Source organism: Bos taurus, chromosome 26 (genome assembly GCF_002263795.3).
Source record: "Bos taurus isolate L1 Dominette 01449 registration number 42190680 breed Hereford chromosome 26, ARS-UCD2.0, whole genome shotgun sequence".
Taxonomy (NCBI): Eukaryota; Metazoa; Chordata; class Mammalia; order Artiodactyla; family Bovidae; genus Bos; species Bos taurus.
In genome coordinates, this window is record NC_037353.1 from 15,235,574 (window position 1) to 16,358,626 (window position 1,123,053).

General features: G+C 40.5%; 9 protein-coding genes, 4 long non-coding RNA genes, 4 other non-coding genes and 2 pseudogenes across 39 annotated transcripts; 13 read left to right on the top strand and 6 right to left on the bottom strand.

Annotated features, from left to right (window-relative positions):
* The first annotated feature begins 1,995 nt into the window (after positions 1-1,995).
* Positions 1,996-42,324, top strand: LGI1 (leucine rich glioma inactivated 1). 4 transcript variants are annotated; one of them, XM_024985826.2, is made up of 8 exons: positions 2,008-2,501; positions 2,905-2,976; positions 22,822-22,893; positions 23,000-23,071; positions 34,338-34,409; positions 36,942-37,111; positions 37,380-37,544; positions 41,132-42,324. In XM_024985826.2, exons 1-8 carry the CDS (start codon positions 2,287-2,289, stop codon positions 41,965-41,967), a joined length of 1,674 nt encoding a protein of 557 aa, XP_024841594.1. In that variant the 5' UTR covers positions 2,008-2,286; the 3' UTR covers positions 41,968-42,324. The 4 variants fall into 4 exon arrangements, with proteins under 4 accessions (NP_001040056.2, XP_024841594.1, XP_024841595.1 ...); NM_001046591.2 differs by lacking the exon at positions 2,905-2,976 and having other exon boundaries at positions 1,996-2,501; positions 41,132-42,323; XM_024985827.2 differs by lacking the exons at positions 2,008-2,501; positions 2,905-2,976 and adding an exon at positions 2,710-2,833.
* A 67,212-nt stretch (positions 42,325-109,536) lies between these two features.
* On the top strand, positions 109,537-114,118 carry LOC112444500 (uncharacterized). Its single transcript, XR_003032819.2, has 2 exons — positions 109,537-110,454; positions 113,943-114,118. It is a non-coding gene; the product is annotated as an uncharacterized lncRNA (long non-coding RNA).
* Positions 114,119-122,239: 8,121 nt separating this feature from the next.
* On the top strand, positions 122,240-133,121 carry LOC100138984 (mitochondrial import inner membrane translocase subunit Tim17-A-like; annotated as a pseudogene).
* Positions 133,122-139,531: 6,410 nt separating this feature from the next.
* SLC35G1 (solute carrier family 35 member G1) lies at positions 139,532-163,876 on the top strand. Of its 5 annotated transcripts, none has more exons than NM_001076470.3 (3): positions 139,532-139,779; positions 144,018-144,198; positions 162,660-163,876. In NM_001076470.3, exons 1-3 carry the CDS (start codon positions 139,602-139,604, stop codon positions 162,787-162,789), a joined length of 489 nt encoding a protein of 162 aa, NP_001069938.1. In that variant the 5' UTR covers positions 139,532-139,601; the 3' UTR covers positions 162,790-163,876. The 5 variants fall into 5 exon arrangements, with proteins under 5 accessions (NP_001069938.1, NP_001421741.1, XP_005225690.1 ...); NM_001434812.1 differs by having other exon boundaries at positions 144,021-144,198; XM_005225633.5 differs by lacking the exon at positions 162,660-163,876 and adding an exon at positions 146,425-149,468 and having other exon boundaries at positions 144,021-144,198.
* A 70,372-nt stretch (positions 163,877-234,248) lies between these two features.
* PLCE1 (phospholipase C epsilon 1) lies at positions 234,249-614,613 on the top strand. 2 transcript variants are annotated; one of them, XM_005225543.5, is made up of 33 exons: positions 234,249-234,448; positions 277,283-278,840; positions 420,511-420,799; positions 452,895-453,211; positions 509,053-509,198; positions 515,686-515,944; positions 517,961-518,166; positions 532,350-533,025; positions 540,778-540,945; positions 542,553-542,670; positions 543,254-543,410; positions 546,606-546,731; positions 546,824-546,960; positions 549,252-549,490; positions 551,258-551,319; positions 552,022-552,187; positions 555,628-555,735; positions 556,848-556,964; positions 560,684-560,842; positions 568,817-568,946; positions 572,570-572,691; positions 573,591-573,708; positions 578,725-578,856; positions 579,976-580,266; positions 586,099-586,262; positions 587,558-587,819; positions 589,768-589,886; positions 592,135-592,263; positions 594,620-594,829; positions 602,924-603,082; positions 604,497-604,715; positions 605,030-605,238; positions 610,192-614,613. In XM_005225543.5, the coding sequence occupies exons 2-32, from the start codon at positions 277,638-277,640 to the stop codon at positions 605,213-605,215; spliced, it is 6,894 nt and encodes a 2,297-aa protein (XP_005225600.2). In that variant the 5' UTR covers positions 234,249-234,448; positions 277,283-277,637; the 3' UTR covers positions 605,216-605,238; positions 610,192-614,613.
* Positions 243,495-243,601, top strand: LOC112444551 (U6 spliceosomal RNA). Its single transcript, XR_003032905.1, has one exon. It is a non-coding gene; the product is annotated as a U6 spliceosomal RNA (small nuclear RNA).
* TRNAE-UUC (transfer RNA glutamic acid (anticodon UUC)) lies at positions 608,990-609,062 on the bottom strand. Its single transcript has one exon. It is a non-coding gene; the product is annotated as a tRNA-Glu (tRNA).
* A 978-nt stretch (positions 614,614-615,591) lies between the features above and the next one.
* On the bottom strand, positions 615,592-641,516 carry NOC3L (NOC3 like DNA replication regulator). Of its 3 annotated transcripts, none has more exons than XM_005225503.5 (21): positions 641,387-641,510; positions 640,247-640,454; positions 637,246-637,378; positions 636,203-636,360; positions 635,545-635,604; positions 634,070-634,200; positions 632,888-633,049; positions 632,423-632,516; positions 630,578-630,753; positions 630,057-630,185; positions 625,573-625,704; positions 623,839-623,919; positions 623,406-623,506; positions 621,263-621,335; positions 621,115-621,178; positions 620,957-621,028; positions 620,438-620,619; positions 619,055-619,183; positions 618,269-618,366; positions 616,299-616,383; positions 615,592-615,952 (listed from the first exon to the last, which is right to left on the bottom strand). In XM_005225503.5, the coding sequence occupies exons 1-21, from the start codon at positions 641,393-641,395 to the stop codon at positions 615,824-615,826; spliced, it is 2,406 nt and encodes an 801-aa protein (XP_005225560.2). In that variant the 5' UTR covers positions 641,396-641,510; the 3' UTR covers positions 615,592-615,823.
* Positions 641,517-641,613: 97 nt separating this feature from the next.
* Positions 641,614-760,885, top strand: TBC1D12 (TBC1 domain family member 12). 8 transcript variants are annotated; one of them, XM_024985563.2, is made up of 14 exons: positions 641,614-641,658; positions 707,394-707,517; positions 709,043-709,102; positions 733,235-733,350; positions 737,941-738,023; positions 739,996-740,113; positions 741,333-741,439; positions 749,467-749,547; positions 751,832-751,920; positions 752,804-752,875; positions 755,188-755,316; positions 755,575-755,684; positions 757,884-758,142; positions 759,019-760,878. In XM_024985563.2, exons 1-14 carry the CDS (start codon positions 641,627-641,629, stop codon positions 759,085-759,087), a joined length of 1,449 nt encoding a protein of 482 aa, XP_024841331.1. In that variant the 5' UTR covers positions 641,614-641,626; the 3' UTR covers positions 759,088-760,878. The 8 variants fall into 8 exon arrangements, with proteins under 8 accessions (XP_024841331.1, XP_024841332.1, XP_005225549.2 ...); XM_005225492.5 differs by lacking the exon at positions 641,614-641,658 and adding an exon at positions 663,520-664,573; XM_059881814.1 differs by lacking the exon at positions 641,614-641,658 and adding an exon at positions 664,260-664,436.
* On the bottom strand, positions 655,571-655,673 carry LOC112444547 (U6 spliceosomal RNA). The gene has a single exon (XR_003032903.1). It is a non-coding gene; the product is annotated as a U6 spliceosomal RNA (small nuclear RNA).
* Positions 664,580-705,194, top strand: LOC132343941 (uncharacterized). The gene is made up of 2 exons (XR_009492966.1): positions 664,580-694,339; positions 694,509-705,194. It is a non-coding gene; the product is annotated as an uncharacterized lncRNA (long non-coding RNA).
* A 5,504-nt stretch (positions 760,886-766,389) lies between the features above and the next one.
* Positions 766,390-808,389, top strand: HELLS (helicase, lymphoid specific). 2 transcript variants are annotated; one of them, XM_024985917.2, is made up of 22 exons: positions 766,390-766,557; positions 767,023-767,144; positions 771,664-771,786; positions 776,581-776,637; positions 779,032-779,068; positions 779,158-779,222; positions 783,264-783,305; positions 786,897-787,121; positions 787,493-787,675; positions 788,266-788,409; positions 789,122-789,318; positions 791,344-791,440; positions 792,708-792,869; positions 793,929-794,068; positions 794,161-794,299; positions 795,548-795,631; positions 795,715-795,834; positions 796,424-796,540; positions 796,845-797,004; positions 799,921-800,017; positions 800,099-800,175; positions 805,399-808,389. In XM_024985917.2, the coding sequence occupies exons 1-22, from the start codon at positions 766,527-766,529 to the stop codon at positions 805,491-805,493; spliced, it is 2,514 nt and encodes an 837-aa protein (XP_024841685.1). In that variant the 5' UTR covers positions 766,390-766,526; the 3' UTR covers positions 805,494-808,389. The 2 variants fall into 2 exon arrangements, with proteins under 2 accessions (XP_024841685.1, XP_024841686.1); XM_024985918.2 differs by lacking the exon at positions 771,664-771,786.
* A 32,085-nt stretch (positions 808,390-840,474) lies between these two features.
* CYP2C90 (cytochrome P450 family 2 subfamily C member 90) lies at positions 840,475-881,812 on the top strand. Its single transcript, NM_001076051.1, is given in 9 exon segments — positions 840,475-840,684; positions 848,200-848,362; positions 848,536-848,685; positions 851,477-851,637; positions 854,855-855,031; positions 859,323-859,464; positions 862,021-862,208; positions 879,411-879,552; positions 881,272-881,812. Coding segments are annotated over 9 exon segments (1,473 nt in total). The 5' UTR covers positions 840,475-840,516; the 3' UTR covers positions 881,454-881,812.
* On the bottom strand, positions 858,694-860,579 carry LOC101902226 (uncharacterized). Its single transcript, XR_240160.5, has 2 exons — positions 860,434-860,579; positions 858,694-859,102 (listed from the first exon to the last, which is right to left on the bottom strand). It is a non-coding gene; the product is annotated as an uncharacterized lncRNA (long non-coding RNA).
* Positions 881,813-912,724: 30,912 nt separating the features above from the next.
* Positions 912,725-973,345, top strand: CYP2C87 (cytochrome P450 family 2 subfamily C member 87). Of its 4 annotated transcripts, XM_024985820.2 has the most exons (10): positions 912,725-912,793; positions 918,116-918,230; positions 939,573-939,735; positions 939,907-940,056; positions 950,170-950,330; positions 951,652-951,834; positions 960,455-960,596; positions 964,765-964,952; positions 971,774-971,915; positions 972,827-973,345. In XM_024985820.2, the coding sequence occupies exons 2-10, from the start codon at positions 918,153-918,155 to the stop codon at positions 973,006-973,008; spliced, it is 1,389 nt and encodes a 462-aa protein (XP_024841588.1). In that variant the 5' UTR covers positions 912,725-912,793; positions 918,116-918,152; the 3' UTR covers positions 973,009-973,345.
* Positions 969,158-969,229, top strand: TRNAS-GGA (transfer RNA serine (anticodon GGA)). Its single transcript has one exon. It is a non-coding gene; the product is annotated as a tRNA-Ser (tRNA).
* A 19,599-nt stretch (positions 973,346-992,944) lies between the features above and the next one.
* LOC112444508 (uncharacterized) lies at positions 992,945-994,045 on the bottom strand. The gene is made up of 2 exons (XR_003032837.2): positions 993,511-994,045; positions 992,945-993,255 (listed from the first exon to the last, which is right to left on the bottom strand). It is a non-coding gene; the product is annotated as an uncharacterized lncRNA (long non-coding RNA).
* A 43,724-nt stretch (positions 994,046-1,037,769) lies between these two features.
* CYP2C85 (cytochrome P450 family 2 subfamily C member 85) lies at positions 1,037,770-1,065,998 on the top strand. 2 transcript variants are annotated; one of them, XM_005225642.5, is made up of 9 exons: positions 1,037,770-1,038,032; positions 1,039,565-1,039,743; positions 1,039,930-1,040,079; positions 1,045,584-1,045,744; positions 1,046,907-1,047,083; positions 1,055,126-1,055,267; positions 1,060,350-1,060,537; positions 1,064,613-1,064,754; positions 1,065,479-1,065,998. In XM_005225642.5, coding segments are annotated over exons 1-9 (1,323 nt in total). In that variant the 5' UTR covers positions 1,037,770-1,038,030; the 3' UTR covers positions 1,065,661-1,065,998. The 2 variants fall into 2 exon arrangements, with proteins under 2 accessions (XP_005225699.1, XP_005225698.1); XM_005225641.5 differs by having other exon boundaries at positions 1,039,581-1,039,743.
* A 9,710-nt stretch (positions 1,065,999-1,075,708) lies between these two features.
* Positions 1,075,709-1,112,569, bottom strand: LOC100847963 (cytochrome P450 2C42-like; annotated as a pseudogene).
* Between the last annotated feature and the right edge of the window lie 10,484 nt (positions 1,112,570-1,123,053).

Consider the following 1,123,053-nt stretch of genomic DNA (forward strand, 5'->3'; position numbering starts at 1 on the left):
AACCATCTTCTATAACCATTTTTGCCACATAATTATTCCACGGAGCAAGTTACCACTGTGCACTTGAAGCAGGATTCAGTTTACAAAAATCTGACTTGCAGCCAACTTTTCAGTGACACTTTTACTGTTTCAAGTGGGGCTTGCCCCCTGGGTCACCGTTTCTAAAATCACTGTGATAAACTCCCCCTCTCCATGGAGCCTGGACAGGGAAGCAAGAGTAAGATGCATTTCAAAATCATTACTTCTTGTGGACTGGGTTCTTTCTTTTCTTGTTTTGTGGAAAGGAAAAAACCAAAAAACCATATTTACATGTGCTCCTTCACCACCACCACCACTCCCCCACCTCTGCCCCACCCCACCTCCAAACTGGTTTAATGAAAGCAACCTACAGGTCCTTTAGAAACACAAACCAGATTCTATCCCGTCTGCCTAGAACTCTGCAGAGGTACCCTCGGTCCTCTGGGTGGCAGCCAGGCCTTCGCAGATGCTGTCTGCTCACCTGGGATGCTCCCGCCAACCCTTTCCATCATGCCCCTTACCTTGCAAGTCAGCTCCATCATTGCCTCGGGAATTGACCCTGACCTCCTTCATGATAACCGTGAGGAGCCGTTTGGAATTTCTTGGGATGAGCATGTCTCGACCATGGGGAGCCTCCGTGCTCTGGCTGTTCATGAGGGCACGCTGGTTGTACGTGGTGGTCTGCACCGTGCTATCCAGGCACTGGATTCCCTCCTGAATCTCTCCCTTCGTGGAGCCTGCAGTCTTCTGGGTAAACAGACAGCAATCAAATAGGGGAATGACCATGACTGCCACCACCCTCCCTTCACAGAGCTTACCGAGAAGTAAATGAGGGGTTTGTGCTCTCTACGATGAGAAGGAAAGGGTGGACTGTCAGTGACTTAAGCTCTGTGTAGGGTGAGTTTAGGTCATGACTGCACCTTGGCTTACATAGTCCATGTACTCCTTTCAGTCTGAAAAGCTGAGAGAAAAAGGATGGTGGACCGACATCCCTGGCCAGCTATGCCAGCTTAAGGGATGGTTGCCCACCATGTGGAAAGAGGCCCAAGCATCTATTCCTTACCCTAAGTGCCTCCCCAGGCACATAGATAATACCTCTCTGCCCCAGAGCCTGGGCTCTTGTTTAAATGAATTTCCTTCTCCAAGAGTGCATCCTCTTTCCCATCACGTGGGACAGTGGCATCCTATAATTTGGATTTAATGTTTGTAATATATATGGAACATCTGTACTGTCACACCCATTGTACAGATCCAGAGACACCATCAGCTAGTTCACAGCAGAATCAGACCCTCAAAAGCCTGGTCTGTGGCTCGTAGGCTGGCATTTTTCCCACCCCTGTCTCAGCCTCCCAGGCTCAGCCAGACCTTTTCCAGAGCCCTGGAAGCCCAAGTCGGCTGCCTCCTGCTGGCAGGGACTTCCTTCCAGGCTTCTGGTTCTAGTGCTGAAGAAGGGGGAGTGTGAGATGAGGAGGGGGTGTTAAGACACAGAGGCAGTCAGTGCTTCCGTCTCCCTCCTTCACACGGGAGAAGGGAACGGCTCACACATGGGGGAGGGTGGATATGAAAATCAATAATTTATGACAGTGAAGTGTCAGAAAAGTATTTACTCACATTCATTCCCTGAAAGTCACATTCTCCATGTGTTGTTTGTCTTTCAGCGACGGCATCACTCAGGTGGACTCAGCAAGAAATACCAAGGTTTTTAGCCAAAGGTTGCAGAGGGAGAGTTTCATTTCACTTCATTTTTCCAGCCAGGGCTGGCTCCGAAGCTGGTTTTTCTTACTAGGTTGTTTGCCACACGGAAAAGCAAATTCCCAGAGGTTTCCGAGATTGCTGAGATCCCAGGCAAGATGACTGCTCCCACCCACCCGCCCACCCACCCACTAATAAGACATAATGCCGTCCTATTTTTGGTAACAATTAAAGGGCCTCCCGGTGCAAGCAGAAAGCTGTTTATTCTGTTACATCACTTCGCTTTGCCTTCGAAGGCTGGTCTGTGCTCTGTGTTTTCGTGGTGATGCAAGTCTGCTCTCTCCTCCAGCCGTTGGGTCCCTCCCATCTCGCAGCACCTCACAGGTCTCTTCCCCAGCAGTGCCTCGCTGGAGCCAGGAGCGGCTCACGAATCAGCTGCAGGTCCCTGTTTTGAAAAGCAGAGAGACAGAGGCAAAGGAAAAGGGTGGACTCTTATGTGACCTGATCTTAGAGCAAGACAATCACCATCTGAATTCCAGAAGCCCTGTTCATGTTTGGGGATATTTTTTCGACTGCATGGAATCAGAGAGAAGCCAAAGGATGGGAAATGCCTGCATCCCCCTGAAAAGAATTGCTTATTGCCTATGTCTCTTATCTGCGCTTCTGCTGACTGAGGGGAAGAAACCAGCAAAGCCAAAATGCCCTGCCGTGTGTACTTGTACCAAAGATAATGCCTTATGTGAGAATGCCAGATCCATTCCACGCACCGTTCCTCCTGACGTTATCTCATTGTAAGGCCCGTAAGCATTTTGATATCTAATTTACGATTTAAAAATTCCAGCCGATGTATTTGGGTCTTTGTATGTATTGGTAAAAGGGCATGGGGAGAGTGATTCCTCTTGCACGCCTGGCTGTTTGACAGAGCTAACAGTCTGCTGCATTTAGGAATTTTGATTCTTAATAGCTGCTACAGAACATGCTTAGATATCTTCCACTCCCCGAACATTATTATGAGAAACCTGCAGCAGATTCATGCCTCCTACTTCAGCTGGCAAGGCACAGTATCATACTTCATGAAATAGTGTCAAATAATGACTGTTTTGCTAAACCGGATTAACATAAGGTTTGTTCTGTGTTTTGTGTGTGTGTGTCTTTGTGTGTGTCTGTTTGTTGTTTTGTTTTGTTTTCTTTCAGATCCTTTGTGAGATCTGGTTTTACTGAAATCTCCGAAGGGAGTTTTTTATTCACACCATCGCTGCAGCTCTTGTGAGAAATATTTATATCATGACTATTTTTAATATAGCATATATTTAGATAAGCCCTCTAGGAAAATTATCTCAATATTAATTTTGTCAAATGTGATTATATTTCTGGAGAGGAAAAGAATGATCAGTAAAGTGAGAGGCAGATGGGCTTGTTTGCGACCTGACACCAGTGTGCAGGTTGACGCTTGCAATGGTAAATTTGCTAACCTGTAATGCCGGCTACTCTCATGGCTATTTGTGAAGTTGTTGGAATGTTGTAACAGTGATCCTCACTTCAGCCTCCCCTTTTACTTTCATTTTTGACTTGGGAACTTTGGTTATTTTACCCTGGAGTTTCCGAATTAGTCAATACAGAACCCAGCATAACATATGCGCTCAAGATGTTGTCCTGGGAGACCTGGGGCGGCTGCTACTCTGTATGATTTACCATGTGGGGAAGAAAAATCTCAGTTCTTTCTAGGTAATTCCTTAAAATATTCATTCTTGAGTGACTGCTTTCTAATCTCACCTGATTTATAACTCATCTCCTTATAAGGAGGGAAAGAAAATATTAATATAGGATAGTGCAAAGGATTAGTCTTTGCTATGTGCTTTGAGATAGCCATGAGGGAACCACATATTCAATCTATGTCTGAAAATAGTCAAAAAATAATATTTGACTAAGAAATTAGATCTTTCCACAGGCATAATGTAACACGGATAACTTGTTCTCATTTGTAATGTTTGGCAGCTGGAGTGCTAGTTCTCAGAGCAGGACCGCACAGGGGGCAAGAGGTCCCCTGGTGCTCAGGTGTCAGGCCACAGAGTGGCTTGTCATTACCGGTTCCAGGGGGGGAAATCAGCCAATTGTCCATCAACTGAGTTGTGGTTATCTTAACTGCATGATCCAGGACTCAAGTTTTTTTGCTTGTTTGTTTTGTTTTAGGGTTTTTGTTTTCTTACCTTACTTGGCCATTTTGGCTATTTGAAGTTTTACATACGGAGAGGCAAATTGCATGGATTTGAAATGAGAGAGATCTGTATGTAAATCTCACTCCACCACTCCCTAGAAGCTAGACATGTAATTGTGTGCAAATGACTAAATCTCTCTGAGCCTCAGTCTTCTCATCTGTAAAATGGAGGTGATGACACTTTGAAAGGTTGTCATCAGAAATAAATGAGATTTAAGTAGATAAAATGCTTGGCATAGGATATGACAAGTGGTTACACATTTTATAAATGGTAGGGTTTTAACTTTTTACATGAAGCTAAAAAAGCTAGAAAAATCACTTAATCTATTGTTTTGTCTATATGAAATCCCCAAACTGATTTGACTATTCCATTTTGCAAACCTGATCAACTGTTTTGACATTATGTAATAATGTTGACTAATATCCTTCTTCTAGCTAATGTCTTTGAATGATTAACAATTGAGTAGAATATTCCTAAGTGATTATCTGTTTGACTGACAGCTAATAGTTGATTAGGGCAATGAACAAATTAGTTTGTTTAGTACATCAAACAAATTAAAAAAAGAGGCAAAGTCATCAATGCTGGGACCCTTTCATAGGATAAGAACTGGTTGTATGTGAGAAAGTGATCGATTGTGACTATGTTATTATTTGTCAAAAACGCAAATGGCTCATTTTAAAAGCATCCTTTTGATGGACTGAGGCACTTCTCTCTCCCCAGGATAATTAAATAGATCAGTTCAAGAAGTGTCATTTGACACACACTACTAACAACATCAGACGGTTGTTAGTTGTGACACAGAACAAACACCTGGATTGATCGACCTCATCAGTTAGCATCTTTCCACTTTGTTTCCGCTGGGTGGACCCAGCCTCAGCAAGCACAGATGCTGGACAATGTTATAGAAATAGTTACCGGCTGCTGCAGGGTAATGTGATTACACGTATTTAGAATCACAGAGGGAAGCCAAGGAACTGGTTTTTAAATAGCCCGCACCGAGTGTGTGTGCCATGCCCCTGCGTTCCATGCTCCGAGTTCCTATGGAACATTCCAACCCTTATTTCTAAAAGCAGTTCAGGTTTCAGAAATAACAAAAGGGCGAGTAATTTTTGCCCTGGATGTCCTTACTTAACTCACATTGGCTAAACTCAATACAGCAGGGGTCAAAGTTTGTCTCTAATCTCCAGGATTCTGTTTCCTAAAGATTTTGCTCCCCATTCTTCCTGTCCAATGTTCTCTGTTTCCTCCTGTCCTTGGGAAAGGGTCTAATAAGTGCATTTTCACTGAGGAGGAAATAAATGAAAAGGCTCCAAGTATGAATAATGCCATAATCATAACAGTGGAGGGAATGCATACTTCGCAGACACAAAGAGTTCTTCTGTGGGACGGGGCCATTCAGTGCCCTGAAAACTCCCCACTGGAACATGGAGACCCAGGGGTCTGATTTCCTTTGCACGACCTTTGCCATCAGACCAGCCATTGCTTGGGGTTTGCAATGGATTTGCTGCTGGATCCCACCAGCCATTGCTTGGGGTTTGCAATGGATTCTAATAGCATTTGTGACCGCAGATTACCAAACAGACCTGTCACAGTTTGTGAAGAGATAAGTTTCTGAATCAATTCTGCTCCATTGATGTCCAAAGGCAGTTGGTTTCTTGCTCAGTTGTGGAAAAAGAAAAGACCCATTCCCATCACCCACCCTAAAAGTCTGATAATTTCATTATGGCCCCAAATGCTTTTTCAGACCTTCTGCAGAAGTCATGATGAAAAGTACTTTGTGAGATGTCAGCCTGGGGTACTGAGGGAAACAGACGCAATGCCTCCTTAAGTTACATGTTCTAGGGGAGAAGATCCTGGTAGGCTGTGGCTGGCAATGTGTGTCAGAGAACAAGAAAAACAAAAGCCCACACTCTGTAGAGAAGAGAGAAAGAATAAAATTATCCAATGAAATTTCGTCAGATTAATTATATGAGCCTTTTTTTAAAAAACACCTATGGTTTTAAACAACAGCAAAAAAAAAAAAAAATCTTTCCCCAGCAAATGTAATTCCATTCATGTTTTCCATAGGCCTGCTGTGAAACTTAACCAATGGGAATGATTATTCATTCTAGTTTGCTTTCAGTGAGAGGGAGTGGTACTTGTAGTGAATGGAATTTACAGAAATGTGTTTTCACACTGGACAGCCCTGTTCTTCTCAACCACAGACTAAAATCCCCAATGATATGGGCTCATTACAGAAGTAAAATTCAAATTTAAAGTATAAAATGTGAACACATTGCCATTTGTTCATAAAATTTTTAATAAACTAAAGCTATCTAATAGAACTCTTCAGAGAGTTCTATTTGCAGGGAGTAACAGGGTTCAGTTAGTATCATGCACACACACAAAATCTTTATATAAGAAATCAGGGTAGCTGGAAAATATTCTATGTATTCCAATGAAGTCTGATCTTGTTTGAAGCAATAGAACTGATCCCTCTGTGGGGGGGAGGATATAATCATTTCTTTTATTAATCAACACATAAATATATAGTTCATAAGAAATCAAAACCCAAAAAACCTAGAAGTAAACAGCATGAACAAGACAAATAATAAGTCCATCCTTACTTTAATTTTATCAGTTAGTTCTTAAAAATATTATTTGTCCAGGGAAAAATATCCATAGCCTATATCACCTTCACAGTGATTGGCCTCTTTATCTATTTCTCTTTACATGACATGTGTTAAGAAACATTTCATGACCTTCAATGATTACTCAAGCCAAACCTATCAGCTAAGAGGGCTTCTAGAGGAATCACTGCTTGTGGATGAGTATGGTTTGGTTTGTGCCCAGGTGATGGCCTACAATGGACCAAGAAGTGAAAATTTCAATCATCTGGGCTGTTTTGTCTACAATCTGACCAGTGACCCATATCTCTGATTTTTAACTTCTTACTGAATCGTTGTGACTGTGCACGCAGCCCTGTATAACAAATGTTTTCTCTGAAAGTGTATTTCATCCTCTCAATTATTCAACCAGGAAAGTTAGGAGTTAGCTCTTCAGGTCCACTTTCAACAGGAAAAGCCCCCCATCAAACTGCATAAGAATCTGCCATCTCCTCTTGACCCCAGGACCATGATCCTAACTGAGGCTGCAGTCGCTGTTCCACAGGCTGCTGGGGGAGGTTTTACACTGGCCCCCCGGCGTCTGGACCCCCTTCCTCCCCACCTCCATTAGCATTACGTTCCTGAAGTGCAGATCTCACCCTGATACCCTCATGCTTGGAAGCCTTTAAAGGCTCCCTAGAAACAGAGAAACATCTGAACATCTGAGTTAGTATTAATAGAGTTTGGCTATTTGTCTAGGGTCATCTCTCATAGTAGCAATAGCACACACACACACACTCACCACGAGCTCCATCCATGCCAGCCTGAAGTACCTCATTCCCTGACCTCTATTTTCTCAAGTTCTACAGACTTTTCTGATGCTTCTAATTCTTCCCATCATTTTTAGAGCTATTTGTATCTGCCCTTGTCTCTAACAGAGGGTTCTCAATAGCCATGGTCCTAGAAAGGATGTTATAAGCTTAGATTAAGATTTTGCTTATTATATATTTGTTGAATTCAATTCGTATTTTCATAGATTTTATACTAGAGACGTCTGTCTTCCTATCAGTAGTTTCAGTTATGTTCACACTTCCTTTTGTTTGATATATGCGATCAGATTTCACACGAGCCAATAGTGTGGAGGTCTGGAATGTGGGCTGAACCAAAAGAAAGTGTGAAGAGGTATTTGCTCATGACCTTATGATGTCAAACTTCTTCAACAGATGTTCCCAGTGTACCAGAACTTAAAAGACAAAGCATCCAGAATCTTTCTTTAGACCCACTGCCTGGATCCCTTTTGTCTCCCTCTGATTTCCTCTAGGTCTTTGACAAGCACAGACTCTTATTTGCCACCCTGGTTGTCTCTCAGGTTGGACTAGCCTCTCTCCTGTGAAAGGTCAAACTCCCCTTTTATCTGGACATCCAAAGAAAGATGCTGATTAAGCATTATTAAGATGGAAACCAAATTTGTGAACACAAAGATAGTTTCCTTTTTATTTACAGTGGCTTAGCTAAAACAAGTGTTTATTCATTGTATAGCTGCAAGCAGTAACAAAATGAAAGCAGAAGCCTCCCATTTCAGCAAAAGCTTTTTGGGATTCTCCTGTGCAACAGGCACAGCACTGGGCTTTGTGGGAGACACACAGATGGGTGCCAGCTCTCCCTCCCTGCTTTGACATGGCAGCTCCAAGTTGGAGGTGAGCCCTAAAGAGGTAAACTCTATTTTGCCTGTATTTAAAGGTATGATAAAGTAGTCTTGATAAGCTCTCTCATTTTGTTCAAAATGGTACTCAGTTGATTGGTGATGATGGTGACTCTTGCCCACCGTTGAGCTTATGGCTGAGAGAGGCTACGTTACCGGCCTCTATTAATACAAAGTGGGCAATAATCATAGTACCTGTTATACAGGATGATAGCCAGGATTAAATGAAATAATACATGTAAAGCACTTGAACAGTTCCTGTAATTCAATAAACATTAGCTTTTATTATTTGTTCTGAAAATCACTTTAATTTGAATGACCATAACATCAGATTAGCATCTGATTGTATAGGCTGGGTTTGCCTACAATGCTAGCTTTAAAATTTCATTGTTCTACACATAGGTCTGCATCAGAACTTGCTAAGAAATCTTTCTTCAAATACTTCTCACAAGAAAGGTGAACTATTTACCCTTCTGAGGATGGGAGGGGAAAGAGGAAGCAGAATCCTCTCACTCGTGAAAAAAACAACTGGCACCATATTTTGTAAACACGTCAGGTTTTATTAAAAATAATTAACACTGGCCAGTCTTAAGATGAGTAGTTCTGTGATAAGATGGAGAGAAACCTGAAGTAGAGATCAGGAGACATGAGACATGGTTTTGAAATACAGTTCAGACAGTAATAGACTGTGTGACCAAGTATCCCTGGATTTCAGATTTTATATGTGTAAAATACCAGAGATAGATTAAAACATGGTTCTCAAACTCAAATGCCCAATGGGGGTTCGGATGATAAGGTAAATGAAAGAAACAGTTGAGTATAAGACAATAGGGAGTGGTAGTGACGGGGGTTAAACCAGAGAAGACATGTCTTACCTAAAAATGAATCTTCAGTTCCAACTGATTATTGCTGATGAGAATGTGCTACATGAAGATGGGTCATATTTTTTTAATTTTCAGAAGAAGGCAGAAATCTGGAGGTAGATTTTTAAACAGAATAAAGACCAAACAAAACACACATAACTGGCATTTTTGAGACCTTCATGTTCAATTAACTTACGTTTCTTTCTGCTTAAAAATGCTATTGTATTCTGTTCTACAAACAGGGTACTTTAATATAATACAGAAAATGACCGTGTTAGGGAAATGGAAAAAATGTATTGTATCAGTTCTAACAAACCAGTAAATTAGATTGTTTAATGAAAGAGCTTCACATTATGAAATTGGCTATTATAAAACTATTAGTAGAATAATAATGTAGTTCCCAATTTCCCAAGCAGGTCCACTGGGACTTTATCAGGCCCCCCCATGGTGGCTGATGATAAAACAGTGTTTCAATATCCCTCCCACTGGGCAAGGACTGGAAAGGAATTGTTGAGGCCATTTAAATGGCAAGATGACAGGTGTTCACCTGTGTAAAATGTGATTAAAAAGCAATGAGCCTTTATGGGGGACTTCCCTGGCAGTCCAGTGGTTAAGACTTCACCTTCCAATGCAGGGGGTGCAGGTTCTATCCCTGGTGAGGGAGCTAAGATCCCACATGCATCTAATGGGATAAAACCAAAACATAAAACAGAAGCAAATTGTAACAATTCAGTAAAGACGTTAAAAATGGTCCACATAAAAGAAAATCTTAAAAAAAAACAAAAACCCGAGCCTTTAAAAAATAAACAGACTAGAATTTATATATACAAGTAACTTGACTTTCAGAGAATTCCTTACAGGAGATCAGAGATTCCTCCTAACTTTGCTTCTATAGCTAAACATTTCTAGATCTTTGAGAATTGTCTTCATTGCCAGTTTGCAAGTCATACAATAAAATCAGACAAAGTTTTGTGAGGGGACATTTGTCACTTGTATTGCTTGGTGCTAAGCACTTTATCTGTCTCATTTTTTATTCATTGTCACAGTAACCCTGTGAGGAAGTGTGATTATGTCCATTTTGCAGATGAAGCACTGAGTCCTAGAAGAGTCAGGTAACCTCTGTGATGTCACACCTCTCGTAAGAGGTAAAGTCGGAGCTTAAACCCGCATCCTCACTTTTACCTACATCTGTCTACTTCCTCTTGAACATGAATAACTGGGCTTAACTTTGCACAGTTTTGTTCCCCAAATCAAACCCCCTCTCAGAGGGTCAACTTTTGCCATTAATGAGGATATTCTGAGGACTGTGTCCTGATCCCTGGAGACAATCACTGAAAAAGAGTTTCAAAAGCCCTTTGAAAGGGTGGCAGCGTTGCTGGCAAGAACATGGAGTATCCCTAGGATTCAGCTCTTATTGGTATGTGTAGGCTCTAGTCTCCCAGCTTTAAAAAAGAGAGGGACAGAGACACAGAAAAGGGCAAATGACAAAGAACTTATATACTTTAAAGTTATACCTTAGACCAATGTTTTCTCATCTTGTGTCCTGTGGAACATGTGTCCTGAAAAAAAAAGTTCTGTGCTCAAATAAATTTGGGAAACTGCCCTTTCTATTCATGCTTGGCTACTCACAATGCACCTTGGCTTAGAAAACCTCTGGAATTTCTTTTTGTTGTTTTCCTTTTCTTAACCTCCAATAGGATACTGGGAATCTACACTTTTGGTGTTCATTTTATTTATTAGCTTAATTATGAATACCCTACCTTGCTCTCAAGAGGCTTGCTAGCAGAACTTAGGCAGGTAGAAAGAATCTCATCTTAAAGGATACATTAAACCATCTGTCTCCATATAAGGAGTGACTCAGACAGCTTTGCTAGTGTGGATTCATTGAGTGTGATTTTCTTTGAATGTGCCTCACTGCCAAGCTCTCCACCTGATCAGGCAGCGTGTGTGGCACACACGGCTTCTTTGGGGACCTCCCAGTGGATGTTTCATCCTTCAGAGTAAGTGCAATTATCACTTGCAGCCGGTTCAATAGAAAAAAGCCCCATAAGCTTGAATTTATGCTCTCACTATTTTTGTTTTAAGAGGGCTTCCTCAAGCTATTTCAGATGGCTAATCCAGCATTTTCCTGGGTATATTCATTGTAGTTAAACTCAATGATAAAAGGGTCCCATTATCAATAAGATAGGGAAACTGTGTATTCAAATCCCTTTTGAAGAGTCTCAGTTTACTTATGGATAGGAAGATTCCTGTAATTAGGAACCTCAGTTAACTTCACTTACCCAATTTACATGAATTTGTTTTTTTCCTCTCTTGTTGTTCATGTAAAACCTCCCAATCGCATGAAGGCCTTGTGTTCCCCACACTCTGGGAACTACCAGGCAAGGCTAATCTAGATTTGTAGCAGATCTGGGATCTGCTGGGACTAAAAAGAGGAAGCAAAGCCTTGCCCCTGACCATTATGACTGAGCACAGAATCCCAGCTCTGCCAACTACAAGCTTCAAAGTACTTTACCACTCGCACCTCGGGTTTCTTTGTATCTTAGATGGAGACTATAAAGCGTATATTATAGTGTTCACTGGAGGATTTAAATGAGTTGGGACGACCCAGAGGGATGGTATGGGGAGGGAGGAGGGAGGAGGGTTCAGGATGGGGAACACATGTATACCTGTGGCGGATTCATTTTGATATTTGGCAAAACTAATACAATTATGTAAAGTTTAAAAATAAAATAAAATAAAATAAAAAATAAATGAGTTCCTAGTAGCAATCTGATAAAGATGAGGTTTGGCATACAATAGGCTTTAAATGGCACCCCACTCCAGTACTCTTGCCTGGAAAATCCCATGGATGGAGGAGCCTGGTAGGCTGCAGTCCACGGGGTCGCTAAGAGTCGGACACGACTGAGCGACTTCACTTTCACTTTTCACTTTCATGCATTGGGGAAGGAAATGGCAACCCACTCCAGTGTTCTTGCCTGGAGAATCCCAGGGACGGGGGAGCCTGGTGGGCTGCCGTCTATGGGGTCGCACAGAGTCGGACACGACTGAAGTGACTTAGCAGCAGCAGGCTTTAAATAAAATTGAAGTCCCTTCTTCTTTGTTTTTTAGGAGCAGGGAAATAACAGACCACATATATAAACTGCATCGGGAGGGTGGGCTGTGACTAGTTTTGCCAACTCTTAGAAAGGAAAAATTTGATTATTCTGGAATGAAAGATAATGAACTATAAAACCAAAGGGGCATGGGATTCTCCAGGCAAGAATACTGGAGTGAAAAAAAAAGAAAAAAAAAAAAACCAAAGGGGTGGATCTATGCTCAGATCAAATCCATGCTCAAATGTGCAGGCTAAGAATACTCCCCCAGGGAATCCTTGCAAATCTAAAATCTACATTTTAAACCTGGCCCTGCTGCAGTCAAAAGTTGTGACCTTGAGTAAGTCACTCACTTTGTGGCCCTTGCTTTCCTCACCTGTAAACTGAGGAATTGAATCGCATATCTCTCTAGGCTGTACCCCACCGCCTCAGATTTACATGGAGCAAAATTAAGGCTATTTTCCATCAATCCAGATAGAAGAGGTCTACCTAAGGGTCCTCTGAGTTACACTGAAAATGTTTTCCAAGGATGAGAGTCAAAAAGAACATAACGTGCTCATATGTGATGCTTCCCATTTTAATGCTTTCCTATTTAAGAGCCTATTTAATATGTTCAAATGTAAAATTATTCACGTGGCACTTAGAATGTGTGCATTCAACTGAAGTGAATCATCAGCCTGTTATTAATTATCGTTCAACCAGCCCTGTTCTTTTGAATAAAGGAGAATGTTAGTAACAACTAGAAGGTATGAATCATTTAAGCATAGGCAGTTCTAAAAAGTTGGCCAGCCCTTCCAGCTGTGCCCTCAAATCTCTAACAACTGTAACGTGTGCATCTTGCTCTCTCATTTACATGTATGTGCACATATAAACATCAGGCACACACATGTATGCAAAATGTGCTTGCACACATTGCCCATGGCGCCCAATTCCCTAGATGAGGCTCATAACAGTTCTCTTAGGCAGATGGCAGTCTCACTGGACCTCAGTTTCCCTCTCTGCGCAACTAATGTTCTTCACTAGATCTAACAGCTCTTCCAGCTCTGATATTTTATGTCTGGGCTGTTTGCTGAGATACTCTTTGGCAGAAGCATTGACAAGATGCTCTTATATATTATCTCACATAATTCTCAGAATCTTCCAGGAAGTCTTTTTGTTACTACCATTCCTCTTTTAATGGATGAAGAAATAGATTTACCTGCTTGATATACATGTACATAATAAAAGTGGCAGCTACAAGCTTAGAAACCAGATTCTCTATTTTGTATCTAATCAATGCCGTCTCTAAGCGATAGCCTGAGGCTGGCTGCTCACTCTTCTTCATCCAGAGTAGCCCTTACAGAGCGGAGATTGTATGGGAAAGCCCCCTAAAGCATCTCCCCTCCACAGCTGAAAGAATCTGCCTTGAGCTGTGAGACAAGATGCAGACCACTTGTGGCCATCGTCAGTTCTGATGGAGTTAAGAGGTCACAGGTGACTAAAGGGAGTCTGAAGAAGTGTCATTAGAGCCAGGGGGCCAGTCTGGCTTGAGACAAGGGGAGATTTTCCCAGCAAGTTTACTCCTCCCATTCAACCCTCTGCAGACCTACCTACCCAAGACTCCCACTCCTCATGCAAAGCCCATGCCTATTCCTCCATGAATGAAGCCTGCAGCTCTACAAGCCCAGACTCACATATCTTTCTGGTTATTTGACAGCACAGAGAGCAGAAGCGATGTGCTCAAGGCCACATGGAGGATTTATGGCCAAGTGGGAAATAAGGCTCAGGCTTTGTGATTCCCTCTTCAGGGTGCTCCTTCCTGGTCCCTAGAAAAGGTGTGAAACCAGGGCAGGAAACTGCTTTAGCAGCCCTTTAGTCTTGGCATTGACACATGTCCCTGCCCAATCATTTCACTCTTGTAGACCCCCAGCTGGACATTGGGCAGCCTCAGCCTTGACCTCCTAATGTAGTTAGATCCTCATTCTGTGATCCTCTGCTTCTTCCTTTTCTCCTCTACTGCTGACCTCAGCACACCAACCTCCATGCTAACCCTATCACACACTTCTCTGTTCCTTTTGAATTAAGTGCTTTTGTTCCTAGCTTTTCAACCAAGAACGTCCTAATAACCTGACGGCTTTGGTGTTCATTTATTGCTTATAGAGAGATGTGACCCACTCCTACAGACAGGTGAATGCAAGTAGTCAGAAGAGAAACTGGAGCTCAGGGTTGGCAGGCATTTTACAGATCTCATCCTCCTTAGTCCCAGGGCAATGTTAATTTTAACTCATGAAAACATTTAAAAAATATCATCAATAGGGAATTTTAAGAATATTATTCTAAATACTTGTTGAAATCAAATATGCAATTTTAAGAGACGTACTGGATGCTTTAAATAGAGGCAAAGTCATATTTCTAAATACTTTCATTTTAAATCAGAAAGAATAAAAATATATGAATTGAGCATGAAATAATATATCTTCTAAGGAACTCAAGAGAAAATAAATAATTAGCATATAAAATAATAAATTAGGAAACAGTAGGAATAGTAAGTAAATTCAAGATTTCATCTTTGGAAAAACCCTATAAAATAGCAGATTTTTGAAGGAAGTAATATGTACACTCTGTCTATCAGATCTAGTCCCTTAAATCTATTTTTCACTTCTACTGTGTGGATCACAATATACTGTGGAAAATTCTGAAAGAGATGGGAATACCAGACCACCTGACCTGCCTCTTGAGAAATCTGTACGCAGCTTCCCTGGTCCCTAGAAGCAAAAGTTAGAACTGTACATGGAACAACAGACTGGTTCCAAATAGGGAAAAGGAGTATGTCAAGGCTGTATATTGTCACTCTGCTTATTTAACTTACATGCAGAGTACATCATGAGAAACACTGGGCTGGATGAAGCACGAGCTGAAATCAAGATTGCAGGGAGACATACCAATAACCTCAGATATGCAGATGACACCACCCTTGTGGCAGAAAGTGAAGAAGAACTAAAAAGCCTCTTGATGAAAGTGAAAGAGGAGAGTGAAAAAGTTGGCTTAAAGCTTAACATTCAGAAAACTAAGATCATGGCATCCGGTCCCATCACTTCATGGTAAATAGATGGGGAAACAGTGGAAACAGTGGCTGACTTTATTTGTGGGGGCTCCAAAATCACTGCAGATGGTGACTGCAGCCATGAAATTAAAAGATGCTTACTCCTTGGAAGGAAAGTTATGACCAACCTAGATAGCATATTCAAAAGCAGAGACATTACTTTGCCAACAAAGGTCCGTCTAGTCAAGGCTATGGTTTTTCCAGTAGTCATGTATGGATGTAAGAGTTGAACTGTGAAGAAAGCCGAGCCCCAACGAATTGATGCTTTTGAACTGTGGTGTTGGAGAAGACTCTTGAGAGTCCCTTGGACTGCAAGGAGATCCAACTAGTCCATCCTAAGGGAGATCAGTCCTGTGTATTCATTGTAAGGACCGATACTAAAGCTGAAACTCCAATATTTGAAGCTGACTCATTTGAAGACACCCTGATGCTGGGAAAGATTGACGGCAGGAGGAGAAGGGGACAACAGAGGATGAGATGGTTGGATGGCGTCACTGACTCAATGGAGCTGAATTTGAGTAAACTCCGGGAGTTGGTGATGGACAGGGAGGACTGGCATACTGTGGTCCATGGGGTCGCGAAGAGTCAGACACAACTGAGCGACTGAACTGACTGAACTGAATATGTACACACAAGTGGGAAAGGCATTAATTATTCAATGACAGGCTTTGGCAAATTTGAGTAAATATCTAGGAAGGAATCAAGGCAGTGTGTCACGTCACATCATAGATAAAAGCAAGCTCCAAATAAATTAGAGTTAAAAAAGAAAAGTTATAGAGGGAGGGTTAAGTAATATTTCATTAATATCAAGGTAGGAAGAAACACTTTAAGAATTACAGCAAAGAAAGAATATGCAATAGACATTGATATATTTTGTTAGAAATGTAAAATATCTGTATGCTAAAAATCATGATTCAAAAGGCAAATCATAATCAGTAGGGAAACATTCAGCATCAGATAAGAAAGGAAAAGAATAGGTTATATCCTTAATAAAAAAAGATGCTTAGAAAGCAGCAAAAATTGTCAAAGGATGATTTCGTAGAAAAAGAAACAACTAACTATTGGTAAGGATGTGATAATAGGCATTTCTATATTCAGAATTGAATACATAGTGTGATACAAGTTAGTAATAAATGGAGACATAAAAACCATGTATAATCCAACAATGCCAGCTTAAAAAAATCTATTGTAAGTCTACTCTAAGGAAAGAAGTAAGGATATGGAAAAATACTTGCATGTGAGAGTAGTCATGGTAGTGTTCATAACAGTGAAAATTGGAATCAACAACAAAAAAGTTAAATCCTGAAATATTTATAATACAAGACTTACTCATCTGTTAACATTTTACATTGCAACTTGTCATAAGAGTTGCAATGAGGACAACTTGTCATAAGAAATTGTTCTTGAAAAAGTAAGTACATGCAAAGGAGGACACAGAACAATAAAAATTATTATTCTAAGTTTATAAATTTTATAAATATATAAATGCATATATCATATAGGTATTATGTATATTCATATCTTTGGGTAGTATGGTGACAGTCATTTTTATTGTCTTCTCTAAGTTTTTCTGAGTTTTCCAGAATTTTTACACTGAGCCTATAGTATCCTTAAGCAGAATACACCAAACTGCATTCATATTTTTTAAATTCTTTTTTTTTAACTTGGAGTATAACTGCTTGACAATGTTGTGATAGTTTAGATTTTTTAAAATTCTTGACTTAAAAAAATACTTGTTAATCTTACCGTGACTTTTAGGATACTTCTTTTGAATAATTAATTCCTTTTAAAAAAGGAATTATAATTTAATGAGATTTCTTAAATCCTCATAAGCTGAGCAGTGTTATTATAGTTGCCTATCGTAATGGGAATGGTGTGTCATTATGTGGTCCGGCTCCTGCTGAGAGACCACCCAGGGTGTGGAAAGGACAGTGGACCAGGAGTCTTGGGTCTTATGATCTTGGTCAAAGCTTTTAGCAGCCCTCTGGGCCAGTTTGCTCCTGTCAAACAGCTGTTAACACCTACTCGACCACTTTCACAGACTTGTTTCAAAGCCCTAATAAGAAAATGCAGCAGCATTTTATGAAACACTTATTCATGTTATTGTGGAGGCCACAATGATGATTTAAAGAATGAGCTATTGCCTGCACGGAATTGATAGTTGATGTGTATGGTTTTAAATCTGTTTCTTGGCAAGGAAACATACCAGGTGTCGCTAGTGGTAAAGAATACACCTGCCGATGCAGGAGACACAAGATATGCAGGTTTAATCCCTGGGTCGGGAAGATCCCCTAGAGTAGAACATGGCAACCCACTCCAGTATTCTTGCCTGGAAAATTCCACAGACAGAGGAGCCTGGCAGGTTACAGTCCATGGAGTTGCAAAAGAGTCAGACACAACTGAGCAATCGATTGATCTAAGAATGGTCTTAAATCTTTCTTGGTAAGAAAACATACATGCCCTTCGTTGCAGAGGAAAACAATCCTCCCCACCCTTCCTATACTCCCTTGTTTTCATACTGAATTTATGAGACTGATGGCTAAGGTACAGAAAGGTCAAGGTGCAGCCTTGTGTCCACCCCCACCAACATTCTAGGGAACATTCTTGCCTCTTCCCCTTCCTAAGAAGAAAGGAAGTGTCAGAGACCTCAAATGTTCCCACAGGCCCAGGGGCAGAGGACACATTCTACATTGTCCCTGAACAAACCCACGGGATGGCTGTTTGGCAAATCTATGGGGTGAGGTCTCTGATTTGGAGCTCAGGGTAAGGAGTTTGTTCAGACAATACATTGATCCCCACCCACCCCTCCGTGTGCTGCAGTTGTGAGGACAGTCGTCAAATCTGAGTTACGGTATCATGGACTCTTGCTACCTGTAGTTAGGGGCATGGGACAATCTACAGCATCTCTGTGTATCAGAGCTCCCATTCCAGCCACACCTGCTACTAGAAGCAGAGGTTCCCTTGGTCACCACAGGTAAAGGAAGGCTACCGTAACTGACCAGAAAGTTTACCATATGCAGCCCTGGCTGCATGTAAGAGACACCTAGGGAGTTTTTAAACATCCCACGTTCAGGCCACATCACAGGTATAGAATTTAACCAGATTAACCAGAATCCTTGAGGGTGAGAACATGGTAACAGTATTTATAAAGCTCTCTAGGTGATTCCAAGTGAAGCTAAGATTGAGAAGCACAGGTCTAGGATCAAACACAGATCTGGGCATCTCCCTGATTCAGCCTCACACACACAGCCCTTTGTGAGGTCTCCTCCACATTCCGCTGTCTTCTGAGTGCACCCTGCACACAGAGCTGACTCAACCCTAAGGCATCTTTCCTCCTTCAGCTCCTCTGCTGGATGGTTCCATCTCTGTGATTCCAAATTCTCAAGAAGGGATTCATCTTTAGCCCAACTCACCTTTTTGAACCAGACTAGTTGGGCCATGGGATGCTGACTGACCTCAGGATCAGCTATTCTGGATGAGAAAAGGAGTCCTTCTTGTTCTAATAATTTAAGAAAAGTGATAGAAGTCATGAGGTATAAAACATGGCCACACAGGTCTGCCCCAGGTCTGTTGTACATCAAGATGAGGTGGGGTGACATAGTTTCCTTTAACAAGGACTATGGGATTCTTTACCATATCTGGCTCAATAACAAATTATGATATTGAAATCAAACTTTCTAAAGGAACCTATAAAAATTAAAGATGGGCATTTTACCCTCTTTATAGAACAGGATCTTTTTAAGTCTTAAGATACACAGGATAATAAAATGGATAGCCTGTTCAACCGACTATGTTTAGAATGTATGTATAAATGTACAAATTTTTGCCCATGGAATCCTTGTCCACAGAAAATTACAATTGAATTTAGAATCTAAGGACTAACATATTCAATATTATCTTAGCCAGAGGAATTTGTTTTAGCTTTTATAAGAAAACTTTTTATTAAAATAAAATTTATATAAAGAAAAGTGTGCATATCCTAAGTGTACATCTTGAGAGTTTAAGACTTAATTTTTTAGAGCAGTTTTAGGTTCACAGCAAAATAGAAGAGAAGGCACAGAATTTCCCATAGACTCCTCACCCTGACACATGCATAGCTTCCCCATCCCCTACATCCTCCACCATGGTAGTATCTCTGTTACAACTGATGAATTTGCTTGATCAGCCAGAGTCTAAACTAGGGTTCAGTCTTGGTGCTGTGCATCCTATGGGTTTGGGAAAATGTATAGAGACATGTACCCATCATTGTGGCATCATACAGAGTATATTCATTGCCCTAAAACTCCTCTATGCTCTGCCTATTTATCACCCCACCCCTTTCCTCATGACTTTTTATAAAGTGAACAACCCTTGTAACCAGCACCCAGGTCAAGAAACCAAGCATTATCACTACCCCAAAGACTTCCTCTGTGCCCTCTTCTCATCTCCAAGATGTAAATGTTCTCTTGACTTCTGCCAGCATAGGTTAGTTTTGCTAGGTTTTCTTCTTTATATAAGAGCAATTATATAGGATGTACTTTATTGCATTTTGGCTTCTTTCCCTGGATTTAGGTGTATGAGATTCACCCATATTTTCGCATATCGTTGTACTTTTAGCCAGAAGTTTTGATCTCTAAAAACTAGTTCAGCAAACAGCTTTCAGCCAGGAACTGTGCTCAGGACTAAGGACACAAAAATCAACAAGGATAAGTCCCTGCTATAAGGAACATTAAATCTAGTAATGTAGTAATGACCAGAATTTAATGTAAAGTAAATTCCTCTTTAACAAATATTTATTCAGCATCCACTATGGGAGAGGCACTATCATAGGTGGTGCTGCTGCTGCTGCTAAGTCGCTTCAGTCGTGTCTGACTCTGTGCGACCCCATAGACGGCAGCCCACCAGGCTCCCCCGTCCCTGGGATTCTCCAGGCAAGAACACTGGAGTGGGTTGCCATTTCCTCCTCCAATGGATGAAAGTGAAAAGTGAAAGTGAAGTCGCTCAGTCATGTCCAACTCTTAGAGATCCCATGGACTGCAGCCCACCAGGCTCCTCCGTCCATGGGATTCTCCAGGCAAGAGTACTGGAGTGGGGTACCATTGCCTTCTCTGATTATAGGTGCTAGGGATAAGCAATGAATGAGCAGATAAAAATGTTAGCAAAAACCCTACTTTATTTCTCTGACATGTGTGGGCTAATTCTGGCCACTTATATCCATATCATAATCTGTTTTGCATCTGATTCAACATAAGGAGAATGAATGTTAGAAGTCATTTCTTGCAGTGGCTTGAAGTGAGCAATTTTTAAGTCCCTGGGACAGTTTGCAAGCCAGTGAACACAGGAGGTATTTCTCTGTATCTATTTCTGCCTTATTTCATCCTCCCCCTTCTATCATTCTGCCTATACAGAATGAATAAAGAATTAAAAATAAATTTTATTAAATTTAATAAATTAAAAGGAATTTAATAAAATTTTAATAAATTAAAAAGAATAAAGAATTAAAAAATAAAAGAATAAAGAAAACTGAACGCTGAAGAATTGATGCTTTTGAGCTGTGGTGCTGGAGAAGACTCTTGAGAGTCCCTTGGACTGCAAGGAGATCCAACCAGTCAATCCTAAAGGAAATCAGTCCTGGGTGTTCATTGCAAGGACTGATGCTGAAGCTGAAACTCCAATACTTTGGCCACCTGATGCGAAGAACTGACTCATTGGAAAAGCCCCTGATGCCGGGAAAGATTAAAGGCAGGAGTAGAAGGGGATGACAGAGGATGAGACAGTTGGATGGCATCACCAACTCGATGGACATGAGTTTGAGCAAGCTCCAGAGTTGGTGATAGACAGGCAAGCCTGGCGTGCTGCAGTCCATGGGGTCGCAGAGTCAGACACAACTGAGCAACTTAACTGAAGTGATTCAGAATGAAACGAAAATCTGGAACCTAAGGAAGACTTTGGATGGTAGCTTACCTTGGAGTAAGGCTGAGCAATCTTCTTGTTTCCCAAAACCATGATGTAAGAAGAGACAATTGCCAAAGTTGTGACTGAAATCGTAAAAATTTGAATTTTTTGAATAACTCTGGGCATCTAATATGTATGATTTATTCGATAATGTTGACTTCACAGTCTAGTAAATCATTTGAGAGTAAAGCTATAATGTTGGAAGGAGAAGGGATAGAAGAGAATCCAACATCATTCCAGGGATTATAGCTTAGGAAGAAATGCAAGACATCATCTGGTTTTATTTGGTTTACTTTCTCTCCCTCCCCATTTTTACAGAAAATTTCAAACATATATAAAAGTAGATATGATACTAAAAATAAGCTTCCAGCTTCAAAAATGACCTCTTTGTGTTCATTTTGTCTCTAACCCACTGTTATCCCTTCCTCTCATTATTTTTAAGCAATCCCAGATGTCAAATAAGTTATTTACACCTGTTCAGAAGGTGAGATCTCATAGTTTTAATGCCCTTGATTAACAGGCTCAGAGAGGATTAGTCATTAAATTGGTTAGTGCAGCTATTTTTAACCCCTACCCTTCAAAAGTAAAAGTTTACTAACAGAGAATACTGGACTTAATGCAATTAAACAGTATGTATGAGACATGAATTGTCAAACTTCCCGTCTGTCCCATGATAATGGCCACATTTTGGACACTAGTTACAAGTGAAAAATGAGGTTTCTCCATATAAGAACCTTAACATGTAGCCTGAATGTCACTTGAACCCATTATAAGTTGTCATCAGTACACGTAAAACTTTATTCTCAGTTTGTGTCAACACTTTATCTGATGAATTCCGTAAATTAATACTCATTCTAAAAAGATAACTTTGTATTATTTGGCTTGTAATCACCACTGTTAAGCCTCCGATTCAGAAAAAAAATTCTTCGAGGAATTATGCAGGATGTGGGAAACTGCTGATTGATGTTTCTTTCCATCAGTTATTTCGAAACCAAATCCCTGTGGATACTGAAATTTCAAATAAATTTGTCCAAGTAAAAGTGTTCTTTTTCAACTGTTTAGTAATAAAATGGGTCTGAGACTCTTCCTAAGCCTCATTGTTTCCCGTCTTCAGCCTGCTCTACTTTCAAAGAAGGTTAGTTGATTTTTATTGAACCAGTGTCAATGGCTTATCTACTATGAATACCATGCACAACCAGACATGGAGCTAGCTTTCTAGGTCTCTCAGGTTAGTGAGTATGATACCATTGTTTGGGCTGGTCAGAATGTTCCAGAAGTTTCAGAGCAAGAGGGAAAGATTCTGCTAGTGTCTTTGTCATGGAAACCTGCAACATGTTGATTTGGCTGCTTTGACTGTCATACTTGCCCGCTTGTGTCTCAAAATGTTACCCAGGGCATGTGACACTCATCCCTATGAAGAGTGGGGCACAAGGCACCCACTCATTGAGTGTTTGATGAGATAATTGATGGTTAAAAAAAGCTCCAAAAATTACCTGAATAAATAACACTGTAAAAGGCAGGGATCCAGACGTTTTTCTGTGCACAACTCCCACTCATTTCTCTGAGAGAGAAAAGCACCAAAGATTGACAATCTGTCAGTTTAACCATTTTCACTGTGTACTTTTTCTGGGCAGGTTATTCACATCGAACTCCTTTGATGTGATCAGTGATGATGCTTTCATTGGTCTCCCACATCTAGAGTATTTGTAAGTAAAATAACCTTTTTTTTTTTTTTTTTTAAACGTAATGATACAGGACAAGGGCTCTGAGGTTCTACAGCTGTCTGACCAAAAATATTATAACCTATTGCAGATTCATAGAAAACAACAATATCAAGTCCATTTCAAGACATACTTTCCGAGGACTAAAGTCTTTAATTCACCTGTAAGTATGAACATTGCTATTACATTTTAAGCTTGCCGATGGACAATGCAGTTCGATAATCTGTGGTTAATGTTTATCATAGATAACGCACTTTATGGGTATCCATGAAAATTTAAGAAACCCAAATGATTTCTCTCCATGCACGCTTGCCTTTTCTCCCTGTCTTCAGCCAGTGTGTCCAGGAAACCCATTCCTTTTAATATTAGCCCAACCAACAATAATTAGGAAACTATCCTAATGCAAGGAAATTATGTGAATGAAATAATGTTTTTATTCACTGCATCATTACTCAACTTCATGAATTGACTATATAGTTTTTGCTGTTTCTCTGTTTCTGTATAAGCCCTGATTTCATATACATTTAAACATATACTAGAACCACAGGCCACATCTACACAGCACCTGAACAACTTTTTTATGAGTAAAATATTTAATTATTCAGTGGGTGATTAGAGCTCCATCAGTTGTTCTGAACAGGAAATAATTTTACCTTCCAGGGAACAGAGACGTGTTTGGTTGTCACAGCTAGGGGATGTAACTGGGATTTAGTGAGTGGAGAACAGCAGCGCTGCCGAACATCCTGCAGTGCATAGGAGCCTCTCATCAGCCTGGAATGGCACAGTGCTATGCCTGAGAAAGCAAATATGAACTGAATAACGCATCTCTCTTATTTTCAACTACACCCTAAACACACACACACATATATTTTTAATGAAAATAGAAGGACATGGGAAGAAACGGTACCAACATTTGTTGAGTGTCTACTACTACAATGGTCAGTATGCTTTACATAAATTTTCATTTAATTATCTCGACAATCCTGCCAGATAGGCAAAATAACCCCCATTTTATTTTTTAACCCCCACTTTAGAAATGAGGAAACAGAAGCTTGGAGGGGATGTATGACAAGTAAACGGACTAGTTAGGGAATTATGATAACATCAGCTCCGAGGCTGAACTGTTGTGGCTACTCATCCATTCAACAACTATTTCTCAAGTTCCTAACATGTATCTCGTTAGTGTTAGATAAAGAGGCAAGCCATCTAAGCGTCACAGTCATTCTGTCCATTTTAACCTGTTGCCTCACAGTAGCTCATTTCTAGCTCTGTCCTAGAGCCCAGGAGGTACCAGGTAACGAGGCAGATAAAGATGCCCGCCCTTTGTGCCTTTATTCTGGGGGGTCCACATGGTCTCGTGCCATCTCTACTAGTTCCTATCCCTACTGTTACTTGGATTTGCAGCAACAGGGAACTGATGGCCCTATGTATTTTACAAAATCACTACACCTTTCAAGGCTTCTGTATATAGTCATTATAAAAGGACAAGGAAAATATTGTCTATAAAACAAACAGCAACACTGCTTTTAATATCAATGTTGTAAGTGCTGCAAAATTGGCTGTGTATGGTGGGAATGCTGTGCCATTTGATTATAGAGCCAAATGCCACCAAGCCTGAACTTTCAGACAAAAACAGATAAATGCAAGCTTGTGACTTCAACCTGAGATCTACTTGATTCACACAAATCCATTCAACACGGCCTATGACTAATGGCTGAGCATCACGAGGGGCTGAAGGAAGAACATAAGACCCCACGGTTCTCTCTGGAAACCTGGACAGAGCCTTGCCATGACCCTTAGTTCACTCAAGTGTGTCTTCTCTCCAGCCTAAAGGCCTACCTCATGTGGAAGGAAGAATGGAAAGAATGGCAGGGAAGGACGAAAGAGAGAAAAAGGAAGGGAAAAGGAGAGGAAGGTTAAGGAAGGCAGGAAAGGGAGAAAGAAAAAAATTTATACAACACTCTAGTGAAGAACATCCATTTTGTTTGACCAGAGCTTACTATGTCCATCAAATGAAATGGAAATATAAATTTGGGTCATTATGAGGCCCCTTCTTTAGAAGTGTGAAGAATATAAGAAGGAGGCATTGGTACAGCATGTACTTATGTCAGAAATGTTCAGGCTCAAGTGAAAGCATAATGCAGCCCTCAAAGAAAGAAGCATGAATCTTAAGGATCAAACAGACAATGAAAGGGAAGTTCCTCTGAAATAATGTGGGACCAGGTGCTGGAGGTAGGAGGGAGGTGTTAGGAGGGAACAGGTCAAAGCTGATTGAATATGACCCTTAGATTTCTTGCATTTTTATCAAATAGCTAGGTTGATTCAGTGACTGTGCCAATAAGAGACTGTTTTCAAGCTACAAAAATGGCATTGCCATATGGTTCATCCTAAATAGTCTCTAGGATGTGCCACACAAAAATGAAGAAAATCCAGCTCCAACCTGGAAGAGCTCAGTCTAGCAAGAGGAATTAGTCAAATATTTTCTCTCTGAGTGCCTTGTCCCCATATCATGTCCTCCTTTCTAATTATGCTGTTCTTCCAGGGGTACTTCCTTCCTTCCTTTTTTCTTTTCTCCTTACCTTTTTTTTCCTTTCAAGAAGAGGTAGGGAAGATTTAAAGCCCAAATGTCCCTCTGATTATTCAGCACATCGAGTTCATTTTCCATTATTAACCACTTATACATACAGTTGACATTTCTTTGACCCATTAATTTTCTTTTTAAGATCTTAGGTTTCAAAGTGCACTTTTCTCCTCCTCAGACCAATTCTTCTCAATTAAAGGCATTTATTCAAGTAGCAAAGAATTATCACCTTGCCCTCTAACCCTCAGGAAGAGTTTACAAAGCTTTTCATATTCTAGACCTCATTACAGTCTTTTGATGACCTTATGAAAGAGATAAGGTGGAGGGTTGTGGAGAAAGTAGCATAGACACATATACACTATCTTGAGTAAAGCAGATAGCTGGTGAGAAGTTGCTGTATAACACAGGGAGCCCAGCTAAGTGCTCTGTAATAATCTAGAAGGGTGAGAAGGAGGGAGGGGAGGGAGGCTTGAGAGGGAGGTGATTTATGTATCAGTTCAGTTCAGTTCAGTCGCTCAGTCGTGTCCAACTCTTCGCGACCCCATGAATCACAGCACGCCAGGCCTCCCTGTCCATCACAAAGTCCCGGAGTTCACTCAGACTCAAGTCCATCGAGTCAGTGATGCCATCCAGCCACCTCATCCTCTGTCATCCCCTTCTCCTCCTGCCCCCAATCCCTCCCAGCATCAGAGTCTTTTCCAATGAGTCAGCTCTTTGCATGAGGTGGCCAAAGTACTGGAGTTTCAGCTTTAGCATCATTCCCTCCAAAGAAATCCCAGGGCTGATCTCCTTCAGAATGGACTGGTTAGATCTCCTTGCAGTCCAAGGGACTCTCAAGAGTCTTGCATTGTTGTATGGCATAAATAATCACAACATTGTAAAGCAATTTTCCTCCAATTAAAAATAAATTAAAAAAAAGAAACAGAGCAGACATTATCCTTATTGGCAAATGAGAATTCAGAGGTGTGCCCTGAGTTTAAGCTGCTCCCCAGTTAGTAGTGGTAAAAGCCAGAAGTTTTCCAAGATCTTTAACGAGAACCCTAGTGCCGACTCCACCATGTCAATTATAGAAGGACCAGAGAGCTTTATGGATGGCTAGGTCCTTCCACAGGACATGATCTGAGAAGCAAACACAAATGGGGAAGGAAGAGAAGATCCTGAAGACAGGAGCCCTACCCTCACTCTTGGTCTCCAAATGCAATTAGTTGGAATTATACACATACTTTGCTGGATTTTTAAAAAAAATATATATTTTGTATTGGAGTATAGCTGATTAACAATGTTGTGATAGTTTCAGGTGGACAGCAACAAGTCTCAGCCATACATATACATACATCCATTCTTCCCCAAACTCCCCTTCCATCCAGGCTGCCACGTAACATACTCTCAATAGTGTGTAGAATACGTACGCACTTTCGTAGTATGTACAGTAGTAGACATACACTTTTAGATCCAACTAGTTCCCACTCTGGCTTAACATTAAAGCTGCTCCAAGGGAACTTGTAAGCACTGATATAAATTCAGTTCATTCCTAAAGAAGCAATGAACTTACCTTGTCTTCTTATACATCTATCTTAGCAGACTTGCCTTCTAAAGAGACATTTTTAAATAACTGAAAATTTACTATAGACTCCCCTCTCCTTTAGACCAACCCCTCCCCAAAAGAGAATTCCTTATACTTAAGTCCTTACAAATCCTGTCAAATTCCAAGAGCCTCTCTTGATTCTTCTAAATGACTGTCCTAATAGTATACATGATTAACTTAAGTGTTTGAATAGTTCATATATTTCAGAAAGGTTTGAATTTTTCTGGTAACCATGTATTACTTCTGAAATCAGGGGAAAAATGAATTAAAAAATAGTTTATGGCCAATGAGGACAAAATTTCTAAACATTTTGTATTGGTTTCTGTTAACACCCACAATGTTTTAGTAATGATTCCCTTGGGCATCACATAAGTGTCATGGTGGCTAAGGTCCAGTGGAGGCAGGCTTGTTCACATGTATGTATAAAAACATCTGGGGAAAACTGTCATCGATCTGTACATGTCATGAAGCAACTACTGGTTGTTCTGCAACGTGGAGGTTCAAAAGACATACATGCAGTCCCCCAAACTCAGGGCATCCATGTGTCCCCAGTTAATCAGGCAGGATGTCCTCACTTCAGCTTTCACAATGACAAGCATGTATAGGGGGCAGCGGGATATAGTGGCTGAGGAGGTTGTCTCTTCCACCAGATTGTGTGTGTTCAAAGCCAGGCTTTACCCATTAATAGCTCTGGGACATCAGGCAGGTCACTAAGCTTCATGGTGCCTACAATTTCTTTTGTGTAAAACAGAAGTGATAACAATCATCTGTAAAAATAGGGGTGGAAAATAATAAGATACTTAGGAACACCTAGATTGTAAGACAGACAGGAGATTAGGCCAGTTACTCTACGTAAAGTACCTAGAACAGAGCATGGTATGCAGCAAACACCATCATGTAGGGAAAAACTAAGCCTCGCTGCCTAACCTCTACTGATTCTGGATCAGGACTCCAAATGCTGCAGTGTATTTATCCCCTTTAAACATTTTGTATGAAATTAAAATAACTGCACTTGAAGTACTGCAAATTCAGTGAGACACCAACTCAAGCTGAGAATCTGCACTGTAGGGAGGCTGGGAGCACCCCAGATGGCCGTGGGCGAAGCTTTCTTAGCAGCAGAGCCCAGTGGCACTGAAACAAACGTGCTGTCTGAGCCAGTCTGGTCTGCCTTAGCAAGAAGACTTTCCAGTAGGTTCCATACTCCATAATTAGAGGTTTTCTCAGGTAAACCATGAAAACACCAAAGTGGAGTGAAAGTGAAAGTTGCTCAGTCATGTGTGACTCTTTGCAACCCTATGGGCTATACAGTCCATGGGACTCTCCAGGCCAGAATACTGAAGTGAGTAGCCGTTCCCTTCTCCAGGGGATCTTCCTAACCCAGGGATCGAACCCAGGTCTCCTGCATTGCAGGTTTATTCTTCACCAGCTGAACCACCAGGGAAGCATGAAGTGGAGGGAATGGTCATCATTTCCATTGGGAAGGAAAGCCTGCCTGCCATTAAGAATGCTTGACCCTTCTCAGCCAGTCTCAAGGCAGCTGGGTGTTCAGTTGGACAGTTTCCCAGGTATTTTAAAGGATGTTTCTTAGGTAGATTCTGAATCAGGACCTAGAGACTTGAGCTTAGTTGCATACACACTTTAAAAAACCCTCCTAGGAGAACCTTCCTGGTGATCCAGTGGCTAAGATTCCAAGCTTCCAATGCAAAGGGTCTGGGTTCAATCCCTGGTTGGGAAACTAGGTCCCACATGTCACAACTAAGTGTTCACATGTTGTAATTAAATGACCCCTCCAAGATCACTGCAGATGGTGACTGCAGCCATGAAATTAAAAGACGCTTACTCCTTGGAAGGAAAGTTATGACCAACCTAGATAGCATATTCAAAAGCAGAGACATTACTTTGCCAACAAAGGTCCGTCTAGTCAAGGCTATGGTTTTTCCAGTGGTCATGTATGGATGTGAGAGTTGGACTGTGAAGAAAGCTGAGAGCCAAAGAATTGATGCTTTTGAACTGTGGTGTTGGAGAAGACTCTTGAGAGTCCCTTGGACTGCAAGGAGATCCAACCAGTCTGTTCTGAAGGAGATAAGCCCTGGGATTTCTTTGGAAGGAATGATGCTAAAGCTGAAACTCCAATACTTTGGCCACCTCATGTGAAGAGTTGACTCATTGGAAAAGACTCTGATGCTGGGAGGGATTGGGGGCAGGGGGAGAAGGGGACGACAGAGGATGAGATGGCTGGATGGCATCACTGACTCGATGGACGTGAGTCTGAGTGAACTCCGGGAGTTGGTGATGGACGGGGAGGCCTGGCGTGCTGCAATTCATGGGGTTGCAAAGAGTCGGACACGACTGAGTGACTGAACTGAACTGAACTGAACTGAATGGTGCAACTAAGGCCTGGTGCAGCCAAGTAAAAAAAAAAAAAATGTAAAGGAACCCTCCTAGGGAATTCCCTGGCGGTTCGGTGGTGAGGACTTGGCCCTTTCACAACGGGGTTTGAACCCTGGCCAGGAACTAGGATCCCAGGCTCAGAGGAGGGAGGGAACTTTGTGAGTATCGGGAGCACGTGATGTCAGGGTAAGACAATGGTAATTCACAGGGCTTTGCAGTTTCTCCCTAACTCACTGTCTTGGTGTACAGAGCCTGAGACTCATTCTCTGCCCTTTTCTCTGTCTAGATTGGTGCCCTTTCTCTTATCCATTCAAGCCTGTCCCATTCATCCACTCATTCACTCAATCATTTATTAATTTAAAAGCAGCTGTTGAGGACTTACATTACGTCAGGCACTGGGTATAAGAAAAACATCCTTCCAGTACTCGCTGCAGAGTGATCCTAGAAAACAACTAACATCAGTGAATGTCTCACTGCCCTGTCTTCACTTTCCCAACCAATTCTACCCTTTATCAGCTACCCAGATACAGTGCATTCTTCAGTTCAGTTCAGTACAGTTCAGTCGCTCAGTCGTGTCCGACTCTTTGTGACCCCATGAATCGCAGCACGCCAGGCCTCCCTGTCCATCACCAACTCCCATAGTTCACTCAAACTCATGTCCATCGAGTCAGTGATGCCATCCAGCCATCTCGTCCTCTGTCGTCCCCTTCTCCTGCCCCCAATCCCTCCCAGCATCTTACCCCTTAGTAAAACCTGTAGTGAAGCACATTGACTCTTTTTCTTTTTTAATTTTGGAATTTTAAAATCTTTTTTTTTTAGACCAAAACAAACAAAATGCAGTTCACCCATTTCTCCCACCCCTCAACCCCACCTCTAACAACCATCAATTTGTTCTCTGTATCTACGAAGTTCATCGTTAACACCCTGGCTATGTGAGGTCTACAGCTTTATTCTTCAGGCAGAAAGTGGAACTCTCAATTCACCGGCTCTTTCAAAGAACTGAGTTGGGCAGCAAGGAAAACAGGTGTCTCTTCCTTGGTAATCTTAATGGCTGCAGTAATTCAGGACTAGACTGTTTTATCATTTCCCTCCCACTGTCTTAAAACCCAGCCTACTCCAAGCATGCATCCTGAAGCCAGTTTTACTTTGTGCTGGTGTCTGGGAGAGGGATATCCACTTAGGAGAAGTTAGCATAGGGACTGGAGGACACAATTGTGCCAGCAAATATATTGAGATACATAACTTGAGAGTGACTCCAGACTGGTCCAAAACACCAAGAAATTTCTTCATTCAACCACCAGTCAGTAAAAGGAATTGTGGAGACGTTCTCTTGCAAAATCTTCTTTAGCGGCATTTTCTCCCCATGGAAAAGAAATGCAAAAAAGCAAAATGGCTGTGTGGGGAGGCCTTACAAATAGCTGTGAAAAGAAGAGAAGCAAAAAGCAAAGGAGAAAAGGAAAGATATAAACATCTGAATGCAGAGTTCCAAAGAATAGCAAGAAGAGATAAGAAAGCCTTCTTCAGCGATCAATGCAAAGAAATAGAGGAAAACAACAGAATGGGAAAGACTAGGGATCTCTTCAAGAAAATCAGAGATACCAAAGGAACATTTCATGCAAAGATGGGCTCGATAAAGGACAGAAATGGTATGGACCTAACAGAAGCAGAAGATATTAAGAAGAGATGGCAAGAATACACAGAAGAACTGTACAAAAAAGATCTTCATGACCAAGATAATCACGATGGTGTGATCACTGACCTAGAGCCAAACATCCTGGAATGTGAAGTCAAGTGGGCCTTAGAAAGCATCACTACCAACAAAGCTAGTGGAGGTGATAGAATTCCAGTTGAGCTATTCCAAATCTTGAAAGATGATGCTGTGAAAGTGCTGCACTCAATATGCCAGCAAATTTGGAAAACTCAGCAGTGGCCACAGGACTGGAAAAAGTCAGTTTTCATTCCAATCCCAAAGAAAGGCAATGCCAAAGAATGCTCAAACTACCGCACAATTGCACTCATCTCACACACTAGTAAAGTAATGCTCAAAATTCTCCAAGCCAGGCTTCAGCAATATGTGAACCGTGAACTTGCTGATTTTCAAGCTGGTTTTAGAAAAGGCAGAGGAACCAGAGATCAAATTGCCAACATCTGCTGGATCATGGAAAAAGCAAGAGAGTTCCAGAAAAACATCTATTTCTGCTTTATTGACTATGCCAAAGACTTTGAGTGGATCACAATAAACTGTGGAAAATTCTGAAAGAGATGGGAATACCAGACCACCTGATCTGCCTCTTGAGAAACCTGTATGCAGGTCAGGAAGCAATAGTTAGAACTGGACATGGAACAACAGACTGGTTCCAAATAGGACAAGGAGTACATCAAGGCTGTATATTGTCATCCTGTTTATTTAACTTATATGCAGAGTACATCATGAGAAATGCTGGACTGGAAGAAGCACAAGCTGGAATCAAGATTGCCGGGAGAAATATCAATAACCTCAGATATGCAGATGACACCACCCTTATGGCAGAAAGTAAAGAGGAACTAAAAAGCCTCTTGATGAAAGTGAAAGTGGAGAGTGAAAAAGTTGGCTTAAAGCTCAACGTTCAGAAAATGAAGATCATGGCATCTGGTCCCATCACTTCATGGGAAATAGATGGGGAAACAGTGGAAACAGTGTCAGACTTTATTTTTTTGGGCTCCAAGATCACTGCAGATGGTGACTGCAGCCATGAAATTAAAAGACGCTTACTCCTTGGAAGGAAAGTTATGACCAACCTAGATAGCATATTCAAAAGCAGAGGCATTACTTTGCCAACAAAGGTCCGTCTAGTCAAGACTTTGGTTTTTCCTGGGGTCATGTTTGGATGTGAGAGTTGGACTGTGAAGAAGGCTGAGCGCCGAAGAATTGATGCTTTTGAAGTGTGGTGTTGGAGAAGACTCTTGAGAGTCCCTCGGACTGCAAGGAGATCCAACCAGTCCATTGTGAAGGAGGTCAGCCCTGGGATTTCTTTGGAAGGACTGATGCTAAAGCTGAAACTCCAGTACTGTGGCCACCTCATGCGAAGAGTTGACTCATTGGAAAAGACTCTGATGCTGGGAGGGATTGGGGGCAGGAGAAGAAGGGGACGACAGAGGATGAGATGGCTGGATGGCATCACCGACTCGATGGACGTGAGTCTGAGTGAACTCCAGGAGTTGGTGATGGACAGGGAGGCCTGGCATGCTGCAATTCATGGGGTTGCAAAGAGTCGTACTAAGCGACTGATCTGATCTGATCTGATGTAGGGAGACAGTCACAGCAATTCACTTGTATGGTCAGTTTTCTAAATGCTGTTTTGGGGCAATGTTCACACGAAAGCAGTCCACATACCAGCTACCATCCTGAGTTACCCCATTTTTTTTAACACTCTTATAATATGAGGTATTATTACATCCACTTAAAAATGAAAAAACTGAGTTGCAGAGAAGGTACATAACCAAAGTCACACAGCCAGTAAATAGTGGAGTCAGGATTCAGACCGCTCAGAATGACTCCAAAGCTATGCCCTTCATCACGAAATGGACTGTCACTGAGACTGGAACCTTCTGATTCAGTTCCCTTTCTTCTGTGCCAAGGTTCATTGAAAAAGTTTTCTAATCCAGTCTAGCGGTAATTTCAAAAACTCAGAAAAACAACATAATTAACTTAAAAATAGGTTTTAAATGTCTTTAATGCTTGCACTTGAGAAATCTCATACTAATTAGAATAGGTAGAAACAGAAGACTCTTGAGAGTGTTTTAAGATCAATTTGAGAGAATTTTCAAGAGCTTTGGAGGCCGACAGCATAGGCTCCTTTGTTTCAGTTTTCAATTTTTATTGTGAAAATTAAAACCGCTTCTAAGGAAAGTATATAACATGTATATGTATGTATGCATGCTCAGTCGCTTCAGTTCAACTGTTTGTGACCCTATAAACTGTAGCCCGCCAGGCTCCCCTGTCCATGGGATTCTTCATGTAAGAATACTAGAGTGGGTTGCCATGCCCTCCTCTAGGGGATCTTCCTGACCCAGGGATTGAACCTGAGCCTCCTGCACTGGCAGGTGGGTTCTCTACCCACTGAGCCACCTGAGAAATGCAAGTATATGTATAGTGCTGATTAAATACAAAACACCAGTCCCGGGTCACCCTTCCCGGTTATACAGTATCTGCTCCCGGTTACGTGCACATTTCTGCAGTGTGCACACATGACCTTTTCCTGGATAGTATCAGGACTGTTTCCTACTTGTTACTCTTGATTAGAATCAGAATCATTTTAGCAATACGTGGAAGAACAAATAGAGAAGGAGAAAACAATTTTTGTGATAATAGAGAAAGAACTGGAAGAAGGGAAAAAAGGAGATGATTCAACAGGATGAATGGATGATTGGATAGGTGGATATTTATGAGGAAGCTATTTTCTAAGGAGGCCTGAATGAATGGAGCTAAAAAGGAAAAAAAAATGTAGAAAAAGAACAGGAAGAAAGAGTGGGCTGGAGTCGGGGTAGTTAGACAGCCCTCCAAGTTTGAGAGCTGTGGGTTCTAAGAGCTGGTGGTTGAGCTGCTCCTGGGGCGAGTGGGGGAGGGAAGGAGGGTAAGGGTGGCCTGAGTGTGAGGGGAGAGTGCATGGAGGCTACAGACAAGGGAAGACAACCCTTAGTTGTCTGAGAGTGTGAGGCTCACACTCAGTGCTAAATAGAAAGACCGATGCCCGGGCATTATTTTGTTACTGGTATTTTGGAGTGTTTCCTTGTTCATTTTGTTTAATACCATAATACAAAAAGGGCCATAAATGCATTTATTTATTTTATTTATGACTACGGTTTACGTCACTCTTTTTTTTTTCTTCCCAGGAGCCTTGCAAACAACAATCTCCAGACTCTCCCAAAAGATATTTTCAAAGGCCTGGATTCTTTAACAAATGTGTAAGAGGACCTAAGAAATCACTGATTAGTTAATTAATTTGCAGTAGTTAACAAAGATGTCTGGTGTTGATTATTAAAATTTTTAATTGGCTTTAAATTAAATGAGAAATTTAAAATTTTAATTTGTCTTAAATTTTGAATTTAGTTGGACTACTGTTTGAGTCTCCTAGGGTTTCCTCCGCTATAGTTTGAAAACATAACCGTAAGCTTTCCTTTGATAAAGTGTGTGTCTTTATGGGAGGGACTGATGACAAGGGACTTTGGGGGGAGACGGGGAAGAGGAGAGCTAGATAGAAACTTCAAGAAGCCTTTTTTTTTTTCTCACGGGGTTCAGGAAATGGGGCTACAAAGGAAAAACACAAAGAAGTCTGGGTAACTGACAGAAAAAAGATGAAAGGTTACACCCATGGGTTGGTCAGTCAACAGAGAAACGGAGCAGGAAGTGGGGGAAGGGAGGAAAGTTTGCCTTTTCTGTCATTAGACTGAACAACAACCCTAGGCTTAATCCCCAGGAATTTGGCTTAAGCCCCAGGAGGGGAATGAACTTAATTATTTTTGACCCTTTTTCAAACAAAAGAGCTTTCAAACTTTGACTTTTAAGCCTCAGAGTGAAAGATCTTTGTAAGGAATTTGTATATTTTGCAGTAAGCAAAGCAAGTAATGTATGCCTAACCGTCTCAAAAGCAATTTAGCTTCAATAAGTGCCTTCCAAAACATTAGAAAGGTATTTAAATGCCGCAAGGTAGAACATAGGAACAAACAAAAGACGTGTGAAAACAAGAGTTCATATTTATCAGGTCCTTTGCTATAGAATATATATTCAAAACAACTTTTCTCCAACAAAATTTGAGTCAAGTATTCTCTCCTAAACCCAGTATTTAACATCAAATCAGCTAGCTAGTGAAGAACTTTCTTTGTTCCTTGTAGTACTCCCCCAGCCCCTCCTCCATGTCTATTACCCCAATTCCTAAAAGATGGTTTATTTCCAAGAGAGTGTCAGAATCAGGACACTTCCAGAGTCTTGGACAGACCACAGTTATCCACTCTGGTTTACAATAGATCAGAAAAGTTGACACTCATTATTTCTGGGTCAGAGTAGTCTTGGGATATGAAGTCAGTCCTGCGAATGTCTTGCAAGTTAGATAACTCCATGGCAGACTTGGGGATATAGCTTATTTGGAGACCCTCTGGCCCAACCTTATGTCAGTCTAAACCCCACTCTAGCAAAAGAAAAATCACTTGAAATGGGCTCAGTTTCTCCAAGGAATCTTATCATGGGTTTGGCCTACCTTGATATGCCCAAATCAAGAATTATTTAAGAAGTGCAAGGATCCACGCCAATATGCCTTTTAGTAGATTTCTTGGTTTTCTTTATTCCTTAAAACACATTTTTAAGTGCTCCAACACAAAAATTATTCTTGTGCTGTGTGAAAAGTAGACAATACCTATCTTAGGAATTCTATGTGACAGAGACGAGTTTTAGGAAAGAGATTGGGTTTCTGAACAGAAACAATGCAAATAAACAGAACTGATGAGTTGGGATCATATGTGGAAATTTAAACTATTTGTGCTGTGCAGTTTATTACGGGCATGAGCTATTGTATGTCTGCATTAACTCGGCTGTATCTAAGTCATTTCCTATTAAAATTGAATTTGAAGACCATGGAATAGGATCAGGATTAATTACATCTGTGAGGAAGAAGAAAAGCAAATAGCTCACTTGATTTAATTAAATATAGTCCAACAGTCACTACATTCTGTGTTTTAGAACCTGTGTTGCCCAGTATGGTGGCTGCACACTTAAAATGTGATCCTAGTGTGACTGAGGAACTGAATTTTAAATTTTACTTAGTTTAAAAAAATAAAATAAAATAAAAAACTAAATTTAAGAACTGATTTTTCTGTTCAATTATTGGAAAACTTTTAAGTATGCTTGGAACAATTTGGGTGTATGAATCTTTTTTTTTTTCAACTGTGAATTTTATTAAATCTAAACACAAATCAGGAACTTCTGCTGAAATTTTATTATCCAAATTGAGATATACTGTAAGCATAAAATACACATTAGACTCCACAGAGACTTAATATAGAAAAAGCATGCAAAATATCTCATAAGTAATTTTTATATTACTATATGTCAAAATGATAAAATTCTGTATTGGGTTACATAACATATGATATTAAAAATAATTTCATCTGTTTCTTTTTACTTTTTTAATGTGTCCTTAGAAAATTTTTAAACTACAGATGTGGTTCACATTGTATTCCTATAGACAGCACAGCTCTAGACTGAACTACCTTTGAATCCAAGAGGGAGTAAGTTATGAGGTTCCATTGACTGGAGTGGCTTGCAAGGGTGCACTGTGGTCCTCTCTGAGCCCAAAGTGAATGATCAGACAGGTTCAAGGTAGATTATGAGGCATGATATAAAACCAGGTGAGAGCATCCTGCTCACATAATTGCTATGGTAAGAGTCATGCCTGTGAAGGAAGGACCCTTGTATATCAAAAGCAGCTGAAGTTTGTCTTTCAGTGACCTGAGAGGTAATTCATTTAATTGTGACTGTAAACTGAAGTGGCTGGTGGAATGGCTAAGCCACACCAATGCAACTGTCGAAGACATCTATTGTGAAGGCCCTCCAGAATACAAGAAGCGCAAAATCAATAGTCTTTCCTCCAAGGATTTTGATTGCATCATTACAGGTAATGTATTCCAAATTATTCCATCTTGTAAAATTAAGGGTTACATTTTTTTTTTACATATGCAGGAACTGATATTTTTTATACATTAAAAACCAACTGAGCAATTTAAAGATACTATGAACCATTAAAACTTCATTTGTTTAAAAGCAAAGTAAAATTGCCATTTCACTGTTTCTCTAGAATAAAAGTATTTCTTATGGACATTTGAGATCTAGCCAACGAATGAGGCATTAGCACAGCTACTAATCATCATTTTCAATTTTTACAGAGTTTGCAAAGTCTCAAGACCTGCCTTATCAATCACTGTCCATAGACACTTTTTCTTATATGAACGATGAGTATGTCGTCATCGCTCAGCCTTTTACTGGAAAGTGCATTTTCCTTGAATGGGACCATGTAGAAAAGACCTTCCGGAATTATGACAACATCACAGGTATGAAAACGCTGATTGTATTTTGAATGGAAAGTTAAACTGCTTGGGTCAAGGGCAAAAGGAAAAGATGAGTGGTATCAGGGAATGCTTTGGGCAGGTTTGTGGTTTAGTCACTAAATCGTGTCCAGCCCCTGTGACCCCATGGACTGTAGCCCACCAGGCTCCTCTGTCCATAGGATTTTCCAAGCAAGAATACTGGTGTGTGTTGCCGTTTCCTTCTGCAGGAGATCTTCCCGATCCAGGGATCAATCCTGTGTCTCCAGAACGTTAGGCAGTTCTCTACCAGTTACCAGGTTTAGAATCATTTGAATCCTAAATCTACCATTTGAGATTGTTCCCTAAAGCTTAATTTCCTCAGTTGTAAAATGGTAATACTAATACTTAACTTGCAGGGCTGTTATAAAATAACGAAAGCATATGTTCAGGAAACTTAGCATAGGACCTATCTTAGTAAATATGCAATAAAAAGTGGGTTATTTTTCTTGAAAGAAAAAGTACTGGATTAAGAATTATGAGTTCTATCTAGGTTCTGCCACAAACAAACTAGTTAAGCCACACTCTCACTGGGTCCATTTTTTTAACCACAGAATGAGTTTATTTTAGACTGATGAAATCTCAAACTTTATTGCAAAAACATTACTTCTGTAAAATGTTCATGTATGACTTGAGACATAAGTGTTTTATCGTCCAGTAAATTTGGGACCCATATCTCCCTCTTGGAGATTCATAATAACACACGTTAGAGGCTCTGAGAAATCCTGCAGTGAGGACATAAACCTCTTTCTAATATTTTTTGCATTTAATTTAATGATGGAAATCTTTTTTTTTTTTTTTCCATGAAAACTTTTACTTAGGTCACCTCTTAAGTTTCTTCCTCATTTCAACAACTTTTAAGTGTTTAAGTCATAAATTAGAACATGAGGCTCCCTCTGAAACCACCTTCACATCAGCATTAGCTTCTAACACCCTTAAACTTGCTTCTGAGAGCACTCCCACATCCCCATAGAAGGTTTCCACTTGACAGGGCCGGGGTAGTTATAACTAGATTTTGTTGGCAGTCATCAACCCTATTGCTCAAAGGATCAGGACAGGTTTGGGTCTTGCCTAAGACTGAGGTGCCCAGATAACTGAATCCCCTCCAAACTGAGACCCTCCTAGAGTCCTCTTTCCTTCTCAAGGAGGAAGGCTATGCTTCCCTTTCTCCTGAAGCCCCCTCAGTTCTCCAGTGGATTGCAGCAGGGCTTTGTGCAATCTAAACCAGCTTCTTACATGTGTGCTGCTGCTGCTGCTAAGTCGATTCAGTTGTGTCCGACTCTGTGCGACCCCATAGACAGCAGCCCACCAGACTCCCCCCGTCCCTGGGATTCTCCAGGCAAGAACACTGGAGTGGGTTGCCATTTCCTTCTCCAATGCATGAAAGTGAAAAGTGAAAGTGAAGTTGCTCAGTCGTGTCCGACTCCTAGCGACCCCGTGGACTGCAGCCTACCAGGCTCCTCCGTCCATGGGATTTTCCAGGCAAGAGTACTGGAGTGGGGTGCCATTGCCTTCTCCAACATGTGTACAGTCTCTCAATTGCTATGAATGAATCTTTAGATAAGCACTTGAAAGAAAAATGAGTCATATATTTGCAGACTTCCAGATGACATCATCTAGTCCAGGATGATGAATATATGTCATATATGCAGTCACTATCCCCTCCCTCACCCCATACAGACATTGTTAATCTAGCATGATGTTCTTTCTTGCAGAGGATAGAATCCTTCTTAATACAGTTCTCCAGGGAGTTTCAATCAGTCAGTCGACATTGGTACATGATTGAAAACTAGTAGCCATCTCTAAGGAAAAGGCGATGGCACCCCATCCCATGGACGGAGGAGCCTGGTAGGCTGCAGTCCATGGGGTCGCTAAGAGTCGGACACGACTGAGTGAATTCACTTTCACTTTTCACTTTCATGCATTGGAGAAGGAAATGGCAACCCACTCCAGTGTTCTTGCCTGGAGAATCCCAGGGACGGGGGAGCCTGGTGGGCTGCTGTCTATGGGGTCGCACAGAGTCGGACACGACTGAAGAGACTTGGCAGCAGCAGCAGCAGCAGCCATCTCTAATCTAGTTCCAACTTTCATTGTATAGAAGGGAAAACTGAATCCCAGAGAAGAGATTTTCTAAAGGTCACAGAATCAGCTGAGTCTTGAAAAGGGTCATAAATAGAATAATTTTGCCTATGCATGCAGCCAAAAGAGTTGATGCGGAACTTATTACCTCAAAGCCCTTAGAGCAGCAGTTAGAAAAAGCCTGGGGCTAGATCTGCCTTGCTCTCTTTGGGCTTCCAAGAACCAACCTCCCTCTAGAAGATCAGAATCTACTGATAACTTAAACTCTTAACAAAGGATACTGAGCTAGGCTTCTGACAGACCCCCATGTAGTTTTCTGAGATTTCCCAAAGTAACTTTCAGGAGCATCGCCCATGACTGTACCCCTCTTTCACTTTTCTTAAGGATTCTTCTTCTTTCTCTTCTGCCACTAGTGACCTAAAGCTTCAGAAAAATCCCAAGTGACACCCATCTTTTCTTAGGGGAAAGTTAATCGATTCTAGAGCCAGAAGCCATTCATTACAGAGAACACAGCAATTGAAGATAGCCATGAGCTGCCCAGGCCACTGCTCAAGACTTGGCCTTGAGGTTGTCCTAGAACCTTGTGGAATCCAAACCCAAGGTGGAAGCCCCAGTACAGCTAACTCCTCACCCTTGGTTAAGTTAAAAGCATAGGGACACTGGTAGCCTTGGGCTCGAATCCCAACTCTGCCTTCTAGCAGCATCGAACCTCTCTGACTTTCAGCCTGCTCACCTGCAAAAGGAAGGGTAATAATAATATTCATCTTTTAAGATTGGTGGGAAATTTAGTTCGATGATCTGGCAAAGCATAAAGTAGGTGCTTTATGGCAGTTTCCACTAGAATTACTATGACTAACTCATGTTACGTCAGGGAAAGCAATGATCCTTTTCTATAAGAAGTGAGAGGAGAGGGAGCTCCCTGACAGTCCAGTAGTTAGTACTCACTGCTTTCCCTGTTCAATCCCTGGTTGAGGGAACTTAGATTCATGTGTGGCTTGGCCAAAAAAAAAAAAAAAGACAAAGAAGAGGGACTTCACTGGGCGTCTTCCCTGGCAGTTCAGTGGTTAAGACTCCGCACTTACAATGAATGGGGCACAGGTTCAACCCCTGGTGGGGGAACTAAGCTCCCACATGCCACGTGGTGCAGCCAAAATTTTTCTTTTAAAAATTAAAGACAATGAAGAAGAAGAAGTGAGAGGGAAAACTCAGGCTTTAGCCATGTGTCCTGAATGTCTAGTACACATTGGATGTGACAAGACAACTCTGTTGTTGGTAACAAGGCCCCATGAGGCAAAAAGGCACCGTCTTGTTGCCACTGGATCTGATTAAAAAACTGACTTTGCCTAAACAACCAAAGAAATCTCTTATTTCAGGCTGAAACAAGGTTTTGGTGGCAGCTGCATGGTCTCAGCCTGTGTATTAACAGCTCTAAAAGAGGACGGCCATCCTCCTAATCTCTCATTTGTCTTTCCCAGGCACGTCCACGGTAGTGTGCAAGCCTATAGTCATTGAAACTCAGCTCTATGTCATTGTGGCCCAGCTGTTTGGCGGCTCTCACATCTATAAGAGAGACAGCTTTGCAAATAAATTCATAAAAATCCAGGATATTGAAATCCTCAAAATCCGAAAACCCAATGACATTGAAACATTCAAGATTGAAAACAACTGGTACTTCGTTGTGGCTGACAGTTCAAAAGCTGGTTTCACTACCATTTATAAATGGAACGGAAATGGATTCTACTCCCATCAATCTTTACATGCATGGTACAGGGATACTGATGTGGAATATCTAGAAATAGCCAGAACACCTCAGACTCTCAGAACGCCTCATTTAATACTGTCCAGTAGTTCCCAGCGTCCTGTCATTTATCAGTGGAACAAAGCAATACAATTATTCACTAACCAAACTGACATCCCTAACATGGAGGATGTATATGCCGTTAAGCACTTCTCAGTGAAAGGCGATGTGTACATTTGCTTGACAAGATTCATTGGTGATTCCAAAGTAATGAAATGGGGAGGCTCCTCATTTCAGGATATTCAGAGGATGCCATCACGAGGATCCATGGTGTTCCAGCCTCTTCAGATAAATAACTATCAATATGCAATTCTTGGAAGTGATTATTCCTTTACTCAAGTGTATAACTGGGATGCAGAGAAAGCCAAATTTGTGAAATTTCAGGAATTAAATGTTCAGGCACCAAGATCATTCACGCATGTGTCCATTAATAAACGCAATTTTCTTTTTGCTTCCAGTTTTAAGGGAAACACACAGATTTACAAACATGTCATAGTTGACTTAAGCGCATGACACACCAAATTCTGTGGCTGCCATCAGTAACTTTCTACAGTACATGATCCGGATGAACTCAAATGCATGATGACTCTTCTTTTCACACTTGCAAATGAATGCCTTTCACACATTGAGACTGCTAGAACCAAGCACTGCCCGTATCTCCATCCTTACCTGTCCAGTCCAGTGGTGTGGGAAGTTACCTTTTATAAGACAAAACTGAATTGTGTAACTGTTCTTTGCAGTGAAGATGTGTAAATAAGCGTTTAATGGTATCTGTTACTCCAAAAAGAAATATGAATATGTACTTTTCCATTTATTTATTCATGTGTTCAGAAACAACTGCCAAATAAAATGTTTACATTTTCTTTCATATCCCAAAGGTAATTATTTACAGGAGTTATTTTATTCTTGGTGATACTATATTGAGTAAAGAGTTTTATATAGTGGGGTTATATTTGGATTGAGAATTTATATAGTAAATAATGATTGAAGATGAACATTCATATTGATTGCCTATCATTTATTATCAGGTTGATCAGCTGAGTTTGAACATTCAAACGTGTTTCTAAAGCGCATGGCTTTGGGGAACACTTTGGGGTGAAATAGTGACCAATGGAAGAAGAGTAGACAAATTTGCCTGTTACAAGATGGCTAATTAGACAGTTAGGCCCATCCTTTCCTATCTGATAGCTCCAGCTAAAAACATCATTTGGAGAATTTATAGAAGCTAAATTCAAGATTTTGGATTTTTAAAACCTTCTTCAGGGACTTCTAAATGTCTGACTCTCGAATCACCTGACAGCTGACAGAGATTGTAACTACAGCACTTGCATCAGATGTATCTGCTACAAAGGCCTCAATCTGACCAAGGATGCTTTGCTTCTAGACATTAGTTCTGACCCGTTACTGACATCCTGCTGAGTGCCCACAAGGCTCAGATCCGACTTTCTAAATTCCTGCTCCTGGATCACATGGTATGTTAGCACTTAGCACGATGCCTTTGATAGAGTACGTTCTCAAAAACTACTTTTGAAGATGCACATGTTATAAACTTAATAATAAACTTCACAAGGCCCTTTGGTCTAATCAGTCATATTTACTGAGTACCTACATGGGGTGTCTTTTTTGTGGTTTGGGGAGGAAAACTGAGGAATAGAGCATAGTCCTTGACCTGTGGGGCCTTAGAAGACTAACAGGGTGATTAGGACACAAAAAACTACAGAATAAGCTGTGAGTGCCAAATATCACCTAAACATTCTGATTTTAAGTATCATAGGAGTGTCCAAGATGAGTTCCTGGAAGAAGTGGTCCTTGTGCGAACATAAAGGGAATAGATGATTTCAAAAGGGAGTCGGGGCAGAGGAGATATTCTTGGCATGATTTGGTTCTGTGTGCTGCCTTCATGGAGGGGATCAGAGCTTCCTCTGGCTTATTGTTCCTCAGATTCTTTTGCTGAATGACTAGAGGGGCAGGTGGGACAGACAGCAACTCTGGCAGCATGTATCTGGCAAACTTGAGGCATTAAAGGTACACATAATAGTTACATAGTCTCTGGGAAGCAACACCTTGGGGAGTTATGCATAGGAACCAGATTCCTTTACCACATGGGGAAGATACCAACTCTGACATCAGGGTTACGGGGGACGAGAAGAAGACTCACCCACTCCCAATCCCGCACATAGGGAGATCTGGCCTTCGAATGTCTGACTTTCTTTGTTCCTTTGTCCGATAAGCAGCACATGTATGTTAGGGGGGGCTTCCCTGGTGGTGCTAGTAGCAAAGAACATGCCTGTCAGTGCAGGAGACTTAAGACTCACAGGTTCGATCCCTGAGTCAGGAAGATTCTCTGGATGAGGGCATGCCAACCCACTCCAGTATTCTTGCCTAGAGAATCCCATGGATACAGGAGCCTGGCAGGCTACAGCCCATGGTGTTGCTAAGAGTTGGACACAACTGAAGCAACTTAGCATGCACCTCTATTAGAGAACACCTGCTTGGTACAGATTGGGTTTAAGTCCTGTCCTATCATGTACTGGCTTTGTCCACAGGCAAGTTACATGAGTTCGCTGAGCCTCAGTTTCTTCATCTGTAAGGACAACGATGCCTACTCCAAGGACAACAGAAGGATTAAATGAAACAAGGCACACATGGTGAATTGAATTTTACAAATATGGCCACAACGATATTTCCCATCCTACATGCTCTATGAGAACCTTGCCCTAACCCCATCAAGACATGATGCCTAATTTCTTGATCCTTCCATCTGGATGGCCTGGTGACTGATAAAATGTAGTAGAAATGATGCAGTTTGACTTTTGAAGTGAAGTCATAAAAACAGTGAAGCATCTGCCTTGTGAAACTGGGAGGATCTCTTTTGGAGGCCTGAGCTGCTGCATACAAAGTCCTATTAGCCCAAGGCCACCACTCTGAGGAAGCCCAAGCTTTGGTCAACAGCCCCAGATGAGGTCTCAGCCAACCGCCACATCAGCCACCTCTTTTGTGAGCGAAGATATCAGCTCTCAGCTGTCAAGTCACCACAGACTGGCAAATATTCTCAACTGAAGATCCAGAAATCATGGAGCAGAGACAAGCCATTCCTATGATGCTCTGTCCAAATTCCTGACCCACAGTATCTATGAGCATAATAAAATCATTATTTTAAAAAGCCAAGTTTTGGAGTGACTTTTTAGCAGCAATAGTCAGAATAGCACATGACGTGCTTAGCAGAGAAGAGCACAAAGCGGTAAAGACTCCACCTGCAATGCAGGAGACACAGGAGACAAGAGTTCAATCCCTGGGTTGGGAAGATCCCCTGGAAGAGGAAATGGCAACCCACTCCAGTATTCTTGCCTGGGAAATCCTCTGGACAGAGGAACCTGGCAGGCTACAGTCCACAGAGTTGCAAAGAGTCAGACACGACTGAAGCAGCTGAGCACACGAGTACCAGTTATTACTAGTGGGCCCCACACCCAGAATATTGTCTGCTTTGGAGTCGTGTTCTACCTTATTGCCTTGATGTAATTCACTGTCGTTTCATTTCTAAAGGCTACCTCCTGTTTTCTATATGTTAATGGTGTTCAGACTCTGCCAGGCACTCTGCTGACTTCAGAGATGCAGAGACTTTGGATCTAGATTCTGGCCATTTGGTTTAATAGAGGCATTGATTATTTAAGTCAGCAAAGAAACTGTCTAATTTACCTTGAAACTGAGACCCACAGATGTGAAGCAAGTTACAACCCAGGCCTCCTGACCCTCAGCCCAGTCCTTTCTCCATTACATGGTGCTACCTTTCAAAATCTAACCCTCTGATTGGAACCTGGGGTTGCAGATGGGGAGGGAGGTGAGGAATGAGGAGGCTGACTGAGAATATAAATTCAAGAAAGACTGAGAAGAAGGACGTGTGGTCAGGTCCACTCTTGCAGGAATTGACTTTTCTGAGAGCTGCCCTCTCTCCCTGTACCCCTCATCTACCCTGTACTATGCAACTGGGTCATTTATACCCAGCCATAAATGACTGAACACCTAAATCCCAATCTAAGTGCCCAAAACAGAAGCTGGGCTGGCTCAGCCTGAGCCAATCCCTCCTCCCTCCTGGATATTTGGAACTAGAGCAGCAGAGTCTGAGTCAATGGGTCCCAGGCACCATACTTGTAAGGGGATGATCTTAAATCATGTTCCCTTGAAGCAGGGGGATTTACTGAAGGAATGCTCTTAGGTAAGGGACAGGGAGGAGTACAGGGCAGGCAAGATGTAAAGATGTACTTTCAGTAGAAGTCTAGCTTCAGCCTAAACCCAAGGGGATCTCTAAAGCATGAATGAATTGTACCACAGAGTGTGTTCTGCCTTGAGGCAAGGAGGGTGGACATTTATATCCCCCATCTGATGATCAGTGACCAAAGAATGTGGGGGCATAACCTCTCAGGCATCTCCAGCTGAGAAGTTTCCAGTTGGCTAAGGGCAGTCTTCCAGAGACGGGAACCAATGTGAGCAGCCATGCTACAGGATGAGTTCACCAACCTAGCAAAGGGCATCTGGGTGGGTAACCAAACGCATAAGCTACAACGATGGTGTTTGAGGCACCACTCCAGTTTGGAGCAGCCACAGTGGTCTACAAACCAGAAGAGCAGAGGAGAAGAGAATGAAGCCAAAGCACAGAAAGAAGCAGGGGTGAGAAACTACATAGTCTGAGGGAGAGAGGAAGGGAGAGGAAAAAGAAGGGAAGAAGAGAGAAGGGGTAAGAAAAGGGAAAGGGAAAAGCAGAGAGTAGAAAGGGAGGGAACTTTCCTAGTGGTCCAGTGGTTAGGAATCTGCCTTGCAATGCAGGCAACACGGGTTCAATCCCTGGTTGGAGAACTAAGATCCCACATGCCATTTTGAACAACTAAGCCTGTGGGCTGCAGTCACCGAGCCCAAGCACTCTGGAGCCACCGTGCCACAACTAGAGAGTCCGTGTGCCCACTGAAAGGTCCTGCGGGATGCAAGAAAGACCCTGTATGCTGCATCTAAGACCCAACACAAATAAACCAATTAAAAGGAAGGGCAGAGAGAGAATGGGAAGAAGCCTGGGAGGGTCGGAGTCCCAGCTTGGGTCACCTGAGAACCAGACTCTGAGAAGTTAAGTATTAGGTAGTACCTTTGAGACCAACACTTGGAAGGGAGAAGGAATTAGGATTTGGCAAAGGGAGCCACTGAATTGTGATGCAGTTCTAACAAAAGCAACCCTGTAGGAAGCTCTAGAGCTGAGATGTCCTTTCTCAGTTTTCCCAAGTTGGACCAAGGGGATCAGACCTTTATACCTCTATCAGAGGTGTGCTGTCCCTGGAAGAAAGCATGGCCTTAGTGAGGCTGGTTTTTTTCAGCCAAGGCAATCCTCAAAGAGGGCAGACGGTAGAGACCCATCTTCTGGTAGTAGTCCCAGAAGCTGGGGAAATAAGTCATTTATTCCTGAATGGGGATCTAGGCAGCACAACACAGCCTCCACCCCAGAGGGAGACAGATGAAGAAAAAGGCTGTGGGGGGGGAGGGGGTGAGGCACCCTTATTCCTAGTGACTGCCCATTTTCCACTCCATCCCTCATGCGATCCAATGGTGTTGTTCCCTGCTATTGAATTCCTTGAGATACTTCTGTAGCCTTCTATTAACAAGCCACTACATACATACACACACATACACATTTTGTTTTATATTACTTTATGTGGCTTTCTGTACTCATCACAAAATTATTTTCAACTAAGTCAGAACACTTAGGCACAATGTACTATAGTGTAGATATGATGGCAAGTACTAGATATTTCTGTCTCTTTTCTTTCTGCTACTTATAGGTATACCTACACCTATGGACACAGAAAGTTCAATTTCACTGAAAAAGTTTATTGACCACCTACTATGTGCAAAACACTATGGTATACAACTCAAAGCAAAAGTGAGCAAGAAATTGTCCCTACACTTAAAGGATTTGCATACCACTGGGGCTTATTTCTGTGATATTAAATGGTTTGCCTTGGAAACGAACAGAGATCATTCTGTCGTTTTTGAGATTGCATCCAAGTACTGCATTTCAGACTCTTTTGTTGACCATGATGGCTACTCCATTTCTTCTAAGGTATTCCTGCCCGCAGTAGTAGATATAATTGTCATGTGAGTTAAATTCACCCATTCCAGTCCATTTGAGTTCGCTGATTCCTAGTCGACGTTCACTCTTGCCGTCTCCTGTTTGACCACTTCCAATTTGCCTTGATTCATGAACCTGACATTCCAGGTTCCTATGCAATATTGCACTTAACAGCATTGGACCTTGCTTCTATCACCAGTCACATCCACAACTGGGTATTCTTTTTGCTTTGGCTCCATCCCTTCATTCTTTCTGGAGTTATTTCTCCACTGATCTCCAGTAGCATATTGGGCACCTACTGTCCTGGGGAGTTCCTCTTTCAGTATCCTATCATTTTGCTTTTTCATATTGTTCATGGGGTTCTCAAGGCAAGAATACTGAAGTGGTTTGCATTCCCTTCTCCAGTGGACCACATTCTGTCAGAGCTCTCCACCATGACCCGCCTCTCTTGGGTGGTCCCAGGGGCATGGCTTAGTTTCATTGAGTTAGACAAGGCTGTGGTCCTAGTGTGATTAGATTGACTAGTTTTCTCTGAGTATGGTTTCAGTGTGTTTGCCCTCTGATGCCCTCTTGCAACACCTACCATCTTATTTGGGTTTCTCTTACCTTGGACGAGGGCTATCTCCTCACCGCAGCCCCTCCTGACCTTGACGTGGAATAGCTCCTCTAGGCCCTCCTGCGCCGCGCAGCCACCGCTCCTTGGATCGCTCCTTGGACGTGGGGTAGCTCCTCCCAGCCACCGCCCCTGGCCTCCGGCGTGGGGTTGCTCCTCCCTGACGCTGCCTCTGGCCTCGGGTGTGGGGGCGTGGGGTAGCTCCTCCAGGCGGGGCCCTGGTCTAGGGCGTGGGGTAGCTCCTCTCTTCCGTTCCTGCGCTGTCGCAGTCTGGCACTCTCGGCCGCTGCCCCCTGACCTCGGACGTGGGGTAACTCCTCAAGGCTGCCGCCCCTCGGCATGGGGTCCTTCCGGCTTCTGCCCCTGACCTCGGACGTGGGGTAGCTCCTCTTGGCCGCGCTCTGCCGCTCGCAGCCCCCCGCATGTCATGTATGGATGTGAGAGAAAGAAAGCTGAGCACTGAAGAATTGATGCTTTTGAACTGTGGTGTTGGAGAAGACTCTTGAGAGTCCCTTGGACTGCAAGGAGATCCAACCAGTCCATTGTGAAGGAGATCAGCCCTGGGGTTTCTTTGGAAGGAATGATGCTGAAGCTGAAACTCCAGTACCTTGGCCACCTCATGCAAAGAGTTGACTCATTGGAAAAGACTCTGATCTGAGGGATTGGGGGCAAGAGGAGAAGGGGACGACAGAGGATGAGATGGCTGGATGGCAGTACTGACTCGATGGACGTGAATCTGAGTGAAGTCCGGGAGTTGGTGATGAACAGGGAGGCCTGGCGTGCTACGATTCATGGGGGCCGCAAAGAGTCGGACACGACTGAGCAACTGAACTGAACTGGGGCTTATTTCTAAAAGGCAGCCTGCAGAAAAATTAAAGAGGCAAAAGTAAATCCTATACAAGAAGTGACATGTGACTCATATTTTCCCCTTTTTGCCTGTAGGTCTATCCTGGTGGTGCCCATGTCAATTTTCTCTTTAGGGCAGTAGACAGAGCAGGTAACATCATGTGTTCTAGACTCAAACAGACCAAGTTTGCATCTCAATGTGGCCACTTACTAGTTCCGTGACCCTGGGTAAGTTAATCTTGTCTGTAAAATATGAATAATGATCAAATAGAGTCGGTTTGTTGTGATATGTACCGTTTTCTTTTAAGGTGTACAGTATGCTTTTTCCTGGGGCTTCCCTGGTGGCTCAGAGGGTAAAGCGTCTGCGTGCAGTGCAGGAGACCTGGGTTTGATCCCTGGGTCGGGAAGATAAAGTCGGGTTCAGAGGGGTTTATTGTACTGAGGCTGTGTGATGCTGGCCAAGTTTCCTCAGCTAGCAGAAAATCATTCTCAACTACTAGTGGTCTAGTGAAGAAAAGCCTAATCCCATTTCCTGTCTTCAAACCTTGTCTGCACTTAATGAGTATTTAAGAATTATCTGTGTAAATTCCCAAATACACATGACCATTTTGCAACCCCAGTTTCTGATCCCTGAGGAGACACAGTGGTCAGGATTCTTTTGGGTTTCAGTTGCTGAAATCCAGCTGAACTAGTTTAAACATCCAAATGCATCTAGTTTCAGAGAAACCTGGACTGGATATGAATATGATATTGTCATTCATCTGTCTTTCTCTGACTTTTGGCTCTATTTTCCTTCATGTGGACTTCTTCCTAAGGCAGTCTCTCCATTCTTGGCAGAAAGACACCCCCGGCAGCTCCAATGTTGCCTCTTGCCAGTTTTGTTGTTGCTGTTGTTCAGTCACTAAGTCATGTCTGACTCTTTTCGACCACATAGACTGCAGCACACCAGGCTCCCCTCTCCTTCACTATCTCCTGGAGTTTGCTCACATTCACGTCCATTGAGTCAATGATGCTATCTAACCATCCTATCCTCTGCCACCCTCTTCTCCTTCTGCCTTCAATCTTTCCCAGCATCAGGGTCTTTTCCAATGAGTCAGCTCTTCGAATTAGGTGGTCAAAGTATTGGAGCTTCAGCTTCAGCATCAGTCTTTCCAATGAATATTCAGGATTGATTTCCTTTAGGATGGACTGGTTGGATCTCCTTTCACTCCAAGGGACTCTCAAGAGTCTTCTCCAGCACCACAATTCGAAAGCATCAATTCTTTGGTGCTCAGCTTTCTTTATGGTCCAGTTCTCACGTTCGTACATGACTACTGGAAAAATCATAGCTTTGACTATACAGACTTTGTCAGCAAAGTGATGTCTTTGCTTTTTAGTATGCTGTCTAGGTTTGTCATAACTTTCCTTCCAAGGAGTGAGTGTCTTTTAATTTCATGGCTGCAGTCACCATCTGCAGTGATTTTGGAGCCCAAGAAAATAAAATCTGTTACTGCTTCCACTGTTTTCCCCTTCTATTGCCAGTTTAGCCATGCCCATAACCTTTCTCAGTAGTTCTAGCAAAGGTTGGGGGCTGATGCTCATTGGCCAAGTGCCCATCTCTGAAGCAGTTGCTTTGGTTAAGGATAGAGTGCTCTGATTGGCCAAGCTTGGGTCAGGTGCCCACTCCTGGAACCCATGGATGAGAACCATGTGGAATAAGGTAAGAGCAATTCTCTAAAGTAAAACTAGAGTGCTGGTAAAAAGAAGGAAAGGATGCTATACAGGTAAAATAACAAAAGTCATCAGCAAGAGGTTTGATCTCTATTGAGATCCTCTACTTAGAGAAAAACTTACCAGAGGAGAAGCCACACCCTCAGATGTGTTTAGAATTCTTTCACTAAAAGGTTTCAGAGAGCGCTTCCAGCTCCTATTTTGTGAAACTTGACAAAACAGAACCTATCTTTGTCTATTATTCATGATGATTCATTGTTACAATTTCTATATACATTTAAAAATGGTGTTCTCTCAAATATTCTGTTTTAAAATATTTAAACGGATAACCTTTATTTTAAAAGGATGTTTTCCCAAGAGAAATCAAGCTGCCAATTCTGATTTAGTAGCCACCCGTCCCTGGGAGAGGAGACCAAGTGTTCCTAGATCACTTTCTGTTCTCCTGGATGTGTTTCCATTTCAGATCAATCTCCATCTGGCGAGGGCAGCTCTCTCCTTGCTCTAATTACCTTGAGGTTGGTTTTGCAGATTAAAATCTCAGAGGCTCCTTGGTGGCCCAGGACTTTCCCTGACTAAGCTTTCCCATAGGTATCTCGTCATCTGCTGGAAATGATCATAGGTCAGTCTCAGCAGAAAACAGAACATAAAGCACTGACTTCTGTTAATAATGGTTCCCCTATCTGGATGTCCCTCAGAATCAGTTGGAAAGCAAACGAACTATACAGATTAACTAACAAACTAACTAACCATACAGATTCTGGGGACCTCACCTCAGATTCACTAAAACTGAATCTTCAAAGTCTGGGATCCAGGAATTTTAATTTTTAAACATCACTAAGGTGATTCTTGGAGAAGGCAGTGGCACCCCACTCCAGTACTCTTGTCTGGAAAATCCCATGGACGGAGGTGCCTGGTAGGCTGCAGTCCATGGGGTGGAAAAGAGTCGGACATGACTGAGCGACTTCACTTTCACTTTTCACTTTCATGCATTGGAGAAGGAAATGGCAACCCACTCCAATACTCTTGCCTGGAGAATCCCAGGGACGGGGGAGTCTGGTGGGGTTGTCTATGGGGTTGCACCGAGTCGGACACAACTGAAGCGACTTAGCAAGGTAATTCTAATATTGATAGCTCATTTCCAGTCCATTAACTGGGACCTTGGGGCCCCTACTCTAAATAACCACACTGGACTGACCAGTGATATATCAAGAGCACCAAGCCTGTGATTACAAAAGATGACCCCAAACTCCAGAACGTGATGGCTTCAAGTACTGCCTGGGGTGAAACATTTTAAGATTCTTTTGGCCTCAATTTTCTCTATAATTTATTGGAACTGGATCAGGTCCTTCCAGTTCTGAAAGTTCTGTATCTCTGTGTTATTATGGGGAAAAAATTAGCTTGGATGTTAGGAGATCTTGGCCCAGTACTGTCACTTTTATATTTCTGTGACCTTGAGAAATCATTTTTATCCTTGGGCCACAACTTCCTGTCTTTAAAAGTGAATTTGGGGGCTTCTCTGGTGGCTCAGTGGTAAAGAATCTGCCTGCTAATGCAGGAGATGTGAGTTTGATCCTGGATTTGGGAAGATTCCACATGCTGCAGAGCAAGTAAGCCTGTGTACTACAATTACTGAGTCTGGGCTCTAGAGCCCAGGAGCCCCAGCTGCTGAAGCCCACACCCCCTAGAGCCCATGCTCTGCAACAGAGAGCAGCCCCTGCTTGCTGCAAGTAGAGAAGAGCCCACATAGCAACAAAGACCCAGCACTGCCAGAAAGAAATAAAATTATAGAAGTGAATTTGTTGGAGTACATGAGTTCTTTATTTTTAAAATTTAAAAGATTAAGATAACAATTAAGTCTTAGATAATCCTTCAGAATTATCTGCTGAGACGCACAGTATGAAGTTGATGAGGATGAGCACAATATCCTGTTGATTTGAATTTGCTGGGCTGAGGCTCTGCACGCAGCATTTGGTATGTTGGTGTTTAATGGATATGACATTTCACTGCACCAAATGGGAATAGAGTATTTTTAGCACAGAATTCATCAAGGTTTAGTAAAAAAGACTTGTTCTCTGAATGGAGTGTGAACAAGCAGAGATACTATTTTGAAAGACCAAATATAAAGGCCCCTTCCTCTCCACTATCACAAAATAGTCATATGTGCACTTATTTTCACCACAAAGCTTGAAGAACTTACTCCTTTCTATATCTCCTAAAAGGCAGTACTCCATCCAATGCAATAGCTCTGCCAGCTCACACACATTCCTTCCGTATTTATATTACCTGTAAGTGCATGCTCAGTCACTTCAGTCCTGTCCGAGTCTGTGACCCCATGGACTGTAGGCCACCAGGCTCCTCTGTCCATGGGATTCTCCAGGCAAGAATACTGGAGTGGGTTGCCAGGCCCTCCTCCAGGGGATCTTTCCCACCCAGGAATCAAACCCACATCTCTTATGGCTCCTTCATTGGCAGGCGGGTCTTTACCACTAACTAGCTCCACCTGGGAATCTCCATGTTCCTTGTGAACTTGTGTTAAATGGGCTAAAAACACTGTTAATCATCAAAAGCTACCACTTACTGAGCATTTGTTCTGTGCAGAACATGTATTGAATGTTTTACATGTATTTAGTCATCCAAGCCTTGCAAAAATCCCATGATTATCACTATTTTCTAGAGAAGGACATGATGTTCAGAAAGTTTCAGAAGTCTGTCTAAGGCATGTAGCTAGGAGACAGCAGAGCCCAGATTCAAATCCAGGTCTGTATTTCACAGACATAGAAGATGAATTTGTGGTTACCAAAGGGGAGAGGTAAGGGAGGAGGGACAAATAAAGGGTATGGGATTAACAGATACAAGCTACAATACATCAAATAGATAAATAACAATGATATACTATATAGCACATAATAACCTATAATGGAATATAATCTGCAAAAATACTGAATCAATGTGGTGTACAACTGAGGCTAATGCAATATTATAAATAAAATATACTTTAATTAAAAAGGGCTTCCCTAGTGGCTCAGCTGGTAAAGAATTCACCTGCAATGCAAGAGACCTGGATTCGATCCCTGAGTTGGGAAGATCCCCTGGAGAAGGGAAAGGCTACCCATTCCAGTATTCTGGCCTGGAGAACTGTATAGTCCATGGGGTCACAAAGAGTTGGACATGACTGAGTGACTTTCACTTTCACTTTCTTTCAATTAAAAACAAACAAATCCGTCTGAAATCAGAGCCCTAGTGATTGACCACTGTACTTGCATTGACTGTATGGGGCATATGGTAGTCCTTTGGAAGAACTCAAATATTCCTGGCTTAAAATAATAAAGGCTTCTGTCTTCTTCCTGCTACTGAGAGTACATGGAGAGTACGTGGAGTATAATGCTCCAAGTCATTATAATCTTTGTAGGCTGATACATGTTTTGATGGAATAACTACTACATGAACATTACTCTGTATCAGAGGTGAAAAGAGCCTTGACAAAGTGTGCACTGGCTGCTACTACTGTTTTTATTGCAATTCCTCTATGTGACTTTTTAAAAACCTATTTTCATATAATACTTAAAAAGCTTTTTAAAAGGAAAGTTTTCCCCAAAATGGAGATTCAAGGGGACTAAGCTCCCTCACTGCCCCACCCCAGCCGTCTCTTAGAGATGTCTCTATTGGTTTGATGAGGATTTTGCTGTCTCATCCCCCTAATCTAAGGTCAATATGCCCTGTAGTCATCAGTGATATGAACCAGATGTTCATGTTTACAATATTTACATTGGTGTGGGGGCAGAGCACAGACCACTTTTAAATGCACTCATCTGCTAAACTGCTCTCTTAGGACAAACAAAAATGGCTACTCTTAGGTGGGTCCTCCCAGAAGTTCATCCCAGTTATCTCACTGCCAGCCTGCATCAGTGTGCTGGGAAGGATTAGAGGGACCAGCCCAAGACTCTGAAGAAGTCCACATTATAAAATAAGATTTGACATGTGTTAATGGTCCCTGATAACCCAGTATGTTGGGGCATCTAAACCTAGTCTCCTTTATTTCCAGGTACCCAATTTTACCCCCATTAGTATCTTTCCAAATCTTTTCCCCTTTGCTTTCTGTTTAAAGGGTCAACCTGATGCTGATACCTGAAATTTCTGCAGTGCTCAGCTACAACTTCAAGGATGCTATAGCAGATAAAGCATAACAATTATTATTATTATTATTATGCTGTAGTGAGTGACTTTGTATTGCTGCTGCTAAGTCGCTTCAGTCGTGTCCGACTCTGTGCGACCCCACAGATGGCAGCCCACCAGGCTCCCCCGTCCCTAGGATTCTCCAGACAAGAACACTGGAGTGGGTTGCCATTTCCTTCTCCAATGCATGAAAGTGAAAAGTGAAAGTGAAGTCGCTCAGTCGTGTCCGACTCTGTGCGACCCCACAGATGGCAGCCCACCAGGCTCCCCCGTCCCTAGGATTCTCCAGACAAGAACACTGGAGTGGGTTGCCATTTCCTTCTCCAATGCATGAAAGTGAAAAGTGAAAGTGAAGTCGCTCAGTTGTGTTCGACTCTTAGCGACCCCATGGACTGCAGCCTACCAGGCTCCTCTGCCCGTGGGATTTTCCAGGCAAGAGTACTTTGTGTTCAGAGGCCCCCAAATAGGAACTATCAAAAAATGTGGGGGCAAGGTCAAGAGATATTACCATCTGACAACAAATCGAATGAGAGGCAGGGCAGAGTTGATGAGCTCAGACATTTTCTGGTCATATTTCAGGGTCCTTCCCAGAAATAACCCATTATCCTTTATAATGGGAGCCAGAATCACTCACTGAGCATGTGAGATAAACTCTACCTGGAAGCTGCAACATGGCTTCCTGCCATGCTCCTTAATAACAAGAGGGCTTGGTATCTGTTAAGGACTGCTGAGGAAGGAGAGTTTGGAGGACAAGAACTGCAGTTTTTGTGGGGAAGGGGGGATGTGACCCAACAGTTAACAGGCAGAACAAGCGCACTGTGGTCAGCAGCGGGCAGCAGAACCAGACTCCCCCTGCAGGTGGCCCCAGAGACTATGTGGCCGCTGCTGTGGACATCTGAGTTCTAGGAGATCAGGTCCACAAAGAAAAAATACAACTGAGGTGGGAAAGGAGGTTTGGGGAAAGAGATTTCCTTTCCTGAGACTGTTCTGGAAATTCTAAGAACAGAGTCCAGGGGCCACCAGAGCTCAAGAACTAGAATAATAATTAAAATTTTGCTGAATAAATTTTGCCAAGGTCTTGCTTCAGCCTCATGAAGAAGGCAGGGGGGGAGGTGGGCAGAGAAAGAACCTGAGACTGAGGAAAGATATGTAAATAGCATCTTGCTTTAGTATTATAAACATCCTTTATCATGGGGAAAGCGACACCCCAGAAGGTCTGTCCTTCTTGAAGCCGATGCTCTGAAATCAATCTACTGGTGCGCCTCCTGAGAGACTGGATTAAGCCTCCAAAGCCTGGTCATCCCAAGAGGAACCATCAGAAGAGCAAATTGGATCATGCAGACCTGAAGGCTAGAACATAAACTCCTAATGATTCAGCCAAGATATAAGCAATTAATTAAATTCAGTCTGAAACAGCCACCCATCCTACCCTGCAGGCCTTAGCAGATTTATCTTTGCTTTACCTGGGTCACCAATGCCCACCAGCCTCACAACAAAGAGAGAGAAATAACATCTTCCCAATAGGTCTCCTACCCTCCATCCTGTTCTCCAGAGGGTCAGTGTTCTCATTCAGGTGATGGTGAGCACGGTGAGGGTCATACAGTCAGAGAGAGGGTCTACTTGGTTGCCTCCCTTTCTTCTTTGGTTAAGCTAGAGATGACTATATGTAATTGAATTTTACTGCCCTTAAATATCAGAGAAGGCAATGGCAACCCTCTCCAATACTCTTGCCTGGAAATTCCCATGGGCGGAGGGGCCTGGTAGGCCGCCGTCCATGGAGTCGCTAAGAGTCAGATACGACTGAGCGACTTCACTTTCACTTTTCACTTTCATGCATTGGAGAAGGAAATGGCAACCTACTCCAGTGTTCTTGCCTGGAGAATCCCAGGGACGGGGGAGCCTGGTGGGCTGCTGTCTATGGGGTCGTACAGAGTCGGACACGACTGTTGCAACTTAGCAGCAGCAGCAGCAGCCCTTAAATACAGAGAGAAACATCGAGCCTTGTGTGTGTTGGGTCAGTTACCAAGTATCACTCACAGTTACTGTTAGTTGAGATGAGTAATGGGTCAGAGCAGTAAAGGAAATTTTAAAAAATATTTATTGATTTATTTGGCTGCACCGAGTCACAGTTGCAACAGCATGGGAGATCTTCGATCTTCACTGTGGCATGCAGAATCTTTAGGTGTGGCATGCAAACTCTTAGTTGCCGTATGTAGGATCTGGTTCCCTGACCAGACCCCCTGCATTGGCAGCACAGGGTCTTAGCCACTGGACCACCAGGGAAGCCCCAAAGGAAATTATTTTGATGACACTTTGTTAGTCTAACTAGGCAAAACTGTTGCTGTCAAGTCCTGGCTCTAAACCTAAAGAAAATTCTGCCTCCTTCTACTCAATTTCTTCCTCTCCCCAAGTTCTCTCAACAGAGTCCTATTTTGGGGACTCTTCTCAAGCAGAATTGGAGGAGAATAACACAGAAACTGACAGATTAGGCTGAAGGAGCGTGTCCAAATTTGTGTTTTGGAAGAGACCCAGAAGCAGCTGTGTTAAGGGCAGTGGGTGGGGGAGGACATGGTAAATCTATGAAGTGTTTCTGTCGGTTACAGCCCTTTTGTGACATTAAAAAACAATATTGCTTGACTGTATTCACTTGAAACAAGTCTTCTTTGAGAATGGGCCCTATGAATCATAGTTTCCATAGAATTACAGGAGAAACTGACATAATTTGGCCTCATCCTTTGAACAAGTATTTGCATAATCAGAGTAGGTTATCCTAAATCTGATGAGGAATGTGGAAAATAATCCAACTCACAGGATCTCAAGTTACCCCCAAATAAAGCAAATGGGAAGCCAAATACTTATCAAAAGCCTGCTGTTTCTGATCTCTTCCATGTTATCACACCTAAAGCTTTCTAGAGTCATCTTTGCAGCTTTAAAGCTATTGGAGACATTTCCACTCCATCTCTCTTGGAAAGTTTCTTCTTCCAGGGCCTTTGGCTTTGACATCTCCTGGCTGGGCTCTGGCTGCCCTTTAAAACCTGGCTGGCCAGGCTGTGGTTTTCTATTCTGATGTCTCCCCCACAGGACAGGACAGGAAATTCCTTTTTCCATCCTAAATGGACCCTTCTAGTTTGCAGAATTGGAGTCATTTAAAGAAGAAAACAGTTGTTAACTGTAATTACAGCCACGAGATCCAAAGGCATGTAGTTAACCAAGTGTTAAAAGTAGATTTAGGTTTTACACCTAAATGAAGCATGGGATGGGCAGTGGCTTTTCCTACTAAAGAAGGAAAACAGAAAGAATAGGTAACATCAGCTAGAGAAAGTCTCCTGGTTACAGATAGAAAAAAAAAAAAAAGATATCAGACATGCTGGGGTTCTTTCTTCCACCATCTCCCTCTCTGTCTGTTTTTCTTCATGGAAGGAGGATTAGGGCAGAGATAACCAGGAAGAGATGGAATTCACTGGGGAAATTATCTCAGAAGCAGGCTATGGAAGAGAGCACCACAGAAACAGCTCCCTGTGTAACCATGGTGATGAGCTGAGGCAGGAAGGGGTGGGGAGAGATGGAGCCAAGATCCAATGTAGACAGAGGGCAGGAGGGTATGCGGGGTGGGGGGACACTTAGGTCACAGGGGAGAATGACAGGAACTATGAGTCTTTTCAACTAAATTCAGGTTTTTAAAAGAATTTATTTATGACTGTAATCCATTGAGAAGGCAGGATGAATATTATATCATGGGTTCTTTTTACATTTGGAAAGGCTTTTAAATGTTTCTTTGGATGTTAGCTACTGCAACAAAGCAAGATTAGTAGTGAACGGTGAGAAGTTGTAGCTAAGTGGTGGGAGGTGGGTGTCAGGAGGGTTGAAGAGGAATGCAGACAAATTCAGAGTGACCTACGAGCCCAGAGACCATATGTCATCTTGCCTGAGCACAGCACCGGTCTGCCTCCTGGTGGCTGGAGATCAGCTCCCTGAGGCTGAAACAGCAAAACCAAAGCCATCAATGCAGGATGGCCAGGTTTAGCAAAAAAACAAAACAGAATGCCCAGTTAATTTTGTAAGGAGATCAAACCAGTGAATTCTAAAGAAAATAAACCCTGAATATTCACTGGAAGGACTGAAGCTGATGCTGAAGCTGAAGCTCCAATACTATGACCACCTAATTCGAAGAGCTAACTCATTGGAAAAGACCCTGATGCTGGGAAAGAATGAGGGTAAAAGGAGAAGAGGGCAGCAGGAGACAAGATGATTAGACAGCATCACCAACTTGGGGGACATGGATTTGAGAAAACCCTGGGAGATAGTGAAGGACAGGGAAGCCTGACATGCTGCAGTCCTTGGGGTTACAAAGAGCTGGACACGACTTAGCGACTGAACAACAACAGTTAATTTTGAATGTCAGATAAACGGCAAATGATATTTTAGTATTTTTGACAACCCTAATAAGGGTGGCACCCACTGATTAAATATCTCTTCATGATCTCTCATCCTTATATATTTATAGAAGAAAGGAGGAGAGAAAGGAAAGGGTAGAAGGAAGGGAGAGAAATTATGAACCCCAAATGGTTAGTTTCTAATTACCTATCCACACTCCATCCCTTCTTGTGCCTCTGCCTTTTCAGTATCACAGGATATTCCTTAACCATTCCCCACAATATGTCCTCAAAAAATCAAATCAGAACAAAACCACACACAATCAAACCAAACCTCTCCAGTTTCTACAACCTCAAATTGTCTTTGGGCGCTAACAGTGTATTTCAACATGCCTTCCAGCCTCCCTCGTGAGCCTCTGCACTGACTTCACTTCTTAACTTTCTTGCAGCTGCCATATCTGCCCTTATCAGTTGACTCCACCTCTGAGCTCCCTGCTTGTACTTCTCTCAGGCCTTTTAGGGCACAGTTCTTAAGGTGTCTGCTAATTAAGTGACAGGTGTCAATAAGTCCTGTCACAGTAATATTTCAAAGGGGTGTTTCATAAAACAGATCAATGTCTGTGGTTCAAGACATGGTGGGTGGTTATGATGCTCTTTGATGGATTTTTTCACACATCCCACCTCAGGTCCCAGCTTCCATACCCTGTTGCCAGCCCTAAACTAACACCACCATAGAAAACACCAGAAACAAGACAAGAAATTGGCTCACAAATCATCTTACAACTTCAGCCAGATCATGCCACTCTGTTTAAAACCCTCCATTGCTCTCTCATTACACTGAGAATAAAATAGAAAATGTTCACAGTGGGCTGTAAATTCTGTAGGACTTTCCTCCGCCCACACATCTCTATTCCAACCCCCTGCCGGCCAGTCACATGGAAACATTTGCCGTTCCTGGAAAATGCCAAGTCTTTTCCTGCCCTGGGATCTTGCATTTTCTTTCCCTTTTGCCTTGAATGCTTCCCCTGCCCAGCTCTTTGGTGGGGTAAATCATTCTGATCCTTTAGGATGCCATTTTGGGGTGCTAAGAATATTCTGTGTATGTCTCCAGATTTGTATGCTTTGCTGTATGGACATCAGGCCTCAGCAAAACGTAAAATATAAAGTGAACCACGTAGAATAGTTCGCTTCCACAACATGCTGTTTATTTACTTATCAATGATCACAATCTGATATTCATGTTGATGTGTTTGTTTAATGTCTGTCTTCCCCCTAGATCAGGCGTTGGCTAAACGATGGCCCACGACCAAATCCAGTCACCATCTGTTTTTGTAAATTAAGTTTTATTGGCACCCAGCCACTCCCATTCCTTTCACGTCATCTACGATGGCTTTCGCATTATAGCGGCAGAGCTGAGTAGTCCTGACAGAGACTGCATGGCCCCATGAGACCTAAAATGTTTACTATTGGTGCTTTCCCCCTAAAAGTTTGACAACTCCTGCTCTAGACTGTAAATTTCACGAAGGCAAGAACTATATCGGTTTTCTCTATGTGTATTTTCATGGTCCAAACAGTGCCTGCAACAGACTCAACAAATGTCGGCTCCCGCTATGCCTCCTTCCAGCCGACCCCCCAGTGCCAGCTCCTCGTTTGCCCTTTTCCTTATTGGAGCCTGGCTCCTGGCCAGTTGTCCACAGGTCGTAGGTTCCTGCCATCTGCCATCCCCTCCTAGTCCTGCCTCCTTGCTCTGTATCTCCAATCTGGTGCTACCTGTGCCCTTAAACTGAAAAGTGATCTGATCATAACAAATAATCCCATAACCCAAAAGCTTCCTCAGCTGTTTGGGGCCCATCAGACCATGTTTTGTTATCAACCACTTTGTGGTGTTCCAATCCATTCTCTATAATCACAGAAAGCATGCCTATTTAAAATTTCAATCTTTTATTTTTCACCTTTTGGGGCAATATATTTACTTAGGTCTTTTTCTATTATAAAAATGACCCATCTACATAACATGAAATTTGGAAATATAGAAAATAAAAGGAGAAAAATCACCAAGAGACAACCATTTTTAACACTTTGGTGGCATTTCTTCCCATTCTCCTTTCTATCTATCTATTTTTTTTTTTTTTAGCACACTTGTATGAAACAACAAAAAATGGCTAAAGGCAATTTTCCCTCTTGTGTTATAACAAGCATTTTTTACATTATACATTCTTTGTAAATTACTGTTTTTCAGAAGCTGCACAGAATTATATTGAGTGTATATATTTATGAAATGTTTCCCTATTGTTGGGAAATATTTATATTTATAATATATCCAGATTTTTATAACCAAAAATAATTATGAACATCTTTTTGCACGAAGTTTTTTCTTTCCTTTTGGATAAGTTCCTCAAGTAAATTTCCAGAAGTAGAAATACTGGATCAAAGGACATATACATTTTTTGAGTTCAGATACATGTTGTCCTCATTTTTTAAAAAAGGCGTGAAAATCTCTGGATAAATGTCTCAAAGTAAATACACTATGATCCTATTTCCTGTGCTCCAAATCCATAAGAATAAGAGGTAAGAGGTCAAATATGTGCTTCTCCCAAAACGTTGATATAAGAGGAAAATCTCAGCAGCTCAATACTGGAGTAAAACTTAAAGAACAAGCCACATGTAAAACCACAGCTGTAAGCAGCTGGAGCCAGGCAAGCAGGACTGGGGTTGAATACCTCCCCAGAAAGACCTAAACACACCTCTGCAATAGGAATCTGAACTGGGCTTGCCACCCGAGAACAGTGGGTGATACAGCTCCACCCAGGCATGGAGAATTGTAGCAGAAACATACTACTTCCTCAGGGCCAGTGTCCACAGCAGAGTCCCCTCTGTTATGTGCCATGTGAACTGGGGAGAGCTGTCACTCCGGAAATGGGGAGCTCTGAGCTGGGTTGAGTCTGGTTAACTCATGAGACCACGGCTGAGGCAGCTAAGAAACAACCCACAGACTAGGGTCCTGCGGGAGAAAATCCCCATGCAAAACGCGCATTCCGGGAAAGGGTAAGAAACACATTCAGCACAATGAGAGGTAGTCACAAAGGAGAGATTTATACTCTGAGGTGACAGAGATACAAGAAGAATCTGAAAAGAACTTTGAAATGAATCTGTCTAAAATCTTCAAAAACAATAAAAGATAACATTAATAAAATCAGAATAAGGGATTGTGAAACTGGAATAGGTAAGTAATTTAAAAGAACATAAAAAAATTATCCACCCCTCAACTTAAAAATAAAGCCACCCCTTAAAGGAACTGTACTTCACAACATTGACAGAAGAGGGTGATCTTGAACCAAGAATGGCAAACTACTCCAACTCCATAATGAAGCAGCGTAAGCCCACACAAAGTTACTCTAAGGGGTTAAAAATGAGAATAAAAAAATCTCAACTGGAGAAAATTCTTACCAAAAAGACACAAAATTCCAAATGGATTAACATATTTAAACAAGCATTTGGAAATATGAAAAGCCACTTTAAATAAAAAATTCAAATATTTCACACCACAATTAGAAAGAGCCTTCTGTCACAGTGAAGACCCAGGGCAGCCAAAGAAAAAAAAATCAAATTCAAGAACAGAAACAGACAAAATGATAGATAGACACGTGGATAAAGTGATTGAACAATCAGTTGACTGAACTTGGGAAAGAAAAGACAAAATTATGTTAGGAGTGAAGGCTAGGTTATAAGTATCCAACAGAGAATAGACTCAAATGAAATTTTAATGAAGAGTATTGAGGAGAGGCAGAAAAATAAACAAGAGAATAGAAATGATATAAAGAAGTAAAAGGATTCAGACAGAAAGTAGTTGACACAGAAGACAAAATTAAGGATACAAGTCTTTGGAACTCCTGAAGAACACATGCAAAACAATGGAATGCAATTTATATTTAATCCTATCATCTGAAATGGAGATCTCTATCCTGTTCGCATACTGGAAGACTCAATATTGGTAAGATGTTAATTCTCCCCAGACTGAACTACAGACTTCTCTGTGGAAAACCCCCTGAGTCTCCTTTACTCTCATGCAACACTTCTGCCATGGGATGTGCGGGTTTATCCCACACCCACCAGTTTTCCATTACCAGCTGGGTGTCCTACAGTTCAGTTCATTTCAGACACTATGTGCCTGGAGTGAGTGTCAGATCCCCTAAGTTAATGGCTCAGTCCCCCATGTGCCCACTTTAGATGTCAATTGCAAGGCTCAGGTTGACCCTGGTACTTCTGACTAAGCAGCAATAAATCAAAGTTCCCACAACCACCTCTGCAGGTTTGCTGGACCACGTGGCAGAACTCAGGGAAACGCTATGGTTACTAGTTTATTATGTAATACAGGACATGATAAAGGATACAGATGAACAGCCAGGTAAAGAGAAGCATGGGCAAGGTCTGGAAGCATCCCAAGCATAGGAGCTGGCATAGGGATGTGTTCACTGACCCAGAAGCTCTCTGAATCCTACACTTTGGGGATTTTTATGAGGGTTGTATTGCATATGCATGGTTGATTATTAACTCAATCTCCAGTGAGTCCCTACATCTCTCAGGGAATTCTGCCCCATTCCTACACTGTACTAAGATGATAGAGTGCAGACAATCCCATGTCACACCATCAGCCAACTCTGTGTGTGTGTGTTTATTCTCATATAATGTTAAGCTTTTAAATGTTTTAAGCATTTTTTTTTTTTTTTAATTTGGAAGACCTGGTGATTCTATCACGAACAGTTTTCTGGAGATTCTTATGGCCTAGATGAGCTGTTAACTTTGAAGTTGCTATGGGAACTAGTGTATTTTTTTTTTTTTTTAATTATTGATATAGAGGAAAGAAAAGCTGTCATGATTATCTCAAGGGAGAACAAATGAAGCACTGGAAAATATGAAAAAAGTGAAAAACCTAAACATAACCAAGTAAAAATAGCCCTCCCACCTTTACTCATATTGTACCAATAGAAAGCTCTCAGAAATTCTGCCATTTGGGGAATAAGAGCCTTATTTCTATGGATAAGGTCAACTGGTACTTGTTGGATGGATGAATAAATGAATGAATGAATGGGGAATGGGAGACACGGTAACCCTGGGATGCTGTTGGGTAAATAGGTCACGCTTTACTGTTCCTATGGATTCTAGGAATTAAAGAGGTTTATCATCCAATGATTAGCCACTGATTCCAGTTTTTCATCAGCTCTGTTTCTTAAAGCTTGAGAAATTTCACTATGAATCTCTCATTCATTTCTCAGAACTCTATTTTCTGGGCTGAGGAAGTTTGAAAGCTAGGCTCCTGTAGCGGACACAGGGATGGTGAAGTCACAGGTCCCCATTCAGGGAAGGATTTGCCTGGCTGCTGGGAGTGCTATCCCCAGAGAACCTCCATCTCTCAGCTCCTTCCGGGTCAGCCTTGCCTACAGAGAGCTCCTTTGCCTAAGGTTACACCCTTCCAGAGGCAGCTTATACCCAATGATGGATGGAAGCAGGGCTATGCAGTCCCAGCCATTTCAGCCCAACGTGGGACAACTCAGATGCTTTTGGTTGCCCGTAAGGTTGGTGGAGGCTGTCGGGCCTACGTCTTAGTTCTCCTTCTCTCTCAGCTCCGTCCAGCTTCCTTCTCATCCCTTCCACATGTGTTGATCTCAAGGGTGATTTCTGTAAACATCTGCACACTGAACTTCATCTCAGCATGTGCCTGTGGAAGACCCAACCTGCAACAACTCCTACTGCCCCTGCCACCTAGCATGGCCAGATAAAACACGGAACGTCCAGTTAAATGTGAATTTCAGATAAACAATGGATAACTTCTTAGTACAATCTTCCTCAACTTAAAATGGAGTTCAGTTCAGTTCAGTTCAGTCGCTCAGGTGTGTCTGACTCTTTGCGACCCCATGAATCACAGCATGCCAGGCCTCCCTGTCCATCACCATCTCCCAGAGTTCACTCAGACTCACATCCATCGAGTCGGTGATGCCATCCAGCCATCTCATCCTCTGTCATTCCCTTTTCCTCCTGCCCCCAATCCCTCCCAGCATCAGAGTCTTTTCCAATGAGTCAACTCTTCGCATGAGGTGGCCAAAGTACTGGAGTTTCAGCTTTAGCATCATTCCTTCCAAAGAAATCCCAGGGCTGATCTCCTTTAGAATGGACTGGTTGGATCTCCTTGCAGTCCAAGGGACTCTCAAGAGTCTTCTCCAACACCACAGTTCAAAAGCATCAATTCTTCGGCTTTCGGCTTTCTTCACAGTCCAACTCTTGCATCCACACATGACCACTGGAAAAACCATAGCCTTGACTAGACGGATCTTTGTTGGCAAAGTAATATCTCTGCTTTTGAATATGCTATCTAGGTTGGTCATAACTTTCCTTCCAAGGAGTAAGCGTCTTTTAATTTCATGGCTGTAATCACCATCTGCAGTGATTTTGGAGCTCAAAAAAAATAAAGTCTGACACTGTTACCACTGTTTCCCCATCTATTTCCCATGAAGTGATGGGAGTTACATCCAGATAAACCTATCAGAAGTTGAAAATGTCATAAGTCAAAAATACATTTAATACACCTAACCTACCAAACATCATAACTTTAGCCTAGTCTATCTTAAACGTGCTCAGAACACTTACATTAGCTGAAAGTTGAGCAAAATCATCTAACATACAGCCTATTTTATAACAAAGTGTTGAACAGCTTGGGACTCCCCTGGCAGTCTAGCCAGTGAGACTCTGCGCTTCCACTGCAGAGGGCGCAGTTCTGACGTCTGGCTGGAGAACTAATATCTCACATGCCATGCAGCCAAAAATTAAAAAAAAAAAAAAAAATTTAGGTGTTGAATATCTCATGCAATTTATTGAATACTGTACTGAAAGTGAAAAACAGAACGATTGTGAGTGTATTGATGGTTCACCCTCGTGGCTGCCTGGGAGCCGTCATTGGCAAGCATCACTAGAGTATCATACTGCATATTCTAAGTACAAGAAAAAGTCAAAATTCTAAGTACAGTTTCTGCTGCTGCTAAGTCACTTCAGTCATGTCCGACTCTGTGCGACCCCATGGACTGCAGCCTACCAGGCTTCTCCGTCCATGGGATTCTCCAGGCAAGAACACTGGAGTGGGTTGCCATTTCCTTCTCCAATGCATGAAAGTGGAAAGTGAAAGTGAAGTCGCTCAGTCATGTCTGACTCTTAGCGACCCCATGGACTGCAGCCTACCAGGCTCCTCCATCCATGGGATTTTCTGGGCAACAGTACTGGAGTGGGGTGCCATTGCCTTCTCCCAGTACAGTTTCTACTGAATGCAAATTGCTTTCTCATCATTGTAAAGGCAAAACATCGTAAGTTGAACCATTCTTAATCAGGAACCTTCTGTGAAGTATGTCTCAAATATTGTTTTTCTCAACCCCCTATGCCTAATATGGTGCTTGGTTTAGGTAAATGTTTGTTGCATGAATGAGAATGTTAGGATCTTATAACAGAGTACCATATTACACAAAGAACGTAGAGGTGGACATTGGTTTCCTACTTTCCATTATGCAAGTATTTCTCAAAATGTCCTCAGATAAGCAACATTCCAGTTATCTGAGGATGCTGGTTACAAATGCAGATTCCCAGGCCTCAGCAGCTTTAGTGAACAAGGACCTCTGGACCTATCCCTAGCAATCTGCATTTATAACAAGCTACCTGGGAGTTTCTCCTGCTCCCTTAGGTTTGAGAGTCTTCTACACTGATAACAGTGGCTTTGAACTAAAAAAGCCAGTTTTATCCAAATTGAGAAGGCCTCTCTGTGTGGTCACCAAAGAACTCTAGAGAGTGGGGGACAAGCCCTGTCTCTTTCCTTTTCCTCTTGAGTCTCCTTTGGATGGAAAGTACGTTCTTAGGCCAGGCTGATTGTTGTAATCTTTGGAAGAAGAGTTGTATAAGAATTCAGATGTACTAAGTTAGAGTGTAATATGATGAGCACGGCAGGGGCTCAGAGTAGCCAGAGTGGCTGGGAACGATATTAGGGAAGAGATACTTTGAATGATAGGCAGGGTTGCATGGGCAGATTGGAAAGTTCTGAGTATTCCAGAATTAGAGACTCTGCAGGCTTAGCAGAGGAAGCATGGTGTGGGGGGTATGGGGGAGGCACTCTCTGTTGGATGGATCCTGAATTTCAGTGACACGTTGCTTCAGGATCTGGGTGGCAGCTTTAGGAACATTCCTCTCTAGCTCCAAAACACATCATTTTTATTTTTTTACCTGTTTTCTATCTTTGCCCTCGTGATAGTACAAATTCCATGAGAACTGGGTCAATGTCAGTTTTGTTCACAGCTGCAATCCCTCACCTAGCATTATTCCTAACATTCCTTAAGTACGCCATACAATGGTTGGTAAATGAATGAGTGAACTTACATTTTTTTTTCATTGAATATCAAGAACATTGTTAATCCATAAGAGAAACGTAAGCACAAATGCTATGATGATAGAAGCACCTATGCCACAGGGGCCCTTAGTGTGCTCTGTTCCTTGAAATTCATGTGGACCATTTTGTGAATTCTGAACTGCATTTGAAAAGCCACTGACAAGTTCTGCGGAGGAAAAGACAAAAGTTGAGCATTTGCAAAAAATTTTTTAAATCGAGCATTTGCAAAATCTTTACCAAATTGTTGCACAGGGTTTTATGATTTGACATTTAAGGGAAAATCAGCAAGTCAGTCTATATCCAACATAAATTCAAGATATGACAGGTAATAATTATTCATGAACATTACATTTGAAACGTTCAAATGAAAAAAGATCTTTAGACAGATGTGTGTATTTCTCTTGTATTTTATCCCAGAAAAAATAGACTTAAATGAGTCTTTCTAATAAATAAAAACTCATTTTAAAACTAAATAAAACTTGCCACAATCTGTATGTTCAAATGAAGCATTTGTTAAAATTTATGTGGAAAAGAATTCAAATTCAATTAATCACTAAGAAGTCAAGAGTTTAGTCAAGGATAAAAGACCTGGAAAATAGAATGTTAAAAGCTCCTGCATGTCAATGAAGTTACATACCATTTCATAACATTTAAGATTATAATATTTAAAATTTTGGTTATCTGCATCTCTAGGTTTAATTCTCATTCTTTGAATGTCACAAAAGGTCATTTCTTTGAATCTGCAAAGAGCAGAATTTTTCTAAAAATAGGCAAATAGGACCCGTACATCCTTTACTCTTATGAAGTCTGCTGCTGCTATTGCTGCTGCTGCTGCTAAGTCGCTTCAGTCATGTCCGACTCTGTGCGACCCCACAGACGGCAGCCCACCAGGCTCCCCCGTCCCTGGGATTCTCCAGGCAAGAACACTGGAGTGGGTTGCCATTTCCTTCTCCAATGCATGAAAGTGAAAAGTGAAAGTGCAGTTGCTCAGTCATGTCCGACTCTTAGCGACCCCATGGACCGCAGCCTACCAGGATCCTTCGTCCATGGGATTTTCCAGGCAAAAGTACTGAAGTGGGGTGCCATTGCCTTCTCCGCTTGCTTTTAAGAAAAAGGAAGCTAAATTATCTGTGCTTTTTAAAGAAAGGTTTAGGAATTTGGTTAAGGTGGTCAAACTTATAAGACGATTAACGAGCTTAAAGCAGGATATTTAGGCTTCTATTATTGATGTTGAAACGTTTGCCTTTGTTCTTTTATTTTTCACCCCTTTCCTTCTAGCCTTATGAGTTATGGGTCTTTGTTCATCACTAGATAATGCCTCAGTTTCAGAGCCACTGAGTTACTTACAAAACTCAACACATTCATTCAACAAATATTTTAAAGTGCCTGCTATGATCTAAAATTTACTCCAGAAATAGCATTAAACAAAGACACCTGGCTTCTTGGAGCTTGTATTTTAGTGATGAAGACAGACAATGAATAAGATAAATAAGTAAAATATGTACTTTTGCTAGAATGTGATGGGTCCTAAGGAGAAGGGTAAGCAGGGAACGGTACCTAGGAAATCTGTGCATCAGGGGATTGAGGCTGGAAAAGGCCTCAAGGAGAGATGCCATCTGAGTAAAAGTGAGAAGTAGGTCGAAAAGAATCGGCCACAACTGAGCAACTGAGCACACACTCACAAGAAGTAGACAGGGGCAGGCTAGGAAGATAGAAAGCACTCATACATATTGAGTAACTGTACCATGGTCTATGAGTTTCTCAGCTCTCATTGTGTTTGGAATATCTCTTCCATTTGGGGGGATGATGTGTTTACTCTGTAGAAGTCTTGTCCCTTCTCATAACTCTTGAATGATGTTCTTATTCACAGCCCAAAATAGCAATCCCAAATCAGCAGATGTACATATTTATGCCCCCAAGAATAAATGACTCTGCACCATCAAAAAATGGCTGGATATATAGCCTGCATTGGTGGAAGGGAAGCATCACCACCTGCAGCTGCATGGATGTGGCACAGTATGAAATGGAAGGAATCACAGAATTCCAGAGAAAGCAGAAGACAGAGGTCTTGCTATTGGGAGTTAAGGGTTTACACACAAAAATAATGTCAGGGAGGGAGAAATCCCCCCTCAATCCCTCTTGAGTTTTCTTGGCTGGGCTAATAAAATTGATACAGACAGATGAACAGGGGGAAACAACAGACTTTAACCTTGTGCTGAAGGCCTCATAGAAACGAACCTAAGGGGACTTCCCTGGTGGTCCAGGGGCTAAGACTCTGTGCTCCCAATGTAGGGGGTCCAGGAGAAGGCGATGGCACCCCGCTCCAGTGCTCTTGCCTGGAAAATCCCATGGGCAGAAAAGCCTAGTAGGCTGCAGTCCATGGGGTCTCGAAGAGTCGGACATGACTGAGCGACTTCACTTTCACTTTTCACTTTCATGCACTGGAGAAGGAAATGGCAACCCACTCCAGTGTTCTTGCCTGGAGAATCCCAGGGACGGGGGAGCCTGGTGGGCTGCCGTCTATGGGGTCGCACAGAGTCGGACACGACTGAAGCGACTTAGCAGCAGCAGCAGCAGCAGCAGCAGCAGCAGCAGCAGGGAACTAGATTCCCACATGCTACAAGTGAGACCCAGAGCAACCAAATAAAATAAATTAAAAAAGAAAAGAAATGGACCTAAGAAGTACCCAAAGCAGGCAGCTTTTATAGTTTTTAGACAAAGAAACAAATTTATGAGGAATTGACAAGACAAAGAAATTTGGGGCTTGGGTGCCCAAACAGTGAAGACTCTAAACAGAGTTTGGGCTTGGGGTAGTGAATTAAAGTAACACAGTTTTTTTATCTGGGCTTCTCAGTCACAAATTCCTTCAGGGTGTCCTTCTACCTCCACAGGCAGGAAGTACACCTTTCACATAAGAGATTTATTTCCTGCATTTAGGGCAACAGAGAGGAGGAGCAGAGTGTCCCTTTGGCATGGGCCATTTCTTAAGTAACTCCTTTGAAATAATCAATATGCCATTGAGGCACATTTTGGGGTGGCTGACCTTGGGTCCCCACAATACCAATAAAACTGAACTGTTAACTAGCATTCAGTTCTGGCACGTTCATCTGTGGACTTTCTCTAGCCTTATCTCGTGTGCATACCCCAGCAGCATGCTGTTCTTGGCACGAACTACCGTCACAAGGAACCGAATGCTCTCCTAGCTCTTTGTGCTTTGCATGTGCTCTTTGCTTCTGACCTTTTACATCCTATTTGTTCTTCCAAGACTCAACTCAAAATTTCACCTTCTCTATCAAAACCCATTGAACTATAACTCTTAAACTTGGTGCACATCACACTGTAGGTGAATTATATCTCAAAAAAATAAAAGCGAAAGAAAAAACTTCACCTCCTCCAAGAAACTTTCCTGGCACAGCCTCCCCTCTCCCTCCCCCATTCTCCCCCAGACTAGGTTGAAATTACGGCTTTTTCGCTTAACTGAGTAACTTTGACCAAGTTACTTAATTTTTATGAGCCTCCAATTACTCTGCAGTAAAGTGGGATAGTAATAGTCTTTATTTCTGAGAGTTACTGGAAGAATTAAATGGGTTAATGCATTAAATGAGTTAGTACATATAAATGCCCAGCACATAGTGAGGACTCAGAAATTCATGATAAGCATTCATTCACTAATCATTCCCGGTATATCATATGTCAGAATTGAATTTGACACTATGGAAAAAAAAACAATAAATAAGACAGGGATCCTGACCTCATGAGCCAAGTTTACAAGTAAAGCTTCATAGACAGACAAGTACAACAGAGTGGATTGATGCTGTGATGGGGCAAGCCCCCAAAGTGTCCCCACCTCTCATGGGGAGATGAGTCAGTGAGACCTCCCAGAGGTGGAGATAGTTGAACCAAGTCCTATAATACCGGCCTCTTCTATTTGTTCCCTCAATTTCAGCATCACATTGATCTCCATACTTGACATTCTTATTCCTGGTCAGTGTCCTGAATACGCTATGCCTGATACCCAAGCCTTTCCCTGCAAGAGTAGGCAAATAAGAACAGCAACAGTCATATTAATACGGTGATGACAAATGTTCTAGTTCCTATCTCATTTCAAAGTAAAAGCAAAAGTCTTCGTACAGCCTTCTAAATCCCCTACCATCTGGTCTTCATAATTTCTCTGACCTCTCCTATCACGTCCTTCCTTCTGTTGACAAAAAATTAGTCAGTTTAGATCAGAAAGGAATGGAAAATTGTATTCAAACCAAATTAAAGATTATAACCCAGAAACAGCCTCTCAGAAAGTTTCAAGAACTGTTCGTCCTGTCAGACGTCAAAGCATAGTTTTACAGATTTTTGAAACAGAGAGCTATATTTTAAATGACAGAGATAGTTTGCACAACTCAGATCTGTAAGTACAAAATGGTGGGTCATTTATAAGATCAGTTCAATTCAGTTCAGTCACTCAGTCATGTCCGACTCTTTGTGACCCCATGGACTGCAGCACTCCAGGCTTCCCTGTCCATCACCAACTCCCGGAGCTTGCTGAAACTCATGTCCATCAAGTCAGTGATGCCATCCAACCATCTCATCCTCTGTCGTCCCCTTCTCCTCCTGCCTTCAATCTTTCTCAGCATCAGGGTCTTTTCCAATGAGTCGGTTCTTCATATCAGATAGCCAAAGTATTGGAGTTTCAGCTTCAGCATCAGTCCTTCCAATGAATATTCAGGCCTGATTTCCTTTAAGATTGACTGGTTTTGATCTCCTTACAGTCCAAGGGACCCGCGGATTCTTTACCAGCTGTGCTACCAGGGAAGCCCTCAATGGCCTTTAGCTCAAAACAATCTATACCCTAAAGAGACGTTTTGGAATGGCCTGTTCTGTTATCCTTTATTGCAGGGCTTGATCCCCCATCAAATAGTGATTCTCTGAAAGTGCAGTACCTGAAGAATTATTCAAAGTACCCTATGTCTGCCCAGGTTAATGCATTTTAAATTGATTTAAATCTTCACTCATTTCCCTTTTGCTTTCATTTTATTAGGATAATGAGAGCTCCAGAGATGTTTTGAAATAGAACTCATTTAAAATTCCTTCTCTATATTTGAGCCTAACCAACTGAGTCCTAACTACTGTAACTAGCAAGGAATACTTGAGAAATTCGGACATAGTTATATCTCCGCACTTTTCTAATGATTTTTTGGGGTCCCCTTCTGCCTTATTAACAAGAAGCACAGTATCTCGTACCTGAAATTATCTAAGAACCATGAGGGGAGAGTGGTGAGTAGGGGTTGGGGCATCTCACTTTAGCCTAAAAGGAACTCAGTGCAGCTTCCACACTTCTGCTGTAGCAAGGAGTGTGTGTGTGTTAGTCGATCAGTCATGTGCAACTCTTCGTGACCTTATGGACTGTAGCCTGCCAGGCTCCTCTGACCATGGGATTCTCCAGTCAAGAATATTAGAGTGGGTTGTTATTCCCCCTTCTTCAGGGGATCTTCCCGACCCACAGATCGAACCTGGGTCTCCTGCATTGCAGGCAGATTCTTTACCATCTGAGCCAGCAGGTAGCGAGGAGTACTTGTACGAAACATACGTTTTAAATTTTTCTTCCTTTCCAATGCTTTGACATGTTGGGACCTTTCAGACTGCCCCTCCAAGGGTTAGCAAATTCCTAGAGATAGTAAAGACTAGGGGGGATTAGTACTTTTCATATGCACACTAACCAGAGACAGTTCCTACATCCAGAGGCCATGTGAATTATTCAACTAACCAATCCTCAGCCTTGCCTATTTCTTCCAGCACAAACCACAATAAACTATATTTTCCTCAAGTTCCTTTTGCTTCTAACCAACACCGGTACTTCCCCACTGCTATGGTAAGCCATTCCCCACTTCTCTTGGGAACTGTAACAATCACATCTTTTCATCAAAATCATCTCCTGATCAATTGAACTCCTCGTTCCTGAACAACAATAAAATTTATATTTTAAAATTCCACAATCTAGTGAGCCCAGCAAGCTATGGCTTTTCACTGTCCAGGACATCAGGGTTAAATATGGGTCTTAGAAAAATCCAAGAGATCATGCTGGTCTCCCACTGACAAGACATCAGGGTGTTCCAGATCTCAACCAAGACGGCAGAGAGTCCTGGAGGCAGAGCCCAGCTGAGCCGAGGATCCCTGACACCTGGGCTCCTAAGAGGGCAATGCTCAGAGCTTTCAGATCCAGGCACCTCCTGGGAGCAAGTCCAACCTGTGAAAACCTGGGATCTGGCATCAGCCATCCTGGGGACCCATAGCTATCTTGTGAAAAGGTTGCATTCAGATGATACACTGATATAATCCTGTGATTTATCTGGAGGACAGTAGGAAAGTTCCTGTCATCTCTTTTGCTGTATAAAAGAGGATCCCCCCAAAAACACTACCCCAATTTCATGTAGGCATTTCACAACTTCTCGGATCACCTAGTTTATGAAGGAATAGCTTGTAATAAAATAACCTTTGTTCCTCCTCCATCACTGGTTTCCTGTGGCCTCATCGCTGGACTCTTCCCATTCTTGAGAACTCCCCTTCATTGTGAAGAAGGAATTCATAGGGCCTGGACTCCATCTTAGGGCTGTTCATGCTGATCATGCTCGGCCACCTCTCCAATGGACTCTGAACTGTGTTTAGTGCCTATGAAAACAACAACAGAAGGATAAGACCCCCTCCAGCCAGGGGAACCTTGAAGATCGTATCTAGGTTACTTATCGCCTAAGAGAAAACATACACTAATCACCCCTTCCTCCATACAGGCCATAAATTTTTCTGTATCTTTCGGAATGTAACCTCGGGTTTATTGATTATTGGCTAATTGTTTGACTGTTTGAGCACATGAGCACATAGCACGTGAATGATGGGGTTATTGGGATTGTATTTTCCTTGGTTTATGTAAGTCTCAAGGAATTTAGAGTGGTGGGTTCAGACATGAACACATGGGGTATAAGAGATTTTCACAAATGCTGGTCGGGGTCCTTGGCTAAGAGGAGACTCTGCCTTGGGCCCGCCGGTGTAATAAACTGCACTCCACTATCTGCATTGTCCTTCTGAGTGAGTTTGTTTCCTGGAACGCGTGGCTACAACAATTGTACCCCCCATCCATAGTGGCCAGAGCTCCCCAACTGACCTCTTCTCTTCTAGTCTTCCCCTAAGCCACCTATTGATTCCCCAGTCTTGGCTCCTCCACCAGCCTCCTTCTCCTTTTCTACACCCTGGCTCATTTGAAGTTCCCTAAGACCTCGAGCCTTAGCTTTCAGAAAGGCTTTGGAACTACTGTCAGGCCCAACACTCGAGTTTTAGGGGCCTGGGCTGCTTCAAGGATTGTGTTGCAGAGAGAAAAAAATTTCCTTCCACCCTTTCTAGGTTCTTCTGGCTGGTCTAAGAATTGCCACAAGATAGAATAAAAGGAGAAAATAAAATTTCATCACACATGTATGGGGGCCTCCACACACAAAAAACGAGACCAAGGACATGTTAGGCAATTGTGAATGCCATAGTGAAGAGAAAATCAGAGTGGAGTTGGTATCATTAAGAGCTCTCTACAACTGAGCAGGAAGCTACTGAAGTTCAACCTGTGCACATGTCTCAGCCTGGGAGGAATCTGACCTTTTGACCACTTATTATCCTAATGAAAGTATCCAAAATATCTCCCAGAAACTCAAGATACCTATCAGAACCTTATTGTAAAATAACTGTGACAGTCTATTTACTTATCTGACCCCTACCATTAAACGACTTGTGATTACTGAAGGACAGATATTTTCTGAATTGTAATTCTCACCAGGCAAATTTAACAGCCTCGTGGCTTTTTGTCTCTTTAAGCCCCATGCTCATTCTCTTCCCGACTCTACTTTTGTGATAGGGAAGAACAAATCTGACTCTATATTGGATCTGTTTCTTTTACTTTAACCTTTCTATTCTATTGCTTTTGCTACAAGTCAGTCACTAAAGGGATGTGGCCTACAGCTTAAAGTATATATAAATGCTTCCATCTCCAAGAATCCTGTCTCCCATGCCTGAGTTTAAGTTAAATAAAATACCTTCCTTTAGTTCACAGAAAACATCCTAACCAGGCCTCCTGTGAATGGCTGAAAGAAAGAAGAATTTAACACATCCTTTCCTGAGTCTGGCCAGAACCAGGAAACATTTCCAGCAACTTACTGACTTTTTACTTTACCTCATAATCTCCACTCTTTGTTCCATAAAAGAAACTAGCATCCAAACCTGGGCGTCCAAACTGACATCCCAGAGGACTGTCTAGTTTTGCCACCTTCTCGGTCTGTTGGTTTTCTCGATAAAGTCGATATTCCTCACCCCGATAGCTTGTCTCTCAGTTGAGTGGCGTGTTGTTGGGCAAGCAGTACAAGCTTGGACTCACTCGGTAACATTTGGGGGGTTACCTGAATCTATGTTTCCTGAATTGCAATCCTTGCTGCTGCTGCTGCTGCTAAGTCACTTCAGTCGTGTCTGACTCTGTGTGACCCCATAGACGGCAACCCACCGGGCTCCCCCGTCCCTGGGATTCTCCAGGCAAGAACACTGGAGTGGGTTGCCATTTCCTTCTCCAATGCATGAAAGTGAAGAGTGAGAGTGAAGTTGCTCAGTCGTGTCCAACCCTTCGAGACCCCATGGACTGCAGGCTATCAGGTTCCTCCGCCCGTGGGATTTTCCAGGCAAGAGTACTGGAGTGGGGTGCCATTGCCTTCTCCTAAGACCCTAAATAAACTCTTTTCTTACTTGCAGTATCCTGCATTCGTTTTTGATTGACACCATCTGAAAGAAGCAGTGGTAAGATTTGGGGACTTCAAAGGTGAGGAAGGCAATTAACATGGAGCTGGAAAAACAAACGTTTGGTAAACAAAGGACTGCTCTGCCATGCAGAGACAAAGGACACAGGGAGAATTTTTGTCTGTAAATCCTCCAAGATTTCGCACCAGGCCTAGCCCACACTCTTGCAGATATCTCTAATGATAGTGCTCTTCCTAGACCAAGTTCTTTATCTAAATTAATTTAGACAGCTAACAGGGAGGTAAAAGAAAGGACTGCTTGAAGCTTCTGTTGCTTAAAATAACCAGCCTAAAATAATCCTCACGCTAAAGAGACACATGTTGGGGTGGCAAATTTTGCTCTCCTACAATATTAACAGTGACATGGGTTTTTAACGGGCCCAAGAACTGAGTCAACATTTAAACAAGGAGAAAATGTGTCCCAGGGTCCAAACAGGGACACACAAATGACGTTTCAGAGCATCCCAAGTCTCACACTCATCTCTTCCATAAAGACTGAGATAGCTCATCAATAGAATGGGCGTACCACCTCTATGATCTTCCTTGGCAGACTTGAGAGAATGGACCAGGCTGTGTCTTACAGTTCCAACAATGATACAGGATTAAAGCTGAACAAGAGAGGTTCATCTGTTGTTGTGAAGAATTTCTCATTGAATGATTTATGGAAAGTTTTGGGAGTAGGGGTAGTTTGACACTGATTTAAAGGATCCCTGTTAATTCAAGGGTCAGAGTAGAAGGAGAATTTGGAGAGGGAGGTTGGCCAAGGGCTTGGTTGGACTGGAGAACCCGAGGAACACAAAGGGATCACATGGTGACTAATTTATTTCTTGCTTCAGCATTTCCTTTTTCTCAAATCCAGACCCTATTGCGTCTCAATAGTCTCAAAGTGGCCAAATGCCTTCTTCCAAAGAGCAGTGGCTTGCCACCTGCTGGTTTGCATTAACATAAACTATGCAGCCACTTTCTTGTTCTAAAGCCTCTCTGTAGGGTTCAGTTTAGGAAAGGAGGAATTAATTAACTGAATTAGCTGACTTTCTGCTCCAAGTACTGTTAAAGGGAACTAATCTTGAAGGAGTCTGTAAACAGTTCATTTACACATTTTTTTTTCCCCTGTATTGCGCAGCTTGTATGATTTTACTTCCCTGATTAGAGACTGAACCCAGACCCTCAGCAGTGAAAGCAGAGTCTTAATCACTGGACAACCAGGAAGTTTCTAATTTTTGTCATCTTAGATTCAGTGAGCTTTTAAAATCCAAAGGCCTTAGTTTAGTACAGTTTGCCCTGAGTGAGATGTTAAACATTGACACCAATGCACAGCTCCTTCTCCCCTGCTTATTACAAATATTCAACCAACCACACGGATCGTTCTTTTAGGGACATTAAATTACTAAATGCCAAGTTTTATTTTCACATTTCTGTTTTCATTTTGCTAATTATCTCTTCACAGAAGCTTTTTGTGACTAGCCTTTATCAATGAAGCAGAGTTTAAAAAGAACTTTTGTTTCTACAAATCACTGGACTGGAGTCCACTCAGTGGCCTTGGCAAAGGACTGGGGGTGGGAGAGACAGTGACTGGGGAGCGATTAACAAAACCTGGCAAACAGAGCGGTGCTCATGGAACTCAGATGTTATCTGTTCAAGTCCCAGCTAGGTGGGATAATATAGTCAGACAATTTATTGTTCAAACTGGAGGAGGAAACAGACAGAGCTGGACTCCATCTTAGGCCTGTTCATGCTGATGATGCTCGGCCACCTCTCCAATGGACTCTGAACTCTGTGCTTAGTGCCTATGGAAACTACAATAGAAGGATAAGACCCCCTCTGGACAGGGGAATCTTGAAATTCACAACCAGGTTACTCATTGCCTAAGAGAAAACATACTCTAATCACCCCTGCCTCCGGACAGGTCATAAATTCTTTCTGTATCTATCAGGATGTAACCGCAGGCTTATATAATCAATAACTGTTTGAACACCTAACACATGAATGATTGGGTTACTGTGATTGTATTTACCCTTCCTTTGTTTTATGTAAGTCTCAAGGAAATTGGGGTGGTGGGTTCGGACACGTACACATGGGGTATAAGAGATTTTCACAAATGCTGCTCGGGGTCCTTGGCTAAGAGGAGACTCTGCCTTGGGCCCGCCGGTGTAATAAACTGCACTCCACTATTTGCATTGTCCTTCTGAGTGAGTTTGTTTCCCGGAACGCGTGGCTATAACAAAACCAAGACACTTATGAGAGTAAAGGGGACTGCTAGCTGCATGGGATGTCAGAACAAAAGAACTGAGACAGGAAAATCAGGATGCAGAGTCACCATGCTGTTATCTGAAAAACAGCGCTTGTCTCTTGGTGAGTGTGGAACCAAGGCACAGCCAAGTAAAAGAGCCAGAGGAGGGAGGATTTGGTACTTGCAGCAAGTAAAGAGAGCAGTGGAGATCTTCTCCAAATCAGTGGCTCCCTGAATAGCAAACTGGGGAAGCTTCAAGCTAAGGGTACGTCATATTAATAAAGGGACTCAGGTGGTAGACAGGGTCCAAGCTTTCAGTTCAGTTCAGTCGCTCAGTCGTGTCCAACTCTTTGCGACCCCATGGACTGCAGCACTGCAGGCTTCCTTGTCCATCACCAACTCCCGGAACTTGCTCAAACTCATGTGCATCAAGTCAGTGATGCCATCCAACCATCTCATCCTCTGTCGTCCCCTTCTCCTCCCACCTTCAATCTTTCTCAGCATCAGGGTCTTTTCAAATGAGTCAGTTCTTCACATCAGGTGGCCAAAGGATTGGAGTTTCAGCTTCAGCATCAGTTCAGTTCAGCTCAGTTGCTCAGTCCTGTCTGACTCTTTGTGACCCCATGGACTGCAGCATTCCATGCCTCCCTGTCCATTACCAACTCCTGGAGTTTACTCAAACTCATGCCCATTGAGTCGGTGATGCCATCCAATCATCTCATCCTCTGTCATCCCCTTCTCCTCCTGCCCTCAATCTTTCCCAGCATCAGGATCTTTTCAAATGAGTCAGCATCAGGTGGCCAAAGTATTGGAGTTTCAGCTTCAGCATCAGTCCTTCCAATGAATACTCAGGACTGATTTCCTTTATGATGGACTGGTTTGATCTCCTTGCAGTCCAAGGGACTCTTCAAGAGTCTCTTCCAACACCACAGTTCAAAAACATGGTTCAGAAAAGGCCAGAGTCATCATTCCTGAGGTCCCAGCTGATCTGGTGGGTGAGCACCTCAGGCTAATCTTTACCACTGAAACAGAAATGGGAGTCTTTACAACTGATATATTATCTTTGCTATTATCACTTCTCTTGCCTGGTAACAGTCATTTGCTTTCAAATTCTTTTGTTCCCTTAGGATCATTACTTACTGAAACCAGTTCAACTGCAAACATTGTGGCCAGGCTTAGACTGCAAAATAGCTTAGGCCAAAAATGGTTTCTCTTATGTCAAGAAAGATGGGCACAATAAAGGATAAAAGTGTAGAGACCTAGTAGATGCTGAAAAGATCAAAAAGAGATGGAAAGAATATATGCAAGAACTGTATAAAAAAGATCTTAATGAACTGGATTACTATGATGATGTAGTTAGTCACTCAGAGCCAGAGATTCTGGAGTGCGAAGTCAAGCGGGCCTTAAGAAGCACCGCTATTAATAAAGCTAGTGGATGCAACAAAATTCCACCAGAACTATTCAAATCCATAAAAGAGGGATGCCATCAAGGTTTTGCATTCATCATGTCAGCAAATCTGGAAGACCCAGCGATGGCCACAGTACTGGAAAAGGTCAATCGTCATCCCAATTCCCAAGAAGGGTAGTACCAAAGTAACCATCGGACAATTGCCAAATGGGACTCATTTGGCCTCAATGGACTCAATTAACAAATGGGACTCGTTTCCCATGCTAGTAAGGTGATGCTTAAAATCTTGCATGCTAGACTTCGGCATTATGTGAACCAAGAACTTCCAGATGTCCAAGCTGGGTTTAGAAAAGGAAGAGGAACTAGAGATCAAGTTGCCAATATTCTCTGTTATAGAGAAAGCAAGGGAATTTCAGAAAAACATATATCTCTGTTTCATCAACTATGCTAAAGCCTTTGACTGTGTGGATCATGACAAACTATGGAAAGCTCTTAGAGAGATGGGAATACCAGATTACCTTACCTGTCTCCTGAGAAACATGTATGCAGGTCAAGAAGCAAGTTAGAACCCTGTAAGGAAGAATCGATTGGTTTAAGGTTGAGAAAGAAGTATGACAGGGCTGTCTGCTATCACCCTGTTTAACCTATGTACTGAGCACATCATGAGAAATGTGCTGGATGAGTTACAAGCTGGAATTAACATAGGTGGGAGAAACATCAACAACTGCAGACATGCAGATGACACCACTCTAATGGCAGAAAGCGAAGAGGAACTAAAGAGCCTCTAGATGAGGGTGAAGGAGGAGAGTCAAAGAGCTGGCTCAAGATTAAATATTAAAAACACTAAGGTCACAGCATCCAGCTCCATTACTGGATGGTAAATAGAAGGGGAAAAGGTGGAAGTAGTGACAGATTTCCTCTTCTTGGGCTCCAAAATCACTGCAGATGGTGACTGCAGCCATGAAATCAGAAGATGATTGGTTCTTGGTAGGAAGGCCGTGACACACCTAGACAGTGTGTTGAAAAGTAGAGACATCACTCTGCCAACAAAGGTCTATAAAGTCAAGGCTATTGTCTTCCCTGTTGGCTCAGATGGTAAAGAATCTGCCTGTACTGTGGGATACCTGGGTTTGATCCCTGGGTTGGGAAGATCCCCTGGAGGAGGGCACGGCAACCCACTCCAGTATTCTTGCTTGGAGAATCTCCGTGGATAGAGGAGCCTGGCCGGCTACAGCCCATGAGGTCAAAAAGAGTCGGACACAGCTGAGCGACGAAGGACACGTGGTCTTCCCAGTGGTCAGGTACGGTTTTGAGAGCTGGACCATAAAGAAGGCAGAACGGCAAAGAGTTGATACCTTCAAACCGAGGTGCCTGAGAAGACTCCTGAGAGTACCTTGGACAGCAAGGAGATCAAACCAGTCAGTCTTAAGGGGGATCAACCCTGAATATTCCCTAGACGGAGTGATGCTGAAGCTGAAGCTCCAGTCTTTTGGTCATCTAACGTGAACAGACGATTCATTGGAAAAGTCCCTGATGCTGGGAAAGATTGAAGGCAGAAGAAGAAGAGGGCGTCAGAGGATGAGATGGCTGGGTGGCATCACCGATGCAATGAATATGAACTTGGGCAAACTCTAGAGATGGTGAGGGAGAGGAAGGCCTGGGTGCTGCAGTTCATGGGATCACAAAGAGTAGGACACAACTGGAGAACTGAACAACATGTCAAGACAGCCATACCTGGTTTTCTTCCTGGGAACTCTATACTGTCTGCTTACAATACTGCTTGTCTCTTTAGCAGCTTGTCATTGTGGAAAGTCATCTGACATTTCTGAGCCCATTTCTCAACTTCACAATGAAGAGAACTTTGTCCTACAGACCTTTCAGACTCATTAGTCTTGGAGACACACATTAACAAAACTTTAAAACTTGCAAAAACATGATATAAATATGAGGTACTACCATAGTTGATAAAGCCAAAACAAGTTTACTGCTTGCTCCTGAGGGACCAAATATACAGACAGCAGCCTGACCATTTATAAAAATAGAACAATCTGTCACAACCTGCTCAGGAAACCAACTCCTTATCTACAATAAGCAATGTAAGAGGCCAGTCTGCTATAAGGCAGACTTACAAGAAGTCAGCTTGCTTTCTCTAATGAGAATCCAGGAAATTAAAGAATAATCTCTGTCATAATCAGCCCCAAATGGCCAGAACTTGATTTTAATAACTGCAGCTTTCCTAATTTTTATCCCATTAGATAGATTCCAGTTTAGGATCTATCAGAGAAAACCAAGTATCTACCCTCACTGAGTCACACAGGATGTTCTGCTTTGGTTTAGGAAGTCTACAGTTCGCTCATGTCAACATCCTTCAATTGGCGTATATATGAAGTCTCCCTTATTTTCCCCCTAAAAAGCCTTGGCACTCCTCTGCCTGTCTTTGAGTCTCTGCCAAAATACAAGTGACAACTGCTGATTCCCTTACTACAGCAAGTTCTGACTGAAGAGCCTTTGTTTTTCTCTTGTGGTTGGTCTTTATTTCCACATCTGATATTTGCATATGGGACCTCAGGTCACAGGATATTGAATGGAACACTCCGTGTTGTCTTGAAATTGTCAACAAAGCCCTAAAGCTGAGGGAAACAGGAAATATTCCCAGAGTATCAGAATGACCCTACGGGAGGGATGCTGAAGCTTCTCAAGCAGGGGTATTTGCATTTCCTGTGAGGCATTTGATTTCACAAAGTTAGCAGAGCTTAAACCTTCTCAGTGGTACTCTTAGTAGGCAGCTGCCTGCCAGTGAGAGGACCCACTGCCTGAGGGTAAAGGTCAGAAAATGTGATGCTGGAAAACATCATCTAACCTTGGGTGCATGGTCATTCGGAATAGAGATTGCATTTTCCATCCTCTCCTGCACCCAGAAGTGCTACGTTCTGGTGGATATGATATGCAGCATCTAGGTAGTATCAGTTCAGTTCAGTTCAGTTCAGTCGCTCAGTTGTGTCTGACTCTTTGCGACCCCATGAATCGCAGCACGCCAGGCCTCCCTGTCCATCACAAAGTCCCAGAGTTCACTCAGACTCACATCCATCGAGTCAGTGATGCCATCCAGCCATCTCATCCTCTGTCGTCCCCTTCTCCTCCTGCCCCCAATCCCTCCCAGCATCAGAGTCTTTTCCAATGAGTCAACTCTTCGCATGAGGTGGCCAAAGTACTGGAGTTTCAGCTTTAGCATCATTCCTTCCAAAGAAATCCCAGGGCTGATCTCCTTTAGAATGGACTGGTTGGATCTCCTTGCAGTCCAAGGGACTCTCAAGAGTCTTCTCCAACACCACACTTCAAAAGCATCAATTCTTCGGCGCTCAGCCTTCTTCACAGTCCAACTCTCACATCCATACATGACCACAGGAAAAACCATAGCCTTGACTAGACGGATCTTTGTTGGCAAAGTAATATCTCTGCTTTTGAATATGCTATCTAGGTTGGTCATAACTTTCCTTCCAAAGAGTAAGCATCTTTTAATTTCATGGCTGCAGTCACCATCTCCAGTGATTTTGGAGCCCCCCAAAATAAAGTCTGACACTGTTTCCACTGTTTCCCCATCTATTTCCCATGAAGTGGTGGGACCGGATGCCACGATCTTCATTTTCTGAATGTTGAGCTTTAAGCCAACTTTTTCACTCTCCACTTTCACTTTCATCAAGAGGCTTTTGAGTTCCTCTTCACTTTCTGCCATAAGGGTGGTGTCATCTGCATATCTGAGGTTAGATGCTTTCATTTTCTCTCTGTAGTCCCTCCTCTGCCTTCTCCAGTTCTAGTGGATGCAAACAGAGTGGGAAGGAATAAGAGTAGTTTTCCATGGAGAAAGAAATGACTCCCTACCCATTAAGGTTCTCCTGGCTGGTCAGTTTGAGCAAACTCTGGGAGACAGTGAAGGACAGCGTAGCCTGGCATGCTGCAGTCCATGGGGTTGCAAAGAGTTGGGCATGACTGAACAACGAACAGCAACAAGATTAACAGGAGAAAATCAAACAAGTTTAATAACTTGTATACATGGGAGAAACCCAGAAAAACTGAGTAACTCACCATAATGGCTGAAACCTTCATCTTCAGCTAAAGAGAAAAGGGGATATTGTGGGTAGTGGTTTGGGACTTCAAAGGGGAGGAAGGCAATTGACATGAAGATGGAAAAACAAGTGTTTGATAAAAAAAATGTTGCTTGAAAAAAAAATTTGAATTAAAAAAAATGTGCTTGGCCATGCAGAGAGAGTGGGACATAGACAGGAATGTTAACAGACCTGCTATGTTCCTCCCTATCTACCACCACAGTTCATTCTCTAAATATCTCACACCCAGTTCATACTGTAATGATCTATAGTAGTGATAGCTCCCTCCCTAGAACAGGTCCTCTCTCTAAATTCTTTTAGGCAGTTAGGGGGAAGATCAAAGCATTTGTGTGTGTGTGTGTGCTTTTTTTTTTTTTTTTTAAGTTGTTTGGACCTTGATTATTTTCAGCTCAAAATAATCTGCCTGCCAAAGAGACACACCTTGGGATGGCAAATTTTGCTTCCCTGCAGTAGACTTGTCCCTCTACCCCATGCAAGCGCCCTTGGTCATTCAAGCTGGGGAGGAGGGACAGAGCATTGAGTTGGATGTGAAACTGAAGCTTCTCACTGGGCTGGACTCAGCTTGGCTTTTTAATACCTGAGTGTGATTAGGAAGCTTTGGGATCCACCCAAGGTGTCATTAAGGAGCAGAAAATAGGTGCTTAATGAATATTTTAGTTCACTGGTCCAGATTCTCATATGCTCCATTTTCTTAAATAGGACACTCTTGTAACTTGTACAAAATACTTATAGATTGGGGCAGGAGCAAATACCAGAACCAAGGCCAACTTCTACCAAAAAGGGCACCAATAGCCTAAGTACATCATTTTAAACTTCAGTATGCTATAGCTTGAAGGATCCTGGGCTACAAGACTCTTGGTTTCTTTTTTATCATTGAATACACAGATTATAGTAGTCAACTAAATAACTGGTGGACCAATGAATGTATGATCCTGTATAAAAATTATTTTCTTAATCTTTTCATCTAGCAGGCAGCTTTTCTCTTCAAACTTTCCCCTATATTTTTAAATGTTTAAACGGCAATTTCTATACATACTTCCAGCAAAACGGAAGTCTAGAAATGGAATTACAGATTTCTAAACACTAATAAAGTAGATTAAAAACTCATTTGTTTCACACAATTTAAATCTTTGAGTTTAAATGTAAAGATGATTTAAGCTACCTGGGGAGCTGGCCAAGCACGCAGTGTCCGAGGGCACTAAGGCTGTAACCAAGTGTACCAGCTCCAAGTAAATATAATATGCCTAGCCACTGTTAACGGAGAAGGCAATGGCACCCCACTCCAGTACTCTTGCCTGGAAAATCCCGTGGTCGGAGAGCCTGGTGGGCTGTAGTCCATGGGGTCGCTAAGAGTCGGACACGACTTCATTTTCACTTTCACTTTCATTTTTGTGATAGATGCTGACACCTACTGGCCAAATTTGATATTAAATGCTTGAAATGTTTTCACCCCCCTCCGCCCCTCCTGGAAATGTTCCCTGTTGAAGGGGGAAGTTTGGTGGAGGAAGCATTACCAAGCCAAACTTGGGTCCACTCTCCTACACACAGTAAAGCAAACCTACTGACACCAAGTTGTGAAGGAAAGTGCCCTGCACCAAACAAGAAGTCCAGGGCAATTGGTCCTCAAAACCCTCCAACTCCTCAGTCAGTTTCAGGGAAGCGTTTTCAAAAGCCCCGTGAGGGAGGGGAGTCATAGGGTTTGTGATCAGCTCTGGACAGTTCTCTGATTGGCTGGAGGTGACTCATTAGGCTCAAGCGGGGCTGTGTGCTCATGGTCATCACTTGGTGGGGTTTTTCCCTTGTGGCTCAGCTGGTAAACAATCTGCCTGCAATGAAGGAAACCTGGGTTTGATCCCTGGGTTGGGTAGATCCCCTGGAGAAGGGAAAGGCTACCCACTCCAGTATTCTGGCCTAGAGAATTCCATGGACTGTATAGTCCACGGGATCACAAAAAGTTGGACACGACTGAGCGATTTTCACTTTCACTTAGCATCTATAAAACAACTCAGGATGTGTGCTTCAGATACTGTTCTCTAGGTACTTCAGAGGGGAGCTAAAGCATAGGACATGGGGACAGGGGTCTGTCTTGGGAAAACCGCATAGGGTCCTACTCCCTTACTGGAGGGGAAAAAAACCGTGGCTCCAGAAGAACAACCACTGGGAAAGAGAAACCCAAGAATGGGAAAAGAATGAAGGAACAGAATCTTGGGGTGGCTTCTGAAATGTCATCCGATTGACCCCAGAACTCCTGACCCGCCGTCGTAAACCCTTTTTATCCCTGAGTTTTTCACTTGAGGTTCCAAGTGCACAGTTTCATTTTTAAACTAGACTTTGGAAAAGAGCCACCCTCCAAGCCACCAAATAGACATGCCCCTGGATCCTTTTCTGCATATCCCTGTGGCACCTGATCATCAGCATCAACACTATTTGCTGAGATGTTCCGGATGCCTACCCTGTGCCACCGTACTAACTGCTTTATAAGTAGATAGACACTGGAGTTAGGATAGCAGGAGTCCAGTACCAGTTCTGCTCTTTACAAGTTCTGTAACTTTATTCAGGGGACTTAATCTCTCTCTCCTTGTCTCTAAAATGGAGGTAACAATAAAGCCTATAGCATACAGTGCTTGGGAGGTTTTAAAGGGTTTACGTATGTAAAGTGCTCAAAACAGTGCCTGCAAGTCCCAAGTGCTATACAAATGTTAATTATTGTTACTTTGCTTTTTCTTTACAGTAACAGTCTGAAATAAAAACTGTTAATTTCAAAATTAGGAAAAAATTTTTGGAGGCTCGATACGGAGGGGATATAAGTATGCATATAGCTGATTCAAACCAGTCAATCTTAAGGGAAAACCAACCCTGAAGGTTGGAAGGACTGATGCTGAAGCTGAAGCTCCAGTAGTTTGGTCTTCTGATGCGAACTCAGCCGACTCTCTGGAAAAGTCCCTGATGCTGGGAAAGATTGAGGGCATCAGAGGATGAGATGGCTGGATGGCATCACTGATGCAATGGACATGAAGTTGGGCGAACTTCAGGAGATGGTGACGGACAGGGAGGCCTGGCCTGCTGCAGTCCATGGGGTCATAAAGAATTGGAAAACCACTGCGCGACTGAACAACAACAATATAGCTGATTCACTTTGTTGTACTGCAGAAACTAACACGACATTGTAAAGCAACAATACTCCAATTAAAAAAAAGTAAGAAAATTAGAAAACTGAGCCTTAGTTGTACGAGTTGGAAATACTTTCAGCCCTTCTCCTACTGATACTACTAACATCATTCCTTCCCTCCCATCTTCAGGCTTAACAGTAGTAATGGCTTTCTACTACCAAGAGTCCCTTCTTGATTTTCCTAACCCTGGCATGACAAATTATTATATTCCATCTATTACTTGCCTGAGTCCTGACAAACACCTTATATTTACATAGTCTCCCATAATATTGTTTTATGTATAGCTTCAGTTCAGTTCAGTCACTCAGTCGTATTCAACTCTTTGTGACCCCATGGACCATAGCACGCCAGGCCTCCCTGTCCATCATCAACTCCCGGAGTCTACTCAAACTCATCTCCATTGAGTCAGTGATACCATCCAACCATCTCATCCTCTGTCATCCCCTTCTCCTCCTGCCTTCAATCTTTCCCAGCAACAGGGCCTTTTCAAATGAGTCAGCTCTTCATATCAGGTGGCCAAAGTATTAAGAGGTCTTATTCTGTGGAGATTTCTACCTATTGCTTTGTCCCCATGCATCCTTCTGGTACCCCAGGTGCACACAATGGTGTGTTCCGTCAGCATATGCACAGCAACTTTGCTGTAGAATGAGAACGTCTTGGTTCCATGAGGCACACAGGAAAGAATTAGAGTTACAGGCTTCCTTCACTAGTAGTCCAACCAAACATGGTTGCAATTTTCACGGCTGTATCTATCCAATCTTGTCCTGCTTAATCTGAGTCCCAGCCCTTGTCCTGTCTTCCTAAGGAATCCAGCTTCTCTATGCCATCCCTTTATCTTGCATCCTTTGCATCTAAGAATTTTGCCCCAGTGTAACTCTTTTTTTTTTCTCTGTCTGCGCTAAATTCCCCTCAGTTCAGTTCAGTTCAGTTGCTCAGTCACTTCCGACTCTTTGTGATCCCATGGACTATAGCACGCCATGCTTCCCTGTCCTTCACCATCTCCCGGAGTTTGCTCAAACTCATGTCCATTGAGTCAGTGATGCCATCCAACCCTCTCGTCCTCCATTATCCCCTTCTCCTCCTGCCTTCAATCTTTCCCAGCATCAGGGTTTTTTCCAATGAGTCCCATAGAATCTCCCATTCTTAGCCATTTCACCTCTTCCTCTTTTCTCCTTTCTCTAGTCCAAGCTTCTTTCCCTGGTTTTCTGGCTTACATGTGGAACAAGGTACCACTAAAAACCCACTTTCCCAGGTCTAGTATCCCCTTGTCAGTCATTTGCAGATCTTCCCTGGTGGTTCAGTTGTTAAAGAATCCTCCTAAAATGCAGAAGACCGGGGTTTGATCCCTGGGTTGGGAAGATCCCCTGGAGAAGGGCATGGCAACCCAGTCCAGTATTCTTGCTTGGAGAATCCCATGGACAGATGGAGTCTGGCAGGATACAGTCCATGGGGTCACAAAGAGCTGGACACAACTGAAGCGACTCAGCACACAGCATGTGCATATAAAAAACCAGCAAAGAGTTTGATGACATTTTATAAAAACGTTCACTCTATCACTCCATGGTTTAAGCAGAATATGAATAAAGCATATATTCTTGGAGGTTTTGGAGCAAGTAACAGTCCAAAGCAGTGTTTTCAGACATTCAACTTTATGACTTAATGAAGGGTAAATTCATAGCATGTGGTACTGGCAAGACTCTCAGAGGCAAGGAAAAGAAGTCTTGGAGGTTTCACAGCTTGATAATGAACAGTATCGTTAACAGAAATAGAGAAGTCAGGAGAGAAGCAGCAGCTGCTCAGGATTTTGAATGCAAGTGTCAGAAATGCAATTTGAACTTCAGTGGACAAAAATGGAGACTTTATTGGTTCATGAAACCAAACTGCAGAAAAAGCAGGTGTGACACGGAGTCTCAAAAACATTTGGCAGCAGGAACCAGAAGTTTATCCCATTCTCCATCTGCATCTCTGTTTCTCCCATCTGGGTTCAGGTCATTCGTGAAGCTGGAATACATCTGCCAGCATTTCCCAGGCTCACATTCTCCCCAGTCTCACACCAGAGATGACAGTTCCAATAGAAAACCCCCTGGAACACTGATGGATCTGTGGGGTCACATGCCTACGTTAGTTGGAGGGAAGAGGCAGAGCACTCTGCTTAGTTAGCAGTGCCCACTAAAACGACAAGATTGGTGGGTAGAGCAGTTCCTCAAAACAAAGGGAGGCCACATTTGCAAAAAGAAATGGGAGTATATGCTAGATAAATAAAGCAACTGGTGTTTACCATAGGGGACAGGCAGATAGTGTTTGCTTCTATTGACATTTAAAATTAGGTAGACTAGTATAAATCCCTAGATCACAGAGTCACATAATCTCAGGGTCCCATAAAAGTCATCTGATCCCACATCCTCTCTAATGTATTCATTGTTTTGGTAATTTTCTGAACAATTGATATTCCAGCAGGCACTCAAACAATTCACCCTCTCCTTAAGCCCTCTGGCCATTATAAAATGTTTCTGGTTGTTACAAAGTTGTTCCTTATAGTCAGATGAAAATCTATTACTTTATTATCTATTACTCTACCTGTGAGTCAATGGCAACTCCTTCCCTTGGTGGTAACAATAATGAATCACTTCTGTTGTGCAGGTTTGAAGAGAGCTCTCATTTTGCCTAATGAGTCTTTTCTTCCCAGGCTAAGTATCAATTTACTCCAATTATTTCTCACGTGGCATGAAGAGTAAGTCCCTTTGGACCTTTGTTCAGTGACCTCTTTCAACATTCAACAAATGATTAATCATGCACTTGCTTTGTGTCAAGCAGTAAACTAGACCTTGAGAATAAGGTGATGAGAAAAACATTACATTCTTCTTTTAAGGAGATTTACAATCTAGGAGGAGAGAAAAATGTTGTGTATATAGTCACACAAAAAAGTGACAACAATAAAAAGTATTATAAAGAAAAACTATTATATGTTTCTCTTAAGTTTCAGTGCTCAGAATCATACAAAATGCTTCATGTATGGTCTTGCCAGTGGTAATAGGGAGTGGATTAAATATATCCACAGATTCTTTGCCACTGTCTTTTAAAAGTTGCCTTGAGTATGAACTGAATTTGTGACTTGCTTTTAATGAATAGAAAAAAAGCAGAAGTGACAGAATGCCACTCCAGAGATTAGCTCATAAAAGGCATTGTAGTTTTCTGCTTGCTTTTTTTTTTTTTTTTTTTTTGATCACTCCCTCTGGGGAAAGCCAGCTTCTATGTCTTGAGAAAACCCCAAAAGCCCTAATAAAAAACGTATGGTGAGGAACTGAGGCCTCCAGACAACAGCCAAGTGTGCAATTATAGAAGGTTCCTCCAGCCTCAGACAAGCCTTCAAATGACCACAGCCCAGCCAAAAGTTTCATTGCAACCTTGTGAGAGACACTGAACCAGAAACACCCAGCAAACCAGTCCTAAATTGCTGACCCACAGAAAATGAGATAACAAATACTTTTTCTAAGCTGCTACTTCTGGTAGACAGAGTGCCTGAAGAACTATGGGTGGAGGGTCGTGACATTATACAGGAGGTGGTGATCAAAACCATCCCCAAGAAGGAGAAATGCAAAAAGGCAAAATGGTTGTCTGAGGAGGCCTTACAAACAGCTGAGAAAACAAGAGAAGCAAAAAGAAAAGGAGAAAAGGGAAGATATACCCATTTGAATGCAGAGTTCCAAAGAATAGCAAGGAGCGACAAGAAAGCCTTCCTCAGTGATCAGTGCAAAGAAACAGAGGAAAACAACAGAAAGGGTAAGACTAGAGATCTCTTCAAGAAAACTAGAGATACCAAGGGAACATTTCATGCAAAGATGGGCACAATAAAGGACAGAAATGGTATGGACCTAACAGAAGCAGAAGATATTAAGAAGAGGTGGCAAGAATACACAGAAGAACTGTACAAAAAAGATCTTCATGACCCAGATAATCATGATGGTATGATCGCTCACCTAGAGCCAGACATCCTGGAATGTGAAGTCAAGTGGTGCCGGAGTCCAGCTCCAGCAGCCAGGGATTCAACCTGAATAGATAAACGGTGTCCGCGAGTAATGAGACAGCCTCTCAGTTTTATTTTGGACTGCCTATTAATTTCAAGTTTAAGATTCTCTTTTATACTTTTACAAAAACTTTAGGCCAGAGGTTTGACATTTTCAGTTTCCCCTCTCCCAGATTTATTATCTCCATAAATCACTGTTGCTCTTCAGAGTTCCTGCTTCAGTGATTCTCTCAGAATCAGCCTTATCATCTATTATCTACCTCCTCTAATGTGTGCTATAGTTAACTTGTGATTACATTGTAACTCATGCTACATTCCTCAGTTTACTACTTATCTTCCTAAATCCTGTTTGCCCCTAACATCCTGAGCTCACTATCTCTTAACAAGGCTTCTAGCTATAGTGTCTCTAAAAATTCCTAACGTCTATAAATTATAGTAAAATATGCTAACTTTACAACATTCCTTAAATATTTAACTTCTAACTATTTTAATTATTTCTAAGCCCTAAATTCAGTAACCTCCTTTGCCATAAACATCTTCCTCACAAATAGGCTTCAGATAGCAATTTCTCCCATGGCCTTAAGCTGCGGCCTATGTACTCATCCTGGAACACTCTTTTGTAAAAGTCCTTAAACAAATGTCAGTGATTAAGTTTATGAATTATTTTCTGAGCACAGCTGCAGAAGGCTTTGTGCCTTCTCATGCTCCTCTCAAGAACAATAAGCACCTTAATATTCCTTTGCAGTCAACTCAGCCGAGGAGAGGAAAAGACAAGTCAGAATTGTAAGGCCTAACTCCTTCATCCCGGGACTGTGCCTGCAGAATGAGGAGAGGGGTCTGGGGCCGTGCCTCCATTTTGTCAGTAATGCCTAACGTGGCTCCCAACAAAGTGGGCCTTAGGAAGCATCACTATGAACAAAGCTAGTGGAGGTGATGGAATTCCAGTTGAGCTATTTCAAATCTTGAAAGATGATGCTGTGAAAGTGCTGCACTCAATATGCCAGCAAATTTGGAAAACTCAGCAGTGGCCACAGGACCAGAAAAAGTCAGTTTTCACTCCAGTCCCAAAGAAAGGCAATGCCAAAGAATGTTCAAACTACCACACAATTGTACTCATCTCACCACTAATAATGTAATGCTCAAAATTCTCCAAGCCAGGCTTCAACAGTATGTAAACTGAGAACTTCCAGATGTTCAAGTTGGATTTAGAAAAGGCAGAGGAACCAGAGATTAAACTTCCAACATGCATTGGATCATGCAAAAAGCAAAAGAATTCCAGAAAAACATCTATTTCGGTTTTATTGACTATGCCAAAGCCTTTGACTGTGGGGATCACAGCAAACTGTGGAAAATTCTGAAAAAGAGATGTGAATACCAGACCACCTGACCTGCCTCTTGAGAAATCTGTATGCAGCTCAGGAAGCAACAGTTAGAATTGGACATGGAACAACAGACTGGTTCCAAATAGGAAAAAGAGTACATCAAGGCTGTATTTTGTCACCCTGCTTATTTAACTTATATGCAGAGTACATCATGAGAAACGCTGGGCTAGATGAAGCATAAGCTGGAATCAAGAATGCCAGGAGAAATATCAATAACCTCAGATATGCACATGATACCATCCTTATGGGAGAAAGTGAAGAAGAACTAAAGAGCTTCTTGATGAAAGTGAAAGTGGAGAGTGAAAAAGTTGGCTTAAAACTCATGGCATCTGGTCCCATCACTTCATGACAAATAGATGGGGAAACAATGGAAACAGCGACAGACTTTATTTTGGGGGGCTCCAAAATCACTGCAGATGGTGACTGCAGCCATGAAATTAAAAGATGCCTACTCCTTGGAAGGAAAGTTATGACCAACCTAGATAGCATATTCAAAAGCAGAGACATTACTTTGCCAACAAAAGTTCGTCTAGTCAAGGCTATGGTTTTTCCTGTGGTCATGTATGGATGTGAGAGTTGGACTGTGAAGAAGGCTGAGTGCCGAAGAATTGATGCTTTTGAAGTGTGGTGTTGGAGAAGACTCTTGAGAGTCCCTTGAACTGCAAGGAGATCCAACCAGTCCATTGTGAAGGAGATCAGCCCTGGGATTTCTTTGGAAGGAATGATGCTAAAGCTGAAACTCCAGTACTTTGGCCACCTCATGTGAAGAGTTGACTCATTGGAAAAGACTCTGATGCTGGGAGGGATTGGGGGCAGGAGGAGAAGGGGACGACAGAGGATGAGATGGCTGGATGGCATCATTGACTCGATGGACGTGAGTCTGAGTGAACTCCGGGAGTTGGTGATGGACAGGGAGGCCTGGCGTGCTGCAATTCATGGGGTCGCAAAGAGTCGAACACAACTGAGCGACTGATCTGATCTTATCTGAAATGATTGGGGAAGTCATATCAGTTATTGACATTTACTTGTGACTCTGCAGGCTATTTATGATGCATGATGGGGCTAGTGTTAGTTTAAGCCTCCCACAGGTCACTTTGCCAAACAAAGGAGTTGCCGAGGCAGCAGCACCATGGAGTAGCTAAACTCTCAGTAAAAATTTTCCCTGGAAGTCTGAAAGATCACCTCAATGGTCAGACTCAATCACATGAACATCCTTAGCTGGAAGGGAAGCAGAGAAATTGAATATTTGGCGTTTTCAGACTCTCACTCAATGGAGAAGAGGGCTGGGAAATGCTGTTGGGTAGGCAGTTAATCAACAGCATGTGCCATAGGTAAGCACATGACCCAGACTAGCCAATCAGCACAGTCCATCCTCCCAGTCACAGGACAGGTGCTTGGATGTTTGGATCCGTGATTTTCTGTGGATCCTTGCAAGTCGGAAATACTGTGGCTATCTTGCCATCGGCAGCAAGGAGTCTGCCTGAGATTGGTGCCAACACAGAGGGAAAAGAGGTGAGAGGCAAAGGGAAGCATATTCATTTTGACTCATCTGAGCGCTTTGTTACTGACATTCCTGAGCCAGCTACACTTCTCAGACCTGACGTTGATGTGAGCCAGTAAATTCCAAGCCCAGTGTGTTACTTTAGTAACCACAATGAACTGTGTTTCCCAGTATTCATACCTGGTATAGTCTCTCGCCTTGAATCTGTGCCAGCCTACTGCCTTACTTGAACCAATAAATTATGGTAAAAGTGACATTGTGTAAGTTCTGGCCCTAAAGCCTTAAGATAACAGCTGTTACATTCTTGGAAACCGGCCACTGTAAAACAAGTCTAACTACCCTGTGCTGTGAAGAAGCCTAAGCTAATCATGAGGAAGAGTTATATGGAATAGAACTGAGGAAACTAGCTGTATTAATTAGCCAGGGTTCTCCAGAGAAACAGCGCCAACAGGATAAACAAATATATATAGATTTAAAAAGTATTTATTTATCTGTTTATCTGGCTGTGTCGTGTCTTCGTTGTGGCATGTGGGATCTAGTTCCCTAACTGGGAAGTCAAACCCAGTGTCCCTGCATTGGGAGCATGGAGTCCTAATCTCTGGACCACGAGGGACATCCCTAGAGATTTATTATAAGGGATTGGCTCACATGACTATGGAGGCTCAGAAGTCCCATGATTTGCCATCTAAAAACTGGAGGCCCAGGAAAGCTGATATTTTGTTCCAGCTCAAGCCCAAAGGCTTGAGAACAAGCAAGTGAAGTGAAGTCGCTCAGTCATGTCCAACTCTTTGCTACCCCATGGACTGTAGCCTACCAGGTTCCTCTGTCCATGGGATTTTCCAGGCAAGAGTACTGGAGTGGGTTGCCATTGCCTTCTCCAGGGGCTCTTCCTCACCCAGGGATTGAACCCGGGTCTCTGGCATTGTAGGTAGACGCTTTACCATCTGAGCTACGAGGGATTGAGCCAATTCTACAGTTAGCAAAGCCAATGTGATAAGTTCCAGCCAGAGTCTAGTGCCCCTAGAACCAGCAGTGTCAATATCCAAGGAAAGCAGATGGATATCACAATTCAAACAGAAAGAGCAAACTTACCTTTCCTCTGCCTTTTTGTTCTATTCAGGCCTTCAGGGGATTGCATGAAGCGCACCCACACTGGTGAGGTTGATCTTTACTCAGTCTACCAATTTGAATGCTAATCTCTTCCAGGCACACCCTCAAAGACACACCCAGAAATAATATTTTATCAGTTATCTGAGAGCATGCCTTAGCTCAGTCATGTTGTCACAGAAAGTTAACCGTCCTTCTAGCTGAGAGCAAGAACTGAGGCTCCGAACTGACAGCCAGCACAGACTCACGGACCATGTGAATGAGCCATTGTGGAAGTGGATGTTCCACCCCCAACTGATAAGCTTTCCCCCGAGCTCCGTCCACACTGTGAATAAATAAAATGGTTGTTGTTTTAAGCTACTAAGTTACGGAGTAGTATATTACATAGCACTAGACAATTGACACTTGATATATGCTTTTCTTCCACTCACTGAGTTATTTTTAGGATTAAATGAAATATCATATATAAAAGCACCTTTTAATGCTAAAGATTCTTGCCAACTTTCAGTGACCACTGCTTTCCCAATTGCCTTGCAGAAATCTGGGAACACTGCCTCCAGCATAGCCTTGATTTTGAAGCTTTGCAAATCATCAAATAAAATAAAATAAAATAAGATTAATTTAACTAGTAGATTCTTATTGACTCCTAGTGATCACTGCCCTTGCCACAGATAAAGGCACAGAAAGCCATCTAAAACTCAGTTTTGTCCATTCCTACATTTGATTCTTGTTTATTTCTCTTCCCTTCTTTCTCCTATCCCACCTCCTCCTCTACCTGCCATCTCCAGATTAGACAAAGTTTCTCTGACCTTGGCTTAGACTGGTTCTACTTGGCTCTAAGAGAAGAACATTTACCAGTGCTTCTCCCATGGGCTGACTGGGCATGGAGGAGGTTTCCCTTCCAGGACTGAGATCCTGGATAGGTTTTAAAGTTTTAAACGTGGCTGCTGTTGCTGCTGCTAAGTCGCTTCAGTCATGTCCGACTCGTGGAGGGGACCTAAACTGCCTCTCTCCAGTAGAGTCCCAATGGGACAAAACAGCAGACACTGTAAATAAGATTGGGGTTCTGAGCTTAGTGGGGAGAGGACTGGAGGCAAGATCTCAGACTAAAAATGGCTGTAGTGGCATGGGCACGTGGGCCCAAGAGATGTTTCCTGAGGACTTCAACACCCATGTATGTATGCGGACAGAAATGATTCCCCTAAATTCAATGTAGGCATAGTAAAGGGCAGCAACAATGCCATGGGGTTCATGTGGGCCTGGTATGATGTTGGAAACCAGGAGCTCAGTGCTCCTGAGAAGGTACCCAGTGAGCCAAGGTGGGGATGATGACTAGGACTTTTGTGGATTAACAGCTAAAGACCAGGTGAAAGTGAGGACTTCCTAGCACATGCCAGCAAACAGAAACCAGGCATTTGACTTGGCCCCGTCCCCACCATTCTCTCCAGTAGTTAAACACTCAATACCAGTGTTGGATGTAACACTGGGAAAGTGGTCTGGCAATCACTCAAATCCAGACAAGGGCTTATAATAGAAATCAAGTTCATTTGTGGGAAGCTTGTGGTGTAGGAGAAGACTCTTGAGAGTCCCTTGGACTGCAAGGAGATCCAGCCAGTCCATTCTGAAGGAGATCAGCCCTGGGATTTCTTTGGAGGGAATGATGCTGAAGCTGAAACGCCAGTACTTTGGCCACCTCATGTGAAGAGTTGACTCATTGGAAAAGACTCTGATGCTGGGAGGGATTGGGGGCAGGAGGAGAAGGGGACGACAGAGGATGAGATGGCTGGATGGCATCACTGACTCGATGGACGTGAATCTGGGTGAACTCTGGGAATTGGTGATGGACAGAGAGGCCTGGCGTGCTGCGATTCATGGGGTGGCAAAGAGTCGGACACGACTGAGCGACTGAACTGAACTGAACTGAAGTGCTCATATCTTGCATACCTGAGTTTGTTAACCAAACATATTCTCCAGGATTTTGGTAAAGTAGTTTGCAGGTATACTGCCGGTATTCAGATCTGACCTCTGCAGGTGCTATCACCCAATGCTACCATGACATGGGCACTTGGCATGGCTCAATTGATTCAGATCATGAAGGTAGAAGAGCTCACAGCCAGCAAAGTGGCACTGACCGGTAGTCAAACAGCTTCCCAAGTCCAAGATCAAGTTCCCACTGGCCCCTTGGGTCTTGCACAGCACAATCCATGCTTATCAAGAAGCCAAACACCTCCTTTTAGGTGCAAGGCCCTCCCCATCCCTGATCGGGCCAAATAAATTCCTTGGGGGGAAAAAACAAAACATGCTCTTCACCTGGGGAATATGTAAAAGAGATCTGAAAGGTGGGTAGGAACTAGTTGAATGTATAAGGAGGCATGATGGAAGTTCCAGGCAAAGCGGGGAGCATGTATTCTCTTATTTTCAGAGAACTGTGTAGTTAATTTTGAATGATGTCCCATCCAAAAGAAGTTTTATTTATATGTTCTTCAGTGCCATTAAAAGGACAATTTTCAAAAGTTACACAAAGGCAGTGGTTTCTGGTTCGTTAAGATGTTTTCTGCTCTCTGTAATATTATTGCCTTACCCAATCTTGCAGAATACTGCAGACCACTTTGAATGATATTGTTTTAACAGAAGCCTAATGGAGTACCCGCCCATTTCTCAGTGAACCATTCACAGTGAATTGCTCAACCATGAAAGTAGACTCCTGGCAACCTGGTTTGTGATAGATGATCCTGGGCAACTATAAACCAGATCCAGTGAGACGGCTGGCTCAATTTGAACCAATCAGATTCTCTCCTGAAAATTAAGTTTGGCAGCTAAGGAGCTGCTGGTTATTCTCAGGGTACAGCTGGGACAGAGGGACACTTAACCACAGAAGCTGAGAGACTTTTCTTGCACTAGACAGAGAAGTGAAGAAAGAGAAGAGAAGCAGAGGGGCAAGGAGATCTAGGGTCAAGGAAGCATCTAGCTCCGGAGGGAAAGAGAGAGGTCAAAGGGTGCCTTAGCTCCTGATGGGAGCCCAGCAGGGGACTCAGCTGTGCTCCCGCCCTTGGGTTCTGAGACATACCAAGGCTATCCTTATATATTCTCTGCTCTCCCACCAGACCTTTCTGAAGTGAATTCAAATGAATCTCATTACATGCAAAAAAAAGGGTTCAAAGACAAGATATGAATCCGTGTGCCTTTGTTCCCTAGTGGGTCAGTTGGTAGCTATATCATGCTCAGCAGCAATGTTACAAGACCTCAAATTAAGATTATTCCCTGCTCAAAATGCATGCTTGCATGCTTATGACTTGGCAAGCTTTCTTCTGAGTCTCTGTAAAGTCCTGGCAAATCTCAGTCAACTGCTGCCTGCTCCTTGTTCCCCAGTAGGTTAGGTCAGCAGCTTTTGCATCCTTATACTATCCTCCTCAAAGCACAACATGTGAGTGAGACCTCCAACACATGTGGATGTGGTGCGCAATATGGACCGGGTCTCTACCCACCTAGAGCGCTCAGCTATCGGGCATCCACACTCAGTCATGTCCCACTCTCTGCAACGCTGTGTACTGTAGCTCACCAGACTCCTCTCTCTGTGGGATTTTCCAGGCAAGAATACTGGAGTGGGTTGCCATTTTCTTCTCCAGGGGATCTTCCCGACCCCCAGACTGAACCTGCATCTCCTGTGTCTCCCACATTGCAGGCAGATTCTTTACCACTTGAGCCATCAGGGAAGTTTACAGCTATTGGGGGACACAGGTAATTCAACACAAAATTAAACTGTAATTCCAATTAAGTGCTGTGTAGCCATGAGAAACTACAGCATGCCAGAGAGACACACAACAGGGGTACCTAATGCAGTCAGGGAGGGGTGGAAGGAAAGTGACTTGTCAAGAGAGAACATGATTCCAAAACAATCAAATGTTTTGCTTACACAGGGCTACTGTGTACCACACAGCTTCCTAAACACTTTTCCATGTATGAACTCATTTAACCATCACAAGTCTGTGTCACAGGGCTTACTGTGTACCAGACATTTTTCTAAGCACTTTACATGTATGAGCTCAAGCGTTAATCATCACAAGTCTATGTGGTAAATATTATTGTTAGTCCCATTTTATAGATGATTCAAATACACCATAGAGAGATTAGTAAGCACACCTAAGGACACACATTTACTAGTGGAGCCAAGATTCAAACCCAGGCAGTTTGAATAATGAATGTTAATTATTGATTGAACAGCTACAAATTAGACCAAGTATAATGCTTATCCCCCCATCCCCTCCATTACCGCTCCTGTTGGTCTTTCTTATTTTTAAAATGTAAATATCCTTAGGCTTTGAAATGTGCATTTAGTGTGACCCATCTGTATATGCAGAGTCAATGTCAAGATTTTTTTTAAAAGAGCATTTCCAGGTAATTCTGCCCCATTATCACACTCCAGATAATACTGAATAGCAACCACATTGTAACCAGCAGTGACCTCTACACATCAGGGAGCAGGAAAACAAACTGGATTGTTTCAAGGTTGCACCAGCTGCCAGCTGAAATTACCCCATTGGAAGGAACTCTAAAGGGCAGTTGCTGGGTGACAGAAGAAGCTTGTTGACATGCAGTGTTCCTTTTCAGGAAAATTCTCCCATGCGGATTTTTATTTCTACATTTTTTCAGATTGATTTTGTAGCTTCATCAATGATTTTGTAGCTTTAATGATTGTTCAGTTATTTTATCTAACAAAATGTACTGCAGTGGTTACTTGTGAAGCTGCTGAGGGCTGAACCAACTCCAGTATGAAAGTGAAATTGCCATAGTTTGAGTGCCTTCTAGCTACACAATATTGTATTAAAAAGAAGAGGTGTATTTTCTTTTCAAAGATACAAAATGTGTTTATAATTAATTAACAAAACTAAAAATTCTTTGGAAATTCTTTTATTTGTTTCTGTTCTTCTTTCCTTCTGGCTTTTATTCTCCTCTCCTCTTCTTTTAGCTAATTCTACAGCACTCTTGGGCTTCCCTGGTGGCTCAGTCAGTAAAGAATCTGCCTGCAATGCAGGAGACCCAGGTTTGATCCCTGGGTGGGGAAGAACCCCTGGAGAAGGAAGTGGCAACCCACTCCAGTATTCCTGCCTGGAAAATCCCATGGACAGAGGAGCCTGGTGGGCTACAATCCATGTGGTCACAAAGAGTCAAACACGGCTCAGCAACTAAATCACCACCATACCACTCTCAGCAATTCTCAGATCATCTTCCTTCTGAAAACTTTATAATATTTAAGTAACAGATACTGGCCTGATTCATGCATATGAACTTGCAGAGAAATGATAGGTCTGTTTTGAGCTAATCACTCATTTCCCTTGGTATTAACTCTGTGACATCATTAGGGATATTCACAACCATCTCAGTGCTCCCATTTCTTGAACATGGTAGGACTGCACCTCTGTCCATGGAATTTTCCTGGCAAGAACACTGGAATGGGTTTTTATTTCCTTCTCCAGGGAATATTCCCAACCCAGGAATTGAACCCAAGTCTCCTGCATTAGCAGGCAGATTTTTTACCACTGAGCCACCAGGGAGACCCATAATGGTATTATTCAGCCATAAACAGGAATGAAGCACTGATACATGTTACAACATAAATGAAAATTGAAAACAGTGTGTTAAATGAAAGAAACCAGACCAAAAAGGCCACGTATTATATGATTCCGATTATACGAAACACACAAAATAGGCAAATAAAGAAAGCAGATTATGATTGCAAGGTGCTGCAGTGAGAGCTGATGGAGTAGGGAATGAAGAGTGACTGCTAAATGGATGTGCAATTTCCATTTGGGTTAATGAAAATTTCTGGAATTAGATAGCAGTGATGGTTTCACAACATTGTGAATACATTTAAGACCACTACATTGTACACTCTGATTAAAATGCTGAATTTTATGTTATGTGCATTATATCATACTTTAAATATACATATGTTAAATATATTTATAAACTATACACACATAGGAGTTTACATATTGAACATCCATCAACCTGAATGATTACAAGACAGAAAAATAAACTTTGGCTGTGTTAAGCCATTTGTTGTAGCAGCATAACCTAGCCCATCCTGACTGATGTAAACTAGTTCATTGCATTTGGTTCACCTAATCTTTTCTTAAGTCTCCTGTGTGTCAAGCATGAGGGAAGCAAAGCTGAAAAGTCTCAGATCAGCAAGGGAGATAAACATACTAACCAAAAGATGCTCTTCGGTATGATCATCCCGTAATAGAGGTGGATTAGGAATTATAGTTCAAGCACAAAGGCTGAAATGGCAATTTCATCCTGGAAACTCAGAGAAGACTACCCAAGAAGGAGAAGTTTGGATTACATTTTAAAAGATGTGTAGATATTTGCCAGATAGAGACAGGGAGAGGTTCATCCCAAGTTTGATGGATGAATTTACCTTCTGTGCAATGATATAGACATGAAACAGCCTGGCACATGGCAGGAAATGGCACTGATTAGATAATAAGATGTGAAGCAGTGAGTACTAGAGATGAGAGGGAGAACTTGGCAAGTGGCGGGAGTTTGAACATAATATTGCAGCCAGTCCTTCCTTACCATACCACTCATGACATACATGGAAAATGAATACACATATGGACACCAGGGTAAAAGATTGAGGCTGCTTGTGGCTGGCTGGCCATATATATAGCCATGCTTGGCATGTCTTAATTCATTGAAGCACACATCTTTTAGGAAGCCCTACTATGGGTAATGGAGTCACACTGAAGATTTTTTAGCTAGGAAGCAATATGTTAAGAGTGCATTCTGCATCATGACATGGAAAATGGGTTAGTATGAATAAGACCCAAGTCAGGACCAGTGTGCAGTAAGAGGTGGTAGAGGCGCTCCTCCGGTTCTGTGGCTTATGCTTTGGTACTAGAGACCGAGACTGTTCTAGTGATGGGAACCTCTGCGGCGACAGCTGAGATTCTCGAAAGAGTAGCAGAGGATGGTCCGGAGGAGTTGCTTCTAGCTGACCCAGGCAGCGGGAAGGTGAACGCAACAGATGCAGAATATACTGTATGGGGAGCATTTGAAGATCACTCCCTGAGCCTTAGGTGTGAGAGCACTGACTCCAAGACCCTAGACTACCAGAGAACTAACCCTCAGTTCAGTTCAGTCACTCAGTCGTGTCCGACTCTTTGCGACCCCATGAATCGCAGCACGCCAGGCCTCCCTGTCCATCACCATTTCCCAGAGTTCACTCAGACTCACGTCCATGGAGTCAGTGATGCCATCCAGCCATCTCATCCTCTGTCGTCCCCTTCTCCTCCTGCCCCCAATCCCTCCCAGCATCAGAGTCTTTTCCAATGAGTCAACTCTTTGCATGAGGTGGCCAAAGTACTGGAGTTTCAGCTTTAGCATCATTCCTTCCAAAGAAATCCCAGGGCTGATCTCTAAAATGGACTGGTTGGATCTCCTTAGGAGGGCAGAAACCAAATGGAAGAAAGAATTCAAACTTCTTCAAGGAAAGAATTCAACTTTCCTTGAAGCCTGGGAAAAGGAGACCTCAAACACAGTAAGTTAAAAAAAATCATGAAAAGGCAGAGAGTTCAGTTCAGTTCAGTTCAGTCGCTCAATAATACTACATAAATGAAGGAACAAACTAGAAACACAGAAGTCCAAATAAATGAAAAGGAAATAGGCAAACTACCTGAAAAAGAATTCAGAATAATGATATAAAGATGATCAAAAACTTTGAAAACAAAATGGAGAAAATGTAAGAATCAACTAACAAGGACCTAGAAGAATAAACATACAGAGACAAACATCACAATTACTGAAATTAAAAATACTCTAGAAGGAATCAATAGCAGAATATTTGAAGCAGAAGAATGAATCAGTGAGCTGGAAGATAAAATGGTGGAAAAAACTTCTGAAGAGCAGAATAAAGTAAAAAGAATGAAAAGAAGCGAGGATAGTCTCAGAGACGTCTGGGACAATATCAAATGCACCAACACTCGAATTATAGGCATCCCAGAAGAAGAAGAGAAAAAGAAAGGGTATGAGAAAATTTTTGAAAATGAAAATTTCCTCAACATGGAAAAGAAAATAGTCAATCAAGTCCAAGAGGTACAAAGAGTCTCACAGGATAAACCCAAGGAAAAACATGCCAAGACACATGCTAATCAAACTAACAAAGACTAAACACAGAAAAAGTATATTAAAAGCAACAAGGGAGAAGCAAGAAGCAACATACAAGGGAAACCCCACATGCTTAACAGCTGATCTTTCAGCAGAAACTCTGCAGGCCAGAAGGGAATGGCAAGATACATTTAAAGTACCGAAAGGGAAAAATCTACAATCAAGTACCCGGCAAGGATCTCATTTAAAATTGATGGAGAAATAAAAAGCTTTTCAGACAAGCAAAAGTTAAGAGAATTCAGTACCACGAAACCAACTTTACAACAAATGTTAAAGGGACTTATATAGTCAAGAAATACAAGAGAAGAAAAAATATCTACAAAATCAACCCCAAATAATTAAGAAAATGGCAATAGGAACATATATATCAATAATTACTTTAAATATAAATGGATTAAATGGTCCAACCAAAAGACAGACTGGCTGAATGGATACAAAATCAAGACCCATGCATATGCTGTTTACAAGAGACCCACTTCAGACCTAAAGACACGTATATACTGAAAGTGAGATGATGGAAAAATATATTCCACGCAAATGGGAAGCAAAAGAAAGCTGGAGTAGCAATCCTCATATCAGACAAAATAGACCTTAAAACAAAGAAGATTACAAGAGATAAGGAAGGACACTACCTAATGATCAAGGGATCAATTCAAGAGGAAGACATAACAATTGCAAATATCTATGCTCTCAACATAGCAGCACCTCAACACAGGAAGCAACAGTTAGAACTGGACATGGAACAACAGACTGGTTCCAAATAGGAAAAGGAGTACGTCAAGGCTGTATATTGTCACCCTGCTTATTTAACTTCTATGCAGATTACATCATGAGAAACACTGGGCTGGAAGAAGCACAAGCTGGACTTATGATTGCCGGGAGAAATATCAATAACCTCGGATATGCAGATGACACCATCCTTATGGCAGAAACTGAAGAGGGACTAAAAAGCCTCTTGATGAAAGTGAAGGAGGAGAGTGAAAAAGTTGGCTTAAAGCTCAACATTCAGAAAACGAAGATCATGGCATCTGGTCCCATCACTTTATGGGAAATAGATGGGGAAATAGTGGAAACAGTGTCAGGCTATTTTTTTGGGCTCCAAAATCACTGCAGATGGTGATTGCAGCCATGAAATTAAAAGATGTTTACTCCTTGGAAGGAAAGTTATGACCAACCTAGATAGCATATTCAAAAGCAGAGACATTACTTTGCCAACAAAGGTCCATCTAGTCAAGGCTATGGTTTTTCCAGTGGTCATGTATGGATGTGAGAGTTGGACTGTGAAGAAGGCTGAGCGCCAAAGACTTGATGCTTTTGAACTGTGGTGATGGAGAGATGCTTGAGAGTCCCTTGGACTGCAAGGAGATCCAACCAGTCCATTCTAAAGAAGATCAGCCCTGGGTGTTCTTTGGAAGGAATGATGCTAAAGCTGAAACTCCAGTACTTTGGCCACCTCACGTGAAGAGTTGATTCATTGGAAAAGACTCTGATGCTGGGAGGGATTGGGGGCAGGAGGAGAAGGGGACGACAGAGGATAAGATGGCTGGATGGCATCACCAACTCAATAGATGTGAGTTTGAGTGAACTCTGGGAGTTGGTGATGGACAGGGAGGCCTGGTGTGCTGCAATGCATGGGGTCACAAAGAGTCAGACACGACTGAGGGACTGAACTGAACAGACATAAAAGGAGAAATTGACAGTAACACAATAATAGTTGCTAAGTCACTTCAGTCATATCCGACTCTGTGTGACCCCATAGATGGCAGTCACCCAGGCTCCCCCATACCTGGGATTCTCCAGGCAAGAACACTGGAGTGGGTTGCCATTTCCTTCTTCAAACACAATAATAGTAGGAGACTTTAACACCCCACTCACACCAATGGACAGATCAGATCAGATCAGTCGCTCAGTCATGTCCAACTCTTTGGACATGGCTTTTTATGCATCTATTGAGATGATCATATGGTTTTTATCTTTCAGTTTGTTAATATGGTGTATCACATTGATTGGCTTCACAATTTCACAATTCATTTGGAAACACAAAAGACCCTGAATAGTCAAATCAGTCTTGAGAAAGAAGAATGGAGCCAGAGGAATCAACCTTCCTGCCTTCAGATTATACTACAAAGCTACAGTCATCAAGACAGTATGGTACTGGCAAAAAAAAAAAAAAAAAAACAGAAATATTGACCAATGGAACAAGATAGAAAGCCCAGAAATAAACCCATGCACCTCTGGGTACCTTATTTTTGACAAAGGAGGCAAGAATATACAATGGGGCAAAGACAGCCTCTTCAATAAATGGTGCTGGGAAAACTGGACAGAAACATGTAAAAGAATTAAATTAGAACACTTCCTAACACCATATGCAAAGATAAACTCAAAATGGATTAAAGACCTAAATGTGAGACCAGAAACTATAAAACTCTTAGAGGTAAGCATAGGCAGAACACTTGACGACATAAATCAAAGCAAGATCTTCTATGACCCACCTCCTACAGTAATGGAAACAAAAACAAAAGTAAACAAGTGGGACCTGATTAAACTTAAAAGCTTTTGCACAACAAAGGAAACTATAAGCAAGGTGAAAAGACAACCCTCAGAATGGAAGAAAACCATGGAAAATCAAACAATTGACAAAGGATTAATTTCCAAAATATACAAGCAGCTCATAAAACTCAATGCCAGAAAAACAATCAAAAAGTGGGAAAAAGACCTAAACAGACATTTCGCCAAAGAAGACATACAGATGGCTAACAAACACATGAAAAGATGCTCAACATCACTCATTATTAGAGAAATGCAAATCAAAACTACAATGAGATATCACCTCACACTGGTGAGAATGGCCATCATCAAAAAGTCTAGAAACAATGAATGATGGAGAGGGTGTGGAGAAAAGGAAATGCTCTTGCACTGTTGGTGTGATGTAAATTGATGCAGCCACTATGGAAGATGGTATGCAGATTCCTTAAAAAACTAGGAATAAAACCACCATATGACCCTGCAATCCCACTTCTAGGCATATATCCTGAGGAAACCAAAATTGAAAAAGACACATGTATCCCATTGCTCACTGCAGCACTATTTACAATAGCTAGAACAAGGAAGCAACCTCAACGTCCATGGACAGATGAATGGATAAAGAAGTTGTGGTACATATACACAATGGAATATTACCCAGCCATAAAAAGGAATGCCTTTGAGTTAGTTCTAATGAGATGGATGAACCTAGAAGCTATTATACAGAGTGAAGTAAGTCAGAAAGAGAAAGATAAATATCATATTCTGATACATATATACAAAATCTAGAAAAATGGTACTGAAGAATTTATTTACAGGGCAGCAATGGAGAAACAGACACAGAGAGTAGACTTACGGACATGGGGAGAGGGAAGGAGAGGGTGAGATGTATGGAAAGGGTAACATGGAAATTTACATCACCATATGTAAAATAGATAGCCAACGGGAATTTGCTGTATGGCTCAGGAAACTCAAACAGGGGCTCTGTCTCAACCTAGAGGGGTGGGATGGGTAGGGAGATGGGAGGGAGGTTCAAAAGGGAGGGGATATATGTATACCTATGGCTGATTCATGTTGAGGTTTGACAGAAAACAGCAAAATTCTGTAAAGCAATTATCCTTCAATAAAAAATAAACTAATTAAAAAAAAAAGACTGAAGTCAGGATGATGTGGGAGGAGGCAATGCAATAATCCTGAAAAAGATGGCAAAAGCTTAAGTCAGCATAGTGGCAATGGGGATAAAGATAGTGGACAAATTTAAGACATAGAATTAACAAGCATTATTGATTGATAGGATGTGGAGGGTAAAGGAGGAGAAAGAGTCTCAAATGGCTCCCAGACTAAGTGAATAACTGTGGCTCCACTGGATTGGGAAAGAGAGGTAGGGGAGACCTGTGAAGATTGGAACTTGTTGGCTGATATGCCAGCAGAAGTACTGGAAAGGTAGTTAAATACTAGGGTAGTTAATTATGGGCTCAGAGAGAAGACTGGAGTAGGGCTAAAGATACAGTGGTCATGGACAGATAGATACATGTGTTAATTAAAGCCATGGGATAGATAAACTGGTTGAAACAGGACATAAGTGAAAAATGAAAAGGGCCGAGGTCATTAAAGCAGAACATAGAGGAAGGAAAGCCTATGTGAATGAAACTGGCATTTCTTTGATGCCTAATAGGATCATTTCAATTGACTGAACACTGAAACCCTTTGAAAAGGATGACTGTATTTAATCTTTCTAAATCTGTCCAAATTAAATGTAAAGGTGCTTCTGGGAATTCCAGAAGATTGGTCCACTAATACAGGCTGAAGACTTTTGTGAAAATTGAATGTCTAAAAAAATATATATCATATAAAGTAATTTTAATGAAGTTGTAGTTACGGCTCTCTCTAACATATTACAACACTATGCTGTGCTTTTGCTGTTGTTTAGTGGCCAAGTCAGGTCCAACTCTTTGTAGCCCCAAGGACTGCAGCCTGCCAGGCTCCTCTGTCCATGGAATTCTCTAGGCAAGAATACTGGAATGGGTTGCCATTTCCTTCTTCGGTGGGTGGGGGGGACTGGGGAGGGAGGGGTTGGTCATTTGGTATCAAAATAAGTCCTGAGACTAAGACATGCAATGACCTTACGGCATGGCTATTTGAAGTGTGGCCTAAGCAGGGGTGATATTACCACCACCAGCTAGAATCTCAGGCCCCACTTCCAGAGCTGCTGAACCAGAATCTGCCTTTTAACTAGGTCCCCATGGGGTCGCGAAGAGTTGGACAAGACTAAGCGACTTCACTTTCACTTTTCACTCTCATGCATTGGAGAAGGAAATGGCAACCCACTCCAGTGTTCTTGCCTGGAGAATCCCAGGGACGGGGGAGCCTGGTGGGCTGCCGTCCATGGGGTCGCGAAGAGTCAGACACGACTGAAGCGACTTAGCAGCAGCAGCAGCAGCAGCCAGTGATACACATGCACATTGACATATAAGAAACACTGCCTTGAAACATACGCACACTCACCAAGACAAAGCTAGTGCCTCAGCCGATCTGCACTTCCACCAAACCATCGAGAGGTGTGATAATTCTTCACCACAAAGGCTGCCCTCAATTTTGGCTGCCCTCCAAACTTTTTCAGAGAATAGAGCTCACAGGGAACAGACCCAGAGGATGTGCCCCAGTCTTCACCTTCACTCTGCATAGGCAGGTGGGATTAAACATTAATTCTTTTGGGCATATCACTGGTTATGGAGTCAGAAGCAACCAAAAAGACCACACAAGACAGAAAATATACTTAAAATGTGGTTTGACCAAGTATAAGCAAGACCAATCACTGCCATTTGTAAAAATTGTTTACCAAATGTGCCCAATGAACTTGCAAGATAAACTTTGGATTTCTGCCTTCAAATCTCCAGGATGAACATGTAAATAGGTTCCCTACTTGGAACTTAGAAAAAGTGGGAAAAGCTTTTTACTCTTAAATCTAGCCTATAGTTTTGGTAAAAGAGAGAGAACTGGTCTTTAAGCACCAAGGGACTTGGAAGGCACTTACTGTGGGCTCCAGACTCTACTTATCTTTCTAGGTTTGATTGCAGTGTCCCATCCTTTGAGAAGTTTTCCCCCAAATCACCACTCCTTATTCTAGTTCTCATGGGATTTTCCTTAGCCTTCTAGAATGGTAGGATAACTTATTTATTAGGAAGCCAGGCTTTGCTGCCTGATTATATGGCTCTAAATTCCCTCCTTTGTCTATTAATATTATTAGCTGGGTGACCTTGGCCAGGTAACTTCCCTCCACAGCTGTCAGATGGAGAAACCTGTATCATAGGAGGTTTTTGTGAAGATTACATGAGACAATGCATATAAAAATGACAGTGCCTGGCACATAACAAATAACCAATGTTAGCTATGATTATTAGCACTTTGCAGAGTCTGGCTTCAATTAGAGCCAGACATTCAACCAGAGCCAATTAGAACCAATACATTCAATTGGTTGCATGTATGTCTGCCTTCCTCGCTAGACTGTGAGCAAACTCTTTACATCCCACATCTGGCATAGCGACTTACAAATGGAAGATACAATATTTGTTAAATGGGTTTGAAGGTATGCGAGGAAAAGGAAAGGGAGTGTGCTGGAAACAAGTTTAACATACTTTCTGATTTTATCCAGTGCAGGGGTTAATAGTCAGCTGCCTGTTGCTCTGGCTAAGCCATGAGAAAATCACCATGGGAAAAGAATAAAAGCAAAATATAGCAATACAGCATAACCCAAATAAAAGTATTGGGTTGATCAGCTGGGGTTGTCATCCCCTACTAAGCTAAGAAGAAACAGCGTGGACCTTGGAACGCCCGATCAGCGCAAATTCAGAACACTGCTTGGGCACACACTAAGATGTTTTCCCAAGGCATATGTGGGTCTATGACCTCCAGCTAGGTGATAGCCCTTGTACGAGAAAATAACAAAGATAGTTTAAAGTAATCTTTAAATGTGACCAGGGACACAGGAGGCTGACTTCATCATAACACAACAGATAGTTTCTGCTTGCCAAGACACTAAATAAAAGTGATGTGGCTCCGAGGAGCAGGGCTCTTGACCCAAGGTATTGATTCCCCTGGTCCCATCTTTAAAACTTTAATTCTGTCTCTTGTTTCTTTTTCCCAAACATTGACCACCTTCGATCCCTACCTGCTGTGCTGGCTGCAGCAAGTGGAGCCCACTGTGGGGCTCTGAAAGTGAAGGATTGCCGTGAGCCAGACTAAAGCTGAACAGTCCTGAAGTGCACGGTCCTGAAGAAGAGTGGGGTGAGGCCTCTGAAAACCCCCCTTTGTGGTAAATAACACTCTCAGGCATTAAAAGCGTGGTTAAATATACGAAATTCAGAAAGCTCAGAACAATACCGGCTGTATTGTTATGGGGCCGGGACGCGGGGGATGAGGGGATGGGAAGAAGGGGGAATGACAAAAAATAAATAAATAAATAAATAAGAGAGGGCCGGCTATTGGAACTTTTACAAACCATTGAGAAACATTGCTCGTGGTTCCCTTCTCCCAGTACTTTAGATTTAGGAACATGGGAGAAGGTAGGTAGTAAATTAGAGAAACTTCTTTGTGAGGGAGTACCCTTGTCTATATCTATCTGGTCAATTTTGGACACTGATAAAATCTATTTTAGAACCTCTTCAGAGCCCAGAAAGCTCAGAAGGGAGTGAGGACGAAGGTGAAACCCGGTCAAAGGGAGAACCTGATGCAAAGCCTGAGGGTATAGAACAAAAAACTCAGGAGACTCTTAAAGCTACCTTCTGCACCTTTGTTTGGGGAGGACGAATTTCCTTTACCTCCTCTTCCTCCTGCTCCTGTCTTAACAGCTGGAGTGACTCAAGTTTTTCCTTCCTTGTCGTGGACAGCAGTTCTGTCACCCCTCCAGAAAGGTATTTGTCAGACTAGCCAGGAGGGTGACTTGGAGGCTATGACTATGACATTTCCAAGGACAATACGTGAACCAGTATCCTAATAATCCTAATGGGGTATATGAGGCTGTACACAAACAGATTCCCTTCAAAATACTAAAGAAACTTAAGCAAGCTGTTCAAAATTATGGAGTAAATTCTCCTTTTACCTTAGAAATAGTGCAGGGACTAGCTGAGGGTTCCCATTTGATTATGGTGGCTCATGATCAAGCCAGACAGATCCCCATCTATTTGGATCAATTGATAGGCAGTGGAAATTGGGGGAGAACTCAAAATCAAGTGCTTATGAAAGATCAGCTATAGAACAGGTGAGGCGATACTGCATAAGAGCCTGGGAGGAAATAGAGGCTAAAGGACAGGTTTTCTTTAAGAGAAGACCTCACCTGCCCAGACAGACAGTCTCTGCTGGGACAACTTCTTATCAGTCTGTCGACCCCTGTCATCAGAGCCAATTTGAACATTCACTGGTTTCATTTTTAACTATGAAACTATGACTACAAAAACAGAGATGACATTTTTTACACTGAATGGCCATGATATTCTTTAGACTCCAGAGAAAACTGGTTAAAACGAGTCTTTTTAAAATACAAAACCGGTTCTTTTTGCACGTGCAATTAAGAAAAAGCTGGCTTGTTAAAATACTTTTTTGGAGCTCCATTTCTGTCTGAGAAACAAAAACAGGCCAGGGAAAAAACCTAAAGTTAACTCTTATCGTGTCTTTGGGATACACAGCCCACTCTATCTGGGACTCCAGCCATGAACAAATCGGTAGAACTCAAACCAAGAAAAAAGAAGGGGCAAAGAGACATTTTAAATATCAAGCAGAAAACTATGAGATCCCTGTCTATATGTCTGTCTAAATTTATGTGTGTCTCAGTGTATGTCTTTGTCATTGGACAAAATTGCTAAAGTCTAATTGGTCAATGAGCTCTATTTAATTGGCCTAAAGAGAAGTACACAAGCTGGAATCAAGATTGCCAGGAGAAATATCAATAACCTCAGACATGCAGATGACACCACACTTATGGAAGAAAGTGAAGAGGAACTAAAAAGCCTCTTGATGAAAGTGAAAGTGGAGAGTGAAAAAGTTGGCTTAAAGCTCAACATTCAGAAAATGAAGATCATGGCATCTGGTCCCATCACTTCATGGGAAATAGATGGGGAAACACTGGAAACAGTGTCAGACTTTATTTTTCTGGGCTCCAAAATCACTGCAGATGGTGACTGCAGCCATGAAATTAAAAGACGCTTACTCCTTGGAAGGAAAGTTATGACCAACCTAGATAGCATATTGAAAAGCAGAGACATTACTTTGCCAACAAAGGCCCATCTAGTCAAGGCTATGGTTTTTCCAGTGGTCATGTATGGATGTGAGAGTTGGACTGTGAAGAAGGCTGAGCGCCGAAGAATTGATGCTTTTGAAGTGTGGTGTTGGAGAAGACTCTTGAGAGTCTCTTGGACTGCAAGGAGATCCAACCAGTCCATTATGAAGGAGATCAGCCCTGGGATTTCTTTGGAAGGAATGATGCTAAAGCTGAAACTCCAGGACTTTGGCCACCTCATGCGAAGAGTTGACTCATTGGAAAAGACTCTGATGCTGGGAGGGATTGGGGGTAGGAGGAGAAGGGGACGACAGAGGATGAGATGGCTGGATGGCATCACCGAATCGATGGACGTGAGTTTGAGTGAACTCTGGGAGTTGGTGATGGACAGGGAGGCTTGGCGTGCTGCAATTCATGGGGTCGCAAAGAGTTGGACACGACTGAGCGACTGAACTGAATTGAACTGAAAGAGAAGTAAGTGCTTATGAACCAAACAATTCTAAATTCAAAAAAATTAAAATGAATTTCAGGCTTGTGTGAACTGGTAAATATTCATTATTGAGTTGATCAGATCAGATCAGTCATGTCTGACTCTTTGTGACCCCACGAATTGCAGCACGCCAAGCCTCCCTGTCCATCACCAACTCCCGGAGTTCACTCAGACTCACGTCCATCGAGTCGGTGATGCCATCCAGCCATCTCATCCTCTGTCGTCCCCTTCTCCTCCTGCCCCCAATCCCTCCCAGCATCAGTCTTTTCCAATAAGTCAACTCTTCGCATGAGGTGGCCAAAATACTGGAGTTTCAGCTTTAACATCATTCCTTCCAAAGAAAGACTACAATTTTCATGACTTTTTGTCTGACATATTACTAGCTTCTAATCTTTGTTTTCAGATATTTAAAAAAAAACTCTTCTCCTCAAGTCACTGATAGTTCAAAATAATTTAGTGATTTGTACCTGTGGGTAAAATTAAAATATTTTTCTTTTCTCTCTGTCTCATCCCTCCAGAAATTGGAGGTTTGGGTTCTGAACAGCCTCATCAAGGTACAAAAAAGACTGTCTCCAGACATACACAAAAATCTCAGAGTATACTGGGGAGCCCAAACTCATATAAATGAGGATATTAACAACAGGTTGGTGGATTTAGAAAATGCAGTGCTACTCTTAAGAGAAGAAGCACAAAATCCTAAATTACAAATACATTTAAAGTGTGACTGGAACATTACTACTTTTTGTGTGACCCCCTAGGACTATAACCAATCTAAACACTCCTGGGAAAAGGTTAGACAGCACTTGCAGGGCCATACAGCTGACAACCTTACTCTAGATATTAAAAAGCTACAAGCAAAAATCATTGGCATGCAGCATGTTTCTCTTAGCCCATTACCAGGTACAGATAGACTTCAAGGAATAGCAGAGGGCCTTAACTCATTGAATCCTCTCAAGTGGATCAAGGACATCGGAGGTGACCTCACTAAAACACTAGCTATGTTTTGCTGTTTCACTATAATCTTCTGTTTCGTCCTCAGATGCACACGAAAAACCGTCCGAGAACTAACGAAGAAAGAAGTTGCAAGATCAACATATCTTCTGCTATAAAAACAAAAAGGGGGATATGCAAGGGTTAACAGTCAGCTGCCGGTTGCTCTGGCTAAGCCATGAGAAAATCACCATGGGAAAAGAATAAAAGCAAAATATAGCAATACAGCATAACCCAAATAAAAGTACATCAGGTTGATCTGTTGGGGTTGTCATGCCCTGATAAGCTAAGGAAAAACATAGTGTGGACCTTGGAACGCCGGATCAGCGCAAATTCTGAACACTGCTTTTGCACACACTAAGATGTTTTCCCAAGGCATATGTGGGTCTATGACCTCCAGCTAGGTGATAGCCCTTGTACGAGAAAATAACAAAGATAGTTTAAAGTAATCTTTAAACGTGACCAGGGACACAGGAGGCTGACTTCATCATAACACAACAGATACTTTTTGCTTGCCAAGACACTAAATAAAAGTGATGTGGCTCCGAGGAGCAGGGCTCTTGACCCAAGGTATTGAGTTCCCTGGTCCCATCTTTAAAACTTTAATTCTGTCTCTTGTTTCTTTTCCCAAACTGTGCATTGATCACTTTTGATCCCTACCTGCTTTGCTGGCCGCAGCAATCCAGGACCAGCCTCTGTGGTGCTTGTTTTTCTTCCATTTCCAGAGCACATTGTCTCAGACTATGAGGTTGGTTGTTGTGAAATGAGGCTGGCAGGACACTATTTCTGCAACCAGATGTTCTGTTCAGCAATATGAGGTTGTGCTATGAGGCATCTGAAATCTCCAGCTTGGTCCTGGGCTGGAAGGGGAGTAGGGGGCTGAAGTTCAGCCAGAGCTGGACTGGCTAAACTGGGCACCCTAGCTAGCATAGGATCACATCAGCTCTGAGGATCTTCTCAGTGTATTCACTTAGAGGGATGCCTTTACATACTGCACAAAAGAGCTGTTTGTACCAGCAGGACTCCCCTGCAAACTCAGAGGTCCCCTTGGAAACCAGACTACTGACACTTGGATGAACATCAACTAAAATAATGTTAGTTTGCTTACTAAATATTTATTGAGCACCCATTATGTGCTAAACACTGTGCCTGACACTGCAGAGCCAAAAGTGAATAAAGAAATTACAGTTGGGGAAGTTGGGAAGTGATGCAAAAAGCAGGAATGTGGACAGGTATGACAAGTGCCACCTTAGATGTGAGTGCAAGGGTAGTAGAAACATCCAACAGAAGGCTAATGTAAGGCTCAAAGGGTTGGAGGAGGCTTGGACAAGGGAGTCACCACCAAGATGAGGCTCGAAGGAGTGATCACAACAGCTAACATTTATTGAGCACATACTGTATGCGTCCATCCAGCCCTGTTCAGAGAGCCCTGCATGAAAACCCTCATTTAGTTCTTACAACACCCTATGAGGTAGATAACATTATTCTCTCCGTTTTAGAGATGAGGAAACAGGCTCACAGTAAATAGTGGAGCTGGATTCAAATCAGAGCAGCTTGGTTCCAGACTAAAGGGGGAGGAAAGAGCCAAATCAGCCTTCAAGGCAGGGGCAAGGGCTGTGCAACAGCATAGAGAGAGGAAAGACGCTCCCCAAGTCCTTTGAGGAACTCAGTGTCTGGGGGTGGGAACAAGAGTTCTGAGATGACACAGCTCCATCTGCAGGTTAGAAGGGAAACCAGAGGCAGGGGACAGTCTGCTGTGGACTGTCAAAAATTAACTGTGTTATTCCTGTCATCTAACCCCTCCTGGCTTCAGTCTCTCCCTTTTGTAAAAGACAGTAATACCAATACATGGGCTCTACCATAGAGAATGGCTATGGGCATCAAATGGGGGAAATGCATGTAAACTTGATAGCAAAATGCAAATTCCTTCCCAGACTTGAGATTTCATCAGTATCATTTCCCCATCAGCTTCAAAGATTTGCAAACCCTAATCAACAGCGTCAGGGCAGTAGCAAGAGACTTTGAAGTAGAGCAACAGGATGGGGAAATAGACCCTCATCCTGTGTCCATCACTTGCATCCAAATTCACCACTTACTGTGTGATGCCAAGGCAAGCTACTCTCTCACCATCTCACTCCATCATCTGGGCAATGGGGATGATGATAGCATTCACCTCATAAGTCACTGGGAGGAATAAATAACACTTGTAATATGCTTAGGACAGCTCCCAGCACAGAGGAAAGACAAAACGTTAACGGCTATCATTTTTAACATTATTAAGAACTCTATTGACTACTCACCCCATTCCTCCACGTTCTATGTGATAAAAACACGTGCAGATATTAGAAACCAGAGCTGATGAAGGTTTGCAATCCAACACAAGTGCACTGCTCTGGACATTCTTCCTGGCTCCCACAGGCTGGCAAGCAGCTGGCTCTCCATGCTCTCTGTCCTGGAAGAAAATGCCCCAAAGCAGTAAAACACAGAGATCAAACACCATTTGCACAAACCAGGCTGCTCTCGTCATTTTTAGACAATCTAAACATCTACTTGTATATCTATTCCTCATTAGATGGTGAAATTCTCAAAGGTGTCCTGGTGTCTAGCCTGGTGCCGGCACCTAGTATACAGTTGATATATGCATGTGAATTCATCTGAATTTGAGCTTTAAAGCTCAGTATATAGAGAATATAACATTTTTTGAAACTTCAGTCTAATAATATCTCCAGGATTTTGCAATTGAAATATATTAAATGGGCAAAAGATACTATAGTTCTAAATGTGGCAGTGTTCCCTTGTAATAGTCAGTACTGATAATTATACATCATATAATGTTATACAAAGAACAAAATGAGCCAATAAAACTACATACGCTAACAAGGATGAATTTCACAAACATGATACTGAATGAGAAGCCACACAAAAACAAATGCATACTGTATAATTCCCATCATATGACATTTCAGTTCAGTTCAGTCGCTCAGTTGTGTCCGACTCTTTGCGACCCCATGAATCGCAGCATGCCAGGCCTCCCTGTCCATCACCAACTCCTGGAGTTCACTCAGACTCAAGTTCATCGAGTCAGTGATGCCATTCAGCCATCTCATCCTCTGTCGTCCCCTTCTCCTCCTGCCCCCAATCCCTCCCAGCATCAGAGTCTTTTCCAATGAGTCAACTCTTCGCATCAGGTGGCCAAAGTACTGGAGTTTCAGCTTCAGTGTCATGCCCTCCAAAGAAATCCCAGGGCTCATCTCCTTTAGAATGGACTGGCTGGATCTCCTTGCAGTCCAAGGGACTCTCAAGAGTCTTCTCCAACACCACAGTTCAAAAGCATCAATTCTTTGGTGCTCAGCTTTCTTCACAGTCCAACTCTCACATCCATACATGACCACTGGAAAAACCATAGCCTTGACTAGCCATGGACCTTTGTTGGCAAAGTAATGTCTCTGCTTTTCAATATGCTGTCTAGGTTGGTCATAACTTTCCTTCCAAAGAGTAAGCGTCTTTTAATTTCATGGCTGCAGTCACCATCTGCAGTGATCTTGGAGCCCTAAAAAATAAAGTCTGACACTGTTTCCACTGTTTCCCCATCTATTTCCCATGAAGTGATGGGACCGGATGCCATGATCTTCGTTTTCTGAATGTTGAGCTTTAAGCCAACTTTTTCACTCTCCTCTTTCACTTTCATCAAGAGATTTAGTTCCTCTTCACTTTCTGCCATAAGGGTGGTGTCATCTGCATATCTGAGGTTATTGATATTTCTCCCAGCAATCTTGATTCCAGCTTGTGCTTCTTCCAGTCCAGCGTTTCTCATGATGTACTCTGCATATAAGTTAAATAAGCAGAGTAACAATATACAGCCTTGACGAACTCCTTTTCCTATTTGGAACCAGTCTGTTGTTCCATGTCCAAGTGAAGTTTAAAAACAAGCAAAACTAATGCATAGCTTTAAAAGTCTGGGTTTTGATTATCTTTGGAAGAGGTGTACTGATGGGGAGGAGGCACAAGAGAAACTTTTGAAGAACTGGTTACATTTCTTTCTTTTTAAAAATAAATGTGCTTTTTAATTTTGTCAAGTACATTTTTCTTTTTCCTTTTATTATTTATTTATTTTGGCTGTGCCTCATGGCATATGGGATCTTAGTTCCCTGACCAGAAATAAAATCCATACCCTCTGAAGTGGAAGCACAGAGTCTTAGCCATTAAACCATGAGAGAAGTCTCACATTTCTTGACCTGAGTATTATCTTCATGGGCACATTAAATTTGTGATCATTCTTTGAGCTATACACTTATGATTTGTGCATTTTTTCCTGTATGATAGTTATACTTCAATAAAATATGACTTTACAAGAATAATTATGGCACATGATAACTAATCACATTAAAAAAATCATCTCCGCAAGTAAGAACAGGGCATTCAAAAAGTAGCTATGCTAATCAACCAATAAGAAAGGACAGTGAAAGGAAAAACATGATGGATTTCAGAAGGTGTATAGACTTGGTTGGTATATTGGCTGAAGATTCAAGGGGTTGTTAACTACATATCTGCATGGGAATAAAATCCAAAGAGGTCTTGCAGTTTGGTAAGACTATCTCAATTTCTAAGCTTTCAGTATAACTATCACCAACTGGACCTCCATTTTATTAGCTCAAAACTCTGAGGATATAGGACTTCAACTTCAGCTTGTAATGCACTAACTGATACTACCCCCTGCCTAAATAAAATACTGATAAATACAGACTAATATTTAAAACATCTACTTTTAGATACTGAACAACAAGCTCCTCAAGACTGTAATCTCTGAAGGAGGGAAACAAATGAGGTAAATCCTGCAAATGCCCCAGCTTTAAAGGCATTTAGATCCTGGCATAGAGGAGGAGAATCCAAAACAGAAACAGACAGATGTAGAAAACAAACTTAAGGTTACCAAAGGGGAAAGGGGAGTGGGAGGAGATACATTATAAGATTAACCGATACAAAACGCTACACACAAAAGAGATAAGTAACAAGGATTTACTAAGGGCACTATATTCAATAACTTATAATGGAAAATAATCTGAATACACACACACACACACATACGTATATATATAACTGGATCACTTTGCTGTACACCTAAATCTAACACAATATTATAAATCAGTTCAGTTCAGTTCAGCTGCTCAGTCATGTCCGACTCTTTGCGACCCCATGAAGCGCAGCACTCCAGGCCTCCCTGTCCATCACCAACTCCCAGAGTTTACCCAAACTCATGTCCATTGAGTTGGTAATGCCATCTAACCATCTCATCCTCTGTCATCCCCGTCTCCTCCTGCCTTCAATCTTTCCCAACATCAGGGTCTTTTCAAATGAGTCAGTTCTTCACATCAGGTGGCCAAAATATTGGAATTTCAGCTTCAACATCAGTCCTTCCAATGAATATCCAGGACTGATTTCCTTTAGAATGGACTGGTTGGATCTCCTTGCAGTCCAAGGGACTCCCAAGAGTCTTCTCTAACTCCACGGTTCAAAAGCATCAATTCTTTGGTGCTCAGCTTTCTTTATAGCCCAATTCTCACATCCATACATGACTACTGGAAAAACCATAGTCTATACTTCAATTTAAACAATCAATAGAGAATCAGTGATTTGTGAAACAAAATGAAGCAGTCTAACATTTGTATAAATGTATTAGGGAGGTAGTGTAGTGGTAGGGAGGAGGGACTGAGAAAATATTTGAAAAAATAGTGGTTGCTAATTTTTCTAGATTTGACAGAACTATCAACCTAAAGATCCAAGAAGCTCAATGATCCTCAAGCAGGATAAACACAGAGAAAACTATAAATTACACAAATGAATACTGATGAAAATCAATAATAAAAAGTTGACAGGGAAAACAAGGGCACAGAGATAAGAAAATCACTGATGTCTCATCAAAGAAAATACAAGCCAAAAGAAAATAGAATAAGACCTTTAAAGGGTGAAAAGGAAAAAAAGCAGCCAACATATAATTATATATTTAACAAAAATATCCCTCAAAAGACATGTTTCAGACAAAGAATAAGAGACTTAGTTGCCAGCAGATATGTTGCTCACTTTTTAAAAATTGAAGTATAGTTGATTTACAATATCATATTAATTTCAGGTGTACAATAGAGTGATTCAAAATATTATAGATTATATCCATTTAAGGTTATTATAAAATATTGGTTATATTTCTGTGCTATAAATATATATTCTGTGCTGTAGCTTACTTATTTTACACATAGTAGTTTATATTGGAGAAAGGAATGGCAACCCACTCCAGTATTCCGCCTGGAGAATTCCATGGACAGAGGAGACCAGCAGGCTACAGTCCATGGGGTCAGAAAGAGTCGGACACCACTGAGCGACTAACACTACACTATGCTAGCAGTTTGTATCTCTTAATCATCTACCTCTGTCTTGCCCCTCCCCTTTCCCTCTCCCCACTGGTTACCACTAGTTCTTTATATCTGTGAGTCTGTTCCTGTTTTGTTATATTCATTCATTTGCTTTATTTTTAAAATTCCACATATAAGTGATATCATACAGTATTTATGCTTCTCTGCTTGACTTATTTTACTAAGCAACAGAGAATGAGATCGTTGGATGGCATCATCGACTCAGTGGTCATGGTTTGAACAAACTCCTGGGGGTAAGTGAAGGACAGGAAAGCCTGGCATGCTGTATTCCATGGGGTCGCAAAGAGTCAGACACAACTGAGTGACTGATCAACAAGATTCATAAAGTCTGATTCAATCAATCCACTATTATGTCAATCATTTCCAATACCCTTCATGTCCATCTATGTTGTTGCAAATGGCAAAATTTCATTTTTTTAAAGGCTGAGTGTCATACCTGTCTTTCTATATATATGGAGGGGTATATATAGATAGATAGATAGATAGGATTACTATATATATATCAGAATACAATGAACACTGGGGTGTATATGTATATATATCTTCAACTTAGTATTTTCATTTTCTTTTGATAGATACCCAGGAATGGAATTGTTAGATTGTACAGTAGCTCTGTTTTTAGTTTTTTGGGGAACTTCCATACTGTTTTCCATAGTGGAGGCACCAATTGACATTCCTACCAACAGTGTACAAGGGTTCCTTTTTCTAAACATATTGCAAACATTTGTTATTCGTGTTCTTTTTGATGACAGCCATTCCGACAGGTGTGAGGTGATACTCCATTGTGGTTCTGATTTACATTTTTCATGATTAGCTATGCTGCACATCTTTTCATGTGCCTGTTGGCCATCTCTATATCTTCTTTGGAGAAATGCCTATTCAGATGTTCACTCCATTTTTTAAATTGGGTTGCATTTTTTTGTTTTTGTTTTTTTCTTTTTTTTGAGTTGTAGGAGTTGGTTTTGTATTTTGGATATTAACCTCTTCCTGGTCACATCATTTGCAAATATTTTCTCCCATTCAGTAGGGTGTTTTTATTTCATGTTTTGATGATGGTTTCCTTTGCTGTGCAAAAGATTTAAGTTTAACTAGGTTCCATATTTTTGCTTTCATTTATTTTGCCTTAGGAGACAGATCCAAAAATATAGTGCTATTATTTATGTCAAAGAGGGTGGGCTTATCATATTTGATCTCTATTATGCTGAAGTATGTTTCCTGTATACCCACTTCATTGATTCAACATCATATATGGATGTCGAATTTTGTCAAAAGATTTTTTTTGTGTATTTATTAACATGATCATATGATTTTTATTTTTCAATTTGTTAACAGGGTAGATATTGACCTATCCTGGCATACTGACCTATTCAGGAATCTTTGGGATAAATTCCACTTGATTATGGTGAATAATCCTTTCAATGTATTTTTGAATTCCATTTGCTAATATTTTGTTGAGGATTTTTGCATCTATGTTCATCAGTAACACTGACTTGTAGTTTTCTTTTTTGGTTATATATTTGTCTGGTTTGGTGTCATGTTTTGGTTTTTAGTTTTATTGACATTTTTTATTACTTTTTAATCTCTATTTCATTTATTTCTGCTCTGGTCTTTATGAATTATTTCCTTCTACTAACTGAATTTTGTTTGTTTTCTTTTTCTAGTTCCTTTAGGTATAAAGTTAGGTTGTTTAAGAATTTTCTTTTTCCTGAGGTAGGCTTGTATTACTACAAACTTCCCTCTTAAAACATCCCACAGATTTTGGATTGTTATGTTTTCATTTTCTCCAAGTATTTTAAAATTTCATCTGTAATTTCTTCAGTGATCCATTAGTTATTTAGTAGTATATTGTTTAGCTTCCACATATTTGTGGTTTTTGCAATTTTATTCTTGCTACCATCAGCACCAGTGTCCAAGTGGTAGAATGGGTTCTCAAGAATTGCTGACACCAGTGTCTGTGTCCCCAGGGGGAGCTCCAGCTGCCTCCTGCCTCTCTGGGAGACTCTCCAAGATCAACCGGTGGGTCTCACCCAGCTCCTTTCAAATTACTACTTCTGTCTAAGATATTGGAGCATGTGAGATTTTGTGTGCCCCCTTTAAGAGTGGAGTCTACTTCCCACAGCACTCTGAGTCTCCCAAAAGTGAGCCTAGCTGGTCTTCAAAGCCAAACCTTCTAAGGGCTTTTCCTCCCAGTATAAGACCCCTGGACTGAGGAACCTAGTATGGGGTTCAGACCCCTTGATCCTTGAGGAGACCCTAAGTAGCTGTAATTATCCTCCCCTTTGTGGGTGACCACCAGAAGGACCCCATGCCTGAAGGGCGGCGGCCAACAGGAGTTACCCCACGTCCGAGGTCAGGGGCAGCGGCCGAGAGTGCCAGGCTGGGACGGCACAGGAACGGCCGAGAAAAGCTACCTGGCGTCTGAGGTCAGGGGGGGGTGGCCAAGAGGAGCTACCCTGCGTCCAAGGTCAGGGGCGGCGACTAGAGGAGTTACCCCGCATCAGAGGTCAGGGGCGGCGGCCGGGAGAGGCTACCGCATGCCCGAGGTCAGGGGCCGCAGCTCGGAGGACCAACCCCACGCCTGAGGCCGGGGCGGCGGCCGGGAGGACCAACCCCACGTCCAAGGAGCCGTGGCTGTGCGGGCGCAGGAGGGCCTAGAGGAGCTATCCCACGTTGAAGGTCAGGAAGGGCGGCAGTGAGGAGATACCCCTTATCCAAGGTAAGGGGCAGTGGCTGCGCTTTGCTGGAGCAGCCGTGAAGAGATACCCCACGTCCAAGGTAAGAGAAACCCAAGTAAGATGGTAGGTGTTGCAAGAGGGCATCAGAGGGCAGACACACTGAAACCATACTCACAGAAAACTAGTCAATCTAATTACATTAGGACCACAGCCTTGTCTAACTCAATGAAACTAAGCCATGCCCATGGGGCAACCCAAGATGGGCAGGTCATGGTGGAGAGGTCTGACAGAATGTGGTCCACTGGAGAAGGGAATGGCAAACCACTTCAGTATTCTTACCTTGAGAACCTCATGAACAGTATGAAAAGGCAAAATGATAGGATACTGAAAGAGAAACTCCTCAGGTCAGTAGGTGCCCAATATGCTACTGGAGATCAGTGGAGAAATAACTCCAGAAAGAATGAAGGGATGGAGCCAAAGCAAAAAGAATACCCAGCTGTGGATGTGACTGGTGATAGAAGCAAGGTCCGATGCTGTAAAGAGCAATATTGCATCAGATTAGATCAGATCAGATCAGTCGCTCAGTCATGTCCAACTCTTTGCGACCCCATGAATCGCTGCACGCCAGGACTCCCTGTCCATCACCAACTCCCGGAATTCACTCAGACTCACATCCATCAAGTCAGTGATGCCATCCAGCCATCTCATCCTCTGTCGTCCCCTTCTCCTCCTGCCCCCAATCCCTCCCAGCATCAGAGTCTTTTCCAATGAGTCAACTCTTCACATGAGGTGGCCAAAGTACTGGAGTTTCAGCTTTAGCATCATTCCTTCCAAGGAAATCCCAGGGCTGATCTCCTTCACAATGGACTGGTTGGATCCCCTTGCAGTCCAAGGGACTCTCAAGAGTCTTCTCCAACACCGCAGTTCAAAAGCATCAATTCTTTGGCACTCAGCCTTCTTCACAGCCCAACTCTCACATCCATACATGACCACAGGAAAAACCAAAGTCTTGACTAGATGAACCTTTGTTGGCAAAGTAATGTCTCTGCTTTTGAATATGCTATCTAGGTTGGTCATAACTTTCCTTCCAAGGAGTAAGCATCTTTTAATTTCATGGCTGCAGTCACCATCTGCAGTGATTTTGGAAACCAGAAAAATAAAGTCTGACACTGTTTCCACTGTTTCCCCATCTATTTCCCATGAAGTGATGAGACCAGATGCCGTGATCTTCGTTTTCTGAATGTTGAGCTTTAAGCCAACTTTTTCACTCTCTACTTTCACTTTCATCAAGAGGCTTTTGAGTTCCTCTTCACTTTCTGCCATAAGGGTGGTGTCATCTGCATATCTGAGGTTATTGATATTTCTCCCGGCGATCTTGATTCCAGCTCGTGTTTCTTCCAGCCCAGCGTTTCTCATGATGTACTCTGCATAGAAGTTAAATGAGCAGGGTGACAATATACAGCCTTAACGAACTCCTTGTCCTATTTGGACAAGTCTGTTGTTCCATGTCCAGTTCTAACTGTTGCTTCCTGACCTGCATACAAATTTCTTAAGAGGCAGATCAGCTGGTCTGGTATTCCCATCTCTTTCAGAATTTTCCAGTTTCTTGTGATCCACACAGTCAAAGGCTTTGGCATAGTCAATAAAGCAGAAATAGACGCTTTTCTGGAACTCTCTTGCTTTTTCCATGATCAAGCAGATGTTGGCAATTTGATCTCTGGTTCCTCTGCCTTTTCTAAAACCAGCTTGAACATCAGGAAGTTCACGGTTCACATATTGCTGAAGCCTGGCTTGGAGAATTTTGAGCATTACTTGACTAGCATGTGAGATGAGTGCAATTGTGTGGTAGTTTGAGCATTCTTTGGCATTGGCTTTCTTTGGGATTGGAATGAAAACTGAACTTTTCCAGTCCTGTGGCCACTGCTGAGTCTTCCAAATTTGCTGGCATATTGAGTGCAGCACTTTCACAGCATCATCTTTCAGGATTTGGAATAGCTGCATAGGAACCTGGAATATCAGGTCCATGAATCAAGGCAAATTGGAAGTGGTCAAACAAGACATGGCAAGAGTGAACATTGACATTCTAGAAATCAGCGAACTAAAATGGACTAGAATGGGTGAATGTAACTCAGATGACCATTATATCTACTACTGCGGGCAGGAATCCCTCAGAAGAAATGGAGTAGCCATCATGGTCAACAAAAGAGTCCGAAATGCAGTACTTGGATGCAATCTCAAAAATGACAGAATGATCTCTGTTTGTTTCCAAGGCAAACCATTCAATATCACAGTAATCCAAGTCTATGCCCCAACCAGTAACGCTGAAGAAGCTGAAGTTGAACGGTTCTATGAAGACCTACAAGACCTTTTAGAACTAACACCCCCAAAAGATGTCCTTTTCATTATAGGGGACTGGAATGCAAAAGTAGGAAGTCAAGAAACACCTGGAGTAACAGGCAAATTTGGCCTTGGAATACGGAATGAAGCAGGGCAAAGACTAATAGAGTTTTGCCAAGAAAATGCACTGGTCATAGCAAACACCCTCTTCCAACAACACAAGAGAAGACTCTACACATGGACATTACCAGATGGTCAACACCGAAATCAGATTGATTATATTCTTTTCAGCCAAAGATGGAGAAGCTCTATACAGTCAGCAAAAGCAAGACCAGGAGCTGACTGTGGCTCAGATCATGAACTCCTTATTGCCAAATTCAGACTTAAATTGAAGAAAGTAGGGAAAACCACCAGACCATTCAGGTATGACCTAATACCATTCAGGTATGATTATACAGTGGAAGTGAGAAATAGATTTAAGGGCCTAGATCTGATAGATAGAGAGCCTGATGAACTATGGAATAAGGTTCGTGACATTGTACAGGAGACAGGGATCAAGACCATCCCCAAGAAAAAGAAATGCAAAAAAGCAAAATGGCTGTCTGGGGAGGCTTTACAAATAGCTGCGAAAAGAAGAGAAGTGAAAAGCAAAGGAGAAAAGGCAAGATATAAACATCTGAATGCAGAGTTCCAAAGAATAGGAAGAAGAGATAAGAAAGCCTTCTTCAGTGATCAATGCAAAGAAATATAGGAAAACAACAGAATGGGAAAGACTAGAGATATCTTCAAGAAAATTAGAGATACCAAGGGAACACTTCATGCAAAGATGGGCTCAATAAAGGACAGAAATGGTATGGACCTAACAGAAGCAGAAGATATTAAGAAGAGATGGCAAGAATACACAGAAGAACTGTACAAAAAAGATCTTCACGACCCAGATAATCATGATGGTGTGATCACTGACCTAGAGCTGGACATCCTGGAATGTGAAGTCAATTGGGCCTTAGAAAGCATCACTACAAACAAAGCTAGTGGAGGTGATGGAATTCCAGTTGAGCTATTTCAAATCCTGAGAGACGATGCTGTGAAAGTGCTGCACTCAATATGCCAGCAAATTTGGAAAACTCAGCAGTGGCCACAGGACTGGAAAAGGTCAGTTTTCATTCCAATCCCAAAGAAAGCCAATGCCAAAGAATGCTCAAACTACCACACAATTGCACTCATCTCACATGCTAGTCAAGTAATGCTCAAAATTCTCCAAGCCAGGCTTCAGCAATATGTGAACCGTGAACTTCCTGATGTTCAAGCTGGTTTTAGAAAAGGCAGAGGAACCAGAGATCAAATTGCCAACATCCGCTGGATCATGGAAAAAGCAAGAGAGTTCCAGAAAAACATCTATTTCTGCTTTATTGACTATGCCAAAGCCTTTGACTGTGTGGATCACAAGAAACTGTGGAAAATTCTGAAAGAGATAGAAATACCAGACCACCTGACCTGCCTCTTGAGGAACCTATATGCAGGTCAGGAAGCAACAGTTAGAACTGGACATGGAACAACAGACTGGTTCCAAATAGGAAAAGGAGTAGGTCAAGGCTGTATACTGTCACCCTGCTTATTTAACTTCTATGCAGAGTACATCATGAGAAACGCTGGGCTGGAAGAAACACAAGCTGGAATCAAGATTGCTGGGAGAAATATCAATAACCTCGATATGCAGATGGACACCACCCTTATGGCAGAAAGTGAAGAGGAACTCAAAAGCCTCTTGATGAAAGTGAAAGTGGAGAGTGAAAAAGTTGGCTTAAAGCTCAACGTTCAGAAAACGAAGATCATGGCATCTGATCCCATCACTTCATGGGAAATAGATGGGGAAACAGTGGAAACAGTGTCAGATTTTATTTTTTTGGACTCCAAGATCATTGCAGATGGTGACTGCAGCCATGAAATTAAAAGATGCTTACTCCTTGGAAGGAAAGTTATGACCAACCTAGATAACATATTCAAAAGCAGAGACATTACTTTGCCAACAAAGGTTCGTCTAGTCAAGACTTTGGTTTTTCCTGTGGTCATGTATGGATGTGAGAGTTGGGCTGTGAAGAAGGCTGAGTGCCAAAGAATTTATGCTTTTGAACTGCGGTGTTGGAGAAGACTCTTGAGAGTCCCTTGGACTGCAAGGAGATCCAACCAGTCCATTGTGAAGGAGATCAGCCCTGGGATTTCCTTGGAAGGAATGATGCTAAAGCTGAAACTCCAGTACTTTGGCCACCTCATGCGAAGAGTTGACTCATTGGAAAAGACTCTGATGCTGGGAGGGATTGGGGGCAGGAGGAGAAGGGGACGACAGAGGATGAGATGGCTGGATGGCATCACTGACTCGATGGATGTGAGTCTGAGTGAATTCCGGGAATTGGTGATGGACAGGGAGGCCTGGCGTGCTGCAATTCATGGGGTTGCAAAGAGTTGGACACGACTAAGCGACTGAACTGAACTGAACCTGGGGTATGGGTCTTATGACTATATGATGACTTTGCCCCTCCTATCAGTTTATTGTGGTTCCTTCCTTATACTTTTGTTGTCATTCAGTTGTTCAGTCCCTAAGTCACGTCCAATTCTTTGCAACCCCATGGACTGCAGCATGCGAGGCTTCCCTGTTCTTCACTATCTCCCAGAGTTTGTTCAAACTCATGTCCATTGAGTTGGTCGTGCCATCCAACCATTTCATCCTCTTTCTCCCCCTTCTTCTCTTGCCCTCAATCTTTCCCAGCATCAGGGTCTTTTCCAATGGGTCAGCTCTTCACATCAGGTGGCCAAAGTATTGGAGCTTCAGGTTCAGTATCAGTTCTTCCAATGAATATTCAGGGTTGATTTTCTTTAGGATTGACTGGTTTGATCTCCTTGCTGTCCAAGTGACTCTCAAGAGTCTTCTCCAACACCACAGTTCAAAAGCATGAATTCTTCAGCATTCCGCCTTCTTTTATGGGCCAACTCTCACATCCATACATGACTACTGGGAAAACCATAGCTTTGACTAGATGGACCTCTGTGGACAAAATGATATCTCTGCTTTTTAATATGCTGTTTAGGTTTGTCATAGCTTTTTTCCCCAAGGAGCAAGCGTCTTTTAATTTCATGGCTGCAGTCACCATCTGCAGTGATTTTGGAGCCCAAGAAAAGAAAATCTGTCTCTATTTCCACTTTTCCCCCATCTATTTGCCATGAAGTGCTGTGATCAGATGCCATGATCTTCTTTTTTTGAATGTTGAGTTTTAAGTCAGCTTTTTTACTCTCCCCTTTCACCTTCAACAAGAGGCTCTTTAGTTCCTCTTTGTTTTCTGCCATTAAAGTGGTATCATCTCCCTATCTGAGGTTGTTGATATTTCTCCCAGCAATCTTGATTACAGCTTGTGAGTCATTCAGCCCAGCATTTCACATGATACTCTGCATATAAGTTAAATAAGCAAGGTGACAACACCTTGATGTACTCTTTTTCCAATTTTAAACAAGTCAGTTGTTTCATGTCTAGTTCAGTTGCTTCTTGTCCTGCATACAGGTTTCTGAGGAGACAGGTAAGGTGGTCTGGTATTCCTATCTCTTTAAGAATTTTCCACAGTTTATTGTGATCCACGCAGTCAAAGGCTTTAGCGAAGTCAATGAAGCAGAAGCATATATTTTTTGAAACTCCCTTCCATGATCCAACAGATGTTGGCAATTTGATCTCTGGTTCCTCTGCCTTTTCCAAACCCAGTTTTTTACATCTGAAAGTTCTTGGTTCACGTACTGCTGAAGCCTAGCTTGAAGGATTTTGAGCATAATCTTGCTAGCATGTGAAATGAGTGCAACTGTATGGTAATTTGAACATTCTTTAGCATTGCCTTTCTTTGAGATTGGACTGAAAACTGACTGGCCTTTTCCAGTCCTGTGGCCACTTCAGAGTTTTCCAAATTTGCTGACATATTGAGTGCAGCAATTTAACAGCATCATCTTTTAGGATTTGCAATAGCTCAGCTGGAATTCCATCTCCTCCACTTGCTTTGTTTGTAGTAATGCTACCTAAGTCCCAGTTGACTTCACACTCCAGGATGTCCAGCTCTAGGTAAGAGACCACACCATTTGGGTTTTCCAGGTCATTAAGACCTTTTTTGTACAGTTCTGTGTATTCTTGCCACCTCTTCTTAATCTCTTCTGCATCTGTTGGGTCTTTGTGGTTTCTGTTCTTTTTCATGCCCATCTTTGCATGAAAAATTTCCCTTGGTATCTTTAATTTTCTTGAAGAGATCTTTAGTCTTTCCCATTCTATTGCTTTCCTCTATTTCTTTTCACTGTTCACTTAAGAAGGATTTCTTATCTCTCCTTGCTATTCACTGGAACTCTGCATTCATGTGGGTATATCTTTCTCTGTATCTTTAGTTGTAGAAAATCTTTTTCTATTAGATTCCAGTCTTTCTCATCAACAGTTGCTTGTAAGTGGTTGTAATTTTGGTGTGCCCACAAGAGGAGGTGAGTTCTGAATATTTCTACTCCATTATCTTATTCCCAGAATCTTCTCCAGAAGAAATGTTTTTTTAAAAGTTCCTCAGGCTAAAGGAAAATGATACCATAAAGAAACTAAGATCTTCACAAAGGCAAGAAGGGTGTCAGAAATGGTAAATATTTGAGTATATATAAAAGAGCTTTTCCTCCTTTTATTATCTTTAAAAGATAATTGACTGTCACCCACAAAATAATAATAAATGTATCCCAATATGAAGAATGGAGAAGGCAATGGCACCCCACTCCAGTACTCTTGCCTGGAAAATCCCATGGATGGCGGAGCCTGGTAGGCTGCAGTCCATGGGGTCGCTAAGAGTCAGACACGACTGAGCGACTTCACTTTCACTTTATATGAAGAAACTTATGACCATCTATTTTTCCCTCCCCAACTCTTTTAAATATCTGTCATAGATTTTATTTCTACATTATAAATGTGGATATTCATGAACATGTGCATGCACACACATACACTTATGCATACATAACTTGCAGAATAAAGGAACAAGGTGAATACACCTTGGCAGAACTAGACTAGCCTTAAAGCATTTGTTTTTCTAGGTCAGTAATGGTTAAGTGGACTTGAGTGTTAGAGAGTCAAGGCTGAGTCTAACTCCACCAGTCATAACTATAGAACTCTGAGCAAGAAACGTAACTAGCCAAAACCTAAGTTTACTTATCTGTGAAAGGTGGGTATTGCCTCTTGAGTAGCGTGGGTCTGGATTAACTAAATTACCATATATAAATTGTTAGCATATTGCCTGCCTGGCAAGAGCAAAGACTTGACAAAGGGCAGCCATTATTATCCTAAAGTCAAACATATCCCCACCGTGCCAGATGCCAACTTGGTCGGAGAGCAGTTGATCGAAAAGATATGATGGAACAAGGGAAAGTAGGAGGTGGTAAAATACACTGAAATTTTTCATCTTCCAAAGCAGAATAAAGGAAATCATCTAAAGTTAATAAATCAGTAACAGAGAACTGAGAATGTGTAAGAGTATAATGGTGATCACTAGAAGAATTAGAAACAGAGACTGTTTACGGTGATTGCCTTTGAGAAGTGCAATTGAGGGAAGAGAGAGAAGTTTTTGTCCTTCATAATGTATCCTTTTATACTGTTAAAAATTTTAACCTGTATTAAATACTGCATAAAACTTCAAAACCTAGTTTTATAATTTAGAATGTACATATGGAGCAAGGAGAAAGGTTAAACAAATATACCAGGATTTGTGTAAAAATGGAACTTCTTGATTTCCTATTTTTGCACCACTGAAGGGGAAACTAATGATGCTTCAGAAAACCAGTACTGGCCTCTGTTACATTGTAGTTGCCAAGAATTGTGTGTGTGTGCGTGCGTGTGTGTGTGGGGTGTGTGTGTGCGTGGGTGTGTGTGTGTGTCCATACAACTGTTTGTAAAGTAAATAATGTTTTATGATTAAACCCTTTGCCTAATTCTTCCTCCTGTGAGGACTTGTACTATTAAAAATTAAAATGCTTAGAAGCAAAGAAAAGCAATTTTTATATTATTAACTAAAGCCAGCCTATTTTCTCTTCTATAGATAACCTCATTATCACACTCCAGCATCCACACCTCTGATTTCTTCCTAACTTACTTCTGTTGTCCAAAGCTGGGGTCTTGGCTAGGACCCTCAGGAAAGGAGTAGCTGGTGTTCATAGGCAATATGTAAAGATACCCACAAATAACACAGATCTGATTTTAGTCCCTTCCTGAATCCTCTGCTTGTCTGGGCACTCTACTATTTTCCCTCCATTCTCTTGCTCATCTGATATATTCCTCTTGGCCCATTAAATCTCATTATTGGGAAAGTTAAGATGCTGCAGAGACACCATAAGCTAGAGAGACAAGACACACAGCATCATCATAGTATAGAATGTAGTCATGGAATGCTGCCATAGTAAGAGCCTTAAGGTCCAAGCCAGGATATACAGTGAAAGAAACCTCTCTAATGAGGTTTTCTTGGAAGCTAGCAATCCTGGTAATTCAGTCTTCTGGATGAGTAATCATCTGGACCATGGGCTTCAGCTTCTGATGGCACTGGGTTCTAATCATACCTCTGTCCTCCCCACCAGTGTGACTCCGGCAAGTTGTTTAACATCTCTAAGTCTCAGTTTTCTCATCTGGAAAATGAGGGTAATAATACACACATCTTTTTAAAAAAGAACTTGCTCTCTGGTGTTCTACATGTTATTAACTCAAGTCATTCTCACAGCAGTTGGGTACTATTATTATCCCTTTCTATAGACGTGTAAAATGAGGCTCAGAGGGAGGCTAAGTAACTTGTCTGAAGTCACACAGCTGTTAAGTAAGGCAGACAGGAGAGTATCCAGGCAGTCTGCCTCCAGAGCCCTGCTTTCAGCTATTATGCTAAACTGTCTGATAAAGTTCACCTGAGGATTAAATGAAACAATGCATTTAATAGCACTTGGCATATTTTGAGCATTTAATAAAGAGCAATTATTATAATGAGAGCTGGATGGAATCCAAGTCCCAAATTATAACAAACTTGGGGGTAAGGTGGATTATACTGTACTTTTATCATATGAAGCCAAGTCTAAAGTTCAGACATCCTTATTCTCAGATCATCTGCAAACAGAAAGCAAGCTCCCACAGGAGCAAATAGGTTTCCTGGGGCACCAGAAATCATTTCTATAGGAGCTGTCTGTTGCTGAGTGGGAACAGAGGAGAGTATTAAAGCAAGGGCTTGACCGAGAAGGAGCGGAGTCCAGGTGGAGCAGGAGGCATGCCAGCCCTGCCCCTGGTGCATTATGGATGGCTGCGGTGGGGGCCTTTAGGATGGGAACCATAAATAGTGGGATCTCTCAAGTAATCAAAGGTTTCCACAATTCTCTGGTAGGAGTAAATCACAGACAACGAGGGAATTTGATAGCTATTAAAACCAGGGTTCTGCAGTTGGCAGGTAACTTTGCAGTCTGAAGAGGTCTGTTTTCTGAGACTGACTGCAATACAGTTCAAGTCAGAGCAAAAGAAGACACCTGGAACTCCATCATGAGTGAAGCCTTAACAGGAGCCATCCTGAGAGCAAGAAAGGGGTCAGAATCCATGCTGGGTAAGCCTCAATGGGTGGCATTCTCCTGGCTCTCATCAAAGGAACTGGTATCTTGTTGATAAGATTTGCCTCTGCCCAGTTTCCCAAGGATTCTCCTTTTGCTGAAAACCCCTTCTAGTTGCCATCAGCCCATTTATCATCCTCACCTTTTGGAGACTACTGACAATACCAGTAGGACTTCTCTCTCAGGATTTCTTCAACAGAATGAGCTGTAGGTCTAGGAAGGATTTCAGAAGATCAAGTTCAGTCTGTTTTTAAAACTGTAGGTGGGACAACTATGGCCAAATAGGCTATGAAGAAACATTCAGAATCTTTTTCTGTTTAAAGAAACATGGCGGGGAGGGGGGTGCATTCTTAAAAGATAATACATTTATTTATTCACACTTGGATTGCATTTGTGATAAAATAAATGTCTAAAATCTTTAAAATGAAACACAGTAAGTACTTAGAAGATGAAGGGCTACACAGCAAACAGTCTTGAAGCATGACTTTCCTCGGGGACTTCTCTGCCTGGTTTTGTTTTCTTAGTCAAACAACAAAAAACGCCTGGAGACTGCTCTTTCTTTAAAAAAATAAATAAATAAAGCAAGGAGTTGCTGGAGAAAGTTCCAGCTGTGGTAAGGCCCGCAGGGCTCTGCTCTGCCCAACAATGACTGCTTGGCGACCCAGTCCTGTGACTTCTGAGCTGAGGAAATAGAGATGAAGAGAACCCAATGGATGCATTCAGACTCACACAACCACACAGAACACTGTTCTAACCCCCAGGTGAGTGTGTCAAACTGGGAAGGCGCAGGAAGCTACACAAAACTCACATGGTTGGGAACGGTTTTGCATGATGCTAGCTCATGTTAGCATCCTTTTTTTTCCCTCCATCATCCCCTACCACATCTCTACGAGGAATGCAGCCTTATCTCTCTTGTTCCCCACTCTACCCCTGCTAGGAATTGTGAATGGTCAGGCATATGCACTCAAACAGCATCAGCTGAATGAGTTACATGCCAGAATGATACTAAGATCAACATAAATATATTAGGGAATAGAATGGAAAACTGACAAATTTTGAAGTTGGGATGCTGAACTTCAAAGAAACTAAACTTCCCATTTCTGATGAGGGCTTTAAACTCTGTGTCCAGAAATTAGAGATCAAAGCTCACACTTCTTAGCTGTGAGGGACACTTAGATGGAAAAGTTTCAGAAGCCTGGAACATGCAATACCATGATGCTGCTCTTCCTCCTGTTATTTCTTTCTTTAAAAAATATTTATTTATTTATTATTTTTGGCCATGCTGGGTCTTCACTGCTGCACGCTGGCTTTCTCTAGCTGTGGCTACTCTCTAGCTGCCATGCACAGACTTACTGTGGCGGCTTCTTGTTGCAGAGCACAGGCTTAGTTGCCTGGTAGCATGTGGGATCTGCCCAGACCAGGGATGGAACTGATGTCCCCTGCACTGGCAGGAGGATAACCACTGGACCACCAGGGAAGTCCTATTATTTCCTTTTTTAAATGCATTATTACCTCTGTATAACTATGAGCCAGAACTTAAGAGAGGGGATGGCCATGTTGGGGAAAATATCTTGCATCCCTCAGTTTGTATGTAGACCTAGATTTGCTTTAACTTTGGATTTACATTGCTGTTTTTTTTTTTTTAGCTGTCTATTGCACACCCTCAGAAGGGTTTTTCCTGTCATACTGTTAACTCTCTAAAATAGTTGTAAATATACGTAATATAAAATTTATCATTTTAACCATTTTTAAGTATACAGTTCAGTGGCATTAAGTGAATTCACATTGCTGTACAACAAACACCATGATCCATCACAGGACTCTTTCATCATCCCAAACTGACACTCTTTACCCATTAAATCATAACTCCCCATTCCCTCCTCCCCTCAGTTCCTGGCAACTACCATTCTATTTTATGTTTCAATAAATTTGACTATTCTAGGCCCCGAATATAAGTGGAATCATACAGTAGTTTTCCTTTTAGGTTTGACTTATTTCAATTAGCATAATGTTTTCAAGGTTCATCCATGTAGCATGGAAAGAATTCCCTTCCTTTTTTAAGCCTGAATAATATTCCATTTTATGTATAGACCACGTTTTCTTTATCCATTCATCCACTGATGTTCTGTGGGTTGTTTCCCTCTTCGGCTATTATGAATAATACTGTTATGAACATTGGTGTACAAACATCTATTCAATACCTTGCTTTCAATTTTTCTGAGTATATACAAATCAGTTCCAATATACCAGGCTGGTGTGCATCAGCTAGACATACCAGGAAAAAGCTCCTGACTTACACATGTCTCACTTAAGAACATCCCTGACATGTAAAACATGGTGGAATTCAGGAGTTGATCTTCTGCAGTTCCTGGAGGTCTCTGTTTGCCACCACTGGGATCATGAGGATTGTGGACTCTAACTTGTTATTAATAATGGGACAGCTAGAACTCACCTCTCACTTTCATCTTCCTTCTTTTTCTTGACACCAGAGCTATATGTGTGCCACGGTCACTGTGGCTAGCTGGCATCATGTCAAGAGTTCCTGTTTTCACTAGAGGATTGAATTTCTTCAGAAGCAGAGGAGTTTCAGTTGGAACACTGCATGACTCTGCAAAAGGAAGCAATGGTCTTCCACATCTGTTCAACTAATCCTGTCCATTCCATCTTTTAGCTAACTCAAAATCAATCCTTCCTCCTTGCCTCCTCTGCCTTGAGGTCAAAAATTTCACCGAGACCACTGCAATGGGCTAAGTTAGTTTCTGCTACAGTCAGGATTTCTGCCCCACCCTTCATATTATATGGGAAATCCATCTTTGCCCAGCTTAATATTAGTGTCACAGAGCCTTGAAATAACAATGTTCAAAAAAGAACTTAACCACTCCAAGCCTCTGCTGAGTGGGACTGCAACAGAGCCATGTCTTCTTACTTCTAGTCTGATCTATACTTTTCTTACCAGTAGCTTTTTAAGTTTGCATGGCCCTTGTTTATTCAACAAATAAGAATGACTGTACTGATATCATACATGTATCAAGGGCAGCAACAGAAGGAAAGCAAGTTAAATGAATACACTCCAAGATCAAAATCATTCCAGTACCCTTTTGTTATCTTAGTCAACGCTGGTGTGGCACATATTTTCTTTTTTTCTCTTCTCAGTTTTTTTTTTTAAATGCATAGGCTTCTCATTGCAGTGGCTTCTCTTGCTGCAGATCCCAGGCTGTAGGGCTTGTGGGCTTCAGTAGTTGTGGCTCCTGGGCTCTAGAGCACGGGTTCAGTAGTTGTGGTACATGGGTTTAGTTGCCCCATGGCATTGAGATTTTCCTGGACCAGGGATCGAATCCACTGCATTGGCAGGTGAACTCTTAACCACTGTACCACCAGGGAAGTCCTTTCTCTTCTCCCTTTTTGAGGATGGTGATCAAACTGAAGTAGTTAAGGTACTTCTTGCTCAACTCTTCCAGTTCTCTCTTCCTTCCGCTTCTTAACCACCATCTTCACCATTTTCAGAGGAAGACTAAATGGGTTCCTGGATCCAATGCCGCAGTGGTTCACAGTTCTCTAGACACCAGCTTGGTGTCCTACAATTTAGCTCAATTCTAAGTTGACTCCGTGGTAAAGAATCCACCTGCCAATGCAGGAGACTCAAGAGACAGGGGTTTAATCCCTGGGTTGGGAAGATCCCCTGGAGGAGGAATTGGCAACTCACTCCAGTATTTTTGCCTGGAGAATCCTATGGACAGAGGAGCCTGACAGGCTACAGTCAGTGGGGTCATAGAGTCAGACACAACTGAAGCAACAAAACAACAACACAACACTATAAACCTGTTAATTTCACAGGTAAAAGATTCTGTCCTAAAAGACCGCCCCCATGCCTTCAGATGCCAATCACAAGCCCACATGATCACCTGTGCTTCTGACCAATCTGCTATAAACTAGAGGTTCCAAAGTCCCCCTTTCTTGGACTTCCTAGTTGTAAGTCCATATTGTTACCTGTTCCTCTGACCAACTGGCTATAAATCAGAGATTTCCACAACCCCCTTCTCAGGTTTGATTAATTTGCTAGAGCAGTTCACAAAACCAAGAGAAACTTTTTACTTACTGGATCACCAGTTTATTATAAAAAGATATAACTAGGAACAACCAGGTAGAACAGATGCACAGGGCAAGGTACAGGGAAAGGATGCTGAGTTTCCATGCCCTCTCTGGCCACATCACTCTCCCAGCATCTCCACGTATTCACCCACCCAGAAGCTCTCTGAATCCCTTATCTTGGGCTTTTATGAAGGCTTCATTATAGGCTTAATTGATGAAAATCACTGGCCATTGATGACTGAACTCAATCTCCAGCCGCTAGTTCCTACCCACCTCCCTGGAGGTGGAGAGTGAAGAGTGAGGGTAGGACCAAAAGTGTCAATCCTTTAATCTCAGGGTTGGTTCCCTTGGTAACAAGCCCCCATCCTTAGGTGCTTTTTTAAAAAAAAATTAACACAAACTCAGTAGTGGAGGAAAGAAGCCTGTTCTGAATAACAAGGCATATGTTTCACCTATAAGGCACAGAAGCCATTTTAAGAAGTGAGGACAAGAGAACAAAAACTATAACAAAAGATGCTCTTATCGCTCTTACTGCTCAGGAAATTCCAAGGATTTTGAGAACTATGAGCCAGGAACTCAGGTTGAAGATCATATATATGTGAGAAATACATTTTGTCATCTGAATGTGGCCAAATACATATTTCTCGTTAAGTCACAACATCTCAAGGGCTCTTCACATGTTCCGCACATTTAAATCTCAGAATGCAACTGTGACACTGCACTTGATTTTTGCATGTTTGGAGAAGGTTCTTGGTTCTTCCTTCATAATCATGAGCTACCACTCTCATCACCCTTTCCTATAATTTCCCCACCAAAACATCTCCCATCACCACCAATAAATCAGTTGTAAGCAGTCTTGAGTTATTCTTAGAACAAGGCAAAAGGATATGTTAACTCAGAATTCAGATGGTCATTTGTCCCAGTGTGCCTAGGGCAGTACCAGTTTATGCCTACTGCCCTGCATAATTTTTAAATGAGCTCCCGTTTTTACTCTAAAAAAAAAAGTCCCAGTGTGGAGGATAAATTATATGTTTGCCCTACTTAAAAATACACCTTGCTTTCCCAGTAAAATGCTTTTCGGGTGACATGGTGCTTTTGCCCCCATCACTGCACTTCAGGTGCACAACAACTCTGCAAAGTAGGAAGGGAAATATTTTATCTCTGTTAATTAAATGAAGCAGCCAAGGCTGACTTCAGGCAGCACAGTAGTGAACTGTCCGAGGTCACACACTCAGTGACAGAATCAGGACTCCTGCTGATTTCAAGTTCAATATTGTTCAGCTGTGGACCACTTTGTGCAAATATCTAAGTAAAGACAAACCTCATCCAGCTTGCATTTGGACCTAGAACAGTTTAGACAGCTCCATCCTTGCCCAGAGACTCTCTTTTTCACATTTGAAGCAAGCAAAGAGATGAAAAAAGAATTATGGAAACATATAGAGGCTATTCGGAGAAGGCAATGGCACCCCACTCCAGTACTCTTGCCTGGAAAATCCCATGGATGGAGGAGCCTGGTAGGCTGCAGTCCATGGGGTCGCTAAGAGTCAGACACGACTGAGCGACTTCACTTTCACTTTCCACTTTCATGCATTGGAGAAGGAAATGGCAACCCACTCCAGTGTCCTTGCCTGGAGAATCCCAGGGACGGGGGAGCCTGGTGGGCTGCTGTCTATGGGGTCACACAGAGTCGGACACGACTGAAGCGACTTAGCAGCAGCAGCAGCATAGAGGCTATTAGTGAATCCTGGGGCCAAATGACATAAATCTCTGATTTTACCAGGTGCAGTTACATCAGGTTGTTGGAATTTTTTTTCCCCTAACCAAATAACAATAGGAAGGAAAGAAAGGAGGGAGGAGGGAGGAAAAGAAGAAGGAAGAGAAATGGACAGACGGAAAGACAAAGACAAGATCAACAATGAATGCCTACAGTTACAAAAAGCAACAACAAACAAATGGGTTCTGCCCCAGTCTTACAGATACATTTCCCCCATAGTTACGTGCTAATTTTTTTTAAAACCCCAATCCAGTAAAATTTGACATTCCTTGGGTAAGCGGCAAAGCCTTATACAAAAGAGGAAAAACCCATGATCCTTCAGACAGGCACAGTGCTTGGCAAGGTCTTCAGGATGTGCTGCTACTGCTGAATGCCGCGCCACACGGAAAAATAAATGCACTCTGCTCTAACCTCCCCAACAGCCGCCCCAAGAGAAGGTTACAGGACACGCGGGGGTCCCAGCCTCCCTTCGCAATGACAGAAAGGGGTCCAGCGTCCGTGGGAAGGATGACTCCAAGTCGCTGGCCAGTCTAGCGGGACCGCAGCAGAGGAGTGGACGCCTCCGGCTCTGCCCCGGGCACCGCAGCCTAACCTGGAGGCGGCCGGCCTCGCGCAAGGGAAGCTGAAGGTGAGAGGGCAGCGGAGGACGAGCGCGGCTCGGGGAGAGGGGAGGGCCCACGCGCACATGCGCAGTAACCGGATTGCCGCGGGCCGGAAGAGCAGAACAGCAGAGCCGCGGCGGCAGGCTACAGACGCCGCTGTGGCCGCGGAGAGAGCGCGGGCCGGCGATGCGGCCCCTGGATGATACTGGGGCCGCTAAGCGGCAGGACTCCGGGCTGCCGCTGATGGACATCCGGACCCCGAGCTCCAGGCAGGAGCCGGCGGCTGCGGAGGTGGTGGAGACGCCCGGCCCCGGAGGGTGTTGGCAGTGCCCTTCCTCGCCGTGCGGCTCGCGTGCCCAGCAGGGTGAGTGCGGGGCGCGGACCCTGGCGCGGGTCTCGCCCATGGGGGAACCAAGAGGGCGCCAGTGGGTGGGAATCCCCGCAGCCGCGGGCGGGGGGCTGCGCATGGTGGGCCGCGCCTCTCCTTCCCACCCTGCTGGAAGCTCTGGAACACCCTCGCGCTGTCACCTGCGGGCGGGGGTGCGGGCTGGAAAGAAGCCCCCCCTGCGTCCCAGTCGGCGGAAAGACCGGAGAAAGTTTCTGATTAGTTTGGAACCCATTTGGGTTTCTGAAACTGTTCCTATAATTAAAGTGTTGCGGGCAGGATCGTGGAGTCCGATTGCCGTTCGGTGCGCCCTGCCGGAGGTTGGGGGTCAGCGAGAAAGGCCATCACGAAGCGGGCTGAGGTTGGGAGGAAGCCAACCAAGAAAACTGATCTCGATGTTAAACGGTGTTCCTCGAAGAGGAAGCTGAAAAGCATCGAGTCTAGAAAAAAATGTTTGTCTCAGCCTTAAGACTCTTGGGAAGGCAAAGTTGAGTGGGACCACTGGTTCTTAACCTTTTTTGAGTTACAAGGAATTTTTAGCAACTGAGGCAAAATGAGACAAAAGCACAGTCTCACATAACCTGGGTAAGAGGTTCACGAGCCACCTACAAGGCCAGGGACACTGTCAATGTCTTCCTTCCACAAATGATGAAACCGAGGCCCTGGAAAGTGAGGGCTCTGGCAAGATTTTGTTCGGTTTGCTTTTTCTCCGAAGATCTGGCATGTTTGGAAAAGACACTCCACAGGTCTGGGCAGCACCAGGCATAGGATACCAGTTTGCTAGAGACCCAGCCCAGGGCCCTTTCTCCCAGCCCCAGGCACATTCCTCCTTGATCTTCACCACCCAATTGAAGCAGCTTCTTCCAAGAAAAAAGAAAGGCAAATCTTCTTTCAGGACAAAGTTACACAGCCCGCACCACCTCATCCTCTAGGTCACCTCCCTAGTGTGACCTGGAATTTCCCTGCTGTTTAGCCAACCCCACTGTTCCCATCTGTGTGCACTTTCTCAAGACTCACAAAGTTCACAAACTTTATAGAGAGACAAACCCCAGGGAGATGGTTCTTGCTCCAGTTTCATCCTAAATGCTAAAAGAAATGATCAGGCTTCTCATTATTTATGTAGGGGTTCCCTTCAGCTGAGTGGACCAGAGATGCAGCTTTGAAGAGGTCAGATTCTTGCCTTAATATCCTAGGCCTGAATGTTGTTCTGATGGACTGCTGAGTTAGTCCTTGCAAGCTCTTAAGTGATTTCCCTGTTTGTGAATCAAAGAGGAATATTTCAGGCAGCATGTGGCAAAACCTATGTAAGCAATTGCACCTAAGAATCTTGAGGGAGTCTTTTAATTTCAAAGAAAGTTGCTATTAATAAGACTTAGAAATACTTATTATAAGGTAACCAGGTAATATTCCAAAAAAGGGAGTGCCACAGAAACACTTTAAACTTCTGTACTGTGGTCACTGAACTTTGTGACAGCATCATTTTAGCTTCTTAACCCAACTGCTTATCTCAAGAAAGTTCATTTTCAAGTTGAGGCTGAAACTGTTACCCATTTTTCTTACATTCTTGGATAACCTTCACAGACAGCATATAGCTATCCTAAGACATCTGTTTATTTTCATGAGGGGCAGTGTGAGTCTTAGACTGAAGCAAGGAGAAGTTGTCTTAAGTCTGTGCCTCTCATTCTCCTGGAAGAAGTGAGTTCCTTAGGGTAGCAGTGGCCCTGAAACCAGCAGAGCTTTTTACAATGCCCAAGATCCTGTTTCAGTGGGTCTCAGGTAGGGCTGGGCTGGGAGCTTTAAAAGTTCCTAAGTTGATTCTAAATCCCAACTGGGTAGTGAATCACCAGTTTAAAGCAGAGGATAGAGAAATTGAGCAACTTTTCCGTTTTCTTCCGACTCAGGAAATTACACTGTTGCCACTTAAGTTGAATTATTTAGAGTTACCAGATTATTAGATACGCTTGCATGGAGTATGATCGCGGAAGCATATACGTAAGCAAATGCCTCTTTGGATTATGCTGCTCTCTTGTTCATTTCCTTTGACAGAACTGAAATTATTGTTCTGTAAGAGACTGAAGTTTGCCAGTCCTCAGCCTCACAACAAATAATCAAGTTCAGCCAGGCCTTGAAACTTAAAGTTTTAAAAGAGTTAAAATATCATAAGTTAAAATATTCCTTGAGAAAATTTTAAAAGTTTAGGTTGGAGAAGATCCTTGAAATACAGACCAAGATGTTTTCTGTCCTTGATCTTCCCACTCTGTTCTGTTCTGTCTGAGGGTATAGGTTCTCTGTAAGGATTAGGTTTCTTCTTAGAAAAACTATTTTATTTGGACCTGAATTCTGAAATTTCAGAAGCTGACCTCTAAGGCTCTAAGACATGTACTTTGTGGTGCTTAACCTTCTAAAGCTTCCTTCTCATGGACTGAGTGGATATGTACAGTTTGGTTCCTGCAGTATCTGAGCACACAGATATAGAATAGAATGGAGGATTCTGGTATTTATAACAGATAACCTATTACATGGTGACTGCTAGCTCCAGGTCATTCCCTTCAGCTGTACACCTTGAACAGGAAAAGGCGGAGGCCTCTGACCAGAATGGCGTCTTTTACTACAAAGGTCAGGCTGTAATGTACGCCCAGGAGGACTGTGCATCATCATAGTTTGGTCCCACTTTGCAAATTGTTTATCACTATGGGCAAAAGTATCTAGTTAACATGTGGATGTTGAAATGTATTAACTGATGTTTGTGTTTATCAGAAAAGGGCATTAAGACAAACAAACAAACATTGTGCAGTACTGGTTTATGGCTGAGTAGCCCACTGTAAATTCCTAGATTGGAATGATAATCTTGCTTTACTACATGTGCCTACACATCCTTCACCTCTGCTATGCTCGTAACTAACAAGGGCCGTACTGTATTTCCATCCTATTTTCTCCTTGGTTTTTTGTGTGTTAGTTTTTTAAAAAACTATTCTTCAGTGTGTGGCCTATCTTTTAAGGAGTTCTCTGCTTACCCTGTTGTATTTTGCTCTCCTCTGAATGGCCAAGATGAGATTGAAAGCGCATTCTACTCCTCTCTTAGACAGCTGTATAAGACAGAGGCAGTGGCTGCTCCTAATGACCTTCATTAATGGATTGAATACTTGATGCCCCGGAGGGAACAGAAGTTTCCTGGTTAAGATCAAGCCAAGAATTAGATGGCAGTTCTTTTTCTTCTTTTTTAAAAACTTTAAGCACTTTGGGGTCAGAGGGATAAATAACCTAGCTCCTGCTGTCAAAAAGTTGTGTTCTAAATGGAAAATAAGTTGTAAATCATGAAAACTTAAATATCTGCTTGCATGTGTGCTAAGTCGCTTCAGTCATGACTGACTCTTCATGACCCTATGGACTGTAGACCACCAGGCTCCTCTGTCCATGGGATTCTCCAGGCAACAGTACTGGAATGGGTTGCCATGCCCGCCTCCAAGAGATCTTCCTGACCCAGGGATCGAACCCTTGTCTCTTATGTCTCCTGCATTGGCAGGCAGATTCTTTACCACTAGCGCCAGCTGTTCAAAATAACTAAACAGAGAGCCTTCTCAGATTATGCTTTTGCCTGTGGTGTTAGACTATGCATCTTATATTATTTAAAAAACCCGCTAGGTTTTCTCACATTATTTCCTTCAGCAAATATTTATTCAGTGTCTTCCATGGGCCAGGCCTGAACACGCAACTGAGCTCTCAGCCCTAGAGGAGCTCACAGGCTTGTGGGGGAAGCCACATAATCAACAAGTAGCCACATCACACAGTTCGGACCTGTTTTCCAGAAAAGAACACGTTCTGTCTAAAGCTGAGTTCACCAAGGAGATGATATAAAATATCACTTGGAAGCATTTTTCTCTCGCCATCTTGATAAACATTTCTTAAAGATTTCTTTCACCATCTTGGTAAGCTTGTACTTTTTTTTGACTTACAAGTGAGGGACGAGTCTTCAGTGAGCCAGAGAAATCCATTTTATAGCGTGAACTGCAGTTAAAAATGTAGGCTTAAATTGTTGCCCTTTGCCTGTGGTTCTCTATTCTTGGTGGGGAAAATGGTTCAGGCCCAGAGAATGGATATTATTTAGGAGGTAATATTTGTGTCCTGTTAGTCATCAATGTCATTCCATTTTTCTCAGTATCTAAGTAAAAGTGATAAAACTTGGAAGCAAGGACTAATCAGAATTTAATCTTTTTCAGAAGCTGAGAAGAAAGCACCCTGTCCTGGACTTGGCTTGTTTTACACATTACTGTCTGCGTTCCTTTTCTCAGTGGGCTCCTTATTTGTTAAAAAAGTGCAAGACATCCACGCTGTAGAAATTAGTGCTTTCCGATGTGTGTTCCAAATGCTAATCATTATCCCTTGCATAATATACAGAAAGTAAGTATTTCTTACCTGTCAAGTAGAAAGTATTAATAAATGTTTGTAAATCTTTTGACCTGCTTGAATCATCTACTCTCCAGCATCTGCTTTATCACTCTCATAGATTTACCAGTCCTCATACCCTTTGGCTCAGATTAATGAAAAGTCACAAGGATCCACCCATAGAAGTTGCTCTCATAAGCACAAACCACATGCCCAATAAAGGAGGGGAAAGAGATTCAGTTATTCACCAGCCCCTATTTTGAGAACAATGCTTTCCTTGTACAATTCCCCCCATCTTGTACCACCCTCCCTCTTTCCTTTGGCATAACTAGTATTTGGAAGAGAAAAGTAAACGAGAGGAAATAGTAGTGTCTCCTGGTGTCAGAGGTTTCTTTAAGTATAACAGGCTGTTCTCCAAACAGGGCAGACAGAAAGTTAAAATAATAATATTTCGATCTTCCCACTAGGGTGCCATGGGAAAGATGTAAGGAGAGCTTAAGAAAGGCTTTTTGTAAAAAAAACAAATTTAAATAATTACTTTATTGCCAAAAAATGCTGACCATCATCTGAGCCTTCAGCAAGTCCTAATCTTTTCACTGGTGAAGGGTCTTCCTTCATGTTGATGACTGCTGACTGTGCGGGGTGGTAGTTGCTAAAGGTCAAGGTGACTGTGGCAATTTCTTAAAGTAAGACAGCAGTGAAGTTTGCCACATCAGCTGACTCTCTGAGAAAGGCCTTTTTAACTCCTTTCTTGTTCAGTGTCCTCATCTGCAAACTGGAGGGAATAATACCCTTTGTCCTCTACCCTATATGAAAACTGTATTCCCCATCCTTACTGTCTTCTCCCTGGCCAGCCTCTCTTCCCCTTCCACGTGGACCCCATCCACACACCCTCCCCAGGTTAAAATTATGGCTCACCCACGCTGTTATAACCTCTGCACACCCCTGTGTACTTAGACACCTGGGAAGAGGGGCTGTTGGGTTCCTGGTGGCAGTTTGCCTCTTTGTCTCTTTGGGTAAAGATGCTTTAACTCCAAATTAAAAGTTTCAGTCACTTGCTACCGAAGTCTCCTTGTATCTATCACTCAGCACAGATTTATTTAGAATTGTTTCACTCCTTATCCCAAGTTTTTGGTGAAAAAGGTGAAAATCCAGTAAGAGCAAAAATATTGTCAGAAATTCCCGTGTTGGTGTGGACAAGTCACAGTATTTTAGGAACTGATGGTGGGTACGACTTAAGGAATGTTGAAGGGTGGCAACAGACCATTGATGTGAATACAATCATGCTCTCCATTTTGGAATAAAAGTACTGGGAGAAAAAAAAAAAAAAAAGTACTGGGAGGAAGGCACTTAGGAAAATTTTCTTACATTCTTACACTAATCTCTTTTGACCCCTTTTACGTTTCACTATCATGGAAAAAACTCAGCTTCTCAAAGTATGGATCAAAGGTGACTACACTTTTCATTTCTAACTCCAGAGACCCAGGGGTCCCTCTATCAAGCCTAGATGCTGTTCTAAAAAGGCCAGCTCTGTAACAGACCAGTGAGCCCCACCTAGGCAGGAACTTACACAGTGCCCTGCTTTGTAAATATTTAATTAAAAAGCATTTGAGCAGCAGTTACTATACTTATGCAGATGCTACAGTTTCTTTTCCAGTGTATTTTAACTCTTTTCCTAAGGAGAACAGTGAAAAGTTGTCTCATACTCAGTAGCTAAAATAAACTTTAGCATTGCTTCAGCTTTAACAGAAGAAACTCATTAAGACTGCAAATGCACACTTGCATTCCCAAGTTTTCTTATATAGGGCAGCTAAATAATGAAATTGTACCTATTATAAAAATAACACTTTTTCATTGTAAAAAGTTTGGAGAAAATAAATATAAAGAAGAAAAATTACCTATGAGTCCACCTGTTTAAGGTATAACCACAATGAACATTTCAGTATATTTTCCTTTTTGTCTTTTTTTACAAGCATATATCAATACATAGGGAAAAACTATATTTGCTGAATTATAATTATACTATTTATGTCTTATTTTTGCTTGTACTGTGAACACTTTGATGTCATTAGTTATACTTAGGAAACACTTTGTAAAAGGTATATTATAATAGTGTAGACATAATTAATATACCATTTCCTTGTTTTTGAAAGTAAAGACTTTTAAGATAATGTTTAAGAATGTAATTTGAAAACAAATGTCAAGTCCATTTAATATTCATTCGTTCCTTTGAATTTACAGAACTGGGTTTATAGGCCCCAAAGGTCAACGAATCTACCTGCTCCTCAGAGGAGTCCTTGGTTCTAACGCCATGATCCTTTTGTACTATGCCTACCAGCTGACGTCTCTCGCAGATGCCACAGTTATCTCCTTTAGCTGCCCGGTGTTCACCTCTATAATTGCTTGCATATTTCTCAAGGAAAAATACAGCCCCTGGGACGCCCTCTTCACTGCCTTCACCATCACTGGAGTGATACTGATCGTGAGGCCACCATTTTTGTTCGGTTCTGAAGTCGTGGAGGCGGATAAAGACTATTCAGTTCACGTGAAGGGCGCTTTGGTGGCCCTTGCGCACGCTGTGTTAGCTGCCATGACTCTGGTTATCCTCAGAAAAATAGGGACATCTGTGGACTACATATTGAGCATTTGGTATTATGTAATCTTTGGCCTCATCGAGTGTGTCATTGTCCTTTCTATTTTAGGAGAATGGCGTCTTCCGCACTGTGGGTTGGACAGGCTATTTCTCATACTAATTGGGATGTTTGGTTTGGGAGGTCAGATGTTTCTGGCAAAAGCCCTTCAGATAGAAAAGGCAGGGCCAGTAGCATTAATGAGGACCATGGACGTGGTCTTTGCTTTTATCTTTCAGATTATTTTCTTTAATGACATGCCATCATGGTGGACAGTGGGTGGCTCCCTATGCGTCATAGCCAGTAACACTGGAGCAGCCATTCGTAAATGGTGCCAGAGTACCAAATAAAGCATCACTGCCGAAATGTGTATTTTTTAAAAGTACACCGTCACCCAGTTTAGACACATAGTGGACACACACACACCTGGAAAATCTGCATTTACTTCATTGATTATATTTAATACGTTTTATAAAGTATCATCTTTAATTAGTTGAGAATAAGCCAGTCAGTTGGGTGTAGCAGTGATTTCTTTGGTCAATTATTTTTGGTTTTGGCTTTTTGTTGTTGTTGGGGTGGCATTGGTAGGCGTTGGTAAGAGGATACATCATTCGTTGAAGAAAAACTGCACAATTTTTGACTCTAAGTATAAATTATGTAATTTTTAGAAGTGTATTTTTGGTATTGATGGGATATAGATGGGAGGAAACTTTTAGATTCTCTTTCAGCAGTGTAGAGGCTGAAAAACTTACTGATAATAATGCTGCTATATAGTTAGTCTTATGCTGAGAATTCATTTGAAATGTAATCCCATTTAGGAGGCCAAAGCTGAAACTTGGAGTAGGTGCCTACTTAATGGTATTAATAAAACAAATGAATTAGCCTTATTTTCAAGGCTTTTATAAACAATTGTCATTCTTTTAACCCGTATTTGTGCCTTTTCACTTTAATGCTAAAACTTTTATGCATAAACTTAAAAAAAAAATCTTCCCATCACCAAATCTGGCTAATAGTTTTCTGTTTTAGTGGCATTAGCAACTGTAGCTACATTCTGTAATTATAATTGTCCGGTGTTTTTTTTTTGAAACACCCCTAAATTTTTCTTAACCTTAAAAGATTTTAGGTGTTTAAAAATCATAAGAAAGAAATCTTGGCATGACCAGTATGCACATTTCCATTCTGAAGTGTTTTCCCTATAATAGAAATGTGATTTTCTATAAATTTTCTTTGAATTTATGGTGTGATGCCAAATAAAATTTTCTCAGGGTTTTATTCACTTTAACCATAGGAAACTGATGAGATTTTACCTTTTCACATTACAAAAACCATAGTTCCTTATGGTTCACCCTATTAAGATACCTCTCTTACTTTCTAAACCAAATACTTAAGGGACTTCGGAGTATATTTTTTAAATTACTTTTTAAAATATAGTAATCCTAGTAAACTTATTTTTATAGTCTTTTTCCCTTATGGGATTTTATATAATAATGCTTCATGTTATATATTAAATGTAAAGACCTGTGAATCCACAATTAATTGAGTTTTGTAATTTCTTGAAAAAAAAAATCACTGTTAAATTCTAGTATATCAGTATGATCTTAAGTGTCAGTGCTGAACCATGATACTATCCTCATGAGTTCAAACAACACATTTTATGTCTGGAATTTCATCAGGCCAGTATTCTGTAGTTAAAGAGAGAATGTAATATTTAGGAGAACTTGAGAGGTTAATCAGGAAATAGAGAGTACATACTAATGGTTCTTTGTCACAGTGAACCCTTTATTGGTGGGGCTTCAGCTCTTACTGTATCAGACCTAGCATCTGTTATTTTAAGCCTACAGATTTGAATGCTTATAGGCTCTTTCCCATTGTTTCATCATAAATCTGCCAAAGTAAGAAAGAACTTGGCTTCCAAGGTTTATGCCATGGTGAGAAACGATCTTTTCCAGTAGTTCCCGGAGGAAATTTTTGGCTTGCTGATCTTCCCAAATGCTTCCCACCAGACAAATCCTAAATGAAGTCTATTTAGGAGAGTCACACTATTATTATAACTTTAGCCTATTCTGCAGTATTCAAGTTTAAAGTTGCAGAACCATCATTTTGCAAGTATGTTAGATAATTATAGACTTGGAGCTTTTTAAGGCTCAAAGGTTAGAAATCCTCTTGTAGGAGACATACTCCATGGTTAGGGATGCTAGGGAGGGGACCTGCCCAAGATGGGTTTCCATGGTCTTATTTATCCCTCCTTTATTTCCACGGTAAAGTATGGAAAATAAACCACTGCTTGAGATATCTAAGGTTAATAAACTCTTAGGGATGCCTCTCCTGGTTCTCTACCTTGCACAATAAAAGAACCTATGAGACCTTGAAAGTTACATCCCTCTGGGCCTGTACATTTCAACAAAGTGGTTTAAGTGCTTGAATGTCACAATATATGACCAAAGTTGGAGAAAATGTTTCTTCTCCTGACTTTTACAGGGTGTGATTCTTAAACACTTTTATAATGTCCGAGTTATATACAAGGATATGTATTGTAACAATTGTGGGTGTGTATATTTTGCAAAGACATCAGTTCCTATATCTTGAAAAGGAAACTATTTTCATAAACTGCTTCTATTTTATAATTACTAATAAAATTAATATGAAAGAAAACTATATTTTGGTTTTAATGATTGTAGCATATGCTTAGTTAATATAACTTGTTTCTTTTTTTAATCCATGTGCATCAAAATGTATTTATTAAAGAGACTGACCTCTAGCCAGTTGTGATTTAGACTCAAGTTTCAAACTATTTATCTCTTTGATACTGTCACATCAAATCTAATGTCTCAAAAATAATCTTATGTTCCAGTGAGGCCTTCATTGTTCTAGTTCCTCAGATCTTGAAGCAGTTTCTGTTCCAACAGTAAGTCTTAGAGTGCTTTGTCTTCTTACTGTCTCATGAATTCTTCATCCTTTGCACTGCTGCTGTCTTAGTCCAAGACTTATCACCTCACACCTGAATTACCACAACAGTATCTTGGGTCTCTGCTTCTAGACTCTTTATTCCACTCAGATCCTTGTTCCACTGCCAGATTAATCTGCCTAAGGCCCTGCTTTCACTGTTACTCTGGTTTGCATGAAGGCATAACAATGCTTTTTTATACACCACATCACATTCAAATTATTCACCTGATCCCATTCCTACTTCTCCGGCTTGATGTCCCATGTCCCAAGACAAATTCCACATTCTTGTCAGTCTCCCCACCAACTCCCACATTTGCCAAGAGATTCCTTCCTCTGTTTTGCGTGCTTGCTTTGCCTTCTAAAGCCTCTTAGCATCCAATGGCTCACCTGAGCCATTGTTTCTTCCACTATCTTCAGCTTCTCCCACTCATACTTCTCCATCTTGGAAGAGTGGATAAACCACTGGATTAGCCATCTGAAGATCTGGGGGTGGTGTCATCCCTTTCCATCTAGGCCCTTCCACTTAGTGTCCTTGAGCCTGTTTTCCTCATTTGCTTCAATTATTAAGTGCAAAAATATTACCTGCTCCAACCCATGTTACAAATAAGCATCACAGAAGACTTGTAGGCCACAAAGGAAGACAAAAACACTAAAGTACTGAACTGTGGTTACTATAGCAGAGTTGAGTATTCACTTCCTATTCAAAATGATGCCTAGCCCAGGGTCCTTCCCCTCTGAGCAGCCTCACCAGGAATGGTATGAACAGTCTTCTTGATCACAAACCTTATTTGGCCCTCTCCTGCTGGCACAGAATTCTACTGTTGGAGAGCTCTAATTTCCTGGTGACATGCCCAGGATGGGCTGCCAAGGGTCACCGGCCTTTTAATCTTACTCATAGGTGTTGCCACCTTTCCAGTTCTGACTTTAGCTCTGTGAATATTGCACTTGGCTTTGACTGGGGCTGGGGAGGGTGCTGTTAAGCCTGATTCTCTGTGTGTTTCACATGCAGTATTTGTCAAACTCAGCATGGCTCTTCTAGCCTCTTATCTTTTCAGCCAGTAGGCATAATTAATCTACTGAGGGTAATTTAGTGGGAAGAGAGCCAGATCTCTTTGACAACATGCTGGCCTCCAGTGTAGGTGTATGGCACCATGGTCAGTACTGGACATGGGGATTTGGTAATTACAGTGTAGGCTGGGCAGCCTGAGCACTACTCTAAGCACACTGTTACATGATCCCTTTGGTCCCTTATATCAAATCTAATACAGCTACCGTATTCATTTAGAGTTCTGCAAAATGCCCCATCAGGGACCCTCTGTGATCCATAAAGACCCATTCAAGTTTTAGCCTATTTGAACACCAGGCTTGGAAAACCAGTTCACAAACAGCCCATGAACCTTGGCACTGCCCATCATTTCCTGGAAATTGGAGGATTTATAGCAGGAGGGTAAGGAGCAGACATATTTGGTGTCAAGGTAAGGCAGAAAATGTTATACCATAGAGGTCCAGTCTACAAGAAAAGGTTCCAATGGGTTCCACTAGGTACTATGCTAGCTGTCATCTACTGAGCCAGATTTGCAACAATATGAAACATGCTGTTTTTATCACTAAAAATATAGTTACTTTTCATAGGAATGTTGTTGTTTAATCACTAAGTCATGTCCAACTCTTTTGCAACCCCATGGACTGTAGTCCTCCAGGCTCTGCTGTCCATGGAATTTTCCAGGCACAAATACTGGAGTGGGTTGCCATTTCTTTCTCCAGGGGATCTTCCCAACCCAAGGACTTAACCTATATCTCCTGCATTGGCAGATGGATTCTTTACCACTGAACCATCAGGGAAGCCAGAATGTTGTTTATATTAATTTGGAATTAAATAATAATATATTATAAATATATAATATACACATATTTATAATATAATTTATATATTATAAATTATATTAAATAATGGAATTATTTTAAATAAATTTAAACTTTTTAGCTTTGCTTTTAAATATTGTTATATATATATATATATATATATATATATATCTCCCCCACATAAACCAGAAGCTCTTTGGAGTCCTCAGAAATGTTTAAGAGAGTAAAGGGGTGCGGCACCAAAAATTTTTTGGCCCATGGTCATTGGTAGTGGTGGTGGTGGCTTAGTTGCTAAGTCCTGGTCAATTCATTGGACCCCATGGACTGTAGCCCACCAGGCTTCTCTGTCCAGGGGATTTACCAAGCAAGCATACTGGAGTGAGTTGCCATTTCTTTCTCCAGGGAATTTTCCTGACCCAGGGATCTAACCCAGTATTGCTTGTAGATTCTTTACTGACTGAGCCACCAGGGAAGCCCATTAGCAAATTGTCTCTGTTACTTTCTGTATATGTACTTTGGTTTCTTTGTATGTGCACTTTAGAAAAATCAGAAGATTTTGATACTCTGCAGCATAGTACTTGCATCCATACAACTTCTACAAAGGGCAGTTTGACAGCATCAATTAATTTACGGGCACATGTTATTTTTTCACCCAGAAATTCCATTTTGGGAATTTGAATTACATACATTTATAATTATAGGAATTGAAGATATACTTTCTGTAAAATGATATATGCAAGATTATTTATTACAACATTACTTAAAAGCAAAAAACAGAACTAGCCTGAATGTTCCTCAGTAGGGTACTAGTTAAATAAGCAATGGTACATACACAAAATAAAATGCCATTGAAAGTAAATTAAGGGAGAGCAAGGGAGCTTTACATGCATAGATGTGAGATGTGGGATAATCTTCAAGATTAAGTGAAAAAGCAAGATTCAGATAGTAGTAGAGTATAAGATCAATTGTATAAAAAGAGGGTAAACAATATTTTAGGAAGAGATACATGAATTTGGTAACACTGGTTGCCTTTAGGGAGAAGAAACTGGTGGCTGAAGATCAGGGTGGAAATGAGATTTTTCATTGCATCCCCTTTTATACCTTTTGAATTTTGAGCTATGTGAATATATAATGTAGTCCACCAATAAAATAGAAAATAAAGCTGATAGAACAAAATCAAAAAGATGACATGACATAAAGAATAGAAAGGAGGGAATGATAGAATAGAGATATGCATGTATGCATGCATGCATACATATGTAGAGAAACGTTTACTGTTTTAATCTGATTTATCACCTGGCTATGATTACTGACTTCCTTTTGCTTTCTCCTCTTTTCCTTATCTAGCTTGCAAGCCAGACTTTAATTTCCATATGTTCCACAACTGAAGAAAATACAAAAGGAAAATCTGAATTTCCCTTAGATTCAAAAAAACATTGCCCAGCCCAGAGCCAAATATCTGACTTTCCACAGCACCAAAATTATTTTTACATGGAAAGGAAACTAGTATTTATTAAACATGTCCCATCCAGGCCAAGAGCTTCTTGATCTTTGCCTCATTCAATCCTTGCCAACTCTGGGAGATGGGTTGGTTGGGAAATTAAAGTTCAAAGAGGTTGAAGGGGATCACCTACTAGTAAACTCCAGCACTCTCACTAGTAAATGATGGGACTGAGTCACTGCCCTAGGTCAGCCTGATCCGAAAGACCTTGACCTTTCCAGTCCCCATATTACCTAACTAGCTGGAAAAGAATCAGGACAGAAACGCTGTAGTGCTTGCCACCACAGTGAAAGGACTACTTCTTGACTTTGGGATTTGGAGGTATGTATACCCTTCTCCTACCTCCTCTTCTCTCACACAGCAAGAGGCGGATGTGAAATATAGAAGGTGGTGACAACACTGCATATATTTTAGTTTTATTTCTTTCAATCCATTAATCAATAGTTATTGAGCAGTAGCCATATACAATCACGAAACAAGGAAGCATCAAATATTGCTAAGCTGTCAAAATGGTCAAGATGACATGCAAACATGACATATATACGTACCATGTAATCAGAGCACCTGGGCTACAGCAAGATACTGCCCAAGGACCTGAAAATGAGGTAGTCTCCTGAGGTCTCAAAGCAGGGAAGAACAGAGCTGTATACAGAGCTGAACCTCGGGCCAGCCACATTTAGCCATAACTTCCCTAGAGATACTCAGAACATTTTTTAGGTTGTAACACACCAGTCAGAAGGGCTGGCCAGCCTCAGAAGCAGGAAAGGAAGGTGGCTGTGGCAGGCATGTTCACATAGTAGAGATGGGACACACTGAGATGGTGCATCCCAGTTTTTCTCCCTAAAGTACCCCAATAGCTGACAAGAGTATGGAGGCATAGCTATAATCACAGCAACAATAACCAGTACCCTTTATTTTGTTTTTCATGTGTAACCTTCTGTCATGCTTTTTTTTTTTTTTAATTTTTTATTTGGCTATATTGGGGCTTAGCTTCAGCATGTGGGGTCTTTAGTTGTTGCATGGGATGCTGAGTTGCACCATATGGGATCTAGTTCCCTCATCAGGAATCAAACCTGGGCCCCCTGCCCTGGGAGCACAGAATTTTAGCCACTGGACCACCAGGGAAGTCCCCTAATTGGCTTATTGAGTCTTGCAACTCTGTGAGGAAGGCTATTTATTGTCATCACTTAATTGTTGAGGAAACAGAAGCTAGGAAAAGTTAAATGACTTGCCCAAGGGCATGTAGCTAATAAGTGGCAGAGCCTGGGTCTTAAAACCCTCCTCTGTCAAACCCCAACCCTCTGTTCTTGACTCTGCTACTCTACTGCTCACCCTAAGACTGAAGCTGCCCATCTCAAGCTCAAAAGTTCTTTGAGGCTTCATGCTTTTTAAAAAATATATGCAATTTTTGGCATCTTAATAATATACCTGAGTGTTTTGGTATAAGAATATTATTTTAAATTACCAATTTGGTCATTTAACTTTTTATTGCCCAAATTTCTAGTTATGAAGATGGGGCCTCTATTATGGTATTGCTGTCCTTCTAAGAAGAGGAAGAGACCAGAGCCCTCTCTCTCTACTGTGTAGGGATACAGCAAGAAGGCAGCTACCTGCAGGCCAGGAAGAAGGTCCTCTGTTAAGAACCAAATATACCAACACTTTTATCTTGGATTTCCTAGCCTCCAGAACTGTGAGAAGCCACCTTCATCTATGGTATTTTGTTATAGCAGTCTGAGCTGATGAAGATAATGTGTAATTTTAAATTTTCTGGTGGCCTTATTAAACAATGTAAAAAATAGGAAAAATTAATTTTAATAGTACATTTTATTTAACCCTGATGTATCCAAAATATTACCATTTCAACATGTGATCATTATAAAAAATTATTCATGAGGTATTGTATTAATACGTTTTGTGTGTGTGTGTGTTTATTTTTAATATAAATTTATTTATTTTAATTGCAGGCTAATTACTTTACAATATTGTATTGGTTTTGCCATACATCAACATGAATCCACCATGGGTGTACACGTGTTCCCCATCCTGAACCCCCCTTCCACCTCCCTCCCCATACCATCCCTCTGGGTCATCCCAGTGCACCAGCCCCGAGCAGCCTGTATCATGCATTGAACCTGGATTGGTGATTCGTTTCACATATGATATTATACATGTTTCAATGCCATTCTCCAAAATCACCCCACCCTCCCCGTCTCCCACAGAGTCCAAAAGACTGTTCTATACATCTGTGTCTCTTTTGCTGTCTCGCATACAGGGTTATCGTTACCATCTTTCTAAATTCCATATATATGCATTAGTATACTGTATTGGTGTTTTTCTTTCTGGTGTACTTCACTCTGTATAATAGGCTCCAGTTTCATCCACCTCATTAGAACTAATTCAAATGTATTCTTTTTAATGGCTGAGTAATACTCCATTGTGCATATATACCACAGCTTTCTTATCCGTTCGTCTGCTGATGGACATCTAGATTACTTCCATGTCCTGGCTATTATAAACAGTGCTGCAATGAACATTGGGGTACACGTGTCTCTTTCAATTCTGGTTTCCTCAGTGTGTATGCCTAGCAGTGGGATTGCTGGGTCGTATGGCAGTTCTATTTCCAGTTTTTTAAGGAATCTCTACACTGTTCTCCATGGTGGCTGAACTAGTTTGCATTCCCACCAACAGTGTAAGAGAGTTCCCTTTTCTCCACACCCTCGCCAGCATTTATTGCTTGTAGACTTTTGGATAGCAGCCATTGTGACCGGTGTGAAATGGTACCTCGTTGTGGTTTTGATTTGCATTTCTCTGATAATGAGTGATGTTGAGAATCTTTTCATGTGTTTGTTAGCCATCTGTATGTCTTCTTTGGAGAAATGTCTGTTTAGTTCTTTGGCCCATTTTTTGATTGGGTTGTTTATTTTTCTGGAATTGAGCTGCAGGAGTTGCTTGTATATTTTTGAGATTAGTTGTTTGTCAGTTGCTTCATTTGCTATTATTTTCTCCCATTCTGAAGGCTGTCTTTTCACCTTGCTAATAGTTTCCTTTGATGTGCAGAAGCTTTTACTTTTAATTAGGCCCCATTTGTTTATTTCCAATATTCTGGGAGGTGGGTCATAGAGGATCCTGCTGTGATTTATGTCGGAGAGTGTTTTGCCTATGTTCTCCTCTAGGGGTTTTATAGTTTCTGGTCTTACATTTATATCTTTAATCCATTTTGAGTTTATTTTTGTGTATGGTGTTAGAAAATGTTCTAGTTTCACTCTTTTACAAGTGGTTGACCAGTTTTCCCAGCACCACTTGTTAAAGAGATTGTCTTTTCTGCATTGTGTATTCTTGCCTCCTTTGTCAAAGATAAGGTGTCTGTAGGTGCATGGATTTATCTCTGGGCTTTCTATTTTGTTCCATTGATCTATATTTCTATCTTTGTGCCAGTACCATACTGGCTTGATGACTGTGGCTTTGTAGTAGAGCCTGAAGTCAGGCAGATTGATTCCTCCAGTTCCATTCTTCTTTCTCAAGATTGCTTTGGCTATTCGAGGTTTTTTGTATTTCCGTAAAAATTATGAAATTATTTGTTCTAGCTCTGTGAAAAATACCGTTGGTAGCTTGATAGGGATTGCATTGAATCTATAGATTGCTTTGGGTAGTATACTCATTTTCACTATATTGATTCTTCTGATCTATGAACATGGTATATTTCTCCACCTATTAGTGTCCTCTTTGATTTCTTTCACCAGTGTTTTATAGTTTTCTATATATAGGTCTTTTGTTTCTTTAGGTAGATATATTGCTAAGTATTTTATTCTTTTCATTGCAATGGTGAATGGAATTGTTTCCTTAATTTCTCTTTCTATTTTCTCATTATTAGTGTATAGGAATGCAAGGGATTTCTGTGTGTTGATTTTATATCCTGCCACTTTACCAGATTCATTGATTAGCTCTAGTAATTTTCTGGTGGAGTCCTTAGGGTTTTCTATGTAAGGGATCATGTCATCTGCAAACAGTGAGAGTTTTACTTCTTCTTTTCCAATTTGGATTCCTTTTATTTCTTTTTCTGCTCTGATTGCTGTGGCCAAAACTTCCAAAACTATGTTGAATAGTAGTGGTGAAAGTGGGCACTCATGTCTTGTTCCTGACTTTAGGGGAAATGCTTTCAATTTTTCACCATTGAGGATAATGTTTGCTGTGGATTTGTCACATATAGCTTTTATTATGTTGAGGTATGTTCCTTCTATTCCTGCTTTCTGGAGAGTTTTTATCATAAATGGATGTTGAATTTTGTCAAAGGCTTTCTCTGCATCTATTGAGATAATCATATGGCTTTTATTTTTCAATTTGTTAATGTGGTGTATTAAATTGGTTGATTTGCAGATATTGAAGAATTCTTGCATCCCTGGGATAAAGCCCACTTGGTCATGATGTATGATCTTTTTAATGTGTTATTGGATTCTGATCGCTAGAATTTTGTTAAGGATTTTTGCATCTAGGTTCATCAGTGATATTGGCCTGTAGTTTTCTTTTTTTAGTGGCATCTTTGTCAGGTTTTGGTATTAGGGTGATGGTGGCCTCATAGAATGAGTTTGGAATTTTACCTTCCTCTGCAATTTTCTGGAAGAGTTTGAGTAGGATAGGTGTTAGCTCTTCTCTAAACTTTTGGTAGAATTCAGCTGTGAAGCCGTCTGGACCTGGGCTTTTGTTTGCTGGAAGATTTCTGATTACAGTTTCAATTTCTGTGCTTGTGATGGGTCTGTTAAGATTTTCTATTTCTTCCTGGTTCAGTTTTGGAAAGTTGTACTTTTCTAAGAATTTGTCCATTTCTTCCAAGTTGTCCATTTTATTGGCATATAATTGCTGATAGTAGTCTCTTATGATCCTTTGTATTTCTGTGTTGTCTGTTGTGATCTCTCCATTTTCATTTCTAATTTTATTGATTTGATTTTTCTCCTTTTGTTTCTTGATGAGTCTGGCTAATGGTCTGTCAATTTTATTTATCCTCTCAAAGAACCAGCTTTTGGCTTTGTTGAATTTTGCTATGGTCTCTTTTGTTTCTTTTGCGTTTATTTCTGCCCTAAATTTTAAGATTTCTTTCCTTCTACTAACCTGGGGTTCTTCATTTCTTCTTTTTCTAGTTGCCTTAGGTATAGAGTTAAGTTATTTATTTGACTTTTTTCTTGTTTCTTGAGGTATGCCTGTATTGCTATGAACCTTCCCCTTGGCACTGCTTTTACAATGTCCCACAGGTTTTGGGTTGTTGTGTTTTCATTTTCATTCATTTCTATGCATATTTTTATTTCTTTTTTGATTTTTTCTGTGATTTATTGGTTATTCAGCAGCATGTTGTTCAGCCTCCATATGTTGGAATTTTTAATAGTTTTTCTCCTGTAATTGAGATCTAATCTTAGTGCATTGTGGTCAGAAAAGATGCTTGGAATGATTTCAATTTTTTTAAATTTACCAAGGCTAGATTTGCGGCCCAGGATGTGATCTATCCTGGAGAAGGTTCCGTGTGCGCTTGAGAAAAAGGTGAAATTCATTGTTTTGGGGTGAAATGTCTTATAGATATCAACTAGGTCTAACTGGGCAATGGCACCCCAGCCCAGTACTCTTGCCTGGAAAATCCTATGGATGGAGGAGCCTGGTGGGCTGCAGTCCATGGGGTCGCAAAGAGTCGGACACGAGTGAGCGACTTCACTTTCACTTTTCACTTTCCTGCATTGGAGAAGGAAATGGCAACCCACTCCAGTGTTCTTGCCTGGAGAATCCCAGGGATGGCGGAGCCAGGTGGGCTGCCGTCTATGAGGTCGCAGAGGGTCGGACACGACTGAAGTGACTTAGCAGCAGCAGCAGGTCTATTGTATCATTTAAAGTTTGTGTTTCCTTGTTAATTTTCTGTTTAGTTGATCTATCCATAGGTGTGAGTGGGGTATTAAAGTCTCCCACTATTGTTGTGTTATTGTCAATTTCCCCTTTCATACTTGTTAGCATTTGTCTTACATATTGTGGTGCTCCTATGTTGGGTGCATATATAATTGTTATATCTTCTTCTTGGATTGATCCTTTGATCATTATGTAGTGTCCTTCTTTGTCTCTTTTCACAGCCTTTGTTTTAAAGTCTATTTTATCTGATATGAGTATTGCTACTCCTGCTTTCTTTTGGTCTCTATCTGCATGGAATATCTTATCTAGCCCTTCACTTTCAGTCTATATGTGTTCTTTGTTTTGAGGTGGGTCTCTTGTAGACAACATATATAGGGGTCTTATTTTTGTATCCATTCAGCCAGTCTTTGTCTTTTGGTTGGGGTGGTCAACAAATTTACGTTTAAGGTAATTATTGATAAGTATGATCCTGTTGCCATTTACTTTATTGTTTTGGGTTTGAGTTTATACACCCTTTTTGCGTTTCCTGTCAGAGAAGATCCTTTAGCATTTACTGGAGAGCTGGTTTGGTGGTGCTGAATTCTCTCAGCTTTTGCTTGTCTGTAAAGCTTTTGATTTGTCCTTCATATTTGAATGAGACCCTTGCTGGGTACAGTAATCTGGGCTGTAGTTTATTTTCTTTCATCACTTTAAATATGTCCTGCCATACCCTCCTGGCCTGAAGAGTTTCTACTGAAAGATCAGCTGTTATCCTTATGGGAAGCTCCTTGTGTGTTATTTGTTGTTTTCCCCTTGCTGCTTTTAATATTTGTTCTTTGTGTTTTATCTTTGTTAATTTGTTTAATATGTGTCTTGGGGTGTTTCGCCTTGGGTTTATCCTGTTTGGGACTCTCTGGGTTTCTTGGACTTGGGTGATAATTTCCTTCCCCATTTTAGGGAAGTTTTCAACTATTATCTCCTCAAGTATTTTCTCATGGTCTTTCTTTTTGTTTTCTTCTTCTGGGACTCCTATGATTTGGATGTTGGGGTGTTTAACATTGTCCCAGAGGTCTCTGAGATTGTCCTCATTTCTTTTAATTCGTTTTTCTTTTTTCCTCTCTGATTCACTTATTTCTACCATTCTATCTTCTACCTCACTCATCCTATCTTCTGCTTCCATTATTCTACTATTTGTTCCCTCCAGAGTGTTTTTTATACCATTTATTGCATTATTCATTATATATTGACTCTTTTTTATTTCTTCTAGGTCCTTGTTAAACCTTTCTTGCATCTTCTCAATCCTTGTCTCCAGGCTATTTATCTGTGATTCCATTTGGTTTTCAAGATTTTGGATCATTTTTCACTATCATTATTCAGAATTCTTTATCAGGTAGAGTCCCTATCTCTTCCTCTTTTGTTTGGTTTGGTGGGCATTTATCCTGTTCCTTTACCTTCTGGGTATTCCTCTGTCTCTTCATCTTCTTTATATTGCTGTGGCCTTTCTGTATTCTGGCAATTTGTGGAGTTCTCTTTATTGTGGAGTTTCCTCGCTGTGAGTGGGGTTGTACGGGTGGCTTGTCAAGGTTTCCTGGTTAGGGAAGCTTGTGTCGTGTGTTCTGGTGGGTGGGGCTGGATGTATTCTCTCTGGAGTGCAATGAAGTGTCCAGTAATGAGTTATGAGATGTCAATGGGTTTGGAATGACTTTGGGCAGCCTGTATATTGAAGCTCAGGGCTGTGTTCCTGTGTTGCTGGAGAATTTGCATGGTATGTCTTGCTCTGGAACTTGTTGGCTCTTGGGTCGTTCTTGGTTTCAGTGTAGGTATGGAGGCGTTTGGTAAGCTCCTGTCAATTAATGTTCCCTGGAGCCAGGAGTTCTCTGGTGTTCTCAGGATTTGGACTTAAGCCTCCTGCTTCTGGTTTTCAGTCTTATTTTTACAGTAGCCTCAAGACCTCTCTATCTATACAGCACTGATGATAAAACATCTAGGTTAAAGATGAAAAGTTTCTCCACAGTGAGGGACACCCAGAGAGGTTCACAGAGTTACATAGAGAAGAGGGAGGAGGGAGATAGAGGTGACCAGGATGAGATGAGGTGGAATCAAAAGAGGAGAGAGCAAGCTAGTCAGTAATCACTTCCTTATGTGCGCTCCACAATCTGGATCGCTCAGAGATATTCATGGAGTTATACGGAGAAGAGAAGAGGGAGGAAGGAGACAGAGGTGGCCAGGAGGATAAAAGGGGGAATCAAAAGGAGAGAGACAGATCCAGCCAGTAATCAGTTTCCTAAGTGCTCTTCACCGTCCAGAACACACAAAGAGATTCACAGAGCTGGGTAGAGAAGAGAAGGGGGAGGGAGGAGATAGAGGCGACCTGGTGGAGAAAAAGGAGAGTCCAAAGAGGGAGAGAGCAGTCAAGCCAGTAGTCTCGCTCCCAAGGAAGAATGGGTACTGAAGTTTGGGTTCTTAAAGGTACAAAAATGATAATACCAAAAAGCAAAGATTAAAAATCTAGAGTAGAGGTTGGATTTTCAAAGTTAGCAACGAAACCTGCTTGCAGTTTGGTAGATAATGCCTCTCTGGGGCTGCAATTGCCCCCTTCCAGCTCTGGCTGCCCTCGACTGCCTGTCTCCGGAGGGGGATGGGCCAGCCTGGAGCTGGCTAGCTCTGCTCTGTCCTTTGTTCTGTGAGCAGGCCTGATGGTGTCTTAGGTTAGGGCTTTTAGCGTGGTAGCTATCTCACAGTCTGGGTTGCTATCCCAAACCAGTTAGTTCCCTCAGATTGCCCTTGGGGCATTCAGACCCCGTCCTTACTCTAAGCAATGCAGCCTGCACCTCCCTGCCCAGCCCGTGCTTGCTAGTGGTGGATGCAGCCGTCTGCATTGCTTCTCTGCTGGGAGTTACCATTGGGCACGTAATCTGTGGGTTTTAATTATTTATTTATTTTTCCTCCTGGTTATGTTGCCCTCTGTGGTTCCAAGGCTCACCACAAACTCAGCAGTGAGAGTGTTTCTTGGTGTTTGGAAACTTCTCTCTTTTTTAAGACTCTCTTCCCAGGATGGAGCTCCCTCCCTACCTCTTTTGTCTCTCTTTTTATCTTTTATATTTTTTCCTACCTCCTTTCGAAGACAATGGGCTGCTTTTCTGGATGCCTGATGTCCTCTGCTGGCATTCAGAAGTTGTTTTGTGGAATTTTCTCAGCGTTCAAATGTTCTTTGATGAATTTGTGAGGGAGAAAGTGGTCTCCCCATCCTATTCCTCCACCATCTTAGGACCGCTGCCCATATTAATATGTTTTAGTTGTCATCCATAGCCTTCAAAGTCTGGTGTATATTTTACGTGTATAGCACATCTCATCTGAGACTAGCCACATTTCAGGTTTTCAATAGCTACATGTAACTAGTGATTACCACCTTTAACAGCACAATTCTAGACAGTGCTGGGAGGAAAGCAGGGTTACAACTACCATTGTTACTGTGGCTGCCATGTGCCAGTACGTATCAAAGCTCCTTATACATTTCTCCCATTGATCCTTGGAATAACCTTACAAGATTCATGTTCTCTTCCCTATTTTACACACTTAAGAGTGTTTAAGAGACTTTTGTGAAGTCACATAACTAGCAAAGGACAGAGATTTGACCCAAAGCACTTCCTAATTCATCTTATGCTTCCCATTTACAGATACGAGAAGATGAATTGCTCTGGACTTCACCCTTCAGGTTGTGGAGCAGCTCAGGTCCTAAACAAAGCTCAAAGGAAGGGCGGTAACATCACCAGTAAGTCGTGTAACCAAACCGGCCATTCCCTCTGAAGGCAAAGAAGCACCTACTATCGGATTAGAAGCAGAAACAAGGTGCTGATAAACTTCCTCAGGAAAAAAAAAAAAAAAAAAATTCTTTGAGAAGCAAAGGTGAGAGAATGAACAAAGTGAAAAGAAAAAGGAAAGCTACGCTAACCGGAAAGCGATAAGTGAGTTTGAACATTAACCAAGGGCAAAAGTTGGGGATATAATAATGATCACAACCTTGGTAGATAAACATGCCATTAAAGCAAGTGGAAATGGATGCCACAGGTCTCACCTGTAAAGTTGCTCTTGGGAAGAGGAGGAACCAAAGCCTGGAGCCACGTGAAGGGTTATCAGGATTGACCATGGAAAGCAAGTCAAAGGAAGAGTCAAGGTCACAACAGAGACAAGGATGTGCAACCATTCAAGGTGTGCTGTTAAAACACCCCATTATGACAGGCTCTGCACTAGCTACCGACACAGCTGCTTATATGTGCTCAGCTAGGACTAATGCCAAAAGCAGGAATCCATATAAACAGTCCTCAGTGAAAAGAGAACATCATACTAAATGTATTACATCTGTACCTTTGCCTTTTCTATATTTAGAGTTTAAATGTCTTTTATTTATGAAATGATGGTAAGGGTGGATTCCCAATGTTTGGATGGCTTCGTTCTTATGTCTTCACCTGGCAAATGTAGAAGTTGACAGTTTTATGTTGGCCCTCCAGTTTAATCATTGAAAACATTTTTGTGGTCTATAAAATTAAAAAAAGTACTGCTTAAGATTCCATCCTTTCTCATGTGTACCAGATTTTGTTTTTCTCTGGTATAATTTCAACTACTCCTTCTACCCTAGCTCCATCCCCTCAGAGCAAAAATATGCTTGAATTTCTTCCAAGTAAACCAAATTAAATGAAACCTTCCTTAAACTATCCTCCCTTCCTCTCTGGATACACCTGAGCACGGGTTTCTTCTTTAACTACCATTCTTTCCTCAACTCCCTCCCACAACTGTTTATCCCTCCACTTTTTCACACTGGCAACTTAATATTTAAAAACTATGCAATAAAAACTGTGTGATATTTCTCCACCAAAATAAAGATTAACTAAAATCAGTTTTAATACTTTCCCTTCTGGTTGAGTCACTATTAAAACAGTATCACCTTCTTCCTACTTAACCACCTTCAAAGGGCCCAATATTACATTAAACAGTGCTTTGTCATTTTACCTTGGGTACTTAGCCAAGTTCATAAGCTTTTGTACAAGAGAAAGGCCATGTTCCAAACCAGGTTTCAAATACATTTTGTTTTTCTTTTATCTTTTTACTTTGACATAATAATTGCAGAGTTACAGAAATGCTACAAGAATTCCCACTACCTTTTCACTCAGATTCCCCAAGAGTGAACATTTTTGAGAGTAAGTTGTAGACATGATGCCATTCACCCCTTGCATTGTTTAGGATTCTCCAGAGAAACAAACCAACAGGAGATACATACAATTCTTGAGAGAAAGAAGTACGGGCAGCAGCGTTGCAGGGGGCGGGGTGGAGTGTAGACTAAGGAACTGGTTGATGCAACTGTGAGGGCTGACATACCATATATGTAGGGCAGTCTAGCAGGCTTGAAATTCAGGTAGGAGTTGATGTTGCATTCTAGAGTCTGAATTCCACAGCGCAACAAGACAGAAATCAGGCAGACTGTCTATGTCTTAAGAAGAATTTCTTCCTTGGGAAACCTAAGTTGTTGCTCTTTAAGGCCTTCAAATGATAGGATGATACCCTCCCACATTATGGAGTATAATCTAGTTTACTCAAAATCTAATGATTTAAATCTTAATCATATCTTAAGAATATCTTCACACCAACATATAGTTGTCTGACCAAGCAATTGGACATCATAGCCAAGCCACATTGACACATAAAATTAGCTATCATATCCCTAAAGTTCTGCACTGCCCAGTTCCTTCAAAAAGAATATTCTCTCAATAACCACTGTAAAATTTGCAAAATCAGGAATTTAACATCAATATAATGCTAATATCTAATATACTGACATTATTAGACAGCTAGTCATTAATCCCCACAGAATTCAAAGTAATAAAAAAACATTACTTAAAAACCTTATTTTACAATTTTTAAACATCCTAAGTATTTACTAGGGCTTCCCAAGTGGTGCAGTGGTAAAGAATCTGCCTGCCAATGCAGGAGACACGGTAGACATGGGTTCCATCCCTCGGTTGGGAAGATCCCTAGAAGAGGAAATGGCAACTCACTCCAGTATTATTGCTGGAAAATCCCATGGACAGAGGGGCCTGGCAGGCTAGTCCATGTGTGCTCAGGCCCTCAGTTGTGCACTACTCTGCGATCCCATGGACTGTCGCTCACCAGGCTCCTCTGTCCATGGGATTCTCCAGGCAAGAATACTGGAGAGGGTTGCCATGCCCTCCTCCTGAGGAGGGGATCTTCCTGACCTAGGGATTGAACCTGCATGTCTTAAGTCTCCTGCATTGGCAGGCATGTTCTTTACCACCAGCACCACCTGTATGGGTCCTTTCAAAAGGCTGCTCAGCAACTTGGCCTATGATGTTTTTTAATTTATTTTAATTGGAGGCTAATTACTTTATAATATTATAGTGGTTTTTGCCATACATTGACACGAATCAGCCATGGGTGTACATGTGTCCCCCACCCTGAACCCCTCTCACACCTCCTTCCCCACCATCCCTCAGGGTCATCCCAGTGCACCGGCCCTGAGCGCCCTGTCTCATGCATCAAACCTGGACTGGCGATCTGTTTCACATATGGTACTGATTTTTCAGCAAAGATAGCAGAAGTATTTCAAACAGGAAAGCTTTTAAGATTCCGAAATCTTTTATAGAAAATCATTTCGTGAAGTGCCTTAGTAGTTCTTATTATCAAAGAATGTTGATTTGGATGTTTGCCTGGACTACACTTTAGGGATAAAAGAATGGTTAAAATACCTTTGAGGCTACACACACAGGATCCCCTTGGTTTTAGAGCTCAGTTTTACCAGTAGATGTCGCTACAGTCAGACATATTCTGCCTTGAAATCTTTGTGACCTAGTATGTGGACAGAACTGTCAAGAGGCAAAGCTTGAGAATTTGCAAAATAAAAATGATTTCAAGATACGAGCAGACAAGTTTAGAAGAAACCAACTTGTCTAGAGTCTATTCGTGAGATGGGGCATGAGAATTCAAGCAACTCACCTTTGCAGACATTAAATATATCCACCCCTGTCAGCAATGAGAAAGGCTCTACTGGAAACAGCGGGAGAGGAGATACGGTACCTAGGGTTCCCTAGAAAAGTGAAGCAGTGGCCATTTGTTCTGTCCTCTGTCTGTGAAAGGGGCAGGTTTTCCTGGCACCTGAGACAGACACATGTTTTCAAATCTGGAAGGAGGGTCTAAGAAACAACTTCCACTAGCTCATTCAACACCCATTTTCCCCTTCTCAGCTGAGGTTGGCCTGCACATGACATAAAGACATCACAAAGACAGTTTACAAAACTGTCACATACTTCAGAGGTTTTATACTGAATATATACACAGGATTTATTATATTCATTTTGAGCACTTGCTAAGGGGCACACTCTGTACCAAGTTCCTTATCTGATTTAATTCTCCCTAAAGTTCTGTGAGGCAGACATTTTAAATTATCCTCACTCTTAGAGATGAAATATCTGAAAAACAAGGGGCTGGGGAATTGAGTGGTTAAACAACTTATCTAAGATCACCCAGTTAAAGAATGGTAAAACAAGATTCAAACCTAGCCCTGTGTGAAGCACTCGGTTGTGTTCTTTCTTAGTCCATTATTCCAAGGCAACAGCCTCTATAAGTGTCTGACCAGATAAAATCTGGGGTTGCATTGTTCAAGTTGACTTTACTCCTTGCCTAGAAATAAACACATGCATACACAGTCAATAAATTTACCATAAAGAAGCCAAGAATATACACTAGAGAAAGGACAGGCTTATCAATAAATGGTATTGGAAAACTGGATATCTACATGCAAAAGGGTAAAACTGGACCCCTACCTTACACACCACACAAAAAAAGTAATTCAAAATGGATACAAACACCAACATAAGACTTGAAGCTATAAAACTCTTAGAAGAAAAGTGGTGGTAAGCATCTTGACATCATTTTTTTTGTTGATTTGAGAATAGAAGCAAAGGCACTACAAGTGAAAGTAAGCAAGTGAGGCCATAGCAAACCTAAAGGCTTCTGCTCAGCAAAGGAAATCATCAACAAAATGAAAAGGCAACCTACGGAAGAGAAGAAAACATTTGCTAATCATACATCTGACAAGAGGTTAATATCCAAAATATATAACAAAACTTATACAACTCAATAGCAAAAAAAGCAAACCATCCAGTGAAAAAATAGGCAGAGGATCTGAATTTTCTCCCAGATGTACAGATGACCAATAGGTACATGAAAAGATGCTTAACATCCCTAATTATCAGAGAAATGCAAATCAAAACTACTATGAGATATTGCCTCACTTCTGTTAGAATGGCTATTATCACAAAGACAAGAAATAACAAGTGTTGATAAGGATATGGACAAGAGGGAATCCTTGTCCACTGTTACTGAGAATGTAAATTGGTGAAACCGCTATGGAAAACAGTATGGAGGTTCCTCAAAAAATTAAAAATAGAACTACAGACATGACTGAAGTGACTCAGCACGCACTCATGCACCATGTGATCCAACTGTTTTACTCCTTGGTGTGCATCCAAAGGAAACAAAAACCAAGTATATATATATTGTAAAAAAAGAAGGAAAGCTTGCCATTTGTAACAACATGGACGCACCTTGAAGGCATTATGCTAAGTGAAATGAGTCAGACAATACTGTATGATCTTACATATATGTGGACTCTAACCCTTACGGCAGAAAGTAAAGAGGAACTAAAAAGCCTCTCGATGAAAGTGAAAGAGGAGAGTGAAAAAGTTGGCTTAAAGCTCAACATTCAGAAAACGAAGATCATGGCATCTGGTCCCATCACTTCTTGGGAAATAGATGGGGAAACAGTGGAAACAGTGTCAGACTTTATTTTTGGGGGCTCAAAAATCACTGTAGATGGTGATTGCAGCCATGAAATTAAAAGACGCTTACTCCTTGGAAGGAAAGTTATGACCAACCTAGATAGCATATTCAAAAGCAGAGACATTACTTTGCCAACAAAGGTCCGTCTAGTCAAGGCTATGGTTTTTCCAGTGGTCGTGTATGGATGTAAGAGTTGGACTGTGAAGAAGGCTGAGCGCCGAAGAATTGATGCTTTTGAACTGTGGTATTGGAGAAGACTCTTGAGAGTCCCTTGGACTGCAAGGAGATCCAACCAGTCCATTCTAAAGGAGATCAGCCCTGGGTTGGCCACCTCATGTGAAGAGTTGACTCATTGGAAAAGACTCTGATGCTGGGAGGGATTGGGGGCAGGAGGAGAAGGGGACGACAGAGGGTAAGATGGCTGGATGGCATCATCGACTCGATGGACGTTGAGTTTGAGTGAACTCCGAGAGTTGGTGATGGACAGGGAGGCCTGGCATGCTGCAATTCGTGGGGTCGCAAAGAGTCAGACATGACTGAGTGACTGAACTGAACTGAACTGAATAATTAAAAGAAAAAAACTCTGAACTCATAGATACAGAGAACAGATTGTTAGCTGCTAGAGATGGAAGGTGAAGGGTGGGTCAGATGGGTGAATGTGATCAAAAGGCACAAACCTCAGTTGTAAAATAAGTGAGTCATAGAGATACAATGTATAGAAAGGTGACTGCAGTCAATAACCTTGTATTTTAGTTTTTGAAGTTGCCAAGAGAGTAGATCTTAAAAGTTTTCATCACAAGAAGAAACACTGTAGCTCTATGTAGTGATGGATTTTAACTAGATCTATTGTGATCATTTCACAGTATATACAAATATGAAATCATTATGTTGCGTGTTCTCTGCTAAATCACTCAGTCATGTCCAACTGTTTGCAACCCCATGGACTACAGCCTACCAGGCTCCTCTGTCCATGGGGATTCTCGAGGCAAGAATTCTATAGTGGGTTGCCATGCCCTCCTCCAGGGAATCTTCCCAACCCAGGGATCAAACTGGGGTCTCTGGCATTGCAGGCAGATTCTTTACCAACTGATCTAAACAAATACAGTGTTATGTCAATTATATCTCAATGTTTAAAAAACTTGACTTTACCTGAATCACTCATTTAAAAACATCTCAGTTATTGAGCCATGCCTATGAACAGGCACTCCGCTATGTGCTAGGAGAAAGAGAATATAAAGGAGTGAAAGCCAAGTGCTGTAAAAGAAGCCGACATTGAGCAGGAGTAAAGATGGGGTGTGTGGAGATGAGGGGTAAATTGAATGAGGATGGTCACCCAGCCTTTGTTCTCTCTGCACAGCTCAGGTGGATCTGGGGGAAAGTGGAGATTTGGAGCAGCTGCTTGTGAGCCAAGTGTGAGGTTCAACAACATGTCTGGGAGAAGCAAGGAGCATTTCAGGACCCTTTCTTCTGCTCATCAGAATTAACAGCCTGTTTTCTCAGATTTTCCAAAATAAGGTTCACCTCTGGCTACAGCTGAAGCTTAAAGAATTTCAGTACAGAATTTAGTCTTGTCTCTTGAAAATTGGTCAGCACTTAAAATTTTTCAGCGTGAAAATACATAATTGATCATACTATGTTAAGGAGAAGGAGGCCAAAATGTTTACTTGACTTTCAGTGTTGATTATCTATCCAACTTACTATTGCTTATTGTCACCTCACTTATGAAATAAAAAAAACAAGTAAGAAGCGTTTTCAAAGCCACAAGCTGAAGTTTTAACAAACCTCGCATGAAGGGACAATTGTGTTCATATTTTCAAGGTACATGGGCTTATTTCCCTAATCCTTGCATTTGGAACAGTGTCATCTACTTGCTTTGTGTTTCTTCATAAATGTGTAGACATTTCCTAGCTCCACCAGGTTGTTTTCAGTTCTGCTCTGTTTCACTTAAATATTTTGTTAAATTATTTCATTGCACTTTATATTTTGAAACCCTCTCTTTGAGACATTCCACCTTGCTTCTGGCGAGGGAGGTAAACCTTGTTGAATGTTAATCATTAAATGGAATTTCTTCAGATTCACATCTTACCCCACCCACTTTGCCTCAGAGCAGGTAGAAAATGTTGCTCTGGAAAAATTACAGGATAAATACCTCTAAATCAAGGGCTTAATAACCAAGTCCCCAAACAGTGTATTTTTCTAGACTGACTTTCAAAAACCATACATAAATTCATTATTAAAGCCATAAACAGAGGGGAAAACTCCCAAAATAGGAAAAACAAATGGTTAATTAATTTAAGAAAAAATTTCAATCTTATCACAAATAAAGAAAAACACCTTAACAAAACAATGAGTTCTTTTAAGTTAAAGCTTGTTTTTTGCTTTTTATGTTTTTAATGACAGTACTCAAGACTGGCAAGAGAGTGTAAGGGTTCAAATTGCCAGATGGCACTATGGTTGGGAGTATAAACTGGTAAAATCTTTTTGAAAATAAATCCAGGGACTTCCCTGGTGGTCCAGTAGTTAAGACTCCCTGGTTTCACTCCACAAGGTGCAGATTTGATCTCTGGTCAGGGGATTAGATCCTGCATGCCTGGAGGTATGGTCAAAAAACTTTTAAAAATAAAAAATAAAAAATCTGCAACATATATTAAACCCTGTGGCCTGGTAACTCTATTTCTAGGACTCTTTCCTAAGAAAACAATCTGACTACAGGGGGAAAAAAATCTTACATGAAGATACTTCATTTATAATTTATAATAGTTCAGTTCAGTTCAGTCGCTCAGTCGTGTCCGACTCTTTGCGACCCCATGAAGCACAGCACTCCAGGCCTCCCTGTCCATCACCAACTGCCGGAGTTTACTCAGACTCATGTCCATTGAGTTGGTGATGCCATCCAACCATCTCATTCTCTGTCGTCCCCTCCTCCTCTGTCGTCCCCTCCTCCTCCTGCCCTCAATCTTTCCCAGTATCAGGGTCTTTTCCAATGAGTCAACTCTTCACATGAGGTGGCCAAAGTACTAGTGTTTCAGCTTCAGCATCAGTCCTTCCAAAGAACACCCAGGACTGATCTCCTTTAGGATGGACTGGTTGGATCTCCTTGCAGTCCAAGGGACTCTCAAGAGTCTTCTCCAACACCACAGTTCAAAAGCATCAATTCTTTGGTACTCAGCTTTCTTTATAGTCCAACTCTCACATCCATACATGACCACTGGAAAAACCATAGCCTTGACTAGACTGACCTTTGTTGGCAAAGTAATGTCTCTGCTTATTAATATGCTGTCTAGGTTGGTCATAACTTTCCTTCCAAGGAGTAAGCGTCTTTTAATTTCATGGCTGCAATCACCATCTGCAGTGATTTTGGAGCCCCCAAAAATAAAGTCAGCCACTGTTTATAATAATAAAACCATAAATAACTAATTACCTGTTCGAGTATATTAGGTTTTTTTTTTTTTTTTTTTGATTGCACTCTGTGGCTTGTGGGATCTTAGTTCCCCAACCAGGGGTTGAACCATGTCAGTGAAAGCACCAAATCCTAACCACTGGACTGCCAGGGAACTCCTAATATTAGGGTTTTTTTTTTTTTTTTTAAGCTACATTCACAGATCAGAATCTTATGCATCTTTTCACAATTATGTTTATAAAGATAAATAAAAATAATTGTGATATAATGCTAAATGGAAAAGCAAGAGAGTGCATATATAAAGGTAAATATACATAAAATACATAAAGTGTATTATACATATAAGTATATATACATACATGTTCTTTCTGTAAAATACTAGACAGATGATCCCTGAGGCCCCAGGTGCGATTCTATAAAGTGAATCATACCAGTGTGTTGTCTTCACAGAAGTTGTGACTCTCTGGAAACTAGAGTAATGGGGTCAGAGATACCACTTGTATTAAGTCAGATTCCTTAGAAGCAGAGCCTGAGAAAGGGATGGGGGTGGGTGATTTACTGGGGACACTCTCTTCAGGAATCCTGTGAGGGCCTGAGAGAAACAGATGAGGTCAGAGGTGGGAGGCAAGCCAGGATAGGGTTTCAGGTGAAGTCTAGTCTTGGCCTGATCCAGAGGTGCTCTGGAGCACAGACTGCACCATAGAACTCAAGGTGGTTGGAATTCCATGACCTTGGAATTCCAGAACTGCTGGAATTCCACCCAGCAGTTCTGGGTGGTGGGGCAAGGGTGTAATTGCTGAGCTGCTCACAGCCAAGTTCACAGCTGCCAGGCTGTGGTGCACATGCAGATCTTAGCGGATCTGGGTTGGGTCCGTGTGTCTACTAAGTTACCTAGGGCCATTGTGTGGATTAAATGAGGTCACATGCTGTGGACCCACAAGACCCATCAAGGAACAGTAACTGGTTAACAGTTACTGTTAACCAGCTACTGGTATTTAAAGAACACACCTATGTTTAAATATATAGATAAATCTAACTCTTGGAGTGGGAATGCAGTTGTGATGCAGAATCTCAATTACAGAATGTCCACTTCCCAGACAGGCACCATCTATTGTTTCCACATGCTTTGGTCACCTGGCTCCATGACTGGTGGCAAATGTATGGCAAACAGCAGTGAGCATAGAGGGTGGAGCCCGTTTCAACAAGGTCTTGGTGACCTTTATTTCTCTGGACCATGTCTTCCTCCCGGGTAAAATTAAATCAATGAAGGGTCTTAACCTTGTCCTGGATATCTCCAGGAATTGCACCAAAAATCCATTCAGTTTCCTGGGATTACAATGCATAATTTTCATCAGATTCTTTAAGGAGAGAGTGACCCAAGAAAACCTCTTTCCGATCTTCCTTCCCTCTGGCACTCTGATTTTCCATGAGACATAAGTCAAAGGAGGAAATTAAGCTGGCTTTGTCAGATCAGATCAGTCGCTCAGTCGTGTCCGACTCTTTGCGACCCCATGAATCGCAGCACGCCAGGCCTCCCTGTCCATCACCAGCTCCCGGAGTTCACTCAGACTCACGTCCATCGAGTCAGTGATGCCATCCAGCCATCTCATCCTCTGTCGTCCCCTTCTCCTCCTGCCCCCAATCCCTCCCAGCATCAGAGTCTTTTCCAATGAGTCAACTCTTCGCATGAGGTGGCCAAAGTACTGGAGTTTCAGCTTTAGCATCATTCCTTCCAAAGAAATCCCAGGGCTGATCTCCTTCAGTATGGACTGGTTGGATTTCCTTGCAGTCCAAGGGACTCTCAAGAGTCTTCTCCAACACCACAGTTCAAAAGCATCAATTCTTTGGCTCTCAGCTTTCTTCACAGTCCAACTCTCACATCCATACATGACCACTGGAAAAACCATAGCCTTGACTAGACGAACCCTTGTTGGCAAAGTAATGTCTCTGCTTTTGAATATGCTATCTAGGTTGGTCATAACTTTCCTTCCAAGGAGTAAGCGTCTTTTAATTTCATGGCTGGCTTTATAAATACAGTCAATTAGAAGAAGGATTCTTTGGTCTCATCTTTCCTCAACCCCTATTAAGATTTAGGAAAATTAAAGGTGAGCTCCCAGGGCACACCAAATAATTCTTCACCACTGATCTATGAGATGAGTCTTATCTTCAATGAAGAGAGGAAACTGACGTGCTATGAGGTAATTCATCCAAAGTCCATCAGCACCCCCTCGTGGCTTAGATTTAAATGGTCATGGCTTCATGAGACTTTCAAACATCTTTGGGTGTGTTTTAAAATATTATATTGGCCCAAAAGTTTGTTTGGGTTTACCATTACATGTTACAGAAACTTAACAAGCTTTTTGACCAACCCAATATATTTTTTAATTAACTATTTTATTGAAGGATAATTGCTTTACAGAATTTTGTGGTTTTCTGTCAAACCTCAACATGAATCAGCCATAAGTATACCTATATCCCCTCCCTCCTGAACTCCTCTCCCGTATCCCTCCCCATCCCACCCCTCCAGGTTGACACAGAACCCCTGTTTGAGTTTCCTGAGCCATACAGCAAATTCCTGTTGGCCATCTACTTTACACATGGAAATATAAGTTTCCATGTTACTCTTTCCATACATCTCACCCTCTCCTCCCCTCTCCCCGTGTCCATAAGTCGACTCTCTATGTCTGTTTCTCCATTGCTGCCATGTAAATAAATTCTTCAGTACCATTTTTCTAGATTCTGTATATATGCGTTAGGATATGATATTTATCTTTCTCTTTCTGACTTACTTCACTCTGCACAATAGGTTCTAGGTTCATTCACCTCATTAGAACTGACTCAAAGGCATTCCTTTTTATGGCTGGGTAATATTCCATTGTGTATGTGTACCACAACTTCTTTATCCATTCATCTGTTAATGGACATTTAGGTTACTTCCATGTTCTAGCCATTGTAAATAGTGCTGCAATGAACAATGGGATACATGTGTCTTTTTCAATTTTGGTTTCCTCAGGGTATAGGCCTAGAAGTGGGATTGCTGGGTCACATGGTGGTTTTATTCCTAGTTTTTTTGAAGGAATCTGCATACCGTCTTCCATCAATTTACATTCCCACCAACAGTGCAAGAGCATTCCCTTTTCTCCACACCCTCTCCAGCATTTATTGTTTGTAGACTTTTTGATGATGACCATTCTGAGGTGATACCTCATTGCAGTTTTGATTTGCATTTCTCTAATAATGAGCGATGCTGAGCATCTTTTCATGTGTTTGTTAGCCATCCGTATGTCTTCTTTGGAGAAATGTCTGTTTAGGTCTTTTCCCCACTTCTTCATTGGGTTGTTTGTTTTTCTGGCATTCAGTTGTATGAGCTGCTTATATATTTTGGAAATTAACCCTTTGTCAGTTGTTTCATTTGCCATGGTTTTCTCCCATTCTGAGGGTTGTCTTTTCACCTTGCTTATAGTTTCCTTTGCTGTGCAAAAACTTTTAAGTTTAATCAGGTCCTACTTGTTTATTTTTGTTTTTATTTCCATTACTCTAGGAGGTGGGTCATAGAGGATCTTGCTTTGATTTATGTCATCGAGTGTTCTGCTTATGTTTTCCTCTTAAGAGTTTTATAGTTTCTGGTCTTACATTTAGGTCTTTAATCCATTTTGAGTTTATCTTTGTGTACCCAACCCAATATATTAAAAAAAGATATATAATATTTTTTTCTCTCTCAAAAGTGATACTTTAAAAATTCAACAACAAGTAAATGTGTAAAATAAATGGAAGTCTCAACTTCCCAATTTATGCCTCTAGATGCTAAGTAATATAGTGGATTCTTTTTTTATATGGATACATGCAAATTTGTTTGATTTCTACAAAGATGGCATCATATTAAAGATACTGTCCCCCACCTTTTGTCTAGACAGTGTATCATGGACATTTTCCACGTCAGAGCATAAAGATTGTATCTCACTCACAGGTGAAGAATTCACCTGCAATGAAGGACACACAGGAGATATAGGTTTAATCTCTAGATGGGGGAAATACCTTGGAGAAGGAAATGGCAACCCACTCCAGTATTCTTGCCTGAAAAATCCCATCGATGGAGGAGCCTGCTGGTCCAAAGGGTTGCAAAGAGTCAGTTACGACAGCGACTAAACACAAAAACACTTATGCCCAATGCTGTTATTATGTTAAGTTGAATCACTAGGCTAAATCGTTTTTGTGAACCATGTAGAATGAGACTTCTTCCATCTTGGACCAATTATTCAAACTTATATAAACTTATTAGTTTATAATATAAAATTGACAGCTCTGCACTGTTCAAAAAAAATTCAGGAACTGTTCAGGATCACTCACATGTAATTGTGAGCATGCTCTCATGGCCCAGATCTCCATTAAATGCCCAGCAAGGTTTGGGTCCACCTGTTTTGCATTGGTGCTCATCACATCATAACTATAAACTGCAACATTGGCATTCTGCCTGTATAACTCTCTATACTTATAATAGAGTTTTTAGAAGTTTTGGACACCTATCTTTAGCTTTAATTTTGTAATTGTTATTATATTTTGGTGGAGTGAAATAAGTAAGCCATGAACTAGAAGCTAAATGACAGATAGACAGTCATAGGTATAAATGTTTAATTATTTAACAAATTCTATTAAAAATAGCTTCCAATTGAATTAACCAAGCTCAGTTTGGCAAGGCAGAGGCACAACTAAACACAATTATACCAGCCTAACAATGTAAATAAAATTTCAGGGGCGGAATTTTACATGTAATATGCTTTTATTAAACTTGTAAAAATGAAATGGGATGGTTTTGAGACTTTAAGTAAAATGCTTGATGGACACAGGCACTGAGTATGAATATTTTTAAAATTCCTTGGTATAGCATGGTGGTTAATAGTTGCAGCTCAGGAGTCAGATCAACACAAGTTTGAATCCTAGCTTCATCATTAGCCAGATGACCTTGAGTAAGTAACATCACCTTTCTGAACCTCAGTTTCCTCATCTATGAAATGGATTTGTTGGTTCCCCAAAGGTAAGAATTACAAACTTGCAGAGGCAAAGAGTTTAGGACAATGCCTAATGCTGAATAAGTATTAAGAATCATTATGTTTTAGGAACTTCCCTGGTGGTCTAGTGGTTAAGAATCTGCTTGCCAATGCAGGGGACATGGGTTTGATCCCTGGTCCAAGAAGATCCCTTGTTCCACGAAGCAACAAAGCCTGTGTGCCACAGCTACTGAGCCCCTTCTCTAGAGCCCCTGAGCTGAAAAACTGCTGAGACCACGTGCTGTAACTACAAACTAGAGAAAGCCCCCATGCGACAACAAAGATCCAGTGTGGTCAAAAATAAATTTAAAAAATGATTATTATGTTTTAAATAAATGGGAAGCAGAAGCTGCTTGGGATCATGATGGAGGCTGCTCTTCTCAGACGTCTTCTGAGCCACAGGTAGCTTGTCAGGACCTCCTTGTGCCAGCCTCCCAAACCCTGCATTACTGCGCTTTAGTTACCCCACTGCATGAGCTCATAGCCAGCGCCTGTTTCCAGCAGGCAGATGCCTTCCATCAGATATATTTTTCTTCTTTTCTGAAATTTGTATGGAAAAGTGAAAGAGGTCTTTTTTTTTTTTTTGAAGGCAAACATTAACAGAGGAAAGACCCCTGCTGTTGTCCACTGAGCAAAGCCACCCCAGAGGGGCTTGAATGTTCACCTGATCTGAAGGAGAAGATTTGTTTCCAGGCTGGAATTCACAGTGAATTTACTTTGTCTTCTTTTTCATGAAAGTAATACATATAGTTTAAAGAAAAAAAAATTCACAGTACAGAGAAATAAAACATTTAAATTTCCTATACCCAAACATCCCCAGTGCTGGTCCATTTAAACTGCTGGTTTCTGCCTTTGGGGATTGAATGGAACAATCTAATTCAAGTGTTTGCAAGTCTGGGTTCAGGCTATGCTGAAACAAAGGGAGCAGGAAGAGTCCCTGACTTACTGGTTAAGGCCCAGTGTCAGCACGAGGATTTAGCAAATAACATCCTATCAGAATTTGAAAGTGAAATTCTGGAATAAATAAGCAAACCATGGTCAAAAGGGCTAGCAGGCCCAGAGGGATTGGGGTTGGTTTTCCTGTTTACCCCTTACCTCAGCCACCCTGGAATCCCAGGGAAGAGCCAAGCAGAGGACCATCATAACCTGGGACCAGTGACGGCAAATGATCCAAGAAGCAAGGCTTGGAAACCAAACTAGGAACCAGATTTCTTCCCATCAAAATGATGCAGTTGGATCTAATACAATATTGTAAAGTAAAAAAAATAATAATAATAATTAAGAAATAAAAAAGAAAATTCCGTAATTAAAAGAAAAATAAATGACAATTAATACAACTGATAAAATATTTTCATCAATCAGTAAGAAAAAGCTAAATCACCTAATGGGGAAAGGGACAAAGTATCAAGAGAGGAAATTCAAAAATAAAAGGTTTTGCATTAGCTAAAGTATATATTAAATATTTATACCCTATTAATAATGAGCATCATTTTTAAATTAAATTGGAAAAATTGTAACACTGTAAAAATATTACCAAAGTCATAAGGCAATCTCATTTACTGGTGTTGGATTTAGACATTAGAAAAATTTCTCAAGAATAAAATGTGTTAGTGTACAAAAAAAAAAAAAAAGATGCAGTTGGGATGGTGACAGAATGAACCTGACCCTGAATGGTCCAGACCTGGCTCCCAGACAGACCCCTTGAGAAGAAAGATAGGAGCGAGTCCATCTGGTGAGAGGAAGGATTCCCCTGGCCAAGCCAGTCACCTGCAAACTGGGAATAAGACAGGACTCTGCTCTTCTCCTCAGATATGCCAGCCAACTTGTGGCTAGCCTAGCAGGAATTTGGAAACGGATTAAAGAATGAAAGCAATCCAAATTTATTTCATTATGGTCACATGCCAACAAAATAAACCTAGATTATCATTATGGTTTTTTATGCACAAAGGGAACAACTTGGAATGGATCACAAATTATTTAATTCTAATTTAGACATAGCATGACATTCAATGTTTTGTTTTACTATGGCTTTATTTATTGACATGCCAACTTGACCACAGAAAATTCTACCTGTCCTTCACTGACCTCCTGTATTGTTAGGAAAAATAACAATTAGCTGTAAAGGAAAGGATTCACTTTCATAAGTAGCTTACATGTGATATTATAAGAACAGTGAAACCAGAGCAGGAAAAGAGTATCTCCTTAGACATACAAGCTCTTGGAAGCTTCTCTGCTTTCTCAAAGGCTCTTATCCCTATCCCTAAGTTACCCTTTCAGACTCAGCCTTCTTTTAAGTCTTTCACTTCCCAGTTAGAATGAGTTTCTCTTTCTTTTCTACTTCTGGAGTGGCCTGTTCTTATAAATCATTGTATGAGTGATATATTCTTAGTTTGACTGTCTATCTCTCATACTAGTCAATGAGCTCATCAGAGGGCAAAAGACTGTAAGAAATTGCTCTGCTTGTTATGGTACATCACACAGGGCAGTACTATATTGTAGGCAAAGAGAATAAGGAGTCATCAGGAATCAGGGATATGAAGATCAAAGCTACAGTGTGATACCACTTTATATCCACTTTATATCCACTGGGAGAGCTGTAGTCAAAGAGTCAGATGATAGCAAGTGTTGACAAGAACTTGGAGGAATTGGGACCCTCATACATTACTTGTGGCATTGTAAAATAGTGCAACCACTCTGGAAAAGGGTCTGGCAGTTCCTTAAAAATAAAACATAGAGTTATCATATAATTCAGCAATTACACTCTTAGGTACATGGCCAAGAGAATTGAAAGCATTAGTCCACACAAACCTTGTACATCAATATTCATAAAGGCCAGAAGAAGAAAACAACTCAAGTGTCCATCAACTGAAGAAAGGAGCAACAAAAATGTGGTATTTTGATACAATGAAATATTATTTGGCAACAAAAAGACACAAAGTGCTGATACATGGTACAACACAGATGAACCTTGAAAACACTGAGATAAGCAGAAGAGGCCAGTCTCAAAGGATTACAGATTATATGGTTCCATTTATAGGAAAGAATAAGTAAAACTATAGAGACAGAAAATAGATTGGTGGTTTACTAGTTCAGTTCAGTTCAGTTGCTCAGTCATGTCTGACTCTTTGTGACCCCATAAACCGCAGCACGCCAGGCCTCCCTGTCCATCACCAACTCCCTGAGTTCACCCAAACCCATGTCCATTGAGTCGGTGATGCCATCCAACCATCTCATCCTCTGTCGTCCCCTTCTCCTCCTGCCCTCAATCTTTCCCAGCATCAGGGTCTTTTCAAATGAATTAGCTCTTCGTATCAGGTGGCCAAACTTTGGAGTTTCAGCTTCAACATCAGTCCTTCCAGTGAACACCCAGGACTAATCTCCTTTAGGATGGACTGGTTGGATCTCCTTGCATTCTAAGGGACTCTCAAGAGTCTTCTCCAACACCACAGTTCAAAAGCATCAATTCTTTGGTGCTCAGCTTTATTTATAGTCCAATTCTCACATCTATACTGACTACTGGAAAAACCATAGCTTTGACTAGATCTACCTTTGTTGGCAAAGTAATGTCTCTGGTTTTTAATATGCTGTCTAGGTTGGTCATAACTTTCCTTCCAAGGAGTAAGCATCTTTTAATTTCATGGCTGCAATCACCATCTGCAGTGATTTTGGAGCCCCCACAAATAAAGTCAGCCACTGTTTCCACTGTTTCCCCATCTGTTTGCCATGAAATGATGGGACCAGATGCCATGATCTTAGTTTTCTGAATGTTGAGCTTTAAGCCAACTTTTTCACTCTTCTCTTTCACTTTCATCAAGAGGCTCTTTAGTTCTTATTCGCTTTCTGTCGTAAAAGGTGGTGTCATCTGCATATCTGAGGTTATTGATATTTCTCCTGGCAATCTTGGTTCCAGCCTGTGCTTCCTCCAGCCCAGCGTTTATTAGGGTTAGTGTAATCGGGGGGAATGGTGAGTGACTGCTAAAGAGTACAGGGTTACTTTTGGGGGTGATGGAATGTTCTGAAATGGAATATAGTAATGGTCATACCAATTTGTGAATATAGTAGAAACCATTGAGTTGTATCCTTTGAGTGGGTGAACTGTATGGTATATAAATTATATCTCTACAAAACTTACTAAAAAAAAGGAAAAGCCTTTTAATATTGAAAAGTATAATTCTAGTATGAAAAGTTTAAAAAGCAAGGGGCGATTCAATAATACACTGTGAGAAACAAGGCAAAACTGTGCATGCACCAGTTTAATTTTTCAAAAAGAACCACAAGAAGGATAAACTAGAAATTAATGATAACATATCCCAGAGAAGGAGAATGGAAAAGAGGGAATGGGGAGGGGAACTACTGATGTTTTTCTGAGTAAATCTTTTTGTATCATTTTGACTTTTGGAAGAATGTTAGTGTTTTCACATATTAAAAAGTTAAATTAATACCATTTTCTTAAGTTTGACTTATTTCAAAAATGGAAAGATTCCATGAGTCTATACTTAAAATAAAAATAAATAGACAAAAATAAAGGAATACAGAGATAAAGTTCTTATTTACAAGAGAATGCTAGCTGAAAAATATATGAGAAACAACAGACTTTTTAAAATCATCACTTTTCAACCACCATCTTATTTACTGACTCAGGCAAGCATTATCAATAGTTGCTAAACTCACTGGGGAAAAATTTGTTGGGAACCAGAATACATATACAGGCTCAAAGCATTTCCTTGCAGATTACGTATTAATTACAAAAGAAGAAATGGTATCTTTACAGAAATATGTCAGATAATACTTTAGCCAAGTGATCAAAATTAACATCACCCAAGATGGAATGAACCACATCAGATGATTCTTGCTGTGATGCACTGAAAGAAACACAACATTGCTGTCATATTCCTGCCAAGAATGCATAATCATAACCAAGTCATAATAAGGCACTCAGACACACCTAAAATGAGGAACATTTTGTAAAACAACAGGCAAACACACTTTAAAAACGTTCAGTTCAGTTCAGTCGCTCAGTCGTGTCCGACTCTTTGCGACCCCATGAGTCGCAGCACGCCAGTCCTCTCTGTCCATCATCAGTTCCTGGAGTTCACTCAGACTCACATCCATCGAGTCAGTGATGCCATCCAGCCATCTCATCCTCTGTTGTCCCCTTCTCCTTCTGCCCCCAGTCCCTCAGATCAGAGTCTTTTCCAATGAGTCAACTCTTTGTATGAGGTGGCCAAAGTACTGGAGTTTCAGCTTTAGCATCATTCCTTCCAAAGAAATCCCAGGGCTGATCTCCTTCACAATGGACTGGTTGGATCTCCTTGCAGTCCAAGGGACTCTCAAGACTCTTCTCCAACACCACAGTTCAAAAGCATCAATTCTTCGGCACTCAGCCTTCTTCACAGTCCAACTCTCACATCCATACATGACCACAGGAAAAACCATAGCCTTGACTAGACAGATCTTTGTTGGCAAAGTAATGTCTCTGCTTTTGAATATACTATCTAGGTTAGTCATAACTTTCCTTCCAAGGAGTAAGCATCTTTTAATTTCATGGCTGCAGTCACCATCTGCAGTGATCTTGGAGCCCAGAAAAATAAAGTCTGATACTGTTTCCACTGTTTCCCCATCTATTTCCCATGAAGTGATGGGACCAGATGCCATGATCTTCGTTTTCTGAATGTTGAGCTTTAAGCCAACTTTTTCACTCTCCACTTTCACTTTCATCAAGAGGCTTTTGAGTTCCTCTTCACTTTCTGCCATAAGGGTGGTGTCATCTGCATATCTGAGGTTATCGGTATTTCTCCCGGCAATCTTGATTCCAGCTTGTGCTTCTTCTAGCCCAGCATTTCTCATGATGTACTCTGCATGTAAGTTAAATAAGCAGGGTGACAATATACAGCCTTGATGTACTCCTTTTTCTATTTGGAACCAGTCTGTTGTTCCAATGTCACCAAAAAAAAAAAAAAAAAAGAAAACACAGTGAAAAGCTGACAGATCATTGCAGATTAAAGGAGATGAAAGAGAAATGGAAACTAAATGCAGTGTGTGGTCCTGGATTAAGTCCTGCACAAGTGGAGACAAGTGTGGTTATGTTCAATATTGGGAAAGTCAGTCCCATTTAATATAGAATGTATACTAGGTAAAATATTGGATCAATATTGCATTTCCTAAATTTGATAATTGTCAAATTATTCTAAGGAGATATACATTTTAGGAGTAAAAGGCCCTGATCTCTTCAATTTACTCTCAAGTGTTTAATTTGAAAAAAAGAGAGTGTACATGTTTATGTGTATGTGTGTGTGTGTGAGAGAGAGAAATTGCAAATAAAAGGTGAAGTTTTCAAATTATTAATTTATAAAAAGAAGAAATTTTCTCATTCCAACTCTGTATGCCCAGCACTTCCTAGCAAAATAATATCTGCAATATAGTAGATGCCCAATAAATGTTTAGTAAGTGCTTAAATTAAAGGACAAAGTCCAGCCAGGAATGACTGAATTGCAAGTGATAAAATCCAGTTCAAATTGCCTACATGACAAAGGAAGTCAGAGAATTTAACTGTAAAGTCAAATGGTATACTTGTTTCAGGTATAGCTGCATCCAGAGGTTCAATCCATGTGATCAGGATTTTCTATATCTCTCTGTCTCTCTCTCTCCCCCTATTTTCCTCTGCTGCTGCAGCTGCTGCTAAGTCGCTTCAGTCGTGTCCGACTCTGTGCGACCCCAGAGATGGCAGCCCACCAGGCTCCCCCGTCCCTGGGATTCTCCAGGCAAGAACACTGGAGTGGGTTGCCATTTCCTTCTCCAATGCATGAAAGTGAAAAGTGAAAGTGAAGTCGCTCAGTCCTGTCTGACTCCTAGTGACCCCATGGACTGTAGCTTACCAGGCTCCTCCGTCCATGGGATCCTCCAGGCAAGAGTACTGGAGTGGGGTGCCATTTTCCTCTAGGATGACTTTATTTTCTCCCTTAAGATGACTCTCCTTAGGATGGACCCACATAATTCTCTAGTCCAGCAAAATAAAGACATTTTAAATCTCACAGAACTGACTTAAGCGGTCAGAGAGGATGAAAAATGCTGATGAGCAAATATGAAGCTTGTATTCTCAAATGTGACCTACATGCTTTGTGAAATGAGCAGCCTTAAATCCTCCAAATCACAAAAAGACATGCAGAGTCTTGGAACATTATCCTTGAGATGAGACATGCACCCAGGTTCTCCCTTCTGCCGCTGACTCCACTGATTAGCTGCTCTTCTCACGGCACAAAGCTGACAGATACCACAAAGTCCTCACAGCGGATCTCCAAAGCCCAAGCTGTTTACCTCCTGAGGTTAATTAACCCATGCTTCAAAATGAAATGTCATAATATGGGGACTTCCCTGGTGGTCCAGTGGCTAAGACGCCACAATCCCAATGCAGGGGGCCTGGGTTTGATCGCTGGTCAGGCAACTAGAGCCTACGTGCTGCAACTAAGAGTTCCCAAGCCTCAGCTAACAGTTCACATGCCACAACTAAAGATCCTGCATGCCACAACTGTGAAGACCCAGTGAAGCCAAAATACAGAATAAATGTTTAAAATAAAATGTCATAATATGAAACTCAAAGTAAAGAAAGCTTCATTAATCTTGTTTGAACAACAGTGATAAGAAGTGATGTCTTACTCTAACATGCTCCATTCCATTAGTTATGATGAAATCTGTTTAATCAACCCAACAGCGGGTGTTTTTAGGCATTGGGTTTAAGATAATTTGGGGGAGATAAGGTGGTGCTAGTAGTAAAGAACCCACCTGCCAATGCAGGAGATGAAAGAGACAAGGGTTTGACCCCTGGGTCGGGAAGATTGCCTGGAGGAGGGCAAGCAACCCACTCCAGTATTCTTGCCTGGAGAATCCCATGGACAGAGGAGCCCGGCAGGCTGAAGACCACGGGGTTGCAAAGAGTCAGACACTGAGGTGACTGAGCACACAGACACACGCTTGTGAAACTCCAAGAAGTAGAAAACATGGTCTCTGCTGGCAAGAAGCGCCCATTTTAGTCAGGGATAGAGTTTTGTATTGGAGACTTTCTCTGGGGATCTGTTGGTGCCAGATGTGTGACAGAATGTCAGGTTCCCTGCAAGTTCTGTGGATTCAAAGGCAAAGAGCCATTAAGGGAGATTCCAATGGGAGTTCAACAAAGGTAGGGTGTCTGGCCTGTCCAATTCACTGATATGTTCCCCTGCCTGGAAGAGTGCCAGGCACATAATAAGCAGCAATAAAGATGAATTCAATGAAAGCCTGGCTGAGAAAGCCCAGAAAGGCCATCAGAGAAGGTGGGAAGGAGAGTGATGACTGAGGAAGACTTAACGAGGAGGGATGGTGGCAGGGAGGGTATTTAAGGAGGACAGGGACACACTTCTGGCCTCGGAAGACATGGGGTAGCTGCAGGATGGGGCAAGCCAGGCCATGCTGGAGCCGCTAGCACAGAAAGGAGCCACAGATGGGAGAGAGGGCGATAGTTACAAACAGCAGCCCAGGGCTACATAAGCTGGCAGACGTGCTTTCTTTGACTTTCCCAGGGTTTAAAAAATTGAGAAATCTTAGCTAGCATCCAGATTTCTGGCTTGTCCTGAAAGCTTGGGCGATTTGACAACACTGAGCCCACGTTCCCACATGGTGACACTGGCTGAAGCTGAGTAGCCTCACAGAGAGCACGTCCTCTGCAGTTCACTACAGCCCTCTCTACTCTCAGCTGTCTCACACCCGGGCCAAGTCTATCATTTACATGATGGTGGGCTCTACAGCATCTGTTTGTTAGTTGCTCAGTTGTGTCTGACTCTTTGTGACCCCATGGACTGCAAACTGCCAGGCTCCCCTGTCCATGGGATTTCCAGGCAAGAATACTGGAGTGGATAGCCATTGCCTTCTCCAGGGGATCTTCCTGAACCATGGATCAAACCCCGGTCTGCTGCATTGCAGGCAGATTCTTTACTGTCTGAGCCACCACCTGTGACAAGTACAGGTGGGCTTCCCGGGCGGCGCTAGTGGTAAAGAACTGCTGGAGACAGTGCAGGAGACAAAAGAGGCACAGGTTCAATCCCTGGGTCAGGAGATCCCCTGGAGGAGGGCATGGCAACCCACTCCAGGACTTTTGCCTGGAGAATCCCATGGACAGAGGAGCTTGGCAGGCTATAATCCACAGGGTTGCAAAGAAGAGAACATGACTTAAGTGACTCAGCACAGCACAGTACAAGTACAGGTGGGCTGTGAATTCCCTGAAGTTACCTCTGAAAACCCTCGTGGTGCCTTCACCTTCCTCTTTGAATCTTTCTGTATTGTATTCTGTCCTCAGAAAAATTTTAAGTACAATTTTAAGCATTTTTAGAAACTAATCACTCAGAAGTCTAGCAAAACTAAGGTTATGCTTGAAAACTATAGTGTAAACAAATGTTTTGCCACCATTTGCCCCAAGGAATCTCCACAGTCCTGCGCTAATGAGAAGACTTTAGCAGTAAAAGCCATTGCTATTCCCACCCCCTCCCCTTTCCTCCCCACCAGCAATGTCCTAGCACTCCGATCTCTTTAGGGACATTGGTATGAATATTTCTGCCATCTTCCTTCTCTAGTATTTTCAGAAACTTAACACATGCTGGACATGGCAGGTGCAATTCTAATTTTAATATGGGTGGGAGTCCGCCTAGCCTGCTATCCCAGAAGAGCTTTGGGAACTGTATTAGAACATCAAGCTGGTTGGAGCATTATGCTGTCTGAACAACAGCCCACGTGGGCATAAGTCTACTGAATGTGGGCCTTTAGCCAGTTAAACCCCTGTGAGCTAGGAGTGATTAAAAAAGAAAAAAAAATATCAGCACCTGTTCCAGCTTTGACAAGAACCCTAAAATAGAGCAACCATTTCTCATAAAAGCTGCATGTCAGTATTTGCAGCTGCTGGCTTCCTTATCAAAAATCAATTTGTCTATTATATCAGATACATAAATAGGATGGCCTTTTCCCCTTTCTGGTTAACCACTTTTCTTCTTGATCAGAGGAAGTTTTTTGAGCACTTTTGTATAGATTTGGAGTCAGCGGGAAGGTTTTCTTTTTTCTATCAAAATCTACTGACCCACTAAAAAGGAATCTACTTAAACTTTTTCTTAAGTTAGTCACTTTAAAAAGTAAGCCTAGAGGTTACGGTCACTGATCTATTTTGTTTCTCATGCAACCTACAAAAGAATGAATGAAGAAACAGACTCAAGAACATAAAACTTCTCTACTCACTGTAATCAATCAATAAAAAAAGGTTTCAGTTTAGTATAGTAATACACGTGGAGAGAAACAGCAAAAATGAGATGGTAGGAAATGGGCAAAAGGAAAGGGAAAGAGGACTAGAGAGGTTGTGAGAGAAAGAAGTGTACTCAGAGGTGGAAGGCAGGAACCAAAGGCTGATTCCTTATTCAGTAAGGCTCCCAACAACCTTACTTCACAAACTCACCTTACATGCTAACTGTACCAACGCCACAGCTCCTAACCCTGGCTCCAGGAGCCTCTGGCATAGCTAGTCTATTCAGTTTGCTCCCTGAAGCAATATTTCCAACTCCTGAGACCCTGTGTTAAAACCAGTTACAGCATCCTCTTTTCCCAATCTTACCTCAATCCCCTCAAGAACAATGAGCACACTCAGGGTAGAAACCTGACAATAGATTATTTGCCTTAGTGATCCAGATACTTTTCTAGAGTACATGATTTTATTGGTTGCATTTTGAATAGCTCAGTTTTAGGAGCCAAGAAAAAAAAAATACATAGCTAGCACTTTATAATTCATCCATTCAACCAGCATTTCCTGATATCCTGTTGAATATCATCTGTGATGCTAAGAACAACCGACTCTAGGGTGTTTCTCACTTCCTATAACATAATTGTCTAGTATCCAGACAACTCACTATTCTCTCAAAATGTCTTGTGTGCAGCCACATAACTTCTTTCGTTTGAGTAAATGAAAGTTGCAAGTTGTCAACAGTGAAGTTACTTAAGCAGAGTGAAAAAGAGGGGGGAAAATCTGTTCCTTAAACTTCAACAGAAATAGGATACATTAGAATGTACATTAAAAAAAACCCAGTTTGATTTGAAATGTTGAGGAAGAAAGTAAATAAATAACTCATTCTGGAAAACAATAAGGAGTTATTTCATCATTAAAGAAAATAAATTTCATCACTTCCTTCCTCCCACCACCCCTTCTCACCAATTCTTCAGTGTCTCTTGGTAAAAAGCACTGGCAGAGAGGTCAGGGACAGACAAATGGATTGTAAAATCTGTGAAACTCAGTCACTTATCTTCCCCCCACCTACCCTTTGACTTAGTCAAGGACTCAGAAGTCAGCTTCTGCTGCTCATCTCTACCACTGGCCTTGAGCTACATCGGATAGAACCTTCCACTTGTATTAGATCATCCTTTTATGGCCTGGCATTTTTACTATCAAACACAGTTACTGGTTAATCTGATGGCTATCTCTTTTCATAAGGAAAAGTTTTTTTTTTTTTTTTTTATAAAACCAGATGGAGTTACAACAGCTCTAGCCTCAGAATTCCAAAGTTCTCCCTAACTTCTAGCTCTGACAGTGCAAACTAAGTTAGGTTCTCAGCAGGCTCGGGTGAGAGACCCCCACCCATGGTTCCACTTACATTTTGAACTCTAAGCCCAGAAATAAAGCTAGAAGTTCCTTTGATTACTGTTGTGAAATGAGTTAATTTTCTGATCTATGATAAGGGCGTGTGTGTGTGTGTGTGTGTGTGTGTGTGCATGCTCAGTCACTCCGTGTCTGACTCTGTGACCCCATGGACTATAGCCTGCCAGGTTCCTCTGTCTACAATTTTCCAGGCAAGAATACTGGAGTGGGTTGCCATTCCCTTCTCCAGCATGATTTGTCTAGAAATCATGTCATGCCACTACTCAAAAGCCTCCAGTATCTGCCCATTTCCCTCAGAGAAAAGCCACAGTTCTTCAGAGGTGAAGTCCCACCAACACATCACTACTCCACCCTGTTAACCATCTACTCTTCTCTTCTACCATCTCCCCTTTGCTCTCTCCAACTGCAGCATGATGTTCCACTGACGTCTCAATCTTCTACTCACCACAGGGCCTTTGCATTTGCTGTCCCCTCTGCCTGAGACGTTCCTCCCCCAGATATCCACAGACTCTTCTTCAGTTCCTTGAGGTCTCCACCCAAATGTCACATCATCAACGAGACCTTCCCTGACCCACATCACTAAAACAGAAGCACTGTTTTAGGGTGTGAGCCCACTCTCACTCTAGTACTTTCCATATTTTTTTAAAGGCTTTATTGAGATATGACTCATCTCCTACATAATTCACCCATTTAAACACACAATTCAATCACTTTTAGTATATTCATAGACTTATGCAACCACCATCACTATCAACTCTAGAATATTTTCCTTGCTTCCCCAAAGAAATTCTGGATATTTTATCCATCACTTCTCACTCACCCCAAATCTCCAGACCTAAAGTGAAAGTGAAAGTCACTCAGTCATGTCTGACTCTTTGTGATCCCATGGAATTCTCCAGGCCAGACTACTGGAGTGGGTAGACTTTCCCTTCTCCAGGGAATCTTCCCAACCCAGGGATTAAACCTAGGTCTCCTGCATTGCAGGCAGATTCTTTACCAGCTGAGCCACAGGGGAAGCCCAAGAATACTGGAGTGGGTAGCCTATCCCTTCTCCCGCAGATATTCCTGACCCAGGAATCGAACTGGGGTCTCCTGTATTGCAGGCAGATTCTTTACCAATTGAGCTATTAGGGAAGCTACAGACCTAAGCAACCACTAAACTACTTTCTCTCTCGAATTACTTGCTTATTCTGGACTTTTCACATAACTTGAATTATATAGTATGTAGTCCTTTGTGACTGGTCTCAGCATATTTTTTTGTTTGTTTTTACTGAAGTATTGCTGATTTATAATATTGTGTTAGCAGCATAATGTTTTTGAAGTTCATCCACACTGTACTACGTATCAGTACTTCATTTCTTTTTTATTGCCAGATAATATTCCATTGTATGGATATGTGAAAGTCAGTCAGTCATGTCCAACTCTTTGTAACCCCATGGACTATACAGTCCATGGAATTCTCCAGGCCAGAATACTGGAGTGGGTAGCCTTTCCCTTCTCCAGGGGATCTTCCTGACCCAGGGATTGAACTCAGGTCTCCTGCCTTGCAGGCAGATTCTTTATCAGCTGAGCCACAAGGGAAGCCCAAGAATATTGGAGTGGATAGCCTCCCTTTTCCAGCAGATCTTCCAGACCCAGGAATCGAACTGGGGTCTCCTGCATTGCAGGCGGATTCTTTACCAACTGAGCTATCAGGTAAGCCAGTGGTATGGATATACCACATCTTATTGCTCCAATCATCAGTTGATGGGTATTTGTGTTATTTCCACTTCTTGGCTATTGTGAGTAATGCTATGAAGAACATTTTGTATGAGTTTTTATGTGGACATATGTTATTTCTTTTGAGTGTACACCTAGGAATGAATCCCCATGATTTTTATCTCTTTTGAGAACTTATTACAATCTGATACAACATATGTTTCCTTCCTTACTTTTTTATTATCTGCCTTTCTTCCACTAGAATATTAGCTCCCTAAAGGAGGATTTTGATCTGTTTTGTTCACTGCTTATAACAGAGCCATAGTAAAATACAATAAATATATGTTGCGTGAATGAAAGAATGCTAAATTATTGGGGGAAACTGATGGGGGAACCTATTATATCAGTACACTGATTACGTACACATTAAAAGTCAGTTTGTGGGAAGAGGTTTGCCATGACAGCTTCCAGGGAAATAGTAAAATTTCCAGAGTTGCCACTAGTCTGGGCCTTAGTCAAGTGACCTTTTTTGAGGTCAGTTCCTCCCTTGTAAACTGTCAGGATTGAACCAGTGTTCCTGGTTCCTTCTAGCCCCATATGCCATAATATAACATAAAAATTAGCAAATGGTTTGCTCATACAAATATTTATCTTCCACTCATTCATTTCTTTATTAAGTGTCTTTATGAGCCAGACACTATTCAGATGCCTTATTTGACATAGCAACATTTACAATCTATTTGGATAATAATTACACCCTTGCTGATTTAAATTTCTTTTCTTCTTTTCTTTCTCACTTATTTGTTTTCAAAAATACAGCTAAGTTTGGCTTTAAAAAATGAAAGTTCAGTTCAGTTGCTCAGTCGTGTCTGACTCTGCGACCCCAATGACTGCAGCACGCCAGGCTTCCCTGTCCATCACCAACTCCCGGAGTTTACTCAAACTCATGTTCATTGAGTTGGTGATGCCATCCAATCATCTCATCCTCTGTCATCCCCTTCTCCTTCCGCCTTCCATCTTTCCCAGCATCAGGGTCTTTTCAAATGAATCAGCTCTTCACATCAGGTGGCCAAAGTATTGGAGTTTCAGCTTCAGCATCAGTCCTTCCAATGAATATTCAGGACTGATTTCCTTTAGGATTGACTAGTTTGATCTCCTTGCAGTCCAAGGGACTCTCAAGAGTCTTTTCACAGTTCAAAAGCATCCATTCTTCTGCGCTCAGCTTTCTTTATAGTCCAACTCTCACATTCATACATGACTACCGGAAAAACCACAGCTTTGACTAGAAGACCTTTGCTAGCAAAGTAATGTCTCTGCTTTTAAAAAAAATGAAAACCATATCTTAATTATTTTGTTCCTACAACACAGGCAGGAACTAAAAGACCAAAAAAAAATCAATAGCAGTATACATTTATTATTATTTCTTATTCTAGTGTCTTCCAATTTTACACAGATACAAAATGCATCCATTATCAGAAATACAGAGAGGATGAGTGGGCTGGATTGACCTGGCTGTAGCTTTTGTGTATAGGACTACAATCTGCATTCCAAGCCCTCCCCATCAGCACTTCCTACCTCTTCTCTTGCTTTACAAGTGTTCACAGACTCGAGGTTTGCCTGACATGAATAAGTTTCTCTATAACGTATTTATCCAGTTTATTCCTTGAGTTAGCACAATTTCTCAAATATAGGGGGACACAGAGAGTAAGATAGTTACTCTGTTTTTTGACTCCTATTAACATTATGTTCATGTGCAAGCAACACATTCTGCCTCCCTTATATCTGTTTTCTCCTTAGTAAGATAGTAGGTTTTGAGTTTACACTCTGGCCTTTTCCAGGTTACATTTGAGCATATGCAGAGGTACAGCAATCCAAAGTAGTCAGGAAAGGAATAAGAGGTTCTCTTGTACACATGCCTTATTTTTGCAAGCAAGAGAGGCTTACAGAATCACTGGCTATGTTCCTAGACCAAATACCTCAAAATGTATTTTGTCAGGAATATTTTCTATGGGTCCCAGGGACAGTTTTATATCATCTGCCTACTGTATAATCTTAAGAAAGCATTTTGTGAAAGCAAAGTGGACCTGGGAAGAAATACACAAATACTTCATTCAACAAATGCTTGTTTGCCTATGATGTGCCAGCCTGAAAGCTGTTCTTATGCAACCTGTCCTGGGTCTCCATGAAACAGATATTCCTGGCACACTCTGCTTTATAAATGAGGAACCTGAGGCCCCAAGATGTAAAGCAATTACCCTGGCTAGGATGATACAGCGATACACAGATGGTACACAGATACAGAGTCTGTGGGCTCCCAAAGACTTGACACTCTTTTCACCCTGTAAAAACCACTTCAGTTGCTTATTTTACATTCATAACAGATCTTGAATGTTATTTTTGCATATGAAGTGTACAACATATATTGGAGATAATAGATGATAGTAATTATAACAATTTCTTTCTGAACCAAAAAAGAGGACATTTTATCTTTCTGTAATCAGAAACTTCTGTGGCTACTTGAAAAGTTTGACCAAATTTCATTATTTTCCATTAAATAGAAATCATAAGGCATCTCTTTTTTTTTTGAGAAGTTCCACTTTTAGAAGTTTATCCTGATAGTTACATATTCACACAGAGATTCATATACAAGAACATACATTATTATGTCAATAATAACCAAAAAAAGAGATCAATTAATGTCTAGTAATAGTAATTATAAAGTATTACAAAACTCTAGCAATATCTATAGAATGGAATACTGGACAATTATTAAAAATCATGAGGTAGAAGAATATTTAAATCAAAAAACATTTAGTGACCAGGCATCACTTTAAAAGAAAAGGACTGTAGTGAATTTGGAACCTCTGAGAGGCTGTTTTCAAGAAAATTTAGGTGAATAAATTATTCACATTTCATTGGGACATCTCTAAATGTTAAATAAATGTCCCCTATACCCATATGGGCTTCCCTTGTAGCTCAGTAGGTAAAGATCTGCCTGCAATGCAGGAGACCCAGGTTTGATCCCTGGGTCAGGAAGATCTCCTGGAGAAGGAAATGGCAACCCACTCCAGTATTCTTGCCTGGGAAATCCCATGGACAGAGGAGCCTGGCAGGCTACAGTCCATGGGGTCGCAAGAGTCAGACATGACTTAGCGACTAAACACCCATCACCACCATTCCCATAAAGTTAAAGCTATGGTTTTTCCAGTAGTCATGTATGGATGTGACAGTTGGACTATTAAGAAGGCTGAGCACCAAGGAATTGATGCTTTTGAACTATGGTGCTGGATAAGACTCTTGAGAGTCCCTTGGACTGTGAGGAGATCAAACCAGTCAATCCTAAAGGAAATCAGTCCTGAATATTCATTGGAAAGACTGATGCTGAAGCTGATGCTCCAATACTTTGGTCACCTGATGTGAAGAACTGACTCATTTGAAAAGACCCTGATGCTGGGAAAGATTGAGTGCAGGAAGAGAAGAGATCGACAGAGGACAAGTTAGTTGGATGGCATCACCAACTCAATAGATATAAGTTTGAGCAAGCTTCGGGAGATGGTGAAGGACAGGGAAGCCTGGTGTGCTGCACTCAATGGAGCTGCAAAGTCAGACACGACTGGGTGACTGAACAATAACAACAATACCCATCCATAGAAGTGATTAATAGATAATTTCCCTGATATAAAGTCAGCAAGTAGATGGTTAGGGCACTTCCTGTTCCCTCAGTTCCTAAAGTCTCATCTGCATGGTGTGAGGACTATATGGGAATATCTCTAATCTAACCTGATCTAATGGAATCTGATCTACAGCACTTTAATGCGATCTTGGTATACAAATCACCCTTTCAAAATAATTCTATCAAATCATAGAAAAAGAAAGAAAAAAGTTGGCTGTAAACTAGCTGTATCTATTGGCCACAAACAACAGGACCAATTTTTTTGTCGTTGTTCAGTCACCAAGTCATGTCCGACTCTTTGTAATCCCATGGACTGCAGTAAGAACCACTTCTCACTATCATAAAAAATAATCATATTAAAGAACTTGGGAATCAAAGGAAAAGCTTTAAAATGAAGCTTAGATAATGGCAGGAACTAGAGAGGAGTGGCTCAAGATGGCAAAAACATAAAAAGCATTACCTTATAGATAAGTAAGATTGACTGTTTGGGGCCTTTGTAAAGCTTTTGTTGTTCTGCTCCATTCAGAGAGCATCTGAAGGGTTTAGTTTGTGATCCCACTCATACCTTAGCCAAGGGGGAAAGACACTTCACACACATGATGGATCTATGTTATTTCTGATGGCAGATGAGCGCAGATTCCCCTAAGTCAAAGTTGGGTGCTCTTACCAGAAGAATGGAGCGGAGGCTGACCAGGCAAAAACAACAGATGCCCATGAACCTGAAGTCAGGAATTTGGCCTCTCTACCCCCTTGGAAGGATCTGTGATATGGGTTTGAGGCTAGAGACAGATCCAAACCACAAATAGACATGAGGATAAACCCTGGATCAAAGCTACGGCCCAGGCCAGGAAGGGGCACGCTGGAGCCGGGGAAGGCAGATGACAGGAGAGGGCACTTGGAGTTCTCAGGGCTGAGCAGCTGTATTTTCTGATACGCACTTCATCCGGCTGCCTGCACTGAGAATGTACCACATGGTCAGTAGAATGGAATGCAGGGCAGACACCAGCCCCTCTGAAGCTCACAGAAACCTGATACAATGGCTTTAGCCTAATGCATGTCCAGGCATTTTTCTCTTATTTAACTCCAGCTCTTTGCAATGTCCAGCAAAATAAAGAGGATCATGCTGGATCAGAAGGTCAGACCAGCCAAGCCAGAGTGGTCAGGCCCAAACTACATATTTAGGTGAGATGAGGGACATTAGCTGAGACAGGAGAAACTGCCCCATCCCCTTTCTGATGCTGAGTCTCATGCAGCTGGCATGAGAGAGGGGTCCTGGTTTGGATTGGAAGGTGCTGGTTCCAGAGAGGGTAGAGGAGGCTGCTAGGATGATACATGGGGTGCAGTTCCATTTAGGGCAAGACCAGAGCCAAAGGAGCAGAATCAGCTGCTAAATCCAAGAGGTCAGTTTGAGACTGTGGTCAAGAATGAGGCAAGAGACCAGGAGCCGAGATTAGAAACAGGTCTGGAAACACAGTGGGAAGTAGGATAATTCAAGAAAGTTCAGGATAATCCTGAAGAGCCCCAGAGACCAAAGCCTTTCTCATTGGATGCTGGTCACATGGCAGGGTGCCCAGTAACCAATCAGATCACTAGTGGCACAGGCTGGATGGGAATTAAATGAGAAAATACCATAGGTGGACATGGGCATCAGGCCCATAGCAGGCAGGAGCTAGGGGGTCTAAAGGCTGGAATCCAGGGTCCCAGAGGTGAGAAAGCCAGCCAGGTGGGCACCAGTAGTTCATTCATACTTCAAAGATGCTATGCACATTTTTAATGCCAGTTTTTTTGTGGGTGTGTACTTTCATTCCTTTGGGTGAAGCAATATTTTCATTGAAAAAAGGACTTCATATGTAAACAAGTCTGGGAAATAATGCTCTGTGTGTGTGTGTGTGTGTGTGTGAGGATGAAGTTGTTGATCAAAGAGGTTGCAGTAGACTCTGACATACTTTAGATAGAACTGTTTTCAATTAGGCTTAAAACCATGATATTCAAAACATGGAAAACTATCAAATGTCAACTAGCCCTTTGAAAACAAGCTTCTGGTCAATAACTTAACTGCCCTCTTTGTGAGTTCTTGGGGACAAGTCCTTGCCATGTTTATCTCTTTCTCTCAGTACCTAAAATAGTTCTGGGCATATATTAAATTCTCAATATATATTTTCAATTGACATACAAAAATTCTTAAAGGGTAAACAACAAAATGTTGTTTTTCTTTTGGTGGTTGGACTACAGGTGACTTATGTCTTCATTAAAAAAAAAATCTCCATTTATGTAGTTTCTGAACATGAGTTACTTTTAAAAATTAAAAAAACATATATTTAAATTAAAAAAAATATATATTTAAGATATTCATTGTGCAAGACTACTAAGTCTCCATTAGAAGAAAAAAAGGAATGCCTAATTTTATCACTGCTTAAACATTTTCCAATTAAGTAGCTTACTTTAACATTAATACTGAGACCTCGAAGATTCTGTTTGACTCTGAGAAGTTAATAATGGATGGGACTAAGGAACTAGGAGCTATGGTGGGGTGTATACATTTTGCTATATAGGCAGCTATCCCTTTCATGGATCACAGCCTTGTTATGGCAAAGGCTGTGAAGTTACTCAAGTTACTTCATTGAGTAACTCAATGAAGCTATGAACCAAGCTACATCACCCAAGATAGACAGGTCATGGTGAAGAATTCTAACAAAACGTGGTCCACTGGAGGAGTACATGGCAAACTTCTTAAATGAACAATTGCAAAGAAATAGAGGAAAACAATAGAATGGGAAAGACTAGAGATCTCTTCAAGAAAATTGGAGATATCAAAGGAACATTTCATGCAAGGATGGGCACAATAAAGAACAGAAATGGCAAGGACCTAACAGAAGCAGAAGACATTAATAAGAGATGGCAAGAATACACAGAAGAACTGTACAAAAGAAGTCTTAATGACCTGGAAAACCATGATACTGTGGTCACTCACCTAGAGCCAGATATCCTGGAGTGTTAAGTCAAGTGGGCCTTAGGAAGCATTACTACAAACAAAGCCAGTGGAAGTGATGGAATTCCAGCTGAATGATTTAAAATCCTAAAAGATGATGCTGTTAAAGTGCTGCACTTAATATGTCAGCAAATTTGGAAAATTCAGCAGTGGCAACAAGACTAGAAAAGGTCAGTTTTCATTTCAATCCCAAAGAAAGTCAATGCCAAAGAATGTTCAAGCTATTGGACAAACATGCATATATCACAGGCTAGTAAGTTTATGCTCAAAATCCTTCAAGCTAGGCTTCAGCAGTATGTGAATCAAGAACTTCCAGAAGTACAAGCGGGGTTTGGAAAAGGCAGAGGAACCAGAGATCAAATTGCCAACATTCGCTGGATTATAGAGAAAGCAAGGGGATTCCAGAAAAACATCTACTTCATTGACTACACTAACACCTTTGACTGTGTGGATCACAATAAACTGTGGAAAATTCTTAAAGTGATGGAAATACCAGACCTCCTTACCTGTCTCCTGAAAAACCTGTATGCAAGTCAAGAAACAACAGATAGAACTGGACCTGGAACAACTGACTGGTTCAGAATTGGGAAAGGAGTACATCAAGGCTATATATTGTCACCCTGCTTATTTAATTTATATGGAGAGTACATAATGAGAAATGCCAGGCTGGATGAATCACAAGCTGGAATCAACACTGCTAGAAGAAATATCAACAACCATAGATATGCAGATGATACCACTCTAACGACAGAAAGTGAAAAGAAACTAAAGAGCCTCTTGACGAGGGTGAAAGAGGAGAGTGAAAAAGCTGGCTTGAACCTCAACATTAAAAAAACTAAGATGATAGAATCTGGTCCCATCACTTATGGCAAGTAGGGGGAAAAGTGGAAACAGTGGAAAAATCTTATTTTTCTTGGGCTCCAAAATTACAGCAGACGGTGACTGCAGCCATGGAATTCAAAGACACTTTCTCCTTGGAAGGAAAACTATGACAAAACTAGACAGCGGAGCAGAGACATCACTTTGCCGACAGAAGTCATATAGTCAAAGCTAGAGTTTTTCCATTACTCGTGTACAGATGTGACACTTGGACCATAAAGAAGGCTGAACCCTGAAGAACTGACACTTTCAAATTCTGGTGCTAAATAAGACTCTTGAGACTCCCTTGGACTGCAAGGAAATCAACCCAGTCAATCCTAAAGGAAATCAGTCCTGAATATTCATTGGAAAGACTGATGCTGAGGCTGAAACTCTAATACTTTGGCCACCTGATGTGAAGAGTTGACTCACTGGAAAAGACTCTGATGCTGGGAAAGATTGAAGGCAAAAGGAGAAGGGGGCGGTAGAGGATGAGATGGTTGGATAGTCTCATCAAGTCAATGGACATAAATTTGATCAAACTCTGGGAGAGAGTGAAAGACAGGGGAGCCTGGCATGCTGCAGTGGTGGCAAAGAGTCAGACATGATTTAGCCACTGAATAACAATAGGCAGCAACAGTAAGTAAGGAACTATATAACTCAGTGCTTTACAAAATTGGTCTGTGGTACAGATTTCTGCTAGGTAACATTTGAACATTTGGTCTACTGCTTTGGTATCTAATTTACCTTCAAACATCTAGCTGATGGTTACAGAATACTAATAGAGTTATATTGAGATCCCTCTACTTCAAGGAATTCCTAAAAGAAAAAGCTGGGTGTTTCATTTGTTTGCTTGTTTTTTGTTTTTCAAATCATCTGTAGTGGCTCCAACCAAAGAAGAACCAAATCTTGAAGTGAAAGTTGCTCAGTCATGTCCGACTCTTTGCGACCCCATGGACCATAAAGTCCATGGAATTCTCCAGGCCAGGATATTGGAGTGGCTAGCCTTTCCCTTCTCCATTGGATCTTCCCGAACCAGGAATCGAACTGGGGTCTCCTGCATTGCAGGAGGATTCTGTACCAACTGAGCTATGAGGGAAGCCCCAACCAAATCTTGAGCCAGAGTATTTACTGTGTTTAATCTGCCCCTGGAACAGCTGTTATCTTGTAAAGTGTTTCAAATATTATATTTGTGTTTGCCTTTTAAAAAAAGCAGGGCATACTCTACTTGCATTAACTACAAAACCCTGCACTGTTGACTATGGAATATAGAAAGGGTGTCCATAGTAAAACTTTGGATAAGGTTGTTCTCATACAAAACAATTCGTCATCATAAATGAAAATTTGATAGCCATGTGTGAGAGGCTTTCTTTTCTCCTCAGATGGTAAACAGTCTTCGTACTTATTCTCTTATAACCAAAGCATATTTTTAAACCTAAAAAGAAAAAAACAATCTGAAATGCAGTAAACTGATGTTTTTTATCCATTGTTCTATTTTGTAGACTATACATAGTGCAAGCATTGTTGGAATACCTAAGTGATGGCTGTTTATTTTTTTCTGATTAACATGAAAAATGAAAAGAGAGAATACTTTTAGATTTGAAAGAAGTACTGCAGATGATAGACTTCAGTAATTGCTCCAGCAGACCACAAAGGATTAGTTTTACAGCAAGAAACTTGGGGTAACCTGGCTAAATATTTCATTCATGTGACTGAGCGGGTTGGGGGTGGGAGGGTAGGGAATTTGCTTAGCAGTGTGGGTGACTGCGGCTTGGCTGGGAGTATGGTTAATTTCTCACTCATAGCCTCAGACTGTACAGAATGGCCTGCTCATGTTATGTGCTCCAGTGTGAATCTGTGGCCTGGCCCCTCAGGTTGAAGCTATCTTAACTGCTGGCAAGAATAGCAGTAGTACTCGAGTCAGCCATTTCAGAGGAGGAGGGCTGGCTGGCTCAGGCTCCTGGGTATACAAGGGATGCTGATGTTCTGTCTCGCCCAGTCTGGATCCTTGCAAATTTCATTTTCATAAATACCCTGCATTTTGCCAGCATTCCCTACTTTCACCCAACAAAGTGGGTGCAGGGAAGCAGAGAATCAGGAAGAAATGAGAATACTAAGGACTTGGAGAGTGAGGGAGGCTTCAGCACAGGATATCATTTCTCTGGATCCCAGCTGAGTTCTCCTTTGGGTTCAAATGAGGAATCAGAGCTTCTTCCACATTCATTTGAATACTTTTTCAATGATGGAACATTTGTGCTTTCAGTGGTTACATCTAAGTTTTGGAAACAGCAAAGTCCATTCAGTTCTAATAAAGCTGGGCCAATAATAACTTATGCTTGGAGAATGGGTTTCATTTCACAAGGTGGTGTAATAATGCCTTGTTTAATTTAATCTTCAGGACAACTCTTGCTGTAGATACTTTTATTCTCCAAATGCAAGAGAAGAAAGTGAGTTTAAGAAAATTTAAGGAATATGCAAAGTCACAAAACAGAGGTTGGACTTGAATTCAGATCAGATTTCAAATCCGTTGCTTTTCTACTCAACATCAGAGGTTCTATTTTTTATTTGAAACATATGAAGTAGTACAATAGGGCAACCTAGCTAATTTTCATGCATACCTCATAATCTTGTGCCAAAGACAATTGAAAAAGAGGATTTCCAAAACACTTGGAGCAATGGCATCCTTGACAGAATGAGTGGGTGGTTTTCCAGGAGATAAATTCACAGATCTATCCAAACTGATGGTTGAATTTTAAAGTCCCACTCTTTTCTTGTCACAACTGGTAAGACTTTAAAATGCTTACTATATTTGCATCCATAAAAATCATTATGCAGGAAAAAAATACTGGAGGTATAAGCTATTTAACATCTGTGAACAGGAAAATTGCAAAGAACGTTTAACGGTACATAAAAGCAGACTTGTGAACTACTTTATTTTTATCTGGGAAAAGAAAAAATGCTAGCATAATAATATTTATCCTATACATCTACAAAGGGATCTCATTATACTCAAAAGGTTATATTCTAGAAACTCCAAGTTAATAAAGAAATACGAGAGGGATGTTCTTCTGATTCAGGTTTTTCCTCCCAGTTTTGGACTTTGGACCTGCCTTTCTTTTAGGTGCAGTGACCATATGTAGGAAATCAGATTGAAATGTCTTATAGGTGCCATAACTGATCATTGATTGACTTAACTCTCAAGTGCTTCAGCAGCTCAGAGCTGATCGTTAAATAACTGAGTATTTTGTGCTAATTGTTAAACTGTTGATACTTGAAACTGATCACAGTAGTAGTATTTACACTTAGAAATCGACAAACTACAAACCAGGGCTCCCTACTCACCACCATCCACGCCTAGCTCACCAGCATAGTGCCGACCCTCCAGGGAATCAGGGAGGGAGGTTGCTGTTTAACACCTCACAAATGTTGGAAGCCACAAGCTGAGTCTTCTCCATACCAGCAGACAAGAACAACATGCCACCTTGTTCAGTGACTTTGGATTTGACTTACAGGGTTTTACTAAAGCTGGTAGAGCAGGGCTGCAATGAAGAACATTTCTGCTAAAGCCAAACAAACATTTGGGCTACAAAAGAAATTCCATATGCTTATGGAAGGTGGTTCGATTTGCCCTCTAGTTAAAACAATGTCAGATGGCCACTACCTATTGTTAAATATTATAAACAACATATATACAGTCCCATGTTAGTAAAGCAAATTTGGTTTAGATATGGATATTCTAGAAAAATACACTCTAAACTGATGAGGAGGGAGATTAAATGTTTACTTTTTTTTATTTCTGAGTTCTTCTTTGCTCCTTTCTTTCCTAAAATCAGCATTAACTTTTCCTAGAACTAAACAGTAATTTTAATAGAAAAAGAACCAAACAATGTCAGGTAAATCTGGTCATGCTTGCAATTTGACAGTGTACTGTTCAAAGCATAAAACTGATCCGACCAATCCTTTTCATCCTCATTCTGTAATCTCAATCTGTTTTCCCTTTTTAACTGTCTCAACTTTTCAAGTTATTGTTTTCAAAAATAAAAGCATTTATATCTTATTGGACTCTGAATTTTCAGATTTTATACCTGCTTTAAAATCAGTTCCTGCATTGCCCTGAAAGATACAAACTCTACTCTAGGAGTTGGTTAGATCTTGAAAGCCCACAATCATCTTCATGCGTTTGCAAGTCCCGGGGGACTCCTAAGTCCAGTTGCTGGCAGAAGGCAGAGCTGATAACATTGTGTTCTGACAAATCACTTTGTTAAGGAAAGTTTGTAAATTAAAGTTTCTTAGTCTAGGAGCTTCTCAAGAACTCTAGCATCAGGGGAGCCATATATTGTATTTCTGGCGAGGCCATATAATCAACCATGTCACTTTGTATTAACATTTCTTAAAATTTAAATTTCATCTGAAAATGGGGGTCATAGGTATCATGTTTCTGTGACTCTAAGATATACCTTTCCCCTTATATTTTACTATTTCTGAAATAGGATGAGTCTGAATTCAATTACAGTGTTCCAGGTGATTCTGATGTTTGGGATCCACCCTTAGAAAAGAGAACAAAATACTAATACCTGCATCTCTCCCGCTCCCGGAGATGCTCAGGTGTTGATATGAGCTGTGAGTTCTCTCTTGTGCAACTAAGATTGGGAATTGCTAACAACGCACATTAGAATCTCTGGGGAAACTTTAGTAATACTTCAAGCTCCTGGTGTGTGTGTGTGTGCTAGGTTGCTTCAATCGTGTCCGACTCTTTGTGACACTGTTGACTGCAGCCTGCCAGGCTCCCCTGTCCATGGGATTCTCCAGGCAAGAATACTGGAGTGGGTTGCCATGCCCTCCTCCAGGAGATCTTCCTGACCCAGGGATCGAACTCGTGTCTCCTATGTCTCCTACATTGGCAGGCGGGTTCTTTACCACCAGTGCCACCTGGGAAGCCCCAAACACCTGGGCTCATCCCCTACAGGTTCTAATTTAATTTGCCTGGATCTCAAGACAGTGATATTTTTCAAAAACTCACCAGGTAATTATGAGGTAAGGAGGGCAAGATAGGAAAACGGGATTAAGAAGTTCAAACTACTATATATAAAATAAATAAGCTGCAAGGATATAGTGTACAGCACAGGAATTACAGTCAATATTTTAAAATAACTTTAAATGGAATATACTGTATACAAATTTTGAATCATTATCTTGTACACCTGAAACTAATAATGTAAATCAACTATACTTCAATAAAAATGAAAATAAATAAAATAATAAAGTCCCTTCTGACTCCAACATGGGGAGGCCTGGGTCATTGGTCTACTGTAGGACATTTGTTGTTTTCTCTGCTAAAAGCAGCATTCTGTCCACCTCTTCTGGGAAGTTGCCTGCTACACATGTAATTCTAAATGGACTTGCCAGTTTTCTTACAGAAGGCATCCCCCGTACATCTGTAGCTGGTCTAAGGTTGCATAACTTACCCAAATTGGGCCAACTCGAGTCATTCCACAGTAGTTTTGCACTTTAGGCCAGAGAAGCAAAGACTCTTATCCTCCTAGTGACAAAACAGAAATTGCCTGTCTGGTTGACAAGATACCTGTTCCCTACCACAGGAGAGGGAATGAAGGTGATGTGCAGAAAAGACAAGATGACAGGTAGAGAGAATGTGGCCCACTCGGAATCCTGAGCTCCAAGGTCTATAGCATTCTTGTGGTTTGGTTATGTGAATTAGGAAAGTCTCAAGTTAGGTTTCTATTTCTTGCAACCAAAATGCAAAGAACCACCACAATGAAACCCTCTCAACTAATATAACTGATCCTCAGTAAAAATGACACTTTTTGTTTTCCAAAGGTTTTCTATATACCTCCCAACCGGATAAGTGGGACATGTAATTTCTTTAAAAATTGAGACATAATTCACACACCAGCAAATTCACCCTTTTAAGGTGCACAATGCCGTGGTTATTAGTATATTTGCAAGATGTATAACCATCACCACTAACTAACCCCAGAACATTTCATTATCCCAGAAAAGCAACTCCAGTCCTATCCGCAATCATCCCTATACCTTCCTCTCCGTTGCCCTTAGCAACCACCAAGCTACTCTCAGCACAGGTGCTTTCATGCTCATTTAAAGGCAAAGAAAAGGAGGCCTGGATGTTCTGGTGGTTTTCTTAAGAGGCTGGAGCCAGGATTAGAACCTGTTCAACTACTCTACCTCCCTTTTGTGAACATATTTATGCCCAAGTCATTATATTTATTTGCCACTGTAAAATGGAAGAGCGGGTTAAAACAATCACTTGTAAATTATTGCAGTCATTTAGAAATAGTGTTGGTTTGTTCTGAAAGGTCAATTGATTTTGACATTGCTTGCTTGACTTTTGTTAACGTTATGCCTTCCTAATGAAAGAGATTGTTTTTGTTTACTTCTTGGCAACTGAAACCCACTTGACACCCCCATGAAAGAAAAAAAAAAATGACTAAGTCAACTGAGCTGAAATTGCCTTTCGTGTACATCTAAGGAAAAAACAAGTTTTAGTTCCTTTCACAGTCATATATCTTAAGTACAGTAATTGCATTTTAGCCTATTAAGCTTCTGATGAGGGCAAATAAACCTTATACAAAATTTAGACCAAGCTCAACAGGATTAGAAAGGGGAGGTCAGAGAGAAGATGTGGATATTACATGTTGAATCATTTGGAGTTCAAACCAACTTGGAGCCTTTGTTTTTGGCAGATATTATTTTAATAAGAGTCATTGCCTACAGACTGCTTTAATCTAATTCTAGAAACCAATAAATTGCAATCTAATTGTGAAATGATGAAAGACAGTGATTTGAAGAAACGGATGTGTTTACATGCAGTTTAGCCCAAGCTCAGTTTTGCAGAAAGGAGTCCGAAATATCTAATCTCTACTTTAGGGGTAAAAATGCATTCAGGGGGCCACACCCACATAGCCGGGTATGCTTCTCCCTTTGTGCGCCTTGCCTTCCATGCCCCGGAGGCTATTTCTGTTGAATTGGATACCACCAGGCCTGCACATCCCCGTCTCCAGAGCCCCTCGGGGTAAAGAACTGGGGAACAGTAACTCCCCAGAACAATTGGGGAGCCTGTTCACAGTTTTGGCTGCCTGTGCTGCTGCTCTGCCAGTATATCTGAAGCATTTGGGGAACACCCAGTCTTTGCAGAAGTTTGAACATGGTGCTAGGGAACAAAAATGAATAAAGAATAAAATTTCCCCCAAGCTGAGCACAAGGACCTCACTCTCCTGTCTGATTTCCTGCCATTCAGCCAGATCTGTATCAGAAGATCCAGTGCACATATGTGCTGGAGTAGGGAGAACAGACTCCTCCTTCCCAGCCCACCTGAACGTGCTGGGTCTGTCAGTCTCTCCAGTAGGATATGTATATAAAATATAGTCAACTTGTTTATGTCACAAAGCAACGGTCATCCTCATGCCTTTGTCTTTGGTTTCTACTGTCACTCCACTGGAACATCCACACTTCTCTTCTCCCAAGACTGACTCCCTCTGGAACCTCCCAGGTGGTCCAGTGGCTGAGATTCTGAGCTCCCAATGCAGGGGGCCCAGGATCCATCCCTGTTCAGGGAACTACATCCATATGCTGTAGCCAAGAGTTAACGTGCTGCAGTGAAGACTGAAGATTCTGTGTGCCACAAGTAAGACCTGGCACAGCCAGATAATTAAATAAATCACTTCCTTTGGGGAAAAAAAAAAAAAAGACTGACTCCCTGCTTGTCCTAGACTCAGCTGTGCTGTCTTCCTGGGAAGCCTTTCCTAACCTCCCTCTGCAGTTAAGTCCCTCCTCAATGTTCCTCCAGTGTCCACCCAGTTTCATTTTGTATCCTCCTATTGTGATGACTATTGTAGTCCCATTACTATCTTTTCTTTAAAAATCTGTCTTTCCCATTAGATGGATTATACAAAATCTGGCCTATCATATTTGTCTCTGTATCCTCAAGACCTGATATCATATATGGCTTGTAGCAGGCATTTAACTCATTCAAAATACGTGTGGGGTTCTTCTGTGTGCTAGGTACTATGAGTGCTATGTTGGATGCTGCAGCTAACCATCATTTGTGCTTGCCAAATTAATAGTCTCCCATCCTTTGGTTCTTTGCCATCTTTTGCACTGCAGTGGAAAAGAAACCTTGCCCAGTGGGTTAGGTACCACGATCTGAATGCAAGAGTGAGAGAGATCCCCCTTTGGATTCTTATTTACATGTACTGACTGCTCACTCTTGTGGCGCAGCAAGCAGCTATGTGTTCTCATCCATTTAGTGGGCAGTGTAGCATGATGCGTAAGAACTCAGTGTGAACTACATTCTGCCCATGAGTCCTGCTTCTATAATGTCCTAACTCTAGGACTTTCATGAGTTCCTTAACCTCTGTCGCCTCATTTGTAAAATGGAGAGAGACAGAATGGAAGAGGGTGATCAACCATCCCAGCTTGTCAGGGACTACCGCAGTTTTAGCTTAAAGTGCTGCACCCTAGAAAACCCATCAATTCCAGGCAAACCAGGATGTTTGGTCACTTTAAGCTAACTTTCTTAGCCTCAGGACTCATGGTCTATAAGAGGCCCATTAGAGCTGAGTAGTATGAAGCACAGCTATTGAACAATCTCCCACTGCAGCTCTCACACTTTAACCTACGTCAGAATCACTTAGAGAGTTTGTTAAACACAGATTGCTGAACCCCACCCCAGATTCAGTATGTCAGAGGTAAGGCTGGAGAAGTTGCATTTTAACAAGTTTCCAAGTGCTGCTGCTGCTACTGGTCTCAGAACCATATTTGGAGAACTACTGCTCTGTGCATTTACATTGATATGTTATCAGCCAAGAAAAAATTGCTCTCGACCTAAGCTGGCTGATCTCTCCCCAAAAATTGGAATTATAAGCTAAAAGACAAATGTTAGAAAACCTTTGGAGCTTCTTTTTATCGATGGCATAGCTCTGGTGAGAAGGTCTTTGTGTCTCAATTTGTGTAAAATGGGGCAATAGGATCTACATCATATAGTGCATGTAAGTACTGAATAGGTGAATACATGTGGAGTTCTTAAGGCAATGACTGATGCGTGGTGAGAACGTCCTGTGATTGCTTATTTTCTTAAAAATAATTTTATTTATTTATTTTTGGCTGTGCTAGGTGTTCATTCCGACACAGGATTTTTTCTAGTTGTGGCAAGCGGGGGCCACTCTATAGATGCAGTGCATGGGCTTCTCCTTGCTGTGGCTTCTCTTGTGGAGCACAGGCTCCAGGGCACATGGGCTTCAGTAGCTACAGCGTGTGGGGTCAGCAGGTGCAGCTCCCAGGCTCTAGAGCACAGGCTCGACAGTTTTGGTGCACCCGCTTAGTTGCTCTTCAACATGTGGGATCTTCTCGGATCAGGGATCAAACCCATGTCTCCAGCACTGACAGGTGAATTCTTTACCACTGAGCCACCAGGGAAGACTTGTGATTGCTTATTAATATTGTTATTAATTATTGATGCTCATGTCTCTAGACATGACAAGGCTTCTGCCCTCCTTAAATCTCCATGGTTCAACTTCTCCTCCGCTTTCATGAGATAATATAGTGTCCTTCCAAAACATTCCTCTATGGCATGTGGCATGTGCCAAGCAGAATAATAGCCTCCCAAATATGTTCATATTCTAATCTCTGGAACCTACATGGTAAAAGAGACTTTGCTGATGTGATTTTAACAAAGAGAGGTATCTGAATGGGCCCAGTGAAGTCATGTGGGTCCTTAAAAGGCAAAGAGGGAGACAAGAGCATCACAGAAGAGAGGCAATGATGGGAGAAGAGTTGGAGAGATTTTAAGATGTAACACTGCTCTCTTTGAAGATGTGGAAGGGGAAACAAGCAAAAGAATGTAGGCAGCTTCTAGAAGAGACAAGAGAATGGAGTTTCCCATGCACATTCCCAATATCATACTGTTAGCCCACTGAGGGCTGTTTTGGACTTCTGACATTCACAACTGTAAGAAAATTATATTTTAAGCCACTAAATTAGTGATAATTTGTTACAGTAGCAATAGGAAACAAATACATGGCATAAGCTAACCAAAGCTAAAGTTAGATTCCGTTGCTCACAACAAATAAACAGTTTGGCAACAGCTCCTGGAGAAACGCAAGGCTACCCAATCCAGCGTTCTGGCCTGGAGAATTCCATGGACAGCCCATGGGGTCGCAAAGGGTCGGAACCGACTGAGCAGCTTTCACTTCACTCACTACAGTCACTAGGAGAGTCTAAAGAATGGGCAGGTCGCTGCTGGGTGGTTCTTCAAGTCCTTATGGCATCTACTGGGATCACTGGGGGGCATTCTACTTGTAGCTGAACTGGTCTTGGGGGGGAGGTGAATTTTAAGTTGACTTTACTCATTTGTCTGGCACATTAACAAGGACAGTTTAAAGGCTAAGCCTTTGTCGACCTCCTTGTGATCTCAGGGATTGTCCACATGATCCTTCCAGCTGTAGAATTAGACTTCATATATGGCAGCTCTGAGTTCCAAGACTGAGGGTTCCAAGAGAACCAGGCAAAGGTTCTAAGGCTTCTTTTCAATTTTTTATTTTTAATTGATTGATGATTGGTTTACAATACTGGTTTGATTTCTGTCATACAACATGAATTAACCACAGGGGTGCATATCAGCTCAGTTCAGTCATGTCAGACTCTTTGCAACCCCATGAACTACAGCACACCAGCCCTCCCTGTCCATCACCAACTCTGGAGTTTACGCACACCAGCCCTCCCTGTCCATCACCAACTCTGGAGTTTACTCAAACTCATGTCCATTGAGTTGGTGATGCCATCCAACCATCTCATCCTCTGTTGTCCCCTTCTCCTCCCACCTTCACTCGTTTCCAGCATCAGGGTCTTTTCAAATGAGTCAGTTCCTTGCAGCAGGTGGCCAAAGTATTGGAGCTTCAGCTTCAGCATCAATCCTTCCAATGAATATTCAGGACTTATTTCCTTTAGGATGGATTGGTTGGACTCCTTGCAGTCCAAGGGACTCTCAAGAGTCTTCTCCAACACCACAGTTCAAAAGCATCAGTTCTTTGGTGCTCAGCTCTCTTTACAGTCCAACTCTCACATCCATGCACGACTACTGAAAAAACCATAGCTTTGACTAGATGGACCTTTGTTGGCAAAGTAATGTCTCTGCTTTTTATATATACTGTCTAGGTTGGTCCCATACCTTTTCTTCCAAGGAGTAAGCGTCTTTTAATTTCATGGCTGGAGTCACCATCTGCAGTGATTTTGGAACCCAAGAAAATAAAGTCTGACACTGTTTCCACTGTTTCCCCATCTATTTCCCATGAAGTGATGGGACCAGATGCCATGATCTTAGTTTTCTGAATGTTGAGCTTTAGGCCAACTTTTTCACTCTCCTCCTTCACTTTCATCAAGAGGCTTTTTAGTTCTTCACTTTCTGCCATAAGGGTGGTGTCATCTGCATATCTGAAGTTATTGATATTTCTCCTGGCATTCTTGATTCCAGCTTGTGCTTCATCCAGCCTGGCATTTCTCAGATGTACTCTGCATATAAGTTAAATAAGCAGGGTGACAATATACAGCCTTGACGTACTCCTTTTCCTATTTGGAACCAGTCTGTTGTTCCAGGTCCAGTTCTAACTTTTGCTTCCTGACCTGCATACAGATTTCTCAGGTCAGGTAGCCTGGTATTCCCATCTCTTGAAGAATTTTCCACAGTTTATTGTGATCCCCACAGTCAAAGGCTTTGGCATAATCAATAATGCAGAAGTAGATAATTTTCTGGAACTCTCTTGCTTTTTTGATGATCCAATGGATGCTGACAATTTGATCTCTGGTTCTGCCTTTTCTAAATCCAGCTTGAACCTCTGGAAGTTCACGATTCGCGTACTGTTGAAGCCTGGGAAAATTTTGAGCATTACTTTACTAGCATGTGAGATGAGTGCAATTATGTGGTAGTTTGAGCATTCTTTGGCATTGCCTGTCTTTGGGATTGGAATGAAAACTGACCTTTTCCAGTCCTGTGGCCACTGCTGTACATATATCCCCTCCCTTTTGAATCTCCCTCCTACCTCCCACCCATTCCCACCTCTGTAGGTTATTACAGTGCCCCCATTTGAGTTCCCCGAGTCCTTCAGCAAATGCCCATTGGCTATCTATTTACATATGTTAGTGTATACGCACAAATGCTACTGTCTCCATTTACCTCACCCTCTCCCTTTTCTCCCCCACCCTCGTCCATAATTCTGTTCTCTATGTCTGCATCTCCACTGCTGCTCTGTGAGCAGATTCATCGGTATCATCTTTCTAGAGTCTATATATATGCATTAATATACAACATTTGTTTTTCTCTTTCTGATTTACTTTACTCTGTATCATAGACTCTAGGTTTATCCACCTCATTAGAACTGACTCAAATGTGCTCCTTTTTATAGCTGAGTAGTATTTCATTGTATATATGTACCATGGCTTCTTCATCCATTCATGTCAATGGACATCTAGGTTGCTTTCATGTCTTGGCTAATAGTGCTGCAATGCACACTGGGGTACATGTGTCTTTTTCAGCTTTGGTTTCTTCAGGGTATATGCCTAGAAGTGGTATTGCTGGATCATATGGTTTTTTATTCCTAGTTTTTTAAGGAGTCTCCATACAGTCTTCCATAGTGGCTGTATCAATTTATGTTCCCACCAGCAGTGTAGGAGGGTTCCATACAGTCTTCCATAGTGGCTGTATCAATTTATGTCCCCACCAGCAGTGTAGGAGGGTTCCATACAGTCTTCCATAGTGGCTGTATCAATTTATGTCCCCACCAGCAGTGTAGGAGGGTTCCATACAGTCTTCCATAGTGGCTGTATCAATTTATGTTCCCACCAGCAGTGTAGGAGGGTTCCATACAGTCTTCCATAGTGGCTGTATCAATTTATGTTCCCACCAGCAGTGTAGGAGGGTTCCCTTTTCTCCACATGCTCTCCAGCACTTGTTGTTTTGGGACTTTTTGATTATGGCCATTCTGTCTGGGGTGAAGTGATATCTCATTGTAGTTTTGATTTGCATTTCTCTCATAATGAGTGATGTTGAGCATCTCTTCATTGGTTTATTAGCCATCTTATGAGCTAGTTTTTATTGCTTAAGAAGCAGCACATAAAGTTAGCTATATACACACACACAAAGCACATGGCTAAGAACTGGGGAGTGGAAGTGCCCCTACAGCAAGATTGGAGGCACTGTTACTGGTGAAGGGAGAAAGGATGCTAGAACCAAAACCACAGGACTCTCCTAATGAAGACACAGGAGGCAGCCAGTTGAGAGTTAAGAGAAAAGCAACCCCCATAGCCAACCTACTTTAAAACTCCTACTTTAAAGAATGAGTCTATAGCTTAAAAGACATCAAATATGTAAAATAAGTGTAAATGAATGGGGACTATGGGTTTCATTATTCGTTTCTTGTTTAAATTATTTTAATGTACTGATAAAATAACAATATTAAGATAAATGAAAACATTCAGGATCTCACCACACTGGCACACAGTTTTGAGTTTTTTTCTTTCCTTCCAGTCCATAACCTTGGCATCCATATTTTTGAAAGTTAACTAATTTGTTATTTGACCTTTAGAATACCCACACAACCTGGGTTCATTAAAGTATGGTGTCTTTACTAGTCCATGAAAGTTTATAAGAAATAAATTTAACTTCATTGAGATTATTTTTTCTTTACTGCATAAACTGAAATTGTCTTAAATTAAAGCTCAACTATAATTCTGACACTATAGTACAGTGAATTAAATGTTTGTACGTGAGTCTGAGTGAACTCTGGGAGTTGGTGATGGACAGGGAGGCCTGGCGTGCTGCGATTCATGGGGTCGCAAAGAGTCGGACATGACTGAGCGACTAAACTGAACTGAACTGTTATTACCTGTTAATCTTGGTTCACATATATTCATGCTCTTTTCCTCTAAAGTTGGAATCTATTTCTATTTTTCCAACTATTTACTTAAAATTCTTTTAATTTATAGAGAAGATGCAACAATAATATCTTTATATCCCCTATACATAGATCCACCAATTGTGACTATTTTGCCACGTTTGCTTTTTCTCTTTCTGTCTCTCTCATTCACGCTCCTCAACACAACACACACATACATGATTTCCTTTTGCTGAACCATTTGAAAGTTGTAGATATCATAATACCTGATGCCTGAATACTCAATCATGTGTCTTCTACATAACCAAAATACCACTGCCATACACAAAAAATTTAACACTGATATAAAAGAGTATCTAATATACAGTACATAAGCATGTACTTCCAGAATATCTTCTAAAGTTGCTCTTTAAAATTTGGGATTCAATCAAGGTTCATGCATTATATCTTTGTCACATCTCTTAGCTTTCTTTTGGTCTAGAAAAGTGCCTTGTCATAGTTTTAACTGTTTCAGAGACTGACTTTTATTTGAAGATGGGCATCACTGACTCGATGGACGTGAGTTTGAGTGAACTCTGGGAGTTGGTGATGGACAGGGAGGCCTGGTGTGCTGTGATTCATGGGGTCGCAAAGAGTCGGATACGACTGAGCGACTGAACTGAACTGAACTGACCAACTGTTTCATTGTATATCTCACATTCTAGATTTGCCACATTGTATTCTCATGATTTAATTCAGGTCAAACATTTTGGTCAAGAGCACCATGTATGTGATGATACATACGTGCTTATCACTGCATCCCAAGAGGAAGCACATGACGTCAGGTTGTCCAGTTACTGGTCATGCTAAGCTTCACCCCTGGATTAGAGTACTGTCTGTTGTGAAAGTACCTTTTTCCTTTGTAGTTAATAATTAATCTATGGAGGTAACACTCGGAGACTGTGTGACTATCTCATTTCTCAACAACACTTCACCCAGAGGATTGGGATCCCTTGACAATGCTTCCTAATTACTACACTAGTGGTTACCAATGGTATTGTTAATTCAATTATTATTCCTTTTTACAGATTTAGCTGTCATACTTCTGTATAAATGAGCTATATTCCTCCCCTTTAAAATAGCAATATAAACTCTGTTTTTCATGCCTGTGTAGTCTTCTCTCACACTGACACTAGACTTGGCCGTGTGACTTGCTTTGGTCATGGGGACCCTAGCAAGCAACACCAAGTAGAAGCTTGGTTAGCTTTTGCATTAGAACTTGTCTCCTGGGAACATTCTTTTGTAAAACCAAGCCATCAAGCTGTAACAAAGTCCAGGTTATCCTGTTGTAGATGGAGACCACATAGAAAGACCTAGGAGAGTGAGATACCCTGTGAAGAACAAGGCCAAAGTTAAGGCAGGCATAGGAATGGTTCCAACTGACAGCTCGTGGAGCAAAAGAACCACCCTCAAATCATGAGAAGTAATAAACTGTCATTATTTTAAGCCAAAAATAAAACACACACTCAGAGAAGTCTTAATGGTAATGTTGCATAAAAAACTACCCCAAAACTTAAACGCTTCAAACAAGAGTTTGTTATTATTTCTCATGATTTAGTAGGTCAAAATTCAGAAAAGGAACAGCAGGAAAGACTTGATACTGCTCTAAAATGTCTGAGACCTCAGTAAGGATAACTTGAATGTGGGACGCTGGAACAACTGGGAGCTGTCTGGTACTTCCCCCATATATATATGGCTTATTCACATGGCTAGCTTAGGCTTCTGAGCAATATGGCAACCTCAGAAGGTTGCTGTTTCTCACATGGCATTTCAGGGCTCCTAAGAGCCAGTGTTCCCAGAGACAGGAAGAGGAAGCTCTTTCTTAAGATCCAAGTCTGCACGCTGGCATAGTTACTTCTTCCACTGAATTCTATTGGTCAGAACAGCATCTGAACCTGCCTACATTCAATCAGGAACGCAGAATCTACCTCTTGATAGAAAGATGTCAAAAAATCTATGGTATCTTTAATCTGCCAAACATCTCTTCTTTTTCATTCTATTCTCTCCTTCTCCTATAGGAAACTGTTTTAATTGTGTGTGCATGTATGTGTGTGTGTGTGTGCACATGCATGCACTATTTCAAAAACAGGTGAAAAAAACCATGTTTTATTTCTCCTTTCTTTTAATACAATAAGTAGCAATATTTAAATGTTCTTTTGTACACTGCTTTCTTCCTAGATAGCTTTATTGAGGCATTAATACTATATAATAAATTTCACATACCTAAAGTATATAATTTCCTAAATTTTGACCTGTGTATGTAGCTATGAACCACCAATACAATCAAGATAGTGCACAAGTCCATCGCCTCTCTCTCATTTTCTTTCGTCACACCAGGAGGCTTGCATGATGTTAGTTTACCCACCAGTAGAAGCACAGAGTGTCCTAATCACTGGACTACCAAGGAATTCCCAACCCCTGTCTCATTATAATCCTTCCCTCCTGACACTCTCTCCCACCCTGTCCCCAGACAACCATTGATCTGCTTTCAGTCATTACAGATTAGCTTGCATTATATAGAATTACATATAAATAGAATAATACAATATATCTTTCTTTTATATCCTTCTAAAATTTTGACTTCTTTCACAAGGCATAATTATTTTGAATTCTTCCATATTGCTGCATGTATCAGCAGTATTTTTTAAATTGATGAGTACTATTTAGTTATATAGCTATATCACAACTTGTTCATCCATTCATCTGTTGATAGGTATTTAAGTTGTTTCTAATTCAAGGCTTGTTATATTCTGCTTAGATTGCTGTAACAAAATACCATAGACTGGGTGGCTCAAACAATAGACATTTGTTTCTCACAGTTCTGTGGACTCTGAAGTCCAAGATCAAGGTGCCAGCTGATTCAGCTCCTGATAAGGGCCCTCCTTGTGGCTCACAGACAACTACCTTCTTGCTATATCTTTACATGGTAGAGAGGGAGCAAGCTCTGGTCTTTCTTCCTCTTCTTATATGAACACTACTTCCATTAGGCATTATTATCATATTATATTATATCAATATTATCATTATACATATCAATATTATCATTATTACACTATTATCAGCATTTTACACAGAATGAAACTGAGCCACAGGTAAATGAACTTGCCTAAGTTCCCAAGACTCTGATGCTGGGAGGGATTGGGGGTAGGAGGAGAAGGGGACAACAGAGGACGAGATGGCTGGATGGCATCACTGACTCGATGGATGTGAGTCTGAGTGAACTCCGGGAGTTGGTGATGGACAGGGAGGCCTGACATGCTGCGATTCATGGGGTCGCAAAGAGTCGGACACGACTGAGCGACTGAACTGAACTGAAGTTCCCACAGCAATAAAGAACAGAGTCAGAATTGAGGTCAAGGTAATTTAAGTCCAGGCTGCGCCTTAACCATGGTTCTATATCTGCTTACTGAGCACCTTCTATGCGCCTGGTACTATTCTTGGTACTATCCTAGGATACCAGCTAATAAGCAAAACCCCTGACCTCATGAAGACTTCAATGAGGAGGCAGAAATTAATCACATTAATAAATCAATTTACAATATGCCTGCTGGAGATATATGATATGGAGAAAAATCAAATGGGGTAAGGAGGATAAAGAATGCTGGGGTGTGCAGGCAGCAGGGGTTGCTGTTTTGCCGTTTAGATTTGTCAGGAAAGAGTATACTGATTAGGCCACCTTTGAGCAAGAACATGAAGGAAGTTAGGATGAAACCATAGAAAACATTTAAGGGAAAATAAATATAATGTCCCTGAAGCAGAAAAATGCCCATTATGTTAAAAAAACTACAAGAAGGTAAGTAGGATGGAGAGGAAAAGTGGAAAGGGAGAATGAGAGAAGTTAGGGATACTAGGTCATGCAGGGGCTTAAAGGCCAAGGAGGGACTTCTGAGTGAGGTGGGAGCCCAGGAAGGGTTCTGAATAGAAGAGAGATGTGATTTAGTCATGGAATGTGACTGACTCACATTGTGAAAGAATTATTCTAGCTGTACTATGGAGAAAAGTGTTGAGATACCTTAAAAAACTAGCAATAAAACTACCATATGATCCAGCAATCCCAGTACTGGGCATATACCTTGAGAAAACCATAACCAAGAAAGACACACGTACCCCAAAGTTCAGAGCAGCACTATTTACAACAGCTAGGACATGGAAGCAACCTAGATCTACCAACGGATGAATGGATAAGGAAGTTAAGGTACATATATACAATGGAATACTATTTAGCCATAAAAGAACGAATTTGAGTCAGTTGTAGTGAGGTGGATGAACCTAGAGCTATAGAGTAAAGTAAATCAGAAAGAGAAAAACAAGTATCATATATTAATGCTTATATATGGAATCTGGAAAAACGGTATTGCTGAACCTATTTGTAGGGAAGGAATGGAGAGGCAGACGTCAAGAATGGACTTGTGGACACAGTTGGGGAAGAAGAAAGTGGGACGAATGGAGAAAGTTGTGTCCAACTCTCTGTGACCCCATGGACCATGGCCCGCCAGGCTCCTCTGTCCATGGGATTCTCCTGACAAGAATATTGGAGTGGGTTGCCATTTTACCTTCTCCAGTGATAAAGTATGAAATGAGTGAAGTGAAGTCGCTCAGTCGTGTCTGACTCTTTGCGACCCCATGGACTGTAGCCTACCAGGCTCCTCTGTCCATGGAATTCTCCAGGCAAGAGTACTGGAGTGGGTTGCCATTCCCTTCTCCTATGGAGAAAGTAGCATCAATATATATACACTGCTGCTGCTGCTAAGTCACTTCAGTCGTGTCCGACTCTGTGCGACCCCATAGACGGCAGCTCACCAGGCTCCCCTGTCCCTGGGATTCTCCAGGCAAGAACACTGGAGTGGGTTGCCATTTCTTTCTCCAGTGCATGAAAGTGAAAAGTGAAAGTGAAGTCGCTTAGTCGTGTCTGACCCTCAGCGACCCCATGGACTGCAGCCCTCCAGGCTCCTCCGTCCATGGGATTCTCCAGGCAAGAGCACTGGAGTGGGGTGCCATTGCCTTCTCCACACTACCATGTGTAAAATAGATAGCTGGTGAGAAGTTGCTGTATAGCACGGGGAGCCCAGCCTGGAGGTCTGTGATGACCCAGAAGGGTGGGAAACGGGGAGGGGAGGGAGGTGACATACGTGTAATTATGGCTGAATTGCACTGTTGCACGGCAGAAACCAACACAACACTGTAAAGCAATTTGCCTCCAATTAAAGAATAAATAATAACAAAAAGATAAAAAGAATTATTCTGGCTGTGGTATGGAAAATAGATGGTAGAAGGCAAGAGCAGAAGCAGACAGGCCAGACAGGAGGCTGTTGGCAAGGGTGCAGGTAAAAGGTGATGGTGGCTCTGGCCAAAGCAGGTGGTGAGAAATAAACACCATCTTTGGGGCACATAGCAGCCTCATTGCTTGTTTCCTGGGGGCTCTTGCCTCTCAGAAACTCATCACTGACCTATGGGCACATCCACAGACTACCTGAAGCCTGTCTAAGAGTTTACTAAGTATCCAGGGTCTTCTGGGTTAAGGAAAGTGTCTTTAATCAGAACAGCAGCTCTGTGTTGTCTGACATCATGTAATGTGTTTAGCTTAATATAGATGAATAATGAAAAACTTTAATGAACTATGGCAGAGCCTGCAGCCTCTGATAAATCTGAGCATTACTGCTCTTCCGACAGTAGAATTATGCTCAGGGTTCAGACAAATTGCATTAACTGTTGCTTCTATGTACTCAATAAAAAGTAGAAGCATGAGTCACATTCCCAATTCTAAAAGTAATACTTTTGAATACTGTGGTAAAGTCTGCAGAAATGCATCCAGCTGGATGTCAGGACTGATCCTCTGTGGAGTTACCTTGGTCGAGAGCTGGTCCCTGGCTTTGAGGGGTCAGAGATCTAATTTGGTTATTGATTCAAAGCTGCTCAAAGGCTGAAGGCAGCTTCTGGCCTGCCTGAAGGTATACGTGGCCCAAAGCAGAGGTCATGCTGGTGTCTCCATGTGGGATCCAGAGTCTGAGGAAGATGTCGTGAGATGTCAAATGGTTTAACTGAGATGCCACTCTCAGCACTGGGGCACTCAGGAGGAAGCTGGGTCATCAGAGATCAGGACAACATAATCATTAACTCTAGGGAACAACTGCCTGGGTTCAAATCCCAATTCTGCCACTTAAATTACTTAATCTTCCTGAATCTACACTCAATGAGTTAAAATGTATGAGGTACATAAAGTAGTCCCTGGCATATTGTGTTTTTACATGATAATATCACAGTTAATAGTAGAACAAAGATAAGGTAAATCGGAACAGCTACCAAGGGATCAGACTGAAAAAGAACCTGTATTTTACAAGGTGAAGTCCCAAAACTAATTCTTCCTGGTTAAGATCTGCCTGAACAGTGGACGTCCAACAATATCTACCTCCCAATCCCCCAGAACTCAGGAACATGCTACCTTACATGGCAACAAGGGGCTGTGCAGATATAATTATGTTAAGGATCCTGAGATGGGTAGATTATCTTGGATTATCCAGGCAAGCCCAAGATCTTTCCATGGACCCTTGTAAAAGGGAGACAGGAAGATCAGCGGAATATATGTGACACAGAAGCAAAGATCAGAGTGACAGAAGCCATGAACCAAGATATATTATAACGGTTGAAGGGAGAAAATAAAATTGTATGAAAGACTGCAAAAAAAGCAGTTATAAAGAAACTATCAATAAAATAGGATGATGTAGTAAAAACTCATTACTCCCTGGGCTTCCCTAGTGGCTCAGTGATAAAGAATCCTCCTGCCGATGCAGGAGATACAGTTTCAATCCCTGTTCTAAGAAGATCCCAGATTCTGTAAAGCAACTAAGCCTGAGCACCACAATTATCAAGCTTGTGCTCTAGAGTCTGGGAACCACAACTACTGAAGCCCATGCACCCTAGAGACCATGCTCCACAAGAGAAACCACTGCAATGAGAGCCCGGGCACTGCAACCAAGAGTAGCCCCTGTTTGCCACAACGAGGAAAAAGCCCACACAGAAATTAAGACCCAGTGCAGCCAAAAATAAATAAATAAATAAAATTATAAAACAACAACAACAAAACTCATTATTGATTGCCTTATAGAATGATCACTTTCCATTCAGGGGAAGCAGTCTTGAGAAATACCTTTCCAACTGGGAAGCACTGACATAGCTCAAAAGAGACGACCTGGAGTTTTCCCCCCTGTAATTCAGAAGATTAACTTGTTTGTTCTTTCTAGGGCAAAAGAGGAGAGAATGTGTTAAAAGACCCTCATGTGGCAGATACAGGATAAAAATGTACTATTATTATTCATTATTTGTCAATGCCCAGTATTCCATGGTTCTGAGCTCACTGGGTAAGTAAAGTTAAAAATACACAGCAAGTGGTCTCACTTACTAGGGCAATGGTCTGTCGAAAATATTTACATTTAGAGGGCGGATGACAGAAAGGTCCTCTGAATCCCACATCGAGGTCCACTGCAATGACAAATGGCAGTGTTTGCTCTTTAAAGGAATGTGGCTGTACACCATTACCTGCCTGGCTCAGGGTGAGTGCCTGGCATGTGCAAGCTGCTTGGCAGAAAAGGCATCCAGAGTTATCCCAGTGAGGCTTACCAGAGACACTGCCCCGTGACTGCTGATGACCTTCAAGTCCCTTGTCCCCAAGGACAAGCAAACAGCTTCCCACATGTGAGCTTGCTGGCTGCTGCCTTAGTTCTGAATCTTCCCCTGACTGCTTACTTTTCCATTTTGATTCCTGTCTTCACTGTTAATCTTCAGGACCATTTCCCCACTGACCCTGGATCTTTCGGTATCAATTCTTATTCTCTGTCCCAACTGTGCTGCTGCCTCACACCAGATCACATAACCCCCATTCCAAGAGTACTTCAACCCTCCAAGGCAGCTTTTCGCCTGGCACCACCCAAGTGAACAATCCCCAGCCCTCAGACTTTCCCCAGTGCATTTCATGAACTTGAAACTAAGCATTCAGAGTGTCTTCCAAGGAAATTGGTTTTGAGGCAGTGTAGTAATTGGAGTTAACCAAGTCTGTTCCAGAAAAACACTGCCTGGCTTTGAAAAGTAGCTCTTTCACTTACTAGCTATGCAAACTTGGACAAATTACACCCCTGTGTCTCAACTTCTTAATCTATAAAATGGGGATAATGATTCAGTGAGGCAATGCCTGTAAAGAGTTAGCTCAGGGCCTGGTACACAGCAAATAAATGTTAGCTGCTGTCGGTGTCACTCTCGCTCCTTTGTCACAGATTAACTCAATGGCATCACAGTAACCTTAAAGTACTGAAGATTGCTTAACTTTCCACCAGTGTGGACATTTACAACTTAAAATTCCACCAATACAACATAAAAGCATGCACTTTATAAATCTTAGTTTTAAAAATGGGTCTTCTTTCTCCGAAATCAAAATAGGAAAATGTGTGGTTGTGTGGTTCATGTAAACGATGACACGGTGACTCTCTGGAGGAGTTTTACCCAGTAGATGTGACAGCAGATCTGTGGCAGAAACCGTCTGATCCAAGGCTTAAACACAGAGCATCCTGAGAAAATAGTGTAGAAAGATGATTAGTGCATAGCTGGATGAAAGAAGTAGAGAATAAGGCTGACAAGACAGGAAGGTGATGGTGATGGAGGGCCTTGAATGCCAGGGTGAACAGTAAATGAATTGCAAGGCCATAGGCTTTAGAGACCCACAGCCTGGGTGTGAATATTTGGCCTCATACTAAGTAAAACAGTGGCATTCAAATTTTTCTAAATATGACACACAGTAAGAAAAATGGTTTATGTTTTGTTCCAGCACAAACACACTCTCACTCACTAACACACATACTCATACACATATAGTCTTGAATTGAAGGTTATGAAACAAGTCTGTTTTCTATGTCTGTCTCTATTGCTTCCCTACTAATAGTTTCATTGGTACCATCTTTCTGGATTCCGTTTGTGTGTTAAAATACAATATTTGTTTTTCTCTTTCTGACTTATTTCACTCGTACAACAGGCTCTAGGTTCATCCACCTCACTGCTGCTGGGGCTGCTAAGTCGCGTCAGTCGTGTCTGACTCTGTGAGACCCCATAGACGGCAGCCCACCAGGCTCCCCTGTCCCTGGGATTCTCCAGGCAAGAACACTGGAGTGGGTTGCCATTTCCTTCTCCAATGCATGAAAGTGAAAAGTGAAAGTGAAGTCACTCAGTCGCATCCACCTCACTAGAACTGACTCAAATGTATTCCTTTTTACAGCTGAGTAATATTCCATAGTGTATACATGTAACCACAACCTATTTATCCATGCATCTGTCGATGGACATCTAGGTTGTTTCCATGTCCAAGCTTAAATAGTGCTGCAACGAACACTGGGGGACATGCATCTTTTTCAATTATGATTTTCTTAGGATATATGTGCAATAGTGGGATTGCTAAGTCACATGGTAGAGACACAGACATAGAGAACAGAATTGTGGACACAGTGGGGTAAGGAGAGGGTAGGACAAATCGAGAGAGTAGCACTGAAACATATATATTACCATATGTAAAATAGCTAGCTAGTGAGAAGCTGCTGTATAACACAGGGAACTCAGCCCAGTACTCTGTAACAACCCTAAAGGGGTGGGATGGGGTGGCAGATGGAAAGCAGGATTTAGAGGGAGAGGACATGTGTATACACGTGGCTGACTCACGTTGTATGACAGAAACCAACACAGCATTGTGAGGCAATTATTCTCCAATTAAAAATAAATTAAAAGAATGTTAAATCACAAAAAGGTTAATGAAACAGCTCCTACCCTTAATATGCATGATGTCTTCTGATGTTTTCTCTTCTATTTTATCTCATTTCTTAAAGCTGCTAGCCATAGCCATTAAATTGAGTTAATGACCCATTAATGAGCAGCATCCTATAGCTGAACTAGAGAAAAATTACTTCATATCTTTGAACTTTAGATCCTTACTATGAAGAGGAGATGATGCCAATATTATAGAGTTGGGGATTAAAAAAGACATAGTATGTAAAGCACCTAATACGGTGATTGATACATAGCACATACTCAATACGTAGCAGTTGAAAATAGTTTTGCAATTAACTGATGGAGGTGGAGAGAAATATTTTGAGGAGTTAAAGATTTCTGGAAATTTTAAGTCTAGTGACCAGGAAAGACTGTGCAGTGACAACAATTAGGAAAGAAGATGGGATAAGGCTGACAGGGAGATACCTAAGGTTTTGTTGCATGGCTTCAGTTGTGCTTTCATTTCTGACTATAAAAATCATACCTGCTCAATATACAGTTTGGTTTTAGATTTTGCTTATAATACTTTAACTCTCAAAAGTTTAAAATATTTATGTATTTTATTTATTTTTTAAAAAATTATTATTATTATTATTATTTTTACTTTACAATATTGTACTGGTTTTGCCATACATCAACATGCATCCGCCAAGGGTGTACATGTGTTCCCCATCCTGAACCCCCCTCCCACCTCCCTCCCCATACCATCCCTCTGGGTCATCCCAGTGCACCAGCCCCAAGCTTCCTGTATCCTGCATTGAACCTGGACTGGCGATTCGTTTTTTATATTGATATTGTACATGTTTTAATGCCATTCTCCCAAATCATCCTCCCCCTCCCTCTCCCACAGAGTTCAAAAGACTGTTCTATACATCTGTGTCTCTTTTGCTGTCTCCCATACAGGGTTGTCGTTATCATCAAGCTGTGGTACATATACACAATGGAGTATTACTCAGCCATTAAAAAGAATACATTTGAATCAGTTCTAATGAGGTGGATGAAACTGGAGCCTATTATACAGAGTGAAGTAAGCCAGAAAGAAAAACACCAATACAGTATACTAATGCATATATATGGAATTTAGAAAGATGGTAAAATATTTATGTATTTTAAATGTTCATTACAATTCCTTTCAATGCTTTTAGACTTAGAAAGCACTTTCCCACAATTGGACAAGCAAAATATTCACCTCCATTTTATTTTACTTCCCTATGTTAATGATTTCACTGCAATGTTCAGTTATTAATTCTCCTGAAATGTACTTGATATGTATGTGAGGTGAGGTTCTTACTTGATAGTTTTCCAAATAGCCAGTCAATTTTCCTAAGGCATTGTTTAATAAACCATCCCTTTCATAGTGGCTTATCACATTTATCTTAATATTTATTATACCTATGTATATTATATATATGCACGTATGTCTTTTGGGGCTATCTTCAAATCCATCTTTTCTATCATTTTGTTCAGTTTATACTTGTGCTTATACTATTTATTCTTTCTTTTAGTGGTATTGAGAAATTTTTCAAGCTCAGGAAGTACAGAAAGTAATAAACACTATGTAACCATCTTTCAGAATCAACAAATATTATTATATTTGTTTCATATATCTTTTAAACTAATAAATCTTATTTTTTAGAGCAATTTTAGGTTCATAGCAAAACTGAACAGGAAGTACAGAGGGTTCCCCTAAACACGCTGTCCCCCCACACGCACACCGCCTTCTGCATTATCAACATGCTGCCCCAGAGGAGTACATTTGTTAATTGATGACTTGTATTGATACATCATTATTGCTCAAAGTCCACAGTTTACATTAGGGTTCGCCTTTGGAACTGTACATTCTATGTCTCTTGATAAACATACGAGGACATGTATTCACCACTGTAGTATCATGTGGAATAGTTCAGCTGCCCTAAAAGTCCTCTGTGCCCCAACTCTTCATCCCTTCCTCCCACCTAACCTCTGGCAAACACTGATCTTGTTACTGCTTTCACAACTTGCCTTTTGCAGAATGTCATATATTAATAGCTGGAATCACACAGCATGTAGTCTTTTCAGATTGGCTTCTTTCACTTAGTAATGTGCATTTAAGGTTCCTTCAAATCTTTTCGTGGCTTGATAGTTCATTTCTTTTTAGCACTAAAACACATCTCTTTGTCTGACTATACCACAGGTTATTTATCCATTCACTTATTGAAAATATCTTGGCTATTATCAAGTTTTCTTAACTACGAATAAAGATTCTATAAACATTGATGTGCAGGTTTTTATGTGGACATAAGTTCTCATTTTATTTTGGTATACACCAAGGAGTCCAGTGAGTTTCCCTGGTGGCTCAATGGTAAAAAAATCCACCTGCCAATGCAGGAGACTCAGGTTCGATCCCAGGGTTGGGATGATCCCCTGGAGAAGGAAATGGCAATCCACTCCAGTATTCTTGCCTGGGAAATTCTATGGACAGAGGAGCCTGGTGTGCTGTATATAGTCCATGGGGTTGCAAAAGAGTCGGACATGACTGAGCAACTAAGCAACAACAGGAAATCCAGTTGCTGGATTACATGATAAGAGTATGGTTAGTTTTATAAGCAGAGAAGGCAATGGCACCCCACTCCAGTACTCTTGCCTGGAAAATCCCATGGACGGAGGAGCCTGGTGGGCTGCAGTCCATGGGGCCACTAAGAGTCGGACATGACTGAGCGACTTCACTTTCACTTTTCACTTTCCTGCATTGGAGAAGGAAATGGCAACCCACTCCAGTGTTCTTGCCTGGAGAATCCCAGGGACAGGGGAGCCTGGTGGGCTGCCGTCTATGGGGTCACACAGAGTCGGACATGACTGAAGTGACTTAGCAGCAGCAGCAGCAGTTTTATAAGAACTGCCAAACTATCTTCCAAAGTGGCTACACTATTTTGCAATTCTAGTAGCAGTGTTTGAGAGTTTCTGTTGCTCCGCATACTCACCAACATTTGGTACTGTCAATGCTTGGGGTTTTGACACTCTAATAGGTGTGTAGTGGTGTCGCGTTGTTTTAATTCGTAATTCCCTAATGATATAAGATGTTGAGCATTTTTTCATACAGTTACTTGCCAACTGTATTTCTTCTTTGGCAAGGCATCTGTTCAGGCCTTTTGCCCATTTTTCAATTGGGTTGTTCATTTCTTATTGCTGCATTTTATCTTTATAAAATATCTTTATCTATTTATCTGGCGGGGCCAGGTCTTTGTTGCAGTCTGCTGGATCTTTGGCTGCAGCACTGAACTCTTAGTTGTGGCATGTGGGATCTAGTTCCCTGACCAGGGATTGAACTCTGACCCGCTGTGTTGGGAGCATGGAGTCTTAGCCACTAGACCACCAGTTCAGTTCAGTTCAGTCGCTCAGTCGTGTCTGACTCTTTGCCACCCCATGGACCACAGGATGCCAGGCCTCCCTGTTCATTACCAATTCCCGCAGCTTGCTCAAACTCATGTCCATCGAGTTGGTGATGCTGTCCAACCATCTCATCCTCTGTCATCTCCTTCTCCTCCTGCCTTCAGTCTTTCCCAGCATCAGGGTCTTTTCCAATGAGACAGCTCTTTGCATCAGGTGGCTGAAGTATTGGAGCTTCAACTTCAGCTTCAGTCCTTCCAATGAATATTCAGGACTGATTTCCTTTAAGGAACCACCACGGAAGTCTCTTAGTGAGTTTTCAAAACTCTCTGTATATTTTGGATAATAGTCCTTTAGCAGATGTGTCTTTTGCAAATATTTTCTCCCAATCTGCGGCTGTCTTCTCATCATCTTGACAGTGTGTTTTGCAGAGAAGTTTTTAATTTTAATAAAGTCCAGTTTCAGATATTTTTAGAAATCAAAAATATTACAGATATAATTGAAATGATTTTTATACCCTTCTCTTTCAGTTCCTTACCTGTCTAGAGGCAAATCCCTACCATGAAGTTCATGTGCACACATCTTATCCATGTTTTCAATACTTGCATTTCACATATTCCCATAAACCAGATATTATCTTATTTTGTTTGTTTTTCAAATTTACAGCAATGCTATCATACTGTAAAGGTCATTCTGCAATTTTTCTTTTTCACTCAAAATTATATTTTTGAGATATACCCATGTTTAAATTCACAAATCTAATTTATTCACATAAGCTATTGTACAGCATTTGGTCACGAGTAAACAAAAACAAATGTGTTAGTGCATTCACCAACAAACATTCATATATTCAGTTCAGTTCAGTTCAGTTGCTCAGTCATGTCTGACTCTTTGTGACACGTGTCCGACCCCATGAATCGCAGCACGCCAGGCCTGCTTGTCCATCACCAACTCCCGGAGTTCACTCAAACTCACGTCCATCGAGTCGTTGATGCCATCCAGCCATCTCATCCTCTGTCGTCCCCTTCTTCTCCTGCCTCCAATCCCTCCCAGCATCAGAGTCTTTTCCAATGAGTCAACTCTTCACATGAGGTGGCCAAAGTACTGGAGTTTCAGCTTTAGCATCATTCCTTCCAAAGAAACCCAGGGCTGATCTCCTTCACAATGGACTGGTTGGATCTCCTTGCAGTCCAAGGGACTCTCAAGAGTCTTCTCCAACACCACAGTTCAAAAGCATCAGTTCTTCGGCGCTCAGCCTTCTTCACAGTCCAACTCTCACATCCATACATGACCACTGGAAAAACCATAGCCTTGACTAGACGAACCTTTGTTGGCAAAGTAATGTCTCTGCTTTTGAATATGCTATCTAGGTTGGTCATAATTTTCCTTCCAAGGAGTAAGTGTCTTTTAATTTCATGGCTGCAGTCACCATCTGCAGTGATTTTGGAGCCCCCACAAATAAAGTCAGCCACTGTTTCCACTGTTTCCCCATCTACTTCCCATGAAGTGATGGGACCAGATGCCATGATCTTTGTTTTCTGAATGTTGAGCTTTAAGCCAACATATATTCAGGCTTGTTTCAATTTATTTTGGTAATTAACAACAAGCTGCAAAGAAATTATAGTATGTCTTTATGTATATATGAAGAACTTTCTCTGTATAGACACAGATGTGAAACTGGAGTAGATGTTGTCTAATGACTCTTAAAAGAGGTTGTACTCATTTATAGTCTCAGCAACAGTATAATTCTAACATTTATTCTTGCCAGACTTTAAAACTTTTCAGGTCAAGTAGCTGAGATAGCTTTTTTTTTATGTAAAAAGTATCTCATTTTAAAATATTTTTATTTTTTTCCAGATTATAAATACGGTTTATATTTTCTATAAATTACCTACTCACAGCATTTGCCCATTTTCTATTTTTCTTGCTGATTTCAAGACAGTCTTTAAAAGACACTAATGATTTATTGGTTATTATGTTGCAACTTTTTTCCTTCAATCTTCAGATTTTGTTTTGACTTTGTTAAAGAGGCCTGTGGTTGTATGTATGGGCATCATTTGTGGCTCAGTGGTAAAGAATCCTCCTGTGATGCAGGAGACGCAGGAGACTTACGTTCTATCCCTGGGTTGAGAAGATCCCCATGGAGAAGGAAATTGCAACCCTCTTCAGTATTCTTGCCTGGAGAATCCCATGGACAGAGGAGCCTGGAGGGCTACAATTCATACGATCACAGAGTCGAACATGACTGAATCGACTTAGCACATGGTTACACAGGGTATATGATTAAAGCCAAATTTACCGATTTTCTCTTACTCCTTAGCTTTTACAAGAACCTCATCAAAGAACTCCTTTTCTACTCTGAGACCACAGAGAACTTATCCTATAATTTTGTCTAAAAGTTTCTATATTTGGTAGAGTACATCCCTTTCCTTCACTGTTTCAGAGTCATCTTGGCTCTTGCATAGTCCTTTAGATACCCAGGAACCTACTTTTACACGATACACATCATCTAAAAGAAGTAAATTAGGATTGGCCTCATGCATGAAGATACCTGAAGCAGGCATGCATGCCCTGTCACTAAGTCGTGTTTGACTCTTTTTCGACCCCATGAACTGTAACCCGCCAGGCTCCTCTGTCCGTGGGATTTCCCAGGCAAGAATACTGGCGTGGGTTGCTGTTTCCTTCTCCAGGGGCTCTTCTGTACCCAGGGATGCAACTCGGAACCTCCTGCAGTGGCAGGCAGATTCTTTTGCACTGAGCCACAAGGGAAGCCCTCAGCTCCGGATTAAACAGAGTTAAATGGTTATTTATTTGGGATTTCTCATAATTTTTAGTATGTCACTGTGAATTGTAAACCTCCAGCATTTTAAAATATATTTGCCCACAGAGACTCTTTACACTGATTAAATATTAGCAGGTGAAAATACCATACTAAAACCTTTTTGTGTATGGATTCATTGATAAGTACTCCATTAAATTATACACTTGATGACAGTAGAGATTATGTCAATCCTTCCCAGTCACTGTTGTTTTCCTAGTACCTTATACAATTCCTACACTAAAAGTCACTCAGTAAACATTTAATCAATTCATTACCTACTTTCACTTTTTTTTTCATTGATTATTGTGTTAGTATTCTCAGTTATAAGTAACAGAAACTAACTTAGGCAAGAAAGCAATCTACCAAAAGGAATTTGAGTAACTTGCAGAATTGTTGAGAGCTGGAGAGTTAGCCTCAAAACTAGGCTTCCAAGAATAATGCCCCAAATAATTTCCCAGGCCCTGGAAGCCATAAGTTAGCACCATTGCCAGGAACTCAACGTTTCAGGAATCCCATCTGCCACCAGCACTGAAGCCGCCTTGGCACCACCTTTCAAGCTTTACAGATGCCCCCAAAAGTTTAGTTTGTTTGCTCTCACTGTTGCCAGCAAAATGTATTCTGTATAGAATTTCTGTCTTCAAATTGTTCACTTTTGAATCTAGTTCTCTCACGCATATGCCTGACTGATGATGCCGCCCCTGGTCACTGCCCCAGCTGCAATGGAGGCTGGAGCAAACATGGTCTACAGCTAATAACTTGGGAAAACAAGAATTGTAAGGAAGAAATTTTCGAACCCAGCAATGGTGTTCCAAAGGAAACAAAGACTTTTCTACTTCTTGGATCAATTGTGGTAATATGATTTCTCAGAATATTATCAATTTAAGGCAGATTTTAAAAAATTGATTAGCTTAAACTTTATCATGGTCTTCCCAGGTGGCACTAGTGGTAAAGAATCCATCTGCCAGTGCAGGAGATGCAAGAGATAGGGGTTCGATCCCTGGAGTAGGAAACGGCAAATGACTCCAGTATCCTTGCCTGGAGAATTCCATGGACAGAGGAGCCTGGTGGGCTACAGTCCACAGGTTGCAGAGGCAGACACAACTGGGCACAGCACAGCAACAGCAACAAACTTTATCATGGTATTCTTTTATAATTGAAAGTATCACATATCTGTTATAGTGTTCTGTTTCCCTTTTATAATTTTGTTTGTGTTTTTATTCTTGATTATGTTTTACAGAAGTGTTAACTGTGTTTTAATGCTCCCCTCAAAGGCATTTTACATTTTCCAAAAAACCAGCTCTTAGATTTAACTTCTAGTTGGTTAGGCTTTCATTTTTACTTTATTTTTTATTTTTCTTGGAATTGCTTTTGGCATTTTTTTTTAACATTTGAATTCTCACTTCATATATTTTTATACTTTCTTGTTTAATAATAAAAACATTTAAAGATGCACATTTGCATTTAATTACTGACTTAGCCACCTCTCATAAATTTAGATTATATAATATTCTTATTTTGTCATATTCTAAGAAATCTACAATTATCATTTGTATTTCTTATGTGTTTAGAAGAACATGGTTTAACTGTTGAGCAGTTGATGTTTTTGGTTTAAAATATTTAATATTAATTTCTAGTTTTCTTGCATTTTAGTCAGAGAATATAGCTCATATATTTCCTGGAATTTCTTGAGATTTTCTTGGCCCATTATTGTAAATGTCCATGGCACTCGGAAGAGAAGATATCTATTCTCTATGCGCAGGTTTTAAATGTTGTTAAAAGTAATTTAGACTCTGTTTTCCCAACTTTCTTCATTATATTAGTAAAATCTATACTTAAGTAATGAATAAAATCAGGCCTAGAGAACGGTTATAAAAACACGTCACACAAACAAGCCATGTTAGTGAGAGAGACAGTGTTTGAGAGAAAAGAGAAGAGATCGAAAGGATACGGGAAGGGCTGGGAGAGCAGAAGGAAAGGTAGGCAGAGGAGAAAGGAAGAGTCAGAGGAGCAACTCGGACTTTAGAGAAAGTACAGTTGCTCAGGAGGGCAAGTGTGGAGCACATTTTACACACTCAGAGCTATGGCTGACGGAAATGTTCTTTTATACACTGCTCGCAACGTCTTTGTCAGGGTTAGACAGCTAGCACAGGGTGGGAAGCTGCCCCAAGAACATAAGAATGAAGAAAAAGAAGTGCCAGCCTAAAAGAAACAAGTGGAGGATGGATATTAGGGGGAAATAAGCAGTGTCTTCCACCCTCCCTCGCTTCCTATAGCCTTTACTCCAGTAAAGAAGTAAAGAAGTCTTACCTGAGACATTCTATTTAAAATTGCAATCCTCTCCAAGCTCTGCCACACTCTTTTTTTCTTTGCTTTACTTTTCTCAAGCATTCATCACCTTCTACTATACTACATGCTTTTCTTTTCTTTTTTTTTTTTGCAATATAAATACATTTATTTATTTCTTGAAAGTGAAAGTGAAGTCGCTCAGTCGTGTCCGACTCTTTGCGACCCCATGGACTGTAGCCCACCAGGTTCCGCTGTCCATGGGATTTCCAGGCAAGAATACTGGAGTGGGTTGCCATTTCCTTCTCCATATGCTTTACTTTTTACATAGCTCATTGTCTATGGATACCAGGAGTATAAGCACCATGAAAGCCGGGATTTTGCTGACTATTGTGTTCACTGTTTATATCTCTGGCATACAATGCTTGACAAATAGTAGGTGCTCCATACATTGGCATATTGCAAATGCATATTGCATATCAAAATATACTGATATTTTTGCATAAAAGAATCAAAGAACAGCACAATGGTAAATAATTAGAGCCGCTATTATCATCATTATAATTTCTGGCAGAAGGAGTGGTGAGAATGATGATTGCTAATAAAAGGATCTGGGAGAGCTGGCAGATAGTAACATGCTAACATTAATGCAGGAGGAGTGACAGAGAAACCAAAGAATGAGCTTGCAGTGGGGCTTGCACAGTTAATAAGCATCAAGATACCAGTTGGAGAATCAGTGAACAAATTAATAGCCAGTGAAAACCTGCTCCATGTCATCTACTCTCCACAGGTGACCAGTCTGATGATTTATGGACAATTCATAGCACTTGGGATCACCCAGGAGCCATGGCCATTTTCCTAATGACTTACTTCAACTAAATTTGTAGAAAAGATGATTTTTTTCAAAAGACTATTATTTCCTTTGAACTCCACAACCATACCAGAGTTCTCTTCAACATTTTGGCCACTTAGAATGATATGAAACCTTAAAACCTACCTCTCGAGAAGTCTCTTGCCCCAAAGTCTATGCTTTGGGATTCCAGGACAGTTAATTTTTTTTTTAATTGTGCTTTTATAATTTTTATTTATGGCTCCTTGAGATGATTTGAGCTACCCCTACCTTTTATGGATAGCAACTGAACCAGATATTACAATGAGATTCCAGAATATTTCAAGGGAAAAAAAAAATGGATGGACTTTCTGTCAAAACACCAAGACATTTGCAATATTCAAAGGAGATCACAATTTTTAAATACCATACATATACATGAAAATTAAGTTCTGAGTTTTATTTCTTTAAGTGCTTCACATAGATTAACTCACTTAGTCCTCACAACCACCATGCAGGGTAGGTATAGTTTACAAAAGAGGACAATGAGGCACGAAGAGGTAAGTAACGTGCTCAAGGGCTCACTCACACCTGGGAGTGGATTAAGGTTATCAACTCAAGTGGACCCACATGGGTCTGTGCCCCTAATATTGGCCATGTTGAGAGACAGATCTCCCCCACCCTCACTCCTGTCACCCCTCAGAAGTAGAGCTACCCACTGCTCTAACATGCTGGTATTTCTGCCAACCTTGAACCGCTTTAGTACTTCTACCCTCACATATGAGAAAACTCCAGCAAACTTGTTTTGGGCTCTGTGGCCATTCTCTGAACGCACTAGCATATTTGCAGACAGCTGGTAAACCCCGTACAGTCTGATGCATTGACTTAGAATGAGAGGAAAGGGTGATTCCTAAACTCGGGGCCGCCTTGTTCCTTCAGTTCTTCCTTGGCTTCCAAAGCTGACCCAAAAGTCTGTTGGCAAATTCCTCTGCTTAGCAATTAGCTGCTGCTGCTGCTAAGTTGCTTCAGTCGTGTCCGACTCTGTGCGACCCCATAGACGGCAGCCCACCAGGCTCCCCTGTCCCTGGGATTCTCCAGGCAAGAACACTGGAATGGGTTGCCATGTCCTTCTCCAATGCATGAAAGTGAAAAGGGAAAGTGAAGTCACTCAGTCGTGTCCGACTCTTAGGGACCCCATGGACTGCAGCCTACCAGGCTCCTCTGTCCATGGGATTTTCCAGGCAAGTGTACTGGAGTGCGGTGCCATTGCCTACTGTTGAACAAAGACCAATACGTTTGTCAGTTGTGCCTGTGCAGTTCCCAGCCTTAAGGTTTGTTTATAAATGGGTTAACTGATGGCTGGCTTGTTGAGTGTGGCAAAGGGCCAATCTTTTCTTCTGAATATGTGCAGTAGGGGGACTGTAGCCTTCCACTGGCAGCAACAACCATGAAGTCAGAGACACCCCCCTCCACATAAAAAATTACAGGATGTGAGAGGAAGAAAGTGGGGACACGATTCCATTTCTTAAAATGATTTTACAACTTACATTTCCTAGCCCAACGTTTACAACTTAATCAATTTCCATCAAATGGAGACCATTACGTAACAAGTTCAAAAGAGATGTGTACTTTCTTCTGGAATTCCAAACAAAGATGCACTACATTTAAATAGCTTCCACAGCAATATTTCTTGGGGCTTTTGTTTTTGTTGTTGTTTTTGACTATGCAAAATGGTCTTGTATACAAAGATGCATAACTCAGTTGATTGAAACTGAATTTTCCATGGAAACTGTCCAGTGCTCCCCCAATTCACAAGCACTTTATCTGACTGTCTTTCTTCCTCCAGATAATGGCTGGCAGCAACCCACAGTGTGGAGGTTATACGCTGTACTTTTGAAAAAGTCTTGAATGGAGCCATTGTTCCCCTGAGATGGTCTGTGTGTTTCACTGAACAGAGAGCAGGGTGTAAAAAAGGCACCTTGTGTGCAACTGTTGGCGAGGTTGGGGAGTGAATTAAAATCTCCAGAAAGTCTGGGCAGTGCTGTTCAGAGGAGCAATGAACCCTCTGGAAGCACTGTTAGCTCAGACATTCCAATGCGGTGAGGCAGCCTCAGGGACACGGCTCCCTCCAGTCTCATTTAGAGAGGGATGGAGGGGGCGAGCAAAGGACATTGATCTGGACCTGATCTCTTTGCAAAAAATTGGGGAAGGGCTTTTCGAGGAATGGGGGCTTATTGATTATCACACTCAGATAACTTTCCTGCCTAACGGACCTAGACTTTCCTTGGTTTCTAATAGTGAAGTGACTCATTTGGAGGATCCATGTTAACTGCTTGTGCATCTATCAGTTTGCAACAATCTAATTCCTGTGTGCCTATTTTTTCAAAAAAACCAGACAAGCCTTTGAGGGCTCCAGGTGATTAATGATGTTTGATATTACTAATTCATTAAATGCATTATAAAACCACAATCCAAAACTGTATATTGAATAAAAAGCCTACCTTGTGTATTGTCAATAATGCTTCCTTTTTCCTGGAGCCTCATTCACCTCCTCAGGACCGTGCAGGCACAGGGGTTGGGGTCAGTGACTATTTCCTATTCCTCTCGTGCTAAAATCTCAAGCTTTTCATGAACAAAAACTTTCCTCCGTCTTCTGCAGAGGTCTTTGCACAACCAGCTCTCAAGGAAGGAGGTAATGTTGATTTTCATTAAAATCCTAGTGGTGAGAAAACAGCAAAACAGTGTAAGGACCCAGGCTGACATACTTTTCTTAAAGGCGGAATTCTTCGGTACACCCTCCTGTGCATTCTTTGCTCCAACTCCTCCTGTGCCTGGAAGCTCAAAGGATGGGAGGCCACTTTTAACAGTGACCTGAAAGAAGGGGTCAAACTTGAGCAAGAGGAAATATGTGGGAGGAGGTGGGACCCTTCCAGGTAGAGGTGCAGAGTGGGAGAAACACCATGTCCCACGTAACGGGGAGTTAGTCTGGAAGGCAGGTGGGGGCCGATGAAGGTTTCTGCACAGGTTAAAGTTGCAGAAGAGGAAGGACCACATGGCTGCGGTGTGAGGGAGTACAAGGAGTGGACAGACGGGAGGGGTAGGGGCCACAGGAACTGAGCTTGACTGAATGCAGGAGGAGGGGTCATACCTACGGAACGTGTTGGTCCATTAATAGGTAAAGAGGGAGAGGTATTTAGGGGAGGTGGGGTGTGATAATTCGATTTTTCTCCAGGTCTCTGGCTCTCTTGACTGCGAGTTGGGTATAAAAACCACCTCAACGGCCAGGGTGCAGAGGCTGCAGTTTCTGGCAGCGCTGAACACCTCCTGCTTGCTTCGGCAACGAAAGACACTAGATTTGGAGTCCACAGACCTGGATGTCACTATTTGGATGGTCACTAAACTCCGTAGCCTGGCACAGCACTGGGCACACTGTGGTGCTCAATAATAAATCGTTGTTAGATGAATGACGGAACACATTGGAGACTCGGTGCTGCCCTTACAGAGTAACCTTGGTCAAGTAATTTAACCTTCAAGAGCCTCAGTTTCCGTGTGTGTGTGTCGAGCAGGGACGGTGCCTGGCTGAAGGTGTGAGACTATAAATTCCCGCGGCCTGAGTTGGACCGAGTTTCGGCTCTCCGGCCAGAGCCGGGCGACCCCGCCGCACTCTCTCCAGCTCCCACTGTGGCCCGGACGCCGGGCGGCCTTGGGAGGCCGGGCGGGGGTCGCCGGGCCGACGTCCAGGGCCAGGGTGGCGGCCGGGTCCGCCCCTCGCGCCTGCCTTCTCCGCGCGGCCCGCGGCCCGGGGGCGGGCCCGTCTCAGGCCTCTCCCCCCGGCCGCCCGGCGGCCCGCGGCGGCGCTCGCGGCCTCTCACCCGGGGCGGGCGAGTTCTGGGAAAGCCCGGCCCAGGGCGGGGGCCCCGCTGCCGCCCGCGCCGCCGTCAGGGCAGCGCGCAGAACTCGGCGGGCGCTGAGCGAGGTAGCGGCGCCGGGCGGGGGCGCACGGGGCGGCGCGGGGCCGGACGGGCGGCGGGGGCGGCAGACCCCCGAGCGGGAGCGGCGGCGGCGCGCCCCGGCTGTGCCTCCCGGGCTCTGCCTCCCGGGCACTTGCCCGGCTCTGCGCGCTCCTGGCATCCGCTCCGCCGCTGACACACAGTAGCGGGGACACCCGACGCCGTTAGCGACAGGCACGTTCCAGAAGGACGCTGCAACTTGGGGACTCCGGCGCGCCCGGCCAGCAGAGGAAAGGTGAGGAGGAGACTCTGGAGCTCGGTTCCCGAGGCGTGGAGAAGGGGAGAGAGGGGCTTGTAATCTCTGAACCAGTCAGTAGAGCCGCCGAGGGCAGCCAACCTCACCCAGTTGTACCTGGAGGGAGAGTGTCCCTCTCCCGCCCCATCTCCAGGGGAAAACTGAGGCAGGCGACTCCCGAGGGGACGAGAGCCAGCCTCACATGGGCTGGAGGACACCCTGGTAGGGCTTCCTTCGCCCCTTCAAATGTCTGCCTTGGGTCTCCACTGCATTTTGTGTGTGCAGCACAAAGATGAAAAATATAAACTCTTTCCGAGGCGGTCGGTCCCTAAGCGACAGTATTTCAAGGAAAAGTGCTCAAGAGATTGTTCCTGGAGAGATTAGCTACATCAAGTCCTAGAAAATACAATTTTGGACCTGGGGCTCACTTTCACTGGCCACTAGACACATGGCTGCGTCTTTTTTCTTAAAGTCCTCTAGTGCTGTGATAATGAATAACCTAGAAGGAAAAGTCCTCCATTGTGGCTGATGTTAAATGCACAGTGTAAATTTATGGTCCCCCCCCCCCCGCCCCCCTTGCCTTGTATTTAAGTCATGAGACAATTGGTACAACTGACTCAACTAATTATTCATTAGTAAGAGAGATGATGGTAAGAGAGATCCATCATCCATCATCCAAAGATTTAGCAGCATCATTTTAAAGAGGGAGCACCCTCAATAGATGTTAAGTAGGAGTCACTTGATGGAAAAGTTTTATTTCCACATGGTTCTTAATTGGGGTTGCATCATGCAAAATTTGCCACTAGGTCATTTAGATCCCTGCAGGATTAGTGCATTTCTTGTGTTTCTGCTAAGAATCCCTGGTAGGGATAGGGTGGGGTCCCTGTCAGAATGGGCACAGCCAAGGCCTGGGGTGCTGTAACCTGCCAGGAAGAATTTTTGAGAGCCTGTCTTGGGAGGTGGATTTAGGTGACCCCGTAGATGCACTTACAGGGCCCAGTTGGCCCTGGGGGAGAAGGGGTGGTCGACTATCTCTGGATGCTGTATCCAGGCATATCTTCACAGATGCTTTCTGAAGAATACCTGGGGTGTTGTAGTCTAAAACATCCTTTGCTCTTCCTGAGTGCCCTTTCTGCTCCATGTCATCACTCTAAATCCTAACCAGTTTTGTTGCTGCCATAAGACCTTCCCTCACACCCCAGTCCCAAATAGTCGGCTCTCTCAGGCTCTGATGCCTGCAGCATTTTACCTTCCTGGCTTTTTCTCCGCTCAGCATTCTTTGAGAAGTATTTATGTAGATGTTTCCTTTTCCCTACTGAAGGACTTCACTGTGGCTTTTTTGGCACACTGCTTGCACCTAGAAGCCTCTCTGGAAATAGTGCTATGGCTTTGGTTCTTCAATACAAATCTCTGTTTTGGAGAAGAGGATTCAGAGAAGAGCATAATGTTTACCATTCAAATTGTCCTCCACTTACAACCCCACTGGGGAAATTTTCCTTATAGCCAGGATGCATAGTAATCATCTTTGGTCTAAGCCTGGGGACCAAGTAAGAGCTGGAGGGGACTGTCTTCCAGTCCTTCTAGTAAAATAAGCTCCTTGGATATGCGCCAAGGTTGACCTGTGTCATTAAAAATTCCATGCTCCAGTGGGTTGTGGTGAAGCTAGATTCCACTGAAGGTGGTTGGTTTTCTTTTGCTATTTGCAGCCATTCTAAGTTACAGTCTTCTCTGGGCTTTTGTTGTATACTTTAAACAATTCATTTAATGTACAATTTGTTACCTAAAAATTTTTAAATGAATAATGGAAAGTTGAAAAGAATTGTGCTTGCTGTTTTTCCAAGCAGAAAGCAGGGAATGTTTCCCATGCCTGGGTGAGAGGGGATATTTGCACAGAGTGAGGCTGCTTTGCACCTGTGTGTTGGCAGTCCCTGCCATACCACACCTGGGTGGCAATCAGCCTATGTAGGATAACAGTTGCTTCAGCCTGGGCTCCTGCTTTCTTTGCCTGGTGTCACTGTGCTTGAGGGAAGAAGAGGTCTGGGGGAGCACAACAATATAGAGCTTTGAGTTTGAAGGAGTAGCATAGCAGAGGAGAGGAGAGAAAAAGCAGTAACAGCTTTTAGTGTGAACTGGTATGATCCAGGGGCTTTCCTCTAGATGCTTGGTTAAGATCTTGGCCCTTAGCAGGTGGAAATTTGGTTGGGGAGAGTGAGGGCAGGTGACTGGGGAGCCTGGTACTCCTGGAGAAGGCTGAGGGGTATTGATGGAGGCTTAGGGAAGCGTGTGGCCCAATTATGTGGGGTTTCCTATGGAGCTGGAGATGGGGAAGTGGGGAGTCGAGAAGGAAGAAGACGATATCAAGGATGCACTTTGTGAATGGCTAGCTACAGGGTCTAGAAAGGAAGAGAAAACCCTCTTCAGCATCATGTGGTCTTCTCTTCTCCCAGGGTGCAGGACTAGGGCTTGTTTTTTTTTTTTTTTTTTTATAAGTCAAGTGCTATAATTCATCTATATAGGTTTTCATGAGCCAGATTGGAACCCGGCCCTCTATAGCTGTGCTGTCCAGTCAGGGTAGCTACAAGTCACATAGGGCTATTTACATTTAACTTTGAATAAGTTAAAATTAAATGAGATTAGTCACATTTCAAGCACTTAATTGTCACATGTTGCTAGTTGCTACCATACTGGAGAATGAAGATATATAATATGTCCATCATCTTAGATATCTGCCCTGGGATATTCATAATGACTACTAATCTCCCAAGTACTAATTTCCAAGTCAAATTTAGTCATAAATTAACAATTTCCTAGTCATAGCCCCCTACTAAGTCTACTTAGATAAAAATAATAGTAACAGTTGTTGTTGCTAACACTGCATTCTAAGTACTTTATATTTGTCAGTTCATTTAATCCTAACAACAGCATTAGGTGCTAAATGCCAGAGACCTGTTATCCCTTACCTGCAATTCCAAAATTAAAAAAAAAAACTCTCAAAACCGGTTTTCATGTTTGGCTACAAAATTTGGTCTGAAATGACGTGAGGTTCTTTTGGTCTTAATTTTTCTCACCTGTTAAGAAGTATATATACATTTTTTATTTTGGAAATGATGGACATGTTTGCTATAGATCTCACCTACAGCATTATTTAATATATGACATATGTACTGTTTTGCCATTACCAAAGCCAAAAATCTTCTGATTTTGTATAAGGACATATAGACTTCTATTTTTATGCCCCCTCTGAAGACAGGAAAACCGAGGAACTAAAAGGTTAGGTAACATACATGAAGTCAGAGCAAGAAAGTGCCAGGGCTAGGATTCAGTCAGAGCTGGCTGGCTCCAGACTCTGTTCCCTTGACCACTATGCTTTCCTGTATCAACTCTTAGTTAGGTTCATCACCAAAAACAAACAACTGGCTCTTTTTTGGTGGGGTGAAACCAAATAACTTGAACTTGGCTCATTAGAAAATTACAGATAGGGCTATGGCTAAATTGTTTAGCAACTGAGGTTTTGGAACGCTACGGCTAGTTAAACCACCGTAATTGGCATGCTTAGCAAGTGTTTAGCTTACCCTTTCCCACTTTAGCTAATCACAGTTGGTTTCGAGCCATTCTCCGTGAAAAGAACTGATAGGAAAAGAAGCTGCTCATTGTGGCTGTTGGTAAGACTGCTGGACCCTTGTTGGAACCTGTGGCACATGGTTCTCATAGCAGTTGTGGGACAGACGCTAGGGCGAGGTTTGGTCCTGGTGTATACCGACTGTTGTGCTGTGGGTGTGACCATTCTGGTGGCCAGCCGGGGTTCTGAAACTTCCTGGTAGGGCTTTGGAGGATCTGAGTCAATCTGACTTGGTTGGAATTCTCTCCCGGAGAGACTATGAGGTTCTCTCTTCTTTGGGGGAGGTTGACTAGAATCACAGGGTTGGCCTGGGGTCAGGAACCGACTTTTCACTTTCCCTCTTTAGCTGGTCCCTTCGTGGCTTTTTTGTTCAAGTCTGCATTTGAAGAAACTCTTTAGTAACCCCAAGCTTTCTCCTTTGAGTATAAGAAAATATTCTGAAGCTCTACCATCTGTGTGGACCTTATAGCCTAGGGTCTGCAGGACCCCTGTCTCTCTGTGTCTCTCATGGCATAGCCTTCAACGTCCTAGTGGTCATGGTGCCTCCAGTTATAGTAGCTTAAGGTATAGGGCAAGGCGCTCTTGGTCAAATACTCTAGAATCAAAATGACCTGGTTTTACATAAGCTTTGTCATCTACTAGCTGTACAGCTTTAGATGAGAAGTTAACCTTTCTGTAAGATAGTAATTTTATGAAGTTGCTCAGAGACCTAGGGCTTCCCTGATGGCTCAGCAGGGAAGAATATGCCTGCAGTGCAGAAGACGCAGGAGACACAGGTGTGATCCCTGGGTTGGGAAGATCCTCTGGAAGAGGACATGGCCACCCACTCTAGTATTCTTGCCTGGAAAATCCCATGGACAGAGGAGCCTGGCGGGCTACAGTAGCGTCGCACAGAGTTGGATACAACTGAACTCTCACATGTCGTGCATTTGAGACCTCAGTAAGATAAAGTACCTAAAGCGCTTTGCATAGTGCCAGGCACATAGTCAGTGTTCAAAACATTAGCTACTAATGTTATTGTCTTTTCCATCTTGGTCTTCCTAAGTCTTGCCAGTCTGCAACTTTAGGCTTAGGAAAAATATGTCTAGTACATTGAATAATGCCAGTGATCCTGTGAATTGTCCAAGTCTTAATCCCCATAACCTATACACATGTTTCTTAACAGGACAAAAGGAACTTTGCCGATGTTTTTAAAGATTTTGAGATGAGGGGATTATGCTAGATTACCTGAGTGGGCTCAACCTAGTCAAGAGGGTTCTTATAAGAGGGAGGCAAGAGGATCACAGAGTCCCTCATAGAAGGTCGGACTAATGTAAGAAAGGGGTCAGGAGCCAAGGGATTTAGGCTGCCTCGAGATGCTGGGCCTCCAGAAGGAAAACAGCCCTGCCAACCCACCTGAGACTTCTGGCCTCCAGAGCTGAAGATAACAAATCTGTATTGTTTACACCACATTTGAGGCCATTTGTCACAGTAGTAATAGGAAACTAACAAGAGTGTGGAAGAGAAAAAAGAAAGTAGTCAAGAGGGAAAGGAAAGCTGTCAAAGTAAGAGAGCAATAAGAGCCAGCATTTAGTTTGAACTTTGCTTGGGACTTGTTTTGACTACCCTACGTGTATTATCTGTCACCCTCATTACAACCTTCTGAGGTAGGTACTTTTATTACCTATATATCATGGAAGGGGATGCTCAGGCTCTGAGAAGATAGGTAACTTACCCAAGTTTACACAGCTAGTATGGGGTGGTGGTTTAGTCACTAAGTCGTGTGCGGCTCTTGTGACCCCGTGGACTCTAGCCCGCCAGGCTCGTCTGTTCGTGGGATTTCCCAGGCAAGGTTACTGGAGTGGGTTGCCATTTCCTTCTCCAGGAGTTCTTCCCAACCCAGGGATGGAACCCAGGTCTCTTGCACTGCAGGCAAATTCTTTACCAACTGAGCCATCAGGGAAGCCCTAGTAAGGGTAGAGCTGGGATTAAATCCACAGTCTGGGACTCTCTTTACTTTGCTGGGGATATAATTGCTTTATAATGTTGTGTTAGTTTTCTGCTGCACAGTGAAGTGAATCAAGTATATATGTATTCATATATCCCCTCCTTCTTCGACCTATCTCCCACTGCCCCCATTCCCTGTGTCCCACCCATTCCATCTATCTAGGGTTCCCCAAAGCAGGCATTTCTGTATCTGCTAAGGCTGACAGTGCCAGCCACTGAGTGGTATGTTACTGTAAGGAAGGAAAAAGCAATATTTGAATAGGGGAGAAGGAGTGTGTTATAGCCCCATCACACTGAAAAAAAAAAAAAAAGAAAATGGGTATCGAAGCCCTTGGTAAGTTCTTGCCCTTTCTGTCTCTTGTAATGTGTGTGGACAGCTTGAAGCCAGAGGACGCCGGCTCTGGGAGCAGTCCCTGTGCTGGCCTCCTCCTCGGCTTCCCACCTCTGTTCCTCCAGCAGCCCCGCTCGCTCACCACAGACCGCTGGCCCTGGCGCCCGCTTGGCTCGGCTTCCCACCTCTGCCTGTTTATTGGATTTGCCTTATTCCTGACTCTCTGCTCCAGCCCTGAATTCCACCTTTTCCTGGCCCCTCAAATGCTCAAACTTGAGATGGTTCGTGTTGGAGCCAGGATGGTGAGGTACCTCTGGGACTGCTGGGGGGTGCGTGGTGGTGATTTCTCCTTTTCCTCTGGGTTAGTCGCCTGTTATTGACTTTCTAGCTGTGCTTCTTTTGCTTCTCAAGCTCATAATTCAGAGTGATACTGGTTTTCCAGTTGTGTCACAGGAGGGTTGGAGCCTCTGCCAGTTAAAGGAGATGGTGGAAGAGGAAGATCTCAACTCTTCATCCCATTTTGCCCACAGCCCCACTCTTACTCATTTTATTTAGATAGCGAGGTCCTGCCTCAGATATGGCAGGTAAGCGCACGTCTATGCTAGAGAGACAGGAGTTTGAGAAGGTCTAAAGCCCGTGTTAAGGCACACTAGGTGTGACCTTAGCCCAGAGACTTGGATGTGCAGGAAATAGAACTCTGCTGTGCTTTGTCTAATAGTCTTTTACAAGATGAGGATCTGGAGCCAGGTTGCTTAGATGTGTTTACTTGGCTCCGCTATTTATGTCCAATCTGTGTGATCTTGTGCAAAATACTTGTTCTACTGGGGCCTAAAGTTCCTCATTTACTGAATGGGAGGGGTGACAGATAGTAGCATCTGGGCCTCGCTGGTGGCCTAGTCATAAAGAATCTGCCTGCCAATGCGGGGACTCAGGTTCAATCCCTGGGTTGGGAAGATCCCTTGGAGAAGGAAATGGCAACTCATTCCAGGATTCTTGCCTGGGAAATCCTATGGACAGAGGAACCTGGAGGGCCACAGTTCATGAGGTCACAAAACAGTCTGATACGACTTAGCAACTCAACAGCAACAACAAAACAGTAACACCTAGTAAATGAGACTGTTCATGTAAAGGGCTTAGAACAGTGTCTGATAGGCAACAAGACTTCAACAAATATTGGCTCTTAGGCTCATTTTCATTCTGATGGAGTCTCCATGGTGCTGTCCCCAGTCGGCTGGGGGTCTTCCTTCCATTCCTCCTCTCTTTCCTAGTTGCCACTGTTCACTGCCCTGACCACAAATGACACAGGTGCATGAGGCTGCTTCTCATGGGGCACAGCTGCCCCTCCCCGAGGTCTCTGAGGTCTTCCTGCCTCTGCCAGGAAGAGGGTCCCTTCAGCTCTGAGAAACTGTGGGATGTTTGTTCTTTTCTCTCCTGCCTGCCAGCTGTGGGGGCTGAGATGAGAGGGACAGGGTGGAGCTGCAGTCTTCTCCCTGCTCTTTCTCCATGACGTTGGGTCTATAACACAGACTTCATACTCTTGCATCCTTTCCCCTCTCCCCTTAAGGCATAAAATAATAATAAACAGGGCGGCTAGGCCTGACAGGGTTGTTGGTTAAAGTGTTATCTACATAGTGGTGGTGGTGCTGCTGGCTCTGTGGAGTGATCTGCTGTGGGGCAACCCCACAGAAATATGCTCCGTGGAACGTCTCCTTCAGGAGGCCTGGTTACATTTGCACATGAGTTCAGAGCTATAACAAAATGCAGTTAGCATTTATGAATTTTATTGCTTTGTAGGAACCGCTACATTTTAATAACAAAACAGTAAGTGTGCTCCATTCAAAATTAAGGAAGAGGCAGAAGCAAGGAGAGACTCTATTTTGATGACTTCATTTTAGGTTTAAACTATATAATATCACTGACTATGGAAAATCCAGAGAATGGAAAAAAAATCATTGGGAAAAACACATGTGACCAAGTGCATACTAGACACATCTGGGATTAAAATATCATATAACACAGTTTAATTTGGATATCACTGGAGTTAGTTCAAGTTACTGTCATTTCTAAAGAAAGCTTCAATTCATTTGTTATTATTAACAACATGAACTCAGATTTCATTGATGAACATATTTTTGCCTATGATCCGCTTGCCTGGAGGAATTGAAGCACTCTCTAATAGTCTGGTTTGTCCATCTCAGGGAGGTGGATAAAATTCACAGAAGTTAAATGCTTTTGGCATGAGATTGTATTCCTTTTTCCCCGCAAAGGCAGAATGAATTTGGATGAGAGAGTCGAGCGTGAGCCTAACTGGGTCTGCAGTTTTGCTAACTGCTGGGGTCTGAGTAAATTCAGATTCACTTCTCTGCCGCTCAGCAGGCTAATTAGTCCCTAACTTAACTTGCTTTACTGTGCCAGAGGTTGTTCTTTCATCATGCCTCCGGCAGGGTCCTAAAATTCACAGTAGGACAGATTGGTCAGGCAGTTGTGAAAGAAATATGCTCAGTTATTATTTGAATCTCAGCGAGGATGGCAAGAGCTTCCTGAGTTATGCATAGAAACTACATAAATTTGTAAAAAGAACCCCAAAAAGTGACTTTCCTGCACCACCAGTGTAACAGCAGTCAGATAGCCTTGCAGATTCTCCCAGGGCACCTCTTCGATCTAGGATTTTGGCTAAGTACCCTTTGCTGACTGAGAACTTCTCCAATGCCAAGTCGTGGGACGGCTGACAACAGGTGAAATGTGTTCCTGACTCAGGCAGGCAAGCCCATATCAAGTTAGTTACAGAGGATCAGAGAGCCTGCTTACTTCTAGCCACACGGTCTATCTCTGATGAATTGTCACTATCTAAGCAGTCAGGAAGGTCCTAAGTATGTCACTTGTTTAGATTATTTGTTTAAAAAAATAAAGAATTTTTAGACAAACACTGTATGTTTTCACTTATATGTGAAATCTAAAAATCAAAACAAACAAACAAATACAACAAAACAGTAACAGACTCACAGATACAGAGAACAAACTAGTGGCTACCGCGGGGGAGAGGAGTACAGGCTAGGGCAAATAGGTGGAGGGAATTAAGAGGTACAAACTAGCAGTTATATAATAAGTCAGTGCCAGCTTCGGCAGCACATATACTAAAATTGGAATGATATAGAGAAGATCAACGTGTCTCCCACACAAGGATGGCACGCAAATTCATGAAGCGGTCCATATTTTTTTAAAAAGTACTAAAAAATCATGAAGCGTTCCATATTTTTCCTAATTAAACTTAAAATCTTCTGCACATCAAAGGAAACTATTAGCAAGGTGAAAAGGCAGCCTTCAGAATGGGAGAAAATAATAGCAAATGAAGCAACTGACAAACAACTAATCTCAAAAATATACAAGCAACTCCTATAGCTCAACTCCAGAAAAATAAATGACCCAATCAAAAAATGGGCCAAAGAACTAAATAGACATTTCTCCAAAGAAGGCATACAGATGGCTAACAAACACATGAAAAGATGCTCAACATCACTCATTATCAGAGAAATGCAAATCAAAACCACTATGAGGTACCATTTCATGCCAGTCAGAATGGCTGCGATCCAAAAGTCTACAAGCAATAAATGCTGGAGAGGGTGTGGAGAAAAGGGAACCCTCTTACACTGTTGGTGGGAATGCAAACTAGTACAGCCACTATGGAGAACAGTGTGGAGATTCCTTAAAAAACTGGAAATAGAACTGCCTTATGATCCAGCAATCCCACTGCTGGGCATACACACTGAGGAAACCAGAAGGGAAAGAGACACGTGTACCCCAGTGTTCATCGCAGCACTGTTTATAATAGCTGGGACATGGAAGCAACCTAGATGTCCATCAGCAGATGAATGGATAGGAAAGCTGTGGTGCATATACACAATGGAGTACTACTCAGCCATTAAAAAGAATACATTTGAATCAGTTCTAATGAGGTGGATGAAACTGGAGCCTATTATACAGAGTGAAGTAAGCCAGAAAGAAAAACGCCAATACAGTATACTAACGCATATATATGGAATTTAGAAAGATGGTAACAATAACTCTGTGTAAGAGACAGCAAAAGAGACACTGATGTATAGAACAGTCTTATGGACTCTGTGGGAGAGGGAGAGGGTGGGAAGATTTGGGAGAATGGCATTGAAACATGTATAATATCATGTATGAAATGAGTTGCCAGTCCAGGTTCGATGCATGATACTGGATGCTTAGGGCTGGTGCACTGGGATGACCCAGAGGGAGGGTATGGGGAGGGAGGAGGGAGGAGGGTTCAGGATGGGGAACACATGTATACCTGTGGCGGATCCATTTCGATATTTGGCAAAACTAATACAATATTGTAAAGTTTAAAAATAAAATAAAATTAGATTGGGTACCTAAGAAATACAAAAAAAAAAAAAGAAACATTTTAAAGAGAGACCTAATCTAGGGACCAGAAATCTCCCCAAGTGACCCTTTAGCTCAAGGATGCCACACAATAAAGCATTCTATAAGAGGGAAAAAAAAAAGTACTAAAAAAAAGTCACAGGGATGTAATGTACAACACAGGGAATATAGTCGATATTTGATCATAGATTTGTATGATACGTAATCTCTAAAAATATTGAGTCATTATGTTGTACATCTGAAACTAACATTGTAAGTCAACTATACTTAAATAAAAAATAATTAAAAAAGAATTTTTAATCCAAAGCCATTTTAACAACTAAAACTCTATCTTTTAATTATTAATGCAGATATTATGCATCTGTTTATGATTTGTTACTTTTTTTATTATATGCTGTGTCTTGCAACACTGAAAATTGAGAAATCCAAATGTTCCCCTCTCAGTTTTAAGAGTTGGAGAAACGTCTTCTCAGAGACAAAGATTTGACCAAGTCACCTGGCTAGGGAGCAGTAGAACTGGAACTTTTGTTTATTTCAAGCAAAATTAAGACCATCCAAACAGTCCATTCTGAGGGAGATCAGCCCTGGGATTTCTTTGGAAGGAATGATGCTAAAGCTGAAACTCCAGTACTTTGGCCACCTCATGCGAAGAGTTGACTCATTGGAAAAGACCCTGATGCTGGGAGGGATTGGGGGCAGGAGGAGAAGGGGACGACAGAGGATGAGATGGCTGGATGACATCACTGACTCGATGGACGTGAGTCTGGGTGAACTCCGGGAGTTGGTGATGGACAGGGAGGCCTGGCGTGCTGCGATTCATGGGGTTGCAAAGAGTCGGACACGACTGAGCGACTGATCTGATCTGATAGATACCTAATTGGAGAAGGAATGGCAACCTACTCCAGAATTTTTGCCTGGAGAATCCCATGGGTAGAGGAGCCTGGCAGGCAACAGTCCTTGGGGTTGCAAAGAGACAGACACGACTGAAGCAACTTAGCAGGCAGCACAGATATCTAATATGCAATTTTTAATCCTGCCCCTTTGCCTAACATTCTATCATTAAGATGTTTCCACTCCATTAAATGTTTTTAAATCTTGATTTCAGTGTCTGAACCTCATCTGTCATGTTGTCCCATGGAGGGTTTACGGATTCCCCTCTTTTTGGGCGTTCAGTTGTTGATCCCCAATTTTTTCTATTTAAGTAACTCTTCATTGCCTAGATCTCTAATTCTTTAGCACAGAGTCCTAGAAGTGAAATTACTAGGTCAAAGTGAAGAACTTTTTTAAAGGCTCCAGATACATACTGGCAAAAAGCTTTCCAAAAAGGTTGCAACAGTTTGCACTTCAACTAAAGATGTACTAGAGTAGTCTTTCCAGTGGGATGTCAATGAGAAATCCCAGACTTGGTACTTCATAGTTTGAATGTGCATTTCTTTGATTACTAGAGATAAAAAAAATTGGTATTTCATCAATGTGCTTTCTCTTGGTTAATTATTTAATCACATACTTTGTCCATTTATTTGAGACGTCTTAATAAATTAAGACTGTAATGTATCATTGTCATTTGATACTGTTTTTCTCAACTAGCATTTTTTCCTGATTATAATACAATGCAAGTTAATTTTGGCTAATTTGGGAAACAGAGAAAGGCACAGCAAAGAAGTCCAAAATCACCTGCATTTAGTGCTCTTACTATCATTTGGTTCATGGCTTTCTGGGTTTATTTTCTTTTTTCCCAAATTGAGATCATGTTTTCACATTTTATAACTTTTCACCTAACTTTATAAATCATAATTAAGCAAATTATGTTTATCCTACTATGGGATACTCTGTATATATATTAATGAAGTATCATATTTTTGAAATGTTAATCATGTGTCTCAATGTGCAGAAAATTTTCCATATGGCCAGATAGGTCTCTGTTCTCCCTGGAGATTACTTCCACGGCTTTTCAATTTGTACCCTTTACTCCTTTCTGTGATTAACTGTTTTTTTTTTTTTTTTCCCTTAGGTCTTTAGGCTTTTACTTACGTTCAGCTTTTCATTTGAAATTAGTTTTTTTTGTTGTTGTTGTTCATATTATGGGTTGAAGACCTATCTTGTTTTCTAAATACTTAATTTTCCTTCATAATATATTTACTTCCTCATATATATATATTTATATTTCATATATAATTTCTTAAATAATATACCTATTGAATTATCCTAGATTGTTCCTAATCTTATCTTGTATAGTCTAAAGTCAATTTCAGGCCTAAGATATCTATTTGTAAAGTCTTTAATGAGTACCACACTGTTTGGTTATTTAATATTTTAGCCTTATAACATTAATTATACAGTAAATTCTCATTATAATTATTAAAATTTTTCTTATTTTCCTTGCTTATTCTTATAAATTAAGTTTTGAAATACTTTGTTAAAATGTTAAATATCTGTTGATATTCTGAGTAGGATTATAATAAATCTATATATTAGCTTCCCAGGTGGTGCTGATAGTAAAGAACCCACCTGCCAATGCAGGAGACATAAGAGATACGGGTTCAATCCCTGGGTCAGAAAGATCCCCTGGAGGAGGGCATGGCAACCCACTCTAGTATTCTTGTCTGGAGAATCCCATGGACAGAGGAGCCTGGCGGGCTATGGTCCATACAGACACAAAGAGTTGGACATGACTTAGCACACAGGCAAACGTATATATTAATTTCGGAAGAATTAATAGGTTTATATATTTAGTTTTTCCATACTGGTATGTTTCTTAATTTACTCAAATGTTTTTATATCTCTTACTTAAGTTTGTAGTAACCGTCATGTAAATCATATGTATATGCATGCATGCTCAGTCCTATCCAACCCTTGCAACGCAGTGGACTGTAGCCCACCAGGCTCCTCTGTACATAGAATTTTCTAGTCAATAATTCTGGGGTGAGTTGCCATTTCCTACTCCAGTGAATCATATCAGTTTAGTTCAGTCACTCAGTCGTGCCCGACTCTTTGCAACCCCATGAATTGCAGCACGCCAGGCCTCCCTGTCCATCACCAACTCCTGGAGTTCACCCAAACTCATGTCCATTGAGTCGGTGATGCCATCTAGCCATCTCATCCTCTGTCGTCCCTTTCTCCTCCTGCCCCCAATCCCTCCCAGCATCAGAGTCTTTTCCAATGAATCGACTCTTCACATGAGGTGGCCAAAGTACTGGAGTTTCAGCTTTAGCATCAGTCCTTCCAATGAACACCCAGGACTAATCTCCTTTAGAATGGACTGGTTGGATCTCCTTGCAGTCCAAGGGGCTCTCAAGACTCTTCTCCAACACCACAGTTCAAAAGCATCAATTCTTTGGCTCTCAGCTTTCTTCACAGTCCATACATGACCACTGGAAAAACCATAGCTTTGACTAGACGGACCTTTGTTGGCAAAGTAATGTCTCTGCTTTTGAATATGCTATCTAGGTTGGTCATAACTTTCCTTCCAAGGAGTAAGCATCTTTTAATTTCATGGCTGTAGTCACCATCTGCAGTGATTTTGGAGCCCAGAAAAATAAAGTCAGCCACTGTTTCCACTGTTTCCCCATCTATTTCCCATGAAGTGATGAGACCGGATGCCATGATCTTCGTTTTCTGAATGTTGAGCTTTAAGCCAACTTTTTCACTCTCCTCTTTCACTTTCATCAAGAGGCTTTTTAGTTCCTCTTCACTTTCTGCCATAAGGGTGGTGTCTTCTGCATATATGAGGTTATTGATATTTCTCCCGGCAATCTTGATTCCAGATTGTGCTTCTTCTAGCCCAGCATTTCTCATGATGTACTCTGCATATAAGTTAAATAAGCAGGGTGACAATATACAGCCTTGACGTACTCCTTTTCCTATTTTGAGCCAGTCTATTGTTCCATGTCTAGTTCTAACTGTTGCTTCCTGACCTGCATACAAGTTTCTCAAGAGGCAGGTCAGGTGGTCTGGTATTCCCATCTCTTTCAGAATTTTCCACAGTTGATTGTGATCCACACAGTCAAAGGCTTTGGCATAGTCAATAAAGCAGAAATAGATGTTTTTCTGGAGCTCTCTTGCTTTTTCAATGATCCAGCAGATGTTGGCAATTTGATCTCTGGTTCTTCTGCCTTTTCTAAAACCAGCTTGAACATCTGGAAGTTCACGGTTCACATACTGCTGAAGCCTGGCTTGGAGAATTTTGAGCATTACTAGTGTGTGAGATGAGTGGGAAATAGATGGGAAACAGTGGAAACAGTGTCAGACTTTATTTTGGGGGGCTCTAAAATCACTGCAGATGGTGATTGCAGCCATGAAATTAAAAGACGCTTACTCTTTGGAAGGAAAGTTATGACCAACCTAGATAGCATATTCAAAAGCAGAGACATTACTTTGCCAACAAAGGTCCGTCTAGTCAAGGCTATGGTTTTTCCAGTGGTCATGTATAGATCTGAGAGTTGGACTGTGAAGAAAGCTGAGTGCCGGAGAATTGATGCTTTTGAACTGTGGTGTTGGAGAAGAGTCTTGAGAGTCCCTTGGACTGCAAGGAGATCCAACCAGTCCATTCTAAAGGAGATTAGTCCTGGGTGTTCATTAGAAGGACTGATGCTAAAGCTGCAACTCCAGTACTTTGGCCACCTCATGTGAAGAGTGGACTCATTGGAAAAGACTCTATGCTGGGAGGGATTGGGGGCAGGAGGAGAAGGGGACGACAGAGGATGAGATGGCTAGATGGCATCACTGACTCAATGGACACGAGTTTGGGTGAACTCCGGGAGTTGTTGATGGAGTGCTGCAATTCATGGGGTTGCAAAGAGTTGGACATGACTGAGCCACTGAACTGAACTGAGATGAGTGCAATTGTGCGGTAGTTTGAGCATTCTTTGACATTGCCTTTCTTTGGGATTGGAATTAAAACTGACCTTTTCCAGTCCTGTGGTCACTGCTGAGTTTTCCAAATGTGTTGGCATATTGAGTGCAGCACTTTCACAGCATCATCTTTCAGGATTTGGAATAGCTCAATTGGAATTCCATCACTTCCACTAGCTTTGTTTGTAGTGCTGCTTTCTAAGGCGCACTTGACTTCACATTCCAGGAAGTCTGGCTCTAGGTGAGTGATCAGACCATTGTGATTATATTGGCTGTGAAGATCTTTTTTGTACAGTTCTTATGTGTATTCTTGCCACCTCTTTTTAATATCTTCTACTTCTGTTAGGTCCATACCATTTCTGTCCTTTATCGAGCCCATCTTTGCATGAAATGTTCCCTTGGTATCTCTAATTTTCTTGAAGAGTTCTCTAGTCTTCCATCTGGTGATGTCCATGCGTAGAGTCTTCTCTTGTGTTGTTGAAATCATACATTTGTTACTTATTTTAAAATAAGTTTTATATTTTTATTTAATCAGGTTAATTTTTTAGCTGATTTTCCTGAACTTTCTAGGTAGAGAATTGTGTTGTCTACAAATAATAATTGTTTCTTTTAAATCAGAAATTTGAACATAAATAACTAAAAGGGAGGATGATAGAACTTTTAATTTTATTCCTGATTTTAATAGAAATGCTTTTCATATTCCCTAGTAATTATGATGTTGCTCTTGGTTAAAAATAGTTTGATGAAAGAGTTTTATATTCATAGATTTTTTTTTTCAAATGAAAGGGAGTTGAATTTATCAAAGGCCAAAAGGTCATCTTTGAGATGACTGTGTGCTTTTTTTCACATTTGACCTACTGGTATGTTATATTAACAAGTTTCCCATCATTAAACCATGTTTTCAATCTTGTTGTAGCAGTTAATTATCATTTTGTTAATGAATTCTATCTGTAAAGTAGAGATTCATCTAGGCCCTATTTAGATTTTACTTTGCTAGGTTTTTTTTGTTAGATTTATTTTAGCTATGGTTGTCAAAGACTGATATTAAAATTAGTGTGCTGCCCCTGGGTGTGCATAGATTGAATTCCTGGAGACCTCCTGTGCTGTTCTGAGAGTGACAAGGGCAGCTTCAAAAATGGTGAGGAGCTGGAGGCCCCGTTGCTGTGGGAGAGAGTAAGGACAATGAAGTGTCGACAGTAGCTTGGTTCATTGGGGCTTTCCTGTGAAGTGAAAATGCAATGTCTTTTTTTTTTTTAAACTGGGACACTCTTGTTTCTTTGCACTCATCATAGAATAGGCAGAATTGAAACTACCATTAGAGGGTTAGGCATTGTTCATAATGATTCCAGACATCGAATGTGGACCTCAGTCTCCTTTTCTAAATTGATACGGGATTTTAAGTAGCAAAGCAGCAAACCTGAAAGACAAGCTTAGAGGCTAGTAGGAGTCAAATTCAATGTCAAGTCTTTGTTTAGGTGAAAAGTTTAAAAAAAAAAAAAAAAAATGTCCCTAAGGCATACAGAAGGGAAGAGAGAAAGTGGTTACAAAACAAAAATATTAAATGGTGAGTACTGTAAATGTGCATTTGACGCTTTAGGACTGAGAAACTGACCCGACGATTTAACTTCTGTGTGCATATCTTTGTGGAGAAGTTGAGGAGAATCTGAGCCCAAGATGTAAGAAGGTGGTTAGTTGTTTCTTCAACTTAGTCTTCTTCACACTCTTCCTGCTTCTATATCACCCCTCATTCTCTGTCTCCTTGTTTTTCTACAGTTTTGTTTTTTCCCACTCTTATTGTCTCATCCACTCAACATTGTCTCATCCATTCAGCAGTCACTCCCATGTGTCAAGTACTGTGCTGGCTGATGGGGGATGCTGGTGAGCAAGACCCCCCATGGCTCCTCCCACCTGAGCTTACCTGAGCCAGGTGATGATGAGGGTGAGAATCTGATACTCTCTTAATTTATGAAATAAGATGTTACTAACTCTCCCCCTTACTCAGAATTTCAGACGTTTGCTTATTTATAGAAGGGTATTATAAAACATCATGAATGGGGAATAATTTCTAAATTGTAAAATTAGACAGTTTGTTGTTGTTGTTCAGTCGCACAGTCATGTCTGACTCTTTGCGATCCCATGGACTGCAGCACGCCAGGCTTCCCTGTCCTTCACCATCTCCCAGAGCTTGCTCAGAGTCGTGTCCGTCGAGTCAGTGATTCCATCCAATCATCTCATCCTCTGTTGTCCCCTTCTCTTGCCTTTAATCTTGCCCAGCATCAGGGTCTTTTCCAGTGAGTCAGCTCGTCAGCTCATCACCTTCATCAGGTGGCCAAAGTATTGGAGCTTCAGATTCAACATCAGTCCTTCCAATGAATATTCATGATTGATTTCCTTTAGGGTTGACTGGTTTGATCTCCTTGCAGTCCAGGGGACTCAAGAGTCTTCTCCAGCGACACATTTCCAAAGCATCAGTTCTTTGGCGCTCAGCCTTCTTTATGGTCCAACTGTCACATCCATACATGACTACTGGAAAGACCATATCTTTGACTAGATGGATTTTTGTTGGTAATGTCTTTGCTTTTTAGTACGCTGTCTAGGTTTGTCACAGCTTTTCTTCCACGGAGCAAGCACAGTTTAATTTTAGACAATATTTTGTTTTAATGGGCTTCTGTGACTTGGGCTTCTGTGACTTCTTATGGGAAGGAGGCTTCTGTTGCTGCTCCTTGATGTTTTCTCAAGCAAAATATCTTCATCCTTGTTTCTTCCCTTCTGAAGAAATTTCTTTTCAACTGGAAGAGTTCTGGAAGCAAGGGCTGCTGGGACTGAAGAAGGAGCACATTCTAAGGCATAAACTAGAAGGACAAGGAGAGGCAGGGTGTGCTCACCTTGACCAGCTCTGTTCAGTGCAGAGGCTCAGGTGGAAGCTTGGGAGAGTGCCCAGCATGTGGTTGCTGCTGTATCAAGAAAGCCATTCAGGTTCATCTGGAGAAACTAGTTCACATAAATGTTCTGCTATTGCTTCATTACCCTTTTATAATTGGTTCTGTAAAGAGCATATTGACTGAATTCCTAATGTTATACCCAGGATTAGCCATCAAAGATCTTTCAGTCCAGTCAGGGAGAGAGGGCACAAATACCTGAAATTTTCTATATCCTTACCAAGAAATGGCTGAGTCCCTGGCCAGCTGTTAAATGGCTTGAGTCCAGGAGAGGGCGCTCTGGGCTGGAATTTTCTGGAACAGAGAGCGGGCTTGAAGGAAGCTGGGTATGGCTTGATGAAAAGGATGGGAAGGTGTTTCTGCTTGGGAAGAGATAAAGCCATCCTTAAAAGTCTGGTTCATGGGAATGTGCTAGTTGGCCAGTGAGCAGCGTCTCTTCTGAGGCCTTCTTTTCCCTTGTTTGCCTTACATACATGTTGTGGATCCTTCGAATATATCCACCTCCATGAGTTTCATCAATGATTCCAGATCTTTCTGTGATCCATGCCCCACTCCTAAGCTCCAGACCTGCAAATCCAGCTGCCCGTGAGACATCTCCCCAAAACCCATGTCTCAAATTGAACTCAGTCTTTTCCCAAACCTATTTCTCCCACATTCCCCATCACAGTGGATAGAATCTTTATAGATTCAGTTAACAAGGCTGGAAACCTCAGCTCTCCAAGCACACCGCACACCCCCCCACCTTCTGAGCTTCTCCCTCCCAGTATTCACCACACTCTGCTACCTTCCATTTCCATGTCTATCTTTCCCAATAAATCATGTGCTCCATGAAGGCAGGGTCTTCCCGGCTGGTACTAGTGGTAAAGAACCCTCATGCCAATGCAGGAGACATAAGAGATGCGTGTTTGATCCCTGGGTGGGGAAGATCCCCTGGAGGAGGGCATGACAACCCACTCCAGTATTCTTGCCTGGAGAATCCCATGAACAGAGGAGTCTGGTGGGCTACAGTCTATGGGGCTGCAAAGAATCAGACATGATTGAAGAGACTGAGCATTCATGAAGCCAGGGGCAGGGTTCACTTCTGTGATCTCTAGCTCCAGCACAATATTCAGCCTGTGACAAAAGTGCTCCATAAATACATGTAGATTCACGGTATGAATTAAACTTCCTGTCCATTCTACTTCCTAAGTATTTCTCTAGTCAGGCAGACCCTAGTTTGAAATCTAGCTTTGCTGTTTACTAGCTGGGCAACTTTAATAGATCTATTTTTTTTAATTGAGTTAGTTTTAAATTTACAGGTTAAGCTATTTTTAATCTCACTATGCATCAGCTTCTGAATCAGTAAAATGGACTTAAGTGTGGTGCCTACCTCATAGGTTTGACATGAATTAAATGAAATAAAGCATGTAAACTATTATATGCATAATAAATAAATTATGCATAAATAAAGCATATACCACATTATACCATGTGTTTGACACATGGTATAGTCTTTACTGTTACAAAGGTAGGTTTGAAGCTAGACTGTGAAAGTCCCTTAAAGTACGTTAAGAGGTGTGTGCTGTATCTATTAGAAGGGGAGAATCCATGAAAAGTTCTGTGTGGCAGAAAAACAATAATCTGTGCAATCAACCCAAATTTGTGTAAAAATCAAAACTCTATCACTTAATAGCTGTAAGCTTTTCACAAAAGTACCTAGCCATTCTCAACCTCAGTTTTAAACCTGTAAAATTAAGATAACAATACTCAGTACCAGGATTTGTTGTAAGGTTTAAATGAGATGGTATATGAAAGGTGTCTGAGACTATTTTTTTTTTAAGTTGCTGTCTTTCCTCCAGTGATAAGTCCTGGGTTCCCTTGGAAAGATATCTGTAGTCCAGAGGCTTTTCTTTGGCTCAACTTCATTTAACATTTTTGTCAGACTTGGATGAAGACAAAAAACCTTATTTCCAAATTTGCAGATGACTCAAAGTTGGCAAAATAGCTAACACAATAGGTGATGGAATGGAGGCTCAAAATGACCTCAACAGTCTGGAATGTTAGGCCTTCACCAAATGGGAAGTTGGGCATCTAGCAGATGGATCAAAGTAGTCAGGGACAAGGAGACCGTTTATTTATTTTAAAATTTTTGTTGGAGTATAATTGACTTACAATATTATGTTAGTTTTAGGTATACAGTAAAGTGAATCAGTTATACGTATATCCACTCCGTTTAGATTCTTTTCCCATATAGATCACTACAGAATATTGGGTAGAGTTCCCTGTGATATAAGTAGGTCCTTATTAGTTATTTATTTTGTATATAGTAGTGCGTATGTGTCAGTCTCAGTCTCCTAATTTATAAGGAGACCATTTAGAAGGAGATTCCACTAGTCCAGATGATGAATGGAAAGGGTCTGACCAGGGGGTGGTGTCAGTGGCTAACAGTTGGGAAAAAATGTTTAGAAAAATCACCAGAATATGACAAATAACTAGGTGGGTGTCTGGATGAAGAGAACAGTGATAACTGGGAAGTTTCCTTTCCGAATTCCTGGGAGGAAGGAGGTGCCAGTTAATAGGAAGGAGGAAGTTAGGCAGAAGAATTGAGTTAAGGAGAGAAGGGAGGACAGGAGTCTGGTTTTGTACTTGGGGTGTTGGCTGTATCCAACAGGAAGTTGGAAAGTCAGGACTGTAGCTCGTGGGAGCGGCTGTGTCTAGAAAGAGGCATTTGGGAGTCATCCACTTAGAGGTGATAGTTGAAGCCGTGGGTGGGAGGGGATGGGATGGCCAAGGAGTGGCCAGTGCTATTCAGAATCATTAGCGTTGTTGGCTCTAACTAGAGATAAGCAGGATAAACAAACCCATGCCCAAGTGGGAACTAGTTCTGCTGCCTTCCAGGAGTTCTTTAATGCATTAAAGCAAACTTTCACAGGATGAAAAAAAATCTCATATAATAATTTCAGATTTTCAAAAAGTTATTTTTCATTAAACAATACATAAATATGTTCTTGGTTGTAAAGAATGTGAACATTGAAGATAAAGTAGAAGCCCTTATAACCCCTCTCTAAGTCTGCTTTTTCTTTTTCAGAGGTAATCACTGCTCCTAGTGGGGTGGTGCTGTTCAAACGTTTTGCTGTGTGTTTATACAGTTGTACATACACATAATGATATACTTTGTGTGTTTTGTTTTATATAAGGCGCTTCTAACATGTTTTGTTCTTTGATTTATTTTTATCTTAAGAAAATGAAACAATATACCCTGGAATCCTTTCTAGGTTAAATGTATCTAGAGCTAAGTTATAAAAACAACAAAAAACCTGTTCTCCTGGATATGAAAGTACTATATTTTATCAATCCCTTGTAGATGGAATATACCTTCTCTCCAACTTTTTCATCTGCTCATTCTGCAAGACACAGTGTGATCCCTGTGTTGGGAAGATCCCCTGGAGGAGGAAATGGCAACCCACTCCAGTATTCTTGCCTGGAGACTCCCATGGACGTAGGAGCCTGGTGGGCTATAGTCTACGGGGTCACAAAGAGTCGGACATGACTGAAGTGACTTAGCATACACACACATAGCGTGTAGGAGACTGCCCAGGAGAAACTGGGATCCATCAGTAATAGTAAGCCAGGAGTTGGCAGACTACTTGGGTAATGAGAAGTACATAAAGAAGAGGACAGGCAGAAAATGCTGCTTCTTCTTTTTTTATTTTTTTTTTGGTAATAACTTTGTATTCTGCATAATCTATAAAAATATGGAATCACTATTTTGAACACCTGAAACCAATATAACATTGGAAATTAACTCTACTTCAATTAAAAAGAAAGACAAATCAATTCAGTAAATCACTTAAAAGAAGGCAAAAGATATATAGACACATTACTGCTACTGCTGCTGCTAAGTCACTTCAGCCGTGTCCGACTCTCTGTGACCCCATAGACGGCAGCCCACCAGGCTCCCCCATCCCTGGGATGCTCCAGGCAAGAACACTGGAGTGGGTTGCCATTTCCTTCTCCAATGCATGAAAGTGAAAAGTGAAAGTTGTCTCTGACCCTCAGTGACCCCATGGACTGCAGCCTACCAGGCTCCTCCGTCCATGGGATTTTCCAGGCAAGAGTACTGGAGTGGGGTGCCATTGCCTTCTCCATAGACACATTAAGGGGTATACTAAAGGTATTTAATAAGATAAAGTAAAATCAAGTAATAGAAAATGCTGCTTCTTAAGATTGCTGCGCACTGTGGTGTCTTCAGGGCAGGAGGCCTTGTTTGCTGTGGGGTTGCAGAAGGAGATGAGAGGGGCTGAACTCTTTGTCTGTGTTTCAGATGGAGACGTGGATGGACGATGGAGGTGTAATCTATCGCCCTAGTTCTTGGTGCCCTAGTTCTCCCTACCTCACCAAGGGATCAATTACTAATATGTTACAAACCTTAGGACAGGGAATTTCTGTGTCAGGCTCAGCCACCTGCTGTGTTTAACCTGGCCAGGATCCTTTCTCTGCCTCAAGCTGGAGGAGCTGGAAGTAGTGGGGAGAAAGGGAAGAGGAGGATGGACGCTAAATGAGATAGGGACTTTCATCTGGATCTCCAGGTCCAAGCCAAAGTTGGAGTGATTGATTTGGGGAGGGGCGGGTTGGGTTTGAAAACATTTTTCTTCGTACAGATACCATCAAAATGAATACATAAAATTTTCAATTCTCACTGGGAGCTTCTGAAAATATATCATATACCCCAGTGAGACATTGGTATATTATTCCTTTTATTCTTTCTTTTTTTTATTTAGTTGGAGGATAATTGCTTTACAAAGTTGTGTTTGTTTCTGCCATACAACAATGTGAATCAGCTGTAAGTATACATATGTCTTCTCCCTCCTGGGCCTCCCACCCCTCTAGGTTGTCACTCACCAAGTTGAGCTAGTGAACTTCCCACTAGCTATCTGTTTTACATCAGATCAGATCAGTCGCTCAGTCATGTCCGACTCTTTTCGATGCCATGAATTGCAGCATGCCAGACCTCCCTGTCCATCACCAACTCCCGGAGTTCACTGATACTCACGTCCATCAAGTCAGTGATGCCATGCAGCCATCTCATCCTCTGTCGTTCCCTTCTCCTCTTGCCCCCAATCCCTCCCAGCATCAGAGTCTTTTCCAATGAGTCAACTCTTTGCATGAAGTGGCCAAAGTACTGGAGTTTCAGCTTCAGCATCATTCCTTCCAAAGAAATCCCAGGGCTGATCTCCTTCAGAATGGACTGGTTGGATCTCCTTGTGGTCCAAGGGACTCTCAAGAGTCTTCTCCAACACCACAGTTCAAAAGCATCAATTCTTTGGCGCTCAGCCTTCTTCACAGTCCAACTCTCACATCCATACATGACCACAGGAAAAACCATAGCCTTGACTAGACGAAACTTTGTTGGCAAAGTAATGTCTCTGCTTTTGAATATGATATCTAGGTTGGTCATAACTTTCCTTCCAAGGAGTAAGCATCTTTTAATTTCATGGCTGTAGTCACCATCTGCAGTGATTTTGGAGCCCAAAAAAATAAAGTCTGATACTCTTTCCACTGTTTCCCAATCTATTTCCCATGAAATGATGGGACCAGATGCCATGATCTTCGTTTTCTGAATGTTGAGCTTTAAGCCGACTTTTTCACTCTCCACTTTCACTTTCATCAAGAGGCTTTTGAGTTCCTTTTCACTTTCTGCCATAAGGGTGGTGTCATCTGCATATGTGAGGTTATTGATAGTTCTCCTGGCAATCTTGATTCCAGCTTGTGTTTCTTCCAGCCCAGCGTTTCTTATGATGTACTCTGCATATAAGTTAAATAACAGGGTGACAATATATAGCCTTGACGTACTCCTTTTCCTATTTGGAACCAGTCTGTTGTTCCATGTCTGTTTTACATATGGTAATGTATATGTTTTGATGTTACTGTCTCAATTCATCCAGTCTCCTTCCCCCCTCTGACTCTGTTCCTGCTCTGCAAATAGCTTCATCGGTCCCATTTTTCTAGATTCCATATATGTACCTTAATATACAATATTTGTTTTTCTCTTTCTAACTTACTTCACTCTGTATAGGCTCTAGATTCATCCACCTCACTAGAACTGACTCTCCCATTTTTTCTTGAACATATGAGATTTCTTGAGTGTAAGGACAGCTGAGAAGGGGAAAAAAGGACAATCTTTTCTGTACTTGCTTTGTCCCACCCCAATCATTCTCTCTCTTTCTCTCTCCATCCACCTCTCTTTCTCTTTCTGGTTTTCCTGCCTTCGATGCTCTGAATCATATTATATCGTAAGCAAATTTGGGACTTGCGTATTTTGTGCAAAATACCAGGGCCTTCCTTTTCCTTCTCTTCCTTTCTGCTGCCTTCATTCAGGGCTCAGGAGATTCTGCTTTGGCTCAGTCTCAGGAAATCACACTGGTTCTTCTTTCTCCCCTTCCCTCTGTTCAGCACTGACTCAGCTGCTGCGAAGCTCTGCCAGGCAGTTAGGAAGCTGCACCATCCCAGGGTGAGATGGCCGAGAGCTGGGCTCCACAGCAGCCCCAAATCAACTACATAGGCAGCCCATGTCCTCCAGCACGTGTGGGAATTATTCCTTGGGGTCTCTGTCTAGTTCCCCAAGCCTAGCTCCTCCTGACTCACATCCTCCCTGCTTGCAGCACAGTGAAGTTTGGTTGACTTTTTGCATTTCTCCTGTTTCTGCTTCCAGGCAAGCCCGGCCCTCTGAGATCCAGGAGCTGGGCTCTTCTCCCCAGTGAGTGGGCTCATCTCCACAAGGCCTCCACAGGCCTGTGTTTGAAACGGCTCTGATCTGCTACCTGTGAGAGAGTGACCACCCACCCACCTCTCTGGGTACATCTCCCAGCCCCTCTGCTCTGACTCGTCCCCTGACACACCAGATACTCCAGCAGTAAATACCCGATGCGTTCACTACCTGGAGCTCCCTGAACACAGCACGTGGTCTTTCCATTCTGTGCCTCACCCTGGGCTGCCCACTGGTCCCAGCCCTCTTTCTTCTGTTCTTTAGGTTTAGTTTAGGTTTCAATCACTCTACAAAGCCTTCACTGACTGCCATTATGCCAGATTCACTTCACTGACTTTTCAATTTTGTATCTGTGTCCGCCACTCCACTGTGATGGTCTCCATTACCTCTCTGTCCCTAGGGCTGAGCCCAGGACCTGGAATACTGCAGGCACTCAGTTCATGCTCTTTGAACCCCACTGGCTTAGGCCAGGGAATATCTTTGTAGTTTTTCTTCTAGGTTTGCCCTCCTGGCAGATTGCTTCCTTCCTAAGTAGCATCTTGTTATTTGAGTCCCACTAGACTGGGCTGCTGTCTGTGGGGTCGCAAAGAGTCAGACACGACTGAAGCGACTTAGCAGCAGCAGCAGCAGTATCATCTTATTTGAGGTTCACTGAGAGGCCTCGCCTTATAATAAATTATTGGGTTGCATTCTGTTTGGATGGTTTTCCGGGTGGAGTGGCATTTTTAGATTCCAGACAAGTCTCTGTCTAGGAGGAGTGGAGAAACGAGGAGGGGTCCATACTGTGCAGGGTCAGGAAGGAGGCCCCTTGAGGTGCTCAGGGCTTCATGAGCTGCCTTTCCATGCATGATAACCACATCCTATGTGGAGTCTTTCCTTTCAAAGCACCTTGGCATACCTGGTCTCATTTGATCTTTCCTACAAATCACCTTGGGAAGTAGAAGGCAACAGGTATACACAGTGAAACAGATAAGGTGATTCATTTATTTATTCCGTATAGATTTATTGAGTTCCCATTCCCTTGCTGGGAACACAACAGTGAACGAAACCAGCATGTTCCCAGCTGTCAGGAAGTTCTGGTTCCAGTCAGGCTATGCCAACAAGTGACTAGTGTACAAATAAGTAATACGTAGGATTTCCAGTGACAGTACGTGCTCAAAAGACAATCAGGCCAGGTAATATTACAGAAAGTGACTAGTGGGAGGGGTGAAGGGACTGCCTTGGAGCAGGTAAAGCCTTTTTGAGGAGATGACATATGAGCTAAAGTCTGAAAGTTGAGAAGGAACGGGCCAGGTGATGTGCTGAGAGTCTGAAAGTGGAGCTGGCCCTGGAGCCCTGAAGCATTTCCTTTAGCTGTTCTTTTACTGCAGGAAAGCAACCAAGGCCAACAGTCAGGACAGGAAAAAATTGTGTGTGTGTGTGTGTGTGTGTGTGTGTGTGTGTGTATACAGGAAAAAAATATAAAATACATATATGTAAATACATGTGTAGATATAGGTATACATATGCATGTGTGTGCATACGTATACCTATATCTGTACCTCCTACAGCAGTTGAGAGGGTAGAATATTTTTCCTGAAAAATCCTTTCAGAGCTGGATTCACGTGACGTCGTGAGAGGAATGTTTAGGTGATTAGTAGTGAGGCATGTGGGGTGTAGCTGTGGGAAAGAAAGGAAACGAGTCTCTGGCACCTGTCATGGATACTTACCGCCACCCCACTCAGGAACAGGGGCAGTTAAGGTTGTCTAAAGAGTGGATGGTTCTGTACAGTTGGTGTGGCAACAGTTTGAGAATAAGGCTCATAGTCACTGTTCAAAAGAGCTTCCTGAATAGAATGTGGTTCTGCAGAAAGGAAGGTAGGGGGTCTTTGGCGTGATGAGCAAGACCCAGAAAGGCAGGTGAAAGGCAGGTTCAAGGAACAGGAGTTAGACCACCCTGGCTTAGGTGGATGTCAGGTTGATGAACTGGAGAGGGTAGTTTTGATCAGCTGCCCCTCACACTTGGCTCTGTTTGGCCTAGTTTAATATCATATAAAATGTCACTTAAACCTAGCAAATATCCCTTTAATAAATTTCAACTAGACCCATCAGTTTTATGGACCATCTAACTCAGGGCTTACCAAAGGATTTGGCACACAGCAGGTGTTCAGAAAATAATTTGTTAAATGAGTGAATGAATGAATCAGACCTTTTGGTTGAATCCTATGGGCAGAGGAGCTGGCAGGCTACAGTCTACAGGGTCACAAAGAGTTGGACACAAATGAAGCAACTTGGCACACACGCACCCACCATTTGGTTGACCAGCCCTTGGAAGCAAGATTGAGCCATCTGGAATTTGTTGTACTCGAAGAATAGGGCAGTGTTTACAAGTATATCAAACAGGTGAGATGACACATGATTTCAGGGGGGGACAGCCTGTGATTTCTCTAGATCTTCTCCTTTTTAAAGTAAGATTTAGAATGTTAGGATAGAGATTGCTAAAGTTGATATAGATTCTATTATGTCCCAAAGTTTCTTTTACAGAATATAATATTAAACAAGAGAAGCAGGACAAGAATGGTACAAACAGTATAATTTCAGTTCTATTAAAAAATCTATATTCATGGGGGAAAAACTGGAAAGAAGTTATAACAAAATTGGGACTTACCCAATGATCTTACCTTATCTTTTCTACTTTCTACTTACCAGACTTTTTCCAAATTTTCTACAGTTAGTGTGTGTTACTTTTATAATCAGAAAAATATAATGTGTGACTTGTTAAACTGTTAGTATAGAATGTGGTATGACATTCCTGCCAAAGCCTGCTTTCTTTTTTTAATCTCTGGCATTCATCATAAAAATCACAGCTGATATTTCAAATAATGACATTATGATAGCAAAAGTGAACTGCACCTTAGCAGATGTACTCCCACCTGTGTCATGAGACACAGTTGATCTGCCGAGGAGCCCACACCATCCAGATGCTGAGATTGGCCATATCATGGCTCCCTGCCTCTATCTGCATCCCTCTACCGTGATCCCTCAGCCTCCCTGGGTACTTGCTTCCACCCCCATACCTGTCAGAGGCTCAGGAATGGCTGGAAGCTGGTATCGCAGGTCAGAGCTGCCCTGCTTGCTTCTGATTGTGGACTCAGCAAACAACTCTGTAATGTAGATCATACTGACTGCCCTGAAAAATAGCAAATATGCCATGGTATTGTCCTATAGACTAAACAAATTAAAAAAAAAATAAAAGCAGCCGAACCCTGAAAACTTATTCACTTCATTTTTTCAATCAGGTGAAAAGTATGAATAATATTGCTTCTCCCTTTTGGATGATGACATCTCAGTGGTAAATCGAGACATTGCTTAAGTGAACTTCGAGTTTTAACAAGATTTTCTATTTGCATTTTTGACTTTACCGAAAACAAGTGCCATTAGAATGATATCAACTGTTTGAGTCAGTTGTTGGCTTGGGCCTCCACCCAGAATTTGATGTCATTGATGGGCATCCATGAGGAACAGGAATAATTTTGAAGCTTTTGACCAGAGGACCTCTGAAGACCTTCATTAGTGCTAGTGTTAAATATAATACAAATGTAAAAATGAAAATGGCCGTCTTATGCACTAAATATGTGGATTTAAAATGCTTTCTATCTGCTAGGGCTTTGCATGGGAACCTCTATGAAACTGGAGAGTTACTGAGTCTGGAAAATGTTTTGCTCAGTGTGATGATGAAATGTAGACTAGGTATCAGATGTGGGGGACCCAGGATGGAGGGAGAGAAGGAAACACAGCCATGAGGAATAGAGTTTGCAGGGCTTGAATCATATCTTATTTTGATTAAATCAGGATCGGTTTACTTAGAGCCTGTAATGTGAGAATGTGTTAGAGTAGTAGAGGGGTTCTATTATGGTTATCTTACTCAAGAGTGAGTTCATTTTCATCACATGTATTTTTAATTCTTTGGAAAGACAATTACATTAATTGAGGAATGACATGTAGAATACCAGTTTGAAAAAACACTTAGTAAATGGGGGTACTGATGTTGCCTAACTATCAATTAATTAAAAATAGCTTGTAACATGAGCTCTAGGTACCCCATCTAAAGAGTGGCAGTAGGCTGCTTGGGGAAGCCCATTATATTTTTGATGCATTGATTGGGTAAAACAAGACCTTCAAGGAAGAGGCTCCGGGTCCTTCCCACTTTTCTGTTTTCATTGCACAGCTTCCAAAAATGTGCTGCTTTGACCTAGTATGAGAACTTCCCAACTCCAGGATGAATTGTCCAAGATGGTTCTATTGCTTTTGCTGCAGTTAGCCTTAGTGAAGGCAGAATAGTCTCCAGGTGCCAGCCAACCCATGACCTTCCGTCTCTCTCCAAAATGAGACTCCTCCCTCTCTCCTCCACTTTCTCCCTGGCCTCACTTTCCTGGACAGAGTCCTCTTTTAAAGACTGTGACATTCTCTAGGGAGGCTTCACTCATGAATGGAATTCATACTGATTTCTGTCATCTCTGTCTTCATTTTTTATCTATTGCACAATCAGTACACACTATTGAGTGATTCTCCCACTTTTTAACTGGTTAACCTGGAGAATCCCAGGGACGGGGGAGCCTGATGGGCTGCCGTCTATGGGGTCGCACAGAGTCGGATACGACTGAAGCGACTTAGCAGCAGCAGCAGCAGACTATACTATTCAGTGTTCTATGATAATAGCTCATATCTAAGTTTTCCCCTTGTGGCTCTGTAGTAATAAATGACTTCCCTGTAGGCAGAGGTTGTGCCTGGAGAACTCTCATTTGACAAATAACACATGATCCAGGGCCCATTATGTCTAATATCTCCATATTTCTGGAACAGCAACAAGGAGAGAAGGGGCAATTTGCAAGCTAATTAGAACCACCAGGGAACCACCAGCCACCCAACGCAGAGGTCTTTCAACTTAAATATTATCTCTGAGGATATCAGGCATTGTTTTAGGCAAAGATTTTAAATCTCAATAAATAGTTATGAAGTGGCAAAAAAGAGATTTTATATATATATATATGTATATGTATATATCCTGTGTACACAGAGATGTGTATATACATTTGCCTACATGTATTTGTATGTATGTGGAAAGAGACAGAGATAAGCACTAGCAGTAGTTCGCTACATCATGTTTATGGATTAGATGCCTCAGTATGGTTGCTGCTAAGTTACTTCAGTCGTGTCCGACTCTGTGCGACCCCATAGACGGCAGCCCACCAGGCTCCCCCGTCCCTGGGATTCTCCAGGCAAGATCACTGGAGTGGGTTGCCATTTCCTTCTCCAATGCATGAAAGTGAAAAGGGAAAGTGAAGTCGCTCAGTCGTGTCCGACCCTCAGCGACCCCACGGACTGCAGCCCACCAGGCTCCTCTGTCCATGGGATTTTCCAGCCAAGAGTACTGGAGTGGGGTGCCATCACCAGGATGCTATTTTTCTCCAAATTGATTAAAACCGATACCAAATAAAGTCCTTGCTGATTGGTGATATTCTTGAGGATTGGGGTAAGGTTTGGGTTTACCACACTAAATAATGTAGCTCTCTGTTCCTTCTCAATTGATGTGGATGAAAGGATGAGAATAGTGTTTGGGGAAGATTTTTCTAAAAATTATATGGGATGGATTGAAAGAGCTTAGAATTTGGGAGACTGGAAGCTCTTAAGTAATCCAGGTCCTAATAGGCAAGGATTAGGCTCAAGGAGCCGTGGACGGGAAAGAGAGTCAGATACCTGTTGAGACCAAATGTTTGCCTAGGTATGTGGCATACACCTAGTGTGTCTATAGGATTCCTTAAGATTGAAGATACAAGGTCTTTGTTTTTCAGAAGTTCTCCATCTATGCGGGGGTCCTGAATTATTAATAACTTCAGTATATTGTGTGCCGTGATATTTTGGGATGGTAAAATGTGGGAAGCACGACAGGAAACACAGATGAGAGCAGTTAATACTGACAGGTGAGCATCAGCGAGGGCTACAGGGAGGAAATGCTATGTAAGCTGAGTGACAGAGTCTTATTTAAGTTAGAAGGCAGTGGGAAAGGAAATCCAAGTGGTATTAAGTGCAAGCCTAATTCAACAAATGGCAAAAAGGCCAGTGTGACAAGATATCTTTTCTTTGAGGGTATTGGTCAGAGATGAAGTTAGAAAAAAATCAACTGAGACTAAATCAAGAGGGGTAAATGCCATCTTCTGCTGTCTGCTTTTCTGTCTTCTCATCATCTTACCAAAAACGTGAATCTTTTTGTGCATGCATCTTGTGACTGTCTATACCATAATCCTATCCGCCTCCATTCTTGACTTTAAGTTACATTATACTGTGTCTAATATCTCCATATTTCTGGGACAGCAACAAGGAGAGAAGGGGTGATTTGCAAGCTGATTGTGGAATGTGTTTTTCAGTGACGTTTTCCTTTCCTTGTGAGTTTTATAATTGAAAATCAACCTGTATGGACAAGCTTTTTTTATGATCTTGCGTGTTACTGTATTGTCAGCCTTATCAGTACATTCATTTGGAATTACTTATTTGGGTAACTTTCTCATCTACTTATCAGTAGATTCCTGATGTCTAATATACATAGAGTATAAAGATTAAGATCTCTTTGGGTTTCTGAGTCATAAGTCTAGAAGCGGACTCTGAAACTTTTCTAATAGAGTAGAAGTCATGAAGGGTTATGTCTTTGGGGTCTTGGGAAAGGATCTAGATGGGTGCACCAGTGCCTTTGGGGAGTGTTTTTGAATCTTTGTTTCTTTGTGAATTGTGGAATTTCTGTCATCATAGTTCAGAGAAAGGAGGTCAGGGGGAGGTGGAACAGCAGACATTCGGTAGAGAAGAAAGACTCCGCTGAAGACTGACTCATATTGTGCAGAGTTTGAGTGTGATTGTGTGCATACACCTATAACTGTGCACTCCATGTGCCTGTGGTAGGAAGAAGGGGAGGAGAGGGTTGTGCAGACATAATATTTTCTTTAATCTCTTTGCAGAGTGGACTTTGGAGAAGAGTAAGCCTAAGTAAACAACGTGGCATAGTTGTTTGTCTGTCATACACATGATACTCAAAAAGACTCTATAAAATCCTGTCTTAAGTTAAGAAGCAAATAGAATTATTCAGTTACCAACTTTGATGGTTACCCCAGCGTTTCTTTTCCATGATGGTGAAATTCCTGAGCAGTTTTCACTTGCTGTGATTAGTTGAAATGTTCTCCTACAAGCTTCAGATGAATTCATGGTTATGCATTGTATTTTCTTTATCTTTCTTTACACTGCTCATCCTATGTGAATATGGGTAAAGGGGCTGCTACCTCTTTGTAAAGTTCCACCCCAGACCCCCCTCCAGCAGAACTTTACTGACCCCCTGGTCCTTGGCCATCTTGCTTTCTTGACTGTACAGAATATAATTGGGACTTAATAAATAATTGAGAACTGTCTGATAGATTAGTTTTTGTTGTTGCTGTTATGTCCCACCTCCTTCTAACGCCTACAGTTAGAAAAGACAGTATGCTTGTATTTCATATTCTTCTAATTTTACTATTCTTTATGATACAAAGACTCTGATGCTGGGAGGGATTGGGGGCAGGAGGAAAAGGGGACGACAGAGGATGAGATGGCTGGATGGCATCACCGACTCGATGGACGTGAGTTTGAGTGAACTCCGGGAGTTGGTGATGGGCAGGGAGGCCTGGCGTGCTGCGATTCATGGGGTCACAAAGAGTCGGACACGACTGAGCGACTGAACTGAACTGAACTGATGATACAAAGCACCCCTTCTGGTTTAAGAGCATAAAATTGGAAACATCATAGAAATTAGGGAATATAACTTTCCCTCCAGTTCAGGAACTTTCTGTATAGCTTCCTTGTTACATTAGTCTGTTCTCTTAGGTCATTCAAGTACTTAGAACCTTATTCATAGAATGAAGGTAACAGTAGTACTCGCCTTTGTTAGCAACATATCTGGGTGCCAGTGACAGAAAACCTAAAACAATGGTGACTTACGGAAGACAGCATATTATTTTCCTCTCTCCCAAATCCAGGAACAGGCACAGTGGCTCCTGTCTTACTTCCTTGCTATCACAGCATCTAGTTTCATGTTCGCCTTGCAGTCTGGTACGGCTGCTCCAGCTCCAGCCATCATTGCCAGCAGAAAGGAGAAAGAAAAGGGCATACTCTCTCTCTCTTCAAGGACACTGTCCGCAAATAGCAAACCATTCTGCTTATATCTAATTAGCACTGACTTAGTCATATTTGCTACATGTAGCTATAAGGGAGGCTGATAAAGAGATGGCCTTGTACTTGGCTGAAATTCAGAGTTTATATTACTGAGGGATATGGGAACAGATCTGGGGGACAACTAGCAGTCTCTGCCACCCTACTGATAATTTTATGAGATAAAAAATGATGAAATGAGATAATATGTACAATGTGCTTAGAACATGCCTGACATATAATACGTGCTCAGCTAATATGTAAGTATTAGCCATTGTTTTTATGGATAAACATTATAGGCAATCACTTATTCACTGTATTATTTGTTCAACAGACATTGAGTACCTACTGTGTTGAATACTATACGTCTCCTGTTTAAATCCTTCAATCAACAATCTGGAGGAGACTACTGTCCAAGATAGCTTATTTTTTATGGAATAACTCTAAAAGTTCCATAACTTATTTATCAAAGTAAGTCAAAGCATGCTTCCCAAATAATTCAGTCTTACCCTTTGAAACTATAGAACAAGTCTATTTCCTCCACTCAGTTCGTCAAACATATGAAGGTGGCTAATAAGCCTCACATTTAGTTTTCTGACCCTAAGCAGGCATTTTTGTTAGCTCATTTATTTAGTATGTGGTTTGGCAAACTTCTTCTGTAAAGGGCTAGATGATAACTATTTCTGGTTTTTCAGGTCACATGTTCTCTGTTGCAGTTTCTCAACTCTACCGTCCTAATGGGAAAGCAGCCCTGGATGTTTTATAAGTGAATGGCTATGGCTGTGTTCCTATAAAATTTGTTGTTGTTGTTTAGTTTCTCAGTTGTGTCCAACCCTTGCAACCCTATGGACTGTAGCTCACTAGGCTCCCCTGTCCATGGGATTTCCCAGGCAAGAATATTGGAGTGGGTTGCCATTTCCTCCTCCAGGGGATCTTCCAGACCCAGGGATCAAACCCACGTTCCTGTGTCTCCTGTGTTGGCAGGTGGATTCTTTATCATTGAACCACTGGGGAAGGAAGTTTCTAACACCAATACAGTATACTAATGCATATATATGGAATTTAGAAAGATGGTAATGATAACGCTGTATGTGAGACAGCAAAAGAGACAGATATATAGAACAGTCTTTTGGACTCTGTGAGGGGGGGATAATTTGGGAGAATCGCATTGAAACATGTATAATATCATATAAGAAACGAATTGCCAGTCCAGGTTCGATGCAGGATACAGGATGCTTGGGGCTGGTGCACTGGGGTGATTCAGAGGGATGGTATGGGGAGGGAAGTGGGAGGGGGGTTCAGGATTGGGAACACATGTACACCTGTGGCGGATTCATGTTGATGTATGGCAAAACCAATACAGTATTGTAAAGTAATTAGCTTCTAATTAAAATAAATAAATTTAAATTAAAAAAAAAAAAAAAAGATAACAGGCCAGATTTTGGCCTCATGCTGTGGTTTGCCAGCCCTGTGATTTAGCCTATGCTGCTACTACTGCTGCTAAGTTGCTTCAGTCCATAGAAACTTATAAATAAGATTATTTGTGACTGATATTCTCCTTCTCTGAAGCTGGAAACTTTCTTTGTGTCACTCCTGATTTTTCTTATACATTTCATTTCTTTTTCTTATTACTTTGGTTAAGATTTTCAGCACCCCTTGCATCTCCATAGCATTACTTACTGGCCAATCATTTCCCTAGATACGTTATCCATCATTTCTCACTTGGAAATGCTCTTTGACAAATCTTCTTTTGTTCTACCACACATTGTTTGACCTCCCCCAGGCTGACTCTTCTGTAGTCATCGCACAAATCTGTCCACATTAAGAAAATAAGAATCCTTTTTCCATCCCTTTCTTCTTCAAACCTGTTAGACTTTGATTTTCCTTTGGTGGTGCTTCAGCTTTTCATCACTGAACAGTCTAATACTAACTATAACCTAATCCAACTTCCCTTAAAGACAATTTAGAGGAGGCAGGTAGAAAATTAACATTTACTGATGGACCAGGCACTGCTGACATTTACAATATGTGTGTTTCATTTCAATGTTATAGACATGGGAAGTACAATTTGAGATTGGTCATATAACCAGCTGTTGTCATGCAGCTGAAATACAAGGAGTCAATCCCAGTTACAGAATAGAAATTCAAATCTGACTGGACTGGGGGACTTAAGTGTGTGCATCTGGCAAAAGTAATTCAAAACCATTCACAAATACAGCAGAGTTGCTATACTTTGGTTGTCCTTTCTCATCAAGACATTTGTGAAGCAGAGAATAACAAACATTTGTGCTGAACTTTTGGTTTTCAGAATATTTACTTCGTAATTTTGTGGAGTAGGTGATTTTATTTCAGTTTTGCAGGAAAGGAAATCAAACCACAAAATGATTAAAATGTTTGCTGGAATTGCCAGCCACCAATGCCTTACTGCTTCTAGGAGAGTCCACAATTGCTTTTCTCAGAAAAGTTCATCGCACCTCTTTTCTAGCTAACTCCTTGTCTTTCAGACCTCAGCTCAGTCCTCATCTTCTCCAGGAAACACTTTCTGCAGTCACCTCCACTTTGTGCTCACCGTCTGATTTAGATGCCCTTTCTACATCTTAAACAAGGTCATCACCCTCTTTGCACTGAACCTGAACTGACGATGTGTTAGCTTATAAGGAAATCAGGGGCACGTCCCTGCCTCATTTAACTTTGTACTCAATAAATAAATATTTGTCAAGTAAAGGAATGCCCTGAGATGGCGCCAAGTCAGTGCTGCAGGGAGTCATTTCCTTGTGATGCGTCTCTGTTCTGATTATACCTGGAGGCAAAACAGAAACCTCAGCCTTCCAGAGACAAACAAAAGAGGATCCTCCCAGAAGCCACTGATCTCTGCAGCCAGGGAACATCAGAAATTCAAATCTAGGGGGTTTCGGACTAGAAAGCACAGAAAGCAGCATCACTGTGGTGAAGAGCGCAGGTTCTAGAGTCAGGCTTCTTAGATTTGAATCCTGACTTCACCATTTTCCAGCTGTGTGATCTTTGGCAAGTGACTTAGCTTTTCTACGCTTGGGTTTTTGTCAAACGTGGGTAATGATGGAACTTCGGTATATTAGTTATCTATGGCTGTGCGACAAATTACCCCCAAACTGTGTGCCTCATAACAATAAACCTTTATTATCTCACAGTTTCTGTGGGTCAGGAATTTGGAAGGCGCTCAGGTGAGTGCTTCTGGCTCAGGGTTGCTCATTAGGTGACAGTCAAGGTGTCGACTGAGGTTCCTGTCATATGGAACCTTGGCTGAGGCTGGAGGATCTCCTTCCAAGATGGCTCACTCAAGCAGCTTTTGGCAGGAGGCCATAGTTCTTCCCACCAGCAACTCTCATTATGGGAAAATAATTGATTTCCCCCAGAGAAAGCAAGAGAGGAAGCCCCAAGGAGAAACTCCAGTGACTTTTATGACCTATTTTCAGAACATACACTGTTACTTCCACCACATTCTCTATGCTAGAAGGAAGTTGCTAAGTGTGGCCCACATTCGAGGAAAGGGGAATTAGGCTCCACCTTTTGAAAGGAGTATCGTAGAATTTGTGGACGTATTTTAAAACCACACACTATCTTATAGAGTTGAGTGAGAATTGCATGAGATAAGAATTGCAAAGTGCTTAATAGGACTTCAGCAGCATCTACCTTGAATTACCTTCCTCATGGATTAGAAAGGACAAATGAACCTGTCAGTCTGAAGGCTTTCACTTGAAAAATTATTCTATAAAATGGAGCAAAGATATCAGAATTAAGCTGATGCCATTAGCAATTAAAGTATTCAGTATAGTTCTTGGCATGAAAAGTTGTTCATGTTTTGAATTTTTAAAAGCGAGTAAAAACAGCATGTACAGTGTGATCTGGTATTTGTGTGATTATATACTTATATCTCTCTATGTTGATACATAGGGAGCATTCTAGAATGAGGTGCCTCATAGTATTAATCATGGTTATCTCTGGGTGGTAGAATTTGTGTTAAGGTAAACACAAAATTGTGTTTTTATGCTTTGTTTGAATTGTTTTACACTGAGCATAAATCTACAAAAATAAGGGAGGCATTTTCCAAAGAAAATAAAAAAGAAACTAAGCTGGAAAGAAGACATGAAAGGTGGAAAGGTTTAGCCTGTTGAGCCAGAATGTTGCTTCTCTAAGTGGACTAGTTTATTCCCTGTGGTGTATCTGATTGATAGGCTATCCTCTGATCCTTCAAGTTTGTTGTGAAGACTTGTATTTGCTGAGAGCAGGTGAGAGTTTTGTGGCTGTGTTTTGCTTGAGGGGACATATATTAAGAGAAGAAGGGAAAAGCGCAGAGAAGCAAGGAGAAGAGGGACATCTGTGTGGCAAAGAGCAAAGACAGACCAAACCCAGTGTTGACACCAGAGCCTGAATGCTCATAAGTTGCCTTGGGAAGAGCAACTTTACCCATAAAAGAGCGATATACTTGTGATGGGCACTCTGTCAGCCCGGAGGGCCTTGAATATCTTCTATAATTGCACTTGTTGCATTGAACTGAAATCTGTTCAATTCTCCCTCCCTCTTAACAGACTTGCAAGCAGATCCTGGCTATCTAGCTCCCAACATAGAGCAGGGTTTAATAATCTGAAGAATAAAATAGCTTAAATTATTTTTAAAAATAATGTCATTCACCACTGAAAATGTTTATGTCTCCTAACATTCAACTGAGTAATTTATTCAAATGAAAGAGGGAGGTAAAATGTGTATATTTTATGGGAAAAATTGGAGAAACTACCCAAAGATGCTTTTTGAAAGGTTTAAATCTATCATTTGTTTCCCATTAGTCACATCTGTTCTTTTCCTTTTTTCTGTCTTGTTTTTTTAGTTACTTGAAAAAAAAAATTAAGATTCTAACGTTTTTACTTTCTTTCTGTATTTTTGGTTAAAGTGATAGCACTGGGGCTTATAGTATACATCTTAAGCTTGTGACAACCTGACTTTAAGTAATATTACAGGGCTTCCCTGATAGCTCAGGTGGTAAAGAATCTGCCTGCAGTGCAGGAGACCCTGGTTCAATTTCTGGGTCAGGAAGATCCCCTGGAGAAGAGATAGGCTACCCTCTCTAGTATTCTTGGGCTTACCTTGTGGCTCAGCTGGTAAAGAATCTGCCTGCAATGTGGGAGACCTGGGTTCCATCTCTGGGTTGAGAAAATCCCCTGAAGAAGGGAAAGGCTACCACTCTAGTATTTTGGCCTAGAGAATTCCATGGACTGTATAGTCCATGGGGTCACAAAGAGCTGGACACGACTTTTACTTCACTTCACCCAAATTCATGTAGAAAACAGTCTTATATTAATATATTTCCATTTCTTCTCTTTTGACCTTTGTGCTGTTAATGTCATACATTTTACTTCTAAATTTGTTAGTAACTGTATAGTCATTGTTATTACTTTTACTTTAAATGGTCAATTCAGTTAAGTTCAGTCGCCCAGTTGTGTCCGACTCTTTGCGACCCCATGAATCACAGCACACCAGGCCTTCCTGTCCATCACCATCTCCCGGAGCTCAGTCGGACTCACGTCCATTGAGTCGGTGATGCCGTCTAGCCATCTCGTCCTCTGTCATCCCCTTCTCCTCCTGCCCTCAATCCCTCCCAGCATCAGGGTCTTTTACAATGAGTCAACTCTTCGCATGAGCTGGCCAAAGTATTGGAGTTTCAGCTTTAGCATCAGTCCTTCAATGAACACCCAGGACTGATTTCATTTAGGATGGACTGGTTAGATCTCCTTGCAGTCAAAGGGACTTTCAACAGTCTTCTCCAACACCACAGTTCAAAAGCATCAGTTCTTCAGTGCTCAGCTTCTTTACAGTCCAACTCACACATCCATACATGACCACTGGAAAAACCATAGCCTTGACTAGATTGACCTTTGTTGACAAAGTAATATCCCTGCTTTTCAATATGCTATCTAGGTTGGTCATAACTTTCCTTCCAAGGAGTAAGCGTCTTTTAATTTCATGGCTGCAATCACCATCTGCAGTGATTTTGGAGCCCAGAAAAATAAGGTCAGCCACTGTTTCCACTGTTTCCCCATCTATCTGCCATGAAGTGATGAGACAAGATGCCATGATCTTAGTTTTCTGAATGTTGAGCTTTAAGCCAACTTTTTCACTCTCCTCTTTCACTTTCATTAAAAGGCTTTTGAGTTCCTCTTCACTTTCTGCCATAAGGGTGGTGTCATCTGCATATCTGAGGTTACTGATATTTCTCCTGGCAATCTTGATTCCAGCTTGTGCTTCTTCCAGCCCAGCGTTTCTCATGATGTACTCTGCATATAAGTTAAATAAGCAGGGTGACAGTATACAGCCTTGACGTACTCCTTTTCCTATTTGGAACCAGTCTGTTGTTCCATGCCCAGTTCTAACTGTTGCTTCCTGACCTGCATACAGGTTTCTCAAGAGGCAGGTCAGGTGGTCTGGTATTCCCATCTCTTTCAGAATTTTCCAGAGTTTATTGTGATCCACAGAGTCAAAGGCTTTGGCATAATCAATAAAGCAGAAATAGATGTTTTTCTGGAGCTCTCTTGCTTTTTCAGTGATCCAGCGGATGTTGGCAATTTGATCTCTGGTTCCTCTGCCTTTTCTAAAACCAGCTTGAACATCTGGAAGTTCACAGTTCACATACTGCTGAAGCCTGACTTGGAGAATTTTGAGCATTACTTTACTAGCGTGTGAGATGAGTGCAATTGTGCAATTGTGTGATGGTTTGAGCATTCTTTGGCATTGCCTTTCTTTGGGATTGGAATGAAAACGGACCTTTGCCAGTCCTGTGGCCACTGCTGAGTTTTCCAAATTTGCTGGCATATTGAGTGCAGCCCTTTCACAGCATCATCTTTCAGGATTTGAAATAGCTCAACTGGAATTCCATCACCTCCACTAGCTTTGTTTGTAGTGATGCTTTCTAAGGCCCACTTGACTTCACATTCCAAGATGTCTGGCTCTAGGTGAGTGATCACACCACTGTGATTATCTTGGTCATGAAGATCTTTTTTATACAGTTCTTCTGTGTATTCTTACCACGTCTTCTTAATACCTTCTGCTTCTGTTAGGTCCATACCATTTCTGTCCTCTATAGAGCTCATCTTTGCATGAAGTGTTCCCTTGGTATCTCTAATTTTCTTGAAGAGTTCTCTATTCTTTCCCATTCTGTTGTTTGCCTCTATTTCTTTGCACTGATAGCTGAGGAAGGCTTTCTGATCTCTCCTTGCTATTCTTTGGAACTCTGCATTCAGATGTTTATATCTTCCCTTTTCTCCTTTGCTTTTCATTTCTCTTCTTTTCACAGCTATTTGTAAGGCCTCCTCAGACAGCCATTTTGCTTTTTTGCATTTCTTTTCCATGGGGATGGTCTTGATCCCTTCTCCTGTACAATGTCATGAACCTCTGTCCATACTTCATCAGGCATTCTACCTATCAGATCTAGTCCCTTAAATCTATTTCTCACTTCCACTGTATAATCATAAGGGATTTGATTTAGGTCATACCTGAATGGTCTAGTGGTTTTCCCTACTTTTTTCAGTTTAAGTCTGAATTTGGCAATAAGGAGTTCATGATCTGAGCCACAGTCATCTCCCAGTCTTGTTTTGCTGACTGTATAGTGCTTCTCCATCTCTGGCTGCAAATAATATAATCAGTCTGATTTAGATGTTAACCATCTGGTGATGTCCATGTGTAGAGTCTTCTCTTGTGTTGTTGGAAGAGGGTGTTTGCTATGACTAGTGTGTTCTCTTGGCAAAACTCTATTAGCCTTTGCCCTGCTTCATTCCGTACTCCAAGGCCAAATTTGCCTGTTACTCCAGGTGTTTCTTGACTTCCTACTTTTGCATTCCAGTCCCCTATAATGAAAAGGACATCTTTTTTGGGTGTTAGTTCTAAAAGGTCTTATAGGTCTTCATAGAACCATTCAACTTCAGCTTCTTTAGCATTACTGGTTGGGGCATAGGCTTGGATTACCATGATATTGAATGGATTGCCTTGGAAATGAACAGAGATCATTCTGTCGTTTTTGAGTTTGCCTCCAAGTACTGCATTTCGGACTCTTTTGTTGACCATGATGGCTACACCATTTCTTCTGAGGGATTCCTGCCTGCAGTAGTAGATATAATGGTCATCTGAGTTAAATTCACCCATTCCAGTCCATTTTAGTTCGCTGATTCCTAGAATGTCGACGTTCACTCTTGCCATCTCCTGTTTGACCACTTCCAATTTGCCTTGATTCATGGACCTGACATTCCAGGTTCCTATGCAATATTGCTCTTTACAGCATCAGACCTTGCTTCTATCACCAGTCACATCCACAACTGGGTATTGTTTTTGCTTTGGCTCTAACCCTTCATTCTTTCTGGGGTTATTTCTCCACTGATCTCCAGTAGCATATTGGGCACATACTGACTTGGGGAGTTCCTCTTTAAGTATCCTATCATTTTGCCTTTTCATACTGTTCATGGGGTTCTCAAGGCAAGAAACCTGAAGTGGTTTGCCATTCTCTTCTCCAGTGGACTACATTCTCAATTAGTTATTTAAAATGTAAGAAAAATTGTATTTATCTACATATTTAACATTTTTCATACTCTGTTTCTTTTTGTAGATCCAGATTTCTATCTAGCATATTTCTTCTACCTAAAGGACTTTCTTTACCATTTCTTATTTTAGTGAGCCTTTTTTTTTTTTTGACTGCATGGCTTGTGGGATCTTAGTTTCCCAACCAGGGATTGAACCCATGCCCCTTCAGTGGAAAGATGGATTCCTAATCACTGGACCTTCAGGAAAGTCCGTTTTTATCTTTGTTATATGTAAGTTTACTCTTGATGAATTCTTTCAGCTTTTCTATGTCTAAAAGTCTTTATTTCATTTTGTTTTCAAAAAATATTTTTGTTGGGTATAGAATTGTAATTTGGCAACCCACTCCAGTATTCTAGCCTGCAGAATCCTGTGGACAGAGGAGCCTGGTGGGGTGCTATCTATCAGGTCGCACAGAGTCAGACATGACTGAAGCGACTTAACGTGCATTGCATACATTGTAGAAGAAAATGGCAACCCACTCCAGTATTTTTGCTTGGAGAATCCCAGGGACAGAGGATCCTGGTGGGCTGCTGTCTGTGGGGTTGCACAGAGTCAGACATGACTGAAGTGGCTTAGCAGCAGCAGCATATATATATATATATTTTTTTTAAGTTTTTTTTAAATAAACTTTTTTTTTATTTTTTAATAAACTAAATTGGCTTGCCTTGTTCCTAATGAGAAGCCTGCTAGCGTCCCTATGTTTTCTCCACTCTACTTTATGTGTCTTCCTTCTCTAATTTCCTTGGCTTTATTGAAGTCTCAACTTCTTTTTAAATTAGACACACTGTTTGGTTTCATCTGAGTCCCTCCTCCTCCCCAGTAGCCTAAAAACTCAAAAGGTATAAGCTAGGGCATTTATAGAACTCACCTTATTTATTTATTCTTCTTTCTGGAATTACTATTCTATGTTGCCTGTTATTCAGTATCTCAAAACGATTATTTCATTATTTTTTCTGACTTTTTTCAGTTGTTTAAGGAAGAAGGATAAACCTGATCTCTGTTATTCTGTACTGGCTGGAAACAGAAGTTTGAAATATTGAATAAAAAAAATAAGTACTTAAAACCAACTTCTGATTCATATTTTGCAGTAGCTTAGAATTATGAGGTCATTTTTAAAAATTTGTTTAGTGTTTGACATTATCTCTTTTTCTTACAGGATACATTCAAACTGGATTTTTAAATCATTGTAAGCCAGTGATGGATCAGAAGTTACAGAATGCAATGCCGAATAAAAGTCTCCGAAAGAATTGCTTCAAAGAACCGAAGAAAGAAAATTGATCTATTTCCTTAATACCTTGATCTAGAAAAACATACTGCACATGGTAGGAACTGATAACTGGGAAAGTTTATTTTGGTCTTAATATACCTAAATGAGAGGAACTGGTCACTTTGTTTCTCAGAGGGCTTATACACCTGAGATTATGTTAAAAACCAGTAGTTTCATTAACATCTTGACATGATCACAGGAGAGGAGAAACAGAGTGCTAGCTGAAACCCTGCACCCGGTCAAGATGACTTCTGAAGAAATGGCAGGTTCTGTTCTCAGACCTGTGAGTCAGAGAAAAGTGATCTCTGCTCAGTCAACTGTAGATGAAAGTAATGATAAGGTCTCGGGCATCAGTGTTCCGAAGTCTCATCCTGTCAGGCAGAGTGGGGAGACTTCTCATACCATCTCGCAACCGACCAAACTTACAGAAGAATCTTCTGGAAGCAACGCGCCCCAGATTTTCTCAGTAGCAAGGGAGAAAATAACCAGTGACGAGAACAGTAATGAAAAGTGCTGGGAGAAAAGCATGCCAGATTCTGTGAAAAACCTTAACATTAACTGCAACAGCATATTGAAAAACCATCAGCACGGCCCTCCTCAGAGCCAGTTTTATGAAACGTGCAATTCTATCACAGAGGAAGGTCTGTGTTTGGAAACTGGAATCCCTTCTTCACTGGAAGGAAAGGTGTTCCCTGGAATTCAACTGGAAATAGACACATCTCCCATGGGCATGAGTCCATTAGGAACTCAGTCGGCCATCATAGAGACAAGCAGGGCACACCCTGAAAGCAACATGGCAGTGTTTCACTTGCGTTACGAAGTTGACAGAAGAATGTCAGACAGTTTCTGTCCCCTGTCAGATAACTTGATTTTGGATGATTGTGGAAACTGTGTACTACCTGCCGTTGGTGAGGAACAAGAGAAAAATTACATGGCATATACTTGCAAACTGATGGAATTGACAAATAACTGTGACAATAAGAATAGGCAGCTGCAGTGTGATCATTGTGACCCCTTGAATGACAAATACTTGTGCTTTGAAGGCTCTTGCCCAAAGGCCGATGTGGTATGTTCAAGTGACAGCTTTTGCAGGGAGGATTTTACTGACAGTCCACCTGCCAAGACCTTTCTGAGCCATTTTGAGGACTTCCCCGATAATTGTGAAGAGGTAGAAGAAGATTTGTTCAAAAATAAAAAGGAGCGGTCTGCTTGGTTAGTGAGGAGATTTTGCAAAAATGACAAGGAAGTTAAGAAATCTGTGTTTACTGGGACAAGGGCAATTGTGAGAACTTTGCCTTCTGGTCACATTGGACTGGAGGCTTTGAGTTACATTGATCAGAAGAAAAATGGTCTCTTATTGCCTCCTGGGAGAGTCATGGAACGGCTGTCAACAATGGTGGTTAGGCAAGATGGTTCCCAAGGTCTGTCAGAAGCCCAGTGGTATCCGGTAAGAGTTAAAGTTTCTTTTAATCCATTTTTCAAAGTTGGTTTTTTAAAACTCGAAATCTCCATTGTCTTAATTCATGGGAAATGTTCAGTTCTGGCCAATGATTCTTAGGGGAAGCATTTATAGTTACTGGAAATTAGTAGACCTAACAGATACTGGAATTGATACCTGTCAAGACTGAGTTAATTCCACAGCAACATAAGTCACAAAATACACATAAATATGCGCTCAGAGAAGTTAGGGAGAGTCCCTGATTACTGTTTGCGGGCTTATAAAACAGAAACTCCTGGGAGTGGGAAAATGGTTCTGTCAACTGATTATTCAGCTGTATCCTTCAGAGATACATCTGTCCTCTTCTGCCATGGAGTTCATCATTGTTTTTAGGTTGCAAGGCTTAAAAGAACTTAAATCTCATTTTCTCTGTTCAATTCCTCTAGCCAGTGTTTCCTGTTTCTTCCCTCTTAATCCTTTTTATGCCATGGCCCTCTTTGGCTATTTGGTGAAGTCTTTGGGTTGAGAAGAACACTTTTAAATGCATCAAATGAAATACAAAGGATCATAAAGGACACAGATTATGTGGATAGACATATATCAAGATATTTTTGAAATTGTAATATAGGAGGATACTTCTTTATTAACACACTAAATAATGGCAGCTAATGATGAGATAACTACCATAACTTCCAGGTAGTGAAGAATGTTAGTAGGGAATGGTTTACCTGGGACTTTCCCAGTTTTAGCACTGCAAGTCCCATGTTCTGGGAAGCCGCTCAGTCTTGGACAAACCAAGACAAACGAATTAATTAGTTACCTTAGTTATAAGTACTATTTTAGAGTCTCTTCCATGACTATAATATATGGCAATATCTGTGATTTCTATTGGTGACAAAATCACAGGTACTGCTAGTGTTACTGAAGTTTGTTGCTTACATTCATAATGGGAGGAAATGCTAAACTTCTATTTGAGGTTAATAAAAGAACTTTTTCTCATCCGAATTTCTGGACTCTCTGAGTTCTATCCATAGTTCCCCCTCTTTAAGATTCCTGCTCTGGAAACGCACACAAGTAGTTGCCCACTCTTGGACCTGATCTTGGCATCAGAAGCCAGCACCATGTGTTCTCTTGTGTTTGTTTGTTTGTTTTCCTTCTGTGGCTAAGTAGCCCTACTTCCTTCAACTGATGTTAGTGGAGAAGCTATTTCTATAACTTTTGCATTCCAGTTTTGCACAATTCCTTAAAACCTGGTCCTAAAAATAAACCCAATCTAAAAGAACATCCTTTTATTGAACTGTGACTAGCATATTTTTATTTTCATCATCATCAATTGTGGGAACTAATATTTATTGTGAATTTACATATGCTAGGCACTGGACTGAATAACTTACACACTTCATTTCATGAAATCATCTCAACTACCTTCTGATGTGGTCTGATTATTCACCCCATTGTATCATTAAGAAAACAGAGGCTCAAGGAAATTCTATACCTTCAGTTCAGTTCAGTGCAGTTGCTCACTTGTGTCTGACTCATCCATGCCCCACGGATTGTGGCGTGCCAGGCCTCCCTCTCCATCACCAACTCCCGGAGCTTGTTCAAACTCATGTCCATTGAGTTGGTAATGCCATCCAGCCATCTCATCCTCTCTTGTCCCCTTCTCCTTTTCAATCTTTCCCAGCATCAGGGTCTTTTCTAAAGAGTCAGTTCTTTGCATCAGGTGGCCAAAGTGTTGGAGTTTCAGCTTTACCATCAGTCCTTCCCATGAATATTCAGGACTGATTTCCTTTAGAATGGACTGGTTGGATCTCCTTGCAGTCCAAGCGACTCTCAAGTCTTCTCCAACACCACAGTTCAAAAGCATCAATTCTTCGGCGCTCAGCTTTCTTTATAGTCCAACTCTCATATCCATACATGACCACTGGAAAAACCATAGCTTTGACTAGACAGACCTTGGTTGAAAAATAATGTCTCTGATGTTTAATATGCTGTCTAGGTTGGTCATAACTTTTCTTCCAAGGAGCAAGCATCTTTTAATTTCATGGCTGCAGTCACCATCTGCAGTGATTTTGGAGCCCAAGAAAATAAAGTCAGCCACTGTTTCCACTGTTTCTCCATCTATTTGCCGTGAAGTGATGGGACCAGATGCCATGATCTTCATTTTCTGAATGTTGAGTTTTAAGCCAGCTTTTTCACTCTCTTCTTTCACTTTCTTCAGGAGGCTCTTTAGTTCCTCTTTGCTTTCTGCCATAAGGGTGGTGTCATCTGCATATCTGAGGTTATTGATATTTCTCTGGGCAGTGAACACTGTGTGTAATGACCTTGACAGACCCAGTGAAAACCAAATCATCTATCACTAATATTCATGCCCACAAGCATTCAAAACAGAAAAATAGAGCTGTGCAGAACAACAAGGGAATTCAATATATACTGATCAAGAAAGATGTTCAAGAAGATAACAAATGAAAAAAATATAAAGCACAAGTTTCCAACCATCTTCTATTGAGGTATAATGCACACATCATTTTAAAGTGTACAAATCCGTGCTTTTTAGTACAGTCACAAGATGGTGCACCCATCACAACTATCTAATTCCAAAATAATTTTAACACCTCAAAAAGAAACTCCTGGGGCTTTCCTGATGGCGCAGTTGTAAAGAATCTGCCTGCCAATGAAGGAGACATGGGTCCAATCCCTGATCTGGGAAGATGCCACGTACTGAAGAGTAGCTGAGCCCATGCACCACAATTATTGAGCCTGTGCCGTAGAGCCCAGGAACCACAACTTCTGAAGCCCCCGCACCCTAGAGTCTGGGCTGCACAGCAAGAGAAGCCACTGCAAAGACAGGCCTGCATACCACAGCTACAGAGTACCCCTGCTCACCGCGATTAGAAAAAAAGCCCAAGCAGCGATGAAGACCCAGCACAGCCCAAAATAAAGATAAATAAGTAAAGAAGAAACCTCTTAACCATTAGTGACCACTCTCTATTCCTCCCCTTCCCCTGGCGACCACTAATCTGCTTTTGGTCCCTGTGGATTGCCAATTCTGGACATTTCCTACAAGATCTGACTTCTTGTGACTGGATTCTTTCACCTAGCATCATGTTTTCCAGGCTCATCCATGTCATGACATATATCAGAACTATATTCTTTTTTATGACCAAATAATATTCTTCTATATGGATGTACCAGATTTACTCATCCATTCATCAGTTAAAGGACGATGGGTTGTTTCCACTTTGGGGCTGTTACGAGTGATGCTGCTATGAATGTTCCTGGACAAGTTTTAGAGTGAACATATATTTTCATTCCTCCTGGTAAGATACTTAGGAGTGGGATTATTGGGTCATATGGTAATGTCATGTTTAACATCTTGGGGAAGGAACAAAATGTTTTCTAAAACCACTGCTCCATTTTATATTCTCAGTAGTAATACATGAGAATTTCAGTGTCTCCACATCCTCACCAACACTTGTTACTATTCATTTCATTTATGAAAGCTATCTCAGTGGGTGTGACCTGGTAATTCATTGTGGTTTCAATTTGCATTTCCTTAATAACTAACGACGTTGAAAAGTTTTCCATTTCCTTGTTGGCCGTTTATATATCGTCTTTGGAGAAATATCAATTCAGATCCTTTCCCCATTAAAGAAAATGTATTTTTTTGCCTATTTACTGTTGCATTGCAAGGCTTCTTCATATATTCTTACCAGATACATGATTTGCAAATATATTCTGTTGGTGTGCTTTCGCCTTTTTGATACTGTGCACTGATGCTCAGAACATTTTAATTCTGATGAAGTCAACAGTTTACCTACTTTTTTTCCTTTGGTTGCTTGTGCTTTTAGTGTCATATGTAAGAAATGATTTCCTAATTCATGAAGACTTACACCTATGTTTCCTTCCCGGATTTTAATAGTCTTTGCTGTTGTTGCTGTTCAGCCGTTGTGTCTGGCTCTTGGCAACCCCATGGACTGCAGCACGCCAGGCTTCCCTGTCCTTCACTACCTCCCAGAGTTTGCTCACACTCATGTCCATTGAGTCAGTGATGCCATCCAGCCATGTCATCCTCTGTCATCTTGTTTTCCTCCTACCCTCAATCTTTTCCAGCATCAGGGTCTTTTCCAGTGAGTCAGCTCTTCACATCAGGTGGCCAAAGTATTGGAGCTTCAGCCTCAACATCAGTCCTTTCAGTGAATATTCAGGGATGATTTCCTTTAGCATTGACTGGTTTGATCTTGCTGTCCAAGGGACTCTTGAGAGTCTTCTCCAGCACCACAGTTCAAAAGCATCAATTCTTTGGCACTCAGCCTTCTTTATGTTCCAACTCTCACATCTGTACATGACTACTGGCAAAACTATAGCTTTGACTATATGAAACTTTGTTGGCAAAGTGATGTCTCTGCTTTTTAATACAGTGTCTAGGTTTGTCATAGCTTTTCTTCCAAGGAGGCAAGTGTCTTTTAATGTCATGGCTGTAGTCACTGTCTGCAGTGATTTTGAAACCCAGAAAAATAAAATCTCCCACTGTTTCCATTCTTTCCCCAGTAATTTGCCATGAAGTGATGGGACCAGATGCCGTGATCTTAGTTTTTTGAATGTTGAGTTTTAAGCCAGGTTTTTCACTCTCCTCGTTTACCTGCATCAATAGGCTCTTTAGTTCCTCTTCACTGTCTGCCATTAAAGTGGTATCATCTGCATACCTGAGGTTGTTGCTATTTCTCCAGGCGATCTTGATTTCCAGCTTGTGATTCATCCAGCCTGGCATTTCACCTGATGTACTTTGCATAGAAGTTAAACAAGCAGGGTGACAGTATACAGCCTTGATGTACTCCTTTCCGAAATTTAACCAGTCTGTTGTTCCATGTCCAGTTCTAACTGTTTCTTCTTGACTTGCATACAGTTTTCTCAGGAGGCAGGCAAGGTGGTCTGGTATTCACATCTCTTTAAGAATTTTCCAGTTTGTTGTGATCCACATAGTCAAAAGCTTTAGCACAGTCAATGAAGTAGAAGTAGATGATTTCCTGCAATTGTCTTGCTTTTTCTATGATCCAATGGATTTTGGCAATTTGATCTCTGGTTCCTCTGCCTTTTCCAAATCCAGTTTGTACATTTGTGAATTTTCAGTTCACGTACTGTTGAAGCCTAGCTTAAAGGATTTCAAGCATTTCTTTGAAAGCATGTGAAATGAGCACAGTTGTACGGTAGTTTGAACATTCTTTGGCGTTGCCCTTCTTTGGGATTGAAATGAAAACGGACATTTCCCAGTCCTGTGGCAATTGCTGAGTTTTCCAAATTTGCTGGCATATCGAGTGCAGCACATTAACGGCATCATCTTTTAGGATATGAACTAGCTCAGCTGGAATTCCATCACCTCCACTAGGTTTGTTTGTAGTAATGCTTCCTAAGGCCCACTTGACTTCACACTCCAAGGTGTCTAGCTCTAGGTGAGTGACAACACCATCGTGGTTATCCTGGTCACTAAGACCTTTTTTATACAGTTCTTCCATGTATTCTTGCCACCTCTTCTTAGTATCTTCTGCTTCTGTTAGGTCCTTGCCATTTCTGTCCTTTATTGTGCCCATCTTTGCATGAAATGTTCCCTTGGTTTCTCTAATTTTCTTGAAAAGATCTCTAGTCTTTCCCATTGTATTGTTTTCCTCTATTTCTTTGCATTGTTCACTTAAGAAGGCTTTCTTATCTCTCCTTGCTACTTTTTGGAACTCTGTACTCAGCTGGGTGTATCTTTTCCTTTCTTCTTTGCCTTTCATTTCTCTTCTTTTCTCAGCTATTGGTAAGGCCTCTTCAGACAACCATTTTGCCTCCTGACATTTCTTTTTCTTTGGGATGTTTTTGGTCACCACCACCTGTACAATGTTACGAACTTCTGTCCATAGTTCTTCAGGCAGTGTGTCTATCAGATCTAATCTCTTGAATCTCTTTGTCACTTCCATGGTATAATTATGAGGGTTTTGATTTAGGTCACACCTGAATGGCCTAGTGGCTTTCCCTACTTTCTTCAATATAAGTCCAAATTTGGCAATAAGGAGCTCATGATCTGAGCCACAGTCAGCTCTGGGTCTTGTTTTTGCTGACTGTATAGAGCTTCTCCATCTTCAGCCACAAAGAATATAATCAGTCTGATTTCGGTGGACCATCTGGTGACCTCGATGTGTAGAGTTGTGTCTTGTGTTATTGGCAGAGGATGTTTGTTATGACCAGTGTGGTCTCTTGGCAAAACTCTGTTAGCCTTTTCCCTGCTTCATTTTGTATGCTCCAAGGCCTCACTTGCCTATTACTCCAGGTGTCTCTTGACTGCCTAATTTTGCATTACAGTCCCCTGTGATGAAAAGGACATCCTTTTTTTTTTTTTGGTGTTAGTTCTAGAAGGTCTTGTATGTCTTCATAGAACTGTTCAACTTCATTCTCTTTGTCATTAGTGGCTGAGGCATAGACTTGAGTTACTGTGATGTTGAACGGTTTTCCTTGGAAATGAACCGAGATCATTCTGTCATATTTGAGATTGCACCCAAGTACTGCATTTCAGACTCTTTTGTTGACTCTGAGGGCTGCTCCATTTCTTCTAAGGGAATCTTGCCCATAGTCTTAATGTCTTACTTTCAGATCTTTGATCCATTTTCAGTCCATGTTTGTACGCAGTGTGTGAGTCAGGGGTCAAAATTCATTGGTTTGCTTGTGGATACCTTCCTGCTCCAGCAGCATTTGTTGAAAAGGCTACTGTTTCCCCACCAGATTTTTTCAGCACTCTGGTTGATAATCAGTTAACTATTAATGTGAGGGCTTATTTGTGGACTCTCAGTTTTATTCCACTGATTCCTGTAGTATCCACATGCCAGTACCACCTAGTCTTGATTACTGTGGCTTTGTAGCAAGTTTTGAAATTGGGAAATGTGAGTCCTCTAACACTATTCTTCTCTTTCGAGACTGTCTTGGCATGCTTCCCTACAAAGGTTAGGATAACCTTGTCAATTTTTGCAGAGAAGGATTCTGATAGGGACTGCGTTGAACCTAGTTTGCTGTGGGTGGTATTCAGTTCACTTCGGTTGCTCAGTTGTCTCTGACTGTGAGCCCGTGGACTTCAGCACACCAGGCTTCTCTGTCCATCACCAACTCCTGAAGTTTACTCAAACTCATGTCCATTGAGTTGGTCATGCCACCCAAAACTCTTACCCTCTGTCATCCCCCTCTCCTCCCGCCTACAATCTTTTATAGAATCAGGATCTTTTCAAATGAGTTAGTTCTTTGTATCAGGTGGCCAAAGTATTGAAGTTTCAGCTTCAACATCAGTTCTTCCAATGAATATTCAGGACTGATATCCTTTAGGATGAACTGGTTGGATCTCCTTGTAGTCCAAGGGACTGTCAAGAGTCTTCTCCAACACCACAACTCAAAAGCATAAATTCTTTGGCACTCAGCTTCTTTATATTCCAACTCTCAATCCATACATGACTACTGGAAAAACCATAGTTTTGACTAGACAGACCTTTGTTGGCAAAGTAATGTCTCTGCTTTTTTACTATGCTGTCTAGGTTGGTCATAACTTTTCTTCCAAGAGCAAGCGTTTTTTAATTTCATGGCTGCAATCACCATCTGCAGTGATTTTGGAACCCCCCAAAATAAAATCTGTCACTGTTTCCATTGTTTCCCCATCTAATTGCCATGAATTGATGGGATCAGATGCCATGGTCTTAGTTTTCTGAATGTTGAGTTTTAAGCCAACTTTTTTCACTCTTCTCTTTCACTTTCATCAAAAAACTCTTTATCTTCTTCGCTTTCTGCTGTAAGTGGGGTGTCATCTACGTATCTGAAGTTATGGATATTTCTCAGGGCAATCTTGATTCCAGCTTGTGCTTCATCCAGCCCAGCATTTTGCATGATGTACTCTGCATAGAAGTAAATAAACAGGGTGACAGTATACAGCCTTGACATCCTCCTCTCCCAATTTGGAACCAGTCCATTGTTCCATGTCCAGTTCTAATTGTTGCTTCAGAGTCTCAAGGAGATTCTGTACCTTACCCAAACTTACTCAGCTAGTAATAGGTATAACTAGGATTGCAACCCAGGAAATTAACACTCTTAATTTCTCAAGATCTAGAAAAATATAAAATTTGATTAAGCTTTTAAAGTAACAAAATAATTTTGTTCTTTTCAGTGTCTGTTGATTTGAGTGGCTCCACTCACTGATGCATGTGGTATCTCACATTTGCATCAGAGTTGTGTGTTCAACAGTGTGGCTCTAACCCTGCTTATGTTTTAGAATCAGTGTCCAGGTTCCACCCCGGACTCTCTGAAGCAGAACCACTGCGGTAGGGCACAGCATCAGTATTTTTTTCCAAGTTTTCTCCAGGTGGTTCTATGATTCTATGGAGTTGAGAACTACTGACGAGGAGCTTAAACTGAGATTTTTGTGTTTTGGTCAGGACATTTCAGGAATATTTGCTCTTCTGTAAATTCCCTGGTGGCTCAGTGGTAAAGAACTCGCTTGCCAATGCAGGAGATGCAGCTTCAATCCTTGGGTCAGGAAAATCCTCTAGAGAAGGAAATGGCAATCCACTCCAGTGTTCTTGCCCGGGAAATCCCATGGACAGAGGAGCTTGGCGGGCACGGGGTAGCAACAGAGTCGAACACGACTTAGCGACTGAACAACAACAACAAACTCCTTGACCTGGCTCCAGCTCTCAGGAGTGTCAGGGCTGTCCTAGGGGCCTGCCTGAACAATGCCAGCCTGGAGGCCCTTCTGTCTATACATTTGATGGGCAGTTCAACCCAGCAAGCGTCAGGGAGTTTGGTTTTGAATCTTCACCTGGTTCCTTAAGAAACCTGAATCATGAAGTGGGGTCAACTACCCACATGCTCCCCAGTGATTCTGGGGGATTTTGTCCACACAGAAGAAAATAGCTTGTCCCGGGCACATGTGTCCTGCCAGCACTGTGGTGACTTGTCCAGCGCTTGCCATGAAACTGCTGCTGATGGCAGCGGGTCTCACTAAAAAATGCATTGCTTTTAAAATCCACATACACTTGAAATTGAACATTAAGAACACAACAGAAATTTAAATACAGCAAAGTAAATGGAGGTAGATTACTTGAAACCATTATCAGAGTCCCCTAGACACTTATATAAGCATGAGAGTCGTGAATCAGATATCAGTTTCAGAATACTCTTTGGCATTCCTGTACTCATTCCTCCTGTTTCTGGAGCCTTGCCACTTCTTCTAAGAATGTTCACCGGTCCCTAGCTCAAACCTATCCCTTTCTGTCCATCCCGGAGGCCTTGGGATGGGTAATTTCCAATGAAAAGAACCAAAAAGATGATGCAAATCATCTCTTCCCTGCTTCTTAGTCTCTGGAGGCTGGGAGAGGCTGCCATACCTCCTGCAGAGTAAACCTCAGGAACTTCTCTCTCCTTCTCTCTTTCTGGGCTTCCAGGAGGCTGTGGGCATTTTTATTAACCCTTAAGCTGAAGCTGGGGGATAGACTGATTGTCCTCCTGGTCTTTCTTTTTTTGGAGTTAATTTACAGTGTTGTATTAATTTCTGGTGCACAGCAAGGTGATCACTATGTATTATTTTCATGTTCTTTTCCATTATAGTTCATTTTAAGATATCAAATATAGTTCCCTGTGCTATACAGTAGGACCTTGGTGCTTGTCCTCCTGTCATTTCATAAGGGTGATTTCTGAAAGGGAGAGCCTTTTCTGAACATTCAAACATGGCTGGGATGAATATTTTCTAAAATACAGTATTGTCTCTGCATTTCCTTTTTTAGTTTAGGGTCTAAACTAAAGAAATCCTTATCCTTGCAATGTTTAAGAACACATGGATAAATAAATCACAGCCCCTTTCTGTAAATTGCTTTCTCCAACCTAAAAAAGCTACAGGCTCCCAAGGTTGTGTTCTTTTTCCTATTTTTTGATTATTTTACATACTGGCTCTCCAATCAGATTCTAAGTTTACTAAGGGAGAGAAGGGGCCCTGTCTTTTTGTTATACTCTACATAATGTAAGCACGATGCCAAGTATTAAGAAAACAGAACACCACCATGCTTAGAAACATGGTCTCTGGAGTCAGTTGGCCTGAATCGAAATTGTGAGTTTGACTTCATCACCTGCTGGCCCTGTGACCTTGGAGAAGTTGTTTAATCTCCTTGTCCCTAGATATCTTATAGGTAAACTGGGATTAATGATTCTTGGGGGGTTAAATGAAATACTACCATAAAGTCCTCAGCACAGGGCCAGCAGGGCACTCTCCTCACCTGGGACCTTTTATCCCTTGCTGTGGTGAACTGTCCCCACCTCCTTGTACTGCCTGGTGCCTTCTCACACGGGGCGTTTACAGTGGGGCATTTGAATGTATGATCCTTGATCTATGATGGAGTAGCTTCCATAGTCCTTCCTAAGCATTTAGAGAATGTGTTATTTATCTAATTACTACCTTTGCCTACATTAAAATTTTTTTCTTATATGCCTTCATCAAAATGACCCAATTAATTTATGTTTGCACAGCTGTGGAGAGAAGAATGGGTTTGAATGGGAGACGTTAGTGAGGATTAATCCTTGCTGACTGACTAACCATGATGGTATCCTCCTCCTCCTTCTGCCTGTTAAAAAATTAAAACCTACCCCTTATCCAGTTACACCTCCCCTCGCCTGCTCTCAATTTATTGAGAGCAGATGACATTTTTTGGCAAGTCACTAAAGTCTTCAGGTTAAAAGTTGATTAAGGGTGCTTTTCCTTTAAAAAAAAACCAACAAACTCTCCTTGCCCAAATTTCGGGGAGTTTAAGTACCTAAAGTTATCCTGAATATGAAGCACAAGAAGTTCCTGCCTCTGCTGGAATCATCCATGTAACTTCTCTGCATGCACTGAATGATAGAACCCAGAGAGAGCGAGGGGGCAGGGCAGACAACCCGCCACGTCCTGTTTTATTGCTTCATTTATTTCCCTGCCTTGATCCACAAAAGGACTTACTGTGCAAGAATATGTAAGGCAAAATAGATAAAAATGAAGTTTTATTATTTAGAAATCGGACTCTAAATTAAAAAGCAGCTTCTACATTGCTAGTTCCTATCTTGCTTTTTTCCCTTCTAAAATGTGTCTTTCTTCTTCATATTTTATTTTCCTCTCCAGAGAAAATTAAGAGGCAGTGAAGAATATTTGAGTGTTTAACATAAATATCTTTGCCAGTATACATGTCTTGGATTCTTTATTTTCTCTATTATGTGTAAAGGGACCAAATGGTAATGCATTCATCTTCTAAGTTGTAGCTGTTATGGATGATCAAATATCCATTGAGCCCTGTTGTCCAGTGTTGTAATAGATGGCAGTTGAAATAGCAACATGTCTTGTTTTCCTGTCTGGAAATTTGGTCTCTCTGCAACTTGGATACAGTTTGGATCTTGAAATAATTAGAATTTCACAGGGTGCACAGGCTAAACTGAGAGGCTGTGCTTGGGGACATGCCAGACCTCCTCTTCTATTACTAAAGATTATGCTGAGGTCATGACACGGGTATAGGACAATACTGGCCCCTTCGTGCTGAGCAGAGTGAAAGGGAATCCAGCTCCAGCCAGGCCCTGTGCAGTTTAGTCACGTCTAGTGCATCAGTGGAAAATGTGATGGGCTGTCAGAGGCCAGCGCTGTGATGCTAGGACAGCTTTCTCTTAGTAACTGCTTTGGGACAGTTTAGATGAAGTTACTCTCACATCACTGTCGTTCCACCAGCTCCTTGGCTAGGATTTGACCCCTCCTCCCCCCCTGCCAAAAAAAAGAAGAAAAGGAAAAACAAACACTGACCCTGGACCCTAGTTTAAGGTGAATGTATTCATGGCCATTGTTATTCTTATGCTAGCTTTGGAACATGATCAGATTAGGATTTTTTTTTTTTTTTTCATTTTCTCCAGATGTCCTGCTTAATAAGAATTAACAGCTGTAGAGGCCTGGACCATCCCTGGAAATGGGCTCTGGTTAAGATGAGGCCTAAAAAGAATCAGAATTCATGGGAAGGATAAAGCATAGATGGAGGCTGGATCTAACTCACGCCGTGCATTTTTACACGGGAGAAACTCAGGCTTCCTATAGAATGACTTCCCTATTGTCACAAGTGATGAAGTAGCCCTCTCCCCCCATCCCTTCCCTGGATGCTGACTCAAGTACAACAGGCCTCTCAGGGCTAAAGGCCTCCTGGAATGATACAGATTCAACATCCAAGGATTGAAGAATCATTAGCAATGGGGCAGAGGGGTGGGGACTGTGACCATTCCCTGACCCTCCATGATTAGACTAACTCAGAGCTCAGGCAAAGCCCTGCCTGAAAAGCTGTTTTCAGACAACGGTACTGGGGTCGTTTTCTGACCCTAAAGAGCCCCATCCAGTAGTTTTTTGTCCTTGTAGCTGGCCTGGATACATTCAGAGCCTCAGCTTAAACATGAGGTTACAGATTAGTTATCCAAACCCCAACCCCTTCCCTCCCATTTAGGTCATCACCCCTCAAAGCCTCAGAAAGAACTCAGCAGAAAACCACCTCTGCCTTCAGCAACACAAAGACACAGTGATTTTTAAGGAGAGCCCGTACTTTGAAACCCAATGGCAGATCTCCTTAGAGAGAAGAAGAAATGCTTTGACTTTTTTTTTTCTTTTCAAAATAGTTTTATTGAGATGCAATTCTCATATGGTACAGTTTGCCTGTTTACAGTGTATAATCCAGTGGTTTGGGGTATATTTACAAATGTGTGCAAACATGTCCACAATTTTAGAACTTTTTAATCACCTCATAAAGAAACCCTGAACCCATTAGCTGTCATCCTCCATTCTCTCCACCCCTCTACCCCTCCCTTAGCCCTAAGCCTCCACTAAGCTACTTTCCATATCCATGCTGTTGTTGTTGTTCAGTCACGCAGTCGTGTGTAACTCTTTGTGACCCCATGAGCTGTAGCACACCAGGCTTCCCTGTCCCTCACCATCTCCTGGAGTTTGCCCAACTTCATGTTCATTGCATCAGTGATGTCGTCCAGCCATCTCATCCTCTGACACCCTCTTCTCCTTCTGCCCTTGATCTTTCCCAGCATCAGGGACTTTTCCAATGAGTCGTCTGTTCACATGACTAAAGTCCTGGAGCTTCAGCTTCAGCATCAGTCCTCCCAGTGAATATTCAGGGTTGATCTCCATTAAGATTGACTGGTTTGATCTCCTTGCTTGTCCAAGGGATTCTCAAGAGTCTTCTCCAGAACCACAGTTCCAAGGCATCAATTCTTTGGCCTTCTGCCTTCCTTATGATCCAGCTCTCACAACCATATGTGACCACTGGGAAGACCATAGCCTTGACCTTTGTTGGCAGAGTAATATCTCTGCTTTTCAACATCCTGTCTGGGTTTGTCATCGCTTTCCTGCCAAGAAGCAATCGTCTTCTGATTTCATGGCTGCAGTCACTGTCTGCAGTGATTTTGGAGCCCAAGAAGAGGAAATCTGTCACTACTTTCACCTTTTCCCCTTCTATTTGCTAGGTAGTAATGGAATCGGATGCCATGATCTTAGTTTTTTTTAATATTTGGTCCTAAGTCAGCTCTTGCACTCTCCTCCTTCACACTCATCAAGAGGCTCTTTAGTTCCTCTTCTCTTTCTCCCATTAGAGTGGTATCATCCACACATCTGAGATTGTTGATGTTTCTCCCACCTATCTTTATTCCGGCTTGTAACTCATCCAGCCTGGCATTTCTCATGATGTGCTCAATGTAAAGGTTAAACAAGTAGGGTGACAGCAGACAGCCCTGTCATATTCCTTTCTCATCTTGAACCAATCAGTCCTATACAGGATTCTAACTTGCTTCTTGGCCTGCATATAGGTTTCTCAGAAGATAGGTAAGATGGTCTGGTATTCCCATCTCTCTAAGAGTTTTCCACAGTTTGTTGTGATCTACACAAAGGCTTTAGTGTAATTGATGAAACAGAGATAGATATTTTCCTGAAATTCCCTTGCTCCCTCTATAATCCAGTGAATGTTGGCAATCTGATATCTGGTTCCTCTTCCTTTTCTAAACCTAGCTTGGACACCTGGAAGTTCTTGGCTCGCATAATGCTGAAGCCTAGCATGCAAGATTTTAAGCATGACCTTACTAGCATGAGAGATGAATGCAATTGTCCAATGATTAGCACATTTTTTGGTACTACTCTTCTTGGGAATTGGGATGAGGATTGACTTTTTCCAGTCCTGTGACCACTGCTGGATCTTCCAGATTTGCTGACATAATGAACACAAAACCTTGATGGCATCCTCCTTTAGGGATTTAAATAGTCCTACATTCTAAAGGAGATCAGTCCTGGCTGTTCTTTGGAAGGAATAATGCTAAAGCTGAAACTCCAGTACTTTGGCCACCTCATGCGAAGAGTTGACTCATTGGAAAAGACTCTGATGCTGGGAAAGATTGAGGGCAGGAGGAGAAGGGGACGACAGAGGATGAGATGGCTGGATGGCATCACCGACTCAATGGACTTGAGTTTGAGTGAACTCTGGGAGTTGGTGATGGACAGGGAGGCCTGGTGTGCTGAAATTCATAGGGTGACAAAGAGTCGGACATGACTGAGTGACTGAACTGAACTGAACTGAACTGGAATTTGATTGCATTCCCTAGCTTTATTAACAGCAGTGCTTCTTAAGGCCCACTTGACTTTATTCCACAGTGTCTGGCTCTAGGTGACTAATCACACAATTGAGTTCATTGCTGCTGCTGCTAAGTTGCTTCAGTCATGTCCGACTCTGCGACCCCATAGACGGAAGGCCACCAGGCTCCTCCATTCATGGTATTTTCCAGGCAAGAGTACTGGAGTAGGTTGCCATTGCCTTCTCCATTGAGTTCATTAAGACCTTTTTTACACAGTTCTTCATGTATTCTTTCCAACTCTTCTTGATCTCTTTGGCATGTACTAGATATCTACCATTTTTATCCTTTATTTTGCCCATTTTGGGACAGAATGCTCCCTTGATGTTTCCAATTTCCCCAAAGAGATCTCTAGTCTTTCCCCTTTTATTGATTTCTTCTATTATTAAACACTGTTCATTGAAGAAGGCCTTCTTGTTTCTTCTTGCTATTCTTTGAAACTCTGCTTTTAATTGGATGTACCTTTCCCTTTCTCCCTTACTTTCCACTTTTCTTCACTCTTCCACTATTCGTAAAGCCTACTTAATTAACCACTTTGCCTTCTTGCTTTTCTTTTTCTTTGGGATGGTTTTGTTCACTGCCCCCTGAACAATATTACGAACCTCTGTCCATAGTTCCTCAGGCACACTGTTATCTAGACCTAGTCCCTTGAATCTATTTGTTACCTCTACTGTGAATTCATATGGGATTTGATTTAAGTCATATCTGGCTGTCTTAATGTTTTTCCCTGTTTTCTTTAATTTAAGCCTGAATTTTGTTATGAGAAGCTGATCATCTGAGCCACAGTCAGCTCTGGGTCTTGTTTCTGCTGACTGTATAAACTTTCTCCATCTTCGGCTACAAAGAATGTAATCAATTTGATTTCAGTATTGACCATTTGGTGATGTCCATGTGTAAATTCATCTCTTGTGTTGTTGAAAGAGAGTATTTGCTATGACTAGTGCATTCTCTTGGCAGAGTTGAGTTAGCCTTTGCCCTTCTTCATTTTGTTCTCCAAGGCCAAACTTGCCTGTTACTCCAGGTATATCTTGATTTCCTACTGTTGCATTCCAATCTCTCTGATGGTGAATAGAACATCTTTTTTTGGTGCTAGTGCAAGGAGGTCTTCTAGGTCTTCATAGAACTGATCAGCTTCAGCTTCTTTGGCATCAGTGGTAGGGGCATAGACTTGGATTACTGTGATGTTGAATGGCTTGCTTTGGAAATGAACTGAGATCATTCTGTCATTTTTGAGGTTGCCCTCAAGTACTGTGTTTAGACTCTTTTGTTGATTAAGAGGGCTACTCTGTTTCTTCTATGGGATTCTTGCCCATAGTAGTAGATATAATGGTCACTGAATTAAATTTTCCCACTCCCGTCCATTTTAGTTCACTGATTCCTAGGATGTCGATGTTCATTCTTGCCATCTCCTGCTTGACCTCATCCAATTTACCTTGATTAATGGACCTAACATTCCAGGTTCCTATACAACACTGTTCTTTGCAGCATTGGATTTTACTTTCATCATCAGGCATATCAACAACTGAACATCCTATCTGCTTTGGCCCAGTTGCTTCATTTGTTTTGGGGCTATTGGTAATTTTCCTCCACTCTTCCCCAGTAGCATATTGGACACCTTCAGACCCAGGGACTCATCTTTCAGTGTCATATCTTTTTGGCCTTTTATACAGTTCATGAGGTTCTTATGGCAAGAATACTGGGGTGGTTTGCAATTCCCTTCTCCAGCAGATCAAGTTTTGTCAGAACTCTCTGCTATGACTTGTCCGTCTTGGGTGGCCCTGCATGGCATGGCTCATAGGTTCATTGAGTTACTCAAGCCTCTTCTCCACGACAAGGCCGTGATCCATGAAGGGGATCCATGTCTATGCTATGCTATGCTAACTCACTTCAGTCGTGTCCGACTCTGTGTGACCCCATAGATGGTAGCCCACCAGGCTCCCCCGTCCCTGGGATTCTCCAGGCAAGAACACTGGAGTGGGTTGCCATTTCCTTCTCCAATGCATGAAAGTGAAAAATGAAAGTGAAGTCGCCTAGTTGTGTCTGACTCTTAGCAACCCCATGGACTGCAGCCTACCAGGCTCCTCCGTCCATGGGATCTTCCAGGCAAGAGTACTGGAGTGGGGTGCCACTATAGATTTCCCTATTCTGGACTTTCATATGAATGGACTCACATGGTATGTGGTTTTTTGTGACTGGCTTTGTTTACTCAGTGTAATATTTTCAGGATTCAAGTTTCATTTATATTTTATCATATACTGGTAGTATTAATATGTCACTTTTTATTGCTGAATAATATTCCATGGTGTGAATGTACCACATTTTCTTTATCCATCATCAGTTGGACATTGGTTTTTTTCTATTCTTTGGCTATTATGAATAATGCTACTGTGGACTTTCGTGTATAGGTTTTTGTGTGGACAGTGTTTCCTTAAGTGTATACTAGGAGTGGAATTTCTGGCTCCTATAATTGTGTTTAACTGTTTTGAGGATCTGCCAGACTGTTTTCTGAAGAAGCTGTAGCTTTTTACATTTCCACCAGCAATGTGTGAGAATTCTAATTCCTCCATATTCTGACCAACATTTCTTAGTGTTCATCTTTTTGCTCATGGCCATCCTGGTGGGTATGAAGTGATATCTCATTGTAGTTTTGATGTGCGTTCTCTTGATGACTGATGTTGCTGAACATCTTTTCATGTGCTTATCGACCATGTGTGCATCTTTGAAGAAATCCCCATTCAAATCCTGTGCCCATTTTTAACTTGTTTTTTAAATTATTGAGTTCTTTATATATTCTAGATATGTCTATATCTAGAAAGTAGGGAAAACCACTAGGCCATTTGGGTATGACTTAAATCCTTTACACTTATACAGTGGATGTGACAAATAGATTCAGGGGATTTAATCTGATAGGCAGAGTGCCTGAAGAACTATGGACAGAGGTTCATAACATTGTACAGGAGGCAGCGACCAAAACCGTCCCCAAGAAAAAGAAATGTAATAAGGCAAAATGGTTGCCTGAGGAAGCTTTACAAATAGCTGAGAAAAGAAGAGAAGCAAAAGGCAAAGGAGAAAATGAAAGATATACCCATCTGAATGCAGAGTTCCAAAGAATAACAAGGAGAGATAAGAAAGCCTTCTGAAGTGAACAATGTAAAGAAATAGAGGAAAACAATAGAATGGGAAAGACTAGAGATCTCTTCAAGAAAATTAGAGACACCTAAGGAAACATTTCATGCAAAGATGGGTACAATAAAGGACAGAAACAGTATGGACCTAACAGAAGCATAAGATATTAAGAAGAGGTGGCAAGAATACACAGAAGAACTATACATAAAAGATCTTCATGACCCAGATAACCACAATTGTGTGATCACTCCAGGATGTAGAGCCAGACATCCTGGAATGGGAAGTCAAGTGGGCCTTAGGAAGCATGACTACGAACAAACCTAGTGGAGGTGATGGAATTCCAGTGGAGCTATTTCAAATCCTAAAAGATGTTGCTGTGAAAGTGCTGCACTCAATATGCCAGCACATTTTGAAAACTCAGAGCAGTGGCCACAGAACTAGAAAAGGTCAGTTTTCATTCCAATCCCAGAGAGAGACAATGCCAAAGAATGCTCAAACTACCACACAATTGCATTCATTTCACACGCTAGCAAAGTTAATGCTAAAAATTCTCCAAGCTAGACTTAAACAGTTGGTGAAGTGAGAACTTCCAGATGTTCAAGTGGGATTTAGAAAAAGCAGAGGAACCAGAGATTAAATTGCCAGCATCCAATGGATCATAGAAAAAGCAAGAAAATTCCAGAAAAACATCTGCTTCATTGACTATGCTAAAGCCTTTGACTGTGTGGATCACAACAAACTGTGGAAAATTCTTAAAGAGATGGGAATACCAGACCACCTTACTTGCCTCCTGAGAAATCTATATGCAGGTCAAGAAGTAATAGAACTGTACATGAAACACCAGACTGTTTCCAAATTGGGAAAGGAGTATAGCAAGGCTGTATGTTGTCACCCTGCTTATTTAACTTATATACAGAGTGTATCATGCTAAATAATGGACTGGATGAAGCACAAGCTGGAATCAAGATTGCCCAGAGAAATATCCATAACCTCACATATGCAGATGACACCACCCTTATGGCAGAGAGCAAAGAGGAACTGAAGAGCCTCTTGATGAAAGTGAAAGAGGAGAGTGAAGAAGCTGGCTTAAAACTAAGCATTCAAAACACAAAGATTGTGGCATCCAGTCCCATCACTTCATGGTAAATAGATGGGGAAACAATGGAAGCAGTGAGAGGCTTTATTTTCTTGGGCTCAAAAATCGCTGCAGATGGTGACTGCAGCCACAAAATTAAAAGATGCCTGGTCCTTGGAAGAAAAGTTATGACCCATCTAGACAGCATATTAAAAAGCAGAGACATTAGTTTGCCAACAAAGATCCGTCTAGTCAAAGGTATGGTTTTTCCAGTAGTCATGTATGGATGTGAGAGTTGGATTGTAAAGAAGGCTGAGTGCCAAAAATTGATGCTTTTGAACTGAGAAGACTCTTGAGAGTCCCTTGGACTGCAAGGAGATCCAAGCAGTCCATCCTAAAGGAAATCAGTCCTGAATATTCATTGGAAGGACTGATGCTGAAACTGAAGCTCTAATACTTTGGCCACCTGATGCAAAGAACTGACTCTTTAGAAAAGACCCTGATGCTGGGAAAGATTGAAGGCAGGAGAAGAAGGGTACATTAGAGGACAAGATGGTTGGAACTCGATGGACATGAGTTTGAGCAAGCTCTGGGAGGCGGTGAAGGATAGGGAAGCCTGGCATGCAATAGTCCATGGCGTCACAGAGTCAGACATGATTGAGTGACTAAACAGTAAATCTATTATCAGATATATGATTTGCAATTTATATACCAGGCTCCTCCATCCAAGGGATTTTCCAGGCAAGAATACTGGAATGGATTGCCATTTCCTTCTCCAGGAGATCTTCCCAACCCAGGGATTGAACCCAGGTCTCCCACATTGCAGGCGGATTCTTTACCAACTGAGCCACCAGGGAAGCCCTGAGAGAGGTATAGATATAATGAATGAGAGTCAGGAGAGTAGCCAAGAAGGCTTACAATTTTCATGCACAGTGAAGCTTGTTAAACCTTTCCTTTGGATATTGATCTCATTCTTTGTCTCACACTACCACACTGGCAATGAATTTCAAGTAAAACTTTTCTGTCTTCCTTCTCCCTACAGTTCTTTCCAGATCCCAGTCTGCATGGTTTTTCCCCCCTTTTCTGCCTCTGCCTAAGCTTTTCATCATGGATGTAAAATTTTCAAATTATCCAAGTTCTATTCCCTGGAACTGTGCGTGGGATCCCGATTGTCACCTGCAGACTGGTGCATCAGAAGGAAGGCATTTGAGGCAGTGATGATTGAGGAGGAGGTCACCAGTTCATAGTAACGTGCTCCTTCATGCACAGGTGCAGCAGGGCCAGGCCTGGGCTGAGAAAAGCAGATGCTTAGGGTATAAAATTAAAGAGACATGGTGTTGCAAGTGCCAGCCCTGTACTTAGTAGTGAATTATGTCTAATTCTTAAATTTTGTCTTCTTAAAATTTGAGCCCTGGGTAGCTTACATCAGTTCAGTTCAGTTCAGTCGCTCAGTCGTGTCTGACTCTTTGCGACCCCATGAATTGCAGCACGCCAGGCCTCCCTGTCCATCACCAACTCCCGGAGTTCACTCAGACTCACTTCCATCGATTCAGTGATGCCATCCAGCCATCTCATCTTCTGTCGTCCCCTTCTCCTCCTACCCCCAATCCCTCCCGGCATCAGAGTCTTTTCCAAGGAGTCAACTCTTCGCATGAGGTGGCCAAAGTACTGGAGTTTCAGCTTTAGCATCATTCCTTCCAAAGAACACCGAGGACTGATCTTCCTTAGGATGGACTGGTTGGATCTCCTTGCAGTCCAAGGGATTCTCAAGAGTCTTCTCCAACACCACAGTTCAAAAGCATCAATTCTTCAGCACTCAGCTTTCTTCACAGTCCAACTCTCACATCCATACATAACCACAGGAAAAACCATAGCCTTGACTAGACAGACCTTTGTTGGCAAAGTAATGTCTCTGCTTTTGAATATGCTGTCTAGGTTGGTCATAACTTTCCTTCCAAGGAGTAAGCGTCTTTTAATTTCATGGCTGCAGTCACCATCTGCAGTGATTTTGGAGCCCCGAAAAATAAAGTCTGACACTGTTTCCACTGTTTCCCCATCTATTTCCCATGAAGTGATGGGACCAGATGCCATGATCTTCGTTTTCTGAATGTTGAGCTTTAAGCCAACTTTTTCACTCTCCACTTTCACTTTCATCAAGAGGCTTTTTAGTTCCTCTTCACTTTCTGCCATAAGAATGGTGTCATCTGCATATCTGAGGTTATTGATATTTCTCCCGGCAATCTTGAGTCCAGCTTGTGTTTCTTCCAGCCCAGCATTTCTCATGATGTACTCTGCATATAAGTTAAATAAGCAGGGTGACAATATATAGCCTTGACGTACTCCTTTTCCTATTTGGAACCAGTCTTTTGTTCCATGTCCAGTTCTAACTGTTACTTCCTGACCTGCATACAGATTTCTCAAGAGGCAGATCAGGTGGTCTGGTATTCCCATCTCTTTCAGAATTTTCCACAGTTTATTGTGATCCACACAGTCAAAGGCTTTGGCATAGTCATATCTCACCCTGTTCCAGCACTGGGTATGAGAGTCTAGGGGTATCTGTGGTTGCATGGGAATGATTGCATGCTCAGTTGTGTCTGACTCTTTGCAACCCCATTTACTGGGGTCTGCTAGGCTTCTCTGTCCTTGGGATTCTCCAAGCAAGAATACTGGAGTGGGTTGCCATTTCCTACTCCAGGGGATCCTCCTAATCCAGGGATCAAACCCGTGTCTCTCGAGTCTCCTGCATTGGCAGGCAGATTCTTTACCACTGTGCCACCTAGAAACTCCATGTATAGCTTGGAAATGCATCTTATCTTCCTAGGTCCAGAATGACCTTGAGTAAACCCCCATATACCTTAATACAGACATTTTAAAAATATAAGCTAAGAATGGCTCCTCATCTTTAAAGGGTTCAAAAAAAATCACAAGAAGGATAATATCTTATAACATGTGAAAGTTATAAGAAATTCAAATTTCTGTCTTCACCAATGAAAGTTGTTGGAACACAGCCACACCCATTCCTTTATGCATTGTTTATAACTAATTTGTGCCTGGATCAGCAGAGTTGAATAGCTGCAGTCCAGACTATATTGCCTGCAGAGACTGAAATATTTATTATCTGGTCCTCTAGAGCACATTTGTCTTACCCTGGCTTAGAACACCCCTTGCTACCTGGCTAATTCCTACCCATCCTTCCTTCCTGAGCCTGGATTTCACATTCTCTCCATGGTCTTTACTACCAGTCCCCTCCCCTTACCACGGATCCCAGTCTAGCATTTTTCTGACAGTCAGTACTCAATACATATTTCTTGAATGACTCTCTGAATTAGAAATGAATAAAGGCAGTTTCCACCCACTTTTGATGTCTTCTCTCCTTTCCCAAACTCAGTGCAACTTGTTAGCTGTCCTTCCCCTGACCCTCAGAGCTTGGAGCCAGTTTCTTTGTGCAATACCTAGGACAGAATCAGAATTTTCCATTGATATTCAAAAGGATCTTTTTTAGTCCTGTGTACCCAGAGATACATGCTTGTCACCTCCACAGACGTGGCCGTAACAGACAAAGAAGGGACGTGTTTGGACTTCCTTGTTCCTAGTCCCCCATTTCTACTGGCTGGAAAAAAAAAAAACCCTTGAGAAAGTTTTCAAACATTTTAAGTCTATAAGGGAGCACCTGGTTCTGCTGTGATCCCCAGGAGTCCAGGGAGGAAAGAGAGTCCCCTCCTCTCATAATCCAGGAGCTCTGTGTCTGCTCATCAGAACCTCCAGTCCATACAGGCAGATTTCCGTCGTGGACCAGAGGGGATCTGGCTTCTGTTTCTCAGTTGTGGTCAGGGATGAGGTTAGTGGTAAAGAGGACAGCATGCCAATGTCAATAACAGACCTGAGGTGGCACCTCCCCACACCCAAGCAGACCTAAGTACCAATTCCAGCTCTACTGTTAACTGGTTGTGTGACTTTAAGCAAGTCACTTTAGGACTTGGGATCTTTGTTCCTTTGGATATAAAGGAAAGTGAGGGCCGACGTGTACTCGTGACCTGCTATGTGTCAGCCACTGTGTATGTAATTTGCATATATTAACTTAATGACTGTTTCCTCTTAACTCTAAAAGCCCCAGCAGTCTATGACTTCCTGATTTAAGTCCCAACCCTGGATTTTGGGGTGAGTGAATATTCTCCCTCCTCCAGCAGTGCCTCCTGGAGGTTTGATTTGGAGAGAAACTTGGGAGAGATGCTCCTTCATCACTGAGCTGCATGGATCAGCACATCAGTGAGCCCTTCCTGGGTTCTCACAGAGTACTGGGCCCTGGGCTTCCCAGAAGTCTTTGCTCTTTTCACTCCCTTTCATCCTCACAGTAACTGTGTAAGAGGCTGATAGTATGAACATTCTCATTTCATGCTTATGGTAAGTAGTGAGACCAAGTTCACACAGTGTCAGGATTTGAACCCTGGGTCTGACTACCTCCAAAGCCCACACTCATAATGGCTTCTCAGAAGTTTCCCTGGAAGATTCTGATGTAACTCACCCCGGTAACTTGGCAGAAGTTCTGCTCTCTTATTAAATGTGCGAATGTTGAGCTGGATGAAACCTTGAGCTGTTTCTTTCTTCAAATGTGAGCTGGGTGTGACCTTTGGATGAAATGGGAGACATGGGGGAACAATACCAGTTCTTAATGTGAGGGGCGTGTTGGCTATTGAAATGGCTAAGACTTATTTTTTATGACTCAGCCTGCAAGGGGGAGGAAACCAAGCCCGAAGGTTTGAATGTTTTACTCAATTGCTGTAATTTAGAAGGACATTTTAAAAGTTTTATAAGTAAGTAAGCAAGAACAAAGTCCAAAGCAAACTGCACACATCTGACTCACAATCTATAGCTTATTCATGATCACGCTGAAATAACCCAAACTAGGGGGGACATAATTCAGTATTTTTCCATATTAATTTCAAGTTTTCTCTCATCCCTTAATGATTCTGACCAAGTAACCTGAGTATGAAAAACATTACTCAGTAACATTTCTTTCTGCAGTCACACCTTTATAAAGTGAAGTTTTCACCTATTTCACAAGGTTTTGAGGCTGTAGGGAAAAAAAAAAAAAGAGCTGGTTGTGTATTCAAGTGTTTGGCCAATGTTATAAAATCTCCCTGAAATTATAACTTTTCTCAGTCTGTGCTCTGAGGATGCAGAGTGAGGTACTTGAGGGGAAAAGGAACTCAAAAGCTACTGCAGAGGAAGCATAACGAAACTAGATTCGGCTGTATCCTTTCAGAAACGTAGAGCATTGAGGGGTACCTGCTTACTGAAATCTGACCCTTTAGTTTCTCTTTAATGTGCCCGCCTAGTTTTAATAACCTTGTCTTCAGCTTGAGACTAGTTAACTTTTATCACCAGCACCTAGTTGGTCTTACCCCTATGTTTTGGTAGAATAAGGAGTCAATGTTTTCAGTAGACCATGCTGAGTAGCCTAGCTTCAGAGAGATTTAGCACCAAATTATAAATGGTGACACTTTAATAGTGAGTGTGGATGTGTCTGAGAGCCAGCATGTGGGAGTTTGGCAGTGGGAAAGCCCCATGGCTTCAGTTTTTCCAGATCGTGTACCCTTCCATCAAAGAGTAATTTCTTAGCCTTAAAAATCTTTCTTCTACAACAAGGGGGAAAGTTAATTTGAATTCTAAATTGGTGAATCCAAAACATGTTTGGTAGCAAATGCATTATTTTTCTCTTTAATGAGGGCAAGAAAATGGTCTCAGGCCTTGAATGGACCAGCCAGTTGTTTTGATGGCCACGAACCAAACATGGGCACCATGATGATGGTGTGACTGGTATGACTGATATTTTGTGAAGGTAATGCCACTATTGTGGCAACCATATTTTCCAAATAAAAAGCTAAGAACTTTTTATTGAGAGGAGAAAGGGAGAGACTATTTGAAATTGAGACTGACCCAGGAAATCCAGAATTATTAGACTTGGTAGTTATGGATCACAGTTTAAAAGAAAAACATTATGAGTGACCTAGTGCAAATCTAATATGCTGCTAGAAAAATCAGGAGCCTCAAAATGAATGACTAGATAAGGATGGTAAAGAATTGTCTGCATGTAAAGATAACATTAAAAGCCTAGAATGGGATCCAGCAAGTATTTTTCCTAAAGTTTTTATTTTTCTGTATTTTGGCAAGTATTTGGTATTTATCATGCTTTGAAATTGTGAAGGTAACTAAATAGATGTATTTAAAACCCCAGGACATGCTCAGCTAAATAAGGATTGTCCCTTTCTGAGGAGTCACCTTGAAAGCTCTCTTTGCTTTCCATTTATGCTGCCATTATGCAAGATTTCTTAACCCTTTGAACTTGGATTGAGATTTTTAAAACAGTCCATATTAACATCCTGGCTAATGGTTTATGTCATATTGATGTATAACTATGAAGGCTAGGTTTTTTTATATTTATTTATTTATTTTTGATTGAAGGGTACTTACTTTACAATATTGTCTTGGTTTCTGCCATAGATCAACATGAATCAGCCATAGGTATACATCTGTCCCCTTCCTCTTGAACCTCCTTCCCACCTCCCACCCCATCTTACCCATTTAGGTTGTCACAGAGCACCAGTTTGAGCTTGCTTTATTATGTAGCAAATTCCCACTGGTTATCTGTTTTATTAGTACGTATGGTAAATGTATCCTTCCATGCTACTGTCTCAATTCATCCCACCCTCTCTTCCTCCACTGCATCATCAAGTCTGTTCTCTATGTCTGTATCTCCACAGACCTGCAGATAGGTTCATCAGTATCATCTTTTCTAGATTCCATTTATATGCTTTAATATATGATATTCGTTTTTCTCTTTCTGACTTACTTCACTTTGTATAATAGGCTCCAGGTTCACCCACCTAATTAAAACCGACTCAAATGTATTCTTTTTATGGCTGAGTAATATTCCATTGTATATATGTATCACAGTTCTTTACCCATTCATCTTTTGATGAACTTATTGGTTGCTCCCACATCCTAGCTATTGTAACTAGTGCTACAATGAATATTGGGGTATGTGTGTCTTTTTCACTTATGGTTTCCTCAGGATGAATGCTCAGTTGTGGGATTGTTTGGTCATATGATAGTTTTATGTCTAGTTTTTTTTAAGGAATCTCATACTGTTCTCCACAGTGGCTATATCAATTTACATTCCCACCAACAGTGCAAGAGGGTTCCCTTTTCTCCATACCCTCTCCAGCATTAATTGTTTGTAGAATTTCTTTGATGATGGCCATTCTGACCAGTGCAAGGTGATACTCACTGTAGTTTTGATTTGCATTTCTCTAATAATGAGTGACGCTGAGCATTTCTTCATGTGCTTTTAGCCATCTGTATGTCTTCTTTGGAGAAGTGTCTGTTTAGGTCTTCTGCCCACTTTTTGATTGGGTTGTTTGTTGTTTTGGTATTGAGTTGCATGAGCTGCTTGAATATTTTGAAGATTAATTCTTTGTCCGTTGTTTCATTTGCTATTGTTTTCTCCCATTCTGAGGGTTGTCTTTTCACTTTGTTTATAGTTTCCTTTGCTGTGCAAAAGCTTTTAAGTTTAATTAGGTCCCACTTATTTTTGTTTTTATTTTCATTACTCTAGAAGGTGGGTCATAGAGGATCGTAGGGCTTCGCAGGTAGCGCTAGTGGTAAAGAACCTGCCTGCCAATGCAGGAGATGTAAGTGATGTGGGTTCAGTCCCTGGTTTGGGAAGATCCCTTGGAGGAGGGAATGGCAGTCCACTCCAGTATTCTTGCCTGGAGAATCCCATGGACAGAGGAACCTGATGGGCTACAGTCCATAGGGTTGCAGAGTCGAACACGACTGAAGCAACTTAGCATGCATGCAGGCACCAAGGACATTACTGTGATTTATGTCAAAGAGTGTTCTGCCTCTCTTTTCCTCCAGGGGTTTTATAGTTTCTGGTCTCACATTTAGGTCTTTAGTCCATTTTGAGTTTATCTTTGTCTATGGTGTTAGGAAGTGTTCTCATTAGGAAGTCACTCTTTTACATGTAGCTGTCCAGTTTTCCCAGCACTACTTATTGAAGAGACTATCTTTTTTCCATTGTATATTCTTGTCTCCTATGTCAAAGATAAGGTGCCCATAGGTGCATGGGATTATCTCTGGGTTTTCTGTCTTGTTCCATTGGTCTATATTTCTGTTTTTGTGCAAATACCAAAGTGTCTTGATGACTGTAGCTTTGTAGTATAGTCTGAAGTAGGCAGGTTGATTCTTCTAGCTCCATTCTTCTTTCTCAAGATAGCTTTGACTATTCAGGGTCTTTGTGTTTCCCTAAAATTTTTTTTGTTCTAGTTCCGTAATTTGATAGGGATTGCATTGAATCTGTAGATTGCTTTTGGTAGTAGAGTGATTTTCACAATGTCAATTCTTCCAATCCAGGAACATGGTATATCTTTTCATCTGTTTATGTCATCCTTGCTTTCTTTCATCAGTGTCTTATAGTTTTCTGTGTACAACTCTTTTGTCTCCTTAGGTAGGTTTATCCTTAGATATTTTATTCTTCTTGTTGCAATGGTAAATGGGATTGATTCCTTAATTTTTCTTTCTGGTTTTTCCTTGTTAGTGTCTAAGAATTCAAGTGATTTCTGTGTATTGATTTTGTGTCCTGTAACTTTAACAAATTCAGTGGTTAGCTCTAGTAATTTTTTAGCTCTAGTATCTTTAGGTTTTTCTATATATGGCGTCATGTCATCTGCAAACAGTGAGAGTTTTACTTCTTTTAATCTGGATTCTTTCTATTCTTTTCCTTCTTTGATTGCCATGGCTAGGACTTCCAAAACTGTGTTGAATGATAGTGGCAAGAATGGGCACCCTTGCCTTGTTCCTGATCTTAGAGGAAATGCTGTCAGTTTTTCACCATTGAGAATAATGTTTACTGTGGGTTTATCATATATGGCCTTTATTAGGTTGAGGTAGATTCCTTTCATGCCCATTTTCTGAAGTTTTTATCATAAATTGGTGCTGAATTTTGTCAAAAGCTTTTCTGCATCTATTGAGATTTTCAAATGATTTTTGTCTTTTAGTTTGTTAATATGGTGTAACACATTGATTGATTTGCATATATTGAAGAATCCTTGTACCCCTGGGATAAACCAATTTGATAATGGTGTGTGATCCCTTTAATGTGCTGTTGGATTCTGTTTGCTAAAATTTTGTTGAGGATTTTTGCATCTGTGTTCATCAGTGGTGTTGGCTTGCAATTTTCTTTTTTTGTGTGATGTTTTTACCTGGTTTTGGTACCAGGGTGATGGTGGCTTCATAGAAAAAGCTTGAAAGTGTTCCTTCTGCAATTTTTTGGAAGAGTTTGAGAAGGATAGGCGTTAGCTTTTCTCTAAATGTTTGATAGAATTTACCTGTGAGGCCATCTGGTCATGGGTTTTGTTTTTTGGGAGATTTTAATCAGTTTTGATTTCAGTGCTTGTGATTGGCTTGTTCATAAATTCTATTTCTTCCTCTTTCAGTCTTGGAAGGTTGAATGTTTCTAAGAATCTGTCTGTATCTTCCAGGTTGTCCACCTATTGGCATATCATAATACTCTTATGACCTTTTGTATTTCTGCATTGTCTGTTCTAACCTATCCTTTTTCATTCCTGATTTTGTTGATTTGAGCCTTCTCCTTTTTTTTCATGATGAATATGGCTAATAGTTTATCAATTTTGTTTATCTTCTCAAAGAACTAGCTTTTAGTTTTACTAATCTTTACTATCGTTTCCTTCATTTCTTTTTTCATATATTTCTGCTCTGATCTTAATGATTTGTTTCCTTCTACTAACTTTGGGTCTTTTTTTTTTCTTCTTTTTGCAGTTGTTTTAGATGTAAAGTTAGGTAGTCTATTTGATGTTTTTCTTGTTTTTTGAAGTAGGATTGTATTGCTATAAACTTCCCTGTTAGAACTGCTTCTGTGAATCCCATAGGTTTTGAGTCATCATGTTTTCATTATCATTTATTTCTAGGAGTTTTTTGATTTCCCCTTTTATTTGTTCAGTAACCTGTTGGTTACTTAAAAATGTATTGTTTATTGTTTAATCTCCATATGTTTGTGTTTTTTGCAGCTTTTTCCCCCCCTGTAATTGATACCTAGTTTCATAGTGTTGTGGTCAGAAAAGAGACTTGATACAATTTCGACTTTCTTAAATTTACTGAAGCTTGATTTGTGACCCAAGATATGGTCTATCCTGGAGAATGTTTCATGTGCACTTGAGAAGAAAGTGTTTTCTTCTGCATTTGGATGGAATGTCCTGAAGATATGAGTTAGTCCATCTGGTCTAATGTGTCACATAAGTCTTGTGTTTCCTTATTAATTTTCTGTTTTGATGATCCGTCCATTGCTGTAAGTGGAGTGTTAAAGTCCTCTACTGTTATTGTGTTACTGTCAGTTTCTCCTTTTATGTCTGTTAGTATTTGCCTTCTGATTGAGGTGCTCCTATGTTGGGTGCATAAATATTTAACAATTGTTATGTCTTCTTGGATTTATCATTTGATCATTATGTAGTGTCCTTCCTTATATCTTGTAATATTCTTTATTTTAAGGTCTATTTTGTCTGATATGAAAATTGCTACTCTGGCTTTCTTTTGATTTCCATTTGCATGGAATATCTTTTTCCATCCTCTCACTTTCAGTCTGTATGTGTCTCTAGGTCTAAAGTGGGTCTCCTGTAGACAGGATATATATGGGTCTTGTTTTTGTATCCATTCAGCTAGTCTGTATCTTTTGGTTGGAACATTTAATTCATTTATATTTAAAGTAATTATTGATATATGTGTTCTATTGGCATTTTCTTAATTCTGTTAGGCTTGTTTTTGTAAGCCTTTTCGTTCTCTTCTGTTTCCTGCCTAGAGAAGTCCTCTTAACATTTTTTGTAGAGCTGATTTGGTGGTGCTAAATTCTCTTAACTTTTGCTTGGCTGTAAAACTTTTTATTTCCCCATCAATTTTGAATGAGATCCTTGCTGGGTAGAGTAATCTGGTTTGTAGGATTTTCCCTTTCAGTACTGTAAACATATCCTGCCATTCCCTTCTGGCCTGCAGAGTTTCTGCTGAAAGATCAGATGTTAAATGGTATGGGGTTTCCCTTGTATGTTAGTTACTGCTTTTCCCTTGCTGCTTTTACTATTTTTCTTTGTGTTCAGTCTTTGTTAGTATGATTAGTACATGTCTCAGTGTGTTTCTCTTTGGGATTATCCTGTGTAGGTGTCTCTGCACTTCTTAGACTTGATTGACTATTTCCTTTCCCATGTTAGGGAAGTTTTTGGCTATAATCTCTTTAGAAATTTTCTCAGACCCTTTCTTTTTCTCATCTTCTTATGGGCCCCTTATAATTTGAATGTTGGTGCATTTAATACTGTCCCAGAGGTCTCTGAGACTATCTTCAATTCTTTTCATACTTTTTTTCTTTATTCTGCTCTTCAGCAGTTATTTCGACTATACTCTCTTCCAGCTCACTTAGGCCTGCTCTTTGGCCTCAGTTATTTTGCTATTGAGTTCTTCTAGAGTATTTTTAATTTCAGCATTTGTGTTGTTTATCTCTCATCTCTGTTTGTTTATTCTTTATTTCTTCTGAAATTGAAGTGAAAGTGTTAGTCACTCAGTCGTGTCTGACTCCTTGTGACCGCATGAACTGTAGCCTGCCAGGCTGGTCTGTTGATGGAATTCTCTAGGCAAGAATACTGCATTGGGTTGCCATTCCCTTCTCCAGGGGTCTTCCCAAGCCGGGAAGATCTTCCCTACCTGGAGTTGAACCCGGGTCTCCTACATTGCAGACAGATTCTTTACCATCTGAGCCATTGATCCTTGTTAAATGTGTTAATTCTTGCATTTTCTCCATTCTGTTTTTGAGATCGTTACCATTATTTTGGAGCATCTTTACTATCATTTCTCTGAATTCTTTTCATGTAGTTTGCCTATTTCTTCTTAATTTGTTTGGGCTTGTGAGTTTTTGCCTTGTTCCTTCATTTGCACAATATTTCTCTGTCTTTTCATTTTTTCTAACTTACTGTGTTTGAGGTCTCTTTTCTCCAGGCTGTAGGGTAATGGTTCTTCTTTTTGGTCTCTGCCCTCGTGTGCGAGGTTGGTCCAGTGGTTTGTGTAGGCTTTGTGTTGGGAGGAACTGATGTTTGCATTCTAGTGGGAGGAGGTGAGTTTTTTCCTCTCTGATGGGCAGGGCTGTGTGAGGTGGTGTGTTTGGGGTGTCTATGGGAAGCCTGTCTGCTGATGTTTGGGTTTATGTTTTTGTCTTGCTTGTTCTTTGGGTGAGGCATCCTTCACTGGGTGCTGCCAGCAGTTGGGTGATGCTGGTTCTTGTATATAGGTGGAGGCCTTCATGGGAGTCCTCACTAAGTAATATGCCCTGAGGTCAGGAGTTCTTTGGCAGTGTCCTGGCCTCAGCACTCCTACCGCAGAGGCTCAGGCCAGATCTCTCTCCAGAGAACCAAGACCCCACAAGCCATTTGTTATGGCATTAAAAGGGATTAAAACAAACACACAAAAACAAAATGTGAACCCCAAATAGTAAATGCAAAATCAGACAAATACTAAAACAAGGGACCATACACACACACACACACACACACACACACACAAAACCAAAAGCAGTCCAAAGAAAACAAAGAACAAGGGAGTGGCCGAGTGAACAAAGGAAACCAAAAATTATATCGACCAATTAAAAACAGAACTAACTAAAACACAAGTCAGAAAATAAGACCAAAGCAGAGTGGTCTTTATTCCAACTTTGGAATAAGGCAAAGAAAACAAAGCAAACTAATGAACATGATGAAATAGAGAAACAAAAGGAAGAAAAGGAAAAAAATAGAAAAGCATATTAAATAGAAGTATATAAAAGAGACTTACTTGTATTAAAGAATAATGACAGCAGGAGAAGAACCATAGGAAAAACAAACAAAAAAACAAAAAAAAATTTTTAAAGGAAAAAAAAAAAACCCCACGGAACCACAAATAAAGCCAATGTAGAGATAGAAGCTTAGAGTTAATAATAATAGCAACTACAGCAACAATGAAAAAAAAAGGAAAGAGAAGAAAAGAAATCCAGAACCAACTATAGAATGAATCAAAATATAAGAAGAATAGTAAATGTTTTTCTTGGGTCTCAGCTGTCAGCGCCGTTTTCCGTCTGTGATTCATAGCCCACCTCTGCCTCTCCAGGAGACCTTCCAATACTGGGCGAGCTGGTTTCTGGACCTGCTTTCAGGACAGCTCACACTCTAATTGGGCCCTACTCCTGCGTGTTCTTGCCTCCAGTGTCCTCAGCTGCCAGTGCTAGGGCACTTTCTTTCGTGGGAACACTCATTGTCCTTTGATATATTCCATAGAACAGAGTCTACCTAGTTGATCATGTGGATTTAATCTGCAGTTTGTACAGCTGGTGGAAAGGTTTTCGATTCTCTTAGCCACATTGCCTGTGGAGTTCAATTGTGGTTTTATCCCCACCTCTGCTTGTGGGTTATCTACAGGAGTTTGTTCCTGAGGCTGCCCCGGAGGACTTGGGTCTGCCCCAGTGAGGACCAGGCTTGGAGGTGGCACAGCTGCTTGGATTGCAGTGATCCTGGCAGTTTCAGATGCTCAGGGATGCTGGCGACCATGGGTGCAGGAGCTACGGCACTATTAGAATCTTTTCCTAGCCTATGACAGCAGGCGCTCAGAGGGTCCCCCTGGCTGGCATCCTGCTCTCATGCTCGGCACATCAGTCATTCAAATGGCCAGCCTCTCTGTGTTCTTTCTCTGTTGGTCAGCTTCCAGCGCTGGTGTGTGGGGAAAGAGAGGCTTCAGTGTGGCTCCACCCTCTGTGTGTGACTCAGCAGTATGGCCCTGCCTCCGTGGCTTCCTGGCTTTCCTCCAAAGGCATTCCCTGCCACGATCTCCTCCCTTATGTCCCCTTGGGCATGTCAACAGCAGTCCTCACCCTGCTTTCCAATCTCTATGCTCCAGCTCCCAGCCACTGAATGTTTCAGGGGACTTGAGTCCCTGGCCGGGGTATGTAGGGCTGAGGCACGGATTGTGTGGTTCTCACTCCATTCAAAGTGTCACAGATCAGCTGCTTCACTGTCTGACAGTGTCAGATGCTTCCCCTCTGTCCCAAACAATTTCCCTGATGTGCACATCTTGCCCCTGCTTCAGTTTCACCAACCCCCAGGTATAGGTCCAGTCCCGCTCATTCTCTCTTTCTCTTCCTTCCTTCATCCTACCAAGTTTTGCATGGATCTGTATATTCCTTTCTGGTGGTCAGGGACTCCTGCCAGCTGTCAGCTGGTGTTCTGTGAGATCTTCTGCATCTGAAGAGGTATTCCTGATGCATCCGTGGAGAGAGATGTACTCTACATCCACCTACTTTTTCCCCATCTTGTCTTCCCTGACCTAAGATTGGTTTTATTTAGGGTCTTATAAGCAGATTGGATGTGAAGGGAGGTGTCTGGAAATGTTTTGAGCAAAGGTAAAATGACAAGCCCTACATATGAAGCAACTTGAATGCAAAGTTGGCCATAGCTTTACTATCTGGCTTCCCCTTCAGCATCGATAGGTAGTTCAGAGGGACCCACGATCCTGTAATGCACCTTTGGTTTGGATCCAGGCTCAGGAACACCAACCTCATGCCAGAGGGCAGGTTGAAATTTGGCCCCATCTCCTTCACCCATCTTGGCCAGGTGCTCTTGTACACGACACTGTTAACTGTAAGCGATGATCCTGGGTAATACCATGTGGAAGGGAATCAGAAGAGCTACTGAAATCCAAAGCTACAATTGTTTTTTCTCTTAGATCCATATATTATGTGCTCAGCACAGTGGAGTCTATTAAATCCAAGTGGTTGGAAATATAAACAAATTGGTCCAGTGTGAATGATTTTCTAGGCGAATATAAAATAAGTATTTGGTAACTTTATGGACTACTGAATTCTTGAGCTGGAAGGCTCATTTTCTATAACTTTATTCAGCTTCTTGTTTTATGGGTAAATTAATCAAGGCCCTGGGATTGTGAAATTATTTGACCAGGTTCACGTAGCTAATGATGGAAGACACAGAACTAGAAACAGGATCTCTGTCTCTTCATCTCTAAAATGGGATAAAAATATGTGAAACAGCCTGTCACACAGTAGGTGCTCTGTTAGTTGGCTGATTCTGAACCTAATATCTTTAAGGGTCCTGGGGTGTATGGATTCCTGGTACAGCCCCTGCCCTAGACTAGTTCATGGTGGGATAGTTCAGACTGACAAGCCCATTCTAGCTTTTATTTATCCTATAATTTTCCCAGATTGTAAACAACTTAGTTGGTGCATAGTTTATCACATTTCTCCTGTGTTCCCTGGTCCATTCCAGTTTTCAGGCTTATCCTATCTTCAGTTCTTTAAGAAGCTGGCTCATCTTGTTGCAATAATATTGTCAGTTCTTTAAATACTCAGAGATGCCCTTTAAGTTTGCATGTAGCCAAGTTTTGTGAGTTCATTTCTCCCCTTAGTCCATGTTTCTTTCCATCCTTCACTTGGCAGGTAGCTCTCTCTGGTTAATGACTGTAAGTTCTTCAAAGCATCCAGAGCAGCCGTGGGATCCCTCCCAGTCTCTCAGGAGGATATTTCCCCTTGTTCTTTTTCTCTTATTTATGGGAAGCAGAGCCAAATGTGAGACACTGAGCCCAGCAGGAGGGGCCAGACCTGGCCCAGGAAGAGCCTATATGGCCTGAGCTGCAAGGAATCCAGCCAGGAATCCCAGGCTCATAAAACATTAGCACTGGAAGGGCCATGGAGACTATCAAGTCCAACCCGTCATTTTACAGAGAAGGAAACTGAGGCTTAAAGGAAGACAGGGGTCTTGCCCAGGTCTGGTCAGGCATTGATTTCAGGTCTCTCAAGCCAGCTCTCCTCCCCTGTGCCAGTTGCCAGATACCATTCCTGACCCATAGGCATGGGACTAAACTGATTGAATTATGATAGTTAAGTTATTGAAGGCTTAAGGCTCCAGAGTGGTTAAGTGAGCTCAGGCGCTAGAATGCCTGGGTTAAAATTCTGACTCTACACTTACTAAGTTTGTTACCTAATGAAAGTTATTTAAGCTCTTTGTGCCTCTGTTTCCTCCTCTCTAAAGTGGGGGTAATAATTTGACCTACTTCTTTGGATTGTAAAGATTAATAGGTGGTTAGCTGTTAAATGTTAACATATGTTAACAAAAATATTCTTACTTTTAAAGCATCGAAATAGCACCTGGCACTATCATTGTTGTTTCTCAAGCCTCAATTTTAACCAAAATTCTATGTTATCTCCCTATAAATATATTTCCCTAGGTTCCTTGACAGAATAAGTCTAAGTTGTGGGATATAGTGTCTGCCATAAGAGTGGGAAGGAAATTTGTGTAGCCTAAGAAGGCTTCCTGGAGGAGGTGGGGTATCTGCTCAGTCCTGTCAGGTTTGGGATTGCTCATCTTCCTGCAGTAAGAAAGCAAAATATCCATCATAAGAAGACTGACCACCTTTCTCACTTGCAGGAGTCCACATGACTTATTCCAAATATAATGTTGATTTTAGAGGCCATTTGCCATTTTGCCTTACCCATTTTTTTTCACGAAAGAAATTATTTTGCATAAAACTTAAAAGTGATATAATTTCTGTCATTAGAAAAGGAATTTTCCTGTTTTATTGTCAAGGCATCAATTGTGAAAAGTACCATCTATACTTTGCAAAAAGTTGTTGACAACATCCGTTGATGTGAGGAGGCAAGGGTGATCCCCTTGGATTTGGAGAAACTTTTAAAGTTACACACAGATTTTTCAACCGCACAGGGTTGGTAGGGGTGCTGTGTAGTGCCCCTAACCACCTTGTTGTTCAGCGGTCAACTGTATACCTAGGAGCAAAATTGCTGGAGCATAGAATATGTGAATATCCAATTTGGGAGATAGTGGCTGTTTTCGGAAGTGGCTATACCAGTTTTGACTTCATGCCCACCCTAATGAAGTGTAAAAAATTCTCTGGATCTGTATCCTTTCTAATACTTGATGTTTTTCAACTTGTTTTTGCCAATCAAGCAAGTTTATAAGTATTTCTCTATGGCTAATTTTACATTTTTCTGATCACTAGTGATACTAACTGTATCTTCATATTGTCATTGTGTTTCTTTTTTCAATGAAGTGCCTCAGATCTTTTGCCCATTTTCTACTGGGTTGTTTGTGCTCCTGATTGATTTATAGGAGGGTTTTATTTTATATACATTCCTGATATTATCCCTTTTTGTTTGTGTGTATTATTAATACTTTCCCTCTGTTTTAAACGGTCTACTCTTTTTTGTAATATTTTCTTTGGAAAATAAAATTCTTAATTTTCATAGTAAAATTTAGTGAAGTTTTATTTTGTAGTCAGTACTTTTTTAAAGAAAAATATTCACTACTTGAAGTCTAAAAGATACACTTGTATTTTCTACTAGGAGTTATGAAGTTTTATGGTTGACATTTAATTCCCTAATTCTTTTAAATCTTTGATTTAGTGTATGGTGTGAGACAGGGATCCCATTTTAATCTATTTCCATGTAGATATCCATTTTCCAGCTCTAATCTGACATGCCACCCATATATCAAAATCCCACATTTTCCTTGCTCTTCTCTGAGCCCTCAATATAATTCATACATCACTGTGCCAGTAATATTAGGAAATCATAACAACTTCTTTTCAGAAATGTCCTTACCATTCTTACTTCTTTGCTCTTTATTCTTGTTATTATTATTATTAAAGTATAACATACCTACAGAGAAATATACAAACCATACAAAGTGTGCAAGTGAACAAAACCCAGATTTCCCCACAGCCAGTCCCTCCCATCAGGAAGCTTCCACAAGCCTCTTCTCCTTATCCATCAGAGGGCAGACAGAATGAAAACCACAATCACAGAAAACTAACCAAACTGATCACATGGATCATAGCTTTGTCTAACTCATGGAAACTATGAGCTATGTCATGTAGTGTCAACCAAGACAGACGGGTCATGGTGGAGAGTTTTGACAAACGTGGTCCACTGGAGAAGGGAATGGCAAACCACTTCAGTATTCTTGCCTTGAGAATCCATGAACCATATGAAAAGGCAAAAAATAAAATATGACATTGAAAGATGAACTCCCCAGGTCAGTAGGTGCCCAATATACTACTAGAGAAGAGTGAAGAAATACCTCCAGAAAGTATGAAGAGACAGAGCCAAAGTGAAAACAGCATCCAGTTGTGGATGTGACTGGTGATGGAAGTAAAGTCTGATGATATAAGAACAATATTGCATAGGAACCTGGAATATTAGGTCCATGAATTAAGGCAAGTTGGAAGTGGTCAAACAGGAGATGACAAGAGTGAACATAGACATTTTAGGAATCAGTGGACTAAAATGGGCTGGAATGGGCAAATTTAATTCAGATGACCATTATATCTACTACTGTGGGCAAGAATCCCTTAGAAGAAATGGAGTAGCCCTCATAGTCAACAAAAGAGTCTGAAATGCAGTACTTGGATACAATCTCAAAAGCGACAGAATGATCTGTTTCCAAGTCAAACCATTCAATATCATAGTAATCCAAGCCTATGCCCCAACCCATAATGCCAAAGAAGCTGAAGTTGAACGGTTCTATGATGACCTACAGGACCTTCTAGAACTAACACCAAAAATAGATATCCTTTTCATCATAGGGGACTGGAATGCAAAACTAGGAAGTCAAGAGATATCTGGAGTAACTGGCAAGTTTGTCCTTGGAGTACAAAATGAAGCAGGGCAAAGGCTAACTGAGTCTTGTCAAGAGAATGCACTGATCATAACAAACATCCTCTTCCAACAACACAAGAGAAGACTCTACACATGGACATCACTAAATGGTCAATACCAAAATCAAATTGATTATATTCCTTGTAGCCAAAGATGGAGAAGCTTTATATAGTCAGCAAAAACAGGAGAGGGAGCTGACTGTGGCTCAGATCATGAACTCCTTATTGCTAAACTCAGACTTAAATTGAAGAAAGTAGGGAAAACCACTAGACCATTTAGGCATGAATTAAGTCAAATCCTTTATGATTATAAAATGGAAGTGACAAAGAGATTCAAGAGATTAGATCTGATAGACAGAGTGCCTGAAGAACTATGCAGAGCTTGGTGACATTGTACAGGAGATGGTGACCAAAACCATCCCCAAGAAAAAGATATGCAAAAAGGCAAAATGATTGTCTGAGGAGGCCTTACAAATAGCTTAGAAAAGAAGAGACGTGAAAGGCAAAGAAGAAAAGGGAAAGGTATACATGTTTGAGTCCAGAGTTCCAAAGAATAAGGAGAGATAAGAGAGCCCTAAGTGATCAAAAAAATAGTGCAAAACAATAGAATGTGAAAGACTAGAGATCTCTTCAAGAAAATTAGTGATACCTAAGGGAACATTTTTTGCAAAGATGGGCACAATAAAGGACAGAGATGGTATGAACTTAACAGAAGCAGAAGATATTAAGAAGAGGTGGCAAGAATACAAAGAACTGTACAAAGAAGATCCTAATGATCCAGATAACCACAATGGTGTGATTACTCACCTAGAGCCAGACATCCTGGAATGTTAAGTAAGTGGGCCTTAGGAAGCATCACTATGAACAAAGCTAGTGGAGGTGATGGAATTCCAGTTGAGCTGTTTCAAATCCTGAAAGATGATGCTGTGAAAGTGCTGCACTCAATATGCCAGCAAATTTGGAAGACTCAGCAGTGTCCACATGACTGGAAAAGATCAGTTTTCATTCCAATCCCAAAGAAAGGCAATGCCAAGGAATGCTCAAACTACTGCCCAATTGGACTCATCTCACATGCTAGCAAAGGAATTCTCAAAATTCTCCAAGCCAGGTTTCAACAGTACGTGAACCCTGAACTTCCAGATGTTTAAGCTGGATTTAGAAAAGACAGAGGAACTAGAAATTAAATTGCCAACATCTGCTGGATCATAGAAAAAACAAGGGAATTCCAGAAGAACTTCTGCTTTATTGAGTGCACCAAAGCTTTTGACTATGTGGATCACAATACACTGTGGAAAATTGTTAGAGCTGGGAATACCAGACCACCTGACCTGCCTCCTGAGAAATCTGTATGCAGGTCAAGAAGCAACAGAAGAGGATGTGGAACAATGGGCTGGTTCCAAATTGGGAAAGTAGTACATCAAGGCTGTATATTGTCACCCTGCTTATTTAACTATATGCAGACTGCATCATGTGAAATGCCAGGCTGGATGAAGCACAAGCTGGAATCAAGATTGCCGGGAGAAATATCAATAACCTCAGATATGCAGATGACACCACCCTTATGGCAGAAAGCAAAGAAGAACTGAAGAGCCTCTTGATGAAAGTGAAAGAGAAGAGTGAAGAGCTGGCTTAAAACTCAACATTCAAAAACTAAGATCATGGCATCCAGTCTCATCATTGCGTGGCAAATAGATGGGGAAACAATGGAAACAGTGAGATAGTTTATTTTCTTGGGCTCCAAAATCACTGCAGATGGTGGCTGAATCCATGAAATTAAAAGACACTTGCTCCTTGGAAGAAAAGCTTGAAAAACCTAGACAGCATATTAAAAAGCAGAGACATTACTTTGCTGATAAAGGTCCGTCTAGTCAAAGCTATGGTTTTTCCAGTAGTCGTGTATGGATGTGAGTGTTGGACCATAAAGAAAGCTGAGCACCGAAGAATTGATGCTTTTGAACTGTGGTGTTGGAGAAGACTCTCAAGAGTCCCTTGGACTGCAAGGAGATCCAACCAGTCCATCCTAAAGGAAATCAGTCTGAATATTCATTGGAAGGACTGATGCTGAAGCTGAAACTCAAATACTTTGGTCACCTGATGAGAAGAGCTGACTCATTGGAAAAGACCCTGATGCTGGGAAAGATTGAAGGCAGGAGGAGAAGGGGATGACAGAGGATGAGATGGTTGGATGGCATCACCGAATTGATGGACATGAGTTTGAGCAAGCTTTGGGAGTTGGTGATGGGCAGAGAGGCCTGGTGTGCTGCTGTCCATAGGGTCGCAAAGAGTCAGACATGGCTGAGCAACTGAACTGAATACAAAGTGTACAACTCACTGTATTTCATAAAGTGAATTCAGTGATGTAACCAGCACTGAAATCAACAAGTAGAACATTAGCAACCCCAGAAACCTTCCTTGTATCCTGTTCCAGTCTCTTTCTGCCTCCTTCCAAAGTCATCAATCCTATCTTCTGACACCATAGATTCATTTGAACTATTTTTTTAAGTTTATGTAAATGAACTCATAATAGGTACTATTTTGTAGGTCTTCTTTTACCTAACATTTTATCTGTAGGATTTATTCATGCTGTTCCATATGGTTGTAGTTTGTGCATTTTCACTGCAAGTTAGTACATATTCTTTTCCATTTCAAGAATATACCACTTTTCACCCATTCTACCCCATTCTTAGTTTGAAGCTATTACGAATAGTACTATTCTGTTCCCTATTTGCCTCTAGCCTTTGCCTGAGCTGGTTCCCTCTTCATGTCATGTCCTCCTTACTTCACTACTTAAGATTCTGGCTATTTTATAAAGCCTTGTTAAGTACATTCCATCTCCGTGTGAACCTTTCTTGTTGCTACTGCTGCTAAGTCGCTTCAGTCATGGCCGACTCTGTGCGACCCCATAGACGGCAGCCCACCAGGCTCCCCCGTCCCTGGGATTCTCCAGGCAAGAACACTGGAGTGGGTTGCCATTTCCTTCTCCAATGCATGAAAGTGAAAAATGAAAGTGAAGTCGCTCAGTCGTGTCTGACTCTTTGCAACCCCATGGGCTGCAGCCTACTAGGCTCCTCCGTCCATGGAATTTTCCAGGCAAGAGTACTGGAGTGGGGTGCCATTGCCTTCTCTGTGTGGCAGCTTAGGTTATGGCCAGTCTTGTCATCATATTATAGTTAACTTCTTCCACCTGGTAGGGGTTTCAGTATCTACAAGGCAGCTCAAAGGATATGGCTCAGAATATTATCCATAGCTTTTGAGGAAGAACTTATAAAGGTCCTTGACTTTGTTTAATGACTAAACTATTATTATTTAGTTTTGTTTGCTTTCCCTTGCTTTTGCATTTTCTCACTTCCCTGATTAAATTTATTCTTTGACTGAAGTTTTCTACAAAGGCAGGCAGAGGACATGGGTAGGGTGGATCTGTCCTGGGAAGACTCCATAGATCTTGCTCTATTTTTTCTTGTCAACATGATTAAAAGTGAATGGTGACAGGCAAACCCATCTATAGACCTATGGGTAGGTTTTTGGTTATTTGACTCACTTATTGAATGTCTTTGTATTTTTACATATTATCTCCCTTGGTGGTAAAGGTTTAGTTGTTAGGTCGTGTCTGACTCTTTGCAACCCCATGGACTGTGTGTGGCCTGCCAGGCTCCTCTGTCCAAGGGATTTCCCAGGCAAGAATCCTGGAGTGGATTGCCATTTCCTTCTCCAGGGAATCTTCCCGACCCCGGGAACAAACTTGTGTCTCCTGATTGGCAGGTAGATTCTTTACCACTGAGCCACCTAGGAAGCCATTATCTCCTTTACTAGTCTTTAAATTAAAAAAAAAAAAAATTAATAATAATACAAAAGCAATGCACATTCCTTGAAATAAAAAATGGTGTATAAAAATTTACAAGTGATTGATTCTTCCTTGCCTAATCTCCCCCCACCCTTATCTCAACCCCAAGTTAACAGTATCCTGATTCTGGTACCAGATCTTTTGTTATGAATTCTAATAGGTTTCATAATAGGTTTCATAAGGCCTCCAAGCTTTTGGAGGCCATGGCTTTCTTACTGAACTTTGTAAACCTTTATACCTAGAAAACTGCTTTGCCTAAGACAAGTTCTCTGTATCTTTATTTGACGAATGATTTTTTTTTTAATTTATTTATTTGGCTGCATCAGTCTTAGTTGTGGCATGCTCGATCTTAGTTGCGGCAGGTGAGATCTCATTCCCTGACCAAGGGATCAAACCCAGGCTCCCTGCATTGGGAGCTCGGAGTCTTATCCACTGGATCACCAGGGAAATCCCTTGACGAATGATTGATTGAATACAGATTGGAGGGAGAAGTCCCAAATGGAAAACATTTATGATAAACCAAAAGCAAAGTCTTCAAAGTTCAATTCAGTTGTATCTGACAAGAAATATTAGTAATAAACCTTTAAAGGAGCACTTGGAGAGGTATTTTTCTACTTCTTCCTTGTCCCATAATACCAAATCATGAAGAGATAATGAACAAAAACTTGAGAAAAGATAGATGTCTCTCTGCTGTCTCCTCTTTCTTAGAGAGTGAAGGACATATAGAAAGGAGAGGCTTGGGGGATTGAGAGGGGCCCTAGCAGTAGATAAATCTCTTACTTTGTATTACCAGACTCTAAATTTTCTGTGGAGTATTTTTATGGGTAATATCTTTTACAGATGTGTTTGGAGAAGATTGAAATTGGTAAAAGCACATCTAGATTCCGCATTGCAACTTAAACATATTGTATTTTATTTCCTTCAGCACAAGGGCAAAACCTCATTTTTCCCTCCCTCCTTCTTTTAATTAAAAAAAAAAAAAAGAACAAAGAAAGTCCAAAATGTCTTTTCCTACTTGGAATGAAAAATTAATGATTGCTTTGGGCACAGAGGTAGTGAGCATCAAGTCTTGATCCGACTTAATCAGGAGTCGCCTTTAAATATAAAGAGCCTTGACTCTGGAAGGCTAGAAAAATATAGTCTGAAGGTGTGATTCATATTATTTCCCCAAGGTTTCATTTTTATTTTATTATTCTTCAGCTCCATGACTAAACGTTTATTTGGTGCTAGCAAATTGAAAAAGTCTGGACTGCAATAAGCCGTTTGCCGTTGCTGATTAATTGCCATGGGCATGCTTTTGAATCCTCCTGGTGAACCTGAAGTGTACTGTCCCGAGGAGTGCTTTCCGAAGGGAAAAGTTCTGGAAGGCTCTTCATTTCTTTGAGTTTTCATAATAGTGGAATGTGTTATACAGGCAGCAGAACGAGCAGTTAAGAGTTGGACTCTGGAAGAAGTCCCGGCTCCACCGTTAACTCACAGTGGAGCCTTGAGCAATTTTCTTGATGTTTCTTAAGTCTCCGCTTTTCTCACCTGTAAAATGAGAATAATGAAAATAACACCTAATGCATAAAGTCACGAAGATTGGATATCTGAAAAAGCACTAAACATAGCACATGGCAGTCGTTCCAATAAATTGGAACTGCTGCTGTTGTGATTATGATCTCTATGACTACTACGAATAATGAAATGGGAAGTTGTGTCAGAGGACTGTGCTCTCCACATCGGAGCAAATATTGTACACTTCAGTATCTTATGATATCTGATTATAGTACCTTATTTAGTGTGCATGATGGTTTTACTCTGCTAAATGGTAGTTGTGTAGAGGCCGTGCCCCCCACTAGATTGTACACCGCCTGACTTGCTCTTATATAGTAGCCTTTGCATCTGCCAAGGTGGCTTGCCTACAGCAGGGCCTCAAGAAGGGCTTGTTGGATTGCACTGGGAAGTTATAGGCAGAGGGCTGGATTCCAGCTTTCTCCAGAGTGAGGGCTGTGTGTTAGAAATATCCCCTTGGTTGTTGAATGAAGGCCGAGGATAGGGATTTGGCGTTCCAAATAGGAACTGGGGCTGCCAAGGTCCTAGTCACCATGGTAGGAGCCAGCCATTCAACCTCTGAATGAAGTTGAAGAGTCGAGCAGATTTGGAAAACAGAAGTTAGTTTGTTTCACAGCGTGGCCACATTAGTTTCTTTCTTTTTCTCCCTAGCAAGTATTTTAAGTTACACAAAATAAATGGTCAGAACGTGAGATTCAGATTTGTAAACTGTCAGAATCTGGGTTGAAGAAGCTGGCAGTGAAAGTGTCAGTACAAATGATCAAATCATCAAGGGAAAAAATGCAACTTTGCATGTCTCAGGAGGCAGTTAAAGTCTTACTGTGTGAGGGAAGGGGATAGACAGCTGTGAATGAAGTCGGCCTTGCTGATCTCTTCAGCCTGGGATAAAATCAATCCTGAGCAACCAGAAAAAATACAAATTCTCTGTACAGTTTGTAAATGAAGAGGTGACAGAGCCTGCCTGCTGAGCAGGTGGACTCCAGGAAGTTTGGGGAAAGAGAGAGACCAGTGTTAAATCCAACTCCGCAGTTGTTCCTTTTTGTTATCTTTACTCCCACCCCAGTTTTCTTGCCTGGAGAATCCCCATGGACAGAGTAGCCTAGATTCCATGTGGTCGCAAAGAATTGGACATGACTGAGTGACTGGTAGGCTGCAGTCCATGGGGTCGCTAAGAGTCGGGCAGACTGAGCGACTTCACTTTCACTTTTCACTTTCATGCATTGGAGAAGGAAATGGCACCCACTCCAGTGTTCTTGCCTGGAGAATCCCAGGGACAGAGGAGCCTGGTGGGCTGCCATCTATGGGGTCCCACAGAGTTGGACACGACTGAAGGGACTTAGCAGAGCAACTTTCATTATCATCTTTACTCCAGCTCATCTTCACTAAACTCTCAATTTCCTTCTTCCTCTCAGACCTCTGTTTATATGAGATTTCAGTTAAGGATTCCAAAATGTCCCCATTGTCGTTCTAAGACATAGCATAACAGTGTTTAATAATGACGACTACATACCTTATGTGTGCCCAGTGATGTATAAGAGGGCTATTTGATGATGATTTCCACTCAATTCATGATGTACTTGTAGTTTCGAAGCCCTTCCCTATACCATATAAACCATTTTTTTTTGTATAGCTTTTGCTTTATGTTTTTAAAGAGATTTTTATGATTTTAAGTTTTTAAAATAATGAACTGCTTGGTTCCTGTAAAATTAGCTGTTTTAAATTTCTACATGATCACGTAGAGTGAACTTACAGTTAACTAATCGATAGGATGCTAGCATTTGAGGAAATTTCACTTATTAATCTTTATATTGTAGGCTTCTCTTTCGTATTTTAGTCAATAAATTATTTTTCAAGGCTTAATCATTTTTTTTTTTACAGACCCTTAACACATTTGTTAGCTGTAGGCTTACTATGATGAACAAAACAAAATGGACTGAGTTTCTATCCTTGAGCTTATAGTCTGGTGGGGCTTTTTCTCTGTTGTAGAAATTAAAGACACCCCACTAGGTGAAACAAGAGATCATGTGGAAGGGGAGAGTCATTCCCCATTTCTGCACAATTTCTCAGAGTATCAAATGATGAAAAGGTGCAAATGTGGTGGTCTGTTCTGTGACGGAGGTTGGTTAGCTGTTACTGAAACTATTTCCCTTCCTCTTCAGCTCACAGCTAGACCATGTTCCCAGACTCCCTTGCAGTCTGCTATGTCCGTGTGCCTGTGTTTTTCCCAGTGGAATGTGGACAGAAGTGAGGTAAACCATGAGGTGTAGGAGGTGCCGGGAGAGGTGGAGGGTAGGATGCAAGGAACCTGGTTCCTAAATTACCACTTGGAAATCTTCCTGCTGAGCGTCTGCAGCTGACTGTGTGAACAGGAGATAAACTACTCCGTGAAGCTCCTTGAGAGTTCAGGGTTTCTCTCTTACAGTATTCAGAATTACCTGAGCCATTAATAACATTCCCTTCTAGTGCTTTTAGTCTACTGGGGAAACAGACAAAAATTAAATGACCACTCAAATTATATGTGAAACTGAAATGCCCTGGTCCATCAGAGAAGGCAAGGGCAAGCCTGTGTAGATTACGGAGTCATTTCTGAAGAGCTGAAATCTGAGACCTGTGATCTGAAACAGGAATATGATTCATTTTATTATGAAAGAAGGCAGTATAATAATGAGGATAATAGTTGATCCTCTATCATAGGATTGTTCTGAGGATTAAGTTAATGATGCATTACAAATAAACTAATAATCACATGCATAAATTAATAAAACATAGAACGTTGCCTAAATCATAGTAAATATTTATTGGGTTTTGTTTTTTTGTCTTACTTCTGAGTTAGACTTCCTGTGTTCACATCTCAGCTCTGCCTCTTTATTTTCATAACCTGGGCAATTTGTATAACCTTGCTGAGTTTCAGTGTCCCTGCCTGAGGCTGCCAATAATGCATACCTCGTAGAGTTATTGTGAGGAGTAATGAGGCAGTTTATGGATCTCTCCTCAGTGCCTCATGCAGTGTATGACAAGTTCATGGTCTTTCTCTTCAAGCTGTTTTAGAGCATCTCTTACCTTGAGCTAGCCCTGTTAGACTCCATGGGGATTCTCTGTGATTCCTGCTCAGAGATTCTGCTATCATTTGAGAAGGCAGGATGTGCACACAGAATTAAATAACCATTCAAGGCATTGTATGATTTCGTGTGAATTTGACTGGTTGTATCGCTGTTGTGGCCACAGACCAGTTTGATTATCAGAGGACCTTTCAACCCATCCCGAGACATTGCCCATCTCAGTACTCTGCATCCAGTAGATTTCTATAGCTTAGCTAGTCTTTGGATATCTGTACAGAAAGATTGTACATATATATATATAAGCAAACTCTTTGCTACCTCCGTAGATACGAATTTTCTGAAAGCTAAAGATATTTCCTGTTCCTTTCTTTTTTTTTTTTTTAATCCTTTCATTTTGAAAAGCAGTACCATATGCTTAAATTTATACTACTCACTCTTGGATTTTATCAACATTAAAAAGAGAGGGTTGAAAAAAAAGAGATTAGAAGGTCAGACTAGATTAGTGGTTTTTAAATGTGGTTGGAAGATCACCCAGAATTTATGATTTGCTTTTCAAAAGCCATAAATTATATTTTATGAAATATTAAATAAGTAGGAATAGCAATTATATACTAAATTAAATACCTTCTTATTTTAGATTCTGGTATAGACTGTGGTAAATAGTATTAAAATCGTTTAAAGTAAGTGGTTTTTCAGGCTTGAATATTTGTTCTAAAAAGTTGAGAATACAAAAAAGAGAAAAATAAAAAAAAAGTTTTTGTAATTGAACCACCAAAGAATGGCCAGTAAATTTCCTTTCAATCTTTATTCTATGCATATATGTTTTTTCACAAATTTTGAATCATATACAGTGTTTTATTTCTTAGTCTTTTTTAAAGGTATAATTTACCTTACCATAAAATTAAAAACATAAAAATTCCTTTTAAAAAGTATAATTCAGTGGTTTTTAGTATATTCACAAAGTTGTTCAGCTATCACTATAATCAATTTTATAATATGTTCATCACTCCAAAGAGAAACTCTTGTACCTGTTAGCAGTTACTCCTCCAGACCTTGGAAACTACTGAAGTGCTTTGTGTCTCTGCTTATCCTGAACATCTCATATAAATGGAATCAAAATATGGGACTTTTGTAACTGACTTTTTCACTGAGCATTATGTGTTCAAGGTTTGTCCATGAGTAGCACATATTCATAGTTCATTTCTTTTTTGGCTGAATAAAATTCTTTTGTATGGATATACCACTTTTCACTTATCCATTCAGTAGTTAATAGACATTTAGATTGTTTCTACTTTTTGGCTATTATAAATAATGCTGCTGTGAATATGTACACCGGTTTTATTTGTGAATATATTTTCAGTTTCCTTGAAAATGTTAATCGCTCAGTCATGTCCAGCTGTCTGCAATCCCGTGGAGGACCCCTCCAGACTCCTCTGTCCGTGGAATTCTCCAGGCAAGATACTGGAGTGGGTAGCTGTTGCCTTCTCCAGGGGATCTTCCCAACCCAGGGACTGAACCTGGGTCTCCTGCATCGTGGGCAGATTCTTTACCATCTGAGCCACATTCCCTTGGGTCATATGATAATTCTATGTTTAAAATTTTGAAATATCTTCCAACTATTTTCCAGAATGACAGCACCATTTTCATACTGTTGTACAAGCTGCTTTTTTCTTTTTGATAGAGAGGAAGAGGGAAATGATAAATGCATTTCTCACTTCAAATTTTACTTACTAAACCATTTAGATTCTTACTCTCTAATATCTTTTACTCTTTTCTGCTTCAAAGGTAGTATTCTAGTTCACATCCTCTTTATTTTTGTTATTTTTATTAAGATGTAGTTGATTTAAAATATTACTTTCAGGTATACAACATGGTGATTCAAAATTTTTGTAAATTACACTCACTTAAAGCTATTATAAGATATTGGCTATATTCCCTGTGACATACAATGTATCCTTAAAGCTTTTTTATTTTATATGTAGTAGTTTCTACCTCTCAATCCTCTACCCCTGTCTTATCCTTCCTTGCTTCCCTCTCCCTGCTATGAATATTGGGGTGCACATGTCTTTTTGAATTAGTGTTTTCATTTGCTCTGGATATATACTCGGAAGTGAATTGCTGAATCATATGACAAGTGTATTTTTGTTTTTTGAGGACCCTCCAATACTGTTTTCCACAGTGGCTGTACCGATTTACATTCCTACCAACGGTGTACAAGGTTTCCCTTTTTCCCATATCCTTGTCAAAATTTGTTATTTGTAGCCTTTTGATGATAGCCATTCTGACAGGTATTAGGCAGTATCTCATTATGGTTTTGATTTGCATTTCTCTCATGATTAGCCATGTTGAGCATCTAATGATGTGGCTGTTGGCCATCTGTATGTCTTTTTTGGAGAAATGTTTATTCAGGTTTTCTGCTCATTTTTAAATCAAATTGGTTGATACTGAGTTGTATGAGCTATTTGTATATTTTGGATAGAAACCCCTTATCAGTCACATCATTTGAAAATATTTTCACCCCATTCAGGGGGTTGTCTTTTCATTTTGTCATTGATTTCCTTTGTTTTGCAAAAGCTTTTAGGATTAATTTGGTCTCATTTGTTTATTTTTGCTTTTATTTCCTTTGCCTTAGGAGACGGGTCCAAAAATATCTTGCTATGATTTATGTCAGAGTGTTCTGCCTATGTTTTCTTCTAGGAGTTTTATGGTTATGTTCTTACATTTAGGTCTTTAATTCATTCTGTGTTTATTTTTGTATATGGTATGAGAAAATGTTCTAATTTCATTCTTTTACATATAGTTGTTCATTTTTCTCGGCACCAATTACTAAAGATTTAGTAATATATACTAAATATACAGTTGTATATACAATATACAATTTCTTCATTGTATATTCTTGTCTTCTTTGTTGTAGGTTAATTGACCAAAAACACATGGCTTTTACTTCTGGGATGTCTATTCTTTTTCCTTTTTAAGTTTTTATTGAATTTGTTTACAGTGTTGCTTCTGTTTTATATTTTGGGTTTTATTTTGGCAGCAAGGCATATAGGATCTTAGCTCCCTGACCAGGGATTAAATCCACACCCCCTGCATTGGCAGCTGAAATCTAACCCACTGAACCACCAGGGATGGCCCCTGGGCTCTCTGTTCTTTTCCCCTGATCTATGTGTCTGTTTTTTTGTGCCAGTACTATGCTATTTTCATGACTGTAACTTTGTAGCATAGTCTGAAGTCATATAGTGTGATACTTCCAGCTCTGTTCTTCTCAAGATTGCTCTGACTATTCAGGATCTTTTGTGTTTCTACACACATTTTAGAATTATTTCTTCCAGTTCTGCACTTTCAGTTTGTGTATGTCTTTAGATCTGAAATGAATTGCTTATAGGAGCATTTTTGTGAGTCTTGATTTTGTATCCAGAGCATGAGACTTTGTGTGAGCTGTTTAAGAGTGGAGTCTCTATTTTCCACTGCTTTCTGGGTCTCCCAAAAGTAAGCCCCACTGGCCTTCAAAGCCAAATGTCCTGGAGGTCCTATTCCTTGTGCAGGACCCTAGGGCTGCAGAGGCTATGTGGGGTTCAGATCATGTACCCCTTGCAGAGATCCTCGCCAGTTGTAATTATTCTCCCATTTGTGGGTCACTCAATCAGGGATATGAGTCTTGACTATACTGCCACTCCGCCCATCCTACCTGTCTCACTGTGGTCCCTTCTTTATACTTTAATTGTGGGAGAGATTTTCTGATAGATTCTGGTCTTTCTAATCAATAGCTGTTCTGTGAGCAGCTGTAATTTTGGTGTGCCCTTGAGAGGAGGTGAACTCAGGGTCTTCCTACTCTGCCATCTTGGTCAAGCTCCCAGAGTGCTTTTTCATCTAGCATTATATCACAGTCATTTGCATAAGTGACTACATTTTCTTTGAAAAGCTTATTTTTAGTAGCTGATCTACACTTCATCATGTTTGCACAATAACTAAGTCAACCATTTTCCTAATACTGGCTCCTTTGTTATTGTTATTATTATAAATAATTATACAGTGACATTGTATGCATCTCTATTTCTTCTAGAGTAAATTCCTAGAGGTGGAGTGACTAAGTCAATGGGAATAGAGATATTTAAGACCCTTAACAGTTAGTGTAACATTTTCCTCTAAGAAGCATTAACAATCTAGACCTCGACCAAATAGCGTGCATGGCACTTGTCACGTCCTTTGCCCATTTTTCTAATGAGGACCTAGCAAAAAAATGTATGGTTTTCTCTGGCTACACAGCAAATTATCACAAATGTAGTGCTTTTAAACACCATGAACTTATCATCTCAGTTTCTATAGAAGTCTTGTGTGGTCGGACTGTATTCTCAGCTCACATTTTCACGTTCCAACATCAAGTTGTCCACCAGGACCCCCTGCCTTGTCTGGAACTCAAGGTCTTCTCCAAAGCTCACTGGATGTAGGTAAAATTCATTTCCTTCTCACATTTTCTATTTCTTTCTTTCTTTTTCTCTCACTTTGAGTAGTTGCGTACCCATGTTCTGCAGATATGAAGTTTGAGAATCAGTGGATGAGATTAACTTTAAGACTCTTCTAATTAGAATATTTTATAATTTGTTAGTTATTCGGCCATCTTTCAGCAAGAAAAACCTAGCTGTAGTTAAACTGGTGTAACAGGGAGACCCCTCCAATTAATAGAGACTTTTTAAAATGGAGAGTTAATGCTTCTTTTGTTTGTTAAAGTGCTTTTTTAAATTGTCAAGTCTACATACATATTAGCTGATGTTATTGGTATGTAAATTTGGAGGAAGCTCAGAGCTGTCTCTCAGTGCTCTTCCTTTTCAGGACTGGGCCTGTCTTTGGAATCAGAAACAGCCTTTTTCACAAATGTGTTCACAGAACTCCAGTCTTGCAAAGTATTCTTTTGAGGCAAGCATTTTGTGATAACCAAGTGTGGGAACCCTTACATTCTGTATTTTCACTTCTCCCTTTGTGCTCTCCTGGAAAGTCAGTAAAGAACTTGTTTAAATTGCTAGATCATGTTTTCCTTGACTAAGGAATGAGCACGCTGTAGCAGTGCTGCTTCCTGTGTCTCCTGTCTCCATCAGTCAGGCGAAGCAGAGCTGAGCGGGCCATCTAAAGCTTGGGTGATGACCAGCAGACGGAAAGGGTAAGTTTTGGGGATCTAGAACAAATCACCTAATCTGTCTGGGTGTTAATTCTTCCTGGTAAAATGAGGATGGGAGATGAATTACACTTTAAATTCTCAGTTCCAATGTTACGGGATTCTATCATTTACTTTATTATGAAAGTATAAAGAAAAGTGTTTCATAAACACAGCTTTGCCAAAAATAAAAACACACACACAAAAATTAAAGTCATCTGCTGGACCTCTGAGAAACAACTGGATCATGGGAATCTTTCCTCATGAATTTTTGAATAGTCCCATAGTGTAAACTATGAATTATGGTGCTGAACAAGACTCTTGAGAGTCCCTTGGACAGCAAGGAGATCCAATAAGTCCGTCCTAAAGGAGATCAGTCCTGGGTGTTCATTGGAAGGACTGATGGTGAAGCTGAAACTCCAATACTTTGGCCACCTGATGCAAAGAACTGACCAATTGGAAAAGACCCTGATGCTGGGAAAAATTGAGAGCAAGAGGAGAAGGGACAACAGAGAGTGAGATGGTTGGATGGTATCACTGACTCAATGGACATGAGTTTGAGCAAACTCCAGGAGATAGTGAAGGACAGGGAAGCCTGGCATGCTGCAGTCCATGGGGTCGCAAAGAGTCAGACACTACTTAGCGACTGAACAACAACGTAGCCTGAATACATATACATTCATAATAGAACTTGTGCTGATCGAATGGTCTAAGTGACAAATTCAGGTGCACACTTCCTTATATCAGTCCCACAGAGTGGTGACAGTTTGAAAGGGAAAGGAAGAAAAGAAATCTGGCTGGACAGACACAGTCATGGTGGAAAGCAGGAAGATTAGATGTGTGTAAAGGAATGCTGCTGCTGCTTCTGCTAAGTTGCTTCAGTTGTATCTGACTCTGTGCGACCCCATAGACGGCAGCCCACCAGGCTCCCCCGTCCCTGGGATTCTCCAGGCAAGAACACTGGAGTGGGTTGCCATTTCCTTCTCTAATGCATGAAAGTGAAAAGTGAAAGGGAAATCGCTCACTGAGGGCCTTAAATGGTGTGGGGCTAATAGGCAGCCCTTGGTAGTTCCCGAGTACAGAGATAACACTCTGAAAGGTATGGTTTAGCCAAATTGCTTGGGCTGTGATGCTGAGACAGATCAGAAGGGAGAATGTCTGTAAAGACCAAGACTAAGGCTTTGGCGGCAACTTGGTGGGTGAAGGTGGGGCTGTGCCAGGTTGATGCATAAAGCAACATAGAGGAAGCATTGTGGGAATGTGGTGACTCATTGAGGTCTGACTGATGAGGGAGGAGGAGGAACTGGCAGTCATTCCAGGGTAGAGATCTCAGAAGAGGAAGTGGTGCCGTTGGTGATGATAGGGAATGTGTGCAGAAGTAGTGATGTAGAGGTGAAACGATGTTCTTTAATAGATAGTTGAGATTTGGAGATGTGGCTAGGTAGTCTGGTGCAGCTGGCCAGTGAATAGGGCAGGTAAGCACACTGGGACGAGGGACTGAGAGAAAGTAACTCTGTTGCTTTGAGTATCAGCAATATTTGTGTTCCATGCTAATCTTATTTACTCATGTACTATTGCACTGGGAGGGTACCTTGTACTCCATTTTACACACCTTCTACCTAGTTTGAAGGTGAATTTAATTCATTGCTTTAACACATTTGACATATAAACTGCTTTTCGAGCTTTATTTTATCTCTATGTTTTCATGAATGTAATGAGTGGTTCCCTGTTTCAATTCAAGCATTCAACATTCCCTTCCTTCTCCTGGTAGATTTTTTTGTTTGTTTATTTTCACTGTGGCTTTTGAAGAATTGCCTGGGTTTGATTAAACTTGGCACACTGTTAAATTACATCAGGTTACAGTGGAAGGGCTATTTGCATTTTTTTGTTTGCCTCTTTAAAATAAAATTAAAAAAAGGCAGTTAGAAACAATATCCATATGGGCACTTCTTTAAGATTCATAATTTTAATGCCATGTGGTATGTAGGTCAGGGCTCGGGTGGTGTGAGAGGCAGTGTGGCTTTGAAATGAAGGCTTACTTTATGCTGAGTTTTGGACAAGTTCCTTTTCCTCTCTAAGCTTCAACCTTCTCAACTGTAAAATGGAGATATTCATACTACTTATTTCCTATTGTGGTTGTGAGATTCCAGTGAATTGATATGTATAAAGGCTTAGGATGGTGCCTGGCACCTATTAAAAGTACCCAATAAATAGGGCCTACCATTATAATTATTATTATCATCATTATTACTATTATTTTTATTAGCAATGGAAATATGTGAGGTCTACAGATAAAACTGGTCAGGAAATTTAATTATACATACAGAAAGGAATAAAGGCATATAAAAATCAAGGAGAAAATGGGGAATAAGATTAGCTTGCTTTAAATGTCTGTTTCTTAGTTTTGTGAGCTTGGCAAGACTTTAGTTCCCTGTGCCTTGAAGAAATGAGTACTCTGTGGCTGGCCTTACAAGAAAATTACAAGGATTAGTGCATTTATATTGAACTCCTGGACTCTCTGATTGCAAAGTAGGAAATATTTTTTGCAGCTGTGATGCATTAATGTTAGCATGAACCGAAGCACTTATTGGACTTAGATATTTTTTCTGCCCCCTTTCAACTTTTATGAAACCTTTCTATATTTCTCAGTTGTGAGACTAAGAAAATGGCAGAGAACATGCCTCCCACATTCAGTGAGGAGGAAGCTGTGGAATAGGGCACTGGATGCTCAGTGTGACAAGCTTCAGGCAAAATCTGTTTTGCTTTTTTCTGATCTGAGCAAACTTTCCACAAAATGTGTTTCTAACTGAGTCAAGCTGGAGAAACCAGTTGTGTAGGAAGATTATAAAAGGTTGTGGTTGTGGTAGAAATGAAGCTCTTCATTGGAGATCAAAAGATTAGCTTAAGCAGGTGATCTGTAAATGGTAATTCTCCTCAAGTCCATGGAAATGGAAAAGACGAAACCAACAGCACATGTCTGTGGACCGAGATTGAAGCGTACTAATGACCAGGCCGTTAATGAAGATATCCAGGACGAATGAAAGTCATACAAAACAGTAGCTGGATTTCTTTGCCATTAGACAAAGAGAAATTTCCTTTTAACTTTTATTATCAAGAAACGATCCCCCTGATTTTCTATTTTTCAGACAAGAGAGTGGAAGTTTAGCTGACAGTTTCTAAATTGTAGCACAATGAAGCTCAAGTACAAAGGCTAGTTTTTGTTTTCTCGTGCCTTCAGTGATGCCATTTGGAGGGACCATTCATGTGAGGAGCCAGTGGGCTGCCGTCTATGGGATCGCACAGAGTCAGACATGACTGAAGCGACTTAGCAGCAGCAGCAGCATAGTGGTGGAGAGCAGACTCTTGAGCCTGACCGCCTGAGGTTCAATCCAGCCTCTACCTCTTCACAGCTGTGTGCCTTCAGGAAAGTTCCTTGGCCTGTTTGTCCTTCAGCTTCCTCACATTTACAATGTCAGAATAGTAGTAGCTACCTTGGAGTTGTAACAAGGAAAAGAACTGATAAGTATATCATGCTAAGAACAGTACATGGCGTACAGAATGAGCACTAGATATGGGTTAGCCCTTACTGTCTTGATAGTTTGGTGGTTAAGAGTGTGGACTCTGAACTCACATGGCTTGAATTTTGTGTTCCTACTTGGGAGCTGACCTTAGGCAAATTACTAACTTCTCAGAATCTTTATATTTGCTAAATGATTGTATCTATTTTGTATGACTGAAAGTGAAAGTGAAGTCGCTCAGTCTTGTCTGACTCTTTGTGACTCCATGGACTGTAGCCTACCAGGCAGGCTCCTCAGTCCATGGAATTTTCCCAGCAAGAGTACTGGAGTGGGTTGCCATTTCCTTCGCCAGGGGATCTTCCTGACCCAGGGATCGAACCCGGGTCTCCTGCATTGCAGGCAGACGCTTTACCATCTGTATGACTGATGTGACAATTAAATTTACAAAGCACTTCATGATTCACACAGTCCTCAGCATAAGGTAAACCCTCAATACATGTTAGTTATTGCTTTCTTGGTTTTTTCCTGTGTTCAGATGTCAGAGACAACATTATGAGCCCTCAAGCAGAAAACTGGAAAATCTGAGAATGATAGCTCTGAGAGCTTATCTCTACCTTCCGTTGCTGGAATATCCTTCCCAGATTTTATGTTGGCCCTTGAACAGCATAGTCAATTGTTGTCTTTCTGATTTTCCAAGCCCACAGTGTTCTATAGCCAATCTTGGCAATACATCAGGTTCTAGGAAAGTACATGAATCATCATGGGACTCTTGACTCTGCCCTTCTGAACCTCATAAAAACATGTGATTCTATGAGCTGATTTCCTAAGTATCCTTCTTCCCTGATGTGCTCACTTCCTTTCATCTACTTATGTCACCCACTGGCAGCCCCTTCCGTGGCTTTCTTGTCCCTGGTTTCACACCCACCATTTATGCCCCCTCCCTCCTGCTGCGTTTATATCAATCCCCAAAATGTATTTTGCACACTCCCTCCTGTCCTCTCCTTTACAGCGGTTTTCTTTTTCCTTTGACTGTGCTGGGTCTTCGTTGCAGTGCCCTGCCTTTCTCTAGTTGTGGAGAGCAGGGGCTGCTCTCTTGTGATACGTGGGCTTCCCACTGCATGGCTTCTCTTGTTGTGGAGCACGAGCTCTCAGGGGCATAGGCTTTAGTAGTTGAGGCACATGGACTTATTTGCCCTGCTGCTTGTGGGATCTTCCTGGACCAGGGATCAAACCAGTGTCCCCTGCACGGCAAAGCAGATTCTTAACCACCGGACCACCAGGGAAGCCCAGCAGTTTCATTCTTAATGAAGACGTACCCTGCTCTCTTCACAAATGAAAGCCTCACCTTCTTTGTGGGCAAGGAGTGGATTTGGCTTTCCCATTGCCCTGTACCGGGAGTAGACAATGAACTGCCACCTTCTCCCTGACTCCCACAGGATGTTCTTGTCACCTGTCTGAGGTCCTTGCTATAGTATTGCTACATTCCCTTTCTGTAATCCCTGACTGAACATCTAGAATAGACCCTGGCACATAGTAGGCCTTCTAATATCTGTTGAGTGAACAGAATCAATGAATAAATCTTTCTCAGGAGTATTATCAAAATTATCAACCTTCATATTTTTTGCCTACCTGGACCCCATTTTTAATCATTGTTTATTCATTCACTCAATAGATATTTATAAAGATGCCAGGGGTTGTTCGCCACTGGTCTTCTCTTCTGGAGACATCTCATTTAGTAAGAGAAATTGCTTAAATAAATTAGAGTTATGAGATGTGTGTGAAGGAAAAACGCAGGGTTCTGTGGGGCCTAACCTAGTGGGGAATGAGGTGGTCAGTGAGGGCTTTTGTAAGGAATTAAGGTTCCATGCTGTACTAGGAGGAGGAATGGTGACTGGTTAGGTCAAGGTGTCTGGGAGGAGCAGGACAGAGTGTTCCAGGCAGACGGAGTCATGTGTGCAGAGGCGTGAAGGGAAGAAGCACGACATACTTTGAAGAGTCCAAAAGAAGACCAGAGGTGGAGGAGCCAGGGTGGGAGGGAGCTGAAGATTGTGAGAGGTGGGCAAAGGCAAGATCTGGGGACTTCAGTATTCATTTTGATAGCCCTTGATATTCCTTAACACCATAGCCATCAGCTCCGTACAAGTGCTTCCTTGCCTGGCATGCTTCTACACATTGTTTGTTTTTATCCCCATAAAAACTCTTTTTGCTTTGTTTCCAACCCAGTGAGATCACAGTGATGAGACCTGGAGCAGATCATTGGTAAGGAAGGCTAATTGGATGATTAAGAGAATGAGCCTTGCAATCAGGCCAAGCTATGGTTCAAAGACTAGTTTCATCACCTAGCTGGTTGATCTTGGGAAACTTTACTAAACCTCTCTGAGCTTCCATTCTCTAATCTGAAAAAAAGAGGATGCTAATATTTACCATGTGAGATTTGATGAAGATTAAATAAGCCAATGGAGTGAAAGTGCTGAGCACAGAATTTGGGTCATATTAACTGCTCATTACGTGGCTGTGCTTGTTGGGAGTTGAGAAGTGTTTAGAGGCTGTGTGCTGTAGGAAGCAGAGGAACCCAGCCTTTTTTCTGCTGCTTCTTGACCTTTCTTGGGGGAGCCCTGACCAATAATTGGGATCAGAGTTCAATTTTTTGGTGTTTTGTTCTGCAACAGCTTTCTTGGAGTATGAGCCAGAGACTTTTTTCTTTCCTTGTTCTGCTTTCAAGAGCATCTAACATCCATGTTTAGTCCTGACATCTGCTTCTTACTCAGCGGTCCTTAGGGAAGCTGTCTGTTCTTAGGTCTTCTACTAGCTTGTCTCTGTCACTCTCCATGTTTATATTTCCCACCCCAGCTGCTCACTTAAACTCTGCCTCTCCCTATTCTGGACTCTTGTCTGCCCTGGACATTGAGATCTGGTTGTTTTTGTTTTGACTATCCGGTAATCTGGTCCCAGACTCTTAGATCGCGGGTGATGTTATGTATTCCTTTACCTCCCCTTGACCTACTGGCTCAGGGGCCAAGACTAACCTCTGACACCTGCTATCTGGAGAAACTTACACCCTGTTTTCCAGTCCTAACCCAGACTCATGTCCAGCTTCTTGGCATTACTCACTACGTGTAAAACCTCTTGCTGTTGCTACCTTTATTTCTTCCTAGATAAGAGACACAACCTTTGGATTCCCACCACCAGCTCTGAGTCAACACAGTGAAAACAGAATTCACCTCTGTATGCCTCATTCTCTCTGTACTTTGGTCAGGTTCCAGGCCTAGAACTTATTACATCATATTCACCATGAAATTATGAAGTCTCCAAGGACAGCAGTTGTCCTTAATTATTTCTGTGTTCCCAGTATTTAGTTCAAGCCCTGGAAAATCAAAGAATACCTTTAATTAAAGATTTTCAAAATTAATTAGAAATTGTCACCCTGCCAGGGAAGTGAGGGTCAACCTGTACCACTGAGAGGGAATAGAGCCCTTGTCTATTAGAGGACAGAGGGGCCTTGGAACAGTTCCAGAGATGATCAGCTTCAAATTATTTGGGGGAAATTTCTGTGGTCAGCTGATAGTCAGTGATGTGGCCTCCCTCTCTGCTTGGGGAGGATTTTCTTGAAACTGGTATGGCACAAAAATTAGTGTATTGATGTTTGCAGCACTCTGCTCCTCTAGCCTGCAAAGGATAACTCTGTGCTGGTTTTTTCAGTATTCTATTTGCTCTTTCTTCCTAAAGAGATAGTGCACTGTCTGGCTGAAAGAGAAGCTAAGTTCATCAGCAAACTAATGGACACCAGGGAAAAGAGGGAGAAGAACAGAAATCAAAGATCTATCTGGGCAGAGAGTGAACTTGGGGGGGGGTCATTTTACAGAAAGCACTCTGTAGCTGCTGAAAGGTGAAAAGGAATTAAAGAGGAAAGAGAAGCAAGAAATGGGCCCCTCAGGTGATCTTTAAGAAAAGCAAATAAAAGATTTGACTTGGGAATAAACTCTCTCTGCATTTTTTCTGTTGTATCCCTTATGTCCAACACAATGTCTGGCACATATAACATTTTCAATAATTGTTGGTTGAATTAATTTCTTTAAATATTGAAACTGAATCATCAACAAATGTTACTACTCAGACAGTAGGCCCTGTATTCACACCGTTCACAGTATTATGGGGCTTGGAACCAAATCCATTGACACCATGAGTCTAGTATGGCAAGGTGTTGTGGAGAAGCAGGGGAACATGTACCAACCCACCCCAACTTCACAGAGTAAAGGCAATGGCCTCAAGTGCAATACTACTTCAGGACCAAGGACAGCATCTGTTGGACACTCCCCCTCATGTTTTAGTGCTGCGACTCCCCTGCTTGTGTGTGACTTCAACATCCTGGGCCCCTTATCTTTCCATTACACCTGCTCTGCAACCCTCACAGCTAGGATCAATCCAACTACTGCCTTCTCCATTTCTGGACATGGCCTAGGACTGTTGGAGAAAAATGACAAAACTAATCCCTTGGATGACACACAAATACACGCTCCTCTGTCTCAGCTCCACCAAGCAGTCCTAAAGTGTTGCTAGTCATCACTCTCTCCTCCATGCTCCACGGTGGCTCTTCTAAACCTGCGTCACCCTAGCTCCTCATACTTTTGCCTGTCCTTCCAGTCTCAGGATGACTCTTCCTCTAACTTCCATGAGAAATTGAAGGTACAGGGTGAGAATTCTGTTAACTTCCTTTGCATGCTCACCTTGTTTGCCCTCAAAAGGAAAGGTATTCTTTGGCCTTCTCAAAACAAATCCCCTGCCTTTGCTTCTGAGTTCCTCTCTCCATCTCCCCAGGTCCTCCAGGTCCAGACCTTGTTCCATCAGCTGTCCTCCCCTCTCCTCTGGATCTCTACTGGATCCTGCCCAACACACTAGTCAGTGTTGCTGGACAACTGTGAGGTTCTGTCATATTCACATAGAGTCGTTATTTAAAGAAATAGATTTGGAGACCCTACCCCAGGTCTCCTGAATCAGGAGATAGTGTCCAGGAACCTATTTTTAAAACAACTATTCCTGGTTTGCAAAATACTCTTAAAAACTCTGCCTTTATTATTGCTGCCCCCAAACCATTTTTCACCCAAAAGCCAGAAATACCTCTCAGAAATGCAAATCTGATCACATCATTCCCTGTTAAAAGCCCCTTGAGAGTTTTCTAATAAGTTGGGGTCAAAGCAGGATGCACAAAACACATTCAAAATGGGTAAAGAGAATTTAATCTAAGTGATATTCACAAAGGTGTTCCGGAGGTGAGACAGACATGAGGGCCATGGCAGTGCCCCAGGGCCAGCAACAGGAGCTCTAAAAGGGTAAGGCGAGGGAGGGGTTCCTTGCCTAGGAACAGAGGACTGCCTGATCTGAGCTGTAATTAGTGGAAAGATGCATCCGACCTGGGACAGCGACAGAACAAATGAAAATAAACTCTTTCTCCTTCCTTCCCTCTGAATTCGTGCCCGTGTTCTCCATTGGATGAGGGAAGGGGAGCTGGGGGGTGCAGTTTATATTGGGCAGCCTTCAAGGTAGGGAGCATGGTGGAGAAGGGAGGGTAGTGGGATTTGGGGAGGTAAGGGAGAGGTGGGGACACGCAAGCCATAGTTACCTACCTATAGGAAGGATAAGGGCCGAAGCCTCAGGGTGGCTGTGACGCATAATGTCCTCTCCCCATGAGGCTCCTCCCTCCTGCTTCTATCCCCCTACAATGTCTGTAGATGACATGGGCTCCGGGAAGCCCCAGGTTTTTCCTTTGCTCATGTAACCTCCTTTGCCTGAAATGCTCACTCTGTTCTGTCCACTGAACACTTCCCACACTTTCTGTGAAACTAAACTCAAGTGACACTATTTCTGTGAAGCCTTTCTTTAGCTTCCTCACCAAGTAGAATTGGCTACTTCTTCTTTTGTGCTCCCATCGTTGTAAAAACAGGTCACATGGATGGAGTGCTTACCCTGTGCCAGACACTAAGAAGTTTGCATGTGTTTACTAATTAAATCCTCATAACAAATCTATTATCCCCATTTTATAGGTGAATAAACTGAGGCACAGAGTGGTTAAGTAAAATTGCACTAGACAATGGGCTTCCCTGGTCATTCAGGTGGCAAAGAATCTGCCTGCAACGTGGGAGACCTGGGTTCGATCCCTGGGTTGGGAAGATCCCCTGGAGGAGGGCATGGCATCCCACTTCAGTATTCTTGTCTGGAGAACCCCATGGATAGAGGAGCCTGTTGGGCTACAGTTCATGGGGTTGCAAAGAATCAGACACAACTGAGCAATTAAGCAGACAGAATCCAGTTAATAATTGGTTGAACAGGATTTGAAGCTAGGCAGTCTATTTCTAACTGCTTAACGGCTCTGTCATAGAGCCTCATGACTCTATATATTACCACTTGACTGCATTAATGTATTTATATGTCTGTCTTTCTCTATCAAACCACAAACTCACCAAGGGTAAGATGGTGTTTTATTGATCATTTCCTCAGTAACCCCTTGCCTTGCCCCATTGCATAGCACAGAACTTGGCAAAATGGAGATATTTGATGAGTGAAAAAAATGAATGAGGAAGGGAGGAAAGCAATCTTTTGCAAATATCCCCTCTTCACAGTTGAGACTACTACACTGTAATAGCCTATGCTGTAATTTCAACTCAGATCTGCCTGACCACAGAACCCAAGCCCCTGTCCTCCTTATATCAGGTTGCTTTCAAGAGGAGTTCAAAACTTTAATGCTATACAACTGTTTCCAAACATAAACTTGGCAAGCTACCAGGCATAACTCAGATAACTCATTGGAGATTGAATGTCATTTAAGATTAAGACCTAAAACAGAAACTCTATTCAGGAATAATGAAGTAGAACTAGGGGGTAGAGATGGGGAAATGGAACAAGGATAAAGTTCTAGGTCAGAATTCAACATAGTATCCAAAGAGTTGAAATTTAAGACCTCTAAGTTTAGAAACAGGACAGGCATCTGACCAGTCCTGTCTTTTCTTGAAGCCATGACTTAAGTAAATAGACAAAGAGTGGCTGTGATTTAAAGAATATATCTTCCAAGGAGTTGGGTGGGATTTGACCCAAGCCGTGTCCACAAGGTAGCTCTCTAGAGGCTCCAGTTCTATAAGGGGTACTAAAATATTAGCAGAAAATATTGAGAATAATGTGTCAGTTAATTTAGCTTTCCACAGTCAACTCCTAAAATGACCTGAGAAGCAGGAGGTCACTTTCCATCAAGTAAAACCTGTTTTGAAGCATCCCCACCAGTGCTGGCCACTCATCAAGCAGTGAACGAGTGTGCAGGCTGTACCTGCAGCCACAAGCATCATCTCAATCCAGCTAGAGTCAGCTGTCCTCAGCAGCTACCATCAACCAGACCTGGTATTGAGTAATGCACAGCGTGATAGCGATTTACCTAAATTTTGAGCAGTTAATATGTGTAGCTTAGGAAAAAAAATGTATGCCATCAATCAGTGTAATAACGTTATCTTTTTAAAACATAGAGAATTAGGTATACATTTATTTATGAAAGGACTTCTCTTGTGGCTCAGCTGGTAAAGAATCCGCCTGCAATGCGGGAGACCCAGGTTTGATCCCTGAGTTGGGAAGATCCCTGGAGAAGGGAAAGGCTACCCACTCCAGTATTCTGGCCTGGAGAATTCCATGGACTAGTCCACGGGTCGCAAAGAGTCAGACACGACTGAGCAACTTTCACTTTCACTTACTTATAAAAAGAGAATCAGTTTATGCTCTTGTTCCAATGAATAAATGTTGAGCAGATATGTTAAGAACATCAGTGTAAGGGATGCCTAAATGTCTGATACTCCTTTCTGAACCCACATGCTCTGTTAATGCTTCATCCTAAAAGAAGAGAGCATCCCACACTTCGGCAGGAGCATTGGTCTCCCAGTGCCGGCTGTTTCATTCTCCTCTGTCAGCCCCTAATCTCCCTCCTCTTTATCCAGGTCAGTTCTAGTTGCCCAATTACTGGATCAGTTTCTTCGAAGATATTTTAACATTCCAAGATTGTTCCTTGGCATGGAGATATGCTTCTTTTGAGCAAAACTTCCAGGCTTTTCCACAATCCAATGCCCCTCCACGTTAAACATTTTTCCTTACTATTCCTGCTACCCTCTTTACTGGAAAAATTTCCACCCTAGTCCTCACAGATAGAACATGTGGGCTCATTGTTGCATCTGTCCCTTCAGCACTGCCTCCTCAATTCCCATAATCCTCCGTCCCACCCCAGTCTCAATTCTCTTTTCTCTTTAAATCGTACCCACTATTTTGTTGTTGCTGTTCAGTTGCTCAGTCATGTCCAACTCTTTGTGATCCCATGGACTACAACATGCCAGGCTTCCCTGTCCATCACCAACTCCCGGAGTTTACTCAAACTCATGTCCATCGAGTCGGTGATGCCATCCAACCATCTCATCCTCTGTCATCCCCTTCTCCTCCAGCCTTCAGTCTTTGCCAGCATCAGGGTCTTTTCCAATGAGTCAGCTCTTCGCATCAGGTCGCCAAAGTACTGGAGTTTCAGCTTCAACATCAGTCCTTCCAATGAATATTCAGGACTGATTTCCTTTAGGATTGACTAGTTTGATCTCCTTGCAGTCCAAGGGACTGTCAAGAGTGTTCTCCAACACCACAGTTTAAAAGCATCAATTCTTCAGCACTCAGCCTTCTTTATGGTCCAACTCTTATATTCGTAAATGACTACTGGTAAAACCATAGCTTTAACTATATAGATCTTATTCAGCAAAGTCATGTCTCTGCTTTTTAACATGCTGTCTAGGTTGGTCATAGCTATTCTTCCAAGGAGCAAGCATCTTTTAATTTCTTGGATGTAGTCACTCTCCACAGTGATTTTTAAACCAAGAAAATAAAGTTTGTCCCTGTTTCCATTGTTTCCCCATCTATTTGCCATGAAGTGATGGGATGGGATGCCGTGATCTGCATTTTTGAATGTTGAATTTCAAGCCAGCTTTTTCACTCTCCTTTTACACCTTCATCAAGAGGCTCTTTACTTCAACTTCACTTTCTGCCATGAGGGTGGTGTCATCTGCATATCTGAGGTTATTGATATTTCTCCAGGCAATCTTGATTCCAGCTTGTACTTCATTCAAGTGGGCATTTTGCATGATGTACTCTTCATATAAGTTAAATAAGCAGGGTGACAACATACAGCCTTGATGTATTCCTTTCCCAGTTTGGAACTAGTCTGTTGTTCCATGTCTGCTTCTAACTGTTGCTTCTTCACCTGCATATAGATTTCTCAGGAGGCAAGTAAGGAGGTCTGATATTCTGATCTCTTTAAGAATTTCCCACAGTTTATTGTGAGCCACATAAAGGCTTTAGTATAGTCAATGAAGAAGTAGATGTTTTTCTGGAATTGACTTGCTTTTTCTGTGATCCAGCAGTTGTTGGCAATTTGATCTCTGGTTCCTCTGCCTTTTCTAAGTCCGTCTTGTACATTTGAAAGTTCTTGGTTCATGTACTATCGAAGCCTAGCTTGGAGAATTTTGACCATTACCTTGTTAGCGTGTGAAATAAGTGCAATTGTGCGGTAGTTTGAACATTCTTTGACATTGCCCTTCTTTGGAATTGGAAGAGCAGTGACGTTTTCCAGTCCTGCGGCCACTGCTTTTGGAAAACCACTGAGTTTTCCAAATTTGCTGGCATATTGAGTGCGGCACTTTAACAGCATCATCTTTTAGGATTTGAATAGCTCAGCTGGAATTCCATCACTTCAACTAGCTTTGTTTGTAGTGATGCTTCCTAAGGCCCACTTGACTTCACACTCCCAAGATGTCTGGCTCTAGGTGACTAATCACACTGTGGTTATCTGGGTCATTAAGATCATTTTTTGTATAGTTCTTCTGTGTATTCTTGCCATCTCTTCCAAATGTCTTCTGCTTCTGGTGGGTCTATACTGTTTGTTCCTGTCCTTCATTGCACCCATCTTTGCATGAAATGTTCCCTTGGTATCTAATTTTCTTGACGAGATCTCTAGTCTTTCCCATTCTATTATTTTCCTCTATTTCTTTACATTGTTCACTTAGGAAGGCTTTCTTATCTCTCCTGGCTATTCTTTGGAATTCTGCATTCAAATGGCTATATCTAGATCCTTCTTTCTCCATAAAGCCTTCCTTGATTGTACTGACCATTCTTAATCCTTTCTTCTGATATGACCTTGTACATTTCACACATGGTGCTAAGTATTTTACTCCCATCCACACACTTAAAAAAGCAGAGACATTACTTTGCCAACAAATGTCCATCTAGTCAAGGCTATGGTTTTTCCAGTAGTAATGTATGGATGTGAGAGTTGGAGTATAAAGAAAGTTGAGCACTGAAGAATTGATGCTTTTGAACTGTGGTGTTGGAGAAGACTCTTGAGAGTTCCTTGGACTGCAAGGAGATCCAACAAGTCCATCCTAAAGGAAATCAGTCCTGAATATTCATTGGAAGGACTGATGCTGAAGCTGAAACTCCAGTACTTTGGCCACCTGATGCAAAGAACAGACTCATTGGAAAAGACCCCGATGCTGGGAAAGATTGAAGGTGGGAGGAGAAGGGGATGACAGAGGATGAGATGGTTGGATGGCATCACTGACTCAATGGACATGAGTTTGAGTAAACTCTGGGAGTTGGTGATGGACAGGGAGGCCTGGTGTGCTGCAGTCCATGGGGTCGCAAAGAGTTGGATACAACTGAGCAACTGAACTGAACTGCACACTTGATCTTGCCAGCAAATCTGACAGGAGACATTACTTCCCCATTTCAGAGATGAACAGAGTAAAGTTTAGAAAGGCTATGCAGTTCAAGAGAAAGGGAAAGATATACCCATTTGAATGTAGAATTCCAAAGAATATCAAGGAGAGATAAGAAAGCCTTCCTCAGTGATCAAAGCAAAGAAATAGAGGAAAATAATAGAATGGGAAAGACTAGAGATCTCTTCAAGAAAATTAGAGATACCTAAGGAAACATTTCATGCAAAGATGGGCACAAAAAGTGACAGAAACAGTATGGATCTAACAGAAGCAGAAGATATTAAGAAGAGGTGGCAAGAATACACAGAAGAACTATACAAAAAAGATCTTCATGACTCAGACAACCATGATGGTATGATCACTCGCCTAGAGCCAGACATCCTGGAATGCAAAGTCAAGTGGGCCTTAGGAAACATCACTATGAACAAAGCTAGTGGAGGTGATAGAATTCCAGATGAGCTCTTTCAAATCCTAAAAGATGATGCTGTGAAAGTGCTGCACTCAGTATGCCAGCAAATTTGGAAAACTCAGCAGTGGCCACAGGACTGGAAAAGGTCAGTTTTCATTCTAATCCCAGAGAAAGGCAATGACAAAGAATGCTCAAACTACTGCACAGTTGCACTCATCTCACATGCTAGCAAAGTAATGCTCAAAATTCTCCAAGCCAGGCTTCAACAGTACATGAATCATGGGCTTCCAGCTGTTCAAGCTGGATTTAGAAAAGACAGAGGAGCCAGAGATCAAATTGCCAACATCTGTTGGATCATCAAAAAAGCAAGAGAATTCCAGGAAAACATCTACTTCTGCTTTGTTGACTATGCATAAACCTTTGACTGTGTGGATCAAAACAAACTGTGGAAAATTCTTAAAGAGATGAGAATACCAGACCATCTTACCTCCTTCTTGAGAATTATGTATGCAGGTCAAGAAGCAACAGTTAGAACTGGACATGAAACAACAGACTGGTCCATATTGGGAAAGGAGTACATCAAGGCTGTATATTTTCACACTGCTTATTTAACTTATATGCAGAGTACATCATGAGAAACACTGGGCTGGATGAAGCACAAGCTGGAATCAAGACTGCCGGGAGAAATATCAATAACCTCAGATATGCAGATGACACCATCCTAATGGCAGAAAGTGAAGAAGAACTAAAGAGCCTCTTGATGAAAGTGAAAGAGGAGAGTGAAAAAGTTGGATTAAAACTCAACATTCAGAAAACTAAGATCATGGCATCCAGTCCCATCACTTTATGGCAAATAGTTGGGGAAACAATGGAAACAGTGAGAGAGTTTATCTTCTTGGGCTCCAAAATCACTGCAGATGGTGACTGCAGCCATGAAATTAAAAGATGCTTGCTCCTTGGAAGAATAGCTATGACCAACCTAGACAGCATATTAAAAAGCGGAGACATTACTTTGCCCACAAAGGTCTGTCTAGTCAAAGCTATGATTTTTCCAGTAGTTATGTATGAATGTTAGAGTTGGACCATAAAGAAGGCTGAGTGCCTAAGAATTGATGCTTTTGAACTGTGGTGTTGGAGAAGACTCTTGAGAGTCCCTTGGACTGCAAGGAGATCCAAGCAGTCCATCCTAAAGGAAATCAGTCCTGAATATTCATTGGAAGGACTGATGCTGAAGCTGAAACTCCAATACTTTGGCCACCTGATGTGAAGAGCTGACTCATTGGAAAAGACCCTGATGCTGGGAAAGATTGAAGGCTGGAGGAGAAGGGGATGACAGAGGATGAGATGGTTGGATGGCATCACTGACTCGATGGACATGAGCTTGAGTAAGCTCCAGAAGTTGGTGATGGACAGAGAAGCCTGGCATGCTACAGTCCATGGGGTTGTAAACTCTCAGATATGGCTGAGTGAACTGAACTCATGCAGCTGAGGATAAGGTAGCTAGTAAGTGCTGGAGCTGGGATTCAAGACCCATTCTTGGACTTGCTGTGAATTCCGTGAAAATAACACTGTTTTCTTAAGGGCAAGGCCATTCTGTTTGGGCGTGTCCCACACAGAGTCCAAGGGCTGGGAGGCTATCTGTGCTCACGTACTGCTTCCCTGCTCCTCTCACACCTCAAGGCTATCCTGGCTTGGGAGACTCCTTTGTGCCAGTGGCACCACCTTGATCCTGGTGCCTGACTTCTTTCTTCCTCCTCTGCATCTATTACACTATTCCTTCCTATTCCACTGCTTTCACTCCAACCTCACCTGCCCTTCCTGTGGTGCATACAGAGACAACAGGGCTCACAGAGCCACCTCTTTGGTTCAGGAGTCTATTACCCAAATGATGATTAAGTCCTTTTTATTTCAAGAAATCAATAGAAAAGGAAGCCCTACCTATAAAGCTCAGCTGATGGGAAGTGGGGTGTGCAACTGAGAGTTCTAGAGCTACAGAACCCCAAAGACAGGGCTGGGCCCTGGGACTTCTTCTAAGCCTCCTTGCCTGTCTTGAAAACCCTTTGTCTGTTTACTACAGAAAGTCTACTTCTTTCTTTGCTACCTCATTACTGCTCTTCCTCTCTGTTGGTTATCACTCCTGTTTTTGTGTTTCCTCTCTCCTTGATATTAACTCTTATCCTCCTATTTCTGTTCTCTCTTTTACCTCTCTTTCTCTTTCATCCACTTCATTCTATTGAGGAGCTAAGGAATACCTGGATGGTGGCTGATTAAGAGAGCTGTGCTCCAGGGTACTATTTAGGGTGGTGGGAATCATTCTGCCTGGATTCGGCTCCCAGCTCTACCACCTTCTTACCTTGGACGCGTGGCTGTCTCTTCTTCAGTTTTTTCATCTGTTAAGTGGGCATGAGAGAATTTACTGAGGCTGAAATGCAGTGTGTGCTTGTGTTCTCAGGCACTGAATTTTGTCCAGCTCTTTACGGCCCCATGGGCTGTAGCCCGCCAGACTCCTCTCTGTCCATGGGATTTCCCAGGCAAGAATACTGGGGTGGGTTGCCATTTCCTTCTCCAGGGGATCTTCCCACCCAAGGATCAAACCCGCATCTCCTGCATTGGCAGGCGCATTCTTTACCACTGAGCCACTTGGGAAGCTTGTACTTCTTTATTATTTGGCCATTGTTACCATTATTATTTGGACTTACATTTTATTATTATTTTTTTATTTATTTTTTTTTCAATATATATGAATAATAATCTTTTTTTTTAAATTTTATTTTATTTTTAAACTTTACATAATTGTATTAGTTTTGCCAAACATCAAAATGAATCCACCACAGGTATACATGTGTTCCCCATCCTGAACCCTCCTCCCTCCTCCCTCCCCATACCATCCCTCTGGGTCGTCCCAGTGCTCTAGCCCCAAGCATCCAGTATCGTGCATCGAACCTGGACTGGCAACTCGTTTCTTACATGATATTTTACATGTTACAATGTCATTCTCCCAAATCTTCCCACCCTCTCCCTCTCCCACAGAGTCCATAAGACTGTTCTATACATCAGTGTCTCTTTTGCTGTCTCGTACACAGGGTTATTGTTACCATCTTTCTAAATTCCATATATATGCGTTAGAATACTGTATTTATGTTTTTCCTTCTGGCTTACTTCACTCTGTATAATAGGCTCCAGTTTCATCCACCTCATTAGAACTGATTCAAATGTATTCTTTTTAATGGCTGAGTAATACTCCATTGTGTATATGTACCACTGCTTTCGTATCCATTCATCTGCTGATGGACATCTAGGTTGCTTCCATGTCTTGGCTATTATAAACAGTGCTGCGATGAACATTGGGGTACACGTGTCTCTTTCCCTTCTGGTTTCCTCAGTGTGTATGCCCAGCAGTGGGGTTGCTGGATCATAAGGCAGTTCTATTTCCAGTTTTTTTAAGGAATCTCCACACTGTTCTCCATAGTGGCTGTACTAGTTTGCATTCCCACCAACAGTGTAAGAGGGTTCCCTTTTCTCCACACCCTCTCCAGCATTTATTGCTTGTAGACTTTTGGATCGCAGCCATTCTGACTGGTGTGAAATGGTACCTCATAGTGGTTTTGATTTGCATTTCTCTGATAATGAGTGATGTTGAGCATCTTTTCATGTGTTTGTTAGCCATCTGTATGTCTTCTTTGGAGAAATGTCTATTTAGTTCTTTGGCCCATTTTTTGATTGGGTCGTTTATTTTTCTGGAGTTGAGCTGTAGGAGTTGCTTGTATATTTTTGAGATTAGTTGTTTGTCGGTTGCTTCATTTGCTATTATTTTCTCCCATTCTGAAGGCTGTCTTTTCACCTTGCTAATAGTTTCCTTTGATGTGCAGAAGCTTTTAAGGTTAATTAGGTCCCATTTGTTTATTTTTGCTTTTATTTCCAATATTCTGGGAGGTGGGTCATAGAGGATCCTGCTGTGATGTATGTCGGAGAGTGTTTTGCCTATGTTCTCCTCTAGGAGTTTTATAGTTTCTGGTCTTACGTTTAGATCTTTAATCCATTTTGAGTTTATTTTTGTGTATGGTGTTAGAAAGTGGTCCAGTTTCATTCTTTTACAAGTGGTTGACCAGATTTCCCAGCACCACTTGTTAAAGAGATTGTCTTTAATCCATTGTATATTCTTGCCTCCTTTGTCGAAGATAAGGTGTCCATATGTGCATGGATTTATCTCTGGGCTTTCTATTTTATTCCATTGATCAATATTTCTGTCTTTGTGCCAGTACCATACTGTCTTGATAACTGTGGCTTTGTAGTAGAGCCTGAAGTCAGGTAGGTTGATTCCTCCAGTTCCATTCTTCTTTCTCAAGATCGCTTTGGCTATTCGAGGTTTTTTGTATTTCCATACAAATTGTGAAATTATTTGTTCTAGCTCTGTGAAGAATACTGTTGGTAGCTTGATAGGGATTGCGTTGAATCTATAAATTGCTTTGGGTAGTATACTCATTTTCACTATATTGATTCTTCCAATCCATGAACATGGTATATTTCTCCATCTATTAGTGTCTTCTTTGATTTCTTTCACCAGTGTTTTATAGTTTTCTATATATAGGTCTTTAGTTTCTTTAGGTAGATATATTCCTAAGTATTTTATTCTTTCTGTTGCAATGGTGAATGGAATTGTTTCCTTAATTTCTCTTTCTGTTTTCTCATTATTAGTGTATAGGAATGCAAGGGATTTCTGTGTGTTGATTTTATATCCTGCAACTTTACTGTAGTCATTGATTATTTCTAGTAATTTTCTCGTGGACTCTTTAGGGTTTTCTATGTAGAGGATCCTGTCATCTGCAAATAGTGAGAGTTTTACTTCTTCTTTTCCAATTTGGATTCCTTTTATTTCTTTTTCTGCTCTGATTGCTGTGGCCAAAACTTCCAAAACTATGTTGAATAGTAATGGTGAAAGTGGGCACCCTTGTCTTGTTCCTGACTTTAGAGGAAATGCTTTCAATTTTTCACCATTGAGGATAATGTTTGCAGTGGGTTTGTCATATATAGCTTTTATTATGTTGAGGTATGTTCCTTCTATTCCTGCTTTCTGGAGAGTTTTTATCATAAATGGATGTTGAATTTTGTCAAAGGCTTTCTCTGCATCTATTGAGATAATCATATGGTTTTTATTTTTCAATTTGTTAATGTGGTGTATTACATTGATTGATTTGCGGATATTGAAGAATCCTTGCATCCCTGGGATAAAGCCCACTTGATCATGGTGTATGATCTTTTTAATGTGTTGTTGGATTCTGATTGCTAGAATTTTGTTAAGGATTTTTGCATCTATGTTCATCAGTGATATTGGCCTGTAGTTTTCTTTTTTTGTGGGATCTTTGTCAGGTTTTGGTATTAGGGTGATGGTGGCCTCATAGAATGAGTTTGGAAGTTTACTTTCCTCTGCAATTTTCTGGAAGAGTTTGAGCAGGATAGGTGTTAGCTCTTCTCTAAATTTTTGGTAGAATTCAGCTGTGAAGCCGTCTGGACCGGGGCTTTTGTTTGCTGGAAGATTTTTGATTACAGTTTCAATTTCCATGCTTGTGATGGGTCTGTTAAGATTTTCTATTTCTTCCTGGTCCAGTTTTGGAAAGTTGTACTTTTCTAAGAATTTGTCCATTTCTTCCACGTTGTCCATTTTATTGGCATATAATTGTTGATAGTAGTCTCTTATGATCCTTTGTATTTCTGTGTTGTCTGTTGTGATCTCTCCATTTTCGTTTCTAATTTTGTTGATTTGATTTTTCTCCCTTTGTTTCTTGATGAGTCTGGCTAATGGTTTGTCAATTTTATTTATCCTTTCAAAGAACCAGCTTTTGGTTTTGTTGATTTTTGCTATGGTCTCTTTTGTTTCTTTTGCATTTATTTCTGCTCTAATTTTTAAGATTTCTTTCCTTCTACTAACCCTGGGGTTCTTCATTTCTTCCTTTTCTAGTTGCTTTAGGTGTAGAGTTAGGTTATTTATTTGACTTTTTTCTTGTTTCTTGAGGTGTGCCTGTATTGCTATGAACTTTCCCCTTAGGACTGCTTTTACTGTGTCCCACAGGTTTTGGGTTGTTGTGTTTTCATTTTCATTCGTTTCTATGCAAATTTTGATTTCTTTTTTGATTTCTTCTGTGATTTGTTGGTTATTCAGCAGCGTGTTGTTCAGCCTCCATATGTTGGAATTTTTAATAGTTTTTCTCCTGTAATTGAGATCTAATCTTACTGCATTGTGGTCAGAAAAGATGCTTGGAATGATTTCTATCTTTTTGAATTTACCAAGGCTAGCTTTATGGCCCAGGATGTGATCTATCCTGGAGAAGGTTCCATGTGCGCTTGAGAAAAAGGTGAAATTCATTGTTTTGGGATGAAATGACCTATAGATATCAATTAGGTCTAACTGGTCTATTGTATCGTTTAAAGTTTGTGTTTCCTTGTTAATTTTCTGTTTAGTTGATCTATCCATAGGTGTAAGTGGGGTATTAAAGTCTCCCACTATTATTGTGTTATTATTAATTTCTCCTTTCATACTTGTTAGCATTTGTCTTACGTACTGTGGTGCTCCCGTGTTGGGTGCATATATATTTATAATTGTTATATCTTCTTCTTGGATTGATCCTTTGATCATTATGTAGTGACCTTCTTTGTCTCTTTTCACAGCCTTTGTTTTAAAGTCTATTTTATCTGATATGAGTATTGCTACTCCTGCTTTCTTTTGGTCCCTATTTGCATGGAAAATCTTTTTCCAGCCCTTCACTTTCAGTCTGTATGTGTCCCCTGTTTTGAGGTGGGTCTCTTGTAGACAACATATGTAGGGGTCTTGTTTTTGTATCCATTCAACCAGTCTTTGTCTTTTGGTTGGGGCATTCAACCCATTTACGTTTAAGGTAATTACTGATAAGTATGTTCCCATTGCCATTTACTTTATTGTTTTGGGTTCGAGTTTATACACCGTTTTTGTGTTTCCTGTCTATAGAATATCCTTTAGTATTTGTTGGAGAGCTGGTTTGGTGGTGCAGAATTCTCTCAGCTTTTGCTTGTCTGAAAAGCTTTTGATTTCTCCTTCATACTTGAATGAGATCCTTGCTGGGTACAATAATCTGGGCTGTAGGTTATTTTCTTTCATCATTTTAAGTATGTCTTGCCATTCCCTCCTGGCTTGAAGAGTTTCTATTGAAAGATCAGCTGTTATCCTTATGGGAATTCCCTTGTGTGTTATTTGTTGTTTTTCCCTTGCTGCTTTTAATATTTGTTCTTTGTGTTTGATCTTTGTTAATTTGATTAATATGTGTCTTGGGGTGTTTCTCCTTGGGTTTATCCTTTTTGGGACTCTCTGGGTTTCTTGGACTTGGGTGATTATTTCCTTCCCCATTTTAGGGAAGTTTTCCACTATTATCTCCTCAAGTATTTTCTCATGGTCTTTCTTTTTGTCTTCTTCTTCTGGAACCCCTATGATTCGAATGTTGTAGCGTTTAATATTGTCCTGGAGGTCTCTGAGATTGTCCTCATTTCTTTTAATTTGTTTTTCTTTTATCCTCTCTGATTCATTTATTTCTACCATTCTATCTTCTAATTCACTAATCCTGTCTTCTGCCTCTGTTATTCTACTATTTGTTGCCTCCAGAGTGTTTTTAATTTCACTTATTGCATTATTCATTATATATTGACTCTTTTTTATTTCTTCTAGGTCCTTGTTAAACCTTTCTTGCATCTTCTCAATCCTTGTCTCCAGGCTATTTATCTGTGATTCCATTTTAGTTTCAAGATTTTGGATCAATTTCACTATCATTATTCGGAATTCTTTATCAGGTAGATTCCCTATCTCTTCCTCTTTTGTTTGGTTTGGTGGGCATTTATCCTGTTCCTTTATCTGCTGAGTATTCCTCTGTCTCTTCATCTTGTTTAAATTGCTGAGTTTGGGGTGTCCTTTCTGTATTCTGGCAGTTTGTGGAGTTCTCTTTATTGTGGTGTTTCCTCGCTGTGTGTGGGTTTGTACAGGTGGCTTGTCAAGGTTTCCTGGTTAGGGAAGCTTGTGTCGGTGTTCTGGTGGGTGGAGCTGTATTTCTTCTCTCTGGAGTGCAATGAAATGTCCAGTAATGAGTTATGAGATGTCTATAGTTTTGGGGTGACTTTGGGCAGCCTGTATCTTGAAGCTCAGGGCTGTGTTCCTTTGTTGCTGGAGAATTTGCTTGGTATGTCTTGCCCTGGAACTTATTGGCCCTTGTGTGGTGCTTGGTTTCAGTGTCGGTATGGAGGCATTTGATGAGCTCCTGTGAATGAATGTTCCTTGGAGTCAGGAGTTCCCTGGAGTCAGGGTTTGGACTTAAGTCTCCTGCTTCCGATTATTGGTCTTATTTTTACAGTAGTTTCAAAACTTCTCCTTCTATACAGCACCATTGATAAAACATCTACATTAAAGATGATAAGTTTCTCTACAGTGAGGGTCACTCAGAGAGGTTCACAGGGTTACATGGAGAAGAGAAGAGGGAGGAGGGAGTTAGAGGTGACCCAAATGAGATGAGGTGAATCAATAGTGGAGAGAGTGGGCTAGCCAGTAGTCACTTCCTTATGTGCACTCCACAACTGGACCACTCAGAGATGTTCATGGGGTTATACAGAGAAGAGAAGAAGGAGGAAGGTAACAGAGGTGGCCAGAAGGATAAAAGGGGGGAATGAAAAGGAGGGAGACAGATCCAGCCAGTAATCAGTTCCCTAAGTGTTCTCCACCGTCTGGAACACACAGAAATTCACAGAGTTGGGTAGAGTAGAGAGGGGTTAGGGAGGAGACACAGGCGACCTGGTGGAGAAAAAGGAGGGTCCAAAGGGAGAGAGAGCAGTCAAGCCAGTAATCTCACTCCCTAGTGAAAAATGGGTCCTGAAGATTGGGTCCTTAAAGGTACAAAATTGGTAACAAATACATAAAAGCAAAAATTAAAAATCTAGAGTAGAGTTTGGAATTTCAAAAATACGATGTTAAAGAAAAGAAGAAGGAAAAGAAAGAGAGAAAGAACGAACAAACAAAAACAAACAAGGTCGCGAAAATTATAAAGAAAGTACAGGTACAAAATTGATAACTAATACCAGAAAGCGAAAATTAAAAATCTAGAGTAGAGTTTGGAATTTCAAAAATACGATGTTAAAGAAAAGAAGAAGGAAAAGAAAGAGAGAAAAAATGAACAAACAAAAATCAAACAAGGTCGCGAAAATTATAAAGAAAGTACAGGTACAAAATTGATAACTAATACCAGAAAGCAAAAATTAAAAATCTAGAGTAGAGTTTGGAATTTCAAAAATACGATGTTAAAAAAAAAAAAAAGAAGAAGAAAAATAAAGAGAGAAAACAAACAAACAAATACGAACAATGTCACAAAAATTATACAGAAAATACAGGTACAAAATTGATATCAAATACCAAAAAGCATAAATTAAAAATCTAGAGTAAAGTTTGGAATTTCAGATATACAATGTTATATAAAAGAAGAAGAGAAAGAAACAGAGAAGAAGAAAAAAAAAAAAAGTCACAGAAATTATATAAAAAAAACTATAGGTACAAAATTGATAACATATACCAAAAAGTGAAAATTAAAAATCTAGAGTAGAGTTTGGAATTTCAAAAATACAATGTTAAAGAAAAGAAGAAAAAAACAAAAACAAACAAAAAAAACAAGGTCAAAAAATTATAAAATATATATATATGAAGTTTGCTGAAGAAGAAAAAAATAGGGTCTTTTTTTTTTTTGCAAAGTAATAGGTTATAAAAGTGAAAATTAAAGGAACAATAGAGGACTTAAAATTTTTTTTTTAATTAATTTTTTTAATTAAAAAAAAAAAAGAAAGAATGATCGTAAAAATAATAAAAATATATCTAGGACTTTTTTGTTTTTTTTTTTGTGGGTGTTGTGGGTTCAGTTCATTTTTGGCTAGTTCCTTGGTCAGATTTATATTTCTCAAGATCTATAGGCCCCTTCCTATGTAGTCCGTAGTAACCACAGGGTTTTGATCTATTGCCTGTAGCTTCCAAGGCGTTTCCCTCTGTTATATCTTCTTCTGTTTGCTAGTCTCTTCAGTATCTGGTTTCCGCCCTGACTCAAAGGGCACGGTGGAGGACACTTTTTTTTTTTTTTTTTAGGCTTACTTGTTCAGTCGCGCTGTGGGGAGGGAGGGAGGGATGCTGCAAACAAATAACACTGGCGTGGGCTCGCAGTGCCTCAGCCACCCTGGGTCTGCCCCTGCTCACGGCGCGTGTAGCCTCCCTGTCCACACTGCTCGGACTCTAGGTTGTTCCGCCGGGAACAATCCGAGGCTGGCCCTGGGCTGCATGCACCTCCCAGGTCCAAGCCGCTCAGGTTCAGGCACTCGGGTAGTCCTCAGAGGCGCAGACTCAGTTGGGCCTGCGTTTTGTGCTCTTCCCAGGTCCGAGCGCCAATTTGCTCTTCCCAGGCGAGCGCCAATGCTGCGACTTATCGCCTCCCCGCCACTCGGTTATCTGGATGTAAAACCGGCGCACCTTCTCAGGCAGATGTTGACCGTCCAGACCCCCAAGAAGTTTTAGTTAGCAAAGAAGCCTGCTTACAATTTTATAGATAATGTCTCTCTGGGGCTGCGATTGCCCCCTTCCGGCTCTGGCTGCCTGTCACCGGAGGGGGAAGGTCTGCAGCCGGCTATCTCTGTTCAGTCCTTTGTTCCGTGCGCGGGCCTGGCGGTCTTAGGTTAGGGCTGGCTTTTCACGTGGTAGGTATCCCACAGTCTGGTTTGCTAGCCCAAATTATTTCGCTCAGATAGCGCTCAGGGTATTCAGGCCAGATTCTTACTCTCAGCGATGCAGCCCACGCCGCGCCTCCCTGCCCAGCCCCGGTTTGCTAATGGCGGATGCAGGCGTCTGCGCTGCTTCTCTGCTGGGGGAGTTACCGTAGGGCTCGCAATCTGCAAGTTTTAAATTGTTTATTTATTTTTTCTCCCTGTTATGTTGCCCTCTGTGCTTCCAAAGCTCGGCACAGATTCGGCAGTGAGAAGGTTTCCTGATGTTTGGAAACTTCTCTCTTTTTAAGATTCCCTTCCCGGGACGGAACTCCGTCCCTCCCTCTTTTGTCTCTTTTTTTTTGTTTTTAATATTTTTTCCTACCTCCTTTCGAAGAGTTGGGTTGCTTTTCTGGGTGCCTGATGTCCTCTGCTGGCATTCAGAAGTTGTTTTGTGGAATTTACTCGACGTTTAAATGCTCTTTTGATGAATTTGTGGGGGAGAAAGTGTTCTCCCCGTCCTACTCCTCCGCCATCTTGGCTCCTCCCCTGGACTTACATTTTAATCTGAGTGTTCTTAGGTGGGGCGCATCGCCCCTACCTTTTACCTGCCCTGTGTCTACAACTTGGCCCATGTTAGCCATGTCATTCGTCTGCTTGCCTCCTGTAGGTATTCGAGCTGCTGATGAGCACAGACCAAAGCTTGGAAACGACTGAAAATGTTTTCATTTATTTTTTTATTCCCCTACAAATAAATCATTCTCTCAAGCATCAGTGGTGACATTTGTAGAGTTTATTATTATTATGTTTAATTCCTAGAACTACAGTAAGAGTTTTCTGTTCTCATTTTTGTATGTCATGATGTGGGTTAAGTGGATGTCCCCAGATACCATCTGGTGGCCCTTTCTCTGACCTCTCCATGCAGAAGCAGGCTTACTACATCACCTTCACCTCAGGAAAAACTCAGACCCCTCCCCAGGCACCTCTGACTGCAAAGGTTCCTTTGCCACGCAGGACCAGGAATTCTTTTTGTTTCCCTCCCCACCCAGGAGTACCCAGCTCTCTGGCTGCTATCTTCATCCTTCCACAGCCAACTTCCCACCCCAAACTTTGGGCATTTTCTTGGTGTGTAAACCCTCCCCTTTCTCCCTCTACTACCCATCTCAAGCAGCTCATCACAGTTATTTATTTAGAGAAAGACAGACTGCCACAGGCAGTGCCTCATTTGCATGCATCTGGAGTCTTGGCACCTTGACTACCCTATGTTGTCCTACAAATAGACACTGAGAGCTTATTTGGAGGTTCTAGCAGGGGAATGCTGCTGCCTGTATACCCTTGACTGAAGAATGGTCCTCCTTCTCATGTGCTTCAACGAAGCACATGACTTCAGGAGGGACATACATGGAGCAGTGAGGGAGGAAGTGGACACCCACGTCTCCAGCCAGATCAGCCAAATTAACCCTGGCGATCAATGGATGACAGGTGTTGCAGTTAGACTCCTTCACATCCTAGTTTGCCTTTAAATGAACATTCTGATGAACACATTTTCCCTTGTCATAACTTATTTTTATAGAGTGGCTTAGGATGCTAATCAACAATGTTTTCTATGGGTGAACATGTTCTGAGTTTCTAATAACTGACTTAAAAATTTGGAACTGATATATTTAAAGTCATGTGGAACTTAGTGAGGCCTGAAAATCCTCAGGAATAGCTTCATGGGAGGTGCATCTAGAGTTAGACCATAAGGGATGTGTAGATTTCAGTTTTGCATTGATCCATTTTCCAGAGCATGGTATTGATTTTTTAAGAATAACTTTTCTAACACCAGATGGGACATCTACATGAATAAGTTCTGCTTGCACTGCTGCCACTGCTTAGTCGCTCAGTTGTGTCTGACTCTGTGGCCCCATGAACTGTAGCCCACTAGTCTCCTTTGTCCATGGGGATTCTCCAGGCAAGAATACTAGAGTGGGTTGCCCTGCCCTCTTTCAAGGGATCTTCCCAACCCAGGGATCGAACCCAGGTCTCCTGCAGTGCAGGTGGGTTCTTTACCATCTGAGCCACAAGCGAAGCCCCAGAATACTTGGGGGGTGGGTAGCCTATCCCTTCTCCAGGGGATCTTCCCAACCCAGGAATCAAATTGGGGTCTCCCACATTGTAGGCAGATTCTTTACCAGCTGAGGTACCAGGGAAGACCATGAATACATTCTACTCTTCTCTTATCAAATAAACAAGGGCTTCCCAGTTGATGCTAGTGCTAAAGAACCGGTCTGCTGATGCTGAAGACATAACAGGTGTGGCTTCCATCCCTAGGTCAGGAAGATCTCCTGGAGAAGGGCATAGCAACCTATTCCAGTATCCGTGCCTGGAGAATCCTATGGACAGAGGAGCCTGCAGGGCTACAGTCCATGGGGATTGCAAAGAGTTGGACATGACTGAAGGGACTTTGCACGCATGCACGCCTAGACAATACAGGGTCTACACCTATTGTTTTCCACAAGGACAGTAGGATTCCAAGGGCCTGGGCCTCTCTTCATTCCCTTCCTTCCCCTTCTCCTGATGCTAAATTCTTATCTTTCATGAAGTGGCTCAAGAATCATCTTTCCTGTGAGATCTTTCCTAAACCTCTGCACCCTCCATCAGTTAGTCTCCCCCTTCCTGCTCTGGAGCACTTTGTTTTTGCACCATTAGCGGAATAGCTGGGGGCATGTCCATGTCTCCAGCTGGACCTGGAGCTCTTTGAGGGAAGTCTTGTGCCTCACCTTCCTCTCCCCATCACTCAGCACAGTGTAAGCCCCAGATGCATCCTCCAGTTTTGTTTACAGCAACACATCACTTAAAAATAGCAGGCTAGGGACTTCCCTGGTGGTCCAGTGGTTAAGACTCCAGGCTTCCACTGCAGGGGACACAGGTTCAATCCCTTGTCAAGGAACTAAGATGGCTCATACCAAGCAGCATGGCCAGAAAGCTAAAAAGAAAAAAAAAGTCTAGTAGAAATTTCATTTGAATGTATTAATATTCATGCTGATTTACCTGAGAAAGCAAAATTGGTGTAAAATTAGGTGACAAATCCATGAATGTGGATTTCAGGAGTCATTTATCTTGGAGGACTGAGTTGTTGTTGTTGTTTTTACTAACTAAGTTGCTAACATTCTATTTTTTACATTAAAAGTTCCATGGGGCAAAAGCATTGTCTGAGTCTGACTGTCTCAGGCAGAGCCTGTCTTCCTTTGAGTAAGGGGATGTGTTTGGATCCTGTGGCTGGAAACATACACGTCATGAGATAAATACGTGGGCATTTGCGTTAGGACAACAGATGATATCCTCTTCCCGAGTGAAACGGGAAGAGCAGGGCTTCAAGGAAGGCCTGCACCATGACCCGGCTGACGGAGTAGTATCCAGAATGTGTCCCGCTATTCACCGTTCCCTTCTTATCGTTCTTTGCCTCAGTTTTGCAGATGGGAAACGGGTGAAAGTCAGTGGAATTCTTGTGTCATAAAAAATAACCAACACTTATTTCCTGTGAGTCAGGTAGTGTGTTGAATACATGGGCTCCTTTAATCTAAGATGAGGGCCTTATGAGATGATAACATTAGGATTCCCGCTTCACAGGCAGGGAAACAGCAGCTTAAACAGGTTAAGTGACGGGTTGACTGCAAGTAAATGAAAGAATCTATGACTCAATTCCAAGTCTCTATGACCATAGATGGAGAAGGAAAAGGAAACCTACTCCATTATTCTTGCCTGGAGAATCCCATGGACAGGGGAGCCTGGCCAGCTATACTCCATGGGGTTGCAGGAGTCGGACATGATTTAGCGACTAAACCACCATGACCATAGAGCTTGTCCTTTTACCTCTGACCTGCGTGCATGCATGCTCTGCTGCTGCTGCTAAGTGGCTTCAGTCGTGTCTGACTCTGTGCGACCCCATAGAGGGCAGCTCACCAGGCACCACCGTCCCTGGGATTCTCCAGGCAAGAACACTGGAGTGGGTTGCCATTTCCTTCTCCAATGCATGAAAGTGAAAAGTGAAAGTGAAGTCGCTCAGTTGTGTCTGACTCTTAGCGACCCCATGGACTGTAGCCTACCAGGCTCCTCTGTCCATGAGATTCATGTCCAATTCTTTGAACCCCATGGACTGCAGCCTACCAGGCTCCTCCATCCATGAGATTCATGTCCAGTTCTTTGAACCCCATGGACTGTAGCCCACCAGGCTTCTCTGTCCATGGAATTCTCCGGGCAAAAATACTGGAGTGGCTTGCTATTTCCTTCTCCAGGGGATCTTCCTAATTCAGGGATCAAACTCACATCTCCTGCATTGTCAAGCATGTTCTTTATCACTGAACCACTTGGGAAGCCTCTGTGCTAAGCTGGCCCTATGGGAGCTCTGGAGAGCCTGATAAAAAAGCCAAATAGATAGAAGGGGTCAGAGATATCCTTATTAGAGTGTGTTCAGTAAAAAGGTAATGAAAATAATGTTAAGTATTTTCTTGAGAGAGCTCTCAGTCCAAAGTAAAGACAGATGCTATAAATCTGCACAGTGGTTGATTTAATCAATAACTTGATCTTTTGTATCCAGTTAAGCTTGGTAGCTCAGACGGTAAAGTGTCTGCCTACAATGCAGGAGACCTGGGTTCTATCCCTGGGTCGGGAAGATCCCCTGGAGAAGGAAATGGCAACCCACTCCAGTATCCTTGCCTGGAAAATCCCATGGACTGAGGAGCCTGGTAGGCTGCAGTCCATGGGGTCGCAAAGAGTCGGACATGACTGAGCAACTTCACTTTCAAGCTTATATGACTATCAGGTGATTTCTAAGACCTGTAAGACCTCCATTGCAGTAGGAGTTCAGAGGATAAAGGTCTTTATTAGGGCTGGACGGGGGCAGTGTGAATGGTTTGAGAGGTATACTGCCTTTTCTGAATTGTGCATTGTTGTCTTTTTTCCTACCAGTAGGTGGAAATAGAACTGAATCTTTCAGCTGAGTCCTACCAGGATTCCTTTCATTTCTGCCTCAAAAGAACAACAACCCAAAAAAGCCCTCAGGAGAAGTTTGCAGCATGCAGTTAGAAAATTGCTATTCTGCAGTCGGACTGGAATATTTCCAGTCTGATGGTCAGATAATGGTTTTATCCTCTTACAAGGCCAGGGTGGCCTTGAAGGAGGCGCTGGCAACCCTGGCTATCCTGTGAACCTTGCTGGACACCCACTTTGAGTGGTTTTTTTTTTTTTTCCCTTTCCTGAGTATGCGTCATTTTCTAAGGCTTTTATCTCCAGTTTTAAAACCTTTGTACTTACTGTCAAATTGTGTATGATGGTATTTTTTTCAGGAACTACATTTCTGAAATGAAAATTTACCCAAATTAAAACAGTCCATAGTGGACAAAGTAGGTGAGGAAAGTCTCCCTTGCCCTCCCCACCTTCACCTGCGTTCACCAACAGATACATTTATCTCCATTTAAATAAAAGGGGGATCATGTAGTATGTGTTACACTGCATCTTGCTCTTGCCACGTATCGATGTTTTGAGGTTGCCCGTATGTGTGACTGTCTCTAGAACGGTTCTCACCTGGGGCCAGTTTTGCCCCCACCAGACACCTGGCAGTGACTGGACGCATCTTTGGTTGTCAGAACTGGGGTGGATGGTGGTGCTACTGACATCTAATGGATAGAGGACAGGGAAGCTGCTGGACACCTCCAGTGCACAGGACAAGCCCCCACTACAGAGAATAATCTGGTCCCCAAAGTCAGTAGTGCTGAGGTTGAGAAACGCTTTTCCAGAGAACCTCATTCTTTGTAATGGGTACATAGTATTCACAGTCTCCAGTTCTGTGTTGTATTAATCCATTTTCCTACTAGCAGTCTTTTTTTTTTTTTGGTATAGTTGATATTCAATGACACTGTATAAGTTTCAAGGGGACAACATAGTGGTTCACAATTTTTAAAAGTTATACTCCATTTATAGTTGTAAAATATTGGCTGTATTCCCTGTGTTGTATAATAAATCTTTGTAGCTTATTTATTTTATACGTAGTAGTTTGCACCTCGTATTCCCCTAGCCCTGCCTTACTCCTCCCCACTTCCCTCTTTCCACTGGCAGCCACTGGTTTGTTCTCTATGAGTCTGTTTCTTTTTTGTTACATTCAATAGTTTATTTTTTTAGATTCCACATAAAAGTGGTAACACACAGTTTTTGTCTTTCTCGGACTTATTTCATGAAGCATAATATCCTCCAGGTTCCATCCATATTGCTGCAAATGAAGCAAGATTTCTTTCATCTTTATGGCTGAGTGGTATTCCATTGTATATATAACACATCTCTATCCATTCATCTGTTGAAGGACACTTAGGTTGCTTCCATACCTACTAGCAGTCATTTAAAGCTGTTTCTAACCTGTTGCCATTAAAAGCAATGTTGCAATAGTCATTGTTTTACATATTTATGCACTGTGAGATTTTATTTCTATAAGGTAAGGACATAGAAGTAAAATGTCTGCATATAGGGACTTTTATTTTAAAAGTAAAAGACCTACAGACTGAAAGTATTTCATTTTAATTACACAGCAAGTTTATTTGATGGCAAAAGCTAATATGAACTGGCATGAGGGCTAGTTACAATCTTTATTCTGTATACTGTATTTAGACAATTTGTAATTATGGAATACTCCCTTAGTCTCTGCTGGGATGTTACATAATATATGGCATAAGTACTTTGTTCATTTTTAAAATTTTTTATTTAAAATTTTAAAAATTTTTACTGAAATATAGTTGATTTATAATGTTGTATTAGTTTCAAGTATATAGCAACCACTGGAGTGTGTTGTCATACCTTCCTCCAGGGTATCTTTCCAACCCAGGAGTCAAACCCGCATCTCTGATGTCTCCTGCATTGGCAGGTGGGTTCTTTAACACTGTTGCCACCAGGGAAGCCCATCAAGTGTATATATATGTGTGTGTGTATATATATATATGTGTGTGTGTGTGTGTGTGTGTGTGTGTATATACTTTTTTTACACTGTCTTCCATTATAGGTTATTATAAGACCTCACTGGTTTTTTTAATCTGAAAAAAATTGAATATCAATGCTCTCTTAACTCTTTGATGCTGCAGTGATGCACCACGTTTAGTTCCTGTAATAGTCTTATGTTGCAACAAGCAGACAGAAATGACTGATGATTTTGTGTTCTGCATCTAAACCACCCCCCAGAGGTGATTTTGTTCTATAAAGAAAAGCTGTGTGTGTTCAGTTTATAATTCTTGCCAGCGTCACATGGTTTTCCATCCAAATTAATTTATTAGAAAACATCAAGCAAGACCCTGAAAAGCACTTGTTGCCTTGATAATTATGAATCTCATAAAAAATATTAGCAATATTAGCAATGATTGAATGCTTACTGTGCTTCATCACTAATCAACATTACCAAGTTGGACTTTTATGATAAAACCACAGGGAGGTGGGCTTATCGGACACGACTGAGCGACTTCACTTTCACTTTTCACTTTCATGCATTGGAGAAGGAAATGGCAACCCACTCCAGTGTTCTTGCCTGGAGAATCCCAGGGACAGGGGAGCCTGGTGGGCTGCCGTCTATGGGGTCACACAGAGTCGGACACGACTGAAGTGACTTAGCATAGCATAGCATAGCATACTTAAGGAAGAATCCCATGAACAGAGTAGCCTGGCGGGCTACAGCCTGTGGGGTTGTAAAGAGTCAGACATGACTGAGCGACCTAACACGTATTTAAGGGGACAGGTTTCAGGAGTTGAGATCTTGGGTAAAGTAACATATCTGGGGAGAAGCAGAACCCAAGCTTGCAGTGCAATGTGCTATATCCTTCGCCATGGTTATTCCAGTTCACTTTCCCTCATGAGGACAGAGTTTTAATAGTTTTACATCAGTGGTCATTAAAATTTTTTTGAGAAAAAATGAGTCCCAAGTTGCTTTTTCTCTCAAGGGGCTGCACTTGGATTTGAGGGCAAATAGGCAAATGTTGCTCAAGTCAAGTGAATATTTTCATCACAATGTTAAGAGAAAGTCATCGGAGCAAATCTGAGGTCACACACTCTCCCACCAATGAACTCTAGCGCTGAGCGTTGTTTGAAATAAGAAAATGTTAATGTCCTCCGTGGAGCCTGTATTTGATATAATATTAGGGGAAAGCTTTCAGTTATATTTATTTCTCCTGGTGTAATCCCAAGAAGATGTCAGTTTCCATTGTGAAAATTGCAGGTGTAAAAAATATTATCTTCTGTTTGCTACAGCAGAGCCAGTCCAAGAACCCTTTGGAGAAATTCGTGCCCCAAGCCAACTGGAATTTCTGATGCCTAAATTTTTTGTGTGTGACCAGCCTAGGCTGAAGTGGTGTCCAAGAAGGATGCTCCTAGGTTAGTTTTTTTAGCTGCCATTGACATAATCCACTTTGCTACCTCCTGGCTCTGAGAGTTCCTCCAAAACTCAGAATGCAAGGAGCCTTCCCATTCCTCAGCAGATTCCCATTTCTTAATGCTTTTTTCCCACTGTGTCCTCTGCAGCTCAATCTCCTGTTTTCTTAAAGTTTCAAGTTTATCATTGATTTTACTTCAATGAAAGGGAATAATCTGACCTGCACAGTTTTTAATGTTGCTTTTAAATGTCTTTAGCCTTTTACTCATGGTCTTTCACCCTGGGTTAATTCTTTGTGGTTCCTTGGACTTTGAGGAAGACATAGGTACATCCCCCTTGACCATGAGAGCAGTGCCCTTCCTCACAACCACAGAACCTTTCATGGAGCTTTCTGTAGATTGTACACTAACACCTCACAGGCCTGGGCTCCTTTCTGCCTCAGGGCCTTTGCACATGCTGATCCCTCTGCCTGCGGCATATTCTTCTACCTACTACATCTTGGTACCCGGTAGTTGATTTCAGTTCATATCCTCAAGGAAGCCTTCCCCAAAATACACCCGTTCCCCTGCCCATATCAACCATTAGTTTATCTAATAAATCTGTCTCTACCATAAGACTGGACATGGTATTGGGCCAGAGACCACATAATTCAGTCAATAAGTATTTTGTGCAGTAAGTGGACAAACAAGGGCTGTACTTATTCTGGATTTCAAGAGAAGTAGCTCCTCTGCTTTTAAACTTTATTTCTGGACCAATGTTTTTTTCTAAAATGTGCATCTTTCTTCACATCACCCATCTGCCTTTTCACTGTGCTGATCTACTGGCCTTCACACTGGGCCTCTGCAGGGCATCCTGGTTCCCATTCTGGGCCCAGCCAGCCCTCTCAAAAACTGATTTAAATAGATACTTTTATTTTCTGTTGTTCCTTCTCAGTATCAATAAGGTTGTTTTAGATATGGTTTATTTGCTTCTGTTTATTTATATTTCAAGCACACAGAAAAGCAGAGAGAGGCTGATGGCAAACGGCCATGTACCCATTGCCCAGAGTTGCAAATGTCAACGTTTGTAGTGTTTGACTCCATTTTTTTTTTTAAAGAAACAAAATGTTACAAAGACCATTATAGACCCTATTCTCCACTCTCTCCTCTTTCCTCAGAGGCAACACCATGTACTCAGTTGTCAGTCCAGTCATTTGAAAATCTGAAAGTGAACTAGAATAGACAGCTTGACATTTTGACTAGCCTTATGAATGGTCAATATTATCTTACTCTTGTGTTCATTAATATTTCCCTGATTATGGGTAAGGTTGAACATTTTTCATATTTGCTAGCTGCATCTAAGAACAGTTTGTAGGTTCTTCCATTTATCTGTTTGGTTGTTTATCTTTTTCCTGTTGGTTTGTAAGTTTTTTGTGTAGTTAGATTACTCCTTTGCCAATTATTATATATGTTACACTTACCTTCTTCTAGCCTGTAACTTGTCTTTTATCTTTGTTTACATTATCATGCATTTTATAGAAATTTGAGATTTTAATATGATTCAACTAACATTTCCTGTATGTTTTCTACTTTTTTAAAATTAAGAAGCCATTTTCTACTCTGTGATTGTAAAGGCTTTCTCCTCAAAATGTTTTTAATGCTTTGCTTCTCCAAATGGAACTTTCATTCATCTGGATTTTACTGTTGTTGTAATTAGATAGAAATGTAATTTGTTTTTACCAAGCCTTCACATACAGTTGGGTATACTTCTTCTGGGAGGGGAGGAGAAGGAAAGATTTATTACTTGTAGCAAGTAAGGAGAATAATGGGGAATCTTTCCTAAAATAGTGTCCCTTATAATGGCACATTTCTTCCTTTGCCATTTTTATTCTTCTTATTTACTTTTCTTGTCTCATTACACTGCCTAGTACTTCTAGTCCATTATTAAAGGGATGTGTCATTAGCCCTATGCTAAATCTCATTTAATTTGACTACACTAGTAGTCATTAATATAGGTGTTATCTCATCTGTGTAGATGAAGGAAGGAGTGGACAAGTAACCTTTCCAGAATCACACAGCTAGTAAGTAAATAATAGAGTCAGAGTTGAGACCCAGGTTTCAGCAACTACAAAGTTGAACTACTTATACTACCTTTTGCTCACAAATGACTTAGGAAAAAGATAGTCCCTTTTACCTTCCCTGCTCTTGCCCTGAACCTCTATGTCCAATGAAGAAAGAACATTTTATTGAAGTGATGCCAGAAAAGCACTTCTCGTGTTTCTGAACAAAACCAATAGACTTTGTTTAGTTTAGACCTGCCAAAAGCATATTAAAGAACCATATATGTATGAAACAGTTCTTATTCCAGATGGTATAAACATTCACTCAGGTAATAAAATCACATCTTGGTGGAACTTCAGAAATGAGAAGTAGATCTTCATAGTAAGTTAACATTTTCAGGAATATTGGTGAGTAACTCAAGTTTCCTTCCTCCCTTCCTTTCTCCTTTCCTTCCTCCCTTCCTTCCTTCCCAGCTTCCATCCATGAAAGATCTGAGGCAACTTAGAAAGATCTACCCAAAACAAGGTAAAATTAAAAGATAAGGAAATCAGAGCCAAGACAAAATTGATATAGAAAAATAAAAATGAATTCTAGCCTTAGTGTCATTTGCTGGAGTGTGGCCACAACACAGCCCAAAGCTTCCTAGCAACTGAAATAAAGAAAACCTATCCAGCTACACAATTCACAGGGGGCATGGGATCAAAATAGAATCATTGCTAAAGGGATACACAGTTTTTCCTAATTCGGAGAGAGAGGAGCTTCTGCCATGGCCTTCATATAGGGGCCCTGTGTGGTATTGTGAGCAGTGCTTACCAGCATCTTCTTAGTAATGAGAAAGTGCACCTCACTTGGACCTGGTTCCCATACTTGACCCTGAGCTCCTTGAAAGGGCAGGGATCATATTTATTTTACTCTACATTACATAACAGAGTCCAGACCCCACCTGTTATATAGTAGGTGCTCATAAAATATTTTTTCGGTGAGTGAATATTTGTTCAGTTTAGTTCAATTCAGTCGCTCACTCATGTCCGACTCTTTGTGACCCCATGGACTGCAGCATGCCAGGCCTCCCTGTCTATTGCCAACTCCCGGAGTTTACTCAAACTCATGTCCATTGAGTCAGTGATGCCATCCAACCATCTCATCCTCTGTCATCCCCTTCTCCTCCAGCCTTCAATCTTTCCCAGCATCAGGGTCTTTTCCAATGAGTCAGCTCTTCACATCAGGTGGCCAAAGTATTGGAGTTTCAGCTTCAGCATCAGTCCTTCCAATGAATATTCAGGACTGATTTCCTTTAGGATGGACTGCTTGGATCTCCTTGCAGTCCAAGGGACTCTTAAGAGTCTTCTCCAACACCACAGTTCAAAAGCATCAATTCTTCAGCACTCAGCCTTCCTTATGGTCCAACTCTAACATTCATACATAACTACTGGAAAAACCATAGCTTTGACTAGACAGACCTTTGTGGGCAAAGTAATGTCTCCGCTTTTTAATATGCTGTCTAGGTTGGTCATAGCTATTCTTCCAAGGAGCAAGCATCTTTTAATTTCATGGCTGCAGTCACCATCTGCAGTGATTTTGGAGCCCAAGAAAATAAACTCTCTCACTGTTTCCATTGTTTCCCCAACTATTTGCCATGAAGTGATGGGACTGGATGCCATGATCCTAGTTTTCTGAATGTTGAGTTTTAAGCTAGCTTTTCATTCTCCTCTTTCACTTTCATCGAGAGGCTCTTTAGTTCTTCTTCACTTTCTGCTATAAGGGTGGTGTCATCTACATATCTGAGGTTATTGATATTTCTCCGGGTAATCTTGATTCCAGCTTGTGCTCCATCCAGCCCAGCGTTTCTCATGATGTACTCTGCATATAAGTTAAATAAGCAGTGTGAAAATATACAGCCTTGACGTACTCCTTTCCCAATATGGACCAGTCTGTTATTCCATGTCCACTTCTAACTATTGCTTCTTAACCTGCATACATATTTCTTAGGAGGCAGGTCAGGTGGTCTGGTATTCCCATTGCTTTATGAATTTTCCAGTCTGTTGTGATCCATACAGTCAAAGCCTTTGGCATAGTCAATAAAGCAGAAGTAGATGTTTTTCTGGAACTCTCTTGCTTTTTTGACAGCAGATGCTGGCAATTTGATCTCTGTCTCCTCTGCCTTTTCTAAATCCAGCTTGAACATCTGGAAGTTCTCGGTTCACATTACTGTTGAAGCCTGGCTTGGAGAATTTTTCAGTATTACTTTGCTAGTGTGTGAGATGAGTGCAATCATGTGGTAGTTTGAGCATTCTTTGGCATTGCCTTCCTTTGGGATTGGAATGAAAACTGGAATATTATTTGTAATATCAATAAAAGCAAATAGCTCAATACAAAAATCAGTTGTATTTCTTTACACTAGCAATGAACAATTCCAAAATGAAGTTAAGAAGAACTTGATATTCTTAAAGAGAAGTTAAGAACAATTCCACTTACAGTATCATCCAAAAGAATAAAATACTTAGGAATAAATTTAACAAAAGAGGTACAAGACTTAGACACTGAAAACTGCAGAAAATCATTGAAAAGCCAAGGGCAAAACGTTGGAGAAAATTTATAAAAAGCAATTTTATGAGAAGTAAAAATATTTATATTTTAGGTATGTGACTTTCTGATGATTTGATTTGATCAAAGACTATAATTTAAAATTTTAAGAGGAATAGGTGAGCTGAGCATACTTTTGGTGATTCTTCATGATTACTTTTTGCATTCAAGCTCCTAGTAGGAAGGAATAGGAAAGAACTAGAGTTTACTTCTTGGTCAAGATCTGAAAGTAAATGTGATATATTGTCAATAAAAGATGCTGGTAAGAACTTCAATGTCATTTAGTTTCTGAGTCATGTCTGACTCTTTTGTGACCCCATGGACTGTAGCCTACCAGCCTCTGTCCATGGGATTTCCCAGTAAGAATACTGGAGTGTGTTGCCATTCCCTCCTCCAGGGGATCTTCCCAACCCAGGGATTGAACCCACGTCTCCTGAATTGGCAGGCAGATTCTTTACCACCGAGCCATCAGGGAAGCCCACTAAGGACATAGATGAATTCATAATACATATATGGTACCATAATTGTTTTGTAAATTGGAAAAGTTTGTATTAGGTCAAATGAAATCAGGATGTACAAAGAAAGTGGGAGACTGCCTCAAATGTTTAGCATCTAATTTATATTGAGGACATTTATATTACTAGTTTCAGTTAGTAATCTGTGTGTATATGTATATATATATATGTATACATATGTATATGTATGTCTTAAAACACACGTCTGCTGTCATTAGTAATTATTACTGAACCCATAATGTATACCTGGCACTTTTGTAAACAACTTTCTTGACATTATCTCATGTAATGCCCATGACTCTGTAAAGGAGACTCCACTGTAATGTCTCCTGTTATAGAAGAGGAAACGGAGATCTAGAGAGGTTAGGCCACTTGCCTGGGTCGCACAAAAGCATGTGAGAGTCCCGGTAACCACACCATAACCTGTGCCCCCAGCCACCCTGCCACATTGCCCTACTTATTTCTCGCTCAGTGATAGCAAACACCAATTTCCTGTGATTGGCCAGAAGTGAATGTCTGTTTCAGGTATAGCCTGTGGATGTACCCTGGGGATCTTGTTTTGCTGTTGTCCTCAGGATGCTACAATTAAAGAATTGTCCCGATTTTAAGACTGTCTTTCCGGAGAGTCTCTTGGAATTTTAAGATACCAACTACAGTTTATATGACATTTGCCAAGTTTTGGGCTCAGAAATTTCATTGCACATTGTAAAGTAATTATACTCCAATAAAAAATTAAAAATAAAAGAAAAAAGAAATTCCATTGCTCAAACAGAGGCCTGGACATAAACATGATTGCCAAACTTTGTTCCTGCCTCACAAGGATCCTCGTTCTGTAAAAGTAACAGTTTATAGATAAGACCTTGGGCTCTAGTCAACAGGATCAGTTCATGTTCTGTTTCAACAATAGAACCTTCCACATGGTGTTGCTGAAAGTAAGGCTGTCACTTAGGGCACTTAGCACACCGTGGGGCACTTAGAACGCTTTTAAGAATGGTAGCCTCGAAAACACACAGCCTTTTAAGAGGACTTCGGTGTGAGGAGTGCATCTTAGCAACCGGCAGACCCAGCCTGCAGTTTAGAGCCGAGAACGGCTCTGGACTGCAGACTCCTAAGGCCACCTGGAAACTGGCCAGCCCGGACTTTGAAAATTTAAACATTTTCAAATTTATTTTTAACCAAACTTAAAGAAAAGGGATTCCCACAGTGTGAAGGAGGCTGCTGCAGCTTTGTCATTTCCCACAGGGAAAGGGACCCAGGGAGACTTCTTTTCGTTGGTGGAAGAAATAAAGGGGAGGGCAAGAGTTCGAGGTCAGGAAGAAGCTGTGGACTGGGAGCTTGAATCTGGGTTCTCTGCCAGCTGTCCCTGGAGCTCCCCACTGCTCTTTCTATGATAAAAGCAGGGGGCTGGAGTGCAGGCCCTTCCAGTGTTGACATTCTGTGAAACCATAAACGCCTCTCTGGAACTACAATTTAATGGGAGCCCTCAGCTTTTATGGTGGGGTCCTTGTAAGTTGGGGCCCTTGGGAAGATGTCTCTGTATCGTTCACTCGAGTCCCAGGGAAGGCATTGTCCTTTTTGTTACCCAGTGCCCTACATCCCAGCTTGTAAATTCCTCTGGAAATTTGGAGCCAGTAAAAAGGTTGTCTCTCGGCTTAAACTCTTACATTTTTTTCTGATTGGATGACATCTGTGATACCCCCTCAGTGTGTTTCTCTTATTGTTCGGTTTGCCAAGAAGCTCAGAGCTAAACGCAGTGGTTAGCAATAGTGGCTTCCCTCAGACAACTCAGGCCTCTGAATCCTTCTTAGAACTGAGTTGTTTAATTTTATTTACTTTAAAAAACACACCAAATCCTTTTGTGGCATCAAACAGGGCATAAACCATCAGTGTAGGGTAACACAGTAAATGCTTTAGAAGTACAGAACGACGTTTCCCCACCTCCAGCTGTGTCCATCAGCTGCTTCCTTCCCCACTCCCAGCAAGTCAGAAACAGACAGCAACTGACATGGAATAGCACCCGCCTGGGGGCCTCGCGTTCTTCTAAGTCCTTTGCATGTATTTTCTCATTCAACAACCTTGTGTTTGGGGATACGGTTATTTTCTTTATTTAAAGATGAGGGAAGAGAGGGGGTTTCCCTGGCAGTGCAGTGGTTAAGATTCTGTGATGCCAGTGCAGGGGCCATGGGTTCAATCCCCACTTGGAAAACTGAGATACCACAGGCCATGTGGCCTATAAAAATAAATAAATTAAGAAAGAAAGAAAAAAGATGAAAAAAGTGAGCCACTGAAAGATTAAATATCCAGGCGAGGTCTTGCCATCCCTTTCCTTCACTAGTGATGGATAGTCAGGCCAAGGGGTCACATTAGACCCAAAGAATCCCTCTGGCCCTGAGAGTTCCAGGGGCCTAGAGGCCTTGGCTTGCTTATGTGGATAATTAGTAAGCCAATTACAGACAACAGAAAGGGAGAATTGAAGACTGGGGAAACTTCTCTCAATTCCAGCTTCTGTGAGGTCTATTCCAAACTCCAATTGGTCCTGTTTATTTGATGAACTCCATGGAGTCTCAGAGATGTCAACCCACTTTTTGGAGTGTGTATGGAGTTGGGCTGTGGTTGGGGAACGGTTCCTTGGACGTTCCAGTTTCCCCCAGACTTAGATCTGGTAGGAGGCCAGCATGGCTGTTGGGCACAGAGGTTCACTGCCTCCCCTAATGGGGTGGTGGATGCCTTCCCCAGCTTTGCCAGACTTCCAGAGTGGGCACTCAGTCAGGCCATGTGGCCACAGGCCCTGAGCAGGTCCTGCAGGGTGGCTTCTTTAGTACATGCTTCTCACTCTTCTTCACACTGAATGCAGGAAAGGCTGTGGGTAGGCACAGGGTGGGAAATTGGGGCTTCCTTGGTGACTCAGTTGGTAAAGAATCTGCCTGCAATGTCGGAGACTGGGGTTTGATCCCTGGGTTGGAAAGATCCCCTGAAGTAGGAAATGGCAACCCCACTCCTGTATTCTTGCCTGGAGAATCCCATGGACAAAGGAGCCTGGCGAAATACAGTCCATGCGGTTGCAAGAGTTGAGTGACTAAACCACCACAGTCAGAGCCAGGCTCACCATCCAGGACCTGGCATGGTAGACAGACTAGGTAAGAACAGTCTTAGTTTGGCCATTGAGCTCAGTTTGGGAATGTGTCCACAGTCAATATGTGGATGTCTAAGTGTGACCAAAAAATAAGACAGTTTTTAGAAGTAAATAATCCAGACTTTGTACATTCAAATGTATCTCTCATTTAGTCAGTCAACAAACATCGGTTGAACCTCACCCTGTGCCAAGTGCTCTGTCAGATGCTGGGACACTGCACAGGCGAGCTCTTCTGGGCTTCTGGTGGGGATCAAGTGATTCTGCAGGCCCTGCTCTGCTGTGGTCATGTTCCCTGCTCTGGAAGCCTTGTCTTCTGGAACCGCTTTGGGCAGCTCTGCCTTTAATCTGGTATCATTGCTCGAAACATTTTTGGAACTCCCCTTTAGCAATTGCCTTCAGAGCTAGTCGGGGCCACACGGGAAAATCCATCTCACTATTTTATAGCCACACCTAGCTTGTGACCAAAAATGGTATTACCCAGCTTGATGACCCACTTATTCCCCAGACTTGGCTCTAGTTGACTTGCCTGTGAGCCAAAATTGCATCCACCCTCTAAGGATGGATATTTACCACCACTGAACGTATTAGCAGTAATTTGGGTAATTTTGAAATAACATCTCACTTGCCCCAAACTCCCCTGGTCCTGTGCCTCAGTTGTAATACTTAGCCCAGTCACCCTTGTGGTGGAAAAACCTTCTTCTGCCTCTGTTCCCCCTGGGAGCCTTTGGAGGTCAGGACCACATGTCTATAACCTCTGCAGTGTCCAGCATGAGTTTTGATGTTCAGAAATGTTTATTTATTAAAATGCAGCATATGAGTTCTGACGGAAGTTTCCAAAAAAGTGTTCCAGAATTGCTGCAAGTGATAAAGGGTGTTGTTGGATCAAAGGGCAGTGTAGTGTACATGGAATACATAGGCTCTGGAATCTATCAGGCCTGATTCCAATCCCTACTTGTCCCCTTTACCAGCAGTGTGGCTGCTACTGCTAAGTCGCTTTAGTCGTGTCCGACTCTGTGCGACCTCACAGACAGCAGCCCACCAGGCTCCCCTGTCCCTGGGATTCTCCAGGCAAGAACACTGGAGTGGGTTGCCATTTCCTTCTCCAATGCATGAAAGTGAAAAGTGAGAGTGAAGTCGCTCAGTCATGTCCCATGTCTGACTCTTCGTGACCCCGTGGACTGCAGCTTACCAGGCTCCTCTGTCCATGGGAGTTTTCAGGCAAGAGTACTGGAGTGGGGTGCCATTGCCTTCTGGCCCTACACAAATTCATTCCCTCTGAGCCTCTATTTCTGCAGCTGTGCAATGGAGATAATGATACTGCCTTCTAGGGGCTTTTATCAGGACAAGTGAGAATGTTCATGTAACGCTCTAAGCATAATGCCTCTTGTGTAGTACACTAATTCAATAAATTAGAGTGGTTCTTTTACTATTATTATTGTTGCTGTGTCGTTGTATTGGAGTGAATTCTCATTTGGATGCAGAAATTCTGATTTTTTAAAAAATAACATCTCACTTAGCACTCCCATCCTTTAAAATCATATGTCGTAGAGATTTCATGCTGAAATGTAGTTGCTAGAACCCAACTCAGTCCAAGCTCCTCATTTTTCAGAGCTCAGAAAGGGAAGTGGGTTGACTGAGGTCACGCTGGTTCATGGCAGAACTGGATCAGGCCAGAGATCCTTTTATGTGACATTTGATTCTTGCCCCTACATTTGGAGGTTTTCCACCTTCCTTCCAAGGGTCTGGCAAGCAGGCTAGGAGCTCTGGGGCCTGGCATTCTTGGGCAGCAGCAGCCAAGGATTTGGCTTATGCCTTTGGGGAACTGCAAACACATGCTTCCCATGCTTTTGTGTAGTAACACTTTGTCACTTTGCAGAGCACAGAGCATGCTTGTGATGGTGTGGTTGTGTAGCTGGTGAAGCCGGCAGGAGCAGCGGGCTGGTGGTCAAGGAGCACACCAGACAGACCTGGTACCATCACTTAGGTAACAGGTTTGAGCTTCAGCTTCTTCATCTGCAGAACAGGAATGGTAATAGTACCTGCCGCATAGTGTTGTTGTGAGGGTTCAAGCACGTTTGCATGTAACGTGCTTAGCACAGTGTGTGGCACATGATAATTACTTTTAAAATTTCACATTATGATCGGTTAAACACATCCAAAATGGAACAGTCTACCTCTGGCATCCCCACCAGTCACAAGCCAATCTCTGATCGGTCTTGAAACCTTACCTGGGTGTCTCTCACAAGTGGGCTCTATTGACAAACCACTTCCCCTCCCCTTTCCCCTTTTCATCTAGCATTGTGCCTCTCAAATCTTCCCATCCCAGCCTGATCAGGGAAGACCATCAGATGCTGAAGTAACCAATAGCAGTTGTCTATCAGGAATAGTGTTGGAAACCCCTGGGCTTTCTTATTCATCAGAAGTCCTGAGACTTCCCTAGATGTCCAGTGGTTAGCTTCCAACGCAAGAGGCTCAGATTTGATCCCTGGCTGAGGAACTAAGAGCCCATGTGCTGCACGTTGTGGCCAAAAAACTAATTTTTAAAAAATTATGGAAAAACAATGGACTTCTGGCTTAAATAAACAGTACTTTTCTTGGAAGATGCCTTTCCTTTGAAGGCATTTGCACCTGTGAGAGGCTCTGGTCTCCTGCAGCATGGCAGGCTTCCACATCCCTGGATTGACACCTTCCACCGTTGCCACCTTGATACCAGGTTCTTTGCACACGAATGCACTGGATTCTGTCTGCTCCTTTTTTTTTTTTTCTCTCCAGCTAAAGCTTTAAGTAATTGAAAAGTTCTGAATTTCTGTTTGGAAAGCATGATGATACTCAGTAAGACCAGAACAATCCAAATAATCCTAAACATACAGAGACTAGATTCATAAAACCCCAGAGTAATTTTTTTTATCCCCATCTAGAAAAATCGTATTTCATAGCAGTTCTTACAATGCCCTGACTCTGGATGGAGGCCCTCCCTTGATTCTAGATATTACATCATTTCATTTCTGCTAATGTAAACATTCATCACCCCGCAAGTAACAGGATTTTTAGTACAGTTTGAGATTGGGCTTCACTCGGTGGATCGTTGCAATGATTAATGGTTTCAGAAGGAAGTGCAGCAGGAAGAAGCTTTGCGGGAATGGAAGAGGTGAGGCAGCTCCATGTGAGATTCTGCAAAAGGATTAAGATTTGGCACCGGGCTTGGTTTCTGTGCAGCCTCTTAGGCAGAGAGCCTCAGGAGAGGGAAGCAGGCTGTCAGCTGGGGCTTTGCACGCTCTCAGTCTGCCTTGAGGGTTGCTTGGTTCTTCCCTCTCTCTGCAGTACCCAATTTTACCTTATTAAAGGATGGATGTGGATGCTGAAGCCTTAAAGAAGACCAGGTAAGGGTTCCTGTTGTCCAGGAAGTCCCCTGACGTTCTTAATGCAGGAAATCTGGGGACTGTTCCTTTTCTCACACCGCTGTGCAGTGTTAGCCAAAACACAATTCCTCTGAGACATTTCACAGAGAGGATCAGGGAAGTTTCTTCCCCAGTTAAAGACGTTTCTAAAATGTTTTAACCCAGAATACTGAACAGTTAGAGATGCAAATTTCTCTTCCTTTGAAGACATGGTTTTAAGATTATCGCTGTGCATTTTAATCTACAAGATTTAGAAAGGAATCCTGAGGGTGTATTAGAGATTTGTTTTCCTTCCTTTTATAATGGCCTGTGGTATGTTATATCTGTATCAACATCTAGTTTAATGAAAACTTCTGATTCATGATATTCTTCAGAATGCTAGCTTTTGAATAAGTTGATTTTCCTTTTGCAGATTTGATTTTCTTTTTAATCTTTTGGCTTTTGTGAATACGATTGTGGTAAGGAATAGGCTTAGTATAACTAATTTTAAAGTATACTTAAGAGTTCAGTGCAGTTATGTTTGATAGCATCCCTGGCTGAAATGAGCTACATGTTTTTTAATGCTTTAAATATACCTTATTGAAAATGTTTTTCCGTGTTAGTGTCCATAGTTTATCTGTGTGGTTAAGCTATTTATTCACCAACATTGAGAACATGTTGGACCTTTGATAAGATTAGTTCAAGAAATAACCGAAAGAGTAGTTTCCTGCTCACCACCAATTCAATTCCAAGTCCTGTTCCTTTTCTTTAAAAAAAAAAAAAAAAAAAAAATTCTGGGGTTAAAAATAACCCAGAATAAAACTTGAAAACTGTTTTGTTTCTCTGTATTTGGCTAACTTCATTGCAAAGCACTGTGTTTAAGGAATTCAAGCTATGAAGACTACTCTTGAAATGGCTCACATAACTCTATCTCTGAATTTCTACAACCCCTTTCAAGAGCATATGATGTTTTATGAGTATTATTGGGATTCAAGTTTTCAATTAAGTTTTTACGCTTTCTACACCCCTTGTGGATGGATGAAAATAACATGAGAAATCATGTCAATTTCCTGACACAAGCTCATTTTTCTCGCGTCCAAAGTAGTGTAGAGTTGTCAAAGTGAGAACAGGGGGCATCTGACACTCCTCTTTACCATGAGAGTGGGGGCGTCTTTGTAGGCGTGAACGCCTGGTGCTTGTTGTGGCAGAAAGATAGACACAGGAATTGTTTTTTTTTAAATTATTCATTTATTTTTTATTGAGGTATAGTTGATTTATGATGTTGTGTTAGTTTCAGGTGTACAGTAAAGTGATTCACTTATATATACTCTTTTTCAAATTATTTTTCCACGTGTGTTGTTACAAAATACGGACTATAGGAACTCTTGGTCTCTATGATTTATTGAAAATCAAATGTTTTTATTCAAAGTAGAGGACTCTGACTCTGTAGCAAGGAGGTCTCTATACACAATTGTTCCTGCCATTTTCGCTTGATGAGCCCTTTTAGTTCATGTAGTCTCTGTTTCTTCCTTTGGGAGACACACTGGCAAGAGAATCTCTAGCATTTTGTATTGCTTTAAGCGAGCATTGCATCCACTGTGTTTTTCTCTTAGTGGGATGGCTAATAATAAAGCAGGTTTATGGCTCAATTTGAGGTGTGAGAGCAGCTGTAATCTTTAGGAAAAAAAGAATCATGCCAAGGATTAAACATGCAAACTCTTTAATTGTATTGTGTTCAATCTCTTCTGGTTATTAGAGAATCTAGACATGCTATTGTTACAAATACTTTTCATAATTGAGTTTAAAAAAAAATCATGCTATATAGTTGGAAATGGTTAACCCTGATGTTGTCCTGACTTGACTTATGGTCATATCTGCTGAAGGGATAACTTTAGTCCTCTAATATTTTTAGAAATACTAAACAAAATATATTTTGTTATATTTTTGTCAAGAAACGAAATATAATTTTGTCAATGTATTACTTTATCATCATTCTACCTTCTTCCTTCTTATCTGTCATGTAGGATAGAGGGGAAATTGTCCAGGTAAACAGTTGGGGAATAATTACTAGGAACCTCCTAGGAGGTTGCCATGAATTGTCCTTTCCATCCTGGTGTGCTGTTGATAAAGGTTCCATTTATTTGTGTTGTTTTTTTTTTTAATTTTTATTGAAGTAGAAAGACATTCTCATGATAAAATGTAAGCAATACCAAAAAAATAACAAAAAGTCTCCTCTGTGGACCCCAGACTCCCATGCCTCCTCTAGGCAATGTCAAGAATTCTTTAAAGCAGCCAACAGTGCTTTCAAGCCTTGCTTCTCAAAACACCTGCAGTGTTGCTGCTGGATAAAACACAGCTTCCTGGGCTCCACCCCAGAGATGCTGGATCTAGGAGACTAGAGTTGGGCCCCCAAATGTGCATTTCTAGCAGTTTGCCAGGTGATGTTGCCACCTGGCAAGACAACACTTTGATGTGTGCTGGCTTCAAGTGAAGGTCTCCTTCTTCCGTGTCCATTTTTCACTTTCTCTTTTCTAGTTTTCAGAATGGTTGCAGTTGCAATGAATAGCCACACTATCCCTTTGGGAGAGAACCATGGTGGCAGATAAAATCACATACCTGTAATCAGCATTGGGGTAGGGGGAAGGGTAGTGATAGCGGCAGATATTCTGTGTGAATGGCTGCAGTGTGTGAAGGGCATTGCTTTGTGGGTGGGCCACTGTGAGTTCCAGGCTCGATTACAATCTGAAACAATCATCAGTTAAAGTGAGCACAGCAGCCTCCACCAAAATCTCTTGTTATTGGTTGTGATTTTGAAAACATTTACTGTAATTATACACACACACACACACACACACATATCCTTGAAAAATGACCCATCTCTGCCCCTGCTTATCTCTGCTTCCCTATGAGTATTGCCACATCTGCCTGTCCTCTGGCATGTGCTGCAGGTGGCCCTGCTTGACATAAAAGAATCCAGGTCACACTTTGGTGTTGGGCAGAGTGTTCCCCATGACACCAGCCGGGGTTATAAACAGGTTTGTTCTCATTGATGTATTGGCTCAAGCCATTTTACTGGGGACCTTTTGTGCCACACACTTCTGGGCTCTGAGATACAGCAGTGGGCTGGACAGACAGTCCCTGCCTTTTTGAGGCTTTAGATAATGTAGAGATTCTTGGGGAAGGAGGTGAGTAATCCAGGATGGGGATGGAGAAGGGGAGAAAGGGAAGACTATGACATGTAGGTGCTTAGTGATAACTGGGTGTATGAAGGGAGCCCTTCCAGTTCATGTTCAGTTGGCTTAGATGGTTTCTTGGTGCAGGTCATAGTATTAGGAAGACCAGGAGATACCCTGGGGGAAATATAGTTCTTGCCCTCAAGGAGTTTGCTGTTTAAGGTGATACAACTCTAACAGTCCAGCATGGTACATTGATAAAGAGCTTTCCCATACGGGACCCACCCGCCATAGACATTGTTATGTGGTTAGATAATGAAATATAAGCAGTTGTCTCTGGCGCCCACTTCTGCCATTTCTCAAAGGAGCTATTGCTACAAGAAGAATAAAAAGATAGAACACCTACTGTGTTTTATTTCATGTTCATTTCACACCCTGACTTGCTTGGCCACTGGGTGCTAATTGAATTCAAAGTTCTGAGACATCGAATACTAATAACTTCCATATGCTCACCTGCAACATGAAGACGTACAGAGAAGCGTCAGGTGTGTGTGTGTGTGCTGGAGAGGGTAGGGGTTTTACCAGAGACTATGTCTGTTCCATGATTTCTCCACTGGGGTCAGTCTAGCTTAGGAATCCAGTGGGGTCTGCAGATCACACCCATGAAGAAAGAACTGTGGCAACCACTGCAGGCTTAGGCAGGTGCAGGACACAGGGAAGCCTTGGGGCGTTCCAGAGCTATTTAGCAACAGTTGGCAAATGGAGTCATGGTCCCCTAGCACAAATCGAGTGAAGACCATCTGGTGAAAATGATGAAACAGAGATAGGAAATCAGTTGGCTGGAAGCTGTCCCGTGCATGCCCTGTGATTTCCATGCCAAACTCTCCTTTTTGGTGCCAGCACCATAACTTGAAAGCATACAAGAGCGAGGTTCTAAAGTCTAATTTGGGAAGCTGAGAAGGAAGCTGAAGATCAGAAACTTTTGTGATCATTGCTGAACCATAATCATAGATAGATAGATAAATAGATAGACAGATAGCTGTAGTACAGACCATCCATGAAACAGGTGATTTTGAGGGTCCTAGTAAGAGCAGAATGCAGGCTGTTGAATTTCTTAGAAACCAAAGGCTCTCATGAGACATCTGGCAAAGAAGGGTAGGAAACTAGGGTCATGAAACAGATTTTCAGAGCAGTGGATAAATCCAAGGAGCCTTAGCATAAAAATGCCATCAGGAAATGCCTAGTGGGTAGAAATAGCCAACAGTTAATGAAAATATGGCAGTAGAAAGGAGTTATGGGCCACCTGACAAGGATAATGAGGTTGAGCTGGAGGCTGGAGTAGGACTGGCCGAGCTAAAAAAATTGGGCCAATTAGTAATAATGAGGGTGTTTACTTGCTTGTAGATTGGCAAAATACTTCCCTGGGATGAATTAGGACAAATGATCATTTCCTGTACTAATGATTTTACAGAAGAAAAGGAAGACAAGCACCGTAGAAGGTGCAGGAAGCATCTGTGTGTGAACACTGTGATTCAATGATCCTAATAAGTTTAAGGGTCTGGTGCAAGGATGGAAAACCAAGATAATGTATACGTAAAAAGGAGAAATGAGAAAAATGTGAATAGTGACTATGAAAAAATATCATAAACCTCAAGAGTCTTGCCAACTAATTTTTTAAAAACATTTCCAACACCTATGGGGAAGCATAAAGTATGACAAGATTCATAAAACCATTTAGTAGGTTGGGTTGAGAAGAACTAGCTTCCTTTTCTTACCTCACCTTCTTTGACTAAGACAATAAGAATAAACATTTGCTAAACACTTATTGTGTGCCAGGCATCGGGCAAAACTCTCCGCGTACCTTCCTGCATTTGTCTCATAGCCCTCCTTGTGTATGCTAGGTCGCTTCAATTGTGTCTCTCTGTGACTCTATGGACTGCAGCCTGCCAGGCTCCTCTATCTATGTGTGGGATTCTCTAGGCAAGAATTCTGGATTAGGTTGCCACTTCCTTCTCCAGGGGATCTTTCTGACCCAGGGATCAAACCTGTGTTTCTTATGTCTCCTGCATCGGCAGATGAGTTCTTTACCACCAGCACCATCTGGGAAACTGGCCCCTGCTAATAGGCCTAGTGTTAGTTGCTCAGTCATGTCCAACTTTTTGCAATCCCATATAATCTCTATTTACATATGCAGCTCAAAGAGGATTGCTCAAGGCAAGACATATTCCTAAGAAATAGATATCTTCAGGAAAAATAGGAAGTTAATTGAAAGAACAGAGAAATCTACCTGGGAAGCCCATGAAAAAGATCCATGTATAATTTAAGGGGCATCTGTAAGAAACAGACATTAAAGCAAAAATAAGAAGGCCTTTTAAAGTAACTGGAGTGAAGGAGCCAGCCAGAGAACCGGTAGAAGCTTTGTAGATTACCGGAAAACTCCTTCGGATGTATGAAAGGGAGCCAGCAGGCATAATAAATTATTTGCCTTGATCTTTTCAGAAAAAAATATATCAAACTGAATAACACTCTTAAATCATCTTTAGAAGCAGAGGTACTAGATCAAGTAGTGGTGGATGCACAGAATGTTCTAGACCAGTTGACAAACTGGATGTGGATAAATAACCGAGACAACTCGGCATTCATCCAAAAGTTCTAAAGGAATTCAAAGGTGAAATTATGGGGCTGATGGTTAAAGCAACTAATCTTTAGCTTCAAAAACCCAGCAATCCCCTAAGCCTTTGTTGTCTGGAAAAGATGCCTGGCTTTACTACTTCATTTGAAAATAAACTATCACAGATATATGTAAAATATGAAATATGATAAATCAAATAAGAAAATAAAGACAGCAGTGATTTTTGAATTCCCAAACCCTGATGTCACAGTCCTGAAAGCTTTGTGAATGTTTCATTCTTGAAATTGCCAGAATTACCCAGCCCCTTACGATCATGTAAAATAAGCTTATAATTATTCATGTGAACTCAGTAGCTAAAGCAGAAAGAAACAAATGGGCAGTGACTCAGGGTTTCGAGAAAGTATTCATCATACAGTTCTGCTTCATTTAGGGGGGAGAAGATTCCTGCAGCCTCGGAAACGGATGCTCACTGTCCATTAATTAAATAGAAGGCATTCGCAGGATTTGGAAACTAATCAGCTTTTGAGCCCCTAACTGCACAGTCCAACTGCCCGATTTGCCTGGTGGTCCGGCCTTGCTCCCAGCTAGCTCAGGCCTTCTCCCCTTTTTCGTGATCTTGACTTTGTCTAGCCTTACTTGCTGAGAAGTCCAGATGCCCTGTTCTTTGCTGTGCTTCAGGTATTATAGCTCGAGTTTTCTAGTGTATGTGCTAAGTTGCTTCTGTTGTGTCCAACTCTGCAACCCTGTGGACTGTAGCCTGCCAGGCTCCTCTGTCCATGGGATTCTCCAGGCAAGAATACTGAAATGGGTTGCCATTTCCTACTCCAGGGTATTTTCCTGACCCAGGGATCAAACCCAAGTCTCTTGCATCTCCTGCATTGGCAGGCAAGTTCTTTACCACTAGCGCCACCTGGGAACCCTCTCTAGTGTATAGAGCAGGAGTAAAATGGGCCTGGTGCGGGGAGGGGCCTGGCCAGAGTCAAAACATAGTCAGAAGTTGTGCTAGGTTAGAAGTTGTACTAGGTGAGGCCCGTATAGGGAGTTGATCAGGGTCCAAGCAAGCGGCAGTAAACAAGAGATGGAAGCTGAGGTGAAAGTCATTCAGTCATTTAACAGGTCTTTTTTGAGTACGATGTGCCAGGCATTGTACTGAGGATTTGAATGAGACAAGCACTGTGAGAAAGATAATCAAGTAAGCAGTCACACTAAAGCAGAACAGGGTCTCTCAACCTTGGCACGGGTGACATTTGGGGCTGGACAGTTCTTTGTTGGGAGGACGGTCCTGTGCATTGCAGGATGCTTAGCAGCATTAGATGGCAGAAGCATCCAGTCACATGCACAGTCTTAACCAGAATGGTTTGCAGATATTGCCACATGTCCTCTGGGAGGTGGAACCATCCCTGCTGAGGATCTCTGCAGTAATGTAGGATAAGGAAGAACAGTGATCTCAGGAACTCCTGCTCAATCCCCTTAGCCCAGATCTGGCAGGGAGGGAGGTTTCCTGGAGGAAGTCATATCAGGAGGAGACTTAGCAGGGTAAGTAGCCCTCAGGTGAAGGTTTGGAGAAGTAGGGTCAGGAAGGGAAGAGCTGCAGGCTGAGGGAAAAGCCAGGTCTGGAGTCCAGAGGGAAGAAGTCCTAAGCCAGCTGAGTACTCATGGGTGGCAGTGGCTGTTGTTTGGTCATAAGTCATGTCCAACTCTTCACAGCTGACTCTTTGTGACCCCATAGACTGCAGCACGCTAGGCTTCCCTGTCCTTCACCATCTCCCGGGGCTTGCTCAATCTCGTGTCCATTGAGTCAGTGATGCCATCCAACCATTTCATCCTCTGTCATCCCCTTCTCCTCCTACCCTCAGTCTTTCCCAGCATCAGGGTCTTTTCCAGTCAGTTGGCTCTTCACATCAGGGGGCCAAAGCATTGGAGCTTCAGCCTCAGCATCAGTCCTTCCAGTGAATACCAGAGGGAGGAAGTCCTAGGCCAGTTAGGTGGTTACTCATGGGTAGTGGACACTCCTTTTAGTGCAGTTATCATTGCCCAAGAGGTAGTGTTTCACACACCGGGTTCATCATCAGGTTAATGCCTTTTGGATGCTGTGCTTACATGCATGCAGCCACACCCAGGAAAGGAGTGATGTTGGTTTAAAGATGCTTAGCCTAATGGTCACAAGTGCAAGGGAAGAAGTGGGTATCCAGTCCCCTTCCTGCTGAATTGTCGGTAGAATTCTAATTTCAGCTCTAATGTGTTTTTTAAAAATTTATTTGGCTGTGCCAGGTTATATTTGCGGCATGTGGGATCTCTGACCAGGGGTCGAACCCAGGCCCCCTACATTGGGAGCCCCGAGTCTTGGCCCCTGGACCACCAGGGAAGTCCTTCTAATGTCTGTTTTTGATTAGCTAAATCTAATCCAATTAGAGCAAGATTCAAAATTGTTAGCTGAAAACTTTTATCCAATGGCTAACTTAGAAATTGTTTCCAGTTGTTAATAACTAAAGATTGTTTCATCAGTTATTTTAACAAATAATATGTTTAAACCTTTTAAATGCCCCCCTCTTCCTTCTACCCTATCTGTAACTGATTCTTTTCTAGAGAGATTGGTTTTGATTTCACAGGAAAGGGCTATGAGTCACCTGCTGGGTCTCCCCAGGGGTTCACGCGTCTTCGAGGAAGATGTACTCTTGTGTCTCTCCTTGGGCTTCATTCGCTCTACGGCCTGCGTCTCCCATGGGCTCCTTAATTGTCTTATACCTTGTGCGCCCTTCCATTCCTTAATAACAGTAATTAACGTTGAGCACTCCTTGTGTGCCACAGCCTCAGGCTGCCTCTGAGAGGAGCAACAGGCACTCGAAGTGGGGGAGAGGGAAGCAATCAGGTATGGCACCATACTAACTGCTTTCATGTAGGATATTCCTTCTGATCCTCTCAGAGAACCCTACGTAGTGGGTGATGTCATCTACGTTTTGCGGATGAGTCTCAGGCCTGATTTCACACAGTTACTACGAGGAACAGGTAGGATTTCAGCCCACCTGTTAGATTCTAAGCCTGCGTTCCTTCTATTTCCATATCTTGGGGAAACCACCCAGGCCGTGGGCTGTGCTGTGGCCCAGCTTGCATGCCATTAAGACAGGCTGATCAGGGTCTTCTTGGGCTGCAAGGCAGATCTGGAACTTGAGGGGTCTCCAGGTCTAAGAGTAAGGCTGGCATCTTGAACTGTTCTCAGGGGCTTCCTGGGATTCCGATTCATCCTTATTCAGACCATCACTTCATTGCTTCCGTCAGAGATTGCTAGCTTTCCTCACTCTCCCAGGTGTCTTGGCTATTGCTCCTATGGGCAGCATGGAATGATGCTAAGAGGCCATTCTAAGTACCTCTGTCTTTCACTTGCTGTCTGGCCTTCATTGTACTACTTATGCAGCTGACTCATTTGCAAAATGATGGCCCAGTCATAAACCCTAGGTGGTTGTTTCTACTGGTTGCCCTGGGTGTGGAATAACATAATGTCTGTAAAGGCAGACTGAAAAGTTGCCTAATCTGCTACTGTCAAAAGGTACTGTGTCGGCACCAGGAGGGACAAATTACCATTGAGTCGACTCATATTAATAATAGGAACTTAATGTGTGAGTATTGGACAAGGGAATGAAAAAAACTCCCATCAGGAGGTGAGTTCGGAGAAGAACTTCTATCAGCAAGTCTGGTTTCCCTGTCAGGCAAACAGCTGCAACATATAATAAAGAGGACTCTCTCTGAACACTCAGCTAACACAGCGTGTCAGGCACAACACATTATGACTTCTATATAAGAAAGTACTGAGAAGGTTACACCTAAGAGGATCCCTCTGATGACCCAGCTACCTCCCCACTGGAGAGGTGATGAAGATCAGAAGCATTGGTGACCAGATGAAACTTACATGTAGGCAGAGGTGAAGCTCAGACTATTCGACTTCTCAAAGTCTGTTTGCACTGTGTATGTGGGAAAAGGGAAACCCTAGAATACTTTTTATTTGGATATGCAAATAAAGTCTCCCAACAAAGATTCTTGAAGGGTTAGTTATTATGGACTTGGGGAATACTATATATATATTTAAACACATATAAATAAATTTATGCCATTAAAAAAATTTTTTTTGTCATGCCATGTGGCATGTGGGATCTTAGTACCTAGACCAGGGATCAAACCCATGCCCCCTGTGTGAAAGTGTAAGGCCCTAACCATTGGACCACCAGGGAAATCCTGGAGGATACGGTACTGACAAGATGAGGACCTCTGCTGAGGGGAGTACTTCATATATGGAGGGAAAAGTGACATCAATGATGTTTTTCACTGTATTTGTTCATTAATGAGTCCATTCATTCAATCAGTATTTACTGAGCACTTACAGCTGTGTGCCAAGCACTGGGCTAAGTGGTAGACCAGCAAGCCCCTGCCTGATGGCGCTTCCAGGCTCCCTATAACCAGGCTTATTCTGAAACAGCTGGAGAAGGCATACAGGGAGCTGTTTGAGGCAATAAGATGGAGCTCAGCCATAAGAACTCCTGAGAGGGCTATGTCCACTAACATAGTAGACAAGGGTGTAACAGACGAGTTTCAAAATGCCGTTTCTGAGAGCATCAAGCTTGGCAGCCTAGAATTTTAGAAAATTCAACTGTTTGCACAGAAGGGTCAGAGAAAGGAGGCCTGCCAGGAGGTTGCTGCAACAATCCAAGTGTGAGGTGTCTAAAGCCAGGGCTAAAGCAGTCAGAGTGGAGAAGAAGGGTGTCTGTCTGAGTCATGTTCCAAAGTATCACTGGCTGCCTGGTTTAGGGAGGAACAGAGGGAAAGAGGTAAAGGTGATGCTGAGGTTTCTAGCCAGAACAGTGACATATCTCTTGTGTGACCGTGAACAAGTCAGTTCACCTTTCTGAACCAAATTCATTTGGGCCTGGTTACTTTGCTCTCCTTATTTGCTTAAGTAAGAAGTTTATTCTCAGTATCTGGAAGAATTGAGAGTAGGGCCATTTGGTCTTAAAATGTCAAGTCACTTTTCCTTGGGCTTTAGACTGCCCTGGGGACTCTTTCCCATTTCCAGTGCTCAGCGCCTTGGTCTCTGCAGATGGGGGGTTGTAAAGGTCACTAACATGTTGGTGTGAGTTAATCACGTCTGGTCTGCCCTCATGCTGTGTGCACACCTCCAGGCAAGACAATGATCGGTTTCAAGACTGGTGCACAACAGTTAGCTTAGAGGGAGGGTGTCCAGGGCACTGGTGGGGGCACTGCATGTGGGAGGGTTCCTTATCTGGAGGTTCAGGTGGGCTTGCTGGAGGAAGCACTTAGAGAATGAACGTGACTTGGCCAGAGTTACCAGGAAGAGGAAATAGCATTTGCAAAAACCTGGAAGTAAGAGAGAGGAATGAGCGGGTGATAGACTTGGAACTCCTGGAAGGAGCTGTTTGCGCTGAGTGGCCAGGCTCCTCCTGTCTTTCCAGAGAGAAATGCAGGCCCAGGCCTCGTTTACCAAGGAGAGGTGGCCTGTGACAGGCTGGGAGGTAGAAGGAGCTCTTCTTTGGAGGCTGTGGTCTGCTTCCTCTCTCCTGAGTGACTGTGTGATCCCCACAGAGGGGGATCTCAGGGCCCTCAGTGCTTTCATGAATGAAGTGAGGACTCCTGAGTTCCTGTCAGTGCCTCATTCTGAGGCTCTCTGAAATTATTTTTAAAGCTGAGAAAAAAAAAAAAAATCAAGCGACTACTGAAAACAGATTTCAGTCCTTATTAGGTTGCAAAATGGGAACAGAAACATAACCTGCTATTGAGAAAGAATTCAAAGAACCATTTGAGAAGAAGCATCTTTGATATTGAGTAGATAAAGGTTCTGTGGCAATTCAAGTCGATCCTGAAGTTGAATTACCAAAAAGCAAGAGATGAATCACAGGAGAAATCTGAGGAAGGAGAGAAAAATGCTCCTCAGAAACAAGTGGGCATTTGATAAAAGGGACTGAGCCCCTCCTCCCCGCCGCCACCAGGTGGGGTGAGTTTCTTGGTAAATACGGTGGCCACGGGCTGGCACAGAAGATGTGCAGGGTGACGGGGGCCACAGACCTGCATCAGAGAGCTTGAGCTCCCAGGAGGGGCCTCCCATGTCTGCCTGGAAGTTGTGGGGCGCAGAGCGGGCATTAGGTGCTAGACGGGTAGGGCCTTCGAGACCAGAGGTTTTGTGGAACTGAATGCCAGCTGAGCCGGGCAGGACCAGCATCTGACGTGTAGTGGTGTGTATGTGTGGTAGGATGTGTTTGTGGGGGTGTGTACTTGGAGTTGCCAGGGGACCTCTGAGGCCACGGGTCAGAATCCCTGAGGAAACTGGACAAGTGGGCCGGGCAGCTGAGCATTTATCTGCCCTGCCTGCTGAGAGGTCACATTCTGACAAGGAGTCCAGGGAAGAAGAGAATAGGTTTCTTCTACAACAGTGTCACAATATGATCCAGGTGGAGTCAGGCGTCCTCATCATCATTTCTTCAACTTCATCTTCAGAACAACAGCAGCAGCTGTAATGTGCCAAACACTAAGCTAAGTTCATTATCGACGTTAGTTTCAAGCCTCACAACAACCCAGCAAATAGGCATTATCTTTATCATCCCCATTTTATCCATTTTTCCTCCAATGAGGCAATGGAACCTCAAGGAAGTTGAACCTCAAAACTAGTGATTTGCAGACATGAGGATTCACGTACATTTTCCTCCTTCTCTTCTGTGAGACACAATATGAATTTTTTCCAGTCCCAATCAGTTGTACCAATGTGCCATGTTCCCAGGAAAGAAATAATAATAAGCAAAGTTGTTTTTAGATTGTTTTAATAATTTTAAAAAATGACGTCTTTGCATTCCTATAATTTGCATTTCTTTAATAAGCAGTGAAGAGTACAATGTTTATACTATTTATTCTCCTGGGAGAATTGTCTTCCTTTTTTTTTTTTTTGTCCATTACTAGCTCTCTCATATCACAGATGAAGACAATATAACCTGGAGAGTTTAAGTGACCTGTCCAAGGTCACACAGCTAGTTATTGGAAGGACCAAGGTCAGAACTTACCCATGGGGTCTCTTGACTGCTCTCTGCGCCACTGCCCTGGGCTGAGCCCCCAGGGCCCCCATCCTGCCACCTCAGTGGGGGAGGATACTTGAAACCTCACTCTTTGCAGGGGCTGTCCCAGGGGGAGAGAGAACAGGAAGGCAGCTCCTTGAAAAAAGCATCCTGACATGAAGTCCTTTCTACAAAAAGCCCTGGAATCTCTTCTGATGAGCAATAGGCTACTTCTCAGACGTTAAAATAGCTAGTTTGTTTTAAAAAAAAAGGTACAAAAAAGAAAAAAAAAGGTACAAAGAAGAAAAACAGTGGAGGAGGTAGATAGCACGTATGTAAAGAATTCTCACTGGAGATTTTAAAACCAAATATAAAAACCAGCTAATAAACTGTCCATCGCAACCCAAAAATGAACCCACCGGAGATCTCCCTGGGGCATCTGGGACAAGAACAGCTATTCTGTGAAATCTGCTGTTTAAAGAGCACTGGCTGCCAGGCACCATGCTGAGTGCTTCCCGAGGATTCTCACTTATGCCTCATGAGCACGTGATATGATAGATACTGGTGTTATTATTATCGCCATTTTATAGATAGGCAAACAGGCTTTGAGAGGTTCAGATCTTTTTTTTTCAAGGTCACAAGATAAGAAGTGGCAAAGTTGGGGCTTGTACTGGGGCCTGAATCCAAGGTTTGCTCTTAATTACTTATGCTACCAGATACCCTGAGGTCGTGTCTTAGCCAGCGAGTGGCAGCAGTCCTCCGGCTGGCATGCATGGGGACGGTCCTTATGAAGACAAATTATCCCAACCGCTTTGAATAATGGTCTAGAAAACAGCATCCCAAAGACCAGGTTTTCAAGACCATTATTCAGTTTCAGTAATGGAGGCTCAAGACATTTCATTGTAGGTAAGAGCTCGAAGTGTTGGAGCTGAAGTGACCCAGACTTAAGCATTGAAGCATCTTGTCTCACCTGAGCTCTTACCCTTCCCCCCATCATGTGTGTGTGTATGTGTGTACACACACGTACACATGCACTCACACAGTCACTTACACACCAGAACAGCTAAGAATAAATAGGTTCAAATAGCTCAAGCAAACATTTGGCTGAAATGACAGACTCTGAAGCTGACGGGCACTATGCCAAGGCATTCTAATTTCATCTCTACAACAAACTCATATCTCTTTTTTAAAGAGATGTGTCATTTTGATTTCAGCAGTCTAGGCGGGAGGTTTTTCCATGTGAATTCCTCTCAGCCCTTCCTAAATAAAATGAACAGCTGAGCCTTGTCTTGTCTAATGTATGGCTTTCCATGGTACTTTTATGAGTGAGTAGTGTAAGCAGAGAGGAAGTAGCCTTTAAGAGAATCAGTGTGTGGCTGCTCTCAGCTGCCTAGTGTTGTCTCCTGCAATGAGGATTTATTTTATAAACACATACATCGTGCTTACTCTACAACAGGTGCCGATCCAAACAATGTAGCAATAGTAACATCCTCGTCACAACCCTGTGAGGGGGATACTGAGGCAGGACGGAACCTGGTAGTGGTTCAGCTGTTCTCCGCCAGGGACCAGTTTCATGGAAGACAATTTTTCCATGGACTGGGGAGGGGAGGGTGGTTTGGGGATGATTCAAACGCATTACATTCATTGTGCTCTTTATTGCTATCATTATTATATCAGCTCCACCTCAATCATCAGACATTAGATCCCGGAGGTTGGGGACCCCTGGTTTACCTGAAATCACTTAGATGGGGAATTGGTGGAGCTGGGCTCAAAGCTCAGGCTGCCTGGCTTCAGTACCGGTTACTTATGGGTAGTTGAAAATTACATTTTCTTCTAACATCAAGTCAATTATCCTCATGCAGGACTTTTCTCACACAGAGAGTAAGCCTGAAGTTCACGCATTCCGTGACCCTGGAGGGAAAAAGAACTAAACTCCAAGAAGCGATGGGAAATGAGTCAGAGTCTGTTTATTTTGGTGATTTATTTTGTGAGAGCCATCGGTTGAATGAATGAACAAGGGAAGCATGAGCTTTTCACAGCTTCTGTGTGGCTACTCCGATATTTAATAACTCATTTCTTTTGATCTTCTAAGCCATCTAATTGAAATACCCCCCAGTTCAGATATTATGGTTTATAATTGGCCTTCAGCCCCTGTCTGCATCTGACATGATGGACTCAACTACATCTCACCCCTTGTGCATTTGACCTCTTACTCTAAAAATAAGGGCCAGATGAGTGCTTATATTCTTTACAGAACAGATGATGGTTTTACTGGACGAGTGTGGTTTATACTTTAGAACAGCTGCATGCATGGAAAGAAATTATTCGAGTAACCCGTTTTCAGACCTTGACACATACATTTGCCTTTAAATTCAATATGCACTTTCTCAAAAAGGATAAAAATGTAAACAGTCTTCTCATACATTATCCTGCACATCTGAATCCTGTGTTTTAATGGTTTCTCTTGTGACTCTGGTGTATTACACTGGTAATAGGAAAGGAAGTCCCATTGCCTCTTTGGAGTGACATGAAAACTGTAGAATGTTAGAGTCGACAGGGGACCTGGACATCCTCAGGGGTGACCCTCATTTATATGTGGATTCAGAGACCCACAGAAGTTTGGTTCTCCTGGGCCCCTCCAGGCAATGGTGGTAAACGTGAGGCTGGAACCAGTTCACCTGACTGCAGGCCAACAGAGTTGGCCGAAGCTGAGATAAACTCTAAAAAGCTGGTCTCCAGAGGTTTTCTGGCCACCACTCCCTGCCTGACAGTGCCAGCCTCACCCCGTTGCCAACACGAGGGATTGGCTGTCTGTCCTCTCAGCCCTTAGACACCTCTTCCAGGTTTCAGACCTGGAGTCGTCCCTTTTGTGTATCAGGCCCTCATTGCCTGAACACGGCATTGGCCTCCTCACTGACAGCCCTGGTGTTCCTGATCACCTCCTCTCAAAACACATAAAGCATTTTTAAGACATGTAACTATCATACCCAAAAGGCCAGTCTTGATTACATCAGACCTTTTCTAAAATACTGTCGTCCGTTTCATTCACTGATGTGTCCCAACCATCTGGAACAGAACCTGGCACATAGTAAATACTTGTTTAATGAATAAATGACCTCATTTCCTACTGAATAAATGGATTCTTACTCCTTAGCCTTGCCTTTGAGGCCTTTTATCACCTGCACTCATCTTTTCCCACCTTCCCCCTTCTATCCTCTGGTAATTTAAAACAGCAACATAAAAGATATTCTTTTAGGCTAATGATTTATGGAGTGTTCATAAGTGTCAGGCCTTTTCTAACCTCTATGTCTATTAACTCATTTAATTGGCACAAAAGCTCTATAATGTAAGTATACTATTATTAATGACATTCTACAGATGAGGAGAATGAGTCACAGAGAGGTTAAATTGCCTGTTGCTTCTAGGATGAGGCACAGCTGGGATTCCAGTGCGGGTAGCATGGCTTGAGAGCCCATGCACTTCACCACTGTGCTATAGTTAGCTCTCCTGTTTACTTTATTTTTTAAAAGAATTTTTTAATGTGGGCCATTTTTAAAGTCTTTTACTGAATTTGTTATAATATTACACTGTCTCTCTTCTGTTTTGGTTTTTTGACCACAAGGCCTGTGGGATCCTAGCTCCCTGACCAGGGATTGAACCCACACCCCCTTGCACTGGAAGGGGAAGTTCTAATCACTGAACTGCCAGGGAAGTCCCCTGTTTAGTTTATTTTTAATTACAAATTCCAACAATCTAGAAATATCAAAAATAAAAAGTGACAATTGTCCATTTCCCCCCAAAATTGAGATAATCCACATGTATCCTTTCAGATGGCTTTCTTATGTTTAAATGAACAGTTATATTATTTTAAAACTAAAATGGTTGATACTATGCATATTGCAACTTGTCTTTTTCATTTATTATATTTTTGAGATTTTTTTCCTTCTTACTACACATATTGCTGCTGCTGCTGCTGCTAAGTCGCTTCAGTCGTGTCCGACTCTGTGCGACCCCATAGACAGCAGCCCACCCGGCTCCTCTGTCCCTGGGATTCTCCAGGCAAGAACACTGGAGTGGGTTGCCATTTCCTTCTCCAATGCATGCAAGTGAAAAGTGAAAGTGAAGTCGCTCAGTCGTGTCCGACTCTTAGCGACCCCATGGACTGCCGCCTACCAGGCTCCTCAGTCCATGGGATTTTCCAGGCAAGAGTACTGGAGTGGAGTGCCATTGCTACCTTACTCTTTTTCACTGTTACCTACTATTCCATTGTATGGATATACCATAATTTATTTTATCAGTCATTGATGATGAACATGAACACTTCCTTAAAAAAAGAAACAGAGCTGCAGTGAACATCACTGTGCTTTCATCTGTACAATGTTAATATCTCTATCAGTTTAGATTCCTAAAAACGTGGTTACTGGATCTTACGGTATATACACTTAAAACTATGATGGGTATTGATAAGTGACCCTCTGGAAATTTTGTGCCAATTTATCCTCCTGCTAATGGTGTCTTGAAGTTTTTGTGATTTTCCTTACTTCCATGTACAAGTTCAGGAAGTGAGCACTAGCTCCCTTCCTAACAATTCCCGTCCTGAGAACTCATGTTCTCTGATCTTTATGCCTCTCTTTCTGTAGAAAAGCTATTTTGTCTTCCTACACTGTTTTGGCTATAATCAAACCCTCCCTAACCCCTCTCTTCTTACCTGTGTGAACTCTGTCTCTCTCTGTCTCTCTCTCTGTCTCCCCCCACCCCTCTACCCTGCTTGGTTATGCAACAACAAAATAGAGATCCTCATTCAGGCCTTGATTTATTGGTTACAATTTTCCTACCAGGGAACTTGGAGATTACATAGAGAAGAGTGAACTCTGTGTTCCTGACTGTGATGATGAGTCATGTGGTGCTGGTTGGAGTTGATCTTCCCAACCTTGTGGTATCAGTGTTTGGCTGTGTAGGTAAAGATGTCATTGTCATCTCACCCAACCTTATTTACAACACGTCCATGTGGAAGGCAAGACTGGAGAAAAGTCTTTTAACTGATGAAGGGGATGGGAAAGGAGGGATAAAGGAATGATGCTTGGTGGACCCTTCCTTTGGGCCACGTCCCTTGCTTGGTGCTTTCAGTACATTATTGAATTTAATCCTCCAGTGAGAATAGACTAAACAGCTTAGGAATGTTCTGTCTGGAAAGAGAAGGAGGAGGATGTGAACAGTTTCTAAAGTCATAATAGACTTCCTAGCATAACTACTAGGAAGAAGCAAAGATAGGCCTTGGAGCTAGAGCAGAACGAGTCTAGGACAAGACAAAGGTACTTCTGAAAGTGGCAAGTGAGTGGTGGACTCTGTAGCCACAAGTGTGGTGCTGATGGAAAAATAGATTTGTTTTTTAAAGGCTTTTAGGAAACGACATATAATGGATAATAACTACTACTGGCTTTCTAAAGAAAATTAGAATTTTGGGGGTCCATACCATTCCTTGACGTTAAGGAGTCCAAACATACTTTGGGCTCTAGTGTTCATAGAAGTGTTTAGGTTAGTAGTGGGTAGAAGGAGGGCATTCTGGACTTTCTTCATCTCGCTTTAAAACAGAATTGCTCTACCTTTCATCTTTTATAAATTCTCTGCTTCTCCATGAGATTTCACTTGAAAATATTTTTTGTTACAAAAAAGAAGTCGTAAGTCATTGCATTTGATTTCACTGGAGATGGGCTGTGGGGCTAACCCACCACGGCAGATGTTACCTGTGGATCCAGGCTCCACCGTTGCTTCTCTCCATAGAACAGGCCAGGGCCTGCTGGCCTCGTAGTCCGTTCCTGACCCTTCACAGCAACAGGAACTGTTCCCTGTTACTGGAGGAACAAACCCAGTCTATTCATAAGCCCTCCCAGTCCCCACCCGACTCTGCCCCAGGCAGGGTGTGAACTCAGCTGCAGTTGTAGTGCCTCCAGGACTGCAAACCTGCTGTTTGCCCAGGAGGAGGAGTCAGGGAGGCCTTGGCCTCAGCCTGACTCACAAGTTCGTGCCTCCCCTGTGCTGTTCCCCAGTTCCTGGTTTAAGTCCCACCCTGGCCTGGTCTTTCCCTTGAGCTCTGAGTCAGAAGACAAGGGTTGAAATCTCTGCTTGGCCATTTTGCAGCTGTAAGGTTTTATTTTATTCTGAACCTGTCTCTAAGCCTGTTTCGTGTATGTTTCTCATGTATTCCTGTTGGGCGGTTATGAGGATTTATTGAAATATGGCAAGTAAAGCACTTAGCAGAGTGCCCACAGTGAGGTAAACCCTGAAATGGGGGTGTCAGTGGTCAGAGTTGCTGCTGATGTATGTTACTTTTATGCCTCCCAGCATCGTTGCTAATATCCTGTGATAGACCTGTGACTTGGAGGAGACTTTGATTCCTGCCATGAGACCTGATTCTGAACCACTGATTCTCCCCTGGACACCTTCCTGCTTCTTTCCAGTCCCACAGCTCACCTGATCAGCACTGACTCTTCTCTCCTTGTCTGTACTTGGATTGACAGCATAAAGGACAATACACAGGAATACACAATAACAACTCTGTGCTGTTATTGCACTTAGAGAAGTACACTGTATCTCCAAAACACTTCACATAAATGGTTTCATATTTGATAGGTTTCCTTTTTTTGAAATTGAACCCTTCAAATGTCAATGACAGAGCCAGGGGCTGGCTAGTGGCATAGAGAAGTTGCCAACTTCATACCATTCCCTGCCATCATTGAGTTTACACATCAAGACATACTGCTTTGCTTTCTATTAATATATACTTGTAAATTTTCCTTTGAGTCTGGGAGCAGGAAGAGAGTGAGAGTTCAGTTCTGCTTCTCTGTAGTAGTGGTGGTGGTTTAGTCACGAAGTTGTTTCCGACTCTTTGCAACCCCATGGACTGTAGCCCACCAGACTCCTCTGTCCCTAGGATTTCCCAGGCAAGAATACTCGAGTGGGTTGCCATTTCCTTCTCCAGGGGATCTTCCTGAGCAAGGGATTGAACCCAGGTCTCCTGCACTGCAGGCAAATTCGTTACCAACTGAGCCACCAAGGAAGCTCTAGCCATATTCTAATCAGCTATTAAAACTGAGGGAAGCTGGGTCTTTATGGAAAAAGAAACGTTTTATCTTTGATCTATTCTTGTTCCAGAATGTTCTGGATTTATCCCAACAACAGCTGCAAAGATGTTTGTCAAAATTTTTCATTCCCAAAGGCCTGAATACCTGAAACAGAGAGAATACAGTCAAAAAATAAGTAAAAATAAAATACATAAACTGCTTTAATAAATAGAAAATAGTCTTATGCTTATAAGACAGACCTTCTAAGTAAAATCATTTTGCCTCTGTAACCAGTAGATCTTGCCATCTTAAGGGCATATTATGTCTCTTTGTGCCAAAAATCACAAGACCTTTCGTTCTTGTCCTTATGATCCTCTGCAGTGCTCTATTCAGAGTAATGGGATGGAGCCTTTTTTTTGCTACTCGTTTGAAGTTCCTCAAATGGAGACACTTTCGGTTGCAGGTTTGGAGTATGTTTTCAAACCAGCGTAGAGCCAGGATCTAGGAGAACTTTTCCTGTGACTTGCGATGTTTTGGATAGACTCCTTTGACAAATCCTGTTTGCATTGCAAAAATTATGGAAGGAGTATAGACCTTTTCTAAAATTCATCCAGGAAGTAACCACCCCTGTAGAGAAAGTTTTATGCATAAATATGTGTATCACAGCAGCTTTTATAATAGTGGAAAACAGGAAACAGCTGAAATTTACACTAATAAGAAAATGTTGCACTACACTGTGGTTTGTTCTTGGGAAGAATCGTACAATGAAAGTGATGTCTTTTAGTATTACAGAGAGCAGTTTGATTGTTATGTAGAAAAAGAAGAAAAATAAATTGTATTTAATACAGTCACAATTAGGTAAAAATATATAGTGATGTGGTATCATGTGGAATCTTTTACTTTATTCAAATTTTCCTATATTCAGCATGAATTTTTATAATTGGGGGGAAGTTTTTAAAACTGAAAACAGAAGCATTATCCTTCTTTATTGGTAATCTTGTGTTTGTAGTGCTGCGAAGGCATCTTCGATTTTTCTAGACCAGTATTTCTCAACTTCAGCCAGTTTGGAGTTGGATAATTCTTTGTGGAAGGAGCTGCCCTGCACCTCCCATGTAGCAACATCAGGGCCTCTACCCATTAGATGCCAATAGCATGCCTCAATTGTGACAACCAAAAAATGTCTCCACATTTTCCCAAATGTCCCCTAGGGGCAAAATAACTGAGAACTGCTGTTCTATAACTGTCTACTGATACTCCCCAAATTCCCACCTCCTATGCAGGAAAAGAGAGACCAGAGGGAAGAGGGGCAGGAAAGAGAATGTCTGGAGATTGATCTGGAGGGTTTTGGTAAGAGAGTTATGCCAGAAACTTGTAAAGCATTAGGTCAGTGTGGTCAGGAAGAAGGGGCAGAGAGAGAAGGGGCTCCTGGAGACCCTTGGAAGGGGAGGCAGCTGCTGGGCAAAGCCATACAGGCTGAGCTGGCCTCCACAGCACACAGTTTTCAACAAGGGGGACATGGTGTCTGGCAGTCCAAGGGCCACCTGCATCAGGGGGACCTACCAAGATGTAGCAGTGTCCATTCAGTTGTGCACAATGATGGAGAAATCTAGGGATTCATTCATTCATGAAACACTCCTTTGTGGCAATAAGTAGCAAGATTTCTTCCAGTTACAGGGTAGGATTCTAGGACAGGACCTCAGCCCCTTGCAAGAAGAAATGGAATGAGGATAGAGTCTGAGAAAACTTGGAAGGACTAAGATTCCTGCAGTTCTGGTCACAGGAAGGAGGTAGAAGACTGACTTCCCAGCTAGGAGTGAAAACAGATGCACTGGACTAGAGACTGTGAAGGCTGCAGCAAAGAGCTAAAGCTCCTTAAATTTCCCTTGACTTGGAGCAGGATTGTTCTCATAACTAGGGCAGCACAGTGCTCTCAAGTACATTAGAAGGAGCACAGCCTCAGACAAGGAGGAGGACTAGGTGAGAACACTGAGGGCAGTGGTGAGTCAGAAATGAGATTGTGCACGGTTGGTTCTAGACTGAGAGCCTTTTTTTTCCCCTTTCTTTTCATATTAAAAAAATTATTTTATATTAGAGCATAGTTAATTAACAATGTTGTATTACAGACATAAAGAACAGACTTTTGGACTTAGTGGGAGGAGAGAGTGGGATGATTTGGGAGAATAGCATGAAAATGCGTATATTACCATGTGTAAAATAGATGTCCAGTGCGAGTTTGATGTATGAAGCAGGGCATTCAAAGCCAGTGCTCTGTGACAGCTTGGAGGGATGGGGTAGGGAGGGAGGTGGGAGGGGGATTCAAGATGGGGAGGGGGAACACGGGTATACCTGTGGCCAATTCATGTTGATGCATGGCAGAAACCATCCCAGTATTATAAAGTAATTATCCTCTGATTAAAATAAATAAACTTTTAAAAAACTCTAGAAAAACCCCCCAAAAAACAAAAGCAAAACAGTGTTGTATTAGTTTTAGGTGTATAGCAGAGTGATTCAGTTATACATATACATATATCTATTCTTTTTCAAATTCTTTCTTCGTTTAGTTTGTTACAGAATGTTGAGCAGAGTTCCCTGTGTTGTACAGTAGGTCCTTGTTGGTTACCTCTTGTAAACATCCTAGCATGTACATGACACTCCTAAACTCCTGATCTCTTCATCCCACGTCTTCCCGCTGGTAACCATAAGTTCCTTCTCTAAGTCTGTGGGGCTGTTTTTGTTTTGTAAATAAGTTCATTTGTATCCTTTTTTTAGATTCCACATATAAGTGATACCATGTGATACTTGTCTTTCTTTGTCTGATTTACTTCACTTAGTGTAATAATCACTAGATCCATCCATGTTGCTGCTGCTGCTGCTAAGTTGCTTCAGTTGTGTCCAACTCTGTGTGACCCCATAGACGGCAGCCCATCAGTATCCCCCGTCCCTGGGATTCTCCAGGCAAGAATACTGGAATGGGTTGCCATTTCCTTCTCCAATGCATGAAAGTGAAAAGTGAAAGTGAAGTCGCTCAGTCGTGTCCGACTGCAGATGGTATAATTTCATTGTTTTTGATGGCTGAGTAATATTCCATTGTATATATGTACCACATCTTCTTTATCCATTCATCTGTTAATGGAAATTGAGGTTGCTTCCATGTCTTGGCTATTGTAACTATTGCTGCAATGAACATTGGAGTGCATGTATCCTTTTGAACTATGTTTTTCTCCAGATGTATACCCAGGAGTGGACTTGCTAGATGATATAGTAGCTCTATTTTTAGTTTTTTGAGGAACCTCCATACTGTTCTCCACAGTGGCTGTACCAGTTTACATTCCCACAAACAGTGTAGGAGTTTTCCTTTTCTCCACACTCTCTCCAGCATTTATTGTTTGTAGATCTTTCGATGATGGCCTTTCTAACTGGTGTGAGGTGATATCTCATTGTAGTTTTGATTTGCCTTTATCTAATAATTAGTGATATTGAACATCTTCTCATGTGCCTTTTGGCTCTCTGTGTTAGACTGGGACCTTTTTACTTGGTGCTGTAAGTGGAGAAAAGAGACGGCCAGGTTTTCTATAGGAAGGATCGCTAGAAGTGGATCAAAGCATATGCACTTTTTGTATTTTGATGGGTAGTGCTAACTTACCTTTCACAAACAGTATAATAATGAATGGGGGAAATACTATTGTGGTATTTTATGGTGCTTAAATAAAAGATTTATTATTTTAGAAGTTTATAAAGGTTTATAGTTGTTGCAACTTTGTTTTTGTGGCTTGTTGTGGATCGTATCTCTGATTTATATGATGTCCTGCCTGGCACACAATCCCCAACCATAAGATATTTCCTATGGGAAAATAACTTGCTTTATGACAGTCTGCTTTATGACATGCTGTCCAGAAATAATGCATGACAGAAAGTGAAGGTTGTGTATAAGGTAGGCGTTTATTTTATCTGTTTGTGAGTTGTTGTGCTTTTGTTTTCCGTAATGGCTGATTTATTTTCCACCCTCTACTACTAGAAATATAATTTAATAAAGCTTGAAATGCTCTTTTTTAAAAGTTTATGAAGCACAGGGAAGATGCATAGATGGATTTGTAAGTTGACGGTTCGGATTGAGTACTGTATATATCTTCTATGTTATGAAATAAATTGAATAGTATGAAATTTCCATTTTGTAGCTCAGAACAATCAAGAATCATCAATTTCATATAGTTCAGTCTAATAGTAATGTTGACTATAAAGAAAATTTTAGTGAAATGAATATTCTGGTTTTTATTGTTTTCTTTAAAATTTAGATTTATTTCCCTGAAGGCAGGGTTGAAAACTTGGATTGTGTATCATTCTGGGCATGGCTGGAATTCAACCAATTATTCTTGCTTAGAGTGATTGTTTCCATTGGAATGAGAGTTCTCAACCGTAGCTATTCATAGAATCATATTTAAAATTGGGGACCATTTAAAAGATACTGACGTGCCCCACAGTAGCCTGATAAATGAGAACCTTGTGGGGCAGGGTGGAGACGGCAGGGCTCATGCCTCTTGTTTCTCAGGTGACACTAAGCTACAGCCAGGTTTGAGAACCACTGCACTAAAATTTCACTTTAAGGAGACTCAGCAAAGTTTCTCTATGCCTTAGAAAACACAACACCACTGCTCCTGATTTATTTCCCCAGCTTGCTTTGGACCAGCAAGGTCCAAAAAGAAACTGTGGGGAAAAAATATGTTTACATCAAACCTGTTTTGATTTTCATTCAGCTTTTGGTTTTCATTCAATGGAACATTTATTGGATGCCTAGCATGGGCCTGGTCTTATGGCTGGGTATTTTGAGGAAATAGATTAATGATGAGTGAAAGAAGAGTTTGGGCCTTTTAAAAAGCAGGAAAGGGACTTTCCTGGCAGTCCAGTGGTTAAAACTCTGCACTTCCACTGCAGGGGCATGGGTTCGATCACTGGTCCAGGGAGCTAAGATCCCACGTGCCACGTGGGCAAAAAAATCAATAAACAAAGAGTGAAAGTTAAAAACAAAAACCAGGTGATGATATAAAATGTCCAGAATAGGCAAATCTATAGAGATAGAAGGTATGTTAATGGTTACCTAGGCCTGGAGAGGTTAGAGAAGAAACGAGGAGTGACTGCTCATGGGAGTGGGGTTTCTCTTTGCAGTAATGAAAACATTCTAAAATTAGAGAGTAGTATTGAGCTCCCCAGATGGCACTAGTGGTAAAGAACCCGCCTGCCAATGCAGGAGACAGAAGAAACCAGGGTTCGATCCCTGAGTCAGGAAGATCCCCTGGAGAAGGAAATGGCGACCCACTCCAGTATTCTTGCCTGGAGAATCCCATGGATAGTGGAGCCTGGTGGGCTACAGTCCAGAGGGTCACAAAGACTCAGACATGACTGAAACAACTCAGCATGATGTTTGCACAGCTCTGTGACTATACCAAAATTCATTGGTGGTACACTTCAAATGGGTGAATCTCAATAAAACTGCTGTTTAACAAATTAAAAAGCCACAACCGTGCGTCACTAAGAAGGCTTCACTCTAAGTGAATTAGGAACAGCAGAGAAGAAACTTTGCTGTCCACCCATTCCTTTCATATTTGACAGAGCTTAAAATGGGGACAATAAGAGAGCAAAATGACGCAGAGCCTGCTTGGAGGCATTTAGTTCTCACCTATATTCCAGGTAGCATCTGGGTGTACAGGGGAAGATGGGCCAGAAGCCGTGCAGATGTCCTGGGACATCCGGTGAAAAAAGACCAGAACTCACTGAGTCCCAGGCAGTGTTCTTTGTGCTTTACGTATATGATTAATCACCACCCAATATCCCCATTTTACTTCAGTGAAACTGGGTGTGGAGAAGGTAACTGTCCCAAGGTCACACAAGTATTTCTGAGAAGCAGCCTTAAGGAATGGGTGGGTTTCAGACAGGAATGTGAAGCTGGAGGTGTCGAGTGACTGTAGGGCTGAAGGCTGCGGTATGTTAAGGGGGATGGAGGATAAGCAGCTCGTTTTGGAGGAGCAGTGGGTTCGGGTAGGGTGATGATGGAAAATGATGCTAGAAGGATGGTCGGAGAGAGGTTATTGCGGAGCTCTCGTGACCATGCCAAGGCATCACCATGGAAGATCATCAAATCAAAGCAAGGCCATGTGGAGTCTTCTTGGTGTGTGTGTATCTGAATGGGTATTTCTCTGCATCTACTTACAAGCAGCTATGAGTGTATTGTCTGGCACACCACCTTGTTCCTTGCATGACTCCCAGGGTGTGATGGGCACACCACAGGATCCAGCAGCCCACCTGGCCCCCTGATGGCCACTGGGGAGCAGCCACCAAAATAGAAGTCATAGTGATCTGGGGGAACTGAAAGCTTCCATAGGACCAGCCTTTAGAGCATAGATTCTTTGCTGTGATAGCAAAGTCTCAGCCCAGGGGAACTCCTCAAGCCCAGAATGTTCAGGATGTTTAGCATCAAGTCTTCTGGACTAAGAGGCAAACTCTCCATAGGGAAAGAAGAGTCTGTTTTCAACTGACCCCCTCACTCTCCACAAAATGGTAGCGAGTTGGGTTTCCCAGCCTTTGTCTCCCTTCCCTCTGGGATGCACGGGGACCAGCAGTGACGTGGCCCACAGTAGCCGAGGACGGATGGACATTCAGCCTCTGAGGCTGACAGTCTGTTCCTCAACTCAGACCCACGCTTCAGAGCCAGAAGCTTTTTGTGCCCAAGAACACATTCCTTTCTGCCGTCCTAGCTCAGCTCTGTCCATCTTGGGACTTAGTTCCTTTTTGAATGTTTTTTCATGATCTCTCCCTGGTCTGACTTCAGTCATGCTTGGGTTTTTATACCAAGCCTTGTAACACCTCACTCGCAGGTACCTTTACTAGTATGGTAATCTCCACATCACCTCAGATAACCAAGGTGATCGCAGTGCAGCTCTTTCCTTATTTCTTCATCCTCAGACCTCACAGTAGGTTAATTCTGGTGTGCTCTAATTTTTTGCCCTCAAATGATTCTAGGCACGTGGTGGCCACCCACATCCCAGTGAAATCAGCCTGTTCCCAAGTTCTTGAGCCTCTCTCTTCTCACTTATTATCTCCTGTCTCATCCTATTAATTAACTTTCTCTATTACCTGCCCTGCTTTCGCGATTATCCCTGATCATGTAAGAGACACTCAATGAAGCAAAGGTGAGTCATTGATTAATCAGTAAGCACTTCACAGAGGAGTGACAAAGAGTGATAATTGTTCTGATATCCAAACCCAGGGCTCATCTCAGACACACCATCCTTGCTTCTTTTCTTCCTGCCCCTGCCTTCCTCTCTGCATCTCCAGCTTCAACATTTTCTTCATGATTCTCTCCTTACCAAGTTCCTACCCTACCTACAGACACCCCAATTTATTTTTTAATTTTTCTTATAGTGGCTTTACAATATTGTGCTAGTTTCTGCTGTATAGTAGAGTGAATCAGCCATAGGTATGCACATATCCCCCTCTTTTTTTGGATTTCCTAACTGTTCACTGTGTGGATCATTTGCTATCTATGTTCTACATACCACTCGTGACTTTTCTTATTTCTCTCTCTTGTGTCTGAAAATACTATGATTTCTTTTTGACTTGCCCTTTGATTTAACTTGGTCTTTGATTGATTTTGGATGTGGGGAAAGGATCCATGGCTTTGGTAGGAAAAGGTTGCCAAGTCTTCCTTAAGAATTCTTAGGAACATGTGCAGGGCAAAATGTGAAAGAGCAGATGACAGAACCTGCTGGAGGGGATGAAAGGAAACCAGAGTTAACCTGGCCAGGGACAGCCATACTGAATAGACTCCACCTCGTAAAAGAGATCGCCTTAGTTTCCCATGGCTGCAAGGGGAAGAGCTGACATGGAAAAGGAATGATTTGGAGGGAGGGCATTGAAAGAAAAGAAAGAGTTTCTGAAAAAAAAAAAAAAGAAGAAGAAGAAAGAGTTTCTGATATCATCCCCATACCCTGACTCTCTAGAGCCTGTTCCCTCTTTGTCCCCAGTGCCTAGCACATCCTGGTCACTACTGGAACCTACACAAGTAGGTGTTGAGAGGATCCTCTGTGGTCTGCTCCTCACTGTGGCCTGGTGCCCGGTCCCCATATGTGGTCCTTCTCCTCCCACCATGAACACAACAAACAGAACTCCCTCTCTCTTTCACATACGTAAGGTGGATGGCTGAACATGGTTGGGGTTCTTGTAGTGAGGGCACAAGACTTTGAGAGAGGAACACAGAGAATGAGCCTCTTAAGGAACAGAAGGTGGCCATGGATCATAGAACCCTCCAGATGATGCCTCATTTGCTTCTGAAAATCACCCACCCACTGATAATCTGAAGAATCTGCAGAAATGTCTAGGATTTACATGGAATGCGATCCCACAAAGGTGCCTTCCTCCACTCAGCACTACATTCACTTTTTTCAATTCACATTCCATCAGCTCCTACCTGCTCTCCTGGAAGTAAGCCTCAGTGTCCTCACCCTCCTCCAGCGTACCTGGCCATGGACTCGTGCTAACACTGGCCACATCATCCCTATTTGCCCCTGCTTTGACATACTGGTAATGTCCAGTAAATATAAGAGCCAGTTTCAGCCAAGAGCCAGTTGAAATCAACTCAAAGAATAGTTCATGAATTTCAACTGTATGCAATACAACATACCATAAATCATGGAAGGTACAAAGGAGAGAGACTCTTGGGACACCCCACAGTTGATCCCAGGGGTGTTGGTTACAGCTATGGCTAGTATCCTGAAAGATGATGCTGTGAAAGTGCTGCACTCAATATGCCAGCAAATTTGGAAAACTCAGCAGTGGCCACAGGACTGGAAAAGGTCAGTTTTCATTCCAATCCCAAAGAAAGGCAATGCCAAAGAATGCTCAAACTACCGCACAATTGCACTCATCTCACACGCTAGTAAAGTAATGCTCAAAATTCTCCAAGCCAGGCTTCAGCAATATGTGAACTGTGAACTTCCTGATGTTCAAGCTGGTTTTAGAAAAGGCAGAGGAACCAGAGATCAAGTTGCCAACATCCACTGGATCATGGAAAAAGCAAGAGAGTTCCAGAAAAACATCTATTTCTGCTTTATTGACTATGCCAAAGCCTTTGACTGTGTGGATCACAATAAACTGTGGAAAATTCTTCAGGAGATGGGAATCCCAGACCACCTGATCTGCCTCTTGAGAAATTTGTATGCAGGTCAGGAAGCAACAGTTAGAACTGGACATGGAACAACAGACTGGTTCCAAATAGGAAAAGGAGTTCGTCAAGGCTGTATATTGTCACCCTGCTTATTTAACTTCTATGCAGAGTACATCATGAGAAATGCTGGACTGGAAGAAACACAAACTGGAATCAACATTGCCAGGAGAAATCTCAATAACCTCAGATATGCAGATGACACCACCCTTATGGCAGAAAGTGAAGAGGAACTCAAAAGCTTCTTGATGAAAGTGAAAGTGGAGAGTCAAAAAGTTAGCTTAAAGCTCAACATTCAGAAAACGAAGATCATGGCATCTGGTCCCACCACTTCATGGGAAATAGATGGGGAAACAGTGGAAACAGTGTCAGACTTTATTTTTCTGGGCTCCAAAATCACTACAGATGGTGACTGCAGCCATGAAATTAAAAGACGCTTTCTCCTTGGAAGGAAAGTTATGACCAACCTAGATAGCATATTCAAAAGCAGAGACATTACTTTGCCAACAAAGGTCCGTCTAGTGAAGGCTATGGTTTTTCCTGTGGTCATGTATGGATGTGAGAGTTGGACTGTGAAGAAGGCTGAGCACTGAAGAATTGATGCTTTTGAACTGTGGTGTTGGAGAAGACTCTTGAGAGTCCCTTGGACTGCAAGGAGATCCAACCAGTCCATTCTGAAGGAGATCAGCCCTGGGATTTCTTTGGAAGGAATGATGCTAAAGGTGAAACTCCAGTACTTTGGCCACCTCATGGGAAGAGTTGACTCATTGGAAAAGACTCTGATGCTGGGAGGGATTGGGGGCAGGAGGAGAAGGGGACAACAGAGGATGAGATGGCTGGATGGCATCACTGACTCTGTGGACCTGAGTCTGAGTGAACTCTGGGAGTTGGTGATGGACAGGGAGGCCTGGCGTGCTGCGATTCATGGGGTCGCAAAGAGTTGGACACGCAAACGAGCGACTGATCTGATGGCTAGTATTTACACTGTTGTTGACATTGTCTTTGGTTAGGTATAGTCACATCTGCATGGTGTCTTTTACAAAGTCTTAGAGAATCACGCTGCATCCAGCTGTTTAGGGCTCTCTCACAGTGAAGGACAATAGTATTTTAGATTGTTGCAAGAAGCTCAGAGACTCTGGAGACAGAGAAAGCCCTTAAGTCTACTTTTTGCACAATAGAGCTTCATAACATTATTCTGTATATCATCTTTTTACCAAAACACTGTCACCTGTTTCTGTCAACAAAAGAACTCTTTGTTTTGATAGCCAAGGAAAACCTTAAGCTCAGTAGAGACAACAGAACAGTCTTTTTAAATGACAAAATGTAAGGGCTAAAATGCCTTATTTTTGGAATGTAAATTAGAAACTTTTTTTTTCTTTAATATGACTGTCACCCTCGGTTTTGGTCAACTTTAGGTTTGTTTTGTTTTGTTTTTAATGATATCCATGGAGCTCTTTGGAATGCCGCTCAGGATAACCACAGCGTTTCAATCTGACTACAGGGTAGTCATAAGGGAGGTGGGAGATGATGACTTTCCCACACCCTTGAGCCCTCTGAAATGTCTTTGACCTTCAGTTTCTCTGTGCAATCCTATCTCTGAACATATGTGCTCCGACACACATGTAGCTGACAGCCTCTGTAACGGGGCAGACATTCTCTATCTGGGGATGAGACAGAGTGTCCTTACTCTTCTCCATGAACTGGAGTACAATTCTAACACATTCACCTGTTTATTTTTCTGGAGTTCTTCATATTTTAGAAGCTTCTCGGAGGCTTTTCTTTCCTCTGCTATCTTCCACAGGCAGAGAGGAAGGTCACGTTTCCTTCAGCGCCTTCCCATTTCCATCTGGCTCCACACCACCTACTAGACAGGAGAAGTCTTAGCCTGCAGCCCGTCCCATGGGGTGCCTCTGTCAGTGTTACACTGTGGGGATGAATGAAGCCCATGGTCTCTCTTAGTCCAGGTTAGCAGGTGTGTTGGGCACGTCTTTGGCTTTTGTGAATAACAAGGAAACTAGCACATTTAAGAAATCTTAGAAGTGATCGTCTCTATCCCCTTGGTGAATTAAGATAGATTGGGTCTTGTTTGATGTTGCATCCTTAGTGTTTAGCATGACACCCTGAAGAGCTGATAGGTATCCTCAGGCATAGGAGGTATAATCCTTTAGCTGTAAACCATTTTTTTTTTTTTTTTTCCTATTGAAGACAATTCCATGGTAGTTAGCTTGGAAAATATTTGTGAGAGGAAACAGTTCTGGGCTCAAATGGCATCCACTTGTAAAGACTCAGAAGGACCCTGCTTATCTCCCCAGATTCGTTGCCCATTCTCTTAGCTCCAATAGGGAGCCACTTTGCACATGGCACTCCTTCTGTCTAAAACATTTTCGTCCCTCTCCTTTGCCTCCTCTTTGCCTGGCTAGCTCTCTGTCTTTAGGGTATGTGTAGATGTCACTTTCTAGGAGAAGCCTTCCATGGTCTTCTAAGACCTCCCTCTGAAGCACCTTGTATTCACACTACTGCAGAATTGCCTGCCATCAGAGAATTGCCTACATTCTGGCCTACTTCCCCTGATGCTTGGAAACTTTTCTTGAGAATAAAAACAGTTTTATTCATCATTTTGTCTCCAGTTTCTGGAATGCTATTTGGCACAAAGTAGGCAGCCAGTAAATATTTGTTGAGCAAATGAATGATTGGTGTCCAAATAAGGAAGTTATTCATAGGCATAAATACCTTTTCCTTCAGAAATTTAAGTGCAGCCAGAGACTTTGTGTCTGCCCTGGCTGCCAGTCCAAGCTTCTCAGAGGATTCCCCTGGGTGAGTGCCCCTGCCTGAGGCCTGACTGTTGCAGAGACCCTCCCCAGGCTGCCTTCTGACCTGACTGGGCTCTTGGTGGCTCCAGGTCCTAGAGACTCGGTGGTCTCTATCCACCCACTGCTACTTAGTCCACTTGCTCTACCTGAAGTATGCTCCCTAACTGGCTAAGCCTGATTCTACCCTCAGATGAGACGTGAGAGTCTACACAGCTTGTTATAAACAGCTCTCAAGTCTACTTGGTAGCATTAGGCTCTGAAGTCAGTGTTATCGTGCCTGCAACCAGCTCAGCTGGTCAAGGCCAGCTTACATTGGGTCCTGTTGCTGAGGGTGGGTCCAGTGTTGGCTCAGTCACTGAGTTCTATTCCTTGGCAATGCGGGGGAGGAATGTCCCTAGCTTCTCTCTACTGACCATTCACTTGGCTCCCATCACAGGAGAGACTTTCAGGAATTAAAGCACTGCAGTTTTCTGGTAGTAGAAACACATGGATTCAATAATGACAAACAGCTGCTCACAACTAGAGGAGGGTCTCAGTTTGCAGATCATACCAGTCAGTACTGCTCCTTATTCCCACCCTCTTCCTTTGCCCATGGAATTGAAGCTCAAAGGATCCAGATCAAAAGGGAGTGAAAAGAAATGAGAGTGAAGGAGAGAGATGAGAAAAGGAGAGCAAGTGAGGAGGATGGGAGGACAGAGCAAGGAAAAACGGGACACGAGTTAAGAGGAATAACAATAAGAAATAAAGCATAAAAAAGCAAAACAGGGGACATGAACTTGGGGAGGAATAAAAAACTGTGGAGTGAAGAAACTGTGGGGACCCAGAGGAAGCTGGAGAAGACACTTCCAGGAAAAACCTAGAGAGAAAGAAGAGAGCAGAGAAGTGAGAGGAAGGAAGGAACCTGGAGGGAGAGAGGACTCATGCTGTAACTCCCGTGTTAACCAAGAGGATTATTAAGAAGTTCCTACTTACTGAATGCCACCTATGTAACCAGGCACTGTAATAAGACTTTGCATTTATAGCACTGCAGGTGCACTTGCTCAGAGTCTGATTGTTCACAGAGCTGTGGATCAGAAAACACTCAGACATCTCCACATGAGTTCACATTGAGGAGGCTGGGCAAACTTACTCCTGAGCATAGAAGAGGTTCCACTGCCTTGGGAGCACCAGAATAACTAGGAGGGGGAGGGGTGATAGGTGTGCAGGGTGGAAGTTGTTTCTGGTCTTGCAGGCAAGCAGTCATGGCCTTAGAGCTCTAGAGATTCAGGCATGGATGCTATAGTGAACACTAGGATCCTCCAGGGCTATGTAGTTGGAGAACCCATAGCTATCTTATCTCATTTAATCCTAGTTTATAACAACCCTGTGATAACCTCCATTAAAGAAACACAAGTTACTTTCCCACTGCTAGTAGGTGGTAGCACTAGAAGTCCAACAGGATCACAGGATGAAAAGACCAGGTTCTTTCTCTCCACCCTAAGGCATCTGCTCTCCATCCCACCCTTGGTGGTCAGAGCAGTGTGTTCCAGGAGGTCAGCCTCGGGCAGTCTTCAGGCAAAGAGTAGAAAGAGGAAAGGTAGTGTTGGTTGGTCCACAAACAATGACCCAGGCAGAAAGGGGCCTCTTGGAGCCATCAGGATAGATGGTGCCACTGATCCTTTTAATCACAACAAACTGTGGAAAATTTTTAAAGAGATGGGAATACCAGAACACCTTAACTGCCTCCTGAGAAATCTGTATGTGGGTCAAGAAGCAACAGTTAGAACTGGACATGGAACAACAGACTGGTTCCGAATTGGGAAAAGAGTATGTCAAGGCTGCTTATTTACTTATATGCAGAGTACATCATGAGAAATGCTGTACTGGATGAAGCACACACTGGAATCAAGATTGCTGGGAGAAATATCAATAACCTCAGATATGCAGATGACACCACCCTTATGGCAGAAAGTGAAGAAGAACTAAAGAGTCTCTTGATGAAAGTGAAAGAGGAGAGTGAAAAAGTTGGCTTAAAACTCAACATTCAGAAAACTAAGATCATGGCATCTGGTCCCATCACTTCATGGCAAATAGATGGGGAAACAGTGGCTGACTTTATTTTGGGGGGGTTCCAAAATCACTGCAGATGGTGACTGAAGCCATGAAATTAAAAGACACTTGGTCTTGGAAGAAAAATTATGACCAACCTAGACAGCATATTAAAAAGCAGAGACCTCGCTTTGCCAAGAAAGGTCTGTCTAGTCAAAGCTATGGTTTTTTCAGTAGTCATGTATGGATGTGAGAGTTGGACTATAAAGAAAGCTGAGCACTGAAGAATTGATGCTTTTGAACTGTGGTGTTGGAAAAGACCCTTGAGAGTCTCTTGGACTGCAAGGAGATCCAACCAGTCCATCCTAAAGGAAATCAGTCCTGAATATTCATCGGAAGGACTGATGCTAAAACTCCAATACTTTGGCCACCTGATGTGAAGAACCAACTCATTGGAAAAGGCCATGATGCTGGGAAAGATTGAAAGCAGGAGGAGAAGGGGACGACAGAGGATGAGATGGTTAGATGGCATCACTGAGTCAATGGACATGAGTTTGATGTTGGGAGTTGGTGATGGACAGGGAGGCCTGGCGTGCTGCAGTCCATGAGGTCAAAAAGAGTCAGACGTGACTGAGAGACTGAACTGAACTGAACTGAACTGATCCTTTTGAGTTGGGCAGAGGAAGGGAAGTTAGAAGTTTGGTGAGTAGGGATCCAGCTGGGGCTCAGGAAGCAAACAACCTAGCCCTACAGATTGAGCTTGGTCTCATCTACCTGTTGTGGACACAGCAGCCTGGAGCCATAGGACTTCAGGAACTTTCTTTCCCTCATAGCTTCTCATGTGCATATCTGAGCAAGAATGCTGCCCCAAGCCTCTGAGCCAGGGCAACACAATCTAGAGGATTTGTGAAAGTTTGTTTTTGTCTTGCAGGGGCTTTGTCCCCATGTGATTCATTAACTGACCCGCTGCTCCTTAGAGCTGCAGGGAGCCTGGTAGTTCAGGCCTTTAAATCCCTTCTGTCGACCTAATTCACAGCCTGACATCACAAGCCTCCCAACATAATCCATTTGTACTGATTCGATTTTTTTTTCAAGAGGCTTCCTTGGCAGCCAGGTTTTCTCATTATGAATATGATTCATCTGTATGGTAATTCCCAGTAGAATTAGTATCTCAGACATGATTCATCTTGGGAAATATTAGGCCAGAAGCATCGTTTCAGAAAGGCCTGGTACATGCATAGCTGCAGGGAATTTCTGCAAGAGATGCTTCTTCATGAAAATAGCATTTGTTGAGTTGGCCCTGTGCTGGACTCTGAGGTAGGGGCTTTGGGGAAATAGAGAGACATGAGCACCTCACCCCTGCCCTCAGGAGCTCCCATTCTAGAAGGCAGATGGCATGGAAGAGCATGTTTATGGGATGGATAACATGAGAAGTACAGTCAGAAATGAAAGGTAATGTGATCTCATAAAATATCAGGTTCTCAAACTTTAGCAGTAATCAAGATCACCTAGAAGGCTTGTTACAATGCAGATTTCTGGGCCCCAACCCCAGAGTTTTGGGTTTAATAGGTCTGAGGTGGGGCCCAAGAATATGTATTTCTAACAAGTTCCCAGGTGATGCTGCTGTTGTTCTGGGCACCACACTTTGAGCACCTGCTCTAAGGATTTCAGTGCTTTCACCCCTATCCCCGCTCTTCACTGCCTGCAAGATGCTAGGCAGTGTGCTTCCTGCTGGGGACAATATGTGGAACAAAACTTGCCGGCCCCACCTGGGGAACTCAGAGCCTGGAAGGGGAGTAAACAGCAGCTTGCCCAGTCTACAGAAAGTAGAGTTTTGTATGGGGGCAGCTGGAACTCAAAAGGTGATGCTTGGTTCTTGCTGAAGCTGGGGGAAGGCCGCATGGAGGAGGCAAAATCTGAACACAAGTGTAAAATGTGGATTGGAGGAAGATATGTGGAAGGGCATTCATTCCCAGCCTTTACCTTCCCAGATTATCAAGTGTTCTGGGGACATCCCCTCACACTCCTTCTTAGATATTTCCTGCAGTCATAAAGTTTTGATTTCCTACAGAAGTGGGTGGCATAGCTCTGGTTAATTGGCCTGGCCTTAGCAAAGTCTTTATTTTTGGCTCTGTGGAGCTCTGTTTGGTCAGTGTCTCGTGCATGGTCTGAATATTCTCAGTAGAATGGAATTCTCTGCACAGGCACTTGAATGGAATGTAGAATGAAGAGCAAAGGAAGCAACGGGCTTGCTACCAAATTCCTTCTCCCCATCCCTACCACTCTGGCCTCCACGCTGCCTCAGCTACCACCCTCCAGCCCAAAACAGCCTCACTGTTTTTGTTGACTCTTCAGGGAACTTGGCAGTTTTTATGTCATTGCATTTTGTGTAGACACACACATCCATCAGAAATCAAGCTTCCAGCATCTCAGCCTTCTAGAACACTGCTTCTGAATTCCAGAATTCAGGAAAGGGGCCCATGAGACCAGTAAAATGGCTTTCCAAACCACAACTCTCACACTTGATTCCTTGAGGAAGGCTCCTGCATTGTTCTCCAGCCTGTTAACTCTCAGTTTACTCAGTTCAGACAACCGTGGTTATTTGTTTTTCCAGCTCAGGCTACTTTAAGAATCACATTATGGGGAGTTTAAGGGTGGTGTTAGAAGTGGATATGTAGTCACTAGGGAGAAATGACAGATGATATTGAAGGAGAACACTGATAAGTGAGATACTGACTGTATGCTGTATTCAAGAATGATGATGGTCTAAAAGAGAATGAAATGATGCCATCTGCAGTGACATGGATGAACCTAGAGATTGTCATACTTAGTGAAGAAAGTCAGAAAGAGACCAATATCACATGATATCACTTGTATGTGGAATCTAGGAAAAATGGTGCAAATGAACCTATTTCCAAAACAGAGTCACAGATGCAGAAAACAAACATGGTTACCAAGGGGGAAGGTGGGGAGAGATCAACTGGGAGATCGGGACTGACATACACATACTACTATATATAAAATAGATAACTCATAAGAACCTACTGTATAGCACAGGCAACTTTACTCAATACTTTATAATGACCTATGTGAGAATGCTGCTACTGCTGCTAAGTCGCTTCAGTCGTGTCTGACTCTGTGCAACCCCATAGACAGCAGCCCACCAGGCTTCCCCGTCCCTGGGATTCTCCAGGCAAGAACACTGGAGTGGGTTGCCATTTCCTTCTCCAATGCATGCAAGTGAAAAGTGAAAGTGAAGTCGCTCAGTCGTGTCTGACTCTTAGCGACCCCATGGACTGCCGCCCACCAGGCTCCTCCATCCATGGGATTTTCCAGGCAAGAGTACTGGAGTGGGGTGCCATTGCCTTCTCCTATGTGGGAATAGAATCTACAAAAAGTGTATGTGTGTATATGTATATATGATTCACTTTGCTGTACAGCAGAAACTAAGGTAACATTGTAAATCAATTATACCCCAAAAATTTAAAAGTATCATGATCAAAATTATCATTAAAATTAAGGTTAATTAATATCTTCTGTCCTCCATTTAAGAAAGCTGAGACGTATTGGTCATCAAACAGTAACACTAAGAGGGATGTGGGGATAATGTTAGTTGACGCCTTCATGTTAGATATAGAAAACTGTGGCAGTGGCTGGGTTTTGACCACATGACAGAGTTTGTCTTTTTTTTTCAGTCATTGTCCTCATGCATCTGCCATAGTCTCTGTAACTGCAACTCAGCATTTGCTGAATCCAGAAAGTCCATATTGAATCCGTATCTGTTTTCTCTAAGCCCCATGATTCTTTTAAATCATCATTTTCATGAAAACTCAGGATGGAGACTAGATCTGATTAAGCATTCTTAACTCTTAGGAAAATCAGCAAATGAAAATGGGATAATGTTAAACTATTGGTGAATTTCTCAGAGCAGATCACATTTGTGTACGTGCTTATGCATGCTCAGTCACACAGTTGTGTCCGACTCTTTGCAACTCCATGGACTGTAGCCCACCAGGAATTTAACACATGGAATGGAGGAATTTAATCCATGGAATTCCATCTAATCCATGGAATTTTCCAGGCAAGAACACTGGAGTGAGTTGCCATTTCCTCCTCCAAAGGACCTTCTCAACCCAGGGATTGAATCCATGTCTTCTGTGTCTCCTTCATTGGCAGGCAGATTCTTTACCACTGAGCCACCTGGGGAGCCCCTCAGATCACAATTAGAGCCTCATCTGGTTGCAGCTTTTCTGAATGCTTTGTAAAGATTTGGTGCTATTTCATGTGACTTCTGTATCTGATGTTCAGCACATATAGGTGACAATACAATGTCACCTGTGATTTAGATGAATCCAGTAAGGTCATGACCAAAAAACTATCATGACCAAAAAACTAAAGGATTCTAGCCAATTTCTTGGTGAGGATATAAAAGACCTTCATTAATTCAGTCAAGAGCTATTTATTGAGAAGCTGTAATGCCAAAACTTCCAGACCCTGGCTATAGAGCAGTGAAAATGAAATAAAATCCTCTCGAAGTTGCATTCTAGAGGGAGGAAACAGACCGTAAAGAGAGGTGGCAGGATCACTACTGCAATACCCATAGTAATCTAGGTTCTCTTTTCAGATTTTTAAAGTATGATTCCACTGTCTAACGGTCAATACCATTGTTGTGAATTCAGCTGTTGGTAAATTTATCATTACTTTGCATCTACTCTACCTTTCTTTCTAGTCTTTTTTTTTAATTGGAGTATAATTACTTTACCATTTTGTGTTAGTTTCTACTGTACAACAACATGAATTAGCTATTCGTATACATATCATATATGCCCTTTCTCTTGAGTCTCCCTCCCACCCACCCCATCCCACCCCTCTAGGTCATCACAGAGTACCAAGCTGAGGTCCCTGTGCCATACAGGAGCTTCCCACAAGCTATCTACCCCTCTCTAAAAAAAGGTTTCTTTGACAACTGCAGTATAGGATTCTCTAATTGTTTGGTTTGGTGGCTACCAGTACTGGCTTAGAGATGCAGGGAATGATGCTGAGTCAGGTGTATGCACATTAGTGCCTTATTTTTACGTGATGGTAATAGTAGGACCTCTTTCTAGAGCTGTTCTGGAGTTTCGAGGAAATCGTGTCTCAGTGTTCAGTGCCTACTTCATTTTAAACATTCATTAGATGTTGCGGTGATTACAAGCATTGTTGTGTGTGTGTGCGCTCATCACTTAGTCGTGTCAAACTCTTGAGATCCATGGACTGTAGCCTGCCAGGCTCCTCTGTCCATGGGATTTCCAGTGTAAGAATACTGCAGTGGGTAATCATTCCCTTCTCCAGGGGATCTTCCTGACCCAGGTACTGAACCCAGGTCTCCTGCTTTGGCAGGTGGATTCTTTACTGTCTGAACCACCAGGGAAGCCCACAAGTATTACTGTTAAGGGTCAGTGGACACCTAAGTAACAAGCCTCCTTCTTGCTGAAAACTTTCAGGAGATACGCTATCAGACCTTAGAACATTGTGATTTTCCAGAGCTCTGACCCTAGAAAGAAAGCTTTTGGAACAGAGCAAGTACAAAATTGACTCCCCTTGTCAAGCACTCTCTTTGACCCAAGTAGAAGTCAAGATAAGACAAGGCCCTTTCTGGCTGTACAGAAGAAGGAGCTTTCCTCCTGGGTGAGTGCTGTGGACCCGATGTGCCTGGCTGCTTTATGTCTTTCGGTGCTCTTAAGTCTTTGATTTCATCTCTCTCTGAATTACCCAGCCTTGGATGCTTGTTTTATTTGGGTTTGGATCTGAACTCCATGTCCCAGTGTTGGTTTCTTGAGTCACAAGGAACTTCAAATGTTTCCTTAAGTATTGTCTAAGGACTGCTTGCTTTTATGCAAGTAACTTCATAATATTGAGGTCATGCTTCTCAAACGCAGCACCTGCCATAGTGGAAGTAGTGTAATTCCATGGAGAGGACCCACTCACGGTTCGCAGTGCTGGGTAAACATAGGTGCTATGAAGGGCACTTTTGGCAACATTGATCTATAGTTCTTTAGGTAAATCTTTTTTATTGAAGTATAGTCGATTTACAATATTTATATTAATTTATATTTATGTTATGCAAATGTACCTATAAAGACAAATGCTTTATATTTATCTCAAAGACAAATATGTTATAATTTCTATGTGGAATCTAAAAAATATATATAGATCTTAAAAGTTCTAAGAACTCCACAATGGCCAACTATAAAAATTTTGACTCCTTTCCTTCCTTCATTCCCAGTGACTTTAGCAAGTCCTGTAGAGTCCATATCTGAAATGTATCTTGACTATTTATTGTTGTTGCTAAGTTGCTAAGTCACTTCAGTCGTGTCCTACTCTGTGTGACCCCATAGACGACAGCCCACCAGGCTCCCCCATCTCTGGGATTCTCCAGGCAAGAACACTGGAGTACGCTGCCATTGACTATTTATAATACCCTGCAATTTTTAGCTAACTTATTTGATTTACTTGTTTATTGTCTGCCTTCCTCCAGTAAAATAAAAAAGTTCTTTCTGCTTTCTGCTGGATCCCCAGAGCCACTGGGCTTGGCGCAGTGTATGTTTTCAATAAATAAAAATCAATCGTTGGATGAATGGATGGACACATATCTTTTTACCAAGACTGGATGCCCTGTTGTAAAGTGCTGATTTTATATCAAAAAAGATATTGACCCATATAGGGCATTAGTCTGTCTAATTTTCAGCACCTTCTATTACCACATTAATCAAGTGAGATAAAGTTTATATATTTTTTCACCTTGTAATTTAAACTACAAATCTCCATAAAAAGGAAACATATTTGCTCATTCATTAGTCATAACTTGACTGTTTTCCAAAGTACTTTAGGGTGACCATGAAAGGAATTATCATGAATAAAAACTATAACAACTGCAATGTTAACATCACTTAACACTCTTGCCAAATAACAACATTTTCTTGAATCCTGTTGTTTGGGTTTTGGGTGTGACCATGTTTAGGGCAATGGATAAAGCGGAACCACAGAGCTGGACAAACCCAATTTCAGTCTTGGCTCAGTTTCTTACTAGTTGTGTAAAGTTAACTGTCTCACTCTGTCTCTCTAGGCTCACTGTCCCCATCTGCAAAATGAATCAACCTCATAGGGCTAGTGTGTGGATTCAGATATGCAAGGAAATACTTATCATTGCACCTACCCCATCATCATTGTGTAAGTTGACTTTTGCCATGTGCCAAGGCATTCCCAGTGCTTCATGGTTTATACAGCAGTCACTTATGTGGCTCGTGTTCCTGTGAACTGTCTGGACGGTGCTCCTGGTTTGGATGAGCTGATCTTTGCTGGGCTCTCTCATATGTCTGTGATGGCAGGTGGAGGAGCCATTGGATAATCTAGGAGGGATTCACGATGTGCGTGCCCGGTGGCAAAGTGAAAGAAAGTGAAGTTTCTTGGTCATGTCTGACACTTTGTGGCATCATGGACTGTAGCCTGCCAGGCTCCTCCATCCATGGGATTTTCCAGGCACAAATACTAGAGTGGGTTGCCATTTCCTTCTCCAGGGGATCTTCCCGACCCAGGGATCGAACCCAGGTCTCCCACATTGCAGGCAGACTCTTTACCCTCTGAGCAACCAGAGAATCTGCCTATTGGCAGGCTATTGGCCAAGGTGACAGGAGTGACTCAGCCGTGGTCCGTCATCCTCCAGCAAGCTAGTTCTGGCTCCTTCGCTTGGTAGTTGTTTCAGAATTCCCAAAGTGGCAAGAGAGAGCAAGCTCCAACGCTGCAGACTTCACTGGCAATACATTTACTGAATTCCCATTAATTAAGCAAATCACAAGCCTGGCCTGGAATCTGTGAAGGAATAATGTATGGTCATTTTTGTAGTCTATTGCAATCATCCTTGTTACCATCATCATAAAAACCGGTATTTGTTGAACATTTATTAAGCAGCTGTTCCAGTCCTATTACTGTGCTTATCAAAGTTTGTAATTCTTACTACAACTTTATGGGACAGATAATATGTATTATATCCCTGTATTGGAGAAAAAGAGACTGAGACATAGAATGGCAAAGCAGCTTAGATAAAGTCACACAGCTGGGAAGCAGAGAAGCTCAGACTCAAACCAGCACTTCAGAGCAGCACTCATAATCACTGTTTTATACTGCCTCCTTCTCCCATTTGATATACATAAAATTTTCGATAGTTGCTTTTTTTTTTAATGGATGATCTAGTAAGGGGTTATTGCCTATATTTTAACATGTACCCTAAGCACTTCCATATCTTTGAATTCAGCTTATCAAGTATTGGCATGAATGACATGTGTTAATCCAGATCATGGTAGGACCTGTAGATATATTTCTGATTCTTTGTGGATGGGGTGTTAGCAGTAGTGACAGCAGCTCAGGGATATATTCTTAGAACTCTTCATTTCTCCTTTCTTCAGAAAAGTTGGAGAGCTTGGGAACAGCTGGTAGCAAGGCTGAATAATTACTTAATATATCCAAGTATTTGCGTGCATACTGTCATGTCTGGCTCTTTGCGACCCCATGGACTGTAGCCTGCCAGGCTCCTCCGTCCATGGGATGTCCCTGACAAGAATACTGGAGTGGGTTGCCATGCTCTCCTCCAGGGGATCTTCTCAACCCAGGGATTGAACCTGCATCTGCACTGCAGGCAGGTTCTTTACCACTGAGCCACTGGGCCTTTTTAGCAGCATTCCTCTGCTGAAAACAAATAGACCAAAAAAAGTGAAGGGCTACACATCTCTGATAGATTAAATCTCTTTTCTTGACTTTCAAGGCTGTCCTTTGTCAGGCCAACTGACCTTTTCAGTTCCCCAGTGATTTCCCTACACGCTCTGCTCTTAATTCCTGCTCTCCTCACTGTCCCCAGGACACACTGTTTTCCAGCCTCTTCACCCTTACTTGCCATGTGACTTGCCTCCCTCAGCTGCCCCAGTTAGAGCCATGCTTCTTTCTTTATCTTTACCTATCAAATCTCACAGTGGGTTCTCTTCTCTGAACATCCAGTGTTTACTTCTGAAGGACTCTTTTGAGACTTAGTGTGTTGGAGATTGCCTGTATGATTTGGAGCTGGGAGAAGAAAAGCATGTCCTGAGCTCTGCAACTCTCTACCCCCATTTATCCTCACAATACACCCAAATAAGGTTAGGATGACATTATCCAGCACATAAGAGCAAGGGTATAACTCCATCACAGCGAATTTCATAGACTGTGCTCTGTTGTTATACAATCACCTGATGATTGTTTAGAGCAGGGTCCATTCTCTTCCTGCTCAGTGCTAATGGGCACCGTTTCTACACACCAGACTGAGCACTTTGTATGTATTGTCGGGGGGAATCCCAGAACATCTCTAAGAATGGGCATTAGTATCCTCTCTGCCTGGTCAAGGCAGAGCTGGGTGTGCAACCCCACAAACCTGACCCCGAAGCCTGGGCTCCTTCTGTCCCAGCACACCATCTCTGTGGCCACCAGAAATTTAATGACAGAATTAAAGTTAAAGATTCCACACTCTGTCTTCAAATGGAAAGTATATACCAGAAAGCAGAGGAAGGCAGAGTAGAAGTCTAGTCAGGGTGTCACCACAGACTAGCTCATTGGGGTCCTTTTGAGTACCCTGGCATGCTAGTTAAGGTGAGGTTTGGAGTGTGCAGCATCACAAGGGTGCGTGCAGAGTCTGAAGGGCATGCAGGGTTCTTCCCTTCCCTCTCCACTCATCGCTGTCAGCAGAGATGACCTCCACTGTCGCCCTACCCTGAACTTTTTATCTGTTCACCCTCCTTATTAGACTGTGAACTCTTGGAGAGGAGAAGCTGTTGTATTTACCAAGGCCTAACACATAACTGGTATATAAACACAGAAGAACAATTTTTTAATTTAATGCATCAATTGTCAACCAAGGCATGGTGCTCAAGGTAGCATGATGGAGACGACACAGTATAGTAAACCTTTATTCCACCATCAGAAAGCTAGGTTAATTCACCCTGTGTTAGCTTTCTTCTCTGGCATTTATACACTGCCAAGAAGGCTCTGGCTTCCCAGAGACCTTGACAAAACCCCATACCTCCCAGATATAATGCCAAACTTCATAACTTTCAGGTCTCATTTTCTAAATTAGATTGTGAAGTCCTACAGCACAAGAGGTGTCTGTTACTCTTCATAAACACCTCACATCTTTCAATGCAGTGCCTTGCACAGAGCAGATCTACATAAACATTTGTTGAACAATTGCACTGAAATGGATTGGAATTATGGCTGGGAAAATGTTGTAATAATCCAATCTCTTTGAGATAATTCTTGGTGAATTCAGGTGATGAAGGAAAGAGGAAATCAGGATAGCGGCAGAGGCAGAAGGAAGAAAGGAAGGAGAAGTGGCAGGATCTGTCATCTCACTGGATGTGGGGGTGAGGGAGGAAGAGGGGGAAAAAGGATTCAAAAACTTTGGTCCAAGCTGATGGATTGAAAGCTTATAACCAAAAAAGGGAATATAGAAGTTCTCCTGCCCCTTAACCCACTCACCCTTATTTCATTCTGAGCATGAAAGGAGGATTCCTCATGAATGTGAGTTTTCAGGGTTCCTTGGAGATAGACAGATAGACAGATAGACAGATCTGGGGGAGTCACTCAAGAGAGTCCAGAATGACAAATAGGAAAGGTACGCCCTTGTCCCACTGTAGACGAGCTTTGCTCTGATAAAGAGAAGGAGGAGAAATTTGAGCTGAATATATTTTTGGTTGGTACAAGTCGTAAGTGCTCTGTTTGATAGCAGGGTTGTTTGAACGACCTATTTCATAACTGCACATAGCTTTCCCAAATAAATGGTGTCTGTAGAATGTTCAGGTTAATGTATGAGCCCAGTGTTCACGAGTGTTTGCGCTTAGAGCGACCGAGACTTCTTTCTTAATAAGTCATCTTGGCATTTTGTCAACAAGTTAATTTGCTTTTCTAAGAAACTAGATTAATACTTCCTGTACTTTGTGCTATTCACAGATCTACAGTGCAGTGAGAAGGGGAGAAGCCACAGAACAGACAATTAGATCTCTTCTCCATTTCTTCGCCAAGCTCCCAGCCTCCGAGACAGCCCATGAGAGGATCAGTGTCGGTCCGTACTTAAAGCAATGTGTCCGAGACACAGTGTGTGAGTATCGTGCCACCTTGCAAAGGACTTCCATATCTCAGTATATCACCGGCTCTCTCCTGGAAGCCACCACATCTTTAGGAGCAAGAAGCAGCCTCCTCAATTCTTTTGGAGGATCCACGGGACGAATGATGCTGAAAGGTACTGTCTGAAATTTCACTTTTAACTCTTCATCATTGAATGCAGAAAAGAATCTGAGTTAACATTTATGCATCTCCTCATGGAAAACTGAGTCCACTTATCAACAACTTTCAGAAAAGGTAGCTGCTTTAAAAGAATATAAAATGATAGTCCTTTACCAAAATCCCTTAAGGTATAAGCATTCTGAATAATGAACGCTAAGATTTTGATGTTTCTTTTTCAAAAGAAGTAAATGACTAAATGCTGTGTTTAATTTTTTTAAGTTATTCTAATAGATGAGTTCTCCTAGTGGTGGTCTATGACAGATGTCAATTACTGTAAAAAAATAAAAATAAAAAAGCTCGTAAAAAAGTGTAGTCATGTAGTCACAGTGAAAACCAACTGTTTCACTCAAAACGGAGTGGAATAGAGTTCTCTTGCCTACACAGAATTAATAGGTTCATGTTGACTAGAGAAGCTAAAGGCCATCTTCCAGCAACTCCCATCTTAAAAGACAAGATAGTCAGAAATCCTGCTAAGAAATGAAAACTAATGGAGAATAGGGTCTCTGCATCAGAACTTCCCAGCTACTTCCCACAAGTGGTGGACAGGCAGGTCAGAAATGGCCGTGCACCAGTGGAGATTTGTGCACTGCAGAGCTGTCACCACCCACTTGGTATCCTTCCCTGGCAGGAAGCTGCCAACCAGACAGGGACCATGCAGAGCAGCGTTCCACTGCTCAGGGGCTGCCAAGAACTCTCCCTGACATCCTGCCACTTCTCTCAAGGAGAGCCCCTGTCGTCCCTCCACAGCAAGCCCCAGACCTGCGATTATCACACCAGTGGTCTTCCTCCTTGACCCTCAACCTCCCCTACCCCGCCCCACCCCAGCACCCCTTGGGAAGACCCTAGAGGAGGCCCACACCTGTCTGTGTACCATGTGGGTGCCATGCTGATTTGTTTTCTAGTGTCCCCTTAACTTTTGTGGATCGGTTATACATGATGAGTGAAGAAAAACACAAGATGGGGACCACTAATCCCGGAGACTAAAGAGGAGAAACTTGGATTCATATATGTTTCATACATTCAGCATACGTTTTTTGAGCACCTGGGTGCTGGGTTGGGGACAAAACATAGCCCTTACCCCCAGGGAAATTGTTGAGAAGACCCCCTGAAGGAAAGAAAGGCTACCCACTCCAGTATTCTGGCCTAAAGAATTCCACAGACTGTACGGTCCATGGGGTCGCAAAGAGTCGGATACAACTGAGCGTCTTTCACTGTCACTTTCTCACGCATGGAACTTGTAGTCTCTAGGTAGTAAGGGTTTCCCCTATCCACAGGATTCAAGATTTCTCTATTCTGATGCGGCTCCTGGTAACTGCCAAGCTTGCATTCTGCATCAGTGATCTTCCTGGGAATTCGAGTTGAAATTGACATATAGAGTTGGCAGAGCTTCAGTGCTTGAGACTCTATGTAAGGAGCTTATCCTGTGCGTTAATCAGGCTTTTGTATCAGATCCCCACCCTGTGCCAAGCAGTGTGTAGGCCTTATGGGAGATCCTAATAACATATAAGTCAGTTTTCTTGCCTTTAAGTTTTTATGATCCTAGTGAGGCAGCCAGATTTGCATGCACCAAGTATTCAAAGAACAGACTGCAGGGAGTTAAATGCCAAATAATGTGGAAGTGACTCTAAGAGTTCAAAGCGTTTGGAAGTAGAGTTAATGGTCCATGTGACAAATGGTTTGGCTGCAAAGGAACAAAGTCAATAAAAGCCACTTTGTTTCTTCTCTATTAATTGCAAAAAGACATTATCTCCAGGCTCCCCAAATGTTGTGTTTTGGTTCCCAGGCAGGCTGCCTCCAGTCTTACACAGACCTTTGGGGAGAAAAAAGGAGGCCATTAGTTAAGGTGTCTGTTGCCCTGATAGTAAGTTGATCTCCATTGCTCTTTGCACTTTCCTGTTCAGATCAGAACTCTGAGATCAGCATTCCCATCTCTGGGACTTGTTGGATCATCAGCTGATGAGTTATCATTGAATTGGGTTTTATGCAAGAGTTGGGAGTTTCTTTTAACTTTCTGTTTTGCAGCTCTTTAATGGTTTCTGATATCTGTCTGTAAGTAGTTTCTGCTGAATAATATAGTTAGCAGGTTGGCTTCAGCTCCAAACTAATTTCTGTATCTCTACCTTGCTCCCTTGGAAAACTTTTTCAGCTTCAGTGCTTTCTCCCATGGGGTTTTCAAAATCTGTATGTGCTGTAGTGAAACATATGGTTCTTCAACATGCAGTGGAATATAATACATCTTAAAAAACCATACATGGCCGTTCAAAATCACGGAGTGTTTAGAGAACCTATAGGTTCAGCATATTGAGTAGCTGGGTCTTGAGCTCTGTTGGCCTCATACTCCAGCAGGGGGTCTGGACGATATGCTTGGCTGCTAAGCCATGTTTGTCTGCTTGTTTTATTGTTCACTATGTGTTCTGTGGCATCAAGCAGGCCAACAACTTTCAGCTCTGTGTCACTAATGAAAATCTATGGGAAGTGTGTGACACACTCAGTCTCCAGGTTATAAACAACTCATGTTCTAGAGTTCATTTCTCAGGAGCTGTGTGGAACTCAGAACGCTTTCCTGGAGAAGCAGTATTAAACATTGTGATTTGGTTCCAGACTTTAGTCCTCAAAAACCTCTTTAACCCACAACACAGTTGAAATCTACACACTGCCCATGGAATAGAGAGAAAAACACAATTATTAGAATACTGAGCATCAGCCTCCAGGAAAAAAGCAATACCAATGAGTTAAAAGGCATTTGTTGTTGAGGGGAAATCATTTTAATTAAGATGAGTAGAGTTAAAGTAAAACTTCCATGGAGATTTTGTAAGGAACTTTGGGCCATTTCAGAGGTTTTAGATGTTGGCATCTATAGTTCTGTTATTATGGTTAATTATATTTTGAAACTCATATCTAATGTGAAAGATTCAGAAAATTATTATCCCAATAACTTTCTTTTCTTTTAATGAGAGGCTTATAAATGGAATGAAGACAGGAAGAGGGAGATAGGACAGAATTTGTAATTTTTTCCCAGAGGGAAAAGGTAAGGAAGAGGGTCAAAAAGAATGACCTTTTCCATGAGAGAGATCACATTTAAAGTGGATTAAGTCAAGTTGGAAAAGGTAGGGGAAAAAAAAAGGAGGAGGGCGAAAAACAAATGCTATATGATTCCTTTTGTGTGGGGTGCTTAGAATAGTCCAAAGCATCAGAGACAGAAAGTAGAACTGTGGTTGTAGGGGCTGGTGGAGGGAGGGTTTGGATGTGGAGTTACTGTTAATGGGTGCAGAGTTTCATTTTGCAAGATGAAGAATTCTGAGGATGGATCATGGTGATAATTGTGTATAAGTAAATTATGATAATTGTGTATTGAGTAAATATGAATTTACTCAGTACAACTCAGCTGCATTAAAAATGGTTAAGATGCTAAATTTTGTTATATATGTTTTTACACAAATGAACACACACTCACAAATCAAAGGATTTAAACAGGAGGAACACATTATGCAGGTCCTTAGTGCTAGGCCCATTAAGATGTTAGAAAGAATCAAGTTTGTGAAAAAGAAATGTGAAGACAGCTTTCCAGGTGACCTACAGATGCCCCAAGTCAACTTGTCTCCTGGAAGTGGTTATGAGTACAAAATGAGGGTTGGAGCTGCCTGTAGTAGGTGAGAATAGGAAGAGAAAATGTCCAACCAATTTCTTCATTACTCACAGGGCATTCCCAAGTTAGGACTTGATAATGTCAGGGTTGATTGGCCAGAATTCTGCAGCTCTGCAGCATTACCACAGTCTACAAGATTCTTCTAACTCTCCAACATCTTCATCAGTTTGCACCCCTCCAGTGGTATGAGTAGCTCTGAAAAATCAGCCAACAGTCAGTTTATTCCTGGCTTTCTGCCTTCAGGACCAGTGAGGATGGTCTGTCTGCTCAATGGAAAGTTTGCCAAATAATGAGAAACATTTTCTGATATGAAGCATCAATCAGCAAGGGTATACTATCTCAAAAAATGGAAAATGGAGAACTTACTCCATCCTATCTTCCACTAGTTGAGTACAGTCAAGATCTTTCCACTTCCCATTTAATTCCCCTTTTCCTCCTCCCCATTAACCTTTCTGGAATCCCAGGACCAACTCTGTAGAGCAGTGGCAGCCAAAAGAGTTCTTGACTTCAATAATCAGAAAGACGTTTTCTAAATCCATTGCCTACCTTTCTTTTTTTCCAATGTACTCCCTACTAAAAATTACAAAAGCAAGATTAAGTCAAAAGGGAGAGAAAGGAATGAGGTAATTGATAGTAATGGGAAGAAGGAAATGGCGACCCACTCCAGTACTCTTGCCTGGAAAATTCCATGGACTAAGGAGCCTGGTGGGCTACAGTCCATGGCGTCTCAAAGAGTTGGACATGACTGAGCGACTTCACTTCACTTCACTTCACTTCAAAGCACTGAAATAGCAAAAGTAAAAAAAAAAAAAAAAATAGTGATAAAGAAGAGGATTTTTCAATATAAGGTGGCTGTTTTCAAGTGCACATTTTGTATCAGCTTGTTCCTAAGTTTGTAAATCAAAGGATTAAATATTTACATGTAACTCGGACAAAGCATAGTCACATATTTAAATTATGTAGTAGGAAATGCTCATTTTGTAACCAGTTTGGGTGTTTATGTATAGAATAGTTATTAATAAATAAGTTATTCATCATAGATAGACTATAAATAGAATATTAATATGAAAAGAAAAGGTTTCCCTGGTGGCTCAGATAGTAAAAAATCTGCATGCAGGAGACCTGGGTTCCATCCCTGGGTCGGGAAGGTCCCCTGGAGGAGGGCATGGTAACCCACTCCAGTATTCTTGCTTGGTGAATTCCATGGACAGAGGAGCCTGGTGGGCTGTAGTCCATGGGGTCACAGAGTTGGACGTGACTGAGCGACTTACACTTTCACTTTCACATGAAAATAAAAAGTGCCCTGCAGATGTAATATTCTCATTTGAAAGTGGGGAATATTCTGTTTCTGATAGAAAGGTCTAATAATTTTCAACTTATTTTCTTCTGCTGCAATAAGTATATTCTATTTGTGTCTTTTTCTAAAGTGAATACCTTTGAGTATAAAAATAGGAAGACCTAATAGGAATATACACACACACATTTGAACTATGTGATTGTACCTCATAAATAATTTAGTTTATGAAGGCTGTCTTGGTTGACTTCCTCATAATCAAAACAATTACCCTTTACATGCCTACCAGGCAAGGGAAGACGTCTCCATGGTTCTAATTCCAAGATGTAAGTGTATTTAAATCTGACTTACTAGTTTTGTGACCTTGAAATTATTTTCTTGATGTTAAAGTATGCTTTAATGCAACTTGGGTTATGTTTTTATACCAGTTAATCAACTGAGAAGTATTCATTCAGTGCCCACTATTGTCTAGGGCAGTGTCACCTCAGAGAAGAATGGAAACATCACATCTGGAAGCCTTCAACTTGTAAGATAATATTTCTCACTCCAGTGAAAATGTAATAATAGGTTTCAGGTTTACTGAAGTAGCCCTTACTGCCACCCTGAAAAGATTCACAAAGTTCAAGGTTAGTCACTTGAAGGTGGGATCTGTAGCTCATGGGGCCAGGAAACTTGGTGGGTGCAGGACGAAAGCCCTCTGCCTTGGGATACGCATGGCCAGGCATGATCCAGGAGTGTGACTTCATGTTTAGATGTGACCTAAACCTGCACAGTATTTCTGATGAGTGTGACTCCATACCCCTGCTTATAACAAGGGGGATCATCTCCAAGGCTCCAGGGCAGCACAAAGTCATCAACCTCAAATATTACCAGAGACATGATGCTTCTAGAGTCAAAACAATCAAGAGTATTTTGGGGGAGGAGGAGGGTCAAGCAGAGGAACTAACTTTTTAAGAAAACTTTTCCAAGCTGACATCCTCATTACTGTTATATCTGAAGTTGTAAACTGTCCCATCTGTAAAGAGAAAATTGGGCATACGGAAGGATTGGAATTAGAATCATAGTAATAGTTGTGAGTATTTTTTTAGTTCTTGCTGGGTGCCAGGTATTACTCTGAATGCTTCACGTATTTGACTTCATTGAAAACCATTCAATGATCCAATGAGAGAGGTACTATTTACTAATGAGGAAACTGAGGCCCAGAGATATGAAGAAACTTGCTTAAGAGTGCACGGGTAGTCTGTGATAAAGTCTGTGCTTGAACTCAGGCAGGCTGTTGAGTCCTTATTGTGTTTCAGACAATGCACCAAGTCCTTTTTCTGCATTATTTCATGTAGTCCTTTTGGGTTGACTTGTGTCCCTTTAAAGAGATACGTTGAAGTTCAAACCCCAGATCCTATGATGGGACTTTATTTGGCAGTAATATCTTTGCAGATGTAATCGCGTTAAGATGAGGTTATTTTCTGTTACAATGGGCCCTAAACCCAGTGAATGGCTTTCCTTATCAGAAGAAGAAACAGGCAGACAGACCATGTTGGGATGAACACCATGTGATACGAGAGGCAGAGATCAGAGTGATGCGTGGAAACCAAGGAATGCCAAGGACTGCCAGCCGGCAGCAGCCACTAGAAAGAGACAGGAGAAAATTCTTACCAGAGTATAAGAGGGAGCATGGCCCTGCCAACACCTTGCTTTTGGACCTCTAGCCTCTAGAACTGAAAACAAAGTCCTGTTGTTTTAAACCATCCAGTGGTGGCATTTTGTTAGGGCAGCACTAGGAAACGATGACAGTCCTTTTTTGGAGATCCTATAAGGAAGAAATTGTTAGTGCTAGGAGACTAAAGCTCACAGAGGTTAAAGGACTTGCCCAAGGTCACACAACTAGTCAGTGTGTGTAGCCAACTCAGATCAAGCTTCTCCAGGGCCTGTGGTCACAGCTATGATGTAGACATGTTTGCAGGTCTCCGATGGCACTGTCCATTTCTGCTTTGTTTTAATTGATTATGGGTTTTTCTGGTCTCAGTCTCTAATATTCATCCTCCTCCCCCATGAGCCTCTTGCCTGACACAGGACCAGGCACAGAACAGACAGTCCATAAACTTTCATGGATTCCAGTGGCAGATGTGTTCACAGAATCAAGGAACATGAGATCATTGCGTTTATCACATTTAATTGAATGAGATAATTTTAGAACCAAAGAAAGAAAGCACTAATTTTCACTGAAGGCTGCACTAACATATCAGGCTCATACCAAATGAAAATGCAGATACATTCAGTAAGTTTCCAAGCTGGTACAAAAGTTATTTTCAGTGTCTCAGAAGGTACTATCAGCACAAGGTCCTGGAATGGTTACAGAGCTATCTCCAGGGCCTTCCTTGCTCCCTGTCTGAATTCTTCTCCCTTCTTCCTCAGGCACCTCTTGCCTCTGGGGGTCCAGAGCCCCCTTAACTGTATCAGCCCATTTACTCCTCACTTACTACCCCATAAAAACACAATCTCCTTTTCTTTCTGTAGTGGATCCTAGCCATGCTTTGTGAAGAGAGGGATCTTGTGGGTTGGAATAGAGACCTGGGGTGTTGACTGATGAAGGAAACTCCCCTGCGAGCATCAGGGACAGATAGAGGAGCCAATGGTAACTAGTAGAGGAAACAGAGCACCCAAGTGTAAAGGCATGAGACAGGAAAAGGCACGATGTGTTCAGGGACTGCTGGTCTACCATGCTGTTATGGCCAAAGTTTGAGGTGCACAGGAAGTAAATAGGAAGGTATGGGACAAGAAAATAGGTCTCCAGGGGGCTGTAATTCATGATAAAGAGCTTGGATTCTACCTTGTAAGTAGGAGAGACACAGAAGGGTTCTAAGGAAGGATGTGATGTGATCATATCCTTTAGAAAGAACCATCTGGCTGCAGTGTGGAGTGGGGCTGCTCAAAGCATCATCTTTAGCCCACCTGCATCAGAATCGCCCAGCCTGAGTGTCCACGAAATAGCTTGCCTTGGCTTCATCCCAAACCTACCAAATCAAGAGTCTCTGATCAGGAATTCCCTGGCAGTTCAGTGGTTAGGACTCCATGATTTCACTGCCCAGGGCACAGGCTCCGTCTCTGGTTGAGGAACTAAGATCCTGTAAGCTACGAGGTATGACCAAAGTGGGGGAAAAAAGCGTGGCCAAAGCGGGAGGGGAAGAGCCTGAATCTCTGATACTTCAGGTGAGAATGCCTGGTGTGGAAGGTGGATGGAAGGAAAGAGTAGTGAGAACTGGAGGCATTTAGGAGGAGGCATTGCTAAGGCTCCTGAGAGTCCCTTGGACAGCAAGGACGCCAAACCATTCAATCTTAAGGGAAATCAACCCTGAGTACTCATTGGAAAGGCTGATGCTGAAGCTGAAACTCCAGTATTCTGGTCATCTGATGTGAACAGCTGACTCATTGGAAGAGTCCCTGATGCTGGGAAGGATTGAGGGCAGAAGGAAAAGAAGGTGTCTGAGGATGAGATGGCTGGATGGCATCACTGATACAATGGACATGAACTTGGGTGAACTCCAGGAGATGGGGAGGGACAGAGAGGCCTGGTGTGCTGCAGTCCATGGGGTCGAAAAGAGTCAGACATAACTGAGTGACTGAACAACAGCATTGCTAAGGCAGTGTTGGTTACTGCTGGCCCATTGTAATCTGTGAAAATTACAAAAATTTCACTCTCTCCAGAGTGATCAAGCCTCATCCCCACATACATCATTTAGTGCACAGCGTGTAGACTCAAATCTCTCTTCCACTTGGGTACAGATCTTTGTACAGTGCACAAAATCGTCCCCTGTTGTTACCATTAGTAGTACATCCTTCCAATGTTGGTAAAAGTTAATTGAATTTTTATAATTAAATAATTATAAATAATTATATATTAAATATTTATATATTATATTATATAGAATTATATATAATTATATATATTAATATATATAATTATATATTAAATAATTAAATAATTATAAATAAATAAAAATAATTAAAAGTTAATTGGATCATATGCTCATCTATCCTTCCCATTGCATCGAGAAATCAAGAAGTTAAGGGTTGGTTAAATCCTAACATTAAATTCAGAAAGATGACTGGTGAGGACAGCAACCCCAGTCAGTCACTTGGACTTCCCGTATTTGTTCAGTTCATTCAGTCGCTCAGTTGTGTTCCGACTCTGCTACCCCATGGACTGCAGCATGCCAGGCTTCCCTGTCTATCACCGACTCCCAGAGCTTGCTTAAACTCATGTCCTTTGAGTCGGTAATGCCATCCAACCATCTCATCCCCGTATTTGAACTGATCATAAAAATACCATGTCCTAGTTCCAGAAACTCAAGAGTGGGCCATGTTTCAGAAAACCATTTGTAAGATAGTTATTTGAAACTCTGTACCCAAAAAAACAACTAGATTCCAATCCTTTCCTCCAAAGCTTGCTTATTGCATATAACACTGAACTCATAACTATTTTAAATCAAGTCTTAAAATATGACTTTTCAATGTCGGTAAGTAAATGTTCCCCCCAAACAACCTAGAATAAGAAATCATTGCATTGATCTTGAAAAAGGAAGGTTTAGAGAAGGAGAAAGAGCAGTTGGATAACCTTGGGGGAGTTAAGAAATACATTTAAATTGAAATATAAAGAGAGAAGATTAAGAATAGTATTTAAATCAATTAAAAATAAACAAATTTAAAAAAAAGAAAACACAGGAAAAATAGTATTTAAAGCTGAACAATACAGTTATCAACAGAAAAATAAAACTAAAAAGATGTAATTTGCAGTGATGGGGAGAATAGGCCAAATTTCTCATCTTCCACTGAGGTGATTAAATACACTATTCTTGAAAGGGAAGGGAATATATGTATTTTTTAATGAGATGCAAATCTTTTCTTTTCATCCTTAAATTGTACTTTTATATTTATTTATTTTTGGCTGGGTTGGGTCTTTGTTGCTGCATGCGGGTTTCCCTAGTGTGGAGCTATTATAGTTGCAGCGCATGCTCGGGCTTCTCCTTGCGGTGATTTCTTTTGTTGTGGAGCACAGACTCTGGGGCATTTGGCCTTCAGTAGTTTGACTGCATGAATCTTAGTTGCCCTGAGGCATGTGGATCCTTAGTTCTCAGACCAGGTGTGGAACCCATGTCCCCTGCATTGGCAGGTATAAGCACTGGACCATCAAGGAAATCCCCAAGACCTCTTTTACAGTTAAAAGATAACTGTCAAAGAATAGGCACAGAAATGGTTGCCTCCAAGAGAGGCCTTTTACTTGTCACCTCCTGCGCATTTATACTGTTTGAATGTTGATGTTCTTGTCCATACTACGTAACTAATGGTTAAAAAGAGGCATTTGGAGCCTGTGTGCAAACTGATGGATTCAAGCCCCTTGTTTCCAATGATACTATTTTCTGCAGCCATATGGGGCTCACATTCAGATGCGAAGGGGGACATAGGCTTTGTTAAAGTAAGTGGGGAGAAGGGCTTAGAATGAATAAGAAAAGTATTCCTGGGGCTCTCTCTGTCCTGTTAATTGCTTCATGGTTAAAAGAAATTGACTGGGAACATCATTCTATCTTGGGTTTGAGTCTTGATTTCAACACTATGCCATCTTGAATAGGTGACTTTACTTTCTAGGCTTTAGTGCCTGCCACCGTAAATCAGGAATAAAAGTGACAACTTCACAGAGGTGTTCTGAGGACTAAATGAGATAATGTGTATAAAGAACTGAGCAAAGTATCTGGCATCTCTGTTGAGTAAATGGTAGGTTGATGATGTAATGCTGAGGATGATGAGGGTAGCAATGATGATTGCTGCCACCCTTACCAGCCCCTCGAAACACCAGCCTTCCACTGTTCTTAATTCAGGTGCTCCGCTCTTAGCTCAGTCTTAGATGCACACAAACCTCCAGGTTTCCCTGGCTCTGGACTCAGGGAAGTAGTATCTTACAGGACACTTGAGAGCTTGTTTGGAGGTTCTAGCAGGGGAGTGCAGCTACTCGTATACCCTTGACTGAAGACCGGTCCTCCTCTATCAGGGATGGACGTCCTCTTCGACCGAGAGTGCAGCTTCGAGAGGGACGCACATGGAGCAGTGAGGGAAGAAGGGGACACCCGCCTGGCCAGCCAGATCAGCCGAATCAACCCTGGCGATCAGTGGGGTGACAGATGTCACAACCAGATCGCCCTCACATCCTTACAGGACACTTGAAAGGAGGTATCTAGAGGCTGGAGTCTGCCCCTTTGTAAGGTTTTCCTTAGGATTCATGCGTCAAATCATTCATTAATTCATTTAACAAACATTTGTTGAGCATCTTCTATGCGACAAGCACTGTGCTAGGCCCTGAGGATAAAACAGTGAATAAGACAAAGTCTTAACTTTCAAGGAAGTTACCTGATAGTTCAGGAGATGCAAATATCCCTGCAATGTTCAGATGGTAACAAATGTTATAGTTGAGATAAAAACAGGATATAGGGGCTCAGAGGGTCCCTGTACCAACTTGAGTGAAGTCTGAGGTTTCTAAAATCACTTAAGAGCCTGGAGAAATGTGAACACCTTATGTAACTAAGGAAAACAAGCTCTCACCTGTATTATGATGCTTCTGTTGTTTTAGTTCTGTTTTTTGCTGGTATCATCTCTGTTCCCTCCGGAGTAGAAAAGGTGCTAAGCGTTTATTCCTGGGATTGGGTACCATGTCTACTAAGATTGGTATAAAATTTAGTGTTCAAGCTAGAGTTTGTACATTTTTATGAAGATGCATTTCTCTTTACAATAAAATTAAATGTTTCAATACATGTAACTAATCCTTTTGAGTGTTTTTAAATTGTTTACCTTTTTAAAGGACAAAAACTTCACTTAAATGAGCTAGGAAAATTCTTGTCCATGGGAACATTTATAGAAAGAACATAGTAGAATATACTTATAATTTGTTTATAATAACATGTGGGTCAGTAGCAAATATTTAAGAGGAAAAAAGAGAAGATCTCAGGACAGTCTGAGTCATTATTTAAACTTCTGTCGGAATTGAGTCTTAAAACCAAGAAATTACTAGTACAGTTAAAGTTGTAAGTGGACATTTTAAGAATGTTTGGTTTTCAATGGACTAAACTCTAACAGAAGATTTTGCCATCTTCTGGAAAGTGTAAAATGTTTTGCCAGCTGGAAATATGTACATATATGGCATTTAAAGCCTTTTTACTCTCTATTTCATTGTAATAACAAATGATTCTATGATGGCCTGAACAAATGGTTGCTTCAGCCCCTCTGAGGCTCTCCTTGTGAATTTTACATTCACCAGAAACACCGTTGCTAACAGTCGTGGGTATTTTACCCTGATTCACACCCAGAATCACTCAACTTTTGCATTAGTAAGCAGACTTGTCTAAAATCCATTTCAAGCAGGTATTTTTGTGGATGATCTGGAAACATGGAGGGAAACTGAGAGTATAAAAAGTTTCCGAGACTCTGGCAATGCACAGGATCTGAGCTTATGGACTACCAAGTCTAGAACTAAAACCTTTAACTGGGCTTAAAGGGGCAAAGCCTGCGTTTGGTCTCCAAGTCTCTCTGATCCCCAACCCAAGTTCTTAACCAGCAGGAAATCCTGCAGTTTTAACTCCCACTCACATCTCACCCTGTACTGACCTTGTGTGTGTGTGTGCGTGCACGCGCGAGTACATACATGAATATAACATAGAACCCCCAATTTGATTACAAGTCCATCCAGACTACAAAATTGATCTCTTCTCTGTGTACCTGCTGCCTCCTTGCCCTGTACTCCTCCGTGGACTTCTAAGACATCTCCAGCATTCTTTATTATGGGAACCTGTAGGGGTGGGTGGAAGGATCTTCCCATCTACGGCTGAGTAGTCATAACACAGAATCAACCAAATGTGAGAGGATAACTCAGAAAATATTTGTTGAGTGAAAAAATAAGTAAATGAATATATACATACAACTCAAGATAACATACAATTCCCCATACTAAAACCAGGAAAGAAATTTGAAGCCATGTGGTTCGAACCTGTGAGCATCACCATCCAGAGTTAACTTATCAGCAATGACTATTTTTCAAGCATCATTTACAAAAGTCACTTGGGCTGGTCCTCATCCTGCTCAAACTGTGACTGGAGGTACAGGGTACAAGTCAGACCGTCTGAGAGCCATACAAGGAATATTTAAGCCTCTGATCTTCCTTGGCCTCTGAGTGAGAGAGTCCTGCCCTGGCCCATATTGAGGCAGACAGCATGGATTGACTTCTCTCTGGTCTGTTTCTGTCTCTGTCTGTGTGTCCTCGTACCCCTGAGCCAATTGACAAGTGCACTTGAGGGTCTTATCTCTGCAAAGTGGACCTACGCTTTGTTGAGAAAAGAGAAAAGGGGAAAAGGAGTGACCCCAATCTCTGCATTAGCCCTGCTTTGAAGGGTCTAGAGTCTCTTTCCTGAGCAAAGAGATGAAGGCACCTCCATTCCACAGCCCTCACATTGAGAGAGGAGTCTATATTCCCTCTCTGTATTTGGGGGAATGCCCTCTTCTCAGTGGTCATCATACCCCCACACATGCCAAGGACAGGCCACTGGTGGTGGAAATTCATTTATCTTGCAAATATTATTAAATACCTTTACTGCCAGCTACCAGGAATAGAACAGACATTGTACCCACCCACATGGAACTTAAAGACCAGTAGGGAATCAAGTAATTACAAAAATAAATGACAAGTTGTGGCCATGGTGCCTGCTACCAGGGAAAGGGCCATGTGCATGTGACCCTCTAAAAGGGGGATTTGAGCCAAGCAGAGAAGGCTTGCATGTAAGGCTAAAGGCTCTCCTTAGTTATCTAAGGGAAGGGGAGCAAGAAGAATGTTCTAGACAGAAGTAATCATTTGCCAAGGCCCCATGGCAGCCAGGAGTATGGCAAGTTTGAAGTTTGAGTGGATAGTTGAGATCTGGAGGGTTCCCTCTCAAGAAAGTCTGGAGAACTCAGAACGACAAAGGCTAGCAGGTATTGGGTGCTCATGGCAAGCCAGACACTCTGACAAGGTTTTTTTTTTTTTTTTTTTTTTAATCTAATTTAAAACTCATATTTTTATATGAGAAGAAGCTAAGCCACAGAAAAGTAAAGCAAGCTGCCAGATAGTACAGACTCTAGTTAAGGGCCCCTGTCTGTATTCTTGGGAGCCATGGAAAACCAAGTTTCAAACAGAAGAAGGGACACAATAGGATTTCTCTTTCAAAAGGATGATTCAGACAAAAATCAGCTTGAGATGACTCCAGCCCTCTTCATACCCAGATAAAAATGTTAGCATTTAAAACCACTGAGGATATTGAATCAGAGAAAAAAGGGTACTCTGAAAGAAAGCTACAGCTCAGATGAGCCTTAGTTCTCTGCGGTTGTTCTGAGGAGGCAGGCAAAGGACAAATAACCTAGTAACCCAGCTCTCTCTACTTCCTGGGAACTGTATTCCAAGAAGTTTAGAAGAAAGGTTTGTGGTGTGGACTAGAAAGGAAGATTGATGACACCCCACCCACCACCCCCCCGCAGGCCCAGGGGGACTGTTAACACTCCTCCACCCCAGGCCAGACTCACTGAGTACTGAGTCATAGTAATGTCTTGCTTTAACCAAGGAAGCAAAAACTCCCTGGCGGGCCAAATCCAGGCCATGTGGCTTTTTCCTTGACAGCTTCAGTGTTTTTTTAAATTAGGAAATTTTGCGTTAAAATGTGGAGTTCTATCTTTTCTGGCACCCCGGGGCCCCCATTCTCCCCTGGCCCCTTGCGCTGGCCCTGATCCATACACCTGCCTCCAAGCAAGATGCACCAGCTCAGCTCACCCTCCCATACCTACCCACCCCAACCCCTCTGCTGGGTGTCTCCCTCCCAGCTCGGGTCTCATTTTCTCACCTGCCCGGCCCTGCAGACAACTTTTGTGTGCCCTGGGTGGTATGCCAGGGAGAATTTCAGTTCTTGGGTTTAGGAGGCTGGGCTGAAAGCAAGTATGTCTTCTGTAAACCAGTTTCTGCTTGGAAGTGGAGGAGAGGGGTCTCGTTCAAGCAAGGGGTCTCAGGCGAGAAAAACATGTGAGATAAAGTAAAGGGTGAGAATGAGGAAGTGATTCTCAGCCAAGATCTCATGGGGGGAATACAAGGAGGCATAAGGCTAAGTTGGTAGATGTGGTCACAATTTGGAGAAAACAAGGGAAAAGTTTGGACCTAAAGCATTAGAGAGCCATCACAGGCTCTTAAAGCAGGTTGAATTTTAGGAAGGAAAGACCGACAAAGGTCAAGGGTCTGGAGGTAGGACACCCTCAGAAGGAGGGAGAGTCATAATCACAAACCTGCGTGGATATTCCCGGATCAGGAATAGTGTGCTCAAAATAAAGGGCCAGAAGCCAGTGTGAACACATGTAGTTTATGTTGGCCCAGGGCAGTGCTTACAGGAAAAAAGATTGGTCTTGAAAATTTAACATCACAGGGAGAAAAATGAAAAGGTAATACAAACTACAGTTGGTTAAGAATGGAGGCATTTTTACTATGACACAGCAGCATTGTGAAAATCCCCACACTTGAGCCAAGGGATATATGCGGCTAAACTTCTCTCAGAGTTTGGGCTTTTGACTGGTCTTGACGCAGACTGCTCAGCCCGAGGGGCTGAGAGCAGGGCCTCGTTGGGCTTCCATAAAGCATAGATCTTGCCCAAATGTGGAAAACCTTTAGGGACATGAAAACCATTAGGGATCTGTAGCCCTGACTTGAACCAAGCAGAATAAACAAACCCCTGCCCAAATTGGAACTCACTGGATGCCTTTCAGAGTTATCCAAGGGGAAAGGCTGGAGGCCTCAAGGGTCTTCAAGTGGGTTAATGTCCTGTTTCACTGCTTCACTCCAGTCTAATTTAACTGCGTGCTCTTCAGTCTTTGCCCTTTTTTGAAGTGTCTCAGCACCTCAGTTGCAAACCCAGAAATAGACTGTGTTCTGAACCTAAAACATATACAGTACTCCCCCTTTTTTTTTTCCTGCTAACAGGATGTTAAAGTCCGAATAAGATCTTCTGGAAGTGTGTTACATATTCAGGGACTGGGTTGGAAAAGTTCCAGAGAGCATTCACATTTTCCATAGACAGGGTCTTGCTAAGTTCCCAACCTTGATTTCTATTTTCAATATCCTTTGTCACTCTTTCCAGTCTCATTGTTTAGTTTTCTGTATGCATAACATAGTGTAATTGTGTCTCTCTCCCCATAACAGCTAAGTGGCATGTTTTCCTTTTAATTCCTTTTTTTTTTTTTTAATGGGGAGGCAGATGCATAGAGAACTGTGAACATTCATTCATTTACTGAATAGTCAACTTGATGCCTAACGGTTGGACACTCAGATGCTGTTGGGAGACAGTGAAAGGGGTAGATTGAAGAAGAATGAACACTACTCCTGTCTCCCTGATGTTCACAGTCTAGTAAAAGGTGGAGATGGACACAGGGGTAGGAAACCAAGACTCAGAGCAGCTAAGGACCAAGCCCTAGATGCGCATGAATCCAAAGGTCACAGAAGCCTGATTTGAACTAACCTCAACCTAGGCTTGGGGCTTCCCTGGTGGCTCAGATGGTAAAGAATCTGCCTGCAATGTGGGAGATCTGGGTTCAATCCTTGGGTTGGGAAGATCCCCTGGAGGAGGGCATGGCAACTCACTCCAGTATTCTTGCCTAGAGAATCCCCTTGGACAGAGGAGCCTGAGGGGCTACAGTGCATGGGGTTGCAAAGAGTCGGACACGACTGAGCGACGAAGCGCAGCACAGCACAACCTAGGCTTGAGCTCTTGCCCTGTCTCTAGTCCACCTCTAGGAAACGAAGTGTAACACACTGTGAAAACGTTTGCTGAGCGCTAGCCATGGCTTTGTCCTAGACAGGGAAAACAGTGAAAAGAGGGCATGTTCTTCAGCTCCAGGAGTCAGTGATTTAGTTGATAGAAAGACTGACGTTGAATATGTGGTTACACCATACCGTGACACATATGAAACAAAGATTAGTGATTAAAAGTGTGCACTTTGGTAACAGACAGACCTAAATCCCAGATCCACATCAGACAAGCTTTGTGACCTGGGGTTAATTTGCTCCAGGCAAATTCTGTTCCTAAGTTTCATCATGTTTTCTGTAAAATGGGGACAATGTAGATACTTGCCTCACAAAATTATAATGGGATAAAATCAATGAACTTAATGATTATAAAGCATACTGTCCAAAACAAACAACAGGAAAAGGTGTATGTAGAGCAAAGAAGACATTCCAGAAATAGTAAGAACAAAGGCTTAGGTCAGAATGGCTCCTAGAAGGGGTTCAGGTTTGGGCCTAGCAAGGGGTCAGGTTTGGCAGAAGGGAGAGAGCGTGAAGGGGACTATGGAAATGGAGCAGGGTAGTGTGCCCTCGTCTGGAGGCTGCCTGGAGCCGCAGGTGGACTCTGGGGGTCAGTGCAAACCTCAGGAAACAGCTTTTCACAGCTTTTGACCTCAGAGCTCATTTCTCCCATCCACACCCACCCTTCTCACAATTCCAGGCCACATCAGCCACCAACAGCAACTCACCTGCCTGGAAGTTCTCTCTCTTCTTCCTGGCTGTTAATAATTCAGGTGGATAATGCACATATAAATTTCCTTTTCTCTTTTTCTGCCTCAGACATGAGAAATTGGAATTTTTTGTGCAAACTCTTTCTCTTAGAAGAAAAAGAGAAAAAGGATGGAAGGAAATGAAGGAGGTAAAAGAGATAGAAGAAGGGAAAGGGAGGGAAATGCCTAGAGACAGGATGGACATACAGGAGCATGATAACAGACGTGTTCAGCAAAGAACAGACTTACTATCCCATTTATCAGAAATAAGTCACACAAATCAGTCTTGCCAATTGATTCCATTGGAAGGACTTCCTGTTCTTCTTCTCTTCCCTGCTGCTGTCTGAATGTCTGGACTCAGAGAAATTACACTAGCTATTTGAGGAAGAGTTTGCTTGCTGACATGGATGCCACATCCCTTCCAGAACCTTCTGATCTCCCCACAGTAGGGGGAGCAGGGAGCCCAGGTCTTAGATTCCTTTGGCCCTGGACTGTGTCACTGTCCCTTGTGTTTATCAGTCTCTCCATCTGTTCATTCAGTGACACTAACCTCTTCTTTCTGCAGGCACTCTGCCAGGAGTTGGAGATAGCAACATAAGCTATAGGAGGTCCAAACAACAGAACTGCTGCTGCTAGGTTGCCTCAGTCGTGTCCGACTCTGTGCGACCCCATAGACGGCAGCCCACCAGGCTCCCCCGTCCCTGGGATTCTCTAGGCAAGAACACTGGAGTGGGTTGCCATTTCCTTCTCCAATGCATGAAAGTGAAAAGTGAAAGTGAAGTCGCTCAGTCGTGTCCGACTCTTCGAGACCCCATGGACTGCAGCCTACCAGGCTCCTCCGTCCATGGGATTTTCCAGGCAAGAGGACTGGAGTGGGGTGCCAGTACCTTCTCCGAAACAGCAGTACTACAGACTCTGAAAACAGCATTGAAAAAGGACCAGGGCTATGCAGAGCACCTTTGTATCAATTTACAGTGCCCAAAGGTGACTGCTTAGTGCTTAACTTGGGCCTGAATTCTTGTGATTTTTCTTAAAAAAAAAAATCATTTCTGTACCTTTATTACTTTGGACTTAAAAGCAAAAAGGCTACGTTGCTTTAAAAATATTGTTTTTAATATTGTATTAAGATCTTAATATTTTAAGATCAAAATATTGATCTTTTCTACTGATCAATTTAGTACAGTCATTCCAGGTCTTATGACTGTTCTATACCAGATCAAAGAGGAGCTGGTCTCAGGAAGAAAGCGTGAGGTCCCTCTTAAACATCTTGAAATCTTTATGTGTTTTCTTTACACATTTTATTGAACTGGCTCCCTTCTCCTGCGTCCCACTGCCATCATGGACATCATGTCACAGCATCAAATGGCCTTGCTAACCCCCTAGACTTTGGCCTAAGAAAGGTCCTGTGAAGATTCTTCTCAACATCCCATAGTGGAAGACAGTCAAGAAGTTGATGCAGACGTCCATGCAGGTGGATTGAGAGAAAGCAATGAAAATGGGATGGAAGCGACTAATTCTGGAAATAACTAGCAGATGCAAACTCAGCCCAGGAGGTGGAGGGGTGACAAATGTCCCCAGGAATTCGGACCAGAGGAAGTGAAGGTGACACCCTAAATAGAAGTTCAGCTTGCGTAACTTGACTCTAAGATGCTGGTTGTTCAAGTAGACTCTTCCAATAGAAGCATCAGGATTGGAGCTAAGTGAGAGGTCAGAACTGGAATTACACATTTACAAAGTCATCTGCTTAGCTGTGATGGTTGCATCTTGAGATGAACATTTCTAGGAAATAGAGAGGTAAGAGAACTGCGACTGTAGAGTTCAGGTTCAGGAGCTGCAAGAAGACTCAGAAATCAGTGTCATTTCTGGAGAGTAAAGAGGAAAGCCAAGATCATGTAGTGTCCTGAGCCCAGATTCAGGGAAGGTCCACAGTGTTAGGCTTAGACTTGTAGATTACCAGGCTCCTGCTCCATGACATTTGCATGGTAATTTTAATGCACCAAATAATAATTTCCTCCAATCTATCACTAGCCACTTTGGCATGGCTATTTTTCCCCCTCTTAAAGTTGGCTTTGACTTTGTCAGTAAAGATCTTCTACTCAAATAATACTGCATAATTAAATACAAAATAGTTTCTATCCAGTCGTGTCCACTACTAGATAAGGTACATCCCACAGGCTGAATTTGCGTGGTAAGTACTTACTGAGGATTTGAGTTGAAATAACATTTGGTCAACAAGTGACACACTGTGAATCCTTATGCCTTCAGGTTTTGGTCCCATTTTAGTTGAAAAGGGGAAATGAACAGTTTTGTGTTTGTGCATAACTTTAGCTGTGGTACCCAGAGTACAAGAAATGGGGAAGAGAATGAACTTTGAAGTCAAATGAGTCTGAGTCAAATTCCTGGCATCACTACTTACTACCTGTGAGTATTTAGGCAAGTTACTTAACCTTTGGTGTTTCCTCAGCTGTAAAATGAAATATTTAATCATACTTGGGGGCTTCCCTGGTGGCTCAGACAGCAAAGTATCTGCCTGCAATGCAGGCGACCCAGGTTTGATCCTGGGTCAGGAAGATCCCCTGGAGAAGGGAATGGCAACCCACTTGAGTAGTCTTGCCTGGAGAATTCCATGGACAGAGGAGCCTGGTGGGCTACTTTCCATGGGGGTTGCAAAGAGTTGGACACCAATGATTGACTAACACTTAATCATACTTAGACCAGAGTCACTGGTAGGACTAAAGGAGATACTTAAATAAAATGTTACAAAAAGTAATGCTGTCAGTACAATTAGTACTGCCTTTATGGGCAAAAATAAATAAATAAATTCCAGGTCGACGTGTGTTTTTCTTATTAAGTGACTTTGAGCTACCCAAAGTCTGGTACAGGTCAGTTCTGAAATAATATGTTTTAAATCAGAAATAACATGCACCAGTTTTCTTTTAAGTCATAGAGCTATTTTAATTGATACTCATATCATCATGGGTTGAAAATGTGATTATGATAACAAACAACAATTTTCAACATGCATTTTTAAAATATGTATTTCCTTTCTTTAAAACAAACATAATTTTTAAAAATATCAGAGTGTTTGTGGTTTGAAGTCATGGTTACAGTCACATCCCAGTTTGCCATCTGTTCTTGTCCAATGTACAGGTCCAAGTTAAGGTCAGAACTGCAGATAAACAATAAATGTCTGCTGGTCTCATACAAGGCTTTTCTCGGTTAGGCTGTACTTAAATATGCGATATATTAATATACAATAACTATGCAGTTAAACATATGAAAATTAAAGTAACGCACCATATTAGTAGAATAATGGATAACAACCACATGATCATCTCGAAAGATGCAGAAAAATCATTTGACAAAATCCAATACCCTTTTACAATAAACACATTTAACAAAATAGGAATAGAAGGGAGCTTCTCTAACCTGATAAAGTGCATCTGTGAAAAACCCACAGCTAATACAATGTGTTATGGTGGAAGACTGAGAATTTTTCACCCAAGATCAGGAACCAGACAAAGATATCTCTTCTCATCGCTTCTGTTCCACATTTATTGGAGGGTCTTGCTAGGGCAATTAGGTAAGAAAAAGAAACAAAAGGTATTCCAACTGGAAACAAAGAAGTAAAATGATCTCTGTTATCAGATAACCTGATCTCATGTATAGAAAATCCTAAGGAATCCACTTAACTCCTATTAGAACTAATAAGTGAATTCAGCAGCCTTGCAAGACAGAATCTCAGTCATATTTATTCACACTGGCCATGAACAATTTGATAGTGAAGTTACAAAAACTGTTTCATTTACAGCAGCAGCAAAAATAATATAATACTTAGGAATAAATTTAACAGAAGAAATTCAAGACTTGTACACTCAAAACTACAAAGCATTATTGAAAGAATTTTAAAAGACTTCAATAAGTGGAAAGACCTCCTGTGGTCATGAATTTAAAACTAATATTGTTAAGCTGGTCATACTCCCCAAAGTAATCTACTGATTCAGTGCAGTCCAAATTCCACCCACTGTTTTTGGGGAATTAACAAGCTGATTCTAAAATTTACATGGACTTTCAGGGTCCCAAAATAGCCAAAATAACTTTTTAAAATAAAAATTAAAAGTGAAAAAAATTGAAAGACTCACACATCCATTTTCTAAATTTACTACAAAGCTACAGTAACCCACTCCAGTGTTCTTGCCTGGAGAATCCCAGGGACAGGGGAGCCTGGTGGGCTGCCGTCGATGAGGCCTCACAGAGTCGGACACGACTGAAGTGACTTAGCAGTAGCAGTAGCATAGACCAAAAGTATGGAATAGAGATCCCAGAAATAAACCCTTGCATGTATGATCAAATAATTTTCAACAAAGATCATTCAGTGGGGAAAGTTTTTCCAAAAATGATGCTAGGAAAATTGGATACACATGTACAAAAATGAATTTGGGCCCTTGCCTTACACTGTATACAAAAATTAACCTAAAACAAATCAAAGAACTAAATATAAGACCTAAAGCTATGAAACATAGAGGGAAAGCATCATGACATTGTATATTGCAATGAGTTTTGGATATGACACCAAAAGCACAGTCAACAGAAGAAACATGGAAAATAGGACTTTATCAAAATTAAAAATTTTGTGATATCCAATGTCTTATAATAACTTATTATCGAAGATAATCTGAAAAAAAAATATATGTAACTGAATCAGTTTGCTGTACACCTGAAACTAATACAATATTGTAAATCAACTATATTTCCATTTTTTAAAAAAATTTTTTTGTCAAAGAACACTATCAGTAAAGCTAAAAGGTAGCACACAGAATGGGATAAAATATTTGCAAATAACATACATGATAAGAGATTAATATCCAGAATATATATAAAACTCAACAACAACAAAACAACCCAATTCAAACTTGGGCAAAGGACTTAAGTCAATATTTCTCAAAAGAAGTATACCAATGGCCAGTAAGCACATGAAAACATGCTCAACATCGTTTGTGACTAGGAATATGCAAATCAAAACCATAAGATACCACTTCACACTCACTAGGATGGCTATAATTTAAAAAAAGATTTAAGGAAAACAAATGTTGACCTGGATGTGGAGAAATTGGAGCCCTGTGCATTGCTGAGGGAATGTAAATTGGTGCAGTCCCTGAGGAAAACAGTTTGAGCATTCCTCAATAACTGCTAAACACAGAGTTATCATATTGTTGTGGCCACGTGTGCCGGGAAACAAACTCACTCAGAAGGACGATGCAGATGGTGGAGTGCAGTTTATTACACCGGCGGGCCCAAGGCAGAGTCTCCTCTTAGCCAAGGACCCCAACCAGTTTTTGTGAAAACCTTATATACCCTAAGTGTACATGTTCAAACCCACCTCCCCAAATTCTCTGAAACTAGTCTGAACAAAGGAAAAGAAAGATACAATCAAAGTTAACCAGTGATACATATGCCTTAAACCCGTGATTCGTATGCCTTAAGCCTAGGTAGTTAACAGTGGACAATTATCAATAGGCCTGTGGTCATACCCCAATAAGCATAATAGAATTTATGATTCTATTTGGTTACACAGATAATTAGTGTATTCTTTTAGGCGATGGCGGAGAAGGCAATGGCACCCCACTCCAGTACTCTTGCCTGGAAAATCTCATGGATGGAGGACCCTGGTAGGCTGCAGCCCATGGGGTCACTAAGAGTCAGACACGACTGAGCGATTTCACTTTAACTTTTCACTTTCATGCATTGGAGAAGGAAATGGCAACCCACTCCAGTGTTCTTGCCTGGAGAATCCCAGGGACGGGGGAGCCTGGTGGGCTGCCATCTATGGGGTCGCACAGAGTCGGACATGACTGAAGCGACTTAGCAGTAGCAATAGCAGTTTAGGCGATGGAGAATCTAGATACGAGCCCTGGGGCTCTTCCATCCAGGGGACGGGGTGTGTCTGGTTTTCCAGTTGGTATGTCGTTTCCATAAATACTGGGCATATAGCTCAAAGTCCACAGTCCAGCCCAAGATGGAGTCCTGCTTTCAAGATGGAGCCTGTTCTGTCTTCAGTATGATCCATCCTTCAGTATGATCCATCAATCCCATTCCTAGGTATTTACCCACACAAAAGATTTTACACAAGTATTCATAATAGCATTATTCATGATCATCAAAAGGTGGAAACAATACAAATGTTCATTACCTGATGAATGGATAGACAAAATTTGGTATATACATAAATGGAATCTTATTTAGCCAAAATAAAAAATGAAGTACTGATTCATGCTATAACGTTGATTTACGTTGAAAATATTATAACTGAAAGAAGCCATACACAAAAGGCCACATATTGTATGATTCAGCTTTAGAAAATGTACAAATCCATAGAGACAGAAAGAGTAGTGGTTGTCAGGGGCTGATAAGAGTTGGGCCAGGGGGAATGACTGATAATGTGTGTGCATATATTCTAATATTATTGCTCAGTCGTGTCTGACTCTTTGTGACCCCATGGACTATATAGCCTGCCAGGATGCTCTGTCCATGGGATTGTCCAGGCAACAGTACTAGAGTGGATTGCAATTTCCTCCTCCAGGGGATCTTCCCGATGTGGGATTGAACCCGTGTCTCCTGTGTCTTCTGCATTGCAGGTGGATTTTTACTTGCTGAGCCTTAGAGGAAGTAGCAGTGATAAAAAATGCTCTAAAAGTAACTATGACAACAGTTCAACTCCATGAACATAGTGAAAAACTGCTGAATTGTATACTTTCAAAAATGAGTTTTATGATATGTGAATTATATCTCAGTTAAAAAAAAAAGAATGAACATAAATAACTCAGCAGTATTTTAGCATGAAAGGATTTAACTCTGAGACTCTTCTGAGTTTTCAATGAGGTTTGCTGATGATGCCAAACTAGAAAGGATGTGACTGTTCATAGAGAGGACAGCTGCCAAGTTAAGAACAGCAAATTTGGGGTGGGGAGGTGATAACTTTTTTAAAGTGGGGAATCTATTATTAAAATGTATGGCAAAATGTGATAGATATTTTCCTATGAATAAATGAGCATCTTTTTAAAAAATGCTTGATTATGGTGGGCACCATACCAGAGGGTACAAGTTGCAGGTTATAAAAACAAAGCAAAAATTTCCATACCCTGAAATGGTTTGATATATGACTAAGTCTCTCCATCTGACTTCCAAGATGAAAGGCCCCAAGATTCCTTCCTCTTTTAAAGGATAAATTCACAACAATAAAAAAACAGCTAACTACTGAGAGCTGAATATGTGCTAAACGTTTTTGCATGCATTTTCTCATTTTAATTTCCCCATCATCATTATGACATGGTTGTAGAGAACTTACCCAAGGTCAGTCAGCAAGTCAGTGCCTGAGCTGGGCTGCAGCCCCACTCCTGTGTGACTGCCAGGACCCTACTCGTAACCGCTGGATTATACTTTCCATTACCTTGTTTTCTTCCTCTGGGGGAGATTCCCCCCAAGAGTGTACAACACCTGAGGTTCTACCCACACTAAGTAGGGGAGACAGTGGAGTAGAGAGGGAATACTTGACTGGGAGTTGGAGACCAACTTTGCCGATAATCAGCTCCATGACCCTGAGCAAGAAGCTTGATCTCTTAGAGGCACTGCTTTCTGATTTGTAAGGTGTGGAAAATTTGTCCTAGCTGTCCCTGAATGAGGTCCTTCCAGCTAGATCATTTGGTCTGAGTCCCACCTCATTTACCTACTACTAGGAATCCAGTTGTATAGAGACACTAAGAGGAACAAATCCTTCAAGCCAGAGAGGGTGGTGATTTGGGGAGCCTGGACTTGGGTGTCAGACTGATGTGGCACGGCTTCCATCACTAATCTCAGGATGATACTGAATAAGTTCTGTAACTTCTGTCCCCGTATGCTAAAATGGGTATAATAGTAGGAAAGGGTATAAATAAAATGAATATAATAATAAAATGAGTATAAAATAATATAAAAGAAGTATAATAATAATAAAACTTTCCAGGTTTTCTAGTGACTAAGACTCTGTGCTCCTGATGCAGGGGACCTGGGTTTAATCTCTGGTCAGGAAACTAGATCCCGCATGCCTCGGATAAAAGCCGGTAGTCCCAAATAAATAAATAATAAAAAAAAATAAGCTTTAAAAAAGTAATAGCATAGGGTGCTATGGCATAAAGTGGTTGTGAGGACCGAGTGAGACCTCTTTAGGGAGCTTACAGCAACTCTTAGCATACAGTAAGTAGTGATTATTATACATTATTTAATGATATTATAATTTATTTAGTATTATTATTGATGATTATCATTATAAAATCGGAGAAGGCACTGGCAACCCACTCTAGTACTCTTGCCTGGAAAATCCCATGGACGGAGGAGCCTGGTGGGCTGCAGTCCATGGGGCCACTAAGAGTCGGACATGACTGAGCGACTTCACTTTCACTTTTCACTTTCATGCATTGGAGAAGGAAATGGCAACCCACTCCAGTGTTCTTGCCTGGAGAATCCCAGGGACGGGGGAGCCTGGTGGGCTGCCATCTATGGGGTCCCACAGAGTCGGACATGACTAAAGTGACTTAGCAGCAGCAGCAGCATCATTATAAAATAGATATACAGAATCCCTTAAGGGTAAATAGTATAGGTTTAAGTTGCTCAGCCAGATCAGACTCTGGTGTTCAGGTGACCTGCTTGGGCTCTGCTCTAGAAATATTCACATCTACTGTACACATCAGGAATGGCCTGCTGGGTACAAGGGCATTAGATTGTCATTGGCACTCTAGAGTTTCCCTCTTGTTAACTTTGAGCCAGTAATGCCACTTTCCTCTATAAGCATGGCATCTTATTATAGTTTACCATATGAATTTTGGCTCAATTAATTTTGTTTACCCAAAAAATCAGAAACAATAGGTGATCAATGAGAAATACGGCTAAAACATTTGACTAATGTGTGCTGTGAAAAGAAATTACCGCTCCCTGGAAATTTCCCAGTGTGGGTGGGGAATTTTTCTCTGTTTCAATGTTATTGGAAAATATAATAAGCACGTATAATGATATATTTAAAAACTCTATCACAGTGTTATTTATAATGACATAAATGGTAAACATAACACTGACTACTAAAGAGACATTAAGATCAAATATTAGAAAACTAGTTTTAAAGTTGGGGAAATGTGCACTGTAGAATAAGTTGGGTTTTTTGTTTGTTTGCTTCGAAAAAAAAAGCATGTGTTCTGATCCTAATTTTGTAAGTGCTTTGTACATTTGTAGAAAAAATATGAAATGCTACAACAAAAGTATTAGCAGAGATTATCTATGGGTGTAGGATTATTGATTGTTTTAATTTTCTTCTTTATACTTCTCTAATTTTTTATACTTTCATGGTGGGCTTATATCTCTTTGGAAGTCAGAGTGAGCACAGAAGTTATTTTTTACTAATAGGAATTCTGTCATATTTCTTCCATGAGGCTCTTCCATCCTTATAAAGTATTTTATCTGACTGTGGTTTAATTCTCAATCTATGCATATTGGTTTTTTCCCCTTTTAAAAAAAGAGTACGACTTAGGAATAATATGCTTCATTGATTTGTGAACTCATAAAATCATGCAGTATTGAGGGCCAGACACAGCTGTTGCAAGATTGACTGTGACTCTGAAAACCAATAACAGATAATGAGAAAGTATCATCAACTAGCTGACCTTTCTCCATCTAAATCTATTACTTCCCTGTTGAAAAACAATTTTCAACTCTGCCTGAGATTTAGTGTCTGCAAGTCAACTTTGAATCTTAAATAAAAGAAAGAAATTAACATCCTTCCTCTCCTGTCTTATTTTATGATTGGAATCACATCTGAGGTTGATGAATCCAGGGCTTCAGTTAAAAAAATAAAGGATTGCCTGCAATTGCAATTTGAACTAATTTTTCAAAAACAATACTGTAATATTTGGAAAAATCTGAACTGCTCAAACACCAAACCAGTTTGTGCCCATGAGAAGATTAGAATTTTGTTCTCTGGCTGAATTTTTCAGATACCATTTTGATATATCTTTTTAATACTGTAAAATTACATTAGAAAAAAGTTCAATGAAATAGTAGACAGTCCCTGGGAGTAGAAGTTTATAGGCAAGATCAGGGCTTTCTGGTCATAGGAAGGAAGGAACCAAGGGTCAAGTGGATGTCTCTCACCACAGCATCCCTCAAGGGAAGACTCGGCCCAGATTCTCCTCCTTCAAAGTCGGGCGATCGCATAGGTCCACCCAGAGACCCAAAAGTTTAAGGTGTACATTTCTTCACGTATATGTTTGGAACCTCCTACCACCCCCATTGTTCCTTCATGAGCCACACCTGTTCTGTAGTGCCTTCCAGAAAATAAAGCTTCTTTCATTTTCTACGCAGATGCTCCATCTCTGTTCATATATGCTACAGCCTTGGGCAATGACTTGCAGTTTCCAAAATAAGCAATGTTCTCTCTCACCCTTGGATCTTTACATGAACCTTTATATGTTGTCTTTGGCAATATGGCAGACCAAGCCTCTTTGGAACCACTAACCTCACCCAAGGCCCTATTTCCCCCAGTTGACAAAAGTTTTGAGGAAACTGTAATTCCCATGGAAATTATATTAGACATAGATAGCAAAATTGAGGATAGCTACTGTGTGCTATGATAGTTTTTCCCCTAATGGGAATTATTAAAGGCTCTGAGAAGTCTTGCAGTTAAAATGGAAAAAGGAAAGCTTGTTTAACTTTGTTTAACCCAGTATGTCTCTAAATTATTAACAAAGGAACCATGTTTTGCATAAATTCAGTGTAATACACTTTCAAAAATTTTGGTTTCAAGCATGGGAACTTTCATACGAATTTGTGAGAAGGAGAGGAGAGGGCACTTTTTCATTACTGTTAGCTACTTTCTAATGTAATTGTAATGTTGTGATTGACACGATGGTTCCAGGCTGACCAAAGAACGGAACTGTCAGCTCTTTAGAGTCAAATCCTTACCTTTGGAGTTTGAAGAGTTCATCTCATCAGACCACTGCCAAGTAAGCAAGCACAGGAAGTTGACTTATACTAACAGAAATCACTTGTGATGCACCTAAAATCCATAATGCCAATGTAATATTCTGTTGCTACATAAGATCATATGCTGAGTGATCAAGAACACAAACTCTGAGGTCAAAAAGACCCTAATTCAAATCCCAACTTCCCAGCTGACCACTTAGGTTACCTTATATGAGTATCACATAATAATACTACCTACCTCCTGAATTAATCCAACCATCTCATCCTCTGTCTGGATGTCTCAACCTCTCACTCCTCCTCTTGCCCTCAATTTCCCCCAGCATGAGGGTCTTTTTCAGTGGGTCAGCTCTTTACATCAGGTGGCCAAACTATTGGAGCCTCAGCTTCAGCATCAGTCTTTCCCGTGAATGTTCAGGGTTGATTTCCTTTAGGACTGACTGGTTAGATCTCCTTGTTGTCTAAGGGACTCTCAAGAGTCTTCTCCAGCACCACAATTCAAAAGCATCTATTCTCTGGTGCTCAGCCTTCCTTATGGTCCACCTCTCACATCCTTACATGACTACTGGAAAAACCATAGCTTTGACTAGACGGACCTTTGTCGGCAAAGTAATGTCTCTGATTTTTAATATGCTGTCTAGATTTGTCATAGCTTTCCTTCTGAAGAGCAAGCATCTTTTAATTTCATGGCTGCAGTCACCATCCACAGTGATTTTGGAGACCAAGAAAATAAAGTCTGTCACTGTTTCCACTTTTTCCCCTTCTATTTGCCATGATGTGATGGGACTGGATGCCATGATCTTCATTTTTTGAATACTGAGTTTTAAGCCAGCTTTTTCACTCTCCTCTTTCACCTTCATCAAGAGGCTCTTAGTTCCTCTTTGCTTTCTCCCTTTAGGGTCATATCGTCTAGATATCTGAGGTTATTGATATTCTCCTGGCAATCTTGATTCCAGCTTGTGGTTTTTTTCACATGCTGTACTCTGCATGTTAGTTAAATAAGCAGCTGTTTCATAAGATTAGGGAGTTACTTTTATTTCCTCCACAGAATGCTATACTTTGAAATGTCTTAAACCTGGTTACTTCTGGGAAGATTTACTATGTATGGCTAGTTCCACTATACATATATTATCAGCATCAGATACTGAAATCTGCCTCTGTCATCATTCAGGCCATATTCTGGCTCTGTTTGGGGGAAATTTGGTCACTTTCTCAACCATTCAGCAAGTTGGAGAATGAGGTCTTGTAGGCTTGATTGAGAACCTGCCTTATTTTAATTATTTTCAAATATGAGCTTAGAGAAAACCAGATATAATTTGGTATTCCACATCAACACTGTCATCTAATACAGACCTGGTTTCTACTTTTCTGTTCCATCCACATCCTTATTGATTTATTAATTTGAGCAGAATTATGCATGGCTTAATTTTTGGATCAGATATTATAGTCACCATACTCATAGAGGAAGGAATCAGGTAAAGTAGACTACCTTTTAGAGAAGGTAGATAATGCAGGGTAAGTCTAGTTGGAGTTTAAGGGAGAAGGGATATTTTACTAGTTTGTCTTTAAGGACAATCTCTCTAGGCAAAGAAGAGTCCATGGAAAGGAAGATATGGAAGGTGGAGATATCCACTATGGCAAAGTGAACATGTGCTAAAGGAATAATTTTGAGTCTACGAATGAATGCCTTTGGGACTTCTATCTAATGCACTTGCTACCTTCCTTCCTGCTGCTACTGCTACTGCTAAGTCGCTTCAGTCGTGTCTGACTCTGTGTGACTCCATAGACAGCAGCCCACCAGGCTCTGCCGTCCCTGGGATTCTCCAGGCAAGAACACTGGAGTGGGTTGCCACTTCCTTCCTGCTACCACCTTCTTATTATCAGTTATGAAGCAGGGAATAAAATTTATTTTATTTATTTAGATACATCTCATTACCTATTTCTTCCTTACTTGTATAGGTGGTTCTGTCCCTGTAAGGAAAGTAAAGTGTTTGTTGCTCAGTTGTATCCAACTCTTTGCAACCCTATGGACTATAACCGTCCAGGCTCCTCTGTCTAAGGGATTCTCCGCGCAAGAATACTAGAGTCGGTTACCCTTTCCTTCTCCAGGAAATCTTCACAACCCAGGGGTTGAACCTGAGTTTCTTGCATGGCTGGCAGATGTCTGAGCCATCAGGGAAGCTCTCTGTTCCTGCAAACCACCGGATAAATCTCAGTGGAACTGGCATCTTTGAGGGTGGGATATTGGCAGGGTAGACCGTGACGTTTTGAAATCTGGTGTGCGGAGGTCCCTAGGTCTCTGGTATGTTCGCACACAGGGTGCACATCCCTGTATGTGTATAGGCCTCCTCCCCTCTTCCATTTCAGTTGCTTTGTCTGTGCCCACCTTCATTCCTTTTCAGACTGATGGTTAGCCCTGGAGGATGAGGAAGCAAATAGTACATTCTCCTTCACTAGTACTCTGCAGAGGTCACAGTGACCTGCTTAGGGAATGGTGTGCTAGGTCACCTCTGCTTCTGAAAATGGGAAACCAGAGAGTGGGAGGGGGGCAAGACAGATATCAGAAAGGTCTCCATAACAGGACAGAGAGTATAGAACCATTCACCAAGCAGAAACTTTGGTTGATAAACCTCTAAGATTTTTTAAAATTTATTTTTAATTAGAAGATAATTGCTTTGCAATGCTCTATTGGTTTTTGTCATACAATGACGTGAATCAGCCATAAGTATACAAATATCCCCTCCCTCCTGAATCTCCCTCCTACCCCGCCACCCCAACCCAGCCCTCTAGGTTGTCACAGAGCACCGGGTTGAGCTTCCGTGTTACATAGCAACCTCCCATTAGCTATCTGTTTTACATATGATAATGTATATGTTTTAGTGCTGCTCTCAGTTTGTCTCACCCTCTCCTCACCCTCTGCCACTGTGTCCACAAGCCTGTTCTCTACATCTGTGTCTCTATTTTTGCCCTGCAAATAGATTCATCAGTACCATTTTTCTAGATTTCATATATATGTGTTAATATACATTATTTGTTTTTCTCTATCTGATCTACTTCACTCTGCATAACAAGCTCTAGATTCATCCACCGCAGTTCAACTGACTCAAATTTGTTCCTTTGATGAGTGAGAATTATTTCATTGTATATATGTACCACAACTTCTTTATCCCTTCATCTGTTGATGTACATCTAGGGTGAAAGCTGTAAGATTCTCAATGGCTCTCAAGTAAATATCTGCTGTGCATGCATGCATGCCAGGTCATTTCAGTCATGTCCAACTCTTTGCAACCCTATGGACTGTAGCCAACCAGGCTCCTCTGTCCATGGAATTCTCCAGGCAAGGACTAGAGTGGGTTGCCATGGCCTCCTCCAGGGGATCTTCCCATTCCAGGGATCAAACCTGTGTCTCTTACATCTCCTGGTTCTTTAGTGTTCTCTAGTGCCACCTGTGAAGCCCAAATATCTGTGGTAGGGGTTACCAGTCACAGTGTAACCATGGCTTCTGTTGCTTTATTTCAGAACGCCAACCAGGCACCTCTATGGCCAACTCCAGTGCCCTTCCTTCAAGTTCAGCTGGGATCAGCAAGGAACTGATTGATCTGAAGCCCCTCATCCAGTTCCCAGAGGAAGTCGCCAGCATCCTGATGGAGCAGGAGCAAAATATTTACCGAAGGGTCTTGCCAGTTGACTATCTTTTCTTCTTGACCCGGGGCTTGGGCACAACAGAACGCCAGAGGTCCCTGCCCTGCCTCAAAGCATCCATCTCAGCATCCATTCTTACCTCCCAGAAGGGAGAGCACAATGCCCTCGAAGATCTTGTGATGAGATTTAATGAGGTAAGAAGCCGCTCTCAGATGTGTTGTGATTGAATTACGAGTAAGTGCTTGTTTTCATTTTTAGTTAATTTTTAATTGAAATATAATTGATTATCATGTTGTATCAGTTTTTGCTGTACAGCAAAGTGAATAAGCTGTTCATTATACGTATGTCTTTTTAGATTCTTTTCCCTTATAGGACATTACAGAATATTAATAGAGTCAGTCCCCTGTGCTATGCAATAGGGCCTTATTAATTATCTATTTTATATATAATAGTGTGTGTATGTCCATCCCAATCACCCAATTTGTCCCTCCCCCACTCTCCCCCTGGTAACCGTAAGTTTGTTTTCTGCATCTGTGACTCTACTTCTGTTTTGTGAATAAATTCACTTGTACCATTGTTTTATATTACACACATAAACAATGTCATATGATATTTGTCTTTATCTAACTGCTAGTAAGTGACCTTTAGGCATTTCCCCTTTTAGGTCTGTTTGTTACTGCTGTCTCATCTACCTGTCTGTCTTGACGCTTCCATGATAACTGTTTCCTTTCCAGGCAATGGGATAGACACACTGTCATCCTCCCTTTCACTCCACTCTACCCTTCAACCTAATTGAGCCCATCTCCATCCCCTAGCGTAACCATGTTCTACAAGCTTTCACCCTTTGGACAACCAGAACCCCTCATTTTCTGTATGCCCTTGCCAAAATGTTCTCTCTGGGCTCATGTTCAAATAATCTCCTCCTGGTGCTTGTAAGCCTAGGTGTCTTAATTTGGAGTTTGATGACATGATCCCTTGCCCATGGGGTCCTTCTAGCCCACTCCATCTTCTATTGTCAGTTCTCCCCCGCAGAAATTAAACACCAATACACCTGGGTCAGAAGAGCTGGGAGGAACATGGTCTTGAAGGACAATGAATTGCCTCATTCCTGACCTCTGTATACCATCAATTTCTCAGCCCCAGAAAGTCCCTCCAAGGCCTCCGAGACCTTGCCAGAAGCAACCTCTAAAAAGGACAGGTGTGACCAGAGTCTGGGAACACCTAGAAGGGAGGTATTGCAAGAGGTCTAGGAGCTTGCTGGGAGCAAAAGAGCCAATTGCTGGACACCCTGTGACCTTGGACCAAGGATGAAGGACAGGATAGAGAGGCAGGTCTCTAGAGTCAGGGGATGCTGCACTCTTGGACTTAAAGAATACTTTCACTCCATAGCCTAACCCCACACCCAGAGCTTTCTGTTCTATATTTTATTTCTTTTAGACTTCATTTCCTTGTCTTGAATATTAAAACACAGAATTTCAGTCTGTGTGTTTGGTGGTTGTTGGTTGGTTGAATTCCACAAATACAGTAGTTTCCTTGTCATTTAGTAAACTACCTAAATGCTAAGAGACTATCCTAGGTCTCATATATCTCTGATTGGCAGAGGATCAATCAACCTTTGTTACTTAAACACTTTCCAACCATAGCAGCTCATCTTGCAGCCTCCATAGCCTGTCAATCATGACCCTGGTGATGGTTGTATCATGACAGTGAGGCCCAGTGGATGAAGAGAGTGTTAGAGGCTGAGCTCAAACAGTTCTTTGTTCCAGAGATGCCCTGAGCATCATTCCTCAAAGGGAGATCCGTGATTCATAGGAATTGCTAATAGTCATCTGGCACTGTCGTGCTAATTATTTAACCTGTGCCACTTATTTGTTCCTCGCAACCAACCTTGGGAGACAGATTCTTGTCATTAACCCCGTTTTACCAAAGGGGAAACAGACACGAGGAGATGGAATTCTTTTCAAAAGGTCACATAGGTAGTAGGTGGCAGCGATATTGAAGCCCACAGAGTCAGGTCTCAGAGCCTGGGCTTTGAACCAAAACATGAGAAAAAAAATCAGACAATCCCAAATTGAAGGATATTCTACTCTTCAAATGCGTCAGGGTCATGAACGGTAATTGTCAAAAACTAGAGGAGACCAGGAATTTTGTGCTCAACTAAATATAGCTTGGGGTCCTATTACATCCTGGACTAGAAGAAGGATATTGATGGGAAACTGGTGAAATTCTAATAATGCATGTAGTTTAATGCGTATGAATGTATCAATGTTAACTTCCTTGTTGTGATAATGGGACTATGATTATGAAAGATGCTAACACTGGAAGAAGTTGGGTGAACTATGTACAGGAACTCTCTGTATTTTTGTAACTTTCCTGTAAATCTAAAATTACTTCAAAGTTAAAAGATTTTTAAAAAAAAATAGTGAAGCTCAGAGAGGTTGAGTCACTTGTACAAGGTCACACAGTGGCTGAGTGATGTCAGCATCCAGATGTCTGTCTTTAAAGTATGTTTTCTTCTCAGTCAGTTGCCTGCCTCTCTACTTGTTGAATTACCAAGTTAAAGTTTGTAGTAAAATAAGCATTTCTGACTTAGAGTTTAATTAGCCCAAGGTCTCCTTTAACTTCTTGTGCATCTACTCTTTTTCTACTTCTCCTACCATTTCTATTTTTATCCAATTTCCTATTACCATTCATTCATTCATTCACTCACTCAAGATTTATTTATGGAGCACCTACTATCCTGTAACCTTCTCTTTTTTAAACTGGTGTGTTAAACATCTCTTTTAAATATGAAATTAGCATCACCGACTCAATGGGCATAAGTTTGAGCAAACTCCAGGAGTTAGTAAAGGACAAGGAAGCCTGGTGGGCTGCAGTCCATGGGATCTCAGAGAGTCAGACACAACTTAGCGACTGAACAACAATATAGGATGAAAATTTACAACATTATTATCCCATGCTTTGGTTCTTTGAGAATTCGGTATACTTTCCGATATATAAGTGCACTTTCCTCAGTGGAAGTAAAATATACTTTTGTTGAACATGGGAGAATCTCAAAGACAAGAGTGAGACAAAGAGAAGAGTGAGCTTCATTGCTAGTCACTTAGGAGAAAGGCAAATGCATTTGTTCCCACGTTCAGTCTTCCAGTTGACGTGTTTTCTGCACTTCTCAGAAGCAGGAGACCATAGTGGAAAAGCTCTAAGGAAAGTGAGTAACAGTCTGTGGCTGCCAGAAGCTGCCAGTCTTAGACTGTAGTCAGGCAGGGGCACAAATCTATACCAAAAAAGGCAGAAATTGTGTGCAGTGTGAGTGACACAGATGGTGGGAGCTGAAGTATCCAGGTGGGCGATCAGACTCTGCTTCACGCGGGTGTTTGCGGCCAGGCCTTGAGGGGTGGTTGGGATAGAGGGGGACCATCTCAGGAAAGGGGAGGAGGCCATTCTGGGCAAGAATACAATACAACCAGTTCTTGTCATGAGCAGGAAAGCCCATGGTCTGAGGCAGCTTGCTCCTAATTGTCAGGAGAACGTGATCATGAGCTAGAAGTTTCCCAAATCCTAACAACTCTTTACATAAGGACTTTAATGTTGGGGAAAGGGAAGACTATCCCTCATTCCTGTCAGGCAGTGTTGCATAACTTTAATTCTTAGGAAAATACGGTGAAAATGCAACTCCAAGTACAGTCATGAAATAACTGAAAGGGGTTTGGCTTACGTTAAGGAAGGCCAGGAGATAAATCATTTAAAATCAATTTAGACTGTGGCTTGGAAGCAGAATTTCTCCCCCTTTCCCCTTCTCCTGCCCGATGTCAAGACTGGTACTTGCCAGTGACTTTTCTTTATCCTAGTAAGTAAGCAGAAGCAGGCACAAGAAGCCAGCCCCCAAGCCAGTGGTGGTCAAGGAGGTCCTAATGAGAAGTAAAAAGTGTTAGTCTCTCAGTCATGTCCAACTTTTTGCGACCCCATGGACTGGAGCCCACCAGCCTCCTCCGTCCATGGGGTTTTCCAGGCAAGAATGTTGGAGTGGGTTGCCATTTCCTTCTCCAGAGGATCTTCCCGACCCAGGGGTCAAACCTAGGTCTCCTGCATTGCAGGCAGATTCTTTATCATCTGAGACACCAGGAGGTCCTAGGGGTGGGCTCGATCCTGCTCCCCTTGGTTTGGAAGGCAGGGCTTGCTGAACCCTTTTGACCCAGACACCTCTCTGTAGTCATATTCTTGTTCTGAAGCTCCAAGAAGCCAGTGTTCTCTCTTCTTCCTCTGAGGCTCAGCAGGCTCACTTCCTGGCCACCCCCAATGTCTCTTGCTCTGACAATCTCAAATCATATTTTTCTTTTCCCTACTCTTCCTTTCTCCCACCTCTACTTCTAATCCACATTCTTTTTGATCTTACTGTTTTTAGTTTCTCTTCGAATTCCAGAGCCATTTATCTCTTCGAAAAGGAGACAGAGAGGCATTTTTTGGTAGATAATTTTTCCAAAGAGATGACATACTTTATCACGTGCCTTTGAGAAGAGATGAAAGGCAAATACAGATGGATGAGCATCCTGACTTGCTTTGAGTTCATGCCCTTTTCTTGTGAAGGGCTGTGATGGAACATGGTTTGGGGAAGCGGTGTATGAGTCACTAGTTCTCAAACCTTATGCCTCCTCAGTATGGCCTGCTTTTGTCTGGTTGTCCACACACTGATGGCCTTTGGGGTCAGAATTCATCATCCTATGCCCTGAGAGAGCAGTTTTTCTTTATGAGTAGGTCTTAGCAAGACCATTCTCAGAGCTCCTCTCTTCAACCAGCTGATCCAAGGGCAGGTGGCGAGCCCAAGACTGAGCCCTCAGTTAGACTGAGACCCCAGGAGGCTCAGGAGAGATTCTCCCTGGCTCTTTACCCTAGGTGACCTTCCTGCACCCTCCCATGTTTGGTCAGCCTGAGCCATCATCAACCTGCTTCTCTAGACACACAAATGTAGGCAGCCCAGAGTGACACTCAGGTGCTGCCTGTCCCTTCCATCTGGTGAGTTTCACCAGATGTCAGTTCAACAGTGTAAAGGGCACCCCCTCTATAAAGAGTGCCAAGGTGCAGCTTAACTCTGTAGGAAAGATCATAAGAATAAATAAACCATCTGACCAGAGAAAGACTGTCTGGGCTTGAGTCCTTTCAGCCAGAATCTCCGTGCTGTTCTGTTGCTCAGTCATGTCTGACTCTTTGCAACCCCATGGACTGCAGCACGCCATGCTTCCCTGTCATTCACCATCTCCCGGAGTTTGCTCAAACTCATGACTATTGAGTCAGTGATGCCATACATCCTCTTGTCCTCTGTTGTCTCCTTCACCTCCTGCCTTCAATCTCTCCCAGCATCAGGATCGTTTCCAATCAGTCGGCTCTTTCCATCATGTGGCCAAAGGATTGGAGTTTCAGCTTCAGCATCAGACCTTCCAATGAAAGTCAGGGTTGGTTTCCTTTAGGATTGACTGGTTTGATCTCCTTGCAGTTCAAGGGACTCTCAAGAGTCTTCCCCAACACTACAGTTTAAAGGCATCAATTCTTCAATGTTCAGCCTTCTTTGTGGTCCAACTCTCACATCCATACATGACTACAAGAAAAACCGTAGCTTTGACTATATGGACTTTTGTCAGGAAAGTAATGAGTCTGCTTTTTAATATGTTCTCTAGGTCGGTCATAGCTTTTCTTCCAAGGAACAAGTGTCTTTTAATTTCATGGCTGCATTCACCATCTGCAGTGATTTTGGAGCCCAAGAAAATAAAGTCTCTCACTGTTTCCACTGTTTCCCCATCTATTTGCCATAAACTGATGGGACCAGACGCCATGATCTTAGTTTTTGAATGTTGAGTTTTAAGCCAGCTTTTACACTTTCCTCTTTCACCTTCAAGAGGCTCTTTAGTTCCTCTTTGCTTTCTGCCATAAGGGTTGCGTTATTTGCATATCTGAGGTTATTGAAATTTCTCCCAGCAACCTTGATTCCAGCTTGTGTTTTATCCAGCCCAGCATTTCATATGATGTACTCTACATGTAAGTTAAATAAGCAGGGTGACAATATACAGCCTTGATGTACTCCTTTCCCAATTTTGAACCAGTCTGTTGTTCCATGTCTGGTTCTAACTGTTGCTTCTTGACCTGCATACAGGTTTCTCAGGAGGCAGATAAGGTGGTCTGTTATTCCTATCTCTAAGAATTTTCTACAGTTTGTTGTGATTCACATAGTCAAAGGCTTGAGTGTAGTCAATGAAGTAGAAGTAGATGTTTTTCTGGAATTCTCTTGCTTTTTCTAGGATCCAGCAGATGTTGGCATTTTCATCTCTGGTTCCTCTGCCTTTTCTAAATCCAGCTTGAACATCTGGAATTCTCAGTTCACATACTGTTGGAGCCTCACTTGGAGTATTTTGAGCATTACTTTGCTAGTATGTGAGATGAGTGCAGTTGTGCGGTAGTTTGAATATTCTTTGGCATTACCTTTCTTTGGGACTGGAAAGAAAACTGACTTTTCCAGTTCTGTGACCACTGCTGAGTTTTCCAAATTAGTTGGTGTATTGAGTGCAGCACTTTCACAGCATCATCTCTAAGGATTTGAAGTAACTCAGCTGGAATTCCATCACCTCCACTTGCTTTGTTTGTAGTGATGCTTCCTAAGGCCCACTCGACTTTGCACTCCAGGAGGTCTGGCTCTAGGTGAGTGATCACACCATTGTGGTTATCTGGGTCATGAAGATCTTTTTTGTATAGTTCTTCTATGTATTCTTGCCACCTCGTCTCAATATCTTGTGTTTCTGTTAGGTCCATACCATTTCTGTCCTTTATTGAGCCCATCTTTGCATGAAATGTTCCCTTGGTATCTAATTTTCTTAAAGGGATCTCCTGTCTTTCCCATTCCATTGTTTTCCTCTATTTCTTTGCATTGAACACTGAGGAAGGCTTTCTTATCTCTCCTTGCTATTCTTTGGAACTCTGCATTCAAATGGGTATATCTTTCCTTTTATCCTTTGTCTTTCATTTCTCCCCATTTCTCAGCTGTTTTTAAGGCCTCCTCAGACAACCATTTTGCCTTTTTGCACTTTTTTTCTGGGGGATGGTTTTGATCACCCCCTCTTGTACAATGTTAGGGACGTCCATCCATAGTTCTTCAGAGACTCTATCAGATCTAATCCCTTGAATCTATTTGTCACTTCCACTGTATAATTTTAAGGGATTTGATTTAGGTCACACCTGAATAGCCTAGTGGTTTTCCCTACTTTCTTGAATTTAAGTCTGAGTTTGGCAATAAGGAGTTCATGATCTGAGCCACAGTCAGTTCCTGGTCTTGTTTTTGCTGACTGTATAGAGCTTTTCCATCTTCAGCTGCAAAGAATATACTCTTTAAGGGATCATGATCACTTTGACAAATTCCAGCATCTAAGTCTCTCTGTTCATAGCCCAGGAAAGACCATTTTAGCATAGTAGAAAAAAGCATAACATATCATCATGACCAATGGGAACTTCCCTGTGGTTCAGTTGGTAAAGAATTTGCCTGCAACGCACAAGACCACCTGTAATGCATGAGAGCAGGATTCGATCCCTGGCTCGGGTCAGGAAGGTCCACTGGAGGAGGAAATGGCAACCACTCCAGTATTCTTGCTTGGGTAATTCCACGGACAGAGGGCCTGGAGAGGTACAGTCCACGGGGTTGCAAAGAGTTGAATACGTCTTAGTGACTAAACCAACAACAATGACCAAATGTGTTCCTTCACTTGAAATACTTCAGAAAAAAATATTGGTTTTGAATTTGTACATTCAACCTTGTTAGGAAAGTTTCCTATCAAAGCTTCCTGTCCCCCACCCTCATACTCTTTCATGCAGAAAGCCAAACAAATCCTCTGCTCAGGACTGCTGTACAAACTATTTTCCCTCATATTGGAATACTCATGAGGTACGTAATAAAGCTCTCTCAGGGTAAGGGAAATTTCAGCTCTCTTTGGAAAACTAGAGTTTTCCTTGGGAAAGCACTTCTCTCTAGAGGCATACCTCTGAGAGCAGAAATGGTATTCATTTCCCTGGAAATTTCATGCCACATTCCCCAGGGAACAGAAATTTTAGTTCAGAAGTTTCTGGACTAAAGAAATACGTGCGTGCTAAGTCGCTTCGATCATGTCCAACTGATTTATGAATATAGGACACTTGTGAGAGATGCAAGCAGGAAGGCATGAGGGCTCTGTCCCAAGGATTAAATAGGCTGCTGTTTTATAACCAAAGGAAAGTCAGGGAGCGGGGGGGAAAGACACCTTCTTTAAGTAGATATCAGGCTTAGATCTCTGGCTCCTCCCTATATCAGGCAGGAGAGACTCTGACCTATGAGGTCAAACTAGGATTATCATAGCACTTACTCAAACCAGTAGGCACGGGTGGTGACATTTTTCTTTCACCTAATGGCTTGGAGTATATCTTGTGCATTTATTTATGCCTTTATAGAAGCAAGGCCGCTTCAGGGAGTTTTGATAGCTTTCTTGAGGAATCATTAGCTTACGGTGGTCTTCCAAAGTATCCTAGGTTTCCCCATCTACAGTGCCTGGGTTTTAGTCCATCATTTCCCACTGTGGAACCTCAAGCCAAGTACCTAATCCCTCACCTTTCAATGGGGATATTAATAGTACCTACTTCACATGGTTGATGTAAGTCAGAGAGATGACGTGGGTAAAGCACTTAGTGAGGACCCAAGACACAGTCCTGGGTTCAGTGTCAGTTACAAACAAAACTAAAATAGCTGCATTGTCAGAATAACGAATGATAATAGATCCCACTTATTATTATTATCCCCTCACTTAACAGATAAAATGGAAGCACAGAGAGGCAAATGACCCATGGTTTCAGAGTTAGTGTTTGAACTCAGGTGGTCTGACTTCTGAAGCCAGTATTCTTGATTCATTAACCTGGTGCCATTGAATCAGAAGCCATAAGAGCCCTTTTCCCTCACCTTGGTCTTTTATTCTGAATTAAACCATTTGCTTCGCAACAGTATTCAAATATTCTTTATTATTTCAACATGTATAGCACTGTTGACCTCCTTGTTGGCTCCATGATATTGAAAATGTGGCATCTCCTTTGAATTGGCAGGCTGTGGAGCTGGAAATGGGTAGGACAATGGCATTGCAAAACGTCTGAGAACATTGTCCTAGAAGAGTAATAGAATAAACTGTCGCCTCCCAGTACCAGGCAGAAATAGGATTTAAGGTCTTTGGCTTTTAAAGTTTCCTTTTTGGTTTTGAAATCTCCTTAGGTACTGGGTACTTGAGAATGTAGGCTGCCAAAAAGAGAATAAAATAAAAATTTTACTTTAGGGACTTGCCTCATGCAGTAGTTAAGACTCCAGGCCCCCAATGCAGGGGGTGCAGGTTTGATCCCACAGGCTGCGCAGTGCAGCCAAAAAAATTTTTTTTTCCTTTGTTTCTTTATCCTCCTTCCTTGACCACACCATACCTGCAAATCTTTTTCCTCCTCTTTTTCTGTATTTCAATTTTGCATGAAACTTATACTCCCAACAGGGATGGCTTTTGAAATTCAAAATCTTTAGTTGCACCTGTACTCCTTGAAAGGCTGAGTGTACAGTTATTTTGTGGATTTTTGGGGGGAGGCTGTTCTCTAGTTGTGCTCTGATTTGGGGCAGCAGGAGAAGGCTTTGGAGAGGATCTGCTCAGTATCTTGTGAATCAGCCCCTCCACGCCTGAGTTCATGCTTTAAACATCGAACGCGATTTCCTTTAACGGTGGCTTTCGCTGATTAGCAGAATGAAATCAATGGACATCTGAATATTTTTAAATACACACATGCCTGGAGCTAGTCCACAGGAGATTCTGGCTGTATGAATCCATGGTGGGCCTGGGGCTCTGTATTTTTAAAAAGCTCCACTATATATTACTGATGCCACCAGTGGTTGAGAATCACGACTCCAGACCTTCAGGAGCACAGGTTTTTCAAAGAGAAGAATAAAGCTGTAGCCCAAAACAAATAGGGGGGAAATGATTCCAGTCTTTGGAGATAGTGTAATAGTTGAAAATTGTCTAAATAGATAAATGAACAATAAATATTAAGTGTGATGGCTTGCTTATTTGCTTATTTGCTCTTTCCTTCCTTCTTTCTTTCTGTATTTTTTTTTAATTGTTTGGTCCTAGAGGACTTGGTTTTGAAATCTTCAATATTCAAACTATTTTATTACTATGACAGGATATGTTTATTCTTATTTACCCTGCTTAAGGCTCACATCATGCCTTTAGTATTTAGCCGTTCTAGAAAGAGAACTGCCAAAGCCATAGATTCATTGGAGGCCTGTTTTATTCTGTTGAAAGTAAGCATCAAGTTACTACTTCAGTCCCTGGACTGATAAAAATAAGAATGCGTCCAGTGGAAATTAGCAAACAGACAAATATGATTTTGACATACATGAGACGTATTTATTTTTAACTGGAAACAGTTAACATGGCTCAGAGAAACACTCCAGCAGTTTCTCAAGACCCTGTATTCTTTGCCTTCAGGCGTGTCACTGAATGACAGTGAGCACTGTGGGAAAGAGACTGGGATTTTGAGTCTCTCTCCAGGACTGCCTTAACTGACCCTGTTAGGATGTTTAATTCAACTCTCTGAAAAACCACTCTCTCAGAGGTCTTTACTGCACATGTAGGAGCCAAGGCGGAAAATTTATGCTTTGCCAAGAATCTACATTCACCAAAGAGATTTAAACATTCATAAATCCAGTTGCCTTCTTGATGCCCCGCCTTTTATCATTCAACAGATTTTTACAAAGGTACATCTTATATTCTAGGCACTGTTTTGTGTGCTGGGGATATAGCAAAGAACCAAGACAGAGCCCCTCCATGCACAGAGCTTACATTCTAATGTCTAAAAGGCATCTCAAATATGACCAAAATAGAACTCCTGCCTTCTCTCTACCCTATTCACATACCACATAGTATTTTCCCCATTTATCTCCTTCCTCTCATTTCAGCATCTACCTGGATGCTCAATCTGACAAGCTAGGAGTCACTCTTGATTTACTCTCTCTACCCAGACTGCCAACATCCAAACCATCAGCAAGGCGCATTTGCTCTACTTACAAATACACCTGGAATTGGACCACTCCTTAGCGTTTCCCCTAGGAGCTTCCCTGGTGGCTCAAATGGTAAAGAATCTTCCTGCAGTGTGGGAGACGTGGGTTCGATCCCTCGGTTGGGAAGATCGCCTGGAGAAGGGAATGGCTACCCACACCAATATTCTTATCTGGAGAGTCCATGGACAGAGGAGGCTGGTGGGTCACAGTCCACGGAGTCACAAAGAGTCAGACACAGCTGAACGACTAACGCATTCCCTTTTTTCACTTTAGCATTCCCCCTGCCACCACCGTGGAGCCAGTCCCCACTGCACTCACCTCCAGTGCTACTTTGATGCTTGCATAACCTATAATCCTTTTCGCCACCCAGAGGCCAGCGTGATCTTTTATAAATATAAAGTGCATCAGATCACTGCTGTTGTTTAATTGCTAAGTCATGTCCAACTCTTTGCAGCCTCATGGACTATAGCCCACCAGGCTCCTCTGTCCATGGGATTTCCTGGGCAAGAATTCTGGAGTGGGTTGCTATTTCCTTCTTCAGGGGATCTTCCCGACCCAGGGATTGAACCTGTCTCTCCTGCATTGCAGGCAGATTCTTTACTATTGAGCCACTTCCTAAAAATTCCACTAGGTCTTCCCTTTGCATTTGGAATGAAATCCAAAATGGCAAGACCCTGCATGATTTTGCCCCATCAGCTTCTCCAACCATCTTTATACCTGGCTCTGTTCCAACCACACTGGACTTCATTCTGTTCCTGAAGACGCTGAACTTGTTTTCCCACACAGCCTTTGTACTTGTTGTTCCCTCTGCGGAAGACTGTCTCCCCCACTGCTGGTGTCTGCTTTTTCTCGATCATGTCTCAGTTCGAAAGTCAGGGAAGCCATTGACTTGTTTACTTTTTCGTCAGAAACCTGATTACCCTGTTCATTGCTATAGGTCTGGTTCTTCGCCAAGAGCCATTTAAGTTCAGTTCGGTTCAGTTGCTCAGTCCTGTCTGACTCTTTGCGACCCCATGGACTGCAGCATGCCAGGCTTCCATGTCCATCACCAACTCCCGGAGCCTACTCAAACTCATGTCCATCGTGTCGGTGATGCCATCCAACCACCTCATCCTCTGTCGTCCCCTTCTCCTCCTGCCTTCAATCTTTCCCAGCATCAGGGTCTTTTCCAATGAGTCGGTTCTTCACATCAGGTGGCCAAAATTTTGGAGTTTTAGCTTCAGCATCAGTCCTTCCAATGAATATTCAGGACTGATTTCCTTTAGAATGGACTGGTTGCATCTCCTTGCAGTTCAAGGGACTCTCAAGAGTCTTCCCCAACACCACAGCTCAAAAGCATCAATTCTTCAGAACTCAACTTTCTTTATAGTCCAACTCTCACATCCACACATGACTACCGGAAAAACCATAGCTTTGACTATACAGATTTTTGTTGGTAATGTCTCTGCTTTTTAATATGCTGTCTAGTCGGACATGACTGAGCAACTTCACTTTCACTTTTCATTTTCATGCATTGGAAAAGGAAATGGCAACCCACTCCAGTGTTCTTGCCTGGAGAATCCCAGGGACGGGGAAGCCTGGTGGGCTACCGTCTATGGGGTCGCACAGAGTTGGACACGACTGACGTGACTTAGCAGCAGCAGCAGGTTGATCATAGCTTTTCTTCCAAGGAGCAAGTGTCTTTTAATTTCATGGCTGCAGTCACCATCTGCAGTGATTTTGGAGCCCCCAAAAACAGAGTCTGTCACTGTTTCCATTGTTTCCCCATCTATTTGCCATGAAGTGATAGGACCAGATGCCATGATCTGAGTTTTCTGAATGTTGAGTTTAAGTACTAGATGCTTAATAAATATTTAATAAATCAGTTCAGTTTAGTCGCTCAGTCATGTCTGACTCTTTGCGACCCCATGGGCTGTAGCACACCAGGCTTCCCTGTCCATCACCAACTCCCAGAGCTTGCTCAAACTCATGTCCATCGAGTCGGCAATGCCATCCAACCGTCTCATCCCCTGTCATCCCCTTCTCCTCCCGCCTTCAATCTTTCCCAGTGTCAGGGTCTTTTCCAATGAGTCAGTTCTTTGCATCAGGAGGCCAAAGTATTGGAGTTTCAGCTTCAGCATCAGTCTTTCCAATAAATATTCAGAACTCATTTCCTTTAGGATTGACTGGTTGGATCTCCTTGTAGTCCAAGGGAGTCTCAGGAGTTTTCAAAAGCATCAGTTCTTCCGTGCTCAGCTTTCTTTATAGCTTTCATGTATAGTTAATAAATGAATAATGCTAATTGGTATTAGCACTTGTTTCTTGAAATAGATGCTGTTGGACATAATAAGCAAGACATGTCCGTTTGTTCAAGGAATTTACAGTCAAGTTCTAGACACATAAGATATAACATATTAAGTAAATACACATATTTAGAAAAAGGCAGTGCAGAGCATCACCTGTCGCAGGAGAGAGTGGTTGGAGAGGTGCCATAGATAGTGGCAAGAGTATGATTCTGTTTCAAAGTCTGGTTTTGAGTCCAGGTTCTGCCCTTACTCACTATGGGACTCTAGACAAGTAAGTGATCACATTACTAGATAATCAGCTCCATATTTCCCACCTGTGAAGTGGGTTAATTTTATCAAATTCACATGATTATCGGGACATTTAAGCAAGCTAATATGTATAAGATCTCCCAGTACAGGATAGGTACTCAATAAATAGTAACTAGGGGGATTCCTGCCATGTGAGAGACTCAGGACTATGAGAGTAGAAGGGAGTCACACAGGCACATCTCTCTCGAGCCTGGCGAAGGGCTTCAGAACCTCAGAGGTTGGGAAGGCTTTTAGCAGACACAATTATAAACTTTATCACTGATAAAGTTTCAGAGATTATGGTATGTTCTCCTATCTCCACCAACTGTCGAAATCTCTCCCTTGCATAGCCTTACCCAGCTTTTGCTAAAAACTTTCAGAGTTCATTCCATTTTAATGAACCTGTTATGTTGATGGAACTCAATTTGTTTTAAAATTTTTCCTTAAACTGAAATCTGCCTCCTCATAAATTCTACCTGTTCTTCCCAAGGGGCTATTAGAAATTGTCTTCCTTTGGTTTGGTTCTCTCGAGATTGGGCATTCCTCACACTGTCCAAACTTGTATTATTTTTCAACATCCCTCTTAAGAAATGAGGCTCCCTAATCTGTTTTGAATAGTGAGACTCTTCTTTCTTGCAACTGGGTCATTCTCCTGCTCTTCGCTTTTTCCATCTAATTATTAGCCCACTGATGATCAGCTAAAACCCCTAGACTTGTAGCATACAAAGAGACCATGCTCAAATTTTCTCTCTGCATAGGTTGTCTTGTTTGTTGTTTCCTTTTTTGAAAATATTTATTTATGTAGCTGTGCTGGGTCTTAGTTGTAGCATGTGGGATCTTTAGTTTTGGCTTGCAGGATCTAGTTCCCTGGCCAGGATCCAACTTGGGCCCCCTGGATTGGGAGCATGGAGTCTTAGCCATGGGATCTCCAGGAAGTCCCTGTTTGTTGTTTTCTTACGTGGAGGTAGTATTTGATGTTTAAGTCTACTAAGTGTTCTCTTTTGGCACATTAAAACCTATCAAAAAAAAAAAAAAACCTATCAAAAATGTTTTGAATATTGATTTAGTTATATATTAGCTTCCACTCCCCATATATATATTTTTTTATATTTAGGCTTGATACACATGTCTCATGTTTTTAAATGCAAATTGTTGGTAAACAAGTCAAACCAAATAAGAATTAATAGGAAGCCTTTTGGCACATCATTAGAGTGCTCCTCAGGTTGCCCTAAACCACATATCCCCTCTTTATGTAGTGTTTTTAAGCTAGATGTAAATTTCCATAATGCAGTCATCTGACAGATATTCCTCATTTTGTCTCTGGGTGTAGTTTGAGATACTCTGTGAAATGATTTCTTAAAACCAGTAAACATGCTTGATATGCATGTCAAATTATCCTCTAAAAAGGAAAGAAAAAAATTGGTTAATTTGATACATAGCTGTTTGAGGATATCTAATTGTTATTCCATTTATTTAAATAATGATGATGACAGAGAAATTAATAATGTAACCACTGTTAATTCTGTGCCTTGCACCGGGCACCATGCCAAACACTTTACGTACCTAATCACTAAGTTCACACAACTCTGAAAGATGGGAATCACTGCTTTATATTACAAATACGAAAACAGACTCAGAAAGGCTACATAATTTGTCCAGTACCACACAGCTAGAAAGTGACTAAACTAAGATGAAATTCAGGCTTTCATGACCCCAGAGCCCAAACTCTTTGTTTTATTGCTCTACCTGTAGCGCTATGCATCTAATTACACAGTAAATACTTGCCTCAGGAAATACCATGAATAGAGAAATGAGGGCAGGGCTTCCCTGGTGGCTCAGTGGTAAAGAATCTGCCTGCCAGTGCAGGAGACACGGGTTCAGTCCCTGGTCTGGGAAGATCCCACATGCTACAGAGCAGCTGAGCCCGCACACCACAACCACTGAGCCTGTGCCCTGGAGCCTGGGAGCTGCAACTGCTGAGCTCGTGTGCCACAACCACTAAGCCGCCACAATTACTATGCTGGCACACCCTACAGCCTGTGCACCCCAACAAGAAAAGGAGCCACAAGGAGAAGCCCACACACTCTAACAAAGAGCAGCCCCTGCTTACTGCAACTAGAGAAAAGCCCACACAGCAACAGAGACCCAGACAGCCAAAAATAAACAAATAAACTATTAAAAAAAAAAAAAGAAATGAGGCCAGAAAATGCTGGTTTGTTTGAAGGATTTGAGGGGTAACCAAGTCAGACTATAGCAGCCTCTCCTAAAGTGAGTTGTGTAGGAAGTCAATATGCATTCATGTGACATATGCATATGCCACAGGCTGGGCAAACGATAACTTTTTCTTTTCTCATTGCAGGACTTCTCAGGTCATTTATTGTGCTCATGTACATTGGAACCCTCTTGGAAGGAAATATTTCATAAACATACTTGAGTATTGCATAGCTGTAGGCCTGGTACCTATTATAAAACATGCTTTAAGAAACTCTGCCACATAGGAAAAGTAGGTGGGTCTGTCATATAAAGGAGAAGGTGGGTTTTGACTTAATGCCTTGTCCTCTCTAAGCTGCATGGCTACAGCTCCTTTGAGAACTGGAGACAGAGCAGGGAAGGAAGTGAGGCTTCAACTCCAGGTCAAAGCAGGGCAGATGCTGTGGAAGGTGAGGTCTTGGTCCCTCCTGCTCTGGCACGTGGGTCTGAGGCACATGAATTTACACGGTGAGACCCTAATCTTATGATTCAGATTTCATAAGCCTCACACAAATACAAGTTCCATTCCTTTATTATTACAGTTCCTACTTTTAAAACTGACACTAAAATTGTATAAAAATCATTAGGGTAGAAAACATGAAGGACAAGCCCTGGACAAAAAATGCAACCAAGAAGGTTGCTGGCCTTTCCAACCACCGCATCCGTCTCTTCTATTCTCTTTCCCTCCTGCCCCTTCCCTAGGAACCTACAGCTACCATGATGCAAGGATTTAATATGAACTTCAGTTCAGTTCAGGTCAGTCACTCAGTAATGTTCAACTCTTTGAGACCCCATGGACTGCAGCACGCCAGGCTTCCCTGTCCATCACCAACCCCCAGAGCTTGCTCAAACTCATGTCCATCGAGTCAGTGATGCCATCCAACCATCTCATCCTCTGTCGTCCCCTTCTCCTCCTGCCTTCAGTCCTTCCCAGCATCAGGGTCTTTTCTAATGAGTCAGTTCCTCGCATCGGGTGGCCAAAGTATTGGAGATTTAGCTTCCGCATCAGTCCTTCCAATGAAGATTCAGGGTTGGTTTCCTTTAGGGTTGACTAGTTTGATCTCCTTGCAGTCCAAGGGACTCTCAAGAGTTTTCTCCAACACCACAGTTCAGAAGCATCCATTCTTTGGCACTCAGCTTTCTTTATGGTCCAACTCTCACATCCACACATGACTACTGGAAAAACCATAGTTTTGATTATACAGACTTTTTGTCGGCAAACTTATGTCTCCGCTTTTTAATATCTGACTAGGTTTGTCATAGCTTTTCTTTCAAGAGACAGCATCTTTTAATTTCATGGCTGCAGTCACCATCTGCAGTGATTTTGGAGCCCCTAAAAATAAGTCTCTCAGTGTTTCCATTGTTTCTCCATCTATTTGCCATGATGTGATGGGACTGGATGCCATAATCTTAGGTTTTTTAATGTTTAGTTCAACTCATATTAAAGTTGCCTTATCTTTTTGTTATGAGTCATTCTGTAATTTGTAAAATGCTATTCTCTTCAATGAAAAGTAAAATCACCATATGTTTGTGGCAGTTCTTTATTTGGGTCAGTTGAATATATAAATGTAACATCTACTCCCTGGAAGTGGAGGAAATAAAAATCTATATGTTTATGGAACTTCTCTGGTAGTCCAGTGGTTAAGATTCCAAGCTTCCAATGTATGGAGCCCAGATTTGATCCCTGGTCATGGAGCTGGATCCTACATGCTGCAACTCAGACCCAGTGCCACCAAATAAATAAATAAATAAATAAATAAAACTGTTTATTTTTTTTAATCTTCTTATAAAAGATTTAAAAAACTATAAAATTTTTTTATAGTTCTGGGCTTTCCTAGTGGCTCAGATGATAAAGAATCTGCTTGCAACACAGGAGACCTGGGTTCAGTCCCTGGTTTGGGAAGATCTTCTGGAGAAGAGAATGGCAACCCACTCCAGTATTCTTGCCTGGAGAATTCCATGGACAGAGGAGGCTGGCGGGCTGCAGTCCATGGGGTCACAAAGAGTCAGACACAACCAACCAACACACACATTTATAGTTCTATCTAATACTGTCTTAAAAGTTTTTAAGATAAGACTTTTTGTTGTTGTTGTTAATCTTTAACTGGAGAAACCAACAGCCAATCTTGGGGGGGATATTCTAAGGTATACTTAAAACCCCAAATCATATAGTGACACGTTTATACTGTATTTTATACTGACACAGAGCTCATCACATGAGTTATCTCATTTCATCCTTATCAGGCCACTCTGATTTTGGTTCTGGGTCTCCAGTCTGTCCTTCTGTGTCCACGTCCAGAGCTCTTCCCCTCATCATTGCTGCCTTTCACTCCCACTGCAAGCCTAGCATTTTGATAGACATTCCAAGAGTAACTTTTCCTAAAAACTGTCCTGCAGAATCCTGGTTTTTCAGCCTGCTCTGGAGGAGAAAGTAAGATAAAAGATTCATGGTTCAGTACCTTCCAGAAACATCTTTGCAGCTTCTCCCTTGTGTATTGATATTCCCAATGCACATTAGTGTATTGAAGACCTGAGAAGTCCATCAGTAAAGACACTTATAGTTAGTTCATCAGCATTTCCCAGACGTATCTCACCTCCAACTTTATTTACTTGGTCTTTCTCTAGTTTCACAGAACACACTGCTCTTGAAACAACCAAGGACAAAAAAATAGTAAGGAACAAAAAGTACCCATGTGAAATATTTGAATTGCATGATAGTTGGTGTATGTTCTAGCCTTCCTACTCTCCTCCCACCAGGATGAGGGCTGCAGGTCAGTTAGGGCTGAACAGTACCAAGACAGGTTAAATGAATGGCAGTGAGCAACAGCTGAAGAAACTTGGACTGTTTTGACAAAATGGGAGACTTCTGATGTGGGCAAGATAGGTGCATTTCAGTATTTGAAAGGTTACCATGAAAATGAAACTGAGTTATTCTTAGTGACTTTAGGGTTAGGATCAGGCAAAACTAGGGCCCATCATTTTATCTTGGCCTTGGAATAGACTGCCTTTGGAGGTAGTGAGCTTTCTACAACTGGAGAAATTTCACAAAGGGCCTGGCTGGCTCTCTGCAAAACTGGGAAGAAACTCATGGTTTGGGTTGGGAGGTTGTCCAAGATCAAGCTGTGGCCTGTGGGCCAAATCTAGGCCACCACTAGTTTTTGTATTGCCTGTGAAATATAAATAATTTTTGCATTTTTAAATGATTTTTAAAAATCAAAGAAGAGTAATATTTTGTGATGGTTGAAAATGATATGAAGTTCAAATATCCGTGTCCATACAAAAAACTGCACCAGAACACAGCCAGGCTTACTGGTTTGCATATTGTCTACGGTTGCTTTCTCGCTACAAAGCCGATTGCAACAAAGATTGAATGGCTCACAAAGTCTAAAGTATTTATAATCTGGTCTTTTAGAGAAAAAGTTTGCCAAAAAGTTTGAGATCATCCAATTGCCTTTTTTTTTTTTTTCTCCAACTGGGAGATTCTATGAGGGAGAAAAGTTTTTGCCTTAGATTTGGGTAGGAGGTCCTGGGTCACTTGGAGACCACTGGTACAATAGCCTGTGGGGATGGAAAACCAGGGTGCAGTGGTGAGAAGATGTAGGTGATGGGGCAGAAATACTTGTTTGAGAAGGAAGTCAGAACACAAAGGTGAGAGCCTGGATGATGCTCATCAGACCAACACCATACAGGGAAGGTATTTTTCTGGTGATAGGGAGACATGTATAAATTTGTGTCAGAAGAGAGACATAAAACCTTTTCCTGTGCTTGATGAACTTAACGATGTTCTTAATGTCTGCTTTCTTTTACAGCACAGTTAAATATATCTGTTGTAATACCTCTCAGCAAGAGGGGATTTTCTAAATGTTCTTGTTTATAAATGTGCAGAAAATTTTTGCACAGAGAGTCATGCTTTTATTGGCCAAAGAAAGTGAACACTTGCTGATTTTCTGGCAATCCTAACAAAAATACTGAAGTGTATTTATACTCTGGGGGCCAAAATGAATTTCAAGATGACAGCACTCAGATACATAATCAGCCCAGCTTTCCTCTTCTGCCTCCACTGGGTTTAACAACTCTGTCAAATCCCTTCCTCTGAAATCCACTTCTGCAAGTGAGTTGAAACTAATTTTCTCTACAGCCACATAAACACAAGACAGGCTTCCCTGCTGGGCTCTCAAAAGCTTGATCCCCAACCAGAGGGTGAGATAAGCATAATATGCCACCAAAAGTGTGGTACAGAACTGTCTTTATTAAAAAGCAAAGTTTTACTGATTTTTACAGTGTGGTTTCCTTATTAACATCTCATAACTACCGCAAAAAAAATGTTTACTTCACATTGTTTTGAAGTATTATGATAGTCTAGAATTTCAAGTAAGCTTAGTTACTGCTCTTATTTCAATCAGGGCAGGATACCTATTATGTAATCCAGTACTGTATGTGTGTGTGTGCTCAGTCGTGTCTGACTCTGCAGCCTCATGGACTGTAGCCCACTAGGCTCCTCTGTCCGTGGGATTTCCCAGGCAAGAATACTGGAGTGGGTTGACATTACCTACTCCAGGGGAATGAATCTTCCTGACCCGTGAATCGAACCCATGTCTCTTGTGTCTCCTGCATTGGCAGGTGGATTCTTTACCACTGTGTTGCCTGGAAAGCCCTTCAGTACTGAAAAGTAACTATTATCTCTGCCAATGAAGGAATCAGATATTCTGCTGATAAAAACCCACACGGAACCAAACGTCCTACTTTGGCTAATAGTTTTGCCATCCTTTCCCAGGAGAATTAAGTGACAGTGTATTTAACAAGACTCACATTCATTCATTTGGTTGTTGTGTTTATTCCCTGTCCCTGTGGCAATAACAGGAGCTAGCTCTCTGCTCGTCTTCTCTCGTAGCTTCTTATCATTGACCAAATAGTGTTCAGGCCTTTTAGCTGCATTCAAGCGTCTCTCCAACGGACCTGTGCAGTTTTTTCCCTGAGTAATCCCTCATGCACCTTTCATAAGAATCAGCCTCAAAGATTCACTGTTGTGCTCTGTTGGGAGATGCAGGGACCCTACAAAGTTCCAGAGGGCAGCATTCACCTAGTGCCCCAAACAGCAGCTCTGGAGGAGAATGCTGGCCCTGGGGCTTGAATTTAAATCCCAGTTCCAACACTGAGTGGCTGTGGGACCCCTGGCAAGTTTCCTAACCATTCTATACCCCAGTCTCGTCATCCAAGAAATGGTACTAATAACACCCACGTAACATGTAGACTTGTTGCAAGAATTATGAGACTGTTTCGGGGGAATGTATTCGCCACGATGATCTACCTCGATTCAAGAACTCAATAAATATCAACCAAGGAAGATCTCCTGGAGTGGGGCATGGTAACCCATTACAGTATTCTTGCCTGGAGAATCCCTTGGACAAAGGAGAGCCTGGCGGGCTACAGTCCATGGGATCGCAAAGAATTAGACACCGCTGAAGCGACTTAGCATACCCACACACAATGTTGAAGATAAGATTCTAGGAAAACTAGTAACTTTGAACCACTACTTTTAGAATGGATAAGAAAAATGTCTCCAGTAGTATAATATTTTAAGATTTCTATTTACAATCTATCAGGAGGTTTGGGAAAATGGAGGTCCCCATTTTGAATAGTTCAACACACCTATGCAGGCTCTTTGAAGGACTGCAAAAGTGGCAGATAGAGATACTGATATTAGGAGTGGTTCTACTGTCTGTATCTGGATTCATAGAATAGAGAAACTGCATTTAAGGTATAGTGTTATAACATTTTTAACTCATGCTCTTTTTTCAGAATTAAAAAACATTCATATCTACATTTAATGTGATTTGAAATTTTAAAATATAATTGATGGCATGAGTAAAAGCATTTAATAAAGTGCAAAATACATTTAAAAATATCAAGTGTTCTTCTCTCCTCTACCTGCCCTGCCCCAACTGGGCAACAAGACTGCCTTCACCCTTGACAGGTGGTAGGATGGTCCAGATTCCGCATGACCTCTTCCAGCCCTGGGAGTTTATGATTTGGGGACTCAACGTTGAAACCCTAGAGATCCAAGTCCTCCTCTTAACAGGAAAGAAGTCCCTGTGTAAAAGGACACAATGAGATGACAAAGAAGTATTCCTAAGAATTGGAAGCTTACTTTCTTTCTTTTCTATTTTTCGGAAGAGGAGGTGACATGACTGGTCATCTTTGAGAAGAGTAGCACCACGCCAGTCATTCCCTTTCTCCTGGGAAGATGAGACTAGTGAGAAAAAGTCACATGCACAGAAAGGCATTCTGTCAGCTGTATAACTCCCTGAAGATTTTAAAAACTTCTTTCTTAGAAATCCTAAAGAAAACAATACACACTCATCTGCTTGGACTTAAGTTACATGACTCTGGACTATGGCTGTGAGATCCTGACTTCAGGGAATTTCTGCCATCTCTGTACCATGAATCTAAAAAAAAGGCCAAGGGTGCTTTTAACAAGATGATGAGTCTGGATTCTTCCTTTTGCCACTAGCCAGCCACATGATGCTGAGCAACTCCTTTAACCCCTGGACATTAGTTTCTGCCCTGTAAGACAAAGGTTGAGAACAGGCGATCTCTAGCACCCCTTAGAATTTGAGCTCGGGAGTCTGATCTCCCCAAGTTTGAATCCTAGCTGCATTGTTTATGTGACCTACATGACTAAGCTTCTCTTTTCCCCTCTGTCTAATATCCTCTGTGAGTGAAAGTGAAAGTGAAGTGAAGTCACTCAGTCGTGTCCGACTCTTAGCGACCGCATGGACTGTAGCCCACCAGGCTCCCGTCCCTGGGATTCTCCAGGCAAGAACACTGGAGTGGGGTGCCATTGCCTTCTCCAACAAATACCCTCTAGATGGGACCATTTGATGCCCCCATCAATTCTGTTATGATCAATTTTATTGTTCAGTCACTGAGTTGTGTACAACTCTTTGCAACCCCATGGACTGCAGCATGCCAGGCTTCCCTATCCTTCACTATCTCCTGGAGTTTGCTCAAACTCACGTCCTTTGAGTCGGTGATGCCATCCAACCATCTCATCCTCTGTCGGCCCCTTCTCCTGCCTTCCATCTTTCCCAGGATCAGGATCTTTTCCAATGTCAGTTCTTTGCATCAGGTGGCCAAAGTATTGGAGCTTCAGCTTCAGCTTCAGCATCAGTCATTCAGTCAGTTCAGTTGTTCAGTTGTGTCTGACTCTTTTCAACCCCATGAATCGCAGTACGCCAGGCCTCCCTGTCCATCACCAACTCCTGGAGTTCACCCAGACTCACATCCATTGAGTCGGTGATGCCATCCAGCCATCTCATCCTCTGTCATCCCCTTCTCCTCCTGCCCCCAATCCCTCCTAGCATCAGAGTCTTTTCCAATGAATCAACTCTTCACATGAAGTGGCCAAAGTACTGGAGTTTCAGCTTTAGCATCATTCCTTCCAAAGAAATCCCAGGGCTGATCTCCTTCACAATGGACTGGTTGGATCTCCTTGCAGTCCAAGGGACTCTCAAGAGTCTTCTCCAACACCACAGTTCAAAAGCATCAATTCTTCGGCACTCTGCCTTCTTCACAGTCCAACTCTCACATCCATACATGACCACTGGAGAAACCATAGCCTTGACTAGATGGACCTTTGTTGGCAAAGTAATGTCTCTGCTTTTCAATACGGTATCTAGGTTGGTCATAACTTTTCTTCCAAGGAGTAAGCGTCTTTTAATTTCATGGCTGCAGTCACCATCTGCAGTGATTTTGGAGCCCCCAAAAATAAAGTCTGACACTGTTTCCCCATCTATTTCCCATGAAGTGATGGGACCAGATGCCATGATCTTCATTTTCTGAATGTTGAGCTTTAAGCCAACTTTTTCACTCTCCACTTTCACTTGCATCAAGAGGCTTTTGAGTTCCTCTTCACTTTCTGACATAAGGGTGGTGTCATCTGCATATCTGAGGTTATTGATATTTCTCCTGGCAATCTTGATTCCAGCTTGTGTTTCATTCAGCCCAGCATTTCTCATGATGTACTCTGCATATAAGTTAAATAAGCAGGGTGACAATATACAGCCTTGACGTACTCCTTTCTCTATTCGGAACCAGTCTGTTGTTCCATGTCCAGTTCTAACTGTTGCTTCCTGACCTGCATACAGGTTTCTCAAGAAGCAGGTCAGGTGGTCTGGTATTCCCATCTCTTGAAGAATTTTCCACAGTTTATTGTGATCCACACAGTCAAAGGCTTTGGCATAGTCAATAAAGCAGAAATAGATGTTTTTCTGGAACTCTCTTGCTTTTTCGATAATCCAACGGATGTTGGCAATTTGATCTCTGGTTCCTCTGCCTTTTCTAAAACCAACTTGAACATCTAGAAGTTCATGGTTCACGTATTGCTGAAGCCTGACTTGGAGAATTTTGAGCATTACTTTACTAGAGTGTGAGATGAGTGCAATTGTGCGGTAGTTTGAGCATTCTTTGGCTTTGCCTTTCTTTGTGATTGGAATGAAAACTGACCTTTTCCAGTCCAGTGTCAGTCCTTCCAATGAATATTCAGGACTGATTTCCTTTAGGCTCAATAAATGCCATCTATTGTTATAGTCCTCTGATGCTTAATACATAAGATGAATTGAATGTAATACCAAATCCACAATACCCAGTATGTGCTTCACACTCGCTATACCCCTATTTTCAGGGAAAGAAGGGGCAGGAACTGAGTCTGCCAGTCAACAGCCATGGCCCTGGGCTCAATGGCTTGGTTTCTATGGGGTGGGGTGACAGCAAGTCACTGCTGCATACTAAATATTTTAGCATGGTGTTCTCTTCATTTCTTTGAGGTAATGACTTCTTATCTGATCCATCCTCAGCCTGGTTATTACAGTTGGGCAGAGCCCACAGGAGAAACAGCTACACCCAGCTGAATCTTCTTTGGATGAGAGAGGAGGATCAATAACCTGCCTTCCATGGGAGAAATTGAGGGAGAAAGGGCCACACTCAAACATAATAAGGGGGGACTGCCTAGCTCTGCATGCCTGATCCTCCTTCTGGTGTGTTTTCTCTACTGCTGGCAGCAGTTCTTTTTTTGTTTGTTATATTCAGTATTTGTCATTTTGTAACAGCTTTATTGAGATACAGTTTGTATGCCATAAAACAGAAAGATTTGAATTATACACTTCAGTAACTTTTTAGTATATTCAGAAGAGTTGTACAGATAACACCACAATCGATCTTATTTTATTTTATTTTGATATTTTATTTATTTATTTGGCTGTGCCAGGTCTTAGTTGCGGCATTTTGGATCTTTAATTGTGTCATACAAACTTTTAGTTGTGGCATGTGGGATCTAGTTCTCCAACTAGGGATCGAACCTGGGCCCCCTGCATTGGGAGTGCAGAGTTTTAGCCATAGGACCACCACAGAATTTCCACCACAGTCAATTTTAGAACATGCTCATTGCCCACAAAAGAAACCCCCTACCCATTGGCAATCACTCCCTATTCCTCTCTAACCCTAGTTCCTGGAAACCACTCATCTATCTCCTCTTTGTCTCTATGAATTTGCGTATTTGGGACATTTCACACAAATGGAATCATACAATGTGTGGTCTTTTGTGTGTGACTTCTTTCCCTTAGCATAATGCTTTCAATGGGGGTTTCCCTGGTAGCTCAGTGGTAAAGAATCTGTCTGCAGTGCAGGACCCAGGTTTAATCCCTGGGTCAGGAAGATCCCCTGAAGAAGGAAATGGCAACACACTCCAGTTTTCTTGCCTGGGAAATCCCATGGACAGAGGAACCTGGTGGACTACAGTCCATGGGATCGAGAAAGAGTCAGACATGATTTAGCGACTACACAACAACGTTTTCAAGGTTCATTCATGTTGAATTATAGCATATATCAGTGCTTCACTTTTTTATTGTTGAATAATATTCCATTGTATGGATATAGCTCATGTTGTTTATCTGTTCATCAGTTGATGGACATTTGGGTTGTTCCACTTTTTGGTTACTACAAATAATGTTGCTGTGAACATTCATGTATAAATTTCTATATGGATATATGTTTTGAATTCTCTTGAGTATTTATATACCTAGAGGTGAAATCACTGGGTTATATATTAACTCAATTTTTAACATTTTGAGAAATTGTCAAACTGTGTTCCAAAATGCCTGTACCATTCTACGTTCCCACCAACAAAATAAGAGGATTCTGATTTCTCTACATCCTTGTCAAAATCTTTTCTATTATAGCCATCCTAGCAGAAGTGATATGGTAGCTCATTATGGTTTTGATTTCATTTCCCTAAATGGCTAATGATGTTGAGTATCTTTTCATGTGCTTATGTTTTTATATCTTCTTTGGAGAAATTTTCATTCAAATCCTTACAACATTTCTGACAATGCTGCTATGCACATTCATGTATAAATCTTAATAAAATGCTTTGCTAGGATACGGTCTCATCCTTTATAGATTGGCTATTGTCATTCTGAATCCTTAAGTAGGAATATGTATCCTGGGCAGGAAAAGTGAGCTCTGCTTCCAGATGTGGACAAGAAGAAAGGGATCAGCACTTAAGACTCTCACTCTAACTGGGGTTTATGTCTATAAGCAGGAAAGACAGAAAATCGGTTGTTTTCTAGACAAGTGTCCATTCTCAATAGAAAAACTCTGGGCTTGAAGGCAGAAGACCTGGGTTCAATTCCTGGTTCTTCTTGGTAACTATGAATAATGCTCAGTGGGCAACTTAGCTTATTTAAACTTTCCTTTCCACCATCAGCCCCCTCCCCTTTTAAGGAAGAGTTAAACCTCTTACTTAAAAAAAAATTATTTTGTTATTTGACTGCACCAGGTCTTAGCTGCCACACTCAGGATCTTCAGTCGGGCGTGTGGGGTCTTTAGTTGCAGCATGTTAAGTGTTTGTTATGCCCTGTGAACTCTTAGTTGTGCCTGTGGGATCTAGTTCCCTGACCAGGGATTGAACCCAGGCTCCCTGCATTGGGAGTGTGGAGTCTTAGCCACTTGGACCACCAGGGAAGTCCCTCCACTACCACTTTTCAATGATCCACTTCCCTTTTTTGAATTGAAGTATAATTTACACACCGTAGAGTTCGCCTTTTGTGGTGTACAATTTGTATTTTTGACAAACGTGTAGAGTTCTGTAATGATCACCACACACAAATATTTCCCTCATTTCCAAAGTTCCCTTTGTGGTCAGTCTCCTCCCCATCTTCAAACCTATGGGAATTAATTATCTGATTTCTCTTTATCCTTTTACCTTATCCAGAATGTCATGTGAATGGAATCTTCCAGTCTTTTGAGGTTGGCTTGTTTTTCATTAAGCATCATGGTGCATTGGAAAGTCGTTATTGTTATTATGCATGGCAGTACTTTGTTCTGAGTAGTGTTCACTGTATATATGTCTGTTATGGTTTTTTTTTAATTCATTCATCAACTGAAGGACATTTGGATCATTTTCACTTTTTTTGCAATTATGAATTAAACTTTGGGTAAACCTAAACTATTTTGCAAAGCATTGGGCAAGGTGTCTGTATCCTTTGCCATTCCCAGTGTGACCATCCCAGTTGCTCTGTGTCCTCACCAACACTTGCTGTCACAAACCTCAGTTTTTTAAATCTGTAAATGGAACAACAGTCTGTCTTCCCCTCTCAGGATTGTTATATAGAAGTAAAAATGAAACAGCTTAAGCAGAAGTGTTCTATAATCTGTTAAGTGCCACACCCAAGGAAGACGTGCTCCCGTGTCTGATGATAATGATCATACCCATACTCACTTATATGAAAAACTTGTTTCCCACATGAACTAAATGTTTTGTTTTTTTCCCCTACATCTTGGCAGACAGAGTGAGTTACAGCAAGTCTAAAGCAACAAGAGGTTTTGCCTTAGATGCATTCTAAAGTTTGTTTTGGCTTCAGATTTTGAACTTTTCACAGAAGCAGATAAATGGTCAAGATGTAAATCATCAAGTGTGAGTCAGTTTTGTAAAGAAACATGACCCTCTGTGATGGAAGTCAGCAGGAGTGGAATCCGCAGAACAGGGAGTATGACGTGCTGTGGGAGAAATAGCGGCAGGCCTAACCGGGCAGTGTCCCCAGGGTAAGGCATTCATACGACTGCGGCAGATAAGAGGACTGGCTGCCTCATATGCCCCATCAGGGTGGGGTGGAAGGGTGGGGAAGAAAACTGAACATAAAAGTAATAATTTTAGGTTACTCTTTGGTTGTTGTTTTTGTTCTTTTTTTTAAAAAAAGCTTTTTATTTTGTATTGGGGTATAGCTGATAAACAATGTTATGATAGTTTCAGTCGAACAGCAAGGGACTCCTTCAAACATATTTACATGTATCCATTCTCCCCCAAACCCCCTCCCCTGATTGCCATACACTGGTTGTATGTATCATACATTCATATATAACACTGTGCAGAGTTCCGTGTGCTATACAGTAGGTCGTTGTTGGTTATCCATTTTAAATATAGCATTAACTTACTCTTTTCAACTTTGAGGTTTACTTTTGTGTTAAAAACAGAAGTGTGTGAGAAACAAACTGGCAAACATTTTCTCATTAACATTGGTATGAACTAATGATTGGCATAATGTACAAGTGGTTACATGTAGAAATATTGGTAGTATGTATGAATTCACAGGTCAATATACACACACGTATTTCCTTGCTCTGACTTCTGAGGGCCTAGAAGCAGCTGACACCCCAGTAGCAATGGGCACACCTTCTTCCCAGCTCTTGGTTTCTAATTCCATTCTTCAGTAAAAGGAACCAGGGATCCTTGGATAAATGTCTGATTCTAGGACTAGGTCAGGAAAGTAGGGCAGGGTGGAGCGTCTGGTAGGGCTAGGATGTAAGTAGGAGGCCAAGAATCCCAGTGATGGTATGTTAAAGGGGCACAGGAGCCAACTGAAAGAGCTCCCTGTGGCCAGAGCTGGAGCAATTAGAGCAACAGAATAGAGTAGTACAGGCACCTCTGGCTCTTTCAAAAGTTCACTTTACTGCATTTCAGTTTTACAAGAGATCTGCACTAGTACCTGTTTTTGCTAACCAAAAGAAATCCAAAAAGGATTTCCATTTTTACAACAACAACAACAACAACAACAACAAAAAAACAGCAAGAAAAAAATAGCATTAAGCACATGTTTTACACTGAGCAGTTACATAGGCAGCATGCCTCGTGACCAGCAGTAGGAGTGGCAACACCGCTCTCCTTCCCCGAGGGCTACACTAAGTGTCCCGGTGCCATGGGTCCGAGTTGTGTCTGTGGACATCTGCGCTTTCTATCAGTTTATCTTGTGGTAGCAAGATGTGCCCTAAGGCAATCACTTATTCTCTCTGCTACACCAGTTTGGTTTACAAAATGTTTCATAGGAACACTCTCCTTTCAGATAGCAGGGAAAACCCATTTTAGAGTATGTAGCCTGTCACGGCTTTTTAGAATAAGCATTTGTTAAGTGGAGTCTGGTGTCAGATGGTGAGCCACTGTTCTACAAAGACTGGTGTCCTTGTACCTAGCCAGCACACTTAGGGGGGCCACATGGAGAAGTCAAGGCCTGTGCAGGTAGTGAGAAAGACAGGACCTGGGGTATGTGCTTTTATTAGGATCCATGAGGGGCATGCTTTGGGATTCTGGGATAAGCCAAATTGGTCAATTCAAAACAAAAAGAGCAGGCTTTTAACAAGCTCCACGGAGGTCTTATCTAAGATGCACAAGGCCTCAAGCAGAGCATTGGGGAAGAGTGTCCATCCAAAGAGTCTTTGAGGGAGTCCTTATCCGAAACCTGTATTTACTTGTGATTCTGCAGCCAGGAGGAAGGGGCTAATGTCAGTTTAACACTTGGCCATACAGAATGGCTATCAAGGCAACAATATCTCAGAGTAGCTGAGCTCTCCACCTAGCCTAAAGTGTAGGTCTTCACGGATCTGTACTGATATAAGTAAATGATTGAGTCAGTAAATGAGAAGCATAGGCATATATCCTGTGCAAAAGAACTCATTCTAGAAACTGCCCTCTAAGAGGTAGAGCATGACTCCCTACTGCTTCAGAGTGAGCCTCACCTAGTGACTTACTTCCAAAGAGCACCATGTGGAAAGGGAGGAAAAAATGAGTAACTTTTCAGAATAAGGACATTAATAAAAACTGAGAGAAAGTGAATAAATTATGGAATTTAGTTAATAATAATATATCAATATTGTTTTATTGTGACAAATGTACCATACTAATGTAAGATGTTAAAAAAGGGGGAAATTGGGTTTGTGAGAATTCGCTGTATTACTCTTGCTGATTTTCTATAAGTCTAAAAATATTATAAAATTAAGTTTACTTTTAAAAAACTTCTCACAAAATAAGAATAGAGCTAAAAAAAAAAAAGAATAGAGCTAAAATTTCATTTGTATATGTAAGTATATATAGGACATTTTGCCCCGCTGAAAAATATTCTCTGAAGGATTTCAGTTTTAATCTTGATGAAATCTTAAACAAGATAATTTTTAAGGTGATGTGACATGAATTATGTAAGCTTCAAAAGAAATTTTTTTGTTTTTGTTGTTAACTTAGAAACTCAAAGAAAAGGATGACTGTAGATATTTGGGGTGGAGGGCAGTTTTGTTCTAAAATTTAAATATGGAGAGATGTTTGTTTAAAAAAAAATAATAAATAAATAAATAAAACCCAGAAGATAATTATTTAGACTATCACATACAAAATCATAGGCTACTTTTTCTGCCAAGTTAAAAACAAAATTCAGCTTGTCTAGCTTTGTTTCTGTTTGTCCTCTAAAACTTAAAAAAAAATTTTTTATATAATTTTTTTTTTTTTTTGCCACACCACATGGCATGCAGGAATTGTACCCACACCTCCTGCAGTGGAAGCATAAAGTCTTAACCACTGGACCACCAGGGAAATCCCTGTAAAATATTATTTTGTTTTGCTTTTCAAGTTAACAAATAAGAGCAAGTATACAAATAAGATCGATTTACAGATAGTATAGAACCCAGTATTTTATAATGTGACCATGGCATGGCCTCTATGTGTCCATATCCAAACATCTGGACTGTCTAGGTCAATCAATCAAGATGTTTTATGCCAAGAGGAAATTTCCATATTCCTTTTATCAGATTAATTTATTCCTGGCTACAGTACCCTGACCCCCTTCCCTGAGATAATAGTGATGCCTTTAAAGGACATATAGCAGTTTAACCTTCTATTGCTTTCTAGTGAGCTTCCTGTTACAGAAAGTTTCTGGCAAGATGTCTCACGTTCAGATGCCAATTCACTGTCTGTGATGAAACTGAGCCAAGAACTTCATGACCAGGCCCCACAGGAACTGACACTCCCAGTCTCACCTCCCAAGACTCAGGGCTGCCAATCACTCAGTTTTTGAGGGTCTTTTTTCCGTGGGCTCCGACCTTAGGACTGTAGTCTTGGCCTGTTATTACTCTTCAGGGGGCACTTTGGCCCATTCTGTGCTCAGCTGGTCATTTATGACTTGATCACAATGTGAGAAAACCTTGGCCCTTTGGTTGCAAGATATATAAGTCCAACAGAGTTAGGCAGTTACCTTGGTACGAAGTTTATTTATTGGTTTGATTTATCCTAATGTAAGTCTGGCTCATCACAGTTTTAGTCTGAAAACATCTTCTTTGCAGCTATGAGAGCAAAGTATGATCTCAGTTAAGCATACCTAGCACCTCTTCAGCACCTTCTGTGTACTGAAGGTTTTTCTTTATGATTTTTGCCTAGTTGTTTAAGTAACTTAGTTACTGACTGGATACTGTGGTTTCTCTAACCTGACTTAGAAGTGGTGATAGCTATGATTAGTTGAGCACTTAAGTCTACACTGTGGGGTTCATCCAGGGGGACTTATTAAATCCCCTGCACAGTCCTGTTTTATAGATGGGCACACCGAAGTGCAAATAACTTAGGACACATTTCAGAGTTCATGCAGCTGGTACCTGGGAGAACTGGGATTCCAAAACAGTTTGTGTGCCCCTAAAACCCCTCCCCATTGTGGCACTCCAGTCAGATCTGGGCTCTGCCATGCTCTCTGCTTCCCCTAGCTGTAACCCCCTCCTCTATGGCACTTAGGGACACCTGTCAGTCTGCCCTGACAACTCAGCATTCCTAGCTCCATCTTTATACTTACCCTTTTTTCCCACATGTGAGGGCTCAGTCGCTTCCATTGTGTCCAACTCTTTGTGACCCCATGGACTGTAGCCCACCAGGCTCCTCCGTCTATGGAATTCTCTAGGCAAGAATACTGAAGTGGGTTGCCATGCCCTCTTCCAGGGGATCTCCCCAACCCAGGGATCGAACCAGCATCTCCTGCATTGCAGACATATTCTTTACTAGTGAGCCACCTGGGAAACCCACACAAGGAAACCTTAAAGTACAAATAAGGGTGTTTACTTCATATTGATGTTTTAGGGGGAAGGGCTTCCCTCATAGCTCAGTTGGTAAAGAATCCATCTGCAATGCAGGAGACCCTGGTTCAATTCCCGGGTCAGGAAGATCCGCTGGAGAAGGGATAGGCTACCCACTCCAGTATTCTTGGGCTTCCCCTGTGGCTCAGCTGTTAAAGAATCCTCCTGCAGTGTGGGAGACCTGGATTCAATCCCGAGGTTGGGAAGATCCCCTGGAGAAGGGAAAGGCTACCCACTCCAGTATTCTGGCCTGGAGAATTCCATGGACTGTATAGTCCTTGGGGTCACAAAGAGTCAGACACAACTGAGCGACTGACTTTCACTTTCACGTACTTGCTTTGGGTGCATAAACTACGATATTTCAAACTTCAAAATATGGAGTTCTTCAGCTCTCATTAAGCTCATAGTTTCCCTCTTTTTGGTGACTGCACAGTCCACAACAAAAATGTCATACTCAGAAATACCTTGTTTCCTAAATATATTTTATCCATATCCCCTTTATTATGTCAGAGTGAATATTCACAATATCTGAAGACAGAAGAAATACAGTCTTTAATTTGAAATAATATATAGGGCAGTGAGAGAGTGGGGACCCTCTGGTTTCAATCTGAAAGCTTCTGCTAACTAGCTTTTTGTGACTCTTAGCAAAGGCAACCTTGAGCCCTACTTTCCTTCCTTGTAAATTATAAAATGTCAGCATTGGACTCTATTAAATTTTTTACATCTCTTTCTTCTTGCAAAAAAAAAAAAAAGAAAAAATTCAAGAAGGTTTTTAGAAATGGTGGAATAAAAAGACTGGACTCATGCCAAGAAAGGATAAAACAGAGCAAGAAAGAACACTTAGGCCAAGGGAAACTGATACCATTGATTCAAAAGTTGGTCCAAGCTTCCTGGTAGCCTAAGCAAAAAGAGAGAAATGATAACACAGTATTATTCTTGTTATCTGAAAAAGAAAGTTTAGAGAGAGGAGACAGAAGATGAATGAGAGGAGGAAGGCAAAGAAGCAGCAGCATGCCAGATTGTCTGAAAATCCAAGCTAAGTTCAGGGAGGAATTTTTTCTGTGTCCTACGGAAGGTGGATAGTCTCTAAGAACTGTTTGGGGGACAAAAACATTTGCAGAAACCATCTCTCTGGTCATATTTTATATTGATCCTCAATAAAAGGACATGATTTAAAAGCATAGCTCTCTAAAGATATGCACAAAGAGAGCTGAGATAATCTAGTCCAGGTGTATTGCTCACTGAGAGTCACTTGGCACAGGGATAAAGCTCAGAAAATCTCAGGAATGAGTGCCTGGTATGACCCTTAGGATGTCTTTTGCAAATACCAGTCACCTCCGCCAAGCTTTTGACAAGCGTGACATAGAACAGACAGTTGAAAGTTGAGATTCCTGGCAAGTTCCTTTGTATATAAAAGTCAAGTTTGTGGAAGTTCTCTCCCCTTTCATCACCTTTCTATTCCCCCAGGAATCTCACCTGTCTACCTGAAGAAAGGGCTGATAAATGTTATTATTAGAATGACCCATAATGAGGGAGGGAATTTCATTTTCTACTGCATGGAAAGCTATGTTGTTGGATTTTCTTTTTACAACAAACATGTATTGTGTAAAATAATGAAGTTGAAACTAAGGACCTTGTGAGTGGTGGGAGAGAGAGAGAGGAGGGAGGTTGGGAGGGTGGAGAAAGAGAGAATGAAAAGAAGTGCTGTTGCTAACTCACTTCAGTCATGTCCGACTCTGTGCGACCCCATGGACGGCAGCCCACCAGGCTCCCCCATCCCTGGGATTCTCCAGGCAAGAACACTGGAGTGGGTTGCCATTTCCTTCTCCAATGCATGAAAGTGAAAAGTGAAAGTGAAGTCGCTCAGTTGTGTCTGACTCTTAGCGACCCCATGGACTTCAGCCTAGCAGGCTCCTCCATCCATGGGATTTTCCAGGCAAGAGTACTGGAGTGGGGTGCCATTGCCTTCTCTGAGAAAAAGTGCAGTTGCATGCAAATAAATTTGATAAAGTCTGCTTAACTAAAAGAAGAAGGTTATGCACATGAAGCCCTAGTGCTGTCTGTCCTGTCACTTAGACAGGATGAGTATTTATTGAATGACTAAATACATAGAACACAGAGGAGAAGACCGGTCTGCAAGAGCCCGAGGGCAGAGTCTTCTGTTGGCCACCTTGACTAGGAAACAAGTGTACTTCAGCTCTTTAAAAATACTTTGTTGTGAGTGAGGCAGCATCCTAACGCACTTTCCGGGGTGGACAGCTCCAAAATGCACTCTCCTCACCCTCAGATGCCTAAATGGACCGCTAAATGGATTCATTTGTCAACCAGAATTATATGTCAGAGGCAGGCTGCCAAAAGCGACTCTTTGGATCCAGCAGAGTTGGAAATGAGCTCTTCCTCCTGTTGTCAGACAGCTAGCATTTTTGTTTGCTTCTTGAGGCCACGCTTGGAAGAGCATTCATTTGTTCATTCAGTCATTCATGCAGAAATATTGATTGAGTGCCTGTGACATGCCAGGCACTGTTCTAGGCTCTGGAGATCCTGCAGTGGAAAAAAATGACAAAAATATCTACTGATAGAAATTCCATTCTAGTTAGATGGAGGCAGATGATAAGTAGAGCATATGGCATGATAAGTGCTAGAGAGAAAATAAAGCAAGGGAGAGGGTTGAGGAGTGTTGGGGAGGAGTGGCTTTAAAATACTTATTTAACTTTATTTATTTGGCTGCTCTGGGTCTTAGTTGGGGCATGCAGGATCTTTGATCTTCATTGCAGCATGCAGGGTCTTTAATTGTGGCATGTAGGATCTAGTTCCCTGACTAGGGATCAAACCCACGACCCCTGCATTGTAAGCACAGAAACTTAGCCACTGGACCACCAGGGAAGCCCCAAGAGTGACTATTGTAACCTTAAGTAGGGAGGTGAGGGAAGACCTCACTGAGAAGCTAATATTTAAGTAAAGACAGGAAGTGGAGGAGAAAGTGATTGATCTGGACTTCTGAATGAAGCTGTCCAGGCAGAGCGAATAGTAAGTGCAAAGACCCTGTAGAGATGGGTGGGGGGGTTCTCATGCCTGACACATTCAAATCATAGTAAGGAGGCCAGTGTGGCTGTGAAGGATGGAATAGAGCAGTAGGAGGTGAGGTCAAATGGCTTGATGGTATAGAGTTTTGTAAAACATTTTAATTTTATCCAGAAGGATATGGGAAATTGATAGAAAGTTTTGACCAAATTGTGTGTATTCTTTCCTGACTTGTTCTTTTACTCAATTTTGTATTTGAAATTCATCCATGTTGAAATGTGTGGCTGTGGTTGATTCGTCTTCATTGCTCTCTATTGTTCCGTTGAGTAGACTCTTTACCCGTCTACCATTGGAAGATAGTTGTTTCTCTCTTTTTTTGGTCATCATGTGGATGCCTCTTTATATTTACAGTTGTGGGGAGTGGAAGCAGGTATATCCTATTCACCTCAATGCCATATTGAAATAATTTGGGGATAAGTTAAGAGTTAGGGATCTAGGCCGTTCTTTCTCTTATGACCAGCTGGAATTTGTGCCATCAATGGACAAATCCTATGCAGTACAGTCTTCTATTATTCCTTCAACAAGTATACAGAAGGAATGTAAGATCCAGAAGAACGTAAGAATCCTGAAATCCTGAAAGGAATGTTGAGATACGTGGCTTAGCCCCATAGGTAGTTCCTGGACATGTATCAACAGTGGACAATGGTCAAATCTATGTGGCTGAGTTGTTAGCAAATAGCAAAGTGGTTGATTAAGCCTGCCTTCTACTTGTTTGGACTTTGAGAGGTTGGATGAGACTGGTGGTGTTGAAATGATGTTCTGAGGAGCTCTAGAGAATATTCCTTGAAGAGAGACTACTCTCATCTAGCCTGTCTTCATCAGAGCAGCTCTGCTTTCAATGTTGTGTTCTAGGCATCAGCATAAAATCCTGGGGACTCCAGTTAAAACCATTTGACTAAGTGACCTTTGAAGTTCTTTACAACTTTAAAGTTCAGTTGCCCCCTCCCACACACACACAGTGTTTAAATTATCTTGCATGCTAAGTCACTTAAGTCGTGTCCAACTCTTTGTGACCCTACAGACTATAGCCTGCCAGGCTCCTCTGTCAGTGGGATTTTCCAGGTGAGACTGCTGGAGTGAGTTGCCATTTCCTTTGCCAGGGGATCTTCCCGACCCAGGGATTGAAACCATGTCTCTTATTTCTCCGGCATTTGGCAGGTGGGTTCTTCACCACTAGCACTATCTGGGAAGTTCCCTTAAATTATCTTAGTATTTACTTGTTATTAGTGTTTTAACAAAAAAAGTCAAATTTACTTTCACAATTAAGAATTTACTAACCACTGTAGCTCAAACACAAGACACTATTGATTCATTTACTAGGAATGAATAGCCTTCTCTTTCTTTCCCAGCATGGAACAGTCAGGAGCAAATCTGCCTCATTGAAGTGAGGGGTGTGGGAGCCTCACAGGTACATCAATTGCATGTCAGAGAATGTAGGGTAGTGATGGGCACTTAGGTGGTGGTTGGAAGAGAAGGCCTGTATGGTTGGCATACCGGTTACTTTCAGCAAATAACCCAATTGATTGAATAGATAAGTACTAAATATATTAAGGAAAAATATATGAAATCCAGGTTCATCACTGTTGGAAAAGATGCAAACTTAGAAAGAAGAAAGAACCTTAAGGTATTAAAATGGAAATGTAGATTTCATTATGAACTTATGTTTATAAATATATATAGGTATAGAGATAAATATGGGAGCAGTTAAAGGGTGTGTCTGTGTGTGTATTTTCTAGCGCCGTGTAACTAAGGGACCTAGAAGAAATGACATTCCAGTAGCATGAGCTCACGGAGCACGCAAATAACCAGATTCTAAATATCACCCTCCACTTAAAGGAAACCAAGGGTTTCTTAGAGAAATGGTTGATTCTGTGGGTGGAGCAGGAAAACTTAAAGAGAAGTCTGAAACATCTTGTTATGCTAGAATGGAAGGGAATGTGCAAATGATGATGGTGTATGTCAAGAAGACCCAGAATTTGAGCTTCTGCAACAATTTGAGCTTCATTATGATAGTCGTGGATTCCAGTGTAGTAGGAAGTTTAGCAATCTATTCGTCTTTGCTGATTTAAGATAATGAATAAATAAATAAATGGGGGGCTTCCCAGGTGGCACAGTGGTAAAGAATCTGCCTGCCAATGCAGGAGATGTGGGTTCGATCCCTGTGTCAGGAAGATCCCTGAAGGAGGAAATGGCAACCCACTCCAGTATTCTTGCCTGGAAAATGCCATGGACAGAGGAGCCTGGCAGGCTACAGTCCACGGGGTCTCAAAGAGCTGGACACGACTGAGTGACTGAATACACTCATGTACAAAGAAAGGAAAGCTCATCCTTACCAAGGAATGCAACTAATAAAAATAGAAGGAATAGTGGAAATATAAATCATCATTTGGCAACTCTCATAGAGGTGGGTGGTTGATCCAGGTGGTAGTCATCTGTTGAAGGCAGGTGGACAGAGGGTTGATGAGGAGCAAGATTTCAGTATGTTCGTTGAATGACCTCCACATAAACACTGATCAGTTATCGAGGACAAATGGTGACGTTATGGTGCAGAGATCTGGCCACATGATCAAGATCTATATGACCAAGTGGTGTCATCCTGTAACCTCTGTTGTGATGCACTGAGATGAACCCAGTTTCATTCTGGGGCATTCCTGCTCAAACAGTGAAACTGAAGTCCGGTCATGAGGAAGTATCCCACGGACCTAGGCAAAGGGCTGTCCTACAGAATGGAAGCCTGCAATCTTTGAAACTGTAGAGGACATGAAAGACAGAGAGATATGGAGAAATCATTCCTGATGGAAAAAGACTGAAGAGGCCTGAGAACAAAATGCAGAATCTCCCCACTCAACCCCAACCTCAACCCGGACCTACTGAATCAGAACCTACATTTTAACAAAATCTCCCAAAATTCCTGTGCACACTGAAGTTTGAAACAGCCAGAGCCCTAGCTCAGCAGTTCCTAGGCTTAATCAGTATCATCTAGAAAGACTTTTTAATAGGACTCCTCTGCTGGCTCAGATGGTAAAGAGTCCGACTACAATGCAGGAGACCTGGATTTGATCCCTGGGTTGGGAAGATCCCCTGGAGGAGGGAATGGCAACCCACTCTAGTGTTCTTGCCTGGAGAACCCTCGTGGACAGAGAAGCCTGGTGGGCTACAGTCCATGGGGTCGCAAAGAGTCAGACATGACTGAAGTGACTAACACTTAGTTATTTAATTTAATAGGACAGATTCCTCCCCTCCCCATCCCCAGATCTATAGAATTAGACACTAAAAGGCTAGTTCTCACAGGTGGTTCTGATACTAAGCCACCGGGCTCTAAATGGTATTGTCTTCTATATGTGACCAAAGTAGGATTCATTCCATACAGACCTGGAAATAAATTGGAGAATCAAACTAATCATCACCTTGACTCCTACTCTAAGCACAAAGACATGACCCCAAACTAATATTCCAATGCAGGGATGGAATGTAAATAAATATTGCTGGCTCACATTTCAGGAGTTTTCCAGGACATTTAAGTGGATTTGAAAAATACTTTCTAAAAGATTGTTTGTACAAACATCATACTCTTTCCAGTCCTTGTTTGGCATAGAGTTTAATCAGATTTAAAATGGTAAGTGTTCTTTGTAAGGTTGTATGTTTCTTTTCTTCCAGGGCATGTAAAACAAGACATCTGGGTTTTATCATTAAAATACTAAAACATGTCCAACATTTTTAGGAAATCTGGGCCTGGGTTTATATGCTGCAGGTGTTGAACAGATTTGATAGAAGGCTGTAGTCTATTCATTTACAGTTAAAAGGAAAAAAAATTATGCATACCAATTTTGTTTCAGAAAAATATTTGACTAAAACATCTGAGGTTTTAACTGTATCTTAGAAAACTAAGAGAAAATAGAAATCATTTAGTCAATCTTATATGAAAATGGTTTCAGATAGTCTTAGTTTTATATTATACACTGAACTCTCATCCACTCATAGCAGAATTTGCTTTTGCTCTCTTATTAACATCTGTCAGTTTACCTGTGGACATTAATAGCTCATGAGCAGGGGCCAGTGAGGGAGCGGTGAGAGATACATAATAAGACGTTGATTAGGTCTTCCTTGCTGGTTCAGTGGTAAAGAATCCACCTGCCAATGCAGGAGATGTGTGTTCAATCCCTGATCCAGGAAGATCCCACAAGCTGCAGAGCAGCTAAGCCAGTGCACCACCACCACTGAAGCCCTCACACCCTGGAGCCCCTGCTCTGCAACAGGAGAAGCCACCACCATGAGAAGCCCACACACCACAGCTAGGGAGTAGCCCCCATCCACCACGACTAGAGCAAAGCCCGTGCGGCAACGAAGACCCAGCTCAGCCAGTAAATAAATCAGTAAATAGGTACACTCTCACCACAGCTAGAGAGTAGCCCCCATTCCCCACGACTAGAGCAAAGCCCATGCGGCAACGAAGAGCCAGTCAGCCAGTAAATAAATCAGTACATAAATGTTTTAAAGACATTACTTAAATATTTTAATTTAAATGCCACATTAAATGTAGGTGCCTCACAAAACCAAATGCCATTATCTGGAAATCATTGACTATGTGCCCATTAATATTAGTAAAATTGGCTAACCTTTCTACTGTGCTTATAAGCACTCTCACCTTATTTCATTTAACCCTACCATTCTGTAAGGGAGGTGTTGCTGACATGCCTGCTTGAAATTGAAGGAATAGAAGAGAGTAAGTAGTTGGCCCAGTATCAGTTAGTAAATGTTAGAGCTGAGACGTGAACCTAGCACTTCTGACTCTGAGCACTTCCTACCCCCGCTCCACTGCATCAAGGAAAGAATATTTGTCCAGTCAGCACCCCAAAAGCATGATCTTGGTTTGTTTTGGGCTTTTGTCTTGTTTTGTCTAGTTTTGACATAAGATGTGCCACTTTCTAATACTTAAGTGACGTTTTTTATTTTTCAGTCTCTGTCATCTGTACCCAAGGCACTTTCGAAGTAAATATTTCTCTAAAGAGATTTCTTGAGCCAGATAAGAAGCATGTCTTTAACTCCTCTGAAGTGAAAGCTCACCCTCCCCCCACAAAGAAGCAAAGCTGGTGTTTAGTCCCCACTGCCTCCTGCCCTGGCTTCAGGGAACCCTTAAATTATCAGACCCCAAACAGGTCAGTTCCTTTTATAGAAACTGTCAACACCTGCCCAAACTTCTTTAACTGACTCTCCTGAAGAAAACAAGCAGAACTTTAGTCCACACAAAATCACTCTGAAGTCCTGCAGCCGTGTGGCACGGCCCCAGTCTCCAAAGTAAATCCCCTCTTCTGCTGGCCTGAAGCTCCCTCCAGTCTCTCCAAGTTTTGAATTTCTGCAGCTCCTGTCCTTGGGTTTATGCCCATGCACTATTCATTGGGGTCCCCAACCCATAATCCTCCACACCAAAACTGGTGAGCAGCCATTGTCTCCCTTCCCAGAACACACATCCTGGCAGGATCTTCCTGGAAGGCTTCTTCCCACCTGCCTCCCTCCTCCCAGAACCAGAAAAAAACTTCTTTTTTTTTTTTGGCCACACCACCAGGCCTGTGGGGTGTTACTTCCCCGACCAGGGATTGAACTTGTGTCCCCTGCATTGGAAGCATGGAATCTTAACCACCGCACCCCAGGGAAGTCCCTTTCCTAGGTCTTTTTGTTGTTTGCTTGTTTGTTTTTTCAGAGGAGACTTCTTGACTCTTCCTCAGACCTCTCCTGCCATCACTGACGACAAGTAGCAACTCTACAAAATGTAATTTCTCCTTATCTTCCTTCCAGCCTCCCTTCTAGAATCCTGCCCCAAATCTCTGTGGGCAGGCAGCTGCCCACTGAGAGCTTCTCATTGTCCTGACTCTTCTTCCTTTTGTTCCTTGGGTTTTGGCCAGCCAGGACCGGCTGCCACTGTCTCTTAGGTTCCCTGAACCAGTATCTTCAGCAATTCTTCCAGTTCCCCTCCTCCTCTCTCCATCAGACCAGGTTAGCTCCTTGCTGGCCTGTGCTGCTGCTTCACCTGGGGAAGCCTGCCTCTGCAGACCCATGGGTGGAGGGAGTGAGAGAGGGAGGGGACAGTGCATCAGATCCTCTTCTCAGAGATGGCAGAAACCCAGCAAATTGTGACTGTAGGACATCCTGAGGTCAGAGACCTGAGATCTAGCCCCAGCACTGTCACTGCCAGCTGGATAACCCTGTTATCCAGTTCTCTGTTCTCTTGGGTTTCTTCATCTATGAAGTACAGAAAGTGATCTAAATGACCTCTAAGGTCCTTTGATGTAGTTGTCATATTGTATAGTGGAACCACAGCTAAAAGCTGGTCTGCTCAGCTCTTTCCTCTGACTGCCTTGGCTATGAAATAATAATTGCCTGCATGCCTTAATCTCCTCATTATGGATTATAAGAAAAAAATCTTATTTGTGTATTGGTCTTAGAATTCCTACAACAATATATTGATTCTGAAATTTTGACACCTGTCACAAAACCACAGGCTGCCATTTCTGCCTATTTCTACCCCCTGAAGTCCACTCACACCTTGCAGCTTCTAGAGGTGGAAGGATGTGTTCTAAGGTTGAGCAGACTCAAGCCAAGGTCTTCAGAATTGCCAGGGGAGATGAGGCTACGAGGGCTCCAGGCTGCAGGAGCTCAAAGAGATACAATGCCAATATTCCAGGATTGCTTTAGGGAAAAATGACATGGTATAAAGAATTCCAGGCTTCCCGGGTGCCGCTAATGGCAAAGAACCTGCCTGCCAATACAGGAGATGCAGGCTCGATTCCTGAGTCGATCCCCGAGTCGGGAAGATCCCCTGGAGGAGGCCGTAGCAATCCACCCCAATATTCTTGCCTGGAGAATCCCATGGACAGAGTGGAGCCTGGTAAGCTACAGTCCATGGAGTTGCAAAGAGTCAGACATGACTGAAGTGACTTAATACCCATAAAGAATTTGGGAAACTCTGAATATTAGCCCCTTAGAGATTTACCATGCATGTTAGCATATTTAAAGGCCTAAGAAATCCTGTCGGTGAAGAAATCTTAATTATTCCCAGCATCTCCCAAACCTGAATGGCCCCAGACACTTTCTTCACAAAATAGTTACTATCTGATAGAACATGTCCCCAGAACACAGACTGGGACCCAATACCACAGAACCCGGCTGACCTGTCTCTCCCTGGGTCTTCCAAGCAGAAAGAAAACTACAGTTATTGAAATATTTACTAAGCACCTACTGTATGCAGAACAGCCCAAAATTGGCACAGAGTCTGCCTGTCAAGATTTCAAACTCTAAAGCTGCATAGGGGTAGGCAGACATGAAGAAGCATGCCAGGTGGCACACAGGGTGAAGTTCAGGTACAATGTGGAAGCGCTGCAGCCAGGCCCCGGGGCAGTAGTTTGCTTCCTGAAGTGAATTTCCATGCACTCAGCTGTCAGGCTCGAGTTCTCAGCTTTGTGCCACCGGGGTTGTTACCATTCACCCAGTGACATGACCTCATCGCAGGACAGTCGTTGTTTGTTTTCATAGATTAAGTGGTTGGAGACACACACCAAGTACTTTTATTTTGTGCTGGCATCCTAGAATTTCTGCCTTACGTGTACAGCTCTGTTGGGTTTTATTTGGAATTGGGATCTATCCTTTCCCTAGAAAAGATGACCCCCTTCTCACAAAGTGAGAAAGGTATTGAACTGGCCAGTGTCCCCTGATGCTGTTTAGCCCCACTCTGGACCAGTGCACCCAGTGTTCCTGGACAAAGGAGCCAGGGCTCTCAAGGCTGCTGCCCTTGCAGAACCTAGCTGTGACTCACTGCTGTTTTCTAAGCACTTCCCCTCCCACCAAAGCACATCCACGTGTCCCCATTTCCTCAGACAGCCCCTCGCCACATCCTTCCTCTTCCCACCCATCCCTGCTGACTGTCCTTAGACTTTTGTTGATCTGTTCTTTTTTTTTTTGGTCTCAATTTTTTTCTTACTCCCTTTCTGCCTTCCCTGTATCTCTCCTTTTTGGCCTCTTTAAAAGAAGCAAAGGATCATTCCTTCTGAGGGTTTGATCCATGGGAAGTCTCTCTCTGCTAAACAGAACAGAGAGGCTGGCACTGTAATTAAAAGGCCAATGTGGTTTCCTCAAAGAAACATCTTTGAAGAAGGAGCTGCTTTTTTTTTTTTCCATTATCTGCATTGCTTGACATTTATTGAGTATGTACTCTGCTCTAACCACCAGAGCCCTTTACATATATTTATTGTCTATTAGTTACCACACACCACTCTTGTGGCAGGATATTTTATGGGTGAAAAATTGAATCTCAGGGAAGGTAATAAACTTGTTCAAGGTCACAGAAATAGTGAAAAGTAGTGCCAAGAGGTGAACCTACATTTCTTTGGCTCCAAATCCTGTGTTCTCCCTTCTCTCTCTCACCTCCCATTAAAACAGGGAAGCTAAAATGACAGAATTCTGGTTTTCATCAGATTTATTCCTTAGCAAGTTTCATTCACAGAAGCTCACCCCTACGCACATGTACAGCACAGAGAGCAGATTCCACTACCTTCCTCTTAATGATCTATTATATCTACCAGGGCCAAGCAGGGAGGATGTAATGGATCTTGGTGGGATGCTAATATCCTTTGTTTCTTCACACAGATTTGTCTTTAGAGGAACATAGGCGAACACATGCAAATGATTTTATTCCCTTACAATTTCTCCTTCCTGCTTGATCACTGGTATCAGTTTAACTGTTGATCTCCTGTTACCCGCTTACCACCCACCTTGCAGTCAGCAAACATTTGCCATTGGGTCCTAGGGGTGAAACAGTGACTTGTGGGGCTCATTCTTCCTTTCCTGTGACAGGAATCCACCTGCCCTGGGGTCCAGAGTGATTCACAGCAGGTCTCAGAACCTCTGGGCCTGCTCAGTGGCCCGAGAAGACAACCTTCTCTCTCCCTTCTCTAAGCAGTGTGGCCTGTGGCCAGTGAGTTTCCCACTGGGGGACTTAGGTAACCAGGGAGGACATTTCCTGTCCACCACTCAGAGCAGCTCAGAATGGGGCCACTCCTGTGGTGGCAGCAGCTCAGGAAGAGGTTTCTTAGGGCATCTCCTGACACTTTCTCAGACCTCTGCCCAGGACACCTCGCTGCCCCCAGGAGTGAGCTCAGGGATGGAACCTCTTGCAGGGCTTCTCTCACTTCAAATTCATGCTTCGGAGAAATTCGGATAAAACTTAGAACTTTACACAGGTGACAGAACAGGAACACTAGGGACAGCTGGCAAGCCACTGCACCACATTCTCTGTGACCTACCAGGACGCCAACATCCTATTTCTACAGGAGATGAGACTCAACTGCTCAGATCTGGAGCGGAGCTTTGCATAGCCTGTGTAAAGGCATTTCTTCGTTCAGTAGATCAGGGCCCTCATCAGGAGTAAAAGTTGGTCCTCTTTAGTCTAATGCTCAAGAGAAAATGGAAAAGAATAAAGCACGTAGTTTAAAAGCACAGGCTTTTGATTTGTCTTGTTCCTAGTTTACAGGTGGTGTCACCTTGGACTGGCTAGCTCAGCCACTTTGAACCTCAGTTTCCCCATCTGTAAAATGGGAACACTGTTAGTACCAGCTGTCTAGAGCTGAGGGGATTAAATGGAATAAGCAGTGTCCCTCTCATAGCACACAACCAGTACTTTGAAGCTATTGTTACTGTAAGTATTATTATTAAAATCATACAAAGAGGAAAAGAAATTGATTCATAAGTGATCCTGCAATAGGATCAGGATAGTGTGGAGCTGACATCTCACGTCAAGATGTTTTATGTAAACTGTTACTCTTGGGGTTTTTTTTATTAATTGATTGATTTGGCTGCACTGGGCCTTAGTTGCGCATGCAGGATTATCCCTGTTACGTGGGATCTTTCGTTGTGGCACAACAGACTCTCTAGGTGTGGCCTGTAGACTCCAGAGCGAGTGGGCTTCAGTAGTTGTAGAGCACGGGCTTAGTTGCTCCACAATGTGTGGGATCTTAGTTCCCCAACCAGGTATCAAACCCTCATCCTCTGCATTGGAAGGTGGATTCTTAACCACTGGTGAGTGGTAATCCCATTATTAAAATGGGATGAAATTAAAAAGACCCTGTTCCAGGACAACGATAATACTTTTACAAAAGGAGAGAATATGCATAAAATGAGGCTTATTCCTGAATAGTTTTTAAAAACTGTTTTCTGAATGAATGATCCATTCAGCTGTAGTAAGAGAGAAGAGGGTAACATAGCCTGCACAGCCATTATAATTCTCTGTAGACCATTTAAATAGAAATGGCATTTGCATCTTTAAGTCAAAGTATGTCCAACGGTTGATTTTAAAATAGTAACTATCCATACAAAGGAATGAAATCTTGTCATTTGTGGAGAATGTGAATGGACCTCAAGGGGTTATACTAAGTGAAATAAATCAGAGGAAGAGAACTACCTTGTGGTTTCACTTATATGTGGTATTTAAATCACACAAAACAAAACAAAAACAAAACTCATAGATGCAGAGAACAGTTTGCTGGTTGCCAGAGGTCAGTGAAGGCTGGGAGGGGAATGAGTGAAGGGGTCAAAATGTACAAATTTACAGTTATAAAATAATGAAGTCACAAAGACATTATATATATATAATATATATATAATATATATAATGGTAATCAACATGTTATCATTAATAACACCGTATTGCATTTTTAAAAGTTGCTAGTGTCAGACTTTATTTTTTGGGGCTCCAAAATCACTGCAGATGGTGACTGCAGCCATGAAATTAAAAGACGCTTACTCCTTGGAAGGAAAGTTATGTCCAACCTAGATAGCATATTCAAAAGCAGAGACATTACTTTGCCAACAAAGGTCCATCTAGTCAAGGCTATGGTTTTTCCAGTGGTCGTGTTTGGATGTGAGAGTTGGACTGTGAAGAAGGCTGAGCGCCGAAGAATTGATGCTTTTGAACTGTGGTGTTGGAGAAGACTCTTGAGAGTCCCTTGGACTGCAAGGAGATCCAACCAGTCCATTCTGAAGGAGATCAGCCCTGGGATTTCTTTGGAAGGAATGATGCTAAAGGTGAAACTCCAGTACTTTGGCCACCTCATGCGAAGAGTTGACTCCTTGGAAAAGAGTCTGATGCTGGGAGGGATTGGGGGCAGGAGGAGAAGGGGACGACAGAAGATGAGATGGCTGGATGGCATCACTGACTCGATGGACGTGAGTCTGAGTGAACTCCGGGAGTTGGTGATGGACAGGGAGGCCTGGCGTGCTGCGATTCAGGGGTCGCAAAGAGTCGGACACGACTGAGTGACTGATCTGATCTGATCTGCACTTGGGGACAAGCCCTTCTTAAGGCTACTACAGGTTCTTCCTGATCTAGCCTTGGATTCCTTCCTTCCATGGAGTTAGGAACTGAGACTTAGAGACTCCTCTCCCTGGATGTCTGTGCTCTGCTTCCTGGAACTCAGATAGCGGTACCAATAGTGGTTATAGAAGCGGCAGGTGGCCGCAGTACTCCACTTCTGTTGAGCCCTTAACTACACACTGAGCACCACATTGAGGTCCTAGGTATAGTCTCCAGGTTCATCCTGATGACAATTTTATGGGGTAAATATTGTTATTCCCCTTTCCTGGAAAAGAAATGGAATCTCCGAGAGGGTAGATTGCTTGCCTCGGGGACCCGCACAGAGTGACAGTGGGGCTGGGAGGTGAAGACAGGTCCACTCCGAGGCCCATGCTCCTCACCACTGAGCAATCCCATCTCCTGCCAGCTCCAAGTTCTGAGTTCCAAATGGGTCAGAGCTCCAGCCCCAGGTGCTGTCACAGAGGTGGTGACTTAGGGTACTGGACGGGTACTACAGAAGTGATGCTTCCTGACTCGAGGCTCAGGGGCCCAGAAAGGGACACTGAATCCCAGGGAAAGCTCTCAACTAAAGTGCATTTGAGAACGCAGATTTCTGATCTGCAGATCTGGAGAGTCTGGTTTCTAGGTCTGAGTGGGGCCTTGTAATCTGTATTTGAATAAACACCCTAAAGATTCTGATGCAGATGTGCCATGTTGTGAAGAGTGCTGCCTAGGCAGGGATGTGTGTGTGTGTGTGTGTGTATGTGTGTGTGTGTGTTACCTGCATGTGGATGCCAATTGCCCTAGTTCAAGGGTTGTTCTAATAAAGCTCTGTAGAGGGTGGATAAAGATATGCACCACACACAATCCACTTCAGAGGAGCTTTTCTAGACAGACTTCGTGGCCTTCTTTAGACTTTACCATTTGAGCCTGGACTTTGCAGTGAAGGTGACCAGATACCCACTACAAAGGATCATCTTTCTACAAAAACTTCTGCTCAGGATATTCAAAAAAAGTTTTTGGCAGGAAGTCATCGGTCCCCCTTTTCTGGACCTGGGAACAGCAGTAGGAAGTGTTTAGGCCTTTTCCCAAATATAATCTCTGACCATTTGAAGGCTGAGAATCCTCTCTGCCCACGGCCTCCTGGGACTCTGAGTGGCCTGCCTGCCGGTCAGGGGCACCGAACATCCCCACACTGGGGATGTGGGAAAGATGGTCTCTGCCCTGGAGGTCTGGGTGGGGGTGCGGGGGGAGACAGAAGAGATCCATGTGAAAGAGTCAGGCACACAAATATAACAAAAATAAGCCAGAGGCAAACGTGTGCTGCTGTGAGAATCCAAGTGCAGACGTGACACTGGACTCAAGGTCCAACATCCAGTGAAAGGGAAGCCGGAGGAGGCTGTGTGTGAGGCGCTAGGTGAGCCGTCAGAACGGCCTTCCCAGGGAGGTCACACGCATTCACACGTGACTTCCCTCGAGCATCTGGAGTGGGCTGTGCTGCTGGTGAGCACAGCAGCCCCCAAGTCAGCCTTTTGGGGAACACAGTGCTGACAGCGCAAGGGGTCTGGGGCACCACCTAGCACAGAGCGCGTGGACCCTGCCCACGTGGGAAGTCAGGCGAGCCTCCCCAAGGTAGTGAGGCTTTCATCAGGTTCCTGAACACAGCCCTGCCGCTGACTTTAGGGGAGTCGGGATGAAATACAAAGAAAGGCCCCAGACCCCAGCCTGTGGCCTGCCCACCTCGCCTTCCACCCCGGCTCGTAAGCCTGTAGCATGTGGACACCTCAGGCCCAGTGTAAGCTCTGTCCATATACTACCTGCTCTTGGCCAGCCTTCAGGCCTACTGTTGTGACTGACCCTCAGGAGGACTGATCCAAATATCAGTCCCTTGCCATCCTAGAAGTGGGGTGCTTAAACAGGGGATTGGGAATACTGGTCTACAGGGGTGAGTGATCTGGTGGTGGGCTGACACGTTCCCTCTGGCCCACAGGCTTCTTATTCTATTGGAGGGAAGGCGAGACACAGCTGAATGAGGACCAACCTGGGCCTCTATAGCTTGGGGCATGGGCAGGGTGCCTGGCTACAGGCCTAAGCATGGTTCTGCCTAGAGGATGAGTCAATGATAGCTAAAGCAGAGGTGGAGGGATGGGAACAGGGTACCTTCCCATAGGAGGAACAACCAGTGCAAGCTCCCTAAGATGGGAAAAGCTTGGTTCACCTCCCCAAGAGCACCTCCCCAAGCACCTTGGGGAGAGCCAAGGTGAGACTGGAGAACAGACTGGGGCCTCCAGGGCCAGGGTAAGGACTCAGCTTTACAAAGGACATAGGCAAGGCGTGGTGGGCCAGGGAAAGGTCACGTTGAATGGAGCAAGAACATTCCTCTCAAACTGAGCTTATATGATGCCAGTAAGGTGTTTGATGTGGGGAGAGAGAGCAAGTTGATCAGTCTGTGGGCCTCAGAATACTGAGAAAGGCCTGAGAAGGAAGGAAAATAAAACAGTTATAGAGGAGCTGTAGCCATGTAGAAAGGGGTCAGGATTGTCAGGGTAAGCACAGAGCCTCTGGGAGGAACACTGAAGAACAGGGCTAGGGGCCAGGTTCTCTCTCTGTGCTGTGCTGACCATTGCAGTGAGGCAAAATAATCTGCCACATATAACACCTTTCTGCTCTAGGACTGTTCCCTGTGTTTGAGTCATAGTACTGTACACATGTGATTTTTTTGTGGTTTTCTGTGTGGTTTCCTGAAAGTCTTTATGGATTGGAAACACATTCCTTCGTCCACTTAGTAAATATGGCCATGTTTATGCTATGGTCTACATTTTACAGTCATCACTGAATCCTTGTTTTCTTTTTGCGTCATTTTATTTATTTATTTATTTATTTTGGTTTGGTTAGCCAGTAGTTTTTTTTTTTTTAATTTTATTTTATTTTTAAACTTTACAATATTGTATTAGTTTTGCCAAATATCGAAATGAATCCGCCACAGGTATACCCACGTTCCCCATCCTGAACCCTCCTCCCTCCTCCCTCCCCTCCCCTCCCTCTGGGTCATCCCAGTGCACCAACCCCAAGCATCCAGTACCGTGCATCGAACCTGGACTGGCGACTCGTTTCATACATGATATTATACATGCTTCAATGCTATTCTCTCAAATCTCCCCGCCCTCTCCCTCTCCCACAGAGTCCATTTTTGCGTAATTTTAGAATTTGCTTTTTTTAGAATTAGTGGTGGCACTCTTGCTAGTTAATGCTTCTGAAATTATTAATACATTGCTGCTAAGTCACTTCAGTCGTGTCCAACTCTGTGCGACCCCATGGACGGCAGTCCACCAGGCTCCGCCCACCCTGGGATTCTCCAGGCAAGAACACTGGAGTGGGTTGCCATTTCCTTCTCCAATGCATGAAAGTGAAAAGTGAAAGTGAAGTCACTCAGTCGTGTCCGACTCCTAGCGACCCCATGGACTACAGCCTACCAGGCTCCTCCGTCCATGGGATTTTCCAGGCACAAGTACTGGAGTGGGGTGCCATTGCCTTCTCCGATTAATACATTAGGCCACAGTAAGAATTGTTCCCGAAGTCTGTAGGCAGATGTTATGTATGTGTGTGTGCATGTGTTTATGATAGCAATGCTTACATAATCTCAATAACCAAGCCCTAGGGACTCACACTTGGAGATGGAACAGTTGGTTTAAATTAGGTTTCCATGTGAAATACGGTATCACTATTTTTTTCCTAGCATTGTGGGAAAGTATATGGAAAATAATTTGACTGATAGGAAATAAATCTGGATGTGTGGTCAGGACTGAGGCACAAACCACATGATGCTCAGTGCCTGCTCTGTGAAGCAGGTCTCTCCAGGGGAAGATGTGTTAACCCTTTCAGGTCACAGCACTGAGAAGTCGCTGTGTGGTACCAAAATAGCCTGAAAGAACAGTGACTTTGCAGAAACACTGATTCTTCATCCATTTCAACAGGAAAGGAGCTAAAGCCATAGAAAAATACAGCCAGAGGCCTCAAGAATTAATGCATTAGGTGTCTTTGAAGAACAACTTTAAATGTTTAAGTATTTCATCTTTATTTTAAGGAGATGGATTTGAATGTCTAGCTCAAAGAGTCAATGACGTTGTGATTCTGAGTGTTTTCTGATGACTTCTTTTGGCAGGATTGTTGTTGTTGCTGTTCAGTCACTCAGTCGTGTCCTGTCTAACTCTTTTTGACCTCATGGTCTGCATCACGCCAGGGTTCCCTGACCTTCACTATTGCCCAGAGTTTGTGCAAACTCACAACCCTTGAGTTGATGATGTCATCCAACCATCTCATCCTCTGTCACCCTCTTCTCTTCCTGGCTGCAATCTTTCCCAGCATCAGGGTCTTTGAGTCAGCTCTTTGCATCAGGTGGACAGGGCTTATCAAAAGCTGATCACATCAACAGAAGAATTGATTGAAAACTTTACAATACTCAGTCTCTATTGGCAATATAATGTCTTGGTCTAGAGAGCCAGAGTTCCACAAAAGTGACTGGTAACTGGGTAAGTAGGGAAAGGGGCAAGGCCGAGAAGCAGTGAGCCAGGGATTGCTCACAGCTGCAGGAGAGGGGTTGGCTCTGGGAATCCCAGAGGTCTCCTGTGCTCCCAGAGGAGTCCCAGGAGACCAAATGAAAGGTTATCTCTTTCCCAAGAGGCTCTTAATTCTTTTCAGGATGGTCTGGACTCTGGCTCATCCTAGGGGTCTGATTCCAGATCTGTTCCCTGATATCTCACGAGAGCTCAGCTAAATCTGAGCAGGTGGAGAGTGATGGTGCCTGCTGAGAGCCTATTGGGCTGGAGCTGGGCTCCGGGCTGGCAGGTGGCCCATCACTTTCTGCTTCAGCCAATTTCAGAAAAGAAGAGACAGATTATTACTGCAGTGCTCCTGACTGGTACCAGATTATAACCCTGTGCTAGCATGGAAACTCTCTGTTGCTGTTTCCTACTTGTTTCTGTACAGGGAAGGGAAAGATGTATTTAGAACTGATCTCTTCTGTTTGTTTGGTTTTTTTTTTTTCTTCATTTTTTAATTCATGTTTTGATATTCTTCTTGGTACCTTCTCCTTTGATTCCATCTCTGTCTTCAAGTGTGCATCTCTTATTTAGTGCTTAGAAGGACCTACCAGTGCCAAGTTTACCAAAACTAACTTCCCTTCATCAGGGGAAAGAGCACCAGCCTGGGAGTCCTAGTTTTGACATCCATAAGAATTGTGACGTTGGCAAGTCAATTTCTCCCATGAGCCTTGGATTCTTGATCTGGAAGAAAGAAGTTGGGCTGCCCTCTGAGGTTGCTGCCAGCACTAAATGCCATTCATTCCTCTCATTTTATTTGGAGGAAAGAAGGCAGAGAAGTGTTCCCTTAGACCTTGAAATTTTCCCCCTGTAACCTTCTCTGTTCGGGCTGCACTCTCACTCAAGTCAGAGAAGTGAGTTGCTCCCCAGGTTTTGGCACTGTTGCTGAACCAAGTAAAATTAGTGGACCATGGCAGGGGTGGGGGTGGGGGATCAAGGTTAAGACCAAGGCTTTGATCTACTGTCAACTGAACTTATCAGCCCAGACCTTAACCAAGATGGAGAAAGTAACTCAAGTGAACATTAGTGTCAGAGCACCAAAGCATAGGTAGCAGCAAAATAATCTTAGAGATTAAGCAAAGGATTTTGAGGCTGCATACCATAGAGGGGGGACTTTAATAGCAGATTATTATTAAGTGTTCTACTCCACTTGCTCTGGTCATAGCAAATACCTTCTTCCAACAACACAAGAGAAGACTCTACACATGGACATCACCATCAATACCAAAATCAGATTGATTATATTCTTTGCAGCCGAAGATGGAGAAGCTCTATACAGTCAGCAAAAACAAGACCAGGAGTTGACTGTGGCTCAGACAATGAACTCCTTATTGCCAAATTCAGACTTAAATTGAAGACAGTAGGGAAAACCACAAGACCATTCAGGTATGACCTAAATCAAATCCCTTATGATTATACAGGAAAAGTGACAAATATATTCAAGGGATTATATCTGATAGACAGATTGCCTGAAGAACTGTGGACAGAGGTTCGTGACACTGTACAGGAGGCAGTGATCAAGATCATCCCCAAGAAAAAGAAATGCAAAAAGGCAAAGTCGTTGTCTGAGGAGGCCTTACAAATAGCTGAGAAGAGAAGAGAAGTTATGAGGCAAAGGAGAAAAGGAAAGATATACCCATTTGAATGCAGAGTTCCCGAGAACAGCAAGGAGCGATAAGAAAGCCTACCTCAGTGATCAATGCAAAGAAATAGAGGAAAACAATAGGATGGGAAAGACTAGAGATCTCTTCAAGAAAATTAGAGATACCTAAGGGAACATTTCATGCAAAGATGGGCTCAATAAAGGACAGAAATTGTATGGACCTAACAGAAGCATAAGATATTAAGAAGAGGTGGCAAGAATACACAGAAGAACTATACAAAAAAGGTCTTCATGACCCAGATAACCACAATGGTGTGATCACTCACCTAGAGCCAGACCTCCTGGAGTGCAAAGTCAAGTGGGCCTTAGGAAGCATCACTACAAACAAAGCAAGTGGAGGTGATGGAATTCCAGTTGAACTATTTCAAATCCTAAAAGGTGATGCTGTGAAAGTGCTACACTCAATATGCCAGCAAATTTGGGTAACTCAACAGTGGCCAAAGGACTAGAAAAGGTCAGTTTTCATTCCAATCCCAAAGAAAGGCAATGCCAAAGAATGTTCGAACTATTGCACAATTGCACTCATCTCACACACTAGCAAAATAATACCCCAAATTCTCCAAGCCAGGCTTCAACAGTCCGTAAACCATGAACTTCCAGATGTTCAAGCTGGATTTAGAAAAGGCAGAGGAACCAGAGACCAGATTGCCAACATCCGTTGGATCATCGAAAAAGCAGGAGAGTTCCAGAAAAGCATCTACTTCTGCTTTACTGATTGCACCAAAGCATTTGACCATTTGGATCACAATAAACTGTGGAAAATTCTTAAAGAGATGGGAATGCCAGACCACCTTGCCTGCCTCCTGAGAAATCTGTATGCAGGTCAAGAAGCAACAGTTAGAACCAGACATGGAACAACAGACTGGTTCCAAATCAGGAAAGGAGTACGTCAAGGCTGTATATTGTCACCCTGCTTATTTAACTTATATGCAGAGTACATCATATGAAATGCCGGGCTGGATGAAGCACAAGCTGGAATCAAGATTGCTGGGAGAAATATCAATAACCTCAGATATTCAGATGATACCACCCTTATGGCAGAAAGTGAAGAAGAACTAAAGAGCCTTTTAATGAAAGTGAAAGAGGAGAGTGAAAAAATTGGTTTAAAGCTCAACATTCAGGAAACTAAGATCATGGCATCTGGTCCTATCACTTCATGGGAAATAGATGGGGAAACAGTGGAAACAGTGTCAGACTTTATTTTTTGGGGCTCCAAAATCACTGCAGATGGTGACTGCAGCCATGAAAGTAAAAGACGCTTGTTCCTTGAAAGAAAAGCTGTGACCAACCTAGACAGCATATTAAAAAGCAGAGACTACTTTGCCAACAAAGGTCAGTCTAGTCAAAGCTATGGTTTTTCCAGTAGTCATGTATGGATATGAGAGTTGGACTATAAAGAAAGCTGAGCACCGAAGAATTGATGCTTTTGAACTGTGTTGTTGAAGAAGACTCTTGAGAGTCTCTTGGACTGCAAGGAGATCAAACCAGTTAATCCTAAATGAAATCATTCCTGAATATTCATTGGAAGGATTATGCTGAAGCTGAAACTCCAATACTTTGGCCACCTGATATGAAGAACTGACTCATTGGAAAATATTCTGATGCTGGGAAAGACTGAAGGTGGGAGGAGAAGGGAGGACAGAGGATGAGATGGTTGGATGGCATCACCGACTGGATGGACATGAGTGTGAGTAAGCTCTGGGAGTTGATGATGGACAGGGAAGCCTGGCATGCTGCAGTCCATAGGGTCGCAAAGACTCGGACAGAGCTACTGAACTGAACTGAATTGATACTCCAGTCTGTGTAGTAGAAAGGCAAATCACATTAGACTAAATTTAAGCCTAGAGGAGAACAGTATCTATATTAGGTGTTTAGTGAATAGTTAATAGTGACACTTTGGGGACACATATTTCATTTTTCATGTGTGCGTGCTCAATTGTGTTCAACCCTTTGCTACCCCATAAACTGTAGCCTGCCAGGCTCCTCTCTCAGTGTGATTTTTCAGGCAAGAATACTGGAGTGGGTTGCCATTTCCTCAAGGGATCTTCCCGTAACCTGCATCTCTTGTATCTCCTGCTTGGCTAGGATGGATTCTTTACCTCTGAGCCACCAGGGGCACACACCTCAGTTCAGTTTCAGGCTTTGCCACCTATTGGTTGGGAACTTTGAGCAAGTCTCTTAGGCCCTCTGTCCTTCAGTTTCCTCATCTATAAAATGAGCATAATTATGGTTCCTGACTCTTAGGATTGTTGTGAGAGATACATGAGTTAACATATATGAAGTGCTTAGAACAGTAACATAAGTGCTATGTTGGTTCTATTATTTAGTCATTTGAGGAGCATAATAAATAATGCATTTGTGTAAGATAGTTCAAAAAGTTTTTTGTGTTTTTTCATTTAATATTATGCATTGTACTCTTTGACAAATGGACTTTTGTTCATGTGCTAAGTGCTTTCTTGCTCCATCAGTCAAATACATTTAAATCCTCATTACCTTTACGCCTTGTTTTACTATGGTCTCATGGAATGCCTGGAAAATCCCATGGATGGAGGAGCCTGGTGGGCTGCAGTCCATAGGGTCGCTAAGAGTCGGGCACGACTGAGCGACTTCCCTTTCACTTTTCACTTTCATGCATTGGAGAAGGAAATGGCAACCCACTCCAGTGTTCTTGCCTGGAGAATCCCAGGGACAGAGGAGCCTAGTGGGCTGCTGTCTATGGGGTCGCACAGAGTCAGACATGACTGAAGCGATGCAGCAGCAGCAGCAGCAGCATGGAATTTTATAGATGTAAAGGGATTATATGAATTACCTTTCAGCTGCATTTTAAGGTGAAGCGAACAGGGAGGTTAATCCCATTGCAAAGCACTGATGGAGCTGGAGCTTCAATTCAGTCTCTTGGCAGGTCCTTCATTTCCTAATACTAAACTGGCTTAAAAACAACAACATTTTTCTCATGAGAAAGTATGCGTCAAGCTTCCCTGGCCTGGTTTCAGTGGACGCCCCTCTCTGCATCTACAGGTGAGCTCCTGGGTGACGTGGCTGATCCTCGCGGCGGGCTCCATGGAAGAGAAGCGGGAAGTCTTCTCATACTTGGTTCATGTGGCCAAATGCTGCTGGAACATGGGCAACTACAATGCCGTCATGGAGTTCTTGGCCGGCCTCAGGTATGGGCAGTGGAATATGGTTATCTGGGGTTTCCTTTTAACAGCTGAATGGCACTGAATTAATTGTCCGGGTAACCATATTTGGAGAAGGCAATGGCACCCCACTCTGGTACTCTTGCCTGGAAAATCCCATGGACGGAGGAGCCTGGTAGGCTGTAGTCCATGGGGTCGCGAAGAGTCGGACACGACTGAGCGACTTCATGTTCACTTTTCACTTTCATGCATTGGAGAAGGAAATGGCAACCCACTCCAGTGTTCTTGCCTGGAGAATCCCAGGGACGGGGGAGCCTGGTGAGCTGCTGTCTATGGGGTCGCACAGAGTTGGACACGACTGAAGCGACTTAGTAACAGCAGACAATTGGTACTGACTATATGGGGGAAATATATTAACCTGTGTTAGTGCCACAATTCCTGTTCCTCAGAGGTGCTGCAGAATTAAGCAGGCATGATCCTACTCCGCTGTGTCTGCCCTGACCCCATGCTCTTGGGCAGGCTGAGTGTCTGATTGCTTAACTCCGTCAACACCATCACTGACCCCCCTTTCCCCTTCCTGCCATGTGTGCCCCACTGTTACCTGTCTCTTCCCAGATCTGCCTTACAAATTACCCAGCACTGTAAGCTGCCAACCACTGACTGCCCTCACCAATGACAGTGGCTTATGTTGATAATGATATCACTGAATAATGTTAGCTGTCATTTTTATTAAACACTTACTACATGTCAAGCACTGGACTAAGCGTGTTCCATGCATTAAAACTTTCGATTGTCAGAACAATTTTTTGAGGTACATACTATTATTATTTCCACACCGGATGAAAGAAGAAACGTCTAAGATAAGAAGAAATTAAGTCACTCACCCAAGGTCACCTGGTATGGCCAGGATGTGAATGGAGGCCACCTTGATTTCAGAGCCTGTGCTCTTAACTTCTGGAAAATCCCATGGATGGAGGAGCCTGGTGGGCTGCCGTCTATGGGGTCACACAGAGTCGGACATGACTGAAGCGACTTAGCAGCAGCAGCAGCAGCCCTTAACTTCTATGATATCTTCCTCTTACACCTTCTCCATCAAGCTAATAATAAGATCAGCATTCTATCCTTAAAGCCTCCAGCTGTATTCCCTTTAAGCATCAGTTACCTTGCATGAAATAGCTGCTCCTCACTCTTGTGGTGGCAGTGTGGTATGAGGAAGAAGAGGATAAATGGTGGAGTTAGAATAACAGGGAATCAAATCCTGGCTCCCCTGTGGAACAGCTGTGTGATCTAGTTACTTGACCTCATTAAGCTTCAGTTTCTTCATCTGCAAATGGGGGCAATAATAAAAAGCACCTATCCCTTTGCATAGGATTTAATGAGACAGTGTAAAGTGTTGAGTATGTGCGTCTGGCATGTAGTAAGGCTCAAAAAGAGAACTTGTCATTGCTGTTGTTGTTGTCTAAGATTCATCTTCCCAATGAAGATCTATAAATAGATCTTGCTTCATAACATTTCAAGGTTTTTCTTTGATTCTCCAGGCCTGACATAGGGGTTCAGGATTGGGGGTGGAGAGGAAAATTTTTAGTTGGAAATTTTTTCGTCCTTTTGAACTTTCTCAACTAAGAATAAACTCACATGATCATGTCCTTGGCATTTAAAATGGTCGTACAAATGCACTAAGCATGGCTCAAAAGAAGGAAAAATAGAAAAGTACTGGGTGAAGAAAAGGCTATATGCAGGTGATTTGGTTCTCTTTGTGATAAATTTTCTACAATCTGCGCTACTTTTCTTTTTTAATATTATTTATTTGGCTGCACAAGATCTTAATTGTAGCATGCAGGATCGTTCATTGTGGTGTGCTGGCTTCTCTCTAGTTGCAACATGCAGGCTTAGTTACCTCACAGCATGTGGGATCTTAGTTGCCCAAGCAGGGATCAAACCCACATCCCCTGCATTGGAAGGCAGATTCTTAACTGCTGGACCACCAGGGAAGTCCCTGCATTATTTTTCTTTAAAAAAATAGAGATCATATGCTGATAAAATAGTCCTGTTTTAATGATGCTTGGGCTTCCCTGGTGGCTCAGCAGTAAAGAGTCCACCAGCAATGCAGGAGATACAAGAGATCCCTGGGTGTGGAAGATCCCCCAAAAGAGGAGATGACAACCCACGCGAGTATTCTTGCTGGGAAAATCCCACGGATGGAAGAACCTGGTGGGCTACAGACCCTCTTGTGGGCTAGGGCTGCAAAGAGTCGGACATGACTGAGCAACTAAGCACGAACATACAATGGTGCTTATCCTTCCGTTGACTGGTAAACTGGTGCTGACTGTTGTCTGGGGACCTCGAGTCCTCTCTTCTGGGTTTCACCATCCTCACAGCATGGCAGCTGGCTCCCTCCAAAGTGAACAATCCAAAAGAACAAGGCAGGGACTTCCCTGGTGGTCCAGGGGTTAAGGACCTGCCTGCCAAGGCAGCGGACATGGGTTTGATCCTTGGTCTGGGAACTAAGATCCTACCTGCCAGTGGGCAGCTGAGCCCATGCACCACACCTGTTGAACCCTTGCACTCTGGAGCCTGTGCACCGCAACTACTGAACCCCTGAGCCCAATTACTGAAACCCATTGCCTAGAGCCTGTGCTCTGCAACAAGACAAACCACTGCAGCGAGAAGCCTGCACACCACACCTGGGGAGTAGCCCCACAACTAGAGGAAGCCTGTACACAGTAATAAAGACCCAGTGCTGCCAAAAATGAATAAATAAATAGAAATAAATAAATAGAAACAGCAAGGCAGAAGCTGCGGTGCTTTTTACGTCCTGGCCTCAGGAGTCACACACTGTCCACTTCTGCCGTATTATACTGATCGTGTAGGACCAGCACTGGCTCACTGTGGGTGGGAACCACACCGCAGCAGGAAGTGTGGATCTTTGGAGGCCATCTTGGAGGTTGGCTGCCACGTACCATATATTAGCGAGTCTCTTGATGCAAAGAATAGCCTCATAATGCCCAATGGAGGCCTTGGGTAAATGTGACTTTTAGACTCAACTTAGTTTGAATTCAAAATCCAAGAAGTCCATGTGAAAGTGAAAGTTGCTCAGTCATGTCTGACTCTTTGCAACCCCATGGGCTGTAGTCCATGGAATTCTCCAGGCCAAAATACTGAAGTGGGTAGCCTTTCCCTTTTCCAGGAGATCTTCCCAATGCAGGGATTGAACCCAGGTCTCCTGCATTGCAGGTGAATTCTTTACCAGCGGAGCCACAGAGGAAGTCTATAGAGCCAGGTAATTCTTTCTTAGATGAGAAATAATGTCAAAGCAGCTAAACCTTACCACTGATTCCTGGCCACCCCAAACCCATTGCCACCTAGTTTCACACTCCTATATTTGGCTTAAGGCTGAATTAGTCTTTACAAATAGATGGGTAAAACTACCAGGTTTAATAGTTCGTCAGCCAGAACAGTAGATATAGGAGGTAAGTTACTAGATGTCCTCATGATGGAATGATTGTGGAAGAAGAGCTCACATGTGCACTTTCAAGTTTGAAAGTATTTAGATTACAAGTAATTGAACTGCATCAAGATAACTGAATTTTTTTAATTTTTAAAACAATTAGAGGAGAAGGGGGCACAACCTTATTGTGAAGTGACTGCTTTCCTGTCACCTTTGTACATTTGGCTTCCTCAAACTAAATTCCCAGCTGCTTATAGGAAACGAGTAGAAGTACAAAGATTTACAGGCAGCAATATTTACTCAGTTTTAATGTCAATATAAAATAACCCAAATGTCAAGGACACCTCGATTTTAAAATAATAAAATAAAATAACCCAATGAACAATAATAGAAAAATGAAGGCAATAACATGATGCATCCACACACTGGAGTATTATTTAATCACCAGAAACAATGTTTATAATAATTTTAATATCATAGGACATACAATGTATACATACAATATATAAAACTACCTGGGAACAAAGCTGTCCATACTTAATAACTTCAGCAATATTTATGCAACAAAATGTATAAAATATTTAGACCAGACAGACACAAATAGGATAAGTACTGGAAGGAAATATTCCTACTGTTGTCTGTGGTTGGAAGAGCTGTGAGTGGATTTTCTATATTTTTGGTATTTTCGAGATCATCTACAATGGGCATACCTTTTTAATCGTGAAAAGAAATAAAGTTTCTTTTTTAAAAGCATCAGTTCTCAGTCTAACAAAACACCATTGCTCTTTACTAAGGTTTGTCTCTTGCCCCACCCACATATCATGACTCCTGAAAAAAAAGGATGATCAGATAATGAGAACCAAGTCTCATTCATGTGTTCACTTCATGTATTTAAACCTCCATTCCATGCCCCCAGATGGATTCTCACCACCTTATAAGGAACTGGTTGTAGGACAAGTCGAACCCAGTGGGGTGAAATCAGGAGACAATTTATTTTTCTGACCTCACTGTCTTTCAAACTTGCCAATTGGCTGTTTTCCCCCCGAACTCTGGACTGTACCGTGGGCCCCCCGTGTCTTTCCCGGTCACTTGTGTAGTTAATAAGCCGTCTCCTTCGCCTATGCCCTTGAGCTCTAGTGACCCCCAGAATCATATGGCAGTGCCACACGATTGTTGTGGCAGGTTGCCCTCAGTGTGACACCATTTGTATAAAGTCTAAAATGCACAAACAATTGTACAAACTGCTTAGCAGTATCTGCCCAGGTTGAGAAAGTATGAGGAAGTGTCAGGGAAGGAGCGCAATAAAGTTGCAGACGTGGTCCCTGGCGGTGAGGAAGGGAGGGGGGTGTGTCCACCGAGGAGTTCTGGGGCCTCAGCCATATTATCAATGCTTTATTTTTTTAAACTGAGAGGTTGATGCGTGAGTGTGTGTCGTGTTGTACTTTTTGATGTCTTTTGGATGTCTTAGGTATTACCTAATGATTTTTTAATCCAGTCTGATATAAATCAGAGCTTCAAGTTTTCATTTAAAACTTCAAAAAAAGAAGTAAAGGGACTTCCCTGATGGTCCAATGGTTAGCACTCCACACTTCCACTGCTTGGGACATGGGTTCAATCCCTGGTCAGGAAACTGAGATTCTGTATGCCACACTCCTGCTGCTGCAAAGTCACTTCAGTCGTGTCTGACTCTTTGTGACCCCATGGACTGTATCCCGCCAGGCTCCTCTGTCCATGAGATTCTCCAGGCAAGAACACTGGAGTGGATTGTCATGCCCTCCTCCAGGGGATCTTCCCAACCCAGGGATCAAACCTGTGTCTCTAATGTCTCCTGCACTGGCAGGCAGGTTGGTTCTTTACCACTAGTGCCACCTGGGAAGGAAGAAAAAACAAAGAAAAGCTTCACCCTTTCCCCAGTTTCACAGCCCTACCAGTCTCAGAAAGCTGCAGTAGGGTGGGAAGATATAATTTATCTTTCTGTCCCTCTGTCTCCAGCTCAGGGTTCCTGCAGAAAACATGGGCAGGATAGGAGAGAAGAAGGGAGGAGGGGTAAAGGGAGCCAGTCTAACTTGACTGGGGCCACTGTGATCTGGCTTTGGTGACCTCACAGAGAGCCATGTGGGGTGTTTTCAGGGTCACTTCCTACTTACCTGCCCTGCTGCTGCTAAGTTGCCTCAGTCGTGTCCAACTCTGTGTGACCCCATAGATGGCAGCCCAGCAGGCTCCCCCATTCCTGGGATTCTCCAGGCAAGAACACTGGAGTGGGTTGCCATTTCCCTCTCCAGTGCATAAAAGTGAAAAGTGAAAGTGAAGTCGCTCAGTCGTGTCTGACTCTTAGCGACACCACGGACTGCAGCCTACTAGGCTCCTCCGTCCTAACTCCCCCCAATTTCTGTCCGAAAGCAACCCCCTGTACCATCACCTGGAGAGGGGTGGTACACCCCCAGCCTGGCCCACTACTCAGTCCTCCCCCACAGCATCTAGTTCTGAAAGGCCTACCCTTACAGACTCTTTCCACCAGGGCCCTCTTATTTGGAGGGAAGCCTTTCAAGATAACTCAAGCCCTGCTGCCTCTCAGGGTCCATTCCAGACTCAAAGAAAGCCCCAGCACTTTGCCCACCCAGGCTCTAGAGATGCAAAGCACACTCACTGGATCCTTCCCCCTCACTAGCCATCCCGCGGCCCCAGCCAGCCTCTCGTCCTTACACTTTCCCAGGAAGTCACACACCAGGCAGTCCACATGATCAACAAGCTGCCAGGACATGGGCCAGCCTCTCCATGAAGTTCCCTGAAGCCCCTGAACTTGGGGAGATCTCCTCCTTCTCACTTACCATGTCCTGACAGCCCTCTGCAAAGAAGTCCCCGCTTGGCTGCTCAGACCCAGGTGACAGTTTATTAAAGTAATATTCACATCATTTGGGGAAGTAGGTGGCAATGTGAATCCCGAATAAATATTAAAACAGAAAGAAAACATAAACAGAAATGAATTTCATACAGAATTTAAGCTGTTTACTGTAAACGATATTATTTCCCCTTTGGCCTAAAAACAATGTCCCTGACTTGCCATAGGTCAAGAAAAGTTTTAAAAATGTGGCAGTTTATGGACCAGTCTGATCTGGAGACCATGAGGAGCCTGAAGGACGCCATGGCCCAGCACGAGTCTTCCTGCGAGTACAGGAAGGTGGTGACCCGAGCGCTGCACATCCCCGGCTGCAAGGTGGTTCCCTTCTGCGGGGTGTTTCTGAAAGAGCTCTGTGAGGTGCTGGACGGAGCCTCTGGCCTCATGAAGCTTTGCCCGAGGTACAATTCGCAGGAAGAAACTCTGGAGGTGAGACCTTTTAAAACTCTCATGATCTGAAGAGTCATTGTTGCCTCCTGGCTTGTCACACACTGAAGCCAGAAGAGAGACATCTCTGAGGCCAGGGTTATCCATTGTCACAGTTGCATTGACTAACAGATCCTTGGGGGCTGCCCTGGTGGCTCAGACGGTAAAGAATCTGCCGGCAATGCAGGAGACCTGGGTTCGATTCCTAGATTGGGAAGATCCCCTGGAGAAGGGAATGGCAACCTACTCCAGTATTGTTGTCTGGAGAATTCCATGGACAGAGGAGCCTGGCAGGCTACAGCCCATGGGGTCACAAAGAGTCGGACATGACTGAGCAGCTGACAGTTTCACTTTCACTAGATCGTGAACATTCCAAAGAAAAGAAGGCCAACTACCACTGTTGGGCTTTATATTAAGTTAGCTTTAATGGGGCAACGTACAAATGGTGTTGTTTTTCTGGGTGTTTTTTCTTAAGGTTGATGGGATTTTCCTCTCTTGCTAGGTGCAAATGGGTGAAGGGGATATAAGAAGTCAGATGAGAGTAGTAACTTTTTGGGGTCAGTGGAAGAAAGACTGAGGGGAAGTCAGTGCTGCCTTCTTTTCCTCCATTCTGGGAATCTGGTGTGTCCTCCAAGGATGCGCTCTGGGCTCCTGATCATGCTGTCCTCAGCCCATTGCTGCTCATTCCCAACCCCCAGCATGGGAAGGACCACATGAGCTTGGACTCAGAGTGTTGGGCAGTGCAGAGAAGAGGCACTGAGAAACAGAATATACAGACACCTCTCTATATGGTATTTAGAAATGAAAGAAGGGATTGAAAGGTGGGAGACTTTATGGGGAAATTTGAGGAGTCCCATGCCCGGAAGTCCCATACCTAAATCTAAAGTCATTCTCACCATGGTGCCAGCACCCACTGTTGACCTTACACATACACACTCTCCCCCTCTCTCCTTCTCTCTCTCTCTCTCTCACCCTCATTCACACCCCTTCTTGGTGACAGTGGGAAGACTCTCCTAAAACTGCAGCCTCTTCCAGGTCCCCTGGGAGCAAAAGAATTACTTGGTATCAGGGAGACTTAGAGCCCCTGACAGGTGCTGGCAGCATTACTGGCTTCTATCTCCCTGGCTTGTGAGAGGGGCATAAAGTGCAAGGAGACACTTCCCCAGTGGTTCAGCGGTAAAGAATCTGCCTGCAGTACAGGAGACGCAAGTTCAATCCCTGGGTTGGGAAGATCCCCTGGAGGAGGAAGTAACTACCCACTCCAATGTTATTGCCTGAAAAAATCCCATGAACAGAGGAGCCTGGCAGGCTACAGCCCATGGGTCAAAAAGAGTCAGACACGACTTAGCGACTAAATAGCCAAAAAAAAGTGAAAGAAATGAAGGGGAAAGCTTAAAGCAAGCCTCCCAAACTGTCCCCGCACTGGCTGCCTCACATCTCAGAAGTAGGGAACTCCATATCTCATGGCCTAGCCATCCCTCTGACCTCTGATGGGAGATACTTCCCTGGTTACAAATACAGACAATAAGAGCTTATAAATCACCAGGAAGCCTCTGTGTTACTGTTAAGATGTATGGGAAATAAAGCAAAATGTCCCCCCTCCTTGATCATTTCCTTGGGCCCCAGTAATTTTATCTGGTTCCATAGAATAATAGATTTCTGTCATGGTTTTTCTCAATTCTCACTACAGGAATAAAATAACTCTGTCCTTCCTCTGTAAAGTGGCTAATCTTCTCCCTAGGGAACCTTGAAATAATATTGCTTTTTGTGTTATAAACTGGAAGTGAAGTGTTGATTCCTAGAGGGACTGAAGTTGTCTTAGTGGAAACAAGAGTAAGTTTTGGTATTTCATGTGGTGAAAGGAAAAAATGTTTTTCCTGGAGGTTGGTTTTCCCCCAATAAAATAGGCACAAATGCCATTATTTATGACTGTTATGATTTTGTTTCTCTAGCCAAGTAGGTTATTTAGATGTAGTATGTGAAGCTGCAATAACAAATCCTCAATATATTTCTCTGTAGTTTGTAGCCGATTATAGTGGACAAGATAATTTCTTACAACGAGTGGGACAGAATGGCTTAAAGAATTCAGAGAAGGAGTCCACTGTCAACAGCATCTTTCAGATCATCAGGAGCTGCAGTCGAAGTCTGGAGACAGAGGAGGAGGACAGCTCCAGTGAAGGGAGCAGCTCAAGGAAAAATTCCCTGAAGGATAAAGCCCGATGGCAGTAAGTTTTACATGGGATGTTTTACATGGGATTTAAAAATTGGGATTCTCATTTCTTCTTTTTCCTACCCCAGTTTGGTTTCAGGTTATAAATAGCATCCATGTACGTGTTAGTTGCCCAGTCCTGTGCAACTCTTTGCAGCCCCATAGACTGTAGCCCAGCTTCCCCGGTGGCTCAGATGCTAAAGCATCTGCCTGCAATGCGGCAGACCCAGATTCGATCCCTGGGTCAGGAAGATCCCCTGGAGAAGGAAATGGCAACCCACTCCAGTACTCTTGCCTGGAAAATGCCATGGACGGAGGAGCCTGGTAGGCTACAGTCCATGGGGTCGCAGAGAATCAGACACGACTAACCGACTTCACTTTCATTTTCAGACTGTAGCCCACCAGGCTCCACTGTCCATGGAATTTCCCAGGCAAGAATACTGGAGTGGGTTGCCATTCCCTTCTCCAATAGTATCCAGAGTATACATTATAAATCAACTATACTTTGATGTGTTTGTGTGTGTGTGTTAGTTGCTCACTTGTGTCCGACTCTTCGCAACCCCATGGACTATAGCCTGCCAGGCTCCTCTGTCCATGGCATTTTCCAAGCAGGAATACTGGAGTGGGCTGCATTTCCTCCTGCAGGGCATCTTCCCAACCCAGGGATTGAACTGGCATCTCCTGTATTTCTTGCCCTGGCAGGCCAACTTTACCACTGTGTCACCTGGGAAGCCACAGTACTTCAATTAAAAAACTAATTTTTAAAAAAGGGTTTATTAGTTACTGGATAAGGCATGGGGCAAATATTAACATTTTTAAATCAAATATACTGATTTAGTGGCAGAGAAGGCAATGGCACCCCACTCCAGTACTCTTGCCTGGAAAATCCCATGGACGGAGGAGCCTGGTAGGCTGCAGTCCATGGGGTCACTAAGAGTCGGACACAACTGAGCTACTTCACTTTCACTTTTCACTTTCATGCACTGGAGAAGGAAATGGCAATCCACTCCAGTGTTCTTGCCTGGAGAATCCCAGGGACGGGGGAGCCTGGTGGGCTGCCATCTATGGGGTCGCACAGAGTCAGATGCGACTTAGCAGCAGCAGCAGCAGCAGTAGGATTGGAGTCAGTCATACCCAGAAATCAGCACTGTTGCAGCTCCCCCCAACTTTGATGATTCTAAGGCAGCTCATCAATGATTGACAAGCATCGCAGTGCTTCCAGGATCTCACTTTCAGGTGGCATCTGCAGCGTTGTGATTGCTTGGCTGTTTCGATTGCTGTTTATTGACAAGCATTGCAGTCTACCCATGATATGCTTGCTTAGCCCAAGACCAAATGAGAAGTTCAGAAATCAATGGTCTTAGGCTAGGCATTGCATCTCTTCAAGGCCATTTACTCATGGTCATGCCCAACTCAAAGCAGAGTCTGGTCCACCTGGAAGAATCCTTGAGCATGACCCAAAAGCAGAACATTTGCTGGCTTTGACATCTTGGCCACAAAAGGTTCTATTTGTGTGGTATACTCATGAGTCATACCTGGCAGTTGTCTCCCAGTCCTTGGAAGACATCACTGTTTGTTTTGCAGTCTTTCCTGGGTGACTGTGTGTATGAGCCTACAGTGGGAAGAGACAGTGCTTCTGGAAAGTAATTCCTTTGGAACTGTAGTGCTGGATCCTCAGAATCAGTTGTGAACACAGAAATGAACACCTTGTGCCTGAATCCCAAGTGTTGTTATTAAAGAGATGAACCTATATTCCCAGTTTTCCCAAAGTCTTTGAGCTTTTTTCCAAACCTCATCTCCTAGCTCATTCCCCCATAGGGGATCCAGGTTAGGGATGAACCAATACTGCCCTTACCACGATGTCACATCCCTAAAGCTCAAATTTCACAAGTAGCTTCTACCGATCGTTCTTTTTAAGTGGGTCTCAAGTCAAAATTATTTGAAAGTTTCTCACTAATTTTTGTGATGTTGGTGCCACCATATATAGAGAGAGAGAGGACCATCTACAAATAAGCACAGAGGCCTCTCATAGCCCTTAACTCCTTAATCTACATCTACTTCTGTGTACCTGTCTCTATACATAGGTATCTATGTATATATCTACATCCTCTCACAAAATATTTTGTAGATGCTTATAAGAATAAATGTAAATAACCAAAGAAGGGATTATTAAGGGATTATTATGAAGGGAAAAGGAAAGTAGGATAGGAAAAAATAAAGTGTACAGAAATGTATACTATACAGTCTTTACAGTGACTAAATTTTGTTCTGAGATAGTGACCATAAAAAGGAGGGAATCAGGAGTCACAGTCTTTGTAAGAAAAATCAAAGATGTTTGGGAGAAGCATACCTGTTCCTCATACTGAGATCTGGCTGAAATTCCTTCCTTAAGTGCTCCAAAAAAGGATACATCATCTCTTAATAGATAAAATTTCATATGATTTTTTTTATAACTACCTTCACTTGGCGCTGTGTGTGTGGGGGGGTGTATATGTTACTTATAGGTGTTCTAAGAATACTTTTAGGAGTGCTTGTGACTCAGCTGGTAGAGAATCCGCCTGCAGTGCAGCAGACCTGGGTTCAGTCCCTGGGTTGGGAAGATCCCCTGGAGAAGGGAACAGCTACCCACTCCAGAATTCTGACCTGGAGAATTCCATGGACTGTATAGTCCATGGGGTTGCAAAGAGTCGTGGACATGACTTTCACTTCACTTCACTTCACTTTTGGTTGAGACTCAGAGACCAGGCCTCTGGGTTTTTCTTTACCATCTTTTTCCTTTTGACTGGATTTCCTTCAAGTAATAAATTTCATACCACATATCATCACCTCTTTTGAAATCATTGTTTCCAATTCTCTGCTTGTTCCTTTGTCCCCTCACTAATCATTTTATCATCTACATTCTAAGATCACTGCTTTTCTACTTCCCATTTTCTAGACTCCACTTGTAAGCACTCTTAGAAGGGGAAAAGAAGCACAAAATTGCAAATATTTCTTTTACAAAACCTGAGAAGTCAGGTTGAAATCCTCACGTTGAAATTTATGTACCTCAGTACTGGTAAATTTTCTTACCCCACATAATGGCTATTTTGAAAAGAACTACTGATGAGGCTGGGGTGTTTAATAGATGAGGGTGGGGTGTTTAATAGAATTCACTGAAACCAGATCAGCAAGCACTGTTCCTGGGACCATCTGCCAGGACTTGGGAATCCATTTCTGATCCAGAGTCCTGCATTAAAATATCCAGTACAGGGCTGTGTGTGAAAAAGGGATTTCCAGATCTCAAAACCCAAGGGAACTGTGCTTTGTTGTTGATTTGGCTGAAATAAAGACTCTGTAAACAGTAACCTCCAGCCCCTTTCCTATGGCAGCCACCAACCCTGTGAAAATTCCATGAGAGAAAGAAGGGATGATCTCATGGTCATTTGGTTCACCCAACCTGTAGGGTGCTCTAATAATTCTTCTCAAACATCTCAGCTACTCCTGCCAGAACACCCACTCAAAACATTGACAGAAACCCTAGAAAGATGGTCATAAGAGATTCAATACCTCAGCAGGAAAGGAACAGGGTTGAAATAATCTCCAAATGTCAGTGAGATCTTAAGGACATCAACTTATCATCTCCGTGTACAGTTGAGAAAGTGGTGCCTGGAGAGGTGAAGTCGCTTCCTTAAGTGGTGCCTAGCAGACCTGGGTTGTGAGCCTGACCACGTGACCAACTGCAGGGCAGGATCTTTCCTCCTGCAGTGTTGAAGGCATTTCTTGTCACTGTGGAACCCTCGACTTCTTTTTGTTTCTAGTTGCTATAGGTTAGGGACATCTAAACATGGCATCTGGTTCCATCACTTCATGGAAATAGGTGGGGAAACAATGGAAACAGTGTCAGACTTTATTTTTGGGGCTCCAAAATCACTGCAGATGGTGACTGCAGCCATGAAATTAAAAGACGCTTACTCCTTGGAAGGAAAGTTATGTCCAACCTAGATAGCATATTCAAAAGCAGAGACATTACTTTGCCAACAAAGGTCCATCTAGTCAAGGCTATGGTTTTTCCAGTGGTCATGTATGGATGTGAGAGTTGGACTGTGAAGAAGGCTGAGTGCCGAAGAATCGATGCTTTTGAACTGTGGTGTTGGAGAAGACTCTTGAGAGTCCCTTGGACTGCAAGGAGATCCAACCAGTCCATCCTAAAGGAGATCAGCCCTGGGATTTCTTTGGAAGGAATGATGCTAAAGCTGAAACTCGAGTACTTTGGCCACCTCATGTGAAGAGTTGACTCATTGGAAAAGAGTCTGATGCTGGGAGGGATTGGGGGCAGGAGGAGAAGGGGACAACAGAGGATGAGATGGCTGGATGGCATCACCGACTCAATGGGCGTGAGTCTGAGTGAACTCCAGGAGTTGGTGATGGACAGGGAGGCCTGGCGTGCTGCGATTCATGGGGTCGCAAATAGTTGGACATGACTGAGCGACTGAACTGAACTGAACTGAAATTCTAAAAGTGGTCCAGTTACATTTCATATGACCTATGAAGCTCATTAATAATGACTTTTCAAATTTACCAGTATGAAGAATAAATAAGTTTTGCTTGTGTGAGTGTAAGTCATGAAGGCATAAGAGTAGTGTATGGCACCATTGTAGGAAAATGGAAATTAAGACTATTTAGGTGTATAGAGAAGAGTGTTGGGTGATATAGGAGCCACAAGTTCTTATTATCAATATTGTCCACCCTCTCTAAAATACTGCTTAAAAAGGATTATTCCATTTGGAGAAGTTGGATATAAGCAGATAACAAGTTCAGGCAGAACCTTAGAAGGGAGGCTGTTTGGGATGATTCGGAACTCAAAGCTTGCAGTCACATGGTCTGGGACTGAATGTTGCCCCCATCACTTACTATTTGTGTCACCTGGGTAGGTGACTTAATCTTGCTGTTGGGCTGTGCTTAGTCGTTCAGTCGTGTCTGATTCTTTGCGACCCCATGGACTGTAGCCCACCAGGGTCCTCTGTCCATGGGATTCTCCAGGCAAGAATACTGGAGTGGGTTGCCATGCCCTCCCCCAGGGGATTTTCACAACCCGGGGATCAAACCCAGGACTTCTGCATTGCAGGCAGATTCTTAACCTTCTGAGCTACCAGGGAAGCCTACTAAGCCTCAATTTTGTAATCTGTAAAATGGGAATGATTATAATGCTTTATTTATAAGATTGTTGTACAGATTATGTGAGAGGATACATGTAGAATAAGGAATTTTGCATTATAAAGGCATATAAATGGTGGCTACTGTAATTAATGCCTACCATCACAAATAGCAGAGACCTTAAGGTACGGGCACCAGTGGCAACAGTCACCATTTGAGAAGCAGCTTTCAGTCACCCTGCCCTTCTTTATTGGAGAATACAGAGTATTCGCTGCTCTCCCATCCCAGCAACCTCAGTCTCTTCCCTGAAAGATGATCCCACAAGGATAGAAATAAGAAAGCTAAGCGTGAGTTCCTTTGCTGTTCACCTGAAACTATCACAACATTGTTAATCAGCTATACTCCGATACAAAATAAAAAGTTTTTTAAAAAGCTAAGCATGAGGAAGTAGAGTATCTGAGAAAAGATTATAGATACCAGGACTTGCCACACATACACACGCGCCCTTATGTGCGCACATGAAATAATAAAATGATAGGAAACCAGTCACTTATTCTCCATGAAGCATGGCACAGCGTTATAAACACCAACCTCACAACATCCTTTAGGGACAGCTGACTGCCTCTGCCCAGCCAAGACCTTAACAGGATCTCCTCCCACCCGATGGCTGGCTCCGTTAGGGGTTTCTGGGACTGGGGATACCCAGGACCCCTTCTCTTTCTCTCTTTTCCTGTCTGCTTGGCCAGTACACAAGACCCAGTCCTGCTTCTATCACCGCAACAAAGAAAGGCATTTTCCCACTATCTGCTCAACATTCAAGGGCTTCCCAGGTGGCTCAGTGGTAAAGAATCCGCCTGCCAATACAGGAGACCCGGGTTTGATCCCTGGGTTGGAAGATCCCCTGGAGGAAGAAATGGCTACTCACTCTATTATTCTTGCCAGATTAATGCCATAGACAGAGGAGCCTGGCGGGCTATAGTCTGTGGGTTCAGAAAGAGACAGAATGGAGCGACTGAGCGTGCATGCACAACATTCAGTTTAAGCTTGTTTATCACTCAAATCCCAGCATGAAACTTGGACACCATCTTTACAAAGAAGCAGTGTTTGTTTGTGTGGCTGTGTTTTAGGATATTGACTTTGCACATACAAACTGGGCCATGATAATATTACTAATATTTGACATGCTATTATTTATCAAGAGCCTACTTTTAAATGAACACTGTTTTAAATACTTTACATATAAATTAGTTAATGCTCACAGCAATTCTATTTTGTTCAAGATCTCACATTTAGCATGGCCAGAATTTAACCTCAGGCAGGCTGGTTTTAAAGTCCTTGCATTATGCAGCTATAATTTAGAAGCTGTCTATGGCTGAGGAAAGTGCTAAATTAATTAAAAGCAAGAATTTGCCAGAAGCAAAGTTAAAACTCTCAATTTTATTACAGAGTACAGCTATAGCAAGTCCTTTGGAAAAGGTGCACCTTTCCAAAAGTCTTACAAAATTAAATTTAGGCTTATCACTTGATGAATCATGTTTATGTAATCCTTTTAACTTTGCAGGAGTAACAAAATGTTATGAAGAAAATTAGTGCCAAGTCGCTTCAGTCATGTTGGACTCTTTGCAACCCTGTGGATTATAGCCCACCAGATTCCTTTGTCCATGGGCTTTCCCAGACAAGAATACTGGAGTGGGTTGCCATGCCCTCCTCCAGGGAATCTTCCTGAGTCTCTTATGTCTCCTCCATTGGCAGATGAGTTCTTTACCGCTAGTGCCACCTGGGAAGCCTGATAAGTAGCCCGCTTTTCCCCTAATATAAGATCTTCAGGGATTTCCCTGGTGGTCCAGTGGCTAACACTACACGCTCCCAGTTCAGGGGGCCCAGGTTCAATCCCTGGTCAGAGAACTAGAGTCCGCATGCTGCATCTTAGAGTCCGAATGCCACATCTGAAAGAGCCCTCATGCCACAGTGAAGATCAAAGGTCCCATGTCCCCAGCTAAGACCCAGTGCAGCCAAGTAAATAAATATTTTAAAAGTAAATATTTTTTAAATGAGTTATATTTTAAAACATATTTTCATCATGGAACATGAGAAAGGTGTTTACCTGTCAGTTTATAGTTTCTAACTGAAGGATGCTTCAGAACCTCTTCAGGGGCTGAATATAAACTTTGCTTCTCTTTTACTTCTTGGTCCTCTCCTTAAGGCATACCACCTAAATTTGACTAGGTAGTTTTTTTTGCCAGTGCCACATCTTTGATGCCACTTGGTTCCTGAGTAACTATTTAAGTCCCACCTAATTTCTTCTTATAAACCCACAGAAACTTGTCTCCTGAGAGAATCAGGCACAGAAGTGCATAAAATTCACTATATAATGTAAGAGACAAAGCTACTGGCTTCCTTCTTAAAGTGATCTTGTTTTATTACAACTGCCAATTTTATCTTGGGCATTAGTTCCTAGAAGACTGCCTTTTAGAGGAATTATTAACACCTAGCATTAGTTCTTTTGTGTCTAAAATAGAACTGATACTAATAAAGATAGTGTCCATTCTCTCCCAGCTTACATCATAGCTGAGCAGTTGAAACAGGCTCCAGAAAAGCCTCATAATTTTTCTTTTCCAGACACGACTTTTCATAATGCCCATAGTTTTTCACTGGAAAATACTTGCTTTAGCTCAGAACTTAAATTAAATGGAATATGGAAAACACCATTTCTCTTGCTAAATTAAAATCAGAAGTCCTATGTCCAAATTAACATATGTTACATTTCATGGGTATTGATACTCTCCAATTGAATCCTCCTTGCTCTTACGGGGGTGGGGGGAGGGGGGGGGACCATCAACAAGCAGTGTGACAGGGAGAATGTGGAAATGGTCCCAGAGAAAGAAAATAAAAAGATTAAAGAACTTGGATGCGGCCCTGAGGAAAGCCCCCTCTAGAGGAACAGCAGGACTGATTTAGCCTGGAGAAAAGGAAGTGGGAAGAAGAGGCAGGATAAGACCTTGATCTTTTTTATGTTTAATTATAGTCATGTGCTTTACTGAGCCAGAGTCTGTGCTGAGTCACTTACCAGTGTTATCTTATTTGAGCTTCACCGTTACTCTCTGATAGTGGGTGTTGTCTTTTTGCCATTAGCAGATGAGTAAAGTGAGGCTCAGAGAGGTTGAGCGATTTGACTAGATCACACAGTGAAGAAGTAGTAGAGTCTAACATTAAACCCAAAGTGACTAGAGGCTGTGCCCCTAACCACCTTGCTACATATATGTATACAAAGGACAGAAGAATTATGTAAGAGAACCTGAGTATTGGCTTCCCATTGTTACTGAGAGAAATTTCAGAGGGATTGTGATAATTTAAACACAAAAGATTTTCTTCCTTTCTCATTCTTCACTTTTTATGGTGAGATGTAATATTAAGAAAAGTGCATTAAAAAGAATGGATTTGCACCTAGAACTCAGATCTTGATTTCTTTTTTTTTTTAATTTTATTTTATTTTTAAACTTTACAATATTGTATTAGTTTGCCAAACATCAAAATGAATCTGCCACAGGTATACCCGTGCTCCCCATCCTGAACCCTCCTCCCTCCTCCCTCCCCATACCCTCCCTCTAGGTCGTCCCAGTGCACCAGCCCCAAGCATCCAGTATCATGCATCGAACCTGGACTGGCAACTCATTTCATACATGCTATTATACATGTTTCAATGCCATTCTCCCAAATCTCCCCACCCTCTCCCTCTCCCACAGAGTCCATAAGACTGATCTATACATCAGTGTCTCTTTTGCTGTCTCGTACACAGGGTTATTGTTACCATCTTTCTAAATTCCATATATATGCGTTAGTATACTGTATTGCTGTTTTTCTTTCTGGCTTACTTCACTCTGTATAATAGGTTCCAGTTTCATCCACCTCATTAGAACTGATTCAAATGTATTCTTTTTAATGGCTGAGTAATACTCCATTGTGTATATGTACCACTGCTTTCTTATCCATTCATCTGCTGATGGACATCTAGGTTGCTTCCATGTCCTGGCTATTATAAACAGTGCTGCGATGAGCATTGGGCTACACGTGTCTCTTTCCCTTCTGGTTTCCTCAGTGTGTATGCCCAGCAGTGGGATTGCTGGATCATAAGGCAGTTCCATTTCCAGTTTTTTAAGGAATCTCCACACTGTTCTCCATAGTGGCTGTACTAGTTTTCATTCCCACCAACAGTGTAAGGGGGTTCCCTTTCCTCCACACCCTCTCCAGCATTTATTGCTTGTAGACTTTTGGATCGCAGCCATTCTGACTGGTGTGAAATGGTACCTCATAGTGGTTTTGATTTGCATTTCTCTGATAATGAGTGATGTTGAGCATCTTTTCATGTGTTTGTTAGCCATCTGTATGTCTTCTTTGGAGAAATGTCTATTTAGTTCTTTGGCCCATCTTTTGATTGGGTCATTTATTTTTCTGGAGTTGAGCTGTAGGAGTAGCTTGTATATTTTTGAGATTAGTTGTTTGTCAGTTGCTTCATTTGCTATTATTTTCTCCCATTCTGAAGGCTGCCTTTTCACATTGCTAATAGTTTCCTTTGATGTGCAGAAGCTTTTAAGTTTAATTAGGTCCCATTTGTTTATTTTTGCTTTTATTTCCAATATTCTGGGAGGTGGGTCATAGAGGATCCTGCTGTGATGTATGTCGGAGAGTGTTTTGCCTATGTTCTCCTCTAGGAGTTTTATAGTTTCTGGTCTTACATTGAGATCTTTAATCCATTTTGAGTTTATTTTTGTGTATGGTGTTAGAAAGTGTTCTAGTTTCATTCTTTTACAAGTGGTTGACCAGATTTCCCAGCACCACTTGTTAAAGAGATTGTCTTTAATCCATTGTATATTGTTGCCTCCTTTGTCAAAGATAAGGTGTCCATATGTGCGTGGATTTATCTCTGGGCTTTCTATTTTGTTCCATTGATCAATATTTCTGTCTTTGTGCCAGTACCATACTGTCTTGATAACTGTGGCTTTGTAATAGAGCCTGAAGTCAGGTAGGGTGATTCCTCCAGTTCCATTCTTCTTTCTCAAGATAGCTTTGGCTATTCGAGGTTTTTTGTATTTCCATACAAATTGTGAAATTATTTGTTCTAGCTCTGTGAAGAATACTGTTGGTAGCTTGATGGGGATTGCATTGAATCTATAAATTGCTTTGGGTAGTATACTCATTTTCACTATATTTATTCTTCCAATCCATGAACATGGTATATTTCTCCATCTATTAGTGTCCTCTTTGATTTCTTTCACCAGTGTTTTATAGTTTTCTATATATAGGTCTTTAGTTTCTTTAGGTAGATATATTCCTAAGTATTTTATTCTTTCCATTGCAATGGTGAATGGAATTGTTTGCTTAATTTCTCTTTCTGTTTTCTCATTATTAGTGTATAGGAATGCAAGGGATTTCTGTGTGTTGATTTTATATCCTGCAACTTTACTATAATCATTGATTAGTTCTAGTAATTTTCCGGTGGAGTCTTTAGGGTTTTCTATGTAGAGGATCATGTCATCTGCAAATAGTGAGAGTTTTACTTCTTCTTTTCCAATTTGGATTCCTTTTATTTGTTTTTCTGCTCTGATTATTGTGGCCAAAACTTCCAAAACTATGTTGAATAGTAATGGTGAAAGTGGGCACCCTTGTCTTGTTCCTGACTTTAGAGGAAATGCTTTCAATTTTTCACCATTGAGGATAATGTTTGCTGTGGGTTTGTCATATATAGCTTTTATTATGTTGAGGTATGTTCCTTCTATTCCTGCTTTCTGGAGAGTTTTTATCATAAATAGATGTTGAATTTTGTCAAAGGCTTTCTCTGCATCTATTGAGATAATCATATGGTTTTTATTTTTCAATTTGTTAATGTGGTGTATTACATTGATTGATTTGCGGATATTGAAGAATCCTTGCATCCCTGGGATAAAGCCCACTTGGTCATGGTGTATGATCTTTTTAATGTGTTGTTGGATTCTGATTCAGATCTTGATTTCTAATAAGTCTTCAGTGAAAGAAAGCAAAGCTCCCTGGAGAGATGACTGCTTCTAGGACTTGGAGCAGGAAATATACAAGATGAGCCTGGAGTATCTTGTGCCAGAAAAAGTAAATAAGTGCTAAGAAAAAAAAATAAATAAATAAAACAATAATGAGGTTATATCAAAGATGCACAAGAGCCAACAGAAAGTTATATTCTGTTGGCCAAAGCTGGAGCAATTTGAGTAACAAAATAAAATAGTATTGGATTATAACCCAAGTAAGTAAGTGAAAATCACTCAGTCGTGTCCGACTCTGCAACCCCATGGACTGTAGCCTGCCAGTCTCCTCTGTCCATGGAATTCTCCAGGCAAGAATACTGGTGTGGGTAGCCGTTCCTTTCTCCAGGGAATCTTCCCAACTTAGGGATCAAACCCAGGTCTCCTGCATTGAAGGCAGATTCTTTACCGTCTGAACTACCAGGGAAGCTTTGATTATAACCCAAAATATTATGTAAATATTCAAAAGTCCATGTATGTAAGTGATAACTAAGCAAACACATGGGGGAGAAGAGACAAATTTCTCATGCAGAATCCCAAATAACTTGTGTGGATACTCTGACCTCGGAGGTACAGCAGACTCACCTTTCCCTATGTGTGGACTGCACACAATGACTTACTTCCAAAGGGGACAATGTATAAGGAGGTTGTTGTTTTTTCTTAAGTAACTTTAAGTGGACACTGTAAAGTGGACACTGACTAGCACTACCTCAGCCAGGTCAGCATCAACAGCCTAAGTCCTGTTGATACTATGTTCCTTGGATAGGATGTGACAAGAACGGCACTTTGCCTCTGTGTTCTTCCTCCCCAGAACCCAGAGCACCAGAATAATTATGAGAAAATTATCAGGCAAATTCTAATTGTTGGTCATTCTACAAAATGCCTGACCACTGTTCCTCAAAACTGTCAAGATCATAAAATCAAGAAAAGTCTGAGAAACCATGACATGAAGAAATACGAAGGTTAAATGTAATATGGGCTCCTGGATGGAATCCTGCAACAGAAAAGGGAAATGGATGAAAAACTAAATAAATCTAAACAAAGTATGTCCTGTGCTGTGCTAAGTCACTCAGTCGTGTCTGACTCTTCGCAACCCCATGGACTGCAGCCCACTAGGCTCCTCTGTCCTTGGGGATTCTCCAGGCAAGAATACTGGAGTGGGTTGCCATGCTCCAGGGGATATTCCCACCCCAGGGTTCTGACTCAGATCTCCCACATTGCAGGTGGATTCTTTACTGTCTGAGCTACCAGGGAAGCCCAAAGGTACACAGAGAAGGGCATCCTTGGGTGGGCTTGAACCACCAATCTTCCAGTTAACAGGCAAAGGCGATAACTCCACTGATCGCGGCATGAAGACTAATACAAATACTAAACAAAGTATAAGACTAATACTAGTACTAAACAAAGACTAATACTAAACAAAGTATGGGCTTTAATAAATAGTAGTGTTTTGTGGTATTGGTTCATGAATTGTGTCAAATACACCACCCTAATGTAAGATGTTATTATAATAGGAAAGAATGGATACGGGGTATGCTGTCTTTGCAATTTCTCTCCTAATCTAAAACTATTCTGAAAAAAATTTTTTTAACTAATGTTTTTTAATAGTTTCAAGTGAGTGCATGTGTAGCTACCACCCATTATCAGTACCCATAAACCCCTTTTTTCCTGTCTCAGTTATGTCACCACCTTTCCCCCTAGAGAAAAATTCACTGCTGTGAACTTTGTGATAATACATTCTTTTTTTCTTTATAATGTCACCACTTTATGCCTCTCTAAACATAGAGTATACTTTTTCCTTTTTGGAAATTTACATTACTGTAATCACACAATATGTATGCCTGTATGTCTTGCTTAAGATTTGTCTGTGTTGTTGCAGGTGGTTAAGCATTGCGTGTTTACTTCCGTGGCTGTGCAGGCTGGTGTTATATGAATACATCACATTTTATCTATATATTTGATGGTTGCTGGATGTTTGGGTGGTTTCCAGTGTGGATTATTTGAAAAGAATCTTCTGATCATTAGATTTGTGAGATCTCTTGTGGATTTCTTGTCTTTCTTAAGAATATCTGTTTATGTGAGGCAAGGAAGAACATTTTGCTGTTTGAAAGCAGGAGTGGAATCTTGCTCGGGGACCAGGATCTAGACTGAGAGTCTGAGAAGCCCAAGGCCGCTTCTCAGACCTTGCCAAGAGGCTGTCAGGTGCCCAAGTGTCTCGAGGTGATGGGAACATCCCTTCCTAGGGATGTATGGACCAGTTCCTCAATTTTACCCACCCCTCTGCTGGTGATGTCTGTACATCAAGCAGTGAAAAGCCTTGACCTTAGTAACAGTTCCTCATGCTTTGAAGAGAATAAGTCTCTCTTAGGCACATTCCTACCAAAGTAGCCAAATGGAAAAAAGAGAGTCAGGCAGACCAAATTCCTGCCTTGAGTAGATCTCTTCCGAGCTGGGTAACCTGGAGCCAGTTACTCACCCCTTCTGAACCTCAGTTTCCCCATAGATTAAAAAAATATGTATACTTAGGGCTGATTCATGTTGATATATCACAGGAACCAACACAACATTATAAAACAATTATCCTTCAATTAAAAAAAAATTTTAAGAATAATAAAACTTACTTTGCAAGTAGGTCATATTAATTGCAAAAATGTATGTATTTAACACAAGAGGAAAGACTAATAAATAATGAAGATTGTTGTTGTTTATATTAAAAATACAATTATATAGTAGTTCCTTTATTCAACCTGCTCCAGTACTCTTGCTTGGAAAATTGCATGGACAGAGGAGCCTGGAGGGTTACAGTCCATGGGGCCTCAAAGCCTATGGTCAGACATGTTGTTAAATATAAGGTTTCAGAATACCACTATATAAAATCACTCTATGACTTTTAGCATTTTATATTTCCTATGCTAATTTGAATTTATAATGAAATTTAAAATGATATCCAGCGTCAGTGAAAGATTTTTGTTGTCCTTCTGATTATAAGACAGATCAAATTTGTAACTCTTTCTATCAGGTTTATAATCGGAGATTTGTTGGATTCTGAAAATGACATCTTTGAGCAGCCCAAAGAGTGGGACTCTCATGGATCGGAGGAGCCACAGAAAGCCTTTGACCATGGGACAGAGCTCATCCCATGGTATGTGCTGTCCATCCAAGCCGATGTGCACCAGTTCCTGTTGCAGGGGGCCACGGTCATCCACTATGATCAGGACACGCACCTCTCTGCCCGCTGCTTCCTCCAGCTTCAGCCTGACAATAGCACCTTGACCTGGATAAAACCCACCACTGCTTCCCCAGCCAGTGCTAAAGCAAAACTTGGTGTGCTCAGTAACACGTCTGAGCCTGGCAAATTCCCGTTACTGGGCAATGCTGGATTAAGTGGCCTGGTGGAGGGGATCTTGGATCTGTTTTCAGCAAAGGCTGTGTACATGGGACACCCTAACATTGATATACACACTGTGTGTGTTCAGAACAAACTGAGTAACATGTCTCTCTCAGAGACTGGCGTGACACTGCTCTACGGGCTGCAGACCACGGACAATAGATTACTGCACTTTGTGGCGCCAAAGCACACAGCTAAAATGCTCTTCAGTGGATTGTTGGAGCTCACGAGAGCTGTGAGGAAGATGAGGAAGTTCCCTGACCAAAGACAGCATTGGCTGCGGAAACAGTACGTCAGCCTCTACCAGGTAAGGGGAAAGGGATGCAGCCTTCCCTGTCTCCTCGGTAGTATAATTCTCCAGATTTATCTTGTGAAAACACACTGGAAAACTAGACCACCAAGGCTCATTTTCCCAGCTCTGTCAACTTTCTGCCTGAGTGATGTTGAACAGCTTTTACTTAACCTCTCTGTGCCTTAGTTTCTTATCTATAAAGTGAGAAAAATAATGATATTATTCATATTGTCCAAAGGATAATTGTGAAGCTTAACTGAGTTAATATGTGTAAAGCCATAATCTAAATTCATACATATAAAGCATAGTGTCTGGCTCAAAGTAGGTCCTATTATTATTTTGTATGAAAATAGTGACTTCTCACATCTGGAAAGAAACAAGTTAATATAAGCATTTTCACTTAAAGTGAAAATGGAAAACGTTGTAATCTGAATGCTTTTATACTAATTAGGGACTAGCTGATGTGTTGGAAATCTTCACTTTGGAAACTGAAATCCTATTTCATCTTCTAATGTGCTCTGTGACTCTCGGAGAGTTATTTAATTTACTGTGTATTGCTGCCAAACTGTTGAACTTGTAAGTTTAAAAGAAACGTTCCCAAATGTGAGATAGTCATAACTAGAGTTCTTCCAAACCTTATTCGTAGTGGCAACAGCCCTTAGGAGACAGCTTAAACTGAGTGAGTATTTTGTTAACCCTAAAGTATCAGGATCCCTGGAAGATCCCCAGAGAAGGAAATGGCAACCCACTCCAATATTTGCCTGGACAATTTCACAGACAGAGGAACCTGGCATGCTGTATAATCCGTGGGGTCACAAAAAGTCAGACACGACTGAGCAACTGAACACACACACACGCATCAGGTACTTTGACACTCCAGCCAAAGGTCCACCAGGACTGGGTTAGATGAGGTGGTGAGAAGAGACACAGGTGTAACTAGAGCCACATGCTTATGGAGGAAGGAGGGCAGAGATTGCTTGGAAATCGAGTCATAAACCCCACTACAAGGTGACACTATTGGTAGGATTGTCAAATGAGTTGTACAGAGTATTCAGTTTTTCTTTGCTATGTTCTTGTGTCTTGAGTGAGTGAAAGTAGCTCAGTTGTGTCCAACTCTTTGAGACCCCATGGACTATACAGTCCATAGAATTCTCTAGGCTAGAATACTGGAGTGGGTAGCCTTTCCCTTCTCCAGGGGATCTTCCCAGCCCAGGGATCGAACCTAGGTCTCCCACATTGCAGGCAGATTCTTTACCAGCTGAGCCACAAGGGAAGCCCTTTTCTATCTTATGGGGGAGAAATTATCTTTTCTAGTGTCACAGAACAAATACCACTGTGACTTAAATTACTCAAAGGATTGATTTTCATGTACTTTTCATAGTTCTAACATGTTTCTGACAATTTAAAACACTTTCTGCTCTGGAATGTTAGTAGAGTCACATGTGTTAGTAGAGTCACATATGTTTCCCCTTTCTCCACATCCATACAGTACTTAATGAGTAGAGATCATATCCTGAAGAACTTAATAAATTCATAAGCACATAGGCCTATATACATGATTATGCTGCACTGCACAAAGCCAGTTTTAGTTAACTCATCTAAAATGGAAACCAAGGGACCTCTCTGGTGGTCCAGTGGCGAAGATGCCTTGTTCCCGATACAGGGGGCCCAGGTTCTATCCCTGGTCAGGGATAGATCCCACATTCCACAACTAAAGATCCCACATGATGCAACTAAGACCCGGCACAGCCAAATAAATAAATATTTTTTGAAATAAAATGGAAACCAAAATGCTTGCTTCCTGTCTACTCCACAGGGAGCTCTCAGTGGTGCCAGCTGCTTGGAACGAAGGTCTCCAGGAGCTATTATGAATATTGGTTTTCAATTACAGTCATTCCTCAGCCTTCTACAGTCGTTAAAAATGCATTCAGTCTGGTCGTGAACCAAAGTCTTTGGGCTCAATTACAGTCACTGTCACAAAACCTAAGTGGTTTATTTGCTCCATTTGTTTCCTTCCCAATCTTACAAAGTAACTGAATTAACATGTAAAGTCTCCTTAGTTTCTCATTGCTAAGTTCACAGTACTGTACTGTGGCTCAGATGGTAAAGAATCTGCCTGCAATGCAGGAGACCCAACTGATCAATGGGTCAGGAAGATCCACTGGAGAAGGGCATGGCTATCCACTCCAGTAGAGGAGCCTGGGGGACTACAGTCCATGGGGTCGCAAAGAGTCGGATACAACTGAGCAATTAACATGCATCACAAAGGTTCTCATTTACCCTGGCAACCTTCAGTTTATGCTGAAGGAGGCACCAGATGAGACCACAAACAATGGATAAGAAGAGGTGCTGCTGGAGCTGAGACAGAGGAAGTGACTTGGAGTTGACTTGGTCTTATGCAGTTGTAACCACAGCTATATCCCTCCATTTCTCTTCACCCCCATCCTTCCACCCCTGTGAGGAACCAAGCTGTCACAGTGTAAGGGCTAAAAGTCTCCATATACCTCAGTCACTTCTGAAAACATAGATGGCATTCCTCCTCAAAACAATGTACTACACCAGCTGCCTAAGACAGACAACAGTCTTAGACACTCAAGATTTCTTTCTTTTTTTTTTAAGTGAAAAAGGTCAACGGACTACTCATTTTTCCATCATAGAGATCAGTTCCCAAATTGTATCAGGGAATATTAAAAAGATGCTAATTTGGCACTTGGAGAACAAAAAGTCAAAGAGGCATCATTCTAAATGCCCCCTGGCTGATTTATAATACAGCTTAGCACATTTAAAGCTCTCAGAAGTCCCAAAGTACAAAAGAAAATTTTAAACGTATCTATAAACTAAAGAAACGTATGGAAGGTCTTGATTTCTTCAAAATTTCTGCCAACAGCCGTATAAGAATATTTCTTTATCCCCAATTTAGGAAGAGCTTATATAGAAAATAATCTTCCTAACATCTGAGTCCTCTTGTATGATGAATGTTTGCACCGTTACTTTCAAATACAGGTATTTTAGTGCTAGTGAATATAAACTAAGCTAATGGAAATAGTAACAAGAGATAAAGCAAAAGATAAGAAAAAATAGTGACTTTTGTTTTTGTTTGTTTGGTTTTTGGGGGGCTCTGCTCTGAGTCTTTGTTTGGGCTTCTCTTATTTCCAAGCACGAGCTCTGGAGCCTGTGAGCTCAGTAGCTGTGGCATGGACTTAGCTCCCCCAAGGCATGTGGGATCTTAGTTCCCTGACCAGGGCTTGAACCTGAGTCCTCTGCATTGAAAGACAGATTCTTAACGATTCTTAACCCCTAGACCACCAGGGAATTCCCAATAGTGATATTTGTAACAAAGCCTAGGAATACAAGAAATTTTTAAAAAGCAAATTGTGCGGAAATTTGATATGGGATGTGGAAGAAAGGTTGGTATCGTGAGCTTTGCCTCAAAGTTATGGGCAAGCTTGAGAACTCATATATTTGGAAAGATCTCTGCAAAGCCAAGGAGGTTATACACAGGATTATCAGTAAATTTCTTTGTAAGCAACAGAAACAGATTCTGGCTATCTCCAAGGAAAAAGTGGGGCATCTATTTAAAGAGTTAGATTGTTTTAAGAGTCTTTAAGGTATCATATGCAAAGATATGCCAAGTTAAAAGTATATGTATTTAAAAAAAATATATGTATTTATTTAGCTCCATGGATCTTAGTTGTGGCACTCAGGATCTTAGATCTTTGTTGCTGCATGCTGGATCCTTAGTCTTGGGCATGCAAAATCTTAGTTACAGCATGTGGGATCTAATTCCCTGACCAGGGCCTGAACCCAGACCCTCCGCAATGGGAGTGTGGAGTCTTAACCACTGGACCACCAGGGAAGTCCCAAAAGTACATGCATATTTTTTAAGGAATCAATTTCCTAATGCTCAATGTTCACATGAACCGTTTTCTAAAACTGAGAATGTACCTTCACTTGCTATAGCCCAAATTTAAAATAGGAGGTACATCTTTCATCCATCCCAAACAAGTTTATTGTTTTGTATAAAACAAAAGGAAGATTCAAAGTACATTTTAGTTCCCAGAAGATCTCCTTTAAAGATTAAACAAAGGCATCCTGCCTTTTACAGGCCTAAAATATTTCCATTAATAATAAAGCTTGGCCCATGTTAAGATGTTCTGAATTTAGAAAAACCAAAGCAGTAGAGGCTGATTCTTTTATATGTACATGGTAATGGGTCTATTAAATTTTATTAAAGATTTTATTTTTTAGAGCATTTTTAGGTTTATTATAAAATTGAAAGGAAAGTACAGAGATTTCCCATAAACCTTCTTTCCCCACACATACATAGCTCCCCCATTATCAACATCACTAACAAGAATGGTAAATTTTTTACAAAGGATCAGTTCAGTTCAGTTCAGTCACTCAGTCGTGTCCAACTCTTTGCGACCCCATGGACTGCAGCACGCCAGGCCTCCCTGTCCATCACTAACTGCCAGAGTTTACTCAATCTCATGTCCATTGAGTCAGTGATGCCATCCAACCATCCCATTCTCTGTCGTCCCTTTCTCCTCCCACGTTCAATCTTTCCCAGCATCAGGGTCTTTTCCAAGGAGTCAGTTCTTCACATCAGTGAAAGTATTGGAGTTTGGCCAAAGTATTGGAGTTTCAGCTTCAGCATCAGTCCTTCCAATGAACGCTCAGGACTGATTTCCTTTAGGATTGACTGGTTGGATCTCCTTGCAGTCCAAGGGACTCTCAAGAGTCTTCTCCAATACCACAGTTTGAAAGCATCAGTTCTTCGGCACTCAGCTTTCTTTATAGTCCAACTCGCACATCCATACATGACTACTGGAAAAACCATAGCCTTGACACATCCTTTTACAAAGGATGAACCTATGTTAACATGTTGTAATTTTCCAAAGTCCATAGTTTACCTTAGAGTTCACTCTTGGTACTGTGCATTCTATGGGCTTGTACAAATATAATATATTGACATATACCCATCACTACAATACCATATGGAGCATTTTTGCTGCCCTAAATATCCTGTGTGCTCTGCCTGTTTGTCTTGCTCCCACTCCATCCCACCCTCTCCTAGTCCCCTGCAACCACTGATCTTTTTATTGTCTCCTTAGTTTTGTCTTTTCCAGCTGTTATATAGTTGGAATCATAGAATATGTAGACTTCTCAGATTGTTTTTTTTCACTTAGTAATATGCATTTAAGTTTTCCCCCATGTCTGCTTGCAGCTCGATAGTTCATTTCTTTTTATTACTGAATGAAATTTCATTGTCTTAGCGAACCGCAGTTTATTTATTCATTCACCGACAAGGATTTCTTGGTTGCTTCCAAGTTTTGGCAATTATGAATGAAGCAAGTATAAATATCCGTGTTCAGGTTTTGGTATAGACACACATTTCCAACTCAATTGGGTAAATATCAAGGAGTGTGACTGCTGAATCATACAGTAAAAGTGTGTTTAGTTTTGTAAGAAACTGACTTCTAAAGTGGCTGTACCATTTTTTATTCCCACCAGCAACAAATGAGAGTTTCTATTGCTCTGCATCCTCACCAGCATTTGGTGTTGTCAGTGTTCTCAATTTTGGCCATTCTAATAGGTGTGCAGTTGTATCTCGTTGTCTTATTTCACATTTCCCTGATGACATATGATGTGGAACATCTTTTCATATGCTTATTTGCCATCTGTGTATATACTTTGGTGAGGTGTCTGTCAAATTCTTTGACCTATTTTTTGATTGAGTCATTTGTTTTCTTATTGTTGAGTTAAAAATTTTTTTTTGTACATTTTGGATAACAGACCTTTTTATCAGACGTTTCTTCTCAAATATTTTCTCCCAGCCTGTGGCTTGTCTTCAAACATTCTTGACCATGTCTTTTGCAGAGAAGAGCTTTTAAATGTTAATGAAGTCGTCTACTCTGTTTAAGCATTAGGTTTAATGTTTAAAGATGTATTAGTTAAAACCCATAGATAAAATTTTACAGGATTTTTTTGTAATCAGAGTGTATTATGCAATAAGGTAGTTAAAAATCAGTTTATGAAACTGCGTCACTTTGCAGTCAGTTTGGTGACTTGTTAGCAGGAGCTCTCTCCAGCAGGTCTGCACCAGGTGGGGTCATCTCCAGCCGTTGTCATTCTTTGTATCACTCCATTCAAGATTCAGTTTCCAGGGGTGGAGGTTTTTTTAACTTTTTATTTTGTATTGGGATATAGCCAATTAGCAAGCAGTGTTGTGACAGTTTCAGGCGAACAGTGAAGGGACTCAGCCATACATATACATGTATCCATCCTCTCCCAAACTCCCCTCCCATTCAGGCTGCCTCATAACACTGAGCTGTACTATAGGACCTTGTCGATTATTATTCATTTTAAATATAGTAGTGTGTACATGTCAGGGATGGTGAGTTTGATTGGCTTATTTGGGTCCTATACCAACCATTGGTCAAGGGAGGATGTTCCCCATTGATTGATAGACCAAGACTGTATCCAGGGACAAGAGATAAAGTAAAATTGTGTATGGTTAAAGAAAAGAAAATGACCCACAGACAGGCATAAATCACAGATATTCAGGACAGAAGGTCACCAAAAGGTTTCATCACATATCATTCAAAAGATCACCAAGTATCCAATTCACTAAGCATCCTGGGATCCATAACGGGATTCAGGAAGTAGGAGGTCACAACTCAAGTCATCAAATCAGATAGTCATTGAACATTAAAAACAAGCACAGACATGAAGGAGCAAACACACACACCCATGCATACACGCGCGCGCAAAAAGTCACTTTATTATTTGCATGTTATCTACAACAAAGCCAAAGTCTATTTATAAGCACTTCTTAGCATTTGCAAAGGAGGACTAACCTTAAAAGCTTATGGAAAGTAAAGATAGTAAATAGAAATAGATTTAAAAGATGTTTTTTCTACAACTTGTGAAATATCAATATTGTCTTTAATTCATATGTGACTTTTTGTAGTTTTATTAACTTTGCTGACTTATAAGGAGAATTGTTGAACTCTGTTTAATTACTCAATCCCTTCTGATACTCAGTGCATGTAACACAGAGCTGCCTTTCAAGAAGCAGCTATTGTAAGCCATCATATGCCCACTGAGCATATTTTCACTGCTCAAGGCATCATAATATGAGTCCCCTGGGCTCTGTGTCCTTGGATACCAGTCACTGAGGAAAATGGCAGCTCAACTACTTGAGGTGCCCCCAAGCCCTTCAAAATGAATTTCATGTACTCCACCTACTCTGACTTCAAGTCAGACTGTCCCAAGCATCAAGCTAGGTGAAAATATAGCTAGAGTGATTAAATAACAAATAGAACTTTATTTTACTTCAATAGAGTCATACACACATATACACCCTCCAAGTCCTTCAAAGCCCAGATTTAGGAAGTACATCTTAATGAATTTGCCTGCAGTGATAATGCTGAAACATAACTTCTGTAAGTGGAAAGGGAATTTTTTTTGTTAATCCCAATTGAACGTGGCTGTATTAAAGCACAACACTGGAACTCCGCAGGATGTGATAAAGCACAACACTGGAACTCAGCTGGATGTGACCAGGACCACAGAGGACTTGATGAAGTCCCCAACAGAGAGTCTGGACAGTTAGAAAACAGAGCCACTTGGGTGGCCAGATCATTATTCTTTGGTGACAGCCTGTGCTCCTCTGCCTCTGGGAATTTCCTGAAAGCCTTTGATACATTTACTCCCCCTTTACTCATTCTTCCCTCATGGGTTCACAGTGTGTCTCTTTTACAGGAGGATGGACGATATGAAGGCCCAACTTTGGCTCAAGCTGTAGAGCTGTTTGGTGGCAGACGATGGAGTACTCGAAACCCCAGCCCTGGGACATCAGCAAAGAGCGCTGAGAAGCCCAACACCTTGAGTATAAGCAACACCAAGAAAAAGAAGAAAATCCTTATGAGGGTAGAGTGTTACTTGTTTATTAAGCATCCAACCCAGTCATCTGGGACCACTGTATAATCTACATAACCATAAACTATTTTAGGTCATTTGGATTGGGGACAGGGTGAGATGTAAAACAAATAAAATACAAGAGCTTACCAAGTGCCCACTGGATGCCAAGCCCAGTACTAGGAACTGAGTCATCATCAGCAAAAAGTCAGGGCCCACAGAGGGACACAGAGATGCTAACAAACAGTGAGATCTGAGTAAGAGTCATTGTCACGCTGTCTGCAAAGTGCTGTGGGAGTAGAGAGAGGGAAAATAGAAGACTGGGAGTTAGGCAGGGATGGCTCCACAGAGAAGGTGAGAGGTGGGTCTTAAAGGACATATAGGATTCACCAGGCAGACAGTGCAGGGGAACGTCTCTCTGGCACAGGGGGCCCTGAGTTCAGGTTTCAGGTTGGAGCATGGGCTCTGTGGTGGGCAAAGAAAGGATAGTAAGGAACAAGGATCATATTAGGAAGGTCTTGGAGGGTCAAAAGGCTAGACCTCAATTTAAAATATATTAACAAGAGAAGCAAGTGTCCATCCGCCAATGAAGGATAAAGAAAAGGTAACATGTACATACAATGGGGATAAAAAGAGGGAAATCCTGTCATGTGTCATGTGTCAAGGTCAACGTGGATGACCTTGAGGACATTATCCTACGTGAAAGAAGTCAGTCACAAAAGGACAAATACTGCATGATTCCAGTTACAGGTATGAGATACCTAGAGTGGTCCAACTCTTAGAAACAGAAAATAGAATGGTGGTTGCCAGGGACTAAGGTGAAGGGGAAAGGGGGAGTTGTTTAATGAGTATAGAGTATCAGTTTTGCAAAAGTGAGAAAGTTCTAGAAATGTCTTGCACAACAAGATACAAATAGTTAGCACTACTTTCTCTATGGTAGACTTAAAAATGATCATGTGTGTGTTAGTTGCTCAGTTGTATCTGACTCTTTGCAAACCCATGGACTGTAGCCTGCCAGACTCCTCTGTCCATGGGATTCTCCAGGCAAGAATACTGGAATGGGTTGCCAGTTCCTTCTCCAGGTATTCTTCCTGACCGAGGGATTGAACCCAGGTCTCCCAGATTGCAGGCAGCTTCTTTACCATCTGAGCCACAAGGGAAGCATTAAAAATGGTTAAGATGGTAAATTTTGTGTTTTGTTTTATAGCATGATATATATATATATATAATATATTGCTCTATATTATATATTACATTATTTATATTATCACTATAGTGCAATACATTTTCTTCATGGTTAACTGGGAGAAGGTTCCCTCTTTGCACTTGGGAGGCTGTTGATGCCTAGGTTGAACCTTATCTGCTTCATAATTCTGTCTCTGCACAGACTCCAGGGACCTCATGCCTTCTCGTGTCACCCTTTCCCCCAAGGAGTGCTGCATTATCATGAAGAACACACGGGATAAACAGAACAGGGAACACTTGGTCAGCCTTCACATAGGTCTTTACTGGTTTCACCAGGGGGCGGTGGGACTGATGGTGGATCAGTGAAAAAATAGAGACCTACCTGAGCTAGGCAGTGATGGGAAAGATAAGCACGGTGAGTCTTCTGTTCCCAGGGTGAGAGTGGAGAGGTGACGGATGATGAGATGGCCACCCGCAAGGCCAGAACACACAAAGAGAGCCGGAGCCGGAGTGGCTCTGATCCTCAAGATGTCAACGAACAAGAAGAATCAGGTAAAGCGGTATCTTCATACCTAAGGGTTTTTTAAATGGGAAAACGTGCATTTGGTTTTAAACTGAGATTTAAGTATCACAGGCCTTCTTAACTAAACTCTTATTAAATATACTTACCTTTGTTTTTAACTGAACGATGGAACCCAAAAGGTATTTCTGCAAACACAAGTTTGCAACCGTAAGTTGTACTTAGAAGAAAATACTAACTAGTTAACTTGCCCTTATTGACAAGGAATATTAGATTTGAAAGATACGATCAAATCACTGGATTAGACCAGTGATTCTTACCTCCTGGCTGGATATTAGAGCTTTTTAAAGACTCTCTGCATGCTCTAGCCACACCCCAGCCCAACCGATCCAGACTCTGTCTGTGTGAGTCCAGGATATCTATGCACCAAGTTCCCCAGATGATTCTGATGTGTAGCCAGGACTGAGAACTCACCAGAATATTTTAATGCTTCTTAGACAGTAATTGCCTGTATAGATTGATTTCCTCAGACATTCGGAAGCATCTTTTCTATCTGATTTCTGGGGGAAAGTATAATCAGAGTCATTGTCTCTTTTCTGTCTTCCACTCTCACAGAGGCAAATGCCATCATGAACCCTCCCAACCCTCTCCCTTCCAGAAGAGCCCACTCCTTGACCACGACTGGGCCCCCTACCTTGGCTGCCGGGACAGCATCTCCCATCAGGCCAGTGTCCTCTCCTGTGCTGCCTGCTTCCAACAGGAGCCCAACCAGGTGGGGCCTTAACATGACAAAAAGAAGGGCCCTTTACACCATGCAGGTTGTGTAGAAGGGCATCCTCCTCCAGCGCTCTGTCGAAAGATGGTCTCTAACAATCACTTTAAAATGGAAAACCCCCCAATTTTAAAAGCTATTAATTTTCTTGACTGCATTTTCCTACTTTCTCACATTACTACTATACACACTACTTTGTGACCCCATAGACTGTAGCCCATCAGGCTCCTCTGTCCATGGAATTCTCCAGGCAAGAATACTGGAGTGGGTAGCCATTTCCTTCTTCAGGGGTCTTCCCAACCCAGGGATTGAACCCAGGTCTTCTGCTTTGCTGGCAGATTCTTTACCATCTGAGCCACCAGGGAAGCTCCTCACTTTACTATAATGGCTTCTAATTTTTTTTGACAAAGCAATCCTTCAAAGGCCAGTAACAGTAACAAAACCTGAGCTGCCAGTCTCTAAATCTTCACTGTCTGATCTAGCAGCCACCAGCCACAGGAAAGGACTCCCCCAGTGATGCAGCGCTAAAGAATCTGCCTACATAATGGGAGCCACAGGATCCCTGGGTCAAGAAGATCCCTTGGAGGAGGGTGCAGCAGCCCACTCCAGTATTCTTGCCTGGAGAATCCCATGGACAGAGGAGCCTGGCAGGCTGCAGTCCATAGGGTCACAGAGTCAGACATGACTGAAATTACTTAGCACAGCACAGCAGCCACAAGAAAACAAAGCAAACAAAAAAAGTGAGCTGGCTATTTAAATTCAAATTTAATTAAAATAAAATTTCAGATTCAGTTCCTCAGTCACACCAGCCACATTAAAAGTGTTGCATGGCTACCACTGACCGCTGGCTACTGTATGTACTAAACAGTGCAGATAAAGACCATTTCTGTCATTGCAGAAAGTTCTATTGGATAGCACTGCTCTAAATGAAGAACACATGTTTTAATGTAAGCAATTTGATCCTCTGCTAATGGGTGAAATATATTTAACACTCTTCTCATGTATAAGGTGTACATGTCTGGAGAAATGAATGTCTTACAACCAGTTGGAGAGGTTTAGATATAATCCTAAAGCTGATATTATTGTAAATAATTTTTTAAGGTCCATGCCAATTAAAGATTTGAAACAACAGCCACCCTCTTAAAAAAATATATTAAAATGAAAGTCTTTCAGAGGAATCAGAATGCCATACCATCTCCCTCAGCCCCATACTAAAGTTTAAGATATGTTGAGATTCCAGACAGAACCATGATTTAAAAAAAAAAAAAGACATTTTATACTTTGTCAGAGAAGTGGGAGGAGGAAATGGGTCTGTACAGGTACTGGTTTAGAGACATTTTTATACACACACACTTAACACATGCATCACCCCCTCTTTTCTCCTTCTCTTCGTCCCCACATCTCCCTCCTCCCCATGTCTCTTTTTCTCTTTCCTTGCCTCTCTGTCTCTCTGGGTCTCTCTCTCTGTACCTCTCTCTTTCTCTGGGTCTCTCTCTCTCTGTACCTCTCTCTTTCTCTCTCTCTTGATAGCTTGCTATAGATAAAAACCCTACAGTAAATCCTCTTTTAAAGGGAAGCATCCTTTCACGGTGTGAATAATGAATGTAATTTCTGCATATGGCTTAACTGGGTCACAGGTACCTGAAAACTCTTTTTACCACTTTTGCAAGGTTTGTAGGTTTGTAACAAAATTAAAGATACAAAGAATCAGAATTCTTTGCATTATATTTCAGCCTAACCAGTATCCTGGGAAAATAAAACAGCCGCATAACTACAGTTAAGTGGCCTTTCCCTTTATTTCAATCACTCGTAAGCAGGAAAAGGAAAGACAAAGTCAACGAGGAAAATGTTTTCAAAGAGGTCAAAGCAGAGAGACTACCGTGCCAGATGGAAAATCAGAGGACCCTGCCATAGGAGGACAGTGGGGCCAGTAAGAGAAGACAAGGCGGGAGAAGAGAAGTCAGCCTGAATACTCTTCAAGAAGAAAGCAAGATTGAGCCCTAGGAAGGAACCGAATAGAAGAATAGAGGTTCCTAAAGTTAGAGGGAGTTGGGTGCCTACAGACAGTGGCTGGTCGGGGAACCAGAGGAAGACAGGAGTGAAACATACATGTTTAAATTCAAATGAAAAACCACTTCGTTATCAGACCTTGGTCCTCTTCTTCAAGCTCTCCCCTCTGTTTCCCACACCATACTGGGGAAACAACCCAGGCCTGCAAAGTATAATACCATAAATCTATCCATTTGTAATACTCTTCCACTAATGGAGGTGACCTTCAGATGTCAACACAAAATAATTTTCCATAAATAAACACTGTTGAAAGGATCAAGGTCAAGCTAGCTATTCATTACAATATTCTCTCTATTTTCCTATATATTTGAAATATTTTAAAAATGAAAAACTAAGGACAAAACCAAAAAATGAAAAAAAAAAGATGATTTGACCAAAAACCAGCCAAAACATTTCTCATACTCTCCTCTCAAGGAACCAGCATAGGAAATAAAAAAATATTGTGAAAGCGCTAGACTGAATTTTTGACCCAGATGACTGATATTTTTATATTAAATAGATACAGCCTTGGCAGGTGCAAATATAATTCTAGGCAAGAGTTGGCTTCTTTCCACCCTTAATATTTTTGTGATTCACATTTTCCATTAGCATTAAAAACCCTTCCTTGTTTTCATCTAAAAACTGGTTAAGAAAGGAGAAAGGGAAGACATTGATACATTCAAGATTTTCTTCTTAAATGTGTTTCTATGGTTTAAAATATATGAAAACACATGAATAATTTTCCATAAGTTATAATTGCACAATGTGGGGCTCTTTTTTAAAATGACTTTTCCTCAAAACCACTGAATTTATGGTTTTTTTCCCCCTCTCATTGACCTGTGGTTTCAAAGACCTGTTTTGATTTGTAGAAGAATATTAACTCAGCTTTGTGCCCTTATTAAATAGGCTGTAAACATGAAGTGGTTTCAATATATAATGTTTTATTTCCTCTGATGCAATATAGATGAATTTGGAGAGAAATGAAAAGGTGTAATAATTAAAGCAATGCTTAGAAAGAAAAGAGCCTAAACTTCAGTGACTCACTGTCCATCGTTCTGTTCACGTTGCTAATCCGAGAACATCTCTTAGGGCAGAGTGACAGAACTGGTCCCAGTTCTGCCCATCAAGGCCGTGTCTTTGTTGCAGTGCTTGGAACAGCAGCAGCGGCTGGCCAGGGAAGATCAAAGGAGGGATGCAGGGCTTTCAGAGCTTCATGGTTTCAGACAGCAGCATGAGTTTCGTGGAATTTGTTGAGCTGTTCAAGTCATTCAGGTATGGGCGGCTTTCTTTTCAGCCTTTCCTCCTCTTACCCTTCCCTTGTTAAAACGAAGCTAAAGATGAGGTGTTCTCCATCCTGTGCCCAGTGTGAGGAGCCGCAAGGACCTGAAGGACCTCTTTGACATCTACGCCGTACCCTGTGACCGAGCTGGCTCTGAGGCAGCCCCCCTCTATACCAACCTGACCATTGACGAAAATATCAGCGGTCTTCAGCCTGACCTAGGTTTGTGTGACAATTTAATATTTCCTTTTGAGACCTTTCTACCTAAAAATAGTTAGAGACCCAGTCATGCAAACCTTCAGCCTGTCCCACATGGCACACTACTCCCAGGAGCATGGTGAAATGCTTAGAGAATCATTTCTCTAATGGGAGTGTCATGGGGATGGTATTGTTAGCATTTTGGACTAGGAAGTTCATCATTGTATGGGTCTGTCCATAGAGTCTAGAATATATTTAACCAGTAGAGCCTTCCAGTCATTCTGACAACTAAAAACCCTTTCCCACTTATTTCCAAATGTCCACGAAGTTTGTGGCATGTCCCAGTTGGGAACTGCCAGTTTCTTCCCTACCTCCAGGGGGGTGGGTGCTCCACCCAGCGTTGGGAGCTGTCTGCCCTTTGACAGGAGGGTCTTCCCTGACTTCAGCAAAGTACTCCTGCCTGAACATTCAGGACATTTTTCCTAATGCGTAAACCAGCATCTCTATTCCTTGATCCCATTCACTGCCACCACCTTTACCATCACCACCCATGTATTTTAGGCCTATTATTTTTCTCTTCTGTTCTTGCTGGAAACCATAAACCTTTCTAAAAAGCAAAAAACAAAATGAACATAGTCCTCTTTCCTGCATTTTCTTTTTTAATTATTTAAAAACATATTGTCCTTAAGCTAAGAATACTAACCTTTTTCAGCCTTACTTATAAATGTACATAACTGTAGATTTGTCAAGTAGTTATAGTTTTCAAAAAAATAATAGACTGTTTTTTTTAGGACAGTTAAGTTTACAGAAAAATGAGCAGAGTACAGAGAGTTTCTGTATGCTCTGCCTGCATACATACAGTTCCCCCCTTAGTAATTTTTTGCATTAGTGTAGTATATTTGTTCGCGAAGAGTCAGAAACGACTGAGCGACTTCCCTTTCACTTTTCACTTTCATGCATTGGAGAAGGAAATGGCAACCCACTCCAGTAGTTCTTGCCTGGAGAATCTCAGGGATGGGAGCCTGGTGGGCTGCCGTCTATGGGGTCACACAGAGTCGGACACGACTGAAGCGACTTAGCAGCAGCAGCAGTATATTTGTTGAGCCAATATTGATATATTTGAAGTCCATAATTTACATTAATGTTCACTGTCTGTATTTTCTATGGGTTTTCACAGAAGTATAATGACATGTATTTGCCATTACAATAGTATACAGAATAAATAGTTCCACTGTCCTAAAGACCCGCTGTGCTCCGTCTTGTCATTCTCCTACTCTCCTCTGAACCCCTGGCAAATACTGATCTTTTTCCTGTCTCCATAGCTTTGTTTTCCCCAGAATGTCATATAGTTGGGATCGTATAGTATGTATGTGGCCTTTTCAGACTAGCTCCTTTTGCTGGGCAATATGTGTTTAAGGTTTCTTGATGTCTTCTCGTGGTTTGACAGCTCATTTCTTTATATTGCTGAGTAATATTTTGTTATGTGTATGCTTGGCCATTCATCTATTGAAAGACATCTTGGTTGCTTCTAAGTTTTAGCAATTATGTAGAAAGCTGCTGTAAATATTTGGTATGTGGGTGTTTTTGTGGACATAAGTTTTCAACTCACTTGGGTAAACACCTAGGACTGGAGTTGCTGGATCCTATGGTGAGCCTATATTTAGCTCTGCAAGAAACTGACTCACTGTTCTCCATGGTGGTTAGAGTGAAAATGACCGCCCATACCAAAGTGGGTGCAAATGTGGAGCAACTAGGGCATTGCTGAGGGGAGGGTAAAACAGTACAGCCAGCTCAGAAGAGAATTTGGCTGTTTCTTACAAACTAGAATGTACTCTTACCGTATAATCCAGCAACTGTACTCCCTGGTATTTACCCAGCTGAGCTGAAAACATATGTTCACACAGGCACCTGCACAGTTTACAGTTACACTTTTGAAGTACATAAAAACTGTAATCTTAAGGGTACGTCTTCCATGCATGCTCAGTCATAGAAGTGGTTATTCTCAAAAACCAAAGTCTGAATTCAGCCTAAAGTCCCCGACCGAATTTACATGTTTGCATCTGATACTGAAGTTTATGGGCTTTTAGGATCATTGACCTAGCTCTCTTCATTTCTTTTATTTATTCACTAATTCATTTTTTTATCCCTTCAACTATGTGAAGCCAGGAAGAAGCACTGAGCTTGATGGCTTGTTTAGACAGATTAGTGAAGAGTTACTACAGCTTAATAGTTCCACAACACCATTATCTCCAAAACGGGCTTTATGAAAGATGCTGGCTAGCCTGTCCATGTTCTGTTCGGTGGTTCTGTTTCAGATTTGTTGACCAGAAATGTCTCAGATTTGGGATTATTCATCAAGACTAAACAGCAGCTGTCTGACAACCAGAGGCAGATATCTGATGCCATTGCTGCTGCCAGTATTGTGACAAATGGCACCGGGGTGGAGAGCACATCTCTGGGTGTGTTTGGAGTTGGTATCCTCCAGCTCAATGACTTCCTAGTGAATTGCCAAGGAGAACACTATACTTATGATGAAATCCTCAGCATTATCCAGGTTTGTATCTTTTTTGCATGCAAGCACATGTGTAAGGCTTCTAACTATTCTAATTATTTTCTGCTGAACATTTACTCTTTTTATACTTCTTTCCAATGCCTTTGAAGTCTGGGGGAGAAATAGAAGGTTTTTTTTTTTTTTAAATACCAAATATGTAAGTGTTCTTATTTAACATACAGTTAACATAGGTCCTAAACCTTTTTCTTTTGCTGTTGTTTAGTTGCTAAGTCATGTCCGACTCTTTTTCGATCCCATGGACTACATAGCCCACCAGGCTCCTCTGTCCATTGGTGCTTCCCTGGTGGCTCAGAGGTAAAGAATCCGCCTGCCAGTGCAGGAGACTCATCTTTGATCCCTGATTTGGGAAGATTCTCTGGAGAAGGAAATGGTAACCCACTCCAGTTTTCTTGCCTGGGAAATCCCACAGATAGAAGAGCCTGGCGGGCTACACTCCGTGGCGCTGCAATAGTCAGATAAAACTTAGTGACTAAACACCAAGTCTTCTCTTACCCAGTGGCTACTGTAAAGAATCAGTACATGATTGTTTTTTGTTGTTCCAGCACATGCAATGGGATTGGTAGTTAGGTCATCAGCTATTTTGATTGTCTAACAAATGTTTATCAGCTTCTACTCTGGGCCTGGAAATACAGTAGTTAAGAGGATCAAGTTCCAACCTTCATAGCAGTTTACATTCTAGTGGGTGAGACAAACTATAAATGAATAAATATATCATGTGATTTCAGGTAATAATGGACTCTGATAAAAGACTGAGCAGAGTAAGGGAATGGAGGGCTGAGAGGAGTAAGCCAAGGCCCCTTGAGGGAGGTGACACTTGGGCTGAGCCCTGAATGATTAAGCTTTGTGAGGGTCTAAGGAGACAGCTTTCCAGACAGAGAGTAGCAAGCAGAAGCCAGCTTGGAGTTTGTGAGGAATAACAAAAGCCAGAGGGACCATAGCAGACTTGATTTCAGACAGGTGGGCAGGGGCCAAACCATCCAGGCATCTTAGGCCATGATAAGGAGTCCATGTGAGATGGGATGCTATTGGAATTTTTGAGCAGGGGAAGAAGATGATTTAAGTTTCTAAGAGGTCACTCTGGCCCCACTGGCGTATAAACTGTGCTAGGGAAGGAATGAAGGCCAGAGAAACTGGGAAGGAAGCTGTCACTGTAACCCAGAGGAAGTGGTCATGGCCTCCTCTAGGGGATGAGAGAAGAGAGGGGGCCAGATGGTTCACTGTGGCTGCGCCACATGCAACAGAATTAATCTAGGCTTTTAGCCTCCCTTGTCAATTGATTAGGAATCAGTGGATTAGCTGGCCAGCGACTGGACTTGATCACTGGCAATGCTAAAAATGTAAGATTATGGTCACATTGAGTATGCACTAAGTTCTGATGGAGCGTGAACACTGTCCTGAGTGGATCTTCACGTTTCACCTCCCACCAACTCTGTAGTAGCTGCTGTTCTGATCCCCATCTTTACCTGGATAAACTGATACTGTTTGTTTCCATATAAATCAGCTTTATTCTTTTCTCCTTCTCTTTTTTTCCCCTCTTAAATAAATATGCTTCCTATAATAAACTCACACATAATAAATGTTTTCTTTTGGACTGAAAAACTACATTTTACCACTCCATGACTAAATTAGTCCAAATATTTGGTTTAGATATTTCCTGATGAAAACAGAACAGTTTTAAAAAATGATGTGGTGGTTTTTTCCCCTTTAGTTTCCTTTACCTAAATAACACTCCTTTTGTATCCCTTGCAGAAGTTCGAGCCTAGCGTTAGTATGTGTCATCAAGGCCTAATGTCATTTGAAGGATTTGCAAGGTAACTTTTAAAATATTTTTGCCCATCATTTAAGCATGTATATTTTTCAAATAGACTCAGATACAGAGAACAAACTAGCTGTTACTAGTGGAGAGAGGGCTTGGGAGAAGGACAAGATAGGGGAAGGGGGCCTTCCCCAGTGGTCCAGGGGTTGAGACCACATTGCCAATTCAGGGGGCAGAGGTTCAATCCCTGCTGGGGGAATCTTAGTTCTGCCATGTGGTACAGCCAAAACATAAAATAATTCTTTTTAAAAGATAGGGGAAGGGGACTAAAAGATACATATGATAAATACAAGGATTAATGTACAGCACAGGAAATATAGCCAATGTTTTATAATAGCTTTATGGAGTACAAGCTATAAAAATACTGAATCGCTATGTTGTATACCTGAAACTGGGCTCCCCAGGTGGTGCTAGTGGTATGGAATCTGCCTACCAATGCAGGAGATGTAAGAGACATGGCTTCAATCCCTGGGTTGGGAAGATCCCCTGGAGGAGGACCCACTCTAGTATTCTTGCCTGGAGAATCCCATGGACAGACAAGCCTGGCAGGCTACAGTCCATGGGGTCGCACAGAATTGGACACGACTAAAGCAACTTAGCATGCATACCTGAAACTAATATATTTTAAGTCAACTATACTTCAGAAAAGAGAGTATATAGTTTTCCTATACATGTCTGACAAAATTGTTTCCCCTAGGTTTCTAATGGATAAAGATAATTTTGCCTCGAAAAATGATGAGTCACAGGAGAACGTTAAAGAAATGCAGCTGCCCCTCTCCTACTATTACATTGAATCTTCACACAATACCTACCTCACGGGCCATCAGCTCAAAGGAGAATCCTCAGTAGAACTCTACAGCCAGGTACCGAGAATTTCACTGGGAATGTGGTTTTCATTAACCTTATTTACGTAACCCCCTGTCACAGAAAGTTGAGCCCAGCCTCCTTTGATGAGTTTATATGCTGTTAATTGTGAAATGTGAGGAAACATGATGTGTGGGAAACTGGTGATATATACGGCTGTTTTCTGTCCTCTTTTTCTTTCCGTTCCCCTCCCCCCATCTATACTTAACCTTTATTCTAGGCAAAAATAAATAAATAAATAAGTAGTAGTTTGAGACTCATAGCTTTTAGATCTTGGTTAGTCTGACCTACCCCTACTAAAATTAGATTTTCCCATGAGAAAACTATCTAATCGCTTGCCTAGATGCTAAATAAATCAATATATTGTAGTGGGAAAGCATAGTAGAAAATGCAACTGTCTATGAAGTTATTCCCAGAATATTGTTTGTTTTGTTTTGCAATTTGTTAGAAAATTAATTCATCATTAGGACAACCAACTTACACACACACACACAAAATCTACAAAGTGTAGGCACTATCCTTACACACTTAAATTGATGGGAATGTCCTCAAAAACTCAGAAGGGTCTCTGGACTAGAAAAAGCACATCCTTTTCACCTAAACATCCAGCTGTCAATTATCTGTATGACTGGTGCTTCTGTTGTGTTTTCTGCAACACCTTTGTCTATGCTGCCTGTTTTCTGAACTCTCACAAGATGAGTTAAGTGTGGGAGGATCTAGCTAGGTCCTGTGTGTGTGTGTGTGTGTGTGTGTCCATGTCTGTGTGTTGGGGGAAGGGGTCCAAGTGTAAAAATTTTAACTGTATTTTATACATAAACGCAGCACACTTGTGCTTCCTTTATTCTTCAGATTCGTCTAGATATTTCTCAAAGCATGGGTTAAACTTCTGTCCCAAAGCTTATCGGGTATGGAGTATGTCTTTTAAACTCTAAAATTTAAGGTGATTTTATTATGAAATGAAGATGTGTTCTTAGAGTCACGATTTTCAAAATAAGTGTCTGTCAAGGGACCTCAGCTGCTGACACAGAAGGTCAGCATTAGAGGGTCCCATGCCCTGCTCCCACTGCAGCTGAAGATTTGCTCTTGTATGTGCTTTCTATATTGGCCCTCTGTTAGCGCTGAGAATTCCAAGGTTAAAAGAAGTTTCAAATCTATTGAAATAAGGGAAAGAAATGAAATGTGTGTGTGTGTGTATGTGTGTGTGTGTGTGTGTGTGTGTGTGTATTCCAGGAAAATAAACAGGGACTGGGGTCCTAGCTTTAATTCCTACTATACTTACCTATTTGACATCAGGAAGGTTTTCTTTTTAAATTTTTTTTTTCAGGGACTTTTTCAGGGACATTTTCTTTTTAAACTCCTTAACATTACACCCCAAGCCTTTGAATAAAGCACAGAAACTCCTAAAATAGATTCACAGATGTGATTAAACCTTAAATGTGAGGCTCCCTTTTATTTCATTTCTTACCACTCTGCTGTCCCTCAACTCCTCCAATTACCTCCTAACATTCGTTACTTATGGGGTCATTGAGAAGTGAGAGAAAGCCCTGTTCTCACCTGGAATTTCCAGCCCTGGTTCTCCTCTTCTAGTGGTATGTGGAAACTTTAATGCAGACCTTTAACCTTTTCATGCTGAAAACCCATCTGGTCTGCTCCCGGTCGGTGAACGCTCTTCCCAGTGTGGCTCACTACAGAGAGCCTCACGTCCCAGCTGCCATGTTACACAACAGTTTCGGCCCAAAGCAGCACACCCCTAGATACTCTAATGCTGACAAATGCTGGGGGCTTTGGGATTCTTTACCACAGAATCAGTTGCCTGTGGGATGAGAGGTCGCCTAGGAAAACTGGGTTCTCAATGGTGGGCAATGGGAAGAATCTAGCAAGTGTCTCATATAAAAGCATTAAGGTGGATTCAACTATCTAAGTTATGTTGTAGCAACTGTAGTCGGAGAAGGCAGTGGCATCCCACTCCAGTACTCTTGCCTGGAGAATGCCGTGGATGGAGGAGCCTGGAGGGCTGCAGTCCATGGGGTCGCTGAGGGTCAGACACGACTGAGCAACTTCACTTTCACTTTTCACTTTCATGCATTGGAGAAGGAAATGGCAACCCACTCCAGTGTTCTTGCCTGGAGAATCCCAGGGACGGGGGAGCCTGGTGGGCTGCCGTCTATGGGGTCACACAGAGTCGGACACGACTGAAGTGACTTAGCAGCAGCAGCAGCAACTGTAGTGGCCACTAGCCCCCAGTTACTGGATTGCTGTTACATGGAAATAGGTATGTGGATTCTTAAATCAGAGAGTTGGCTCATTCACAGATACATATGCCTCTTAGCTTGGTTGACCCTTTTGAATATCACCATCTTTAAGATGTTCCACACATAGAGTCTATGGAAGAAGTTGATCCAAGCTAACATTACAGAGATGCCACCCAAACACATGGGTCAGGACCTCTGCTTCCAGCTTTAGATCCAGGAAAGCAAATAGGTATCATCTCATCTAATTCATTGGTCATGTTTCCTGGAGTTCTTTGCTGAGGTGGTCATGAGATAATGCATCAGAGCTTTGGGGGCAAGTGTGTTATGATTGATTACTGATGACTGCTATGGGTATGGAAAAGGGGAGCTTATGGATTTATTTGCCATCTCTGCTGTGGATGCTGTTCTAGGATTAGACAGCAAACAAATTCCTGATAACTCCTTGCTTCTACCCTTCTTACATGCTACATGTTCACAGCAAAGGTATGAGTTTGGGGCCTAAGTAGAGGAGCTTTGGGATTCCCAGGTGGCATAGTGGTAAGGAACCTGTCTGCCAATACAGGAGACGTGAGACTCGGGTACAGTCCCTGGGTCAGGAAGATCATCCCCTGGAGGAGGGCTTGGCAACACTCCAGCATTCTTGCCTGGAGAATCCCGTAGACAGAGGAACCTGGCAGGCAACAGTCCACAGGGTCACAAAGAGTCAGACACGACTGAAGCAACTTAGCACCACACGCAGAGGAAGTTTTATCCTGATTAGATTCATATAAATATTTCAGTTCATTAAAGAATCAGTGTCCTCATTTCCTCATCAGCACCTGTGTCACCTCCTCTGACGTCTGCCCAGATAGAGCTCTAGCCTGGCTTTTTTGTTTCAGGATATACCATATGTAGGTCCCTTGGACCAAAGTTGATGGGAAAATGATCAAATGTTATTGCTATCAAATTTTACCTTCCACTAGTATTCAGCTCTGGTCAGCACTCTTTCCACCTTAATCTGTCCTATCCCTTCCCCACCTGTGATAAATTGTGGCCTTTGGCCAACATGCAATGTTTCTTTTCAATCTTAGGCCCTTCTGTTTTAGCCTGGAGCGTGAACACTGATATGTGGAAGCCTGTGCTGGGTTTAATTTGAGGCTTTATCTCCATTTGCTCATCTGGGGTGGATTCACTCATTGATCCCACAGGTCCTCCTGCAAGGCTGTAGGAGTGTAGAGTTGGACTGCTGGGACGGAGATGATGGAATGCCCATCATTTATCATGGACACACCCTGACAACCAAGATCCCCTTCAAGGTAATGCTTCATAACTTTCTTTAGATCAGATCACAGAGAGTCATTATCTTCATTCGTCATTTAAATAAGTGACTCTTCCAAATTATACCTTAGGTTGGGGGTTCTTATCCTGGGGCTTAAGACTTCTCCAAATTGTGGGGGTCTGCACATGCTCATTTTTCTGGGAGTTGATCTAAAACTCTCCTTAGATTCCCATTCAACCAAAGTTTAGTAACCATTACCTTAAATTAGTTATCATGTAATAATGTTATTGCAATTTTTGTATCATAAAATGATATATAAAAGGCAGGAGTTGTTCCTTGCTGTAAGAATTAAAGATCATTTTTCCTGGTGTTCTGCTGACAAAGGCCAACATCATGTGTCTGGGGAGGATGAAATAACATTCTAAAGTAATGAGAAATGATTCCACCTCGGGAGATTGGTCGCCCAGGAAGACTGGTCTCACTGTATTATGATGTCAGTTTCTAGGCAGTTTATTTGTTCATTGTTCAATTATAAACCTCAATCAGAGGGTCTTTGGCTGTGGCATCATTTTGTTTTTTCTGAACTCTAACTGGACTGAGAAGGAATATTACTATTTCTGTCTTACATATGAAGATAATGGCTAAAATATATTTTCTCTTCAACTCATTTTCCTATTCAGCCTTCTTTAAACGTTCTGTGCCTTGTGCTGAGGAAAAGAGGGATTGATAACTGTTTATGTACATACATAAATACAGGTGATATATGTCTTATTGCCCCAAGTAGATTTGATTGTAAACTCCTTGAAAGCAGGAAAATATCTTATGCATCATTATTTTTGATACTGTAACTAAAACAATGTATCTTACCTATAATATACTCGTATATATATATTGATTTGTTAAATTGACAATACTGACAACTGTTCCTCATAGTATGTGAACAATACTTAATATGAATAGTTTAATGTCTTTATAGAAAATAACCTATTGTATTGATTAACTTGAAAATATATTTAAAAAGATAGAAACCCCTTTGGCCAGAGTCTTCTGCATACACCAAGTTAGATGCTTTCTGTGGCTATTAGTATCTTGCTTCCTGACACCCTGGGCAGATATCTGAGCTCTGATGAGACTTTTCGGCCCTCACAGGAAGTGGTTGAAGCCATCGATCGCAGTGCCTTCATCAACTCTGACCTACCCATCATCATATCGATTGAGAACCACTGCTCATTGCCTCAGCAACGAAAAATGGCAGAAATTTTCAAGGTAAGGTATTAGCTAAGTGACAGGACTGTGGCTTGGTCTTTGTCTTGTTTGACTATTGTTGAGCTTAATTTGGGGCCACCGTGGACCACACCACAGCTGGGCCTCAGCTGTAAAACATGTATAGTTAGATCCCTGAGACCTGAGAAATGGGGATGCCCCTGTGAGCTTGGGGCTCTCTCTTGAGTGGTTCATCTTTTCAGCTAGTGATTGAAGCATTCTTCTGTGGTCTGGCAATTTCTAGAAATCCTTCAGAGGTAAAAGAAGACCAACTCTCCAACACTTTTGGAATCACAAATCAGGGGTGCCAGGATGTCATCTGTCAGTTATATATAGAAAAGCTGAAAATATTTAAGGGCAAAGAAGTCAAATCTTCTTGTGTCCCAACTTCAGATACAGAGATCCATGTTGGCAAAGAGGTTAGACTGGCCACAACAATTGCTGTTAGCACCCAGCTGTTCCTTATGCAAAGAAACTATAATACAAACAGATTTAAAGGCAGATACTCCAGTATACTTCCCCCTTCTTCCACTGGTAGAGGGATTTATGGGAATATGGCTCTCAGTGGTAGGGAGGGGCATGGAGAGAAGAAAATGTTCCCAAATACAAAACTAATGCCAACAAAACTAATTAGCCTTTCATATTGCCTTTTCTTTGGCATCATTTAGAATGATGGTCTCTAAACTTTTTTTTTAAAATAATGTTATTTATTTATTTTGTGTGCCAGGTTTTCTCCAGTCACAGCAAGTGGGGTCTATTCTCCAGTTGCAGTGCATGGGCTTCTCATTGTGGTGGCTTTGCTTTTTGCAGAACACAGGCTCTAGGGCACAAGGGCATCAGTAGGTTAGGCCTGTGGGCTCAATAGTTTTGGCTCCTGGGCTCTAGAGTGTGACTCAGTAACTGTGGCACATGGGCTTAGTTTCTCTGAGGCATGTGGGGTCTTCCAAACCCAGGAAGCAAACTCACAGCTACATTGCAGGTGGATTCTTTACCACTGAGCCATCAGAGAAGCCCTCTAAACTTTTTTGATTGCATACTTCTATCAGTAAAACACACCATGTATTCCTATTGTGTATATTGACTTATTCATAAATTATATACATATCCTACTTATTAACATAACATAACAGGGACTTCCCTGGTGGCTCAGACGGTAAAACATCTGTCTACAATGTGGGAGACTCGGGTTCAATCCCTGGGTTGGAAAGATCCCCTGGAGAAGGAAATGGCAATCCACTCCAGTACTATTGCCTGGAAAATCCTATGGACAGAGGAGCCTGGTAGGCTACAGTCCATGGGGTTGCAAAGAGTAGGATACAACTAAGCGACTTCACTTCACTTTACTTATTAATATATTTCATATATATTAATTAAAACATGCAAAAATAAAATATAAAAGAGGGTAACAGAAAGGATGAAAGTAAAGAATAGCATTTTAATGCTATTATTCATTTATGATACAAAAACCTTTTGCTATCATAAAAAAATTAGGACTATTTATTTATTATCTAAATTTTTAGTGGGAACAATGTGATTGAATACACCTCATTATTTTTGAACTTTTGTGATTGCTGACTTGCATGTCTGGTTTTAAGCTTAGTTTATTATTTCAGTATTTGTCTTTAATAGCTATCAGATCAGATCAGATCAGTCGCTCAGTCGTGTCCGACTCTTTGTGACCCCATGAATCACAGCATACCAGGCCTCCCTGTCCATCACCAACTCCCAGAGTTCCCTGAGACTCACGTCCATCGAGTCAGTGATGCCATCCAGCCATCTCATCCTCTGTCGTCCCCTTCTCTTGCCCCCGATCCCTCCCAGCATAGTAGCTGATGAAGATGCCTTACAAAGATACCTGTACACAGATGGAAAAGGGTTATCATTAACTGCACTTGTTAAATCACGGTACTCATTTCTCAATTCCATTAATGAGGCAAAGGTTCTTGTTGGAATTTGGCTAGAGAGTTTGTATGTAAAGGTCTTGCCTTTATATACTTTTATATTTTGGGGCTTCCCTGGTGGCTCAGATAGTAAAGAATCTGCCTGCAATGCAGGAGATGAGAGTTCAATCCCTGGGTCAGGAAGATCCCCTGGAGAAGGGAATTGTGACCCACTCCAGTATTCTTTCCTGGAGAAGTCCATGGACAGAGGAGCCTGGCAGGCTACAGTCCATGGGGTTGCAAAAAGTCAGACACAACTGAGCAACTAACACTTTCACTTTTATATTTTTAACAGATGAGTTCAAACTCCACTAAAATCCTTCCTTTAGAAGATTTTGTAACCATTAGAAAGTCTGTTTCCAAGTTTTCTGACTGTGCATACATGAGTGTTTATGTTAAAATACATTGTTTCCTACAACAAAATCACATCACAATAGAAATATCTTTAGACAGCTGTCTTTACTCTTTCCAGAACACAAATTTTATCTAAAAAGCAACTGCTTTCTCAATCAGTGTTAAAATGTTACACTTACCATATAGGAACAGACTAATAGTGATTTTATAATTGTCATCATTTGGTAACAAAGTGCAGCACAGAAAAAGTCAGAAATTTTAGGATACTTTTCTTTTTTTAAAGAAAATTGCATAACTTAGAATACTTCTTTGACTAAGTGGGCTTCACTGGTGGCTCAGACGGTAAAGAGTCTGCCTGGAGACCCAGGTTTGATCCCTGGGTCAGGAATATCCCCTGGAGAAGGAAATGACAACCCACTCCAGTATCCTTGCCTGGAAAATTCCATGGACGGAGCCTGGCCGGCTACAGTCCATGGGGTCACAAAGAGTCAGACCCGACTGAGCGACTTCACTTTCTTTGACTAAGTGCATTTTCCTCATATAAAGTGTGAGCTTCTGTATGTTGTAAAGGATTTTCATAATCACTTTTCATCTAGTTACAAAATATTTTAAAGAAAAATCTTTTTGCGAAATTAACCACAGTGGTCACCATGGCACCCAAACTGTGATCATCTCAATAAGCTGGTACCAAACGAAGATGTGAGGGACATACCTTTGGTCCGTCTGCGTCAGTGGAGAGCCCTCACCAGTCCTGCAGGCACCTTTATAAACAGCCCCTGACATGGACTGAAGGCCCCATTTTCAGTCTGTACGTTAAGCACTAACAATCTTCCATTTTTGTTCTGTTTTCATTAAAAAAGAAAAAAAAGACAACTAGAAATAGAAACTGCCATATTTTCTACCCTCACCCCAGGGGGTCATCCTGTGCCTTCCCCTACACCCACCTCCTTGGGGGACACAAATGTCCCTTTGGAGACCAGTGCTCAGGAAACCTTTGTGAGAATGGCGTCTGCGGCTCTTTATACCAAATGGTGACAATTTCTCCCTGTTATTTTTCATTTTGTCCCAACTTCGCACCTTCTTCAAGGTTTATCTCCTGTGCCCACTTCTGGAACAGTCCATATTCTACAGACCACGTCCTCTGACTGAATCTCTTTTTCTTCTTTTGTACATCAGACCCCAGAGTATCTTCCTAAACAGTTAGAGCTGCCCTCTGGAGAGTGGCCTCAAGCCCTCTTCGTGGTTTCTAACTACCTCCCTTCTTTCTGCTAAGAAGCTATGCAGAGGGTGGGGACACACGGATACAACTTCTTTCCTAGCTCCTCTTCCTGGGATTTTTAGAAGAATCCCACTGGGCTGAAATATCTAGCCAAGTGACTCAAGTATAGACAAAAGTCACTGATGATGTGCTTTCCTTTATTGTTTCAGACTGTGTTTGGAGAAAAACTGGTGGCTAAATTCTTATTTGAGAGTGATTTCTCAGATGATCCTATGCTCCCCTCACCTGACCAACTCAGAAGGAAAGTGCTTCTCAAAAATAAGAAATTAAAAGCCCATCAGACACCGGTGGATATCTTAAAGCAAAAGGTACGCTCTTGTTAAAGAGATTACAGGGATGCTGCGTGCCCAGAACAAAGAAATTGATGTCATTCTAAACTTTCAGCCAGGTAACCGGTTTTTGTAGATTCCCTTTCCTTGAATGATATATTTGAGTTTTGGCTTTTGTTTTAATAGACTGATAAATACTCTCTTCCCACTCACATAAAATTTTATTTTGAAAAATTGATATAGAATGCACCTCATTGTTTAATTTATTTTGGGCAGAATAATGTATGACCTTTATCTCTGGATCTGGGCTTCACAATTCTCAACCCCTCAGTGGTCACTGGAGTCCTCTTTAGAAAGAGTCCCTGCCCCTGTAGAGCTCTTGAACATGGGGTTGTGACCCCTGAGGTCAGTAGTAGACCCCCAGTGGCAGCAGCTCTGTGGTCCTAGCCCTGTGGAAGCTGGCACAGTGCATCACTGTGGTATGTGGACCCCAAGGCACTTCTGTATCGGCCTCACTCATGCCATCTATACTCAGAGCACCCCAAACTTGCCTGCATAGCAGGCCCTCCGCCCAAGGATCTGTGAAAAATTTCAGGTCCAGGACTGGTGAGTCCATATACCAGGTTGGACGTACTCATTGCACAAAATGACAGCTGCCAAAACTATTTGCCCTATTTAGGAGGGCACTTTTGGCCCTGAAACACCACTTTTGAAACTTACCACAGCCAAGAGTTGCTGCATAAACCTCCTGCAGCCCCCAACAGGAGGAGAATAGTATTTATTTTGTATAAATATATAATAGACAACATAAATTATATACAAATATAACATACAAAAACCATACTTGTCAAATAAATCAGCCCAGTCAGACTTACATTTGATCCAAAAAGGTCTGGCTTTATTTTTTTATTCATATAAACATTATATTATCATCCCTCTGATGCACATCTCACTTCTGAATTTTAATTCCAAGGTAGATGGATAGACAGACAGAGGAAAGGAAGGGAAGAGGAAAAGATAGGTAGATAGATAGATGATAGATAGATAGACACAGATAGATGATAGACAAGACATAAAACCTTGAATGTGTTTACTGCCTGGATGAAATAAGACGCCCCCTTCTTTCATTTCTTAAGACTCTCTCAGGAGCTCTGCATCCTCAAATGTTCTTTTTACTGCCTGGAATGGTTTTTCACCTCATCTCCTGTATCACTGCAAGATTGTTGCTTGATCAGTGGGAGTTCTGCTTGTTTTTTGTAAAGCGAGAAGAACAATCATGAAGAGTAAGTGGGAAGGGAAAATTAGCCAACCACAAGCGTGTTCTCAGGCAGGCCTGTTTTTAGGTAGATATATTCCTAAGTATTTTATTCTTTCCGTTGCAATGGTGAATGGAATTGTTTCCTTAATTTCTCTTTCAGTTTTCTCATTATTAGTGTATAGGAATGCAAGGGATTTCTGTGTGTTGATTTTATATCCTGCAACTTTACTATAATCATTGATTAGTTCTAGTAATTTTCTGGTGGAGTCTTTAGGGTTTTCTATGTAGAGGATCATGTCATCTGCAAATAGTGAGAGTTTTACTTCTTCTTTTCCAATTTGGATTCCTTTTATTTCCTTTTCTGCTCTGATTGCTGTGGCCAAAACTTCCAAAACTATGTTGAATAGTAATGGTGAAAGTGGGCACCCTTGTCTTGTTCCTGACTTTAGAGGAAATGCTTTCAATTTTTCACCATTGAAGATAATGTTTGCTGTGGGTTTGTCATATATAGCTTTTATTATGTTGAGGTATGTTCCTTCTATTTCTGCTTTCTGGAGAGTTCTTATAAAAGAGTACCCAAACATGTTGAAATTGGTTTCTTTTAAAGATCCAAACCTGCGTGTTCCTAGAAGTCTTCATGTGCCTTGCAGGCACACATTGCCCAATTTGACCCTCATGCACAGCTCTGGGCCAAGAGTTGCAAAAGCAGCCACCTTCAGGGGCCAACCAGGAAACATAAACATAAGAGCCAGCTGGATATATAACAGTTGGGAAGTGGCGAGGAGGGCAAGGGAGTGCACATGGCTTCATGAATGAGCAACCCTAATTAAAAATTCTTAAAACATTGCATCAGCCAAACAAGTCTGGTCTGGAGGTGAAGTCAGCGCTAAGTGCCACCAGTTTGAGACCTCTACTAGGTCTGCCTTTGTCCAGATCTGCACTCCCCAAAGCTGCTGCATTTACTGGGGTTCCAGAAGCCATGAGACCTATACTGCTGCTGCTGCTGCTGCTAAGTCGCTTCAGTCGTGTCCGACTCTGTGCGACCCCAGAGACGGCAGCCCACCAGGCTCCCCCGTCCCTGGGATTCTCCAGGCAAGAACACTGGAGTGGGTTGCCATTTCCTTCTCCAGTGCATGAAAGTGAAAAGGGAAAGTGAAGTCACTCAGTCGTGTCTGACTCCTAGCGACCCCATGGACTGCAGCCCACCAGGCTCCTCCATCCATGGGATTTTCCAGGCAAGAGTACTGGAGTGGAGTGCCATTGCCTTCTCCTGAGACCTATACAGATGGGCTTTATTTTGAAGCCGTTGACTAAAATGTTAGCATGTGTATGCCTATGCCCGGCCCTGCCTAAATTCTGCAGCAGAAACTGACTCCCCAACATAAAAGGCACTTTTTCTTTGGCAGCGCTGTTCCTCCACTCTGCTTTCTTTATCCAGAAACTGCTGCCCACATCTCAGTGCCAAGCAGATGCAGCTGCCCTCTGCTCTATGGTCTTCAAGACGTAGTTGGATGTTCTTGTAGCTGCTGCCTTTCCTGTTCTTTGCACATTTGCAGTGACTTATACAGTGTCCATTCCACTAATGAATAGATTGTGTTGTTGCAAAAGTCTTCTGTATGTGGAGCCCGAATCTTCCTTCCTGTTCCTCCTACTCTTTGGCACAACTTTCCTCTGCAGCTGCACAGACTAATTGCACATCCTAAAAGCCAGCATGTGTCTTCTCACCAGCTTTTCTCTTCTCCAAGCTAAACGTTCCTGTTGTGTCAACAGTGCCTCACAGGATATGACTCTTCCATTAAGACTATTTTGATATTCTTACATTTGTGGATATGCTTGAATTTGTCCATCTTAAAACATGATTTCCAGAACTAAGTCCATGCTCAGGGTCTGTCAACTCATGAACAGTATAAGCATCACATCTCTTAATCTGAACTTTATACTTCAGTTAATACAACCTCAGACTGTTCTCGCTGTTTAAATTCTTTAACACCTATCAGGCCCATGTTGAGTTTGTGGAAAACAAACAGTTCAGTTGTTTTCATAGGACTAAACTTATGTCTAGTCTCCCCATATTTCCAGGTTTACAATTAATGTTAACCTTCCGCATAGCAGGAGACTCACATTTATCACTATTAAATTTGCTCTTCTTGGTTTGAGTACGTTATTACAGCATATAAGGTTCCCTGTGGGTTTTAACATTAGTCATCCAATGTATTTATTAGCAGTTTTCCAAACTGTGCCTTCACCCAGATTGCCCTTGAGCCAGATGGCCCAGTGGAGAGCCCTGTGGCCCTTCTTGCAGGACCTCCCTGGAGTTTAGGTGATTATCCCTCCTATCTGGTTCTCTGTTCTCTGAAACCCACATTTCTGCAGAATCTGGTTCAACCTCTTTCTTTATAGAATAGAAATTGAGGTCTAGCCATCTATGGGACTTTCTCCAAGCCTCCCAGCTCGAAGTGGCAGAGGCAGGATTCTGATTCAGGTCTTTAGGAAATACCTTGTCAAAGGCAGTCCAGAAGTCAGGATACACTGATAAGAACCACTGGGGCAGGGACTTCCCTGGTGGTCTAGTTGCTAAGACTCTGCACTCCCAGTGCGGGAGGATTGAGTAGTTCGATCTCCGGTAAGGGAACTAGATCCCATATGCCACAAGTAAAGATGCTGCGTGCTGCAGCTAAGACCCAACGCAGTCAAATAAAGAAAGAAAGCATCACTGGGGCACTTTCAAAGACACAGAGGCTTGGGTCCCAAATCTGCCTAACTAAATCAGAATTGCCATAAGGAAGTCCTGGTAGTCTGTTTACTTAAAAATAATTTTTACCATCCTGAAAGTTGGGAAATGCTGCTAATCAGTTATTTCCCACAAAGTGAGTTACCTTACCCAAAAGGTCTAAACAGGTTACTGTATGGGAGATTCGTTCTTAGTAAACTTGTTCTACTTCTTTCTAGTCGCCTCTTTATTTTCTGTGTTCTCACAACCAAATAATCCATTCTGAGACTTTGTCACATATCACCTTGACATTTCCTACCATTTGACTTCCACAACTTACTTCTTCCTCCTTTTGGAAAAAATGGGACAATGTAATCCCATTATCACTGTTTTAAGCACAGTTCCAGACCCCCGTGATTTTCCAGGGAGTTCCCTGGTGGCTCAGATGGAAAAGAACCTGCCTGCAATGCAGGAGACCCAGTTCAGTCCCTGGGTTGGGAAGATGCCCTGGAGAAGGGAATGGCTACCCATTCCAGTATTCTTGCCTGGAGAATTCCATGGACAGAGGAGCCTAGCAAGCTACAGTCCATGGGGTTGCAAAGAGCTGGGCATGACTGAGTGACTAACATGTTGACAGTCATATTGTCAAGGCCTTTCAGTTGCCTGACAGGCTGTGGGTCCAGACCTGGTGATCTGAGTTCACATGGGGCTAAGTGATGCATGCCTAGAGCTCCAGTGTGCTCAGAACCATTCCTAACTTAGAGCATCTGAGTGCTTTCTATTCAAAGAACTCACCCTCAGCAAGGATCGACTGACTCACAGCTGGATTTCTGAACCCTTGGTCTGAACTCCAACCTGCTAGATTCAGACAGTTCACTCTCAGCGCCTGGTGCTGTGCTGGGGGCTGGAGGAACCAAGCCAGTGAGACATGGCTCCTGCCTGGGCCCGTCTGAGCCACAGTCTTCACCTGATCCCTACCTCTGACTCTCTGACCTATAACTGAATTGCTTTTATCAAGGGCTGAGATCCTGTTCTTCTGTCCTAAAATGAGTAGGATATTGCAAAAAATAAGGAAGTCAGCTCTTGACTGTTATTGGCCCACCCATCCCATACTTCCTGCACTGGGGGAAGTACCTGCAAGTTGATGGGACCTTGACACTCCGCTTTCTGATACCTGGCGGCGAAACTTTGAATGGCAGCTCTCCCTTCCTGGTTCTCCCAACTTTCTGCCCGGGGCGGGGGTGGGGGGGTGGGCGCTTCCCAGCTCTTGGCATTGCCAGTCATGATACTTGGCTCCACCCTGCATGTTTACTGTTTGGAGGCTATTTGCTTATTCAGGACAGATAGACTTGCTTCTGTGGCTCACTTGTGCCTGGAGCATATTTCCCAAAGTTTGAAAGAACACTAATCCTATGAGACACTCTGGAAAAAAAAAAAGATTCCCAGTTAAATAAGCGTGGGAAATACTGCACTGGAGATCTTTGAAGAACCGTGATGCCCTTTAGCATATTTAATGAAGGCTCTGAGAAACTCCGTAGTAGGAATGTGTTTTAGTTTCTGTAAGATGTTGTTTTTAAACGTCCATTGTGTTGTGTGGTTACTGTAATTGTCATTTTTTTTATATAACAGCTGTAAGTGTTCCATAAAAATTTTGAGCTTAGGCCATGTTCAGTTATCTGGAGTGGACTGCATTGTAAAAGATTTATCTGTATATCGACATAGCCTAAATCCTATCTTCCTTATGTATACATTTTATTATAAATACAATATAATCACATTTCAGGAAGCTTAAGGAAGAATTATTGTAAAATACACTTAATTCCGAAGCCAAACACAACCTGTATCACAGGGATTCTCAACCTTAACAGTATCTATGGATAGAATTCAGGAGGCCCATGAAGTTAGGTGAAAAATTCATTTTTTTCTTTTTTGGCCACACCACGCAGCTTGCAGGATCTTATTAATAGTTCCCCAACCAGGGATCGAACCCATGCTCCTTGCAGTAGAAGCACAGAGTCCTAATCACTTGGGCCTCCAGAGAATTCCTGAAAAAAACAAAAATTACATCTTAATTTTCACTAACCTGTAGCTAAAATTTAGCCTTTCCTCTGATTATAAATATAAGAAACACACTAGAATAAACTTGACAAAGTATGTCTTTGTCAGCAATAGAAATCACAGGTTTTCCATGTTAAATCAGAGTTGCTGCCATTATCTCCAAGAATTATTTATGCTCATCACTATTTTACAAGCATTACATGACCTACCATTATATATTTTTCACTGTGTTAATAAAGAAGCATATATTCCTATAGCACTGATTTGTCTTTTTAACATTTGATAACTATAGTCAACATTCCTTTTTTCCTTTGTAATCTTATATATTTTATTCTATGCATTTAAAATATTCTGAGAAGGGATCTTGTCTCACCAGACTGCCCAAGGGATCTGTGCCTGCTGTATTAACATTTAAAATCTAGCCTTTTATGCATGACATTTTATATAATTATAATCATTATATAGAGACATAAAGGTATTCAGTCAGTTCAGTTCAGTCGCTCAGTCGTGTCCAACTCTTCGAGATTCCGTGAATCACAGCACGCCAGGCCTCCCTGTCCATCACCAACTCACAGAGTTCACTCAGACTCACGTCCATCGAGTCAGTGATGCCATCCAGCTATCTCATCCTCTGTCGTCCCCTTCTCCTCCTGCCCCCAATCCCTCCCAGCATCAGAGTCTTTTCCAATGAGTCAACTCTTCGCATGAGGTGGCCAAAGTACTGGAGTTTCAGCTTTAGCATCATTCCTTCCAAAGAAATCCCAGGGCTGATCTCCTTTAGAATGGACTGGTTGGATCTCCTTGCAGTCCAAGGGACTCCCAAGAATCTTCTCCAACACCACAGTTCAAAAGCATCAATTCTTCGGCACTCAGCCTTCTTCACAGCCCAACTCTCACATCCACACATGACCACAGGAAAACCATAGCCTTGACTAGACGGGCCTTTGTTGGCAATGTAATGTCTCTGCTTTTGAATATGCTATCTAGGTTGGTCATAACTTTCCTTCCAAGGAGTAAGCATCTTTTAATTTCATGGCTGCGGTCACCATCCACAGTGATTTTGGAGCCCAAAAAATAAAGTCTGACACTGTTTCCTCTGTTTGCCCATCCATTTCCCATGAAGTGATGGGACCGGATGCCACGATCTTCATTTTCTGAATGTTGAGCTTTAAGCCAACTTTTTCACTCTCCTCTTTCACTTTTAGTTCCTCTATTGTTGAACTTTTAGACTGTTTCCTGTTTTTAATTCACGCAAATAACTTTGTCTGTACTTTGGACTATTTCCTTATGCTAGGCTCCCAGATTTATATTTATTCTTATATCCTGCATTATTCCCTCACAGTAATTCTACTCAAATGTAGAGGCATATGACCTTCCTGTGTGCTAACACATCAAGTTTCCAGAAGCTTCTAAGCCTATTTTGTTAATCTGACTGATGGTTCAGATAAAAACTTTTTTGAAATGTTGATAAAACTTTATTTGTTGAAAAAACTTTATATTGTTCAAGGAATTTTATTTAAATCGACTATTCTTTTTTCCCATCCATAGGAATTCTAACATTTCTCTCAATGTCAAAGACCTTTAGATAGTATTTTAAGAAGTGGGGAGCAGTTTTTTAGCAGAGATTTTCTTTTTCAAAATGGGTGGGCTAACTTACTTCCTCATCATTCAGGATTGATGGTTCTCTGAAGCACCCAGGTTTCTCCTGGGAAGGAGGAAAGTAGTCCTAGGGGACCTGGATTCCAATTCCTTGTGATAGTTTTCTAAAAGTTCCTGGATTCCTCCTGCAAAGATGATAACATCTGCCTAAGTATTGATGTTGTATTTTAAGTGAATGTAGAGTTTTGGGTTTTTTTTCCCCCCAGATAATCAAAATAGGTTAAGCCACTTTTTAGGACTATGTAAGCATTGGGTAGTCCTTTTGAAAACCATTAATGAAAGTTTAGGAGCTGGGTATCTGCAGTCTTTAATTATTGATATCTTACAGGCTCATCAGCTAGCATCCATGCAAGCTCAGGCTTATAATGGTAGCAATGCCAACTCCCCACCTGCTAATAATGAGGAAGAGGAAGATGAAGAGGATGAATATGATTATGATTATGAATCCCTCTCTGATGGTAAGAGAGCCAACACAATGCTGTACTCAGGGAAGCACACTTGGATGGTTTTTCTACTGGGTTTTTTGGTGTCTTTTTTTTTTTCCCCCCCAAATAAGTCTGGCACTCCATAGACAAACAATACAGATTGTTGTAATATTACCTAAGAGTTTCTGGAATCCTGTCACTTAGCAAGGAGGACCAAGCAAGGAAAGGGATTCTTGTCAGCCACCAGAGCCATTACGAAAGGAAAGAAGAGGATGTGGAAAGCAGCACAGGAGTTGTTCCTAAATTGGTTTCTAGAGAAGGAGGAAGAATTACAGCAGAGAGACCACATTCTTAGAAAGAAAGTGAAGTCGTTCAGTTGTGTCCAACTCTTTTCGACCCCGTGGACTGTAGTCTATCAGGCTCCTCCGTCCATAGGATTTTCGTAGACTGTGGTTAAATCTTTTCTATCTCCTGAATCACCTGCAGGGGGTAGCATCGAGTTCCCATGCTTCTGTCCATTGCTTTCACTCTTGCTTTAAGAGCATGGAAAAAAATGAAACATCATTCCCCTTCTGCACCCGCCCCCCTACCCTGGTTCTCAGGTTACTTAGCCAACCAGACATTTCCTTCTGGCCCCACCAAAAAGATAAAACAACGCTGGTGAAGACTACTGGTGCACGACAAAAAAGTCACAGGGATGACGTTACCCACCCCTGTTTTACAGGTGAAGGGGGCTTCTTACAAGAGAGTTAGGTTTCAGGTGTATTTCATCTGCGCTAAATTCATATCTCTGCTAGAGATTATAAAATGCTTCCTCAGGTACTACTGCTAATGATGGATTGTTTTAATTTTGGCAACATCTGAAAGACAAATATGGAGTCATGAAAAAAAATGCCAAAGTTCCTGTTTACTTAAACATTTAAATGTAGACTATATTACTTCTCATTGTGTTGTTAATGTGTAGATATACCCAGACCAGCAACCATTTACCACTTGCATTAAGACTGCAGCCAAGGGACGTCCATGGAAGTCCAGTAGCTGGAACTTTGTCTTCATTGCAGGGCATGCAGGTTCCATCCCTGGTCAGGAAGCTGGGATCCCACATGCGTCGAGGCCAAAAAGCCAAGACATGGAACGGAGGCAGTGCTGTATCAAATTTACTAAAGACTTTGAAAATGCCCTACATCAAAAAAATCTTAAAAAACGACAGCCAAGCCTCCTCCAAATATCCGCTTCTCATGCAGCATGATTGTCTAGTCATGTTTCATTAGCCTCCATCATGGTCAGCAGCTACAGTCTAATCTGTTTCTGCCCCCAAATATAATTCTAGTCTCTGTCCATTTAATAATTGTCCTTAGTAGTAGTTGATTGCTTCATGTGCTCACTCAGTCGTGTCGGGCTCTTTCTGATCCCAAGAACTGTAGCCAGCCAGGCTCCTCTGTCCATGGTGATTCTCCAGGCAAGAATACTAGAGTGGGTTACCATGCCCTCCTCCAGGGGATCTTCCCAACCCAGGGATCGAACCGAGGTCTTTGGGTGGATTCTTTACCGTCTGAACCACCAGTGAAGCCCGAGAATACTGGAGTGAGTAGCCTTTCCCTTCTCCAGGGGAACTTCCTGACCCAGGAGTTGAACTGGGGTCTCCTGCATTGCAGGCAGATTCTTTACCAGCTGAGCTACCTGGGAAGCCCTGATTGCTTCATACCATCAGCTAAAAACTGACCTGAAACCCTGTCAGTTAACACAAGGGGCATATTCTCTAAATTGGGAGACTGAAAGAGGGTGATAACAGGAAGGAGTCAAGATCATTTCTTATATCCTCAAAAGCTATGGGAAGATCCCCTGGAGAAGAGAATGGTAACCCACTCCAGTATTCTTGCCTGGAGAATTCCATGGACTTAGGAGCCTGCTGGGCTATAGTCTCTAGCGTCACAAAGAGTCAGACACAACTGAGTGGCTAACACCTTCACTTTCACTTTTCTGAATCCATTGAAAGCAAGTCAGGCTGAAAACTCGCCTAGGTAGCCCAGTTTATCTCTGTGACAGCTCTAGTCCTCAGTTTTCACATATATAAAATGAGCAAATTTCTCTAAAGCTTTTTTTTGGCTATAAAGCTGTGATAGTTCCTGGGAACTATCTGAAAATTACTTACAGAAAATCTAAAGGAAGTTGCAAATGAGGCTCATTTATTTCAGGAAGTACTACTCTGCCTTTTGGCCAGTAAGTTGTTAATGAATATTTATTCAATTAAATTTTATTAAAGCAACATCAATTAATTTTTCCCCAACCTTGCTGTACATCTTAACTAGCGTTGAACATGCACTATAGATTTGAATTTACAACTTTATATAGACATTCTGTGACTTCATATATATGGAGTCTAATGATTGCATGATTCTAACACATTAATCAATTTCTATCCATTCGACATGAAGTGTTTTGCAGACTGTTAGGACCATCAGTAACTGAAAATATGTAGTGTGAATGTGGCAGCATGATTAATGTTAACAATGTTTGCACTTCTTTTATTGCTAGGCTTTGCATCCCTTAATAGTCAAATTATGAAATCAGTGGAAGAGTTCTTATTTCATTTTTCTTGTAATTTAAGCTGTTGTTATTTATGCTTTACTTCATACCTTAATTTAATTTATCTGGCTTTTTGCCTTAATTTTCTTACTGTTATCCTCTTTCTGATTCTGTTTTTCTGTAGCAGATGTCCTTACTGCTTCTCCCGCTCCTAACAGTCAGGAAGGTAAAGCCATTTGAACCTGGCATTTTAACTGCATGAATGTCAGCATTCTGTTGCCTGTTGTTTAGGTCCGATTCGCATGTGACACTTATAAGAATAAAAATGTCATTAACTGATTGATCTCATTTATTTCTCGGCAGCCTGCATGGCCCTGATTTGGTATAAGGATATTTTGGTCTAAGCATTTGTGGTCTGATGAGATAGTAAATTGTGGGTGAGAAATGAGCTTTCTTGTGTGTCGTTTTAAAAGAACATAATCATGTTTATTTTCCTAAAACCTTTAAAGTCATTTTGAATAGAAATTCCAAAGCAAGAGCAAAGTATAAGATTATCTTTCATATTTTGGAAATGTTTAAATCTATCTTGATTCCTCACCTTAAGATTCTCCCTTCATAAATTGATAGACAATTATGAAAACTTTACTTCCCAATTAAATATATTTGTGAAAACTGCATGGCAAATAACAATGCCTTTTTCCCCTCTGGTTTTGACATTTCTAGAGGTAAAAGAAACTAATAGCTTCATTTTTAAGTGAGAGTGATTAAATCATGTCTGTACCATCAAGAAGTGATTCAACCACTCAACCTTTCCCAAACTTGTGTGCTGAGAGCTTCTTGACAGGGTATCTTCCATAATCTGTGCACAGTTCTAATTGTCTGTATGAAAATGAGTTTTCTCTTTTAGATTATGTCTATATGGTACCAAAACTACTGGTAAGTTAGTCCATTCAATCAAAAATGAATATATCATTTAACAAAATTTAAGCCATTATTTTGGTAACATGTAGTCAGCACCTCAGTCTTACAGATAAGCACAAGTACTTGGATATTCTTGGAGTGATGTATAGACACAACCTTAAGTGCGGCATTCAGTTCTTATTCACTAAAGCCTGCCAACTCATTTTCAGACAACATTCTAGAAGACAGACCTGAAAATAAATCATGTAATGACAAACTTCAGTTTGAGTATAATGAAGAAATCCCCAAGAGGATAAAGAAAGCAGATAACTCTGCTTGCAACAAAGGGAAGGTGAGTGCATGGTTTCTGTTCGATTGCATTTGGACATGGTATTCTTGTCAGTTTCAGGTAGGATTTCACTCCCTCCCTATCCCTTCCCTTTACCTCGCCCCTCACTTTCCCTTGAATGCCAAAGCCCAGACAGTGGTGATATGGGCCCACTTCTGTCATTTATAGAAAATTAGTCATTTATTCACCCAGCCAGTACCTACTAGAGGTGTAGCGTGTGGTAGGCACTAAGGTAGCACAGGAGGTGACTTAGCAATGGAAATAAACATGTCAACCGTGCTTGGAAATGATTACAAAGAGCAGTGATTACACATTGTTATCAGATCATCTGGCAGATGAAGTTGAGAAGCAGATGAAAACAGGGCATTCAGAGCAGGAGGACAACCTGGTATCTTTAGTGAATTGCCAGAAGTTTTAAAGTTGTTTGGGATGACCAAGAAGATGAACAGGGCTGATTGGGAAGTGTTAGCACAGGGAGGACACTAAGAATGAAAAACTAAATGAGATACCTGGACCCAGTCCTCAAGTGCCTCACAGTGCTAGACTCTGAGCAAATCGATAGTTGCAGTGACATTGTTGGAAAACAAAATAACAAAATATGCCAAAAATTTGAGCCACAGAAGATACATACTCCATCATCCATTTGTTCAACAAATATGCATTGAATGTTCTACATTTAAGACCCTGAACTATGCCCTCGGGGAAGATGAAGAATGTTAGACTCAGCCATTGCTCTCAGAAACCTTTTCTCTAGGGAAGGTGTTAGAATGTGTATGTGGATAAGATAGAGTAAGGGAAACACACTGATGACAAAAGAGAGGAACAAAGAGCTTTGGGGATTCAGAGGTAAGTGATCTGATCGGTAGCTTCCCTGTAAACCAGTATCATTGTTCCCTTGATAGGTTTATGACATGGAACTGGGAGAAGAATTTTATCTTCCTCAGAATAAAAAGGAAAGCAGACAGATTGCACCAGAGCTTTCTGACCTTGTCATCTATTGCCAAGCAGTAAAATTCCCAGGTAAGAGTAGACAGTATCATTTATAGCATTTAAAGATACCAAAAGATACAACAAATATGCTATTTAATCAGGTGTTGCGAATGGTCTCAAAATAACTAAACTGTGTTGCAGAAATCACTGTTACAGTACCTTCTAAATGTTTATTATTATTATTATTGTTTGCTTTGGTGCTGATGTGGATAATACCATAATATTATCATTTTTCAGACCATATCATTTCTCTTCATAATAGTTAATCATAATATTCATAACAACTAATAGCTAAAATTTATTAAGCACTTAATTTTAAGTACCAGGATTTGTATTAAATATTTTACATACATCATCTTAAATGACTTCATAATAATTCTGTGAGTAGGCAGATTTATCCCTATTTTTACGTAAAACAATCTGAGAGAGATGAAATAATTGGCCTAAGGTTTCAGAGCGTATCAGTTAAGACTCTTTTCTTTGAAAGTGGCAGAAATTGGCATAAGCAAAGAAGAAATGTATTGACTTGTGTGTTGAAAACTGAAGAGATAAACAAGTTTCAGATACATCTTGATCCAGGGCCTTCCTCTCTCCCCACAGGGTCACCCCGTTGACTCTCACTGGGTCACCACTGTGTTGGCCCTTTTTCCTTCACGGTGGCAAGGCAGCCGCAGCAGGCCAGCACCGCATTCTTCTAGATTCAGCTTCAGTAGGAGTCTCTTTCAGAACTTTCAGCAGCAATTTCGTTGTTTTTCATTGGATCTTTGCCTGTCCCTGAACCAGTCACCGTGATCAAGGACATGCAGTGCTCTGACAGTCTAGGGCAGTGGTCCCTAATCTTTTTTGGCAACAGGAGCTGGTTTCCTGGAAGACAGTTTTTCCATAGACGACAGGGGGGAAGGGGTGGGAGAGGAGGGCAGAGAGGAAGGCTTCATGATGATTCAAGAGCATTACATTTATTATACCACTGCTGACCTGATAGGAGTTGGAATGGGAAAGGGCTGTAAATATGGATGAAGCTTTGCTCACTCACTCACCTGCCACTCACCTCCTGCTATGGGGCCCTGTTCCTAACAAGTTACTAACCACTGCTAGTCTATGTCCCGGGGATTGGGGACCCCTGGTCTGGGGCTTATGTCATGTGCCCATCCCTGAGCTAGGTAGTGAGTCTCCATCCAAACTGCAAAGATCAAGGACAAAGTTTCAGTGGAGCTTTCCCCCACTGGTCATCTTTAGAAGTACAAGTGAACTTAAGCTGATAAACCATTGCCCCCAAAAATGTGCATTTCAGTTAATAAAGGATAGAATTCTGATTCTGAAGCTCGTCTGCCTCCAAAGTCCTGCTCTTAACCCTAGAGCTACCCTCATATCTTGTTAGGGCATAGTGAGCTCATCCAAATGGAGCAGCAGGAGGCAGAGGGCAAACAGGAAATCCATAAATATCTGGAAGTCAGAAAAATTCATCTCCTCTTATTAAGAAGAAAGATTCCCTTGTACAAGATTTCTGAGGACAGGAAAGCAGCTGGCACTGGGGCACCCATCTAAAAGTTAGTAAGCAGCTTGGATGAACTTGACCTAGAGAGGGAAGTTAAAACCCCAACCCTTATTTTTTTAAAGGTGGTCTGGATGCAGATCCTGCTTCCAGAGGCTTTATCTTAAGCCCCAGTTCTCATACTCTGCCTTGCAAATGGGACAGAGGTCTTAGGCTATTAAAAAATTAGATAACCAGTGGTTTCTTCACACACCAGAGGAGGAAAAAAATCATAGGACTTTCTCAATTTTAGATTTTCTTTCATAAACTGTTTTTAAACTTTTGGCAGCCGCTACTGCCTATCTGCTAGCAAATTCTGTTGAGGAGGATAAGAGTGAATAAGTAGCCAACAGTGGCAACCCACTCCAGTAATCTTGCCTGGGAAATCCCATGGACAGAGGAGCCTGGCGGGCTACATATTCATGGGGTCGCAAAGAGTTGGACACGAATTAGAGACTAAACAACAGCAACAACAGATCTCAAAGAAACGAAAGAACCTGGCCATGTAGGGTTAGTTTCACAGATCCTGATTTTCTAGCTCCTGAGTACCGTATGACCGTATCTGCAGTTAGTGAAATTGTTCTTATCATGGGATAAAATTCTTTCACGGTCAATGAGCCTCATGGCCTGCATGTCCCTCATCACAGGAACAGATGTGAAGACCACTCCATCCAAGAGTCATACTCACTGCATCTCTTGTTTTTTATAAATTCAGCTGCCACTGCACCCAAAATGTTCCTCTGGCTTTGTCTTTTCCTCTCAAGAGCTGAGTAAACAAAGAGTACAAGTTCCCAGAGATATTTGAAGTCACCATGAGAGATTACATTTCTCTGCTGATAGAGGATTGTGGAAGGGTCAAAGGTCATTTGGTACAGTTTCTGACTTGAGGCACAGGCAAAGCATGGGGTTGTTTGACTTGTTTTTAAAATTCCAAGTGTGCTGTTTTTTAAAAGTGTTTAAATAGCACACATCCTTTATAAGTATACTATATTCTAATCCCCCCTTTTTTTAACCTTTTTTTTAGTAGTTGAAGTTTCTCACATTTTTTTCCCCAAATTTATTTCCTTTCTCATAATGACTAAATTGCATTGCCAGAATCATTTTCATAATAGCTTCTAAATATTTATTGTCATTATGATTTGTTTGGATAATTCAGGAGGAAAATACCCTACAGTGTCCATTTCCTTGAGACACAACTTAAAAATTTATATGAATATAATAATTTTTAAAAGTGTTCATTTTGCTCTACTGTTGATTTAATTTTGCTACATCATCAGTTTCAATGCATCTCACCTTTCACCATCCCAAGTCCCTTCCCAAGGAGCCACCATGCAAAAAGTTCTTCAGAGCAGGGAGGCACTGTGAAAACCATGGGTGCGTCCTTCCCCAGATCAGGGACCTGCCTCACTGCAGGGCTCCGCTCCTCAGTGACCTTGGCTGGGACAGTTGTATAACAACTTGCAAGGTTGTTGTATAAACAGTTCTAACTTGCAAGGTGGTTGTATAAATTAGCAATAAGGTACACAGTGTGAATAGCACACTATCTGGAAAATAATTGGCTCTCTGGAAATGGTTGTTGTCGTTGTCACTGGTGAACGGACCAACTGGGCAGATTAAGGGTCTTTGTTGCTCTTTCGATAACTTCTCTGGGTCTCTCCAGATTCCTTCCCTTTTCTTGATCACTCAGCCTTTGTTTTCTTGCTTGCTCACCCCACCCCAGAGAACACCCAGGCTCCTCAGAGGGGGGCCATGTACCCTTGGGGCACATGGTCAACATGTGCCAGGGTGTGTGCAAAAACCCCAGAATGAATGCAGCCCCTCATTCCAACCCTTCATCGGTTTTACTCGGGAGAAAACCCATTGTTACATCATTGTGTAGAGGGCAAAATTCACAAAAAAGTTTTAAGATAAAGCATAAGAATTCACTAGTTCAAGTTTGTGCATCTTTGCAGTTTCAGATACTCTAGAGGAAAGAAAACATGTAGAAGCCCCATAGCTACTATGCACTGAACATTTTCTCTGAACAAGACACCCTACTAAGTATGCAGATATACATTATCTCATGTAATCCTAACCAGGACTCTCTTAGAGATGAGGAATAAGTGGTGAGAGAGGTTAAGTAATTTGTGTGAGGTCGCTCCACAGGGAACAGGGCTTAAATTCCAGAGTCTACACTCTCATTGAGCTCAGTTGTGTCTGACTTTTTGCAGCCCTATGGACTGTAGCCCACCAGACTCCCCTGTCCATGGGATTTTCCAGGCAGGAATATTGGAGTGGTTTGCCATTTCCTCCTCCAGGGGATCTTCCCAATCCAGGTATCGAACCTGCTTCTCCTGGGTCTCCTGCATTGGCAGACAGAATCTTTTACCACCTAGCCACCTGGGAAGGCCACACTCTTATTAAGCACTACTTAATCCTGTCTTCTCACATGATATTCTTCGAAGGTTTATTTTCATCTTAAAGTGGTCTTCCTGAATGCTGCTTCAGGTAAAGGAATTACTTGCTAATGGTGCAATTGTAGAGAGCGGGACCAGTTTGAAGGCAACTCTGGTTTCACTGTTGCCTTTACATCCTGCCCAGGAGCCAGGTTTGCTTGGCGTGAATTTGTTTCCTCATTCAGCAGATACCTGTGAAGTTCCTGCTGTGCCCTAGCACTGGCCAGACAGGAAGGATCCAAAGAGTGGCTGGACCAGGAGTGAGGAAGAGAAGCCCTGAAATATAGTTATCAGCATAATCTGTTTCCCATTTAATCCTCAGATTAACCCCATGAAAGAGTTCCTATCACTGCACCCATTTTGCAGATAAGGCAGCTTGAGGAACCAAGAAGGTAGATGTTAAGTCAAGGTTCCTGTGGGCAGGAATTATCCTGGGCAGTTACGATATGAGCTTCCCAGGTGGTACCAGTGGTAAAGAACCTGCCTGCGAATGGGCAGGAGACTTTAGGGACTGTGGGTTCTATCCCTGGGTTGGGAAGATCCCCTGGAGGAGGATATGACAACCCACTCCAGTATTTTTGCCTGAAGAATCCCATGGACAGGGATTCTTGTTCCTGGCAGGCTAAAGTCCATGGGGTTGCAGAGAGTAGAACAGGACTGAAGTGACTTAGCACACGATTATATGACAGCTCAGGCCTTTGGCCATCCTTTCATCTCTCTAAACTGTGCTAATTAACCTAAACTAATTAGGTTCTGGAGTCTAATCTTTTAGACTCTAAAAGATTTTTTTTCTTGCAGTTTTTCAAAATCTTTCTGTTGCATAACCAAATAGGTATGGGTGTGATTTTGTGGTCATCTTGTAATAATCCTGCAGGTCTTGTCCCATTTGCCTACAGAGATAAAAACTTCACTGTCGTTACTTGCAATGCTATTATTAATCGTGCTAAAAATGCTAGAAATCTTCTGTACTGAGTTAGAAGGGAGTAGTAGGACTTCAAAATAAACATTAGCAGGGATGGAAAATGTTGAGTTCCCTTGCTTGTAGTTTTTGGCTTATTTATTTTCATTTTATGGGAACAGGCCTGTCAACTCTAAATGCATCTGGCTCTAGCAGAGGAAAAGAAAGGAAAAGCAGGAAGTCCATTTTTGGCAACAATCCGGGCAGAATGAGCCCCGGGGAGACAGCACCATTTAACAAAACATCTGGAAAAAGTAAAGTCACCTTCTGACAATATCTTTGCCTGATTTTGCATGCTGGAGGATTCTGAGATTTCACTAAGCACTTCCCTGGAAATTTTTAATCTTCTTTTTTTATATTCATGATTATTCATATTATATAAGTGTGGTGTAAATATTTTTTTAATTACAAAATTATTCTCTTAACTTCCTAAAAAATAGTCTTTCACTGAAGATGTTCTAAGAGTGTTTGCCTCAAAAGTAAAAATTGGAGCCACCTTGGAACCTTCTCATGGTTCTTGGAACTGCAGTCTTCCCCATTATAATTCCAGAAGATATATCCAGTTTATGTTTAATTACTTTTTATTGTCAAAATCATAAATTCTCATAGTTAAAAAACTCAAACTATAGAGTATTATTAAAGTTGCTTTCCACTCCAACGTCCCAGTTCTACTCCCCAGAGGAAACTGCTATTAAGTTTATGGTGTTTAGTTCAAGAAAAATAAGATTCTTTTTAAGATAATCCAAATGGGATATAACTGAACATGTATAACTTTTATACGCACCATAGCTTTCTGCATAGCTTTCTGTGCATATAATCTACCTTATCCTCTTTTATGTCCCTATGGTATTCTATTGTGTGGATATATTGTCATTTATTTAACCATTTCTCACTGGTAGAACTTCTGAGTTGCTTCCTGGATTTTTGTTGCTGTGTGTGTGTGTGTGTGTGTGTGTACTGTAAAGAAAATACCGCTGGAGTGAATACCTTGTATATATATTGTTTTATATCTGTGCAAATATATCCACAGGACAGATGAGGTACTGAGGCAAAGAACTTTAGGGCTTTTAGTTTAAATTGGTGTTACACTTATTTTCAAACTCTATAGCTATCCCTTCTGAGGGGAAGATCTAGCTGGCTTTATTATTTATTGACTCGTGAATGGGTAGCATTCTACCTAGCGGGTAGAAAGGCACACCCTTAACAGCTGTCGTTTAGTCTCGAGGCGGTGGACTAACTCCCGGGTAACACTCGAGGCGCGCGCCGGTGTGTCACGTGCTGTGGGTGTGGCCTGCGATGTTGTTCAGGTTTCTCTTTCTGAAGTATCTCAAGTGTTCGGCACTAATCTGAGGCTGATCTCTGGGGGGGTTTAGGTTCCTGTGAAGGAATGCGACAGGCCTGGGAGGACTCTGCTTTCTCCGTCAACCCAACCACGTCCCTCAGCGCTATCATTAGAACTCCCAAATGCTACCATATCTCCTCACTGAATGAAAATGCCGCCAAACGTCTGTGTCGCAGGTATTCTCAGAAACTCATCCAGCACACCGCCTGCCAGCTGCTGCGGACGTACCCGGCTGCCACCCGCATCGACTCCTCCAACCCCAACCCCCTCCTGTTCTGGCTCCATGGGATACAGCTCGTGGCGCTCAACTACCAGACAGATGGTAATGGGCTTGCTTCTCCCCGAGGAGTGCCTCTCCCCTTGCTCCTTTGCATCTTACATCTCGACAAAAAACATGTTTTCAAGGGGGAAAGGGTCCCAACTAGGGCCTATGTGAGGGTAAAAATACAGAAGACAGAAAAGAGAAGAGAATTAGACACTAAATTTTACTCTTGACTTTTCAGAGTTAAGGCGATAGGGGAAAAAAAAACCCTCAAGGAGCCCTGAATAGTCTCTTGTTCCTGCTCCATTTTTAAAGCACTTTTAATTTATTTTTGTTATTATTATTATTTGTTAATTTATTTTTTTTAGTTGGAAACAAAGAAAGAAAGTGAAGTCGTTCAGTCACGTCCGACTCTTTGTGACCCCATGGACTATAGCCTACCAGGCTCCTCCGTCCATGGGATTTTCCAGGCAAGAATACTGGCGTGGGTTGCCATTTCCTTCTCCAGGGGATCTTCCCGAGCCAGGGATGGAACCTGGGTCTCTCAATTGTAAGCAGACGCTTTTACCATCTGAGCCACTAGGAAAGCTTCATGCAAAAGCCTCTGCCTTAATTGGAGGATAATTACAATACTGTGATGGTTTTTGCCGTGAATCAGCATAAATCGGCCACAGGTATACATGTGTCCCCCACAATCCTGAATTCCCTTCCCACCTCCCTCCCCACCCCATCCCTCCAGGGTGCCCTGCTTCATGCATCAAACTTGCACTGGTCATCTGTTTTATATATGGTAAAGTACATGTTCCTATTCTCTCAAAGCATTCCCTCTCCTTCTCCCACTGAGTCCAAAAGTCTGATCTTTACGTCTGTGTCTCCTTTGATGCCCTGCAGGTAGGACAGTCGGTACCATCTTTCTAAATTCCATATATATGCATTAATATGCAGTATTTGTCTTTCTCTTTCTGACTTACTTCACTCTATATAATAGGCTCCAGAATCATCCACCTCATTAGAAACTGACTCAAATGGATTCCTTTTTAATTAACATTAAATAATATTCCATTGTGTATATGTATCACAACTTCCTTATCCACCCATCTGCAGATGGACATCCAGGTTGTTAAAGCACTTTTTAAAAATAGGACTGCTATCGATAGAGCTGTGTCCAATTTGTTTTTAAAGACTTGTTGGGGTAGAGATTTCTTAACACTCTTTAGTAACTGTCTTGGAGAAGGCAGTGGCCACCCACTCCAGTACTCTTGCCTGGAAAATCCCATGGATGGAGGACCCTGGTAGGCTGCAGTCCATGGGGTTGCTAAGAGTTGGACACGACTGAGCGACTGTACTTTCACCTTTCACTTTCATGCATTGGAGAAGGAAACGGCAACCCACTCCAGTGTTCTTGCCTGGAGAATCCCAGGGATGGCGGAGCCTGGTGGGTTGCTGTTTCTGGGGTCGCACAGAGTCGGACACGACTGAAGCGACTTAGCAGCAGCAGCAACTGTCTTGCTCATTTCTTCTTCTTGCAGTTAAAAAGTAGGGTCTTTCCAAACACTTTGCAAGTTAATACCATTTTAACTCTTCTCATCCCTTTGAGATTGAAATGGAGATGAATGGTCAGTGCTCAGCGAGCAGCTAATGCAAAGGAAACAATCTGTGAATTATATGGACAGAGAAAGCAGTGTTTGTACTTCTCTGTCCATGAGATGCTCACTGGGGATAACGGGTGAGGCTGAAAACTCCAGAGTACAAGCCACCTTTAATTGCATGCTGCTCCCTGTGCACTGGGCTTCTTGGTAGCTCAGGTGGTAAAGAACCTGCCTGCAATGTGGGAGACCCAGGTTTGACCCCTACGTCGGGAAGATACCCTGGAGAAGGGAATGGCAACCCACTCCAGTATTCTTGCCTAGACCAAGGCACCTGGTGGACTACAGTCCATGAGGTCGCAAAGGGAGAGACTGAACAGCAGCAGCCTGTGCTCATTCTTGACCCTTGTTATCTCATTTAATCTCTGAAACAACCCTAAGAAGTAGGAACCTTTATAATCCCTATTTCTCAGATAAGCAAACCAAGACAAAGAGCAATTAAGTTACTCAGGATCACAGAATGACTTAAAAATTCAAGGACTCTCAGAGCTTAGAGGATTAAGCGCCCTGGTTCCACTTAGATGTTGGGGGAGGTGGGGAGCTACAGCAGATGAAGAAAGAGCAGATGAGGAATGTTTCCTCGAAGCTCTTGCAAAAATCAGATTCTTCCCTTTGGACAGTCAAGCAGCCTGCGCCTTCCTCTCACGTGCACTGAATCAGATCCTAACCAGCCGTGCTGACCCATCCACCATGGCGTAACCCTGTCTGCAGTCAAGATCAGACCACAGCTCTAGCTCTGGGATCAGCCAGCCACCTGGCACTGGCGCCACCAGAGCCCATTTGTGGCCAACCCTGGTTAGAGACATCAGTCATATTTTCTTGCCCTTGTTATATTTGCTCCGTTCAGTTGAAATTGAATAAGATAATGCAGGTGAAATACCATACTTAGCATAGTGCCTGGAGTGCAGACAGCATTCCACAAACATTAGCTCTCATTAAGTATTTTTGATAAGTTATGAAAACAGTACGATTTGGACTTGCAAGTGGAAATAATAGTGAAATATTTTCAAGGCTGTAAAAATTTCTTTTCAGTCTGTCCCAAGCGGCTTGTGGGTTTATATCTCTGGCCCTGTCTGTAGCCTTGTGTCCACTGGCGCCCTTGGTTGAGATGATACGGAAATATTTTAAGTAAACTGAAATAACTAGCTAAATGGTTTTCTCAAGGAAATGGCAATGCACTTGGTTTGGGACGTGTCCTTCCTCCTGAAGTGCTGAGGCTGGTGCAGACACACTGGCTCCACTGATGGCAGAGGGGGCCACAGCCGAAGGGGACACGGGAACGGGGCCCTCCTCAGGCCTCCTTGTGGTCTGGAAGCATGCACGGAGGCTGCAGTTTGGCCTCCGCTCATCCCTGGAGGCTCAGCCTCTTTCCCAAATCAAGCTGGGGTGCGTGTTCCAGCTGTCTTACTCAGGGGATGCAGGTGGCTGTGTCATGTGATTGATCCTCAAGTTTCTCTCTGTCATCTTCTGACCCAGGAGGGAGTGCTGCCATAGATCCTCTCTTGATTCAGTGCAGCCGGTAATGATGAAGCCTCTTCCACGCTGGACGAAGCTCACACTATACGCAGTTTCAGTTCATCTGTAAAAATGGTCTTCATTCTTGCACACCGGGTGTAGAGCCTAGTTCAATCCCTTGCACACAGTAGATGCTCAATAAATGCATGTTGTGCTGAGCTAACACTGTCTTTATGAGCCTCAGCAGAACCTATCATTCTTGATTTTTGGTCCAGATCCCTTCTAGGTATTGCCAGGTGAATTTCAAGTCCAAACAGACAGATAAGAGTCAACATTGGAATCACTATTTTTTAATTTTTGGGAAAAAAAAAATTCTGGGTTAGGGAATGCTTGATTTTCCATGAAATATCCCAACCAAATAACAAATAACCCCTTCCCCAGACCCCTTGTAATAATCCAAATATGTTCCACGGGTCGTTTACCTAAAGTTTCCTGAATTTCAGGGGACCCTGGTGCCCCAAAGGCATATCCATGGACTTAGGGTCACTTCTTCCCAAGATTTCTAATGGCTCCATCAACTCCAAGAAGGTCTGTAGTGATCTGAAACCAGGAGTATCCCAGGTCTACACTCAAAAAAACCAACTCTTAAGTTTGGAAACTGACCTGAAACTGATATGCAGACCCTGGTTATTATAGGCAACAGCCCCTCAAAGTTCTTTCCATTTGCATCAGGATGATTCTTCCCTCATATCCCAGGACCTACAAGTATGTAGAAATGCAGCCCCCAGTCAAAAGAAAAACTTCTATTAATATTTATTGTGCTTTCCTGAATGATCGTCACACAGTTTGTGATGACTTTTCCATCCCCCAAATATAGCGTAATGGTTATGAGAATGTGTCAACTTCACACAGGGTTTTTAATGACTAGAAGGACACAGGGGCAAAGGATATGCTTAATGTGCCATCCCATGCATTGACTAAGAGGGTTGATGGCATTACATATATCAGTGCACGTTCATTCTTGGTTAAAGCAGAGGTTTTAAAACTATAGCCCTAGTTGAAGTTTGGGGACCACCCTAGGGGGCAGTAGGAGGGCTAGATTTGAGCCCCATCTTTATTCTAACTGAGCAGCTCCACATGGATCTGTTTTACATACCAAATCACCAAGTGAGATTTTAGTCAGGAACAAGTGCTTTGAAGTTTTGCAGAGCTACAAAGATAGACACAGTGCCAATGAAATCAGACTTCAAACCTAAATGAGTGTGGACAGCGTAATCATGATTCAATACCTATTGTTTATTGAGCACCTTCTATGTGCCAAAGGCTGGGGTCGGGATTTTTGCACATGATCTCTTATTTTTAGGACACCCATGCGAGATGCACATTATATGGCCCAGTTCTTAAGATTAGGGAACTGTGAGTCAGGCTGCCTGGTTCGAACCTTATCATTCACTTCTTACTAGCTAGATGCCTTGGGCTTTTTCCCTTTTCATGCCTCAGTTTCTTCATCTATAAAAATGAGAAATATGAAAAGAGTCTACCTCATGGGTTATTGAGGGGCACTAACACACACAAGTTCTTAGCATGGGGCTTGATCGTTTGACCCATCCTCACCCACGTCTGTGCTCCTCTGTCACAGGATAGTCTGGGAAGAGAGTTTTCTCCCATTGCAGGCAAGACAATTGTCCCCAGTGAATGAGGCACATTGGGGCTGGTAGCATCCTGTGTACTAATTTTATTGATAAGGGAGACAGAGGCTCAAGGAGCTTTGATGTGTGTAAGACATCTGACCCCAGAAATGCCTGCAAATAATCCCAGCCAACCCCACTTATGGGGAAATTTTTTTACTCACAAGACAAGGAGAGAGGCCAACTTCTCATCACTCTGCAGGCTTACTTGCCACATTTTCCTTGATGTTGGTCCAGGTAGCAGAGTTCATTCTGCACATGGAAGGAATCTGTCAGAGGGGGCATTTGTCAGGTGTATCTCATAAACCTCTTGCTCACTTGGAATGCAGCTTTTCTGCAAACTTGTGCCATCAGATGTGAGCATTTGGGTGTGTACGAGCCCCAAACCTTGCAGGGATCCAACCATTCATCAGACAACTCTGCCAAATAAAAGCTGGCCACAGAAGACTGGAAGCTGTTGTGAGGGTTCCCAGAGTGTATTATTGAGGGGATTGTGGACATAATGTGAATCACATGTGATAATAATTGTTTTTTCATACTTAACTACAATTTAAAAATAGAGGTAGAAATACTGTAATTTATGAGTTGAAATTGAGATTTCAAGGAAAAGATATGTTTCTTTGGCTCTTTTTCTGGTCTTTCTTGGATTCTTAAGATTTTCTCTTAACGTTTGAAAAGGCAAGAATTAGTCGTATGATTGTCTGCATGGTTTGGTGTTTGGGGATAAGAAAATGCCATTATGCCTTTCTAAAATTCAGTATAAAATGAAGTATTTCAAAGATTAGTTTTTGAAAGGATGTTGCAGATTTTAATTTGCAAAAGAAGTTGTAAGTGGCAGGAGTTTTTCTGAATGGCTCCTGGGTTGGAGCAGGAAATGAGGCATATCCCATAGACAGTGAGCTCCACGAAGACTGTGGGTATCTTGTGTCTTGGTCCCCACTGTATCTCTGGTGCCCAACATGAGCTGACACATAGTAGGCACTCAGTCTATGGAGTGAATGGATAGTTCTCTCTTCTTCCTGTTTAAGTTTAGAGAAAATCGGTAAAGTCTGTTTGTAAGATGACACTTGAGTGACCAAATAACAAGTGATGCTATTTTACAGATCTCTCTTTACATTTAAATGCCGCCATGTTTGAGGCCAATGGTGGCTGCGGTTATGTTCTGAAACCCCCAGTTCTGTGGGACAAGAACTGTTCCATGTATCAGAAGTTCTCCCCCTTGGAAAGAGACCTGGACAGCATGGAGCCTGCCATCTATTCTTTAACTGTAAGTCTGGCCCCTGTGGTCCCAAGAGAATATAAGAAGGTGTTTAAGCCCTACTGAATATGAACTGCTTTTGACTTCAAGGCAGGGCAAAACTCTCGTGTCACAATTTTGTTGGTGCAGATTTAGTTCCCAAAGAATTTCTTTACTTCTCAGAAGGCAGCAGCTGAGGTTTAGAATCACAGTCACCAGGTACTATACTTGCCAGAGCCCAGAAGGTAGAGTGCTGACCCCCCTCCCCTGCTTCCACCTCTATACTGAGATGGTAATTCTGTCTTCCAGGGCCCTCAGAATCATAACTCTCAGTGCCCCCCCATAAAAGCTGAGGTCCTTGTTAGCGCAAGGACCTCTAATCTTAAACTCTAATAGGCTCTTATAAAAAGTAAAACAGGCATCAACATACAAATCAATTAAACATCTTCCCTTCCTTATAGTCATTCCTGCTCTTTCCTTATTCCTTTTATTGTCTAATTAACTAATTGTCAGAACTCCACAGACTGCCCTTAATATCAGAGTCCTGGTAGCTCATTACTCAATTTTATTTCTAGCTTCTCCCACTCCCTCTTAGCTGAGGAAAAAACCAAAAAACTGAATTGGTGCTAGAAAAGACAGGGAGCGATGAAGTTATCTTTTCGTCCATCTTTAGATATCGTCTGTTTCCCTCCTAAGGAGGAATGCCAGCAGTGTCTGCTCACACCTCACACCCCTGGGAAACCCCCACTCACAGATTATCCTACCACCAAACTGCATTTCCCCTTTCCCTAAAACAGGAGAGCAGTAGCTCCTTTTCTGTGTGACCATTTCTGTTAGACTTGAGTATAGCTTCATGTTGATAGAAGGCTATGAATTTCTAACAGCATTCCTTGTGACTTGACCTAGAACTTAACTATTTAAGAAAAACATTTTGGAGTTATAAAAGATACACCTAAAACACTTTGAAGAGAATGTTAGTAACACATTTGTGGCTTCACATTTAAGGTCTTTTTTCCTCAACTTCTTGACAAACAATTTTATCTTAATTGTGTGGCTTTTTGAAGATGTTTCAGTATATTGACAGTTGAAAGGTTATAGTTAGGTGAATGCTGTTGACAAAATTGACTTTCCCATGAGTCCAGTCATGCATTTTCCCATGATTCCAGTCTCTCTCTCTCTTTTTTTTTTTAGCAGCCTTATTAATCATTTACTTAGTCCATTCCAGAAGTTTCTTTGTCTTTCTTTGCAGAGGGAAGCAGTGAGGCTCAGTGTTGACATCTGTTTCTTTTGCAACCCCAGTGACTTTGATCCTTTCTTCCCCTCAGATTGTCTCTGGGCAGAACGTGTGCCCGAGTAACAGCACGGGGAGCCCATGTATCGAAGTCGATGTCCTGGGCATGGCCCTGGACAGCTGCCACTTCCGCACGAAGCCCATCCACCGCAATACTCTGAACCCCATGTGGAACGAACAGTTTCTTTTCCGGGTTCACTTCGAAGATCTCGTATTTCTTCGTTTTGCTGTCGTGGAGAACAACAGCTCGGTGGTCACTGCTCAGAGAATCATCTCCCTCAAGGCTCTAAAGCGAGGTAGAATCACTGTCAAAAGTTCGTGGTCATTGTAGCTGAGTGATGGGTGCCTGGAGTCCATTACACGCCTCTCTCTACTTTTGTGTATGTTTCAAATTTTCATATTAAAAAGGTAAAATAAGAGGCAGAAGAAGATAATGCAAATTTGAACACTGAGCGTACCTCAAAAGACATTTTTCTTTTATGTTATTCTAAAATCCAAGGTTATTAACAACATCTCTTATAAAATGTGGCCTCTGCCTGTTTCAGGAGCAGTGGTCCTTGTGTTCTTATTCCCATATATCCCTCCCCAGTAGCTCCCACCGCACCCCTGGTATGTTTAAAGCTGGAACTGTTGTAAGGAGAGGAAACCAAGAGCAGGGAGGGTTGGGTGGTGCTGGTGGCATCAGTGGGCTGAGGTTGGAGTCGAGGCCTGGTGGGAGGCCATTGTGGGAAGCCAAGGGTGGGTTTGGGTGCAGAGCAGGGAAGGTGGAGAATCCTGAGCAAAGGTTAGAGCTGTTGTCTTGCTGTCTGTTGGCTTTGCCGTGGCCCTTGGGGAAACGTCAGCTTGTCACACCTGTCCAGAATGTCTGTGCACTGCTTCTCAAAATTGATATGCAATCAAGTCACCTGGGCTCTTGGTAATAAAATCCAGATCCTGATACAGTGGGCCTGGGGCTTGAGATTATGCCTTTCTAACAAGCTCTGGGGACGCTGCCCCTGCTGATCTCATCTGAGTATCAAGTTCCCAGAACATGCTTCTTCGTGCAACCACATTCTGCCAGCCTCTGAGCTCCACCTCCTACTCTTTAGCTTTTTTTTCCTATTTCTTTTCTCCATTGTGTGAGTAGCACATGGTCATACTCACTGTGTTATGTCGTAACACTGACTGTTAGTCAGTTCGGGCTGTGTAACAAAATACCACAGACCGGGTGTCTTACATAACAGGGGTCTATCTTGTCAGCTTTGGAGGCTAGAAGCCCACGATCAAGGTTTCAGCAAGTCTGCTTTCTACTGAGGCCTCTCTCCTTGGCTTGCAGAGGGTCGCCTTCTCGCTTTGTCGTCACAGGGCTATCCCTTGGTCGCTGTACACAGCATCTGGTGTCTCTCCGTGTCTGCCTTCCAATTCCCTCTTCTTATAAGGACAGTTGGTCATATTGGATTAGGCCCCACCCTCATGACCCAACATCACCTCTTTAAACCCTATCTCCAGACACAGTCACCTTCTGAGGTACTGGGAGTTAGAGCTTCAACACACAAATTTTGGACACCATTCAGTTCCTAACAGTTATAGAAATATGATCAAGTACAGAAGAACAATTTAAAAAAATTATCCATCTTTCTGTGTCTTCAAGATAGTTGCTTTTGGTGTAGATATTTTGCAGGCTTTATTTCTCTGCCCATGTGTATAAATATTAACAAGTAAGCTTCCTCCTAACCTTAATGTTTTGTGACTTACTGATTTTCACTAATATATGTAGTGAACAACTTATCAGGTAAATAGATATACACCTTCGTTACTTTACAGAGTTGCATATTATTCTATTTTATACTTGTACAAACACTCACACTGTAACTTCTTTAACCAACTCTCTATTGTTGGAATACTTTATTGTCACTAAAGCTGTTCTAAGAGGAAATATTTGAAGAACAGTGACTCTAGATGACTTGATACAAAAATGATCAGATTTTCCTACTATACGTTGTTTAAGTTTAAAATTTTCATTTTGAGTCTAAGTTTAAAAACAGCACTTGGACAAGGTAACTACAACCACTGAGCGGCCCCAGACGGTCCCCAGGGGCAGCGCCCTGGGAGAAAAGGCATCCGTCGGTCACCTGGCTGCTGTCACCACTGCCCATCTGAAGGTCTTATTTCTCCCTGTCATTTACTGACCTCCCTGGGGGATCTTCTATGCAGAGCTCTGCAATGCATGGCTAACAGGTTTTTCCCAATTCTGCACTGTTCCAGGATATCGACATCTTCAGCTGAGAAATCTCCACAATGAAGTCTTGGAAATCTCTAGTTTATTCATAAACAGCAGGAGGATGGAAGAAAATTCTTCCGGCAATACTGTGCTGGCCTCTCTGGTAATTAAGTTCTATTTCACTCAGCATATTTGTGGGAATTGCTACACCAGAGGCAGGCTTTCTTGTGGTCCAGGAAAGTGGTCCATTCAAGTCATAGATTAGGTGGCTATGGATATAATTAAAACAACAATGGTTGATACCTGACACATTCTAAGCACTTTACATATATACTGACTCACTTGATCCTCACTAACTTCATGACATAGCTATTAGTCTCATTTCCATGTTATAAAGGAAGGGGAGTGCTAAGTACACCTGAGGTCACACAGCTATACACCCAAGTTCATCATCTACTGCCATACTGCTTGCCAGGGAAGTGAGCCAAAAATAACAACCCAGGGAAAAGGCTAATTACGCAAAGCCTGCTAGGAAGCATCTTGATACTTCTAGAAGGTTTAGGTTAGACCATGAAAATCCTTTGCTTCTTCATTAGTGCAGGGGCAGATGTCACAGGTGAGCAGGATTGGGTGAACAGCTAGGCGCTGCTGGTGACAAGTAATTCTGCAAGCCCAGCAGTACCCTGGCACCTGAGGAGACTCTGCACCTGCCCTCTTGGGAATGGGAGAGGAACACTGCAAAAAGGGCCACCATTGCAGAAGCTGGGTTTTAACAAGTTCCGCATTGGTTAAGGTCCGTTGGTAAGGTTTGAGAACCAATGGTAAGGTCCATCGGTTAAAAGTTTGAGACCCGTTGGACCAACGCTCACCCCGGTAATGCAGGGTTGTTTACCTTGACAAGGAATTCTGCTTTGATTAACTGATTGATTCCACTATGCTTGCTCTTGAAAAACTGAAAGGTGTCCATCCATTGCCTCTTTACATGTTTACTAATCTACTCACAGCCACACCGATCTTTTAAAATTTATTTTGGTGGGGGTGCGGCTGCAATGGGTCTTTGTTGCTGCACACGGGCTTTCTCAAGTTGCAGCAAGCAGGGTCTACGCTTTGTTGCAGTGCTTGGGCTTCTCATTGCAGTGGCTTCTCCTGTTGGGGAGCAAAGGCTTTGTGCGTACGGGCTTCAGTAGTTGTGGTGCTCGGGTTTAGTTGCTCTGCAGTATGCGTGATCTTAGTTCCCGGACCAGGGACCGAAACTGTGTCCCCTGCATTGGCAGGTGGACTCTTAACTTGTAGACCACCAGAGAAGTCTGGTTGCACCCATCTTGTACTTCGGTGTGGTCCTAACAACCTTTGAAAAGCTGCCTTCTGTGCTTACAGTGGCGCCGACTTGACCGCTGCCCTCATCACCTCTGAGCAGCCCTGCTCTCTCCTCTGCTTCTCTTTCCCTCACCCCAATGATTTCTTCTCTCTCTGTCCCTCACCTTGTTTTCTTGGGTTCTCTTCGTTCTCCCTTCAGTAAGTGATCGAGGTTGAATACGGCATGTTGGCCAGTAGAGAGAGGTGTCGCCTCTGCCTGGTGCCTGCCTGTTACCTTCCCTGCCTGGGAAGCAGGGATGGTGTGCCTGGTACCTGAGAGCAAGAATTAGATGGTAGTGTCCCACTCTGGGTTGTCCACTTATCCTTCTAGCTATTCTATTCTAGAAGCCCCCCACCTTGAAGCCAGGGATGTCTTATTTCTCCCCAAAACCCCAGAGCCAGGCATAATGTCTGTTTCATTGTCAGCCTTCCATAAATTATTTTGTATTTTGTGAATGAATCTATCTCAGTATACAAACTGCTCAAAGACTTGAGAGTTACACACCTCCCCAACTCTTCCTAACAAAAATACCTTTTATATTACAATTATTTGTGTGCCTGGATGGCAAGCTTCCGGAGGCCAGAATATTTTATTTACCATTTTACCATCAAAATTCTAGCCCAGTGCCCCGAAGAGAGATGGAACTCAGTAGACACTGTTGAATGTCACTTCATAAGTAAGGACTGACATACATTTCAGACAATATCAGTCCCCTAATTATGATGGAAAGCAACACTGTTATTTAAAATAAATTGCTATTTTGGTGATATGCTGCTAAATATTCTTACTAGACTATTAAGGAACATGCACCATGCCTGCTGCTGCTGCGCTAAGTCACTTCAGTCATGTCCGACTCTGTGCGACCCCATAGACGGAAGCCCACCAGGCTCCCCCATCCCTACCACAAAAAGAGGCATCTGGTTAGAAAAGGTTGGCCTTGTTTTGCATTTATGTGTCCCTGCGTGTACTTCTAAGAACTAGCACCTCTCTATCGATGCAGCCTAGAAACATGAGAATGGAAATGAATGAGAAACCATATGATCTTCCTTGACAGATGTTTAATACGGAAGAAAGAAAATGTTTGCAGACTCACAGAGTCACAGTGCATGGCGTCCCAGGCCCAGAGCCCTTTACTGTTTTCTCTATAAACGGAGGCACTAAGGCAAAGCAGCTTCTCCAACAAGTAAGTTCACTGAGTCTATAGTTAATAAACAGTTCTTTTAGAGGCATCTCTAGGTTAACAACTTGTCCAACATTTTACAACTGACTCAAAGTCAGAGAAAGCAGCTCAAAGTGTCAAATTTCATAGATTATGAAACAGAAGCTACTACCAAGGGGTTTGGGCTGTTTTGTTTTTGAACTTTGGTGTCTACTCTCACAAAGCACTGTTGGGGTTTTGGAGACAGTGTAAAATATAATGACCCAGCAATCCCACTGCTGGGCATACACACCGAGGAAACCAGAATTGAAAGAGACACGTGTACCCCAATGTTCATCGCAGCACTGTTTACAATAGGCAGGACATGGAAGCAACCTAGATGTCCATCAGCAGATGAATGGATAGTAAAGCTGTGGTACATATACACAATGGAGTATTACTCAGACATTAAAAAGAATACATTTGAATCAGTTTTAATGAGGTGGATGAAACTGGAGCCTATTATACAGAGTGAAGTAAGCCAGAAAGAAAAACACCAATACAGTATACTAACGCATATATATGGAATTTAGAAAGATGGTAACGACAACCCTGTATGCGAGACAGCAAAAGAGATACAGACGATAGAACAGTCTTTTGGACTCTGTGGGAGAGGGAGGAGGGGGGATGATTTGGGAGAATGGCATTAAAACATGTATAATATCATATAAGAAAAGAATCGCCAGTCCAGGTTCGATGCAGGATACAGGAAGCTTGGAGCTGGTGCCTGGGATGACCCAGAGGGATGGTATGGGGAGGGAGGTGGGAGAGGGCTTCAGGATGGGGAACACGTGTACACCCGTGGCGGATGCATGTTGATATATGGCAAAACCAATACAATATTGTAAAGTAAAAAAAAATAATAATAATTTTAAAAAAAGGAAAAAAAATTAAAAATTAAAAAAAATAATTAGAAAAGTAAGGAAGCATTTCCATGGACCACCCATAAAAAGCAGCACATTACTGTCCACATGAGTAATCCCAGGGCTGTGGAGCAGGACTGGAGAGGAAGTGATGCTGGCCATCTCATGGAGGTGACAGTGTCAACTGACCTACTCCTGGAAGCTTCATGCCCTTAATTGTTGCTGAAGTGGTAGCTGCCTTGCCCCACAAAATCCACAGTCCAGTATCAACCTGAGACCAAGGTCTAGGGTGAAGGGAGCAGAGTCTTCCTGAGAATCTTCTATCCCACCTCCACCCCATCCCCAGGTCCTTCTGCTTCTGTGAGTGAGACCAGTCAATCACCAAGCGCTGATTCTGGTCATTGCATGCTCGCACGGTCGAGTGGATGCCTGGGAAGGACGTTTGCTTACTCCACGCCAGAAGGTGGCAGCCTTCTCTGGTCACTGCAAGTTCAGCTTTTGCCAGTAACCTGGATAATAGAAAACCATGTGAAAGAATACATCAGTAAGAGTAGCTATCATAATGTCTAGTGTTTACCAGGCTTCCCTGGTGGCTCAGGCAGTAAAGAATCCGCCTGTAATGCAGGAGACCTGGATTCGATCCCTGGGTCAGGAAGATCCCCTGGAGAATAAACCCACTCCAGTATTCTTGCCTGGGGAACCCATGGAGAGAGGAGCCTGGCAGGCTCTAAGTTATCCTGATGCACCTGGGTTACATTTTACAGTCAGTGCCTCAATCATAAAATGAAACAAAATTGAGACAAAAATCACTAACAGTAAGAGCTGTTTCCACTGTATAGATGAGGACACTGAGTATCCATGGGGTCAGATGTCTTGGCCAGCACCTCACAGCCAGTAAGGACTAAATGCAGGCCTCAGACCCAAGTCTGTTTGGCTCCCCAGCCTGGTCTCAACCATTTCAACTGTCAGGGTCAGTAGCCAATAGAGAAAACAGGCCTCTAGGCGCACTGTCAAGTCTTTATTGAAAGGGGAATTCCCAGGAACTTAGATCAGATGAGATTAGAAGATGATTGAGTATTTCTAACATGAGAATGGGAGATTATCTTGGTAAAAGCTGGAATGGGTTCTTTGCCTTTGGTCTTGTGTTGCAAGATTACAAAGAGCTAAGTTCATAGATTGAAAAGCCTAAAGTTTTTAATTCAGTTAGAGCTCTTATTCCATCAGTGGGAAAAACAGTTTTGCTGGCTGGCAATTATGAATAAATTGTTTCATTGCCCAGAATGAACATAAACAATTCTTTTTGGACGTAAGAGAATTCTAAGATCTTCCAGAAAGAGTTATGCAACACTGTAGGGTAGGTTTCATTTATAAGTTGCAAACCAAACTTATCTGAACCCCGAGAAAGTAGATTTGTTTGGGTTTAAAGTTTTTGCGACTCTTCAGAAGTGTGCCTAAATTGGCCTTTGCTCTTTCTTTAGATTCTCGTTATGGATCAAGATACCAAACCTATTGCCACAGATTATTTTTTAATGGAGGAAAAATATTTCATATCTAAAGAGAAGAATGAATGTAGGAAACAGCCGTTCCAGAGAGCCATTGGTCCAGAAGAAGAGATCGTGCAGATTTTAAGCAGCTGGTTTCCAGAAGAGGGCTATGTTGGCAGGATTGTCTTAAAAACCCAGCAGGAAGTAAGTGTGTCCTGGGGCAGCCTACCCAGTAACAGCTCATATGTAACTCTCTACCTCACCACTGGCCGCCTCCCTCAAATTCAAAACTTCTTATCACCGCAACTTGCTTTGTAATCTTCTTTTAAGTAAATGTGGAGAATTGATTTTATTCTTCTGCACATATTCAGAAGGTCAAGTTATAGAAATGTGGTTTAAAAATCATCCCTTAGGAAACAAGGGGAGAAAGAAGTCAAAGGATTCCTTAAGCATGGCGTCAGTGTATGTCCAGGGTTTCACCTGGACGTGTGAAGACCTTGCTGTAAGGCTCACTACTGTGTAAGGGAAGGTCTGTAGGCATTTTGCATTTGGGTGTTGGTTGCCCTCCCGTGAGTGCCTGTTCAAGTTTTAGCTAATAAAAGGCTTTTTGCTAATTCATGAAACAACAGCATTTCTTTGAAAATATTCCATAGGATTACACAAGGTAAAGAATAACCTCTCAGCTTTGGTCTGAATTTGTTGCAGATTATATTACGGTCCCTAATATGCCCATGATCATTCTGATAATGGAAACAGTACTGTCTGTTGACTCCAGATTGGGGACTCCTGATGTGGTTTGCTGATGGAGCACTTTTCTTTTTAATAGACTTATATTGGCCCACTAATTGACTGCCATTTTTTTAAATGACATATAAGGTCGTTCCATAGATAATAATGCCTTATGATAAATCAACAATAAAGCAGTTGAAGCAGTTCAACAATCTGATTAAATGAATATTTATTGTGCCAGGCCCTGTTCTAGGCACATGATCTGCCTCTCTGGGGCATGAAATGGAGATGGACTGATAAAATCCCCATTGCTGGTCCATGCTTGCTAGAACACAGAGAGGATAAAGAGCCCATTTCAGCATCGTGTGTTATTTTTCACTCTCTACGTAACTATGAACATGCAGCCTCACTGCACTCCAGCTTCTCTAGGAACCAGAGCCTCTGTGTTCCCTCCTAACCTTGTCTTAGATCATAAAAGGACACTTCCTATAAGCCAAGAAATGTAATTATCTCCCTAGTGTCTTCTCCCCATCAGACATGTACAAAGTACTAAGATGGCGGAGAAGCAATTCTAATCATAAAAGCTGTAGAAGAAAATATCAGAGGGCTTACCTCGGCTTTTGAAGCCATCTTTAATTTCTCTCTAGTTTTTTTTCCTATTTCTAATTGTCTTTGTCACATGTAAAAGAGTATGCTAGGGACTTCCCTGGCAGTCCAGTGGTTAAGACTCCATGCTCCAAATGCAGGGGGCGCTGATTTGATCCCTGGTCCAGGAACTATTAATAAGATCCTGCCTTCCGCATGGCCTAGCCAAAAAAACCGAAAAGTATCCTAGAAGTGACAATTTCAGTGAAGTGAATTTTTAAACCATATATTGCATCATGACTTACAGTGTTTAACGCTCTCAAGCACCCAATATTTTGAATCATCTTATGATATAAGGGAAACCATTCTACACAAAGGAAACAGGTTCAGAGAGGTTAGATTATGACAGGGTAAGAAGTGGAAAGAACTGAAGTCTTATGTCTTCCCGGTCAGTGTTCTTTCCACCACCCCATGCTGCCCAGGCTGGAGCTGAGTCAGTGCTCATGGGTCCTCCATCCCCAGCACCATGGGAGGCAGTGAGTAGCAATGGGCAGACTGCCAAGTGTCACGATAGGTCTTCATCACAGGGTTGGAAGGACTGGGAGGCCAGGGCTGCCCCATATGCAATTAAAATGTATATGACAATAAGCAGCAGAGATGTCAGGAATAAATGTTTAATAAAGACTGGTGGAACAGAAGCATTTTGGAAAAAGAAGGATATAGTAGAGGGGAAGGCTGACAAGCATTTTCAGATGAGTATAATATAGCAAGTTCTCCTTTATATGCCTTGTTGAGAGAAAAGTTTTGAAATGACTGAAATATGTCTCAAAAGATAACAAATCATATTTCATGTATCTAGGCTTACCAGCTGCACAGTGACACATGATACAAATTTACTGATTGACTAAATGAATTCAGCATTTACTGAATGGAAGCAGACACTGGTATAATTGATAGATTTGGGCTATAAGTATTTCCACTTAGGCTACTCTGTGAAACTAGGAAGCTATGTAAGCAGTTTGTCTGTATGTTAAAAGTCCCCAAGCTGCTGTCTTTGACCTCTGATCCTGCGTGTCTGCTTTGTATAATTTTCTTCTTTCCTGGGCTCTCAAGCTGTTTGGAATCTTCCTATGGTCAATATGCTCTCCTCTGACACCTGCTGGATTTGAAATGAGACAAACCTGGATCTGACAAATTAGATAGATGACTTTCAAAGTATCGTCTGAATTCTATAAATCTCTATGTCCATATTTGTAAAATCTATGATAGAAACTGGGCTTCCTGGTGACTCAGTGGTAAAGGATCCAACTACAATGCAGAAGTCGCCAGAGACCCAGATTAGGTCCCTAGGTCGAGAAGATTCCCTGGAGGAGGGCATGGCAACTCACTCCAGTATTTTTGCCTGGGGAATCCCATGAACAGAGGAGCCTGTGGGCTACAGTATATAGGGTCACAAAGAGTCGGACATGACTAAAGCAACTTAGCATGCACGCATGATAGAAACTACCCTGCTTGGCTTAAAAAATTATTATGAGACCCAAGTCAAACATGTAGACAAAATGTAGAAAAATGCTTCAGTTCAGTCGCTCAGTCGTGTCCGACTCTTTGCAACCCCATGAATTGCAGCACGCCAGGCCTCCCTGTCCATCATCAACTCCTGGAGTTCACTCAAACTCATGTCCTTCAAGTCGGTGATGCCATCCAGCCATCTCATCCTCTGTCGTCCCCTTCTCCTCCTGCCCCCAATCCCTCCCAGTATCAGAGTCTGTTCCAATGAGTCAACTCTTCGCATGAGGTGGCCAAAGTACTGGAGTTTCAGCTTTAGCATCATTCCTTCCATAGAACACCCAGGACTGATCTCTTTTAGAATGGACTGGTTGGATCTCCTTGCAGTCCAAGGGAATCTCAAGAGTCTTCTCCAACACCACAGTTCAAAAGCATCAATTCTTCGGTGCTCAGCTTTCTTCACAGTCTAACTCTCACATCCATACATGACCACTGGAAAAACCATAGCTTTGACTAGATGGACCTCTGTTGGCAAAGTAATGTCTCTGCTTTTGAATATGCTATCTAGGTTGGTCATAACTTTCCTTTCAAGGAGTAAGCGTCTTTTAATTTCATGGCTGCAGTCACCATCTGCAGTGATTTTGGAGCCCTCCTCAAGAAAATAAAGTCTGACACTGTTTCCACTGTTTTCCCATCTATTTGCCATGAAGTGATGGGACCAGATGCCATGATCTTCGTTTTCTGAATGTTGAGCTTTAAGCCAACTTTTTCACTCTCCTCTTTCACTTTCATCAAGAGGCGTTTTAGTTCCTCTTCACTTTCTGCCATAAGGGTGGTGTCATCTGCATATCTGAGGTTATTGATATTTCTCTCAGCAATCTTGATTCCAGCTTGTGCTTCTTCCAGCCCAACATTTCTCATGATGTACTCTGCATATAAGTTAAATAAACCGGATGACAATACTTGACGTACTCCTTTTCCTATTTGGAACTGGTCTGTTGTTCCATGTCCAGTTCTAACTGTTGCTTCCTGACCTGCATATAGGTTTCTCAAGAGGCAGGTCAGGTGGTCTGGTATTCCCATCTCTTTCAGAATTTTCCACAGTTTATTGTGATCCACACAGTCAAAGGCTTTGGCATAGTCAACAAAGCAGAAATAGATGTTTTTCTGGAACTCTCTTGCTTTTTTGATGATCCAGTGGATGTTGGCAATTTGATCTCTGGTTCCTCTGCCTTTTCTGAAACCAGCTTGAACATCTGGAAGTTCATGGTTCACGTACTGCTGCAGCCTGGCTTGGAGAATTTTGAGCATTACTTTACTGGCATGTGAGATGAGTGCAATTGTGTGATAGTTTTAGCATTCTTTGGCATTGCCTTTCTTTGGGATTGGAATGAAAACTGACCTTTTCCAGTCCTGTGGCCACTGCTGAGTTTTCCAAATTTGCTGGCATATTGAGTGCAGCACTTTCACAGCATCATCTTTCAGGATTTGGAATAGCTCAACTGGAATGCCATCACCTCCACTAGCTTTGTTTGTAATGATGCTTTCTAAGGCCCACTTGACTTCACATTCCAGGATGTCTGGCTCTAGGTGAGTGATCACACCATCGTGATTATCTGGGTCGTGAAGATCTTTTTTGTACAGTTCTTTTGTGTATTCTTGCCATCTCTTCTTAATATCTTCTGCTTCTGTTAGGTCCATACCATTTCTGTCCTTTATCGAGCCCATCTTTGCATGAAATGTTCCCTTGGTATCTCTAATTTTCTTGAAGAGATCTCTAGTCTTTCCCATTCTGTTGTTTCCCTCTGTTTCTTTGCATTGATCACTTAAGAAGGCTTTCTTATCTCTTCTTGCTATTCTTTGGAACTCTGCATTCAGATGCTTATATCTTTCCTTTCCTCCTTTGCTTTTTGCTTCTCTTCTTTTCACAGCTATCTGCAAGGCCTCCCCAGACAGCCATTTTGCTTTTTTGCATTTCTTTTCCATGTGGATGGTCTTGATCCAGCTCCTGTACAATGTCACGAACCTCCATGCATAGTTCATCAGGCACTCTATCAGATCTAGTCCCTTAAGTCTATTTCTCACTTCCACTGTATAATCAGAAGGGATTTGATTTAGGTCATACCTGAATGGTCTAGTGGTTTTCCCTACTTTCTTCAATTTCAGTCTGAATTTGGCAGTAAGGAGTTCATGTTCTGAGCCACAGTCAGCTCAGAAAAATGCTTAGTAAACTATAAAAGAATATGCAAATGAGGGTTATTGTTATGGTCATAATCTATGGCTTCTAATGTGACTGAAAACAGCTTAAAAATCAATAAGCTCTGAGTAAGGCTCTAAGGCAGAGAAGGCGATGGCACCCTACTCCAGTACTCTTGCCTGGAAAATTCCATGGACAGAGGAGCCTGGTGGGCTGCAGTCCATGGGGTCACGAACAGTCAGACAGGACTGAGCGACTTCACTTTCACTTTTCACTTTCATGCATTGGAGAAGGAAATGGCAACCTACTCCAGTGTTCTTGCCTGGAGAATCCCAGGGACGGGGGAGCCTGGTGGGCTGCCGTCTGTGGGGTCGCACAGAGTCGAACATGACTGAAGCAACTTAGCAAGGCTCTAAGGAGTGCTGTTAGAAATATTTGTAGTGCATGGTCATTGTGATATTTTATATGGCAACCTAGAACTTTTCTTTCTTGCTTACTTCCATCCCGGCTTTCAGGATTATAAATTGCTGCTGCTGCTGCTAAGTCACTTCAGTCGTGTCCGACTCTCTGCGACACCATAGACAGCAGCCTACCAGGCTCCTCCTTCCATGGGATTTTCCAGGCAAGAGTACTGGAGTGGGGTGCCATTGCCTTCTCCAGGATTATAAATTACGTCATGTGAATTACCACCCAACCCCACTCTCCAGTTGGTTAAATATATTGTAATCAATGCAATGACATACTATGGAAAACCTTTAGAAGCTGACATGAAATGATAATCACAATCTTTCTTTAAAAGATATTTCTAATGTGGACCATTTAAAAAGTCTTTATTGAATTTGTTACAATATTGCTTCTGTTTTATGTTTTGGGCTTTTGGCCCTGAGGTATGTCGGATCTTAGCTCCCTCACCAGGGATCAAACCAATACTTCCTGTGTTGGAAGGTGAAGTCTCAACCACTGGACCACCAGGGAAGAAGTCCCTGATCACAGCCTTTTAAATAGAGAAAAAGTGAGTTGTAGAACAGTATATGTACTACAGTCTCATTTTATGTAATAAAAATAGAGAATAGTTCTCTCCCCTTCACGCATAATTTGATGAATGGAATCCAAACACTTCAGCTGTATGTAAATCTTAGGGATCACAACTGTAAGAACAATGAAATGATTGGGGCGAGGCTGTGCAGCTGAATGGTGAGCCCAGGAGCCAGTCCGTTTTGGTCCTGGCTGCAGTTTGGCGCCACCTGGTGGTCGTTACCCATTTTGACCTTAATATCAATGGGGGACAATTCTGGTTCCTAGAGCTGGTTGGAATTTCCAGGACAATGACAGTGATTCTTGTATTCTTCTGGTTAGTTAGCATCGTTTCTGTGGGATGATCTGAGATTAAGCTAGAAGCATGCTGGGGACTGGAGGACCTTCCTGCCCAACCCTCCCATCCTGAGATGGGATTGCCTACTGTTCACTTGCCTCACCTCCCCATCGTCTCCATGGTGCTCCCTTGTGGAAGATAACTTTACACGACCCTCGTTTGAAAATGACTCTAGCGAAGAACAGGAGCCATGTAACAATCACATTGTATTTAAGTTCGCGTAATTCCAGGACTTCTTTTATTTCTGGTTGTGCTGGGTCTCGTTGCTGTGCAGGCTTTGTCTAGTTGCGGTGAGCGGGGGGCTACTCTTCATTGTGGTGCACGGGCTTCTCACTGTGGTGGCTTCTCTTCCTGCAGAGCACAGGCTCTAGGCACACAAGCTTCGGTAGTTGTGGCGTGTGGACTCAGTTGCAGCTCGAGGGCCCTAGAGCGCAGGCTCAGGAGTTGTGGCACAAGGGCTTTAGTTGCCCATGGCATGTGGAACCTTCCCAGACCAGGGATTGAACCATGTCCCTTGCATTGGCAGGTAGATTCTTCTCCACTGTACCACTAGAGAAGTCCCAGGGTTTCTTTGTATATATTTATTCACATACACAAAAATACATTTTTATATCCATAGCAGATGGTTCAAAGGATATACAACCTAACAACAGTGATTTTTTATGGAGAATGAGATGGGAAAGGTGGAGGAAAGAAAGGAAAAAAGTAGAAATGGGAAGTTTGCCTTTATATTGATATATTTCCTTACTGCTTGAAAATTTTTGATAAGATACCTATATCTATATTGGATGAGGCATTAATACCATTTCTATGATTGTCTAAAAATAAAAAATAATTAATTAAAAAATACATGTCTATAGATGGTGGTAAATAATCTGCCTGCAATGCAGGAGACATGGGTTCTATCCCTGGGTCTGGAAGATCCCCTGGAGAAGGGAATGGCAATCTGATCCAGTATTCTTGCCTGGAGAATTCCATGGACAGAGGAGCCTGGCAGGCTACAGTCCATGGAATCGCAAAGAGTTGACTAACACTTTCACTTTCAACTATATACTTAAATCATATAATTATAAATGTAAAATTCACTGAAAGCCAACCCACCAAAGACCATTTAACCCAATGACCAATTCTCAAAATTATTGAGAATTTTGTCAATATCCATTTAGATGTTACTTACCTCCAGGCATTGTTTCAGCCTTTTCACTGTGGATTTTGTTCATTCAGCCTACCGGAACGTCAATCTTGCATGTTTCACATTTCACATGTCTAGTATTTCTTAAATGCTCAAGTTTTATTGGGGAATGGATGGGATTTCTCTTAAATGTACTTACCGTATTATTTGGCCTTTGCATGTGTGTTAAGTCGCTTTAGTCATGTCTGACTCTTTGTGACCCTGTAGGCTGTAGCCCACCAGGCTCCTCTGTCTAAGGGATCCTCCAGGCAAGAATACTGGAGTGGGTTGCCATGCCCTCCTCCAGGGGATCTTCCCGACCCAGGGATGAACCAGCATCTCTTACGTCTCCTGCATTGGCAGGCAGATTCTTTACCATGAGCACCACCAAGGAAGCCCATTTGAATTTTAGTAATTGGAAAAATGGCATGTTGTCTTTTTACAGATTTATCTCTAGCTGATTTGTGAACTCAAAATCCACAGCAAACATGAGCAGATCTACTGGCTTGTTCGGGACGAGACCTTATCAGTGTGTCAACATTAGCAGAAACTTAGAGTACTTTCCTCCTCTAAGATGACATGTATATCCTTCTAGGATAGTTTGTGAAACAGTAACTAGTGTATGGGATATCAAGCTAAGAAGTTGTTTCCACGTCACCAAGATCCAACTCAAATTTTTACTAGATTTTTCTTTATCCTATGTTATCATTTACTCAGACTTGTCTTTTCTTAACATAGAACCTGGAAGAGAAGAGCATTGCACAAGATGACAAGGAGATGCTCCTGAGCTCAGAGGAGGACAGCTTCTTTGTCCAGGTGCATGACGTTTCCCCAGAGCAACCACGCACGGTCATCAAGGCGCCGCGTGTCAGCACCGCGCAGGATGTCATTCAGCAGGTGAAGGCCTCCCCGCCCTCCCCCAGCCCTGTCCTCAGTGTCAACTGCTGGGCTCAGCCCCCTCTGGGAATAAGGTTCTGGAACACAGGGGATACGACAAGGCAGCATGTGCCTGGTAAGGCCAGGAAGTGTCCGGTCCTTCAACGATACTTGCCCAGTATATGCTGTGAGTCAGGCTCTCTCGGAAGCCTTGACAGCAGAGCCAGGAGGTGGTTCTGCAGAGCGGGAGCGTCACTGTCCATCACCTAGTGACCGTCTCTCTGGGATCCTTCAGACGACACGCAGGAGGACTCTCTGACCCTCTCCCCTTCTCTGGTCTTCTCTCCCCGCTTCTTTGTATATGGCTCCAGAGAACTCTGCTGCCTTCATTCCACGCCCTGTAGTGGTTTGCGTTTATTAAACACTTGCTTGAGAAGTTAGCATAATGGCTCACAGAACAGACTCTGAATCAGGTTGTTCCAGGTAAACCCTGGCTCTACATCTTACTAGCTGGGAGAGCTTGGGGAAGTCATTTAACAATCTGTGCGTAAGTTACATGGGTGTGGTGGTAAATTGTCTCTTTAAAAAAAAAAAAAGACCCCAGTTTGTAGCATTTGCGTTTCTGTCTTGTACATTCCTCAAACATCAGATTCCAGTGGGCTCCAGCACAATGCTGTGTGCCAAGCTACCACACAGGAAAACATGAAGATAGTATAACAGCACTTTCTTAATAGCTATTGTGAACATTAAATATATGTAATGGACATTTGCCTAGTATAACACCTAACATGGCAAAGCACTATTTAAATGTTATTTGTTACACTGACTGCACAATAATTTGGTTAATATTAGTCTCCTTAATAGACTTTGAACTCCCCAAAGTACATACAGTACCTGGGACATAGTAAATGTTAGATGAGTGAATAAATGAAAGATAGTCTCGATAAAAGAAAGGTGAGACCAGGTAAGTCTTAAAATGCTTTCAACATCCAAGACTCTGAGATGAAGAGGCAGTGTCGTGCGCCAGAGAGGCTCTGGAGGGTCAGGATTCTGTTTCTCACTGTCTGGGTCACTTTCAGATCTATGAACTTTGGTGGATGCAGAAAATCTGGCTCAAATCCTTTTTCTGTTACTAAGCTGTCCATCCTCTGTAATATGCCTGACCTCTTAAGCTTAAGCCTCCTTGTCTGAAAAATGGGGATTATAACATCTAAATCATGGATGGGTGTTGTGAAGCTAAACGAGGCAATGTCGAGTTTGTGTAAGCTACAACTGTGAAAATGTAAACTGAGAGGTGGGATGACATGATCTGAAAAGGACCCCTCACCCCTGTCCAAAAGTCTGCGACATTTTTCCACCTTAAAGTCTCATTTACAGGGAAGCAAGTGTTGGAGATCCTGTGTTTTTATTCTGTTGATCATAACTTACCTTTCAGACCTTATGCAAAGCCAAATATTCCTATAGCATCCTGAGCAACCCCAACCCGAGTGACTATGTGCTTTTGGAAGAGGTGGTGAAAGACACCGCCAACAGGAAATCTTCCACCCCAAAGGCCTCCCAGCGCGTCCTTTTGGATCAGGAGTGTGTGTTTCAAGCTCAAAGCAAGTGGAAAGGTGCAGGAAAATTCATCCTTAAGCTAAAGGAACAGGTGCAGGTAAAGTTCAAGGTTATTTTGCTCTATTTGATTTTCATAACTACAGTATAGTCAAATTCAGGAGCTGGTGAAAGCCAGAAGGAAGTTCCCGAGTCAAGGACACTAGTGGGAAGAATGCGGTTTGGCTCTGTTTTCACTGTGTGGAAAGAAATGTTTCCCTCTGGGTGTAAGCAGTCTTGAGGTGCCCGGGGGGTGAGGGGGTCCCCTCCGCCCTGCTTTCCAAAGCTCTACCGACCAGAGAGAGAACAACAAAGGGCTCTCTCTGATACAATCTCTTTAACCTAATACCAAGGGCAGGTTCTTATTTTCCACAGGCATCTCGAGAAGATAAAAAAAAAGGCATCTCTTTTGCAAGCGAACTCAAGAAGCTCACCAAGACTAAACAGCCCCGAGGACCCACATCACCTTCTCAGGTCTTGGCCTCAGAAAACGTCCAAAACAAGGAAGAGAAACCTGTGGGTGGCTTGCCTTCCAGTGACACCATAGACTACCGACAGTGAGCAAGATAGCACGGTTTACCCAGGTATCCCGAGTCATCGCAGCGTTCTAAAATGGGGGTCAACTATACTGCTTTGTAAGACATAAGTTTGTACACTGTCTTTTGTCTTTTCCTGGAGGAGGAAGTTCCAGAGGCAGGTAGGGATGGTACCCTAGAGAAAAGGGGCTCTGAAGATACACACGACTTCAGCACTGATGATTTCAGATCTCCTTATTTTGTAGATAACCAAAGGCCACAAGAGGACAATAAACTTGCCCAAACTGCAATAGCTTTATTTCATCAGACATAGAACTGTCTTAATTACTGGTAATTCACATGAACATTCTCAAAGGACTGCTATGGGTCTTTCTGTTTTCATTCTTTGGACTTTTAGTTTGCTGTTCTTCTAATTTAGCTCTGATTTAGCCTTAACAACCTCCATTTCTTCTGACTCAATGAAAAAATTAAAATCTGGCATGCAAGTTGTGATGATTAAAAAGAAAGCAAAATGACATAACAGCCTGAAGTAAATTATGCCTTTGGTTGCCAGCTCACTGCTTGGTATTCCCATACAGAGTAAATTTCATTCTGTTTTAAACTATTTAAATGGAACCTGAATTTTTTTTAAAAAGGCATGTGAGGAAACCAAACATAGATCTTTTCTTTCACTTAGTTTCTTAATGAACTCAGTTCACTTCAGTTCAGACGCTCAGTCATATCCGATTCTTTGCGACCCCATGAATCGCAGCACACCAGGCCTCCTTGTCCATCACAAACTCCCGGATTTCACCCAAACCCATGTCCATTGAGTCGGTGATGCCGTCCAACCATCTCATCCTTTGTCGTCCCCTTCTTTCCTGCCCTCAATCTTTCCCAGCATCACGGTCTTTTCAAATGAGTCAGCTCTTCACATAAGGTGGCCAAAATATTGGAGTTTCAGCTTTAGCATCAGTCCTTCCAATGAACACCCAGGACTGATCTCCTTTAGGATGGACTGGTTGGATCTCCTTGCAGTCCAAGGGACTCTCAAGAGTCTTCTCCAACACCACAGTTCAAAAGCATCAATTCTTCGGCGCTCAGCTTTCTTAATAGTTCAACTCTCACATCCATATGTGACCACTGGAAAAACCACAGCTTTGATGAGACAGACTTGTGTTGGAAAAGTAATGTCTCTGCTTTTTAATATGCTGTCTAGGCTGGTCCTAACTTTCCTTCCAAGGAGTAAGTGTCTTTTAATTTCATGGCTGCAGTCACCATCTGCAGTGATTTTGGAGCCCCCCTCAAGAAAATAAAGTCTGACACTGTTTTCATTGTTTCCCCATCTATTTGCCATGAAGTAATGGGACCGGATGCCCTGATCTTAGTTTTTTGAATGTTGAGTTTTAAGCCAGCTTTTTCACTCTCCTCTTTCACTTTCATCAAGAGGCTCTTTAGTTCTTCTTCGCTTTCTGCCATAAGGGTGGTGTCATCTGCATATCTGAGGTTATTAATATTTCTCCCAGCAATCTTGATTCCAGCTTGTGCTTCTTCCAGCCCAGCGTTTCTCATGATGTACTCTGTATATAAGTTAAATAAGCAGGATGACAATATTCAGCCTTGATGTACTCCTTTTTCTATTTGGAACCAGTCTGTTGTTCCATGTCCAGTTCTAACTGTTGCTTCCTGACCTGCATATAGGTTTCTCAAGAGGCAGGTCAGGTGGTCTGGTATTCCCATCTCTTTCAGAATTTTCCACAGTTTATTGTGATCCACACAGTCAAAGGCTTTGGCATGGTCAACAAAGCAGAAATAGATGTTTTTCTGGAACTGTCTTGCTTTTTTGATGATCCAGCAGATGTTGGCAATTTGATCTCTGGTTCCTCTACCTTTTCTAAAACCAGCTTGAACATCTGGATGTTCACGGTTCACGTACTGCTGAAGCCTGACTTGGAGAATTTTAAGCATTACTTTACTAGCGTGTGAGATGAGTGCAATTGTGCGGTAGTTTGAGCATTCTTTGGCATTGTCTTTCTTTGGGACTGGAATGAAACTGCTAAGTTTTCCAAATTTGATGGCATATTCAATATGACGGTAATCCAAGTCTATGCTCCGACCAGTAATGCTGAAGAAGCTGAAGTTGAACGGTTCTATGAAGACCTACAAGACCTTCTAGAACTAATACGCCAAAAGATGTCCTTTTCATTATAGGGGACTGGAATGCAAAAGTAGGAAGTCAAGAAACACTTGGAGTAACAGGCAAATTTGGCCTTGGAGTACAGAATGAAGCAGGGCAAAGGCTAATAGAGTTTTGCCAAGAGAACGCACTGGTCATAGCAAACACCCTCTTCCAACAACACAAGAGAAGACTCTACACATGGACATCACCAGATGGTCAACATTGAAATCAGATTGATTATATTCTTTGCAGCCAGAGATGGAGAAGCTCTATACAGTCAGCAAAAACAAGGCCAGGAGCTGACTGTGGCTCGGATCATGAACTCCTTATTGCCAAATTCAGACTGAAATTGAAAAAAGTGGAGAAAACCACTAGACCATTCAGGTATGACCTAAATCAAATCCCTTATGACTATACAGTGGAAGTGAGAAATAGATTTAAGGGACTAGATCTTATAGACAGAGTGCCTGATGAACTATAGACAGAGATTCATGACATTGTCCAGGAGACAGAGATCAAGACCATCCACATGGAAAAGAAATGCAAAAAAGCAAAATGGCTGTCTGAGGAGGCCTTACAAATAGCTGTGAAAAGAAGGGAAGTGAAAAGCAAAGGAGAAAAGGAAAGATATAAGCATCTGAATGCAGAGTTCCAAAGAATAGCAAGGAGAGATATGAAAGCCTTCCTCAGCGATGAATGCAAAGAAATAGAGGAAAAGAATAGAATGGGAAAGAAGAGAGATCTCTTCAAGAAGATTAGACATACCAAGGGAACATTTCATGCAAAGATGGGCTCAATAAAGGACAGAAATGGTATAGACCTAACAGAAGCAGAAGATATTAAGAGGAGGTGGCAAAAATAAACAGAACTGTACAAAAAAGATCTTCACAACCCAGATAATCACGATGGTGTGATCACTCACCTAGAGCCAGACATCCTAGAATGTGAAGTCAAGTGGGCCTTAGGAAGCATCACTACGAACAAAGCTAGTGGAGGTGATGGAATTCCAGTTGAGCTATTTCAAATCCTGAATAATGAACTGAAGGGATTATTAAAGCCCTCTTTTCACCTGTTCCATCATAGAGTTCTAAGATTTAAAATCCTTGAGACATCAACAGCATGGTAAAGGCATTGTTGCTTATATTACACAGCTGCATCATCTGTCTGCCCACAATCAGTTATTTCTTATATAAAATTATAGCTCACAATTTAAAGAATTTACTGATACCTCTTGATGGGGCCAAATCTGACGTACAAGAGCCCATATTGAGCCAATGTTTAAGAAGCAACTCCTAAAACAACTGGTGCCCCAGATACACTTACAAAGAAAGCTCTTTCAAAACAGACATAGCGAAACACAGGAAACTACCTCCTCCAGAGCTTCTGCACAGCCCACTATCCCGAGTCAGGGCTGTTTAGGTTTTGTATGCAAAGACTCACCAGAAAGAAATCTCAGCACCATGGCAGCAGTCCACATCATACAGCATCAGATAATACTGAATCTGCACAGAATCGTGAAACCCTGGACTGTTCCAGACTCTGAGAAGGCTCAGCACTCATTTTTTGTTGTGGTACTTCTGGTATTCCATACCCTCCCCTTTTTTTTGTAATTATCTTTATTACCACCTTGCTTCCTGTTAGTTCCCTGACCAGGAATTGAACCCGGGTCCCCGGCAGTGAAAGTGCAAAGTCCTAACCACTGGACCACCAGAGAATTCCCTGGTATCTTAAAGTTCCAGACTCAACTTACTTTCCTTCTCAGTGACAGTGTCACTGAGATAGTGCTTTCTTCTCCAAGAACTGAGCACCATGTGGAGCCTCTCCAGCTTTTGGAAAATGACTCCTCATGGTAGTGGGTCTATGAGCACACAGTAAAGACAATGATCAGAATTTCAGATATTGTTCTCCATATCAAGAACTTAGCATCAAATAAATTACACATGCGACAATGTTATGCACACCTCTCACCTCTTTGTTATAACCTCCGTTAATGATAGAGTGGAATTACACTTGGCAGAGAAAAAGCCCTGGGTGTGCCAGAAGATTAATAAGTACATAATACAACTCCATTAGAAATCTGACTTCAAAATAATGTGCTTGCTCTAATGAGCATTACTAGTTGCTTATACTTTATGAGAACAGGGAAGGGGGTGGTGATTTAGATGATTGCCTTTGGATTCAATTTTCCTATCATAAGCAGAAATTCATAGTCAGTCAGTTGACTTCTTTCCCTAAATTTGGGGAAGGTTCTCTTTAACAGTCATTGAAAGAATAATAGCCATTGGTGCATAGATGTATATATGGTAATATATGTCCCATGTTATTAACTTTACAAATAGTGTCTCCAAGAGCACTTGGGAAAAAAGAAGGGCCTTTCTGTATATGCTCATAAGAAAACAAGTTTAGTATTTTTATTGCTTTCTGAGCAACATAATATTTCATGTTATTTGTTCTGAAATATTCACCTCTAAACTTTCAAGAGTTACCCCCTAATAATAATATAAGAATTTCTAAACAAGTAATTATTTACCTTAAGTAATATATTTAATGAGTTGAAAGAAGTCCACCTTTAAAAAAAAAAAAAGCTGAACAGTTTAATTGTGGTTAAAAAACTTTCTAAAGAATGTGGTGTTCCAGGGCAGAAATAGCCTAATGTTCCACCTCCCAGGAACATCATGTTCTAACACTATGAGTTTATAGGAAATATTCTCTGCCCCAAACCCAGCCACCAGAGCTGTGGGTTTCTGTTGGTTGAACCCTAAACCTTGCTACACTGTGGACTGTTTCTGCTGCTTCACTTTGAAGACATTAATACTAATAAGCCTATGTATACGACTTTACAGGTGAAGATCTTTTGGCAAGAAGTTAAAATCAAGAACGAACATAATGGAGACAAATATAATTCCCTTATTTTCATAAACTAAACTGGAAACTTATGATTTCTGAACTCTTGATATAAGGTCCGAGCTGAGGTCAAGCAAAATGGTACAGAACTGGTTTCCTGCTGATTGAAGCAAAGAAGCCCAGCAGACTGCCATTTTACACCTGTCAACAGTTGGAAAAACCACCGCTAAGCTTGCAATAATTGACTTAGAACAGGAGTCAGCAAACTTTTTGTAAAGGGCTAGTCAGTAAATATCTTCGTTCTTCAAATGGTCTCTGTTGCAATGACTCAGCTTAATGCAAAAGCAGCCGTAGACAATACATACATGATTGAATGTGGCTGTGATCCAAGAAAACTATTTAAAGACATTGGAATTGGAATGGTATATCACTTTCCCATGGCATAAATATTCCTCTTTGGATTTTTTGAAAAATCATTTTAAAATGTAAACTATTCTTAGTTCAACAGCCACACAAGAGCAGGTGGCAGGCTGGATTTGGTTCAAGGGCCACAGTTTGCTGACCTGACTTAGAAAACTGGGAACAAGATACAAAGAGGTAAGAAATGAAGCAGGCTGGTTTAGTCATACCTATTACGGATAAGAATTGGAAGCTCTGGGGCATTGCTGTGTAAATATGTCCTTTAGGACTCAGTAAAAAGTAATTCAACGTACTCTACATTGTGTACCATCATGAACTCTTCTATAGTGTTTCTTTTTACATATAGAATGATGTTGGGTTTTTTATGTTTATTGCTTATATTCACAGACTTTTGGTTTCTACAAAATGAATTTAGAATAACGTATCTACTGAGTTGTGGCATCTTAGTAAGAAACTTAACCATGTTTCTAACGCAAAAGTAGACTGAGTTGGTGTTTATTTATTTTACGAGGTTTGTACTGACACTGTACCTATGTATTTATTATACATAGCCTTCTTGATATTGCTTGCAGATTAGAAGCATTAGTGGTTCTATGTCACTATTTGAAAACAAATCTTAAAAGAAAATGTATACCCTGAATACCTGAAATAGGCCAGAATTTCATGTAACTTGCCATTTAACATAAATTATTTTTAAAACCTTGCTGTATAAGACTATCATGTAAGTGTAAAGGATTCGTCTTGTTCTTGGCACGAAGCAAATTGTGACTTTTCACATGAAATGTGTTCCTCTAAAGTAAAATCCAAATTTTATCTTTCTAATGACCTTCAAATTTGATGTTTTTCTTCAAATTGCAAAACATACTAAAATCTCTAATCTTTGCTTTGAGACATTTGCATCATAAAAAAAATGAATAAAATAATTCCCCGTTCTTTGTGTACTCTTAACAAAAGTATCAAAAACACACAACACACCTTTCATGTAATTGGAAGTTCTGACTAAGTCACAAACCTCATTGCTAAAAGAATCGCCGTTTGCTTGTCAATAGCATTCAGGCTATTTCAAGTTGATGCTGTTTGTACAGTACTGCAGGTCTCTTTTTAAATCAAATAGTCAGTCTGCAACAAATGCACAATGCTCCCTTCACTTTAAATTTCCCAGAAACTGTGATCAAACTTGTCTCAACTAATGGGCATTTTTGCCATCTGTTTGGGCTTTGCTGTGCTTAGCTGCTCAGTCATGTCCGATTCTTTACAACTCCACAGACTGCAGCCCACCAGTCTCCTCTGTCCACGGCGATTCTCCAGGCAAGAATACTGGAGAGGGTTGCCATATCCTGCTCCAGGGGAGCTTCCCAACCCAGGGATTAAACCCAGGTCTCCCTCGTTACAGGTGGATTCTTGCCTGACGGAGCCACCAAAGAAGCTTCTGGTTGGGCTTATTGTGTCATTAAAATCGAGTTACTAGTCTAACTGGCTAGTGTCAAGATGAAACTGTGCAGAGCAGTGAGATGGAAAGCAAGGCTGGCCTCACGAGGTTTTATCAATTGGCCTTGATTCTAAGCCTCCCATCCCACACCATGGTCCTTAGCATAAAATCTGGAACTTACCTTGAGACTGGTTTTAGGAACTGAGTGAACCCAGCCTTCTGCCTATGTTGCAACCCATCTTGATCGTTCATCCTATTGTGAGGTAAAGTACATACTCTGGGATTTGAGTCCTAGGGATTTTAGGAGGGACACATTGCTCAAAAATGTAGAGGGTTTACTCTATTATTACAACTAACCAGCACAACCTGGTGTTTGCCAAAGTAAATTTTGACTTGAAGTTTCTCTGAATTATACAGCTGTATTAGTATAGCAAATGCAAGAAACTGTCCTACTGTTTAGGACATCTAATATAGCACCCAGGCTTATAGCCATTACCACTTCATACTTATCAGACTACTAAAACCTGGGGAGCAAACTTGCATCAGTAAAGCTGACATGGGAAAGAATCTAATATGTAAGCTGGGTTTATTACACGATTTTGAGGAAAAATATTTTAAGATGCTTCACTGAAAACAGAAAGAAAGGAGCATGAATTCTGTCCCTCTGTTGGGTGATTCCAACTTTTAAGATTACGGGAGCTGGCAGGAAAGGATTTAGACTGGGAATCCAATGTGATGTGTGACACCAGAAAAAACAGAGTCACTTCCTCTCTATCACCTCATCCTGAATTTACTGTTTTGCCAACTAATGTAAGATCACATAAGGGCGTGAAGGAGTTGAGAATAAGTCTGAGGATAAATTTGTAGGAAGTAATAGCATTATTTGGGCAGAAAGTACCCTCTTGAAGGAACACCTCCTTCATGTCATCCTTAGCAAGTAAAAGTTATTTATTTATAAATTCTCCTGTTGGGGAGAAATATGGAGTCCAGACTCAACAAAAGTGAGTCAAAAGTCGAATTTACTTTTCCACAAAGGTCTCCCATCTTGATGGCTCTGGAGACAATGGAGGCTCATTAATGACAGTTGGCCTCCCCAGTGGCTCCGTATGTACTTTTCTTAAAAACTATATCTTTCCTTTCCTCTGTTCTCTCCCTTTCTAGTATCTCTGTAGACCTCTCCTCCTGTGCCAGACACCCAGAGACCTTGCTTAGTTCCGAAAAGTAATCAGACCTTGTGTACTGGTCTGGTAAAACAGAATTAACTAAAACATAAAACTCCACAACTCTGCTCCCGTGCCACTATGGAGGATATTCCTGGCTGGTGTCAGATTTTAAACTTGGCACAGTGAAAGGCAGCCTACAACGAAAGAAATCTCTAAATGGTAGCCTTGAACCCCTCCAGTTGTTTCTCTCACAGCAGCAGCAACAGGAGAATCCCTGGGCCCTCCAAAAAGTTACTAGAAAAGGAGACTGCCTCTTACACCAAGCCCACCCCTCCTCAGTCAACATTTCCATGATACAGTACATTGTTAACAACTTAAATGTTCTCTGCCATCGCTACCTATTAATTTCCTAAGTACAGTCCTTGCCTGATGGCTAAGGATTCTGACAGGAATTCCTGAATGTTTTTGAGATACTGAGTCTCCAAGATTACCAAGCTGTTTGTATATCTCTCTTAGATCCAAAACACGCTATGCTCAAGTCTGCCATCAAGCAGGCCCCTGAAACCTTCCCTATTTCAGATGATACAGGTCTCTGAACTTCAAGACAACTCACTCTGACACTCAACTGGGTAATGCCTCATTCAAACAAAAATGACTTGACTCGGCATACAAGGGCATGGAAGACTGAGGCTATATATGTATCTGTTGTTACCCCAGTTCCCTGTGTAGTGCCTAGCACGTGCTAAGCACACAGCAGGTGTTCAAAATTTATCTAGTTAAAGAAACAGATATTAAGACTAGTTTATAATAGCCTCGGGCTATATGTGTGTGTGTTATCATTAATGACTATAATATTTAGCTCTGAAAATGAAACCCATCAGTACAAGACTACAGAAGTTAAGTGCACAAGTATGTTTCATCCTCAATTCAATGGCAGCCCACTCCAGTACTCTTGCCTGGAAAATCCCATGGATGGAGGAGCCTGGTAGGCTGCAGTCCATGGGGTCGCCAAGAGTCAGACACGACTGAGCGCCTTCACTTTCACTTTTCACTTTCATGCATTGGAGAAGGAAATGGCAACCCACTCCAGTGTTCTTGCCTGGAGAATCCCAGGGACGGGGAGCCTGGTGGGCTGCCGTCTATGGGGTTGCACAGAGTCGGAAACGACTGAAGTGACTTAGCAGCAGCAGCAGCAATTCATACAGGATATTCAAATATAAGATGTATAATTTTATGGTCCCACTGTGATTCTCTGTATATGTAACAAGGTTAAAAGCATAGTGCAACTGTGGAATAGTTGATGAACTTCTATTTTAAAACTGATTTTTCATTAAAGTATAGTTTCTGCTGCCAAAGTGAAATATAAATGTATTTATATACGTTTGGAAAAATAAATGATTTGCGACACATACTGGTCACTTGTGTTCCAATGGGGAAAGACCCCTCGGTCATCTAAACAAAGATTCATAACATTTCTGGCTTTTAATATCTATAAAGTGGGTTAGAAGCAAATATTTGTATGTTGAATCATACATTTCTCACCATTAAATAATCAAGCCTAAAACTGATTTTAGAAACTAGTTGGACTGCTGTGTGTTTTTTTTTTAATTCTCAAAAGAATAGGAACAGGAAGCTTTTTTATTCAACTATTCACAGTAAAGAATATTTATAAACAGGTAATTTAAAACACTTACTTCATAGGCCATTCCTAGAATATGGCAACAGTCACATAAAATACTACTTTTTATTTATATTCCTAAGAATAGGCATTTCACCATTTAAAAAAAGGGGGCGGGGGGGATAAAATAAAAGCCCCTCGCGCTGCACGCATGCTAAGCCACGTAAGTAGTATCCAACTCTGTGCAGTCCCATGGGATTGTAATCCCATGTAGCCTCCTCTGTCCATGGGATTCTTCAGGCAAGAACACTTCGGTGGGTTGCCAAGACCTCCTCCAGGGGATCTTCCGACCCAGGGATCAAAGCCGTCTCTCTTACGTCTCTTGCACTGGCAGGTGGGCTCTGTACCACTAGTGCCACCTGGGAAACCCAGAAGACCCTCACTGGATACCTTTTATCCTTAAGACAGAATGGTAATGTCTCAGACTTGTTTTTTTCCACCTGGAAGGGATTTTTCCCCTTTCACCCTCCAGAGCATGTCAGAAAATATGAAGGACTTCAAAGAGACTAGAATCACACTCAAACTCTCCATGAAAGCAACCATGATGAGCACTCATTCTTTTTCCCATATACCAAATTAGGTTACTTCTTGAAGTTTATTGTCCAGGAAGAGCCAAAGAACCTGGTACCCAATTGAAAGCTGTTTTTCCTTTTCTCAAAAATTTTCATAAAAATATATACACTCAAATTTAGAATGTTTCTCGCTTCCATCATGGTGGTGCAATAAAAATAGATTTATTTGGTTACAAAGAGTAACTGGTAAAAAGGAATCTCATAGTCTTGATTTTCCTGTGCATATTTTTAGGATTGGGACAGAACCGTGTGCCACGCAAAAGATAATTCTTTCTCCTCAAGAGAAGGTCCTGAATTAACAATAATCTTTATGTGCACCCGCACAAACACACAAATATACAGGAAGTCCACCGACTCCTCATTCTTCCACTACCGCAGTGATGTTTCCAAACATTTGGTGAAATCCAGAGGCAACGGAGTAGCAACTTGACTGCAATGTCTTTTGATCAGTTGATTTAACTCTTCATTCAAAAATGAATCCCCTTGTAAAACTTTATCCTGAAAAAATATTAGAAGTATGAGTTAAAAGTCTGCTTATGCTGTAAGCAAAAGACAAGCCATGAGCAAAGCTACAGATGGCAACAGCTGACATCAAAGCACACGGAATGTAACAATGACAGGGCCCGCTTCAGGTCTTGGACACGCCAGCTAGTCTACACTGAATCAAGTCTCCTGTCTCCAAGGGAATCCAATCCCAGAAATTCACCCTACCATCAGCTCCTAGACATGAAAAAAAAAAAAAAAAATCCACCTAGAAAACAATTTAGCAAGTTGAAATCAGTTACTAAGAGACATTTAGTTTTTATTCCATCTTTTAAAAAAAATTATGAAAACCATCACATACCTTCCTTTTGGAGTTTGAAGATTCAACGGGAGGATTGAAGGTCATTGCTGCCATGCTATAAGCCTCAAAAAGTTCTGCAGCAGATCTATAATAACAAACATAAGAAATGTAAAGGCACCAATCTATCCATAACTTGAAAAGTTAGACTGCACCCGAAGAATTAGATCGTACCCAGAGAAAACAGTTTGTACTCAATATATACTTCTCAATCTCCCTCACCTACTTCTCTCCTCCTAACCCCCTCCTTTCTGGCACCCCCTCATTGTTCTCTGTATCCATGACTGTTTCTATTTTGTTGGTTCATTTATTTTGAGAGTGAAATCATACAGTATTTGTCTTTCTCTGACTTATTTCACCTAGCATAATACCTTCTATGCCCATCCATGTTGTTGCAAAGGGCAAGCTTTAATGCCTTTTTTCATGGCTGAGTAATATTCCAGTCATATATACCTCACTTTCTTTATTCATGTATTGATGGGCATTTAGGTTGCGTCCATATCTTGGCTATTGTAAATAATGCTGTGATGAACTTAAGGATGCATATATATTTTCTAATTAGTGCTTTTGTTTTCTTTGAAAACCAGCAAAACATACATATAAAATAAGTCCTAAATCCCCATATTAAAACTTCATTATCCAACTAAATCCACCTCATATAGGTCTGGTATACACGGATAAATATAAGCCTGAACGAAAAGAAGGCTGAGCAAAAGACCTCAAGTTTAATGTGATCAAATCTCAACTCAATCAGTTATGTGAAAGATACGCAACTAAGTGTTAAGTTAGTCGTGAGAACACAAGGCATGGAGTTATCTTCCACGGATTTCCAACAGTGTAATTCTTCAGTTTGCGTGGATTGGAAGCCAGGAGAGGCCAATCAGGACAGAATAAATGTCCATACCCTTGCATATAAATGAATCCTTAATGATCTGAGACTGAAGAAGGGCAAAGGTTAACTCTGTCCTACCTAGAAGGAAAAGAATTTATAGGAAATTACAATTTATACTTCATTAAGAGAGGTGGGTAGCTGACTATTATGATGTAAAAATACAGATCTGTTTTGTTATCTCTCTAGTATTTCAAGAGAAGCTGGAAATGTGATTTTTAGGTGAATTCCCCCAAATTTTACAATATAGCAACTAATCAGACTTTTTCTCAAACACTGACTAGACCAGAAAATTTTGTTTTCAGGCCACCTGTCTGTGGTCTCTGATTAAAGAAACCAGTGGGGCTGTAATAGCTCTGAGTGGCGGGACTATCACAAAAGTGTCTTCTGTAGAACCAAGTATTTCCTAATTGATCTTGTGTGGGGGTGAGGGGAGAGAAAAAATAATCACTACTGTTTCAACTTCTTTGTACTTTTTGAAATTTTTCAGAATAAAAACTTGTGGGTAAAGAAACTTCTTTTAGAAGGACCCCTTTCCCCATCTGGAAGAGAAAGATGAACACTGTAAGTGCTGGTCCAGATTCTGACCAGTCAGGGGACACAAAAAGATAGTTGTGAGGCCTAACAAGAGAAACTGCTGCCTTCTAGGTGGCCGGGTTCAAAGCACTTCTCTCTGCTTCTTCACTTCTCCCTTTCTGGTCCTAGCAGAACCATTCAGAGGGGGAAAAAAGGGGAGTCTGGTTAGACTCAGGGATCTTCACATAAAGCAAATATGGCATCATCTTATTAAAAGTTGACCCTAAACAATAAGCACCTGGGGATTCACTATTCTCTCTATTTACCTGTATGTGTGAAACTTTTTATAACTAAAAAAAAAAAGTAATTATTCAAAACAAACCAAATCTCAGTTAGCAATGTTTTCTCCTTGGAATAACTCAAGAAAATGAAGTGGACCAAATCCAGATGACCAAATGGCCACTTTCCATTTTGAAATCTATTACTTTGTAAAAAACAGATTTCTCATAGTCAAAACAGCTATCAGTGGTAATCTGGAGTTCTACAATAAGGCGACGCTAAACACTACCTTCGGCTCAATTCTGGCTTGAGCGCTTCCGAGCCTTCTGAAGGGGCTCCGGCAATGAGGTGAACAGCGAGCCTCCGCACGATGGGATGGTAATGTCGCTGAAGGGGAAAGAGGACCACCACATTTTGCGCGGGTCAGTATTTTATAAGACACAAGCCACAGTTTAATTAACACCAGTTTTTCTAAAAACTACAAATGCATATCTAATTCATTAGAACCACCCACCCACAGAAAAAACAGTACCTTTGCTCACAAGATTCCAAGTCTGATGACCAAGCTACTAGTGATGTAGCTTAGTCTTGCTTTTACAGTATGAAAAGGAAAATCAAAAGGCAATTTCTCTTTCAGAGTAAAAAAAGTTAGTTTACAACAGATTTCCTGAAATGTATTTCCACTCGAATGCTACTGTTCACGCTATAGAGTCACAACATAGGTGAAACCCTCTTGAAACTGGCAGGCTTCCGAAGTCTCCCTGGATAGGACCCAATACAAATATGCCTCATAACGAATCTTCTATTTTGAATAGTGTCAGGGAAAGATTTCAGGAAATCTCACCCTACAATACTGTCACCACTTTCTGCTTCCTTAGAAAATGCATCTCAGCATCTTAATAGCAAGAGCAAAGTGAGATGTGGAATATTAAGATAGGAATTGTAGGAAAGGCAGTCCCAAAACAAAATACATTAAGTTCTCTGGCAATTATAGCTACTTGGGCAAAAACTGAAAAATTTTTTCACAAAAAGGAAGGGGCTTGGGTGGGGGGTGGGGGGGGGGGGATCCTCTTACCCGCAGTGCATGCAATTCCCAAAGAGCGGTGTTCTGAGCATTGCAGTACTCGGGTTCATCCAGCTCAGGAAGGAAAACCCCACTCCCCTGAGATTCATTGTCAAGCAACAGGTCTGTTTTAGGGAAAGTCTGCAAAAATGTCACAGAAAAAGAAGGACTAATTAAAACAATATTATTAATTTTAAGGATGCTATTGGATTCTGTACTTTTATTTCCATTTAAACATAATTTGGTTCTATAGTTACATATGAGATATAAGTACATGTACTTTATACCTAGTTTTAATTTCTGCAATTTAAGTTTGCTCCATAACAGAACAAAAATTGCAAAAGAATATTTTCTTAGCTTGCTTTGAAAATAATTCATTTCATCTTGCAAAAGAAAACAGATATTCTTTCACTCAGCAACCCCACTTTTAGGAATCCTTCTTATAGAAATAATTACATTAGATACACATATAAGAATATTCACTATAGCATCATTTATAATAGCAGAGATGCAAACAACTTACACCCATCAAAAGAAAAATGCAAAGTGTAAAAGCCAGATTGCTTAAATTTTAATTTCAACTCTGCAACTTACTAGTAGTGTCACTTTGGGCAAGTTTCTTAATTTCTCTGGACCTCAGTTTTTCCTATCTATAAATGAGAAAAATAGTAGCTACTTCAGAGTTGCTATGAAGATTAAGTGAATTAATTTTTGCAAAGCATTGTAACAGTGCTTTCACACAGTAAGAACCATGTTAAACCAGCAGTCATTAACAAGACAAAGTAGCTGTATTTTTACTGACACAAAAATGTGTTCGCCACCAGTAAGTATTAAAAAGAAAAGTTGTAGAACGGAAATGTATATCATAATCCCGTCTCCATTAAAAGAAAAAAAATTCTGGTTGTGTGTGTTTAGGACTTCCTGTAGCTCAAATGGTAAAGAATCTGCCTGCAATGCAGGAGGCCAGGGTTCAATCCCTGTGTCGGGAAGATCCTCTGGAGAAGGGAATGGCAATCCACTCCAGTATTCTTGCCTGGAGAATCCCATGGAAAGGAACCTGATGGGCTACAGTCTCCAGGGTCGCAAAGAGTTGGACATGACTGAGTAATTACTACTTGTGTGTATTTAGCGTACACATTTATATATGAATTTTTTAAGGTCTTCTGGACGGATATGCACCACCTGGTAAAAATGGTTATTTCTGGAGAGTGTCAGTAGGAGTGGAATGTTTTCCTTTCATAATTTTATGTACTTCTTTTATTACTTAATCTTATCACAAATATGAATTACTTTTATAATTAAAAAATACTGTAAGTGGGGGAAAAGACATATATCAAACAAAACACCGTTGTTACATAGCAAGAACGATGCTCCATCTGTTTGCACCCTACTTACATGCATTAATATTCTGTTAGTTGCTAAAATGCCAATGCTCGAATTTGGAAGCACATGAAGAGCAAGGGTACAAAGGCGCTTGATGAAGGCCAGGGCCCGCTGTTGAGAAACTTGCTTTCTGCGTTTAGTCAGCATGACATCAAGACACTGGAGGACGGTCTCAACGCCTTCATTCGTAGCACCTGAAACAGCAGGTAAGACCCTTCAGGGCTGGTCTCATCCCTTTTTCATTACGCAACTTCAATGCACTTGAAAAATCTCAGATGAACCTGTCATACCTGTCCCACATCATCTCCCTAATTGATGAAGCAGTGCTACCCTGCCCATGTATTGCTCTGAGTTGGAATTCATCTCCAGTCAACTCCAAAAGTTTTCTGAAATACAGATGTGTGGCACTGGCAGGCTGGCATTTTATGTACCAGCTCCTATTTCTCAATTCTCATTGACTAGAACTGCAGTCATAACATATTCTTAAAAGATAAAGATTTACTAAAAACACATTATCTTAAACATACGTACCTGCATGTAACTTGAACAGTGTTTTGTAAAGATGAGTATAGAATTTCATTGGATCAATATTCAGAACATCACCTTTGAAATAACAACAAACATCAATTAGGTATGTTACAGCCTCCACAGGCCAAGACAAACAAAACTTGGTCAAGAAACTATCTTACCTTGCCCAGAAAGAATATGAAAAGCAGTCTGGACACAGTGAAGACTTTCTTGATAGCTTAAGTCCTTCAAAAGACAAAGAAAAAAAAGGACATTAAGAATAACTACAATTTATATCTTAAAAAGTAATTCATTAGTAGAGTTACTTACACCAGACTCAATGAGAGAATGTAGAACTACTAATAAATCATCAAAAAATTCCACATTGATAAGGTGAGCAAACCTAGAATCAAACAGAATTTGGTTAAAAGGTAACATAAAATAGATATAAAGAGCTTAAAAATTAACCTTGACTTTAAAACGGTGTTTTTAATATTACTTGTTTCAAAATGTTAGCTATGCTAGAGATGACAGTGATTATATTTTTCATTAATTCATACTGGCCTCTTGGACAATTCATACACAACTAGACACTATACTCAGCAGGAGTATATGAGGCACTAAACAAATTAAATATATTTCAAAAATACTCCTGCTCAGAGAAAAAAGTTGCTAAGAGCAAAGAGTCAGCTCTGAGACAAGCTGACTAGTTGCCCAAGTGATGTTCTAAGTAACAAAGGAGTCATCAGTTCCAGCTTCTAGGAAAATGGGGCAGGAAGAAGGAAGAGAGGAAAGATTTTGCTATTAATAAGAAAACGAACCCTAGGAAAGCTTAAAAGAAATGCTGGACCTAGTGTCCAGCTCAGGCTCTTCAATTAATTACCTACATAATCCTAAATTCTGGCCTTCTATTTCTAGAAATAACTGAGATCACTCAATAGAGTTAAAGAATCATGTGAGCTACTAAATGTCAGAGCACTCTGTACACTATAAAACGTTAGGCACTGAAGTAGTTCAAGTCAGGATATCTCTTCAGAATTAGTGCAAGAGCCTTTGACACTAAGTAAATCTTAGAAGGAAAGACCTTAGAGGTCACAGATTCCCTGTGCATTGGTACAACCTTTTGGAGACGTAATATAGCAATAATTATCAAAATTTAAAATGAACATATTCTTTGACCTAGCAATATACGCACACAAGTACATTGAAGCTATTTCCAGTGTAGCACTGGGCACTGATCAAATAAAGTATTATATATCCATAAAATGGAGTATCATGAACTTAAAAGTGGGTCTGTATATACTAAACAAGGAAGGATACCCAGAATAACTGTTTATCAAAAAAGAAAAGTTACAGAACAGTATACATTTGTGTGAAAGATTCAATCTATATGAAAGGTAGGTAGGCAGATTTATATACTGGTAAAGGAAAGAAGGGAACTTATGATCTTTTAATTTTTAACTGCATTATTTCAATTTGTATTAATAAATGAGCATTATGTTTAAAAAAAGAAATTGGTCACTGAAAAAACAAACAGGTCCTCCCTAATGTAATAATACCTTCTCTTCGAATCTCTGACTTACATGTCTTTCAATGACAAGAACCACACTATCTTATGAGGCAAAGCATTTCATCACCAAACAGCTCTAGTCATTAGGAAGTAATTTCTTTATTGAACAGAATCTGCCTTTTCTCTATCTTCCAGACATTAGTCCTATCTCTAAAGCTGGGCTTCCAAACAATGGTAGCCACTGGCATTTGAAATGCGGCTAGTTCCAAACTGAGATGATATGCTATAATGTAAAATATATACCATTTTTCGAAGATACATTATGAAAAAAGGAATGCCAAATATCTCATTAATGTTTATCACTGACTACATGTCAAAATAATATTTTAGATAAAATAAATTCAGTAAAATATACTTAAATTGATTTCACTGTTTCTTTTTCCTTTTCAATGTGGTTAAAAGAGAATTTTAAATTACGTATGTAGTTTACACTATATTTCTATTAGATAGCACTGTTCTATGGGACAGTATCTCAAATAACTGTAGAAAACTATCATGACGACCATAACTCTGGCTCACATCCCCCAACAGGTTCATCAGGGTTCACAGAAAAATACAAAAGGACCTATCTTAAGAGGAACAGACTATATAAGACCAAAAACTGACTACAGAGCAAAAGGAAACCAGAACGAAGGGATGAATCTTAGGGACGGTGAGAACTGAGTAAGCTGGAGGAAAGAGTTAGTGAAGGAAATGAAAAAAACTAAAGGTTTGAGATGAGAAAACCAAAAAATGTGTAGTGTTACAAATAGTTTCAAGGAAAGGCTAGTAACAAATAAAAAAGGAATGAGAACTGAGAAGGACACGAGGTTATCATTAGTGAGCCCTGTTTAAAATTCATGATTATTTTGGTCTTATTTATTTAGAAAGAATTTAAAAGATTTCAACCTACACAGCCCTTACTTGGCAAGACCTTCCAAAACTGCTGGCAAGAGAGGTGACCTCTGGGCCTTCTTCAGTATTCTGAAGTAGGTTACAAACACGATGTTCAGAGTCTCCGTGTGCTGAGAACAGACAAAATGACTTCAGTATAACCTAGTACACTTTCTCCCAAGTTAGCAAAACGATCACTTTTGAAAGCCCAGTCTTTTCTGTCTTTTCCCATCCCTCCTCGCTATTCAACCTTAAGAGTTTCAACAAAACAGAATGAAGATACACATCCTGTTATTTCCTAAAACTACCATCATCAATCAGGTTACTATTTCCTGCATATCACACACCTAAGCCCCATGAAGTAAACCAAAGTCGTATAACCATAAGTTGAAACAATGTCTCTAGTTAAGATTATTTAACAAAACCTTTTTAAAAGCATAAGAGAATGTGTGAAACCACCTACCAGTTTAAGTTTTTTCTCAGTACTCTCTGAAGCTTCTGCCTCCCGAAGTTCTCTCTCTAGTTTCTCTTCTGCTTTCTTCCACTGAAAGTAGATTTTAAAAACAAGGGTGTACCACTGAGTGAAGAAGCTAGCTTCAGAGACGCATTATATGTCAGTGTAATGAAACATATACAACACCAGAGATTGTCTACAGATACAAATACAAGCAAAAATAGAAAAACATGGATAAGAAACATACACAAACCAATTATATGACAGTGGCTGCCTCTGAGGAGGAAGGCAGAAGAATGGGATTGGAGAGAGGAACAAAGGGACTCCAACTCCATCACCAGTGTTTTCTTTTCAAGAAAAAAAACTGAAGTGTATTAATACTTGCTCTTCAGAATGATAAATACATGGGATATGTTATACTACTCTCTGTAACTTAAATTCTATTGTTACTCTCTGTAACTTAAATTTTCTATAACTTAAATTCTTTCAAAAAGAAAAAATGGACATGCTCAGCCCAGAAAGAATTCTTATTGTGAAATCACGAAAAACGTGGAAACCAGTCATCAACAATACTTCCCAAACTTATTAACATATAATGCATAAAACTAGATACTAAACATACAGAAATTCAACAAAAAAACAATTTTTTCCCACTCCTTCCTGCTGTAAGAGCAGCAAACAGTGGTTGCTACACTGCCTGAGACACAGGGGACTGAGTGAGGAATAGTTTCCTCCCTTCACATGAAGTTGTTAAAGATCTGCTAAGAATCTCTGATTCCCCACGGTAGCCACATACATGCTATTCCTAACAGGCATGTCCAACCTACATTAGGAGAGTGTAGTATAAATAATTTAAATATTAACCTTCATTTGTTAACAATCACTAAGTCTATTTTGACATTTCTGCCTTTTTAAAAAATTTATTTATTTTTTAACTGAGTTATAATTGCTTTATAGAATTTTGTGGTTTTCTGTCAAACGTCAACAAGAATTAGCCATAGGTATACATGTGTCCCCTCCCTCTGATATTTGTCTTGTTTTCAAAAGTTATTAGACCCATTCAAAGATGGATATTTCTGGAAATGACCTTTTATTTTGTTCCTAATAACCCATTTGAATAACCTAATAAACTGTTTAGAAATGTTTTGAGAAGAGATCATGATGATGATGGTGGTGGTGGTAACCAATGTTTACATAGTACACCCAGTGCTGTACACTCCGTTAAGTGGTTTTCCTATATTATTCTATTTAAACTGCACAGTGACCCCGGCAAGGCAGAGCTATTATTAGCTCTATTTCTCAAAATACTAAAAAAAAAAAAGTTTACAAAGTCCCATAGCAAATAAATAAAAGTCTGGAATTTCAACCTGGGTTTCAAATACAAAGCAACAGAGAAACAAGATTCAATTAAAACCTATGTTGTTGCCAACTTCACATGAATACACCCTTTCTTTTAAGGAAGGAATCTGTGTTATCACAACAAATCTAAGATGATCTTAAAAGCCAGCACGGCAAGAAAAAGCCAAAGGATAAAAGACAACATGGCAAGAAAACCTTTTCACCTGTTGCTCTTTGCTAATAAATTGTCAGTTAAAGTTGATTTCATAAAACATTTCTTTGCAATAACTGGGGAAAATAAAATCCTCTAAATATATTTATATATGATTTAACTATGATTTTTAACCTGTGCCTAATTGATTTTACTCTAAAATCAATTAAAACCAAAAAGGAAATCAATCAAACCTTTCTCTGCATTCTTGATAGAGTTTTTCTCTTTTCCTTAAAAGTCATGAACTTTTTTGGTTTATTAATATCCTCTGTATCTTTTTTCACTTCTATTTCTTTGATTCTTAGGCACAAGAATGTTTTTAACATCTGTTATTGAAAAAAACACAAATACACAGCTTATTATTTATATTGCTCTCAAATACTTTAAACAGAATAAGCATTAAAAATGTTATTTCCTTCCTTCAAGCTAAAAAAAAAAAATCCAAAAAACAAAAAAATTTTGCAACATCTTTTATCACATTTTACACAAAGTTCTATTATCTTTTTGCTAAACATATTCAGTAATTTGTCTATGATTGGAGTGTTCTTGCCTGGAGAGTCCCAGGGACGGGGGAGCCTGGTGGGCTGCCGTCTATGGGGTCGCACAGAGTCGGACATGACTGAAGCGACTTAGCAGCAGCAGCAGGACACTAGCATTTGTCTAAATACACATAATTTTACTTTGCAATGAAATGAGAAGCAGAAGAAGAGAACACAATGTGGCACCGGCAGACAGGACTGCAAGAGCAGACAGGCCAGAAAAGGCTGGACCAGCATGCGGGGAGAGGATGTTTTAGATATCTCTAAACCAGCTTAAAGCGTCTGCCTACAATGTGGGAGACCTGGGTTCGATCCCTGTGTTGGGAAGATCCCCTGGAGGAGGAAATGGCACCCCACTCCAGTACTCTTGCCTGGAAAATCCCATGGACAGAGGAGCCTGGTAGGCTACAGCCCATGGGGTCGCAAAGAGTCGGGACACGACTGAGCGACTTCACTTTCACTTTCAAACCAGCTTTCATTTCCCAAATCAGATTCAATTCTGCAATTAACAGTTCTAATCTTTTTTCCCCCAATAAAAAAATAATATGAAGACTAGTGTTATTCATTTTAAAACAATTTCTTTAAGCCAGTGGTTCTCCAACCTGACCAAATATCACACTCACTCAGAGGGCTTGTTAAAACACAAACAGCTAGACCCCATCCTCAGAGTCTCTGATTCAGCAGGTCTGTCATATGGGCCCAGCTGATGCTGGTCCAGGGACCACGAGTACTACTGCCTTAAGCCATTAAAAAAAAAAAAAAATCAGAAACTAATTCAGAAATTGATGTATTGTGTGCTACAGCAGCCATCCAAACACAAAGAAAAGGGGCTTAAAATCCTACACTTTCTGGGGAAGAAACCACCCTACTGACCTGCAGTTACAGCAGCATTGTGTTTGCGTGTGTGTGTTGCAGGGGGCGGGGTGGGGAGCGGTTGGAGAACTACAGGTTTGTATTATTTTTAAGTTCCTACACGTACATTTTGAAGAAAGCTGAGAATTTCATTTAAAGTGTGGAATGGAAACCAGGAAGAATGAAAAGCATAAATACTACACCTGAAATCATTCTAGGTATCAGAAGATTCTAGTATTTTGTAGGTATTCTGTGTGCTCATAAAATATCTCCAGGGTATCTTCCCAACCCAAGGATCGAACCAGTGTCTCCTGCACCGCAAGTGGATTCTTTACCTGCTAAGCCACCAGGGAAGCCCCCTCCCAAAATAAATAACTCCAAATCAAAGAAAGCAGTGCATGGTCCCTTACTAATCTTTGGTAAAGGAACCAAGAATGCACAACAGGAAAAGGACAGTCTACAAAAATTGGTGTTGGGAAAACTGGATATCCATACATAGAACTGAGACTGGACCCTTATCCTACCAGTCATAAACGTTAATTCAAAATGGATTAAAGACCCCAAACCATAAAACCCCTATAAAAGAAAACGCAGGGCCAAAGCTCCTTGACACTGGTCTGAGCATTAATTTTTTAGATATAACACCAAAAGCACAGGCAACAAAAGCAAAGCAAACAAGTGAGACTGAAACTGGAAACCTTTCACATGCAAAGGCACTGATAAGATGCAATGGCAGCCTGCAGAATGGGGGAAATATTTGCAAATCATGTATCTGGTAAGGGGTAACATTCAAAATACTAAGGAACTCAAACAACTCAGAAAAAAAAACAAATAACCTGACTTAAAAAAGAACAAAGAACCTAAGTACGTATGTTTTCCAAAGACGACGAACAACAAATGACCAATAGACAAATGAAAAGATGCTCAACAGCATAACCATCATAGAAATGAAAATAAACACGGCAGTGAGATACCAGCTCACATCTGTCAGAAAGGCTATGGTGGCTCAGCCGGTAAAGAATCCACCTGCAATGCAGGAGATCCGGGTTTGATTCCTGGGTCGGGAAGATTCCCCTGGAGAAAAGACTGGCAACCCACTCCAGTATTCTTGCCTGGAGAATCCCATGGACAGAGGACCCTGGCAGGATACAGTCCATAGGGTTGCAAAGAAGTCAGACACGACTGAGCAACTAAGCACCCAAGCAGGCACACAGTGCACTTGGAAGAAGAGGAAACACTTGGACACTGTCGGTGGGAATGTAAACTCATACAGCCATGTTGGAACAGTATGGAGCCTCCTCAAGAAAGTGCAAACTACAATTATCATATGATCCAGCAATCCCTCTTCTAGATATATATCCAAAAGAAATGAAATCAGTATCTCAAAGAGATACCTGCACACCCATGTTCATGGCAGCACTGTTCACAGAAGACAAGATATGGAAACAATCTACATGTCTGCTGGACAGATGAATGAATAAAGCAAATTGTGATAACATGGATGAGCCTGGAGGACATTATGCCAAGAGAAATAAGCCAGACACAGAAAGACCAATACTGTATGATCTCAAGAAGTGGTACACATAGAAACGGAGAATAGAATGGTGGTTGCCAGGGAGTGGAGGAAATAAGGAAACTGGTCAAAGGATACAAAACTTTCAGTTATGAGGTGAATAGGTTCTGGTATCCAATGTACAGCATGGTGACTACCGTTAATAATATTCCATTTTACACTTGAAATTTGCTAAGAGGATAGGTCTTAAATCGTCTCACTACAGAAAAACGGGTAATTATTAGAGGTAACGGATGTGTTAACCTGACTGTGGTAATCATTTCACAATGTATACATACATTAAATCATCACATTGTACACCTCAAAAAAAAAATCACTGTAAAAACTATAAATATACAAAACAAACAAATACCAAGAAAGTAAAGGAAGCAGTTTATATTCTAGCATCGATAAAATAAAAGTGTTTCCTCACATCCAGTTTTGTGTTCAAGCCCTATTATCTGCTTACTCTAATATTCTGAGTAATATTTAAGCTCAGTATTTGTAATTTTAGCAGTTCAGCAAAAATGATCAGCTTCGGGGGATGAAAAGGCTTTGATAACAAAGGAAGACTTTAAGGTTATAAAACAGTAAAAAATTAAATTAACAAAGATATCTAAGGCCCAAAAGAAGAAAACCATAAAACTTCACTTAAGAACATCAAGGTAAGATACTTCATATTCTTGAATTAAAAAAAAAAAAAAAAATCAATTCCATAAAATAATTAAAATGCAAAACTTCTATGAAGCAAAAAGACCACAATCCAAGATTAAAAGACAGCAACAAATATTTGCAATTTATAGAGCAAAGATTTAATGTGCTTACTATGTAATGTAAGCTCAACAAACATGGACCTTTTGTCTCTTTTGTTCACTACTTTATCCCTAGGACCCAGAATAGCGCCTAGTACATAGTTTTTATTGACATAAATGAGTATTTTAAAAACTATTAACATATCATTAAGAAAGACAAATACCTGAGGGAAAAAACTGGCAAACAATACAAACAGGTAAAACATTCAAATGACTAATAAATGCATGAAAGGAAGCAAAACCTTACTAAGAACAATGTGTAAACAAAATAAACCACCTATTAATATACAATTTTTTTACCCACCAGGCTAACAAAGAGTAAAGAGTGAAAATACTCAACATTGGGTAGGTTGTAGGGAAATGACACTCATCACTGGTGCGAACACAAGTGTTCAAATGTTTTTGGAGGACAATTTGATTTTCTCTTTCAAATATTTAAATGTGTATACTGTTGGACACAGTATCAACACTTAAGAAATTTAACTCACAGAATATTCACACAAGTGTGAAAAAATAACATGGCCAAGATGTTCTTTTCTATGCTGACTGTAATAGCAAAAATCTAGAAACAACTCAGCCGCCCCTCAAGTAGGGACTACATATTCACCTAACGGAATACTAAGGCAGACGTTCAAAAGAATGGGATAGCCCTTTACATAAATCCACAATCCATAAAAACTCCAGAATAGTTTCCATTGTATAAACCCATTTTTTACTTTAAAATATAAACACAACATGTCTCTATACATAAATGTCTATGATAGAAGGATACGCGCCAAATTGTTATGAGTGTTTACTTTAGGGGAGTACTTTCACTTTATAGTTTATACACTTCTACAAAAAATAAATGCTTCATAACAACTGAAAATTAACTTTGTACTTTAAAAACAAACACAATGCGAGGTGAGAAAAAAAAGGCTTACCTCTGGCCTAACTTCATAATTTCTGCCCTTCACATAACCAGATATCACTTTAATTACACCCAGGGAAGCTTGGCCTAATTTATCTTGTTTAAACAGTTTCTTCACTGCTTCACAACACATTTCAGATACCTGAAAAATAAAATGTTACACTAAACCAGTGTTTTTCAACTGCAGTGGTACTGACATTTTGGGCCAGGTGATTCTTTGTTGTGGGGGCCTGTCCTATACATTGTTTAGAAGCCTCTCTGACCTTTATCCACCAGATCCAGCGGCAACAATCCCCTCCTCCCACCACCAAATGTGTACAGACACAAGCCTGATGTTCCCCAGAGGGTAAAACCAGCTGCTACTCAGAACTGCTGCAACAAATTTATTTTCAAACAATTTTCTTGAAGAGACAGTATTTAATGGACCCCATTTTAGCAATAAATAAGAGCTCCAAAACAATTTTGAGAGAGAGGAAAACAATAATCACATGGTCTTGGATTTTCTGTTAAGGAAAAGCAGCAAAAGCAACCCACCAATTTTGACATGTCATTCATGAGAGGGACGATCAACACAACGATGTTGTTGTGAAAGTTGAAATGAGGCAGGGCCACCAACAGCTCACACAGGCTCTTCACAGCCACCTCTGCCAGGCCCTTGTAGGCCTTTAAGGAAACCACATTGCTTTTCTTCAGCTTCCTTTGCTTCCAGTCTAACAAAAGATAACTGGAGTTACTTCACTCACTGGTTAAAATTTCAATTAATTAGCTTATTTTACACCAACAGGCAATCATATGAAAAATCAACATATCATCTGAATTCTTAAATAAGAGTTGTCTACGCTTAAGACACAAGTACAAATGTTATCACTAACATTTACCTACCATCATTCATCTTCTGACTCTCCCCACAATTACAAGGATCTTAGATCTTACATCATTTCCCTGGGCTTAGTGCTAATGCTCATTGTGGTATCTTTACCCAAGAGGTCCACAAGAGGTTTAACTTCTTCATAATAACTGATGATTCCCAGTACCTTTTTTCTAGAAATATCTACACACACACTCTGTAATGTACTGTAACACAGTATCTTGAATATAAGATACTTGAATATACGAAAATATGCCTATTTTTTTCTAAAGTAGGTTCAACACCTCCCTCTTCATCATACACAGCCAGAGATAAGAAAGACAGTGACTTTTAAAATTTTAATTAATTAATTAGATTTTTGGCTGTACCACAAAGCATACAGCAACTTAGTTCCCCTACCAGGAATCGAACCCGTGCCCCCAGCAGAGGAAGTATAGATTACTAACCACGGGACCACCAGGGAATTCCCCAAGTGCCTTTGTTTTGAACTTGCTTCTCATAAATGTGATTTTTCCTCAAGAGACTGCATTCACCATAATTAAGAACAATATTTTCTATTTACTGACAAGACTTCATAATGGATAAATGAATGGATAAACAAAATGTAGGGTGTACATACAATTGGATATTATTCAGCCTTAAAAGGGAGGAAAATATTGACACACACTACAACAGGGAAGAATCTTGACATTATGATAGATAAATAAATGCTAGTATCTAGGTTCCAGCTGAGATGACAGAGCACAGAAGCAATATCCATGCCACCCACCCCATTCCACGTCCTTACTGGGCCAACAGATTCAGATCTGTTGCAGCTGAGATGGCAGCTGGGTGATCCTTAGACCCAGCACTGAGTAAAGGAGCCCAACTGAGTCAGATGAAAGCTCCTTGCCTTGGCAAGAATCTCTTCCCCATTCATGTCAGAATGATTCCTATGCCCTTTCTCCTCTGAACGAAGAGAAAGCAAATGTTAAGTCCATTTTCAAGGCACTCATTACGTCCAATCACATTATCTTTCTCCCCTGACCACTCCTTCCAAATAAAAAACAGTAGAATAAATTCTAACCATTCATAAATTCAAGAAACATACAACTATTTACTAGGTACAGGACTGCAGCAATGATAATACTAATAGATAGCTGATAATGCACAGTATCTAGTACAGGCACTATAATCCTACTTCATACCTATAAATTAATTCACTCCTCACAACAATTCGATGAGACTGGATTGTTCCTATTAAAGAAAAGCATCAAAATACTATTAAAGAATAGTACTTTAACTATTCTTATTCCCATTTTATAGACAGAAAAACTGCAGCACAGAGAGGTTAAGTCCTTTGCCTATCACAGGTACTAAGAGGTGAACCAGAACTTGAACTCAGGAAGTCTGACTATAGACTCTGTCCCTCATCATACACTACACTGACTCAACACACAGGAGAGAATACAGAATTCCCTTCCTGATGAGAGCTCGGTGTGCTACACACTCTTAGGATACTTTTAATATACCTTTAATCATTTGCTCCAGATTTTCCAAATAAAATTTGTATTGGCTAACCAGGCCTTCTTCAAATTCTCTTAATTTCTGGGTTTCTTTGCGAATCTAAAGAGACCAAAAAGATCATTTTCTTAAATCAAAATATTAAAATCCATTTTTAAATTAGCACAAAATATGAGTACTCCCACTATTTCTCCCACCTCTGCATGCTCAGTTGCTAAAGTCGTGTCTGACTCTTTGTGATCCTATGGACTATAGCCTGCCAGGCTTCTCTGTCCATGGGGTTTTCCAGCAAGAATACTAGAGGGAGTTGCCATTTTCTCCTCCAGGGGATCTTCTCGACCCAGGGATTGAACCCACATCTCCTCCATTGTGGGCAGATTCTTTACTACTGAGCTATCAGGGAAGCCCTTTTCCTGTCTCTAGCAAAGCAAAGTTTTCAGCTTATCTTGTGTAGCAGTTATATCCAGCATTACCTTGGTGGATTTTTCTGCCTCTGTTAGGGGTCGTATTTTATATGAAGGAGTAATGTCTTTAAATAACTCCATCAAAGAAACTATCACCAGCTTTCGAACAGTAACAGCCACATCAGGATCCTGCTCCATCAGCATAGAACGTAATTCTTTCAATTTTTTAATCTGTTAAAGAAAGGAACATATAAGGCTAGAGAAATGGCAAGATAATTATGAACAAAAGAAAACCACCACACATCTGGCACAATAAGTGGAATCCACACAACGGCTCACAGTCTAGTCCAGCCACACACAGCTCCAGACACTGCTCACGTTAACAACACATAAATCACTAAAGTTGTAAGTTCATCAAATTTTTGTTAAAAAAGCAGTTAGAAAAAATATACTTTAAAAAGTTTACATTTATTAATCTATTTTTAGAAATTCTTTTTTTATTGAGTTTTCTTTTAATGATGCTACCTTTTTTTAAATTGAAATATAGTTGATTTACAATGTTTCAGTTGTACAGCAAAGTGATTCAGTTATACCCATACAAACATATATGTATTCTTTTTCAGATTCTTTTCCATTATAGGTTATTACAAAATAATGAATATAGTTCCCTCTGCTATACAGTAGATCTTTGTTACTGATCTATATTATATATAGATTATAATAATCTATATCTGAATCCCAAATTCCTAATTTATCCCTCCCCCACCCTTTTCCCCTTTGGTAACTGTAATTTTGTTTTCTATAACTGTATCATTTATTGAGATTCCACACATAAGTGATATCGTATGATATTTGTCTTTCTCTGACTTTATTTACTCAGTCTGCTAATCTCTAGATCCATCCATGTTGCCACAAATGGCGCTGAGTTTTCTTAAAACATGTGTCTTATTTCCCTGAAAACCCTTTCTGAAATATATTGTTACATACATCAAGTATAGTCCAATATCTTCATTCAGAGATGAAAAAATAAGACTCAGAACGTTCAAGCAACTTTTCTAAGATCACAGAAGAAACAAAGTTCAGATTTGGATTAGGCTAAGGTTCTATGTACTCTCTTATTTTAATTCAGTTACTACCATTTTGTTAATGTCCTTCCTTTCCATGTGTGCTTATAGCTAAGAAGAGAATCTTAAAAGATCAGACTATTACACCACATAATATGAACAGCCTAAGGAAATTAGTTACACTTACATTACTTTCTGGATCTGATAATATGGCAGATGCTAAGGCTGCAATATGCATTTTCCTCTCCTGTAGTTTCTTCTTCCTCTCAATTAAATGTTCTTCTAATGTCAGCTCCTTAATGGGCTTCTCAATTATCTCTGAAATAGATTAGGTTTCACCTCTTAAACATTTCTTTATTTACAAGTATCCAAGAATCTTAATGATTAAAATAATTTTCTTGTAGTAACAAACAACCATAATGATAGCTAACTTTTACCAAGTACTTGCTATGGGCCAAGATTACTATTAATACATATAAATCTCTCATCAATCACATGAGGCAAATACTATCATTAGCCTCATTTTATAGATAAACTGAGGCAAAGAGAAAGTAACTTGCCTAAGCTCAAATATGTGGCAGAAATGGGATTTAAATCCAGGTAGTCTGATTAAGAGTTCTTATTCTTAAGTACTATGCTAACTGTTGCTGTTGTTTAGTCACTAAGTCATGTCCATTCAACTCTTTGTGACCCCATGGACTGCAGTCCATCAGGCTCCTCTGTCTGTGGGCTTTCCCAGGCAAGAATACTGGAACAGGTAGCCATTCCTTTCTCCAGAGGATTTTTTTGACCCAGGGATCAAACTTACGTTTTCTGCATTGGTAGGGATTCCTTGCCACTGAACTATAAGGGAAGCCCACTGTGCTAATAAACCCACAATAATTCATACAAATTAAGAGAAAGAACAATCTGAATTAGTTTTTAAAAAGTACAAAACATGCTCCTCTGTTTTCAACTCTATGCAAAATACATCTACCTTAAGAAATGTACATGGAACTAGATTTACCAAACACACAAGCATAATCACCAAATCACAATTTACCAAATCACATAAGCCCATGAAGAATGACCCAAAACAGTTAAAATAGTTGCCCCGTAATCTCATTTACACTAATAAGGTTTGCTAAGACAAAGTAAAATTTAACTGGTTTGTTTTATCACAAATTCCAACCCAATATAGTTTAAACCATAAAATATGTTCTTTCAGTTTAACTGTGATTAGAACTGGTCCAACTATTAGAACCCACATTTAGTTATGTAAAACAGACATACATAAAGTATAACTGCTCTAAGAAAGAACCAAAATAATTTTATACCAGAGTCATTTTTATCCTTTAGGTTAAAAAGTTAATAGTTAATTGTAGGCAGGTCCTTAAATTATGATTAAAAAGAATTCAAAATAGTAATAATTTATCAGACTCTCCACGCATGCCTAGACATCACCAAATATAAGTGCATAAAATTTTCCATAGGAAGGGCAACAAACAATCAAATTACACGAGGTGAGATTTTCAAACTGTGGGAAAATGTTCAAAATGACCTTGAAATGACCAATACTCCAAAATGCACATTCCAGCTTGTATCTAAAACTAATTCACTATTAAGTAAAAAAAAAAAAAAGTAATTCTCAATTAACAGTTTAGTAACTAGAAAGATGCATACCATTACCTTCCTCAGGTTCCATCTCTTCTTGATCCTCTTCGTCTTGGTTACTGTCAATAACTATATGGAAAATATGCATATTAAAAATGTGATAACATACATAAGTTGTAAAACCACAAGGAAAATCAGGGAAGTGATTATCATAAAACTCAGGAAAATAGTTACTTTTATTAGGAGAGAACAATTAGTGATTAAGGGGAGCAGAAGGGATGTTTCTGAGTGCTGGCAGTATTTCTTGCCCAGATGGTAGCTTTATGGGCAGATTTTTTTGATAAACCACATAATTTCACATCTTTGAGTCCCAGACTTTTGTGTTTTATTTCACAAAAATACACGTATGAAAAAAAAAGAGGCTAAAAAAGGACGACTAGTATGTTTCTAATTTTAGAAACAAAAAAATGAAACACTCTGAAAAGAATCATCTTAACCTTGCAGCTTCAGCTGTACTCAGAGTACAATGGGCATAATTGTACTATGAGATAAGCATTTGTATTTCCGGCCAGAATTGTCAACTTTGCTCTATGACTAACTGTAGCTACCCTGTTTTGTAGATATGAGTAAAAGTCAAAGTAAAATAAATTTTGAATGAGAAAATTTTGAACGTGATATTAGTAAGGGACCAAAATTTTAACCTAATACACAGGCTGATCAGATTCACCTGGTTTCTCTCTGGTCTGTGGGATTATACCACTTTTATCTTTGATAGGAAGTAAGTGAATCAGTTCCTTCTCTGGTGCAGTTTGCAGAGTTCTTGGTATTTTTTCATATTTATCTATAACACTCTCATGCTTCCGTTTCTTGACGTGAACAGGCTCACTGCAGGAAAAATTTCAATATTTTTAAAAAAGAACTTAAGAGACTTATCATTTTAAAAGTACATAAAAATAACTCACTAACCAAATCTTTAATAGGCATAAAGATATTAGCACTTAGATCAGGAACATAAGAGACATTTGTATAGTAAACGAATCATATGGCCTACCATATAAAGCCATAAAACTATGGCTTACATTTAGTTTTCCCTTTAGCGGCAAAATAAAAGTAAAGTTACAGATTTTTTTTTTGAAGAGTATTCCACAGAGCCAACGTGGACATTGTGCCAAATGTTTTACTTTCCCCAAACCTTCAGAACATAGCATGGACTTTGGACTTCACCTAAGTATTAAATTTCAGATCCATTATTTGTGACTATGGGAAAACAGTTCCCTTTCTGTGAAATAGAATAATACCTACCTGATATGGTAACATGGAATGGGAAATGGCAACCTATTCCAATAACCTTGCCTGGAAAATTCTATGAACAGAGGAGCTTGGCAGGCTGTGGTCTATGGGGTCACAGAGAGTTGGACACAACTGAGCAATTAAGCATGGGAGGGTGACGGTGACTGAGACATGGGCAATGTGGCCATAAGGAACTCGGGACTGTTTTGCCTCAAACAGAGAGCGTACGTCACCCATTCACTCTGCTTCACTATTCAGACTCAAAAGAAATAAAGATTTATACTAAATAAAATCATTTTTTTATGAGCTAATTTTATTTACGAAATAAACAGAATAAGGTTTACAGAACAGGGTTTACAGTTTACAAACTCCAGTGTTCAGAGATGAGCAGCATCTTGCACTACCCACCTGAGTAAAATTCAGAACCAAGTTTTTAACGTTGAAAGGATGTGAATGACTATAATCTAAGTGAAGTATTACCTGGAAGAAATGTCTCTCGTTAGAAAAGATGCTCTTTGTCCTAAATCTTTCATTAACTGTAAGTCATCTTCATCCATCATATCTAAAGGAAGGGCTTCCTCCTCTTCTTCCTCTTCCCTCTCAATCCTTTTACCTGTTCCAACAAACAACAAAAAAAAAATCAGGAATTAGTATTAGAGACATAGAATCCTGTGTTTTTGTGTCTATGATAGGACAAGCTTATGTTTTTCAACCACCTTAGCCCAATGTTTCTAAACGTGAGCACTACTGACGTGTTGGGCAGGACAATTCTTTGCTGTACTTGGTTGTCATGGGTGAGGCAAAATGCTAGCATCTTTGACCCCTTAAATCTAAACACCAAGAGCATTCTAAATGCCAGGTCACTTACACCAAGCGTAAGAATTTAAAATACATCCTAAATTCGTTAAATTTACATGTAAGAGAAAAATATGCAGCAGCTTAAAAATTTTTTGGAGGAGGAAGCAATGATAATTGTGTCATCTGCTGCAAAGATCTGGTAGATCATATAGCTAGAATATGGCTCTCAGTCTCAACAACTGTATGATATTGTATATCTTTATATCATTTAACAATTCCCTGCTGATGAACATTTTGATTATTTTCAAAATAATTTTTTTTTTGCCATAGTGAAAGTTGCTCAGTCATGTCCAACTCTTTGGGACCCCATGAACTATACAGTCCATGGCATTCTCTAGGCCAGATCACTGGAGTGGGTAGTCTTTCCCTTCTCCAGGGAATCTTCCCAACCCAGGGATCGAATCCAGGTCTCCCACACTGCAGGTGGACTCTTTACCAGCTGAGCCACAAGGGAAGCCCAAGAATACTGGAGTGGGTAGCCTATCCCTTCTCCAGCACATCTTTCCGACCCAGGAATCGAACCAGGGTCTCCTGTATTGCAGGCGGATTCTTTACCAACTGAGCCATAAAGGAAGCCCCTTATAGTTTCCATATTTTTGCCATAATTAACCATAATAATTGCTATACTGCCAAATATGCCATAATAATTGCCATAAATTAACAGTGTTGCAACGAACATGCCTGGGCATATATACTCTTAGAAAATATTTTCAAATAATCATAGGATACATTCCTAGCAGTGAGATCTCTGGGTCAAAGGAAAGTCTATTTTTTTTTTTTTTTAATTCTTACTGTGATAGTTCACATATGAGTTTATGTGTACATACATATTTTTCTCCTTTTTACTCAACTGGTGATAACCTATAATTTCAAGTGGGTGGAAGTTCCAATATACATGACTGTTCATCATTTATAGACTACTTCATGTTAGAACATAAAAAGTTTCCTTCTTTCTTGAAACATGTTTCTTTCCATTTCCAAGACATATACAATTTAAGTTTTCTTCCTAATTCTCTGGCTCCACCTCAAACCACATTACAGGTTTCTCTACTCACTTCTTAAATGCTGGCGTTTCTTAAAATTATTTTCTGGGTTCTCTTATTTTCATGTTACACAGTCTCCATGGTGATTTTACTCCAGTCAAAGGCTTTGATTACCATCTATATAGTAATAATTTGCAAAACTATTCTCTCTAACCCAGGTCTTTCACTTGAACATTATACCTATACCCAACTCCCTAAGAGACTTAATTTAGATGCTCAACATGTAAGAAGAAAGACATTTTTTGCTTTTATTTTTAAAATATAATACCTAACATATCATGCTTTTTAAATTCTTCTGAAATTTAGATAGATCTTTAAACATATCTAACTCAAGCAAGGCCTATTTTTTTTTTTTAAATAAATGAAGTATTTTTTTTCTTAAATAAATGAAGATTAAGTGACAGACTAAGGCCACACCACTAGTAAGAAACAAAATCTGAGAAAAGCTCAGGCATCCTGACTTCCAGTCCCATGCCCTTTTATACATCACAATAGCATGGTTGCCAAGGGATCAAAAAGGTTCGTCTAGTCAAGGCTATGGTTTTTCCTGTGGTCATGTATGGATGTGAGAGTTGGACTGTGAAGAAGGCTGAGCGCCAAAGAATTGATGCTTTTGAACTGTGGTGTTGGAGAAGACTCTTGAGAGTCCCTTGGACTGCAAGGAGATCCAACCAGTCCATTGTGAAGGAGATCAGCCCTGGGATTTCTTTGGAAGGAATGATGCTAAAGGTGAAACTCCAGTACTTTGGCCACCTCATGCGAAGACCTGACTCATTGGAAAAGACTCTGATGCTGGGAGGGATTGGGGGCAGGAGGAGAAGGGGACGACAGAGGATGAGATGGCTGGATGGCATCACTGACTCGATGGACGTGAGTCTGAGTGAACTCCGGGAGTTGGTGATGGACAGGGGGGCCTGGTGTGCTGCGATTCATGGGGTCGCAAAGAGTCGGACACGACTGAGCGACTGATCTGATCTGATCTATCTGAAGAGAATGAGATGTAAACAGGAAGAAAGAAAAGTCAGATATAGTCAAATATTAATACTCTGAAAGTGCAAGTTCTGCTGTAGCAAAATGGGTCTGACTCAGAATGGTCACATTCCTTAACTGTTTTGAGTACTTGGGAGTTTTGAACAGGGTGACAAAAGAATAACCTTGACAATTACAGCTCAATTTCATTTCAAGTGAAAAGAAAGCCAGAAGTTGAGAAAACTAAGTGACACTTGGCAACACTGTGAAGAATGCATCAGAGAAAAGCAATACTCTTTCCTTAGCTAACTGCCAGTGAAATGCGAAAGTGGTAGCACTGGAATGCCCAAAAGTTATTTACATGGTTATTCTGAGTTTGTTTCCCAAGTATGCACTGAAAATCTTCAGATCTGCTTTCTAAACAAACTAAAAGCAGAAGCTGGGTCTCTTTCACCATGAATACTGCATTAAAATGTTTTCTCATAGTGACTGAAACACACAGGACTACAATCCTTCCCTAGGAGTGATGACTAAAAAGCAAAGTTATTGCATGAAAAATATTTTAGAACAAATCAATAGAAACTGGAACACAGGAATGTTTTCACAGTTACCTGGTTGTTTTTCCTTTGGGTCCTCCAATGGAACAGGTTTCTTAGACACAGCATCTTTTACAGCTTGCCTCAGTTTCCTCTGCTCTTTACGGTACTTCTTGATAGTGCTTTGTTGTTTAAACTGTTTGTTTTTTAGCTTGTTCTCAAGTTTGACTTTACTAGTTTTCAACAACTTCCGAAAGCTTGGAACCTGTTTTTTATTTCTTCTCTAGAAAACACCAACAGAAGGGGCACTGAATACTCAGAAAAATAAATTACTTTATTTTTAAAATCAGGTTAAAAAGAATTGATTATTTCATTAGGCCAATTCCACAATTTTAATGTCTCACAGTCACGGGTCTTGCATATAAGAGCTAAAGCCACACTATGGCATTAATCCTACAGAACAGCACTAGATCAGGAGTTATTCAACGGGAGGTTCCTACAGTGAGCAGAAATCACAGCGGCTCAAAAGGGTCTAAGACTCAAAAAAGTGTGAAAAACCACTGAGTTACTGGTAAACAGTTATTCAAGGCTAGTTTAACACTTGTAGTTTGGCATACTAAGATTAAAATGTTGGCTGTCTGTAGCAATAACAAGTGATATTTACATATCGCTTAACTGTTTACAAAGTGCTCTAACATATTACCGCCAACAGCCTAGAGGTAGTGACTGCTGTTATATTACTGATGAAGCTACAGCTTAAAGAGATCAAGACAAAGACCCTTAAAAGTAAGGAAAACAAAACTGAACTTGCATGTGGATTACAATTTGCTTTTCTATATACTTACCTTTAGGAATAAAAAAAAAAAAAAAGGACTTATCTCAGGTCCCAAGACTCATAAACTTATTGAAAGCAGGACCGTTTCTCGTCTGTAAAATAACGGGTTCAAAAGATGGTCCTGAAGAACTCTTCAAGTCTGACATCTTATGAACTCAAGACTTCGTGCTAGTGTCATTGCGGCCCGCTGAAGCCAAACGCGCACAGTGGGTGAAAAAGGAGCCAGGTCTAAGGGAGAGGAAGCTGACAGCGCGGAGAGCCAGAAGGGAGTCCAGGGAGCCCCTAATCTAGGCCACTGCCGCCGCCCCCATACATCGGCAGCGACTGTGTGACCCAAAAGGGTCCTAAGCCGCGGGGACCAGGCTTCTGAGGTCACTTACGGCCTTCATCCTTAAGTGTGCAGGGTACCCCGGCTAGACAAATTCGCCAGTGACAGTGGTAATCCAGGAATCCCGAACCCGCAACACACGTGCGAAATCAGCAACACTGAGCCAGCCGGAAACTGCCACTAGCCCCTCCCCATCCTCCACCACCGGAAATGGGGGCGGGATTTCCGTAGACAGGGGCTGTCGTGCGCCCTCTCGCGGCTGTGGGCCGACGGCGCCCCGGAGTGCACGCTCATGGCGGCGCATGGCACTGTGAATCACCAAAGGTGGGTAATCAGCGGTCTCTCTACAGGGTCTCTGAATTTTTGACTCCTGCCCAATTTCCTTGCAGTTCTTCAGGAAATTGGGCTCTTCTCAGAACGAGAGGATCTGAGTTTTTCAATCATCTTCCTGTATTTTGTACCTCTTCTCATGTTTAGCTTGTTATACGATATAGCTCGTCTCATCCTTTTATTATAAATACTGATTTTTGTGCCACAGAGAAGAGCTTATTTCACTTGTGAAATACCTGCCCCTTGACAGGTTCTCTGGGCGAATTTGTGGAATGGCTAATGATTTCTCATGAGTTCCAACACTCAAAAATCTATGATTATTAATGTTTTATTTTGAAACCTTTTTTGCTTTAATTTAACCACTGCTTGATAAACAGTTATATCAGTGAGATTCATCTGCATTTCAGTTTTTTATAACTATAACTTTTCTGTAAATTCTACTGTCTCCTTAGTAATTCCTCCGAAGTCATTAGTTTTAACAGGAAGATTTATGCATTGCAAAAATAACTGTGTTTTTCAAAATGTCTTTAAAGACTTTTTTTTCATGAATAAATTTAAGAATTCTGCTTTAGTTTTTTTTCTTGTGTTTTTTTTAAAGTCTGCAATTCTGAGAACATCCTGACAGTCTGGCCTAGCAGTCCTGACCTAGAGAGGAAAAGCCAGTAGAAGCTCCAAAGAATCTGAGCTCCCTTGTGGGTGCTGGTCTTACAGAGACTGAGAAGAAACCTTTCAGTTTCTGGATCCCACTTTAGAGCCAAGAATCCCATTCTATCCAGAACTCTTCTTTCCCTCTCTTCCAACTTCCTCAATTTCCCCACTGCTCTCCTTTACACACATTCTTAGAGACAGCAGAACCTGTCCTACTGGAGTATTACTTCATCAAACAAATTGAAAACATTAGCCTGTGCTCTTCCCAAGAGTCTGAATTCCTTCTCAAACATAATGATTTATCTGTGGTCACTCCCGTCCTTTTAGCCTCTTGTCCAGTCTCTCCAAGGATGAGGCATCTCCATTTCAGTTCAAAATGAACTTCTCCCAGCTTCATCACACGCCATGTATCACTATCCCTGCTCTCTATTTCCCTCCCTAGTGCATCTTTCCCCTTGGCTGATTAATATATGCAAATCTCTTCCATCCTTCATTTTTTCCCTGATGACTTCTCCTTTTAATTGCTGTTTTATTTCCCTCATTGTCTGGTTGTCTTTACTTCAAAAAAAAGGAAAGAAAAAGAAAAAAACTATATTTCTCTTGGTATCTCCACTTCATCTTCTCTGTTATCACAGCCCAAGCCTGTGCTAGCTTTTTTAAGAATTAGGTCATACTCTTGGCCCATTTTAAGTTTATAATCAACTAAAAATCTTTGGATCATTTTTAAGCACTTGTTGCCAAGCTAATCTTTCCCATCTTGATTTTGAGCAATCTGTCATTTAAACACAAACTTAACAAATGGAAGTTTACATGATTCCTACTAATGTAATCTGGTTTCTCAGTTACGTCACCCCCAGCTTCGTGTCATTCCCATTCACTCAATCCACACTAAGCTCAGTTTGAGCTGGATCCTCTTGGATCTTCCATAGCTTTCCTGAATACCTGGACTAAGAGGGGTCACTGGGCTACCCCATACTAACTTCACAGGGATTGTACCCAGAGGTTCCTGTGAACCCTTTTGGGATCCTGCCCATAATATTCTACTGTAACTGCTCTCAATAAGATCACCAAGAATCTCCAAGTAATGTGAAATTTTTTAAGTGTTCACTGAATTACATTATTTCTTTTTTAACCTCACTAGATCTCTCTGCTGCAGTTTTCCTTTCTCACATTAGAATTTTGACTCTCTTGGCTCCCTTAACAGCCTCTTTACCAGCTTCTCCTCCTACCTTCATTCCTTCGTCCTCCTGCCTCTTCAGTGTAGGTTACTCTCAGGGTCCCACTCCTGACCCACCTTTCTACTTCTCTTTTTGTTCTGCTTGCTCTTCTGGTGTGATCTCATCCATCTACCTAATGCACAGAGATTCCTAAACCTTATGTCTGTGACACCTATATGAAGAGGTAATGATTGGACTCACTGTGTACAGCAGGTAAAGTGAAATGTCTGCCTCTCGAGAGATGTTTCTTTATGACTCCACTTAATAGATTCTATATGGACTGAATGTCCCTGTGCACACATGTGGTATATAAAACTTAACTGTACTGAAGATTATTTTTATCATTAAAAACATTGTTTACTCTTGTTTAAAAAAATTTTTTAAGCAAGGTCACACAGAGCAAATAATTTATATTGTGGGTCATCAGGAAATTAGGCTAAAATAGCTAATAATTATAACTAATGATTAATTATTCAATTTAAAATTGTTAACCCAAAAATCTAAATAACAAAAAATAATAGTGTAGCAGATACTGTCATCCCATTGACCTCCTCTCAGCACTTCCCACTCAATACATGCAACTTTTAACCTGAGGAGTTTTTCTCAACCCCTCCAGGGCAGTCAAGAAGCACCAAGGACCCTGAGAGCAGTCTTCAACCAATGACACTTGAAAACTGAAGGATAAATACATATGCCAAGTGTGGTAGGCTGAAGAATATCCTCTGAAGATATCAGGCCCTGAAACTGGTGAATTTTGTGTTTTAGAGCCAAAGGTATGATTAAGGATCTTGAGATAAGGAGATGATTCTGGACTGTCCAGGTAGGCCCTAAATGCGATCACATGTATTCTTAGGGAAACTAGGCAGAGGGGGATTTCACGCAGATGGAAGAGGAGGAGACCTTGTGGCCACAGAAGCGGACAGTGCAGTGATGTAACCACAAGTCAAGGAGAGCCAGCAGCCACCAGAAGCAGGAAGAGGCAAGGAGCAGACTGTCCCGTGGAGCCTCTGGAGGCAGGATGGCCCTGCTGACTGCATGATTCCAAGGATACTGATTTCGAACTTTTGGCCTCTAGACCTGTGAGAGAATAAGTTTTCATTGTTTTCAGCTACCAAATTTGTGGCGATTGTCACAGTGACCACAGAACACTAATATACCAATATTTATACCCATAAGTACACCAATGTCCTCACTTCTCAAAAGCAGAACAACTCTGAGGCATCTTCTGTTGTCTCCAGGAGTCTGCAGCAGAGTTGAGCCCTACCTTTAGGGTTACCCACCCATCAGCCTACTCTGTTATTGACTTTCTCTTCTCAGTCTCGCTTGCTTATTCTTCCATCAGTGGTTCCAGGTCTCTCCTTCAATACAAACCACATACTCTCAAATCCTTCTGTATGAGTTTCTTGGAGTTGCTATAACAAAGTACCATAAACTGTGTGGCTTATAACAAAAAAAATTTATTCTCACAGTTCTGGAGGCCAGAAGTTGGAAATACAATAAAGGTGTTGATTCAGTTGGTTCCTCTTCAGGCCTCTGAGAAGTCTGTTTCATGCTTCTTTCCTAGCTTTTGGTGATGGCTGGCAATTCATGGCATTCTCTGGTTTGTAAATGCGTCTCTCCTATCTCTGCCTCCATCTTTACATAGCATTCTCCCCTGTCTCTGTGTCTTCATGTGGCCATCTTCCCCTCATGTAAGAACACTAGTTATATTGGATCAAGGACCCAGTTTCATGACATTATCACAACTTGGTAACATCTGTAAAGATCCTATGCCCAAATAAAGTCACATTTCTACATACTGGGGATAAGAATTATAACATCTTTTGTAAGGCACATACTTCAACTCATAACACCTTGACTCAGTGTCAAATATGGGGACCCCTAACCTAAGACAATTATCACTTAATAAGCATTTTTATTTCCAAAGCATAAGCATTTTTATTTCCCTAAATATAATTATTTTTCTTCAGTAATCTTATGATATTGTGTCTATTTCAAAGTTAATAAATCTGAGGATTAGATATTATGGTGTAGTCAAGTCTGTGTTTTACCAGGCAGGAAATGTAATAAGATGCCAGTTCTACCAGTGGGAGTGGTTTTCAGCAAAAGAGATCAAATACCTTAAGCTTTTTCTTTTTTCCCCCCCTCATCTGCAATATTATAGATCAGGAAACAAAGAGGGATTTTCCTAGGGTTGTGATAATCTTTTCTATTTGAGATTTTGTTGATAAATTTAATGTCTAAGACCTGATGTTTCCTCTTTCTTTACTTGAATTGTCTGTTCAGAGCCACTCTTGTTTATTCATTGCTTTCCAGAATCTTTGGGGAAGGGGGAGTAGACTCCACACACAAAGTCATGTCCAGTTTCTGATAATCCCTTTGGCAGCAATAGTTGCTCACTCTCTGTACCAGCCTCTGCTAGGAGCTCTCTGTGAAAGAGTGTTCTACAAAACAAGGACACATTGTCTCTGCCTCTATTCTAAAGCTGCTGGTAAGTACCCTGCACAGGGAAGAGACCATAAGATGAAACTAACATCTTAGATACCTTGTATATCACAATGTGCCCCGGCTTATTCTAATATTCTCTACTTCATCTTTCACCAAAGGCCAAGTCCTTTCTCTGATTACAAGTTTGGAAATACTTCCACTTACGGGCTTATCCACATATAGTCCCAAAACCTGCTTAGGTGGCATTTATGCTTCTGATTGCTTCCCTTCCTTTTATAAGCTGATACTGCTGATTATTATTTTTTTAATTATTTATTTGGCTGTACCCAGAGTTGTGGGCTTCCCAGGTGGCACTACTGGTAAAGAATCTGCCTGCCAGTGCCTGAGACTCAAGAGACCTGCATTCTATTCCTGGGTCAGGAAGATCCCCTGGAGAAGGAAATGGCAACCCACTCTAGTATTCTTGCCTAGAAAATTCCATGGACAGAAGATCCTGGTGGGCTACAGTCCATGGTGTCGTGAAGAGTCGGACACGACTGAGCACACACACACATTCTACATACCCCGTCTTAGTTGCAGCAGGTGGCAGCTTCTATCTTCGTTTGCAGCTTGTGGGATCTTTAGTTGATTAGTTGCGGCATTCGAACTCTTAGTTGTGACATATTGGGATCTAGTTCCCTGACCAGGGATCAAACTCAGGCCCCCTACATTGAAAGCATGGAGTCTTAGCCGCTGAAGCACCAGGGAAGTCTGTGTTGCTAATAATTAAAATCCTCTCAGGTGAATAAATGGATGCATAAGTGAAATAAGTAGATATTTATGAATAGATTGATGAGAGATCTTGATGATCCAAAATGTCTCCTCCAACATCTGTCACACCTGAAAGAAGATCAAGTCTGCCCCTAAGGAATCCCTCTCTTGGGCTCATTAGGAGCAAAAGGACTTTTTAATATCCAGAAATTACAGGAATGAGTGCCTTCTGGAGGTGGCAAAGATGGGAAGTGGAGGAACAGTAGAAGGTAAGTGAAAGAGGCGCCCAAACAGCTAGGTTTTAAACATCAGAGGCATGTATGTCATAACATCATGATAATTTCAGTAGGCATCAGTTCAGTTCAGTTCAGTCGCTCAGTCGTGTCCGACTCTTTGCGACCCCATGAATCGCAGCACGCCAGGCCTCCCTGTCCATCACCAGCTCCTGGAGGCATATGAGTTATCTATTTCTGCTTAACAAATTACTCTAAAAGCTATCAACTTAAAGCAATAATAAACATTTATTATTTCACATAATCTCTGTGCATCTGGGGATTAGGAGTGGTTTAGCAGGATGGTTCTGCTTCTGAAAGTTTGCAGTCTTAACTGTTGGTCAAGGCTACAGTCATCTGAAAACTTTACTGAGGCTCAAGGGTTAATTTTTTTTTTCTTTTTTAAAATTTATTTTTAATCAGAGGATAACGGCTTTACAATAATATGCTGGCTTCTGCTATACGACAATGCGAATCAGCCATAAGTTTACATATGTCCTCTCCCTCTTAAATCTCCCCCTGAAGGATTAACTTCTGAGATGGCTCACTTGTGGTTCTTGGCAGGACGTATCATTCCTTACTTACTGGCTGTTGGCAGGAAGCTTCAGTTTCTTACTGCATGAACTTCTCCATAGGGCTGCTTGGGTGTCTTCATGAGACAGCAGCTGGCTTTCCCCAGAGCAAGTTATCCAAGAGACAGCAAGGGGAAAACTCGAATGCCTCTTAAAGATCTTAGTCATGGAAGTCATCACTCCCACTATTCAGTTTGTTAAAAATGAGTCACTATTTCAGACCACTCCCAATGATAGGGGAATTAAGAGTATACTTTTTTGAAGAGAAAATATCAGAGAATTTGTGGACATATTTTAAAAACATCAGTTTTGGATTCAGTGAACATTTATTGAGCATCTTTACTGGGATCTGAGTAGGTGCTGGATTTCAAACACATTATTTTCCTATTACCCAAGGCTAAAGAAATCAGAATTTTATATAGGTAGAGGAGATGATTTTAGAATACAGGACGTTACATGACTATGATAGGTTTAAAGTTGAATGGATGTGTAGGTGAGATTTAAATCGGGGACAGCATGACAGACTGATTTTCTACTGAGAAGATAAGAAAGATTATTTTGTAACCTGTGTGACTGCCCATTCATTAAACCTTGTAGGTCCTGAACTAATACCAAAGTACAGGAGTCATAACTAATTCCATCTTTTAACCTGAGACACCTGGGTCATTACTCTGTATTTATAAACAATAAATATTTACTGTATTTTGGATTATATTTAACTGATGAATTGAGGTGAATCCTAGGTATAAGTTTAGGTACCCCCCTTGGTTGTTGTAGATTTTTATTACTCTGGGTGTTTTGTTACTTATTTGACATGGTCAGCTCTTTGGGATTTAGAGCAGTCATAGGGGCACAGACTTGAGGCTCATGGCCAGATTCTGCCAGAGGAGTAGTTGTGTTTGGTTAAAATTGTGTGTGTGTGATACTTTTCATTGATTTTTAAATACCTTTGAGTGGACCATATACTCAGTATCTAGTCTCTAGTTCTCCCACCAGCCCCTGTACTTCCTGTTGTCTGTTATCCATCAGCCTTACTGGTCCCTAAAGATTCTTAAGTATGAGACATGCATCATGATTTTAAATCTCAGGATTGCATGGCATAATATTAGTTCAGCCTATTCTTACTCACCATCCCAAAGGTGAACTGCTTTCAGTAGGTCAATCACTTTAGGTCAAAAGTACTGTTTGTTGTTGTTGTTTAGTTGCTAAGTTGTGTCCAACTCTTTGTGACCCGTGAGTCTGGGTGAACTCCGGGAGTTGGTGATGGACAGGGAGGCCTGGCGTGCTGTGATTCATGGGGTCGCAAAGAGTTGGAAACGACTGAGCGACTGAACTGAACTGAACTGAAGTGTAGCCCACCAGGCTCCTCTGTCCATGGGATTTCCCAGGCAAGAATACGGAGTGGGTTGGTAGCTATCTCCTTTTTAGCTTAGTCAGTATCTACTTGCATTCTGCTAAACCCTTGTTTTCTCTCCAGTTCTTTTTTCCTTTCCCTTCTATTCAGCATTCTTGGTGAATATTCGCCCCTTCAGTTTCTCTCAATTGTCACACCCCAAATGGTATATGAAAAAAGCTTGAGGATAACAGTGCCTACCAGTGAGTGAGATGGTATACAGCACCTGGCTGCAAAAGGTGAGGTAAACTTAAGAAACAGTCCCTCCTCCTTTCTGGCAAATAATTTCAGGACCTTCTGTGAGGCTCCTTTCATAGCTCTTCCACTTTGGTTCTCTTTTCCAATCTTTATTGTCAGTTCATTCATTTATCCTTTTATTAATTCACCCATGTAACAAATATTAACTAGCCACTTAACTATCAGCCAGTGTCCAGGCATGAGAATGAGAAAATGATACCATCCCTGCACTTGGATGGCTTTGGTCTACTGGTGGGAAGCAGATATTAGTCAAACAAACCACCCAGATAGATGTAAAGTTTTCTAATTTTAAAACGTTTGGTGTAATTCATTTCAGTTCGGTTCAGTCGCTCAGTCGTGTCCGACACTTTACGACGCCATGAATCACAGCACACCAGGCCTCCCTGTCCATCACCAACTCCCAGAATACACTCAGACTCACGTTCTTCGAGTCAGTGATGCCATCCAGCCGTCTCATCCTCTGTCGTCCCCTTCTCCTCCTGCCCCCAATCCCTCCCAGCATCAGAGTCTTTTCCAATGAGTCAACTCTTTGCATGAGGTGGCCAAAGTACTGGAGTTTCAGCTTTAGCATCATTCCTTCCAAAGAAATCCCCTTAGTGCCAAAAAAGAGAGAATATGGTGTTAAGACCTATTATGAGAAGGGACTATGGCCTCATCAGAGGTCATATGAGGCTTTTACTAAAGAATTGATGACTGAGCTGAGGTCTAAAGGAAAGAGGAGTTAACTGTGTATATGTGTGTGTGGTGGTAGCGGCGGTGGTGATGGTCATCATTGTCTCAGAATTTTTAGCAAGTGGAACAACATGTGCAAAGCCCTGTGATCAAAGGGAACAGAAGCTGATTGCCCATCACTTTGCTGCTCTCTTGCCTTTTCTTTCTTAACTTCCATCCTTTCTTTTCCTAACTTCCTCCCCCTGTTTCTTTTTTCTTCCTTGAATGCAGAGTTAACACCTTCCTCAGTTCTTGACACATTATCGTTATTCATCCATGCAGAGACTCTGTTACATTCTCATTTATCAGTATACTCAGTTTTAACCCTTTTTAGCAATTCCTTTTTCTCTCTTCCATATTCAGCCGTTGTTTATATAGATTTTTAAAATTTATTGATGTTCTTGAGAAAAGGCATATTTGTTTTGTATGTATGTACTATTCATCTGGAGAAGGCAATGGCACCCCACTCCAGTACTCTTGCCTGGAAAATCCCATGGATGGAGGAGCCTGGTGGGCTGCAGTCCATGGGGTCGCTAAGAGTTGGACACGACTGAGTGACTTCACTTTCACTTTTCACTTTCATGCATTGGAGAAGGAAATGGCAACCCACTCCAGTGTTCTTGCCTGGAGAATCCCAGGGACCGGGGAGCCTGGTGGGCTGCTGTCTGTGGGGTCGCACAGAGTCGGACACGACTGAAGTGACTTAGCAGCAACTATTCATCTATGTAAATGATTTTTATTATTCTCATTTCTTTTTTTCATTTGACAGTGGTTTTAATATAGTTATTCTGTGTATATCTGTGTATCCTAACCTCGCTCTGTGTGTATCTGATCTGTTGTTGCTAATTGTTCTTCATCTTTTTTATTACATATTTATGTCAATTTAGGATTGTCTCAAATTCTTTTCCACCTCACACAAGAACTACAACAACACGCCTTAATGCACACTTTAATGAGCATCCTCTAGTATTCCTCTTAAGGACTTGTGAGAAATTTCCTTTGAAGGATATTATCAGGAGAGCAATTGCTGGGTCACAGGTTATGCATGTGCTTGATTTGACTAAGTCATGCCAGCTGGATCACCAGAATAACTCAGCTATCAGAGGTTTTCTGTTATACGGTTACCTCATCCCCACTGACCTCCAACAGAGCACCCTAGAATCTTCTATTCAATTTTTTTCCCTCCTGTATTCTGTTTATCCTTCACACATCCATTGTGAGCAAGCCACAGGCGTTCTCTTCTCTCCCCAGTGGCCTAAATCCAGAGCCAGTTTATCATAGCCCTTTCAGGAATTTACAATACACAGTTGTATACTAAAGATAATCATCATCTCCTAAAGGAGGTTTCTGTTGTCCGTTTTGTTAAACATTTAAAACCACATGAGATGGCCTATAATTTGTATACTTCTCTGTGGTGCCCTTTCAACTCACAAATATTTCTTAGGATTATCTCATCACTGAGGTGGACTAGAAGCAGGTTGCACCAAAGAAATTTTTTACTTAATCTCAAAAGAAGAAATGTATATGACTTAAGTAATATGGTTGTGGGGTAGGCTGGGATGGAGAAGGAGGTAGGTCCATGTTCATCAGTAGTACTTTTCAAAGAAAAGTATAGTAGTTTGAAATAATTAAAGGAAGTCCTCTTGTAAAATTGGAAAGTTTTTTTTTTAAGAGATAGGATCTAGCTTGGTGAGGGTTTAGAATGATGGGCACTTTCACACACTGCTGGTAGGAAATGTAAAATTGTACAACCTTTTCACAAAGCAATTTGAAAATGTGTATCAAAGGACAAAACAGTGACTTGACAGTGCAGAAAACTGGAAGGCATCATCTTGACTAAGTTATTAAAGTTAGCGTTACAAGTATTGGGAATAAACTAGCATTCTGCACCTCCTGCTCCTAGGCATGAGGACACAACATCACTTCAGTGGTATTCTTACCAAAAATTCATAACCTGGATTGAATTATGAAGAAACAATTAAGCCAAACCTAAACCGAGGGATCTTATAAAACAGCCAGCCAATCTTTTTCAAAACTGTCAAGGTCATTCAGAATCAACTAAAGGCAGCCCACTCCAGTGTTCTTGCCTGGAGAATCCTAGGGACAGGGGAGCCTGGTGGGCTGCTGTCTATGGGATTGCACAGAGTCAAACACGACTGAAGCGACTTAGCAGCGGCAGCAGATGAAATTAAAATGTGAAAATTTAAAAATTTCCTTAAAAATAATGAAGAATTTCAAGACAACAATGACAGAGCATTAAATCAGATGTTCAGGGCAGGACCCTGTGCAACTAGACAGATAACCCAGAGGTCATGAAAGACAAAGAAAGACAGAAACTGTCCTGCGTTGCAGGGGTAGAAGGAGACATGAAGACTAACAGGAATGCTTGATCCTGCACCAGATCAGTCACATTAGCAGGACAAACTGAACAACTTAAATAAGATCTGTTTCTTAGTTCAGTTGAGTCGCTCAGTCATGTCTGACTCTTGGTGACCCCATGGACTGCAGCACACCAGGCCTCCCTGTCCATCACCAACCCCTGGAGCCTACTCAAACTCATGGCCATCGCGTCAGTGATGCCATCCAACCACCTCTTCCTCTGTTGTCCCCTTCTCCTCCTGCCTTCAATCTTTCCCAGCATCAGGGTCTTTTCCAATGAGTCAGTTGTTTGCATCAGGTGGCCAAAGTTGGAGTTTCAGCTTCAGCATCAGTCCTTCCAATGCATATTCAGGACTGATTTCCTTTAGGATGGACTGGTTGGATCTCCTTGCAGTCCAAGGGACTTTCTTATTTGCTTCTTCCCAATTCATAGTTATGATATGTGTTTGGAAATGGATTTCAGACTATTCTGCTAAAGAATTGCTACTTAATCCATTTTAAAATATCATAAAGGGGCTTCCCTGGTGGCTCAGTGGTAAAGAGTCTGCCTGCCAGTGCAGGAGACATGATCCCTGGTCTTGGAAGATCCCACACACCGAGGAGCAACTAATCCCGTGCACCACAACTACTGAGCCCACACTCTAGAGCCTGCGAACTGCAACTCCTGAAGTCCATGTGCCCTGGAGTCTGTGTACCACAACAAGAGAAGCCACCACAGTGAGAAGCCAGGACACTGCTACTAGAGGGCAGCCCCTGCTTGCCACAACCAGAGAAGAGCCCACACAGCACTGGAGACCCATCACAGGCAATACATAAATGCACAAATACATAGAAATACTTAAAAAATAAAATACTGTAAAAAGGAAAAGTATAAAAATAAAAAATAAAAACCTCCATCATTCTCTTTTCATATCTATCTTTTTTGATCTTTATCAAACTGGAAATGCTGATTTTATACATCATCATTATGATATACAATTATGTTTATCTACCTTTAATATTGTTTTGTAAAATGTCCCCATATTTCTATATTTTATCATTTTAATCAACTGCAATATTTCATAGATAAACCTAGTTTTTTGTACACTTTCTGTATTAATTTAATACAGTTTATATTTAAGTGATTTCTCGCTTTTAAGTATTAAACATTTTGTTACAGGCCTTCTTGTGTAGCTTTTATTTTGTGAATTATTTCCTTATGACACATTCCCAGGAGTAGGATTGCGGTGCCTCTTGATATGTGGCATCAATTTGCTTTCCAAAAGGATCAGTTTGCATTTCTAGAGCATCTTATCTCTCTCGGTTTGTGGCTGTCCTGCTGTGGTTTACCAAATAGCAGTTGCTTTGTGATCTTACTATCATTCATTTCCCACATGTGTCTCACCCTTGTGGTTAATCTGCAGTACACATCTTCTCAATACTTGTATTCTAACTATAATCCGTAACCTTAGTCCTAGTCACCTTCTCTTCCTAGCTAAGGGTTTACCAGGCATGCATGGAATTTAAATCATTTGTGGAAATTGAGGGTGATTCAAGGAAGAGGAACTTAGAAGAGTACTTAGAAGAAACAGCCAAAATGTAGGAGGGAAAAAATGGAGACAATAGAGAAATGAGACCTAAGGAAAAAGTGTTTCTTTTAAACAGTTGAAAGGTTCATAGGAAGGTGACTAAAAGAGCAAGGCAGTGATCAGATGTGGGTTTACTAGAAAGTGCTTTGCTTGCAGCACGGGGAAATGTTTGAAGTGGCCCCAAGTGAATGTGGAGAAACTGGTTGGAGGTTGCTTCTGTCACCCAGGGAAGAGATGATGGTGACTTAGTCTGGGTGGGTAGACATTGTGAAGTGAGTAACATGTAGAGGATATTTACGTTAGATCCTTAGACCTTATCCATCTTATAGCTGAAAGTTTGTAAGGATCTCAGTTATCTAGTTTCAGAGGATCTAATGTAAAACATGGTGAACTACAGTTAATAACATTGTATTATATAATTTAAAAAAAACATATTCAGGAGGGTAAAACAAACAGACCTTAGTGACTACTTGGTATTGTTGTTATAGTTGCTCAGTGTTGTCCAACTGTTCTGCGACTCCATGGACTGTAGCCTGCCAGGGTCCTCTGTCCATGGGATTTTCCAGGCAAGAATACTGGAGTGGGTTGCCACTCCCTCCTTCAGGGTGTATTCCCACTCCCTCCTTCAGGGTGTATTCCCAACCCAGGCACTGAACCCTTGGCTCCTGCATTGGCAGGCGGATTCTTTTACCACCTAGCTACCTGGGGAGCCCAGACTAGGTATTTTAGCCTCCTAAGGCTGTGATAACTAATTACCACAGATTTAGTGCTTTAAAACCACAGGAATTTATTCTTTCACAATTCTGGAGACCAGAAGTCTGAAATCAAGATGCTAGCAAGGGGACTACTCTGGTGGCTGTGGTGAAGAATCCATCTGCCTGCCAATGCAGGAAACACGGGTTTCGATCCCAGGTCCAGGGAAGATCCCACATGCTGCGGAGCAACTAAGCCCATGTGCCACGACTATTGAGCTGATGCTTTAGAACCAGGAACTACAACTGCTGAGCCCACGCACTACAGCGACCGTAGCCTGCATGCCCTAAAGCCTGTGGTCTGCAACAGGAGAAGCCGCTGCAATGAGACACCTGTGCACTGCGACTAGAGAGTAGCCCCTGCTAGCTGCAGCTAGAGAAAGCCCACGGGCAGCAACAAAGATCCAGAACAGTAAAAAAGAATAAATAAATAAAATTAAAAAAAAATTATATTGGTAGCGTTGGTTTCTTCTGAAGGCTCTGAGAGAGAATGCACTTCATGCCTCTCTCCTAATTGATGGTGTTGCCAGCAATCCTTTGTGTTCCTTTGGCCTATAGATGCATCATTCAAATCTCTGCCTCCATCTTCACATGGTCTTCTTCCCAGAGTCTTCATGTGCCTTCTCCTCTTTTTTTTGCCACTCATTACTATTTGAATATTTTAATTTAACTTTTATTTTATATTGGCATATAGGTGATTAACAATGTTATATTAGTCTCAGGTATATAGCTAAGTGATTTAGTTATACATACATACATGTATATATGTGTGTGTGTTTATACATATATATATTCTTTCTGTTTCAAATTCTTTTCCCATATAGGTTATTACACCTATTGAGTAGAGTTTCCTGTGCTATACAGTAGGTCCTGTGATTATCTGTATTATATATAGTAGTGTGTATGTGTTAGTTCTGAACTGTTAATTTATCCCTCCTCCAGATATGGAATACTTCCTGAATTTATGGGTTATCCTTGCACAGGGACCATGCTAATCTTCTCTGTATTGTTCCAGTTTTAGTATATATGCTGCAAAAGCAATCCCTTCTCTTTTTTCTTTTATAAGGACACCGATCACAGCTACTTATTAGCTCTGTGAGGAAGGGAGTATGTCTAATCCAGGATTATCTCATTTTGGAAAGCTTATCTTAATTATATCTGCAAAGACTCTTTTCTAATAAAGTCACATTCATAGTCCTTGGAGTTAGAACTTGGACATATCTTTTTCAGAGATAAATTCAACCCACTACACTTGGCTAATTGGATAAGAAAGAGGGTGGTATAAGAAAGAGAATGACTCTTGGGTTTTAGGTGTGAGCAACTAAAATATTGTCATTTGGTGAGATATGGAATATTATAATAGGAGAAGATTTAGAGAAGGCAATTATGAGTTTAGACTTGGAGGTACTGGGATGGAGGTGACTTTAAGACCACCAAGCAGAGATACTGGGTATACAGTTGGCATATAGGATCTGGAGAAACTGAGTGGGTGGTGGTGGTATGTATTGATGGAGAATGGTGGAAGAAAACTAGGAGAGGCTCATTTAATCATATTTATTATGTCTGTTATTGTTGTTCAGTCACTAAATCGTGGCTGACTCTTTGTGACCCCATGGACTACAGCATGCCAGTCTTCTCTGTCCTTCACTCTCTCTCAAAGTTTGCTCAAATTCATGTCCATTGAGTTGGTGATGCTATGTAACCATCTCTTCCTCTACCATCTTCTGCCCTCAATCTTTCCCAGCATCATGGTCTTTTCCAATGAGTCGTCTCTTTGCATCAGGTGGCCAAGATATTGGAGCTTCAGCATCAGTCCTTCCAGTGAATATTCAGGGTTGATTTCCTTTAGGATGGATAGTTTAATCTCCTTGCAGTCCATGGGACTCTCAGGAGTCTTCTCTATCACAACAACTCAAAAGCATCAATTCTTCAGTGTTCAGCCTTCTTTATGGTCCAACTCTCATATCCATACATGACTAAAAATATCTATATATAAATATCAAGAAGGCATTCGGATGATAATGTTGGAGCTGTTGATACAAATTCTAGAGTCTTCAGTTGATAGATGATCATCTAAATACTGAGACTACCTGGGTTAAAGAGGGATGAATAAGAAAAAAAGAGGGTTCAGAACTATTCCTTTAGGAAATTTCAGTTAAGAGGGAAGAAATTCTTCTTGCCTTGAGGAAATTAAGAAGTAGTAGCCATAGAGGTAGGGGGGAAATGGAGAGTATGGCAACAATGGAGTAATGAAAACAGAGGAGCAAAAGTGTTTCAAGTTTGAAAGTCAGATGAATGAGTGTTTAAAAATGGAGGGGTGGTCAACAGAATGAATGTTGTTGAGAGATTAAGCAAGGTGGAGAGTGGAGTTTCTCTCTTAAATTAGGGACAGGGAAGTCATTAATGAGAGTGGACATGAGCTAGAATGGAGTAAATTGTGGGGCAGAGAGTGAGAAAATAAGAGACTAGAGACATCTTTAAAATGTTTTTCTTTGGAAATAAACTTACAAAAAGTTACAAACATAAAAAATAATACAAGAAACACTCATATCATTCCCAGATTTGCCTAGTGTAACATTTAAAAAAAATTTTTTGAAGTATGGTTTACAATATCGTGTTAATTTCTGCTATATAGCAAAGTGATTCATACACACACAAACACATATTCTTTTCTGGTTTTAGTTTATCTCAGGGGCTTAAACATAGGTACCTGTGCTATGCAATAGGACCTTGTGTAATCCCTCTGTTAACATTTTATCCTATTTGCTTTATCCCTTGTTCTGTGTGCATGCATATTTTTTTAAGTCATTTGAGGGTAAATTACATATATCACGGCCTTTTATCCTAAATACTCCAGAGTATGTTTCCTAAAAATAGAAATGTTTTTCTTATAGAATATAGCAATTGTTAATTATAAATATCAAAATTTTTATATTGACACCTTTATTTAATCCACTACGATTAAGACAGTTGTGTTAGCTGATATAATACAGACCTTAATAGAATATTTTCTTTTTCTCTACCTAATACAAAGTGAAAGAAAGTGAAAGTGAAGTCGCTCAGTCATGTCCGACTCTTTGGGACCCTGTGGACTGTAGCCCACTAGGCTCCTCTGTCCATGGGGTTCTCCAGGCAAGAATACTGGAGTGGGTTGTCATTTCCTTCTCCAAGGCAATGCCAAAGAATGCTCAAACTACCACACAATTGCACTCATCTCACATGCTAGTAAAGTAATGCTCAAAATTCTCCAAGCCAGGCTTCAGCAATACGTGAACCGTGAACTTCCAGATGTTCAAGCTGGTTTTAGGAAAGGCAGAGGAACCAGAGATCCAAATGCCAACATCCACTGGATCTTGGAAAAAGCAAGAGAGTTACAGAAAAACATCTATTTCTGCTTTATTGACTATGCCAAAGCCTTTGACTGTGGATCACAATAAACTGTGGAAAATTCTGGAAGAGATAGGAATACCAGACCACCTGATCTGCCTCTTGAGAAACCTGTATGCAGGTCCGGAAGCAACAGTTAGAACTGGACATGGAACAACAGACTGATTCCAAATAAGAAAAGGAGTACGTCAAGGCTGTATATTATCACCCCGCTTATTTAACTTCTATGCAGAGTACATTATGAGAAACGCTGGGCTGGAAGAAGCACAAGCTGGAATCAAGATTGCCGGGAGAAATATCAATAACCTCAGATATGCAGATGACACCACCCTTATGGCAGAAAGTGAAGGGGAACTAAAAAGCTTCTTGGTGAAAGTGGAGAGTGAAAAAGTTGGCTTAAAGCTCAACATTCAGAAAACTAAGATCATGGCATCCAGTCCCATCACTTCATGGGAAATAGATGGGGAAACAGTGGAAACAGCGTCAGACTTTACTTTTTTGGGCTCCAAAATCACTGTAGATGGTGACTGCAGCCATGAAATTAAAAGACGCTTGCTCCTTGGAAGGAAAGTTATGACCAACCTAGATAGCATATTGAAAAGCAGAGACATTACGTTGCCAACAAAGGTCCATCTACTCAAGGCTATGGTTTTTCCAGTGGTCATGTATGGATGTGAGATTTGGACTATAAAAAAAGCTGATCACTGAAAAATTGATGCTTTTGACCTGTGGTGTTGGAGAAGACTCTTGAGAGTCCCTTGGACTGCAAGGAGATCCAACCAGTCCGTTCTAAAGGAGATCAGTCCTGGGTATTCTGTGGAAGGACTGATGCTAAAGCTGAAACTCCAATACTTTGGCCACCTCATGTGAAGAGCTGACTCATTGCAAAAGACTCTGATGCTGGGAGGGATTGGGGGCAGGAGAAGGGGACGACAGAGGATGAGATGGCTGGAGGGCATCACTGACTCGATGCACGTGAGTTTGGGTGAACTCTGGGAGTTGGTGATGGACAGGGAGGACTGGCGTGCTGCAGTTTATGGGGTCACAAAGAGTTGGACACAACTGAGCGATTGAACTGAACTGAACTGAACTGAATACAAAGTCCAATTTAGGGGCAGGTATTACATATAACTGTCATATTGTTTTAATATTCTTTAATCGCAAACATGTTCATAGCTTTTTTTTTTTTGCCTTTTATGCTTTTGCCTTTTTTAAAAAAATTTTTGAAGACTATGTACCCCCCCACCCCCACCACCACTATCACCATTACATTTTTTAAAAGAGAATTTTCCTTATTTTGATTTCATCTGATGGTATTGTGTGATTAGACTGAGGTTGTACATCCTCGAACACATTGTATCCTTCTCAGGGTATCACCTCTAGAGGCGCACAATGTGTGAACATCCTTTTAAAGAAGCTCTAGCTTAGGGAACAGTATGAAAAGGCAAAATGATAGGATACTGAAAGAGGAACTCCCCAGGTCAGTAGGTGCCCAATATGCTACTGGAGATCAGTGGAGAAATAACTCCAGAAAGAATGAAGGGATGGAGCCAAAGCAAAAACAATACCCAGTTGTGGATGTGACTGGTGATAGAAGCAAGCTCCGATGCTGTAAAGAGCAATTTGCATAGGAACCTGGAATGTCAGGTCCATGAATCAAGGCAAATTGGAAGTGGTCAAACGAGATGGCAAGAGTGAACATCGACATTCTAGGAATAAGCTAACTAAAATGGACTGGAATGGGTGAATTTAACTCAGATGACCATTATATCTACTACTGAGGACAGGAATCCCTCAGAAGAAATGGAGTAGCCATCATGGTCAACAAAAGAGTTCGAAATGCAGCACTTGGATGTAATCTCAAAAATGACAGAATGATCTCTGTTCGTTTCCAAGGCAAACCATTCAATATCACAGTAATCCAAGTCTTTGCCCCAACCAGTAATGCTGAAGAAGCTGAAGTTGAATGGTTCTATGAAGACCTAGAACATGTACCAAAAGAACATTTCATGCAAAGATGAGCTCGATAAAGGACAGAAATGGTATGGACCTAACAGAAGCAGGAGATATTAAGAAGAGGTGGCAAGAATACGCAGAAGAACTGTACAAAAAAGATCTTCACGACCCAGATAATCACGATGGTGTGATCACTCACCTAGAGCCAGACATCCCGGAATGTGAAGTCAAGTGGGCCTTAGAAAGCATCACTACAAACAAAGCTAGTGGAGGTGATGGCATTCCAGTTGAGCTATTCCAAATCCTGAAAGATGATTCTGTGAAAGTGCTGCACTCAATATGCCAGCAAATTTGGAAAACTCAGCAGTGGCCACAGGACTGGAAAAGGTCAGTTTTCATTCCAATCCCAAAGAAATGCAATGCCAAAGAATGCTCAAACTACCACACAATTGCACTCATCTCACACGTAAAGTAATGCTCAAAATTCTCCAAGCCAGGCTTCAGCAATACGTGAACCGTGAACTTCCTGATGTTCAAGCTGGTTTTAGAAAAGGCAGAGGAACTAGAGATCAAATTGCCAACATCTGCTGGATCGTCAAAAAAGCAAGAGAGTTCCAGAAAAACATCTATTTCTGCTTTGTTGACTATGCCAAAGCCTTTGACTGTGTGGATCACAATAAACTGTAGAAAATTCTGAAAGAGATGGGAATACCAGACCACCTGACCTGCCTCTTGAGAAACCTGTATGCAGGTCAGGAAGCAACAGTTAGAACTGGACATGGAACAACAGACTGATTCCAAATAGGAAAAGGAGTACGTCAAGGCTGTATATTATCACCCTGCTTATTTAACTTCTATGCAGAGTACATTATGAGAAACGCTGGGCTGGAAGAAGCACAAGCTGGAATCAAGATTGCCGGGAGAAATATCAATAACCTCAGATATGCAGATGACACCACCCTTATGGCAGAAAGTGAAGAGGAACTCAAAAGCTTCTTGATGAAAGTGAAAGTGGAGAGTGAAAAAGTTGGCTTAAAGCTCAACATTCAGAAAACTAAGATCATGGCATCCAGTCCCATCACTTCATGGGAAATAGATGGGAAAACAGTGGAAACAGTGTCAGACTTTATTTTTTGGGGCTCCAAAATCACTGCAGATGGTGACTGCAGCCATGAAATTAAAAGACGCTTGCTCCTTGGAAGGAAAGTTATGACCAACCTAGATAGCATATTGAAAAGCAGAGACATTACGTTGCCAACAAAGGTCCGTCTAGTCAAGGCTATGGTTTTTCCTGTGGTCATGTATGGATATGAGAGTTGGACTATGAAGAAGGCTGAGTGCTGAAGAATTGATGCTTTTGACCTGTGGTGTTGGAGAAGACTCTTGAGAGTCCCTTGAACTGCAAGGACATCCAACCAGTCCATCCTAAAGGAGATCAGTCCTGGGTGTTCATTGGAAGGACTGATGTTCAAGTTGAAACTCCAGTACTTTGGCCACCTCATGTGAAGAGCTGACTTATTGGAAAAGACCCTGATGCTGGGAAAGATTGAGGGCAGGAGAAGGGGACGACAGAGGATGAGATGGCTGGATGGCATCACCGACTCAATGGACATGGGTTTGGGTGGACTCCAGGAGTTGATGATGGACAGGGAGGCCTGGCGTGCTGCAGTTCATGGAGTCGCAAAGAGTCGGACACGACTGAGCAACTGAACTGAACTGAACTGAATTGCTGTGTGCAGTTACTCTGCACCCTGTTACCCGGAAATGGGTCCTGCTCAGCCATTGGTCAGTGCGTCAGAGGTCCCCACACACTAGCAACCAATTGTCAATGAGCAACCCCGATGACCCTGCTCAGACATTGGACAGCTCAGCAGTGGGCCCCACCCACAAGCAACCAACTGTTAAGAATGGGCAGTTAGTGAGGGGATTCAGCTAAGTGGCGTGGTGGTCCTCAGGTGAAGAGTGAGGTAAAAGGTGGATCCTGACCTTCTCCCTGGGGCCCTTCAGTTCATCTGGTCTTTGGTCAGTGAGAGAGCTTGGGCACCAAGAGAACAGGCTTGGGACTATGTTCTGTAGGACTTCAGAGCCCTCATCAAGCCCTCCACTAGCCTTGGCCCAGGCCTTGAGGCAGCAGTGAACCTCTCCCCTATCCTTGTCTCTGGGACCTAATAGTAGCAGTGGTCTGCCTGGGTCACAGTATGTGGGATGTGGTGTCCTGCTTTGGGTGGCCTGAGAAGCCTGAGGGCCAGATGAGTTGGGTGCCTGGCTTCCTCAGTGATGACAGTTGGTCAGGTTCTGGGGAACCTGACCCTGAGGGAACTGCCACCTGAGCTCTGCTTCCTGTTAGCCAGGACCTGGACCTTGGAGGTTAAAAGTTGTACCTTGGGACCTTGCCCTTTCTTCTCAGGACAAAGAATAACATTTGTTTGGTAGAGGTTTACAGGAACATTGTTACCTGACCATGACCTGACTTTAAGAACGAAGGCTCTGACACCAAGAAGTTGCAACTGACCATAACACCCCCTAACCTTTTACATTTAAAAGCGCTTTGATGAAAGCTTTCAGTAACTTTGGGGTTAAGGTATGAGCCACCCATCTCCTTGCATGGTCCTGTAATAAACCAAACTCCAAACTCCAGTGTTTTAGCATTGTTTTGGCCTATGTGTTGGGCACATAGACTTGGTGATGTTCGGTAACACTCTCTTCAGTCCTTCTATTTGAACAGTTACCACATCTTGGGATTTCTACCTTAAATGCACTTCATTTCCATTCATTGGTTATCACCCCATTTTAATCCATTTTCATGGGGTGCTGGAATTATTTCAACAGCCCTCTCTGCCTGACTCTACTACTTCTATCTCAAGTGATAATGGAAATCTTTAAAAGTGATGTGATGAAACGTTGTCCTAGATGGGAAACATAACTTTGGTAATATTGGGAAAGATGAAGTGGAGAAGAAAGCGTGTTAACTTGAGATGGGAACAACTCTGAATAGTGAATGGAGCAGTGGATATACACTAGAGGTGGAAGGACTTACATCTAAATCCTGTATTCTATTCCCATAAATTGTGTTAGTCGCTCATTGGTGTCCAACTCTTTGCGACTCCATGGACTGTGGCCTGACCGTTTTCTTTGTCCATGGAATTCTCCAGGCAAGAATACTGCAGAGGATTGCCATTTCCTTCTCCAGAGACTCTTCCTGACTCAGGGATGGAACCCAGGTCTCCTGTATTGGCAGGCGGATTCTTTACCATCTGAACCACCAGGGGAACCCGATATAGCACATCAAGTGAATTTTTGCTAAGGGAGCCATACCCGTGCTTCCCTAATGGCCGTCCTGTTTGGAGTGGGCCAACCAGCCTCCACTGTCCAGAGGGCTGATCCCAGATTGCCGGTCGCAGTGTCACGGAGCGAGTCTCTCTAGCTACCGTCTCTATGGTTCGCGGAATCTCCAGGTCGGAGTTTGACCGGTCTGGCTTTTGCGCGTGCGCGAGCCCAGGCGCGTGCCCGCCCTCCTGCAACTGCCCGAATTTTCGGGAGGGAGGGGTGGGTCTGGGAACGTTGCGGCGGTGGCCGCCGCTGCCCCAGCACTCAGGGATCTTCCCTGGCCAAGCCTGAACTGGGGAGCTTCCGTTACCTCCTCCCGCGGCGCTCACCCGGCCCCAGATGGTGGGTCCGGAGGATGCCGGAGGCTGCTCGGCAAGAAACCCCAAGTTGCTCCTTTTGCCGGCGCCCGATTCCGCGGGCCTGGACGGGAAAATGATTCGGGCCACAGGCGGCTTTGGCGGAGGCGTCGGCGCTGTGGAGCCTCCTGAAGAGGAGGAGGAGGAGGAGGAGACGCCGCCGCCTCAGCAGCTCCTTCAGCGTTACCTCGCGGCGGCCGGGGGACAGCTGGAGCCCGGGCTGTGCTACTGTCCGCTCCCCGCCGGCCACTCCTGTGCTCCGCCGCCCTCGGCAGCCTCGCGCTCGGACGCCTGCCAGCCGGATGCCGGCTCCAAGCACCGCGACGCGGAGGCGGCGGATGCTGGCTCGGCGCGACACGGAGGCATGACCAACGGGGACTCGGGCTTTCTGCTGGGCCAGGACTGTCGCGACCTGGCCCGCGCCGGCAGCCGGGAGCCGTGCCACCGCCGCCTCCGTCCGGACGGGCCTGGCGACGAGGGTGCGGACGGCGCGGGCATCCTGTCTGACTGGGCCGCGCCGCTCGAGGACCCACTGCGGAGCTGCTGCCTGGAGGCGGCGGACCCCGAGGAGCCGGAGGGCGAGGGCAGCGGCGTGAGGGACAGTTCGGCCAGTGACGGCAGCGGCAGCGAGGACTTGGAGCGGCTGGGAGCCGGAGCCGGGGGTTCCGAGGAGGCTGCGTCGCCCGTCACCTCGGCGGAGAGGACTAGTGGGGGCGCCGGAGCCGAGCCGCGCGTCGGTTTCTCCGACGTTCACTGGAACTCTCGGAATACGTTCGAGGTGAGCCGCTGCCAAAGCGCCCGCGACCACCTGCCGCCGGCGGGGGCGCCGGTGTCCTTGCCGGCCGCGGAGGAGGGCCTTGCCGGGACCTCGGCTCGGGCTCGACGGAGCGGCGGCTTCGCCGACTTCTTCGCCAGGTATAGCGCAGGCTACGCCGGGGATCGGGGCGGGCTTGGGGCCGGGAGCGGGCGGAGCGCGACGTGAGGGCAGCCTCAGAGCGTGGCTCTCGCTGGCGTTAGGATTGAGCTTTGATTTGTCACAGGAGGGACCAGGAACTAGGTCTGCATTGTGTTGTGCGTCTGGATCGGAGAAGTTGTGAGCGCGGGGAGCCAATCTTGGTGCTTCCCTGAGCCGGACGCTGTACCTGCCATTCACATTTGGTTTCTATGAATTTAGGCCAGCGTGCTAGTGCCATATCTACAGTTTTGCCTCTTCCGGAGAAATAGACAGCCTTCTTCGTCCGCGTGTACTATACTGTTAGGATTTAGGGGCGGGTGGCGGTGCGGGGTGTGTGTGTACAGATGCGGTTGTGAAAGAGAAAGAGAAGTCATTTTCAGAGCTGTCTCTTTGCGTGGAGTCTAAACCCATTCAAGTAGTTTGGGAATTACTGAAATTAGAGGTGGCTGAGTTTCATAGCGTTTAACAGCCTGTTTCAGGGGCCTTTATTAAAATACTGTCAGTTTAGTATTTAAAATTTGATCCAGCCTTTAAAACCAAATTACTATGGCGCTTTATCTAGAAAAATCCCTTTTTCCCACTTTTGCTAGATAGACCTATACTTTTTTCCGGCAACTTCTGTTAATTTTTTATGGTGTCGTATATGTGATTTGACCTGCTAGTCTTGAAGTTAAATTGTGGTGCTGGACATTGCAAGTTTCTCAGTGGGACGTTGATAGGGATACATACGTCGTTAGAAAATACTCATATTAATGCACCGTAGTAACAAAGCAGTTTCCTGTGAGTCAGATTTTGACACGCTTTTTTTTAAGTCTCTAGACAAATAGGAAAATATTCCCAACTTGGAAAACCCTCCCTTTCAAAGTTCTTTCTCCTTTCTTCTGTGTTTTTGTTCCCTTTTCAGGGATCATGACAAAAACCAGAAATAAAGAAACAAGTAATGAGTCTCAGATTTGAGAGGATTATACAATTAGTGTGCATATTTGTAGACTCACAGACAGAGTTTTCTGATTGAAATTAGTGTTTCTTATTCCCTTTTCTGCTCTATTAACTGTTGTTTAAATCAAGATTGGGGAAATCCTAATTATGTTTTAGTCATTGTGTGCTTAGTTGCTCTGTGGTGTCCAACTCTTTGTGACCACAGACTGTAGCCCACCAGGCTCCTTTGTCCATGGGGATTCTCCAGGCAAGAATACTGGAGTGGGTTGCCAGTGCCCTCCTCCAGGGGATCTTCCCAAGCCAGGGATCAAACCCAGGTCTCCTGCATTGCAGGCAGAGTCTTTACCAGTTGAGCTACCAGAATCTTTACCAGCTAGCTGAGCTATCAGAGAAGCCCTGTTTTACTCGTAGGGCAACATATATAGTAGTGAAATGTGCATTTGTCCCTCAAATTATGCAAAGATCTATGCAAAGAGACATACTTAAAGCTAGTAGTGGCAATATTTTTAAAGCTCTTAAGGTGTGTGAAGCTTGTAGGTTTTTTTTTTTTTTGTGGAACTTGTGGGTATTTATTGGTCATGTTTTGATGTCAGGTATCAGGCAGTTTTAGATTTGAACAGGGCTTTGGAGAGCATAGCTAGTTGACATTCATATGGCTTAGTTGATGTTCATATGATACACTTTTCATGTGTATCAGAACACTGAGTGTAAAGTCAGTAAACTTAGGTCCCCTGAAGTTAATTTCTCTAAGCTTTGTTTTTGAGATATGAATGTCAAGAGTCTAAGCATCATTGCTTCCTTCATATAACATTCTTGGGAAAGGACAGAATCAGACATTAGGACTATTTTTATGTTAACCTTTAGTCAAAACCTTAACTAATGCTGAACACCTTCAAGGCAAAGACTATGACCTTCATTTTTGAATCTAAAATATCTAGTGTTGTATAAAGAATCCCATTCAGATTGTGTTGAAGTGACAACTTTCATGGACTCTCCCTCTTTTACTGTTCTCTAGGTAGTGTAATTTTGAACAAATCTTCTATTTCCAAAAAGAATAATCAGAAATTTTCTCTTCTGCCTACAACCTAGGAGTGTTTTTCTTCCCATAAACAGTTGTCAGCTAATGGCAGAGCTGGGTTAGAAACCAGGGTTCCTGATTTTCATTCCAGGAATTCAATCATAACTTCTGTTTACCTGTGACTCTTTTCTTTCCCACCTGATTATCTAAATCTTTCCCTTCTCCTTTCCATTTCCTCTCTTTCTCTTAACTGGGTCAAAAAATCTATAACAAGAAATACTTTAAAAGACTAGTTTCATGTTTGTTTTAACCTTTTACAAATAAAGAGAGTAGACCATTTTATGGCTCTGTTTATCTGTTACTACAAAAATTTGTTCAATTAAGGCACATCATTTACAGAAGCCTCACTGAGTAGGGTAGAAATCATGTAGGAGAAAAAGGAATTTGGTCCAAGATGGGACAGTTCTCATTATCTCCTTCCTGCTTGCCCTCCCTTCTAGATGAAGTGAGTTCTATTTCAGACTCTGTTGGGAGCTTGCCTCAGCTGCACATGGGCATCTGTGTTTATAGTGACTTGATTACGGGAGCCCTAGAAGTAACATTCAGGAGAAGGAAATGGCAACCCACTCCAGTATTCTTGCCTGGAGAATCCTGTGGGCAGGGAAGTCTGGTGGGCTGCTGTCCATGGGGTCACGCAGAGTCGTACACGACTGAAGTGACTTAGCAGCAGCAGCAGCAGCATGCATTGGAGAAAGAAATGGCAACCCACTCCAGTATTCTTGCATGGAGAATCCCAGGGATGGGGAGCATGGTGGGCTGCCATCTATGGGGTCGCACAGAATTGGACAGGACTGAAGCAACTTAGCAGCAGCAGCGTAAGCAGCAGAAGTAACATTCCCTCAGGTCCTTGGCCTTTTCCTGTCTCTAAAAGTTTTGAAGTGCTAGGTGCATCCACTGCTGCCACTCTCACAACTTAGCAGTGAGAAGATGAAAGTTAAAAGACAAATCTCTTGTGTTTGTAGGCTAGCCTTTGTTTCTCAAGGGTATGTTTATTATTCTGTTCTGAAAGTGAAGTAACTTTAAACCATTTTTATGATCCTTTAAGCAAATCCATGTCGTGTTTTCAAACTAGAGTGGTTTGTTTTTTATGTATGCTCTTAATAGGTGTATTTTAAAAGCCATTTAATACTTTTGAGTATTAATACTCAAATTGAATACTTTTGTTCTGATTGCACTGGCAAAGTCACTGTTGTTTAGAAGCACTCAAGTATGTATCTGTGTCTCCTAATAGTGTTAATATATATATATATTTTTTACAAAATCTGCATGATAAATCACAAGAATTTAGTAACTTAAAAGGGCATGACTAAGGTAGGCAAAAAGTACTAAAGATTTTTTTTCCTTCTATCTGAAAGATAAACTTTATAGATTCTGGAATTTATATAAATCTTTATAGATTGATTTTATAGATTCTGGAACATAAAGATTTGTGTAGCTTACCCTGTAGTTACCAACTCTGAAACTTCCTAAATATTGCACAAAAATTTTTTTGTGAATCTCTTTTTATTATGGGTAGCTGAATAGGGAAGACTAGCAATGGTAGGCTCATTTAGTGGTTTCTTTTCACATATTGGGTGTCCCTTGTAGCTCAGCTGGTAAAGAACCCGCCTGCAATGTGGGAGACCTGGGTTCGATCACTGGGCTGGGAAGATCCCCTGGAGAAGGGAAAGGCTACCCACTCCAGTATTCTGGCCTGGAGAATCCCATGGACTGTATAGTCCATGGGGTTGCAGAGTCAGACACGACTGAGCGACTTTCACTTTCATATATAAGCAGTCTCCAATCTCCCCACTATGAAAATTGTTGAGAATGTATATTCTTTTTGTTATGATATTGAGAATTTTGAAAATTTCTGTTATAATTTTTCTTAATTTAAGATTCTCAGAAACAACAAAATCAACCATATTTTCACTACTACTCAAAATTTAGTTGATGTACGCTGCTGCTGCTGCTGCTGCTGCTAACTCGAGTTAGTTGTGTCCGACTCTGTGTGACCCCATAGACGGCAGCCCACTAGGCTCCCCCGTCCCTGGGATTCTCCAGGCAAGAACACTGGAGTGGGTTGCCATTTCCTTCTCCAATGCATGAAAGTGAAAAGTGAAAGTGAAGTTGCTCAGTCGTGTCAGACTCTTCGAGACCCCATGGACTGAGCCCACCAGGCTCCTCCGTCCATGGGATTTTCCAGGCAAGAGTACTGGAGTGGGGTGCCATTGCCTTCTCCGTGATGTACCCTAGTTGATGAAATAAATCATTATTCACCTGACTGAGCCACCATTGACTTTCGTCAGATAGGGCTCCCTTATTTGTCCTATAGTGTGTATTCTTCCCAGTCAACTAAAATAAAAGCCACAGTTTCAGGACCAGTTTCTCAAAACAAATAAACAAAAAAAAAAACCCTTCTTTAACATTTCAGTAAAGAAAAGGTAAAATATCAAACCTCTGATAAGTTTTAAAAGATTTTTATAGCTCCCCAAAGCAAACAGTTCTTTATAACAGGTGTGGTATGATTATTTAAAAGGAGAATTAAGAAATATCTTGCTCTAAACATAATTTTTTTTGTTATTACAATACTATAAAAATATTCATTAATGTGTCACTAAGGAAATTTTGTTGGATATTACTTTTATATTAGTATAATTAAAATGTGTAAAATTTTAGAAAAACTGAAAAGAATGTGTAATTAGTTGCTCTAGAATAAAAATGAGTCTTTTAAGATTTTAGAGTGTTGTGAAGCTACCCATTATAATATTAGATTGGGGAGCTAATGGCTGAAGAGTCTTTGTTTCCTTTTCTTATATCTAGCCCTTTCCCCTGCTCAGATCCAATAATTGCTTTAAAAAACCAACCAACTGCAAAATACTAGTTATCTATACCAAACCATTAGAAATCCAACAGTGATTCAAGGAGTTCATGGTTAGAGATGTAATCATCTGAATATAAATTCAGTAGAAAGTATTGGGAAACTCTAATTTTTGTGGGACTTGGTTAATTTTAATCACTCAAACATTATTTCGAAGTGCTAAACTAAACTAACATTTTAACACTAAGCCCCAGTTAGCAAAGCAGACTAATATTAACTAGGAATTAGGACTTCCCTGGTGGTCCATTGGTTAAGAATCCAGGCTTCCGTGGATTAGAGTAAGACACAGAGATTTACTTTTTATTTTATTTTTTGAGATTTACTTTTTAAGATACTTTTTTAAGAATAGGTTTATGTTTATAGAAAAGTTGCAAAGGTACTATAGAAAGTTCTGGTATATCCCTTGTCCAGTTCTCCCGTTGACAACATTACATAACTGTGGTACATTTGTCACAACTAAGCAAAGAGTTGGACACGACTGAGTGACTGAACTGAACTGAAGAATCCATCGTTTGTACATTATTACAGTTAAACTTCATGCTTTGTTTAGCATAGAGTTATTGACTAAAAGAGCCTTCCCAGGTGGTTCAGTGGTAAAGAATCTGCCTGCCAATGCAGGAGACACAGGAGACTCAGGTTTGATCCCTGGGTTGGGAAGATCCACTGGAGAAGGAAGTAGCAACCCGCTCCAGTATTCTTGCTTGGAATATTCCATGGACAGAGGAGCCTGACTGCCTACAGTCCATGGGGTCACAGAGAGATAGACACAACTGAGCACGCGTGCACCACACCTTTATTGTTGGCTGTAAGACTTTTATTTGGGAAGCTATTGTGTTTTACTGTAAAATCAGAGCTGTTTAAAGTAGAAGGAATTTTAGGAGTCACTTTATTCATTCTTTAATACTCTATGGAAAATCAGGGTTAGCTTCTATTTGCTAGCCATCACTTAGTAAGATGGTATTAATTTAGTATTGGAAATGAACTAGACATAGTAATGAGTTTAAGTGATCTAAAAGCAATGTTTTTTAAAGCTTTTCAGATTATTTGGATTTAACAACCAGTACCCATTTGCCTCTGGAAAAAAAAAGTCAAGTATATTTTAATTTTACATAATTTCATATTTTTATAAAATTATTTTAATATGTCTTTCCTTTATATATTTTTTGATTCCTAAATTATTCCTGTATTCCTAATTATTTCTTATACCTAAGAAAGGTAGGGTTTATTTTTATTTTATAGCTATTTGCCCAGAGACAGAGAGTTAATTAAAAAAAAATCAGAACTGGGCATAGGTATGATTCCTGGGGTTTGAAGCTAATACATTGATTTCTGTGAATTATAAGAAGTTTATGAATGAAAACATAGCTTTTGATGTAGTGAAAATACTCTTGTCTTGAGAAATAAGAAACTTGACTTTTGTCCTGGGTAGTTTCTTTTCTTGTATCATTAAACAATTTATGTGATCTTGGGCAAATTACTAAATTTCTTCACTTCACTTTCCTCATCTATGAAATTTAGAGATTCAGAGTACCTTTCAGCTCCAATACACTATGATGTTGTGTGATTCACTTGCACTCACTGTTGTAATAAACCTCAAATATTTGTTGGCTAAATACTACATATGTGAATTGAATTGAGTTAAAGAGAATGCTTTTTTAAAAAACAGCATGATTTTTCATCTGTAAAATGAAAAAGTTGCCAGGGATAGAAATACCCCTTCAACTCTAAATTCTGTCTTGAACGTTTTTTTGGTAAAGGCCTAACTCTGCCTGAGAGTAATCATGCTAAACATCAGTCTCAACATCAGTGATCTTTGTTTAGTGTCTCATAAGCATCTCATAAACAGACCAGCAGCTCTTTTTTTTTTTCTTTAGCAATTCTAGATTTTTTTTTTCTTTATGATTTCTTTAGAGTAGGAAAGTGAGAGAGTAAGATAATAAGTACATTCTAGTTAATCAGTGAATTGGAGTTTGATACTTTAACTTCCAGACCATGATTTTTTTCTCAAAGTTTGCCAGTGTGCCACTTTGGGGAACTGATAGCTTAGTACAATAGTCCCTAGCCTTGTTATACTGCAAATTAACCTAAAAGCACATTAAAAAAATTAGATGCTTCATAATCCATAGCCCTTAGGTGGATGGATTCAGGGGACTTGCCCTTGGCAGGTGGAATCTTTAAGCTATAGGATGGATATAGAAGTGAAGTAAAGTGAAGTGAAAGTTGCTCAGTCGTGTCTGACTCTTTGTGACCCCATGGACTATACAGTCCGTGGAATTCTCCAGGCCAGAATACTGGAGTGGGTAGCCTTTCCCTTCTCCAAGGGATCTTCCCAACCCAGAGACTGAACTCAGGTCTCCCTCATGGCAGATGGTTTCTTTACCAGCTGAGCCACAAGGGAAGCCCTGGATGGTTATAGTGTACTGCTTAAAGATGTTGATTGTGGAGTTGGACTGCTTGGGTTTCAATTAGCTTGTTGTTGTTTTATAGTCACTACGTTGTGTCCGACTCTTTGTGACCCCATGCACTGCAGCACACCAGACTCATTTGTCCTCCACCATCTCCCAGAGTTTGTTCAAATTCATGTCCATTGATTCGATGATGCTATCTAACAGTCTCATGACAACCTACTCCAGTGTTCTTGACTGGAGCATCCCATGGACAGAGGAGCCTGGCAGGCTACAGTCCATGGGGTCGAAAAGAGTCTGACATGACTGAAGTGACTGAGCATAGGCACAGCACATGCCCATTGAGTCAGTGGTGCTGTCTAACCATCTCATCCTCTGCCTCCCCCTTCTCCTTTTGCCTTCAATCTTTCCTAGCATTAGGGTCTTTTCCAACGAGTTGGCTCTTCCCATCAGGTGGCCAAACTATTAGAGCTTCAGCTTCAGCATCAGTCCTTCCAATGAGTATTTACAGTTGATTTCCTTTAGGGTTGACTGGTTTGATCTCCTTGCAGTCCAAGGAACTCTCGGGAATCTTCTCTAGCAGTTCAAAAGTATCAATTCTTGGGCACTCAGCCTTCTTTATGGTCCAACTCTCACATCTGTACATGACTACTGGAAACACCATTGCTTTGACTATACAGACCTTTGTCAGCAAGGTGATGTCTTTGCTTTTTACTATACTGTATAGGTTTATCATAGTTTTCCTTATAAGAAGCAAGTGTCTTTTAATTTCATGGCTGTAGTCACCATCTGCAGTGATTTTTGGAGCCCAAGAAAATAAAATCTGTCACTGATTCAACTTTTTCCCCAAATGTTTGCCATGAAGTGATGGGACCAGATGCCATGATCTTAGTTTTGTTTTGGTTTTTTTTTTTTTGTTTTCAAAAATATTTTTTTTTTTCCCTTAATAGCTTTGTATATTATCTTTTTTATATTTTATTTTATTTTTTAACTTTACAATATTGTATTGATTTTGCCATATATCAAAATGAATCCACCACAGGTATACATGATCTTAGTTTTTTTAATGTTGAGTTTCAAGCCAGCTTTTTCACTATCCTGTTTCACCCTTATCAAGAGGCTATTTCCTCTTCACTTTCTGCCATTAGAGTGGTATCATCTGCATATATGAGGTTGTTGATATTTCTCCTGGCAATCGTGATTCCAGCTGGTGATTCATTCAGTCCGGCATTTGGTATGATGTACTCTGCGTGTATGTTAAATACGCTGGGTAAAAATATACAGCCTTGTCATACTCCTTTCTCAATTTTGAACCAGTCAGTTGTTCTGCATCTGGTTCTAACTGTTTCTTCTTGACCCACATACCAGTTTCTCAGGAGACAGGTAAGGTGATCTGGTATTCTCAACTCTAAGAATTTTCCACAGTTTGTTGTGATCCACACAGGCAAAGGTTTTCTTGTAGTCAATGAAACAGAACTAAATATTTTTCTGAATTCCCTTGCTTTCTCCATGTTGGCAGTTTGATTTCTGGTTCCTGCCTCTTCTAAACAGAGTTGTTACATTTAGCTTGAAGACCTTTGAGCATAACCCTGCTAGCATGTGAAGTGAGCTCAGTTGTATGATAGTTTGAACATCTTTGGCATTGGCCTTCTTTGGGATTGGAATGAAAATTAGCTTACTAGCTGTGTACTTACAGATAGGTAACTTGACCTCTCTGGACCTTAGACAACTCGTCTGTAAAATATGGGTCATAACGATAGCTATCTCATGGGATTGTCATGAGCATTAAATGAGATAATACGGCAAATGCCTTGTATTTATTATGTGGTGTATAGTGACGACCCACATCTTATTATTCAGAGTACAGGAGACTGCCACAATCCCTTTCCCAACTCCCTCACTGAAATTACTGGTTTAAAAAAAGGGAGAGCCCGAGATGAATTTTTTGTGTACTCACTAAAGAAGCATTGCACAATTTGTGTAGTAGATTTTATTTTTTTAACTTATTTATTTTAGTTGGAGGCTAATAATTTATAATATTATAGTGGTTTTTGCCATACATTGATATGAATCAGCCATGGGTTTACATGTGTTCCCCATCCTGAACCCCCCTCCCACCTCCTTCCCCATCCCATCCCTCTGGGTCATTCCAGTGCACCAGCCCTGAGCACCCTGTCTCATGCATCGAACCTGGACTGGTGATCTGTTTCATATATGATGATATACATGTTTCAATGCTATTCTCTCAGATCATCCCACCCTCGCCTTCTCCCACAGAGTCCAAAAGACTGTTCTATATATCTGTGTCTCTTTTTTTCTGTCTCACATATGGGGTTATCGTTACCATCTTTCTAAATTCCATATACATGCATTAGTATACTGTACTGGTGTTTTTCTTTCTGGCTTACTTCACTCTGTATAATAGGCTCCAGTTTCATCCACCTCATTAGAACTGATTCAAATGTATTCTTTTTAATGGCTGAATAATATTACCATTGTGTATATGTACCACAGCTTTCTTATCCATTCGTCTGCTGGTGGACATCTAGGTTGCTTCCACGTCCTGGCTATTATAAACAGTGCTGCGATGAACATTGGGGTACATGTGTCTCTTTCAATTCTGGTTTCCTCCGTGTGTATGCTCAGCAGTGGGATTGCTGGGTCATATGGCAGTTCTATTTCCAGTTTTTTAAGGAATCTCCATGTGTAGTAGATTTTAAAACAGTTTGTATTTGGGATTGGATGGGTGTTAAAATGGACTCTGGTGTAATGATACAGGATTTTTAGAAGTCTTGAAGCTTTGCCTAAAAAGCAAGTCTGAGAAGGAACTGAAAGGAGAGAATGTTGATAAAGATTAAAATATTTGTATCTTTTGTTATTTTAAGGACCTTATATAGAACGGAGAAGGCAATGGCACCCCATTCCAGTACTCTCGCCTGGAGAATGCCATGGACGGAGGAGCCTGGTAGGCTGCAGTCCATGGAGTCGCTAAGAGTCGGACCTGACTGAGCGACTTAACTTTCACTTTTCACTTTCATGCATTGGAGAAGGAAATGGCAACCCACTCCAGTGTTCTTGCCTGGAGAATCCCAGGGGCGTGAGAGCCTGGTGGGCTGACGTCTATGGGGTCACACAGAGTCGGACAGGACTGAAGTGACTTAGCAGCAGCATAGATAGGGAAAGACACTTTTTAAGTTTAAATTCATGAGCCTTTTAACCTGGCTTGCTCATATATTTTATACTTAGTATGTTGTGGTGGGAAAGCTATGGGGAAATGTGGAAACATTGGAAGATTTTGAAGTGATACATTTGTTACCCATCTCTAAATGTATTATTCAGAAAGGGAAAGCCAAACTTATTTCTCTTCCTAGGAACCCTATTGGCTACATTAAAAGTTGTCCCCAGGGAGTTCTGACTGCTTGTTGCTTAGACCCTACTACAGTAGTTATTGAACACTAGTGTTGAAAACTGGGCTTTCCAGGCAGCTCTAGTGGTAAAGAACCTGCCTGCCAGTGCAGGAGACATCAGATACCCAGGTTCGATCCCTCGGTCAGGAAGACCTCCTCCCTAGAGGAGGCGTGGCAGTTCACTCCAGTATTCTTGCCTGGAGAATCCCATGGACAGAGAAGTCTGGTGGGCTGTTGTCTATAGGGTCACAAAGAGTCGGACACAACTGAAGTGACTTAGCAGTAGCAGCAGCAGCAGTGTTTAAAATTACCTGTGGTGGGAGATGGGGAGGGATGTGAAGAATGCAGATTTCTTGAGCACTTTTTTTGATTCTGTAGATCTTGGGTGGGGTCCAGTAGGAATCCAAATGTTTAACAGAATTTCTCAAGTGATTCTGATGAAAGTGGTTACCACACTATAATTCGTGAAATACAGTTGACTGTTTTCAAACAGGAGTTTGAACTGCCCAGGTCCACTTACATGTGGATTTTTTTCAATAATAAATAACTACAGTCCTACACCATCCTTTGTTGATTGAATTCCTGGGTGCAGAGGAGAAAGGGATGACAGAGGATGAGATGGTTGGATGGCATCACCAACTTGATGGATGTGAGTTTAAGTAAGCTTCAGGAGTTGGTGATAGGGAAGCCTGGTGTGCTGCAGTCCGTGGGGTTGCAAAGAGTCGGACATGACTGAGCAACTGAACTGAACTGAACTGCAGATAAGAAGGGCGGACTGTAAGATTATACTGGGATTTTTGACTATGTTAGGTCCCCCTAGTCCCCGAGTTGTTCAGGTGTCAGCTGAAATTATTGATAGGCAGAGCTCTCTAGGTAGTAACTAAAAGAAGGTACAACATACATTTAAAGCTTAGATTGCTTTACTTAAAATTGGGTCATATTGAGGTATTATGTAATTGATGAGTATAAATAGAGATATAGGAGAGAAGAGATATAAGTACAAATATAGAAGTATTTTACTAACTTTCACTAGATTAAGAAGCTATCTCTGCATAATTAAAATCCTGTTTTCCTTTTTATTAGTGGGAAAGTTCTTTTACTTTCACTTTATGTGGTTTTAGATAGTCGTACTTACATGTTCTGTGAAACACTTGAACTCAAAAAACTTTACTCAGGTCTCTTTAACATGGAGTTAGAACTTTACTTCTTATTTATAGTTTATCAAAAAGGGCATTAATTTCCCTTCCTTCTGCTGAGTAGTTGTAATTCTTTTCCATGCCTTTAAGAAAAAATTCTGCATGTTGCATGTGGCTTATTCCCCTCCAGAATTTGCTGCTTCAGCCTTTCTTGCACTTCTTATTTCTGTAGCCAAAACAAGAAAGAGAGGGAAACCCATGTGACTGTCTGGCTTTTCAGCAGGCTCTTTCCTGCGATTAAGAGAAGTTTACCTAGGAAATCAAGCCACAAGTTACATTCCTACTTAGGGCTAGTTTAAGAGTTAACTTGGTAATGTGTTTAATTTTTAATTTACCCTTGAATTTGCTTTTCAGTTTCTTTTTAATTTAAATTTGATTTTGGGTTTCTTGGTTAAAAAAATACTTCCTTCTGTCTCTCTCTAACCTCACACAGATGAAAACATTTTAAGTTTGGAAATGAACATGATAGTTTTGAAATCGAATTCTATGCTGTGTTCTCATATTTTCCCCAATACTGTAATATACAACTACATTATTTAGAATTTCCAAATGTGGTTTTCATCTAGACTGTTTGTAGTCATTTTCTAGTCAAGTAGGCAAACTGCTTTTCTTTTGCTGTCCAAGGAAAAAGTTCTTCAAAGACCACAACACTGTATTGATTTTTGTTGTTGTTGTTAGAAAAACATAAAATGCTCATTTGCCTCCTTTCTAAACACAGCACAGGGAGAACAAAATACACTAAAGATAAATACTTTGTTTTTACACATTCCAGTTCAGGTAGTAAGAAAGGAGACAAAATTGGGAAGGTGTGGGGGTTTCACTAGAGACAAGAGAAACTGTTAGAGAATGAATTTGAAGAGGTTTGTGCAGAAAAAATTGCTGGAGAGAATAAGTGTTAGCTGGAAGTTAGCTCTGTACTTTGGTCTGTGGGCTTCAGAGTATTACCACAGGTTATTTACATATTTATTTTTCTGTTCTGCTTACATCAATGCCCCAGATGCTTCTGGCAACTTCTTAAAGGTAGTTGTTGTGCCTCTTCCTTTTAACTTCCCTAATATCCCCATCCTGGGGCTTCCCAGGTCGCTCAGTGGTAAAGAATCCACCTGGCAACGCAGGAGCCACAGGAGATGCAGGTTCAGACCCTGCACTGGCCACCAGAAGAAATCAGTTCACTCCAGTGTTCTTGCCTAAAATTCCATCAACAGAGGAGCCTGGTGGGTTACAATCCATAGGGTCACAGTCAGACACAACTGAACAACTAAGAACCTTCATAGCTTCTTAACAGGTTATGTCTTGCAAAAGAAATATTTTTTTAATGACAGATGGTATCAGTTCAGTTCAGTCGCTCAGTCGTGTCCGACTCTTTGCAACCCCATGGACTGCAGCACGCCAGACCTCCCAGTCCATCACCAACTCTCGGAGTTTACTCAAACTCATATCCATTGAGTCAGTGATGCCATCTAATCTTCTCATCCTCTGTCATCCCCTTCTCCTCCCGCCTTCCATCTTTCCCAGCATCAGGGTCTTTTCAAACTAGTCAGCTCTTCGCATGAGGTGGCCAAAGTATTGGAGTTTCAGCTTCATCATCAGTCTTTCCAATGAATATTCAGGAATGATTTCATTTAGGATGGACTGGTTGGATCTCCTTGTAGTCCAAGGGACTCTCAAGAGTCTTCTCCAAACCCACAGTTCAAAAGCACTAATTCTTGGGCGTTCAGCTTTCTTTCTAGTCCAACTCTCACATCCATACATGACTACTGGAAAAAGCATAGCCTTGACTAGGCAGACCTTTGTTGGTAAAGTAATGTCTCTGATTTTTAATATGCTGTTTAGGTTGGTCATAACTTTTCTTCCAAGGAGCAAGTATCTTTTAATTTCATGGCTGCAGTCACCATCTGCAGTGATTTTGGAGCCCCCCAAAATAAAGTCTGACACTGTTTCCACTGTTTCCCCTTCTATTTGCCATGAAGTGATGGGACCAGATGCCATGATCTTAGTTTTCTGAATGTTGAGCTTTAAGCCAACTTTTTCACTCTCCACTTTCACTTTCATTAAGAGGCTCTTTAGTTCTTCTTCACTTTCTGCCATAAGGGTGGTATCATCTGCATATCTGAGGTTATTGATATTTCTTCCAGCAATCTTGATTCCAGCTTGTGCTTCCTCCAGCTCAGCATTTCTCATGATGTACTCTGCATATAAGTTAAACAAGCAGGGTGACAATATACAGCCTTGATGTACTCCTTTTCCTATTTGGAACCAGCCTGTTGTTCCATGTCCAGTTCTAACTGTTGCTTCCTGACCTGCATACAGGTTTCTCAAGAGGCAGGTCAGGTGGTCTGGTATTCCCATCTCTTTCAGAATTTTCCACAGTTTATTGTGATGCACACAGTCAAAGGCTTTGGTATAGTCAATAAAGCAGAAATAGATGTTTTTCTGAAACTTTCTTGCTTTTTCAACGATCCAACAGATGTTGGCAATTTGATCTCTGGTTCCTCTGCCTTTTCGAAAACCTATATATAAGGTTTAATTTAGACTTTAAAAGTTTAGGTTGTTAGTATGACAGATTCATATATTAAAAATTACATATATCAAAGTATAAGATAAATGCAATATACAGTTTTACACAATGTATTCTTACTTGAGCTCCAGTGCTAAAAGGTAAGTTTCTCCTACAAGGACCATGGTAAAAGTAGCAAACAATTTAAATCTGTCACCCATAAGAAAGTTATTCATTATCAGGAAGCTATATTGTGTATAAATTTAAGTTTTGAATTAAGTTATTGAAGTTTTAAATCATTAAAGGTCTTAATTGACTACGTAGCTTCTGTGTTGTGAAGAGTGATAAAATTTGAGTTGCTTTTTTGATTACATAGCCCTTTGCACTCTTTACCTCACCCGTGTTGAATTGACTTTTTAACTTTATCAGTACACCAAGAGTTAAAGAGCTTGGGTGTTGTTTGGAAAACAAAAGATTCGTTGTAATTCATAATTGGGTGTTGAGTACACAAAATTTGTTATCTAAAGATTAAAAAATGTAGCTTTTGATAAAAATGATATGGGGTAACCAGCACAGTAATTGAACGTATAACCAGAGAGTGATGTTCATCTTTGTGATATACTTCCAAAAGCACAAGAATACCATACTAGGACAGTGATTACCTTTCACAATAGTTTCTACTATTAACATAAGTGAAAATTATACTGCGTGAAGAAAAAAAAATAGTAGCTAACCACTATAAAATGTTCTTGATTAAAATAATAGTTAGCTACATGTTGTAATGAAGAAATAAGATTGTTTTGCTGTTGTGTGAGACCACCAAAATCTTTTGATTTTGATGGAAATGTCATAACATCAAGTGGAATAAAAGACAATTGCCTTGGTCAGGAGAGATACTTCAATTATGCTGATGGAAGACGAGTTCAATTCAGAAAGTGCTTCTAGGTCAGATGAGCCAAGTGTCAACTAAACAACCCCCAGAGCTAAGTGTCCGCCTCTCTCTTGTGAGAGAGTGTGGGCACCTGATAGATGTGGTTTGGCCCCTGCATGAATTCTTTCACTAACAAGCAACTCTGTTTCCTCAATGCAGCCCATTGAGGGTATTAATTGTTAGAAGGTTCTTTATGTCAAAGCACAGTGTATCTCTTTGTAATGTTCCTGGTCCTCATTTGCCCTTTAGAGCCACAAAGAACAAGTGAGTTCTTTTACATAACTGCTGTTCAGAAATTTAAAGATTGCTATTGAATCTGTTTTTGACTCTTCTAGCTAAGCATATACAATTCTTATGAACTAGCTTGAGATTTTCTTACCATTTATTCATTCAGCAAATGCTGTTGAGCCCTACTATATATATGAGGCACTAAGGAAATAAGAGAAAAAATATTCTATTAACAAACTTAAGATGGGAGAATCATATAAATCAGTACTTACAATACAAACCTGATTAGTGTTATAAAAGAAAATACAAGGGTGCGTCAGTGGCACTGAGAAGGAGTGATTAACTTTGGTCATGAGACATTAGGGAACTTTTCACAGTAGATGAAACATGAATGCATAATTTTTCTGTTTTGTTTTGTTTTGACTAATGAGGAGGGTTTGGATTGGAATGAGGCTGAAGCCAGGACAGGCATACAGCAGCATATGCAGAATTATACATGGAATAGCACGGCACTTTTGAAACTGTAGAGACTTATTAGTATGACCTCACCTTAGCACGCAGGGCTTCTTTGGTGGCTCAGTGTTAATAAAAAGTCCGCCTGCCAGTGCAGGAGATGCAGGTTCAATCCCTGGGTTGTGATGATCCCTTGGAGAAGGAAATGGCAAACTACTCCAGTATTCTTGCCTGGGAAATCCCATGGACAGAGGAGCCTGGCAGGCTACACTCTATGTGGTCAAAAAAGAGTCAGAAGTGACTTAGCAACTAAACAATAGCAACAATAGAACAACACCTTAGGGCAAGTGAGGTAAAGTGTCAAAAATGGAGACGGAAAGGTTGGGGCTAAATTATCAATGAGTTTGTGTGACAGAACTACACAGTTTTAATTGATTCCATGAGGGGTGGTAGCATACCAGACCTTTGATGGGTTTTCAAAACAAGGGCAACATGCTTAAGATTGTGTTTTAGAACAGTGACTCTGGTAGCAGTGTAGCAGATGATTTGGGACTTGAGAAACTGGGGCTTGGATACATTTGTGGTAGTTTATCTGTACTTGTCAGTCTCTTTATTAAAGTGTGATATCCCAGTCATTGATGTAAATTCAGTCTCTATCAGAAGAAGGTGAAGGTGAAGTCACTCAGTTGTGTCCAACTCTTTGTGACCCCATGGACTGTAGCTTACCAGGCTTCTCCGTCCATGAATACTTCTCCAGGCAAGAATACTGGAGTGGGTTACCATTTCCTTCTCCAGGGGATCTTCCCGACCCAGGGATCGAACCCAGGTCTCCTGCATAGGAGGCAGATGCTTTAACCTCTGGGCCACCAGGGAAGCCCACCTCTTCTATCAGAAGAGTTAACTAACAAATTTAGTGATATATGCTTACCTTGGGCTTCCCTGGTGGCTCAGATGGTAAAGAATCTGCCTGCAATGCGGGAGGCCCAAGTTTCATCCCTGGGTCCAGAACATGCCCTGGAGAAAGAAATGGCAGTCCACTCCAGTATTGTTGCCTGGAGAATCCCATAGACAGAGGAGCCTGGCAGCCTGGGGTTGCAAAGAGTTGGGACACAACTGAGCAACTAACATACACATGTGCCTACACAGTAGCCATTTTGTGAAGCTTTAATGAAGGCCTAAACTTTGATTTTTGTTTTTGTTTTTGTCTTTCTGAGATACTGATTTTATTTCCTTTGGATGTATACTCAGAAGTCCTATTAAGTTTTTGAATTGGCATACTGGAAAACATAGTGGCTGCACCAGTGTATATTCCCACCAGTTGTTTACAGAGGTTCCCTTTTTCCACACCCTCCCTAACAGTTGTCACTTGTCCTTTTGGTCACAGCCATCTTGACATGTTTGAAGTGATATCTCATTGTATTTGCATTTTCTTTTTTTTTAATTAACATTTTTTAAAATTTTAACTGTACAATATTGCATTGGTTCTGCCATACATCAACATGAATCCGCCACAGGTATACACGTGCTCCCCACCCTGAACCCTGCTCTTCCCTCCCTCCCCGTACCATCCCTCTGGGTCGTCCCAGTGCACCAGCCCCAAGCATCCAGTATCGTGCATCGAACCTGGACTGGCGACTTGTTTCATATATGATATTATACATGTTTCAGTGCCATTCTCCCAAATCATCCCACCCTCTCCCTCTCCCACAGAGTCTAATGAGGTGGATGAAACTGATTTTTGTTTTGAGGGAAGTGGGATGATATGAAATTGGAGAGTCATGTGAAAAATTATGTCTACCATGTTTTATAAGGAATTTGATGAGGAGGGGCAAAGAGCCAGGATAGTTATTAGGCCAATTTTTCCCCCTCTAAATTCAACTACAGTTGATTTACAATAGTATACTAATTACGGGTATTTAATCTAGTGATCTGATATTTTATAGGTTATACTCCATTTAAAGTTATTACAGGGATGTCCCTGGTCGTCCAGTGGCTAAGACTCCATGCTCCCAGTGCAGTGGGCCCGGATTCGATCTCTGGTCAGGAAACTAGATTCTGCGTGCCACAACTAAGACCTGGTGTAGCCAAATAAAAAGTAATTAAAAATAAATTAAAAAAATAAAATTATTGTAAAGTATTAGCTATATTCCCTGTACTATCTATGACATCCTTGTATCTTATTTATTTTATACCTAGTAGTTTTTAATTGTTGTGGGAAACAAAACAATTTCAGAGGAAATCCTGTGAGAATAAAGTAGTAAAATCGTGTCTGTATACCCAATGCACAAGGTCTATATATTGCTTCATAAACGTGGATGGTGGACATGTACCCATCACCTGTTTTTGAGGATTGAATGATGTAAAGACAAAGTATTGAGACTTTCATCATTACTTGTAGCTGTATGTTTCTCTTCCACTAAAATGAAAACTCCCTGCAGATATGAAACATGTCTTTTTTGTCTTTGTAAAGAGACATAGAGCCATGTATATATGAACACAAAGATTTATTGGATTAAGAACTTTTTAAAAAGTACCAGAGCTTAATAGTTCAATGATTGGAACCTTTGGAATAGTCACTCTGGGAGTAATAGTATCATTTCTCAAAGTATGTTTGATTCCTTTGGGAGATGTTTCTATAGGAGAGAAATCAGTTGGGCCCATGTAAGATAAGACTGAAGAATTGAACGTGGAGGAGAGTCATAGTTGAAATACATTAGGAAGCCAGCTAAGCAAGTTCAGTTATATATTAACTATAGTAATTACTCTAATATTCTAGATATAATAGATTCATCCCCAGGCAAATAGTGAGACACATAATAATATGTAAAGGGTTGAGATTTATATAAACAAGCAAAATGATTTCACCTCTGGTACTCTTCTTCCCCTCCGGTACTTTTCTGAAGGATCAAATAAATTCAGTGACTTGGGGGTCTGCCACCCTTGAATTTGGTCATATTTGGGTGGTTAGAGCTATATCAGTTTAATTTTGGTGAAGCCTACAACTCCTGTTAATAGGGTGTTTGGTAAAATCCATAATACATCATCTGTAAAAGAAATACTGAACTTTATAAGTACTGCTTTTATGCTGTTGCCAGTTTTGAAGTATCCTTTATACTTTTCTACTTGTGAGGTAAATATTTTCTTTCACTTTTCTAATTAGCAAAACAAATTACATATTTTCTCCTGTTATATGGTTTGCCTTTATACTTTCTTGAGAGTTTCATTTGATCCGCAAAAGTAGAAATGTTTTAAATTTGATATATTACAGTTCTAAGTATGTGCAACCAACTTAGTTTGTACTGTAAAAGGTAAGATATTTATGTAGCTATCCAGAGTACAGAGGCAAGAAATTGGAGCATATGTGAAAAAGAGTACAGTTAGAGTTATTTAGTTTGAAGGAATATAAGCCAACTTAAGCTACTTAAATGCAGGAGAGTTTATTGTAGGCTTGTAATAGGAAACTTGTACATATTCTGAAGATAGAAAATAAAATATAGCTGGGCTATAGAGTACCTGGAATAGTGGTTTTTCTGTTTTCCACTGGATGCTTGGCTTTTCTCATCTCTTTTCTGCCTCTTGGTTCAGTGCATGCTTTTTACCTGCAGAAGCTGTTTCAACTGTACCTGATTTATCAGTTCAAGCATTTATTGTCATTTGACTCAATCTCTATGTCTTTTATTTAAAAATCCTGGAAATCTGATTGTCTCAGCCTGCATATGAATTTATCCATGTTTTATCAGCAGTCCAACTTAATCAGTGCTGACTGAGGGGCAAGACCATGAAACACAAATATAGCCATTTTGGGCTACTGCTTCAGGCAGAGTTGGGACAAAGATACTGTCAAAGAAGTGGGAGTAGGTTGCAGGTATTCTAAAGTCACATGTATTTCTCCTAGTTGTAAAAAGGGTAGTAGGAAATAATATTGGAAAAATAATTTGAGTCCAAATTGTAAAGAGTCTTTAATGCTCGGTTAAAAAAAATTATAACTTTTCCATAGATATTAGAGACGGTTGAGGATTTGGGGCAATAAATGAAATTCTCTATTCTTTTCTGCTTGTACTTTTAAGTTTATTCTAGCCACAATGAATTAATATGTTATTCTCTCCCTTTAATTTCTGTTTGTCTGAATCCTCCCGTGTTAATTCAGTAAACATATTTGAGTACAGACTCTATAGCAGGAAAGAAGGAGCTAGAATAAAGCCTTTCTGGTAAAGCCAGTGATGATCACATTGCAAACATAAATTGAAATGCTTATGACGTTGATAGTACCAGGGAGCGTGAGATGAGGGAAGCAATATTATTCCTCTAGCACTGAATCTAGCTTTTAAGTCCATCTTTGTGCTCATTTCAGTGCTTTACAGGGATTGGGAGGGGTAACTACAAAGAGGTAACATGATTGAATTTTGGGGGATGATACAAATGTTTATCACCTCTCCTGAGGTAGTAGTTACACAAATCTATGTGTGTGTGTGCTCAGTCGCTACTGAGCAGTTTTGACTGACTCTTTGTGACCTCATGAACTATAATCCACCAGACTCCTCTGTCCATGGGATTTCCCAGACAACCCACTCATTGCTGTTTTCTTCAGGGGATCTTCCCCAGCCAGGAATCAAACCTGCATCTCCTGCACTGGCAGGTGGATTCTTTACCACTAAGCCATGTGGTGAACGAATCTTTACATGTGGTAAAACCTGTAGAACTGTATGCCAAAAGAAAGGCAGTCAATTTTTATTCTGTGTTAGTTTCAAAAATGAAAATTTCCTGAGTGTTTAAATACCTTATGTGCAGGTTATTGTGGAAATAGCACAAGTCTACTTCTCAGTGCATTTAGAGTTTAAAAGTAGCATTCAGATTATTATATAAGATAGAAAGTAAAATCAGGAGGGAGTGATTTATAGAAGAAATGGCTCATGGGGAGAAAGTTTCATAGAAATAATAGCTCCTCAGACTGCACTCCTCCATTAGACTACTGTTATAGACTGAATGTGTCCCCTTTAAAATTTGTATGTTGAAACCTAATCCCCATTGTGATACTGTTTGCTGGTGGGGCCTTTGGCTCATGGTTAGATCATGGGTGTGGAGCCCTCATGAATGGGATTAGTGCCCTTATGAAAGAGGCCTGGCGAGCTCTCCTGTGCCTTCTGCCTTGTGAGGACACAGTGAAAAGACTACGGTCTATGAACCAGGAAGCCAACTCTCATCAGACACTGAATCTGCCAGTGCCTTGATCTTAAATTTCCCCAGCCTCCATAACTGGAGGGAAGAAGCATCTTTTGTTTACAAACCACCAAGTCTTTGTTTTTGTTGTTGTTGTTGTTGTAGCAACCACGAATGGATAAGACAGCTAATTTGAGGATAGCAGTTATTTTTTTCTCTGCAGCCCTCAATTAGCAGACTGATTTATGTGTGCAAGCACAGCACTAGGGTACAATGGTCAACATGGAACTCACAGTCTAATGAGGTGGCAACATCCATAAAGCTCACATTCTAATGAAGAAAGTGACAACTAATTAAATTTTCAAAATCATTTTGGCTATTCTGCTTCCTTTCCATGTCAATTTTAGAATCAGTTTATCTATATTTACGGATAATCTTTGTTAATTAACGTGGGGAGAATTAATGTCTTTAGTATGTTGAGTTTTCCATTCCTGGAACACAGTATATTTCTTTGTTTATAATTTTGGTCTCATGAACTTCTTTTATCAGAGTTTTGTAGCTTTCAGCATACACATTCTGCTTATGTTTTCTTCAGTTCAGTCACTCAGTCATGTCCGACCCTTTGTGACCCCATGGTACTGCAGCATGCCATGCTTTCCTGTCCATCACCAACTCCCGGAGCTTACTCAAACTCATGTCCAACAAGTCGCTGATGCTGTCCAACCATCTCTTCCTCTGTTGTTTCCTTTTCCTCCTGCCTTCAATGTTTCCCAGCATCAGGGTCTTTTCTAATGAGTCAGTTCTTCATATCAGGTGGCCAAAGTATTGGAGCTTCAGCATCAGTCCTTCCAATGAATATTCAGGACTGATTTCCTTTAGGATTGACTGGTTTGATCTTCTTGCAGTCCAAGGGACTCTCAAGAGTCTTCTCCAGCACCACAATTCAAAAGCATCACTTCTTCAGTGCTCAGCTTTCTTTAAGGTTAAACTCTCACATCCACACATGACTACGGGAAAAGCCATAGCTTTGACTAGATGGACCTTTGTTGATAAAGTAATGTCTCTGCTTTTTAATATGCTGTCTAGGTTGGTCATAACTTTTCTTCCAAGAAGCAAGCATCTTTTAATTTCATGGCTGCAGTCACCATCTGCAGTGATTTTGGAGCCCCCCAAAATAAAGTCTCCCACTGTTTCCATTTTTCCCCATCTATTTGCCATGAAGTGATGGGACCAGATGCCATGATCTTAGTATTTTCAGTGTTGAGTTTTAAACTAGCTTTGTCACTCTCCTCTTTCACTTTCATCAAGAGCCTTTTCAGTTCCTCTTCACTTTCTGCCGTAAGAGTGGAGTCAATTGCAAATCTGAGGTTATTGATATGTTTCCTGGCAGTCTTAATTCCAGCTTGTGCTTCATCTAACCTGGCATTTTGCATGATGTACTCTGCATATCAGTTAAATAAGCAGGGTGACAATATACAGCCTTGGCATACTCCTTTCCCAATTTGGAACCAGCCTGTTGTTCCATGTCCAGTTCTAACTGCTGCTTCTTGACCTGGATACAGATTTCTCAAGAGGCAGGTCAGGTGGTCTGGTATTCCTATCTCTTTAAGAATTTTCAACAGTTTTTTTGTGATCACATAGTCAAAGACTTTCGTGTAGTCAATAAAGCAGAAGTAGATGTTTTTCTGGAACTATCTTGCTTTTTCGATGATCTAACCGATGTTGACAATTTGATCTCTGGTTCCTCTGCCTTTTCTAAATCCAGCTTGAACATATGGAAGTCCTTGGTTCACGTACTGTTGAAGCCTGGCTTGGAGAATTTTGAGCATTACTTTGCTAGCGTGTGAGATGAGTGCAATTGTGTAGTAGTTTGAATATGCTTTGGCATTGCCTTTCTTTGGGATTGTAATGAAAATTGACCTTTTCTAGCCCTGTGGCCACTGCTAAGTTTCCCAAATTTGCTGGCATATTGAGTGAAGCACTCCAACATCATCTTTCAGGACTTGAAATAGCTCAGCTGGAATTCCATCACCTCCACTATCTTTTCTTATATTTATGTCAAATATTTATTTTTGAGCTATGATCAGTTCAGTTCAGTCGCTCAGTCGTGTCCGACTCTTTACAACCTCATGGACTTGAACTATTATAGATTATGTATTTTTAACATTTCAGCTCCTAAATATTCACTGCTGTACTATATAGAAATATGATTAATTTTTGTTTGCTTTCTATCCTATAATCCTGGTAAACTTACTAGCTCTAGAAGCTTTTCTGGGACACTTATTTTTCTTGCCTTAGTGTCCTGGCGAGGATTTTACATTTTTTTTGAGGGGAGTCATGGGAGTAGATAACCTTACCTTGTTACCAATCTCCAAAACATTTGGTCTTTTACATTGAAGGATGATGTTGTTGTTCAGTTGCTGTGTCATGTCTGACTCTGCAGCCCATGGACTGCAGTATGCTAGGTTTCCCTGTCCTTCACTTTCTCCCTGAGTTTGCTCAAATTCATCTGTCTGCAACACAGGACATGCTGGAGTTGTGAGTTCAACCCCTGAGTTGGCAAGATTCCTTGGAGGAGGGCATGGCAACCCACTCTAGTATTCTTCCCTGGAGAATCTCATGGACAGAGGAGCCTGGCAAGCTGCAGTGCATAGGGTGCAAAGAGTCGGGCATGACTGAAGAGACTGAGCACAGGCACAGCATGTGCCCACTGAGTTGGTGATGCTACCCATCTCATCCTCTGCCATCCTCTTTTCCTTTTGCCTTCAGTCTTTCCTAGCATCAGGGTCTTTTCCGAGTTGGCTCTTGCCATCCGGTGCCCAAAGTATTGGATCTTCTGTCAGTGTCAATCCTTCCAATGAGTATTGAGGGTTGATTTCCATTAGGATTGATGGTTTCATCTCTTTGCAGTCCAAGGAACTCTCAAAAGTCTTCTCTAGCACCACAGTTGGAAAGCATCAATTCTTGGGCACTCAGCCTTTTTTTATTGTCCAACTCTCACATCTGTACATGACTATGTGAAAATCATTGCTTTGACTATACAGACCTTTGTCAACAAAGTGATGTCTTTGCTTTTTAATATATTGTATAGGTTTGTCATAGTTTTCCTTATAAGAAGCAAGCGTCTTTTAATCTCATGGCTGCAGTCACCATCTGCAGTGATTTTGGAGCCCAAGAAAATAAAATCTGTCACTGATTCGACTTTTTCCCCATCTATTTGCCATGAAGTGATGGGACCAGATGCCAGATGCCAGAGTTTCAGGCTCTCCACTCTCCTGCTTCACCCTCAAGAGGCTCTTTAGTTCCTCTTCACTTTCTGTCATTAGAGTGGTATCATCTGCATGTATGAGGTTGTTGATATTTTTCCTGGCAGTCTTGATTCCAGCTGGTGATTCATCCAGCCTGGCATTTTGCATGATGTACTCTGGGTAGAAGTTAAATAAGCAGGGTGACAATATACAGCCTTTTCGTACACCTTTCCCAATTTCAAACCTGTCAGTTGTTCTGTGTCTGGTTCTAACTGTTGCTTCTTGACCCGCATACAGGTTTCTCAGAAGACACGTAGGGTGATTTGTTATTCCCATCTCTTCAAAAATTTTCCAGTTTGTTGTGATCCATAGTCAAGGTTTTCTTGTAGTCAGTGAAGCAGAAGTAGATGTTTTTCTGGAATTCCCTTGCTTTCTGTGATCCAGTGAATGTTGGCAATTTCATCTCTGGTTCCTCTGCCTTTTCTAAATCCAGCTTGTACATCAGAAAGTTCTCAGTTCGGATACTGCTAAAGCCTAGCTTGAAGGATTTTGAGAATAACTTTACTAGCATGTGAAATGAGTGCAATTCTGTGGTGGTTTGAACATTCTTTGGCATTGCCCTTCTTTGGAATTGGAATGAAAACTGACCTTTTCCAATTTGTGGCCACTGCTGAATTTTCCAAATTTGCTGACGTATTGAGTGAAACACTTTTAACAGCATCATCTTTTAGGATTCTAAATAGTTCACCTGGAATTGCATCAGCTCCACTAGCTTTGTTCGTAGCAATGCTTCCAAAGTATTGACTTCACACTCTAGGATGTCTGGCTCTAGGTGAGTGACCACACCATTCTGGTTACCCCAATCATTAAGACCTTTTTCGACTTCTCCTTGATTTCTTCTGCCTCTGTTAGGTCCTTACTGTTTCTGTCCTTTATTGTGCCTGTTCTTGCATGAAATGTTCCCGTGCTATCTCCAGTTTTCTTGAAAAGATCCCTAGTCTTTCCCATTCTGTTGTTTTCCTCTACATCTTTGCATTGTTCATTGAAGAAGGCCTTCTTATCTCTCCTGGCTATTCTCTGGAACTCTACATTTAGTTGGGTGTATCTTTCCCTTTCTTCCTTGTCTTTCACTTCTCTTCTTTCCTCAGCTATTTATAAAGCCTCCTCAGACCAGGAGGAGGTAAACCAGGAGGTTTACCATCTTGTATTTCCTTTTTTTTTTTTTTTTTTGAGATAGTTTTGGTCACTGCCTCCTGTACAGTGTTGGGAACCTCTACCCACAGTTCTTCACACACTGTCTACCAGATCTCATCCCTTAAATCTATTTATTACCTCCACTGTGTAATCATAAGGAATTTGATTTAGGTCATACCCAAATCACCTAGTGGTGTTCCCTACTTTTTTCAATTTAAGCCTGAATTTTGCTATAAGGAGCTGATGATCTGAGCCACAGTCAGCTCCAGGTCTTGTTTTTGCTGACTATATAGAGCTTCTCCATCTTTGGCTGCAAAGAATATAATCAATCTGATTTCGGTATTGACCATTTGGTGATGCCCAACCATCTGTAGAGTCATCTCTTGTGTTGTTGGGAAAGGATGTTTCCTTGGACCAATGTGTTTTCTTGACAAAACTCTGTTAGCCTGTGCCCTGCTTTATTTTGTACTCCAAGGCCAAACTTGTCTGTTACTCTAGGAATCTCTTGACTTCCTACTTTTGCATTTCAGTCCCTGTGATGAAAAGTACCCACTCCAGTACTCTTGCCTGGCAAATCCCATGGACGGAGGAGCCTGGTAGGCTGCAGTCCATGGGGTCGCTAGGAGTTGGACATGACTGAGCGACTTAACTTTCACTTTTCACATTCATGCATTGGAGAAGGAAATGGCAACCCACTCCAGTGTTCTTGCCTGGAGAATCCCAGGGACAGGGGAGCCTGGTGGGCTGCCATCTCTGGGGTCGCACAGAGTCGGACATGACTGAAGCGACTCAGCAGCAGCAGCAGCAGCAGTGATGAAAAGTATGTCTTTTTTTGGTGTTAGTTCTAGAAAGTCTTGTAGGTCTTCATAGAACTGGTCAACTTCAGTTTCTTCGGCATCAGAAATTAGGACATAGACTTGGATTATTGTGATGTTGAATGGTTTACCTTGGAAATGAACTTGAGATCATTTTGTCATTTTTGAGATTGTACCCAAGTACTGCATTTTGGACTGTTTCGTTAACTATGAGGGCTACACCATTTCTTCTAAGGGATTCTTGCCACAGCAGTAGATATAATGGTCATCTGAATTAAATTTGCCCATTCCTGTTCATTATAATTCACTGATTCCCAAGATGTAGATGTTTATTCTTGCTATCTCCGGATTGACCATGTCTTATTTATCTTGATTCATGGACCTAACATTCCAGGTTCCTATGCAGTATAGTTCTTTACATCATCGAACTTTACTTTCATCACCAGACACATCCACAGCTGAGCGTCGTTTGGCTCAGCAGTTTCATTCTTTCTGGAGCTGTTAGTAATTGCCCTGTGCTCTTCCCCAGTATCATATTGGACACCTTCCAACCTGGGGGCTCATCTTCTGGTGTCATATATTTTTGCCTTTTCATACGGCTCATAGGGTTCTTAGAGCAAGAATACTGGAGTGGTTTGCCATATCCTTCTCCAATGGACCACATTTTGTCAGAACTCTCCTCTGTGACCTGTCAATTTTGGGTAGCCCTGCATGATATGGCTTACAGCTTCACTGAGTTATAAAGCCCCTTCTCTAAGACAAGCCTGTGATCCATGATGAGGAGTGTGATGTTAGCTGTACGTTATTTTTACAGATGCTTTTAACCATGCTAGGTAACTTCTATTTTATTCATAGTTTTCTGTTTATTTTTTAAAATCAAGACTAGATTCAGGATATTTTCAAATGCATAAATTGATATGGATCATGTTTTTTCTTCTTTAGATTGTCGGTGCTGCTGCTAAGTCACCTCAGTTGTGTCCGACTCTGTGTGACCCCATAGATGGCAGCCCACCAGGCTGCCCCATCCCTGGGATTCTCCAGGCAAGAACACTGGAGTGGGTTGCCATTTCCTTCTCCAATGCATGAAAGTGAAAAGTGAAAGTAAAGTCGCTCAGTCCTGTCCGACTCTTAGCGGCCCCATGGACTGCAGCCTACCGGGCTCCTCTGTCCATGGGATTTTCCAGGCAAGAGTACTGGAGTGGGGTGCCATTGATTGTTAAGATGGTGAATTACATTGATTGACTATTGACTACTGAATGAGTGTTGCATTCTTGGAATACATCCCACTTGGTCTTATTGTCTTTTTACCTGTTGTCACTTTTGATATATTTTTTTAATATAATAGTTTTATTGAGATATAATTCACATGCCATACAGCTCATCCATTCAAAGTGTACCCAGCTCAGTGATATTTACTCAGTTCACAGTTGTGCTATAATCACCATAACTGTGTACTGATCATGAAGATTAAATATTAGTACATGAAAAGATATTTTACTTTTATGGTAAACAACACTAGCATAGTTTTATTTATGTAAGAGACATTAATGGATAAGTATTCACATGTGGTTAGTTTTATTCAGTCTTTATCTTGCCTTTCTCTCCCAACTTTCTCTGTTTTCCCTTTGGCTAAGCTGTGTGACTTGTGGGATCTTATTCTTCCAGCAGAGATTGAATCTGGGACCCTGACAGTGAGAGTGTAGAATCCTAACCACTGGACCACCAGGGAAGTCCCCCCAAATTTCTCTTAGAGGTTAAAAGATATCTTACCTCCTGATGACTGAAATGTTTTTGCTCATATTTTACTTATGTTGTTCCTTGTTACTGCTCATGTTCTTCTCCTAAAAGTTCTTTCCTGTATCCTTCCTCTTTTCTTCTAGTGGTTTCTATCTTTTCTCTGAATGTCTTAGGTACTACACTGGGCTTAACGCAACAATTTCTCTTCATGAAACTTTGATACATGATGTGTAGTATGTAGCACAAAAGCAAGGATATTTTTATAATTATTTTTCCCTTCCTTAGTTGTATTCAATTGTGTTTTCTCCCTGCAAAGTGAAAGTTGGTCAGCCGTGTTCTACTCTTTGCGACCCCATGGGCTATACAGTCCATGGAATCCTCCAGGCCAGAATACTGGAGTGGGTAGCCTTTCCCGTCTCCAGGGGATCTTCCCAACCCAGGGATCAAACCCAGGTCTCCGCATTGCAGGTGGATTCTTTACCAGCTGAGTCAGAAGGGAAGCCCAAGATTACTAGGGTGGGTAGCCTATTCTTTTTCCAGGGAATCTTCCCAACCAAGGAATCTAAGTGAGGTCTCCTGCATTGCAGGAGGATTGTTTACCAACTGAGCTCTCAGGGAAGTAGAAGAATAAAAAGATCTCTGTCAGTAAGATATTGCCTGAAACTTATTTACTAAAAGAAATAACACATACCATAAGATGACTTGCTGACATGAAAACAGGAGAAAGAAGAAAATAATGTATGTGTTTGTATTGTTTAAATGAATATCAGGAAGCATTTTGGCAATGTGTAGGATGAAAGGGAACAGGCATAGTTGGAAGCTGTTATGTTGTGATTGTTCTATGGAGGATGTGAACAAGATGAGTGTGATTAGAAAAAAGAGGAATTGTGTGAGAGATCTGGCTCCAACATTTACTATTTATGTGACCTTGGGAAGTGGCTCGTGAACCTTTCTTGGGGGTGGTCGGGTGACACATTGAATACTTGGAACATTTGATGAAAGCTATAGATAGCTGCCCAAGAAGAATGTTTGTGAATACATCATTTACTTTAAATTGTACATAGAGCTTGAGGAGGCTCATGGACCTCCTCTAGTCTGTTCATGTAGGTGCACTGATTCTTGATTAAGAACCTTTAATCTGGTTTCTGGCTGAGGTCCCTAACAGCTCTGAAATACTGTAAAAAAAGAATTACAACCTTTACTTTCAGCATTGAAATTCTGTTTCTGTTTTTTTACAAAGAATAAATGATGCTTAATTCTGTACTTTTCTTTTTTTTGTTGTTATTTATTTTTTTTAAATTTTAGTTTTAAACTTGTACTTTTCTGATAGTCCTGATCTGTGGCAGTATTTAGATTAGTTAAACAGTGGGTATTAAGTAAAATTCTCTATTATTTTTTGATTTTTAGGATTTGTAATAATGACAAAGACAAGATCCAGAAACGGGCCTAAAAGAAAATTCTTGGAATTCAAAAAAGCCTAAGTTATTTTGCAAAAAAAAAAAAAAAACAGCAAACTTTTTTTTGCATCTAGTCAGCTGAAAGTGTTTTTCAAGTGAAAAATGATTGAGGTTTGGAAAGAATGTAAGTAATCTTCATGCCAGATCTTTAATCCAAAATACTCAAGGGTAGCCAAAGAACTGTGTTTTAAAGAGACAGTACTTATAATTCTTTGAATTAATTATGTAGTCAAACTGTAGCATTCCATGTTCACTAGATAATGTTTTCTTTTTGGCCTTCTATTATACTTTAGGGAAACTTAAGTACAAAGTCCAGGAAGTTGCTGTGTGGTCAGAAGTCCAACTTCTGCTGAGACAGAATTTGAAGATCAGGTCATGATTTCCAGTTTTTTAAGCTGATTTTTCTCTCTTGATTAAAGTTGAATTTTTTCCTGTTTTGAAAAGTATTCTAGCCCCCTTTTAATGTACAACTACATTTAAATGATGATTAGAATTTATTTAATGAATCTAAAAAGTTTTAAAAAGTCATATGTATGTAAATATTAGGCAAAAACAGTGTTGTTTTACTAGAGCTGATGATATTGTTGGTGGTAAGAAGGTTCAGGATTATGTAGTCACAGTTTTCCTGTAACTGTCGGACGCCATAGTCTGAGAAAATATGGAATTTATATGGTTTTTGCTCAGATATATAAGTGGGTTTGCCAATTCTTAAAGACCCAGGTACTGGAGATTCTACTTTAGAAATCATGAGCAGAGAACTTACATGGTGTGAACAAGCTGTGGCCCTTTTTGGTTAGCTATATATATCCTTTAATAAGGAGTAGTAGGCAAGTGATCTCTTTTATATCATCTTTAACTCTTTTATGGTGGTAAAAGAAGTGACGAAATCTTAGAAAAATGAAACAGATATGTGAAGCAGGTATTAACAGGTATTAACAAGTAAAAGCCATTCATCAACCTTTATTATAAAAACCACTTAAAGGAAAAACTTGGCCTTTTTTTATTTTCTTCCTCTTCTTATCCCCACATCTGTTATTTTGTTGTTGGTGGTGGTGTGTCTCTTTTCTTTTTCTTTACATTTTCGGCAATATAGAAACATTGATCTGGTATTTCTTGAGTTAGTGCTGTTTCTTAACTGTTGCTCCAGATTTTCTCAGTTTCTTTTTGTTATGAAGAGTGGACGTGAGTGGTGCAGAAAATAGAAGACGGTGTGTTTGTGTCTCTGGTGTGTAGGTTGTTGTGTGTGTGAACATAGTGTTGATTGGAGTGGAGAGTGATTTTAATGGAAAGATGAATTACTACTGCCACTCCTTGTTCGCTGTACACACTGACAAAATGTGTCATAGAATGAAAAACAAACATGAAAAAGCCCAAACTAGAAAACATCGTTTTAATGTTTCCAGTGTATCTGAGGCAATAAGATACCCAACCTGTAGACTTGACAGTTGGAGTTGAGGGAGAACAGCTCTTTATCAGCCCATATGGGTTTGTTACTAGAAGAGAGAAAGACATGGACACAAATAGGACCTCAAAACATCAGCTTTAATACTCACAAAATCTGAGTTGAAAGATACACCTTTGTACCTCCTAACTCTAAATGTATCCAGCTAGCCAAAGACAGAGACGCTCTATACAGTCAGCAAAAACAAGACCAGGAGCTGACTGTGGCTCAGATCATGAACTCCTTATTGCCAAATTAAGACTTAAATTGAAGAAAGTAGGGAAAACCACTAGACCATTCAGGTATGACCTAAATCAAATCCCTTATGATTATACAGTGGAAGTGAGAAATAGATTTAAGGGACTAGATCTGATAGAGGGCCTGATGAACTATGGACGGAGGTTCCTGACATACTACAGGAGACAGGGATCAAGACCATCCCCAAGAAAAAGAAATGCAAAAAAGCAAAATGGCTGTCTGAGGAGGCGTTACAAATAGCTGTGAAAGAAGGGAACTGAAAAGCAAAGGAGCAAAGGAAAGATATAAGCATCTGAATGCAGAGTTCCAAAGAATAGCAAGGAGAGATAAGAAAGCCTTCCTCAGAGATCAATGCAAAGAAATAGAGGAAAACAACAGAATGGGAAAGACTAGAGATCTCTTCAAGAAAATTAGAGATACCAAGGGAACATTTCATGCAAAGATGGGCTCGATAAAGGACAGAAATGGTATGGACCAAACAGAAGCAGAAGATATTAAGAAGAGGTGGCAAGAATACACAGAAGAACTGTAGAAAAAGGATCTTTACGACCCAGATAATCACGATGGTGTGATCACTGACCTAGAGCCAGACATCCTGGAATGTGAAGTCAAGTGGGCCTTAGAAAGCATCACTACGAACAAAGCTAGTGGAGGTGATGGAATTCCAGTTGAGCTATTTCAAATCCTGAAAGATGATGCTGTGAGAATGCTGCACTCAATATGCCAGCAAATTTGGAAAACTCAGCAGTGGCCACAGGACTGGAAAAGGTCAGTTTTCATTCCAATCCCAAAGAAAGGCAATGCCAAAGAATGCTGAAACTGTTGCACAATTGCACTCATCTCCCATGCTAGTAAAGTAATGCTCAAAATTCTCCAAGCCAGGCTTCAGCAATACATGAACTGTGAACTTCCAGATGTTCAAGCTGGTTTTAATAAAGGCAGAGGAACCAGAGATCAAATTGCCAACATCCGCTGGATCATCGAAAAAGCAAGAGAGTTTCAGAAAAAAAAAACCATTTCTGCTTTACTGACTATGCCAAAGCCTTTGACTGTGTGGATCACAATAAACTGTAGAAAATTCTGAAAGAGATGGGAATACCAGACCACCTGACCTGCCTCTTGAGAAACCTATATGCAGGTCAGGGAGCAACAGTTAGAACTGGGCATGGAACAACAGACTGATTCCAAATAGGAAAAGGAGTACGTCAAGGCTGTATATTGTCACCCTGCTTATTTAACGTATATGCAGAGTACATCATGAGAAATGCTGGGCTGGAAGAAGCACAAGCTGGAATCAGGATTGCCAGGAGAAATATCAATAACCTCAGATATGCAGATGATACCACCCTTAGGGCAGAAAGTGAAGAGGAAATATAAAGCCTCTTGATGAAAGTGAAAGAGGAGAGTGAAAAAATAGGCTTAAAGCTCAACATTCAGAGAACGAAGATCATGGCATCTGGTCACATCACTTCATGGGAAATAGATGGGGAAACAGTGGAAACAGTGTCAGACTTTATTTTTTTGGGCTCCAAAATCACTGCAGATGGTGACTGCAGCCATGAAAGTAAAAGACACTTACTCCTTGGAAGGAAAGTTATGACCAACCTAGATAGCATATTGAAAAGCAGAGACATTACTTTGTCAACAAAAGTCCATCTAGTCAAGGCTATGGTTTTTCCTGTGGTCATGTATGGATGTGAGAGTTGGACTGTGAAGAAGGCTGAGCGCCAAAGAATTGATGCTTTTGAACTGTGGTGTTGGAGAAGACTCTTGAGAGTCCCTTGGACTGCAAGGAGATCCAACCAGTCCATTGTGAAGGAGATCAGCCCTGGGATTTCTTTGGAAGGAATGATGCTGAAGCTGAAACTTCAGTACTTTGGCCACCTCATGAGAAGAACTGACTCATTGGAAAAGACTGTGATGCTGGGAGGGATTGGGGGCAGGAGGAGAAGGGGACGACAGAGAATGAGATGGCTGGATGGCATCACTGACTCGATGGACATGAGTTTGGGTGAACTCCGGGAGTTGGTGATGGACAGGGAGGCCTGGTGTTCTGAGATTCATGGGGTTGCAAAGAGTTGGACACGACTGAACGACTGAACTGACTGTTGGAGAAGACTCTTGAGAGTCCCTTGGACTGCAAGGAGATCCAACCAGTCCATTCTGAAAGAGATCAGTCCTGGGTGTTCATTGTAGGGACTGACACTAAAACTGAAACTCCAATACTTTGGCCACCTCATGTGAAGTGTTGACTCATTGGAAAAGACCCTTATGCTGGGAGGGATTGGGGGCAGGAGGAGAAGGGGACAAGAGGATGAGATGGCTGGAGGACATGAGATGACAAGAGGACAGGAGGATGAGATGGCTGGATGGCGTCACCGACTCGATGGACATGAGTTTAGGTGAACTCCAGGAGTTGGTGATGAACTGGGAGGCCTGGCGTGCTGCAATTCATGGGGTCTCAAAGAGTCACACACGACTGAACAAGGAGCTGAACTGAGTCAGTTCAGTGACTGTGAAAGGCTAGCACACCAGGCCTTTCCTGTAGAGATGGGGGTAGAGGGGTGCAGAGAAAACAGCCTGCATATTAGAAAAATAGAGCAAACAGTATCTTCTCTGCCATTTGGTAACAATGTCTGTCAGCAAAATTTTATCTCCTCAGTTGGAGATGCATAAGGGAGAAAAGAGATGCTAGGAATGTCCCTCTGCCCTGCCACTCTCCTGAAACAGGAAGCAGTCAAAATGAATGACTTCTGTCCTCCAACACTGATGTGTAAATCTCATTCATACAGTCAGGCTTTACCTCCAATTCAGCGTGAAAGAATTGTCCCCTTTTAAGTGTGGGTTCTTGAACACATTTAGCAGTTTTGTTCTGCTAAGAAACCTTTACTGTTGCTTTAAAGTTAAGAACTTTGAATGTCTTGGGAGGGGGGAAAAAGGCGAGGGGAAGAGACAGACAAAGACAGTTTGTCTTTAGTTTGCAAAACTGGTGAGGAGGAACTTTTGCCCACATGTTTATTTGCATTGAGACCTCCACTTTCTCAGTCTCCTGATGGTGGATTGGGGCAGGTGGGTGGCACAGGAATGCGCATGAGAAGAACAACAGAGTATGGGACGTTTTTGTCTATTTTTGTAACTTTTCATTGTATTGTCCCCTTAAGATTTGATAAACTGGTATTTTTCTTCCTAGGCTAGCAAGTAGAAGCCCATTTAGTCTGTAATGTCATTTTAATATCATTCTATATATTTGTAACAATATTTTAAAATTATATTTCATTGAAGATGTATGCCATTTAGCTATGTTATAGTTTTTTCATGGCAAGGGATAACCTGAAAACCCAATCTAAAAGTTATTAGTGGCATAAGAAATTATTGTGAAACATTATCTGATGTCCTTTCTTTGCAGTTGGATACCTGTGGGTTCATATTTATTTTATGACAATCTCTTAGAGTAGCCAAATTTTACTGGATATGTGAATATAAGATACTTGGTTTTGGTTTGTTTTTATGATTTAATGAAAATTTAAGCTTCATTCTGGTCTTATTATAATATTGTACTATAATACATATTATAAGCAGACTTTTTATTGTTGGAGTTATCTATTTGTTGTTTGCTTTTTTTCCCCTTTGTATACCTGCCAGTCATAGCAAGATTCTTCAGAAATTGCATCCATTGAAAGACCAACTGTTGTTTGATTTAAAAAATTATTATTCCTTGACTTTAATTTTGGAAGTTCAAAATATTCTTGTAAATTAATTTTGCACATAAACATATATATATATATATATACACATGCATAACATTTTTTAATGATTCAGAATAATTTCTAACAATATTTATTCAAAACTTTGTGTATATTTGACATTTTGTCTGTGATTTGTAAAGGGTTCTGTTCTGTAACTTACAGAGATCTAATGGACAGTGTCGATATGTATAGCCTCTAGCTTTTCACATGAGAATGTGTTTGGTTGTAATTACAGTATCTAATTGTAGCTAAAGGTTATAGAGACAAGCACTCCCAAAAACTCCTTGTAAAACTCTGCACATGAGTTTTCTGATCTGTCATTATCACTGTCCTCTGGTATAATCACATCTTACATTTGTGGTCCTCTCATTCTTTTGCTCTGTCTGCATTCTCAGCTAGGTGACATTCTTTGAAGCTGTGCTTCACTGAGTTTGAAAAAATAATGCTTATGTTCTTTTACTTTATGGTGCTTTAATTAATTATATATGTAACCCTGCAATTCTAGAGAATGAAAAGCTATGTTTTTCACTTTACAGGCACTGCCTTGTTCGTGCATTGTTGTGAGGAGAAAAGCAATTTATAGATTTTTAGATCTGAAACTGTTAAAGTTGTAATTAAAGATTTCGTTCTTGTCAGTGATTGGAGTTGATGGTATCAATAGCTGTGAAAAACAAACAAAACTGCTTGTTCATTGTAGATTCCACCCTCCCCGCACCTGCAAGAGCTAATTGTTAGTGTGAAGGCTTCTGACTAAATAACTAACTCAGTATGATGAAGACAAATTTATATATGAATGTAAATTGACTCTTACAGAATGCTTACAGTCCGAAATGTTTATCAACTTTGGCCCAAAGAAGTATGTCTAAGCTTGTGACAAAAGTGGATGCCTAAAACTATAGGCAAAGGCTAACTTTATAGCTCCTTAGTGATACATTAAGAATATGAAATCTTTTAATTGGTTTAATTAGTGCTCTCTAGTTACAAGGGAGTTCCAGTTGGTACATTAGTTTTATATAGCTTAATAAAAACTAGTGTTTTTTTTTTTTTTTTTGAGCCATACAAAAGAAATACATATGTAACAGATATGTGAATTATGATGCCTGGTATACATTGGTAAACCCTTTGTCCAATCTCAGAAACAGAACATTACCAACACTACTATTGAAAATATACTACCTTATGAGTGTCTTTTTATCCTCCTCACCCCTAAGAGGTAGCAACTATCCTGAATTTCCTTGATGTTTTATGGAATTATTTTTGCCCAATTTTTTATTATTTTTATTGTTTTTGAGCTTTATAAAAATGATACACTATGTGAACTCTGCATCTTGCCCCACCCCTTGCCTTTCTTTTTAAACTCGTTATTTTTAAGATTCATCCATGTTGATGAATGTATGTTTGGTTCATTCTCACAGTGGAATAATATTGCATTTACTAATTAGCATAACTTAAGTTTTCTATTCTTCTATCAGTGGATCTTTGAATTGTTAAAAGATTTTTGCTCTCTTGAACATGTTGCCTTGAATGTTCTTTATATGTCTTCTAGTGCATATGTCCGTAACGTTCTCTGGAGTATGTAGCTAGAAGTATAATGCTCAACAGTAGTATAGTGTATGCAACTGGAACAAGTGATTACACCAACATAAATTCCTCAGTGTTCCTTTCCCTCTACATTTGATATTATCATATTTCTTAGTTTTTGCCCGTCCAATATAAAATATTATTCTAGCTTTAGATTCCAGAAAATCAAGCAAAAATTTAATAATATGTATACATGGGAAAGACCTAGGAAAACTGAGTAACTCTGGGCCTCTTCACTGTTTTAGAAGAATTTGAGAAAGATTGGTATTCTTCTTTAAATATTTGTTAGATTTTTCACCAGTGAAGCCATCTGTTCTTCAGCTCTTCTTTGTTAGGTTTTTGACTATTGAGTCAATTGCCTCAACAGATTTTCTGTTTCTTGAGTCAGTTTTGGTAGTGTGTGTATTTCTAGGAATTTTTCCATTTCATTTATTTGATTTGTTTGTGAACAGTTGTTCGTAGTATTCATATATCCCCCTTATTGGTAGTAATATCCCCCTTTCATTTCTGCTTTTCGTAATTTTACTCTTCTCCTTTTTTCTTAGTCTAGCTAGGAAATTGTCAACTTTGTTGATCTTTCCACAAAATTTGCTTAAAATTTTTTTCTATTGTTTTTCAATTCTCTTTTTCATTTTATCCACTCTAATCCTTACTATTTTCTTCCTTCTGCTAGCTTTGGGTTTAGTTTGCTCTTCTTTTTCTAGTTTTTTTTTTTTTCAGGTGTGCAGTTATATTATTGATATGAGGTATGGTTCTTTTTAAGTATAGGTGTTTACAGCTATAAACTTTCCTCTTAGTATTGCCTTTGTTGTATACCATAAGTTTTGATATGCTCTATTTCTGTTTCAGTTCATCTTAAGTGTTTTCTAATTTATAATTTCTTGACTAATTTATTCACTTATTGGTTATTAAGTTGGTTATTCACTTATTGGTTATTAAGACTGTGTTGTTTAGTTTCCATGTATTTGTGAATTTTCCAGTTTTCTTCTTTATATTTATATATATATATATATCTTTGACACATTTATTTATTTATTTATTTGGTGGGCATTGGGTCTCAGCTGCGGCACACAGGATCTCCATTGTGCCATGTGAGATCTTTCATTGGGGCACACAGACTCTCTAGTTGTGGCACAGTGGCTCCAGAGCACGAGGGCTCAGTTATGTGGTGCTCAGGCTCAGTTGCTCCATGGCATGTGGGATCTTAGTTTCCCAACCAGGGATTGAACCTGTGTCCCTTGCATTGCAAGATGGATTCTTAACCACTGTACCACTAGAGAAGTTCCTCTTCCTGTTACTGATTTATAATTTCATTTTATTCTGGTTGGAAAAGATACTTTGTGTGTTTCTAATCTTTTAAAACTTATTAAAGCATTTATGCATTAACATATTGTTCCTTCTGGAAAATATTCCATGTATCCTTAAGAATGTGTATCTTACTGTTGTTGAGTGGGATGCTCTGCATATGCCTATTAGGTCTAACTTACTTAATGTTTAAGTCTTCGATTTCCTTTCTGACCTGATTGTTTTTTTTTTTTTAATTAAAACTATGGTACTGAAGTCTCCAGTTATTGTAGAACTGCCTATTCCTTCAGTATTGTCAGTTTTTCTTCATGTATTTTTCTTCCGTTGTTAGGTGTATGTATGTTTATAATTGGGCTTCCCTGGTGACTCAGTGGTAAAAGAATTCACCTGCTAATGCAAGAGATGGAGGTTTGATCCCAGTGTTGGGAAGATCCCCTGGAGAAGGAAATGGCAACCCATTCAATATTCTTGCCTGGGAAATCTCATGGACAGAGGAGCCTGGTGCGTTATATAGTCTGTGGGGTCGCCAAAGGGTTGGGTACAACTTAGCTACTTAACAACAACAAAAATGTTTATAGTAGTTATATCTTCTTGCTGGATTAAACTTTGCCCCAACACATAATGTTCTCTTTTGCTTCTTGTAACCTTTTTGACTTAACATCTATTTTATGTGACAATAATATAATCACTGGCATTCTCTTTTGGTTACTATTTGCTTTCAATATAATTTTCCATCTTTTTACTTTTAACCTCTTTGTATCTTTTTATCTAAAGTGAATATTTTATAGACAACATGTGCCTGCTGCTAAGTCACTTCAGTTGTGTCTGACTTTTTGTGACCGAATGAACTGTAGCCTACCAGGCTTCTCTGTCCATGGGATACTCCAGATAAGAATACTGGAGTGGGTCGCCGTGCCCTCCTTCTGTGGATCTTCCCAACCCAGGGATCAAACCCTGTCTCTTCCATCTCCCGCATTGGCAGGCGGGTTCTTCACCACTGTGCCACCCAGGTAGACAACATACATAGTATTTTTAATCCAGTCTGCCAGTCACTCTCCTTTTAATAAAAGTTTAATCAACTTATATTTAAATTCGTTGTTGATGAGTAAGGATTTCTGTCATTTAGCTGTTTATTTTCTGTATGTCTTATATATATTTTTTGTTCCTCAGTTCCTCCTTACTACTTTTTGTATTTAGTTGAATTTTTAGTGTACCATTTTGATTCTCTTATGTATATTTTAAAGTTATTTTCTAGTGGTAACTTTGGGGATTACAATTGACATCATAAACTTAAAGCAACTTGGTTTGAATTATACCGAATTAATTTCATTAGCATATAAACCAGTTTCATTAGTGTACTAATACTGTGCTAACTATATACATTTCTGTACCTCCTCATTTATATTGTTATTGTCAGAGATTACATGTTTGTATGTTGTATGCCCAATAACATAAATTTGTAAATATTATTTTATGCATTTACCTTTTAAATCACATAGGAAAAATGTGGAGTTATAAACAGAAAAGTACAATAATACTGGCTTTGACATTTACCTGTGTAAATAATTTTACCAGTGTTTTCTCATGGTTTTAAGCTACTTTTCACTTCATTCTGAAGAATTCTTGACATTTCTTGTAGGGCATATCTGTTAGGAATGAGCACGCTTAACTTGTTTATCTAGAAATATCTTCATTTTTCCTATATTGTTGAAGGATAGATTTTTGCTGCATATAGAATTCTCAGTTGATAGTTTTTTTTTTTCCCCTAGAACTTTAAATTATGTCAGCCTGACACTTTATGGCCTACAAGATGTCATATGAGAAATCAGGTGTTAATCTTATGAAGATAGATTGTTTGTGATAGTTGCTTCTCTCTTGATGTTTGCAAAATTCTCTCTTTGTCTTTTGACAGTTTGACTATAATGTATCTTTGTGTATATCTCCTTGAATTTATTTTGCTTGGAGTTTGTTGAGCTTCTTGGATGTGTAGGTTTGTGTCTTCCATCATATTTGAAAAATTTTTAGCCATTCTTCAAAATTGTTTCTGCCACCTCCCTTTTTTTTTCCTCTTCTGATTCTGGAACTTTTATAGTATATATGCTAGTATATGCCATAGGGTTGTACAAATTTCTCAGGCTCTGCTCATTTTTATTCATTCTTTTTTCTTTGTGCTCTTGAGACTGAATAAGTTCAACTGTCTTATTGTCATGTTATATGCTGATATTTTCTTCTGCTTGCTGTAATCTGATGTTGAACTATTTTAGTGAATTTTAAATTTTATTCTACTTTTCAGTTCCAGAATTTGTTTGGTTCCTATATATAATGTCTCTAATGATATTCTCACTTTGTTCCTTGCTTGATTTCCTTTAATTCTTTGTTCATAGTTTTGGTTAGCTCATTGGGTATATTTATGACAGTTAATGTAACATGTTTGACTAGTAATCTCATTGTCTCAACTTCCTTAGGAATAGTTTTTGCCAAATTCTTTCTCCTGTGACTGGTCTATACTTTGCTGTGTCTTTATATGTATTATAATTCTTTTCTTGTTGAGACCTGGACATTCTGAGCATTATTATGTTGAAACCGCATAAATCTGTTTTCTCAGTTCTCAGTGACTGCAGATTTTTGTTCATTGAAGGCTAGAGCCATCTGTTTGTGTTATTTCCAAACTGTTTTTGCAAAGTGTGTAATCCTTTTTGTGTGTGGTCACAAGTTTCTGTTCTGTTATTTCCTGCAGTTAGCTGGTGGCCTGACTAAGATTTCCTTAAATATCTGGGTCAAAAAATGTACCCTTTTTTAATGTTCTAATAGATACCACCAATGGAAGCTGCTGCTGCTGCCTGTTCTAGAAACTATTCCTCCTGGAGCCAGCAAGCTGCTGTCTCCACTGCTGCAGGAGGGAAGGGCTGAGGAACAGTTGATGGTAGTTGGTTCACCCATGCTCTTCACTTAAGGAAGGTCAGCAGCCTCTCCTTTCATGCACTCCCTTGGTGGTTATAAATTTCTGATAAGGTTCTGAAATTCTAAAATGATTGATTCCAATTGCTCTTTCTGGCTCAAATTTTACTTTGGTGGAGACACTGATTTCTAGATCCTTCTACTTCATTTTGCATCGGTGATGTCTTTTGAAGTGCAAGTGTTTCAATTTAAGCTTGGTTCATCAGTGTTTCTTTTATAGATCATGCTTTTGATGTCTCATGCAAGAATTCTTTGTATAAACCTTGGTGTCAAAGGTCCTTCCCCTGTGTTTAACATGGTTGGATGGGAAACCTTGGTTGGAAGGTGTGTAGGCAGGCCACATGGAGGCTTGTGGGGGAAGCATAGCTTGATGAGAACTTTCTGGGGAGTACAAGTGAGCTGTGTGGGGCTTACAGAGAGAATTAGTGCATCAGTGCTGGCAGGAAGCCTTTGGGGTGCCAGTTTACATGTTAAGAGGACTACAGGAAAGCCATCTGCCAGTTGAGTTGCTGAGGCTGCAAGTTTGCTGAGGGACTTGGGCACATGACTGAGCAGAATTCTACTGGATATCCTCACACCAAACCACTGACCCACTCTGCTTCAGCTGGAAACCACAGGAGACCAGAGCCCCTTTCTCCTGCTGTGTCCCTTCAGTGCTCTCTACTGAGAAAGTGTAACAGCTTCATGTTTATTTTAAAAGGAGAAATCCTCAAAGGAATTCCATGTTGTCACAGAGCGTATACTGCAGGGTTCATAATGGAGCTATGAGGCAATAAATTGATGAGCAGCACACAAGGTATAAAATAGTATTTAAATTAATAGGCCATCCTTTGAGGCAGGAAACTGTATTGTAAATATACCAGTCCTTCATGTAATCATTATTGAAAACGTAGATATTTTATGAAATAGGAAACTGAGTAAACTATATATGGTCTCAGATGAAACTTTTAGAGTATCCTAAGTAGGAATTAGTCTAAATTGTCATCAAAAGTTATCAATTCACTTCCACTGTACAATCAGGAAAATGAAAGTATTTCTTTATTATTGATTAATCCATATTTTGTAGGAGTCCGTTGATATCTTTCTAAACTCGAAGAATAGCCTTAACATTATGCATTAAAAATTTATCCCATTCTTATCACAATAATGTACTTTTAAGAACAGATGTATGTATGTATTTTGAGTATAGATAAACCAAGTTATTTGAGATTTCAAATACTTTGTGACTGTTTGTATGTAAAAATTTTAAATTTTCTTAGTGAATATTTATATCACAGCTTATATGAAGTGTTTATATTCAGTTGGATTCATTGTACCTTTCTGATTAGTCTGTGGTACCCTGGCATGCCATATTGATGTATACATATTTTGAATATCACTCCTGTTTACATGTACAATATATACTTAATTTGGTTGGTAAGGGCATGGTGATTATAAGTAAAATCCTTGTTCCTTATGCAGATTTTTGTTTAGACTGTCAATGAGAAATAACTTTCTTACTAGGTTACATGTTGGCCCTTTCACAGTAAGCTTTTCTTGTGCATACTTGCTTAGGAAAAACAGTTTGCATATACATATATTATAGGAATAGGCTCAATAGATACTCTTTTATTTCAAACACTAACAAATTGTTACAGAGAATAATTAAGTAGTATTTTCCCACAAAAATTGTATGGCTTAATCCTTTACCTATTTTATACAAGTTCTCTTTAACTTTTTTGTTCTCAGATTTTTGGCTTTTACTGTCAAGTATAATACATGTATAGTCAATTCTAGTACACTTTGTAGCTAGTTCAAAGCAAATGTTTACATTTTATTTACATCTACCATTTTTCAAGTAGTTCCCTGGTTACCAGAAGCACAATTCATGTAACTTTTCTGTGTTTCAGAAACCTTTTCCCAAAAAGGACAAAAGAACTCAAATCAGTTGTACATAGTGCTCCTGGCTGGAAATTATTTGGTAAAGTCCCTCCCAGAGAGAATCTTCAGAAAACTTCCAAAATCATTCAGCAGGTAAGTACTAATATAGCCATGTGGTTTGTCTTGCTTTCCAAAGATTCTCTTCTAGATAACCATATTCTACTTTCATTGATTTTTTTTAACATACAAAATTTTGTGACTATAGATATTTGTAGTAATCTTAAGTTTTTTTTTAAAGCATGACGTATATTTTCAATTATATTTTATGGTTGTGAAAATTATTGATAGTAGCAGAACACTGATTTTCTTTCCTAGTTATTCCTTGGATAGTGTCTTCTTTTTTCTTTCTTTTTTAAAATTTTCTCAGTGACTTCTAATTGAACATGGTAGCATTTGCAGTGGCACAGCTTTTATGTATGATGGGTAGTTGTGAACTGATATATTTTGAGGTTGAAAATTTCCTTGGTCATTTTCTGATTTTCTACCAAGGACTTTGTGAGATGGGTGGGTATATATTCTATTTCCAGTAATTTAGGAGCCAGTTCTTCTGTTACCTCTCTTAATATCCATATTCTTGAGTTCTTAAGAATTTCATGTGTTATTTGACTTCTTAGCTTGTGCTTCTCAGTAATAGGAGATCCGTGAGACTGGACAACAGTGAGACTCCTTTATCAGTTTGTGGCATTTTTAAGTTCAGAGAAGTTACTCCTCAGAAGGAGATAGAATGATAAATGTCTTATTTATCTCCTTCCAATTATAGTTTATCAAATTTAGCACATCCAGCATTTATAAAAATAATCACCATGAAAACAATAATCGTCATTTAAATTGGGAAAATATTTTCCTATAAGGATTTAATAGTGTTCTTTTTATTGCTGAAAGGAAAAACTGGTTTCCCAAGTAAATAAGAACATAATTTTTATATCTTTAATAGCATTTGTTATAGTTAATTTCATTTTCAAGTAATTAAAATATTGACTAGTTTATATGCTGCTCAGACTTAACACTAAAGTGCTATGATTCCAAAGCTGTGTGCCGAGGGTCCCCCATGTGCTGCAGTGGCTAATGCTGATGGGAACTATGGCAAACTCAGTAATACTCTTCCACCGTTTGTTGGATATGGTGCTGCCTGAGAGCTTGAGGTAGTACACAGTTTTAACATAAAATGGAAATACATTACTTTCTGTGACATTGTGTCTTTGTGAATCTGGTTTTTCTGAGTTTGCTGTGGTAAAAATCAGATATTGTGCAAAAATCAGTGTGGAACAGGAAATGAAGGTGATGGTGTCCAGTCTTATTTCAAGATTTGTGAAATTGTACGCTGCACAAAAGGCACACATGCCCCAATTAGTAATTAATTGTGGTTATTTAAGAATGCAATAAAGCTTTCTTTTAATTTATGTGTATTTTTTCAAATGGCTACTAAGTACTGGGACATACTGCTCATTAAACAGAATAACTGGGTATTTCTGTTGGTTTAGGGGGTGCCAATAATAATTACTGAGGCACTAAGGTTGCTGTTAATCCAATAAAGTTTGGGAATCTTTGCTATCTGGACGTCTTAAATTTTAACTCGGTTTTTTTTTTGTAAAGTCTAAAAGTAACCTCTCTTGTCTAGAGTTTTTCAGAAGACCAAGTTCGCCCTCTAGAGGCAAAAACAGTGGTCTTGCTATTGAAGGTTTGTATTCTTGACTTTATGGTAGTTTACCTGAAATATGCATGTGCATATAGTACTTTAATATCTTTATGTAAACTAACATTCTGTGATATTTTCTTATGGTAGGTCTCTAATTACTAGTGGATAATTATCTGTTTATGGATGTGCCATTGCCTTTAATCTGCTGTTTTCATTTTGGAGTGCCAAGGCCTCACATTTTCTTTCCTTTTTATATATATGTTGTTTGAAAATTTGATGAGTGGTCAGGAAAAGAACAAGTCTTATTTTCAAATGGGAAGAAAGAGTGGGATTGAAATGCAGTTTCTATCTTCTACAGTCCCTTTCTGGCTGTTTATTGATTACATGGTTACATGTTGATTATTGGTTACATGTTGATTTCTCTCAGCTGCTGCTTTTAATTTTTGAGTGTTCTGGTGTGTGTAGGGACTAGTGTGTATTTTGGTGCCTTTTTCATGCTTCTGTTTGTTTTCTGGGAGCCGTGATGGATAGCAAAGTCATTGTTCCTCTGACTGTTTTCCACCCTCAAAAATGTGTCTGTTTCACCATGTGATGGAATGTTTCTGCTTTCTCTTTTACTACAGTTTTTGTCCTATACCCCACCCCCTATTTGTCTCATTTTGCTATTCTCTTTCCTGCAATTGTCATTTTAAACGTGGGCATGATTTTCTTTTATTAGTAATGGAAAAGCTACAACTTTCTGTTTCCACTTGAAAACAGTTTGTTTTACAGTCCTAATTTCTAAACTCTGTAAAACATTATCAGTATAAAACTACATTTGAGATCTTTGACTATGTTCACATGTAAAATGTGTTTTGTGTTTAGAATCAGAATTTAAAATAATGTAAGAGTAAAACCATGAAGAGTGTTCAGACACGTCTGTCATGTTTTAGGATAAGGTTTTAAGCTGTTACGGCTATAGAAAATGAAGGTAGCTAGTATTCCACTGTAAAACTGTCTGAAAAAGTGAGGCAGTGCTAGAAGTACTAAGGAAAAAATAGATTCCTTTGATCTTTCTTAAGATGCATCACTTGCTTCAAGAAGGGCAAAACTGTAAAATTTGTTAGAATATTAGAGTGGTAGTAGTATTTTATAGGATAATTATTTCATTAAGCAGATATCCAGAAAGGAGTTGCCATATTCTTAAGGATGAGTATATGTTTGGGGACTAGAATTTTTTTCTAATGGAAAGACACTTATAAGATTATAAATTTAACTAAACTACTTTGAATTGCAACCTTTTTCTCTATTAATTGTTAATTGCACAAATAGCACATGATTATATTCTCTATAAAATATAAAACATTATAGGAAGGTATATCTCATTTTACATTTCCCTTCACAGTTTTAGGCCTTTTAAAATTCAATTTTTGTGTAGAAAACACAGTTATTTTCATGTGTATATACTTTTACATTCTATGTTATTTTTTCCCCTAAGAACAAAATGTTACTGTATATAAAACTTTTTGCCTTCTTTTAAGTGTTTTGTATCTATAGTTTTTCAGAGATACATGAAGTTCAAAAGTGAAAGATACTTATAGGTTAACTATTTTTAAAAAGTTATTAAAAGTTTGATCAATTTAGTACTTTACATGTTAATAGTAAAGAAGTATAAAAATAATTTTAGGATAATAGCAAAATCAGACTGACTCAAGTTTGGCATTTAACTTGACAATCAGTCCCCAAATCATATGAATATTCATAATATTATTTTATGAGGATTATCACATGTGTTCTCTTGCAGGTATGAAATTCCTGCTTGTGGCCATCTGAACCAGTTGGTGAGCCATGTTAAAAATCGCATCTATTAATTATAAATAGTATTTCAGTTATATTGTAGTTCAATTGACCTAAGTTTTTGGTTTTTCTAAATTAATAGGCTGAAGTTGGAATACAGCTACAGAGTTTGTCTTATGACCCCCAAACTGCAAGTGAGAATTATTTCAAATGCGCCATGTTATGTGTAACTGTAACATGATTGCATACTAGATCGAACATAGTCTATGTCAAACTCAGTCTTTCAGTAGAAAGTAATTTTTTGCTTGGCACTATTGGCATCTTTTTCATTATGAATAGGTGAGATTATAGTACTTAGATGATGTTTCATGTTTTTCATCACTCGTCTTTTTCTGAGTGGTATTTTAGTTGAGTGTTTGAATCACTTTCAGCTATCTTTTGACAGGCAAGGGAAAAAGTTTTAAGACTCAAGTTTCTTAATCTGAGCATTTCAAATTGTCTAAAATAGAATAGGTCATGGACTTACCTGGCAGTCCAGTGGTTAAGATGCCTCACTTCCATTGCAAGGAACGCCTGTTTGTCCCCTGGTCGGGGAACTAAGATCCCACATGCTGTGCAGTGTGACCAAAAAATAGAAGAAAAAATAAAGGAGAAAAGGTCATTCTCCTCAATTAAGCCTTTGACTTTAGGAATAGTAAGTAGCATTGTGGAAAGGACTAGAATACACATACTTTATGAGCACTAATTATGTTACACTTTGTAAGGGTAGAGCATAGTTTTCTGGTTACTAACATTATTGGTTTATGTAGTTAGGATACTTGAAAAATTTGTTGATTTTAGTTATGCTTAAATATAGATACCTTCAGTATAAAGTTTGAGTGAGCACTGCAGTAAATGAACCACTTCATTGTTGTTAAATTGTTTAGGGTCTGAACTGTGTTCAGAATTTGTTTTTGATAAGTCCTTAAAACTGTTACACACTTGCATGTTCCTTCATCTTTGTTTACCTAATGTATTGTCACCTTGTAAAGGAAGTGAATAATTACCTTTCTAGCCACACATGTGTTCCTTATTTATAGTTAATGATAAATTGCTGTGTCTTTCCTATGTATGAATAAGTTTGATTTCATAAATGTTGATTTCTGTGGCCTGAAGATTGAGAGAGGACTTTGTACCAGCTCTGGGCCTGTGCTCCTGGGAGAGGGGAGAAGTATGAACCTTAAGAAAGAAGGTTAAATTAGTTAAAGAAATGGAAAGAATAATAATAATAAGTTCTCATAAGTTGAACAGGGCAGAATTTGGGGGAATTTTTTTTTTTTTTAATTGTTAAAGACAGAGCCTTGGAAAAGAGTTGCAATTTGAAAATACTCTTGTTATTTGATTCCAAACATATAATTCGAGCATCAAAGTAGAAGTTATATTCCTTCTGTCATGATGTCAGACTTATAATTATGTTAGGCTTCAGATTACACTAAACAAAATTGTGTTAATAGCTTTACCAAAATGAAGTTTATTAAGACACTGCTGTATGCCAGAGGATGATGAAATGCTTTGCCCTAGGTTTCAGTTAAACTTGAATTATAGGATGCATTTTATTTCTTCTAATTCACAGATCCTAGAATCAATCACTAAAGGTATCCTAATTGGCTATCCCCTCTACTACAAGCATGATGATTTCCCTGGCTTTTGGATCAAATTGTATAAAATTGTCTTTATCTTGGGTAGACATGTTCTTAAGGTGATAGAGATGTCCACATGGGGAGTTTCTTCCATTTCTGAAACATTATTCTGACTGTCTATAAATGGCTACCATAATATAGAAACATGAGGGTTTGCTTACTGACACAGATTTAACACTAACCCCTTTAGGAGTAGTGTTCTCACTGTACGCTGAAACTCAAAAGTCAAGTCAGTGTATATGCATCAAGCTTATTTTGGCTTTCACATTGTCTTTAAAGGAGAAGCTCCTATTTCATTCTTCCTTTTCCCCAGACCCCGTATTTTAGTTCAAGAAGTTGATCAAAGACTCCTGCCACCCTCCCTTTGAACCCATAGACTTATCTTTTCTCATATCCCTCTCCTAGTACATTCTTTTTCTGGTGAGTCCTTTAGATATAGAGCCTAACACATCAAAATATTGTAGGATACCATTCTGTGACCAGCTTATTGTGTTACTTCATATTAGCAAGCTCTAAATCTTTTCTCTTGTAGAATTTGAAGGACAAAATTCTTTAATTGATCCTAGATTCTTCTCTAAGTTTGTCTGGCTTTCATTTTAATGAATGTGTAATTTATTCAACAGACATTGACTGTACGATAAAATAGGCATGGTTTAGGTTCTTGAGAAATAGATTAATATGAGTCCTAGCTTTTCTGTTATTCTAGTATAACTGTGGGAAGGAGGGAAAAGATTCATATATGGTTATCATATAGTATAGTGAATGCTGTAGTTGTGAACAAAGTACGGGAGTAGAGATGAAAGAGTGATTAATTCTACTCAGGATTACATGCAGTTTGTGTTCTGAAATATACTCGTAGGAGTTCACTAGGTAGACAAGATGGGGAAAGCTGTTCCAGATAGAGAAAATTGAATGAGCAAGCAGGAATGCACTCAGTATTAGCTCAGAAAGAATCTACCTTCAATGCAAGAGCCCCAGGTTCAATCCTTGGGTGAGGAGGATCCCCTGGAGAAGGAAATGGCAACCCACTCCAGTATTCTTGCCTGGAAAATCCTATGGAAAGAGAAGCCTGGTGGGCTACAGTCCATGTGGTTGCAAAGAGTTGGACACCGCTGAGCGACTGAGCAGGGAAGAGGTGAAGGTCATTAGCCACAGGTTAGAAAGCTGGACTTAACCAAAATACTTTCAGTGCTGAGACATCAAATTCATATATTAGAAAAATTCTGGAGGCTTTATAGAAACTAGAAAAGAGTGAGATTGCAAAGGACTTTGAGATTTGTTGTAGTAGTCTATGATTCTGTTCTCAAACACAGTGGATTACCTAGGGAATGAGTTAAAAATACAGTTTCCTCAACCCCATACTTTGAGTTCTTAATGTCAATTTTGTGTTTTTCAATTCTTGTGTTTCTAGTTGTTTCTTTTTCAAATCTGCTATATCACTTTTTGCAGTTTACAGTTCCCTGCTGAAATTTCAAGCTTGGCCTTTATCTCCTTAAACATAGTAAGTATAGTTTTTCATAGCCTGTGTCTGATAATTTCAATGTCTGGAAATTCTATAGGTCTGCTTATATTGAATATTGACTCTGCTAGTTTTTGTTAGTGGATGCTATTTTATTTCTGTGTGTGCTTTGTTACCTTTGCTTGGGTGCTGGATGTAATATTTGAAATATTATATGTAGAAAGCAATTTGAAGTACATCTTGTTTGCTTCCAAGTTTTAGCAATAGTGAATAAAGCTGCTATAAACATCTATGTGTTAAGTATTTTTGTGGGTGTAAGTTTTCATTTCTTTTGGGTGAATACCAAGGAGCCTGGTTGCTGAATCATATGGTATTTTAGTTTTATAAGAAACAGCCAAACTGTCTTCCAAAGTAACTGTACCATTTTGCATTCCTACCAAGCAGTGAATGAGCATTTCTTTCTTTCCACATCCTCACCAGTATTTGGTGGTATCAGTGTTTTGAATTTTGACCATTCTAATAGGTGTGTAGTGGTATCTGATTGTTATTTTAATTAGCAATTGACATATAAATTAGAATATATTACTTGTTATCTGCATATCTTATTTAGTGAGGTGTCTTTTCTGATCATTTTTGATTGGATTGCTCATTTTCTTATAATAATAAAAACAGAACTCAGTAGAATTTTAAGAGTTCTGTATGTATTTTGTATAGCAGTCCTTCATCTGATGTATCTTTTACAAGTATTTCCTCCCAGTCTATGTCTTCTCATTCTCTTGACAGTGTCTTTCACAGAGCAGAGGTTTTTAATTTTTATCAAGTCCTGCTTCTCAATTTTTTTCATGAATTATTAGTTGATTGTGTTTATGTGGAATTGTTTTCGACTGTCTGTTCTGTTCCATTGTCTAGTCCTTTGTCATTGCTGCATTGTATTGATTACTGTAGTTTTATATTAAGTCCTGAAGTCAGGTAATGTTTGTCCTCCAACTTTCTTCTTCTTCGATATTGAGTTTGGTATTCTGGGTCTTTTGCCTACATATAAACTTTTTTTTTTTTTTAACTGTTCTTTCAGATTTTGTATATAGACTAGATCATGGCATCTGCAAGCAAAAGCAGTTTTATTGTTTCTTTTCTAATCAGTATACCTTGTATTTCCTTGTCTTGTTGCATTAGCTAAGACTTTTCACAATGTTGACAAGCAGTGGTGGGAGGGGACATCCCTTGCCTTGTTCTTAGTGGGAAAACTTAAAGTTTCTCACCATTAGATATAGTATCAGCTTTGGGTTGTTTTGTAGATGTTCTTTATCAAGAAAGGAATGACCCTTTTATTCCTACTTTAATGAGAATTTTTGTTATGAATGACTTGAATTTTCCCACTTGATCTTGGCATATAATCCTTTTTATACATTATTTGATTCAATTTACTAATATTTCATTGAGGATGTTTGCATCTGTGTTTCTGAGATGTATTGATCAGGGTTTTCTTTTAATGTCTTTGCCTGTTTTAATATTAGGGTAATGCTGGCCTCATTGATTAAATTAGGAAGTATTCTCTTTGCTTTTATATTCTGGAAGAGATCATTGCTTGCTAAGTCGCTTCAGTCGTGTTCGACTCTGTGCTACCCCATAGACAGCAGCCCACCAGGCTCCCCTGTCCCTGGGATTCTCCAGGCAAGAACACTGGAGTGGGTTGCCATTTCCTTCTCCAATGCATGAATGTGAAAAGTGAAAGTGAAGCCGCTCAGTCGTGTCTTAAGTCTAAGTGACCTCATGGACTTCAGCCTACCAGGCTCCTCTGTCCATGGGGTTTTCCAGTAAGAGTACTGGAGTGGGTTGCCATTGCCTTCTCCGAGGAAGAGATCATAGGGAATTGATATAATTTGTTCCTTAAATGTTTCTTAAAATCTGCCCATGAACTCATCTGAGCCAGGAGCTGTCTCTTTTGGAAAGTGATTATCAATGCAGTTCTCTTTGTCCTTCCTTCTTTCCCTCCTTCACTCCTTCCCTTTCTCCCTTACTTTTCTTTTCATTTTTCCCAGCTTTTTTGAGGGTATAATTGTTGATTGAATTTTTTAAATAGATAGCAGGACTGTTCAGATCATCCCTTTCTTCTGTGAGTTTTAACAGATTATGTCTTTAAGAAATTTATCCATTTCATCTAAGTTATCAAATTTATGGGCATATAATTGTTAATATTTCTTTCAGTTCAGTTCAGTCACTCAGTCGTGTCAGACTCTTTGCGACCCAATGAATCTCAGCACTCCAGGCCTCCCTGTCCATCAACAGCTCCAGGAGTTCACTCAAACTCATGTCCATCGAGTTGGTGATGCCATCCAGCCATCTCATCCTCTGTCATCCCCTTCTCCTCCTGCCCCTAATCCCTCCCAGCATCAGAGTCTTTTCCAATGAGTCAACTCTTCGCATGAGGTGGCCAAAGTATTGGAGTTTCAGCTTTAGCATCAGTCCTTCCAGTGAACACCCAGGGCTGATCTCCTTCAGAATGGACTGATTGGATCTCCTTGCAGTCCAAGGGACTCTCAAGAGTCTTCTCCAACACCACAGTTCAAAAGCATCAATTCTTCGGCGCTCAGCTTTCTTTAACATACATCAAATCTGTAGTGATACCCCTCTTTCATTTATGATATTTGTAGTTTGTATCTGCTTTCTCTCTTCCTCTCTCCCTTCCTTCCCCCCTTTATCCTAGAGCTTGCAATATGCATTTACATCTAATATAAACCCATTTAAAAATAATGTTTACCACTTCACAGTGCTGCAAGTGCTTCATAACATCAAAATATTCCTAATTGCTTCCTTCCATCATTTGTATGTTTGCTGTCATTCATTTCATTTACACATGAGCATGCTCACATACACATACACACAACCATATGTAACTGAATGTATCATTATTTGGAACAAGCTGTTATCTGTTGGACCAGTTAAGGCTAGTAAAAAGAGAATTTTTATTTTACTTTCATGTATTTCTTTCTGATACTGTTTTTTTTATGTAGACAAAAATTTCTGAGGTGTCCCTTTCCCTCTCTCTGAAGAGCTTCTCTCAACATTTCTTGCAAGACAGATATCTATTGGCAACAAATTCTCTCAATTTTTGTTAGCTTGGAAGAGTCTTTTTCTTCTTTGTTTTTGAAGGCTAATTTCATAGGGTGCAGAGCTTCTCTGTAAATTGTTATCTTTGCTTTTGTGTAGAGAGGTTTTTTCACCTCTGGCTTCTTTCAAGATTTTTTAAAATCTTTGATTTTCTGCAGTTGGCCACCCACTCCAGTATTCTTGCCTGGGAAATCCAATGGACAGAGGAGTCCCTGGGGTCGCGTAGAGTCAGACACGACTGAGCGATTGTCACACTAACACACTTTCTGCAATTTAAATATGATTTGCCTAGGTGTAGTTATTTGGGCATCTATACGACTTTGTGTTCTGAGCTTTCTGATCTGTAGTTTGGTGTAGACATTAATTTATAGAAATTCCTGGTTATCGTTCCTTCAAATATTGCTTCTGTTCCATTTTCTCTCTCTTCTTTTGGTAGTCCCATTACACGTATATTACATCTTGTGTAGTTGTCCCACAGTACTTGGATATTCTGTTCTCTGTTTCTCAGTCTTTGTTCTCTTTTTCAGTTTTGGAGGTTTCCAATGAGGGATCCAATAAAAGGATCCAATGAGGGATCACAATAAACTGTGGAAAATTCTGAAAGAGATGGGAATACCAGACCACCTGATCTGCCTCTTGAGAAAGCTATATGCAGGTCAGGAAGCAACAGTTAGAACTGGACATGGAACAACAGACTGGTTCCAAATAAGAAAAGGAGTATGTCAAGGCTGTATATTGTCACCCTGCTTATTTAACTTATATGCAGAGTACATCATGAGAAACGCTGGACTGGAGGAAGCACAAGCTGGAATCAAGATTGCTGGGAGAAATATCAATAACCTCAGATATGCAGATGACACCACCCTTATGGCAGAAAGTGAAGAGGAACTAAAAAACCTCTTGATGAAAGTGAAAGTGGAGAGTGAAAAAGTTGGCTTAAAGAATTGAAAGAGACACGTGTACCCCAATGTTCATCGCAGCACTGTTTATAATAGCCAGGACATGGAAGCAACCTAGATGTCCATCAGCAGATGAATGAATAAGAAAGCTGTGGTACATATACACAATGGAGTATTACTCAGCCATTAAAAAGAATACATTTGAATCAGTTCTAATGAGGTGGATGAAACTGGAGCCTATTATACAGAGTGAAGTAAGCCAGAAAGAAAAACACCAATACAGTATACTAATATATATGGAATTTAGAAAGATGGTAACAATAACCCTGTATACGAGACAGCAAAAGAGACACTGATGTATAGAACAGTCTTTTGGACTCTGTGGGAGAGGGAGAGGGTGGGATGATTTGGGAGAATGGCATTGAAATATGTATAATATCATATATGAAACGAGTCGCCAGTCCAGGTTCGATGCACGATACTGGATGCTTGGGGCTGGTGCACTGGGACGACCCAGAGGGATGGTATGGGGAGGGAGGAGGGAGGAGGGTTCAGGATGGGGAACACATGTATACCTGTGGTGGATTCATTTCGATGTTTGGCAAAACCAATACAATATTGTAAAGTTTAAAAATAAAATAAAATTTAAAAAAAAAGTTAGCTTAAAGCTCAACATTCAGAAAACAAAGATCATGGCATCCGTTCCCATCACTTCATGGGAAATAGATGGGGAAACAGTGGAAACAGTGTCAGACTTTATTTTTCTGGGCTCCAAAATCACTGCAGATGGTGACTGCAGCCATGAAATTAAAAGGCTTTTACTCCTTGGAAGGTAAGTTATGACCAACCTAGATAGCATATTGAAAAGCAGAGACATTACTTTGCCAACAAAGGTCCATCTAGTCAAGGCTATGGTTTTTCCTGTGGTCATGTATGGATGTGAGAGTTGGACTGGGAAGAAGGCTGAGTGCCAAAGAATTGATGCTTTTGAGCTGTGGTATTGGAGAAGACTCTTGAGAGTCCCTTGGACTGCAAGGAGTTCCAACCGGTCCATTCTGAAGGAGATCAGCCCTGGGATTTCTTTGGAAGAAATGATGCTAAAGCTGAAACTCCAGTACTTTGGCCACCTCATGTGAAGAGCTGACTCATTGGGAAAGACTGATGCTGGGAGGGATTGGGGGCAGGAGGAGAAGGGGATGACAGAGGATGAGATGGCTGGATGGCATCACTGACTCAATGGACGTGAGTCTCAGTGAACTCCGGGAGTTGGTGATGGACCGGGAGGCCTGGCGTGCTGAGATTCATGGGGTTGCGAGTCGGACACGACTGAGCGACTGAACTGAACTGAATGAGGGATCCTCTAGTTCAAGGTTTCTTTCCTCAACTGTTTGCCTCTACTCCATCAGAGGTGTTTCTCTTTTAGTTAGTTTTTTTTTTTTTAATCACTAGCATTTCCTTTTCATTCTTTCTTAGAATTTCCATTTCTCTGCTTCCATTATTCATCAATTGTTGCATGTTGTCTACCTTTCCCATTAAAGCTCTTAGCACACTAATAGTATTCAAAAATTCCTTGTTTATAAGTCCAACATTATTACCATATAGACTATGGTTCTGATGTGTTCAATCTCCTTGAACTGTGTTTTTTGCTTTTTAGTATGACTTATAATTTTTTGTTGAAGAGTGGATATGGTGGGCTGAGTAAAAGGAACTTTAGTAAATAGACCCGATTAATGTAGTGGTTAGGTGTGGGAAGAGGGAAAGGGTTACATACTCCTGTGATTAGTTCTCAGTCTTCTGGTGATCCTGTGCCTTCAGACTGCACTTCACCAGTGCACAGGCACTTCTCAGTCCCTCTACCACCTTAGGTGGGAGAGGTGGGCTGGAGCTGGACATGTTCCTTTCCCCAGATAGGTTAGGCTCTGATAAGACTGCAGTAAGTTAGGCTCTGGTGAAATAGTTTTTCCTGAGAGCAAGCTTTGTTAAGAACAGATTCCTCTAATATATTTCAAAATAGTTCCTTTCCCCTCCTACTGCTGCAAGCACAAGGGCGTTTTTCTCTGACGATCACTGTGAGGACCTGATAGAGTTCCTGGAGGTAAAACTTGCTGAAGTATGTGGGGCTGGGATCTCTCGGAGTCTTAGCTTTCAGACATGTCTGCATTGAGCCTCTAGCAATTTGTCAGTTACAGTTCAGGTTTTCCTACCCTGGCTTGGTTCCCACAGAGGTTTCTTCAGGAGTTTCTACCCTGGTAAATTGTGATCCTCGACATCTATCTACCTATTTCTCTAATTTGTGGCAGCAGTTTGCCTTTTGACCTCATTTCTCTGAGGAATTTAAGAAGAGTTGTTGATTTTTTTTATTTGTTCAGCTTTTAACTTACTAGAATGGGTAGGCAACTTTTAAGCTTCTTACATGCTGGAGCAGAAAATGTTGAAATATTAATATTTTGTTAAGAATTTTTGCTTCTATTTTAATTTGAGATATTGGTCTATAATTTTCTTTTACTATTTTTGTCTGATTTTGGTATTGGGATAATGCTGGAATCATTGAATGAATTGAGAGCTGTTTCTTCCCTGTCTCTATTCTAAAAGAATTTGTGTAGAATTAATATTTTTTCTTCCTTAAATGTTTGGTGGAACTTGGCAGTGAGATTATCTAAGGCAAGGTCTCTCAACTTTAGCACCATTGACATTTTAGGCCTTGTCATTTTTGTTCTTGGGGACCGCTCCTTTGCAGTGAAGAATTAGCAGCGTCTTTGGCCTCTGCCCAGGAGATGCCAGTAGCATCCCTTCACAGTTGTGGCAACCAAAAATGTCTCTTAATGTTGTCAACCATACCCTAGGGCCAAAGTCAACCCCAATTGAGAATTACTGACATAAACGAAGTATACTGGGATTTTTGTTGTTGTTACAGTAAGTACATTACATGTGAACCTTTAAGTTGCACACTTTCAAAAATGTGAAAGTGTGTTCTGTTAGCATCAGGCATGAGTGAAATTGCAGTTTGTCCTCAGTCTTCTTGCCTACTCACTCAGTGCCAGCCCCTGTATGCCAACTACTCTACTGTAATACTGTGCTTTTCAAGGTACTGTACTGTAGGGTTAAAAATGTTGTGGTTTTTTATATTTGTTTGTTTTTTTATGTATTATTTGTGTGAAAAGTATTATAAACCTATTACAGTACAGTAAGATATAGCCGTTTGTGTTAGTTGGGTACCTAGGCTAACTTTGTTGGACTTACAAGTTGGACTTATGAACACACTCAGAATAGAAGTTGTTCATGTGTAGGGGACTTACTGTATTGTTGAATAGCTTTTTAATTATAAAGTTAAATTTTAATTGATAGGAGGTATGTTGTTTTCTATTTTTTTCTTGAGTCAGTTTTGGTTAACTTGTATCTTTCAAGAGATTTTTATGTTTCATCTCTGCTGTAGGATTTATTGGAATAAAATTGTTAATAATATTCTCTTATCCTTTTAATATCTAATTGTTATGTCATAAACGTAGAGATGATCTCTCACACATTCCTGAAATTAGTAATTTGTGTCTTCTTTTTTTATTGATCAATATTACCAGAAGTTTATCAGTTTTATTGACCTTTTAAAAATATACCCCTTTTGTTTCATTGATGTTTACCTCTCTCTCTATTTCTGTCTCACTTATTTTTACTCTTTATTATTGCTTTCCTCTTGCTTTGGATTTTTCTAATTTTTTAAAGTGGATCATTGATTTTAGACCTTTTATCTTTTTAATATATGTATTAAGCTGTACATTTTCGCCTAACTGTGCTTTTACTGTGTTTAACAAGTATCAGAATTTTCATTTTCACTCAATTGAAAATGTTTTGTTCATGATTATTTAGAAGTGTGGTGTTTTAACTTTCAAATATTTTAGAATTTTCCCAGATAGGTTTTTGTAAATAACTTCTAATTTTACTCCATTATGCTCATGCAATATACATTATGCAATTTCAGTCTTTTTCAATATTTGAAAGTTGTTTTATATCCCAGATATAGCATGTTTTAGAGAATATTCCTTGGGCACTGGAAAAGAATGTATGTATTCTGCTGATGTTAGGTCAGTGTTTTATAAATGTCAGTTGGGTCATAGATGATAGTATTTAAGTGTTGTATAATTTTCCTGATTTTTTGTTCTGTGAATTAGTGAGAGAGGAATAATGAAATATCCACCATAATCTACTTGACTATTTCTCTCCTTATGCTCTTTTTTCTTCTGTTTGTGTTTTGAAGCTTTGTTTTTATATCTTTTTGGTGAATTGACCTCTTTACCATTAATGTAATGTCTTTTTTGCCCCGGTAATGGTTCTTATTATGAAGTTTTTGTCTAATTTATCCACTACAGCTTGCTTTCAATTTGTGTTTACATGTTAATTGTTCTGTTCATTTGCTTTTTTTCCATCTTCATATTTAAAGTGTTTTTTTTTGTATATAGCATATATTTGGGTCTTTGTAGGCATTCTGAATCGGAGAAGGCAATGGCACCCCACTCCAGTACTCTTGCCTGGAAAATCCCATGCTAATGAGATGACTGGTAGTTGAAGGTTCCTAGATATTCTCAGAATGGAGGCTTGTCGCCAGGGGTACCAACTATGTACTTTCAGGATCGGAACTTTCAGCTCTACCCCTTGACCTCTGGAGAGGGAAGAGGTGCTGAAGGCTGAATTAACCACTGATAAGCAATCCCCACTCCAGTACTCTTGCCTGGAAAATCCCATGGACAGAGGAGCCCGGTAGGCTGCAGTCCATGGGGTCACTAAGAGTCGGACACGACTGAGCAACTTCACTTTCACTTTTCACTTTCATGCATTGGAGAAGGAAATGGCAACCCACTCCAGTGTTCTTGCCTGGAGAATCCCAGGGACGGGGGAGCCTGGTTGGCTGCCGTTTATGGGGTCGCACAGAGTAAGACACGACTGAAGTGACTTAGCAGCAGTAGCAGGCAGTCTGAATACCCTCTTCTTTTTAAATGGAGTGTCATTTACTGTCAGTTATTGGTATGACTGAATTTAAATTTACCATCTTGCAACTTCTTTTCAGATTGTCCCATCTGGTCTTTGTTAATTTTTATCTCATTTCCTGCCCTCTTTTGGATTAAATCAGTATTTTTAATACTCCATTTTATCTCCACTGTTAACTTATTAGATATATGTTTGTTTTAGTTTTTCAGTTGTTGCTCTTGGCCAGCAGTTTTCAAATGTTTATATTTACAACTGCTTTGGATTCTGGCTATTAAGGATCTCAAAGAGTTTTTTGTTTTTGTTTTTTCCAAAGAGTTTTTGTTCATGGGAATTGTCTATGAATTACTGCTATACGCAGAATTAACACTGACAGGTGGAAATATTTATTAATTCACTTAAAAATAGCAATAATAAAGTCATTACATGTTAACACAAATAATATGTATTTTAAAAACTTTTAAAAAACCAACTGATCGGAAGACTAGCATTGTTTTACACTTTTGCACATCTCTTAATGTCTGGCTTAATATTATAAAAGAAGATTGGATTATCATTTCTACTCCTGCATTCAGTTTCTGCTTGTCTATTGTTTTAGTTTAAGTATGTGAAGAAAATATGGCCTTATACTAATGTCTAGATAGTAAAGGAAAGAACATTTTCATATAGTTGTGTGTATTCTTTTTGATGGAGAAGAAAATGGCAACCTGCTCCAGTACTCTTGCCTGGAGAATTCCGTGGACAGAGGGGCCTGGTGGGCTGCTGTCCATGGAGTAGCAAAGAGTTGGACATGACTGGAGCGACTTAGCATGCATGCATGCATTGGAGAAGGAAATGGCAACCCACTCCAGTATTCTTGCCTGGAGAATCCCAGGGACAGAGGAGCCTGGTGGGCTGCTGTCTATGGGGTCACACACAGTTGGACACGACTGAAGTGACTGAATGCATGCATGCATTCTTTTTGATACGCACAAGGAATCAAAGGAGGAATATTGGTCAGATATTTCCCAAAATGGTCCTTAAAAGAAAAACTATTACTTTTTTCTTGCCCTCAGTACTTCTGATACCAAGTGTGTAGGCTGTGTAGGGTTTTTTTTTCTTTTTTTTCACATTGACCAATTCTTCAAACCCCAGTTGGGTGTCCTACAATTCCATTCAATTCTTACACTGTTTATCTGGAGTTACTGTCAGATCCCCCAGGTTAAGACCTCAGTCTTACAAGACTGCCTCTGATTTCAGATGCTTAATACAAGTCAGGCTTCTAGTACTTCTTTTTTTTTTTTTTTGGCCATGCTGTGCAGCATGTGGGATCTTAGTTCCCTGACCAGGGATCAGACCTGCACCCCCTGTATTGGAAGCCAGGGAAGTCCCATGCTTCTTGTGCTTCTGATCAACAGCCATAAATTGGAGATGCCTGTGACACCCTTCTTGGGTTTGATAATTTTGCTGGAACCACTCACAGAACTCAGGAAACTGTTGATTTATTAGATTACCAGTTTATACATAAACAGCCAGATGGAAGAGATACATAGGGCAAGGTATGAGGGAAGGAACATAGAGCTTCCAAGCACACTGTGGGTTCATTACCCTTTTAGCCCCATAGAGTGCTCACCAACCCAAAAGTACTCTGAACTACTTCAGGTAGAATTTTTTATGGAGGCCTTACTATAATAAATAGGCACAATTGATTAAATTATTGCTTGCTGCTGCTGCTGCTAAGTCGCTTCAGTTGTGTCCGACTCTGTGCGACCCCATAGATGGCAGCCAACCAGGCTCCCCCATCCCTGGGATTCTCTAGGCAAAAACACTGGAGTGGGTTGCCATTTCCTTCTCCAATGCATGAAAATGAAACGTGAAAGTGAAGTCACTCAGTTGTGTCTGACTCTTAGTGACCCCATGTACTGCAGCCTACCAGGCTCCTCTGTCCATGGGATTTTCCAGGCAAGAGTACTGGAGTGGGGATTGCTTATCAGTGGTTAATTCAGCCTTCAGCACCTCTTCCCTCTCCAGAGGTCAAGGGGTAGAGCTGAAAGTTCCGATCCTGAAAGTATATAGTTGGTACCCCTGGCGACAAGCCTCCATTCTGAGAATATCTAGGAACCTTCAACTACCAGTCATCTCATTAGCATACAAAAAGACACATCATGTCAGAAATTTCAAAGGTTTCAAGAGCTGTGTTGCAGGAAATGGGGCAGAAACAAATAAATATTTCTTATTATATCACATCCTCAATTTGGGTTTGTCTGATAATTTCCTCATGACTGGACTGGGGTTATGTTTTCTGGCTTAGATAGTAAAGAATCTCCTTCAATGCAGGAGACCCAGGTTCAATTCCTGGGTTGGGAAGATCCACTGGAGAAGGGATAGGCTACCCACTCCAGCATTCTTGGGCTTCCCTGGTGGCTCAGCTGGTAAAGAATCCATGTGCAATGCGGGAGACCTGGGTTTGATCCCTGGATTGGGAAGATAGCCTGGAGAAGGGAAAGGCTGCCTACTCCAGTATTCTGGCCTGTAGAGTTTCATGGATTGTGTAGTCCATGGGGTTGCAAAGAGTCAGACACAACTGAGTGACTTTCACTTTCATTTTTCATGTTATTGCTTTGATTGTGCTAGGGGATTAACAGTTTTATTCCTCGTTTTGCTTTTAGCAAAATTGTCAACCTACTGACAAAGACAAACTATTAGCATTATTAGGACTATAGTTTTGACTTTGAGACCTCATGAAACCATCTCTGGGACACTGTTATGATATATATCTGTATCACAATCTATCTCCAAATAACATTATACCACTTTGAGTACAATGTAATAATTTTACAACAGTATACTGCCATTCTGTCCCTTCTGATTTTATGCTGTAAACCCCCTCAATACACTGATATTATTTTTGCATTTAGTCAGCTATCCTTTTAAAAATTACTTTTATATTTTTGTCTCTTAGTTGTGTCTTTTCTGAAATGTCTTTCCATATTTACTATGTTTGGTGCTTTTATTTTAACTTTGTGTTTTCATGTGATATATTCTTTCTCTCTGCCTGAAAGATCTCCTTTAGAATATAGAGCAGGTCTACTGACAACAGATTCTTTCAGGTTTTGTTTGTCTGAAAACATTCTTATTGTGCTTTTATTTTTCAAATGTGTGTTTGTAGAATCCTAAGTCAACAAGTTTGTTCCCTGTTTTTTAATTATTTTTTTTTCTTTCAGCAATTTAAAGATTTTTCCATTGTCTTCTGACTTGCATAGTTTCAGATGAGTCTGAATAGTCAGGTCTCTTCTGAATATTCTGTGTATTCAGTGATGACTTTCCTATCTGGTTAGTAGGAATGTGAATACTTCTCAGCCATGGGTGAGCTGTGGGAACTGTTTTACTTACCACTCCATAGTAATTATTCTTTCCCCAGAAGTTGTTTTTTTTTTTTTTTTTGCCCAGTCTTATAATGTTTTGCCCTACACACATCCATTTGGTATTCAGCTATATAATACCTCCAGAGGACTTCTATGCAGATTCCTAGAGCTGTTTCTCATCAGAATGCCTCCTCTTCTGATGATCTGGCCCACAAATTCTGCCAGCTACCGCCCCTGACCATTCCAACTAACAGTTGGGACGTTCTTCCAGTTCTCCCGTGTGCACTGGATGTTCAGAACTGCCCCCATGCATAGTTTTTTTTTGTAGATATTAACATTTTATTTTATTTTTTAATTTATTTTAATTGGAGGCTAATTATAGTATTATAGTGGTTTTTGCCATACATTGACATGAATCAGCCATGGGTATACATGTGTTCCACATCCTGAACCCCTCTCCCACCTCCCTCCCCATCCCATCCCTCAGGGTCATCCCAGTACACCAGCCCTGAGCACCCTGTCTCATGCATTGAACCTGGACTGGCGATCTGTTTCATATATGATAATATACATGTTTCACTGCTATTCTCCCAAATCATCCCACCCTCGCCTTCTCCCACAGAGTCCAAAATTCTGTTCTTTACATCTTTGTCTCTTTTGCTGTCTCGCATATAGGGTCATTGTTACCATCTTTCTAAATTCCATATATATGTGTTAATATACTGTATTGGTGTTTTTCCTTCTGGCTTACTTCACTCTGTATAATAGGCTCCAATTTCATCCACCTCATTAGAACTGATTCAAATGCATTCTTTTTAATAGCTGAGTAATATTCCATTGAGTATATGTACCACAGCTTCTTATAAAGTTGTCTGTTGATGGACATCTAGGTTGCTTCCATGTCCTGGCTATTGTAAACAGTGCTGCGATGAACACTGGGGTACATGTGTCTCTTTCAATTCTGGTTTCCTCGGTGTGTATGCCCAGCAGTGGGATTTCTGGGTTTATCAGAACTGTCCGCATGCTTAATAATAGGATGATCAATAGGCTCACCTTGTTTGGAAACAGAGGTTGTTTACAGAGAGACAGTATGAATTACCCCTTCGTTGCCCATCAAGTGGGAATCTACATATCTTTCTGAAGAATTTTTTTTGTCCAACATGTATATATAACTTTTAGAAATGTATAATAGATGAAAATCAAATACTTGTTTCTAATTACATATTCAATTTGCATATACAAATTGCATATAAGAAATAGTACCTCTTTATTCAGATCTGTTTGCATACATCTTCGATGTCAATATATTCAGCATCACTGAGCATTTTTGTGGTCTTTAGCCACAGAACAGAGCACCTTCACTTTTGTCCAAGTTTGTAGCAGGTACAGTGCCTTTTAAGTGTACTATCTTGTTACTAGAAATTTTGTCTCAAGCCACAAACTTCCAGATGCATTATATTTTTTCTTTTATTTGTTCTATAAGTATAAAATTATGATCTACTGTAAAGAGACCTAGTCTCTGTACAGTAATATTTTAAAGACTCTTCATGAGTGTTTGCAATTGAATGGTTATACCTTCAGGAATTGGGAATCCTTCATTACTTCATGTCCATTTTCTTCCTTTCCTATTCCACTTAAACAAAGCCACAACAAAAAAATTGAACAAAAAATCACCTTCTAAGATTTTCCTGTTGTCCAGTGGTTAAGACCCCACACTTCTCCTATAGTGGGCATGGGTTTGATCCCTGGTCAGAGAAGTTCCACATGCCACAGCAAAAAATAAATAAAATAAATTACCTTCCAAACTAGATTCAGTATTGACTGAGATAATTTCAGGATGACACACCTCCTCCAAATAGTGCCTGGCCATTCAAACTAATAGAGAAAACACCCATAATATGAGAGATGTTAAGCAAACATGCTTTCTCTTTTCTAAGAGATTATTTTGAGGAAAAACATCTTTTTCATTTATGTGAATCTAGTATTTCTTTGCCTTGGAATAGTAAGTAATTTTTTCTACTCTGTGCTCATGGAGATGTTATCAGTTGCTTACCATCTTTTGACCAGACTTAGAATTAATTGCCTATTTGCCTCAAATTTTCTTATAATAGAAGTGAATGAAGTCTGTCAGTCATTGTCCGACTCTTTGCGACCCCATGGACTGTAGCCTACCAGGTTCCTCCGTCCATGGATTTTCCAGGCAAGAGTACTGGAGTCAGCTGCCATTTCCTTCTCCAGGGGATTCCCAACCCAGGGATAGAACCCAGGTCTCCCACACTGCAGACAGATGCTTTACCGTCTGAGCCACCAATAGCTAGAATAAATTATCCTACAGATATTGCCAGCCTGCCTCTAGCAGTGTTTTCATCTTCTATTCTAGTTATCCAGTTAAGTAGCTTTCATAGAACAATAGTTGAGTGAAAGATAAAAAATAAGTTAAATTGACAAAATAAACAAGGTTCGTTGCAGTACTTCATAGAAATATATTCCCTAAGTTAAGAGAAAAACTCGATGCTTCTTATCTTAACATTTGGTAGGTAGCTTCAACAACTCAAAATAAGTCAGTTAAAACTGACCTTGGGAATTCCCTGGCAGTCTGGTGGTTAGGACTCTGTTTTCACTGCTCGGGGTGCTGGTTCAATTCTTGATCCCTGGGGAACTAAGATCCTGCGAATTGCATAGTGTGGCAGAAAAAAAAAATTAACCTTTGTTGTTAGGAAATGAGGCAGATTGATGTGGTATTTTCAGACAGTGAGTGTTCTATAGCTAGCATTATATACTGATATCCTTAAACTATGATATTTCCTGTCGTTTTTTAATATTGTAAGATTTCTTTATGACTTATGAAATTATCAATTTGGTTCATTATTAAACTTCTATGGAAGGAATATACAGGGGATTTTTATGACATGACACACATGGATTTAAAGTGAAAATGGCTTCAGGAATCTCCCCATGATGGACTATTCAGTTGTATTTTTAAATGATGTCTTGGAGATATCAACTACATATCAATAACTTGAACACTATTATCTCTCTCTGTTGTCCTCGAATTGAGTGATTTAAGAATTATGTGATTTTCCTCGCTACAGCGATAGGCCCTGATTAACTCATTGATAAAGCTTATTTCTCAGGTCATTGTGATTGCGTATTGAATGAAGTGTTTACTGGGACCTTCCAGGAAGGGTACTTTGTTTTTCTTTTGTGAAAGTTATTATTAGAAGAACAGCTAGAGGATCTTTGAAAGTTGTGCTCTAAGGATGTGACAGTTGGCATTGCTACAGTCATTTCTCTGATCAAAAAGCCAGCCTCAAGATGAAGCCCACACGTGGAGGAGGGCATAGCTAAGAGAGTGGTGGAGAAGGGAAGTCTCTGACTGGTGCTATGAGCCTCTTGGTCAAACAGAAACCAAAGTTACAGTTATTACAGAGACCTAAATATACAGAATATTAGTCCTGTGGTCTGATACATTTGCCTAAATGTATTTGATATCACTTTGTGATTAATTTTGAAAGTACTGATATTTGATATTTTACTATTTCTGATACAGTTTGTACTGTTAATCATGTTAGACTAGCATCTTTATTTGGCAAATATTTGAGTCATTAAAGATGTATAAATCTATCCTATTTTCAGATGAGGGTGGATTGATACCATGTTTTAAGCTGTAAAAAAAAAATCACCCTCTAGAAATTTAAAGCATTTTTTATGCTAAACATCTGTGATAGGAAATACTTGAATATAAATTCCTTCTTCTTCTCATGTGAAAAATATTTGAGTGACAATTCTGTATAAAGCTCATTTGTAAGGTGAATACATAAATGATATTGGTGAACTTGCTTTTGTGTTGCCTTTTATATTAAATGTGTACTTAGTTAATTTTTAATAAAAGATTTCACTTTTTGTTCATTCTTTAGTGGCTGTTCATTTTGCTCAGCATGAATTCCAAGTATTTTTGCCCTATAATTTAGTCTATACTTTATTTCCCATCCTTTTTCATATTCATTGGGATTAATATTTCCCTAATCCACACTTTTGCTTATTCCCCCTCACCTGTTCTTTCCAAGTCTTTCTGTCTAATTAATGCTTATCATTTTTGCCTTGGTTCTGATCCCAGCTCTTAAGTAAAATCTTTGTCAGTGATCCACAGTAACTTTATATAAAATGGGCTCTCTTATAAATGGGCTTCCCTGGTGGCTCAGAGGGTAAAGCGTCTGCCTATAATGTGGGAGACCCGGGTTTGATCCCTGGGTTGGGAAGATCCCCTGGAGAAAGAAATGGCAACCCACTCCATGGGTTGCCTGGAAAATCCCATGGACTGAGAAGCCTGGTAGGCTACAGTCCATGGGGTCGCAAAGAGTCGGACACGACTGAGTGACTTCACTTTCACTTTTATCTTATAAATAAGCTACTTTATTTCTTGTAAGAAAAGTCAGACAACACTGAGTAAAGTAAGACAAGTGACCGTCTAGTCCAGCCCTCCAGAGGGAAACCTAATTGTTCAAATTCCTTGATGTTTTTCTATGTATATTTGACCATAATAGGACTTATTTGGTTATCATGTCTTTTGACTACCATATTGGAGAGTACAGTTCTAAGGACTTAATCATATTTGTTTGATTTTTCTTTTGGCAAAAATACATCAAGAATGATGATATGTACTTCACATTGCATCAGGAAACCCATACTACCTGATGGTCTTTTAAAATAATGTGTAGATGGGTTGGTGATTGAGTATTGTTAGCTTGAACGTCCCATTTTAAAGTTCCCTATTAGCCTCTCACTGAAAGATTTTATCTATCTCATCATTTTAAATTATTATAGATAGCTAATTGACTATCTGCTAATATCATCTTTGTGCCTCAGTTTCCTCTACTGTGAGTTAGGTGCCTCACAACATTGTTTCAAGAATTAAATGTGTTAAGTGTTTAAAACACTGTGTGGTACCTTGTCAGCATCAGTAAATGCTAGTTGTTATTTTTAGTGTGTTGACTTAGGAGTTTTATTTTGCTCTCTGTGTACTGGCATTTGTTTGCATGGAACATGCTTTATTGGGTAGTATTCATTGCATTCTGTCTGGCAGTGAGTCCAGGTCACATTGTAGGAAAACAAAGTGCCATGTAAGTGATAACAAACCTCATATGTATTTAGCATCTATGGTTTTTAATAAGAAAAACATTAGCAGAAAAGGGGATTACACTTGAGTTTATAATGAAGAAAAGAAATTTTGATCATAATAACATGTATATACTAGATACTGGAAAAATTTGAAAACAAAAAAGAAATGAGTGACTCTGCTGTTTTTGACACTGAAAGGCTGTACAGTTCTTTGAGATGGGAGTTAGTAAAAATGAACATATAAATGTTCCAAATAATTTGAGAAAGAAGTCTCTAAAAATCCAATGCAGTCATGCAAAGGAACTGTCAGACTAACAGCTTAGATTTAGTAGAAGGAAGAGGAGATGTAGAATTAAAGACAGTTATAAAAGAATAGTATAGGGACTTCCCTGGCAGTCCAGTGGCCAAGACTTCACCTTACAAGGCAGGGGGTGCAGGTTCAATCCCTGGTCTGGGAGTTAAGATACCACGTGCCTGGTGGCCAAAAACCCCAAACATAAAACAGAAACAATATTGTAATGAATTCAATAAAATGGTGCACATTAAAAAAAATGTTAAAAAAAAGAATAGTACAAACCATTGTAAACAGTGGCCAGAAACCAAAAGTAAAGCTTGAAGTTTATAGAAAATGATTGACATCATAAATTGTTTTTTAAAGTAATATCAAATAAGATGAAGCTTCAACAAGATTATCAGATTTTTAAGAGGGATGGAACCATCATTTGTATTTTGCAACCATCAGATTCAGTAGTGAGAATCAGTCTTTGAGTTAGAAAAAATAGTAATTTAAAAGAATTATATGCCATGGTAGGAAAACAGCTAGTTAACAAGAGAAACGCTTGATCACTTTAAGTGCATTTAATTTTCTTCATTTGAGTTAATGTCTTTATCTGCCAGTGAACTTGAAGGTGTACTCATGAGTAATCATTGAGAATAATGTGGAAAATATATTTGTTATCTGGAGATGATCAAATACTAGCTTGATTTCTTTTTGTTTTAGAAAGGGAATAATGTGGGTTCTGGAAATTATAAGTCACAATCTTGTTATTGATCTGCAACTTTCTAGCAGAAGCTTGTGAACATTTATGAAAAAATGCTCAAATGTAGAAATTTAAATATGTCCAACAAAAACATATCATGTTAAACCAACTTCATTTCTTTTAAGAGAATTATCAATTCAGTTGAATGAGAAAATACCATAGTAACAGTTTTTTAAATTTTAGTGAAATATCTGAGTCTTTGGCCTTTTTTTGGATAAGATATGTTGGTGAATTGTTGTTTCAGTTTAAAATAAATAGGTAGATTTATAGTAATTAGAGTCAGAGTAGGTTGAAATCCAAAACCAGTATGATTAGAGGTTCAATGTCACAGTTGAGAGAGATCTTCAGAGCATTAAAACAGGATTATCTGTTTCTTGTGTCAATGTTTTTATCATTGATCTGGCTGAAAGTTTAGAAAGTAGGCTTATTTGATGTAGATTATTCAAAGCGGGACTTTGAATAATGGACGTGATATCATAGACTTGGAAACTGGAAACTGATATCATAGAATGCAAACAAGAACATCTTCCTAAACCTTACCTAATTAATCTAGTACATTTGTACCTTCCTCTCTTTTAACATTCTTTCATACTTTATATATTACATACATTAATAGTTTAGATTGCTTCAGGGCAAAAAAGTGACTTTTTTGTCTATCTGATATTTTTACCAAATTAATGTATGAATTGTATGTATTCCTTATTATAGCGTAATATCTTAAATGACACAGATTTAATTGGAAAAGTCACTGCATAAGTGTATTTTTATCTACTCTAGGAATATGAAGCACGGACAGGGAGAGCCTGTAAACCACCACCTCAGTCTTCAAGACGAAAGAATTTTGAATTTGAGCCACTTTCTACCACTGCCCTGATTCTTGAGGATCGACCATCGTAAGTATTTCTCATCAGGCACACTGTATTTTAAACCTAAATTTAATTTTTCTTATTAGTATTTCACTTAAAAGATATCAAGAAATTAAAGAAATTGGTTTTAGAAAGTTCTTTTTAATCCCAGTGATGAATCCTAACATAAATAAGGAAGAATTGTTGATCTCCAAGATTTATGCATATTTTCTTTAAGTCTCTATGATCCAGTGTATGAAACATACAATATATATATAACATAATATATCTGTTACTGTGTCAGCCTTCCTCTGCCTTATCTTTTTTTAATTGAAATATAGTTGATGTACAGTGTTATATTTCAGGTATACTGCATAATGATTTGACACTTTTGTATATGTTATGAAATGATCTGGATAACAATAACCATCCATCCATCCTGATACAAAGTTATTGCAGTATTATTGACATATTTCTTATGTTATATCTTATATCCCTGTGAATTATTTATTATATAATTAGAGATTTGTACTTCTATTTGTTTTTATTTTTTTAAAGGTCTACCAGTTTATTGCTACCAACCCATCTCCCTCCACCCTCATGCATGTGTGCTGAGTCATGTAACCCCATGGACTACAGCCCTCCAGGCTTCTCTGTCCATGGACTTTTCCAGGCAAGAATATTGGAGTGGGCTGCCATTTCCTTCTCCAGAGATTTGTGCTTCTTAATCCCCTTCATTATTTTGCCCACCCCCTCCCACCCTCCTCTGTCTTACCTTCACATGATAGAGCAGTTAGTTTTCATTTCTTTACATTTAATATGCACTTAAGATATATTTGTCTTTTTTGCCATGCAAGTACTATCAACCAATTGGTTTACTGTTATATTTTTGAGACTTCTTTAGTGGTCTAGTAGTTACGACTGCCCTTCCACTGCAGAGGGTATGGGTTTGATCCCTGTTTGAGAAGCTAATATCCCACATGATCTATGGTGCAACCAAAAAAAAAGGAAAAACACACACACACACACACACACACACACACACACATATATATGTGTGTGTGTATATATATATATATATCTCTCTCCTTAATACCCAGGAAAAAATCTTGAACTCTTCCATTTCCATTTTTGCCCTTCCCATCTTAGCCTTCCACAAAGCTGCTGTTCTTCAAAATAAAGTATCTGATTTGTTATAAGACAAAGGACACCTTCCCTAAACCAAGACTACCTGGTCCTTAACTCCTTTTTTTCCTTCTTGGGCTCTCTGGACCTAAACTTTTTCTTCTTCTTCTAGATTTCTCTTTCCTTCCAGTATAAAAACCCCTAACTTTATGTAAAGTCATGTTCCTAGTCTGCAGCTTTTCCCACCCATTATCTTGATGAGTATAATAAAAAAATCTGGAGCCAAACAGGTAGAGGTTGAACATGTTTTTAGATATTATGAGAGAAAAGCTGAACATAAGTAGATTATTTTTTTATTCTTGTTACATTTCTTTATACTAAAGAATTGTGATCCCAGTACTCTTTTTTTTAGGATTTGGTAAATATGTCTATATTCATTGTTCATTAGTATTAAAAAAAGTTTTTAGTTATGAGAACATGTCAAAGTTTTATTAATATTTCAGTCTTGCTGCCAGGTGAATGAACTGGCTAGGTAAAGAATACTGACTAAAGATCTTTAGACTTTTGACTGACTGACATCTGGGTAAAGTGAAAGTGAAGTTGCTCAGTCGTGTCTGACTCTTTGTGACCCCATGGACTGTAGCCTACCAGGCTCCTCCCTCCATGGGATTCTCCAGGCAAGAGTACTGGAGTGGGGTGACATTTCCTTCTTCAGGGGATCTTCCCAACCTAGAGATCGAACCTGGGTCTCCTGCATTCCAGGCAGACACTTTAACCTCTGAGCTACCATCTGGGTAGGTAATAGACAAATTCCCAGACCTTTCTTAAACTTTTAAAAATTCATCCAAAATAGATTACGCTTTTAACCAAGAATGGTAACTTCCTTCCAGGAGAAGTTTATAAAAATACAATGCAAAAAGTTTTGTTCTAAACAGTGTTTGGGATAAATATTTCTTTACACCTTACTCTTTTATAATTAAACTTTTCTTTTAAGCCATGTCTTCTCATTATTACCCTCATTTGGAATGCAGTTATCCTATATCTACTTCTCACCTGCCTCATCCTTTAAGGATCAAGCTTTTTCCTTTCTTTCAAGTCTGTTGACTTTTTCAGCCTTCAGTGAATTCTTTTACTTCTGAATGCTTTTAAAAAAATCTTTGTTCTATGTGATTTTCATGAATTGGATTATAGTATGCTATGGTGTGGTTTTCTTCATGTTCTATCTGTTTGGGGTTCATTGACCTTAATGTATCTCTGCATTTATAGTTTTCTATTGATTTTGGTAAAATTTTAGTCTTTATTTCTTCAACAGCTTTTTGTTCTACCCTCCCTCCTTTCTTCTGAGATGTACATTAAACATGTTACTTGATATTTTTCCATGTCCCATAGCTCATTTATATATTTTTTTTTTGAGGGGGTGGGGTTTCTTCTCTCTCTGTACAGTTTTATATTGTTGTATCTTAAAGTTCACTTACTTTTTCTTCTGTAGTATATAATTTGCTGTCAGTCCTATCTTTTGAATTTATCATTCTAGAAATTTTCATCTGTAGACATTGGATTTGGATCTTGGATTTCTCTTATCATGTTCCTTTCTTCTTCTTGAGTATATTTATAACAGGTTTATCATCCTTGAGTTCTAATCTTGTTATCTGACATTTTTGCACTATTTCTGCTGAGTGATTTTTCTTCTCATTATGGCTTTTATTTTCCTGATTCTTTACATCCCTGATAATTTTTATTGGATACGAGATACTGTGTTTTTACATGGTTGGGTATTGGACTTCTTTGTATTCCCTTAAATAAATATGTTTTGGTGGTATGGAATGGCTTTGACCCTTTTGATCTAATCATCATTAGAGTGCTTCCAGAACAGCCTTTAGTGTAGGGCTAATTTATAATTTATCCTTACTACTGAGGCAGTGCCCTAAGGATTCTATTGAATACCCTATTAGGAGATCTCTCTACTTTGATGGCCCAGTCCAGTGTGATTTTGAGAATGTTCTACCTATTTCTTTCTGGTGTTTCTTTCTCTGGCCACTGTAGTTTAATCACACACATACATAGTTCATTGTTCAGCCAAAGCCTCTGCAGCTGCCTTCTCTCTGGTCCACAGTTACTCAAATTCTATCTCAAACTCTTGTTTTCTCACTCAGCAAGACTGGTGGGCCCTGTTTTGGCACTTCCTCTCAGCACTGAGACCTGGAAATCCAGGGAGTAAGGTCAGGCATTTGCAGGGTTACCTTGTTTCTTTTTTCATAAGGAGCATGGTCTTGTGCTGCCTATGGTCCAGCATCTTAAACTGTAGTTTAATGTATTTTATTTATTTTTGTAATTAATTAAGGCAAGAAGATAAACCTGATCCCTCTTAATTCCATTATGGCCTGAAGCAGAAATCTTAACCTTTATTCCTTCCTGCTACAACATACCTAAGGAATCTTAATCTGAGATGGCAAGAAGTAGAATATATAATTTGAAAGTTTGTCACATACCTTTCCCACCTAGCCTGTTGAAAATCATTTAAAAAACTGGTTCTAAAAACTGGACATTATTATGACATATTTGGATATGTGGTAATATTCAAGTGTATTTCATTTTGCATAGTTATATATCTAAATCATGCCTCTGTGAAGCCACTGATTTTGTAAACCAAAATATAATATATGCAAATAAGTAACTGATTATCAAAATTTTATTTAGAATGTTATGTTAAATCTCTAATAAAGCAGAAAGCGTATAAATCCTCCTACTTATTTACCAAGAGAAATGAATGTAGATAGCCACACTTGAATATTTATAGTAGCTTTTATTCATAGCAGCCCCTAACTGCAAGCAGTCTAAATGTCCATCCACATGGGTAAATGGAACATTACTCACCAATTAAAAGAAATCATTACTAATACACAGGACAAAGTGGATGAATATCAAAAATATGCTGAGCAAAAGAAGCCAGGCACAAAAGAATCTATACAAAATTCTTATTAGAGACTAATTACTCTATAGTGATAGAATCAGATATGTGATTGCATAAGGTAGGAGTTTGGTAAGTATTAAGAGTAAAGGGGTCAAAAACTAACTGTGGATTGATGGAAACATTCTGTATCTTGATTGATGCGTTTTTTGCATAGATATATACATTTGTCAAAACTCATCAAACAGTACTCTTAAAATATGTATTCCATTTTGTTGTGTGAAATTACACCTCAAAAAAGTTGACTAAAAAATAAACTATATAGTGAGTTTAACAAATAAGCTAGAATTATTGGCTAAAATCAAACATGTTTATATGACATATAAACAAATATATATGATATTTGATATATATAACAAATACTAGCAACCTGGATTCTGATTCTTTTCTAAAATGCAGAGTTCTTTTCAACCTTATACTTTCTTATTGTATGAAATGTGAAAATTAAGTTAGAAATTCTTTTGTATCTGGCTATAAAAAGAAAGGAGGTCAGTAAACTTAAGTTAGTCTTTAAAAAATTGACTTAAATTTTGTTTTTTCCTCAGAAATCTTCCTGCCAAATCTGTGGAAGAGGCTTTACGTCACCGACAAGAATATGATGAGATGGTGGCTGAAGCTAAAAAACGAGGTATAAAATTTAACTCCAGGTGATATATTTTATTTATTGATGTTAGTAGGAAACTCATTTCCTACTAAATTCATTTCAACAGGATGGCAAATGGTGAAATTGACCAAGTCTGTCTTTAAGATGATGCTGACTAAATTTGTTCTTAAAGAGAAATAAAATGTCGTACAAGAATCTTAGTTTTTAAATACTTTTACAAAACTAGTATGAGGAGAAAGGCCGCAGACTATCTATGAGAGACCTAGTAATTGCAACATAAACGTAGGACTCCTAGTACTTTAATTTATAAATGAAGATGTTATGCATGAATCCATTCAGGAGATTCATTTGTTTTTTCACTAGGCTTTTGATATTTTATAATTTAAGAATTTTGACATTTTGCAGTAACTTTCTATAGGTTATGGGAATATGATTTGGAAGTAAAAATTGATTTCATGACTTATGAAGTTTCTCTCAATTCCCAGTTGTGTCATTTTGACAGGCACAGAAGTGTAGATTCTTATGTGTATAAATTCACACATTTATTCAGTCTCTCTTCCAACCAAAAATAAAACATAAGGATGACTTAGCAATACTTACTTAAGTATTGTTAGTTCAGGGTACATTTTTAGAAAATATTACACAGTTATCTATATTTTTTAGCATAAGCTTTATTAACAACTGATATTTTTTCCTTTGACTTAAGTGAATCAAATGTTATTATAATATATACTTCTGCTTTCTGGCACAATCTTTTTAGAAGGCATAATTATGTAAACATTGGTTAAGTTTATTTTACTATACAATTTGAAATATTTCGAGCATACCCAACAAATTTTAATTGACTCTTAACATTGACATTACTATTTGATTAATATTTAAGATGATTATTGATAAATTAGATGAACCTAACAGTATATGATAAAAGTAACATTGAATTGGGAAGTAAGAAGGTCAAAGCTTTAATCTTATTTTATGCTTCCTGGATGTGATACTCTAAATAAATCTTAATTTTCCTCATCTGTGAAATGTTTGTGTGTGTTGGGGATGAAGAGTGGAGGAGGGGGCAGTTGACTGCATCTGGGCTTTTCAAGCCCTTCAGTCAACACTTAAAATCTGAATACGTAAATAAAAGAATATGGAGTTATTTACTTGCCCCCTTAAGATGGTTTGTGAGTCACATGTGAAACATAATTAGAAAACAGTTTAGCCAGGTAATCTCTGAAGTCCCACTGGTTCTAAAATTCATTCATTCTCTGTGTATGTACTTCTCTATTTGGGGGGCATCTCTTATTCCAAAATTGTGACTCCTGATCGTCAGAATGGTGTTAGTTGTATGTGTGTGTGTTAGGAGGATTTTAAAATTTCCAGGTAATTAGTAAACTGAAACATCATAGTAAAAGAAAGGGTCACTGTAATAGTGCCATGGCAATATCATTTTTCAATGTCATGTGGGTTTTTGTTTTTGTTTTCTGTGCCACATGGCATGTGAGATCTCAGTTCCCCGACTGGGAATCAAACCCATACCTTGTGCATAGTGAAGCTCAGAGTCTTAACCTCTGGACCACCAGGGAAGTCCCTGTCATGTGGTTTTATGTCAAGAAATTCATAAACCCATTGTATGAAAAAATGGTATTGGTTAGTTGCTCACAGTTGTTTATTTTTACATAATTAATTCATGAGAAATTTTACTTCATTAAGTATAAGTAGACTGTGATATAGTAATCTCTGAGCTTTGTTCCATCCATTTTTGTAGAACAGAAGAAGCTACTTTTATGTTAATCAAGTTCATTTTTTCCTCTTTTTCCCTCTTTCTCTCCTTTCCTCTTTCTCCTTTTTCCTTTCTTCCCCTTCTTCCCTTCTTCATTTCCATTCTTCCTTCCTTTTACCAGAATATTCTTTATGAGAAAGTCTCTTTTGTAGACTTGGGTAGAAAGAGAAGGGCATTTTGATCTGGCTGTTTTATATTGAAATAATTTTTACTTGTTTAAAACAGAAATTAAAGAAGCACATAAAAGGAAAAAAATAATGAAAGAACGGTTTAAACAGGAAGAAAGCATTGCAAGTGCAATGGTAATTTGGATCAATGAAATACTACCCAATTGGGAAGTAATGTAAGTAAGCAGACTTTTCCTGAATTTCAGTCTGTCTCCAAAGATCTCATGTTTCCAATTTTATATTTATATAACTTCTAGCATTTATCTTATGTTTTGGCTAAATTATACTGTTAACCAGTGTTTGAAAATTTTCATGCTTACCTCTGTTCTTTGCTTTTGTAAATCCCTTAATCTCTAATGCCTGCTTCCCTTACTGACCACCCTTTATGCATATCAGAATTTTATCTATCATTTGAGTCTCATCTGAATACTTGTTGATCCATGAAATTTCTAATTTCCTGTTACCATATTTTCTTAATTCTAACATACTATCTATATTGCCAGATGTACTATTGATGTAATAGCAGGATTTTTGGCAAAGAAAATATTAAACATATACATTCATTGTAATATGCATTTATTAAATGGTAAATATTAAAGCGATTTTGATATGCTTCTCATAATCAAGATAGTATGTTATATATGATCTTTCCCTTCTGTAATGTCCCATTATACTTTGAGACTAATACACTTCTTGCGTTACTTTGCCTTTTATTTTTTGATAATATTTTTATACATTCATTATTTTTCCTCTAGACTGGTGGGAGATGACTTTTGCAATGCCAAGTATAGGATGTGCTTTGGGAATGTACTGAATATTGGCATAATGTGACAGATATTAGGCTCTTTACACAAGTAATCACATTTGATTCTCACAACCTTTATTCCCTTTTATCTTATAGGGATTCTCAAAGTCAGAGAGGTTAAGTGATTTGCCCAAGGTTGTACATTTAATGAATGGTTAACCAGATTTGAACTCAAGTCTATCTGATTTTAAAGCCCACACTTCTTTCAGTAGACTATGCTGCCTCCCAAAGACTAAGGCTTTACCCATAGTAAATACTTTGTGATTTTGTTTTTGGTACTGAATTGACAATGCATTTTTATATTCTTTTTATTATGTTTTTTCATAATTTTCCTATATTTCTTATTCTCTCATTGTACCCTTAGTGTAAGTGGCAATTATGGAAGACAATTCCCTTTAAATTGCTGTATATTTTTTAGGCATTTTTTGCCTACATGCATGAACCCAAGGAAAGAATGCATCACATACTTAAGTCTCTATGTTCTAAAAAATTATTCAGCCGTTTGGCCACAGACTAGGTAAACCATCATGGAACTAGTATTTTTGGTATAAAAAGTAACTTTCTCCTTTTTTCTCCCCCTTCAATTCTAGGCGTAGTACGAGAAGAGTTCGAGAATTGTGGTGGCAGGGATTGCCCCCTAGTGTTCGTGGGAAAGTTTGGAGTCTAGCTGTAGGAAATGAACTAAATATCACTCCTGGTTTGTATTCTATATTGATTGAGTTACTCCCACACATGATAATAGCCATCTTCAGAGTTACAAAACAGATTAATAGATTGGTCATTTAAAAAGGCACTACATTTTAAGAGCATACTTCATTCCCCACACCCTCTAAAACCTGGTACAATTTAATGTTACTGTATTTCATATTATGTATATAAAATTTGTGTTTTCCTTTAGTTTACAACCATCAATAATAATCTTGGCATTGAAATATCTTAAACTGTGGATAATAACTTCAAAAACTTCTGGGTCTAGGTAGCAGTAGATGAATAAGCATCAATTCAGTTCAGCTCAGTCGTGTCCGACTCTTTGCGACCCCATGAACTGCAGCATGCCAGGTCTCCCTGTCCATCACCAACTCCCGGAGTTCACTCAAACTCACGTCCATCGAGTCGGTGATGCCATTCAGCCATCTCATCCTCTGTCATCCCCTTCTCCTCCTGCCCCCAATCCCTTCCAGCATCAGAGTCTTTTCCAGTGAGTCAGCTCTTCGCATGAGGTGGCCAAAGCACTGGAGTTTCAGCATCAGCATCATTCCTTCCAAAGAACACCCAGGACCCATCTCCTTTAGAATGGACTGGTTGGATCTCCTTGCAGTCCAAGGGACTCTCAAGGGTCTTCTCCAACACCACAGTTCAAAAGCATCAATTCTTCGATGCTCAGCTCTCTTCACAGTCCAACTCTCACATCCAGGAAAAATAAAATAGTCTAGTTGTGGGCAAGTTTCCTCTTTATTCAAAAAAACATAAATATTATGGGAAGGATAAAAATTTATTTTCCTGTCTCTCTACCCAAACCAGTCATTTTGAATGTTTTTATTTAAAAACTTAAAAAAAACAGTAGTAAGATTCTCATTGTTTTTATTTTTTTAAGTTTCTTAAAACCCTGAAGCATAGGAGTAAAATGTAGATAGGAATAAAACGTAGTGTGGTTTTGATGAATTAAAAAAATTAGATAAAATAAGGATAGTATCACATAGAGTAAAATAATTGATATTATTAAAAATGGTCTGAATGATAATGATAATGCCAGACAGAGGCACCACAAAAAGACTTTTAGGGATTATAATAATGTAAATAATACACTGTTACTTAAAATTTTTTATTTACGTATTATTGAAAAAAATTCAATAGTAAAGTACAAACTGCATGTCTGTCCCCCTCTTTCACCCAAACATCTTCTCTTAATCCTACTATGTATTAGTTAACAATTTGGTATATGTTCTTCCAGATCTTTTTTCTATGCACATAAAAAAGGGTACATCTACTTATGATACTTTTTAAGCTTTCTTTTTTTCTTCCTTTTATTTTTTTTCCACAAACCATCTGAACGTTCCTCCATGTCAGTGCATACAGGTGTATTTATACTTACTATAGCTGCACTGTATTCCACGTTTTGGCTGTACTATAATTTATTTAACTATCTTTCTAGTGATTGCTAAATCAGAGAGATTTGTGTCAAAACAATATCAAGGCGCGGTTTTTTTTTCTCCTCAAAAGTGAGTAAAATGAGTGAATATTACCCACACAGAGTATGACTGAAAATAATTTAGAAATATTTACCAAAAGCTTCAAAAAATGTAACCTCTAGCCTATTTATTCTAGTTCTAACACTTGAAGTAAATAAACAGATTTACAAAAGCTTTTCTACAAGGATATTCATTACAGCAGTCAGTATTATATAGTCGTTTAGTTGCGAAGTCGTGTCCGATTCTTTGCGACCTCATGGACTATAGCACACCAGGCTCCTCTGTCCTCCACTATCCTGGAGTTTGCTCAAATTCATGTCCACTGAGTCAGTATACTATCTAACCATCTCATCCTCTGCCACCCTCTTCTCCTTTTGCCTTTGATCTTTCCCAGCATCAGGGTCTTTTCCAATGAGTCGGCTCTTCACATCAGGTGGCCAAAGTATTGGAGCTTCAACTTCAGCATCAGTCCTTCCAATGAATATTCAGGGTTGGTTTTCTGTAGAATTGATTGGTTTAATCTCCTTGCAGTCCAAGACCTTCAAGAGTCTTCTCCAGGAGTTTTTCAGAATTTATAACAAAGACCTAAATGCCTATCTTTGGTCTTAAAAGTGATGCAAAAAAAAAAATTTTTTTTCCCCAAAACACTGAAGAACATCTTTATGATAGCATGGGATAAAATCCTTCTATAACAGCCTAGATTGGTAAATAGGATTACAAAAAAATACACATATTTTGTACAATAAAAGCACTGTGATTAGTTGTGCAAATATGCAAACTCTGGAATTAAACAGTTAGGCTTTTCGTAATTTCTCGTGGTGAGAAATTGATGAATTCATGAGATAATGTATTGTAAAATATGCTTTTCAAAGACTGTCTTTAATAAATTAATTTATATGCTTCTCCCTTCTGCCTTTATGGAAGTATTGAAAAACCCATACATAATTGAATTGTGTTTATTTGATTTCTTAAAATATTTGATTTCTTAAAATATGGCAAGTAGTGAATCATAACTGTAGAAATGTAGTCCATTGTGTTAAAATAAATCTGGCTAAGGAGACATAGCAAAAAAAAGTGATGGCAACTGAGTAACATGATCATATATGGTTTATAAAATTGATTTTCACAAATAATGAACATGTCATTTTAATGACTTTTTTCCAGTTAAAAAATAGAATTTAAGGGAAGTATTAAGAATTAAATTAAGCTTAGAAAAGGACTGTATTGGTTTAAGGTCTTAAGAATCAGTTTGCATACAGGTAAGATGATGAAGTATTGGTAGCTATGTTTTATTTGAAGTTTTGTTGAGAACTTTACCTTTACAGTATTAAGTATATATAACTTAGACATTAAAATATTGATTAAGTTGGTATTAATCTTTTGCAATACTTTAATCAAAAAGTTTTTTTTTTTTTAAGCTCAAAATTTATAAGGCTTATAAAGTAACTGGGTCATTCATTTTCAAGTTAATTTTAGCTTCTTTCAATTAAACAGTTATGTATTCAGGAGTGAATGAGGTTCAGTTCAGTTGATCTGTTGTGTCTGACCCTTTGCAACCCCATGGACTGCAGCACATCAGGCTTCCCTGTCCATCACCAACTTCTGGATACTCAAACTCATGTCCATTGAGTTGGTGATGCTGTCCAACCCTTATCCTCTGTTGTCCCCTTCTCCTCCCGCCTTCAATCTTTCCCAGGATCAGGGTCTTTACAAATGAGTCAATTCTTCCCATCAGGTGGCCAAAGTATTGGAGTTTCAACTTCAGCATCAGTCCTTCCAATGAATAATTAGGACTGATTTTCTTTAGGAAGGACTGGTTGGATCTCCTTGCACTCCAATGGACTCTCAAGAGTCTTCTCCAACACCACAGTTCAAAAGCATCAATTCTTCAGCACTCAGTTTTCTTTCTAGTCTAACTCTCACATCCATACATAACTACTGGGAAAATGATAAATAAAATGAACGATAAATAAAATAAATGATAAATAACATTGAAAAACCATTAGCCAGACTCATCAAGAAACAAAGGGAGAAAAATCAATAAAACTAGAAATGAAAATGGAGAGATCACAACAGACAACACAGAAATACAAAGGATCATAAGAGACTACTATCAGCAATTATATGCAAATAAAATGGACAACTTGGAAGAAATGGACAAATTCTTAGAAAAGACCAACTTTCCAAAACTGAACCAGGAAGAAATAGAAAATCTTAACAGACCCATTACAACCATGGAAATTGAAACTGTAATCAGAAATCTTCCAGCAAACAAAAGCCCAGGACCAGACGGCTTCACAGCTAAATTCTATCAAAAATTTAGAAAAGAGCTAACACCTATCCTACTCAAACTCTTCCAGAAAACTGCAGAGGAAGGTAAACTTCCAAACTTATTCTATGAGGCCACCATCACCCTAATACCAAAACCTGACAAAGATGCCACAAAAGAAGAAAACTACAGGCCAATGTCACTGATGAACATAGATGGAAAAATCCTTAACAAAATTCTAGCAAACAGAATCCATCAACACATTTAAAAGATCATACATCATGATCAAGTGGGCTTTATCCCAGGGATGCAAGGATTCTTCAATGTCTGCAAATCAATCAATGTAATACACCACATTAACAAATTGAAAAATAAGAACCATATGATTATCTCAATAGATGCACAGAAAGCCTTTGACAAAATTCAACATCCATTTATGATAAAAAAAAAAAAAACCCTCCAGAAAGCAGGAATAGAAGGAATATACCTCAACATAATAAAAGCTATATATGACAAACCCACAGCAAACATTATCCTCAATGATGAAAAATTGAAAGCATTTCCCCTAAAGCCAGGAACCAGACAAGGGTGCCCACTCTCACCACTACTATTCAACATAGTTTTGGAAGTTTTGGCCACAGCAGTCAGAGCAGAAAAAGAAATAAAAGGAATCCAGATTGGAACAGCAGAGAAGGCAATGGCACCCCACTCCAGTACTCTTGCCTGGCAAATCCCATGGCTGGAGGAGCCTGGAAGGCTGCAGTCCATGGGGTCGCTGAGGGTCGGACACGACTGAGCGACTTAACTTTCCCTTTTCACTTTCATGCATTGGAGAAGGAAATGGCAACCCACTCCAGTGGTCTTGCCTGGAGAATCCCAGGGACGGGGGAGCCTGGTGGGCTACCGTCTGTGGGGTCACACAGAGTCGGACACGACTGAAGTGACTTAGCAGTAGCAGTAGATTGGAAAAGAAGTAAAACTCTGACTGTTTGCAGATGACATGATCCTCTACATAGAAAACCCTAAAGACTCTACCAGAAAATTACTAGAGCTAATCAATAAATATAGTAAAGTGTCAGGATATAAAATCAACACACAGAAATCCCTTGGATTCCTATACACTAATAATGAGAAAATAGAGAAATTAAGGAAATAATTCCATTCACCATTGCAACAAAAAGAATAAAATACTTAGGAATATATCTACCTAAAGAAACAAAAGACCTATATATAGAAAACTATAAAACACTGGTGAAAGAAACCAAAGAGGACACTATAATAGATGGAGAAATATACTGTGTTCATGGATCAGAAGAATCAATATAGTGAAAATGAGTATACTACCCAAAGCAATCTGTAGATCAATGCAATCCCTATCAAGCTACTGACAGTATTTTTCACAGAGCTAGAACAAATAATTTCACAATTTGTATGGAAATACAAAAAACCTCGAATAGCCAAAGCAATCTTGAGAAAGAAGAATGGAACTGGAGGAATCATCCTGTCTGACTTCAGGCTCTACTATAAAGCCACGGTCATCAAGATAGTATGGTACTGGCACAAAGACAGAAATATAGATGAATGGAACAAAATAGAAAGCCCAGAGATAAATCCATGCACCTATGGACACTTTATCTTTGACAAAGGAGGCAAGAATATACAATGGAGAAAAGACAATCACTTTAACAAGTGGTGCTGGGAAAACTGGTCAACAACTTGTAAAAGAATGAAACTAGAACACTTTCTAACACCATACACAAAAATAAACTCAAAATGGATTAAAGATCTAAAGGTAAGACCACAAACTATAAAACTCCTAGAGGAGAAGATAGGCAAAACACTCTCCGACACAAATCACAGCAGGGTCCTCTATGACCCACCTCCCAGAATATTACAAGTAAAAGCAAAAATAAGCAAATGGGACCTAATTAAAAGCTTCTGCACAACAAAGGAAACTATAAGCAAGGTGAAAAGACAGCCTTCAGAATGGGAGAAAATAATTGCAAATGAAGCAACTGACAAAGAATTAATCTCAAAAATATACAAGCAACTCCTGCAGCTCAGTTCCAGAAAAATAAATGACCGAATCAAAAAGTAGGCCAAAGAACTAAACAGACATTTCTCCAAAGAAGACATACAGATGGCTAACACATGAAAAGATGCTCAACATCACTCATTATCAGAGAAATGCAAATCAAAACCACAATAAGGTATCATTTCACGCCAGTCAGAATGGCTGCTATCCAAAAGTCCAATAAATGCTAGACAGGGTGTGGAGAAAAGGGAACCCTCTTACACTGTTGGTGGGAATGCAAACTAGTACAGCCACTATGGAGAACAGTGTGGAGATTCCTTAAAAAACTGGAAATAGAACTGCCATGCGACCCAGCAATCCCACTGCTGGGCATACACACCGAGGAAACCAGAATTGAAAGAGACACGCGTACCCCAGTGTTCATCACAGCACTGTTTATAATAGCCAGGGTCCATCAGCAGATGAATGGATAGAAAGCTGTGGTACATATACACAACGGAGTATTACTCAGCCATTAAAAAGACTACATTTGAATCAGTTCTAATGAGGTGGATGAAACTGGAGCCTATTATACAGAGTGAAGTAAGCCAGAAAGAAAAACACCAATACAGCATACTAATGCATATATATGGAATTTAGAAAGATGGTAATGATAACCCTGTATGTGAGACAGCAAAAGAGACAAAGATGTATAGAACAGTCTTTTGGACTCTATGGGAGAGGGTGAGGGTGGGATGATTTGGGAGAATAGCATTGAAACATGTATATTATCATATGTGAAAAAAATTGCCAGTCCAGGTTCGATGCATGATACAGGATGCTCAGGGCATCATGCTCATGCTCATCCTCCTGACCCAGAGGGATGGAATGGGGAGGGATGTAGGAGGGGGGGTTCAGGATAGGGATTTCATGAACACCTGTGGCAGATTCATGTTGATGTATGGCAAGACCAATACAATAGTGTAAAGTAATTAGCCTCCAATTAAAATAAATACATTGATATTAAAAAAAAATTTTTTTTAATTTCTTCTTTCCAAACCATGAGTAGTAAATACATTAAAAAAAAAAGATTAATTGATGCAAAATATGTTCTTGGTATTTGGGGCAGTATTATATAAATTTTGATATTTGGGCAAGAAATACTTTCTGCTGTTTTGTCATTGAAATTTACTATTTTTATGTAAATTTTAACATTTGTAGTGGTTAGTTAGAAAGTAGAAACAATTAGAATTTGAGAGTTGAAAATTTTTCAATTTCTTTTGTTCTTGAAACTTTAATGAGATCCTGTATATGAAAGCACAGAGTAATAGTCTCAAAAAGTGATTGGGCAGTTGAAGTAAAAACATAGGGGTTGAGATTTTTGTATGTAGGCCTGGCGAAATCTGTGAAGTTTGGTAGCTTTGAATAGCTTGTTAGCCTTATCATAATATCATAATAGAGATATGGTATCATAGCAATTTCATAATAGAGAAAACAATTTTAAGAGAAGGAAAGCAAGAACCAGCATTTGTATTTATTGAGGATCTATATGGTGTCAGGAGCTTAATGTAAATTGCCTTACTTAATCATGGGTTTTCTGGATGGCTCAGCAGGTAAAGAATCTACCTGCAATGCAGGAGACTCAGGAGATGTGGATTTGATCCCTGGGTGGGGAAGATCCCCTGGAGGAGAGCATGGCAACCCACTGTAGTATTCTTGCCAGGAAAATCTCACGGACAGAGGAGCCTGGCTGGCTGTGGTCCATGGGGTCACAAAGAGTCAGACACAACTGAAGCATTGGAGCACACACACACACAACCCCTTGAGTAGGTGTTACTTTTCTCCAGTTTACTGATGAAGACAGCCTAGTTCCAGAGTGATCAAGTACCTTTCTTGAAGTCTCACAGGTAGTATGTGGCAGAGCTGGAATTTGAATCTAGGTCTGACTGACTCAGAAAATCATATTTCTGCTATTCCACAGTGATATTCCTTTAGCAGAAGCATCTTTTCCAGCCTCTTAACATTCATTCTATATGGTAGCTATTTGGCTGAGCACTCTGCAGTATTTTATCTTTCTGGTTGTGTAATGAATAGTTTTGATAGAATCAAGTACTTCAATTTACCACATTTTTGATACCTGCCACATAAGAGAAATCTGATGATATTTTATCTTTATTTTTGAGTAAAAATAGATATATGTGGATAAATTTCTTTCTTATTATTTATGAATTTTTATTCTTGTTTTTCCCCAGAACTTTATGAAATCTTCCTCTCAAGAGCAAAGGAACGGTGGAAAAGTTTCAGTGAAACAAGTTCAGAGAATGATGTAGAAGGTGGGCTATTTTTGTTGTTAATAGAAATTTCTCAAAATCCAGGTGCTGAGATGAGTGTGATTTTTTACAATATGCCAGGAACTGCAATAATTCTTTACATACATTATCTCCTTTAATGTTAATAACCCTTTAAATAGATGTTATTATACTGAATGATATAAGAGGAAACTGAGGCTCAGAATAGTTAACTTGGGAACAGTTAAGCTGTGATGTAAACCCAGGTTGTTGGACTCCAGAGTCCAGTTTTTAATCACAACAGTAAAAGTAATGGGGTGCAGTATTTTTAGGCCACCTCTTACTTAAAAGATTGATGATGTTTACAGCTCGCTTGTGACCTCCCCTAAAGAGGAAGCATGCTCTTCTCTCTTATGCTGTTGGATTATCATTTCAATTTAGTCACTAACTGAGCTAGGTTTGGCAGGATTGCAGCTTTAGATAGACTTAGTTCATCCTGGGTTTCAAATTTGCTGAAGGAAAGAACCACAGGCTCCCTGCTTTAATCAGACATTCTCCCAAGGGCCATGTGCCTATGGATGATTTCATTATGTCTTTCCAGCCTGGCCTTCTGCACTACACTGAACCCTGCAAAAGTCCCACAGAGGAAAACCAGATATACATTCAGGCTTCTCCAAATCAGTCTTATTGGGCCATGAAAAGCTCTTCTGCATTCTTTCCTCAAGCAGAGTACCTTCATCTCTGGCAGGCTCAGTCCTGAGCCCGTTCCCACACTTGGCGGATGCCCCTAGGAATAAAAGTAGCCACTGGTATCCACTTACCTGGGAAAGGCAAGGCAAGACTCTTCTCTTTCTGAGATTTAAAACCTTTACAACTCTCGGTGCTCACAATTCTCTTATGCCTTTTTTTTTTTCCCTTTCTTTTCTGGCCACACCACATGGCTTGTGGGATTTTAGTTCCTTGACCAGGGACAGAACCCAGGTCCTCATCAATGAGAGTGCAGAATCCTAACCACTGGATCACCAGGGAATTTCCTCTTATGCCTTTTTAAAACATATGGTATTTGAAATCTGTTTTTTCCTAGTAGTTATTGCAGGAGTAGTAGTCTTTCCCCTCCCTTTTATAAAACCTAGAAACAGAAATCTTTTACCATAAAACTTTGTGATAAATGTATAGATTCTTTCTTCATATTCAGTTCAGTTCAGTCGCTCAGTCGTGTCCGACTCTTTGTGACCCCATGAACCGCAGCACACCAGGCCTCTCTGTCCATCACCTTTCCCAGAGTCCACCCAAATCCTTGTCCATTGAGTCGGTGATGCCATCCAACCATCTCATCCTCTCTCGTCCCCTTCTCCTGCCTTCAATCTTTCCCAGCATCAGGGTCTTTTCAAATGAGTCAGCTCTTCACATCAGGTAGCCAAAGTATTGGAGTTTCAGCTTGAACATCAGTCCTTCCAATGAACACCCAGGACTGATCTCCTTTAGGATGGACTGGTTGGATCTCCTTGCAGTCCAAGGGACTCTCAAGAGTCTTCTCCAACACCACAGTTCAACAGCATCGATTCTTCGGTGCTCAGCTTTCTTCACAGTCCAACTCTCACATCCATACATGACCACTGGAAAAACCATAGCCTTGACTAGACGGACCTTTGTTGACAAAGTTATGTCTGTGCTTTTTAATATGCTGTCTAGGTTGGTCATAACTTTCCTTCCAAGGAGTAAGCGTCTTTTAATTTCATGGCTGCAGTCACCATCTGTAGTGATTTTGGAGCCCAGAAAAATAAAGTCAGCCACTGTTTCCCCATCTATTTCCCATGTAGTGATGGGACTGGATGCCATGATCTTCGTTTTCTGAATGTTGAGCTTTTAGCCAACTTTTTCACTCTCCTCTTTCACTTTCATCAAGAGGCTTTATATTTCCTCTTCACTTTCTGCCATAAGGGTGGTGTCATCTGCATATCTGAGATTATTGATATTTCTCCCGGCAATCTTGATTCCAGCTTGTGTTTCTTCCAGCCCAGTGTTTCTCATGATGTACTCTGCATATTAAATAAGTAGGGTGACAATATACAGCCTTGACGTACTCCTTTACCTATTTGGAACCAGTCTGTTGTTCCATGTCCAGTTCTAACTGTTGCTTCCTGACCTGCATACAGGTTTAAGGCTATAAGTTCCAGGAAAAGCTGTGATGTTTCTTTAAAGTTATTGATTATTCAGCTTTTAACTTTCCTTAAGTAACATACATGGTGTGTGTGATCATTCTGTGTTTACAAGACTGATCTTGGTATAATGAGTAATCATTTCAGTTTTATCTACCTGGCAAATGCAGGTGTATCTGTTGCTGATCGAGAGGCCAGTCTAGAATTAATTAAGTTGGACATATCCCGTACATTTCCATCTCTCTACATCTTTCAGAAGGTAAGGGTATCTCAACTAGCTTGTAGCAACTATTTTTTTTTTAATCCAAAGGAACAAATTCTCTAGATGCATAGCTATTATTTTTTAAAAGCATAACTATAAAAATTGGATGCCTTTATATAAAAAAGGCAAAACTAGTAGGAAAATAGTAAAGGCATTTCTGTTATTTTATTCCACTGACTGAATGCATTGCAGTTCGAATAGCACACAAAGGTACTTGATGAGTTTTCCCTGAAGTGAATTTCTTTGTCTAGTTTCTATTCTGTAAAATATCTGAATTTTAACATTTTTGCCTAGTAAACTGGTAAACTATAAGGAAGTTTGCTCCAAAACTTAATTTTTTTTTCAGAATTATTGAAATAGGAAGGTTTGTTTTTTGTGCAGAGATTATTATGAAATTGCTTACATTTTATGAGGAGAGTAACGATTACATTTTATATGTATATATGACAAGTCTTTATTCATGGAATTCTTCTCTATGTCGACAAAGTGAGATTGAACGTTTTACCATTAAGATTAAAATTTGTAATTATTAATAAACTTAATTTTGCGTCTTCATGGTTTTCTTTTGCTGAAATTGTATTATATCAAATGAAAGAATCTGTGTTCATTATAAATTTATTGTGCTAACTTTAGATGTCTTTAAAATTGCATACAACTCTATAGTTTGTATCCATCCATCAAGTAAGTATATTTGACTATTTTGGTTTTCCACAATTAAATATTTTTACCCATACTTGAGAACATATCTTTGCAGAGTGATTAAGTATACTGACTAAAACTAGTCATTTAGGAAATATAAAGTTAATTAACATGTTTTTTGAGAATTAACTTAGAAACAATTATTTGTATAGTTTGACATTTCATTTTTCTCTTCTCTAAGGGTGGCCCATATCATGATGTCTTACATAGCATATTAGGGGCATATACATGTTACCGACCGGATGTTGGTTATGTAAGTATGTGTTTCAATCTGTCTTTTGAATATAAACAGTCTCTCTGTCTTATCTCATAGTAGCTTATGTTGTATTAGCTCTCACATGTCTGTATCTGTATGGTTTTTTTCTTGGTCCTGTCAGCTTATTCTGAGAGGAATTTTCCCTTTCCTGCCAGAGGCTTGTAAAACTGATTACCTGCTTTCTTGGAGAGCAGCTGGGGATTTGACCATTCAATTTGTAAACTTTTATTTATTATCCATCCTGTGTTGCCTTCTCCCCTTTTCCCCGACTCTCCTTTTCCTGACTGTCTCTTTAGAGGTAAACCTCTTATGTTCATCTGGGTTGAGGAAAGGTAGGTAGGTACCTGTACATACAGAGTAGAGGAGAGGATTTGCTCCTTTTACACATTTTTAACCAATCCAAGTTTTAGTCCTTCCTCTCAATTTTAGAGGTGCCTGATAACTTTAGTTCTTGAGCCTTCCAGAATTTGTGGCTGAATTGGCTTGCTGCTGACTGGCTTTCTCCTCGGCACATATTTTAGTCTCAATATTCCCTGTATAGTTAAAATTTCCAAAGTGCTATTGACATCTTTTATCTACTGTCTATATTATTTTCCATTTTCTTTTTTGTTCTTCTAGGTTAATACTTATTTTATTTACTGTTATCTTAGTTGGATTTGGAAGGGAAGGGGACAAAGAAAAATGTGTGTTCAACTTGTCATGTTTTACTGGAAATCATAAAACCTTCATTTTCTTGCCTTTGTATTAAAATAGAAACATTTTAGAGATTTCACAATAGGGTGGCTGTCTGATACAACTTACCCTATTTTGTTGCATGTTCATTTGTACATTTGTTTATTCATCCATTCACTCAACAAATATGTACTGTGTGCTTATGGCTATATGCCAGGCTTTGTTCTAGGTATTTTATTCAGCTCTGTGAACAAAAGAAAGATTCCTTTTTGTCTCTTATAATTTAGATGGAGACAGACAATAAACAACAACAAATAAGTAAATCACATGTTATATTAAAAGGTGATAAGTATTATAGAAAAAGCATGACATGGCTTGGGGAGAAAGTAAAGTTTGGGCATGGGGTAGGTTGTAGTATTAAAGCTGTCCTTATGAAGAAACCTCAGATATGCAGATGACACCACCCTTATGGCAGAAAGTGAAGAGGAACTAAAAAGCCTCCTGATGAAGGTGAAAGTGGAGAGTGAAAAAGTTGGCTTAAAGCTCAACATTCAGAAAACGAAGATCATGGCATCTGGTCCCATCACTTCATGGGAAATAGATGGGGAAACAGTGGAAACAGTGTCAGACTTTATTTTTCTGGGCTCCCAAATCACTGCAGATGGTGATTGCAGCCATGAAATTAAAAGACGCTTACTCCTTGGAAGGAAAGTTATGACCAACCTAGATAGCATATTCAAAAGCAGAGACATTACTTTGCCAACAAAGGTCCGTCTAGTCAAGGCTGTGGTTTTTCCTGTGGTCATGTACAGATGTGAAAGTTGGACTGTGAAGAAGGCTGAGCGCCGAAGAACTGATGCTTTTGAACTGTGGTGTTGGAGAAGACTCTTGAGAGTCCCTTGGACTGCAAGGAGTTCCAACCAGTCCATTCTGAAGGAGATCGGCCCTGGGATTTCTTTGGAAGGAATGATGCTAAAGCTGAAACTCCAGTACTTTGGCCACCTCATGCGAAGAGTTGACTCTTGGAAAGGACTCTGATGCTGGGAGGGATTGGGGCAAGAGGAGAAGGGGACGACAGAGGATGAGATGGCTGGATGGCATCACTGACTCGATGGACATGAGTCTGAGTGAACTCCAGGAGTTGGTGATGGACAAGGAGGCCTGGTGTGCTGCGATTCATGGGGTCGCAAAGAGTGGGACACGACTGAGCGACTGATCTGATCTGATCTGATCTTATGAAGAAAGTAAAATTTAAACAGAGAATCTCTTTTGGTCATGTGTTCTATAATAGAATCATAAAAACATTACATAACCCCTTCATATTTTTTTAAGTTGACATTCATTTAAATTTTTTCATTATAAGTTTCATCATAAAGGATTTAATTTTTAGCACTTATTAAATATTGATATTTTAAAACAAAACTTTTATTTTAAAACTGTATGTGCTCAGTTGCTCAGTCGTGTCTGACTCTTTGTGACCCCATGGTCTGTAGCCCGCCAGGCTCCTCTGTCCCTGGAATTTTTCAGGCAGGCATTCTGGAGTGAGTTGCCATTTCCTACTCCAGGGGATCTTCCTGATTCAGAGATTGAACCTGTGTGTCTTGCATCTCCTGCATTAATTTCTCTTCCCTTTGAAGGTCCAAGGGATGTCCTTCATAGCAGCAGTTCTCATTCTCAACTTGGAAGAAGCAGATGCCTTCATTGCATTTGCAAATCTCCTGAATAAGCCATGCCAGTTAGCCTTTTTTCGTGTGGATCACAGCATGGTATGAACATTTAGAATGAATTGTTTTTCTTTGTCAGTTTCTATAGTCTGATTGCCCTTACAGAGTAAAATACAGTAATCAGAAGACCAAGGTGATCTAAAATAAGCCTTTCATTGAATTACAGTTTTATGAATGCTTGATGAAAACACTCAGAAAGAGGTGCTAAGCAAGATTTTCTATTAACTTATGAGTAAGGATTTAATTTCTCAATTTCTCGAGTATACTCTTAAATAATTTTGTTGAAATTTCTATCTTTAGATGTTGAAATATTTTGCAACGTTTGAAGTATTTTTTGAAGAAAATCTCTCCAAACTATTTCTTCATTTCAAATCTTATAGTCTTACACCAGACATATACTTGATAGACTGGTAAGTTATAGAATATAGTAATTAAAAGGAAACAGAGTAAAACTTTTTGCCTAAAGTAAATCTGATGCACAGGATCATACATATAAGAAAAACTCTTCTCTTATGTATAAAGAAACCCTCACATTTTTGTTGGGAGGCATTTGATTAAGAATGTGAACTCTGGTTTGAAATCAGAATCCCTGTTTTTTGTATTTCAATTTCCAAACTATAAAATGGGAATAATAATATCTCTATCCTGAGTTGTTTTGAGAGTGTTTTACATGGATTATCTCACTCAATGCCAGGTACATACTAAGCTCTGAGAAAGAATTAGTTTGCTATTCCTTTAATATTCTTAACATACAAGGGTTTATGATAGTTATGATAGGTTTTCTTTACTGAGAGCTTTGTTTTTTCCAAGGCCTTATCCAGTTTTCTGACCAAGTATTGATGCCTTATTTAAGTGCTAATGCCTTTTTTTAACTTTACAATTCTAGCTCTTGTATTCTAACTTGGAAGGTTTGCGTAGGACTCTGCTGAACAGTAGCAGTAGATTATTTAGACGGGGGTGAATTTTGCCCAAGAGATAGAGCAGTCGATCTTAAGATAGATTGTTAAGAGTACATATGAAATATTTAAATCTTAAATCCTAATCATTAAAAATCAGTGGGTTTCATATAAGTGATAAGATTTAATATAGATAATGGCATTGATCAGCTATCTTTATGGTTGTTTGAGGTTTTTTCTACTTAGACTTTAAAAAAAAGACTAAGTTATTTTTCAACGTATTCTCCTGTTCCCATTAGGAACATTAGAGTTCCTTTGGGTAGGACCTAAGATCATGGGGAGAAGGGTTTTCTATTACGGGACCTGAAGGACCAAGATCAAATACTAAATCTGTAAAGAAGGTGGTAAAACTGCTCAGTTGTCCATCTTAAGAACTGTGAACATGAGCCAAAACAGGATCACAACTGATAAAGGGAGCAGGATGAAATTAATACTGAGTGAGTACTGTATACTAGAAACTGCTTCGGCACTTCTAATACCCTTTCACATTTTGAACAGTGAGTTAGTATTCTCTGTACTACCAAGAGTATGCTTTAGGTTTTCTGGAGGTTTTTTTTTTTTTTGGCCGGGCCTTACAGCTTTTAGAATATTAGTTCTCTGACTAGGGATAGAACCCAAGCCCTCTGCAGTGGAAACCAGACTTCTAACCACTGGACTGTGAGGGAATTCCCTCTGCTTTCTGTTATGCAATTAAATATGTGTTTATAATTTAAGAAGTAGTCATGAATTTTTGTTTCATTCCATTGAGCTTGTAACATACAAAGCCCAGAACCAATGGTGCAAGAAAAAAGAGGAATAAGTAAGTGGCAGTGCTAATGAGGATTTATTTCATTTTTTGGCGGAAGAGCCTTTAGTTAGTTGCCTTGCTTATGTTTCATCAGCAGTATCTCAGATAAAGTTTGTGTAAAAAATGTGTACCTTCTTTGCCAAGGTAACATCAAGAGAAGTTCTCTAGCATTTTCGCCCCCTACTTCCTCAACTACAGTGCTACTCCAAAGTACTACTGAATAAAGACATGATCAAACATTATCAGAAAGGATGGGAAAAACCTTTGGTGATTCTATTGGAAGGTACACATGCTCCCAAAGAAGTAGTAAGTAAAGTTTGGTGAACGGAAAAACAGTAGGTATTTGTGAAGAGGAAGAAAAGGAGAGAAGTCAGGCTTTATGGTTTTGTATTTAGGCTAATATAAGGTACTTGACCTCATACGGTAATAAGTAACTTTTACTGAGCATTTCTTATGTGCCATTCACTATTCTAAACACTTTACATTTAGGTAATTTTATTATCTTTGTTTACTAATGAGCAGACTGAGGCACAGCAAGGTTAAGTATCTTACTCAGGGTACATAATCAATAAACTGCAAATCTAAGATTCAAACTCAGGTACACTGGTTTCAGTGTCCATACCCTTAACCATGAGGTTATTCTGCCACTGTAGTTTGTATTAGGCTGTATCGCTGCATAAGATTGTAAATTCACATACTTCTGTTATTTATTACTTAATTTTCCACTACTCAAGTTGAGGGAAGGAGCCATATCTTATTTGCCTTTTCAGCCCTAATTTAAGCACTTCTTTTTATATAGAGATGCTTAATGAGTGACTGAATAAATGAATGAAAAATTTTAATGACTTTTTCCCCCCTAATTTTAGGATCTTCACACTCTATAGCAAATCACTACCACTTGATCTGGCCTGTCGAGTATGGGATGTATTTTGCAGAGATGGGGAGGAATTTTTATTTAGGACTGGATTAGGAATCCTCCGATTATATGAAGATATTCTTCTACAGATGGACTTTATTCACATAGCACAGTTTCTAACTAAATTGCCAGAAGATATCACATCAGAAAAACTGTTCAGCTGTATTGCAGCCATTCAGATGCAGAATAGTACCAAAAAATGGACTCAGGTAGAGTGACATTTTCCTACTTCTAACAGATGTACTAAAAGTTTGTTTTTAATTAAAAAAAAAAAGTTAACTATTTGTCAAATGTTAGTGCTTAAGTTTAAAAAAAAGCTTTAAAAATAATTTTTGACTTTGAAAAAAATATTGCTTCTCTTTCACCTCTCCAGACCTATGGCTTTATTTTTTATGTAAGTCCAGTAATATTTTGAGTTTAGTGAAGTGCAGCCTACAATAGTCATGTATTTGCCAGGGTAATTATATAAGCACCTTGGTAGTTCAAATAGACAACAATTGTATTAAATACCTGAATGTGTACTAAGGGTTTGCAATAAAAAGAATGTAATGTATGATTCTGACTTTTTAGATGCTTAATCTTGTTAGGGAAGCAAATATATTGACAGTCTAAAGTTATATGACATAAAAAATAGTGTTAACACTTGCTTCATGAATGATGGACAGTAGGCATAAGTTCACAGTTTTATTGCTTATGAAAATGAAAATATAAGAATATTGGTCCAGTCAATGTAAGGCAAAAACCACTATATTATAAAGTAATTAGCCTCCAATTAAAATAAATAAATTAATTAAAAAAATAAATATTGGGAAAATGCAAAAAAAAAAAAAAATGAATATTGGTCCAGGAAATGTTTTGTTACCTAATAGTAATTTTATAATATTGGAAAGTGATGAAAACTGGAATCTAACTGTCTATCATAAAATTGGGTTGAAACAAACAAGAGGATTTGAGAATGACTCTTTCAGAGAGCAAAGTTATGTATGCTAAAGCTTTTTCATGTTAATAAACTATAGATTTTAAAATCTCTTTAATCTGCATGGTTGTTGTTTTTAGCATTAATATTTACTTTATATAATTTCCAGGTCTTTTCATCTGTGATGAAGGATATTAAAGAAGGAGACAAGAATAATAGTCCAGCTCTGAAAAGCTAACCTTCAAAATTAACAAAATAATTGCAATATAACAAATGTTGTTTGATAAAAGTTTTCATTTCCTATGTAAAAAGCATGGTAGAAAATGCTGAAGAAAGCTAAAAGAATCAAGACATGGAAAACTACTGATTTTGAATTCCATGGGGCTGAAGTAAATGAGTAACCCATTGACAGTATTAATTTAAAAAGTATTTTATAGGGAGAGCCATTTTACAAAGGAGAAAATTTAAATGGCTAGTTCATACTCCGTAATATGGAGTGAATAGTTTAATGCAATACATTTTTTAATAGCTTTGGATATAGTTCAAAATTTTTACATCTTTTCTTTAACTATTAGCATAAAGGCACTTTGGAGGTCAGAACAGGCTATTTAAATACTACTTTAACTTCTAAAATACTATTTGAAATAAACGCCTTAGTACAGATATTATCTCCAGTTCCAAACATTTGAAGATATTATAGACCAATAATAAGCAACTTTGATTGTAAAGTGTTTATGTCACTGATGTTGTTTATATTCATTCCCACGTTGGGGCAAATTTGGGTTATTTGGGAACTGGAAATATTGGTAGGAGATTGTTTAGCACTTATGTAAGTGTTTTCCACAGTATCATGTCTGTCTGTTTTTGAAAGGAAATTGTTTCTTTTTTTCAAGGAATTTCTGTCACTCAGAGGAATTTAGCTTTTCTGTTTCTAGTCTAAGAAATTGTTCATCTAGTAATTTAAGAAAGCTAACTGGTAGAAGAAAATTTCTTTGCACTTTAATGGACTGAAGACTTTTTGGAGGGAGTAAGTCCATAAATATAAATGAGGTTTTTCACTGGTAAGAGTAAAAAGTAATGAATTCTGAGAGTTCTTAAATAGCATGCTACTTGGCAAGACTTTAAGTTTGTTAGTTAAAATTTTTTCGCTGTCTGTAGAAACAAAATTTGTTAATTCCAGTTTGAATTTTGAAACAACATGTAGCCAAGTCCGTGACTTGTAAAACCCTGTGTATAATTTTCTAATCAATGGAAATGAGAGTAAAAGAAAAATTTAATTTTTTTCTAATGAGTTTAATTTTGATGATATAGTGGATAAAGGAATGATTAATTATTGGTAACCTGACATTAAATTTATTATGATGTTTGATTCTTGAGCTTAAAATAAATCACTTTATTATTATTGATATCTATATAACATGGTATTTGGTTAATACACTTATAGTGTGCTTTTATGTTGCACTTTGGTTTGAAACAACACTTAAGCACACTATTTCTGTTAGTGGTATATAGTCTTCAAACTAACAAGTCTGAGAACTTTGTTAGTGTAGTGACTGCCTCTTTAGGAATATGGGACCAGATGGTACCCATGTATTTTTACCCCATGGGTCATTCTAGCCTAGGGACCACTAATGGAGCCCTCAGAAGTTAACTCCTGTCATAGGAGCTTTCTTAGTGGAAACTAGTAGTGTAATAAAATATTGAGGGAGTACTCAGGGTCTTAATAGGTTTTAGAATGACATATTAACTCTGGTAACTACTTCCTTGGTATTGGTGGCCCTGATAGAGGGAACGAAACCCCTGGCAGTAATCTCATTGAGGTTGTACTACCTGCCAAAATTTAATCTTACTTTTGTGTATTTGTTTCCTAAGTTGGGCCTACGTTACTGTATTTCTTTTTCTCATTTTTATTATTGTACAGTTTCTTTACCTTTCAAGTATAAATGTGTATATAAAATGTAAATACAAGGAATTTACTAAAATCCACTATTAACAATTACTGTGTAAATAAAACTTATAAGCAGAGTAATTACTTGAAATGAGTCTTCATTATTTGGGGGATATTTAACTACATGTGGAGATAAAAAGGGAATAAACTCTTCTTCCAGATTTCTCTTCCTGAGGATGACTGGGCCTTTTGGCTTTTGAGATTGCCAGTACTGGTAGTGAGAAAGTTGTATCTTCCTTAAACCTCTTATACAGGCATTATAGAGTTACTCGTTATTCACATGATCAGTGTATGGCAGTTTTTTGGGTAAAGTATATTTTCAATTAAAAAATAACTTGCCTGGGAGAGATGTGGAAGGGAGGTTTAAAAGGGACGGGACATATGTATACCTGTGGCTGATTTATGTTGATGATGGCAGAACCCATCACAATATTGTAAAGTAATCATCTTCCAATTAAAAATAAAACTAAAAAAATAACTTTCCTAAAAACCTCAAGATAATGTGAAATTGAATATGATATTTTGTCTGTCTAATCAATATTTCTCTCATTGTCCTTTTAGCCCTGGTCTGCATTGTATTGTTTAAATGCTACTGGAAGACTCCAGTAACTAGCATAGCTTTCTAAAATCAGAACACATAGTTTTTGCTGATTTCTTTTGCAGTGATGACCTTCATATAATGTTATTGATTTGAGTATACACACACACACACACACACACATATATATATATAAGCAGAGTGTGTGTGTGTGTGTGTATATATATATGTATATATGCATACTTTAATTGAGGTATAGTTGATATACAGTGTTATGTTAGTTTCTGGTGTACAACAATATGATTCAATTCAATTATATATATATTCTTGCTTTCTGTTGAACAACTAAGGATTGAGGAAAATTTCTTCCCCTCTGACACCACCCAGGAAAACTAACTCACCAAGATGACTGAAACCCTCACCTTAAGTACTATCTTCAGCTGAAAACCAAAGATGTTAGGAGTATGGTTTGAGACTTCAAAGGGGAAGCAATTGACATGGAGATGAAAAGCAAATGTTTGGTAAACAGATGTTTGCTGGGCCTTGCAGAACAGTGAGTGGACTCTGATCTCTCTCGGCCCTGCAGAGTTTTCCCCACCTCACCTAGTCTATATTCTTAGTTCTATTACAGAATAGACCCTCTATCAAAATTCTTTTTTGGCAGATAAGGGGGCAGTAACAAGAAAAACTTACTGAGTCTTCTGTTTCTTAAAAATAATTAGCCTAATTTAACCTTCACACCAAAAAGACACATTTTGGGGTGACAAATTTTGCTTTCCTACAGTGCTGGTGGCTCAGCTGTAAAGAATTCACCTGCAGTGCAGGGGCCGCAGGAGACATGGTTTGATCCCTGGGTCAGGAAGATTCCCTGGAGGAGGGCATGGCAACCCACTTCAATATTCCTGCTTGGAGAAGCCTGGCAGGCTGCAGTGCATAGGGTAGCAAAGTCGGACACAACCAACTGAACATGCATGCACGCACAGTGCTAAAACCATTTATTTGGACTTCACTGTTTGACAACATGTGAAAGTCACCCAGTCATGTACCACTCTTTGTGACCCCAAGGACTATAGAGTCCATGGAATTCTCCAGGCCAGAATACTGGAGTGGGTACCTTTCCCTTCCCCAGGGGATCTCCCCAACCCAGGGATCGAACCCAGGTCTCTCGCATTGCAGGCAGATTCTTTACCAGCTGAGCCACCAGGGATGCCCAAGAATACAGGAGGGGGCAGCCTATCCGTTCTCCTGTGGATCTTCCCAACCGAGGAAACGAACCGGGGTCTCCTGCGTTACAGGTGGATTCTTTACCAACTGAGCTATCAGGGAAGCTATCACAACATGCAAAGATGAAAATTATATCATGTTTTTAAACGATTAAAAACTTTCTTTTTTTAATTTCAGGGAAATTAGCCCCTTCAGAGAGAGAAGAAAACCTTGCCCTTTAAAAAAACTGTTTGCTAGAAATACAAACCAAAACTGCAATGAGGTATGAATGGCCATTATCAAAAAGTCTACAAATAATAAATCTGGAGAGGATATGGGTAAAGGGTACCCTCTTACACTGTTGGTGAGAATGTAAACTGGTATAGCCATTACAGAGAACAGTAGAGAAATCCCTTGAAAAACTAGGAATAAAGATACCATGTGATCCAGCAACCCTACTCCTGGGCATATATTCTGAAATGATGAAAACTCAAATTTGAAAAGATATATGCACCCCAGTGTTCATAGCAACACTGTTTACACTAGGCTAGACATGGAAGCAATCTAAGTGTCCGTCGACAGATGAATGGATAGAGAATGTGTTATGCGTGCATGCATACACACAAACACATCAGCTATGACAAAGAATGAATGCCATTAGTAGTGTTGACTTAAAAAATGCACCACTTGAGAACTGTGAGTTAAGTTCTATTTGGGGCAAAATGAGGACTGCAGCCTGCGAGACAGCACCTTAGCAGATAGTTCTGAGAAACTGCTTCAAAGAGGCAGGGGAGAAAGGTCAGTATACATATGGTTTTTGGTGAAAAGAATATATGCAATCAAGCACATATTTTTCCAGAAGGTTTCTACAATCTCATGAAGCCTTTCCTAGTCAAAAGGAACAGTCATCACCATGAAGGATTTTAATGTTTTTCTAGATATGAGAATTGGGCTCGTAAACTCAGCTCTTAGAATATCTATCTGAAGACCTGTCCTGCCAATTTTTCCCTGAGTACAGAGTGCATTTCTGTTCTCCACTCTGAGCTCCTTCAATGGGTGTTGAAAGTCAGCAGCTACAGCAGCACATGATTTCATCCTTTGTAGAGGTAGATGGCAAGCACCCATGGAAAGTGCCAATTTGTTGTTGACAGCACCAAGATGGATGGACCTAGAGATTATCGTACTAAGTGAAGTAGGTCAGAAGACAAATACATGATACCACTTATATGTGGAATCTAAAAAATGATGCAAATGAACTTACAAAAAAAATAGAATCAGACATAGAAAGCAAACTTAAGGTTACCAAAGGGGGAAGAAGAGTTTAACAGATAAACACTGCTGCTGCTGCTAAGTCGCTTCAGTTGTGCCCGACTCTATGCGACCCCATAGACGGCAGCGCACTAGGCTGCCCCGTCCCTGGGATTCTCCAGGCAAGAACACTGGAGTGGGTTGCCATTTCCTTCTCCAATGCATGAAAGTGAAAAGTGAAAGTGAAGTCGCTCAGTCATGTCTGACTCTTAGCGACTCCAGGGACTGCAGCCCACCAGGCTCCTCCGCCCATGGGATTTTCCAGGCAAGAATACTGGAGTGGGGTGCCATTGCCTTCTATATATAAAATAGAAAACCCACACAATTTCATGGCTGCACTCACTGTCTGCAGTGATTCTGGAGCCCAAAAAAAATCTGTTGCTGCTTCCACTTTTTCCCCATCTATTTCCTATGAAATGATGGGACTGAATGCTATGATCTTAGTTTTTTGAATGCTGAGTTTTAAGCCCGATTTTTCACTCTCCTCTTTCACTCTCATCAAGAGGCTCTTCGGTTCCTCTTCACTTTCTGCCATTAGAGTGGTACCACCTGAGGTTGTTGATATTTCTCCCGACAATCTTGATTCCAGCTTGTGATTCATCCAGCTGGGCATTTCGCATGATATACTCTGCATAGAAGTTAAATAAGCAGTGTGCCAATATACAGCCTTGTTGTACTCCTTTCCCAATTTTGAATCAGTTCATTGTTCCATGTAAGGTTCTAACTGTTGCTTCTTGACCTGCATATAAGTTTCTTAGGAGACAGGTAAGGTGGTCTGGTATTTCCATCTCTTTAAGAATTTTCCACAGTTTTTTGTGATCCACAGTCAAAGGCTTTAGCATAGTCAATGAAGCATAAGTTTTTTTGGAATCCCCTTGCTTTCTCTATGATCCACTGAATGTTGGCAATTTGATCTCTGGTTCCTCTATCTTTTCTAATCCCAGCTTGTACATCTGGAAGTTCGCAGCACAGTGACAAACGTGTCAGGAGATATACCAGTGCAAACAGTGTCAGGTGTGGGACCAGATATTAGATGAAATTTCTGTCTTTTGAAAATCAGATGAAATTGTTTGAATTCCATCCTATTTGTGTTTGGATAAATCGGCCCCATTTGATCTCTGGGGAATTAGAAGGGAAGTTATTGGCCTTGAGCTGATCACTGAAGCTTGCAGAGCAGACTACAAGGAACAAAGTAGGGAAGAGCAACAGATGAAGTAAAGTTTTGGGTAGGTTGGCCACAATTGAGTTCTAAAGAGAGAACAAGAAAAGACTCAGCACATTAGGGGAAAACCCTGTAAAAAGTAGTGTTTGAAAAATTAGGAAAAAATTTTGGAATTGATTTTAGGTTGAAAATCTTAGTAATGTGAGACTGACTGATAGCTATTGTCCTTGATTAGAAAAGGTAGGATTTAAGAGTAATTATTAATGGAGGTTATTATTTATCTTAATGCAATCTGAATTGGCTTTCAAAAGACTTGGGTTTGGCTACTATTTTATCACAAAATGACTGTAAGCTTGTGGCTAAGTTAATTTATCCTCTGGCAGCATGTTTTCCCACCTATAATGTAGGAATAAAAACAATCTTCTCTGCTAATCTCAGTGTTAACAAAGGTTGCTGAAGATGGTTATAGTGCATTGTAGACCCTTAAGTTTTGTACAATTACAATTAGTAAAGGAGTTGGGAGTCTGAAGTCTATGGGGTCGCAAAGAGTCGGACACGACTGAAGCGGCGCAGCAGCAGCAGCATAGCATGGGAGTCAGAAATGGAGGAAACAGATGGTTACAAGGCAGGTATACCGTAAATTCTGAGGCTGGGGCGGGGGTGGCACAAGAACTTGTTAAAAGGGACTGCAGGCAAGAAAGTGTGGGACTGAAGACTGAAGTAAAAACCAGGGGCCAGAAGAGCCCAGCTCCTCCCTTCAGGCACTTTCTCTAATTACTGAACCTCTACTGAATTCCTGAACCTTATGTCTTTTCTACTGGCCACTCCGCTAGGTTTATCACTGCATTATCCCCCTTATCCTGAAACAACGTTCTAAAAAGAACTCTATCATCATACTATCTCTCCTATTCCAGCCACAAAAGAGCCCTCTTCTGGGTCACTTCGGGGAATTTTCATTCAAAATGTTAACTGCGGATGGTGGCCAAAGTTGGCAATATGTATTTCTCACATCTTCACCTGGATACTCGGTACCTCTTTCTACCTAAAGGATCATCCGCGGGCGGGGTTTAAATCACATCAGCCAGTGTGTGAAGGTGCCTTTCAAACTGTTCAGTGTTGCTTAAGCCTGCATAGTGAGGCATTATCATCAGTTACGTAAGGAAACAGGGCCGTTCGCTAGACAAACTCGCCCAGCATCACAAAGCTAAAGGCTAACTTCTGCAGCAGAATCCATCTACCTCAAGCCCGAGGTCCCCATAAAACGCTTACCGTCGCCCAAGTTGATTCTGACGAAAACCAAACTCCGCCAAATCTCGCGCCTCTGGGACTCGGGGGCGGGGTGGGGAACACGAAGCATCGCGAGATGACGGCGTTTTCCCGCGAAGGAGAAGCGCGCGTTTTTCTCTGGCTGGGCGCTTGGCCGGGAGACTAGGACAGGGGAGCGGCGAGTGAGGATTTAGCGTGCGGCATTGCAGGCACTGTGAGGAGGGCACCCGGTTCCGGAGTGTGTGTCCAGCCATGCCGGCGCAACGCCCCGCGAACAGCGGCGGTGAGTGAGGAGAACTTGCCTCCCAACGCGGACTGCGGCGTCCGGGGCGGGGGTGGGGGAGCGGCATGGAGACTGCAGCCGAACTTCTGCGGGGAGAGCCGACCCCGGGCAGAGATTGAGGAGGAAAGGTTTCCCCTTTCTATGGAGAGTGGGTAGGGGACACCTGAAATTGCTTGTGTTTGCATAGTGTGGGAGATTTTACACAGGAGACCTGCGTTTTCCTGCACATCCCCAGTTGTAAACTGGGGTCCGGGCTACTACTAGTTGACATAGTGAAGACCTAGGAAGTCTCTGAGAGGTAATGCTGGCGTCCCCCCCTGGGTCTTCAACTTTTGCGTCAAATGCATCTGGGAAGGCGACAAGGGTTGTTTAATAAGGACGTGGAGTAATTTGTCCTTTTTTAAAACTGCAATTTAAAAGCCCTGTCCCCCCACCCCCCTCCCCACCCCCCGCCTCCCCTTCCAGGGCCCCTATCTCCAGATGTGGTTGAACAGCCGGAGACTGCCGTGATTACCCCAGCCATGCTAGAGGAGGAAGAACAGCTTGAGGCTGCTGGGCTAGAGAGAGAGCGGAAGATGCTAGAAAAGGTAATTTAGGCATCAAGTTCATCGTCGTTAAGTAGTAACCTGATGCGTCCTCGGGGGTGTGGTTTGTGTGCTTCAGTTTACTAGTCTTTTTTTTTAATCAACTTTTAAACAGGCTGCTTTTATCGATGCTGCTTTTGGGAAAGCTTTGCACGAGCTTGGAATCATGCTTCTATCAGTTATAGTCTTGGTCTGGAAAGTGTCCTCATCTCTCTTAAGTTAGCATTTCAAATTACTTATTCAGCCATAATAATAATTCTTCCAAAGTCGGTAATGAATTTTTTCAGTGTTCTTTTTCCACCTAAGTAATCAACTTGCTTTTGCTTTCTTTTCCATTGTACGTTTTCAATGACATTGCCCTTGAGCTTTTCTTATTTTGAAGACTACTAAAAGCAGTTTTTAACCTCTTGAAAAGCTTCAGTTTTTAAATATATTTAACTCCAAAACTGTCCCACCCCGTTGCTTACCTGCCAACTCTTAATGTGCTCCCTACTGAGTGATTTCTTGTAATAATTTATTTAGCCCTCCCAGTATTACGATTATATCAATACTTTTGATATCTCCAGTTAAATATGATGAGACTGAGGCAACTGGGGATCGTGTCACACACTAGTGAACTCAAATTTGACTGCTTCCAGAGTTTTTTTAACATACCTCACTAAGGACATTAATACTGAATTCACATCCTGTAATTATAAAACTACTTAAATTGGGGAGTAGTGTACTCCAAAGGCAAGTAATACATTAGTTGGTTCCCTCCTATTTTATATCAGTAATGATTCTTTTGTTAGCCTTGTTAACACCTCATGATCATTTACTGTCAGTCACTGTTCTAAATGCTGTACATGTATTTTACTCATTGAATTCTCAACTATTCTATCATGTAGATACTACTATTAACTCATTATTACTATTAAACCTAATAGTTTAATTATTAGTATAAATTATTTTATTAAAATATTCTATAAGGTAGGTTCTGTTTTCATTCTGTGTTACAGATGAGGAAACTGAGGCACCTAGAGGTTGCCTGGGGTCCCACAGCTAGTAAATGGCAGAGCAGAGATGGTAATGTAGGCCCTGTGGTTTCAGATTCACACTTTTTAACCATGTTGCAATACTTTCACTCCAGTAAATTCTAGTTCCGTTGTTACTGATCATCTGTAGTTAACCATAATTGGTTAAGGTAATAAGTTTATAAATTTTAATAGAATTGGGAGGTCAACCGTAAACCACTTTTACTCATTCTGTGAATTCCCATAGTACTCTGTTACACAGTATTATCATTACTTACTTTCTCACTTTGTTTCTTGAGGGCACATCACATTGTTTTTTTTTGTACACTGTGCACTTGGCAGATAATAGGATAATAAATGTCTGTTGAATTTATAACTAAAGTAAAAGAATATTTTATAATATATTACAAAACATATATGACTATATAGATAGAATATACTTTGTGGCTATTGTAACAAGGTGAATTGTAAAGGATGAATCCTGGAGCACAGTCCAGAGTAGAATCAACTTCAGAGATGGCAAGAACGATAAACCCTTAATTTTGAGTAGTGTAGTTCAGTTTTATAACCCATGAAGATTGTTGGATAAGGAAATGCTATTCGAAGAAAGGTAGGTATAATAAAGATACATTTCAAAAATGCTTTAATAGGGACTTACCTGGTGGTCCAGTGATTTAACGATTACCTGGTGGTCCACTTTCAATGTAGGGGGTGTGGGCTCAATCCCAAACTGGGAACTAAATTTCTACAGGCCCTGCAGTGCAGCCAAAAATTTTTAAAAAGTAAAAAACAGTTTTAAAAAGATTTGTCAAAATTTATAGAACCGTAAACATTTGCTGATTAAACTGGGAGTTAATTTCTCCTTTTAGTGAAATTTTTAAGCTTTTGAACACTTTGTCATTTTAAGATGTTTTTGGAATTGTTAACACTTGAGGGATAGGTATGGTACAGCTAGCTTTTCTTTAGAAGTTATACATCATAGAACTTAAAATAGCAATTTTTAAATTCATTTTTCAGATTGTCCATGAATAAAGCTCTTTTCAGTCCCGTTGGTACAAGGGTGAAAGACTGTGGTTCATTGTTATCAATGTCTTTTTATTAACAGGTATTGAAAGAATTTTTTACTTTTTGTCCTTGACATAAATTATTCTTACCTCAGTGACTATCGAGAAAATTCCAGTATGTCTCTTATAGGTCTTTGGAGTTAAAAAAAATTCAGCATACAAAAGTAATGATTCCTTTTAGGAGAATACAGTATTTATGGGCATATATTTAGAAGTACTTAAGAGAGGAAGAACTAGCTTAAGTTCTTAATGAGAAGCATTTGCTTTGGTTTAGGAGATTGGAAGGTTTGTGAAGAGCCTGGAGAATGATTTTGATATTCATTTGCTACAGTTATTTTCTTTGACTCTTCACCTGCATTTCCTTTTGAAAGAAGTCATTGTTAGTCTAGAAGTCTTTAGAGTAGCCTTAATGTCCCTGTAGTGGGGGGAAGGGAAAGGTAAGAGTTGTGAGGGTTCTTGGAAAGGTAAAAGGAAAACAGCTCATATTGTGTAGACTGAAATAGAACCCCCTCTGCAAAAAGAAAAAGAAAAAAAAAAATTCTGGGCTTGGGAGAGGTGATGGGACAGACAGTGAAGAATTTATGCTCATGGTATCCATTGGCATACTCTTATTACCCATCAAGAGAAACTTACCACCAGGCACTCAGTACTTTCCACAGATGAAGTTATGATTTACTTTAGTATAACAAATAACAAATTAAGAAAGAGGAATGATAGATGAGAAGATTTACTACAAAATTATTTTGAAATATGGAAGACTGGGTTTAAAGGTTAACCATTGGCATAGTCTAAGTATATTATAAATTATTGTTCCATGATGGCATGTTAAAGGTTTAATTACTTTTAAAATGTATGCTAATTTTTTCTGAAACAAGACTTAAAGCAGCAGATAAGCACAAAGGATTTTAACTAAAATATACAAAGTTAAATATAGTTATTTTTATAAAAATCAAGTAATTTCATTTCATTTATAATATCCATTGCATTCAGTGACTGACTGTTGGAATCATAGTAGTATATTGGTAATAGTAAAAGAAAAGCCATCCTAAAATAACTGCAAATAGTTTATGAGATACTAACAGATTATTTGCACAGAGAAGTTTATGGATGATTTTAAAAGAATTTTAATTTTCTTGTAATCCACATATATTACTTTCATTAGGTTTATTCTTTGATGTCTTATTGTCACTACTTTTGTAATAGAAAATAAATAATTTGTTTTGAAAGAAAAGTTAGATGATGTAACATCTGAGAAATACAAGCCAGTGTATAATGGTGTCTGGTTTATAAGGTCAAGCCTTAACCACTGAATTAAATTTATTTCACACACACACGTAGGAGTGGGATTGCTGGTTAGTAAGATTTGTACATATTCAACTCTTTCAGCCCACTTAATGCTTTTCTTTTGAGTTCAGATTACGGTATTTAGTTGGCCACTTATAAACTGGATTTGGCCTCTTCCTGTTAATGTAAATAAGGTTTTATTGGAACATAACTTTGGTTTATATATTTATTGTCTGTAACTGTTCAAAGGCAGATTTAAGTATTCACAGTACAAACCATATTGTGCTTAAATATTTAAATATTTGCCCTTTTGCCAAAAAAAGTTTGTGGATCATTGAACTATGCTATTTATTTGTTGCTTTTGTTTTCTCTCTTGTGCCTTCTGTTTACTTTTATTGCGACTTGAGAGATCCTCCTCAGCCACTAGAATGTTGCATACTTTTATAAATGAACAAATAGATAGTGTGTGACAGTAATATGAAAAGCAGAGTTTTGTAAACAGAAGTTGTACAGGGGTCAAAGATAAAGCTAAGAGATTGAGAATAAAAGGAACCTAAAAGGTAAGGGCAAATCTTGGGTAACAAAATACTGAGGAGAAAAGCAGCTTATAAGAAATTAGCAGTAGATTTAACTTGTTGAAGTGTTACAATATCGTATTTAAATTCTAAAACTAGATGTTCTAGTCCCTAGCTAATGAGGTTATCTTTTACTTCCAGTGCTCTTTCAAATAAAACTGGTATATAAAATTTTTCTTTTTCTGAAATCATTTAGTTTTTTAAAAACTTAATTTCAACTTGAATTAAATATTTACTTTCTAATTGTAATTTCAGACATTTTGAAAATGGGCCTTCAGTTTCGTAAATGCCAATAACCATGTTTTCAGTATCTGAAATTTCAATATTTTGGTAGCCAAGCTATTAATATATTTTACCAGATTGCCTATTGAACCCCAGAATCATTTTTTTTTAGCGATTCTAGTTTTTTGTTTGAAGATATACATTTTTAGTAAGTGAATGTAATATTAGAAAAGTATTTTTATTAATTATAGGAAATATATTAAACCTGAAGTGCAGTTGTTTAGTCATCTTTGTTATGCATTATGCAGAAAGATCAGTGTATGTCAGCAAACTTAATAATTATGGAAACTTTTTCTTTGGGTAGGCTCGCATGTCTTGGGATAGAGAATCCGTGGACATTCGATATCGTAGACTTCAACATTTGCTTGAAAAAAGCAATATTTACTCCAAATTTTTATTGACTAAAATGGAACAGCAGCAGTTAGAGGTATGTACGCGTGATTGATTATAGTTAACAGCTTAAAAAAAAAAAAAGCTTTATTGAGATATAAATTATATAAAATATAATGCACACATTTTAAAATTTAGAGTTAGGTAAGTTTTGACCTGTGTAATCCTCAGTACAGTCAAGATAAAGAACATTTCCATTACCCACAAAAGTTCTCTTCTGTCAGTGATCTCTCCTTCTGGCCCTAGACAACCACTGATTTCTGTTTGCTGTAGTTATAAATTGGTATTGATTTTTCTAGAATATTATACAAATGGAATCATAGGAAAAACATTCTTTTGGTGTCTCGCTTCTTTAGCTCAGCATACTTTTAAGATTCGCTTATATGTATTTATTTAATAGATCATTTTTATTCCTAAGAAGCATTCCATTGTATGAATAAACTAACATTTTTTAAATTTGCCTTTTGACTGATTTTTATTCTCTCCACTGATTTTTTTTGGATGCTAAAAATTTTGTATTTTATTTTGCTCAGTCCTTTTTTTTTTAATGTGTTATTGAAATGTAATTGATACACACAAAACTGTACGTATTTAAAATGTATACCCACGAAGCCACCACAACCGTGATAATGAACGTAACCATTAATTCCCCAAAATTCTTTCTGTCTCCTTTTTAATGAGATATAATTTACATAGAGCATTATTTTAATTTCAGGTGTACAGTGTAATGATTCAGTATTGCTGTATATTTCAAAATGATCCCCACAGTAAGTCTAGTTAATGTCACCATAGGGTGACATAGGTGTCACTAGGGTTCAAAATTTTTTTTTTCCTTACGATGCACACTTTTAAGATTGACTCTCTTAGCAACTTGCAAATATGCAGTAAGTATGGTGGCACACTGGTAAAGAATCTGCCTGCCAATGCAGAGACGCAGGAGATGCAGGTTTACATCTGGGTTGGGAAGATCCCCTGGTAGGAAATGCCAACCCACTCCAGTATTCTTGCCTGGAAAATTCCATGAACAGAGGAGTCTGTCTGGTGGGCTGTATTCCATGGAGTAGCAGAGAGTAGGACACAACCGAGCATGCGGCACACACATTATTCACTGTGGTCATCATGCTGTGTAGTACATCCCCATGACGTGTGTATTTTATAACTGGAAATTTCTACCTTTTGTCCCACCCGACCCTCCAACACTAATCTGTTCACTCTATCTGAGCTTTTTGTTTCTTTTTTAAAGATTCCACATGTGAGATTATATAATATTTATCTTTCTCTTTAATTTTACATAGTATAAGGCCCTCAGATCCATCCATATTGTCACAAATAGCAAGATTCAGTTCAGTTCAGTTTAGTCGCTCAGTCGTGTCCGACTCTTTGCACCTCTGTGAATCACATTATGCCAGGCCTCCCTGTCCATCACCATCTCCTGGAGTTCACTCAAACTCAAGTCCATCGAGTCAGTGATGCCATCCAGCCATCTCATCCTCTGTCATCCCCTTTTCCTCCTGCCCCCAATCCCTCCCAGTATCAGAATCTTTTCTAATGAGTCAACTCTTCGCATGAGGTGGCCAAAGTACTGGAGTTTCAGCTTTCGCATCAGTCCTTCCAAAGAACACCCAGGACAGATCTCCTTTAGAATGGACTGGTTGGATCTCCTTGCAGTCCAGGGGACTCTCAAGAGTCTTCTCCAACACCACAGTTCAAAAGCATCAATTCTTCGGCACTCAGCTTTCTTCACAGTCCAACTCTCGCATCAATACATGACCACTGGAAAAACCATAGCCTTGACTAGACGGACCTTTGTTGGCAAAGTAATGTCTCTGTTTTTGAATATGCTATCTAGGTTGGTCATAACTTTTCTTCCAAGGAGTAAGCGTCTTTTAATTTCATGGCTGCAGTCACCATCTGCAGTGATTTTGGAGCCCCCCCAAAAAATAAAGTCTGACACTGTTTCCACCGTTTCCCCATCTATTTCCCATGAAGTGGTGGGACTGGATGCCATGATCTTCATTTTCTGAATGTTGAGCTTTAAGCCAACTTTTGAACTCTCTTTCACTTTCATCAAGAGGCGTTTTAGTTCCTCTTCACTTTCTGCCATAAGGGTAGTGTCATCTGCATATCTGAGGTTATTGATATTTCTCCCGGCAATCTTGATTCCAGCTTGTGCTTCCTCCAGTCCAGCGTTTCTCATGATGTACTCTGCATAGAAGTTAAATAAGCAGGGTGACAATATACAGCCTTGACGTACTCCTTTTCCTATTTGGAACTAGTCTGTTGTTCCAAGTCCAGTTCTAACTTGCTTCCTGACCTGCATATAGGTTTCTCAAGAGGCAGATCAGGTGGTCTGGTATTCCCATCTCTTTCAGAATTTTCCACATTTTGTTGTGATCCACACAGTCAAAGGCTTTGGTGTAGCTAATGTAGCAGAAGTAGATGTTTTTCTGGAACTCTCTTGCTTTTTTGATGATCCAGTGGATGTTGGCAATTTGATCTCTGGTTCCTCTGCCTTTCCTAAAACCAGCTTGAACATCTGGAAGTCTCGGTTTGTATTGCTGAAGCCTGGCTTGGAGAATTTTGAGCATTACTTCATTCGCGTGTGAGATGAGTACAATTGTGCGGTAGTCTGAGCATTCTTTGGCATTGCTTTTCTTTGGGATTGGAATGAAAACTGACCTTTTCCAGTCCTGTGGCCACTGCTGAGTTTTCCAAATTTGCTGGCATATTGAGTGCAGCACTTTCACAGCATCATCTTTCAGGATTTGAAATAGCTCAACTGGAATGCCATCACCTCCACTAGCTTTGTTTGTAATGATGCTTTCTAAGGCCCGCTTGACTTCACATTCCAGGATGTCTGGCTCTAGGTGAGTGCTCATGCCATCGTGATTATCTGGGTCATGAAGATCTTTTTTGTACAGTTCTTCTGTGTATTCTTGCCACCTCTTCTTAATATCTTCTGCTTCTGTTAGGTCCATATCGTTTCTGTCCTTTATTGAGCCCATCTTTGCATGAAATGTTCCCTTGGTATCTCTTAATTTTCTTGAAGAGATCTCTAGTCTTTCCCATTCTGTTGTTTTCCTCTATTTCTTTGCATTGATCGCTGAGGAAGGCTTTCTTATCTCTTCTTGCTATTCTTTGGAACTCTGCATTCAGATGCTTATATCTTTCCTTTTCTCCTTTGCTTTTTGCTTCTCTTCTTTTCACAGCTATTTGTAAGGCCTCCCCAGACAGCCATTTTGGTTTTTTGCATTTCTTTTCCATGGGGAAAAAATAGCAGGATTAGATTCTTTTTTTATGGCTGAATTCTGCCCCCTTTTTAATTCTCTGCCATCCCTCACTTCCTGTCTTTCCTCATTTCCTGTCTTCTGATTTGTTTTCTGTAATTATAGGTTTGTCTGCATTTTCTGTTGGTGACAGGTTCTTTTAGCTTTTATGTTTGAAAAAGTCTTCATTTACCTTCAGTTTTAAAAGATTCTCTACAGGATGAAGAATGAGTTTTTCTTTAGTGCTTCCCCCACCCCCCCATGCAGTATTTTAATTATATTTCACTGCTTTCTAGCTTTCACTGTTTCTAAGAAAGCCTAAGTCTTTATGATGGCCAGAAGACCATAAGCAGTCTGGTTGCCTCTCTCAACCCCATTACCTTGCAGACCTTGTTCCAGGTGTGTTTCCTGCTTGGAACCCTCCTCTCAGTAGATTCCTGCCTGGCTTACTTCATTATCATCTTCAAGCTTTGGCTTAAATATTTTCCAATGAGACCTGCCCTGACAACCTTAAATAAAGTTACCTGACACCTCTTCCCTCATCTCATTTACCTTGTTTTGTTCTTCCCATTGCATTTATCATCTAAGACACTGTATAATTTATTTCTAAGTCTACTATAATATATAAAGATTTAAAAACTTGGGCTAATGTTAACACTACAATAAATCCTTTTGTCCCCATCATTCACAGTTGATGATTATCAATGAAGATTTTCCTACATTTGCTAAATTTTCTTTTTTCTTTGTTGGAGCCCTTTTCAAAACTATGATAAAAGGAAACAGAAAAACAAATACCAAGCTTAATGACTCCTAAGGCAAATACCCTTAACCACCTCTTGGAAATAATTTGAATCATTTTATGTCCTGCTTTTAAAACTTTGTTAGGGGGCTTTGGAACAGCTTCTAGTATAAGAATAACTTGGTCCGTCTTCTGAAAGTTTTTCTTGATGCTCTCTGTGTTAAGAGGCCTTTCACGTTTGGCTGATATGAATATGAACTGTTCCTGATCCCTTGTGAGCACAGAGATCCTTCTGCCTGCTTTCTAGTTGCTCTTTTTCTGGCCCTCAATTTCTCTACTCACACACTGATCAGTACTCAGCCTGAGCGTGCCACTGCAGATCTTCAGAGCTTCTTTTGTATGTTGCTTTCTCCCCTCTGGTACTTTGACCCTGGTTTGCCAGCTCCTCTGAGTTTTGCACTCTGTCTTCTCAACGCAGACTTCTGAGCTCTACTTGGGTTCCCCCTCCATTGTTTGCACTTGGACATTGCCTCCAGGCAGTAAGCTTAGTAGTCTGAAGATTCACCTAGTTTGTTTCCCTTTTGTCAGTGTTCACTGTCCTTTGCTGCATGATGAAAAGTTGCTGAAAACCATTGGTATGTTTTATCTGGATTTTAGTTGCTTAAGGCAGGAAATCTGTTTCCTATTCGTAAAAAGCTTAAAGCTCAAGTTTTTGTTTTTTTAATTTTTGTATACAGTTTCTTCATTGTGAGCTTAAGTTATTTGAGATATGTGTTTCATACTTTGCATTTTCCACTTTTGACACTAAGAAAAAATTATCTTGTAGGAGCAGAAGAAGAAAGAGAAACTGGAGAGAAAAAAGGAATCCTTGAAAGTTACGAAGGTAATAAATAGTAAGCTAGAATATTTTATATACGTTACCTTAGATATTGAAGACATCCTCTTGTATTTTGACTCTTGATCAACTTTTTAACTTTAACCTTCTTTATCTGATAGCCCTTCTTTGTTGGTTGCATAGAAACATGTAAAATCTGTTTCTCAGTATCTTAGATATGGAAGGAGAGATAAACTGTGACCTTTAATTTCTTATCCTGTGGACTGTATTTCGTAGTAGCAAAATGTCACTTTATAATCTCAGGAAAAATCTACAAATATTTTATACCTCAAGGCATTTTATAAGTGGCTAGCTCTTTTGGAGCCTGTAATGATTGCTCTTCTTCATGCCTCTAACCTCATTATGTCAACTTGGAACCATACCAGTAATTTAAATTTGTATCTTGTACATAGCTGTAGCAGTGGAACCAAAACTGGAGTAGATAGCATTTCAGATAGAGCATCCATTTAGGGATAGCCTGAATTTTAGATGTGATCTTTTGGAGGAATATGTTTTAATTTTTTTTAACCTGAGGTTTTTTATGCCATATTGGTAGGAATTGTACAAACAACACTTGTGCTAGTGAAAAGAGAAATAATATGGGTAACCACTGTTGAGTACTTACTATGTGCCAGGTGTTGTTCTAAACTTTACATGTCTTAATTCTCAAAGTAGCTCTTTTGGGTAGAGATCTTATTACCCACGTTTTATCTATAAAGAAGCTGATGCAAGGAGATAGAGTACAGTCCATCCTCATTATTCATAGATTCCATATTTTCCAGTTAGCGTACTTGCTATAATTTGTTACCCCAACATCAGTACCCATGTTTTTGTGGCCATTCACAGACATGTGCATGTGCGGAATGGCAAAAAATTTGAGTCTCTCTATAAGTAACATTCCCAGCTGAGGTCAAAGCTATCTGCCTTATTTAAGCTGTCACAGTGTAAACAAGTGTCCTTCTTGTGTCTGTAATGTCATGATTTTTGTATTTTTGTGGTTTTGGTGATTTAAAAGACTGTCAGTTACATTGTGCTGAAGTGCTGCCTAGTGTTTCTTATGTAAGAGGACTGTGATGTGCCTTATGGAGAAAATATATCTGTTAGATAAGCTTCCTTCATGTGTGAGTTAAATTGCTCTTGGCTTTGAGTTCAGTGTTAATCAGCATATGTTTTAAATGAGCTGTCTTTAAATAGTACTGTATGTTTATATACATGAACAGGGTTATGTATTGATCAGTTAATGAAGATGTGCTTGCAGGAACCTAAACCTGTGTTTCTTCTAGATGCACTGATTCGGTATTCACTAATTCAGTATTCATGGTGACTTTATAGAACTCAGCTATTGTGAATGAGAATTGACTAAGTTTGAAGATCACATAGCTAATAAATAGTAACCTAGGATTTGATCCTAGGATTAATTTCAGACTCCACACTTAATTTCTACCCCAAACTGCCTTTGTTAGGAAAATGCTAATAGGAAATATCAAATGCTAATATCAAAATGCTAATAGGAAAAATAAGGAGGGTATCTAAATCCAGTTACTTGATTGTTAGTGTAGTTAGTGGTGATGTTAAAGTACATAGCAGGTAACTGTACAACAAAAGCAATTGTGGAAAACTGATACTTGACTCAGTTGCTAATTCCAGGGACTTATTTTGGGTTTTTGAAGAATATACTTATAATTTTACTGGCTTAACCAACTATTTACACTGTATTCTTCAACCTGTTGCTTTAAAACAGTCTTTACTTTCACCAAGCTAACTTTTTATACCAGGTTTTGGGGTTTTTTCCTTTTATTCTAAAGGTGTCAGCCATCATATTCTGTCTATTCCATTTCATTATTCTCTTGGTATTTTCCTTTTTAATCCTTTAAATCTTTTACTTCATTTTTATACTTACCTTCTTTGTTATTTTTATTTTTCATGCATGTTGTCTACCTATTCTTTTCCAGCTCTCATTTTGAGACACTTTTTGCATGTCTCTTCATTTCTTTTATCTCCTTTCCATTGGTTTTTCTCTTTGATAATCTTTTTTCAGTTGTATTTAACTTACAAATTATACTGAAATGAGTACTCCTTCCATACCATACCCCTTGAGTATCTTTAGCATAAACACAAAGAAGAGATGTACATGGTAATTACAAAATAAAAATGCCTCTGTTTAATTTTGAAATTTGTCTTACATGGAAGAAAATGGAGGGAAGTAGAGCTTTGGGAAAAAGTAGAGAGTTACAAACAAGTTGTAGTAGAGAAATAAAGAAAAAGGTTACCTTTTAGTAAGCATGATAGTGAAGAGTTCTGGATTTGGTTCAACTGCAAGGAAAGTTTACTTAATCGGTGCCTTAAAACTTGTAATACCATAGAAGTTTTGGGAAAATAATAGTCTAAATCCTTGTTTTGTAGGATAAAAATTCCATTGATGCAAGTGAGGAGAATGCAGGTAAATTTCTTTGTTATAGTTTTGAAGAATATGTGTTTATATTTTCTGCTTAAATTACTATAAAAACTAAAATGGTGTTGTTTTTTTAGTCATAAAAAAGAAGAGAGGAAGAGAAGATGAATCATACAATATTTCAGAGGTCATGTCAAAAGAGGTAAAAATAAAGGGGGAAGGACAAATAAGGTTTTATGTTGTGTATAACCTATGTGATATTGATAACTATTACTTGAAGGTATACTGATAACTGATATTTACCTGTCTTTTCAGCCAGTTAAGTGTTTTAGGAAAGAAGATAGTACCATCTTCCTGTCTGTTAAAGGAGCATGAGCTTGGCCTAGTGAGAAATTATAACTTCTTACAACCTCAAAACTGTATCTTAAGAAAGATTGTTAGGGAGCTAAAACCATAAACTAATTTTTAAAGCCATTTTTGTTTTCACCTTCTCACTTAGTACCTCATTAAATAAAAATTAAAGAATATCTTTAATTACAACAAACCCTAAATATCCCTTAAGCATAATATATCACATTCTTAATATTAACAAAAATTCTAACTTTATGATCTGCTCTACTTTTCTTTTATCTGAAAGTATAACTTCACATCTTCATAAAGTATAAAGTTTAACATAATACTTACCTTTTTAAAAAAGTTTATTTATTTATTTTGGCTGTGTTGGGTGTTTACTGTTGTGCAGGCCTTTCTCTAGTTTCTGTGTGTGGGCTTCTCACGCAGTGGCTTGTCTTGTGGGACACCGGCTCTAAGGTGTGTGGGCTTCAGTAGTTGCAGTTCCCAGGCTCTAGAGCACAGGCTCAGTAGTTGTGGCAATTGCTCAGCCGCATGTGGCGTCTTCCTGGACCAGGGACTGAACCTGTGTCTCCTGCATTGGTAGGCAGATTCTTCACCACTGAGCCACAGGGAAGCCCCATAATACTTGTCTTTACTCTCAGGTATACTCTTTGTTTTCCCTTCTTTCCCCATTTAAAAATAATACTCAGGACCCACTTGATTTGTTGTGGAACATACTAAGACTGCAGTGAAAAACACTTAATAATAGTGAAAACACTATTAATGAGATTAACACATCCCTTGATGTGAACTGGGCTTCCCTTGTGACTCAGCGGTGAGGAATCCGCCTGCCAGTGCAGACGATGCAGGTTTGACCTCTGGGTCGGGAAGATCCCCCTGGAAAAGGAAATGGCAACCCATTCCAGTATTCTTGCCAGGAAAAATCCCACGGACAGAGGAGCCTGGAGGGCTACAGTCGACGGGGTTGCCAAAGAGTCAGACACAACTTAGTTACTAAATGACAACATTGATGTGAACCAGGAAATGTTTGACTTTACTCCCTCCTCTTTTAGTATAAAAGGAGCCTGAATTCTAACTCAGGCAAGATGGTTCTTTTGGGGCAGGAGCCCACCATCATCCTGGTTTCTTGGCTTTATGAATAAAGTTGTTATTCCTTGCCCCAACAGCTCTTCTCTCAATTATTCGCCTGTTGTGCAGCAAGCAGTATGAACTTAGACTCAGTAATGTAATCACTCTGTTTGCCTTAGCATTTATCCAGTGAGAAATATTTGGAAGGAAGTAGTTAAATATAATTGGATAATTGGAAAATGCTATTGAGCGTATAGAGGGGTGCTTAACTCAAGCCTGAGTTTCATAAAGGTTTCATCTAGGAAGTTGAGACTTGAGGGATAAAAATTAAGTCATGTAAAGGTGGTGGGGGCAGGTTAATAGGAATAATAAGATATAGGGAAGATACTGGGGATGTGTTATAGGAAGAGATGATAATCTTTAACAAATGTCCAGAGGCAGGAGAGTTCCTGGAAAGTTCAAAAAATTTAAAAAGAAATTATATTTGGCTCTAGTTTATGAACAGAAGAGTGGTATAGGATGAAGCTGTAGAGGTAAGCGGCATCAGGAGTTTAGGAAGTTTAATTTCTAACAAGAATACTTCATAGTTGCTATTGTTTTGATTCATTCACAAATTGTTATCCAAAAAGGTTCATCTCAGCTAGCCATTTTAAAAGACAACTCTTCTATCTGTTCTCTATATAAAATCTCTTTAGCCTTAAAATATGAATATCTATATTTATATGATACTTTACATACACACGAAACATACACATGTATGTATATATGTGCTATCAGCCACACCTGTCCTTTTATTCTCTTGTGTATCTCAAATTTGAGATATGCTTAAAATTTCTTGAATGTATCATTCTGTTTTATCCACTTTAGCCTCTGCACATGCTATCCTAGAATTTAATTCTGTCTTTAATTATTATGCCCTGATAACAACTTTTTCAGAAAATTTGATATATTGTTTTCCTAAGTCACTAGGTTCATTGTCTCTATACCCTTAGCATCTAGTAGGTACTTCAAAATCAGAACACTTTTATTCTTTATTTTTAATGTATTTGTCTTTGCCTCTTGATCAGGATTGCATATTCAGGTCTCTAATCCAGAGAGAGGTCTAAAGTGGCCTGGAGTTAGGATTTTAATACATTTGGAAGTGACTCCTTGAATAATGGTGGTAACCATAGCTTGACTCTAGAGCAGAGTTTTGAAAACTTTTTCTGTCAAAGGCTAGATAATAAACATTTTATGACTTTGAATAGTTTTGTGGGTAACTCACCCTGAACTTTGCCGTTGTATCCAGAAAATAGTCACAGACAAATTGTAAACCAATGAGCCTGACTTTTTTTCTAATTAAACTTTAGACATTTATAAAAACAGGTTGCTGGCTAGAGTTGGTCCATGGGTTATAGTTTGCCTTTTTACTAGAGGACTGTGTGGATTTGGACTTAAGAAAAACTTCAACTAAGAAAAAAAACAAAGTTGAAAATTTGGGAGTAAATATTCCAGTTTTTAAGTGCTGCTCACGAATTCAGGATTTTATGCCATGGGCCTACTTTTGTCTCATGTTTGATTCCTCTGTATGAGCCTTATCCCCATTTCCTGGCATAAAATCAGAACAAGAGTAAATGTTGAAGAAATAAATGAATGGACCATCAGATCAGATCAGATCAGTTGCTGAGTCGTGTCCAACTCTTTGCGACCCCATGAATCGCAGCGTGCCAGGCTGTCCCTCACCAATTCCTGGAGTTCACTCAGACTCATGTCCATCGAGTCAGTGATGCCATCCAGCCATCTCATCCTCTGTTGTCACCTTCTCCTCCTGCCCCCAATCCCTCCCAGCATCAGAGTCTTTTCCAATGAGTCAACTCATTGACTCATGAGCATGAGGAGGCCAAAGTACTGGAGTTTCAGCTTTAGCATCATTCCTTCCAAAGAAATCCCAGGGCTGATCTCCTTCAGAATGGACTGGTTGGATCTCCTTGCAGTCCAAGGGACTCTCAAGAGTCTTCTCCAACACCACAGTTCAAAAGCATCAATTCTTCGGCGCTCAGCCTTCTTCACTCTCACATCCATACATGACCACAGGAAAAACCATAGCCTTGACTAGACGAAACTTTGTTGGCAAAGTAATGTCTCTGCTTTTGAATATGCTATCTAGGTTGGTCATAACTTTCCTTCCAAGGAGTAAGTGTCTTTTAATTTCATGGCTGCAGTCACCATCTGCAGTGATTTTGGAGCCCAGAAAAATAAAGTCTGACACTGTTTCCACTGTTTGCCCATCTATTTCCCATGAAGTGGTGGGCCCAGATGCCATGATCTTCATTTTCTGAATGTTGCACTTTAAGCCAACTTTTTCACTCTCCACTTTCATTTTCATCAAGAGGCTTTTGAGTTCCTCTTCACTTTCTGCCCTAAGGGTGGTGTCACCTGCATATCTGAGGTTATTGATATTTCTCCCGGCAATCTTGATTCCAGCTTGTGTTTCTTCCAGTCCAGCGTTTCTCATGATGTACTCTGCATATAAGTTAAATAAACAGGATGACAATATACAGCCTTGACAAACTCCTTTTCCTATTTGGAACCAGTTTGTTGTTCCATGTCCAGTTCTAACTGTTGCTTCCTGACCTGGATACACATTTCTCAAGAGGCAGATCAGGTGGTCTGGTATTCCCAACTCTTTCAGAATTTTCCACAGTTTATTGTGATCCACACAGTCAAAGGCTTTGGCATAGTCAATAAAGCAGAAATAGATGTTTTTCTGGAACTCTCTTGCTTTTTCTATGATCCAGTGGATATAATCATTGTTATTTTGTTTGTTTTCTCATTGTTTTAGGAAATTTTGTCTGTGGCCAAGAAAAATAAAAAGGAGAATGAGGTAAGAGATTTATAAGAGAGATATATTTATAAAAGAGAAATTTAGGAGTCATATTTGTGTCCCTGATCATTAGTGTTTTTTTTTCTCTTAATCACCAGTGTACATTTTTTTCTCACTAGTTATCCTATAGCATGCTTCTTTCTTATCTATCCACTTTAGTCTATTATATGTTCTTTAATGTGTAAATATTAATTTTTGAGTCTTTGAGAGTGTGGCAAAGATGCAGGTAACTGTAACTGTATGCATAAATACATTCCACATTTATATATTCCACAGCTTGTGGAAGTCCCTGGGGATACTTCAGTCTTGTTTCTGGCCTTCCAAGATTTTCTTTGGTTTTGTTTGAGAAGGCTTATTTCTATCCCCACCCCCAAACCCTCATTTTATGTAGAGAGATGCCTTATGACCTTGGAATTTACTATCCAAGGCTCTATACTTACAGTTTTTTTTTTCTTTCTTCAGTATGAGGTTTGGTTTATGATGCAGTTGCAACCAATTATGTTAAATGTAAATAAAATTAAGCATTTTTTTTATAAGTCTTAGATGTATTTTAAAAGATAAAGTACAATCTAATCTTCTATCACAATTTACTCTGGAATTGCCCACACTTTGTAATGTATAATAAATAACATACTGATCTTGTGTTCATTCTGATAAGTTTTGTTAAGTGTATATATCTGTGTAACTATCATCCAAATCAAAATTTTAGCACCTTTTCATTATGGTAGAAGGATCTCTGGTATCCTTGCCAGTCATTTGCCCACCCCTATTTTCTGTTGCTTTTCATTCACTGTGGCTGATAATCATTGATGTTGTTTTGTTACTAGTAGGTTTTTTATTGCTGAGTAGTAGTCTGTCAAGTATTATAATGTCTTTATCTATTCTCTTCATGAGCTTTTAGATTGTTTCCATTTTGTAACTATTCTGGATGAGGCGGCTGTGATAACTTCTGTAAAGATCTTTGTGTGGACATGTTTTCATATTTTTTTGATGGGATTCGGGAGCCTGGTGGGCTGCTGTCTATGGGGTTGCACAGAGTCGGACACAACTGAAGCAACTTAGCAGCAGCAGTAGCAGTAGGAATGGAATTGTTGGATCATTATGGTAAATGAAGTTCAACTTTATAAGAAGGTAGAGCTCTTTTCTGAAAGTGAACCCACCGTTTTATTCTCACTCAGTTCAGTTCAGTTGCTCAGTCCTGTCCGACTCTTTGCGACCACATAAATTGCAGCATACCGGGCCTCCCTGTCCCATCACCAACTCCTGGAGTTCACCCAAACCCATGTCCATTGAGTTGGTGATGCCATCCAACCATCTTGTCCTCTGTCATCCCGTTCTCCTCCTGCCCTCAATCTTTCCCAGCATCAGGGTCTTTTCAAATGAGTCAGCTCTTCACATCAGGTGGCCAAAGTATTGGAGTTTCAGCTTCAACATCAGTCCTTCGAATAAATATTCAGGACTGATCTCCTTTAGAATGGACTGGTTGGATCTCCTTGTAGTCCAAGGGACTCTCAAGAGTCTTCTCCAACACCACAGTTCAAAAGCATCAATTCTTTGGCGCTCAGCTTTCTTCACAGTCCAACTCTCACATCCATACATGACTACTGGAAAAACCATAGCTTTGACTAGACGAACCTTTGCTGGCAAAGTAATGTCTCTGCTTTTTAATATGCTGTCTAGGTTGGTCATAAGTTTCCTTCCAAGGAGTAAGCGTCTTAATTTCATGGCTGCAGTCGCCATCTACAGTGATTTTGGAGCCCCCCAAAAAAGTCAGCCACTGTTTCCCCATCTATTTGCCATGAAGTGATGGAACCAGATATCATGATCTTAGTTTTCTGAATGTTGAGCTTTAAGCCAACTTTTTCACTCTCCTCTTTCATTTTCATCAAAAGGCTCTTTAGTTCTTCACTTTCTGCCATAAGGGTAGTGTCATCTACATATCTGAGGTTATTGATATTTCTCCCAGCAGTCTTGATTCCAGCTTGTGCTTCCTCCAGCCCAGCGTTTCTCATGATGTACTTTGCATATAAGTTAAATAATCAGGGCGACAATATACAGCCTTGACATACTCCTTTTCCTATTTGGAAGCAGTCTGTTGTTCCATGTCCAGTTCTAACTGTTGCTTCCTGACTCTCCATTAGTACTGTATAGGAGTTTGAATTCATATCATTGCCAGCATTTCATGTCATTAGTCTTTTTAACCTTAGCCGTGAAATGAATTTCATGTAGTTTTATTTTGTATTTTCTTAATTACTAATGTAGAGTTAATTTTTGTATTTGTAATGGCTGTTAATGTGTTTTCTTTTGTAAAGTTTCTGTTTATATCTTTTGCCCAGTTATTGGGTTATTTGTATTTTTGTTGATACATGAGTTCTGATTGTTGTCAGATACATATACTGTATTTTCTTTCTGTTCCTGGCTTGCTTACTCAATTTCTTAATGATATCTTTTTTTAGTGATATCTTTTAATAAGCAGAAAATTTTAAATTTTGTAATAGTCCAAATCATTACTTTTTTTCTTTTGATGGTTAGTACTCTTTTTGTCTTGTATAAGAAGTATTTGTCTATCACAAGGTTATCAAGGTTTGTGATAACCTTGTGAAAATTTATCACAAGTTTCACCACTCCATACATAAAATCTGTGATGAAATGATATACCTAAACATCAAACCAAGAACCAAACACAAACCTTGTGATAAATTTTCACAAGGTTATTCTCTGTTTTCTTCTGAAAGCTTTATGGTTCTTGGTTTGATGTTTAGGTATATCATTTCATCATAGATTTTATGTATGGAGTGGTGAAACTCAAGCTCCCTATATTTCCAGTTGAATATTCAGTTGTTGGCATCATTTATAGGACTTCATTTGAATTGACTTAATCCTTGTTTTCATATTCTTAAAATGGAATTTGGTCATAGCTAACCAATGAAGTCTACCTTTGGTCATAAATTGGTGCTGTGTCACAGATAAATTGACACTCTTTAAGTTTGATACAGTTTTAAACTATATTTACCTTGTCCCTTTCCCTGCAGTGAAGGTAATTACTTACAGAAAGTAAAAAAATTTTATATTCTTGAACGGAACTAACTATAGATTTTTATTCAACATGTGAAATGATCTTCACAGTGATTCAGTTCAGTTCAGTTGCTCAGTCACGTCCGACTCTTTGCGACCCCATGAATCACAGCACGCCAGGCCTCCCTGTCCATCACCAGCTCCCGGAGTTCACCCACACTCATGTCCATCGAGTCAGTGATGCCATCCAGCCATCTCATCCTCTGTCGTCCCCTTCTCCTGCCCCCAATCCTTCCCAGCATCAGTCTTTTCCAATGAGTCAACTCTTTTCATGAGGTGGCCGAAGTATTGGAGTTTCAGCTTCAGCATCAGTCCTTCCAGGGAACACCCAGGACTGATCTCCTTTAGGATGGACTGGTTGGATCTCCTTGCAGTCCAGGGGACTCTCAAGAGTCTTCTCCAACAGCACAGTTCATTATGTTACTGCAATTTTGATTAGTAGTTACGTTTTCTGATTAATGGAGGGTAGCAGCATAATTATGTATTAAACTTTTATCTGAACTTTTTTCTTTACAGGATGAGAGCTCCTCTTCTAATATGTGTGTAGAAGATCTTCAGAAAAATAAAGATTCAAATAGTAAAATTAAAGATAGATTATCTCAAACGGTTAGGCAAAATACGAAATTCTTTTTTGACCCTGTTCGGAAATGTAACGGACAGCCAGTACCCTTTCAGCAACCAAAACACTTCACGGGAGGAGTGATGCGGTGGTACCAAGTGGAAGGCATGGAATGGCTTAGGGTAATACAGCCTCAATTTTGATTCAAGATATTGTTTCACTATTTAATAACCTATTAATATGATATAACACAACTTGAGCTGTTCCTCCTGTGTTTCACTATTATATATAAGACATGTATTGCTGTGTAAATACTTATTTTCTAATTTATTTACCCAGAGTAAGTTTTTGAAAGTGAAAATTTATCTTATTCAAGGCTACCAACATTTTTATGGCTTTGGAAACCAAGTTCACACAGTGTTTTTATAACTTAAAGTGTGAATATGTCAGTCTCATCATAATTATCCTCTTTGGATTAAAGGAAGAAATAAACTGCTGATTCAATAGATGTTTATATCAGCATTCAAATAGAGTGTATGTTATTTTTGTCCAGATGCTTTGGGAAAATGGAATTAACGGTATTTTAGCAGATGAAATGGGATTGGGGAAGACAGTTCAGTGCATTGCTACAATTGCATTGATGATTCAGAGAGGTGTACCTGGACCTTTTCTCGTCTGTGGCCCTTTGTCTACACTTCCTAACTGGATGGCTGAATTCAAAAGATTTACACCAGAAGTAAGACATGCTTCCTTTTGTTAAATATATTATCATTACAAATATTTTATTATTTTGTTGCCTGAATTAAGTTATAGATCTCATTATAATTATGTTGATTTCTGTGTCTACATCTTATTTAACCTATCTTTCAATATCAGCAATACCTTCTGTAAGTTTATATAGAATACGTATTAGTAATCTCAGAAATCTTGCCTGACATATCCCTGGGTGATTTGTAGTGCATTGAATACTTTGACCCACCTGAGACAGACCTTGGTAGAATTTATTTTTTAATTCTATTCATCCTTATTATAATGTTTTCCTTCCATATGTGTTTTAGCCACATCCTTGCCTTAGGAGAAGTACACATTCCAGAAATAACTTTGCCATTTCTTTCACTTTACACTTGATTTGTTTTTGTGGCCCTTTTTATCCTCCCACTGTAGCCCAGCAATTAAAATTGGTTGACTATTTTATTATAGAAAGATAGAACTAAAGTTAAATTATGTTTTTTCTCTCAGAAATGTTTAACTTCATATTTTCCAAATTGTTGTTATTTATATTTTGTTCTAAAGTTTGTTACCAATCAATCTAATAAAATATTTTAGATTCCTACTATGTTATATCACGGGACCCAGCAAGAGCGTCGGATATTGGTAAAGCATATTCACGAACGGAAAGGGACACTACAGATTCATCCTGTGGTGATCACTTCATTTGAGATAGCCATGAGAGACCGAACTACATTACAGGTACGAATGGTCTTATTGGAGTCTTTGTAATCCATAAATCACATTTCTGAAAATTTATTATCACCTTCCAGTAGCATTGGTTCAATTTTTTTTTTTTCTAATGGAATAGATTACATTGGGTATATTCCTTTAGAACCTAGAGGTTTATATTAACCAAAAGATTGAGATGAAGATTGTAGTCTGTAACAGGAAAATTAAAGCCTTTGGCACTTAAATCTTGGTAGCCACAACACCATTTAAATAATTTTTATCTCTTTTCCTTTTTTTTTTTTAATTTTTTTTTTTCGCTATGATGAAAATTCTACTGCCATTTAATGTTTCAGAGCATATAGAACTAACAAAGTCTTTCAGTTCCTTTTTTAGGACTCCAGGATAACACTAATTAAAACTTGACAAAGCATTAGAAAGGAAAACTACAGACTACTTTGCCTAAAGAATGTGAATGGAAAATTCTTAAATACATAACAGCAGGTGGACTTTATTAGTTCAAGACCAAGTGAGGACTGTTTTAGGAATACAAGTATAGTTTCAGAAAATCTAACTTACTCTCTTAGTAGATCAGAGGAAAACATGATTATCTCAATAGATACAGAAATACCATTCAATAAAATTGGACATTCATTCCTAATAAAGTGGTTTTGTTTTTACAATTGCTTTTAGGAGAAATTGTGAGACCATCGTATAAAATGTTTCCCCTGAATTCCTTTTCTAGAATTGCTATTGGAAATACTTAATAGTAGATGAAGGACACAGAATTAAGAACATGAAGTGCCGCCTAATTAGGGAGTTAAAACGATTCAATGCGGATAACAAACTTCTTTTGACTGGTACTCCTTTGCAGAACAATTTATCAGAGCTTTGGTCATTGCTAAACTTTTTGCTGCCAGATGTATTTGATGACTTGAAAAGGTAGGTAAGCCAGTTATTTAATTATTGCCTGTGTTTTTCTAAAAGTCTCAAAATCTGTGTTCATAGATTAATTTCTTTCTTCTAGGTAGCTGGACTTTAATAATAGCTTTTGGCTAGTTCTTTGTAGTATATATATTCTCTATTTTTTTCTAGTTTTATTGAAAAATAATTGATATACATTACTGTATAAATTTAAGATGTACAGTATGATGGTTTGATTTACATATATTGTGAAGTGATTACCACAATAGGTTTAATTAAAATCCATCATCTCAAATAGATAGAATAAAAAGAAAAAGTTTTCCTCCTTGTGATGAGAACTCGTAAGATCTATTCTCTTAACGACTTTATGTGTGTCATAAAACCTTATTAGCTATGGTTGTCATGTTGTATATCATATCCCTAGTGTTTATTTTATAACTGGAAGTTTGTACTTTTTAACCATCTTCCTCCAAATCCCCCTCCCCTAGTAAGTCCTACTTTTGACACAAATTATGAGAAGAGATAAATGAAACAGTTAATTTTAAAGTTTTTATTGTATTGATTAAAGGAAAACTTTTATACTGCTTAGTTTTTATTTTTTTTTATTTTTTTGACTATGGCTCATGATTTGTGGGATTCTAACACCCCAACCAGGGATTGAACCTGCATCCGTGGCAGTGAACGCTCCCAATATCTTAACCACTGGACTTCCTGGGAATTCTCTGTCTTAAAATATTTTTATAATGTTCCTTATTGTCTTAACTTTCACTTTCATATGGATTTTTCTCATTATGTTCTTACAAACAAGGGATAGAGAGGTTGAATACATCCCCTCACAGATAAGAAAACCCAAGTGTCAAATTATTAAAAATATAACTAGTTAATGCCAGACTCGAAAATATAACCAAGGTCTCTCAGTTTCGCCCTCATGTTTTTTATTCTAGAAGCTGTATTTGAAGCATATAGCATAAAAGAACAAAGTATAAACATAGTTTTCAGAAAATCAGTATGCTCAGGATCAAAAAGTAAATAGTCTTATCAGACATTAAAAATAGGCAAAATAACTGATTTATACTTTGGCATCAATGAAGTAAGAATGTTAATTTTATATGGGAAAGTAACTTAATATTTTTGAGAACGTGTTCCTCCTTGGGTAACAGGATGTTAGCCCAAGGCCAAGGTGTCTTAGGGAACATTTATTGAAAGAGATTTCCAGGTCCTGTGTATTTCTGCTTAGTTAGAACACTGAGGTAGGAGCTGGGAATCTGTATCCATAAAATGTGCCTCAGGTGATGAAATTTTGGGAATATCTGGTCTAACTACTGTTATTAGCATTTTCCCTAATTGTATTTACTGACAATATTAGTGCAAACATACTTATATTTAATAGTTCATGTTAATAGGGTTTTGTTTTGTTTTACATTATGAAGAACTTAAGGATATTAATAGAAATCATTATCGGCATTCATATATGTTGAATCCTAAAACATTGTAGTGGGTCACATTTTTACCAAAAGAGAGTCATATGCCCTTGATTTTCAGAGACAGTTTTTATTTCTATAACTTTATTAAAATGTTTCATAAAATGTGTATCTTAGGATGTGAGGGTGATATGGCTGTGACGTCTGTCATCCCCCTGATAGCTAGGGTGGATTTGACAATCGAGGCCAGTGTCCCTTTCCTCCCATGAGATACGTGCGTTCTTCCTGGAGCTGCATATTTGGTGGAAGAGGACGTTTCCCAGTAGAGGTGGACCTGTCTCAAGGTCCATTTGTAGGAGAACATGGGGTAGGCAAGCTTCTAGGACTCCAGACATATCCAAATGAAGTCTGCCTTTAAAGAAAGAGGGAGAAAAATGTACCTTAATATTTATTTGGTGTAAATACTATTGTAAGATAATATATTTATAAATCAGAAAAAATGTTCCCTTTTGGGAAAATGCTGCTTCATAATATACAGATTAATATAAAGTTTAAAATGTAAAAATGTATTAATATAATTGATTTATATTGATAGGTTAACTTATAATTTTTTCTTTTACAGCTTTGAATCTTGGTTTGATATCACTAGTCTTTCTGAAACTGCTGAAGATATTATTGCTAAAGAGAGAGAACAGAATGTATTACATATGCTGCATCAGGTTTTTTGATTTTCTTATTCTGTTTACTATAGACTCACAGAATAAAAGAGACACCTTAGAAATTACATATACAACCTGTTGTAGATTTTGAAAAATGGGCATCCTGCACCCCAGTTTAACTTCCCCTCCTGTCCTTTCCCCTCTCCCTGAGGTCTCATGGTGTGACAGCAGCACTAAAGGGCATTTTCAAACTGTTGTTGTTTCCACGTATACTCATTTTATCCCTGATGGTTATATACATGTTTGTCAGCCCAAAATAAAAATAAGTGATTTTTATGCAGTGTTTACCAATAATAGTTACATAATTTACTTACAAACTGTGTGATCCATTCTGCCATTTCATACAGATTCTATCTATCCTATCTGTCTTTAAACAAACACAGTCTTTCAAAAGTCTCGTAGTTTCTTATGTGGGCCTGCATTTCTTCTCAGTTGTGCTTTGACAATTTTATTCAAAATCTTTCTGAAAAAGTTTTATGACTTTGAAGTAAGACAGTACAGAAATCAAAACTAAAAATAATATCCCAAATCATGAATTTTTTTTCTGATAATTGCATGTAGGTGTATTTGTTTCTGAACTGCTGCCTATAGATACTTTTTTCTTAACCTACTGGTAATGTTCTGTCTCTGGCTAAATTAAAGCCTCGCTGTGCTTGGCTCTATACCTGTGAAGTACTTAAGTACAGAGCCCTAAAAATGAACTTTCTATATGTAAATTTTAAGATAAGGCTGTAAAGAATATATAAAGTTTTTCTTTTAAACACCTAAACAGTTTAATAATGGTGTAATTATTGCTTCTCTTTTGTTTTTAAAATGTGGAAATCTCTTGTCATCACAGCTGATGAAAGAATAATTTTAAGTCTGAAGTTTTAAAACTTACAGAAGGAAACTTTTCATGTCTACTTTTCTGGGTCAGTTGTTTTTGGTTTTTTACTCATTCAAAACCTCACTTAAAAAAAATATGGCCTATAACTTTATCCCTAAGAAGTATAGATACCATCTTATTTTTGCTTTTTAAAATATTCAAGTTATACTAAAATTTTTGTAAAATAATAAGTTGTGAACTATAACAGATAAACACTGTGAGTTTATCATGTGGTGGTCTGGTCCAGAAAATTTCTCGGAGATATTTTGTATCACTTTTTGAGATGTGATAGTTTCATATAGGAAGAAAGGAAGAAGGGATAAAATGGTATTTGGGAGAGTATTCCTTGAAAATACAGAAATGTTTAATATTTACATAAATTTATTCATGTTTAAATTTTAGATTTTAACACCTTTCTTACTGAGAAGACTAAAATCTGATGTTGCCCTTGAAGTTCCTCCTAAACGAGAAGTAGTTGTTTATGCACCACTTTCAAAGAAACAAGAGATCTTTTACACAGCCATTGTGAACCGTACAATTGCAAACATGTTTGGATCCAGTGAGGTAGAGTGTGGACTTGAAATAACCTGTAAATGACAGTTGGCATAGAAAATTTTCATGGTTCATTTCAGTCTTAATATAAGGCTCATCGCCTGTTTTCATGACTTTTTACAATAAGGCTCATTACCTGTTTTCATGACTTGTTGAGGGTGAATTTCTAATTGGAGTATAAGGCATCAGGCCAATAGCAAAAACTGTCTAAAGTTCAGGTGATGGTTTCTGCAATAACTGCTCTATAGTCATCTGAAATACTGTGTGGGGATGAACTTGAAAATAAATTTGAACAAGCACACAGTATACTAAGGCTTGCCAACTAGACCAGTCACCTCAAATATATAATCCCTTTACAGGAGATTGGTGGTAGCCAAAAACTTTAATAAAATCCTCTATCTGAAAGAAACATCTCTTTTAGTCAGACATCATATTATAAGAAATTGAATTGGAATGTGATTATCTTAGAACTGGAGATCAGGAGACCCTTAAATTTTTAAGATGTCCAGATTTTTGGCTGTTTGCCATGGACCTATGTCTTTCTTTTTAAAGCACTTAGGGTTATGCATCTTTGTTTTGTACAGTCATTAGACCATTTTTATTTTAATTGAAGGAATCTCTGGCTTTTTAGCTGTTAGAAAATTAAACTAGTTGTCTATTGGGAGGAATTTCATTGCTGTATTATACCAATCCAAAGAAGTACCCTCTGTAATGATACACAGGGTTTTATTTCAGCCCAAACCTATTACATTCCTTTATATAAATTCAGAAGTTTTATCTATCATTTTTTTCCATTGTGATATGAATGCATTAACTCTGAAAGTAGATATGGGCATCAGTGTTAAAATAATGAAATCTCACAGGAAGACATTTACATTTGGCTATAGTTTATGGATCTTTGGTTTTGCACCTTTGAAAATTATGAAACTCAGTGATGAAAGACAGAAGTTTTTTTTTAATATCTTAAAGCACTTCATGCATAAAAATATTATGCCCTACTTTGTATATATGTACATATAGAATTTAAGGGTATGCTTTTTAAGCTTATTTCTTTAATTTATTCTATTACAGAAAGAAACAGTTGAGCTGAGTCCCACTGGACGACCAAAACGCCGAACTAGAAAGTCAGTAGATTACAGCAAAATAGATGATTTCCCTAATGAATTAGAAAAACTGATCAGCCAAATACAGCCAGAGGTAGACCGAGAAAGGTGTGAGTTTAAAAATAGATTTTTTAAAAGTATTCTTTAAACTGTATTTTTTTTTTAATTTCTTGTATTCATGGATTATACATTTTGGGCAGAACTATTGTGGAAACAAGTGTCCCTATAGAATCTGAAGTTAATCTGAAGTTGCAGAATATAATGATGCTACTTCGAAAATGCTGTAACCATCCATATTTGATTGAGTACCCTATAGATCCAGTTACACAAGAGTTTAAGGTAAATACTATTTAATAATATACTATTTTGATTTCTGACTTTTTACGTCGTGTAAAAGTGTCATTTTGTTATTATTTGCAGTAAATACTTTGCTGTTTGTCATGAAGATTGTAATCCTTTTAGTAAGTAGAGATGATAGTCTTCTACCTCCAGATAAAGGTTGTTTTCTATATGTAAGCTAATATTTTATTTATATGTTTTATATAAATAGCTAAGAATCCCCCTAAATTTAGAGTGACATTAGAAATATAAGTCTTTTTAGTAACCAGTTGGCTTCTACTCCATGTTTTACTTACTGTCTGTTTTAGAGGTTATTGTCACCTTTTCAGTATTCCTTTAGTTAGCATTCAGCTTGTCAGTCAGTCTGACAGCTCATTGCTTAAATTTCAACAAGTAGCCACAAAACAGAACAAAAGGTTGATGTTGAGTTGCAGACTCCCAGATCAAATGAATGAAATTGGTCTCTTGGGTGGTTGATGGGAAGACAACATATATTAAGTGACATCTGTTCTCAGTGACTCTAAATAACCCTATTTTAGAGTAAGTTCCTCATCCTTGGCATATTGATATTTGGGGCCAGATAATTCTTTGTTAAGGAGATACTGTCTTGTTGTCCAGCATCCGTAGCCTTTAGCCACCAGATGCCACAGTAATTCCCCTCTCCCGGCTGTGTCAACCTCAAGTATATTTCAGGCACTGCCCAGTATACCCTGGGGTGGAGGGCAAATTTGCCCCAATTAAGAATGACTGCTTTAAAGCTTTTCATTGAACAAGGAAGAAGATAATCTCTGGAGGGTATTGGTGTTTCATCAGAAGATTAATTTCATCTTTGATACTTAGGTTACTTACAAGCTCTTACACTTTCTTTCATTTCTACTAAGAATTTTGGCAGTGACTTTCATACACATTTGGTTGAAAGTGTACTCAGTTATAAAGAATAAACCTCAACATTAAGTTGAATTTAATGTTTTATTATACAGACTTTTGGGGTGAGGGGTGGGGAGGATAGATTTTAAACTATAGTTTGTATTTTGTGAGATTGTTGATTTTAAATTCTAGAGTATATCTTTCCTTGAGAACTATCTCCTGATAAAAATCAAATAACAAAGTTGGTTTAAAAGGTGGGACTTATTTGTCTTTGAAAACTTAAACCTGTAAACATGGTTTTTATTTTGACAAAAACAGATTATTACTTGTTGTGACTATTTTTTCTGTTTTTTTTTTTTTTTTTTTCTTTCTTTGCTCAAGGTTGATGAAGAGCTGGTAACAAATTCTGGGAAATTCTTAATTTTGGATCGAATGCTGCCAGAACTAAAAACCAGAGGTCACAAGGTGTGGTACTTTTGATTGGGTTTTTGGCTATATAATTATTTTTTGTTAGTAAGTATAGATACTAAGGTATATTTAAATTTCAGGTGCTGCTTTTTTCACAAATGACAAGAATGTTGGACATTTTGATGGATTACTGTCACTTTAGAAATTTCAACTTTAGTAGGCTTGATGGATCCATGTCATATTCAGAGAGAGAAAAAAATGTAAGACTGCTTATGTCATACATACTTAATTCTTTGTAACTTCTTTCTTGATTTCTGAAGTAATGGTCAATAGACCTAGGGACTTCCTGGTGGTGCAGTGGTTAAGACTGTGCTTCTACTGCAGAGGGCACAAGGTTGGGTCTTTGGCTGAGCAACTGGGATCCCACATGCCCTGTGGCACAACCAAAAAATAAAAATAAAAAGACTTACATCTTAGAACCTCTGGCTTATTGCCACAACCTGGGCGATAGGCATGATTATTTCGTTTCATGGGAGATGAATCTGATAGTTTTATCTCTTTTCCACCAAATTGGTCTTTTCAACTTTATGGCTTCTGCTGCTACTGCTAAGTCGCTTCAGGGGCTGTCAGTATTTATTTATCCCACATCAGAAGTCCTGTAGATGCTTGAGAACTATACCCAGCTTGAAGAATGCTGGCTTATTATATCCCATGGCACACCACTGCCTTCCCCCTCCTTTGCTGATAAACAGATGGTGATAAGGTAGCTACTTAATAGTTTTAATCCACATTCCAGGAAGGAACAGTTTATTTCTTAATTCCTTATGTTTACATCCCTTTTGCTTTTAGATACACAGCTTCAACACAGATCCAGATGTGTTTATCTTTTTAGTGAGTACCCGAGCTGGTGGCCTGGGCATTAATTTGACTGCAGCAGATACTGTTATCATTTATGATAGTGATTGGGTAAGTTGGAAATGTAGCAGTAGATTGTATTTCCATTCTAATCTTTCATTGTATATTTTGCAATTTCATTTACCTGTTTTGAAAACATATCCACTATAAGATGAGAATCATTGCTTTGTGAAGTGTTCTGTGTGTAAAGACTTAAACGTATTTTATTACTGAAGTAACGCTTAGAAGCCTAAATTGAGTTAAGGCACTGTTGAAAAGATTCTGGTTGGATCATCCTATTGACTCTACCCACATAGTATGAGTTTAACTAATTTTAACCTTAAACTGTTAAATGTTTTTCTTTTTAACTTTTAAGAACCCCCAGTCTGATCTTCAGGCCCAGGATAGATGTCATAGAATTGGTCAGACAAGGCCAGTTGTTGTATATCGTCTTGTTACAGCAAATACTATTGATCAGAAAATTGTGGAAAGAGCAGCTGCTAAAAGAAAACTGGAAAAGTTGATCATCCACAAAAGTAAATAATATTTTGTAGTACTTTTTTGCTTCAGTTGTCTATTGTGTGTTGTGAGTTTTGTTGTTGTTGTTAACTTTCTTTATAAAAGAAATCAGTGTAGGATTTAAATAGGCAGTGGGGAATTTGAAGCTGTATGTACTTTTAAAGTATCTTAAAGTCTGAAGTCTGTCATGGTGCTTTGACATGATGTTATTGATTATTCTCTTTTTTCATAAAAAAAAGTTTTATTGAAGTATAGTTGATTTCTAATATTATGTTTCAGGTATATAGCATAGTAATTCACAATTTTTATATATTTTACTCCATTTAAAGTTACTGAAAAATAGTGACTTTACTGCCCCTTCCCTTGTCCCCACTAACCACTGGTTCTCTATATCTGTGAGTCTGTTTTCTTGTTTGATTTTTTGGATTCCACATGTAAGTTTTAGCATACAGTATTTGTCTTTCTGTCCTTTTTCACTAATCATAATACCCTCTAGGTTCATCCATGCTTCAAATGGCAGAATTTCTTTTTTTTTATGATAACTGATACTCCATTTTGTACCCTTCCTTATCCATTCATCAGTTGAACACTTCAGTTGCTTCCATACTTGGCTATCATAAATAATGTTCCTATGAACATTGGGATGCATGCATCTTTTCAAATTAGTATTTTTGTTTTCTTCAGATACATACCCAGGAATAGAATTGCTGGATCATATGGTATTGTGTTGGCCAAAGAGTTCATTCTGGTTTTTCTGTAACTATCTTACAGGATGGGATGGATTAAGAGATTAGGACTGACATATATACACTATTATGTATATAGGTAACTAATGAGAACTGACTGTCTAACTCTGGGAACTCTACTTAGTGCTATGTGGTGCCCTAAATGGGAAGGAAATCCAAAAAAGGGGGGATATATGTATACATACAGCTGATTGACCTTGCTGTACAGCAAAAACTAACACAACATTGTAAAGTAACTTTAATAATTGATAATTGAAATCGCTCAGTCATGTCTGACTCTTTGCGACCCCGGGGACTGTAGCCCACCAGGCTTCTCCATCCATGGGATTCTCCAGGCAAGAATACTGGAGTGGGTTACCATTTCCTTCTCCAGGGGATCTTCCCGACCCAGGGATTGAACCCGGGTCTCCTGCATTGGGGGCAGATGCTTTAACCTCTGAGTCTATACTCCAATTTAAAAAAAGAAGATTAAAGGTATATTGAAGTAGTGCTACAATAAAATTCCTTACTTTGCCGAGCCCCCACTATTTAAAAAATATTTGATTCCAGTATACCCTTTTCGTAGTTTTAATAATAGAATATTAAAAACACAGCAATTTTTTATCTAGAAAAGATTCTGAGAAATAGGGAAAGTGGTGTGGGTGAGGCATTGGCATTTTATGTTCTGTTCCCTGAGAGTCCTTGGAAATAAAATTCTCTTTGGGCAAATGACTTACTTGGTGGCTGCCTTACAAAAAAATTGAAAATCATCTTATGTACATTTTGAAGCATAGAGAAATCATAATAATGTTGAAAATCACTAACAATTTATGCTGCTTTTCTACTCACAAAAACTTTCTCCATTGTATTTGATTTTGAGAGAAATAATGGGTTAGGTTTTAGACATCTTTAATTTGACTTGATGGAGCATTCAGATTGTAGTTAGAATTTCTGTTGAAGGAAGAAGGTGCTTGATCCAAGTAAGATTTTGTGCAGATTAAAGTTTTTTCACCTATGCTGCTTTTAGGGATTTGAATGATGAAATAAATTGTATTTTGTTGATTGAATTTGGTTTAAATGGTGTGTGCTGTGTGCTTTAGTTGCTCAGTTTTGTCCGATTTTTTGTGACCCCATGAACTGTACAGGCTAGGTTCCTCTGTTCATGGGGATTCTCCAGGCAAGAATACTGGATGGGTTCCCACGCCCTCCTCCAGGGGACCTTCCCAACCAAGGGATCGAACCCAGGTCTCCCTCATTACAGGTGAATTCTTTACCAACTGAGCCACCAGGGAAGCCCAAGAATACTGGAGTGGGTAGCCTATCCCTTCTCGAGGGGAACTTCCCAACCCAGAAATCAAACTGGGGTCTCCTGCATTGCAGGTGGATTCTTTACCAGCTAAGCTACCAGGGGATTTTAAATTAGGTACAGTTTATAGTTTTATTTTCCCAAGTTTTATTTTTAGTAATTTTAGAGATTAATTTCTGAGAACAAGGTGAAAATAATTTTTTAAATGCTAGCAATATTTTATTGAGGTGTAATACACATACAGTAAAATCCCAAGCTAAGTGTATGGCTTGATGCCTCCAACAAGTTATACTCAAATAATTGTCATCCATATCAAGGTAACATTTCTGTTTTCCAAGAAAGTTTCCCTTTCCAGTATTTCCCAGACTCTTGCTCCTTACTAGAAGGCAGTCACTATTCCAGTTTTTGTCACATGGGTTAGTTTTTCCTTTAACTTCACACTGGATTCATTTGTACATATTCTTCTTTTGCCTAAGCTACTTATATATGATGTATTTTGAGATTCATCTCTGTTGTTGTGTTAGAAGATTGTGATTTTTTTTTTAACTGCAAAATAATTAATCCATTCTTTTGTTGATTGATGTTTGGTTTACAGATTTTGGTTCTTATGAATAAGGTCCTTTTGTTACAACTATTAATGAACATACGTATTTATTTGTGCTTTGTCTTCGGGTGGGTATATGTTTACCTATAGAAAACTACCAGACTTTTCCCAAGTGGACATACCGTTTTACTCCCACCTGCAAAGTATGAGAACTGCAATTGCTTTTCTTTTTTTACCAACACTGGGTTTGTCTGTCCTTTTTATTTAATGTAGGGTATTCTGATTGGTTTGTAATGTGTTATATTTTGGTTTTAAAAGCAATTTTGAGTGTTTTTAATTTTTTGTAAATTTTTTCCAGATCATTTCAAAGGTGGTCAATCTGGATTAAATCAATCTAAGAACTTTTTAGACCCTAAGGAATTAATGGAATTATTAAAATCAAGAGATTATGAAAGGTGAGGTTGTTTTTACTTTAGAAAAATATAATTCATAGTTTTGATTTATCCTATAGACCTGAATATTTTGTTTTCCTATAGGGAAGTAAAAGGATCAAGAGAGAAAGTCATTAGTGATAAAGATCTGGAGTTGCTGTTAGATCGAAGTGATCTTCTTGGTAAGTATCTCTTATGGTTTTACTTACTATTTCTATGGAAACTTTGAAACATATACGTAAGTAGAGAGAAGTACAATATACCCCTGTGTATAACGCATTCTGCCCTAATAGTTTACAACATTTAGCCAATTTTGTTTCATTGCCATTTTCTTCAATCAGAATGTTAAATTTATGCCATAGCCACTTTTAGGCATCTTTTATTGAGAAGAACATGTTTTTAAATATCGTCACTATGTCATTATTACACTTGAGAGAATTGGCCCTAAAACTTTAATAGCAGCTAATACCCAGTTCATATCCAAATTTTTCCACTTGTCCCAGTCTTTTTACAGTTTGAATCAGGATCCAAATTCCATTGTTCTTGCTATCTTTTTTCTTCTCTATCACTTTCCTCCTCACTTTTGTTATTCCATGCTGTCGATTTGTTGGAGAAACTGGGTTTTTTCAGTGAAACGACCTGCATTCCAGAATTGACCAACTTCTTCCTATCATTGTTCTTTGACTTGTTCCTCAATCTACTTATTTTCTGTGAAGTGGCAAATAGCTGTGAAAATAACTCTACTGGCTTAATAAGATCCAAGTTCTGTATTTTAGGAATACCAGTGCTTTGTTCTCATTTTAAATCATATAAAGAGATGCTTCATGTCTGGGTTTCTTATTTTTAGTTAGCTAAGATTAAGATTAATCAGCTGATTCAGGCTGATTCTCATTTAGTGTTCTGTTCTTCTATTTAACCTGACTTTTTAGCATTTATTTATTATGGTTTAGAACCATTTTTTTGAGCATTACAAAATGCTGATTTTCTTATTCTGTCATTGCTTTATTAGCTGGAATTAGTCTATTATAACTTTCCCATATAAATTATTTGGTTACTCTGAGATACAATCTACATAAAGCAAGATAGGGCTTCCCTGGTAAGTCAGTTGGTAAAGAATCTGCCTGTAGTACAGGAGACCCGGGTTTGATCCCTGGGTCAGGAAGATCTCCTGGAGAAGGAAATGGCAACCCACTCTAGTAATCTTACCTGGAAAATCCTATGGGGGAGCCTGGCTGGCTGCAGTCCACAGGGCTGCAAGATAAATTGCTTCTTTTATGTATAAATTGTAAGAATAATGAGTCGATGCCTATAAATGGTGATCATAAGTTATTTTGAATACAAATAAATATTTAAAACTCATCCTTTCCTACTCATTCTGTACCATGGGTATCTATGCTTTTGATTATTTATGTATATTATATCTCCAGAGTGGAAATAAATAATGGTATCTTTTCCTAATTGTGTTTAGCAGTGTTACATTAGTAGCTTGCTATTGGTGATGGCAGGCATAGAAACAGGAAAAGGTAAAGTACAGCCCTTTTTGGGGAATAGGGAGTCTGTTAAACACCAGCACACCACGGGGTATAGCGTCATGATATCTTCAACTTAGTTTCAAATAGCTCTTCTAAAATTTGTCATCTTACTGAATTGAGAGAATTCTTTATATATTCTGGACGCAAATCCTTTATCAGATACGTGCTTTGCACATATTTTTTCCCAGTCTGTAGTTTATCTTTGTACTTCCTTTGTGTCTCTTAAAGAGCAGAAGGAAAAATTTTGATGAAGTTACATTTATCTTTTTATTGTTATTACTCACAATTTTGGTGTTGTATCTAATCTTTGCCTAGTAAAGTTGTGATTTTTTTTTTTCCTTCTTTTTAACTAAAAAAAATTTTTTGGCCACACCACATGGCATGTGGGATCTGGTTTCCTGACCGGGGACTAAACCACACCCCTTGCACTGTTGTGTGGAGTCTTAATCACTGGACCACTAGGGAAGTCTGATGTTTTATAGTCTCATATTTGAGTTAATTTTTATGTAGGGTATAAGGTAAGGGTCTTAATTCATTTTTTTGCACGTTGTCCAAAAAAACTGTCTCTGCACAATTTATTGAAGATTATTCTTTCCCTTTTGAATTGCTTTGGCACCTTGGTTGGAAATCTGTTGATCATAAATGTGAAGGGTTTTTTCTATACTCTCAGTTCTCTCCTACTCCTGTTCATCTGTTTGTTAATCCTGTGCCAGTACCACACTGTCTTGATTTTTGTTTCATGGTGAGTTTTGGAATTGTGAAGAGTGAATCCTCCAGTTTTGTTCCTCTTTTTCAAGTTGGTTTTAGCTGTTCTGAGTTCTTTGCATGTTTATGTGAATTTTAATTTTCATATAGTACAGGAAAAATGAGATAAAGATAAACCATTATGGCCAAATCTTAAATATATTCTCAAATAAACAGCAGTAGCATAGAAGGCATACAAGGACAGGGTAACATCTGAAAATATTAATTGACATTAACTGAATAAAAAAGAACTAGATTCTGAAAACCCACTTGACGTACCATCATAATCAACCTCATACTTCTTAAATATGATAAAGAAAATGTTCTTAATCTGAAAAAATGCATTCATTTAGTAAATTACTATGAAAATCAAGAACAGTTGAGTGTAACAGCTGTCACTCCCACTGTACATTATAAAACATAATGCAGTGTACAGGAAAGTCTTAACTAATGCTATAAGATAATAAAAATAGGAATAATTAGTTTCATTATACTGCTTTTGCAGGTGGTATAATTATCTCCATAGAAAATCTGAGGGAATCTAAAAGTTAGAATCCAAAAAGTTGGCTATAAATTAATAGTATATGTATTAGCAGTAATTATTTAGAAAATAGATGTTTACAACAGCTACTAAACTAACATACCTAGAATTAAATATAATAATTTCTTTAAGACCTTTATAGAGAAGCTATGAAACATCCAAGGACAATAAGAGAAGGACTGAATACATGACAAATTTAACTGTATTTATGGATACGATTAACTTGTATTCTTTACATTAATCTTCTAGTTAAAATCCATAATATTATGGCTTTTTTAAGAGCTTTGACAGGCTGTTTTTAAAATTAATATGGAATGGTAAAGGACCAAGAGCCAAGACAATTTTGAAGAACAACAGAATACTTTATATCAGGTACTAAGATTCAATTTAAAAATTATAATAATTAAGACTGTTGAATTAACATATAAGATAAATTTACTGCTGATGTGGCAAATCCAGAAAGTCATCCAAACTTCCATGGAAAAATCAATAAATGATAAATGTCATTTCAAACCAGAGAGGGGAAATTCCTGTTATTCCTTGCAGATACTGCAGGCTGGGTTCCAGAGCACTGAAATAAGCAGATCACACATTTAAAACAATTTTTTTCAGTGCTTATGAAAGTTATGTCTGCACTATAAAGTAGTCTGTGTGAAATAACAGTGTCTAAAAAAAATGCTAACCATTATCTGAGCCTTCAGCAAGTCATAATCTTTTTGGTGGAGGGTTTAAAACATTGTGAGAATTAACCAAAATTAAGACAGACATGAAGTGAGCAAAAAATGGTTCTGATATGCTTGCTCAACATAGGGTTGCAACAAACCTTCAATTTGTAAAAAATGTAATATCTGCAAAGCACAGTATCAACAATGGTAAATCTCATCATATTCAAGAATAAATTCTAGATAAATTAAGTCATCAAAACTTTAAAAGCAAAACATTTAACTTAAAAAATAGGGAAATATCTGTAGGGTTTTAGGATAGGAAAAGAATTCTTAAATAGGATACAGAACTCTCAAACTAAATGAACAGATTAATAGATTTTATTAAAGGCTTCTGTAAAAACAATACCATAAACAGGTAAATGACAAACCACAAATATCTGCAGTACATAGCAAACAGGAAATGATTACCATACATAAATAAATATCAAGAAAACTGAACAACTTAAGAGCAAACAGTTACCAGGAATGAAAGAAACAACCATTGAACATAGAAAGATGCTTCAATCAAAAAATGGGCCAAAGAACTAAATAGACATTTCTCCAAAGAAGACATACAGATGGCTAACAAACACATGAAAAGATGCTCAACATCACTCATTATCAGAGAAATTAAAATCAAAACCACTGTGAGCTACCATTTCACGCCAGTCAGAATGGCTGCAATCCAAAAGTCTACAAATAATAAATGCTGGAGAGGGTGTGGAGAAAAGGGAACCCTCTTACACTGTTGGTGGGAATGCAAACTAGTACAGCCACTATGGAGAACAGTGTGGAGATTCCTTAAAAAACTGGAAATAGAACTGCCTTATGATCCAGCAATCCCACTGCTGGGCATACACACTGAGGAAACCAGAAGGGAAAGAGACACGTGTACCCCAGTGTTCATCGCAGCACTGTTTATAATAGCCAGGACATGGAAGCAACGTAGATGCCCATCAGCAGATGAATGGATAAGAAAGCAGTGGTACATATACACAATGGAGTATTACTCAGCCATTAAAAAGAATACATTTGAATCAGTTCTAATGAGATGGATGAAACTGGAGCCTATTATACAGAGTGAAGTAAGCCAGAAAGAAAAACACCAATACAGTATACTAATGCATATATATGGAATTTAGAAAGATGGAAACAATAACCCTGTGTACGAGACAGCAAAAGAGACACCGATGTATAGATCAGTCTTATGGACTCTGTGGGAGAGGGAGAGAGTGGGGAGATTTGGGAAAATAGCATTGAAACATGTATAATATCATGTATGAAACGAGTCACCACTCCACGTTCGATGCACGGTACTGGATGCTTGGGGCTGGTGCACTGGGACGACCCAGAGGGAGGGGAGGGGAGGGAGGAGGGTGGAGGGTTCAGGATGGGAAACGCGGGTATACCTGTGGCGGATTCATTTCAATATTTGGCAAAACTAATACAATATTGTAAAGTTTAAAAATAAAATTAAAAAAAAAAAAAGAAAGATGCTTCAGTCTCCCTAGAAATCCGAGAATGCAGATTAAACCAGAAGTAATTTCATTTCAATAGCTATCATGTTGACAAAAATATAAAGATTTCAAATTAGCTATGGGAGTATAAAGATACATTTTCATGGTATTTTGCATTCCTACTTTTAAACTAACCATAATTGGGCTTTTAAAAAAAATACATGTATATATATCTCTCTCTCTCTCAGAATATAATTCACATTGGTGTTTATTGCTAGGTGTATCTTAAATTCAGCAGAAGTGATTTTGATTAGCAAACTGGTGTTTCAGTTTGTTCCCTGGAGGCCAGTTCTCGTTTTAATAAAAGATTTCTTTTTAAGTTCTTACACTTTTTTTTTAAATACCTGTTTGTTTATTTTTCTCTTAGATCAAATGAATGCCTCAGGACCAGTTAAAGAGAAGATGGGGATTTTCAAGATACTAGAAAATTCTGAAGATTCCAGTTCTGAATGTTTGTTTTAAATTGGAGCTAAAAGAATGTCTTCAAAAAGTTCTTGTTCACATCTAGTGATCTGTATTGGTGTTAAAATCCACATTTTTCACTCTACTTTGATTATATCAGTTTACATAATATAACTGTACCATTGCATAATTTTTGAACCTTATTAAGAGCAAATACATATATTAAGAGTAAATTTAGGTTTTCAGTTAATTTTTCAGGTTCAGTAGTACTTTTGGGTACAGGATGATGTGTACTTAACCACTGCCAGATTTATACAGTCTTCCTGTGGAAGTTTAATGTTTTTCCCCCACCCTCCTTTTTAGCAGCACAGTTCATGGGTTTTTGGTACTTCAGTTATGGAGTAGACTTTGGATGGGGGAAAGACTGGGATGATTCTGTCCATTGTTTAAATAAGGAACGGTTTGAGTTTTAGGGTCTATTTCTATAAAATGGTTTGCCAAATAAATATTTGTTATAAGATCTCATCAGGTTATTTTTTCAGATAAATAATGGCTCAGGTGAAATAACACCAAAAGTCTTGACTGCTATTTCGATTTATCAGTACTTTACACGTATGTCATATATATAAAGATTTCAACTGGACACTGGGTCAGTGCAGAGAAGGCTTTGGGAGAAATTACAGGTTCTTGACAGAAGAAATTGGTTCTAGAAATTGGACGTGGCAGGGTACCATGCAAAACAGGAACAGAAAAAGAGAGAAGAGACCCTGAAAATTATAGCAGGGAGGGGTTAAAATAAGACTTAGGAATATAAGTAACACAGGATCCGTAACAGAGGAGCATAGAGGCCAAGGTGGGAATCATTTAGTCCCTGTATGTATGCGAAACTGAGGACGAGAGATACTGAATGCTGCCTGAAGCACACATTTCTGTGAAGGTGGTTACTCTTAGTGCCATGTATATTCCAATGGAGATCAGATTCTCTTTGCTTTAGGGCAATGGAAGCTAGGTAGGACTCAGAAGAAAAACTATTTTGAGAGAATATTCAGCCAAAGTCTGTTCTAAAGAACAGACAACAGAGTGGATTTTCTTCAAAGTGGAAATGTTTACCAGTCTCTGACGATCTATCATCATACTCCATTCTCCAACATTCATCTCAAATGATTATTTCATTTGAGTTTATCTCTGTCCTCATATTTCTGCTACTTCCTCCCTCTGGTCTTGCTCCCTTATCCTCACAGAAAATAATCAGAAAAGAACTTCTAAGTGTTGCCACCATTGCATCTGAAACCCTACCAGCACCTGCGCCCATGTATCCTTTCCTGTATGGATGTAGTCTGTCTTAGCTAGAGCCAACAGAAATGCCCCATTTCTTGTTTTACAGCAAACTCCTTGAAAAGTCTATATTCACTGTTGACTTGTTTCACTTCCATTTTTTTTTCCTGAATCCATTCTGTTCAGATTTTTTAAGTCTCCAGTGACCTCTGAGTCATTTTGAGTCTGACCTCAAAGATCATTTACTTGATCTTTCAGAAGCATGTCATATAGATGTTTAATTTCCACTAACCAGTTTCTGTAGTTCCCAAGTTTTTAGCAGACAAATTTGTCTGGTTCTTCCTACTTCTCTGGCTCTTTCTCAGTTTCCTTTGCTATTTATTTGACTCATTAGAATCTCCCAAGAGAACTTGGGACTCCCTTGATGGCTTGTTGCTTTAAATACCAACTATGTATTAAATGGGTTTCCCTGGTGGGCCTGCAATGTGGGAGACCTGGTTTCAATCCCTGGGTTGAGAATATCCCCTGGAGGAGGGCATGGCAACCCACTCCAGTATTCTTGCCTAGAGCATCACTATATAAGGAGCCTGGTGGACTACAGTCCATGAGGTCATAGAGTTGAACACGACTGAGTGACTAAGCACAGCACATGTGTTAACCAATTTTGTAGTGGTGACTCCGATTTATATCTCCAGCCAGAATCTTCTGAACTCGCTTCCAACTGCCTACTTCACATTTTTACTTGGTTGCCTGATAAACTCCCAATCTGAACTTCATGAACTTGTTATCCAGCCTCTTAAAAACACTGCCATTCATGTTATTTTTCAGCTTCTGAAACCCTGTATTGTCTCTTGTGTTCTCTATTTTGAGATTTTAATGACTTTAATCATTTTACTGTGACTTTAGTTTCCAGATTTTAGTTTATGGGGCAAGGGGAACAGATGTATTCATTCCATGATATTGAAACATGTTCCCTGCTTCATCTGTAGGAAAAGGTATTCTCAAACCAGGACTTGTCTTCCATCACTTGGTCAAACTGCCATGAAAAATAGTTCATTAGCTTTATTATTCAGTGAGTCATTCTGTATTATGAGGCAGATGCTGAATGTATTGGGAGGTATAGTGAAAGTGGTACTTGAACATTTCCAGGCAAACACATTTGATGGAATTTTTCAGTAATAGCAATTTGAGTTGTTTAGTCTTAGAACTTTGAAGTAATATATTATGAAAAGCCTGAAATGCAATAATATTTGTATTCAAAACATGAAATAAGTGCTTCTAGCTTTAAATTCTATACTCTTTCAAAACTTAGTTTTGGTTTTGAGCTTTTTAACTTAATGCTACTTAAGTTTTTATGATTCTATTTGCTGTATTAGTACATTTCACAAATAACATACTATGTATTAATACTTTACCATCAATTGTGGTTATAAAAATCAAGCCCAAGGAATCCTACTTCTGAGTAAAGTTGAAGATATCTTTTTGGTCTTTATTTCTTTGGAATCACTGTTATCACTGGTTTATAACTGCTACATTCAGAGAAGAGGTAACTTAAAATCTAGGGGAACTTGTCTATTACATACATTTTACATCCCTAATTTAGATAATGGTTTTAATCCTAAACGGATTTGATTAAAAGATAAATTTTTAAAGTGAATTATAAAAACAAATTTTTACTTTTTCTCAGAATTTTATTTTTGACTTTAGAAGTGGCAAACCAAGTTTAAAATACCACACATTGTAATTAGTCCTGTGGTACACACCTGAGACATGAGTTTGACAACAGTGCCAAGCAAATGACAGCCAGATGCAAGAGAAATGCTGGCTTCTAGGTGTTACTTGGTACCAATATAATTTAAAAGTGTTAATGCTTATAGGTACCTGTACTTGATGGTATGGTAGTTGGTCATTGATATGATTTTTTTAATCTCTTCCTGTGAGACCAGTCCTGGGTGTTCATTGGAAGGACTAATGCTGAAGCTGAAACTCTAGTACTTTGGCCACCTCATGCGAAGAGCTGACTTACTGGAAAAGACCCTGATGCTGGGAGGGGTTGGGGGCAGGAGGAGAAGGGAACGACAGAGGATGAGATGGCTGGATGGCATCACTGACTCGATGGACGTGAGTCTGAGTGAACTCCGGGAGTTGGTGATGGACAGGGAGGCCTGGTGTGCTGCGATTCATGGGGTTGCAAAGAGTCGGACATGACTGAGTGACTGAACTGAACTGTGTCAGCTATTTTAGATTCTTCTGTCATTGTAATATTTGCTTAAAAATCACCATCTGAAGGTCTTTGGGGGTGGGGGGGATCATGTCAGCTGTTACTCTTCTCTGCAGTATTTCAGGATGTTTACAAAATAACTAATGTATGCCTGCTTCTTTGTTTTCAGTACTGGGCATCCACACCTACACAATTAACATGCTCAGATGAAGATTTCATTTCTTAGTTTTAAAGTTACTTAAATATAAAATAGTTATTACAGAGGCATACCAAGTTTCATTTTTACTTTTTATTGCGATATAACATCTCAATAAAGAAATCTTATGCTCAGTTTGGTGTATCCACTGTGTAGGTACCATCCAGATTAAGATGGGGTGTTTCTTTTCAGAAGGCTGTCTGGCCTCCCCTACCCCAAAGTAACCACTCTTCTAATTTTCATCACCATAGACTAGTTCTACACAGCAAAATCTATGACAGCTATGCAAATTAATCAGGTTTGGGAAATGTTAACATTTCTCAGTACCCATGAAAACCTTTGGTGAAAAGAGCAATTACACAGGTTTCTTGTCCTTTCCTCTTACTCTGTAACTGCTACTGCATTTTTGAGTAAGGATTTTAGTTGCTGCTGTCACTACCAATACTAAGTATTTCTCTGGATACCTGAAAGATATGAGATGAATATCATCTTAATTTTCATTAAAATGAGATTGCTGACATGACTACCTGTACTGGGGAACCAGGCACAGACTCATTTGGGAGTGTGGGGTCCAGGAGTCTTTTTTCACTTTACCCTGTTTATCTCATCACCAAGGTTCTATCTGCTATGTTCCTATTTTTTTTCCCTCCATCTTCCAGCGAATTATCTTTGAACAGTACTAGGGTGCATGATGAGAGATACTAGAATATGGTACTATTTGGTACATGACAGGTTTAATCTTCTCATGGGACAGAATGGAAGCTCAAGTTCTGAGTGGATCTGAAGACAGGTACCAGCAGTGACAGAGGGAATCAAAATTAATAGTTAATCGACTTGTTACTTACTGTTTGGACTTGCTCAGTCACATTCCTCACTCAGATGTGTGAGTGGTTGGCTCCTTGGCATTCAGCTGTCAGGCTTACATTTCACTTAAGAATGTTCATAATCGCCCTTGTTCTTCAGCCCCCGAAGAGCCACACTCTTGCCAATCTTAAGCCTCTCATCATCTCAAGATTGGTTACTTAATCTGTTTTCTTGATTGTGTAAGAGAGCGTATTGGAAACATGCAGCAGGAATAAAGTTAGAAGAATCCACCAAACACACTGGATAAAGAAAGACATTTGTATTAATGAAAAACCTCTTATTGAATTGGCTTATTTAGTGCTAAACAGAATAGAGGGCTTCCCTGGTAGCTCGGCTGGTAAAGAATCCGCCTGCAATGCGGGAAGACCTGGGTTCAATCTCTGGGTTAGGAAGATTCCCTGGAGGAGGGCATGGCAGCCCTCCAGTATTCTTGCCTGGAGAATCCCCATGGACAAGGAGCCTGGTGGGCTATATAGTCCATGGGGGTTGCAAAGAGTTGGACATGACTGAAGACTAAGTACAGTAACACACCAAACAGAACAGATAAGAAAAACTACTCAGATTCATTAATATCAAAGGCAAAGAGACTCTTCCAAAACCAGATCACCCACAAAGATACAAAGATCAGGTAGACAGCAGATGTGTTATTTTAACAGTAAGACTAAAAATTTCAATGTGCTGAAGAAAAAAAATCCCAACCGAGAATCACATCTATTTAAATATGAGGGAACAGTGGTGAAGATCCTTCAAGTTATACAAGTTTTGCTATGCAAAAAGATACAAGGTGACTGGCCCAACCCTGTACAACAGCCTAATGGAGAATCCACATTTCTGACATGGCTCTTTTTTTTTTTTTGATCATGCTGGGTAGCATCTGGGATCTTGGTTCCCAGACCAGGAATGGAACCCATGCCCACTGCAGTATAAGCATGGAATCTTATCCACTGGACCACCAGGAGAGTCCCTGACATGGCTCTTTAGTACCTCACTGAAGTGAAGTGAAAATCGCTCAGTCGTGTCTGACTCTTTGTGACCCCATGGACTATACAGTCCATGATTCTCCAGACCAGAATACTGGAGTGGGTAGGCTTTCCCTTCTCCAGAGGATCTTCCCAACCCAGGGACTGAACCCAGATCTCCCGCAATGCAGGCAGATTCTTTACCAGCTGAGCCACAAGGGAAGCTATACCTCACTGAGGATCACCCTAGTTCAGTAGTTCAAAATGTAGGCCATTAAAAAAAATTATTGAGGTACAGTTGATTTATCAAAAACGTGAACAACCCAATCAAAAAAGTGGGCAGAAGATCTAAATAGACCATTTCTCCAAAGAAGACATATAGATGGCCAAAAGGCACATGAAAAAATACTAAACATCATCAATTAAAGAAATGCAAATCAAAACTGCAATGAGATGTCACCTTCAGTCAGAATCATCAAATGTCTACAAATAATAAATTCTGAAGAGAGTGTGGATATAAAGGAACCCTCCTACAGACTGTTGGTGGGAACGTCAATTGGTACAGAATAGAGGATAGTAGGGAGGTTCCCCAAAACATTAAAAATAGAGCTACCCTATGATCCTGCCATCCCACTCCTGGGCACATCTCCAGAAAAAAACTATAACTTGAAAAGATACATGCACTCTCTGTTCAGGACTATTTACTATAGCCAAGACCTAAATGTCCATCAACAGATGAATGGATAAAGAAGATGTTATGGGTAAAGGATACTGTGTACATAATGCATTTCATGCAGTGTCTGTTAATGTTCAATAAATGACAGTTTCCATTATCACCATCAGTACTACATTTTATTTTTATTAACAACAATTTCAGTAATGATACCAAAGTTCAGTTCAGTTCAGGTCAGTCGCTCAGTCATGTCCGACTCTTTGCAACCCCATGAACCGCAGCACGCTAGGCCTCCCTGTCCATCACCAGCTCCCGGAGTCCACCCAAACCCATGTCCATTGAGTCGATGATGCCAACCATCTCATCTTCTGTCATCCCTACTCCTCCTGCCCTCAATCTTTCTCAGCATCAGGGGCTTTTCCAATGACATGGTGCTTAAGTGGAAGAGTCAAAATCCAAACCATAGTTAGAATTTTTCAGTTGTACTAGAAAAGAAATGCAAAAAAGCAAAATGTCTGTCTGGGGAGGCCTTACAAATAGCTGGTGAAAAGAAGAGAAGTGAAAAGCAAAGGAGAAAAGGAAAGATATAAACATCTGAATGCAGAGTTCCAAAGAATAGCAAGAAGAGATAAGAAAGCCTTCTTCAGCAATCAATGTGAAGAAATAGAAGAAAACAACAGAATGGGAAAGACTAGGGATCTCTTCAAGAAAATCAGCGATACCAAAGGAACATTTCATGCAAAGATGAGCTCGATAAAGGACAGACATGGTATGGACCTAACAGAAGCAGAAGATGTTAAGAAGAGATGGCAAGAATACACAGCAGAACTGTACAAAAAAGATCTTCATGACCCAGATAATCACGATGGTGTGATCACTGACCTAGAGCCAGACATCCTGGAATGTGAAGTCCAGTGGGCCTTAGAAAGCATCACTACGAACAAAGCTAGTGGAGGTGATGGAATTCCAGTTGAGCCATTCCAAATCCTGAAAGATGATGCTGTGAAAGTGCTGCACTCTATATGCCAGGAAATTTGGAAAACTCAGCGACTGGAAAAGGTCCGTTTTCATTCCAATCCCAGAGAAAGGCAATGCCAAAGAATGCTCAGACTACCGCACAATTGCACTCATCTCACACGGTAGTAAAGTAATGCTCAAAATTCTCCAAGCCGGGCTTCAGCAATATATGAACCGTGAACTTCCTGATGTTCAAGCTGGTTTTAGAAAAGGCAGAGGAACCAGAGATCAAATTGCCAACATCCACTGGATCATAGAAAAAGCAAGAGAGTTCCAGAAAAACACCTATTTCTGCTTTATTGACTATGCCAAAGCCTTTGACTGTGTGGATCACAATAAACTGTGGAAAATTCTTCAAGAGATGGGAATACCAGACCACCTGATCTGCCTCTTGAGAAATTTCTATGCAGGTCAGGAAGCAACAGTTAGAACTGGACATGGAACAACAGACTGGTTCCAAATAGGAAAAGGAATTCGTCAAGGCTGTATATTGTCACCCTGTTCATTTAACTTATATGTAGAGTACATCATGAGAAACACTGGACTGGAAGAAACACAAGCTGGAATCAAGATTGCCGGGAGAAATATCAATAACCTCAGATATGCAGATGACACCACCCTTATGGCAGAAAGTGAAGAGGAACCCAAAAGCCTCTTGATGAAAGTGAAAGAGGAGAGTGAAAAAGTTGGCTTAAAGCTTAACATTCAGAAAACTAAGGTCATGGCATCTGGTCCCACCACTTCATGGGAAATAGATGGGGAAACAGTGGAAACAGTGTCAGACTTTATTTTTCTGGGCTCCAAAATCACTATAGGTGGTGACTGCAGCCATGAAATTAAAAGACGCTTACTCCTTGGAAGGAAAGTTATGACCAACCTAGATAGCATATTGAAAAGCAGAGACATTACTTTGCCAACAAAGGTCCGTCTAGTCAAGGCTATGGTTTTTCCAGTGGTCATGTATGGATGTGAGAGTTGGACTGTGAAGAAGGCTGAGCGCTGAAGAATTGATGCTTTTGAACTGTGGTCTTGGAGAAGACTCTTGAGAGTCCCTTGGACTGCAAGGAGATCCAACCAGTCCATTCTGAAGGAGATCAGCCCTGAGATTTCTTTGGAGGGAATGCTGCTAAAGCTGAAACTCCAGTACTTTGGCCACCTCATGCGAAGAGTTGACTTATTGGAAAAGACTGTGATGCTGGGAGGGATTGGGGGCAGGAGGAGAAGGGGATGACAGAGGATGAGATGGCTGGATGGCATCACTGACTCGATGGACGTGAGTCTGAGTGAACTCTGGGAGTTGGTGACGGACAGGGAGGCCTGGCCTGCTGTGATTCATGGGGTCGCAAAGAATCGGACACGACTGAGCGACTGATCTGATCTGATCTGATTACGTTTTGCAAAATACTAAAACAAAATCTCCATTCCTTGTAGACACTGATTGTTTCTCTGAAGGAGAAAATGATTCTCCTTCTGCCCAAGTTACACTCCTTTCATTTCTACTATGATTATGTAGCTGCAATTCTGAAGCATCTTCTGCATTTCTGAACTGCAGAACCCCCAGAGAATTTTTAGGAGAGCAATTCTCTTAGTCCACAATGAGTAGATCTTGTTAAAGGCTTTTGACAATTGATATGGAAATTTGGAGGCAGGGGCAATAAAAGTCTTTTGGGTTTAGTATATCAGAAAATAACAGATTTGAAATGAGAAGACCTGGATTTCAGTCACTGCTCTGTCCAAGTACACTCTGGATAAGAGTGTAAGTCTTATCTGCAAGTCTTTTGGGTATCTCTGCAAGTCATTTTCTTGCAATGACTTCTCTGCAAGTCATTTTCTCTACAGTCTTTTGGGTTTAGTATATCAGAAAATAACAGATTTGAAATGAGAAGACCCAGATTTCAGTCACTGCTCTGTCCAAGTACACCCTGGATAAGGCAACCTATCTAAATCTATTTAGGAGAGGAAACATTTTTCTCTGCAAGTCTGTATAGGACACTGACAATGTAAAAGGCCAAAAGGAAAGCGTTGATAAATTACAAAGGATCAGTTGCATAAAGACTGTTTTCTGGCCACAATGAAATAAAGTTAGAAGCAAATAACAAAAGATTTAATGAAATTAAAAAAAAAAAAAACATGCTTTGCTAGTATGCAAATTATTAAAAATGAATAAATACAACATAATTTTAAAAGCATACTATGTCAAAATATGTATGTATTGCAGAGTTCAACCTTAATTTTGAGGGAAATTTATTGTGATAGAAGTAGATGAGGAAAAAGTGGAAACCGTGACAGATTTTATTTTCTTTGGCCCCATAATCACTGTGGATAGTGACTGAAGCCATGAAATTGAGACACTTGCTCCTTGGAAGAAAAGCTATGACAGACCTAGACAGCACATTAAAAAGCAGAGACATCACTTTCCTGACAAAGGTCCACACAGTCAAAACTCTGGTTTTTCCAGTAGTCATGTACGGATGTGAGAGTTGGACCATAAAGAAGACTGAGCGCTGAAGAATTGATGCTTCCAAATTGTGATGCTGGATAAGACTCTTGAGAGTCCCTTGGACAGCAAAGAGATCAAAGCAGTCTATCATAAAGGAAGTCAACCCTAAATATTCATTGAAAGGATGGATGCTGAAGCTCCAGTACTTTGGCCACCTGATGTGAAGAGCCAACTCATTGGAAAAGACTGTGCTAGGAAAGATTGAGAGCAGGAGAAGACGGCAACAGAGGATGCGATGGTTGAAGGACATCATTGTCTCAATGGACACGAGTTTAAGCAAACTCCAAGAAATAGTGAAGGACAGAGAAGCCTGGCACGCTGCAGTCCACAGGGGCACAAAGCATGGGACGTGAATTAGCGACCGAACAACAGCAACAACAACAGTGTGTGTTTGCTGGAGACCTCCTGTTTCAGAGGGACCTTGTTTTCTAAACACAAATGAGACTTGGAAATTTCAGTCCGCCTTTTACAGGCCACTAGCCTCCCCTCTAACCTTTGCATTTGCATCTTTGGGGTTTGTCAAGCTTCCAATCTCTCATGCCCATCTTAGCAACTCCTGAAAGCCTTCCTGGTTTCTTCTTTCCCCTTGTAAGGTCTCTCTGTGTGGGCCAAGCTTGATCTTCACTCCGAACCCCAAATTAGCAAATGTTCCCAGTCTGAATCACTTTGCTATATTGCAGAAATTAAAACAGCAGTGGCCAATCCTGTTCAACTAACCTCCAAAGGACTTCTCTGGAGTTAAAATTCATGTAGTTCTCATTACCTGCTGTTTGCTGGTGTCTTAAAACAAACAAACAAAAAACAATCGACAGGTTCTTTATCTGGCTTTTTCTAGTTATTGCAGCAGGAACACTGGGCTGCTGCAACTTATTATATCTTACTCAAAAGGGGAAATCCCATCAGTTTTTAATTTCTCAATGCAGAGTATATTTTCACTATAACAAATCTTAGCTCTTGGATATGCCGAATCCTTTCTATTCTTTCTAGTGAATCACGGAAGCCAGGGGAGTCTTCCCAAAACACATGGTACAAAAACATAGCCTTTCAAATGAAAAGATGCCAATTATTCAGTTCAGTTCAGTTCAGTCACTCAGTCATGTCCGACTCTTTGCGAGCCCATGAATCACAGCACGCCAGGCCTCCCTGTCCATCACCAACTCCCGGAGTTCACTCAGACTCACGTCCATCGAGTCAGTGATGCCATCCAGCCATCTCATCCTCTGTCGTCCCCTTCTCCTCCTGCCCCCAATCCCTCCCAGCATCACAGTCTTTTCCAATGAGTCAACTCTTCGCATGAGGTGGCCAAAGTACTGGAGTTTCAGCTTTAGCATCATTCCTTCCAAAGAAATCCCAGGGCTGATCTCCTTCAGAATGGACTGGTTGGATCTCCTTGTAGTCCAAGGGACTCTCAAGAGTCTTCTCCAACACCACAGTTTAAAAGCATCAATTCTTTGACACTCAGCTTTCTTCACAGTCCAACTCTCACATCCATACATGACCACTGGAAAAACCATAGCCTTGACTAGACGGATCTTTGTTGGCAAAGTAATGTCTCTGCTTTTGAATATGCTATCTAGGTTGGTCATAACTTTCCTTCCAAGGAGTAAGTGTCTTTTAATTTCATGGCTACAATCACCATCTGCAGTGATTTTGGAGCCCCCCAAAATAAAGTCTGACACTGATCAACAAAAGAGTCTGAAATGCGGTACTTGGATACAATCTCAAAAATGACAGAATGATCTCTGTTCGTTTCCAAGGCAAACCATTCAATATCACAGTAATCCAAGTCTATGCCCCAACCAGTAACGCTGAAGAAGCTGAAGTTGAATGGTTCTATGAAGACCTCCAAGACCTTTTAGAACTAACACCCAAAAGAGATGTCCTTTTCATTATAGGGGACTGGAATGCAAAAGTAGGAAGTCAAGAAACACCTGGAGTAATAGGCAAATTTGGCCTTGGAATACGGAATGAAGCATGGCAAAGACTAATAGAGTTTTGCCAAGAAAATGCACTGGTCATAACAAACACCCTCTTCCAACAACACAAGAGAAGACTCTATACATGGACATCACCAGATGGTCAACACCGAAATCATATTGGTTATATTTTTTGCAGCCAAAGATGGAGAAGCTCTATACAGTCAGCAAAAACAAGACCAGGAGCTGACTGTGGCTCAGATCATGAACTCCTTATTGCCAAATTCAGACTTAAATTGAAGAAAGTAGGGAAAACCACTAGACCATTCAGGTATGACCTAAATCAAATCCCTTATGATTATACAGTGGAAGTGAGAAATAGATTTAAGGGACTAGATCTGATAGATAGAGTGCCTGATGAACTGTGGACTGAGGTTCGTGACATTGTACAGGAGACAGGGATCAAGACCATCCCCATGGAAAAGAAATGCAAAGAAGAAAAATGGCTGTCTGGGGAGGCCTTACAAATAGCGGTGAAAAGAAGAGAAGCGAAAAGCAAAAAAGAAAAGGAAGGATATAAACATCTGAATGCAGAGTTCCAAAGAATAGCAAGAAGAGATAAGAAAGCCTTCCTCAGCAATCAATGCAAAGAAATAGAGGAAAACAACAGAATGGGAAAGACTAGAGATCTCTTCAAGAAAATTAAAGATACCAAGGGAATATTTCATGCAAAGATGGGCTCGATAAAGGACAGAAATACCAATTATTGGAGAAATGCAAATCAAAAGTACAATGAGGTACCACCTCACACCAATTAGAATGACCATCATTAAAAATTCTACAAATAACAAATGCTGGAGAGGATATGGAGAAAAGGGAACCCTCTTAAACTACTGGTAGGAATGTAAGTTGAGGCAGCCACTTTGGAAAACAGTATGGAGGTTCCTCAGAAAACTAAAAATAGAATTACCATATGATGTCTGGACATCATATACCCAGACAAAACTCTCATCCCCACAAAAGATATATACACCTCTGCATTCATAGCAGCACTGTTCACAATAGCCAAGACATGGAAACAACCTAAAAGCCCATCAACAGACGAATGGATAAAGAAGATGTGGTGCATACATACAACGGACTGCTGCTGCTGCTGCTAAGGCGCTTCAGTCGTGTCCGACTCTGTGCGACCCCATAGACGGCAGCCCACCAGGCTCCACCGTCCCTGGGATTCTCCAGGCAAGAACACTGGAGTGGGTTGCCATTTGCTTCTCCAATGCATGAAAGTGAAAAGTGAAAGTGAAGTTGCTCACTTGTGTCTGACTCTTAGCGACCCCATGGACTGCAGCCTACCAGGTTCCTCTGTTCATGGGATTTTCCAGGCAAGAGTCCTGGAGTGGGTTGCCACTGCCTTCTCCGCAATGCACTACTACTCAGCCATAAAAAGAACAAAATAATGCCATTTGTAGCAACATGGATGGACCTATGATAATTAATTTCACTTAATTATCATATTAAGTGAAATAAATCAGAAAGAGAAACAAATATCATGTGATATCACGTATATGTAGAATCTAAAATATGACACAGGGAATTTGCTGGCAGTCCAGTGGTGAGAACTCTGCACTCCCATGCAGGGGACATGGGTTCAATCCCTGGTTGGGGAACAAAGATCCTGCAAACTGTGTGGTGCAGCTGGGAAGAAAAAAGACAAATGAATCTATTTATGAAGCAGACTCAGGGACATAGGGGACAGACTTGTGGTTGCCAAGGAGGAAGGGATTGGAAGAGGGACAGACTGGGAGGTTGGGGTTGGCAGATGTAAGTGAATATACATGGAATGGATAAAGCAGCAGAGTCCTAGTGTATAGCACAGAGAACTATATTCGGTATCCTATGATTAAACCATAATGGAAAAGTATATAAAAAGAACAGTATGTATATATGTGTATATATATATATATATATATATATGTACACACACACACACATATATAACTGAATCACTTTGCTGTATTTCAGCAATTAACACCGTAAATCAACTATATGTCAATAAAAAATTAAAAAATAGCTGTACACACTGCTATATTTAAAATAAATAACCAACAAGGAAAAGAAAACATAGCCTTCACCCCTTGTATGATGTAGATCTGTGGCCCTGATTTCTCCCAGGTGACCTTTTTCTCCCTGCCCCAGGCCCTGGACTGACAGTGAACTTCTTCACTTCTCTACATTGGTGAATGGAGCTCTTTTAATCCTTTATTAATAGAATGAAGCAGTCCTGTAGACACCTAGGTTTTATGTAGTTGTTTCAAAACTTAATGCCCCATTTTGAGGCTATAATTCTGTCCTGTCCTTGGGCTTATGGGCCAATTCTATATTCCACTCTTTATCTTTTGGATTCTGGAACCTGCATATTTGTCTATCTTGCCTTCGAGTTTGTATAAAAGTATTTTTGTAATATTTTATGCAGCATGTATATGTGTTTATATTACAGTTGATGGATAGGTATTCACATCAGCTCTGTCTACCATATTTCTTTGGGTTTATCTTGACATTCTTATTTTCTGATTGTTGAAATTGGTTGTCAGTCACTTAGTCATGTCCAACTCTTTGCAACCCCATGGACTATACCTGCCAGGCTCCTCTGTTCGTGGAATTCTCCAGGCAAGAATACTGGAGTGGGTTGCCATTCCTGTCTCCAGGGGATCTTCCCAACCAGGGATTGAACCTGGTCTCCTACAATGCAGGCAGATTCTTTACCATCTGAGCTACCAGGGAAACCCTGAAGTTGGTTAGTGAGTTTATTTCTTTTCTTGCTTATAATCCAGTGATTACATGCAAAAATAAACAATTTATATACTGATAAATATTGGGCATTTATTGTGATTCATTTGCAAATAGTTGGGATTTTAGTTTTAGAATCTTTTCACACATATAATTATTTAGAACGTGTTTTAAGATACTTTGAACAGTACTGTCAACTGGTGGGTGGATTTAAAAATTTTTTTTTGGTTAGACTTAAAAAAATGAATTCTGACTTCATTGCATTGTGATCAGTGGATGTTGCCTGAATAACAGATTTGCTTTTCGTGGTCGATTAGCATATTCTTTGTGGCCTACTAAGTGGTTAATTTTTGAGAGGTCTACTCTCAGCTTTGCCCTGGAGCTGATGTGAGGTCGACTACATCGTAAATGCTTTCAAGTTTGGCTTCGCTGCTCCATCCTTTAATGAGGAGGTTGACTGTGCCCTATAAATTCTGCCTGACTACCCCCATTCTACTTGCATCACACCTAATTTCCCATCAGCCAAAGAAAACCACTGGGGAAGCCCAGAATCATGGTGGGCGGGGGCAGGGGGGTGCGGGGGCGGGCGCTGTAGGGTTACATGCAAAGGAGTGGGAACAGAAACAGCTGAGGCATTTAAGAAAATTACCACTGAGAATTATTTCTTACTGTCAAATGTAAGACCAGTTGGAGATGGTTGAAATTGTTTTTGGAAGCCTTGTGATATGTAGTTGGCTCTGCCCAGTCTTCAAAGCTTAGTTCAAATATCAACTTTTCCATTAATTTTTCTTGATTCTCACAACAGGGTATTTTTATCCCTTTCAGATTTCTACAGATCCTTCTGCCTTCTTTAGGACACTCATTATTCAGTCTCTGACAACTCTCTGAGAATATGCATTTTATTCTTGACTAGAGAATAATGTCCTGATGGCCTTTTTTTTTTTTTTTTTTTCTGAAAAATTTCCTTAATTCCTAGTTCAGACCTTGGTATATGCAGTAATTGTCCAATAAATATTTACTGAATAAACAGAAGAATGAGCAAATGGAAGGAAGTTTAAGTAAACCTTCAGAGAGGGTTTTTGGACCTAAGAAAATCCCTTAAATCCTGTAAGACATTCTTGTATGTTCTATTTATTATTATTTTTTATTCTTACAAAGAAAATGCTCGATTTCCAGTAATATTAATTTAAAATAGATCTTATTTGATATGTTTCCTTAAAGAGAAACAGACGCAAGTCACACTCAGACTTCTCAGTGACAATTTATTTCTCCTAAAGAGGTATAATTGTGCGGTAGTTTGAGCATTTTTTGGCATTGCCTTTCTTTGGGATTGGAATGAAAACGGACCTTTTCCAGTCCTGTGGCCACTGCTGAGTTTTCCAAATTTGCTGGCATATTGAGTGTAGCACTTTCACAGCATCATCTTTCAGGATTTGAAATAGCTCAACTGGAATTCCATCACCTCCACTAGCTTTGTAGTGATGCTTTCTAAGGCCCACTTGACTTCACATTCCAGGATGTCTGGCTCTAGGTCAGTGATCACACCATCGTGATTATCTGGGTTGTGAAGATCTTTTTTGTACAGTTCTTCTGTGTATTCTTGCCATCTCTTCTTAATATCTTCTGCTTCTGTTAGGTCCATACCATTTCTGTCCTTTATCAAGCCCATCTTTGCATGAAATGTTCCTTTGGTATCGCTGATTTTCTTGAAGAGATCCCTAGTCTTTCCCATTCTGTTGTTTTCCTCTGTTTCTTTGCATTGATCTCTGAAGAAGGCTTTCTTATCTCTTCTTACTATTCTTTGGAACTCTGCATTCAGATGTTTATATCTTTCCTTTTCTCTTTTGCTTTTTGCTTCTCTTCTTTTCACCAGCTATTTGTAAGGCCTCCCCGGACAGCCATTTTGCTTTTTTGCATTTCTTTTCCATGGGGATGGTCTTGATCCCTGTCTCCTGTACAATGTCACGAACCTCATTCCATAGTTCATCAGGCACTTTATCTATCAGATCTAGGCCCTTAAATCTATTTCTCACTTCCACTGTATAATCATAAGGGATTTGATTTAGGTCATACCTGAATGGTCTAGTGGTTTTCCCTACTTTCTTCAATTTAAGTCTGAATTTGGCAATAAGGAGTTCATGGTCTGAGCCACAGTCAGCTCCTGGTCTTTTTTTGCCGACTGTATAGAGCTTCTCCATCTTTGGCTGCAAAGAATATAATCAATCTGATTTTGGCGTTGACCATCTGGTGATGTCCATGTATAGAGTCTTCTCTTGTGTTGTTGGAAGAGGGTGTTTGTTATGACCAGTGCATTTTCTTGGCAAAACTCTTTTAGTCTTTGCCCTGCTTCATTCCGTATTCCAAGGCCAAATTTGCCTGTTACTCCAGGTGTTTCTTGACTTCCTACTTTTGCATTCCAGTCCCCTATAATGAAAAGGACATCTCTTTTGGGTGTTAGTTCTAAAAGGTCTTGGAGGTCTTCATAGAACCATTCAACTTCAGCTTCTTCAGCGTTACTGGTTGGGGCATAGACTTGGATTACTGTGATATTGAATGGTTTGCCTTGAAAACGAACAGAGATCATTCTGTCGTTTTTGAGATTGCATCCAAGTGCTGCATTTCGGACTCTTTTGTTGACCATGATGGCCACTCCATTTCTTCTGAGGGATTCCTGCCCACAGTAGTAGATATAATGGTCATCTGAGTTAAATTCACCCATTCCAGTCCATTTCAGTTTGCTGATTCCTAGAATGTCGACATTCACTCTTGGCATCTCCTGTTTGACCACTTCCAATTTGCCTCGATTCATGGACCTGACATTCCAGGTTCCTATGCAATATTGCTCTTTACAGCATCGGACCTTGCTTCTATCACCAGTCACATCCACAGCTGGGTATTCTTTTTGCTTTGGCTCCATCCCTTCATTCTTTCTGGAGTTATTTCTCCACTGATCTCCAGCAGCATATTGGGCACCTACTGACCTGGGGAGTTTCTCTTTCAGTATCCTATCATTTTGCCTTTTCATACTGTTCATGGGGTTTTCAAGGCAAGAATACTGAAGTGGTTTGCATTCCGTTCTCCAGTGGACCACATTCTGTCAGATCTCTCCACAATGACCCGCCCGTCTTGGGTTGCCCCACAGGCATGGCTTAGTTTCATTGAGTTAGACAAGGCTGTGGTCCTAGTGTGATTAGATTGACTAGTTTTCTGTGAGTACGGTTTCAGTGTGTTTGCCCTCTGATGCCCTCTTGCAACACCTACCATCTTACTTGGGTTTCTCTTACCTTGGGCGTCGGGGTATCTCTTCACGGCTGCTCCCGCAAAGTGCAGCCATTGCTCCTTACCTTGGACGAGGGGTATCTCCTCACTGCTGCCCTTCCTGACCTTCAACGTGGGATAGCTCCTCTAGGCCCTCCTGTGCCGGCGCAGCCATGGCTCCTTGGACGTGGAGTTGGCCCTCCTGGCCACCGCCCCTGGCCTCCGGCGAGGGGTTGCTCCTCCCTGCCGCCGCCCCCCGCCTCGGGTGTGGGGGCGTGGGGTAGCTCCTCCGGCCCGTCGCCCCTGACTTCGGACACGGGGTAACTCCTCTCGTCGCCGCCCCTGACCTCGGACGCTGGGTATCTCCCCTCGGCCGCCACCCCCCACCCCCCGGCCTCGGATGCGGGGTAACTCCTCTCAGCCGTTCCTGCACCGTTGCAGTCTGGTACTCTCAGCTGCTTCCCCTGACCTCGGAAGTGGGGTAACTCCTCTTGGCCACCGCCCTTCGGGCATGGGGTCCTCCCGGCTTCTGCCCCTGACCTTGGACATGGGGTGGCTCCTCTCGGCCGGGCGCTTTAGCGCGCCCGTCGCAGCCGCCTGCGCTTTAGCGCGCCCGCACATACTAGTAAAGTCATGCTCAAAATTCTCCAAGCAATTCTTCAGCAATATGTGAACCGTGAACTTCCTGATGTTCAAGTTGGTTTTAGAAAAGGCAGAGGAACCAGAGATCAAATTGCCAACATCTGCTGGATCATGGAAAAAGCAAGCGAGTTCCAGAAAAACACCTATTTCTGCTTTATTGACTATGCCAAAGCCTTTGACTGTGTGGGTCACAATAAACTGTGGAAAATTCTGAAAGGGATGGGAATACCAGACCACCTGATCTGCCTCTTGAGAAATTTGTATGCAGGTCAGGAAGCAACAGTTAGAACTGGACATGGAACAACAGACTGGTTCCAAATAGGAAAAGGAGTTTGTCAAGGCTGTATATTGTCACCCTGTTTATTTAACTTATATGCAGAGTACATCATGAGAAACGCTGGACTGGAAGAAACACAAGCTGGAATCAAGATTGCCAGGAGAAATATCAATAACCTCAGATATGCAGATAACACCACCCTTATGGCAGAAAGTGAAGAGGAACTAAAAAGCCTCTTGATGAAAGTGAAAGAGTTTAGCTCAACATTCAGAAAAAGAAGATCATGGCATCTGGTCCCACCACTTTATGGGAAATAGATGGGGAAACAGTGGAAACAGTGTCAGACTTTATTTTTCTGGGCTCCAAAATCACTACAGATGGTGACTGCAGCCATGAAATTAGAAGACGCTTACTCCTTGGAAGGAAAGTTATGACCAACCTAGATAGCATATTCAAAAGCAGAGACATTACTTTGCCAACAAAGGTCCATCTAGTCAAGGCTATGGTTTTTCCCGTGGTCATGTATGGATGTGAGAGTTGGACTGTGAAGAAGGCTGAGCGCCAAAGAATTGATGCTTTTGAACTGTGGTGTTGGAGAAGACTCTTGAGAGTCCCTTGGACTACAAGGAGATCCAACCAGTCCATTCTGAAGGAGATCAGCCCTGGGATTTCTTTGGAAGGAATGCTGCAAAAGCTGAAACTCCAGTACTTTGGCCACCTCATGCGAAGAGTTGACTCATTGGAAAAGACTCTGATGCTGGGAGGGATTGGGGGCAGGAGGAGAAGGGGACGATAGAGGATGAGATGGCTGGATGGCATCACTGACTCGATGGACGTGAGTCTGAGTGAACTTCGGGAGTTGGTGATGGACAGGGAGGCCTGGTGTGCTGCGATTCATGGGGTCGCAAAGAGTTGGACACGACTGAGCGACTGATCTGATCTAAAGAGGTATAATATCATATTGTATTTAAACGTATATGATATTTGAATTATGAAACTAATCTCACAGTAAACTAGGTAGATTTCTGAAAATGAAGGGTTTTCAATTGTCTGTAAAGCTAATCTTAAAATCTTTTAAAGTTTATTGTTTGCAAAAAGTCAATTTCATCATTCAAAAATGTCTACTTCTATGAAGTTCTAGAAGAGCTAAAACTAATAGAGAGAGCTAGAAACCAGAGCAGTGGTTTCTTCCAAGGATAGGCATTACCTGGAAAGGAGGTGAGGGAAAATTTCAGGGGAATGGAATTATCCGGTGTCTTGATAGTGTATGGTTGCTCAGGCGCCGGTGTTTATCAAAACTGACTACACTCAGCTCTACATCAGAAGGGCCCCAGGGGCCCCAGATGAGCAAGATAGTAAAGGGACCCTTTTCAAAAGGATAGGCATTTCAAGACCCTGAAAATCAAGCTTTTCTTAGACCCACTCTGATTTATGCCAGCCATATCTTTATACATGCCCTTTCAACACATAGCTGGGCTTTCTGCTTTGCATTATGACTACAATATTTAATCTTGATAAAGATGATATCTGATGACAAATAATAAAATATTTAAGACTGGTAAGTACATATGCAGAAACTCTTGAGTCTTTAAAAACTCAAACCATTCTTTCCAAATAACTTTTCTCTTGCTTCTTTCTAAACTAATACATGCTCTGTGTTGACAGTGTCAAAATATCAGATCCTTTTAAAAAAGAAAGAAAAGAAAAATCACTTATAATTTCACCACCCGGTTAAAAATTGGGGAAGACAATTCATTTCCACATTTTTCTTTGTGAACATATACATGTTTGCATGTTTTCTTTAAAATGGAAGTTCTCTGTATGTTTTTTTCAACATGACTTTTATACATACTGAACATTTTGCAGCCAAGATGGTTTCCGACTGAGCGACTGAGTAGGAAAAGGAGTGAAGCCAGACTGAGGACTTCTGGGAAGGGACAAGAGACACAGGACTTTAGGCATCTCTCCATCACTGTGCCTCCCCTTGTCACGTCTGCCTCTGCAGAGGGATCTGTGCCTCCCGGGATGGGTACCTATGGTTCTGATTGTCAGAGGAGGAAAAAGCGGACTTTCTTTCATGGAATCCTGGCTGCACTGACCGCAGGAAGCAAAACGGAGCACATGCGTAGGGGGGATCCACTTGCCCACAGTGAGTTTGTAACCACCTCTGAAATACTTATACCCTTTGTGAGGGAGATATGAGTCACATGCTGTTATGGTCATCCGAAGGGTGATGTTTGTTTGTTTTAATCAGCCAACTGCTATCCTACTTCAGAAAAATTTTTTGCCACAAGCCAGCTTGTAGACCAAAAAAAAAAAAGGTGCTATAGTGACATCAAATGATAATGCTGGGCTTCCCTGGTGGCTCAGATGGTAAAGCAGCCACCTGCAATGCAATAATAATCTTAGCTACTATGTGTCTATAGTGCTGCCATGTACCATGCACTGTTTCAAGAACTTTACCTACACGAAACCTTTCAGTATAAATTGTTCAAGGCCATCTGTTAGGGATAACTCCCTGCCAATCCAGTATACGTTTTTTCCTTTAAAAATGAAAGCTTATCCCCCAAAAATAAATAAATAAAATAAAATAAAATAAATGAAAGCTTATCAAATAACAGCAGAACTATTCTCTAACAGCTGCTTTTATTCTTATGTATTTTAGGGAAAGATAATATAGATTAGTGCCATCTTCTGCCAGATGTCTACGGTTATCAACTACTTCCTGGATTTTTTCCTACTTTGTTCTCTGTAAATCTGTCTTTAGCTCTTCTTGCTTTAAAATAGATTGCCCATAGAGGGAGAAGGAGAGGGTGGGAGGAATTGGGAGAAGAGCACTGACATATATACACTACCATTGTTAAAACAGATAGCTAGCCGTAGCTGCTGTACAGCACAGGGAGCTAAGTTCAGTGCCCTGTGATGACCTAAAGGGGTGGGGTTGGGGGAGCGAGGTTGAAAGGGAGGGAGGCTTTAGAGGGAGGGGATACACGTATACATGGCAATTCATATTGTTGTACAGCAGAAATTTACACAACACTATAAAGCAATTATTTTGCAATAAAAAATAAAAATAAACTGCCTTGAAACTTGCATAACCTGTTAACTCTGTGTTCAGACCTCCAGCTCAGGTGACTCTGGACCCACTGTCCCCTCCCAGTCTATAACCCTGCCTGGGATTACTGTGCCTGGAAGGATCTCATTCGGCCTAGGCTGGGCTTGGACAAGACTTCCCTGATGGACAAGGGCCCCTGAATAGCCCCGCTGGTCAGTGTGGCTTCTAAAGTTTCCCTCAGCCCTTTGGTTTTTCACTTGACAATGAATGGGAAATTTTTTTCTTAGTGACTCCTTTCTCTCCAAAGAATATAAACATTCTGCCACAGACTTAGTGTTATCATGTTTCAATTGACAAGGAACTTCAATTAAGAATCAGCTAACTCAAGGATTTCCTGTTATTGATAGTAGTGCTGAGTTAATACAAACTTGCTTTTTATTTTATAACCATCTTATTTCCTAAACAAACTCTTTTCTGCAAGTAAAGAAATAGAAAGAGAACCCCTCAAAATGCAAGCTGGAGGACAATCTCAGAATTTAACCCTGAAATTTGTATTAATATTAAAAATGGTTATACACTGCAGTATACAAAAAGACCACAAGGTGGCACGATTTCCCAGATTAAAACTGACCTTCCCGGTTCTAAATACTTAAGTTTTTCGACTTTACTGGGTGAGATTTCAATTTTATTTATTTTATTTTGCCGGTTGAAAAATGGAAAGAGCAACAATTCAGTAACCCCTGTATCTGTAACAGCAATGGAAATTTCCCAGTTATTTCATCATATTTTAAAACAAAATCTACTCTTTTTCTTTTTATAAAATAACAATTTCAGAGAATTTGGAAAACATAGAAGCACAATATTTATGCCTCAGGACAATTTGTATATAAAACCTAGTAAATTGCTTTTTCAGGTAAGAGTAATTTATATTTGTAAATATTTCCCAAGAATATTATTGAGTACATAATAAATTATTTTACAGTATACATGGATCATTATTATTCTAAAGAAATTGTTTCTTATTGGATAAATGTTGGATATATAAGGATGTTTCCTGTATAGGTGTTTGTAAATCTCTGATTTGCTTCTTAGGACACATTTCTATAAGTCTAAAAGTGTGAACATTTTCTAAACTTTTGATAAATATTGTCTAGGAATGATTTGCTTGTTTTTACCCATTTACCTGGTCTTTTCCAATGGTGCAGTGTTAAAGAATCCACCTACCAATGCAAAAGATGCCAGAGATGTGAGTTTGATCTTTAGGTTGGGAAGATCCCCTAGAGAAGGAAATGGCAATCCACTCCAGTATTCTTGCCTGGAAAATCCCATGGACAGAGAGGAGGCTGGTGGGTTACAGTCCTTAGTCCTTAGGGCTGCAAAAGAGTCAGACAGGACTTAATTAAACAGCAATCCATTATCTAGCACCGTGTGTGTGTGTGTGTGTGTGTGTCTGTGTGCATGCACGCGCGCATGTGCATGTGTTAATTTACTCAATTAATTTTGTTAAATCTGCAGAGGAAAGCAATTTTCCCAAAGATGAGGGCAGAAGCCAGACTCAACAAAAAAAAAAGGCAGCCTACTAAGCGGGAGAAAATATCTGCAAATTATATATCTGGTAAGTGGTTAATATTCAGTTCAGTTCAGTTCAGTCGCTCAGTCATGTCCGACTCTTTGTGACCCCATGAATCCCAGCACGCCAGGCCTCCCTGTCCATCACCAACTCCTGGAGTCCACTCAAACTCATGTCCATCGAGTTGGTGATGCCATCCAGCCATCTCATCCTCTGTTGTCCCCTTCTCCTCCTGCCCCCAATCCCTCCCAGCATCAGAGTTTTTTCCAATGAGTCAACTCTTCATATGAGGTGGCCAAGGTACTGGAGTTTCAGCTTCAGCATCTTTCCTTCCAACGAACACCCAGGACCAATCTCCTTTAGAATGGACTGGTTGGATCTCCTTGCAGTCCAAGGCACTCTCACGAGTCTTTTCCAACACCACACTTCGAAAACATCAATTCTTCGGCACTCAGCTTTCTTCACAGTCCAACTCTCACATCCATACATGACCACTGGAAAAACCAAAGCCTTGACTAGATGGACCTTTGTTGGCAAAGTAATGTCTCTGCTTTTGAATATGCTGTCTAGGTTGGTCATAACTTTCCTTCCAAGGAGTAAGCATCTTTTAATTTCATGGCTGCAGTCACCATCTGCAGTGATTTGGGAGCCCCCCAAAATAAAGTCTGACACTGTTTCCACTGTTTCCCCATCTATTTCCCATGAAGTGATGGGACCAGATGCCATGATCTTCGTTTTCTGAATGTGGAGCTTTAAGTCAACTTTTTCACTCTCCTCTTTCACTTTCATCAAGAGGCTTTTTAGTTTCTCTTCATTTTCTGCCATAAGGGTGGTGTCATCTGCATATCTAAGGTTATTGATATTTCTCCTGGCAATCTTGATTCCAGCATGTGCTTCTTCCAGTCCAGCATTTCTCGTGATGTACTCTGCATATAAGTTAAATAAACAGGGTGACAATATACAGCCTTGACGAACTCCTTTTCCTATTTGGAACCAGTCTGTTGTTCCATGTCCAGTTCTAACTGTTGCTTCCTGACCTGCATACAGTTTTCTCAAGAGGCAGGTCAGGTGGTCTGGTATTCCCATCTCTTTCAGAATTTTCCACAGTTTCTTGTGATCCACACAGTCAAAGGCTTTGGCATAGTCAATAAAGCAGAAATAGATGTTTTTCTGGAACTTTCTTGCTTTTTCCATGATCCAGCAGATGTTGGCAATTTGATATCTGGTTCCTCTGCCTTTTCTAGTGGTTAGTATTAAAAATATACAAATATTTAATTTATATTATATAAATATTATATATATTAATATTTAATTTAATATATAAATAGCAAATATATATGTTGCTATCATACAACTTGATAGCAAAAAACCCAAACAATGCAATTAAAAGTGGGCAGAGGATCTGAAGAAACATTTTGCCGAAGAAGACATACAGATGACCAACAGACACATGGAAAGATGTTCTATATCACTAATCATCAGGGAACTACAGATCAAAACCATGAGGTATCACTTCACACGCCTGTTAGAATGGCTACGATCAGAAAGTCAACAGCAACAGGCACTGATGAGGACGTGGAGAGAAGGGAACCCTAGTGCATCCCTGGTGGGGATGTAAATTGGTGCAGCCATTAAGGAAAACAGTTTGGAGGCTCCTGAAAAATTTAAAAACAGAACTACCTCACAATCCAGCAATTATACTTCTGGGTATTTATCTTCAGAAAATGAATTCACTAACTTGCAAAAATAGATGCATGACTATGTTTGCTGCAGCATAAATTATAATGGCCAAGATACAGGAAAAACCTGAGTGTCCATTGAAGGATGATTGGATAAAGAAAATGTAGTCTATGCATGCAATGGATTACTATTTGGCCATAATAAAGATTGAAATCTTGGCATTAGCAGCAACATGGATGAAACTTGAGGGTATGATGCTAAGCGAAATAAGTCAGAGAAAGACAAATTCTATATAATGTCATTTACAAGTGGAATTAAAAAATAACCCAACAACCCCCAAAAAACTAAGATCCTAGATATAGAGAACAGACTGGTGGTTATCAGAGGTGGGGGTTTAGAGAGAGCAAAATGTGAGGAGTCAAATGGTATAAACTTCAAGTTAAAAAAGAAATGTCATGGAGATGTAGTTATTGTACAGCACGTTGACTATACTCAGTAGTACTGAGAGTAAGTCTTAAAAGTTTTCATCATGAGGAAGGAAATTCTGTAACTATGTATAAAGATGGATGTCAGCTAGACTTATTGTGGTGAGCATTCTGCAATATATACAAATATCAAGTTGTTATATTGTACACAGGAAACTAATATGTTGTATGTCAATTATGCTTAAAAATATAGAAACATAATTTCTTTTTTTTACTGAGGTAAAAGTTAGCAACAGGGAATTGTACATATATTAAAACTGTACAATGTGCTGAGTTTTGATCAGTGCTAACACCTATGTATTAGCCATCTGATCAAAATACAGAACATTATCATTACCCCGTAAGTCCCATTATGTCCGATCCAGTCAATCAAGGTCCATAATTGTCCTAAGAAAATACTTTTCTGATTTCTGTAACTACAATTTTTCCCTTCCCTGCAATTTGTATACATGAAATAACATAATCTTCCAGTTTCACAGCAGCAGTTCCCGTAATTTCTGCTATGGAGAAGAATGATACCTGAGCTCTGCCTGCCCTGCATCAGGCTCTTACTCACCAGGAGGCAGTGTTCTTCTGCCCTGATTTATCTCAGGGTCAGGTACCAGGTGACCAGGGGCAATGTCCCTATGCCCTGATTATCTCAGGGTCAGGTACCAGGTGACCAGGGGCATTATACCTATACCCTGGAGCCTGCTGAAACTATTCAAACAGTTAATCTTAAACTTCCTAATCCTACCTATTCTGCCTCACCCATTTCTTCCCACGAAAACCAGAATAAAGGCTTCTGCCCATGCTTTCCCTTGCCTTGTTTCAGCTATGAGCAACAATTTCTTCCTTCACGAAGAAAGGAAGCCTGTCTGTGTGTATTACCACACCTGATTAAAACAAATCCCAGATGTATTTTAACATAAGTAGTTTTTACAAAAAAATTCAGATTTTCTACATATAAATTCATCCCTTTGGTGAACATGGAAGTTTTTATCTCTTCATTTTCAGTATTCTTGTCTGTTTTCTCTATTTTTTTCCCCTTCCATATCTCACTCACTAAGACCACTACTTAATGTTGAATAGAAGCAATGAGAGCTTGCTTTGTTGTTCATAGAGTGGTGAAACGTTTTCATGTTTCACCCACAGAGATAGTGCTAACTCAGACTCTATTGAGGTACTTTATCAACAGAGGAACTTTCCCTCTATTCCAGTTTTTCCTCAGGGTTTTTCCATAATGAATGGGAAATTATTTTCTTCCAAATTTCCCCACACCTATTGAGATGAATTTTTTGTTTTGTCTTTTTTATTTAGTTAACAAAAGTGAACTTAAATTTTGTATTTTTTAAGGTGAACTTGCATTCCTGTTGATAAACGCCACTTGGTCATTATGCTTGTTGCTGAATCAATATATTTTAAGACATGACAGTGACTGGTGTGTGATTATGTTTCTGAGTGATGTCTGCTGGCTTTGGTGCCAGGATAATGATCGGTTTCCATAAGACATCAGGAAATTTTCTTCCTTCAACTTGATAGAATTCATGAAGAAGCCATCTGAACTCAAAACTAACTTCATGGGGTTAGTTTTGATTATCAAACCAATTTCTCTGACCAACGTGACTTTTTTGATTTTTCTGTTGGGTCCCGTGTCATTTGTGTGAAGTTTGATACTCCGGGCATACTGGGGCCTGTCCTCAGATGAAGAGTTCCATCTTTTCAGGCACTCCTTTCTAGGATCTCTTTGACCTGGGTGTCTCTCTAAATGCATTCTGAAATTGTTTTCTTATGAAAAAACTGCCCAGCCTGAATCATTGTTATCCACATGAAGGTGAGATAGATTAGCTGGTCCACCTTTGCAAAAGAGAGCAGTTCTCCCATCGCATCACTGAAAGGACATAAAAGGGCCCCTCTTGCTCAACAGCACCGCCGCTGTTGTTCCCATTACTCATGGGAACAAGTTTGGGCAGCAGGCTGATCCCTAGTCAAAGGCTCTGCTCATGTCGGAAGCTGCCCAGCATCACGTAGGCAGTTTCCAGTGTTGGACTCAGGTACCGATGGGAGCTTGAGACTCGGTGGTGGTCGGATAGTGTGCGATTCTCCAGCCCCACGACCTGGCTGACACCAAGGATCTGTGACACAGCTCCCCTGAAGACACCGACAGCCGCTCTGCCCTGAGTGTCTGCAGTTCTGGACCAGATGAGGATCAGTACAGCCTGCTCTGTTGTTTGTAGTGCGGGACTAGCCTGAGCATGAGACTCAAGACACTCTGCCTAAACACCTGGGCCTGCGGTTGTGCTCTCTGCTTCCACACCCTTCCACATGCCAGCCCTGGGGATACAGCTGAGCCTGCGTCAGCCCCACTGCTGGGCAGAGCTGCCTCCACACCTTGTCCACCAACACCAAGGCCCCCTAGACCAGCTTTGGGGCAATATCCCACTGAGGACATCAGGACATTGTTGTGAGAGAGTGTGTGTGTGTGTGTGTGTGTGTGTGTGAGACTGTGTGTGTGCGCGTGTGTGTCAGAGAGAGTATATGCGTGTGTGTGTGTGCACATGCAGTAAGTCGCTTTAGTTGTGTTTGACTCTGTGCGACCCTATAGACTGTAGCCTGCCAAGCTCCTCTATCCATGGGATTCTCTAGGCTGGAATACTGGAGTGGGTTGCCATGCGCTCCTCCAGGGGATCTTCCCAACCCAGGGATCAAACCCATGCCTCTTGTCTCCTGCATGAGCAGGCAGGTTCTTTACCACTAGTGTCATCTAGAAAGCTGTAAGCGAAGTCTAAAGACACTGTTTTGAAGAGGGAGTTATACTGGGATAAGTCCATCTTTCCCCTGAAGAGCCTGAGGGTCCCAGTGGCCACCAGGACTCACCAGGATTAGGACAAAGGCCAGGAGTGATCACCTGAGGCTACCTCCCTCTTCACTGAACATCTATAATCAGTGCAGCATCTTCCAGAGTGCCACACAGCCAGAGGGCACTGGACACAGATGGGTCCTGCCCTGTTGGACTCCCACTCCACAGGGAGCCCTGTTGCCCTCCCTACCTGATCACCACACACTAGCCATTTAAAGATTCAACAGTAATCCACTGAGACCACAAAGTAATTTTTAGCTCTTTCTTGTAACACTGGTGGATAGAAACATTAACAGAGAAGAGCATTATTTTAAAATTTCAAATGTCTTTGTGGATTAAACTGTAGTGTTTAAACAAAGAAATATCTACTGCTTGTTGTCTCTAGATGTATGAAGTAATGTTATGTATAATGCAATAATATTTTATATTGAATCAATCCTGAAACATTAATATCAAGATGAAAGAAAGCAAAACCACTTGCCAAAAATGAGTTATGTATTTTAAAAATAAATACACACATAGTTCCACAATAGTTTGAGGAAGATAGGAAACTCAGCGACATAGACGTCTTACTGGTACATTAGGATTTTTACGACAAGTGTCGTGATGGAAGCCACAGGTAAAACACTTCAAATTTCAGAATGGAGTTGTCCAGGGAAAAACGCCAGGACTCGATGGACAAAAAGGTGGACAAAGCCCCCTTGACGGGGTTCGATTCACAGGGATATATGCAGGCTTCCTGGACTGGACATGAACATCCTCTTGCCAGGAGCTCCCTGCTAGACTCCCAGGAAACATGGGTTGGAAACGGAGCTGCAGGGAGAGCTCAGCCTGGCACATGGCGAGGCGGGGGTCTGAGGAGAAGGAGGCAGCACCCTTGCACGGGGGTTGGGGAGCAAGTAGTCCTTTCCAAATCTCCTTAGGGCTCGACAGACATCTGAGGAACCACTTCTAGAAGTTCATGTTTCACCACAGGGATTTTCTTTGTCTCAGGTCTTTAATCTCTTCTCTGTAGATGATGACGTTTCATTCAGTTCCCTCTCAAACTATCATGAGGTTTTGGTTCCACAGACAGAGTTCTGTGTGAAGAAGAAATGGTTCCTGACAGCTTTTTTTTTTTTTTTTTTTTGAGACCTTTGTTTTCTGTAGGTCTTAAAAAAAAATATTTATTTATTTTTGGCTGTGCTGGGTCTTTGTTGCTGAACGGGCTTTTCTTTAGTTGTGGCGAGCAGGGGCCACTCTCTAGTCGCAGTGCTCAGGCTTCTCGTTGTAGGGGCTTCTCCTGTTGTGGAGCACAGGCTCTAGGGCATGCGGCCTCAGTAATTGTTGCTCCCGGGCTCTAGAGAACAGGCTCAATTGCGGTGCACAGGCTTAGTTGCTCCTCTGCACGTGGGATCTTCCTGGATCAGGGATCAAACTAGTGTCTCCTGCATTGGCAGGTGGATTCTTTACCAGTGAGCCACCAGGGAAGCCCTTCTGTAGGCCCTTAGCTCACGATTCTCACCCTTTACCAGGTCATCTCCTTCAAAACTTCCCACTTGTTGCCACTAAGGACCATCTTCTACAGCAGGTCAGTCTGAGATGCTCTTCTTGTTTCTGTTGACAAGACTCAGTCACTTCATTTCCTCCCTCCTTTGGATGTTGATCAGCCCATTTGATTGAGAGTATTTCAGTCTGGACAGCTTCGTGATGATCTGTCAGGTGGGCATTTTCTTTTCTTTTTCGGCTGTGTGGGTGTAGGATGAATTATTCCTGCTATTTTGAATGTCTGAATATACATGTGACTTTGGAGCATCCTGCTGTGTCAACCTGGATTCTTCCAGGTGGGCAACATCCTCTCCATCCTCTGACTCCAGGTTATCACCTACGTCCACTTCCTCCAGGGAAGTGGTCAGGGCTTTGATCCTGAGTCAGCATCCTGCAGGGACATGCCTGGACTCTACACTCAGGCCCAAGAGCTCACAGTGGTGACCCTGACCCAGTCGCCAACAGTACTTTTAATTGTGGTTTAGCCTCTTCCACTTCGTATGATGTTATTTGTTCCATCTCCCAGAGGCTGGATCTTTTGTTGTTGTTGCAGGAACAGAATCAACTGTTCTCAGTCTGAAAATTGAGGATTTCCCCCCTCTCCCTGTGTTTTACTACAATGCATATGATGTTCCTTATCGTAGAGTTAAAGGTATCCAGGTTCCAAGGTATTTCTGCATTTGCATCCTCTTCCCTCACAGAAGGAAACATCAAATATTTTGCTACAACCGCTCATACTGAAGGGCTACTGGCAGATTCCTTGTCTCTGTAGAGAAAGTCATTCTTCAACTACCTGGAAAATTCTGCCTAAAATGAAGTGAGCTGTGAACACCTGAACTGTCATAATGCACTCCACCATCTCCCAGTGACATCCAGGGACAGTGAGACTGTGTGTCTCACTGTCCATGGGTTCTGCCAGAAAACTGTTTAGCATTTGCTACAATTGCTACAGTTACACCCCCTTGCCAGGATGTGGTTCCTCCATACTGGCTCCTGAAGCAGAGGCCCCTACAGCTGCTCCCATGGCCTGCTGGACCACTGCACACTGTGGGGATAACTGAGCTGGTTTCTGTCCAGTGTCACTCCCGAGACGGGTAACTGGCTTGAACCATGCCTGCAGAGGGCTGATGAGCAGCATCACAGCAATAAAAAAAATGCACACGCCTTCCACCCCACCTCTGGAGTTTCCTTTCCTTGACTTAAACTGTTCCCTCTGCAGCCCCAGCAGGTCCATCCAACCCTCGGGGCGTACTGTACTCTCAGCCTGGGAAGATCCTCCTCCCATTGCCAGTGTGGGGTCACACCCTTCCTTTAACAATTGTGTTCACTTGCCCCTGTGTTCAGTGCCCAGGGCAGGGCCTGACCAGGATGAAGAGCCCAGAGCTCTGGGCATGTTTGTGAGAGAAATACATGAATAAGCATTTGAATGAATAGAGGGAGGAGAAAGTTATGCTATGCCAACTCTGGAGATTCACACATCATGTTCTGCTGACTCCTCAGGCAGTTAAAACTGGTCGACATAGAATGGAGAGTGATGTAATTAAAAATCTCGAACAAATGCTAATGACAGATGACCATATAACACAGGGGCATCTGAGGTGGCACTAGTGGTAAAGTATCCACCTGCCAAAGCAGAAGATGCAAGGGTTTGATCAAGGGTCGGGAAGATCCTCTGGAGTGAGAAATGACACCACACTCCAGTATTCTTGCCTGGAGAATCCCATGCACGGAGGAGTCTGGTGGGCTACCGTCCATGGGGCTGCAAAGAGTCAGACATGACTAAAGACATATAACATTAATAAAAATTCACCATGTTGGACTATAAAAGATCCTCAACTTGAAAAAAGTTAAAGAGCATAATGAAGATCATTTCCTGTAATTCCACTTCAGGATAATTAAAAACAAAGTGTAAAGCAGAGAAAACAACTGCTTGGAAATTTCAGAACTCTCCTAAATAATATTTTTGAATCTTTAAAATAAACAATATTGCATACTACTTTAAAAACACTAACAACAGATACACTAACGATATGTAGAATAGAGATTATTCAGTGAAGAAAATTCAAGGGCTCCCCTGGTGGTTAAGAATTTGCCTTCCAATGCAGGGGGCGCAGGTTCCATTTGTGGTTGGGGAACTAAGATTCCACAGGCTGCCAGGAAACTAAGCCTGCGCACCACAAGTAGAGAAGCCAGCCTGCCACAAGGAGGACCCAGCACAGCCAACTAACTAAAGGGCTTCCCTGGTGGCTCAGATGGTAAAGAATCTGCCTGCAATGCAGGAGACCTGAGCACCACAAGCAGAGAAGCTCACCTGCCACAACAAAGACCCAGCATAACCAAAATAAAAGCAAAACAGAATAAACAAAAAGAGAAAATCCATGCCATTTATTACTTAACACTTAGTACAAGCATGTCACAAGGAAACAAACAATAATGTAGCTTAAAAAAGTTAGAAACTGAAAAGGAAATACAAAGAAAACACAGCAGTAAAGAAGTTTTAGCATAATGGGTTTTAGCTCTGAAAATCAGAACACTTGATACAAAAATATAAGAGCTGCTTGCTGCTGCTGCTGCTGCTAAGTAGCTTCAGTCATGTCCGACTCTGTGTGACCCCATAGACGCAGCCCACCAGGCTCCCCCATCCCTGGGATTCTCCAGGCAAGAACACTGGAGTGGGTTGCCATTTCCTTCTCCAATGCATGAAAGTGAAAAGTGAAACGGAAGTCGCTCAGTAGTGTCCGACTCTTAGCGACTCCATGGACTGCAGCCTACCAGGCTCCTCCGTCCATGGGATTTTCCAGGCAAGAGTACTGGAGTGGGGTGCCACAGAGTGACTATTTTCCTTTTCTCTGAGGATGCCCAATGAACTCCATGGACTCTTGTCGAAGCTTCCCTCAAAAACAGCTTAAAATCCTATTGGAAAGTACAGGCTCCTATACTAGCAGACATAACAAAAGAAACAGACTCACAGATAGAACAGATGAGTGGTTACCAGTGAGGAGAGGGAAGGGAGGGAGCGGTAATACGAGGGTGTGGGGTTAAGAGGCACAAACTACGATGTATCAAATAAGCTACAAGGACATGTTGTACAACCCAGAGGATATAGCCAATTTTTATAACTATAAATGAAGTATAGCCTTGAAAAGCTGCACATGACTATATAGTACATCAACTATACTTCAATAAAAAAACAAATATGATAATCTTATGAATGTCTTTGTACAACCATTACTGTTAGTGATGTAGTAATGCACAGGATTCCAGTCACATGTAGCTTCACGACCACTAAATGTTATTTGAGATGGTTCTGGGCTATGAGCTGTTCAATGAAGTCTTTGTCTTCCATCTTCCACTGAATCCACACCTTTTGTTCTATCTAAAGTCTCCCTTTCTTGCGGTGTGTACTTCATTCCATCATGTCTGACAATGACAGAATGAAGAAAGCAACCAAAGCCCCTGTACCTGGAGGTGACTGAGAGGTGGGGGAGGTCAAGTTTTCTCAAGGCTTGACCCCTCAGTTTTCTGAGACTGCCTTTCCTTAGTACCTGAGCAAGTTTCACCTTGGTAGTGATGGAGAGGGACAAATTCCTATCTTTTATGTCTTCTCTTGAGACACCATGATCCTTTGATCTTTGCATCAAATGAGGAGCATCTATTTAGTGTGAGCTTGTTATTCTGTGAACACCCACTGGGGTATGCATTCGGAGAAACTAATGTTTATGGGCTTTGGTGTTTCATTTTCCTAAAATTGTTCTTGAGGCAGCTGTGGTATAAACCACGGTGTACCACAATGGGCATTAGAGGACTATTAGTTCAAATACCAGTTCAGTTCAGTTCAGTTCAGTCGCTCAGTCATCTCCGACTCTTTGCTACCCCATGAACCACAGCACGCCAGGCCTCCCTGTCCATCACCAACACCCGGAGTCCACCTAAACCCATGTCCATTGAGTCGGTGATGCCATCCAACCATCTCATCCTCTGTCGTCCTCTTTTCCTCCTGCCCTCAATCTCTCCCAACATCAGGGTCTTTTCCAATGAGTCAACGCTTCGCATGAGGTGGCCAAAGTATTGGAGTTTCAGCTTCAACATCAGTCCTTCCAATGAACACCCAGGACTGATTTCCTTTAGGATGGACTGGTTGAATCTCCTTGCAGTACAAGGAACTCTCAAGAGTCTTCTCCAACACCACAGTTCAAAAGCACCCATTCTTTGGCACTCAGCTTTCTTTATAGTCCAACTCTCACATCCATACATGACTATTGGAAAAACCATAGCCTTGACTAGACGGACCTTTGTTGGCAAAATGAGGTCTCTGCTTTTTAATATGCTGTCTAGGTTAGTCATAGCTTTACTTCCAAGGAGTAACTGTCTTTTAATTTCATGGCCTCAGTCACCATCTGCAGTGATTTTGGAGCCCAAGAAAATAAAGATTAAAAGATTAAAACTGGTTCAAATAACAGCTTTGTCATTTATTAGCTGTGGGACACTGGACACATCTCGTGTTCTCTATGAATAATTTCCCTTTCCCCATTTGAAAAAGAAAAATTAAAAATTTTTTCTTCTAGTGATATTTTTGAGGGGAGGGGGAGGATAATTTAATGGTTGCTGCTGCTGCTGCTGCTGCTAAGTCGCTTCAGTCGTGTCTGACTCTGTGCGACCCCATAGACGGTAGCCCACCAGGCTCCACCGTCCCTGGGATTCTCCAGGCAAGAGTACTGGAGTGGGTTGCCATTGCCTTCTCCAATTTAATGGTAAAATATGTAAATTTTCTTTTAGCTAAGAACTTGATACATGTTTAGACCTTCAAGATGTATGAGTTATATTACCTGGTTTATGTTTAAGAAGCTATAATGTTAGTATGGTACAGTAAAATATTTCAAAAGGCTTTCATTTTCAAGGACAAATATATTAGTATCTGATAAAGCATTAAAGGATAAGCATTTTGTAATATACAACATTTGCCCTCAAAGTCATAAATTCTCAACTGGTTACTAGTCAGAGAATCCAGAATGTTGAGCAACTTTTTGATTAAATCATTTATTAGTTCACTAGTCATCAACCTCCTGGAGTGTTTAAAGAAAACTCACCAGGTTGTTCCACCCCCCACTTGTTAAACTGGAATGCTCAGATGGGTCATTAAAAAAAAAACGGCAAGAACAAAACAAACAGCACCATATTTTAATCTTTATCGCAGGGCTAAAGTCCCTTCAAAAGAGAGATTAAAGTAGACCTAGCTGACTGTTCACTTTCTGAGTTAGAGGCACAGGTTGAATTAGCAGGGACTGTTATAAAAGCTTTAGGTTTCAGGCTCACAGTCTTCTGAGTAAGAAGAGAAGGCGCCAATGGATCTGGCTGTGGTCCTGGTGCTCTGTCTCTCCTGTCTGCTTCTCCTCTCACTCTGGAAACAGAGCTCTGGGAAAGGGAAGCTACCGCCGGGCCCCACTCCTCTCCCGATTCTTGGAAATATCCTACAGTTAGATGTTAAGAACATTGGCAAATCCTTAAGCAATGTAAGTAGGTTTTATGTTCCTCCAGTGGTTTGCAAAGGGTAAGTAAGTGAACATCTGCTTTAAAAAATATATATTAAAATACATTACAATATCTTAAAATTACTAAAATATGTCATTTTAAAGCAAATACTCCAGTGGAATATTACTTTTTGTCTGTCACTGTCAAGAAGAGTGGAAAGCATTTCTTGAGTAGAGAAACATTTAGGTCTCTGTATAACTGAATCAAAATTATAACGTGGCAAAAGATTGGAGTATTGCTTCTTTTCTTCGTTTCACCACATTTGCTATGATTTTTGGCTGAAGATAAATGATAAGGGAAGTGTTTTGTGATTAGCGATGTCATTCAAGAAGTCATCAATTATATAAACTGCACGTTTTGTTCAGAATAACCATGAAAATTTAACTTCTGTGAAGAAGTGAACTATGCCTGACGTTAAGGAAATAGCTTGGGATCAGGACAAATACGAGTGAATGAAAGGAAAAAGTCATTATTCAGAGCCGGCTGGGTGGTAACAAAATCCTTTTGGATTCTGCACAAAGCTGCTTTCTTCAAGACATGCTAGATGAAAGTAATTGTTCTTTCATGAGCTGCTGCGTGTCCTGGCACTGACTCTGTGATGCTTGCTTGCTTCCTGTCAGTAATAGCAGCGGATCTTAAATTGGGCTGGGCATTTGAATCACTGAGGGTGGTTTTTAAAAATGTAGATTTCTAGTATTTGTTACTGCTGAGTCAGAATTCCCATGGGATGAGCTTTACAAGTGATCTGGAAGCAGTCAGTTGTATATTGGTTCTGAGGTAGGCACAGGGGTTACCAATAAATGTCTTAGGCACTACAGGTCAACTAAGCCATGGCGAAATTTGGGTCTTCTCTTTAGTAAAAATTTCTCCAAAGAAAACATACAGATGGCCATAGACACATGAAAAGATGCTCAATATCACTATTAGAGAAATGCAAATCAAAACTACAGTGAGATATCACCTCACACTGGTCCAAATGGCCTAAATAATAAAAAGTCTACAAATAAAAAATGTTGGAGAGGATGTACAGAAAAGAGAACATTCCTACACTGTTGGTAGGAATAGAAACTAGTGCAGCCACTATGGAAAACAGTATGGAGGGTTCTCAGGAAACTAAAAATAGAATCACCACATGATCCAGCAAATCACTCCTGGACATAACACCCAGAAAAACTATAGTTCAAAGAGATCCAGAGATCAAATTGTCAACTCCGCTGGATCATGGAAAAAGCAAGAGAGTTCCAGAAAAACATCTATTTCTGCTTTATTGACTATGCCAAAGCCTTTGACTGTGTGGATCACAGTAAACTGTGGGAAATTCTGAAAGAGATGGGAATACCAGACCACCTGACCTGCCTCTTGAGAAATCTGTATGCAGGTCAGGAAGCAACAGTTAGAACTGGACATGGAACAACAGACTGGTTCCAAATAGGAAAAGGAGTACGTCAAGGCTGTATATTGTCACCCTGTTTATTTAACTTCTATGCAGAGTACATCATGAGAAATGCTGGACTGGAAGAAGCACAAGCTGGAATCAAGATTGCCAGAGAAATATCAATAACCTCAGATATGTAGATGACACCACCCTTATGGCAGAAAGTGAAGAGGAACTAAAAAGCCTCTTGATGAAAGTGAAAGTGGAGAGTGAAAAAGTTGGCTTAAAGCTCAACATTCAGAAAACGAAGATCATGGCATCTGGTCCCATCACATCATGGGAAATAGATGGGGAAACAGTGGAAACAGTGTCAGACTTTATTTTGGGGGGCTCCAAAATCACTGCAGATGGTGACTGCAGCCATGAAATTAAAAGACGCTTACTCCTTGGAAGAAAAATTATGACCAACCTAGATAGCATATTCAAAAGCAGAGACATTACTTTGCCAACAAAGGTCTGTCTAGTCAAGGCTATGGTTTTTCCTGTGGTCATGTATGGATGTGAGAGTTGGACTGTGAAGAAAGCTGAGCACTGAAGAATTGATGCTTTTGAACCGTGGTGTTGGAGAAGACTCTTGAGAGTCCCTTGGACTGCAAGGAGATCCAACCAGCCCATTCTGAAGAAGATCAGCCCTGGGATTTCTTTGGAAGGAATAATGCTAAAGCTGAAACTGCAGTACATTGGCCACCTCATGTGAAGAGTTGACTCATTGGAAAAGACTCTGATGGTGGGAGGGATTGGGAGCAGGAGGAGAAGGGGATGACAGAGGATGAGATGGCTGGATGGCATCACTGACTCGATGGATGTGAGTCTGAGTGAACTCTGGGAGTTGGTGATGGAAAAGGAGGCCTGGAGTGCTGTGATTCATGGGGTCGCAAAGAGTCAGCGACTGAACTGAACTGAACTGAACTATTACATCTCCATTTCTGCATATGAAGTGACTTGTTCCAAGTAATTTCTAGGTAGTAAAACACCTAGAATTTGAACTCTAAAGCCATGCTTTGGTGACTGTAAGATTTTCTAGAACAAATCTGATTGTAAACCATTTTGTGTTTATGTTTCACTAGATCCTCAGGGGAAAAAGGGGTGCTTACCTTGACTTTTCAGATTTTAGAAACATTTCCGGAGGATCAACTTGTCTAGTGAATGTAGAGCTTAATTTAACTAAAGTCTTGATTCCAAACCCTTTAAATCTGACCTAAAATTTTTTATCCCTTTTTATCTTTCAATATACGCATATAATTGTCCTGTATTCTATCTTGTTGGCTCCTTTTCAGTTCATCTCAAATTGCAACTGCCTGGGGACAGAATTTGAAACTTAAAACTAAATGTTTATAAATTTATAAAGCATTGCTACCTTTTTTACTAAGCAAAAAAAAAAAAAAAAAAGTTAGGAGTACATTTAATTCTATGGAACCCAGGAAAGGGACTTGAAAACTGAATAAGAAACTTTCTGAAAAGTCAAGAACTGACTTTTGTTCTCTTCTTTGAAAAGAAACTATTAATATTTTTACCATAATTTCTAATGCCAACTATGGCTTCCTTTAACATTTCTCCTGTTTTAAGGAGAACTATATTAGCTTCCTAAACAACAAAAAAATCCAATGAGATATACACCTGATATAAAAGTACCCATAGTTTCTTATACTGTCTCTTTTTCATTGTTCTTGTTCAAAAACAGAAAGAAGGACAGGACAGGAAAAACAGCATTTAGGCTTTAATGTAAAGTAATTATTAAAAGAGATTAGCCCTGGAAATCATACTTCTCTGTGGTAGCCCTTAACGTTTAAGGATCAGGAAATAAAATATCCCACTATTACACAAACAGAACCAACTTATATAAATAATGAAATTACTCACGTGTGAGCCCTAGAGTATACTCCCTTCTCTGTGGTTTGATTTACATAAGGGAAGAATGTAAGTTCGTCTGTCTTGAGAATGAATGAAGGATATGTTTGTTTGAACCACTGAAAGGAGTTTTCTTAATGGCTGAAGCCATTTTATAATGTAGAAATCCCTTTTTCCTATTTTGAGTAAGAAAGGCCATTCTTAATATGGTGTCCAACAACTAAAACAATCTGAGAATTTGTTACTTGTCTGTGATGTAAACTGACTCCCCCTTCCCTTACCATCCGCTGCCCTCGGGGACTCTTTGGTAGGCGTTTGCTTTACAGCATGCAGGGGCTTGCCCAGTGACTCAGTGGTAAAGAATCCACCTGCAATCAAGGACATGCAGGAGATGCCAGTTCGATCCCTGCGTGGGGAAGATCTCCTGGAGGAGGGCATGGCAATCCACTCTAGTATTCTTGCTGGGATGATCCCCTGGACAGAGGAGCCTGGTGGGCTGCAGGCCATAGGGTCGCAAAGAGTCAGACACGACTGAAGTAACCAAGTACACAGCATGTATCTAGGACGCTTGTTCCTAGAACTGGCTGCCCACTGCCGCTAGGAAGTCTACCGGGTGATGCTTCTAGTGCCAGGCCGAGTTGTCCGCCACCTCAGAGCTGCTGGTGGTCTATTAGTGAGGAGCTGCTGGTGATCAGCCGCCTGGGCTGGGATTTCAGACTCAGGACGAGCACATTGCTTTGCACTTGATCCACTTCCAGCACCTCGTGCTCAGTGGTACCACCGCTCAGGTGTCCCAGGCTCCCACTGGCACCTCCCCCCAGTGCAATCGCTTTGTGGCCCAATTGGTGATGGGCACCGCCATCTTCATGATGTCCTGTTACAAGTTGCTGCTGCTGCTGCTGCTAAGTCGCTTCAGTCATGTCCGACTCTGTGCGACCCCACAGACTGCAGCCCACCAGGCTCCCCCGTCCCTGGGATTCTCCAGGCAAGAACACTGGAGTGGGTTGCCATTTCCTTCTCCAATTCATGAAAGTGAAAAGTGAAAGTGAAGTTGCTTGGTTGTGTCTGACTCTTAGCGACCCCACGGACTGCAGCCTACCAGGCTCCTCCGTCCATGGCAGGAGGAGCATTTTCATTTTCTCCGTCCATTTGCTAGCCAAGAGTACCGGAGTGGGGTGCCATTGCCTTGTCCACTGTTACAAGTTACTGAATGTAATTCCGTGTGCTGTACGGTAAGCCTTGTTGCTTTTCTGTCTCATGTATAGTAGTTTGTATCTGTTAATCTCTTACCCCTAATTTGTCCCTCATCCACTTTGGTTACCCACAAATTTGTTTTCTGTGTCTGTGAGTCTGTTTACAATTTGTATATAGATTCATTTGTATTTTTTAAAGATTCTCTATATAAGCGATATCATGTAGTATCTTTCTTTTTCTGACTTAGTTCAGTTCAGTTCAGTCGCTCAGTCGTGTCCGACTCTTTGAGACCCCATGAATCGCAGCATGCCAGGCCTCCCTGTCCATCACCAACTTCCAGAGTTCACTCAGATTCACGTCCATCGAGTCAGTGATGCCATCCAGCCATCTCATCCTCTGTCCCTCTTCTCCTCCTGCCCCCAATCCCTCCCAGCATCAGAGTCTTTTCCAATGAGTCAACTCTTCACATGAGGTGGCCAAAGTACTGGAGTTTCAGCTTTAGCATCATTCCTTCCAAAGAAATCCCAGGGCTGATCTCCTTCAGAATGGACTGGTTGGATCTCCTTGCAGTCCAAGGGACTCTCAAGAGTCTTCTCCAACACCACGGTTCAAAAGCATCAATTCTTTGGTGCTCAGTTTTCTTCACAGTCCAACTCTCACATCCATACATGACCACTGGAAAAATCATAGCCTTGACTAGACAGACCTTTGTTGGCAAAGTAATGTCTCTGCTTTTCAATATGCTGTCTAGGTTGGTCATAACTTTTCTTCCAAGGAGTAAGCATCTTTTAATTTCATGGCTGCAGTCACCATCTGCAGTGATTTGGGAGCCCCCCAAAATAAAGTCTGACACTATTTCCACTGTTTCCCCATCTATTTCTGACTTAGTTCACTAAGCTTATTCTCTAGGCCCATCTGTGTTGCTGCAACATTTTATTGTTTTTTTTTTTTTATGGCTTAGCAATATTCCATTGTATGTATATACCACATATACTTAAGCCATTTATCTGTTAAGTGCACTTGGGTTGCTTCTATGTCTTGGCTATTATAAGTAGTGCTGCTGTGAACATTGGGATGCGTTATCTTTTTGAATTAGAGTCCCATTTTTTTTTTTCTTGGTATATACCCAAGAGTGAAATTGCTGGATTATATGGTAGTTTTATTTTTAGTTTTTAAAGGAATTTCCACACTGTTCTCCTTAGTGGCTGCACCAATGTACACTCCCACCAACAGTGTAAGAGGCTTCCCTTTCCTCCACACCCTCTTCAGCATTTAGCACTTGTAGACATTTCGATGATAACCACAATGGTACCTCATTGTGGTTTCAATTTTCACTTCTCTAATTGTTAGTGATTTTTTTTTTTGGATTGTTAGTGATTTAAAGAATCTTTTCATTGCATGTTGGCCATCTGTAGGTGCTTCTTCAGAGAAAGGTCTATTTAGGTCTTCTGCTTTATTATGCTGAGATATGTTCCCTCTATACCCACTTTAGTGAGACTGATTTTTTTTCCCTCATGAATGGATGTTGAATTATCATACTTATAAATCCCAAAGAAAGGCAATGCCAAAGAATGCTCAAACTACTGCACAGCTGCACTCATCTCACTCGCTAGTAAAGTAATGCTCAAAATTCTCCAAGCCAGGCTTCAAGCCGTACGTGAACTGTGAACTTCCAGATGTTCAAGATGGATTTAGAAAAGGCAGAGGAACCAGAGATCAAATTGCCAACATCCATTGGATCACTGAAAAAGCAAGAGAGTTCGAGAAAAACATCTACTTCTGCTTTATTGACTATGCCAAAGCCTTTGACTGTGTGGATCACAATAAACTGTGGAAAATTCTGAATGAGATGGGAATACCAGACCACCTGACCTGCCTCTTGAGAAGTCTATACTCAGACCAAGAAGCAACAATTAGAACTGGACATGGAACAACAGACTGGTTCCAAATGGAACCAGAGTAAAAGAGTACCTCAAAGCTGTATATCGTCACCCTGCTTATTTAACTTATATGCAGAATACGTCATGAGAAACACTGGACTGGATGAAGCACAAGCTGGAATCAAGATTGCTGGGAGAAATACCGATAACCTCAGATATGCAGATGACACCACCCTTATTGCAAAAAGCGAAGAAGAACTAAAAAGCCTCTTGATGAAAGTGAAAGAGGAGAGTGAAAAAGTTGGCTTAAAACTCAACATTCAGAAAACTAAGATCATGGCAACTGGTCCCATCACTTCATGGCAAATAGATGGGGAAACAGTGGAAACAGTGACAGATTTTATTTTTGGGGGCTCCAAAATCACTGCAGATGGTGACTGCAGCCACGAAATTAAATGATGCTTGCTCCTTGGAAGAAAAGTCATGACCAACTTAGATAGCATATTCAAAAGCAGAGACATTACTTTGCCAGCAAAGGTCTGTCTAGTCAAAGCTATGGTTTTTACAGTGATCATGTATGGATGTGAGAGTTGGACTATAAAGAAAGCTGAACACTAAAGAACTGATGCTTTTGAACTGTGGTGTTGGAGAAGACTCTTGAGAGTCCTTTGGACTGCAAGGAGATCCAACCAGTCCATCCTAAAGGAAATCAGTCCCGAATATTTGTTGGAAGGACTGATTCTGAAGCTGAAACTCCAGTACTTTGGCCACCTGATGTGAAGAACTGATTCACTGGAAAAGACCCTGATGGGAAAAGATTGAAGTAGAGAGGTGAAGGGGACAACAGAGGATGAGATGGTTGGATGGCATCACCGACTCAATGGACAGGAATTTAAGTAAACTCCGGGAGTTGGTGATGGACAGGGAGGCCTGGTGTGCTGCAGTCCATGGGGTCGCAAGGAGTTGGACATGATAGTGACTGAACTGATATTGATATATAAGATCCAGAAATGTTTGTAGTTATGTGTGGGAGAATAAATTATCAACAATATTATGATAATAACAGTCTTAATCATGAGCAAAGTAGACCAAATTGTGACTTCTTTTGCTAATATTTGCATTTTCTTTCCATTTCCCAGCTCTCAAACACCTATGGCCCTGTGTTCACAGTGTATTTTGGCTTGAGGCCCACTGTTGTGTTGCATGGGTATGAAGCAGTGAAAGAAGCCCTAATTGATCAGGGAGAAGAATTTTCTGGAAGAGGCAATATCCCAATGTCTCAAAGAGTTAATAAAGGATATGGTAAGTGTGCATATGCACATGTCCAACATTGGTAATGGGGGTGGGGAGAATGGAAAAGAGGAATTTGAAAAGCCCCCTCAGCAGAGCTTGGTCCATCTCTGAGGCTGCCAAGTGTCAGCTCACTCCTCCTTCTCTAGGGCCTTCCTCCTAGTCTCTGTTTCCCCTCCTGGCAGGAATCATTTTCAGCAACGGGAAGAGATGGAAGGAGATCCGACGCTTCTCCCTCATGACCCTGCGGAATTTTGGGATGGGGAAGAGGAGCATCGAGGACCGCGTTCAAGAAGAAGCGCACTGCCTGGTGGAGGAGTTGAGAAAAACCAACGGTGGGTGATTCTATGCTCTGTAATTCTGACCTCAGCAGACCGCTCATTTCTCCAGGGACGCCCTTGGAAACATTTCAGGGGCGGTCACATCTTTCATACGGTTCCTGGTTTTCAGCCTTCCCATGGAGAAGAGAGAGAGGAGAGAGCCAAAAGGGCTTTTGTGTATCTATGCTTGTTGTGTGTGTACACCCAGGATGGGGCATATAGTGTGGATTAAAGGTCATTTAATCCTATTCTGATTTGAAATTTTTGTTTTCACATCATTAGGACATGAAGGTAGGAGGTTTTGAGTCTCATTTTTGTGTGTGTGTGCATTAGAGAGCAATTTCCCTCCCCATAGTGTCAGTTTGGGTTATCTATTCCAGAACATTTCATCAGGGAATACTTGTCAAGTGGACACGGTGGGAATGAATTCATCATGCCCCTCTGGAGGGCATGTGCTTTCACTTAATTGGCCTGTATTTGTATGGTCAACCTTACTCAGATGTCTGAGGGTTTCTTCAGACACTCATTGCCTACAGTTCTAGCCAGTAATGATACTTTTCTATGGTTCTAATTACTTAGGTATCCTTCAGTGCAGGCCTCATCTATTGTGATTTCCTTGTAAACAACTGTTTTAAAATTATCAGCTTGAGTTATTTAATGTTGCTTCTAAGTTACAGTATTGTTTTATGAATTCTAAGAAATAGATGCTATAGAATAATCCTAAAGTTTACACAAATACGAGGTTATAAAATGATTTATTTGGATTTCAGCCTGCCTTCCTAATTAGTTGCTTCCAACTTCAACTTTCTCTTTACATTTATCTCCCCTCCCTTACTGGTAAAGAATCTGCCTGCAGTGTTGGAGACCTGGGTTCAGTCCCTGGGTTGGGACGATCCCCTGGAGAAGGGAAAGGCTACCCACTCCAGTATTCTGGCCTAGAGAATTCCATAGACTGTATAGTCCATGGGGTTGCAAAAAGTCAGACATGACTGAGAAACTTTCACTTTCCTTTTCCCATGTTTTGTATTTTCCATATTTTATGATACTTTGACATCTTGGAAGGCCTTGCAGACCTGGGGAGCAACTGCCTCTCCCAGGGTTAGTTAATCCTGAGATAGAGCATCACATCTTTTCTATGAGCGTGCCTTTGATTTTTAAGCCAACCATCCAGAGCCCATACCCTCTGGATACCTACTTTATGAAACCCTCACATACCAAGCCAATATTCTCCCTGCCCTAAATTAACCCAAGGCATTATGGGACAACCAGGGACCATCCCTACTGCCTAGCTGCTGCTACTGCTGCTAAGTCACTCCAGTCGTGTCTGACTCTGTGCGACCCCATAGACGGCAGCCCACCAGGCTCCACCGTCCCTGGGATTCTCCAGGCAAGAACACTGGAGTGGGTTGCCATTTCCTCCTCCAATGCGTGAAAGTGAAAAGTGAAAGTGAAGCTGCTCAGTCGTGTCCGCCTCTTCGAGACCCCGAAGACTGTAACCTACTAGGCTCCTCCGTCCATGGGATTCTCCAGGCAAGAGTACTGGAGTGGGTTGCCATTGCCTTCTCCCTACTGCCTAGAGCCCTCTGAAATTATCCAAACTATCCAATCCTAAGGTTAGTTAGCATACTGACCCCACCTTGCTCATTTCTTCCATGAAACCCCTGTGAAAGCTCTGCTCCATGCTGTCTCCTGACCAATCTTGGTGCTTCCCCACGTGGTCCTGGGTGATGTACCCCTCCTCTTGGGAATAAACTATCTTCTCTATGGCTATCATCTCCTGATCTGTTGACCTCATCATGTGAATAAAAATAAAACCCCAAGTACATTTTAAAACAATTGGGTTTGGGATTAAAACTCTTAGGGTAATTTTTCACCCCTACTGCTAGCTGTACTGATTTATGAAGCGCTTGTCACAATGAATCTTATTTTCGGTCTGGATTCCAAACTATCTGCTTTGTAAGTCTTCCTCTCCAGTGACCTGATAGGAAAGATTAAAAATCAGATTTTAGTCGTCACACACATGGACATTTCATTTTAACCTTTCTTGTTTGCTTTGTGATTGAAGTTTGAAGTGGAGAATTCTTACTTTTATTTTAGGCAAACAAATCTTAGAGTTTGCAGTTTATTTGTGTTACTTTTTCTTCTCATACAATGTGGATGACTTTTACTCATTTTTCCATCAAACACCTGAATTTTTCCATAATCTTTCTCTCTTAAATCTCTTCCTTTCTTGATCCTACCAGTCATTCCTTCAACTATTTATTATATATAAAAGGTTCCCAGGTTCCTAAATATTTTTTCTTTCTTACATCAGTGCTTAATTGTTTAGCTTACCAGATAGATGTGATTCTGTACTGATAGATAACTTGAATTGTTGTTTTTAACCGGACCTTTAACATTTTTTTCCATTCTTCAAAATAACCAACAATTTGGCTCAAGGCAGTGAAAGAAATGGAGATTTTGGGAACAAGTTATTAAACAAACTAGGATGGCTGAATGGTTAGGATTCTGGGCTCTCTCTGCCATGGGTCCATGTTCAGTTTGTGGTTGGTGAGCTAAGATCCCTCAAACTGTGCAGCCCAGCTAAAACGTTAAAAAAAAAAAAGGTCTGTTAAACAAACAAAGGATGGTATGGTCAACTCATATTAAAGGCAATAATGATGTATTTTAAGCATACTTAAATTTTTGCTGATAAGGGAATTTCTATGTAAATGTTGATTTATATATTCTATAATTATCTGTTATCCACAGCAAAGTTGTATATTTATATTTTAACAGTGTTTTATAAATCTTTTCCATTCTTTAGGGTCACCCTGTGATCCCACTTTCATCCTGGGCTGCGCTCCCTGCAATGTGATCTGCTCCATTATTTTCCAAAATCGGTTTGATTATACAGATCAGAATTTTCTTAACTTGCTAGACAAATTTAATGAAAATCTCCAGGTTGTGAGCTCCCCATGGATGCAGGTGAGGGCATGCTCCTTTTTTCCTGAGAAGTCATCTGTGTTCTTTTCTCTGACAAGTTCATAATTCAGTATGGACCAAGCTGTGAAGAGAATGTTTGAAAACTGAACATTTTTTAAATTTATTTATTTTATTTATTATTATTATTTTTTTTACTTTACAATATTGTATTGGTTTTGCCATACATCAACATGCATCCACCACGGGTGTACACGTGTTTCCCATCCTGAACCCCCCTCCTACCTCCCTCCCCATACCATCCCTCTGGGTCATCCCAGTGCACCAGCCCCAAGCTTCCTGTATACTGCATAGAACCTGGACTGGCGATTCATTTCTTATGTGATATTATACATGTTTTAATGCCATTCTCCTAAATCATCCCCCCCTCCCTCTCCCACAGAGTCCAAAGGACTGTTCTATACATCTGTGTCTCTTTTGCTGTCTTGCATACAGGGTTGTCATTACCATCTTTCTAAATTCCATATATATGTGTTAGTATACTGTATTGGTGTTTTTCTTTCTGGCTTGCTTCACTCTGTATAATAGGCTCCAGTTTCATCCACCAGTGTGGCAACTGGGAATCAGATTTTCCCCTCTTTGTTTTGTTTTTTTTTAGTTTGATATAGTTTCTGTTTGTTTGACTTTTGCTGCTGCTGCTGCTGTGTCGCTTCAGTCGTGTCCGACTCTGTGTGACCCCATTAGACCCCATAGAGCCCACCAGGCTCTGCCCTGGGATTCTCCAGGCAAAAACACTGGAGTGGGTTGCCATTTCCTTCTCCAATGCATGAAAGTGAAAAGTGAAAGTGAAGTTGCTCAGTCGTGTCCAACTCCTAGCGACCCCATGGACTGCACCCTACCAGGTTCCTCTGTCCATGGGATTTTCTAGGCAAAAGTACTGGAGTGGGGTGCCATTGCCTTCTCCATTGACTTTTGCAAGCTGTAGCTATTCATTTATTTAGTGACTTTTCTAAACTGTTTTGGCACAATCTCTTTTTTTTTGTCTAGTGTGGTTGCTGAAATTTCTGTTCCTTTAGCTTATTATGTTCAACTAGTATTTGAATAGAGTTTTTTGATTTTTGTTTTTTTTTTTTTTGCTTTTTTCTTTTTAAAAAATTGAATAAAATATTCTTTAAAATCTATAGTGCTTTACAGTTTTCAGAAGTTTCACACACAAGATTTCATATAATCCTATAAAACCCTTTTTTCCCCTCACTACCCTTGTGTTGCCCCTCCATCCTCTCCTCTCCCTCTATAGCTTATTTTCATATCTGTGAGTCTGTGGATAGCAATGCCATTGAATGTGAGGATCCTAAGAGAAGAAAAGTGAGACAAAGAGATGGAGATAGAGAGGAAGGGAGGAAAGAAGAAAGGGAGAAAGGGAGGAAATAAAGGGAAGGAAATGACTCCTAGATTTGTCCTTGTGTGCTTAGTTGCTAGTCATGTCCGACTCTTTGTGATCCTATGGACTGTACCTGCGAGGCTCCTTTGTCCATGGGATTTCCCAGGCTTTTCCCAGTATCCTGGCTTTTCCCAGGGATTTCCCAGTATCCCAAGGATACTGTGGTGGGTTGCCATTTCCATCTCCAGGGGATCTTCCTTACCCAGGGACTGAACTTTTGCATTGGCAGGTGGGTTCTCTTACCACTGAGCAGCCTGGGAATCCTTTAGCCAGGTTATTTTCAACTCTGTCTTGGTCTTCGCTTGTTACTTGCACTCAGCCTAGAGATCAGCCAGAGGTGATAGCTTAGTCTCTTCTTAGGTCTTTTCTTAGCAGGTGTCCTGCCCTGGGCATGTGTATAGCTTTCTGAATTCCTCAGTATACATGGGTGCTTTTGAATGTGCTAATTTCTTAAAGGCACTCCCTCCCCAGCTGTTCTTTCTGGAGTTTGGGGCTCTGTTGTGTGCCTTAACTGTAATCCTTTGCTCCAGGCAACTGTGGGTTTTTCATTAATCTTGCCAGGTCTTTGAGACATCCGTACTGTGTTTCCACCCTAAGTTCCAAGTCAGATGAAACAAAAACAAGTTTCTGTGTCAATACCTCAGGTGGCCCCAGACAGGTTAGAACACAGATACACAGTTCCTTGTTAGTGAGGTCTGCCCTGGTACCACCAGAATGAGGAAGCAGGCTCCCATACCACAAGCTGCCCTTGTTAAGGCCACTGCCAAGGAAGGAGGTGGGACAAGGAGAAAAAGCAATAACAGATCTTTTCTGCTGTTTTTAAGTTATCTTATCCTTGATTCAACATTTATGTGATTGCTGTAAACCTTGGTGCTCTAGAGTTCTGACAAGTTGATTCTGATAGTTTTTGCTTAATTTTCTGACGCTTTTTAAGGCCTTCTGAGTTGTCTACTGCATCATTTTTGCTGATGTTATTCTAAGTGAATGTTTGAAAGTAACAATCCTGCCTTAGTGTCATAAAGTAAACATCTGGGAAAGGTGGCTGTGCTTTTATTTTACAGAGAAAAGAAAAGCCTGAATATAAAGCTGGAATTCAAGACTCTTGACTCCCTGGCCAGTGGTTTTTTCCACTACCCCACCAAAACCCAGTTTCCATAAACTACTTTGGTGACTGCCCAGAAGCATGCCCACAGCACTCAATGAACGTCCAGGCCCTTCCTGGAAGGTTTCCATTGTGCACAGGCTTGTCCTCCAATCGCACTTGGTGATTTCCTCATCATATTACTTAGCAGAAATATCCTACTTTAGGAAGAAAGAGAATATCTCTTTCAGAGAGGAAGAAAGTTTGTGAACAGAGATGCCACCGGGAACACTGGCCAGGGCAGGGGTGTTTGATGCTTTAGTTGGTATCCTAGCTGACCAGGTGATTGGGCTTGGGATGATAAAACTTCCAAACTTCCTTAATCTCTGTCCTCATATATAATATGTGCATCATAGTAATTCATCTTACTCTGTATTTCAAGGTTGTAAAGAAGAATTAATTTAGAAAAAGAGAGAATTGACATAAAAATGCTTTAATAACATAAGGTTGTTGTATGAATATAGGAAATTACTGTCAACTTTTATCACCTGGTCAGAGTTTTCTCCCTTAAATACCTCTATCAGCATAAAGAATTATTTTATATGTATAATATAAAAAGCTCCCCCTGAAGATATAGACCATTTTTATTCACTTCAGTTTTTAACCAGGGCTAGGCATATGGTATATATGTCTTCAACATATATTTTTAATTTAATAAATACATATTTTTAATCTTTAAGGTCTGCAACACTTTCCCTATTCTCATCGACTATTTCCCAGGGAGTCATAACAAACTATTTAAAAATTTTGCTTATATAAGAAGCTATGTTTTGGAGAAAGTAAAAGAACATCAAGCAACTCTGGACATTAACAATCCTCGGGACTTCATCGATTGTTTCCTGATCAAAATGGAACAGGTAAAATGTTGATGACAGATTGGTTATCTATTTGCCTGAATTTTTTTGTTCATTAACTTGTTCTGTACTTATTAGGGATGTTTAATGGTTAGAGGAGAAATGCTTGATTAGCACTTTGGGTACTATTTGTGCATGGATCTGGATTGAGCATCATGGGAGATTTAAAATTGAATAGTTAAATAACTGGGATACATGGACCTTGTCTGTTGGGTACTAATAGGCTAGATGAGAAGAAAGAGAACACACATCTCAGGTGAAATGGAAGTGCAGACAAGTGAGAAATACAAAATACTGAGCCATAATGGGAAAGTGGGTGTGATCATTTCACATAGCATGTGGGAGAGTGAGAAGGAAGGATTTAGCCTGCTTGGGTTTCCTGTATGTCCTGAAGCTTGACGTATATCTTCAAATATTTGCAATAAGTCATCGGGGAGGGAATTTCAGATTGGTAGAATGATGTCATGAGAGGTTCAGAGGTGTTTGTGGTAGAGACTAGGTGGGTAGAAGAGAGAAGCCTTAACTGAGTGTAACCAAAAATGATTCTGGAAAGATATAGAGTTGGAAGTTGGTGTCCTTCAAGTTAACATAAAAGTTGGCATTAGAAATTTTGATTTTTATCTGGTAGATGTATGAACCAGAACAAGAGTAGAATGCAAATAATTACTGGGGAAGATTATCCTGGGAGTTTTGTAGAATGACCGGTACAATGAGAATGGAGCTCAAGGGCCAGCTATGAGATTTTTAATTTCTTTGGACTTTGGCTTGATGAAAGTCTGGAACATGGAAATGCAGAGGATTCTGAAATAAAATCAATCTGTCCATCTTGTCATATTATCAAAGATCCATAAATATTAGTTTTAGTTAGAAGAGAGGATGAGAGCCAAATTATAGGGAGTGTCTGGGAAGTCTCAGTAAAAAGATCAAATTTGTTATCTGAAAAGTTCAACTAAGGAGGGAAAAATTCAGATAGTAAATTTTAATAGTGAATGTGATTAGTGGTAGGGTCAAGTTGAAAATTATGGCAAAAGCAATATAGGTGCCATAAAAAATTTTGTGTAGGTGCAAAGCCGTTCTTGAACTGGGGAAAGGCCGGATCCAGTAAAAGCTGCAAAAAGCACTGTAGAAACTAATTCTAGAGAAAGAAATTTCTTCATCTGAGGCCATGATTATTTTATTCAACCACTTTGTAGCACTGGGCAGAAATGAGAAAACAGTTAGTAGGCTAAAATGGCAAGGAGCCAAAGATGCTGATGAAGATGACATTTGAAGAATTGTTCATGGATTTGCACTGGACTGCTCAAATCATGTGTTTTGAACAGAATGAAGGGAAGCACATGGAGTGGCTTAAAGAAACAGGAGCAAGGAAGAAGCAAATCTGCTCTCTGCTTTCTCTGGTGCTTGGGCAATGATTTTTGTCCTTCTGGGGCCCAGTTGATTTGAGAATCTGATTAAGAGTAAGGAAACTGTCCTAGAAAGATGCACCTATATGAGTTCCTGATATTTTGCACATAATTTGAGGGATTCTCATTGTGCTATGAAGTCTCTCCACTAATCCTGGGTTAAGGAGGCTCTACGATGTCTGGTATTCCATTTAACAGTGGCTGTTTCATCAGTGCTATGTTTAAAACCCTTATTGTTTCTCTGGAGTTCACTATCATATTTATTTTTTTATAGTATATATTTATATATATATATATTTTATCTTTATTCAGTATAATTTATATACCATATCCCTCACACATTCAGTATACAATTCAATATTTTCACAGAGTTGAACAACTACCACCACAACCAATTTCTGAATATTTTTATGACCTTGAAAAGAAATCTTATATGCTTTTGGAGTCACCCTCATTCCTCCCCAGTCTCCCCAGTTCTAGGCTTCACTAACCTATCTTCCATCTTTATAAGTTTGCTATTCTGGACATTTCATGTTAATGGAATTATACAATATGTGTCTTTTGTGTCTAGCTTCTTTCACTTAATGCTTTCAGGGTTCATTGATAATGTAGCATACATCAGTACTTCATTCCTTTAAATGATTAAATGGCATTTCAGTGTGGATATACCACATTTTGTATATCTGTTTGTTGGTTGATGGACATTTTGGTTCCTTCTATTTTGGTTTTTATGAGTTTGTGGACATTTATGTACAAGTTTTATGTATGTGTGCATTTGTTAAGTTGCTTCAGTCATGTCCAACTCTTTGCGACCCTATGGACTGTAGCCTGTCAGCTCCTCTGTCCATGGGATTCTCCAGGCAAGAATACTGGAGTTGGTTGCCATGGCCTGCTCCAGGGGATCTTCCCAAGCCAGGAACTGAGCCCATACCTTTTACCCCTGCTGTAATGGCAGGCGGACTCTTTACTACTAGCACCACCTGGGAAGCCCCACAGGTTTTGTATACACATATGTTTTAATTTCTCTTGGGTATATACCTAGTGATAGAATTGTTGGTGGGCTTCCCAGGTCACACAGTGGCAAAGAATCTGCCTGCCAGTGCGAGTGACATAGGAGATGGGAGTTCAATCCCTGGGTCAGGAAGATCCCTGGAATAGGAAATGACAATCCACCCCTGTATTCTTGCTTGGGAAGTTCCAAGGACAGAGGAGCCTGGTAGGCTGTAGTCCATGGAGTCACAAAGAGTCGAACACAACTGAGCCCAGCACAGACAGATGATAACTTTATATTTAACCTTTGAAGGAAGTGTGGCAGATCAAAGTCTTAATGTAAGAACTGAAGCTATAAATCTAGAAGAAAACTTACACGTAAAATTGGCTGCACCATTTTATATACTCACCAGCAGTGTATGAAGCTTACAATTTATTCACATATTTGACAGTGCTTCGAATTATCTGTCTTTTTGATTCTAACCATCCTAGTAGAATCTGATCCATTTTCACATGGATCATGTTGCATCTGTAGATCAGTTAGGGAGTAATGCCATCTTAACTTTTAAGTCTTTCAATAGATGAACATGGGATGTATTTCCATTTATTTAGGTCTTCTTTAATTTCCTTCAGCAAGGTTTTGTATAGGCTAGTTTAGTTTTGATAGGCTATGTGTACATAACCATTGATTCTTCAAATTCACATGAACAGATAGAAATAGCAATAACGGTTTATAAGAACTCTACTCTCCTTCTTGGTCTCAGAGTAATTTTGAGTTGACAAACTTAGAAACTGTATGAAGTTGATGTTACCAATGGGGATAACTACTTTTGTCTATCAGGTACAACTGTGATAGGGTTAAGTCTATCTTAATGGTGTTGGATTGTATAATATTGGGTATGCCACAGGTCACCTGGGGATTATAAGAGCCTTATTAAATTAATGCTAGTCTAGAGGACTGGATATGAAGAAATGATTATTTTTGGTATGCTCATGACCTCTGTAGTCAGTATTTCAGATTGTCCCATTCTTATTATCAATTTTATGTCACATATATCCCTCCTCTAAACCCACCTTAGTTGTCCTTGTGAAGGGCTTTTACTCTCCCAACTTCCAATTTGTGAGAGCTTTATTCAGTCAATTCCTTATTCTGAGCATCTGCACTCATTTCCTCGCCCAAGCTGCCTATTGCCTCACATCTTGGAATACAGTAGTGGCCGGCCCCATTTTGTCTTTGTATGTGGGATAAATAAACTCACTATTTCTTTAAACCACTGTTAACTTTTTTTTTTATTGGTAGGCAAACACAACCTTAATTGATAGAAATGAGCAAATTAGAGCCATATCTTGAAAAATGTTATAAACCAGAATCAAGAGTTTGCAATTCTCTTTTCCTTTTAAACCATTTTATCTGGACTCTGCCTAAAGACACATGAAGAAGTTGAAAATGTGCAAAAGCTAACATAGCAGCACATCCTAGAATATATTACAAAGAAAAAGAATGGATTCACAGAGACTCTTATGTTGGGAAGTCCAGGGCTAGCCATGACGTGTACATTGAACTCAAGTGCCTTCCATTTTTCTTCAGCATATTTAAGTATGTAGGTTTCATCTTTATGTTCAGATACTCATGTTTCAAAATGATGACTGCACCACTTCTACGTCTGTATCTGTGTTTTGACTATGAAGAAAGAAAGAGAGAAACTGGCATCAGCAAGCTCTTTGGTAAGAAGTAGGTTGCTTCACCAGTGTGCCTGCAAAAGAGGCTTGGTGTAGTACTTGTTGTAGTACTGCACTCGAGTGTCTAGGTTTGTTTAGCTTTGTAACAGTGTGTTATTTTGGATTGATTTTAATTATTTATACTGGCAAACTACCAGATAATTACATCAAATAACTTATAGGAAAAACACAATCAAGAGATGGAGTTTACTTTTGAAAACTTGATAGCATCTGTGTCTGATTTGTTTGGAGCTGGGACAGAGACAACGAGCACCACGCTGAGATATGGGCTCCTCATGCTGCTGAAACACCCAGAGGTCACAGGTATAACATGGTGGGCAGGGTGAGTTTCGGGGAAGATATTGGGTCTTCTGTCTTATAATTTCTCTTAGAGAAGCTTTAGTTTTGAAATTTCTTTGCCACCCACTATAAGCTGCTCAAATATTAAAAAAAAAAAAAAAGGTGAAAGTAAGACAAATTTGTATACTAGGGAGGATTGCTGAGAAAAGTGAAGACAGTATGAGCAGTATCAAAGGCAATAAAGCTATGGATTTCATCAATAAAAAATTCTGGTTAAGTATCTGGACTTCATGGGAAGGGATTTGCAGCAGGCACAACCAGCATAAATTGGCCTACAATGGACTATTAGTTTTCTTAAGAAGTGGCCACTTTGAATGGTAGATGTATTTTTACCTAAATCTTTCCCTGTTCTAAATATGCAGCATTATAATGCTAGGGTAGGGAAGATGGGAGCTATATTGTTGAAGTATAGCAGAAATTCTAGAAATCTGGTGAGAAAGCCTGAGAAAATTTTTGGTCTGAGAAGTACTTTAAAAGGTTAGATTTAGAAAAAGATATATGCTATTTAGACAGAATATGTACCTAAAAGGCCACCTGATGCAAAGAGCTGACTCATTGGAAAAGACCCTGATGCTGGGAAAGATTGGGGGTAGGTGGAGAAGGGGATGACAGAGGATGAGATGGCTGGATGGCATCACCGACTCAATGGGCATGGGTTTGGGTGGACTCCGGGAGTTGGTGATGGACAGGGAGGCCTGGCGTGCTGCAGTTCATGGGGTCGCAAAGAGTTGGACATGACTGAGCGACTGAATTGAACTGAACTGTACCTAAAAGAATTTTTTCCCTTTTTAAACATTAAATAAGATAGCATTTCACGTTGCAAATAAACACACACACAATACATATACAATTGCAAACCATACATACATCAGTTATAGAATTTGATTTTTAAAACATCGTAAATTATTTTGATATGAAAATAATACTTGATACCTGTTTTTCTTTCTGTGATTGTCGAGACCAGCTCAACAAGCAGGGTTTCCTAAAGCGTGATACGGTGAGAGAATGAGAAACGAGACACAAGAATTCATAGAAAAGCGAGGATCAGGGAGCCGACACCACTCCAAGGCGAAGGTGCCGCGCCTGAATCCAAGCCGGCTTTATTATACCCTCAGCCGTGAAGGAAAGAATATGCGGGGAGTTAAACTATAACTTGTGTGGCCTTCAGGGCCAAAGAACAAAATGATCATTAACCATTTAGTAATTAAGAAACAGTAATCAATAACAAATCAGTAACTAAGACTAATATTCTTATCTACAGATTTTTCACCAGATATATAAAACATGTGACTCTCTGAGAGGCCAGTCGAGAAACAGTCTGTGGTTGGTTTTCCGACCCCAGGATCATATCTTGTTTTCATGATTATGAACTGTTCCCTCTGGACTTGTTCCAAGAGTCTCATGCCTTATAGCATCCAGTTTATCAATAAACTTCTTTTGCGGCCCTTGCTGGGGCCTGCTTTTGTTTTATTCTTCCTGTCTCCTACATGTGATGACAGACATCTCTTGAGTTAATAATATACCGTTTGTGTTTAAAGTGTTTCATCATGCTAATATATGTGCTTCCCAGGTGGCACTAGTGATAAAGAACCTGCCTGCCAATGCAGAAGATGTAAGACAGGCGGGTTCGATCCCTGTGTCCAGAAGAGCCCCTGGAGGAGGGCATTGCAACCCACCCCAGTATCCTTGCCAGGAGAATTCCATGAACAGAGGAACCTGGCAAACTACAGTTCATAGGGTTGCAAAGAGTTGGACATGACTGAAACGACTTAGCACGCATGCATGCTAATATATAAGCTTCCCTGGTGGCTCAGATGGTAAAGAATCTGCCTGCGATGCAGGAGGCAAGAGTCGGGAAGATTCCCCTGGAGGAGGGCATGGCAATCCACTCCAGTATTCTTGCCTGGAGAATCTATGGACAGAGGAGCCTGGTGGGCTACTAGTCCATAGGGTCAGGAAGAGTCAGACATGACTGAGCGACTAACACTTTTTTCACTTTTCATGCTAATATATAGGTGTGCACAGATTTATCCCTGGAGAAGGCAAAGGCACCCCACTCCAGTACTCTTGCCTGGAAAATCCCATGGATGGAGGAGCCTGGTAGGCTACAGTCCATGGGGTCGCTAAGAGTCAGACATGACTGAGCAACTTCACTTTCACTTTTCACTTTCATGCATTGGAGAAGGAAATGGCAACCCACTCCAGTGTTCTTGCCTGGAGAATCCCAGGGACGGGGGAGCCTGGTAGGCTGCCGTCCATGGGGTCACACAGAGTTGGACACGACTGAAGTGACTTAGCAGCAGCAGCAGCACAGATTTATCCCAAAGCCTAGCTTGTATGAGTGTAATTTGTACTTGTATTATGAAAACTCTCTAAGTCTAGGTGTATTTCTGGACATATAATTGATGTTTATAACGATGTTGGAATACCTTTACAGAGTTTTATGTCACCCTGATTTGGTATGAAAATGTGGCATGTGTTTTCCTCTTTTTCCCGGTAGTCTTACTTGTGTCTTATCAGCTAAAGTCCAGGAAGAGATTGACCGTGTGATTGGCAGACATCGGAGCCCCTGCATGCAGGACAGAAGCCACATGCCCTACATGGATGCTGTGGTGCACGAGATCCAGAGATATATTGACCTCGTCCCCACCAATCTGCCCCATGCGGTGACCCGTGACATTAAATTCAGAAACTACCTTATCCCCAAGGTAAATTTGTTTCTCTTACAGTGACCTCAACACTCTTGAAGTTCCCATATTCACTGTATGACTTCAGTCCTCAAGATGAGAGAATTGGAAAAATCATACATGTGGCAGCTTGATGGGTTTTCTGCTGTTTCCAATTTGTGGCTATAAATCTTTATGATGGCTCTCAATATCTGGCTAAGTCTCCCAAATTGTTCTGCTTCTTTAATATTGTTTTGGCTACTCTTAGCTGTTTATATTTCCAGGTAAATTTTAGTATTAATTTGTCAATTACCCAAAACATTCAGATGTGATTTTTTTCATAGTAGTATCAAATCAATTTGGAAATTGACATCTTGACATGCTGATGCTTTCAATTCACAGATACAGTTAATTTGGACTTTCTTTAATTTTTTTGATACTGTTTTGTTTGTACAGTGACTTGCACATCTGTTATGTTTTTCTCAGATAAGAAATATTCTTGATCTTATTATACATTTTATAATTTTAAAATTGCTTTTTCCATTTTTTTGGTATATAGAAATATAATTGATTTTATTACCTTGATGACCTTATATCTAGCAACCTTTCCAAATTCATATATCATTGTTAATAATTTGTTTGTAGATTTATTTGTAATATCTATATGCACCACAATTCTGCCATCTGGTTTAATATTTGTTTTTTTCTTTATTTTCCAATTCTCATGACTTTGACTTACTTTATTGCATTATCACACTAGCAGGATTTCAAGGATAATATTGAACAAGGTGGGGATGGTGGCTGTTGTTTCATTTATGATATCCTGGAAGAGGTGAGGGTTATATATCTCATCATTGAGAATGATATTTTATGTACATTTTCGTAAATATTTAAAAAAAGCAGATTAGGGAAATACTTCCTAATCCTATTTTTGTATGATTTGGGGGGTAAACTTTATTTTTTATAGCAGTTTTAGGTTCACAGCAATTTTAAGCTGAAGATACAGTGATTTCCCATATACTTCCTGCCTCACCTATTATCAATATCCTCTACCACACTGGTACACTTTTTTACAATTGATGAGCCTATACTGACCATCATTAGCCTCCAAAGTTCATCATTTGCATTAGGGTTCACTCTTGTTGTACATTCTGTGAGTTCGAGCAAGAGTCTAATGATATGTGTCCATCATTGTAGTATTATATAGAGTAGTTTCATGGCTCTAAAAATCCTCTGTGCTCTGTCTATTCATCCCTCTCTCCCCCAAACCCTTGGCAAACATTTTATGCCCATTGATTAGGAACTCCCTATTTTCCCCTCTCCCTTGCTGTTCACAATCTAATTTTTTCCACAAATGTGTGTATAATTTGATCAAATGGATTCTCTGCATTTGTTTATATGGTATATATTTTGTTCCTTCTCTCTCTGTCTCTGTCATATATAAAAAGCTGAATTTGGTTTGCTACATTTTATTGAGGACATTTGTATTTTAATTTGTAAGAGGCTGGTCTACAATTATCCTTTCTCAAAAATTTTTGTCAGACTTCTGATATCAAGGTAATGCTGGCTTCATAAAATAGGTGGGAAATTTTCCATACTGTGGGTATGTTTTTATTATGTATGTATATTTCTTTTGGGTGTTCAGTTAGTACTGCCTTTTCTGTGCCTAATAAGTATGGCTTAATCTCAGATATTATATAAGAAAAAAACGCAGTCTTAGGTGATGTCTGTCTTCTCCCAGAAAGTGTTCATCTTTCCTCCACTAGACAGAATTATAAAACACCCCTATTTCAGAATTGTATATGTACACAGTCAAAAATTGACTGCAGATGCCAGTTTGCCTTCCCAGTTTCTTCCATCTGGAATCTGGGGACCAATTTTAGTCAGCAGTTTTCCAGTGCTTGCTAACACATGGTTTCTGTTTTTATTCAGACTTTCTAGTTGGCATCCTACAAGCTATTCTATTTTGAAGACTGCATATGTTACTATTATATATAAAAATAAAATAACTAAAAATTCTACTTTGAGGAGAAAAGGGTTGTGAGTTTCTTAAGGTTGAAATTATTACTGCTATCTTCTGGGAAAGATGGGATTCTGAATATCTGTGTGCCCCTTATGACAACCACTAGCCACATGTGCCCAGTGAATGCCTGAAAGGTGATTAATGCAACTGAGGAACTGAATTTTAAATTTTATTTACTTTTGACTTGCTTTAAATATAAGTAGCCATAGATCACGCAAGTCTACCATGTTAGAGCTGCTCTAAGTTTTTTTTTTTTTTTCCCTCTCACATGGGTTTAGAACTCCCTCATCCTTAATTCTGCAACACTAAAAACCTGAAAAATTAAAAACAAATACCTGTGGCGGATTCATTTCGATGTTGGGCAAAACTAATACAATATTGTAAAGTTTAAAAATAAAATAAAATTAAAAAAAAACACAAATATACATTTAGTGCAATTTGATTTGGTGGTCAAAATGTTACTGGAACTGAAGTGAATCTATTTTTATTCCTATTTATGTCACTTAGTGTGATTATTCATGTCCTACTGAAGACATTTGTATACTGTCGATAATACTAATTGTGTTTACTTCAAAATGTTGCCAGAATTAAACCATGTAACATATATTTTAAAATATGAGCTAAAACTATGAGACATTTTCGTCTATCAGAATGATGAAGTTAAAGGCTGAAAAAAATCTTTTACTAGTGAGGATATACGTAAACAAGTACTTTCAGGTGCCACTGATAAGACTGTAAATAAGTATATCTTTTTTTTCTTTTTTTGAAGGACATTTTGGCCATAATTATTAAAAAATAAAATATATCTTATAATGAAAGAGTTATAATTCTTGGTATCTACTACAAATGCTTGTGAAGGAATATCAAAATGCATCCTTGCATCATTACTTGTAATAAAAAAAGTATTTTTAGCTACTAAATGTTCATTGTAAGTGTAATGGCACATTTATATTGTGTAGTATGAATAAGGCAGATGTGTATGTGTTGACGGGCTTCCAGGTGGAGCTAGTGCTAAAGAACCCGCCTGCCAGTACAGGAGTCATCAGAGACACAGGTTTGATCCTGTGTCTGGAGGAGGAGAGCGTGGCAATCCACTCCAGTATTCTTTCCTGGAGAATCACATGGCCAGAAAAGCCTGGTGGGCTACTGTCCATAGGGTCACAGAGAGTCTGACATGACTGAAGAGACTTAGCAGCAGTAGAAGCATATATGTTGACATAGGGCAATATCTAAATTATTTCATTATAGAAAAAAATCAAAATCTAGTGGATGTTTGTCATTGGGTAAAAAGAGAAGAAAATGCTAAGTAGCATAAATGTATATAGGATTATCTGCTGATATGCATAATATCTGTGAAAGCACATAAAACTAGTTGGTGGGAATGATTATTTTTGAAAAGTCTAAATGAGTTGGTGCAGCTAGATAGGAAGAAGACTCACTTTTTACCATGTGCTTTTTGTGACAATATCTTCTTCTATTTTTCACTTGAGGTATAAGTTATGTAAAAGAAAAATTACCCTTTTAAGTACAGAGTCTAAAGAGTTTTGACCAATATGTGAAGTTATGTCACTACCACCACAAGTAAGATATAACACATTTTCATCATCTTGAAAATTTCCCTTATTCTCCTTTTGCAACCAATCCATTTCCCCCAATTTTAGCCCCTGATAACTACTAATCTGTTTTTATTTTATTTTTAAACTTTACAATATTGTATTGGTTTTGCCAAGTATCGAAATGAATCTGCCACAGGTACACACGTGTTCCCCATCCTGAACCCTCCTCCCTCCTCCCTACCCATACCATCCCTCTGGGTCATTCCAGTTTACCAGCCCCAAGCATCCAGTATCATGCATCGAACCTGGACTGGTGACTTGTTTCATATATGATATTATATGTATTTCAATGCCATTCTCCCAAATCATCCCACCCTCTCCCTCTCCCACAGAGTCCAAAAGACTGTTCTATACATCAGTGTCTCTTTTGCTGTCTCGTATACAGGGTTATTGTTACCATCTTTCTAAATTCCATATATATGCATTAGTATACTGTATTGGTGTTTTTCTTTCTGGCTTACTTCACTCTGTATAATAGGCTCCAGTTTCATCTACCTCATTAGAACTGATTCAAATGTATTCTTTTTAATGGCTGAGTAATACTCCATTGTGTATATGTACCACTGCTTTCTTATCCATTCATCTGCTGATGGACATCTAGGTTGCTTCCATGTCCTGGCTATTATAAACAGTGCTGCGATGAACATTGGGGTACACGTGTCTCTTTCAATTCTGGTTTCCTCAGTGTGTATGCCCAGGAGTGGGATTGCTGGATCATAAAGCAGTTCTATTTCCAGTTTTTAAAGAAATCTCCACACTGTTCTCCATAGTGGCTGTACTAGTTTGCATTCCCACCAACAGTGAAGAGGGTTCCCTTTTCTCCACACCCTCTCCAGCATTTACTGCTTGTAGACTTTTGGATCACAGCCATTCTGACTGGCGTGAAATGGTACCTCATAGTGGTTTTGATTTGCATTTCTCTGATAATGAGTGATGTTGAGCATCTTTTCATGTATTTGTTAGCCATGTGTATGTCTTCTTTGGAGAAATGTCTATTTAGTTCTTTGGCCCATTTTTTTGATTGGGTCATTTATTTTTCTGGAATTGAGCCACAGGAACTGCTTGTATATTTTTGAGATTAATTCTTTGTCAGTTGCTTCATTTGCTATTATTTTCTTCCATTCTGAAGGCTGTCTTTTCACCTTGCTAATAGCTTCCTTTGTTGTGCAGAAGCTTTTAAATTTAATTAGGTCCCATTTATTTTTGCTTTTATTTCCAATATTCTGGGAGGTGGGTCATAGAGGATCCTGCTGTGATTTGTGTCGGAGAGTGTTTTGCCTATGTTCTCCTCTAGGAGTTATATAGTTTCTGGTCTTACGTTTAGATCTTTAATCCATTTTGAGTTTATTTTTGTGTATGGTGTTAGAAAGTGCTCTAGTTTCATTCTTTTACAAGTGGTTGACCAGTTTTCCCAGCACCACTTGTTAAAGAGATTGTCTTTAATGCATTGTATATTCTTGCCTCCTTTGTCAAAGATAAGGTGTCCATATGTGCGTGGATTTATCTCTGGGCTTTCTATTTTCCATTGATCTATATTTCTGTCTTTGTGCCAGTACCATACTGTCTTGATGACTGTGGCTTTGTAGTAGAGCCTGAAGTCAGGTAGGTTGATTCCTCCAGTTCCATTCTTCTTTCTCAAGATTGCTTTGGCTATTCGAGTTTTTTTGTATTTCCATACAAATTGTGAAATTATTTGTTCTAGCTCTGTGAAGAATACCATTGGTAGCTTGATAGGGATTGCATTGAATCTATAAATTGCTTTGGGTAGTATACTCATTTTCACTATATTTATTCTTCCAATCCATGAACATGGTATATTTCTCCATCTATTAGTGTCCTCTTTGATTTCTTTCACCAGTGTTTTATAGTTTTCTATATATAGGTCTTTAGTTTCTTTAGGTAGATATATTCCTAAGTATTTTATTCTTTCCGTTGCAATGGTGAATGGAATTGTTTCCTTAATTTCTCTTTCTGTTTTCTCATTATTAGTGTATAGGAATGCAAGGGGTTTCTGTGTGTTGATTTTATATCCTGCAACTTTACTATAATCATTGATTAGTTCTAGTAATTTTCTGGTGGAGTCTTTAGGGTTTTCTATGTAGAGGATCATGTCATCTGCAAACAGTGAGAGTTTTACTTCTTCTTTTCCAATCTGTATTCCTTTTATTTCTTTTTCTGCTCTGATTGCTGTGGCCAAAACTTCCAAAACTATGTTGAATAGTAATGGTGAAAGTGGGCACCCTTGTCTTGTTCCTGACTTTAGAGGAAATGCTTTCAATTTTTCACCATTGAGGATAATGTTTGCTGTGGGTTTGTCATATGTAGCTTTTATTATGTTGAGGTATGTTCCTTCTATTCCTGCTTTCTGGAGAGTTTTTATCATAAATGGATGTTGAACTTTGTCAAAGGCTTTCTCTGCATCTATTGAGATAATCATATGGCTTTTATTTTTCAATTTGTTAGTGTGGTGTATTACATTGATTGATTTGCGGATATTGAAGAATCCTTGCATCCCTGGGATAAAGCCCACTTGGTCATGGTGTATGATCTTTTTAATGTGTTGTTGGATTCTGATTGCTAGAATTTTGTTAAGGATTTTTGCATCTATGTTCATCAGTGATATTGGCCTGTAGTTTTCTTTTTTTGTGGCATCTTTGTCAGGTTTTGGTATTAGGGTGATGGTCGCCTCATAGAGTGAGTTTGGAAGTTTACCTTCCTCTGCAATTTTCTGGAAGAGTTTGAGTAGGATAGGTGTTAGCTCTTCTCTAAATTTTTGGTAGAATTCAGCTGTGAAGCCGTCTGGACCAGGGCTTTTGTTTGCTGGAAGATTTCTGATTACAGTTTCAATTTCCGTGCTTGTGATGGGTCTGTTAAGATTTTCTATTTCTTCCTGGTCCAGTTTTGGAAAGTTGTACTTTTCTAAGAATTTGTCCATTTCTCCCACGTTGCCCATTTTATTGGCATATAATTGTTGATAGTAGTCTCTTATGATCCTTTGTATTTCTGTGTTGTCTGTTGTTATCTCTCCATTTTCATTTCTAATTCTATTGATTTGACTTTTCTCCCTTTGTTTCTTGATGAGTCTGGCTAATGATTTGTCAATTTTATTTATCCTTTCAAAGAACCAGCTTTTGGCTTTGTTGATTTTTGCTATGGTCTCTTTTGTTTCTTTTGCATTTATTTCTGCCCTAATTTTTAAGATTTCTTTCCTTCTACTAACCCTGGGATTCTTCATTTCTTCCTTTTCTAGTTGCTTTAGGTGTAGAGTTAGGTTATTTATTTGACTTTTTTCTTGTTTCTTGAGGTATGCCTGTATTGCTATGAACTTTCCCCTTAGCACTGCTTTTACAGTGTTCCACAGGTTTTGGGTTGTTGTGTTTTCATTTTCATTCATTTCTATGCAAATTTTGATTTCTTTTTTGATTTCTTCTGTGATTTGTTGGTTATTCAGCAGCGTGTTGTTCAGCCTCCATATGTTGGAATTTTTAATAGTTTTTCTCCTGTAATTGAGATCTAATCTTACTGCATTGTGGTCAGAAAAGATGCTTGGAATGATTTCAATTTTTTTGAATTTACCAAGGCTAGATTTATGGCCCAGGATGTGATCTATCCTGGAGAAGGTTCCATGTGCACTTGAGAAAAAGGTGAAATTCATTGTTTTGGGATGAAATGTCCTATAGATATCAATTAGGCCTAACTGGTCTATTGTATCATTTAAAGTTTGTGTTTCCTTGTTAATTTTCTGTTTAGTTGATCTATCCATAGGTGTGAGTGGGGTATTAAAGTCTCCCACTATTATTGTGTTATTGTTAATTTCCCCTTTCATACTTGTTAGCATTTGTCTTACATATTGTGGTGCTCCCATGTTGGGTGCATATATATTTATAATTGTTATATCTTCTTCTTGGATTGATCCTTTGATCATTATGTAGTGACTGTCTTTGTCTCTTTTCACAGCCTTTGTTTTAAAGTCTATTTTATCTGATATGAGTATTGCTACTCCTGCTGTCTTTTGGTCCCTATTTGCATGGAAAATCTTTTTCCAGCCCTTCACTTTCAGTTTGTATGTGTCCCCTGTTTTGAGGTGGGTCTCTTGTAGACAGCATATATAGGGGTCTTGTTTTTGTATCCATTCAGCCAGTCTTTGTCTTTTGGTTGGGGCATTCAACCCATTTACGTTTAAGGTAATTATTGATAAGTATGATCCCATTGCCATTTACTTTATTGTTTTGGGTTTGAATTTATACACCGTTTTTGTGTTTCCTGTCTAGAGAATATCCTTTAATATTTGTTGGAGAGCTGGTTTATGGTGCTGAATTCTCTCAGCTTTTGCTTGTCTGTAAAGCTTTTGATTTCTCCTTCATATTTGAATGAGATCCTTGCTGGGTACAATAATCTGGGCTGTAGGTTATTTTCTTTCATCATTTTAAGTATGTCTTGCCATTACCCTCCTGGCTTGAAGAGTTTCTATTGAAAGATCAGCTGTTATCCTTATGGGAATTGCCTTGTGTGTCATTTGTTGTTCTTCCCTTGCTGCTTTTAATATTTGTTCTCTGTGTTTGATCTTTGTTAATTTGATTAATATGTGTCTTGGGGTGTTTCGCCTTGGGTTTATCCTGTTTGGGACTCTCTGGGTTTCCTGGACTTGAGTGATTATTTCCTTCCCCATTTTAGGGAAGTTTTCAACTATTATCTCCTCAAGTATTTTCTCATGGTTTTTCTTTTTGTCTTCTTCTTCTGGGACCCCTATGATTCGAATGTTGTAGCGTTAATATTGTCCTGGCGGTCTCTGAGATTGTCCTCATTTCTTTTAATTCGTTTTTCTTTTTTCCTCTTTGATTCATTTATTTCTACCATTCTATCTTCTAATTCACTAATCCTATCCTCTGCCTCTGTTATTCTACTATTTTTTGCCTCCAGAGTGTTTTGGATTTCATTTATTGCATTATTCATTATATAGTGACTCTTTTTTTATTTCTTCTAGGTTCTTGTTAAACCTTTCTTGCATCTTCTCAGTCCTTGTCTCCAGGCTATTTATCTGTGATTCCACTTTGATTTCAAGATTTTGGATCAATTTCACTATCATTATTCAGAATTCTTTATCAGGTAGATTCCCTATCTCTTCCTCTTTTGTTTGGTTTGGTGGGCATTTATCCTGTTCCTTTACCTGCTGGGTATTCCTCTGTCTCTTCATCTTGTTTAAATTGCTGAGTTTGGGGTGTCCTTTCTGTATTTTGGCAGTTGGTGGAGTTCCCTTTATTGTGGCATTTCCTCGCTGTGTGTGGGTTTGTATAGGTGGCTTGTCAAGGTTTCTTGGTTAGGGAAGCTTGTGTCGGTGTTCTGGTGGGTGGAGCTGGATTTCTTCTCTGTGGAGTGCAATGAAGTGTCCAGTAATGAGTTATGATTTGTCTATGGTTTTGGGGTGACTTTGGGAAGCCTGTATCTTGGAGCTCAGGGCTGTGTTCCTTTGTTGCTGGAGAATTTTCTTGGTATGTCTTGCCCTGGAACTTGTTGGCCCTTGTGTGGTGCTTGGTTTCAGTGTAGGTATGGAGGCGTTTGATGAGCTCCTGTCAATTAATGTTCCCTGGAGTCAGGGTTTGGACTTAAGCCTCCTGCTTCCAGTTATCAGTCTTATTTTTACAGTAGTTTCAAAACTTCTCCTTCTATACAGTACCACTGATAAAACATCTACGTTAAAGATGAAAAGTTTCTCCACCATGAGGGTCACCCAGAGAGGTTCACAGCGTTACATGGAGAAGAGAAGAGGGAGGAGGGAGTTAGAGGCGACCTGAATGAGATGAGGTGGAATCAATAGAGGAGAGAGTGGGCTAGCCAGTAATCGCTTCCTTATGTGCACTCCACAACTGGACCACTCAGAGATGTTCACGGAGTTATACAGAGAAGAGAAGAAGGATGAAGAAGACAGAGGAGGATAAAAGGGGGGAATGAAAAGGACAGAGACAGATCCAGCCAGTAATCAGTTCCCTAAGTGTTCTCCACCGTCTGGAACACACAGAAATTCACAGAGTTGGGTAGAGTAGAGAGGGGTTAGGGAGGAGACACAGGCGACCTGGTGGAGAAAAAGGAGAATCCAAAGGGAGAGAGAGCAGTCAAGCCAGTAATCTCGCTCCCTAGTGAAAAATGGGTACTGAAGATTGGGTTCTTAAAGGTACAAAATTGGTAACAAATACATAAAAGCAAAAATTAAAAATCTAGAGTAGAGTTTGGAATTTCAAAAATACAATGTTAAAGAAAAGAAGAATGAAAAGAAAGAGAGGAAAAAAAACAAACAAAAACAAAGTCGCAAAAATTATAAAGAAAATATAGGTACAAAATTGATAACAAATACCAAAAAGCAAAAGTTAAAAATCTAGAGTAGAGTTTGGAATTTCAAAAATACAATGTTAAAAAAGGAAGAAGAAAAAGAAAGAGAGAGAAAAACAAACAAACAAAAACAAATAAAGTCGCAAAAATTATAAAGAAAATATAGGTACAAAATTGATAACAAATACCAAAAAGCTAAAATTAAAAATCTAGAGTAGAGTTTGGAATTTCAAAAATACAATGTTAAGGAAAAGAAGAAGGAAAAAAAAAGGTCACAAAAATTATAAAAACTATATATATGAATTTTGTTTAAAAAAATAGGGTTTTTTGTTTTTTTTTTTTTGCAAAGTAATAGTAGGTTATAAAAGTGAAAATTAAAGGAATAATAGAGAACTTAAAATTTTTTTAAAAATTAAAAAAAAAGAAAGAATGATCATAAAAATAGTAAAAATATATCTAGGACTTTCTCTGGTTTTGTTTGGGTATTGTGGGGTCAGTTCATTTTTGGCTAGTTCCTTGGTCTGACTTATATTTCTCAAGATCTATAGGCCCCTTCCTATGTAGACAGTACTAACCACAGGGTTTTAATCTATTGCCTGTAGCTTCCAAGGCGGTTCCCTCTGTTATAGCTTCTTCTGTTTGCTGGTCTCTTCAGTGTCTGGTTTCTGCCCTGACACAAAGGGGATGGTGGTGGACACTATTTTTTTTTTTTTTAGGCTCACTTGTTCAGTCGCGCTGTGGGGAGGGAGGGAGGGACGCTGCAAACAAATAACACTGGCGTGTGCTCGCAGTGCCTCAGCCACACTGGGTCTGCCCCCACTCACGGCGCATCTAGCCTCCCTGCCCACACTGCTCAGGCTCTAGGTTGCTCCTCCGGGAACCATCTGTGGCCGGCCCTGGGCTGCTTGCACCTCCCAGGTCCAAGCCGCTCAGGTTCAGGCACTCGGGTAGTCCTCAGAGGTGCAGACTCGGTTGGGCCTGTGTTTTGTGCCCTTCCCAGGTCCGAGCAGCTCAGGTGATAAGGTGTTTGGCAAGCGTGATTGCTGCGACTTATCACCTCCCCACCGCTCGGTTATCTAGGTGTACAACTGGTGCACCTTCTCAGGTGGATGTTGACCGTCCAGACTCCCAAGAAGTTTTAGTTAGCAAAGAAGCCTGCTTACAGTTTTATAGATAATGTCTCTCTGCGGCTGCAATTGCCCCCTTCCGGCTCTGGCTGCCTGTCACCAGAGGGGGATGGTCTGCAGCCAGCTATCTCTGTTCAGTCCTTTGTTCCGTGCACGGGCCTGGCGGTGTCTTAGGTTAGGGCTGGCTTTTCGCGTGGTAGATATCCCACAGTCTGGTTTGCTAGCCCAAATTATTTCGCTCAGATAGCGCTCTGGGTATTCAGGCCAGATTCTTACTCTCAGCGATGCAGCCCACGCCACGCCTCCCTGCCCAGCCCCCGCTTGCTAGTGGCGTGTGCAGGCATCTGCGCTGCTTCTCCGCTGGGGGAGTTACCGTAGGGCTCGCAATCTGTGGGTTTTAATTGTTTATTTATTTTTCCTCCCTGTTATTTTGCCCTCTGTGCTTCCAAAGCTCGGCACAGATTCGGCAGTGAGAAGGTTTCCTGGTGTTTGGAAACTTCTCTCTTTTTAAGACTCCCTTCCCGGGACGGAACTCTGTCCCTCCCTCTTATGTCTCTTTTTTTGTCTTTTATATTTTTTCCTACCTCCTTTCCGAAGACTTGGATTGCTTTTCTGGGTGCCTGATGTCCTCTGCCGGCATTCAGAAGTTGTTTTGTGGAATTTACTTGGCGTTTAAATGTTCTTTTGATGAATTTGTGGGGGAGAAAGTGTTCTCCCTGTCCTACTCCTCCATCTTGGCTCCTCCTCGACTAATCTGTTTTTAGTCCTACAGTTTTGCCTTTTCAAGAGTGTAATATAATGGAATGTGATGTAAGTGAAATAACTTATAATCAATATATGCCTTTATCTTTTTTATGTGGCAGAATGTTTAAGATTCATCTTTTATTGCATATATTAGTTTATTCCTTTTCTATTGATGAGTAATCCATCATATGGAGTACCACAAATTGTCTATGCATTATCCGATTGATGAATATGTGGGTTGTTTCCAATTTGGGGCCATTTGAATAAAGGTACTATTAACATTTGCATACAGGTTTTTGTGTGGACCTAAGTTTTCATTTCTTTTAGGTAATAGCGAAGGGTGAGAGTGTTGTTTAAATGTTTAACTTCATTTTTAAAAACCCATCAAACGGTTTTCTAATATGGCTGTGACATTTTACATTCCAAGTAGCAATATATGAGAGTTCCAGTTGCTGGGGGTACCCTTCACCACTTGCCTTTGTTAGTGTTCTTAAATTTTTTTTTTAATTAATTCATTATCTTGTATTAATGGCTTCTGACTGTTTGTTTTGTTTGTGGTATTTATTAGTATTCCTCCAGCCAGATCACCTGCTTTCTACCCCAAACAAAGCAATATGTTTTGAAAATGGTTTTGAGGGGCTGTTCTTGGGTGGCGGTGGGAAAGAGAATTTTGGCAAGATCGCCATCGATTAGTAGGGAAAAAAAATTACAAAAATATGAAACCAAGTACATGTCTCTCCCCACATATACACCTGTATATATGTCCACTAACATGGCCGGCCAAGCCAGCCCTTGGGGGCTTTGAACAATTATCTCAATGCCTCTTTACCTTTCCCTTGTCCTGAGAATGGAAAGGGGCGAAAGGGAGAGTTCAGATCTGTAAGTATTTTTAAACAAACAAACAAAAAAAACATTTAAAGCATCGTTAGAAACTTTGGTGGAACTGATTGTCTGGCATGCTAAAGTGGTCCCACTTTTCCATAGCAGGCCTTGTAGGCTTGCGTCAAAAGAGGGCTGACCCCACAGGAAGGTGGGGCGGAGGCAGAGGTTAAAGGTCGGGACCTCGGCGCCGCACCGTGGAGCCGCACGGCCTTCCTCTTGTTGGTACCTGTAGTCCCCGCGAGGAGAGTGACAGGCGAGGGGTGGAAGCCCCCTCACGGCTGACACGGTGCGCTCTCCAAAGCACTTCTTTCCTGCACAGGGAGCTCCTTGGGGTTGTTGGCCGCGCGGTGCTGTGCGACATGGTCCAACCTGTGGCAAGAGTCTCCTCTCCGAGGGCTCAAGGCACGTGGGGTGGCGCTGCCTGGACCAGGTGGAGAACTCGATTTTCTCGTCCCCTAGCCTGGTGCAACAGGCTGGCGGCGCTCACAGAACCCTAGCCAGTGGTGCAGTTGTGCATCCCGCAGGGCTCAGGGCCTGGGCACGGAAAGGCTGCACTTGGGATGAGGAGGGATGAGGTCGGAGACTAAGCAAAGGCTCATTCCCACACTGTTTTGTTGTTGTTGTTTATGGCTTGCGTGGTGCGTGGCTAAGTGGCTGGGTCGCGGGCAAGTACCGGCCGCTGGCACTAAAAGGAAGGGACCTTGGTGCACGGTCTGCGTGGCCCCTGACTTCCGTGCCCTAACACTTGCTGATGCGCCCTCTAAATTTTAGACACTGTAATACAGTGATATAACATTTTGTTTTACTTTTGTTTTTTTGGCCAATAGTGATTTTTTTTTTTTCATATGTTGATTGGCCATTCATATATGTTGATTGATAGTGTTTGCTCAAGTTATAGTTCTATTTTTTATTGGATTGTTTGTCGACTCCAGTACTCTTGCCCGGAAAATCCCATGGACGGAGGAGCCTGGAGGGATGCAGTAACATGGGGTCGCTGAGGGTCAGACACGATTGAGTGACTTCACTTTCACTTTTCACTTTCATGCATTGGAGAAGGAAATGGCAACCCACTCCAGTGTTCTTGCCTGGAGAATCCCAGGGACGGTGGAGCCTGGTGGGGTCACACAGAGTCGGACACGACTGGAGTGACTTAGCAGCAGTTGCCTTCAGTTCAGTGGCTGAGTCGTGTCCAACTCTGTGTGACCCCATGGACTGCAGCACGCCAGGCTTCCCTGTCCATTGGAAACTCTGGGAGTCCACCCATACCCATGTCCATTGAGTTGGTGATGCCATCCAACCATCTCATCCTCTGTCATCCCCTTCTCCTCCCGCCTTCAGTCTTTCCCAGCATCAGGGTCTTTCCCAACGCCAGCTCTTCACATCAGGTGGCCAAAGTATTGGAGTTTCAGCTTCAGCATTAGTCTTTCCGATGAATTTCAGGACTGATTTCCTTTAGGATGGACTGGTTGGATCTCCTGGCAGTCTTGTTTGCCTTATTACTTATCGCAGTTCTTTATATATTTTGCATGCAATCCCTTTATCATGTCTAAGTGCTGCAAATATTTTACTCCCAGTATGTGTCTTTTTCTTTCTTTTTTTGGTTTCTAACAATGTTTTTGAAGAGCAGAATTTTTTTTAGAAAAAAGTGGAAGTTTAAAATTTTGATGGTGTCCAATTTATCAGTTATTTCCCTTATGACCCGTGTTTTTGTGTCATACTTATTTTCCAGCATGTTATCAAATATTTATGCTCATCTTTTCTTTTTCAGGTTTTATACTTTTAGCTTTTATATTTAAGTCTATGATCCATTTAAAGTTTATTTTTACTTATGGTGTGAAATAATGATCACACTTTTTTCTTTATGAATATCTACTTGTCCCAATACCATTTGCTGAAAATATACCTGCTTTTAAAACTTAAGGTAACATTTCCTTGTGGTATTTGTTTTGAGATTATACAAGGCAATAATTTAAAAAATAAAATTATAAACCTTAAATGCAATAAACTTAAGGGGTAGAATTACTCCTAACTTTAAATTAAAAAAAATCTTAAATTTAAATAGGATTTAAACACACAGTGGATATATATATATGTATATAATATGTGAAATATATATGAAAATGTGTATATATTTACATTTTAACTACATATTTAGCATCTATCACACTTAAACCTAAATAATACTTCAATATGCATATCTTCTAAACAAGTACTTTATCTGCATAACAGTAAAAGCATTCACACTAAAGGAATTATCATCTATATAATAATTTTATCTAGTATATATACTATAATTACATTTTCTCAGTTATCCTAATATATCTTGTATAGTTCCTCTTGAAGGGGCATCTAGTGTCCAGTCAAGGAACAAGTATTTAATTTGTCTGTCCCTTTACTCCTCTGTTATCAAGAACAGTTCCTGTTCCTATGTTTATTTCAATACATTGACAACTTTGAAGAGTCTAAGACAATTGTCATGTTAAACCTTTGGCAGTCTGGCTTTGGTAATTGTTTTCTTGAGATTAGATACCAATTCTGTGTATTTGGCAAGAAAATTACATAGGAGATGTTGTGTATGTCCCACTGCATTGGATTTTGGCTGAAGACATGTATTGTCAGTTTATCCCATTATCGGTAATGCTAAAATGATCACGTATTAAGGAGGAGTCTTCCATATCTCTCTATTGATGAGTGTCTGTTTTCATAGGCAATTAATTAAAAATCTATGGCATGTACTTTAAGACTTAGTGTATACTATTTCCTAAAACATTCATCCAACAGTTTCAGTATTAATTGATAATCTTTATCTGCTTTGTTGAAAAATGAGAATTTTTCTAATTTTATCATCTGTTTTTTTTTAAATCTAGAATTTATCCCTAATGTGTTTCTCCACATTTTAAAATTAAGAGAAACAGATTTCATCCCAAAGATAAATGCTCAGTAGTTGTTAGTGTACTTGTCTACGAAATCATTTTTTCCTCTTGGGAAGATTTTCTTTTTTATTGTGGTAAAATCCTTGGAAGGGAAGTTATGACCAACCTATACAGCATATTAAAAAGCAGAGACATTACTTTGCCAACAAAGGTCTGTCTAGTCAAGGCTATGGTTTTTCCAGTGGTCATGTATGGATGTGAGAGTTGGACTATAAAGAAAGCTGAGTGCTAAAGAACTGATGATTTTGAACTGTGGTGTTGGGGAAGACTCTTGAGAGTCCCTTGGACTGCAAGGAGATCCAGCCAGTCCATCCTAAAGGAAATCAGTCCTGGGTGTTCATTGGAAGGACTGATGTTGAAGCTGAAACTCCAATACTTTGGCCACCTGATGCGAAGAACTGACTCATTGGACAAGACCCTGATGCTGGGAAAGATTGAGGGCAGGAGAAGAAGGGGACGACAGAGGATGAGATGGTTGGGTGGCATCACCGACTCAATGGACATGGGTTTGGGTGGACTCTGGGAGTTGGTGATGGACAGGGAGGCCTGGCGTGCTTCGGTTCATGGGGTCGCAAAGGGTCAGACACGACTGAGCGACTGAACTCAACTGAAAATGTTATAATGTAAAAATTACCATTTTAACTACTTTAAAGTGAGCAATTCAGTGAAATTTAGTACATCCACAATGTGCAACCATAGCTGCTATCTAGTTCAGAACATTTTCATCACTCCAAAAAGAAACCCAACCCATCCATTAAGCAGTGATTGCCCATTCCTCCCTCCCTCCAGCCTCTGACAACCACTAACCTGTTTCCATCTGTATAGATTGGCCAGATGTCATTTTTAATTGTATCAGACCTCTATTTTTGAAAAGCCCTATAAACAGGTTCTAAATACATCTGACTTTTCAAGAGTGATCAGAGGCTTCCATTTTAAAACATAATCCACATATGAGATGTATGAAAACGAAATGATGAAATTGAGCAAAACAAACAGCAGTGTCTAAATACTGTGATAAGCAAAAGGGATTCAGAAACCAAGTAACCAAGTACTCAGTACTTCAGATGCTATTGGAGGCTACTTTAGTAACATCACTGCCATTGATCTTAAACCCATCCGTGTTTATTGCTTGGTCTGTCTCTCTGGAATTGCCACTGCCCTTCTTTGGCCCTGGGGCTCCTCATCTATAGATCAAAGACTGGACTAAATGATTTGCAACATTTCTTTTGCTCCATGATTTCTTTTTTTTTTTAATTTTATTTTATTTTTAAACTTTACAATATTGTATTACTTTTGCCGAATATCAAAATGAATCCGCCACAGGTATACATGTGTTCCCCATCCTGAACCCTCCTCCCTCCTCCCTCCCCATACCATCCCTCTGGGTCGTCCCAGTGCACCAGCCCCAAGCATCCAGTATCGTGCATCAAACTGGACTGGCAACTTGTTTCATACATGATATTATACATGTTTCAATGCCATTCTCCCAAATCTTCCCACCCTCTCCCTCTCCAACAGAGTCCATAAGACTGTTCTATACATCAGTGTCTCTTTTGCTGTCTCATAACTCAGTTGATCTTCATCTTTCATTCCAGGGCACGACTGTAGTAACATCACTGAGTTCTGTGCTACATGATGAGAAAGAATTCCCCAACCCAAAGGTATTTGACCCTGCCCACTTTCTGGATGAGAGTGGCAACTTTAAGAAGAGTGACTACTTCATGGCTTTCTCAGCAGGTAATAAAAGTTAATTTCCTTAAGTACTTAGGGAACAAGGTACCTTTCTGGAGTTGGTTGGAACTTAATGATGCCCTCTCTGGGGCTGGTAGAAATGCTTTTTGTCCATGATCACAAGCGCCACTTTTAATGCCCTTGTGTTTCCTCCCCTCACCACACATCCCCAATATTGGAACTTCAGGGAGGTGACCCAGTTCTTCCAAAGTAAGAAAGCTAGAAAACAAGTTAATTGAATTATGCCTCTAGCATAATTCAGTAATAATCTTAGGTAGCACTGAGTTACCTGTGAGCTCCTCTTAGCAGGTGAAACTTTTAGACTTTCCTTGCCTGCCATGATTCCATAAGTTTGAGTATTTTCCATGTGATATCCTTCACTCCCTAGGCTGAGTTCTGGGGTTAAAAGTACAGAATGGGCACCAAAGTGGGCTCACAATCTAGTTAGGGAAGCAAATTACTAAAGAGAACATTGAATAGTGTTGTGAGAGAGGAAAGCACAGGCTGTTCATGAGACCAGAAGGAGAAACCCTGTTTTCTGGTCACTCATACACCATAGTGAGGCATAAAATGGAGTAAGGAACATTCTTACAGAAAAAAGCGAATTTGAACTGCCTCACAGGAACAAAGTGAGAAGAGAAGGCAGGGCAATTTTACAGGAGCAGGACATTCTTTTAGATTGAGAAAGTCAGAACCTGCCGACTAACTGCAGTGTCAGCGAGTTCTTGGAAATGTGGCAGGATACCCTGCAGTGGTTCCAGAGCACTGTGGTCATCTTCCACTGCTGATCACAGATCTTGAAACTGGGTCTCCACAACTACAGTGTGCGCTGAGTCTCTGGCCACAGCCTCACCTCCTTGTATTTGGCAGCTTTTGATGCCTGCTTTGTGTCTTGCTCTGTATATACCAAGATGTTAAGGACTGAGCCTTCCCTTCAAAATCACACATTTTAGCATAGCAGAAGAACCAGAATTATGATCAAGGTGATTCATGCTTCAACTGAAACAATGAATGTGATATTGAGGAAACTCAGAGAGGGCAAGATTCTACTGTCTGTGAATATTGCAAAGACCATAAAGAGGAAATGACATGGGACGTAGGTCCTGAAGGAAGTGTCAAAGAAATGCATCTTGACCGAATGAAGCATCATGAGACAAAACTAGAGGTTTCATGGTGTATTGGAGGTTGATGAAGAGCGGATATGGCTAGAGCTGAGAGTAGAGAGTGTGAAGAATGGAAAGAATGATATCGAACATCATACTGGGAACAAAATATGAAGGGCCAGCTCAACTCATTTGGACCTCGTAACAGATGGGAGAGACATTTAATGTTATCAAGTGGGAGACTGACACATTTAGACATGTACTTTTGAAAGCACATGGAGGAAAAACATCTTTAGCTGAATTTTGTGCCAGAAGTAGAAAGGAAGCACATATATACAAGTTCCCTCCTCTCAGGGCTTCCGATAGAAACTGGAAGTGGAAAAGAGCAGTTAAAATGTGGGAATACACGATGAAGTGCTTGACACAAAGTTGACGTTCAATCAATATTTACTGAATGAAAAATTCTCATGAAGATATTAGCTGAATAGCGACTGTGTCTCTCTTTCTGTTTATCTGTCTCTAAACATCTTTCCAGGCCTCTATCTGTTCAATCATTCATATATTTTGTGACAATTCAAAATGTAATGCTCAAGGAACAAATCACCTCTGTGTGTATTTTCAGGAAAACGAAGTTGTGTGGGAGAAGGCCTGGCCCGCATGGAGCTGTTTTTATTTTTGACCACCATTTTACAGAAATTTACCCTGAAATCTGTGGTTGACCCAAAGGACCTCGACACCACCCCAGTTTCTAGTGGGTTTGGCCATGTGCCACCCCCATACCAGCTCTGCTTCACTCCTCTGTGATGAAGGGCAGTCCATTGGCTGCTGCTGTGCTGTTGTCTGTAATTAACTCTCATCTGGGCCATCACTCACCTCCTTCTTACTACCAGGGATACTCTTTCTGACCGCCCATCTCATACTGCCACAATTTTCTCAGTATCCAGTGAATATCCAACTTTCATGAAAGGAAAGTCTCCTGAGTTTTACTGCACAAATGTATTTGCTGTCCTCATGTTCTGTAACACTTATATCGACTACCACATATGCTAATACTTCTTAGTATCATGTTATCACTGTAAAACAGAGTGGAATTGTTGGTATAAGCCAACACACAGCCATTTGCTCTCCAGGTGTTCTAAATAAAAAGCAGCAGTATTTGCTGAGCCAGTCTCAGACTTTCCTTCTTTTGTACGTAATGCAGGTAAGGAATGAATGAAAGTAAGAGTCTGAAGAGGCCGTGCTTGTGCTCATAATGATAAACACAGAGAGGGACAAAGGGGAAGAGGGCAGGAAAACTCTTTGCTGAGTATCACCTGGGCTTACTTGAAGATTGGGTTTGGAAATGAGAGAAATTGTGTCCAAGAGCAGGTCCAGCCTGCAGGGAAATAGTGAGAAAATCAGCATTTGGGAGGACTGAATAATAAGGGTTGGAATTCATTCCTCTGGTTGATGTTACTGTGAACACTAAAAGAAGATATGAAATGTTCACATTACTTTGTGTTTCAAACTTATAGTCAAATATTAACCTATGTTTCTCTATTTCTAATCATGTACTCTAAGTGTTATTCTTTTCTCTCTGAGCAAGAACAAAATCCCTAGAAGGTGTCACCAGATTCTATTTTTTTCTACTTTCCATCACATTGTTTTATATGTAACATCAGTGGTGGCCATAACCACTTTGGAAGAGTTAGCAGTTCCTTAAAAAATGAAACATATACTTACCATATGATCCAGCAGTCATACTCCTTGGAATTTACTCAAATGAGTTGAGAACTTACATCTGCACAAAACCCTGCACATTAATGTTTTTAGTTACTTTTTTCATAAAAACATGTTTATTCATAAAATTAATTTTATAGTTATTTTATTCATAAATTTATGTCAAAACTTGGGAGCAGTTGAGATGTCCTTCAGTTGTTGAAGTATAAAGAATGATATATCAATTGAATGGAATATTATTCATTGTTAAAAAAAAAAGGTGGCAAGCCATGAAAAGAACCCTAAGCACATTACTAAGTGAAAGAAACCAATTTGAATGCTGCTGCTGCTACGTCGCTTCAGTTGTGTCCGACTCTGTGCGACCCCATAGACGGCAGCCCACCAAGCTTCCCCGTCCCTGGGATTCTCCAGGCAAGAACACTGGAGTGGGTTACCATTTCCTTCTCCAACTACGTATTGTGTAATTCTAACTCTGTAACATTCTAGAAAATTATGGAGACAATACAAGATCAGTGGTTTCCAGGGGCTTGGGAAGGAGGGACAGATAGATGGAGCACAGAGAACTTTCAGGTGAAATCATTTTGTGTAATACTTTAATGGTGGATACATGCTCATGCTACATTTGTCAAAATCCATAGAATGTGCAAAATTAAGAGTGAACCCTAATATAATCTGTGAACTTTGATTTATCATGTGTTGGTGTTATATCATTAATAGTAATAAGTGTACCACACTGGTGTGGGTTGCTGGTGGTGGGACAGGTTGTGTGTGTGTGAGTATGTGTGACCACTGTATACTTTTCTGCTTAGTTTTACTGTGAACCTAAAACTGCTGTTAAAATTCTATTCTTTAAAAAGAAAACCCCTAACCCACAACTCCAGCCAACCTGAAGTTTGCATAACTCTGTGACAGTAGAGGACTTAATATTTATGCTCTCTTAATCATTTGGACAACAGGAATGCTATTTGATGTAAGATGTTATTGAACTGGGAGTTGAAAAACAGATTCTAACCGAAGGCCTTGTAAGAATGTGGTGAGGACACTTTATCCACTGTCATTAATTGCTCATTAAAATAAAGGCTAGATTAACTGATCTCAGAGTACTTTCAGCCTTTAAATTATCTTTGACTCTTTTACTCTATAAAAAGAAATGGCTTTAACAGAAGGAATGTTAAGCAGAGCAAGCACACTGATTTCTCAAGGAATAAAATTGCTCTAAAGAAACTGACTGAATTTATTTCATCCAAAATTAGGTAGAGTTTAGACCTCTGTAAGTTAGGCACAAGTTACTACTTCTCCTTCTTTTCTGGTTGAAAGGTACACCATGTCTCATACTCATTCAAGTTTATAGGTTACAAAAATAAACTTTCCTGACCCCCACTTTAATCAGCTGGTGCAGTATGCATTAACTCAATTGACATATTTGAAAATTCATTGACTAGGATGAGTCACAGAATATTGAATCATGGTACATATGCAGCAAGTGTGGTGACCCTGGTGAACTGAATGTTTGCTTGGAGATGTGGGTTCCAGTCTCAACTCGACCACCTGTGGGTGCCGTGTCCTTAGCATAGGAACTGAATCTCCAAGGCCCATCCATGAATTGGAAATAATTTTACCTTTGGGAAAGGTAATTGAGATAATCATAAGAGATATTATGGTGTGAAAATTCTCTGTTTAATGTAAATAAGATATGAATCCATGTAAACATGAGGAATAAAACATTTTGTAATTAGCTCTTGGTGGTTTAGTCGCTAAGTCATGTTTGACTTTTGAGACCCCGTGGACTGTAGCCCACCAGGCTTCTCTGTTCATGGGATTTCCCAGGCAAGACTACTGGAGTGAGTTGCCATTTCCTTCTCTAGGGGATCTTACTGACCCAGGGATCCAACCTGGGTCTCCTGCACTGCAGGCAGATTCTTTATCGACTGAGCTACCAGGGAATTCCCAGGTATTAGCTTTTAATAAAAACTTGTTTTGCCTTACTAAAAGAGTTTAGGGATAACTTCACTAATCAATTTTGAACAAATATGGTATGTTGTAGAACACGTTTGTAAAGCATCGTCATTGTGATCTAGTGATGTTTACCTTTCCAGTGGTATTTAGATCTTCATGACGACTGTCATCTCCTGTTCTGGTGTGCATGTTATAGTGGTTCCACGCTGTAGGTCTGTTTAATGAAGTCCTTGCCTCCCATCCTCCACTGAATCCATATGTGTTGTTCTGTGTAAAATCTCCCTTCCTTGCTGTTGATGACAAATTGAAATTATAATGGAGTAATCACAGGATTCCCAGGTGACTTAGTGGTAAAGAATCCACCTGCCAATGCAGGAAATGCAGGAGACACAGGTTCAATCCCTGGGTCAGGAAGACCCCCCTGGAGGAGGAAATGGCAACCCATTCCAATATTTTTGCCTAGGAAATCCCATGGACAGAGGAGCCTGGTGGGCTGCAGTCCATGGGGTCACAAAAGAGTTGGACATGACTTAGTGACTGAACACAATCACAATTCAGGCATACAAAAACAGGAGGCAATTGCGGATCTGGTCTCCAACATGTCTCTGCACCTCTGAGAACTTGAAATCCCTTTGACCTGTACCAGACCCAAGGACAGGATCAGCCCTGTTCATAGCAACACCTGCCAGCTGCACCCTTATGTTCTAAAGGTCTTCCCTTGTAATTGTGCAACTGTTTCTGAGCCCAACCAATGTTTATGTAGCAGAAACTTTTACCCATTGCCATATCCAATTATGATTCTTGATAAGTAACTCATGTGTCTAACCGTACTCTTGCAATCTTCCCCTTTATAAGTCTCCACCGTTTTGTAGTCCAGTGCAACTCAATTCAAGTGCTTCTTGAGCCTGTGTCTTCTGGGCTACAGTCCTAACAAACCCTCAGTGGACACCTTTTTATTTCAATAAGGTCTTTTCTAAAATTTTGGTTAGCACTGTGCAAACTTCATTCTGTTGCTTCTGACAAAGACAGACTTCAAAAGGCAACAGAAGCAATTGTGTCTGGAAGCAGCTGGGAGGCTGGAGTCATAGTTTCTCAAGCTTTCCCTGCTAAATTCTTGAGATTGGCTCTTCCCTCAGTTACTTGAGTAAGTTTTACCTCTGCAATGATGGAAAGGGGAGAATACCTATTTTTGATTTCTTGTTTTGAGAATCTGTGACTCTTTTTTCCTTGGACTCAAGTAGGAGACATCTGTTTAATGTTATTTTGTGGTCAGTGGGGTATATATTCAGAGTAATGTATATGGGGATAGTGGAAGAAACTTTCACATATTCAGGTATGGGAAGTCATTCTGGCTTATACATGATTTGACATGAACTTTATGATAACTAGAACAGCCTGTCTTATGGTCTGTTTTCATACCTTGTATATCTGCTTTAACTCTCAAAGAGTGCATTATCCAGATGTAAAGAATGTCCACTTTGAAGATAGGGATACAATGCCTCCCTTCAAATGTCATCAAAGTTAAGGCTCTCTTCCCAGATGCCAAAGTCATACTAACTCTCTGAGCAAGTGCTGATCTGTCTCTTTTGAAACTTTGAAGGAATGTTCCCATGTCATGTTTGATGTGTATTTTTTTTTTTGATAAGTTGTAAAACTGTACTGAAAACCATGCTTCTCTAGAGCTATTTTTCAGAGCTATTAAGAGGCTGTCTCTGTGGTATAGACCTCAAGTTTGCTTGAATAAAACTCTCTTCTGTTCCTTACTATAAACTGCTTATTGACTATTTGTATCCACAGGGTTTTAGCTGTCCTGCTAAATTTGTTCTTGAGGCAACTATGGTGTGAGTGCATTATAACTGATGGACATCAGAAGAACTTAAATTAAATCTTAGTTTTATTAATTATGAGCATCGTGACACAGGACAGGCTTCTTGTTCTCCCAGAATCTCTCTTTCCCCCATTTGAAAAAATACAAAATAATAAACCCTATTTCCAGTATATTTCTTTTCTTTCTTTCTTTTTTTTTTTGTGGGCAGGGGAAAATATCAAGGTAAAAGGCATGTAAATTTGCTTAGCTAATTACTTTATTTCTGTTTGGCCATTCAAATTGTTTGAATTATGTTAATGTTAACCAGAAATTCCAAGAATGGAGACCTGGTTGAAATAAACACGTGTTTAATTGAGGTTTATTAGGACTGTAGCCTAGGAGACACAAATTGAAGAAGATCTTGAATTGTGTTCTACTGGACTACGTAGTGGACTACGAGGTAGGGGACGCTTAACAACGTAAAAAACACAAGGTTACATAAATTATTTGTCAAGAACTGGGATTGGAGCTGCATGGATTAATGGTTAAGCAAGGGTAGGTTGAGGTTCAAAATGATTACAGAATGGAGTGTGTGGGTACTTGAAACTACAAGGCGGCAGCTGCTGCTGCTGCTGCTAAGTCGCTTCAGTTGTGTCCAACTCTGTGCGACCCCATAGACCGCAGCCCACCAGGCTCCCCCGTCCCTGGGATTCTCCAGGCAAGAACGCTGGAGTGGGTTGCCATTTCTTTCTCCAATGCATGAAAGTGAAAAGTGAAATTGAAGTCACTCAGTTGCGTCTGACCCTCAGCGACCCCATGGACTGTAGCCTTCCAGGCTCCTCCGTCCATGGGATTTTCCAGGCAAGAGTACTGGACTGGGGTGCCATTGCCTTCTCCAAGGCGGCAGCTAGCATATACTATTTTCTTTTTTTAAAAGGTGACACTTTACCCATTTAGAACACCATTTAGACAGTGTTAGTGTATTCACAACATTGTGCATTATCTAATTCCAAGATATTTTTATCACTCCAGAAAGAAATACTGCCCATTAAGCAGACACTGCCCATATATTGTTTTGAAAATGGCTAGTGGTATCCTTGAGTTTGATACAGTTCTGAAAATTCAGATTCTCAGATATGCAGAAATATGTCTGAAACCATATCCACTATGGCGACCCATTTCCATTCTGGTGGCCAGGACTATAGTTAACTTCATTTTGATTTTTAAATTATCTTAACTATGTCATCATTAGCTGTTTTATGTATAGGCAGCTGTAATGTTAGTATAGTACATTAAAATATTTTAAAATCTTGCATATTCAAGGACAAATTAGATTTTTAGATACATGTGTATATTAGATAGTGTTAGATATAACATTACAAGATACTCTTTAAAATATAAAAAACATAGAATACACTGATATTCCTCAAAATCATAAATTCCCAACTGGTCATTGACTCCAGTCCAGAGTATTGAGCCTTTTTTGGCATCAAACTATTTATGTCAATAATTCTCAATCCTGGTTGTGTGTTAGAACCACTTAATTTTTTAATTAGCAATACCTGGACCCCAACCCAGTACAAATAAACCAGAATCTCTAGAGTCATCATTGGACACAGAGAAAACAAGTCCAAAGAACAGTTTGTTTTTGTTTTTGTCAGAGTGGCTAAATCCCACAGAATATAGAGTACAAAGTGGGTATAATTGATTGATCTCTTTACAGGTGCAAATTGAATTAGCAGAGACTGTTATAAAAGCTTTACATTTCAGGCTCACAATCTTCAGAATGAGAAGAGAAGGTGTCGATGGATCTGGCTGTGGTCCTGGTGCTCTATTTCTCCTGTCTGCTTCTCCTGTCCCTCTGGAAACAGAGCTCTGGGAAAGGGAAGCTCCTGCCCGGACCTACTCCTCTCCCAATTCTTGGAAATACCCTACAGTTAGATGTTAATGACATCAGCAAATCCTTAAGCGATGTAAGTAGGTTTTATGCTCCTCCAGTGGCTAGCAAACAGTAAGTAAATTAAGCCCAGTTATGACACTAATGGGCTGCCCTGGGGTTTCCCAGGTGGTGCTAGTGGTAAAGAACCCGCCTGTCAATTCAGGAGACTTAAGAGACTCAGGTTTGATCCCTGGTTGGGAAGATCCCCTGGAGGAAGGCACCGCAACCCACCCCAGTGTTCTTGCCTGGAGGATCCCATGGACAGAGGAGGCTACAGTCCATAGGGTTACAAAGAGTTGGACACGACTGAAGCAACTTAGCATGCACGCACGGTGGCTCAGAGAGTAAAGAATCTGCTTACAATGTGGGACACCAGGGTTCGATCCCATCCCTGGGTCAGGAAGATCCCCTGAAGAAGGGAATGGCTACCCATTCCAGTATTCTTGTCAGGAGAATTCCATGGACTGAGGAGCTTGGCAGGCTATAGTCCATGGGGTCGCAAAGGGTTGGTCATGACTGACTGATACGCCAGTCAATCCTAAAGGAAATCAGTCCTGAATATTCATTGGAAGCTGAAACTCCAATACTTTGGCCACCTGATGTGAAGAACTGACTCACTGGAAAAGACCCTGATGCTGGGAAAGATTGAAAGCAGAAGGAGAAGGGGATAACAGAGGATGAAATGGGTTGGATGGCATCACCAACTTGATGGATATGAGTTTGAGCAAGCTCTGGGAGTTGCTGATGGACAGGGAAGCCTGGCGTGCTGCAGTCCTTGGGGTCGCAAAGAGTTGGACATGAATGAGCGACTGAACTGAGCTGACTAACACACACATATGATACTAATACATATTTCTGGGGGCACATTGTCAAAATAGGTCCTTGTGTAGCAAATTAGTCCCTGTAAATACTGTTACTTTTCTTGCCTTTTCAGGTATGTCATTGTCATAAATAGAGGGACAAAGTAGAGTTTGTGAGTAGAGAAATGTTTAGCTCTTTGTATGGTTGAAATAAAAGTGTCAAAAGCTGGGAGTATTGCTTCCCTTCTTTGTTTCATAGCCATTTGCTATGATTTGGGACAGAAGGTAAATGGTAAGTGAAGTGTTTTGTGATTTAAGATTTTCTTCCAGAAGTCATATACTATATAAGCTATGTGTTTCCTTCAGATGGCCAGAAAAATAGGACTTTTCTGAAAAAGGGCATTGTGCTTGAGGTTAAGAAATTAGCTTGGAATCAGAGCCAGCATGAGTGAATGAAAGAAAAAGTTGTCAGTCAGGGCCCAGTTGGTGGCAAGAGCATTGATTTACATTCTTGAGGAAGCTGGTGTCTGTACCCTGTGAATGCTGCAGTCTGGAAGAAGTTGTTCTTCCATGAGATGCTGCATGTCCTGGCACTGCCTCTATGATGCTTCTGTTGTTTCTGTTTTACTAATACCAGTGGATCTCAAACTGTGCTGGGCATTAGAGTTATCTGCACTTATTTTTTAAAATACAGATTTCTAATATTCATCTTTGGGCTACAGATTCAGAATTCTAATGACTGCCCTGTGGTGTTTCTGAAGCAGGCAGGTGGCTGTTGGTTTAAAGGTGGGCCTGGAGGGTTGATACATTGCTCAAGAATCAGAGATTGATAAGACGGGTTTCAATTTTGAATCTTCTATATATATCCATGGAACTCTGGAAATGAATTGAAATCCTCAACCTCAGTTTCCTTATTTATAAGTTGGGGCAAATAAACCTGCTGATGGTGTTGATATGTGGATTAATTACAATCTGTGTACCAGTTACTTGAGTCCCATCTAAGTGGAAACTGTAACAATTACTATAATACTTATGTATTCAGAAATATGTTAGGCTGTTTGTGGAAGAATAGAAATGTAAAAGTGTGATGATAATATATTCTGAGTCAGGTATTATATTTTATCAAGTTGTGACCTATTTTGCTATTACATGCACCTCCTTTCCCAGCTCTCAGAAGTCTGTGGCCCTGTGTTCACTGTGTATTTTGGCATGAAGCCCACCGTGGTGTTGTATGGATATGAAGCAGTGAAGGAAACTGATTTGGGAGAAGAGTTCTCTGGAAGAGGCAGTCTCCCATTGCCTGAAAGAATTAGTAAAGGCCATGGTAGCTGTACTTGTGTGTGTGTTCAGCATTGGCATTGGGGGTGGAGAGGATAGATTAGAGGAATTTGAAGAACCTGGCAGCAGATGTTGGTCTACCTGAAAGGCTGCCAACTGTAAGCTCACTCCTCCTTGCCTAGGGCCTCCCTCCTAGTTTCTGTTTCTCCTCCCGGCAGGAATCCTCTTCAGCAGCGGGAAGAGATGGAAGGAAACCAGGCGCTTCTCCCTCGTGACGCTGCGGAATTTCAGGATGGGGGAGTAGAGCGTCGAGGACCGCGTTCAAGAGGAAGCGCGCTGCCTGGTGGAGGAGCTGCGAAAAACCAACGGTGGGTGATTCTGTGCTCTGTAACTCTGACCTTAACAGACTGCTGTCTTCTCTGTTGATATCCTTGGAAACATTTCAGGAGAGGCCACATCTTTCACATGGGTTGTGGTTGTCAGCCCTTCTGTGGAGGGGGGAAGTGTGAAGAAGAGAAAGCCAAGGGAGGTTTTGTGTATCTGTGCTTGTCATATGTGTACTCCCATAACTGTGCATGCAGTGTGGATATTGGTTATTTAATTGTAATCCTGAACTTCTTTTCAAGTCAGAAGTCACAAGGAATGGTTTTGAATTACTTCCTGAAAGCATTAGATAACATTGTTTTACCATAGCATAAATGTGGTTGTCTATATCAGAGCCTTTCAGCAGGGAATATTTATTAAGTGGACAGGGTTGGAATGACCTCATCATGCTCTTATGTAGCATGAAACGTGTGACTTGTATATTATATATTTGAACTATATTTATATATTAAGCATCACAGATGCATCTGAGAGCCCAGGCCTGTAGTTCTGACCAAGAGTAATACTGTCTATGGTTTTATTTTCTTAGGCATATCTTAGCACAGTTCTTATCAATTTTGATTTCTCTGTGCAGATGGTACCATTTAAAAATATCAGCTTTCATTATTTCTTAATACTTAGTATACTGATTTATATATACAGTTATTTATAAATTTTGAATAAATACTTGCTGCATCATAATTCTGCAAAATACACAAATACCAAGTTGGAAAATGTTTGGTTTAACTCGACTTTAGGATTATCAGTAACTGCTACCTGGTGTTCTCTGAATGAAATTTGGCTTTGCTTTCAGTTTTCTAAACATTGCCCCCTCTTTACTGGATTTTGGTAACAAATGTATAGTAATTATTTACTTCCCACTACTAGGTGTAATGACTTGTACAATGGTTATCACAAGGACTCTGATTTTCAGCTCATATTTCAAATTATTCTGTTTTAAAATTCTTTATTCTATATTAAATGAAAGACTTGAATTGGATTTACTGTGAATCACATATTGACAAAGAAATGCCCAAGGCTTTCAAAATTACCCTTTATCTATCTAGCCAAAATAAAAGTTGTTTTAAACTTAGATCTCTATAATTTAAAAGGAACCTGGTGTAGAAGCTCCTTAATGAAGCCTGGCATAATTCCATACCTTAACCATTTGTTCCAACATTTTACAAAAATTTGTAGTAAAAAAATGATATAACATGAGATCTATGATCTTAACAAACTAAGTGCACATTATAACTATGGACGGAAGTTTGTAACCTTGTACAAGAGACAGTGACCAAAATCATACCAAAGGAAAAGAAATGCAAGAAGGCAAAGTGGTTGTTTGAGGAGGCTTTAAAAATAGCTGAGGAAAGAAAAGAAGTGAAAGGCAAGGGAGAAAGGGAAAGATATACCCAACTAAATGCAGAGTTCCAGAGAATAGCAAGGGGAAATAAAAAGGCTTTCTTGAATGAACAATGCAAAGAAAGAGAGGAAAATAATAGAAGATCTCCTCAAGAAAACTGGAATGACAAGGGAACATTTCATGCAAAGATGGGTACAATAAAGGACAGAAATGGTAAGGACCTAACAGAAGCAGAAGAGATTAAGAAGAGGTAGCAAGAATACACAGAAGAACTGTACAAAAAAGGTCTTAATGACCTGAATAACCACAATGGTGTGGTCACTAACTAGAGCCAGACATCCTGGAGTGTGAAGTCAAGTGGGCCTTAGGAAGCATTACTACAAAGTTAATGGAGGTAAGGGAATTCCAGCTAAGCTATTTAAAATCCTAAAGATGATTGCTGTTAAAGTGCTGCACTCAGTATATCAGTAAATTTGGAAATCTCAGCAGTGGGCACAGGATTGGAAAAGGTCAGTTTTCATTCCAATCCCAAAGAAAGGCAATACCAGAGAATGTTCAGACTTCCATACAATTTCATATGCTACCAAGGTGATGCACAAAATTCTTCAAGCTGGGCTTCAGCAGTATGTGAGCTGAGAACTTCCAGATGTACAAGTTGGGTTTTGAAGAGGTAGAGGAAGGCAATCTGAAACAGATCAGATTGCCAACATTTTTTGGATCATGGAGAAGGAAGGGAGTTCCAGAAAAACATCTACTTCTTCTTTATTGACTACACTAAAGCCTTTGACTGTGTGGATCACAACAAACTATGGAAAGTTCTTAAAGAAATGGTAATACCAGACCACCTTACTCATCTCCTCAGAGACCTGTATACAGGTCAAGAAGCAATGATTAGAAGCGGAAATGGAACACATACTGTTAAAAATTGGGAAAGGAGTACAACAAAGCTGTATATTGTCACCCTGCTTATTTAACTTCTATGCAGAGTTCGGGATTCCCTGGTGTGAATTCCAGGCTGGATGAATCACAATCTGGAATCAAGATTGCCAGGAGAAATAACAACCTCATATATGCAGATGATACCATGCTAATGGCAGAAAGTGAATTTTTGTGTAGCTATTTGAATATTGAAGATGGAAGAAAATGCAACTTTTTTGCCATGTGATGCTTTATTATTTCAAGAAAGGTAAAAACGTAACTGAAGCACAAAAAGGGTTTGTGTAATGTTTGGAGAAGGTGCTATAATGGATCGAACATGTGAAAAATGGTTTGCAAATTTTCATGTTGGAGATTTCTTGCTGGATGATAATTCCTGATAAGGTAGATCAACTGAAGTTGATAGTGATCAATTATTGAGAACAATCCAGGTGGAAGACAGACAACATACTAAAAATATCCAAGTTAAGCATTGAAAATCATTTGCACCAGTTTGGTTATGTTAATCACATAGATGATTTGGTTCCACATAAGGTATGGGAAAAAAACCTTGACCGTATTTCCACATGCAACTCTCTACTTAAACGTAATAAAAACATTCATTTTTAAAACAAATTATGATCAGTGATGAAAAGTGGACACTGAAAAATAATGTGGAATGGAAGAGATTATGAAGCAAGCAAAATGAATCACCATCAACCACACCAAAGGCCGGTCTTCATGCAAAGAAGGTAATGTTATGTTTATGATGAAACTCTATTATGAGCTCCTTCTGGAAAACCAAACTATTAATTCCCACAAGTACTGCTTCCAGTTAGCACTTGGTGAACAATGTCTGGAGTTACTCAACTGAAAATGCATAAATCTCCATGTGGATAATGCAAAACCACATGTTTCTTTGATGACCAGGAAGAAACTTTTAAAATTCAGCTGGGAAGTTCTGATTCAGCTGCCATACTCACTGGACATTGCACCTTTGGATATCAATTTATTTTGGTTTTTACAAAATTCTCTTAATGCAAAAATTTTCAGTTCCCTGGAAGACTGTAAAAGACACCTGGAACATTTCTTTGCTCAAAACCAAAAAGTTTTAGGAAGATGGAAGTATGAAGTTGCGTGAAAAATTGCAGAAGGTAGGGGAACAAACGGTGAATATGTTGTTCAATAAAGTCCTTGGTGAAAATGAAAGATGTCTTTTCTTTTTACTTCAACAAAGGAAGTTTTTGGCCAAATGGATACTTTTTGTTTTTGTAAGTTTGACTCATTTAGATACTTCATCTAAGGGGAATCATGAATCCTTTGTCCTACTGTGATGGGCTTTTTTTACTTAGTACAGTTGGCTCAAGGTTCATCTATGTTGTATCATGTGGGAAGATTTGTTTCATTTTTATGGCTGAATACTATTCCAGTATTTATATTTATATGTTTTCTTTATTCATTAATCATTGGGGGCTATTTAGATTGTTTTACCTCAACTTTTAAGGTTATGGAAATACAAATGTCACTCTGAAAGTTTGAGTCAGTTCTTTTGAATAGAAACTCAGAAATGGGATTGCTGGGTAATATGGTAATTCTAGTTTTAATTACTTGGGAAACCATCCTAGTGTTTTCCATAGGAGCTTCTGGTAGTAGTATTCTACCTCCCCACCCTCACCAACAGTTGTTATTTTCTTCTCCACTCCCTCCCTCTCCTTCCTTCTATCCCTTCATCCTTTTTTTTTTTTTTTTTGGATAGTGCCTATTGGCACCCCATTCCAATACTCTTGCCTGGAAAATCCCACGGACAGAGGAGCCTGGTGGGCTGCAGTCCATGGGGTCGCAAAGAGTCGGATACGACTGAGTGACTTCCCCTTTTCTAACAGATAGAATAGGTGATATTTCTTGCTTCTGATTTGCATTTTCTAATTTGGAGTATATATGCTGCTGCTAAGTCGCTTCAGTCGTGTCCGACTCTGTGCGACCCCATAGACGGCAGCCCACCAGGCTCCCCCGTCCCTGGGATTCTCCAGGCAAGAACACTGGAGTGGGTTTGGAGTATATATAAATCTTGACAATTTTCCCACTATTTTGTAATGCAAGTGTCAGATTTGATCCTTGATGGCTGAGGCATCCATTTCAAAGGGGCATCCAAACCTGACTGTCTCAGATAAACAGCCACAGGACTAGATAAAGAGCTGGTTGCCTCCCCCAACTGAGTCTCCTTTGTTTTAGAGATCTTGCTTGATTTCAGTGACTGACTTTTTGAGCTACATTTTTTCCTTTTCTCTTCCTGTGCTTTAAATTCCCACTCATATATATTAAGTTCACCAATAAAGAGTATTGAATCGCATTTTCAGTTGTACACCTTAAACTAATATATTGTAACTCAGCTATACTTCAGATAAAAAAAAAAAAAACAGTGAGCCCTTCATTGGAAATATGATTAACTTGATTTAAATGATGGGGAAAAAATGAGAATTTATTAAAACTGTGAAATGAAATATTTCTTGCCATATTGGAGGGCAAGAAATGTCACAGCCTTCAGCGATTTTGGGCCTCCAAAAGTGAGGGCTCTCAAAAGGGACCACAATGCCTGTGATCCAACAGATGCCACCACCCCCCACGGTGATTGCTGAGGAGCTGGGAGTGTGGTGGTGGTGGTGGTGGGGGCGGGGGCGGTGGATGCAGGAAGCAGCCATTTGCCACATCTGCCACCTCTGACTGTAAACCAGGAATTAAGGATGTAAACAATCAAGAAACAGGATTTGGCTCCAGATAGCTAAAGGTGCATATGAAAGGAATGAATTCAATGAGCCCAGAGGCTTGAACCTCATGAACCACAGCTCTCTCATGTTAGCTTCTCCTCTTCTGATTCTACATGTGATTCTTTCAGCCGTTCATTAAGCAAAAAATATTTTGAGGTCCCTAATTATTCTCCTTTGTATATCAGTGCTTAATTTCCTACAGGCTTTCCAGACAGATGATAGTCAGCACTCATAATTTTAGTTACTAAATGGTATTTTTAAATGACCTCTTTAATTTTCACCATTTTCTCTTCAAATTAACAGTCATCTTGGGTGAAAAGGGTACAAGAAAAGGCAGCGGAAGTGAATTGAATAATAAAAAACATGTGAAAAATGTTTTTTAAATAAAAAACCCATTATTTAATTACCTGTGCTGAAATCTACTCATTTTAAGTTAAAAGTGAAGTATTGATTTTATGCTTGTGGAATATTTGTTAAGGGTATTCATAGATATGATATTGTTTAAAGTTTCTAAAACAACTTTCACATGTTATCACAAACACCAAATGTTTCATCTGTATACTTCAATGGTGTCTTAAAATTGTTTCTGATTTTTTAGCCTCACCCTGCAATCCCACTTTCATCCTGTGCTGTGCTCCCTGCAATGTGATCTGCTCCATTATTTTCCAGAACCGTTTTGATTATAAAGATCAGACTTTTCTAAGTCTAATGGAAAAGTTGAATGAAAACTTTAGGATTCTGAGCTCTCCATAGGTTCAGGTGAGGCCAAGGTCCTTTCTTCTTGAGGAATTGTTGTAGGAAGGAGGACCCCTTCCACGGCCTGAAACTAGGCTCTTGTCTAACGCTCGGAAATGAGTTGTCTGAGGAGACACATGTGCTGACAAAGCAAGAGATTTTATTGGGAAAGGGCACCCGGGTGGAGAGCAGTAGTGTAAGGGAACCCAGAACTGCTCTGTCAAATTGTTGTAGGAAGGGGGACCCCTTCCAGGACCCAAAACTGGGCTCTTGTCTAACACTCAGAAATGAATTGTCCGAGGAGACACATGTGCTGACAAAGCAAGAGATTTTATTGGGAAAGGGCACCCGGGTGGAGAGCAGTAGGGTAAGGGAACCCAGGAGAACAGCTCTGCCTCGTGGCTGGAAGTCTTGGGTTTTATGGTGATGGGATTAGTTTCTGGGTGGTCTTTGGCCAATCATTCTAATTCAGAGTCTTTCCTGGTGGCGCACGCATTGCTCAGCCAAGATGGATGCTAGTGAGAGGGATTCTGGGAAGTGGACAGACATGCAGTGTCTCCTTTCAACCTTTCCCATACTTATTAGTTCCGTATTCCTTATCAAGATCTCCTGTCATAAAACAACTCATGCAAATAGTTACTATGGTGCCTGGCCAAGGTGGGCAGTTTCAGTGTGCTTCCCCTAACAAAATGGCTTGCAGTCTTGGGTTTTACAGTGATGGGATTAGTTTCCAGGTTGTCCTTAGCCAATCATTCTGACTCAGAGTCCCTCCTGGTGGTGCATGCCTTGTTCAGCCAAGATGGATGTCAGAGAGAAGGATTCTGGGAGGTGGTCGGACAGGTTGTTGGGAAGCCCAGTACAAAATAGCCGGTTGGAGGAAGTCCTTGGGAAAATGGCGAAGGGCCAGAAATACCCCGGCTTGATATGCTCGGGCAGAAAAACATCTCCCGTCTTTGGTTATGCCTGGCGCCAAGATTTAATAATAAACATTAAGGATGTTGCTTGAGAAACGGGTTATGGGATAAGCACATGGGTCACTTAGAGCGCACTGTCCTTGAAATATTTTTACTGATTAGGTGTTAACCCCGTACGCGTTCTGCTGGCTGTATACTCTAAGCTCTTTGTTCCTGCTTCTATAAAAAGGCTTGACTACAGAAATAAACTTGTCAGTCCTTGCAAGAGACTGTCTGAGTGTCCTTCTTTCAGGTTCGTCGCTTCCAAGTCCCGGGGAGAAAATCCCCAACACAGGTGGTGTCTCCTTTTGACCTTTCCAGAACTCTTCTGGTTGGTGGAGGCTTATTAGTTCCCTGTTCCTTACCAGGAACCTCGTGTCATAAAACAGCTCATGCAAATGGTTACTATGGTGCCTGGCCAGGGTGGGCTGTTTCAATCAATGTGCTTCCCCTAACAATCATTTCTGCTGTTTTCTCCATGAGGTCCAGATCTCTATACACCAAACTGTGAGGTGAAATTGTGAAGAGTGCAGTCCTGCCTAGAGCTTAGCATCATGGAGTGCTCATCTGGGGCTGATGGTTGAGCCCTTTGATGATAGACAAGAAAATGCTTGCCCAGAAAACAGAACTGCAGTTCAGTCCTGTTGACACTGTTCAGTGGTTTTTCACACCAACTTCCAGAAACTACTTTGGTAACTTCTCCAAAGGGATGCCTGCAGCAATTGAAGGACTTCTAGGTCCTTCTGGAAAGGCTCCCATTACTCACAAGTCTTGTCATTCAATCTCCACTGTTGACTAAAAAAATATAGTTACATCTTGAAAGTAGAGAGTTATTTTATTTGGTGGGCATGGTTAGGACTCTGAGTGCGGGTGACCACATCTGAGAAAATTGCTCCAAGGAGGCAGGAGGGGGAGTCAGACTATATATATGTTTGCAACAAAGGGAGCAAGCAGTCTGAACATCAAAGATCAGATATCAAGTTAAGGAATTTAGCATTCTGTGTATGAGAAGATGCAAGCCTCTCGGATCACTGAATTCATTCCTTTCATATGCACGTCAGCTCTCTGGGGCCAAATCCGGTTTCCTTTTTCACCTGGAGGAGTGGCAGCCTCTTTGAATTTCTTCTTGCCTTCCCCCAGCTCCTCAGCAGTCATCTTGGGGGGGTGGCAGCATCTGTCAGATCTCAGTTTTGGGAGCCCTCATTTACATTTGGAGGCCAGAAATCACTAATGGCTATGACATTTCTTGTTTATTGATATGGAAGGAGATACTTTAATTTCATACCACTTAGTTGCTATTTAGGGCTTTCCCAGTGGCTCATGGGTAAAGAATCCATCTGCAGTGCAGGAGATGTGAGAGATGCAGGTTCCATCCCTGGGTCAGGAAGGTGGGAATGGCAACCCACTCCAGTATTCTCGCCTGGAGAATCCCATGGACAGAGGAGACTGTCAGGCTACAGTTCATGGGGTCACAAAGTGTCAAACACAACTGAAGTAACTTAGCACACACACACACACACACACACACAGTTGCTACTTAAGCACATGAGTTGACAGAAATATCTGCATTTAGTAAGGAGGAGAATATCTCCTTCAAAGGGGAGAGTGCTAGCACAGGACAACTAGGATAGGAGGGAGATCTTGATGCTTCATTTGGCATCTTAACCTACAAGGTAATTGCTTTGGGAATGACAAAATGATTGTTTTTGTGTGTATAAGAAACATAAACAAACACTACAGGCGTACCCTGTGCTAAGCTATGTTCTACCCTCTGCCTAAGAGACATCACAGAAATCACTTAATTCCTCTGGTGCCCAGTTACTTTATCCATAAAATATTGTTGTGTTTCCTGGTTCTTTAGGATCCTTTCAGCCCTAAAATATTGATTTTATGTTTGAGTATACGAGGCAGAAGTAGAAACATCAAAGACCAGCTCTGTGTTCTTTCCAGGTTGTTTAAATTCTCTTATCATCTACAAATGTAAATCATAGTATTTCATGTCATCCTATATATCATGATGGTAAGGAAGAATTGAGGTAAAATATGAGAGAATTGAGATAAAAATGCATTTATGCAATAAACATGATATATGTATATAGGAAAAAATTACCATATTTGATCCATGGTCATAATTTTCTCCCTCAAATGCATCTGTCAACATATGTGTGTATGTGTTAGTCACTCAGTCATGCCCGACTCTATGTGACCCCATGGACTGTAGCCCGCCAGGCTTCTCTGTCCATGGGATTCTTCAAGCAAGAATACTGGAGTGGATTGCCATGCCCTCCTCCAGGGGATCTTCCCGACTCAGAGATCGAATCCAGGTCTCCTGCATTGCAAGCAGACTCCTTACCATCTGAGCCACAAGGGAAGCCTATACTCATATAAACATGATATATGAATATAGGAAAAAATTATCATATTTGATCCAGGGTCATAATTTTCTCCTTCAAATACATCTGTCAACATAGAAAATTATGTATTTGTGAAGTGAAAATTTCTCTCAATACAGAGACCATATTACATTAATATTTATACCACAGTTGTTAACCAGGGCTTGGCATATTAAATAAGTCTTCACTAAGTGTTTTTTATTTAAGAAACTACTGCTTTGTCTTCTAGATCTGCAATACTTGCCCTGCTCTCCTAGATTGTTTCCCTGGGAGTCATAACAGAGTACTTAAAAATGCTGCTTATTCACAAAATTATTTTTTGGAGCAAATAAGGAAACACCAAGCATCCCTGGACATTAACAATCCTCGAGACGTTATTGATTGTTTTCTGATCAAAATGGAGCAGGTAAAATGTTAATGACAGCTCAGTTCTTTGATTGCTTGCGCATTTTGCAATTCATTGAATAGTTTTGAATTTACTAGGAAAGTTTCAGTGACCAAGTAAGTAATGCCAATAAGCATTTTAAGTGTCTATTGTGTGCGTGTATTGTATGCACTAAACATTATGAAAGATACAGTATTTAACTTTTAAATAAATGGAAAAATTGATCTTGCTTTTTGGGTACTAGTTGGACTGTGAAGAAAGCTGAGCGCTGAAGAATTGATGCTTTTGAACTGTGGTGTTCGAGAAGACTCTTGAGAGTCCCTTGGACTGCAAGGAGGTCCAACCAGTCCTAAAGGGGATCAGTCCTGGGTGTTCATCAGAAGGACTGATGCTAAAGCTGCAACTCCAATACTTTGGCCGCCTCATGTGAAGAGTTGACAGAGTTGACTCATTGGAAAAGACCGTGATGCTGGGAGGGATTGGGGGCAGGAGGAGAAGGGGACGACAGAGGATGAGATGGCTGGATGGCATCACCAACTTGATGGACGTGAGTTTGAGTGAACTCTGGGAGTTGGTGATGGACAGGGAGGCCTGGCATGCTGTGATTCATGGGGTCTCAAAGAGTAGGACACGACTGAGCGACTGAACTGAGCTGAACTGAGTATACCCAAGAAGAGTCAGAATGACTCTTCAGGTGAAAAATAAATAATTACAAACAAGGTATAAAATACAAATATCGTAGTATAATATGAAGATGGGCATGATCTCTGCACACACTGTTTGAGGGAATGGAAGAGAATGGCTTAATCTAGCTGGACTGGACTGGACTTAATCTGCATGTCAGGTGGTTGAAAATAAATGTAATATGTTTGCATGAAGGAGAAGGAAAGGAATTTCAGATGGATGAATAGTGTATATAGAGGTGCAAAGGTGTATGATGGGAAAGAGTAGGTGAATGAAAGAGAGAAGCCTTAATTGAATGTAAAGTAAAATGAATTGTCATAGATATGGAGTTCGAGGCTGGTTTCCGAGACTCTGAACCCTGTACCATTAGTTGAAAAGACTGTTTTCCTCACACGAACCATCATGGCACCCTTGTCAAAAATCAGTGGAAGGGTTTATTTGTGTAATCTCAAATCTTTTCCAGTCGTCTATATGAAAATATTATGCCATAACATATTATCTGTTCTTCTTAATTACTAGCATTGTATTATAGTTAGCTTTGAAATTGAGAAGTGTGAGTCCTCTAACTTTGTTGTTAATTTTTAAGAATATTTTGGCTATTCTGAGTGCCCTGAATTTTCAGACTAATTATAGGATAAACTCATCAATTTTTGCCAGGAAGACAGTAGTGATTTTGGTAGGGATTGTAGGAAATCTGTAGATCAGTTTGTGGCGTAATGTCATTTTAAAAAATAAGATGAAATTCACATACCATACAGTTATCCATTTAAAGTGTACAATTTAGTGGTATTTATTGCACTCACAGTATTGTGTGATTACTTGCTGTCTCTAATTTCAAAACTTTTCCATCATTCTGCAGGAACATATGCTACCAGTAAATGATCACTAACACATCTTGTGTTAACCTGTTATCTGCTTTATATCTCTATGAATTTGCCTATTATGTATATATCATATGAAAGGTCTCACAGCATTGTCCCTTTTGTTTCTAGCTCTTTCACCTAGTATAGTATTTAGGAGGTTCATCTAAGTTGCATGTATCAGTACTTTGTTATTTTCTTTTATGGATGAGTAGTATTGAATTTTTGCACATATTATAATTTTTTAATCCATTCATCTATTGATGGACATCTGTTTTGTTTCTGTCTTTGAGTTTTATGAATAGTGTTACTGTAAACATTTGTGTACAAGTTTTTGATGGACATTTTTCCATTTTTGTGGGGTGTATTTATAGGAGTAGAATTGATGAGCTATGTGGCAATTTTATGTCTAATTTTGAGGAACTGGCGATGCCAGGAGCCAGCATGAGGAACTCCACCCGTGGCAAAGGTCATGAGGAAGGAGGCTCGGCATACGCAAAGGCGGGATTGAGCCTCAGGAGTCCCCCTGGAAATTCTCGAGCATCTACCCCCAAAACCAGAGTCTGACTACTTTACTGCTTTATGCTCTCACCTACACCTCTGACTTTATGGGGGGCTGTCCCCCACCACCTCTGTCTGAAAAAGAGTTAACTTATAGCTCCAGTTAATAAAGTTCCTGGGTGTGACAAGAGTGTTTCAACCTACAAGCTCCTTTGGAAGTCCTCTAGCCTGCCTGAACAGGTTCTTACAGCCACATGTGATTGTTCAGAGTCTCCCAACTGTGAGAGGCATGAGATCTTCTAAACTGTATAAATACAGAATCCTTTGAGCAGTTAAAAGATTGATTAGAAATTGTATTGGTGAAGGGTTTTTCACTTGTTGGGCCAATGTTTGCTCCTAAGTTTCCATATCCCTTACCTACTGTGTCCCTGAGAGTGTATTGATTAATATAATTGATGTATAGGAATGTAAGTAGTAGCTTTAATGTTTGTAACCTTGGACCCTTGAGTTAATTCTTTTTTTATTATAGCCCACCACACCTTTGCCCTATAGGAATGCAACTTTATCTAATGCTTTCGGAGGGTGGGGCCTGACTTTAGAATAATCACCTTTAGAGAAAAATAAGTTTTCTGAAGAAAGGATCATAAAATGTTAACAGGCCTCTTGACCAGAAGATGATGTAATTCACCTAAACTTTTGCATATGATAAGTTTGCAGGAAGAAAGCCTGGCTTACTGCTGACTCTACCCCTTCCTCCATTATTCTCTATGCACAACTTAAGGCATAAAAACTACTTTGGAAAATAAAGTGCGGGCCTTGTTCACCAAAACTTGGTCTCCCCATGTCATTCTTTCTCTCACCTTCTGGCTGAATTCCCATCTGGAGCGTGGAGGCTCGTCAAGCCTACTAATTATGCCTGGGCTTCTAAGATCTGTCCAGGGAGGCCTTAGTGTCTCCTCTGCTTCAGAAGAATGGGAGGATGCCTGTGGCCTACGTAGGTGATGCAAATTCCTTATTTTGGAATTTTATTAGCTTTCCATGTAAACCAAGTTATTCAGCCTCTTTTCTCCACTGAATTTTCTCACTGAGCTATCCTTATTTGATCACTCTTTATGTCTTTAACTCCATCGTATCCTGATTGCTGAAGCCATCTCCCCTTCGAAACCCCTGGATCCTGCTGGGTCTGGCCCCCAGTATGGCAGCCTTTTCCACAGTGACTACAGTAGTCATGTTCCCACGAGCAATGTACAGGGGTCCTGTTGACCCACATAGTGGCCAATATGTATTTTATAATTTTTTGTAATTATTAAAGCTAGCCTAATTAATGTGAATACTGGCCAGAATACTGGAGTGGGTAGCTGTTTCCTTTTCCGGGGATCTTCCCAACCTAAGGTTTGAACTTAGGTCTCCCTCATTGCAGGCAGATTCTTTACCAGCTGAGTATATCAGAGAAGCCCAGTTGGTCTGGATAGTTCTTCTATTTCAATTAAAAAATTTTTACCTGTCAGTTATACCTCAGTAAAACTTGGAAATTTTTTATGTATTTAATGTGTGTGTGCATGCATGCTCAATTGCTTTAGTTGTGTACAGCTCTTTGGGACCCTATGGACTGTAGCCCACCAGGCTTCTCTCTCCATGGGATTCTCCAGGCAAGAATACTGGAGTGGGTTGCCATGCCCTCCTCAAGGGGATCTTCCAGACCCAGGGATCGAACCTGTGTCTCCTGCATTGCAGGCAGATTCTTTACCACTGAGCCACTGGAGAAGCCCATTTAATGTGTACAATATGCTGTTTTGATACACGTATGCTGGAGGCTATGCTTAGGAGTTGAATGGGATTTTGAACTTGCTTCTCTTCCAGACTGGGCCTGAGTGGGATTTTGAACTTGCTTCTCTGCCAGACTGGGCCATAAGATGAACTCTGCACTTCCTGGGTACTTGTGGCTAGGATTACTGGTAGGAAAAAATATTGTAATTTTGCTTGTTTTTCCTATGCTGTTGGTATCATATTGAACAAATCATTGCCCAGACCAATATAAAGAAGCTTTCCCTTTTTGCTTTCTTCTAGGTGTTTCATGGCTTAGGTCTTGTTTATGTCTTCAGTCCATTTTGAGGTGATGTTTTGTATGTTGTAAAATAATGATTCAAATTCTTTTTTTTTTGCAGGTGGTGATCTAATTTTCCCAACACTCTATTTTTGAGAAATTGTGCTCTCCACATTATGTATCTTGAGATAAGTTGATCATAAATTTGTCCATTAATTTCTGGGTTCTTTATTCTTTTACATTGGTCTGTGTAGCTGTTTTTATACTGTTTTGATTATTATAGCTTTGTAATATAGTTTGAAATCAGAAAGTGCAATTCCTCCACCCTTGTTCTTTTTTAGTATGGCAGTGGCTATGCAGGGTCCTTGGTTGTTCCATATGAATTAAAATATTTGTTTAAATTATTGACTTTTGACTGCGCTGGGTCTTCATTCCTCTGCAGGCTTTCTCTAGCTTTGGCAAGTAGGAGCTATTCTCTAGTTGTGGTGCATGGACTTCTCACTGCGGTGGCTTCTTTTGTTGCGGCGCATAGGCTCTAGGGTGCCTGGGCTCAGTGGTTGTGGTGCATGGGCTTAGTTGCCTCATGGCACGTGGGATGTTCCTGGACTGGAGACTGAACTCATGTCCGCTGCATTGGTAGGCAGATTCTTAACTACTGGACCACCAGAGGAATCCTTGCATATGAATTTTAATTTTTTTCTATTTCTGTGAAAAATTCTATTTTGATACATATTTCATTGAATCTGTAGATTGCTTTTGGTAATATAGACATTTTAACAATATTAATTCTTCTTTTCATATACATGGGATATCTTTCATTAATTGATCCTCTTCATTTTCTTTTTTATAGTTTCCAGTGTACAGATCTTTTGCTTCCTTGATTAAATTTATTTTAAGTATTAGGAGATCCAACCAGTCCATCCTAAAGGAAATCAATCCTGGGTGTTCATTGGAAGGACTGATGTTGAAGCTCAAACTCCAATACTTTGGCCACCTGATGCAAAGAGCTGACTCTTTTGAAAAGACCCTAATGTTGGGAAAGATTGAGGGCAGGAGGAGAAGGGGACGGCAGAGGATGAGATGGTTAGATGGCATCACAGACTCAATGGACATGAGTTTGGGTAAACTCCGGCAGTTGGTGATGGGCAGGGAGGCCTGGCATGCTGCAGTTCATGGGGTCACAAAGAATCAGACACAACTGAGTGACTGAACTGAACTGATCTGAACTGAAGTAGTTTATTCATTTTGTTTCTATTTCTTGAAGTTCTGTCAGTTTTGCCTCACATATTTAAATGCTTTGATGCACTTGCAAATAACACCATTCCACTTTATAAGTTAATGCCTTATAAGTTAATGTCTCTTATAATGTCTTATAAGTTAATGTCTCCATTATAAGTTAATGTCTCTTATAATAAAAAATAATTTTACTTCTTCCTTTCCATCCTTTATATCATTGCTGTGGTTCATTCCACTTATCTATAAGCATAAGGTAAGGGTAAGTGAAGTCACTCAGTCATGTCCGACTCTTTGTGACCCCATGGACAGTAGCCTGCACCAGGCTCCTCTGTCCATCGGATTTTCTCAGCAAGAGTACTGGAGTGGGGTGCCATTTCCTTCTCCAGGGAATCTTCCCGACCCAGGGATCAAACCCAGGTCTCCCGCATTGTTGACAGACACTTTACCGTCTGAGCCACCAGGGAAGTCCATATATAAGTCTATATATATTTATATATATGTCCATAACCATTACATAATCAAATATACTGTTACTATTTTCTGCAAATTTTTATCTGTTAGAGCAATAAAGTAAATAAGCAAAACTTTTTATTTTACTGTCACTCATTCTTTCTTTATAACCCTTTCTTTATGTAGACGTGTTTCTGACCTATATGATTTTCCTTCTCTCTAAAGATTTTTAAAACATTCTTTGCAAGCCAGTTCAACTGGCAACAGATTCCCTCAATTTTGTTTGCTCGTTTGCTCAGAAAGTCTTCATTTCTCCTTCACTTTTTAAGGAAATTTTGAAGGATACAGAATTTAGATCATTGGTTTGACCATCTGTATGTATTCTTTGGAGAAATGTCTGGTTAGGTCTTCTGCCTGTTTTTCAATTGGGTTGTTTACATTTGTGTTGTTGAGTTGTATGAGCTGTATATTTTGAAAATTAAGCACTGGTTGATCACATCATTTGCAAATACTTTTCTCCCATTCTGTAGGTTGTCTTTTCGTTTTGTTTATGGTTTCCTTTGTTGTGCAAAAGCTTACTAGTTTGACGAGGTCCTGTTTGTTTATTTTTGTTTTTATTTGTATTGCCTGGGAGACTGACCTAAGAAAACATTGATTCGATTTATGTACCAGACACATTTATCTAAGCATACCCCTGGATGCTGCAAGTGTTTAATTTCCAGGGTACAAAAATAATTGCTCAGACCCTTTGTGCGTGGCCAGTAGCTGTTTCAGTGGATGGACTGATTCCTAGAACTTCCTCTCTGCCTTTTGTGTGACATTACTCTAGCAATGCCATCCTCACAATACTGAGTGTCCAGATCTATGACAAGGTAAGTTATTTGTTTATTTAGGTTTTCTTGAATTGTTTTGTGGAATAATGTAGGCTGTGTACACATAACCACTGTATCTGAAAATCAAATTCAAGAAATGGAAACACTAATATTGTTTTATGAGAGCACTGCTTTTCTTACTGACTTGAGTAATTTTGAACTGAGAAGCCAAAAGCTTGTGTGATGACACTGTTACTGAGGAAAATTAACAAGAGCACACATTCAGTGAGTTTAGTCTGTCTTAATTGTGTTTCTTACATAATAATAGACATGGCACTGGGGCCCTGGAGATTATAAATGCATCATAAAATTAATGCTAGTCTAGGGACATGTTTACAAAATATGCTTTTTTTTTTGCATGTTAACGATCCCTTCTACTCAGTATTTAAAACTGCCTGCTTGTTATGTATTCTGTGTCACATCATCGCATCAATCGTAAAACAGCATTACTTGTCCTTTTCTATTGCTGTCTGTCTCCTTATTTGTGAGAGACATTCACTTAGTTTGTCAGCTTTGACATTGCATTACTCCTTCCCATCCCTTTTTCCCCTTGGGCAGAGAAAGCCTCAACTTTCTGTTTTTATGATTGTAGTGTAGCTTCAAGCTGTATATTCTTTTTATTCCTACATTTGTTTCTTAGGTCAAGCTGCTAATTGCATTGCATGTGGAATACAACCATGATGGTCCTGTACTGTCTTTGTGAATCCATCCTCTTTATTATAATTTACATATAGTTCATTTTAGGTTGTGCTGCAGTATTAGCTTTTGTACAATTTCAGCTTCATCGTGAATATACAGACACTATTGAGTTCATGTACATTTTTAACAAAGAAGAGAATAATGAAATCTTGATTCAGGCTTATAACATCTTTCATGTTATGGCCCTAATTTATCTATTTCTACTAATTAAGATTTTGTTCATCTATAAATAAGAGAAAACCTGTTAATGAATGCTTTAACGAATAGTGGCTGTATTTATCTCATATACAAAGAATCTTCTGTCAGTGGAGGAATAGTACAGTAGTCCTGAAATATCAGGGATTCAGATACCTTCCATTTTTATTTACTTATGCTGAGTATATAGAGCTCATGGGCATGTAAGCTAAGTTGCCTCAGTCGTGTTTGACTCTTTCCGACCCTTTGGAATGTAGCCTGCCAGGCTCACTCATTATTAAAACTTCTTGTCCCAAAATGATGTTGGTGTATTCTAATAACTCCTTCAAATATTTGTTTTGGGTAGGAAGGAGGGCATAGAGGAAACAATTCCAACAGCCTTCTGCTTGTATCTCACTGGCGAAAACTGTGTTGCTTGTTGTTTAGTCGCTAAGTTGTGTCTGACTCTTTTGTGACCTCATGGGCTGTAGTCCGCCAGGCTCCTCTGTCCATGAAATTTCCCAGGCAAGAATCCTGGAGTGGGTTGCCATTTCCTACTCCAGGGGATCGTCCCAACCCAGGGGTCGAACTCATGTCTCCTACATTGGCAAGTGGATTCCTTACCACTGAGCCACCAGGGAAGCCCCCTGCTTGGCTCACCTAAATGCAAAAGAGGCTGATGAATGGGACTTTTAGGCAAGTGAGGAATAAGTTATGAGAAACTGATGTTTGAGTCAGCTGATCTATAATCTCTTGCTATATTCTACAATAGTTTTTTTTTCTAAAATTGCACCTTGCAGTGTGTGTGTGTGTGTGTGTGTGGCTTCCCGGGTGGCACTAGTGGTAAAGAACCCATCTGCCAATACAGGAGATATAAGAAACGTAGGTTCGATCCCTGGGTTGGGAAGATCCCCTGAAGCAGGTCACAGCAATCCACTCCAGTATTCTCGCCTGGAAAATCCCATGGACAGGCTACATGGTGGGCTACAGTCCCTAGGGTCACAAAGAGTCAGACATGACTGAAGCGACTTAGTGCGCACACACACACACACACATATAAAATAGGCTTAACTTTAAAATAATGTGAGTTATTTTGGATTACCTGTAATTCTGAAAAGTTAACCTGTCAAATAATTGTATCAAATCATTCCTAGGAAAAGCACAATGAACAATTGGACTTTACATTTGGAAGCTTGACAGCTACTATATTTGATTTGTTTGGAGCTGGGACAGAGCCAACAAGCACTACCCTGGGATATGGGCTCCTCCTCCTGCTGAAGCACCCAGAGGTCATAGGTATGATAACATGGTGGTCAGGGTGATTTCAGAAGAGTTACTGGAAAGAAACTGGGAGTGCTTTCCGTCTTGTTACTCTTAGAGAATTACTTAAATCTCTGTTTGAGCAGCTTAATGTTTTCAGATTTAATGAAGGGATCCTTCATTAAATAATAAGAGAACATCTTTGCATAACCTGAGAGGTTGAAGACACGGTGGACAGCAGCAAAATCAATACAGCAGCATCTGGATTTCATGAGAGGTCATTTCATTTCATGCCCTGGGACTGCATATTGGTTTTATTATGGAAGGACCACTTACACGTCTGCTCATTCTGAAAATGCTGTGTTCTAAAGCCAGAGTAGGGAAAATGGAACTTCTCCTTATTGAAGTCTGAGTGGAAATTCTAAAACTTAATGAGGTAGCTTGAGATAGCATCCACATTCTGGGAGTGATGAGTGAGTGAAAGTCACTTAGTTGTATCTGATACTGCCGGGAGCCAGCACGGGAGTCCCCACCCCCATGACAAGGACATGTGGGAGAGATCTGGTGGGCAAGGCGAGCCAGAACTCTAGGGGTGCCCCTCTGGGCCTGCCTGAGGGTCTACCCCAAAAACCTGAGCCTGTCTGTTTTACTGCTTCATGACTTTCACCAACTCCTCTGACAGTCACAAGGGGCTATCCCCAACCACTCTTATCTGTAAGAACAGCAACTTAGAGCTCTAGTTAATAAGTCTCCAGGGTATAATAAGGTATGTTCCAATTGTGTTTCCCTCAGAAAGCTTTCTAACCTGCCTAACAGGTTTCCGGACTCCTACAGCTGTGCATGTGATTATTTACGGCCTCCCAGCCATATGAAGCACAAGGAGACTTAGTTATTCTAACAATGCAGAGCCTCTCGGGGAGTTAGAAAATTGTTAAAATAGAACTGATAGAAGGTTTCTTTGTTGAGTTAATGCCCGCTGCCAAGTTTCCATATTTCTTATCCACTGTGTTCCTGGGAGTGTATTGATTAATATAGTTGATATATAAGAAATATAAGTAGAAGCTTTAATGTTAATAATAACCTTGGACCCCTAAGCTAATAAATTCTTTCCTTAATTACCCCCACGACACTCTTGCCCTATAGGAATGCAACTCTGTTTAGTGCTTTCGGGGAGTGGTACTAAACTCTAAGAAAAATCACCTCTGGAGAAAATAAGTTTTTCTGGTTGACTAATTCTTATCAGAAGAAAAATGTTAGCAGGTTTCCTGACCAGAAGATGATGTAAATCACCCAAAGCCTTTGTATTTGCGATAATGATTAAGGTCTGCTGACCTTACATGACTTTGCATCCCCCATTATCTTCTATGTACAACTTGAGGTATAAAAGTCCTGCTAAAAATAAAGCTACGGGCCTTGCTCACCAAAGCTTGGTCTCCCCGTGTCATTCTTTCTCGTCTCCTTTTCTTTTCTTTTGTCTCTACTCTTTCTTCAGGCCAAAGTAATTGGAGTGTGGGGGTATATTGATTTCCCACGTAAACCAATTATAATTAGGCCTCTGATTCTCTCCACTGACGCTATCCCTTTAAATTGCTGAAGCCGTCATCCTGAGGGAATCCCTGGATCCAACCGGGGCTGGACCCCGGTATGATACTTTGTGACCCTATGTACTCTAGCCTTCTAGGCTCTTCTATCCATGGAATTCTCCAGGCCAGAATTCTGGAGTGGGTTGCCATTCCATTCTCCAAGGGATCTTCCTGACCCAGGAATTGAACCTGGGTCTCCTGCATTGCAGGCAAATTCATTACCATCTGAGACACCAGGGAGGCCCACATTCTGGGAAGTGCTCTAAGCATTTAGAGTCACAAGAAATTGTACCTTTTAGGCATAAGATGCCTATAAAGGTTGTTTTTTTTTGTTTGTTTGTTTGTTTTTAGTCCAGAAGTCTGTTTCTATAAAAATGATGCTTGACAAAATAAGAGTTTTGAGGGTCAACAATTTTATATTTTACAAAGTACTTTTTTAAAAAATTTACCTTGTAAGAGTTTATGATTGTGCATGGTGGGTTAGAAAAGACATTATCTTGTCCTGTTTCACCATCCCATTAAAAACTTATTACAAACAAGACTAAGAGTTTTAAAGTTGAACAAGAGGAGGTCAGGAAATACCAAATCTTCAGCACATTTCTGAAGCACAGAGAACATACTGAGGAGTAATAATGAACTCTTTAGGGAAGATGAAGTTGCATCCTAAATGTAGAAAGGAAAAGGTACCTAATCAAAGTTAATATGTATCCCTATAACCCCATAAAGTTGAGTATTTAGAAGTACCAAATGTCAAAGAGGGTAGAAGGAAAAAGAGATTGAAAAAAGTAGCAGTCTCTGCCTCGTCCCCTTGACAAATCCTTTTATCATGTAACGTTTTCTCCAGTGGGATGAGAGAGGCTTATTCTTCAGAGAAACTGAAACCAACAGGCTCTACACTCAGGGACACTGGGCAGAAAAAGAGGAAAAGAGTGAGATGCACAGCTGAGAGGCAAGGTTAGGGAAGAATCCACTTCTTGAATTCAGAGACTTTCAGTTCCTTTCTCTATTGTAGTTCCCCGAATGCAGGGAGTTTCTGTTTGTCTTATTATGTATACTAATAAAGAAGTATATATAGATATATCTTAAGCCTAGTTCCAAATAGGAAAAGGAGTACGTCAAGGCTGTATATTGTCACCCTGCTTATTTAACTTATATGCACATTATATCATGAGAAACACTGGGCTGGAAGAAGCACAAGCTGGAATCAAGATGCTGGGAGAAATGTCAATAACCTCAGATATGCAGATGACACCACCCTTATGGCAGAAAGTGAAGAGGAACTAAAAAGCCTCTTGAGGAAAGTGAAGGTGGAGAGTGAAAAAGTTGGCTTGAAGCTCAACATTCAGAAAACGAAGATCATGGCATCCGGTCCCATCACTTCATGGGAAATAGTTGGGGAAACAGTGGAAACACTGTCAGACTTACTTTTTTGGGCTCCAAAATCACTGCAGATGGTGACTGAAGCCATGAAATTAAAAGACACTTACTCCTTGGAAGGAAAGTTAAGACCAACCTAGATAGCATATTCAAAAGCAGAGACATTACTTTGCCAACAAAGGTTTGTCTAGTCAAGGCTATGGTTTTTCCTATGGTCATGTATGGATGTGAGAGTTGGACTGTGAAGAAGGCTGAGCGCCGAAGAATTGATTCTTTTGAACTGTGGTGTTGGAGAAGACTCTTGAGAGTCCCTTGGACTGCAAGGAGATCCAACCAGTCCATTGTGAAGGAGATCAGCCCTGGGATTTCTTTGGAAGGAATGCTGCTAAAGCTGAAACTCCAGTACTTTGGCCACCTCATGCGAAGAGTTGACTCATTGGAAAAGACTCTGATGCTGGGAGGGATTGGGGGCAGGAGGAGAAGGGGATGACAGAGGATGAGATGGCTGGATGGCATCACTGACTCGATGGACGTGAGTCTGAGTGAACTCCGGGAGTTGGTGATCGACAGGGAGGCCTGGCATGCTGCGATTCATGGAGTCGCAAAGAGTCGGACACGACTGAGCGACTGAACTGAACTGAACTGAACTAAGCCTAGTTCACAGGAGAGTTAAATGTATCTATATTATATCAGTTATCTCTTTATGTTTAGGTGAATTTCTGAACTATAACTGATGTTTATGATGTTGTTGGAGCACCTTCATAATGCCTCACATGTCCTTCAATTTGTATGCAAATGTGGTGTGCACTTTTATTTCTCCATCCTTCTTACTTATCTGTTACCAGCTAAGGCCCAGGAAGAGATTGACCATGAGCTTGGCAGACACCGGAGCCCCTGCATGGAGGACAGGAGCCACATGCCCCACATGGATGTTGTGGTCCATGCAATCCAGAGATACATTGATCTGGTCCCCACCAGTCTGCCCCGTGTGGTGACCTGTGACATTAAATTCAGAAATTACCTCATCCCCAAGGTAGGATTGCTTGAGTGCTAGGTTGCTTCAGTCATGTCTGACTCTGTGTGACTCCACTGGACTGTAGCTTGCCAGGCTCCTCTCTCCATGCGATTCTCCAGGCAAGAATGCTGGAATGGGTTGCCATTCCCTTCTCCAGGGGATCTTCCTGACCCAGGGATCGAACCCGCATCTCCTATGTCTCCTGCATTTGCAGCCGAGTTCTTTACATTAGTGCCACCTGATAAGATTGGGTCCTCTTATACTGACCTCAGTAGTCTTGAAGTTCCCATTTACACAGTATGAGTGCGGTTCTCGATGCACACAACAATCCTGTGTGTGGTGGCTTGATGGAAGGTGTGCTGTTTCTAGTTTAGTCTGTAAAGCTTTATAACAGGCTTTGGTAGCTGACAGTGCAAGTGTTCCAAGTTTGTTCTGCCTCTTTTGTATTGTTTGTCTGATCTTAGATATTTATTTTTCCAAATGTTATTCAGTTTTTATTTGATATTTGTTTGTATGAGTGTCAGTCAATTTACCAAAACACTCTGCTGGGATTTTTATCTGGGTGACATTAGATCAATTTGAAAAGACTTAACATCATGACACATCGAGTCTTTCAATTAATGGGCATGGTATATAGTCCTTGGTTTGGGGAGCTTTCTTTAATTTTCTCAATAATGTCTTTTTCAGTAAATTGGCTCGCAAAACTTTTTTGCAAGATGCTTAATACTGTTATAAGTTTTAAATAATGACTGTCATTTTATTATCTGGAATACAGAAGTATAATTAATTTTATCATTTGGATAACCTTATATAAAGCAGCATTGCTAAATTAAAAAAATTACTAATAATTAATTGCAGTTTCTATATACATTGTCATACTATCTGGGTAAATATCTTTGTTTCATCCTTCATCATTTCTGGTCTCTTGCAGGGTGAAGATTAACATAAAATATTAAGCATGATGTTTTATATACATTTTGTTAGATTTTTAAAGTCAGTTTCAGTTCAGTTCAGTTCAGTCACTAAGTCGTGTCTGACTCTTTGCCACCCCAGGGACTGTAGCACACTGGGCCTCCCTGTCCCTCATCATCTCCCAGAGTTTGCTCAAACTCATGTTCGTTGAGTTGGTGATGCCATCCAACCATCTCATCCTCTGTTGTCCCCTTCTCCTCCTGCCCTCAATCTTTCCCAGCACAAGGTCTTTTCCAGTGAGTTGGCTCTTTGCAACAGGTGGCCAAAGTATTGGGGCTTCAGCTTCAGCATTACTCCTTCTAATGAATGTTCAGAATTGATTTCCTTTAGGATTGACTGGTTTGATCCCCTTGCATCCCAAGGGACCCTCAAGAGTCTTCTCCAACACCACAGTTCAAAAGCATCAATTCTTTGGTGTTCAGCCTTCTTTTAGGTCCTGCTCTCACATCCATATATGACTATTGGAAAAACCATAGCTTTAACTAGATGGATTTTTGTTGGCAAAGTAATGTCTCTGCTTTTTAATATGCTGTCTAGGTTGGACATAGCTTTTCTTCCAAGAAGCAAGGGTCTTTTAATTTTGTGGCTGCAGTCAATATCTGCAGTGATTTTGGAGCCCAAGAAAATAAAGTTTCTCACTGTTTCCATTGTTTCCCCATCTGTTTGCCATGAAGTAACAGGACAAGATGCCATTCGTGATCTCCATGTTTTGAATGTTGAGTTTTAAACCAGCTTCTTCACTCTCCTCTTTCACTTTCATCAAGAGGCTCTTTAGTTCCTCTTTGCTTTCTGCCATAAGGGTGGTGTCATCTGCATATCTGAGGTTATTGATATTTCTACCAGCAATCTTGATTCCAGCTTGTGCTTCCATCCAGTCCACCATTTCACATGATGTACTCTGCAAATAAGTAGGGTGACAATATAAATATACAGCCTTGACATACTCCTTTCCCAATTTAGAACCAGTCCATTGTTCCATGTCCAGTTTTAAATGTTGCTTCTTGACCTGTATACAGAGTTCTCAGGATTCTAGTAAGGTGGCCTGATATTCCCATTTCTTTAAGAAATTTCCACGGCTTGTTGTGATCCACACAGTCAAAGGCTTTTAGGGTAGTCAATGAAGCAGAAGTAGATGTTTTTCTGGAATTCTCTTGCTTTTTCTATGATCCAATGGATGTTGGCAATTTGATCTCTGGTTCCTCTGCCTTTTCTAAATCCAACTTGAGTATCTGGAAGTTCTTGGTTCATGTACTGTTGAAGCCTGGCTTTGAGAATTTTGAGCATTACTTTGCTAGCATGTGAAATGAGTGCAATTGTGCCATAGTTTGAGCATTCTTTGGCATTGCCCTTCTTTGGGACTGGAATGAAAACTGACCTTTTCCAGTCCTGTGGACAACAACCATCAACATGAGAATGTTGGATTCCACCAAAAAAAGATACCCCACATCCACGGGTAAAGGAGAAGCTTCAACAAGATGATAGGAGGGGATCAACTGCATTTAAAATTAAATCTTAGACACATCAGAGAAGCTCAGAGGGCACGAACAAAACCCTGTGCACGCAGGATTGAAGGCAAGGAGCAGTGACCCCCCCACAGGAGACTGAGCCACACCTGCCTTTGAGTGCTTGAGTGTCTCCTCCAGAGGCGTGGATCAGCAGTAACCTGCTGTGGGGACAAGGGCTCTGGCGGCAGCAGACCTGGGAGGCACGGCATGTGGCGTTAGTCCTCTTGGAAGAGGTCGCCACTGGCCGACCATAGAGCCACTGAGCAGACGACACACAAACTGCAGAACAATTATAGCAAAGAAGTTCTTACACTGTTGCAAAGGTTCCAGGGCCCACAACAGATTTCCTAACCTGGGCATCTGGCAGAAGGACTGAGAACCCCCAGGGAAACAACAAAACCTTCTTTGCACCAGGACCTGGGAGAAAGGAGCAATGACCCCACAAGAGACTGAGCCAGACTTGCCTGTGATTGTCCTGGAGTCTCTGGTGGAGGCTTGGGTTGACAGGGGCCTGCTGTGGGGTCAGGGCCACTGACTACCACAGTCCTGGGAGCTGCAATATGTTGGCATAAATAAGTCTTTTTGAAGGCCAAACTATAGGGAGGGAACACAGCCCTACCCATGAGCAGAAAATAGGATTAAAGATTTACTGAGTATTTACTGAGATTTACTTGCCCACCAGAGCAAGACCCAGTTTTACAAAGCCATCCTTTCCATTAGGAAACTTCCACAAGCCTCTTATCCTCATCCATCAGACAGAATGAAACCACAATCACAGAAAACTAACCATACTGACCACATGGATCACAACCTTGTCTGACTCAATGAAACCTTGAGCCATATTAGGAATAAAAGAGTTTTATTTGAGCCAGATTTAGGACTAAGCCTGTGAGACAGCCTCTCAGATCACTCTGAAGAGCTGCTGTGGAGAAGCATGGTTTTCAGCAAAGTTTTATACTTTGTCAGAACAAAGTACATCAAGCAAATCAGGGAAACATTCCTTCAAGGTTTCTTTTTTTTTTTTTTTTCTCCAAAGATCAGCATGTTTACAAAGTCAGTATGGCCTTGAGACCTGGGAAGGGAGTCTTTTCAGCTTTGCTGTCCTAAGAACATTTAATCTGTATTTTTAACATTTTTTATTTCTAGTCAGTCAACCCTTTAAAAAAATGATTAAACAGATGGGTAATGTATGTCTGATAGGCCACAAAGAGGCTGCTTTACTTAATGTAAAATTCAAGTTAAATGAAGTATAAGCAAGAATGACTTCCCCATTCCTCAGTATGTAAAAATTTCTTCCATTAATATCAGTTTATCTATCTACCCACCTATCCATCAACACCTCACTACTTTAGTGAGTATGTCTCATTAACAATGATTTTTATAAAGAGAATAATAATATTTACACTCAAGGGTTACCAAGAGTACACTCATATTATGTACAGCTTATACTTAAAAATTCCCAATTTGCCTAGAATATACTTTATAGCTTTCTTTTTTCTTTGCAATTTAATAAGTAGCCTAGGGATAAGCATATAATTTTGTTACCTTTTCTCTTTAGTTTCCTGTTATCAGTTCCCTTTACTTTGTATTTCTTTTAACATTTAACTTTGTGAGGAATTCAATTTAGTAGTCTTATAAAATATTCTGCAGGCAATTGTTTTCTAGAGATTAGATTTCAGTTACTATTTGGTTAGACAGCTATGTAGGTGCATTTGTGTTCCACTGAAATTCATCTGGGAGGTGGGGACACATAATGTCATCCCATTATTGGTATGGGGTGTTCTTCATATAATAAAGTAGTATCTGCCAGATTTCTCTATGGGAAAGTTTCTTTTTTTTTTTTTACATTTAATTAATAAAAATCTATGGTGTAGTACTTCAGAGCTTTGTAAATATCAAACTTCTTAACCATTCACTCTACAGTTTTAGCATTTATGGATGACAATTGCTTGAATTAATGATCCTATGCTGAATTGTTATAAAATGATTTTTCTAATTTTATCTTTGTTTCTGTTTCTATGCTGAGATTAATCTGTAATGAAATCTACCCTATATTTTCAAATAAGACAATCTGCATGAAAATGATTAACACTAATAATTGCTCTAGTACTTATTATTATCCTGCTGCTGCTGCTGCTGCTAAGTCACTTCAGTCGTGTCTGACTCTGTGTGACCCCATAGACAGCAGCCCACCAGGCTCCCCCGTCCCTGGGATTCTCAAGACAAGAACGCTGGGGTGGGTTGCCATTTCCTTTTCCAATGCATGAAAGTGAAAAGTGAAAGTGAAGTCATTCAGTCATGTCTGACTCTTCACGAACCCATGGACTGTAGCCTACCAGGCTCCTCTGTCCATGGGATTTTCCAGGCAAGAGTACTGGAGTGGGGTGCCATTGCCTTCTCCGATTATTATCATAGAAGAGGTTATTTTTGACTAGATCAGATATCTGTTTACAAAAGTACTATGGACAGATAACTCCAAACACTTCAAGTTCCAATAGTGATTTCCATTTCAAACCATTGTCCACATATGAGAAGAGTGGAAATTGAAGTGACAAAGCAGCTATGACGGATGGACACCAGTGTCCAAATGTGGTGATAAGCAGAATGGATTCACCCTGGGACCCATGTACTCACTGTTTCAAATGCTTTTGAGATTTACTTGCAACATTACTGCCACTCATCTTTAATTTATTTTTGTTTATTACTTGCTCTGTCTGCTGCTGTCTTGCTCAAAATGCCACAGCCCTTCTTTAGCCTTAGATTCTTCATCTATAAATCATAAAATTGGACTAAATGGTTTGCAGCATTTGTCTGGCTCCAGTACTTCTGTGTAGTTCAGTTTATCTTTATCTGTTCTTTCCAGGGCACAGATGTATTAACATTGCTGACTTCTGTGCTACATGATGACAAGGAATTCCCCAACTCAGAGGTGGTTGACCCTGGCCACTTCCTGGATGAGAGTAGCAACTTTAAGAACAGTGAGTACTTCATGGCTTTATCAGTAGGTAGCACAAGTTTATTTTCTTCATCACTTCCGAGAGCAGGATACCTTTTGGGCATCAGCTGGAACTTTCATCCCCGTGCTAGGGATGGTAAAAATGCTTTTTTGTCTATGATGAGGGGCGGCAATCACAGTGCCTATATACTTTCCCTCCCCTCAATACATCATCATTGTTGGGCTAGATTACTGAAGCTTGGAGAGGTGACCCAGTTCTTTCAAATTCAGAAATAAAGTTTAGCTACATTCTGAAAATGTAAGAAAAGTGCATCTTAGACGAAAGAAACTCTGTAATAAATCTTTGGAACTTCAAGGTTGATGAAGAGTAAATATACTTAGAGCAGAGAACAGAGGCTGTGGAGAATGGAAAGAAACATGTTGGACCATCAGATTAGGAACAGAAAATAGAATGAATATATGTGTGTTTCTAGAAAAAGATTGAACTTGAAAATATCAAATTGCAGCTATAGTATAAGAATACTTAATGAAGTATGTGGTATAGTGCTGATGCTCAGTAAATGTTTGTTGAGAGAAGGATACCTGTTAAGATAAGATTTAAGTGGATAGCATGTGTGCCTACCCTTTGTCCATCTGTCTATCCAGCCATTCTGCTTTCCTTCTATTCATTGAAACATTCATCAAATGCATAGTCTCTTTCTGACAGCCAGAAACACAATGTTCTGTACATAAACAAGGAGTATATGTACTCTCTGTGTTTCTTGTTTGCAGGGAAACGGATTTGTGTGGGAGAGGGCCTGGCACGCATAGAACTGTTTTTATTCCTGACCACAATTTTACAAAAATTTGCCTTGAAATCTGTGGTTGACCCAAAGGACATTGACACCACCCCAGTTGCCAGTGGGTTAGTTTCTATGCTGCCTTCTTACGAGCTTTGCTTCAATCCTGTGTGAGGAATGTTAGATCATCTGGCTTCAACTGCCTCTCATCAGGGCATCACTCACCTCTTTCCCTTCAGTTTTCCTGAAAATTCCTTCTCTGACCTCTCATCTCATTGTGCTGTTTCACTGCAGAAATGTATCTTCTATTCTCCATATTCTGTAACATTTGTATTGGCCATCACATATGCTAATACTTGTCTAATATTGAGTATTATTATGTAATCAGTACAAAATATAACAAGATGGTTAATGCATACCAATGGAGAGCCTTCTCCTATGCATGTTCGAAATAAAAGGCATAATTTGATGAGTCACTTCTCAGACTCTTTCTCTTTTGTGCTAGTGCATGTACGAAATGGAAGAAAAGGTGCGAAAAGCTCATGATGTCTCTCCTAATTATAAGCCTTTACATCTGGCTTCCACAGGACTGGAAAAGGTCAGTTTTCATTCCAATCCCAAAGAAAGGCAATGCCAAAGAATACTCAAACTACCACACAGTTGCACACATCTCACATGCTAATAAACTAATGCTCAAAATTCTCCAAGCCAGGCTTCAGCAATACGTGAACTGTGAATTTCCAGATGTTCAAGCTGGTTTTAGCAAAGACAGAGGAACCAGAGATCAAATTGCCGAATCCACTGGATCATCGAAAAAGCAAGAGAGTTCCAGAAAAACATCTATTTCTGCTTTATTGACTATGCCAAAGCCTTTGACTGTGTGGATCACAATAAACTGTGGAAAATTCTTCAAGAGATGGGAACACCAGACCACCTTATCTGCCTCTTGAGAAACCTATATGCAGGTCAGGAAGCAACAGTTAGAACTGAACATGGAACAACAGACTGGTTCCAAATAGGGAAAGGAGTACGTCAAGGCTGTATATTGTCACCCTGCTTATTTAACTCATATGCAGAGTACATCATGAGAAACGCTGGACTGGAAGAAGCACAAGCTGGCATCAAGATTGCCGAGAGAAATATCAATAACCTCAGATATGCAGATGACACCACTCCTATGGCAGAAAGTGAAGAGGAACTAAAAAGCCTCTTGATGAAAGTGAAAGAGGAGAGTGAAAAAGTTGGCTTAAAGCTTAACACTCAGAAAACTAAAATCATGGCATCTGGTCCCATCACTTCATGGGAAATAGATGGAGAAACAGTGTCAGACTTTTATTTTTTGGGGCTCCAAAATCACTGCAGATGGTGATTGCAGCCATGAAATTAAAAGACGCTTACTCCTTGGAAGGAAAGTTAAGACCAACCTAGATAGCATATTAACAAGCAGAGACATCACTTTGCCAACAAAGATCTATCTAGTCAAGGCTATGGTTTTTCCAGTAGTCATGTATGGATGTGAGAGTTGGACTGTGAAGAAGGCTGAGCACCAAAGAATTGATGCTTTTGATCTGTGGTGTTGGAGAAGACTCTTGAGAGTCCCTTGGACTGCAAGGAGATCCAACCAGTCCATTCTGAAGGAGATCAGCCCTGGGATTTCTTTGGAAGGAATGATGCTAAAGCTGAAACTCCAGTACTCTGGCCACCTCATGCGAAGAGTTGACTCATTGGAAAAGACTCTGATGCTGGGAGGGATTGGGGGCAGGAGGAGAAGGGGACGACAGAGGATGAGATGGCTGGATGGCATCACTGACTCGATGGGTTTGGGTGAACTCCGGGAGTTGGTGATGGACAGGGAGGCCTGGCGTGCTGCGATTCATGGGGTCGCAAAGAGTCGGACACGACTGAGTGACTGAACTGAGAGAAATTAGGCCGGAGAAGGCGATGGCATCCCACTCCAGTACTCTTGCCTGGAAAATCCCATGGACAGAGGAGCCTGGTAGGCTACAGTCCATGGGGTTGTGAAGAGTCAGACATGACTGAGCAACTTCACTTTCACTTTTCACTTTCATGCATTGGAGAAGGAAGTGGCAGGCCACTCCAGTGTTCTTGCCTGGAGAATCCCAGGGACGGGGGAGCCTTGTGGGCTGCCGTCTATGGGGTCACACAGAGTTGGACCTGACTGAAGCAACTTAGTAGCAGCAACGGCAGCAGCAGAGAAATTAGGCAAGAAAAAATAAAAGTCATTCACATCAGATGGAAGAAATAAAATGATATTTATTCAAGATCACATGATATTATATGAAAAAATCATAAAGATTTCATACAAAAAGCCCTGTTAGATCTAATAAATGAATTCAATTTCAATGCAGAAATCATTTCCATTTCTACCCATTAATAACAAACTGTAAATTAAAAAGTAGTATCATTTATAGCAGCATAAAAAAATCTTTATGAATAACTCAACTAAGGAAATGAAAACTTATACACTAAAAATATAAAAATTGCTGAAAGAAATTTTAAAAGATGAGCAAATGAAAGTACATCTGTGTTCATAGATTGGAAGAATTAATGTTGTTAAAATGTCCATAGTACCAAAGCCAACTATGTTTTTAATTCAGTATCTTTCAAAACCCTAACAATAATTTTTATAGAAACAGAAATAATCCTAAGATTCATATGAAACCACAGCACTTCAAGTAGCAATGCAGTCTTGAAAAAGAACAACAATGGGACCTAATCAAACTTACAAGCTAATGCACAGCAAAGAAAATCATAAACACAGCAGAGAGGCAGACTATAGATTGGGAGAAAATATTTGCAAACAATGCGACTGACAAGAGCTTACTTTTGAAAATATACAAGCTCATACAACTCAGCAATAAAAAACAAATGACCCAATTGAAAAATGGACAAATGATCTAATGACCTAAATAGACATTTTTCCAAAGAAGACATACAAATGTCTTCTAGACAAATGAAACATGTTCCATGTTGCTAATTATTTTAGTAATGCAAATTGAATAGGTAGCATCTCACACAGGTCAGAATAGCTAGCATTAGGAAGTCTACAAATAATAAATGCTGGAGAGGGTTGTGGAGAAAAGGAAACCATCTTACACTGGTGATGAAAATGTAAATTGGTGCAGTCACTATGGAGAATAGTATGAAAGTTTCTCAAAAAACTAAAAATAGAATAACCATGTGATCCAGCAATTCCACTTATGGACATATATCCAGACAAAGCTCTAATCTAAAAAGAAACATGCACCCCTATGTTCATAGCAGCACTAGTCACAATAGCTAAGACATGGAAACAACAAAAATGTCCATCAACAGAGGAATGGATCAAGAAGATGAGGTACATATATGCAATGGAATACTGCTCATCCATAAAAAGGAACCAAATGAAATGCAATTTCCAGCAATATGGATTGCAACTAGAGATTATCATAGTAAGTGAAGTCAGAAAGAGAAAGACAAATACCATACAATGTCACTTACCTGTGGAATCTAAAATAAAACACAAATGAAGGTATCTATGAAATAAACCCACAGATACAGAGAACAGACTTAAGGTTGCCAAGGGAAAGGGTGGGTAGGGGAGGGAAGGATTGGGAGTTTGGGATTAGCAGGTGCAAACTATTATATTTAGGATGGATAAACAGTAGGTTCCTACTGTATAGCACAGGGGACTATATTCAATATCCTGTAATAAACCATAATAGAAAAGAATATGTATTAATATATGTATATATATAACTGAGTCACTTTGCTGTTGCAGCAAAAATTAAACAACATTATAAATCAACTATAATGCAATAAATTTATTAAAAAAAAAACAGAGCTGGAAGCATCACACTTCTTAATTTCAAAATACTAATATATTATATTATGGAGCTATAGCAATTAATCAGTATTGCACTGATGTAAAGATAGACATAAACAGTGCAATGACACTGTATAAAGTCCAGAAATAAATCTGAGCTAATAGAGTCACTTGAAGCTTAATTAGTATGCCAAGACTACACAAAAGAGCAGTCTTTTCTACAAATAATGCTGGGGAAATAGATATGTCTGTTGAAAAGAATGAAATTGGACCCTTATGTTACACTAGATATAAAAATCAACTAAGAATGGGTTAAAGATTAAATGTAAGACCTGAACCTATAAAACTTTCAGAAAAAAACATAGGGTGTAAGCTTCATGATCTGGGTTTTGGCAACAATTTCATGGATAAGGCACTAAAAACACAGGCAGAAAAAGAAAAATTAGACTAGTGGAACTATATAAAAATGAAAAGCTACAAATCAAAGGGAATAATCAATAAGGTGAAAAGGCAATATATAGAATGGAGAAAATATCTGTAAGTCATATCTGATGAGAGGTTAATATCCAAAACATGTAGGAACTCTTACAACTCAATAGTAAAAATCTAAGAACCCAATTTCAAAATGGGCAAAGAGCTAGAAGATCCATCTCTCTTAAATAAACATAACATTGGCCAACAAGTATATAAAAAGGTGCTCAACATCACTACACATCAGGGCAAGGTAAGTCAAAACCACAGTGAGATATATCCTTACACATGTTGGGCTGGATATTATAAAAAATAAAGAAAGGGGGTGTTGGCAGGAGTGTGAAGAAATTGAAACCCTTGTGTACTAGAAATGCAAAATGATGCAGCTTCTATGGAAAATGGAATAGCGGTTGACCAGAAATTAAAAATAGAATTACCGTATAACCAGCAATGTCACTTCTGACATTGCTATTTACCTAAAGAATTGAAATTAGGATATTGAAGACACACTACATTTCTATGTTAGTTTTGGCATTATTCATAGCAGTCAATATATGAAGAATCCTAAATGTCAATCAATGGATGAATGGAAACAATGGAATATACATACAATGGAATATTATTCAACCTTAAGAAATAGAATATGCTGCAGTACTTGATAACTTGAATGAACTTTGATCAATTAGGCTGAATGAACTTAGACAAGTTTGGAGTACAATCACTGCATGATTCCACTTATATGAAGTATCTAAAATAATGAAAGTCGTAGAGTCAAAGAACTGAATGATGTTTGCTAAATCCTAGAGAGCAAGTCAAAGGGGCAGTTGTTAGTCAACAGATATAAGATTTCAGTAACACAAGGTAAGGGCTTCCTTGCTGGCTGAGCTGGTAAAGAATTGCCCGTCAATGCAAGAGATGGGTTTGATCCTGGGTTGGGAAGATCCCCTGGAGAAGGAAATGGTAACCTTCTCCAGTACTCTTGCCTGGAAAATTCTATGGACAGAGAAGGCTGGCAGGCTATAGTCCATGGAGTCTCAAAGAGTTGGACGTGACTGAGCACGCATGCACACAATGCAGGATGAGTATGTTTTAGATATCTACTGAACAGAAGTGTGTCTCTAGTTACCAGTACTGCACTGTACCTTTAAAAATGAGCTATAAGGTTATATCTCATGTTAAGTGTTCTTACCGCAATAAAACAATTTAAAAAGTGCACGCAAGAAGAAATGTAGTCCAAATAGGTATTTATCTATTAAATGAATGGAATCAATAATTATTATATTTCAGATGAGAAAATCCAAGACTTTGGTTTACAGGTGAATTCTCTGAAATATTCAAGGAAGATTTTATGCCAATTGTCTATAATATCTTCCAGAATATAGTAGTAAAGGAAATTCTTACTAAATCATTTTATGAGGTTAGCATTACTCTAATTCCAAAATCAGACAAAGACATTACAGAAGAGGAAAAGTACAGACCAATATTCCTCATAAACTTAGATGTAAGAAGTCTCAGCATAATATTAGCAAATCAAATCCAACAGTGTAGAAAAGGAATTGTATGCTGGGTCCAAGTAAGATATATTCAAGGTATGGAAGATATGAAATCAATTAATGTACAGGAGACAGGGATCAAGACCATCCCCACGGAAAAGAAATGCAAAAAAAAGCAAAATGGCTGTCTGGGGAGGCCTTACAAATAGCTGTGAAAAGAAGAGAAGCCAAAAGCAAAGGCGAAAAGGAAAGATATAAGCATCTGAATGCAGAGTTCCAAAGAATAGCAAGAAGAGATAAGAAAGTCTTCCTCAGCAATCAATGTAAAGAAATAGAGGAAAACAACAGAATGGGAAAGACTAGAGATCTCTTCAAGAAAATTAGAGATACCAAGGGAACATTTCATGCAAAGATGGGCTCGATAAAGGACAGAAATGGTATGGACCTAACAGAAGCAGAAGATATTAAGACGAGGTGGCAAGAATACACAGAAGAACTGTACAAAAAAGATCTTCAGGACAAGATAATCATGATGGTGTGATCACTGACCTAGAGCCAGACATCCTGGAATGTGAAGTCAAGTGGGCCTTAGAAAGCATCACTACGAACAAAGCTAGTGGAGGTGATGGAATTCCAGTTGAGCTATTTCAAATCCTGAAAGAATCCTGAAAGATGATGCTGTGAAAGTGCTGCACTCAATATGCCAGCAAATTTGGAAAACTCAGCAGTGGCCACAGGACTGGAAAAGGTCAGTTTTCATTCCAATCCCAAAGAAAGGCAATGCTAAAGAATGCTCAAACTACTGCACAATTGCACTCATCTCACACGCTAGTAAAGTACTGCTCAAAATTCTCCAAGCCAGGCTTCAGCAATATGTGAACCGTGAACTTCCAGATGTTCAAGCTGGTTTTAGAAAATGCAGAGGAACCAGAGATCAAATTGCCAACAACCGCTGGATCATTGAAAAAGCAAGAGAGTTCGAGAAAAACATCTACTTCTGCTTTATTGACTATGCCAAAGCCTTTGACTGTGTGGATCACAAGAAACTGTGGGAAATTCGTCAAGAGATGGAAATACCAGACCACCTGACCTGCCTCTTGAGAAATTTGTATACACGTCAGGAAGCAACAATTAGAACTGGACATAGAACAACAGACTGGTTCCAAATAGGAAAAGGAGTACGTCAAGGCTGTATATTGTCACCCTGCTTATTTAACTTCTATGCAGAGTACATCATGAGAAATGCTGGACTGGAAGAAGCACAAGCTGGAATCAAGATTGCCGGGAGAAATATCAATAACCTCAGATATGCAGATGACACCACCCTTATGGCAAAAAGTGAAGAGGAACTCAAAAGCCTCTTGATGAAGGTGAAAGAGGAGAGTGAAAAAGTTGGCTTAAAACTCAACATTCAGAAAACGAAGATCATGGCATCCGGTTCCATCACTTCATGGGAAATAGATGGGGAAACAGTGGAAACAGTGTCAGACTTTATTTTTTGGGGCTCCAAAATCACTGCAGATGGTGACTGCAGCCATGAAATTAAAAGATGCTTACTCCTTGGAAGGAAAGTTATGACCAACCTAGATAGCATATTGAAAAGCAGAGATGTTACTTTGCCAACAAAGGTCCGTCTAGTCAAAGCTATGGTTTTTCCAGTGGTCATGTTTGGATGTGAGAGTTGGACTGTGAAGAAAGCTGAGAGCCAAAGAATTGATGCTTTTGAACTGTGGTGTTGGAGAAGACTCTTGAGAGTTCCTTGGGTTGCAAGGGGATCCAACCAGTCCATTGTGAAGGAGATCAGCCCTGGGATTTCTTTGGAAGGAATGCTGCTAAAGCTGAAACTCCAGTACTTTGGCCACCTCATGTGAAGAGTTGGCTCATTGGAAAAGACTCTGATGCTGGGAGGGATTGGGGGCAGGAGGAGAAGGGAACGACAAAGGATGAGATGGCTGGATAGCATCACTGACTCGATGGATATGAGTCTGAGTGAACTCCGGGAGTTGGTGATGGACAGGAAGGCCTGGCATGCTGCAATTCATGGGGTCGCAAAGAGTCAGACACGACTGAGCGACTGAACTGAACTGATATGAAAATCAATATACCCCATCACATCAACAGTTTAAAGAGAAGTCCAATGATTCTATATTGATAGATGTATAAAAATCATCTGAGAACATCTAAAACCCACTTGTGATTTAAAACTCTAAGCAGACCAAGAATGGAGGAGCAGTTTCCTCAACTTGATAAAGAAAATTTACAGAAATTCACATCTAACATCATTGTTAATGGTCAGAGACTGGAAGCTTTCCTGCTAAGATAGGTATGAGGCATGATGACCCCTCTAATTATTCCCATTTAGTATTGAACTGGAAGACCTAGCTAAATGCAATAAGAAAAGAAAGAAGAAATAACAGTTACACAGATTGGGAAGGAAGAAATGAAACTATCTTTGTTTGACAAGAGGGTGATTATCTATGTAGAAAATCCCAAAGAATGAAAAAACAACTAAGAAGCAATTTTAGCATGTTCCCATGTGGCACCCCACTCCAGTACTCTTGCCTGGAAAATCCCATGGACAGAGGAGCCTGGTAGGCTGAAGTCCATGGGGTCGCTAAGAGTCGGGCATGACTGAGCGACTTCACTTTCAGTTTTCACTTTCATGCATTGGAGAAGGAAATGGCAACCCACTCCAGTGTTCCTGCCTGGAGAATCCTAGGGATGGGGGAGCCTGGTGGGCTGCAGTCTATGGGGTCACACAGAGTCGGACACGACTGAAGTGACTTAGCAGCAGCAGCATGTACGACAGGGAACAAGCAATAGTCAGTTGCTTTCCTATATACTAGCAATGGACATGAAGTTGGGCAAACTCTGGGACATAGTGAGGGACATGGAGGCCTGGCATGTGGCAGTTCATCGGGTTGCGGAGTCAGACATGACTTAGTGACTGAACAACAACAATATTAGAGATGAACAATTGGAATTTGATATTAAAAACTCAATATTATCTACATTAAAACAAAACTTAAGTACTTAGAAATCTGACAAAATTTGCATAAGTTCTATTTGAGGAAAACTCTAAAACTCTGATGAAAAAAACTAAAAAGATTTTTTTTAATGGAAATACATTCCAAATCTATCAACAGGAAGTTTCAATAGTGTTTAGATTTCAGTTCTCCCCAGTTTAGTCTATAGATTCAATGTAATCCCAATCAAAATCTCAGCATGATTTTTTTTAGATATTGACAGTAAGATTCTTAAGTGTATATGAAGAGGTTAAAAACCCAGAATAGTCAACATGATATTGAAATAGGAGAACAAATCAGAGCCCTGACTCTCTCTGATTTCAAGACTCATTGCAAAGCTACCATGATCAAGACAGAGTGGTATTGATGAAAACAGAGACAAATGATTTAATGGAAAAAAGAGTCCAGGAATATTAATAGGTAGACAGATATAGTCAATTGATCATTGACAAAGGAGCAAAGCAGTTCAATGGAGAAGCCTAGTCTTTTCAACAAATGCTTCTGCAATTACTAATCTCTCTTTCACTCACACATGTGCACACACACAAGTTATCTTATAACCTTCACAAATGTTAATTCAAATGAATCATAGACCTATGTGTAAAATGCAAAACTATAAAACTTACAGAAGATAATATAAGAAAAAACACTAGATGTTCTTGATTTTGACAATGATTTTTATGTGTATCACTACAGGTAGAATCCATGGAAAGAAAAGAATAATTTGAATTGCATTAAAATTAGCCACTTCTGCTCTACTGAATGTTCCATCAATAGAAACCATTGAGTGGGAAAATTATTTTCAAAAGATGTATCTGATGAAGGATCATAATCCAAAATGCACAAAGAACTCTTAAAACTCAACAATCAGAAATATAAAAACCTGATTTTAAAATCGGCAAATCAGAAACAGACTCATAGAAAACAAACCAAATGGGAAAGGGTGTGGTGGAGGGATAAATCAGTAGTTTGAGATTAGCAGCTCCAAACTAATATATCTATATAAAACAGATAAATAACAAGGTCCTACTGTATAGCACAGGGAATTATTTTCAATACCCTATAACCATAATGGAAAAGTGTATGAAAAAGATATATGTCTCTCTCTGAATCATTTTGTTGTACATCAGAAACTAACACAACATTGTTTATCAACTATAATTCAACAAAATAAAAATAATAGGACCCACCCTAAAAATGGCAAGAATATATAGACATGGCAAATAAGCATGTGAAAAATGCTCAACATCGTATATCATTAGATACTTGTAGAGGAAAACAGCAATTAGATACCACTACAGAATGGCCAAAGTCCAGACCATTGACAAAACCAAATATTGGCAAGGATGTGGAACAACAGGGACTCTCAGTCATTGTTGGTGGGAATGCAAAATGGTACAGCCACTTGGAAGACAGTTGACAGATTTCTTAGAAAACTAAACATGTTTACCATATGATTCAGCAATCACATTCCTTGGTATACCAATGAGTTGAAAACTTATGTTCACATAAAAACCTGCACATGAATTTTTTTAAATTATTTTATATTTTTACTTTACAATATTGTATTGGTTTTGCCATATATCAACGAATCTGCCACAGGTATACACGTGTTCCCCATCCTGAACCCTCCTCCCTCCCCGTACCATCCCTCTGGGTCATCCCAGTGCACCAGCCCCAAGCTTCCTGAGTCCTGCATTGAACCTGGACTGGCGACTCATTTCATATATGGTATTGTACATGTTTCAATGCCATTCTCCCAAATCATCCCACCCTCTCCCTCTCCCTCTCCCACAGAGTCCAAAAGACTGTTCTATACATCAGTGTTTCTTTTGCTGTCCTGTATACAGGGTTATTGTTACCATCTTTCTAAATTCCATATATATGCATTAGTATACTGTATTGGTGTTTTTCTTTCTGGTGTACCTCACTCTGTATAATAGGCTCCAGTTTCATCCACCTCATTAGAACTGATTCAAATGTACTCTTTTTAATGGCTGAGTAATACTCCATTGTGTATATGTACCACAGCTTTCTTATCCATTCATCTGCTGATGGACATCTAGGTTGCTTCCATGTCCTGGCTATTATAAACAGTGCTGCGATGAACACTGGGGTACACTTGTCTCTTTGAATTCATGAATAATTGTTTTATTTATAATTTTATTTATAATTACCATAATATAAATTCTATTAATTAAAAAGAAAGATGTGCATCCACAATTATAGCTGAAATCAGGTTTGTATTGCTGTATGACAATGAAGATCTTAATGCCAATCATTTGGACAGCAGCAGGAATGTTGCTTAATGTGAGATGTCACTCAATGGGGAGCTGCAAGAATGGGATTCTAATGCAAGGCCTTGTACTGATGCAACGAGGACATTTTGTCTCACTGTAATCAATTGCTCATCAGAAAAGTAAATTAGACTAACTGATCTCAGAAATCCCTTCAGTATTTAAATTATAGTTGACTCTTTCATTCTATGAAAAGCAATGAGCTTCATCAGAAGGCAAGTGGAGCAGAGCAGGCACTTTGTTGTTCAGTTGCTAAGTTGTGTCTCACTCTGTGACTCTGTGAACTTCAGTCACACACTTCATTTCTCAAAAAATAAACACAGCTGCTCTAAAACAAGTGATTGAACTTATTTCATCCGATATAAGCTGGCTTGTCTTTTAGAGCATAGGGCTGTGTGAGGTAGGTAACAAATTACTGGTTCTTTTTGTAGGAAATAAAGGTTACATTGAGTCTTGTTGTACAGTTGCTAAGTTGTGTCCGACTCTTTCTGATGCCAAGGACTGCAGCATGCCAGGCTTTCCTGTCCTCCATCTCCAGGAGTTTGCTCAAACTCAGGTGCATTGAGTCAGTGATGCCATCCAATCATCCAATGACTTGCTCGAGTATGAGCAATACAAAATTAAACTTGTATGACCCTGACTTTAATGAACTGGTGCAGTAATCATTAACTCACTTGATATATCTGGAAAGTCATTGACTAGGATGAATCACAGAATACTGAATCATGGTACATATGCAGTAAGTGTGGTGACCCTGGTGAACTGAGTGTTTGCTTACAAGGAGGCATGCCTGACTCAGGAGATGTGAATTCCAGGCTTATCTCTACAACCTGCAGGTGCTGTTTTATCTTTGGAAAAGGTAATTGAGAGAATCATGAGATAAAATGGTGTTAAATTCTCTGTTACATGAACTCATGTAAACCTGAGGAATAAAGTATTTTGTAATCAGGTCTTGACAAACATTTTTTTTCTTACTAAAAGAGTTTAGGAATAACTTCACTAATCAGTTTTCAACAAATATCATATGTTGTAGAACTCCTATTTGTGAAGTGTTGTCATTAGTGTTCTGGAGAAGGCAATGGTGACCCACTCCAGTACTCTTGCCCGGAAAATCCCATGGACAGAGGAGCCTGGTGGGCTGCAGTCCATGGGGTCGCGAAGAGTCAGACATGACTGAGCGACTTCACTTTCACTTTTCACTTTCATGCACTGGACAAGGAAATGGCAACCCACTCCAGTGTTCTTGCCTGGAGAATCCCAGGGACGGGGGAGCCTGGTGGGCTGCCGTCTATAGGGTCGGGCAGAGTTGGACGCGACTGAAGCGACTTAGCAGCAGCAGCAGCAGTCATTAGTGTTCTGGTTCTAGTTAACCTTTCCAGTGATATTTAGATCTTCATGACCACTAACTGTCATCTCCTGTTCGGGTCTACAGGTACTGGTACTGTGGGTCTGTTTAATGAAGTCTCTGCCTCCCATTCCCCACCAAATCCATACCTGTTGTTCTGTGTACCATCTCCCTTCCCTGCTCTTGATGACAGATTGAAATTATAATGGAGTAATCAGAGTTCAGATATATAAAAATGGAGTCAGGCAGCCATTGAGAATCTGCTCTCGGACGTGTCTTTACACCACTGAGAACCTGACATTTCTTTGACCTGTCCTAGATCCAAGGACAGGTCTAGCCCTATTCAGAGCAACACTTGGCAGCTGCACTCTTGTAGTCTCAAGGTCTCCCCTTTCAACTGTGCAGCCATTTTGGACCCCAGTTTATCCATACTTAATTGGAACCCTTACTTGCCAGATCCAATTATACTTTTAAAAACACTTACGTAATTTTGACTTCCCTGGTGGTTCAGATGGTAAAACGTCTGCTTACAATGCGGGAGACCGGGGTTCGATCCCTGGGTCGGGAAGATCCCCTGGAGAAGAAAATGGCAATCCACTCCAGTACTATTGCCTGGAAAATCCCATGGACAGAGGAGCCTGGTAGGCTACAGTCCATGGGGTCTCCAAGAGTCAGACAAGACTAATCGACTTCACTTCACTTCACTTCATGTAATTTTGAAGGTTTTGCCCTTATAAGCCTCACCCATTTTGTAGTCCAGTGGGGCACCATTCAACTGCTTCTTGAGTCTGTCTCATGCCACAGTCTTACCAAACCCCCAATAAACATCATTTTATTTCACTCAGGTCTTTTCTAAAATTTTGGTTAACACTGTGCATACTCCATTTTATTTTTTTCTTATTCTGATAAAAACAGACTTCATAAGGCAACAGAAGCAGTTGTATCTCGAGGCAACTGGGAGGCTTGAGCCATAATTTCTCAAGCCTTCCCCACTAAATTCTTAGAGATTGGTTCTTCCCTCAGTTGCCTGAGTAAGTTTTACCTCTTTGGTGAGGGACAGGGAAGAATCCCTATTTTTGATTTATTCTCTTGAGAATTTGTGACTCTTTGCCCTTGGAGTTCAGGGACATCTGTTTATTGTGAAGCCTGTTATTTTGTGAAAAATTAGGTGTATATTCAGCATAACATTTGGGAGGTTTGATTTTGTTTTTCTGAAATTATTCTTGAGGCAGCTGTGGTATATATGAGAGAGCATCACAGTGGGCATCAGAAGATCTCAGTTTAAATCCTAGTGTTATTAATTATTAGGTTGGTGCAAAAGTAACTTTGTCATCTGATACTGGAATAAATTCTTAAATGTGGGGAATCAAACCTGGGTCTCCTGCATTGCAGGCAGATTCTTTACATCTGAGCCACCAGGGAAGCCCCTGTTATGTTATACATCATTTTAATGCACATTTCTTGCTTTGTTTTTTTTGCCAATGACTTATCACTTGTGTTTATTTTATTTTTATTTTAGACTAGGGAAATGATGTTAGAGAAAAAGCAAATTCGAATGATTTTCTCATTTGAGTTCAAAATAGGTGGCAAAGCAGCAGAGATGACTCGTAACATCAACAACGCATTTGGCCTAGGAACTGGTAATGAACATAGAATGCAGTCGTGGTTTGAGAAGTTTTGCAAAGGAGACAGGAGCCTTAAAGATGAAAAGCACAGTGGCCAGCCATCAGAAGTTGACAATGACCAACTGAGAGGATGATCAAAGCTGATCCTCTTAAAACTACACGAGAGGTTGCTGAAGAACGCAACATTGACCATACTACGGTCATTTGGCATTTGAAGCAAATTGGAAAGGTGAAAAAGCTCTATAATTGGGTGCCTCATGAGCTAACTGGAAAAAAAAATGTTGTTTTGAAGTGTCATCTTCTCTTATTCTGTTCTGTTCCATTCTATTTGTATTCACTCAGTCATGACCAACTCTTTGCAACCCCATGGACTGTATGTATCCCACCAGACTCACATGTCCATGGAATTCTCTAGGCAAGAATACTGGAGTGGGTTGCCATTTCCTTTTCTAGGGGTTCTTCCTGACCCAGGGATCGAACCTGGCTCTCCTGCACTGCGGCTGAATTATTTACCATTTTAGCCATCAGAACTACACAACAACAGTGAAACATTCCTTGATCAGATTGTGACATGCAATGAGAAGTGGATTTTATATGGGAATTGGCAATGACCAGCTCAGTAGCTGGACCATGTAGAAGCTCTAAAACACTTCCTAAAGCCAAACTTACAACAAAAAAAGGTCATGGTCACTGCTGATGCACTACAGCTTTCTGAATCCCAGCAAAACCGTTACATCTGAGAAGTATGCTAAGCAAATCAATGCAATGCACTCAAAACTGCAACTCCCTCGGCCAGCACTGGTCGACAGAAAGGGCCCAGTTCTCAACGACAATGCCTGACCACATGTTGCACAATGAACACTTCAAAAGTTAAACAAATTGGGCTGTGAAGTTTTACCTCATCCTCCGTGTTCACCTGACCTGTTGCCAACTGACTATTGCTTCTTCAAATGTCTGGACAGCTTTTTTCAAGGAAAACGCTTCCATAGACAGCAGGATGCAGAAAATGCTTTCCAAGTGTTCGATGAACCTCAAAGCATGGATTTTTATGCTATAGGAATAAACAAACTTATTTCTCATTGGCAAAAAATATGTTGATCATAATGTTTTCTAAATAAAGATGTGTTTGAGGTTAGTTATAAGGATTTAAAATTCATGGTCCAAAACCACAATTATGTTTGCACCAACTCCTTGGAAGGAAAGTTATGACCAACCTAGATAGCATATTCAAAAGCAGAGACATTACTTTGCCAACAAAGGTCTGTCTAGTCAAGGCTATAATTTTTCCAGTAGTCATGTATGGATGTAAGAGTTGGACTGTGAAGAAAGCTGAGCGCGAAAGAATTGATGCTTTGGAACTGTGGTGATGGAGAAGACTCTTGAGAGTCCCTTGGACTGCAAGGAGATCCAACCAGTCCATTGTGAAGGAGATCAGCCCTGGGATTTCTTTGGAAGGAATGCTGCTAAAGCTGAAACTCCAGTACTTTGGCCACCTCATGTGAATAGTTGACTCATTGGAAAAGACTCTGATGCTGGGAGGGATTGGGGGCAGGAGGAGAAGGGGACAACAGAGGATAAGATGGCTGGATGGCATCACTGACTTGATGGACGTGGGTTTGGGTGAAGTCTGGGAGTTGGTGATGGACAGGGAGGCCTGGCGTGCTGTGATTCATGGGTTCATAAAGAGTCAGACATGACTGAGCAACTGAACTGAACTGAACTGAATATGACCTTTATGACACTGGCTGTTTCTAATCACCCAGAATCTTCCTTTCCCACATTGAAAATTATAAAATTATCATCTCTACCTTCCAATGTTTAACTTTTGGTGGAGTAGACTTGAGATTTCAAGGTAAAAGTCATGTACTTTTATTTATATAATTAGTTGATGTATCTTTGGTCTTTTGAGATGTTTGAATTATATTAGTATTAATGACAAATTCCAAGAATGGCGATCTGGTTGAAATCCAAGAGGTATTTGTTTGGGGTTTGTTATGACTGCAGCTCAGGAGACACAGATCCAAGAAGCATTTAGATTGTGTTCTACCCGACTACAACATGGGGAAATTTATAAATGCAAAAAAACTGCAAAGGTACATAAATTTCTTGTGAAGAATTAGAATTGTTTGTATACTTATGGCTGGTGCATGTTGATGTATGGCAGTAACCAACACAATATTGAAAAGCAGTTATCTTTCAATTAAGAATAAATTTTAAAAGAATTAGAATTGTAGATGACAAGATGTAAAGATACTTGTCAGCAAGAATTTTTTTTTGGGGGGAGGGGTTCAAAATGGTTGCATTGTTGTGAAGGGGGTGGGGAACTATGAAAATACAAAATTGTAGCAAGCACCTGGTAGCAGATGCTGTTTTGAAATGGTTGGTGGAGTCCTTGAGTTTGACACAGTTGGCAGTTCAAGTTCTCAGTAATGCAGGAACTTATCTAAACACACCCCTAATGCCTGAACCAAAGTTACTGCATTTTGATTTTAAATGATCTTAAATATGGTGTGATTATCTATTTTATGTATGCTGCTAAGTCACTTTAGTCGTGTCCAACTCTGTGCAGCCCCATAGACGGCAGCCCATCAGGCTCCCCCGTCCCTGGGATTCTCCAGGCAAGAACACTGGAGTGGGTTGCCATTTCTTCCTCCAATGCATGAAAGCGAAAAGTGAAAGTGAAGCTGCTCAGTCGTGTCCGACTCTTAGCGACCCCATGAACTGCAGCCCACCAGGCTCCTCCGTCCATGGGATTTTCCAGGCAAGAGTACTGGAGTGGGGTGCCATTACCTTCTCCATAGGCAAATGTAATATCAGTAAGTACATTAAAATATTTAAAAATCTTTCAAATTCAAGGACAGAGTATTTCGGTGTTGGATATAGTATTACAAGATAAACATTAAAAAATAAAATTAAAAAGGCATAAGAAGAGACATTACTTTGCCAACAAAGGTCCATCTAGTCAAAGCTATGGTTTTTCCAGTAGTCATGTATGGATGTGAGAGTTAGACTATAAAGAAAGCTGAGTGCCAAAGAATTGATGCTTTTGAACTGTGGTACTGGAGAAGACTCTTGAGAGTTCCGTGGACTACAAGGAGATCAACCCAGTCAATCCTAAAGGAAATCAGTCCTGAATATTCATTGGCAGGACTGATGCTGAAGCTGAAACTCCAGTACTTTGGCCACTTGATGGAGTCAAGTGAAGAACTGACTCATTGGAAAAGACCCTGATGCTGGGAAAGACTGAAGGCAGGAGGAGAAGCGGAGGATAGAGGATGAGATGGTTGGGTGGCATCACTGACTTGATGGACTTGAGTGTGAGCAAGGTCCAGGAGCTGGTGATGGACAGGGAAGCCTGGAGTGCTGCAGTCCATGGGGTCACAGAGTCAGACACGACTGAGCAACTGAATGAACTGAACTGAAGATAAACTGATTGTCCTCAGTGTGAGATATCTCCAACTGGTCATTGATTTGAATCCACAGTTAGGAGCCTGCCGGGAACCACCATGGGAGATCCCACCCATGACAAGGTCATGTGGAAGAGCCATGACAAGCAAGGCGGATCATTGCTCGAGGGATCCCCTGAATCTGCTCGAGCATCTACCCCAAAACCAGAATCTGTCTGTCTTACTATTTTGTGCCTTTCACCAACTCTTCTGACATTAACAGGGGACTATCCCCGACCACCTTTCTCTGGAAAAAGTCAACTTAGGGCTTTAGTTAATAAGTCTCCTGGGCATGAAAGGAATATTTCTATTTTAATCCCTCTGCTGGCATTCTAGCTTGCCTGACAGGTTTATCCATTCTCTTTTAATTAACACACATGATTGTTCACAACTCTCCAACCTTGAAAGGCATGGGAAGCCAAAACATTCTAAAAGTCCTAATGAGCATAGAGTCCTTTAAGGGATTAAAAATTATTAGAATAGATAGTACTGGTAAAGGGCTTCATTATTGGGCCAATGCTTGCTGCCAAGTTCCCATATCCCTTATCCATTGTGCACTTGGGATTGCATTGGTTAACATAGTTGGAATGTAAGAAGAACAAGTAGCAGCCTTGGAATTAACCACATCAGACCTTAGAGCTAATTGGTTCTTTCTTTGTTGTGACCCACTGCACCTTTGCTCCGTGAGAATGTAACTCTGTTTAGCACTTTCTGAGGCTGACATAGATTAGAAATACAAAGAAAAAACACTTCAAGGGAAAATAAGTTTTCTGGTTGAGCAGCCTTTATCAAAAAAGGGTCATAAAATGTCCACAGGCCTCCAAGGCCAGAAGATAATGTACACAACATTGTTTATGGGAAAGGTATGCAGAAAAAATCCTGGTTTTGATAAAGACAAAACAGATGTAATGTTTGGGCTGACTCTGTATGACTTTGCATCTTTCATTTCCCTCTATGTACAAGTTAAGGTATAAAAGTTCCTTTTGAAAATAAAGTTATGGGCCTCGCTCACCGAAGCTTGATCTCCCTGTGTCGTTCTTTTTTTCCTTTTCCCTCCTTTTCTCTCTCTGTTCTTCTTTCAGGATGACTCCTTGGAACACAGGAGCTTTATTGGCTTTCTGTGTTAATCAAGGAAGATCAAGCTCTGCTCTTTGCTTTGCTATCCTTTTGCCTAGGCTGTCATCCTGAGGGTACCCCTGGATCCTGCTGGGGCTAGACCCTGGCAGGAGCCTTTTTTTTTTTTTTAATTAGCCACACCTGGACCCAATCCCAGGGTATCCCAAGTGGTGCTAGTGGTAAAGAACTGTTCTGCACATGCAGGAGACATAAGAGACATGGATTTGATCCCTGGGTTAGGAAGATCCCCTGGAGGAGGGCCTGGCAACCCACTCCAGTATTCTTTCCTGGAGAAGTCCCTGAACAGAGGAGCCTGATGAGTTACAGTCCATAGGTCACAAAAAGTCAGATATGAGTGAACCGACTTGGCATGCACACAAGGGCCCAATCCCAGTACAGCTAAACCAGCTAGACTGGAATTTCCAGAGTGATCATTGGACACAGAGAAAACAAAATTAAAGCACAATTTATTTTTATCATTGGGGCAAAGTCTACTCAGAATAGAGTGCAAAGTGGATGTAATTGGTCTTTTTATATCAGAGAGGCCCAAGTTGAATTAGCAGGGACTGTTATAAAAGCTTTAGATTTCAGGCTCACAGTCGTCTGAGTAAGAAGAGAAGGCGTCAATGGATCTGGCTGTGGTCCTGGTGCTCTGTCTCTCCTGTCTGCTTCTCCTCTCACTCTGGAAACAGAGCTCTGGGAAAGGGAAGCTCCCGCCAGGCCCCACTCCTCTCCCAATTCTTGGAAATATCTTTCAGTTAGATGTTAAGAATATCAGCAAATCTTTAACCAGTGTAAGTAGATTTTATGTTTCTCCAGGGTCTTGCAAATGGTAAGTAAGTTAAGCCTAATTTTGATGCTAATACATAAGTTTCTATGGGCACACTGTCAAAATATGTAAATGTGAAGCAAATTACTTCCTGTAAATTTTGACACTTTTCTTGCCTAAATAGAGGAAAAAGGAATGTGTTTTTCGAGTAGAGAAACACTTAGCTCTTTGTATGGTAAAATGAAAATAATAAAGTATTAAAAGCTGGGAGTGTTGCCTCCCTCCTTTGTTTCACAGCCATTTGCTATGATTTGGGGCTGATTTTTGGCATTTTGTGATTCAAGATTTTCTTCCAGAAGTCATATACTACGTAAGCCGCTTGTTCTGTTCAGAGTCAGGAAAATATAACTTTTTTGCAAAAGGAGATTGTGCCTGATGTAGAGGAATTGACTTGGGATCAAGACAAGCATGAGTGATTGAAAGAAAGAAGTCATCACTCAGGATTCTGCAGGAAGCTGCCGTCTGTACCCTGTGAATGCTGCAGGGTGTCAGATGCTGTTCTTCCATGAGATGCAGTCTCTCTAAGCACTGCCTCTACGATGTTTCCTCTCTTTCTGTATTAGTCATACCAGTGGATCTCAAACGAGGCTGGGAATTTATTTTTTGAAATGATAAATTTCTAGTATTCATCATAGGGCTATACAATCAGAATTCTAAGCGCTGCTGTGTGAGTGATTCTGAAACAGTCAGCTGGCTGATGGTTTAAAGCTGGGCCTTGAGGACTGCTACATTCCTCTCATGGATCAGAGGGTGATTATGAAGATCTTCAAACTGGAATTCTTTATATATTAGCCCTGGGATGCTGGAAATACACCAGAATTCCCCTACTTTAGTTTCCTTATTTATAGTGGGGCAAATAAACCTGAAAGTGCTGATTTGAGGATTAATTATAATCCGTGTACCAGTTATTTGGACCATTATCCAGGATCTCAGGTCATCCATAAGTGGAAACTGTAACAATCACCATCATACTTATGAATTGAATTGAGAAATATTTTAAGCTATGTGGCAGAATAAAAACATAATAGTAGGATGATAACACAGTCTGTATCAGGCACAATATATATCAAATATTGACTTCTTTTGCTATTACATGCATTTCCATTCCCAGCTCTCAAAAGTCTACGGCCCTGTGTTCACTGTGTATTTTGGAATGAAGCCCACAGTAGTTTTGCATGGATATGAAGCAGTGAAGGAAGCTCTGATTGATTTGGGAGAGGAGTTTTCTAGAAGAGGCAGTTTCCCAGTGATTGAAAGAAATGTTAAGGGACACGGTAGGTGTGTATTTGCACATGTTCAGCTTTGATAATGGGTAGGGGTGGTCAGGGTGAAAAACAGGAATTTCAGGAGCCCCCCAGCAGAGCTTGTTCGTCTCAGTCTCCCAAGTGTCAGTTCACGCCTCCTTCCCTAGGACCTCCCTCCTATTCTGTTTCTCCTCCCATCAGGAATCGTATTCAGCAACGGGAAAACGTGGAAGGAGACCCGCCGCTTCTCCCTCATGACGCTGCGTAATTTCGGGATGGGCAAGAGGAGCATCGAGGACCGCGTTCAAGAGGAAGCGCGCTGCCTGGTGGAGGAGCTCCGAAAAACCAACGGTGGGTGATCCTGTGCTCTGTAACTCTGACCTTAGCAGTCTTCTCTCTCTCTCCGGTGATGCTCTTGGCAACATTTCCAGGCAGCCACATCTTTCCTATGGGTGGTGGTTGCCAGTCTTTAGATGAAGGGGAGGAGGGTGTGAAGCACAGACAGCCAGGGGAGCTTTTGTGTATCTACGATTGTCTCATGATGGTACACACCATGTAGGTATATATGTGTTTTAATAATACTCTATCCTGCACTTTGTGTTCAATTCAGAAATCACAAAGGATAGTTTTGAGTCTTTTCCTGAAAAAGAGAACAATGTCTTTCCTGTAGCATTAAAGTGGGTTTTCTATTCCAGAGCTTTTTACCAGGGAATACTTGTTAATTGGACAGGGTGAGAATGACACTTATGGGGGTGTCACACTTATGATGAGAATGACACTCATGAAACAGTGACATTTATGTTCATTTAATTGAACAATTTTTATACGTACAGCCTCACAGACATGTCTGAGAGTCACTTCAGGGCCCAAGGCTACAATTCTGGCAAATAGTAATGACATTTAGGGATTTTAATCGTTTCAGTTCAGTTCAGTTCAATTGCTCTGTCGTGTCCAACTCTTTGCGACCCCATGAATCACAGCACGCCAGGCCTCCCTGTCCATCACCAATTCCTGGAGTTCACTCAGACTCACGTCCATCGAGTCAGTGAGGCCATCCAGCCATCTCATCCTCTGTCGTCCCCTTCTCCTCCTGCCCCCAATCCCTCCCAGCATCAGAGTCTTTTCCAATGAGTCAACTCTTTGCATGAGGTGGCCAAAGTACTGGAGTTTCAGCTTTTGCAGCATTCCTTCCAAAGAAATCCCAGGGCTGATCTCCTTCAGAATGGACTGGTTGGATCTCCTTGCAGTCCACGGGACTCTCAAGAGTCTTCTCCAACACCACAGTTCAAAAGCATCAATTCTTTGGCGCTCAGCCTTCTTCACAGTCCAACTCTCACATCCATACATGACCACAGGAAAAACCATAGCCTTGACTAGACGAACCTTTGTTGGCAAAGTAATGTCTCTGCTTTTGAATATGCTATCTAGGTTGGTCATAACTTACCTTCCAAGGAGTAGGCATCTTTTAATTTCATGGCTGCAGTCACCATCTGCAGTGATTTTGGAGCCCCCAAAAATAAAGTCTGACACTGTTTCCACTGTTTTCCCATCTATTTCCCATGAAGTGATGGGACCGGATGCCATGATCTTCATTTTCTGAATGTTGAGCTTTAAGCCAACTTTTTCACTCTCCACTTTCACTTTCATCAAGAGGCTTTTGAGTTCCTCTTCACTTTCTGCCATAAGGGTGGTGTCATCTGCATATCTGAGGTTATTGATATTTCTCCCGGCAATCTTGATTCCAGCTTGTGTTTCTTCCAGTCCAGCGTTTCTCATGATGTACTCTGCATATGAGTTAAATAAGCAGGGTGATAATATACAGCCTTGACGTACTCCTTTTCCTATTTGGAACCAGTCTGTTGTTCCATGTCCAGTTCTAACTGTTGCTTCCTGACCTGCATACAGATTTCTCAAGAGGCAGGTCAGGTGGTCTGGTATTCCCATCTCTTTCAGAATTTTCCACAGTTTATTGTGATCCACACAGTCAAAGGCTTTGGCATAGTCAATAAAGCAGAAATAGATGTTTTTCTGGAACTCTCTTGCTTTTTCCATGATCGTTTAGGTATGTCTTAATGCAGTTCTCAATTATGACTTCATTTAAATGTAGCATTAAAAAAAAAAAAAAACATTTACTGTGTATTTGCCTTTACTGTGTATTTGAGCTTTCTCCATTGTAATTTTCCCATTTCTAGTTGTGGCTTTTTCTTTTCTCTTAGAGAAGTCTCTTTACTATTTCCTGTAAAGTTGATTTGGTGATGCTGAAGTCTTTTAGCTTTTGCTTGTCTGTAAAATTTGATTGAGAATCTGATTGAGAAACTTGTGAGTAGAGCATTCTTGTTTGTCGATTTTTTCTTTCAATCACTTAAAAAATTTTTTTTAAGTATGTCAGACCACTTTCTTCTGGCCTGCAGAATTTCTGTTGAAAAGTCAGCTGATTGTGTAATGGGAGTTTCCTTATGTTTAACTTGTTAATTTTCCCTTGCAGCTTTTAATCTCTCTTTAATTGTTTGACATTTTAATTACAATGCATATTGATTTATTGCTTTTTGGGTAAACCTGTTCAGGACTCTGTGTTTCCTGGACTTGGTTGTCTGTTACTGATCCCAGGTTAGGGAAGTTTTTAGCTATTTTGTCTTCAGATGTGTTCTCTGACCCTTTATCTTTCTCTTCTTCTCCTGGAACCTCTATAATGTGAGTGTATGATTGCTGGTGTCAGAGTCTCCTAAACAGCCCTCATTTCTTTTCATTATTTTTTCTCTTCCTTGTCAGTGATTTCTGCTTCACTGTCTTTCATCTCAGTGATCCATTCCTCCATTTCATTTAGTCTGTTCTTGATTCCTTCTAGTGTATTTTTCATGTCAGTTATTATATTCTTCATCTCTGTTTGGTTGTTCTTTATATTTTTCAATTATTTCTTAAAAACTACTAACTTCTTGCTTAGTGTATCCATTCTTCTCCAAAGTTCTTTGATCATCTTTTTTTTTTTTTCCATTTGAGTCATGTGGCATATGGGATCTTAGTTCCCTGACCAGGGATGAAACCTATACCTTCTACAGTGGAAACACAGTTTCTTAACCACTGGATCATCAGAGAACCCCTGATCATCTTATTGATCATTACCCTGAACTCTTTCTTGAGTAAATTATATATCTCTACTTCACTTTGAAACACGTTCTTCTGTTGCCCCATTTTTTCTCCCTAACTTGCTATTTTTATTTCTGTATATCTGGTAGGTTGGTTATAATTCCTGACCTTGGAGAAATAATGTTTTTTAGGAGATGTCCAATGTATCCCAACAACACACTGCCCACTCATCATTAGAGCTGTATTGATCAGGATTTCCCCCATGTGGACTGTGTTTGTCTTTCTATTGTGGGCTGACTACTGTAGGCAACCTGGTAGTCTTGGTTGACCTTGGTCAGATTGGCTGACTGTTCCTGCCTTGTACAGAGGTTGCCAGTTGCTGCTTGGTCGTGCTGTCCCAAGAAGTGGCTGATTGTGGAACCCTGGGGCATTCCAGAGGTAGTGCTGGTTCACTAGTGGGTGAGTCAGGGTTCACGAGATCCAAGGATTGGTGCCTGACCACTGGAAGGTAAAGCCAGGTGCTGGATCACATGCTGGCCCAGGGGAGCAGAGCCAGATCCTGGAATCTGCCTAAGGGGCCCAAGGATTCCAGAGTTGGTATGGGACTGCTGGTTGGTGAGACTGGTTCCTGACACAGCAGGTTGTGGGTTCTGGGATATTCAGAAGCTTGTGTTGGCCTGCTGGTTGTTGAGGATGGGGCAACAGGAAAGGCGCTGGCCTTTTAGAATTGGGTGGGTTGGGTCCATAATCTGCAGTGCTCTGGGGCTGGTGTCTGTCCACCAGTGGGTGAGGCTGGTGCTGAGCCTAGGCAGGTCTGAAGTCCAGCAGGTTGGCGCTGGCCTGATGATAACTGGGCTGGTCCACAGACTGTAGGCCTGTGGTAGTCCTGTGACCGGTGTCCACTCATGTTGCAAAGGGCTGGTCACAAGGCTAGGGCAGGCCTACTGGTTGGCAGAGCCAGGGCCTAGCTGGTGCTATTGTATGTATGTGCAGTCAGTCGTGTCCAGCCCCATAGACTGTAGCCCACCAGGCTCCTCCATCCATGGAATTTTCTAGGCAAGAATACTGAAGTGGGTTGCCATTTCCTTCTGCAGGGAATCTTCCTGACCCAAGGATCAAACCTGTGTCTCTTGCATCACCTGCATTGGCGGGTTCTTTACCAGTTAAGCCACCATTTACCTACTGGTATGTGGACTGGGTCTGCATGCTGTGGGGTTGTCATTGTCCTGGGGTTCTTATCCACATGCTAACGGTGAGGCTTGTCTGACGAGAGCAGGCTTGCTGGTGCGTAGGGCTGGGGATTCTGGCACTGGTGCCTGACCAGTGGTGTTTGAGCTGAGTCCTTTGCTTTCTGATTGTAGGGCCCTGGAATTCCTGGGTCTAGTGCCTGTGCAGTGCTGTTTGGAGCTGAGTCCTGGTCCTCTGGTGGACAGGGCTGTGTACAGGGGTGGTTGTAAGGTCAGAGAATCTTAAGGCAGCCTCTCTGCTGGTGGGTAGGGCTATGTCTCCATTCAGTTAGCTGCTTGGCCTTGGGCAAGTCCTGGTGCCTACAGGCTCTTGGGAGGTAGGAGGGGGCTGGGTCATGATACTAAGCTAGAGGGAAGATTCCAAAATGGCACTTGCCAGCACCAGTGTCCAGGGGGCAGAGCAAGCTCCCCAAAATGGCTCCTGCCAGTATTTATGGCCCCAGGGTGAGCCCCAGGTGCCTCCAACCTCTCTGGGAGGCTCTTCGAGATCAGCAGGTGGGTCTGACCCAGGCTTCTTTCAAATGAATGCTTCTATGCTGGGTACAAAGCCTGTGAAATTTTGTATGTCCTCCTCATGAGTGGAGTTTCTATTTCCTCAGCCCCCTGGGACAGCTGAAAGTAAGACCCGCTGGCCTTCAAAGCCAAACATTCTGGGGATTCATCTTCCTGTTGCAGGACCATCAGGCTGGGGAGTCCAGTGTGGGGCTCAGAAAACTCACTTCTTGAGGCAGTCTCTGCAATTGTAATTTTTCTTGCCTTTGTGCTTTGCTTATGTCGGGGTGTGGTACTTCACCGCTCCTTCTCATCTCCTTGTGATTTCTTCTTTATATCTTTATTTGTTGAAGATCTTTTCTGGTGGCTTCTGGTTTTTTTTCGTCGATGAAACCAGAAAAAAACCTTTCTTCTGTATATTGTTATAGTTTGGGGATGCCCATGAGAGGAGATGAGCTCAGGATCTTCCTGCTCTGCCATCTTTGCTAGTCTCCTCCCACATTACTTTATCTGTAATTGTTGATGGACCTTTAGAATGTTTCAGGGGAGTGCAGCCATCTCTTTGAGATCCTGATTCAGCTATTTTGCATGAAAACTCAAAAGTGGGATTGCTGGGTAATATGGTAAATGTCTTTTTATTGTTTGAGGAATGGCCATACTGCTTTTCATAGTAAATCGTCTGACATTCTATCAAGTATACATAAGGGTTCAATTTCTCAACTCCCTCATCAACACTTGTTATTTTCTTCTTCTCTCTCTCCTTCCCTCCCTCCTTCCTCCCTTTCTTTCTTTCTTTTCTGATAATGGCCATACTAACAGGTGTGAGGTGCTACCTCTTGCTTTTGATTTTCATTTTCTAATGCGTAGTTTAAATTCGGACAGTTCTGGGTTTTTTTTCTTTTTTGTAATGCAAATTCCTGATGTTGGCTGTGATTGCCAAGGCATCTGCTTCCAAACAGCATCCGTTTCAAAGGTGGTTATCTGAAATAAACACAAGCTAGCCAGGAGACTAAAGAGCTCTTCCCACTGAGCCTCCTTTGTTCTTGGATGATTTCAATTACAAGCGTTTTGGCTACTTATTTTTTCTCTTCCAGTGCTTTGTATTTCCACTTTCTATGTTCTAAATTCACCCATAATGAGCCCTTGAAACCCTGTGCCCTGAACTTTACCGCAGTGAGAGCAGAACTCTGGGCCCCTGTGTGAGTTGTCCCTCTCTGTCACTCTCCACTCACAACCTCACAGTGTGTTCCCCAGGTGTGTTGGCAATATCCAGGTCTTGTTGGTGATAAAGTTCTATGTTTCAAAGTTTCCTGATGACTTTTGCTGAAGGACTTCTTGCAGTCATAAAAAGCATCACAAGGTCTAGTTCTTCTATAGCTTTGGTTATTGATAGGCTGAGACTAGCACAAAACATGATAATTAACTTAATACTTTCATGTGATTTTCTGTTGCTGCTCAGTGTTCTGTTGTTTTAACTTTATGAACCCTTTTTAGCATTTCTTCTAAGACATGTCTTTGTTGTTGTTGTTATTTAGTTGCTAAGTCATGTCCAGCTCTTTTGAGACCCCATGGACTGTAGCCCACCAGGCTCCTCTGTCCATGGGATTTCCCAGGCAAGAATACTGGAGTGGGTCGCCATTTCCTTCTCCAGGGGATCTTCCCAACCCAGGGATTGAACATGCATCTCATGCATTGGCAGGAGGGTTCTTTACCCCTAAAACACCAGGGAAACCCCAAATCATGTCTAGTGTGGATTAACTCCCTCAGCTTTTGTTTATTTGAGAAAGTGATTATTTGTCTTTTATTTTTGAAAAATTGTCTTGTCAGATAGGGTATTCTTGGTTGATAGCTTTTTTCTTTTCACGTTTTGAGTATATCATCCCATTGTTTTCTGGCCTGCAATGTTTTTGCTTAGAAATCAGTTGTTAGTATTATGACAGTTCTACTGGATCTGACATATCACTTGTCTTGCTGCTGTCAAAATTCTCTCCTTGTCTCTGATTTTGACAGTTTGAGTATAATGTATCTCAGTGTGAGTTTCTTTTGTTCATCCTAGTTAGAGTGTACTGGCCTTCTAGAATCTGTGTCAGTTTTTCACTCAGATGTAGGAAGTTTTTGCCATTATTTCTTCAAATAAGCTTTCTCTCTCTCTTTTCCCATAATGTGTATATGGATCCCCTTGTTGATGTCCTGTAAGTCCCTTGTATTTTCTTCACTCTTTAAAATTTTTTTTTTCCTTTTGTTCTTCTGAGTAATAGCAAATGACCCACCTTTAAGCAAAAATTTTATGTGACTTATTGTATTCTTCAACTTGACAGATTTCAGCTGTTTTTAAGAAATGCATTCTGTTTCTTGATATTCTCATTTGTTCATGCATCATTTCCTTGAGTTTGTGGAACATCATGTCACTTTTTTTTGGCCTCACTGTGAGGCATGTGAGATCTTAGCTCCCAGACCAGGGATCGAACCAGTGACTTTGCATTGGAAGCACACCATCTTAACTACTGGGCCACTAGGAAAGTCCCTGCATCACTTTCTGATAAAAACTTTGTTTAGTAAGTGATATTACTCCATTCCTTTAGGATCAGTTTCTGGGATTTATTTTGTACATTGTTTGAGCCATTTTTCCTGCTTCTTTGTGTGTTTCATGACTTTATGTTTAGATTCATTAACTTGAAAAAATAGCTACTTCTTCCAGATTTGATGGACCAGCTTTATATAGAGCAAAAACACTTAGCAAGCATCTTGGCTGGAGATTCTGGGGCCCTCCGAAACCTGTTTCTTTTGGTGGTCGCAACTACTGTGGGCTTGTGTGTAGAATTTCATGACTAGGAAAGCTTGCCAAGCTCATTCTCAGGAGCTAGTCCTCTCTTGCTCTCTTTGTTTGCACACTGAAAGTTCTGTAGTTCAACAGAAGCAAGCTCTTCCACCTTCCCTTTTTCAGTGGCATCCAAAATCTGTAGGCTCCCCTTCAATGCCCTGAATCAGGTTAGACAGTTACCAGTCCTTTGAGTTGCCTTCCAAAAAAACCAGGACACTGGGTGAAACTCCACTCCTCTCCCCCCCTTACAGGATGAGCCTCAAGTTGTGCACCTTCTTTAGACTGTGTCAGGCCGTGCTGGTCACAGCAAATCACTTCTCTCACCCTCTGTTCTCAGTGATTCCAGACATCCAGACTATGCCAGTTTTGTCAGCACTCCAAGCGAGGCAGGACAGAAGCCACTTCCTCAAGCAGCCCACTGCAGCATTGAATGCATGCTTCATTCATTTCTTTCCTGGGTTAATCACAACCTGGGGCATTCTTTTCAGAGAAGGCAATGGCACCCCACTCCAGGCCTCTTGCCTGGAGAATCCCGTGGACGGAGGAGCCTGGTAGGCTATAGTCCATGGGGTCGCTAAGAGTCAGACAGGACTGAGTGACTTCACTTTCACTTTTCACTTTCATGCACTGGAGAAGGAAATGGTAGCCCACTCCAGTGTTCTTGCCTGGAGAATCTCAGGGACAGGGGAGCCTGGTGGGCTGCCGTCTCTGGGGTCACACAGAGTCGGACACGACTGAGGCGACTTAGCAGCAGCAGCAGCAGGGGCATTCTTTTGCCTCAGCATTGAGGTTTTGTGGGGGAGGTGTTGATGCAGGTGAAGTGATATTGCACTTCTTATCAGTTTTATTGTATCTGTTTTCAGCTTCGTAGTGGCCTATGGTATTGTGACTTCTTAAAAGTTTCTGGAAGTCTCATAAAGAAATTTTAATCCACATATCATTGCTAAACCGGTGTTTCTGTAGGGGAAGGAAGGCTGGGACTTCCTCTTACATCATCATTCTGATGTTACTCCTTACTGTATTTTGATTCAAGTAATCTTTAATCACATCTATATATGTGAATATTGTATCTCTCTTTCTATTGTGATTTTTTTTAAAGTTGATTTATTTATTTGACTGCTTCAGGCCTTAGCTGTGGCACATGGAATCTTCACTGTGTCATGTGAAATCTTTCACTGAAGCACAAGGGCTGCCCCAGGGCCTATGGGATCTTAGCTCCCCAACCAGGGATCTAACCTGTATTCTTTGCATTACAAAGCAGATTCTTAACCACTGGACCACAAGGGAAGTCCCAGAATTTTCTTTGATTATTTGATTGCACCTATTTTATTTTATAGATCTCCTACCAAAAAAGAAAACTTTTCCTCTAGTATAATTTCTTCATTGGAAATATAATAAACTTGATGTAAATGATGAAAAATTTAAATTTATCAGCTTAATATTCTGTTGATGGGTAAACAGAAGACTAGCCCAGAGGTCCACATAATGCAGCTTTGCTTAATTAATTAATTTTTATGGTTATTGTAAATGAAGGTCATTTAATTCTTAAGCAAGGAAATTTTTTTAACATTGAAATGACACATAAACTCCATTTACCAATTAACCCAGGTTTCACTTACCTGGGATTTATGTTTGATATGAAAATTATATTTTATATTTACTTTGGGCAAAAAATTCAGTTCATAATAATTGTTCACTCATATTAGTTTTTCTTCTCATACAGCATGGATTCTTCCTGCTTTTATACATTTATTTTTTCACATACACGAAGTCTACAATCTCTCTCTCTTTAGCTTCCTCATTGCTGATTCTACACATGACTCTTTCAACTATTCATTATATAAAAAACATTTCAAAGTCCCTAACTGTTCTCATTTTCCTATGTCAGTGTTTATGATACTCAGCACTGATAATGTTAGTAATTAAATGATACAAAAAATGGTCTCTTCAGTGTTTTCATCATTCACCCTTCAAATTAAGATACCTTAAGTGAAAAAGATATAAGAAAAGGCAGTGAATATGAATTGAATTTATTTTAAATTTTTTGGCTGTGCCATATGGTGTGTGAGATCTTAGTTCCCTGACAAAGGATCCCACCTGCACCCCCTGAAGTGGAAGCGTGGAGTCTTAGCCACTGGATGGCCAGGGAAGTCCCTGGATTGATTAAAAAAAAATTATTTAAATACCATTTGCAGCAACATGGATGGACTTAGAGATTATCATACTAAATGAAGTAAGTCAGAACGACAAAGACAAATATCATATGATATCAGTTGTGTGTGGAATCTGAAATGTGACACAAATGAGTATATCTGTGAAAAACACAGACTCACAGACATAAAGAATATACTTGTAGTTTCCAGCAGTGAGAGAGGGAAGGCTTGGAAGTTTGGATTAGCAGAGGTAAACTATTACAAATGTAATGGATAAACAACAGGGTACTACTGTCTTGAACAGGGAACTATATTAAATATCCTACGATAAACCATAATGGAAAAAATTTTGAAAAATTATATATATATATGTATGTATGTATAACTGAAACACTTTTCTGTATAGTAGAAATTAACAATGTAAATAAACTATACATCAATACAATTTAAAGATAAATAAGTAGATAAACCTTCTTTAAATAGGTTAACATGGTCTTTTAGATTAAGGTAAAAGTTATGTGTCAATTTTTACATTTTGAATATTTTGCTGTTAAGGGAAACAACAAATATTGATTTAAAGTTTCTAACAGTCTACCTGTTGTTTCAAAGATAAAAGTGTTTCATGTGTATGTTTTAATGGTGTGTTTAAATGTTTGTTATTCTTCAGGGTTGCCCTGTGATCCTACTTTCATCCTGGGCTGTGCTCCCTGCAATGTGATCTGCTCCATTATTTTCCAGAACCGTTTTGATTATAAAGATCAGACTTTTTTAAATCTAATGAAAACAATAAATGAAAATATCAAGATTTTGGGCTCTCCGTGGATTCAGGTGAGGCCAAGGGCCTTTCTTCTGGAGGAATCACTTATTCTCTTTTTTCCATGAGGTCTAGTTCTCTATACACCAAGCTGTGAGGTGAAAGTGTGAAGAGCACAGCCCTGCCCAGAGCTTAGCATCATGGAGTGCTCATCTGGGGCTGCTGGCTGAGCCCTTTAATGTTAGACAGGAAAATACATGCCCACAATTCAGTCCTGTTGACACTGTTCAGTGGTTTTTATACCAATTTTCAAAGCCCAGCTTCCATAAACTACTTTGGTAACATCCCCAAAGCATGCCCACACCAATAGAAGGACTTCCAGGCCCTTCTGGAAAGGCTTCCATTACTCACAAGTCTTGTCATTCAGTTTCCACCTACTTACTACTCCACCACCTTAGCTGGCAGAAATACCTGCATTTAGGAAGGAGGAGAATCTCCTTTGAGTGAAAGAGTGCTGCCAGGGAACACTGACTGGGTTAGGACTGTTTGATGCTTCAGTTGGCATCCTAACTGACAAGGTAATTGCTTTGGGGATGACAAAAAAAAGTTTGTTTTTTTTTTTTTGGTGTAGCAACCACAAACCAACATCACGGGTGTACCCTATACTGAGCTGACACGTTCTGCCTTCTGCCTAAAAGACGGTGGTGTGACCTTACAGAGGTCACTTAAGTGCTCTGGTGCTCGGTTACTTTAGCCATAAGATGTTGAGTTTCGTGGTGTCTTTAGGACACTTTCTGGAGAAGGAAATGACAACCCACTCCAGTCCTCTTGCCTGGAAAATCCCATGGACAGAGGAGCCTGGTGGGCTACAGTCCATGACTCGCAAAGAGTCAGACATGACTGAGCGACTTCACTTTCACTTTCTTCACTTAGGACCCTTTCAGTCCTATTAATAAAATACTTATTTTATGTTGGAGTCTATGAGACAGAGGTAGAAACATCAGGGACCAGCTGTGTGCTCTGTATCAGGATGTGCAAACTCTCTTAACCTCTGTTGTCATCTACAAAGTGTGAGTCATTGACCTTTGTGCTGACCCTTATTTCATGGTTGTAGAGAAGAACTGATGTGAAAAACAGGGAGAATTGATGTGAAGATGTTTTCATACTGGAAACATGATATGTACATATAGGAAATGATTATTTTTTTGATCCCTGACCAGAATTTTCTCCTTGAAATACTTCTATCAGCATAGAAAATTATGTATTTGTATAATAAAAATACTCCTCAACATTTACAGACCAGATTTATTTTAATATTTATACTACAATTTCCAACTAGGACTTGGCATGTAAGTTTTAACTATTTATTTAATAAACCGTAGTTTTCTCTTCTAGGTCCTCAATATTTTCCCTGTGCTCCTTGATTTTTTCCCATGGAGTTATAGTTATAAAAAACTTTATACAAATACTGCTTATGTAAAAAATTATGTTTTGGAGAAAACAAGGGAACACCAAGCATCCCTGGATATTAACAATCCTCGAGACTTTATTGATTGCTTCCTGATCAAGATGGAGCAGGTAATAGGCTAAAGACAGCTCAATTATTTGATTACTTGTGCATTTTATAGATCATTGAATCTTCTGTATTTACCAAGGATGTTCCAGTGGTCTGGCAAGCAATGCTGACAAGCATTTTAAGTACTTGTGTGCATGAATCTATGCTAACCATAATGGTTAGCATAGATAGATGTAATATTTAGTCATTAAATAAGTGAAATACCTTGATTTTGCTCTTTGGGTGCTAATAATCTACCCAAGGAAAAACAGAATGATGTCATAGGTGAATTGGAAACTGATAACAATGAGTTAAAAGTAACAAAATATCATAGTATAATATGATGATGAACATGATCATAGCATACACAGTGTAAAGGGAATAAAGAATGACTAGGTCTAACTGGGCTTCCTGCTTGGCTGGTAGTTGCAAATAGATCAACATATTTGCATCGAAGGACAAGGGAGGGAATATGAGATGGATGAATGATGTATGTATGATGCTGTTTACATAGGCATGTGATGGCAAAGAGTAGGTGTGTGGACAGAAGAAGCCTTAATTGAGTGTAAAGTAAATGGATTAGCAAAGATACGGAGTTATATTATATGATGTGAGCATGAACCCTGCACCCCATGTTGGAAAGACCATTTTCCCCACATGAATTATCTTGGCAACCTTGTCAGAAATCAACTGACTCATAATTTGAGCATTTGTGCAATCTGGCATCTGTTTCAGTAAGCTAAATGTCAGTTTTTACATCAGTGGCACATCATCTGGACATCTTAATTACTAGTTTCGTAATTAGTTTTGAAGTTGAGTAGTGTGAGACCTCTAATTTTTTGTCATTTTATAAGATTGTTTTTGTTTTTCTGTGCCACTTAAATTTAGGATAAACTTGTCAATTTATGCAAAGAAATCAGTGGTGATTTTTATAGAGATTGTGTGAAATCTGTCAATTCATGGAGTAATGTTATTTAAAAAATTAAGGTGAAATTCACATCAATTCAGTTCAGTTGCTTAGGCATGTATGATTCTTTGTGTCCCCATGGACTGTAGCATGCCAGGCATCCCTGTCCATCACCTACTCCCAGAGCCTACTCAAATTCATGTCCACTGAGTTGGTGATGCCATTCAACCATCTCATCCTCTGTTGTCCCCTTCTCCTCCTGCCTTCAATTTTTCCCAACATCAGGCTCTTTTCCAATGAGTCAGTTCTTCGAATCAGGTGGCCCAAGTATTGGAGCTTCAGCTTCAGCATCAGTCCTTCCAATGAATATTCAGGACTGATTTCCTTTAGGATTGACTGGTTGGATCTCCTTGCAGTCCAAGGGCCTCTCAAGAGTCTTCTCCAACACCACCGTTCAAAAGCATCAATTCTTTAGCATTCAGTTTTCTTTATGGTCCAACTCTCACATCTATATATGACTCCTGGAAAAGCCATAGCTTTGACTATGGACCTTTGCTGGCAAAGGAATGTCTCTGCTTTTTAATATGGTGTCTAGGTTGGTCATTACTTTCCTTCCAAGGAGTAAGCATCTTTTAATTTCATGGCTGCAGTCACCATCTGCAGTGATTTTGGAACCCAAGAAAATAAAGTTTCTCACTGTTTCCATTGTTTCCCTATCTATTTGCCAGGAAGTGATGGGACCGGATGCCATGATCTTTGTTTTTTGATTGTTGAGTTTTAAGCCAACTTTTTCACTCTCCTCTTTCACTTTCATCATGAGGCTCTTTAGTTCCTCTTCATTTTCTGCCATAAGGGTGGTGTCATCTGTGTATCTGAGGTATTGGTATTTCTGCCGGCAGTCTTGATTGCAGCTTGTGCTTCATCCAGCCTGGCATTACATGTATGTACTCTGCATATAAGTTAAATAAGCAGGGTGACAATATACAGCATTGACGTACTCCTTTCCCAATTTGGAACCAGTCTGTTGTTCCATGTCTGGTTCTAACTGTTGCTTCTTGACCTGTATACAGATTTCTCAGGAGGCAGGTCAGGTGGTCTGGCATTCCTATTTCTTTCAGAATTTTCCACAGTTTTCTGTGATCCACACAGTCAAAGGATTTAGTGTAGTCAATAAAGCAGAAGTAGATGTTTTTCTGGAACTCTCTTGCTTTTCTGTGATCCAGCGGATTTTGGCAATTTGTTCTCTAGTTCCTCTGCCTTTTCTAAATCCACTTGAACATCTGGAAGATCTTGCTTCAGGTACTGTTGAAGCCTGGCTTGGAGAATTTTGAGCATTACTTTGCTAGTGTGTAAGATGAGTGCAAATGTGTGGTAGTTTGAGCATTCTTTGGCATTGCCTTTCTTTGAGATTGGAATGAAAACTGACCTTTTCCAGTCCTGTGGCCACTGCTGAGTTTCTCAAATTTGCTGGCATATTGAGTGCAGCACTGTAAAAGCATCATCTTTTAAAACATGAAATAGATCAGCTGGAATTCCACCACCTCCACTAGCTTTGTTTGTAGTGGTGCTTTCTAAGGCTTGCCTCACTTTGGACTCCATGATGTCTGGCTTGAGGTGAGTGATCACACCATCATGGTTGTCTGGGTCATTAAGATCTTTTCTGTATAGTTCTTGCCAGCCTTTCTTAGTATCTTCTGCATGCCATGCAATTAATAGTGTACATTTTGGTTGTATTTAGTGCATTCACAGTGTTGTGTGATCACTAGTTCCTGTTTCAAAACTTTCTCATCACTGTACAGAAGCATATGATGTCTATTAAATGATTGCTGTCCATTCTCTCCACCCCATCACGTGTCAACTTAACCTGCTTTATGTCTCTATGATTTGCCTTTTATGGATTCATTGTATAAAAGAACTCATAGTGTCACCCCTTTTGTTTCTGGCTTCTTTCACCCAATATAATGTTTTAGAGTATTTTCTAAGTTGTGATATGTATGAGCACTTTGTTTTTTTCATTTATGGATGAATAATATTCAATTGTATGTGTGTACTATAATTTTTTATGCATCCACATTATGGTCAACATTTGCGTTGTTTTTCTTTGGGTGTTCTGAAAGATACTGCTACTAATATTTGTGTACGAATTTCTTCATGGGCACATTTTCCTTTTTGTTTGATATTTTCCTTGGAGTGGAATTGAGTAGACATATGATATTAATAATTTTATGTCTAACATTTGAGGAATAGTCAGACTTTCCAACAGTGACTGCAGCATTTATATTCCCACCAGCAATGTATAGAGTTCCTGTTTTCACACATAATTGCCAATACTTACTTTCTAATTTTTAACACTATTAAACCTTGCTTAAGTAATGTGAAATTGCATCTGGTTGTGACTATATTTTGTGTTTCCTTAATGAACAGTGACGTTGAATGTATTTTCTTGTTTGGAAAAATATCATCTAAGCCCTTTGCCTTTTTAAAACTGGGTTCCTTGTCATTGTTGTTGAGCTGTTTTTCCAACATATTGGTTGTCATTTCACATCTTTCATTATGCTTTTGATACATAAACATTTTAATTTTATTGAAATATGATATATATTAGACAGATACATATGTACACACGTGTATATATTTGTTACTTTGGTGTCAAATTTAAGGATCAGTTGTCATTTCTGAGTTTCTAAAGCTATACTACAATGTTTTCTTCTAAGTGTTTTATAGATTTAACTCTTGTAAAATATTTTTCTGTTTTTTTAGAATTTATTTTTAATTGGAGGATAATTGCTTTACAATATTGTGCTAGTTTCTGCCATACATAATGGCAGAAAACATAAATCAGCCATAGAAATACATATGTCTCCGCCCTCTTGAACTTCCCTCCCACCTCCCACCTCCCACCCCCAACCCCATCCCACCCCTCCAGGTTGTCAGAGAGCGCTGGCCAGTGTGTTAATCTGATACATGTACATATTATAGAGTGATTACCACACTAAGTGAAGTTGCTCAGTTGTGTCCGACTCTTTGTGACCCGTGGACTGTAGCCCACCACATTCCTCCATCCATGGGATTTTCCAGGCAAGAACACTGGAGTGGGTTGCCATTTCCTTCTCCAGGGGATCTTCCCAACCCAGGGATTGAACCTCGGTCTCCCGCATTGTAGGCAGACGCTTTACCATCTGAGCCACCAGGGTTACCACACTAGCATTGGGTTAAGTCCTCTATCTACTCACATAATTACTATTTCCTTTTTTCTATGGTGAGGACATTCAACACATTATTCTGTTAGTAACTTTCACGTGTATAATACAGTATTATTAGCTATAATCACCACTATGTACATTAGATCCCCCAAACGTATTCATCATACACCTGGAGATTTTTATCCTTTGACCAATTATCTCCCTATTTCTCCTGCTACTCCCACCCCAACTCCTGATAGTTGCTATTCTGCTCTCTCTTTCTGTGAGTCTTTTTGAGTTAGGCATTAAATATATATGTGTGTGTATCATATTTAAATTTTTCATCTATTTTGAGTTAAATTTTTTATATGGAGTGAGACAGGGTCCATTCAACGTTGCTGTTCATTAAGGAAACAAACACAAACACAGGGTCATGTCCTGTGTTTTTCCTGCACCTGGTTGTTTCTGCACCATGTCACTGTCAGTGTAACTATCTCATAGTAACAAAATATTTCTAATTCTTCCCTCCATCCCTTGTAGCATGCTGTCATTCATTCCACCTGTATATAAGCAGATATATATTTATATATGAAGTATTCATAAGCATTACTCCATCAAATACATTGCTGTTATTTTGAACTTTTAGCTGTTAAATAAGTTATGAATGAGGAAAAGAAAACTTTTTTATGTTTATGCATTCTTTTCTTTGTAACTCTTTATTTCTTTATGTAGATGTGGTTTTGATTGATATGATTTTCCTTCTCTTGAAAGAATTTCTTTTAACACTTCTAGCAAGGTAGTCATACTGGTAACAGATTACTTTTATTTTATTTTATTTTTTTTTTGGTCTGAGCAGTTCTTCATTTTTATACCCAGCAGTTTTGCAGGGTACACAGTCTTGGTTTGTGGTTTCTTTTTCTCAACACTTTAAATATTTCACTCCACTCTCTTCTTACTTGCAAGGTATGTGAGGTAAAGTCAGAATAATTCTCACCCTTTTTCCTTTTAAGCAAGGCACTTTTGGCTTTTTAAGAATTTTAAATCTACCTTTGACTTTTTGTAGTTTGAAAATGTATGCCTAGAGTAGGATTTGTTTTTGTTTTTTGGCAATATTTTAATCAGTGTTCTTTGAGTTTCTTAGATCTGTAGTTTGGTGTATGATACTAATTTGGGGGAAATTCTGATTCATTATTGTCTCAAATATTTTTTCTACTTCTTTTCCTCTTACTTTTCCTTCTGGCATTCCCACTATGAGTATGTTACACATTTTGAACTTGTCCCATAGTCCTTAGATTTGCTTTTTCCTTTTTCTGTCTCTCTTTTTAAAGTCTCTTTCTCTTTGTTTTAGAGGTTTCTACTGTGATATCCTCAACTTCATAGATTATTTCTTCACTGTGTCTAGTGTAATACTAAGCCTGTCTCCTACTATTATTATAGAACTCTTCATTTATCCTTTCAATTATTTCAATGTTTCCTTCATATATTTTGTGGCTCTGTTGTTTGGTGCACATAGGTGATGTTGTTATTGTTGTTGCCTAGTAGCTAAGTCCTGTCCGACTCTTTTGTGACCCCATGGGCTGTAGCCTGTTATGCTTCTTTGTTCATGAGATGTCCCAAGTGAGAATACTGGAGTGGGTTGCCATTTTCTTCTGCATGGGATCTTCCCAACCCAGGGATCAAACCTGGAGGCAGATTCTTTACTGCTGAGCCACTGGAGAAGCCCACATATAGATGTATAATGTTATAGCTTCTTGAAGAATTCACCTTTGTTGATCCAGTAAAAAAACACTCCATTCTCATTTGTTCCATTTAATTTCTTTTTGATTAAAATCTAACTTTTTTTCTAACATTCCTGCTGTATTTGGTTACTCACTAATTGCAAAATCTTTTTCTCTCTTTTTCATTCAACATATTTGTATCTCTCAGTCTTAAGTGGGTTTCTTGTAGACAATATGCAGTTTCTAATTGAAAAGAATTAACATAAAATATATTAATTATAGATATACAACATAGTGATTCAATATATGTATATAAGGCAAGATGATTAGTGTAATAAATGTAGTTACCATCCATTCACACATGGTTATAGGTTTTCTTTCTTGTAATGAGAACTTTTAGGATTTACTTTCTTAGAAACTTTCAGAGATACGATACAGTATTAACTATAGTCATCATGCTGTGTAGTAGTTACCCATGACTTATTTATTTTATAACTGGAATTTTGTACCTTTTGAGTTCCTTTATTCATCTTGACCACTCCCTATCTCTGGCAGCCAGTGTGTTCTCTGTATTTATGAGATCAAATTTTTAAAATATTTCACATGTAAGTTCGATCATATGGTAGTTATCTTTCTGTATCTGATATGTTTCATTTACTGTGATAACTTCAAGGGCCATCCTTCATGATATCACAAGTGTTAAGATTTTCTTTTCTTTTGCATGCCTGAATTATATTCTATACATGTATGGATATATAATAGCTTATATATATATATATATATATTTTAAAATTTTGTTCTTTAAATATCTGTCTTAAATTGTGAGTTTTAGTCAAAGTAACTAATCACTTTAATTTTGAAGAATTAGTTTAATATTAATGGCTTTATTTCTGTTCTGCTGCTTTTTGCTCTAATGCATTTTATGATTGCTGTTTCTCAATTTTTCCATTATAGTCATATTTTTTGTTTGATCAATTTTGCAGGCACTTTTTTAATGCCTTCTTCAAATTTTTTATGTTATTTTTTAATTGATTTCTTAGTACTTATAATAGGGATTACTGTTAACATCCTAAATATATAGCAGTCCAGTATAAATTGCTTCCACAGTAGCTTCAAATTGCATATGTTAACTCTGCTCCCAACCAATGTCATCTCCCTTTATTTTGTTGATGTTATAAATTTCATCTTTATATCTTTTGTGCCTAGAACAGGTATTTCTAATGATTTTTATTCAATTTTCTGTTAAATAATATAGAGAAGAAGAGTTTTTATACTAGATACAATAATATTAGCTTTAGTATTTACCTACATTATTATTTTTAACAAAAATATTTATTTGTCAATCTGGGTTGGAATTATCATGTAATACATTTTTGTTTTAAACTGAAAGGTGATTACCTTTGGCATTTCTTGTAGGGCCAGTCTTTTAAAAAGGAACCCTTAGGTTTTATTTTGGAGATGTCTTCTATCACCTATTTTGTGGAGAGATAGTTGTGCCAGATATAGAATTTTTGGTTGACATTTTTACACTGAGGACTTAATATCTTTCCATTGATTTATGGTTCCCACAGTTTCTGGAGAAAAATGACATATTATGCTATTGTGGGTCCTTTGTACATGATGAGTCACTTCTCCCTTGTTGCTTCAAACATTCTCTAGTTTTGGCTTCTGACAGTTTGATTAAAATACACCTTGCTCTGGGTCTTTTTGGCTTCAATATTCTTAGAGTTTGTTTAGCTTCTTTAATTCATACATTTGTGTATTTCACCAAATTTTGTAAGTTTTCAGCCATTTTTTCCCCCCAAATATTTATTTTTTATTTCTTCTCTCTTTCTTTTCTGGGGCTCCCATTAAGTCGATGTTGGTATACTTGTTTGAGTTCCAGTTATATCTCAGGCTCTGTTTATTTTTCTTTCTTCCTTTTTCTTCCTGATATTCACAGGAAATTTCTGTTCTCCTGGCTTCATGTTTGATGGATTTTTTTTTTTTTTGTGGGGCGGGGGGAGGCTTCCTCCAGTCTGCTGTTGAAAAATTCTGGTAATTTTTTTTTTTTTTTTTTGTAATTTCAGGTATTGTACTTTTCAGCTCCAAAGTTTCTCTTTGGTTCTTTCTTTTCTTTTCTTTTTTTTTTAACTTTACAATATTGTGTTGGTTTTGCCATACATCAAAATGAATCCGCCACAGGTATACATGTGTTCCCCATCCTGAACCCTCCTCCCTCCTCCCTACCCATACCGTCCCCCCGGGTCGTCCCAGTGCACCAGCCCCAAGCATCCAGTATTGTACATCGAACCTGGACTGGTGACTTGTTTCATATATGATATTATACATGTTTCAATGCCATTCTCTCAAATCATCCCACCCTCTCCCTCTCCCACAGAGTCCAAAAGACTGTTCTATACATCAGTGTCTCTTTTGCTGTCTCGTATACAGGGTTATTGTTACCATCTTTCTAAAGTCCATATATATGCATTTACTGTATTGGTGTTTTTCTTTCTGGCTTACTTCACTCTGTATAATAGGCTCCAGTTTCATCCACCTCATTAGACCTGATTCAAATGTATTCTTTTTAATGACTGAGTAATACCTAATACTTTTCTCATTATTCCCCACTTGTTTATATATTTTCCTGATTTGCTTTAGTTCTTGTATGTAGTTTTCTTCAGCTCTTTGAGCCAGTTTCAGACATGAATTTTAAAGTTTTTATCAAGTAAATCCAATATATCTGGGGTTAATCAGGAATGATTTGTGTCAATTTGTTTTTTACCTGTTAAAGGGCCATGTTTACCTGCTTTTGGTAAGCTTTCTAATTTTTAAAAAATCAAATCATTCCTAGGAAAAACACAATCATCAGTCAGAATATACATTTGAAAACCTGACAATCACTGTATCTGATTTGTTTGGAGCTGGGACAGAGACAACGAGCACCACACTGAGATACGGACTCCTCCTCCTGCTGAAGCACCCCGAAGTCACCGGTATGATAACATGGTGGGCAGGGTGATTTCAGGAAAGATATTGGAAAGAGACCAGGAGTCCTTTCCACCTTGTTTCTCTTACGGTGGTAATTTAGTCTCTAAGTAGTGTCCAACTCTTGAGACCCCATGGACTATAGCCTGCTGAGATCCTCTGTCCATGGGATTTCCCAGACTAGAATACTGGAGCGGTTTGCTGTTCCCTTCTCCAGGGGATCTTCCTGACCCAGGGATCGAGCCCAGGTCTCCTGCATTGCAGACAATCTCTTGGATTGCAGGCAGATTCTTTAAGGACCGAGCCACCAGGGAAGCCCTTAAATCTCTGTTTGAGCACCTTAATGTTTTTCAGATTTAGTGAAGGAAAAGTAATGGGACATCTTAACATAGCAGGATGACAGGAGTGAAGACACTGTGAAAGGTAGGAAAATCAACACAGCAGCATCTGGATTTCATGGGAGGTCATGTGTAGCAGGCATAGCCAGCATGAGTTGGCCTGCAGTTGCATAATGGCTTTCTTATGGAAAGATCACTCTGGAGTTTCCCCATTCTGAAAATGCAGTGTTCTAAAGCCAGGGCACAGAAAGTGGAAATTCTGCTTATTGAAACATAAATGGAAATCCTGGAAATTCTGTGAGATTGCCTGATGAAATTTTCAGTGTTATGAGGGCTTTAAAAAGTTATATTGACAGGGAATTGGTTTGGAGTTTTATTAGTCAAGAGGTTTATTTCCAGGAAAATATTTCTTACCAAAATAAGAATTTGGTAGTGGTGGGGGTTGGGATCAATAATTTTATCCTTTGCAAATAACTTTTTGTTAGAAATTAACTTTTAAAGAGTTAACAGTTGTGAACAGCAGTTTAGAAATACATATGATCTTCTGTCATGTTAGGGTTTCAGTAAAATGACCATAGCCTCTTAACAGGCCAGAGTTGGCTTTTTAAAACTGGAGAGGCAGCTAACACATCTTCAACAAATTTTTGAAACACAGAGCATATTGAGAGGTGACAGTGAAATCAGACAGAGAATGAAGTTATGGCCTACATGTCAGAAGAGAAAGTTGTATAATGAGGAGAGTCATTTGTGTCCTTACCATCCTGTAAGTTTCAGTATTTAGAAGTACCAAGAATCAAAGAGGATAGAGGGAGAAATAGGCTGATAAAGGTAGCTGATCCAGCCATGACCCCTTCAGTTCAGTTCAGTTCAGTCACCCAGTCATGTCCGACTCTTTGAGACCCCATGAATTGCAGCATGCCAGGCCTCCCTGTCTATCACCAACTCCCAGAGTCTACCCAAACCCATATCCATTCAGTCGGTGATGCCATCCAACCATCTCATCCTCTGTTGTTCCCTTCTCCTCCTGCCCTCAATCTTTCCCAGCATCACGGTCTTTTCAAATGAGTCAGCTCTTCACATCAAGTGGCCAAAGTATTGGAGTGTCAGCTTCAGCATCAGTCCTTCCAATGAACACCCAGGACTGATCTCCTTTAGGATGGACTGGTTGGATCTCCTTGCAGTCCAAGGGACTCTCAACACTCTTCTCCAACACCACAGTTCAAAAGCATCAATTCTTTGGCACTCAGCTTTCTTCACAGTCCAACTCTCACATCCATAACATGACCACTGGAAAAACCATCGCCTTGACTAGACAGATGTTTGTTGACAAAGTAATGTCTCTGCTTTTTAATATGCTGTCTAGGTTGGTCATAACGTTCCTTCCAAGGAGCAAGCGTCTTTTAATTTCACGGCTGCAGTCACCATCTGCAGTGACTTTGGAGACCAGAAAAATAAAGTCAGCCACTGTTTCCACTGTTTCCCCATCTATTTTCCAGGAAGTGATGGGACCAGATGCCATGATCTTCGTTTTCTGAATGTTGAGCTTTAAGTCAACTTTTTCACTCTCCTCTTTCACTTTCATCAAGAGGCTCTTTAGTTCCTCTTCACTTTCTGCCATAAGGGTGGTGTCATCTGCATATCTGGGTTATTGATATTTCTCTCAGCAATCTTGATTCCAGCTTGTGCTTCTTCCAGCCCAGCGTTTCTCATGATGTACTCTGCATAGAAGTTAAATAAGCAGGGTGACAATATACAGCCTTGATGTACTCCTTTTCCTATTTGGAACCAGTCTGTTGTTCCATGTCCAGTTCTAACTGTTGCTTCCTGACCTACATACAGGTATCACAAGAGGCAGGTCAGGTGATCTGGTATTTCCATCTCTTGAAGAATTTTCCACAGTTTCTTGTGATCCACACAGTCAAAGTCTTTGGCATAGTCAATAAAGCAGAAATAGATGTTTTTCTGGAACTCTCTTGCTTTTTCAATGATCCAGAGGATGTTGGCAATTTGATCTCTGGTTCCTTTGCCTTTTCTAAAACCAGCTTGAACATCTGGAATTTCATGGTTCATGTATTGCTGAAGCCTGGCTTGGAGAATTTTGAATATTACTTTACTAGCGTATAAATGAGTGCAATTGTGCAATAGTTTGAGCATTCTTTGGCCTTACCTTTCTTTGGGATTGGAATGAAAACTGGCCCTTTCTATCCCTGTGACCACTGCTGAGTTTTCCAAAATTTCTGACATATTGAGTGCAGCACTTTCATAGCATCATCTTTCAAGATTTGAAATAGCATGACCCTTTGACAGCTCCTTTTATCAGGTCATTCTTTCCCCAATAGGATGGGAGAAGCTTATTGCCTAGAGAAACTGAAACTAAGAGGCTTTACACTCAGGACACTGGGCAGAGACAGGGGCAAAGAGTGAGGTCACAACTTGGAGCAAAGTTTAGGGAAAAATTCTCTTCTTGAATTCAGGGACTCTTAGCTCCTTTCTCCATCCTGCTTTCTGAATTTGAGCATGCCAGAGAAAAACTCCAGAGAGTGAGGACTCTGGAGAAAAGGCCTCCAAACGTTACCATGTAGATAGAAAATTCTCTCAACATGTCTAGCAGAGTGAATGAAATAAAAATTTCCACCCCATGACCCAGGTCATGAAATTTCAGAACACCAGAATAAAAGAGAAAATCACAAAAACTTTCAGAGAGATGTAGCATGTCATAGATAAAGGATTAGAGTTCAGTAAGGCATCAGAATTCAAGTCAACTATCAAACTTTCATATTCAAATGCCTGAAGTCATGTCAGAGGAAGTCATGGGCTTTGGGAATCTTGAGAACTCATGAAGCAGAAAAAGTGTCAGGGCTGTTGCTAGATAGCAGGCTTGGCAAATGTCCACTTCTAAATGGATCAGGTGGATAAAGCAAGTATGAAAGGAGATGCCAAGAACAAAAGACAAAAGGTGATGGGTTGTTTGTGACTTCTGAATAATAGGGAAATTATTAGGAGTTTGAAACATCTACCTCAGTATTTGGAAAGACTCCTAAATCAAGGTACGGAGTTTTATGAATTGAACTAAAGAAACATAGTAAGCTCCAAGAAAGTACCAAAAGGAAGCATAATCATAGTTTTCTTAAGAGTGAGCATGTTTATTTAGTCAGAATGATGTTAAAATGAATGTTTTGAGAGCTAAAAATTATGGTGTAAATATATTGAAAGTGGAGTAAGGGGATTTGTGTGTGTATTTTGTATGAGGTGGGGATAGAGATGTAAATTCTCAGCTCTCATACCAGGAAATCAGATATTGTTTAAAAATCTACGTAAAAAATAGAAACAGAGTCATTGATTAGAAACAAGGCAAAAATTTCAGAAGAAACCACTAGAATGTTGAGAGTGACAGCATTTGGCAATTGGAGGAAGAGAGTAGCACTGCATATTGCACACATACAATACACAAATACACTAAAACACATATAACTTACCTTTTCAATCCACATATTATTTTGATATAAAATTAATAGATTCCTGTTTTTCTCCCTCCAACGACTTTAGTTTCTTGACCTTGTGTTGTGTTTTTATTTTCAAACATTTTATCATTTCTGCTTGTATTACTGTGTATGCTAACATACAAGTCTGTTTAGCTGTATCTTAAGTCTAGCTTGTCAGAGACTTACATGTATTTGTGTTATGGCAATTCTCTCTCCATGTCAAGGTCCATTTCTGAGCATATAACTTAAGTGTATAATGCTGTTGGGATACCTCATGAAGCATCATATATCTCTGAATTGCTCTGCAAATGTGGTGTGCATTTTTTTCTTCTTCAGTCTTACTTATCTCTTATCAGCTAAGATCCAGGAAGAGATTGACCGTGTGATTGGCAGACACCGGAGCCCCTGCATGCAGGACAGGACCCACATGCCCTACATGGATGCTGTGCTGCATGAGATCCAGAGATACATTGACCTGGCCCCTATGAGTGTACCTCATGCTGTGAATTGTGACGTGAAATTCAGAAACTACCTCATCCCCAAGGTAACATTGGTTTCTCTTATACTGACCTCAGTGGTACTGAAGTTCCCATTTTAGACAGTTTGTGTGCCATCCTCTATGAAAGCAAGACAAAAGAAGTATAAGTAATCATCTGTGTGCAGGCTTGATGAATTGTGTGTTTTTTTCAAGTTTAGTCTGTAAGCTTTATAACAGATTTTGACAGCTAGCAGTGCAAGACTTCCAAATTTTCTCTTTCTTTTATTTGGTTTGATGAAAGTTAACTGTTTACATTTCCAAATGAATCCTTTGTTCCCCCTTAGGTGCTTATTGTTGTTTTAAATGTTTTAAAATGCCTTTTCCATTCTGCTATCTGGATTGAAAATATAACTGATTTTATCATTTTAATAACTTCATATGAAGCAATCTTGCCAAATTTAAAATCAGTGTTTAAAATTTCCCTCTAGATTAATTGCAATTTCTCTATACATTGTCATGCTGTCTGGGCTAATAACTTTCTTTTAGCCTTGTTTTTATTTCTGATCTCAGAAGAATGGCGGTTAACATTTCACTATTGATAATGATATTTTCATGCAAAGATGGGCTCGATAAAGGACAGAAATGGTATGGACCTAACAGAAGCAGAAGATATTAAGAACAGGTGGCAAGAATACACAGAAGAACTGTACAAAAAAGATCTTCACGACCAAGATAATCATGATGGTGTGATCACTCACCTAGGGCCAGACATCCTGGAATGTGAAGTCAAGTAGGCCTTAGAAAGCATCACGACAAAGCTAGTGGAGATGATGGAATTCCAGATGAGCTATTTCAAATCCTGGAAGATGTTGCTGTGAAAGTGCTGCACTCAATATGCCAGCACATTTGGAAAACTCAGCAGTGGCCACAGGACTGGAAAAGGTCAGTTTTCATTCCAATCCCAAAAAAAGGCGATGCCAAAGAATTCTCAAACTACCGCACAATTGCACTCATCTCCCATGCTAGTAAAATAATGCTCAAAATTCTCCAAGCCAGGCTTCAGCAATATATAAACTGTGAGCTCCCAGATGTTCAAGCTGGTTTTAGAAAAGGTGGAAGAACCAGAGATCAAATTAATTGCCAACATCCACTGGATCATGGAAAAAGGAAGAGAGTTCCAGAAAAACATCTATTTCTGCTTTATTGACTATGCCAAAGACTTTGACTGTGTGGATCACAATAAACTGTAGAAAATTCTTTAAGAGATGGGAATACCAGACCACTTGACCTGCCTCTTGAGAAACCTATATGCAAGTCAGGAAGCAACAGTTAGAACTGGACGTGGAACAATGGACTGGTTCCAAATAGGAAGAGGAGTACGTCAAGGCTGTATATTGTCACCCTGCTTATTTAACTTATATGCAGATTACATCATGAGAAATGCTGGGCTGGAAGAAGCACAAACTAGAATCAAGATTGCCAGGAGAAATATCAATAACCTCAGATATGCAGATGACACCACCCTTATGGCAGAAAGTGAAGAGGAATTAAAAAGCCTCTTGATGAAAGTGAAAGAGGAGTGTGAAAAAGTTGACTTAAAGCTCAACATTCAGAAAACGAAGATCATGGCATCAGGTCCCATCACTTCATGGCAAATAGATGGGGAAACAGTGGAAACAGTGTCAGACTTTATTTTTTTGGGCTCCAGAATCACTGCAGATGGTGATTGTGGCCCTAAAATGAACAGATGCTTACTCCTTGGAAGGAACGTTATGACCAACCTAGATAGCATATTCAAAAGCAGAGACATTACTTTGCCAACAAAGGTCCGTCTAGTCAAGGCTATGGTTTTTCCAGTGGTCATGTATGGATATGAGAGTTGGACTGTGAGGAAAGTTGAGCACCGAAGAATTGATGCTTTTGAACTGTGGTGTTGGAGAAGACTCTTGAGAGTCCCTTGGACTGCAAGGAGATCCAACCAGTCCATTCTGAAGGAGATCAGCCCTGGGATTTTTTTGGAAGGAATGATGCTAAAGCTGAAACTCCAGTACTTTGGCCACCTCATGCAAAGTGTTGACTCATTGGAAAAGACTCTGATGCTGGGAGGGACTGGGGACAGGAGGAGAAGGGGACGATAGAGGATGAGATAGCTGGATGGCATCACCGACTTGATGGACATGAGTTTGAGTGAACTCCGGGAGTTGGTAATGGACGGGGAGGCCTGGTGTGCTTCAATTCATGGGGTCGCAGAGTTGGACACGACTGAGCGACTGAACTGAATGATATTTTATGTACATTTTGCTACATACTTTTTAAAGAATCAGAGTAAAAAATATGTTCTCATTTTTAATGCTATTTTTAGTGGTGAACATGTATATAATTTTTTTCAAATTGATGTCTATACTTATTGGTATGGTTGTATACATTGACCTCACTTTTCCCACTGAATATGCCTATTATAAATATATATATATGCAGTTGGATTTCTTTTGCTACATTCTGTTCAGGACTTTACTGATTATGGTTTAAGAGATTTTTGGTTTACAACTTTTCTTCCTCAACATTTTTTCATTGGATTTCTGTTTTAAAGGTCATGCTGGCATGATAAAATTAGGTGAGAAATATTTCATAGTTTGGGTGTATATTTATTGTTTTCCTCACTTCTATCTTTGGCCACTTAGTTGTGTCTTTGAAATGCCTAGTTACTTTTGGTTAAATACCAATTTTTATAAATGAAAAAATGCGGAGTTCAGATGTTATTTATTTTCTTCCAGAAAGGGTCCATCCCTCTCCTCCTTGGCAGATGGAATGATGTAACCTCTCCCATTTTGGGTATTTTGAGTAAAATTTGAACATTGACAGAGACTAATATTAACTTTAGGTGTCAGCTTTCCTCTTTGAGGTTCTCCAAACTTTGGAATATTGAGACAGATTTTTGTCTTAGCAGATTTCTCATGCTCTCTAACACAGAGTATCTGTATATATTCAGACTTTCTAGTTGGTGTGCTGAAAAGTTCTCTTATCTACTTGAAGCCAAGTCATAGTATTATTAAAATTATAAAATAATATAACTAAAATTTGTATTTTGTTGGGGAAAGAAAGCAATGAGATTCTTAAGATACAAGTACTAGTGCCAATCCTTGGAGAAGACAGAATTGATGAGTTTACTAGATTGTGAGACTTGTCTCAGTGATTGCAGTTTTGATACAAGGGTTAGAACTTCAAGTCTACTATTTTTTTAACCAAAGGACATACTGAGAGAAGACTTTTCTTTTGTGACATTGGGGTCTAAGGTAATAATTGATCAAGCTTGTTTCTCCTCTTATTTCTAAGTATGTGGGAAACACTGTACTAGAATGGAGTGGCCCATCTCTCACATCCACGGTATTGGGAAATGACCATTATAATGTCATATGTCTATTACCAAATACTGGGGATTACCATCCCCTTCTGCATAGTCCCCCCAGTGTAGAAACATAAATATTGAGTTTTATTCTTGTTTAGTCGTTAAGTCACGTCCAACTCGTTGTGACCCCATGGACTGTAGCACAGCAAGCTCTGTAGTCCTCCACTGTCTTCCAGTTTCATTAATTTCATGTCCATTACGTCAGTGATGCTGTCTAACCATCTCATCCTCTGCTGCCCTCTTCTGCTTTTGCCTTCAATCTTTCCCAGCATCAGGGTCTTTTTCAATAAGATTATTAGGAGGCTGATTCTGTTATACCTTTTTACCAATCATGTAAGTGATTAGTTTTATCCAAGTCTGGAGCCACTGAGCTAACTGGAGAATGCTCTAAAACAGGAGTATTACAGTATTTATGTAATACTTCAAAGTGTAAGTATTTCAGAATTTGAAGCTCTGAAGTGTCTGATGCCTTTTGTATCCTTTTGTATACTTCTGCTGTTGTAGCATGGAAGCAGTCAAGGACATATTAAACAAACAAGAATGGCTATATCCCTGTCTTTTTGGAAGCAGAAATTTAGATTGCATATAATTCCCATGTGCCACAAAGTGTCTTCCTTGATTATTTTCCATTTAAAATACTTAGGTCATTGTTTGTACTAAGGCCATATTTGCACATAGGTTGATATTTGTTAGTATATAAGTCTGTCTAAAAGAACATTTTGCAATGCTCTAAGATTGATGTGTGGGATTGTTTTTGTTTGTTTGTTTATCTAAAGAACGTTTTCCAGCACAGGGTCTAAAAGATTTACCCTTATAAACTTCATAATTTTAGTGCTTACATTTAGATGATGGATTATGCAGGGCTTCCCTGGTGGCTCAGAGGTTAAAGCGTCTGCCTGGAATGCAGGAGACCCAGGTTCGATCCCTGGGTCGGGAAGATCCCCTGGAGAAGGAAATGGCAACCCACTCCAGTACTCTTGCCTGGAGAATTCCATGGAGGGAGGAGCCTGGTAGGCTACAGTCCATGGGGTCGCAAAGAGTCAGACGCGACTGAGCGACTTCACTTTCATGTGGGTAATTTTTACTTATGACTAAGAGTAATGATTATGCTTCTTTTATTTCTCTATGAAATATGCATTTGTTTGAGCAGCATTTGCTGAAAGTATTGCCTTTTGCACCTTTTTTTGTTATCTTAGATGTGTTATTTATTTCTTATATAAACACAAACAAGGGAATAATAAAGAGTTGTATACCTTTTATATGATAACCTTAGGGGATGGAAGATTCCTCAAGTTTGCATTAATTATTTTTTAAACATAGAACATTAAAAACATGTTCATATGTATGTTATACATGAATTTGTATATTTACCTGCTTTTGCAATGTTGAGAGATAATCAATAAAAAATCTGTAATAGGAATAGAAAAGAGTTTTATTTGAGCCAAACTGAGGACTATAGCCCAAAAGACAACCTCTCAGATAACTCTGAGGAACTGCTCTGGAGAGGTATGGTCTATCCACACAATTGTATATCTTGTCAGAGCAAAGAAAATCAGGAAGCCAGAGATACATTCTTACAAGGTTTCAAAAACAGATTATCAACAAATGCACAGCAAGTTGGTATGGCCTTGGCACTTGAGAGAGGAGTCTTCTTGTTGCAAGAGTTTTAACATTGGTGTCCAAGAAAGGAGGCATTTAATCTTTATTTTTAACATGGACATTCTTTATTTCTGTTCAATATACATTTTCTTAATAATTAGTGCGTATGTTTGATAGGCCACAAATAGGATGTTCTAGTTAGCATTTAAGTTAAATTCAAGTTTACAAACTAGAATGACTTCTCCATACCTCAATATGTAAAAATTTCTTCCACAAATATTCATTTATCAATCTATCATCTACTTTTCTACACTTCTCTATTTCCGTATGTATAGCTCAAAATAGCAATTTTTGTATACAGAGCAATAATAGCAATTATACTCAAGAGTTATCATTGATAGAATAATATTATTTAGTGTACAGCCTATATTGAAAATTTCCTAGTTTTTCTGTAATAAACTTTATGGCTTTTTTTCTTTGAAAATCAGTGTCCAGGCTGGAAACAAGATTATAATTTGGACATCTTTTCCTTGTTCTCCCTGTTCTTTCCTGTTACTAGTTTTGTTTGCCCTCTTTGTTCTCTTTTAGTACATTTTAACTCTGTGAAGAGTGCAATTTAGTAGTCATGTGAAATATTCCTCAGGCTGGTTTTGTGTGATTGTTTTCTGGACATAGATTCCAGTTACAATTTCAACTATATAGGTGCTTTGTGTTTCCCACTGAAATTCATTGGGTAGGTGAAGGCACATACGTGAGTTATCCCATTATTGGTTATGTAGTATTGTTCATAACCTCCCCCACAATGTAATTGTGGTCTGATATGGACTAAAAATGGCACCCCACTCCAGTACTCTTGCCTGGAAAATCCCATGGACAGAGGAGCTTGGTAGGCTGCAGTCCATGGGGTCGCTGAGGGTCGGACACGACTGAGCGACTTCACTTTCAGTTTTCACTTTCATGCATTGGAGAAGGAAATGGCAACCCACTCCAGTGTTCTTGCCTGGAGAATCCCAGGGACGGGGGAGCCTGGTGGGCTATCGTCTATGGGGTCACACAGAGTCGGACACGACTGAAGTGACTTAGCAGCAGTAGCAGCAGTATTGTTCACATGATAAAACGGTATCTGCCAGATTACTCCATGAAACAGGTCCTTTTTTTCACATTTAATTAATAAAAGATTACCTGGTACTTTTTAGATTTGTATCTTTCTTCTCAATCATTTACCCAATGGTTTTAGTGTTAATAGATAAAACTTGCTTAAACTAATGATCGTAAGCTGAATTACTGTGAAATGATTTTGTGAATTTTACAGTCCTTTCTGTGTTTCAAATCTAGGATTAATCTGTGATGAAGTCTGCCCTATATTTTAAAATAAAGACATACAATCTGCATGTCAATGATAAACAATAATATTTGTTACTGTACTTACATTGTTATTATAGAAGAGGTTATTTTGTATTAGATCAAATGCCTGTTTACAAAAGCCATACAAACAGATAATTTGAGACATTTCAAGCACAATAGAGACTTCCACATTAAACCATAATCCACATAGAAGATGAGTAAAAATTGAAAAGATAAAGCAGCTGGTGGGGGCAGATACCATGTCCTAATGTGGTGATTAGCAGAATGGATTCATAAGTTCTAGGACCCATGTACTGAGTATTTCAGATGCTGCCAGTGTTCATTTTGGCAGCATCACCACCACTAGTCTTAAACTTATCCTTATTACTTGTTCTGTCTGACTCAAAATGCCACTGACCTTCTTTTGAACCAAAATTAATCATCTATTGATCCTAAGATTGGACTAAATGATTTTCAGCAGTTCTTCTAGGTCTGTGACTTCTTCATAGTTTAATTTATCTTCATCTGTTCTTTCCAGGGCACAGATATACTAACATCACTGACTTCTGTGCTGCATGATGACAAAGAATTCCCCAACCCAGAGGTATTTGACCCTGGCCACTTCCTGGATGAGAATGGCAACTTTAGGAAGAGCGACTATTTCATGGCTTTCTCAGCAGGTAACACACATTTATTTTTTTCATTGCTTCAGTGGACAATTTTCCCTTGTGGCTCAGTGGTTAAATAATCCACCTGCAATGAGGGAGACCAGTGTTCAATCCCTGGTTTGGGAAGGTCCCTTGGAGAAGGGAAAGGCTACCTACTCCAGTATTCTGGCCTAGAGAATTCCATGGACAGCACATGGGTTGCAAAGAGTCGGATACTACTGAGTGACTTTCACTTTCAGTGGACAAGGTGCCTTTGGGCATCCTTTGGAACTTCCATAGTGCCCATTCTGTGCCTGGTCAAAATGCTCTTTTCCCATGATGAGAGACAGCAGTACCAATGCCCACACACTTTCCCTCCCTATGAGACATCCTCATTTTTGGAGTAGATTATTGGAGCTTTGGAGAGGTGACCCAGTTCTTTCTAATTCAAAAATAAAATTTAAGCTACATTCTGAAAATACAAGAGAAGTGCATTGTAGACAAAAGTAACTCTGTGTTATAAAACTTTAAAACTTCAAGGTCGATGTAGATTTGATATACTTCCAACAGAGAATAGAGGCTGTGAAGAATGGAAAGAAAGACATTGGACCATCACTAGGAACAAAATACAACCAATATATGAGTATTTCTAGAAAAAAAAATTGATGGGACCTTGAAAATGTCAAAATGGAGTTACAATACACTTAATGAAGTATATGATATAGTTCTGATAACTCAATAAATATCTGCTGAGAGGATACCTGTTAAGATTAGATGTTAGATGGATAACATGAGTGTCTACCCTTTGTCCATCTGTCTATCTAACCATTTGCATTCCATCCATCCATTCAAACATTCATCAAAAAGTTACTGCATAGTCTGTTTCTGGCAGCCAGAAACACAGTGTTCAAGGAGTATGTACTCTCTGTGTTTGTTATTTTCAGGAAAACGGGTTTGTGTGGGAGAGGGCCTGGCCCGCATGGAGCTGTTTTTATTCCTGACCACAATTTTACAAACATTTACCTTGAAATCTGTGGTTGACCCAAAGGACCTCGACACCACTCCAGCTGTTACTGGGATAGCTAATGTGCCACCTCCTTACCAGCTCTGCTTTATTCCTGTGTGAAGAATGCTAAATTATACAGCTTCCTCAGTGGTGTTGTCTTTAACGCCCTTTCATGGGGGGCATTGTTCACCAGTGTCATGGTAATCTTTCCTGAGAACACATCTCTGACCTCTTCTCATTCCCTGTGCAATTTCACTACAGAAATATATCTGCTATTCTCCCTATCCTGTAACATTTGTATTGGCCATCACATATGCTAATACCTATCTAATATTAAGTAGTAGTGTGTGCCTTGTACCATGTACTCAGTACAAAGTAATGCATGATGATTAATGTGTGCCAATGAGACCTATTTCTCCAGTGCATGTTTTTTCTAATAAAAAGCAGAATCTGATGAGCCACTTCTCAGTCTTTCCTTCTTTTGTGCATATCGCAAGTAAGAAAGGAAAAAAAAAAAAAGACAAAGATGTCATGCCGGTCGTTATAGTGATACACACAGAGGACAGAGGGAATGAGAGCAGAAAATCTCCCTTGAATGCTTGTATGTACTTATTTGAGATTTGGTTTAAAAAATGAGAGAAATTGTTTTCAAGAGCAGCTTCATCCTGTAGGGAATATTGAGATCAGTGATAGTGAGCAATTAAAAGTCAGACACAGAAAACCACAATTAAAAATCAGAACAGAAATCAATGAGATTGTGTATAAGAAATCACCTATAGGCAGTCTCTTTCCAAAATGAGAGAGAACACACATTTCACAAGTTTTAATTAAAAGAGGGGCCATCTCTTTGATGCCATGGATTTTGAAAGCATAATGGAGTATTATGAACAGTAGAAATAGAGAGGCCATGCTAAAATTTGTATGTAACCAAAAAGACCCTGAAAAGCCAAAGCAATCCTGAGAAAGAAGAACAAGGCCAGAGGCATTATACTTTCTGATCTCAAACTATACAATGAAGCTACTGGACTGGCAAAAAATGTTGTGAAAATATTTATACTACCCAAAGCAATCTATGTATTTAATGTAATCCTTATCAAAATACCCTTGAAATTTTCCACAGCACTGTAACAAACAATTTTAAGCTTCATGTAGAACTACAAAAGACCATGAATTGCCAAAGCACTCTTGAGAAAAAAGAATGAAGCTCCCAGACTTCAAACTATACTACAAGGCTACAGTAATCAAAATAGCATGGTATGGCGTAAGCACAGACGGAGCAATGGAAAAGAACAGACAGCTCAGATATAAACTCAAGCACATGTGGTCAATTAATCTATGACAAAGGAGGCAAGTATATACAATAGTGAAAAGACAGTATCTTCCATAAGTGGTACTGGGAAAACGTGGCACTACATGTAAAATAATGAAATTAGAACATTTACTTACACCATACACAAAAGAAACTTTAAAATTGGTGAGACACCTAAATGTAAGATGAGAAACCATGAAACTCAAAGAAGAAAACATAGAACACTCTTTGACATAAATTATAGCAATATTTTTTTTGGATTGGTCTCTTAAGGCAAAATAAATAAAAGCAAAAATAAACAAATGAACTTAATTAAACATAAAAACTTCATACAACAAAGGATGTCACCAGCAAAAAGACAACCTTCAGAATTAGAGAAAATATTTACAAATAATATGACCAATAGGGGTTAATATCCAAAATACATAAACAACTCATACAACTCAATATCAAACAAACAATTCTATTAAAAGTGGTAGAAGATATGAATAGACTTTTTAAAGAAAGACATACTGATGGCTACCAGGCACATGAAAAGATGTTCAACATTGCTAATCATCAGTTCAGTTCAGTTCAGTGCAGTCATTCAGTCGTGTCTGACTCTTTGCGACCCCATGAATCGCAGCACGCCAGGCCTCCCTGTCCATCACCAATTCCTGGAGTTCACTCAGACTCACGTCCATCGAGTCAGTGATGCCATCCAGCCATCTCATCCTCTGTCGTCCCCTTCTCCTCCTGCCCCCAATCCCTCCCAGCATCAGGGTCATTCCAATGAGTCAACTCTTTGCATGAGGTGGCCAAAGTACTGGAGTTTCAGCTTCAGCATCAGTCCTTCCAATGAACACCCAAGACTGATCTCCTTTAGGATGGACTGGTTGGATCTCCTTGCAGTCCAAGGGACTCTCAAGAGTCTTCTCCAACACCACAGTTCAAAAGCATCAATTCTTTGGTGTTCAGCTTTCTTCACAGTCCAACTCTCACATCCATACATGACTACTGGAAAAACCATAGCCTTGACTAGATGGACTTTTGTTGGCAAAATAATGTCTCTGCTTTTCAATATGCTATCTAGGTTGGTCATAACTTTCCTTCCAAGGAGCAAGCGTCTTTTAATTTCATGGCTGCAATCACCATCTGCAGTTATTTTGGAGCCCCCCAAAATAGTCAGCCACTGTTTCCACTGTTTCCCCATCTATTTCCCATGCCATGATCTTCGTTTTCTGAATGTTGAGCTTTAAGCCAACTTTTTCACTCTCCTCCTTCAATTTCATCAAGAGGCTTTTTAATTCCTCTTCACTTTCTGCCGTAAGGGTGGTGTCATCTGCATATCTGAGGTTATTGATATTTCTCCCGGCAACCTTGATTCCAGCTTGTGCTTCTTCCAGCTCAGCATTTCTGATGATGTACTCTGCATAGAAGTTAAATAAGCAGGGTGACAATATACAGCCTTGACGTACTCCTTTTCCTATTTGGAACCAGTCTGTTGTTCCATGTCCAGTTCTAACTGTTGCTTCCTGACTTGCTAATCATCAGAAAAATTCAAATCAGAAAGGCAATGAGAAATCACCTCACACCTGTCAAAATGGCTATCATCAAAAAGACCACAAATAACAAATGTTGGAGAGGGTGAAGAGAAAAGAAAACTCTTGTACACTGTTGGTGGGAATATAAAGTGGTGCAGGCACCATGGGAAACAGTAAGGAGTGTGCTTAAAAACTAACAATAGAACTACCATATGATCCAGCAATTCCACCCCTGGATATATAGCCAAGGAAAATGAAAACAGTAATTCAAAGAGATACATGCAGTCCAGTGTTAATAGAAGCGCTGCTTATAAGTCAAGTCATAGAAGCAACCCAGGATCCATCAACAGGCAGACAGAAAAAGAAGATGCAGTATAAACATACAATGGAGTATTACTCAGGCATAAAAAGAATGAAATTCTGCCAATTACAGGAAGGTGAATGTTCCTAAAGAATATTATGCTTACTGAAATAAGTTAGAGAAAGAAAAATACTATACGATAGCACTTATATGTGAAATCTAAAAAAATTATTCAAATTTAGACTTGAGATTTCAAGGTAAAAGTCATGTACATTTACTTATATAGTTGTTTTATATGTCTTTGGTTGTTTAAGAGGTTTAAATTTTATTATTGTTAACTATGAATTCCCAGAATGGAGATCTGGTTGAAATCACCAAGTGTTTATTTGGGGTTTGTTAGGACTGCTGCCCAGGACACACAGATCCAAAAAACGCTTAAACTTTATTCTTCCAGACTACAAAATGTGAAAGTTTATAAAGGCAAAAATGGAAAATTGTTTCAAGAATTAGGATTGGATATTTTGTAATAACTGTTAAGGGAAAATAACCTTTAAAAATTGTACAGAAAATTAAGAATTTTAAAGAGTAAGTATTTTGAGACTAGAAAAATACTCTTAGATTACCTGCCACACCCAGTGGAATCACAAGAGTCCCTGAAGGAGGAGGTCAAGGGGATCAAAGAACATTGAATATGCTGTGCTGCTGACCTTGACAATGGAGGAGGTGGTCGTGAGCTAAGGAACTCAGATAGCCTCTAGAAACTGGAAAAGATAAGGAAATGGGTTCTCCTGAGAGCCTCCAGGAGGAATGCAGCCCTGTCAACACCTTAATTTTCAGACTTGTGACCTCTAGAATTGTAATATAATAAATTAGTGTTATTTTAAGCCAGAAAAAAATATGAGGATTGGAGATGGCAAGATGTAAAGATTCTTGTTAAGCGAGGATTGGTTGTGTTTGAAATGATTGAATAACTGTGAAGCAGGCAGTTTTGAAACTACAAACTTGCAGTTAACAGCTACTAGTCTATGTCATTTTGAAAATGGCTGGCAGAGTACTTGAGTTTGACACAGTTCAGAATTGAAGTAGTCAGTGGTGCAGGAACATGTCTGAAATCACATCCACAATGACTGCCCACAGTTACTCCATTTTGATTTCCTTAAATATGTCATCATTTTGAAGGCAGAAGAAGAGGGCAGAGGAGGGTGAGATGTTTAGATAGCATTACTGACTTAATGGACATGAACTTGAGCAAACTCCTAGAGATAATGGAGGACAGGGAGTCCTGGCGTGCTATGGTCCATGGAGTTGAAAGAGTCAGATATGACTTAGCGACTGAACAACAACAACTGTAACGCTGGGTTTCTGTGGGAGCTCAGTGGTAAAGAATCCACCTGCCAGTGCAGGAGAGGCGGGTTCCATCCCTGGGTCAGGAAGATTCCTTGGAGAAGGAAATGGCAACCCACTTTAGTATTCTTGCCTGAAGAATCCCATGGACACAGAAGCCTGGCAGGCTACAGTCCATGGGGTTCCAAGAGTCGGACATGACTTAGTGACTAAACTATTACCACCAGTGGCTTGGAAACAGTAAGTAAATTAAGCTCAACTAAAAAATAATAAATATTTCTGTAGGCAAACTGTTAACATAAGTCACATTATTTCTATAAACTTTGATGTTTCTCTTGCTTTTTAACTCTGTCACTGTCATAAATAGAGAAGCACTGTGCTTTTTGAGTAGAGGAACACTTAGCTTTTTGTATGACAGAATCAAAATAATAAAGTGTCTAAAGCATGAGTGTTGCTTCCCTTCTTTGTTTCACAGCAATTTGCTATGATTTGGGGCTGAAGGTAATTGGTAAATGAAATGGTTGGTGATAAAAAATTTCCTTGAGAAAGATGTGCACTATATAAGCTGTGTGTTTTGTTCAGACAGCCATGAAAATAGAACTTTTCTGAAGAATCACATTGTGCTTGGCATTAAGGAAATAGCTCTGCATGCATCAGTGAAAGAAGTCATTAGTTAGAGTCCAACTGGCAGTAGCAGCATTCATTGGGATTCTGGAGGAAACTGCCATCTGTACTTTGTGAATGGTGCAGGATGCAAAATGTTCTTCTATGGGATGCAGCATGTCCTGGCATTGCCTCTATGATGCTTCCTTTCTTTCTGTGTTAGTGATACAAGTGTATCTAAAACTAGTCTGGGCATTAGAATTATTTGAACTTATTTTTTAAAATACAGAATTATAGTATATTCAGTATTTTGTAATGGCCTATAATGAAACAGAATTTGAAAAAATAATATATGTCGTATATATATAATTGAATCAATTTGCAGTACTCTTGAGACTAGTTATTGTAGTTTTACAACAGAGTGTTATAAATCAACCATACTTCAAAATATAATCGTAGTACTCATCATGCATGCATGCATGCTAGGTCAGTTCAGGCATGTCCAACTCTTTGCAACCCTGTGGACTAGGGAATCAGAATTCTCATGGAAAGAATTCTATATGTAACTCTGAAGCAGTCAGCTGGTTATTGGTTTAAAGGTGGGCTTTGATGATTGATATATTGCTCAAGAATCAAAAGTTGAACACGAAGAGTTTCAAATATGAATCCTCTGTCTAGTAGCCATTGGGATTGGAAATTAATTGCTATTCCTTGACCTCAGTTTCCTTATTTATAAGTGGGGCAAATAAGCCTGCTGAAGGTGCTGATATGAGGATTAATTGTAATCTCTGTATCAGTTACTTGGGCCTTTGCCTGGCATTGCAGTTCATTCATTAGTGGAAGCTGTAGGAATCGCCATCATATTTATGTATTATATTCAGGAACATTTTATGCTGTATGTGGCAGAATCAAAGCACAATTGTAGGATGATAATACATTTTGCATCAGGCACAATATAATATCACATATAGACTTCTTTTGCTTACATGCATCTCCATTCCCAGCTCTCAAAAGTCTGTGGCCCTGTGTTCACTGTGTATTTTGGCATGAAGCCCACGGTGGTTTTGCATGGATACGAAGCCCTGCAGGAAGCACTGATTGATCTGGGAGAGGAGTTTTCTGGAAGATACAGTTTCCCAGTGAACGAGAAAACTAGAAGAGGACATGGTAGGTGTGCATGTGCACGTGCTCTGGATTGGCAATAGGGGTGAAACTGAAAGTCGCTCAGTCGTGTCCAACTCTTTGTGACCCCATGGACTGCAGAATTCATGGAATTCTTCAGGCCAGAATATCAGAGTGGGTATCTGAATATCTTCCCAACCCAGGGATAGAACCCAGGTCTTCTGCATTGCAGGTGGATTCTTTACCAGCTGAGTCACAAGAGAAGCCCAAGAACACTGGAGTGGGTAACCTATCACTTCTCCAGTGGATCTTCCCAACCCAGGGATTGAACCCTTGTCTCCCGCATTGCAGGTGGATTCTTTACCAATTGAGCTATCAGGGAAGCCCCAGGCAATAGGGGTTCAGTTCAGTTCAGTTCAGTCACTCAGTCGTGTCCGACTCTTTGTGACCCCATGAATCACAGCACGCCAGGCCTCCCTGTCCATCACCAACTCCCGGAGTTCACCCAGACTCACGTCCATCGAGTCAGTGATGCCATCCAGCCATCTCATCCTCTGTCGTCCCCTTCTCCTCCTGCCCCCAATCCCACCCAGCATCAGAGTCTTTTCCAATGAGAACTCTTCGCATGAGGTGGCCAAAGTACTGGAGTTTCAGCTTTAGCATCATTCCTTCCAAAGAAATCCCAGGGCTGATCTCCTTCAGAATGGACTGGTTGGACCTCCTTGCAGTCCAAGGGACTCTCAAGAGTCCAACACCACAGTTCAAAAGCATCAATTCTTCAGCGCTCAGCCTTCTTCACAGTCCAACTCTCACATCCATACATGACCACAGGAAAAACCATAGCCTTGACTAGATGAATCTTTGTTGGCACAGTAATGTCTCTGCTTTTGAATATGCTATCTAGGTTGGTCATAACTTTCCTTCCAAGGAGTAAGCATCTTTTAATTTTGGTTGGGAGGATGGAAAAGAGGGATTTGAGGAGCATTCCATCAGAGCTGGATCCACCAGAAAGGCTGCCAACTGTCAGCTCACTCCTCTTTCCCTACTAGTTTCTGTTTCTTTTCCTGGTGTAGGAATCCTCTTCAGCAATGGGAAGAATTGGAAAGAGACCCAGTACTTTTCCCTCATGATCCTGCAGAATTTGGGGATGGGGAAGAGGAACATTGAGAACCGTGTTCAAGAGGAAGTGTGCTGCCTTGTGGAGGAGTTGAGAAAAACCAATGGTGGGTAATGCTGTATTCTGTAACTATGACCTTAACACACTGCTCTCTTCTCCAGTGACATCCTTGGAAGCATTTCAGGAGTGGCCACATCTTTCCTATGGATCATGATTGCAGCCCTTCTTTGAAAGGGAGGGGTGTGAAGAAGAGGAAGCCAAGGGAGCTTTTGTGTAGCCATGCTGATTGTCGTATGTACACCCATGATTGTGCACACAGTGTGGGTTTAAAGGTCATTTAATTATACTTTCTCCTGAACTTTGTTTTCACGTCACAAATCACAAAGAATAGTTTCAAATCATTTCCTGGAAAACTCAGAGAACAATATTTTTCATTGCATAAATATAGGTTGTCTATTTCAGAGGCTTTCAACAGGGAATACTTGTTAACTTGACAGGGTGGGGATGACCTCCACATACCCTTATGGAGCATGAAACAAATGTCATGTGCATTCACTTAATTGAACGAGATTTATATGTTCAGCCTCACAGAAATGGCTGAGAGTATGTGCAGGGCCCAAAGCTACACTTCTGACTGATAGAATTGTTCTGGTCACACTTTCTAGAAAATATCAGCATTCTTATTGAAAGGTTGCTACTGCAAACTGTGTGTTAGGCCAGGATTCATGACCTCCAGAGGAGAATTTTGACCTGGGATCAGACAAGGCTTGACTACTTGGAGCTTTTGCATAGCAGACTTCTAGAGATAGGGAAAGTATAATAGAGATAGGGAAAGCTTCTGACATAGATATCAGAAGGGGACAGAAAGAGTGCCCCCTTGCAAGTTTTTAGCAAGGTGTTTTATGCGGGAGGAGAAGGAGACAACAGAGGATGAGATGGTTGGATGGCATCACTAACTCAATGGACATGAGTTTGAGTAAACTGCAGGAGTTGGTGACGGACAGGGAGGCCTGGCGTGCCACAGTCCATGAGGTCGCAAAGAGTTGGACATGACTGAGCAACTGAACTGAACTGAACTGACTTTATGCCTGTTAGAAAGCTATTTATCAGATAAGAGAGACATCTCAAGGCTGAGGGAGTTTCACCAGGCCCCTCTTCCACAGTATGCATTTTTGACATAGGATGGCATGATCGTGTAATCCCTCGGCCATAAAACAATTGACTAGGAATACTAGCTTGTTGAGCCATTATCAGCCCAAGGTTTGAGAAAAGAAAAAAATTTAGACTTGGGCAGAACCATTTTGAAGAAAGGCAGATTCCAAAACATAGTTTCTCTAACATAGCTTAAGAAGATCATTTCCATAAGAAAAAGGCACCAGTTAGCTCAAGGCAGAACCAGGTATGCCAACACAGAATTAAAAGAAGCCTCTTTTAATTTTGTGTCAGTCTGTCAGTCAATTCAGTCACTCAGTCATGTCTGACTCTTTGCGACCCCATGAACCGCAGCACGCCAGGCCTCCCTGTCCAACTCCTGGAGTTCACTCAGACTCACCTCCATTGAGTTGGTGATGTCATCCAACCATCTCATCCTCCATTGTCCCCTTCTCTTCCTGCCTTCAATCTTTCCCAGCATCAGGATCTTTTGAAATGACTCAGTTCTTCGCATCAGGCAGCCAAAGTATTGGAGTTTCAGCTTCAGCATCAGTCCTTTCAGTGAACATTCAGGACTGATTTCCTTTAGAATGGACTGGTTGGATCTCCTTGCAGTCCAAGGGACTCTCAAGGGTCTTCTCCAATACCACAGTTCAAAAGCATCAATTCTTCAGTGCTCAGCTTTCTTTATAGTCCAACTCTCACATCCATACATGACTATTGGAAAAACCATAACTTTGATTAGGTGGACTTTTGTTGGCAAAGTAATGTCTTTGCTTTTTAATATGCTGTCTAGGTTGGTCATAACTTTTCTTCCAAGGAGCAAGCGTCTTTTAATTTCATGGCTGCAATCACCATCTGCAGTGATTTTGGAGCTCCCCCCAAAAAAGTCTGTCACTGTTTCCACATTTATTTGCCATGAAGTGATGGGACCAGATGCCATGATCTTAGTTTTCTGGATGTTGTGTAGAGAGGGGAAAAAACGTTTGCCACTTGCAGTTTATTTCTTCCTGCCGCTTGGGGTCCTCTGGTCTTCCTACCCGTTGTGAAAGTGAAAGTCAGTCAGTCGTGTCCAACTCTTGGCTATCCCGTGGACTATGCAGTCCATGGCATTCTCCAGCCCAGAATACTGAAGTGGGTAGCCTTTCCCCTCTCCAGGGGATTTTCTCAACCCAGGGATAGAACCCAGGTCTCCCACATTGCAGGTGGATTCTTTACCAGCTGAGCCACAAGGGAAGCCCAAGAATACTGGAGTGGGTAGCCTGTTCCTTCTCCAGAGGATCTTCCCAACCCAGGAATTGAACTGGGGTCTCCTGCATTGCAGGTGGATTCTTTACCAACTGAGCTATGAGAGAAGTTACCCTCTCATTTCCTGTTTTCAATACTCACTGTATTGATATATATGTTTTGAATAAATATTTGCTATGTCATAATTCTCCAAAAACACCATTATAAAATGTTTTATTTAACTAGATTTCAACATTATCAACACCTGCTTATCTGTCTTCTCTAAATCCAATTTGATTATCTTTTCAACTTGCAAACTTTGCCCCATCTTTACTGAATTTTGGTAACAAATATGTGGTAATTATTTACTTCCCACAACCAGATGTAGTAACCTGTAAAGTGTTTGTCACATTGAGTCTAATTTTAAGCTTATATTACAAATTCCACTATTCGAAAATTCTTTATTCTGTATTAAGTGAAACAAAAGACACCAAATCAGATTTTACCTGTGACTCACATATAGATAAAGAAATACCCATGGCTTTTCCAAGTTACCTCTGCCAGTCTAGCTAAAATAAATGTTGTTTTAAAACTTAGAGCCCTGGGATGTCTAAAGGAGCCTGGCATAGAAGCTGCAAGCTACATATTTCTTTAATCTATGTCCTACCATTTCTTCCCAACACCTTTCAAAAATTTATAGTAAAAAACACCTGAGATCTGCCATCTTAACAAGTTATTAAGTGAATACTACAGTACTGACTATTGTTAACTATAATCATACTGTTATACAGCTGGTCTCTAGAACTTTTCATCTTTTCATGCAATAAGAAAAGAAAAAGAAATAACAGTTATACAGATTTGGAAGGAAGAAATAAAACTATTTTTGTTTGACAATAATGTGATTATATAAGTATAAAATCTCAAAGAATTAAAAAACATCTAAGAAGCAATTTTAGCATGGTTTCAGTATTTGGTAGAGAACAGGCAATAATCAATTGCTTTCCTATTATGCTAGCAATGGACATGGACTTGGGAAAACTTTGGGAGATGGTGAGGGACAGGGAGCCCTGGGGTGCTGCAGTCCATGGGGTCAGGCATGCTGCAGTCCATGGGGTCACAAAGAGTCGGACACGACTGAACAACTGAACAACAACAGGAATCACACTTCAGGTGTACAAAAATGGGAGTCAGGAGGCCATTGAGAATTTGGCCAAAGAACTGTCTCTGCACCATTTAGAACTCGACGTTTCTTTTACCTGCATCAGACCCAGGGAGAGGATCAGCCCTATTCAGAGCAACACCTGCCAGTTGCACTCAGTCTCAACGTCTCCACTTTCAACTCTGCAACCATTTTGGACCCCAGTTGATCCATACTTAATGGGAACCCTTACTTGCCAGGTCCAATTATACTTCTTAACAGACAACTTATGGAATTTTATAGGTTTTGCCCTTATAAGCCTCCCTCATTTTGTAGTCTGATGGAAGCACCATTCAACTGCTTCTTGAATCTGTCTCTCATACTGCAGTCCTAAGAAACCCCTCAGAAACACGTTTTACTTCAGTCAGGTCTTTTCTCAAACTTTGATTAACACTGTGCATACGTATTCCATTATATCTGATAAAGACAGACTTCAAAAGGCAACAGAAAGGTTGTATCTTACGGCAACTGGGAGGTTTAAGCCATGATTTCTCAAGCCTTCCACCTAAATTCTTGAGATTGGCTCTTCCCTCAGTTACTTGAGCAAGTTTTACCTGTTTGGTGATGGAGAGGGGGAGAATCCCTAATTTTGGTTTAATCTCTTGAGAATCTGTGACCTTTTTTTCCTTGGAGTCCAGGGACATCTATTTATTGTGAAGCCTGTTACTTTGTGAACCATCAGTTGGGTGCATATTCAGAGTAATATTTTAGGGGTTTGGTTTTGTTTTTCTGAAATTATTCTTGAGGCAGCTGTGGTATATATGAGAAAGCATCACAGTGGGCATCAGAAGGTCTCAGTTTGAATCCTAGTCTTATTAATTATAAGCTATATGACATTGGACATTTCTGTTCACCCAGAATCTTCCTTTCTCTCATTTGAAATATATAAAATTACAATCTCTATCTTCCAATGTTTATTTTGGTTGGGTAGACATGGGATTTCAAGGTAAAGGTCATGTACATTTAATTATATACTTATGTCTTTGGTCATTCAAGATGTTTGAATTAGGTTAGTGTTAACCAAGAATTCCAAGAATGTAGATCTGGTTGAAATCAAGAGGTGTTTGTTTGGGGTTTGTTAGGACTGTTGCCCAGGAGACAGAGATCCAAGAAGCACTTAAATTGTGTTCTTCCAGACTACAAAATGGGGAAATTTATAAAGGCAAAAAAACACAGGGATAGATAAATGTTTTGACAGGAATTAGAACTGTAGATGACAAGATGTAAGAATGCTTGTAAGCAAGAATCGGATGGGTTCAAAACAGTTATATTGTTGTGAAGCAGGTGGGAAACTTTGAAAATACAAAACTGCAGCAAGCACCTGCTAGCAGATATTGTTTTGAAATGGTTGGTGGAGTCCTTGGTTTGCCACAGTTGGGAATTCAAGCTCTTAGTAATGCAGGAACATGTCTGAACACACCCGTAATGACTGTGTGGCTTCATTTTGGAGGCCTTGTTATAGCCACCCGTTCCGGGAAACACACTCACTCAGAAGGACAATGCAGATAGTGGAGTGCAGTTTATTACACCAGCGGGCCCAAGGCAGAGTCTCCTCTCAGCCAAGGACCCCGAGCAGCATTTGTGAAAATCTTTTATACCCCATGTGTACGTGTCTGAACCCACCATCCCAATTTCCTTGAGACTTACAAAGAACAAAGGAAGGGTAAATACAATCACAGTAACCCCATCATTCATGTGTTAGGTGTTCAAACAGTTATTGATTATATAAGCCTGCGGTTACATCCTGATAGATACAGAAAGAATTTATGACCTGTCTGGAGGCAGGGGTGATTAGAGTATGTTTTCTCTTAGGCGATGAGTAACCTGGATGTGATCTTCAAGATTCCCCTGTCCAGAGGGGGTCTTATCCTTCTATTGTAGTTTCCATAGGCACTAAGCACAGAGTTCAGAGTCCATTGGAGAGGTGGCCGAGCATGATCAGCACAAACAGGCCTAAGATGGAGTCCAGCTCTGTCTGTTTCCTCCTTCATTCCCCTGTCTTGATGTTCTTAACTCATGTTATGAGCATCATTCATAGGGATATATTGCACTCTGGCTCTCTGACTGCCAATTTGGGAGAATGACATCAACCTTTGGGTTATGAAGTTCATAATACATTGTAAAATTCAGGGTCCACAAAGCAGAACTATCGAGGCAACTATAACATTGGTAAATATAGATTTCCACCAATTGCCTTTCACCCAAGATAGGACCGAAGTCCAGAAAGGAATGTTTTCATTTGACATTGCTTTTACCTGGTTTTTCATGTCATCTAAAGCAGTCGATACATTGCCAGATAAGTCAGGAATGTATACACAACATTCAACCTTAATTATAGCACAGGTCCTTCCTTGAGCAGCTGTGAGTATGTCCAAAGCCATCCTATTATGAATTACTGCTTTTCTCATTTGGATTTGCTCTTCATTTAAGGCTTGGATGACTTTTGTTCTATCTAGGAGGGCCTGTTTTGTGAAATTTCTCAAGGCCTCTACTTTAATCATGATATCTGTTGTCCCTATAGAGGGTACAAATAAGGCAGCAATATACTCATACCATTGAAACATGGATCTTGTCCACCTAGAATGTAAATAAGGTAGATTTACTGGGGCTTGTTGTAGGTTAGGCTTTTGTTACATTGGCATTTATATCAAATGTAACCCCGTGACCTGAGTCTATTCACTGTAGGTCTTACACCAAGAGAGCAAGGAGAGGTTATGATTGGCAAAGAGAGGAAAGTCTCTTTTTGTCATCCCAGAAAAGAGCAGAGTGGTTTAAAATCTCCTTGGCAGAGCAGCGACACCCACCAAGGAAGTCCATCCATCACTGACAGAGGCATAGCCCTACATCCCCTGCAGTTGGAAGTGTTGTGGAAGTCTGTGTAGGAATGTGCCCATGAGATGAAAACATTGTCCTGAGTTGAAATGGAAGTTAAATTCAAAATCACGTTGATGAGGCCAAGCAGCAGGAGTAGATGGTGCGGCTTCATCCTGAAGGGGCTCGTCCAGGATCTTCTTTTCCTTCTTCTTAAACATGGTCTTAGTCTTTCGACGGTCAGCAGGGTCCCTCTGTGCAGTCCACTCAGCGTTTTTTGGGTCTGTGTGGTATGTTCTCTTCACCCTCGTATGATGGATCCAAGAGACAATACCTGCAACTTTAACTGCAGTAGGGGTAGTTAGAATAACATAAGGCCTTTCACCAAGGGGCTAGCAAATCATGTTTCCAGTCTTTGACCCATACTTGGTCACCAAGCGTAAACTCATGAATCTGTTCCCCAAGGGGGAACAGCATCCTTTCTTGTACAAACTTAGTTACCCGATTTATTACCTTCAGTTCAGTTCAGTTCAGTTCAGTCGCTCAGTTGTGTCTGACTTTTTGTGATCCTATTACCTTACCCAGTTCCATCTGCTGTGAAATCCTATCCCTCCTTACCTGAGGCAAATTTGTTGACACCTGTTTTATTATGGGAGGGGGCCTCCCATATACAATTTCGTATGGAGAATAGCCTTGGGACTGTGGGGTCATCCTGAGTCTGAGCAGAGCCGTCAGAAGCAAGTCCACCCAAGAGCAGTCAGTCTCTATGATCCACTTGGAGAGTCTCTTTAATGTCCGGTTGGTTCATTCAACCATCTCAAAACTCTGGGCCTATATGCAGTGTGCAGTTTCCATTTGATGTTTAAAGTTTTGCTTACTTGTTGTACTAAATCAGCAACAAAAGCCAGGCCATTGTCTGATCCAATGTAGTAGGAAATCCAAATCTGGGAACTATTTCCCTAAGCAGGCACCGGGCTACTTCTGATGGATGCTCTTTTAGTCCAGGTAGGAAAAGCTTCTACCCATCCTGAGAACGTACATACCATGACCAGCAGGTAATGGTAGTGTCGGTGAGGTTTCATGTCAGTGAAGTCCACTCCCAGGTGTTCAAAGGGCAGCGTACTTTTCAGCCAAAAACCCAGAGGTTTTTGTCTGAATACCCGAGAGGCAGCATTAACCTGTGAGCAGGCAGCATGCCTAGGTGGGTCGCTTGGTGTGTTTGGCTTACCAGATTGTGTGCCAGCTCCTCCGGTACCAATAATTTGCCACTTGGCAATTCCCACTATCCCTTTTCAGTCTTGATGGCCCCTTCCACTTTGGCTAACCTGACAGCTGTTGTCCTTGTTTTATCAGGCTAGGGTCATTGGTATATAGGACCCAACTAGGGTCTGGAACCTTGTGTCCTTCTTTAAAACAAACCCCAGATACCTTACCTTACCTTACCTTGCAGATCTGTGCCTTCTTTTTTGACACCTGGTAACATGCTTCCATCAGCAGCTGGAGCAGTGCTTTTGTCCTTTTCCAGCATTTTTTCTTGGTCTCAGCAGCCAGCAGCAGGTCATCCCCATATTGTAGGAGCCAGCATCCATACTCTTCCGGATGGAATGAGTTGAGGTCAGAAACCAAGGCTTCCCCAAAGATGGCTGGGGAGTTCTTAAACCCTTGTGGGGGAGTCCAGATGAGCTGTTGTTTGGTGCCCCTGACTGGATCTTCCCATTTAAAGGCAAAGATGGGCTGTGATGCTGGGGTGAAACATACACAGAAGAAGGCATCCTTGAGATCTAGGCGAGTATAAACTTTAGTCCTCGGCGGAGGAGGCTAAGTAAAGTATAGGAGTTTGGAACAGTGGGGTGTAAAGTCACAGTAGCCTGGTTGACTAGCCTGAGATCCTGTACAGTCCTATAGTCCTGTCCTCCTTACTTTTTGACTGGCAGGATCGGCGTATTCCAAGCCGACTGGCACTCTACTAGAATGCCCACTTGTTTTAATCTATTGATGTGGGGCAGTATGCCGGCCCAGGCCCCTATTGGTAGCGGGTACTGGTGCTTTCTAACCGGAATGGTGCCTGGTTTGAGTTCTATTATCACTGGGGCTTGATGTTTAGCCAGCCTGGGGGGAGAGGGGGGTTGTCTTCCGCCCAGACCTCAGGGAATAATTGAGTTAGCTCGCTCTCATGCTCTTCCAGCCCACCTGGTTCTTCCTTAGGAGGATCATGCAACCTCCACTCATCTTGGGGTGGTATTGAGAGAGAGCAAATAAGTCATAGTGTCCATCTGGAAGGTGGACCTCTCCTCAGGGGAGAAAGTCACTTGTGCTCCTAGTTTGGAGAGCAAGTCTCTTCCCAACAGGGGTACTGGGCACTCAGGAATGTAGAGGAATTCATGAATCACTTTGTGCCCCTCCCATCTGACATTTTCTGGGCTGGCAAAACGATTTAATCATCGCTTCTCCTGATACACCAGTTAAGCGGTAGTCTTTTTGGAGAGTGGTGCCACAGGTTTTGTTACTACCGACAGTTCTGCTTCTGTATCCACCATGAAGTCAATGTTTTGGTCCCCCACTTTTAAGGTTACCATGGGCTCTTGGGGACCTTATATCTCTGAGCCCTGGCAGCCCTATTTAATTTCCAAGTGAGCAAGCCCCACAACTGCAGGAGCTTCCTCTTCCTTCCTTGCCTTAGGGCATTCATTCTTCCAGTGGCCAAAAGCTTGGCACCAGGCACACTGGTTTGGCTGTAACGGGGCCTGGGGCCTCCACTGGGACTGGTTGAAGGACTGTCCTGTCCCTGGGGCAGAGGAGGTTTTCCGGAGGGCCCGAGATAGACTTTCCCAGAGCAGCAGCTAGCATTGTAAATTTCTTGTCTGTTCTCTTTCGTTCCCTCCAGCTCTCTGGCAGAGTACAGTCTCTGCTTACTTCCAACGTCTCCCTCCGCTTCTTGTCAGTACTCACCAGGAGAGGCGGGTATAGCTTGGGCGGTTTGGCTGGAGCCGGATCCTGGAAGTGTTGGGCAGAGGTTTCTGTCACCGGGATCGGAGCCTGCCGAGGTGGTGGCTCTACGACCTCAGGGAGAGCTGGTGGAGGAGCAGCGGCTGCTGCAGGTTTTCACCTGGCCCTGGATTGGGCAGTAAGGTGGCCTCGGTCCTGGTGGAGCACTGAGGCAGGAGCGTCATTATCCAGTATGGGGGAGGGGTCAGGTCGTCCCCGTCCAAATCCTGTAGAATTTCCTTTTTTATCATCAGTCATTTTTTGTCATATTTTCCCCTTTCTCTTCTGGATACAGAACCTTGTCCAAGTAGGAGGGTCTTGAGCTAATCCTAGCCATGAGTCTATATATGGATATTGATCCAGGTGTCCTGGCTCTCCTGTGACTACTGTATAGACTGCTTCCACTATTTTTAAGTTCATGGTGTTCTCTGGTGGCCATCCTACTCCCATAGAGGGCCATTTGCCCTCATAGAGTATTTGGAGGCGGTTAGGCTTCATCTTCACCCCATAGTCTCCTCCTAATCCCTTCTTAAAATTTTTAATCATGCACTCCAATACAGTTGGCTTAGATTCACTTCCTCCTATCTTGCTTACTTTCTCAGATCTTCTTCTACTTTTCCTTTTCGTTCTGTCTACGAAGTTCTCAGTACCCTATGTACTTCTGATAATTCCACTCAATGACACTTAAATTGCCATTCTGCCTCCTTCCTAATTGGGGTGAGAAGAGCCTTACCTGCCAGATCCCAGAGGGAGAAGGGGGATTGGCATGCCTTCACCTGCCAGTCAGCACAGCCGAACCAGAACACCAAGTGGTCCAAGACTGTTTCTCCCTTAAAGTCCGTTCTGCTTTGGTGGGCTTGATCAGGTGCAGATGAAAACACAGATGGGTTAAATATCCCATGTCCTAGGCCATCTCTGGAAAAGCCAATTCATACTCACTTATGTATCCCCTTCTTCTAGCCTAACAATTCTGGGGGGGGGGGGTCAAGAATTTCACAGCAAATGGGACACCTCCTGGGGGAGGGCAGAATATGAGCATACAAGGACCAGTTTCCTATCCTAAAAATGCCCTGGCGATCGCTGGTAATAACTTTCCCTGAGATGGCGTGGACACACCTAAATGACCTTCACAAATTTCCTTCCCAAACCCTAGCACGCTTGTCGACCTGTGTACCAAGCAATTGATGCTGCCTGCCTACTGCAGGCCCCTGTGGGTCCGTGCCCCTTCTAGTCCCTCCCAGGGAGGTGATCAGGTCCCCTCTTCCACCCTGCCGGGTGGGTTCCTCCTCATCTGAGCACTCAGTTCCCTTGCTGCAGTTCACTACCTGCCAAAGTGAAGAAACTGGGGGTTGAAAGGCTGAATTCTTCCAGAGGGGTGAGGCGCCTTCCCCCCTGTAGGAGATTCAAGCCACAAAGCCTCAGGGTAGCCTCAAATGAGACCTGTCTCCTCAAAGCGAGGAGGTTCCCGGCCAATGCAGCAAATGTTATAGCCATACGTTCTGGGAAACAAACTCACTCAGAAGGGCAATGCAGATAGTGGAGTGCAGTTTATTACACCGGCGGGCCCAAGGCAGAGTCTCCTCTTAGCCAAGGACCCTGACCAGCATTTGTGAAAATCTTCTATACCCCATGTGTACGTGTCTGAACCCACCACCCCAATTTCCTTGAGACTTACATAAAACAAAGAAAGGGTAAACACAATCACAGTAACCCCATCATCCATGTGTTAGGTGTTCAAACAGTTAATGATCAATAAGCCTGAAGTTACATCCTGATAGATACAGAAAGAATTTATGACCTGTCCGGAGGCAGGGGTGATTAGAGTATGTTTTCTCTTAGGCGATGAGTAACCTGGATGTGAACTTCAAGATTCCCCTGTCCAGAGGGGGTCTTATCCTTCCATTGTAGTTTCCATAGGCACTAAGCACAGAGTTCAGAGTCCATTGGAGAGGTGGCCGAGCTTCATCAGCATGAACAGGCCTAAGATGGAGTCCAGCTCTGTCTGTTTCCTCCTTCAGCCTGAACCATAGTTACTGTATTTTGATTTTTAAATGATCTTAAATATATCACCGTTAACTATTTTATACATAGGCAAATGTAATATGAGTACAGTACATTGAAATATTTTAAAATCTTTCATTTTCAAGGACAGAGTATCCTAGTGTTGGATATAATACTACAAGATTAATACTCTATCCTGCACTTTGTGTTCGATTCAGAAATCACAAAGGATAGTTCTGAGTCATTTCCTAAAAGATTTAGAGAACAATGTCTTTTCTATAGCAACTGAACAGGGTGGGAATGACCCTTATGGGTCATGAAACATTGATATTTGTTTTCACTTAATTGGACAGTTTTTATATGTACAGCCTCACAGACATGTCTGAGAGTCACTTCAGGGCCCAGGCCTATAATTCTGGCAAATGGTAATGACATCTAGGGGTTTTAATCATTTAGGTATATCTTATTGCAGTTCTCAATTATGACTTCTCTGTAAATGCAGCACTTTAAAAAATAACTTTACTGTATGTTTGCCTTTGGCAGTGAGCTTTTTCCATTGTAAGTTTTCTGTTTCTAGTTGTAGCCTTTCCCTTAGAAAAGTCTCTACTATTTCTTGTAATGCTGATTTGGTGGTGCTGAAATTGTTTTGCCTTTGCTTATCTGTGAAATTTTTGAGTCTTTATAAATCTGGTAGAGTATTCTTGGATGTGGGTTCTTTCTTTTCATCACATTAAAAAAAAAAATTGAGTGTATCATGACACTTTCTTCTAGCTTGCAGAATTTCTGTTGAAAAGTCAGCTGACAGTGTAATGAGGTTGGTGTAAGGTACAAGTACTAATACCAATATTTGGAGAAGACAGAATTGATGATTTTATGACTCAATCAAATTTACAGGTTACAAAACTAAACTTTTCTGACACCCATTTTAGTCAACCAGTTTAGTAATTATTAACCAAATAAATATATTTGGAAATGTAGTAACTGGGATGAGTCACAAAATATTGAATCAAGGTTCATACTCAGTATGTGGTGACCCTGGTGAACTGAATGGTTGCTTGTGGGGAAACAGTGGCTGACTTTATTTTTCTGGGCTCCAAAATCACTGCAGATGGTGATTGCAGACATGAAATTAAAAGATGCTTGATCCTTGGAAGGAAAGTTATGACCAACTTAGACAGCATATTAAAAAGCAGAGACATTACTTTGTCAACAAAGGTCCATCTAGTCAAGGCTATGGTTTTTCTGTCCATGTCAGGCAAAGGTAATTGAAAGAGTAAAGAGATATCATCGGTGTGAAAATCTTCTCTTACATGGTGAATAAAACATGAATCTATGCAAACATGAGGGATAAAACATTTTGTAATTAGTTCTTGACAAAAATTTATTTCTCCCTACTAAAAGATCTTAGAAATAACTGCACTAATCAATGTAAACATATATGATATCTTTGTAGAACATGTGATGGTAAAACACTGCCATTAGTGATCTAGTGATGTTTATCCTTCCAGTGATATTTAGATCTTCATGACCCTAATTCTCATCTCCTGTTTGGGTCTGTGTGTACTGGTGGTTCAGTGCTGCGGGTCTGTTTAATGAAGCCCGTGCCTCTGATCCTCCAATGAATCCACACTGTTGTTCTGGGTAAAATCTCTCTTCCTTGCTCTTGATGACAAACTGAAATTATAATGGAGTAATCACAGTTCAGACATACAAAAATGAAGTCAGGAGGCTATTGAGGATCTAGTCTCAAGCTTATCTTTGTACCTCTGAGAACTTGATTTTTCTTTGACCTGTATGAGACCCAAGGACAGGATAAGCTCTACTTAAAGCAATACCTGACAGTTGCAGTGTTATGTTCTCAAGGTCTCCCCTTTTAACAGTGCGACAATTTTGGACCCCAACCATTGCTTACTTAACAGGAACTCTTACTTGCCATATCCAACTATGATTCTTGACAATTCACGGAATGTTGGGAGTTTTGCCTTTATAAACCTCTACCCAAAGAAAGGCAATGCCAAAGAATGCTCAAACTACGTCACAATTGCACTCATCTCACACACTAGTAAAGTAATGCTCAAAATTCTCCAAGCCAGTCTTCAGCAATACGTGAACCGTGAACTTCCTGATGTTCAAGCTGGTTTTAGAAAAGGCAGAGGAACCAGAGATCAAATTGCCAACATCCGCTGGATCATGGAAAAAGCAAGAGAGTTCCAGAAAAACATCTATTTCTGCTTTATTAACTATGCCAAAGCCTTTGACTGTGTGGATCACAATAAACTGTGGACAATTCTTCAAGAGATGGGAATACCAGACCACCTGACCTGCCTCTTGAGAAACCTGTATGTAGGTCAGGAAGCAACAGTTAGAACTGGACATGGAACAACAGACTGGTTCCAAATAGGGAAAGGAGTACATTAAGGCTGTATACTGTCACCCTGCTTATTTAACTTCTATGCAGAGTACATCATGAGAAATGCTGGGCTGGAAGAAGCACAAGCTGGAATCAAGATTGCCAGGAGAAATATCAATAACCTTAGATATGCAGATGACACCACCCTTATGGCAGAAAGTGAAGAGGAACTAAAAAGCCTCTTGATGAAGGTGAAAGAGAAGAGTGAAAAAGTTGGCTTAAAACTCAACATTCAGAAAACGAAGATCATGGCATCTGGTCCCATCACTTCATGGGAAATAGATGGGGAAACAGTGGAAACAGTGTCAGACTTTATTTTTGGGGGCTCCAAAATCACTGCAGATGGTGACTGCAGCCATGAAATTAAAAGACACTTTCTCCTTGGAAGGAAAGTTATGACCAACTTAGATAGCATATTCAAAAGTAGAGACATTACTTTGCCAACAAATGTTCGTCTAGTCAAGGCTATGGTTTTTCCTGTGGTCATGTATGGATGTGAGAGTTGGACTGTGAAGAAGGCTGAGCACCGAAGAATTGATGCTTTTGAACTGTGGTGTTGGAGAAGACTCTTGAGAGTCCCTTGGACTGCAAGGAGATCCAACCAGTCCATTCTGAAGGAGATCAGCCCAGGGGTTTCTTTGGAAGGAATGCTGCAAAAGCTGAAACTCCAGTACTTTGGCCACCTCGTGCGAAGAGTTGACTCATTGGAAAAGACTCTGATGCTGGGAGGGATTGGGAGCAGGAGGAGAAGGGGACGACAGAGGATGAGATGGCTGGATGGCATCACTGACTCGATGGATGTGAGTCTGAGTGAACTTCGGGTATTGGTGATGGACAGGGAGGCCTGGCGTGCTGGGATTCTTGGGGTCGCAAAGAGTCAGACATGACTGGGCGACTGAACTGAACTGAACTGGACCCTCAAAAGAGCTATGAGACAGAAATTACAGAAGCTATCATTGAAATGGGGAGTCATCTCTTTAATGCCATGGACATAAAAAAGATAAGGAAAGAGTATTCTGAATGGCTCTATGTCCACCAATTCGATGACTTAATTGAAACAGGTCAATATCTTAAGTACACAGTCTGGCAAAATGTACACAAGGAATAACATCTGTAACGTGACATTATAGGAAGTGCTAAACTACACTTTACCCTGTGGCCATATTGATTCAAAGCAACATGAATAAATTCTCTTTGTAAAATAACCATCTGGAAGCTAGTAGAAAGATTTCTGTACTCTTAGTGAGTGTGAATTCAGCTACATCAAAGCCAGAAGGAAAGACAAGGACAGAGTCTCACAAATTCAACAGCAAATTAGAAGGACTATACATCATAGCTATTCAGGATTTATCCCTGTCATGCAGGACTGCTTCAACATACAAAATTCAAACAATGTGATCTACAAATTGCCACAACAAAGAATAAAAACCACATGATTTTCTCAACAGATGTAGTAAAAGCATTTGACAGCATTCAACAAGCTTTCATTACAAAAACACTCAACAGACTAGGAATAATAAGTCCATATGAAAACCAATACTAAGAATCATAGATTTCAAAAAGCTGAAAGCTCTTTCTCTAAGCCCTGGAGCAAGGAAGGATGTCCACTCTCACCACTGATACCTGACATAATATTAGAAATCATGGTTAGAGAAATGAGAAAAAGAAGTAAAAGGCATTCAAATCAGAAGGAAGAACTAATGTCTGTTCACAGATGACATGATCTTTTATGAAGAAACCATAAAGATTCCATGATTAGATCCTGTTAAGAACTAATAAATGAAATAATTGAGTACATTTGCAGAACATAAGGTGGTCAACATGCAAAAATCAGTTGCTTTTCTATATACTAATAATAAACTATGTGTTAATTAGAAATACAATACCATCTGTAGTAGCAAGGAAAATATCAAAAAGTTAAGAATAACTTAACTAAGGAAATGAAAGCCTGTACACCAAGCCATGTAAAACATTTCTGAAAGAAATTTTAAAAGACACAAAGAAATAGAAAGATATTCCATGTTCATAGGTTGGAAGAGTTAATATTGTTAAAGTGTCCATACTACCCCAAATCATCTAATATTCCATGTAGTATGAATCAAAATCCTAATGACATTTTATACAAAAATAGAAATAATCCTAAAATTCATGTGGAACCACAAGGCTCCAAATGGCCAATGCAATCTTGAAAAAGAAGGACAGAGCTGGAGGCATCACACTTTCTGATTTTAAATATATTAAAAAGGTGATTAAACAGTTTTGTACTAACTTAAAAATAGACACAGAGCAATACAATAGTATAGAGAGCTCAGAAATGAATCCAAGTTTACAGAGTCATGTGATCATGGTCTAGTATGCCAAGACTACCCCGTGCGGAAAAACAGTCTCTTCTACGAATAATGGAGGAAAAATAGATACTCATGTGCAAAAGAATTAAATTGGACCCTTATTTTACACCAGAGAGAAAAGTCAACTAAAAATAGATTAAAGACCAAGTATAAGACCTGAAACTATAAAACTTTTAGAAGATAACACAGGGTATGATCTCCATGACATTGATTCTGACAATGATTTCATGCTTATGACACAGGCAGCAAAAGTAATTTTAGACAAGTGGGACAATAAAAACAAAAATCTACACAGAAAGCAAAAACAGTCGAAAAGGTTAAAAGACAACATACAGAACAGGAGAAAAATATCTGCAAGTCATATCTGATAAGGGGTTAAATCCCCAAAATATATAGAAACTCTTAAAACTCAATAGTAAAAGTTAGAAAACCTATTACCCCAATTTAAATATGGGCAAAGGGCTAGAAGAGCCATCAGTTCAGTTCAGCTCAGTCGCTCAATCGTGTCTGACTCTTTGTGACCCCATGAATTGCAGCACGCCAGGCCTCCCTGTCCATTACCAACTCCCGGAGTTCACTCAGACTCACGTCCATCGAGTCAGTGATGCCATCCAGCCATTTCATCCTCTGTCGTCCCCTTCTCCTCCTGCCCCCAATCCCTCCCAGCATCAGAGTCTTTTCCAATGAGTCAGCTCTTCGCATGAGGCGGCCAAAGTACTGGAGTTTCAGCTTTAGCATCATACCTCTAAAGAAAAACAAGAATGGCAAGCAGGTGTGTGAAAAAGTGCTCAACATCCGTAATCTTCAGAGAATTCAAATCAAAACCACAATGAGATAGCTCCTTATATCTGTTAGGCTAAATATTTTAAGAAAGAAAAAAAGTGTTGGCAAGGATTTGAAGAAATTGAAATCCTTGTATACCATTGGTGAAAAGACAAAATGTTGCAGCTTCTATGGGAAACAGAAGAGAGGTAAATCAAAAAACTAAAAATGAAATTACCACATGACCTAGCAATCCCATTTTGGACTATTTAATAAAAGAAGTGAAATCATGATGCTCAGGAGATATTACACACCCATGTTCAAGTTGGCATTATTCACTCTAGACAGATGTGGAAAATCCTCAATGGCCATCAGTGAATGGATGGGAGAAATGTGGTATTTAACAAATGAATGTGTATGCAAAGCTGAAACAGACTCACAGACATATTAAACAAACTAGTGGTTTTCAAAGGGGACAGGGAAGTGGGCATGGATAAATTGTTGGTTGGGGTTAAGAGATATAAACTAGTACAAATAAAATATGTAAGCAACAAGAATATATTGTGTGGGCTTTCTGGTGGCTCAGCGGTAAAAAGCTGACCGCAATGCAGGAGAAATAGGTTGTATCCTCAGGTGGGGACTGTCTGCTGGGGAAGGAAATGGCAACCCACTCCAGAATTCTTGCGTGAAAAATAACATGAACAGAAGAGCCTGGCAACCTACAGTCTCAAGGCTGTAGCCTTGGATGTGACTTAGCAAATAAACAACAACCATAATAGAATGTATGACATAAGGGGTTAAACTTTAGTAAACCATTGGACTTTGGTTGATATTGCTGGATCAGAGTTGGTTCATTGAGACAAATGCACCACACTGGTGAGGGTTATTGATAGGAGAGGCTTTGTGGGTATAGGATGAGATATGTGGGAATTGAATACATGTTGCCCAGTTTTGTGTGAACTTAGAATTTCTTCAAAAATAACTTATTATTTAAAAGAAAAATATACAAAAATAGTTTTAGAATAGCTCCATTCTACAACTCTTGCCAAGACAAGGTGCATTCCTCTTTGGTTGTGGAGGCTTTAATGCTGATGCCCTCCTGGTCATTTGGACATCAATAGGAATTCCATTAGATGTGTGATATTACTAAACTGAGAGTCAAAAATGCTGAATTCTCAGATAAGGTCTTGTACTCATGAATTGGTGGTAATTAAACTCACTAAGACATACATTGTTCACTTGAAAAAATAAAGATCAGATTAGCTGATCTCAGATTTCCAATTATTTGTCATTCTTTCATTCCATATAAAGAAGAGCCTTTCAGAAATCCTAACAGGAAGATGGAGGTACAGAGCAAGACACTCCTTACTCAAGGAATGAAACAGTTGCCAAAGGAGCATGACTGAGCTTATTTTATTCAGAATAAACTGCTGTGCTTCTATTAGTGTGAGAGGCAAACGAGTTGTTTGTTGTTGTTCAGTTGCTAAGTCTCATGTAACTAATTGCGACCCTATGGACTGCAGCATGCCAGGCTTTACTGTCCTTCACTATCTCCTGGAGTTTGAACAAACTCATGTCCATTGAGTCAATGATGCCATCCAAGCACCTCATCCTCTGTCGCCCACTTCTCCCCCTGACCTCAAGCTTTCCCAGCATCAGGGTTTTTTTCCAATGAGTTGGCTCTTCCCATCTGGTGGCCAAAGTATTGGAGCATCAGTCCTTCCGATGAATATTCAGGATTGATTTCTTTGGAATTGACTGGTCTGATCTCCTTGCAGTCCAAGGGACTCTTCTCCAGCATACGGTTTGAAAGCATCAATTCTTTGGTGCTCAGACTTCTTTATGGTCTAACTCTCAAATCCATACATGACTACAGGAAAAGCCATAGCTTTGACTAGACAGAATTTTTTAAAGAAGTGATGTCTCTGCTTTTTTAGTATGCTGTCTAGGTTTGTCATAGGTTTCCTTCCAAGGAGAAAGCATCTTTTAAATTTATGACTTGAGTCACCATCCACATTGACTTTGGAGCCCAAGAAAATATTATCTGCCACTGTTTCCACTTTTCCCCCCTCTATTTGCCATGAAATGATGGGATCGGATGCTATGATCTTAGTTTTTTGAATGCTGAGTTTTAAGCCAGTCTCTTCACTCTCCTCTTTCACCGTCATCTAGAGACTCTTTAGTTTTTCTTTACTTTCTGCCATTAGAGCAGTATCATCTGTGTATCTGAGGCTATTGATATTTCTACAGCAATCTTGATTCCAGCTTGTGATGTCATCCAGTTTGGTATTTCATATGATGTCCTCAGTAGAGATGTTAAATAAGCAGGGTGACAATGCACAGCCTTGACACATTCCTTTCCCAATTTTCAAATATAGCAGTAATGTACATTGTGAGTATATTTTATGGAAAGTGAGATACATTATAACAATGCTATTAGTAAGGGGAGAGAGAACTTAGATATACTTTGTTACAAGGTACTTGTACTTCATATGAAATAGTACTGGATTATTTTTAAATGGACTTGAATTAATTGTATTTTGAAAATTCTAGGGAAACCATCAAACAGAAGTAATAAAACAGGTGTAAGTAAAAAGAAAATTGAGAAGGTGAGAGGTGTCAGCCGCTTGGTGACTTAAAACGTTCCTCCTTTCTCTTCCCTCTTTAACAACAACCAATGAGAGATCTTTGCCAGCAAAGGTCCATTTGTGCATGTATGTGTGCTAAGTCGCTTCAGTCATGTCAGACTCTGTGAGACCCTGTGAACCCTAGCTCGCCAGGCTCCTGTGTCCATGGGATTCTCCGGGCAAGAATACTGGAGTAGATTGCCATGCCCTCCTCCAGGGGATCTTCCTGACCCAGAGATCAAACCTGCATCTTTTATGTCTCCTGCATTGGCAGGTGGGTTCTTTACCACTAGCACCACCTGAGAAGCCCCAAGGTCCCTATAGTCAAAAATATGGTTTTTCCAGTATGTATGTATGTTTCCAGTAGTATGTATGGATGTGAGATTGGGCCATAAAGAAGGCTGAGCACTGAAAACTTGATGCTTTCAAACTGTGGTGGTAGAGAAGACTCTTGAGAATCCCTTGGACAGCAAAGAGGTCATACTAGTCAATCCTAAAGGAAATCTACCCTGAATATTCAGGGGAAGGACTGATGCTGAAGCTGAAGCTCCAATACTTTGGCCACCTGATGTGAAAAGCTGACTCATTGGAAAATACCCTAATACTATGAAAGATTGAGTGCAAAATGAGAAGGTGGCAGCAGCAGAAGAGATGCTTAGACAGTATCACTGACTCAATGGTCATGAATTTTAGCAACTCCAGAGATAGTGGACTGGCATGATGCAGTCCATGGGATCAAAAGAGTTGGACAACACTGAACAGCTGAACGACAACAATTAGAGATTTATCTATGAGTAAAATGCTTCAGTGGGAGCAGTGGGGCCACTTGTGCACCTGAAAATGGACAGACAGATCTCAGTAAGGGCTGGAGATGCAAAGGGGTTGGTGAAATTGCCCAATGACCTCTTCCTGCCATCAGGGTAGAAACATGGAGAGTGCTGACCTTGGCAGATATCCACACATGAGAGGGAATTTCTAGAAGTCTAGCATGTCTGAAGGACAATTCCAGTGTAGCATCAGAGCAAGAAGAATATGAATTTAGATGCAGTAGAGAGAGAAGAACGCCACAGACCCCTCCCCTCACCCCACTACCAGGGACTGAGCTGTGTGCTGGCAGCATCCTCTCCTGTGGAGGAGATGGAAAGCAGTGAGTGAGTGCCTGGTCACCTTAGTTGTGTGGGTTGCAGCTGGAGAAGCTCATTTCTTTCTAGCAGCAACCATAGTACTACAGCAGGACCCCCATGACTGGGCCAGAGAGGAGAAAGTGAATGCAGTAGATAAGAATTTCAGAGGACGTTAGGGGGGATGCAGTCCTGCTGACTCTTTATGACTCCAGCAGGGAGTCTGTTCACAAGCCTCTGCTATTTTCTGGAAAGCAAAAAAGAGGTTTCTAGCAGCAAGTCTGGTTAGTTTTAAAAAGAGAAAACTAAAAAGATTAAGAATTCTGCTGTAAGAGAGAGCAAGAAAGAGTGTGTGTTTTTCAGTGGAAAACCTAAGAAACAGCACCACCAATAGCAGCACCAATGATCTATACCACCATCTGAAGACAACCAGTTAAGATTTAAGATTTTCACTTAAAGTGTGGTTGAGCCATAGGCTTGGATTACCTGATATTGAATGGTTTGCACCGGAAATGAACCAAGATCATCCTGTTGTTTTGAGATTGCACCCAGGTACTGCGTTTTGAACTGTTTCATCGACTATGAGGGCTACTCTATTCCTTCTAAGGGATTCTTACCTACAGTAGTAGATATAATGGTAGTCTGCATTAAATTCACCCATTCCTGTCCATTTTAGTTCATGATATCTAAAATGTTGATATTCACTCTTGCCTTTCTCCCGCTTTACCACATCCAATTTACCTTGATTCATGGACCTAATATTCCAGGTTTCTATGCAATATTATTTTTTATAGCATCACACTTTACTTTCACCAACAGACACATCCATAACTGGGCGTCATTTCTGCTTTGGCCCAGCTTCTTCATTTCTTCTGGAGCTGTTTCTCCACTCTTCCCCGTTGGATATTGGAGACCTACTGACATGGGGGGCTCATTTTCTTGTGTCTTTCTTTTGATGAGGGTGAAAGAGAGTAAAAAAGCTGGCTTAAAACTTAAGATTCAAAAAACTAAGACCATGGCATCTGGTCCCACCACTTCATGGCAAATAGATGGGGAAAAATTGAAAACAGTGGCAGATTTTATTTTCCTGGGTTCAAAAATCACTGTGGACAGTGACTGCAGCCACAAAATGAAAAGATGCTTGCTCCTTGGAAGGAAAGCTATGACAAACCTGGATGGCGCATTAAAAAGCAGAGACATCACTTCTCTGCAAAGCTCTGTCTAGTCAAAGCTGTGGTTTTTCCAGTAGTCATGTACAGATGTGAGAGTTGGACCATCAAGAAGGCTGAGTGCCAAGAATTAATGCTTTCAAACTGTGATGCTGGAGAAGACTCTTGAGAGTCTTTGGACAGCAAAGACATCAAAGTGGTCAATCCTGAAGGAAATCAACCCTGAATATTCATTGGAAGAACTGATGCTGAAACTGAGGGACTGAACAACAACTATTATTGTAGAACTCTCTGTTTATCATTTTAGGTCTTTCATTATTTGCCTTATATATTTTGGGGCTCTGTTGCTAAGTATATATATTTGTACAATTATATTGCTTCTTGAGAATTTACTTTTTTTATCCAATATAGAGCATTTCCCTGGAGGAGGAAATGGCAACCTAGTCTAATTAATATTCTTGCTTAGATAATCCCATGGACATGAACCTGGTGAGCTACGATCCATAGGTTGCAAAGTGTTGTACACGACCGAAGTGACTTAACATGCAAAGCATTTCATTCTTATTGTTTCTTTTAAATTGTTAATTATTAAAAACCATTACTTCTTAACCTTAGTATGGTCATTCCTGCTTTATTCAGCTATTCGTTAATGGCAAAATCTCTTTTCCTCTTTCTCATTCAACATATTCGTGTCTTTGTGTTTCAAAAAGTGAGTTTTGTATTGACAAAATGTAGTTATTTTAAATTGAGAGTGATTGACATGACTTTAATTTCAGGTGTACAACATAATGATTCAGTAAAAGGGGATATTGCAAAATGATTACCACAATAAATATAGTTAACATCCATTGCAACACATAGTTTCAATTTTTTCTTGTCATGGAACTCTTAAGATTTACTTTCCTGGCAACTTTCAAATATATAATACAGTATTATTTACAGTCATCATGTAGTATAGTGTATCTGCAACACATTTATTTTATAACTGGAAGTTTATATATTGTTATTCCCTTCATTCTTTTTGGCTACCCCTCATCTCTGGCAGGCACCAATACCAAATAACAAATCTATATTTATGAGATCAGATTTTAAAGTATTTCACATACAAGATTGATCATATGGTATTTGTCTTTCTGTGTCTAATTTATTTCACTTAGCACAATAACTTCAAGGCCCATCCATGTTGTCACAAGTGTCAAGATTTCCTTCTTTTTTTTAATAGCATATTATATTCTATGTATGTATGGATTGTGTATTATAAACCTGTAATGGAATATTTATATACATAATTAAAAAATGTACTCTTTTGGGCATTCCTTGGTAGCCTGATGGTTAGGTTCCTGGTATTCACTGCCATGGCCTGGGTTCAGTGCCTGAGATCCTACAAGTGAAGTGGCCAAAATATAAATATATATATATATATATATATATATATATATTCCTATAATATATGTTTAAAATTGTGAGTTTCAATCAATTAAAGTGATAATTAATATTAAAGGACTTATTCCTGCTGTTAGTTTTTGTTCTTATGTATGTTTTTTTGTTTCTCAGTTCTTCTGGTATAGCCTTATTTTTTGTATGATCATTTTTTCTAGTGTACCTTTTTACCCCTTTCAAATGTTTGTATATTTTTAAGTTAATCTTTAAAATGGAAATTATTGGGTTGTTTTTGTTTTTTTGTTTTTTGCCTATGTAGAACGAAGGTGATTTATTTAGAGAACTACTGATACTGATACAGTAGTTCAGTTCAGTTCAGTTCAGTCGCTCAGTCGTGTCCGACTCCTTGCGACCCCATGAATTGCAGCACGCCAGGCTTCCTGTCCATCACCAACTCCCGGAGTTCACCCAACTCATGTGCAATGAGTCGGTGATGCCATCCAGCTATCTCATCCTCTGTCGTCCCCTTCTCCCCCTGCCCCCAACCCCTCCCAGCATCAGAGTCTTTTCCAATGAGTCAACTCTTCGCATGACGTGGCCAAAATATTGGAGTTTCAGCTTCAGCATCAGTCCTTCCAATGAACACCCAGGACTGATCTCCTTTAGAATGGACTGGTTGGATCTCATTGCAGTCCCAGGGACTCTCAAGAGTCTTCTCCAACACCACAGTTCAAAAGCATCAATTCTTCAGCGCTCAGCTTTCTTCACAGTCCAACTCTCACATTCATACATGACCACTGGAAAAACCTAGTTAATTTCCCACAAAAAGCACTAAACAATGGTCCAGGAAAAGACATGAAGGATAATAGTGTCTTACTCAACTGACAGAGCAGTCTTCTGATTTTAAGTTTGCTCATTTAATTTTCTCTATGTAAACTTGATGCCATAAATAGCATTAAATTTCTGCTGCAGAATTGTTCAAGAATATTTAAATGGCTGAAGTCTCTAACTGCCTTAGTGCTAGTTGTTGTGGCTTTTTCTCTCTCTTAATATGAACGAAATCACTAAGACAACAGAAGGAAAAAAGGCTCAGGCATCCACCAGGAATGACACAGGTAGGAACATTGAAAGGCTATTTTTCTAAATTCCCAAGATAGTAAGAGTATATAAGTTGAGACTTTTAGAGAAATCAGCAGAGCAATACTGAGGGGAGAGTAAAATATCTGAAATCTGAAGAGAACACATTTCTCAGGCTGTAAAGGAAAAGAATATGCTTAAATAGATGAAAAATTAAACTATTATTGTTGGAGTAAATAACAATGTTGGATAAAAATGCAGTGGATTCAAGGAATTTAACTTGGAAGGTAATTAGAATGGGTTTTTAATCTATTAATTTAATATTAAAATATAATTAGAAAACACACTGGAGAAGGAAATGGCAACCCACTCCAGTGTTCTTGCCTGGAGAATCCCAGGGACGGGGGAGCCTGGTGGGCTGCCATCTATGGGGTCACACAGAGTCGGACACGACTGAAATGACTTAGCAGCAGCAGCATATAGTGACATCCTTATTACTAATTTCTCATATAATTTTGAATATTATATTTATTGTATAATGCTATTATATAAACTATTATATAATAGTTACATCAGCTTTAAATTAGGCACAGAAATTTCTATATTATTTTCAGAATGATCAATGCTAGAATAATGTTGCTTCCAAAATGAATGGAAAGAAACAGTGAATAATGGTAAGAGCCAGGAGGCAAAATTTCCAGGGTCCCAGGTCCAAAAGATGGTTCAGAGCCCTCAGTTCATGGTGTGAAGGGCCCTCAGCAATCTTCTGTGCATCTCCAGCGTCTGAAGAATATGGCTGTCAGGGAAGGGAAGTCCGTGAGATGTTTTCTCAGAAATATGAACAGAATAAGCTGTTTCCAAGAAAAACGTATAAAGGGAAAACTGATAGGGAGGGCTAGGCCTATGATTTGGCTACCTGTGGATTTTTTACAGCAGGAAAATACTTACAGTGCAAGATTCTATGTTATGTTAGCATCTTGTTTCCACCAGTACAAATTAATTACACTGGATAAGTAATAAAATTATCTTCAAACATCTTTTCCTGAACAAATATTTAGGTGATAAATAATACAATGATGTGGGTTTCAAAATTTATTTTAATGTTAATTTTTATTATTTCAAAATGCATGTTGAAAATAAAAAGTCTCTACTATCTTCCTACATTATTAATGAATAGGGTTGCTACAATTTTTCATTTAACATGCTGTAAAAATTCTTCACCAAGTATGTCCTTATGTTATTAATTAGTGTTTTATTCATAGCATATCTTGTTATTAATTTATAGTAGATTGAGTTGCATAAACATCTTATTCAACATTTTAGATATTGTGATTTTTAAATAAATTAAATATCATCTTCCATAAAACTTACATCACTTTATTTCACTCTTAGAATAAGTTTTAGGGTTGGGGTTACTTGTATAAAAAATATAGTCATTTTTATGACTCTAAAAATATTTGCTAAAACATTTCGCAATTAGATAATATGAATGAAGCTGTTTCATTGCAATTTAGAAGACATTGTTTTTTAAAAACCCAACTTAGAAACCTATTTTATTCTTATGATAGATTCTTCAGTGCACTTTGTATGTGAAAACACTGGGAGGGGGGTTCAGAATGGGGAACACGTGTACACCTGTGGCGGATTCATGTTGAAGTGTGGCAGAACCAATACAATATTGTAAAGTTAAAAACAAAAACAAAAACAAAACACTATTTACAAAAATAAAGCTTATATCAATATTCCACATCTTCCTGTTGAATTATACATTACAAAGAAGTTCATAGTAACTGTCAATTTTTTTGGGGGGGAGGTACTTTTTATTTATTTTGTTTATTTATTTATTTTAAAATATATATTTATTTATTTTAACTGGAGGCTAATCACTTTACAATATTGTATGGGTTTTGCCATACATCAACATGAATCCGCCACGAGTGTACACGTGTTCCCCATCCTGAACCCCCCTTCCACCTCCCCCCAACCCCGTACCATCCCTCTGGGTCATCCCAGTGCATCAGCCCCAAACCTCCTGTATCCTGCATTGAACCTGGACTGGCGATTCATTTCATATATGATATTATACATGTTTCAATGCCATTCTCCCAAATCATCCCACCCTCTCCCTCTCCCACAGAGTCCAAAAGACTGTTTTATACATCTGTATCTCTTTTGCTGTCTCTCATACAGGGTTATCATTACCATCTTTCTAAATTCCATATATATGCATTATTATACAGTATTGGTGTTTTTCTTTCTGGGTTACTTCACTCTGTATAATAGGCTCCAAACCTCATTCATCCACCTCATTAGAACTGATTCAAATGTATTCTTTTTAATGGCTGAGTAATACTCCATTGTGTATATGTACCACTGCTTATCCATTCATCTGCTGATGGATATCTAGGTTGCTTCCATGTCCTGGCTATTATAAACAGTGATGTGATGAATACTGGGGTACACGTGTCTCTTTCAATTCTGGTTTCCTCGGTGTGTATATGCAGTAGTGGGATGGATAGCTGGGTCATAAGGCAGTTCTATTTCCAGTTTTTTATGGAATCTCCATACTGTTCTCCATAGTGGCTGTACTAGTTTGCATTCCCACCAATAGTGTAAGAGGGCTCCCTTTTCTCCACACCCTCTCTAGCATTTATTGTTTGTAGACTTTTTGATGGCAGCCATTCTGACTGGTGTGAAATGGTACCTCATTGTGGTTTTGATTTGCATTTCTCTGATAATGAGTGATGTTGAGCATCCTTTCATGTGTTTGTTAGCTATCTGTATGTCTTCTTTGGAGAAATGTCTATTTAGTTCTTTGGCCCATTTTTTGATTGGGTCGTTTATTTTTCTGGAATTGAGCTTCAGGAGTTGCTTGTATATTTTTGAGATTAATTCTTTGTCAGTTGCTTCATTTGCTATTATTTTCTCCCATTCTGAAGGCTCTCTTTTCACCTTGCTTATAGTTTCCCTTGTTGTGCAGAAGCTTTTAATTTTAATTAGGTCCCATTTGTTTATTTTTGCTTTTATTTCCAATATTCTGGGAGGTGGGTCATAGAGGATCCTGCTGTGATGTATGTCAGAGAGTGTTTTGCCTATGTTCTCCTCTAGGAGTTTTATAGTTTCTGGTCTTACGTTGAGATCTTTAATCCATTTTGAGTTTATTTTTTGTATGGTGTTAGAAAGTGTTCCAGTTTCATTCTTTTACAAGTGGTTGACCAGTTTTCCCAGCACCACTTGTTAAAGAGATTTTCTTTTCTCCATTGTATATTCTTCCCTCCTTTGCCAATGATAAGGTGTCCATAGGTGCATGGATTTATCTCTGGGCTTTCTATTTTGTTCCATTGATCTATATTTCTGTCTTTGTGCCAGTACCATACTGTGTTGATGACTGTGGCTTTGTAGTAGAGCCTGAAGTCAGGTAGGTTGATTCCTCCAGTTCCATTCTTCTTTCTCAAGATTGCTTTGGCTATTCGAGGTTTTTTGTATTCTCATACAAATTGTCAAATTATTTGTTCTAGCTCTGTGAAAAATACCGTTGGTAGCTTGATAGGGATTGCATTGAGTCTATAGATTGCTTTAGGTAGTATACTCATTTTCAGTATGCTGATTCTTCTGATCCATGAACACGGTATATTTCTCCCTCTATTAGTGACTTCTTTGATTTCTTTTACCAGTGTTTTATAGTTTTCTATATATAGTTCTTTTGTTTCTCTAGGTAGATATATTCCGAAGTATTTTATTCTTTTCGTTGCAATGGTGAATGGTGTTGTTTCCCTAATTTCTCTTTCTATTTTCTCATTTTTAGTGTATAGGAATGCAAGGGATTTCCATGTGTTGATTTTATATCCTTCAACTTTACTATCTGGAGAAGGCAATGGCAACCCACTCCAGTACTCTTGCCTGGAAAATCCCATGGATGGAGGAGCCTGGTGGGCTGCAGTCTATGGGGTTGCGAAGAGTCGAACACGACTGAGCGACTTCACTTTCACTTTTCACTTTTCACTTTCATGCATTGGAGAAGGAAATGGCAACCCACTCCAGTGTTCTTGCTTGGAGAATCCCAAGGATGGGGGAGCCTAGTGGGCTGCCATCTCTGGGGTCGCACAGAGTCCGACACGACTGAAGCGACTTAGCAGCAGCAGCAGCAGTAATTTTCTGGTGGAGTCTTTAGTGTTTTCTATGTAGAGGATCATGTCATCTGCAAACAGTGAGAGTTTTACTTCTTCTTTTCCAATCTGGATTCCTTTTATTTCTTTTTCTGCTCTGATTACTCTGGCCAAAACTCCAAAAACTATGTTGAATAGTAGTGGTGAGAGTGGGCACCCTTGTCTTGTTCCTGACTTTAAGGGAAATGCTTTCAATTTTTCACCATTGAGGATAATGTTTGCTGTGGGTTTGTCACATATAGCTTTTATTATGTTGAGGTATGTTCCTTCTATTCCTGCTTTCTGGAGAGTTTTTATCATAAATGGATGTTGAATTTTGTCAAGGGCTTTCTGTGCATCTATTGAGATAATCATATGGTTTTATTTTTCAATTTGTTAATGTGGTGTATTCCATTGCTTAATTTGCGGATATTCAAGAATCCTTGCATCCCTGGGATAAAGCCCACTTGGTCATGATATATGATCTTTTTAGTTTGTTGTTGGATTCTGTTTGTTAGAATTTTGTTAAGGACTTTTGAATCTATGTTCATCAGTGATATTGGACAGTAGTTTTCTTTTTTTGTGGTATCTTTGTCAGGTTTTGGTATTAGGGTGATGGTGGCCTCATAGAATGAGTTTGGAAGTTTACCTTCCTCTGCAATTTTCTGGGAGAGTTTGAGTTAGGATCGGTGTTAGCTCTTCTCTAAATTTTTAGCAGAATTCAGCTGTGAAGCCGTCTGGACCTGACCATCCAGCTTTTGTTTGCTGGAAGATTTCTGATTACAGTTTCAATTTCTGTGCTTGTGATGGGTCTGTTAAGATTTTCTGTTTCTTCCTGGTCCAGTTTTGAAAAGTTGTACTTTTCTAAGAATTTGTCCATTTCTTCCACGTTGCCCGTTTTATTGGCATATAATTGCTGATAGTAGTCTCTTATGATCCTTTGTATTTCTGTGTTGTCTGTTGTGATCTCTCCATTTTCATTTCTAATTTTATTGATTTGATTTTTCTCCCTGTGTTTCTTGATGAGTCTGGCTAATGGTTTGTCAATTTTATTTATCCTTTCAAAGAACCAGCTTTGGGCTTTGTCGATTTTTGCTATAGTCTCTTTTGTTTCTTTTGCATTTATTTCTGCTCTAATTTTTAAGATTTCTTTCCTTCTACTAACCCTGGGGTTCTTCATTTCTTCCTTTTCTAGTTGCTTTAGGTGTAGAGTTAGGTTATTTATTTGATTTTTTTCTTGTTTCTTGAGGTATGCCTGTATTGCTATGAACTTTCCCCTTAGGACTGCTTTTACAGTGTCTCACAGGTTTTGGGTTGTTGTGTTTTAATTTTCATTCATTTCTATGATATTTTGATTTCTTTTTTGATTTCTTCTGTGATTTGTTGGTTATTCAGCAGCGTGTTGTTCAGCCTTCATATGTTGGAATTGTTAATAGATTTTCTCCTGTAATTGAGATCTAATCTTACTGCATTGTGGTCAGAAAAGATGCTTGGAATGATTTCAATTTTTTTGAATTTACCAAGGCTAGATTTATGGCCCAGGATGTGATCTATCCTGGAGAAGGTTCCGTGTGCGCTTGAGAAAAAGGTGAAATTCATTGTTTTGGGGTGAAATGTCCTATAGATATCAATTAGATCTAACTGGTCTATTGTATTGTTTAAAGTTTGTGTTTCCTTGTTAATTTTCTGTTTAGTTGATCTATCCATAGGTGTGAGTGGGGTATTAAAGTCTCCCACTATTATTGTGTTATTGTTAATTTCCCCTTTCATACTTGTTAGCTCTTGTCTTACATATTGTGGTGCTCCTATGTTGGGTGCATATATATTTATAATTGTTATATCTTCTTCTTGGATTGATACTTTGATCATTATGTAGTGACCTTCTTTGTCTCTTTTCATAGCCTTTGTTTTAAAGTCTATTTTATCTGATATGAGTATTGCTACTCCTGATTTCTTTTGGTCTCTATTTGTGTGGAGTATCTTTTTCCAGCTCTTCACTTTCAGTCTGTATGTGTCCCTTGTTTTGAGGTGGGTCTCTTGTAGACAACATATATAGGGGTCTTGTTTTGTATCCATTCAGCCAGGCTTTGTCTTTTAGTTGGGGCATTCAACCCATTGTCATTTAAGGTAATTATTGATAAGTATGATCCCGTTGCCATTTACTTTATTGTTTTGGGTTAGAGTTTATACACCCATTTTGGGTTTCCTGTCTAGAGAAGATCTTTTAGCATTTGTTGGACAGCTGGTTTGGTGGTGCTGAATTCTCTCAGCTTTTGCTTGTCTATAAAGCTTTTGATTTCTCCTTCATATTTGAATGAGATCCTTGCTGGGTACAGTAATCTGGGCTGTAGGTTATTTTCTTTCATCACTTTAAGTATGTCCTGCCAGTCCCTCCTGGCCTGAAGAGTTTCTATTGAAAGATCAGCTGTTATCCTTATGGGAATCCCCTTGTGTGTTATTTGTTGTTTTTCCCTTGCTGCTTTTCATATTTGTTCTTTGTGTTTGATCTTTGTTAATTTGATTAATATGTGTCTTGGGGTATTTCGCCTTGGGTTTATCCTGTTTGGGACTCTCTGGGTTTCTTGAACTTGGGTGATTATTTCCTTCTCCATTGTAGGGAATTTTTCAACTATTATCTCCTCAAGTATTTTCTCATGGTCTTTCTTTTTGTCTTCTTTTTCTGGGACTCCTATGATTCGAATCTTGGGGCGTTTAACATTATCCCAGAGGTCTCTGAGATTGTCCTCATTTCTTTTAATTTGTTTTTCTTTTTTCCTCTCTGATTCATTCATTTCTGCCATTCTTTCTTCTACTTCACTAATACTATCTTCTGCCTCTATTATTCTACTATTTGTTCCCTCCAGAGTGTTTTTGATCTCATTTATTGCATTATTCATTATATATTGACTCTTTTTTTATTTCTTCTAGGTCCCTGTTAAACTTTTCTTGCATCTTCTCAATCCTTGTCTCCAGGGTATTTATCTGTGATTCCATTTTGATTTCAAGATTTTGGATCATTTTCACTATCATTATTTAGAATTCTTTATCAGGTAGATTCCCTATCTCTTCCTCTTTTGTTTGGTTTGGTGGGCATTTATCCTGTTCCTTTACCTGCTGGGTATTCCTCTGTCTCTTCATCTTGTTTACATTGCTGTATTTGGGGTTGCTTTTCTGTATTCTGGCAGTTTGTGGAGTTATCTTTATTGTGGAGTTTCCTCACTGTGGGTAAGGTTGTATGGGTGGCTTGTCAAGGTTTCCTGGTTAGGGAAGCTTGTGTCAGTGTTCTGGTGGATGGAGCTGAATTTCTTCTCTCTGGAGTGCAATGAAGTGTCCAATAATGAGTTATGAGTTGTCAATGGGTTTGGCATAACTTTGGGCAGTCTGTATATTGAAGCTCAGGGGTATGTTCATGTGTTGCTGGAGAATTTGTGTGGTATGTCTTGCTCTGGAACTTGTTGGCCCTTGGGTGGTGCTTGGTTTCAGTGTAGGTATGGAGGCATTTGATGAACTCCTGTCGATTCATGTTCCCTGGAGTCAGGAGTTCTCTGGTGTTCTCAGGATTTGGACTTAAGCCTCCTGCTTCTGGTCTTCAGTCTTATTTTTACAGTAGAATCAAGACTTCTCCATCTATACAGCACCATTGATAAAACATCTGGGTTAAAGATAAAAGTTTCTCCACAGTGAGGGACACCCAGAGAGTTTCACAGAGTTACATGGAGAAGAGAAGAAGGAGGAGGGAGTTAGAGGTGACCGGAATGAGATGAGGTGGAATCAAAAGCGGAGAGAGCAAGCTAGCCAGTAATCACTTCCTTATGTGCACTCCACAGTCTGGACTGCTCAGAGATGTTCACAGAGTTTACAGAGAAGAGAAGAGAGAGGAAGGAGACAGAGGTGGCCAGGAGGATAAAGGGGAGAATCAAAAGGAGAGAGACAGATCCAGCCAGTAATCAGTTCCCTAAGTGTTCTCCACCATCTGGAACACACCAAGAGATTCACAGAGTTGGGTAGAGAAGAGAAGGGGGAGGGAGGAGATAGAGGTGACCTGGTGGAAAAAGGAGAGCCCAAAGCAGGAGAGAGCAGTCAAGCCAGTAATCTGGCTCCCAAGTAAAAGTGTGTACTGAAGATTGGGTTCTTAAAGGTACAAAATTGATAACAAATACCAGAAAGCAAAGGAAAAAAAATCTAGAGTAGAAGTTGGATTTTCAAAAATACAATATTAAAGAAAAGAAAATAGAAAACAAAGTCACAAAAATTGTAAAATATATATGTGTGTGTGTGTGTGTGTGTGTGTGTGTGAAGTTTGCTTTAAAAATATGGTCCCTCTTTTTTATTTTTTGCAAAGTAAGAGTAGGTTATAAAAAATGAAAATTAAAGGAGTAATATAGGACTTAAAAAATAAAAAAAAAGAATGAGCATAAAAATAGTAAAAATATGTCTAGCACTTTCTCTGGTGTTGTTGTGAGCAGTGTGGGGTCAGTTCATCTTCAGATAGTTCCTTGGTCCGGCTTATATATCTCAAGATCTATAGGCCCCTTTCTATGTAGTCAGTACTAACTACAGGTTTTAATCTATTGCACCTGTCACTTCCAAGGCGGTTCCCTCTGTTTTAGCGTCTTCTGTTTTCTGGTCTCTTCAGTGTCTAATTTCTGCCCTGACACAATGGGGGCGGTGGTGGACACTTTTTTAGGCTCACTTGTTCAGTTGTGCTTTGGGGAGGGAGGCACACTGCAAACAAATAACACTGGCATGTGCTTGCAGTGCCTCAGCCACACTGGGCCTGCCCCTGCTCACGGTGCATGTGCCCTCCCTGCCCACACTGCTCAGGCTCTAGGTTGCTCTGCCAGGAACCGTCCGAGGCCGGCCCTGGGCTGCATGCACCTCCCAGGTCTAAGCCGCTCAGGTTCAGGCACTCAGGTAGTCTTCAGAGGTGCAGACTCGGTTGGGCCTGCGTTTTGTGCCCTTCCCAGGTCCGAGCAGCTCAGGTGATCAGGTGTTTGGCAAGCACAGTTGCTATGACTTATCGCCTCCCTCATCCCTGCTGCTCAGTTTTCTGGTGTACAACTGGCGCACCTTCTCAGGCAGATGTTGACCTTCCAGAATCCCAAGAAGTCTTAGTTAGCAAAGAAGCCTGATTGCAGTTTGGTAGGTAATGCCTCTCTGGGGCCGCGATTGCCCCCTTCTGGCTCTGGCTGCCTGTCACCAGAGGGGGATGGTCTGCAGCCAGCTAGCTCTGTTCAGTCCTTTGTTCTGTGAGCAAGCCTGACAGTGTCTTAGGTTAGGGCTTTTCACGTAGCTCTAGTCAGTCCTTTGTTCTGTGAATGGGCCTGGCAATGTCATAGGTTAGGGCTTTTAGCATGGTAGTTATCCCACAGTCTGGTTTGCTAGGCCAAGTTAGTTCCCTCAGATTGCCCTCGGGGCATTCAGGCCCTGTCCTTACTCTAAACAATGCAGCCGGCGCCTCCCTGGCCAGCCCTGGCTTGGAGTGGCGGGTGGAGGCGTCTGCGCTGCTTCTCAGCTGGGGGAATTACCGTTGGGCACATAATCTGTGGGGTTTAATTATTTATTTATTTTTCCTCCCAGTTATGTTGCCCTCTGTGGTTCCAAGGCTCACCACAGACTCAGCAGTGAGAGTGTTTTCTGGTGTTTGCAAACTTCTCTTTTAAAGACTCCCTTCCTGGGACGGACCTCCGTCCCTACCTCTTTTGTCTCTCTTGTCTTTTATATTTTTTCGCTACCTGCTTTCCAAGACAATGGGCTGCTTTTCTGGGTGCCTGATGTCCTCTGCTGGCATTCAGAAGTTGTTTTGTGGAATTTACTCAGTGTTTAAATGTTCTTTTGATGAATTTGTGGGGAGGGGGGAAGTGGTTTCCCCGTCCTATTCCTCCGCCTTCTTAGGACCACCACCTAAAATGGGAATTATTGTTAACCTCTCTTAAAATATTTTTTTAATTTATTTATTTAGGTTGCACTAGGTGTTCATTGCTTTGTGTGAACTTTCTCTACTTGTGGTGAGTTGGGGCTACTCTTTGTTGTGATATGTGTCTTCTCATTGTGGCAGTTTCTCTTGCTGCATAGCACAGGCTCTAGGGGTGCGAGATTCATTAGTTTCAGCATTCAGAGTCAGTAGTTGTGGCACATGAGCTTAGCTGCTCGGAGGCATGTGGAATCTCCCCTGACCAGGGATCAAACCCATGTCCCTTGCACTGGCAGCTGAATTTTTAACCACTAGACCACCAGGGAAGTCCTGTTAACTTCTTAAATTTAGAAAAAACCAGTGTGAATTGTTTTCACTGTAGCTTCTAACTGTATATTTTAATTCTGATCCCATCCAGTTTTATTACACTTTATTTCATAGGTATCACAGAATGCATCTGTATATGATTTTTTCCTAGAATAATGTATCTCTAATGATTATTTTTATGCATTTTTCTTTTAAATAAGATAGAAAATTAAAAGTAGGTTTTATATTAGAATATGATAATATAAACTTTTATATTTACCTTCATGGTTATTTTTAACAAGGAACTTAGTTTGGCTTTGAATTATCATCTAGTGCATTTTGCTTTTAACTGGGAAGATGATTACCATTAGCATTTCTTGTAGAGTTGATCTATTAGTCAGGAACCCCCTTAGCTTTTATATTGGGAATGTCTTATATCTTCTATTTTCTGGAGGGATAGTTGTGCCAGGTATAGACTTCTTGGTTGATCAATTTTCATATCTAGGATTTAAACTATATCTTTCCATTGATTTCTGGTCTCCATAGTTTGTATAGAAAATGAACTGTTATCCTATTATGATTCTTTGTATATGATGAAACATTTCTCTGTTGATGCTTTAAACTTTCTATTTTTTGCCTTGGCTTCTGACAGTTTGATTAAAATGTGCCTTGCTGTGAGTCTATTTGGGTTTATAATTATTGAAGCTTATTTAACTTCTTGGATTCATAGATTCATGTATTTTACCAAATTTTGAAAGTTTTCAGCCATTCTTTTATTTTTTTATAAAGATTTTTGATGTGGATAATTTTTAAAGGATATTTAATTTGTTACAACATTGCTTCTGTTTTGTGGGTTTTTTTGGTTTTGTTTTTTGGCCGGGAGGCATGTGGGATCTTAGCTCCCTGACCAGGGATTGAACCCTCACTCTCTGCATTGGAAGGTGAAGTCTTAATCACTAGACCAACAGGGAAGTTGCCATTCTTTTTTTAAATATTTATTTTCTATTCCTTTGCTCTGTCTTTTCTCAGATTCCCATTAAATAGATGTTGGTACACTTGATTGAATTCCATATGTCTCTTCAGTTCAGTTCAGTTCAGTTGCTCAGTCGTGTCCAGCTCTTTGCAACCCCATGGACTGCAGCACGACAGGCCTCCCTGTCCATCACCAACTCCCAGAGCTTACCCAACCTCATGTCCATTAAGTTGGTGATGCGATCTAACCATCTCATCCTCTGCCATCCCCTTCTCCTCCTGCTCTCAATCTTTCCCAGAATCAGGTTCTTTTCAAATGAGTCAGCTCTTTGCATCAGGTGGCCAAAGTATTGGAGTTTCAGCTTCAACATCAGTCCTTCCAATGAACAGCCAGAACTGATCTCCTTTAGGATGGACTGGTTGGATGTCCTTGCAGTCCAAGGGACTCTCAAGAGTCTTCTCCAACACCACAGTTCAAAAGCATCCATTCTTCGGTGCTCAGCTTTCTTTATGGTCCAACTCTCACATCCATACATGACTACTGGAAAAACCTTAGCCTTAACTAGACAGACTTTTGTTGGCAAAGTAATGTCTTTGCTTTTGAATATGCTATCTAGGTTGGTCATAACTTTCCTTCCAAGGAGTAAGCGTCTTTTAATTTCATGGCTGCAATCACCGCTGCTGAGTTTTCCAAACTTGCTGACATATTGAGTGTGGCACTTTCACAGCGTCATCTTTTAGGATTTTATATAGTTCAACTGGGATTCCATTACCTCCACTAGCTTTGTTCATAGTGATGCTTCCTAAGGCCCACTTGACTTCACATTCCAGAATGTCTGGCTCTAGGTGAGGGATCACACCATCATGATTATCTGGGTCGTGAAGATTTTTTTGTACAGTTCTTCTGTGTATTCTTGCCACCTCTTCTTAATATATTCTGTCAGGTCCATACCATTTCTGTCCTTTATTGAGCCCATCTTTGCATGAAATGTTCCCTCAGTATCTCTAATTTTCTTAAAAATATCTCTAGTCTTTACCATTCTACTGTTTTCCTCTGCATTGATCGCCATCTCTTAGGTTCTGTTAATTTGTTCTATTAATTTGTTAATTTGTTTGGTTAATTTGTCTTGTAAATTTGTTCTGTTAATATGTCTCATAGGTTTTGTTAATTTTTCTTTTTTTTAAATATAGATTTTTTAAATTTTAACTGGTGGCTAATTACTTTACAATATTGTGGTGGTTTTGCCATAAATTGACATAATCTGCCACGGGTGTACATGTGTTCCCCATCCTGAACCCCCCTAGCACCTCCCTCCCCATTCCATCCCTCTGGGTCATCCCAGTGCACCAGCCCTGAGCACCATGTCTCATGCATCGAACCTGGACTGGTGATACTTTTCACATATGATAATATACATGTTTTGATGCCATTCTCCCAAATCATCCCACCCTCGCCCTCTCCACAGAGTCCAAAAGACTGTTCTATATATCTGTGTCTCTTTTGCTGTCTTGCATATAAGGTTATTGTTACCATCATTCTAAATTCCATATATATGCATTATTATACAGTATTGGTGTTTTTCTTTCTGGCTTACTTCACTCTGTATAATAGGCTGCAGTTTCATCCACCTCATTAGAACTGATTCAAATGTATTCTTTTTAATGGCTGAGTAATATTCCCCTGGGAGAAGGCAATGGCACCCCACTCCAGTACTCTTGCCTGGAAACTCCCATGGACAGAAAAGCCTGGTAGGCTGCAGTCCATGGGGTTGCTAAGAGTCAGACACGAGACACGACTGAGTGACTTCACTTTCGCTTTTCACTTTCCTGCATTGGAGAAGGAAATGGCAACCCACTCCAGTGTTCTTGCCTGGAGAATCCCAGGGACGGGGGAGCCTGGTGGGCTGCTGTCTGTGGGGTCGCACAGAGTCAGACACAACTGAACAGACTTAGCAGCAGCAATATTCCATTGTGTACATGTACCACAGCTTTCTTATCCATTCATCTGCTGATGGACATCTAGGTTGCTTCCATGTCCTGGCTATTATTAACAGTGCTGCGATGAATACTGGGGTACATGTGTCTCTTTCAATTCTGGTTTCCTCGGTGTGTATGCCCAGCAGTGACATTACTGCGTCATATGGCAGTTCTCGTTCCAATTTTTTAAGGAATCTCCACACTGCTCTCCATAGTGGCTGTACTAGTTTGCATTCCCACCAACAGTGTAAGAGGGTTCTCTTTTCTCCACACCCTCTCCAGCATTTATTGCTTGTAGACTTTTGGATAGCAGCCATTCTGATGGGCATGAAATGGTACCTCATTGTGGTTTTGATTTGCATTTCTCTGATAATGAGTGATGTTGAGCATCTTTTCATGTGTTTGTTAGCCATCTGTATGTCTTCTTTGGAGAAATGTCTGTTTAGTTCTTTGGCCCACTTTTTGATTGGGTCTTTTATTTTTCTGGAATTGAGCTGCAAGAGTTGCTTGTATATTTTTGAGGTTAACTCTTTGTCAGTTGCTTCATTTGCTATTATTTTCTCCCATCTGAAGGCTGTCTTTTCACCTTGCTTATAGTTTCCTTTGTTATGCAAATGGTTTTAAGTTTAACTAGGTCCCATTTGTTTATTTTTGCTTTTATTTCCAATATTCTGGGAGGTGGGTCATAGAGGATCCTCCTGTGATTTATGTCAGAGAGTGTTTTGCCTATCTTTTCCTCTAGCAGTTTAATAGTTTCTGGTATTACGTTTAGATCTTTAATCCATTTTGAGTTTATTTTAGTGTATGGTGTTAGAAAGTGTTCTAGTTTCATTCTTTGCAAGTGGTTGACCAGTTTTTTTTTCAGCATCATTTGTTGAAGAGATTGTCTTTTCTCCATTGCATATTCTTGGCTCCTTTGTTGAAGATAAGGTGTCCATAGGTGCATGGATTTATCCTTGGGCTTTCTATTTTGTTCCATTGATCTATATTTCCGTCCTTGCACCAGTACCATACTGTCTTGTTGACTGTAGCTTTGTAGTAGAGCCTGAAATCAGGCAGGTTGATTCCTCCAGTTCCATTCTTCTTTCTCAAGATTGCTTTGGCTATTCGAGGTTTTTTGTATTTCCATAAAAATTGTGAAATTATTTTTTCTAGTACTCTGAAAAATACCATTGGTAGCTTGCTAGGGATTGCATTGAACCTGTAGATTGCTTTGGGTAGTACACTCACTTTCAGTATATTGATTCTTCTGCTCTATGAACATGGTATATTTCTCCATCTCTTTGTGTCCTCTTTGATTTCTTTTATCAGTGTTTTATAGTTTTCTATATAGGTCTTTTTTTTTTTCTGTAGGTAAATATATTCCTAAGTAGTTTATTCTTTTGTTTCAATGGTGAATGGAATTGTTTGCTTAAGTTCTCTTTCTGTTTTCTCATTGTTAGTGTATAGGAATGCGAGGGATTTCTGTGTGTTGATTTTATATCCTGCAACTTTACTATCTTCATTGATTAGCTCTAGTAATTTTTTGGTGGAGTCTTTAGGGTTTTCTATGTAGAGGATCATGTCATCTGCAAACAATGAGAGTTTTATTCTTCTTTTCCAATCTTGATTCCTTTTATTTATTTTTCTGCCCTGATTGCTGTGGCCAAAACTTCCAAAACTATGTTGAATAGTAATGGTGAGAGTGGGCACCCTTGTCTTGTTCCTGACTTTAGGGGACATGCTTTCAATTTTTCACCATTGAGGATAATGTTTGCTGTGGGTTTGTTATATATAGCTTTTATTATGTTGAGTTATGTTCCTTCTATTCCTGCTTTCTGGAGGGTATTTTTTTCTTTTAATCATAAATGGATGTTGAATTTTGTCAAAGGCTTTCTGTGCATCTATTGAGATAATCATATGGTTTTATTTTTCAATTTGTTAATGTGGTGTATTCCATTGATTGATTTGCAGATATTGAAGAATCCTTGCATCCCTGGGATAAAGCCCACTTGGTCATGATGTATGATCTTTTTAATGTGCTATCAGATTCTGTTTGCTAGAATTGTGTTAAGGATTTTTGCATCTATGTTCATCAGTGATATTGGCCTGTAGTTTTCTTTTTTTGTGGCATCTTTGTCTGGTTTTGGTATTAGGGTGATGGTGGCCTCATAGAATGAGTTTGGAAGTTTACCTTCCTCTGCAATTTTCTGGAAGATTTTAGTAGGACAGGTGTTAGCTCTTCTCTAAATTTTTGGCAGAATTCAGCTGTGAAGCCATCTGGTCCTGGCTTTTTTGCTGGAAGATTTCTATTTACAGTTTCAATTTCCATGCTTGTGATGGGTCTGTTAAGATTTTCTATTTCTTACTGGCTCAGTTTTGGAAAGTTGTACTTTTCTAAGAATTTGTCCATTTCTTCCAAGTTGTCCATATTATTGGCTTATAGTTGCTGATAGTAGTCTCTTATGATCCTTTGTATTTCTGTATTGTCTGTTGTGATTTCTCCATTTTCATTTATAATTTTGTTTATTTGATTCTTCTCCCTTTGTTTCTTGATAAGTCTGTCTAGTGGTTTGTCAATTTTATTTATCTTCTCAAAGAGCCAGCTTTTAGCTTTGTTGATTTTGTTATGGTCTCTTTTGCATTTATTTCTGCCCTAATTTTTAAGATTTCTTTCCTTCTATTAACCCTAGGGTTCTTCATTTCTCTTTTTCTAGTTGTTTTATGTGCAGAGTAGGTTATTTATTCGACTTTTTTCTTGTTTCTTGAGGTAAGGCTCCATTGCTATGAACCTTCCCTTTAGCACTGCTTTTACAGTGTCCCATGGGTTGTTGTGTTTTCATTTTCATTCTTTTCTATGATATTTTGATTTCTCTTTTGATTTCTTCTGTGATTTGTTGGTTATTCAAAAGTGCATTGTTTAGCCACCATATGTTTGTATTTTTAATAGTTTCTTTTCCTGTAGTTGACATCTAATGTTACTGCATTGTGATTGGAAAAGATGCTTGGAATGATTTCAGTTTTTTTGAGTTTGCTACAGCTAGATTTATGGCCCAGAATGTGATCTGTCCTGGAGAAGGTTCTGTGTGTGCTTGAGAAAAAGGTGAAATTCATTGTTTTGGGGTGAAATGTCCTATAGATATCAATTAGGTCTAACTGGTCTATTGTATCATTTAAAGTTTGTGTTTCCTTGTTAATTTTCTGTTTAGTTGATCTATCCATAGGTGTGAGTGGAGTATTAAAGTCTCCCACTATTATTGTGTTATTGTTAATTTCCCCTTTCATACTTGTTGGCATTTGTCTTACATATTGCAGTGCTCCTATGTTGAGTGCATATATATTTATAATTGTTATACCTTCTTGGATTGATCCTTTGATCATTATGTAGTGTCCTTCTTTGTCTCTTTTCACAGCCTTTGTTTTAAAGTCTATTTTATCTGATATGAGTACTGCTATTCCTGCTTTCTTTTGGTCTCTATTTGCATGGAATATTTTTCCAGCCCTTCATTTTCAGCCTGTGTGTGTCCCTTGTTTTGAGGTGGGTCTCTTGTAGACAACATATGTAGGGGTCTTGTTTTTATATCCATTCAGCCAGTCTTTGTCTTTTGGTTGGGGCATTCAACCCATTTACGTTTAAGGTAATTATTGATAAGTACGATCCCGTTGCCATTTACTTTATAGTTTTGTGTTCAAATTTATACATCCTCTTTTAGTTTCCTGTCTAGAGAAGATCCTTTAGCATTTGTTGGAGAGCTGGTTTGGTGGTGCTGAATTCTCTCAGCTTTTGCTTGTCTATAAAGCTTTTGATTTCTCCTTCATATTTGAATGAGGTCCTTGCTGGGTACAGTAATCTGGGCTGTAGATAATATTCATTCATCACTTTAGGTATGTCCTGCCATTCCCTCCTGGCCTGAAGAGTTTCTATTGAAAGATCAGCTGTTATCCTTATGGGAATCCCCTTGTGTGTTATTTGTTGTTTTTCCCTTGCTGCTTTTCATATTTGTTCTTTGGGTTTGATCTTAAAGCCCTGGGATTTCTTTGGAAGGAATGATGCTAAAGCTGAAACTCCAGTACTTTGGCCACCTCATGCGAAGAGTTGGCTCATTGGAAAAGACTCTGATGCTGGGAGGGATAGGGGGCAGGAGGAGAAGGGGACGACAGAGGATGAGATGGTTGGATGGCATCACTGACTCGATGGATGTGAGTCTGAGTGAACTCCGGGAGTTGGTGATGGACAGGGAGGCCTGGCATGCTGCGATTCATGGGGTCGCAAAGAGTCAGACATGACTGAGCGACTGAGCTGATCTGATCTGATCTGGGGTGTTTTGCCTTGGGTATATCCTGTTTGGGACTCTCTGGGTTTCTTGGACTTGGGTGATTATTTCCTTCTCCATTGTAGGGAAGTTTTCAACTATTGTCTCCTCAAATATTTTCTCATGGTCTTTCTTTTTGTCTTCTTCTTCTGGGACTCCTATGATTCGAATCTTAGGGCATTTATCATTGTCCCAGAACTCTCTGAGATTGTCCTCACTTCTTTTAATTCATTTTTCTTCTTTCCTCTCTGTTTCATTTATTTCTACCATTCTATCTTCTACCTCACTTATCCTATCTTCTGCCTCCATTATTCTACTGTTGGTTCCCTCCAGAGTGTTTTTGATCTCATTTATTGCATTGTTCATTATATATTGACTCTTTTTTATTTCTTCTAGGTACTTATTAAAACTTTCTTGCATCTTCTCAATCCTTATCTCCAGGCTATTTATCTGTAACTCCATTTTGTTTTCAAGATTTTGGATCATTTTCAGTATCATTATTCAGAGTTCTTTATCAGGTGGATTCTCTATCTCTTCTTCTTTTGTTTGGTTTGGTGGGCATTTATCCCGTTCCTTTACCTGCTGGGTATTCCTCTGTCTCTTCATCTTGTTTATATTGCTGTATTTGGGGTGGCCTTTCTGTATTCTGGCAGTTTGTGGAGTTATCTTTATTGTGGAGTTTCCTCACTGTGGGTGGGGTTGTATGGGTGGCTTGTCAAGGTTTCCTGGTTAGGGAAGCTTGTGTCAGTGTTCTGGTGGGTGGAGCTGGATTTCTTCTTTCTGGAGTGCAATGAAGTGTCCAATAATGAGTTATGAGTTGTCAGTGGGTTTGGAGTGACTTTGGGCAGTCTGTATATTGAAGCTCAGGGCTATGTTCCTGTTTTGCTGGAGAATTTGTGTGGTATGTCTTGCTCTGGAACTTGTTGGCCCTTGGGTGGTGCTTGGTTTCAGTGTAGGTATGGAGACACTTGGTGAGGAGTTCTCTGGTGTTCTCAAGATTTGGACTTAAGCCTCCTGCCTCTGGTTTTCAGTCTTATTCTTACAGTAGCCTCAAGACTTCTCCCTCTGTACAGCACCGATGATAAAACATATAGGTTATGATGAAAATTTTCTCCACAGTGAGGGACACCTGGAGAGGTACACAGAGTTACATGGAAAAGAGAAGAGGGAGGAGGGAGATAGAGGAGGAGAAGGGGGGAAATCAAAAGAGGAGAGAGCAAGCTAGCCAGTAATCACTTCCCTATGTGCTCTCCACAGTCTGCATCCCTCAGAGATGTTCATGGAGTTGCACAGAGAAGAGAAGAGGGAGGAAGGAGACAGAGGTGACCAGGAGGATAAAAGGGGGAATCAAAAGGAGAGAGACAGATCCAGCCAGTAATCAGTTCCCTAAATGTTCTCCATAGCCCGGAACACACAAAGAGATTCACCGAGTTGGGTAGAGAAGAAAAGGGGAGGGGTGAGATAGAGGTGACCTGTTGGAGAAAAAGGAGAGTCAACAGGTGGAGAGAGCAATCAGGCCATTGATCTTGTTCGCAAGTAAAAATGCATCTTTTAGATTGGGTTCTTAAAGGTACAAAGTTGTTAACAAATACCAAAAAGCAAAGATTAAAAACCTTGAATAGAGGTTAGATTCTCAAAAATACAATATTAAAAAAGACAAAAACAAGACAAAAACAAAAAAGCTCAAAGAAACAAAAAACAAGCAAAGGAAAAAAAAACACAAAGTCACAGAAATTATAAAATATATATATATGAAGTTTTCTTTAAAAATAGGGTCTTTTTTTTGCAAGGTAATAGTAGGTTATAAAAATGAAAATTCAAGGAGTCACAGGGACTTAGAAATAAAATAAAATAATTTTTTAATTAAAAAATGATAATAGTAAAAATATATCTAAGACTTTCTCTGGAGCTGTTGTGGACAGTGTGGGGGATCAGTTCATTTTCAGATAGTTCCTTGTTCTGGCTTGCACTTCTCATGGTCTATAGGCCCCTTCCTATGAAGTCAGTGCTAACTACAGAGTGTTAATCTATTACACCTGTCACTTCCAAAGCGGTTCCCTCTGTTTATTTTAGCTTCTTCTGTTTGCTGGTCTCTTCAGTGTCTAATTTCCACCCTGACACAAGGGGCAAGGTGGTGGTCACTTTTTTTTAGGCTCGCTTGTTCAATCGTGCTTTGGGGAGGGAGGAACACTGCAAACAAATATCATTGGTGCGTGGTTACAGTGATTCAACCACACTGGGTTTGCCCCCGCTTACGGCGTGTGTGCTTTCCTAGTGTACACGGCTCAGACTCTAGGTTGCTCTGCTGGGAACTGTCTGATGTGGGCCCTGGTTTTCATGCACTTCCCAGGTCTAAGGCATTCAGGTTCAGGTTCTCGGGTACTCCACAAAGGCGCAGACTTGGTTGGGCCTGCGTTTTGTCCCTGTCCCAGGTCCTAGTAGCTCAGGTGACCAGGTCCTTGGCGCGTGAAGTCGCCCTCAGTTGAAGGCTGTGACTTATCCCCTCCACCATCCCAGTCCCTCGGTTTTCTGGGTGTACAATGGGTGCACCTTCCCAGGTGTGCCACGTGTCTCTTCTGGGAAGCTAATCTCTGGCTGCGACCCTCCTGGCGGATGTGAATGGTCCAGAATCCCAAGAAGTCTTGGTTATCAACGAAGTCAGCTTGCAGTTTGGTATAGGATGCCTCCCTGGGGCTGCGATTGTCCCCTTCTGGCTCTGGCTGCCCTCGCCTGCCTGTCTTCGGTGGGGGATGGGCTGGCTCCACAGCTAGCTAGCTCTGCTCAGTCCCTTGTTCTGTGAGCATGCCTGGCGGTGGTTAGGGCTTTCCCCAGGATCACGGGATAGCTATCCCACAGTCTGGGTTGCTATCTCAAGCTAGTTCCCTCAGATTGCCCTCAGGGCATTCAGGCCCGGTCCTTATCCTAAGCAATGCAGCCCGCTCCTCCCTGTCCCTCCCTCACTTGGTAGTGGAAGATGCAAGCCTCTGGGCTGTTGCACCACTGGGAGTTGCTGTTAGGCACATTATATGTGGGTTTTAATTATTTATTTATTTTTCCTCCCAGTTATTTTGCCCTCTGAGATTCCAAGGCTCACCACAGACCCACCAGAGTGTTTCCTGGTGTTTGGAAACTTCCCTCTCTTTTTTTTTTTAAGACTCTCTTCCCGGGAAGGATCTCCATCCCTAACTCTTTTGTCTCTCTTTTTATCTGTTATATTTTGTCCTACTTCCTTTCAAAGGCAATGGGCTGCCTTTCTGGGTGCCTGATGTCCACTGCCAGCATCCAGAAGTGGTTCTGTGGAATTTGTTTGGCGTTCAAATGTTCTTTTGATGAATTTGTGGGGGAGAAAGTGGCCTCCCCGTCCTATTCCTCCACCATCTTAGGACCGTCTCCTAAATTTATTTTCTTCATTACTTAAGAGGACAAGATTACCTTTTGGTGATCAGTGGGAACTTACATAGTTCTTGCTCTGGGGCTGGTAAAAATTATCTTTGTCTATGGTAAGGGGCAGCAGTCCCAGGGCCACACACTTCCACTACTCATAATACATCCTCATTTTTGGGCTAGGTTACCAGAGTTTTGGAGAGGTGACCCATTTATTTAAAATTCAGAAGGAAAATTTGAGCTGGGTACTGAAAATGTCCAAGAAGTTCATCTTAACCAAAAAGAACCATGTATTATAAAACTTGAAACTTCAAGGTGTTTTGGAGGTTGATGAAGAGTAGATATACTTACAGCAGAGAAGAGGCTGTGAAGAATGAAAAGTAATATATTGGGACCATCAAACCAAAAACAAAAATACAACCAAGGTATGAGTGTTTCTAGAAAAAAATTGATGTAAACTTAAAAATATTAAATTTCAGCTATAATGTATGGATACTTGGTATAGTGCTGATACTCAGTAAATATTTGTTGAAAGAAGGATGCCTGTTAATGTAAAATGTTACGTGGATAACACGTGTGTCCACTTTTTGTCCATCTGTCTATCTTGCCTTCCATCCATCCACTCAAACATTCATCAAATGGTTACTACATAGTCTCTTTCTGACAACCAGCAACACAATGTTCAAGAAGTATGTGCTCACTGTGTTTGTTATTTTCAGGAAAACAGGTTTGTGGGTGAGAGGACCTAGCACGGAGCTGTTTTTATTCCTGAGCACAATTTTAGAAAAAGTTTACCTTTAAATCTGTAGTTGACCCAAGGGACATTGACACCACCCCTAATTGCCAGTGGGTTTGCTTCTCTGCTGCCTGCTTCCCAGCTCTGCTTCTTTCCTGGGTGAGGAATGTGTTAGATCATTTGACTTCTGTGGTGTTGTCTTCAACTCTCTCTTATCTTGGGCATCCTTCACCTGTTTCTCATCAATCTTTCCTGAGAATAGCTTCTCTGACCTCTCCTCATTCATTGTACAGGCAGAAATGTGTCTGCTATTCTTCATACTCTGTAACATCTGTATTGGAGACCATATATACAAATACTTATATAACACTGTGTAGTACTCTATGTGTGGGCTTTCCCAGGGGGTGCTAGTGGTAAAGAACATGCCTGTCAATGCAGGAGACTTAAGAGATGTTGGTTTGATCCTTGGGTTGGGAAGATCTCCTGGAGAAGGAAATGGCAACCCACTCAAGTATTCTTGTCTGGAGAATCCCATGGACATAGGAGCCTCGAAGCCTACAGTCTATAGTATTGGAAAGAGTCGGACATGAATGAAGTGACTTAATACACACATGCACACTCCATACTCCATACTAGCTGCATGCATGCTAAGTTGCTTCAGTCCAACTCTTTGCAACTCTATGGACTGCAGCCTGCCAGGCTCCTCTGTCTGTGGGATTAACCAGGCAAGAATACTGGAATGGGTTGCCATGACCTCCTTCAGGGTATCTTCCTGATCCAGGGATTGAACCCAAATTTCTTACATCTCTTGCATTGGTATGTGGGTTCTTTACCACAAGCAACACCCGGTAAGTCCATATAGTACTAGGTATTCCAGACAAAATAAGGTGATTAGTGTATACCATTGCAGATCCATTTCTCCTGTATATGTTCCTAGTGAAAAGCAGAGCTTGATAAATCAGTTCTCAAATTTGTGCATATTGTAGGTAAGAAAAGAAAGGGAAAAGTGCAAAGATATCATGCTGGGTTGCCATGCCCTCCTCCAGGTGATCTTCCCAACCCAGGGATCGAACCCAGATCTCCCGCATTGCGGGCAGATTCTTTATTGTCTAAGCCACCAGGGAAGCCCTGGGGGTGTGTTCCCCAGAGTTAATTATTTCTGGGTTTGATGTGGCTGGCTTCACATTCACTAAGGGTGCAGAAGTCTTTCAACTAGGTTCTGGATTATTTTTACAAAGAGAATTTCTCCACATGTTGCTCTGAATCAATGTGGCCATTGGGGGATGAAAAGTTCAGAGCTTCCTATTATGGCAAGTTACTAATGTTTTACCCTCTTGTGTGAGTTTCAGCTGATTGTGTTCTTAGGAATTGACCCATTTTAACTAAGCTATCAAATTCATGGACATAGAGCTTTTCATAATACTATTTTATTATGCTTTTAATGTCCATGACATCAAAGAAATGACCCCCCATTTTAACTACAACTTGTTTTATTTGTGTCTTCTTGACTTGGCAGGTGAGGGTAGCCCTGGGTATAGGTTTATCAATTCTACTCTAAAGAACCACCTTTGGTTTCATGGATTTTTTTCCCCTGGTGATTTCTTATACACAATCTCATTGATTTTTATTCTGATTTTCACATGTAGTTTACTGTGGCTTAGTTTGAATTTAATTTCTCAACATTACTGATCTCAATATTCCTGCCTGGGAAAACTGCTCGTGAAAGCAATTGTTCTCCCTTTCAAATGCAAACCACAGTTAATTCTTGGTTGCATGTTACCTAGAGTTAATATAGTAGGAGAAATTCTTCCTGAAGCATTTGATGAGACTAGTATTTCATGAGGCTAGTATTACCTTAATTCAGACAAAGACATTACAAAAGAGGAAAAGCACAGACCAATATTTCTCGTGAACATAGATGCAAAATTCCTCAGCCAAATATTAACAACCCAAATCCAGCAATGTCCAATAAGATTTATTTAAGGTGTCCATGACTGGTTCATGCACTGGTTCAGTATTTGAAAACCAATCAGGATAAACCATCACATCAACAAATTAAAGACTAGAAATCACAAAATTGTATTTTTATTTATGTATAAAAATCATTTGACAAAATCCAAAACCCACTCATGATAGAAACTCTCAGCAAACTAGGAATGGAGGGGAAACTTCCTCAACTTGAGAAAGAACATCTACAAAGTAGTTACAGCTAACATCATTGTCATTGGTGACAAACTAGAAGCTTTCCTGCTAAAATGAGGGGTAAGGCAAGATATCCCCTGTTATCATTCCTGTTTGACCTTGTAGTGGAATTCCTAGTTAATACAGGAAGACAGGAATAGGAAATAAGAGGAGTATGCAGATTGAGAAGGAAGAAACAAAACTGTGTTTATTTCAGACAATGTAATTTTCTATGTAGAAAATCACCCCCCCAAAATTTTTTTAACCTCCAGGAACTACTACTAATGAGCAGTTTTAGCATGATTTCACTATATAATTTTAAAGTGAAAGTGAAATTTGTTCAGTCATGTCTGACTCTCCAGGCCTGAATACTGGAATTCTCCAGGCCAGAATACTGGAGTGTGCAAACTTTCCCTTCTCCTGTGGATCTTCCCAACCCAGGGATCGAACCCAGGTCTCCCACATTGCAGGCAGATTCTTTATCTGCTGAACCACAAGGGAAATCCATAGTGCTAACATATGGCCATCAATTTCTTTCCTATATACTAGCAACGAACAATTGGAATTTGACATTAAAAACACAATATTATGTACATTAAAGCAAAAATTGAACTACTTAAATCTATATCTGGGAACACCTGTACAAGTTTTATTCAAATAAAACTATAATACTCTGACTAAAGAAACCAAAGAGGCTCTAAATAATAGGAAATATATTCCACATCCAGCAACAGGAGGTCTCAAAATTGTGTAGTATTTAGTTCTCTCCAATTCAGTGTTCTTCTCTGGTGACTCAGTTGGTAAAGAATCTGCCTACAATACAAGAGACCCAGGTTCAACCCCTGGATGGGAAATATCCCCTGGAGAAGGAAATGGGAACCCATTCCAGTATTCTTGCCTGGAAAACCTCGTGGACAGAGGAACCTGGTGGGCTGCAGTCCATGGGGTCGCAAAGAGTCAGACACGATTGAACATTTGAGCAATTTAGTATAAGCTTAAATGCTATCCTAATCAAAATCTCAGCAAGATTTTTGTTAAGATATGAACAGTCTTTTCTAAAATCTGTGTGAAGAGTTTAAAGACCCAGAATAGCCAACACAATATTGAAGAAAAAGAACAAGGACAGAGCACTGATACTATTTGACTTAAGACTTACTGTAAGCTACAGTGTTTAATACAGTGTGGTATTGATGAAAGCATAGAGATATGGATCAGTGGAACAGAAGAGGGAGGCTAATTATTGTTGTTTTTTAGTCACTCAGTCATGTCTGACTCTGTGACTCCATGGACTGTAGTCCACCAGGCTTCCTTCTGTTCATGGGAATTTCCAGGCAAGAATACTGCAGTGGGTTTCCATTTACTAGATATAAATATAGAAGACTGACCTTTGACAAAAGAATAAAGTAATCCAATGGAAAAATATAGAAGATAGCTTTTTCAGCAAAGGTTTCTGTCACTATAGAATATTCTCTCCCCTAATCCTGTCTCTCTTTTCCACACACATACAAGATCTTATACACTTCACAAAAGTTAACTCAAGTAGATCATAGCCTTAAATGTAAAGAATATATATTCAATGGAATATTACTCAACAATTAAAAAGAATGAAATAATGCCATTTGCAGCAACATGGACAGATGTAGAGATTATCATACTAAAAATGAAGTCAAACAGAGAACAACAAATGTATGATATTGGTTATGTGTGACATCTTAAAAAAAATGATACAAGTGAACTTACATACAAAACAGAAATAGACTCACAGACAGAGAAAACAAATATGGTTTCCCTAGGGGAAGGGAGACAGAGGAATAACCTAGGAGTCTGAAATGAACATATACATCATACTGTATAAAAAATAGATAATCAACAAGGATCTACTATATAGCACAGGGACCTATATTCAGTATTTTGTAATAACCTATAACTGAAAAGAATCTAAAAAGGATATATATATATCTGTATGATATATATATATATATGTATATATATATGCTGCTAAGTCACTTCAGTCATGTCCAACTCTGTGTGACCCCATAGACGGCCGAGTACCAGGCTCCCCCATCCCTGGGATTCTCCAGGCAAGAACATTGGAGTGGGTTGCCATTTCCTTCTCCAATGCATGAAAGTGAGAGGTGAAAGTGAAGTTGCTCGGTGGTGTCCGACTCTTAGCGACCCCATGGACTGCAGCCCACCAGGCTCCTCTGTCCATGGGATTTTCCAGGCAAGAGTACTGGAGTGGGGTGCCATTGCCTTCTCCATATATATATATAAAAATAACTGAAGCAGTTTACTGTACACCTGAAACCTAATACAATATTGTAAATCAACTGTACTTCAATTTAAAATAAATAAATATCTGTACATGAATCTTTATAATTGCTTTATTCACAATTGCCAAAACTCAGAAGAAGCCAAGATGTCCTTCAATAGGTGAATGGATAAGCAAATTGTAGTATATCCAAACAATTGAATATTGCTTTTTTTCCCCTTAGAAAAGACCTATAAGACCATGAAAACACATGGAAGAACTTTATGAGAATTACTAAGTGAGAGAAATCAATCTGAAGACTACATTGCAAAATTATGAATACAGTAAAAAGATCATCAGTTGCCAGGGGCATGGTGGAGGGAGGGATTAATAAGTGAATCACAGAGGATTTTTAGGGAAATGTTGTTCTGTATGATACTACAGTGGTAGAGTATCATACAGAATAGCAGAGACATTAGTCTCCTGACAAAGATCCGTATAGTCAAGGTTGTGGTCTTCCCAGTAGTCATGTATGGTTGTGAGAGCTGGACTGTAAAGAAGGGAGAACGCCAAAGAATATATGTCTTTGAACTGTGGTGCTGGAGAAGACTCCCAAAAGTCCCTTGGACAGCAAAGAAATCAAACCAGTCAATCTTAAGGGAAATTAACCCTGAATACTCACTGGAAGGACTGATGCTGAAGCTGAAGCTCCAGTATTTTGGTCATCTGATGTGAACAGCTGACTCATTGGAAAAGTCCATGATGCTGGGAAAGACTGAGGGCAGAGGAGCAGAACGCATCAGAGGATGAGATGGCTGGATGGCATCACCGATGCAATGGACATGAATTTGAGCAAACCTCAGGAGATGGTGAGGGACAGGGAGACCTGGCGTGCTGCAGTCCATGGGATCACAAAGAGTAGGACATGACTGTGCAACTGAACAACAACGTGACTATATATCAGAAAGAAAATGAAAACACTAATTCAAAATGATAAATGCACCCCAGTGTTCATAGTAGCACTACTTATACTTGCCAAGATAAGGAAGCATCTCATGTGTCCATCAACAGATGACTCTGGTAAGGAAGATGTGGTCTGTATATTTATACTGGAATATAATATAATTTTTGATAAAATAATTACTCAGCCATTAAAAAGAATGAAAACCAATACAATACTGTAAAGTAATTAACCTACAATTAAAATAAATAAATTTATATTTAAAAAAAGAATGAAATTCCACCAGTTGCAACAAAGTGGATAGTCCTAGAAAATATTATGCATAGTGAAATATTTCAGACAGATAAAAAAATATTGTATGATCACTTATATCAGGAATTGAAAAAAATAATTTAAATGAATGTACAGGCAAAACACAAAACAGACTCACAAATATAGAAAACTAAGTGCTGCTGCTAAGTCACTTCAGTCATGTCCAACTCTGTGCAACCCCATAGACGGCAGCCCACCAGGCTTCCCCGTCCCTGGGATTCTCCAGGCAAGAACACTGGAGTGGATTGTCATTTCCTTCTCCAATGCATGAAAGTGAAAAGTGAAAGTGAAGTTGCTCAGTCGTGTCCGACCCTCAGCGACCCCATGGACTGCAGCCTTCCAGGCTCCTCCACCCATGGGATTTTCCAGGCAAGAGTACTGGAGTGGGGTGCCATTGCCTTCTCCGAGAAAACTACATAGTGGTTACTAAACGGGTGAAGGGAAGGGTGTGTGGCAAGTGGGGGGGGGGTATGGTATTAAGAGATACAAACTACTGTGTATAAAATAGATTAGCAATAAGGATATATTGTACAGCACAGTCAATTATAGCCATTATCTTTTAGTAACAGTGGAGTATAATTTGTAAAAATACTGAAGCACTATGTTGTACACCTGAAACTAATATAATATTAGAAACCAATTGTGCTTCAATTAAAAATAAAATAATTTCTATTAATTAAAAAAAGAAACCCACTAATTCACAACTCTAGCCAAACTGAAGTTTGCATTATTCAATGGCAATGAAGGAGTTAATAATGATGACCTCCTGATCATTAGGACAGCCAGAAGAATGCTATTTGATGTCAGACAGTATTGAACTGGGAGATGGAAAACTTGGATTGTCACTCAAGGCCTTGAACTAATGTAATGAGGAAACACCATCCAAGTCAATTTTCTAATTGCGCCTTAGAAAAAAGAAAGACTGGACTAATTGATCTCAGAGATTCCTTGAATTTTTAAATTATCTTTGATTCTATTATTCTATAAAAAGCAATGAACTTTTAACAGAAAGGGAAGTGGAACAAAGCAGGCACACCCATTTCTCAAAGAATAAAAGGGCAGCTCTAAAGAAACTGACTGAATAGATTTCATCTACAATAAACTATTCAGTTATTTTAGAGTTTAGAGCTACCTGAGTTAGGCTGCAAATTACTGCTTCTCTTTGTTGTAAATAAAAGCTACTCTGAGTCTTAAACTCAGTCAAGTTTACAGGTTACAAAACTAAACTTTTCTGACCCCCATTTTAATCAACTGGTGCAGTAATTATTAACCAAGTCAATATATTTGGAAATTCACTGAGTAGGATGAATCACAAAATATTGACTCATGCCACATACGCAGTAAGTGTGGTGACCCTGGTGAACTGAATGTTTGGTTAGGGGGAAGCACACATGACTCAAGAGATGTGAGTTCCAGTCTCAGCTCTACCACATGCAGGTACTGTGTCATTGGCACAAGTACTGAATCTCCAAGGCCCAGTTTCTTCATCCCCCAAATGAAAATAGCTTTACCTTCAGTTAAGGTAATTGAGAGAAAATCCTGGGTGTGAAAATCCTGTTAAACATGGTGAATAAAACATGAATCCATGTAAACATGAGGGATAAAGGATGAGTGGGAGAAGATAGATAGCCCCAAAATAAACCCATGCACCTTTGGTCAATTAATCTGCAACAAAGAGGGCAAGAATATACAATGGAGTAAAGACAGTCATTCCAATAAGTGATGCTGGGAAAACTGACAGCTACATGTAAAAGAATAAAATTAGAACATACTCTAATACCATATATAAAAATAAACTCAGATGGATTAAAGACCTAAGTGTAGGACCAGATACTATAAAACTCTTAAAGGAACACATAGGCAAAACACTCTTTGAGATAAATTGAATCAATAACTTTTTGGATCCACCTCCTAGAGTAATGAAAAATTTTAAAAAATAAATAGGACCTGAATAGTTTTTGCATGGCAAAGGCAACCATATACAAAATGAACACACAACCCACAGAATGGGAGAAAATATTTGCAAATGATACAGCTCATAGGAGATTAATCTCCAACATATACAAACAACTCATGCAGCCCATTACTAAAAAAAGAAAAAAAACTCAAGCTAAAAGTGGGCACAAAATAGAAATAGACATCTCTCCAAAGAAGATGTATGGATGGCCAAAAAGCACATGTAAAGATGTTCAAAGTCACTAAGTATTGGAAAAATGCACATCAAAACTCCAATGAGAAATCACCTCACACCACGGTGAATGGCCATCAACAAAAAGTCTACAAACAGTAAATGCTGGAAAGGGTGTGGAGAGAAGATAACCTTCTTGCACTGTTAGTAGAAATGTAAATCAGTACAGCCACTGTGGAAAACAGTATGGAGGTTCCTTAAAAAACTAAAAATAGTTACCATATGGTCCAACAGTCCCACCCCTGGTCATGTATCTGGAGAAAAACATACTTCACGATTATACATGCACCCCAGTGTTCACTGCAGCACTATTTACAAAAGCTAAGATATGGAGTAGACCTAAATGTTTATCAACGGATGAATAGATGAAGAAGATGTGGTACGTATGACAATGGAATACTACTCAACCTAAAAAATGAAGGAAATAATGTCATTTTTAGTAACATGGATGGACATAGAGATTATCATAGTGGGTGAAGTCAAAGACAAATATCATATGATATCACTTATATGTGGAATCTAAAAAGTGATACAAATGAACTCACAAAACAGAAATAGACTCACATATTTTGGAAAAAAAAAAGTAATGGTTACCAAAGGGGAAGGGCTTCCCTGTGGCTCAGATGATAAAGCGTCTGCCTGCAATGCAGGAGACCCAGGTTTGATCCCTGGGTCAGGAAGATCCCCCGGAAAGGGAAATGGCAACCCACTCCAGTACTCTTGCCTGAAAAACTTCATGGACTGTCGCCTGAGGAGCTTGATAGGCGACAGTCCATGGACTCGCAAAGAGTCGGACATGACTGAGCGACTTCACGACGATGACCAAAGGAGAAAGTGGGAGGGAGAGATAAACTAGAAGGTGGGAATAACCTACACACACTACTATATATAAAATAGATAATAAACAAGGACCTACTGTATAAGACAAGGAACTCTACTCAGTAGTCTATAGTAACCCATATGGGAAAATAATGTGGAAAAAAAATAGGTATATGTATAACTAAATCACTTTGCTATACACCTGAACTTAACACAACACTGTAAATCAACTATACTCCAATATAAAATAAAAATTCTTTTTAATTTTGTAATTGAGTCTTGACAAAAACTTACTTATCTCTGCAAAAAGATCTTAGAAATAACTGCACTAGTCAATCTAAACAAATATGACATCTTTGTAGAATCTGTGTTTGTAAAGCACTGCTATTAGTGATCTAGTGATGTTTACCCCTCCAGTAATATTTAGATCATCATGACCACTAACTGTCTTCTGTTTGAATCTGCATGATCTGGTGGTTCTGGGCTGAGGGTCTGTTTAATGAAGTCCATGCCTCTGATCCTCCACTGAATCTACACCTGTTGTTCTGTGTAAAATCTCTCGTCCTTGCTCTTGATGACAAATTGAAATTATAATGGAGTAATCACAGTTCAGGCATACAAAAATGGAGTCAGCAGGCCACTGAGGATCCAGTCTTAGGGTTGTCTCCACACCTCTGAGAACTTGATGTTTCTTTGACCTATACCAGACCCAAGGACAGGACTAGCCGTATTCAGAGAACACTTACCAGCTACATCCTTATATTCTCAAGGTCTCCCATTGTAACTATGCAACCATTTTGGACCTCTACCAATGATTACTTAATAGAAACCCTTACTTGCCAGCTCCAACAGTGATTCTTGACAAACACTTTTTGTAATTTTGTGAATTTTGCCCTCATAAGCCTCCACATTTTTGTAGTCCAGCAGAGTGTGATTCAGTTGTTTCTTGAATCTCTGTCTCTTGGGCTGCAGTCCTAACAAACTCCCAGTAAACACCTTTTTATATCAGTCAAGTCTGCATTTTCTGTGTATTCTTAATTCCATTATTTCTGACAAAGACAGACTCCAAGAGGCAACAGAAACAATTGTTTCTGGAGGCAAGTAGGAGGCTTGAGCCATAGTTTCTCAAGCCTTCCCCACTAAATTCTTGAGACTGGCTGTTCCCTCCATTGCCTGAGTGAGTTTTTCCTCTTTGGTGTTGGAGAGGGGTGAATATCTTTTTAGAATTTCTTGTCTTGAGAATCTATGACTTTTTCCCTCGAAGTCCAGGGACACGCGTATCCTGTGACGCCTGTTATTGTTATTTTATGAACAATCAATGAACAATCAGTGGGGTGCATATTCAGAGTAATATTTTAGGCTATTTGGTTTTGTTTTTCTAAAATTGTTCTTGAGGTAGCTGAGGTATATATGAGAATGCATCACAACAGGAGTCAGAAGATCTCAGTTTAAATCCTAATTTTATTTATTATGAGCCTTGTGATGCTGGACAGTTCTCTTACCCCAGATCTCCCTTTCCCTCATGTGAAAAATATAAAATTACTATCTCTACCTTCCTTTTTTTCTTTGCTAAGTTAGATGTGAGATTTCAAGGTAAAAGTCATGTAAATTTACTTAGATAATTACTGTTAAATAATCAAATAAATCTTTGATTATTTAAGAGGTTTGAATTATGTTAATGTTAAGCATGAATTCCAAGAATGAAGATCATGTGAAAATCAAGAGGTGTTTATTTGGAGCTTGATAGGACTGAAGCCCAGGAGGCACAGATCCAAGAAACTCTTAAATTATGTTCTTCTAGTGGAGAAGGAAATGGCAACCCACTCCAGTGTTCTTGCCTGTAAAATCCCAGGGACGGAGGAACCTGGTGGGCTGCCATCTATGGGGTCGCACACAGTCAGACACGAATGAAGCGACTTAGCCACAGCAGCAGCAGGCTACAACATGGGGAAATTAATAAAGACAAGAAACCACAAGAGTAGGTGAAGTTTTTGTCAAGAACTAGACTTGTGCTGTGGTTCATGGGGTCACAAAAAATCGGACACAACTGAGCAACTAAACTGAACTGAACTGAGACTTGTAGATGGCAAGAGGTAAGGATGCTTGTAAGCAAAATTGGTTGGAGTTAGAAATGGTTACAGAGTTGTGAAGCAGTGGAGGAAGAGATGGGGTTGGGAGGGAGGACAGTCTGGAGAGGACTTTGAAAATACAAAGTTGTAGCAAGCACCTGCTAGCATATATTGTTTTGAAAATGGTTGGTGGAGTCCTTGAGTTTGACACAGAAAAGAATTCAAGTTCTCAGTGATATAGGAACACTTATGTCTAAAACCACATCCACAGTGACCACTGAACTTCATTTTGGATGCCAGAACCATAGTTACTCTATTCTGATTTTTAAACTATCTTACATATGTCATAATTAATTATTTTTTTATAACTGTAATGGTAGTGCAATACATTAAAAACTTTAAACACATACATTTTCAAGGACAAATTATCCTATATTGCATTATAAGATAAATATCTATATATATTTTTTAATAAAAAAGGCATAGAATACACTAATTTCCCTCAAAGTCATACATTTGCAACTTGTCATTGACTAGAATCCAGAGTTTTGAGCTGTTTGGGGCATCAAATTATTTATTTTAGTGGTTCTAATTCTTGGCTGCACAATGGAAATACTTTTTTTTTTTTTTTTTTAATTAGCAAACCTGATCCCAATCCAGTGCAATTAAATGACAGTCATTTAACAGAAGGAAAACAAGACTAAAGGACACTTTAATTTTATCTTTATCAGTGGCCAAAGTCCATTCAGAATAGAGTACAAAATGGATGTGATTGAATGGTATCTTTATTCCTCAGAGAGGCCCAAGTTGAATTAGCAGGGACTGTTACAAAAGCTTTTGATTTCAGGCTCACAGTCATCCGAGTAAGAAGAGAAGGCGTCAATGGATCTGCCTGTGGTCCTGGTGCTCTGTCTCTGCTGTCTGCTTCTTATCTCACTCTGGAAACAGAGCTCTGGGAAAGGGAAGCTCCCGCCGGGCCCCACTCCTCTCCCAATTCTTGGAAATATCCTACAATTAGATGTTAAGGACATCAGCAAATCTGTAAGCAATGTAAGTAGGTTTTATGTTCCTCCAGTGTCTTGTAAAAGGTAAGTAAAATAAGCCCAATTAAAAAAATAATATATACTAATATATAATAATAATAAAATAATTTTGAGCACACTCTTAAAGCAGGTCAGTTTGAAGCAAATTACTCCCTGTAAATTTGATATTTTTCTTGCCTTTTCAGGCCTGTTATTATCATAAATAGAGGAATAAAGTAATGTGTTTTGTGAGTAGAGAAGAGTTTAGGTCTTTGTATGGTAGAATCAAAATAATTAAGTTTTAAAAGCTGGGAGTGTTGCCTCCTTTCTTTATTTCACAGTCATTTGCTACGATTTGGGACTGAAAGTAAAGGGTAAGTGAAGTGTTTTGTGATTAGTGATTTCTTTCCAGAAATCATTTACTATATTGTTGTTCAGTTGCTCAGTTGTGTCCTACTCTTTGTGACCCCATGGACTGCAGGATGCCAGATTTCTCTGTCTTTCACCACCCTCCAGAGCTTGCTCAAACTCAAGTCCATTGAGTCAGTGATGCCATCCAGTCATCTCATCTTCTGTCGTCCTCTTCTGCCTTTAATCTTTCCCAGCATCAAAATCTTCTCTAATGAGTTGGCTCTTCACATCAGGTAGCCAAACAAAGTCCTGGAGCTTCAGCTTCAGCATGAGATTAGTGATTTCTTTCCTGAAATCATTTACTATATAAGCTGTGTGTTTTGTTCAGATGACCAGGAAAACAGAACTTTTCTGAAGAAGGGCATTGTGCCTGGTGTTAAGGAATTAACTTAGGATTAGGATGATCATGGGGGAATGAAAGAAAGAAGTCATCAGTTAGGGTCCCACTGGCGGCAGCAGCATTCATTTGGATTCTGCAGGAAACTGCCATCTGTATCCTGTGAATGCTGCCGCACAGAAGGTGTTGTTCTTCCATGAGATGCTGCATGTCCTGGCACTGCCTCTATGATGCTTCCTCTCTTTCTGTGTTAGTGATACCAGAGGATCTCAAACTAGGCTGGGCATTAGAGTTATATGAACTTATTTTTTAAGTTATAAATTTCTAGTATTCATCATAGGGCTACAGAGTCAGAATTCTAATGACCGCTTCATGGGTGATTCTGAAGCAGTGAGCTGGCTGTTGGTCCAAAAGGTGGACCTTAAGGATTGCTATATTGCTTCTCAAGGATCAGAGGGTGACTATGATCTTCAAATTTGAATCCTCTAAATATTAGCCCTGGGGTGCTGGACATGGAACAGAATTCCACAACCTTGGTTTCCTTATTTATAGTAGGGCAAATAAACCCACTGAAAGTGCTGATTTGAGGATTAATTATAACCTGTGTACCAGCTACTTGGGCCATTACTCAGCATTTCAAGTCATCCATAAGTAGAACCTATAACAATTACCACCATATTTCTGCATTAAATTCTGAATTTAATACATAATTAGGCTGTCTCTGGCAGAATAAAAACATAATAGCAGGATGATGATACATTCTGCATCAGGCACAACATAGTATCTCATACTGACTTCTTTTGCTATTACAGGCATCTCCATTCCCAGCTCTCAAAAGTCTACGGCCCTGTGTTCACTCTGTATTTTGGCATGAACCCCCTGGTGGTCTTGCATGGATATGAAGCAGTGAAAGAAGCTCTGATCGGCCTGGGAGAGGAGTTTTCTGGAAGAGGCAGTTGCCCAGTGATTCAAAGAGCTTCTAAGGGATATGGTAGGTGTGTATGTGTGGGTGTTCAGCATTGGTAAATGGTAGGAGTGGGGAGGATGGAAAAGGAAATTTGACAACTGTCTGCCATGGCTCCTCAGCAGATCGTGTTCCCTCTCTGAGGCTGCCATGTGTCAGCTCACTCCTCCTTCCCTAGAACTTGCTCCTAGTTTCTGTTTCCCCTGCTGGTAGGAGTCATTTTCAGCAATGGGAAGATATGGAAGGAGACCCGGCGCTTCTCCCTCATGACCCTGCGGGATTTCGGGATGGGGAAGAGGAGCATGGAGGACCGTGTTCAACAGGAAGCGTGCTGCCTGGTGGAGGAGTTGAGAAAAACCGATGGTGGGTGATTCTATTTTCTCTTAAGTCTGACCTTAACAGACTTCTCTCTCTCCAGTGACATCCTTGGAAATATTTCAGGGACAGCCTCATCTTTCATACTAGTATTGGTTGTTAGCCCTTAGATGGGGGGAGGGGGTTATAAAGCATAGGCAGCCAAGGAGGTTTTGTGTATCTGTGCTTATTATGTGTATACTCCCATGACTATGCATGCAGTGTGAGTATAAAGATCATTTAATCAAATTATCTCCTGAACTTTGTTTTCAAATCAGAAATCACAAAACATAGTTTTGAGTCATTTCCTAAAAATATTAAAGAACAGAGAAGGGTAGAGGTAATGTGGTTGTCTATTCTGGAATATTTTACCAGGAAATACTTGTTAATTGGACAGGGTGGGAATGACCATTATGTGGCATGAAACAAGTAATATGTGTGTTCACGTAAGTGGACTATATTTATATATTCAGCCTTACAGACACTTTTGAGAGTTACTTCCAAGGCTCAGGCCTACAATTCTGGCCAATAGTAATACCATCTATGGTTTTAATCATCTTGGGATATCTTAGTGCAATTCTCATCAATTATGCTTTCTCTGTAAAGACAGCACTCTTTATATTACTATCTTTTAAAAAAATTTTTATTTTATTTAACTTTACAATATTGTATTGGTTTTGCCATATATAAAAATGAATCTGCCACAGGTATACATGTGTTCCCCATCCTGAACCCTCCTCCCTCCTCCCTCCCCATACCATCCCTCTGGGTCGTCCCAGTGCACCAGCCCCAAGCATCCAGTATCGTGCATCGAACCTGGACTGGCGACTCGTTTCATATATGATATTATACATATTTCAGTGCCATTCTCCCAAATCATCCCACCCTCTCCTTCTCCCACAGAGTCCAAAAGACTGTTCTATACATCAGTGTCTCTTTTGCTGTCTCATATACAGGGTTATTGTTACCATCTTTCTAAATTCCATATATATGCATTAGTATACTGTATTGGTGTTTTTCTTTCTGGCTTACTTCACTCTGTATAATAGGCTCCAGTTTCATCCACCTCATTAGAACTGATTCAAATGTATTCTTTTTAATGGCTGAGTAATACTCCATTGTGTATATGTACCACAGCTTTCTTATCCATTCATCTGCTGATGGACATCTAGGTTGCTTCCATGTCCTGGCTATTATAAACAGTGCTGCGATGAACATTGGGGTACACGTGTCTCTTTCAATTCTGGTTTCCTCAGTGACAGCACTCTTTAAAAAGTATCAGCATTCATTATTTCTTGTTATTCAATACTAATTGTACCAATTTATATATTTTGAATAAATATATGCTACATCTTACTTCTGTTAAAACACATATATACCAAGTCAGTTCAGTTGAGTTCAGTCTTTTATTCGTGTCTGACTCTTTGCGACCCCTTGAACCACAGCACACCAGACCTTCCTGTCCATGACCAACTCCCAGAGTCCACCCAAACCCAAGTCCATTGAGTTGGTGATGACATCCAACCATCTTATCCTCTGTCATCCCCTTCTCCTCTTGCCCTCAATCTTTCCCAGCATCTGGGTCTTTTCAAATGAGTCAGCTCTTTGCATCAGGTGGCCAAAGTATTGGAGTTTCAGCTTCGACATCAGTTCTTCCAATGAACACCCAGGACTGATTTCCTTTAGGATGGACTGGTTGGATCTTCTTGCAGTCCAAGGGACTCTCAAGAGTCTTCTCCAACACCACAGTTCAAAAGCATCAATTCTTCTGTACTCAGCTTTCTTTATAGTTCAACTCTCACATCCATACATGACTACTGGAAAAACCATAGCCTTGACTAGACGGACCTTTGTTGACAAAGTAATGTCTCTGCTTTTGAATATGCTGTCTAGGTTGGTCATAATTTTCCTTCCAAGGAGTAAGCGTCTTTTAATTTCATGGCTGCAATCACCATCTGCAGTGATTTTGGAGCCCCAGAAAATAAATTCTGCCACTGTTTCCACTATTTCCCCATCTATTTGCCATGAAGTGATGGGACCAGATGCCGTGATCTTATTTTTCTGAATGTTGAGCTTTAAGCCAACTTTTTCACTCTCCTCTTTCACTTTCATCAAGAGGCTCTTTAGTTCTTCTTCATTTTCTGCCATAAGAGTGGTGTCACCTGCATATCTGAGGTTATTGATATTTCTCCCAGCAATCTTGATTCTAGCTTGTGCTTCCTCCAGCCCAGCATTTCTCATGATGTATTCTGCATATACATTAAATAAGCAGGGTAACAATATACAGTCTTGATGTACTCCTTTTCGTATTTGGAACCAAGTCATAAAATATTTATTTAACGAAATTTTGACCTTAGCAACACCTGTTTATTTTGTCTTCTCCAAGTAGAATTTGGTTCTGTTTTCAGTTCGCAAATTTTGCCCCATCTTTTTTGGATTTTAGTAACAAATGTACAGTCTGCAATATATTTCTCTGCCATCTCGTTTTGTCTAAACTTCTGTGTTTGTGGTCTCTGTTCCACAGGCTGCAGGATTGTAGTTCTTCTAGTTTCTGATGTCTGCCCCTAGGGGGGTGAGATTGGTCTTGGAGCTGTGCAGGCTTCCTGGTGGGTGGGACTGAAACCTGCTCATTGGTGGGTGCAGCTGGGTCTTGTCCCTCTTGTGGGCAGAGCTGTGTCACAGGGTATGTTTAGAGGAAGCTGTTGGCTCAGGATAACTTTAGGCAGCCTAAAGTTAATAGGTAGAAGTCACCTTTTCGGTAAACATATCAATAACCTCAGGTATGCAGATGACACTACCCTTATGGCAGAAAGCAAAGAAGAACTAAGAGTCTCTTGATGAAAGTGAAAGAGGAGCATGAAAAAGCTGGCTTAAAACTCAACATTAAAAAAAACGAATACCATGGCATTTCCCCCCACCCCATCACTTCATGGCAAATAGATCGGGAAACAGTGGAAACAATGACAGGCTTTATTTTCTTGGGCTCCAAAATCACTGCAGATGGTGACTGCAGCCATGAAATTAAAAGATGCTTGCTCCTTGGAAGAAAAGTTATGACCAACCTAGACAGCATATTAAAAAGCAGAGACCTCATTTTGCCAACAAAGGTCCAGATAGTCACAGCTATGGTTTTTCCAGTAGTGATGTAAGATCACTACTAGTGATGTAAGAGAGTTGTACCACAAAGAAAGCTGAGTGACGAAGAACTGATGCTTTTGAACTGTGGTGTTGGAGAAGACTCTTGAGAGTCCCTTGGACAGCAAGAAGATCAAACCAGTCAATGCTAAAGGAAGTCAGTCCTGAGTATTCATTGGAAGCACTCATGCTAAAGCTCTGATACTTTAGTCATCTGATGTGAAGAACTGACTCTTTGGAAAGACCCTGATGCTGGGAAAGATTGACGAAAGGAAGAGACGGGGACAACAGAGGATGAAATGGTGGGAGGGCATCACTGACCTGATGGAGGTGACTTTGAGCAAACTCCCAGAGTTGGTGATGGACAGGGAAACCTGGCATGCTGCAGCCCATGGGGTCACAGAGGATCAGGGCAGGACTGAGCAACTGACCTGAACTGGATTGATTGATATTTCTCCTGGCATCTTGATTCCAGCTTGTGCTTCATCCAGCCTGGCATTTCACATGATGTACTTTGCATATAAGATAAATAAGCAGAGTGACAATGTACAGCCTTGACATACTCCTTTTCCAATTAAAACCAGTCTGTTGTTCCATGTCTGGTTCTAACTGTTGCTTCTTGACCTGCACGCAGATTTCTTGGGAGGCAGGTAAGGTGGTCTGGTATTCCCATCTCTTGAAAATTTTCCACAGTTTGTTGTGATCCACACAGTCAAGGCTTTAGTGTAGTCAGTGAGGCAGAAGTAGATGTTTTTCTGAAAGTCTGTTGCAAATAATACAACAGATGTTGGAAATTTGATATCTCATTTCTCTGCCTTTTCTAAATCGAGATGGTACATCTAGAAGTTCTCAGTTCACATACCATAAGCAATATCATATGATAATTATCTTTGTCTGGCTTACTTCACCAATATAATAATTTCATAATGCTGAAAATGGCATTATTTCTTTATTTTAATGACTGAGTAATATTTTGGGGGGCTTCCTTGATGGCATTAGTGGTTAAGAATCTGCCAGCCAATGCAGGAGATGTGGGTTCAATCCTTGGACTGGAAAGATCTCCTGGAGAAGGAAATGGAAACCCACTCCAGTATTCTTGCCTGGGAAATTCCATGGACAGAGGGGCCTGGCAGACTATAGTCCTGGGGTCACAAAGAATCAGACATGACTTAGAGACTAAACAACAGCAGCAATATTCATTACGTGTGTGTGTGTTTCACATCTTCGGTATCCATGCATCTGTCGATGGACATTTAGGTTGTTTTCATGTCTTGTGCCAAGTCACTTCAGCCGTGTTCGACCCTTTGTGACCTCACGGATGGTAGCATGGGATTCTCCAGGCACTAATACTGGAGTGGGTTGCCATCGCCTTCTCCAGTTTCCATGTCTTGGCTATTATAAATAGTGCTGCCATGAAATCAGGATGCACGTATCTTTTTGAATTAGAGTTTTTATCTTTTCTGAATATACGCCCAGGAGTGGGATTGCTGAATCATATGGTAGCTCTATTTTTAGTTTTTTAAGGAACCTCCATACAGTTCTCTATAGTGGTTCCATCGATTTACATTCCCACCAACAGTATAGGAGTGTTTCCTTTTCTCCACATCCTCTACAGTATTTATTCCAAATATATTAATTTTAATGACCATGGTAAATGAGGGACATTAATTCTTAAAAAAGAAGAAATTTTAAACATGGAAACAAAATTAAGGGAATTCCACTCATCAAATTACCCTTTTGTTTCACTTATCTGGGGGTTTTACATTTTATATTACTTTAGACAAAAATCCAATCTATAATAATTGGTTAATTGTTCACTTGTACCTTAGTTTTTCTTCTCATATAGCATGGGTACTTTGTGTTTTATTACATTTATTTTTTCAAATGCATGAATTCAACTGTAGTCTCTCTCTCTCACTTTAGCTTTTCCTCCCTGATTCTGCACATGAGTTTTTCAGCTATTCATTTTGAGTTCCCTAACTATTTTCTTTCTTTCTGTCGTGTTTAATTTTCAGACAGATGATATTCAACATTGATAACTTTCATTATTAAATCATACAAAATGGCCTCTTTAAATGTTCTTGTCATTTTCCCTTCAAATTAACAGGCACCTTGAGTGAAAAGGGTACAGGTAAAGGTGGGAGTGAATTTAATATTTGTAAAAGCCCATTATTTAACTAGTTGTGCTGAAATATCCTACTCAGGTTACGGTAAAGTGATGTGTTGATTTTATGCATGCTGAATATTTATTTTTAAAGGAATTTGTTGATGAGATATCACTTTAGAGTTTCTAAAATTACCTTTACCTGTTATCTCAAACACCAAGTGTCTCTTGTGTATGTTTTAATGGTGTGTTTAAATTGTTTGTTATTCTTTAGGGTTGCCCTGTGATCCTACTTTCATCCTGGGCTGTGCTCCCTGCAATGTGATCTGCTCCATTATTTTCCAGAATCATTTTGATTATAAAGATCAGATTTTTCTAGATCTAATGGAAAGACTGAATGAAAACGCCAGAATTCTGGGCTCTCCATGGATTCAGGTGAGGCCAAAGTCCTTTCTTCTCAAGAAATCATTTTGGCTCTTTTCTCCATGAGATCCAGATCTCTCTGGGCACCAAGCTATGAGGTGAATGTGAACAGCACACTCCTGCCCAAAGCTTAGCATCATGGCGTACTCATCTGGGGATGACGGCAGAGCCTGTAATGATAGACAGGAAAATACATGCCCAGAATACAGAACTGCAATTCAGTCCCATTGGCTCTGTTCAGTGGTTTTTCCAGCAAGATGCAAAGACCAATTTCTGTAAACTACTTGGTAATTTCCCCAAAGTGTGACCACAGAAGTAGGACTTCAAGGTCCTACTGGAAAGGCTTTCATTGCCCACAAGTCTTGTTACCCAATCTCTACTCATGGATTCTTCAGCATGTTAGCTGACAGAAATATCTGTTTGGGAAGAAAGACAGTATTTCCTTCAAGGGGCTCCCACAGGACACTGAATATGATAGGAGAGTTTGATGCTTCAGTTGGTATCTTAACTGACAAAATAATTGCTTTGAGGATGACAAAATGATTATTTTTTAGTGTAGGAACCACAAACCAACATCACTGGTGTACCCTGTGCTGAGCTAAATGTTCTGCCCCCTGCCTAAAAGACAATGGTGTGACCGTACAGAGGTCACTTAATTGCTCTGGTTTCCAGTTACTTCATCCATAAAATGTTGAGTTGCGTTTCATGGTATCTTTAGGACCCTTTTAGTCCTAAAATACCAATTTTATGGTTGATGCCACTAAACAGAGAAAGAGATATCAGGGATCAGCTTGTTTTCTATATCAGATTACCTAAACTCCCAGTCTGATGTCATCTATAAAAGATGAACCATTGTGTTTCGTGCTATCTCTTATTACATAATTGTGGGGAGAATTAATGCAGAAAATGAAAGAATTGATACAAAGATGCCTTTGTACTGTAAACATGATGTATGAGTATAGGAGATGAATACCATCATTGATCCCTGGTTATAATTTTCTCCCGAAATACATCTATCAGCATAGAAAACTATGTATTTGTGAAGTTAAAAAGTCCCATCTATATAGTGACCATATTATTTTAATATTAAAATACATTTTCTAACCAGGACTTGGCATATAATATTTGAATCTTCATTAAGTGTTTCTTTTAATGAACATTTTTTTTTTTCTAGCTCTGCAGTTCTTTCCCTGCTCTCATTGATTATGTCCCAGGGAAACATAAAAAATTCTTTGAAAATTATGCTTGTATGAAAAGTTATGTTTTGGAGAAAACAAGGGAACACCAAGCATCCCTGGACATGAACAACCCTCGGGACTTTATTGATTGTTTCCTGACCAAGATGGAACAGGTAAAATGTTAATGACAGCTCGATTATTTGATTGCTTGTGCATTTTTAGGGCTGTTGAATTTACCAGCAATGTTTCAGTGGTTTGGCCAGCAATGTTGACAAACATTTTAAGTACATGATGTATGTCCAAATCTGTAGTATGCATTATGGAAGATACAATGTTTAATTGTTAAATTAGTTGAATATATTGATTCTACTCTTCACCTACTAGTAATCTTCCTACAGAAGTACAGAATGACACCTCAGATGAAATGGAAACAATTAGAAACAAGTCAAAAAACACAAAATATCATGGAATAATATGAAGTTGAACATGATCATTGCACACACTGTATGAGGGAATGGAAAAGAATGGCTTAATCTAGCTGGGCTTCCTGCATACCAAGTGGTTGGAAATAAATCTTAATATATTTGCATTGAAGGACAGGGGAAGGAATTTTAGATGGTGAATACTGTATATATTATATACAGTATACATAGGCCTGTGATGAAAAAGAGTAGGTGGATGGAAGAGAGAGAGAGCACTTTGAGTTTCAAGTAAAAATGAATTGGTATAGATATGGAGCTGGAATTATATGTCTGTGGGCATGAATTATATACCATGTGTTGAAAAGACACACTTTTTCCTTCTTGGCACCCTTGTCAAAGACTAGTGCACTCAAAATTTGACCCTTTATTTGTGTAAGTAAGTAAGTAAGTAAGTGTTAGCTGCTCAGTCGGGCCCGACTCTTTGCGACCCCGTGGACTGCAGCCCACCAGGCTCCTCTGTCCATGAGATTTTCCAGGCGAGGATACTGGAGTGGGTTGCCATTTCCTTCTCCAGAGGATCTTCCTAACTAAGGATTGAACCCGGGTCTCCTGCACTGCAGGCAGATTCTTTACTGACTGAGTTGCAAGGGAAGCCCTAGATTATTTGTGTAACCTGACATCTATTCCATTAATCTAAATGTCAGTCCTTATACTGGTAGCATATCATCTGGTCATCTTAATTATTAGTTTTGTAATTATTTATGAAGTTGAGAAATGTGAGAACTCTAATTTTGTTGTTAATTTTAAAAAGTGTTTTGGCTATTCTGAATGCTTTGAATTTTCAGGTTAATTATAGGATAAACTAGTCAATTTAGGCAAAGAAATTAGTGATTTTTATAGGGATTGCAGGAAATCTGTTGATCGACTTATGGAGCAACATCATTTTAAAATATAGGTGAAATTCATATAACATGCAATTCACCATTTTAAAGTATATGATTTAGTTGTATAAACTTGCACTCAAAATGTTGTGTAATCACTAGTTCTCTTATTTCAAAACTTTCCTATCGCTCTCCAGAAACATACCATATCCATTAAATGATCACTCTCCATTCCCTCCACCCCATCATGTGTTATCCTGTTTTCTGCTTTATGTCTATGGATTTGCTTGTTATGAATATAGTGTGGGACTACTCAGGTGGTGCTAGTGGTAAAGAACCCTCCTGACAGTGCAGGAGACATAAGAGACAAGAGTTCAATCCCTGGGTTGGAAATATCCTTTGGAGGAGGGCATGGCAACCCCCTCCAGTATTCTTGCCTGGAGAATCCCATGGATAGTGGAGCTTAGCAGGCCACAGTCCATGGAGTCACAAAGAGTCTGACACGACTGAAATGACTTAGCATGCATGCATGAATATAGCATATAAAAAAACTCATAGCATTGCCCCTTTTGTTTTTGGCTTCATCTAGTATGTTTTGGATTCTTATCTAAGTTATAGTGTATACCAGTATTTGTTACTGTCTTGTATGGCTGCATGATATTCCATTTTAATATAAGTACCATGACTTTTTATACATTTATGTATTTGTGGACATTGTTGGTGTTTCCCTTTGGGTCTTAATGAACATTGTTGCCACAAAAATTTGTGTACAAATTTCCTCATGGACATATTTTCATTTATGTTGAGTATATTCCTAGGAGTGAAATCTATGAGGCCTATGGTAATTTTAAGTCTGACATTTTTAGAAATAGCCAGACTTTCCCATGGTGACTGAAGCATTTATATTCCTACCAGCAATGTAAAGCATTCTTATTTTCCCACATAGTCACCATTATTTATTTTCTAGTTTCTTGTAGTTATTAATGCTAGTCTGGTTAATGTGAAGTGATCTCTCTTTGTGGCTTTAGTTTGCATTTCCTCAACGAACAACGATATAGAATATATTTCATGTGTCATTACCCATTTTTATTTCTTCTTTGGAGAAATATTGTTATTTAAGTCCTTTACCCCTTTAAAATTAGGTTCCTTGTCTTTGTTGTTGAGCTTTGATATTTTGGTATTACAAAAATAAAGTAAAAATGGATATTTTGGGTATTATATGCTTACATATATGCATGCATGCATGCTCAGTCACTCAGTTGTGTCTGACTCTTTGCAACTCCATGGACTGGAGTTGGCAACCCACCAGGCTTCTCTATCCATGGAATTTTCCAGGCAAGAATACTGGAATGCGTTGTCATGCCCTCCTCCAGGGGCTCTTCCCAACCCAGGGATTGAACCCAGGTCTCTCACACTGCAGGTGGATTCTTTACCATCTGAGCCATAAGGGAAGTGCAAATTACTAGAGAAATACAAATAAAAACTACAATGAGGTGTCACTTCACACTGGTCAGAGTGGCCATCATCAGAAAGTCTACAAATATGGCTCAATGGTGAAGAATCTGCCTGCCAGTGCAGAAGCCACAGGAGATCTAGGGTTTGATCCCAGGTCAGGAAGATTTTCTGGAGAAGGAAGTGGCAACCCACTCCAGTATTCGTGCTGGGATAATTCCATGGACAGAAGAGTCTGTCAGGCTGTAGTCCATGGAATCAAAAAGAGCTGGACACGAATGAGTAACTAGGCTTGCATGCCGTAAATGGTAGAGAGGATGTGAAATAAAGGGAACCCTCCTACACTATTGGTGTGAATGTAAATTGGTGCTGCCATTATGGAGAACAGTATGAAGGTTCCTTTAAAAACTATTAATAGAGTTCTCATATGATCAGCAATCCCACTCTTAGGTATGCATCCAGAGAAAACTATAATTTGATGTTATGAACCCCAGTGTTCATAGTAGCACTATTTACAGTAGCCAAGACATGAAAGCAACCTAAGTAATCATCAACAGATGAATGGATAAAGAGGATGTGGTATATATATATATTCAATGGAATATTACTCAGCCATTAAAAATGAATTAAATAATGCCATTTGAGCAATATGGATGGGCCTAGAGATTATCATACTAAGTGAAGCAAGACAAAGACAAATATTATATATCACTTATATGTGGAACCTAAATATATATATATATATATATAAGTTAACTTATTTATAAAACAGAAACAGACTCAGACAGAGTAAACAAACTTATGGTTAGGTAATAAAGGGAAGGGGGTGATTAAATGGGAGTATGGGATTAATAGATACTACTATTAATCTTATTAATATTATTAAAACTACTATATATAAAATAGGTAATTACTGTAAAACACAAGGGACTGTATTCAATATCTTGTAATAACCTATAACGGAAAAGAATCCAAAAAAGTGTATATCCTCTGCTGTATACCTAAAACTAGCACAGTTTTAAAAATAAGCTATACTTCATTTAATTATTTTTTTCCTTTTGCCCTTCCTCTGCTGGAAACATGAGGGGATTTTTCTCCAGTTGTACTGTCAGAATTTGGTCAAGCTCCTAGAATAAATTTCAAAAATTATGGTAGCTCCTGGATGACTCAGTCATCCTGTGGAGTCTTCCTTCTCTCAGAGTTTTCCACACTGAGCTTTTAGCAATTTCTCAAATATTATTCAGATTTTCCTACCCTACCACTGAATTTCATTGTGATTTCCATTCGTGCACTCTTCTTTGGTAAGTCTGACTCCCTGTATCGCCCTGCCAACCTCTCCAATTTAGGGGACAGTGATTTTCCCTTTGTGCTCAACTCTCTTAGGAGTCTTAAAAGAATTGTTGATTTTAGTCTGTTCAGCTTTTCACTTGTTGTTAGGAATGGAGTTGAAACTTCCAGGGTCTTTACATGTGGAGATATCAGGTTTATTTTTCTCTGTTTATGCATTCATACATTTTCATTCTGTTTTTTATTTCTAGCCTCATTTTATTGTGGTCAGAGAAGATAGTTTGTATCATTTTTATCTTTTTCAATTTGTCAAGAATTGTTTATGACCTAACATATAGTTTACTGTGGAAAAAGTTATATGTACACTTGAGAAGTTCATATAACATAAGTGCATATAACATAAAAAGTTATATACACAGGAGAAGACTGTGCATTCTGCTCTTATTGAGTGGAGTATTCTTTATATATCTGTGAGAATAATTGACTCTAGGGTTGTTCAAGTCTTATATATTTACTCATTGATCTTTTGTCTAGGTATGCTATAAATTATTGAAAGCTGAGTTTTGAAACCTCCCACTGTTATTGTAGAACTCTCCATTTATCCTTTCAATTCTATAAATGTTTGCTTCATATATTTTGGGGGCTCTGTTGCTTGATGAATATGTGTTTATAATTATATGACTTGATGAATTCACCTTTCTTAGTCCAGTATAAAACATCCCATTCTTATTTGGTCCCTTTAAACTATTTTTGATAAAAATTTTCCAGTCTTGCTTTATTTCAGATCAGATCAGATCAGATCAGTCACTCAGTCATGTCTGACTCTTTGCGACCCCGTGAATCACAGCATGCCAGGCCTCCCTGTCCATCACCAACACCTGAAGTTCACTCAGACTCATGTCCATCAAGTCAGTGATGCCATCCAGCCATCTCATCCTCTGCCATCCCCTTCTCCTCCTGCCCCCAATCCCTCCCAGCATCAGAGTCTTTTCCAATGAGTCAACTCTTCACATGAGGTAGCCAAAGTACTGGAGTTTCAGCTTTAGCATCATTCCTTCCAAAGAAATCCCAGGGCTGATCTCCTTCAGAATGGACTCATAATTTGCAAAATCTCCTTTCCTCTTTCTCATTCAATGTATTTGTGTTTTGGCATCTCAAATGTACAATATATTGTACCACATACAAGGTTTTTTGTTGAGAGTAGTTGACATATAACATATTAGTTATTAGATTATAGTGTCACATAATGATTCAATATATGCATATATTAAAAATGATTACTACAATATATATAATTAACATTAATTATCACACATAGTTATGGATTTTTTCTTGTGAATCTTAGGATTTGCTCTCTTAGCAATTGAAATAGGGAATATGTCATTAACTATAGTCATCAGACTGGTTCCAAATAGGAAAAGGAGTACGTCAAGGTTGTATATTGTCACCCTGCTTATTTAACTTCTATGTAGAGTACATCATGAGAAACGCTGGACTGGAAGAAACACAAGCTGGAATCAAGATTGCCGGAAGAAATATCAATAACCTCAGATATACAGATGACACCACCCTTATGGCAGAAAGTGAAGAGGAATTCAAAAGCCTCTTGATGAAAGTGCAAGTGGAGAGTGAAAAAGTTGGCTTAAAGCCCAACATTCAGAAAATGAAGATCATGGCATCCTGTCCCATCACTTCATGGGAAATAGATGGGGAAACAGTGGAAATAGTGTCAGACTTTATTTTTCTGGGCTCCAAAATCACTGCAGATGGTGACTGCAGCCATGAAATTAAAAGATGTTTGCTCCTTGGAAGGAAAGTTATGACCAAACTAGACAGCATATTCAAAAGCAGAGACATTGCTTTGCCAACAAAGGTTCGTCTAGTCAAGGCTATGATTTTTCCAGTGGTCATGTATGGATGTGAGAGTTGGACTGTGAAGAAGGCTGAGCACCGAAGAATAGATGCTTTTGAACTGTGGTGTTGGAGAAGACTCTTGAGAGTCCCTTGGACTGCAAGGAGATCCAACCAGTCCATTCTGAAGGAGATCAGCCCTGGGATTTCTTTGGAAGGAATGATGCTAAAGCTGAAACTCCAGTACTTTGGCCACCTCATGCGAAGAGTTGACTCATTGGAAAAGACTCTGATGCTGGGAGGGATTGGGGACAAGAGGAGAAGGGGACGACAGAGGATGAGATGGCTGGATGGCATCACTGACTCAATGGACATGAGTCTGAGTGAACTTCGGGAGTTGGTGATGGACAGGGAGGCCTGGTGTGCTGCGATTCATGGGGTCGCAAAGAGTCGGACACGACTGAGCGACTGATCTGATCTGATCTGATAGTCATCATGCTGTTTATTACATCACCAGGACTTATTTATTTTATAACTGGACTTTTTGCACCTTTTATTCCCTTCATTCATTTTGATCTCTCCTCCCAACCCTTGCAGCCACCAATGTATCCTCTCTATTTATAAGATCAAGTTTTTAAAATATTTCATATATGAATTTGATCATATGGTAACTTGTCTTTCTGTGTCTCATTTATTTCACTTAGCACAACTTCAAGGCCCATCCATGTTGTCACAGATATCAGGATTTCCTTTTTTTTAAATGGCTAAATTATATTCTATATTTGTATAGATATATTATGAATATGTAGTGGAATATTTAGATAAACAATTTAAAATCTTATTCTTTCAATATCTGTCTTAAACCGTGATTTTCAATCGATTAATTATTCACATTGAAGAATTTATTTCTGCCCTATAATTTTTTGCTCTAATGTATTTCATAATTTTTGTTTCTTAGTTCCTTCAATATAGCCTTAGTTTTGTTTGATCTTTTCCTAATGTACCTTTTTAAAATTCCATCCAAATTTTTTTTGTGTTTTAAAACTAATTTCTTAGTACTTATAAAAGAGATTACTGTTAACATTCTAAATTCATAACAATTCAGTATGAACTGATTCCTCAATAGCTTCAAATCATGTACATTAACTCTGCTCCCATCCAGCTTCATCCCCCCTTTATTTCATTGGTGTCACAAAATCACATCTTTATATTTTGTGCCTAGAATCATATACTTATAATGATTGTTTCGTGTTTTTTTCTTTTAAATAATATGGGAAATGAAATGAGGCTTTTAAATTAGAATACAGTAGCTTTTGCTTTTCCATTTACCTACATAGTTATTTTTAACAAGGAACTTTGTCAATCTGGCTTTGAATTATCATCTTGTCCTTTGGTTTTGTTAACTGGAACCCCTTAGCTTTTAATTTGGGGATGTCTTATGTCTCGTAATTTATGGAGGGATGGTTTTGCCAAATGCAAAATTCTTGGTTGACATATTTACACTTGAGATTTTAAATATATCTTTCCATTGATATTTGGCCTCTACAGTGTCTGTGGAAAAAATGAGCTGTTATCCTAATGATGATCCTTTGTACATGATAAGTTACTATTCTCTTGATGTTTTGAACGTTCTCTCTTTTGCTTTGGCTTTTGACAGTCTGATTAAAATATGCCTCAAAGTGAGTCTATTTGGTTTCATTACTCTTGGAGCTTGTTTAGCTTTTTGGATTTCTAGATTCATGTACTTCACAAAATGTTGGAAGTTTTCAGTCATTCTTATTCAAATACTTATTTTCTGTTCCTTCCCTAACTCTTTTCTGGGATCTCATAAAGTGGATGTTAGTTAGTACAATTGATTGAGTGCCATGGGTCCTTAGGTTCTATTTATTTTTCTTTATTCCTTTTTCTTTCTGATAATCACACTGGAAATTTTTATTCTGCTTCAGATTTGCTGTTTCTTTCTCGGATTTCCCATAGTCTACTGTTCAAACTCTCTGGTAAATTTAAAAATGTTCAGGTAGTGTGATTTCTAGCTCCAAAATTCTGGTTTTTTTGTTTTTATAGTACCTTTCTTGTTATTCTATACTTATTCATACACTTTTCATTATTTTCAATATCTTTTCAATATTTTATTTAGTTCTTGATGATTTTCATTAGCTATTTAAGCATATTAAAGACATGTATCTTAAAGTTTTTGTTTAGTAAGTCCATATCTGGATTTCCTCAGAAATGATTTGTGTCAACTTATTATTTTTGCTATTACTGGTCCATACTTCCTCCTTTTTTGTATGCTTTGTAACTTTTTAATTAAATCATTCCTAGGAAAAGCACAATCAAGAACTGGAGTATACAGTTGAAAACTTGGCACACACTGTATTGGATTTGTTTGTGGCTGGGACAGAGACGACGAGCACCACACTGAGATATGGGCTCCTCCTCCTGCTGAAACACCCAGAGGTCACAGGTATGATAATATGGTGGGCAGGGTGACCTCAGAAGAGATGATAGAAAGACACTTGAATGTATTCTACCTTGTTTCTCTCAGAGAATTACCTAAATCTCAGACTGAGCAGCTTAATTCCCGCCCCCCCCAGATTTAATGAAGGGATAGTAATGTGACATCTTTATATAATTTGTGAAGATATTAAGCATCAGAATTTCATGGGAGGTCATGTGTAGCAAGCACAGCCAGCATGAATTGGCCTAGAGCTGCATATTGGTTTCAATTATGGAAAGACCACTCTGATGTCCCCACATTCTGAAAATACAGTGTTCTAGAACCATGGTCCAAGAACTTCCCCAGTGGTCTAGTGGTTACAACTGAATCTCCAGTGCAGGGAGTATTGATTCAAACCCAGGTCAGGAAACTAAGATCCCACATGCTATGGACAGAGTGGCCAAAAATCAAAGAAAGAAAGAAAGAAACCAGGGTTGGGACACTGGAAGCTCTCCTTATTAAACAGATTGGAAATCATAGAAATTTGGTGAGGCTGCCTGATGCAATTTAAACAATCTAGGAAGACCTCTAAAGAGTTAGATTGACAATAAATTAGCTTAAGATATGTATGTAAAGAAATTGTATTAATCCATAAGTTTGTTTCCAGAAAAATGGTTGTTGCCAAAATACACATTTTAAGGGGTCAAGAATTTTATCTTTCAAAAAGAACTTTTTGTTAGAAATTAACTTTTAAAGGCTATCGTTATGGTTAGAAGCACACATTTTCTTGTTTATTGTCAGAATACCACTGAAATGATTATCACCCATAACCTATGAGAATTAGCCTTTCTAAGCCGGAGTCAGGAAGCAGCCAACAAATATTCAACAAATTTCTGAAACACAGAGAGCATATTGAGGGTTGACAATGAAGTCAATAGAGAGGATGAAGTTATAGCCTAAATGTCAGAAGAGGAAACGGTATAATATTGTGGTTGTTGTTCAGTGGCTAAGTCGTATTCAACTCTTTATGACCCCATGAACTTCAGCATTCCAGAGTCCCCTGTCTTTCCCTGTCTCCTAGAGTTTGCTCAAATTCATGTCCATTGAGTCAGCAATGCTATCTAATCACTGCCATAAAGTGATGGGACCAGATGCCATGATCTTAGTTTTTTGAATGTTGAGTTTTAAGCCAGCATTTCACTCTCCTCTTTCACTCTCATCAAAAGGCTCTTCAGTTCCTCTTCACTTTCTGCCATTAGAGTGGTGTCATCAAACAAGAAGTCATTTATGTTCTTACAGTCCTTAAGGTTATGTTTGGAAGTACCTAGTTTCAAAAAAGATAGAGGAAGACATAGGTTGATAAAGGAAACTCTCCCAACCACAAGTCTTTGATAACTCCTTTCATCAGGTAACTCTGTTTCTTTAATAGGATGAAAGAGGTTTACTGTCTAGAGAAAGGGAATCTAAGAGGCCCTACTTAGGACACTGGGCAGAGACAGGGGTAAAGAGTGAGGTCACAGCTTAGAGGAAAGGTTGGGGAAGAATCCACTTCTTGAATTCAGAGATTCTTAGCTCCTTTCCCATCCTGCTTCCTGAAATTCAGCAGTTAGAGGAAAACTCCAGAGAGTGAGCACTCTGGAGAAAAGACTTCCAAGTTTTGCTATGTAGATAGAAAATTCTCTCAACATGTCCCACAGAGTGAATGAAATAAGAACATCCACCCCAAGACACAGGGTCATAAAATTTCAGAATAGCTGGATAAAAGAGAAAAATCACAAAAACATTCAGAGAGATGTAGCAGGTCATAGATAAAAGAGTTCACAACAACACCATAATTCAAGGGCAACTATCAAACTGGGTATTAATTTTTAAAAGGGTATTTTCAGACTTGTATGTTTAACAGAATTTTTACCCACTCTTTCCCCTTTCTCATCCACATGCCTTAAGTAATGTCAGAGGAAGGTCATGGGCTCCAGGGATTTGGAAATCTCATGAAGGAGAGTGAAAGTGTCAATGTTGTTGCTAGACAGCAGGCCTGGAAAATATCCATTTCTAAATGGGTTATATGAATAAAGCAGGTATTTGAGGAGATACTAAGAACAAAACAGAGGTGATAGACTACTTGTGGCTTCTGAATAATTTGAACATCTACCTAAGCATTTGGAAATAATTGAATCAGGGTAGAGAACTTTATGAATTGAAATAAAGACATGTGGTTAAGTCTAAGAAAGTAACAAATATGAAGCATGATCATAATTGTCTTACCAGAGAGCATTGTAGAATGATGGTACAATGAATATTCTCCATCAAAAATTGTGGTGTAAATATATTGGGGAAATAGATTAAGGGGATGTGTATGTGTGTGTGGTGTGTGTGTGATTTTGTATGAGGAAGGATGGAGATGTAAATTCTCAACTCTCATACCAAGATGTCAGATATTGTTTAACAATCTGTGAGTGAGAAATAAAAATAGTCATTATTAAGAAAAAGGACATGAATTTCAGAAGAAACTGCTAGAATGCTGAAAGTGGTGGCATTTGACAGCTGGAGAATGACCTGAGTACCACTGCAAATTGCACATGCATAATACACAAATACACAAAACATATGTTTTATAATTTAACTTTTCAACCTATGTTATTCCAATATAAAGTTAATATTTGATTCTTGTTTCTTTCTTTAAGGACTATAATTTCTTGACTTTATATTCTGTTTATATTTGAAACATTTCATCATTTCTCTTTGCTTTATCATGTATGCTAATATAGAAAGATGTGCCAAATTCAGACTTAAACTGAAGAAAGTAGGGAAAACCACTAGACCGTTCAAGTGTGACCTAAATCAAATCCCTTATGATTATACAGTGGAAGTGAAAAATAGATTTAAGAGACTAGATCTGATAGATAGAGTGCCTTATGAACTATGGACGGAGGCTCGTGACATTGTACAGGAGACAGGGATCAAGACCATCCCCATGGAAAAGAAATGCAAAAAAGCAAAATGGCTGTCTGAGGAGGCCTTACAAATAGCTGTGAAAAGAAGAGAAACGAAAAGCAAAGGAGAAAAGTAAAGATATAAGCATCTGAATGCAGAGTTCCAAAGAATAGCAAGGAGACATAAGAAAGCCTTCCTCAACGATCAATGCAAAGAAATAGGGAAAACAACAGAATGGGAAAGACTAGAGATCTCTTCAAGAAAATTAGAGATACCAAGGGAACATTTCATGCAAAGATGGGCTCGATAAAGGACAGAAATGGTATGAACCAAGCAGAAGCAGAAGATATTAAGAAGAGGTGACAAGAATATACAGAAGAACTGTACAAAAAAAGATGTTCATGACCAAGATAATCACGATGGTGTGATCACTCACCTAGAGTCTGACATCCTGGAATGTGAAGTCAAGTGGGCCTTAGAAAGCATCACTACGAACAAAGCTAGTGGAGGTGATGGAATTTCAGTTGAGCTATTTCAAATCCTGAAAGATGATGCTGTGAAAGTGCTGCACTCAATGTGCCAGCAAATTTGGAAAACTTAGCAGTGGCCACAGGACTGGAAAAGGTCAGTTTTCATTCCAATCCCAAAGAAAGGCAATGCCAAAGAATACTCAAACTACTGCACAATTGCACTCATCTCACACGCTAGTAAAGTAATGCTCAAAATTCTCCAAGCCAGGCTTCAGCAATACGTGAACCATGAGCTTCCAGATGTTCAGGCTGGATTTAGAAAAGGCAGAGGAACCAGAGATCAAATTGCCAACATCCAGTGGATCATCAAAAAAGGAAGAGAGTTTCAGAAAAACATCTATTTCTGCTTTATTGACTATGCCAAAGCCTTTGACTATGTGGATCACAAGAAACGGTGGAAAATTCTGAAAGAGATGGAAATACCAGACCACCTGACCTGCCTCTTGAGAAACCTATATGCAGGTCAGGAAGCAACAGTTAGAACTGGACTTGGAACAACAGACTGGTTCCAAATAGGGAAAGGAGTACGTCAAGGCTGTATATTGTCACCCTGCTTATTTAACTTCTATGCAGAGTACATCATGAGAAATGCTGGGCTGGAAGAAGCACAAGCTGGACTCAAGACTGCTGGGATAAATATCAATAACCTCAGAAATGCAGATGATACCACCCTTATGGCAGAAAGTGAAGAGGAACTAAAAAGCCTCTTGATGAACGTGAAAGAGGAGAGTGAAAAAGTTGGCTTAAAGCTCGACATTCAGAAAACTAAGATCATGGCATCCGGTCCCATCACTTCACGGCAAATAGATGGGGAAACAGTAGAAACAGTGTCAGACTTCATTCTTTTGGGCTCCAAAATCACTGCAGATGGTGACTGCAGCCATGAAATTGAAAGACACGTACTCCTTGGAAGGAAAGTTATGACCAACCTAGATAGCATATTCAAAAGCAGAGACATAAATTCACCAACAAAGTCCATCTAGTCAAGGCTATGGTTTTTCAAGTGGTCATGCATAGATGTGAGAGTTGGACTGTGAAGAAAGCTGAGCACCAAAGAATTGATGCTTTGAGCTGTGGTGTTGGAGAAGACTCTTGAGAGTCCCTTGGACTGCAAGGAGATCCAACCAGTCCATTCTAAAGGAGTTCAGTCCTGGGTGTTCATTGGAAGGACTGATGCTAAAACTGAAACTCCAGTACTTTGGCCACCTCATGCGAAGAGTTGACTCATTGGAAAAGACTCTGATGCTGGGAGGGATTGGGGGCAGGAGGAGAAAGGAATGACAGAGGATGAGATGGCTGTACGGCATCACCAACTCGATGGACATGAGTTTGAGTGAACTCCGGGGCTTGGTGGTGGACAGGAATGCCTGACGTGCTGCAATTCATGGGGTCGCAAAGAACTGGACACGGCTGAGCGACTGAACTGAACTGAACTGATAGATGCTTAAGCCAGGCTTGTAAGAGACTTTTATGTGTCTGTATTATGGCCCATTATCTCTCTATGTTTAGTTCTACTTATGGTCATACAGTTTTTGTGTATAATGATACTGGGACACCATCATAGTGCTCATGCATCCCTGAATTGGTATGGAATGTGGTGTGAATTTTCCTCTTTCTCCATCAGTCTTCCTTACCTTCCTTTCAGCTAAGGTCCAGGAAGAGATTGACCATGTCATTGGCAGACACCGGAGCCCCTGCATGCAGGACAAGAGCCACATGCCCTACACAGATGCTGTGGTCCACGAGATCCAGAGATACATTGACCTGGTCCCCACCAACCTGCCCCATGCGGTGACCTGTGACATTAAATTCAGAAACTACCTCATCCCAAAGGTAGGATTGGTTTCTTTTACTGACCTCATTGGTCTTGAAGTTCTCATTTACACAGTATGGGTGCAACCCTTGATGAACGCAAGGTGAGAGAGTAAAAATAGCCATGTGTGTTGTGGATTGATGGGTTGTGTGTTGTTTCCAGTTTAGTCTATAAAGCTTTATAATGGATTTTGACAGGTAGCAGTGCAAGACTTCCAAATTTGTTCTGCTTCTTTTATGTTGTTGGGCTAACAATAGCTGTCCACATTTCCAAATGAACATTAGTATCAATTTGTTGATTTACCAGAACACTCTGCTGGGATTTTTTTTATCAGAGTGACATGCTAGATCAGTTTGGAAAGACTTAATATCATGACACATTGAATTTTTCATTTATTGGATATGATATAGTCTTTCTATTTTAAAGGGCTTTCTTTAATTTTTTCAATAATTTTTTCAGGCAGTGGTTTACGTATTTTTTTGTCTTGCCAAGGTGGTTATTGTTGTTGTTATAAGCATTTTAAAATGCATTTTCCGTTTTATGTGGAAGATCAAAATATAATTGATTTTATCATTTTGATGACCTTATATGTAACAACCTTGCTAAATTTAATGTAATTTTGAAAATGTCTCTAGTTAATAGCAATTTCCATATACATTATCCTGCTATCTGGGTTAATTTCTTCATGTCATCCTTGTATCATCTCTGATATGAAAGAAAGTGGAAGTTAACATCTCACTATTAGGAATAATGTTTTATGTATATTTTGTTAGATTTTTTAAAATCAGATTAGGGAAGTTTCCCTGGGCTCAGTGATAAAAGAATTCACCTGCCAATACAGGAGATGCAGGAGATACCATTTCAATCCCTGACTCAGGAAGATCCCCTGGAGAAGGAAATGGCAACCCATTCCAGTATTCTTGCCTGAAAAATCCCATGGACAGTGGAGGCTGGTGGGCTACAGTCCATGGGGTCAAAAAGAGTCGGACATGACTGAGCAGGAGCATGGACAACATATTCAATAGACCATAACAGGATCTTTTACTTAATACAGAATTCAAGTTAAATTATTTATAAAACAGAATGACTTCACTATATGGCAATATGTGAAAATTTCTTCCATTAATAAATGCTTATCTATCCATATCCAACTATCCATCAAAAGCTCCCTACTTCAGTATGCATACCTCAATAACAGTGATTATTGGACGCAGAGGAATAATACCATTTGTGCACAGGAGTTATCCCTGAAACAATAATATTATTTAATGTACAAGTTATACTTAAAATGTCCTAATTTTCTTTTTTTAATATAAATTTATTTATTTTAATTGGAGGCTTATTACTTTACAATATTGTATTGGTTTTGCCATACATCAGCATGAATCCACCACAGGTGTGCACGTGTTCCCCATCCTGACTTCCCCTCCCACCTCCCTCCCATACCATCCCTCTGGGTCATCCCAGTGCACCAGCCCCAAGCATCCTGTATCATGCATCAAACCTGGACTGGCAATTCGTTTCACATATGATATAATACATGTTTCAATGCCATTCTTCCATATCATCCCACCCTTGCCCTCTCCCACAGAGTCCAAAAGACTGTTCTATACATCAGTGTCTCTTTTGCTGTCTTGCATACAGGGTTATCGTTACAATCTTTCTAAATTCCATATATATGTGTTAGTATACTGTATTGGTGTTTTTCTTTCTGGCTTACTTCACTCTGTGTAATAGGCTCCAGTTTCATTCACCTCATTAGAACTGATTCAAATGTATTCTTTTTAATGGCTGAACAATACTCCATTGTGTATATGTACCACAGCTTTCTTATCCATTCGTCTGCTGATGGACACCTAGGTTGCTTCCAAGTGCTGGCTATTATAGACAGTGCTGCGATGAACATTGGGGTACACGTGTCTCTTTCCCTTCTGGTTTCCTCAGTGTGTATGCCCAGCAGTGGGATTGCTGGGTCATATGGCAGTTCTATTTCCAGTTCTTTAAGGAATCTCCACACTGTTCTCCATAGTGGCTGTACTAGTTTGCATTCCCACCAACAGTGTAAGAGGGTTCCCTTTTCTCCACACCCTCTCCAGCATTTATTGCTTGTAGACTTTTGGATAGCAGCCATTCTGACTGGCATGAAATGGTACCTCATTGTGGTTTTGATTTGCATTTCTCTGATAATGAGTGATGTTGAGCACCTTTTCATGTATTTGTTAGCCATCTGTATGTCTTCTTTGGAGAAATGTCTGTTTAGTTCTTTGGCCCACTGTTTGATTGGGTCATTAATTTTTCTGGAATTGAGCTTCAGGAGTTTCTTGTATATTTTTGAGGTTAATTCTTTGTCAGTTGCTTCATTTGCTATTATTTTCTCCCATTCTGAAGGCTGTCTTTTCACCTTACTTATAGTTTCTTTTGTTGTGCAGAAACTTTTAATTTTAATTCAGTCCCATTTGTATATTTTTGCTTTTATTTCCAGTATTCTGGGAGATGTGTCATAGAGAATCCTACTGTGTTTTATGTCAGAGAGTGTTTTGCTATATGTTTTCCTCTAGGAGTTTAATAGTTTCTGGTCTTACATTTAGATCTTTAATCCATTTTGAGTTTATTTTTGTGTATGGTGTTAGAAATCGAAAGAGACACTTATGCCCCAATGTTCATCTCAGCACTGTTTATAATAGCCAGCACTTGGAAGCAATCTAGATGTCCATCAGCAGATGAATGGATAAGAAAGCTGTGGTACATATACACAATGGAATATTAATCAACCATTAAAAAGAATACATTTGAATCAGTTCTAATGAGGTGAATGAAACTGGAGCCTATTATACAGAGTGAAGTACACCAGAAAGAAAAACACCAATACAGTATACTAAAACATACATATGGAATTTAGAAAAATGGTAACGACAACCCTGTATGTGAGACAGCAAAAGACACACAGATGCATAGAACAGTCTTTTGGACTCTGTGGGAGAGGGAGGGGGGATGATTTGGGAGAATGGCATTAAAACATGTATAATATCATATAAGAAACTAATCGCCAGTCCAGGTTTGATGCATGATACAGGAAGCTTGGGGCTGGTGCACTGGGGTGACCCAGAGGGATGGTATTGGGAAGCAGGTGGGAAGGGGGTTCAGGATGGGGAACATGTGTATACCCGTGGCAGATGCATGTTGTTGTATGGCAAAACCAATACAATATTGTAAAGTAAAAATAAAATAAAATAATAATAATAAAAGAAAGCTGTGGTACATATACACAATGGAGTATTACTCAGCCATTAAAAAGAGTACATTTGAATGAGTTCTAATGAGGTGGATGAAACTGGAGCCTATTATACAGAGTGAAGTAAGCCAGAAAGAAAAACACCAATACAGTATACTAATGCATATATATGGAATTTAGAAAGAAGGTAATGATAACCCTGTATGTGAGACAGCAAAAGAGACACAGATGTATTGAACAGTCTTTTGGACTCTGTGGGAGAGGGTGAGGGTGGGATGATACGGGAGAATGGTATCGAAACATGTAAAATATCATATGTGAAACGAATCGCCAGTCCAGGTTTGATGCATGATACAGGATTCTCGGGGCTGGTGCACTGGGGTGACCCAGAGGGATGGTATTGGGAGGCAGGTGGGAAGGGGGTTCAGGATGGGGAACACATGTACACTCATGGCAGATTCAAGTCAATGTATGGCAAAAATGTATGGCAATGTATGGGAAAACCAATACAATATTGTAAAGTAAAATAAATTAATTAAATTTCAAAAAATAAATAAAGTAAAGCAGCTGGTGTGGTCAGATACCACTGTCCAAATGTGATAACAGAATGGTTCATAAGGTCTGGCACCCCAGAATCCATGTACCTAGTATTTCAGAGGCTGTTCACTTAGCAGCATCATTGCCACTAGTCTTAAATGTATTCTTCTTTATAACTTGTTCTTTCTTCCTCAAAATGTCACTGCCCTTCTTTGGTCTGAGGATTCTTCATTATTGATCACAAGATTGGACTAAATGATTTGAGGCAGTTCTTCCAGCTCTGTGACTTTTTCATAGTTCAGTTTATCTTCATCTGTTCTTTCCAGGGCACAGGTATATTAACATCACTGACTTCTGTGCTATATGATGACAAAGAATTTCCCAACCCAGAGGTGTTTGACCCTGGCCACTTTCTGGATGAGAGTGGCAACTTTAGGAAGAGTGACCATTTCATGGCTTTCTCAACAGGTAATATTTTTTTTTCTCCATTCAGTACTTTAGAGGACAGGATACCTTCTAAGGATCAGTTGGGAGTTACAAAGTACCTACCCTGGGGCTGGTAGAAATGCTCTTTGTCCATGATGAGGGGTAGCAGCCCAATAACTATGCTCTTTCCATCCCCATGAAACATCCTCATTATTGGGCTAGATTACTGAAACTTTGGAGAGGTGACCCAGTTCTTTCCATTTAGAAATAAAACTTGAGCTGGGAACTGAAAATATCAGAGAACTACATCTTAGCCAAAAAAAAAAAGTGTGTTATAAAACTTGAAACTTAAAGGTGTGTTGGAGTTTGATGAAGAGTAGGTATACTTAGAGCAGAGAACAGAGGCTGTGAAGAATGAAAAGAAACATGTGGGACTACTAGACTAGGATCAGAAAATACAGCCAGTATACGTGGCTTTCTAGAAAAAGATGGGTAGAAATTTGAAAATATGAAATTGCAGTTATAATGCATGAATAATTTAATGAAGTGTTTGGAATAGTCAGTAAATATTTCTTGAAGGAATGATATTTATTATGATAAGATGTTAGGTGGATAGCATATGTGTTCACCCTTTTCCCATCTGTCTATCCAGCCATTCCATCCATCCATTCAAACATTCATCAAATGGCTACTACATAGTCTCTTTTCTGACAGCCAGAAAGACAGAGTTCAAGGAGTATGTACCCTCTGTGTTTGTTGTTTCCAGGGAAACGGATTTGTGTGGGAGAGGGCCTGGCCCGCATGGAGCTGTTTTTATTCCTGACCACAATTTTACAAAACTTTACCTTGAAATCTGTGGTTGACCCAAAGGACCTCGACACCACCCCAGTTGTCAATGGGTTACTTTCTGTGCCACCTTTTTACCAGCTCTGTTTCATTCCTGTGTGAGGAATGTTAGATCCTCTAGTTTCTTCAGTGATGTTGTCTTCAACTCCCTCTCATCTGCGGCATTGTTCACCTGCTTCCCATCATCTTTTCTGAGAGTGCCTGCTCTGACCTCTCTTCATTTATTGTGTAATTTCACTACAGAAATGTATCTGCTGTTCTTCATACTCTGTAACATCTATATTGGCCTCCAGATATGCAAATAATTACATAATATTGAGTAGTTCTGTGTGCATAGTACTATGCGCTCCACACAATATAGAACAGGATGATCACTGTGTACAATACAGAGCTATTTCTGATATGCATATTCCTAATAAAACACATAATTTGATAAGCCAGTTTTCAAGCTTCCCTTCTTTTGTACATATTGCATATAAGGGAGGAAAGAAAAAAGGCAAAGATGTCACATGGTTCTCATATGCACAGAGAAGGACAGAGGGAATGGGAGTAGAAAAGCTCCCTGGGCTGCATGTTAAAATGAGTTACCTGAGGTTTGGATTTGAAGGTGGAGAAATTGTTTTCAGGAGCAGTTTCATCCTGTAGGAAATATTGAGATCAGTGATGGTTTTTGTTTAATTGCTCAGTCATGTCCAACTCTTCTGTGATCCCATAGCTTGTCGCCCACCAGGCTCCCCTGTCCATGGGATTTCTCAGGCCAGAATCTGGAGTGCGTTGCCCTGCCCTCCTCCAGGGGAATCTTCCCAACCCAGAGATTGAGCCTATACCTTTTAGGACTCCTGCATTGTTAGGCAGGTTCTTTACCATTAGCACGACCTGGGAAGCCAATTCAAGTGTACTAAGAACTCTGAAACTCAACAATTAGAAATCTAACAAGCCATTTTGAAAATGGGTAAATGACTTCCCAGGTGGTCCGCTGGTTAAGACCCTGAGTTTCCACCTCAGAGGGTAGGAGTCTGATCCGTGGTTGGGTAAGTTTCATTGCACAGCACAGTGCAGCCAGGAAAAAAAAAAAAGAGCAAGTGACCTGAATGGATACCTCACCAAGGTAGATATATGCATGGCAAATAAGCACGTGGAAATGCTCAACATGATATATCACTAGGAACTTGCCAACAGTAACAGCAATGAGATACCATTACACCCAAATAACAATTAGTAAAATCCAAATCGTTGACAAAACCAAATATTGGTGATGATGTGTAAGCAACAAGGACTATTATTATTGTGTACAATTTTGCATGGTACAGCCACTTTGGAAGTCAGTTGATAGTTTTTACAAAACAAAATATGTGATTTTGAAATGATCCAGCAATCACACTCCTTGGTATTAACCCAATGAGTTGAAAACTTCTGTCCACATGAAAACCCTCACAAGAATTTTCATAGTTACTTTATTCATAGTTGGAAAACCTGGAAGCTACCAAGAATCCTTCAGTAGGTGAATGCATAAACTGCAGCACATCCATACAACTGAACATTATTTTGTTGTTAGAAATGAGCTGACAAACCATGAAAACTCATGGATAAACCTTATGAAAATTACTTTAGTGAGAGAAACCATCTGAAGACAACATACTATGATTTCAACCATACAACATTCTGAAAAGGCAAAATTATGGAGACAGTGAAAAAAATCAGTGGTTTCCAGGAGTTTGGTAGGAGGGAAGAATGAATAAGTGAATCACAGATTTTTAGGGTAAAGGAACTATTCTGTTTGATACCACAATGGTCTATTCAAATTATTATGGTTTTGTAAAAAAAAAAAAAAAAAAAGAACACAACACAGAAGATGAAACTTTTAGAAACCAAGGACTTTGCTTGATAATACTGTGTCAGTTCATTGAGTGAAACAAATGTACCACACTGGTGAAGGCTGCTGATAGAAGTTTTTGGGTATGGTAATGGACATTTGGGAGTTGTATACATTTCACCTAGTTTGGGTGAGAACCTAAAACTTTTCTAAAAATAGCTTCTAGTAATTTAAAAGAAAAACTCCAACTCTACTTCACAACTCTCGTCAAGGCAAGGTGCATTCATCTATGGTTGTGGAGGGCTTAATGCTGATGCCCTCCTGATCATTTGGACATCAATTGGAATTTCAGGTGATGTGCGATATGACTAAACTGAGAGCGAAAAATGCTGAATTCTCAGATAAGTTCTGGTGTTGATGAATTTATGACAGTTTAATTTCATGGTTGCAGTCACCATCTGCAGTGATTGTTCACTTGAAAAAATTAAGATCAGGTGAGTTGATCTCAGAGCTCCAATTATTTGTCATTCCTTCATACCATAAGAAGAATTGCCATTCATAAACCCTAGCAAGAAGAAGGAAGTACAGAGCAAGACACTCCTTTCTCAAAGAATAAAATAGTTGCTAAAGGAGAATTACTGAGCTTATTTTATTCAAAATAAACTGATTTACTTCTATCAGAGTTAGATCCATGTGAGTTAGGCAACAAATCAGTTCTTAGGTTTGTCCTGATTAAAGTGGTCACGTAGACCTAGGTTCACTCAGCTCAAAAGATTACAAAACCAAACTTTTCTGACCCCCAATTAAATAAACAGGTTCTATAATTATTAACTACATTAATATTTACTTTGAAAGTCACTGACTAGGGTGCATTATGAACCCTAACAGTACAGTAGATACTCTTGTACCTAGTTGCACTGAATGTTTCGCTGGAAGGAAAAGTCCAAGCCTAAGTATGTGGGTTCCAATGTGAGCCCTAATACCTTTGGTCTGTATGTCCTTGCCTTAAGTACTGACTCTCAGAGAACCTGTTTCTTCATCCTTAAGGTGAGAGCAGTTTACATTAGGCAAAGTTATTTGAGAAAATCTGAAGAGATTTGATGGCATGGAAATTGTGTGAATTGTCAATCTCTCATGACCAGTACATGTCCTCTGTGTTTAGCTGTGTGTGTTGTGGTGCTTCTCTGCTGTGGGTGCATTTAATGAAGTCCCAGCCTTCTCTCCTGTACTAAATCTTCAATTGTTGTTCTTTCTATAATTTCCCTTCCCTGGTGTGCATCCTTAAGTCCATTACTTCTGACAATGACAGACTAAAAAAGCAACAGAAGAAGCTATGTCTCAAAGTTACTGAGAGGTGGGGAAAGACATGGTATCTCAAACTTTCCCAATAAATTATTTTTCAGTTACACTGATACTTTCAGATTGTGTATTTATCAGTTACACCGATGAAATTTTAACTCTTCAGTGATGGAGAGGGAAACCATGTATTTTTCTTTTTCTTCTTTTATTGTAATACAGTTGTTTTATAATATTATATTAGTTTCAGAAATACAACATATTCAATATTTTATGTATACTTTCTTTAAAGTTATTACAAAATGATGACTTCATTTTCCCATGTTGTATAACATATCCATGTTGCTTATTTATTTTCTACATAAAAGTTTGTTTCTTAATCCCATCCCCTATTATGCCCCTCTCTATTTGTTTCTCCCCACTGGTGACTACTGGTTTGTTCTCTACATCTGTGAGTCTGTTTTGTTACATACATTCATCTTATTTTTTCAGATTTCACATGTGTGTTGACATAAAGTATTTGCCTTTCTCTTTCAGACTTTATTCACTAAGCATAATGCTCTCTAAGTTCACTAATGTTGTTGCAAATGGAAAAAGTTCATTCTTTTTTATGGCCGAGTAATATTTCAAAGCATATGTGTATACCAACTATTTTGTTTTATCCGTTTATCTGTTGATATTCACTTAGGCTGTTTCCATATCTTGGCTACTGTAAATGATGCTGCTATGACCATGGGATGCATGTATCTTTTCAAAATAATGCATTTGTGATCTTTAGATATATAACCAACCTTAGAGTTGCTGGATCATATGGTAGTCCTGTTTTTATATTTTGGAAAAGTTGCATACTGTTTTCATTAGTGGTTGTACCAGTTTACAACCCCACCAACAATGTATTAGGGCTTCCCTTTCTCACATCCTTACCAATGTTTGTTACTTGTACTCTTTTTGATGATAGCCATTCTGGTAGGTGTAAAGTGGTATCTCATTGTGATTTTTATTTACACTCTCTTATAATTGCCAGTATTGAGTATTTTTCTTGTCCCACTTGGTCTCCTGTGTATCTTCTCTGGAGAAATATCTATTCAGGTTTCTTCCCATTTTTTTTCTGCCCACTTTTAAATGTTTGCTTGGATTTTTTTGATATTGAGTTGTATGAGCTGTTTATACGTTTTGCATGTTAACCCCTAATAGATCAAGCAATTTGTACATACTTTCTTCTATTTGAGAAGTTTTCTTTTCATTTTGTTGATGATTTCCTTTTCTTTGTGATAGCTTTTAAGTGTAGTTAGGTCCTATTTGTTTATTTACCCTGTTGTTTCCTTTCCTTATAAGATAGATCCAAAAAAATACTTCTATGATTTATGTCAGAGTGTTCTGACTATGTTTTCTTTTAGGAGTTTAATGGTTGCATTCTTACATTTATATCTTTAATCCATTTTGAGTTTACTTTTGTATATTGTCTCAGAAAAAAATAATGGAAGGTAACATAACAATTTCATTTTTGTTGTTCTTAGTTGATTTAACAGAAAAGTCTATTTGAAAATGTAGCAATAATGTATTTTGTGAGTATATCTTATGGATAAGTGGGATAAATGACAACAGTGATATTAGTCAGGGGAGAGACACTTTAGATACACTTTTACAAGGTACTTGTACTTCATATGAAACAGAATTGGATTTTTTTTTAATAGACTTGGATTAGCTGTAAACGTATATTGAAAACTCTAGGTAAACAATCAGAAAAGGGAACCCCCTTGCACTGTTGGTGGGGATGTAAATGGATACACCACACTGGAGAACAGTATGGAGATTCCTTAAAAAGCTAGGAATAAAGCTACCATGTGTGCATGTGCTAAGTCACTTCAGTCATGTCCAACTCTTTGAAACACTATGGACTATAGCCTGCCAGACTCCTCTGTTCCTGGGAATTCTCCAGGCAAGAATACTAGAGTGGGTTGCCATGCCTTCTTCCAGGGGATTTTCTCTATCCTGGGATTGAACCTACACTTTTAAATCTCCTCCATTGGTAGAGAGGTTCTTTACCACTAGCACCACATGAGAAGCCCCTAAAACTACCATATAACCCAGCAATTGCAGTACTGGGCATATACCCTGAGATAACTATAATTAAAAAATACACATGTGTCCCAATGTTCATAGCAGCACTATTTACAATACCTAGGACATGGAAGCAACCTAGATGTCCATTGACAGAAGAAAGGATAAAGATGTGGTACATATATACAATGGACTATTACTCAGCCATAAAAAAAAAATGCCTTTGAGTCAGTTCTATGAGGTGGATGAATCTAGAGCCTGTTATACAGAGTGAATTAAGTCAGAGAGAGAAAAACAAATATATATTAACACCTATATATGGAATCTAGAAAAATGGTATTGATGAACCTATTTGCAGGGAAGGAATGGAGATGCAGACATCAGGAACAGACTTCTGGACACAGTGGGGGAAGGAGAGAGTGAGAGGAATGGAGAAAGTAGAAAAGACATATATAAACTACCATGTGTGAAATAGATGGCTGGTGAGAAGTTGCTGTATAGCACAGGGAGCCCAGCCTGGCGCTCTTTGATGATCTAGAGGGTGGGATAGGGGAGGGGAGGAAGGTTCAAGAGGGAGCCTATAATTACAGCTGATTTGCATTTCTGTATGACAGAAACCACCACAACTTTGTAAAGCAATTTTCCTCCAATTAAAAAAATTTTTTTAAATGGGCAAAAAAACTGAACAAACACATCATGAAAGAAGATACACAGATCACAATAAAGCATCTGAAAAATGCTTAACATCATATATCATTAGGAACTTGCAAACAAAATTAACAAATAGACACCACTACCCAAGTATAAAATGGCTAAAATCCAAATAATGGAGAAAGTGAAGTATTATTAAGGATACAAAGCCACATCTGAAAAGTTTCCCCCATTTTGTAGTTCAGTTCAGTTCAGTTGCTCACTCATGTCCGACTCTTTGCGACCCCATGAATCACAGCACACCAGGCCTCCCTGTCCATCCCCAACTCCCAGAGTTCACTCACACTCACGTCCATCGAGTCAGTGATGCCATCCAGCCATCTCATCCTCTGTCGTCCCCTTCTCCTCCTGCCCCCAATGCCTCCCAGCATCAGAGTCTTTTCCAATGAGTCAACTCTTCGCATGAGGTGGCCAAAGTACTGGAGTTTCAGCTTTAGCATCATTCCTTCCAAAGAAATCTCAGGGCTGATATCCTTCAGAATGGACTGGTTGGATCTCCTTGCAGTCCAAGGGACTCTCAAGAGTCTTCTCCAACATCACAGTTCAAAAGCATCAATTCTTCGGCGCTCAGCCTTCTTCACAGTCCAACTCTCACATCCAAACATGACCCCAGGAAAAACCATAGCCTTGACCAGACGGACCTTTGTTGGCAAAGTAATGTCTCTGCTTTTCAATATGCTATCTAGGTTGGTCATAACTTTCCTTCCAAGGAGTAAGCGTCTTTTAATTTCATGGCTGCAGTCACTATCTGCAGTGATTCTGGAGCCCAAAAAAATAAAGTCTGACACTGTTTCCACTGTTTCCCCATCTATTTCCCATGAAGTGATGGGACCAGATGCCATGATCTTCGTTTTCTGAATGTTGAGCTTTAAGCCAACTTTTTGACTCTCCTCTTTCACTTTCATCGAGAGGCTTTTTAGTTCCTCTTCACTTTCTGCCATAAGGGTGGTGTCATCTGCATATCTGAGGTTATTGATATTTCTCCCGGCAATCTTGATTCCAGCTTGTATTTCTTCCAGGCCAGCGTTTCTTATGATGTACTCTGCATATAAGTTAAATAAGCAGGGTGACAATATACAGCCTTGACGTACTCCTTTTCCTGTTTGGAACCAGTCTGTTGTTCCATGTCCAGTTCTAACTGGTGCTTTTGTAGTTCAGGAAAGCACAATTCAAGACACAATTCTGTGTCTTCCTGGCTATAGTACTAACAAACCTCCAGTAAACATCTTTTTATTTCAATCAGGTCTTGGTTTTCTAAAGTTTTGGCTAGCACTGTGCATTCTTTATTTCATTATTTCTTACAAACTCCAAAACACAACAGAAGTGGTTGTTTCTGGAGGCAACTAGGAGGCTTGAGCCATAGTTTCTCAAGCCTTCCCCACTAAAATCTTGAGATTGGCTCTTCCCTCAGTTACCTGAGCAAATTTCACCTCTGCAGTGCTGGAGAGGGGAGAATCCCTATCTTTTATTTTCCCTCTTGAGAATCTATGATGCTTTAATCCTTGGAGTCAGGGGACATCTATTTAATATGAAGCCCATTATTTTGTGAATAGCCAGTCAGATGTACATTCAGAGTAATATGTTGGGAAATGAAGAAATTTTCATTTCTTAAGATGGGAGGAAGTCATTCAGCTTACACATGATTTAACCTGGCCTTTATGATAACTAAAACAGCCTGTCTTATGGCCTTAAGTTATTAAACATTATGCGTGCATGCTCAGTTGCTCAGTCATGTCTGACTCTTTGAGATCCCGTGGAGGTAGGCTGCCAGGGTCCTTTTTCCAGGCAAGAATGCTGGAGTGGGTTGCCATTTCCTCCTCCAGGTATCATACATGTACATCTACTTTAAGCATTAAAAGATAAATTATCCAGAAGTAAGAATGTCCACTTTGAAAATAGGGATAAAATGCCTCCCTTGCTATGGTACTCATAATAGTAGTCCACTGACGATAAGATTTCCTTCTCAGATGTCAAGGTCGCACTACTTCATTGTGTACATGCTGATCTGTCTCTTTTGAAACCTTGTCATGTTTGATGTATGACCTTTGCTCTGAGGAGATATAAAACTGATGAAAACCATGCTTCTCTGGAGAAGTTTCTCAAGGCTATTAAGAGACTCTCTCCTGGGCTACAGTTCTCAGTTTGGCTCAGATAAAACTCACTTCTATTCCTTATTATAGACTGCTTATTGATTATTTGTGTTGGCAGTTTAGTTTGGTTTTGCTAAAGTTTTTCTTCTCTAGTAGTGAGTGAGTGCAATAAATGGACATCAGAAGATCTCAGTTTCTATCTTAGTTTTAATTATCATCTGTGACCCTGTGAAGTTATCCTGCTTTCCCCAAAGCTCCCTTTCCCCCATTTGAAAAATACAAAATGATAAGCTTTGTTTTCCAGTGTATTTTTTGTTTTTTTTTTTGGTTGGGGAGGGAGAAGAAATATTTCATGGTAAAAGGCATATAAATTTAATTAGCTAATTACTTACTTTGTTTTTGATCATTCAAATGCTTGAATTATGTTAGTGTTCAACCAAGAATTACAGGAACAGAGACCCAATTGAAATAAAGAGGTTTTAGTTGAGTTTTATTATGACTGCAGCCCAGGAGACAGAGCTCCAAGAAGCACTTGAATTGTGTTCTGCTTGACTGCAAAACAAGGGAAGCTTATAAAGATAAAAACACAAGGTTACATAAATTGTTTGTCAAGAATTACCATCAAAGTAAAAAAAAAGAATTACACTTGGTAGGAATTCCCTCTCAGTCCAGTAATTAGGTCTCCATGCTTCCACTACATGGGTATGGGTTCCATCCCTGATTGAGGATCTAAGATTCTGCATGCCATGTGACACAGCCAAAACAACACAAAAGAATTAATATTGGAATTGACAAGAAGGTGCTTTTGTTAAGAAAAAAATGTGGTTGAGATTTGAAATGATCTCTTTCTTACTTGTGAGGTCAGGAGGGGCAGACATTGGTATCTTTGAAACTTCAAGATTCCAGCTAGCTGCTGCTAGCATATATTGTTTAAAAAATGACCTGTGGTATCCTTGAATTTGATACAGTACAGAACATTGAAATTCTCAGTGATGCAGAAACATGTCCACATCCAACAATGACTACTCAATTCTATTTTGGGTGCCTGAACCAAAATTACTCCATCTTGATATTTGAATGATCTTAAACATCTTATTCAAAAAAGAGATGGGAATACCAGACCACCTGACCTGCCTCCTGACAAATCTGTCTGTAAGTCAAGAAGCAACAGTTAGAACTGAACATGGAAAAACAGACTGGTTCCAAATCAGGAAAGGAGTACTTCAAGGCTGTATATTGTCACCCTGCTTATTTAACTTACATGCAGAGTACATCATGAGAAATGCTGGGCTGGATGAAGCACAAGCTGTAATCAAGATTTCTGGGAGAAATATCAATAATCTCAGATTCACAGATGACACCACCCTAATGGCAGAAAGCGAAGAACTAAAGAGCCTCTTGATGAAAGTGAAAAGTGAGAGTGAAAAAGTTGCCTTAAAACTCAACATGCAGAAAACTAAGATCATGGCATCCGATCCCATCACTTCATGTCAAATAGATGGGGAAACAATGGAAACAGTGAGAGACTTTATTTTTTTGGGCTCCAAAATCACTGAAGATGGTGATTGCAGCCATGAAATTAAAAGATGCTTGCTCCTTGGAAGGAAAGTTATGACCAACCTAGACAGCATATTCAAAAGCAGAGACATACTTTACCAACAAAGATCTGTCTAGTCAAAGCTATGGTTTTTCAGTAGTCATGTATGAATGTGAGAGTTGGACTATATACAAGGCTGAGAGCCAAAGAATTGATGCTTTTGAACTGTGGTGTTGGAGAAAACTCTTGAGAGTCTTTTGGACAGCAAGGAGATCCAACCAGTCCATCCTAAAGGAAATCAGTCCTGAATAATCATTAGAAGGACTGATGCTGAAGCTGAAACTCCAATATTTTGGCCACCTGATGCAAAGAACTGACTCATTTGGGAAGACCCTGATGCTGGGAAAGATTGAAGGTGGGAGGAGAAGGGGACAACAGAGGATGAGATGGTTGGATGGCATCACTGAAGTGATGGACATGAGTTTGAGTAGGCTCTGGGGGTTGGTGATGGACAGGGAAGCCTGGGGTGCTGCAGTCCATGCGGTCACAAAGAGTTGGACGTGACTGAGCTACTGAACTGACTGAACTGAAACATATCATCATTAGCTATTTTATGTAGCTGTATCTGTAACTCTAGCATGGTACAGTAAAATATTTTATTTATTTATTTTTTTGTTGGTAACGTCTCTGCTTTTTATTTTTTAATTTTTTAATATAAATGTATTTATTTTAATTGGAGGCTAATTACTTTACAATATTGTATTGGTTTTGGCATACATCAACATGAATCCGCCACAGATGTACAGTAAAATATTTTAAAACCTTTCATTTTCAAGGATAACATATCCTAGTGTTAAATATATCACAAGAAAAACTCTCTAAATATCAGTTCAGTTCAGTTCAGCCGCTCAGTCATGTCCGACTCTTTGCGACCCCATAAATTGCAGCACGCCAGGCCTCCCTGTCTATCACCAACTCCCGGAGTTCTCTCAAACTCACATCCGTTGAGTCGGTGATGCCATCCAGCCATCTCATCCTCTGTCTTTCCTTTCTCCTGCCCCCAATCCCTCCCAGCATCAGAGTCTTTTCCAATGAGTCAACTCTTCGCAGGAGGTGGCCAAAGTATTGGAGTTTCAGCTTTAGCATCAGTCCTTCCAAAGAACACCCAGGACTGATCTCCTTTAGAATAGACTGGTTGGATCTCCCTGCAGTCCAAGGGACTCTCAAGAGTCTTCTCCAACAGCACAGTTCAAAAGCATCAATTCTTTGGCACTCAGCTTTCTTCACAGTCCAATTCTCACATCCGTACATGAATACTGGAAAAACCAGAGCCTTTACTACATGAACCTTTGTTGGCAAAGTAATGTCTCTGCTTTTGAATATGCTGTCTAGGTTGGTCATAACTTTCCTTCCAAGGAGTAAGCGTCTTTTAATTTCACAGTAACAATCTGCAGTGATTTTGGAGCCCCCCAAAATAAAGTCAGCCACTGTTTCCACTGTTTCCCATCTATTTGCCATGAAGTGATGGGACCAGATGCCATGATCTTAGTTTTCTGAATGCTGAGCTTTAAGCCAACTTTTTCACTCTCCTCTTTCACCTTCATCAAGAGGCTCTTTAGTTCTTCTTCACTTTCTGCCATAAGGGCGGTGTCATTTGCATATCTGAGGTTATTGATATTTCTCCCAGCATCTTTATTTCAGCTTGTGCTTGATCCAGTCCAGCATTTCTCATGATGTACTCTGTATACAAGTTAAATAAGCAGGGCCACAATTCACAGCCTTGATGTACTCTTTTCCTGATTTGGAGCCAGTCTATTGTTCCATGTCCAGTTCTAACCGTTGCTTCCTGACCTGCATACAGATTTGTCAGGAGGCAGGTCAGGTGGTCTGGTATTCCCATCTCTTTCAGAATTTTCCACAGTTTGTTGTGATCCACACAGTCAAAAGCTTTGCTATAGTCAATAAAGCAGACATAGATGATTTTCTGGAATTCTCTTGCTTTTTTAATGATCCAACAGATGTTGGCAATTTGATCTCTAGTTCCTCTGCCTTTTTAAATCCAGCTTGAACATCTGGAAGTTCACAGCTCACGTACTGTTGAAGCCTGGCTTGGAGAATTTTGAGCATCACTTTCCTGCTAAGTCACTTCAGTCGTGTCCGACTCTGTGCAACCCTGTAGACAGCAGCCCACCATGCTCCCCCGTCCCTGGGATTCTCCAGGCAAGGACACAGGAGCAGGTTGTCATTTCCTTCTCCAATGTATGAAAGTGAAAAATAAAAGTGAAGTCTCTCAGTCGTGTTCGACTTTTAGCGACCTCATGGACTGCAGCCTACCAGGCTCCTCTGTCCATGGGATTTTCCAGGTGAGAGTACTGGGATGGGTTGCCATTGCCTTCTCCAATTACTTTCCTAGCGTGGGACATAAGTGCGTTTGTGTGGTAGTTTGAATATTCTTTGGCATTGCCTTTCTTTGGGATTGGAATGAAAACTGACCTTTTCCAGTCCTGTGGCCACTGCTGACTTTTCCAAATTTACTGGCATATTGGGTGCAGCACTTTCACAGCATCATCTTTTGGGATTTGAAATAGCTCAACTGGGATTCCATCACATCCAGTAGCTTTGTCATAGTGGTGCTTCCTAAGGCCTACTTGACTTCACATTCCAGGATGTCTGGCTCTAGGTGAATTATCACCATCATGATTACTGGGTCATGAAGATCTTTTTTGTATAGTTTTCTGTGTATGCTTGCCACCTCTTCTTCATTTCTTCTGCTTCTGTTAGGTCCATACCATTTCTGTCCTTTATTGTGCCTATCTTTGCAAGAAATGTTCCCATGGTATCTCTATTATTTTTTAGTTTTTTAAGGAATATACATAGGAGAAATAACTCTGTATTGATACACACAAATCTTCTTTTTTAATTTTGTATGGAAGATCCCCTGGAGAAGGGACTGACTACCCACTCCAGTATACTTGTCTGGAGAATTCCATGGACAGAGGAGCCTAATGGATGGCAAAGAGTCAGACGCTACTCAGTGATTAACATTTTCACATAGTACTATGCACATAGAACAATTCAATATTTTATTTACAAACATAGTGGCCAATACAGATGTTACAGAATAAGAAGAAGAGAAGGTATATTTCTGCAGTGAAACTGCACAATCAATGAGGAGAGGTTAGAGCAGGCACTCTCAGAAAAGATGATGGGAAGCAGATGAATGATGCCGCAGATGAGAGGGAGTTGAAGACAGCATCACTGAAGAAGCCAGATGATCTAACATTCTTCACACAGGAATGAAACAGCTAGTAAGGAGGTGGCACAGAAAATAACCTATTGACAATTGGGGTGGTGTCAATGTCCTTTGGATCAACCACAGATTTCAAGGTAAATTTTTGTAAAATTGTGGTCAAGAATAAAAAGAGCTCCACGCAGGTCAGGCCCTCGTCGACATTTTAGGAATCAGTGAACTAAAATGGACCTAATGGGTGAATTTAATTCAGATGACCATTATATCTGCTACTGCAGACAAGAATCCCTTAGAAGAATTGGAGTAGCCCTCATAGTCATTCCCAATAGTGAGATGTTAACCTTCTCTCTCCTTCAGATCAGAAATGAAATAAAGATGAAAAAAAAGATATTAATCCAGACAGCAGGATAATATATATAGTAATCACAATTAGCCAGAGACAGATTTTTCAAAATGATATTAAAATTAGCAAGGTTGCTAGATATAAGCATATCAAAATGATAAAATCAATTGTATTTCCATATTCCAGATAAAAAATGGAAAAGTCATTAAAAAATTATAACAACAACAATAACCACCTTTGGAAAACTAAAAACAAACAAAAAAACATGCAAAACAATGTCTGAAAAAATTATTGAATAAAGTTAAATAAAGCCCTTTAAAATAGGGAGACTATATCACATTCATTAATTGCAAGATTCAGTGTGTCACGATGTTGTGTGTGTGTGTGTGTGTGTGTGAGAGTCACTCAGTTGTGTCCAATTCTTTGTGACCTCATGGACTGTAGACTGCCAGGCTCCTCTGTCCATGGGATTCTCCAGGCAAGAATACTGGAGTGGGTTGTCATTCCTTTTTCCTGTCTCATGGATTGAATCTAGGTCTCCCACATTGTGGGCAGATTCTTTACTGGCTGAGCCACCAGGGAATCCCTTAATGATATTAAATCTTTCCAAACTGATCTAAAATGGCACCTGGTTAAAAAGTCCAGCAGAGTGTTTTGACAAATTGATACTAACATTCAATGTGGACAGCAATGGTTAACCAAACAATATAAAAGAAACAGAAAAAAATGTGGAAGTCTTGCGTTACTACCTGTCAAAATCTGTTATAAAGCTTTACAGACTAAACTGGAAACAACACACAACCCATCAAGCCACCACACACGTGATTATTTTTACTTCTCTCACTTTGTGTTCATCGATGTTTGTACCCATATTTTTGTAAATAAGAACTTCAAGACCAGTGAGGTTACTATAAGAGAAAGCAATCTTACCTTGGGGATGAGGTAGTTTCTGAATTTAACGTCATGGGTCACTGCAAGGGGCAGGTTGGTGGGGATATCAAGTCAATATATCTCTGGATCTCGTGGACCACAGCATCCACATAGGGCATGTGGCTTCTGTCCTGCATGCAGGGGCTCTGGTCTCTGCCAATCATATGATCAATCTCTTCCTGGAACTTAGCTGATAAGAGGTAAATAAGAATGATGGAGAAAGAGGAAAATGCACACCACATTTCCATACCAATTCAGATATGTGAGGCATTATGAAGGTGTCCCAACATCATAGACACATAAACTATATGTCCAGAAATGCACCTAAATATAGAGAGATAACGGCCATAATACACATATAAGTCTCTTACAAACAAGGCTTAAGACGCATCTATACATACCTCTATATTAGCATATGTGATAAAACAAAGAGAAATGATGAAATGTTTCAAATATAAACAACATAAAGTCAAGAAATTATAGTCCTTGAAGAAAAAAACAAGAATTAAATATTAATTTTATATTAAAATAATATGGATTAAAAAGTTAAATTATAATATATCTGTTTTGTGTTGTGTATTGTGTGTGTGCAGTTTGCAATGATACTCACTTCATCCTCCAATCACCAAATGCCACCACTTTCAGCATTTTAGCAGTTTCTTTTAGAAATTCATGTCCTGTTTCTAAATAATGATTCTCTGTCTCTATTTATTATTTACCAATTTTTATAAACTATCTGATTTATTGGTATGAGAGTAGAGAATTTATATCTCCATCCCCACCTCATACAAAATATACACAAACAAATCCCTTTAATCCAAGTCCCCAATATATTTACACCACAAATTTTGACTGCTAGAATATTCATTTTAACATTATTCTGGCTAAATAAACAATGCCCCCAGTAAAACAATTATGATTGTGCTTCATATTTGGTACTTTCTTGGACCTAACCAATCCATAATATCTGTATTTTGAATAATACTCTGTAGTTTGATTTAGGATTATTTCCAAAGATGTTTCAAACTCTGAATAATAAGTACCCTATTATTTATAAGCCACAAATATACTTCATCACCTCTCTTTTGTTTTGGTGTATCCCCTCATCCCTGCTTTATCCATCTAATCCATTTAGAAGAAGATATTTTCCAGGCCTGCTCTCTAGCAACAGTACTGACACTTTCGTTCTCTTTCACGAGGTTTCCAAATTCATGGAGCCCATGACTTCCTCTGACATGATTTCAGGCATTTGGATGAGAAAAGGAAAAGTGTGTAAAAGTTTTGTCAAACATACAGGTCTAAAAATATCTTTTAAAAAATAAATACCCAGTTTGATAGTTGTTCTTAAATATGATGCTGTTGTGAACTCTGATCTTTATCTATGATTTGCTACATCTCTTTGAAAGTTTTTGTGATTTTCTCTTTTATCCTGGTGTTCTGATATCTCACAATCCAGTGAATTGGGGTGGATGTTTTTATTTCATTCACTCTGTTAGACATGTTGAGAGAATTTTCTGTCTACATAGCAAAACTTGGAAGACTTTTCTCCAGAGTCCTCACTCTCTGGAGTTTTCCTCTGGCTGCTGAATTTCAGGAAGCAGGATGGAGAAAGGAACTAAGAATCTCTGAATTTAAGAAGAGGATTCTTCCCTAACCTTTCCTCTATGCTGTGACCTCAGTCTTTTCTCCTGTCTCTGCCAGTGTCCTGAGTGCTTCTTAGATTCCCTTTCTCTATACAGCAAACCTCTCTCATCCTATTAGAGAAATAAAGTTAACTGATGAAAGGAGTTATCAAAAAGTCGTGGCTGGGAGAGCTACCTTTATCAGACTATGTCTCCTTCTATCATTTTTGAAATGAAGTACTTCCAAATATAGAACCTTACAGGATTCTAAGAATGTAAATGACTTCTCCTCATTATACAGCCTCCTACTCTGACATTTAGGCTATTAACTTCATCCTCTCTACTGACTTCATTATCACCTCTCAATATGCTCTCTGTGTTTCAGAAATTTGTTGAATATTTGTTAGCTGCTTCCTGACATCCTCTTCTCCAACTTTAAAAGGCTAATTCTCATATGTTATTGGTTATAGTCATTTTAGTGGTATTCTGACACTAAACAAGATGAAATGTATTTCTAAGCAGCTATGCATAACCACAAGCCTTTAAAAGTTAATTTCTAACAAAAAGTTCTTTATGAAAGATGAAATTGCCAACCCCTCAAATGTGTATTTTGGCAATAACCATTTTTCTGGAAAAAAAAACTTATGGAGTAATACAATTTCTTTATATACATATCTTAAGCCAATTTCTTGTGAATCTAACTTGTTAGAGAACTTCCTAGACTGTGGAAATTATATCAGGCAACCTCACTAAATTTTTACAATTTCCAATTATGCTTCAATAAGGAGAGTTACCGTTTTCCCATCCCTGGCTCTCTTTTTTTTTTTTAAATTTTTGGGCACACCCTGCAGCATGTGGGACGTCGGTTCCGTGAACAGGGATTGATTCCATACCCCTGCATTGGGAGGCATAGTCATAAGCACTAGATGGAAGCACTAGATCGGCGTGGGAATTCTGCCCATCTGGGCTTTCGAACACTGCATTTTTACAATGAGGGAACATCAGAGTGTCTTTCCATAATAAAACCAGTATGCAGCTCCAAGATGATTCATGCTGGCCATGGCTGTTACACATGACCTCGTGAAATCCAGACGCTGCTGTGTTGATGTTCCTATTATTCACAGTGTCTTCACTCCTCTCTGTCATCCTCCTGTATTATATAAAGATGCCCCCATTACCATCTGTTCATTAAATCTGAAAAAATTAAGCTGCTCAAACAGAGATTTAAATAATTCTCTGAGAGAAACAAAGTGCAATACATTAAAGCATGTTTCTATCATCTCTACTGAAGACACTATGCCCACCATGTATCATACCTGTGACCTCTGGGTGCTTCAGCAGCAGGAGGAGCCCATATCTCAGAGTGGTGCTTGTCATCTCTGTCCCAGCTCCAAACAAATCAGATACAGTGATCATCAAGTTTTCAACAGTAAATTCCAATTCTTGATTGTGTTTTTCCTAGGAATGATTTGATAACACTGTTTGACAACCTAATTTACCAGAATTGCAGTTAATCCAAAATAGCTCATAGTGTTTTAAAGTTAAGAAAGTGAAAATGAAAGTCACTTAGTTGAGTTCGACTCCTTGCTACCCCATGGAATATATATACAGCCCATGGAATTCTCCAGGCCAGAATACTGAAGTGGGTAGCCTTCCCTTTCTCCAGGGGATCTTCCCAACCGAGGGATAGAAACCAGGTCTCCCGCATTGCAGGTGGATTCCTTACCAACTGAGCCACAAGGGAAGCCCTTTAAAGTTAAAGCAACATATAAACAAAGGTGCATTTATAGAAAAAAAATTGTTGCTTTTTAGTCACTAAGTCATGTTTGATTCTTTGCGACCCCATGAACTATAGCTCACCAGACTCCTCTATCCATGGGATATCCCAGGCATGAATACTGGAGCAGTACTACCAATTCCTTCTCCAGGGGATCTTCCCAACCCAGGATCGAACCCGTGTCTCCTGCATTGGCAGACAGATTCTTTACCACTCGGCCACTAGGAAAGCCCAAGATAAAAACTACTGTACAGTAAAACACAACTACTGTAGATCTGTTGACTCAGACATCATTTTCTCTATCTTATTCCTCACTTGCTTAAAAAGTTACACTCAACAACCTCTTTTGCATTTAGGTAGGCTATGCAGCTTCGTTTTTGCCAATAAGATATAAGTAGAAGGCTAATGGTACACATCCTCTTCTTCTTACTTAAAACAAGTATTTGACAGAATGAGAGGGAAGGGATGGAAAAAGATACTCAATACAAATGGAAATCAAAAGAAAACTGGAGTAGCAATACTCATTTAGACCAAATAGACTTCTCATGCCAAAACTAAGACCTGGGGCAGTCAAACAAACAAACAAAAAATAATAAAACTAAGACTGTTACAAGAGACAAGGAAGGATATTACACAATGACCATGGGATCAAACCAAGAAGAAGATCTAGCAATTGTAATCATATATGAAGCCAACATAGGCTTCTTAAGCCAGCAGAAGCCAGCATCATATATAAAGAAAATGCTGCACTCAATATGCCAGCAAATTTGGAAAACTTAGCAGTGGCCACAGGACTGGAAAAGGTCAGTTTCATTCCAATCCCAAAGCATGCTCAAACTACCGCATAATTGCACTCATCTCATATGCTAGTAAAGTATTGCTCAAAATTCTCCAAGCCAGGCTTCAGCAATACGTGAGCTATGAACTTCCAGATGTTCACGCTGGTTTTAGAAAAGGCAGAGGAACCAGAGATCAAATTGCCAACACCCGCTGGATCATGGAAAAAGCAAGAGAGTTCCAGAAAAACATTTATTTCTGTTGGACTGGAAGAAGCACACGCTGGAATCAAGATTGTCGGGAGAAATATCAATAACCTCAGATAAGCAGATGACACCACCCTTATGGCAGAAAGCAAAGAGGAACTAAAAAGCCTCTTGATGAAAGTGAAAGAGGAGAGTGAAAAAGTTGGCTTAAAGCTCAACATTCAGAAAATGAAGATCATGGCATCTGGTCCCATCACTTCATATCAAATAGATGGAGAAACAGTGGAAACAGTGTCAGACTTTATTTTTTTGGGCTCCAAAATCACTGCAGATGGTGATTGCAGCCATGAAATTAAAAGACGCTTACTTCTTGGAAGGAAAGTTATGACCAAACTAGACAGCATATTGAAAACCAGAGACATTACTTTGCCAACAAAGGTCCGTCTGGTCAAGGCCATGGTTTTTCCAGTGGTCATGTATGAATGTGTGAGTTGGACTGTGAAGAAAGCTGAGCACTGAAGAATTGCTTTGAACTGTGGTGTTGGAGAAGACTCTTGAGAGTCCCTTGGACTGCAAGGAGATCCAACCAGTCCATTCTGAAGGAGATCAGCCCTGGGATTTCTTTGGAAGGAATGATGCTAAAGCTGAAACTCCAATACTTTGGCCACCTCATGCGAAGAGTTGACTCATTGGAAAAGACTCTGATGCTGGGAGGGATTGGGGACAGGAGAAGAAGGGAATGACAGAGGATGAGATGGCTGGATGGCATCACTGAATGGATGGACATGGGTTTGGGTAGACTGTGGCAGTTGGTAATAGACAGGGAGGCCTGGTGTGCTGCGATTCATGGGGTCGCAAAGAATCGGACAAGACTGAGCAACTGAACTGAACTGAATAGCCATAAAAGGGGAATTTGACAGTAACACAATAGTATTGGGAGACTTTAACGCTCCACTTACAGCAATGGACAGATTATCCAGACAGAAATTTAAGAAGGAAACACAAGCTTTAAATGACCCAGTAGACCAGATAGACTTAATTGATATTTATAGAACAATCCATCCAAAGGCAACAATATACACTTTCTTCTAAAGGCACGTGGAACATTCTACAGGATAGATCACAAATCAAAACTCAGTAAATCTAAGAAAACTGAAATCATATCAAACATCTTTTCTGACGACAAGGCTATGAAATCAGAAATCTAGCACTGGAAAAACTGGAAAAAACACAAACACATGGAGGCTAAACAATATAATACTAAATAACCAATTCATCACGGAAGAAATGAAAGAGGAAATAAAAAATGCCTAGAGACAAATTACCTCAAAAAACGACAATCCAAAATCTATGGAATGCAACAAAGCAGTTCTAAGAGGGAATTTTATAGCAATACAGTCTTACCTCAACAAACATGAAAAATCACAAATAAACAACCTATCTTTACACCTAAAGTAACTAAAGAAAGAAGAACAAACAGAAACCAAAATTAGTAGAAGGAAAAAATCATAAAGATTAGAGCAGAATTAAATGAAACAGAGATAAATAAAAGAATAACAAAGGCCAATTAAACCAAAGCTGATTCTTTGAGAAGATAAACAAAATTGATAAACCTTTAGACAGACTTATCAAGGAAAAAAACACAAAAAAACTCAAATCAATAAAATTATAAATAAAAAGATAAGTTACATGGGACACCATAGAAACACCAAGAGGATCAGAATGACTACTATCAGAAATTGTATGTCAATGAAATGGACAACATAGAAATGGACAAATGGTTAGAAAAGTACAACCTTCCAAGACTGAACCAGGAAGAAATAGAAAATATGAACAAATCAACACAAGTACTGAAACTAAACTGTGGCTAAGAATCTTCTAACAAACAAAAGTCCAGCACCAGATGGCTTCACAGCTGAATTCTATCAAACATTCAGAGAAGAGTTAACATCTACCCTTCTGAAATTCTTCCCAAAAATTGCAGAGGAAGGAACACTCTCAAGTTCATTCTCTCAGGCCACCATTGTCCTGACACCAAACAACAGGAAGATATCATACAAAAAAAATTATAGGCCAATATCACTGATGAACATAGACGCAAAAATTCTCAATTTTTTACCATCAAACTGAAACCAACTCATCAAGAGGATCACATACCGTGCATGATCAAATGGGATTTATCCCAGGGATGCAAGGATTCTTCAGTATACACAAATCAATCAATATGATGTATCATATTAAAAAAACTGAAGAATAAAAACCATATGATCATCTCAATAGATACAGAAAAAGCTTTTAAAAAAATTCCACACCCATTGATGATTAAAAACTCTCCAAAAAGTGAGCATAGAGGGAACCTACCTCAACATAATAAAGGCTATATATGACAAATACACAGCAAATATCATTCTCAATGGTGAAAAATGGAAAGCATTTTCTCTAAGACCAGGAACAAGATAAGGATGTCCACTCTTGGCACTACTATTCAACATAGTTTTTGAAGTTCTAGCTAGGGCAATCAGAGAAGACAAAGAAATAAAAGGAATTCAAACTGGAAAAGAAGTAAAACTGTCATTGTTTGCAGATGACATGATACTATACATAGAAAATCCTAAAGATGCTACCAGAAAACTACTAAAGCTCATCAATGAATGTGGTACAGTTGGAGGATACAAAACTAATATGCAGAAATATTCTGAATTCTTATACACTAACAACAAAAGATCAGAAAGAGAAATCAAGGATCAAATCTCGTTTACCATCACATCAAAAAGAATAAAGTACCTCGGAATAAACGTACCCTAGGAAGCAAAAGCAGAGAAGGCAATGGCACCCCACTCCAGTACTCTTGCCTGGAAAAATCCCATGGACAGAGAAGCCTGGTAGGCTGCAGTCCATGGGGTCACTAGGAGTCGGACACGACTGAGCAACTTCAGTTTCACTTTTCACTTTCATGCATTGAAGAAGGAAATGGCAACCCACTCCAGTGTCTTGCCTGGAGAATCCCAGGGACAGGGGAGCCTGGTGGGCTGCCGTCTATGGGGTCACACAGAGTCGGACACGATTGAAGCGACATAGCAGCAGCAGCAGCAGGAGGAGGCAAAAGACCTGTACTCAGAAAACTATAAGATACTGATGAAATAAATCAAAGATGACACAAACAGATGGAAAGATACACCATGATCATGGATTAGAAGAATCAATATTATGAAAATTACTTTACTGCCCAAAGCAATCTACAATTCAATGCAACCCCTACCAAGTCAACAAGGCATTTTTCACAGAATTAGAACAAAATTTTACAATTTGTATGGAAACACAAAAGACCCCAAACAGCCAATGCAACCTTGAAAAAGAACAACAGAGCTGGAAGAGTCAAGCACGCTGACCTCAGGCTATACTACAAAGTTACAGTAATCAAGACAGTATGGTGCTGGTACAAAAACAGAAATATATATCAATGAAATAGGGTAGAAAGTACAAAAATAACCCCACGGACCTATGGTTACCAAATCTATGACAGAGAAGGCAAGAATGCACAATGGAGAAAAGACAGCTTCTTCAATAAGTGGTGCTGGGGAAATTGAACAGCTATATGTAAACTAATAAAATTAGAACACTCCCTAACACTATACACAAAAATAAACTCAGAATGGATTGTTTGTGTAAGTCACTCTGTCATGTTTGACTCTTTGTCATCCCATTGACTGTAGCCTACCAGGTTCCTCTGCCCATGGAATTCTGCAGGCAAGAATACTGACGTGGGTTGCCATGCCCTTCTCCAGGGGATCTTCCCTATCCAGAGACTGAACTCAGGTCTCCCGCATTGCAGGCAGATTTTTTACCATCTCAGCATAAGGCCGGATACTATGGAACTCTTAGAGGAAAACATAGGTAGAACATTGATGTAAATCACAGCAAGATCTTTTTTGATTCACCTCCTAGAGTAATGGAAATAAAAACAAACAAACAAAAAAAAAATAAATGGAACTGAATTAAACTTAAAAGTTTTTGCACAGCAAAGGAAACCATAAACAAGATGGAAAGGTAACCCTCAGAATGGCAGAATGTATTTGCAAATGAAGCAACTGTCAAAGTATTAATTTCTAAAATACACAAGGAGCTCATGCAACTGAGTATCAAAAAACAAATTTAAAAAATGGACACAAGATATGAAGAGACATTTCTCCAAAGAAGATATACAGATGGCCAAGAGGTACAAGAAAAGATGCTCAACATCACAAACTATTAGAGAAATGTAAATCAGAACTACAATGGAGTATCATCTCACACCAGTCAGAATGGCCATCATCAAAAAAAACCTACCATCAATAAAGGCTGGAGAAAGTGTGGAGAAAAGGGAACCTTCTTACACTGTTGGTAAGAATGTAAATTGGTATATTCGCTATGGAGAACAGTATGAAAGTTCCTCAGAAAACTAAAAATAGAACTACCATATGACCCAGCAATCGCACTCGTGGGCATATACCTGGAGAATACCAAACCACAATTCAAAAAGATACATGTACCCCAATGTTCATTGCAGCATTATTTAGAACAGCCAGGACAGGAAGTAACCTAAATCAACAGAGGAAGGGATAAATAAGATGTGGTAAATATAGACAATGAAATAATATTCAGCCATTAAAAAGAGTGAAATAATGCCATGTGCACAACATGGATGGACCTAGAGATCACCATACTGAGTGAAGTAGGTCAGAGAAAGACAAATAATATATGATATTGCTTTTATTTGGAATTTTAAAAAGGGTGCAAATGAACTTATCTACAAAACAGAAATAGAGTCATGGATGTAAAATATAAACTTATAGTTACCAGGGGATGGGGCTGGAGGTGGGGGCTAGGGATAAATCATGAGATTGGGACAGACACATACACACTACTATATATAAAATAGATAATTAATAAGGACTACTGTATAATACAGGGAAATCTATTCAATAGTCTATAATGGCCTATATGGGGAAATAATCTTAAAAAGAGTGGATATATGTATATTCACAACTGATTCACCTTGCTGTTCACCTGAAACTAGCATAACATTGTAAATCAATTATACTTCAATAAAATTAAAAAAAAAAAACAAGTATTTGAAAAGTTGATAAGGTACACATGATCTTGGGACAAGAGGATGTTACCATCAAATGGGGCCTATATATTAAGAATGGGTAAAGAAAAATGGAAGGCATTTAAAACTCATATGTTTTGGGGCTACTATAGTATCCCTATATTGACACATGACAAGACTCTGTATATGAGGCAATTAAACCCACTATTTGTTAAAGCCACTGTTAACAACTTTTCTCTTATTTTTAGATGAACACAATCTTAATTATTAGAAATAGCTAACTTAGGGCCATATTATAAAGGATGTTATAAGCCTGAATTAACATTTCATAATTCTTTTCTTTGTTAAAAATGTATATAAACCTCAAATTGTCTATGTATTCACTATGAAATTGAAATTTTGCAAAGGCTAATATTGTAGCACAACTTAAAATGAATGACAGTGAGTGAATGGATTCACAAAGACCATACAGGGCCATCACAATTGTATTCCTCATGCAATGCAATGAACAGTTTGATCTAGGAAACAAATATAGAATGAATTGAAACATACAATCTGAATTGCCACTACGTTCATGAAGACGAAAATTTGGGACATTCACTGTCCTTAAGGCAAAAGGACAGACAGGGGGTAAAGCAAATGCCAAGACTGACAGACTAATGGAATAGAGCTCTTGTCACTTGGAAACTGGGAGAGAAAAAGCACTTGAAGTACAAGGAATATTGGTTTAGGACTGAGGAGATAGATGATGGTACATAGAATAGACAACAACGAGACAGTTTCAAATACTAAATAGAAGGAATTGTTAACATGCAAAAAAGTATTTTTTTGCAAAACCATCCCTAGGCCAGTATTAATTTTAGGATGCATTTGCAATCTCCAGGGGTCCAATGCCATGTCTAATATTAAGTAATAAATGCATTCAAGGCAGACTAAACAATCTGAATGTGTGTACTTGTTAGAAAAAGTATCATTGCCCTTGGCTTCACACAAGATATGAGCTTGTCAATTCAAAATTAATCTAAAGAAAAGCAGTACAAATCTAAAGAAAAGCAGTGCACTCATAAAACAATATTAGTATTTCTATTTCTTGAGTTGGATTTAGAGATAAAGTGGTTATGTGTACACAGCCTATCTTTATTAGATTACACAAAACACTGCTGAAAGGAATTGTTAAAACAGTATTGAAAGAAATAAAAGAAAACATATAAATTAAAAAAACCTTTCTTGACATAGATCAAAAGTCAGTATTGTTATGATAGCATCACTGGATTAATGTAACAAAGAAGGCAGAGAAGTTGTTTCAGAAACTTCCTCTACTGAAACAGCTATTGTCTAAGGACAGAGTGAGAAACGATGTTAGTACTCTGGAAACTAGTTAGACACTAGTCTAATGCAACCAATGTACTTAAATAAAAATGTCTGATATATGACATTTCACATGCTGCCTAACATTCTTCACAACCCAGTTCCAAGGCCGAGAGTTGTAGGAAGTGTGGACTATGTTTGTGGTGCAGCCAATGGATCTCAGAGTAGGAAACTGGACCATATTCTTCTACATTGGGATTGTGTGGTTGGATCTCAGACAGGCTGGCGCAGAGAACACTGAAAATATTGAGAGAATCCCTTCTTTTCCTATTTATACTTAGGTTCAGGTATTTAAGAGAATCTCTGTAAGTTCACTATCTAACTATGGAGATAACAGAGAGGCAAGTGACTACACAGGATAAGAAAGTAGTCTTGGCAAAATTAATCTGGAAAAGTTACTACATGAATGAATACAGTTCAGTTCAGTTCAGTTCAGTCGCTCAGCCATGTCTGACTTTTTGCAACCCTATGAATCATGTTACATGATTCATGAATCATGTTCATGAATCATGTTACATGAATCATGTTACACCAGGCCTCCAAGTCCATCACCAACTCCCAGAGTTCACCCAAACTCATGTGAATCGAGTCGGTGATGCCATCCAGCCATCTCATCCTCTGTCGTCCCTTTCCCTCCCCCTCCCAATCCCTCCAGCATCAGGGTCTTTTCCAACGAGTCAACTCTTCGCATGAAGTGGCCAAAGTACTGGAGTTTCAGCCTCAGCATCAGCCCTTCCGAAGAATACCCAGGACTGGTCTCCTTTAGGATGGACTGGTTGGATCTCCTTGCAGTCCAAGGGACTCTCAAGAGTCTTCTCCAACACCACAGTTCAAAAGCATCAATTCTTCGGTGCTCAACTTTCCTCACAGTCCAACTCTCACATCCATACATGACCACTGGAAAAACCATAGCCTTGACTAGACGGACCTTTGTTGGCAAAGTAATGTCTCTGCTTTTGAATATGCTATCTAGGTTGGTCATAACGTTCCTTCCAAGGAGTAAGCATCTGTTCATTTTAGGGCCGCAATCACCATCTGCAGTGATTTTGGAGCCCCAAAAAATAAAGTCTGACACTGTTTCCACTGTTTCCCCATCTATTTGCCATGAAGTGATGGGACCTGATGCCATGATCTTCGTTTTCTGAATGTTGAGCTTTAAGTCAACTTTTTCACACTCCTCTTTCACTTTCATCAAGAGGCTTTTTAGTTCCTCTTCACTTTCTGCCATAAGGGTGGTGTCATCTGCATATCTGAGGTTATTGATATTTCTCCTGGCAGTCTTGAGTCCAGCTTGTGCTTCCTCCAGCCCAGCATTTCTCATGATGTACTCTACATATAAGTTAAATAAGCAGGGTGACAATATACAGCCTTGACGTACTCCTTTTCCTGTTTGGAACCAGTCTGTTGTTCCATGTCCAGTTCTTTTGTTGTTGTTGTTGTTGTTGTTTTTTATTCTTTCTAATCTCATAGCAATAGATCAATACAGGCCCATAGTAAATACCAAGGGAAGTCTCAATTAGGGTGTTTCATTATATTAAGGCTTTGAATGATAATATCATGTGTCCAGTTCATATTATTAAAGTTATGGTTAATCTTTCCTGAACTACATCTGCTGTACTTCCTTTCAGAAGGGACTAGGAGAACAATTTTTATGTGCATGAATAAAGTTTACCAGTACTCTTGCCTGGAGAATCCCATGGATGGAGGAGTCTGGTGGGCTGCAGTCCATGGGGTCACTAGGAGTCGGACACAACTGAGTGACTTCACTTTCACTTTTCACTTTCATGCATTGGAGAGGGAAATGGCAGCCCACTCCAGTGTTCTTGCCTGGAGAATCCCAGGGATGGGGGAGCCTGGTGGGCTGCCGTGTATGGGGTCGCACAGAGTCGGACACGACTGAAGTGACTTAACAGCAGCAGTGAGACCTTTTGGTTTGGGGGACTCAGTTTTATTGGCTCAAAGTTGGGGAATGACATTAGCTATTTGATTCTTCAAGACCCCTCAGCTGACAGTTATTGTTTAGTCACTAAGTTGTGTCCAACTCTTTACAACCCGGTGGACTGTAGCATGCCAGGCTCCTCTGTTAATGGGATTTCCCAGGCAAGAATACTGGAGTGGATTGCCATTTCCTTCTCCAGGGGATCTTCCTGACCCAGGGATTGAATCCACATCTCCTGCATTGGCTGGCAAGTTCTTTTGCCACTGAGCCATCAGGGAAGCCCACAGTTGACAGATTAGATTGTAAATGATACAAGGGACAGAGCTCTGACAAGGCCTCACAATGATAAAGTGTTGGGGCCAGAGACAGGCAAAAAAGAAATAGGAATCTCAAATCCCTGTCACAGGGATCTCTCAGTTTTCAACACTAATCACATCCATATTCCCAGAATAAGAGAGAAAATCTCCACTTTCCTACCCATCTAGCCTTTCCCCTGCACTGCTCCTGTGTTCACCTTCTTTAGAGCTGGTTTCTCTTCCTTTGATTCATATTATTTCTTGGTTTGCTTTGACCACTTAGAACACAGAGTCAGCAAGAAGTCTTTGGGGGTGAGGAGAGACGATACCAGTCTGGGAGAATCAGAGCTTTTGCCTGTGAAGTGCATTACCCTGCTGTTCCCTGTTACTAGCCATAGGAAATCAAGAAAAAGGGATTCGGTGTCAGATGAAGAAAAGAGTGAAAGAGAGGAAGCATCAAGTGTCTTTTTTATCTCCCAGGGATCTATGGGGGTCTCTCTCTCTCTGAAAGACACGGCAAAATATGAGGGCAAGTGACAAAGCCCTGTCACATGTAATTTCAAGTTTGGTAGCAGGAGAACAGATTGAATGACATGTAAACTTTCCTCACTGAGACTTGGAGTCACATGCCACTTGTTCCCAGAAACACAATCATAAACATGTCCAGTTCTAACTGTTGCTTCCTAACCTGCATATAGGTTTCTCAAGAACCAGGTCAGGTGCTCTGGTATTGCCATCTCTTTTAGAATTTTCCAGTTTCTTGTGATCCTAGTTTCTATATTCCCATCTCTTTAAGAATATTCCTCAATTTGTTGTGATCCACACAGTCAAAGGCTTTGGCATAGTCAATAAAGCAGAAATAGATGTTTTTCTGGAACTCTCTTGCTTTTTTGATGATCCAGCAGATGTTGGCAATTTGATCTCTGGTTCCTCTGCCTTTTCTAAAACTAGCTTGAACATCAGGAAGTTCACGGTTCACATATTGCTGAAGCCTGGCTTGGAGAATTTTGAGCGTTACTTTACTAGCCTGTGAGATGAGTGCAATTGTGCGATAGTTTGAGCATTCTTTGGGATTGGAATGCAAACTGACCTTTTCCAGTCCTGTGGCCACTGCTGAGTCTTCCAAATGTGCTGGCATATTGAGTGCAGCACTTTCACAGCATCATCTCTCAGGATTTGAAATAGCTCCACTGGAATTCCATCACCTCCTCTAGCTTTGTTCATACTGACACTTTCTAAGGCCCACTTAAGTTCACACTCCAGGGTGTCTGGCTCTAGGTGAGTGATCACACCATCGTGATTATCTTGGTCATGAAGATCTATTTTGTACAGTTCTTCTGTGTATTCTTGCCACCTCTTCTTAATATCTTCTGCTTCCATTAGGTCCATAGCATTTCTGTCCTTTATCAAGCCCATCTTTGCATGAAATGTTCCCTTGGTATCTCTAATTTTCTTGAAGAGATCTCTAGTCTTTCCCCTTCTGTTGTTTTCCTCTATGTCTCTGCACTGATCGCCAAGGAAGGCTTTCTTATGTCTCCTTGCTATTCTTTGAAACTCTGCATTCAAATGGGAATATCTTTCCATTTCTCCTTTGCTTTTCACTTCTCTTCTTTTCACAGCTATTTGTAATGCCTCCTCAGACAGCCATTTTGCTTTTTTGCATTTATTTTCCGTGGGGGTGGTCTTGATCCCTGTCTCCTGTACAATGTCACGAACCTCCATCCATAGTTCATCAAGCAGTCTGTCTATCAGATCTAGTCCCTTAAATGTATTTCTCACTTCCACTGTATAATCATAAGGGATTTGATTTAGGTCATACCTGAATGGTCTAGTGGTTTTCCCTACTTTCTTCAATTTAAGTCTGAATTTGGCAATAAGGGGTTCATGATCTGAGCCACAGTCAGCTCCCAGTCTTGTTTTTGCTGACTGTATAGAGCTTCTCCATCTTTGGCTGCAAAGAATATAATCATTCTGATATCGGTGTTGACCATCTGGTGATGTCCTTGTGTAGAGTCTTCTCTTGTGTTGTTGGAAGAGGGTGTTTACTATGACCAGTGCATTCTCTTGGCAAAACTGTATTAGTCTTTACCCTGCTTCATTCCTTTTTCCAAAGCCAAATTTGCCTGTTACTTCAGGTGTTTCTTGACTCATATGCATATATTAAAATGCATCAGTCAAGGAGTTAACAGTAATCAGAAGGCAGCTGAATCAGGGATACAGGGTCCAAATTAATGGAATTGTTATTAAAGAATTTTATGATAGAAAAAATGGTATATATTTTATGCATCCTTTTTTTTTTTTTTTTAAGGCAGAAAAAGCCTTAAAAAGCCTTTTTTTTTTTTAAGGCTTCATTCCATATTCCAAGGCCAAATTTGCCTGTTACTCCAGGTGTTTCTTGACTTCCTACTTTGCATTCCAGTCCCCTATAATGAAAAGGACATCTTTTTTGGGTGTTAGTTCTAAAAGGTCTTGTAGGTCTTCATAGAACCATTCAACTTCAGCTTCTTCAGTGTTACTGGTTGGGGCATAGGCTTGGATCACCGTGATATTGAAAGGTTTGCCTTGGAAATGAACAGAGATCATTCTGTCATTTTTGAGATTGCATCCAAGTACTGCATTTCAGACTCTTTTTTTTTTTTTAATTTAAATTTATTTATTTTAATTGGAGGCTAATTACTGTACAATATTGTATTGGTTTTTGCCATACATCAACATGAATCCACCACGGGTGTACCCGTGCTCCCCATCCAGATACCCCCTCCCCCTCCCTCCCCGTACCATCCCTCTGGGTCATATGATGGCTACTTCATTTCGCCTAAGGGATTCCTGCCCACAATAGTAGATATAATGGTCATCTGAGTTAAATTCACCCACTCCAGTCCATTTTAGCTCGCTGATTCCTAGAATGTCAATGTTCACTCTTGCCATCTCCTCTTTGACCACCTCCAATTTGCCTTGATTCATGGACCTGACATTCCAGGTTCCTATGCAATATTGCTCTTTACAGCATCGGACCTTGCTTCTATTACCAGTCACATCCACAACTGGGTTTTGTTTTTGCTTTGGCTCCATCCCTTCATCCTTTCTGGAGTTATTTCTCCACTAATCTTCTATATTGGGCACCTACTGACCTGGGGAGTTCCTCTTTCAGTATCCTATCATTTTGCCTTTTCATACAGTTCATGGGGTTCTCAAGGCAAGAATATTGAAGTGGTTTGCCATTCCCTTCTCCAGTGGACCACATTCTGTCAGACCTCTCCACCATGACCCTCCTGTCTTTGGTGGCCCCACACGGCATGGCTTAGTTTCATTGAGTTAGACAAGGCTGTGGTCCGTGTGATCAGATTGGCTAGTTTTCTGTGTTTATGGTTTCAGTGTGTCTGCCCTTTGATGCCCTCTCTCAACACCTACCATCTTAATTGGGTTTCTCTTACCTTGGACGTTGGGCATCTCTTCACAGCTGCTCCAGCAAAGCGCAGCCACTGCTCCTTACCTTGGACGAGGTCACCCCTCCTGACCTGGAATGTGGAGTGGCTCCTCTCAGCCCTCCTGTGCCCGCACAGCAGCCGGCTCCTTGGACGTGGGGTTGCTCCTCTTGGCCGCTGCCCTGACCTTGGACATACAGTCTTCATCAAATAAAAATAGCAATTGTTAGAAGAGTATAAAATCTTATTTCCAGAGTTACCACATGACAATATATAAAACACTTAAGTATGGTCCATTGACAGCTGAAAAAAAAAAAAAATGACACAAGCCACTGCTGAGGAAGCCCAGACACTGAACTTACTAGATAAAACCTATAAGATACATGTTTTAGATATGCTAAGAGAGATGAATGAAACCATATAAAGAACTAAAGAATATCAGAGAAGTATAAGAACAATTGGGAATATCAATAATCAGAGGAGCATTATAATAAAGAACCAAATAGAAATTCAGGAACTAGAAAGTACAATACTTGATATTTTAAAAAAATTTCCAGAAAATTTCTGGTATTGTACTTTTTACAATAAAAAGTAGTACACTGAAGTAAATCATACACTACATCTAACCATTTTAAACTGCCATTTTAAACTATGCGTATAAATAACCCATTTATAATGGAATATTATATAGTCATAAAAAGGAAGGAAATTCTGCCGTTTATGATAACACAGATGTGCCTTGAAGGCATTATGCTTCGTAGAGTAAATCAGGAAGAGAAAATGAAATACCATATGATCTTACCCATACATGAACTATAAAATAAAATCCTGAAACTCATAAATAAATGCAGAGAAAACATTGATGACTCCCAGACACTGCAAGTGGTCAAAATGAATGAACCTGGTCAAAAGGTACAAATTTCCTATTATAAAATATAAATAAATCCTGTGTATGCATGTTGAGTTGCTTCAGTTTTTTTTTTTTTTAAATTAATGTACTTATTTTAATTGGAGGCTAATTACTTTACAATATTGTAGTGGTTTTTGCCATACATTGACATGAATCAGTCATGGGTATACATGTGTTCCCCATCTTGAACTCTCCTCCCTCCTCTCTCCTCATCCCATCCCTCAGGGTCATCCCAGTGCACCAGCCCTGAGCACCCTGTCTCATGCCTTGAACCTGGGCTGGCAATCTGTTTCACATATGATAATATACATATTTAAATCCTATTCTCTCAAATCATCCCACCCTTGCCTTCTCCCACAGAGTCCAAAAGACTCTTCTTTACACTGTGTCTCTCATGCTGTCTCGCATATAGGGTCATTGTTAGCATTGTTCTAAATTCCATATATATGCATTAATATACTATATTGATGTTTTTCTTTCTGACTTACTTCCCTCTGTATAATAGGTTTCAGTTTCATCCACCTCATTAGACCTGATTCAAATGCCTTCTTTTAATAGCTGAGTAATACTCCATTGTGTATATGTACCACAGCTTTGTTATCCATTCACTTGCCAATGGACATCTAGGCTGCTTCCATGTCCTGGCTATTAAAAACAGTGCTGTGATGAACATTGGGGTACACGTGTCTCTTTCAATTCTGGTTTCCTCAGTGTGTATGCCCAGCAGTGGGATTTCTGGGTCACATAGCAGTTCTATTTCCAGTTTTTTTGTGGAATCTCCACACTGTTCTCCATAGTGGCTGTACTAGTTTGCATTCCCACCAACAGTGTAAGAAGGTTCCATTTTCTCCACATCCTCTCCAGCATTTACTGTTTGTAGGCTTTTTGATAGCAGCCATTATGACCAGCGTGAGATGGTACCTCATTGTGGTTTTGATTTGCATTTCTCTGATAATGAGTGATGTTGAGCATCTTTTCATGTGTTTGTTAGCCATCTGTATGTCTTCTTTGGAGAAATGTTTGTTTAGTTCTTTGGCCTATTTTTTGATTGGGTCATTTATTTTTCTGGAATTCAGCTGCAGGACTTCCTTGTATATTTTTGAGATTAATCCCTTGTCATTTGCTTTGTTTGCTATTATTTTCTCCCATTCTGAAGGCTGTCTTTTCACTTTGCTTATACTTTCCTTCGTTGTGCAAAAGCTTTTAAGTTTAATTAGGTCCCATTTGTTTATTTTTGCTTTTATTTCCAATATTCTGGGAAGTGGGTCATAGAGGATCCTGCTTGTGATTTATGTCAGAGAGTGTTTTGCCTATGTTTTCCTCTAGGTGTTTTATAGTTTCTGGTTTTACATTTAGATCTTTAATCCATTTTGAGTTTATTTTTGTGTGTGGTGTTAAAAAGTGTTCTAGTTGCATTCTTTTATAAGTGGTTGATCAGTTTTCCCAGCACCACTTGTTAAAGAGATTTTCTTTTCTCCATTATATATTCTTGCCTCCTTTGTCAAAGATAAGGTGTCCATAGGTGCATGGATTTATCTCTTATTATTTTATTTTGTTCCATTGATCTATATTTCTGTCTTTGTGCCAGTACCATGCTGTCTTGATGACTGTAGCTTTGTAGTATAGTCTGAAGTCAGGCAGGTTGATTCCTCCAGTTCCATTCTTCTTTCTTAAGATTGCTTTGGCTATTCGAGGTTTTTTTGTATTTCCATACAAATTGTGAAATTATTTGTTCTAGTTCTCTGAAAAATACCTTTGGTAGCTTGATAGGGATTGCATCAAATGTATAGATTGCTTGGGGTAGCATACTCATTTTCATTATATTGATTCTTCCACTCCATGAACACAGTATATTTCTCCATCTATTTGCGTCATCTTTGATTTCTTTCATTAGTGCTTTATAGTTTTGTATATATAGGTCTTTAGTTTCTTTAGGTAGATATATTCCTAAGTATTTTATTCTTTTCATTGCAATGGTGAATGGAATTGTTTCCTTAAGTTCTCTTTCTGTTTTCTCATTTTTGGTGTATAGGAATGCAAGGGATTTCTGTGTGTTAAGTTTATATCCTGCAATTTTACTATCTTCATTGATTAGCTCTAGTAATTTTTTGGTGGCATATTTAGGGTTTTCTATGTAGAGGATCATGTCATCTGCAAACAGTGAGCATTTTACTTCTTCTTTTCCAATCTAGATTCCTTTTATTTCTTTTTCTGCTCTGATTCCTGTGGCCAAAACTATGTTGAAGAGTAGTGTTGAGAGTGGGAACCCTTGTCCTTTTCCTGACTTTAGGGCTTCGAAGTGCTTTCAATTTTTCACCATTGAGGATAATGTTTGCTGTGGGTTTGTCATATATAGCTTTTATTATGTTGAGGTATGTTCCTTCTCTTCCTGCTTTCTGGAGAGTTTCTATCATAAATGGATGTTGAATTTTCTCAAAGGCTTTCTCTGCATCTATTGATATAATCATATGGTTTTTATCTTTCAAATTTTAATGTGGTGTATCACATTGATTGATTTGTGGATATTGAAGAATCCTTGTATTCACGGGATAAAGCTCACTTGGTCATGATGTATGATCTTTTCAATATGTTGTTCAATTTTGTTTGCTAGAATTTTGCTAAGGATTTTTCCACCTGAGTTCATCAGTGATATTGGCCTGTAGTTTTCTTTTTTTGTGGCATCTTTGTCAGGTTTTGGTATTAGGGTGATGGTGGCCTCATAGAATGAGTTTGGAAGTTTACCTTCTTCTGCAATTTTCTGGAAGTGTTTGAGTAGGATTGGTGTCAGCTCTTCTCTAAATTTTTGGTAGAATTCTTCTGTGAAGCCATCTGGTCCTGGGCTTTTGTTTGCTGGAAGACTGTTGATTACAATTTCAATTTCCATGCTTGTGATGGATCTGTTAAGATTTTCTATTTCTTCCTGGTTCAGTTTTGTAAAGTTATACTTTTCTAAGATTTTGTCCATTTCTTCCAAGTTGTCCATTTTATTGGCATATGGTTGCTGATAGTAGTGTTTTATGATCCTTTGTATTTCTGTGTTGTCTGTTGCGATTTCTCCGTTTTCATTTCTAATTTTGTTGATTTGATTCTTCTCCCTTTTTTTCTTGATGAGTCTGGCTAATGGATTGTCAATTTTATTTATCTTTTCAAAGAACCACCTTTTAGCTTTGTTGATTTTTGCTATGGTCTCATTTTTTCTTTTGCATTTATTTCTGTCCTAATTTTTATGATTTATTTCCTTCTACTAACCTTGGAGTTCTTCATTTCTTCCTTTTCTAGTTGCTTTAGTTGTAGAATTAGGTTATTTATTTGACTTTTTTATTGTTTCTTGAGGTAAGCGTGTATTGAGTGAACCTTCGATATAGGACAGAAATAGTATGGACCTAACAGAAGCAGAAGATATTAAGAAGAGATGGCAAGAATACACAGAAGAACTGTACAAAAAAGATCTTCACGACCCAGATAATCACGATGGTGTGATCACTCATCTAGAGCCAGACATCCTGGAATGTGAAGTCACGTGGGCCTTAGAAAGCATCACTACAAACAAAGCTAGTGGAGGTGATGGAATTCCAGTGGAGCTATTCCAAATCCTGAAAGATGATGCTGTGAAAGTGCTGCACTCAATATGCCAGCACATTTGGAAAACTCAGCAGTGGTCACAGGACTGGAAAAGGTCAGTTTTCATTCCAATCCCAAAGAAAGGCAATGCTAAGGAATGCTCAAACTACCGCACAATTGCACTCATCTCACAGGCTAGTAAAGTAATGCTCAAAATTCTCCAAGCCAGGCTTCAGCAATATGTGAACCGTGAACTTCCAGATGTTCAAGCTAGTTTTAGAAAAGGCAGAGGAACCAGAGATCAAATTGCCAACATCCGCTGGATCATCAAAAAAGCAAGAGAGTTCCAGAAAAACATCTATTTCTGCTTTATTGACTATGCAAAAGCCTTTGACTGTGTGGATCACAGTAAATTGTGGAAAATTCTGAAAGAGATGGGAATACCAGACCACCTGACCTGCCTCTTGAGAAATTTTTATGCAGGTCAGGAAGCAACAGTTAGAACTGGACATGGAACAATAGACTGGTTCCAAATCGGAAAAGGAGTTCGTCAAGGCTGTATATTGTCACCCTGCTTATTTAACTTATATGCAGAGTACATCATGAGAAACGCTGGGCTGGAAGAAGCACAAGCTGGACTCAAGACTGCCGGGAGAAATATCAATAACCTCAGATATGCAGATGACACCACCCTTATGGCAGAAAGTGAAGAGGAACTCAAAAGCCTCTTGATGAAAGTGAAAGTGGAGAGTGAAAAAGTTGGCTTAAAACTCAACATTCAGAAAACGAAGATCATGGCATCCAGTCCCATCACTTCATGGGAAATAGATGGGGAAACAGTGTCAGACTTTATTTTTCTGGGCTCCAGAATCACTACAGATGGTGACTGCAGCCATAAAATTAAAAGACGCTTACTCCTTGGAAGGTAAGTTATGACCAACCTAGATAGCATATTGAAAAGCAGAGACATTACTTTGCCAACAAAGGTTCGTCTAGTCAGGGCTATGGTTTTTCCTATGGTCATGTATGAATGTGAGAGTTGGACTGTGAAGAAGGCTGAGAACCGAAGAACTGATGCTTTTGAACTGTGGTGTTGGAGAAGATTCTTGAGAGTCCCTTGGACTGCAAGGAGATCCAACCAGTCCATTCTGAAGGAGATCAGCCCTGGGGTTTCTTTGCAAGGAATGATGCTAAAGCTGAAACTCCAGTACTTTGGCCACCTCATGCGAAGAGTTGACTCATTGGAAAAGACCCTGACGCTGGGAGGTATGGGGGACAGGAGGAGAAGGGGACGACAGAGGATGAGATGGCTGGATGGCATCACTGACTCGATGGACGTGCGTCTGAGTGAACTCCGAGAGTTGGTGGTGGATAGGGAGGCTTGGCGTGCTGCGATTCACGGGGTCGCAAGAGTCAGACACGACTGAGTGACTGATCTGATCTGATCTGATCCCCTTAGCACTGTTTTTACTGAATCCCTTAGGTTTGGGGTTGCTGTGTTTTCATTTTCATTCATTTCTATGTATATTTTGATTTCTTCTGTGATTTGTTGGTTATCCAGAAGTGCATTGTTAAGCCTCCATATGTTTGTATTTTTAATAGTTTCTTTTCCTGTAGTTGACATCTTATCTTACCGCATTGTGATCAGAAAAGATGCTTGGAATGATTTGATTTTTTTTTTTTTTTTTAATTTACCAAGGCTAATTTTATGGCTCAGGATGTGATCTATCCTGGAGACGGTTCCATGTGCACTTGAGAAAATGGTGAAATTCATTGTTTTAGGGTGAAATGTCCTATACATATCAGTTAGTTCTAACTGGTCCATTGTATCATTTAAAGTTTGTGTTTCCTTGCTAATTTTCTGTTTAGTTGATCTATCCATAGGTGTGAGTGGAGTAGTAAAGTCTCCCACTATTATTGTGTTACTGTTAATTTCCCCTTTCGTACCTGTTACCATTTGCTTACATATTGTGGTGCTCCTATGTTGGGTGCATATATATTTATAATTGTTATATCTTTTTCTTTGATTGATCTTTTAATCATTATGTAGTGTCCTTCTTTGTCTCTTTTCACAGCCTTTGTTTTAAAGTCCATTTTATCTGTATGACTATTGCTACTCCTGCTTTATTTTGGTCTCCATTTGCATGAAATATCTTTTTCCAGCTCTTCACTTTCAGTCAGTATGTATCCCTTGTTTTGAAGTGGGCCTCTTGTATACAGCATATATAGGGGTCTTGTTTTTGTACCCAATCAGCCAGTCTTTGTCTTTTGGTTGAGACATTCAACCCATTTACATTTAAGGTAATTATTGATAAGTATGATCCCACTGGTCATAGCAAACACCCTCTTCCAACAACACAAGAGAAGACTCTACACAAGGACATCACCAGATGGTCAACACTGATATCAGAATGATTATATTCTTTGCTGCCAAAGATGAAGAAGCTCTATACAGTCAGCAAAAACAAGACTGGGAGCTGACTGTGGCTCAGATCATGAACTCCTTATTGCCAAATTCAGACTTAAATTGAAGAAAGTAGGGAAAATACTAGACCATTCAGGTATGACCTAAATCAAATCCCTTATGATTATACAGTGGAAGTGAGAAATACATTTAAGGGACTAGATCTGATAGACAGAGTGCCTGATGAACTATGGACGGAGGTTCATGACACTGTACAGGAGACAGGGATCAAGACCACCCCAATGGAAAATAAATGCAAAAAAGCAAAATGGCTGTCTGAGGAGGCATTACAAATAGCTGTGAAAAGAAGAGAAGTGAAAAGCAAAGGAGAAATGGAAAGATACTCCCATTTGAATGCAGAGTTCCAAAGAATAGCAAGGAGACATAAGAAAGCCTTCCTTGGCGATCAGTGCAGAGACATAGAGGAAAACAACAGAAGGGGAAAGACTAGAGATCTCTTCAAGAAAATTAGAGATACCAAGGGAACATTTCATGCAAAGATGGGCTTGATAAAGGACAGAAATGCTATGGACCTAATGGAAGCAGAAGATATTAAGAAGAGGTGGCAAGAATACACAGAAGAACTGTACAAAATAGATCTTCATGACCAAGATAATCACGATGGTGTGATCACTCACCTAGAGCCAGACACCCTGGAGTGTGAACTTAAGTGGGCCTTAGAAAGTGTCAGTATGAACAAAGCTAGTGGAGGTGATGGAATTCCAGTGGAGCTATTTCAAATCCTGAGAGATGATGCTGTGAAAGTGCTGCACTCAATATGCCAGCACATTTGGAAGACTCAGCAGTGGCCACAGGACTGGAAAAGGTCAGTTTGCATTCCAATCCCAAAGAAAGGCAATGCCAAAGAATGCTCAAACTATCACACAACTGCCCTCATCTCACAGGCTAGTAAAGTAATGCTCAAAATTCTCCAAGCCAGGCTTCAGCAATATGTGAACCGTGAACTTCCTGATGTTCAAGCTGGTTTTAGAAAAGGCAGAGGAACCAGAGATCAAATTGCCAACATTTGCTGGATCATCGAAAAAGCAAGAGAGTTCCAGAAAAAACATCTATTTCTGCTTTATTGGCTATGCAAACGCCTTTGACTGTGTGGATCACAAGAAACTGTGGAAAATTCTGAAAGAGATGGGAATACCAGACCACGTGACCTGGTTCTTGAGAAACCTATATGCAGGTCAGGAAGCAACAGTTAGAACTGGACATGGAACAACAGACTGGTTCCAAATAGGAAAAGGAGTACATCAAGGCTGTATATTGTCACCCTGCTTATTTAACTTATATGCAGAGTACATCATGAGAAATGCTGGGCTGGAAGAAGCACAAGCTGGACTCAAGATTGCCAGGAGAAATATCAATAACCTCAGATATGCAGATGACACCACCCTTATGGCAGAAAGTGAAGAGGAACTCAAAAGCCTCTTGATGAAAGTGAAAGAGGAGAGTGAAAATGTCTTAAAGCTCAACATTCAGAAAATGAAGATCATGGCATCTGGTCCCATAACTTCATGGGAAATGAATGGGGTAACAGTGTCAGACTTTATTTTTGGGGGCTCCAAAATCACTGCAGATGGTGACTGCAGCCATGAAATTAAAAGACGCTTACTCCTTGGAAGGAAGGTTATGACCAACCTAGACAGCATATTGAAAAGGAGAAACGTTACTTTGCTAAGAAAGGTCAGTCTAGTGAAGGCTATGGTTTTTCCTGTGATCATGTATGGATGTGAGAGTTGGACTGTGAAGAAAGCTAGGCCCCAAAGAATTGATGCTTTGTAACTGTGGTGTTGGAGAAGACTCTTGAGAGTCCCTTGGACTGCAAGGAGGTACAACCAGTCTATTCTGAAGAAGATCAGCCCTGGGGTTTCTTTGCAAATAATGATGCTAAAGCTGAAACTCCAGTACTTTGGCCACCCCATGCGAAGAGTTGACTCATTGGAAAAGACTCTGATGTTGGGAGGTATTGGGGGCAGGAGGAGAAGGGGATGACAGAGGATGAGATGGCTGGATGGCATCACTGAATGGATGGACGTGAGTCTGAGTGAACTCCGGGAGTTGGTGATGGACAGGGAGGCCTGGCGTGCTGTGATTCATGGGGTCGCAAAGAGTCCGACACGACTGAGCGACTTAACTGAACTGATGATCCCATTGCCCTCACTTTGTTGTTTGGGGTTCGAGTTTATACACCTTTTCTCTGTTTCCTGTCTAGAGAAGATCCTTTAGCATTTGTTGAAGAGCTGGTTTGGTGGTGCTGAATTCTCTCAGCTTTTGCTTGTCTGTAATGCTTTTGATTTCTCCTTCATATTTGAATGAGATCCTTGCTGGGTACAGTAATCTGGGCTGTAGGTTTTTCTCTTTCATCACTTTAAGTACATCTGCTATTCCCTCCTGGTCTGAAGAGTTTCTATTGAAAGATCAGCTGTTATCCTTATGGGAATGCCCTTGTGTGTTATTTGTTGCTTTTCCCTTGTTGCTTTTAATATTTGATCTCCATGTTTGATCTTTGTTAATTTGATTAATATGTGTCTTGGGTTGTTTCACCTTTGATTTATCCTGTTTGGGACTCTCTGGGTTTCTTGGTGTTGTGTGGCCATTTCCTTTCCCATTTTAGGGAAGTTTTCAACTATTATCTCCTCAAGTATTTTTTCATGGCCTTTCTTTTTGTCTTCTTCTTCTGGGACTCCTGATTCGAATGTTTGGGTGTTTGACATTGTCTCAGAGGTCTCTAAGTTTGTCTTCATCTCTTTTAATTCTTTTTTCTTTTTTCCTCTCTGTTTCATTTATTTCCACCATTCTATCTTGCGCCTCACTTATCCTATCTTCTGCCTCAGTTATTCTACTGTTGGTTCTCTCCAGAGTGCTTTTGATCTCAGTTATTGCATTATTCATTATTGATTGACTCTTTTTTATGTCTTCTAGTTCCTTGCTAAACATTTCTTGCATCTTCTCAATCCTTGTCTCCAGACTATTTACTTGTAACTCCATTTTGTTTTCAAGATTTTGGATCATTTTTACTATCATTATTCTGAATTCTTTTCCAGGTAGACTCCCTATCTCCTCCTCTTTTGTTTGGCTTAGTGGGCATTTATCATGTTCCTTTACCTGCTGAATATTTCTCTGCTTTTTCATCTTGTTTAGATTGCTGTGTTTGGGGTGGCCTTTCTGTATGCTGGAAGTTTGTGGTTGCTCTTTATTGTGGAAGTTGCTCCCTGTGGACGTGGTTGGACGAGTGGCTTTTCAGGGTTTCCTGGTTAGGGAAGTTTGCATCAGTGTTATGGTGGGCAGAGCTGGATCTCTTCTCTCTGGAGTGCAATGAAGTGCCCAGTAGTGAGTTCTGAGGTGTCTATGGGTTTGGTGTGACTTTTGGCCACCTGTATTTTAATGCTCTGGGTTATGTTCCTGCATTGCTGGGGAATTAGTTTGGTATGTCTTGCTCTAGAACTTGTTGGCTCTTGGGTGGAGCTTGATTTCATTGTAGGTATGGAGCCTTTTGGAGAAGGTGGTGTCACCCCACTCCAGTACTCTTGCCTGGAAAATCCCATGGACAGAGGAGCCTGGTGGGCTGCAGTCCATGGGGTCGCTAAGAGTCGGAGATGACTGAGCGACTTCACTTTCACTTTTCACTTCCATGCATTGGAGAAGGAAATGGCAACCCACTCCAGTGTTCTTGCCTGGAGAATCCCAGGGACGGAGGAGCCTGGTGGGCTGCCGTCTATGGGGTCGCACAGAGTCAGACACGACTGAATCGACTTAGCAGAAGTAGCAGCAGCATGGAGCCTTTTGGAAGGGCTCCTATCGATTAATGTTCCCTGGAGTCAGGAGTTTTCTGGTGTTCCCAAGTTTTGTGTTTAAGCCTCCTGCCTCTAGCTTTCAGTCTTATTCTTACAGTAACCTCAAGACTTCTCCATCCATATAGCACAGATTATAAAACATCTCGGTTAATGATGAAAAGATTCTCTATAGTGAGGGACACCCAGAAAATTTCACAGAGTTACATGGAGAAGAAAAGAGGGAGGAGGGAGATAGACGTGACCAGAAGGAGAAGAGGGGGAGTCTTCTCTTCTAGATTGCTAGGGAGCAATCTAGCCAGTAATCAATTCCCTATGTGCTCTCCACAGTCTGGAACACTCACAGAGGTTCACGGAGTTACATAGAGACTAGAAAAGCGAGGAGGTAGATAGTGGTGACCAGAAGGAGAAGACTGGTAGTCAAAAGGGGAGAGACCAATCTAGCCAGTAATCAGTTCCCTAAGTATTCTCCACAGCCCCAAACACCCAGAGAGATTCACAGAGTTAAGTAGAGAAGAGAAGTGGGAGGAAGGAGATAGAGGTGACCTGGGAGAAAAAGTAGAGTCAAAAGGGGAGAGGGCAATCAAGCCAGTAATCACACCCTTAAGTAAAAATGGGTACTGAAGATTAGATTTTTAAAGGTACAAAATTGATAACAAATACCCAAAAGCAAAGATTAAAAATCTGTAGTAGAGGTTAGACTCTCAAAAGTACAATATTAAAAATACAAAACAAAATCAATCACAAAAATTATTATATATAAATGTGAAACTTGCTTTAAAAATAGGGTCTTTTTTTTTTTTTTGCAAGGTAATAGTAAGTTATAAAGATGAAAATTAAAGGAACAAAAAAGAACCTAAAAATAAAAAAATTAAAAAATGATAACAAAACATACCTGTGAATTTCTCTGGGGCTGTTGAGGGCAGTATGAGGTCAGTTCAGTTTCAGATGGCTCCTTGTTCCAGCTTATATTTCTTCTCAAGGTCTATAGGCCCCTTCCAATGCTTGCTGCTGCTGCTAAGTTGCTTCAGTCATGTCCAACTCTGTGCGACCCTATAGATGGCAGCCCACAGACTCTGCTGCTCCTGGGATTCTCCAGGCAAGAACACTGGAGTGGGTTGCCATTTCCTTCTCCAATGCATGAAAGTGAAAAGTGAAAGTGAAGTCGCTGAGTCGTGTCCGACTCCTAGCAACCCCATGGACTGCAGCCCACCAGGCTCCTCCGTCCATGGAATTTTCCAGGCAAGAGTACTGGAGTGGGGTGCCATCGCCTTCTCCCGCTTCCAATGCTTAGTCAATGCTGACTACACTGCTTTAATCTGTTGCACCTGTCACTTCCAGAGCGGTTCCCTCTTTATTTTGGCTTTCTCTGTTTGCCGGTCTCTACAGTGCACAATTTCCGCTCTGACACAAGGGGGCGCAGAGGTCACTTATTTAGCCTCACTTGTTCAGTTGTGATGTGGGGAGGGAGGAACACTGCAAACAAATACCACTGGCATGTGTGGGCAGTGCTTGCAGTGTATGAACCACACTAGGTTTGCCCAGCTCTCGGGGTGTGTGCTTTCTTGGTCTACACTGCTCAGGCTCCAGGTTGCTCTGCAGGGGAACTATCCAAAGCGGGCCCTGGGATTCATGCACTTCCCTGGTCTAAGCTGCTCAGGTCCAGGTTCTTGGGTACTCCACAGGACACAGACTTGGTTGGGCCTGCGTTTTGTGCCCTTCCCAGATCCGAGCCGCTCAGGTGACCTTTGCTTGGCAAACACACTGTCCCAAGTGGGCTGTGCATCTTAATCACCTCCCTAGTCCCGGCCACTTGGTATCCTGGGTGCACCGCAAGGGCACCGTCCCAGGTGTCCTGTGTGTCTCCTCTGGTGAGCTGATCTCAGGGTGCGACCCTCCTGGCAGGTGTCAACCATCCAGGATCCCAGTAAGACTTGGTTAGCGACTGGGAGCCTGCTCACAGTTTGGTGGCTCACAGTTGGGCGTCTCTGGGGCTGAGATTGCCCCTCGCCTTCTGGCTCTGGCTGGCTCTGGCTGTTGCTGGTGGGGGGATGGGCTGATCCATAGCCCACTAGCTCTCCTTTGGTATTCACTCAAGTCCTTTGTTCTGTGAGCAGGCCAGGCTGTGTGTGCCTTAGGTTAGAGCTTTTCGTGGTAAGTTCTCTCTCTGTCTTTTTCCCTCTCTCTGGCTATTCCGTGAGTTTGGGTTGCTATCTCACGTTAGCTCCCTCAGATTGTCCTCAGGGCATTCAGGCCCAGTTTTACCCTAAGCATGCAACCCTCGCCTTCCTGTTCAGCCTCGCTTGCTGGTGGTGGATGTGAGTGTCTGGGCTACTTTTCTGCTGGGAGTTGTGGTTAGGCATGTATTCTGTGGGTTTTTTTTTTTTCCTCCTGGTTATGTTGCCCTCTAAGATTTCAAAACTCCCCACAGACCCGCTGGTGAGAGGGTTTCCTGGTGTTTGCAAACTTCTCCTCCTTCACGACTCCCTCCCCAGGATGGGTCTCTGTCCCTAATTCTTTTGTCTATCTTTTTGTCTTTTATATTTCGTCCTACCTTCTTTCAAAGAGAATGGGCTGCCTTTCTGGATGCCTGGTGTCCTCTGCCAGCGTTCAGAAGTTGTTTTGTGGAATTTGCTCAGCATTCAGATGCTCTTTTGATGAATTTGTGGAGGAGAAAGTGGTCTCCCTGTCCTATTCCTCTGCCATCTTAGGACCCTCCCAATCCCCTCATTTTAGGAGTTTTATGGTCATATTTATATCTTTAATCCATTTTGAGTTTATTCTTGTATGTTTTCTCATGATATAATGGAAGGTAACATAACAACTTTTTTGTTATTTTTAATTGATTTAATAGAATAGTCTATTTGAAAATATAGCAATAATGTATTTTGTGAAATTATCTTAGGAAAAGTGAGATAAATGAAAAAAATGATACAAGTAAGGGGAGAGAAGTCTTAGACATATTCTGTTACAAGGTGTTTGTACTTGCTATAAAACATTATTAAATTATTTTAAAGTGGACTTGGACATGGCCTGTAGCCTGCCTGGCTCCTCTGTCCATGAGATTCTCTGGGCAAGACTATTGGAGTGGGTTGCCATGCCCTCCTCCAGGGGATCTTCCTGATCCAGGGATCAAACCCACATCCCTTAAGTCTCCTGCATTAGCACATGGGTTCTTTACCACTGGACCACTAGGGGAGCCCTAGGGAAACAATCAGAAAAGAAGTAACAAAGCAGGTATGCTGCTACTATGGAATGAAGTTCGTGATATTGTACAGGAGACAGGGATCAAGGTCATTCCCATAGAAAAGAAATGCAAAAAAGCAAAATGGCTGTCTGGGGAGGCCTTACAAATAGTTGTGAAAAGAAGAGAAGCGAAAAGCAAAGGAGAAAAGGGAAGATATAAACATCTGAATGCAGAGTTCCAAAGAATAGCAAGAAGAGATAAGAAAGCCTTCTTCAGTGATCAATGCAAAGAAATAGAGGAAAACAACAGAATGGGAAAGACTAGGGATCTCTTCAAGAAAATCAGAGATACCAAAGGAACATTTCATGCAAAGATGAGCTCGATAAAGGACAGAAATGGTATGGATCCAACAGAAGCAGAAGATATTAAGAAGAGATGGCAAGAATACACAGAAGAACTGTACAAAAAAGATCTTCACGACCCAGATAATCATGATGGTGTGAGCACTGACCTAGAGCCAGACATCCTGGAATGTGAAGTCAAGTGGGCCTTAGAAAGCATCACTACGAACAAAGCTAGTGGAGGTGATGGAATTCCAGTGGAGCTATTCCAAATCCTGAAAGATGATGCTGTGAAAGTGCTGCACTCAATATGCCAGCAAATTTGGAAAACTCAGCAGTGGTCACAGGGCTGGAAAAGGTCAGTTTTCATTCCAATCTCAAAGAAAGGCAATGCCAAAGAATGCTCAAACTACTGCACAATTGCACTCATCTCACAGGCTAGTAAAGTAATGCTCAAAATTCTCCAAGCCAGGCTTCAGCCAGGCTTCATGTGAACCGTGAACTTCCTGATGTTCAAGCTGGTTTTAGAAAAGGCAGAGGAACCAGAGATCAAGTTGCCAACATCCGCTGGATCATCGAAAAAGCAAGAGAGTTCCAGAAAAACATCTATTTCTGCTTTATTGACTATGCAAAAGCCTTTGACTGTGTGGATCACAGTAAACTGTGGAAAATTCTGAAAGAGATGGGAATACCAGACCACCTGATCTGTCTCTTGAGAAATTTGTATGCAGGTCAGGAAGCAACAGTTAGAACTGGACATGGAACAATAGACTGGTTCCAAATCGGAAAAGGAGTTCGTCAAGGCTGTATATTGTCACCCTGCTTATTTAACTTATATGCAGAGTACATCATGAGAAACGCTGGGCTGGAAGAAGCACAAGCTGGACTCAAGATTGCCGGGGGAAATATCAATAACCTCAGATATGCAGATGACACCACCCTTATGGCAGAAAGTGAAGAGGAACTCAAAAGCCTCTTGATGAAAGTGAAAGTGGAGAGTGAAAAAGTTGGCTTAAAGCTCAACATTCAGAAAACGAAGATCATGGCATCCGGTCCCACCACTTCACGGGAAATAGATGGGGAAACAGTGGAAACAGTGTCAGACTTTATTTTTCTGGGCTCCAGAATCACTACAGATGGTGACTGCAGCCATGAAATTAAAAGACGCTTACTCCTTGGAAGGAAAGTTATGACCAACCTAGATAGCATATTCCAAAGCAGAGACATTACTTTGCCAACAAAGGTTTGTCTAGTCAAGGCTATGGTTTTTCCTGTGGTCATGTATGAATGTGAGAGTTGGACCGTGAAGAAGGCTGAGCGCCGAAGAATTGATGCTTTTGAACTGTGATGTTGGAGAAGACTCTTGAGAGTCCCTTGGACTGCAAGGAGATACAACCAGTCCATTCTGAAGAAGATCAGCCCTGGGGTTTCTTTGCAAATAATGATGCTAAAGCTGAAACTCCAGTACTTTGGCCACCCCATGCGAAGAGTTGACTCATTGGAAAAGACTCTGATGTTGGGAGGTATTGGGGGCAGGAGGAGAAGGGGATGACAGAGGATGAGATGGCTGGATGGCATCACTGACTCAATGGACATGAGTCTGAGTGAACTCCGGGAGTTGGTGATGAACAGGGAGGCCTGGCATGCTGCGATTTATGGGGTCGCAAAGAGTCAGACACGACTGAGCGACTGATCTGATCTGACGCTGCTACTGCTAAGTCACTTTAGTCGTGTCCAACTCTGTGCGACCCCATAGACGGCAGCCCACTAGTCCTCCCCATCCCTGGGATTCTCCAGGCAAGAACACTGGAGTGGGTTGCCATTTCCTTCTCCAATGTATGAAAGTGAAAAGTGAAAGTGAAGTGGCTCAGTCGTGTCCGACTCTTATCGACCCCATGGACTGCAGCCTACCAGGCTCCTCCGCCCATGGGATTTTCCAGACAAGAGTACTGGAGTGGGGTGCCATTGCCTTCTCCAAAAGCAAGTATAAGTAATCAGAAAAGACAGAGGATGAGAGATGTCATCATCATGTTGACTTAAAATGTTCCTCCTTTCTCTCCTCACTTTAACAACAATCATTTAAAGAGCTATCCATGAATAATGTGCATCAGTGGGAACTGTGGAGCCACGTGTGCCCCCCAAAATAGACAGACCTCAGTAATGGCTGACAATGCAAAGAAGTCAGTGAAACTGCCCCATTACCTCTTGCTGCCATCAGGGTAAAAACATGGAGAGTGCTGACTTTGGCAGATATCCACAGATGAGAGGGAATTTCTAGAAGTCTAGTGTGTCTGAGGGACAATTCCAGCATAGCATCAGAGCAAGAAGGATTTGAATTTAGATACAGTGAAGAGAGAAGAACTCCATCAAAGACCCCTCCCTTTGCCCCTCTGCCAGAGATTGAGCTGTGTGGTGGCAACGTCCTCTCCCGTGGAGAAGGTGGAAAGCAGTGAGTGAGTGCCTGGCCACCTTAGTTATGTGGGATGCAACTGGAGAAACTCATTTCTTTCCAGCAGCAACCAGAGTACTACAGCAGGACTCCCATGACCAGGGGCAGAAAAGCATATAAAAATTTCAGAGGATGTTATAAGGGACAGAGTCCTTCAGCAGGGAGTCTGCCCACAAGCCTCTGGCAATGCCTCGCATTGAGGGTTTCCCCACAAGGTCTGCAGGCACTACCACTGCCTGGAGTGCTAAATCCAGTACTTACACATTATAGTTGGATACTAATGTCTGTTGTCTATTCTAGTGGTGTGGGCAGAACTAGCAATCAGAGTACTCTCAGAAAATCAGACCAGGGTGTGTTGGAGAAGTGAGGAACTATAAAATGAAGCCTTAATCCTATCTTCTGGAAAACAGAAAGGAGGTTTCCACCAGCAGTCTGATTAGTTTTAAGAACAAGAGAAAACAGAAGATTAAGAATTCTGCCATAAGAGAGAACAAAGAAAGAATGTGAGTTTTCAGTACAAAACCTAGGACACCTCAGATAGAGAAACACCAATAAATAATACCACCATCTGTAGGCAACCAATTAAGATTTAAGAAGGTGTCTGCTACTTCAAATATGAAAGCAACAAAACAAAACTATAAGAACATGAAAAATGAAGGCAACAAGCCATTGCCAAAAGAAATCAGTGATTCTCTAACAACTACGGAGAAGGCACTGGCGACCCATTCCAGTACTCTTGCCTGGAAAATCCCATGGATGGAGGAGCCTGGTGGGCTGCAGTCCATGGGGTCGCTAAGAGTCAGACACGACTGAGCGACTTCACTTTCACTTTTCACTTTCATTCATTGGAGAACGAAATGGTAACCCACTCCAGTGTTCTTGCCTGGACAATCCCAGGGACGGGGGAGTCTGGTGGGCTGCTGTCCGTGGGGTTGGACTTGACTGATGCGACCTAGCAGCAGCAGCAGCTAAGAATTAAGCACAAATCCATGGACTATTATGATCTAGTCACTAAAGAATTCAGTATAGCTTTTAGGAAAACAGCAAATAGAATTCAGGAATATATAAAAAGATTTATAGCCTATGACCAAGTGGGATTTACTTTATGCATGCAAGATTGATCCATCATTTGGATCAATTAAGGTTCAATAGCAACAGGTTAAAGAAGAGAAATCAACATGATGATACTAATAGATGTAGAAAACAATTTGGCAAAATAAAAGTCATTCAGGATAAAAATTCTCTGGAAAGCAGGAATAAGGAGGGAACTTCCTTGACTTGATAAACAGCAGGACACTTATATGCAAAAAAAAAAAAAAGGTCTACACACAGATGTTATATACTTTACAAAAATTAACTCAACAATGGATCATAGAACTCAATGCAGAATGCAAAACTTTTAAAAGACACCATAAGGAGAAAATCTGATTACTTTGAGTTTGATGATTACCTTTTAAATACATCATTAAAATCATCATCCATTAAAGAATTGATAACTTGGATTTCATTAAAGTTAAAAACTTCTGCTTTGTGAAACACACAGCCAAGGGAATAATAAGCAACAGACTGGGATAGAATGTTTGCCTAATGCACATGTGATTTGTGGTTGTTCTGGGACATGCCAGGCTTTCCTGTCCTTCACTATCTCCCAGAGTTTGCTCAAACTCATGTCCACTGAGTCAATGATGCGATCCAACCATCGCATCCTCTGTTTCACCCTTCTCCTGCCCTCAGTCTTTCCAAGCATCATGGTCTTTTGCAGTGAGTTGGCTCTTCACATCAGGTGGCCAAAGTACTGAAGCTTCAGCTTCAGCATCAGTCTTTCCAATGAGCATTCAGGGTTGATTTCCTTTAGGATTGACTGGTTTGATCTCCTTGCAGTCCAAGGGACTCTCAAGAGTTTTCTACAGCACTACAGTTCAAAAGCATCAATTCTTTGGCCCTCAGCTTTCTTTATGATTCACCTCTCACATCCATACATGACTACTGGAAAAACCATAGCTTTGACTAGATGAACCTGTGTCAGCAAAGTGATGTCTTTGCTTTTTAATATGCTATCTAGGTTTGTTACAGCTTTTCTTCCAAGGAGCAAGCATCTTTGACTTTCATGGCTGCAGTCACCATCTTCAGTGATTTTGGAGACCAAGAAAACAAAGTCTGTCAGTTTCCATTTGGCATGGCATCCGCTGATGCCATGATCTTCATTTTTTGAATGTTGAGTTTTAAGCCAACTTTTTCACTCTCCTCTTTCACCTTCATCAAGAGGCCCTTTAGTTCTCCTTCACTTTCTGCCATTAGGGTAGCAACATCTGCATATCTGAGGTTGTTGATTTTTCTCCAGGCAATCTTGATTCCAGATTGTGATTGATCCAGCCCAGCATTTCCCATGATGTATTCTGCATATAAGTTAAATAAGTAGGGTAACAATCTACAGCCTTGTCATACTCCCTTCCCAGTTTTGAACCAATCAGTTGTTTCAAGTCTAGCTCTAACTGTTGTTTCTTGACTTGCATACAGGTTCCTTTGGAGATAGGTAAGCTGCTCTGGTATTCCCATTTCTTTAAGAATTTTCCAATTTGTTGTGATCCACACAGTCAAAGGCTTTATAGAAATAGATGTTTTTCTGGAATTCCCTTGCTTACTTGCACATGAACATTTATAGTTGCTTTATTCATAAATGTATGTGTATGAGCAAAATGATATTTATGTTTACTCATTAACCAAGTAGTTATAGTTACCTTATTCATGTTTATATCAAAACTTGGAAACACCCAAGAAATACTTCAATTGGTGAATGTATAAACAAACTGTGATACATCAGTGCAATGGAATACTGTTCACTCATAGAAAGAAATGTAGTATCGAGCCAGGAAAAGACATGCTGAATGTTACTATGTGAAAGAAATGTATGTAAAGACTTCATGCCATTATTGTCCAACTCTATAATGTTTTAGAAAAGGGAAAACTTTGGAGAAAATTAAAAAATCAGTGGTTATCAGGGTCTTGGGTAGATGGATGGATGAATAGATGAAGTACAGACAGTTTTTAAAGCAGTGAAACTATTCTGTATTATTTTAGTGGTGAATACATGTCATTACGCAGTGGTCAAAATCCATAGAAGTCTCAAAATTATGAGTGAGCCCTAATGTTATTTATGGACTTTTGGTTTATAATGTATCAAAGTTGTTTCACCAATAGTGACAAATATACAACCCTGGTGAGGGTTGTTGGTGGTAGCAGAGACTGTATTGGGTGGGGGAAGTGTGGTGTGAGAACTATGTACATTCTGGTTAGTTTTGTTGTGAACCTAAACTGTTCTAAAAAATTGTATTAATAAAAAAAAAATCCCTAATCCACAACTCTAGTCAAACTAGTCGAACTGGTTTTCATTAGTCTGTGACAATGGAGGGCTTGATGTTGATGACCTCCTGATCATTTGAAAAGCAATGGAAATGCTATTTGATGTGCAGTGCCGATGAACTGAAAGTTGGGAAACTAGAGTTTGTAAGACAAGGTCTTGTACTAACACAGTGATGACACTTTATCTCACCAATTGCTCTTTAGGAGAGATAAAGATTAGACTAATTGATCTCAGAGATTCCTTGTATTTCTAAGTTACATTTGACTCTTTAATTCTGTAAAAGGAAATGGGCTTCAACAGAGGGGAAGTGGGACAGAACAAGGACAATATTTCCCCAAAGAATAAAATGATTGCTCTAGAGAAAGTGACCAAATTTGTTTGATCCAAAATAAACTGGTGTACCTCTTTTACAGTATAAAGCTGTGTGAGTTAGGCAGAAAATTACTGATTCTCTTTGTCCTAAATAAATATTACACAGAGTCTTGGAGTCAGTAAAGTTTAAAGTTCATATACAAAGCTAAACTTCTCTGACCCTCATTTTATTCAACTGATGCTGTAATTATTAACCAAATTGATATATTTGGAAAATCATTACTCGAATAAATGACAAAATATTGAGTCATAGTACATAATCAGCACCTGGAGAATTGAATGTTTGCTTAGAGAGAAGCGTGAGTGTCTCAGGAAGAGGTAATTGAAAGAATCCAAAGAGTTACCACGGGTATGCCAATTCTCAGTTACATGAGGAATAAAACATGAATCCATGCAAACATTAGGAACAAAACATTTTGTAATTAGGTCTTGACAGAAACTTATTTTTTTCCTTACTAAAAGTCCTTAGAAATAAATACACTTATCACCTTAAACTAATATGAAGATATCTTTGTAGAATATATGTTTGTAAAGTACCAGCATTAGTGATCTAGTGATGTTTACCATCCCAGTGATATTTAGATCTTCATGACCACTAACTATCCTCTCCTGTTCAGGTCTGCATGTCTGGTAGTTCTGTGCTGAGCATCAGTTTAATGAAATCCTTGTCTCCCATCCTCCACTGAATCCACACCTGTTGTTCTATGTAAAATCTCCCTTCCTTGCTCTTGATGACAAATTGATATTATAAAGGAATAATTACAGTTCAGACATACAAAAATGGAGTCAGTGGGCTTTTGGGGATGTGGTCTTGGGTATGTCTTTGTATCACTGAGAACTTGGCATTTCTTTGACCTGATCCAAACCCAAGGACAGGACTAGCCCTATTCAGAACAACACATACCAGCTGCATCTTCGTATTCTCAAGGTCTCCCCTTTTAACTGTGCAACCATTTGAGACACCAACCAATACTTTTTCAGTAAGAACACTTACTTCTTTCCACCGTCAATTATACATCTTGATAAACAACTCATGTTACTAACTGTAACTTTGCAATCTTCACACTTATAAGTTTCCCCTATTTTGTAGTCCAGGGAAGCACAATTCAAGTGTTTCTTGTGTCTTTGTCTCCTAGGGTACAGTACTAACAAACCTCCAATAAACACTTCTAATTTCAATCAGGTCTTCATTTTCTAGATTTTTGTTAACACTGTGCATACTTCATTCTATTATTTCTGACAAAGACAGACTTCAAAAGAACAGAAGCAATTGTGTGTCTGAAGGCTGCTAGGAGGCTTGAGCCATAGTTTTTCAAACTGTCCCCACTAAAATCTTGAGATTGGCTCTTTCCTTAGTACCTGAGCAAGTGTCACCTCTGCAGTGATGGAGAGGGGAGAATTCCTATCTTTTATTTTCTCTCTTGAGAATCTATGACCCTTTAATCCTTGGAGTCAAGAGGCATCTATTTAATATGCAGTCTAGTTTTTGTGAACAGTCAGTGGGGTGTACATTCAGAGTAACATGTTTGGAGATGATTGAAGAAATTATCATGAATTGAGATGCAGGGAAGTCATTCCGCTTATACATGATTTAACCTGAACTTTAGGATAACTAGAAGAGCCTGTCTTATGGCTTTATCATATGTTGTACATCTACTTTAACCATTAATGAAAAGAAGATAAAATTCAGAAGTAAAGAATGTTCACTTTGAAAATAGGGGTAAAATGCCTCCCTTCCTATGGTACTCATACTAGTAGTCCATTGAAGATAAGGTTTCCTTCTCAGATGCCGAGGTCACACTACCTCGTTGTGTAAATGCTAATCTGTCTCTTTTCAAACCTTGAAGGTATGTACCCCTGTCATGTTTGATGTATGACCTTTCCTCTGATGAGATAGAAAACTGTGATGAAACCATCCTTGTCTGGAGCAGTTTCTCAAGGCTACTGAGAGACTGTCTCCTGGGCTATAGTTCTCAGTTTGACACAGATAATACTCTTCTATTCTGTATTATGGGCTTCCCTTGTGGCTCAGCTGTTAAAGAATCTGCCTGCAATGTGGGAGACCTGGCTTCGATCTCTGGGTTGGGAAGATCCCCTGGAGAAAGGAAAGGCTACCCACTCCAGTATTCTGGCCTAGAGAATTCCAAGGACTGTATAGTCCATGGGGTCACAAAGAGTTGGACATGATTGAATGACTTTCACTTTCACTTTAATTCTTTATCATAGACTGCTTATTGCTTGTTTATTATTATGAATGGCCCAGGTTGGCAGGTGCCCAAAATGCTACTGAGAATTGTGGAGAAATAACTCCTGAAAGAATGAAGGGATGAAGCCAAAGCAAAAACAATTCCCAGTTGTGGATGTGACTGGTGATGAAAGTAAAGTTTGATGCTATAAAGAACAATAATTTATGCATAGGAACTGGGATTGTTAGAACCATGAATCAAGGTAAATTGGAAGTGGTCAAATAGGAAATGGCAAGGGTGAACATCGATATTTTAGAAATCAGTGAACTAAAATGGCCTGGAATGGGTGAATTTAATTCAGATTGCCATTATATCTACTACTGTCAGCAAGAATCCCTTAGACAAAATGGAGTAGACCTCATAGACAACAAAAGAGTCTGAAATACAGTTCAGTTCAGTTCAGTTGCTCAGTCGTGTTCGATTCTTTGTGACCCCATGAATTGCAGCATGTCAGGCCTCCCTGTCTATCACCAAATCTTGGAGTTTTCCCAAACCCATGTCCATTGAGTTGGTGATGCCATCCAACCATTTCATCCTCTGTCAACCCTTCTCCCTCCCTCAATCTTTCCCATCATCAGGATCTTTTCAAATGAGTGAGCTCTTCGCATCAGGTGGCCAAAGTATTGGAGTTTCAGATTCAACATCAGTCCTTCCAATGAACACCCGGGACTGATATTTAGGATGGACTGGTTGGTTTTCCTTTCAGTCCAAGGAACTCTCAAGAGTCTCCTCCAACACCACATTTCAAAAGCATCAATTCTTCTGCACTCAGTTTTCTTTATAGTCCAACTCTCACATCCATACATGAATGCTGGAAAAACCATAGCCTTGGCTAGACAGACCTTTGTTGACAAAGTACTGTCTTTGCTTTTTAATATGCTCTCAGATTGGTCATAACTTTCCTTCCAAGGAGGAAGCGTCTTTTAATTTCAGGACTTCATCAACATCTGCAATAATTTTGGAGCCCAAGAAAATAAAGTCTGCCACTGTTTCCATCGTTTCCCCATCTATTTGCAATGAAATGATGGGACCGGATGCCATGATCTTAGTTTTCTGAATGTTGAGCTTTAACCAAGCTTTTTCACTTTCCTCTTTCACTTTCATCAAGAGGCTCTTTAATTCTTCTTCACTTTCTGCCATAGGGTGGTGTCATCTGCATATCTGAGGTTATTGATATTTCTCCCGGCAATCGTGATTCCAGCTTGTGCTTCCTCCAGCCCAGAGTTTCTGATGTACTCTGAATATAAATTAAATAAGCAGGGTGACAATATACAGCCTTGACATACTCCTTTTCTTATTTGGAACCAGTCTGTTGTTCTATGTCCAGTTCTAACTGTTGCTTCCTGACCTGCATATAGGTTTCTCAAGAGGCAGGTCAGGCTGTCTGGTATTCCCATCTGTTTCTGAATTTTCCACAGTTTACTGTGATCCACACAGTCAAAGGCTTTGGCATAATCAATAAAGCAGAAATAGATGTTTTTCTGGAACTCTCTTGCTTTTTCGATGATCCAGCAGATGTTGGCAATTTGATCTCTCATTCCTCTGCCTTTTCTAAAACCAGCTTGAACATCAGGAAGTTCAGGATTCATGTATTGCTGAAGCCTGCCTGGCTTGGAGAATTTTGAACATTACTTTACTAGCATGTGAGATGAGTGCAAATGTGCGGTAGTTTGAACATTCTTTGGCACTGCCTTTCTTTGGGATTGGAAGTAAAACTGACCTTTTCCAGTCCTGTGACCACTGCTGAGTTCTCCAAATTTGCTGACATATTGAGTGCAGTACTTTCACAGCATCATCTTTTAGGATTTGAAATAGCTCAACTGGGATTTCATCACCTCCACTAGCTTTGTTTGTAGTGATGCTTTCTAAGGCCCACTTGACTTCACATTCTAGGATGTCTGGCTCCAGGTGAGTGATCACATCATCGTGATTATCTGGGTGCAATCTCAGAAATGAGAGAATGATCTCTGTTCATTTCCAAGGCAACCCATTCAATATTACCATAATCCAAGTCTATGCCCCATCACTAATTCTGAAGAAGCTGAAGTTGAATGGTTTTATGATGACCTAAAAGACCTTCTCGGAGAAGGCAATGGCACCCCACTCCAGTACTCTTGCCTGGAAAATCCCATGGACGGAGGAGCCTGGTAGGCTGCAGTCCATGGGGTCGCTAAGAGTAGGACACGACTGAGGGACTTCACTTTCACTTTTCACTTTCATGCATTGGAGAAGGAAATGGCAACCCACTCCAGTATTCTTGCCTGGAGAATCCCAGGGATGGGAGCCTGGTGGGCTGCCGTTTATGGGGTCGCACAGAGTCGAACATGACTGAAGTGACTTAGCAGCAGCAGCAGCAGCAAAAGACCTTCTAGAACTAACACCAAAAAGTGATGTCCTTTCATCATAGGGGACTGGAATGCAAAAGTACAAAGTCAAGAGATATCTAAAATAACAAGCAAGTTTGGCAAGGTAGTACAAAATGAAGCAGGACAAAGGCTAATAGAGTTTTGCCAACAGGATGCACTGGTCATACCAAACCCTCTTCCAACAACACAAGAGACGACTCTTCACATGGATATCACCAGATCATCAATACCAAAATTAGACTGATTATATTCTTTGCAGCTGAAAATGAGAAACCCTATACAGTCAGCAAAAACAAGACCAGGTGCTGACTGTGGCTCAGATCATGAACTCCTAGTCACAAAATTCAGACTTAAAGTGAAAAAAGTAGGGTAAACCACTAGACCATTTAGGTATGAACTAAATCAAATCTCTTACGATTATACAGTGGAAGTGACAAATAGATTCAAGAGATTAGATCTTCAGAGTGCCTGAAGAACTATGTATGGAGGTTTATGACAATGTACAGGAAGCTGTGATCAAGACCATCCTCAAGAAAAAGAAATTCTAAGAAGCAAAATGGTTGTCTGAGGAGGCCTTACAAAGAGCTGAGAAAAGAAGAGAAGTGAAAGGCAAGGGAGGAAAGAAAAGATATACTCATCTGAATGCAGAGTTCCAAAGAATAGTAAGGAGAGACAAGAAAGGCTTCCTCAGTGATAAATGTAAAGAAATAGAAGAAAGCAATAGAATGGGGAAGACTAGAGATCTCCTCGAGAAAATTAGTGATACCAAGGTAACATTTCATGTGAAGATGGGCACAATAAAGGACAGAAATGGTATGGACACAACAGAAGCAGAAGATATTAAGAAGAGGTGGCAAGAATACACAGAAGAACTATACAAAAAAGATCTTCATGACCCAGATAACCATGATGGTGTGATCACTCACCTAAAGCCAGACATCCTTGAATGTGAAGTCAAGTGGGCCTTAGGAAGCATCACTACAAACAAAGCTAGTAGAGGTGATGGAATCCCAGTTGAGCTATTTAAAATCTTAAAAGATGACACTGTTAAAGCACTGCATTCAATATACAAATTTGGAAAACTCCACAGTGACCACAGGACTGGAAAAGGTCAGTTTTCATCCAATCCCAAAGAAAGGCAATGCCAAAGAATACTCAAACTACTGCACAATTGCACTTGTCTCACACGCTAGCAAGGTAATGCTCAAAATTCTCCAAGCCAGGCTTCAACAGTACATGAACCAAGAACTTCCAGCTGTTCAAGCTGGATTTAGAAAAGGCAGGGGAACCAGAGATCAAATTGCCAACATACATTGGTACATAAAAGAAGCAAGAGAGTTCCAGAAAGTAATCTACTTCTGCTTTATTGACTGTGCCAAAGCCTTTGACTGTGTGGATCACAATAAACTGTGGAAAATTATTTGAGAGATGGGAATACCAGACTATCTGACCAATCTTAAGAAATCTGTATGCAGGTCAAGAAGCAACAGTTAGAACTAGACATGGAACAATGAACTGGTTCAAAATGGAAAGGAGTATGTCAAGGCTGTATATTGTCACCCTGCTTATTTAACTTATATGCAGAGTACATCATGCCAAATGCTGGACTGGATGAAGCACAAGCTGAAGTAAAGATTGCTGGGAGAAATATCAATAACCTCAGAAAAGCAAATGACACCACCCTTATGGCAGAAAGTGAAGAGAAACTAAAGAGCCTCTTGAAAGTGAAAGAGAGTAAAAACCTGGCTGAAAGCTCACCATTCAAAAAACTAAGATCATGGCATCTGGTCCCATCACTTCATGTCAAACAGATGGGGAAACAATGGAAACAGTGACAAACTTTATTTTTTTTTGGGGGGGGGGGGACTCCAAAATCACCACTGATGGTGACTGCAGCCATGAAAT

What these genes read in the sequence shown, in the direction of transcription:
- LGI1 (XM_059881951.1), top strand. Translation starts at nt 19,377, where the DNA reads ATGGTAGTATCTCTGTTACAACTGATGAATTTGCTTGATCAGCCAGAG. An exon ending in CTTGACTTCTGCCAGCATAG is followed by an intron (nt 19,718 to 22,821) that starts GTTAGTTTTGCT and finishes TTTTCTGGGCAG; the next exon opens with GTTATTCACATCGAACTCCT. An exon ending in CTGGATTCTTTAACAAATGT is followed by an intron (nt 34,410 to 36,941) that starts GTAAGAGGACCT and finishes TTTGTCTTTCAG; the next exon opens with TGACCTGAGAGGTAATTCAT.
- SLC35G1 (NM_001434811.1), top strand. Translation starts at nt 139,602, where the DNA reads ATGCGGCCCCTGGATGATACTGGGGCCGCTAAGCGGCAGGACTCCGGG. An exon ending in CGGCTCGCGTGCCCAGCAGG is followed by an intron (nt 139,780 to 144,017) that starts GTGAGTGCGGGG and finishes AATCTTTTTCAG; the next exon opens with AAGCTGAGAAGAAAGCACCC. An exon ending in CCTTGCATAATATACAGAAA is followed by an intron (nt 144,199 to 146,424) that starts GTAAGTATTTCT and finishes TTGAATTTACAG; the next exon opens with AACTGGGTTTATAGGCCCCA.
- PLCE1 (XM_005225543.5), top strand. Translation starts at nt 277,638, where the DNA reads ATGACTTCTGAAGAAATGGCAGGTTCTGTTCTCAGACCTGTGAGTCAG. An exon ending in TTGTGATGAGATTTAATGAG is followed by an intron (nt 453,212 to 509,052) that starts GTAAGAAGCCGC and finishes CTGCATCTACAG; the next exon opens with GTGAGCTCCTGGGTGACGTG. An exon ending in AAATGGCAGAAATTTTCAAG is followed by an intron (nt 556,965 to 560,683) that starts GTAAGGTATTAG and finishes TTATTGTTTCAG; the next exon opens with ACTGTGTTTGGAGAAAAACT.
- NOC3L (XM_005225503.5), bottom strand. An exon ending in TCTGGAGCAAATGATTAAAG is followed by an intron (nt 630,754 to 632,422) that starts GTATATTAAAAG and finishes ATCTTTTGTTAG; the next exon opens with ACTGGAAGCAAAGGAAGCTG. An exon ending in ATTATGAAGTTAGGCCAGAG is followed by an intron (nt 625,705 to 630,056) that starts GTAAGCCTTTTT and finishes TTTCAATAACAG; the next exon opens with ATGTTAAAAACATTCTTGTG.
- TBC1D12 (XM_005225492.5), top strand. Translation starts at nt 663,642, where the DNA reads ATGGTGGGTCCGGAGGATGCCGGAGGCTGCTCGGCAAGAAACCCCAAG. An exon ending in TTCAGAGAATGATGTAGAAG is followed by an intron (nt 749,548 to 751,831) that starts GTGGGCTATTTT and finishes TGGCAAATGCAG; the next exon opens with GTGTATCTGTTGCTGATCGA. An exon ending in GACATATACTTGATAGACTG is followed by an intron (nt 755,685 to 757,883) that starts GTAAGTTATAGA and finishes CCCTAATTTTAG; the next exon opens with GATCTTCACACTCTATAGCA.
- HELLS (XM_024985917.2), top strand. Translation starts at nt 766,527, where the DNA reads ATGCCGGCGCAACGCCCCGCGAACAGCGGCG. An exon ending in AATCCTTGAAAGTTACGAAG is followed by an intron (nt 776,638 to 779,031) that starts GTAATAAATAGT and finishes CTTGTTTTGTAG; the next exon opens with GATAAAAATTCCATTGATGC. An exon ending in AAAGTTGATCATCCACAAAA is followed by an intron (nt 797,005 to 799,920) that starts GTAAATAATATT and finishes AATTTTTTCCAG; the next exon opens with ATCATTTCAAAGGTGGTCAA.
- CYP2C87 (XM_024985820.2), top strand. Translation starts at nt 918,153, where the DNA reads ATGATGACAAGGAATTCCCCAACTCAGAGGTGGTTGACCCTGGCCACT. An exon ending in GAGTAGCAACTTTAAGAACA is followed by an intron (nt 918,231 to 939,572) that starts GTGAGTACTTCA and finishes TTCCATTCCCAG; the next exon opens with CTCTCAAAAGTCTACGGCCC. An exon ending in AAGAAATGTTAAGGGACACG is followed by an intron (nt 939,736 to 939,906) that starts GTAGGTGTGTAT and finishes TCCTCCCATCAG; the next exon opens with GAATCGTATTCAGCAACGGG.
- CYP2C85 (XM_005225641.5), top strand. Translation starts at nt 1,037,865, where the DNA reads ATGGATCTGCCTGTGGTCCTGGTGCTCTGTCTCTGCTGTCTGCTTCTT. An exon ending in TCCTGACCAAGATGGAACAG is followed by an intron (nt 1,047,084 to 1,055,125) that starts GTAAAATGTTAA and finishes AATCATTCCTAG; the next exon opens with GAAAAGCACAATCAAGAACT. An exon ending in GAAACACCCAGAGGTCACAG is followed by an intron (nt 1,055,268 to 1,060,349) that starts GTATGATAATAT and finishes CCTTCCTTTCAG; the next exon opens with CTAAGGTCCAGGAAGAGATT.